The sequence below is a fragment of the Cervus canadensis genome, chromosome 15, assembly GCF_019320065.1.
Source record: "Cervus canadensis isolate Bull #8, Minnesota chromosome 15, ASM1932006v1, whole genome shotgun sequence".
NCBI lineage: Eukaryota > Metazoa > Chordata > Mammalia > Artiodactyla > Cervidae > Cervus > Cervus canadensis.
In genome coordinates this window covers 34,203,540-35,195,047 of record NC_057400.1, presented here as the reverse complement: position 1 = coordinate 35,195,047, position 991,508 = coordinate 34,203,540, and the positions used below count along the sequence as shown (strand labels likewise).

At 36.6% G+C, this 991,508-nt stretch overlaps 2 protein-coding genes and 2 non-coding genes across 6 annotated transcripts; 3 read left to right on the top strand and 1 right to left on the bottom strand.

Moving 5' to 3' along the window:
- Nucleotides 1–17,215: 17,215 nt before the first annotated feature.
- Nucleotides 17,216–615,087, bottom strand: GALNT13 (polypeptide N-acetylgalactosaminyltransferase 13). Of its 3 annotated transcripts, none has more exons than XM_043488172.1 (14): nt 614,602–615,087; nt 581,538–581,608; nt 544,527–544,772; nt 359,821–359,989; nt 234,177–234,343; nt 233,196–233,403; nt 229,917–230,087; nt 211,722–211,839; nt 187,113–187,293; nt 73,149–73,288; nt 60,472–60,570; nt 31,906–32,040; nt 21,350–21,546; nt 17,461–17,588 (listed from the first exon to the last, which is right to left on the bottom strand). In XM_043488172.1, the coding sequence occupies exons 3-13, from the start codon at nt 544,666–544,668 to the stop codon at nt 21,358–21,360; spliced, it is 1,719 nt and encodes a 572-aa protein (XP_043344107.1). In that variant the 5' UTR covers nt 544,669–544,772; nt 581,538–581,608; nt 614,602–615,087; the 3' UTR covers nt 17,461–17,588; nt 21,350–21,357. The 3 variants fall into 3 exon arrangements, with proteins under 3 accessions (XP_043344109.1, XP_043344107.1, XP_043344108.1); XM_043488173.1 differs by having other exon boundaries at nt 614,729–615,087; XM_043488174.1 differs by lacking the exon at nt 21,350–21,546 and having other exon boundaries at nt 17,216–17,588; nt 614,602–615,080.
- On the top strand, nt 54,280–54,386 carry LOC122454035. The gene has a single exon (XR_006273257.1). It is a non-coding gene; the product is annotated as a U6 spliceosomal RNA (small nuclear RNA).
- On the top strand, nt 206,773–206,844 carry TRNAC-GCA. Its single transcript has one exon. It is a non-coding gene; the product is annotated as a tRNA-Cys (tRNA).
- Nucleotides 615,088–924,972: 309,885 nt separating the features above from the next.
- RPRM (reprimo, TP53 dependent G2 arrest mediator homolog) lies at nt 924,973–926,492 on the top strand. Its single transcript, XM_043487913.1, has one exon. It carries the CDS (start codon nt 925,253–925,255, stop codon nt 925,580–925,582), a length of 330 nt encoding a protein of 109 aa, XP_043343848.1. The 5' UTR covers nt 924,973–925,252; the 3' UTR covers nt 925,583–926,492.
- The last annotated feature ends 65,016 nt before the right edge of the window (nt 926,493–991,508 follow it).

Sequence of the window (991,508 nt, the reverse complement as noted above, 5' to 3'; positions counted from 1 at the left end):
CTCATAGGTGCATGGGTTTATTTTTTGGCTTTTGCTCTTGTTCCATTGGTCTATATTTCTGTTTTTGTGCCAGTACCATACTGTCTTGATGACTGTAGCTTTGAAGTAAAATATGAAGTCAGTAAGGTTGATTCCTCAGCTCCATTCTTCTTTCTCAAGACTGCTTTGGCTATTTGGGGTCTTTTGTGTTTCCATATGAATTGTGAAATTTTTTGTTCTAGTTCTGTGAAAAATGCCATTGGTAGTTTGATAGGGATTGCATTGAATCTGTAGATTGTGTTTGGTAGTATAGTCATTTGCACAATATTGATTCTCCAGGAACATGGAATATCTCTCCATCTGTTTATGTCATCTTTGATTTCTTTCATCACTGTCTTATACTTTTCTGTGCACAGTTCTTTTGTCTCTTTAGGTAAGTTTATTCCTCGATATTTAATTCTTTTTGTTGCAGTAGTGAATGGGATTGATTCTTAATTTCTTTTTCTGATTTTTCATTGTTAGTATATAGAAATGCAAGTGATTTCTGTGAATTGATTTTATATCCTTCAACCTTGCTGAATTCACTGATTAGTTCTAGTAATTTTCTGATACTATCTTTAGGGTTTTCTGTATACACTATCATGTCATCTGCAATCAGTGAGAGCTTTACTTCTTTTCCAGTCTGGATTCCTTTTATTTCTTTTACTTCTCAGATTGCTGTAGCTAGGACTTCCAGAACTATGTGGAATAATAATGGTGAAGGTGGACACCTTTGTCTTGTTCCTGATCTTTGTGGGAATGCTTTCAGTGTTTCAACATTGAGAATATTGTTTGCTGTATGCTTATCATATATGGCCTTTACTATGTTGGATAGGTCCCTTCTATGCCCATATTTTGAAGAGTTTTCATCATAAATGGGTGCTGAATTTTGTAAAAGGCTTTTCCTGCATCTATTGAGATTATAATTTGCATCTTTCAGTTTGTTAATATGGTATATCACATTGATTGATTTGCATATATTGAAGAATCCTTGCATTCCTAGAATAAACCCAACTTGATCATGGTGTATGACCTTTTTGATGTGTTGCAGAATTCTGTTTGCTAAAATTTTGTTGAGGATTTTTGCATCTATGTTCATCAGTGATATTGGCCTGTAGTTTTCTTTTTTTGTGTTGTCTTTGGTTTTGATATCAGGGTGATGATGGCCTTGTCGAATGAGTTTGGAAGTGTTCCTACCTCCAGAATTTTTTGAAAGAGTTTTAGAAGGATAGGTATTAGTTCTTCTGTAAATGTTTGATAGAATTCTCCTGTGAAGCCATCTGGCCCTGGACTTTTGGTTTTTGGGAGATTTTTGATCATAGCTTCAATTTCAGTGCTTGCAATTGGGTTGTTCATAATTTCTATTTCTTGGTGGTTCAGTCTTAGAGGATTGAACTTTTCTAAGAATCTGTCCATTTCTTCCAGGTTATCCATTTTATTGCCATATAGTTGTTCATAATAGTCTTTTATAATCCTTTATTTATGCATTGTCTGTTGTAATCTCTCCTTTTTCATTTCTAATTTTGTTGATACGATTCTTCTCTTTTTCTTGATTAGTCTGGCTAAAGATTTGTCAATTTTGTTTATCTTCTCAAAGAACCAGCTTTTAGTTTTATGAATCTTTACTATTGTTTCTTTCATGTCTTTTTCATTTATTTCTGCTCGGATCTTTATGATTTCTTTCCTTCTACTAATTTTGGAGTTTTTTTGTTCTTTTTCCAGTTGTTTTGGGTGTAAAGTTAGGTTTTCTGTTTGATGCTTTTCTTGTTTCTTGAGGCAGGGTTGTATTGCTATAAACTTCCCTCTTAGAACTGCTTTTGCTGCATCCCGTGGGTTTTGAGTTGTCATGTTTTGTCATTTGTTTCTAGAAATTTTTTGATTTCCCTTTTGATTTCTTCAGCAACCTGTTATTTATTAATGTGTTGTTTAGTCTCCATGTGCTTGTGTTTCTTACAGTTTTTTTCTTATAATTGATGTCTAGTCTCATAGCATTGTGATTAGAGAAGATGCTTGATACAGTTTTAATTTTCTTAAATTTACTGAGGTCTGATTTGTGACCCAAGATGTGGTCTATGCTGGAGAATGTTCCATGTGCACCTGAGAAGGTGTATTCTTCTGCATTTGGATGGAATGTCCTGAAGATATTGATGAGATCCATCTTATCAAATGTATATTTAAGACTTGTGCTTCCTTATTAATTTTCTGTTTTGATGATCTGTCCATTGGTGTGAGTGGGGTGTTAAAGTCTCCTACTATTATTGTGTTACTGTCAATTTCTCCTTTTATGTCTGTTAGTGTTTGTCTTATGTATTGAGGTGTTCCCATGTTGGGTGCATAGATACTTAACAAGTGTTATGTCTTCCTCTTGGATTGATTCCTTGATCATTATTTAGTGTCCTTCCTTATTTCTTGTAATCTTCTTTATTTTAAGGTCTATTTTTTCTGATATGAGGATGGCTACTCCAACTTTCTTTTCCTTCCCATTTGCATGGAGTATATTTTTCCATCCTCTCACTTTCAGTCAATATGTGTCTTGAGGTCTGAAGTGGGGTTCTTGTAGACAGCATATTTATGGGTCTAGTTTTTGTATCCTTTTAGCCAGTCTGTGTCTTTTGGTTGGAGCATTTAATCCATTTACATTTAAAGTAATTATTGATATATGTTCCTATTGCCATTTTCTTAATTGTTTGGGGTTGATTTTATAGATTTTTTTCTTCTCTTGTATTTCTTGACTATATAAATCCCTTTAACATTTGTTGTAAAGCTGGTTTGGTGGTATTGAATTCTCTTTAACTTTTGCTTGTCTGAAAAGCTTTTTATTTCTCCATCAATTTTGAATGACATCCTTTCCAGGTATAGTAAACTTGGTTGTAGATTTTTCCCTTTCAGTACTTTAAATATGTCCTGCCTTTCCATTCTGGCCTGCAGAGTTTCTGCTGAAAGATCAGCTGTTAAGTGTATGGGGTTACCCTTGTATGTTACTTGTTGCTCCCTTGCTGCATTTAATATTCTTGCTTTGTGTTTAGTGTTTGTTAGTTTGGTTAGTATGTGTTTTGGTGTGTTTCTCCTTGGGTTTATCTTGTATGGGGCCCTTTGTGCCTCTTGGACTTGGTTATCTATTTCCTTTTCCATATTGGGGAAATTTTCAACTATAATTTCTTCAAAATTTTTCTCATGCCCTTTTTTTCTCTTCTTTTTCTGGGACCCTGATAATTTGAATGTTGGTGTGTCTGATATGGTCCCAGACGTCTCCGAGACTTTCCTCAGTTCTTTTCATTCTTTTTACTTTATTCTGCTCTTCAGAAGTTACTTCCACCATTTTATCTTCCAGCTCACTGATTCGTTCTTCTGCTTCAGATATTCTGCTATTGATTCTTTCTAGAGTATTTTTAATTTCAGTAATTGTGTTGTTCGTCTCTGTATGTTTATTCTTTAATCCTTCTAGATCTTTGTTAATTGATTCTTGCATTTTCTTCATTTTGTCTTCAAGGATTTTGGTCATTTTTACTGTCATTACTCTGAATTCTTTTTCAGGTAGCTTGCCTATTTCCTCTTCATTTATTTGGACTTCTGTGTTTCTAGTTTGTTCCTTCATTTCTGCAGTATTTCTCTGCTTTTTCATTATTATTTTTTTAACTTACTGTGTTTGAAGTCTCCTTTTCCTAGGCTTCAAGGAAAGTTGAATTCTTTCCTTGAAGAAGGTTGAATTCTTTCTTCCTTTTGGTTTCTGCCTTCCTTAGGTTGGTCCAGTCCTTTGTGTGACCTTTGTATAGGGTGAAATTTGTGCTGAGTTTTTGTTTGTTTTTCCTCAGATGCGCAAGGCTGAGTGAGGTGGTAATCCTGTCTGCTGATGATTGGGTTTGTATTTTTGTTCTGTTTGTTTAAATGAGGCATCCTGCACAGAGTGCTACTGGTAGTTGGGTGACGCTGGGTCTTGTATTCAAGTGGTTTCCAGTGTGTGAGTTCTCACTATTTGATACTCCCTAGGGTTAATTCTCTGATAGTCTAGGGTCTCGGAGTCAGTGCTCCCACTCCAAAGGCTCAGGACTTGATCTTTGAGTCAGGTGTTGTATTCAACTGAAGATGTGAAGTGTTGGGGTCTCCTGAGGACCACTGCCCTTGAACCTGTAGTAGAAGCCCCCTCAGTCATCAAGACACTGATCCTCAGAACCTGTCTCCAGACACCTGACATGAGCAGGGCCACTGGTATGAGGGCTACGAGACGGCGGAGAACCGAGACTCAAAGCGGCAAAGTGTGACTTGAGTGTGGATCCTTTGTCTCCCCGTACCCCAGGGCAGTCCAGCACCCACAGTAGGAACTCACTCTCCCAACTCAGTTCCAAACACCTAAAGGCGAAACCTGATCTCTATGTATTCATTTGGTACCTGCAACTTTTACTGAATTCTTTGAGCTCTAGTAGTTTTCTGGCAGCATAATTAGAATTTTCTATGTATAGTATCATGTCACCTATAAACAGTGACAGGTTTACTTCTTTTTCCATTTGTATTCCTTTTATTTTTTTTTCTTCTCTGATTGCTATGGCTAGGACTTCCAAAACTATGTTGAAGAACAATGACAAGAATGGACATCCTTGTCTTGTTTTTGGTCTTATAGTTAATGCTTTCAGATTTTCACAGTTTAGAATGATGTTAGCTGTAGGTTTATCATGTGTGTGTGCTAAGTTGCTTCAGTTGTGTTTGACTCTGCAATGCTATGGACTGTAGCCTGCCAGGCTCCTCTGTGCATGTGATATTCCAGGCAAGAATACTGGGGTAGATTTTCTTGTCCCCTCCAGGGATCTTCCCAACCTAGAGATTGAACCTGCATCTCTTATGTCTGCTGTGTTGGCAGACAGGTTCTTTATCACTAGTGCCAACTTTATGGCCTTTATTTTGTTGAGTTAAGTTCCCTCTGGGCTTCCCTGGTGTCTCAGCTGGTAAAGAATCTGCCCTCAGTGCAAGGGATCGGGATTCAAGTGGTGGGTGGTTGATGGGACTGGAGGGTGGAGAGGAGGAGGCAATAAGGACTTGAATATTACAGGCAATAAATAAGTAAATTTTACTTATTCTTTTTAAAGAATAAGTAAATTTTATTAGTTTCTAAAAAACTTGATTGGAGTACAGTAGATTTATAATGTTGTGTTCATTTCCAGTATACAACAAAGTAAATCAGTTATTGTGTGTGTGTGTGTGTGTATATATATATCTATATATATATCTTTTAAAAACCCTATTTTGTAGATTCTTCTCCTGTGTGTGTGTACACTTAGTTGCTTCAGTCGTGTCTGTTTTTTTGTGACCCTATGGATCATAGCCTCCCAGGCTATCTGCCCATGGGATTCTGCAGGCAAGAATACTGGAGTGGGTTGCTATGCCTCCTCTCTAGGGGATCTCGCAAACCCAGGGATCAAACTCATGTCTCTTACATCTCCCGCTTTACCACTAGTGCCACCTGGGGATCCCATATAGGACTTTAAAGGGTATTGAGTAGAGTTCCCTTTGCTATACAGTAGATTCTTATTAGTTGTCTCTTTTATATATGGTAGTGTGTATATCTCAATCCCAATCTTCCAATATATCCCTACCCTCCCTAACCCCCTGGTAAGCATAAATTTGTTTTCTGCATCTGTAACTCTGTTTCTGTTTTATAGATAAGTTCATTTGTTCTCTCCCCTATTTTTTAGAGTTCACATGTAAGCACTATCATATATTTGTCTATCTGCCTTCACTTAGTATGATAATCTCTAGGTCCATCTGTGTTCCTGCAGATGGCATTATTTTATCCTTATTTATGGCTAGGTATTATTCAACTGTGTGTGTGTGTGTGTGTGTATGTATATGTACATATATATATATGTTTGTGTGTCTGTGCATGTGTTCAGTCATGTCTGACTCTTTGCAGCCCTCTGGAATGTAGCCTGCCAGGCTTCTCTGTCCAAAGAATTTTCCAGGCAAGAATACTTGAGTGTGTTGCCATTTCCTCCTTCAGAGGGTGTGTGTGTGCATGTGTGCATGCGTGCTGTATCTTTTTTTTAATCCATTCCTCTATTGATAGACAGTTTTGTTGCTTCTGTGTCTTCGCTGCTGTGAATGGTGCTTCAGTGAACATTGGGTGCCTTCACTGAACATCTTTCTGCAGATATATGAACAATGGTGCCTTCAGTGAACATCTTTCCCCAGATATATGCACAGGAGTGGGATTGCTGGATCATATGGTAGTTGTGTTTTTAGGTTTTAAATGAACTTTCATACTGTTCTCCATAGTAGCTATACCTGTTTACATTCCCACCAACATTTCCCTTTTCTTCACATCCTCTTCAGCATTTATTGTTTGTAGAGTTTTTGATTATGGCCATTCTGATTGATGTGAAGTGATAACCCATTGTAGTTTTAGTATTCATTTCTCTAATAATTAGGGATGAGCATCTTTTCATGTGCTTTTTGGCTATCTGTATATTTTCATTGGAGAAATGTCTGTTAGAATCTTCTGCCCATTTTTTGATTGGGTTGATTTTTTATATTGAGTTGCATGAACTGTTTGTGTATTTTGGTGATGAGTATGTTGTTGGTTGCTTTGTTTGCAACTGACAATATTTTCTCTCTGAGAGTTGTCTTTTAATTTTTCTTATGGTTTCCTTTTTATGCATAGTGTTTTAAGTTTAATTAGGTCAGAAATCTCTTGTATTCCTATACACTAACAATAAAAGATCAGAATGAGAAATCAAGGAAACAATCTCATTTACCGTCATATCAAAAATTATAAAATACCTTGGAGTAAACCTTCCTAAGGAGGCAGAATACCGGTACTCAGAAAACTCTAAGATAGGAAAGAAATCAAAGATGATACAAACAGGTGGAGTGATATATCATGTTCTTGGATTGGAAGAATCAATATAATCAAGATAACTGTACTACCCAATGCAGTCTACAGATTCAGTGCAAGCTCTATCAAATTATCAATGGCATTTTTTTTTCACAGAATTAGAACAAAACTTTACAATTTGTGTGGAAACACAAAAGACCACAGATAGCCAAAGCGATCTTGAAAAAGAAAAATGGAGCTGGAGGAATCGGGCTCCTTGCCTTCAGGCTCGACTACAAAGCTACAGTCATGCAAACTCTATGGTACTGCCACAAAAACAGAAATGTAGATCAATGGAATAGGATAAAAGTTGAGAAATAATGACACTCACCTATGGTCATCTAATGTATGACAAAATATTCAAGAATACATGTTGGAGCAAAGACAGTCTGTTTAATAAGTGGTGCTGGGAAAACTAGACAGCTACATGTAAAAGAATGTATTAGAGTACTCCCTTACAGAACGCACAAAAGTAATCTCAAAAATGGATTGGAGATCTAAATGTAAGGCTAGATATTATAAAACTCTTGGAGGAAAACAAAGGCAGAACACTCGCACATAAATTGCATCAAGATCTTTTTAAGTCTTCCTCCTGGAGTAATGAAAATAAAAACAAAAATAAACAAATGGGACCTGATTAAACTTAAATGCATTTGCACAGTAAAGGAAAGCATAAATACATAAGTAAATTTTATACTACAGTAACAGGTGATAAGGACTATGGAATGAAGAAACTGAAGTAGGGTTAGTGAAAGTGAAGTTGCTCAGTCGTGTCTGACTCTTTGCGACCCCGTGGACTGTAGCCCACTGGGCTCCTCTGTCCATGGGATTCTCCAGGCAAGAATACTGGAGTGGGTTGCCATTTTATGGGTTGGCATTTCTTGAAGAGAGATGAAAGATAGGCTCTAGCGTTTAAAATGGTGTATGGGAAATCCAGTTGAGAATATAAGCTATGGTTCAGTTTATAAAGAATCTGCCTGCAATGCGGGAGACCTGGGTTTAATCCCTGGGTGGGAATCTCCCCTGTAGAAAGGGAATGGCTACCCACTCCAGTATTCCAGCCTGGAGAATTCTGTTGACTGTATAGTCCGTGGAGTCACAAAGAGTTGGACACAACTGAGCAACTTTCACTTCACTTCAAGGTGAGGGAGTTGGCATGTGGGTATCTAGAAATAAGTATTCCAGGCAGAGATTCTAAATCAAGAGCACACCTAACTTGTTCAAAGAAATGACAAGGAGAGTGATTAGGATAAACTGAACAAGGCGAAACGTTATATGAAAGGTTAGGGATTTAACAGGGAGTAGATCATGCAGATCCTTTTAGGCTTTTACTCTGTATAAAAGAAGAAGCCACTGGAGGGTTTTGAGCAGAGGAAGGGCATATCTAGGTTACACTTTATATCATTATTCTGGTTTCTTGAGAGAATAGGTGTGCAAGAGGCAAGGCTGTAACCAAGTAGAAGACCACTGCAGTAGTTCAGATGATGACTTGTACCAGGGTGGTAGCAGTGGGGGTGTTAAGAAGTGATTGGACTCAGGAAATATTGTGAAGTGGAATCAACATGATTTTCTAATAAAGGATTCAAGGACATCAATATTTTTAGATATTGAGCAACTGGAAGAATAGAGTTGCCATCCATTGAGATGGGAAGATCTCTTTGGATTGAACAGATTTGTAGGATGAAGTTAGGAGATCAGACTTGGATATCCTAAGTTTGAGATACCTATTAGTCATCCAGTTGGAGATGCTGAAGCAGGTTATGACCCAGGAAGAGACACTTCATTGTGAGCAGCATAAAAGTGAAGTGAAAGTCATTCAGTCGTGTCCGACTCTTTGCGACCCCATGGACTATACAGTCCTTGGAATTCTCCAGGCCAGAAAACTGGAGTGGGTAGCCTTTCCCTTCTCCAGGGGATCTTCCCAACATAGGGATCAAACCCACCACATTGCAGGCGGGTTCTTTACCAGCTGAGCCACAAGGGAAGCCCAAACAGCATAAAGGAGGTATCCAAATTCATCTTTCTGCATGAGATCACCAAGGGAATGAAGGTAAATAGAGAAGATGACCAAGATTGCACCTTGAAGCATTCCAGAATTAAAGAGATGGGAGAAAGGAGCAAGTCTAGAAAAGACTTCTGAAATCAGTTGCCCAGTGAGTAGGAGTAAAACCAAGAAATGAAGAAAATATAGATTTAAAGGGAGAGACGGTGATCTGCTGAGTCAAATGTTTCCAATTCTGCTAATGGAAACCAGAGTTTTCAAAAGCTCAGTGCATGAGAAAAATGGATTCACCATTCAGTTTGGTTCATATAATTAGAGGGAAGAACTTTGAAATGCTTTTACATATATTGTGTAATTCCATGTCATCCTTTGAATGCCTCAAGTATACACAGAGAAATCAAGCTGAGAGATCAGGAGCTAAAAAAGCACAGGTGTCATTCATCTTTGTGAGGGCTATTTTCAGTTCTGACCTCAGTCATCTAGGCGGTGTTGATACCTGAGGTTCTGTTTATGTAAGTTATCACATGATAGATGAGTATAATTTGCTACACCAAGTTCATGTGTCTCAGTGATAGAAAACTGTGAAACAGATTCTTGCATGTTTATCTAGGTTTTCATTGCTGTTGAGATTTGTCAGCAGAAATTCAGTCAACTATCTGCCAACTGCCAGCTCTTTCTGAGAGTGGAAACTGAGATTGGTAATTAATATCCTCTGACATGTGGGGAAAAATCACCATTGTGTTGGAAAGCGTGAGATATTAGAGATATGAATAGTGTCTGAGGAGTAGTTACTGAGGAGGAGGCAGGAGAGTGCCATTGTTGAGCTTGCAATTTCATTTTGTTTCTGCCAGGTACTAAAGAAAAGCAAAACATGGTGAGTTATAGAACTACTGAAAACTAAGGTTAACATGGTTTGTACTTGAAAGACGAGGTTTTTCTGTTGGACAAGAGTTAACAGAAAGTAACATAGCAGATAGAAAATAGGTATAATGTGTAATCCCATCAGATTACAGAAAGCCAAGAAGAGCCTTTTTGGATTTAATATATAAAGTCTAGGCTATATTTACACTTATTGACAATTGTATAAAAAGTATTGGAACTTCTGAATTCAAGGAAATACAGTATTTTAGGTGTTTTTTTTTTCAGAATAAAGTTATAAAAATAGATAATATTGTGGAGTCCTTCCTCTCTCCTTTCCTCCCTTCTTTCTTTTACCTTAGCAAATGATACTTCATTATTTTCTCCCTTGATTCTGTGTGGCTAGGAAGGTAGGGTTGGTCCTGGAAAATCACACTTCACTGTAGTGTGGGTAGCCTCCATCCTCCCCTCCAAACTCTGACAGACTGTCTTTCAGGACTCCAGCACAGGAGTCAAGGAATTGGGTATGATGCATCAGTTCAGTCACTCAGTCGTGTCAGACTCTTTGCAACCCCGTGAACTGCAGCACGCAAGGCTTCCCTGTCTATCACCAACTCCCGGAGACTCCCCAAACCCATGTCCATTGAGTTGGTGATGCCATCCAACCATCTCATCCTCTGTCGTCCCCTTCTTCTCCTGCCCTCAATCTTTCCCAGCATCAGGGTCTTTTCAAATGAGCCAGCTCTTTGCATCAGGTGACCAAAGTATTGGAGTTTCAGCTTCAGCATCAGTCCTTCCAGTGAACACCCAGGACTGATCTCCTTTAAGATGGACTGGTTGGATCTCCTTGCTGTCTAAGAGACTCTCAAGAGTCTTCTCTAGCACCACAGTTCAAAAGCATCAATTCTTCAGTGCTCAGCTTTCTTTACAGTCCAACTATCACATCCATACATGACTACTGGAAAAACCATAGCCTTGACTAGACGGACCTTTGTTGGCAAAGTAGTTTCTGCTTTTTAATATGCTGTCTAGGTTGGTCATAACTTTCCTTCCAAGGAGTAAGCGTCTTTTAGTTCCATGGCTGCATTCACCATCTGCAGTGATTTTGGAGCCCCCAAAAATAAAGTCAGCCACTATTTCCCCATCTATTTGCCATGAAGTGATGGGGCCAGATGCCATGATGTTAGTTTTCTGAATGTTGAGCTTTAAGCCAATTTTTTCACTCTCCTCTTTGATTTTCATCATGAGGCTCTTTAGTTCTTCTTCACTTTCTGCCATAAGGGTGGTGTTATCTGCATATCTGAGGTTATTGATATTTCTCCCGGCAATCTTGACTCTAGCTTGTGCTTCCTCCAGCTCAGCGTTTGTCATGATGTACTCTGCATATAAGTTAAGTAAGCAGGGTGACAATATAAACCTTTGATGTACTCCTTTTCTGATTTGGAACCAGTCTGTTGTTCCATGTCCAGTTCTAACAGTTGCTTCCTGATCTGCATACAAGTTTCTCAAGAGGCAGGTCAGGTGGTCTGGTATTCCCATCTCTTTCAGAATTTTCCACAGTTTGTTGTGATCCACACAGTCAAAGGCTTTGGCATAGTCAATAAAGCAGGAATAGATGTTTTTTTGGAACTCATACTGGAAAAATAATTTTCATAATAGCAAGCATTTTAACTTTTCTGTTTCAAGTCATTTTTATAAAACAGAAAGATAACTAGTTTTTAATAAAATTATAAATTAAAAAATGCATATTTTAATGTTTCTATTTTATATATTTTTGGTATCAGAATTGATTTAGGACTGCAATATTTTCTTACAGCCAAGAGATATCTATATTAGGCCTGTGCTCTTTATTTAAATAATCTACGAAATGGAACATAAGCTTAAAATACTGAGATTATTTGCGTACTTTAAATGCTAACAAAACTTTTTAAAAAATAATACAATATATTGCAAAGGAAAACTAAATTGGTATATTTTAATTCTACAAAAATATATGAATGTTGAAAGTTATAGCAAAGGAACAAGTATATCTTTTATTAATGCTTACAGTATTTGAAATGTGTAATTCTTTTATTATTGAAATGTGTGATTCTTGATGCACAGCCTACTTTTATACATGTTAAAGAACTGTGTGGCAACCATATATCTAAAAGAGTTTTGAAATTATTTCTCTTTAGCTCTGGCTACACCTACTGAAAAAGCAAAAGCTCCAAAAAAATCATCAAGTCCTTTTTTCCCACTTGTGCTATTTTTAGCTGAAAGTACAACTGAAACAAAGCTTACATTCATTTTTACCCCAATTTAACAGCATGAGGAATATATCACTTTTTAACCATTATAGATATAGCCTTAGGCATCTAATTTCCCATCCTTTTTCATACATTAAAAATCTAACATTAAGTGATTTGTTCTACCTAGCTAAAAACAAAAGCAAAATGATAACTTTATATAATGATGAAATCAATGTCATGGAAGTTGTCTTTATCTTAAAAGATAGTTAACAAAGAAGGTGTCCTGCATCACTAGTATTTCAGAAGGATTTTTTAAAAAACAAATACAATTAAAATTGCCTTTAGAATTTATTGAATAATACAAAGGAAAAGTTGAACACAAATTTATACAGACTATTTAAAACACATTGCTGGTGTTCATTGAGTAGCTTAAATTCATAATTACCTTATACCCAGTAGTAGTTTGGACAGTGTGTGTGTCACACCAGATGTGTTTGTGTGCTTTACAGAATAGTAGCTGACTATCAATTCCATATTTTGACATATTGAGGAAAAATGGGAAAAAATGGTGGGTAGTGGTTGACTCCTGAAACATAGTTTTAACTGAATTTCTGCTGCCCAACTGATTGGAAATTTATTCAAGATTTGAAGATATCAGCTGTGCATAACGACAGATTGCAGATGATGATCCATCCATTAAGATCTTGAATTTCCTAAATTCTTCATATTTATTAAGTCAGCATGCTTTATATCTTAAGAATGCATACAGATTTTGCCTCCTCTGAGACTAGATTTAGCATTTGTAAATAAGTTGCAAATAAAATGGTTACGATCAGATCATCATTTTGCAAGTCATGAAAACCATGTAGGGGATAGCCAAAATTTTTAGTTTTTTGGCACCAGTCTGTACTATGTTCTTAGCCTCCCACTGAAAGATTAAAAAAAAAAAAGGTGAATTCTTTCCTGTTGTTTTTTTGTTGTATTCTTTTCTCTCTTACTTTTCCCCTTTATTTATTATTAGGTTATTTCTAAGCACCATGGCAAAATTGAAATTGTGGGTTGTGTTTACTACAGTCCACAGAGCTCCTACTGGGATGCTTATAAGTTTCTGGTGATTACACTGCAGTCTTTCAAGCTGTGTAACCTATAACCTACTCCAGTGGTTCCTCTAATAGATGGTCTAATTCTATATAAGCTGTAGGCCAATCTTACTTTTACCTTGAAATATAATTATAAGAAAAATAGAAGTGAGTGGGGGAGGATTCTTTTTTAGTTACTGTAGAAGAGGTTATTGTCCAATAATACTAGAATGTTCTGTAATAATGCTGTTTCCTGTTAATCTCTTTATTTTTCCTGCAGGCCTATATTTGGCCTTTATTTATTGTTTGCAGCAGTATTTTACAGAACTAATCTTATTTAAGTATGAAAGGTAGTGTTTATGTATCTAAAGAATCAGTGTACTTATCACAAAATGTTTAACAAAGACATTTTTCTCATTATTGTGCCTTTTTTTTGAGTGCTTTTAAATTGAAGACAGTATTCTAGGTTATATTAACAATGATGAGCCCTACAACACTGCTTATAGCTATATCATCTTCGGACAAACCGCATTTACACATCTGGGTCTCAGGCTTATTATCTATCAATGGTAAACTAAGAATAGATAATCTATAAAGTCCTTTCAAAGGTTCTGTAACTGTGTTTTGTTCATATACTTGCCCGTAGAAAATAATTGCTCCTGTGAAATCTTGAACATACATATTTCTTAAGAGAATTATGGGAATTATGAGAGATTCTTAAGAGAATTATGTCTTCCCTCTAGAAATAAAAATCTATGCTTTCAAATGGCCATTGAACACAATAAAAAATACAAATTATTTTATCTTAATAGAACAACTTATAGCAGTATGTTTATAAAATGTCATATTTCATTTCTATAAGGCAGGATATTTGTTCATAGAGAACAAAATGTAGTCCATACATGAGTATGAAGAAGGTTGAAAATTATATTTAGAGACAGTTATAGAAATCCTGTCTAAATATATTACTAGACTTTAATACTTAAAATAATGTGCAAAAAATATGATACAATAGCACTTAGCAACCTTAACACACATTCTTCAATTCATTAATTCAGTAAATGTTTAAAGAATATTTACTATGTGCCAAGAACTCTACCCAGGATATCACAGTGAAGAGGGATATCATCCATGAAGGACCTTAAGGGCCACTGTAAGAAGTTTGGTTGAAGAAACATGAAGTCATAGGGGGGTTGTGAGCAGAGAAGAGAAACGAATTTATATTTAACAGAATGACTGGCTGTCATGGACTTCCCTGGTGCCTCATGGGTAAAGAATTCCCCTGCAATGCAGTTCAATCCCTGAGTTCTATCCCTGGGATCCCTGGGTTGGGAAGATCCCCTCGAGGAGGGAAGGACTACCCAGTCCAGTATTCTGGCCTGGAGAATTCCATGAACTGTATAGTCCATGGGGTCGGAAAGAGTCAGGCATGACTGAGCAACTTTCACTTCACTATGACTGTTATATTGAAAAAAGACTATTGGGACAAGGATTGGGAAATTCGGGAACAAAATTTATGCATACTGCAGTTTTGAAGGTTAGAGTTAGTGATACAGTGGATATGGTGGCAATTCGTTGGTTATGTTTCAAGTACAAAATCAAGGAAATTTGCTGAATCAAAGTTGAGAGAGAAATAGAGGAGTCACAAGTGACTCTAGGTTTTTGATCTGAATATCTGGAAGCCTGGAAAGTGAAGTGAAAATGTTAGTTGCTCAGTCGTGTCTGACTCTTTACAACTCCATGGACAGTAGCCTGCCAGGCTTCTCTGTGCACTTGAATCCTGGAGTTGACATTAACTTCAATGCACAAGACCTCAGATGAGGAAAATTAAAATAATTTGAAATATGTATTAGTCTATTTCCATAGACAAAGAGTATATTAGATTAATGCACTGTGAATCCACTCCTGATTTTAATTTTCTGTATTGAATACAATAAATATTTTTGAAAAGAAACTTTAATTAGTCATTTTTTTTGTGGTTTTGATATTTTATATTATTTTTTGTTTGTTAGATACTCCAGTAGCATGTGCTGCAACCATCTGAGGATTCTTTGAAATTTCTTCTTTGGCATTCAAGCTCAGGCTGTTTTCATATTTCCTGTATTTTTGCTAGGACCATAATGAACTTGCAGATACTTCAAATGCTTCTGAAGTATGTCAAATTCAGTTTCAGTGACATAGCTGTATTTTTGAAAACTTGTCATTGACTCTTTGCTAGATAACATATGCTTTTTGATTGACAAATCCATAATAAGGGAAACAAATTGTATAAGAGTCCTTGAGTGTTTAAGCTTTTTAAGTTTAAGTAGGAATGCTGTGCAGGGACATTTTATCATGTTTTAGTCAGGGCAAGAGGAAAACAAGAGAAGTTAAAATGGAAAATGTGATTGATCTCAGTTGACTTGTGAGGTCACTATCATATCAGTTTAAGTCAGTGTTTAGCTAGCGCTTAGGAGTCCCAACTTCCTTAGAAGTTTGCTGTAAGCAGTCGATTCACTCACCAGAAAAAAATGGCCCAACATTAAAATTTTGCTTATAATTTATAATTAAATAAATTTAAAGTTTGGTAGAACCAACACAATACTGTAAAGCAGTTGTCCTTCATTTAAAAATAAATAAATTTAAAAAATAAATTGAAAACTTAGCACAAATTTCATGGATTTTTCTTCCTTTTAGTATCTTCTTCTCATGTATTTTGAACACAAAGGGTCTTAAAGATGGGGAAAAAAGTTTAGATATTCCCAGAGACTTCCAGATAAGGAATGTCTATATTTTAAAGAGTAAACCTGAAATGCTCTTGGTAAAATTCTTAGAATTTTAGCAGTTTAAAGCCAAAAGATAAGAAATGTTGGCTAAGAAAATCATACATGGTTTTACTAGCCTTTAGAAACTGTACTCCTTGTCATTATAAAACAGTGCCTGTTTGTGTGTTTGTCTATGGGACGGGGGCAGGTGGGGGGGTTGTTTGCCTGTAGTCAACCTGTTCAAACTGATTAATATTTCCTCTTAGAGCTTTTTAAGAAGCGATGAGAGTCAAAGATGTGACATCCTCTAAAGATCACTTCTTCTTTTTCCCCTACAAATCCCTACCCCAGATTTCTCTTAGCTGCTGAGTACATTTACAGTAAAAAAAAAAATACATATGTAGAGCACCTTTATGGGCATTTTATTTATTTATTTTTTCTTTATGGGCATTTTAAATGGTGTCAAATGGTGTCACAGATTTTTCTATTTTTTCTTATCTTCTACTTATGTATTTTGAACACAAAGTGTTTTAACATGGAAAAATAGCATGTGAAGGTAGGTTAATTATGATTGTGTTCCTTGAGACATAATTCATAGCATTTCAATTAAAAGTTTAATTAGTATATATTGAATTCATTCTCCTAGTGATTAAAACTTTAGATATTCTGGCAGAGCAATGAAATTCTGATATTAATGCGTTATTTTTTAATATAAAATAAGTTGGTCTTAGTAACTTAACTGAAACCCTAAATGCCTAAGAATTAAATATTAAGGCTAATATTCCACCCTTTACCTACACTTCTCTGTAGCCTAGGAGACAAGTCACAGTGTCTGAAGAGAAAAAGAACTGTACAGTTTATGAGACTGAGTGGTTAAAGATTGAGTTTTCCACATCAATTCTGAGACCAAGCTGATTGTTACACTTAGCCTGCCTTAGAAGTGATTGCAACCTAACAGAGTATCTTTTCAAATGTTTCAGTTGTTGCCTTTTAATTTCATTTTGCTCCCTAGCTGGTTTCTTCTGATTTCATGTACTTTAAATTGAATTTTCATATTCTCCTTCTCTTTTTTGTTTAAATTGTGATGTTTTAATAAGACCTTATGAGATGTCAATATCTTAATTTTTTTTCCTGGTACAAAATTTAGAGCTGATTTTTGTACGGTGAATTTTCATTGCTCAGAAATAATTCAATATATGCACTTGATGTTGACAGAAAATTGGCATGTTTTCGTGAAGGTCCAGTGGAAACAGAGTTTATAAAATTTCATAATGAATTTACCTTGTAAGGCATTTACATTGTCTCTCTCGCCACATTATGATAAGAAAAAAAATAAAAGTAACCCCACCCCCAAACTAATTCTGTGACATCATGGCAATTTTTTTTTTAAAAGCAAACACAATTTGTTTTTCACGTTGTTCTGATGTTTAATAACAGTTTGCTGTTATTTATTCTTTTTATGTGCTTTTTAATCAGATACAAATTTTAGTAGGGAAGTAAGCAAACATTCCTAAAAATGAATTATAAACAACTGTTTTAGAATACTAAAAGGATTTTTAAAACTTTCAATTCAACAAAGTTAATATTTTCCCCTAATTGAAATAATGGAAAAACATAAGTGTAGACACTTTCATGGCTTAGGGGAAATGGTCTTCAGGCCCCCAGAGTCATGTTCCTTAGCAGCCACTGTTGAGATCTGGTTCCACTACAGTCCTGCATGGTAGGCACCATTTTGTCTTCTTCAGAAGGTTCATCTAGACATTGATTACTGTTAACATGTCTCAAGGTGAGTCTCTGTAAAAGATAACCAATAATCAGTGCAACATGTTTTATCTTAAACTGCACTAGCTCATCAGATTAAATCTACTCTTTAAAATATCCTGTATGATTTTTTTTTTGGTATAAACATTGTGATGATGTTTGTAAAAGGAACTGTGCACAGGTGGCTCTGAGTTAATTATTATACAACTTTCATTGTTATGATTTCATCATTGTCTAATACACCTTTATTTGCAGATGGTTAAAGAAGTTGGCTGATACTTATCATGCACTGCCAAGAATTCAGACTCCTTTGCAAATAACCTATTTGTGAATTCAGAGTTCAGTTGAAGAGTGAAAATATTAACAATCTTTTACAGAATCTTAGTTTTCTTAGGCATGTGTTATTTAGTAACCATTTGGCAAACATGCAAAGAGATGTCACTGCTGGGACTCAAAACTTGAAGAGATGTTCCCATTTCAAAATACTGTATTAGCCATAGTATCTGTGATTGTGAGACATTCATTGTAGGAGAGTAATTATCATGGCAACAAAGATCTGTCTTACTTGATAGTGTGATCATCATATTTACTGTACCTTTTTAGGGATCTTAAATACCAACATCAAATAAATATGTGATGGACATATATTTTAAAATATTATATCTATATATTTTCATAATAATATTTATTAAGAAGCGTCTTCTCAGTACCCAAATGCTAAAATGTAATTCCAGTAATTTCATCATGTTAACCAGTCATTGCATCTCTCTTGAGTCCATATTTACATTTTGACATCATATTTTTGAGCTTTTCAGATAAACATTTTAAGAACACATGGCTTTACATACATAATAATTTATGCACTGATTATATACAATATCTTATACTGTTCTGCTCAGTTGGTCTAGAACCATACTATATGAAAAACTTCCCGGCCAGAAGAGGTATGTTTGAATATGGAAGGTGATTCGGAAATATATCTTGAAAAAAACATGCCGTATACTTTTGTTGCAAATTACCAAAATTAAAGGGAGACAAATACTTTTTTTTGGGGGGGGTGGACTCTTGATTGTCTTCGCTAGTGGTGCTAGTGGTAAACTGGTAAAGTGTCAATGCAGGAGACATAAGAGACGTGGATTCAATCCCTGCGTCAGGAAGATCCCCTTGAAGAGGGCATGGCAGCCCACTCCAGTATTCTTGTCCTGAGAATCCCATAGACAGAGGAGCCTGGTAGGCTACAGTCCATAGGGTCACATAGTCAGACACGACTGAAGCAACTTAGTACGGGCTTTTGATATTATATTGAAAGTTGGAAGATAAAAAATGCAGGGGGTATGCGCACACAGACAAAAGTGGGAGAGAAACACTGCCTAGACAGTTACAATTTGTTTTGGATTAGGGCTCCCAACACCCTGGACTGCACTGTCCTGAGAAAAGATAGAATGGAAAATAAGCTTGTGGTAAAGGATGCTTAATAGACAACAAGCAGGAAATGAAAAGAGCAAGGCTATTAGATGTGAAGAAGATTTGAAAACTTTGGCCTTTGTTGTTGCTCTTTTCAATACATGAAGGCCAGTTATACTGAAAAACAGACAAAAGAAGAAATGGCCAAAGATAGGCAAGAAGATAGCTGATTTATGCTTATAATGCCAGAAATTATGTTGTTGGTTTATGAACCAACAGCCAGATTGAAAAAAGATACAAAACAGAAACATCGTTTTTAGAAAATTCTAGTTAAAAATCAACAAAATGTTTTTCATTTTTGTTACATACCTGAGGTCCTTTGTGTATATATGTCCTTTTCCAAAAAAGCCACTTACCCTTGTATGCTTCTATTAGATCCTTTTAAAAAACATGTATATGACTTTAAGGATTAGATTGAATATGTATTGTCAACTACACATATAATGATAATTTCTAAAACATTAGTATTCTTTAAAAAATTTTTTTGAAGGAATTCATTGGTAGTCAAAAGCTACTGCTGTTAAGATAACAACCGACCAAGGAAAGTATTCTCCTTTTCAGTGTAGTGGGGTAGAAAGATCAGTCTTTTTAGGTAGGGTTAGATAGCCATAAATGTGAATTTCTGCTCCCCAAGTTACTAGCTATGAAGATTTGGGCAAGCTACTAAATCATTCTTAAGACTTAGATTCCTTCAGATGCTTAGTTATACTTAACTATATATGTGTGTAATTATACTTACTATATATACTTACTGTATATATATATAAATGCTGTTTTCCCTACTGCTTAAAATATCTGACCTGTAGTCAACTGTCTGTGATCTCCTGCCAACCCGATAAGGGTAAAATTGTTAACTATAATATGTTTAAAGGCATAGTTATGGTGAACATGACCTTTGATTGATTTACTGCATCTTCATCTGATAAACTGCATTATAATACCTGACAGGAAGCCAAGTAGTGGACTTTTCTAAGTGCAAAGTGTACTTTTGCATATTCCCTTGGGTTTTGGGCAGCTGTTAGAGATACTGTCTCCTTTGAGGCATAAGCTATTACACCAGGGTAGTTTTCTACAACCGCTTGATGTGACTCGCATGGCCTTGCTCAGGGCTATCACCTGTGGAGAAGCTTGCTCTCATAAGAGTATATAAACTGCTGTGGAACTTTTGCAGAGTCTGAGAGAAGCAAGTTGTGGTTTCTGCCCTTGCATTCTGTAAGTTGACTTGTAAGATTAAATAGTTAAATCTGAGAAGACCACTTGATGGGCATTGCACTTTCCAATGTTTCTTTGAAAACAAATGAAGATGATAAATGCAAATTGTCTTGTATACAAGTTCTCTTTGTGCAAAAAGTCCAGACTTTGCCAGCTTTCCAATGCATGTTTGGAATGCCCTTGTCTCAAGTGTAAGCCTAATCTAAACAACACCCCTCCTTTCTCCTCCTCTCCTCCCCATGCTTCCATTTCCAATCTTGTCACAAGTATTCCAAGCTCAATTGTGTCTTCTTCTATCAACCTTTTATTATTAATCTGAACCAGACCAACTAACTCCCTGACTTCCTGTGTGTTCACATAGGGAAGAATTGGACAATATGATAGGTTTTGTTTATAGTACAATAATCCCCTTAAAATCAAGAACCAGGACAGGTACATATTTGTACTCTTTACAAGAATGCCATACCAGTTTTTTGACTTGAATAATGGTTTATATTATTGCCTACTGTGAAGATATTCACAATCACACAAGTCAGAAATGGAAGTACAGTTCTTAAAAGCTTTTATTATTATATCACTTAAGTAACCACAGAAAGTGCTTAGAAATAATTTACTTCATAAAGTTTTTGAGAATTAGTCTTCAATAATGCATTTAAGTTTCCAGTTAAAATAGTAAACTTTAGAAAGGATATGTTATATTCTCACACAATGTAACTGAATAAAAATTAACAAAATTTAGTAATTTCATCCTTCTAAAAATAATTTTTGGCTATGTTAGTTTTTTTATTTTTTATTTTTTCAGCTGTAATACAAAATCTCTTGTCATATAGACATGGGTATGAGTTAGCCTAAAAAGAGCTTATATGCCATTTTGTAATTCCATCATTTATGCTTATGTATATTTAAAATATGGAAAAAACTGGAAATACCTATTGATAATGAGAAAATACCACTTAATATATGCAGCCTCCAAAGTAATGAGCACCTAAAGATGAAACATAGCTCCATGGAGAAATAACACATACAAATTTTTAAAACACATTTTAAATAAGTAAGTTGAGATTTCATTACACAGCATAACAAAAACACTAAAATTTTATAAAGTCTGCAATACAAACCTCCAAAATTATTTGAGAAAGTAATCAGTAGAATTCTTAAAAATATTTCTAAAAATTTCCATTCTTGTATAGTTTCTTAGAAGCCATTTTTGCAAAGGGCTATCATTACATATTTCCACAGCGGGCTGTTGGGAGCCATCAGCTACTTTGCTTACTGAGAGACAGGACTGGGTGATTATGTGAAGAAGAGTGTGGGTCTGTTTGACAAAGAAAATAATGAATAATGACAAAATCAAGTACAAAGGCAGTAATAAATCAGTCATTCTCAGCAATATACAATTTCTACTGGGTAAACACGGAAGGCACATAACACACTAATTTCATTCATGGAACTTTGAGCCACATCCCTTCAGTAGGAGTATCTGAAGATAAGACTGAGAATATGGAGAAGAGCCTGAGATCAAATGGTGAAACATTTGAGACAAAAGTTAAATTTGGATAGAAAATGTTACATGCTTAGTGTTCCTCCCAGCAATAAAATGCTCTTAGCATTAAATGAGTTATTTTTCTCTAGGTGCTTCAGACAAAACCTTAACCAGAGGAAATTCGAAATCTGAAATAATCCTTTTGAGATAAGTTATTTTTCATTTTAAAAAACACATAAGACATTTAGTGCTTTCATTTGTTTGAAAAAAACAAGTATTTTTTTCTTAGTATTCGGTATAGAAGAGATACCAATTGTTAATATTTTTTTCTAGTAATTTTTATCACTTTTATGTAATTGAGCTCATCTAGTTAAATAGGCCTCACTTTATATTATGGGCATCATTTTTAAAGTTAAATATTATAAAAACCTAAAAAATAATTTCTACAAAGGAGACTTGCCAAAAATCATTTAACTCTCCCATTGGGGATATGCAGTTTGGAGCTACTAGGAGGAATGCCGGGATAAACATCTCTGAACATCTCTTTCCACGTGTATCTCGTTTCTTTACAGAGGATTCTTAGAAGTGAAATCCCAAGATCAAAAGGTATGAACACTTTAATATGCATTAGCAAAATAAAAAAATCTATTAAACATCTATAATAATTATTTTGTAATAGCAGCTTTATTGTGCTTACTATATGTCAGAATACTGTATTTGTGTCAGTTTCGCTGCATCTGCATTAGTACTGTGTGTTTCCACTATAAATATTTCTTGACATATGGACAGGATAAAGAATGATATGGACAAAAAACACATGTGAAATGACTTTTTATAGTTATTTAGTGGTTTTTCATATTTATTTAAAATAACTTCTTTTTCATCTTCATTGGTTAATTTCTATTTTTCCTATGCTCTTTATACAGGACCGTGGATATGTTCATATTAGGTATACATTTTTTCTTTTAAATACTCCTTTTAAGCATACCAGCCCTTGTCATATTTATTACAAATGCCTCTGACAACTTTAGGAAACTGTCATATTAACTCAGTTTTGAAGGCAATATGACATACAGGCTGACAAGCAGCATACTGCCAAATATCATTTTGAATGGCATGATTTAAAATATTGACTAGAACAGGGAAATATGAACCCTAAGCTAGTATTGTTTTTTGTTTATAATACAGTATTACTTAATTATTCTTTACCAAAGTATGGAACATTATTTCCTAGGATTTATAAAATTTCAATCATACTATTTTAAGATACATAAGAAAAGTAATAATTCCTGTCTTTAAACATAATTTTTCTATCTAAGACAAGGTGTGTCATGGAGTATTTCCAACTGTACCCCTTTAAAGATACAATTAGAGCTGGAAGCCAATTGGAAACAGGCTAGGGAAACAATTTTGGGACAAAATATGAATCATAAAATTAGGTAATACCTTTATACCTTTGGACTAAAAAGCACTAAGTAAAAAATTTAATATTTTAATGCACAAATAGAAATGACTGCATGGTTGATTGAAAAACCAGTCATACAGGTCTCAGTTTAAAAGATGCCATACTAAAAGTTTGAAATGAAATTAATTATTGCTGTATATAATGATAAAATAAGAGTAAACTTGGACTATTATAGTTAATTTAGTAGCAAAAGCAATAGGATTTCCCCTATTGATCAAGTACAGAATAATGATTATGTAAGTATTAATATAGTAAAGTTCTTATTCAAAATGTTAAGTATGATCTCCCAATAAGGTGATGTGCACTTATTAGAATAGAATATGAGTATTAAATAAGTCTGTAAGTGTATTTAGTAAGCAAAAACTAAAAACAATACTAAACTACTGAAATTCCTATTCACTAATTGTTTCTAATAATACATAAATCACAGCTATGGGTCAGTAGAACTATGGAAATTTAATACTTGTCTGATATACACAGCCTTCAAAAAGTAAATCAAGCCACTATTTTTATTAGGAATGCTACTCAGAGAATTGCTTGCGTTGGCAACTATAGATGACTTACCTGGAAATTATATTCCCATTTACCTGCTTTCTGATAAAGATAAATAAAAGAGGAGTTGTTAAAAATCTAAATATAAGCTTCTGTGATTTGAGTAAATATCGTCCCACATATTTAACCTACTAAAGAAAATTCCTGATATTGTGACTCTTGGAAACATTTGATACAGATGGATATCAAATTCACAAGTATTTTCTCATTCAATTTGCTCTGTCGCATGAGACACAAGACTTATTTTTAGCATCATATTTTGTTCCCTTTTTTCCTTTGTTGCACAGTGTTTGTGGAACATAAGTGTTCTGTTCTAAAATTAGATTCTCACACTGTATGTAGCAGCCTGGATGTTCAAAAAGAAATGCTACTATGTGCACTTATTGCAGTAAAATGTACATTTCAAATGGATTGGCACAGTTGCCACGAAATAGGATAATATAACAAAACCTGAATAAGAGAATGGATGGATGACAGACCTCTATAACAGTAATCTTAAAAATATTTCAGGGAGATGAAATTTCGTCTTTTTTCTTTTAACTTTGTGGCAGTGGGCTTTTATTACACCAAAGTGTTCAAGTAATGTATTCAAGAGTTCTGGACCAGGTGGGGATCTTTCAGTTGTGCTTGTTGATGCTTCGGTTGCCCCCAAAATGAACACATCTGGCCAGGTATAAAGTGGTACTGAATTAATTTCATGGTTGTGCTGTTTAAGAAATATTTAGTAAAGAAAGTGGGAGACTCTATAATTCAAATCAAAGTTGGCCAAAGATGTGTATTTATTACCAACATTTGCTTTAGTTTCATTCAAATAAAACATGAAATGATTAGATATTAATATATTATGAATATGTATGGCTAAAATTTGTAAACAATTAGACCATATTGACAAAGTAGTGTTATGACTTACCATTTATCTAAACAGACAATATTTACTGCAGTACATCTTTTCCATTATTTAGGAAAGAAGGAATTCTGTGTGAATACAATTTGGTACCAAAATAATTGATAATATTTAACTAGTTCTTTCATTTGTAATACTGTACAGTTAGCTTATCAGATCCAGACATGCTGGGACCTGGGACCCTTTGCTGCAGTGCTTGCACCTGGACAAACATTTCCGAGCTACAGATTAAGGAGCTAAAAATAGAACTGCATACATGAGCAGTTGGAGTAAATTATGAACAAAAAGATACAAAAAGACCAAAAAACAGGGAGCAAAGGCAGGGCACTAAGCATGCCCCCTGCATAATACCATCAAAGGGGTGGGCAAAACACCTAAGCCATCCCTCTAGCCTGACCCTTGGACACACCCCTATCTTCATCTCATATAAAGATCCCCCCACCAGAGAGGGAGAAAGAAAAACAGTTACTTGTTTTCACTCTCTTCTGTGACCTCCTGGGGGATGGGGTGAGCTTTTTCCTTACATGGGGTAAGGGTAAGGGTGTGCTTTTGTTCCTGGCTGTTCAGAGGTGGCCGTTGGGTTTGTGGTCTATAATTTGCCCCAGCTATGAATGCATGCAATTGTTTCTAGTCTCTTACAGTTTCTTTGTAATTTGTAGCTGGAGGAGACATTTGTCTAGGTGCAGGCATTATTACACCACTGCAGCAAAGGGTCTCAGGTCCCGGCCTGTGTCAAGAACATCAGTCAGGAAGCAGTGTAGTGTAGTGGAAAGATTGCTGAACTTAGTGCCAGAAACTTGGGCTGTACACATTTAGGTAAGGAATTTAAACTGCACTAAGCTTTGTTTTATTGATGTGAAAAATACAAATAATAATAGCTTAAGGACTGTTGTAAGAATTGCGTGAGACAATTGATAAAATTAGACACTCAGAAAAACTTTTCTTCTCTGTCTTTCCCCCCAGTCACTTAAGAAGTAAACAAACCAAAGCAGCTGGATACACTCAACGTTTTGAGGCTTTATGATACCGTTTCAGTTTTTCTCTGTATATCTGACCAGTTCCACCTGTGACTTGCTTTTATAAGATTGAAATGACTATGGAAGATAAGGTGATGGAATAGTTCAGTTGTTCACACTGTGAGATTCACAGTTGTGCTGATAACTAGCTTTCTTTGATTACTTAGCTGTGCTGTGCTTAGTCGCTCAGTCATGTCTGACTCTTTGTGACCCCATGGACCGTAGCCCTCCAGGCTCCTCTGTTCATGGAGATTCTCCAGGCAAGAATACTGGAGCGGGTTCCCATGCACTCCTCCAGGGGATCTTCTCAACCCAGGGATTGAACCTAGGTCTCCAGCGTTGCTGGCCGATTCTTTACCATCTGAGCCACCAGGGAAGCCCTTTGATTACTTTATTAGGACCTAAATCTGCTGGTGGTATAATTTCTCTGCTTTAGCTTTCTTCTGATAAATGCTAGAAGGAGAGAACTTTAAGGTATATTTCAGCTCTATAATCGTGAACTCCATCAAACTTTATTCTGCTTTGAAAGTGCACCACCTCATAGGTTTGTCAAAGAATAAATTTGCCTATCATAGCCATTTATTAAGACTTAGAGAAATAGCAAGGGCATTTAACCACTTTCCACTGGTTGAAAGCCTTGTCATTTTCTAAAATGTATTTATTTATTGTTTTTCCTAGTTTTGCAATATTTTTCAATAGTGCCTATAAAAAGACTAAGAAAGATAACCAGATGTTTGTCAACTGTCTAGACTTTTCCTTCTCAAACTCTTTAACATCTCTGTAAATGACTTGGGGATTTTGTTAAAATATAGGTTCTGATGTAGTGTGTTTAGAGTGATCTCTCACATACCTAATTTCTAACAAGTTCCCAGGTGATGTTACTAGTCCTGGAATTACACTTTGGCTAGCAATGGTTGAGACTATTTTGTAGACTAAAGTGATCATAAACCTAAAATTGAAAAGGTAATTATAAACATTAAATATTGTATTTCAGTTTATTTACAGAAATCATCTGTTTTTGTAGACTATACACAGATAAAATCAGTGATTTCTTTCAAAGCTGAAATTCCAAAAAGGCAGTGCATTATTTCTGTCAGTCAGTTCATCAGTTCAGTCGCTCAGTTGTGTCCGACTCCTTGTGACCCCATGAACCGCAGCACGCCAGGCCTCCATGTCCATCACCAACTCCCAGAGTCCACCCAAACCCATGTCCATCGAGTCGGTGATGCCATCCAACCATCTCATCCTCTGTCATACCTTTCTCCTCCTGCCCTCAATCTTTCCCAGCATCATGGTCTTTTCAAATGAGTCATCTCTTTGCATCAGGTGGCCAAAGTATGAGTTTCAGCTTCAACATCAGTCTTTCCAGTGAACACCCAGGACTGATTTGCTTTAGGATGGACTGGTTGGATCTCCTTGCAGTCCAAGGGACTCTCAAGAGTCTTCTCCAACACCACAGTTTAAAAGCATCAATTCTTCAGTGCTCAGCTTTCTTTATAGTCCCACTCTCAGATCCATACATGATCACTGGAAAAACCATAGCCTTGACTAGACGGACCTTTTTGACAAAGTAATGTCTCTGCTTTTTAATATGCTGTCTAGGTTGGTCATAACTTTCCTTCCAAGGAGTAAGTGTCTTTTAATTTCATGGCTGCAATCACCATCTGCAGTGATTTTGGAGCCCAGAAGAGTAAAGTCAGCCACTGTTTCCACTGTTTCCCCATCTATTTGCCATGAAGTGATGGGACCGGATGCCATGATCTTAGCTTTCTGAATGTTGAGCTCTAAGCCAACTTTTTCACTCTCCTCTTTCACTTTCATCAAGAGGCTCTTTAGTTCTTCTTCACTTTCTGCCATAAGGGTGGTGTCATCTGCATATCTGATGTTATTGATATTTCTCCTGGCAATCTTGATTCCAGCTTGTGCTTCTTCCAGCCCAGCGTTTCTCATGATGTATTCTACATATAAGTTAAATAAGCAGGGTGACAATATAAACCTTTGATGTACTCCTTTTCCTATTTGGAACCAGTCTGTTGTTCCATGTCCAGTTCTAACTATTGCTTCTTGACCTGCATACAGATTCCTCAAGAGGCAGGTCAGGTGGTCTGGTATTCCCATCTCTTTCAGAATTTTCCACAGTTTATTGTGATCCACACAATCAAAGGCTTTGGCATAGTATAAAGCAGAAATAGATGTTTTTCTGAAACTCTCACTTTTTCGATTCAGCGGATGTTGGCAATTTGACCTCTGGTTCCTCTGCCTTTTCTAAAACCAGCTTGAACATCTGGAAGTTCACAGTTCACGTATTGCTGAAGCCTGGCTTGGAGAATTTGAGCATTACTTTACTAGTGTGTGAGATGAGTGCAGTTGTGCAGCAGTTTAAGCTTTCTTTGGCATTGCCTTTCTTTGGGATTGGAATGAAAACTGACCTTTTCCAGTCCTGTGGCCACTGCTGAGTTTTCCAAATTTGCTGACATATTGAGTGCAGCACTTTCACAGCATCATCTTTCAGGATTTGAAATAGCTCAACTGGAATTCCATCACCTCCACAAGCTTTGTTCGTAGTGATACTTCCTATGGCCCACTTGACTTCACATTCCAGGATGTCTGGCTCTAGGTAAGTGTGAGTGATCACACCATCATGATTATCTAGGTCGTGAAGATCTTTTTTGTACAGTTCTTTTGTATATTCTTGCCACCTCTTCTTAATATCTCTGCTTCTGTTAGATCCATACCATTTCTGTCCTTTATTGAGCCCATCTTTGCTTGAAATGTTCCCTTGGTATCTCTCATTTTTTTTTTAATTTATTTTATTTTATTTTTTCATTTTCTTGAAGAGATCTCTAGTCTTTACCATTCTATTGTTTTCTTTATTTCTTTGCATTGATCACTGAGGAAGGCTTTCTTATTTCTCCTTGCTATTCTTTGGAACTCTGCATTCAAATGGATATATCTTTCCTTTACTCCTTTGCCTTTAGCTTCTCTTCTTTTCTCAGCTATTTGTAAGGCCTCCTCAGACAGCCATTTTGCTTTTTTTGCATTTCTTTTTCCTGGGGATGGTCTTGATTCCTGTTTCCTGTACAATGTCATGATCCTCCCATAATTCATCAGGCACTCTATCAGATCTAATCCCTTGAATCTATTTCTCACTTCTACTATATAGTCATAAGAGATTTGATTTAGGTCATAACTGAATGGTCTAGTGGTTTTCCCCACTTTCTTCCATTTAAGTCTGAATTTGGCAATAAGGAGTTCATGATCTGAGCCACAGTCAGCTCCCGGCCTTGTTTTTGCTGACTGTATAGAGTGTCTCCATCTTTTGCTGCAAAGAATATAATCAGTCTGATTTCGGTGTTGACCATTGGTGATGGCCATGTGTAGGGTCTTCTCTTGTGTTTTTAGAAGAGGGTGTTTGCTATGACCAGTGTGTTCTCTTGGCAGAACTCTATTAGCCTTTGTCCTGCTTCATTCTGTACTCCAAGGCCAAATTTGCCTGTTACTTTTGGTGTTTCTTAACTTCCTACTTTTGCACTCCAGTCCCCTATAAAGAAAAGGATATCTCTTTTGGGTGTTAGTTCTAGAAGGTCTTGTAGTTATCCATAGAACCATTCAACTTCAGCTTCTTCAGCATTACTGGTCCGGGCATAGGCTTGGATTACCATGATATTGAATGGTTTGCCTTGGAAACGAACAGAGATCATTCTGTCGTTTTTGAGATTGCATCCAAGTCCTGTATTTTGGACTCTTTTGTTGACTATGATGGCTACTCCATTTCTTCTAAGGGATTCCTGCCCACATTAGCAGATATAATGGTCATCTGAGTTAAATTCACCCATTCCAGTCCATCTTAGTTCGCTGATTCCTAGAATGTTGACATTCACTCTTGCCATCTCCTGTTTGACCACTCCCAATTTGCCTGGATTCATAGACCTGACATTCCAGGTTCCTATGAAATATTGCTCTTTACAGCATCGACCTTGCTTCTATCACTATCCCATCCACAACTGGGTGGTGTTTTTGCTTTTGCGCCATCCCTTCGTTCTTTCTGGAGTTATTTCTCCACTGATATCCAGTAGCATATTGGGCACCTACCGACCTGGGGAGTTCATCTTTCAGTGTCCTATATTTTTGCCTTTTCATACTATCATGGGGTTATTTAGGCAAGAATACTGAAGTGGTTTGCTGTTCCCTTCTCTAGTGGACTACATTATTTCTATAATTATTCTATTTTCATGTGTCTTCTCTACATTATGATTTCTACATTTTTTTAACTTGGCAAAAGAATTTGTATTATTTAAAATCTTAGTTTTAGACAAGTTGAACATCATAATTTTGAAAACTAACAGTAAATTAAGCTATGAATGTAATTATTAAGATGAATGAATTACATTTCAGAATACTTATGGCATATTATAAGCTTTATCATGTGTCTTTCCTATTACAGTGCTCTAAAATACTACAGTAGAATAAGTACTAGTTATCCAAAATAGTAAATTTACAAGAAAACTATGTATTAGCTGAAGCTACCTAATTTTTTTTTTTTCCTTTCCTTCAGAATCCCTAAATGCCTCAGTAATCTTGCTACTGGCTGATAAAAATATAAACAAGTATACACATATATAAACAATAGTTATTTCAAATATGAAGGAATTTGAATTATGACTTTAGAAGCTTTGTTACTCAAAAATTATAGAAAGTTTAAAGATTTGATGTGGTATTGTGAAATTCTTTACTCATTCATCTTACAAAAAATATATACATTCATTTCCCCCTTAATAAATGCTAGAAATTTGTTTTTTAGCACAAACCCCATAAAATCCTAGTTTCCTAGTGTAAACTAAAAAGCAACAAAACAACAAAAGGTTTTATTTTAAAACTTACAGCATTTTCCCTTTATTTGTACTTTTGTCTGTATTTTTCCTTATTGGAGAGGTAAGAGGCTCAGGTTCCAGAAGTGACCACGTGTATTATGGGGAGATACTATCCATCCTCACCCAATCTTAAAGGTTGGTGATGGATGGTAACAGTTGAAGAGAAAAACTTGGTGGTCAGACAGAGAAGATGAATAACGTATTAGGAAGACAAAAGAATCCGAATGGAACACACTTGTGAAATACAGGACAAATTCAAGGTGTCTGTCTTTAATAATGTCCCAGAAGAAAAATCTTTGATGTCTAAGGAGCTTGATAATTTTGTATAAATTTAGAGCCTAGTATCAAACCTACATAACTGGTTTCAAATCACATTAGAATTCAGTGTTTTCCTGATATTCCACTTAAGAAACTACAACACCTTGCAAATTATATTGTCATTCAAAAAGTGTTTAAAAAGAAGACCTTGTTAAAATAACAATACCAACGACCCTGTAGTTTGCTTTTTAAAATGTCACTCCTGCAGAGCAGTACAGTCTTGCATGGAACACTGCACTTGTGAAATTCATTCACCTCTGTTGTATTATTTATCTTGTAAGAATAAAATTTACTCATCTTTAAATAAGTCACCAACCATTTAATGATGTGCGAAATGTAGCAGAGATAACCCATTCATTTTGCTAAGCAAAGAGAACTGAAAGAAACGCAGCTTTTTCCATTCCAGCTTCCTTATGCAGAGGAAAATATTTCTTTTTTATTAGCTCCATCTGATGGTTGATCTGGTTTTTACACACTGCCTGGCTATAAATTCTCAACAGTAATTTTATTGTTTTCTATCCCTCTCTTCTATTATAAAAATGTGCTATATTGTAAAGATATTCCTTAGCTGAGAATGTACATAAGTAATTCATTGAATTCTACAAATATTTACTAATATAAAGAATATTCATGCTAATCTTGTAGCTGTTTACTTTTTCCTTTAAGTTGAGAAGCATAAATATCACAGATTATAGTAGTATAAAAGTTAACATTTGAAAATATTACTAATATTGTCCTGTATGCACATCTTCATAGAAGACATGCAAACCTCTTAGCGGGGCATGGCCCGTCCATTACCTAATTTATGTTGAGCATGTTTTTGGTGCTAACAAATTTTAAGCACATAAAAATGGCTATTTTCCTCATTCATATTTTATACTAATGGCGTAGTTTCGTAAAAACCTATTTGTAAAAACCTAACATTCCATCTAAATGTTTTCAGCTGTGAGCCTGAGTGCTTGAAAGTGCAATTCTTTCAATGCAGAGAAAGTCAGCTTGAAGGATCAATATTTGAAATACATGACTGAATCTAGCATTAAATAAGAAGTTAAGAAAATACTATACCTCAGCATCATACTCCCATAACTGATTTCCTCTCATATGGTGGCATTTTAACATGATTACAGGTCCATTGAGTCTAGAAACATCTAAGCACAAGTCATCGGTTCGGATTTCTTTGTCAGCAGTATAAGAAAATACCTGCAAATATAAAAGGCAGCTAATAAAATAATATCTTCTTTTAAAAAATGTTGCAGTATAGCAGATTTATCTGTGGAAGCTTTCATATCATATAAACTTGTGTTTTCAAATGACTCTGCTGTGTGATCTTGAGAAAGCTAGTTCATCTCTGTGTTCTTTTCCTCAAAATGCAAAATAGGTACCATGTCATGTGCTTTTTAAGGTTTTTATGAACTCTCAGTTTAACAGACTAAATTATTATTGTTATTTTTGTAATTCTAACTTGTTTTATTTTTTTCTTTTATTTTTGTAAAATTGAATGTTGATTTACAATGTGTTAATCTTAGGTGCACAGCACAGTGACATGTGTGTGTGTCTGTGTTCTTTCCCGTCGTAAGTTACGACATATTGAGTGTTATTCCCTGGGTTATGCAGTAGGTCTGTGTTATCTCTTTTGTATATAGTAGTGTGTATGTTAACCCAGACTCCTAATTTATCCCTCCCCACCCCATCCCTTTCGTCTTTGTTAACTAGAAGTTTTTCTTTGTGAGTCTGTTTTTATTTTGGTCATTTGTATCATGTTTTAGATTCCACATATAAGTGATATATGTTAATTGTTTGGCTTCCTTTGTGGCTCAGCTGGTAAGAATCTGCCTGCAATTCTTTTTTTTTTTTTATTAGTTGGAGGCTAATTACTTCACAACATTTCAGTGGGTTTTGTCATACATTGACATGAATCAGCCATGGAGTTACATGTATTCCTTATGCAGGAGACCTGTATTTGATTCCTGGGTTGGGAAGATCCCCTGGAGGAAGGAAAGGCTACCCACTCCAGTATTCTGGCCTGGAGAATTCCATGGACTGTGTATAGTCCATGGGGTCACAAAGAGTCAGATACGACCAAGCGACTTTCACTGTTGTCTGACTTCACTTAGTATGATGATCTCTAGGTCCATCCATGTTGCTGCAAGTGACATTATTTCATTCTTTTTTAAGGCTGAGTAATATTTCTCTGTATATATTCATATACTGCATCCTCTTTATTCATTCCTCTGTCAATGGACATTTAGGCTGCTTCCAAGTCTTGGCTCTTGTAAATAGTGCTGCAGTGATTATTGGGGTGCATGTGTTTTTTCCAGCTTGAGTTTTCATCTTTTCCGGATATGTGTCCAGGAGTGGGACTGCTGGATCGTGTGATAGCTCTACTTTTAGGTTTTAAAGGAATTTCCATACTGTTCTCCATAGTGGTGGTATCCATTTACATTCCCGTCAACAGTGTATGAGGGTTCCTTTTTCTCCACCCTCTCTCCAGCACTTACTTTTCAAAACCTTTTCAAGTTTTTGATGATGGGCCATTCTGACTACTGTAAGGTGGTATACCTCATTGTAGTTTTGATTTGCATTTGTCTCATGATTATGTTGAGCATCTTTTCATGTGCTCTTTGGCCATGTGAATGTCTTCTTTGGAGAAATGTCTATTTAGATCTTCTACCTTTTTTGATTGGATTGTTTCTTTTTTTGATATTGAGCTATAAGAACTGTTTACATATTTTAGAAATCTCTTGTTGGTCTCATCGTATGCAAATATTTTCTCCCAGTCTGTAGGTTGTCTTTTTGTTTTATGATTTCCTTTGATGTGCAAAAGTTTTTAAGTTTAACTCGGTCCCATTTGTTTATGGATTCGAAAAGGTATTGCTGTGATTTATGTGCTCTGCCTACGTTTTCCTCTAGAGTTTTATAGTACCTCGTTTTATATTTCGGTGTTTAATCCATTTTGAGTTTAATTTTGTGTGTGGTGCTAGACAGTGTTAACTATACCTTATTAGTTGCTGGCATTTGTTTTCCTGCACTGCATTTGCCTTATAAAGCTTATACAACAGACTCAATAAAGTAAAGTTTGTAAACTACATGGAGCTCCATTAAGGGCAGTTCTTGTTCCCACTACCATATGACCAATTCCCTAAGTCTAGAGATAATGATGTTTTTTCATCAATTTCCTTTCCATAACACAAGTACATCACATATATGTATGTGTTTAGTCGCCAGGTCATGTCCAACTTTACGTGACCCGACATCACATACATTTCCCTGTATATCACACACATTTTATTAAGTATTGTCAGTGGATTTCTGAAGGTTGTAGAATTAACTCTAGTGATTTCTGTAAAGGCAGGGTCTGTGTTTGTTTCTCATGTGGTTTTGGCTGGGCTTGACTGTAATTCTTCTCAAAGTATCTAAGAAATGTCAAGGCAGATGGTAGACTCATTGTTAGCTAATTGAAACTGATACTATAATGTATATTATTTTGTTCCTAGTGTGAACTATTATAACATTGATTATTAAAGTTTCATGAGGGTTATTAAGTACATAATTACAAAAATTTTCTTCTGTTATGATAAGCATGCTTCAGTATTCTGTGGGTATTTATTTATTTTTTGCAAAGAGGAAGTGTGAGGAGGAAGTTCATTTCAAGGTCTTTTAATTTCCCAAAGCCATGTGATGAATCTGAGGAAGTCAGCTCTACAGATCACTGATAAACTGAATCCTAGTCTGTAAGTTGACTAAGTCTTGAAATGGTTACCTCTACAGAACTGCTACTCAGGGCTTCTAGGAAAGTCACAAGTACTGATAAGAGGAAGATGCAAAGTCAGTGATGGAACCCAAGTACCCTTTTAAATAAGCCAACGTCTTAAAAGGAAAATTTTCACAAAGGTTATACATTCTGTTTAACAATATAAAAACTTGGGACATATATACAGTTCATTTACTTGAACAATATAAATTATATTGTAGATTTTATGTATTCAGAAAAAAATTTCCTGTCTTTGAAGTGTCATGTATATGTGTATATTTTTTAATGTTTATCCTTTTCATGGGAAAATGAGTAAAAGAACAAATGAAACATGCATGAGAGAAGTATTTGTATCTTTCCCAAATATGATTAGTATTTTCACTATAGATACAAACACATTTAATTAAATAAGTGAGTCTGGTAGTAGACATTTCTAGAGGGTAATTTCTAGAGAAATATCTTTTGCCCACTACAGGATTATTTCAATGCAAAGGATAATTTTCCACTTTGAAGCTGCTTTATTCTAGTTGTATACAGATGGTAATGTAAATGGAAACACCAAAGCATCCATATTCACCATGAATTTTGCATAATGAGCATAATCACAGCCTGAGGAACAATTCTCCTCGGGTCTCTCATGATAGTCTGGAAATTTTATTGAAAGTTCTAGAGAGAAATCTGCAAAACACTCTTTGTTCCTCGATTCTAATTTTGATTCATTTGGGTCAGTTAATAGATACGTAACTTACATTACAATTAAGAAATATATCCGTAGAATACTATCTGGCCCTGTATGATAAATTATCTTTCTTTGGACTTTGCAATTGAAAAAATAATTAACTGATACATGTACTAGCCACTGCAATTGCTGGCAAACACTCCAAGTTAGAAACAGCAAGGAATGATTCTCCCTTACAGGTTTCAGAAAGAATATGATGCCCCTTCTGGCACCTTGATTTCAGATTTCCAGCCTTGAACACTGTGAATCAATGAATTTTTGTTGTTTAAGCCATCTAGTTTGTGATGGTTTGCTATAGCAGTTTGAGGAAGCTGATACAGTTCCTTTTCTTCCTAATGCTGGTGGAAGTCTTTAAAAGTAATGGGATTAGTTTTCCAAATTGTCATTACAAATTTTGGGTAGGAAAGTTAGACCTTAGGTTTCAAATCTATTGTATCTTGATGTCTAGGCTTAAAATTCTAATATCCAGTTATACTTTCAAAAAGCATGAGAGCATTTTCATAATCATTTTTCTACTTAAATATTATCTTTGTAAAGTGGTTCTTTACTGTGACTAGATGATTTTCTTGCTTTTATGTACACTTTATTGAGGTTAGATTGATTTCTGTCTTTGAATTGATACACTCATATGAGTTTAGAAATAACTCCCAACATATTAAAGATGATAGCAAAGTCCATTCTCAATTCCTTTTAATCTTAATATTTTTCCAGAAAAGGTAAACTTTTTTGTTATATCACACATGCATGCAGTTTGTTCTGGATTGTTCTTTTTGGGAAGTATGATCAAAGGCATTTTGTGATTCTTCAAATATCTAAAATTATAACAACATTTAAACATTTTTTTAAGGATTGTGTAAGAATTGCCTAAAACAGTCTGTAGTAAATTAGTTTTAGTTCACACAATGGAAAGAATGTCTATATATATATTTTAATTATATCTTGCCTAAAACCCTAATGTTGTATAGCTACTTCTTTCAAACTACTCATTTATTTTTCCCTTTGAAAGACTGCAAATAGCATAAGCAGCCTTTCACAAAACGTTGGGGAGCAGTCCAAGTTGCAAAACAAGGATACTGTGTTCTGTGATATTGGGACCTGGACCACTTCTTCAGCAAGAGGTTTGGGGACTAAACGCCCTCTGCTGGCTCTGTCTTGACATAGGGTTTCTTTCTGTTAATCCTTAGGTAAAGAAACATTTGGCCAAAAAATATGTTTATCAAAAGGCTCACATGTGTATTTGATTCAGATTTATTAAATATACTGGTTGTGATTTCCCTAGATTTAGTTTTGAATTTATAAATACTTTTCCTGATGAGTTCCTCAGGACAACATTTATTATAAAAGTTCACAGTTTAAAGAGAGTCTGTCACACTATGCTAACTGCTTCACTTTCTATATGAAGAAACTGAGGTCCAATAAAGAGCTTCCCTGGTAGCTCAGCTGGTAAAGAATCCATCTGTAGTGCAGGAGATCATGGTCGATTCCTGGGTCGGGAAGATCACCTGGAGAAGGCATAGGCTACCCACTCCAGTATTCTTGGACTTCCCTAGTGGCTCAGTCAGTAAAGAATCTGCCTGCAATGCAGGAGACCTAAGTTTGATCCCTGGGTTGGGAAGATCCCCTGGAGGAGGGCATGGCAACTGACTCCAGTGTTCTTTGGAGAATCCCCATGGACAGAGGAGCCTGGCGGGCTGCACTCCATGGGGTCGCAAAGAGTTGAACACAACTGAGTGACTACACACACACACACACATACACACACACACACACACACACACACACTCAATAAAGTTACAGGGTTTGCACAGTTTGCCAAAGCTTCTTGGTGGCACAGGTCTCTCTGGACCCCAGGCTTATTGCTGCTACTCTTTTCACTTGACTATACTGCCCTTTACATACCAATTTTAGAGCTTTGGGGCCTCTGGGAATCTATTTAGGTATTTGAAAGACAATTTGAGGAATCTGTTAACAGCCATCCAGAAGGGCAAATTATAAGAAAGTAAACATATTTTTTTCCCCCTCCTCATTCTGTAAAAATGTAGCCCGGGAAATAACAAAAGAAAATTGTTTAGCAATAAAAATTCGACATTTAGCAGTCTGTGTGTGTTTCAGATTTTTTGATGTAATCCATTTTAAAGTCCTTATTGAATTTGTTACATTATTGGCTCTGTTGTTTTGATTTTTTTTTTTTTTTTTTTTTGGCTGTGAGGCATGTGGGATCTTAGCTTCCCAGCCAGGATCGAATCACATCTCCTGCAGTGTAAGGCAGAGCACTGGACTGTCTGGGAAGTCCCTAGCAGTGTGGTTTATTTTTTAACATGTTCTCTCTTACTGAATGTCACATCTTCCTGATACTAGCATGGAGAATGCATAGGTGGAATTGAATTTATCAATGGAGATGCCAAGCAAAGAGACTTTTGCTTTCAGGTGAAAGATTTTTTCTTTCAGACTCTGTTTCAGATTCTTCTATAGCCTGTTAGCTCAGTGATTTGTGTAGAGGAGGTTAAGGAGATGTAGGTAGCTTCTAGCTGTGTACTCTTATCTTACATGCCTACATGGTATCTGTGGTCTTTTACAGTTTTAATGCTCTAAAAGACTGTTGTTAAAAACAGGTGGGTGTGTTATCTCAGGTTCAGTATTACCGGTCTCTCCTCAATATCACTTCTGAAGGCTTAACTCTTTCCCCTTTGAGTTCAATATAACTGTATATAACAATTTGGTAGTTGCTTATTTGTGCTCAGCAAGTCACCTCATTCTTCCATTCCTGACCTGATGTGTGCTGATTGTATTATGAGGCTATCCAGTAATTAGGCTTTCCACTTTTCCAGGAAAAAACTACCCCCTTAAAATCTTAGTACGTTCTTTACTTTCTTAATGTAGCGGGACAGCCTAACACCATGAGCTTTGGAAAATGACCAAGACCTGAGTTTGACCTTCCTCCATATTCTTCATGAAAATTAGACATACCAAGGGAACATTTCATGCAAAGATGGACACAATAAAGGACAGAGACGATATGAACTGAACAGAAGCAGATGATATTAAGAAGAGGTGGTAAGAATACACAGAAGAACTGTACAAAAAATATCTTAATGACCCAGATAACCACAATGTGTGGTCACTCATCTAGAGCTAGACATCCAGGAATGCAAAGTCACGTGGGCCTTAGAGAGCATTACTACAGAGAAAGCTAGTGGAGGTGAGGGAATTCCAGCTGAGCTATTTCAAACCCTAAAAGATGATGCTATTAAAGTGTTGCACTCAATGTACCAGCAAATTTGGAAGACTCAGCAGTGGCCACAGGACTAGAAAAGGTCAGTTTTCATTCCAGTGCAAAGAAGGGCAATGCCAAAGAATGTTCAAACTACCGCACAATTGTACTCATTTCACATGCCAGGCAAATAATGCTAAAAATCCTTCAAGCTAGACATCAACAGTATGTGAACCAAAAACTTCCAGATTTATAAGATGGATTTAGAAAAAGCGGCGGAACCAGAGATCAAATTGCCAACATCCGTTGGATCATAGAAAAAGCAAGAGAATTCCAGAAAAATACCTACATCTGTTTCACTGACTACTCTGTTGACTTTGACTGTGTGGATCACAACAAACTGTGGAAAATTCTTAAAGAGATGGGAATACCAGACCACCTTAGCTGCCTCCTGAGAAACCTGTAGCTGGTCAAAAAGCAACAGTTAGAACCGGACATGGAACAACAGACTGGTTCCAAATTGAGAAAGGAGTACATCAAGGCTGTATATTGTCAGCTGGCTTATTTAACTTACATGCAGTGTACATCATGCAAAATCTTAGCTTCCTTATCTGGGAAAGGGGATAAAAAAGGGATATTCCTTGGGCTTTTTCAGAGGTTGAGTGAAGTAATTTATCTAAACTCTAAATACAGTACTAAACCCAAGTGATATCTCAGTATTAGTTATTATCTGTGCAAAATCCAGGCATATTATCTACATTTGATTACATTTGTCTCATATTTATTTTTTAAACCTTGCTTTCCCAATAGTAATACTAGAGATATATTTTGAATACCTGTGGAAACAATTCTAAGAGAAGAGTATGTGTCCAGTAATTACTTGCTGAATAAATGAAAGCAATTTGTCTTTAGAGTTCTCTAGTCCACTCTGTGGAAAACAGAGCAAGAGATTAAGGTAATATAATAAGCAGAATGCACTAATACAATAAGAAAATGTGACTGATGTTTCTGTTTTCTTTCTACTTCATTGTTTCCTGGTGTTAAAGTTTATGTATGTTTAATACTTTACTCTGCCTTGAAGGGTTTTAAAGGACAGCTACAATCAGGATTCTACGCTCAAATATTATCCAAATATTTACTCATATTCTATTATTGTAATATTGAGTATAAATTGCAAATTTAAGCCTAAGAGGAATCCTTCCAAAAGATACCTCAATAGATAATACTTGAAGTGCAGATACTGTTTTCTATGTGACTATGGTAGATTCTTGTCTCATGGTGTACATGCCCTGTATAACACCCTTTCCTTAAATGTCAGTGAGACTGTGATTATGATAGGAAAGTCACTTCATAATTACATAAGACTTTGTCTTTGCAGCCTGACAAAGATGAGATCTCAGACCTCTAACTTCAAGGAACTGAAATCTGCCAGTTATCAGGAATCTTGGAAGAGGAACTGGAGCCTCCAGTAAGATCACTGCTCTGGTCAACACCTTCAGTTCAGTCCTATGAGACCCTCAGCAGAGAACCCAGCCATGCTGCACCTGAATTTCTATCCTGTGGCACTGTGAGGTAATACTTTTGTGTTGTTGTAATCCACTTAATTTGTAGTAATTTGTTATGCTACAATAGAATAGGAAGAGAGTGACCATCAGGGTAAAGGAGATACTTGAAAAAAGTAAATTACTACCACCATGAGGAACACTTTTCTCCTGTGCTATGTCTGTATTATTTATTCATTCAGTAATTCATCCTTCTATTTATTCAGCTAATACTTTTGAGAATGTTAAAGGTTTCAGGCTTTATCCGAATCATACAGGCCTTTCATGAACCTTTGAATTTGATATACAGACATACAGGTGAGAGCCAAGATTTCTTTAAGAGTTTCCTCCGCTGTCCCTACCTACTTGAACTCTGTTCTTCATGTTCTCATTGTATTTTCCGTAACAAATTAGCTGTCTCTTGATGATACTCTTTCCTGTGTTCTCCCCCATTGAATTATTCCTTAAATTTTTTTTTTTCCCTGAAGAACTAGCTTTCACGTATATAAATTGCAAAGTAAGTAAAGTGAATTCTTGGATGGGATATTCTTCAGTTATGGGCAGTTTAATACATACTTTGCTTTATGAGGGCTTCCCTGATAGCTCAGATGGTAAAAGAATCCACCCGCAATGCAGGAGACCCCAGTTTGATTCCTGGGTTGGGAAGATCTGCTGGAGAAGGGATAGGCTACCCACTTCAGTATTCTTGGGCTTCCCTTATGGCTCAGCTAGTAAAGAATCTTCCTGCAATGTGGGAGACCTGGGTTCGATTCCTGGGTTGGAAAGATCCCCTGGAGAAGGGAAAGGCTACCCACTCCAGTATTCTGGCCTAGAGAATTCCATGGACTAAACAGTCCATGGGTTCACAAAGAATCGGACACAACTGAGCGATTTTCACTTCACTTTGCTTTTATGACTGTATCACTAGTTGGAACGGTGGAGCATCAAGATAGCTAGTCTTTGAGGCTCTTACTCATTTATGCCTGTGAATGTAAATAAACATAGCAATAATATGTCATTCACATCACACACACACACACACACACACACAGATTATATATTCATTTTAGTATTTGTTTTATTAGCCCCAAATTAATGATAAGGGATTTTATGATACCATCTATGAATACATTTTTACTGATTTCAAGGCCTTTTCACATACACTGTGTTATTTAGATACTTCCTATAACTCTGGTGTGTGGCATATAATTAGAGAAAAATTATTGAGTGTATTAAAATGTCTCAAAAGGCAAATTATAATGTCTTTGAGATAGCACAAAGATAATTTTATTGTGTATCTGTTATAACTGCTTCTTAGCCGCACAGGTAAAACTACCTTTAGTTTAAATTAGACATAATTAAAAAAAAACAAAACACCTCCATATTATTACCAGAACATTTGCACTGAATCAAATAATACTGAATTTTTCTAGGTGCTTTTAAGCTTAAAGAAATCCTATTTATGACAGTTCATCATTGCTACCAACTAAGATCAGTTTGGCTAAACTAAGATGTAGTTTGGCTTCCTCCAGAAGTTGATGTTGAACAAGGATTCAAGTGCAAGTAATTTACTATGTAGATGATCCCAAGAAATATCAGTTGGAATGCAGGGAAGGCAAAGCAGCCAATAAAGGGTACGTTACAAATTATTTACACTATAGGTAGCTGGAACTTAATCCTGTTGGGAAATTCTGGCAACCAGATAAAACAAGCCTCAGATTCAGTTCCCTGTAACAGTGAAGAAGCTGAGATAATTATACCACCTGCCCTCCGCTTTTGCCTGAGGTGTACTTGCAGGGAGTAGAGCTGATTAATTCCCCAGGTGTGACAAGGTGGGCAGAGCAGCCTCTGGCAGAGAAAACTATCAGGCAGGGGGACAGATTCTGACCTTTTGAATGTCAACCTAGAAGCAGGTGGAAGGAGAGGAAGCAGACATTTCAGGATAACCTGCCATGTATGTGGCAAGATAGCCGTTATTTTAAATATTAGTATATTAAGTGAGATATGGGCTTCTATTTGGTGCACTTGTAAAGAATCTGCCTTCCAGTGCAGAAGACTCAGCCTCGATCCCTGGTCAGGAAGATCCCGTGGAGTAGGAAATGGCAACCCACTCCATTACTCTTGCCTGGAAAATTCCACGGACAGAGAGCTTGGTGGGCTGTAGTCCATGGGATAGCAAAGAGTATGACACGACTGAGCGACCAAGCATAAAGACACATAAATATGATATAGCACATATTATAAATTATGTTTCTTTAATAACTTTTCAGGGTTAGTATTATAATTTCACTTTTTCAAATAAGGAATATGAGGTTTGAAAAGGTTAGGTAAATTCCAAGTCATTCAGTTTGCAAGTGGGAGAACGTATCATTGAACTGTGGTCTGTCAGACCTCATATATCCCATGTTCTTTCCACATAGTTAAGATTTTGCTTCTGGGATATTTCGAAAATTAGACTCCAAACTTTATTCAGCTTTCACAGGGTTTTCCTTAAAGTTCCCATATGATCCTATGCTCATTTTTCCAGCACCCAATCCAGGATACCACATTATATGTTGTCATCATATCTCCTTAGCCGGCTCTGATGGCTGCTGAGACTTTAACCTATTTGATGACTGACAGTTATGAGGAGCACTAGTTAGGTATTTTGTGGAGTGCACCTCAGGTGTCTAATGTTCACCTGATGCTTTTGAACTGTGGTGTTGGAGAAGACTCTTGAGAGTCCCTTGGACTGCAAGGAGATCCAACAAGTCCATCCTAAAGGAGATCAGTCCTGGGTGTTCATTGGAAGGACTGATGCTGAAGCTGAAACTCTAGTACTTTGGCCACCTCATGTGAAGAGTTGACTCATTGGAAACGATCCTGATGCTGGGAGGGATTGGGGGCAGGAGGAGAAGGGGAAGACAGAGGATGAGATGGCTGGATGGCATCGCCGAGGCGATGGACATGAGTTTGAGTAAACTCTGGGAGTTGGTGATGGACAGGGAGGCCTGGCGTGCTGCGGTTCATGGGGTCGCAAAGAGTCGGACACGACTGAGTAACTGAACTGAATGTTTACCTCATGATTAGATCGGGGTTATAGGTTTTTTGGGGATGATCACAAAAGTGAAATGCCATTCTCCTCAGATCTTATCAAGGGTTTTTGGTGTTAACATGACTTATAGCATAGAACCTTGATTACTAACCCAAGGTAGCATTTGGCAGGTTTCTCCACTGGAAAGTCAGCACCAACTCCTTCCATATTCTACTCTTTAAAAGCAAGTCATTAAAAAAAAAAAAAAATAAAAGCAAGTCATTAAGCACAACACACACACAACTGGGGAGGAGAGATAAATCCCATATTCTGTAGCAGGGATTGTCTACATAAACTATTTGGAACTCTTTATAGAAGATCTTAGAGATCAATATTAACATGTCTCTAAAAACTGCAGTCTAAAACCAGGGCCATGTCTTTAAATTAGATTTATATGTAATGCATTAAGATTCTCATAGTAAAAAAAATATCCAGCTTATGGGCTCCTTGTTTCACTCACTGAATGAACAGAAGATCTCTATAGTGGCAAATTGTAATGTGATAATTTCCACCACTTAGAAATGGCACTTGGTCTCATCAGCACGTAAGATGTGAATTGAACATTGGTCCTTGCAACCTCCAGATACCACTTTGATCCTTCTTTGGTGTTACAACAGCCAGGCAATGCACCTCTGAATTGGCAGGCTGCTGTGTTTTTAGAGGAGGCAGGGGGAAGTGTCTCTCAAACAATTTCTGCATATCTCAGCCAGATAAACACATTTTACTTCTTTTAAATCGTAATTTAAAAAAATACCTCAAAATCTATGTAGAAAGTTAGCAACTAGAAAGAGAGAGTAGAAATATATCTGGTAGGTTTTCATTAGAAGACTAGGATTCTTTACTAGAAATTGGAATAGACTCTAGGTTGTTTCCATGGTAACCTACCAAAGCTTTTTTTCCTTTAATGAAAAGGTATCATTTCTCTACATACCACATGTAGCTTCCTGCTCAGTATTGGATCAAGTCCTTTTACAACAGAATAAAATAAACGAACTGACAAAAAGTTCTACAGTGTGGCCCTGCTTGTGGTGAAATTATTCTTGGTACTAAAGAACAAGAAAAAAAGCCCTTTTCATTTTGGCCACATTCACCATGCCATTTTTAATAACAAAGGTGCATGTGCAAGTGTTTCATGAGGTTGTATTAGAAACAGGTTACAGGCTAGCCTTTGGCAACCTTTGCAGTCTGAAAGATTATTGCTCTTTTTGTCCCCTCAAGTCAAAATTTCCTTGCTTGACATTTACATTCTCTTACGACCTTAGCTCTACTACTTATAAAGCTTAATTTTCCACTCTGCCTTGTCCAGGCCTTCAACTCCATTAAGGCCAGTATCCTTGCTGTCCTTGCACATGCTCCATTCTCTGTGCTCCCTGACAGCTTTGTGAAGCCTTTTAGACTCACCCCTGTCCTTATCAGATCTTTTTTTCTCTGAAGGCCTTCTGTATAAAAGTACAAATCTTCTTTGTTTCAAGAATCATGTTTTTGTATTCCCATTGGTGTTGAGGGTTGGGATTCTGTGCCTATATACTTATTTATATTTAATTGTATTGAAAAGTGGAAGTAGATTTAAACAGAATTTTACATACATATATACACACACATATATTAATATATAGAGAGAGATAAGAGACAACAGTCCACCTACATAAAAATATAAATATAATTAAAAAATACAGATATCACATTTTTTCTAAAGAAGTTTTAATGAAACTTTAAAGAAGTTTTAATGAAAGTCCAGCTTTAATGAAAGTTTATTTCCTGCTCAAGTTCCATCCTGCATGCATGCATGCTAAATTGCTTCAGTCATGTCTGACTCCGTGAGACCCTATAGACTGTAGCCTACCAGTTTCCTCTGTCCTTGGAATTCTCCAGGCAAGAATACTGGAGTGGGTTGCCATGTTCTCCTCCTGGGGATATTCTCAACCCAAGGATCGAACCCAAGTCTCAAATCTCCTGCATTGGCAGGCAGTTTCTTTACCACTAGCACCACCTAGGAACCCTCATGAAGAGCTTAAATAATACTAATAACTAAACCAACTTGTACTGATGATATATACTTCATTTTAGTGTAGGATTTAATTAATCCTAGAAAAATAAAGAAAAAAATTATTTCATGCAAAGTAGAAATATTGGTATACTTCCATAGGTGTAAAAACAATAGTTTCTAAAGATGAGATTAGATTGTTAACTAGGAGAAATACCTAATAAAAATTAGAAATATTTGTTCTTCATAATTTATACAGAAAATTGATGACAATTCCATGATATTTCAAATGTAATTGCTTTTTATTTGAAACAAAGAATATATATTGGGACCATTATATTATTGAGGCCAATAATTGGTGCCATTAAAATGTGGAAGATATTTTGTTGCTATCCTGTCACTATTGTTATATCTACATTTCTAACAAGGCAAAATATATATGGGATATATAGTTAATCATGGACAAATGAAATATTTAAAACATTTTCTTTTCAGCACTATAAGTTTATAAGCTTACATTTTATTAGCCTCTTTGAGTTGTATGCAATAAAACCTTATATATGATGACTTCTTTTAAAATTCATTAATATTAAGCAAAAAATGCCCTCAAATATTGGTGAGTATTAAGCAAAGAATGCCTTAAAAATCTTGGTGCTATTATACTTGATAATATATTACTGGATATTTTATTTGACTTGCACATTTGTCGACTTTTTTCCCTTTTCCTAAACTTCCTCCTCCTTGCATTGATTAGTCAGATATTTGAACATAAATTTCTCATCCAGTTTTATGTTACCTAAGCTTACTTGTTTTATCTTTTCTTTTCCCAAAAAATAAGTTTTCATATTTGAAAGAAAAAAAAATAACCCTGGGAATACCCTTACCCATTACTTTGTTCCAATACTGTAAGATTTTATTAACTAGGATGTAATTGGGAAATACAGTAAGATAAAGAATATCTTAAGTATAAGAAAGCAAATAATCTTGAGTATAGGTTCTTCTGGTGAATATGAAACTGGCCAACACTGTTAATTTAGAAACTACAGACATTATTTACCTCACTTAGAAACTAATAAAGTGGCCTTTTCTACTAGAGTAAGCCAAGATAAAATTATTTTATCTACTACAAATTGCTTCAAATTGTAAGTTAAAATAATTACTTTTATCTTCAGTAAAATTTAGGTATGTACACTCTTTGAGGGAGAAGAGGGGCTCATTCAAAGGACCTTAATATTCTGCATATATAGTAGATTCATGCATTTAATCCGTTACATTTTTTTAATAATAAGCTAAAATTTTGGCAGGAAAATGACTTGAACAAGGAAGTTCAGGTAAATGATTAAGACACGGGTGTTAAGTCAAGAATTAGGCATAAGACAGGATAAAAAACATTTGAAGACAAAATAGAGAAAGGGATGAGGTTCAGAAGATTGGAAAAAAGTACAGAGGAGAAAGGTTCTGCTGTAACTAAATTGTTTGATGGAGACAAACCTATCTTGTGAAGTTAGCAGAAAGTCTGTAGTCCATCTCTAAGTAACAGGAGCTTCAGAAGAAATGCATAGTGGACTGAGGGAGCAGACTGATACTTCTAGTAGCAAAATATTTTTCTTTCAGTAGGTTTTCAACTAACAGTATACCCTTGTCAGTAAGAAAAGTTCTATTGGTGGTATGCAATAAGAGAAATATATATGCATGTGTGTATGTGTATGTGTGTATTTTTTTGTATGTGTGTATTTTGTAAGACTATAGAAGTATTAAACTTTTTACTTTATGAAAATGTGTAATAGTTCACTTTTTAAAGGGCACTTTTCAAAATATTCTGTAAATGTCATTAATAAAATAGATACAAATTTATGTGAATTCTCCCAAATATCTTAAAGCATTTTAATATTTAAATTTTATAGAAATTTAATTTTAAACACCTTAAAGCATGAGCTGATCTACACTTTAATTGATTAATAGATTATTTCTTTGTCCTTCTGTGTGCACAGACATGCTTTGACACCATCGTCATTTCCTTATATGCCTTCCTAAAGAGCGTTGTCTCCTCCATGTTTAGTCCAATGTCTCTCCAGAATCAGGGTAGACATTTTTATCGTCTCAACACCAGAAATAATCGAACCTTTTGGATGCCGATTTGTTTTTATATTACTGACCCAATGACTCATATAACCAGTGCTGTACTTAGAGCTAGAAGGCTTGGAGCCGAAGCTGTTGCTTATTTAAAGGAATGAAGGATTCAGGTATTAATTTTAAACACATTACAGTAAGACAGTAAAAGTGCTTTCTGCATTGACTTGCATTGCCAATTTTTAGATAGCTTTTAAAAAAGTGTCATATGTGATAGATGTTATGAACCATCATTAAGTAGAAATACATAAAATTAGACTGTACAACACTTAGAAGAAAAGCTTTATCTAAGAAATAGATAATATTAGTGCTCATTTTTTTGAGAATATTAAGGAAAAAACCTCACAATCTTTGAGTAACTCCTACCAGGGAAAGAAAAGGATTGAACACGACAGATTTGACATTTATTTATATGTCAGGAAACACTCTGGATAGGCAAAACTAGGTAAAATAAGATCATAAGTTTAGGTTCCTCCAAGTTTTAATCAACTCCAAACTTAATAGATGTTTCTTTAATATTAATACAAAAATAAATATAATTTTTTTTAATTAATAAAATGTTACTTTTTGATTGCTCAGTTCTTGAATTAAGATTTGAAAAAAAAACAGTTTTAAGACTTATGCAGAATGTATTAACTATTAATGGAAAATGATATAATTCAATATTTATTCACTTTTTTATTTTTCAAAGACTTTATTACTGTAGAGATATTGACAATTTTTTTTATTACTATAATTGCACTAAAATAGAACAGATACAAACTCAAGTTAAAATGGAATATCCAAAACCAAATTTTGTATAATTAAAATATTCTAAAAGTGTAATTTAGAGCCATTCTTTGCACCTACCACTTGATTTCTTGAAGAGCAATATAGAGTAATATATGTTTATAACTTTGAGGAAGGTTTCTTATCTTAAATCTCTTCTCTGAAGGAATGGATTGCTTAAGAACACTGAGCTTGAGAGTTCTTGAAGTTTTGTTTGTGAGGACCTACGTTATTTTCCTGTGGCTGCTGGAACAAATTACCACAAACTTGATGACTTAAAACAATGGTGATTTATTCCCTCACAATTCTGGAGGTCAGACATTTGAAATCAATTTCACTAAGTTGTGATTATGGTATCAGCAAGGCAGTGCTTCCTCTGAAGGCGCTAGGGGAGCATCTGTACTTGGCCTCTCGTAGTTTCTGTCAACAGCCTAGCTTTTCTTTGCTTGTGGCTACATCACTCCTATCTCTGCTTCTTTGGTCACATTTCCTTCTCCTCATCTGTGTGTCAAATTCCCCTCTGCTTTCCTCTCATACAGATACATGTGGTTGCACTGAGTGCCAACCACATAATTGAGACAATCTCCCTATATCATGATGCTTAGCTTAATCACATCTGCAGGGTCCTTTCTGCCATAGGACATTCACAGGTTCCAAGGCTTAGGATGTGGATACCTTTGGAAGTCATTTTTCAGCCTACTACAGCCTCAGATCTAGGCATTTTCATAAGAGCAGTTTCATCTGCCAGGAAGACTTTCCTTTATGTGGTTCTCCCAAGTTTTGAAGTTATTTCTAAGTTAATAGCAGATCTTTGAGTAACTTTAAAATTTTGTATGAATTTGTTTACCCATTCATTCTTTCAGTAAGCACTTGTTACCATAGAAGGATTAAGAAAAGGAAATTAATACTTGCTTCAAGAAGAATTTACTATTTGCTTTTGGAGATAAGAACAAACATACATAATTGAATGAAAATATAGGAGTTAAAAGTAAGAGAAACATTGATATATATGATATATGAATAATTAAAATTGAGAAAAAGTTTAAAATATTGTGAGTTCAGAAAAAGGAAATACCAGTGTGTATTGAAAATCAGAAAAAAATAAATTACTACATGGAGGATGGTGAAGTGGAACTCGACGAATGATGTAAACTAGAATTTATGTAGTTAGAAAAAATGGAGAAAGGTGATGTCAGGTGGGTAAAAGAAAAGGCAAAGATATGATTTTAAAAAATGGATAATGGTAACAATTTTTAAAATGTCTGTTCTGGCTATACTCAATAGAGATGATAAAGTTGAGAGTCTGTATGGATGAGCAACAGGAGATAAAAATTTCAAAGGTAAGAAGGGATCAGACTATAGAGCTTTGACTGGTAAAGAATCTTGTAATAACGGGATATTAAAGATTTTTGGTTTTCCAATTGGCAGTGATATTTTTAAAGGAGTCTCATGTCATTAGCAAATGAGATGGAGTAAATATGAGAAAAAGCTGGAGCTTTGCTAAAACTATTGTGATAATTCAAATATGAGGCAATGAAGGCCCAGATTTGGAAAGTAGAATTATTAATAAAAGAATAGGGAAGAAGGACAAGTAGAGAGAATTCATAAGGCTTAGTGCTTAGTTTGAGAAGAGCAGGATATGAAAAGAGAGAAAAGAAGAAAATGTAAAAGACAGATGAATACAAAGACTGAAGAAAAAGGGCTTTGGATGAAAGGTGAGTTAATCATAGACATACTGAGTTTGAAGTTACAGTTGGTCATTTAAGTAGAAATGTGCATTAGTCAGTTTTAGGCAGTGGCTGTAAGACCAGGAATTGGTATGACTTTGGAGCTTCCATAAAGGTAAATCTAAGAAGATTAATTTCCTAGGAAAATAGAATGAAAAGAATCAAGAATAACCAGAGTAGCACAGAAATAGTGATCTCACTGACTTGTATATGTATCCCAAAGGTTTTTTTTTTTTTGATACCAGACTGATCCCATGATAGCAGGCCCTGCTGAGACTTATTGGAAGGAGACTAACTCTTGTATTGATGGACTTGATGAACAGTGTAGATACTGCATGACCCGCTGAAAAACGAGGTCAGTGTGAGATGTTTGTATATATTTTCTCCTACTAACATCATATACTAACCTCATCTAGAGTTTCTGTTACAGACTGGCACAACCACCTTTGTTGAATGAGTGATTGAGCCAATTTGCCATTCCATCCTCCGTATAGTATATTTTAGTCCCCTGATAGGAGACTGAGCCTACCAAACGCAAGACAAGTTCTCCCAGCCAAGCATTAATGAGATTGAAAGGCTCTTGGAATAATCCCTGTTTCCACAGAAATTATAATAACTCTGCTTTCTTCTGGCTCACATGTGTCCAACTCATTTAAACATTTTAATGGCCATTGTGGGATTTTACTTTGTGAAATCCCTGGTGAGTTTTAATTCTAGTATTCAGGTTACTAAAAGGGAACCAAATTATTATAGAAATGGCTTATAAGTAATTATACAATGTAAACTTTACTTATAAAAATCTGATATTTAAAATGAATACATATCTCTTGAATGACTATATCCATTACAGTCCATGAGTACATTAGAAAGCATTACTAAAATAATTAAGTTTTTCTAGGAGAGGGTCTGTAATAAGGAAAGAATGTATTTGTTTACTATCAAAATTTGTAATGCACCTGTCATAACATTGGATTCTCCTTAAGTCTAAATGACAGCATTTTAGAGGAAGAGGAGACATTTGTATGAAAGTATGGATAATACCTAATGATCTCTTTATCTTGGCAGACAAGGTGGTTTTAATAAATGGCTAGCATAAGCTTCTCTAGACTTGCTACCTTGAAACATGACTGTGAATCAAGTACTGCAATAAATTACACACAGTTTCTATGCGCTTTCTAGCTTTCTCCAAATGAGTGGCTCCAGGGAGAAAGAGAAACATTATAAATGCATTTGCTAAAATGTGAGTGTTTTTCCATCACTTTATGTTCTTTGTCTTTAAAAGGAATAAGTACAGTGTTTACAAAGGCTGCTTTTCTCCCTATCTTTGATTAAAGATGTATTTTCAAAAATTTTATATTGATATTTTAACAAAGTAAAATGGCTATCTTATAAATATTAATCTACTTTGACCCACTTATATAAATTTATATAAATTTTACTTAAAATTGTCACTAAAAATTAGTGTCAGTCTTTGAGTGGATCTAGTATATATCCAGTGAGGCTAAGACCTATTTACTATTGGCTCCTGTAAGATGATCTTAAATGTCACATAAAAGCACCCCATTAGAAAAGCATGGTATTTTGACATTAAAAAGAGAAAACATAAAGGCAAATATTGATTGGGATAAACTATTTAAAAGTCTATGTATATGAAAACACAATGTGAACAAACTGTCAAGTCAGCAATATATATTTAATGTGTATAACAGAAGATAATAAAGTGTTTTTTATAAGTAGTGAAAAGAACAAAGAGCCATCTCAAACTCCAATGAAAACATAAGCCAAGGCATGGTTATGAAATTCATAAAGTACTAACTTGAAAAATGCTTACATGCATTGATTATGTTAGTATATGATTTAAACTAAGGTAGAATGTTTCTCCCATACTAAATTGGCAAAGATGAAAAACAAGAAAAAGACAACACCCAGTTAGAGTTGGCCACTGTGATCACGGTGCTGGAAGAGTGTGGTTGGGGATCAGTGCAGATGCAGTGAATATAAAACTGGTGTGGAGTCAGACAGACTGGTTCAAACTGGCTTTACTACCTCAATCACATTATTAATCTCAAGGTTTCCATTAAACTCGTGAGGAGTTTAAAAATTAGAATAACACGAGGTACTTCATAGATTATTGTAAAAATCAAAAAGAATAATAATGTTAAATATCTATCACAGTGCCTCTTCCTATTTTAGTGGTTTGTCCTATTGGTGAAATATTAAAGAGGACAATTTGTCACTATATATTAAAAGCCTTATAATGATGTATAACTTTTGATCTAGCAAACTTCTAGACATTTCTAAAGAAGTAAATATGGATGGAGGCTCACCAGGTTTTAGCTACAAGAGTACCGATGAGCCTCGACTATAACAGGGAAAAGTTATAAATAACATTGTGCCTTAAACAGTAAAGGTTTGATTAAATCTAAATTATATTTTATCTATTAAAATATGCCCTGTTTAGTTTAAGAAGTTGTTAGCCAACAGGTAGCATAAAAGAAGCTAAATTATTTGGCTTTTAAACAGTGACTGTATCTTAAGAGTGGAGCCATATTTGGCCAATAGGGCAATTAGAACAGTGCAGAGGCATAAGAATACACAGAGCATGCAGGGAATAAAGACATGTCAAACATGGCTAGAGCACAAGGACCTATTAGAACATGAAGGGACATTGCTGAAAAGCCATATGGGGACAAAATTATGAGGTGCTTTGAATGTCATAACTAGGGAATTTTTACTTTATGTTTGGACAGTGAAGAGTTGCTGGAGCATTTAATCTGATTTAATTCTAATGTAACATGTATGGGATGTATTTATGGAATTCCTATGATACATGGAAATAACGAGTTGTTTTTTTTAACCACACAGGTGAAAGAAGATGTAGGCCAGGACAAAGACAGAGATCCTGGTTTTAAAAGGACTTACAGGTAGGAGTCAAAGCGTATTATTTTCATAGAAATAGGGGCTTTGGAGACCGATGAAATTTCAGGAGTGTCTATGTCAGATTTTGATTTTGTATGGTTTTGTGAAAGGGAAGAAAATGAGTACAGTTCGGAAAGCTTTGATTTTGAGATGCCTGTAAAGAATTCCAGTTATTAATTAGCAACAGATTCCAGAGCTCAGGAGAGAAGCTGAAGATGAAGATATAAATCTGAGTCACCAGTAACATGAAACTACTTCCAGGAATCCACGTCATCTTTTCAAAAGCATAAAGAAGATAATCCCCTAACTTCTAGTAACACGTTTTCTACCAATAAATTGTAAGTTCTTCCTTTCACTTGTAAAATGTTATATTCAAGTTTTAATCATGTTCTTATTTATTTTCATTCTTTTTAAAGTAATCATCATTTTGATATGGTTTGCTAATGTAAAGAAAGCATTTCAAGAACAGGTAGGAGTTAATAGAGTATCAAGTTTTGTTATTAGCGCTAGAAGGCTTGGATTACTAAAGTTTTAAAGAGAGCACCTCAAGATGATCAAGTGTTGATTTTAATAATAATTCTTCACTTGCTACCCTGTTTCACAGTATTCCTAATACAAAAACACCCATGCACTCTTTCATCTATTTACTTCACTAATTTTTATTAGGTGCCTACAATATCCAAAGCACTGTGCCCAGTGCTTGGAATGACGAGAGAAAAAATATGCTGGATGCTTCCAAGAACCACTGATAAGTAAGTTTCTTCGTGATATCTCCAAAATTTAACAAAAAACAAACTACCAAAACATCCATGCAAGGAGAAATGGTGAAAGGTACAACTGTCCTGAGATATAAACTGCCTTATTTTAGAAAAGTAAATGAGCAAAAAACAAAACAAAAACCTAAAAAAAGAAAAAACATTTGTTTTGACTTTTATGTGAAAAGCAGGAGAAAGGAATTTGAATATTTTTAGAGGTTGGGGCTACTTTTAAAAATTCAAAGCTAAATAACCATAAAAATAAATGCTGTTTCCATGGTAACACAAAAGAATAGCAATAAAAACAGGGAGGTAGCTCTGAGAATAAAATCCTGAGATCTGTTCTTTTTAAAAGTCAGTCAAAATTTTAAATCATGCTAGTATTAATACTGCTCGAAATATTGAATTCCATAATAAAAGATACCAGAATAGCATTTATGTGATGCTTTAATATTTTTCATAATATTTATTTGTTAGAATAACAGGAGAGGCAGTTCTTTTTATTGACCTTAACAATACCATAAAATGTCTTGTGGTTTTAACTTACCTCTGGCATTAGGCACTGAATAAATATTTTTTACTTTTAGAAATAAAGACTGAGATAATGGAGAACACAAATGGAAATAATAAAGAGAATAATTAATAGCAGTGGAGCAAAATGTGCTATCTAGTGTATGATATGCTAGTTATTTGTTTTATAAAGTTTACTAATCTTTAGAGAAAAAAATGGAGGGAAAATTTTTATGCATTTTATAAATAAATACTGAAGCTCAAAAATATTCAGTAACTTACAAGGTATGCAATTTATCAGATCAGAATAGTGTTATAAAATGATGTTCTTGTGCTCGCTTCGGCAGCACATATACTAAAATTGGAATGCTACAGAGAAGATTAGCATGGCCCCTGCGCAAGGATGACACGCAAATTCGTGAAGCGTTCCATATTTTTAAACAAAAAAAAAAAAAAAAAGAAAATGATGTTCTTTTATTTCAGCAGTTCAGTTTCTCCATTTTTATTGGTTTAATTATGACAGTTATATATATATATGTATATATACACACAGGAAAATGTGGGGTAAAAAGAAAAATTTCCTATTCCAGCTTAATCCTCTCTCCAGTGGTAATTTATATTCCAAATAGATATCTATATATTTCTAATAAGTTGCATAGCATTATATATGGCTATTACAGATACTATTAATACATAGAGAAAAATGTTCAAAGACATTTTCCACAAATGAGGTCATTCAAATTCAAAGTAAGTTGTACTCTGTGTTATTTTTACCTCTTTTCAGTTTTTGATGACAATACATTTAGACCTCTCAGTCATTTTGGTTGCTAAGTAGTAATCTCTACTGTGGATACACTATGATTTATTTAAACATTCTCCTCTTGGTAAATATTTGTTTCCATTATTTGTGTTATGACAAAATGGGCTTAGGTAAGCATTCTCATATTTGTAGACATGAATAAGTGTTCACATAGATGAAAAATATTAGTTTTAAAGTTTATTTTATCATTAACTAGATAATGTAGAGATATGAGAAAATGTGTAGTTACGGGTTTTTTTTTTACTTTTTATTTGTCCCCTTTGTTTATGAATCCCTGAGATTAGTATCTTTCCATAATTTTGGTTACTATGACGATAACATTTTTGGCAATGTATATATAGTAAGTGAGTAAGTAAGTAAAGTTGCTCAGTCGTGTCCGACTCTCTGCGACCCCATGGACTCTAACCCACTGTAGGCTCCTCCATCCATGGAATTTTCCAGGCAAGAGTACTGGAGTGGATTGCCATTTCCTTCTCCAGGGGATCTTTCTGACCCAGGGACTGAACCCAGGTCTCCCACATTGCAGGCAGACGCTTTACCTTCTGAGCTCATATAGTACTAGGGTATAAATCCATTATTCTGACCATGAATTCTTACATCTATTTACTTGACTAGAATTTATTAAGTGCAATAAGTGCCTCCCATATCCTAAGTACCAGGTACTGGGGATGAAGAGTGGAGCAAAATATGGGCCCTGCCAATAGGAAGTCTATAGTAGAGTGGCATAGTTTACTTCTGGACATGTGAAGACATTTAAATATTAAGTGTTTCGTGTCATTTAGACAAATTTAAGCATATAACTGGTTATCATTTTGAACAGTAACCATAGCAACAGTTAGAACTGGACATGGAACAGCAGACTGGTTCCAAATAGGAAAAGGAGTACGTCAAGGCTGTATATTGTTACCCTGCTTATTTAACTTATATGCAGAGTACATCATGAGAAACGCTGGGCTGGAGAAAGCATAAGCTGGAATCAAGATTGCCGGGAGAAATATCAATAACCTCAGATATACAGATGACACCACCCTTATGGCAGAAAGTGAAGAGGAACTAAAGAGCCTCTTGATGTAAGAGAAAGAGGAGAGTGAAAAATTTGGCTTAAAGCTCAACATTCAGAAAACTAAGGTCATGGCACCCAGTCCCATCACTTCATGGCAAATAGATGGGGAAACAGTGGAAACAGTGGCTGACTTTATTTTTTGGGGCTCCAGAATCACTGCAGATGGTGACTGCAGCCATGAAATTAAAACACTCTTAGTCCTTGGAAGGAAAGTTATCACCAACCTAGACAGCATATTAAAAAGCAGAGACATTACTTTGCCAACAAAGGTCTGTCTAGTCAAGACTGTGGTTTTTCCAGTAGTCATGTATGGATGTGACAGTTGGTCTATAAAGAAAGCTGAGCGCCAAAGAATTGATGCTTTTGAACTGTGGTGTTGGAGAAGACTCTTGAGAGTCCCTTGGACTGCAGGGGGATTCAACCAATCCTTCCTAAAGGGGATCAGTCCTGGGTGTTCATTGGAAGGACTGATGTTGAAGCTGAAACTCCAATACTTTGGCCACCTGATGTGAAGAGTTGACTCATTTGAAAAGACCCCTGATGCTGGGAAAGATTGGAGTCTGGAGGAGAAGGGGACAACAGAGGATGAAATGATTGGATTGCATCACTGAGTCAGTGGACATTTGTTTGGGTAAACTCTGAGAGCTGGTGATGGACAGGGAGGGCTGTTGTGCTGCAGTCCATGGGGTTGCAAAGAGTCGGACATGACTGAGTGACTGAACTGATGGCATCTTAATGAATCCATGAGGATAATTCACCTGAAGGGTCTTCCTCCCTCATTTTCATCTATGTTTGAATCAGAGTGATCTCATAAATAATGTTTTATTTTAGAATTCTGCATGTCATCATGGTGCAAATGATGAATAGCTTTTTTCATAAGCTGTTGAAACTCATTATGGAAGACACCTCTAAATGTCTACTCACTACTAAGGTTCTCCTCATAGTTTATTTACCAGTGTGAGTGTGAGATGATGTAGTTAGTGTATTTGTGCCATGAGGTGTCAAAATTATACATTTGTGGCCAGAGAGTCATTCATAGAGGTGTGCTGAGCCTCTAGGAAGGCATCTGCTTTGCATAATAGAAGGACAGGCATGGCTGTTTCAACTCTTCTCTATTCCCACTTTTTCCTGCTTTGAATGTAGACATGACGTTTGGAGTTTTAGCAGCCCTCTTGTGATCAGCTGATGCTAAAAGTTAACTATAAGAATGGAAAGATAGAAAGTATCTGGTTTCTTGGTGGAATTATTGAGGACCTGACCAAATTATCAACAACTGACTACTTTTAGATTTCATACTATGTGAAAAAAGTAAACCCCTGTGTATTTAGTGCTGTGATCACTTTTGCCAGTTGGGGCTGAATTCATCGTGACCTTGGTAGTAGAAACCTCTGACACTCACCATGAATCAGTATAATAAGCTGGACCATTTTTGAATGCTCTGTTGTTGTTTCCATCATCTTTCATATAGTCATTTCCGCATGCTGTAATTTAGAAAGTTTGACTCATATACTTTCTTGTTTAAACTGTGAGGTACTAATTAGGATTTTAATAATTAAGTTGTCTTTGTTTAGTTGTAGGGAGAAGCGTCGTTTTAGTGTTTTCCATTGAATTGTACAAAAGTCTGATTTGAAGTATGGTGCCAAAACTCAACAGGCCCATTTCATTCTGGCTTTTCCGCTATGGATCCTTTTTTTTTTTTTTTTCCTTTAAAGCTTATAGTTGAGTTACATGTTGTGTTAGTCTCAGGTATACAGCATTTACTTATATTTATTTATATTTATTAAATATAAATATATTTTTTACTTGTATATATTTTACATATAAGTAAAATATATGATTTACTTATATTTATCCTTTTCCAGATTCTTCTCCCATATAGGTTACTGCAAAATATTGAGTAGAGTACCCTGTGCTATATAGTAGGTCTCTGTTGATTGTTTTATGTATAGTAGTGTGTTTATGTTAATCCCAAACTCCTAATTTATCCCTCCACCCCAGATTTTCCCTTTGGTAACTAGAAGTTTGTTATGAGTCTGTTTCTGTATTGTAAATAAGTGTATTTGTATCATTTTTTATATTCCACATATAAGCAATAGTATATGATATTGTCCTTCTAGTATATGTATATGTCCTTCTCTGACTTGCTTCATTTATGATAATCTCTAGGTTCATCCACATTGCTGGACATGACATTGTTTCATTCTCTTTTATGGCTTCATTGTATATGTGTACAACATCTTTATCCGTTCCTCTGTTGATGGACATCCTGGTTGCTTCTGTGTTTTGGCTACCGTAAATAGTGCTGCAGTGAACATTGGGGTGCATGCATCTTTTGAATAAGATTTTCTCTAGATATATGCCCAGGAGTGGGATTGCTGGATCATATAAATGGGTACAGTCACTATGGCGAACAATATGGGGGTTTCTTTAAAAACTAAAAATAGTTCTATTTTAGTTAAGAAACCCCCATATTGTTCGCCATAGTGGTTGTACCCATTTTCATTCCTACCAACAGTGTAGGAGGGTTCCCTTTTCTCCACATCTTCTCCAGCATTTAGTGATTATAGACTTTGATGATGGGTGTTCTACCAGTCGCCCAGTATGAGGTTAAACCTCATTGTAGTTCTGATTTGCAATTTCTCTCAATTTGTGACGTTGATCATCTTCCAAAACAATGTTGAATAAGAGTAGACATCCTTGTTGCTGATCTTAGGGGAAATGCTTTCAGTTTTTCACAGTTGAGAGTGATGGTAGCTCTGGGTTTGTATATATGGCCTTTATTGTGCTGAGGAAGCGTCCTTCTATGATGACTTTCTGGGGAGTTTTCATCATAAATTCGTATTGATTTCTGTCAAAACCTCTTTCTGTATCTATTGAGATGGTCATTTAGTTTTTTTCTTCAGTCTGTTGCTGTGGTATATCATACTGATTGATTGGCAGATACTGAGGAATGCTTGCACCTGCTCCTGGGTTTCCTGACAGCATTGGGAGCCAGAGCACCCCCAGGGCAGCAGGGGCAGTCATTGGCCACCGCTTGTGGGTGGTCTAGTGGCAGTGGGTCACTTGTGCCCATGACTGGAGCTCACGTAGGTGGTGTCTCGTTACCTAAGAGTGTGCACAGGGAAAGAAGCTCGTATGGCGGCCCCACCCCTCTCCTCCTGTATTTCCCAAACATTGGCACCTTGCCTCTCTGGCATCCCCAAGCTTCTTCCAAGTGCATCCTTGGTTGCCACTCTGGTGGGGTGTCTCTGCACAGCCGATTCCTGTCCTCCACCTGAGTCTGACCTCTGTATCCCAAGCTTCAGCACCCAGCCCCTGTCCATAGTGACAGACAAGCATCTCAGACTGGGGAGCACAGGGCAGTCTTACTGATCTCTCTGTGCAGTTACTGTTCATCTTGCCTCACTCAGGCTGGCTGCTGCCCTCTCCTCCTGGCTCCACAGCTTCCTCTCCATCCCAGCTGATCCTCCTACTGTAGAAGGGACTTTCCTGGGTGCAGAAGCTTTCCTCCTTCATAGCTTCCTCCCTGGGGTGCTAAATGGGCTTCCCATTTAAATTCTATTTTTCCTTTATTCTTTTGTCCTATAGAGTTATGGGAGGGGTTCTTGCCCTTTCAGAAGTCTGAGGTCTTTTGCCAGCATTCAGTAGATATTCTGTGTGAATCGTTACACTTATGGATGTATTTCTGATGTATTTGTGGGGATAGGTGAGCAGACATCTTGATCCTGAAGATTTTTCTATGGATTCTTGATGCATTCAGCTGTAGTAATCATCATCATGTTGTGCTGAACAGAATCATGTTTGCTTCCTCAGTTCACTCTAAAATGCTCATATGCTTTACCTTGACCCTTTTAGACAACTTGTCTACCAAGGAGCAGCTGTCTCTCAACTGTGCTTTGTTATAAGTTCCCAGGAACTTCAAACTAAACCTCTGAAAGTGGCTGTGGCAGCAAGACTCACAGACAAGAAGCCTTTACATTTTCCACCTTGCACTACCACCTTTCATTGCTTACAGAAAACACAAGTATCCTTATTATAGTCTGATAAGTCTCTGATAATTAATTGGACCATCACACACAAAACAGGTATCCTAAAATTTTAATCAAGTATAAATTTTGTTTAAATAATACATTTTTACCTGATCCAAAGGGCATCTTTAGATAGCCAAAGCAAAGTTGTTAACAAACATGCTTATCTATGTGCTTAAAATTTTATTAAACCACCAAAAGTCATAGAAAACATGATAGACAAGAAACATTTGAAGAAGAAATTCAGGATAAGCACCATTAGGAAACCATCATAATTGTTGAGTGATTATTTTATATGATTGAGTTAACAATAAAATGCAGTCCTCATTTTTCATACATGGTAATAGGAAGTAGGTCTGAAACATCTGGCTGCCCTCATTCACTCTAGGCTAATTAAAGATGTTGCCCTACTTATTAAATTCTTCAGTGCTTTCTTACAATACTTGGAATAATAACATAGTTATTATATGTTAAAGACATAAATTAGGTCTTGATTAGTATGCCTGTCAATTTACTAAGACATTGTTATTGGCAGTGAGCCATAATCTACCTGGATAGTTTACACAATATTCCCCCCCCCCAAATATGAAGCTGATAAAAAAGGGAGTTTACCTGATTTCCTCCCATACCATGACAGTTGAAAATACCCACTTTTTCATTTTCCTTGCGGCCCATGTTGTCTAAACATTGATTTGTTTCAACATTTCTTATCTAAAGGAAACACAAAAATGTAAGTCAGAAAATCTTTGGTATTTTCAAATTGCTTATTGATAGCAAAATAATATTTTTGTAAGGAAATTTCTCCAAGGAAAAGACAAAGCTTTAAATATTTATTTTTCTCTGTCTATTCTGATGTCTGTATAACATTCTAAACTCCCATTCAGGTAAACTTGAATAGCACTGGCATTGTCATTAGCATCCAGTCAAGAGGCACTCTGTTTATAGTGTAGTATCAGAGAAGAAGAAAACATGTACATATTACAAACTAGGAGTTCTTCCCCAAATCTTCTGAAAATTAGGACAGTCTCAAAATTCCACCCAAATAATCATAGTGTTTTTGTGAAGTCCTTAAGTCCTGCAGTGCCATATGCAAAGTAATAGAAACAAATTGGTCAAATATGCAAATTTATGTATTTTTTGTTGCTTCTTTACTAGATGCTCCATTCTGTACATTTATAAAGACTAATTACATTGATAATTTTTTAACTAAAACTTGCATCTTTTTGCATTCCTAATACCAGACAGTGGAAAGCAGTTGACCCTAAGAAAAACTATTACAAGGCTAAATGGTGATTTCACAGGAAAAATTTTTCAAAACCAAGATTAAATTGCCAACTGCAAACGTAAGATTCATGGTTTACACTCAGACACTGCATTAGTCCCATAATTAACATGTTATATACATTTGTGCCAAATGTAATTTTACAAAAGCCATTTATTGAGTTTAAAGATGCCCAAATTACTAAGTCAAATACAAGTGAATGTAAAAAAGAAGAAAACCTTTTCTAATAGATGGAATGTTTTAGTTTTTTTTCCTTTAGTCTCAACCCAAAGTAGTATGTTTTACACTTGTCCTCTCAGCTTCCAAAAAGTTCTTTTCTCTGACTCTTATTAGGGTACATATTTTACTCACTCATTACTTGGATATGTTTAGTTACCTATGCTTCAGGTGCCTGTTTCTCCCTCTTGGCAAATGAGTATGGTTAGAAACTTCTGTAGAGGCTGGATTAGGTTTTTACAGTTCAACTTTTTTGTATGGTACAGAACCCCATGGTCAGGTAATGGTTGCCTGAGTTGGGGAAAATGGTGTGATTTGCAGTAAAGCCCCAGTCAGCAATTGAAATTCACACTTGGTAAGGGGTTGGGCAGAGCTGAGCAGTGAGGTCAAGCCCTGTCCCAGCGATTAGAGGGAGGCAGGAGTGGAAGCAGAGAAACAAGGGGACTGTTGAGTCCTGCCAACTAGATATGGTTACTTGGCGTAAAAGGCCAGCAGTGGATGTGGGGAGGTCAAGTTTAGGATGTTTTTAAGATAGAGCCAGTAGGACTTACAGTTGAAGTGGAAATGACCCAGGAGAGGAAAACAAAGGCATCAAGAAGCATTACAAGATTTTGGTTTGAGCAGATCGGTAGATGATGTTTCCATTTACTGGGAGCAATATTCTGAGTTCTTACACGTTGATAACTGTATCTGTGGCCTTTATCCTTCAAAATCAATTTGCTGCATCAGAAATCCTTGACTCACAGTGTGTTTCCTTGATTTAAGGTGATTTAAGATGTTACTCTGTTCACTTCCAGCATAAATAGTTGCTTTTGAAAAGGTAACAATGAAAATATGTTTTCTTACCTTGTTCTTACAAATATATATTTGCCTGAATGCCAAAATAAGTCCAGTAGATTGCCCAGATAGGTGGTGGTCTGTTTCAATATGTAGTTCCAAATTTATTTTCAAGGAGTAAATATTGAATAATATTGAATGATAGATAATTATTAGTGTTCATTTTTTATTACTTTGATTTTGCTATCAGGAAATTCTGTATTTTGTATCTTTTATATATCTCACATATATGTCATTTTCTATTCGATAGAAAAGAAAGACAAAACTATCTTTAAAAAATTTCCTCCTTCCCTCATTTTAAAACTCTTATGGCATTTTCTTCTGGGATTGTTGACTCCTCTGTTCTTTCAAGTTTATCCATTTCTGAAATGATTCATTCCTTAATTTCTAATTCTTTCCTCCATTTCAGGCCCTCATTTCAGAGGTTTTTTAAAAATTCATGTTGTTATTTTACTTATTTTATCATAATAAAATATCTCTTGTTTTGAAATATTAGTTGACAGTTTTCCTGTCTTATGAGTTTAAGGTTTTGATTTGGTTTCATTTTTCATAGAGATATCATTTTACTGTTTATTATCTTTATTCTTATGGTAGTGATCCTTTTCCTTTCTTTTCAGAAAAAAAAAATTCTCCTGATTTGTTAAGAGGGAGAATTTGATCAGGAAATCATTTTTCTCTCTCCCTCCCTCTTCCTTTCATTTTTTCTTTTCTTTGCTTCCTGATGGGAGTAATGACTTGTCTTCTTTAAACTAGTCTGATACCCAGACTATTCTTGTTTAACTGGAGTAGGGTACAAAGTGTCCGTCGGGTTCTGTAAAATCTTCCCAGGTGATTCTAACATGCAAAGTTTGGCCACCACCATTCTGGAGGAAGGTATGACATGTCTTGATATTTAATGGTGACAGTATGGTTACTTTTCCTTTTTTGAGTAACTTATTTTTCAGTGGTTTCCACCTGGGCTGCCCCACAGACTCACCTGGAAGGCTTTTAGAATATACTTCTACTTTGCTTCTGCTTCATAGATTCTGATTCAAATGGTCTGGAATAGGACCAGGTCTGAAGTAGGACCAGAATACAGTTAAAAGATCCCCCAGATAATTAAAATGTATAATCAGGACTGAAACTCCTTGTATCAGGAGAGCACAATGGAACTTCCTACCTGGAAGCCTGATTATTCTGTGAATCATTTTGAGAACTCTGGATGCTGGTGGAAAGTAAAGGATATTTTCATAGCAAAGCTGATTTTGCCACTACCAAGTAAAATGTTTAAGAATAAATATTTCCAGCTGTACCTGACAGGACATGTTTATACTGGAGAGCATTTCTAACTTCACAAGGATAGATCTGTTCCTGTAATTTTTTTGAGAGTTGGAAAAAAATCCTGCTTTTTTTGAGAATTCCTGGTTCTGCTTAGCTCTCCACTTTTTTTTTTTTTCTCTTTTCCAATTTTTTATTAGTGTAGAGTTGATTTACAATGTTGCGGTTCAGGTATACAGCAAAATAATTCAGAATTTTTCAGATTCTTTTCCTATATACGGTATTACAGAGCATTGACTGTGTAGGTCCTTGTTGATTATCTATTTTATATATAGCAGTGTATATGTTTGAGCAAACTCATAATTTATGCCCCCCACTTTTCCACTTCGGTAACCATAAGTTTGTTTTCAAAGCCTGAGATACTGTTTCTGTTTTGTAAGTAAGTTTATTTATATAACTTAGATTCCACATGTAAGTGATATCATATAATATTTATCTTTGTCTGACAGTATGAAAATCTTTTTCTGTTTATGGATGAGTAATATTCCACTGGGTGTGTGTGTGTGTGTATAAATATATCACATGTTTTTATTCTGTGGGAGAACCTCTGCGATATAATTATTTTCCAGTTTGTGTTGTCACCCATCAAGTCAGTATGGGATTTGATTGTTTCGTGAATGCATTCCTCCTGCTGCCTCGTTGTGGCTTTGTCTTTGGATGTAGAATCTGTTTTGGTACATCCCAGTCTTTTTGTCAATGATTGTTTAGCACTTAGTTGTGATTTTGGTGTATTTGTGAGAGGAGGTCAGTTCAAGTCCTTTTCCTCTGCCATTTTGTCTCCACCTCGCCCCTTGACCCGATCCCTCCTATTTCTCCTGTTTCTATCAGGACTTTGTTTCCTTTGTTGTTGTTGTATCTGCCTACTTAAGTTGGGCTTCATTCCTTGAATTTTCTCCTGAGAAAGACCTTCAGCTATTGAGCTATGAAAGTTCACAGGTTGTAGAATTCTTTGACCCTTCAGACATTTAAAGAGGAGACTTTTCACTGACTTGCAAACTGGATTTTATGAAAACACTTTTCCCAGTTTCAACTACTGTTGTTAAGTTAGCATTGAAACAATTTCTCATGAGTATCTGTTGGTAACTGAGGTGTTATTGTGGTCTCATTTCCATCAGACACCCCATTTCTTCCCTTTTTTCCTACTGTAATGATTGTATTATCATATGGTCATGAAGTTTACAAGTCATATTTTAGGATTGGTGAGAATACCTTGTCGTCTAATTTTACTGTTAAATTTGTCCATCAGTTTTTGTTTTTGCTAACCTGGATGCTCTCTCTGCTTCAGTCGAGGAATTCAAAAAGATTGAAACTATGTCACTGCTGCTGCTGTTTTTTCAGAATTACAGAATAGATTCATTTGGGGGAGTGCATGGAAAGGAGTTTGTTCTATTCATGACATGTTCTAACCTTCCTAAAAAATGGTTTGACAGTTTCTAGACATGTAATATTAATTGTCCCTTAGAATGTAGCAGGTACTAAGAGGTTATAGTATAGGAACTCAAGTAAAATCTGGTGATGCTAACTGGACATGAGTTCTGGGAGACTGGAAACAGATAGGAGTCAGTGGCTTTGGTAAGCTGTCAGAATGAGACAGGGAAGACAACCACCACAATAAAATTGAATAATTGAAGTTGTATGTGCCATGAACTGTTCCAAGGACTTATGTGTAATAACTAATTTAAAACCAACCTATTACCCTAATTTTATATATGAAAACATAGAGGCTAAGTAGTCTGCTCAAATAAGTAATTGGAAGTTACAGTGAGGTTGGAAATTGCCTAGTCCTGACATCTAGACAGGTAGGCAGTATTTTGCAGAAAGGAGGTAAAAAGAGCAAGGGAGGATTAAGTTCTAGTTGAATAAAGGTGAAGGTAAATGACAGGTCATCCAGACAGTGGCAAAGACACGTGGACCATGGAAGTGGCCTAGGATCAGATCTGAGAACCAGGTCAAAAAGTCTAGAAGTAAAGTGGTTTCCATGCTGAGTGCCAGAATGTTGGGTCCAGGTCATGAAAATTATTTCTGGCTATTGTTAAGATGACACTGGATACAAATATGATAGAGGATGAAGCGTCAGGAAACAGGGTTCTCAATATCCACTTTCAAAAATTGAGAAGAACATACCATCTGGATCGAGACAATGTCTGAGAGGTTTTTGCAGTAGTCCTATGTTATCTACATTTTTTTTTCTTAAGATATGAACACCTAGAAGGCAGCATGGTGTGCATCAGGGTATTCTCATGTAAATGAGTCTAACATTGGAAATCTGTAATATTTTCCTCAAACATAAAAACGGTTACTAATGTCTTCTGACAGTCCTCAATGATCTAATTTTAATGTATAATAGAAGATACTGGCATACAGGAAAAAATACATGTATATATTTCCAAAGAATGCTGTTTAAACAGAAAAATGAAATATCAGGAAATATCCTGAGCTTGTCACCGGTATTACAACACCAATTGCTTGATCATGCCATTCATTAATCGTAAGAAAAATCTAGGCAGACAAACATGTAGGAACTTCATCCACAGAAACTCCTTACAGAATCCAACCTGAATCAACATAAGTAGACCATATGGGTATATCTGCATTCTGGGAAAGTCTTGTGACTTATCCCTTATGTTATTTTATAGCTTTGAGTATGTGGTATAGGACCAATATAGTTTTACCTTTGTTGTCTACTTTGACATTTCTTTGTTTACACAGCATCTTTTATTGCCTGAGAACAGTCTTTAATGACATAAACTTGAGAGTATTTTTCCCACTTGTGTCTTGATATTAGAAATCAAGTCTTTTTCTAAAAGTTTCTACTCATCGGCAGGATCATGGGTAATGTTACCACTTACATGGTTTATTCACTAGCTTTTGCTCCCTCTGCTGGATTGTAACAGCAAGCAACAGTGGGAACTCCAATTCGAAAAGAGGCATAAACTCTCATCCCCACCACCTTTGAATTTCAAAACTAATATGTAAAATTCATTCTAAAATTAGACTAAACTTAGCTTTTTTTTTGGCTGTAATTACTCCAACACATGCTTATCCTTCAACTGTATATTATGTTACTAATTATCATTATTTTAAATATGTCAACCTCATTTGGTTTCTCTTTACTTTGTAAAGAAGGAAATACATTTGCAGTGAATTCAAGTTTAATGTTAATATTTCCATATTATAATTGCTGTAGTGAATATGCATTTCTCTGTACCAAATTGTGAATAAATCAGAAGGATGATTTTATATAGATTTACAAAATCTATATAATTAACAAATCCAAGCTGACTTCTCTTATGTAAACCTGGGTTTCCAATGACCTGACTGTGAGATTTAAAAACACTGAGTATGTGATATCTTAACCTCCTTCAACAAAACAGTAAATACAGAATACTGGACAATTTCACATATTTTGGTGGATAACAAAATCAATCCTAGGAGAATTCATAAATGCTCTAACTGGAATATAGTTTGTTGTAGTTGTTTATGCCGATACATATTTAAGTGATAAAATCAGAATTGGTTCTAATGTATTTATCAGTATATCAGTATTGTAAAGCCAAAAAGAAAAAGACTTTCCAGTAGTAAACTCACTTATTTCGTCCATGGGTGAGTTACCCAGCTCAACATTCTTTAGGTTTAACATGTGATGGAGAGTAATATATTTTGGCTGTGTACTAGTTACACTGGGATAAAAATCAGTTACTGGGTCCCAAAGAGTTTTGCGAATATGATCATAGGCAGAGAGAATGCCCCATTTGTGCATGTTTTAAAATATGAGGCTTTTTTTTTTTTTTTACTGGTTATTAAAAGATCAAGAAGATGGTGAATTTATAAATAGATCTGATTACCAACAGATATGTAACCTCTCAGGGTTTTAGCCTCTGGATTTGGCAGTAACTGATTTTATCCTTAATCCCTGCAGCCTAGCAGCTTCAACAGATGTCTATTTTTAGTTACTGAAATTTGTTCTTTAACAGTGTTTAAGGAATACAGTGTCAATGTGTGCAAGGATCTTAACTAGATGATAAGGTTAAAGAATACAAGAGAAAAAGGAAGTGCTAAGGGGTCATGTAGGCAGTAAAAAATTCAGACACTACTGTCAAAATGTCTTCCAAGCAGCATGCAAATGCAGATATTAAACCCTAAGAGTTAAGTCAATTGGCTCCAGGGTTCCTCTTCTCTTCCGTCTTGCCTTCTGTATTCTTGTGTCCCACATAGCTCACAAAACATTTTTTTCCCAAGATGCTGGCCTGTCCAAGGCCAAAAATTTAGGGTAAAGCATTACTACTTTAGAAAGCCAATTTTCAATCTTATAGTTGAATTAGCTTCTATATTTACAAGATCAGGAGCTGACATGCTAAATATACATAAGCTAGTGTTAGTCAAGAGAGAATTTAATGCTGCAAGAAGCTCTTCTTCCTTATTCCATTATGATCTGCTTACTAAGTCTAAAAGGCATATGCTTCATTAAGCTACTTAAAGGTTTTAGTTCAAAGCAATTCAGCTTTTAACTTCCCATTGGAAATTGCATGTAATTCATGGGCTGGGTGAAGTAATATTTCAATTACCAGCATAAAATTCAAATATAAGAAATCACAACAGTTGTCTGATATCAATACTGATGATTATTTTGGTGACAATATACAGTGATAGAAACTGAATATCATGTTTACCTCTATCTTCTAATATAACTAGGAAAGTTATAAAGAGAAATTGACATGAAGGTATTTATATGCACCAGTGCACTGCAATATTAAATATGTGGGCTTTGAAAAACATTGAAACTTAAAGAACTTGTAAATTGTTATATCCTAACAATTTCATTTGAAATTGAGTACATATGAATTACTTCAAAGAAATAACTTTGTGCCCTAGATAAGTAGCTTTGGACACCTGGTTCCACTTTGAGACTCTCTGAGAGACAGTGCCTTCATATATAATGACAGATAGTAAGAAAGAAAAAGATTAAATGACTGTCGTACATTATAGTCCATTAATAGTTTATCTCAAATTCACTATCAAAGTGTCTATGACTATGTCTGTGACTACTATACATGTCTATGCAAAATTGAATTGGAAAACAGTGGTTGGTGAATTTGTCCTTGTTTTCAAGGAAACTCTTGCAGGACTGCATCTCTTGAAGGGTAGTTTTAAAATGGAAAACTGTAGTACATTACTATACCAGAAAGTTCAAAATCAGATATATCTCATAGATTTTTTAATTTATTGAGTTTTTAAAATACCTCATAGGACAGTTTTAATTCAACTGAATTTCTTACCTGTTTGATTATCTCTTGCTTTTTCCCTCACTCCCATTTCAGTAGAATGGCTCAAGAGTAAAGTTCTTTCCTTATTGACTTTACATCCTTGGCATATAACACAGGTTACAGCTATTAAATAAAGCTCTTATTTAATAAAAGTATTTTGAATGAATAACATTTAGTGATATCCATTTTCTCCTTCTAGTTAGAAGGAAAAGTGGACATTATTGTTAGACTAAAATATATTTGAATCCTGACTTCAGTATTTAGCTAGTTCTATGACCATTAGGTCAATCATGTGAATTTTCTGCATATAGGTTTCCATATTTAATTGGGGATAATAACAAAACCTGCCAAGAAATTGTGATTTTTTTAAAAAAAAATTCAATTTTTAAGCATCTAGCATAATGTTTGACATAGTAAGAAAACAGTAGTAGCTATTATAATTAAAATAACTGTAACTACTGGTGTTATAGATGCTCTGTATCCTCAATCATCACTGTAACCTGTAGGATTACCTTCCTTCTACTGCTAGGTACCACAGACAGACCTAGCGCTACTTGAGTCCTAAACTGGGAGGTCAGGATTTAAACCCTCCTCTGCTTGATTCCAAAGTCTGGGATTCTTTCAGTACACCATGCTCCCTCTCCTGGATATGTTTCAAAAACCCTAAAGGTATATTTCTATCTTCAAAAGTTTTTCAAATTACTTCTAGAAATTAAAATATAGCCACCTGACCCATTAAAGAAGGCAGCTACTTTAAAATCAGTAGATGTTGTATAAAGGAATTTTCTCACACTTCATTTTTTCAGAAAGTTAATTAGATTTCTCAATGTGTAGTGCAGGAGAGTATGAAACTGAATTTTTCAAATGGAAGTGACATCTAGGTTCTGTTTCAGAACCTGTTTCAGTCCTGAGTCTTTCTCAGGAGTCACCTTGATGGCCTTAGACAATTTCCAAAAACTCCTGTTAACTCATATCTGTCTTGTTAACAGGTCTTGGTCATATGTTCTTTTAGAAAAAGTGATCAGCATTTACTCACTACCTGGGTCCACTGACTGCCATGGGAAGAATACCCTGCTACAAGAATAGAAAAACGCCCTCTTCTAAAGGTACAGATTCACAATTGGCCCAACAAACTTTTCCATAAAAGAAATGCGTGTAAGATACTTTATTGGAGATCTTTAGTAGAACTAGATTATAATAACTAGCATGCACATAGAGCTGTAGTTTAAAAAATGCTGTTCTATGTATTAAATATAAATAAATCCTGTGACATTAGAGCTAACATGGGAATACTGCATATTTAAAAACAATAGCAATGACACTCCCATCCCAATGAAAACAAATAATTTTTAAAAAAAGCCAGAGGCATAGGACTAAAGTTACACCTAGAAAGTGGTAACATTCAGTGTTATTACACATGAACCTTTGCACTACAGAATTCAGATTAATGTTAAATAGATATAAACTGAAAAATTCCATAGAGAGATATTTACCTGGCTGATGAGTGATTGGAGATTTGACAGTGTATGGATAATGCACAAAGAAACAGTCTTTAAAAACAATGCAGCTGGAGATGAATTGTATGCTTTTATTTTCTAGTGATGTTTATAGGAATGTTTATAGAGTGGATAAATTCATAGTATCTTAGCAAATGAACCAAAAAATATTAGACTGAATTTTCAGATATTCCACTGTTATGACCTATAAAAGTGGCAGATTCAAATAATATTTTCCAAATGCATTATTATTGCTGTTAAAATGTTTTAAAAATAACAAGTACTAAATTAGTTTTCTCAAATGTAATTCCTATTAAGTGGGAAATTACTAATATGAAGCATATAATTCATAAAGGGATAACTTATTTTGAGCAATTAATATGTATTATGACCATATGCTTGTACAGTTACAATGAAGCCAACTTTTTAATCTCTAAAGATATTTTATAACTATGGTACCCAAAGCAATCTATAGATTCAAGCAATTGCTATGAAATTACCAATGGTAATTTTTAACAGAGCAAATAATTTTATAATTTGTATAGAAACACAAAAGACCCTGAAGAGCTGAAGCAATCTTGAGAAAGCAAAAATGAAGCTGGATGAATCAAACTGCCTGATTTCAGACTAGAGTACAAAGCTATAGTCATTGAGGCAGTATGGTATTGGTACAAAAACAGAAATATAGACCAATGGAACAAGATAGAAATCCCTGAGACAAAAAAAAAAAAAAGAAATCCCTGAGACAAACCCACACACCTGTGGTCCCCTAATCGACAACAAAGGAGGCAGGAATATACAATGGATAAAACTGAATGAGTGGTGCTGGGAAAACTGGACAGCTAAGTGTTTAAAAAAAAAAGAACACTCCCTATCAAGATACACAAAAATAAACTCCACTTTCTAGAGTAATGAAAATTAAAACAACCAAATGGGGTCTAATTAAACTTAAAAGCTTTTGCACAGCAAAGGAAACCATAAACAAAATGAAAAGACAACCCAGAGAATGGGAGAAAATGTTTACAAATGAAGTGACTGAAAAGGAGTTAATCTCTAAAATACACAGTTTATGCAGCTCAATATCCAAAAACCAAACAACACAATCAGAAAATGGGCAGAAGATGTAAATGTACATTTCTCTAAAGAAGACACACAAATGGCCAAAAAGCACATGAAAAGATGCTCAACATGACCAATTATTGGAGAAATGCAAATCAAATGTATAATGAGACACATCTTACACTGGTCAGAATGGTCATCCTAAGAAAAATCTACAAACAATAAATGCTGGAGAAAAGGGAACCCTCCTACACTGTTGGTGGGAATATAAATTAGTGCAGCCACTATGGACAACAGTATGGAGATTCCCTAAGAAAAACTACAGCTAGAGCTTCCATATTATCCAGCAACCCCACTCCTGGGCATATATCTAGAGAAAACTCTTGATTTAAAAAGATGCATGCACCCCAGTGTTCAATGAAGCAATACTTAGAGTAGCCAGGACATGGAAGCAACTTAAATGTTCATCAACAGAATAATGGATAAAGAAGATGTGGTACATATGTATGATGAAATATGACTCAGCCATAAAAAGAATGAAATAATTCCATCTGCAGCAACATGGATGGGCCTAGAAATTGTACTGAGTGAGGTAAGAATAAAAAATAAATAGTGCTTTGATGTGGAATCTGAAAAAGTACACATGAACTTATTTACCAAACAAATATATTTGATATACAAACAAACTTATGGTTACCAGAGTGGTGGGAAGGGGAGCATAAATTGGCATATTGGGATTGATATATACACAATATAAAATAGATAACTAATAAGGACCTACTGTATATAGCACAGGGAACTCTACTCAATGCTCTGTAGTAGCCTATTATGGGAAAAGAATCTAAGGAATAGAGATATGTATATATATAAATGAATCACTTTGTAGTACATCTGACACTAACAACATTTTAAATTTTTATTGGAGTATAGCTGATTTATAAAGTCACAGAGGAAGAGAAAATAAAAACAAAAATGCATTGTTTTCTTCTGAATATAATAAAGTTAGGGCAGGTTTGTCCTCTGAATTGTACATGATTATTAGAAAAAGTAGATTTCCGGATGAGTGAGAGTGAAAACTTTCTAAGTGACAATATTTATTAAAAAATAAAGATAATATTTTGAAAAAGTATGAAACAGATCAGGGGTTCTCCATGTGTCCACAAAGTCATTATGATTTTGATAAAAGAGTATCATGATAATATCTTTCACCCTCACTTCTCATGAATGTATAGGGACTCTTCACTTGGTTACATGGTGTGCTATATTATAATAGACTGAATATCAAAGCAGATACAAGAATCCAGCTAACTCTTTTTGGCTAGTTTTTTATGCAATTTATAAAAAATGTAGATTAAGCTAATCTTCTTACTATTTTATTTTGCTTTATAAAGTTTACTTTTCAAAAAATGTTACTATATTAGTGTGTAAGGGATTATTACATATTATCTTTACTAAATAAAGTTTCCAGTTTGTTTTCCCACAGTAAGTATTAACACTTATAGCCTACATAAAGAAAAATTCAAAATTTGCTGTAAACCTCAAAGACTCTAAATTCCATATGATTAAAAAGTTTTAGAGCTATTTATAAAGAAATAAAAAAATACTATTTATTCTACCTTAAACTGTGTTTTTATTTTTTATAAATCCCAGTGATATAGACCTTTATGGTCCTTGTAATTTTATGAGAAGTCTTTTAAAATAGATCTGTTTAAAAACCTTTAAAACATTGTATTCATAACATAAAAAATATTGAGCTCCTTAGAAATTGCTCCTTTTCCAAAATATATTTATAACTTAACCAAAATAAATAATTCATACCTCTCCAAGTGAGTAATAACGTCTTGGGATCTGGGAGTCCGGATAGATGTTTTCAAGGTACCAAGAAAAGGGCTTACACTTCAGATTTTCTCTTAGTGTTTTTCTGACTGACACATCTCCGTAATCCACTTTGACAACACCTGGAATTTTTCAGAGAAACATTGAAATCTGTTTATGCTATTTTCATTTTAGCACTGTTTCACTCTATTTGCTTTGCTATCAGTTTTTTCTCTATAATTAAAATTTCATCAAATTGAATTGCATGTGCAGCTGCTACTACACTGATTTCTTGCTAACATCCAATTAGTACATTAAATGGATATAAAAAGTTTTTCCATTGGTTATGACTTAAAATGCAAATATTTATCACCAAGTACTTGTACTTCTTAAATTGAATAATTAATCAAGTAAGTATAAGTTAGTATTAATTTAGCATCTCATATTTGAAAGCTTAATTGAGCTGTGTGATGATGTGGCTTCTTTTTAATGAAAGTTTCAGTGGCTTCACTATTTTTATTCCTCATATTTTTCCTTTAGTGTCATTAATTCACTACTTGTGCATTTCGTGAGAATATACATAAATATGACCCTCACAATGGATGACACATTTGTGTTCTGTTTTCCTTCTTGAATTTTTATTTTATCTAGGTTTAGGACCTAACTTTTCTTTACTAATTTTTCCCTGTTTTATAAGTTAGTGTAAACCACTTCAAATCCTTAAGTTAGTAAATAAATAAGCATAAAGAAACCACAAGCAAATGAAATATACTCACATGTGTATTATTAAAATTGCTTAACTGTACTTCATTTAATAGCAGGATATATGAATTTAAAATGAATTTTCCATTGAGAATCTTAATAGAATGATTTTTAGTTGAGAAATAAAAATAACACCACTAATTTTATATAAAAGATAGTGACATGAATTGCTCATTACTAATATTGAAGTGGCTAAAGAACTGTTATAAGATGACAATTAATTCTTAGATTTTGAAAAGATCTCTAAGAGCAGTAAGCAACCACACTTTGGCACAGGAAAAAAATGGCCCAGTGTTTATATGCTATCCCAACCAAGCAGCAAAGTCTATTAGTCATGTGTAATAAAACAACAATTGTTTAGACAGTCTAAATGTCTGTAACTAATACCATTATTTAGGTTACTATTTTCAAATGAGGCCGCACTCTTGAGGCCCACCTGCCAGTCCTTCCCACTCCTCACCACCCATTTGGTTTTTTTCAGAATTTTGTGTTTTCCCAAAATGCATAAGCAGTCAAACCTTTTCCTTCTACAACAAAATACTGATTTTTCTAGCTAGTATTTGGATGAAAATAAAAAGATACTTGGGCTTTGTAGACAGATACTTCCTTTCAAAATAATTGTATCCAGAACCTACAATCTGGATGTAGCCTTCAAAAGTTCAATAACATTTACAAAATAGATTACTAAAAGAATTTGTTTAGTGGTACACAAATAGGTGGCTTTGAAAAAGGATTTAATTCAGCAGTTTTGCATCTTAAATTTGACATTCCAAAAAGGTCCTCTTGATTTTCCACATGGACCCATCTTCAAGATTCTCTATTTCAGTAACTAGCACAAGTGTCCACCCATTTTCTCAAGACAAAAACATAGGAGTATTTCTTTTATCTCACACACACATTCAATTCATTAACAATCCACAATATGGATCTTTCTACATACAGAGGGGTTACATCCTGAGAAATCCATCATAAGTTAAAAAAATGCATTCAATAGACCTAACCTACCAAACGTTGCATCTGAGCCAAGCCTACATCAGATGTGCTCAGAACGCTTGCATTAGCCTACACTTGGGAAAAATCATCTAATGTTAATCCAATTAAAAAAAAATTATTGAATATCTCACATACTTTATTGAATATTATACTGAAAGTGAAAAACAGGGTGACCGAATGGATAGAGAATGGTTTTAAGTGTATCGGTTGTTTTCACCCTCCTGATCACATGGCTGACTGAGTGCTGGGGCAGCCCAGCTTCTCGAGAGAGTATTACGCTGTATGTTGCTAGCCTGGAAAAATACCACATTCTAAAGTTTCACGAGTACAGTTTTTACTGAATACACATTGCTTTCACACCACAATAAAGTTGAAAACTTTAGTCAAATCATCATGAGTCAAGGACTGTCCATAGATTCTGAGCTCCTCTATCATCCCCTTTACCATGCTGGTCTGTCTCTCTCTCATCTCTTGCCTAAGACTAAGCATGCCTAAGCATGCCATCACCTCCTAACTAGTCTCCCTGACATCTTACATTTCTCCATTTATCCTTTATTTACTATTGCCTGCTCCCTAGACAGTATATTTGAAATATAAAATCATGTGTTCCCTTGCTCCAAAGCTTCCAACAATTTTCCATTGTGATAGAAATAATTGACAATGATCTTAATCATTGCCTGAGTTTCTTTATGAAATGACCCTTGGTTATCTCTCTGACTTAATCACCTGTATTCGCTTCATTGTAGCAAAACTGGCTTTCCTACTCTTTCTTGCTTTCTTTCTCTTTCTCCAAATCTCTAATCAAAATTTACTTCCTCATGCTCACCCTGACTTTCCTCTCTAAACTGATTACTCTTCCCATCATCTTGGTAATGCTCTATCCCTCCATTCTTCTTTATTCTCCAGTATACTTGTTAGTACTTGATATCCTATCACAGGTTAATTCTCTTTGCCTCCCCAGTAAGAACTTTGGACAAATAGCTTAATCTCTTGATTCCTAAGGTATCTTGTGTGTGGTATATGATAATTACTGAATACATATTACATTTTGTAATGGATACCTACTGCTTTTGACTGCCTGGCATCCATTTTGCATGTTGGTAAGAGCATTCAAGTTTTCTTTGGGCAATTGTCACATCCTCGCTTCAACTTTGTGTGACTTGCTGACCTCATCCCCCTTCCTGTCTTTCCAGCTCCAACTAGCATCACAGAATAAAGGCATACCACTAGTGAATCTTGTTAAAAATTCACATTCTGATTCAGGTGGTCTATACTGAGGCCTGAGAGTCTACTTACTTAACAAGCTCCCAGGGGATGCTGCTGTTCCTTAGGCCAAACTCTGAGTAACCCCCAAGACAATCAAAGCAGCCCATTCGTCATTGTTACTTACAACCTACCATAATGATTGGCTTAGGACTGGGCATGTGATAAAAGTATAAATAAATAAAATTATACTCTGACAACTTTCTAGGACTATTAGAAAGTAGAATTTCCCTTTTCTTTGGAATTGCTAGCTGTAAAGATGACTAAAGCCTGGAGCTTCTCAGGCTAACATATAGAGAATGCCTTCTAAGGGAGTGAAGCAAATACAGGAATAAGATAAACAAATGGAAAGAGAAACAGGCAAAGATAGCATAAGCCAAGCCAACATTTAAATCAGCAGATATTTATCATATTCCAGCCTTTATACAGAGCATGTTTTCAGACATAAGTAAACAGTAATACATTAGAAGGTGATACATGCTATGACAAAAATAGGGTGAGGGAAGAAGTTTGCAATAGAAGGAATCTTAAAGCATTAGGATTTTTTTTTCAAAGGCAGCTTACAGGAGTTACAAGTTTTTTAGGTAAATCTTTCAGTGGAACTTGAACAAGTGCTAGAGAAGCTCTGACATTTAGAGTTTCATGATGAATTACAATAAAAAAGTACTTTAACTCTACATTTGCAGGTTTGATTAATAGGTAAATGATAACATTTATGGGCACTTTATTTAATAACCTGTTATTTATTCATGTTAAAGTCTATGTTATTGTAGTATTAATCTAGATAATCTAGATATGTAGAAGAATTGTGTTTTAATTCTTCAAATAGAAGATCATCATAATCTCAAGTAAGTTCCTCCCAAGCAGATACCTAATAAGCCTAACAGTTTTGATTACCTATAGTCAAGGTACCTGATGAGAGAATACCTGCTTTTAGACTAAAGCTCTTGAGTTTTGTGCATAAAAATACATATTGTAGCATAGCTTAAAGTGGTAAAAAGAGGAAATAATTTCCTTCAATGTGGGAATTTTTAAGTAAATCAGTGGTATACCTAATTGACAAAATATGATTGCTGTATTGAAATGTCTATAAAATATGGGAAATGGAAATAAAATACAAATAATTTTTTATACTATCATTGTAACTGAGTAAATCTGTGGAACAAAAATAACCGAAAAATAAAAGCAGCGCATTCTCTTTGCTACTAAAAGAAGAGAAAGAAAAAAAAAACTTAAAAAATCTATTTTATCCTTATCCAAAAATTAAAACTGTGAAGCTAATCAGTTTTTTTTTAAATCACAGTTTTCTATATACAATTATATATTAACAATATGCTTGTATAAAATGAGTATAGTTTTAGCTAAGAATTTTTTATGTTTTCAAAATTCCTCTTAAAGAGAAAATTATTTTGTTATTTACTTAAAAAAATTGTCATCAAGGGCTATTCAAATAAGAATCTACATTTATTCTCAAGTATAATAAAAAGATCATTTTTAGGTCAACTAGAGGTTACTGCATTCTAGAGTATCTAAGTACTATATGTGTAAGAAGTTTAACAGATTAGTTGGAATTTTTTTTTTAATTTAAAGCTACTCTTATCCTGCCATTTTAATTTTTAGTCATTCTTAATATGCACAGAAATTACCAGGCTCATAACTGCTCATTAGGAAGTCAATGGTTAGAACTATATTAAGCGGCTGATGACCCATGCCAGCTAATAATACACAGTGATTATCTGTTGAACTTATCATTTACTATTATCACTTCAGTTTTATTTTAATGTAATAAAAATGAGATAATGAATTGTACAAAGATCATAGCTTCTGTTGAGAACAGTATCACACAGAAGAAGTGAATATCAGGAAACTTCTCAATTTATTTATATCAATCTGCTCTTTATCATCAAAAGTCTGGGCAGGTCAGAGGGTGATCTAGATGGTGGAGTAAGAGGACCCTGAACTCATCTCCCAGAGACAAACCAAAATTACAACTATTTGCATAACGACTATCTATGGGAAGGACCAGAAGACTAGCAAAAAATATTTATTCCAACTAAAGACATAAAGAAGGAACTAAATAGTATGACTCACAGACTTAGAGGAAAAAATTTATAGTTAACTGAGTGGGAAAGAGAAATAGACTGGGAATTTGTGGTTAACATGTACACACAGTTATATTAATATTTAAAATGGATAACCAACAAGGACCTACTGTATAGCACAGGGAACTCTCTACTCAATATTCTGTAATAACCTAGGCAGGAAAATAATTTGAAAAAGAGTAGATACATGTATATGTATACCTAATCACTTTGCGGTACACCTGAAGCACAATATTGTTAATCAGCTGTGCTCCAATATACAATAAAAATTTAAAAATAAGAAACCACAATAAGATTAGTAGGAATGGTGGAGACAGTATAGTTATGACCCAAACTTTCAGGGTTGGTAACCCACAAATGGGAGGGATATCACAATGATAGAAGTTTTCTGGAAGGAGTGAGGGGTCTGAACCTCATGTTGAGCTACCTAGCCCAGGGATCCCACACCAGGAACATGAGCCCCTAGAATGTCTGGCTTTGAAAACCAGCAGGGCTTCTGTTCAGGGAAGTGGGAGGGCTATAGGAAACAGACTTTTCTGTTAAAGGGTTTGTGCAATCTCTCACAACCTGAATCAGCATAGAAGCAGCAGTTTGAAAGGAGCCTGGGTCAGACCCACTTGCTAATCCTGGAGAGCCTTCTGGGGATGAAGAAGGACACAGCCACCGGAGGCAGCTACTTTGGAGAGCTCATTTTACTGCTGTATTCCTATTGCTGGCAAGTGACATTTTGAAATCCTACCTCCACCCTTAAAGTGCCAGGGACTTACCTGCCCACCAGTGGACCAGCACTAGCCCTGATTTCCCATGGCATGCACATATCTGAGCGGGGACTGGGCCATGCAGACCAGCAGGCCAGCACCAGTCCCATGACCCCCCAGACCCCACAGTCAGCCATGTTGGCACCTGGCCTGGACCATCAGTGGGCTAGCTCCAAACCTGGCATCCTTGGGCATCAGCCAGTCACTTCAACACCTGGCACTGCCCACCAGCAGGCAGGAACCCGTCCTGCACCCCACTGGGCTCTGTAGCTTGCCACGCCCTACCCACTAGTGGGCCAGTAGCCACCACACCAAGCAAGGCCTGGCAGTTAACAGGCCTAAATAAGGCCACATTTCAAAGACTGAAAGACATAACCCCTTCAATACCTAGAAATAAACACAGAAAATTAAGATGAGGCAAGAGAGGAATATGGTCCAAATGAAGGAATGAGACAAAAATCAAAGAAAAATGAAGATAAATAACCTCCCTTACAGAGACGTCAAGGTAATAATCATAAAGATGTTCAACAAACTTGGGAAAATAATGACTGAATATGGTGCAAATTTTAATAGAGTTAGAAAATATAAAGATTCAAAATGAGCTGAGAGTATACTAACTGAAATAAAATATATACTGGAAGGAATCAACAGTAGATCAGATGATACAGAGGATAATATCAGTGGACAGAGTAGTAGAAATCAATGAAGCTGAACAGAAAAAAGAAAATATGCTGATAGTTTGTGACACTTTTGTGAAAACATCAAGTATACTAATATTTGCATGATAGGAGTCCTAAGAGGAGAAAGGGTAAGGGATCTTACCTGAAGAAATAATAGATGAAAACTCCCCAAACCTGGGAAACACACATCTAGATGTAGTAAGCACAGAGTGTGCCAAACAAGATGAACTCAAAGAGGTCCACACCAAAACAGTTTATAATTAAAATGGCAAAAATTAAAGAGCATACCTTCACAGCAAGAGAAAAACAATTATTTACATTTTAAAAGGAAACTCCCATAAAGGCTATCAGCTGACTTTAGCAGAACATTGCAGGCCAGAAGGGTGTGGCATCCTGTACCCAAAGTGATGAGAGGAAAACAACTATAATAAAGAATTTTCTACTTAGAAAGGCTACCATTCAGTCTTGAAGGAGAGAGAGAGAGTTTTACAGAGAAGCAAAAGCTAAAATAGTTTAGCACCATTATAGTGGCTTTGTAAGAAATGGTGAAGAGACTTCTATAAGTAGAAAAGACTAGAACTAGAAACATAAAAATTACAAAAGGAAAAATCTCATTGGTGAAGGCAACCACAGAGTAAATCAACCACTTCTAAATCTAGTAGGAAGGTTAAAGTAGTAAAGACAAATGTAGTAAAACATCTATGTACACAATAAGTAAAGGATATTTAAAACAAAAAAAGTGTAAAATATGTCACTAACATTAAACAGGAAGGGGGAGTAAAAATATAGCATTGTTAAAATGCATTAAAACTTAAGAGATCATTAACTTAAGATATTTATATATATACCCTGTTATATATGAACTTCATACTAGCCACAGATCAAAAACCTAGAATACATGCACACACAAAACAAAGGAATTCAAACATTACACTAGACATAGTTATCAAATCACAGAAGAAAGGAAGCAAAAAGAACTACAAAAATAACTACCAGAAAACAATAAACAAACTGTCAGTATGTACATACCTATCAGTAATTACTTTAAATGTTAGATGGACTAAATATGCCAATGAAAAGACTATAACAGGGGACTAAAAACAAAAACAAGACACCTATATATGCTGCCTATAAGAGACTAACTTCAAATTTAGAGACACATAGTAAAAATCTTTCCTTTATATTTTCTATCCTTCATAGTATGCTTAGAGATCCCCAGATATATATATAAAGTCCAGGTGTATTTTCTTTCATGCTTAAATTTTTTCACTTCATGTTTTTCTTTTAAAATTCTACTATGCATGCGTGTGTGCTAAGTCGTGTCTAACTCTTTGCGACCCTTATGGACTTCAGGCTGTCAGGCTCCTCTATCCTGGATATCTCTATCGTGGATTCTTCAGGCAAGAATACTGGAGTGGGTTGTCATGCCCTTCTCCAGGGGATCTTCCCAGCCCAGGAATTGAACCCACATATCCTGCAGCTCCTGCATTGCAGGGCAGATTCTTTACTGCTGAACCACCAGGGAAGCCCAAACTCGACTATAGACACTCATATACATTTTCTCATTAAATCTCTGTCATACCCCTATCTGTTATTGTTTTTGTTTGTTTGTTTAAGGATGAAAGAATTGGAGCTTTAAAAGATTAAATATGCTCAAGCTTGCTTAGAAAATATCAGGAGAGGATTAGAAGTCATTCACATCCATCTTATATCATAGTCCAAGCTCTTGCCCATTCTACTAGATTTAAAAAAAAAAGAAAAAAACTGGAGAAATTTTGAAACCTGTATAGAGATATCTTTCCTTGGATGGTAGTACACAACGTGGTAATTATTCATTCCTTGAAGAGTAGATTCCACCTGGCAAATTCTGCCAGTCCTAACAGATCAACATGATCCAAGATCTAGGATGAACTTGAATTCATAGAAATAAATGATCAGTAGTGACATAATTGGGAGTTATTTTATCGACCTGACAATTAAGTGCAAGCCAGAAGGTCTCAGTGTGCAATTGAATGATCAACTAAAATATTTCCATAAAATGCTACCCAAATTTTGTACTATCAGTCCCTCATTCTGCAGGATGCTGGATATAATTATTTCTTCAGTTTCATGACACATATAATATTATTATACCTTCTCTGAAGTGAGTTTTTTTTATAGTAAATGGGATCTTACAATTGCTTGAGGGGAGAAGACACTGTATTGCAGCTGACACTACTTGGACATATACAAACTTGTTGTTCTTATTGCAGCCAATTACAGTTTTAGTAATTAATGTAAATTTTAATAAGCATTTAAATACATCTTGATTGTTGTCTAAAAACTTTAATACTTCTGGTAAGATCGAGAAAGTACTAAGATGAAAATTTAGTGAATGATTTTAGGGACTTCAAGGAAAATCCCAGGAATAATAATATTTTAAGAAACTCACATTATCAGTCATCTTCATGGTACTGAGAATGAGAGTTGATGGCAAGCACGTAGAGAGCAGCAAGTCTTTATTGAAAAGTGATTCTAAAGAGTCAGTTTCCAAATGTGAAAAACTTGCTTGACCAGTTTATTTTGTTTATTTAAAACAAATTCTGTGTAGTACAAGAATGACATGATCAAAAAGCTATCTGAACAGTTTATGTCTGAAAGAATTCCTGTAATAGGGACAAAATAATTTTAAGTGAAAAGGAAGTGATACATTGTAAAGTGGAGACTTTATCTTAGTGGCATGTAAGAAAATGATCTTTAAATGATGAAAGCTTAAATTAGATGAAATATATTAAACATTTGGAAGAGGAAATGGCAACCCACTCCAGTCTTCTTGCCTGGAGAATCCCATGGACAGAGGAGCCTGGAGGGCTAGAGTGCATAGCGTCGCACAGAGTTGGACACGACTGAAGCGACGTAGCATATATTAAACATTTGTTAGCTTGTCATTTTTTAATAGAAACAATGAGTTAAATTCAAACAAGTATCTTTACTACAAGACTTCTTATAACCTTTACTGTGTTACAGTGCATTTTGGAAATTTGATATTTCCCAAATTTAACTATCCTTTCCCCCAGATTTTGTGATAAGAATACTCCGTGGAAAACATTTTGAGAAATATGACTATATTGTATTCCCTTTAAGCAAAAATACTAGTCATTCACAGACATAAATTGATCCTTTTAGAGAAAAACTTTCATGGGGGGAAATACTATATGCTTTTCAATTTTTTTCATCAGCAAGTTTCCATTGCAAGTTTGTTAATTAAACCAAGACAGTGATAGTCAGTACAGCACATATATTTGTTGATAGGTATATTTATGTTCAGTTCCTAGAACTGTACCTAGTGCCAATAGTCAGTCTTTAAATATCAATTATACTCATCTCTGACACATGCTGTCTCTTCCCCCATGTTCATTCCCTATCAATCTCTCTCACTTTCTCCTGTGTAGGAAGTATATCTTAGGAACTCTCCTACACTGCTGGTGGGAATGTAAATTGATACAGACATTATGGAGAACAGTATGGAGTTTCCTTAAACTAAAAATAGAACCCCCACATGACCCAGCAATCCCACTTCTGGGCATATAACCAGAGAAAACCATAATTTGAAAAGATACAGGCATCCTAATGTTCAATGAGCACTGTTTACAATAGCCAGGACATGAAAGCAGCCTAAATGCCCATTAACAGAGGAATGGATAAAGAAGATGTGGTACATATGTACAATGGAATATTACTCAGCCATAAAAAGGACAAAATATTGTCTTTGCAGCAACATGGATGGACCTAGAGATTATCATAGTGACCTAAGTCCAGCAGCAAAAGATGAAGGTACAAATGAACTTATTTACAGAAGAGAAGTAGAGTCATGGATGTAGAAAACAAACATGGTTACCAGGGGGTAAGGGGTGGGAGGGATAAATTGGGAGATTCAGATTGACATATACACACTACTATATATAAAACAGATGACTAATAAGAACCTGCTTTATAGTACTAGGAACTCTACTCAATACTTTGCAATGGCCTATTGGGAAAAGAACCTTAAAAAAAGTGGATATATGTATATCTATAACTTATTCACTTTGAATCACCTGAAACTAACACAACATTGTAAATTAACTATACTCCAATAAAAATTTTAAAAAGAAGTATTTCTCTATTTAAGAAGTAAATAGTAAGTAGTACAACTCTAATTTACTTTCATGACTTAAAATGACTGCAGGGGCTTCCCTGATGGCTCAGTGGTAAAGAATCTGCCTGCCAGTGCCGGAGACTCAGGTTCCATCTCTGGTCCGGAAGAGCCCACATGCCGGGGAGCAGCTGAGCCTGTGCTCTAGAGCACGAGAGCTACTTAAGAAATAGAAACTGAAAGTGGCCCATTTTCAAGGACAGCTAGCCTAGGGCTGCCGCCTGTGGGGTCGCACAGAGTCGGACACAACTGAAGCGACTTAGTAGCAGCAGCAGCAGCCTAGAGTGATGACCTGCTGATGTTATAGCTCCTAAGATACTTGTGCCAGAAAATCCAGACAAAGGGAGAGTAATAAATCCAGGTGACTTCCTCCGGAAGATTGTTAGCCTCATAGTACTCAGCCAGTGAGGACTGAGGGGGGGACTTGCATGCTGATAGGCTAAAAACCCCATTGCAACAACTCTAGTGTGCCTTCCCACCAGACACCTGATCTTGCAAGACCGTCCTTAAAGCCTCGCTTCTTGGTGCAGCTCATGTCTCCAAGTCTGTTCCTTGAGTTTGGGCTGGTGAGCTTTATCTGCCACAGCTGCAACTACTGAGCCCATGTGCCACAACCACTGAAGCCCGTGTGCCCTCGAGCCTGCGCTCTGAAGCGAGAGAAACCTCCAGAGCCACTGCAGTGAGAAGCCCATGTACCACTAGGAACGGTAGCCCCTGCTCACTGCGACTAGAAAAAAGCCTGTGCAGCACCAAAGACCTAGCATAGCCAAAAATAAATAAATAAAAGTTTTTTAAAAATTGCTGCTTAACACTTACTAAAAGAGGTGAGACAGAAAGAGACAGAAAAGAAATAATTGTATGCAATATTTGGCTCCAGAGTGTTTCATTAACAAAGAACATCATTAACAGTTTTAAATATTTAAGTGCATTTTCCTAGTCTGTATTTTGTCAGCCTTGTCTGCAAAGCCAACTGGAAATGTAATTATGTTTTTGGATTGTGAGTTATTGGGAGGAAAAAAGCAAACTTTTACTAACATGACTCAGGAAGACTAGTGTGAATTGGTTAGTACGTTTGATAAACTAAAGCGATACCTGAGACTGTATTGTCAAGCACATTTCAAACAAATATTAAGTACTCATAGTCAATTCTTGGTTATTTAGGCTAACAAAATGTAAGCCTACTATATATATGTGTGTGTATATATATATATGTATGTGTATATATATGACTTCTATATCTTTTAAATATTTATTCAGCAAAGGAATATACTTCTGACTATATAGTAATATGATTAAAGGAAATTAAGAACACAGTGGTTTACTTAGAGACTGATTATCACTTCCTGGGTTTGAATTCTGCTCTGCAGTATACTAGATGTGTGATATTGAGCTATAATGTAACCTCTTAGGCCTAGTTTTTCCTATATTCGATGGGCATAATAATAGTATCTTCCTCAGAGTGTTAATGTGATTATTAAATGAGTTAACATGTAAAACACTTAAACAGTTCATGATACATAGTAAGTTCCCGTAAGTGTTACCTATTATGCTTGCGGTTGTTTTACTGTGGATCTGCACCTCAAGCGGTACATCAACCCCGCATAGAAGACCAGGCTAGTTACTCTCTGAGCCTGTGCACTTCTATTGTGTACTAGATGAATGGTGTGGGAAATCAACAACTTAACTATGACCCTGATGCCCTTTCAGTGAGAAGCATAGCATACATCACTTCTAAGACTTCTCAGAATAGTACTCCTGCAGGTATAATTTAAGACCTCTATCCAAGCATTTTTTCTAACCCCAAAGTACTAGGAAAATGAAGTTGAAGCTCCACACGTCTCTGCACTTTACATTTTCCTCTCAGGTTTGTACATTATGGTGATTTTGACACATATGTCATACAAGAAAAACCACAAATTCCATAATTACAGTTTTTCACTTAAGAAGATACACTAATAATAACAGTAGGAATTCAGATTAAAAGAAGAAAAATTATTTTCAGAGAAGATGCCTTTCTGTTTTGAAATAAAAATTATAAAAATATTCTCAACTCCCACTGTCAACAAATTTCCCTCTTCTGTTTTGAACTACTACAAATGAGTGAGCTGAAAAGGCTACAGGAGAATCATTAGTTACCTCTGGGACACTGTGCAGTCTTACTGTGGGGCAACCCAAGACAAAAATTTCAATAAGCATGAGTTTGACTTATGATTTGGGTGAAAGATAGAGTAACATATTGCCCCTGGATTTCCTATGCAATATTTACCTTCTAGCACCAGCCATGTCAGAGACTTGACAGTGAAAGCAAACCAAAGTTTATTGCATACATAGGATACAGTTCACAAACCAGACTTAACACTGCTTAATAGGAGAATTTCTCAGCAGTTATTGAGGAAGGGGTAACATTCAGTAATGATGAAAATAGGCCAAGTGTGTCAGCTGTACTATTGTGATTTTAAAATATTCTTCTACATTATAGTCTAGTACTCTATAACACAGAGAATTCTAACATGCCTGTCTCTCTTTTTCAGAGCTTTGTATTTTTCTTAGGATGTCATTGGTCTGAGTCTGTACTACCATCTAATTCAACAAACCCTCTGGGACCATAATGGGACCAGTTGGGCAGCTGAAGGAGAAGGCAGAATGCCAACATCTTGAAAGGAATAGCATGTGTATAATGTAGTTGTTTCCTGGTGAGGGTTTGATTTTTCTAGGGGAAAGAAAAGCATTTTGAATCGTACCATAGCTGTGTTATTCAAATATACAAACTGAAGAATATCAGGAGTGTTTCTTAAGTTATAAATAAGCTTGCGAATGTTGATTTAAGTATCTCACATTATTTCTCCTGTCCTCTGCCTTTGCTTGTTGCAAAAAGGTTAAAACATCAAAAATCATTTGATCAAAAAATAAAGGTGGTAGTTACTGAAAACTCTGGGGAAAAAATTAAAAATGCAGCAAAAACTTACTGATTTACAATTGTGTAAAACCACAAACCACGACTTAAAGTCACTCAGTCGTGTCTGACTCTTTGCGACCCCATGGTCTATACGATCCATGGAATTCTCCAGGCCAGAATCCTGGAGTGGGTAGCCTTTCCCTTCTCCAGGGGATCTTCCCAACCCAGGGATCAAACCTAGGTCTCCTGCATTGCAGGCAGATTCTTTGCCAACTGAGTCAGAAGGGAAGCCCATAGAACCACAAGATTGCATCAAAATTATAACTGAGGTAGAATTGACCTTTCATTGACCTTTCCAGAAAGCTAACTGGACTCACATGAAGTTGCACAGCTGATACATGAAAGAGCTCACATTGGAACCTGTGTCTCTTCCAGTTCAGTGCTTTTTTTTTTTCCCCTTCACCCAGCATGTTTTCATTGTTTCTCTCTCTGTGTTATATACTGTGTTGGGTGATAAAGTGTTGAACAAAAACTATATCACAGTTTCTTCCCTCATAACTTAGTAGTTAATAAAGTAACCTATACAAATGAAAATTACCAAATGTAAACTACAAATGTATCTCAGAGATGGTCAGGGTATAAAAACACAGAATAGGCAGCTGATCCACTGGTGTAAAGAAGAGAGGTAAGGAGGCTTCTCCAAGGAAGAGAGCATTGAGCTAAAATGTTAATGAATTATGGATGAGATGAGACAGTGAATTGGGTTGGTGTTACACCAAAATGCCATCTGGTTTTATTTTTTAGGAACACTTAGGGAAATAAAAGTTGTTTTTCTTTGGCCACTACCAAGGGTGAGTCATTTCTTTATTTCATAATTATTTTCTGGGACAAATAGACTGAGATGGCCCTGACGGTCCATACTTCCTGTAATTCGGGCCACTGTGTGGCCTCTCTTCCTTGAGTGTGGGAAAAACCTGTGACTGACTTCTAACCAAGGGACTCCACTCAGGTGATGGTGTTGCGTTAAGATTGTAACTTAACATCTTGCTAGCATGTTTCCTACTGTCTCTCTCCCTGTTGGCTTTGGTAAATTAAGCTGCCTTGTAAGCTACCGCATGCAGTGTCTAGATGGAGAACAGCACGTGGCATGAAACTGCTGGCAAGACCAGCAAGGCACTGCCCCTCTCTCTCTGACCGTCTGCCAGGAATTAAATTCTGACAGTCGTGTGAACTTGGAGGCAGATCCTTCCCCGCCTGGGCCTTGAGATGAGACAGAACCCTGATTTGTTGACCGTTGCCATGTGAGAGGCCCTGAAGTAGGGGACCCCATTAGGCCTTAGCCAGACTGTTGACCCGCAGGACATGTGAGATAATAAAATATGTGTGGTTTTAAGCCACTAGGTTTGTGGTAATTTATCACACATCAATAGATAACTAGTCTATTGCCTTTTTGAGTTGTTTGATACTATTTGAAGTATCTTCTTTTTGATACGGCATTAAGGCCTCTAACATTTTATAAAATTTCCTAGAAGACCAAATATTTTGAAATTATTTAGATCATCATTTACTTCTTATTATATACTGTTGAAAAGTCTTTTAAAGTTGAAAATTTGAAAGTATCAATGCATGATCCATTTAGGAATTATATAATAAGGAAGATATTCTACCACTATTTTTCTGAAATGTCATACTGTAGTCTAAAAAGCATTAGGTTGAAAACTAGACCAATAGAGATATAAATTATTAATTTCAGTATTGAATGTGTTAATGATCCACCTGAGTATGAATTCCAGTCCATACTATAATAGCCATATGAACTTGAATAAACTACTTGTGTAAGGTTCAGTGGAAATAATAATTGTAACTTCATCAAATTATTGTGAAAAAATGAGGTATTGTATGCAAAGTACACTGGCACAAAGAGAGAGTTTAAATATTTTAACTATTGTCAAAAAATTATAAATGCCTTTTGTTCAGTTATATAAACTATGCAGTCAAGTATTTCATAATCTAATAACAGATTACAGTCTCATTTCACTTTTTGAAATTTTAGATGAGAGTGAGAAATTTTTAAAAATATAATTACATCTTTCTGCTGGCTTGAAAACAGTTTAGAAAAATTTTCAGTGATTTGAGTCATGGATTAAGATATTTGCTACTTCACATAACAGTCATTAGGACTGTTTTATTAATAGTTTCGCAGGGCCCACCAGTCTTAATCCATTTAATCTTTTTTATGTAGTCCTCACTCTTGTATTTTTTCCTTCTTACCCAGTGCTTTTACTGAGTTAAGAGTAACTCTGCAAGGCAGTATTACCAAATTCATCACAAATTTTTAAGAACATTAAAATTGTATGGTTATTATATGGTATAATTATAGACTTTGTTTATAAACCAAGCTGTTTTCAACATTTACAGAATAAAGACACTGCAGGACTTGAGTGATAGTAGGTAATTAGGTACTATTTAGTAATTATTAACACATCAGTATGCTTTTACATTGAATATCTATTTCAAGTTTCTTTCAGAAATATAGCGTGAGAATCCAACAGCCTTCTAAGGACCTGAGAAGTGGGAGAATATTATGTTAATAGACCAAAGATGAATTACTTTAAAATTATTTGCACTAAAGCAATGTTTTAACTTCACTCATAGCTTCATAACTCGTTTCTACCCTTAAAGATGGTTAATAGTAACATCAACAAAAAGTTAAGAACATGTGCTCAAACCTTGTTAATAAAAATCCAATTTAAAGCTTTTTTAAAAAGGAGGAAAAGCTACATGGCATTTTAGATGGTGGGTTTATTTTATTAGGACATTCTGTTAGTCCTCAGCCAATACAACATATGTTTTATTATCACACATAAATACAAATTTTTTCAACTGTCCTACCAAGATGGGCAAATTTCTAAAATTTAGGTGGTTTTCAAAAGAAAAATGTTGCTAATGTAGTTTTGTTTTCTGTTTTAAAAGAGCTAGGTTCAGTATCATCTATTAAACATACATTATATATTTCCAGCCACATATTACATGCTCTCTGAAATTACTGCTATTATAATAGTCCCATTTTACATAGCATAATAAATCTTCATAACACTGGGCATTTATCATTCTTTTAAAATCAAAATTTATCAAATTTTAAGTGCAGAGAGAAGATTCTTAATTATGTAAGACAGTGTAAAGATATGAAAGAATGGTGCATATCAATGGTTAATCAGAGAAAAATTCTGACTTTGTAATACATAACTTTAATACCTTTTTAATACAAGAAATCATTGCAACCAACCTGTCCCTTAAATTATTTAACATAAAAACGGAAATACAATTTTCATGCATGTGTAAACTATATTAGATTAGGAAACTACAACAGAGAAGCTGAATGATAGTTTTGAAGTACTGAATATGTTAATGGTCCATCCGAGTGTGAATTCCAGTCCATCACATACTAGCCATATGAGCTTGAATAAACTACTTTACTTGTGTAAGTTTCAGTGGAAATAATAATTGTAACTAATTCATAGAATTATTGTGAAAAAATGAGATATTGTCTACAAAGTAGAGTTAGTGTCAGGCTTTCTTATTACAAGGAAGTTCATGAAGAAGCCATTCTCTGTAACATAAAATATTAGTTATATACACACTTCTAGATTATCTCAAGAGAAAACATATCTCAGATCATTCATAATATAGCCCCAGGAGAGTGCAATATCATTTGGGACAAATAATTTTAATCTGAACATTGAGCAGGTGTAGCAGAGAAACCTCCTGTTTTGATCTTTGTGAGCCTCTTGAACAGGGATAGGATTCTTTTACAGAGAATGTATTCCCTGTGTCAGTTCCCTGGACAGGAAACTGGAGGTGAGATGGTCATTGGATCTGAAATTTGAGTAGTCTACTTGGGTTCAAGGGTACTCCCAGATTATGGCGTTCCAGCTAAAAAGGGATGTTGAAAGGCTGACATGTCCTTAGAGACCTCTGAGCATCAGCAAGAGGCCACTGTGCCAGGATGCTCATATCACTGCAGTTTCTCTGTGAGGCCTGTCTTGACCACCCTATTAAAATAGCCTGACCATTCCACCTAGTTCCCTTTCATTATCTACTGATATCTTTAGCTGCTATCATAATCACACATACTACTTATGTATCTCATTAACTTTTTCTTCAGGCTACAAGGTAAGCTCATAAAAATAAGATTTCTGTCTGTCTCATGTGCATCGACATCCTCAGGACCTAGAAGAAAGCCTGGTGTATGTTAAATAATGAATGTTATGTGAATGCGTGAATGAACTATTCCTTTTAAGTCAGATGAACTACTTCTATATGACTTCTTATTTCCTTTGTAAGGTTTCCTTTAAATAATTTAAGGTTAATGTATAGACTAAAGTTGCAAAGTGATTCTTCCTTTGTTGTTAAATTTAGAGGGTCTGGGCTTGATTTTTTAGTGGACTAACTGCAAAGAAATGACCTCTCAATCAAATGCCAAGAAAATTTCTACTTTAAAGAACAAAAAATTCTCAATATCAATGAACATTTGAGTGACAGATACATGAAAAGGTTGGTCACAGAAAGAGATAATGAACAGAACCCACAAAACTCAAAATGAGGAAAATACACAGAGGTAAAACAGATCCTTACTAAAGAGGAACTGTTACCACATCATTTTATAATTTAATATCTGTTACATATACTTAACAAGCTAATATGTATGTAAACATAAACTGTTTACATCACCTGTTATTCCCAGCAAATCACTGCACTGTCATCAAAAGTCCTACTTTAGGAAATCTTGCAGGTACACTCAATAACTTCATATCTTGATTGGGTAGGTCCTCACTTTCTAGTATAGTCCAGATTGTGGTGCTAAGAGTATTCAAAATGAAGTCTATCACAACCCTAACAGAATTCTACTTTACAAAAATATATTCTTTTCTAGGTGTGAAATTATATTCACTAATTTAGACAGGAAGGAGTTAGTTAAAACCATAGAGAATCCATCTGGGAATTCTTAAGACATTTGTTGTAGCTTAGGAGACACATCTTAAGCTTTTCTGCTTTATTTCTTCAGTCTAGCCTCATAGGATCATAAAAAACCCACAGATCTGTCTTAGATATCTATGAGTTTGAAGTAAGAAATTACGATTTACAAATTTTGTTTTATGTTACATGTAATGGCCATAGTCATAAACAGATATTCACCTGCCAACTCTTGCTCACTTTCATTCATTATAAAAGATCTTCAGTATGATTGTGACATAAGACCAGACACCCCAAAATTATGTTGTATGCACATCTGCATTCTATTAATTAGTTTTAAATAAAAGCTTTAAACACTTACATTCCTTTTAAGAATCCAACTCTACTGAGGAAAAAATGATCTTGACCTCCTTGTACTGACTCAGTGAAAGACTACAGAAAAGAGGTAGTACATAAATGATCTTAAACTGTATAAATATCCTCTAGTGTGCTTCAAAATAGGCCCCCAGAGGATCCCTGCTATTGCCCAATTGGGTAATGCAATGTATGAGCAAGTTGATATGTCATTAAGTAGTATTAGCTGAACTCAAAGTAGGGGCACTTTAATGAAGATGAGATTTGCTCATGAAAAGGTGCTTTTTAGAAATGAAAAAAATATGAAGTGACTATTTGTATAAAAACACACCTCATTTTTTATAATCGTCTTGACATTGTGGGAAAAGTTATTTTATAATGTATTTTCTCAGTAAATAAAACTTCTGTTGATTATACTACTGCTCTATATCACTTTTTCCAAATGGAAAGCCAAGCAAGTTATATATTTCTTTTGATTCCTTTGTGGGAACATAAAGTGGGGTTTATGTTTTGTAAAATCTGATTATGTTCATTAACCAACAGATTCTTGAAATAAAATGCCATTTAAAAGAATTATGAAACCTCTAAGTAGACATGTCAGGTTATACATTACCAACACCAAAAGAAAATCTACTGTTCGAAAGAACAGCATCAAAACATGTATATTATCTAGGGTGAAACAGATCACCAGCCCAGGTTGGATGCATGAGACAAGTGCTCGGGCCTGGTGCACTGGGAAGACCCAGAGGGATTGGGTAGAGAGGGAGGTGGGAGGGGGGATTGGGATGGGGAATACATGTAAATCTATGGCTGATTCATGTCAAGGTATGGCAAAAAACACTACAATATTGTAAAGTAATTAGGCTCCAACTAATAAAAATAAATGGAAAAAAAGAAAAAGAAAATCTACTGTGAACTCTCAAACTATTACTCAAAGAATCCAGTAGATGGAAGCCTTTCTCTTTTAAAACTCAAACTGCTTCCAGAGTATGCAATTGGATTTGCTATTCCTGCTGAAAGAGTAGCTGGAAATAGCTGGGGGAAAAAAGCACTTGCTCTCCTGAGAGCATATCAAAAAGACCACAATTTACCTGTTTTGTAAGTGGTTTGAAAATTGCATTATCAAAGTCAAGTTGTTTTGACCCCTATGAGGTGAACGAGAAGGGACAGAATAAATAAATAGTTGACTCCTGAAGCCAGGCTCTCAGTGGCTGCAATTTTGTTTGTCTTCCTGCATTACTGTCCACATTCTTGTTGCCCTTTCTCAGTGACACATTCCTTAGGCTAATGGTTACATCTGTTTCCTTACATTAGAGTTCTTTGGAGCAATCTTCAGATAAGCAGAAAAAGACATTCTGAATTAGGCTGTCTGGATGAGCAAAAGATTCTCCAGAAGGGTGAGGCTCACGTGCATGGCCGCCCTCTTTGTGCCTCTTTTTTCCCTTGTGTTTCAGACGGTAAAGATTCTGCCTGCAATGCAGGAGACCTGGGTTCAATTCCTGGGTTGGGAAGATCCCCTGGAGAAGGGAATGGCTACCCACTCCAGTATTCCTGCCTGGAAAATTCCTGCCTGGACAGAGGAACCTGGTAGGCTACAGCTCATGGGGTCACAAAGAATCGGACCTGACTGAGTGACTAACACTTTCACTTTTCTGCCTCTCTCAAACGTTGGTCACCTCTCCCTTCTTTCCAGATTCCTGAGCATTATCTCTGAGAACATCCATAGATTATTCTTACACTTGACTGTCCAGGGAATGAATCACTGCATTCTAAAGAATTGATCAGATTTAATCATTAGGTGAATTAAATCACGATTAGTCTATTAGATTGGTTATTTAGTTCTCTGTCTCTCTGAAATATGGGTTCCCAGGTGGCTTCGTGGTAAAAGAATCTGCCTGCCTATGCAGGAGCCATAGGAGATGAGAGTTTGATCCCTGGGTAGGTAAGATCCCTTGGAGGAGGAAATGGCAACCCACTCCAGTATTCTTGCTAATAATCCCACGGACAGAAGAGCCTGGCAGTCCATGGGGTCTCAAAGACTCAGATGTGACTGAGCATGCACATCCACTCTTTGAAAGATAATAAAAGCCAGGGTAATTTTAAAAATCTGGGTTTAGGGCATTCCCTTGTACAGTATTGAGTATTTTTTTACAGTTCAGATCTCAATATGGAATCTACACTTTGGCGTAAAAAAAAAACACACCTTTTCTCTAATTCTAAAAGACGCAGTGGGATGGTGTTCTCATTTTTATAAGTTGAAGCAATTAAACTGTGGCAATTTGTGCAAGGACAGCCAGGATATTGAATCAACACCACCTTCTGTTCACTGAATTGCATTACAATTAGGTACTGGCTCCTCCACTTGTGTTTGTTAACTCAGTTTTGACATTTACAGTTAAGCTTTGATTTAGTGCCTTATCTTTGGTAATGGCTTCTAACAGCTCTAACTGCTCATCACTTTTCCTTGTACTAATAAACAAGAGTCATCAGTTCATGTCTCACTGAAAACTCATTTAACCATCTCCTAAAGTTGGCTTAAAGCTCAACATTCAGAAAACTAAGATCATGACATCTGGTCCCATCACTGCATGGCAAATAGATGGGGAAACAGTGGAAACAGTGTCAGACTTTATTTTTCTGGGCTCCAAAATCACTGCCGATGGTGATTGCAGCCATGAAATTAAAAGACGCTTACTCCTTGGAAGGAAAGTTATGACCAACCTCGATAGCATATTAAAAAGCAGAGACAGTGGGAGGGGGGATCGGGATGGGGAATACGTGTAAATCTATGGCTGATTCATATCAATGTATGACAAAACCCACTGAAAAAATAAATAAATAAATAAAGGGGGAAAAAAAAAAAAGCAGAGACATTACTTTGCCAACAAAGGTCCGTCTAGTCAAGGCTATGGTTTTTCCAGTGGTCATGTATGGATGTGAGAGTTGGACTGTGAAGAAAGCTGAGTGCCGAAAATTTGATGCTTTTGAACTGTGGTGTTGGAGAAGACTCTTGAGAGTCCCTTGGACAGCAAGGAGATCCAACCAGTCCATCCTAAAGGAAATCAGTCCTGGGTGTTCATTGGAAGGACTGATGCTGAAGCTGAAACTCCAATACTTTGGCCACCTCATGCAAAGGGTTGACTCATTGGAAAAGGCCCTGATGTTGGGAGGGATTGGGGGCAGGAGGAGAAGGGGACGACAGAGGATGAGATGGCTGGATGGCATCACCGACTCGATGAACTTGAGTTTGAGTAATCTTCAGGAGTTGGTGATGGACAGGGAGGCCTAGTGAGCTGTGATTCATGGGGTCGCAAGAGTCGGACACAACTGAGCAACTGAACTGAACTGATATACATTTAAGGACAAAAAAGCAACAAACTGAATTAAGACTTGAAAAGCAACAGCTATAACAACTTCCCTATGTTAATAGTATGTAAGTGTCTTTCTTTAGCAGGAAGACATCTGGGTAAACTATTTGGTTGGTGTTTGCCTGTTACTGGAGCTTCACCGAGTATCTAGATGGTTCATGACAATACAGTTAAATAATATTCCAATTTGCAAAATGGAGGATTTCATCTAGCAGAGCCCAAATTTCTGTACTGCACAAGAACTAAGGAAGAAGAAAAGAGGAAAAGGGGGGAGGAGGCCAGAAATGAAGATAATACTCTGATATAATTGGTGAACTGTCTCAGCAGACACGTTGGGAGGTGCAACTCACAAAAAGTTTTGAGGAGCTATAGCTCAGGTGGATACTGCTATAGCCCCACAACTTAAGAGACCAAAAATGGCACTCGGGTGTATGAAATCTGCCTTAAACAAACAAAACAACTGATACATAAACCACACAGGGTTCTGAATATCTTTTTTCTTACTCACACTCCATTTATAAATCCTTAAAAGTTATCAAAGCAGCACTCCTACCACACTTGTAAACCACTATTACAAGGCCGACGTGAGATTTATACCTAAGATGGAAAAGCATTTGCTGTTAACCACTCTGTGTTCAAAACTAATTTTGTGTCTTTGACTCAGCTATTTTGTAAGACAAAGCAAGCTTTAAAAAATTAAAATGAAAAATTTAAACATAGGATGCTTGTTTATTTTAAAAGCAGGTATTTCTTGTCTTTTTGATGGCAGTCTTTCTGACAGGTGTGAGACAATATGTCATTGTGATTTTGATTTGTATTTCCCTAATGATTAGTAATGTTGAATCTTTTCATGTGCCTGTTGGCCATATCTATATGTCTTCTCTGGAGAAATGTCTATTTAGGTCTTCTGCTCATATTTTAATAGGGTTATTTATTTTTTGATATTAAGCTGTATGAGCTATTCGTATGTTTTAGAAGTTAAGCTTTTGTTGGTCAACACTGTTTGCAAATATTTTCTCCGAGTCTGTAGGCTGTCTTTTTGTTTACCGTTTCCTTTGCTGTGCAAAAACTTCTAAGTTTAATTAAGTCCCATTTGTTTATTTTTCCTTTTGCTGCCCTTCCTTGAGGATACAGACTAAAATTATCACTAAGACAGATGTCAAAGAGCATGCTGCTTATATTTTCTTCTAGGTGTTTTACAGTTTCAAGTCTTACACTTAAGTCTTTAATCCATTTTGATTTTATGCATGTATACAGTATAAGAAAATGTTCTAGTTTCATTCTTTTACATGTAGCTGTCCAGTTTTCCCAACACTAATCATTGAAGAGACTGTCTTTTCCCCCTTGTATACTATTGCATCCTTTGTCATAGACTAATCAACCACATATGTATGTTTATTTCTGGACTCTCTGTTTTGTTCCATTGATCTGTGTGTCCGCTTTCATGCCTGTATAATACATTTTTGATTACTGTAACTTGAACCATAGCACACTGTTGCTGGGAATGTAAATTATGCAGCCACTATGGAAAACAGTATGAAGGATCCTCAAAAAATTAAAATTAGAACTAGTACATGATCCAGGAATTCTACCTCTGGGTATTTATCTGAAGAAAATGAAAACATTAATATGAAAAGATATGCACCCCATGTTCACTGCAGCATTATTTATAATAGCCATAATATGGAAGAAACCTAAGTGCCCACTGACATGTGAATATATAAAGAAGATGTGGTGTGTGTACACACACACACACACATAGACACACACAATGGAATACTTCTCAGCCATAAAAAAGAATGAAATCTTGCCATTTGTGACAACGTGTAAAGAACTGAAGAGTGTCATGCCAGTGAAATAAGTCAGACATAGAAAGGAAAATACCACGTATTTTCAGTTACATATGGAAAATAAAAAACAAAAAATATAATAAAACAGAAAGAGACTCAGATACAGAGAACAAACTAATAGTTACCAGAGGAAAGAGAGGTGGGAAGAAGCACAAAATAAATGAAAGGGATTAAGAGGTACAAAATACCAGTTATAAATAAGTAATAGGATATAATGTACCATACAGAGGATACAGTCAATATTTTATAATAACTTTGTATGGTACGTTTTCTATAAAAATATCAAATCACTACATTGTATACCTGAAACTAACATAATATTGTAAGTCAACTGTAGTTCAATAAATAAAATACAAAATAGGTATTGTTTTTACATAAGATTTTGAAGAAAAATCTAATGAGGGAGCTCTGTTCTCTCTCATTATCTTTGTGATCGTCAACAAGGAACATGACTTTTGGGACATTATTTTTTAGTAAATTGGGAGGAGGGAACTGGATTAAATGATTTTTATAATGCCATTTAGGCTTTGAATTATAGAGATACAGACAGAATCGAAGAAAGGGACAGAAAGATTCTGGTGTTACTCAGATTTAAGTCTCAATTTAAATTGTGAGGACTTACATATAATACAACTACAATTTTGTCATGTCATTCCTGTGTTTAGTTTGACTACTAAAATAGCTAATTCAATGATTTTTTTCCCTTTTTAATTAGTATGTTTTCTCATGTTTTATGCCAGATGTCTTAGTCTCAGCACTAGCATCTGGTAATAAATTATAACTGGTGAAGCTCTATTATAAACTGAGGAATTCTTTTTGCACAGTGTTCGTTTTTCATAATGTTTTCATGATGCCAATTGACTTTGGCATTAAAATACTTTTTAAAACTAAATGTTTTGACTTTTTAAAACTAAGATTCAATTTTAGTTTATCTTAGTTCCTAGAAATAGTACTCTTAAAAAAGTTCTAAGATATTTTTGGACATATATTAATGTTTATATGAAAGAGAATCTTTTAACATATATTGAAAAGGAATAAAAAGTGTGACTCTTTATAACATTTTTATGATTTGATTCCACTTATAAAAGTCATTATCTTTTTTTAACATGGAGAAATGGATAGTCATTGTGCAAATTTTCAGTGGAATCTATGGAAAGAAAGGATATACAGAAAATATACAGAAAAGAAAGAATGAAGTCATAATAATCAAGAATCCTTCTACCCAAAGTGAGCAAAATGAGAAATATTTTATCACATTTCTTTTTAATATTTATCATCTATATACTTTTCATCTAGCTGAAAATTACTGTATTTTGCATTTTTGGTTTTATTTTACTTTGTATACAAAGAAATTTCCTAATAATATACCCTGTAAATATTTTCACGTCTGCATGATAATCTATCAAATATAACATCATTTAGATACTCAGGTCCCTACTGTTGTCAGATATTATCCTGAACATTATTACAAATGACACTGTGAAAAATACATTTGTGAATAGATATTTGCATGAATTTTGTAATAACCTCTTCTTAATAGGGCTTCAGAGGAGATGGTGAATTCTTCCATACCCTAAGATCTTGAGATGAAATTTCAAGATTATTAGTTTGAGCAAATTCTATTCTCCTCCCTAAACAAACCAAGTTATTGTGACAGTAAAGCCTCACTCAATTTGATGACTCTTGGAAATTTTGAATCAAACCATCCATTTTATATAAATCCAAGTAATTTTTTTATAAACTGAAAAAAGGCTTATTTGTTTTTTATAAAGCCATTAATCTTTAGAATCTTTACAAAGATGCCTGGACCAAAAAGTAGCCTATCGTATCTGCCAATTTTGATGAAAGCACCTCTTCTTTTTTTTTATAATTTATCAAATTTGATTTTAGCTAATGGATTTTCATTCTTGTTTTATGTGTTTGTCTGGGTGAAGTATAAGCTCAAGTGTATGCTCTTAAACTCTGAAAAACTTTGTACTGAATAAATTGATCAGTCCTTTTTAACTAAGTATGGGATAGATGAATGTTTCTATTTTATACCCAGGCTCTTGATCATAAAGACCCCAAAAGACTAATGTTTCTATGGTAAATTAAAATTTATCCAAATAACTAACATGTATGAAGGCTATCTTTTAAAATTATTTTTTAAAAGATATTAAAATTTGAGACAGCTTTTAAAATTGCTTTTGAGAAAGCATTTTGTTTTTTAAATTAAGGACTTGTTTCATACCTTTTCCCCACTCAGGATCAGACTAGAGCTACAAATCAGGCAAATGTATTCCTCCAGTGATAGGAATAAAAATATCTACTCCTGCTAAGAGAAGATAAGATGCTTGAAATTATACAATTCCTGTCCCCTCTGGCTTCCTCAAGGACTTTCCTCTTGCTATTATTTATCTTTACCCTGAATCATCAATTTGTCCCTCTTTACTAGATCTTCTCATGAATACTTAAATATCCTCCAGTATTTCTGATTAAAAAAAAGTCAAAACTACAATAATAATAAAAACAAATACTTTCTTGCTACACTGTCACCTTTCTGCTCTCTCTCACACAAAAGAACAACTCCAAAAACATCTTTTGATAAAGGTAAGTCATAAGGCTGGCAGCATATAGAATTATCTGGGAATTCTTCAAAAATACTCATAGCTCCTAAAAATACTTCCAAGGTCCTCCATCTCCCTCTCAGAGGCTCTTTTATGATTGACTTGAGATTAGACTGGTCTGAGATCAGGTACTGGAAATTTCTGGAGTTCAACAGGTGATTCTAAGGTGACTCGGTTTATGGGTCTAGATTCTGTTTGCAATCCCACACTTCCCATTCCGTCTTCAGTCTTCTCAGAAGACTTCCTGCAACAGCACTCCACTGAAATTAAGCAAGGCTAGTTGCCCACTTGCCCACTACCAAATATAATAGTCACTATTTATCCTCACTTTATGTTCTCAGCAGCTTTCCAGGCAAGTGATTATTCTCTTTCTGCCAGCTGATCTTTTCTTAGAGTCTGCAAACCACGCTTCTCTGGCCTTGTTTCTATCTCAGCAACCACCCTAGATTCTCTTTGGTGCCTCCTCTTAGGCTTGCCTTCAACAAATTGTTGTGTCCTGAGATTCCATTCTGAGACTCTTTGTTTTCATCTAAACTTTCTCATAAGTAATCTCATTGAGTGCAATGGGTTTAAGTACTATACATATGCAGATGACACTCAAAATGTTAACATTAATCTTAATAATGTAAGATTTGAGCCCAACTGTCTATTTGACACCTACACTTGAATACCTCAGCAAGTCCAAGACAAAACTCCAGATTCAGCCCTACCGAACCTAAAACTGATCTTCTTCCAGTCACTCCTTCTTAGCAAATGGCACTTCCAACCACCCAGTAGATCATAACTAAATAAATATAGAAAACTTTACTTCTATTTCTCCCACTGCTCCTCTCCATCCAGTTAGCAAGCCCTGTTGACTACCCCTGTGACATATATTAATTCAGATCACTTACACCCTCCTTCTTCTTCCTGTGTCAGTTGAAGCTACCATCAGTTCTTCTTTTGAATATGAAAGTAGCCTTCACACTGATTTTCTCGGTTATTCTCTTTCCCCTTTATTTTCAATATTCTACAGAGCCGCCACAGTAATTTTTCAAAAATGTCAGTCAGACTTTAATATGCTTTACAAATCCTCCAATGAGTTCCCATCACTTAGGATGAAAGCAAACTCCTTAAAATAATCTAGAAGGCCCTACATGACCAAGTCCCTTTCTACCACTCCACCTATATGTTATATCAATCCCTCCCTCACTAATTATGCCTCACTAGCTGCTACATGCTGATGACTCCCCCAATTCATAAGTTCACACTCTAATCTCAAATATGACTATCCTGAAGATGTCTGTGTTAGTCACTCAGTCATATCTGACTCATTGCGACTCCATGGACTGTAGCTTGCCAGGTTCCTCTGTCCATGGGATTTTCCAGGCCAGAGTACTGAAGTGGGCTGCCATTCCCTTCTCCAGGGGTTATTTCTGACCCAGGGATCAAACCCAGGTCTTTTGCACTGCAAGCAGATTCTTCACTGACTGAGGTGGCGGGCAAGCCTGTTCTGAAGATACAGTCTTTAGAATGGCATTAATGTTAGGCAGGTCATAAATGTGGGGTCCTAATCTAATAGGGATTATAATCTTACAGATTTTATAAGAAGAGGAAGAGAGAGACAGAGGGAGAGATCTCACCATGCACCACAAAGAGGTTTAGAGCACATGGCAAGATGGCCGCTGCCTACCAGCCAAGAGAAAAGGCCTCAGAATGGAAGCTGTCTTGCTGACACCTTTATCTTGGACCACTCAGCCTCCAGAACTGTGAGAAAATAAATTTCTGGTGTTTAAACCACCCAGTCTATAATTTTCTGTTATAGCAGACTGAGAAAACTAAGACAAATTTTATTATTTTTCCTCAGAAATAACAAGCTCATCCTTATCTAAGGGTTTTGCACTTTGTCTCCTGCCATAAACATTCTCTCCCAGATTGCTGTATGGTGGCACCTATTCATTAGTTAAACGCCACTTTCACTGAGAAGTCTTCTTGAACCATTCAACCAAAAGCAGCTATCTCCTCTAATTGCTTTTACATTATTTTCTCAACATCACTTTGTCTTTGAAACTGCCCTATTTATTTTCTTACTTGTAAATTATTCATCTACTCCAGTAAATTTGAACTCTATGAAAGCTGGAACTGTGTCTAGCCTGTTCACTGTGGCACCACTAGTGTTTAGAACAATGTCTAGTATATAGTAGTAGCTTAATAGATGATTGTTGGATGAGTAAATATCTGGAACACAAACCAAAAATTAATAAAGCCGAAAGGCCTTGTTCAAAAGACAAATTCCATTATCTGGAAAATATTCAAGTGATGTGAAAGAGCTATCTGAGGTATTGATACAATGTTGGCAAACATGTAATAATTACAAAGAGGTCATTGACTTTCTTTCCTGAGAACTGGCACTGACTGGATAAAAATTTTTTATAGTCCTTATATACCTGATTTTTAAATAATTTTCACAACTTTCAGGCATATATGTATTATGAATTCCTTTCACTTAAGGAAACTGAAACTCATGTCAGTGAACCTTAATCTAAGTTACAAGTAAGGAAGCAGGATTTAGTGTGGTCTGTTTAATAAGTGTGTGCTGTCTGAACAGTGCCAGGTCACCTCTCTCAAAGTCCCTTTTCAATACAACTAGACACAATATTATGTGAAAGAAACTCAGTCTCAAGCATTTAGGGCTCCCCAAGGCAACATTTGCCTTGGATAAATTAAATACAACTTTCAAGAAAGTAAACTTGGTGGCCTTTTAAAGTCTTCACCAGATAGTCTACAATTCTAGAACTCAATGGAACATTCACCTGATCAATTGAGTACTGATTCCAAACAGCAAGATCTGCCCTTAGATGGAAGTGAAAGAAAACGGTACCCCTGTAGCATCTTGTTGCCCTCATCTCTTTAGCTTCCAGAAAGTTGTGGAGAATTTCCCGGATGTTACACTGAAGTTATAATGAAAATAGGCAAAATTTATTGAGCATTTCTTCTGTCCCAAGCCCTGTTCTATAATTGCATCATGTAAGTGTTACCTCTATTTTAGTAATGAGAAAACTCAGGTTCAGAGAAATCAACTAACTGGGAACCATCTGACAACAAAGGAATGAGGGAAACAGGAGTCAAGATGACAAATCTGACTTCAGAGTTCTGGCTCCTGTAGCCTCCACTTTAGGCCAACTCAAGCCATCTCCTTGACTCTGATTAGCTGAATACTGCAAAGTTAAAACTCAGTAAGTTTTTACTCCATAATGAAAACATGAAGTATTGTAATATCAGGGAAATATCTGACTGAATATCCTTCACAGAAGAATTTTTTTCACCCCACGTGAGCAGCACCCATGATTCCTTAAGAGAAAGACAGGTCTGCACTGGTTAGCCAGCCACTCACCCCGGGAGGGCTTTGCTAGTTTCTCAGTGTTGGCAGGGATTTCTATGTTGTGACCAGCTTTTCTGAGCAATACTGGCTTTTTTAATCATCTAATCTCCTACAGAAACAAGCTCTTATTAAAAACATCAGGGGAAAAAAAAAACTCATGTAGGCTTCTCATTATCAAGAAGTAATAATATGCTGTGGTAGCAAATGTGTGAGATTTTTCATCAGAGCCAGGAATATTTGTCACACGTATTATACAACTTATTACCCACTGAATTTTCTTGTAATCAAAGTGAATTCATAAGAGATAGACACAAATAATTCATTCTAGGAGGAAAAAAACCCCAAACATCCACATTTTAAAATTCATTCTTTCCCCAAACTCAATCTTTCCTATCTGTATTACTGGCCTATTGACTACTACAAGCTACTATTTCTCATTTTCTATTCAACCACATTTCAGAAAATATTATGAGAAACTCTGTTATCATAAATTTTCATGCTTTACTATTGAACTTTCTTTTTATCCCCCAGTATTTCCATTTCCCATGACAGATGTTTTCATCATTAAATGCTTTTGTTCCATAATTATTCTACTTTGAGCAATTTTTTATCCATACTTGTCATTTAAAAATGTTTCTGGATCATCTCTACCTTTTCTGCTCTTGCTTTATCAATAGAGAAAATGACAAGGTCCTAAAAATTCAGTCTTATTTTTTCATTAAGATAGAAGTTATAGCCTCTAGATTGTTTTGTAGTCAGGACTGGCATTATTCATGTTTGCAATAGAAATCAGGAAAACTTTATTTTTCAAACTATGCAGGTTGGAAAAACAGTCAATTTCATTGTTTTGGTTTTTTTTTTTTACTCTTGAAATTATAAATAATGGAATTGCATATCAGGTTAAAAAAAAAAACCAATGCTGACTTTTGGGTTCAGAGAGTAAACCTTCTTCTTCACAATCTGCTGGTAACCAGCCAGTGTTATCAGGAAAGCTTACTAACTATTTGGTTGAGGACACAAGGAACCAGCAGTGTGTAACTAGTGGCTAACAGAATCATGCTTTCTGTTGTATGACTCATTTCTGGACCTTTGTCTACATTATCCATTCCTTTCCTTAACTTTCTTTTAATTTCTTAAGATTTTTTTTTTTTTTTCTTTTTGGTTGTGCAGCTTGTGGGATATTAGTTCCTCAGCCAAATATTGAACCTGAGCCTTTAGCAGTGAGCACAGAGTCCTAACTATTGGACCACCAGGGAATTTCTGCTTAAGACTATTTTTCTATTTCCAGGAACCACATTCAGATTCTGGGTGGAGGGGTTTGATGTGGTTAATTTCCCTTTCTTTGCATCTATGAAGGTTCTTAAAGTCTTGAGCTCCTTTGTTCCCTGCTAGTAAGCAGAATGCTCTTGCTTAGATTTGCATCATTGGTGTTTTATCTCTTCATTCATTTAAACCTCCCTTGTTTCAAAACCAGGAACTTTCCAAACTATATAAAGCAAATTCTATTTCTACTCCATTATGGAAATTTCAATTAAAAAACAAAGTTCATTTCTTCATTTTAATTGCCTTCAAACACTTTCTTTAATTGATATGTTTCTCTTTGAATTGCAACATGTTTCCTTCCATTCTTTTAGGATTCTATCTTTCTGTCTTTAATTTTCTTAATGTGTATTTTTAATGGCGATCTCTAAAACCAAATGTTACACCACTAATAAATAACAACAGCAGCAACCATTTATTGAGATTTCAATGTGTTCCAAGCTTTGTGGTGAAATCACCTTATATATATATATATATATACTGGTTCATTTAATCTTCTTTCAAATCTTTGTGATAAAATTTTCTTCATTTTATATATAAAAAAGCTGAATATGAAAAGGCAATATTTCCTTCTGAAAGTAATATAACTAATAACTGATTGGAGTCTGAATCTAAAGGTAGATGTTCCTGAACTGTACTCTTCACTACTTTGAGTCCTCCAAAAATATAGTCAATAAATTATATTTGCAGACCAAATCAACTTTGGATTCTATTATGTAATTTGGTTATGGATACCCAGGATTTAAGAAAGATATCATAGTACCTGTGGTACCTAGATAATTGAAGCTAAAAGATAGCGGCAATGAAATTCATTCTTCTCAGTTTCCAACCAGGCATGAGGGAAAGAGTACTCCACACAATTTCTTTATTTACATCACCCATAATCCAAACTAATCAGTCCCCACATGCTTACTTTCAATATTTGACCCAGTTTAGGGTTCCTGCACCTTTAGTGACATCTAGGAAGTGACACATATATGACTGTTTGACCTCAATTTAGCCATCCTTTTCTTGTGTAACTATTGTTTACTTCTTTCCTCCCTGGTAACGTCCTTTTACATGCTGGTCATTGTTCACCCCAGTCTCTCTCCATCTCCCATTGTTTGCTAATTCTTCCTTATGTCCTTTATAGATCACTGTAATTTGCCCCTGATAATTTTCACTTGATTAACCCTGCTTAGAAGTCTTGATATTATATAACAAATTTTGAAAATTAGTGTTGATTTGGAGCAGATTTGAATTTGCTTTAACAGCTTAACTCATTGTACTTGTCATCCTATTAGCCAAAAAGAAGAGATGTCAGTTGGTTTACCCAATCTTCCTACAAGGTTCTGGTAGTCAGAATCACATTCCTGTTTTTGGTATTTGAATCTAGTATGACTTTTGTCTGAAGCTATGCATGTATGACAGGCATGGGGTTCATGATTAAATTCTGTTTTATATATATATATTTAGATATATATAATTTGTATATATGTTTATATGTATAGAGACAGGCACACACATATATACAAATTATTATGCAATTCCTTTCAATATTTCAATATTATGCAATCATTTTCTAAACTATGTATTTTAGACAAAGACACAATTTTTGAAATCTTTTTTTTTGAAGAAGGCAGGAGCCATACTTTCAAAAAAAATATCAGATTAGTTCATTCTTGGTAATTGGGACACTTTTTGATGGGTAGGGAAGAAAAAAATAAAGAAAGGACTAACCTTGGCTGTGATATGCTGCAAAATTCTTCCTAATGGCTTTGGCATAAATTAATGTTAAATGATGTATGTGCACACAATCAGGAAGTATTTCATGTATTATTAATTAAGATTAATCACAGGAACACATCAACAGACTTTAGTTCTTATTGATGATATTTATTTCTTAAGTACTCTAGTAGAAAGGATAAAAGCATTTGATGACTGTCTGTAACATTGACTTTACAATAATGGACAGGGGTCTAGATCTCTTCACTAAGACTATACTAGATCAGTTTTCTCTAGAGAAAAATACTCATTCTTTTCATTGAAGACTGCCTTCAGAAGATTTGGGTACAAACGGGATTCCTTTTTATAGAGATAGTTCCCTCAGTGCAGTAAATAAGACTGTTTTGCCAGCCAATCAATCTAATTACACATATTGACTATCTAACAGGAAAGAACATAGGTAATGGAATCCTAGGTCTATGGCTATTCCTACCTTTTCTGAGTAAAACCAATGAGAATGTCAAGTCTTGGTCCATTTACAGGATGATCTTGTCATAGTAGTCCACATCACTTTATGAAACTGATTTTTGTAAACTCAACCTTAACTTTATTAGGAAAACTTATCCTTTCAAGTTATTTGGTATGAGAGTCATTATAGTGCACAAATGAGCTTGAAGGGACTTGGTGTGATATACATAGCACTTTCTTACACAAGTTCAACATCTTTTTATTCTCTTTTCTAAATAGTTTAAGCTTTTACACAGAACAACTATATTTTTGTCTATTTTTTAATAATGTATAGTTGTGTTTTTTGGTTTGTTTAAATTGAAGGTTATAGGGGAAATGATTGTATGAAAACTATTTGTTTATATCCAACAATTGATCAGATTAGGTAAAGAACATGCCCATTCTTGTATTTCCAGAGCCTAATAACAAACTTGACAAAGGCATTTAGTGAATGGAGTAAATGGATAAATAGAGTTTCGATTAATTTACTGATTTTAACACTCAAGAAGAAGAAAGCAGTAGACTAGGAAAATCACCCCAGCTGAATGGGATTCTATTTCTTGTATGTAAAGTAAGGGGCATTGAATTAAATTATCTAGGAGCTAAAAAATTGCCACTTCCATTTTTGCAGAAAATATAAAAATGCAAATGCACATAAAAAAGGTAAGATAACAATCCTTAATAGTCAGAGGAACATGGATTAAAACTTAATTTCTAAAACACATCATGAGAAAACATTTTAGGTGAGATCTGATTTCATTGGGCCCAAGGTAGTCTTTCTAGGATATTACTTTGCTGTACTTTCTAATTGCTATCACACTATTCACATAGCCTTGGTGGAATTACTGGAAATGTTATGTTATCCCTTGCACCTTTAAGACCACTCCTCCCTAATCATCACATTTTGCTGATTTCCCACAGGAGAAGTGATATTGAACAATATGTTAATGAATTATACAGTCAGGTTAAATATCTTCTTGCTAACAATGAGACTGTATTATTAATGCTCTCAGAACTGAGGTTAATTGAAAACTTATGTTTTACTCCATGAGATAAAAATTTTAAATTACCTTTCCATAATTATGAGTTACAAATTATTTCTTTGTCTCTCAATGGAACATTGCTTGCTTACAAATAGGTATTCTGTTATCACTTTGTTAGGTAGTTAGAATAGGAAAAAGGAGTCCAAAATGGCGGTGGCTAAAAGACAAGGAAGGGAAAAGCCCGCGAAAATAGAACATGGGAAGGTCAAAGGAAGGTCTGAGGACCAGAGTGAGGACTTCAGGTAGAACAAACAGCACTCCTGGCTAAGGCCAATTTGCATAGGGCAGGCCCAGGGGGAAGAAAAAAACATATAAAAAGAGGAGCCAAAGGGCTCTCTCTCTCTCCCCGCCCCGCCCCCCACCCCCCATGCGCTGGGGCGCTCTTCTCTTTGCGTCTTTGGATTGAAATGCCTTCATGCCTGGAAGATGGATTTTCCTGCTATCTTCTAAATAAAATAGAGCTGTAACATGGAGCTATAACACTGATTTGTCTAAGAGCTATAATGGTCCATTCGAGACCTGAGAGCTATAACACGGTCTGTCCAAGACCCAAGAGCTGTGACACACCGAGTGGGGGCTTTAATGTCCATCACTCCAACTCTTTCTTGTGACAAGACAGAACCGAGGAGCATACACTCGCCTGACAACTTGAATTCTGTAAAGATAGGAAACAGTTTCACACTTCTATTTGCTCAGTGTACTTTTCATTGTACTCCATTCAATACAAAACCTGTGTGATTTTTAGCTTATGCTATTTGCAGCTCAAGGATAGTGAATTTTAAATGCTTTTCACATCAAAAAATAATTATTGAAAGGTAAATGATTGAGACTATTTCACTTTTTAGACCCCCAGTTAGTTTTCTCTGATGGCTATAAAGGGATTGAAACTTTTATGCCAACCCACTGAGCAGTGCTCAAATGTGATTCCTTTGTAGATGGGATAAAGCATCTGGGTGATATTTTCAGATGAATAAAGACATTGACTTAAAAACACAATTGCATAAACATGATGTGGAAGGCACAGGTCTGCAGAGTCAATTCAACACTTCTATTTAAGTGTAGTCTTTATCTTTTATATTTATTCTAAAAGAGTTTCACATAAAAACTCCCTACAGACAAAGAATTTGCCCAATATTTAAATTTCAGGTTATAGACATAACCATTTCATTTCATCATGCTGCTCTTAGGGTTTTTTTTTCATATTTCAGAGTGCACTTTAATTTTCTTTCATTATTTTAATGGGTCAGAGTGTGCAGAACAGTGATGGCAGTGAAATTGCATTTTTAAGAAAAGGTCGTACAATTAGCTGATGGATGGATAGAGATAACTATGGCTGACAGAATCCTCACTAGGTCCATTACAGAAATCCATAGAATAAATGATCATTTACCCCCCACAATAATAAAACAAATGCCTTAGACATAATTCTGAGTGCCGCTCCAAAAAAGCTGGAGGCAAGGCAAAGTTTGAAAAATCTAAAGCATAACAGGAAGACAGGGATGAGGAAACAGTAGTGATTCAAAATGGGCTGAACAGGTTGGACAAGCACACATCTGGCTTACTAAGACTGTTGGGTTTTTGACACAAAAGTATGACACAGCTGCTAGAGAGTGTCAGAAAAAGAAAAATTAGATTTAGAAAACAGATCCATAATACTTGGTGAGAAAGCAAACAAATACAACAGAGAAACAAGCTTTGAATTCAGTTAAGCCAGGAAAATATTACTGGGTTAAAGTAAATCAGACATCAAAATGAATACTGGGCAATGACACTTTAAAAGCTGCATAATGGAATTTGGTATCCCATAAAACACACACAAATTTTGTGATTTACATATGTTACTGTGCTTCTAGTACCCAACCCCACAGGTGGTACAAGGAAGGACAATAAAGTTCTTATTTAGAGATTGGAGATGGAAGACAACAGAGGTAGAGGGAGGAGACTGTCAGGAAAATAGCACAAAACCCAGAGGGGGTAGTAGAGTTTAAATCATGCTAGCTCAGTGATCTCTCAGCTCGATATTCCCAAACTGGGCCAATACACAACTGTTGCCATCTAGCCAGCAATCACCTAAGGGGAAAAATCTGTTATAGGGAAACCTCAATTAATGCATTTAATATTTTTTAAGGACTTTAAAAGTTGACCAAAGCTAATTATTGAGCCAATAAAGTCTTCTCAGTCATGAAAATGAATATGGGGACAAGGAATGAAATCTCTTTTTGAATGCAAAAGCTAGTTGGCTGCTGGTGGAGGATGTCTAAGAGGTGATTCATGCATTGCTAAGTGTAGCAGTTAGTTTTTACTGCAGCACAAATCACCCTGAAATTAGTGCCTAAACCGGTAACTGATTGCTTGGCTCACAACTTTGAGTCAAAAAGTAATCTCGCTGGGTTTAGCTGGGCTTTTCCCTTTCCTTTCTTTTCAAGTTCAAGTTCCCTCTTGGATTTGTGAGGAGCTGCTAAGTTGGTGGGGGCTGCTGGCTAATGATGATTTTGACTGTGGAGGCAGGGGGATAATAAGGCATCTCTCCATGTCTTTCAGAGAATTCAATGGGTTAGAACTGGCTCCTCCTCACATGGCAAGCCTTCCCTTTTTCTGGAGGGAGAGATGAAGTATTCAGTTCTCCTTAATTCTAGGCTCACAGCTTACTCTATGTCACTTATGCCACAAAGGCACAGTTATAAGACAGGTCTAGATTCAAGAGGTGGAAAATTAGATTCACTTTTGATGGGAAGGAAAGAATTTATGTTCATTTTTTTTCCGTCTCTCACAATGCATGTCACAGTAGAAACTTCTAAGGACCACGCCAGTCTTTTGTTTCTATGAAAATAATGGTGTATCAAGTTTCCCTGTAGTCACCCAATTGTTTACCCATCCTCACTGCTACTTTACTGCTGCTTTCCTGTTTCCGAAGTGATAGCCTACTCGGTGTCAATTCCACGTGACTGGGCCTAATGGTGGTGGCACCTTTTATCTTGAACTGTGAACAAGTACATGGAATTTGGCAGTTAAGGAAAAGTAACCGTAAGAAATGGATCTAATTAGTTTTCCAAAAATAAATCAAGCCTTAGGGTGAGTACCAAAAGCTAAACTGTGAAGTCCTAGGAAAGGGAGAACTAAACTCCGGCCTGAGGTGTCACTACCCAAGGCTGAGTTGAGTAATGTTGATAAAGAGGCAGGTTTCAGGCTAAGAAATTAAGTGGATGTTGTTATCTTACTAATCAATACAGTATCACAATAATAATAAAGTGCATTTGTTAAGCAGTCGCTCTGTGGCAGAAAGTAATCCAAACACTTTATATTCATTCTGAAGGCAATCTTGTAAGGAGGCACTTAAAATTTTTTTTTAAATTAATCAATTTATTTTAATTGGAGGATAATTTCTTTATAATATTGTGGTGGTTTTTGCCATACATCTACATGAATCACCCTTGGGTGCACATATATCTACCCATACTGAACCCCCCTCCCACCTCCCTTCCCATTCCCTCCCTCTAGTTGTCTCAGAGGACCAGCTTTGAGTGCCCTGCTTCATGCCTCAAACTTGCACTGGGTGATCTATTTTACATATGGTAATATACATGTTTCAATGCTATTCTTTCAAATCATCCCACCCTCCCCTTCTCCCACATAGTCCAAAATGCTTCTCTTTACATCTGTGTCTCTTTTGCTGCCTTGCATTTAGGATCATCATTACCATCTTTCTAAATTCCATATATAGGCACTTTTTAAATCCTATTTTATACAAGAGAAATTTGAGAATTAGAGAGTGCCTGATACTATAGCAAAATTAAAACATTAACATAGCTGGTAAGCATCAGAGCTAGGATTTTAACCCAAGACAGTCTGACTTCAAATATTCTCTTCTGAGACAAAATTTTGAAGTAAATATTAGAGACCATCTAATTACATTGCAACTGGACAACTCACAAGCTGGAATCAAGATTGCTGGGATAAATATCAATAACCTCAGATACACAGATGACACCACCTTAATGGCAGAGCAAAGAGGAACTAAAGAGCCTCTTGATGAAGGTGAAAGAGGAGAGTGAAAAAGCTGACTTAAAAGACAACATTCAAAAATGAAGACCATGGCATCTGGACCCATCGCTTCATGGCAAATAGATGGAGAAACATTGGAAACAATGACAAACTTTATTTTCTTGGGCTCCAAAATCACTGCAGATGGTGACTGCAGCCATGAAATTAAAAGACATTTGCTCCTTGGAAGAAAAGCTATGATGAATCTAGCCAAGTAAGCCTAGTGGCTGAGTGGTAAAGAATCCACCTGTAATGCAGCAGACAATGGTTTGATCCCTGGATCAGGAAGATCCCAAGGAGAAAGAAATGGGTACCACTTCAGTATTCTTGCCTGGGAAATTCCATGGACAGAGGAGTCTGGAGAGCTGCAGTCCATGGTGTCACAAAGAGTTGGACTCAACTGAGTGAGTATGCAGCACCATGCTCCTTGGAAGAAAGGCTATGACAAACCTCTTCAGTGAATTCAAAAGCAGAGACATTACTTTCTCCAAGCCAGGCTTCAGCAATACATGAACCGTGAACTTTCAGATGCTCAAGCTGGTTTTAGAAAAGGCAGAGGAACCAGAGGTCAAATTGCCAACATCTGATGGATCACTGAAAAAGCAAGAGAGTTCCAGAAAAACATCTATTCCTGCTTTATTGACTATGCCAAAGCCTTTGACTGTGTGGATCACAATAAACTGTGGAAAATTCTGAAAGAGATGGGAATACCAGACCACCTGACCTGCCTCTTGAGAAACCTGTATGCAGGTCAGGAAGCAACAGTTAGAACTGGACGTGGAACAACAGACTGGTTCCAAATAGGAAAATTAGTATGTCAAGACTGTATATTGTCACCTGCTTATTTAACTTAGATGTAGAGTACATCATGAGAAACTCTGGGCTGGATGAAACACAAGCTGGAATCAAGATTTCTGGGAGAAATATCAATAACCTCAGATAAGACACCACCTTTATGGCAGAAAGCAAAGAAGAATGGAAGAGCCTCTTGATGAAAGAGAAAGAGGAGAGTGAAAAAGTTGGCTTAAAGCTCAACATTCAGAAAACTAGGGTCATGGCATCTGGTCCCATCACTTCATGGCAAATAGATGGGGAAACAGTGACTGACTTTATTCTTGGGGGCTCCAAAATCACTGCAGATGGTGATGGCAGCCATGAAATTAAAAGATGCTTACTCCTTGGAAGGAAAGTTATGACCAACCTAGACAGCATATTAAAAAGACGAGACATTACTTTGCTAATAAAGGTCCATCTAGTCAAGGCTATGGTTTTTCCAGAAGTCATGTATGGATGTGAGAGTCGGCCTGTAAAAAGACTAAACACTGAAGAATTGATGCTTTTGAACTGTGGTGTTGCAGAAGACTCTTGAGAGTCCCTTGGACTGCAAGGAGATCCAACCAGTCCATCCTAAAGGAGATCAGTCCTGGGTGTTCATTGGAAGGACTGATGCTGAAGCTGAAACTCCAATAATTTGGCCACCTGATGCGAAGAACTAACTCATTGGAAAAGACCCTGATGCTGGGAAAGATTGAGGGCAGGAGGAGAAGGGGATGACAGAGGATGAGATGGTTGGATGGCATCACCGACTTGGACATGGGTTTGGGTGGACTCCGGGAGTTGGTGATGGACAGGGAGGCCTGGCGTGCTGTGGTTCATGGGGTCACAAAGAGTCGGACACGACTGAGTGACTGAACTGAACTGACATTACTTTGCCAGCAAAGATCCATATAGTCAAAGCTATGGTTTTCCAATAGTCATGTATGGATGTGAGAATCAGACCATAAAGAAAGCTGAGCTCTGAAGAATTAATGCTTTCAAACTGTGGTGCTAGAGAAGACTCTTGAGAGTCCCCTGGACAAGGAGATCAAGCCAGTCAATCCTAAAGGAAATCAACCCTGAATATTCATTGGAAGGACTGGTACTGAAGCTGAAGCTCCAATACTTTGGCCACCTGATGCAAAGACCTCATCATTGGAAAAGACCCTGATGCTCGGAAAGATTGAAGGCAGGAAGAGACGAGGGCAACAGAGGATGAGATGCGACTCAATGGATATGGATTTGAGCAAACTCCAGAAGATAGGAAAGGACAGGGAAGCCTGGCAAGCTGCAGTCCATGAACATGACTGAACAACTGAACAACAGTTACATTCAAAGGGGTAAATAACTTAAGCAAAAATTACTTACTTGACTAGTGTCAGATATGGAAGTATAATCTAATTAAGCTTACACACACATCAACCTGGAAAGGAACGTTTATATCATATATATATATATATATATATATATATATGTAAACTGTATATAAATATATTGTTAAGTCTATGGATCTACAAATATGCTTACTCTTTGTTATACCTGGCAGTGTTGATCATATTCTGCTCAATAAAATATTTCTCAAAATTAACTAATCAGAGATATATAAATAACTTTCCTTTTAAGTTTTAGTCTGAAAAATATACAGGGAAACAGGTTATCTATTCAAGAATCCTCTAGCCTTCTTTTCCCATCAATCATTCACATTCTAATTACTTATATAACCCACCCTTCCAAATTTTGCATTATATACTTTTTGAATTCCCTATCTTTTCACCAGTCTCATCTTCACCCTGCTATACCAGTCCTCCAAAGTATGATTCACCTTTATGAGCCAACTTAAATGCTATGACCCTCCTTGGCTGGATTAATATCACACGTTCTCCTCTGAGTTCTTGGGAAATTGTATTCACACATCTTGCAAAGAGTTTATATTGCCAATCGTTATGACCCCACACTAAAGTGTGGGTTCCTTGAAAGCAGGAGCTCTGCTTATTGTTTCTTTAAATCCTGGGTGTGCAGCATACTACAAGTCTTTTTTAAGTATATATTTTGTACCAAGTAGTGTGTTTTATTGAGCATACAAAATATATACTCAATAAAGACTTATTGAGTAGTCTTATTTATGAAAATGGACTTTGGCAGGGGATATCTTTCCACACATAGGTACACTGTTGCAAATCATTCTCAAATGGACATGGCCTCATAAGCACAGCTCATCTGATGAGCACATCAGGTAGAAAACCAAAAGCTCACATTCATTTTAGACTGTATTTCGCTTTTGTGCCAAAGCAGTCCACTATACTGGGCTAAAACCCTGTCTACTGCACGCCTTCTAACACCTTCCTCCCCTTCATATCCTTTCCAAACCTCCAAGATTTATTTAGAAAAAGACTTGGACAAAGAATAGTCTATTCCCTTAATATCAATAGCTAGACCTTTTTCATGTGAAAGGAAAGAAGTCGCCTTAATAGGGAGCCAATGGACTGTACACAGATTATCATTTTCTTTACATTGTAAGCAATAGCAGTAAACAAGGACATAAGTGTTAATGGTTTTCCTTTAACCAAAGCTATCCAGTCAGCACTTCTGCATTCAGAACAGTGCAATGATTAAACTACTGTAACATATGTATATGTGAATATTTGCAAATACCCAATCTAGGAAGAAAAACAGTTGATGTAATACCATATAATGTAATAGAACATGATCATCTTTCTTCTGTACAAGATTTATTGCCAAGCATTTTTTTTTCCTGAGATCTGCTGAAATTCATTAACTATACTTTCAGAGACACAATATGGTCCTTTCATCAGATATGTATATCTCTGCTCATTAAATCACATGTTTCTTCTGAAATGCTGACTCTTAAGATCAAGGGCTACATTTTGAGTCAGTCCACCTTAACAGATTGCCTTGGCATTCTATCACATTATGTTTAAGAAAATAGCCATTCTAACTTATAATCCATTTTACTGGGGAGCAGCAATCTAATTCACATTGATTTTGAGTAAACCTTTACATACCCACCTGCTCCATTTTAAGTTGGGTTTGTACAAATCAATGCATCTGTGCCATCAACATGCACTTAGTAATCAATGGGTAGGGAAAATCATTATTCACTGCTCAGTAATTGTGTTTACATTCAAATAAAATATAATAAAATGTGCAAGGCCATTTTGGAGAAAGAACAAGTGACCCATGAATCACAAGGAGATTGTCTTTCTTTAGTCTGTAAAATGAAGCAGAATAGCTGAAGAATTTTATCAGGAAAGTCAGGGGAAAGTCCTGTCTCACTTTCGCCTAGTTTTAGTCCTCAAGTACTGAGGCAGTTGTCAACAGTTTCATGATCTTTTAATCCTAGGAACCCTCCAGTTGGAAAATAGGAGTTCTAGCTACCATGGCTCTAGGCAGCAATCCTCTTTGCTGCATTATGACCAGCTTCGGGGCTGATCTGGTCTCTGCCCACCTGCTCACTCTTGGCTCTCAACCCTTACTTTAATTATCCCTCTTGTCATTTGGAGTATATAGTTGGTCTCTCCAGTGTTTGAATCTCAATTGTCCCTAGTGGATTAGAGTTGGATCCGTCCCACTAATGATCTGTGGTCAGGACCAGCTTGAACAGGATACCTGGTTAATTCCACTCCATTTGAACTCTCATCTCCAGTATCACCAGCTACCTGTCTTAGCGCTGCTGTGAAGGGAGGGGAAGGGGAATCAACCAACAGTGATAGGAGTAGAAATAAATGAACTATGCTGTTGTTCTGATTCTCTACACTTTAGTAAGGCAGCCCTACAAGCAGCAGGACAGATAAGCCCAGGTTTCTGCCTCACAGCATAACCGAACAGATGGGCTGAGATGAAATTGCCCATCAAAATTTGTTTTGTCCTATTTTATTATAGTTATTCAGGCAAGGAATGCAGATTGAAATAAGGAATGGCTAAAAATAGGTTCTGTTTTTAGTGAATTTCATTGAGCTAAAAAAAAAAATTCATAGTACCATGAATGCAGCCCATGAATTTCTTTCATTGTAGCTTCTTGTAGACTTAAAAATGCTGAAGACTGCACTTGGCAAGTATCTAAGTACTATAGTTAGATGTATAAAAATTGGAACAATGTAAAGAAAATGAGCGGGTCCTTTGTGAAAAGATCATACACATTTGTGAATCAAATCAGCAAATGAGGAACTATTTTGAAAAATGGTAAGACTCATTTTTTTTTTAATTCTAAAAAAAAAAAGGAAATAAGTCACAAATAAAATCAAAACAACACCAATTAAGGTTCTTACTTTTTTAGTCTTGTGTAACCTTTTCCCAATTTTTACAGCAAGTTCTTATATTGCATGGAAATATCAAATTAAGTGATTTTGAACCTAGACATTTTTAATGTAAAATTTTACATAATAATGAACATAGTTCTATGGATGCTTACAGAAACATCTTAGTATTATAAGTGATCTCTCAGTTTGCTGATCTGTAACTGAGGCATTTTGTAAAAGAAACAATTCTCAGTGGGAGGAGAGGGAGGGATATTTGAGAAGATAGCATTGAAACATACATTACCATGTGTAAAATAGATAGCCAGTGGGAATTTGCCGTGTGACACAGAGAACCCAAAGCCAGTGCTCTGCTCTGCAACAACCTGGAGGGAGGGGTGGAGTGGGGAGGGAAGTGAAGGGGGTTTGGGAGTGAGGGGGCATGCGTTTGCATGTAGCTGATTCATGGTGACGTATGACAAAAACCATCACATTATTGTAAAGTAAATATCCCCCAATTAAAGTTAATTAATTAAGGAGAGGGTGGGAGGTATGGAGAGAGAAAGATGGAAACTTACATTACCACATGTAAAGTAGACAGCCAATGGGAATTCGCTGTATGCCTCAGGGAACTCAACTCAAACCAGGGATCCATCCATAACAACGCGGGGGGAGGGGGGGCGCGGTGAGGATGGTGAGGATGGAGAGGAAGGTGGGAGGGAGGGGGAGGGTCAAGAGGCAGGGGACATATGTATATCTATGGCTGATTGATGTTGGCGTTTGGCAGAAATCAACAGAATTCTGTAAAACAATTATCCTTCAATTTAAAAAAAATTTAAAATTAAAAGAATTTAATTTAAAAAAGAAACAACTCTGAGTTCATATAATGAAACGTAGAGAAAACAACTTTTTTGAAAGCCCACAATTCACCTGAATAAATCACCTTATGAAAACAGTGACAGATTTTTCTGAATAATTTTTTCAAATAAATAAGAGGGAGGAAAAATAATATCAAAGATAACTGGATCACTCTTCTATGGTAACAAAACTTGCTGTTTGGAAAAGCAGCATTCTTGCTTTTAATATGTATATTTAGAGCACCATGTAACTTGTGTCAGAGCAAAGCAAATCAGAGGATGATTTTCAAAAGTCAAATATTCCTTAAGCAATATGTAAAAATATTCACACTCTACAGAAATATTTACAGTTTGCAAGGGCATAGTCTACTTAAAACTCAGATATACTCAAAATTTACTGATGTGAGTAAGCTACTCAAAATTTACTGATGTGAGTAAGCTGGAACCTCACTACAGAGGACCAAAGAAAATGAGTAAATTTAAATAAAAAGAGAAATTAAAATATAAAATATTTTTAATTTATCTTAGTCATTTAATTAGTAGTCTCCTTTATAAGGCCCATTTGAACACAACAGAGGTGCACATTGTCATTCTTTGTCATTTATATGGCACACACCTAAAGACCAATGATATCTACCTACCATGGCCATCACTCCATGTGAATGTCAAACATAAGTGACATTGTGGTGTTAAGAGAGTGTCCTGATCACCCCCACTGAATGATCCACTATTCCTTGACTGACACTCTCATGGCAGTTTTAATAAATGTAGCTTTGTTACATGTGAGAATATGGAAGACTAGAGTACTAGAGTAGCTTACCCAATGTTACAAAGAATATCTAAGTCAAGTCTTTCTCCAACTGTTTTCTGCCAAAGCACAGTGCCTCATCAATGCCTCCTGGGAGTGACTCAAATCAGCTAACTAAAGAATTTGCATTCGTTAAATATCAGAAGCACCCTCTGATCTACACCAAACATGTAGCCAAATGAGAAACCAGGAGTAGACTTGTGATCCCAAGGCAGACAGTGAACTCTAATGAGGTTAGAACTCAGATGGATTATTAAAGAGTACTACCTTTTTTTTTGTGTAGTACTCTTATCAGTACTACAAAAAAATAGTAATGCAACTTAAAAAATGGATTGCCAAAAATACAGCACTCATTTTTCAAGAGTGCCATAAAGCATTTTTTACTCTCCTAAAAAGTTAAAAGCTAGAAAGGATCTTAAAGATTCTCTTAGTTAATCTTCACTTTTAATGTGGAGATGCAACAAATGATTTGGCCTCAGAAAAAATATGTACTCAAAATTATATTGCAAAAAATAGATACAGAGGCAATTAGAAGGTAGATCCACTTTATCTAATTTCCAATATAATATTATTTTCAACATACTGCCTGAGTATCCACATCTTTATTTTCAATCAACCGTCAGGTTAATACAACCAGGTACTGTCAAATATATGAATTTATATAGAGCATATAACACAACTACAAGCTCTTTTTAAACAGAGATATCTGTACCACTAGTGGAAAAAAGGATGATTTTTAAGTAGTATATGGATATCACTTTATATCCTGATAGTTAAGGATACTTAATATGTATCTGATACTTAATATGTATCAACCTATATTTTCATAGTTTAAGGGTCAATTAAATGGTGAGGATATTTAAAATCAATTTGTGTTAAAAGCAAATATATATTAGAATATGTGGAAAATTCTTAAAGAGATGGGGATACCACACCACCTTACCTGTCTCTTGAGAAAACTGTATGTGTGTCAAGAAGTAACAAAACATTACATGGAACAGCTGACTGGTTCAAAATTGGGAAAGGAGTAAAATGAGGCTATATATTGTCACCCTGCTTATTTAACTGATATGCAGGGTATATCATGCAAAATACCAGGCTGGATGAATCACAAGATGGAATCAAGATTGCCAGGAGAAATAGCAACAATCTCAGAAATGCAGATGAGACCACTCTAATGGCCAAAAGTAAAGAGGAACTAAAGAGCATCTTGATAAGGGTGAAAGAGGAGAATGAAAAAGCTGGCTTAAAACTCAACATTCAAAGATCATGGCATCCTTGACGTCCCAACACTTCAAGGCAAATAGAAGGGGAGAAAGTAGAAACAGTGACAGATTTTATTTTCTTGGCCTCCAAAATCACTGCAGATGGTGACTGCAGCCATGAAATTAAAAGATGCTTGCTCATTGGAAGGAAAGCTATGGCAAACTTAGACAGCACATTAAAAAGCAATGACGTCACTTTGCTAACAAAGGTCTGTGTAGTCAAAGCTATGGTTTTTCCAGTAGTCATGTACAAATGTGTGAATTGAACCATAAAGAAGGCTCAGCACTGCAAAATTGATGGTTTCGAATTATTGTGCTGGAGAAGACTCTTGAGAATTCCTTGGACTGCAAAGAAATCAAGCTAGTCAATCCTAAAGGAAATCGACCCTGAATATTCATTGGAAGGACCAATAATTTGGCCACCTGATATGAAGAGCTGACTCATTGGAAAAGACCCTGATGATGGGAAAGATTGAAGGCAAAAGGAGAAGAGGGTGGTAGAGGATGAGATGGTTAGGGAGCATCACTGGCTCAATGGGCATAAATCTGAGCAAACTGTGGGAAAAAGTAAAGAACAGGGAAGCTGGGCATGCTGCAGCCCATAGGGTTGCAAAGAGTTGGACATGACTTCACAACCGAACAAGAAGTGGCGAAAGTAATGACATAAAGACATAATGTGAGGGAATACTGATCTAAAGTAGAATAAATTGGGTGTATATAATTGAGAAGCATAATTATTTACCAGAAGTTGTACTGGTGACCAGTTTCCTAAATAAAATAATTTAGTGTAAGTAACAAAATAACTTACTTAAATATGAAATGAGCTAGGATACTCCATGATATCGACCCTATAAATTTTCTTCAAAATGGTTTATTTCTCATATATTGCTTTATTGCATTATTGATTTCAAGAACTGATTAAAAAGCACCTTTTCCTTGGGTTTAGATTTCTCACAGCTAAAATCTAATGTGAACACACTGAAAACTGGCAATTGGCAGGCTCTTAAAGAGTCTGAGTTTACAAAATCAGAATAATATGCCAGAGACACACTTCTTCAAATTTTTTCTTTTCAGGGAGTGTTAAGAAAAATGCACTTAATAGAAGTTAGATTTAAATTTATTCACTTAACTGCAGAAAGCTAATGGAAAAATCTGTATATAACTTTGTCAAAAATAAAGCAAACTGGTTTTAAACCAATACTGAGAGACTTCGCTCACAAATAATAATAGAGTGGTGATCAAAGAGAAATCATTAGAAATTGTGTTTAGTAGAGATTTAGTGAACAATATCAGGCCTAACTGAAGTCCAATAGAGATGCTTGAAACTATTTTAATTTCAAGGGGGATGTGGTGAAAAACAAGAAATTCTGTTCTACTGGAGACTAAACAAACTGGCCAGCAGAAAGGCAGAATGCTGAGACTCCCAGCAAAATTTTAAGTCCTGTCTTTGATCTGCTGGTAGCAAAAAGAAAATGTGACCACACAGCCCATTATCAAAAACAATTTAGCCTCAGAACATAGTGTCTAATGTTCTAGAACATGAAGTAGATAATTTTGCTTGAGGAAAGTACTCTTTATGCAGTCTCTCAAAATAAAGCTGTCCTGTGGATGCTGTGAGATTTTATCATTACATTTATAAACAAACTCTGGGATTATCAGAGTTTATTTATCATGAAGCATATCAGTAATTATGAAAATGAAAAACTTATGTTTTGCTGTTCTATAATAAACTTTTATGATATTGTACATATGTTTTATGTTTATGTTTCATATACATGATTTCAGAGATGATTTTAAAAGGCAGACTGCACTATAATATGTAACATATATTCTGAGCTTTCATCCATCAAAATCTGAAATATATTTTCTAAAGACAAATTGAAAACAGTGCCAAACAGAGTTGCAATTTATCTCACATGGCTTAAGGAAAACTACACTTGACTAAAGAGACAATAACCACATTATCTAAAATAATGAGAAATCAATCTGGAAATATCTGCAGTAGTGATGAAGGTTCAAGGAATTTGAGGCTTTCATCAATAGTACCTTGAACACATCCCAAATACCTGTTGGGTTCCTAGAAAAGAATATGTCTCATTCAAAACTCTGGGTTTTCCCATCAATTTCATTAAAAATACATAGCATCTTCTTTTAGACTCAATAGTGAAAATAACCTATAAGGCCAATAAATTAGGTCCATGAACAGCTGCTAGTTATCTTAGGAGTTGCAGTAGTACAGAAATGAATAAGAAATAGCTGAAATACATGGACATTTCAAGAACTGACATTACATTTACATAATCAGAAGTCTCTTGTATTCATTCCTATACCAAAATCATGTTACTTTTCAAACTTTGAGAAGCTCTTCATGTTTTATTACTTTAAATTGTGTTTAAATAATTGAACAGTATCTTATTAGAAACTTTAAAAATATCCCTACTTTCTAGGGAAATATTTGAAACATTACATTTTTCTAAGATGACCAATCCACTAATGAGAAAACTCTGAATTTTTAGATATATGTGCATGGGTGCTAAGTTGCTTCAGTAGTGTCCAATTTATTGAGACCCCATGGACTGTAGCCCGCCAGGCTCCTCAGTCCATGGGATTCTCCAGGCAAGAATACTGGAGTGGGTTGCCATTGTCCTCCTCCAAGGAATCTTCCCAACCCAGGGATCAAAACAGTCTATCTCCTGCATTGGCAGGAGGGTTCTTTACCATTAGCGCCACCTGGGAAGCCCTTTAGATATACAGACACTTAGAAACAAAAATCAAAAAGTATTCATATAAAGTGAATATTCTTTGTCAGTACCTGCTATACCTCCAAACAGTGTAAAATGGACAATTATTATTTTGGGGCATGCTAAGTTGCTTCAGTCATATCCAACTCTTTGTGACCCCATGGACTTTAGCCCGTCAGGTGCTTGTGTCCATGGGATTCTCCAGGCAAGAATACTGGAGTGGGTTTCCATTTCCTTCTCCAAATTATTATTTTTAAATGGACTATTAAAATGACAGGACATACTCTACCCAACATAATCTTAAAAAAGAAGCAATTCTGAGGATTTTAACTACCTGATTTCAAGACTTGTAAAGCTATAGTAATCAAAGTAGTGTGGTATAAGCAAAATCAAAGACACACGGGTGTGTGAAACACTGAGGAGTCTAGAATTAGTCATATATTTAAATAGACGTTCAATTTTCAACAAAAGTGCCAAACCAACAAGATGAAAAAGTAAATTTTCAAAAATGGTGCTTAAATAACTAACTGTACAGACAAAATGAAGCAAAATACTCAAATCTTACCTCATACTACAGTTAAAAAAAAATAAGACTGGTCACAGATTTAAATATAAAAGCTAAGCCCATACAGTTTTCAGGAGTAAACATGGGAAAATAACTTTGTGACATGGTTATAGGGAAAAAAGCTTCTTACATATCACCAGATAACTTTGATAAATTAGGTTTTGCCAACATTTTAAAAATTCTGCTTAAAAATAGATTAAAAAAAAAAAACTCAAACAGAAAATACTTCTGAAACATATCTGATAAAGGATTGATATACAAGATACATAGGCCCTCCTGTAAATCAATAATATAAAAAGCCAGCTCTATTAAAACTAGAAAATATTTAAACAGAGATATTTCAAATAAAGGCACTTAATGGCCAATAAATATACAAGTACTTGACATCATTAGGTACCAGGCAATTAAAATCAAAATCACAAAGAGATACCACCATACATACCCCAGAATGGTGGAACAGAAATAACTTAAGTGTCATCAGCTACCTGATTGCTGCCTTGGCACTGCTTGTTCATAAATATTCATAGCATTTTGATTCATAATGGCAAAACAAAACAAAACAGAATGGAAAACTACCCAGACATTCATTAAAAGGAGAATGGATAAACAAACTCTAGTAATGGCATTTGACTCAGCAGTAGAAAAGAGACCACTGAGACATGCAGTTTCATAGATATGTCTCAAAAAATGCACAATAAAAGAGGCTTTCAGGGGCTTCCCTGGCTGTCCAGTGATTAAGACTCTGCGCTTGCAATGCAGGGGTTATGAGTTCAATTTCTGGTCAGGGAACTAAGATCCCACATGTCTTATGGCATGGCCAAAATTTTTCTTAAAAAAAAGAGGCTTTACTATATGACTTCATTTATATGACACTCTTGACCAGGTAAAACTAATCCATGGCTCAAAAACATCAGAGTCCTGGCTGTCTGGGAAGATGGTCTGACAAGTAAAGGGCCAAGGAGAATTTTCTGTGTGATGTTAATGTACTATAATATGAATAGAGTTTTGGTTTATACAGTTGTATATTTTCAAGACTCAGATATATGCACTTAAGATATTTATATTCCACTGTATGTAAATTTCACCTCAAGAAAACATCTGGACAGATATTGACTTTAGTTGATGCTACTTAAGTATTTAGTGATTTTAAAGTATTTAAGTGTTTAATATTAAATATTTAGTATCTACATAAAGTATTAAATTTAAGTATTTATGGGCAGTGTATTGATATCTTCAGTTTACTTTGAAGTTGATTAAAAACAGGAGGGATTATTAAATAGAAGCCTAGGTAGATGGCTATGTCATAAAGGGAGTAATCAGTAAAATGTTAATAGCAGATTATCACAGGTTGAATTGTTCTCTGCAAAGTTCTGTCAACTTAGCTGTGTGTTTTAAAATTTTCAAAAAATTTTGAGGAAAAAATATACTATTTTATCTGCAATAGAATAGTAAACAGGTAAAAGCACTGCTAGGACACTTAAAAATATACTGGATAACATATGACCACAAAACACAATTATTTATGGTGTTCTTCCTCAATATGGAGAATATATGGACAGTGATAATATTCAATAAATTCATTAAATTTGGTATGATAATAAATTAAATAAATTTTATTATATTTAATAAATATTTATTATTAAATAAATAATTTAATAATTAAATATAAATTATATTAATATAATTAATTTATTAAATAATTTATTAAATATAAATTAAATGTAAATAATAATTAAATAAATAAAATTTAGTATGATAATAACATACTAAAAACTTTTGTTTTCCTCATTAAACACCACACTCACCAATAAGATTTTACTTTTTTTTCTTTTTTTTTTTAATTTCAGAAATCATTTAAATTCTTCAATAACATCCTCAAGAGAAGGTAGAAGGCACTCAGAGTCTTTTATAAACTAAAGCATGAAGAGTATTTTCTATTACTTGCCCATGCATCTTTCATCACAACTTCAGTGAAAGGGTGTTCATATGAAAACTACCTTTGCTTTTGATTTTAAATGTAAGCTTTGAATTTAATTAGAATATAATCATAATTATTATTTGCATTTAGAAAAAAAACCTATGAGACCCTCAAGAATATTGTTCAGTAGTGCTAAGAAGTTCTTATAAGATAAATAAGTAAAAACACACTTTTAAGTAAAGTGCTCAAGGCACAATGTTGAATTGATGTATGTTATGTTATCTACCTTAAGAAAAAAATTAATGTTTTGGTAACATGATTTAACTAATGTCATACAAGAGGATGTCGCAGAATGAATATATTTCAGAAATCATTTACTTTGAGGTCCTATTTTTAACCACAGAATAGATATGAAACTGTTTTACATAATAAAAATGTAAAATTCTTACAGTACTCATTATACCTGATTAAGTTATTTTATTTAATCTGTTTATCAATTCATTCAAGAAGATTAATTTAGCAGTTACAACATGTCAGTTAACTGTGCTAAGAAGGATATATTGATTAATACTATGTTTTATAGGTTTACACAGTTTACCAGTCCTTCTCATATTAAACACTTAACAGAGAACCATTAAAGGACATAAATCTAGTAAAGAACATCTAGACAACCTTCCAAGTATGACCAAGAATTTGGCTTCCTGAATTCTACAAGAGAAGTGATAAGCTGAGGAGGGTTTCACATTATGCCAATTGAAGACATTAAGATGGAATCTATCCCTTGGAATCTCATGTTTTATGCCAAAGAGGAAAATTAAAGATGGCTTCTCTCATTTCAGTGTGGCAAATACCATAAGAATGAAGTGTGACATTTACATGTACCTATGCTGATGCACTTCTGGATCTAGAAAAAGAGCTCACATTCTGCATGTTTAGGAAGGTATTAGACTGAAACATCCCCTTCACGGACCACAATCTTCTCATGGGAAAGGGACTTGCATAACTCAATGATGCTATGAGCCAGTCTGTGCAGAGTCACCCAAGATGGACGCATCATAGTGAAGAGTTCTGACAAAATGTGGTCTACTGGAGGAGGAAACAGCAACCCACTCCACTCCAGTATTCTTGCCTCAAGAATCCCATGAACAACAACAACAACAACAAAGAATCCCATGAACAGTATGAAAAGGCAAAATGATATGACACCAGAAGATGAGCACTGCCCCTTACAGTTGGAAGGTGTCCAATATCCTACTGGGGAAGAGTAGAGGGCAATTACTAATAACTTGAGAAAAAATGAAGCAGTTGGACCAAAGCAGAAATGATGCTCAGCTGTGGATGTGTCTGGTAGGGAAAGTAAAGTCTCATGCTGTGAAGAACAATATTGCATAGGAATATGGAATATTAGGCCCATGAATCAAGGTAAACTGGACATGGTCAAGCAGGAGATGGCAAGAGTGAACACTGACATCTGAGGAATCAGTGAAATAAGGTGGATGGGAATGGGCAAATTTAATTCAGATGACCATTATATCTACTACTGTGAGCAAGAATCCCTTAGAAGAAATGGAGTAGTCCTCATAGTCAACAAAAGAAATGCAGTACTTGGGTGCAGTCTCAAAAATGACTGAATTATCTCAATTTGTTTCTAAGGCAAACGATTCAACATCATAGTAATCCAAACCTATGCCCCAACCACTGATGCAAAGAAGCTGAAGCTGACTGATTCAGTGAAGACCTGTAACACCTTTTAGAACTAACACACACACACACACACACACAAAAGCCTTTTTCATCATAGGAGATTGGAATATGTAAAGGTAGTAAGTCATGAGATATCTGGAATAACAGGCAAGTTTGGCCTTGGAGTACAAAATGAATCAGGGCAAAGGTGACCAGAATTTTGTCAAGAGAACACAGTGGTTATAACAAACACACTTTTCCAAAAACACAAGAGATGACTCTACATATGGACATCACCAGATGGTCAATACAAAATTCAGATTGTTTATGTTCTTTGCAGCCAAAAATGGAGAAGCTCTATATGGTCAGTAAAAACAAGACCTGGAGCTGACTGTGGCTCAGATCATGAGCTCCTTATTGCAAAATTTAGGCTTAAATTGAAGATAGTAGGGAAAACCACTAGGCCTTTCAGATACGACCTAATCAAATCCTATACAAGAAGGGAAAGTGGTTGTCTGAGGAGGCTTTACAAATGGCTGAGGAAAGAAGAGAAGTGAAACACAAAGGAGAAAGGGAAAAAGAAAGATAAAACCAACTCAATTAAAGTTTCAGAGATTAGCCAGGAGAGATAAGAAGGCCTCATTAAATGAAGAATGCAAAGAAATAAAGGAAAAGGATAAAAAGCTTAAGACTAGAGATCTCATCAAGAAAATTGGAGATATCAAAGGAATATTTCATGCAAGGGTGGGCAAAATAAAGGACAGAATCAGTAAGGATCTAATAGAAGAGATTAAGAAGAGGTGGCAAAGAACAAGAGGGCAGAGGAGTAGATAGATGTGGAGAACATCTCTCTCTATGGATACATCAGGAATATACCTTCAGACACAGAAGTGCATGCAGAACACTAGCTGAGAGCAGACAGGAGTACCTGACTAGTGGTTAAGAATATATAGAACCATGCAAAACTCAGTAGGACAAAGGAACTAAGGGGAAAAACAGGAGTGCTAGTAGGACTGGATCTGCCCTCAGCCGGTGGGGGAACTGAAGCAGGGGTCCAATACCCACAGTGGGGCACTTGTCTGAGTCAGAGGAGAAACATTTAAGGCTGAGAGTGAAACAACTGATCCGTGGCAGCCTAAATGGAATGAGAATCAGACAGTCCTTGCCGCAGCCATACATACCTCAGACAGGGATGCAGGTCCCCTTGAAGGCACCTTCTAAAACTCTTTCAAAAAACTGCAGAGGAAGTAATACTTGCAAACTCATTGTATGAGGCCACCATCACCCTGATACCAAAATCAGACAAAAACAACACACAAAAAGAAAACTATAGGCCATTATCACTGATGAACATAGATGCAAAAATCCTCAATAAAATTTTAGCAAATAGAATTCAGCAATACATCAAAAAGCTCACACACCATGATCAAGTTGGGTTTATTCTAGGAATGCAAGGATTCTTCAATATATGCAAATCAATCAGTGTGATACACCATATTAACAAATTGAAAAATCAAAACCATATGATAATCTCAATAGACACAGAAAAGGCCCTTGACAAAATTCAGCACCCAGTTATGATGAAAACTCTTCAAAAAATGGGCACAGAATAACCTACCTCAACATAGTAAAGGCCATATATGATAAGCTTACAGCAAACTTTATTCTTAATGATGAAAACTGAAAGCACTCCACCTAAGATGAGGAATAAGAAAAAGGTGTCCACTTTCACCACTGCTAATCAACATAATTTTGGAAGTCCTAGCTATAGCCATCAGAGAAGAAAAAGTAATAAAGTGAATCCAGATCAGAAAAGAAGAAGCAAAGACTGTACTTTTTGCAGATTATATGATAGTGTACATAGAAAACCCTAAAGATAGTATCAGAAAATTACTAGAGCTAATCAGTGAATTTAGCAAAGTTGCAGGATACAAAATCAATACACAGAAATTACTTGCATTTCTGTATACTAACAATGAAAAGTCAGAAAGAGAAAATAAGGAATCAATCCCATTCACCATTGCAACAAAAAGAATTAAATATATAGGAATAAACTTACCTAAGGAGAAAAAAGAACTGTACACAGAAAATTTTAAGACAGTGATGAAAGAAATCAGAGACAACATAAACAGATGGAGAGATATTCCACATTCCTGGATAGGGAGAATCAATATTGTGAAAATGACTATACTATTAAAAGCAATCTACAGATTCAATGCAATCCTTATCAAATTACCAATGGCATTTTTCACAGAATTACAACAAAAAATTTCACAATTCATATGGAAACACAAAAGACCCTGAATAGCAAAAGCAGTCTTAAGAAAGAAGAATGGGGCTGGAGGAATTAACCTTCCTGACTTTAGCTTATACTACAAATCTACAGTCATCAAGACAGTATGGTACCAGCACAAAAACAAAAATATAGACTAATGAGATAAGATAAGAAGCCCAGAAATAAACCCCTGCACCTATGGTAACCTTATTTTTGACAAATGAGGCAAGAATATACAATAGGGCAAAGACAGCTTCTTTCAATAAATGGTGCTGGGGAAAATGGACAGCTACATTTAAAAAGATGAAATTAGAACACTTCCTAACACTGTACATAAAGATAAACTCAAAATGGATTAAAGACCTAAATGTAAGACCAGAAACTATAAAACTCTTAGAGGAAAACATAAGCAGAACACTCAATGACATAAATCAAAACAAGATCCTCTATGACCCATCTCCTAGAGTAATGGAAATAAAAACAAAAGTAAACAAGTGGGACCTGATTAAACATAAGCTTTTGCACAGCAAAGGAAACTATAAGCAAGTGGAAAAGACAACCCTCAGAATGGGAGACAATAATAGCAAATGAAACAACTGACAAAGGATAAATTTCCAAAACATAGAAGCAGCTCATACAACTCAATACCAGAAAAACAAACAAACAAAACAATCAAAAAGTCAGAAAAAGAAGTAAAGAACAAACAAACAAACAAAACAATCAAAAAGTAGTAAAAAGGCGTAAAGAGACATTTCTCTAAAGAAGACATACAGATGGCTAACCAACATTGAAAAGATGCCCAACATCGCTCATTATTAGAGAAATGCAAATCAAAACTACAATGAGATATCACCTCACACCAGTCAGAATGGCCATCATCAAAATCTACAAACAATAAATGCTGGAGAGGCTGTGGAGAAAAGGGAACACTCTTGCACTATTGGTGAGAAGGTAAATTGATACAGCCACTACAGAAGACACTATGGAGATTCCTTAGAAAATAGGAATAAAACCACCATATGACCCAGCAATCCCACTCCTAGACACATACCCTGAGAAAACCAAAATTGAAAAAGATGCACGTACTCCATTGTGATCATTGCAAAGAAACAGAGGAAAACAATAGAATGGGAAAGACTAGAGATCTCGTCAAGAAAATTAGAGATACCAAGGAAACATTTCATGCAAAGATGGGCTCAATAAAGGACAGAAATTGCATGGACCTAACAGAAGCAGAAGATATTAACAAGAGGTGGTAAGAATACACAGAAGAACTGTACAAAAAAGATCTTCATGACCCAGATAATCAAAATGGCGTGATCACTCACTTAGAGCCAGACATCCTGGAATGTGAAGTCAAATGGGCCTTAGGAAGCATTGGTATGAACAAAGCTAGTGGAGGTGATGGAATTCCAGTTGGGCTATTTCAAATCCTAAAAGAGGATGCTGTGAAAGTGCTGCACTCAATATGCCAGCAAATTTGGAAAGCTCAGCAGTGGCCACAGGACTGGAAAAGGTCAGTGTTCATTCCAAACCTAAAGAAAGGGAATGCCAAAGAGTGCTCAAACTACCACACATTTGCACTCATCTCACACGCTAGTAAAGTAATGCTCAAAATTCTCCAAGACAGGCTTCAGCAATATGTGAACCGTGAACTTCCAGATGTTCAAGCTGGTTTTAGAAAAGGCAGAGGAACCAGAGATCAAATTGCCAACATCTGATGGATCACTGAAAAAGCAAGAGAGTTCCAGAAAAACATCTACTTCTGCTTTATTGAAGATGCCAAAATCTTTGACTGTGTGGATCACAATAAACTGTGGAAAATTCTGAAAGAGATGGGAATACCAGACCATCTGACCTGCCTCTTGAGAAACCTGTATGCAGGTCAAGAAGCAACAGTTAGAACTGGACATGGAACAACAGACTGGTTCCAAATAGGAAAAGGAGTACATCAAGGCTGTATATTGTCACCCTGTTTATTTAACATATATGCAGAGTGCATCATGAGAAACACTGGGCTGGATGAAGCACAAGCTGGAATCAAGATGGCCAGGAGAAATATCAATAACCTCAGATATGTAGATGACACCTCCCTTATGGCAAAAAGTGAAGAAGAACTAAAGAGCCTCTTGATGAAATTGAAAGAGGGTGAAAAAGTTGGCTTAAAGCTTACCATTCAGAAAACTAAGGTAACGGCATCTGGTCCCATCACTTCACGCAAATAGATGGGGATACAGTGGAAACAGTGGCTGACTATTTTTTGGGGTCTCCAAAATCACTCCAGATAGTGACTGCAGCCCTGAAATTAAAAGATGCTTACTCCTTGGAAGAAAATTTATGACCAACCTAGACAGCATATTAAAAAGCAGAGACATTACTTTGCCTACAAAGATCCATCTAGTCAAAGCTATGGTTTTTCCAGTAGTCATGTATGGATGTGAGAGTTGGAATATGTATGGATGTGAGATTTGAAAAGCTGAGTGCCGAAGAGTTGATGCTTTTAACTGTGGTGTTAGAGAAGACTCTTGAGAGTCCCTTTGACTGCAAGGAGATCCAACCAGTCCATCCTAAAGGAGATCAGTCCTGAGTGTTCATTGGAAGGACTGATGTTGAAACTGAAACTCCAATACTTTGACCACCTGATGTGAAGAGCTGACTCATTTGAAAAGACTATGATGCTGGGAAAGATTGAGGGCAGGAGGAGAAGGGGATGACAGAGGATGAGATGGTTGGATGGCATCACTGACTCTATGGACAAGAATTTGGGTAAACTCTGGGAGTTGTTGATGGACAGGGAGGCCTGGCATGCTGCAGTCCATGGAGTCACAAAGAGTGGGACACGACTGAGCAACTGAACTGAACTGATCCCATTGTTCATTTCAGAACTATTTACAATAGCTAGAACATGGAAGCAACCTAGATGTCCATCAACAGATGATTAGATAAAGAAGTAGTGTGCATATCCACAATGGAATATTACTGAGCCATAAAAAGTAACACATTTGAGTTAGTTCTGATGAGGTGGATGAATCTAGAACCTATTATATACAATTAAGTGAGTCAGAAAGAGAGAAATATTGTATTCTAAAGCATATATGTGGAATCTAGAAGAATGGTACTGAAGAACTTATTTACAGGACACCAATGGAGAAACAGACACAGAGAATGGACTTCTAGACATGGGGAGAGGGAAAGAGAGGTTGTGATGTATGGAAACAGTAACATGGAAACTTATATTACCATATGTAAAATAGATAGCCAACGGGAATTTGTTGATGGCTCAGGAAACTCAAACAGGGGCTCTGTATCAACCTAGAGGGGTGGGATGGGGAGCGAGATGGGAGGGAGTTTCGGAAGGGAGGGGATATATGTATCCCTATGGCTGATTCATGTTGAGGTTTGACAGAAAACAACAAAATTCTGTAAAGCAATTATCCTTCAATAAAAAAATAAAAAGATTAAAAAAAATAAGAAGAGGTGGCAAAAATACACAGAACTACACACAAAAGGTCTTACTGACCTGAATAATCACATTGGCATGGTCACCCATCTAGAGCCAGACATACAGGGGTATGAAGTCAAGTGGGCCTTAGGAAGCTTTATTACGGACAAAGCTAGTAGAGTTGACAAAATTCTAATGGAGCTACTTAAAATCCTAAAAGAGGCTACTGCTAAAGTGCTGCCCTCATTATGTCAGCAAATTTGGAAACCTCAGCAATGGCTACAGGATTGGAAAAGTCAGATTTCATTTCAATCCCAAAGAAGGGCAATGTTCAAATTACTGTACCATTGTGCTCATTTCACATGCTGGCAAGGTTATGCTCAACATCCTTCAGCTAGGCTTCAGCAGTATGTGAACCAAGAACTCCCAGATGTAAAAATTAGGTTGTGAAGAGGCACAGAAACAAGAGATCAAAATGCCAACATTTGTTGGATCATGGAGAAAGCAAGGAGATCCATTAAAACATCTACTTCTGCTTCACTGACTATAAGAAAGTCTTTGACTCTGTGGATCACAACGAAGTGCAGAAAATTCTTAAAGTTATGGGAATACCAGACCCCCTTACCTGTCTCCTGAGAAAACTGTATGTGAGTCAAAAAGCAACAATTAGAACTGGACATGGAACAACTGACTGGCTCAAAATTAGGAAAGGAGTATGTCAAGGCTGTTTATTGTCACTCTGCTCATTAACTTATATTAAGAGTTATTACTGTTGTTCAGTTACTCAGTTGTCTGACTCTTTGTGACCCCATAGACTGCAGCACAACAGGTATCACTGTCCTTCACCATCTCCCAGAGTTGGCTCAAACTCATGCCCATTGAGTCAGTGATGTTATCCAACCATCTCATCCTCTGTTGTCCCCTTCTTCTCCTACCTTTAATCTTTCCCAGCATCAGGGTCTTTTCTAATGAATCAGTGCATCAGGTGACCAAAGTATTAGAGCTTCAGCTTCCGCATCAGTCCTTCCAATGAATATTTACGGTTGATTTTCTTTAGGACTGACTTGTTGGATCTCCTTGCAGTCCAAGGGACTCTCAAGAGTCTTCTCCAACACCACATTTTAAAAGCATCAGTTATTCAGTGCTCAGCCTTCTTTATGGTCCAAGTCTCACATCCATACATGACTACTGGAAAAACCATAGCTTTGACTATATGGATCTCTGTCAGCAAAGTATTGTCTCTGCTTTTTATATACAGAGTACATCATGTGAAATGCAGACTGGATAAATCACAAGCTGGAATTAAGTTTGCTGGGAGAAATATCAACAACCTCAGATAGGCAAATGATAGATACCACCCTAATGGCAGAAAGTGAATAATATCTAAAGAGTCTATTGACCCTTGCTACTTGGAAGGAAAGCTATGACAAACCTAGACAGCGTATTAAAAAGTATAGACATTACTTTGCTGAAAAAGGTCTGTCTAGACAAAGCTATTGTTTTAGCAGTAGTCATGTACGAATATGAGATTTGGACCTTACAGAAGACTGAGAGGTGAATAATTGATTCATCCTAAATTGTGGTGCTGGAGAACACTCTTGAGAGTCCCTTGGACTGCATGAAGATCAAACCAGTCAATCCTAAAGGAAATCAACCTTGAATATTAATTGTAAGGACTGATGCTAAAGCTCCAGTACTTTGGCCATTTGATGTAAAGAGCCGATTCACTGGAAAAGACCCTGATGCTGGAGAAGATTGATGACAAAAGGATAAGGGGGTGGCAGAGGATGAGATGGTTAGATAGCATCACCAACTCAATGGACATGAATGTGAACAAACTCCAGAGATATTGGAGGACAGAGGAGCTTGGCATGCTCCAGTCCATGGGATCACAAAGAGTTGGATATGACTTGACAACTGAGAAACAAGATTGAGTCATAAGATATTGTTTGTGTAGGTAAAAAATGTCCACATATCAGCAATTTCATACGGTTCTATGAAATACTGTTTTAAAAATGCAAGTCTCTATTTCTTCATTTGACCCACTACACATCCTGAAGTGACTTACTGAAAGAATCAAATGACATGGTGAATCCGAAAGGACTTAACACAGTATAAATATATTTATAGACAATATAGCCTGAACTTGGAAGAGGCAAGACATGGGACTCAGTATGGGTGCAAGCCTGGGGTACATTATTTTACTGGCAGGTGAGTAGGGACTAAAGATTAAAAGTTGTTTGTAAATTCATATCAGTTCCCAGATGTTAGGAATTACATGATTATTATTAGATTCCAACTATAATTTTAGTCTGGGAAGGATTATAGCAGAGATCCAAACAGACTATAGCAGAGATCCAGTTAGTATCACAGAAACAAAGGGAATGTGCCAGGCATAGAAACACTATTATTCAAGTAGAGGAACCCAGGCATGACAGAGCTGGAGTAGAAAGGAGAGAACTGATAAGGATCTAGGGTTAAGAAATTGGATAACAAGAAGGGCTTATTGAAGGCTAACTATATAGGAGGGACTATGTTAATGTCATTTATATCCATTATTTAATTTGAATTGACAATAAGCCTGATGTCATATGTATTACAATATCTATTATATGGCTGGTAAAAGTAAGCTTAAGAGTTTAAATCACTTGAGGAAAGTTGCACAACTACTAAAAGGCTGAGTTGATGTTTGAAACTGGGTCTTTGTAATTCAAAACTCATGATATTTCCATAATGCAAGAAAATTACCTGTTCACCAGAGAAAAAAGCCAGTACTCACTGCTAAGTAGCTGTCATTGAAAGTTAGTATCTAGATGCCAGGAAACCACAGTAACAGATAAGTAAAGATACCACCAGTAAGACTAACAGGGTGCCACCCAGGAAAGATGCACCCAGTTAGATTCCATACTGTACTGTTAAGTCCTTAGAGTGCCTACAGAGGCTAAATAAGTAGCTTATATCCTAAATGTACAGACACTGATAATAGGTGGCCATTCAGGCCCAAAATGCAACATAAAATGGATCCAGTGTTAACTTTGAGTTTTACGCATGATAGCAGAGCACAGTGAGGCTGCATGAAAAGTAGAAGGAGGATTGTGTCAGTTGAAGAGACTGGAGAAGAAAAGCAAATGGAGACACTGAGAAGGAGGGATACTGAAGATTACTACACTCGTAGCTGCAAGAAGGCACATAAGGAGGGGGGCTGAAAATTATTTCTCATATTGGTGGCCATGGACGAGAACCTGGGAGTCAGACTGATTTGGATTCAGTTCAAGCTTTGCACCACAATGTCCTATGTGGCAGATGGTCAGAAGTCTTCCACCTCTTTTGATACTCCAGTTTCTCATTTGTGAAGTGAGAAAAATAAGAGGGTCTACCTCATGGGTTATCAGCCTTAAATGAAATAACACATGGACAGTGCTTGGAACTATGTCCAACAGTATTAACAAGCACTTAATAAATAGCAGCATTTGTTGACTAAAGGTGCCACAGTTTACTTTTCAGACCATGTACAAAGGTAAACACCTGTTTCATTTACCTGAGAATCAGAGCCAAGTTTTAGGGAAACCAAAGTTGGCAATGAGTTAGACAGCTAGTGGCCCAAAAGAGGAGCAGATTGGGTAGAGCTGCAGCTGGGCAGTTACAATGATGCATCCACGGTTCACATTATTGGTTATTAGAGCATGGGGGTGTTGACTGACTTACCTGGAGTTGAGGTAGGCATAGCAAGTGATAGACTGAGTTTCTTTTCCTCTGGCGGCCACAGTTCACTACTTTATTAAAACAGCTAGTGATACTTATTTCATAGCATAAGGCTTAAAACCAAATAAAACTGTATAAATGTACTTAAAAATGTGATCTAGCTTTGTATATTATTATTATTGTCAAAACCACAGAGAAAGTATTTAATTATCCTCATGGAATGAGAATGTAGAAAAATTTCACATGACATAGACTTCTTGAAGGAGGGTACACTTACTAAATAGTTTGTTTCAAGGAAAAATGAACATTATGATAGTTTTTATGGTTTCTGTGGTTGACTAATACATGTATTTTATTTTCCTTTTTATATGCTTATATAAAACTACTTGTTTTATTGATCAAAGTGTTTAGAATCTATATTTTCTTTGTGATAGAGATGCATGGATCAATACAATCTTATAAGAGGTTTATTTGTATACTAAGGACTGAGTGATTTCATAAAGTAGAACTCTGGTCTTTATTGGATTTGGATTTTTTTTTCCAACTCAGCTCTAAAGTTCACAATTGCAAACTTCTACAAGATGCAAAAAATATTACAATGCTAACTTATGTTTCCAAATGAAATTTGTTCAGCTTTATTAAATCTGAGATCTTTCCAAAAAATAATGTCATGTTTACATCATTTCCAAAATATATTGCATGACTTTGTCTTTAATGCTTAGACTGAGTCAGAATGAAAACTGTGCTAAGGCATTCCTGCACGTAAAAGTCCTTCAATGCCTAAGTTCTTCGTGATAGAAACTAGAGCTCTCCACATGGCATGCACAGATCTTCACAAAGCTGTAAGCTTACTTTCTCTTCAGCTTCAAGTTTTGCATCCCCAACTGCAGTCTAAACCCCATTTCACACACACACATCTTAATCTTTAGTAATAGCAAACTCTTTACTATAAAGCAAGCTTCCCTGGTGGCTCAGAGAGTATAGATTCTGCCTGCAATGTGGTAGACCCAGGTTCAATCCCTGGGCCAGGAAGATCCCCTGAAGATGTGAATGGCAACCCACTCCAGTATTCTTGCCTTGGAAATTCCAAGGACAGAGGAGCCTGATGGGCTACAGTCCATGAGATCCCAAAGAGCTAGACATGACTGAGAGACTAATACTTTTTACTTTGATTTCAAGCTTTTACAGACACACACACACACACACACACACACACACACACACACACACACACTTCCTCTGTCTTGAAACGTGATGTGAGTGTGATGTTCTCTGTGAAACCATTGCCTTAACCCTACATGCTCTGTGCCACCTGCCACACAATGCTCCTTCCTGTCTGTTTGCCCATATACCTCCTAATTAGAATATGAGCATATAAAGACTGTTGAGCCTTTTATTTCTACATTCCTGAAACCAGTATTTTCATTTGTCCATAGTAGGGAATTCATGAATACTGTTGAATGAACAAATGAATAAATAAATATCATCCTTACTGCTATTCTAACTTCGAATTAATGGCCTATTTTTAATAGAGTTGTTTCTATTTATTCTTTTGTCCTTGAATCTCTTGAGGCGCGAGGTTATTGAGTCTCTCCCTTGCTCTTAGTAACAACAAAGAGAATTGTCATTTCTTTCTGAAATGCACACAGTCTAATGAGCAGAGCTCTGATGCTTCAAGCAGACTCGAGTGGCATGGTCCTCCTTCTGCTTTTCATCCAGCCTCATTATGTTCTGCAATCATGTGTAAGACTTAAAGTTGACTTAACACTGGATCCATTTTATGTCGCCTTTGGGCCTGGATGGCCACCTATTGGGGTTTCCCAGGCGGCTCAGTGGTAAAGGATATGCCTGCCAATGCAAGATATGCAGGAGATGTGCCTTCAATCCCTCAGTCGGGAAGATCCCCCGGAGGAGGAAATGACAACCCACTCCAGTATTCTTGCCTAGAGAATCCCATGGACAGAGGAGTCTGGTGGGCTATAGTCCACGGGGTTGAAGGAAGTCGGACATAACTTTATGACTGAGCATGCATGCATGCACGGCCACTTATTATTAGTGTCCACAGCTTTAGGACATTAAGTCTGTTTGCTAGATTGGACACCTCAAGCATTAGTTTCTGGGTATGTCCATCTCCTTCCCTCCTGGCTTCTTTTGCTGCACCTGTGTCACCCTAGGGTTTGGACTGATATCAGTTCTCAGGTCTTTACCAGTCTGAATGATTTCACAGTAAATTGAGCCATGATCAGCTACATCCTAAAATGTGACTTGTAACACTGTTAATGTTGGATCTAACACAGTGTTGTGACTAATTCTACTTTATGCAAAGAACATTTGGATTTCTTCCATCTTCTAATGGAAATACTTACAATTAAAAACTTTGTATCATGTTCATCTGTGTTTTGTCCAGGGAGGAGAAAAACCTAAAAGTGAGTCCCTTTTGTGGTGCTTTAAATTATTTTACATGGTACTTTACATGATCCTTGCACTATTTCTGTAAGCGAGAGAAGGTGTTTTTATTTTGTCCACATTTCATAGATAGGAAATTACAACAGTATAAACCAGTGATGTGTTTCCTTACTTATGTATTTAACTTTGATGAAAATTAAGTGCAGATATTTTGATTCCTGCTTTATGGCTCTTTCCTTGGATTATACAAATCAGTTTATTGATAACTGTTCACATGAATGTTCTTTGGGACATTCTTGGTATTCTCCAGAATGACATTTGATAGAGCAAGTTTAATTTGTTATGATATTTTGAAATATTATGATACTTTTAAGTAATTTGGTATCTAAAGTATTTTAGTGAATGCACAACAGTGGTCAACTTTGAAATTGCAGTATTTATTTCTAGAAATTTAGTGGAAGATAGAGAAAAGCAGAATTATTAGAATGAATCCACTAGTCTTTTCATTTCCATGACCCCTTAAAAAGTTCTAGAAAGGCTCTGTTTGATTCCGACTATGCTCTTTCATCCTGAATGCTCACCTCTGAATAACGTGTCGACTCCAGAGAGCCAGATATTTAAGTGCATTTGCAAGACCTTGCAGAATAAAGGTGTCAGGGATTGCTTTGTGAACATTTTGCTACTGTCTAGTATAAAGTAGTATTGGGACTTCCTCAAATAGATTGCCTACAGGGACACACAGTTGGGGGCAACTCATAGCACATCAGAGACAGGCCAATCCCAAACATGAAACAGATGCTGTGGCTTTATTATGAATATGACACACTTCAGGGTCAACACTCCTTTAAGGAGGGAATGCACTCTGTTTTTCAAAGGAGCTCCAGGACATGCTAGGAAACCTAACAGTTGTGTGGGTGCTTTTCCCTCCTGACTGTTAATTCCACTGGTAAAAAATGCTTTAAAAAAAAAAAAGCAAAGAAAGAAAGCACATTTTTACGCTGTGAAACTATTAAGCACTACTAACACTATTGACTGACTTTATTTTTCTGGGCTCCAAAATCACTGCAGATGGCGATTGCAGCCATGAAATTAAAAGATGCTTACTCCTTGGAAGGAAAGTTATGACCAACCTAGATAGAATATTAAAAAGCAGACATTACTTTGCCAACAAAGGTCCGTCTAGTCAAGGCTATGGTTTTTCCAGAAGTCATGTATGGATGTGAGATTTGGACTATAAAGAAAGCTGAGTGCCGAAGAATTGATGCTTTTGAACTGTGGTGTTAGAGAAGACTCTTGAGAGTCCCTTGGACTGCAAGGAGATCCAACCAGCCCATCCTAAAGGAGATCAGTCCTGGGTGTTCATTGGAAGGACTGATGTTGAAGCCGAAACTCCAGTACTTTGGCCACCTGATGTGAAGAGCTGACTCATTGGAAAAGACCCTGATGCTGGGAAAGATTGAGGGCAGGAGGAGAAGGGGATGACAGAAAATGAGATGGTTGGATGGCATCACCAACTCGATGGACATGGGTTTGGGTGGACTCTGGGAGTTGATGATAGACAGGGAGGCCTGGTGTGCTGCGGTTTATGGGGTCACAAAGAGTCGGACATGACTGAGCGACTGAACTGAACAGTATTAATTTGGCAGTGAATATATTCAGAGTGCCTAATCAAACAAATGTACTAAAAAATTATTTGGGCAACTATTCATAAGAGTAGATATTTCTACTCTCAAAGTTATTTAAAGTATGAGATAAGAATCACGTACAGAATTGGTACAAAGCAAGATTATTCAATGGTTAAGGGCCAGGAGCTAGGAACAAGACCATGATAATAAGCCTCTAATATTTCATAACTCTATTACCTTCAATATTCATTTCCTCATTTTAAAAATAGACATATAATAGCACTCTATATTACCGTGGTCAATATCAAATAAGATAAAGCATGCCAAGGCTTGAGCAGAATATCTGCTCCCTAGGAAGGTCAATAATTATTAGCTATTTCTTAATCATTATTATTAACATGCTGGTACTAGATAAATAGAAAGTCCTGGCAAAGTAAAAGATAACTTAGAAACAAATGCCAGCATGGTGAAGAGAATAGTGACTTTGGGCCAACTGGATCTGGATTAGGGAACCAACTCCACTGATTTCTGGCTATATGAAATTACTACTATGCTTAGCCTCTCATAGCCTCTCATAGTTGTTTCCTGTGTAAAAAAAGTAATACCTACTTTTGAGAGCTATGGTGAATATGAAACGAGGTCACAAATGCCAAGCACCTGGTACCTGACTGGTCTCTTTTGCCTTCATTGGAAATCTGTTGCTATAATTTTTGTCCTTCATTTCAGTTGGGGAGAACTAATAAGACTAGACATTCTTCCATGACTCTTGTCTGATAATAATAAAATCTCTTAATTCTACTAGCTTTAATATTAGTGGCAAAAACAAAGTTAAGAACAAACAAAATATGTGGTGATTGATTTGTACGGAGAGACTAGGTTTAATAATAATTGGTTAAACCACTGAAGGATGAATCATTTATAAGATTGAGAAGACATAGGAAAAAAAATACAGAGGAGAATAATTGCAGGTTTGAGTACATAAATATTTTAAAAATCAGATCTTCAAAATATCTGTTACCAAAGTAAGAACAAAAAAAGCATTTTGAGAAAAAAAAAGATTTACAACAAACATGATAGATCAAAGAGATCTTTTATATATTATGTGCTCATATAAATGATAATACACTAAGACCCTGATAAATAGGCAAAAGGAGAGACTACAAAAGAGGAAATATAACTATTAAAAACATAAAGCAAAATATTCAGAATTTTTATTAATCAAAGGATACAAACTAAAATATTGAGATAGGATTAATCACCTGTTATTTAAAATTTAAGTTAATAATTACTGCTGGTGATGATGCCTAATAAAACTTCCTAATGCTGAATTTCACCTTTCAAATTTTCTGAATGAGGTTATACTATTCTTAACTTTAACTTTTATAATAAATAATTGGATAATAGATGAACAGATTTGGAGTAGTGGACAATTACCATGCCAAAATGAGACCATGGAATGCACAGTTGGTTGCTGTGTACAGTGATTACGTATCATATATTTTTGAGAATATTTCTGAAAACTACATTGCACAGATATTTGATCAGAGTCTAAGAGAGAATCTATGCATTAAGCAGTAGATGCATGGAATTATATTTAAAAATACATTAAAAAATAATGTGTGCTGTGAATATAAGATATAAGGGATCCAAAGAAGGGGGAAGTCTGTGAGAAAGTAGATTACTGACAATTGTAATGTTTGAGATTTTCCTAGTATTCTATTTATTTTTTGGAAAACACTACCATATATATTTCTCTCATTTAATCCCTTTAGTGTTACACACACACACACTTTCAGTGGTACAGACAAGGGTATTGAGTATGAAAGAGGTTAAATAATTCCCTGCCCCAAGCTCAGAAGCCTGTAGGACTACAGCTAGGGCTTCCACATAAGTCTCCCAGTTGAAGGTCTTCTGCTTCCCACTCTGTTGACTTGGATATAAAAAGTATTGATATATTAATTTCAGTGATAAAGAACAAAGTGTTACTGCAGACTATTATAGAGATTTTAGAAAGAGGATGGGGATAAATCAAGGGAAAGTGAACATCTATAAATGAAGTTTTCTTAAGCTTCTGCTGTTTTGACAACATTAGAAGCAGTATGCTTGGAGCCCATAAAATATCCCCTCATTGTCCTAAAGTCCATAACTGATCCAAGTGAACCTTCCCAAGCTTAAAATTTATCCTGCCTCTTCTATGCCTCCACTGGTCAACAAAATATATTTTTCTAGATTTCTGTTCTCTCCAGCTAATTGTATTATCTACTTCTTGTCTGTATACTTAAAGATTAATGGTGATGGCATAATGAGAACAGTCTAGAAACAAGAGTACTTGAATTTTCTGGTGTGGGCAGTAGTATTCCAAGGCTCTATCATTTTTTTTTTTTTTAGTTTCCCAAGCAGGGATCGAATTTGGGGCCCCTTTGGTGAAAGCATGAAACCTTAACCATTGGACTGCCAGGAAATTCCCCAAGACTATACCATTGAAAGAACAAAAAAGGAATAAGAAAATCAAGTTTGGTTGTCCCTCCATGATCTTTTAATTACAGAGCCACAGGCATAGTATTTAACTACCTTGAGTTGCATTCTTTATGTGAAAAATGGAAATGATAATACCTATAGCACATGGTTTTTGTGACAATTAAATGGGATAATGGATTTGGATATAATCCAGTCTGACAATCTTTCCCCATGATGTCAAGCTAGTATCTTTGCCAGTTTTTATTTTATGCTTTTGTGAAAGCATTGATGTCAGCTCAGGGCTGTTTTCTGCAGAAAAAATTCAGATGTCCTTTAACACTGTCTGAATGTTATTTGTTAGTTTGAAGATGAAAGGATGACAACAGCAGCAACATAATGGCTGTTAAAAGTCTTTGTCAGGCCAGTCAACAAGCAAGAACCTCTTTTATTTGCAGCTGTGTAGTATGAGCTAATTTACTTTAAATTGTGTATATTTATACCATGTAATTACACAGTTCAGAAACAAAGTCTTTGTGTCTTAAAAACAGACAGTTTTAGATGCGAGGTTAATGTCACTGCCTAGTAAAGAATTTGTAAAGATCATAGAGACAAGATGCATAAAACCTCTTCTTTAGAAACATATTCTATCATGTAAAGGGTCATCAGGTTCTCAAAAAGAAGATGAAATAGTGTATATTTGGAGCAGTATTCATATTTCCAAGCCACTAAGGTGCCACTCAAAATGCTGAAATATATTCTTTCTATAAACAGACAAGTGGCAGAATCATGTCTTCTCAAAATGAAAAATGTTCTTCTCAGGGGTTCAATTAGGTGCAGTAACATCAGTAAGTACAGCCACCTTCCTGAGCTTCAATAGCTCATAAAATATTTTTTCAAAATATTTTCATAATCTACTATCTCGTTTCAAATGACCAAAAACCTGTTTGAGGACTCCTGTCTCTTTCTAATTATACTACTAATAATAAGTGCATTTCTACTGAGCATGATGTTGTAGCCACAATTTGGAACAGCACATTCAGTATTACCTAGGACTTTAGGACACTATCATATCTAAGGTTCATTCAAGACAGAATGCCGTTTCATAGGTGCCACAAAAGGCATGCTGGAAAGGGTATGGCTATAGGTTGTTGATTGACTTCTTGTAAATCTCAAGGGTTAGGGATGAATATCTAAACATAATTTTTAAAAAACTGAAATGTCTCACATTTTGATGTATCAGGCTTATGAGATCACTAATTATTGGTTCCTTATTCACAATAAAGTTGCCTGCTTCTCAGTTTACTGGTTTGAAAATTTCTTGGAGTCAAGGAACATATCACTTACCTTTTTATCTTTAGATCCCCGGAAACTGACTAGTACAATATATTAAAACCCCTTTATTAAAATGAATGAACTTTGTCATTGTTGTTCAGCCACTCAGTCATGTCCAACTCTTTCTGACCCCTTGGACTGCAGCACGTCAGGATTTCCTATCCTTCACTATCTCCCAGAGTTTGCTCAAACTCATGTTCATTGAGCCAATGATGCCATTCAACCATATTATCTTCTGTCACCCCTTTCTTCTCCTGCCCTCAATCTTTCCCAGCATCAGGGTCTTTTCCAGTGAGTCAACTCTGCATAAGGTGGCCAAAGTATTGGAGGTTCAGCTTCAGCAACAGTCCTTCCAATGAGTATTCAGGGTTGATTTCCTTTAGGATTGACTGGTTTGATGTTGCTGCCCACGGGAATCTCAAGTCTTCTCCAGCACCACAATTTGAAAGCATCAATTCTTTGGTACTCAGCCTTCTTTATGGTCCAACTCTCTCATGCGTACATGATTACATGGCTTTGACTAAACAGACATTTGTCAGCAAAGTGATGTCTCTGCTTTTTAATACATTGTCTAGGAATAAACTTAAGAATGAGTAAATGTATGTATTTACGGATATTACTCAAAACACATAGTTCTCAATCTTCTGAGTCAGGTAACAACTTGTTAATATCAACATGTTAAAAACATGTCTCCCACTTTTCTCCAAGTTTCTGAATATTCTCCAAATCTCTGGATTTCCTTTGTGGGTACCTGCTGGACCTGCACACAGTATATCATGTGCTGCCACCCCATGTACTTAGCTCCACATGGCAGTGGAACGTCCCCCGAGGCTCAGAGGTGAAGAATCTGCCTGCAATGGAGGAGATACAGGAGACCTGGGCTTGATCCCTGGGTCAAGAAGAGCCCCTGGAGGAGGACATGGCAACACACTGCAGTATTCTCCAGTATTCAGTGGAGAATCGCATGTATAAAGAACCCTGGTGGGCTATAGTCCATGGGGTCTCAGAGAGTCAGACATGACTGAAGCAGCTTAGCATGCCACATAGCAGGGTTGTGGAAGGGCAAAAGAGATCCCAGTCTTAAAGCCCATATAAGCCTGGATTTGTATTCTGATAACTTGTTCAACCTCTCTGATCCTCAACTTTCTTGTCTGTGAAATATATAGCAAATTCATGCTAAAGGTGATAATTTACAAAGTACTTGGCATGTACCAGATGTTCAAGACATGATCATAAGGGCAGATAGCTTAACTCAGCTGAATTACATGTATGTTCATCATAAAAGAAAAATATTTTAAATGTCTTTTAAAACACTGAAGACATATTTTGCATATAATATATAAGTATATATTTTTGATTATATAATTCATTTTACTGAACATACATCCATACAAATGTATAGAATTGTATAAGCCAGGCCTTATTCTGTAAAGGGTCAGAAGCAAATATTTCAGATTTTGTGAGACATATAGTCTCTGTTGCAATTATTCAGCTCTGCTCTTGAGGTATTAAAGCAGGCCTAAATAATGCATAAAAAATGAGCATGACTATGCTATGGCAAAATGCTATTTATGGACACTGAAATATGAATTGTACAGAATTTTCATGTGTCATAAAATATTATTATTTTGATTTTTCCCATTTAGAAATGTAAAAAACATTCTTAGCTTTCATTTAAAAAAATATAGACTGAATTTGTCCCATGGCCATAGTTTGCCAATCTCTGGCATAAACCAAGCCATGTATACTGAAATTGGTGGGTGATAAAGGGAATTTTTAAGATTAATGTTTACTATACACATTTTCTTCCTTATATGATGACTTAATAACTCAATCATCTTTTGAGACATGAAATAACTATTTTATTATTACTGTCTTTGAATTGCCTTAGTACTCATCTCTTATTAGATATTATTTTCTCTACACCTACTCTTGGTGAACTCATTCAGGGTTCTAACCTGAAAATCATCTACAAGTTGATGGCTCCCTAATTTATATATACCTGAACTTTTCTTTGCAGCCATGAAATTGAAAGATGCTTACTCCTTGGAAGGAAAGTTATGACCAACCTAGATAGCATATTAAAAAGTAGAGACATTGCTTTACCAACAAAGGTCCATCTAGTCAAGGCTATGGTTTTTCCAATGGTCATGTATGGATGTGAGAGTAGGACTGTGAAGAAAGCTAAGCACCAAAAAATTGATGCTTTTGAACTGTGGTGTTGGAGAAGACTCTTGAGAGTCCCTTGGTCTGCAAGGAGATCCAACCAGCCCATCCTAAAGGAGATCATTCCTGGGTGTTCATTGAAAGGACTGATGCTGAAGCTGAAACGCCAATACTTTGGCCACCTCATGAGAAGAGTTGACTCACTGGAAAAGACACTGATGCTGGGAGGGATTGGGGGCAGGAGGAGAAGGGGACGACAGAGGATGAGATGGCTGGATGGCATCACCGACTCGATGGACATGAGTTTGAGTAAACTCCAGGAGTTGGTGATAGACAGGGAGGCCTGGCGTGCTGCGATTCATGGGGTCACAAAGAGTCAAACATGACTGAGTGACTGAACTGAACTGAACTTTTCTTTCTAAACCCTATACTCATAGTTTGAAAACCCCACTTAACATCTCCATAGGGATATCTTAAGTTCATCTCAAACTTAACATGGCCAAAGCTAAACTCATCATCTTTCTCCTAAACTTGTTTCTCTCACAGTTGTTTCATGCCAATTTTTGGCAACACTTCTATTTCTTCAGGCCAATACCTGAGTCTGTCCTTGATTCTTTTATTTTTTTTTATAGCACACATCTTTCCACGTGCAAATACTCTTGGTTCTAACTTCAAAATATATCTGGAATACAATCATTTCATGTCATCTCTACTGTTACTATTATCACCATTTTCAACTTGAATTATTGCAATAGGCTCCTAATTGGAGCCACTGTATCCCCACCCCCACCCCTCAGCCAGCTACAATCTATTCTCAATATAAGATTCAGAGTGATCTGTTATAATATAAGCTAGATCGTGTCACTCATGTATTCAAAATGTCCCAATGGATCAATTTCATTCAGAGAAAATGCCAGAATCCTTGCTGTGTCCTATATAACTTACCTACAATCCTCATGACCTCTACTCCCCCTCCTCCAACCTGTCTGACTTCATCTTCCTCAGTTCCTGCTGCTGCTCACTGTGCTACAGCATGACAGTCACACATTTATCTGGAATACTGTATCTAATGTTTGCAAACAGGTTTTTGCTCAAATGCTAACTTATCAATGAGGCGTTTCTTGATTAGTGATTGATTTCACGCGACATACCATATCTCCAGTGCCAACACTTCCCTGCTTTCCTATTTCTCTCGGTAACATTCTCACCATTTGAAAAATACTACATCTTTTACCTACTTAAATCACCCTACTAGCATGTAACCTTCCTGACAGCACAAGTCTTTATTTGCTTCTTTTGCTGTAGTTCTCCCTAGTACAGCAGAATAGTACCTAGCATAGTAAGAGTTCAAAGTGTATTTGTTGAATAATTGAGCATTTTTTCATGATGGGATTGTGGGCAATCTTTGTATCTTTTCTTTGTGCATGCCTATATATTTTACTAAAAAGACAAAAAGTAGGGCAGATTTTTAGATCAAGAGACACATGTATTGGATTCTAGTCTTGAATATGTCACTTTACATCTGTGTGCATTTCAGTAAGTTCAAAAGTCTATAGCTTAAGGTTTTATCTGTATGACTAAAAGTTATCTGTTATATATACAGATATATACTTATATACACACATATGTATATATACATACGCATATATACATTTATGCAATAAAATTAAAAGATATTCTTTAACTGCCTAACATATTACTCTGATGATAAAATACAACATGATTTGAAAATATTTTGTAAGCTATAAAAAGCTGTTCAACATGGGATCAATATAAAGAGAGGTTACTATATATTTTTCTACTAATCATTTTATGATAAACATCCAACTCAATTACATTTACATATTTCTTTCTGTCTTATGGTCTCTGTAATCTGAATTAAATGAAGGACTAGTTTTATATATAAATTCAAGGTGATGGTATAGTGATTTTTCTCCAGATATGGAAGAAGCGAAGGAAGAAGAATCTTGAAAAATTCAATTTCACCATCAACATCATAGTACATCAGGTGACACAGGGCACAGGTGTATGAAATAAATCAATATTTTAAAAAAAACAAGCATAGTCTGAAGTCAGGCAGGTTGATTCCTCCAGTTCCATTCTTCTTTCTCAAGATTACTTTGGCTATTCGAGGTTTTTTGTATTTCCATACAAATTGTGAAATTATTTTTTCTAGTTCTGTGAAAAATACCATTGGTAGCTTGATAGGGATTGCATTGAATCTATAGATTGCTTTGGGTAGAATAGCCATTTTGACAATATTGATTCTTCCAATCCATGAGCATGGTATGTTTCTCCATTTGTTTGTGTCCTCTTTGATTTCTTTCATCAGTGTTTTATAGTTTCCTATGTATAGGTCTTTTGTTTCTTTAGGTAGATATATTCCTAAGTATTTTATTCTTTTTGTTGCAATGGTGAATGGTATTGTTTCCTTAATTTCTCTTTCTGTTTTTTTCATTGTTAGTATATAGGAATGCAAGGGATTTCTGTGTGTTAATTTTATATCCTGCAACTTTACTATATTCATTGATTAGCTCTAGTAATTTTCTGGAAGAGTCTTTAGGGTTTTCTATGTAGAGGATCATGTCGTCTGCAAACAGCGAGAGTTTCACTTCTTCTTTTCCTATCTGGATTCCTTTTACTTCTTTTTCTGCTCTGATTGCTGTGGCCAAAACTTCCAACACTATGTTGAATAGTAGTGGTGAGAGTGGGCACCCTTGTCTTGTTCCTGATTTCAGGGGAAATGCTTTCAATTTTTCACCATTGAGGGTGATGCTTGCTGTGGGTTTGTCATATATAGCTTTTATTATGTTGAGGTATGTTCCTTCTATTCCTGCTTTCTGGAGAGTTTTAATCATGAATGGGTGTTGAATTTTGTCAAAGGCTTTCTCTGCATCTATTGAGATAATCATATGGTTTTATCTTTCAATTTGTTAATGTGGTGTATTACATTGATTGATTTGTGGATATTAAAGAATCCTTGCATTCCTGGGATAAAGCCCACTTGGTCATGGTGTATGATTTTTTTAATATGTTGTTGGATTCTGTTTGCTAGAATTTGGTTAAGGATTTTTGCATCTATGTTCATCAGTGATATTGACCTGTAGTTTTCTTTTTTTTGTGGCATCTTTGTCTGGTTTTGGAATTAGGGTGATGGTGGCCTCATAGAATGAGTTTGGAAGTTTACCTTCTTCTGCAATTTTCTGGAAGAGTTTGAGTAAGATAGGTGTTAGCTCCTCTCTAAATTTTTGGTAGAATTCAGCTGTGAAGCCATCTGGTCCTGGGCTTTTGTTTGCTGGAAGATTTTTGATTACAGTTTTGATTTCCTTGCTTGTGATGGGTCTGTTAAGATCTTCTATTTCTTCCTGGTTCAGTTTTGGAAAGTTATACTTTTCTAAGAATTTGTCCATTTCATCCAAATTGTCCATTTTATTGGCATAGAGCTGCTGGTAGTAGTCTCTTATGATCCTTTGTATTTCAGTGTTGTCTGTTGTGATCTCTCCATTTTCATTTCTAATTTTGCTAATTTGGTTCTTCTCTCTTTGCTTTTTAATGAGTCTTGCTAATGGTTTATCAATTTTGTTTATTTTTTCCAAAAAACCAGCTTTTAGCTTTGTTGATTTTTGCTATGGTCTCTTTAGTTTCTTTTGCATTTATTTCTGCCCTAATTTTTAGGATTTCTTTCCTTCTGCTAACCCTGGGGTTCTTCATTTCTTCCTTCTCTAATTGCTTTAGGTGTAGAGTTAGGTTATTTATTTGGCTTTTTTCTTGTTTCTTGATGTGAGCCTGTAATGCTATGAACCTTCCCCTTAGCACTGCTTTTACAGTATCCCATAGGTTTTGGGTTGTTGTGTTTTCATTTTCATTCATTTCTATGCATATTTTGATTTCTTTTTTGATTTCTTCTATGATTTGTTCCTACAAAGCCACAGTCATCAAGACAGTATGGTACTGGCACAAAGACAGAAATATAGATCAATGGAACAGAATAGAAAGCCCAGAGATAAATCCACAAACTTATGGACACCTTATCTTTGACAAAGGAGGCAAGGATACACAATGGAAAAAAGACAACCTCTTTAACAAGTGGTGCTGGGAAAGCTGGTCAACCATTTGTAAAAGAATGAAACTAGAACACTTTCTAACACCATACACAAAAATAAACTCAAAATGGATTAAAGATCTAAATGTAAGACCAGAAACTATAAAACTCCTAGAGGAGAACATAGGCAAAACACTCTCCGACATAAATCACAGCAAGATCCTCTATGACCCACCTCCCAGAATATTGGAAATAAAAGCAAAACTAAACAAATGGGACCTAATGAAACTTAAAAGCTTTTGCACTACAAAGGAAACTATAAGTAAGGTGAAAAGACAGCCCTCAGATTGGGAGAAAATAATAGCAAATGAAGAAACAGACAAAGGATTAATCTCAAAAATATACAAGCAACTCCTGCAGCTCAATTCCAGAAAAATAAATGACCCAATCAAAAAATGGGCCAAAGAACTAAACAGACATTTCTCCAAAGAAGACATACAGATGGCTAACAAACACATGAAAAGATGCTCAACATCACTCATTATCAGAGAAATGCAAATCAAAACCACAATGAGGTACCATTACACGCCAGTCAGGATGGCTGCTATCCAAAAGTCTACAAGCAATAAATGCTGGAGAGGGTGTGGAGAAAAGGGAACCCTCTTACACTGTTGGTGGGAATGCAAACTAGTACAGCCGCTATGGAAAACAGTGTGGAGATTTCTTAAAAAACTGGAAATAGAACTGCCATATGACCCAGCAATCCCACTTCTGGGCATACACACTGAGGAAACCAGATCTGAAAGAGACACGTGCACCCCAATGTTCATCGCAGCACTGTTTATAATAGCCAGGACATGGAAGCAAACTAGATGCCCATCAGCAGATGAATGGATAAGGAAGCTGTGGTACATATACACCATGGAATATTACTCAGCCGTTAAAAAGAATTCATTTGAATCAGTCCTAATGAGATGGATGAAACTGGAGCCCCTTATACAGAGTGAAGTAAGCCAGAAAGATAAAGAACATTACAGCATATTAACACATATATATGGAATTTAGAAAGATGGTAACGATAACCCTATATGCAAAACAGAAAAAGAGACACAGAAATACAGAACAGACTTTTGAACTCTGTGGGAGAAGGTGAGGGTGGGATGTTGTGAAAGAACAGCATGTATATTATCTATGGTGAAACAGGTCACCAGCCCAGGTGGGATGCATGAGACAAGTGCTCGAACCTGGTGCACTGGGAAGACCCAGAGGAATCGGATGGAGAGGGAGGTGGGAGGGGGGATCGGGATGGGGAATATGTGTAAATCTATTGCTGATTCATGTCAATGTATGACAAAACCCACTGAAAAAATAAATAAATTAATTAAAAAAAAAAAAAACAAGCAACCCAATCAAAAATGAGTGGAAGACCTAAATAGACATGCCCCAAAGAAGATATACAAATGGTTGGAAAGCACATAAAAAGATGCTCAATGTCACTAATTATTTTGCAAATCAAAACTACAATAAGACATCACCTCATACTAGTCAGAATGGCCATCATCAAAAAATCTAAAAACAATAAATGCGGAAGTGGGTGTGAAGAAAAGGGAACCCTTATGTACTGTTGGTGGGAATGTAAACTGGTATATTCACTTTAGAGAACACTATAGAAGTTTCTTAAAAACCTAAAAGTAGAGCTACCTTATGATCCAGCAACCCCACTTCTGGGCATATATTCAAGAAAATGGTAAATCAAAAAGATACATGCACCCCAATGTTCACTGTAGTACTATTTACAATAACCAGGACATGGAAACAGTTTAAACGTCCATCAACAAAGGAATGGATAATGAAGATGTGGTGTATATATACAATGGATATTACTCAGCCATTAAAAAAGAGCAAAATAACATTGTTGCAGCAACACAGATGGATTAGAGATTGTCATACTGAGTGAAGTCAGTCAGTCAGAGAAAAACAAGTATCCTATGATATTGCTTATGTATGGAATCTTAAAAAAAGGACAAGTGAACTTATCTACAAAACAGAAAGAGAATTACAGATGTAGAAAACACACTTATGGTTACCAAGGGTTAAGGGTGGGGATCGGGATAAACCGGAAGACAGGTTGACATACGTAGACCACTATATATAAAGGAGGAAACTCATAAAGACTTGCTGTAGGGCACAGGGAACTCAACTCAATATTCTGTAATGGCGTCTGTGGGGAAAGAATCTAAAAAGAAGAGTGGTTATATGTGTATATGTATAACTGACTCACTCTGCTCTCACCTGAAACCAACACGACATTTTAATCAAACTATACTCCAATAAAATTAATAAAAATTAAATGAAATCATTAAGGAAACAGTTGAGAAAAGAAGAGAAGCAAAAGGCAAAGGAGAAAAGGAAAAATATACGCAGAGTTCCAAAGAAAAGCAAGGAGAAATAAGAAAGCCTTTCTAACTGAACAATGCAAAGAAATAGAGGGAAACAATAGAATGGGGAAAACTAGAGATCTCTTCAAGAATATTAGAGATACCAAGGAACATTTCATGCAAAGACAGGCACAATAAAAGACAGAAATGGTATGGATCTAACAGAAGCAGAAGATATTAAGAAGAGGTGGCAAGAATACACAGAAGAACTATACAAAAAAGGTCTTCATGACCCAGATAACCACGATGGTGATGGTGTGATCACTCACCTATAGTCAGATACCATGGAGTGAGAAGTCATAGTGGGCCTCACTATGAACAAAGCTAGTGGAGGTGAAGGAATTCCCTCTGAGCTATTTCAAATCCTAAAAGATGATGGCCTTAAAGTGCTGCACTCAACATGCCAGCAAATATGGAAAACTCAGCAGTGGCCACAGGATTGGAAAGGTCTGTTTTCATTCCAATCCCAAAGAAGGGCAATGCCAAAGAATGTTCAAACTACCACATAATTTGCCCTCCTTTTACATGTTAGCAAAGTAATGCTCAAAATTCTCCAAGCTAGGCTTCAACTGTATGTGAACTGAGAACTTCCAGATGTACAAGCTGTATTAGAAAAGGCAGAGGAACCAGAGATCAAATTGCCATCATCTGTTACATCATAAAAAAAAAAAAAAGCAAGAGAATTCCAGAAAAACATCTACTTCTGCTTTATTGACTATGTTAAAATTTTGACTGTGTGTATTACAATAATTTGTGGGAAATTCTTAAAGAGTTGTAAATAACAGACCACCTTATCTGCCTCCTGAGAAACCTGTATGTAAGTCAAGAAGCAACAGTTAGAACAGGACATGGAAAACAGTCTGGTTCCAAATGGGAAAGGAGTATATTAAGGCTGTATACAATCATGGCTTCTGGTTCCATCACATCATGGCAAATAGATGAGGAAACAATGGAAACAGTTACAGACATTATTTTCTTGAGCTCCAAAATCACTGCAGATGATGACTGCAGCCATGAAATTAAAAGACACTTGCTCCTTGTAAGAAAAGCCATGACTAACCTAGACAATATATTAAAAAGCAGAGATACTACTTTGCCAACAAAGGTCCGTCAGATGGACTATAAAGAAAGCTGAGTGCCAAAGAATTGATGCTTTTATCTATGATGTTGGAGAAGACTCTTGAGAGTCCCTTGTACTATAAGGAGATCCAACCAGTCCATTCTAAAGGAGATCAGTCCTGGGTGTTCATTGGAAGGACTGATGCTGAAGCTGAAACTCCAGTACTTTGGCTACCTGATGCAAAGAACTGACTCATTTGAAAAGACCCTAATGCTGGGAAAGATTGAGGGCAGGAAAAGGGGATAACAGAGGACAAGATGGTTGGATGGCATCACAAACTCATGGACATGAGTTTGAGCAAGCTCAGGACAGGGAATCCTGGCATGCTGCAGTCCATGGGTTTGCAAAGGGTTGGATACGACTGAGTGACTGAATAACAACAAAGAAAACGGTGTCCAGTGGCATTAAGTCAAATTCTTTTCATGTACTGCATTGAAGAATATATGTTTATTATTCAGATGGGGCAGGATGAGATGGGATAAAATGGTTCAATGACAGTTACTGGAGTCATAAGCAGAAGGTGGGGGATGAAGGAACCATGGCCTCCTAATCAAGTTAGAAAGTTGGGGCAGTAGAGATCTGATATTAGCCAGGCAATGGGAATAACACAATTCTATGCTGGCTGGCTTGGATAGTATCAACATGTTCTATTTTCAAAGTCACATACAACATTCAAATTATTTCACTGTCTATTATTTAAAAACAGAAATAGGAGGGCTGCTTTTAAAATCAGTTCATATAATATCATCTAATTTACATGCAAAATATTCCTGTGGTAAACAAACATGAAATATGTTTATAAAACATGTATTATAACTGAAAGTATATTTTATCTAACAATAAACTTCTAGTAGATTAAATATAAAAATCCCTTCTAGTAATTGGGAAATAAGTCATCAATCTGAAAAATCACTGTATACACAGAGAGAGAAGGCTTGGGTACCAAAACTAATGATCAAAATAGAATTTTCACTGCCAAATAGGGTTCAAATCATTCTTAAGGAAACAAAATTAAAATCAGTAATTGGCAAAACCTAATCATTTAATGGCAAGCCACTCCAGTATTCTTGCCTGGGGAATCCCATGGACGGAGGAGCCTGGTGGGCTACAGTCCACGGGGTCGCAAAGATTCAGACATGACTGAGCAACTTCAGTTTCACTTTCAATCATTTAATATCCTACATCATTAAAGTGGATATCCATTTCTGCATATGAATTGAATACAATTCAAAACTAAAACTCTCCCTAAAAACTCAAAGCACATGCTAACCCTTATATTCATTATTTCCAGTCAAATATGTCTGTGTAAGAACATCTATATTAGGAGAAAAATCTCTGTAGTTTCATTCCAAGTATAATGGAATACTAGCCTAAAATATGTTTATTAGTCTTTGGAGTCCCTGCAAAATTACCTTGTAATTATCTACAATTACTCCAAATTTTAATCAATATATTATAAATAGCATTATCTCCATTAAAGAGTAAGCAACTGGAAAAAAACTGTCATATACAGAGGATATAGAAGACAGCAGTAGATGTACTAACTGCATGTTACCTACTCTTGGTTTTGAAACATCCTCTATTAGTATAATCTATGAAAAAACTACTCCAGTACAATGTATTTGAAGTTTAGAGTTTTATGTGTTTGTGAAGAGTTTAGTGTTTATGAAGTTTAGAGTATAAGTTGAATGAAAGAAGAGCCTGCATCTGGGTTTGCCCATGACTGAATACTTAATATGTAAAATAACTGCTTAATAAATGAATAAATACTTTTCACAACCGTCTTATCTCTGGTCTTGTTCTCTTATTTCCCAATGCATTATGCATGCCTGCTCATTCTTCAAAAGCACTGCATTTAATACTAATTTGTATTAACCATGCTTTCTTATTTTCTGTATTCGCTACATTGACATCTGAGATCTTGCTGATCCTGGATGGACTGTCCTTCTCAGGGTTAGTCAATCTCTGTAGATACACAACCTAGCAGGCTCAGGCAGTGTGCCTGTCCAATGCAAACCAACCAGTACAGAGTCCACACCCCAACTGCCTCCTCTGCAGGGCTCTCACACTCTAGGGTCACCATCTGCGTGCTCCAGTCATTCCATGGCCAGGTACCAGACAACAAGGGGCAGTCCATATATATTGATTTTGTGGTCGTGTTGTTTAGTCACTAAGTTGTGTCCAACTCTTTTGGGACCCCATGAACTGTAGCCTACTGGGCTGCTTTGTCCATGGGTTTCCCAGGCAAGAATACTGGAGTGGGTTGCTGTTTCCTTCTTCAGGGGATCTTCCAACCCAGAGATTGAATCAGTATATTTTTGCACTACAGGTGGATTCTTTACCCTTCAGCCGCCAGGGAAGGCCCTATAATATTAGAGCCTAATGAGAATATTCATTAGCCAATCCTCAACCAGCTCACCCTGCCTTCCTGTGGAAATCACAGGTGAGTCTCCTGTCCACGTTTTTCTCATTTCCTCTGCCTCCTGAGTAATTCTGACTGATTCTGTCATTTTTCCAAGTTGCCCCTTGTATGGCATGCCAGGCCTCCTGTTTCTAGGGATCTCTGAGTATAACAAACTTCTTTCATGACAGCCGTTTCCATGTCCACATGTTTTATCATACCTGATTAAAATAAACACTGGTACCCTTAAAATACAATTTCTGTGGGACAATATTTCCATTGAAACTTTGGGCAAGTGAAGCAAACTCCACGTTTGGGGAAAAAATCAATTTCATATGAAAGCAATGAGAGGTTTTTCACCTATGAAATTGGCGAAGGTTTTTAAACTTATCATTCTGAGTATTGTTGTTGTTGAGTTGCTCAGTCATGTCTGACTCTTTTGCGACCCCATGGACTGTAGCCCGCCCGTCTTCTCTGTCCATGAGATTTTCCAGGCAAGAATACTGGAGTGGGTTGCCATTTCCTCCTCCAGGTGATTTTCCCAACCCAGGGATCAAACCTGCGTTTGCTATATTGGCAGGCTGATTCTTTACCACTGAGCCACAAGGGAAGCCCCATTCTGAGGATAGTTTTGTGCAAATGTCCTAAGACCCAGGGATTGAACCTGGGTATCTAGCATTATAGGTGGATTCTTTACTATCTGAGCCATCAGCGAAGCCTAAAAGACATTTTGGGAGTACTTAAATCAATACTGCAACAATTAACTCAATTTGTGATAGAAAAAAAAAACAAACTAAAATGCCTAATGGAATAAAGTGATAAAAATTTTATCTATTTAGATATATATCCATATATTATATATAATATGTAATATAACTTACATAGAAGCATTAATATAATACAATGTTCAAACAAAGATTTAAAAAACTACAATCCACATTTACAACAAAATGTGTATTTGGTTATTCCTACATCAAAGGCTAGAAGGCTAAACACTAAAACACTGAGTGAATATCACTATGTGGTGAGTTTATGGGTGTTTTAAAATGTCTTCTTTTAGGTTTTTAACTTTAATATTAAAAAATAGATAAATTAAGCTATTTACCCACAATCTAGGCTTACCATGTTAGCTTCAGGTATCTTTTTAAAAAATAAAATGTTACAAACACAAATAAAAGCCCCCTTGTTCCTTTTCTTTCCTCCCCATAATTTACCAATAATGCCATTATCATCCATTTACATTAAAAAATGTCTTCGGTGAATATATATTACTTTGTAATTAAGAAAACCATATCGAATATACCTGGTGTGGCATTTTAATGAATTGATGTTCATCATACTGAATTGATGCTAATGTGCCTCATTACTTTATATTTTGAATGGTAGCATTTCCACTTAGACCTTAGCCCTAATGTGGAATGCTTAACATATGGAACATGAAATTCCACCAGAGGCTACCAGGCATATCAAGGATTCTTTGATGGAAATGTATACATAAGCCATTACAATGAAATATTTAACCATTTAAGATTTATGTTCATTAATAATTAGAGATAGTATATTTGCAAAGTTACTGATTACAACTATTTTTGCTTAGATAATGTTTAGAGCATGAAAGCAGAAAAGAACATTACATTTATTTAGTTACTTACCAAAATAAAGTTGACATACAATATTATGTTAGTCTCAGGTGTACTATATAATGGTTTGACATTTGCACATATTGTGAAATGATCACAAGTCTAATAACCATATGTTTCCATACAAAGTTATTATAATATAGATCATATTCATAATGCTGTATATTATATCCCAGTGACGTATTTAGAATATAATTGGAGTTTTAAATTCTTAATCCTCTTCATCCATTCCATTCACCTCTCCACCTGCTCAGTTCTAGCAACCACTCTTTTGTTTTCTATATCTATGAATCTGCTCTCACTTTGTTTCACTTTCTTAGATTCCAGATGTAGATGAGATAATGTGGGTATTTGCCTTTCTCTGATTTATTTTAATTACCATAATATTCTCTGGATCTATCCAAAGAATATTATGGCAATGACAAGAGCTGTAACAAATGACAAGAGCTCATTTTAAGCAGCTGAGTAATATTCCATTGTATATATGCCACATTATCTGTATCCATTTATGTATTGATAAACACTCCAGTTGTTTCAATAACTTTGGAGAGAACCTTAGAAATTGTGATTATCCTCCTCTTTGTGGGTCATCTACCTGGGGGCGTGAGTCTTGGCCATTCTATAACTCTGCCCCTCCTACCTTATATCTTTAGATGTGGAAAATCTTTTCTTCTGGTTTCTAGGTTGTTCTTATAAATAGTTGTCTATAAATAGTTGTAATTTGGGTGTGCCCTTGGGAGGAGGTGAGCTCAGGGTCTTCCTACTCTGCCACTGTGGTCATATTCCCAGAAAAGAACTTTATTATCCTGAACTAATTAGAACTCTTGCACCAGGGATTTACACAGTAAGGTAGATCAAAATTTTCTTGTAGTAGGAAATCGTACTGCAGGGAAATAGTTAATTTCACCATAGCGTTCCTTATTAATAAATATTGGGACATTAAAATTCTAAACTAGATGCCAAGTTATAATTACAACCAAGGGCTTTTAATCAGAAAAAGAATTTGACCATTTTCAAACTAATGTTATAATTATATTTAAAAGATCGTGGTTTTATTAGTTTGCTTAGGCAAAAGAAATTGTCCATGATTTCTGCATTCTAAATTGAATTCTAAAAGCACCATTTAAATATAATCACACTTCAAATCAAATGTTCTGGCTAAAGAATGACTTTGTACTCCTTTAGTGCTTAACAGGAGAGGTTCTACAAATGAAATAACCTCAACTGATGATATTAAATTTAAATTGACCCCTGCGGTCTCACAAATGAGCGGGGAGCCAAGAATATCCTTGATTAGAGTGCAGGAGTTATCATTCATGTGCACAATGTCTAATTGCCTAGGTTGGCAAAGCTTTCTGGTATCCCTGATGGTCTTTGGGTTGGCCAGGTGAAGGCCACTTTCGAAAGAAAATCAAAAGTCTATGACTGTTGACTATGCAAACTGTACCTCTAATTTAAAATATTTCTACCACAAACCACCCCAGTTGTGCCTCACAGTCTGTTCTTTTAATCAGAGCTCACTGAATCAGAATTCCAGGTGTGCTTTTTCACTTTGGTAGTTCTATATTCTGCCCTTTGATATTATTGTGTGTTTGTCATTCATCCTGATAGACATTTGCTTCTTTCTAGCCATTGTAGTTGTTGGTGTTCAGTGGCTAAGTTGTGTCCAACTCTTTGTGACCTCATGGACTACAGCATACCAGGCTTGTCTTTATAGCCATTATCTATACATTACTCATCTTAGAATTCCTAAGGTTTCCTATCAAAGTACCAAGTAGATACTTAATGAATAGATACAAAAAGACATGAATGTAGACTTAAAGCAGATGAGACAGATAAAGAAAGCTATCAGATCATGAGGAAATTTGAATATTTAATAATTATCCCAAAATTTTAATTTCTAATAATTTATACTAAGGTTAGGTAAAGATTTAAATCCAAAAAATGTTGACTGCTCTACAGTTTGTAACTTATTTTAAATGACCGAGAGTCCTGGTAATTAGGGTTTGAGTGAATAATTTTGCTTAATCCATATAATTTAAAATAATGCAGTTATGATGAAGTGTAAATATAATTTTTGAATGGGAAGATGTTCGAGATATGTAAATTACTTGCTTTTGTTTCTTATTTTCTGTCTGGATATTACAAGAATATATACAAAAATGTTCACAGTGACTATCACTGGTATTATAGTTATCATTGCCTTTAAAAATATATTTTTATCTCTACTTTTCTTGTACAGACATATTCTTCTTATAACAGAAATATGAATTTTTAAAAATGATTAAATGAAATGGTTTGATGATTAAAGTGATTCTTTAGTTGCTCCAGTAATGTATTAAAGAAAAGGCTTTATCTAAAATGCTTTATTCTTTGAATGTAAGAAATACAATTGTATTATTGGGTTCAAAATAATAATGTTTAGCATTTGCTACTTGTTGAATAAAGTCATTGAAAGAAGCAAATAATTTTGCAAATCTTTAATTGTGCAGGCACTTATTTCCTGTAACACTGCCCTATTTTCCTCTGATATTTCATATTATAATATTAATTTTGAATTCATTTAAAATAACAATGAATTCTTTATATCTCTGACTTACAAAAGCAATGCAAAAAAATGTTTCAAAATATCAGTGTTGAACAATGACTAACTTATAAATGAATAGTTCTTGCTATTGCAAAGGCAATTAGCAGCTTATCCCTTCTCGACAAATTAAAATGAGGAACATTTTTTCCTGTTAAAGGAAAACGTGGTTCTCCAACTGAATCTGAAAATGGCAGCTGATGCTTTGTTTGAAACTAGCCTTTTGTTTTAACAAATGAAACTCATCTAGTGTGTTTGCTTGGATACTAATCATGGAGGATAATATCACAGACGCCTTTATCTACAATTGTAGTAACTTACAAAGCTTCACAGACAGCTGAGTTCATTATGTTGGAGCTGCCAATCACATAGCCAATCATTTATATAGCTTTTGAACTCTTATTGTCGTGTTTCCTCATGGACATTTCTTTTTTCACATCTCTTTCATAAAATGTTTAAACATTCTATTCTGTCTCCTTACAAATGACACTCTAGAAGATCCCCATAAGATTTTCTTTGCCAAGAAAACTAAGACATTTATTCATTCCAGTACTGTTCAAGATATGATTCTTCAAGCTAATCTCAAATTAAAAAATAAAATTCCCTATTGAGATTTTTTTTCTGCCTGCACTTTGAAACACTATAGGATGTCATAGCATCCAATTCACTCTAAATTCAATATGGATTCCTTTAACATCTGCCAAGATAACTCATTGATGTATAAGAAATCAGTAATTGATATTTAAACTGAATCAGAACTAGAAGTATTCTAAGCACTTGAGAAATCTGAACTGTAAATATGACACAATAAAAAAATATTGAGTCACTGATGGGGATTTTCAGTCCTTGTCATCCACGCCCTATAGCCACTACCACAGAACTTTATCCTGGGGTCCCCATTCAAACAAAGGCAGTAACTATCCATCTGGTTATCTGCTTCAGAAAACCTGCCACCATCTTTGACTTTTCTCTCTCTCAAAAATTTCAAGCATTCACTACATTTTGTTTCTTCTATTTTACAGTATTCTTGAACTTTCTGTACAACTCTCCATTCTCACTACTATACAAATTTAGGCCGTCAACATTTTACACTTGGTTTAGAATACATCCTGCAACCTTCAGTCTTATCCCACTCCACTTCCTTTGCCATATAACAGTCAAGAGTGATCTCTCAAAATAATTCATTTTCCACTTATGTGTTTCAATGACACCCTTGTCCCTTTGAAATAAATTCCATGCTGTTACTTAACTCTTTCAATCGTATTAAATTTCTCATTTTTGGCTCCTGCAAAGAATGCTATCTCTTAATTCTCTCAAGTGATAAATTCTGATTCTTTTGTCAGGAAAAATCCATTTTTCCCACTGTCTTCTTGTCCCTGGTTGACTTCTGCATATCATTTATGCTTTGACTTAGAAATGGCTTCACTCAGAAAGACTGCTGTGGCCTCCTAAAGCTATTTTCAGAAGACTTTCTGAATATTCTGTTGTGCATTTCTCTATCTCCCATCCTACTTTTAAAACTGCATCCTAACTTGTCTTCATTCACCTCCATGTGGTAACACTAATAAGGATGGGGATTTTTAATTCAACATTTCTTCAAGAAAAAAAAAGGACTCAAGATGTCAAAGCAAAAATTATTCATATATGTTTCATTACAACTCAAATTTGTTGCCAAATAAGTAGAACTACCTCATTTTCTCCTGGCTTAGGGTTTGGAATTCCTTAGCTCTATCCTAATCATCTAAAATAATATCATTCCAAAAGCATTATACTTCTTTTATACTGTTCCAAAGTTGTTGTTGTTGCTTTTTTTTCCCCCTCTCTCCTTTCAAAGGCTGGGGACTTTTCTGCTTTCTGTAGAAATAAAATCCATTTTTCTCTCATTGGCACGTTTCCTGTTTGTTCTACAGCTGAGTCCCTATAGTGCCAGAACACCGAGGATATTAAGCTTAATAACAGACTCCTAGGACCTTTCTCTGTAATGGTCTTTTTGGAGTGGCTCTTTCTTTCCTATGCCCCTCCATAAGTGCATCCACATGAACAGAGAGCATAGCGTCAACAAGTGAAAAACCTTATTCACTCTAAGTCGAAGCAGCTACACAGTCTTCTCTTATTATCAAGGTTTTTGAAAAATAAAGTCATGTGATTCTTCTTTCCCCAAACCTCTCCATTTTCTACCATGCATTCAAGCTTTCTTCTGTCCTTGCCTTTTTTAGAACATACTTAATACTAAAAGGGCCTGAAGGAAAAGATTAAAAATGTCCATTATTTTTCAAGAGTCAGTGTTTCTCGAGGCCTTCCTGATTCCCAGGTGCAGAGCTAGGTGGGCTTTGGTCTTACAAAAAGAAAAAGACAGACTTTCTAAAAAATTTCCCTGTTGGTGCCTTTTTGGCAAACTCATAAACAGATCATTTCAAACCAGTGTGACATCTCAAATCTAAGGTTTGAGCATTTCTACAGAAGCACTGAAAATGAAGTAACTAATTCTGCTCAGAAAGAATTAGGAAAAGGAGATATGAGATGCAGAAAAGCTTTCAACAGGAGGCAGCACACACCTCTGTGTGTTTTTTTTAAATTTTCCTACAACAAAATATCTCAATATCAGAAAACATATATGAGTAAATAGATTTATGTTTCATTCATTTTCTTTTACAGTCAGATAAGAAAACAAATGAATTTTCTTCATTTGACTTTAGGCTTGAATATAATTTCATAAATTTGCTGGATCTCCAGTAGGTACCTTCCCAGTCATCTGGCTCTGGGAGAAGAGAAGCATAGGTTGCAGCTATTTCAAGCCCGAGTGCAGGGAGCCCCGCCCACTCTGCCACAGGAAGACCCGCTCACATTCTGGTGGTACTTCTGTGACTGGGCGAGCACCTAGGAGAGGTAGATGTGTTATTGCAAAGAGACTCCTCCACTTATTTGTCTGAACTCTCAGCATTCAGAATATTGGGCCTAGCAAAGAATCTTACTTAAAAGAGAGAGAGAGAGAGCTATTTATTTCCCTTGCAAACCATGAAACAGAGCTTTATAGACCACTTACCATTTCCTTTAAAATCTCCTTTGGTTAGATATTTAGGGTTTCTCTGTGAGGTAGCTAGGACAGAATTTATTATTCCCACTTTCCAGATGGGTTTCTGAGACCCATTAAGATTCAAGGATTTATTGTAACTAGACAAGTCTTGTAAAACCAGGCCTTGAATCATCAGGCTACAAAGTCAGAGTTTATTATGTTCCTTATTTCTAGATTTGGCTGATGTAGGCTTCCCTGGTGGCTCAGACAGTAAAGAATCGCCTGCAGCGGGAGACCTGGGTTTGATTCCTGGGTTGGGAAGATCCCCTGGAGAAGGAAATGGCAACCCACTCCAGTATTCTTGCCTGGAGAATCCCATGGACAGAAGAGCCTGGTGGGCTACAGTCCATGGGGTCGCAGAGAGTCGGACACAACTGAGTGACCAAGAAAACAGTGTCTCTTTCTCTCACACAACATTCATATTCATATACATATACAACATTCATATTCCCACACACTTCATGACAACCTCAATTCTTTTGTCTTTAATACCATCAAACCTTTCAATAGTTCATAATGTCTGAAGCAGCTTACATACTGGACAATATTAGGTAATTAGACAAATTATAAATACATCATGTTCAAATATGTTTGAAAAAATAAATACAACTTTTGTTCATTGGTTCATTCATTTACCACTTGCCCATTCTCCTATGTATTCTCCTATAGGAGAGAATTTGCTCCAGATACTGGGCAGACACACATGAATAAATCAAAGTCTGTACCCTTGAGGAGCTGCCATTTGAGTTAAAGATATAAATAAAAATATGTTTCTATAAATGCAATTTTAGGAATTCAGATAAAGTGCCATGGGTTAAGACTTAAGCAAAAAGACAAGGAGTAAATAGGATCTTAAGGGCATTTTTCAGATGAATAAAGGACAAGGGCATTCTGGAATGAAATAAGAGGGTGTCTAAAGATACAGAGGTTAAGTGTGTGGATTGCTCACCAGGTGTGAAAAGCATGGTATTTTGAATCCTGATTCCAAGAGGTTGTAACAGCAAATATTTTCCATAAGATAAAATAAATTATATAACCCACAACTGCATTCAAGCCTAAAACAGATCACATTAATGACAGCAGGTATGTTCTGTTTAAATTGTTCAAACTAGTCAAATGAATTTCTTTCTTAATGAAGATTGCCTTGGGCATTTGCCTCCAGAGATTTTGTCTCTTTCACCACTCTGAGACAGAAGCCCATATATTAAGATTTCCTGGTTGTTGATAAAGCCTGACATCTTTCAGAGTATATAAAACAGTACATAAACATTACTTTGTCAAAATTAGATTCGATTGTCACTTCTCTCTGAACTAACTTCCCAGAAATTTATTTTCATTACAATTCTAGAGGAATTTTTATTTATATGAAAAGAGTATTTCTCAATAGACGCACCGGGAAATTTATAAGCGAGAAAATGTGGTTACTTAACAGATTTTTTAATGATAGTTTATTTCAAGAGACAATCTTATCAAATTGTTGCCACATACTTTCCTCCCCATTTTCAAAAGCTTGCATTATTTTTGTTTCATGTATAGCCAGTGCCTTGATTAAAGTTTTATTGTACATTATATTTTAATAAGGAAAAGAAATAGTGTTATAAAGAGAATATTTATGATGGCCTTTAAGTTTTTCTTTAAGTTCTCATAATGCTTATAATGATGAAATACAAAATGTCCAGGCATAGGAACTACCCCAACTCAGCTCTTGTCACGTGATCCTTTGTCCTTGTCACACTTCTGACTGAGACAAGGGAAAAAACTAATTGTGATAAAAAAATATTTGTAGTGTAATTCCTTTAAATATACATTATTACAAAAGGACTGGGGTTTAAAAGTACTCAATAGGAACTAACTAATGGGAAGGACAAGATCATATTGTTTAAATTTAGGTCATATTTTATTTTGTTACTTGAACCTATACCTTTTCATATGAGTATACTGGCCAACACAACTGAATCTAATGTAAAACGGGAGTTAGAATAATATGTGAATTTTTGATTCATGGTATGGTGTGGTTAGAGTAAAAACTGATGTCTTATTGAGATCCATTTTTATGGAGATTTTCCCAAAAAAATCTCCATTTTACAGAGATTTCTGGAACGAAGACATGAATACCCAAAACCATTGATTCCTGGATGCAAGAAAAGCAGCATTATGAAGCTGGGAATTGGATTAGTGTCTCTCTCAATTGACCACAGTTCAATGAGTTAGTAGAGATAAAAGAAGACAGAGATATATATATTAGGGTAATGAGATGATTACTGTCTCCCACATTTTACTACAGTAGCTTTGTCCAACAGCTGGTGATTTTATATTCATTCAATTGCCCTTGTTGCCCGCCAGGAAACAACTGTAGCCTGCCAGGCTCTTCTGTCCGTGAGATTTCCCAGGCAAGAATACTGGAGTGGGTTGCCATTTCCTTCTCCAGGGCATCTGCCTGACCCAGGGATCAAACCTGGGTCTCCTTTATTGCAGACAGATTTTTTATTGACTGAGTTACGAGGAAGGCATTGCTAATTTGATTGGACTCAGCTATATACAAACGTTCACTGAACATATATACTAATGGATAGGTTTCTTAGACCCTACATCAGAAATAGGAGCTCTAGTCTCTCAAGAAGTTCTTGTTTCCTTGTGGTCAGTGAGCGCGTGCTGGTCAATCTCTCTATATTTAAAGTGTGTGTATGTGTTAATTTCCTATAACTGGGGTCCTAGTAAGACAGTGTTTGCTCTGGAATCTCACTTTGAATATAGATGCATATCATCTGTCTGGCTATAATGTAATATTGGTTTCCCATCTGGCTATTCTTTTCCCTCTCTGTACAATTTTACCCACCTGGAACTCACTAGTTATGATATAAAGGGGGTGAATTAGGGTATGGGAACTTCACTATGTCTTATGTTTTCAAAAATGTAAAGAATTAGATACCCAGAGGAACTAAATTGGCAAAGCACAGAAGCACAGACACAAGCCTGCATGTACACATTGATAAACACCCTGACTACCGTTATAAAAATTGATCATTTCATTATTATTAAAAATAAGAACTTCAGTTAATTAACAGCCTCATAAAGAAAATCACAAGGCCCAAACTGGGTGAAAATACTTTCAACGTCTATTAATCAACAAAAGAAGAGTGTACAGAATACATAAAGAATACCATAATATCAATAAGGGAATGATAACATGAATAAATGAACAAAACTATGAACAAGCTTTTAAGAGAATAAATATTGATGGCCAACAAATAATTAAAGTTCAACCTCATTAACAAAATGACTGCATAGAAGATTGATATGTAAACATCAATTGCTATTATATCAGTTCAGTTCAGTTGCTCCGTCTAGTCCGACTCTTTGTGACCCCATGGACTGCAGCATGCCATGCTTCCATGTCCATCACCAACTCCTGGAGCTTGCTCAGACTCATGTCCATTGAGTCAGTGATGCCAACCAACCATCCCATTCTCTGTTCTCCCCTTCTCCTCCTGCCCCCAATCCCTCCCAGCATCAGGGTCTTTTCAAATGAGTCAGTTCTTTGCATTAGGTGGCCAAAGTATTGGAGTTTCACCTTCAGCATCAGTCCTTCCAATGAATATTCCAATGGTTTCCTTTAGGATGGACTGATTGGATCTCCTTGCTGTCCAAGGGACTCTCAAGAATCTTCTGCAACACCACAGTTGGAAAGCAACAATTCTTTGGTGCTCAGCTTTCTTTATGGTCCAACTCTCACATCCAGGATTTGTGTACAAAGATATTTACTTTGATAGTACTCTCTCAACTTTACTTTATCACATGAATGCCCATTTTCATCATAAAAACACACAAAATCTTCTACACTATGTCCCTAAAATAAAGATAATATAAATTAACATAGGGCTTCCATGGTGGCTCAGACAGTAAAGAATCTGCCTGCAATGCAGGAGACCTGGGTTTTCTGTCCCTGGGTTGGGAAGATTCCCCTGGAGGAGGACATGGCAACCCACTCCAGTATTCTTGCCTGGAGAATCCCTATGGGCAAAGGAGCCTGGCGGGTTACAGTCCATGGGGTCACAAAGAGTCGGACATGACTGAGCAACTCAGCACACACACATAAATTAATGAAAATATTATGTAAATATCATAGAAAAGGGGCAAAGGAGGTTAACAAGAAGCTAAAAAGTGAAAATTTCAAAATACATGGGACTGGGCTACTCTGGTACCTTAGTGGTAAAGAATCTGCCTGCCAATGCAGGAGACACAGGTTCGATCCCTGATCTGGGAAGATCCCACATGCCTATATGGAGCAACTAAGCCTGTATGCCACAACTATTGAGCCTGTGTTCTAGAGCTCAGGCGCTGCAACCACTGACCCCTATGTGCCTAGAGGCTGTGCTCTGCAACAAGAGAAGCCGTGGCAATGGGCAATGAGAAGCCCCGTCACCAGAACTAGAGAGTAGCCCCTGTTTGCTGCAACTAGAGAAAAATCCTCACAGCAACAAAGACAAGACCTAGCACAGCCAAAATTAAATAAATAAAATTAAAAATTAAATGCACAGTACTATATCTGAAACAACAGTTGATAAAATTTGAAGGCAAAACCTAAAAAGAGAATTCAGAAGAGGTCATTCTGCCAGTGATATGATTACATTTACAGCACTCTGACGTTCTAATTTGATCCATAAATAGACCTTAAACATACAGAGGAGTGCATTGTTAGCAGCATATTCCTTAAATTATCTTCTATGAGACTTGGGTAGAAACTACAAATTATACATCAATAGTACTCCTGTAGTCAGAGTTTAAATTGCAGTAATAATATTGCTGATTAAGGTCATTTATCTAAGTTCTGGAAATCTGGCGAGCAGGGACAGACTTTGCATTATTGAAATTAAAGAGTGCTCTCATCTGGTACTCTCACGGAAATAAAAGTGCACTTTATCTTTGCATAGAGTTGGGCCCAACCAAGGTCAGCCAGTAAAAGATTTCCTCAAGAAAGTGCCTTAGTTACCAGCCCCCAGGACCAATCCTGTATTCAACTGCAAATTCTCAACACAGATTATAGCAGAGACAATTTTGGCCTAAAGAAAACCCCACTCAAAGCAGGTGTTACCAGCTATCCTTCAAGACAAGAGGAAACTTTAGCAGTGATTCAGCAGAGAGAATATCACATTTAAAGCAAGAAGCACTCCTGAATGACTCAGTTGTATAACGTACCCTTGGCATTTGATTTCATCTACTGCAGAGTTAGTTAATATTGATATTTTATGTTGGGGAATATTTTCAACACAGATTTTTTTTTCTTTCAACAGTTAATTTTGAGTGCTTTCTTCTGACAAGTGTTAGAAAGTAGAGTGTTTTGTATCTCAGAGCCAGTTCCTGTTTAAGATAATGTGGCTCTGTTCAATGACATCTTCTGTAGGTATACAAAAAGCATATAGATGCTGCCTTGGTAGAGGGCAGAGACTAGGATTTCAACTTCTGTCTCTTCAAAAAGGAAGTGAAAACCTTATATAAAAAGATATAGCTGCTTTATCAAATACTCATATTGATGCTGGCAGAAATTACTAGTTATACAAGGGGTAATTTTGTTACTGTAGTTTCCAGATGTAGAAGATAAAAATATAGTTTGTCCAGTTAAATTTGCATTTCATATTACCAACAATTAATTACTTGGCATAAATATGACCCAAGAATCAAGTATTGCTCAGGACATTAAAATATTATTTGTTGTTGGACTGACATTCAAATTTAACATGGAGTCTTATGTTGGGGGAATAGGGGACTGGAATCCCTTCGTAAGTGGAGAAATCATATAAAAAGCTTAGTTATTTGATCTTAGCTTTAAGAGGCTCAATGTTGCCAAATACTTGTCCATCTATTACAGGGGCCAGGGGAGAACAAGAGAGCCAACCAGAGAAGACAAAAATGAGACCAAATGCTTCTCTCAAACTTTAACATGAACAAGAATCACCAAAGCTCTTGTTAAAATGTGTAATAAAGTGCTGTTTTGAATAACTGCACCTAACACTGGAGGCAGGAGCAAAGCTTTCTGTTCTGAGAAGGCCAGGAGTTCCGAGGTGGTAGTGGTAACCCTGCTCTCCTGAGAAGTTGGCATGGATCATTTTTCAGGTTCAGGGATGAGGATGTTCCTATTCAAACTGGCCAGGCTCTCTAGTGGGAAGTACCTTTGATTTCCTCACCCAACCACTTCTACAAGGCGCTAAGATACCCCAGGGTTTAGCCTTGTAGAGATGAGGTGGTGGAAATTCCAACCAGAGTGGGCCAGTGCCAGCAGGTTCAAGACCTCAGGGAGGAATGAATGCTTGCTGGGGTCTCCCATAAAGAGACAGAAAGGAAAGTGAGGCAAATGCTTTTACCAGGGTGAACCATCTCACAAATAATGCAGAGTCTCCTCATTGGAAATCACCTACTGCTTCTGGAGGCCATGTCCAGGGCACTGTGGTGGGGCTGAATAATCCCACCTACTATTCCCATTTCCCAGTCCCAGAGGATCACACCACTGCTGGGGGCACCAGCCCCAGGAGCTCTAGTTACAGCGAGCAGCCTCATCTCTATCTTGTGCACCGGAGTCATTGTGCCCGCTCCCACATTTTCTGATTCACAGTCAGGGAGGCCCACTGGTCCTCCCTACTTTCTCTGCAATTTACTTTTGCTTTTGTGGCCACCCTAGTTTAACCCCTTAAATGTGGAACTTGAAAAAGGATTGGTTCCTGCCCTTTAGGAAAACCTTGGGCCCCTCAGGCAAATCAATCTGCCTTATCTCTACAGCCCAGAGCTACAAAAACAGAGGCTGATGTAGCACGTGCCAAGTTATTTGCAAATGTGTCATTTAAATATAGCACAATACAAAAATAAAAGTCTTTATGCATTGTGCTGCTCAATAACCTCCAGAGGACAAAGATCAGATTCAAAGGATGAAAAAATTAGTCAAGTAAAATTGTACCCTTTGCACATGATTTTAAAGTTAGTAAGATCAAGACATAATTGGGAATACTTAAGATAATAAAATATCTCCTACTAATAAGATGATAAAGAACGAAAATGTTAAAGAAAAGAATTTTTAAAAATATGAGAAAATGTTTTCTAAAAACCTTCAGGAGCATAAACCAAAACGCAGGAAGCAAACCCAATAAATCTAGGTTATATCAAAATCAAGGCGCTCTCATTGGAATGATGCAAAAGTAATTAAGACAAAGCATGGAAGAGGAATGTGATGGGTGGAAATGGGGTTGGATCAAGATTTCTCCACATGAACTTGTTTTATATTATTTTCATTTTCGAACTATGTGAATTTATTACATATTCAAAATAGAATAAACATTTAAAAATTGAAAAAGAATCTTGCTTAATGAAAAAAGCATGGGCAAAGTTAATGGAACCTGCAATGAGATACTTGCTGGAATTCTGAAAAACATCTGACAAAATTCTATGACTCACAAATTTTACTCCTAGGCATAAATCCCCTTCCCCATTCTTATATAAATTCATAAAACATGTATGTTGTTAGTACTTAGACATGTCTGTCATACAGTTAATATTGATTATTTGTTGAAGAAAGTAAAATTAATGGTGGCAGGGAACTGGAACTACTTTGAGTAAATCATTTTGGTATTTTTCTTTAGTCACTAAGTCATGTCTGACTCTGCAATCCCATGGATTGCAGCCTGCCAGGCTCCTCTGTCCCTGGGATTTTCCAGGCAAAAATACTGGAGTAGGTTGCTATTTCCTTCTCCAGGGAATTTTCCTGACCCAGGGATTGAACCCATGTCTCCTGCACTGGCAGGAGCATTCTTTACTGTTGAACCACCAGGGAAGATTCGAACCATCATTAAGAGGGTAAATAGTTAAAATGCAGTGGATTTCCATGACTGAGTGCTTTGTAGCATATATATGTGTGCTTAAAAACCTAGAATGAGTGTTAAAATGATAACATTTGTGATATAAAGAAAAGAAAAATAATGAAATGTAATTAAATGCCATTTATACTAATTAAAAATAAATTAACCACAAATAATACAGTTTTAAATAAAATATTCAAATAAAAACTCCCAAAAGTATAACTATGAAGAAAGATATATACATATTAAACAAAATGTAATGTTATCTATAAGGAGGGCTGAAGAAAAAAGAGGAAGAGGAGGGGAAAGGGAGGGAGGAAGAAGAACAAAGGAAGGGAGGAAAGAAAAGAAAGAAAAAAGAAAGCAAATCATAGCCATGAATCAAAAAGTATGATTAACTGAATCCTCTTTATTCAAAGTTTAGGGGGAAAATCTGATAGATTAAAGATGGTCACAGATACTTGGCTATTCCTTCCTTTGAGATAGATAGAAAGTCTAAACTCTCTCTCCTTGATTCTATTTGCTTTAATGACTTGCTAAACTAAGCTGAAGGGACATTCTGGGATTCTCAAGCCTCTCATGAGAATCCTTGCACCTCTGCCCAGGCCCCTTGAAACATTTACTCAAAGGGAAGTCAGCTTCTTTGACAGTTATCTGAGTACCTTTAGACCATTATACTGGAAAGGCCACTGATAAGCACTTCAGCTGAAGCTCTAATACTTTGGCCGCTTGATGTGAAGGGAGACTCATTGGAAAAGACCCTGATGCTGGAAAAGACTGGGGGAAGGATGAAAGGGGGGCAACAAAGGATGAGATGGTTGGATGGCATCATCGACTCAATAGACATGAGTTTGAGCAAAGTCTGGAAGATAGTTAAGGACAGGGTATGCTGCAGTCAGTCCACGGGGTTTCAAAGTGTTGGGCATGATTGAGCGACTAAACAACAACAAGCCCCTCAGTTGACCATCCTACTCAGACCAGCCTTTTAGCCATCATAGGAAGGTGCCAGATATGCAAGAAAAGCCAGCATGGACTCCCCAGACCAACCCACATTACAGTTGAATACTACTGAGTAACTTCAGTCAATGCCACATGGAGCAGAGGAATCACCCTGTTGAGCCCTGCCTGAACTTCTGATCCACAGAATCATGAGATACAATAAAATATTATGTTTTAACCTATTAGGTTTTAGGATAATTTGCATTGCAGTAACAGATAGCAAGAATCAGCACAAAAAAACTGATAATAAAAACTGACTACCAATTTTGGCTTCCCAAGTAGTGCAGTGGTAAAGAATCTGCCTGCCAATGCAGGAGACACAGGAGATGTGAGTTCAATCCCTGGGTTGGGAAGATCCCCTGGAGTAGAAAATGGCAACTCAGTATTCTTGACTGGAAAATCCTGTGGACAGAGGAGCCTGATGGGTTACATTCCATGGGGTTGCAAAAGGCTGGACATGGCTGAGTACACATGCACACCACCAATTAAAGTCTAGATCTCAAGAATAAAATTATGAAGGCTGAAATACAAAGATAAACAAAATACTATTAAAAATTCTGAAATTGCTTCCTACCCCGAGTCAGAGCTCTTTCAAACTAAGCCTGCCACAATATCCAGTTACAAGCCTACTTAATTTTTTTCTTGTCTGAGAGCAAGGTTCTGATCCTCTTTATTTTTGGCTCTTGCCCCCTGATTCTTGCCCTAATTTAAAAGACCTGAGTCAGTGGAATGTATCCCTCCTTAGTGAGTGCTTCTGAATCATCCTGTTTATATCAACATAATCAGGGAGCAGAAAATGGTCTCATATTTCAAAAGAAGTAGGGGAGCTCCTTGTTTCAGAAGAATATAGAAAGTTATAATTGAACTTAGAGATTATCATTTTCAGCTACTAATTTAAATAAAAAATATTCAATACCTGAGAAACTGTCACTTTCCCAATAAACAAATCTACATGTTTAGATATTAAATTCAAATTCAAGGTTTGTAATTTGCCTTTAAAGCTAGAGTCCTAGAATCCTACATGCCTTTGAAATCCATAAGTAGGAATCAAAGCCTCCATGAATTCCAAACCTATATGAACAAAGTTGTATATTTATGTATCCAACTGGGAATAGTTTTACAGACTTAACAAATTCTCAAAGCAGTCTGTGATCTCTGCCCAGAAATGTATCTTATATAAAAGAAACCGTCATTTTATTATATAAATATTTTGTCACATATATGTTATTTATCAACAATATTTTAATTGATAACCTTTTCATAAATAATAGAATACACACATATTTATATATAAAATACTTGACCCTTGGCTAGTGCATCCTTTTATTATTTTCTTCAGATATTTATTATTTATAATTTGTTAAGTCCTTAGTATGCTTCAGATACAGTTCAGTATCTGTATATAATGTATCTCATTATTGCTCACAAAAATGGAATATGTGAGATAAATGAGATGTCAAAATGAGATTCTGTGTGATAAATATTATAAAATTCCCACTTTATAGATGCAGAAGCTGAGGGATAAAGAGATTATATGACTAGTAAAGTTACAAGTTGTGTAAGCTTACATAGCTACTTCTGGAATATGACTTACTTCTGTATACCTGTTTGCATTATTTGATCAAAAATATTGACATATTTTCTCTATTAATGTTTTAATTTATAGAGAAATTGAAAGAATGAGAAGAAATAGCATTTATTGGTTATATTTAACTAAAAAAAATTAAAAGATGGTAGAATAAATGAAGCTGGAAGCAAGTATGGGAAAATAGGGGTCACTTGGCAAGGATCATGGGTTAGGAGAAAGGAAGAAAGGCTGACAATGGAAAACATCACCAAAGCTCCACCACGGGAAACAGCTACTATTTTTTCAAGTCTGTCTTATCCAGATTTGGTGCCCTTCATCATGATGTGGCCAAGCTGGCTCTTGAGTTATAACCCTAGGATATCATTCTTCTCTTCCATTTCCACTCCTCCCTGGCCTAAAATCACCTACTTTAGACCCCAGCATTCCCTCTCATCTTACATTACCTGGACAAATCTTAAGCACAATACATTTATGACACTAGTGGCTAATACCTTTTCCCTAAGATGATTCTCCACTTACTGTCTTTCCCACCTACATAATAAGGATTTTCCTGAGAGACCAATAAATACCAGAAGAAAATGGGAAACCAAAACATCAAGTGACTCTTACTGGAAAATATTCTACAGGGAAAAACCATGCTTTCAATGTTAATGTCCCCAGGAGTCTGAATTCAGATGAAGCTAGCAATCAAATTTAGAATCTTGGATGACACAGGTTTGCGCAGATAAATATCTGGGTTTTAGTACCAGAGTGAGATGGCATCTGGAAGTAGAAGTAAAGAAAGAGCCTTCTTCAACCTCTCTGGTCTATCCTAGGACAGGCTAGACTGGCTGCTGAAAGATAAGAAAGCTGTAGAGATAGAGTGAAGAAGGTTTACCATTGGGAACACCAGGATTTTTACAAATAAAATACAGTTTTTATGGTATGACTTGTATTAGACCATGCATTTTGGTTTTTCCCACATACCCACCAACCTTCTCTATTGCTCTTTACTGACATCCATGATGAAAAAGACTTCTGTAAGTACATTATGGCATCTTACATAAACATTTATGGACAACATCCCAATGGTACAAGCACTTGGAAGCCTGCCAAGAAGACCATCCCTCACTGCTTTTTTTCTTGTTCACTGCTTTGTTAATAAAATACAGTGATTCTAAACATGAGAAAGTCAAATGAAAGAAAACAGAGCCAAGTAGATGCTAGAGTAGAGCTTTCCAGGAAGTGATTCTGAGCCAGTCAGTTATCAACATGGCAGCCACTTTCTCTTAGGCATTGACAATCCACATCAACAGTGACTACACCACATAAGGGCTTCCCTGGTGGCTTGGAGGTTAAAAAAATATGCCTGCCAATGCAGGAGACATGGGTTCAATTCTTGGGTCAGGAAGATCCCCTGGAGTAGGAAATGGCAGCCCACTCCAGGAATACTCCAGTATTCTTGCCTGGGAAATCCATGAACAGAGGAGCCTGGTGAGCTAAGGTCCATGGGGTCGCAAAATAATTGGGCACGACTTAGTGGCTAAACAACTACTACTACTACTGCTCCATATCAATGCTGCTTCTGATAAAATTATGCAAAAAGCCTATTTGTTAAACGGGTATCCTGCCTTTTCAGGAATCATTTCCCCTTTCCTTTGGAAAGCCCTCCCCATGTCTCCTTTTCATCCTGGCCGGTATCCATTGTTCAGCATTCATTCCTTTCAACAAATAGATGCAAAGCTCTCTTCACTCATAACCACAATTCAATTCAATTCAGTCACTCAGTCATGTATGACTCTCTGCAACTCCATGGAGCGCAGCATGCCAGGCTTTCCTGTCCATCACCAACTCCTGGGGTTTACTCAAAATCATGTCCATTGACTCAGTGATGCCATCAAATCATCTCATCCTCTGTCTTCCCCTTCTCCTCCCGCCTTTAATCTTTCCCAGCATCAGGGTCTTTTCAAATGAGTCAGTTCTTCGCATCAGGTGGCCAAAGTACTGGAGTTTCAGCTTCAGCATCAGTCCTTCTCAATGAATATTCAGGACTGATGTCCTTTAGGATGGACTGGGTGGATCTCCTTGCTATCGAAGGGACTCTCAAGAGTCTTCTCCAAAACCACAGTTCAAAAGCATCAATTTTTTGGCACTCAGCTTTCTTTATAGTCCAACTCTCACATCCATACATGACTACTGGAAAAACTGTTGCTTTGACTAGGCCTTTCTTGGCAAAGTAATGTCTCTGCTTTTTAATATGCTGTCTAGGTTGGTCATAGCTTTCCTTCCAAGGAGCAAGTGTCTTTTAATTTCATGGCAGCAGTCACCATACCCAGTGATTTTGGAGCCCCCAAAAATAGCCTGTCACTATTTCCACTGTTTCCCCATCTATTTGCCATGAAGTGATGGGAACAGATGCCATGATATTAGTTTTCTGATAGCTGAATTTTAAGACAACTTCTTCACTTTCCTTTTTCACCTTCATCAAGAGGCTCTTTTCTTCACTTTCTGCCATAAGTGTGGTGGCATCTGCCTATCTTAGGTTATTGATATTTCTGCCAGCAGTCTGGATTCCAGCTTGTGCTTCATCCAGCCTGGCATTTCACCTGATGAACTCTGCATGTAAGTTAAATAAGCAGGGTGACAATATACGGCCTTGTGTACTCCTTTGCCTATTTGGAACCAGTCTGTTGTGCCACATCCAGTTCTAACTGTTGCTTCTTGACCTGCATTTCTCAGATTTCTAAGGAGGCAGGTCACATGGTCTGGTATTCACATCTCCACAATTTGTTGTGATCCACGCAAAGGCTTTGGCATAGTCAATAAAGCAGAAGTAAATGTTTTTCTGGAACTCTCGTGCTTTTTTGATGATCCAACAGTTGTTGGCAATTTGGTCTCTGGTTCCTCTGCCTTTTCTAAAACAAGCTTGAACATCTGGAAGCTCACGGTTACCTACTGTTGAAGCCTGGCGTGGAAAATTTTGAGCATTACAGTGTGAGATGAGTGCAATTGTGTTGTATTTGAGCATTTTTTGGCATTGCCTTTCTTTGGGATTGGCATGAAAACTGACCTTTTCCAGTCCTGTGGCCACTGCTGAGCTTTCCAAATTTGCTGGCATATTGAGTGCAGCAGCTTCACAGGATCATCTTTTAGGATTTGAAATAGCTCAACTGGAATTCCACCAGTACCACTAGCTTTGTTCATAGTGATGCTCCCTAAGGCCCACTTGACTTCACATTCCATTATGTCTGGCTCTAGATGAGTGATCACACCATCATGGTTATCAGGGTCATGAAGATCTTTTTTGTATAGTTCTATGTATTCTTGCCACTTCTTCTTAGTATCTTCTGCTTCTGTTAGGTCCATACCATTTCTGTCCATTAATGAACGCATCTTTGTATGAAATGTTCCCTTCGTATCTCTAATTTTCATGAAGAGATCTCTAGTTTTTCCCATTGTAATGTTTTCCTTTATTTCTTTGCATTGATCACTGAGGAAGCCTTTCTTATCTCTCCTGGCTATTCTTTGGAACTCTGCATTCAAATGGGTGTATCTTTCCTTTTCTCCTTTGCCTTTTGCTTCTCTTCTTTTCACAGCTATTTGTAAGGCCTCCTCAGACAGTCATTTTGCCTTTTTGCATTTCCTTTTCTTGGGGATGGTCTTGATCACTGCCTCCTGTACAATGTCAAGAACCTCTATCCATAGTTCTTAGTTCTTCAGGAACTCTATCAGATCTAATCCCTTGAATCTACTTGTCACCTTCACTGTACAATCATGAGGGATTTGATTTAGGTCGTACCTGAGAAGTCTAGTGGTTTCCCCTACTTTCTTCAATTTAAGTCTGAATTTGGCAATGATTGGCAATAATAATTGGCAGTACTAATAATGAATTGGCAATAATAATAATGATCTGAGCCACAGTCAGCTCCCAGTCTTGTTTTTGCTGCCTGTATACAGCATCTCTATCTTTGGCTGCAAAGAATATAATCAATCTGATTTCAGTATTGACCATCTGGTGATGTCCATGTGTAGAGTTTTCTCTTGTGTTGTTGGAAGAGGGTGTTTGCTATGACCAGTGTGTTCTCTTGGCAAGACTCTATTAGCCTTTGCCCTGCTTCATTCTGTACTCCCAGGCCAAATTTGCCTGTTACTCCAGGTGTTTCTTGACTTTCTACTTTTACATCCCAGTCCCCTGTAATGAAAAGGACATTTTGGGGGGGTATTAGTTCTAGAATGTCTTGTAGGTCTTCATAGAACTGTTCAACTTAAGCTTCTTCAACATTGCTGGTAGAAGCATATTCTTGGATACTGTGATATTGAATTGTTTGCCTTGAAAATGAAGCACACTGGATAAAAACAATTGCTAAAAGTAAAACTCTTATTTTCCAGAGAATTTGTGTTGTTATGCTAAAGAAGATCTACTTTCAAGGGCATTAGATTGTAAATTATTAGGATGCTAAGGTAATCCATCATTAAAATTGAATATTTGATAGGCAAGTATGTGGCTATGATTTTGCTTTCTTGTTTTTTGTTTTACTTTTGCAAGGAACTATTAAAAAAAACACAGTTGAGCACATCTGGAAAGTTTACACTAGATAGTTCATTATTGGATCTAGGAAAGACTGTAGTTTTCTTTCTAATTCTCTAAAAATTATCCTTTCTTCTCACTTTCAAAAGATTGTATTTAACTAGGTAACTCCAGAATTAAACTCATATTTTATGTAAAATAGCAAAAGATGATGATAACATAGGAATTAGGCAAAGATGACCCTCCAGAACACCTAATCCAGGGGCCTTAGCCTGAGAGTATTAGAAATAAGAAATCTGCAATGTGTAATCACATGACAACCAATTTATGACGTAACTATTGCTAAGTGTCGGAGTGATTCCCTCAAATCAGTTAAGAATGGGAATTGAAATGAGATGTAACTGACTATATAATTTTTAAGGTGTTCAGTTTTAAGTACTTTAAAGTTAAATAATGAAGTTAGGGAACTCTGAAGATGACAAGATGAAAGTAGGTATGATAAAACCTCTGTATGCACCTGAATCATGTTTGATTCATATTTAATGTTTTTACATCAAGCAAAAACTCTCAGCCAACTCCTGACAGTAAAAACCTACACATCTTACACAGGGGTTCTTGACCATTTATACCAATTTAAAAACACTGAAACTTTTTACTTTGACTGTTGGAACAAGTCATAAGGATATGGATACTAATCATGATCCATCCAATCCAACTGGGGTAGAATTTTCTAATTGGAAACTTCAGAATAATAAATTGGTTGCATACAAACACACACGCATTAGACAAAGGCTATGTGACACTTAGTTGGAACAGGGAGCAAAGTCTAATGCCTGAGTAAGTTTGGTATCTAAACCCTAGAAGGCAGTGATTAGTCTGTGAACAGATCTTCACTAGAACTTGCTACATTTATTCACTCTAGAAATACTTTGAACTTGCCCAGATTTGATATTAATAAAATTATTTAAGGGGTTAGTTTTCTGAAATAGTTGTGAATTGCTAATCAAAGATCCTGAAATACAATGATCCACCCTTAGTGTTCAATATCAATATTTTGGCAAGATTCAATAAACAATATTTATATCACCTGTTTATTAATTTTATGAACTATGAATACAATTCAAGACACTAGGCAAGAATTACTGTATTGGGAACTGATATAATCATATTAATAGCTTTAAAATCAGAAATTTTATGGTGGATACTTTTATTTATGTCCCATGGATAAAGATGATAATATTTTACATAATGAGAGTTATCTCATCTGACATTTCTGCTCATGTTTATTGCCCAGAGAGATCACTGACCACTTAAAAAAAAAAACATGCATTTTACTCAACTCAAACCTAAATCATTCAACAAATATTTATGGGGCACCTAAAATGTATTAGACTTGGGAGAGACTGTTTTCACACACACATACACAGAAAAAAACCATAAATGCCATAAAGAAGAAAACAGAATTTACACAAACAGATTCTTTTTCAAAAATTTTTTAAAATATATTTTTGTATATCAATTGAATTACAGCATATGTAGTAGTTTGGGAGAAAACCCTTTCCATGTATATAACAGACAGAAGATTAATTACCAGAATACATATCTAAAAAGAACCATAGATATCCAAAAGTAAAATGAACAAGAGGTATGGAATGGAAAGAGGAAATCCAAATAACAAAAAGTGGCAGTATACTTTCATTCCTTGTAAAAGTGTGGGAAGAGAAAGTGCATATATATGAAAATATATATCCAGATGTAAATAAATGTAGGTATATATGTAGACTCAGATAAATATACATGAAAAAAAGAAGTATTGAGGATCTGAAATGTTGATAGTATAGTATAAGTGCTCAAGCACTGTTGGTGAAAGTGATAACGGCTTCAGTTTTTTTGGATGGAAGTTTTGAAAATATCTACCAAAATATAAATTTACATATCCATTGACCCAATAAATCTACTTCTATGCATATATCTAGTCAATAATAACAGAAATATCTAATGCTAACTGATATCTAATACTAGTTGTGAGCCACTATTCTAAGTGATTTATGTATCTTTTTTCATTAGTTTCAAAAATCTCTGAGGATGGCCATATTATTATAAATCCCACTTGATAATAAGGAAAGTAAGTACAAAGAGCTTAAGTAAACACAGTGGGGTTACATGGAACCAAGATTTGAACTAACCCAGGCAATCTGCCTCCAGCACTCTCTTTCTTAATGCTGTTACATTGTTCAGAATTAACCTCCCAAGTTCATCAAAATGTTATTTCAATAATGTTTTTGGAATTTTTTATAACAGCAAACAACTGATAATGCTGTATATTGCTATGATTGGATAAGCTTTGATATATATTATATTACAATTTAGCCACAGAGTCAAATGAGACAATCTTTTGTGAATTAAACATAAAATATTGAAGAACATATTCAGTTAAAAAAGGAAATGAAAATAGTACTCATTATATGATCTTATTTACTTATATATGTGTGTATATGTATGTATATTCATGCAAATGCATAGGAAAAGGATTTGAAGGAAGGCTGACAGGGGTGGTGATGAAAACATTTTATTTGCATCTGACATATACAATTTTTAAAAATATGAGCTCAATGAACGCTACATACAAATGGAACCAAACAAACACATCAAAAAAATAACAGAAACAGTTCCTTTATAGCTTAATGGAGGGAAAAAAAAAGTCCTTTAAAAATGCGTAAATGCTACAACAGAGGAAGTACCTGGAACCATTGGAGCTCTTGGGGGGGAATTATATCAAATTTGATTCATGGATGATGATGGTATTTTAGGCGGAGGTGGCAGCATTCATTCATTCATTAACTACTGTTTTAGACATATGCAAAGACCTAAAAGTGGCAGGAAGTGTGTTGAGCTTTGCGTCTAAATATGGTTCTACATGGTTGGTATGTGGACTGCTAGGGTTGAAAGTATAGGGTGAAAAGTTAACTAAATCACATAGGGCCTTGTTGGCCGTGTTCTAAACTTTTGACTTTGTGTTAAGGTGAGTGAGAGATCAAAGTTTATGAAGGTTCTCTAGCAGCACTGTAGGAGTGAGTGAAATGTGGGCAAGTTTTGAGGCAGGGAGAGCCATCAGGACAATCAAGAAGTTATCAGGATGCAGGATGCGTGTGAAAATGAAGATAACTGGACTAGAGAGAACTTAGTAAGTAGAATGGAAAGAACTTGAAGATTCATTTGACTTTGAAGTTTCTGAGTGAGGAAGAGGAAACTAGGAAAATGTAAACAGTTTTTATAAGTATCCCCTCCAATTCTTGTCTGTATGTTCCTCATGTACTAAGTACTTAATATTTTCCATTTAAACTAATTAACTGTGACGATCTAGGCAGTTCATTGTTTAAAGGCAAAGACAATATTTTTTCCATGTCCCTTTTCCTGGCACAGTGCAAATCAAGAACTTAATAATTCTCATCAGATGAAGATAGAAGCAAAGCAGGATCATTATTATAAAAATACAAATAAATACACATGAAATACTAGTAACAATACCAACAATAAAAACTGACCAGTGATTGGCTACAGTGAGGAAAAGCAGTTGTCTGTCCACTACACCAACAATATTGAATACAAGTGTCATCATTTACTTCAACATTTAGCATTTCAAGGGATCGCAGAGGCATATAAATTATGTGTTGTTACGATACAGTATATCAAAATGATTGAGAATTTCCTCCTCATAATATCATATTCACTCAGTGATACCATGGTTGGTACTGATGAAAAAGCACTTAATAAGTAACAAAAATTCAAAATTCATAGGTACAAATGTATTTTCAGAAGTGCCACACTATTTTCAGATGTGTTCATGTTAACTCAACCCAAAACTGATACACATGGATTATTTAAAAAGAAAACAAAAAAAACCCTGCATGCTGCACATTTTGCTGGAAACATCAAAACCTGTGCTTATGATATCAGCCAGAAACTACATTTTTATGAATTATAAAAGAAATTAGGCCCTACACTCAAAGGGCTGGTTATTAAATATTGTTATCTTTTAAACAAATCAGCATGCTGAAAACATTTGTATTTTCAGATACAAATTTCAAGAGATAGAAATGAACGTGGACCTTAAAGTTTAATAAAAGATCCAAAGATGCTATTAACAAAGATTACCTTTGATGAGCTGATTTTTCCAAAGTATTTTAAAAATGTTAACACTAGAGAGTTAACTTTCAAAATAAGTTCAACAAACCTTCTTTGAATGTGTGGTTTCTGTTTACATGGATGGAATACAGATGAAAATACTACAATAATGTCAAGGAAAGTAAGCTGCTTTCCCAGTTACATATAAATATCTTTGTTTGGGAATCTTTACCATTTTATTTTCAATTTGTGCTCAAAATAAGAGCAGAGCAGCCCATTAAGAAAAGGAAGAAGAACAACTGGAGGTTATATAAGGACAGCTGCTTCTAATCACATGTCAATTGATACCCAGTTAGAAATCTACCTCTCCAAAGAAAGAAAATCAATATTTATAGAACAGCAAGCATGTCAAATATATAGTCAGTGCTGTGACTCCACTCTATTAAAGTTCTTAAGCTTTTTACCTGTGACCAATAGGGTGAAAAAAATGTTGCCATTTATAAAGGGATGTTCTGTGTAGAGTGGTTTCTGCTTACATCAGATCACTTCAAAGGATTTGCCAGGACAATCAGATTGGCTCAAGCTGAAACAGCCCAATTACTAGTAAGAACCGCCTCAGGCTTTAAAAGCCTACAGGGCTTTAAAAATCGATGATGCTATAGTATTTGCATCCTTAAAAAGACAGCCGAAAAGCAAACTAAACAAATGCTGAAAATGCAGGCCTCAACACTGTTTCAAAGTATTGCTTCTCTTCATTCATATATCCTTTAAGGGGACATAATTAGACATTGCAACTCTATCAATATTGCCAAAGGGTAATGGGCATACGGAAGACAGTCAGGACATAGAGTAAATATTTTGAAAAAAACAAGTAAAAGTAATTCATACTTGTATCTATTTATATGTCTCCTTTTAACGTTAAATTATTGGGGGTCATGAGAAAACACAAATCGATATGTGTAAAAGTAATCATTTTAAGTTTATGAGCTCTTATGCTGCTTTCTTAGAAAATGTTATTGTCCTCCTAAATTATGCCTATTAGACTTTTATATTGGCCCTGGAAGATACAATTATATGACTGTGTGTGCCAATAATTATGGTAGAATCATAACCTAAAGCACACAGGTAAGCAATGGAACCTTCTTTTCTGGTGGCAGAGTCAAAGGAATGAGAATGCAGGCATATGAGAAGTATGTTCTACCACTCTTTTATCAGTGGATCTGCTATCAAGGGTTGGAATAGAGAGCTGGGACAAAGTGTTCTGATTTGCTGCAATTATTATGAAGGGATTCCTTGATATAGAGCAGACATCCATGGAGAATTCCATAGAAAAGATGAAACAAAATGGGCCCCCTTTAAAAATTCACTCATTGATTCAGTCATTCACTTATTGTTCTAATTATTCAAAACATATATTTTTCAAGGACTATAAAGTGACAGGAAGATTTCTAAGCACTGTAACACAAGTCTCTGAACTACTCTGGCTATAGAGATAGGTAATAAAGATAAAAGAATATAGCATACAGTAAGAATTGATTGGCCATTGTATCAAAACTGCAAGAAATACACTTTTGAGAGAGGAGTACCCATTTAGTTCAAGACAGAACTGAAGCATCCTTAAACCAATCAATAAAGTAGAAAGGTAGTATTTTATAGAGCATGTTGGAAGGAAGCAAGATTGTTGTCAACATTCAATCACAAAGACTCAGTACTTAAAGATCACATTTTGAACAACTGCATAAGTGGAGAATAAGATTTTGTACTAGAAGCCCTGGTATAAAAAATGGGAGTATCCTTATAAAATATCTTGGAAAAATGAACAGATACACAGAGGTAATTCTAGAAAGAACTGTAACATTTTCCTTAACCAGATGTTTATGGAGTTTCTGGAGACTTAAAATTCAATATAAACTTTTTAGATTTTTCATAAACATGTGTTTGTGTGTGTGTGTTTATGTACACTATAGAAAAGGATATAATTCTAAGTGTAAACGCACATGTATGTATCCTTCCAATCTCCCCCCACACCAACTTCTCTTCATGCAAACTAAAATGAAAAACAGAAACCCCATGATTTTAGATGATAGCAAAGAAATTCATGATTTTAAGAGTCACAGAAACTGTCAGTAATGACAAAAATAGTTACCCACTCAAAGAAGGCTTTCCATCATACAAATGACAGATTCCTGACTTCCTCAATACAACCTATTTTATCTGTTTTTGCATGATCTGAAACTGCTCGGGGCTAGAATTGTTTATAGGCATGCAACTCTAGTTTCCAGCTTACTTTCCATCTTCCTTTTCCACTGAGAAGCAATTTATTGTTTCAGATTTGTGGTTTTCTCTCTTTGCCCATATAGAGCAGGCAGGTTCCACACTCAGCAATGCTATCTTTGAGACATACAAAAGCATAAATGCCCCTTAGGATGTTTCCAGACATTTCTCAAGAAGTTCTTTTACTGCTTTCCAAAGTACCTTTCTGGGCTTAAATGAGCCAATTTTATATGAATAACAACCTTCCAAATGATATTTATCGCAATGAAAATAACTACATTTTCCAGAATATACAAAGAGTCCCTCTGGAGCAGCAAGTCATTAGTTCCAGAGAGCAGGCATTCTTTTTCACCTTTAAACTCTGAAGCTGGTCATTTCACTACATTATGAAAAATGGTTCTACCATTTATCTGCCTTTTTCATTCAATATGAAATTATACAAAAGACTAACACCTGGCTTCACAAATAATATTCATTATGAGTAAATATAATACACAGTTACAATTATTCACAATTACTTATATTCCTGAATGTATATTGTATATAATCACACATAACACATTTCTTTTGTCCATTACTTCTTTTTTGATGTTTGAGCTTATATATCTCTACAAGTAATGATTTGAATTCAACAAGTATCATCAAAAGAAAATGAAAAGGTTATATAAATGTCACTGCTTTCCTGCAAATTTACATGCTCTCTCTTTGTGAAAGAGCTCAACTTTGTGAACATCTGGACTGGGTTTCTATTGTAACAAGAAATATATCTATATGAGAAATAGTGTTCCTGGCAATAGCGTCTTGACACAGGGGAGGATTAAAAATGTGTGAAGAAAGTCCTTCTCCTAATCACACATTTACACATGCACTGCCCCAATTTTTCTTTTCTACAGAGTAACACTGGATCTTAACAAGAAAGCTCATACTGCTCATTCTCTTCTTCATCTATAAAAGAAGGATTTTCACAGCCTCATTATCTACTTTCAGAACCTGAGCATGTCAATTAGAACCCACACTGACTTTTCTAAACCTGTGATAGATGATAATGTAGAAAAGAGGTTGTGGGCATGGGTTTTTGTTGCTGTTCTTTCCGGTTACGTAATAATGGCATTGATGACATAAGTCCTATTATAAACTATCAAAAATAGAACACAACAAATTATTTTACCAGTACAGCTGAATTTCTATTATATAATTTATGACTTGCTTTCTTTGTCTAGATTGCAACCCTGTCTTCCTCTTATTTGTATCTTCTCAAAATGTTTCATTTTTTTTACTTAAAAACAATATCTCAGAGTTTTTTTTTATGCAATATGGCTGTTGGAGATATTCTAGAAAAACCTTAAAGAATGAAATCACTCATAATCACATCATCCAGTAATGGAATTTCTCACAATGATTTATTTTTTCTCTTTTAAATGGTTTAAAATATTTCTCTCTTAATATTTCAATTATTTGTTTTCTTTTAAAATTTGTTTTCAATCAATTTTGAAAAATAAATATTATGTATTATAAAGAAAATTTATAATATATAGAAATTAATATTTTATAATTAATATAATAATAAAAGAAATAATGAAATTACTCATAACCTCACTACCCAGTGATATCCTACTTCTATTTCCATATCTATCCTACTCTGTAACTAAAGTAGGATGCTATATTATTGTCATATATTATTGCCTTTTCACATGCATAGATGAGTAATTTACTGTTATTAAATATTCTTTAAAGTATTTTTTATATCTGCATAATTTTCCATCTTGTTCCTGTGGGAAATCACTCACTCTCTCCCTACTCAGGTATTTTAAGAAAATAACACAGAAAAAAATCTCTGTAAGAACATTAAAAACAAACAAAAAAAAAACATTAAAAACATTTCTTAGCAACACAGTCAGCATTATGTGTGAAACATAGAATAAAAACTTAAAATTTCTTTATTTAAATTTTACTGATACATGTTAATTAAAATCTCCCTGTATATTGCTTGCTTCTTTCTTTTTTTTTTTTTTTTAGTATAATACTTGTACTCATAAAGAAACAAATGAGAAAAGAATGTTCAGGCATTTGCAACAAGAATAGTCTCTCTCATTTTAGGTCAAAATTCACCTCACAGGACAACTTCTCAAATACAATCTTCTACAATATTACAGTGATAAACAATACCTTATTTAAAGAATGGAATAACGGCAATAATGGAACATATAATCAGCATTCTTAAAATTTTGTTTTCCCCTGCAGAGGAAGAAAGATGTCAGAATGGCTTACCTGGGGATATGATATAGAAGAAATCTTTAAATTCATCCATCCAAACTTCTGCCAGTCTCCTGTTGTTCTTGTTGATGACATGACCAGTGCCCCCAGGGAACGTGTAGGGAGTTGCCTTCCGAAAAACGTGACCAACATGGGAACAAGTCACAATCTCCAGTGAGCCTCCACACTGCCAAATCTAGAAGAGAGAGCAATCGCACAATAATCACTGTAGATAATGCAATAATACCATCTGAGAAGCAACTGAGGCTAACTCAGTCAAGGCCAAATCTTCAGATCTTATGTGGTTCAAACAAACATCAGATGGACATAAAATGTAGAACTAGTATACCTGGGTTTGGCAAAGGCTTCTAATTTGGAAGATTTGATATATTTAAATATTGTAGTATTGGAATTGAGGAAGTAAGATGGAATTATTTTTACATGCCTTTATTAGATTACCAAATTTTTAGTTTGGTATTAGAGCTAACCTAATTTCTCTTTAATACACATTTGATACTCAAAATTTTCTAGTAAGTGAATTTGTATATGATGAATGCCATGAATGCCATGCTCAGTAACTGAATTTGATTTGGAGAAAATCAATTTATTGTACCAAACCACCTGGAATTCTAAGTAACTATTCATTTTCAGTTGTCCATATCTCCTGTATCTTAGGCCTTTGACTAGGTTATTGTTAAAATATGATAAGTATCCTTTATATCTGTTCAACATGTATGTAACCTTTAAAGCCCACTTCTAAGATCATTTCTTTTAGGAAGCTCTATGGGGATACTTAGTATTGTGTGACTTTTGTAATTTAAACACACTTATATTAAGAATGTATTATAATGTAATTTAAACAACTTTTAACTTCACTATTGCTTCATTAAAACTATAAACTCTTGAAAGACATATACCATATATTTCTTGGTATCCTAGATTTACTCTTCAGTTGGGGCTAGGTATTAAGTATACATAAAACCTTTCTTTCTTTTTTGTTAAAGTGTCTATGGTTTATGATGCTTATCTTCTTTGTGAATTGTACCTTTTATCATTAAAAAAATTCATATTTGTTTAATTTAAAATAAATTAAAAAACATTTATTTCTATAGATATATATACACATATACATTTATTCATCCCAATAAATAAAACTCATAATTATTGCTAGTTTTAATTGGAAAGACTCAATTTTATGCTGTAAATAACATTATTCTTATTTTGAAAGAAAAAGTTTTCTCCTACAGATCCCTCAAGTAATATTCATCTTAGAAGAGGGCTGCTATTGGTCTTAGGTAGCAGTAGGAGACATTTAATTTTTCTATAATAAGAAAAATGATAATTAAATTATACTCATCACTAATTGCACATTACATGCACAATCTATACTTTCTCATTTTTTTAATTGTTTAAGCAGTGTCTTGCTAATAGAAAATATGTTTCAACCCAACACTGAAATGATGGAAAAGAGGAATGGAATTCACCATTCTCCTAGAAAGACAGGATAGTTCTTTCTTAAATAATCAAATTACTTAACTGATCAGAAACCTTCTCATCTTTATAGCAAAAATTCTATATACTTTCTTGTAATTATACACACCTCTTTATATTCTTCCTTGTCTACTAAAATGTAGAAAGTTGATTCCTCTCCTATCAAAGACAAATCAGTACTTGCATGTCAGTCTAGGGCATATCCCTTAAGTCTGTCTTAACTACTGGTTTAGTCCTCCCTTTGATTTTCTCCTGAAACATCAATTACTTTCCTCATTATTAGATTATGCCTATCTTTGTATAGTATCTTCTAAAACCTATCTTTCAAGCAGATTTAAAAGAGATAAACAAACTTTAAAAATTATAAAACACAACAAAAATTCACCCTTTTATATTCCCATGCAACATATCTTTTTCTGTTTCCCTTCACTGTAATTAATATAAAAATTTATTGATATATATTATATCCCTTCCTCGATTTTCACCCATTTTCCTACTCATTTGTGAAATGCTGTTTATCTCTGTTGTTCCACAAAATTGCCATAATGAAAATCACAATTTTTTCCTTTGATGAATATTTAGCAGACTCCTTTCTTGGATTCGCTTGCTTTCCATCCTACTATGTCACTATTTATACATTTTCACTCTAAATTTCTATTTCAATGTTGGCATTACTCTTTATTTGCTATCTCAGTGGTCTTATTTGTTATTACTTTATGTATGATCTGAATACTCAAAACCTGAACAGTAACATCTTAGCCCAGACTTCTCCTGTGGGATCCAGACTTGTGTATCCAAACATCTACTTGATACCTCCTCTTGCAAGACTCAGAGGCATCCAATTAAATGTATCTGAAGTAGAATTGTTGATATATCTCCACCTGTCAAGCGGGTATTATTTTCTTTCAGTTTTTTTTTTGTTTCTTTAAACCATCAATAAATGGAGCCACTATTCACCAGGTAGTCAATCAAAACACAAAATAAAAAAGACAACATAACTCCCCTTCTCTCCTCCTCCCAACCCCCCAAAAATCCCTAGAAGTCATCACTGATTTCTTTTTTTCTTTCATCACTTATGGTTCCTCCATTAACAAATCCTGGTGGTGTTATCTATAAAGTAATTCTCAACAGATCCATCTCTGACTCTACTGCCATCATGCTTGTTCTGATCATCAACACGTCTTGTCAGTCAACTGTAACAGACTCTTGTCTTTCCACTTTCACTATTGCATAATTTGCTTTGTGCTCAGAAATCAGAGTGGTCTTTTTTTTTTTTTTTTTTTAGAGTGGTCTTTAAAATTTTTAATCTTGTCATTTTTTCCCCTGCTTTAATCCTTCAATGGTTTTTCACTGCACTGTGAATTAAATCAAAGCTTTAAGCTGAACATTACTAGTATTTTTAATAACTGAAAGTGACCAGAAATATATAGAATCTGTTCTAAATGAAGTTAGATTAGACAGGAATATTCTTCAGAGCATGATGCAACAACTGGAGAAAAAATAACATTTTAAATTTGTATACTCACTAAAATTCAGACTATGCAATAAACTCTGTTGCAAACAAACCAGTGATTTACAACTGTCCTCAGGGTTTCCAATTTCTCTTTTTTTGCAAATATTGGATTAGCATTGTGGTTGTGTGAGGGCACTTATTTCTACTCTGCCACTTCTTGGTCTTACCCTGGTTCTATAGGCTTATGGCTTCTATGCCCTGAGCATGCACACAGAAAGGTAAAATATCTAGTCTGAAATCCTTTGAAAGTAGATTTCCAGTGTTCTCACTCGTAACATGAAAGTGCCGATTTTAGGTTGTCCTCTAACTTGCAATAAGACTTCATGTGTACATGAATAGGCATAATGCAGTAATGCTGAAGCTGAAACTCCAATACTTTGGCCACCTGATGCATAGAACTGACTCACTGGAAAAGACCCTGATGCTGGGAAAGATTGAAGGCTGGAGGAGAAGGGGAAGACAGAGAATGAGACGGTTGGATGGCATCACCGCCTCGATGGTTTGAGTAACATGAGTTTGCGTAACCTCGGGGAGAGGGAGGCCTGGCATGCTGTAGTCCGCGGGGTCACAAAGATTCGGACACGACTGAGCGACTGAACTGAACTGAATGAAGTAATGACTGCTGATTTACAAGACACAAGGAAAACCTGTCCCTGATGTGGATTCTCACAGATGGAGGCAGCTTTCTATAGTATATTTAAGAGAGACAAGAGAAGTAACTGTTCCATACTCAGTGAATATTGGCCTGTTTTGCTTGTGGGTCATACTCTACTGACTCCTGGAATAAAGTGCATACTTTCCCCATTGCCATCTGTGCTCAAAGAATGTGTAAAGAAATATTAATATTGCAATTCCTAAGTAAAGCATCTCCCCCGTACTTGCATGGAAATAAAAAGATCAAGGTAGAAAAGCATAACATTATGCATTAATTAAGCTGATATCTAACCATGATAATCCCCAGTTAGTTTACATAAAAACAAAATATTTAACTGACCAGACAGTTACCAAGTACTTAGTAGACATTTGGGTAATGTGAAATAATTAAAAAATCAACAGTTTCCAGAAAACTATATGATTAAATATTAAAGTGGAGAAAATTCCAATTGAGTGGAGTCCTTAATGACTATGATAATTTCCCTTAGTGCATCTTCAAAAATATTTGGGATGGATGGAAGAAAGGAAAGAAAGAAGGAAAAACAAAGGAAGAGTGTGACAGGGCCATTAAGAACTTGGGCTTAGAAATAAGCAAAAATAATTTTCTAGTGGCTCTCTCACTTACTATCTATATATACTTTTGAAAAGTATTTGTCTTCAAGACTTTAATGTTCCCATTAGAAAACATGGATAATAAGGGATAATAATAACTACTTCCTAAGACCTTAATGAGATTGTCCTTATTAAGCACCATGCCTGACACTTCATATGGAAAGAAATAAAATGTTATTTGTATACTACTTAACATTCATTGTTGTTGCTATCAAGGAAAAGCAAAATCTGTAGGTTATTAGCTGATTCTTTCTTCTTAAAAAAGTCAAATTTTGGTGAGTTCTGCCCCTTTTTAGAACTGTAATATCAATGTCTAGGGGTTTAGGTGAGGAGTTTAAAAGAATAGCCAATTAGTTTCCAACTAGAATACTGAATTTTGTTCTCTGAAATTATTTACAATGTCTAAAAAATTTAAACTAAATAAAACAATGTATCATCCACATGAATATGTGATGCATGAATTGTTTTGTACCATTGAACATATCTGATTGTTATTTCCTCGGCTTCTAAAAGATTAATATTTGTATATTACCTATCTCAAAGAAATTTGCCCCTGTGTAAAACACAAACTGTCCTTTTATGCACAGAGGATTGAAGTTAGCTGTTTACTTACCCTCATTTCCAAATACTTTTATGAGATTCTGATGATAGAGAAGGTTATTAATCAAAATGTAAAATACCCATTGCTCATTTGATAACATACTTTATTTTCTTCCCCTAGATAGAAGACAATTAACTAACATACATTACTCTTTTCATGTTTTTTGGCACCTACATCAGTGACATTTTAATTAAGGTTCATAAACTTCATAAGCTCCAATTTAGCAATGTCAGTTCTAGTGCTGGTATTGTTTCTAATTTTACAGGTGTTGTGCCAAATTCATGCAGGTGCTTGTTTTTATACAATCTTTATCCCCCCTACCCCTCAACCCACCTACATACTATCTATCACTGGCACAAAGCCATTGTTTAACATGGACTTAATAACAACCACCACAACATACTTGAAGGACACACAGCACAATGGCTGAATGTGTAGGCTCCACTTCCTGATACTGTACCCTAGCTCTGACATCCACTAGCTGGGTGAAGTCATCTTTTTGTGCTTTGGTTTCGGGTAATAAGATGAGACTTGAAGAATCTACCCCAGAGGATGTTGTGAGGAGCAAGGGAAGCAGCACACATAACAATACTAAACTTTTATGTGAAAATGAATTTGAATAAAGCAAATAGGGGAGGTTTATAAAGGTATTATTATAATCATCTAGAAAAGAGATGAGAATGACTTGGACCAGAGTGATGATGGCAAGGGAAACAAATTCAATAATGTGACATAATTTGGGGGATTAAAATTAAGAATTAATGTATGTGCTTTCCCTTATGTATCACGTGCTCTCTAATAAACTTATTTCATATACATTTTCTACCAGTAAACAGATCTTAACTATGTTATCTTTCATTGATCTCCGTTTTCACTGATTCATAACATTTACTACTTATATCATTCCACTTTGCCTCATTTAGCTCTTCTGTATACTTTTGCATCTTGATAAATATTTGTGTATGTGTGTGCATGTATATTTAAGTGTATGTATATTGATATAAATACATTATACACACACACACACACACACACACACACACACACGGTGGCTCAGTTGGTGAAGATTCCTGGGTTGGGGAGATCCCCTGGAGAAGGGATAGGCTGCTCACTCAAGTTTTCTTGGGCTTCCCTTGTGACTCAGCTGGTAAAGAATCCACCTGCAGTGTGAGAGACCTAGGTTCGATCCCTGGCTTGGTAAGATCCCCTGGAGAAGGGAATGGCAATCCCCTCCAGTATTCTGGCCTGGAGAATTCCATGGAAGGTATAGTCCATGGGGTCGCAAAGGGTCAGATACAACTGAGAGACTTTCACTTTCATATATATATACATATATATATATGAAATATATATAGCTTTCCTTGTGGCTCAGATGGGAAAGAATCTGCCTGTAATACAGGAGACCTAGGTTCGATCCTGGATTGGGAAGATCCTCTGGAGGAGGGCATGGCAACCCACTCCAGTATTCCTGCCTGTAGAATCCCCATGGACAGAGGAGCCTGGTGGGTTATAGCCCATGGGGTCACAAAGAGTCGAATATGGCTGAAAGACTAAGCACAGCATATATATATATATATATATATATACACACACACACACATATACATATATATAAATCTTATCTCCCAACCATATAATTATCTCTTTGAGAAAAAAAAATCACACATTTCATTTTATGAAACTGAACTTCAGCATCACATGAAAGTCACTTTATGAAAATTGAGTATCATCATCACATGTTTCACTTTATGTAAATAGTATAATTCACACGGTGGGAATTATGGGAATTTCCCTCAGATGGGAAAGAATCGGCTTGCAATGCGGGAGACCTAGATTCGATCCCTGGATTGGGGAGATCCTATGGAGAAGGACATGGCAACCCACTCCAGTATTCCTACCTGGAGAAGTCCATGGGGTTGCAAAGAGTCAGACACTACTGAGACTCTAAGCAAAATATATATATTTACATGCATATATACAAAATATATATATTAATCTTATCTCCCCAACCACATAATTATCTCTTTGAGAAAAAAATCACACATTTCACTTTATGAAACTGAACTTCAGCATCACATGAAAGTTATTTTATGAAACTGAGTATCATCATCACATACTTTACTTTATGTAAATGGTATAATTCACACGGTGAAAAAAAAAAATCACAACTTAAATATGCTGCTATATTGGTGTTTTACAAAGTTTAAAATTGCTTAAAATACTGGTTCTCGATATATATTAACTGATCTATTAATATTGATATAGGGAAACCTGGAAAATTAGACAGTATACACAAATGTGTGCCTATCATAAAGTGGGTTTAGGAACACAAGTTCTTATTTTCTTACTTCTGGCAAAAGGACAACTGAAACAAGATACTATGACTCAATTTTCACCTATCACTCTATAGTCATTGTTTGTATCAAATAATCCCTGTCAGCACTTCAACTCTCTACTTCGTTTATACATATTCAAGTAGACCGATGACAAATCCTTTCATTTTTATAATTGAAGCAAAGTCTAAAAGAGCTTTCAGTAAGATCCTGAAGGCACTGTGATCCTTGATAAGTTGGCATAAACACAAGAGGCATGGAAGTCATTATTCAAAAGGGGCAGACAGAAGGGGCTCAGTAGGCATTTTCTATTTCATTCGTGACAAGAAACTTGTAAGCTATTCTTCATAGTCATTTTTATTTGGATAAATGTCTCATTTAATTGGTTGGTTTGTCTCATAACCTAGTTTTCAGTTCATGGTGTATGGTCTGGAAGAGGTTTCCAGAGCTCAAGTCACATCCTGATATTATCATCATATCTCAAGATGAAGACTCTTGTATATCAAGCTGCTGTGGCCTTTAAAGCTGCTGTTGCCAGAGATCACAGATTCAACATGTCTAATGCATCTATCCAGTAATAGATAATTTAAATTTTAATAGAATAATTTTTATGAAAAAGAAAGCATCAGATTTAAACCTGGAAAGCCAGATTCTGAACTTGAAATAAACAAAAACTGATTGTAGAATGTGAAAAAAGTTAATCTTGATAGTCCTTGGAAAATTCACATGTAAAAGAGGAAGAGAGGTTGATAATGATTAAGCTTTCTTTTGGAGTTCTAGGATCCAGACCAATCTCCTTATATGGAGCAAATGACACTTTTAGAGACCAGATTTTTAGATGGCAATGATAAAACTCTCAACATTTTCCTCTTTAAGGTGAGCTTACTTTACCTTAGCTGTCTTAGAAGTCTTAGAACTCTTTGGATAGCAGAAAGTCTGAGGTTATAAAACTTATTATGAGGCAATCAATGTGTTTTCTCTTCTCAAACTTGATAGTTCTATTTCAGAAATGTCACAGATGTTATAAAGGCAAGGAAAACTACCACATCACTTTCAATCTCCAGAGGTTTTCAAGAAATATCCAAATATTAGAGCAATTTGTTTGAAGATTTTATTTTCACCTTGGCATGAGATGTAGAAAATTCTAATCTGAATCTATACTATTTCATGGAGAAGGCAATGGCACCCCACTCCAGTATTCTTGCCTGGAGAATCCCAGGGACAGGGGAGCCTGATGGGCTGCCGTCTATGGGGTCGCACAGAGTCGGACACGACTAAAGCAACTTAGCAGCAGCAGCAGCAGCATACTATTTCATATTGGTTCTAAAACAACCTATTTATCAACTACTTTCCTTTATAAAATACTTTGTATCTTAAATTAGAACTGAACTTCCTGAAAGCCCCAAATTCAAAATGGACCTCTTATACATACTCACTTCATACAGGACATAACACATTAATCCTGAAATGACTTTCCTAAAGGGAAATCTCCCAAACTAGTTTATCTTTTTCCTTTGCCAAAGACTTAGCAAGTGACTCTTGGGGGCTAAGGAGTAGGGGATGAGGCACAAGGAAGGGAGAGAAGGAAAATAGAGCAGAAGCTTGAAAAGGTGTGCTTATCCTGGGTGTGACTAGAAATGGAGGAACTGTTCTGAAAAGGAACTAGGCAGTCTATGTATGAACCACTGTGTATCACAAGTATAATGAGGTAGCTGTGGTCATAGATGGAGTCCTTTTAACCTTGTCTCCCATTCTTCTCAAACACAAGCACCCATTCTCAGCAGTTAACATGAAGAGTAACAATACCTTTAAAGCACACATGCCAACATTTTATAATATAAATTCTACTATTACTTTTTGCCTCTCAACAACTTTCTTCACCTCAGAGCATTCTGACCTTCAGAATTACACATCATGGCCGCTGAAATTTCTGGCATCAGGAGAACTGTTACTTGTCATTATCCCACATCTTATTGGGATTGATGATACTACAGAAATTCTCAATTTTCCTTTAGATCAACAGAGCAACACACAGTCTTGATTGTGTTATAGCAAATATTCCAATTGCTGCTCAAATAACTTGTGAATATAGCAGGCAAGAAATGAAGAACAACAAGTAGCCTACCGGATATTAAAAATCCTATGTAATATAAGGTGGTTTTGCTTAAGAAAATTAGTACCAAACTTTTAATATTTATAAAAAAAGTATTGCTTTTCTATTAGTATAGATGGTTGCAAGCAGATAATTCATGAAAAAAAAAAAAAAGAGCACAAGAGCTATGTGATACACTGATACTTTTTCATCTTTCAAATAATCAATAATCTTAAAGTTTGATAATACTGGAGGTTTTGGAATATTTAGTGCTTTGAAGGGGACTACTAAGAAAAATCTAGAATTAATGGGATTTATGCTTTCCTTGTAGTATAATTAATCCTACAAATAAATTTCAACTGTGGAAAATTGCATATAGATGAGATTTTTGAGAACTAGATGAAAAGGTCTGTGATTATTAAATGAGGTTTGGGTCATATATTCTACATTTTACACTGCTGTCCTCCCATGTCTGATGATCTGCCTGCCTGTCAATTATCAGTAACATCCGCTGCTAGCTGTCACAGAGCAGCTCAGGACAGCTGTGTGATCCTGCCCTAGAATTCATGCCGGGACGGTCACCTCTGAATATCAGTAGACCACCTGGGCATCAAGCAACAGTGTGTATCAACATCTCCTGCTCTTTCATGAATGACAAAGATACAGAAAAAGAACTTGGATGCAGAAGGAGAAGAAAACCTGGTACCTCCAAAAAGAGTTATCCCTCAGTTACTGAATTTCTCCATCTGTAAACCATCCACCTCCCCTGACTGCAGTTATAACATTTTAGTTTAAGTGAACCTCCTATATAACTTGCAAAGTGGTTAAGCACTTTTCAAGTGGAAGGCCTGTGATCAGTATGAGGCAAGGGAATGACCTCTCAATTCTCAAGCAATTTCCCTCGGGACTTGGCTGGCATTTACCAAGCAAATATTTACTAGCCATTGACTTTGTGTCAAGCACCATGCTGGGCTCTGGGGCATGCAGAAAGAATAATAAAACATGGTTCTCTATCTTCAAGTAGTTCACAGGCCAGTCTAGTTTTGTGAGTGTAAGAACCAGGCACGTTAAGGTCCAGTCATCAGCTTGCATTTGCAGCTAAGAGCAGTCTCCCATGCCAACAAGAAAAGGGTTGTCTTAAGAGGTACTCACTCTAACCATAATCCCTTCATGGACAGAATTTTCTTTTCCTGGTTTTTAATCATCTGGAGACATTCTGTTTCGTATTAAGGACCTGAGATATTTTCAAACAAAGTTATAAGTTCTGCTTCAGATAAAGAAGCAGAATGTGTCCCTTTTCCTAGAGAACACATATAAAACTCTAATGCCATGAATGGAAAACTATGTTTTTCTTCCATAAATCACCTTACAGATATCTTTTTCTTTGTTGTAAAATTTTTAGTCAGATAAAAGTGAAACATATAAAAATATCCATATTGATATGAAGAACTCATTACAAATACTGTGATGGGAAGTCATACTCTACTTTGACAGTTTTTTATTTTTTTAAATTAAATTGGTAGTGGTCAACATAGGTTACATTACACTTGAGAAGACGAATTAAGAAGGAAACATGAACTAGCAACCCTTAGACTATTACTTGACTTATTAGTCACAAACCAGAAGAAGATGGCACATGGTTTATTTCTCCAGATCTGATGCTGAAAGCACAGTGAAGATAATTTCCTCATCTCTGTTTCATTAAAATTGCAACACGTCATTCTTATGACATTTAAAGATTGTTTCATAGAGAACATCAATGCTCACTCAGGTGCTTGCTGAAGAAGCTGTTTAATCCAAAATTTTCTCCTCTTACCAAGCTTCCAATATCAACCCCATCCTCTCTGTAGATAATCTGTTGCTTTCCACTCTTCTTGAGCTCAAAGAAGCTGACCCAACTTTCTATTCATTTCTACCTTGAAATATCTCATATAGCCTTAGTTGTTTCTTTCTATTTTAGGAGGGAGAGTCAACTCTCCAAAGCTAAATCCTGCCCTTAAGATCCTGAACTCATATAGAGGAACGCTAGACTGGGAGCAAAAGGTGTGGGTTTGATGCTCAGCCCTGACAACTTCTAGTTGCATGACTTAGTTTCTTTGCAACTCAAAACATTTAATTCTAGAAAACAACAACAATACTCATTCATAGTGCTTTGATAAGAACACAGTGAAACAATAAGCATAAAACTGTGTTGTAAACTAAAAAGTGGTACTTTACCATATCTAGAATATTCTTCCAATATCTGTAGGCATTAATCTGATCAGTTGTTCCTTCCTCTTTCTTCTTCACTATATCTTAGATTTTAAAATCCTATCAGCTTACATCTTACTTTATCTATGATAAAATAAGAATAACAAATATAAAGTAATTACTTTGATCATATTTACCCTTTAAGTTACTATGCATTTTCTTCCCTAATTACTGGGAATCTTCTTTAAAAAGTTTTTCTTTTCTCTATGTATCTTTACAATTCAATTTTCTTGACATCTTACATTCTAGTATTTTTCTTGATCCTATCATCTAAATTTGCACATGAAGCTTTTTATGAGCTTTCATAATTCTTTCTCACTTCTCTGCAGCATTTGACATGCTGACAATCACCATTACATTCTAAGTTCTTCTGATATATATTTCTTCTTTCCTGACAGCTTTGGTTTGGCATTCACTTTCTCTTTTTTTCTCCCACCCCTAAATGTATGTGCTACCTAAGGACATGCTTTGCTATTCTGCCCTCTGTATTCTCTTTCTTGGCAAATATCCATGCTTATATACTCATTTAATTATAAGTTCTGTAAACCTAACTTTCAAGTCTGTCACCTTTCTTACACAATAATTTGCCTCCACTCTGGAGCACATTTTCAATTTCCTCAGATATACTTTTAACTTTCTATGACCTTAACAAGTCAAGAGTTTCCATTCTGCTCCTCAAAACTGACAAGAAAGCTTGCAGGTCCTGGGGTCTTCTCTTGCAAAGTCAGAAAAATGCTCAAGGAGCACTAGGTTTTCATCAGGTCTAATTATCACTCATCATTTCAGGGTTAGTGTGGGATATTTCACCCTTAAACAGTTAATTTCTATATTCCTATCTTAATTCAGAAATTCTGGAAGTTAAGATGATTTCTCAAACCCAGATAAAAGAATATAAAGTTGTTTTACCAATTAAGATGCAGAATGTAAAATCATAAGTAAAACTATGAGGTCTTACTTTGCATTCAACTATACTTCAATAAAAAATAAAATTAAAAAACAAATAGATTGTTGGTTGACCAAATAAAATGGAGAAAATATATAAGACCAAGACTGCATATTGCTGAACTATGAAATAACAAAACGAGTAGAAAAGTGTAATCAAATCTTTGACGATGGAGGAACTCATGTAGAAACATGTTTTAGTATCCAGGCGCATCATGGTGGCAACAGAGAAATGCTACACCACAATTTTTATTTCAATTTTTGCATATTTCTAGTATAAACCAGTAGCTAGTTTGATAATAAAATATTTTAAGAATTTGTAATCAATCAAGTTCGAATTCCTGCAGATATAATGAAATCTATTAAGATGAATCTATTTTTACAGGTAATTTAAAAATCTTAGAAATCTCCAACTACCTTTTCAATGGTACTTAAAACTCAATCTTATTGATACTTAATATTCAAATTCTGAACAGTTGGATCAATCTTCCCTCAATATTATTTCACACCCTCAAAAGAATCATTGCTGGTATCTAGAACCAGTTATTGCTGAAATCATTCAGCCTTATTTAAATAAATCTCATAATTGGTTTCCTTTTTTAACTACATTTCTGGTTGACTAGAACAACAGTAAAATGATTGGTAATCATGCACTTAAGACAGACATCACCAACAGTGACAGTATAATCATAGCTTAAGATGTTGCACATTTACTGCAGTAGTTACCATAGAGACTTATATTTGGCTCTTTAATACAAAGTACATGAATTTCATTTTGAATACATTCATTTTGGTTAGCAAGGTGCACCACCTTTCCTAGTAATGCACATATATAGGCACAACAGTTTTGGAATTTTGTCCCAGAAATCTTTAAAGGGATCAAACATAGGCATATTTAAAAAAATGTATATATATATATATATTCCTGGAGTTTTTAATGGGTACTTCATCATTTGAAGCCTAGTTTGGCAAACATTTATATATTTAATGATTTAGTGATATTTTATTAAAGTAATTCTCAAGAGGGAAAACAAAAGGTAGGCAAACCAGATATTCCAGCCTAAACTCAGGTGTGGTTCAAAGCACAAAGAAGGAATGAACACAGTGGCAAAGTTCTGAGATTTCACTGATTTCAGGTCCCTGCTCCTCTCCTACCCTACTGTCTACAACACTTGAAATTTTAATTTACAAATTCTTCCCTGGTTATCTTAGATCATAGAAATTTTTCCTTTGAACATAATGAGCTTTATATTTGCACCTTGAAATGATCCTACACTTATTATACTCTCCAAACCTTCAATAAATTTGGCGATGATCTATCTACAGACACACCATCCATAGGGTCTAGTACAAGTCTAGGTATATAATTATTTCTATTGATTGATGGGTAATATGGGAATAGATTGATACATAAGCATATAAAGGTAATATAAAGTATAATGCAAACATTACTGATGCATTAGAATTAAAACCAAACACATGGGAGAAAGAACCTTCTGAGATCCATTACGACAATACGTGTAAAATAATTCTATAAAGCACTATTCAAATGTAAAGCCTCATCAAAAAATAAACTCCTAGAGGAGTTTTGTTCATTTGAGTGCCTATTGTTCTGACAGAATAAACTGTTCTTAACTCTAAAATAGGAAAGCTTTTCTTTCCCAAAGCATTAGGATATTTGTGATCTTACAGACTTGGAATGAGAGATGTGATGCTCTTGCATTATGCTCCACAGTGAACGTTCTCTTTGCAAATCCTTGCATAGCTGGATCCTTCCTGTCAGTTTGGTCTCAGCTAAAAAGTTTCCTTAGAATGGTCTTCCTTGACCACTATAAAGTAATGCAATGCTCCACTTTTCACTGGATTTTCTTCAAAGCACTCACCTTTATTTGAAATTAACAGACTACTTTTTTTTCCCCCCAGTTTATTCATTTATCATATATCTCCCTCTGGCACAAGTTCTATGAGACTATGGACTGATCTTCTACAGGCTTGTATGTCCAATTACTAACAAATATTTATAAATTAAATAGTAAAATTCTCCCAAGTAAATTTACTTACAAACTTCATTTGAATTTAATGGTAGGTTTATTTCATTTCCTCAAACCCAGGATATATAATATAAATGATCCTTAAAATTTCAAAACTTGAAATATTTTTGGAAGTTATTTAACTCTCCCTTTCCATTAAGGGAAAAGAAAAATGGAACCTTAATTTATAAAATAAATAGTTCAAAGTCAATTCACTGAGCACATATTTAGATACAAAAAGGATGTCAAACATTTCATTATCAGAATATCTTAGGTGCACTTTAAATGTAAAACAGCAGCATAATTGACTTAATTATCAGTGCCATTTCGTATGATTAAGTACACTTAATGGGAAGCTTCAGTAAAATATGGCCATGACAGGAAGTGTCAAAGTTTTCCATGCAACAATTCTGAGCACATTAAACTCTTCAGAAAGTTCTTTTTATCACCATAAATTCAAATAGTTAAATTGAGGTTCTTCCTATTTAGAATCATAAGGATTTTTATAGTTAATGTGAATACACATGGGATATTTCTTCTCTGTACATTAGCAGAGAAAAATTAAAAAAAAAAACAGTCAGAATTAGTGTGTTTTACAAAAGAGACATTTCAGATATTTGTTCCTAATAAAGATTATTGGTTTCTTAATGTGCTAAAATTCAGTAAAAAGCTAAGTGAATCTGGCTTATTGCTATTTCCTCCTACAGGGAAATTCTGTGTAGTATCTTTGAAACATACCTGCATTTGTTAAAGAAAAACATTGTCCAAAATGTTTTTATCAAGTTTTAGAAATCATAGATTCTCTTTTCTGTATTTTTGCTTCCATTCAATGATTTAATTCAAGAAAACAGAGCCAAAATTTAGAGTAATCTTAAAATTTATCCCAGTGAGTATTTCTGAATAAATCTCATAAAGAATCATTCAACTCTGATTTATATATTAATGGAAATAAAATGCAGATTTTACAGATTACTATTTTCATAGGGTCTTAACTCCATTTTCCCCATTTTATGCATTTCATACATATCCATCGTCAAACTTTCATAATTTCTGAATTTTCTTAATCATCTAACACCTTCTGGATGTCTGGTGAGTCTTCTGCACTGCAGGAAGATTCTTTACCATCTGAGCCACTTGATAAGCATACCTCTCAACACTCATTTGCAATAGATATTACATTGTAAACTTTAAAAAATAAATGTATTATCACACTATATACCTTATAATAACTACAATTAACTTTCATCTGGGCCTTTATGAGTATTTAACTATTTGCACTCAGAATCACATACACATAAATTTAGACAGGTAGATAGATGATTGATAGATGGATAAACTAAACAGAGCAAACAGAATAAGTTGAATTTCAGATGTGTATATCTGCACACTGACAAATATAGTGTACATTTACATTATCAGAGAAACACTCTCATGATAAGAACTCAGGTCATGAAAAAGAAGCAGTGAATGCTATCAGTTCAAGAAGGCACTAAACTGTGAGTGGTACTATTACCCCCAAAAAATATTTTTTATAAAAAAAAATCACTTTTAGAGATAACTAAGTGACTATAAAAGGGAAAAGTCAGTCAAAGTTGCTCAGTCGTGTCCGACTCTTTGTGACCCCATGGACTATACAGTTCATGGAATTCTCCAGACCAGGATACTGGAGTGGGTAGCCTTTCCCTTCTCCAGGGGACCTTCCCAACCCAGGGATAGAATCCAGGTCTCCTGCATTGCAGATGGGTTCTTTACCAACTGAGCCACAAGGGAAGCCCCATAAAAGAGAACCAGAGATTAATATCAAGTTCTAGTGTACCTAAGTCCCCTACAATGACTTGTATTTCTAAAACAAAATACATCTCAATGTAGCATATGTTTATGAGGTTAAACATTACATGGATGACTATCCAATATAATATCTATTCTCATATTTTGCTTTTGTGAGCAAGAAAGTTCAAATGAAGAAGTAGAGTTATCAAAATGACCAAGCCTTACCATATTATAACTTTAAATGCAAAACAAGTTCTGCTAGTCATAGAAACCAGAGAGGCAGGAAACTAACATCATCCTAAAGTTTGATTAATATCTAATTATCCTGTTGTTCACTTGTGTTTTCTAAAGGAGCAGAGGAAATCAAGTATGCATTATGGTTAACATTCAAAATAAAATTCTAACATTTATTTTAGAAAATAGAGTTCTCTATAGATATTTAAATTAAATATTACATGATCTTATTGACCCAATGTTCTGAAATATATATAATAGATGTAACACAGTCTCTAGAAACAATGTCTTAGCTACCCCTTACCTAAAAATATTTTATTCTATGATTTCAATTAAATGAAGAATAAAGAGACTGAAGAGATATGTTTAAACAACTGTTAGAGTGGTGGCCCAAATGCCAGAAAATCTCATTTAAGCACAGAAGTAAAAATTTGAAGCCATCTGCCTCATGTTTAAGGTTTATCCTGCAACAGATAGATAACTTTAGAGTAGTTTTCTGGACTAAATAATTGCTAGTGGTTTCTATTCTTTATGGAGGCTATACAAGAACATAATCTCTTAGACTTTTATGTCTGTTTATGACCTCTTAGACTTTAAAAGCAGAGAAGGCAATAGCCTCCACCCCAGTACTCTTGCCTGGAAAGTCCCATGGACGGAGGAGCCTGGTATGCTGCAGTCCATGGGGTCCCTAATAGTTGGATATGACCGAGTGACTTCACTTTCACTTTTCACTTTCATGCATTGGAGAAGGAAATGGCAACCCACTCCAGTGTTCTTGCCTGGAGAATCCCAGGGACGGGGGAGCCTGGTGGGCTGCCGTCTGTGGGGTTGCACAGTGTCGGACACGACTGAAGCGACTTAGCAGCAGCAGCAGCAGCCTTTAAAAGAGGCTAATAAGATACAAATTTTCAGTTATAAGTTCTAAGATCTAATGTACAGTTTGGTAACTATAGTTAATAATTCTGTTTTACATACCTGAAATTTGTTGAGAGTATATCTTAACTATGTGAGGTGATGAATATGTTAATTAGCTTGATTGTGCTAATCATTTCCCACATCACATATGTATAGCATCATGATGTAAAACTCAAATATATACAACTTTTGCCAATATATCTGGGATGGGGGAAAGAGGCTAAGAAGTTTCTATGTTAATATTAAGTGAGTACTTTATAATACTTAAATAAAAAAGTGTTCTACAAAACCATCTCCACCAAAATTGGGGATAACACATGAACTTAGATTAAGTTAATTTAGTTAAAAGATTTCTATTATAGTCTGGTTTCTATTACTAGCCAAATAAAACAAAAACAGTCAAGTTTTATATACTGACAGACAATCAATATGCTCAAATTTACATGAATTAAATTTAAATAAAGCAAACAATTCTTACAGATATAACTCAACTAGACTTTTGTCAAAATTTATTTCTATTTAATAAATTATTATGATTGACATTTTCATTTGTAAAAATTATAATTGCATGGATTTTTAAAAAAATTCTTTACTTTCAATACTTTCACAAACCTTAGTACTACAATCCCCAAAAAGTCTACAAACTTTTCGCTTCATTTATCATGCTATTCTGTTCAATAAGAATCTCTGCCTTTCATTTTTCCATTATATATTATGTCCAGTCAAATTTCTTTTCTGCTTCATCGCTTGTGAAATTTTTATATAAATGGACTTCACATCATAAAACATGTTCTTCAGATAAATATATTGCTACTTTTATAGTGATCTAGAAGGAAAGAAAATTGGGGCATTTGAAGTAAATCCCGTTCTGTTAATTAAACTACTGATTGTTGTCAAAAGAGCTTATTTTTAAGGGTAGTGATAATAATAAAATGAAAATTTCCATAGTATGGGACAGTTCATAAAAAAATCAATAAGTATTATCTTATTTAACCTACATAGTTGTCCTGAGAGAGAGATGGTTAGAATCTTACTGAGGGTATTTTAAAAGAAACTAGGCTAGGATACAATGGGAATGTCACCTAGACTGTAAGTCTATAGCTGACTTGATATCATCAGTTACATTTTTTCTTCACTTGTTTCTCTCTGGAAGATGTTTCTCTCTCTCTCTCTGTGTGCATGCATGCTTTAATACTTATCAACTTTACTGCAGTATAATTAACATACACTGGACTTGTCAACTACAAATTGGAACTTGCCATGGGCACCCACTTGTCAATGCAGGAAACGTAAGAGATGCGGGTTCAATCCCTAGGTTAGGAAGATCCCTTGGTGTAGGAAATGGCAACCCACTCCAATATTCTTACTGGGAGAATCCCATGAACAGAGGAGCCTGGTGGGCTACAGTGCCATGTGGCTGTATGGATTGGACATGACTGAAGTGACTTAGCACACACATGGGCACTTGCCATCTTCCTCTACAAGGGTTAAATTATGTGCTGCTGCATCTACCGACCTCCAAAACCCCTGAAGGAGTTCAGGGTGGACAGCAGAAACAAGACACTCGAATGTTCCAGGAAAACTGTCAGGACAGGTCTTCAGATATGTATTTTCAGGAGTTGATTTTCTATGCCCATTCATGTATCTCCTCATATCTAGAAAATAACTAAATCCTTAATGGTAATGACTATTTCTTGTGACTAGTAGAAGCTTCACAAGATCAGTAGAAACTTGCTGGAAAAATATGTGCTCGATTCCATGTATTCTTCCTTTACCAAAAGCACGTATATACTGACTGACCTTTCCCCCCGCCCCTTTGGAACAGTCTCTCTCAGAGCTGTCTGAGGCGCTGTCTCCCCGGCTCAGTCCTCATTTTGCCCCAAATAAAACTTAACTCACAACTCTCATGTTGTGTGTACTTTTAAGTTGACAGATGAAGTGATGCTGACTAGTGCCATGACTTGCTCAAAACTGCACAGCTTAAACCACTAAAACAATAACACCTGCCACTTATGACACAATTTATGTGTGACAAATGGGGGTGATCAGCACTATGTACACCGTCTCATTTAATAGTCCCCGAGAACAAGACAAAAAAGTGATGCAATCTTCCTTACATACGTGAACAAACTAGAGCTTAGGAGACCTGATGCCTTACCCAAACTCACACAGGTGATGGGCGCTGGAGCCTCGGCCTTGAACCCACGATGCCTCCCTTCCGGACCATACTTGTAACCTTCCCTTGTAGCTCAGTTGGTAAAGAATCTGCCTGCAATGCAGGAGACCTGGGTTCAATTCCCAGCTTGGGAAGATCCCCTAGAGAAGGAAATGGCAACCCACTCCACTATTCTTGCCTAGAAAAATCCCATGGACACAGGAGCCTGGCAGGCTACAGTCCATGGGGTCATAAGAGTCAGACACGACTTAGCGACCAAACCACAGCCACCACATTTCATTGCAGTGGGACACTCTTCTGAGTCCGTTGCTGCCTTCTGACTTTTTATGACTCAGTTGGTTCTACAATGCAGATTCTCTCATATATTGTGTGCTTTTAGAAATATTGCCCTTGTGCTATTGCCTCATGCAAGGCAAGGACTTTTGGTGGTGATGCTTTTTGGACGGTACTGATGCTGCCATTGGGGATATTATTTAAAGATAAATGACACCTTTGATGATAAATTCATACTATACTGGGCTAATTTTGTCATAAAGGATATTCATTTCTGAATTCCTCCTATCCAGAATTTCAACCACTAAGAATTTCCAACACCTGCTGCTTCATATTCCTCTTCCCTTCCTTAGTTTTTTCCTCTTAAACACTATCACTAACATAGTAATATATTTTACTTCTGTTTATTGTCTGTATCCTTCACTAAAATATAAGTTCCATAAGGACACACAGTTTTGTCTATTTTGTTCACAACTCCATGCCCTTTTCCTATTGAGCAGGAAATAAATATCAGTTAAAAAATTAACATTTATATTTTAGGACTTATGTTATTTTGATGATTGTTGTGTAATGGAGTAGAAAATAGTATTTGAGACTAATTTTTCAAGAGCACTTGGATCTACTTGTACATATTTTCCCTGGACATGTATTACCCATAGAAGGCTACAGTCTATTAGAACAAGATTAAATCACTAGATGAGAACACATTCTCAGTATTCTGGAAGAAGATTGCATTTATATATTAACTTTTCCTCTTTCTCCTGATAATACCACAAGTTTTTCGGGTTGTCATGTTATGGAGGGATGAATCTGGTTAGGGGCAGTAGTGGTATAGAAATCAGCAGCACAGTCACTGGTCTCAGAATGCTGGGGTTCAATTTTCAACTATTCTACTTACTAGTTCTATACACATTAGAAGTCACTATTATTTTATGCCAAGAACTTTTATCTAGAGACTTTAAGTGTTTCTTCAATGTTCTGAAACTGTATTTAAACCTATGGTGTACAGGAGACTAGATGCTTCTTTCTTGGAAGGTCTATCATTTTGATCAGATATTCAAAGTCTGTCAGTATTTACAATATTTTGGGCATCAAGATCAAGTGATACCATTATAAATAAATCCACTAAAGGATACACTTTTGGATTGACTTAAACATCTATAAACCAGCCATAATAATAATATTTTTCAGGCATTTAATACTTCTCAGTTTTTCATCCTCAAGTCTACATAGACCAGAGCTATAAGACAACTATACTTTTAGTTCAGTTCAGTCACTCAGTCGTGTCTGACTCTTTGCGACCCCATGAACCACAGCATGCCAGGCCTTCCTGTCCATCACCAACTCCTGGAGTTTACCCAAATTCATGTCCATTGAGTCAGTGATGCCATCAAACCATCTCATTCTCTGTCATCCCCTTCTCCTCCTGCCCTCAATCTTTCCCAGCATCAGGGTCTTTTCAAATGAGTCAGCTCTTCACATCAGGTGGCCAAAGTACTGGAGTTTCAGCTTCAACATCAGTCCTTCCAATGAATACCCAAGACTGATCTCCTTTAGGATGGACTGATTGGTTCTCCTTGCAGTCCAAGGAACTCTCAAGAGTCTTCTCCAACACCACAGTTCAAAAGCATCAATTCTTCAGAGCTCAGCTTTCTTTATAGTCCAACTCTCACATCCATACATGACCGCTGGAAAAACCATAGCCTTGACTAGACGGACCTTTGTTAACAAAGTAATGTCTCTGCTTTTTAATATGCCATCTAGGTTGGTTATAACTTTCCTTCCAAGGAATGAGTGTCTTTTAATTTCATGGCTGTAATCACCATCTGCAGTGATTTTGGAGCCCCAAAAAAAGAGAGTCAGCCACTGCTTCCACTGTTTCCCCAACTATTTGCCATGAAGTGATGGGACGAGACGCCATGATCTTAATTTTCTGAATGTTGAGCTTTAAGCCAACTTTTTCACTCTCCTCTTTCAATTTCATCAAGAGGCTCTTTGGTTCTTCTTCACTTTCTGCCATCTTTACTACTATTATAATCACCTTTTCACAGTTGATGTTAAGTAATTTGCCTATATATGGCCCCCACATGTGGTTCAATGGTAAAGAAACTGCCTGCAGTGCAGGAGACATGAGTTTGATCCCTGGGTCAGGAAGATCCCCTGGAGAAGGAAATGACAACTCCAGTATTCCTGCCTGGGAAATCCCATGGACAGAGGATCTGGCGAACTTCAATCCGTGGGGTTGCAAAGGTTTAGACATGACTAAGTGACCACACAGTAAAAATTTTCCTATACTAACATGACAGTAACAAGAAAACCTCATGTATAAAAAAAGAAACTATTGCATTTTACTGACAATAATGCCTATGTATTGCTTCTTTGAGAGTAAAAGTGTGTTCGGTTGCTTCAGTTGTGTCTGACTCTTTGCAGCCCCATGGATGGTAGCCTGCCAGGTTCCTCTGTCTGTGGAATTCTCCAGGCAAGAATTCTGGAGTGGGTGTCCATGCCCTTCTCCAGGGGATCTTCCTGACCCAGGGACTGAACCTGAGTCTCACGTCTCCTGCACCGGCAGATGGGTTCTTTACCACTACCGCCATCTGGAAAGGCCTATGAGAGTAAAAGCACCAGGCCTTATTCATTTTTGCAGCCTCAGTATCTGTAAAGTGTGGCAGACATACTACATGTTCCATATATGTTTTCTGTATAATAATCAAGTTGGATATTAGACATAGATCTTCTGACTATGAATCCCTAACATATTCTCATTTCATTAAGTCACACATCTTTTTATGAAATTAATCTAAAGGAGGGTGTCATCCCTTTGCTAATATATTGTTCTAGCATTTTCTCTTAGTCAACATCTTCCTCAGCCAGGGCACCAACTATTAAATAAACACATATCCATGTCACACAAAGAAAAGTAAAACACAAATCAAGAGACTAATAAAGAGCAAAATACACACTTTGTTTCTGTTGATAATATATGGAAACTAAAGACAATGAATGTTTTACACATTCAAAGACCATTCACTTATGAGTACTTCATTTCTTACAAAGAAGATGTATCATATTATTCCACTAAATTCTTTCCTAAGTAGAGTCTTCCCTAACACATCTTTCAATCAGTTAGGTGAAGAGCACCCATCCAATGTGAGAGCTCTGTGATGAAGGTAAGGGGAGTCTATTGACAGAGAATCAAGCTTAACAGGTGAGCAGAAAGAAGGTAAGACTGTTAGAAAAGAAGGGGGAAAAAGATGAGCAACAGGATCACTAGATGTTACTAATGTTGCTATGTTGATTTTTTTCCTTATGAATTTCAACCACAGCATTCAAGGATATTGGTTAATTAATGTGTAAATGCTCTCTTCATTAAGTCTAAAGATATGAGAAAACTGTTTTTAATCTTTTAAATATACTTTCTTTCCTTCATAACTCCCTTCCTTCCATCTTTTTTCTTCTTCCTTTTTTAACTGTTAGCTTTTATATTCTGTACTTTGAGAACTACACTGAGTAAAAAATTGGGGTCTCCAAATGTTCCAAAGATTGTGCAAAGATGAATCACGTACTTGACAGGAAGAAGACATTCCTAAGTATGCTACTAAGTCTTGTGGGGCAAGTTCCATTGGACTATAAGTATATAAACAAAGATAGAAAGAATAAAATTCCATTAACTAATGATCTTCTCAGACACGGGACTGTAAGGAAGATTTATAGGCAAAAAGTTGTATAACAAAGACATCCTAGTGCTTCTAAAATAATCCATATTGTCCAAGATCCATTAAATTTCACATTATATAAACTCAAAGTAATTCTTATTCTCAGATTTTGACATTTGCTTACACAATATCAAATATATTTATATTTGTAAACAATAAAGCTTACTTTCTCAATGAGAAATTAAAAGGCATAACTCTTGAACTTCATAGACAAATATATCTAAACTGTAATAATTTTGTTGTACAAATAATGCAGCAAAACAATAGTGTTTCAAATAATATGTCAAATTATAGAAAGGAGAAAACAACAGTATTACTAATTTAACTAATTTTTAAATGATATTGAATGTGGTTTGAGGAAAAAACACAGTATGTTATCCCTCATGATTTCTTAGTAAGAAGGAACATTTATATGTTCATAGTTAAAATTTTCAAATGCAACATTAAAATTATTAATATACTTCCTAGTATCAGATATATGATGGGCTAATTCTTAATTTTTGTTTACTTGGAAGGCCATTTAAAAAGTGCATTTGCATTATTACAACTCATTCATCAAACAATAATGTCTATGATTATGAAAACAGTCATGCTTCTTGAATTATCCAGAATGCCTTTGAACACAGGTTAAAGGTATTTGAGAATAACCTCAAGCAGCACTTGTAAATACAGATATCATAACACTTTCAAGTTTCAGTTCAAAAACACCAAGTGATTTTTAGGGTAATGCTTTATTTCAAAAATAAAGCCCTTCTTTATTTAAAAAAACTAAAAGCCCTAATATCTTTGAACTATGTATACAAGAATTACTTTGAAAATTTTAAAAATGCCTCTAATTTCCCATTTAACGGTAAATATTGCATGCAAAAAGACTCTAGCTTCTAAACAAGTATTAAAATGACCAACTGATCAGTAATTTGTATCACTTCACAAAAAATATCTGACAGTAAATTACTGAGTCTACACATGCATGCTACAGCATAGTATGTTCAGAGTCAAAAAATAAAGTAAAATAAAATTACCCTAAAAGACATTTCAAGATTCTCTCCACCCCAGATATCCATTCCTGCATCGTAAGTTCCTATCTCTTCAAAGTAGTTTCTGTCAATAGAAAATAGGCCACCAGCCATAGTTGGGGTCCTAGTTGAAAAAAAACAAAAACAAAAGAATATCTTTTGAAAACAACGTGTGGAGTTTAATGAGACTATAGCAAATATTTCTGAAACATTTTAAATAAAAAGCAGTATACTTAAAAATTTCAAACTGGAAACATAAAGCCAAATTATAAGAGGTTTTAAATTAATAAATAGCATTTTATTTCACATTTTCTGTAAAACTAAACTTAGATTAGTCTATAGTCTTTCGTATGGATGATCAGATAGATATAAGGAACACTGGCCATTTAAGACAGGGGCATATACATCCTGTGTGAAAGGCATAGTGAAGAGAAATTTGTGTTCTTATCACTATCCTTAAAGAGATGAACTAGTCATGAAACTTCTAGCTGTGATCCTGTCACCTAATTATAAATTATTTTAATATGAACTCTAGAAACCTATGGAAATGGTTTCTCTATGAAAAGATCTACAACCTATTTGAATATGAAAAAATAAGTGCTGTGAAATATTTATAGGCAATAAGTATCTAATAATAGTTACATAAGTACCATAATAGTGCTACATCTAATTGTCTACAGCTAATTGTTTTACCTAATTAAAATGATAGAATGAATCATATAACCCTATAGATAAACAGAAATCCTGTATACTATTCATGGATTTAGAAGGCCATTTGGCACAGATCCAGAACTTTTTACTAGGATTAATGATTTTGGTTTTCACATTCTAACTTCCTCTGTAGAAACTAAGAAATCAGGTGTTAACTTTCACAAGGAATTGATTTTAAAAGATTAATTAAAATCAGTAGTTAATAGGTGACCTACACAAAGTTTTTCTGTAAAAGCAGTAAACATTGGAACTGAAAAAAGAACGTTCTAGTTCACAAATGAATCTTTCTACACAAGCAATGATTATTTCTGAATAGAGATTTTCAAGCTTCACAGCACATTAGCAGTACCTGACACATCCTGAAAAACCTACACTTCCGTGTTTGGGTACCATTCTCTCGGATTTAGATTTAATTGGCCGGGAATGGGGACAGGATCTTTGATACTGTGTAGAGGTCCTAGGTGATTCTACTGTGCTGCTAAATTTACTAGATCGGAAACTCTGATCTAGTAACTTAGATTTAGGATGTTCATTCAGGTACACTTGACCCTTGAACAACATGAGTTTGAAATGCTTGGGTCCACTTATATGCAAATATTTTAAATAGTAAATGCCAAAGTACTACACAATCCAGTGTTGGGCGAGTCCTCTGATGTGGAGGAACCTTGGATACCAAGGGCCTGGTATAAAGTATATTCAGATTAACCTCTGTGGTATTCAATGGTAGTTTGAGATTGTTAGAAAACTCAATGTTTTTTCTCAAAATTATGTCCTCTTCTGCCACAGGATGTGTCCGTATCCTCTAACTGAACAGTGTATTTCATTGAAAAACCTCCATATAATATTGTACTTGGATACCTACCATATCAGAGTTCTCTATTTCTCCCAGTGCTATCACTGTTTTACACTCAGGCAATTAACTGTCCATCAGTTGGAGCAGCAGAGCCTCACTTGGTCTGAGCTGTTTTATTACTTCTAGTCTTGCTGGGTTCCTATCATAGACAGTATCATTGACCTACTGAGTTGTAATGAGAAATAGTAACAAAGCTAAGAGGATGCTAATTATGAAGTAGTCATGACCTGCACATGATTGGGGTTTTGGAAGTCCATGGAAAAAAATATGTAAGGTACCACACTGCTGAATAGTCTATTTAATGAAATGAGGAACAGAAGTTGCTACAATTATCCTATTATAATGTAACTAAGTGCTTAAGAATGTTAAATGATGCATTTTTAATGATCAGTTCAGAGTGCCCATTCACTTGTATATATACTAGTAAAGAACAAACACATTTAACTTAAATACATGTATTAAATTTCATCTTATAGTTGGTGATGATTCCCTCAAATATGTGAGAAATACATAATAAATGGCTACAATAAATTACATTTCAACCATAGGAATGACTCAAATAAGTTTCACTTTTACTTGAAAAGTAACAAAATCTTTTAAAAATTTGCAATTGCTCAAAAAAAAAAAAAAGAAATCCTGTATTTTCTGAAGATGGATGCTACTAGGATTTCTTTTCTTTTCTTTCTTTTTTTTTTTTTTTTTTGTATTTGAAATGGCAGTTAGCTCTCTCAAACAGTTCGGAGATATTATTCTGCCTTAAATAATATCTACAGGCATAGCCAGCACTGTGTATCATGTTCTATTCTAAGTTAACTGCTCTGTAATGTCACCCATGAAGTATTTACATACACCTGTGCAGACCTTAAGTGTTCAGGGTTACTAGAAAATATAAAACCTTGATTATAGTTGACTTAGCTAAGATGATCTTTTTAAGCATCTCTACAATGTCGACCAACCAATTCAATCTATTACATTGGGGGGAAAAGTAATCAGCCAAATGGCTGTGAATGTTACCTAGCACTCAGCAAATAGGTGAAGATGAACTGAGTAAATAGAACTAAGTACTCAGCACAGTACCTGGCACATTATAAATAGCTAATAAGGCTTGATAATAAATCTTTATAGTTGCTAATGTCAATCATTCAAACAAAAGTCTTAAGTTTCATCAATTAATTTTGGCTCCCCATATACATGCTGTCATTTTGGATTGCAAAATCATATAAAAACACTTCAGATCCAAGATGCTGAACTTTGAAATCTGCTTCACTAAACACAAGCTTCAATTTTTTAACCTTTCCTATTTAAATCCTACAGAAGTCCCTTTGATGATATGGTTCTTTAGCTCCTCCATATTCTCACAGACTATCTCCCTTTACAAATCATTTACTTCCCTCCTCCCACCCTCTCTCCAAGATCCTAATATGTCAGTAAAAACCTAGCTGAACACACGAGGCTCTCTGTCCTTGCCTGACCACATTCTTTTTATAAATATTAATACTATACAGACAAAGGTCTGTATAGTCAAAACTATGGTTTTTCCAGTAGTCATGTATGGATGTGAGAGTTGGACCATAAAGAAGGCTGAGCACTGAAGAAGTGATGTTTTTGAACTGTGGTGTTGGTGAAGACGCTTGAGAGTTCCTTGGACTGCAAGGAGATCAAACCAGTCAATCCTAAAGGAAATTAGTCCTGAATATTCATTGGAAGGACTGATGATGAAGCCAAAGCTCCAATACTTTGGCCACCTGATGAGAAGAGCCGACTGATTGGAAAAGACCCCTGTGCTAGGAAAGATAGAAGGCAGGAGGAGAAGGGGACGACAGAGGATGAGATGGTTGGATGGCATCACTCACTCAGTGGACTTGAGTTTAAGCAAACTCCCGGAGATGTTGAAGGACAGGAAAATCTGGCCTGCTGCAGTCCATGGGGTCAGAAAGAGTCATTCAGGACTGAGCGACTGAACAACAACAAGAAACATTAGTTCCTGGGTAAACTTACCCTTCTTCATCCACTTCTGTTCCTAAAACCTCGAGAATCATTGAAATAGCAATAAGCTGAGGTCATCTGGTCAAGTTAAAAGTCCATGTTATTGACTCTCTGCTTAGGTCACAAACAGCTAACTATCCTTTTATCTCTTTACTTGTTTACCTTGTCTCATCTTATATGAATCTTCCCCAAAAGTTTTGGGCTCTTCTCAAAAAACTTAAGATTAAGGCAATGCATAAAATCGAAACTCTCTCAGTCATGAAGTCTAACCTCTCCCAATCTCTATGTTAATATTGTGTTTCTCAGGGCCTCTTCCTTCTTGTCTCGGCAGGAGGTGGGGAAAGATGTCTCCTCTCCTCTGAATGTGGAATAGTATTCATTCTTTTGCCTCAGTCAGCTCTTTTCTGACTATAAGCACACTTTTTCTTTTTTGCTTTTTAATCACACATTGATTGACTGAGCTTCAACAATATTGCGTATTTTACAAATGGAAGGCTTATGGCAACTCTGAGTCAAGTCTATGCTTAGTTGCTCAGTTGTGTCTGACACTTTGTGACCCAATGGACTGTAGTCCACCAGGCTCTTCTGTCCATGGGGATTCTCCAGGAAAGAATACTGGAGTGGGCTGCCATGCCCTCCTCCAGGGGATCTTCCCAACCAGGTCAATATTTTGCAGGTGGATTCTTTACCAACTGAGCCATAAGGGAAGCCCTTACTGGTGTCATTTTTCCAACAGCATTTGCCTATACCATGTCTCTGTGTCAATTTCGGTAAATTCATAGTACTTCAAACTTTTAAATTATTATAATATTTGCTACACTGATCTGTAATCAGTTATCTTTGACATTACTATTGTAGTTTGGGCACCATGAACCATGCCTTTATAAAACTGGGAACATAATCAATCAATGAAGACCTATAAGACATTCTAGAACTAACACCAAAAAAAAGATGTCCGTTTCATCACAGAGGACCGGAATGCAAAAGTAGGAAGTCAAGAAACACCTGGAGTAACAGGCAAATTTGGCCTTGGAGTACAAAATGAAGCAGAGCAAAGGTTAAGAGACTTTTGCCAAGAGAACACACTGGTCATAGCAAACACCCTCTTCCAACAACTCAAGAGACAACTCTACACATGGACATCACCAGATAGTCAATACCAAAATCAGATTGATTATAATCTTTGCAGCTGAAGATGGAGATGCTCTATACAGTCAGCAAAAAGAAGACTGGCAACTGACTATGGCTGGGGTCATGAACTCCTTATTGCAAAATTCAGACTTAAATTGAAGAAAGTAGGGAAAACCACTAGACATTCAGATATGACCTAAATCAAATCTCTTACGATTATACAGTGGAAGTGACAAATAGATTCAAGGGATTAGATCTGATAGACAGAGTGCCTGAAGAACTATGGACAGAGGTTCTGACATTGCACAGGAGATAGTGATCAAAACCATTCCCAAGAAAAAGAAATGCAAAATGGTTGTCTGAGGAGGTCTTACAAATAGCTGTGAAAAGATGAGAAGTGAAAGACAAAGGAGAAAAGGAAAGATATACCCATCTGAATGCAGAGTTTCAAATAATAGCAAGGAGAGATAAGAAAGCCTTCCTCAGTGATCAATGCAAAGAAATAGAGGAAAACAATAGAATGGAAAGACTAGAGAACGCTTAAGAAAATTAGAGATCTCTTCAAAGGAACATTTTATGCAAAGATGGACACAATAAAGGACAGAAACGTTATGGACCTAACAGAAGCAGGAAACATTAAGAAGAGGTGGCAACTATACACAGAACTATACAAAAAAGATCTTAATGACCCAAATAACCATGATGGTGTGATCACTCACCTAGAACCTGACATCCTGGAGTGTTAAGTCACGTGGCCTTAGGAAGCATCACTATGAATAAATCTAGTAAAGGTGATGGAATTCCAGCTGAGCTATTTCAAATCCTAAAAGATGATGCTGTTGAAGTGCTGCATTCAATATGCCATCAAATTTGGTACATTCAGCAGTGGCCACAGGAATGGAAAAAGTGTTTTCATTTCAATCTCAAAGAAAAGCAATGCCAAAGAATGTTCAAACTACCACACAATTGCACTCATTTCACACACTAGCAAAGTAATGCTGAAAATTCTCCAAGCTAGGCTTCAAAAGTTCGTGAACCAAAAACTTCCAGTGGATTCAAGCTGGATTTAGAAAAGGCAGAGGAACCATAGATCAAATTTCCAACACCCTTTGGATCATAGAAAAAGCAAGAGAATTCCAGAAAAACATCTACTTCTGGGTCATTAACTATGCCAAAGCTTTTGACTGTGTGGATCAAAACAAACTGTGGAAAATTCTTAAAGAGATGGGAATACCAGAACACCTTACCTGACTCCTGAGAAACCTGTGTGCAGGTCAAGAAGCAACAGCTGGAATAGGACAGGGAACAACGGACTGGTTCCAAATTGGGAAAGGAGAACATCAAGGCTGTATATTGCACCCTGCTTATTTAACTTCTATGCAGAACACATCATGTGAAATGCTGGGCTGGATGAAATAGAAGCTGGAATCAGGAAAGCCAGGGAAAATACCAATAACCTCAGATATGCAGATGATACCATGATTATCAGAGAAAGCAAAGAGGAACTAAAGAGACTCTTGATGAAGGTGAAGGAGGAATGTGAAAAAGCTGGCTTAAAAGTCAACATTCAAAAAATGAAGATCATGGCATCTGGTCCTATCACTTCATGGCATCTGGTCCTATCCCTTCATGGCAAATAGATGGGGAAACAATGGAAACACTGACAGACTTTATTTTCTTGGGATCCAAAAGCACTGCAGATGATGATTGCAGCCATGAAATTAAAAGTCACTTGTTCCTTGGAAGAAAAGCTATAACCAACCTAACATATTAAAAAGCAGAGACTTTCCCACAAGTTCCATGTAGTCAAAGCTATGGTGTTTCCAGTATTCATGTAGACTATAGTCCACTATTCATGGACTATAAAGAAGGCTGAGCTCTGAAGAAGTGATGCTTTTGAACTGTGGTGTTGGAAAAAACTCTTGAAATTCCCTTGGACTGAAAGGAGATCAAATCAATCAATCCTAAAGGAATCCAACCCTGAATATTCATTGGAAGGACTGATGCTGAAGCTCCAAATACTTTTGCCACCTGATGTGAAGAGCCAACTCATAACAAAAGGCCCTGATGCTGGTAAAGATTGAAGGTAGGAGAAGAAGGGGATAACAGAGGATGAGATGGATGGATGGCATCACCAACTCAACGGACATGAGTTTGAGCAAATTCTGACAGATGGTGAAGGACAGGGAAGCCTGGCATGCTGCAGTCTGTGGGGTTGCAAAGAGTTGGACATGACTGAGCAAATAAACAAAAATCAATCAATGCTGTTAGTGTCCTGACTTCAATACCATCCAACTTTTTCCCTATTTCTCTTCTTCTCCTTGGGCCTCCCTATTCCCTGAGACCAACTGATATCCCTACAATGATTTCTTGTTCAACTGAAAGAAAAAATCACACATATCTCACTTCAAATAAACAACTAGAAATGAGTCAGTTTAGTGAGGTAGGTGTGATAAAAGTCAAGATAGGCCTAAAGATAGGTCTCTTGTACCAAATAAATAGGTTTTGAATGAAAAGAAAAACTTCCTGAAGGAAATTAAAAGTGCCACTCCAGTAAACTGTGAATAATAATGAGAAAGCAAGACAGTCTTATCGCTGATATGGAGAAAATTTGAGTGGTCTGCATAGAAAATCAAATCAGCTACATTTCCTTAATCAAAACTTAATCTAGAGCAAGGCCCTAGCTCTCTTCACTTTTATCATGCCAGAAAGAAGAAAGGCTTGAAGCTAGAAGAGTTTGCTTTATAAAGTTTAAGGAAAGGAGCTGTCTCTATAACATAAAAATCAAAGGGAAGAAGCAAGTGTTGATGTAGAAGCTGCAAATTATGTGGAACTCTAGCTGAGATAATTAAGGAAGGTCACTACACTAACAGCAGATTTTCCATGTAGATTAAACAGCCTTTTATTGGCTGAAAATGCCATCTTAGCATCTACAGCTAGAGAGGAAAAGTTAATGCTTGGGTTTCAAAGCTTCAATGGATAGATTGTCTTATCAGGGGCTAGTGAAACTGGTGATTTTAAGTAGCCAATGTTACTTTACCATTCTGAAAACCCTAAAGCCCTTGAGAATTGTGCTGTATCTACTCTACCTGTTACCTGTAAATGGAGTAATAAAGCCTGGATGATAGCACATCTGTCTACAGCATGGTTTACTGAATATTTTAAGCTCACTATTGAAACTAAAATTTATTCAGAATAAAAGATTTCTTTCAAAATATTATTGCTCATTGACAATTCACCTGGTCACCGTAGAGTTCTAATGGAGATGTACAACAAAATTAATGTTATTCTCATGCGTGCTAACACAACATCCATTCTGCAGCCCATGGATCAAGCAGCACTTTTGACTTTCACATCTTAATTTTTAAGAAATGCATTTCATTAGATTGTAGTTGTCATCAGTAGTGATTCCTCTGATGGATCTGGGCAAAATCAATTGAAAACTGTCTGGAAAAGATTCATCCTTCTAGATGCCATTAAGAACATTCACACTTCATGGGAAGAGGTCATAATATCAATATTAATAGGAATTTGGAAAAAGTTAATTGCAATCCTCAAATGACTTTGAGGTGTTCAAGACTTCAGTGCAGGATACAGCTGCAGATGTGGTAGAAATAGCAAGAGAACTAGAATTAGAGATGGAGCCTAAAGATGTGCCTGAACTGCTGCAAACTCATAACAAACTTCACCAGATGTGGAATTGCTTCTTATGAATGAGCAGAGAAAGTTTATTGAGATGGAATCTATTCCTAATGAAGAGTCTGTGAACAATGGGAAATGACAACAAAGGATTTAGAAACTACATCAACTTAGTTGATAAAGCAGTGACAGGATTTGAGAGTACTGACTCCAGTTTTGAAAGGATTTCTGTGAATAAAATGTTATCTAATAACATTACATGCTACAGAGAAATAGTTTGTGAAAGGAAGAGTCAATCGATGTGGTAAGCTTTACTGTCTTAAGAAATTTCTACAATCACACCAACTTTCTAGTAAGCCCACTAGTAAGCAGGCATCAACAACAGCATCCAGATAAGACCCTTCATCCCTATAGGCTCTGACATGGTTAGAATTTTTTAACAAGTATTTTTTAGCTAAGGTATATACATTGTTTTAGAGGCAATGCTCTTGAACACTTAACAGACTACAGTATGATATAAACATAACTTTTAAATGCACCAGGAAACCAGAAAAAGTATTACTCACTTTAACCCAATATTCACTTATTGCAGCAGCCTGGAATGAAACCCACAACCTCTAAAGTATACCTGCAACCTTTCAGCTACCTGTTTATTGACTATTGAAAGTGAGTTGCTCAGTCATGTCTGACTCTTTGCGACCCCATGAAGTGCAACTAGCCAGCTTCCTCTATCCATGAGATTCTCTGTCCATAGGATTCTCCAATCAAGAATACTGGAGTGGGTTGCCATTTCCTTCTCCAGGGTATCTTCCCAACCCAGGGGATCAAGCTCAGGTTTCCTGCATTGCAGGCAGATTCTTCACCAGCTGAGCCATCAGGGAAGTCTCTGTTCACTGACTATTACATCTGTATTTCATACCTTTGATTTTTAGATTGTCCCTTTGAGCTTACAAAACTGCTCAATTAAGTTCTATCCTAAACTACAATACATCTTCACTCTATTCTATTGCTCATTTAAACCAGGGACATAACTTTTACTGGTGACCTTATTGAAAGGATGGTTTTTACATACTCCTTCAACTCCTCTGACCTTCTAACTAGAATCTGAATCTTGGTCCCATCTCTGCAATAACTTCCTTCTGGAAGAGACTATTGATAATGAACTTCAATAGCCTTTCCTTTGAAAGCATTTAACACAATCTATCAGCCTCCTTGCTTGAAATTCTTTTCACCTCTGACTCCCGCCGCATTGTTCTAGAGAGTTTTCTCCTTCTACCAATTTGAATATTGTATGATACTTATCGATGCCCCTTCCTTTCCATTGCTGGATGTCAGATCTCAAAATGTAGTCTTCTCAAGGGTCTCTCAGAGGCACTTTCCTCTTTCTAAACTCTTTACTTGGTCTTATGCCCTTAGCGTCACCTAATCTATGCAGTCTCTTCTTTCCTCTGCATTGGTTGTGCTCTTTCAATAACTCACTAGATGCTTTCTTAAAAAACTCCTCCTGACTCTGCTCAGTGTATATAACAGAGAAAGTGCTACCATGTCTGCTTCTCTTTCAAAGACCTCTATGTCCTTCTAAAGTCCTAAGACTTTATTCATTAGATTTTATTTCATCAAACCACCATTCAGCACCTTTATCATTCTGTCTCATTCAGTCATTTCCCACGTACTTCCTCCTTTTAAAGTATTTTTTGACACTTATCTCTGTTATCCAATTTTTGTCCTTATTTCTAACTATTTGTTATGGCATGTTCTTGCTTCTGCAGTCTGCAACTTCCAAAATGTATTCTACAAACCATAGCCTGTTTAATTTCTCTAAATAAAAATTCCTCTTAAAACATTAACCAGATGTTCCAAAACCTATATTTAAAAAATTTCAGATTTTTATATTATTTTGCCATTAGTGATGTAGAGCTACCCAATGAGCTCCTTCATTTAACTATCTTTATGTATTTAAAGTGTTTAGTGGGCTTCCCAGGTGGCGCTAGAAGTAAAGAACCTGCCTGCCAATGCAAGAGAGGCAGGAGACATGGGTTCACTTGATCCCTGGATCAGGACATCCCCCGGAGGAGGGCATGCATCCCATTCCAGCATCCTTGCCTGGAAAATACCATGGACAAAGGAACCAGGGGGGGGATACAGTCCATGAGGTCACAAAGAGTCAGACACGACTGAAGTGACTAAGCATGTACACATGCAAAAGTTTAGTTGTTGGCAGTAAATGCTTCACACTTTCAAACCTTCGTACATCTGTTCATCCATTTGCCACTTAAATCTTCCTTTGTAAACTCCCCTTAAATGTTTAAACCTGCTCCAGGTCAATGCAAAATTTATGTAGTCCATACAGGCTGGCTTTGGTACAAACCTCTTCCCTCCAGTCTAGTTGTCATCTTTCCCTTCTTCCTTGTACTATAGCACTCTGCTTCTCTTGAGGCAATTGTCACTTCGTACTGAGTGTTATATTTATTACTATAAACATCTTACCACTTCTATGAGTACAGTTAATATATTGGTTTAATAGTAATAGACATTTATTGAATAACTGAAATAAACAAGAAAGAATATGTATCCCCATGTCCATATTGTAAGTTAAAGTTACCTGCAACTGTATTTCTGAAACTGTGAAAAAAAAATTCTTTGCTTACATCTGCTAAATTGATAATAAAGATGGGTTCACGAATTCCAGGATATTTAAAGACCTTATCATCTAGTAAGAATTTTGGGGATTGAGTTTGATAGTATTTTAGAAATAAAGATATAAAGCTTTATAACAACACAGAGTAGTGAAGAACTTGAAAAGTAAGCATTTGACAAGGAAAAATACTGGAGATTTTCATCAGAACTTCATAAGGCAAAAGAAATTGTGATAGAATACATTTGATTATTCAGTAATGCTAAAATGGAATGATGAATTTTCACCAATAAGACGATATATCCTGTATTTTACACTGGGCTGGTATAACCACCACGTGTGTGAAAAGAATGTACACAGTAAAGAGACTCCAAGATGAAGCTAGTTAGTTTTAGGAATATGGACTTTGTATCTGGACTGACTAGATTTGAAGCTCAATTCCACAATGTGACCTTCAGCAAGTCCCTTTTCTGTACTTTAATTTGATCATTTATAAGTTGGGGATATATGTTAATGCATGTGATACTCTTAGAATAGTATCGGCACTAACCAAGTACTGCACACTTAAATTTTAATGAAGAAGAGGAAAACATCTGTTTGTCAAGATAATAATCAGCTTTATCTTATTTTCAGACTCAAATCAATTTTTAATAGAAGTGTAATATTTTAGGGCTTTAAAATCCCTACAGATTTGATCAACCAAATTTAACTGCAATGTATTTAAATATCTTGTTCAGGAACCACCAAGTAGTTGATGGTCCAGTTGAGAAAAAAAATCCTTCTATATATCAATCATCTATTTCTCCATCTAACCAGCTTCCAGTTATCCATATAACTCACACAACACAAGATTTGATATAGCTAATTTGAAATAGTCTTTTCCTGATTTCAAGCTCCAAATATATGTATCATGTTTTTCTGTGACTGTTAGCACTGCTGTTCAAAGCAATTTCTTATAAAGTTATTGAAACATCACTTCTTCTCACTAATCCTTTGATATACTAGGATTCTATTTAATCTTACTTGGCAAATAACCAGGATCTCTGGAGAAAAGTCTGAAGAAGATTTGTGAGACTATAGCTCAGCTTTCGGCTGTTATTTGCAGTAGTCAAATTACACAGTATCTAGACAATCAGGTTTTAGCTCTGCATTAATAAAATTTCTCACATATTACAAACTATGATAAAGAGAAAAGAAAAGCATAAATATTTTATTATTTATACAAATGTTAGGCAAATAGCTGAAATAGTTCCATAAGTTTGATTTTGTTCAAGTCATAAGAAAAAAATAATGACTTCAATTGGTTAACCACTGTGAATGTTTAGAAACTAAAGGAAATTTAGACACTGTGAGTTTCTCTCCTTTCTTCTGTATTCTGTCAACTATACTCAATATAAAAAAAAAGAAGAGAAAGAAAGGAAGCAAAGGCACAAACTATTCTTTTACTAGAGTAAGTAATGAATAATTGCATGTTGAATGTAATTAAAGGTTTTTGGATAGAGAAAAGCAGGAAGTTTAGTGGAATATTGCATACCACAACACTGATTTGAACATATATTTGAGTAAGAAGATGCAGCTTTTGGTATAGAAGAAACTGTTACACTGTAAGAGTTATGTCAACTTAGCCTCTGAGCAGGAAGCTTGTTCAGATGCTGCAGAGTCTATGGAACACAGATAATTTCAAGGCTATATTTAAAGAATAAGAAAAAAAATTAAAGTTCTGCCTAATAGGGACAAATGGCTTGTTTTTCTGCCAAAGAATCCATTTATCAAGAAGTACTAGAATCAAATACAGTAACCTATGCTTAAAGACCTATATTCCCAAAGAAGGAACAGTTTTTTTTTTTCTTTTTCCTAAATCCTTTTTCATAATCCTCACCACCTGATAAAACTCTAAACTTCCAAAGAGGCTATATATTAAATGGTGCAAAAAAATTTTTTTTCATTTAATGCTTCAGATGGGTTAAAATAAAAAATGGGGCCAGATGTTTTAAAATGTTTTTGTTAATTAATTATTCAGTATATAAATATGATAGTTTATTTATCACCCTGTAAACTTTCTGTACCAGACTTGTTTCCATCTCATTTCAGCAGATTGCTAGGAAACTCTTGCAAATTATCCCCTAAACCATTAGGAAGTAATATACTATTAATGTGCTATTTTCTCCAAAGAATATAAAGATTCCATCTGGGGTAGAATATTTTTTTCTCAAAATCAACATATATTAGATTTCAATACAAGTAGGTATGAATGTTGAACTGTTGAATATTCTGAAGTTCAACTCTTTCAAAATCTATTCTATGCACAAACTTCACTTTCTCTGTGCTGTTTCTTTAGCATCTCTTATTTTAAAGAGGTGTCTCACAGGCATTATCTCTGCTTCTTTTATCCAATTTCAAAGTGCAATTTTCACTGGACTGAGGAAAATAAAGTCTGATAGCTAAAAACTAAGAAATATATCACTAGTTGCTACTATATAATAAATATTGTCTCAGATTTTACAGAATAAGTGTATTTCACTTACTGTACTTGCTGATAAATTGAAGTTAGTGATGATTTGGGGGGAGAAGGAAATCAAACTTGCAAAAGGTATCAGGATATTAAAATAAATTTCATATTTCTTGAATGCATAATTCTAAAGAGACTATGTTATATGCAATAACTGTAGATCACAGGTGCAAATGGCAAAAAAATAAAGTGTAAAACTCTCAGGTTGACTTTGATTATCAAAAATTGAGAAAGAGATTAGTAAATAATTTAGATATTACCAACCATTAAAATTTTTATTTGTGACAATGTTTAATGGCATTAAAGATACTAAGCTGATATACCAACTTTTAAACTGTGGAGAAACGTATCTGGAAAGAGATGCGCTGGAAGTAAATAAAATATGAAAGAACTGGCTCACTGGTGTTCTGCTTAAAAATACAGATATTTTTCACATTTATTTTTCAATCCATGTATATTCTACTTATATTATCAGAAATAAAGTTAAAATTACCTTTAAAATAGTCTCAAATTTCATTTAATGTTTTACAGCACTTCACAAGTTAAAAGCAAGGCAAGGAGGATAATTTTCCATTTCAGCGTTAAGGAGAATTGCTAAATTCTCAATAGGAGGAGCTTGAAATAAAAACTCAGATCCTCCAAAGCCAACTTCAATGCTCCTTCTGTCATATCATATTAGAAGGACACAGGAAATAATATATATGAACACTATGAGTTATTCATAATAATTGTAACCCAAGGTGTTATTAATACTATTGTTTAATTTATTTGATTTTCTTCATAAATTCCTAATTTCAATGAGAGAAAAATACATTTATGAGATTAGAAGTAGACAAATGTTAACAAAAATGGAAAAAGTCAAATGTGTCAGAAATAAAAAACTCATAATGGCATTTATGCTTCATTCATTCAATATTGCGCTAGCATGGATTAGAAGACAATCTAGAACTCTAGTTTTGCTTGAGAAAAATATTGAACATGGTACTCAAAGTAAGAATGGAGTCATACTAAGAATATTAATAATGACAAAATGTGGGGAAAAAAGTCCATAAAGTAAGACACAAAAGGGAAAGACAAATAGACTTGATAAATAACCCTGTAGACTTTTAATTAAGTAATCTGTTTTAATCAGTGAGAAATTAAAGTAGAAACTAATATCTTTATAACTACTTATTTAGGGTTACTTGTAGGGCATACTTAAGAGACGAACACACTCAATAAGATTTAAGCGTCAGGTTCTTTTTCAGAAGCACACACCTCTCTATCAGCTGACTTTGTTTAAATCCTGTACCTCCACTCTCTCCACTTTGTGCTGGCCTTTTCCTTATCCAGTAGACTCTGGCTGATGCTAGACTCTGAACAGGGCTTGTGTGCTCGATGACTTTCAAACTCAGCCATTTTTCAGGCAGTAGCCTCTAAATCAAAGATTACAAAAGATTTAAAAGATTGTGCTGTGCCTAATTGCTCAGTCATGTCCGACTCTGCGACCCCATGGACTGTAGCACGCCAGGCTCCTCTGTCCATGGGGATTCTCCAGGCTAGAATACTGGAGTGGGTTGCCATGCCCTCCTCCAGGGGATCTTCCCAACCTAGGGATCAAACCCAGGTCTCCCACATTGTAGGCGAATTCTTTACCATCTGAGCCATCAAGGAAGCCCTTTAAAAGATTATAGCCATGCAAATAAAAATATGTGAAGTCAATTAGTTGCAATAAGCATACTTCTCTCACCTGTGATTGGGACACAGATCCAGAGAAATATTTCTCCAAGTGCAAGAATGAAAAATGGCAGTTGATCCTCAAGAATCAGGGAGACACACACTAAAAAAGGAACTGGGAGATTGGGCTAAACTATCATGCTATTTCTACATGAGCAGCTTTTACTCAGTTACTCCTGATTATGCCAAGTAGGAAACTGGACCATTGTAGCAAAATCTTCTTATTTCTAAAGAATGGCTTGAAATTTAGATTTTTATTTTAAATATCTCATTTTAAAAACACTGGTAATTTTAATAAATGCCAAACATTATATAGGCCAAAGAAAACACATCTATAGAGCATATTTGACACACAAGCTCCTGGTTAATGGCCTCTGGTTTAATAATTTGATTACTATATTTTTGTACGTATAGTTGAGAGATTTCTGAAAAGTCATATAATTTGACTACTAAAATGTCAAGGACAGTTTACTGATTACAGAAAACTAAATAGAACAAAGCTGGATTATGTATGCTATTATTCCACACTCATAACTTCACAAATGCCAAGCATTTCACGAACTCCATTTATTATCAAAAAGAAAATATCAAAGACCAGAGGTTGACAATAGAATAATAAGTATAATCATTATAAACTTTACTTTAAATGCAGTATAACTAAGGTTAGGTTACAAGTTCAAGTTGTTTCTCTGTGTATGCAGATATGTGACTGTATTTCTAAATGATGACTAACTAGCCAATTATAGTCCCTAGAAAGTTATGTCATAACTGACATTTTAAATGAAGCATTCTGCTAAGAAAACCAAAATTTCGACCTCATTTTAATCACTTTAGCTATTCCGAATTCTGTTAATCAAGTAGAAAAAAAAATTGTCTTTAACACTTACAATGATTTATCTGTTTGTATGAATGCAAGAAAAATGATCACACCGTCAAGTAATAGATTACAAGTACAGAGAAAGTTCACATTACAGCTATGCTGATGAAAATTACCTGCAGGCTGTTACAACACAGCCTGTGAATTAATTAACCTTTTGCCTTAAAAATCTTGAAACTTCAGCAAAGACTGAGTTTTCTGTTTCTCCTGCTCTAGCTTCCTTAGTACTGAAGTACTGTCCCTTCGCAGCGAAAATACTGTGCAATTACTGAGGTAAACAAATAAACATACTCAGATTCCATCATTGCTCCATGTTATTATAATAAAATCACGTAAGTTGTGATTAAAATACAGCAATTTAGATGTTTCCTCTTTTTTTCAGTTAAAGATGAGAGATAATGGTTGATTTCTCTGTAGATCTTTAATTTTATAAATAAGACTGGCAGTTTCTTCATATGAATAATGGCTACCTCTTAATTATGTATGTTCTGAATTTGGGAGAAACTAATTAAATAAAGCAGAACTTTTGCCAACATATTAAAAAATAACTACTCATATGCTTTCTTCTAAACTTCATTTTCAAATAAATAAACACACTATCTCTATTTGAGTGTACTGGTCAAGTACTTTGATAATTTCCACTTGGGGTCTGAAGCTGAGAAATCATCTAACAATAAATAAAACTATGATCTAGGGAAATAGGATTTCTAAATAAACAAGGGTAACATGAGCCGTTGTATTCCTTCAAGTTGTTAAAGCCAAGGATCAATAAGACATGGTGAATGTGAAGATGACAGCAAGACTTAACGACTACTAAATTACACTCTACATATTGACATAATAATTTCACATCCTTGTGCAACTGTTTGGAAATACTTTTTACTATTTTCTTTGACGTAATTAATATCTCAAGAGGGTTAACAGTCTCAATATTTAATTGCTCAATAACAAGCAGTTATTAGCTTGTTATTAGCTTTTTTTTTGAGCTAGCTTCAATTAATTCATTATATAATTAGTCTTAACAATGGATAAGCCATTCTCTGAGTAGGTTAGGAGATATTCTTGTTTAGATAATGGGTTTTATATATATATATTGTTTTAAAACATTAGGGTATTTCTCTATTCTCTCTCTCTCTCTCTTGGTCATCTGTGTGTACGTGCTCCGTCGTGTCCGACTCTTTGCAACCCTCTGCTGTAGCCCTCCAGGATCCTCTGCCATGGAATTTTCCAGACAAGAATACTGGAGTGGGTTGCCATTTCCTCCTCCAGAGGATGTTCCCAACCCAGGGATTGAACCCATGTCTCTTATATCTCTTGCACTGTAAGCAAATTCTTTACCACTGAACCACTGGAAAAGCCTATTTTCCAATCAAATGATGATTTGCCAAATTCATCTTAAAGAGCTAAACTAGTGAACTTCTTCCCCAAGTATTGTTCAGAGAATCAATTTTTAGTTGCAGGTAAGAGGTATACAACAATATGTTAAAGTAAGAAGGTGATAATGCTTGTCTAGAAAACTGAAGATGTATATGATAGGTGTACATGTATACCTATATATGTGTGTATATATATATATATATATATATTCTCAGTTAAGGACATACATATTTTAAGTGTAATTATTTCAAGTTAAGCAGATTCTTAAAATAATTTGGAACAAATGTTTCATAATTGTTAATATATTAAAATTTTCCAAATGAATCTTTTATTGGGAAAGTATAGGGAAAGTAGCTCTTTAAGGTTGGAAAATTTAAAACATTTACCAAAACATTTTTGGTTAGTTCAATTTTGAGCATACCCCAGTTATAAGCTACATTTAGGTAGGTATATATCTACACCTGAAGTATCAAAGCTAATACATGTTTGTCACATAGAAAATTAACAATACATATATTTTGAATATAAGAATACACAAAGTTTCAAAAAATAACTGGTACTCTGCCAATACTTAAATTTGTCTGTGCTGATTTAAACTAGAATTAATATTTCCATTGATTCTAGGATGATCATGCTCACGATAATACATGTATTTGAATAAAAAGTAGATGTCTTTGAAAGCCTAAAGAATGAATAATAGGTATATAATATATCTTAATTGTTCTAGGAATACACATGCTATGCTTTGGAAGATATGCTCCACATACCTGACAGGTAATGTTCTGTCTCCTTTCCTTCTATCCATTTCTCTTTGGGGAACAGGATACCAACGGAAATTCAGTTTCCAGTTAAAACCCCCGTAAGTCATGTCTGATCCAGCCATGTATTCAAAGGTGTCATCACTAATCACATCAATGATGGGGCATACAACTGTCTTCCTGCAGGAAAACTAAAATCAGCTGATGCAAAAATGATGATTTAAACATTTCAGTAGCTTCTTTAAACATCACATAGCCGATACACTGAAATTTAATTATTTTGTGACTTTAATTTGCCTTTATTGTCATGTTACCTTTTTCTCCATGGAATTACTTCCTTTTATTACATCTGACTTCAGTCTACTTTTATTCTATCATGTATAATCCAATCAAATATACTAATTGATCCTCAAGCTAATTTCCAAATGCATTCTAAGTACTAACTCAGCAGGATGAGCATGGCCTATTTTTCATTAAACCTCTCCCCACAGCATGATCAGTAGACTGCTTTGATATTATGCAGCATTTCAGCTATAGCCCACTGAAAAGCAAGGGTGTGCAGGGAGGGAAGGATGAATGATAGCAAATTCAATCTGGTAGCTTGACTCTCAAAGGCGATAGTTTAGATTAAAGAGAGAGCTCAGAGAAAATGTTCATGGAAAAACAAACAAATGAAAATCCACAAAGAGAAGCAACAATAAAAATCATGATCATCAGTATAAGTAAATATTTCCTATGAAAGATATTACGTTCATGACAATTTCTGAGTGAATCATCTTAGACCAGCAGTTTACACTAACAATCTACATATTTTAAAATAGGAAAAGATAAGCAACTTCAGTCTCTGGAGTTTTATGGTCCATCTTTTTCTTAAAGTAAGAGGAAGAGCCAGAAGATTTGGTATTCTTTTCTTTTTTAATGTATTTTACTGAAGTAAAGTTGATTTACAATGTTGTTAATTTATACCATATATACCACTTTGGATAGCAAAGTGATTAAGTTATACACACATAGATTTGATATTCTTGATGGTGGTTTTTTAGGATAAGGAACTTTGCACCATGGGAGGTCATCAGGTATTCTTTTAATCCATGGTTCACTTTCTCTAGTCTATCCCTATTCCAAGCCTATATGTTTTATTACGGTGTCAACCTTGTCATCTCCAAAGTAAATGTTTAAACAACTGGGCCTTGTTTATAGCTAATTCCAAAAAGTAGAGCTTGTTTTTCATATAAGATAGAAAGGAAATACACAAATATGCTCTAGAATCACCCACAGATATGGAAAACAAGGAAATGTTGTCCATTATTTATTCTGGTTTTGTAATACCTGTATCATCAATGCTCAATTTCTAATAGATCTTATATGCCACACAATTGACCAATGTCTGGAGTCCTCTGAAGTTAAAAGGTTTCCAACTTTGCTGATGATTCAGTGGTGAAGAATTCACCTGCCAATGCCATGGACACAGGTTTGATCCCTGGTCTGGGAGGATCCCACATGCCATGGGCCAGCTAAGCCTGAGCACCATAGCTACTGAGTCAGCACTCTCGAGCCCTGGAGCCCACACGCTGTGACTACTGAACCCCATGTGCCTAGAGCCTGTGCTCTGCAACAAGAGAAACCACGGAAATGAGAGGCCTACACACAGCAACGAGAGAGCAGCCTCTGCTTGCCACAACTAGAGAAAGCCCATGCACAGCTGCAAAGACCCAGTACAGCCGTGAAAATAAACAAATGAATCTTAAAAAAGAAAAAAAAAAAAGAAAGAAATTGAAAGGTTTCACCTAGCCTTGGATAAGCTTCTTGGTAACTCTGGTCCTTATAAAAACAATATCTTTCTTTCTTCATTAAATTTAATAATTTAAATTATAGGGAGATGACATTAGATCTAATAACCTTGAATAGAACTTTAGTATCTAGTTATGGCAACTTTAGAACATATAAGCAAGATAAGACATTAGAGTTCATTATATGTTCATATAATGAACATCTAAATATGTTGTTAGATTAAAAAATAAATGATCTCTTCATGACTGTAGTGAAGTAACATTATATTATAATCTCACTAAGTTGAATATGAAACACATGTTTTAAAAAGCAGCATAATGTATGAAAAGCTGCCAGGAAATGCATTTAAGATGTTCCAAGTTCATTTTACTTTGCCAGCCTTACCCTCCTGTGCATACTGTACAATACACAGAATGGAAAAGTGTTATTACCCATATATTACATTCAGTAGACTAAAAGGTTCCCACTGCTTTCTTCAACTGCTATGGTTCATTTTACTGACAACCTCCATCCATCTTCCTGGCAAATACCAAATCATGCCATTTATGTGATAGAGCTGCAGTAGCTCACACAAAGCAGCCCCTGTCTTGGAGCCTTAATTAAAAACTTCAATCCTAAGAAGACCTTTCTACTGTTCGTGAAATGACTGTACAAGCAAGGTGCTATGCAATGTTTTGCTATTATTTCAGAGAGCAATCGGCATAATTGTCTTCATTAGGTGCTTAGGAATGGTACTCATTTATCATCAATAATTATGAATAACTGCAAGAAATCCATTTAAACTTCATAGTATCACATGGGAAAGAATTGCAGGTATCCATGAGGGTTTCTAATTTCTATAAAGCATTCTTCAACTTTTCAGATTTCATGATATGTCTGTATAGAACGGCAGTACTACTTAAATAAACATTCTTACAGCTGCGCTTTTCTTTAAATCATTATTTCATTTCAGTGGGGTGCATGAATGTATATGAGTTTATTTTTAAGATCTTCAAGGTGGCTTGCACTTGACTTTGATTAAGAACAGTGACTAGGTAGACAGAAGATTGTTCTGGAAGTGGGGAGATCTAAATTGTTGTCCTCGTCATTTACAATTTCTAGGACAAGCTATTTAACTCATCTGTTCCTCCCTATCATCAGATGCAGAGAAGAGTATATTATCTACCTCACAGAGTGGTTGTGAAGACAAAGCTGCTTTGAAAATATATTTTGTAAAATATACTACTATTTCTGATTGGACTGATTTCCTTCATCTATAAAATGAATATTCAGCATCTTTACTGTTTGAATTGCTTGACTTTCTTAATCAAATATTCAGGTTTGGCATAAATAAACCAAGATCTTAATTAAATAAGGAGTAAGGGGACTTCTTTTTTAAAAGCTAGGAAATAAACATTCTGAAAATAGCAGCTTGGGAAGAAAAGTTTTGAGGGATAGCTGTAACGGTCCTAACAAGTTAAGTCAAAATCCAGACAGACAGAGCATATGAATTCTTACCTGTCCTCCTTTATTCTTGCCAGCAAGGGCTCTAGCCATCCTAATGTGCATTCACAGTGTGCATCCAGGAAAGTTATGACTTGTCCTTTTGAAGCAGCTGCTCCTCGAAGGCGGGCACGTATTAACCCAGAGCGCTCTTCCATTCTAATAATTTTTACTGGCACTTCTAAATTTTTCACATAATTCTCTAATGTTAACTTGAGAAAATCTGTAATGTGCAATTAAGAATTTATAAAGTTTTGAAATTCTTTTAAGACAGAGAAGTGATACCACTACCTAGATGGAAATTCAACACACAGAAGTGAGAGTCAACTCCTATCAACATGCTTTGCATTAGGTTAAAAAAAAAAGATACAGAGATTTCATCACTATTAGTGTACAGTTCATTATGACTCTATCACATGGCTGACAAGGATAAGGCTACACTAGGAAGTTAATATACTAGACTGTAATTTATAAACTGGGCCACATTGGCAAATGCAGTCTTCTTAAATATGTTATTTTTCTTTTGAAAGTGAAGTAGCTCAGTCGTGTCCGACTCTTCATGACCCCATGGACTGCAGCCCACCAGGCTCCTCTGCCCATGGGATTTTCCAGGCAAGAGTACTGGAGTGGGTTGCCATTGCCTTCTCCACATATTTTTCTTTTACCTACACTAAAAAAAAGAGAACCAGATACCTACTGTGTCATATAAATGTTCAGTCATATGACCAACTGAGTTGGGAAAAAAGAGAAATACTTTGGAAAGTCATTTTGGCTGATTTCTTAGGTTAGTAAGAACCAAATGGAATCATGAGGTAAACTGAAAGAATTAGTTACTTGTTTCTGGAGTGGCACTGACTAGATATACTGAAAAAATTTGATAGGTAGTTTCAGAGTTAGTATAATGAAAAGGAAAATATGGATCATTACCCTGTTATCTTTTTGAACACAATAAAGCTCTATAATTAAAAAATATATACACAATAAAAATAATTTTACCTCTTTCACTAGCATCATCTACCAAGATGACCTCAGAGAGCAGATAGTGTGGGGACCGATTTATAACACTGTAAACAGTTCTGAGGAGAGTGCTCCAAGCTTCATTATGAAATACAATGACTACACTTGTGTTTGGAAGTTCATCAGGGTAGACCTTTGTCTTGCATCTGGAAAAAAGGAAAGAAGAGGGACAAGCTAATAAGTTCATTTTCCTTCTGATCATTGTAATAAAAATATCCATTATGACACAAAATTAGACTCAAAAGTCCCTTATTACCGCAACACTTTATGGTTATCTAAAATTATTTTCCCTTTTATATATATTGTGAGTATTCACTTGGCACTTTGAAAATTAAATATGAATACTTACAAGTATTATTTGAACTGACTTTTTTTTTTTAATTTTACATTAACTCTAGGGAACAAAAAGGCATGATTTGGACACGAGTCTAAGAAAGCTAAAATAACATTATGAGACTATCAATGGAAGACCAGGTACTAAAGGAATTCACTTAGTAGATACGACTGTCTTTTTATTTAGAAAAAAGAATTATTGCATAACTCAAAAATTCCTGAGAACATAAACAGACATCTGTTCACAGGGCTTTGAAGCTTGTAAAACTGAGATTACTTTTCTTCTAAAATCTAGTCATGTACATTTTTCATTCTGTTGAAGAATGCCATAATTCATGTCTACTTTGAGGGAAAGATGTTGGGGTCAAGATACATTTCAAAGATTCTCAAAAAAAAACAAAAAAACAAAATCAGAGATGACAAAAGGGTATAGGCTTCCAGAACATCTCTTGAATGTACAGAGGAATCACCTGGGGATTGGGTAACATGCAGTTTCTAGTTTAGTAGATCTAGGGTGCAGTCTGAGAATATACAGGTTTTAAAATGTTTCCAGGTGATTCTGATGCTGTTGATCCCTGGAACACATGGTTAAGTAAAAGGTTGTGTCATAATTGTTATTAATTTTAGAACTGATATTTTGAAAATAAAAAACTTAATTTTGCTGATAAATTAAAAGAAGTCCAGATTTTGCTTTTCAAGCCATCAAACTTGTAAGGTACATTTTGATAAGTAATATGCAGATGTTTGGAGAAGGAAATGGCAACCCACTCCAGAGTTCCCACATGGAGAATGCCATGGACAGAGGAGCCTGGTGGTCTACACAGTTCATGGGGTCACAGAGAGTTGGACACAACTTGGTGACTAAACCATCACCATGCAGATGTTCTAGGTGGTCATTTCAATTTTAATGTGCAGGGGTCTCTCAGCCATATCCACCTGTCAACGTTTAGACATTTTTGTCACATATTGTTAAATCATTGTGATTATAGAGTATTTTGCAAAAATGTCACTGGGTATCCAGACAGGAATAGAAATTTATTCACTTTATGTTATTTTTCATGGTGATATATGCTGAAGAGCAAGAAAATTAAAATCCTTCCATAAAGTAAAATGAACCAGATACACCCTGCCACCAATAAGTGACCTAATGCTTGACACAAAATTAGTATCATTAAAATTAGTCCCCTTCACAGGTGAGTGAAAAAAATCCAATAAAGTGTGGGCATCAAAGGCATGTAATAAAATAAATACCAACTGTATGCCTGCAGAGACCTTAATAATTTTTTAAAACAGTCTAAAATAACACCTCAGTGAAGTGCTATGTAATATAGCCAGGAAAGAATGTACATATGTCTAACCATTTTTTCAGCATACATTTATTTGAATAACATTAATTAACCATCCACATTATATAAGACATTGTGAATATAAAAAAACGTTCAAATGTAGGGTAGAAGAGGTAGGTTGATTCATAGTCATCTTTTCCCATTCTGGTAGCAAGATTAAATATTAACATATGTCTCATTGTCATTTGACTTGGGCTTCCAGGAAGTTTATCGTTAAACAAACTTAGAAAGCTGTCTTGGTAAGTCAGAAAGGTCCTCGCCAAGATTCTCCTCAAATCTCCATTCTTCTGCCTCACCAAAATACCCCCTCACTTTCAGCATGCTGAACAAAATGAGTCGTAAAGATGATTGTCATCATTGATAAAGAAGTAAAACTGAAAAAGCAGGCTGAAATCAGTCCAATAGTCAGCAACTACTGGTTTAACCCAAGGATAATAGTCTATGAAGGCTACTTATTATCATTTGTATATTAATCATTTCTTTTAAATTAAACCTCTTGCATGTTATGCTAAGTGCTAATAAAGAAAAAAGTGAACAGGATATTTATTCAAATAAATCATTTATAAAATAAAAATAAAAGCAGATACTTAGATCCAGCTTCTCAACTTATTTCCATCATACCTTATTTTTGTGGTTAAAAAAATCCACTCACAAATGTTAATTTTATATTCATTATATGTGACAACATTATAATGAACCAATTTACTAATAATGCAGCTAAAATATTTTGCTTACTTAGAGAAAATTTTCACTATGTCATTATTTAACATAGCATAAAATAAAATGTGGTTAATATTTTATTAATTCATCCTCTTTATCCTATGTAAACAGTTATTTTGCAAAAGAAACTTTGCATAATAAAATAGTCCATAGGATAATTCTTATTAAACAAGTTAATCATTTTCTATGTCTGTTTGTCCAGTTACTCAAGTATAGTATACAAATATATATGAACAAGAGTTTTTTATTTTTATAATTTTTAACGGATTTATGATATGTTGAACTGGAATTATTGCCTATAATTCTTCAAACCTCTTGTCACCTAGGGTAAAATACATCATTATTTTATGCACCACTAGGAAAGAAAAATGTTGTCAAACCATAATAAAATGCTTTGTTATCTTGAATAGGATCTATTCAATACCTAAAGCCTATAGAAAAAGCTCTCAAATTTATTTTGACATAGATTGCTATCAATATTTTAAGCTTGCTTATACATCAGTCACACTAGTTTCTTATTGCTTTGAAATTTCTTTCATCTATTCTAAAGGGATTTCTCTAGTTTTGGGTTGTATTGCTTAACAAATGAGAGACATACATTTAGCATGTATCTCAGTAACAAAATATTAATACAAAACAATTTCATCTTGCAGGTATCCTCCTTGGTACTATAAAACTGTACTTACAAACTTTTAGCGGCAAAGGAAATCTTGACAAAATTCAGATTCTGATTCAGTAGATCTGGTATGGGAATAAGGTTCTGAATTTCTAGTAAGACTCCTGGCCATGTGGACACTGTTAGCCCTGAGTTGACATAATAAGCAGTTGATAATAAGGCTATCAGTCAGCTGTTGATAAGCAAGAGAAACTGTAGTCATTGCTCCAATGCTAAACATTGGCTTCATCTTATAAAATTCAATTTTTGCCACTCTTTCCTTCCTTTCTTTTCATACTATAACATTTTGTTTCTATAACGAATCATATTGCAATCTTTCTAAAGAAATATTGAATGACAAACTCCACACACAGAATATAAATAGTGCACATAACTTAGTTGAAGCTTGATTATGTGAACAGCATTACCACATTCACACAAGCTTAGGGAACATTGCCTATAAGACAACTGTAACTAACCATCAACTATAAAACTCATCCTAAGTGAGACACATGAAAGGTAAAAAGTGTACACTTAAAACAGGTAAATACAGTAACTTTTCCTTTAGCCATAGAAAAATACTTAAAGTGTTGTTTGATTTTTTTAGTTTTCTTAAAAATGCTTTTAGTATCAAAGCTGGAAGAGTTTTTAACTCAGTGATTTTTCCATAAAAAAAATAAAAACAAAGAAAATACAACAAGGAACCTATATAATGGGATTGGGGGAAGGTACTTAAAATAATTCTGTAGTTTTGACTTCTCTAATGATCTTTTAAGTGTATGCTTTTTACCTTTCATGTGTCTTACTCAGGATGAGTTTCATGGTTGATGGTTAGTTACAGTTGTCATGTAGGCAATATTCCTTAAGCTCCTGATGCTGGGAAAGACTGAAGGCAGGAGGAGAAGGGGACGACAGAGGGTGAGATGCTTGGATGGCATCACTGACTCACTGGACACGAATTTGAGCCAGCTGCTGGAGATAGTGAAAGACAGGGAAGTCTGACGTGCTGCAGTCCATGTGGTTGCAAATAGCTGGATGTGACTGGGCAACTGAATAATGTACTCTGAAATGTGTGGTAGACATTGCTTGATCCACACAGCAGAGTGGGCTTCCCAGGTGGTCCCAGTGGTAAAGAATCTGCCTGCAAATGCAGGAGCCACAGGAAATACCAGTTCAATTCCTGGGTAGGGAAGATCCCCCGCAGGAGGAAATGGCAACCCACTTCAGTATTCTTGCCAGGAGAATTCCCAGGACAGAGGAACCTGGTGTGCTACAGTCCTTGGGATTGCAAAGAGTCAGACACGACTGAGCATGCATGCCACACAGCAGGGTAAAGCTCAGAATCTCCAAAAGGTGGAATTGGAAAGGACTTTCAAAGTTGACTGGACTGAGAAGCCTGGCAGGCTACAGTCCATGGGGTAACAAAGAGTCAGACATACCAGAGCAACTAACAGTTTCACTTTCACTTTTCCAAGTTGACTAATTCAAATATTTATTTCACAGGATACAAATCTGAAATCACAGAGCTACTTCAATACCCTGTATAATAAAGTAATAAATAATATTGCTAATAAAATGATTTATGATTTAATAGTATTGGTAATGATTACTGCTCCATAATATATACTAGATCAAATGTCTTAAATGATATTGTTGGTGTATAAAAATTAGAAAAAAATTTCCATGCATTTTAAAAAATAATTTATATATTTATAAATATATATGTTTATAAAAAGAGAAGTAGATTCCCTAGGATCATTTTATTAAAACTAAGTATAGAAAGTCAGCTATCACTGAAATTATGTACATATGGATCAAATACTCTTAGCAATCTGTCTTTTGAAGACATTATTTTTCTTTTATGTAAACATCTAAATAGAAGTGGAAATTTTGACATAATTGTGAGAGCACAATGTATATGTAATTAAGTTTGAGAGCAAATGTGTCAGACTGCAACAGCAATTTAAATCAATTTGAAAGATATTTGATACCCAATACTCAAATTGAGCTCCTGAAATCTGGTATTCCAACAAGATCATAAGCTTTATCCTAGCAGAATTTCATATTTGCACTATATTTTGACATTCTAAATCTATAATACTTGAAAGAAAATCAAAGTTTATTTCCTTTTAATTCCATAATTATCTGTCACTCTAGATCTTGGCTGCACATCAGAATCATCCCATAAGCATGAAAAAATACCGGTATGTGAGTTTTAGCCAAAGAGATTCTGATTTAGGTTTCTGGGGTGTGGCTATGGGTAATAAGATTAAAAAGAAATCTCTCCTGGGGATTTGAATGTGCAGCCAAAACTGAGATCAGTTATCCAAATTTATTTAACAGAACCACTGATATGACATACATACATACATCAACATTTTGCTTACATCAATATTTTAAAATAGGATATATAAGGTTAGTATCTTTTTCTATGTTTATCTGAACTAAAATAAGTCACTATTTGCTTTCACTATAAATACTGGAGTCAGAAAGTCTTTCTACTTCATTTACAATCTCCTCTGTCATCTGGATATATACTAATGCTTATCCAGTTTTCTGTGCATCAGCTGTTGACTTATAAATGTAGGAGAAATAAATGCAACTGCTCTTCTTTGGAGAGAATATGGTGATAGAATCACATTTCCTCCATGTGGAACATGGAAATACAGTGAGACAGTATTCCTATTTACCATCTTTCCCCTTGGCTATGTCCACATTAGGGAAACATAGATTGTTACAATTTGATTTTATCCTTTTCAAAGCTATATTGATGTTTTCAGATAAGCTACGAACACAACACACCATATGAAAGAAAGAAAAATTGACTATAAGATGAGAATGTGAAATCACAAAGGATCCATAATTACACAGTGGTTTAGTTAGACACAATCCATTTAGGACTCCAAACAAAGGCTGTCAACACTGTAGTTTGCATGTATTGCTGAAATGTGGCTCAGTGAGTCAGTGGCTACCTTTAACTGACTCAAACAAAGAAGATTAATAACAGTAATTTAAAATGAAGACTTATAGTACAAGTCCTCTGTATACTTCTTATTTTTAAGAGCTGTAGGAATTGCATTGAACCTTTCAGAATTATGGGTGGTTTCAATGTTTCCCAATTCCTTAACATTTATATTCACAGAAAGAAATTTCATCATTTTCAATGCATACATGCAACAAAAGCCTGGGCAACAGGAAAGTGATTCTTTCATAACTGAAAGCTTGGAGCCTCAAGTAAAATGAAGCGCTTAATTTTGCAAGGTCTTTTATATGTTTCTTTGTATATACATTGTGTTAAACCTTCCAAAAGTTAAGTTCCTATAAGTCATAATTACTTGACTAATCAAAAAAAATTTTTTTTTACAAAGTGTTAGTCACTCAATTGTATCTGACTCTTTGTGATCCCGTGGAATGTAGCCATCTAGACTCCTCTGTCCATGGAATTCTCCAGGCAGAATACTGGAGTGGGGAGCCATTCCCTTCTCCAGGGGATCTTCCCAATCTAGGGATCAATCTCAGGTATCCTGCATGGCAGGCAGATTCTTCACCATATGAACCACCAGAGAAGTTGATAAACACTTGCCACAACACCTTTGTTATAAATTCAGGTAGACTTGGGCTCCCCAGGTGGTGCTAGTGGTAAAGAATTTGCCTGCTGATGCAGGAGACAAAAGAGACACGGGTTTGACCCCAGGGTTGGGAAGGTCCCTTGAAGGAGGGCTTTGCAAACCACTTCAGTATTCTTGCCTGGAGAATCCCCTGGACAGAGCTGCCTAGAGGGCTACAGTCCATAGGGTCGAAAAGAATCAGACAGACTGAAGTGACTTAGCACACAGCATGAACAGATCTTGTATTCATCCTTGGCCTATTTGCGTCATATCCATCCTTGCTCCTGTTTTCTTTGATGTATTGGGGTGGGCATAACAGGAGGGTTACTGAGCAGGACTTTTCCCAGGACTCCTCTGCTTGTTGGTTTCTGTTTGAAACATGCCATGAGGACCCTGGGTGGGGAGTGCTATGCAGGAAAAAGGAGGAACAGGGAGCTTCTTTCTCTCTACTTCCCTAATCCCAGAGAAGACTACTCAGCCCCCTTCTGTAGTCTTGCACTTCATATATGCCTCATTTTCCTCATTATACTCTTTCACAATAAATACAACTAATACAGTAGACTAGGGTTTTTTGTTTTTGTTTTTTTTTTAAAAGAGGAGGTTAATCTAATTTGCCTCTGTCTCTTCAAAACGTGAAAGTGAAAAAGTGAAAAGTCGCTCAGTTGTGTCCGACTCTTTGTGACCCCCTGGACTGTAGCCCACCAGGCTCCTCCATCCATGGAATTTTCTAGGCAAGAGTACTGGAGTGGGTTGCCATTTCCTCCTCCAGGGGATCTTCCCCACCCGGGGATGGAACGCCAGGTCTCCTGCATTGCGGGCAGATGCTTTACTGTCTGAGGCACCAGGGAATCCCCTTCAGAAGGTAGTATTCTGCAAGTCACAAAATATATTTAATAAGATGTTGATGTATGAAAACTTGACGAGGCAGGCTATTGTATTAATCACCAGATCGATTTCCCAATCATAATTCTATACTATTATAATCTGTAGTAGAGGTATAGAAATGTCAAGTTTTCTACATCTTTTTTACATTTTCAGTTGGTTTTGGTTTTCAAGCTTGTAGAGCCAGGACAAATAAATGAGTTAGGGTTAGGGAAGGGAAAGAATGTAAGAAAATTGGTCTACAAGTCATTCTATTATAACACATTCCTCTTGAACATAAGTGGCATCATTCTATTTTGATATATTTGAGAAGGCTCTGTGTCTGGAGATTCTATGTTTACATCTTCATTTTGCCATTCAGGATCTGTGAGCAAACTTGAAGTTTCAGTTTTGTCATCACCTAAATTGGAGTAAAACTGCTTGCTATATCTATATTCTGGGGGTTTTGGGAAATGAATGACATCGTTAAGGAATTATATGAATGTAATTTTTATTATATTCTTATATTATAAAGTGCTATATATAAGATGGGCTTCCCTGGTGGCTCAGATGGTAAAAAATCTGCCTGCAGTGCAAGAGACCCAGGTTTGATCCCTGGGTCAGGAAGATCCAGGGAGAATGTAATGGCAACCCACTCCAGTATTCTTGCCTGGAGAACTCCAAGGATAGAGGAGCCTGGCAGGCTACACTCCATGGAATCACAAAGAATTGGATATGACTGAGTGACTAACACACACATATATGAGATATTATAAGTAAGGTCTTATAATTACTTGGCTCAGCCTTACTGCTGATAGGATTCTGATCATAGCCATGTTAACTCATCTTTTATTCTTAGTTTCTGTGCCAAGCATCTGTTTTATTCTTTACTTTCAATGCAGTGTCAATAGGTTTGGTGCATAGACCATCCTGGCTTGAAAACTGCTTTACTTCTTTGTCCAGTGTAGCTGTGTGGAGTAAAGGTCCTGCCCCTTTCCCTTTTAGTTCTTTAAAGTCATTTATTGTTATAATCTGAAATTTCTGTGGCTGGCTGTGGCTGTCTGCTATTAAATCATCCTGCTTCCTTACCTTAATCTCTGCTTATTATTTTCTGATAAAAGATCTCTAAAGGTGAATTTCTGCTGAGATCTCTGCTTGTTGCCTGCTCTTCAATATCCATGAGTTAAGCCTGTTAACTTGTGTTCCCTCCTATTACTAAAGCTGGAATAGCTCCCTACTACTTACTTCATATTGTCACCCTGCTTATTTAACTTATATGCAGAGTACATCATGAGAAACGCTGGGCTGGAAGAAGCACAAGCTGGAATCAAGATTGCCGGGAGAAATCTCAATAACCTCAGATATGCAGATGACACCACCCTTACGGCAGAAAGTGAAGAACTAAAGAGCCTCTTGATGGAAGAGAAAGAGGAGAGTGAAAAAGTTGGCTTAAAGCTCAACATTCAGAAAACTAAGATCATGGCATCTAGTCCCATCACTTCACGGCAAATAGATGGGGAAACAGTGGAAACGGTATCAGACTTTATTTTTCTGGACTCCAAAATCACTGCAGATGGTGATTGCAGCCATGAAATTAAAAGACGCTTACTCCTTGGAAGGAACGTTATGACCAACCTAGATAGCATATTAAAAAGCAGAGACATTACTTTGCCAACAAAGGTCTGTCTAGTCAAGGCTCTGGTTTTTCCAGTAGTCATGTATGGATGTGAGAGTTGGGCTGTAAAGAAAGCTGAGTGCCGAAAATTTGATGCTTTTGAACTGTGGTGTTGGAGAAGACTCTTGAGAGTCCCTTGGACTGCAAGGAGATCCAACCAGTCCATTCTAAAGGAGATCAGTCCTGGGTGTTCATTGGAAGCACTGATGCTGAAACTGAAACTCCAATACTTTGGCCACCTCATGTGAAGATCTGACTCACTGGAAAAGACACTGATGCTGGGAGGGATTGAGGGCAGGAGGAGAAGGGGACAACAGAGGATGAGATGGCTGGATGGCATCACCGACTCGATAGACATGAGTTTGAGTAAACTCCAGGAGTTGGTGATGGACAGGGTGGCCTGGTGTGCTGCGATTCATGGGGTCGCAAAGAATCGGACATGACTGAGCGACTGAACTGAACTGAACTGACTTACTTCACCCTATAGAGAATCTGATTATCAAAACCTGTATTCCTCATCTAGGGTTAGGCCATCTCCTCCTGTAGTGAAACCCTGATTTAAAAGAAAAAAAAGGAAAAGAAAAAGCATCATGATAAGAAAGAAGTGCTAAACAGCAAACATTTATTGAACACTTAATTACATAGTAGACATTGTACCACATGTTTTCTATGGATCATCTCATTTGACTTTGACAACGAAGTGAAATCTGCAATGACACAGGTTAAATATCAGAACTAAGAGAAGGCTATGAACTTATAAATGGTTTCATTCTTCAAAAAAAATTCCAGAAAATAAATGTATTCACACAATTAATTGGTCGGAAAGTTCCCTTATTAAGGAGACTAGGTTGTTTGGTTATCTTCTCAGAACAATATATATCATAACATAGAAAGACTGCTTGCTTATCCATTGACCTCAAAACTTTCCCCTCAATATACCCACCAGTATTAAACGACTACATCACATGCTGATGTCAACTACAAAGTGGCACTTACCAGGAGCATTGCCAGTGACTGCACAACAATGACATTTGCCATCTGCCTCTGCGGAGATTGAACCCCCTGCTGTTACAGCTGCTGACCTTCAACAGCCCCTGAGGGAGTTCGGGGTGGAGTGAGGCACTCTGTGCTCCGGGGAATCTGGTGGGACAGGTCTTTAGGTAGTTGGGTGTTCTTAGGATCAGATTTTATGATCTCAATCCTTGCATCTCCTCATATCTAGAGAAGCACTAAATCACTTCATGGTGACATCAGATCCTCATGACTAACAAAAAAGCCTTTTGCAAAATTAAGTGCTTAATGGTATTGAACTCCCTCTTCACCAAAACTTTATATATTGACCTTCCCTTCTCAGAGCTATCTGAGATGCTGTCTCCCAGGCTGCAGTTCTCATTTTGTCCCAAATAAAAATTAACTCTCAGTTTGTGCATCTTTTTAGTCAACACTAACCAGTCTCAATAAGATTCCTGCATTAAAAGACCTGTCTTAAGCCACTTAAGCCCAGACTCCCAATCTCTATAAATATCTATCTTTGCTTCCCTTTCCTAGACTTCTAGAACTGTCTGTTAAGGTGGTGGTTATTCTGGTGATCTTCTATGGACTCTTCATAATACTCATAAAAATAATTAAGAATTATATGTTACCTAATAATCATATGATATATAATAATCATATAATTATTTGTAAAATAATTATAACTTTAATCCTTATAAGGTTCCAAATTACTCCCATTTGATAATGATAATCTGAACATCAGTTAAATAACCTGCTTCTAAAGGACAGACATAGGTTTCAAACCCTGGAAATCTGACATTAAGTTACATAAGTTAAGTTACGTTAAGTTAGAAAGAGAAAAGCAAATATCATGTATTAATGCATATACATGGATCCTAGAAAAATGGTACTGATGAACCTATTTTCAGGGCAGGAATAGAAGTGCAGACATAGAGAACAGAATAATGGACAAAGGAGGAAGAAGATGCAGGGAAGAAGATAGGGGAAGAATTGAGGGAGTAGTCTTGCTATATAAACACACTACTGCTCTGGGTCTCTTGAGCATGGAGGCCTTTTTGTTCATCATCTCATAGGCAAGACTTCAGTCTCCATGACCTTCAGTGACTTCCAAAGAGCAGAACAGTTACCAATCAAAGGAGGAGCAACTACAAAACCACCTGAGGCTAGATTAAGTGGATCTGAGAGGCTCATCAAGATTAGAGGACCTGACTGCTAAAACCCTGCACAGAACCCCAGTTTGGAAAATTTCCAGAAGAAAAAAACCATGCAAGAATCTTACTCCCTTGAACCTTATCACATATCCCTGCCTGACTATATAACCTCACCAAGGAGGGGACACAGTTCCTGAGGCACAAGCATACTGTGCCTTCACCTAGCAAAATAATAAAGCCACTCTTTCCTTCTCCTCCATGACTCTATTTCCACATTTCTGTTTGGCACAGATGCACATAGAGCCAAGATTTTGGCAACACTATTGTCGGCTACATGTTAGCAAGGTAATGCTCAAAATCCTTCAAGCTAGGCTTCACAGTACCTGAACTGAGAAATTCCTTGTCTAAAATCTGGATTTAGAAAAGTTAGAGGAACCAAATTGCCATTGATCCATTGGATCATAGAAAAAACAAGAGAATTCCAGAAAAACATCTGCTTCATTGACTATGCTAAAGCCTCTGATTGTATAGATCACAACAAACTGTGGAAAATTCTTCAAGAGATGGGAATACCAGACCACCTGACCTACCTCCTGAGAAATGTGTATGGAGGTCAAGAGGTAACAGTGAGAATAGGACATGGAACAACAGACTGCTTCCAAATTAGGAAAGTAGTACATCAAGGCTGTATATTGTCACCTTGCTTACTTAACTTCTATGCAGAGTACATCATGAGAAATGCTAGGCTGGATCAAGCACAAGCTGGAATCAAGATTGCCGGGAGATATATCAATAACCTCAGATATGCAGATAACACCACCCTTATGGCAGAAAATGAAGAGGAACTAAAGAGCTTCTTGATGAAAGTGAAAGAGGAGAGTGAAAAAGCTGGCTTAAAACTCAAGATTAAAAAAACTAAGATCATGGCATCTGGTCCCATCACTTCATGGCAAATAGGTGTGGAAACAATGGTAACAGTGACAGACTATTTTCTCAGGCTCCAAAATCACTACATATGGTGACTGCAGCCATGAAATGAAAAGATGCTTGCTCCTTGGAAGAAAAACTATGACAAACCTAGAAAGCATATTAAAAAACAGAGACATCACTTTACTGACAATGGTCTGTATAATCAATGCTATGGTTTTTCCAGTAGTCATGTATGGATGTGAGAGACGGACCATAAACAAGGCTGAGTGCTGAAGACTTGATGCTTTTGAACTGTGGAGAAGACTCCTGAGGGCCCCTTGGACTACAAGAAGATCAAACCAGTCAATTCTAAAGGAAATCAATCCTGAATATTCTTTGGAGAGACTGATGCTGAAGCTAAAGTTCCAATACTCTGGCCACCTGATGCAAAGAGTTGACTCATTTGAAAAGACACTGATGCTGGGAAAGATTGAAGGCAGAAGGAGATGGGGATGACAGAGGACAAGATGGGTGGATGGCATCACTGACTCAATGGTTATGAGTTTGAGCAAGCTGCGGGAGATGGTGAATGACAGGGAAGCCTGGCATGCTGCATTCCCCGGGGTCATAAAGAGTTGGACATGACTGAGCAACTGAATGACAACTCTCAACTAAAAAGATGCACAACCTGAGAGTTGCAAGGTAAGTTTGATTGGGGGCAAAAGGAGGACTGCAGCCTGGGGACAGCACTTCAGATAGCTCTGAGAGGCTGCTCCATAGGGGTAGTGGAGGAAGGTCAATATGTAAGATATTGTGAAGGAGGAGTTCAGTGCAATCAAGCACTTATTTTACAAAAGGTTTTCTGCTCCTCATGAGGAGCTGATGGCACCATGAAGGGAATTAATGCTTTTTTTTTTAGATATGAGGAGATACAAGGATTGGGATCATGAAATCAGGTACTGAAAATACCTAACTATCTAAAGACCTGTTTCAATAGTTTCCCTGGAACACCTACTGCCTCACTTTCCATTCTGAATTCCCCTTGCTACTGCTACTGCTAAGTCACTTCAGTCGTGTCTGAATCTGTGCGACCCCATCCCTGGGATTCTCCAGGCAAGAACACTGGAGTGAGTTAAATTCACTTTAAGGAGTGTCAAAAGCCAGCAACTGCAGCAGCATCAGTTCAGTTCAGTCACTCAGTCATGTCCAACTATTTGCGACCCCATGAATCGCAGCACGCCAGGCCTCCCTGTCCATTACCAACTCCTGGAGTTTACTCAAACTCATATCCGTTGAGTCAGTGATGCCATCCAGTCATCTCATCCTCTGTCATCCCCTTCTCCTCCTGCCCCCAATCCCTCCCAGCTTCAGGGTCTTTTCCAATGAGTCAACTCTTCGCATGAGGTGGCCAAAGTATTGGAGTTTCAGCTTCAGCATCAGTCCTTCCAATGAACACCCAGGACTGATCTCCTTTAGGATGAACTGGTTGGATCTCCTTGCAGTCCAAGGGGACTCTCAAGAGTCTTCTCCAGCAGCAGCAAATGCCTTTGTTGTTGTTACTTTGTTCAGTCCTTAAGTCCTGTCTGACTCTTTGCAGCCCCATGGACTACAGCAAGAGAATTCCAAAAAACTATCTATTCCTGCTTCATTGACTACGCTAAAGCCTTGACTGCGTGGATCACAATAAACTGGAAAATTTTTAAAGAGATGGGAATACCAGACCACATTACCCATCTCCTGAGAAATCTGTATGCAGAACAAATCTGTATGCTGTATGCTGTATGCTGTAAGAGGCAGCAGTTAGAACCAGAACAGACTGGTTCAAAACCGGAAAAGGAATACCTCAAGGCTGTATAAGGTCATCCCGCTTACTTAACATATATTCAGAGTGCATGTGCGGAGAAGGCAATAGCAACCCACTCCAGGACTCTTGCCTGGAGAATCCCATGGACAGAGGAGCCTGGTAGGCTGCAGTCCATGGGGTCGCGAAGAGCTGGACATGACTGAGCGACTTCACTTTCACTTTTCACTTTCATGCACTGGAGAAGGCAATGGCAACCCACTCCAGTGTTCTTGCCTTGAGAATCCTAGGGATGGGGTCGCACAGAGTCAGACACGACTGAAGAGACTTAGCAGCAGCAGCAGCGTGCATGTGTGCGTGCTAAGTTGTTTCAGTCATGTCCTATTCCTTGTGACCCTATGGACCATGACCTGCCAAGCTTCTCTGTTCATGGGCTTCTTCAGGCAAGAATTCTGGAGTCAGTTGCAGGACCCTCTGCCAGGGGATATGGAGAGTTAAATACAGAATTGTAAAGAGATTATATTCCCAAAAAATCTGCTATTGTACCTCTTTCTTGATAAGATACGGCCCTTTCTCGTTTAGGGAAGAAACTGCCTTCAGTTAGGTAGAGTTCTTAGATAAGGCACTTGTGGAAGCAGAAAAGGAGCCTGAAGGTGTACCTTCCAAGAAAACAAAGGAACACAGTAACTGCTTTGAATGAGATAAAGGAAAACTTTACTTTGCTCCAGGAAGGCGGGCACTTGAAGTGGGAAAGATTAAATTAGAGAGTAAACAGGAACTGGGGAGAGGAAATGAGCAAGTAAAATGATGAGAGGCTAAAGTGACCCGTGGACTTTCCTCAGGATGTGATAACTGCAAGAGATTTTAAAGATGAGTTATGTCTTAAGTGGAGAAGGAAATGGCAGCCCACTCCAGTATTCTTGCCTGGAAAATCCCATGGATGGCGGAGCCTGGTAGGCTACCGTCCATGGGGTCACAAAGAGTTGGACACGACTGAGCGACTTCACTTTTACTTTATGTCTTAAGTAGGGCTTCCCTAGTGACTCAGGTGGTAAAGAATCCACCTGCAATGCAGGAGACCTGAGCTTGATCCTTGGGTCAGGAAGATCCCCCGGAGAAGGAAACAGCTACCCACTCCAGTATTCTTGACTGGAAAATCCCATGGACAGAGGAGCCTGGTGGGTTACAGTCCATGGGGTTGCAAAGAATTGTACTCGACTGAGCAATTAACACTATGTCTACATTTGACTACAATTTTATAATGCAACCCCACTTCCCCCTCTATCATCCATTAAATCTGTCCTATGCATAAATGCACTACATTGGTGATTACATAAGTTTGTCTCTCATTTAAGAAAGAAGCCAGGTATAGTATCGGGATTGGATTGTGAGAAAGAGAAAGCAGTCACAAAGGAGTAAGTCCCCCAGGGAACTGAATCAATCTTGGAAAGACTGTCCTTTAGGGTTGAAGCTAACTTATCTTGACTTTAACAGATTGGGTACACTAAGTTGACATCTGGTTTATGTTAAAAAATAAAACTTATTTTAGATTTATTTCTACCAAATAAGTGGCAACCATATACTCCTACTGGTGTTACTTTAATGTTAATAGTTGCTACACAATATCTTTTTTTCCAGTACATAAAAATAAGTATTGTACAAGAAAGTTTTATATTCTTTGTATTGTGTGGAACTCTCTTTAATTTTGGAAATGAACTATAATTCAACTCTGTATCTAAAAGCAAAAGAATATCATTCAAGTAGGTCTTATGGCCTTTGTTGTTTTGGAACATGAATTTAGAAGCTTGTTCTCTTTCTGTGACCTCTGAATATAATTCTTTCATGTTACTGAAAGTACTTAACAATGAGTTGTCTAAAATGTGTTTCTCGAATGTGGTAACTATAATCAAAGTGACTTTGCAACAAAATCACTCATTGTTGTCTTTTATAAGCTTAAACTTTCACATTTGCTAGTAAAAATAACACTGATTTCAATGTGCATGGAATCTGAAACACGTTTTACTTCCACCCTCATTTATGGCCTCATTCAAGTCAACTGACCACTCTGAGCCTTATGGTTTTCACTTCTCTGAGATAATAAAACCACCACACAGGTTGGCAGGCAGGGACTCTGATTCTGACATTATGATGATGATGTTGACATCATGAGTTATCAATCCTGATGAGTCCTCCTTCAGCATCTTTCTTATTCTTTGCTGCTACTATGTCTACATAGATGATCATCACCCCTTCTCTAAGTTATTGCATGGAATCAATACAGTGCATTTAGGAGACATTTTGGCTCTCAAAGTATATCCCTCTCATAGCAGACCAGAATGCAAATCTAAGCATTTATTTATTCAAATATTTTGATGGCTCTTAATTGTCTAATGTTAAATTCTATAAAAGCTCTTCCTGGCTTAGTGTCACATATATTACCTTCTCTTCTCACCATGGCCTTTAACTCCTCAGCAATATTGAACATCTTAAAGTTCCTTCAAGAAACATAGCTCTCTCATGCCTTCATCTTTTTGAGTCTCTAGAATTCCTTGTATTTGGACTGCTGTCTTCGCTGAAGTGCTCACACACGTTATTCACCATAGGGCTCAAGTCACACTTCCTCAATGAAACCGTATTTCCTCCCAGGACATCCAACTGCTCACTCACCTAAACTCCCAGAACATTTTACACATTTATCCCCCTTCCCTCCTATAAAAAATTTTTTTCATAGCAAGAATGGAGTCATTCTGAAGTGTGTGGAAAGCTCTCTATGGTACTGTAGCTACTGTTTCAAGAAAAGGTTTGAAATGTTCCCAGAAAAGATTCCTTTCTTCTCAGTATTCTTCTGATGAGACTTTCTAGCTAAATAATTCTCTGAATCTAAAATAATCACTTGCTTATCAAATACACACACAGAGACACATATTATAAACCATTCTTGAGGAAGGATAGAGTAATAGATAATAAAAGAAAGTTCGATCAGTGAAGTGGGGCTCTATACGCAGAATGAATCATGATGGATGTTGTTTCAGGCAAAACTCTGTGTCAAGAGGTGAAGTGCTGGCAAGGGGAGAAAGCATTGACATGGGGCGCCTAGCAACAAGCAGAAGACAGATACTAACAGAAAACTGGTAATATTTATGGGACCTAGTATCAAGGAACAAGGATCAAAACTAGGGAATGAATTCAGATTTGGAAGAACTCAATATCTGAAAGCTTAGAGAAAGAAAAGAACTCACTCATAAAAAAAAAAAATAGTTTTCTACTTTATTGGGCCAAACACATTAACACACAAGTACAGGAAATGTGCTCAGTTTATGGATTAGAGGATAATATATGAACTAGATCTTTGGATCAAAGTGGTAATTGAGAGTGATACACAGGTCAGGCAAAATGTGAAACAGATTTTTCAACTAGAATTAGGGCCACAACTAGCTTATGCTTTGCGTGGTTAGAAAAATGTGTGAGTTCTAGACAGTGGAATCGTGCCACCACAGACTCAAAAGCAAATTAGGCTTTTGTGCCCAGAAAGAGGCCCTCTTTCTTCCAGTGAGACATAGCCCTCACCAAGGTGCACAACATCGTTAGAAGATTGCATCACTCACTCCTTCAGGTAGATGACTGCGCAGTGCATACCATGGACCACCCTACATGGGTGCCCTAAGCCTTGACATATTTTACATATCCTCATTTACAGGGATGATTAGTTCTATTTTCAGAAGCACAGTTGTATCTTTAACAGTGGGGATAGAATGAATAGTGGGGCAGAAAATCAGACAGGTTATTGCACTTTATTTGAATGGGGTCAATGTGGAAAGCCTATCTATATGGAGTAAAGTATGTGGGCTTTGTGAGAATTCATTTTTTTCACTTTGGCTTAGACAGTGTTTTCATTTATTTCTAGCTTTCTTTACTATCAGGCACTTTATATCTATATATCCATCTATATTTACTTATAAAATACATGTTATACTCAATAATACTCCATGAAATTAAATATCATATATTTCTAACACTAAAGAAATGCTTCAGGAAACAATTATAAGTTGTTCCCTTATCACAGAATTTAAACACCATGTTATATATTTTTACAAAAATATTTTAAATCCATGAATGAGAACAAAATTAAGATCAAAGTCTCATGTGTGAAACAAGTGAAGAAACCAAACAGAAACCAAGCTTCGTTATCTACTAAGATAAAGTTTAAAAATATCAAATAGCAATGGCAAGGCTTAATCATTGCCAAATTAAGTATCAATTAAAAGACGACACACATCATGAATTTCTTTTATATTTCTCCCACCCATTTTTAAATAAGAAACACTTCCTTTTCTCTCTATATTATTTCTCATTAAGTACAGCCATTTCTATCAATGGCAACAATATGCACATCATTTTGGGAGAAGAGAGTTTTGTCTGATTTTTCCACATCTTTAGACTCAGGTCACCATTTGGGGGCAAGAGTACAACTGAAGAAATGTTTGTAATTCATAGTGCACCAGGCTCCTGATGCTGATTTATATTATTACTAATGTAAATGTTGACCACTTGAATAGGGTGGAGTCTGCCTGCTTTCCCTAATGTCCGGGGCTTTCCTATTTTAACAAGTACCTTGTAAGGAGACCACTCGAGATTTTGTAAAATGTTATATCTTTATCAAAATTTAACTCCTAATTATATCAACCAAGGCTATAATATACTGCATATTTTTCACATATTTCAAGGTGTGGCCTCAGTAAATTTCTAGGTGTAACATAGCTGATTTAAAGGTAAATGCAGACACAAATTTATAACATACTGACAAATCTCTGGACTATAAAAGTTGTACCAATCTGCATTCTCATCTCAGTGCTTCACGGTTTTGTTTTCCTGTAGTTTTGCAAACAGAATGTGGTTCCAAACTCACAATTTTTTACCAGTCTGATGGGTGGGGAAAAATATCTCAGTCACTTTAACACATGTTTCTCTAACTAGGAATGAAGTCAAACATTCTTCAATGTGTTTAATATGCTTAAAAGTCAACTTTCTGTGTGTGTGTTTATGAATGAATATCCGTTCTAGTTTTTTGTCCATTTTTGCTTTGAAGGCATCTTGTTTCTTTGCTTCTTTGTTTTGTTCTGCGTCCCTGGAATTTTCAGAAATCTTTAATTATAGAAATAATGATTCTTTTATCTGTGATATACCTGCTGATATTTTCTATCAGTTTGATAGTTGTATTTTTATTTTACTTATATTTTTCCATGTGAAAGGCTTTTTATTTGTATTCAACTGTATTGCAATATTCTTTCATGCATATGAATTATAATGAAAAATAGGTCATTTCTCTCTACCAAGTTTATAGAGGAGTTCAGGTGTTTTTTTTTTTTTTTTTTTTTAATTTAGATTGCTGATTGACATGGTGCTTATGCTTTAGTATGGTGTGAGGAATGGATCCAATTATATATTTTCAAAATGACTAAGCAATTATTATTATTATGACCAGGACAGTGATTTTAAGATGTCACTTTGTTATCTCAAACATTCATTTATTCTTCTTATCTATCTCTGTACATCCTATTTCATTTCCTTGTCTGTTTATCCGTGATCCACTACTGCACTCTTTTAATTATAGAGCTTTATACTATGTTTCATTGAATAGTAAGCCTAGTCTCTCTTACAGATTTTTTTTTTTGGCATTGTTATTCTGGTATGTTTATTCTCTGTGGAAGGCTCTCTATCCATCTTATGTTAATGTATTTCAAAGTATCAGTATATTTCCCATTAAATTTTAAAGCATGATTATTAACTAGAGTTTGACTTTTAATTGTTTTTCTTAATTTTTTCCTTTAGTGAAAAATTTAAATACTATGAAGTATATAAATGCATGTGCTCTTCTGTATAACACATTATATTCTCTCTCAGTCTCTCTCTTCACACACATGCTCACACAGTTAAAAAAAAAAAAAAAATTAAACTTCTTGTTTTATCTAAAATATCTGAAGAACAATCTTATTACCAAGCATCTTCTGAATTGCAATGAATACCTAAAGTCAAAGCAATCTCCATATATCAATTCCTCCCTTCTCATCATTAACATCTCATAAATGCCCAGAGCCTCAATTGTTATTGCTAACTGTAACATAAGATATCATGCTTCAGTGACTGCAAGCAATATCAAAATGTCACATATATCTGTTCTAAATTTCAATATAATGTTAGTTAAGAGCAGCTATTACTATTAAAGAATGAGAATCCTGGATGATAAATACTTTACCTGTAATAAGATAATTTCCAAATGATTTATTAAAAATGAAGTAATGAATTCAAGCAAAGTAGATCACTATTCATCTACAATCACTTAGTGAAGAGAAATAGTAACTAAAATTACTGCCAAATAGGTTCAGTATCTGTCCAGTAGCCTTTGCATGTTGTTGATATCTATTTTATTAAGATATCTAAAACATGGTACATGTTCATTAATTTCTTTATTAAAAGAATTCAGATCTGTATTCTATTAAGAAAGGACTAAAAAACAAATTGAATCTAAGTATAGTGTGTTTTTCTTTTAAATCATATCCAAGATTTAATACCACTTGATTAAATACTTTATGGTGAATACATTTATACTTTTATATGCTAAGGAAATTATAGATATTATCCTCAAATAAATTAACAAGGAGCTACAATTTTACAGTTTAAAAAAGCATTTTAAAAAATAAGCATTTCTCCTTTACCACACACAATCTCTGGATTAGACCCATAAATTTTTCATAATTTAGTCTTCTTTATGATTTATTCAAGGGCTTTCTAGGTGACACAGTGGTAAAGAATCTGTTGACCAAAGCTGGTGATACAGGAGATGCCAGTTCAATCCCTGGGTCAGGAATATGCCCTGGGGAAGGAAATGGCACCACAACCAGTATTCTTGCCCGGAAAATCCCATGGACAGAGGAGCCTGGCAGGCTATAGTCCATGGGGTGGCGAAGAGTCGGTCACCAATGAAGTGACTGAGCACAGCACATGATCACTGAATCGATGCGCTCCTTTGCTTCATTCTTAAATACTTTCTGAACAAAGTAGGTGGGGAAAAAGGAAAAACTGTTTGCCTCTCTTTGGTTCTCATATGTAGCTCCTACCCTGCCAATTTTGCTCTCTTATTCATAAACCTACTCCATGCACTCACACTTGCTCAGTCAGTCCCTACTTGACGGGACAACATATGTGCACGGACTCTTTTTTTACCTAATTTCTCTTCCTGAAGATAATCACATTGGGAGATTGAGCCGCTATTGCAACCCCTGTTTCATTTAGTTTCCAGATGGTTTAGACTCCTGGAACCAGCATTGGAATTTACTCTTTGGGACAGTTAACCCAATTTCCTTTCCAGAGAATTACATCCATGGAGACATTCAGCCCCATGATGTACAGAGTAGAGATGGAAGCTAGCAAAAGAGGAGGGGAAATGACTGGTATCAAGGCTAGGTCTTACTAAAGAACAAAACCCTTAAGAAACCATGCTTCTTGCTATACGAGCAGAGTTACGCATGAGTGTATATTTCCTATTCCCTTGTTTTACATTATATTTGCAATAGTATCCACAGAACCACAGACAAGGAAGGTGCCTTTCAGAGTATCTAACAACTTTAATGTCAGGGAGGGGAAACTGCATCACAGACAAAGAAAACAGCCTTTCAAAATCTCTCAAATACTTGGTGGGTGGCTGTGCTGTGACCAGAATTTAGGTCTTTGAACTCCCTGAATAGTGACCTTGCTTCTTCTGTGTGTCTAGTAGCTACCGGGGGAAATTCCCCCACGAAATGTCAGTACCAAGTGCTTTGCATGCTACACCTCCTTTTGAAATATATAACAGATTAAAAACAAAAGGAACAGGCTAGGTGAAAGTTCATTCAGTGGTTTATCAAAAATAATTCTAGGGATTACTAGAAGATATTTTTCTTACATTTTTGTATAGTCTGTCCTTATCTGGTTTTCTTACCATTAAACTTTATCTCTCATAATATTGGCTGTTTAAGATATATGTTCTCATTGAAATGACATAGTAGTGATTAGGAAAAGCAGCGAAAATTTTCAAAAGCTTTTCTCATTGATCAATTTTTTTTAATTCATTGAAAAATTTATTATAGAATCCTTTGGGAATTTAATTTTCATCTAGATTAAATATTTGATTGCAATAAGATTTCTTATGTAGGAAATATAGACTGAATACTCAGTGCTTTCTTCTCTAGGGAGAGTGAGATCAACCTGTGAAATGCACAAAGGGAGCAGGCAGGGATATAATAATCATATATAGAGAATAAATGATGAAAAGATAAAAAGAGGAGGCAAGAATAACATAAATGTATATAGAAAACAAATGGTGAAGAGCAAGGATAAAAATGTTCCTGAAATGTTAGTAAAAAGGCAGTTCCATCTTGCATTCAAATTTTTTCCCAGTATAACAAACAAGGCTTGAACTGAGACAACTACGGAGGAACTACAAGCTATTTCAGAGAAATGTTGGGGCGATTCCATTTCTAGGAGGACTATAGTACTGTAGCCTCTTTTGAAAAATGAAAGGCCACTTTATGCACTACTTCAAACTCATAAAAAGTAAAACACATGAATTGCTATAACAAGAGAAACAAGACATGTTTTTAGCCAGGACAAGAACAAGATTGTATTAACATCAATTTCTGCATTTCAAAAGAGAATGTCTCCATAGCATAAGAAAAGCTTCGAGAGTAGAGTTAGTATCTAAACGCTAAAGTATCTAAGACCTTTCATTTGTGGTTCAAGGATAAAATTTATGCTTGGGAACATATGGAACATTTGCTCATGGGGGAAACTGCCGGGTCAACAAGATTCTGGTACTTAATGAAGTGCATTCAGGCAGACATACCATAAAGCCAAAGATCAAGCATCAGAATCCACTACACAGCCTATTCAGTACACTATCAAATTCTATAATTTCATTTTTTACTATTTTTCTCTTAAAGACTTCAAAATAGCTTTTTTTTTTCAATCCCCAAGTTTTTATTCAAACATATACCTGCTCTGGAAGCTGAGTATGAAGTATATGAGATGTTCTATCATTCCTCACTTATTGAAAATTAGCATACTGCTTGCTGAGCACCATTTTGTCTTAGTGTATCAGGCATCTAGAGGTCATATGTACCCACAGACTGAAATTTCAGCACTAAATATTTCAGGAAAATACAAACTCTGCTAAAAATCATCACTTCTCAGGTAAAGAGTGGCATTCTTCCATGTCAGCATGGAATAGGGTATGACAATGGCACATTCTGGGCCACAGACTATGAAGGAGAGTTAAAACTTTGTTAGTTTTAACTAGCTTTTTGGGAATCCCAAAGAGATCCCAAGGCCAAGGCCACCTCCAAACAGCTCAGCTGGGAGCAGGATTGGGTTGGTGAGATGTGGCTTTATCATAAGTAGAAGCTGAAGTGGTTTATTTATAAGAGTCTTTTGAAAAGATGAAACCAAACTTGAGGCATGCTAGTGGTGCAAAAAATACTATTAATGCAGATCTCTAACTGGTATTGCCTTAAAATATGCATAGTAAAATTTAAATATAAATTTAGATTAAAGTTTGGGAAGTGGTAATGTTGGAAAGATACAGACAGGTAAGGAGATTAGGAGGTATGCTTTGGAATCAGAATGCCTAGACTCAAACTTTGACTTAAAGGCTTCCTTGGTGATCCAATGGTTAAGAATCCATCTGCCAATGCAGGGGACATGGGTTCGATCCCTGGTCTGGGAAGAGTCCACATGCCCCGGAGTATAAACCCTCACACCACAACTATTAAGCCCACGATCTAGAGCCCACGCTCTACCACGAGAAGTCATGGCAATGAGAAGCCTACACACTGCAATGAAGAGTAACCCTGCTCACTGCAATTAGAGAAAGCTCACATACAGCAATGAAGACCCAGCACAGCCATAAATAAATTAATTAAAAAAAAGAAAAACAACTTGACTCAAATCTTGACTGTATCATTTACTTGGGATAGCAAATTTGTACAGTGACCTTATCATCTTTCATCTTTTTTCATTTTAAAAATGGAATTAATTACAACACTTATCTCATAAAGATGTTGGATCAGGTGAACTAAAATATGTAAACACTTGGCATAGTGACTGAATCATTGTGAGAATTCAGTAAATGTTAGCTATTATTATGATGACAATGATCATTAAAATAGGCTAGAAAGCTGATAAAAATTGAAGACATGCTTAATAGATACTTGGGTCTTGGAGATTAATTTTGATGTGTGGTGAAAGATATGGAGGAGTTTAAGATGACTTCAGATTTTCAAGTATCATTAATGGACATAAGCAATACCCTAAGAGGTATGGAGGTATGAGCGAGGCAAAGGGAGAGATCATGTACCATTTTAGGTCATGTGTTGACTTTGAAGGAAGCAAAGAGATAAGGAAAGCAAAGAATAAAATATTTGACTTTGAAGTTTTGAAGTTAGTCAAATGTTGAGACAGATAATGGGAAATTATCAACAGACTGTGTATGAAAACAAATGTGTCAGGAATGAATTCTAATGCTCATGATGTGAGTGACAAAATAAATCATGGAGGAGCCTTGGGAAGAACTCAGAGAATTTAGATAAGATTCAAGAGAAAGAGATTTCATAGAAGGCATAGTTAAGTAGCACATTGTAAGAGAAAGACTGAGAAGTCCCTGCTGGATGTCCCAACCCACAGACCCTTTGTAACACTCATAAGATGAATTTCAATACAGTATCCTGGGTGACAGAAAGATTACACTGGATAGAGTAATAATCTGAAGGTAAGTAAGTAGACACAGTCAATGAAGACTACTTTATCAAAAATTTTGACTGTTGAGAAAAACTGAGAATAGTGCAACATATGGAAGATTGCGGGTTAAGTGAAGACGTATTTCTTCCGTGTTGGCTTACTTACCTGGTTGTTTATATGACAGAAGTGATGTCAGAGTGGTTGTAGGCTGAGGAAAGAGTCAGTAGGAAAGGAGGTTCAAAGAATGAGGAAAGAAATGTGGTTACTTACATGTTTCTATCTATAGCTGATACAAGAATGTATAGAATTATCTCGTCACAGTTTCTGAGTAACTTGAATAAATATAATTCTGCTGAATGCCAGTGTCCCAGGATGACTACCGAAACTCCATGGTCAGAACATTCTCTTTTTTGGTTCACTGATCTATATATTAGACCTGCTACAGACTAGCTGCTTCACCAAATTTCTATTATTTTTATTTCTCAGAATCTAGTATCTGAACCAAACTCAGACATAAATTGAAGAAAGTAGGGAGGAAGTATGACCTAAATTAAATCTCTTATGATTATAGAGTGCAAGTGACAAACGGATTCTTGGAATAAGATCTGATAGACAGAGTGCCTGAGGAACTATGGGCAAAGGTTTGTAACACTGTACAGGAGACAGTGATTAAAACCATCCAAAGAAAAAGAAATGCAACAAGGCAAAATGATTGTCTGAGAAGACCTTAAAAATAGCTGAAAAAAGAAGAGAAGCAAAAGGCAAAGGAAAAGGGAAAGATACACCCAACTGAATGCTGAGTTCAAAAGAATAGCAAGGAGAAAAAGAAAAAAAAAAAGCTTTCTTAGGTGAACAATGCAAAGAAATAGAGAAAAACAACAGAATGGGAAAGACAAGCGATCTCTTCAAGAAAATTAGAGATAACAAGAGAACATTTCATGCAAAGATGGGCACAATAAAGGACAGAAATGGTATGGACCTACAAGAAGCAGAAGACATTCAGAAGAGGTGGAAGCATACGAAGAACTGTACAAGAAAGGTCTTAATGATTTGGATAACCATGATGGTGTGATAACTCACCTAGAGTCAGACAGACATTCTAGAGTGTGAAGTCAAGTGGGCCTTAGGAAACATTACTATGAACAAAGTTAGTGGAGGTGATGGATTTCCAGCTTAGCTACTTAAAATACTAAAACATAATGCCATTAGAGTGCTGCAATCAATATGCCAGCAAATTTGGAAAACTCAGCAGTGGCCACAGTACTGGAAGAGGTCAGTTTTTGTTCCAATCTCAAAGAAAGGGCAATGCCAAAGAACGTTCAAACTACTGCACAATTATGCTCATTTCACATGATAGTATGTAAGAGTTCTCATACTCCTTCAAGCTAGCCTTCGACAGTACGTGAACTGAAACATTTCAGATGTATAAGCTGCATTTAGAAAAGGCAGAGGAACCAGCGATCAAATTGACATCTGTTGAATCATAGAAAAAGCAAGAGAATTCCAGAAAAACATCCACTTCTGCTTTATTGACAATGCCAAAGCCTTTGACTGTGTAGATCACAACAAACTGTGGAAAATTCTTAAAGAGATGGGAATACCAGACCACCTGACCTGCCTTGTGAGAAAACTGTATGCAGGTAAAGAAGCGACATTTAGAACAGACAACTGGTTCAAAATTGGAAACAGAGTAGGTCAAAGCTGCATATTTTCACTCTGCTTATTTAAATTCTATGCAGACTACATCATGTGAAATGCCAGGCTGGATGAGCTCAGCTCAGTTCAGTCCCTCAGTCGTGTCCAACTCTTTGTGACCCCCATGGACTGCAGCACTCCAGGCTTCCCTGTCCATCACCAACTCCTGGAGCTTACTCAAAATCATGTTTGTTGAGTCTTCTCCAACACTACAGTTCAAAAGCATCAATTCTTTGGTGCTAAGCTTTCTTTATAGTCCAACTCTCACATCCATGCATTGACTACTGGAAAAAACAGCTTTGACTTGATGGACCTTTGTTGGCAAAGTATTGTCTCTGCTTTTTAATACACTGTCTAGGTTTTTCATAGCTTTTCTTCCAAGGAGCAAGCATCTTTTAATTTCATGGCTGCAGTCACCATCTGCAGTGATTTTGCAGCCCCCCAAAATAAAGTCTTTCACTGTTTCCATTGTTTCCTCATCTATTTGCCATGAAGTGATAGGAATGTATGCCATGATCTTAGTGTTCTGAATGTTGAGCTTTAAGCCAACTTTTTCACTCTGCTCTTTCACTTTCATCAAGAGTCTCTTTAGTTCCTCTTTGCTTTCTGCCATAAGGGTGGGTGTCATCTGCATACCTGAGGTTACTGATATTTCTCCCAGCAATCTTGATTTCAGCTTGTGCTTTGTCCAGCCCAGCATTTCTCATGATGTACTCCACATATATATTAAATAAGCAGCGCGACAATATACAGCCTTGAAGTACTCCTTTCTCAATTTGAAACCAGTCCATTATTCTAAGTCTGGTTCTAACTGTTGCTTCCTGACCTGCATACAGATTTCTCCAGAGGCAGGTAATGTGGTCTGATATTCCCATATCTCTAAGAATTTTCCACAATTTGTTGTGATCCACACAGGCAAAGGCTTTGGCATAGTCAATAAAGCAGAAGTAGGGGTTTTTCTGGAAATGCTGGTCTGGATGAAGAACAATCTAGAATCATGATTGCTGAGAGAAATATCAATAACCTCAGATATGCAGATGACACCACCCTTATGGCAGAAAGTGAAGAAGAAATAAAGAGCCTCTTGATGAAAGTGAAAGAGGAGAGTAAAAAAGTTGGCTTAAAACAAAACATTCAAAAAACTAAGATCATGGCATCTGGTCCCATCATTTCATGGCAAATAGATAGGGAAACAAGGGAAACAGTGACAGGCTTTATTTTCTTGGACTTCAAAATCAGTGCAGATGGTGACTGGAGCCACACAAGTAAAAGATGCTTGCTCCTTGGAAGAAAAGCTATCACAAACTTAGACAGCATATTAAAAAGCAAAGACTTGCTAATGGTTTGTCTAGGGTTAGGGCCTGGTGCACTGGGAAGACCCAGAGGAATCGGGTGGAGAGGGAGGTGGGAGGGGGGATCGGGATGGGGAATACGTGTAAATCTATGGCTGATTCATATCAATGTATGACAAAACCCACTGAAATGTTGTGAAGTAATTAGCCTCCAACTAATAAAAAAAAAAGAAAAAATAAAATAAAAAGCAAAGACATCACTTGCCAACAAAGATCCATACAGTCAAAACTATTGTTTATCCAGTAGTCATGTATGGATGTGAGAGTTGGACCATAAAGAAGGCTGAGTGCTGAAGAATTGATGCTTTCGAACTATTAGTGCTGGAGAAGACTGTTGAGAGTCACTTGCACAGCAAGGAAATCAAACCTAAAGAAATTAACTGGAAATGTTCATTGGAAGGACTGATACTGAAGCTCCAATAATTTGCCGACCTGATATGTAGAGCTGATTCATTGGAAAAGACGCTGGGAAAGATTGAGGGCAGGAGGAAAAGGGGATGACAGAGGATGAGATCATTGGATCACATCATTGCCTCAATGGACATGAGACTGAGCAAACTCTGGGAGAAAGTAAAGGACAGGGAAGCCTGGCGTGCTCTAGTCCATGGCACTGCAAAGAGTCAGACACGACTAAGCAACTGAACAACATCAACAAAGTATGGGATCCACATCTGCTGTCATATTCTGGTGTCCTGGACGCTGAAGTGTCCTCATGCTCCCCACACTATGTCATTGTTAGATGTTTCCTGTTTTGGTGAATACTCTTGGTCTTTCATGGCAATATATACCTCTTAGACTCTCTAGGTGAGTTCTTATTCTGGATGATTTTTCTGTTGTCAACTTAGTCCATAGGTTTAGTCCAACAAATTCTGTTCACACACACCCTTTTGGAAATAAGTCTTAAAATGTTTTTTACTGAAAAGGGTCATTTGTTTCTTTTCACTTCCTATTTTAAATACCTCTGTGCACTTTTAATTCATTGCCTTTTTCTTTTTTCTTTTTTTTTGGCATGAGCATTCATTTTGCTTAGATCATGACAAATTAAAATTATTTTAATCTCAACATTGAATATTTTTTATTAGTAGAATGCTAATTCCTCATTAAGAGATTTTTTTGATAGCTATTCCTAAAGTTTTGTATGCATAAGGAAACCAAAAGAGTCGGCTTGAGCTATAAAATTCACGAGGCTAACAACTGCCAGTACATGTGTATAATATCATCTGATGCCACTGAAATCAATAGATACATATATTAGAATAAAACACATGATATACAAAATTAACTTATAAATTTTAAAATGTTAATAACAATTATGTTTTCTCTTAAAGGCACTAAACTGGTTTCCAATTGCATGCACAGATATAATCCCTTCCAGAAAAAGTACTTTGCTCAATTTTATGTTTCAAAATAAGGGGTTAAATAGAAGTTATGTACTAAAGAGTGAGGATTTCATCATTAGAAATTGAATTTTAAATTTTATTTGATGATTTCATTGCTTTTGAAGATAGTGTTTGCAACAGCTAAGACAAATGATAAAGGCCTTTTGTATCCCTTACCCTTCCCACTAGTATGTCTATTAGGAAGACAGAAGCAAATTGAATAACTTAATTTTAAAAGAAAAAACAAAAATACATGAAAGATACTTAATATACCTGCCATTTATAAAGCATTTTAAAGCAGGAAAATAAATTATTATTGTATATTCTTCTTAATAATATAAGCAAAAACACTGATAAAAATCTATGAAAAGTGGCTATGCTCAAAGTTCTACCTATGCAAAACTTCAGCAATTCAAAGACAAAGAAAAGTGAAACCCTACTGTAATATTAATATTTTGAACTTTCCTGGTTTAATCTCATTTTAATAAATAGAAGGGTGACATTTGAAGTATTTTTTAAATGGAAGCAATTTACATTTCAAATTCATAATTTGTTATCCTAATGAAAAATTGGAAAAACATTTTTAATATATGAAGGAAATAGGATCTATAAAACCACATTCTACTTTTTTTAGTTTTAATATATTTTATTTAAACTGTTATGTCAAAAAAAGTCATTTCAACACATAATCAAAATAAAAATTATTGAGGTATTTTATATAACTTTATTGCACTATTTTCAAGATCAGTTTATATTTACACTTAGAGCACACTCTGATTGAAAGTGAAAGTGAAGTTGCTCAGTCGTGTCTGACTCTTTGCGACCCCATGGACTGTAGCCTACCAGGTTCCTCCGTCCATGGGATTTTCCAGGCAAGAATACTAGAGTGGGTTGCCATTTCCTTCTCCAGGAGATCTTCCCAACCCAGGGATTGAACCCAGGTCTCCTACATTGTAGACAGACGCTTTACCGTCTGAGCCACTAGGGAAGTCTCTATATCATAGGAAAACTTCTAGTGAGATAACTTGTAAAATCTCTACCCCAACAAAATTAACTCTGTCTAGGAAGCACCCTATTGAAAAAGGGTGGATTAAGTCCTACAGCTTGTAATTGAGTTTTAAAAATTAGTATGTTGCTATATTGAATAAAAAAATGTGATAGAAAGGATTCAGGCCTTATAAATGGCTGGAGAAACTGTCATCTGTATAACTAATTAATTCCATTAGACTTGCAGGGTTGTAGCATGGTTTAAAATATTACACTCCAACTAGGTCTAACCAATTGTTTGATAACCTCGTGTGGACAGTGACTACTCTATTTTGCTGACTTCTTGAATTTTATAAAAAGAAATCAAAATCCAATCAATTTTTATACCTAGAAAATGATGAATATGAAAACATATAAGAAAATGTCTCTCTAATGTTATACAGTATATGCAGTATAAATAAGTTTTTAGTAAGAATGAAGAGCCTTCAGTCACACCTTCAGCTGCAATAGTTTCTAATGATGACACATTCTGAATCTAGTCTTGAATATCAAATTGTAAAGAAAAGTGTTCCCCCCAGGGTGTCTTCTCTACTCTCAAAATTCAGTTTCACTTTTGTCACTTCTAATTACCAAATGTGGGATAGTTTTTCAAACATCAAGCAATCCTGGGACACAGCTGGATGTCCTACAGTTTAACTCAATTCTGACACTAGCTACCTGGAGTTGGGAGTCAGAGCCCACAATTTAAGGGCTCAGTTCCATGAGACTACTTACCCCCAACCTCAGAGGCCAATGGCAAGTTCAGGTTGTTATCTGTGCTTCTGATTGATTTGCTTTAGATCACGTGTTCACAAAACTTCCTCCGTGGGTGTAGTTAATTTTATAGAGCAGCTCACAGAACTCAGAGAAACTGTTCACTTACTGAATTACTAGTACATTATATGAGAATATAACTTAGGAGCAGCAGGATAAAAGTCATGCAAGTATGAAGGAAGGGGCCTGGAGCCTCCGTGCTGTCTCCAGGGGTGCAGCTCTCCCCACATCTCCATGTGATGACCAACACTGAAGCTCTCTCTCCTTTAGGGTTTTTATGGTTTCCATGGAGAATCTATTACACAGGTATGATTTGTTAAATCATTGAGCAGTGGTGACTGAGCTCAATCTTTAGCCCCTCTTCCCTCCATGGAGGTCAGGGGATGGGGCTGAAAGTTGCAGCCCCCTCTCTCCTCCATCTGGGTTCAATTTTTCTCTTTGTTGATTTCTCTCTCCACAGGTGGTTGCAGAATTAGCCAATCAGAAACTTTTGACATATATACACTACCCAGCTCAGCAATACTTCCAAAAGTCATTTCTAATACTGCCTCTTCTTATCTTCAGTATGTTAACTATATTTCCTAAATATATCTTGAATCTATCTACTCTTATCATCACCATACCTTCTTAGTTCAAACCACCATAATTCACTTAACAGTACTAGAAAAATAGCCTCCTAAACACTTTCCCTGCGTCAGCTACAAACTGGCACTTGCTGGGTGCACTTGCTATCTGCCTCTGCGGAGACTGGACCCCGTGCTGCTGCATCTGTTGACCTTCGACATGCCCTGAAGGCAGTCAGGGAGGAGAGTGAAGTGCTCTTGCTCCAGGGAAACTGGTAGAACAGATCTTTATAGTTTGGTAGTTTTCAGGAACTGATTTCATGCTCCCAATCCTTATATCTCCTCCTATCTAGAAAAGCACTAAATCCCTTCATGGTGATGTCAGCTCCTTGTGACTAGCAGAAAACCTCTTGTAAATTAAGTGCTTGATTGCATAACTCTTCACCAAAATCTGCATATTGACCTTACCCCACTGCCTCTTTGGAGCAGCCTCTCGGGGCTATCTGAGGTACTGTCTCCTGGGCCGCAGTCCTCACTTTGCCTCAAATAAAACTAACTCACAATTCTCATGTTGTACATTGTTTTAGTCAACACTTGCCACCGTATTTGCCCAATTCCAACCCACTTTTCATAAACCATTCACCCAATATTTTTAAAATGGAATTATGATCATATAATTCACCAGTGTGAAACCATTAAATGGCCCTCATTACACATAATGAAATACAAACTTTTTAACATGGCCCTCAAGGCCTTGAATAATATGGATCAGGCCTATATTTCAAATCACACTGTCTGACATTCTCCCAATAATTTATAATGTATGCATATTAGCCTTAATTTACTTCCTTAAATGTGCCAGGATTGCTCCAGCTTCAAGTCAGGTTTTTCTCTTTAATGCAAATTTTATTCTCCATTTTTCACCTGGCCAGAAGCTAGTCATTCTACTATCCTCAGCTTAAATATATAAATTCCCCCAATGTTATAAATATATATTACCCCAAAAATATGTTTGTGAAATAAGTCCTTTCATATATTATCTTACCTCATAACACTCTTGTCATTCTCTCATTTTCATTTATTATAAATAACTATATAATTACAGGTCCCTTTAGTGGCTTAATGATTTACAAGCTATCTTCTAAATTACAGACCTCACTGGGACCCAGTCTATTTTGGATCAATCATACTGTATTCCAAGTATCTAGCAAATTCCTGGGCATATATATTCTGTAAGCTTATAAATTAATAAAATGTTACCATTTAAAATGCACTTGTCACCAAATCTGAACATTTTCCAGTAGCTAAATATTTATAAAATATGAGAAAAATACATAAAACAGGAAAAAAATCTATAAACACTATTGCTAAGATATACGACCCACATATTCAAGGAGTTCAATGATCTATAATTTTTATATAAACATGTCAGAAAGTTAAAATACAGAAAGACTGCATATCACTCTAATGTAAAAATTAGGATAAAAAGTTGACATAATATCCTCCAACAAGTTTAAATTTACTGATTTTGTCATGAGTGATATACAGAAATACAACTGGAATTGAAGAAACTTTCAGTGATTACTCAGAAAATGTACAAATAGTGCCCTGGGCATGCAGGACATTTGAAAGGTTGGATATTTTTTGTAACTTTTCACTGGAAACAAACTTTCTAGCAGAGTTGGAGAGATTAGCATCAGCATTATGTATTAATAAATGATGGGAGGAGATGAGTGCTAAATCAGTAAACATAAAAAAAAGGTTATGGCTTAGGAGGAAAAAAATCGTTAGCAGGAAAGAGTGGATGCTGAGTGCACTTCTGTAAAGTGAATCCTAATTTATAGATTTAGCCAGAAGTTATTAACCTAAGGTCCATCCTTTGGGTCTTATCCCCAGAAATATGAAAAAATGTTGTATTTACTTGCAAACATACATTTTGCCTGGAAGAAAAGAATCTGAGCTTTCATTAAATCCTCCTTTGAGGTTTGTGACCAAAAAATAGGTCAACAAAACCATAACAGCAGAGCCCCATGTATCCTGAGATTTAATTAAATTGCCTTTTATGAAGGATTTGGGTATTCTCATTTTATCCAGAAACCCCATTTATTATCATTTATTAATTTTCCCCTGAACTTTCATAAAAGTTTTTTTTTTTTTCCTTCAGAAAATCATAGTTCTTCCTATCTTTGTTTTGATACCTCAACTTCCCAAGATTCTAACTCTTTGATCTGGGATTAGGACAGGTTAGAATGGACTTAACTGGCATTTTTAGAGTATTACAAAAAATATAAAGGGGATATATGGCTGTACTCATCAAATTCCTAAGTACTATCATTATGGGTACCCCTGGTACCACAATACAGGCCAAGTTAAATGAAATAAAAAGAATTTCTAATTTTTATTTCAATGCATATAACACATCCACGGATCTTATTATAAACAGTGTTTAGATGGGATATAAAATATACAGAGGTTCAAAGGGATCATGAAGACAAATTATGATAAGTGATTATGAAGAGCTATGACACTTGAGGGCATTTGACATAATAAAAATATATGATGTTCATCTAAAGTATGACTAAAACTCTTCTAGAAATGAATATTAAATAAGCTACATATACATACATGCACACACATAAGTGACTAAAAGAGTGAAGTGCTTCAAATATTAGACTCCAGCGACAAACAGATCTAAGTTGAACCTTGTGTTTCTAGGACTTCATGTCTCCAGGTAACATAATCTTAGCCCTGTATTATTGCAAATATTAAATATGAAAACATAATAAATGATCAATAAATTATCCAGTATTCTTAGATTTCACACACAATTTTAAACATTAAATTTGAAATAATATATAATCAATACTGCTATCTATTTTTAACTTATATGCAGAGTACATCATGAGAAACGCTGGGCTGGAAGAAGCACAAGCTATAATCAAAATTGCCGGAAGAAATATCAATAACCTCAGATATGAGGATGACACCACCCTTATGGCAGAAAATGAAGAGGAACTAAAAAGCCTCTTGATGAAAGTGAAAGAGGAGAGTGAAAAAGGTGGCTTAAAGCTCAACATTCAGAAAACTAAGATCATGGCATCTAGTCCCATCACTTCATGGCAAATAGATGGGGAAACAGTGGAAACAACGTCAGACTTTATTTTTTTTGGCTCCAAGATTACTGCAGATGGTGACTGCAGCCATGAAATTAAAAAGACGCTTACTCCTCAGAAGGAAAGTTATGATCAACCTAGACAGCATATTAAAAAGCAGAGACATTACATGGCCAACAAAGGTCCGTCTAGTCAAGGCTATGGTTTTTCCAGTGGTCATGTATGGATGTGAGAGTTGGACTATAAAGAAAGCTGAGCACTGAAGAATTGATGATTTTGAACTGTGGTGTTGGAGAAGACTCTTGAGAGTCCCCTGGACTGCAAGGAGATCCAACCAGTCCGTCCTAAAGGAGATCAGTCCTGGGTGTTCACTGGAAGGACTGATGTTGAAGCTGAAACTCCAATACTTTGGCCACCTCATGGGAAGAGTTGACTCATTTGAAAAGACCCTGATGCTGGGGGGAATTGGGGGCAGGAGGAGAAGGGGACGACAGAGGATGAGATGGCTGGATGGCATCACCAACTCTATGGACATGAGTCTGAGTAAACTCCGGGTGTTGGTGATGGACAGGGAGGCCTGGCGTGCTGCGATTCATGGGGTCACAAAGAGTCAGACATGACTGAGCGACTGAACCGAACTGACCTTTATCTTATGAGAAAGGAATATACAGATTGGGTTTCCCTGTTGGCTCAGTGGTAAAGAATTTGCCTGCCAATGGAGGAGACAAAAGTTTGATCCCTGGGATGGGAACACCCCCTGGAGGAGGAACTAGCAAACCATTTCAGTATTCTTGCCTGGGAAATCCCATGGACAGAGGATTCTGGCGTGCTACTGTTCATGGCTTCTCAAGAGTCAGACATGATTTAGCGATTAAACAACAGCAATAAATACAGAGACTAATTTTTCAGACTAAATTCTATTTTTCTCATAGTGATAGTGTTAGTTACTCAGTTATGTCCGACTCTTTGTGACTCCATAGACTGTACCCATCAGGCTCCTTTGTCCATGGGATTCTCCAGGCAAGAATACTGGAGTGGACTGCCATTCCCTTCTCCAGAGGATCTTCCTGACCCAGGGATTGAACCCCAGTCTCCTGCATTGCAAGCAGATTCTTTATCATCTGAACAACAGGGAAGATCCTAATACATACTCAAAAGCCCAGGAACTAGGTCCATCCTATAAGTCAATATATCATTCTTATGGAATAATATCATGAGTGTGAAGTACAAAGATCTAGTCATTAAATAATATGGAATAATTCATTTTGGGCTTCCCAGGTGGCTCAAATGGTAAGGAATCTGCTTGCTGATGCAGGAGATGAAGGATTCAATCCCTGGGTCGGGAAGATCCCCTGGAGTAGGGCGTGATAACCCACTCCAGTGTTCTTGCCTGGGAAATTCCATGGACAGAGGAGCCTGGCAGGCTGCAGTCCATGGGGTCACAAAGAGTTGGACAGGATTGAGCACACTAGCAGGCTTCCCAGATGATGGTAGTGGTAAAGAACACACCTGCCAATGCAGGAGACATAAGAGATGAGGGTTTGAGCTTAAACAATCAGCTGAGTCAGGAGGATCCCCTGGTGGGGGGCATGGCAATTCACTCCAGTATTCTTGCCTGGAGAACTCTATGGACACAGGAGCCTGGCAGGCTACACTCCATAGGGTTGCAAAGAGTACGACATGACTGAGGTGACTTAGCATGCACACATGTATGAGCACACACAGCACCCATTTTTTGTTTTACAACTTTTTTATGAAATGATCTTTTGGTTATTAATGCTGTTTTTAGAAACCTCATAATATAGACTATGGTAGAAAGTGAAGAAGAACTAAAGAGCCTCTTGATGAAAGTGAAAGAGGAGAGCGAAAAAGGTGGCTTAAAGCTCAACATTCAGAAAACTAAGATCATGGCATCCGGTCTCAGCAATTCATGGCAAATAGATGGGGAAACAGTGGAAACAGTGAAAGACTTTATTTTGGGGGACTGCAAAATCACTGCAGATGGCAGCTGCAGCCATGAAATTAAAAGGTGCTTGCTCCTTGGAAGGAAAGTTATGACTAACCTAGACAGCATATTAAAAGCAGAGACATTACTTTGCCAACAAAGGTCCACCTAATCAAGGCTATGGTTTTTCCAGTAGTCATGTATGGATGTGAGAGTTGGACTATAAAGAAAGCTGAGTGCCAAAGAACTGATGCTTTTGAATTGTGGTATTGGAGAAGACGCTTGAGAATCCCTTGGACTGTGAGGAGATCAAACCAGCCCATCCTAAAGGAAATCAGTCCTGAATATTCATTGGAAGGACTGATGTTGATGTTGAAACTCAAATACTTTGGCCACCTGATGCGAAGAACTGATTCATTGGAAAAGTCCCTGGTGCTGGGAAAGATTGAGGGCAGGAGGAGAAGGGGACAACAGAGGATGAGATGGTTGGATAGCATCATCTACTCAATGGATATAAGTTTGAGTAAACTCCAGGAGTTGGTGATGGACAGGGAGGCCTGGTGTTGGTGTACTGTGGTCCATGGGGTTGCAAAGAGTCAGACACGACTGCGCAACTGAACGGAACTAAACTAATATAGACTCTCTTTCATCTAATCGAAAATTTAGTAAAAATTACTAACACCTTTCTTGGTTGTTTTAAAAATTACTTTATTTACCTTATTTATTGTTTAAGCAGGAAAGGGGCTTCCCTGGTAGCTCAGTTGGTAAAGAATCCACCTGCAATGCAGGAGGCCTTGGTTTGATTCCTGGGTTGGGAAGATCCCCTGGAGAAGGGATAGGTTACCCACTCCAGTATTCTTGGGCTTCCCTTGTGGCTCAGCTGGTAAACAATCTTCCCACAATGCAGGAGACCTGGGTTTGGTTCCTGGGTTGGGAAGACCCCCTGGCAAAGGGAACAACTACCTACTCCAGTATTCTGGCCTGGAGAATTCCATGGATTGTATAGAGTTGGACACGCAAAAAGGCAGATACAACTGAGCAACTTTCACTTTCACTTTCAAGCAGAAAACAGTCAAATTAGTAGTACTGAACTGTAGGAAGTAAATCAGGGTATTCCTATAGAGGGTACATTGAAAAGTCTCATTTCAGCACTACATATGCTCCTTTAGTCCTATCCAATATCACCTAATACTTACTATGGTCTCTGAGGGAACTTATAATGAATGACTATGCGAAAAATGACTCCTTAGGGGACAGTCAAATTGAATGATTAAGGTTCAGACAAGGATGCAGGCATGACTAGTTTTAGCTGAAGTTTTCTGGCCTCAATCTTTCTTTATATCATTCTGTCTTTCTTAATTCAATCAGTTCTCCTCCTGTCCTTTATTCCTGGGTTCCTCAATCAAGTTGATTACCTAACATTATTCAGTCTACACACTTTACTGAGTGCCTAATATGTGTCAATGATGTGACAATGGAAACTACTACTGTTACTGATAATTATAATGATGACAATAAAAAGCTCAACATAACTAACGCAGTGAACCCTGACTATCCGCCAGGTACATGCATTAACTCATACAATCCTCCTACAAAGTAATGTGTCATTCTTATTTTGCTTTTTTGGGGGGAGGGGTGCCACACCACGTGTCATGGGGAATCTTAGTTCCCCGACCAGGGATCAAACCCATGCCCCCTTCATGGTAGCACAGTGTCTTAACCACTGGACCATCAGGGAAGTCCCTTTGTTTTTCTGATGAAGAAACTTAGCCATAAAAATTAAGGCAAGATCTCAGCCCTATAACACTTAAGTTGGGTGATTTATAATAAACAGATTCATAATAAAATTGGCTTGAAAATGATAGGTAAAGTAACACGTTATTAAGGAGAGAACCACCAAAGAATTGAGCAATGGCAAACAGAGGACCCGAGTATGGAGATGAGAAAGAGGAAGACGCAACTGATGCCGCTAGAAAATATGCCAGGAAGTAGAGAGTGAGCTTCCCCTGTGGCTCAGTGGTAAAGAGTTCACCTGCAACACAGGAGCTGCAGGAGATATGGGTTCAATCCCTAGGTCGGGAATATGCCCTGGAGGAAGGCATGGCAACCCTCTCCAGTATTCTTGCCTGGAGAATCCCATGGACAGAGGTGGCCGGAGGTTGTGGTCCGTGGGATCACAGAGTTGGACATGCCTGAAGCAACTTGGCACAGCACAGAGAGTAGTGAGCAAGACACAAGGTTGGGGAAGCAGCCAAGTTCAACCACATGGAAGCCATGAGTGTCCCCTCAACGGGTTTAGACTTCATCTCTGCACTTAATGAGCTCATAGTCAAAGATGAACAGGGGCTCTTACTTAGAAAAGTGGTATTTTAAGAGTATAAATATTTAATCACCTCTCTTGTACTGTGTGGAATTAGAAAATTTGATGGAGTGAGTATTGAAGGAAAGGATAGTGATTAGATTTTTTAAGTCATCCAAGTACAGATAAGAAAGTCCTAAAATAAGACATGGTATCAGAGGTGAGGAAGATGAACAAATTTGATACATACAACCCAGTGGCTGATTCTACCTGGTGATGCAGTCTCTTTCCTCTTGACCTATGCTTACTCCTTAATACCAAAGTCCACCTCCTATCATATGCCAAGACAAACGTGACCCTAATATTAGGATGTTTTGTAGGTATATGTTTATGCCTGAATAAGCAGACCTATTTAGAAATATAAATTTCATTCAGCTGAATAAAAGAAAAGCAGATAAAAATGTTCAAAAACTGAACTTGCCTTTCTACAAACAAACAGTAAATGTAAAAATCATAAATGTCTCAAATGATGTAAGGCTGATCTTATACATAGAACATAATGCAAGTCAAATATTTACAAATGAATCTGAATGAAATTTAAATAAAAAAACTAAAGCTATATTTTTTCTGATACTAAAGTGGAGCATAATCTAAAATTTTGAAATAAATAATCTCTAGATTTTTCAGGTGGTGGAGGTAAAAATGAAACTGAGTCACTTAATTATTATGACTTGGGAGAGTTGATGATATAGAGAGACACTCATCTGATTTAACTATTTAATACTGACAAAAGAAAATATGATGAAAAGAGGAACTCCTAGAAAGAGAGTAGCATCATGGAGATAAACATTGTGTGAGTCAGAAATGACAGTTGTTAACAAATAACAGAGATTTTGGAAAAAAGAACTACAGTTGTAATAAAATACAAGTCATACATGTAATTCTAAATTTTCTAGTTGCCAAATCAAAGAAAAAATAGATGAACTGATTTTAATTGTATAACTTATGCAACTCAATATGTCCAAGTTATTAACATTTCAGTGTGTGACTTACTGGTACCTGTGCAAAGGATATCAATTCAGTACTGTGCAGTAAAACAGTTACATAAATCCAGTATTAAACAAAAGCATATGGGATAAATTTAAAGCAGAGCACCATGTGCTTTTAAAACTGATTGACATCATAGAAAGCAACACAGCTTAGACAATTCTTAAGAAACATAAAGAGTTTTCTCATTTAATATTATTAAGTTAACAACCTAGAAGCAAATACTCTCAGTTTTGTTGTTTCATTTCTAGAAAAAAGTAAAAGATTTTCCAGTTTTGCAGTGTTTATTATGATGTGTGACGTCTGAACTAAGGAAACAGTTTTTCTGATTAATCCCTCCTATCAAATGGTGCTATGCTCAGTCACTTCAGTTGTGTCCGACTCTTCGCAACCTATAGACTGTAGCCTGCCAGGCTCCTCTTTCCATGGGATTCTCTAGGCTATTCTCTGGAGTGGTTTGCCTTGTCCTCCTCCAGGAGATCTTCCCAACGCAGGAATTGAACCCTTATCTCCAGTGTCTCCTGCATTGTAGGCAGGTTCTTTACCCACTGAGCCACCTGGGAGTTCCATCAACTAACACAAAGTTTGATTAATAGTGTTAAGCCCTTAGCACAAAGAGCTTAGCACAAAAGGCTGCGTCAAGGCAAAATTCAGATGATTTTAAAAAGAATTCTGTCCACATGATGCTTTTGGATTAGTAGGAAGCTATTTTCCTTCCAATCATCCATCCATCCATCAATCCATCCATTTATCCATCCCTTACTCAATTTCCACATTTGGAATATATGCTGATCACTATGTTACTTTCCAGGACTAGAACAGCACATAGAGTTAATTACCATATGGCACAATAAATGCTAATATACAGACTTGTACAATCACTAACTGCCCATGAAGAGGGGAGAACTGATATGAGGTGAACCTTCATAGAAATAATATACTCACATGGGCAAAATCATGGGTAGAAAAATGGAATATCTGAGACTATACATAGTTTTATGAGATTGGATAGTAGGTTCACAAGAAGGAAGTAGTAGAAAATGAAGGTAGAAATATATAAAATGCCTTTAGATCCTGCTCAGGACTTTTGACTTTATCTTATGGATTTGGGGAATCGTAAAAGATTATCATCTTACTGGTTTAGAAATTTAACTTTGGCAATTTTGTGTAAGATGAATTGCAGAGTAACCAAAATGGACCTTTGACTATATGCATGTGTGTGTGCTAAGTTGCTTTAGTTGTGTCTGACTCTTTGCAAGCCCATGAACTTTAGCCCACCAGGCTCCTCTGTCCATGGAATTCTCCAGGCAAGAATACTGGAGTGGGTTTCCATTCCTTTCTCCACTTTGATGATGTGGATCATAACCAATTGTGAAAAACTCTTAAAGAGATGGGACTACCAGACCACCTTACCTGCCTCCTGAGAAACCTGTATGCACGCCAAGAAGCAACAGTTAGAATTGGACATGGAATAATAAGTGGTTCAGAACTGGGAAGGAAGTATATCAAGGCTATATATTGTCACCCTGCTTATTTAACTTACAGGCAGAGTGCATAATGCGAAATGCTGGGCTACATGAAGCACAAGCTGGAGTCAAGATTCCCAGGAGAAGCATCAATAACATCAGATATGCAGATGACACCACCCTTATGACAGAAAGCAAAGAAGAACTAAAGAGCCTCTTGATGAGGATGAAAGAGGAGACTGAAAAAGCTGGCTTAAAACTCAACATTCAAAAAACAAAGGTCATGGCATCTGGTTCAACCACTCCATGGCAAATAGATGGGAAAACAATGAAAACAGTGGCAGATTTTTTTCTTGGACTCCAAAATCACTGTGGACAGTGACTGCAGCCATGAAATTAAGATGCTTGCTCCTTGGATGAAAAGTTATGACCAACCTAGATAGCGTATTAAAAAGCAGAGACATTACTTTGCCAAAAAAGTCCATCTAGTCAAAGCTATGGCTTTTCCAGAAGTTATTTGGATGTGAGAGTTGGACCATGAAGAAGGCTGAGTGCTGAAGAATTGATGCTTTTGAACTGTATTGCTGGAGAAGACTCTTGAGAGTCCCTCGTACTGCAAGGAGATCAAACCAGTCAATCCTAAATGAAATTAATCCTAAATATTCATTTGAAGGACTGATACTGAAGCCCTAATACTTTAGCCTCCAGATGTGAAGAGCCAACTCAATGGAAAAGACCAAGATGCTGGGAAAAATTGAAGGCAGGAGGAGAAGTGGGCAACAGAGGATAAGATGATTGGATGGCATCACTGACTCAGTGGAGTTTGAGCAAACTCTAGGAGATGTTGAAGGACAGGGAAGCCAGGTGTGCTGCAGTCCATGGGGTCCAAAGAGTTGGACACGACTAAGCAACCAAACAACAAAGCTGGGGAAAGGAGAATTGTAGAATATTAATAATTGGATGCTTAAAAAAGAAAATATACCAAAGTCCTCTCATAATTCAGGAGATTATAGAATGGGGAAAAAAGTCTAGGATTCAAGTTGTCATTCACTGAAATGTATTTATTCATGTATCCAAATAATATTTATTACATATTTACAACATATATGACATTTTTCCAGGGTGAGAGATATGGTAATAATGGAACAGACAAAATCTTGTATTTCACTGGGAGAAAATTTTGATTAAGTATAGAATAAAGTTCCATGAATCAATTAGATGAGATAAAGTATTGAGACAGAATGTATTAGTTAGGCTAATTAGTGAAGCTATCTGACTGTGGCTGTTGCTCTGTGAACTGAGACTTGATTAACAAGGAGTCAGTCAGGAGTTAAGTACTTCAGAGGATAAAAGGTCAGTGGTCCAGAGGGTATGAACTTCAGTGTCCAAAGAACAGTATTATGACCTGTGTGCCTGATCTTAGTGAGCTTGTGGGAATGTGGTACATATGGTAAAAGAGGTGGGCATAAGTCATATTGACGATTATCTACTAGGTAATGATTTTTCGTTTCAATTAACGCAATTAGAATCTACTAGGAAATTGTTACTGAGTAATGACATTAGTATACATATTTTCTATGAAGTCCCCTCTTGCTACTCCATGGATAAAGGAATGGAGATAACTCAGCAATGGCAATGATGTAAGTTGACTGCCTAGGAGAGACAAGAGGATTGACTCAGGATGAATTACAGAGTCAGAAGAATAAGGGTTTTGGAGAGCTGAAAATGAGGGTGGGCTAGAACTGAAAGGGATATATCCAGAACAACTCCTTGAGTTTTCTCCAAAGCACTGGGTTGAAGGTGTTGTCACTCACTCACACAGGGAAGACTGGAGGAGAAAAGATGAAGCAGGTCCTCTAGGATTTAGGAATTAGGGTGAGCTTCAGGTTTCTAGTGTAAATGACTTTGAAAGAAATTACATGACTTGGAGGTGGTTCTGAAGCAAAAGAAAACCAATATTAAAAATACAGAAATGTGACATGAGACATATCACAGAAAAGACAGTTCAGTTACAACTGGGGATGCCAATCCTGATAGTTTGACAGCAAGGTGTTCAACCTCGATAAATTAAGAGCTTCCTACAACCAGTCCATCCTAAAGGAGATCAGTCCTGGGTGTTCATTGGAAGGACTGATGTTGAAGCTCAAACTCCAATACTTTGGCCACCTCATGCGAAGAGTTGACTCATTGGAAAAGACCCTGGTGCTGGGAAAGATTGAGGGCAGGAGGAGAAGGGGATGACAGAGGATGAAACGGCTGGATGGTATCACTGACTTGATGGACATGAGTTTGAGTAAACTCCGGGAGTTTGTGATGGACAGGGAGGCCTGGCGTGCTGCGATTCATGGGGTCGCAAAGAGTCGGACACGACTGAGTGACTGAACTGAACTGAAGGCAGAATATTAATAAGTTATTAATCATCCAGATGTTAACAGGAAAATAGAATTGGAAGTGAATAAGGAGGAATACAAAATATTCACATTACTCCTCCATCAACTTCTGCCAGGGCTGCTCAAGGCAAAAATGGCTGACTGGTTCTGAGTACTCATGAAGAATTTCATTATGAAGTATCTCCTCACCCCTAACTAGGATGCAGTAAGTTTTTAAGTGCTGAGATATTTTTGTTTGGGAGCTAATCACAGCCCCTGAAAACAAAAGCACAGACTAGAAAATGTAAGAAAGGCATATTTCACCCACTAGTATACAAAATCTAAATCAATGGTTTCCAGGCTGCCAACTTGAATATGTAATTAGGTGATTCAAACTCCTTATTTTATTTTTCTTCCCCAGACCCACTACAGCAAAATATTCAATGTTAGGCTCAAGGTTCTGAATTAAAAAAAAAAATTTCCCTGGGTAAACCTGATGCCTGGTGAGGCTGAAATCACTCACAGTGGTCAGTTAGGATTATTAATATATATCCTGAAGTGCTAAGGAATATAGTTTTAGCCTATTTGGAATATCAAGAGTCTAGATTCTAAACAGAAATAAAGAAACTCTTTATTTAGAATGTCATGGTGGGGAAAGATGGATACAAATATGAGATTAGTAAATATTTCAGTGACGGAAGCTTGGACCTTGTTATTGGATATCAGAAAGCCAATAAAACTCCTAAATTCTCTCAGGCCAATAATTTATTACTTTATCATATGGTTTTAAGTCACTCTGGGTTTTCTTGACCACGGTTGAAGAGAGAGGATCCTGTTAGCCCTCATCCTAGTCTGTGAAGAATTCACCTGTAGTATCTGTACTTAAAAATCGCTGCTTCCATTCATTATGTTAATCCAAAAGCAGAATTGTGTTTTCAAGGACATTCAGAGATGTTGTGTTCCCTGGAAATAAAGATCTTTAATCAGGGGACATGCAATACTTACTATATGCAGTTAAAATACATGCATGCTTCAAAGTCTAGTTCAAATATTATGTTACTAGGGTTTCTTTGACTACCCCAATCAAACCTCTTCCACTGAAAAAGTCAAGTTTTCATTTTCTCCACTATAGATACTCCATTAAAACTTTATATGTTTCTGCACATTTTTTTTGGCATGTAGTTATCTATCTTTCTTCCCTGCTAGACACAGAACAGCTTTTCTTGCAGCCAGATGTATAGTAGGTGCTTCATAAAAGCATTCTAGATTGAATTAAATCTCAGGGAAAGAAGTCAGCAGTATAAATGCCGAAAGGTTACTTTCCTCAATGCAGCTTAGTTGTGAAAATGTGATTGTCAAGAGATAAATTGCAAACAGCAATAATAAAGTTAGATGAATCCTTCAGAGTCTTTGAGATGTCAAGGGCGAATCACGGACAGCACCAGTGGCCATCTATATGAGTCAATCCAACTGAACAACAACTCAGGTAAAGCCAAAGCACTGCCAGACAAATCAATCTTTCTGCATATACCTCCTCAACTAGAAGCCAATTCTGTAAGTGAAAAGCAAAGAATTCTCAAGTACACAGGCTTATGGCAAAAAGCCATTTAGTATTGACTCTTGCTGTTATCAGAACACAAATGAAGATAAAGGAAATCTGTAAAAGGAGCAGGTAATGAAGGATGCTTTAAAAAAATGTGATCTAAAGAGCAACATTTTATGACTTATGGTTTTGTTTATCTCTATGTTTAAGTGGCAAAATTATGTAAGCTCATTTGGGACAGCTATTTGAGGGGACCATCCCATGTCACTCCAAATAAAGTCAGAGGCTGATGATATACATGTGTGCTATCACCAGGAATGTCTTCTCATTATGAGCTAATAGGTATGAGAGTTTTCAATGCCATGCTTCACAAAGCAGGTAACAGATGCATTGGTCTTAGAACTTCTTTCCTAAATTGACTTTCTGTCATAGAAGCAATATTAACAAAGGAGACAAAGCTTCTATGACATGCCAGGGTTTCAAAGTGCACTAGAGAGAATTATTCTCCCACACTGCCATCAATATACATTTATGCAAGACTTTCTATTGTCTTTATTAATTACTGTTACTATAATTTCATCACTGAACAATTAAATTATTAATACCTATGACAATTCCTCATAAGCTGACCATGTTTCCTTCAGTTAGGCAGCTGAACTTGATAATAGCTCTCAAGAACTAATACAACACATATTATTTACACATCAGTTCAGTCGCTCAGTCGTGTCCGAATCTTTGAGACCCCGTGAACCACAGCACGCCAGGCCTCCCTGTCCATCACCAACTCCCAGAGTCCACCCAAACCCATGTCCATCGAGTCGATGCCATCCAACCATCTCATCCTCTGTCGTCCCCTTCTCCTCCTGCCCTCAATCTTTCCCAGCATCAGAGTCTTTCCCAATGAGTCAGCTCTTCACATCAGGTGGCCAAAGTATTGGAGTTTCAGCTTCAATATCAGTCCTTCCAATGAACACCCAGGACTGATTCCTTTAGGATGGACTGGTTGGATCTCCTTGCAGTCCAAGGGACTCTCAAGAGTCGTCTCCAACACCACAGTTCAAAAGCATCAATTCTCTGGCACTCAGCTTTCTTTATAGTCCAACTCTCACATCCATACATGATCACTGGAAAAACTATAGCCTTGACTAGACGGACCTTCATACCACCCAATATGGCCTGGATTTGATTCCTGGTCAAGGAACTATATGTCACATATCACTAAGAGTTTGCATGCTGCAACTAAAGATCCTGCATGTTGCAACTATAACCCAGCACAGAGGTAAGAAAAAATCTTCTTCATGCATAAGTTTAATAATACCTAGAGAAATGACTTCAGTATGCAAGGTCATATTAATTTGATACTCACTGAAAACATACTGATTCCTAAAAGAAAAGTTTTAAGGACAATGATTTATAGAAACTTTAATGCCTAAATATTTAAGTTTTTTGGAGTTAATCCCTTACCACCTTTGACCAAAATTGTCTTGCTGGTGGGAAAAATTTTACATATGCTGAAGATACAATTTCTGAGGAGTCTATGTGGAATACAGCAATTCTGCACTTTTCTAGGATTCTTGCTCTTCAATTACAAGATTAAGGACATAATGCGTATCTGAATAATGTTTTATGCTTTCAGTCCAAGTCTTGATTATGACAAGTCTTAGAAAACTCAAGACAGAGATCAGATGAAAGATTTTTTACCTAGGGTCAAAATATCTTGTTTGGAATCCAAAAGAGACACATTCCAAAATGAGATTAAAAAAAAAAATTGCAGTCTCTGAATTCAAACAGTATTACAATCTCTGGTTTTATGTTCCTTATCAAATTTTATGGCAACATTATAAGGCTGATTATTTTATTATTTTTACACTAATAAATAAATAAGCAAAACTTACTTCACTCAGACATACCTTGTTTAGCTTCTGCTGTTGAACAACTGTAAAATTGTCTAACTACTTTGACTTAAATTATATAAAAGTTAAAAATCAAATTAAGTAAACCATTGTGATATTAGAAAAAGTATTAAGGAAAGAAAAATTACTAAATCTGAAGCTTCCTGAAGTTTAATATACACACACTGTGCCTGTGTTTGATTATAAAGGAAGCATAGAACAATTTAAAATCTTTCCTAAATGCTAGGTTGAATCTATTTCAAATATACTAAACCTAAAAACACTTCTTATAGTGTATTTTATCCTATTTCTTAGAGTGAAAACACTTCCCCTTTTCCTTTATATTTCATACATTACAATGATCTTATAATAGTACATTATTCCATTAACAAAAATATCAAAATTTAGATATAACACATATTTAAGAGAGTCACAAGTGGCAGAACAAAATCACTGTTCTAAACCTAACAAAATTATTTTATTAATAAAATTAATATATGCAAATGTTAAAGAAATTATAGAGGAACTTATAATTAAAAGTTGCAATCTCCTGATTAGACTTCCCACTCTATGTCAAGCTCCTCATATGTGTACACTTAGAGGCCCTTTCTATTGTTATCACTCCATAACTGCAAACAATAAACTATTATTTTTTAATGAATAAATATGCTTATTTTTATTGGATTATTTAACATTAAACATTGAAATTCATCTATAATAGGATAATATTTAGTTCCTTTATATCACGCTCCTCTTAACAATACAGTTTTAGTTACTCTTAGTGGTACTTGTATATTTATAAATACCATATCTAAATTTTTATTTCTTGCTGTCAACCACAAAGGGTATACGTTGATTTTTCAGTTTTTAAGATGAGCATATTAACTCCTCAACCCTTGAACTCTACCTCACTCTGTCTTCCCATTGCTGTCATTTTACTGTTTATTTTGTTGAGGTTAATAACATTTTTACTCTTTTCTGTAATCCCAACTAGAAAGCCTCTATGATCAGAAGTATCCCTTAAAGCTGTAAATCTCATTCCATAAAAGTGGAGGGAGTTAAAATCACTCTCAGGTACCTTCTCCATCCCAGTTTCCTGTTCCAAGATGGTAGTCAGTCGCTTGTGGGAAAACACCTTGTTATACTTATAACACATTGAAAAAATTAAAAAAAAAAAAAAACACAAAAAACTGGAGGATGTTGAGGGAATTTATCTTGAAGAAGATGTTAGAGATTTGAGGGAAAGACAGTTATGAAAGATATCTTTAAATTGCTAAAAGGCTTTCATGTGTAAATAGAATTTCTATTGGGCAACAAGGGAATGGGATAGCAATGTAATAATTCATGTTTTGATGTAGAAAGCTGGAGAAAAACAGAAGTAATCAAAATTAGAACTCATGGGACTTAAACAGAACCTGATGACCCATTTGCAACTACTTTGCCAAAGGTATTCAATAGAAAGCTCATGAAATGATAGTTTTAAGAGAATTTAATTATTTTAAATCAGAAGTCAAAAACCATCGGAAAACAATAACCTTATTTTTAGGAAGTCCACATTTAAAGTTACAATGTGACTATTCCAACATGGTTTTATTTGTAATTATCACAAAGTTGATATAATTAAAAGTAAAATTACCAAAAATGACCAGCAGCAGTTTCCTCCCAGTTTCATCGTTTTCAAATACACACTGATCATTATGTTGATTTAATCAAAGCTTTTAACTAAATAGGAATTGAGTTATATTATACGTTTCTGTCTTGATGTTACCTTTGACTCTAGGATAAGAAATTCACTGCCCTTTGTCTTTCGTTAGACTAACACTAGTAGATTAAAAAAAACAAAACAAAACAAAAGAACTACTGTAAAGACTATAATTCAAGAAAGAACTCTTCTCTATTGAATTATCATTAGGACTTTTTATGTTGTAACCCAAATCCCAGACAACACACCTGTAAGAATGAGCAGTTCCGAATTCTCTGACTCCCCATATGTTTGATCTGAAATCTTGCAGTGCCATTAGAGATATTTTTTGTTTTGCCTGAATATCATATTCTTTCTAAAAATGACTTTACTCTTTCTTTAAGAAATAGCTGCAAAAGTCCCAGGTTTTAAAACCTTATATCCTAATGTCCAAAAGAGAACACATATTTCCCCATAGCTCTCAGAGGAAAGAGGAAGCTTCGTACTCAGTACATGTGAAGTCATCTCAGTCATGTTCAACACTGTGCCACCCCATGGACTGTAGCTCGCCAGGCTCCTCTGTCCCTGGGAGTCTCCAGGCAAGAATACTGGAGTGGGTTGCCATGCCCTCCTCCAAAGGATCTTCCTGACCCAAGGATGGAATCCACATCTTATACACTGGCAAGCGGGTTCTTCACCACTAGCGCCACCTGGGTGTACACCAGCAGATATTTGTGATGTCCTATTGGTTCAAACTGACTCACTCACAGGCCCAGGTCTAATGAAATGAATGTGAGCAGGAGCACAGACTTTACAAATTCAGCTTCTAGACTGGTTGGATCAGTATGACCTAAAACATAGATCTGTGAATAGAAGTGGTACAATCCTTCAGAGTGAAATTGGGGTTCTAGTACCATGAAGTCGGTAGGCAGCAAGAAGAATGCTTGCCAGTAGCAAAATCATTTCCTTGTAAGAGCTCAGTTGTGCATTCTTGGTTTGCACATATAATTATCCACCAGTCTAAAAGTTGAGAAGAATAATTCATTTGAGTCCAATAGCTGTGGCTTTTTCAAAATTTCAAGAAGTTCTTATTTAATTATGGCAAAGAAGCAGCTATGTACTACATCCCCCATCTGTTGGAAAGCCTTGAGCACTAAACAAAGAAACATATATAAAACATCCTTTGTCATACCAAAGTGCTGAAAATCTGAGAAGTACTAAGGGCAGAGAATATTAGAAAGATATGATCAAAGTTCAACTTTAGGTGAAGTATTTTATCTGAACAAATTGAAATGAGAAGCAGGCTTAAAACTTAACAGAATTATGGTTTCTTAGGAATTCTCTGTTTCACCTGGGTCAGTACATTTATTGATATAGATTATTTAATAATATCTAAAGGAAAGAACCCTGAAGGGAAAATGGCCGCCTTTCTCCCACGGTAAGTTTTTGGAAGAAAATGGAAAACAGTTATCAGTAATATTTGAACTTGAAATGCTAAGCACGGCTATCTCAGCTTAAGGAGGTTTGGTAGTGGCCAAATCTAAGAGCTGAAGACATAAGTCAGAAAGAGAAAGAAATTCCCAGGTAAGAATATTTTTGTCTCTTGAAACAGTTGTTTATATAAAAGGATGTATTTATTTCAAAGGATCTTGCTGAAGAGGGAAAGTTGAGGGAGCAGTAGCACAGAGCAGGAGTTATGAATGTGTCTCTGGGGTTGACCCTTTAAGGTTAAAATGTTTAAGATCCTGGCTGTATCACTTATAAATTGTGTGGCTTTGGGCAAGTTGCTTATTCTTTGATTACAGGTCCCTTATAGGTAAAATGGTGATATTAGCCATTCCCAGTTCATTGCACTGCTGTGATAAAATCATACAAAGCCCACAGGACAATGTTTGACTCCCAGTAAATAGTGTTTGGGAGAAGTATCAATAACCTCACATATGCAGATGACATCACCCTTATGGCAGAAAGCAAAGAGGACCTAAAGATCCTCTTGATGAGGATGAAAGAGGAGACTGAAAAGCTGGCTTAAAACTCAACATTCAAAAAATGAAGATCATGGCATCTGGTCCCAACACTTCATGGCAAATAGATGGGGAAACAATGGAAACACGGACAGACTTAATTTTCTTGCTTTAAAATCACTGCAGATGGTGACTGCAGCCATGAAATTAAAAGATGTTTACTTCTTGAAAGAAAAGCTATGAAAGACATAGACAGCATATTAAAAACCAGAGACATTACTTAGCCAACAAAGGTCCGTATCGTCAAAGCTATGGTTTCTCCAGTGGTCATGTATAGATGTGAGAGTTGGACCATAAAGAAGGCTGAGCACCGAAAAATTCATGCTTTTGAACAGTGGTGTTGGAGAAGACTCTTGAGAGTCCCGTGAACTGCAAGGAGATCCAACCAGCCCATCCTAAAGGAGATCAGTCCTGGGTGTTCATTGGAAGGACTGATGTTGAAGCTGAAACTCCAATACTTTGGCCACCTCATGCGAAGAGCTGACTCATTAGAAAAGATCCTGATGCTGGGAAAGATTGAATGCAGGAGGAGAAGGGGACAACAGAGGACAAGGTGGTTGGATGGCATCACTGACTGAATGGCCATGAGTTTGAGCAAGCTCCAGGAGATGATGAAGGACAAGGAAGCCTGGCATGCTGAAGCCCATGGGGTTGCAAAGAGTCAGACATGACTGAGTGACTAAATAGCAACAACAAAAAATAGTGCTTGACTGCCTCTAGTAAATCTTACCTAATAGTAAAAATGAGGATAACTAGAGAAGTTTATCCTGAATAGAATGCAATTGTGCTCTGGAAGGGACTATGGGAAATCTTGGAGAAAATGAAGACAGACTCAGATGCACCATCTAGTTCAAACAGACCCAGCCAGTTTACCACCAATCCCCCAGGAAATGATGGTTTATTCCAAGAAGCTTAACAGAAATCTGGATCTTTCTGTCTACATTTTCTTTTTATGGCTAAACATTGACTGATGCTTCTGTTCCTCTTTCCAACCCCACTGTTTTCATGGCACGTGTATGGCACAGATAACATTCATCTCATCCTTTCACATGAGCTCTCCACAATCAACCAAACACAGCATGGTCACTGTTAGTACATGATTGGCTTATAACTACTCAAAACTGGACACTCATTAGAATGATAATGCTTCCATAAAGCAGTCACTTACATAGTTCCATATCAGAAACACCTGTGGATTTTTTAAAAGACAACATGGAGGGGGGTTACTTCTCAAGATGCTAATTCAGTAAGTCTAGGTTGAGGCTAAAATACTGTGATTTTTTTTTTTTAAATTGAGTAGTTCTGATGTGCAATCTAAAATAACATTTTCGATCCCCCCTCCCGCCTCCCTCCCCATCCCATCCCTCTGGGTCGTCCCAGTGCACCAGCCCTGAGCACTTGTCTCATGCATCCAACCTGGGCTGGTGATCTGTTTCACCCTTGATAGTATACTTGCTTCAATGCTATTCTCTCAGAACATCCCACCCTCACCTTCTCCCACAGAGTCCAGTTGCTATTATAATTCCATTTCATTATGAGGAGACTGAGGCAACGAAAGGTTGCTAGCAGCATGGTTAATAAGAAGTGGAGCTGAGACTGAAAATCAGAAAGTCTGACTCCAGAGGCCACTTATTTTCTGGAAACATTAGAAAGCAAAGCAAACTTCTGGCATTCACCCTCAAGGAATTAGTGGAGGTAAATTAGATGAGGAAAATTATCATTAGTTATTATCTTTCTGTCAAAGGGGAATTCTATACAGCACTACAGTGGGGGCTTCTTGGCATAGAGCAACAGGTTTCTGTCAGACCCTGTCAAGATCAGGATTGTGACTGATTAAGAAATAGGTATATGGAGGAAATCACATCCCCTGAGGAAAGTGTAGAAGGAAGAACACTTCTAACATTCAGATGATATTTAGTCATAGCCATGGTTCTTCAGGAAATGTCTAGAGCACACTGATCAGTTCTGAGGAAGGCCAGCAACTCTCCCAGGAAGACGGCTGCCCTAACTCTGGAGATAATAATCAAACAACACAAACTTGGATGCCTCCCAGCCAGAGTCCATGAGTTCTATTTACTAATAAAGGAAAAACAACCAGTTAGAGATATCAGTACCATCTAAGTTGTTGGAGAGAAGATGGGGTGAATCATATAGATATATACACATACCTATGCTCATTTGATTCTGTGGGTAAGGATTATAGATTCTTCACAGGTATTTTCAAACAAAATTATCTGTCAACATTATTCAGAAAAAGCCAGAGATATCTGATTTATTGCTGTGAGCTGAAGCAAAACACTTGCGTGCTTATTTTTTTGTTGTTGTTCAGAAACACATACATGCACACAAAAATACTTTCTCAAAATGTTTTAGTACATGTGTGATATTTACTCTATTTTAATTAATGTTTGTCAATAGCTCTTCTATTCAAGACATGGAACTTAGCGTCAACTTAAGGAACTTGACAAATTTCAACTTTTGCTGTTGTGAATGTGAGTCATTAATTAGAATTATTAATGCAAATTTTAAGTACTTTGTTTCTAAAATACTAAAATTAACCCTTGGCAACAAAAATATTTTAACATTTTATCCAAGCTATACATACGTCTAAAGTAAGTCACAAAACAACTTACAACTTAATAGAATTTACTTAAAAATTTCTAGGCTTCCAAGTACTGTCTTTAAAAAGTTTAAAAAGTATTTCTGAAAATTTCATATATTTGACATGAACAAATGAAAACTGTTTATTAGAAAACCAGCTGAATATCTGGCTAAGAAGGCTAATGAAAAAGCAAATTTTATAAAGATAAATATGAAGTGTTGTGTCAACTTCACTCACAATGACAAAAAGGCAAAACACATAGTTTTAATTCATATTGCTGTCAAGTATAAACAGTTTAGGACTTCCCTGGTGATTAAAAGAATCCGCTTGCAACACAAGAGACACGAGTTTGAGAATTTCAATCCCAGGTCAGAAGATCCCCTGGAGAAGGAAATGGCAACCCACTCCAATATTCTTGCCTGAAAAATGCTATGGACAGAAGAGCCTGGTAGGCTACAGTCCATCGTCACACAGAATTGGACAGGACTGAAGTGACTTAGCATGCACACATACCATTGGTCACTTAACCTCTGTGAGTATAAATGTAACTCAAATAAACCTAGCCAGCTTCATACTCTACCTGGGTATCAAGTCACATTATAAAACAATTAATTCAACATCTCATGAAATTGAAAAGTGATTTAAATCTTTACCAGAGGCAATCAAATAGGTAACCCAGGGGGATTGCATTCCTACATCACAAGGAAATTCTCTTTTCCTTCAATATCTCTGATCCATCTTGTTACACCTCATCCAACAATAACACTTTTCTTGCTTCCCACTGTAGCCTTTCCAGATGTGTCTTTTATTCTGAAACAATAGTTTTCTAACCTTTAAGCTATAAATAAAGCTTCTTAATCCATACCTTGCTAAAGACAAGAAAAGTCAGTGAGTCATGGAAATAAGTGCTCTGTGTATATGTATATGCACGTGTGTCTGTGTGTGTGAATGCTTGCTACTATTTCCATTGTACCTGCAAGGAAACATCCTTTCTCAGTTCAGTTGCTCAGTCATGTCCGAATCTTTGCAACTCCATGAACTGCAGCAGGCCAGGCCTCCCTGTCCATCACCAACTCCCAGAGTCCACCCAAATCCCTGTCCATTTAGTTGGTGATGCCATCCAACAATTACTTCCTCTGTCATCCCCTTCTCCTCCCGCCTCAATCTTTCCCAGCATCAGGGTCTTTTCCAGAGTCAGCTCTTTGCATCAGGTGGGCAAAGTATTGGAGTTTCAGCTTCAACATCAGCCTTCCAATGAACACCCAGGACTGATCTCCTTTAGGATGGACTGATTGGATCTCCTTGCAGTCCAAAGGATTCTCAAGCATCTTCTCCAACACCAGGTTCAAAAGCATCAATTCTTCGGCACTCAGCTTTCTTTATAATCAAACTCTCACATCCATACAGGAATACTGGAAAAACCATAGCCTTGACTAGATGGACCCATGTTGACAAAGTAATGTCTCTGCTTTTTAATATGCTGTCTAGGCTGGTGATCACTTTCCTACCAAGGAGTAAGCATCTTTTAATTTCATGGCTGCAGTCACCATCTGCAGTGATTTTGGAGCCCAGAAAAATAAAGGCAACCACTGTTTCCCAGTCTATTTGCCATGATGTGACAGGACAGGATGCCATGATCTTAGTTTTCTGAATGTTCTAAGCTTTAAGCCAACTTTTTCACTCTCCTCTTTCACTTTCATCAAGAGGCTCTTTAGTTCTTCTTCACTATCTGCCATAATGGTGGTGTCATCTGCATGTCTGAGGTTATTGAGATTTCTCCCGGCAATCTTGATTCCAGCTTGTGCTTCTTCCAGCCCAGCGTTTCTCATGATGTACTCTACATATAAGTTAAATAAGCAGGGTGACAACATACAGCCTTGACGTACTTCTTGCCCGATTTGGAACCAGCCTGTTGTTCCATGTCCAGCTCTAACTGTTGCTTCCTGACCTGCACAGGTTTCTCAAGAGGCAGATCAGGCGGTCTGGTATTCCCATCTCTTTCAGAATTTTCCACAGTTTATTGTGATCCACACAGTAAAAGGCTTTGGCATAGTCAATAAAGCAGTAATAGATGTTTTTCTGGAACTCTCTTGCTTTTTCGATGATCCAGTGGATGTTAGAAATTTGATCTCTGTTTCCTCTGCCTTTTCTAAAACCAGCTTGAACATCTGGAAGTTCACGGTTCACGTTGCTGAAGCCTGGCTTGGAGAATTTTCAGCATTACTTTACTAGCGTGTGAGATGAGTGCAATTGTGTGGTAGTTTGAGCATTCTGTGGCACTGCCTTTGTTTGGGATTGGCATGAAAACTCATCTTTTCCAGTCCTGTGGCCACTGTTGAGTTTTCCAAATTTGCTGGCATATTGAGTGCAGCACTTTCACAGCATCATCTTTCAGAATTTGAAATAGCTCAACTGGAATTCCATCACCTCCACTAGCTTTGTTCGTAGTGATGCTTTCTGAGGCCCACTTGACTTCACATTCCAGGATGTCTGGCTCTAGGTGAGTGATCACACCATAGTGATTATCTGGGTCGTGAAGATCTTTTTTGTCTAGGCCTTCTTTGTATTCTTGCCACCTTTTCTTAACATCTTCTGCTTCTGTTAGTTCCATACAATTTCTGCCCTTTAATGAGCCCATCTTTGCATGAAATGTTCCCTTGGTATGTCTAATTTTCTTGAAGCGATCTCTAGTCTTTCCCATTCTTTTGTTTTCCTCTATTTCTTTGCAGTGATCACTGAGGAAGTCTTTCTTATCTCTCCTTGCTATTCTTTGGAACTCTGCATTCAAATGGGTATATCTTTCCTTTTCTCCTTTGCTTTTCACTTCCCTTCTTTTCACAGCTATTTGTAAGGCCTCCTCAGACAGCCATTTTGCTTTTCTGCATTTCTTTTTCTAGGGGATGATCTTGATCCCAGTCTCCTGTGCAATGTCAGGAACCTCCGAGCACAGTTCATCAGGCACTCTGCCTATCAGATCTAATCCCTTAAATCTGTTTCTCACTTCCACTGTATAACTGTAAGGGATTTGATTTAGGTCATACCTGAATGGTCTAGTGGTTTTCCCTACTTTCTTCAATTTAAGTCTGAATTTGGCAATAAGGAGTTCATGATCTGAGCCATAGTCATCTCTCGGCCTTGTATTTGCTATTTGTATAGAGCTTCTCCATTTTTGGCTGCAAAGAACACAATCAATCTGTTTTCAGTGTTGGCCATCTGGTGATGTCCATATGTCGAGTCTTCTCTTGTGTTGTTGGAAGAGTGTATTTACTATGACCAGTGCGTTCTCTTGGCAGAACTCTATTAGCCTTTGCCCTGCTTCACTCTGTACTCCAAGGCCAAATTTGCCTGTTACTTCAGGTGTTTCTTGCCTTCCTACTTTTGCATTCCAGTCCCCTATAATGAAAGGTACATCTCTTTTGGATGTTAGTTCTCAAAGGTCTTGTATGTCTTCATAGAACTGTTCTGCTTCAGTTTCAGCATTACTGGTTGGGGCATAGACGTGGATTACCGTGATAGTAGGATTTGCCTTGGAAATGAACAGAGATCATTCTGTCATTTTTGAGATTGTATCCAAGTACTGCCTTTTGGACTCTTTTGTTGACTTGGTGGCTACTCCATTTATTCTAAGGGATTCTTGCCCTCAATAGTATATATAATGGTCATCTGAGTTAAATTTACCCATTCCAGTCCATTTTAGTTTGCTGATTCCTAGAATGTTGACGTCCACTCTTACTATCTCCTGTTTGACCACTTCTAATTTGTCTTGGTCCATGACCTAACATTTCAGGTTCTTATGCAATATTGCTCCTTACAGCATCAGACCTTGCTTCTATCATCAGTCACATCCAAAACTGGTGTTGTTTTTGCTTTGGCTCCATCCCTTCATTCTTTCTGGAGTTATTTCTCCACTGATCTCCAGTGGTATATTGGGCACCTACTGACCTGGAGAGTTCATCTTTCAGTGTCCTATCATTTTGCCTTCTCATATTGTTCATGGGTTTCTCAAGGCAAGAATAATGAAGTGGTTTGCCATTCCCTTCTCCAGTGGACCTCATTCTGTCAGACCTCTCCACCATGACCCGGCAGTCTTGGGTAGCCCCACACGGCATGGCTTAGTTTCATTTCCGGGTGCAGGAGCAGCAGCTGCACAATCTAGCCATGGGTGAGAGGAGGTACTCCATGTCCAAGGTCAGGAGCAGCAGCTGTGAGGAAATACTGCACATCCAAGGTAAGGATCAGCGGCTCCACTTTGCTGGGGCAGTGAAGAGATACCCCGCCTCCAAGGTCAGAGAAATCCAAGTAAGATGGTAGGTGCTAAATAGCACATCAGAGGGCAGACAGACTGAAACCACAATCACAGAAAACTAGGCAATCTGATCACATGGACCACAGCCTTGTCTAACTCAATGAAACATCCTTTATAGCCTTATCTTATTGAAAAAGCCCCAACTATAATTATCATTGTCAATCCTCTCAACCACTCCACATCTCCAGTTCTGCCACTTACTGAAGTGTTCCAATTACCCTTGAGTCCAGATTGCTTTAGAATTTTAAGGATGATGGACCTACCCTACCCAATAACAGAATTATGAAGCTACTGAGTATTTGAAATATGGCTACTCTACATCGAGATGTGTGATAGGTATAAACTATAACCAGACTTAGTACATAAAAAGAATCTAAAATCTCTCATCAAATGTTTTTAGTGATTGTGCTGAAATGTTCATATACTTGATATATTGGGTAAATTAAAATATATACTATTGAAATTAGTTTCACTTGTTTCTTTTCACTTTTAAAAAGTGACTTCCCAGAAAAATAAAAGTACATATACATCTCACATTTGTGTTTAAAGTTAGATTACTACTGAACAGCTCTGTACACTATTACCATGTTTAGACTTCAGAGGCCTCAGTAGGGGGAAAAAAATAGCACTAGGGCATTCGATTAAGTTAATGAGGAAAAAACAAATTGATTGTTTACTGAATAGCAGATGGTCAGAGATAAAGCTGAGCTAGACTTTGCCTCCTTTATAATTTTTAAACCTGTTAGAATTTTTATTAAAGGAATGTGTATATCTAATGAAAGCATTTTCTAGTCAATTTAAAAAATACAACAGTTTCCATCCATGCTATAATCAAATCTGGTTCTTTTTAACCCAACATTTTAATCACATAGTGCTTAGATTCTAATAAAAGCCCCATATCTATTTTCACTTTCTAACTGCCTGAAGAGGCATATTTTCTTCCATGCAGTATACAGAAAGGCTTAACTCTGATTTCGGCAACAATTGGTTGGGTCAACAGCTGTAATCACAGTAGACATCAAGTTTTTGAGCCTTGACTTGTCAGGCAAAGGGGATTGCTCTACATGAAGGAGGTAATTTCATGCTTGAATAGCCCTGCACTATTAAATCAGAAAATTGAGTTACAGTCCTCTAGCATCATGAAACCTGCTGCAAGCAAGCCTGCCTCTACGGAACATTTGAGGGAATTTCACTTAGAACAAGATGCTGAAAAGCAAAACACACAAGAACAGCAAATACGGTTTCTTTTATGATTGGACACCTTGGCTTATTTGACTTTTATTTTTATAGTTTTGATAACCACTTGCATTTTTCAAGTTAAAAATAATGATAGAAAAATTTAAGTAGCACTAACGCAGTTATAAAAATAGTCTCTTTCTCTTTTTTTTTCCTCCAAGGTGAGGCAATTTTTGCTAATGTTGATAAAACAGCTTTACTTATCACCAAGCATTCTCCCCACACTCCACCTCAGTAAGAGTAGGTGATGTGGGTGGTTAGTCATATATATTTATTGAGATGTAAGTTGGCATCACTCTTATCATATGCATTTCAACTCAACATTTTCCTAAATCAACTAATTCTTATCCTACTTTTTAGTTTTATACATCTTATTTATGATTGAGAATGTTTCCATTTTCTCTATATGTAGGTCCAGAAAAAATGTTAGGAAAAAAAAAGAGGTCAGAAGAAAAAATAATGGAAAAAAAATTTTTAATTATCCCAGTTCAAAATATTTCCTTTACCTCATCTAATTACAAAAAAAAAAAAAAAAAAACTTTTATAATATAGGATTGCATGCTCAGTTGCTTCAGTCATATCCGACTGCTTGCAAATCCATGGACCACAGTCCACCAGGCTCCTCGGTCCACGGGATTTTTCATGGAAGAACACTGGAGTGGGGTGGCATGCCCTCCTCCAAGGGATCTTCCCAACCCAGGGATCGAACCTGCTTCTCCTATGTCTTCTGCACTGGCAGGCAAAATTCTTTACCACTGAGCTACCTACTGGGGAAGCCCTATAATACAGTATTATTAGATCTGTTTCTCATATTAGGAAACTGAGGCACACTACATGTAAATCATGTAAATAATTGCTTCAAGACAATTATAGTTAGTAAGTAGAGAATGAGACTTAAAATAATTTCAATTTAGAGCAAGATTCAGAAAAATGAAAAGCCATACCTTGTGTGTGAGATAACACTTTGTATTTTTAAGAATGAAATTTTTTTCCTATGATGATTTTTTGTTTCCAACACAAAAGTAAGCAAAAATAATAATAGTTACATCTTCATTTGTTATATGTAAGTACAAACAAAACATTCACCAACCTAATTTAGAAATAGCCTGCTGTTTATCAAATGTTCTTTGCTATTAGGAGATTAATATGCTTATCTTTCCGGCTTTAACATTAATAAGTACTAATTAACTTACATGGAAAGCTTCAGCTGGGCTAATAATAACATATTTTTTTTTTTTGGTTGCTTTTGTTTTCCCCAGCTGGTAATCAGCCTAATAGAGGATTTTACTTTTTTTCAAAATTGCTACGTTTTATACCTTAATTTATAATAACTTTTAATAGACTGGGCTTCCCTGGTGGCGCAGATGGTAAAGAATCCACCTGCAATGTGGGAGACCTGGGTTACATCCTTGGGTTTGGAAGATCCCCTGGAGGAGGGCATGGCAACCTACTCCAGTATTCTCGCCTGGAGAATCCTCATGGACAGCAGAGCCTGGCAGTCCATGAGGTCGCAAAGAGTCAGACACAACTGAGTGACTAAGCACATACAGACAAATTTAAAAAACCTTGTAACAATGAATCTTTGCAATGCACACCTTTATTTTTTCTGCCTAGTAGTTACTCAGTTCTTCAGGGACAATACTATCATTTATCTGGGGACTGTCACCCTATACTCCATTTATTTAGTCCAATTGGGATTTCCATAATTTTTAGTTCTTAGTTATTATTCCATGATATCTAGAGTATTCGTCAGACAAAAAGTGGTCCAAGGAGTCCCTTCCCTGTTCATTTTTGGGCATCTGTCCAGAGGAGTCAAGTGACTTTAAAGTGAATTTTGGAAAGCCATATTTTCCACCATTTGGTGACCTTTCACAACAGTGTGAACATATGAAGTTAATGCAGAGAAAAGAGCAGAAATAAGAAACAGAGAAAGATGTCTGATTCTTGACTGCATCACTGCTCTTTCCTTGGCTTAATTATTCTGTAAAATGAAGACATTCTTCTCATTAACATTAATAGAGAACAACAATGTACGTTATTTACCTCATTGTGCTGAAATAGTATGTTATGTTTCTGTTACTTAAAAGAAGTTCAGAAAAAAAATGAAATAGGAAGAGAAAAAATTTTTACTACTTTTAATTGTAACATAAACAAAATTCCATATTTGCTATATTGAATTCACACTTCAAATTACTGGTATTTCTTTCCCCATTCTTAGCTTATAATTTCTAAGTGTCATCTCAGGCTGCTGTTCAAGTCTTCAACAAGTTTTGAACTCATATGTATCTCTAGAGTGGAATTTTTAGTATGATTACTGAGTTATGTAATTAAATTTTAGTATGATTATTGAGTTATGTACTGTAGTAATTATAAAAGATAGATTACTTATACATTTATGAATGCTCCACTCGACTTACTAGCCTAAATATGCATTTCAAAAAGAAGGAGATATCCAAAATCACCAAGTGAGCACTGATATGTTATATGCTAGGTCTGGCTCAAGCCCCTCAAATTTGATTCCTCCAGAGAGTTACACACATGTTTCAAGACTTTTTTTTTTTTTCTATCTTGTCCTCATTCATTTAACCATCTATTTAAGAAGTTTCTAAGAATGATTAAACAAAAATATTATTAAAATTATATTTAAATAATTGAAACCATACATATGGTCAGTTCAGTCACTCAGTCGTGTCCAACTCTTTGCGACCACATGGACCTCAGCAGGCCAGGATTCCCTGTCCTTTACTAACTCCCAGAGCTTGTGCAAAATCATGTCCACTGAGTCAGTGATACCATCCAACCATCTCATTCTCGGCCATCCCCTTCTCCTCCTGCCTTCAATCTTTCCTAGCATTAGGGTCTTTTCAAATGAGTCAGTTCTTTGCATCACGTGGCCAAAGTATTGAAGGTTCAGCTTCAGCATCAGTCCTTCCAATGAATATTCAGGACGGATTTCCTTTAGGATGCACTGGTTTGATGTCCTGGCAGTCCAAGGGACTCTCAAGAGTCTTCTCCAACACCACAGTTCAAAAGCATCAATTCTTCAGCACTCAGCTTTCTTTATAGTCTGACTCTAACATCCATACATGACTACTGGAAAAACCATAGTTTTGACTAGACACACCTTGGTTAGCAGTAATGTCTCTGCTTTTTAATGTACTGTCTAGGTTGGCCATAGTTTTTCTTCCAAGGAGCAAGCACCTTTTAATTTCATGGCTGCAGTCACCATCTGTAGTGATTTTGGAGCCTAAGAAAATAAAGTTTCTCACTGTTTCCATTGTTTCCCCATTTATTTGACATGAAATGATGGGACTGGATGCCATGACCTTAGTTTTCTGAACGTTGAATTTTAAGCCAGCTTTTTCACTTTCCTCTTTCACTTTCATCAAGAGGCACTTTAGTTCTTTGCTTTCTGCCATAAGGGTGGTGTCATCTTCATATCTAAGGTTATTGATATTTCTCCTGGCAGTCTTGACTCCAGCTTGTGCTTCATCCAGCTGGCATTTTACATGATGTACTCTGCATATACGGTAAATAAGCAGGGTGACCACATACAGCCTTGATGTACTCCTTTCCCGATTTGGAACCAGTCTGTTCCATGTCTAATTCTAACTGTTGCTTCTTGACCTGCATACAGATTTCCCAGGAGAAATATTTGACACAAAGCATCAAGAAAGGATCAGTTTCATTTTAATCCAAAAGAAGGGCAATATCAAAGAATGTTCAAATACCATACATTTGCACTCATTTCACATGCTAGCAAGGTAATGCTCAAAATCCTTCAAGCAAGGATTCAACATTATGTGAATTGAAAACTTCAAGGTGTACAAGTTGGCTTTCAGAAAGATAGAGGAACCAGAAATCAAATTGTCAGCATCTCTTACAACAGAAAAAGCAATGTAATTCCAGAAAAACATCTGCTTCATTGACTACACTAAAGCCTTTGACTGTGTGGATCACAACAAACTGTGGAAAATTCTTATAGAGATGAGAATACCTGACCAACTTACATGTCTCCTGAGAAACCTATATGTAGGTCAAGAAGCAACAGTTAGGATGGGACATGGAACAATGGACTGGTTCAAAATTGGGACAGGAGTACACCAAGGCTGTATATTGTCACTGTGCTTAATTAACATATGCAGATTATACCATGTGAAATGATGGGCTAGATGAATCACAAGATGAAATCAACAATCTCTGATATGCAGATGATACCACTCTAACAGCAGAAAGTGAAGAAGAACCAAAGAGCCTCTTGATGAAGGTGAAAGAGGAGAGTGAAAAAGCTGGCTTAAAACTCCACAATCAAAAAAAATAAGATCATGACACCTGGTTCCATCACTCCATGGCATATGCCTAGGGAATAAATGGAAACAGTGGCAGATTTTATTTTTTTGAGTTCCAAAATCACTGTGGATGTTGACTGCAGCCATGAAATTAAAGGACAACTTGCTCCTTGGAAGGAAAGCTATGACAAGCCTAGACAGCATATTAAAAAGCAGAGACATCACTTTGCCAACCAAGGTCAATATAGTCAAGACTATGGTTTTTCCAGTAGTCATGTATGGATGTGAGAGCTGGACCATAAAGAAGGCTGAGTGCTGAAGAATTGATGCTTTTGAATTGTAGTGCTAGAGAAGACTCTTGGAGAGTCCCTTGGATAGGAAGGAAGTCAAACCATTCAATCCTAAAGAAATCAACCCTGAATGAATATTGGAAGGACTGATGCTGACGCTGAAGCTCCAATACTTTGGGCATTGGATGCAAAATGCCAAGTCATTGGAAAAGACCCTGATGCTTGGAAATATTGAGGGCAGGAGGAGAAGTGGGTGACAGAGGATGAGATGGTTGGATGGCATCACCAACCCAACTGACATGAGTTTGCACAAACTCCAGGAGATAGTGAAGCCTGATGTGCTGCATTCCCATGAGGTTGCAAAGTTGGAACATGACTTAAGGACTGAAAAATAACAACAAATGCCTTGAGCAAGCAACACAGACTGGTAGTCCAGAATTTGCTCTTCTTCATATAACATGACAGTTTTCTGTAACATAATAAATTCACTAATTTAGATTGTTGTTTAAAATGTGAGTGAAAGTGTTAGTCACTCAATCCTGTCCGACTCTTTGTGAGCCCCTGGACTGTAGCCCACCAGGCTCCTCTGACCATGGAATTCTCTATGCAAGAATACTGTTGTGGGCTAACAATGAAAAAACAGAAAGAGAAATTAAGGAAACAATCCCATTCACCATTGCAACAAAAAGAATAAAATACTTAGGAATAAATTTACCTAAAGAAACAAATGACATATATATAGAAAACTACAAAACACTGATGAAAGAAATCAAAGATGACACAAATAGATGGAGAAATATACCATGTTTGTGGATTGGAAAAATCAATATAGTGAAAATTAGTATACTAACCAAAGCAATCTATAGATACAATGTAATCCCTATCCGGCTACCAACGGTATTTTTCACAGAACTGGAACAAGTAATTTCACAATTTGCATGGAAATACATAAATCCCCAAATAGCCAAAGCAATCTTGAGAAAAAGAATAGAATTGGAGGAATCAGTCTTCCTGACTTCAGAATATACTACAAAGCTACAGTCATCAAGACTGGCACAAAGACAGAAATATACATCAATGGAACAAAATAGGAAGTCCAGAGATAAGTCCACATACCTATGGACACCTTATCTTTGACAAAGGAGGCAAAAATATACAGTGGAGGAAAGACAACATCTTTAACAAGTAGTGCTGGGAAAACTGGTTAACCACATGTAAAAGAATGAAATTAGAACACTTACTCACACCATATACAAAAATAAACTCAAAATGGATTAAAGATAAAAATGTAAGACCAGAAACTATAAAACTTTTAGAGGAAAACATAGGCAGAATATTCTCTGACATAAATGATAGCAAGAACTTCTACGACCCACCTCCCAGAGTAATGGAAATAAAAACAAAAATAAACAAATGGGACCTAATTAAGCTTAAAAGCTTTTGCACAACAAAGAAAACTATATGCAAGGTGAAAAGGCAGCCTTCAGAATGGCAGAAAACAATATCAAATGAAATGACTGACAAAGCATCTCCAAAATGTACAAACAGCTCATACAGCTCAATACCAGAAAAATGAACAACCCAATCAAAAAGTGGGCCAAAGAACTAAACAGACATTTCTCCAAAGAAGACGTACATATGGCTAACAAACACATGAAATGATGCTCAACATTACTCATTATTTTAGAAATGCAAATCAAAATCACAGTGAGGCACCATTTCATGCAGATCAAAATGGCCTCCATCAACATGTCTACAAACAATAAATGCTGGAGAGGGTGTGGAGAAAAGAGAACCCACTTATCCTTGGTGGGAATGCAAACTGGTAAGCAACTATGGAGAACAGTGTGGAGATTCCTTTAAAAACTAGAAATAGCACTGCCATATGACCCAGCAATACTACTGCTGGGTAAACACACCAAGAAAACTAGAATTGAAAGAGATATATGTACCCCAATGTTCACTGCAGCACTGCTTACAACAGCTGGGACATGGAAGCAAACTAGATGTCCATCAGCAGTCAAATGGATAATGAAGTTGTGGTATGTATACACAATAGACTATTACTCAGCCATAAAAAGGAATGCATTTGAATCAGTTCTAATGAGGTAGATGAAACTGGAGCCTATTATACAGAGTGAAGTAAGTCAGAAAGGGAAACACCAATACAATATATTAATGCATTTATATGAAACTTAGAAAGATAGTAACAATGATCTTATATGCAAGACAGCAAAAGAGACACAGATGTAAAAACAGACTTTTGAACTATGTGTGAGAAGGCAAGGGTGGGATGATTTGAGAGAAAACCTTGAAACATGAATATGACCATATGTAAAACAGATGATCAGTGCAAGTTCAATGCATGAAGCAGGGCACTCAAAGCTGGTGCTCTGGGACAACCCAGAAGGATGGTTTGGGAAGGGATGTGGGAGGGGGGTTCATGATGGGGGGACACATATGAATCTGTGACTGATTCATGCTGTTTTGTGGCAAAAAAAAAAAAAAACACGACAATATTGTAAAGTAAGTATCCTCAAATTAAAATAAATTTATTAATTAAAAAAGAAAAAGAATACTGCTGTGAGTTTCCATTCCGTCCTCCAAGGGATCTTCCTGACCCAGGACTCAAACCTGTGTCTCCCACATTGCAGATTCTTTACCATGTAAGCCACCAGGGAAGCCCTGGTGTTATAAAACGTATAAAGCTAGAAATATTGCAATACTACTTAGGTGCAATTTCATTTTCATAATAGACTACGTGTCTTTTGGTCCGGTTATTTCATCATGCATCTTACATCTACTCAGGCTAATACAGTGAGCAAAGCACTTTCCTAATAAATAGTTCATTATACATAAACTTTGAAGACATGTTGGAACACTTTTTTGACATTTGTCTTCCTATATGGTTTAGGTTAAGTTAAAAGACAAAGAGAGGGACCACAAATAATGAAATCCATTATTCTAAATTAGTTGTCCTGTGCATTCAGGATCAAAGTCATAGGTTTAAACTGCAAATCTTAAAATGTGAAAAACAATTTTACATTTTTAGCTCACCATAACTATTATCCATATAACTATATATCACCTAACTATATATCACCATACTATATATCCATAACTAATTTCAAGGAGAATCAATAAATGTGGATGGATTGTTGCAGTGCTTCTCAAATAGTTTCAAAACAAAACTAAGATATTATTTTTGCATTTATTTCAGAGCTACATTTGCACTGATGGTGTAAAATCAACTACTGGCTCCTTCAGCACCAAACTGTATAAATATCATTAAATTCTTCAATACACTTCCCAGTGAAAAGGACAGAAATACACCTCCCAGCAAACAAGCAACACAAACAGTAACAAATACCTTTTAAATATTCCATGTGATGAAATGGAAAGTACGTCTATGATAGTTAATTTTATGTATCAATTTGACTGGGTGAAGGACTGTCCAGATAGCTAGTATAATGTTATTTCTGGGTTTATAAGAATGCTTCCTGGAGTGATTAGCATTTTTATTGCTGAACTGAGTAAAGCATATGGCCCTACCCAACATGGGTGAGCATCCTCTAATCTCCTGAGGGCCTGAGTAGAACAAAAAACAAACAAACAAAAAAACAAAACAGAAGGAAGACTTTTCTCTCTCTGTGTGCTAAGCATGGTGGCTGAGACAGTGCACAAGTGCAGCTGAGAGGAGCGAACCCACATCCAAGGTAAGGAGCAGCGGCTGTGCTTTGCTGGAGCAGCTGTGAAGAGATACCCCACGTCCAAGGTAAGAGAAACCCAATTAAGATGGTAGGCACTGAGAAAGGGCATCAGAGGGCAGACAGACTGAAATGACCATCAGAGACAACTAGCCAATCTAATCACATGGACCACAGCTTGTCTAACTCAATGAAACTAAGCCATGCTGTGTGGGGTCACCCAAGACTGTCGGGTCATGGTGGAGAGGTCTGACAGAATACGGTCTACTGGAAAACGGAATAGCAAACCACTTCAGTATTCTTGCCTTGAGAACCCCATGAACAGTATGAAAAGGCAAAATGATAGGACACTGAAAGATGAACCCCCCAGGTCAGTAGGTGCCCTATATGCTACTGGAGATCAATGGAGAAATAACTTCAGAAAGAATGAAGGGATGGAGCCAAGCCATAAACAACATCCAGTTGTGGATGGGACTGGTGACAGAAGCAAGGTTCAATGCTATAAAGAGCAATAGTGCATAGGAACCTGGAATGTTAGGTCCATGAACCAAGGCAAATTGGAAGTGGTCAAACAGGAGATGACAAGAGTGAACATCGACATTCTAGGAATCAGCGAACTAAAATGGACTGGAATGGGTGAATTTAACTCAGATGACCATTACATCTACTATTGTGGGCAGGAATCCCTTACAAGAAATGGAGAAGCCATCATAGTCAACAAGAGAGTCTGAAATGCAGTATTTGGATGCAATCTTAAAAATGACAGAATGATCTCTGTTTATTACCAAGGCAAACCATTCAATATCAGGGTAATCCAAGTCTATGCCCTGATCAGTAACACTGAAGAAGCTGAAGCTGAACAGTTCTATGAAGAACTACAAGACCTTCTAGAACTAACACTGGAGAAGTCAATGGCACCCTGCTCCAGTACTCTTGCCTGGAAAATCCCATGGACGGAGGAGCCTGGTAGGCTGCAGTCCATGGGGTTGCTAAGAGTCGGACACGACTGAGCAACTGCCCTTTCACTTTTCCCTTTCATGCATTGGAGAAGGAAATGGCAACCCACTCCAGCGTTCTTGCCTGGAGAATCCCAGGGATGGCAGACCCTGATAGGCTGCCGTGTGGGGTCGCAAAGAGTCGGACACGACTGAAGCGACTTACCAGCAGCAGCAGCAGCAGAACACACAAAAGAAATGTCCTTTTCATTATAGGGGACTGGAAGGCAAAAGTAGGAAGTCAAGAAATACCTGAAGTAACAGGCAAATTTGGCCTTGGAGTACAGAGTGAAGCAGGGTAAAGGCTAATAGAGTACTGCCAAGAGAACGCACTGGTCATACAAACACCCTCTTCCAACAACACAAGAGAAGACTCTACACATGGACATCACCAGATGGTCAACACTGAAATCAGATTGGTTATGTTCTTTGAAGCCAAAGATGGAGAAGCTCTATATAGTCAGCAAAAACAAGACCAGGAGCTGACTGTGGCTCAGATCATGAACTCCTTATTGCCAAATTCAGACTGAAATTGAAGAAAGTGGAGAAAACCACTAGACCAATCCAATCAGGAGTGACCTAAATCAAATCCCTTTTGACTATACAGTGGAAGTGAGAAACAGATTTAAGGGCTAGATCTGATAGAGTGCCTGATGAACTATGAATGGAGGTTCATGACATTGTACAGGAGACAGGAATGAAGACCATCCCCAAGAAAAAGAAATGCAAAAACCAAAATGGTTGTTTGAAGAGGCCTTACAAATAGATGTCAAAAGAAGGGAAGTGAAAAGCAAAGGAGAAAAGGAAAGATAAGATATTTCCATTGGAATGCAATGTTCCAAAGAATAGCAAGAAGAGATAAGAAAGCCTTCCTCAGTGATCAGTGCAAAGAAATAGAGGAAAACAAAAGAATGGGAAAGACTAGAGATCTCTTCCAAAAATTAGAGATACCAAGGGAACATTGCATGCAAAATGGGCTCAATAAATGGACAGAAATGGCATGGACCTAACAGAAGCAGAAGATGTTAAGAAGAGGTGGCAAGAATACACAGAAGACCTGAATAAAAAAGATCTTCATGACCCAGAAAATCACAATGGTGTGATCACTCATCTAGAGCCAGACATCCTGGAATGTGAAGTCAAGTGGGCCTTAGGAAGCATCACTACGAACAAAGCTAGTGGAGGTGATGGAATTCCAGTTGAGCTATTTCAAATTCTGAAAGATGATGCTGTGAAAGTGCTGCACTCAATATGTCAGCAAATTTGGAAAACTCAGCAGTGGCCACAGGACTGGAAAAGGTCAGTTTTCATTCCAATCCCAGAGAAAGGCAATGCCAAAGAATGCTCAAACGACTGCACAATTGCACTCATCTCACAGGCTAGTAAAGTAATGCTCAAAATTCTCCAAACCAGGCGTCAGCAATACGTGAACCGTGAACTTCCAGATGTTCAAGCTGGTTTTGGAAAAGGCAGAGGAAACAGAGATCAAATTTCTAACATCTGCTAGATCATCGAAAAAGCAAGGGAGTTCCGAAAAACATCTATTTCTGCTTTATTGACTATGCCAAAGCCTTTGACTGTTTGGATCACAAGAGCCTGTGGAATATTCTGAAAGAGATGGGAATACCAGACCACTTGACCTGCCTCTTGAGAACCCTGTATACAGGCCAGGAAGCAACAGTTAGAGCTGGACATGGAACAACAGGCTGGTTCCAAATCGGGCAAGAAGTATGTCAAGGCTGTATATTGTCACTGTGCTTATTTAACTTACATGCAGAATACATCATGAGAAATGCTGGGCTGGAGGAAGCACAAGCTGGAATCAAGATTGCTGGGAGAAATCTCAATAACCTCAGATATGCAGATGTCACTACCATTATGGCAGAAAGTGAAGAAGAACTAAAGAGCCTCTTGATGGAAGAGAAAGAGGAGAGTGAAAATGTTGTCTTCAAGCTCAACATTCAGAAAACTAAGATCATGGCATCCAGTCCCATCACTTTATGGCAAATAGACAGGGAAACAGTGGAAACAGTGGTTGCCTTTATTTTTCTGGGCTCCAAAATCACTGCAGATGGTGATTGCGGACATGAAATTAAAAGCCGCTTACTCCTTGGAAGGAAAATTATGAGCAACCTGTGAAGAAAGTGAAAGTGAAGTCGCTCAGTCGTGTCTGACTCTGCAACCCCGTGGACTGTAGCCTACCAGGTTCCTCTGTCCATGGGATTCTCCAGGCAAGAATACTGGAGTGGGTTGCCATTTCCTTCTCCAGGGGATCTTCCTGACCCAGGGATCGAACTCGGGTCTCCCACGTTGCAGGCAGATGCTTTAACCTCTGAGCCACCAGGGAAGCCCATGACCAACCTAGACAGCATATTAAATAGCAGAAACATTGCTTTGTCAACAAAAGGCCATCTAGTCAAGGCTATGGTTTTTCCAGTAGTCATTTATAGATGTGAGAGTTGGTCTATAAAGAAAGCTGAACACCAGAGAATTGATGCTTTTGAACTGTGGTTTGGAGAAGATTCTTGAGAGTCCCTTGGACTGCAAGGATATCCAACCAGTCCATCCTAAAGGAGATCAGTCCTAGGTATTCATTGGCAGGAATGATGTTGAAGCTGAAACTCCAATACTTTGGCCACCTGATGGGAAGAACTGACTTATTTGAAAAGACCCTGATGCTGGCAAAGATTGAGGGCAGGAGGAGAAGAGGACAACAGAGGATGAGATGTTTGGATGGCATCACCCACTCAATGGACAGGGATGTGGGTGGATTCCAGGAGTTGGTGATGGACAGAGAGGCCTGGCGTGCTGTGGTTCATGAGGTTGCAAAGACTTGGACACGACTGAGCGACTGAACTGAACTGATCCGTGCTAAGATATCCTGCCCTTGGGATCAAGGGTGCTTTAGGACTCAGATAGGAATTTACACCATCAGCCTCCATTACTCTTTATCCATCTCTCCACCTCTCTGCCCAACACCTATTCTCAAGTTTTAGTCAGGCTGAATTACATCACCCACATTCCTGGTTCTCTAGCTTGGGCACAGCTGACAGTGGGACTTCTCAGCTTCTATATCTGATTGGGTTAGTTCCTATAATAAATCTTTCCCTCCCTCTCTCTCTCTCTACACATACACACATACCTTATCTGGGTTCCATTTCTCTGGAGAACCAGGACTAAATGCCTAAATCCCTCAAACCAGGACTACAAGGACTACAATGCCTAAAGCACTCCTGCAACATCCCAACATTTAATGGTTGTCTAAAGAAAAGCAATTTTGAGATCATCTGTGTTGCAAATTAACTAGCTGCTTGTTTCTTGGAATGCTATTGTTATCTGAAGGAACAACTAAGAATCTACCATTTTGGGCTTGTGCATGACTTTTCTTGAAAATTAACAAAAATGATTCCATTTTTATTAAGGAAGACAACTGTCAGTAGTAGAGTTTTGTCTATGATAAAAAGGCAAGAGATGGCAAAAATTACGATTTTAGAGAATTAGATCCTTCACTTGAAACTTAAGAATTTCATAAAGAGCTTAACAGCTATGTAAGTTATCTGATACAGCCAGCTGTGATATTAAACAATTAAATTTTTTTGCTATTGTAAAACTGTCTAACTGTATAATAGGCAAGAGGTTCAATTTGGAAAACAAACATAATTCAGTGAACAGATATTTCCCCAATAAACAATAAATAATGTTACCAAGTGTTGCATGAGTAACAGACTTAAATACAGCAGAGTAGAGAAAGTTCACTGATACTGTTTCAGATGCTGTACTGTAAGTGATCTTTAGGAAACAATTTTTCTTAAAGTTTTGGTATAGTATCTTTGAGTTTGGATAAAGCATCAAATTTCAAATAGCCATACTTTTATCTTCAAGGACTATTGAAGTACATCTTCCCTTCCAACTATACATCTCTGTGAGCTCTAACATTCATCATATGCTTAAACCAATTTCTAACAGATTGAATGCACAAGCAGATATAAGACTTCCTCAGTTTTCTAAGACAGACATTAAAGAGATTAATACTACTCAGTTTCTAAATTTGCAAAATAAAAAACTTTTCATAAAAATATTTGTTCAACAAATAATGGGTTTATTGTTATTTTAAATGAATCAAATATATATTTAAAAATTTCTGCTTTATTATTTATTCCAATAAATATTGCTTATAATACTCTCTCTATATAAACAATTTGAGAATTTTTTTTTAACAATTTTTAAGATTAAAGTTTGAGATTCATTTATTCTTCACATTGATGGTAGGAAAGAAGGATCCTTAATGACCCTAGAATAAAACCAACATCACTGTAAACAAGAGCAGCCCTTGAAGCTCAGACTAGTTCTGATCATGGTATGTAGAATAGGCTGAAAGATTTTAAACATCTAGAAATTCTGCCACCATATTCATAAAACAATTGCAGGACTCCGTGCTTTTGCCATTTACGTAAATAGACATGCATGGAAGAAATAAAACTGTCACAGAATGAGTTGGTAGTCAAATGACTGGCACAACTTTGGAAGTCAGACAGTTTGAGTTTCAAACTATTTCTCAGTTTACTAGCTCTGTCAGCCTGGTCCACTTATTTAACCTCTACATAATATGTCTGCTTCTTTATAAGCAAAGAGTACCAATGTCAATAGCTCTAAGAAGATGTAATAGACAATGCATATAAAATATTAAGCATAACACCTCACAGTACGAATCCTCTAAATTGTATTTTTTATCACTATTATTGCTACTCTTATTCGGTTTCCAGATTAAAAGACTTTCTGGGAGAGGAGAGATACTAATAACATAAGAGGAAAAGAGAGAACATCTGAAAATGTTCTTGAAGAACACACTAATTAGTGGAATTTGAGATTCAAAATATTAGCTTAGATATTAAAGGATGACAAAATGGTGAAATACTGTTAATATTAAGCATTTCCCTGTAAAGGATTTTTAAAAGTGGCAAAAATTATTGACAATCTCCAAGAGATATGTAAATGTAACTTGCAACAATCCTGGATCATAGAAAAATAAATGACGTATTTTCACTTGTGAAATCCAGTAGCTGTTAATAGTGAACTGAAAAAGTGTTTTGTAGCTAAAACTTAGAAGGCTATATCGCATGTTGTAAAAGTTATCAAAATTACTGGCTTTAAAAAAGCAAAATGGCACTGCTTCATTTTCAAGTTTTAATTATCTTTTTTTGGGAAAAGCACATATCAAATTTAAGTCAAGTAATAAAACCTAAAATTATTTCACTAAAGTACCTACCAGAAAGGAAAATGTTAATGTAAATAGAAGAAATGCTATAAATATTAGCATCAAACAAATGCTTTACTGGTAGTTAAGTCCAAAAATGTTTTTTCATCAAAGGAAAAATAATTTTTATTTTAAAGACTAAACTCTCATTTTGTTAATGTGCTTCTGCTTTCTGATCTTAGTCCTAAAATCTATTCTGCTATTAAATCCTTTATTGTCAATATGGTCTACAAAACCATAAAATTATTCAATATACAACAATATAAGATTAAATAGTGTGTCTGTTGAATACTTGTTTTATTATTATCATACTTACAAAGATTTATAGTAGATATTGAAAGATTGCCAGGAAATTAAATGCACAGAGCAAATTTTAAAATGTACTCATAAAATCTCCTTAAGTAATACATAGATGAATTGCCTAGTTATATATACAGATAGAGATAGCTATATAAGGATGTAAGTTTAGAGAAAGAAGTTTGGAATCATGAATAGCAAATGTTTAACTATGATTATTTTGGGTGGTAATGTTTAGATTTTTTAATATGTGGTTATAATTTTCTGGAAAAATGCGTTTATTATATTTACAAGCAGAAATCAATTAAATCCATTTGCTTCAAAAAATACATAGTATAGAAATGTGTACCTTTCATTAAGAAATTATAGCTGTAGATATTTAAAAGCAATATTTACACTGGTTTTTTAAGACAAGTGGTTTGTTGAGCTGATGAGAAATAAAACCACACACACACACACAAAAGGAAAAAAAATGAACTACTAAAGCACGTTTAATACACTAGTTAAAGTAATAGAAGATTAAAGAACAATAATGATATACAGGGATTTTTTTTAATTTTTAATGCTCAGGAAAACAATTTCCATCTTGCTATGAGTGTCTACGTATCTGAGATAGCTTAAAATAGTCACTGAATAAAAAGCACAAAAACCTGAAATGACTGTGAGAAGGCTACAGATGTCACAAATTATTTTTCAGGCACTGATGTCTTCAATGCCATCTGTATTATGTGTGTTTGGGTTGGTTTAAACAGCTTGATGACACCTTCATAAATTGAGTATTCATGCTGAGTATGTGAATTGCACTACAAACTAAGCAGCATATTTCTGTAAATTCTGCTGTGAAATTTGTTTTCAAATCAAGCACATAATAAAATTCACTCTAAGTCAGCTATAGAGAAATGTGTGTCCAAAAACATCTGCCTCCCAAAGTATCTAATTGGATACGCAGTCAAGTAACAAATAGAATTATGTCAGAGTTAGCTGAAACACTCTTCAAAATTTTCATTATGAAAGAGAGCTGCAAACCCAACAACACTGACAGTTAAATGTTTTTCTTGAAAAGCCGCTTTGCCTGGATATGAAAGTATTGCTGAAGCCTCTTTAAGTTATACATGTCAGATGAAAGGAACAACCCTTAAAAATTAACACTGAGTATGCCTTCATGGCTTATTTCAGGGTAAAAAAAAAAATACAAGTGTGTTAGTAAAGTCATTTGACACCCAAGCCTACAATCCTGGAAAAATCACTCTGTTTCAAGGGATTATCTTCCACATTTTATATAATTTCTCCCTATCCTCTCTCATTTCAGAAAACCTTACACACACTTCTAATTTTAAAATGACTATGAGAAAATCTACAAGAAGTTAAATCATATGCGCAATCTGCCACAAAATTTCCCTTGTTGTAATTAATTGTAATGAAATCAGGCTAAAAAATAACATTATGTATTTCACACACAGATTAATTCATCCATGTATTTATGTATCTGTAGGCTGAACAGTTAATAAATATTTACTACATGTTAGGAAAAGAGATGAAGAAAACATAGTCCCTGATTTGAACTCCAGTATGGGAAAACAGACATGTAAAAAAAATCATAATGAACTGATGCTATATTACATAACAATGAACTATGCTTTAATAGCATAATAAGTGCTATTAAAAAGATGGAAGTGATGAATTAGGGGGTAGAAGGTAGGAAAAGTTTCAGAGGAAGGAGATGACTGTTGGGTGGTAAAGGATGAGTGAGAGGTTACCAGGCAGACTTGGTGAGGAAGGACATTATAGAAAAGAGAACAACATAGTAAAAGGGTTATGTTAGTAAGAGGAAACTTGAGTTGTTTAAAAACTCCAACTGCATCCTGTATGTCTGGATCATAAGGCACCTTTGGAGCAGTGGCTGCTGATGAACTTAGAAAAGGCTGTCTGAAGGAGTTTTAAATTATGCCAAGGCATTTCGTCTAGGATGTCACTGAAAGATGTTAGGTAGGGAGCCATATGATCGTCTTTGCATTTAGAAGATAATTCTAACAGACTTGTGAAAGAAATTGGAGCTGTCTGAATGGGGAAGAGAGTTGACCACAAAGCTGACAACAGGGAGATAAATTAAGAAGCTACTGCAAACCCTCAGGCAGCAAATGATGAGGGCCATGCAACTGGAAAAATAGAGAGAAACTTGAGGAATATGTCACTGGCAGAATAAAGGACATTTGAGCATCTCCTGTGGAGGTACAGGTCAGCAGTGGCCTCCCACAGGGGCAGGGCTCTGGGTGCAGCAGACCTGGGTATGGCATAAGCCCTCTTGGAGGAGGTCGCAATTAACCCCAACATAGAGCCGCCAGAACTTACACAGGACTGGGAAATAGATTCTTGGAGGGCACAAACTGAACCTTTTTGCACCGGGACCCAGGAGAAAAGAGCAGTGACCCCACAAGAGACTGACCCAGACTTGCCTGTGAGTGTCCAGGAGTCTCCAGCGGAGGTGTGGGTCGGTGGTGGCCTGCTGCAGGGCTGGGGGCACTGAGTGTAGCAGTGCATGCATGGGATCTTTTGAAGGAGGTCACCATTACCTTCATTACCTCCACCATAGTTTGGCCCCAGGAAAATAGCAGGGAGGGACAGAGCTCCACCCATCAACAGAAAATTGGATTAAAGATTTACTGAGCATGGCCCTACCCATCAGAACAAGACCCAGTTTCCCCCTCAGTCAGTCTATTCCATTAGGAAGCTTCCATAAACCTCTTATCCTTCTCCATCAGAGGGTAGACAGACTGAAAACCACAATCACAGAAAACTAACCAATCTAACCACATGGACCAAAGCCTTGTCTAACTCAATGAAACTATCAGCCATGCTGTGTAGTGCCATCCAAGACAGATGGGTCATGGTGGAGAGGTTTGACAAAAGGTGGTCCACTGGAGAAGGGAATGGAAAACCACTTCAGTATTCTTGCATTGAGAACGCCATGAACAGTATGAAAAGGCAGAAAGATAGGAAACTGAAAGATGAACTCCCCAGGTTGGTAGGTGCCCAATATGCTACTGGAGATCAGTGGAGAAATAACTTCAGAAAGAATGAAAAGACGGAGCCAAAGCAAAAGCAACACCCAGTTTTGGATGTGACTGGTGACGGAAGCAAGGTCTGCTGCTGTAAAGAGCAATATTGCATAGGAACATGGAATGTTAGGCCCATGAATCAAGGCAAATTGGAAGTGGTCAAACAGGAGATGGCAAGAGTGAACATTGACATTTTAGGAATCAGCGAACTAAAATGGATTGGAATGGATGAATTTAACTCAAAGGACAATTGTATCTACTATTGTGGGCAAGAATCCCTTAGAAGAAATGGAGTAGCCATCATAGTCAACAAGAGAGTCCAAAATGCAGTACTTGTTTGCAATCTCAAAAATGACACAACGATCTCTGTTCACTTCCAAGGCAAACCATTCAACATCACAGTAATCCAAGTCTATGCCCTGATCAGTAACACTGAAGAAGCTGAAGCGGAACAGTACTATGAAGACCTACAAGACCTTTGAGAACTAACACCCAAAAGAGATATACCTTTCATTATAGGGGACTGGAATGCAAAAGTAGGAAGTCAAGAAACATCTTAAGTAACAGGCAAATTTGGCCTTGGAGTACAGAAAGAAGCAGGATGAAGGCTAACAGAGTTTTGCCAAGAGAACACACTGATCACACCAAACACTCTCTTCCAACTACAAGAGAAGACTCTACACATGGGCATCACCGGATGGTCAACACTGAAAACAGACTGATTATATTCTTTGCAGCCAAAGATGGAGAAGCTCTATATAGTTGGCAAAAACAAAACCGGGAGATGACTGTGGCTCAGATCATGAACTTCTTATTGCCAAACTCAGACTTAAACTGAAGAAAGTAGGGAAAACCACTAGACCATTCAGGTATGATCAAATCCCATACGATTATACAGTGGAAGTGAGAAATAGATTTAAGGGACTAGATCTGATAAACAGAGTGCCTGATGAACTATGCTCCGAGGTACCTGACATTGCACAGGAGACAGGGATCAAGATCATCCCCTAGAAAAAGAAATGCAAAAAAGCAAAATGGTTGTCTGAGGAGGCTTTACAAATAGCTGTAAAATGAAGAGAAGCAAAAAGCAAAGGAGAAAAGGAAAGATAGAGCCATTTGAATGTAGATTTCCAAAGAATAGCAAGGAGAGATTTTAAAAAGCCTTCCTCAGTGATCAGTGCAAAGAAATAGAGGAAAACAAAATGGGAAAGACTAGAGATCTCTTCAAGAAAATTAGAGATATCAAAGGAACATTTCATGCAAAGATGGGCTCATTAAAGGACAGAAATGGTAGGAACCTAACAGAAGCAGAAGATATTAAGGAGAGGTGGCAAGAATACACAGAAGACCTGTACAAAAAAAGATCTTCACAACCCAGAAAATCACAATGGTGTGATCACTCATCTAGAGCCAGACATCCTGGAATGTGAAGTCAAGTGGGCCTTAGGAAGCATCACTACAAACAAAGCTAGTGGAGGTGATGGAATTCCAGTTGAGCTATTTCAAATACTACAAGATGGTGCTGTGAAAGTGCTGCACTCAATATGCCAGCAAATTTGGAAAACTCAACAGTGGCCACATGACTGGAAAAGGTCAGTTCTCATTCCTGTCCGAAAGAAAGGCAATGCCAAAGAATTGCTCAAATGACTGCACAGTTGCATTCATCTTACACGCTAATAAAGTAATGCTGAAAATTCTCCAAGCCAGGCTTAAACAATACGTGAACCATGAGCTTCCAGATGTTCAAGCTGGTTTTAGAAAAGGTTTAGGAAACAGATCAAATTGCCAACATCTGCTGCATCATCAAAAAAGCAAGAGTTCCAGAAAAACATCTACTTGTGCTTTATTGATGATGCCAAAGCCTTTGACTGTGTGGGTCACAATAAACTGTGGAAAATCTCCTGTGCAAGAGATGGGAATACCAGACCACCTGATCTGCCTCTGAGAAATCTGTATGCAGATCAGGAAGCAACACTTAGGACTAGACATGGAACAACAGACTGTTTCCAAATAGGAAAAGGAGTACATCAAGGTTGTATATTGTCACCCTGCTTATTTAACTTATATGTAGAGTACATCATGAGAAATGCTGGGCTGGAGAAGCACAAGCTGAAATCAACATTGCTGGGAGAAATATCAATAACCTCAGATATGCAGACGACACCACCCTTAAGGCAGAAAGTGAAGAAGAACTAAAGAGCCTCTTGATGGAAGTGAAAGAGGAGAGTGAAAAATTTGGCTTAAAGCTCAACATTCCGAACACTAAGATCATGGCATCCGGACCCATCACTTCTTTGGAAATAGATGGGGAAATAGTGTCAGACTTTATTTTTGGGGGCTCCAAAATCCCTGCAGATGGTGACCGCAGCCATGAAATTTAAGACACTTACTCCTTGGAAGAAAAGTTATGACCAATATAGACAGCATATTAAAAGCAAAGACTTACTTTGCCAACGAAGGTTCATCTAGTCAAGGCTATGGTTTTTCCAGTAGTCATGTATGGATGTGAGAGTTGGACTATAAAGAAAGTTGGGCGCCAAAGAATTGATGCTTTTGAACTATGGTTTTGGAGAAGATGCTTGAGAGTCCCTTAGACTGCAAGGAGGTCCAACTAGTCCATCCTAAAGAAAATCAATCCTGAATATTCATTGGAAGGACTGATGTTGAAGCTGAAACTCCAATACTTTGGCCACCTGATGCGAAGAGCTGACTCATTTGAAAAGACCCTGATGCTGGGAAAGACTGAAGGAGGGAGGAGAAGGGGACAATAGAGGATGAGATGGTTGGATGGCATCACCCACTCAATGAACATGAGTTTGAGTAAACTCTGGGAGTTGGTGATGAACAGCAAGGCCCTGCGTGCTGTAGTCCATGGAGTAGCAAAGATTCAGACATGACTGAGTGGCTGAACTGACTGACTGATCTGAGTGACTCAATATTCAGGGTGACTGATAGGGAAGATATGCAAAATTCTGAGTTATTTCTCACTTAGCAGTTCCCATGTTTTAGACATTATTTCCTCATTTGGTAGTCAACTTCCTATTTGAGAAAATCCCTGTCAACACTTTCAAATCCAGAGGTTGTCAGGGACATTTTGGTCAAGGCTGGTGGTTCTGAGCACTGGCTCTGTCTATTGGTAGGCAGGTAGACAGCTGCTACTACCGCTTCCTTTTAGTGCTCCTATGACCTCAAGCAAGTCAGCTTCATCCTTTAGCACCTAACTCATAGAGGTTAACACAAGAGTAGTAAACAAGCTTGAACAAGCAAGACATTTCCCTGGTCCATACAAGGAATGACCAACCACATCTAGGTGGAGGAGTAACATATATGGCAGCAGGTCATTTAACTGAGAGCTCTCAAGAGCACAGGTGTCAATTATGGAATGACCTTAATGAACATTATACTCTTAAAACTTACCTTTGAATTACATGAGTGATTATGATGTGAGGGCTGGGAGTATACACAACAAATTCCTAAAATGGCAAGTTGGGCATTGAGGCAAACTGATGTCTCTGGACCCTTCAGAAGAGAATGGCTATTACCCAGATACAGGGTATGATGATATCAACATAAAAGTCTAGCCCAGTGTTGCCAGATCCTTTTTTGGTTTAGTGTCTACATATGTATTTAGCAAAATTTACTTTTTAAATTAGCTTTAAGCTAGCAGAAAATATGAGCGGAAAATATAGAGTTCCCTCTACAACCTCAACACTCTCCACACACTCACTCATAGTATCTTCTATCATTAACTCCTTGTATCAGTTCAGTTCAGTTACTCAGTCATGTCCGACTCTTTGCGACTCCATGGACTATACGCCAGGCCTCCCTGTCCATCACCAACTCCCGCAGTTTACTTAGACTCATGTCACTCGGGTCTGTGATGCCATCCAACCATCTCATCCTCTGTCAACCCCTTCTCCTCCTGTCCTCAATCTTTCCTAGCATCAAGGTCTTTTAAAATGAGTCAGCTCTTCACATCAGGTGTCCAAAGTATCAGTGTGGTACATTTGCTATAACTGCTGAGCCAATTTATAGACATCATTATTAACAAATGTACAATAACATGTATCCACCATTACAGAACCATGTGGAAGAGTTTCATGGCCCTAAAGCCTGATGTTACATCTATTCATCCCTTTGTCCCTATCCCCTAATCCCAGGCTACCACTGAGTTTTTACTGTCTCCATAGTTCTGCCTTTTCCAGAACGTCAAGTACTTGGAATAATATAATACGTAGCCTTTTCAGACTGCTTTCTTTGATTTAACATTATGCATTTAAGATTCCTCCATGTTCTTTTGTAGCTTGAGGGCTCATTCTTTTTATCACTGAATAATACTCTGTTGCCTGGATGTAACACAGAAAATTGGTCTTTTCTCAAAAGACTAAAATTCTAGATTATTATAATGTGAAGTTTTTTTTTATTATTTAAATACTGTCAGCTAAGTCAGGTTGCTGTTATTGTTGTTTGCCATTCTCTGTGTCTGTTAAAACACTGATTCCTTGGCTGTACTCCCCCAAATCATGACTCAATAGATCAGAAGGGAGCTCACAAATGTACCTATCTGACACTTGTCCCATCGGTGCACATGCTGCTGGTCCCTGGCCCACAATTTGACTAACATTGGTCTAGATTATCCAAACCATAAACACAGCCTATGAAAAATTTTTAGATAACATTAAGTCACTGACAGTATTCTCGTGAAGAGTTTTTCCTTAGCTTTAGTTGATATGTTAAATGAGACATAATGGACACTACTTTACAACATCCACTTTTTTAAGGAGAATATGAATAAACAGTAACTGTAATAGAAGCACTACAGAACAAAGAAACATCACCAGAATCATTTCCCCTATTCCATTTTATATAAAGCCATTCACACAATTGCCCTTCATGGATCACAGCCTTGGTGTAGCAAAGGGGCTTGCCAAGAAGGCCAAGTGGTTTCAAAAGAGATTTTAAAAACAGCAGGAAACACTGGAAGACCCAGAGGAATCGGGTGGAGAGGCAGGTGGGAGGGGGGATCGGGACGGGGAATACATGTAAATCCATGGCTGATTCATGTCAATGTATGACAAAAACCACTACAATATTGTAAAGTAATTAGCCTCCAACTAATAAAAATAAATGGAAAAAAAATAAAAAAATAAAATGAGCAATAAAAAAAAAAAAAGCAGGAAAGAAAGGAAGTGAAAAGCAAGGGAGAAAGGGAAAGATATACCCAACTGAATGCAGAGTTCCAGAGAACAGCAAGAGAAATGAGAAAATAAATAGAGAAAAATAATAGAACTGGAAAAACTAGAGAATGCCTTGAAAAAACTGCAGATATTAAGGGAAAATTTCACACAAGGATGGGCATGATAAAGGACAGAAATGGTAAGGATCTAACAGAAATAGAAGAGATTAAGAAGAGGTGGCAAGAATACACAGAAGAATTATATAAAAATGTCCTGATGACCGAGATAACTACAATAGTGTGGTAACTCACCTAGAGCCAGACATCCTAGAGCGTGAAGTCAAGTGGGACTTAGGAAGAATTACTAGGAACAAAGCTACCAGAGGTCATGGAATTCCAGCTGAGCTATTTCACATCCTGAAAGGTGATGATGTTAAAATGCTGCACTCCATCTGTCAGTAAATTTGGAAACTTCAGCAGGAAAAGGTCTAGAAAAGGTCAGTTTTCATTTTAATCCCCCAAAATGGCAATGTTCACATACTGGCATTTCACATGTTGGCAAGGTTATGCTCAAAATCCTTCAAGCTAGGCTTAATCAGTAAGTGAACCAAGAACTTCCAGATGTAGAAGCTGGTTTTAGAAAAGGTAGAGGAACTAGAGATCAACTTGGATCATGGAGAAAGCAAGGGAGTTTCAGAAATACTTCTGCTTCATTGACTACACTAAAGCCTTTTGCTGTGTGGATCACAACAACCTTCTTTGTTTGGAAAATTCTTTGGAAAATTCTTAAAGAGATAATTTTGAAATTATCTCTTTGGAAAATTCTTAAAGAGATAGGAATGTCAGACCACCTTACCTGTCTCCCAAGAAACTGTATGTAAGTCAAGTAGCAACACTTAGAATTGGACATAGAACAATGGACAGGTTCAAAATTGGGAAAGGAGTACATCAAGGCTGTATGCTGTCACCCTGCTTATTTACCTATATGCAGAGTACATCACGTGAAGTGCCAGGCTGGATGAAGCACAAGGTAGAATCAAGATTGCCGGGAGAAATATCAATAACCTTAGATAATGCAGATGACACAACCCTTATGACAGAAAGCGAAGAGAAACTAAAGAGCCTCTTGATGAGGATATAAGAGGAGAGTGAAAGGCTGGCTTAAAACTCAACATTCAAAAAACTAAGATCGTGGCATCCAATCCCATCACTTCATGGCAAATAGATGGGGAAAAGGGGGAAACAGTGACAGACTTTATTTTCTTGGGCTCCAAAATCACTGCAGATGGTGACTGCAGCCATGAAATTAAAAGACATTTGTTCTTTAGAAGAAAAGCTATGACAAACATAGCATATTAAAAAGCAGAGATATCACTTTGCTGACAAAGGTCCGTATAGTCAAAGCTATGGTTTTTTCAATAGCCATATACAGATGTGAGAGCTGGACCATAAAGAAGGTTGAGTGCCAAAGAACTGATGCTTTCGAAATATGTTGGAGAAGATTCTTGAGAGTCCCTTGGACTGCAAGGAGATCAAACCAGTCAATCCTAAAGGAGATCAACCCTGAATATTCATTGAAAGGACTGATGCTAAAGCTGAAGCTCCAGTACTTTGGCCACCTGATGTGAAGAACTGACTTATTGGAAAAGACCCTGATGCTGCAAAGATTGAAGACAGGAGGAAAAGGGGATGGCATAAGATGAGACGGTTGGATAGCATCACCAATTCAATGGATATGAGTTACAGCAAACTCCAGGAGACAGTGGAGGACAGGGAAGCCTGGTATGCTACAGTCCATGGGGCTGGAAAGTGACTGAACTCATGACTGAGTGACTGAACCACCTCTCAGAGGAGTAACTGATCAAAGTTTCCTATTGTGGGTTTCTATTACTCCAAAAGGAGTCCATGGATATAAATCAGAGTTTCATAAACTTGGATAGGATATATGCATATTACCAAATGAGACCCAGCATTTGCTAATTATAAATGTAAGTAACAAACTATGAACATATTATAGTACCTGTGACTTTGACACTAATAGTAATCACAAATACTTTCATAAGCATTTCATAATTGCAGGTATCTGGGATTATCTATACTTAGCACTATGTTGAAATTATGGTAGTTATTAAAAGTATCTTAAGACAGTAGTAATATGGAAGCACATATTATTCTATTAAAAATTTTATTTTAAAATAGTTTGCTGAATATTTTCCTATCTAATTGACTAATTTTTCTCTTCATATTTTGTACATTCTGAGAAAGGGCCCATGTGTTTAACCAGATATCCAAAGGAATCTTTGACACCTGAAGTTTAAGAAAGCCTGCAGGACTTGGTAAAAAAATTTTTCCTGTTCCAAGATAGCCCAAAGGATCCATTGGCTTGAAATATTCCATCTAGAATAGTTCTCATTCCTGCCATTTGATTACTTTTATATTTAGTGTGTACTTTAGAAATATGACTATTCAGACAATAGACAGGTCTTTCTAAATGAACCTGCATGTGTCAAGGTGTCATGCCATATCAACAATGTGGCTCCCTATTAATTGATTTGACCAGAGTACTGATCAGGAGAATAACTAATATTAACAGGTTAGCTATCCACACACAGATATATTTACTGCATAAAACAAATTTCCTCAAAAAGTAAGAAGTTAAAAGTAAAAATTTTCAAATTATTAAATTCCTAATGATGTCAGAGATTTTTTTGGTATGAATATGCAGAAGTTTGGCTCACTAGTTCTTTTCAAATAGAAGACCTGAATTTACAACTTGTCTAGTCAAACTAACAAAATGATAGGAAATATTACCACTATTTCCTTAGGAAAAAGATAATAGTTATTACAACCAAATTAAAATCAAATAATATCAGCTCAAGTTTTCATAAGAACTCATGATAAATATCTTTTTAATAAGTAGAGACTTTTTATTCAAGTGTATTGGAAGTAATATGATAAGAAGAATCTCCTTATTTCCCCAAGACTAAAAACATTTCCTTATGATAATAGATATGCAGCCAGAAAAGTATGGTGATGATATATTATAGTCAATAATAAAAAATGAGGGATAGGAAGAACAAAATAAAATCCCATTTTTCACAATTGCTTAGAATCTTCCAAACGTTTCAGCTTTATTTCTCAATCTTAAGTCTAAAAAGTTTGTATCGGAAAAGTCACCTTACACAGAGGATAAAATATGTAAGTTATGCCATCGAGGAAATTTAATAAAAGTCAAACATTTTTACTGGTTTTGGTTAAAAACATCCTTTGACTGGAAAGGATTATTTTAGACAAGTTTTCAAGTTTTATGTGTGTCTACTCCATTAAATCCTTTCCAACATGCTCACAGAACTGTATGAAAGCTTAGACAATCCTAAGACTTATTTCTCTGAATTTCTTACTTAATAGTACTCCCTACACCCCATATTTCCCTTATTTCTCAACCTTTTTCACTCTATAGATTGGAATCTGCTTTCTGTGTGGCCCCACAGATTTTGTGGTCTAGGCTTGGGCTGTGTATCCTAGCTCAGACACTGATTGTAACTGCCCCACTCCACATCCCCTTAACATGGACACTGGTATGTGATAAAAGTTTTGCAGATACTGAGGTATCATCTAGCTACCCTTTAATCATTCAACCTATCAGTGAAGAGACTAAGTCTGCACAGTTTCAAGGTATCTCAAATTCCCTTCCTGAAGATAACAAGCTAAGAAAATCATACACTGTAAACTTGTAGCAATTATGCCTAATTGAAGTTCAAAGAAGATTTTTATTGGGAGTGGTCATTTGAAACTGACCCAAACAATTCTTTTAAGTTATATAAAACACAGATTTTAGGAATCCAGATTCATAGTTGATACTCAAACTGAAGGTTAAGTAAAGTAAAAACTCATTTGCTTAACACTGTGTGTATATGTATGCATTTGTATATTTCATGGTATATTACACACAAATATGTACATTAAAACAACGAAATATCAGATGGAAAGTGAGGGCAAGTAATTAATAAGAAACCCCTAGCAAAGTTATCATCACCCACAATTTACTACCATTTCCACAAATGGATTATATAATTAGTGATTCACAGCAGGCCAGAAGTACAAAACTCTCTAGTGAAATAATCTCAAAATAGCTGATAAAACAAGCTGTGAAGCTGAGAAACAGTTTAGCACTTATGTGTTCCTACTTCACCAGTGCTTGCCTTAATAAGACAGAAGCTTCTATTTCAAAGTCAAGGACCTCAGAGTGTTCAAAACAGACAGACACTTTGGAGTCAAGAAAATAGCTTCATAGCCTGCCCATCTCTTCCAATTATACACTATATTATCTGTCAAGTCAATTAACCTCTTTGAATTTTGTATATCCTATCTGTGAAATGGGATTGCTATCTGACTTGGCAACTCATGTGCTGTTTTGAAATTCCTTTGAGATATGCTTGTGGAACGATTTTATAGACTGAAAGCAAGAAAATGACAACATAGATATTATACATTAGTATGTTTCAAGTTATAGGGAACTGGTAGGAGGCAAGTGGGATTGAGGACAAGTTCCTAGAATAGCAGGTAATGTTAACCCTTCTCATCCTACTCTGTGATTGAGAATTTTTTAAGGCATGGTTGGAGTTCCTCTGCCTGGGAAGGAATGTTTAGAAGACTCCTTCCAAGCCCTCTATATACTTGTTCATTCTGCAAAGAATTTCTAACGTTAGTAGTCACTTCTTTCAGCCAGGAGAAGGAAATTAACATGGCTGAGCATCTAAGAAGGTCAGCCAAATACTATATGATTTAAAGTATTATTTTTTATCAACAACTGAACAATTGAGAAAAGAGAGGCTAAGAAAGTTGAAGTAAAATACCCAAGGTGCAACTATTGCTTGTTCAATTTTGGAGTTGAATAAAGCCTTCTGAATCCAAAGATTTTCCAACAAAACTACACAAATTGTTCTGCAAGTGTCATCTGTTAAATTAAATCTTTCTTCCTTTTAATCTTCTGTGCTGGGTAAATTTATGTCAGAATTTATTACAAGGTCATTTTATTATTTAATCATTTAGGGGTAATACAGAATGACATCACAAGGAAAATGTAATAATCAGTTCAGTTCTTCAGCTGTGTCCGACAATGTGCAACCCCATGGACTGCAGCAAGCCAGGATTCCCTGTACATAACCAACTCCCGGAGCTTGCTCAAACTTAACATCAAACTGACATCATCGAGTTGATGATGCCATCCAACCATCTCATCCTCTGTTGTCCCCTTCTCCTCCCGTCTTCAATCTTTCCCAGCATCAGGGTCTTTTCAAATGTGTCAGGTCTTCGCATCAGGTAGCCAAAGTATTAGAGTTTCAGCTTCAGCATCAGTCCTTCCAATGAACACCCAGGACTGATCTCCTTTAGGATGGACTGGTTGTATCTCCCTGTAGTCCAAGGGACTCTCAAGAGTCTTCTCCAACACCATAGTTAAAAGCATCAATTCTTTAGTGCTCAGCTTTCTTTATGGTCCAACTCTTACATCCATACACGACTATTGGAAAAACCATAGTTTTGACTATAAGGACCTTTGTCGGCAAAGTAAGTCTCTGCTTTTTAATAATGCTGTCCAGGTTGGTCATAGCTTTTCTTCCAAGGAGTAAGCATCTTTCAGTTTCATGGCTGCAGTCACCATCTGCAGTGAGTTTGGAGCCCAAGAAAATAAAGTCTGTCACTGTTTCCATTGTTTCCCGACCTATTTGCCATGAACTGATAGGACTGGGTGCCATGGTCTTAGTCTTTTGAAAGCTGAGTTTTAAGCCAGCTTTTTCACTCTCCTCTTTTACTTTCATCAAGAGGCTCTTCAGTTCCTCTTCACTTTCTGCCATAAGGGTGGTGTCATCTACACATCTGAGGTTATTGATATTTCTCCCAGTAATCTTAATTCCAGTTTGTGCTTCATTCAACCCTGTATTTCACATTATATACTCTGCATATAAGTTACATAAGTAGGGTGACAATATACAGCCTTGACATACTCCTTTCCCAACGGAATCAGTCCATTGTTCCACGTCCGTTCCATGTCCACATTACTTTCAAGCAACAGAAATAACTGTTGCTTCTTGACCTGCATACAGATTTCTCAGGAGGCAGGTAAGGTATTCTGGTATTCCCATCTCATTAAGAATTTTTCACAGTTTGCTGTGATCTACACAGTCAAAGGCTTGGTGCAGTCAATAAAGCAGAAAGTGAAGTGAAAGTGAAGGCACTCAGTCATGTCCAACTCTTTGCGACCCCATGGACTGTAGCCTGCCAGGCTCCTCCATCCATGGGATTTCCAGGTAAGAATACTGGACTGGGTTGCCATTTCCTTCTCCATCTTTTTATAAAATATAAAATGACATCACAAGGAAAATGTAATAATACCCAGATATTGTTCCAATACTTTAACGTATCTATTTTTGCATATTTAGCTCATTCACATATCTCCTCACAATCTTAAAATATAGGCATTATTATTATTTCCATGTTACAGATGAGAGAAAAAATCTGTGACATTAGCCACTATGCTATGCTGCCTCTCTGTCAGAGGCAGTAGAGTTATAATAACTATGAGATTTATTGTCCATACTGGACTGTTAATAATTATTCCAGGCAGTAGGTATAAACTTGAGTCAATCAGATATATGGCCACCATTAACCAAGTGGATAGCTATCCAGAATAATATCCTATACATTCTCCTCATTGATCATAGTCTTGAGGACCTATCAGTTAAAAATACATGTTTTTCTTTCTGACTTACTTCACTCTGTATGACATTCTCTAGGTTAATCCACACCTCTATAAATGACCCAATTTTGTTCTTTTTTATGGCTGAGTAATATTCCACTGTACAAATATACTACATCTTCTTTACCTATTCCTCTGTTGATAGACATCTACGTTGCTTCCATGTCTTGGCTATATACACTATTCATAATATGTATAAAATAGGTAACTAATGAAAACATACTGTATAGCACAGGGGACTCTACTTAATGAGCTGTGGCAACTTGAATGGGAAGGAAGTCCAAAAGAGGGGGGAGGATATATGTACTTAAGTGGCTGATTCATTTTCTGTACAGTAGAAAGAACACAACATTGTAAAGCAACTATACTCCAATAAAAGTTAATTAAAAAAATAAGCAAATAAAACTACAGCTTTTCTATGACTCAAGTTGGACAATACAAAAAAAAACTGTTTTTGGAATCTGAATCTTGGATTGCCCAAGAGTTAGGTGATTTTATTCATTCTAGAAGTTTTGCTCCTGCTCCCCAGATCTCTGGATACACTTGGGTTCTCATACAAATGGCTTCTCATCCTTGAAACCAAAGAAAACTAGTTAGTACAAAGGTCAACCTGGAGGACTGCTTCTATACCATGAAAGTTGTGTATCAGCTACAATCAGCATCTTAAGTCCTTGGAAACCTTAAACAGATTTTGCATGCCAGACCTGGAAGGGCTCCCTTAGGGTAGGTTGGTATTTTCATTATCTTTTGGCTACTGTAACAAATTATACAAATGTAGTGGCTTAAAACAGCACAAATGTATCCTTTTAGAGTTCTGGAAGCTGGAAATCTGAAATTAAGTTTTATTAGGCTAAAGTCAAAGTGTCAGAAGAGCTGGCTTCTACTGCAGGCTCTGTGCAACCCACCACCTTGCCTTTTCTAGCCTGGAGAGGCTCTTGCAGCCTTTGACTTGTAAACCTCCCTCCACTGTCAAAGTGCATCCCTCTAGTTTCTGCTTCCATTATCACATGGCCTTCTCTCTCTCTCTGACTCCTGCACCCTCTTACCCTGGGACCACATACATAATCCAGGATAATCTCCCCATCTCAATATATACATAAGTACATCCACAAAGTCCTTTTTGCTATATAAGATGATATTCACAGGTTCTGGGGATTTGGACAGAGACATACACACAGACGGATGAGGGAATAACACCATTCTGTCTACTGTGGTAACCTAATGAAATACTATGGAAATAAAGATCATTGGAAAAAGCTACTTCCAAAGAGAAGCAAAATTGTTTTTTCTATAAATTCTAGATTATCCATTATATTTATAAAGATTCCTCAGGACTTAACACTTATCTTTAATAATTGTTTTGTTTTAAACTTAATTTAATGACTAAAGTTAAGAGTTTTAAATAAAATTGATCGGAACTCCTGATATGGTGTGAGCAGATACAGAGTTGAGAATGAGAAGAGATTTTTAAAGATACATACACACACAGGTGTGTGTGTGTGTGTGCGCGCGCGCACGTGAGTGCTCGGTTGCCTCTGTCTCTTTATGACCCCATGGACTGTAGCCTGCCAGACTTCCCTGTCCATGGTGTTTTCCGGGCAAGAATACTGGAGAGGGTTGCCATTTCCTATTCCAGGAGATTGGATGGAAGCTGCATCTCCTGTGTCTCCTGCATTGGCAGGTGGATTCTTTACCACTGCATCACCTTGGAAGCAATTTCTTATGAATTTGGTTAAGAACCAAATATGAGGTTGGTTGAATTTGGTTAAAAACCAGGTATTTATCACTGAACATAATGGGTGCTATGGTGTGCTCCCTAGATTCTTCATCCAGGGGAGGAAACAAATAAACAAACATCTAAACCGCTTGAGTGCTGCCAGCAAACAGCCCCAGTTGCCAGGCTGGCTTTCAAGACTGCCTTGAGGAAAGAGAGAGAATTTTCTCAGTGGCATGCCTTCTTCCTAAGGCACCTGTATTCAGTGGTGGATCAATCCATGGGTCAGTGATCTGGCCCACTTGTGCCAATCTGGGACCATTTTAAAAGCGCATTCTATCTTCAAACTCTCCCCCATAGGATTGCCTGAAGCTTCTATTCAGACATCACAGCTCAACTCAACCACGTGCTGGAGCTGGTTGGTACCAGCACACTAGAGCTGATCTGTGCATCACGTCCAGTGATGCTAAGTGTGTACCTTAAAATCAGCCACAATAAGAGTATTTTCACTATGGGAAAGTACAAACAATATAAACCAGGGCTTTAAAAATATCATTATTATTTAAAAAACATGTATTAAACATTTATCAGCAAACTACTGGGATTTTCCATCTGCACAATCCTGCTTCTTTCTCTTCCTGCCCAAAGATACTAATCCCAAGAATACTCACTAATAAACCTGCTGTAAAACAATCTTCACCTTCAGGAAACTAACCCCTAACACTTAAGATACTACAGTCATACTTTTATCAGTTTCTGAAATAATTTTGAACAAACAATCCATCTTCAATTCAGACTTCAAAAAATTACATTCTCAAAAATTCTATAAGTAACCAATGAGAACCAACTGAATAATACTCAATGCTCTATGGTGGCCTAAATGGAAAAGAAATGCAAAAGGGGAGGAGTGGATATATGTAGACTTATAGCTGGTTCACTTGGCTGGACAGCAGAAACCACCATTGTAAAGCAACTATACTGTAATAAAATATAATTAAAAATAACACAATAGCACAAAAGAAATTCAGTTACTAACATAGTGAGCCATCAACCTCAATACTTAAGAATTTTCTGGAAATAAGGATATGTAGTTTATAAAACTACAACAATTAAAATAAATAAATTAGAATTCATCCATTACTACCATTTAATCCTCAGACTAGTCAGATTTCACCAATTGTTCTATTAATGTCTTTACAGCAAAAGGCTCAAGTTGGAATGCATGAGTTGCATGTGACTGTCATATCTCATTAGGCTTTTCAAACTCAGCCAATCCTTGACTTCCGTGACCTTGACATTTGCAAGTTTACAGACCAGTTTTTGTTGTTGATGTTGTTGTTGAATATCCTTCAATGCAGATTTGTTTAATGCTTCTCATGATTAGATTCAAATTATGCATCTCCAGCAGGAATATCGAATAAGATGCTACATACTACCAGGTGGGGCAAGATTTTGACTCATTGTATTGCTGACAGTGTCCACTTTCATCACTTAAGACAGTGTCCTCTATTTTACCTTTGTAATTAACTATGTTTGTTCAGAAGACTGTTAAAGCTGTTTAGATGTCTCATTGCTCACCAAAATGTCTACTTATTCATTTATTCAATATAGACTAACGGAATCTCATTTTTTCATTAGTCTGCAATTCATTCACATCATTATTTATTTTGATGCTCATTTTGTCCCAAATTTGTTTGTTGGAGTCCTGTACCTTGGCTTCTATATCCTCCATCATTCTTTATACTCTCAGGTACAAGATGTTCTGAAGTCACTCATACTTCCACTGACTCAAGATAGCAATGAGGCATTTCTCTAAGGATCTGATTCCAGTAGATTTATTAAGAAATTCAATATATAGCTGCAGGAATGCTCACTGTTATTGGGATGTAATCATTTCCAAGCCCTCTCAGTGGAAAGAAGTATAGGAATATCCATGTATGTGTGTGTGTGTGTGTGTGTGTGTGTGTGTGTGTATACACATACTCAAACATATATAATGCATGGATACACTATCTTTAAAATGTTTTTAATCTGTTATTCTTTCTATAATAGAACCTGGAAGTCAATACTGATATTCCCAGCTCCATTTTAATTCCACAGGGTTCATTCTAAAATTTCCTTTCCATGTGTTTATCTTCTTTTTTGACAGCAAGTATCCTGATTTGCTCAATCAATTCCAAAGTATGAAATCAATCTCCCATCCCCTCTGCCATCTTCTCCCCACTACACACGATCTCTGGGGCATAGGGTGCTGCCCCAACCCTATGTGGCCAACTTCCTGTCATCCTATCCTGCTCTGGCCTTCAGTTCTGGACTATCCTGCCACCCAGGAGCGCCCCATCACCTTCAGTTCAGTTCAGTCACTCAGTCATGTCTGACTCTTTACTACCCCCACGGACCTTAGCGCACCAGGCCTCCCTGTCCATCACCAACTCCCAGAGTTACTCACACTCATGTCCATTGAGTCAGTGATGCTATCCAACCATCTCATCCTTTGTCATCCCCTTCTCCTGCCTTCAATCTTTCCCAGCATCAGGGTCTTTTCATATGAGTCAGTTCTTCACAGCAGGTGGCCAAAGTATTGGAGTTTCAGCTTCAGCATCAGTCCTTCCAATGAATATTCAGGATTGATTTCCATTATGATGGACTGGGTGGATCTCCTTGCAGTCCAAGGGACTCTCAAGAGTCTTCTCCAACACCACAGTTCAAAAGCATCAATTCTTTGGCGCTCAGCCTTCTTTATAGTCCAACTCTCACATCCATACATGATTACTGGAAAAAACATAGCTTTGACTAGATGGACCTTTGTTGGCAAAGCAATGTCTCTGCCTTTTAATATGCTGTCTAGGTTGGTCACAACTTTTCTTCCAAGGACCAAGTGTCTTTTAATCTCATGGCTGCAGTCATCATCTGCAATGATTTTGGAGCCCCCCAAAATAAAATGAAGTGATGGGACCAGATGCCATGATCTTAATTTCTTATTTTTTTTTTTTTACCATTAGGTTATGAAGATTAATGACTTGTATTGTCATACGCATTTGGAGGGGGCACATAAGAAATATATGAAAATAAACATCTTTGGAAGAATGTGTGTGTCTGTGACATGTCTGGATTAGTTAGGTGGTCAAGACTGCATGTGATTTTGTTATTGCGTGCTTTTCTCTTTGTGTGTGACAGTACGTGTAACCATGTGAGAGACGGTGTCTGTCCTAGGAAGAAGGAGGTGCAAGCCCCTCCTCACAAGTGGCTGCCAGAGCACTCTCAGGAAACTGGGCCAGACCAGGAAGGAAGTGAAGCCTGTGGGTGCATGTGCATTGAGCAGAGGTGAGGGAAAATGACCCCACAACCCCAGAAAGGCCAGGCGCACAAAACAGGATGGTGGGTGAGGGGTACTGTCTCACCCAGGCAGAGAGTGAGCCCGGGACAGGAGCAACAGGGTGCAGTGTCCCAGTGATTTCAAGGGCTGAGCTTGCCAAATGCTTGTCCTGGAAACCAGCAGGAGTGCCTCTCTGCCTCCAAAAGGAAACCTCAGCCAGCCCTGTGGGGCCAGGTTGGGGCTGAAGTTCCACTCCTTCGTCCACCAGCCAGTCAGGAGTCCCCTTCCTCCTGTCCATCTGATGTGAGGTCCTAAAGCCCCAAGCTGGCAGTTGGGGGACATGTATGTGGAACAAGTGATGAGCTGATAAGGGCATAGTCTGGAGCAGATGGCAGTGCCCCCTGTCCCTTGGGGATGAGCTGTGTGAGGCTGGCAGTCTGGGCAGACCTTGGGAGGGTGGCAGAGATGAAGTGGGGCCAGGATGTCTCCGAAGCCCAGTCCCAGGCTGGGGTTGGTGGTGCCAGGCGAGGGACTGGATGTATGGGTGGCCCTGAGGCTACCGGGAGGCACTCTGGCTCTGCCAGGCGTAGAACTCCTTTTGCTTGTCAGGCTTCTGGTATGTGACGCTTGCCTGCTTGGGCTCCTCCAGCGTGTAGGTGCCCTCGTCCTTCTTCTTCACGCAGTAGATGAGCAGTGTGACCAGGAAGGCGGGAAAGAGGGTGCTTACAACCCCGCCCACGATCACAGCTCCCAGCACCCGCTTCCGCTCCAGGATGCTCTTCTGGGGAAGCTGAGCCGCCGAGCTGCCTGAGTCGATAGCACTGTCCAGGAGGCCAGGGTCTGGGCAGGCACCCTTGGGCAGTGTCCCAGGTAAAGGATGGCTTGGCCGCGGCCCCACCCACAGCCACCGCCTCATTGGCTGTATCTGGCTGTGTGGTCTCTTCCTCTGACACCTCAAAGTCCCCACTGGGTCCCCTGCTCACGGGCATCTCTGGCTCATCCTGGATGATGGTCAGGAAGGACTCTGGAGTTGGGGTCTGAGCCACCTCCGTGGGCCCAGGGGCAGTGGTCCCCAGGGGCAGGGTGCTCTTCTCACAGATGTCAGGCTTCTGGGTGGTAGCCGGTCTGGGAAGGGCCCTTGGCCTGGAAGTAGCTGTGCCTCTTAGCACAGCTGGGAGTTGGGGGCCTCTGTGTCCAAGACAGCCTCTATGGTGGGAGGTGAGGGCACCGCTGGGGTGGTGGCCCAGGCTGTGGCCGCTGTGGTCAGTGGAAGAGGCAGAAGCCTACGTATGCCGGTGGTCCTTATGACAGAGGTGGTGGCCGCGGATGGGGGCTCCGCAGAGATGCTGGGGACGGCGGTGGCCACGTGGCAGGCGCTGTGGCCACCGCCGGGGCCCCTGTGGTGGTGTCAGTGGCGGTAACCGTGGGAGTGAAGATGGTGGTGGCTCTGGCTGGGCTATTCTGGCACCTCTGTCACCAGTGGGGGGCTGGTGGCTGGCTTCGGGGTGGGGCGCTCAGAGGGAGCTCTTCAAACGGGGTGCCCACAGGCTGGATGTCCATGGTGGGCAGCACCACGGGTGTGGTGGACATTGCCAGGGCGACATCTGGGCTGAACCACTTGTCTGTCTCGATGCTCGACTCCTGCTCAAAGTAGCCGGAGCCCGACCCAGAGCAGAGGTCGTTCAGCTCATTATCAGGGGAGTCATCATCCCCAGAGTCCTGAAAGGCCACGGGCCTCTCGAAGTTCTCACTGTGCCAGCGCTGGGCCCCCACGGCGCGCCCAGCCAGCAGCAGCAGCGGAGGCAGGAGCAGCCGGGGGGCCCCGGGTGCCAGCCCAGTGGGCGCCCCGGCGTGGGTGCGGCGGCTCTGGCTTCATGGCGGCGGCGGCCGGGCATGCTCTCGATCGGGGCTCCGGCTAGAAGCTTTTTCACTTTTTCACTCTCCTCTTTTACATTCATCAAGAGGCTCTTTAGTTCTTTGCTTTCTGCCATGAGGGTGGTGTCATCTGCCTGTTTGATTCCAGCTTGTGCTCCATCCAGCCCAGCATTTCTCATGATGTACTCTGCATATAAGTTAAATAAGCAGGGTGACAATATACAGCCTTGATGGACTTCCTTTTCCTATTTGGAAACAGTCTGTTGTTCCATGTCCAGTTCTAATCATTGCTTCCTGAACTGCATACAGGTTCCTCAAGAGGCAGGTCAGGTGGTCTGGTATTCCCATCTCTTTCAGAATTTTCCAGTTTCTTGTGATCCACACAGTCAAAGGCTTTGGCATTGTCAATAAAGCAGAAGTAGATGTTTTTCTGGAACTCTCTTGCTTTCTGGATGATTCAACAGATGTTGGCAATTTGATCTCTGGTTGCTCTGCCTTTTCTAAATCCAGCTTGAACATGTGGAAGTTCACGGTTCACATACTATTGAAGCCTGGCTTGGAGAATTTTGAGCATTTGTTTGCTGGCGTGTAAGATGAGTGCAATTGGTAGTTTGAGCATTCTTTGGCATTGCCTTTCTTTGGGATTTTTTGGAAACCTGACCTTTTCCAGTCCTGTGGCCCCCTCAACTTACTGAGGATCCAACATCCTGCCCTAAGCCAGCTCCTGCATATAAACCTACTTATCCCACTTGGACTCTCCTCATACATTGATGTCCTGCAGACTTGACTTGGCTATGAAACCTTAAACAGGCTGGCCCCCATGTGAAAGCACCCTTCCGCTCACTCAGGCGCTATCCATTCTTGATAGCTCTCCTATGGGGATGATGTTTTCTTAGTGCTATTCACGTTCTGAGATGCTATTCCAGGCTATCTTCCCTGGGACTGCCATCTAGACTTACACAGCTCTTGATGCCCCATACAAGTGTTCTTTGCTATGATGCCTTTCTTCTCACCCTGTTTGGGCTCTGATGCTCATGTGGTTGCTCGTCCTGTACCCTAGAGGTTCTGATACCCAGTGCTGACTAGGACCCCCTTCTCATCTTGCATGACTTCTGACTGACTGACCGACCACAGTTCTCCTCCTATGTTCAGCTGTACCTAATGGCTTTTGAACCAAATATTCAGGAAGAGAAAGGAATGAACAGGAAAGGAGAAAGAAAAAAAAAAAAAGCCTTTGCTTTACTTTGAATGCTGTCATTTTGACCACTCCCAAAGCTCATTCAAAAGTTGCCTCTTCTTTTGAAACTTTCAGACACTTAAACTAATTCCTCAAAGCTGCTTAATCATCAGAAGCTCCCTTACTACTAAAATTCCTCTATCAGCCCTTGAAAAATACAGCTTTTAAAAATGCTATATGTGTGTGTTAAAGAAGCAGATCAATTGATCATGCTACATTTTCTAACATACAAGGTGTTTCTTGAGTATGATTCTGCTTTCCTCAACTAGAAAGTGAAATCCACAGTGGCAGGGAATATGTCTAACTCATTTGCAATCATAGGATCTGGCACTGGTTCCTGGCATGTGGTTGGCTCTAACATGTGTTTAGTGAGTGAGATAACTGAATTAGTTTGGTGTGTTCTGTCCCAAACAATGCACAGCCACTCCCAGGTACTCCACGTCAAAAGGAAAACTGCCCCAGTGACCACATGGTTGCCACAGTCTGGGTGTCAAATGGACAATAGCAGTGAGATGAAGTGGAACACCTACTTTATTCAAAGACTGTGGTTGTGATACAGTATGGACCTTTTTCATGAACAGCCTTGGGAAACTCAGATAGCCACTAAAAGTGGTGATACTAAGTCATCTGACATTTTGTATACTGAGTGTAATAAAACATGTGAGTGGGAAATATAAGTCACAATAATGATCACAATAATTGTACAAAAGGGTGACTATAAATACAATATGGGCAGTGTGAAATCTAGTCACATATTTAAGGTGGCACCAAACTAAAACTTTCATCATTGTAATTTCATAAAGGTAAAAAGAATAATCTACCAGTAGTTTAGGTTGCCATTTTTAAGCATAGTGAAAATAGGTACCTTGTGTTACTTAACTTTCTTTCTCTAATAATGTTCTTTGTAAGACACAAATATTTCTTGCATATATAAAAAATCAATATGCTTTACTAGGAAGACCCCATCTATGTCTATCACCCCTATTATCAAGAATAAATATGAAAATATGGTAGTTTGGTAGCCCCAGTCAGGTTCTCCCAAAAAGTACGTGCTACGGCCAGGCTACAGCTGTAACATACACATCTCACGTTTACCTCCTGTCTCCCAGCCTCCTGCTTTCGGGTTGCAGTTTTGTGACACAGTCTATTAAACACACAGTTGAAGCAATTTACTTCTGTTAAAATCACTCACAGCTGAACTGACTCTCAGATGACTGAAACTGTTTATGAAAGGCACTAAATGTCTTTTCTTTTTAAAGTTATTATGTTATTTTGGAATTGTGCATGATAAAAATTTCAGTGTAAAATGAACATTTCCCCACATATCCAAATTGGTAATTCTTCTACCAATAAAATTTTATTTATTACTTAAAGTCAAGGTATATGACAGCTTCTCATTCAAATTTAACTTGTTTTTATTTGTTTCTGATTGAGTATTTATGTTAGGATGGAAAAACAATTTTTTATAAAAAAAATACTTGATTCTGATATGTTGCTCAGTCTTATCTTTTCTTATCTGATCTTCTTGACTATAATGAGATGTCATAACAAAAATATTGAAAAATGTTCTTCCAAGTTATTTGATCTTGCACAATTTTTATTTTCAAAGGGAGTAAACATTTAAAGGTCTTATTTCATCCTACACTTCCTGAATTCTTGGGACGGGATTGTCCAACTTTTCCTTACTCCCCAATGCTACTCTCATCATTATATATCCACCATCCTGTGGGTTTCTTTATTTGAAGTCCACACCATCTGTCTCAGACATCCACTTAATCATTCCTTTCTTCCCACTTGCCCCTCCTCCCACCACAATGCAAATCAACACTACTGTGGGCAGGAATCCCTTAGAAGAAATGGAGTACCGGTCATGGTCAACAAAAGAGTCTGAAATGCAGTACTTAGATGCAATCTCAAAAATGACGGAATGATCTCTGTTAGTTTCCAAGGCACAACCATTCAATATCACAGTAATCCAAGACTATGCCCTGACCAGTAACACTGAAGAAGCTGAAGTTGAACGGATCTATGAAGACCTACAAGACCTTTTAGAACTAACACCCAAAAAAGATGTCCTTTTCAGTATAGGAGACTGGAATGCAAAAGTAGGAAGTCAAGAAACACCTGGAGTAACAGGCAAATATGGCCTTGGGGTACAGAAAGAAGCAGGGCAAAGGCTAATAGAGTTTTGCCAAGAGAACGCACGGGTCATAGAAAACACCCTTTTCCAACAACACAAGAGAGGACTCTACACATGGACATCACCAGGTGGTCAACAGCAAAATCAGATTGATTATATTCTTTGCAGCCAAAGATGGAGAAGCTCTATACAGTCAGCAAAAACAAGACCAGGAGCTGACTGTAGCTCAGATCATGAACTCCTTATTGCCAAATTCAGACTTAAATTGAAGAAAGCAGGGAAAACCACTAGACCATTCAGGTATGACCTAAATTAAATCCCTTATGATTATACAGTGGAAGTGAGAAATAGATTCAAGGGACTAGATCAGATAGACAGAGTACCTGATGAACTATGGATGGAGGTTCGTGACATTGTACAGGAGACAGGGATCAAGACCATGCCCATGGAAAAGAAATGCAAAAAAGGCAAAATGGTTGTCTGAGGAGGCCTTACAAATAGCTGTGAAAAGAAGAAAAGTGAAAAGCAAAGGAGAAAATGAAAGATATTCCCATTTGAATGCAGAGTTCCAAAGAATAGCAAGGAGAGATAAGAAAGTCTTCCTCAGTGACCAATGTAAAGAAATAGAAGAAAACAACAGAATGGGAAAGACTAGACATCTCTTCAAGAAAATTAGAGATACCAAGGAAACTTTTCATGCAAAGATGGGCTCAATAAAGGACAAAAATGGTATGGACCTAACAGAAGCAGAAGATATTAAGAAGAGGTGGCAAGAATACACAGAAGAACTGTACAAAAAAGATCTTCATGACTCAGATAATCATGATGGTGTGATCACTCACCTAGAGCCAGACCTCCTGGAATGTGAAGTCAAGTGGGCCTTAGAAAGTATCACTATGAACAAAGCTAGGGGAGGTGATGGAATTCCAGGTGAGCTACTTCAAATCCTATAAGATGGTGCTGTGAAAGTGCTGCACTCAATATGTCAGCAAATTTGGAAAACTCAGCAGTGGCCACAGGACTGGAAAAGGTGAGTTTTCATTCCAATCCCAAAGAATGCTCAAACTACTGCATAATTTCACTCATCTCACATGCTAGTAAAGTAATGCTGAAAATTCTCCAAGCCAGGCTTCAGCAATACATGAACTGTGAACTTCCTGATGTTCAAGCTGGTTTTAGAAATGGCAGAGGAACCAGAGATCAAATTGCCAATATCTGCTGGATAATCAAAAAAGCAAGTGAGTTCCAGAAAAACATCTATTTCTGCTTTATTGACAATGCCAAAGCCTTTGACTGTGTGGATCACAAGAAACTGTGGAAAATTCTGAAAGAGATGGGAATATCAGACCACCTGACCTGCCTCTTGAGGAACCTGTATGCAGTTCAGGAAGCAATGATTAGAACTGGACATGGAACAACAGACTGGTTCCAAATAGGAAAAGGAGTACGTCAAGGTTGCTTATTTAACTTATATGCAGAGTACATCATGAGAAATGCTGGGCTGGAGGAAGCACAAGCTGGAATCAAGATTGCCAGGAGAAATATCAATAACCTCAGATATGCAGATGACACTAGCCTTATGGCAGAAAGTGAAGAGGAACTAAAAAGCCTCTTGATGAAAGTGAAAGAGGAGAGTGAAAAAGCTGGCTTAAAGCTCAACATTCAGAAAACTAAAATCATGGCATCTGGTCCCATCACTTCATGGGAAATAGATGGGGAAACAGTGTCAGACTTTATTTTTGGGGGCTCCAAAATCACTGCATGGGTGATTCCAGCCATGAAATTAAAAGATGCTTGCTCCTTGGAAGGAACGTTATAACCAACCTAGATGGCATATTAAAAAGCAGAGACATTACTTTGCCAACAAAGGTCCGTATCGTCAAGGCTATGGTTTTTCCAGTGGTCATGTATGGATGTGAGAGTTGGACTGTCAAGAAAGCTGAGTGCCGAAAAATTGATGCTTTTGAACTGTGGTGTTGGAGAAGACTCTTGAGAGTCCCTTCAACTGCAAGGAGATCCAACCAGTCCATGCTAAAGGAGATCAGTCCTGGGTGTTCATTGGAAGGACTGATCCTGAAGCTGAAACTCCAATACTTTCGCCACCTCATGTGAAGATTTTACTCATTGGAAAAGACCCTGATGTTGGGAGGGATTGGGGGCAGGAGGAGAAGGGGACGACAGAGGATGAGATGGCTGGACGGCATCACCGACTCAATGGACATGAGTTTGAGTAAACTCCAGGAGTTGGTGATGGACAGGGAGGCCTGGCATGCTGCGATTCATGGGGTCTCAAAGAGTCAGACACGACTGAGTGACTGAACTGAACTGAAAATCCTACCACTGTAGGACTCACATTCATTTTCTTTTCTATTCCAGAGTCCACTTAAATCATCTGGTCTTGAGATGCATTTGGCATGAATTTCTAGGTGCCTTAAATGCAGACAGGCCCATTCTAGCTGACTACTCATTAATAGTACAGTACACATTAGTTGGTCCTCAAGTTTACATTCATTGAACAAGGTACACTGCAGCCTTCCATATGCATGCTTGTCCTTAGAATCTCAATCTTCTTACCATTGCCCCCTCACTTCTCTACACATACTTCATTGTCCTATGCTCTCTCAAGGAACACAAGTAAGGAACATCAGGAAGGGCACCACTTTGGTGTCAGAGATCCTTGTACAGATTCTGACTTTGCAATGTATACACTGCTGGTAACAGATAAATGATAATGATTATTTTATAATCATTTATCCTATAATCATTTATCCTATAAATGATAATAGGATAAGAATTTTAGCAAGTGTCTAAACTAAGCCAGCAAATGACAGGTGATTTAAAAAAAAAAAAAAAAAAGCTGCTGGAAAGATATCAGAGCTGATACTGTGACTCTCAATCTCTATCACCCACCTCCTGCCTCTATAAGAGGAGATTAGAAAGTTGAATAAGAGTCAGTGAAGTAAGGGAATTCAAAGTCACTAGGTATGTGGTGGGATTTCCTACTTCTCGGTTAAGGGAGAAAGGTATTTTTCACTTATCAAGCCAAACTACAGGGATCCCAAGAGATTTCTTTTCAGAGGTTGTGACTGCTTTTTAGAGATCAGTACCCCACTCTTTTATAGATATTTATTGACTGTGAATCTGTAACCTGAATTAATGCATGCTGAGGTTTGACAGAAAACAGCAAAATTCTGTAAAGCAGTTATCCTTCAATAAAAAAAAAATTAAAAAATATGAAAGTTACTTGGGGAACTGTGACTTGATTTCCTTGATGATTAGAGATATATGAGCTAAGAAGTATCCTAGAAGAGTCTGAAAAGGACTGGATGGAGAGAAGTATCAGTGGGTAAAGAAGTACCTTATTTTGGCAAGGAGCCTCAGTTTCCAAGTGAACAGAGTAAAAGGTAGCTGGGTTCAAGTCCTCTCGATTAGGCTCTACTCCTTGGGGCTGTCTGCTGAGGCAGGAAGCCCCAGAAGCAAGTCTTTGGATGTTTTATTGTCTGAAGCAGAATCCTATGCTGGGGAGGGAGACAGAAAGATGTAAGCTAGGAGTCCTTGGTCCATGCTGGCAACTGTTCAGTGATGGTTTTCAAAATGTCCCTCACTAAAAATGGAAACACGGATGTCTACCACACTGGAGAATATGATGACCACCTACTTTTAGCCCAAAACTAGGTTACACCATTACTACTTGGAAATGTGACCTTTGTTCTAGTTGAAAATACCCAGAAGATGCAGATAAATCAATCATCCAAAGACTGGGAAGAGAAATCTGGCAGCAAGGTTAGAGGAAATTATGGAAGAAAGCCATTTCCAGTAGTTTAGTCCAAACAAATGTATCATCTCCCCTGAGTTTCCTAATTCTAAAATGGGAATAGTGCCACTTACTTACTTTTACAGCCTAATCAGAGAACTGGAAAGGAGGACTAAAAGCTGAGAGCTTATAAGCACCAAGTAGAGTCAAATGTACCCAATAGTTTCTCAAGAAATTGATGCTAAAAATAAGGACACTTCAAATTTAAATTTAACAATGTCAATTCTCTCTTAGCTACCACTAAATTCCAGCTACTTCATTTTTTTCTGGTCTTTTTTATAGAGCACATTATAGTATTCTCAACATGGAACTATTTCTAATTTTCATTTTTTTTCTTATTCTGCTCCAGGCTAACTGTTCTGCTGGAAGAAAAGACGACAAAAATGCCAGCTTAGCCCAATGCAGATCCATACCTCTGTCATCACGTCAGTTTCCCTCTGAAAACCTGTAACATCTCTCTTCATGATTATAAAATCAAAGTCAAGCTTTCCCCCCATCACATCCTCTATATACCACCAGAATATATATCATTTAATTTATAAATATGTTCAACAAATATTTATTGACTGCCCACCATATAGCAAAATCTCTTCTAAGAACTGGGGATACAGCTGTGAATAAAATATAAAAAGATCTCTGCACTCAATGAACTTATGCTCCAGTGTTTGAAGCAAGTAATAAAGAAAATAAATATGCAAAACATGTTCTATATTATGAAGCCACTAGTATAAAAAAAAAATAAAACAAAGAAACAAGATAGATGGTTTCATAGGTGTATAATTTTACATAATGTGGCCAGGGAAGATCCCAGAGAGAAAGTGACATTTGAGTAAAGACCTTGAAGGTAAGGAAACAAACCACAAGCATATTCAGGGAACAAACATTTCAGACAGAGGGAATACAAAGTTCTAAAGCCCTGAAGTCGGAGTATTATTCATGTGTTCCAGTGTTCACTGTACCTGCAACTGAGAAGGTACGTAAATACTAACACAGGATGTGAGAGAAGTGATGGGAAGCTAGATCACATGGAGCTTGATAGGCCATTGGAAGGACTTTGGTTTTTTTCACTGAAGGAGATGCAAAGCATTGAAGAGATTTAAACAAAGTAGCAGCAAAAAGTAGCTTATATTTTAATAGGATCACTTTGACCATTATATTTAATTAGAGACTATAGGGTAAACCAAAGGAAATGCAAAAATTAAAACAAAAACAAACAAAAAAACAGTAGATTATTACAATAATTCAGGTGAAAATATTGGTAACTTTGACTAAGATGGCAGAAGTGTAAATGATGAGAAGAGCTAATGTTTGGAAACTGCTTATGTGTCAGACATGGGTTGCAAGAGAGGGAGCTCAAATGAGACTCCAAGGTTTAACATGAGCAACTGAAACAGTGACATTTCCATTTCCTAAGATGATAGACTTCGTGAAAGAGGGCGGCTTTATGGCAATTATCTGGTGCTGAGTTTGGGACATGTTTGGTCTTAGATGAGTGTTACATATTCAACGGAAGGTATCACTATTAGATGTTCAGTTCTGGATGTCAGAGGAGAAGTCTGGATTGGAGGTTGAGAGGATATTTAATATGAATAGACTAAGGAAACAGCCAAGGGAGTGAGGGAGAGAAAACAGGCCATCTCCAAGGACAGATCTTCAGGACATTCCTGTGTGGAGAGGTTAGGGAGGGAAAAACAAGCACTAGTAAATAACAAAGAGAAAGGCCAACCACAGAGCTAAGAGGAAACTAGGACAGCACGAAGTCTTCAAAGGGCTTCCCTGGTGGCTCGGATGGTAAGGAATCAGCCTGCAAGGTGGGAACCCTCGGTTCAACACTGGCAAGAGCAGTAGTGCTGGTATTATGAAGAATAACATTAACTCAAGTGGGTTTAGGACAAAATGGACATGGGGAGAGGTTTAAGACAGTGAGCACTGACAATTCTTTCAAGACATAGACAGTCCCTTCAACAAGAAGGGAAGTGGACATATCTATGAGGAGAAGTGTTGTCTCAAGAGATATTTTGTTTATATGTTTTGTTTTTAAGGAAGAATAAACAGTTTGTTCGCATGCTAGGAATAACCCAAGAGAGAAAAAATGATTGATGATTAAAAGGGTGAAGAGAGTTGCTGAACAATGCACTTGAGTAAGTAAGAGGGGAGGGTGTCTAAAGTGCAGTGGATGGGCTGACTGTCATTAACTCACAATAACAGGAGAGGGGACAGAGAACAGGGCTGCGAATGCAAGTAAGGAAGTGGATGCAATGGGGGGACTAGTGGAGACTTTCTTCTATTTCCTTCTGTTTTCTCAGTTAAAAAGAAAGTGATATCATAAGCTGATAGGATTGAAGAAGAGTTATTGAAGGTGTGAAAGCAGTGCTGCAATAATGAAATAATAAATCACAAAGTGGAAGAGAAAATAGACATGGGAAGTTTTATATATTTGATAGACAGCATCAGGGGCCTCCTTAAGTGTAGTCAGCATGATTATTTGTGTAATCCTTAGAGTATCTCACTATGGTATTAGATCATTTGCTTCAGCACATATTATAGTCATTCTGTTTTGTCCATCTCCTCTTCCTCCCTTGGAATTTTTCTGTTCTCCTTTATATCTGTATGAAATTGTCTGTACACATCTGTACGTAATTATTCAAGGGCTAACCTATGGCTCATGTTCTCTGTGAAGCTTTTTGTAAGGTACCTATCTTGTCTTTTCCATGTGACATTCATGGGTGTTCTCTGGTGGCTGAGAGCACATAATAGCACTTATACTCCCTCAATTCAGATGTCAACTGCATGACCTTGGAGAAGTTCCTTCACCTCTTGGGTCTGTTTCTAAATACAGAAGACAAACACAATAAAACATACAATATGTTTCATGGAACTTTTACTGAGAATTCTATAAGAGAATGCAGTTAAACTACTTAATGTAATGTTTGCAAGGTAATAAAAATTAAACAAATATTGACTACTAACTACATTCACTATTATTACAGAATTTATTAATTCATGTATATTCATTAATTCATGGATGAAAATCTCTTTCCCTAACCAATATGTTAATAAGCTCATAAGGGTAGAGATAGAGAGCTCTATTTGCTTATATACTTTCTCACAAAATACTGATCAGAAAGGAGGTTCTGGATAGGTGTTTATGAAGCTGAATTTTACTAACTTACATTGCAAATTTTAACTTTATCTTACTTAGTACAATGATAAAATAATTACTTTATACTGGATCCTTCCATTTGAATTCTTAGAATACCATCTTAGAAAGTTATCTCATTAAGCAGAATCAGATAACTTCCTATGACATTTTAGTGACAATGACTCTGTCTATATTTTTTCACTACCAAGAAAGAAAAAGACAAAAAAGGAAAAATGCCTTTCCTCAAGGGAAAAATAGAGCAAGAGGCATTAAATGCAATAAATAAAGGTATATGGGAAATGTATTTGTACACATATCTTTCCTTATCTTAAAATTGTAATCATTACATATGTTCCATTTAGTTCAAGTTGAACTTGGAGTGTACATAATGAAGTCTATTTTTAAGACTGTTTTCAATATGTTTTAATACAACAAAGTTATATAGAAATTAAGATATTAAGCATTTAAATTCAAAGACCAAACACAAATTGTCCTATTTATATGGCAACTGTCATGCAGAAAATGGATTTCTTTCTGTAGGAGACCTTTCAAGGTCCTGAAAATATCAATTACAATTTATTACGTGAATTTTAGACCTGTTAACATCTCCATGTCAATGAAACTCTCTTACTTTCATGGTTAAATTACATTAACTATGAAATCAAATTCTTCCTCAGCAAAACAACATTGTAAGTTGGCATTAGAACAATTTAGCCTCCCTTTAAAGGTACAGAAGACATCTGTCCATGGAAAAATAGGAATATTTTAAAACCTAAATCATTATTCATTTTGCATAGGATTTTTCTAGCAGTAGCAGAACTACATATTTTCTTTTTTTTGTACTTCCTTAAGTTGAATCAATATGCAAGTGTTTCTTAAGAAACTATCTTTTCTTTTTAAATCACATTCTTTTCATGCAGTAAGAAAAAACTATACATTTTAATGACAAAATTGACTTGCAATTTTAGAAATATTAGAGTCTGAAAATTTTCTTAATTTATATTTTACTCAATTTTGCTAGCATTGTACAGATAAAATGTAGCAATGATTGCACAAAGAAGAAATATAAAGTGAGAATACTAATTGGATTTCTGATCTTAGTTACATATCTTTTCCTTTTAAGCATTACTACAACTTTCATATGCCGGCAGAAACTCTGCCTATAAAGATAAGTTTCTGCAACACCTGGTTTTATCTAATATGTACATGTTAATTTCATTACCCATATTAAAAGTGTTATGTATGCCTCCATATGTGTGAGTGTATGTGTGTATGGGATTATGTGTGTGTATGAAATCAGCTATACCATCCATCTCCTGGTCACTAAGATTTGAAACAATAGAGTCATCCTTGGCTTCTTTTTTCTTTTGCCTTATATTCAGTCAGTCACCAGTTTGGAAATATCACTTCAGAGTATACTTGGGATCATCTCTACTTATAGTTTCTGTCCCTCCTCCTTATCTACTTCAGGTTTAAAACACATGCACACACACGAGACTAAAACTTTATTTACCTGTTCATGTCTCCTGAAGCTATCCTGAATTTGGTTTCATCATTAATGTTTCTAAGGTAACTGCTATCACCATCTTCCTATCTCATCGTATCGATGTGAATATAATAGCCAACAAGGAATTCTTTGCTAAATTCAAGCTTCTCCTATCTATAATGTCTGCTATATAAAACTTCAGATATGTCTCTTCCTAAAGTATTATTTTATTCATGGCATATTTCTTTTCCAACACTTCCAAGTTGCCTACTAAGACATGTCTAAAAAGCAGAGGCTATATTTTTAAGATTCTTCATTATCTCCTCTAGGCCTATAATGCATAATGACTGGTTACAACTTCCATTCTAGTTTTACAAAGCCTAACAAATCCTTGTTTAGTTTCAGTCTAGACTGTATCACCTTCTTCCATTTAATCATCCAAAATTTCTGCATTTTAAAAATTGCTTTTCTCATTTCCTTTTAAAATTTTATTTTTTTCCAAACAAAAACTATCTAACTTTATTGAGTTTTAATTTATAATGAAGTTTAAAAAAATACCCATTCTGCCCCAAATCATGGAAAATCCATATGTAGAAAACTATATATATAAATATATGTATATGTATATATGTATGTGTGTATATACACACACACAAGAAAAGGGGAAACAGTGGAAACAGTGTCAGACTTTATTTTTTTGGGCTCCAAAATCACTGCAGATGGTGATTGCAGCCATGAAATTAAAAGATGCTTACTGCTTTGAAGGAAAGTTATGACCAACCTAGATAGCATATTAAAAAGCAGAGACATTACTTTGCCAACAAAGGTCCATCTAGTCAAGGCTATGGTTTTTCCAGTGGTCATGTATGGATGTGAGAGTTGGACTGTCAAGAAAGCTGAATGCCGAAAAATTGATGCTATTGAACTGTGGTGTTGGAGAAGACTCTTGAGAGTCCTTTGGACTGCAAGGAGATCCAGCAAGTCCATCCTAAAGGAGATCAGTCCTGGGTGTTCATTGGAAGGACTGACGCTGAAGCTCAAACTCCAGTACTTTGGCCACCTCATGCGAAGATTTTACTCATTTGAAAAGACCCTGATGCTGGGAGGGATTGGGGGCAGGAGGAGAAGGGGACGACAGAGGATGAGATGGCTGGATGGCATCACCGACTCGATGGACATGAGTCTGAGTAAACTCCGGGTGTTGGTGATGGACAGGGAGGCCTGGCGTGCTGCGATTCATGGGGTCGCAAAGAGTCGGACACGACTGAGCGACTGAACTGAACTGAGCTGAAGAAAACATCAACAGCCATGAAAGTGGGTAAGTATAAAAACCCTTTTAGTCCTAAATTACATGACAAAGTAAGTAAATAAAAATACAACTACCATGCTAGATTTAGAATATAATAATTAAATTCTCTGCTTTCTCAGTCAGAATTTATAAGCAAAAGAAAAAATTGTATTTGGCCAGCTTAAACATATAAACCCTTAAGAGTAAAGATGAAATAATATCCATATACAAAGCTAAGCTTGCTTATAATCTTTATGTTTAATAAGTAGTTTCACATCCTTGATCTAATCAGAGCTGGCATGATCCTCAATATGCTTTTCTTCCTTCCCAGAAAGTTATCTACTTTCTATCTGTTGCAGTTCCACACACAATTACCCTGTACAGCCTGACTCCAAATACATCCTCTTACAAAGCTTCCCTTCACCTCGTCTCCACACAATGGTTCTTTAAAACTCATAATTCCATGAATTGGGTTGGCCAACAAGTTCATTTGGGTATTTTATTGAAAATCCAAATGAAATTTTTTGCCAACCCAATACTATACTTTTTAGTACATTTTCTATCATGTATCTATAACATTATCCAATGGAGAACTGTATCATTTCATTTTCATGATCACACACTTAGATCTTTGTAAGTGCAAATATATAAAATAATTTTAATAATTTGCTTATACAAAGATGAGGCTGTGAATGAAAGCTGAAAATTTGAACTGCAAATTCTGGGAGGAAAGCATCTATCTTTAAAAAAAAATGTTCAAAGATCAAAGTTGGAAGTCTTACACTTCTGGATTTCAAAACTTATTACAAAGCTACAGTAATAAAAAAAAAAATCTAGAATATAAAAAGAGGGCCCAGAAGTAACCCCTTACAGATATAGTCAAATGGTTTTTGATAAGAGTGCCAAAACTACACAATGGGGAGAGAACTCATCAAGAACTCTCAGTAAAACTGCATATATACATGCTGAAAAAGTGAAGTTGGACCCTTACCTTATATCACACACAAAAACTTAACTCAAGTAGATCAAAAACCTAATCATAGGATCTAAAATTATTCAAACAAAGCATAGTGGAAAAGATTCATGACATTAGATCTGGCAATACTTTTTATATATGACCTCAAAGGTACAGACAAAATATAAAAATAAACTGAATTATTTAAAAATAACTTTTGTTTTTAATCAGATGATAAAATCAACAGAGTGAAGAACTATAGATGGGGAAAATATGAACAAATTATGTATCTGATAAAGGGTTAATGTCCAAAATATATAAAGAATTCATAGAACTCAAGGACAACAACAACAAAATCTCAATAAAAGCATGGAGAAAGAAACTGAATAGACATGTCTCTAAAGAAGATACACAAATGGCCAAAAACCACATAAGTTTAACATCACTAATCACACAAATCAAATCTACAGCAAGATACCATTTCACACCTACTAGCATAGCTACTATATATATATATTTTTAATGTTGGCAAATATGTGGAGAAAGTGGAACCCTTTGCACTGGGATGTCACATGTTACAGTCCCAAGGTTCTGATCAAGATGATGGAGTAAGAGGACATGAAGCTCATCTCCCACTTTGAACATATCAAAAATACTTCTACACGTGGAAGAGTTCTCACTGAAAACTAACTGAAGACTGCCAGATGAACTCCTGTACAATGAAGGTTATAAAAAAGAGGAAGGGAATAAAAGCAATTAGTTTGGGAACTGTGCCCCTGGAACGGGACTCAGATGAAAACAGAGATTACAAGGGAGTGGGGACAGCCACCCTGAGGAGTGAGCCATTCAAACCTCATCCTGGGCACCCCAGGCCTGGGGCCCAATGTGAGAGAGGCAAGCCTCCTTGGCTGGCTGGAGGACTTGGGACTAACAGAAGGACTGTGGGGATCCCAGATCTTACTCATGGGGAGTACACACACTCATTTGCCCCTGAGGCAGGGAAGAGAGAAGTCTTCTCGAAAAGCTGTTGAGTTTCTTGAGACTGCCCCACAGCACACCTCAGCCCAAGATGGACAAAAGTTTAGGCCCCACGCACTCCACATCTGAGAGCAGGACTGGATCTGGGGCAGCCAAGAAGAGGGAGAAGATCTGACTGTGGGACACAGATGTGACTCGGTCCCAGGGCTCAGCATCAATGGGGAGGCAGTACCACTGCTGTTGAAGATTACTCAAACAGTGCAATAAAAGCAGCCCAGATCTCTGATGGCAGCCACTAAACTGCAGATCGCCTGCCCCATACACACTGAGGGTCCACAAGGCCCCACGCACCCTGCAGACAGTTCTATAGCAGGGTGGCTACCGTGGAGGCTGAGGGCAGCTGTAAAGGACAAGAGGAGCTTGGGTCCACGGCTGCATCTGAGCAGAGCCGTGGTCACCTGTACAAGTAGTGAACCCGAACTTTATCTGCAGCCAAACCAAGACCAGCGTCTACGTGAGCCCCACTTGTTTCCGTACCCTCACTCTCTGAGGCAAGGAACCGGAACAGGGAAAGGGGAAAATATATACTTACAGGAAACTCATTCCTCAGGGTCTCTGCTCTAGCAACTTGAGATCAGACCTCACCCTTTATAGAGTGGTGATGGCCACTGAGCAGAGAAGTCCCACCTCACACCAGTGCCAGCTCTAGCCCACCTATCTCCAGGCCCACAGCAAATCCAGCTCTCACCTCAGAGGCATTTGGCATATGCAGATTACATAGGGATGCTCTCACACAAGAGCCCACCATCAAGATCACAATCAGTAAATGTTTAAGCTAAGTTTAAAGAGGCAGGAAAGTTAAGCAAAATGAAAAGGCAGAAGAACTGCTCTCAATTGAAAGAATGAGAGAAAAACCTTTGAAAAACTAATGAAACAGAAATAATTTACCAGATGAAAATTCAAAACATTGGTGATAAAAATGTTGTAAGATTAGGAGGAAAATGATGCATACACTGAGCACTTTAACAAGGGACAAGAAGGAATGAATAGCAGACTAAGTGATACAGAAGAGCATGTAAGTGATCTGGGAGACAGAATACAGAATTCACTTAATCAGAACAGCAAAAAGAGAAACAGATTTATAAAAATTGAAAACAGTTTAGAAGATCTCAAATATTAAGTGTAGCAACATTCACGTTACAAGGGTTCCAGAAGAAAGACAGAGAAATGGATCAAAAATGTACTTGAGGAAACTATGGCTGAAGAAAAAAAGGGGGGAAAAAAAACCAAACATACCCAGATACAGAAAACACAGAGGGTTTCAAACAAGATGAACCCAAACAAACACACACCAAGATACATCATAATTAAAATGGCAAAAGTTAAAGAGAGAATTCTAAAGGCAGCAAGAAAAAAGCAAAGGATTATATACATGGGAACCTCCCTAAGGCTGTTGCCTGATTTCTCTGCAAAACCTTAGCAGGACAGTTGGCAGTAGCATAATATACTCAAAATGCTGAAAGGGAAAAACCTGTGGCATAGGATAGTCTACCCAGCAAGATTAAATGACTACCAGTTTGAAACAAGTAGATATAATTATGGGTCAACAAATATGAACCCCCTGGTAATCATAAATTGAAAATCTATAATAGATAACAGAAACTGAAAAGAAAGGAACACAAGCATGCTATCAAAGAAAATCAAACCACAAGAGAGGAAAAAAAAGAATAAATGAACAGAAAAGTACATAAACAACTGGAAAAAATTTATAAAATGGCAATAAGTACATACCTATCAATTAATATTTAAATGTCAATGGGCTAAATTCTTCAATCAAAAGACATAGGGCAAGGGTAGTTGACTGGATTAAAAAATATATAATAATAGAAATGAATGTACATAGAAAATAGAAATAGACTAGAAAGCCAAACTAGTTGTTACTAATGAGGAGAAGGAAGAGAGAAGGGGCCCATAAGGGGTATGAGATAAAGAGAACTACTGTGTATGAAACACATAAGCAGCAAGGCTATACTCTATAGCATAGGGAATTATGGTTATTAACTTGTAATAATTTTCAATGGAAAATAACATATAAAAATACTGAGTCACTATGATGTGCAACAGAAACTAATATGATATTGTAAATCAACTATGTTTCAATAAAAAAATAAATAAAAATAATAAAATAACTATCAAAACCTGGGATCAAACCAGGGATCTTTAGGTCTTTGGACTAAGGCTTTCACAACCAAGCTACCTCAGCTACTTCTGGAAAATTTTCTCCACATACCTATAATGAAATATTTGTCTCACTGTAACAAAAAATTCAGTATATAGGTCCAGTTGGAGGTAGGAGTTAAATAAATATTACAGAGGTGATGAGACAAGGTTGGCCTCTGTTTCAAAACTAGAAGTGATCAATAATTTTACTTTCATCACTTGTCCTTTGCTTTTTAACTGCTTTGCAATTTGTTTTTCACATTTAAAAATGTCATGGACTCTTTTCATGTCAACAAAATGTAATAAAAACAAGACAAAATGGTACAACTTCTATAGGAAACAGTGTGGTGCATCCTCAAACACAGAATTGGAATATGAACCAGCATTTCTATTCAGAGTATATTCAAAAGAATTGAAAACAGGATTTCAAAGAGAGATTTGCACAGCTGGCTATCCTCATAGTAGGATAATTCACAGGAGCCAAAAGGTGGAAGCACACCAAGTGTCCTTGAGAGATTAATGGATAAACAAAAGTGGTATATACATATAATGGAATATTATTTACCTTAAAAAAGTTAGGAATTTCTGACACATGCTGCAATATGGATGAACCTTGAGGACATTATGGTAAGTCAGTCAGTCAAAGGACAAATGATGTATGATTTCAACTATATATAAAGCGTACCCAGATTCAGAGAGACAATTAGAATGATGACTGTCAGTGTCCAGTGATAGTGGAGAATATGGAGCTGTTTAATGGGTACAGAGTTTCAATTCTGCATGACAAAAAGAATTCCGGAGATTGGCCCCACAACAGTGTGAATATATTTGTAGGCTAGTGAAAAACTTCGGATTATTCCTCGTGGGTTAATTAAATCAGGACTGCAAATTAAACTGAGAAAAGAACAACTTGGGAAAAGGCATCTAAGTTTCATTTTGACGTTAATGTTTTAGTTTTTATGTATATGGAGGTCTTTTAGAAAATAAAAGAAGACTGAAAAGATTAGACTCAGAGACTTAAGAGGTCATTTTAACAAAGGGGAAAAAGACAAAGGAAAAAGTATTGGAGCTTGAAGGGATGATAAAATGTGGGAAGACAAATCTATGGGGGGACCTAATGGAAGATGAGGGTTATTTAGTAAGGTTGAGTTTATGCAGTCATCTCAGTTCCATCCCCATCATGAGTTCCCTTCTTGCTGTTGCTCCCTTTCTTGTTCAAGAGACAGGGGCACCACACTGTCACAAGGGAAACCTGCCTTTCTCTGGGGCAGAAGAGGGAGGGAAGATAACTTTTCCTGTGTCTCTTTTTCCTCAATTGCTTTTAGCTCAAAATAATCTTCATGCCAAAGTGGTATATTTAAATCTGGCACATCTGACTGCCTTCATAATTAATGCTATTGAACTATATATTTAAAAATAGTTAAGATGGTCAACTTTATGTTTTATATACTTTACTATAATTTTTAAAGATTCAAAGTAATAGTGTCAGAAAATTAAATAAGGAGACTGTTACAGGGTAGTTCAAGTGTAAATGGAGTTATGCAGCATGCTTTTTGCCTACAAATGTGTATACAAATGTGTCCCTGAAAACATACCTAGATGTTTTACTCAATTTTCTTACTCGAAAGAAAAGTTATCTCTTACTTGAAAGGAAGGTAACAGTACTTGTCATCTCTAACTTCTTCTAACATACAAATATATATATATACATATTTACATGTATATACAAACGCACAGAGTACTTACACACTACTTCTAATTGGGGAAGTGAAATTAATTCTACACATGAGCACATTACATAAATCAAAGTATTAGCGAAATTATTATCTTCACAGGCAAAATTTTTGCCAGTATGTGAAAGTTGTGGTAATTCTCAAATTGAAAAGATATGGAACAGAGATCAGAAATCCAATTAATATTCTCATTTCTATGTCTCCTTGTGCAATCAATGCTACATTTATTGCATTTTAATTCACAGGAAAGGCAATCCATATAAACGGACAGGTACACTTATGAGATTGACCACAGAAAAAATATATACTATGGTTTACTTCTGTGTGATAAAGTAAATAAAGTCTTTGTCCTTTGAGAGCATCTTATTCAGAATTTGTATGCTACAGCTTCTTTGCACTAATAATGAAAGTGTGCTAGACTCTTTTTCTCTTTATCAGCTTTCAAGTACGCATACATAAGAAGCAGCTATTTGGTCTGGGATATAAATAGCTGAAATAAATTTCCTATTTTCTCATTTTTCCCCTGATGAAATATATTTAAATGCCAGCTGCATTATAACCTTCAAATAACTCAATATCAGAACTTAAAGTGCTATTAAATGTCTGAATACAAGTAAATGCTACAGAACCTTAACATTTTGTTTTAATTGCCTACAGCTATTTTATAAATATTCACCCAATAATTACTGTTAATTTCTTATTCAAAAAGAATGGCAGAGTAAAGCGAGAAGCCAGTTGCTTAAAAAGTTTCCTTGCTTAGTCAAAAAAAAAAAAAAAGGCTCGGGCATGAAAGAATTCTATAGAATGATAATTAATATAAAAATTTCACTAGGAACTCAGCACAATTTTATCCTTCATCATTTTTGATATGTCCATACAATATTATAATTTATTGTTTATGTAAATATATTTTTTACTCCTTACAGTCAGTGATATTATATCCATTTTCTTGTTGTCAAGGCTAAGCCTATATTAGCTAAATGACAGGGATTGGTGGGTTAATTAATTGATTACTTGACCCTCTTGAAAAAGGTGAAAGAGGACAGTGAACAAGCTGGTTGACTTAAAGTTCAACATTCAAAAAAACGAAGATCATGGCATATGGTCCCATTACTACACTGCAAATAGATGGGGGAAAAAATGGAAACAGTGACAGACTTTATTTTCTTGGGCTCCAAAATCACTGAGCATGGTGACTTCAGCCATGAAATTAAAAGATGCTTCCTCCTTGGAAGAAAAGCTATGACATACCTAGACAGATATTAAAAAGCAGAGACATCACTTTGCTGACAAAGGTACGGTTAAAGATATGGTTTTTCCAGTAGTCATGTATGGATGTGAGAGTTGGACCATAAAGAAGGCTGAGCACTGAGCAATTGATGGTTTTGAACTGTGGTGTTGGAGAGTACTCTTAAAGAGTCCCTTGGACAGCAAGGATATCAAACCAGTCAATCCTAAAGGAAATCAACCCTGCATATTCATTGGAAGGACTGTTGCTGAAGTTGAACCTCCAATACTTTGGCCACCTGATGCAAAGAGCCTGATGCTGGAAAAGATTGAGGGCAGGAGGAGAAGGGGGTGACAGACGATCGAATAGTTGGATGGCATCATAGACTCAACAGACATGAGTTTGAGCGAACTCTGAGAAATAGTGAAGGACTGTTAAGCCTGGCATGCTGCAGTCCATGGAGTTGCAAAGAATCAGACATTACTGAACTACTGAACAACCACAACCTGAGTTCATCAGTAAATGGAAATTGAGGCTTAGAAAATTAATGGCTGAAACCCAAGATCCAATAAGAAGCCAGAGTCAGATCTTAAACCTATGTTCTTTGGATCCATACCTAGAGATTTTCCTCCTTATTACTTGAAAAATTTCCCCAAAGTTGGGTTTTTGTTGCTCATATTTGTTTTGCATATAATGGAATAGAGTCAGTACTTCATTAATCATGATCGTATTGTGTTCTCTACTTCAGGAAAGCCTAGAGCCAGAGGACAGCATTGACTACTGATGACTTTTGCAAACCAGGTTGTGATTTTTGCTGGATTTCATGGAAATACAGTTTGAACACCTTTCAAAAAATGATATAATTACACACACATGCACAGAGGCACAGGCAAACATACATCTACGTGTTTGCTTTTGTATCTTCATGGAGTTTTATATAGCCATATGTCTGCTCTATTTCTGGCATTGTCTGTTTCAAGATTCTAGAAAATATGTTACAGCTCTGTGTATTAGGAAAATGAAATTATAACATTTAGGTGCTTAAGGTCCACTTAAGTCACTCAAATACAAGTTTCTTAAAAAGGATTTCCCTTATTAATCTTTCTTTATTCCTTACCATTCTTCATTCTTTTATTTGTTCTTAGTTTCATGAAGCAGAGACTTAGTTTTGTTTACTGTTATATCCGCAGCACACAGCACAGCGTTTGGAACACATCAGCATATTAATTGCTAAAATAATGTGTTTAATATCACTTAATGGGTTTCCTTAGTTTGGTTATACAGACTCTCTGTCCCTCTCCCTTTCTCTCTTAAATATTATTTTTAAAACTTTAGATAAAAAACCAAACAAAATGACACACATTTACTTGATTTCTGAAGCAGAAATATGTAGGCCTCCTTTCTAAAATTCAAACTATATCAATTTACAAAGTATTAGATTCATTACCAGTTGAGAAACATGCTAACAAATCCCTAATGCTGATCCATCAACACAAGTTGCTAGTCATTTTTCTCTAAGTTCAGAAAATAATTTTATGACATTGCACTATTTTTTAATTTATGGAGGATGGGCAAAGGAGAGAGAGGGTTGGTTACAGGTGTCTGGAATTTTATTTATACTTATATCAGTTCAAACATAAGAATCACAGAACCTGAGAGCCTTCAAAAACAAAGTAATAAATTTGGTTAACTGCTTGTGGCTCAGCTGGTAAAGAACCACCTGCAATGTGGGGGACTTGGGTTCAATCCCTGGGTTGGGAAGATCCCCTGGAGAAGCGAAAGGCTACCCACTCCAGTATTCTGGCCTGGAGAATTCCATGGACTAAGTTCATGGGGTCAAAAAGAGTCAGACACGACTTAGTGACTTTCACTATAACTGCTTCATTCAGCCTTGATTGTACTTAAAATATAAAATACCATGATCATCTGTGATTCTATCACTTATGGCCATCAATAATTAACTATAATATATAAATGCATGATAAAATTTAATGAGTTAAATATATTAAGTAAATAAGCAAATTGATATAAAAATTTCAACATCTCCAGAGATGGACATTCTCAAAGTTAATTCCAAATTGTCCTGATGTTTCATCACAACTGCCTTCAAAAAAGCACATTTTATATTTAGTTTCTTCTCTTTGGAAACATGAGCTATTTATTTAGATTTATTCCTTTTGTAAAAAAATTAATAAAACGAAACCTCAATGAAGCAGAGTCAGACAGCAAAAGGGAGAGCTCTCACAACCCTGCATGGACAGCAGAGACCAACAGGAAGATGAAAGATTCCCATTTTGGAGAATGGATGCATGTCTGTGTATGACCGAGTCTCTTTGCTATCCACCTGAAACTATCACAACATTGTTAACCAGCTAAACCCACAATAAAATAAAGTTTTGCTTTTTTTTTTTTTAAAGACTTTCTTTCTTGGCAACAACTCAGCCAATGAAAAGCCATGGACTTTCTGTGAAACTAGAGGAGACTCCCTATGGCTCCAGGGCTGGTGAACAAGCAAGGGCGGTACCCACAGTTGAGCCCGTTGTCATTCACTGCATTTCTCTCCAACCCTGGAGTCTGAATTAGTATCTTTTCCCTGGATTCCCGCTCACATCCTATAGTGTCTGAAGCCTTGCAGGCTTTCTCCGGGATCTATTGAAAGCTTTTGTCTTTCTGGTTAATGTTTTGTTCTGTGTGTGACTACTCCTTTGACACTTTGGTCTGATCTTGAGATCAGACTATTTCAGCTGAAGCTGGCTGAAAATGGCCTTTGGATCAATTCTTTCAGGATGGGGCTGCTTCAGATGAAACTTCTGGTTTTTCAAATTTTGGCCTATTCCTTTGGGAGCTGTCCTCTGAAGACTGGCTAAAAAACCAAAGCCTTCAGTCTAGCCTCCTTCAGGACCAAGCTATCTTCTAAGGACTGACTTGTAAGCTTTTTTAATTAAACCATTTGTGTTTCAAAATGTTTAAATTGTTTGAAAATTTTCTTTGCTCTAGAGGAAAATTCTCTAGGAACTGGTATCCCAGTCACTTAAGTATTAATATTTTGAGAGTGCCTTATCTACAGGGACTCTGGTTGATTTTATGTTTAAAAACAAGGGTCCTTCCTCATGTACATTTCTAAATAAATAGACCTGACCAAAGGAAATTTAAATAGAATCTCAATGGCAAGGATGGGGAACTTTTGAAATCCCCAAACTTCATTTCCTTAAAATTGAACTAGTTAAAAAATTTCTAGAAATGATTGGAATACTTATTTTGATTGGTATTTTGAGGCTTTCCAATGTTATAAGAAGCCTAAAATTGCCTCTCTGCAAAATATGATTTTAAGATTAACTAAGACCAGTAAATGATTATGAAAGAGGCATAAGAGGCAAATGAAATGATGCTCAACATCACTAATTATTAGAGAATATTAGACAAATGCAAATCAAAACTAAAATGAGATCTCACCTCACACTGGTGAAAATGGTCACCATAAAAAAATGTACAAACAGTAAATACTGGAGAGGGTGTAGAGAAAATGGAACCCTCTAGCACTGTCAGTGGGAATAGAAACTGATACAGTCACTATGCAAAACAGTATAGAGCTTCCTTAGAAAACTAAAAATAGATTTACTACATGATCCAGCAATCCTTCTACTGGGCAAGTAACCTGAAAAAGATAAACAAACAAACAAAAACAAACACATGGACCTAATGTTCATTGCAGCACTATTTATAATAGCCAGGTCATGGAAGCAACCTAAATGTCCATCACAGATGGATGGATAAAGAAGATGTGCTACTTACAATGGAACATTACTCAGCCATAAAAAAGGAATGAAACTGGGTCATTTGTAGAGATGTGGATGGGCCTACAGGCTTGTCATACAGAGTGAAGTAAGTCAGGAAGAGAAAAAACAAATATCATATGTTAATACACACATGTGGAATCTATAAAAATGGTACAAATGAACCTGTTTGCAAGGCAGAAATAGAGACACAGATGTACAGAACAAATGGATGAACACTAAGGGAGGAAAGGGAAGCTGGTATGAATTGGGAGATTGGTATTGTCATACATATATTGACATATGTACACTGTGTATAAAACAGATAACTAATGAGAACCTGATGTATAGCACAGGGAACTCTACTTAATGCTCTGTGGTGACCTAGATGGAAAGGAAATCCATAAAAGAGAGAATATATGTATACACAGAGATGATTCATTTTGCTATGTAGCAGAAACTGACACAATATTGTAAAACAAAGTATACACAATACAAAAATAAATAAAATAATCCCAACTCAATTTAATCCAATTTTAGGGGATAAACTGGAAGACACAGTTTTTAGGACCTAAAGGAGAGTTGGATGAAATCATTAACCCTTGGACATCAGAATGACCAGATTTAGTTTTCCTTTTTGCAAATGAAAAGGAAGAGAACACCTTTGGATTACTCACCCAAAAACACGGACACCGTCATCAACTTATAAAGTATTAAAGCTAGCAACCAGACCCTGTGACCCTAGGATACCGCCTTGCCTTAGTGCCATATAGACTACTGTCCATTCAGTTAAGGCTACCAAAAAATGTTTGTGTGATCCATTTAAACATTTTTGTATCTGATACAGTAGAAGTTCTCCTGAATCCTCTCCTGAATACATTCATCTTACCTTCTATGAGGCCCTTTTGTTAACTGCCCTTCACATAACTCTTTTCTGTTGTAATAACCTTAACCTGGCAACTCTTTTCCCCCTCCACCACCCACAAGGTTCCTCATGACTGCTTAATACTGGTGCACCACCTCCTGTCTCCTCATAATGATCTACAGTGAATTCCACTGGATAATGTTAACTTTTCAAGGTTCACCAATGGTTTTCATTTTAAAGGTGACGATGGCAAATAGTGTGCTGAGTATGCTATCATAATTTGTTTTGATGTTGCTGAGGCAGCATCTTTAATTTGTGGCTACTTCAGCTCGACAGGATGAACTACATGCTCTTAACATGAGCTTGAACTTAAGCCAAGGACAAAACTGCCAATATTTATGCTGACAGTAGAAATGCTTTTGAAGTAGTATACTCACAACTTTGGAAGGTTGTGAACGCAACATGGCCTCCTTACTTCCAGTGGAAATAAAATTTAAAATGGACCTGATGGTCAGGAATTATTGCGTGTAAACATCTTACCTGCTGCTTTAGCTATTAAGAGTCTGATATATTCTAAACTTAAATTTCTTGAAGCTAAGCAGAATGATCCTGTTGATACTTCTGCAAGGAATGTTATCCTTAAAGTGACCAACAGCAGCCAAGCATCTGTCATGGTTCAAAAGGTATTTCCAAATTATCCAAGTTAAAATTTGGTAAAATTGGTTAGAGAGTCCAGGCAACTGGCCTCAGAAAAGCAAAAAATAAGCTTGGAAATGCACCAACTATTGGTTTGATAAAAAGAGAAAGCTCTAGTTTGGACCAATGAGAACCCAGTCCTACCTAAGACTCTAATAAACTCCTCACCACTGTACATGCATTAAACCATTGGTCTACTGACCAAAACACTTTCATGAATGAATACGGTAGGGAAACATTAACAAGACCACAAGCAGTGCCTACCTCACTTGTGCAAACACAAGCCAGGGAAGTCTATTCCTATACTCTCAGGTATTCAAATACCTACTGCTCTCAGGTATTTTGCAAATGGTCTATATGAGGTTTGGCAACTGGACTTCATACAATTTCCTCTGTCTAATAGATATCAATGTTTCAGTCATGGTCTATATGTTTCCACACTGGACTGAAATGTTCTCCTGTAGACTGGTTACTGTTTTTTCTGTGACTAAAGCTGGGAAAGATGATTCCTTCCTAGAAGAACTCATCTTGAACTTCATGGTATTTGACTAATCTATTTTATTGGCCAGGTACTTTGACAAGTCTTTGCTGTTTGGCTGGTTTTATAACATTCACACTGGTGTGGATTGTTGCACCAATCTTCTGGTTAAGATGAGCAATCTAATTCCATCATTAAGACTCAATTGCCAAAATTTGTAGAGGCCCTCCAAATATCTTGTCCAAAAGAACTGTGTTGGTCCTTCTATATCCCAGATTCACCACTTTTCAAACTCAAATGCTCACCTTTTGAGATAGTAAAAGGATGCTCAATGCACTTGACTCCTGCTGTTTTAGAGTCACAACTGCTAAAAGGAGAGATACTCCAATATTTCAAAGGTCTATTTGTTTCTATTAAAAATCATTATTAAAAAACTAAAAATAGAACTACACTATGATCCAGAAATCCAACTACTGGGCATACACCCTGAGAAAACCATAATTTAAAAAGATACATGAACCCCAGTATTCATTGCAGCACCGTTTACAATAGCCAGTACATGGAAGCAACCTAAATGTCCATCAAAGGAGGAATGAATAAATAAGATGTGGTACATAAACACAATGGGCTATTACTCAACCATAAAAAAGAACATTATACATCATTTGTAGAGACATGCATGAACCTAGAATCTGTCACACTGTGTGAAGTCAGGAAAACAAACATCATACATTAATGCACGTGTGCACAATCTAGAAAAACTGTACAGATGAACTTAATTTGCAGGGCAGGAATAAGCATGCCTTTCATACTGTTCATGAGGTTCTCAAGGCAAGAATACTGAAGTGGTTTGCCATTCCCTTCTCCAGTCACATTTTGACGCTTTTGAACTGTGGTGTTGGAGAAGACTCTTGAGAGTCCCTTAGACTGCAAGGAGATCAAACCAGTCAGTCCTAAAGGAAATCAGTCTTGAATATTCATTGGAAGGACTGAGGCTGAAGCTGAAGCTCCAATACTTTGGCCATCTGATGCAAAGAACTGACTCACTGGAAAAGACCCTGAGGCTGGGAAATATTGAAGGCAGGAGGAGAAGGGGACAACAGAGGATGAAATGGTTGGATGGCATCAATGACTCGATGGACATGAGTTTGAGTAAACTCCGGGAGTTGGTGATGGCCAGGGAAGCTGGTGCGCTGTAGTCCATTGGGTCACAAAAGAGTTGGACACAACTGAGCAATTGAATTGAATAGAGATGCAGACACAGAGAATAGATGTGTGAATGTAGGTGGGAAGATGAAGTGGGAGACTGGGATTAAAGTTAGGATTGACTCCTGACTTCCTCTTTCATTCTATAAAAGTGTTCTCCTTCTCTTGCTACGTGGGGACTTGCATGTGGCTTGCCAGGGTCACTGACACTGAATTGCAATTCTCTGTTGATCCTAAATAAACCCATCTTTGCTGGAGAAATATCTGGTAGTCTATTTGTTTCAGGCCAACACTGGATATATCTTCAAATATTTGTAGACTGATATTAAGGTCAAACACAACATTAAACTATTTGGGCAATTTTATGAATTCAGTCAAGCTAGTTTAAGGATATATTCTAGCAAAATATTCTGAGATATTTTAATGAATCCACTGTTTGGCAGTTCAAACCCTTTCTAAATAAATATCAACTCAATTTTTCACTAAAATAAAGATCTTTGTAAATTATAAATTTCATTTTTTTAATATCTTGGTATATTAATCATCACTGAAACTAGCTTAATGTGTCATATGTCTTGAGATATAACTATTCAGAAACTGAACTGTAATACCAAAACTGGAAAATAGTTTTCTACTGAAATGAGTATTAAATGAGTATTAACTTTTTACATTTTTTAAAATGTTTGGATAGCTGACTCATAGTGTGTTTCTCAAAAGCGGTTGTTCCCAGGCAGTCACAAAATTGAGTTGCTCAAAATGACTTGCAAATGTCCCCAGTGAACTTCATATATACTTTAAGATTTGTCTAGGAATTGTGGATGGCATTTATTTTTTCTTTACTAACTGCATACACTGTGATGTCATAAAAATAAAACATAAAATGATTTACTTTGCTACTATTATTTGCAAAATCTGAAAATTATATTAAATATTTATATTGATTTTAAAAATTTTGAAATAGTGTGTACATGGTTTTCCTGAAACACATGGTTTTAAATATTACATTTACCAATTTTATCAAAATAAAGTGAAATCTCTCAGTCGTGCCTGACTCTTTGCGACCCCATGGACTGTAGCCCACCAGGCTCCTCCATCCTTGGAATTTTCAGGGTAAGAGTACTGGAGTGGATTGCCATTTCTTTCTCCAGGGGATCTTCCTGACCCCAGGATGGAACGTGAGTCTCCTGCATTGCAGGTAGACGCTTTACCATCACAAGGTAATAAATGCAACATTAAAACATGAACTCTGATATAAAATACTCAAAATTATTTAAAGAACATGCTCATTGTATATCTTTAAAAATTCAAGTATACCTACACATATACAAACACATACAAATATGGACAGAACTACCTGTAAAATTATCAAGACCTCTGGAATGCACAAATGTTAAATTTGACATTTTAGCAATTTGTAAGGAATCCAAAATATCCATAATATGTAGTTCTTTGTGGTTTGCTGGGAGAGACATTTCAAAAGCATAAAAGGGTATACAAAACCAGTTACCAATACTTAGCTATCAAATGGAATCTTCTGACAACCTAGGCTAGTGTATCAATAAGACTTGGGTTACTTTATTTTGCTCTTACTTGAAATAATTTAGAAAGGGGAAAAAAATCATACTTAGTAAATATATTAATGTCACCATAGCCCTAATGTAACATAACTCATTAAATGTAGCAAAATATGCATTAACTATGATTTTATTGTATATAGACAAAGTCATTACATACCTAAATAACAACTTCTTTATAAACAGAAGTGTGTTCTGGAGGATATTTGTAAACTTGGAGATTTTCTAAAACCTGAGGACATACCTTTTCTAAGTGCCAATAGCGTACTTTGTAAGGACTACATATAAGGATGACAATACTGTTACTAAATATTATGATTTTTATTACATCCGTTTAAAATATGTTCAACAACCTAAAGTATGGCTTACAGTAGTGTTGGAATCTTCAACATAATTTTTCATACAGTATTATTATTTCTAAATGAGTATATATCATCCATGGCTGATAACTGAGCATTCTAATGATAAATAACATCATAAAGTGCTAAAGAATCCTCAATAAATCATTTTAAAGTGTCAATAATCACACAGGCAATAGGTTATTTTTATGCTGAAATAGCAAAGCATATATTTTTTTCAAAGCAAACGTAAGAGCTTTCCACACAGATAAGAAAACAATTTATCACAGATCATATTTGCTCTGTTTTTGGCAAGATAAAGCAAAACAAAACAAAAAGATATTTAATGAAGGCAAAAGTCCTGTTTGGTTGTATATTCTATATGCCATTGCAAGTAAGATATTTTGCTCTGCCAGAGAAGGACATAGTTCATATCTCTCATCATATGCATGCACAGTTAATTCCTGTGGTGGCATAGGTATTCAGAACCATATAGCTCTAGGTTTCAAATAACCTGAGTTAACTGAAGTTTCAAGATATTCTAAACTTCAGAGATTGCTAGTATATTAGATTATAAAACAAATGTAAACTCACCCTTCTAATCTTACATCCGGCAGACTTCTGTTAAGGGCAATCAAATCACTGGCCATAAGGTTAAACTGATTGATTTTAAACAATTCTTTCATTTTCTCCTGGTCATCTTTAGGAATCAGCACAGCCTTTCCCATTTCTCCTGGCCCTTCTTGGTTTCTTGAAATAACAGCTGTAAGACACACACAGGTACACATATACATACAAACATACAGATAATGAACCGAATATATAAACCCATGTTGGATCAGATTCTAAAGTGTATTATTTATAAACTGGCTTAATAATACAATCGTCAAGTCTCTATTGCTACTTACAAGCCATACACTAAAGAAACAACTTATTTTAATTCACTAACTCAATACTGCATATTGTCCTTCAAATCTATCACATATTATATGATCTGACTAATCATTAAGACTTAATAAATAAACAACACAAATACCAAACTTCATGTATCTCTTTCATGTTTTGTTAATACATTTATTAGAGGGGATGAAGTTGAGCTCTGGGCACACTATGTTGTGTGAAATAATGAAAGAGAAATTTTGAAAATATACCAAGATTAGTTTATTCTCACATCCACTTAAAAATTTTAATATTTCAAATATCTATTGCCATTATATCTTTATGAAAGCAAGTAAGATTGAGAATGCTTTATCCCCATCAGAGTTTTATTCCTTTGTCAAATCATTTTCAAATAAGTAGAAAGAACTTTCATAGCAGTGACATATAATTTTAAATGTCAAGTTGGATTTGGAGGCTATGTGTTTCATAACTGGAATTTCACAGCAGTATTCTGGGTTTGACTTTTTTTTATTAAGAGCACTAAGGATTCTGCATACAGGCTAATGTTCTTGCATTTCCTCCAAGTTATCACCACAGTAATGTCCCTTCTAGCTATAAAATACATGACTCAGTGTGTGTATGTAGGCATGGGCATACATATGTCTGTATGTATGTTAACAGAAGACAAAGGTCTGGTTAACCTAATCTACCCTTGATTTACTTTTCACAATATTAAACCAGGTACTGTGAGGAAATGGAGCTGTGGTTCTGACTCTTCCATCATTTTGCTATGTTATAGCAAATATATTGCATATACATAATATATAACATTTTCTATATTATTTTATATTAATGTAATTGAATTTTATATAAAGTTAAAATATTTTATATATTTAAATTTTTTAATTTTATATAATAATTTAAATCTGCATTTTTTCTATAAAATATTATTATACTTTGCTATATTACAGTATAATCTTACTGAGTTTAATTTCCATATACTTTAAAAGGCAAAGATTTGGTCCCAGATTACTTTAAAATATATTTTAAATAGAAATACCATGTGATCCAACAGTTCCACTCCTGGGTATTTATTCTGAAAAAACTAAAATACCAATTTGAAATGATTCATGCACCCCTATGTTCTAGCAGTCCTATTTATATGAGCCAAAGGACAGAAGCAACCCAAGTACCCATCGCTACACGACTGGATTAAGAAGATGTGCATACATATATATATGTATGCATGTATATATAATGGAATATATCTAAACCATAAAAAGAATGAAATATTACCATTTGCCAAAATACAGATAGGCCTAGAGAATACTACGCTTAGTGAAATAAGACAGAAAAAGATGAATACCTTATGATATTAATCACATCTGGGATCTAAAAAATAATACATGTGTGTGTACATACAAAACAAACATACTCATAGACATAGAAAACAAATTTAGGGTTACTAAAAAGGTAACAGAGGAGGAGAGGGACAAATTAGGATTATGGGATTAACAAACTACTATGCATAAAATAGGTAAGCAACAATGACTGCTGTAGAGTATAGGGCATTATACCCAATATGTTATAATAACCCAAAATGGAATATGATCTGCAAAAAAAAAAAAAAACTGAATCCCTAAGATGGACACCTAAAATTAACACAATATTGTAAATCAACTATATTCTAATAAAAAAATTAAAGAATACAAAGTACATGAAAATAACCCATAAATTATAGCATTTTATAAACTGTTATAAAAAAATGAAATATAGTCAAAACTAGGGTGGAACACAACAAGGAGAATTTCTTCTGATTTGACCATAGTTATAAAACATCAAGACTGACATTACTGGTGCTAATACACAATAAGTTTTCAAGCCAATTACTTTCTGTGAAAGGTTATTCTGACTTTGTACTGCCATGAACCAAACTATAAAAGAGATTAGGCACTCTGGGGAACTTCAGGTACGGGTATCAGGAAGGTGATCAGCCTGTAAATCCTCTTATATGTAGAAAAATGGTAAGGACTGAGAAATTTTTTAATGAAAAAGATATCTGTATGCAACCTCAAACTATTAAACAAATTACCTTAAAGCTAATGAAGACTCCCATTCACTTTAAAAAGCAAAAGTAGAAACGAAGACAGGAATTTTATGATAAAGTCTATCATGTTCAATTTGCAAATCAAAATTCTAACTGTAATGTTTCCTTGGGAGTTAGTAAGTTTACTGCCCTAAAATCAGATGGAGTTGTTGGAGTTGGCTTTGGGTGAATTTGTGTTGCTGATTAGACTATGGACTTAGATGGGCCTCCAAGTACTTTTCATTTCTCTGATTTATTGTTTAAGATTTGATTCCATAGAAATTGTTAAAAGGAATTTCTATAGTTTCCTTATGAATCTTTCTAATTCTGAAGCAAAGGATTTAATCAGGCTATATGATACCACCCATTGATAACAGATATTTTACGTATGTGTCTGTTCCTATATCTATAAGTATCTATAAGAAGATAGATTCTCAATCTAGTTTGGTAGAGATAGATAAATAGATATTTTACATATTCTGGTCTATAACCTTAATGCCAGAAAATATAGGATCAATGTTTTTTTTCTGGGAAAAAAAAATGTTTGGTTTTTGTTACATTAAAGAGTTTAAAAAATTTGAGATTTAAAAAATTACAATTTTTAGAAGTTAAGAAAGTCATTCATTCAGTCCTCTAAAAATTCCAAAAATATATTACATCGCAGAAAATAGTAGCATCAATGCAATGCTACCAAGACTATGAAGCAGATAGGATTGACTTCTACTCTATGTAGAAAATCATGGAGCTCAACTACATTATTGTCGAGCATGAAGATCAAGTTAGAGTACATAGAAGTACTTGTTTTTTGTAATATTTTCAAAGCTGTGACCATGTCCTTGCTGAGTATTAGAAAAATTATAGTTTTGTCAGTGATAGAGCAAGTGTATAATCTTGCAGTGCTATCAATAAAAACAAAATCATCATAAACAGGATCCTTTATCCTAGAACTAGTTTGAAAGCACATATTAATATTCTCCTTAATTATTCTAAGCTTCTTAGTGAAAAGTAGTTGACAACTTAATGTGTATCAGGTTAAGTGTCTCCTCCCCAAAGTTAAATATATTTTTCTATAATAGCCTCTAATGAATGCATATTTGACATTTTACAAAATGTTATTTTTCTTTTTATGCATGAGCAGACCTATTGGTGTTTTTCACCTTGCTCAAGAAAAAAATGCTAACTGATTATACTGTGGAAGAAGTCTTTTTCTTTTCCTGCTCTTACCTGGCAGAATACATCTTTCTAGAAGAAACAGTTTTTCTTTTTCTTCTTCAAATAATATAAAAAAAATAAAAAAGGACTGTGCAATTTAGTATTGAGGTATCTCCAGTACCTTTAAATAACCACCTCAATTTTTTTCTCACCTGTTTATTTCTCTTCTCTACATAAAGAAAAAAATATCCACCCACACACTCACCAAATACCATGCTCCTCCACAATCAAAGTGAAAAACAAAAAGAACTGTCGCTGAAGTATTGGTGTTACTTTTCAAGTCTTAGTAGGCAAATATAATAGAGAAGGCAACTAAATCTACATTATATCTTGACTTCACTTAAATATGATTGGAAACATCCCAATTCCAAACCTAGTTTGGACTGTATAAACAGATTAATATACTATGCTGTCATGTCCTAGCTATTGTAAATAGTGCTGGTAAGACAACTGGGGTACATGTGTCTTTTTCAATTATTATTTTCAGCGTATATGCCCAGTAGTGGAATTGGTGGTTTTTGGTAGTTTTTGCCCTAGTTTTTTAAGTAACCTCCATACTGTTCTCCATAGTAGCTGTTATCAATTTACATTTCCACCAACAGTGCAAGAAGGATGGGGTGGAGAGGGGAGGTTCAGGAAGGAAGGGGCATATATGTACTTGTGGCTGATTCATCTTATATAGCAGAAGCCAATACAATATTGTAAAGCAATTATCCTCCAATTAAATTTTTTTAAAGTACTATGCTAGAAGTTATATCCTTTCTAATTATAGGATTAAATCACTTAAACTGATAACTTGACCCAAAATGACATTACAAAACTGGTTAAAATATAAAAGCAGAATCATTATATATGCATGTATATATAAAACATATTTTTCATTTTAACATAGTGCATACTGTATAGATGAAATTTGATTTATTTTATCATAGAATTTGCATAGATAAAAATGATAAACCCCAAAATATAAATCAACCAACTGATCAGTCTACCAAAAGGAACCTATTAACTGCAATATTTGCTTATGTACATTGCATTATGAACACTTTTTCAGTTGCAGAAATGTCCAATTAACAACAAGCACTGTCTATTTCAAAAAATAAAAAGAGATATTGTGTATTTAGGGGAAAAAAAAACTTGAGTAAAAAATTTAGGTCATTTTTAAACTTATTATGTTAAAGAACACAGTAATATATGATGCATACTGGTAAAAGCATGACACTGGACCAAAATCTAAATGTCATTCTGAATAGCATATTTTCCAAAAAATTTTTTCAAATTGTATTTCCATCCACAGATCTACTCAGTTGTTAATTTCTGTATACACTCCAGCTCTTCTCTAGTTTTTATCAGTTTGAAATAGTCAACTGAAATAAATGTAATATCTTGACTTTTAATTTCTCTCATCTTTGAATATTCATACTTCATTGCTAATAAATCATTTCCCTAAGACAATACTTTCATCTTGACCATCATAAATGTGTTTGTAGTGGAGTCAGAAAATGAGGAAATCACACTAACACTTGGGACACCGTCTCACAATCCAAACCATTTTGCCTTCCATTCAGTGTTATCTGGCCCATGTTCTTTTGTCATTCCACAGATACTGAGTTTATCAAGAATAATTCTTGTTAAAATAAAGGAACTCAGTATATCTTTGCTTTGGCCCATTTCTATTGTGTATTTGTTGCTCAGTCATGTCCGACTCTTTGTGACCCCATGGATTGTAGCCTGCCAGGTTCCAATGTCCATGGGGTTCTCCAGGCAAGATTCCTGGAATGGTTTTCAATTTCCTCCTCCAGGGGACCTTCCTGACCCAGGGATCAAACCCAATTCTTCTGCATTGCAGGAGGATTCTTTACAGTCTGAGCTACCAGGAAAGCCATAATAGACTTCAAATATCAATATAATATTATCAATATTATAATACAGAGCTTAATATATATATACATATAAATTTTATTTAATGTGGAAATACATAGTAATTCATTTATTACACCTTTGGAAAAACCCATGCATTTCTAAAAATCTGATACATCTGTCAATATTACTTTTTTTGAAAATTTTTACCATGGCCATATGTGGTTTTCTGGTTTTGCCAATTAAATTTCAGTAACTAGATTTTTATGCAGTAAGAATGTTGCAAATAGCAAGCTTCAATGGGGTCAAGTCCAGCAGATATTAGCTACTGTTTCCCAACAGGATACTGCCTCTTGTTAGATATTAATAAGGTAGCATTTTCAACCAGCTAAGTGAGAGATCAGGCTTCCCTGGTGGCTCAGTGGTAAAAGAATCTGCCTGCTAATGTAGGAGACACAGATTCCATACCTGGGTTGGGAAGACTTCCCGGAGAAGGAAATGGCAACTCACTCCAGTATTCTTGCCTGGAGAATACCACGGACAGAGGACTCTGGTGTATAAAATTATCCATGCAGTACTGAAAAATGTAAAATCTCTACTTCATATCTACTTTTGTATTAAAAATTATTCCTCACTACCATTTAATATTTAGGTTGAGAATATTATATTTATGCATTATAAATAAATTTAGATACATTAACACAAGCTCAGAAATTTCTACTGATAGTGGCACACAATTAAAATGTGCAAACAATATGGCCTGAAGAGTTTTTAATTAGATCACAAATTAGATCCTAAGCAGACTGTTAAGGAAACCATTTAAATAAAGCAGAGTATGCAACTAATCTATTTCAAATCCCAATTGTAACCTTTAATAAAAAGAGTAGTTTGTATAACTATTACAAATGGTTCTAGATAGTAACTCAATACAAAGCATGACTGCTTAAATATATGCAGCTGTCAGTCTTATAATCATGCATCTGTCTTTCTTATCCATAATTCTTCCACTATAAATATTTGAGTGTTGAATGTTGACATTCAAACAACTAAGATCATGGCATCCGGTCCCATCACTTCATGGCAAACAGATGTGAAAAAAGTGGAAGCACTGACAGATTTTATTTTCTTGGGCTCCAAAATCACTGAGGACAGTGATTGTAGCCACGAAATTAAAAGGTACTTGATCCTGGGAAGAAAATCTATAACAAACCTAGACAGGTGTATTAAAAAGCAGATACCACTTTGCTGACAAAGATCTGTATAAACAAAGCTATGTTTCTTACAGTAGTCATGTACAGATGTGAGAACTGGACCATAAGAAGGCTGAGTGCCAAAGAATTGATGCTTTTGAATTGTGGTGCTGAAGAAGACTCTTGAGAGTTCCTTGGACAGCAAGGAGATCAAACCAGTCAATACTAAAGGAAATCAGTCCTGAATATTCATTGGAAGGATTGATGCTGAAGTCTCAATACTTTGGCCACTTGATGTGAAGAACTGACTCATTAGATAAGACCCTGATGCTGGGAAAGATTGAAGACAGGAGGAGAAGGGAGTGAGAAGATAAGATGATCAGATAGCATTGTCAATTCAGTGGACATGATTTGAGCAAGCTTAGGGAGATAGTTAAGGAAGAAAGCCTGGGGTGCTGCAGTACATGAGGTTGAAAAGAATCAGACATGCTGACAGCTGAACAACAAATAAAATATTTAAATAACTTTAGTGTTGTATAAATGGAATTTATATGCCAATGCATATATGTACTATGCTTCCCTGGTAGCTCAGATGGTAAAGTATCTGCCTACAATGTGGGAGACCCAGGTTCGATCACTGGGTCAGGAAGATCGCCTGGAGAAGGAAATGGCAACCCACTCCAGTGCTCTTGCCTGGAAAATCCCATGGACTGAAGATCCTGGTAGGCCACAGTCCATGGGGTCGCGAAGAGTCAGACACGACTGAACGACATCTCATTGTCATATGTACTATAGTAGATACCCATATCATTCATTCGTGTAATATTCTATAAAAGACAATGAACATGGCTTATAAATTATGACTCTGAATTATTTTATAAGAATACATTCTAAGGAAATAAAGATATGCCCGAAGTTTTACTGGCATAGATGATTAAAGTAATATCTTGTGTCTTTACATGCTGGAGAAAATGTATAAATTCTCTCTCTCCATATAGATAGACTGTGTTAAATACTGTATGTACTACATATAGACTATGCTAAATACTATATATATTTTAAATACAAAAATACACTGCTATATTCACATTCAGAAAACAAAAAGTAATTAAAACTATGCTATAGAAAACTTAATAATGTAAAAGATATTCATATTATACTTAAGTGAAGAAAGCGGTCATAAAACAATGCTACAAAATAAGCCAATTTCTACATAAAAAAGCTATGTGACATATAAACATATATCAAGGGAGACTAACAATGGTTCATTAAAAGATCTTTTACCTTTTTTCTTTAGTATCATCTTTATTTTTTAAATCAGTTCAACTGTACCCAATAAGGTGATTTCAACCACGTATTAACCCAAACTCTGGTTTCCTGATGATTGATGTAACATGGCTTTTACAGTGACAGATACTGAAGTTGTTAGTAGATATTAGGGGCATGAAAAAGAAGGGATCAGTGTTGAGTGGAGTTTCTGAAGGGAGGAAAGCTACTTAATATACATAAAATGACAAGCAGGTAGAAGAGTATCCAAGAATGATGGTTGTTTTAGCAGGAAAGTTCCTCATAGGAGCTTCACTACCATTTACAGTTAAGGAATTAAGGGAAACACTCAACAGCCGAGCAGGGACAAAAAATAAAATTAAAAGGCTTCCCAAGCGTCTCAGTGGTCAAGAATCTACCTGACAATTCAGGAGGCATTGGGTTGGATCCCTGGGCCAGGAAGACCCCTGCAGAAGGAAATAGCAACCCACTCCAGTACTTTTGCCTGGAAAATTCCATGGACAGAGGATACTGGCAGGCTACAGTTGCCAGTTAAACGGGGTTGCAAACAGTCAGACACAACAAAGCATACACACATGCATTATAGGGATAAACAGCAAAATTCTTGGTTCCTTTTTAGGAAGAAGCAAATTTTTATATTAGTATCAATATTTTCCTCTTTCTTTTCACAGTCATCCTTAAAAAACACTCTACATGTCTATTCTTATGTACAGCTAAGAGGTTGTCAGGCATATATTAGTCATAAATGTTTCCTGGAAGCAATGGATCCAACTTTTAAAATGTTCACTAAAGTGATAAAATAATGCTGAAACATGAAACTATTTCCTCCTGCATTAAAAATGAGCTTCCTCATTCATAGTATTTAAATTGTCCTCAGTTTGCAATGGCTCTAGTAATAGCCTAACTTTCAGCTTTAAACAGGAAATTTCCCCATCCTCTCAACTCTCTCTACACGGCCAAAAAAATAAATAAATAAAACTCTTTGGAAACAAAAGCACCAATTTTGGCTTTAAACCACCCTTTGTAAGATGAAACTGCAGTGGAACAATGGCCATTTTAAAGAAGCCCTCTGGGTTACCCAACATTACAAATGATTCCTAAGATACACAATAATAAACTCTTAGCATTTGATATATCATCACACATGTGATTAATCAAATGCACAAAAATATACCCACTTTGGCCAAAAATATGAAAGAGCATTGCATTCATTGACTGTACATCTAATTGAGGTAGTAGAGACATGTCTTTAAAATAATTTCTGATTGTAACATTTTAATTATTATGAAGCTGTATAAGATGTCCAATAATGCTCAAAATTTGTTAGCTACTATTAGTCACAGAAAATGTGAGGCAAATATTACTTGGTAGGTTCTTGTGATTCCATATGTTAGAAGCAAAAAAAAAAATCCTTCTTAGAGGTCTGCAATTAAAAATTATAAAATACTGTGAGCAGAAAAATGGATTATCTCAAATACCCTAAAGTATTTTAAGTCATAAAATTAAATCAACTGCTGGATTGTGAGGCTTTTTTGATTGCAATTTTGTTGAGTGTCTTTATTTGGCCCACAAGGCCTCCCTCTGTGCTTCCCAGGTGGTGGTGGTAGTAAAGAATCCACTTGCCATTTCAGGAGATGCAAGAGACACAGGTTTGATCTTTTGGTTGGGAACATCTCCTGGACTAGGAAATGGCAACCCACCCCAGTGCTATTGCCTAGAATTTTCCTGGAAAAGCCAATGCCTTGAAATTCTTGCAAGGAAAGTTCCATGTCAGAGGACCCGGGTGGGCTAAAGTCCATGGGGCTCAAAGAATCAGACACAACTGAGCACATATTTACATACAGGCCTTCCTCTGCACCAACTCCAGCCTGATGTGTCAAGGGTGGCTGATCTCTCACATCATCCAAGTTCTCTTGCCCTTTGATTTCTGGTAGGGGAGGCACTGAAGGATATTATGGAATAGGAAATGGATAGACATTAGGGAATAGGAGATGGAGGGATATTAGGGATTAGGAGATGGATGAGTTGGGGGTATTTATTTCCCTGGTTTCCTGTCTGTGGGATTGCTGATAGTTGGCTTTCTCATTCTCAATAATTTACTTCATGGGGAGTGCCTATGACCAGTTAATAAAGGAAAAAATGGCACAAGCCTAGATTAACTAAGAATCTACTGGTACTTGCTAAAAGCTGTTACCTCACATCTACTCAGAGGCAGTTCTGCGGGAGACCTGGGTTTGATCCCTGGGTTGGGAAGAATAGAAAGGCTACCCACTCCAGTATTCTGGACTGGAGAATTCCATGGACTCTATAGCCCAGGGGGTCGCAGAGAGTCGGACATGACAGAGCGACTTTCACTTAAAGGAAAACCCCCATCAGGCAGAAAGTCAGAGAGGAAATTTGGCTGAATACTGTGTGACAGAGAGATGGTTTGAGTTAGGAATCTACGTTCATCTATGAATTGCGGCTAACAGGTTGGACAATTTGTAGGGGACTAAAAACACCAAGATTGGAAAATCAATGGCAAAGAGGTCTGATGGAGGAGTATGAGTGGTTCCCTTGAAATGTGAAAATGAGATGAAGATTCAGGTCCCATGGAATCCTCCAGAGAAGGCTTCCATGGCAGAGGAGCCCTTCAATAATCACATGGACAAAATTATCCTTCCTATAGCTGTCATTTCCCGCCCCCCCCCCCCCGCCCCCCCAGTTAATCCAGTGCTTGCTCAACGGGAGAGGTACTAACAGGTCATGATGACACAGATGAAGACTACACACTGATTTGATAACATGAACTTCTCAACACAGTTGATATGGTATGACCACCCAACTTGCCAATAGTAGAAGCCATTTATATGGCGCCATTCTTGACCAACGTGTATGCATGTATGCTAAGTCACTTCAGTTGTCAGACTCTGTGCAACCCTATGGACTGTAGCCCGCCAGCCTCTTCTGTCCAAGGGACTCCCCAGGCAAGAATACTGGAGTGGGTTGCCATGTCCTCCTCCAGGGGATCTTCCCAACCCAGGGATCAAATCCATCTCTTAGGTCTTTAAGACCAGGAGGGTTCTTTACCACTAGCACCACCTGGGAAGACCCCACTTATATGCAGTCATTCTATGAGACCCCTTTCATCACCATGGGGAAAAAATGTCTTCTCAAAGGGAGAAACAGATATCTGGGATGTGCCTTCTCCAGTCATGATATTGTCAGTACCACCATTTGTAGACTTTCAAAATCTGTATTTTCCTTGGGTTTTGACAAAATCTTACCATAGACTGGGGAAAATAATTTATGGGGGGAAAATAAAACATGACTATGGGTCCAAAAAAAAAAAAAAGACAAAACTGACTGCTCTCAAACTCTCAATGGACTTGACAGAATGGAATAATCTGCTAAAGACTATGACAGAAACTTTGGAGAGACAAAATCTTGTGGATTGGGGATGGCATCCCACAGGATGTCATGTACCTTAAGCACTATTCAATGCATGATGTCATATCTCCTAAAACAGAATGCACAGGTCCAGGAACCAAAGGAGGATGTAAAAATGGCCTCTTTAAGCAAAGTCGCTGAAGCAATGTTTCTATCACTACAATCCAGCTTTTATGGGGAGAAGGATACTAGTTTCTATGGGGGAAAAATGCTTCCACTAGAGAACATAATCAGGGCTCTGTAAAATTTGAAATTGAGTCTGCCCTCTGGCCATTATGAGCTCTTTAAGCTGTTGAACCTTCTCTGCAGAGAAAGGGAACACAGTCATGATTGAAGTGACTGATGTTATTCACCAATAGAAAATGAGATTGCTCTCACATAAGGTGGGGGCAAGGAGAAGAATTTTTGAACTTAGAGGTTACTCTGGAGCATCTCATTTATATGATAGGCTGGGTAATAGAATAATGGGGCAATACAATAAAGATAGAGGCTTCCCATGTGGAGCAAATGGTAAAGAATCTGCCTGCTAATACAGGAGACACAGAAACATGGGTTTGGCTCCTGGGTTGGGAAGATATCCTAGAATAGGAAATGACAATGCCCTCCACTATTATTGCCTGGAAAATTTCATGGACAGAGGTTCTGATGGGCTACAGTCCATGGAGCTGCAAAGAGTCAGGACACGACTGAGCAACTGAGCACACAATAAAGGCAGATCAACAAGGCTTATAACACAGGATCATACCATCAGGTATAGAACACTGTACAGACTAGTTATTGACACAGCTTAGGATACACATACAATAACTGTAGCTAAAAGGATATATAATTATCATCTAAGACCTCATGAGCAGCTAAGTATCATAAGACTATATCAGCTGTATTTTATGTTAATTCATTTCCATACTTTATTTTTTCTAGATTACCTTTTACAAGGAGCACTGAGGTTTACTAACATCTTAGATTTTGTTTGGGAAAATGATAAAACATCAATTCATAAGAATATGGTAGTTGATGGTATTTACATATCCCTTATACTTGGGACATATATTTTTCATCTAAAAAAGCGCATATGCTGGGGAAAAAAATGAAAAGAAGAAATGGAATGCAGTAATTTTTCTATTTGTTCTTCCAGATCCACACTCCACTCTTAACCTTTCTCCAACTCTGCCCGAGGAGGCTGACTTGAATGGACTAGGTCTGTGGACTTCTCTGACTTCAGATTGAATTTGGCCAATGAAAGTAAGCAATAAGAAGATGAACAGTAAGACGAAAATAAAATTAAGTCATTTACTCCTTTGCTTCTTCCTTGTGTCACAGATGCAAATGACTCTGTACTCAAACTAAAGATGTATTCTTTTATCAGTTCATATAATGGCTTCCTCCCCTCCACTTAAAGTCTAAAGTGGTAGTGACTTAACCCCTGATAAGAGGGGCCATATACAACCATCTTTTGTTGTGTTCTCTAAACTCTGTTGATTCTTTTGAAAACAACTCTTGTATTATACTCTCCTTGGTGGCTTGCTTGAAAGTGCCATCTGTTTCCTGACGATTAAAGTTTAAAAAGGTATGTGGGAGATGTAGTGAATTCCCCACTTACGTGACAAAGTTTATGGTTCAACCACTTTAGCATTCAACCTATCAATTTCTCTGGACTGAATTTCACTTTAACTCTATAATATACTTTCTTAACAGTCCTCAACATTTTTTCAATCATGTTCTCCAATCAATTAAAAAATGCATAAATACGTATTTGTAATAAATTATATTTTTTGTTGATGAGTGACACAAATATTATAGTAAACCAAACATAAAACATTAGCGGTAATGCAAAAAATAAAGAAAAATTCTAATATTTCCTTTTCTCACTCCAATGAAGTAACATAGGGCATGTACAGCACATTTTGGAAATTACTATAGATGCAGTGGTGGTAACAGGCATTTATTCTGGTCTTAAGACATTTTGATGTCAAAAAAGGTTGTCTGTTTGTTGTCGTCACTGGCTGGTTATTATGCAAGTTCTACTTCATTTTGGTACTCACATCTTGATACTAGGCATGGGGTTGACCTTCTTACTGGTTATCCTTAATAGCATAATATCAAGAAAAATATAAAATTACTGGATAGGATTTCTTAGGGCAAATATATGGATTAAGTTCAAATGACAGACATGCTCTGCTGCCTTTACTGAAAACCAGTCACATTTATTGGAATAAGGTGTGTTAACATAGTGTATATGTGTGTGCATTCTGAGGTGGAATGGTAAGTGGGCTTGAGTAGGGGGAGGACAAAAACTGAGAAAGGAAGATTAGAATGGTGGGGCGCAAAGAGTCAAATCATGAAAGTAAAATTTCTTGTTTCATTTAAAGTATTAATCAAAATGTATTCCTTGAAGTAGGAAATAGTGCCAATTTCTATGACACTAAAAACATCATGGGGATAAATTGAAGGCTTGTAAGGTTTGCATGTTCAAATGATCAGATGTTACCCTGAGAGGAAGCTCACGTTTTTATCAGTAAATTCATAAAAATGAAATTTTTAATTTAGCTGTCAAGTAATGAACTCAAATTTCCTATTACCTAAACGGTTACTTGATTTTTAAAACAGATCTTTTTTCAGAAGCTCCAGCAATAATTTCAGGCCATCAAAATAAACTGATGTAAATTTGCTGCAAGAGGCACCATGATGTGATATGTAATATTTTGATAAGTACTTTTTACGGAGACAATTCCTGGTAGAAGAAAAAAAAAGTCCAATATTCTACCCAAACTAAAAGCCAACCTCACTGATCACACAGCTAATCACTACCTGCCTCGTGCCTCCACTGCTTATGTTTATGTTTTGGGCATTACAACATTTTATTGGCCATCTGTATAAACCAGCTGCTGATCTTTGCATTTATTTGCAGGTATTATAAATCTTATTGCTTAGCATTAATTTTTTAAGTTGTGAGTTTTTCATTGTCTCCGGGCATTTTCTGTTAGTTAATAATAATAAAAAACAACCAAAACACTAACAATATACTTTAATAAATGGCGACTTATTTAATAGTCAATATAATTAAATTGAATATATTATTTCATATATTTAATAATGCAATATGGTTTAATAATGCAAATATGTTATCAACATTTCCCTGATAGCTCAGTTGGTAAAGAATCCACCTGCAATGCAGGAGACCCTAGTTTGATTCCTGGGTTGGGAAGATCCTCTGGAGAAGGGACAGGATCCTTCAGTATCCTCGATAGGATCCTTCAGTATTCAGTATACTGGATCCTCCAGTATTCCTGAGCTTCCCTTGTGGCTCAGCCGGTAAAGAATCTATCTGCAATGTGGGAGACCTGGGTTCAATGGCTGGGTTGGGAAGATCCCCTGGAGGAGGGCATGGCACCCACTCCAGTATCATTGCCTGGAGAATTCCATGGACTCTATAGTCCTTGGGGTTACAAAGAGGCGGACACGACTGAGAAACTTTCACTTCACTTCACATCAAAATTTCAGAAATCTATCATACACTGCAAATATTTTAAAGTATCCACATATTCCAGGAACTCACCATTCAAAATACACAAGGACTAAATCAACACTCATTTTATAAGCATTTACTGTCTGTGCCAAAGATACATGATAATTTTAAAATTAAAGGCTGTTATAAAAATCAACACAAATGTTCAACTACCAGTAAGGTACATGTTTAAATGAACACTCTCTTTCTTAAAACTCATCAGATCTATATGAAATATTGCCAAATATACCCTGGCTTTTATTGTCTAAACTTTTACTTAAAAGAAATTTTGGTTACATCATAATGTCCAGGGCAAATTGTGGATGCTTAGTTCCCTGAACGAGCTACAGATTAAAAGAGTGACCCAATAAAAAATAACAGACAATGATCTGAGCCTGAGAAACAATAATGACACCCCCTTCTTCTTATTTCTTTATAGTTTACTCTTAATAATCCTTAACATTCTACCTGACTATATATAACATATATATGTATAGTATATATATATGCATATACACACATATATGTTTATATTTGTGCAAACATATGCATGCCCATTGGAGAAGGAAATGGCAACCCGCTCCAGTACTCTTGCCTGGAAAATCCCACAGACAGAGGAACCTGGTAGGCTGCACTTCATGGGGCCACTAAGTCAGCACAAGTGAGCGACTTCATTTTCACTTTTCACTTTCATGCATTGGAGAAGGAAATGGCAACCCACTCCAGTGTTCTTGCCTGGAGAATCCCAGGGACGGAGGAGCCTGGTGGACTGCCATCTATGGAGTAGCACAGAGTTGGACACGACTGAAGTGACTTAGCAGCAGCAGCAGCAGCATGCATACCCATAAATATATATACAGATTTGGGGGAATGGTAATTTTAAAAATATCTTTACCAATAACGCTTTTTTCTTTCATATTTAATTTCATTATCTCCTTTTCATGACTACTTATCAGAGTTTAATTTTCATTACATACACATTGCTAGTTTAATCCTCTACTATTTATAAACCTACTGAAGTTAAAATTTATTTATGGAGATTCTGCACTAGGACTTGAGTTTTGAGATAACTATGAATCTTGAGTAATCTTTCCCATGAAATTATTTTAACCTGAAGGAAAAGCAGTTTACTCTGGCATTGCTGCCTTCAACATTTATAATAGATCCAGTTTTCTGCAGGAATAAGTAATAGCAGTCATTTTAGGAAAAAACTGTAAAATTTGTTTAAGTTAATGTCATCCAATAGGCAATTCCATTGCGATTTTTGGTTAATAAGTTTTTATTCCTTCTACTGGGAAGGGGCAACTATTTTCATATGAATCATTATATTGTTTTATTTTCAGTTATTTTATATTTATTCCTCTGCATGAATGAACTGATTTGAATTATTACCGTTCTTATTTCATAGTTCAAAGAAGTAAATTACCTAGTGATTTTGAAATGAAGTGGGTTTTTTTGCTTCCTTTTTTAAAGTATAGCTAGGAGTTTTTTTAGTAAGTGGACTTTAAGATTGCTTATTGATCAAACTTTAGTTCATCTTCCATTGTAGCAGAGCAAAAATCATTTCACTATCCTTTAGATATTGCTCCTTCCAGCTGTTTCTTCATTCTGGACTCTGTTTTGTTTTGATTTTTTCCCCTATATGACTGCACTAATTCAAACAGTCTCAAATGGGAGACCAAGTGGATGAAAAAACTTGATCTGGATAGGTCATATGTATCATCTGTTTTGCCATATTGACTTGCATTCATTCCAGACACATATATTGTATAAAATTTAGACTCACTATAGCTCAAGATTGGAAATTTGAATGCACAAGAGTGTTTTCAACAGAGAATTCTTTAGAGCCAGAGTATTCTCTTTACCTCACTTATTCGAGTTTCAAAACAGAGTTTAGCTTGCAAATGTTTTGCAAGTTCACCTTTATGATCTTACTGATATTTTACAATACTATGATAACTTAAAAAGTGTCTCAAGAAAAATAGATTAATGAGAAAATAGAGCAGATAGAGTAATGCAATAAAGTTCCTTCACATATTTAATATCACATCCAACAAAGCAGAACCATGTGATAGCAGCAACTTATTATTGCCTTGCATTAACTGACAGAATGTATTCACTCATTGAAAACTACTTAGGTAGGGGTCCACAGTTTGAGATGGTAAAGACGGCACATTATCTTCCTTATAAGAAAGAATATGGCATCATTAGGTGAAAGCATTCTGATCTTATCAAAAGATGTTACCATGAATTTAAAGCAAGCTTAAGTAGAAGTGCAAGGCAGAGTTATACTTATTAAACAATTATTTAGGTAATCTCTATTCGTATTGATCATTTTAAACTATGCAGATTAGAAATAAAAAGGAAGCAGGGAATATGGAACAAAATTTTGTCAAGTTTAACTGCAAGGTACAGGATATATTTCCTATAGAGTACACTGGGAAATTCATAGATCAATACAAATTTTCTCCTTAGAGTTTTTCCTTTTCTTCCGTTTTTTCTCAAGTAAAGTGAATTGCCATTAATTTCTCTTTGTCTTGTGATATTCCCAAAGACTTATCAAGACATTTTGTTGTCTTCCTTTCTACCTACAAATTATATGGTTCACACAGCTTTCCTTTTTTAAATGTGGGATGGTATTTTATTAAACACTTTCTATTTTATGTGTCTTGCATGTTTAGTTATAATTGTTTTGATATAGTTGAATGTTTAAATCTTTTAAGTGCAAAATATAACAAAACCATCTCCTCATATTCATTTCAATTTAATTCAAAAAATATTTACTGACTTCAGTATGCCAGGCTCTATTTGAGATGCCTGGCATATGTCAATGAACAATAGAGAAAAAAAAATCTACCCTAGTGTTTCTTTAATCTTATATATTCCACAGTTTTGCTTCACCAACCAAGAGTTTTCATTTTCCTCTATTATATCTTTCTTATCAACACTGCTAGAACATTTTCATTGGAAAGTTGTGTTATTGTTCAATATAAACAAGAACAAAACAGGCCTTGAGATGGTGAAGATGGTACATTATCTTCCTTATAAGAAAGAATATGGCATCATTAGGTGAAAGCACTCTGTGTTTTCACCTAAATGCTTTCACCTAACATAAGTTGTGTTCATGTGCTAGGCACTATTCTTAGCATAATATATACATTAACTCACTTAATCTGTATAACAAGTTAATAAAATGTACACTAGTTATCACCATCCCAATTTCATGGAAGAAGAAATACAGAAAGCTTAAATAATGTCAAAGTTTGACCAGTTCATAAGTCTTGATCCAAACCAGGCAGCTTAACCTCAGACTGTGCTATTTATACATACATACACATACACACATACATAGCTTATCAGCCCCAAATCTCTCCAGAAATGTTTACATGACGTTCTTTTTAATGTGGTTACTTTAATTATTTGTTTGAAACCAGAGCAATCCAAAATTCAATCAGAATCTCTCATTTGGCTGAAATTACCTGTATGTTGGGCTTCCCTGGTGCCTCAGATGGTAAAGAATCTGCCTGCACTGTGGGAGTCCTGGGTTCAATCCCTGGGTTGAGAAGATCCCCTGGAGAAGAGCATGCAACCCACTCCAGTATTCTTTGCCTAGAGAATCCCCATGGACAGAGGAGCCTGGCGATTTATAGTCCATGGGGTCGCAAAGAGTTGGACATGACTGAGCGACTAAACACAGCACACATGCCATATATTTAAAATCAATCTAAGGGCATCAAATTCTACTGAATAATTCTGAGAGCACAGTATTTCTCCCTTTCTTAATCAGTTTAATCTCAAGGTCACTGATTTAAAATGTCCCTCTTTCATACTGAACTGATCCTTCTTCATGTTACCTCAGAAAATTCGTATCTGTTAAAAAAAATTTTCCCTACAAGTGAGAGATATATTGTATTAACAGAATAGTGTATATATTTGACTACTCCCTAATGCCATGACTTTTCTGGCTTGTGATAAAGCATAGGCAGTTAATACGTCCAAATATTTCATCCTTATAAATGATTCTAATAATTATGTAATGATTTCTGCAGGAAACATAAAGTCCCTTTACACACACAGTGGCTTAATTTGCATATTGCTAATTGGACACAGACCTATAACAAAATATAAAAGAACAAACCTTAGTGCATTGGAGTAGGCAAATCAGTTTTGTACATAATGACAAATGTACCTGAATTTTATTCTGAATCTTTTGATCCAATCCTGTGAGCATATTCCTCCTGACTAGAAACCTGGGAATGTTGGATATCTTTTTTTTTTCAATCACATCCATATACTTATCATCCTATAGATACCACTTCTATCTCTCATGGTCTTCATTTATAAAAACAGATCTTTTGCTTGTAGAACACTATCAATATACTGATATTCATTTATTTCTTTTCTGACACATTTCCTTTATTTAGAAGCAACTTTCTGCCATGTTATTTTACTTCTTTACAAGAACTTTTTTCAATATTTCCTACACTACAAGTCTGTAAGCAATCAATTTCCTCAGTTTTTGAGAAAATGTTTACTTCACTTTCATTATTGGAAGATAATTTCATTAGATACAGAAGTCTGCTTTGTTTTTTCACTTCTTTTTCCCAACACTAATGATTTCACTGCACTCTGGTCTTCTTTATGTGGTTTCTGATGGGCAGTTTGCTGTAATTCTTATTCCCTTATTACGTTTTTCCCCCTCTATTGCTGCCTTCAAAATTTTCTGTTTCTCTTTGGTATTCTGCAATTTTAATATAAGATGCCTCGGTATGTATTTTTGGTTATTTATCCTTTTTATGTTCTCTAAGCTTGTGGTATCTGTGGTTTATGGAAAAAATATTTTAACTGTTTGTCTTCCTTTTCTTTGCCTTCTCTTATTCCAGTTACACAAGTATCACACTTTTAACTTGGTCTTACAGTCTTGGCCATCATAGTTTCTCTTTTTTTTTCTTTAAGCTTATCCTAACTTTTTTTCTTTTGCATTTCAGTTTGAGTAACTTTTAGTGTCCTATTTTCAAGGTTGTTCTTTGTTTCTTTGGTTGTATTAAGTCTGCTAGGAGCACATTAAATGCACTCTTCATTTCTTTTACTGTGTTTTTAATTTATAATATCTCCTTTTAAATTTTTGTCACAGTTTTTATATGCTGACATTATTAAAGAGATATTGAATGCTATATACCTTTTTCCATTAAGGTGTATGATACAATATCCTAAATATCTCAGTCTGATTCTAATGATGACACTGGTTCAGACTGTGTTTTAACTTGCCTTTTGACATGCTTTACAAATTTTTGCTGAAAGGCAAACTTGTTGTTCAGTAGCTAAGTTGGGTCCAATTCTTTGAAATCCCAAGGACTGCAACACACCAGGCTTCCCTGTCTTTCCTTCACCATCTCCCGGAGTTTGTTCACTTTCATGTTGAAGTCAGTGACATCATCCAATATCTCATCCTGTGTCACCGCTTCTCTTCTTGCCCTTAACCTTTTCAAGCATCAGGGTCTTTTCCAATGAGTCAGCTCTTCACATCAGGTGGCCAAACTATTGGAGCTTCAGCATCAGTCCATCTAGTAAATATGAAGGATTGATTTCCTTTAGGATTGACTGGTTTGATCTGCTCACTGTCCAAAGAACCCTCAAAGATCTTCTTCAGCACTATAGTTCAAAAGCATAAATTCTTTGGCACTCAGTCTTCTTTGTGGTCCAACTCTCACATCCATACAGACTACTGGAAAAACCATAGTTTTGACTATTCAGACCTTTGTCGGCAAGTGCTATCTCTGTCTAGGTTTGACATTGATTTTCTTCCAAGGAGCAATTGCCACTTAATTTCATGGCTGTAGTCACCATCCGCAGTGATGTTTTGGAGCCCAAGAAAATAAAATTGGTCACTGCTTCCACTTTTTCCCCTTCTGTTTGCTATGAAGTGATGGGACTGGATGCCATGATTTTAGATTGTTGATTGCTGAGTTTTAAGCTCTCACCTACAGGCTCTTTAGTTTGTCTTTGTTTTCTGCCATTAGGGTGGTATCATCTGCATATCTGAGATTGTTGATATTTCTCTTAGCAATCTTGTAGAGGGTAATAAATACTGAACAAAATAGGGTTTTACTATGAGAAGTTATGACAGTTTGGTCAAGAATTGGATTGTTTGATGCTTATTCCATCTATCCTATTAAAGATTTTTAAATCAGATATATTAATATAATTTACATATGATAAAAATCATCCTTATTAAGGTTCATTTTGACAGATGTATACAGATATTCCAGAAAAAAACTTCTAATTCTGCTTCATTGACTATGCTAAAGCCTTTGACTGTGTGGATCACAACGAACTGTGAAAAATAGATAGGAATACCAGACCACCTGACCAGCTTCCTGAGAAACCTGTATGCAGATCAAGAAGCAACAGTTAGAACCGAACATGGAACAATGGACTGGCTCCTAATTGGGAAAGTAGTACATCAAGGCTGCATATTGTCATCATGCTTATTTAAGTATATGCAGAATACAAAATACAAAATGCCAGGCTGAATGAAGCACAAGCTGGAATCAAGATTGCCAGGAGATATATCAATAACCTCAGATATATAGATGAAACCACCCTTATGGCAGAAAATGAACAGGAACTAAAGAGCCTCTTGATGGTGGTGAAAGAGGAGAGTGAAAAAGCTGGCTTAAAATTCAACATACAAAAAATGAAGATCATGGCATCTGGTCCCATCATTTCATGGCAAATAGATGGGGAAACAGTGGAAACAGTGACAGACTTTATATTTTGGGGCTCCAAATCACTGCAGATGGTGATTGCAGCCATGAAATTAAAAGACTCTAGCTTCTTGGAAGAAAAGCATTGACAAACCTAGATAGCATATTCAAAAGCAGAGACATTACTTTGCCGACAAAGGTCCATATAGTCAAAGCTGTCGTTTTTCCAGTAGTCATGTATGAATGTGAGAGTTGGGCAATAAAGAAGGTTGAGTGCAAAAGAATTGATGCTTTCAACTGTGGTGTTGAAGACTCTTGAGAGTCCCTTGGACTGCAAGGAGATCAACCCAGTCAATCCTAAAGGAAATCAACCCTGAATATTCACTGGAGGACTGATGCTGAAACTGAAGCTCCAACAGTTTGACCACCTAATGTGAAGAACCAACTCACTGGAAAAGACCAAGATGCTGGAAATGTTAACGGTAGGAGGAGAAGGGGACAACAGAGGATGACATGGTTGGATGGCACAACCAACTCAATGGACATGAGTTTGAGCAAGCTCTGTGAGATGAAGGACAGGGAAGCCTGTTGTGCTGCAGTCCATGGGGTTGTAAAGAGTCAGACACGACTGAGCGAGTGAACAACCATAACAACATACAGATATAATCACCACCAAAATCAAAATATAGACTACTCTGAAGTCTGGATTTCAATTAGTTTTATAAGTGCTCATTTGCAGAAAATCTGCTTCTCACACTTCCAGCCCAACAACCACTATAATTGTTTTGTGTTCCTATATTTTTGCTATTCTAGAATTTCATATAAAATAGAATTGCACACTATTCAGTTTTCTGTTTATTTTTGTATGTTTGCCTTTTTCTTACATGATGTTTTTGATATTTATTCATGTTTCTCTGTGTATTTATTTATTAAGTAGTATTTCTAAGTACATATCAAAATTTAATTCATTCACCAGTTAATGGACATTTGATCATTTTAAATTGTTAGGTGTTAAAAATAAAGCAGATATAGACATCTGCATATGGGTATTTGTGTGGTCACAACCTCCTGGTAAAACATTAAAGAACAGGATTGGTAGAGAATATGGTAAGTACATGGTTAAATTTATAAGAAGTTCCAAAATGAGTCTTTTTCCCATCTTCATCAGCAAATAATGAAATACCTAGTTGCCCTGCATTCTAGTCAGAACTTGGTATTTTTAGTCTCTCGACTTATACCACTCTAGTACATGTATGTTTTTGAGTAAAACTTGAATCTCCCTAATGGTATTATGTTGAACATCTGTTTATGTGCTTATCTGTTTATGTGCCATTAAATGGTCTTCTCTTGTGAAGTGTCTGGTCAAAATGTTTGCCCATTTGTTTCACTTGGGTAATCTGTCATCTCATAAAATTATAGGGGTTCTTTATGCATCCTGGATAAAGTTCATTAAAAGATACTGTTTTGCAAATATTTTCTGCCAATTTGTGATATTTTCTTCCTTAACAGTATCTTTTGAAAAACAGAATTTTAAATTTTTATTAAGTCCAATTTATCAATGTCTTTTTCTTTTATTGTTTGCTTATATATGTCCTGCTATAAATTTTTTTAGCACTTTAAGTCACTGGATTTTCTCCTACAAATTTTATAGTTACATCCATTTCACATAACTCTATACTCCATTGCAGATGAATTTTTAATAGATAAGTGTTTAGTTTAAGGTTCAGTTTTCTGTTGCAGTTTTATACCTGCAATATGGATAGACAATTGTTTTAACACCGCTTGTTGGAAAGACTGTCCTATGTCCTTTGCATCAACTTACCAAGACAGTTTAAAATAAAATGACCAATAATTGTTTGTCTAAAGAAGTAGCAATAATATGGTACTGAGTGATAATAGCACACAGATAAGTGTAGTGAATAAAAGAAATGTCATAAGGCATAGAATGTGTTAAAAAATTACCTATACTATAAATGTCTTAGAATATAGCAAGTGCTTAATTAAAACCAGCTATTGTAGCTGAGTTTTAACTTCCTATTAAAATTCATATTAAAAAAAAACAAACCCTGTACTATTCATGAAGGGGAACAACATCATTTGAAAATATATGTAGATTAGTTTAAATGTATTGTAAATTCTAGGGCAATCAGTTCAGTTCAGGTGCTCAGTCATGTCCAACTCTTTGTGACCCCATGAATCGCAGCATGCCAGGCCTTCCTGTCCATCACCAACTGCTGGAGCCTACCCAAACCCATGTCCATTGAGTCGGTGATGCCATCCAACCATCTCATCCTCTGTCATCCCCTTCTCCTCCTGCCCTCAATCTTTCCCAGCATCAGGGTCTTTTCCAATGAGTCAGCTCTTCGCATTAGGTGGCCAAAGTACTGGAGTTTCAGCTTCAACATCAGTCCTTCCAATGAACACGCAGGACTGATCTCCTTTAGGATGGACTGGTTGGATTTCTTTGCAGTCCAAGGGACTCTCAAGAGTGTTCTCCAATAACACAGTTCAACAGCATCAATTATTTTAAAAATAAAAGTTATGCAGTAAGTGAGAAAATAGAATCATATAAAATCTCAATTAAATTAAGAGAAGGCAGAAAAAGTAGAGAAAAAAAGATGCAAGTCACAATTGCAATAAATAAAAGTTACAAACCTGGCAGATATTAATCCAACACTATAAATAACCATTTTCAATGCAAATGGTCTAAATATACCAACTAAATCAAATCGCTCAATTAGATTAGTAAACTGGACTCACATCTCTGTTGTCTTCAAGAAACCACTTTTAATATAAAGACTAGGTTAAAAGTTAAAGGACTATGCTACCACAAGTCAACAGAACGCTGAATCAGCTATGTTACTTTCAAAGTGGGCTTCAGAACAAGGAAAATTACTGGGGATAAAAGTGATATACATAATGATAAAGTAGCCAAATATCAGAAAAGAGATAATAAACCTCAACATATACACAACTAACAAAAGAACATCAAAATAAACTTGTCAAAATCTGATAGAAATGTATGGAGAAATAGATAAATCCACTATATGATTAAAAATATCAACACTCCTCTTTCAGTAAGTGATAGATCTGGTAGGCAGACAATTAGTAAGGATATAGATGACCTGAACAGCCCTATGAATCAATTTGACCTAATAGATATCCATAGAAAAATAGAATAGAATATTCTAAAAATAGAATGCACATTCTTCATAAACTTACATGTCAGATTGATATAGTCACTTTGGAAGACAGTTTAGTTTCCAAAGTAACTGTAAGACAGTCCTTAAAAAACTAAACATCATGTTTAAAATAAGCAATCACACTCATGGGTATCTAGCTACCAATTTAATAACTTCAGTTCACATAAAAACCCGTGTGTGAATGTTTACAGATTTCATTATAGTCACCAAAATTCACGAGCAACATTTTTGTAATTACATTACACTATTTATTTTTATAGTGGTAATTCATATTATTTTAGCATTTTACTGATTCTGATTATTTTGCCAGAGACAAATTCAGCTAGAGAAACAGACTTTAGTTTCCTCATAATTTTGAGTATTTGTTTCTACCCACACATTTTTCATTTCTCATAGTACTTCTATTGCAATATAAACAGCTTGAACTTATTATCTGAAGTGCTAAATGATTCAATTCTGAACATTGCCTTGACCCAGAGTTTATCCCTTGGTAACAATGAAATAAACAACATAACCTCTGACCAAAGCACTGCCAAGCCTTGATTTGATTCAATCAAAATCTCACAGAAACTTAATGGAAATAAATATATATAACATTCTCTCAAATATCCTTTTCAAGTCTACCTAAAAATATCCGTTAATGCCACTGAGCCAAAATGAGATTGCTAACAATGCAAAATCATTTAGGAAGCTTAAGATATATTACTAAAGATAGCTTGACATGTATTATTTTACATATTATTTCCATGAAAAGTTGTCATCCTTTTTTTTTTTTGAAGGTAAACAAAATATGGTACCCCAAAGTTGCCACTTTAGCATATGAATTATTTTGAATTAAAGTTTTTTGAGAAACAGTCAGTGCAAGAAGGATACTCTGAACCTTCTTTATTGCCCTGAAAGGAGAAAATAAATTTCCCATGTAAAAGATATCCTCCTATAACAGGAAGAGGAGAGACATTCTTATCACGAGAGATAGGGAATTTAGGGGCAAGGAGGCTACATAAATAAACTGTGCTACATCCTCACTAATTTATTACTCCAAATCCAAACTACTTTGTCTTGTAAGTTCTTCACAAATTTATTGTTTCTTTGTTTAAAACATATAAAGTTTGCATACCTCAGTCACTTCTTTAAGTCTCATATTTTCTATGAGGCTCCTATACATAAAAAATTAAAATTTTCTCTTGTTAATCTGTTTTATGCCAATATAATCATTAAATCAGTCAAAGAGCCATGAAGAAGGGAAAAGATTTACACTCCTACATTCTCTATAAATAAATGAAATATACGGTGTCAGATGTCAAAAAAAGGTACTGAGAAGTTCCTATATACAGGCTCAGTGTATAATTTGTATTTATATATATAAATATATATATACACACACATAAATATATATATACACATATACATAAACACATATAGGGAAGAGTTCTTGAATGTTCTATCAGCCCATTAATGTACATAATTGATTTCCGATGATTCCTGTTAACAATACAAGTTCTCATTTGAATGTTTAAGGTATTATCAGGTTTCTCTGATGACTCAGATGGTAAAGAATCTGTCTGCGATGTGGGAAACATGAGTTTGATCCCTGGGTCAGGAAGATCCCCTGAAGAAGGAAATGGCAACCCACTCCAGGATTCTTGCCTAGAGAATCCCATGGACAGAGGAAGCTGGTGTGCTAGAGTCCATGTGGTCACAGTTGGAAACAACTGAGCCACTAATAATTTCATTTTCGCTATTGTTCTGCCTATGAAAACTAATGTATCTATTTCACCTTGTGTACCTCATACTTGTGAAAGAAAACACAACAGTGGTAATCCTAAAGCGCTACAAATTTGACCTTGGAGTACAAAATGACGCAGGTCAAAGACTAACAGAATTTTGCCAAGAGAACGCACTGGTCATAGCAAACAACCTCTTCCAACAACACAAGAGAAGATTCTACACAGGGACATCACCAGGTGGTCAATACTGAAATCAGACTGATTATATTCTTTGCAGCCAAAGATGGAGAAGCTCTATACAGTCAGCAAAAACAAGACCAGGAGCTGACTGTGGCTCAGATCAAAAACAAGACCGGGAGCTGACTGTGGCTCAGATCATGAACTCCTTATTGCCAAATTCATACTGAAATTGAAGAAAGAGGGAAAACCACTAGACCATTCAGGTATGACCTAAATCAAGTCCCTTATGATTATACAGTGGAAGTGACAAATAGATTCAAGGGATTAGATCTGATAGACAGAGCGCCTGAAAACAATGAACGGAGGTTCATGATATTGTACAGGGGGTAGTGATCAAGACCATCCCCAAGAAAAAGAAATGCAAAAAGGCAAAATGGAGTCTAAAGAGGCCTTACAAATAGCTGAGAAAAGAAGAGAAGCTAAAGGCAAAGGAGAAAAGGAAAGATATACCCATTTGAAGGCAGACTTCCAAAGAGCAGCAGGGAGAGACAAGAAAGCCTTCCTCAGTGATCAATGCAAAGAAATAGAGGACAATAATAGAATCGGAAAGACTAGAGATCTCTTCAAGAAAATTAGAGATACCAAGGGAACATTTCATGCAAAGATGGGCTCAATAAAGGACAGAAATGGTATGGACCTAACAGAAGCAGAAGATATTAAGAAGAGATGGCAAGAATACACAGAAGAACTATACAAAAAGATTTTCATGACCCAGATAATCATGATGGTGTGATCACACACCTAGAGCCAGACATCCTGGAAGGTGAAGTCAAGAGGGTCTTAGGAAGCATCACTACAAACAACGCTAGTGGAGGTGATGGAATTCTAGTTGAGCCAATTCAGATCAAAAAAGATGATGCTGTTAAAGTGTTGCACTCAATATGCCAGCAAATTTGGAAAACTTAGAAGTAGTCACAGGACTAGAAAAAGTCAGTTTTCATTCCAACCCCAAAGAAAGGCAATGCCAAAGAATACTCAGACTACCACACAATTGCACTCATCTCACATGCTATAAAATAATGCTCAAAATTCTCCAAGTCAAGCTCCAACAGTGCATGAATCAATAACTTTCAGATGTTCAAGCTGGATTTAGAAAAGGCAGAGGAACAAGAGAGCAAATTGCCAACATCTGTTGAATCATCAAAAAGGCAAGAGAGTTCCAGAAAAACAACTACTACTTGGAGAAGACTCTTGAGAGTTCCTTGGACTGCAAGGAGATCCAACCAGACCATCCTAAAGGATATCAGTCCTGGGTGTTCATTGGAAGGACTGATGCTGAAGCTGAAACTCCAATACTTTGGCCACCTCATGCGAAGAGTAGACTCATTTGAAAAGACCCTGATGCTGGGAAAGACTGAGGGCAGGAGGAGAAGTGGATGACAGAGGATGCGATGGTTGGATGGCATCACCAACTCGATGGACGTGGGTTTGGGTGGGCTCCGGGAGTTGGTGATGGGCAAGGAGGCCGGGTGTCCCTGTCACATTATGGGGTCGCAAAGAGTCGGACACAACTCAGCGACTGAACTGAACTAACTGCTTTACTGACTATGTCAAAGCCTTTGACTGTGTTGATCACAACAAATTGTGGAAAATTCTTAAAAAATGGGATTACCATGCCACCTGACCTGCCTCCTGAGAAATCTGCATGCAGGTCAAGAAGCAACAGTTAGAACTGGACATGGAATAACAGAATGGTTCCAAATAGGGAAAGGAGTATGTCAAGACTGTATATTGTGACCCTGCTTATTTAACTTACATGCAGAGTACATCATACGAAATGCTGGGCTAGAAGAAGCACAACCTGGAATCAAGATTGCCAGGAGACATACCAATAACCACAGATATGCAGATGACACCACCCTTATGGCAGAAATGCAGAAGAACTTATGAGCCTCTTGATGAAAGTGAAAGAGGAGAGGGAAAAAGTTGGCTTAAAGCTCAACATTCAGAACACTAAGATCATGGCTACCAGTCCCATCACTTCATGGCAAATAGATGGGGCAACAGTGGATACAGTGGCTGACTTTATTTTCTGGGCTCCAAAATCACTGCAGATGGTGATTGCTGTGCACCTGCAGGTGCAAGCAAGATGCTTGCTCCTTGGAAGAAAAGCTATGACATACCTAGACAGCATATTAAAAAGCAGAGACATTACTTTGCTAACAAAGGTCCGTCTAGCCAAAGATATGGTTTTTCCAGTAGTCATGTACAGATGTCCATGGGGTCACAAAGAGTTGGACACATCTGAGCGACTGAACTGAACTGACTGACTGAAACATTACCAAAGTAGGCCAACATAATTACGCCCTTCAAGTAAATTCCAAGACTACAATGGCATCATCTTGTCCTTCAAACTAATGTCTTTCCCTAGGTATTCTGTAAATTGCACCCAATTTTCCTCTGTGGTCAATTCTGAACCAATCTCTGCAGAGCTGTTTCATTTAATTAATTGTCAAGTGCTATGTATTCTATTTGCAATCTTTTTCATTTATTTACCCCTTTATAGGCTTCCCTGGTGGCTCAGAAGGTAAAGAGTCTGCCTACAATGCAGCAGACCCAGGTTCGATATCTGGATCAGGAAGATCCCCTGGCGAAGGAAATGGCAACCCACTTTGGTTCTCTTGCCTGGAAAATCCCATGGATGGAGGAGGATCCTGGTAGGCTACACTCCATGGGGTTGCACAGAGTTGGACACAACTGAGTGATTTCACCTTCACTTTATGAGTATAGAGTTACTTCACTTTGCTTAATGATCTACTCAGCAAAGAATGGAGTGTTTCCTATTGGACATGTACATAGGTAAGAAAACTATGAAATTCATTAGCTGTAGATTTCCTGGTGCAAGTGGCTCCACTTTGCCACCTCTTCAATGCATGATTTTTCATGATTCCAATTCTCTGAATCATTTGTTCCTTTACTTATTCTTCATATCAAGTGGTGGAGAAGGCAATGGCAACCCACTCCAGTACTCTTGCCTGGAAAATCCCATGGATGGAGGAGCCTGATAGACTGTGGTCCATAGGGTTGTGAAGAGTCGGACATGACTGAGTGACTTCACTTTCACTTTTCAATTTCATGCATTGGAGAAGGACATGGCAACCCACTCCAGTATTCTTGCCTGGAGAATCCCAGGGACGGTGGAGCCTGGTGGGCTGCAGTCTATGGGGTCGCGCAGAGTAGGACGTGACTGAAGTGACTTAGCAGCAGCAGCATACCAAGTGGGAGGCCTACTACATGAGTTTTGCACTGAAAGAGGAGAGTGAGGACTGAATGGGCTTCAGAGACTAGGTAGGCTTCACGGGTTTTTACCTTGGTTTGTCATTATGGCTTCCTTTTCTCATTAATTACTTAAGAACACTCCAGCCAGTTTTCATAAATACCCTCTAAAGCTGTTCTGTGCAATATAGTAGCCAATAGTCATGTGTGGCTACTTTAAATTAATTGAAATAAAATATAAATTCAGTCATTCAGTTGCAGTAATCACATATTGAGTACTCAAGATTCCATGGGGCTAGGAGATGCTTTACTGAACAGTGAGAATATTAAAATATATCCATTTTTGTCACTGCAGAGAGTTCTATGGGATAGCATTGTCTAGATTCTCTAGACTGTCCAATGAAACTTTTAAAATCCTGTCCAAGTTCTTCATATACATATATATATATAATAAGATTTTCTTAAGCTTCTCACATTTTTTTTCTAAGCAAAATCTACCTCTGAAGGACTTTTCAAAACCTAACAGTTATTATATTAGGCATATTTAACAAATATTGTGTATTAGTCTACAGTATTTGATGAAGGGTCATAATGGTAGAGTTACTATAGCTTCAAATTTCCAAATATTTCTGGAGATGCTCCAAAACTTGATTATTATAATGAATAGGGTGTATTATCTTCCATGTTAAGTTTATCAGGATAAATGTAGAATCAAGCCTTTTCTTAATTTGGATTTATTTAGAACATTTTTCTTTTAAGTAGGATCTGTTGGTCAACAGAAGTTTAACTTTTTTCCTTCCTATTGTCATAGCACATCACTCACATATAATAGGATTTCCTATATTTGCTGTCATCCCAGAGGGTTTTGTGTTTTTTTTTTTTTTTTTTTTAATTCATCCACCTTGCTCACTAGTTTATGAACTATGGGAGGGCAGAGACTTTCCTAGTCTCTTTTCCCTGATTAAACCTAGTAAAATGCTTTCAACAGAGTAAGCACTTAGTAAAATTTTAATAAAGTAATCTAATACTCATTTGATAGAAAAAAATGTGTAAATGTATGGCAAATTTCCTGTTAAAACACTGACAATCATAAGAAACTCAGGGTGTGACTTGCTATGTGCTTTAAGGCTTTAAAAAAGATTTGTTTTCTTATTCATTTATTTAATTTAATGACATAAAATAGGTACTCCCAAAGTACCCTGGGTCATATTGCAAAGGTCTGTTTGAGTCTCTGATCCATTTAACAGAACCATTTAGCTCTCATACTAAGTGATGTCTTGCAATTTAATCTTTATCATTAATAGAAGTCCTGTTTTAACAAGCCTGCAACTATTAACATTTTTTTAAATATTTTTTCAATTTTTTAGAATCCATGCAGGGAAGAGTGTCGCTATTTATTGGTCTCCCCACAGGCACTGCCCACAAGAACTTGATAACTATGCTACTAATTTTGGATTTATCCTAGAAGCAATAAGAAGTTATTAATAATATTTGAACTACATGATGTAAATGTATTTTATACCTTATCAGTGTTACTAAGGGGAGTGGTCGTTTATGATAAAAATGAGAAGAATATCATTTGAGAAAATATTGTAAGCAGTGATAATCATCTCTGCATATTCAAGTCTGAGTCACTGCATATATGAGATGAGAAGGCTTGAGAAACATTTCAGTGTTGAGACATATTTGTTATTTTTAACTCAGTTTGAGATTACTATAGCCATTTCAATGTCATTGCCCACAGCCAGTTGGAAAGATGGCATGTTTTTTATGAATTTATGATTCATAACAAAATTATTTGTCTCTTTCTCCATTCTATGTTCTAAAGACAGAAGAGAAGTGGGTATATACTTAATGCAAAGAATGGTATAAGGAATGGGGATGAAAAACACTATTTTGTGATTTTATTTTCTTTTAATACACAACATAAATTCCGTTGGAAAACTTTAAACTCTGTTTCAATTTTCTTGTCTAAAAATATGCATTTTAATAAAAATGTTAACAAAATGATGTCTTAAGGATAAATATAATTTTTCCTTACTATACATTAACTAGTAGTATGGGCTTCCCAGGTATCTCAGATGGTAAAGCATCTGCCAGCAATGCAGGAGACCTGGGTTTGATTCCTGGGTCAGGAAGCTCCCCTGAAGAAGGGGAATGGCTACCCACTCCAGTATTCCTAGGCTTCCTCTGTGGCTCAGCTAGCAAAGAATCTGCCTGCAATGTGGTAGACCTGGGTTGGGAAGATCCCCCTCCAGTATTCTGGTCAGGAGAATTCTATGGATGGGGGAGCCTGGTGGCCTAGAGTTCATGGGGTTCCAAAGAGTTGGTCATGACTGAATGACTAACAATTTCACTTTTTTTTTCATACAGAATAAAATACCTGTTCTCATATCTGAGAGAAACTTCAAATCATTCCCATGTCTAGCACCTCGCTACCAAGAAGGTAAACATTATCATCCGTGTTTTATAGATGTGATATCTGGAGAGAATAAATTAATTATTGAATCTACATATTTTATGATTTGTAGGTGTTGATAGGCATACTTTGAAAAGACAACATTCGACTTATAGGGATTCATGATTAATACTGAAACATTTCATAATTTACAAAATCAAAACTATTACATTCAATATTATAAATTTTAAAACCAGTGCCCTTTAAAATATATTTATATTTCTAAAATTTAAATAAAAATATGCAAATTCTAAATAATTTGATAACTAACCCTTGCTATTCACTTCTAGCTTAATAAATAGAACTTTTTTGATATGGCCATGAAAAATAGAACTAAATAAATAGAATTGTTTTCTATTCAGCTATTAAGAAAAGGCTATTATTTCCCTTCTCTCTTGTTATAGAGAGACTACATGCATTATGAATAAAGAAAGAAATTTGAGGATAGAATAAGTTGGAAGTGGAGTGCAAAAAATTAGTCTGTTTTTGGCAATGATTTGAAAGTAAATATTACATTAAACCTTTAAAAATAGGGGTAATCATCCTTCATTTGTTCCATATAGTAATTTGGCGTTCCAGTGAAGTTCTTATAGTTCTTTGCAGATTAATGTTTTAAATATATAAAATAAAATACATAAGGGTATAATAAAATAATATCAAAATAGTAAAATATTAAAAAAGCAAATTTGTGATATAGCAAACATAAATTCTTCTCTGATAACTCATCATATATCATGACCAAGTAGCAAATCTACTGTCTTTAATAATTCTGAAGTAGTTGCTGCTGCTGCTAAGGAGCTTCAGTTGTGCCTAACTCTGTGCGACCCCTTAGACGGCAGCCCACCAGGCTCCCCCATCCCAGGGATTCTCCAGGCAAGAACACTGGAGTGGGGTGCCATTTCCTTCTCCAAGGCATGAAAGTGAAAAGTGAAAGTGAAGTCACTCAGTCATGTCGGAAGATGGACTGCAGCCTACCAGGCTCCTCCATCTGTGGGATTTTCCAGGCAAGAGTATTGGAGTGGGTTGCCATTGCTGTCCCATGTTCTGAAGTAGAGATGGGACTAAATGATACCTAAAGATATCAGAACATCTGGATAAGAAGTGAAGAGCTGAAGGAATTGCAAAACTGTTCTAACCACTAAAACTGTTGCTATATTAAATTAGCTAAAAATGAATAATACATGTTAGATTTATTAAGTATTAGATATGTGCAATAGAAATTTTCGCTTCAAAAACATTATAGACAATTGTGCATCAGGTAGTGCTGACAGACATTCATCTTCCATAAATATTTCTTTTCTATTGAACCAAAAGAATGTCCAGCTTTTATAAAAAACTGAAAATACCTGATTTACAATGTTGTGTCAGTTTCTGATGATTTCAAAGTGACTCAGTTTTATATATGTATATGTATACACACACACATACATACACATATATATATTCTTTCTCATATTCTTCTTCAAAAATTTTCAGCTTTTTAAAATGAACCAAGATTCAGTGAAATTGGTATAGGTATTGGGAAATTAACTGACAGAAAGCATTGAATGGTGACAAAAATAGTAATATTCACTGTATTATTTTAAGCATAAAATTATTTTATTCAACTTTTCTCCTTAATATAACAAATAAATTAGTTTTATGGATACAGGTTATGTAACTGAGAGCTCTGAAAACAGAAATATTGAAGATGAGGGCAAGCAAGATAATTAACTGGCAGAGAAATAGTTAACAAGTAAACCAAGAGAATATGTTCAATGAGTAATATTTTCCTTCAAAAGTGAAGCCAGTCTGCCAATTAAGTATTGTACATAACTACTCAGATCCAAGTTAAATACTGGAATGTATTTGGGGAGAAAGAATGAGAGGAAGAGAAGACATGAAAGAGGGAGAAAAGGGAGCAGAGACAGAGAAAGAAAAATTGATAACAAGATTATATGCACAAATTAAAATCAATTATCTTAATTTTTATTTGAAAAGATACATTTTTGCTGCAACAAAATATGTCTTCAGAGTTTATTTGAAGTGGCAATTTTAAGACAAGGATTACTGCTGGCAAATAATTTGTGTACTTTGCTACCCTATTGTGCTTTAAAATCAATGCCTTATTAATCATAGGCATCTAGGGCTTCCCTTGTAGCTCAGCTGGTAAAGAATCCATTTGCAATGCAGGAGACCCTGTTTCGATTCCTGGGTCAGTAAGATCCCCTGGGGAAGGGATAGACTACCCACTCCAGTATTCTTGGGCTTCTCCGGTGGCTCAGCTGGTAAAGAATCCACCCACAATGAGGGAGACCTGGGTCGATCCCTGGGTTGGGAAGATCCCCTGGAGAAGGGAAAGGCTTCCCACTACAGTATTCTGGCCTGGAGAATTCCACGGACTATACAGTCCATGGAGTTAGAAAGAGCTGGACACGACTGAGTGACTTTCACTTTTCAGGGTAATAAAGGATGATCAGAATATACAACCCTGAAGATGTACAGCATTACATCAAGGCTCTGAGCCCAGCCAACAAATTCACAGAGGCAACCTCATTGCCCAAATATTTCTTTCCATGACTAGACATTTTGCTCTTCTCATTGGAAAGCCACTACACTTTGCAACCCTGGAAACTGTGGCCTAGTTTTATAGGAATCTGTCCAGCTGGCTTTAAGGAGATGATCAACAGCATTGAATTTTATACAGAAGAGAAAAGCTTGAGAAAAACAATAACTTATCTACCTCGGACATGAGCCCAGTTTTAAAGACACATTACATTTATGAACTCTGAGAGAACTCTGTATGCAACATCTTGGGAAAATTAAATGCCAGACTCTAAACAGTGACAGATTCTACATGTAATGAATGTCTACAAAAGCATCACATCAAGAGACCTTGCTTTTAAAACATGTCAACAGGCAGTTCTGCTTATTTCCTCATGTAGTTGAATAGATATACTATTTTTATTCAGTATAACAAACAGCTTCACGGTAGTTTGGAGCAGAGGTCGAGGAAGTACGTAGAACAAGCTGGAGTTAAGCTTTCTGATATACTAATTGTATACCGAAGTATATGGATATTGGGCAAGGATATTCATCCTATTACAAGAAATTTTCTCATTTGCAAAATGAGTCAAATAACTAACCTGTGAAATGTCTGGAATCTCCATGAGATTCAAGCAATGTCTGGAAAAATTATTTAAATATTTCATAAATGGTTTTCTGTATTCATTTTTATTTAATTATTTTACCTTTACTGTGGCAACTCTTCCAACAAGTCTCTCCAGTGTGGATGTTCTTTTTGTGCTAGTGCAAATGAATAACTAATTCATCTTCCTCACTAAACACACACAGCAACTGTGTACTATTCATTTTTGTATTGGCACAGCGTAGTATATCAGAGATGCTAAACAAATACTGATGAACTGCATTAAACTAATTTTTTTAATGCTTAAGGGTATTAGTCTTCAGATAAGCATTAACTATATTTTCATCTCTCTTAATCTCCACAATCACTAATATTTTGGTTATAAATAACACTTTAAAAAGGCACCAAAAAAAAAAGAATTCTCTACCTGTGAATAATTTATAAAAATACAGCTTAAAAGAAATATTCAGCATTTACAACCTATTTCACATCTCATTTTCTTTATTCATATTATTTTATTTCTTCTGCAATTGAGATTCTATTGAAACATAAGTGGGATTATTTTCATTTAATGGGACATGAAATCTTTTGAGCCTTTAAGTATTTGAATTTATATTTAAAATCTTTCTGCTTAGTGCCATAAAAGTAGATGTGTTGAATATTATATATTTTTTGAACAAGCAGTGGAACACAATCCAGATATTTGCTTGGGTACAGCACAGAAATTAATCATTTTTCTCTACTAGGAGTTCTTTAACCTAAGACGTACCTTCAGCTGCCTATATCCTACAATGTTCCCTGTACTCATATTTCATGCTTGTGATTTTTCAAATACATACAATTTATTTTTCTCATTGAAAATCAAGTGCTAACCTAACCACACTCAGTTACCATTGTTAGCACTGATTATGGAATAAACGATGTTTCTGTACAACCATAAATTTCTTAGTCTTGATACTAAGTACATTCCTGGGTCCTCTGAAAACAACGTCTGATTCTAGCAAGAATAACTGTACATTTTAAGTACTCGAATATGCTAGTGCAATTCCAACAGTGACAGTTTTCGGTTATTTCCAGTTAATTAAGTTAATTAGAGAAGATATTTTCAGCATTCCAGGAGATATAGCCTACATGGAGCCTGCATTTCAAATTGGGTTGTTGCTTTTAAACTCGAAAAGATCCATACTATAAGAGATATTTTGCATATCTCATTTAGCTAGCAAAACACCTTCACAGAAAAGACAGGGCCTTCTAATGCACACAAAATGTCAAATGTTGCCTCAATTTTCTTCTTAGTAATTTTAATTGGCTCTCATTTTAGAAACAGATTAGTTTTAAAGAGAGCAGTGTAGAGTAATCCCTACCAATATAAATGAAATCTATCAAAAATTACTGCAGTTAATTTGGCTGAGAGTTTACAATTTTTCACAGGAGGACTCACAGGCCTAAGCAGCTGGAACTTAGACAGTCAAAGCACCAACTTGAAACTATCAGAACAACCATACACAACTGAATTACAGCATTTTGTACAGACATGAAGCATGAAATGCATCCACTGGCAGCAAGACCCTTTATACTTAGCTTGTGGTAACAGCTTTGCCACGCATGGCTTCTGCCTACCTAAATTTTGATAATAAACTCTCAGGATACCATTAAATACCTGATTAGTTCAAAGTAGTTCTGTAACTGATTCATTTAGCTATTGACTATAGAGCCTTACACTGGTCACTCGGACTCAACAAGCCATTAATTAACATCTCAATAAATATGTATAATCACCTCAATAGCGTGAAAAATAAAACTTTTCAGTTTAGCCATTATAACTCATTGTCGGACAGAAATGCTTGTAATTCTGAGGAAAGGATTTATGAATATTTTTCTATATAAATTAGATTATTTCAAATGGTTTAATATAATAATTCCCTATTACAAATGATGCTGAAAATAACAGATTTTGATTAATGATCTTCAATTCTTCATTTAAAACTGTTGAAAGCAAGTTTAATGATAACATATAATCAGAAAATATGATATATGCTATAAAAATGATAAAAGGTAACATCATCCCTTTTACTTAGTTTAATGTTTAACACAAACTGTATGTGTATATAGATATGACCAATTTCTTCAGCTTGTGAAGATTATTTTGAGTCTTGAGCTTTTGGGCCATTATAACCAACTCTTCCCCAAGTTGACCGTCTAATACACATGTGATAAGCATGCCCTCTTATCATCATTCTAATCAGTGATAAGAGTAGAAGAATAAAAACTGAATACAAATAAAATTTATTTATACATCTACAAAAGTATACAAATCATATAAATATTAAAAATAAAACTATCACAGGTAAACAAGTTAAACCTATGTAAGTGTAGGTAAATAAACCTATATAAACATGTCATTCAGGATATACTGCATTGTCTCTATTCTAAAGTGAAGAACTTCTCAGCAAGATTATGAGAGGCTTCATGAAATATTTTGAGCACTAGACTTCAAATATAGCCTTAGCTATAAAAGAGGGAAAGGATTATTGCATATCATTACAATGTTATAGTTTATTTATGTAGTTAAATCATTTTAAGCAATTTTTATGACAACAGTTGGTTCTTACTGAATTATCCCTTTCATCCCTGCTAATAATATTGATAAGTGCATATTTAATATTTAGTCTGGCTCATCAAATTAAGAACCTAAATCATTATGCAAACGATTATAATGAGAATATTTGTTGTTTTTTTCCCCACAGCAAGGAGATCTCATCCTATAAGGTACATTACATTCTTCAATGTTGCATTTTAAATTTTTAAAATTTTAAATAGTGCAGATATAGATAGTTCTGTTGGATAATTATAATATAAATGTTTATGCAAAATGAGGAAAGAAATAGAGGCATATAAGTGAGTAGAATAAATATAAAGCTTTCTAATTGAGAAAACTTATTCTTATAACAGTAAAGGGAATTTGAGTTTAATATCCAGAGCAACTTCCTGACTACGAACAATAAATGAATTATGGAACAGCTTCCTGAGACTGTGGAATAAGCTCAACCACAGAGGTTATTTTAAAATAGACTGGGAAAAGTGCTGAAGGTACATTTTGTAGAATAGGAAATCTGGATTTTCAAAAGGATAGAATGGTTAAATCGAGCTTGCTATTTTTAATGGGCTTATATTTGGGGCTTGCACTGATGAAATAAATTTTAAACTGCAGACAGACAACATTCTTATCTCCCCTCCCCCAGGTCCGTGCTGCAGCAGCTCTATTCCAGACAACAAGGGCTGAGAGGCCTGATCATGTCATATCCAGGTATGGCAGGGAGAAAAACCCCTGACTAACCAAGAATACTGGGGTCCTGATCACATTTGCCCCACCACACACTCATAGGCCAAAAGATCTATGCTAAGAGAGGCAAACAAAGAAGATCAAAAGCTACCACCTCCGTCAGTATCTTTCTTGTGAAGCAGGAGTTGTCACTCCTAAGAAAAGTAGACCTCTGTCCCACCCTCAGCTTTGGAGACCAGAGGCACAGAGGTTTTGGCCAGGGCTGGCTTACATAAAAGGAGAGAGCTCCAAAGTTCTTTCCAAAGGAAGCAGTTTTGTTTGGGACCAAGTACAAAGAAAATCAAGCCTAAAGGCATTCTCTAACAATGGGGTGTGTGGAAGTGAGAACTGGGGTGGGGGGCTGGTATCCAGAAAAAGAAACAGACAAGAGCCCTCCAGGGTTCAGAACATATCTCAGAGCCTAGTCTCTGACATCACCTCTGCAAAAAGTTCAACTGGACAGTCTCTGGAGCAATTTACACTCCCAGGTATTTTAGAAAACAATAGAGTAATCAGTTGGCAATTGATGCTGAAGAGCATAAAGAGCATTGGCACTTCTGTGTAAAAATGCTTCCCCAAATTGTCCTGATATTTATTTTAAAACAAATATTGTTACCTCTACCTCTACTTGTTAACTGAATACAGAAATAACTAACTGTATATAGAGCATTTTTCTAGAAAATGTGCACCAATTTTTAACATATATAGAATGTGGAAGATTAAAGTAGGATTAATGGGCAAAAGAAAATAGGGTCTGAATCTGGTTCAATTAAACTATAGAATGGTTTCTTCTTCATATCTACCAAAGATGAAACAAGAAAAAGAATATATAGGTTATAACATAAAAGATGAAAGCCATGGTTACTTTTGCAAAATTAGAGACTCCAGGCCATTGTAAAAAGTTATAGTATATGGGGCATAGCCTGTGACCGCTTCTGTAAATACATTTTCATCAAATAGTAAAACTTTCACACTGTATTATAATGATATGTCCCAATTATTTACTTATAATCTATTTCATTCAAAAAGGATACAAGGCCATTTACAGAAACACTTTGAAAATGCTCTGAAACAAAAGCATTAACGGAAACTGAAAATCAGTAGCATAAAGCCATGAATAATTCTTTAAAAATGCTATAAGATTCAAATAATATATTCAACTGTGAAGTCAAGATACAGGTTTAATTCTGACTCTTTTCTGACAAAAAAGAGAAAAACACAAATAGCTTTAGTTACACAGTTTAGCCCAAGAAAATTATACTGCTCCTCTGAAGGTAAGTCTGTTCCAGCACTGAGGTCTTAAAGTAACATCTCCAAGTCCTTGCTCTGGGAATGTTGTATAATGACAGGAAAATGCTCCGTAAGTAAAGTGGCATCCTAAATTGAATTGATTAAACTGAAAATATTATCAAATTTACAAAATTTTTCAGTTATATTTTGGGGCACATGAATAAATATATTTGAAGATTACTAGTCCAACTAATATAATCACATTTTAGAAGAATAAAATCTTACAATTGTTTGGATTCAAAAAAAAAAAAAAAAAACTGACAGCGGGATCTAGGCAAGTAAACTTACAATAGATTATGACAGTAAATCAATTCAGTCAAATAAAAATAAAATGAAGAAACTCCAAGGTAGACATAAATGTCAAAGAAAAAAGAACCAGGTTTTAAAAAAAGTCTGTACAATCAGAATATAAGTGCTATGAATGCCACACACAATGCGCCTTCAGTTAATATGCAATGTATTTTGACACGCAATGATTCAAAGAGTTTTTTTAAAAATCATGTATCATAGTGTTTAAGACTCCACTAATTTGTCCAATTTCTGAAAAATTAGCCAACTGAGCCAAAGGTATAGGTAATACTGTTAGAAGAGTATTTAATGTGGATAAAGAGTTAAGGTTTCTATATAAATAACTAAATTCTCTCATGAAAAACAAATGATGATGATAGACTACATATGGTGAACTAATGCCACCTATTTCATCACAAGCTAGATTTGTTATTTTCCATCCAGAAAGCTGTTTCAATTACGTTTATAGTATACCTATAAGTTACTTCCATCTTCTTTAAGGAATATTGTTACTTTCTTGAGGTTATAAATCTGTTGGGTTCCACTATATTATGTTGATAAAATTTAGAAATATACATGGGTATACCTTGCTTTAGTAATCCAAGTTTAAGGTATCACCAAAACCAAATTCAAAGGTAAATCCTCTGTGGACAGTTACATTTATTTGATGGAAAAATAAAATCAGTGTTTTGAATAAAAATGCATACAATCAAAAGTTTATATAGATGAGTGTGTAGAATACTGATTATTTATAAATTCATAAGTACTCATATTTGTAGTTGAAATAAACATAATAGTAAATATAAAAAGATTTTTCTGTGCAAAGAAAAACATATTTCACTAAAAAAAGGGAAGAAGGGTCAGTTCCACACTTCAGCTTGCTGAAAGTCTGTCTACTGAAAACAAGCAACAACCACAGTATAATAACTTTTAATGTAGACTAATCATGGCACTATAAAACTAACCAAATTACAAAGGGCTTGATAAAATTTTCATGAATGAATCTTCATTGAACAAAAGCAGAAGGTGGGAGATGCACCTTATTTATGCCTAAAGCTTAAAATATATTACATGTAATCCTCATAGAAACTGTTTATATGATCAACGAGAAAGTGAGGTTCACAAGTTAGGTAATTTGTCTGACGTTTACTTCAATTAAATGATGGAAGCAGAAATCAAACCCAAGACACTGGAACTGTCCAGGCTTTAGTGCCTCCTTTGCACTCAGTTAGGGCAGACTCTTTCATGATGCCCTGTCTCTCATAAAGTCAGTGAATTCTGAATGAAGCCTCTAAGTGCGTTTTCCCCAATTTGTTCATCTGAATCTAGTTATTTCTGCAACTAGCTTTTGTGAGGCTATGCTGCACCTGAAAACAACAAAGGTTTACAGAAACAAAGAAAGTCATTCACATACTAGGCTTTCAGCTTATATTTAAATCATGACTGTTCACTATCTTAACAATTAGTACCAACCCAGGTTTCAGTTGCCATGCCACTATTCCAAACCTAAGCAAGAAAATAAGGAATGCTCTTTTCATTCAAAGAAATTATCTAAATTGGTATCTTTCTTCCATTAAAGTGTCTTTATCTTCTGAGAATTAGTCCTGCCAAATATTTCTATTTCCTGAGCAAGTGGAGGGGTGGGTGAAGGGAGACTAACAGAGCTCAGCAGGAATATAAATATAAATCAATTGTGTGGAACTGGGTCCTCTGGCATCTTCATTATAGAAAATCTTCTGTAGGAACAGGCACAGGATCAATAATTAAGCATGACCTTGAAATTAATTGAAAGCAATTAAACTGCCTTAGTGAGCAAAAAAATAAAGTAAAATAACAGTGACAAGGAATATAGGAATTTCCTTTTTAACCTCAAAATTTGATGTGCATGTTCAAAATTGATGCTTGTGGTAAATTACTCAAAGTATAAAAGATTTCTAAGCAATTTTAAATACAAAGAGACTAATAATTGATCTATGTCAAGGAGTAAAAAAAAAAAAATGAACAGCATTCTTTTATGAAATGAATGAAGAAGGAATTCTTTGTAATACATGACGTTATCTTCATACTGGTAGTATATGAAGTCTCTGAACATTAAGAGCAAGGTTTGTTATTATTTTAGCTAAAATAAACACCTTTGTAATAGTTGGCATAAAAGATGAATTTGTTTTAATATATGGGTTTTCAGCATTTATGATAGAGGCAATTGAAAGCATTAGTATTATCATAGTAGTTTTAAACATAATGTGACCTTTCTAAGAATATTTAAATGATTTAGGGATGCCATACTTAATTTCATGAATCAGTGAGATTACCTTAGAGTTACTATTGTAGCTATTTTATGCATTGGACTGTTTTAAACAGTCTTTTTCATACTCAAATATATCAACCAATCTTTTTTTTATAAAATCCAAGTATTATTTGTATAATAGAAACTACATAAACCAAGAATTTTGTTAACCAGTTCAGCAACAAATTTCCCAAAATAAATCCATAATTAGATTATAGAATGAATTCCTAAGCATACAGATATAAGGAACTTACATGTAACTCTATGGCTGATTCATATCAATGTATGACAAAACCCACTGAAATGTTGTGAAGTAATTAGCCTCCAACTAAAAAAAAAAAAAAAAAATTAAAAAAAAAATGATTTTGTATTATGCTTTAATCTATTACAATAAAAAGTGATATTTACAATTTCAGTATTACTTTTGAACCATTATTGCTTGGTACTCTAAAAATAGCCACCAACAGATAGCATTTAAATCTCTCCAATTGAAAAACAGAAAGGTATATATATAGTATTCCAGAGACTATTTACATACAGAGTAACTCTCTCCAACCATAATGATCACATGGATCATAGCCTTATGTAACTTAAAGAAGCCATGAGCCATGCCGTGCAGGGCCACATAAGATGGACAGATCACGGTGCAGAGTTCTGACAAAATGTGGTCCACTGGAGAAGGGAATGGCTAAAAACTTCTGTATTCTTGCCTTAAGAACCCCATGAACAGAATGAAAAGGCAAAAAAAAAAAAAAATATTGCACAGGAAGATGAGCCTCCCAGGTCAGTAGGTGTCCAACATGCTTCCAGGAAGGAGCAGAGAAATAGCTCCAGAAAGAAGAGGCTGAGCCAAAGCGGAAATGCTCAGCTGTGAATATATCTGGTGGTGAAAGTAAAGTCCAATGTTGTCAAGAACAATATTGCATAGAAACCTGAAAGGTTAGATCCATGCATCAAGATAATTGGACGTGGTCAAGCAAGAGATGGCAAGAGTAAATATCAACATTTTAGGAATCAGTGAACTAAATTGGACTGGAATGGGTGAACTTAATTCAGATGACCATTATATCTACTACTGTGGACAAGAATCCCTTAGAAGAAATGAAATAGCCCTCATAGTCAAGGGAAGTCCAAAATGCAGTACTTGGGTGCAATCTCAAAAACAACAAAATAATCTCGGTTTGTTTCCAAGGTAAGCCATTCAATATCACAGTAATCCAATATGCTCCAACCACTCATGCCAAAGAAGTTTAAGTCAAACGGCTCCAGGAAGACCTACAAGACCTTCTAGAAACAACATCCAAAACAGATGTCCTTTTCATCACATGGGACTGGAATGCAAAAGTAGGAAGTCAAGAGACACATGGAATAACAGGCAAGTTTGGCCTTGGAGTACAAAATGATACAGGGCAAAGGCAACAGAGTTTTGCCAAGAGAATGCACTAGTCATAGCAAACACCTTCTTCCAACAACACAAAAGATGACTCTACACACGGATGTCACCTGACAGCCAATACCGAAATCAGATTGATTATATTCTTTACAGACGGAGATGGAGAAGCTCTATATAGTATGCAAAAACAAGACTGGGAATGGATTGTGGCTCAGATCATCAGCTCCTTATTGCAAAACTCAGGCTTAAATTAAGGAAAGTAGGGAAATCCACTAGGTCATTCACATATGATGTAAATAAAATCTCTAATGATTACAGAGTGGAGGTGATGAATAGATTCAGGGGATTAGACCTGGTAGTCAGAATGCCTGACTAACTATGGACAGAGGTTCATAACACTGTACAAGAGGTGGTGACTAAAACCATCCCCAAGAAAAAGAAATGCTAGAAAGCAAAGTGGTTGTCCGAAGAAGTCTTACAAATAGGTGAAAAAAGAAGAGAAGTGAAAGGCAAAGGAGAAAGAGAAAGATACACTCAACTTAATGCAGAGTTCCAGAGAACAGCAAGGAGAGATAAGAAAGCCTTCTTAAGTGAGCAATGCAAAGAAATAGAAGGGAAAAAATAGAGATCTCTTCAAGAAAATTACAGATATCAAGGAAACATTTCATGCAAAAATGGGCACAATAAAGGACAAAAATAGCAAGGACCTAATGGAAGCAGAAGACATTACGAAGAAGTGGCAATAATACACAGAACTATAAAAAAGAAAGTGTTAATGACCCAGGTAACCATGATAGTGTTGTCACTCACCTATAGCCAGATATCCTTGAATGTGAAATCAAGTGGGCCTTAGGAAGCATTACTAACAAACAAAGCTAGTGGAGGTGATAGAATTCTAGAATTCTAGCTGTTATTTCAAATCCTAAAAGATGATGCTGTTAAAGTGTTGCACTCAATATGCCAACATATTTGGAAAACTCAGTAGTGGTCAAAGTATTGGAAAAGATTCATTTTCATTCCAATCCCCCCAAAAAAGCTAATGCTAAAAATGTTCAAACTACCATACAATTGTGAGCATTTCACATACTAGCAGGGTTATACTCAAAATCCTTCAAGCTAGGCTTCAACAGTATGTGAACCAAGAACTTTCTGACATACAAGCTGGATTTAGAAAACGCAGAGGAATCAGGGTTCAAACTGCCAACATATGTTGAATCACAGAAAAAGTAAAGGAATTAAAAAAAAAAAAAACTACTCCAGCTTCACTGACTATGCTAAAGCCTTTGACGGGGTGGATGACAAAAAACTGGAAAATTCTTAAACAGATGGGAAAACCAGGCCACCTTACCTGTCTCCTGAGAAACCTGCATGCAGGTCAAAAAGCAATCGTTAAAAGCAGACATGGACAAATGAACTGGTTCAAAACTGGGAAAGGAGTACATCAAGCAGTATACTGTCACCCTGTTTATTTAATGTATACACAGAGTACATCATGGAAAATGCCAGGCTGGATGATTCACAAGCTTGAATTAAAATTGCTGGGAAAGATATCAATAACCTCAGATATATGGATGACACCACCCTTATGGCAGAAAGCAAAGAGGAACTAAAAAGCCTCTTGATGAAGGTGAAAGAGGAGAGAGAAAAAGCTGGATTGAAACTCAACATAGAAGAAACAAAGATCATGGCATCCAGTTCCATCACTTCATGGCAAATAGACGGGGAATAAAATGGAAAAAGTGACAAACTTTACACTCTTGGGCTCCAAAATCACTGTGGACGGTGACTGCAGTCATGAAATTAAAAGATACTTGCTCCTAAGAAGAAAAGCTGTGACAAACCTAGACAGCATATTAAAATGCAGAGACATCACTTTGCCAACAAATGTCCATCTAGTCAAAGCTTTGGTTAATCCAGTAGTCATGTACAGATATGAGAGTAGGACCATAAAGAAGGCTGAGCACTTGAAGAATTAATGCTTTTGACCTGTAGTGCTTGATAAGACCCTTGAGAGTCCCTTGGACTGCAAGGAGATCAAACCAATTAATTCTAGAGGAAATCAACCCTGAAAACTCATTGGAAGGACTGGTGCCAAAGCTCCAATACTTTGACCTCCTGATGTGAAGAGCTGACTCATTAGAAAAGACCCTGATGCTGGGAAAGATTGAGGGCAGAAGGAGAAGGGGACGACAGAGGATGAGATGATTGGATGGCATCATCCACTCAGTAGACATATTGTTGTTCAGCTGCTCAGTCATATCTGACCCTTTGCAAGCCCATGGACTGCAGCATACCAGGCTTCCCTGTCCTTCACCATTTCCTGGAGCTTGCTCAAACTCATGTCCGTTGAGTAGGTGATGCCATCTAACCATCTCATCCTCTGTTGCCCCCTTCTCTTCCTGGAGAGGAATGGACAATGATCTAAAGAAAGATCTTTAGATACCACTGTGTTCAACAACCTTAAATAAGAAGTGAGGAAACCAAGATAAAGGACATTAATATAATCAATAGTCAAATTAATCTTCAAAGTTCATGAAATAAATACAAATATTTTTAATGCCATATAGAAAGTTCAACTGCTCTGTAACGTAAAGTAGAGGAAACTTCTAGCTTGGAAGACACAATACTTGAGTAAATGTCAGCTCATAAAACCATGATTGTGTTCTTCTCTTTAAATTCATGGATATAAGAGACTCCTAGTGGTTAACAGTCCTATACCCAAGGAATCTATTTGAACAGAGAATAGTAAACTGGTTTCTGGATTTTACTCAGGTACCAGGTACTAATTACTTATGTCATTTTAGAAGCAATCTGTCACATTCACAAAATGTTTAAAGAATCTTTTTTGTTGTATAGACAGGAAATTGCTTGAATTAGAGCCCAGAGACTAAGAGAACCCAAGACTCAAGCACACTGCTTTATTGTGGTTCAACCACAAGTGTCCATTTAAGTTTGAGGCTACTTAATATTGTTAAACACCAGACATATTATCCAAGCATGAATAAGATAAATCAATGGTCACTTGACAATGGTCTACCTTCAGAGCAATCTGCATTTGGTTTCTGATAGCATTCATATTCATGGGAAGTTGCTCAGTAGTATTAGAAAAATCATTGCAATGTAGGTTAAAGGGGTATAATTTGGGGGTAGAATAGCAGTAGCAAGTATTTCAGAGTGTGTTCAGGTGTCTATGACCTCAGTTTTGGGTAGGAATGTACTTGGTCCATCAGAGTGCATTTTTGTACTATCTTTCACTCATAGCAAGGACTAAAACAGACTTGCTGGTGCTGCCACATAAAAGGAACTCATGCGCAGTGATGTGGATTTCTGGTAAGATGACACAAGGACACTGCTTAATTAAAACTGACGTGAGTCAATATAAGAAGGTGAGTCTTGAACAGAGGCAGCCATGGAACAGAGAGCAGACAAAGAAGCCTAAAATAATGCCTGTTTCTGTTTCAAAAAGAGGTCTGCATGCTAATATTGAAATGGTATAAAATATGAAAAGACTGTAGAAGGAAATTAAAAATGAAAAAGTCAAGAGAAGGGTGCTGGGGTTGAGATTAATATCCAGAGATGAAAGAGATTTAGATAGAGGAGGAGTCTGCAGGCTTTATAACTTCTTCGTGGAGCTTATATGAAAATCAACTGGATTACAGGGGTTCCCCAGGTACATCCACCAGGCAGCAAGAGCATAAAACTCTTGAAAAGTATTTTGAAAAGTATTAGGGAATCCTATATGCACAGCAACATAAAATATACCACCAGATGCTTCAAAGTGATTACATAATATGGTGATATATTAGACACCATGAAAAGCATTAAAAAATAAACTCTTCAAAATCCAACATTTTTGGTCTTCTTTCTCAGAGAATAAATATAATGTTCTGCTTAGAAATCATAATCTCTGAATTTACCTGAGGAACTGCAAAATTTCTAAACACTAGTGTGATGACAGATATACTTTTGCTAACCAAGGGTCCCAACTCACAAAGAGTTGAAATCATCATGCTCTGATAACACCATTAGAATAATCGAAGGATTATGGAGAAAGCAAATATACAGGTGCCTCTGAAGTATGGAAAGGTGCTTTGAACTCTGGATATGCAGGAATTTGCCAATGCAGTATGTCAGGAGATGCTAAAGAGGGTGTCAAGTTAGAAATCAAGTAAACACTCCTCCCCTTTCCACCTCCTTATATGAAAACCATGTTTCTAAAGAACCCTAAAAAAAAAAAAATCTTAAAATTTCCTTCTATTGATTGTTGGTTCTAGAATTTCATCATATTTACAGATTGACATCCTAACCAAGATGGAATTTTAACTTTTCCTTATTGCTATTTAACTCTGTTCTCTTAATTAAGTTCTAAAGCAAGCTTTCCAATACTTTGGTCGTCAAGATAATCCCTAATTCTTTCTTTTTCCCCACTTAGTTTCATTCAATTATGACTAGATGAGAGTTGCCTGTATTCTAACCCATTTGTTGTTGCTGTTTAGTAGGTCAGCCGTGTCTGCCTCTTTGAGACCCCCATGGACTATAGTCTACCAGACTCCTCTGTCCATGGGATTTCCCAGGCAAGAATGCTGGAGTGAGTTGCCATTTTCATCTCCAGGGAACAACCCAGGGATCGAACCTGTGTCTCCTGTGTTGGCAGGCAAATTTTTGCCACTGAACCACCTAGAAAGCCCATTCTAGTTCATACCCAGTGAATTTTTATGGAATAAATGAATAATGCCAAGTAAAGTAGCCAAGATGCCTAAAGATTTCCAAAGTATAAATCTTCCTAGCACCTTTTATTGAAATGATGCTTGCAGAGATCAATTCTATTAACTTAGTTAATAGTTAATTCTGTTAACTGTTCTATTAACTATTAAGAAAACAAAGGTATAAAAGGGGTCCAAAGTATTTTTGGGACACATTATATTTGAATATTCTCAAGTCCATAAGACTGATTACCTAAAGAAAACTATCAACAAAAGAGTACTATGTAATGTTCATTCAGCTCAATATTTCTTCTCAGTATTTTGTGTTATTAAAGAGGGGTCAAAATTATTTAATTTTGTTTTCATTTTTTAAATTTTATAATGATATTTACTAATAAGTTGTAACATCTTACATTTGTAAATGACTTAAAAGGTTATTTTCTGTATTTCAAAGTATTCTGTTTTCAATTATCTAAGCTTGAAAAAAGAAAATTTCAATTAAGGAAAACTATTTGCATGTCTTTCAATATTGTTTTTATACTGATTCACCGATACTTATCAACATGCTGTAAGATTTTCCTCCTCTAAAATCTCTTTAATGATATCCCATAACATTCATAGTTTTTATATAATTATAAATTAATCAATAAACATTCAGGTTATCACACATTTCTCTATATCCAAAAATCTTTTGATGACTAGCCTACATGTTGACTATCTTCAACATCCCTACATAAAACAGTAGAGCTCCCAACAAATCATTCCCAGATTTGAATACATTTATGTTCATACTGCAATCACTGTAGTCACTGAGAAAGGAAATTTTAATAACTAAGCATGCTATATACCAGGCAATATTCTCAGCGTTTTGTAAGCATTAACTCATGCAGTTCTCTCAATTCTGAAGAAGGCTAGCATTGTTCTCCCCATATCAGTGTACTCACGATAACCGAGGCAGAGAAGTTAAGTACTTTTCCTTAGGTCACATAGTAATACATGCTGGGATTCAAACACAAAAGAGCTGGATCCAGAGTCTGCTCTTTAAACCACTGTATATTGCCTGGCCGCACAAATGCAAACCCATGTTAGTAATTTATTCTCAATCATTTACCTCAAGTGCAATGTATTTGGAAGTTGGAAAAGATACAAAAAGGGAGGGGAAAAGATGGAGGAGTAGGAGGACACTGCGCTCACCTCCCCTCATGAGCAAGTAAAAAATACATCTACATGTAGAGCAGCTCTCTCTGAAAACTGCTGCTGCTAAGTCGCTTCAGTGACTGGTAATGGTTCTTCCACAACCAAGACTGTAAAGAAAAGTTCACACACAGTCAGGTAGGAAGGGAGCAAAGCAGTCAGTAAGAACTTCCCCTCCTGGGAGGAGTCACAAAAGAGGAGAAGGATATCACCAGCTTGCAGATCCTCCCTGGGGAGTGAGGGGTGTGAACCACATAGTGAGGACCCAAGTCCCAGAAGACACCAGGAAGATGAGTTCCTTTAGTTGCTTTGGAAATCACTGGGCTTATAAGAGGACTGTGAGAAACCAAGGCTCAGCTTGTGAAGGGCACAGACATGCTTGTTTACTCCTACAAACAAGGTGGAGGAAGCAGTTGACACGGCCCAGGGCTCTGGCCCTCTGACTCCAGCATAGCTCCCACTAGGTTAAAAGCTGCTTTTCCCAGGACAGTGCACACTTGGGAGGGACAGGGCCAGCTTGGATTTAGCAGTGCTTTTTGAGCAGGCTAAGGGTGGCTATTACAGTCCTCACAGAGGCAGTGGATGGGGAGCTGTCTAGAGCTCTGGCTGGTATGCAGGGACTGGCCCAGTGCATGACCTAGCCTGCATCAGGAGTTCCTTCAAGCCCCTCCTGCTCCACCTCTGCTCCCCGCTGGGGTAAAGGTTCCATTGCTGGGAGGGGAAGAGTACACAGCTAGAGGGAACAGTGAGCCAGCTTAGACCCTGCCTTCATGCTATGGGACACAACTGCACTTCTGATAGGATGGTGATGTCCACTGGATATAGAAGAAACCTCAGCTAACACCTGGCCCTGGCTCTAGCCCCTTCATGTCCGGCCCCACATCCCACCAAGGTACTAATTCCCAGCACACCATTGGGGAAGACCCAACCAGTGCTCACTTCACATCGAACTCTCCCACCAAAGCCACTGGACACACACAGACTGCACAGGGATGCTCTCGCACCAGGACACCCCTTCCAGACCAGGAGAGGTAACTTTTTCACAGAATTTCATAGAGACAGAGAAAGGTAAACAAAATGAGAAGACAAGGGGATGTGTTTCAAATCAAAGAAGAAGAACAAAACTGAAGGAAAAATAAAAAAACAACAACTAAGGAAACAGATAAATAACTAACCAGATAAAGAGTTCAAAGCATCAGTAATAAAACTGTTAACTGAATATTTTAATAAGGAACTAGATAATATAAAAAAGATCCAATCAGAGCTGCTGGATACAGTGAGTGGGATGAAAAATACACTGGAAGAAGTGAAGAGCAGCTTAGGGGACACGGAAGGCATAGGAGACCTGGAAGACAAAATGACGGAAGCCACTCAATCAGAACAGCAAAGAAGAAAACTAATTTTAAAATGAGAATAGCTTAAGGAACCGCTGGAATAACAAGCACACTGATTTTTGCATTGGGGTGCAGGGGGCAGGGTCCCAAAAGGAGAAGATAGAGAGAAAAGGGTCAAAAGTGTATTTTATAAAATTATGACTGAAAACTTCCTAAAGCCATGATTTGCTTACCTTCCATTACTGTTTCCAGATTTTTAATATTATAAATAATGCTGGTAAATATGTTTTTAAATTTATGCATATGTGCAAAGGATAAATTCCTTGCTGTCAATGTCCAGAAATATTTATAAAAGTTTGTGTTACTAGTATTTCAGATTTTTTTCCCACAAAGATGTGTCAGTTTAAACTCCCAATGGCAGTATATGAGAATGATCATGTGACCACAGCCTCACCAACACTGTTATATTTTTTAATCTTTCCCCACTTGGTAGATGAAAATAGTGTCTTCTTTTTAATTAAAAGGAGTATTCATAAATAATGCACAAGTGATATAAAATATATTTGTTTGTTTACTATTTCTTTTAGGAGTAATCTGCTTACTTCAGGCCCTAAAATCAGTTCTCTATGTGGGATTTATATTTTACTTTAAAATTTTCAAATTTCAAATGTTATATACATCAATAGGAATCTTGTAAATAAAAGTTGTACCAGTACAATTAATGAGTCTGGTTAGCTTATAAAAGCTTATAAAGCAAAACTCCCCTAAAGGTTTCTAGTACATGAATAAGCAATGTTAAAATTAATAAGCTTTTGTAGTTTGTATACTCAGCTGCATTTATAAATCCCTTCACTAAGCAGACAAAGTAATACGCACAGAATCTCAGGTGAGAAAATCTTGGTCCTTTTCATTGCTACACTAATCAATTCTTGGCTTAAGTTTTATTATTCATTCTACTCTAGCTATTAAAACTTTAGAACTATTATTTGGCATCCTTTAGGGATATTTATTACTTCAGAGAGTAGTTAGAATGAGCTAAAATAGAACCAATTTTAGTGCCTATCTTGGAGAAGATTAGTGCCTACAAAGATTAGTAAGTTTCACTTACAGTATACATCAAAGAAGCAAAGCCAACTTAGACATTTACTATGCCTCGAATGCTATTACTTCATGTATTTCACAATCTCTGTTGTTTACAGGATTAGCGTTCCTTATCTAATGTGCCAAAGCCCTTAATTACTGCCAAACAGTCTTACAATGTTTTATAAAAATTGTTTCCAGTATAACCGCTCATCTTCGTTTCCTTGGGACAGCCTTAGGTTAAAATCGGTACAAGCATACCATTCAGTTAAGCATTTATCAAAAAGTGTGCCCAGGTTTGAACAATAAATAACAGATTTGCCATATCTATAAAATACTATGAGGTGCTAGGTAATTTTTACTGGATGTAATTTACTGTGTACTATTGGACCCAGAGCATAGTCCCTAAAGTCAGAGTGCTTCAGCTTGCATGCTAGATCCATCATTCACTAAATCTCTGAGTAAGGACAAGTTACTTAAACATGCTGTTTTTCAATATTGGAATAATTAGAATTGTTTTTCTCATCCATAAAAATGTGGAAAATGATGGTATCTAACGTGACAGATCATATTTTTGTTTGCAAATATTCGCCATCCCTCCTTATGAAAAAGGTAATTATTTTTTTCCTTCCCCATTGAAAGCTGCTTCCCCACTGGGCTTTCCTTGTGGCTCAGCTGGTAAAGAATCCACCTGTAACATGGAAGACCTGGGTTCGATCCCTGGGTGGAAGATCCGTTGGAGAAGGGAAAGGCTACCCACTCCAGTATTCTGGCCTGGAGAATTCCATGGACTGTATAGTCCATGGAATCACAAAGAGTCAGACACAACTGAGCGACTTTTAGTCAGTCAGTCAGTCATTGAAAGTATGACTGTGATTGTGTTGGCCTCCTAATGAAAGGATCATACATCTCATTATGATAACTTTAACTATTTGATTCTTTTGGTCATATGTGTGTGTGTATCTGTGTGTATTTGTGTGTATATATGAAAAATTATATATATATTCAGATATCTCCAATACAAAGTGTAGCAGCTCTCAAATATTTTGCTTTTAGTACTCCTTTACTTTCTGAGAAATGACTAAAGACTCAAAGAGCATATTTTTGTGTCATAGCTATCAACACTGACTGTATTACAAATTAAGACTACCCATTTGAAAAATTTTTGAGTGTAAAAATAATAAACCTGTTAAACATGTTAACACATAATATTATAATGTAAAATCATTATATTTTCCAGAAACTATGAGTGATATTTCATACATTAAAAAAAATCTATAATGTCTTTTTAAAAAGCCAGCTGAAGCCTCATATTGGCTTTGAAGGCAATTTGTTGCAATATATTGTTTTGGTTATACTTTTTTTGCTTCACATGTATATTCAGAAAACAGAAGTATTTTTATAGCATTTCTGCAATAATTGTGGATACCCTGCTTGGATAATACATCAAAACTCAACAAGTAATAGTTTCTTAAAGATTACTTGCAATGAAGAAACTGAAGCCATAATAATGAATATTTTACACTAGAGTAAATTTATTGGTCTACTTTGAACTTTGAATTTTTTTATCTATGAATAATTTAATAACATTATGCACTGTAACATTATGCATGGGGAATATTGGCTTGTTGATTTATTCAGATCTTCCAAATGTGGGATATTTCATGTACATACCACATTTGCTTATATCATCACTGATCTCTTCTGAAAAGCCTTTAAATATCAGGGAACTATCAAGTACACAGTGAAGAAATACAAGTTTTCCAAAATTCCAATTTTCACTTGAAATCTCAAATTTTATCACTGGCAATAAATACTGCTATGTGTATTCCCTGAGGTAAATGGTTCACTCTTTCAACGAAAATGTCTGCCCAGTACCTAACTTTGAATACTCATAGCTTCTCTGTCATCCTTCCATTTAAAAATGATGCTATGAAAAGATTGGTTAATTCAGCTTACTATTCAAACAACTGCACAACAATTTTAGTCTAGATAGCCACTATATAGACAGTATGAGTTATAAAAAAATGTGCTTTATGTTTACTTTCCATTTTATCATTAATTTATATAGACACTGAACTCATTCTTGTGAATGTATCACCGCTTTTACTCACCATGTGTTATCTCCATAAGAACAAATTCAACAAAATGAAAAGAGCAAAGAATATCTTAATATTAATATTAAAAAAAAAAAAAAAACGCTGATCTCATGGATCCTCTGAAAGAATCTCAGGGACCCCCAGAGGTGCACAGACCACAAATTGAAAATCACCAACACAGAACATAGTCAAGTCCTCGAGTCATGCAAATTGTAACATATTCTTACTGTTCCAGGTTTGGACGGAATTTGGTACACTTTGCTTTAATCTTCTAAAATAAATTTCTCCTGTATTCATTTAACTCTTTGTTTTCCTAATGGCCAGTGAATAATTTTCCATCAAAAATGTGTTAGCACATTGCAATCTCACCATATCAACTTTATCTCCATTCTGAAGCTGCACACCCACCTCCACCTGCTGTAAGGATCCCAGGGGTAGGCAGATGGGTAGCTCAGTCTTTCGTACTTATGAAAAGGCACCAATGCTCAACTGAGTCTGGTAAGGCATTACATAATCACTTGGGTGAAATGCTGTAGATGAGGGAACATTAAACATGGGAGTATAGGAGTGGGCTCTGATAAACTGCTAACAATTATGAACTATAGGGCTAGGTTGTAATTTTTGTCATCCTGAAAACAAAGAAATGAAAACAGAAAAAGTTGCAACTAGCTTCAGTCTCTTTGAAAGTAGTGAATAACAGACTGTAAGCTATATGCCAAATGTTTCCACCCTTGATATGAACAGCAGAAGCCTGATGCTCACACAGAAGTCTCATGCTCAAGCATGATGACTACACACACATGTAGATAAAGTACAGTTGTTCCCCATTATTTGCAGTACTTATGTTCTACAGAGTTTCTGTGAATGTTAAATTAATACCAAAGTATTGCTCTCAGAGGAAATAGAGTTGGGTTCCTGCAAGCCTGTGATCATAACATTTTTGACATTCAAAACACTATCTGGTCATATAGGCTTGTTTGCTAAATTCCTTACAAATAAGGTAGACACATCTGCCTTGAAAATTCACTCTTCTACATAAGCCCTATCCTGTATAATATTCATCAGTTTTTTAAAAATTGTTCTCCAGCCTACTATCTGCAGAACCTGCCACACTTGCACCTTTAACATCTTCTTGCTATATCGCCGTTTGAAATGAGCAAGCCCACCAACAGTAGCTGAGAAGTGTTTAGCATTTTCCTGACACTGGGTAACATGATTGTAAGTTTTCTTGGCTATCAGCCTCACAACAATGTTCTTCAATATGCTTTCCATTGGTCATCATCTCATGAACGCATAGGTATAGCACTTTCCAGTCTTTTCCATAGCTTCATTGTGTACTACCCATTAGTTTACGGCCATGCAGAGATCAGTGAATTTTCTCTTTTTCTGGATGGACTATATTGTTGATTCATTAACATTAAACCAAGGGCCAATGGTACTGTAACTCATGTGGGAACAAAGCTTATTTAACACATATGTTTTCTCCATAAGGCATATCAAAACCACAAGGCGGCGGGGGGGGGGGGTGGCAGACAGCAAAAAATATGACGAGAAAGACTGCTAAAAGGATGAATTTTTACAGCATAAGAACTAAAAAAAGAAGCCAGGTCATTACCTTCTCAGCTAGGAATGTGTATATTGGGCAACTAAAATTTTTGCTGCTCTGCGTATGTGCAAAAATAAATATAAAGTTTCCATCAGTTCCAATTTTTATGGTTACAAGTACATTTTAGCAAGTAGGCAAATTCACAAATATAAAATCCACAAATAATGAGAGTTGACTGTACTTATACAGAATTTAAAGTTCAAGGGTATTTGGAATTAGGAAAATGATATAATTGAGAACAGAAAGATGAAACTGCAAGTGTATTGTTTTTGCTTTAAGAAATGAAAGTGTTCACCTATAAATTTCTAATGTTTAGAGATATTTGACACTGTATTACAATTAATGATATTAAAATAACTTGTTACTTATGATGTAACGTTAAAAACCAAGAAATTCTAGACAGTTTTAATTACAGGCTCTCATCCAAATGCATCAACACCTGATTAAGTTCAATAAAATAAAATAAATTTCAGTTTTAACATCAGTGCACTTTTTAGTGGGCTTCCCTAGTAGCTCAGACAGTGAAGAATCTGTCTACAAAGAGAGGAGACCCGGGTTCAGTCTTTGGGTGGGGAAGAACCCTTGAAGAAGGAAATGGCAACCCAGTCCAGTATTCTTGCCTAGAGAAGCCCATGGACAGAGGAGCCTGGTAAGCTACAGTCCATGGGGTCACAAAGAGTTGGACACAACTGAGCAACTAACACTTTCACACTTTCACTTTTCAGTTTTTAGTATAGAATAAAATATTGGTATAAAAGCTATGATGTTTGAATTAATAAAGAAAAATGCCAAAAAAAAGAAAAATGCCAAATTAAATAAAAATGTCATAAATCAGAAAATGTTTCTGAAGCATTCAATTTTACTTTGAAAATTCATTTTTGGAAAATTAGCATTTCCTTGACCATGATTAATTCCAGAAGTTTTAGAAAAGGCAATCAAATGTAGAAACATCATTTATAGAAAAACTTCATTTTATCCATTTTAAATCAGCCAAAAGTATTTACAGATCTCTTAATAATATCTAAATGCCACAACTTTTCTTATCTCACACTTGAATCTTGCTTTATCAAAATGAAGAGGAAAAATAACTTTTTTTGGAGACTTTTAAGTTTGTTTGTTTGTTTCTAAGTCTTTTTCAGTTCAGTTGCTCGTCCAACCCTCAATAAGGAAGGTTCCAGGATCCTAAACCCTAGGTCAGTCATATTGCTGATCCTAACTTAGAATTCTAATAAAATTTAATGAGGTTTATGTTGTGCTACTAACTTATCAACTATTTATTCAATATCCAATATGCATCTTGAACTGTGTGAGTCACCTGGGATAGAACATTAATGATAACTGTATATTTCTGTCAACTGCTATTCTCAAGTTAATTTTACATAAGAAAGAGCGACAATTTTCATTAAAAGATCATCCTTTCCCAAATGCATATGTGTTGGTCTATTTCTATATTACAGGCTATCCTACTGGTTGACCTGTTGAACCCTGAACTAATCCTTTATTAATTTCTCAATCTATGAGTTATGAAATCTGGTAGCATTCATTCTTTTAAACATTGTTCAAGCTATACTTCAAACTTGAATTTCCACACAAACATTAAAATTATCTAATTAATACCCACCAAAATGAAAAACTAAACCTAGATATATAATAGTAAATCTACAGATGAATTATATTCTCATTTAGCTCTTCATTAAATATAGTTAAGACTTTCAATATAGAGGTCTCACATATCTATGAATTTCACTCCTGGGTATTTTGTGCTTTTATTATTATAGTGTCACTGATAGCATTCTTAAAATTTCATTTTTGTAATTATTTGTTACTAGTATATAAAAGTAGAAGTGAGTTTTACATGTTGACCTGTATCTATAATTGACCACTCCAGAGCTGTCTTACTATTTCTGCAGTTGTGTGCTTCCGTTTGGAGTTATTTTCCTTCAAGTCAAAGAAATTTCCTTATTATTTCTTGTAGTAAAAGTTACTATAGACACATTGCTTTATTTAAAAAGAATTTATCTTGCATACATTTTTGAGGAATAGTTGAGTATGTAACTCTATGTTAACTTTTCTCCTTCTTTTAGACATTTAAAATATGTTTTCCCACTGTAAAAGGAAAAAGTCAGTTTTCAGTCTTATTGCTGCTCTTATAAGAAAAATTTTTAACTATTTTCAAGATTTTATTTCAACCTTTGGTGCAAATTATTTGGCTCTGTTATGCTATGGCAGTGTTTTCTTAATATCTGAGCCATTTAGGAATTGCTAAATCTCCAGTAGTCATGCACGGATGAGAGAGCTGGAATACAAAGAAGGCTGAGCACCAAAGAATTGATGCTTTTGAACTAGGGTATTGGAGAAGACTCTTGAGAGACCCTTGGACAGCAAGGAGATCAAATCAGTCAATCCTAAAGGAAATCGACCCTGAATATTCATTGGAAGGACTGATGCTGAAGCTCTAATACTTTGGCCATCCGATGTGAAGAGCTGACTCATTGGAAAAGATCCTGATGCTAGGGAAGATTGAGGGCAAGAGGAGAAGAGGGTGACAGAGGATGAGATGGTTTGACAGCACCACCAAATCAATGAATAGGGTTTGAGAAAATTCCAGGAGACCATGAAAGACAGGGAAGCCTGGTGTTCTGCAGTCCATGGGGTCGCTCAGAGAGTCAGAAACGACTTAGCAACTGAACAACAACAAATTTCTTAAAGCTGTAGATTCAGAAGTGTCCCAGGTATTATTTTTCCAATACTGCTTTGTCCCATTCTGACTCTCTCTTCTCTGAGATTTTAACCATTTGTATTTTTCCTTTTTATGGCACAATAAATCTCTCCAACTGTATATTTCATTTTTCTTCAGTTTTCCATCTTGGGCTTCAGTTTGCATGTTTTCCATTGGCCTGACTTGAGTTCAAGATTCTATCAAGATTGCAGTTAATCCTCATTCGATGAATTTTTAATTTCATATATTGTATTGTTCAAATATTTTTCAGTTCTGAAACATCCACTTTATACATATATAATTAAATATATATTTATATATAAATATATAATATATATAAATTTAAATATTGTTTTAGATCTGTTTTTAATTTATTTTTTCCATTCTTCTTTCTATTTTAACATAATTATAATAGTCACATGTGAGTCCTTGTTTCGGTCATCAATGTTTCTGCTTCTATTATCTGCTTTTTTCTAAGAGGTCACATTTTCTTGCCACTTAGCATGTCTAGTTTTGTTTATTTTTATCATTAGTAGTTTATGCAGACACTACAAATAACTTTGGTATTCTCACACACACATCCATGCACACATCCTTCAACTCTGCCATCCTTATATAAAAGGAATGTTAGGTCCATGAATTAAGGTAAATTGGAAGTGGTCAAACAGGAGACGGCAAGAGTGAACATCTTCATTTTAGGAATCAGTGAACTAAAATGGATGGGAATGAGCAAATTTAAATCAGATGACTATTATATCTACGACTGTGGGCAAGATTCCCTTGGAAGAAATGGATTAGCCACCACAGTCAACAAAAGATTCTGAAATGCAGTACTTGGGTGCAATATCAAAAACAACAGAATGATGTCGGTTCGTTTCCAAGGCAAACCATTCAATATAGCAGTAATCCAAGTGTATGCTCCAACTACTAAAGCCAAAGAAGCTGAAGATGAATAGTTCTATGAAGACCTACAAGACCTTCTAGAACTAACACCAAAAAAAGATGTCCTTTTCATTATAGGGGACTGAAATGCAAAAGTAGGAAGTCAAGAGATACCTGGAGTAATAGGCAAGTTTGGCCTTGGAGTATAAATGAAGCAGGGCAAAGGCTAACAGAGTTTTACCAAGAGAGTGCACTGGTCATGCAGGAAGAGCAAATGTCCTCTTCCAGTGACACAGAAGACGACTTTACACATGGACATCACCAAAAGGTTAGTACTGAAATGAGATTGATTATATTCTCTACAGCCAAAGATGGAGAAGCTCTACACTGTCAGTGAAAACAAGACTGGGGGCTGACTATGGCTCAGATCACGAACTTCTTATTGCAAAATTCAGACTTAAATTGAAGAAAGTAGGGAAAACCACTAGACCATTCAGGTATGACCTAAATCAAATGCCTTACAGTTATACAGTGGAAGTGACAAATATTTTCAAGGGATTAGATCTGGTAGTCAGAGTGCCTGAAGAACTATGGACAGAGCTTTGTAACTTTGTACAGGAGGTGGTGATCAAAACCATCCCCAAGAAAAAGAAAAGTAAAAGACAAAATGGGTGTCTGAGGAGGTCTTACAAACAGCTGAGAAAATAAGAGAAGCAAAAGGCAAAGGAGAAAAGGAAAGTTATATCCATCTGGATGCAGAGTTCCAAGGAATAGCAAGGATAGATAAGCCTTCCTAAATGAACAATACAAAGACATAGAGGAAAACAATAGAATGATAAAGAGTAGAGATTTCTTCAAGAAAATAAGAGATACCAAGGGAACATTTCATGCAAAGATGGGTACATTGAAGGACAGAAACATTATGGACCTAACAAAGCAGAAGATATTAAGAAGAGGTGGCAAGAACGTACATGCACAGAAAAACTATACATAAAAGATCTTAATGACCCAGATAACCATGATGCTGTGATCCCTCACCTAGAGCCAGACATCTTGGACTGAGAAGTCAAGTTTGCCCTAGGAAACATCACTACAAACAAAGCTAATGGAGGTAATGGAATTTCAGCTAAATTATTTCAAATCCTAAAAGATGACGCTGTCAAAGTGCTGCACTTAATATGCCAGCAAATTCGGAAAACTCAGCAGAGGCCGCAAGACTAGAAAATGTCAGTTTTCATTCCAATCCCAAAGAAGGGCAATGCGAAAGAGTGTTCAAACTATCCTACAACTGCATTCATATCACACGCTAGCAAAGTAATGATCAAAAATCTTCCTAGCGAGGCTTCCACAGTACATGAACCGGTATGTTCAAGCTGGACTTAGAAAAGGCAGAGGAACCAGAGATCAAATTGCCAACATCCACTGGACTATAGAAAAAGCAAGTGAATTTCAGAAAGATTTTTGCTTCATTGACTACACTAAAGCCGTTTACTGTGTGGATCACAACAAACTGGAAAATTCTTAGAGAGATATGAATACTAGACCACCTTACCTGCCTTCTGAGAAATCTGTATGCAGGTTAAGAAGCAACAGTTAGAACTGGACATGGATAATGAACTGGGTCCAAATTGGGAAAAGAATGTGTCAAGGCTACACATTGTCACCCTGCTTATTTAACTTATATGCAGAGTACATCATGTGAAATGCCTGACTGGATGAAGCACAAGCTAGAATCAAGATTGCTGGGTAAAATATCAAACCCTCAGATATGCAGATGACACCATCCTTATGGCAGAAAGGGAAAAGGAATTAAAAATCCTCTTGATGAATGTGAAAGAGGAGAGTGAAAAAGCTGGCTTAAAACTCAACATTCAAAAAACTAAGATCATGGCATCAGGTCCCATCACTTCATGGCAAATAGGTGTGGAAACAATGGAAACAGACAGACTTTATTTTCCTGTGCTCCAAAATCATTGCAGATGGTGACTGCAGTCATGAAATTAAAAGACGCTCCTTAGAAGAAAAGCTATGACCAACCTAGACAGTGGATTAAAACACAGAGACATTGTTTTACTGACAAAGGTCCATATGGTTTTTTCCAGTAGTCATGTATGGATGTGAGAGTTGGACCATAAAAAAGGCTGAACACTGAGGAATGGATGCTTTCGAATTGTGGAGTCAGAGAGGACTCTTGAGAGTCCCCTTGAACTGCGAGGAGATCAAATCAGTCCATCCTGATGGAAATAAAGGAAATCAATCCTGAATATTCACTGGAAGGACTGATGCCAGAGCTACAATACTTTGGCTACCTGATGCGAAGATACGACTCATTGGAAAAGACCCTGATGCTGGGAAAGCCCAGGGAGGATTGAAGGCACAAGGAAAAGGAGATGACAGAGGATAAGATGATTGGATGGTATCACCCACTCAATGGACATAAGTTTGAGCAAGCTCCAGGAGTTGGTAATGGACATGGAAGCCTGGTGTGCTGCAGTCCATGGGGTCACAAAGAGCAGAACAAGTATGAGTGACTGGACAACAAAAACAAAGTTTGAGAGAGATTTTCTACAATAATTTCCTAATAGTGGGTTGTATTTGTTCTGTTAGGCAGGTAGCTTAGAAGCTGAGTGGAGGCTGGGTTAGAACTTTACTTACACTTAGCCCACTCTATTTTCAATCACCAGAAGGATGAGATCTGTATTGTGGTTATTTCAGGCTCCTCTTTCTAGTGGGACTTTGTTTCCCAAGCACCATTATAACAAGGGAAGTTCATGCTGACTTTCCTAATCAAGAACCTACTCTTTATGATACCAGAACTCAGCATATGCTCATGAGGATGGGAAGAGGCAGAGTTGCCATTTGGCTGTCCTCTACTTTTCAACATGTGACATAACAAAACAGGAACAGCTCCTCTGATGTTTCATTTCCTCCACTAGACTTTGTCAACTTAAACTCACCCTATATCCAGGGTGGGTAGGAGGAAGAGAGACAGAGAGAGAGAAAGTAAATGAGAAGAAAAGCCAACAGTAGTTTCAAGACACCTGAGAAAAACTCTTTTAAACTTTAACCCAACTACTGTTTGCTTTCATAGCTCTCCGCTGACCTTTAAAAGTAGGAATCTGTAATATAACTGTCATTTTTCTCCCAACTTTTCTCAGTAACAACAATGGCATGCTACCATCAAATTCATTTTACCAAACAGGGGAAATTTATTTAAAACTTATCCCTTTTTTTTCAAGGTGGGAACATTCCACCCAAACTGATATTCAGTTTTTGACAGTCATTAAAGTTAGATCGTACTGACTTCTAAATATTCTATGTTATAATAATGTTATTCAAAGTGGCTAATCACATTAAAATGTCTATCAAACTGGTAGAAAGACTAAATGCCCTATCAATGTAGTCAAAACAGTAAATATGTCAACTGTTTTAGAAACAAATATGAGATAAATTAGAATACTTATCATTTTTTCAGGAACTTTGCAAGTAAGTTCTAGTTACTAAGCATCTTTTCTTAATGTTATTCATGATTAATTATATCACTACTAAGCAGAGTAGCTTTGTGTCACACATATTTTAATGTCATTAGAATAAAATTCTAAAGAAGGATGCCTTTGGTCACTTGTCAGTGCTAAAGGGAAACTTTTTATACTTATTTTTTATAGAATACATATTTCTGCCCACCCCCCACTAAATCCCTTGCTTTTGAAACCAGAATTCTCATTTCAAAATCACCAATTTAATAGTAAAACTTTACATGATTATTTTTTAAAAATAACCAAAACTTTTTGAAGTCTGCTGCTGCTGATTGTGTTATTTACAATAAAAATAAATTAATATTGCTAGGTTTGGAGAACAAAGATGGCAAACTGACACTGTACCTCCACACACATCTTCCAAACAAATCATAAAAATAACATTAATGGCAAGTAAATCCAAAAATAATGCAGGGCTTCAACATCACTAAGAGACAAAACACAACAATCTTAAAAGAGAGAGAGAGAGAGAAAAGAAAATTCCAGCAGAGTTTTCACCAGTCACCTGATGCTATGCCTATGGGTATGAAGAGTAAGATGGAAAAGTCATGAGACTTCCAAGAAAAAATGTGAAGCAAACAGAGGACATAGATGAAACAGACCAAATCATTCCCCAAAACTAAACTGCAGCATTGTATTTCAAAATAATAAATTCAAGTGAACTGCGGTTGATTATAGCATTAGCTATAGAGGACTTGGCAATAAGCAGGATTGTCAGGGGCAGCCTGAAGAAGCACTGCTTATTGAAGAGAAACAGAGAGGCTACAATGAGGCATGAGGAAAATGAGAAAATAATAGGGAAATCATATTTCTTGCAGGAAAAGGGGTGACAAAACACCAACCCCTCATCTCTTTCCCACCATCAACAACACAGTTCTTTTAAAAACAGAGCGAAAAAGAGCAAAAAATGACAAACTCTACTTTTAAGTTAGGAATCCTATTCAAAGAATAAATAATAGAAAAAACAGATAATATTAATATGAAATGGCTGTTGAAATTTTTAAATTGTGACTAAAGCAATTTTACTGGTGAAAACTATGTCCTAAAGAATAAACATGAAGCTAAGAGAAACAACAAAATCATTCCAAATTGAACCAAATATCCTAAAACATGTATTTAGGGTCATGGAAAAAAAAAAACAAAAAAAACCACCTTGAATTATATATACAAAAACTAATACCAGAAATGGACAAATAAGAAAAGGCAAGAGAACTGAATGAACTCACTAAAGAAACAGAAGAAGAATAACATATCAGAAATAAGCCATAAAGGAAAAGATTTTGACAGCAAAAGAAATTCAAATGAAAATTTAATAAAGGCCATTGTATAAAAGAAGTAAAATCACCAGGAGAATAAAAATGATATTTAAAAATAAGTAAAACAAGGGTCAGAGAGCAAGTGTTTGAATTGGAAGATAATCAACAATAGTACAAAGCAAATACAATTACAGTCCATGAAAAGGAAAATCACAAGAAAGAAAGGAAATTAACATTTCAATATTTACAATGATGAGCAGAAAACATCATGAAAACAAGAGTACCTGAACTCCACATACTGAAGTAGCACATGGTTTCAATCGACTTGGCACACTAACCTCTGGTCCATATCTATCAAAGCTATTAAAGTTTAAAGACAAAGTCCTCAGAACCTTTCAGCAAAGAGATGCAAATTCAACAGAATTAGATTCTTAACAGACTTCTCAGAAACAGACACAAAGCAAGGTACAAGAAGAGTAGTATTTTCAAGAAAATTAAAGATTGAAAGTGTGAGTCAAAGGTATTATTTAGTCAAAACCTTAGACTGTCAAGAATATTGAAAAACAGATTTAAATGTGCAAGGACTCAGGGATACCATACACATGTACACTTCCTGAAGAGTCTACTTGGGCATGAGCTTCACCCAACCAAGACAGAACTGGAAAGACTTGCGAAGGGACTGATGGTGGGCATTCCACAAATTTATGTTTAGAATTATGACTAAAACAAAGGTGGAATCACAGGTAGAAAAGTAACATTAATGAAATTATAATTTGTCACAAAGTACTGACGAGTCTGGCCAAATTCTGGTGTGTGATCTTTCAGGACCTCGTGGCCAGGCTGCCCACACCAGACTTGGTAGATGCCAGTGCACAGAAGTCTGGGGAAGCTGCTAGTCAAGGACACAGGTCCTACTGGCCGGTCACATTCTTAGGATAGAATAATAAAATATATTAGAGAAAGAGGAACAGAGCATATGGTAAAACAAAAGTAGTAAGATGCTTACAAAGAAGATATTTAGTTAAAGGATATACAAATGTTCTTTGTAACACTCTTATTTTTGCAACTTTTCTGTAAGTTTGAAGACATTTTCTAATAAAAATTCAAAAATATGTATAAATAAGAAAGCAGTATTACTTGTGAAAGGTATCTATTGGGGAGCATGATGTGGATCATAATATTTGATATTTTTGTGGTTCTCAATATAAACCAATTCCTCCCTTACAAAATATAATTTCATGTTGACTGGATTTCTCTATTCCTCCAAATCTAGTCTCTGGCTCTCCACAGTCACGATGTCTCTCTGGAGACTGACCTTTATGACTGTACAAATGGTCACCTTTTCTTAAAGTATTTTCTTGTGTTTAGCCAATGAGAATGCAAGGAGGATGATCATGTGTGAGGTGTTAGGTCAAACTTGCTTTGTTCCAGGCTTTGTTCCTCTACTAAAGTTTACTGTCTGTAGGTCTAGTGGTAAAGAACTCACCTGCCAATGCAGGAGCCATAAGAGATGCAGGTTCAATCCCTGGCTTGGGAAGATCCGCTGGAGGTGGGCATAACAACCCACTCCAGTATTCTTGCCTGAGAAATCCTGTGGACAGAAGAGCCTGGTGGGCTACAGTCCATAGGGTCGCAAAGAGTCAGACATGACTGATGTGACTCGGCACACACACATGCTAAGTTTACTATTTCTTTGAAGTGGCCTCCTTGAACAGATTAGGGGTTTCCCTGGTGGCTCACCAGTAAAAAAATCCAACTGCAATGCAGGAGACACAGGTTCCACCCCTGGGTCAGGAAGATCCTCTGGAGGAGGAAATGGCAACTTACTCCAATTTTCTTGCCTGAAAAACCCCATGGACAGAGGAGCCTGTGGGGCTACAGTCCTTGGGGTCGCAAAGAGTCAGACACAACTTACCATGCATGCACACCTGAACAGATATGACTGTACTTAAAGCTACAACTCAATCTTCAGGAACCTGCAGAAATGTTCCTGTCCCTTGCTTCGGGTATGTAACAGCAACCTTAGCCTTGTGAGCCTACTGCCCAAGATTTACTATTCCTTGTTGGTTTCCTTTAACCTTGCATACACCTTTATAAATATTCCCCTTTTTAAGCTTTCCCTAGTCATTTTCTTTTTTTTTTTTTTGAGTGTGTTATATCTTTCTTGCAGGGATCCTGTCTGGTACATAATGCTAACACAAAACAAAAAATCTACGAAAAACACAATGTATTTATATACTGAAAATATTTTGAAAAACTTATATTATAAAAACACAATTATTAATAGAAGCAGTGAAGTAGTATGGAACATTAATCATTTTAAAATATCTACATGGACTGTTTCACAGATGAAAAATGGATGAAACTAATTTATGTTAAGAAAGCATCATTGTTGTTGTTCAGTTGCCAAGTCGTTTCCAACTCTTTGCAACTCCACTGACTGCAGCACACCAGGCCTTCTGTCCCTTACCATCTCCCAGAGTTTGCCCAAGTTCATGGTCATTGCATTGGTGATGCTGTCCAGCCATGTCATCCTCTGACATCTTCTTCTCCTTCTGCCCTTGATCTTGCCCAGCATCAGCGACTTTTCCAATGAGTCTTCTGTTTGCGTCAGTTGACCAAAATACTGGAGCTATAGCTTCAGCATCAGTCCTTCCAGGGAATATTCAGGGTTGATATCCCTTAAGATTGACCGTTTTGATCTCCTTGCTGTCCAAGGGACTTTCAAGAGTCTTCTCCAGTATAACAGTTCAAAGGCACCAAATCTTTAGCGTTCTGCTTTCTTTACAGTCTAGCTCTCACAGGTCTCTCATATTGAAGGTAGATTCTTTACCATCTGAGCCACCAGGGAAGTCTGAGGGAATACCATAGCCTTGATTATTCAGACCTTTGTCAGCAGAGTAATGTCTCTGCTTTTCAACTCACTGTCTAGGTTTGTCATTGCTTTCCTGCCAAGGAGCAATCATCTTCTGATTTCATGGTTGTAGTCACCATCCACAGTGATTTTAGAGCACAAGAAGAGGAAATCTGTCATACTTCCACATTTTCCCCATCTATTTGCCAAGCAGTAATGGGGCTGGATGCCATGACCTTAGTTTTTTTTTTAATATTTCATTTTAAGGCAGCTCTTTCACTCTCCTCCTTCACCCTCATCAAGAGGCTCTTTAGTTACTCTTTGCTTTCTGCCATTAGAGTGGTATCATCTGCGTATCTGAGGTCGTTGATGTTTCTCCCATTTGTCTTGATTCCAGCTTGTAACTCATCCAGCTCAGCATTTTTCATGATGTGCTCAGCTTACAGGTTAAACAAACAGGGTGACAGCACACAGCCCTGTCATACTCCTTTCTCGGTCTTGAACCAGTTTGTTGTTCCATACAGAGTTTTAACTGTTGCTTCTTAACCTGCATACAGGTTTCTCAGGAGACAGGTAAGATGTTCTGGTATTCACATCTCTCCAAGAGCTTCCCACAGTTTGTCATGATCCACACAAAGGTTTTAGTGTAGTCAATGAAACAGAGGTAGATGTTTTTTTTTTTTTTTTTTTCTGAAATTCCCTTGCTTTCTCTACAGTTCAGCAAATGTTGACAATTTGATCTCTAGTTCCTCTTCCTTTTCTATACCAAGCTAGGACATCTGGAAGTTCTTGGTTCACATAATGTTGAAGTCTAGCATGCAAGATTTTAAGCATGACCTTACTAGCATGGGAGATGAGTACAACTGTCCGACAGTTAGCACATTCTTTGGTACTACCCTTCTTGGGAACTGGGATGAGGATTGACGGACCTTTCCAGTCCTGTGGCCACTGCCGGATCTTCCAGATTTGCTGACATAATGAATGCAAAACCTTGACGGCATCCTCCTTTAGTGATCTGAATAGTTCTGCAGGAATTTCATCCCATCCACTAGCTTTATTAACAGCAGTGCTTCTTATGATCCACTTGACTTCTCACTCCAGAATGTCTGGCTCTGGGTGACTAACCACACCATCATAGTAATCCAGTTCATTAAATCTTTGTTATATAGTTCTTCCATGAATTCTTTCCATCCTTATCTCTTCAGTGTCTTCTAGTCTCTACCATTTTTATTCTCTATTGTGCCCATCTTTGGACGGAATGCTCCCTGGAAACTGGATGTTTCCAGTTGTCCTGAAGAGATCTCTAGCCTTTTAACTTTTGTTGTTTTCTTCTATTATTAAGCATTGTTCATTGAATAAGGCCTTCTTGTCTCGTCTAGCTATTTTTTTGAATTCTGCATGTAATTGGATGTGCCTTTCCCTCTCTGCCTTGCTTTTCACTTCTCTTCATTCTTCCACTATTTGTAAAGTCCTCCTCAGATAAACATTTTGCCTTCTTGCTTTTGTTTTTCTTTGGGATGGTTTTATTTGCCATCTCCTATACAATATTATGGACCTCTGTACATAGTTCTTCAGGCACACTGTTCACTAGATCTAGTCCCTTGAATCAATTTGTTACCTCTACTGAAAATTCATATGGGATTTAAGTCATACCTGGCTGGCCTATTGTCTTCCCCAGTTTTCTTTAGTTTAAGTCTGAATTTTGCTATGAGAAGCTGATGATCTGAGCCAAAAGTCAGCTCCAGTCAGTTTCAAGCAGTATGAAACATTAGTCATTTTGAAATATCTACATGGACACTTTCACAGACAAAAAATGGATGAAACTAATTTTATTGTGTGAAGGTAGCATCATATGTTTTCTCAAAAGATTTCTCTAGGGTACCATGATGTATCAGTGCATATATAGTTAGGTAGGGATTAAATATTTATATACAGATGTCAGAATCAATACCTTAAGAACAAAACAAAGCCTATGCTATTTCTGATCATTGGTGTTTTAAAGCATTATCACGCAAACTTCATCACTCTCCTTTCAGCCATGGTTAAGATCCTAAGGATCATGCAAGGGAAAGAAAAGGTCAAAGTATCTGAAAGCAATTTAAATATAAAACATTGCTATTTTCCCTAATTTTTACCTTACTTCCATTTTCCTCAAAATGTTTTGTTCATATTCTTTAACAAAATCTACCTGAATTCTACCACTGAATATTAATATCAGTGGATTAGGCAAAAGGGGACATTTTCTTTAATTTGGTTTATGTTAACTCCATTTTCTAGTTGCTCAGTCTCAAAATCTTGGAGTCATCCTAAAGTCTATCTCTGTCTTACACCTCAAATCCTATTTATCAGCAAAAAATTATTGCTTCTGACTTCAGATATAATCTGACTACTCGTCACCTCCTCCACTGCTCCATCTTCATCTGAACTACCTTCTCCTCTCATCTAGATTAATATAGTAGCCTTCCAAATGGCATTATTGGGTCTATCTGGCCACTCAATATCTCTTAACACACTAGCCAGAACAATCCCTTTAAAAGACAGGCAGATTATGTTACACTTCTCAAAACTCTGCAATGTGTTTTACTTTGAGTGAAACCAAAGTCTACACTTGCTTAAAAGGCCCTATGTGATTTTTTCCCCCCATTATCTCTCAAAACTCACTGCCTATCAATTTTAAAGATGTTCTCTCTACTTTAGTCAAACTGGCTTCCTTGCCACCCCACAAATGCAGCAGGCATGATGCCACTTTTACGCTGGCTATGCTCACTGCCTGGAATTCTCAACTTTAAAAGATTGCAAAACAAACTTTATATATTTTCTTAATTGTTAACCATTTCAAGGGGTCTACCCAGACCTCTACTTAGCATTTGTAAGTTGTCCCTCATCCAACCATTCCCTATCACCCACTTTTTTTCTCCTTTGTGCCACAAGAATTACTGTCTTAAAACTTTGCATATCATTTATGTATTCCATATATTATTTATGGCCTCCTACAAATCAAATGAAATGACTGGAATTAAGCAAATATTTAATAAATATTTGGTGAATGAATTGATGCATTAATACATGCAAAAGAAATATATTGTTTATTTCCAAAACTGTTAGATACCCTAAAAGTATTTTTTTCTAATAAACATTTTTTCTGTAGGTTAATGATATTGAATATCCAAATGGTATTGAAATCATAATATACTACAATTTTACCACAAAAAAGATTTTCTAATTTGAATAATTCTATTCAAATATTTCTATACATTTGCTTCAAGCAAACAAAAGCATATAGATTTATCTTGTCATTACTCTCTCTTATATTTGCTCACTAATCCCATCTTGGCTCCAAAGCTGAATTACATGGTTCTATTTCTCTTTATTCCAGCATGATATTTAATATATTTGATTGGGGTTCTCTCTTAACATTTCTATAGTACACAGTCAATTATGAAGTTTTCCAGGGCTATGTCTATTGCATTCACCTTAGTTTCCCTTACACTTAAAGGCAGTACTGTATAAATGTATAATAAATAAAAAGGAGAAAAAGAAAAGAATAAGAAAGTACACAGACCTCCCTGAACATTTTTGTGCAACCTGTCAATATATAATTGTTCTAAAATTGAGAAAAGTAAGTTTCCTTCTTGCCTTTTTCATAAAGTTTTCTTCAGTTGTAAGTAGTCAAAGACTTAGTATATAAAATCCTAAAAAATAAAAAAAAAGAAAATTCAACCTAAGACTAAAATGAATTAAATTTTTCTAATGCTTTAGTTTTACTACACATACGTAATTGACTATTTTTAAAACATTACATAAATATGCTAACAATTTTATTATTTTGACACTCTATAATCCCAAGAGTACCATGAAAAAATTTTGAGTTTATAACAAATTCAGGGAACCTGGGTCATGGAGCTTTAAGCAAAGGCATATTTAAGAGCTTAACTAAAATTTGAGCAATTCTTATCATCAGTGTCAGCTGTGGGCTTGATTTCAAATTCACATTTAATGATGGCTCTACCAACAATAACTTTAAGAAGAAAGGCTGAAAATAATTCTGAGCATAAATATCAAGAATTCAAGGTTTTCTAAGTACTATAAAAAGCATTTGATCTATGAATCTGAAGCTATCAGGACAGTTAAATTGATCAGCTAATGTATTAACTACATCCTAGGATAGGCTGATCAATATTTTGCCTTAGATTAAAAATGTAAGGATGCTACTAAGATATTGCTGTGATGAATACAATAAACCTGAGTCTCTAGTAACACTTAAATCATTATAGGCAAATAAAGTGTACCATCAACCTGGGGTGTTTTTTTTTTTTTCTAACTGGAAGGCATTTTTGGAGAACAAACTCAGAGATATATTGACTTTTAGCCAACATGTTTTTCATTTATTTTATCCAGAAAAATAGCTGGTTTTTTTTTTCTTTTCAACTAGAAAAAGACACACAGCTATAAAAAAAAAATAGTGAGAAAATCAGTTTAACACATATTTCTTACCTAAGCTTTTATCTTTATGGGGAATCAGTAATTCTATCATGAAGAAAAGTCTATCACAGAATTGCATAATAACTAAAAAGATAAAACCTATTAGTTTATTTAACAACCAAATTTAGATTCCAGTTAATTTCCTTTGCCTGAGGGAATAGAGAATGCTTGATCCAATGGAAAGATATATTATCCATTAAATTTGGAGAATGACCATTAGATCATACCCTATTGCTTTTGTTCTGGTGAGGTCACAAGCCTCTAAAAGCCTATTTGAAAGGCAATATTCTTAATAAGAAGGAATCTGAAACTGTGGAAATTTCACAAGCATATGTTTATGAATGCAGACACTCCTGTATCTTTGTAGCTGCCTTTGTGCTGTCTTTGTAGTTAGCTCCTTTTCTTATTTGTTTTTATATTTGGCATCTCTGCAGCATATGAGATCTTAGTTCTCCGACCAGGGATTGAAGTCACGTCCCCTGCTTAGAAGCAGAGTGTCTTAACGACCGGACCACTGGGAAGGCCCTACCTTCTTATTTTCTAAAGCAAACCACTTCTACTCAGGCTGTCTTAATTCTACAGAACAGAATTCTTCCTCCTATCTAGAGCACTTTCTTCCCTAAAACTGCATGTAGGATACTTCCTCCAAATAATCACTCCCATTCTTATAGCCAAAATTCAGTGCAATCTACAACTATGTGCTTATCCCCATTTTAATAATTAAACATTTGTTTTGTCCCTGAAAATGTGTACACGTTGCACAGGAAGGAATATGTTTAAACTGTTGTGAATGCTATGGTCAGAAAATAAATACTAGATGACTAAGGGACTGATCACACTCACTCCCATAAAAAAGGCATTATATTTCTTTCAGTCTGTATTTCGATGAACAACACTGGCTTAAACAAAAAGAGGAAACAAAGAGCTACAGGCTAGAAAATGTGGCTCAAGAAGGACTCCTGCTGTGGATAAACTTATCAAAGACACTATCTTGCCTTCTTATAGGGAGAACTACTGCTTCAGAGAAATAGCTGTATTTACATAAGCAGCAAAAGAAAATGTTATATGGCAAAAATTCCTACTTATAAGAGAAATCATGTAATTAGATGATTTATGTGGGATTTAGTGACCCAGAGAGTCTAGATCCTTGATCAAGCCTCCATTTAACTTTGCCTAAGCAGAGTAATTTGGCATTCATCTGCAAAGGCTTATAAGAGAAATTCTTTTACTTTTAACAAAATTTGTCCATTATCACATTTTACCAATATAATTAGACATTGAATATGTCATACAGCCCACTGAAATATACAGGACACTTAAAGACCATTTTAACGTGAGCTCATAATTTCTAATTACTTATTTTATTATGGATACAGTTTTCAGTTCATAAAGCTTCCTGTAAAGAAAATTCTACCAAAAATTTCTTGTCAGTTTGATCAGCCTGACTGGTTTTTCCTCTTACAAAGATGTTGTCCTCTTGGGTACCAACATACATTCCTCAAAGGATGTTATAAAAGCAAGAATGAGGCATTTAGTTCAAATGGTAAAGAATCTGCCTGCAATGCAAGAGACCAGGGATTGATCCCTGGGTTGGGAAGATCCCCTGGAGAAGGGAATGGCAATCCACTCCAGTATTCTTGCCTGGAGAATCCCATGGACAGAGAAGCCTGGTGGGCTATAGTCCATGGGTCACAAAAAGTATGACATGACTAACACACACAAGGCATTTAGGTTCCTATCTGCAAAGGAGAAATTGTTCTTGTGAATATTTTTACACAAATACAATTTGAGGAATTATGAATATGCCTGCACATGATTTATACCTTAAATTATAAAACAAATATATGCATTTTTCCAATATAACATGGTTTCTGAAGTGAAATACAAAATTTTCATGAATAAATCTCAAACACTAGATACGTAATCAACTGGCAGTAACTTTGATAGTGGAGTTTCTTTTATTACTCTTCATCTTTTTTTTTTTTTTAACCTCATATGAACAATAGTAGAGACATAGAATGTCACCTCAGAGCATAAAGGTATATTACTTGAAATTCATGACATGCTTGTTCAGAAAGCATTCTGGGAAAAAAGTAAGAAAAAAACACAGAAAATATTCACAGGGGGAGGGGGAGAACCAAACAGAAAACCAAGAAAAAAAATGTTGAATACCCAAAACAACCTTGAGAAATAACTAAGCTGAATGTATCACGCTCCGTAATCTCAAGCTATACTACAAATCTACCATAATCAAAACAGTATGGCACTGGAACAATAGAGAGACACACAAAACAATGAAACAGAACTCAGAGCTCAGAAATAAATCAACATATATATGGACAATAAATTTACAACAAGGATAAGAGAACATACAATGAAGAAAAGATAGTCTCTTCAATAAACAGTGCTAGGAAAACTGAATAATCACATTCAAAAGAATGAAACTGGACCACTATCCCATATCATACAAAAAAATTAACTTGAATGGATTAAAGACTCCAATGTAGTACCTGAAACCAAAAAATTCCTAGAAGAAAACACAGGCAGTAACTTTATTGACATTTGAATGACAAATGATTCTGTGGATCTGAATCTAAGGGCCAGGGAAAACAAACACAAATAAACGGGACTACATGAAACCAGAAAACTTCTGCAGAGAAGAATGAAAATGAAAAGGCAAATTACTGAATGGGAGAAGATATTTGGAAATCATATCAGATAAGGAGCTAATAGTGAAAATATATAACAATTCAATGACAAAAACAAATAATTCAAAAATGGTCAGAGGATTTGAATAGATATTTTTCCAAAGAAGACATACAGATGGCCAACAGACACATGAAAAAGTTTTCAACATTACTACTTATTAAGAAAATGAAAATCAAAACCACAATTAGATCTCCTCACACCTGTTAGAAAGGATATTATAAAAAATAAATAAACATCAGAGGATGTGGAGGAAAAAAAAGCCCTCATGAAGTGAGGGCTGTTAAATGATGCAGCCACTATTGAAAACAGTATGGATAGTCTTCAGAAAAACTATGGAATAGAATACCATATGTTCCAGCTATTCCAGTTCAGGGTATTTATCTAATGAACACAAAAACACTAATTTGAAAAGACATATGACCCTCTATGTTCAATATATATTGCAGTGTTATTTACAATCAAGATATGGAAGCAACCTAAGTGCCAATGGACTAATGAATGGGTAAAGAATATGTGAATATTTATATTACATTACTCAGCCATAAAAACAGAATGAAATCCTGTCACTTGCAACAACCTGGATGGACCCTGCAGTATATAACAAGTCAAATAAGTTAGAGAAAGACAAATACCATAGAATTTCATTCATATGTGAAATATTAAAAAACAAAAATCAAAACAAAACAAAACCTCATAGATACAGAGAACAGATTTGTGGTTTCCATAGGGGAAAGGGGTTGGAGGGTGGGAGACATGGGTGAAGGAGGTCAGATTTATGATGATGAATGGTAACTACATTTGTGCTTATCACTTTGCAGTGTATACAGATGCCAAATTATAATACTATGCTATATATCTGAAACATTTCTATAAATATGAATATAAATGTAATATATATAGGCACTGAATCTGAACTACAAAAAGGAAACAATCATACATAGAAAATTTCCCATCAGTATAATAGAAATACAAATGACAAAATATTAAAAGTGAATGTTAAAAATGTTCCATGCAAAAATGATGCACTGTATTCATACAAAGAGAATAAGAGCAAAGAAAAATACCGTGATTATGAAATAAAGGGAAATATACGTCCTCATGCAAGAAAGTGATAAAAGGAGAAAGCGAAGTGTCAACAACCTGGTGTTTACCTGTAGGTACACTAATAGGAAAATCTATCCATTTTGTTAAATGTTATCATCACCTAAGACATAGTAGAAGACAAATACTCTCAGATTTTATAAGAAAAGTCAGAAAAAGAAAACAAAAAAGAGCATTTACTTCAAAGTGACTCCCAATGTTGGTCTTTGATCTATTCTCAGACCAAACTTCAAACTACAAGTTTCTTTTCTTTAAATCCTATTTCTTTAAAATCAAAGACACAAATTATCTAAAGGACTAAAGCAATACTCTAATATCTAAAAACATCTATTCCCTTAACACTCCAAGAGATACAAGGCAAGAGATAACAGGCAAGTTTGGCCTTGAAGTACAAAATGAAGTAGGGCAAAGGCTAACAGAGTTTTGCTAAGAGAATGCACTGGTCATAGCAAACACCCTCTTCCAAAAACACAAGAGAAGACTCTACACATGGACATCACCAGATGGTCAACACAGAAATCAGATTGATTATATTCTTTGCAGCCAAAGATGGAAAAGCTCTATACAGTCAGCAAAAGCAAGACTTGGAGCTGACTGTGGCTCAGATCATAAACACCTTATTGCAAAATTCAGACTTAAATTGAAGAAAGTAGGAAAAACCACTAGACCATTCAGGTATGACCTAAATCAAATGCCTTACAATTCTACAGTTAAAAGACAAATAGATTCAAGGAATTAGATCTGATAGACAGATGCCTGAAGAACTATGGACAGAGGTTCATGACATCCTATAGGAAGTGGTGATCAAAACCATCTCAAAGAAAAATAAATGCAAAAAGGCAAAATGGTTGTCTGAGGAGGCCTTACAGATAGCTTAGAAAAGAAGAGAAGCAAAAGGCAAAGGAGAAAAGGAAAGATATACCCATCTGAATGCAGAATTCCAAAGAATAATAAGGAGAAGTAAGAAAGCCTTCCTCAGTGATCAATGCAAAGAAGCAGAGGAAAACAACAGAATAGGAAAGACTAGAGATCTCTTCAAGAAAATTAGAGATACCAAGGGAACTTTTCATGCAAAGATGGGCACAATAAAGGACAGAAATGGTATAGAACTAACAGAAGCAGAAGATATTAAGAAGAGGTGACAAGATACACAGAAGAACTATACAAAAAAGAGCTTTATGACCCAGATAAGCATGATGGTGTGACCACTCACCTAGAGCCAAGCATCTAGGAGAGTGAAGTCAAGTGGGCCTCAGGAAGCATTACTACAAATACAGCGGAGGTGATGGAATTCCAGCTGAACTATTTCAAATCCTAAAAGATGAAGTTGTGAAAGTGCTGCACTCAATATGCCAGCAAGTTTGGAAAACTCAGCAGTGGCCACAGGACTGGAATGGGTCAGTTTTCATTCCAATCCCAAAAAGGGCAATGCCAAAGAATGTTCAAACTACTGTACAAATGTGTTCATTCCACATGCTAGCAAGGTGAGGCTCAAAATCCTTCAAGCTAGGCTTCAACGGCATGTGACCCAAGAACTTCCAGATGTACAAGCTGGATTCAGAAAAGGCAGAGGAACCAGAAATAAAATTGCCAACATCTGTTGCACCATAGAAAAAGCAAGAGTATTTCATAAAAACATATACTTCTGAATAATTGATTAAAATCTTTGATTGTGTGGATCACAACAAACTGGAAAATGCTTAAAGAGATGGGAATACCAGACCACCTTATCTGCTTCCTGAGAAATCTGTATGCAGTTCAAGAAGCAACAGTTAGAACTGACATGGAATAGCAGACTGGTTCCAAATTGGGAAAGGAGTAAATTAAAGCTGCATATTGTCACCCTGCTTATTTAAGTTATATGTAGAGCACATCATGCAAAATGCCCAGCTGAATGAAGCACAAGCTAGAATCAAGACTGCCCAGAGAAATATCAATAACCTCAGATATGCAGATGATACCACCCTTATGGCAGAAAACGAAGAGGAATTAAAGAGCCTCTTCACAAAGGTGAAAGAGTCAAAAGAGAGTCAAAAAGCTGGCTTAAAACTCAACATTCAAAAAACAAAGATCATGGCATCCAGTTCCATCACTTCATGGCAAATAGATGAGGAAACAATGGAAACAGTGACAGATTTTATTCTTTTGGGCTCCAAAATCACTGCTGATGGTGACTGCAGTTATGAAATTAAAAGACACTTTCTCCTTGGAAGAAAAGCTATGACAAATTTAGACAGCATATTAAAAATCAGAGACAACACTTTGCCAACAAAGGTCCATATAGTTAAAGCTATGATTTTTCAGTAGTTATGTACAGATATAAGAGTTGGACCATAAAGAAGACTGATCACGGAAGAACTGATGCTTTTGAACTATGGTGTTGGAGAAGACTCTTGAGAGTTTCTTGGTCTGCAAGGAGATCAAACCAGTCAATCCTCAAGGAAATAAACCCTGAATATTCTTTAGAAGGACTGATGCTGAAGCTCCAATACTTTGGCCACCTGATGCAAAGAGCTGCTTAACTGAAAAGACTTTGATGATGAGGAAGATTGAAGGCAGGAGGATAAGGGGACAACAGAAGATCAAATGGTTGGATGGCATCCCCTATTCAAAGGACATGAGTTTGAGCAAACTCTGGGAAATGGTGAAGGACAGGGAAGCCTAGTGTGCTGCAGTCCATGGGATAGTAAAGAGTCAGACACAACCGAGCAACTGAACCACCATAACCCTTTGACATAGGATCTAAATACTCTAACACAAAAAGAACTCAGTGTTAGATATGATAGCTCTCTCGGGCAGGGATGCAAGATAGTCCTGTATAAAGAGAATTTGTTTAACTAAAAAGAAGAAAGCATATTGAATAATTTGTCTAACATTATTATTTACAAGCATTATTTCATAATGATCCCAAGAGGCAAGAGCTATTGCTATAATTATTTCAAGAAACTGTGGTATAAAAAGTTAAGTAATCTGCCCAAGGTATTTAAGTCCTACAGGTTGGAGGAGGTAAGAAGAATGTAAACCTAATGTGGGCAAACTCATAAGGTTGAGTTTTACTCTTGAATCAACCTATGTTAAAGGGCTGACCTGGCAACTAATTAGCAATGTGACCACAGGTAACTAATCAGCCTTTCTGCTATTCCTCAATTTCCCTTTGTTTCAAAAATTACTTTAAATGTTTTTCACAATAGCTAAATTATCTTGTTTTCAAATAAAATCAATTTGAATTAAGTAGCATCATTGAGTGAGTCATCCCATGAGGAAATATGATGATAGGAGATCTTTTCTCTTAAAAAATACGCTTTCTTTTTTCTACTTCTTGTTTACTCACATGTACTCGTTTCTGAGGATAGACATTTCTCTCCTTGAATTCATGAGTATAAAAAAGAAGCCATACAAGACTTGACCCTGTCCATTCACTAAGGAACATGCATAGTCTATGAAAAACTTTCATCTTGATCAGCCAAGGCCAGCATAGCTCCTGCAAGCTCTTCCAGTCAGTATTCTTTGCCTACTCACTCTTCACATCAAATAAAAACACCCACCACCCCCAATAACTCTTAACATCTTGGATATCTTAGCAGAGGTAGAAATATCCAAAATAAGACCCAAAAATGGCATCAGTTAAGCCAATACTGGTCCCCGCCCCCTAATGTTTTATTTAAACCAGAATTTACTTAGCATTGACTAATGTAATTTGGGTCCCAAGGTATTGAAAAGTGAATTTTATCCCAATGATTAAGAAAGAATTTTTTTTTAACTGAAGCATAATATCCATTCAGCAAAACCTACCATTTGTTATGTATAGTTCTATCAGTTGCAGCCATGTAATCACCACCAAATTCACTCTTTTTGGTATTTAGTTCTATCCGTTCTGGAAAACAAACACAGTTGTGTAACTACCATTACAAGACATAAAACTGTTTCATCACCCCACAAGACTCTCTTGTGCCCTTGTGTAGAAAATTTCACTCTCCACTCCCTTCCACTGGCAATGATAGATCTGTTTCCTATCTCTATATTTGTTTTCCAGAATATCATATAAAAAGAATCATAGAGCTTAGAGTCTTTTGAATCTGGTTTTCCCACTCAGCATAATGAATGTGAAAGCTTTTTTGTTTCATTTATCAGTGGTGGTGGTTTAGTGACTAAGTCATGTCTGACTCTAGCGACCCCATGGACTGTAGCCAGCCAGGCTCTTCTGTCCATGGTAAGTCCCAGGCAAGAATACTAAAGTGGATTGACATTTCCTTCTCCAAGGGATCTTTCTGAATGGTGGCTGAGAAGTATAGTACTATATGAATGTACTACAGTTAATTTATCCAGTCACTAGTTGAAGGACACGTGGGTTTTGGGCAAGTGATGGGAACAGAGTTGCTCTATTTGCATATGAGCTTCCCAACTAGCTCATTTCAGTTCAGTCGCTCAGTTGTGTCCGACTCTTTGCAACCCCATGGGCTGCAGCGCACCAGGCTTCCCTGTCTATCACCAATCTCCAGAGCTTGCTCAAACTCATATCCATCCAGTCAGTGATGTCATCCAACCATCTCATTTTCTGTCATCCCCTTCTCCTCCTACCTTCTACCTTTCCCAGCATCAGGGTCTTTGCCAAGGAGTCAATTCTTCGTATTAGGTGACCAAAGTATTCGAACTTCAGTTTCAGCATCAGTTCTTCCAATGAGTGTTCAGGACCAATTTCCTTTTGGATTGACTGGTTGGATCTCCTTGCAGTCCAGGGGACTCTCAGAAGTCTTCTCCAACACCACAGTTCAAAAGCATCAATTCTTCAGTGCTCAGGTTTCTTTATAGTCCAACTCTCACATCCATACATGACTACTGGAAAAATCATAGCTTTGACTAGACAAACCTTTGTTGGCAAAGTAATGTCTCTGCTTTTTAATATGTTGTCTAGGTTGGTCATAGCTTTTATCCCAAGGAGCAAGCATCTTTTAATTTCATGGCTGTGATCACCATCTGCAGTGATTTTGGAGCTCCCCAAAAATAAAGTCTATCACTGTTTCCATTGTTTCCCCATCTACTTGCCATAAAGGCATGGGACCAAATGCCATGGGCTCAGTGGTAAAGAATCTGCCTGCCAGTGCATAAGATGCAAAAGACATGGGTTCGACCCCCCTGGGTTGGGACGATCCCCTGGAGGAAGAAACAGCAACCCACTCCAGTAATCTTGCCTGCAGAATCCCATGGACAGAGGAGTTTGGCAGGCTTACAGTACATGGGGTTGCAGAGTCATACATGACTGAGCGCACACACACACACCACACATTTGCATACAGGCATTCAGGTAAAACTAAGATTTTACTTCCTTGGGTAAATTGCCTTTGCACCTTTTTTGAAAATCAGTTGACCATACATATGTAAGTCTACATCTGGCCTATATAAACAAACTCATTCTGAAGGAGAATTAGTGGGTAGATACTAGTAATACATCTAGATATTGCCCTCAAGTAATGTTTTTTAAAATAGCTGTATTCAAATACTTCATCCTAGGAGTACTATAGTCTTATTAGTCTTCTGCATTATATAATCAATATATAGCAAATAGATTTTTTTCCAGTTTTTGCATATGGGAAATCAAAGGCACTAAAAGAAAAAAGATGAATTGATATAAAACCCAGGTAATAAAAGTTTTCAAAGACTTACAAGTTTAAAAAGGTTAAACTTTAAGAAAATTACTATTTTTAAATACGATGACAGAAGAAAATAGGAAAGTGAAGGAAAATAATAATAGAATATGAAAAAAATGAACATTTACTGACCACTTATTATTACATATTATTATTAAATATACAACTTTAGGTGTTTTTGCATGTGATATTAGTTATTTTTAATCATTGATTCTGATGCCAATTTATACAATCAGTTTATAGAGAAGCCAACCACAGAAGTCAAGATTCTTCCTCTCAGTTCAATGTTCAATCCTGTCATGCATCTCAAGTTAAAAGTTATTCAGCTATTTTTAAGAGCCAAGTTCTATTGAATTCCTAATTAATCACATGAGCTGTGGGAAGTTTTTAAGATATCTAGGGGAAAAGTGACAACTAAAAGATAAATCAGTTCTTTAGTGAAGTATGGAGAAGGAAGCCATGCGTCCATTCAATCAACAACCATTCACTGAGCATCAGCATAGCGAAGGGGCTATGCCGGGTACCACTGAAGAAAGAGGAGTTAAGACACATTCTTATCTCTTACACTCAAGTACCTCAAGGAAGGGAGAAAAGACATATCAAATAACTGCGATTTGAAAGGGAAAAGAAAGTTAATTAATAAAAGAAATGCAAGCAATATACTAAAGTTTTAAGAACACAAAAATAATCTAGATAAGATTAGAGAAACCATAGGAACAGACTACACTTGAGCTGGTGGCTCTTAGAACAAGCAGCAGATATGATAACATGCCATGTTAAAGAGAAGAAGCACTTAGAATACATGGAGAAAGTGGTGTATATTCAGTGAACAGGGAAAATAAACTCACTGAGTTAAAACAGAATATGTGGAAATAAATGATGGAAGATAAGCTTGGGAAAGTAGACTGAGGACAAATAATGCAGTGCCTTGCTATGACTTCCCTTGGGCTTCCCTCGTGGCTCAGCTGGTAAAGAATCCGCCTGCAACGCAGGAGACCTAGGTTCGATCCCTGGGTTGGGACAATCCCCTGGAGAAGGGAAAGTCTACCCATTCCAGTATTCTGGCCTGGAGAATTCCATGAACTGTATAGTCCATGGGCTCACAAAGAGTTGGACACGACTGAGCAACTTTCACTTCACTTTCACACCATAAAGTAGGATCGATTTAAGGAATTTGTTTAGGATACAGGAATTACAGGGAGGAGTAATGTTCCAACACAACTTTGGTGTCATTCAATGCCTTATTCCTAGTCCCTAGAAACTTTCCTCAGATCTGGGGATGGAGCCTTAAAGTTTGGTCACTTGGAGGATAGAGAACAAGTTATTTAGGGCAGTATTGATTGCAACTGAGTGACTTACTTCACTTGCTATGACATTACTTCTTTCTATGACAAATATTTCCTGAGTACTTATGAAAAGACAAGTTTGACAGCAAGCACTGACAATATTAGCCACAAATAAGACACACAAAGTGAGTTTCCTCATGGAGGTAAAGTCTAGAGGCTTAGGGATTGGACTTTACTCAAAAAGCAATGGCTGGTGTTGAAGATTTTCAAGCAGTCAGGCTAGTTTGGGGAGGTGGGATGGTAGAGGAATATAACCAGGAAAACGAGTAAAAAAAAATAAATCAAACTATTTTCTCCTGCATCCTTTGATTTGGTTAAAAAGTGTGAACAATGAGAAACATATAGTGTTTTGTAAATGAAAATCATTTCTAAATAGACTTTTGAAGTTTAGCATTTGGATGGGACAGTATACTGGATCAAATGTTTTGCTAAATAGGAGAATCACATGGTTTACATGTAGATCATAAAGTTCATATGGTGGAGTGGAATTTAGACTATGTTTATCTAAAAAGGAGAGTATCCTGTATCTGTACATCTTCCTAATATCCATTCATATAATAATACTTCTGGTGAGTATGTACTCTCTATTTAAAGAAACCAAATTAGATTCTTTAAACTAGATTCAAACCCCAACTAATAATTAATCGTTAAGAGCTTCAACTTGAAGAAGGAATGAAATTTTTTTTCCCCAGCTGCTTTTTTCAGTAATTGAGATTTAAACGGGAGTGAAATTTAACAAGTTGCACTACACAGAACAGAACATTCTGCACATTTGATGTCTCCTTGGCATTATCTTCTGATTTCCACTCAGACAATGTCCGATTCATGAGACGATAGGACAGATATTGTTACTGACAGTTAGACCTACTGCTGGCTCTCATCTGAGCACCACCCCTCTGTCTGACACAATGCTCCCAAAGTTTCTGACAGACATTCTGTTCTGGAGGTTATAATGTCCTCTGTCCTCACAGTGAGGGTCAAATATTGCATCTGTGCTATCAAACAGACATAAAATTCTCAGCTTAGGTTACTGAAACAAATGACATGTGGTTTCTTTTGAATTTTAAGACATATTCAGAGATTTTTCAGTATAGTACAATATAAGGGTACAGTATTTCTGAAATGATGATTAATTGATTTGGAAGATGATGAGTATATAGGAAAATGCAATGACAAAAATATTAAGCATTAAAAATATTTTACTATAGTAGATTCCCATGAAGTAAAACAACTCACTTTTCTACTATATGTGGAATATAAATTATATATCTCTCTATATATCATATAAGACTCTTGAGAGTCCCTTGAACTGCAAGGAGATCCAACCAGTCCATCCTAAAGGAGATCAGTCCTAAGTGTTCAATGGAAGGACTTAGGTTGAAGCTTAAACTCCAATACTTTGGCCACCTGATGCCAAGAGCTGACTCTTTTGAAAAGACCCTGATGCTGGGAAAGATTGAAGGCAGGAGGAGAAGGGGACAACAGAGGATGAGATGGTTGGATGGCATCACTGACTCAAGGGACATGAGTTTGGGTAAACTCCGGATATTGGTGATGGATAGGGAGGCCTGGCGTGCTGCGGTCAATAGGATCACAAAGAGTCAGACATGACTGAACAACTGAACTGCACTGAACACATTATATCATATATACATATCAGAAATGTGTATACATAGCATATACACATACACACACACACACACACACACACACACACACACACACACATGTATATTTCCTAATGCTCTTAGGCCTTGAAAAGAAAGCAGCAATCTATTCACATATTCCCTCTTTGAGCATGCCACCATATCTGATATTTAACTGTTAAAATGCATATTTTATATTTCAATATTATTTCCCTTCTAAACTGGCTGCTATGTCTTTCACTGAAGAAGAGATCCTAAAGGCTTTGTAAAGTGAAATTAAAAGGGGGATGGGGAGCAGTACTTCATCATTCTCCAAAACTTTGTGGCTCTTTTTATTGGTCTTTCAAAGGCTCTACCAAGAGGAATTACACATTACAATAAGGAATTCAAGTTTATTTTCTCAGCAACAAGCGTGAGAGAAGTTTATCCAGCAGACCCTGTGATGGAACAAAAGAGCACTGTCTATGGAGTCAGAGGAATCGACTTCTGCCTCTTACTGCTACACCCTCTAAGCCTTGTTCCACCCACAGGCTCAAGTTTCTCCACCACAAATAATTACATCTGCGTCACTGCACTACTATGAAAATTTTTTAAAGTCATGTATGCAAAATATTACAAACTGTTCATTATTATTACATTTAAAATCTTTAATTTTTCTGTTATTGATTTCAATGTTGACTTTGTAAGACAAAAGGAAGAAAAGAGAAAAGAAGTAGGATTGAAAAAATTTGCATCTAATTTTTGGTAGGCACAGTTAGAATAACATATTGAGAAAAAAGCCAAACCAATAATAAACATTTAAAATAACCAAGGAATGAAGATATGTTTAGATTGAACTATAGTCTTATTTTGGAAAGACTTCCTGAAGTTGATCCAAAAGAAAAGCTACCCAAGAAAATGAAAACAAAGAAGTAAATATAAAATTCTGAGAATGATAAAAACTGCAGGATACTTGTATTTATAATATATGGAATATACTATTTTATATAACAGCATATCAGTAATAATACATCCCATCTTGCAAGGAGCAAAGGAGTAAGGGATGGTAATTGACAGGTGTTAATCACTTGATTGATCCCAAATAAATGTCAGACAAGATCTGATACATTTATTTTTTTTCCATTTATTTTTATTAGTTGGAGGCTACATACAGATTTGCACAAATGCACTGAACTTAAAAAAAAAAAAGCTTTCCATTGTTTTATGGGTTCTACTGTTTAAAACACAAGAACATCACATTAATACTGTAATGTGGTAGGGTGATAATTATTCATATCCATATAACCACCATGTATTTTATGTCTCTAACAAAACAATACATCTATGATACTTTTAAAAATTCCCCACATACTTCATCTTTCTACACTTTTGACCATGAAACATGGTAGCACACTTTGATGAATATTTAAATTTCTCTCTCCTACAATCAATGCTACTTTGGTCAAAGTGTTCTACAGTACATGAGAAACATCAGACAGTAATTACTTCCATTACTGATAATATTTGAGCTTACTCTGATAATATGTAGGTATAACTTGTTTTATCCAAATAGAGGTCTTCATGACAATGTATATGATCAATTTTTAAGTCCATTATACTTTTCCATTACTATACATTTTTATTTTAGAAAAAAGACATACCAAGATATTTTAACCTTATGCCACAATAAAAGAAATGGTGTTACATTTCAGCTAGCCTAGTTTAATTGTATTTTAAAAGAAAAATTATCTTACAAAATGCTAGCACTTTAGAATAAACCAAGCATCTTATTAGCTTACTTAAGTAGCAGGCAATAGGTATAATATTTTCCAAATCAAGTTTTCTTTTGTTAGTCAAATATTTCCCAGTGATTTTCAACAGGAGACAATTTTGTCCCAAGAACATCTGACAGTGTCAAGGCAATGTTTTTAGTTGTCAGAACTAGGGACCATTGACTAATGGAACCTAATAGAGACCATGAATGCTACTAAACAATCTGCATGCATAGGATAGCCCTCACAGTAAAGAACTATCAAGGTTCAAATGTCAGCAGAACCAAGGATAAGAAACTCTGCCTAAAATTAATATCACAATAAGGTTTTAATAAGAACAAAATTAATACAAGATGATTTTTCAGACCAGCAAGCAATAAGATTCAGGAAAATAATAGCTCAGATGTAGGAGTATTTGCCATGAACCGGTGCTGTTTTATTAGTTCACTTATCTGTGCTGACCACAGCCCTATGCGTTAGGTATCATCATTTATCAACTTTATTCTACAGATGACAAAATGAGACTTTAACGTAATTTTCCTGCTCAGTGTTACCTATCTTCCAAGAGGTTTAGCCAAGATTTCAACCATAGCCTGTTAGCTCTAGATCATATACTCTTGACTACATCACTATACAGTTGACTCTTGAACAACATGGGCTTGAAATGCACAGGTCCACTTACACATGGATTTTGTTTTTCCTAAATATATACTAGAAACTATAATCTGCAGTTGCAGAATTGTGGATATAGAGGACCCACTGTAAAGTTGAACTCAGATTTTTTACTTCACAGAGGGTTAGTGCCCCTATTCCCCATTGTTCAAGGGTCAACCATACTGTCTTTGTGTTGAGAACATGCTTTCTGATATAGGTTTTTGAAAATGCATCACATTTAATAAAATCTATAGAAACCTCTGATGTATTATTCTCTATTAGAAAATCTCATTTTTGAAGGTCAATAAAAGTTTAAGACACTGCAGATGTCAGTAAATCATTATTTATTCATTTATTGAGATTCTCATTTCAGCTTTAGCAAATGTACTCAAAATGTCTCAAAGAATGAAAAATACAATTAAGTGAAACACATCACACTAACAAGAAAATGAGAACAGAAACTACTTAGCTCTGGAATAATATTACAAATGTAAAAGCAATTTAAAATAAGAGAAAGGCTCATCAAATCATCAGGAGGTCTCACATTTTCAGTATAGCAGAGAGAATTACAGCTACCAAAAATCCTCTCAGGAATAATACAAACTTACTACAGTGTATTCACTTTCTAGGAGTGCCAGAACAAAATACTTCGTGGGTTAAACAACAAGTTTATTCTCACAGTTCTAGAGGCTAGAAGTCCAAGGTTAATGTGTTGGCAGGTTTGGTTTCTCCTAAGGCTTCTCTCCTTAATTTGCAGATGGCAGTCTTCTTGCTGTGCCTTCCCATGGCCTTTCCTCTGTGTTCACAAGCCCTGATTCACTCTCTTTTCTTAAAAGGACACCAGTCACATTGGATTAGGGCCCCAACCTAACAGCCTCATTTTTACCTATTTAAAGACCTTATTTTCCAAATAAGGTACATTCTAAGGTATTGGAGATTAGGACCTTAACATTAGATTTTACTGATACATAATTCTGCTAAATATATGCCAAGAACAATTACTAAGAAGACATGGGGCCTGCCTTGAACTCTCATGGAGGACTAAATGAACAGTTTGTCAGATATTAGGGAAAATCTATAAGAGACTTATATAAAAATAGATGGCACTGTGTCAGTTCAAGGTGCCACTGCGAGTGCTAAACCTAAAGGGGGAGTCAACTTTTCCCAGACCCATACTGAAATCGTGTATATACATGGCAATCATGGTCTCATCAACAGCCCTGTAACATTTTCCCTACATTTACTACACAGAAAAATAAATAAATGAAAGATTGCAATAGCCAAAATGCATTGATAGTCAAAGTGCACTGGATCTTAGTGTAGGTAAGGAAGAGTTAAGTGCAATCTGGAGTCCCTCTGCTTTTAGTTAGGTTTCTTTTTTGTTTGTTTCTTACTGCATTTCCCCCCCCCACCCCCGCCCCCGTAAACCCAAAGGAACATCAGAACTGCTGCATTGAGTCTAAGGCAGTTTTTTTTCACTAGAATTTAAAGCCTGCTTCTCTGTGCCTGCCAAGAAAGCAAGATCATAACTGCAGGCATGCTCTTCCCCTCATACTTGAAGCAGCAGAACTTGCCTTCAGAGCTGTCTGTCTACTCAGCAGGACAGCAAAAACAAAGAGGAAAATATGAGAGTCAAGCAGGATAGAAGATAAAGACCAAATGGAGAGATGACTGAAGCAAGCATCACAGAGGAATGTTCTCTGAGAAAAATGGCTAATTGGAACAAGATAAGAAGCATGATAACTAAAGAATATTTGTTAAGAATAAGCAAATTAGTAATATAATTATCAGTCTACTGTCATTCTAACATAATTTTCCATTTCATTCCTTTTCTTAGTCTGCTCTATCACATCTAAAATGGTCCTCTGCTGTCTCTTCTAACCACAGGAACCAAAACTCACATGGGTTTGACTGTAATAAATTCTCCCCGTTCAACCTCAACTTGATTACTTATGCTTAAACAGCACTTTCACCATGTGATTTCATTCCCCTTTCCTGTCTGTCTCTTCATTTAAAAAGGACATAAACTCTTAATCACTGTTACTTTTCTCCACAATTTGGCCTCACCTTGCAGATTCATGATCCATCATTATTCGTTACTTCAGCACACACTGAGTTTAGTAATGCCACTCTCATTATTCTAAGATCATGTCACTAGTCAGCCTAAAATATCTTCCCTTTCCCCTTGCACTGACCATAGACATGTTATCTTCTGATTTAGCTTTTTTTTCCTCTCTTTTTTGGCGGAGTGGGCACTGCGTCATGCATCATGTGGGATCTTAGATCCTTGAACTGGGATCAAACACACATCCCGTGCAGTGGAAGCACAGTCTTAACCACTGAGCACTCAGGGAAGTCCCAACACCTCATCTGCTGAAACCCAGCTAGTAGCCGGTCCACAGTCCATTTCCAACTTATGGCTTCCAAGAGGATAAGACCAGAGCTGAAGCTGACAATCCATCTACCTTCTGAACCTCTTACCTTATATCTCTCAAAATTATCTCAGATTAAACATAACATTTAATTCATTTTCACCTCCAAAAATTATAGTTCCTGCCCCCAGAGTTCCTTTTATTTACTCACCCAGGAGAGACCTAAGAATCAACCTTCACTGTCCCTCCCCTTTACTCTCCCCTACAGCCAGTCATTCATTAAACCTGCCTGAAATGTCTCTTTAAAATTCTTTCATATCTAGTACTGCGTCTGTGTTCTTTATCACATTATTCATCACCCCTCGCCAAGCTCAGGGCGTTAGTTTCCTAACCGTCTTCTGTGTCACTTCATCCTATTTTAATTCACCAAACTATAGCTCTATAGCATGGGAACCAAAGCCCATCTCAATTTAGACTCTGGAGTAGTGGTCAGCTTCCACCACTATGACATCCCCAAGCCAGCAATATCATCCTGACCCATGACTAATGGTGAACACCTCTAAGTTTTTGCACAGGGAGGGCCACAATCTAAAATGCCTTTCTTTCATTATCTTTCACATAAATTCTTATACATGTTTCAAGCAGTTCAAAGCACCTATTTGAGGAAGTCTTCCCTGATTTCATGGGCAGACCTGGTCACATCTTCTCCAAAATTCTATTTTGCACAAACTCTGTTTTGACATTGATAATCTTTTACATATATTCCTTGTGCATTATTCTAGCAAGTAGCTAGTGGGCAAGGTTGGGAGTCATACAGTTTTTTCATTTATATATTTCCAGAATATATCAGGAAATTATTCCACAGAAGATATCAAACAGATGCATGATAACTATTAGTCACCTAATACATTTATGGTGGTGGTGGTTTAGTCACCAAGTTGTGTCTGCCTCTTGTGATCCCATGGTCTGCAGCCTATCAGGATCCTCTGCCATGGGATTTTCTAGTCAAGAACACTGGAGCGGTTTGCATTGCCTTCTCCAGGGGATCTTCCCTGACCCAGCGAGTGAACCTGGGTCTCCTGCACTGCAGGCAGAGTCTTTACCAACTGAGCTACCAGGGAAGCCTAAAAGAGGCTGAAGAGGCAAGCAAAGCCACAGAGAAAATCTATAACAGAAATAAACACTTCTCACCTCAGGATGTTCAGCTGTGGTAAGAATGGAGACTCACTATTACCATCAGGATTCAAAACTATACACCTGATTCACAGAGAAAGGTCAATTACAAATTCTAATTATATGCTCTGAAAATCCCTTCATCAACAAATGTGCTAGTCTTTAGACAATTGTTTTAATTACTACTATTGTCAAATATTAAATGTAATAGACTCTTACATGGGAAGTAACCTCTTGAAATATTAAGTAAGAAGATAGAAGCAATAAAATAAAGTCCATACGCAGCAGCACCATCTTCTTGATATCAGAGGAGTCTCTTAAGTGAATTTTCTAGAAAACTGAAATTTATTAACAAAGCTTTGAAAACATTTACTCTTAAATTTGATGCTTTTGAACTGTGGTCCTGAAGAAGAGACTCTTGAGAGTCCCTTAGACAGCAAGATCAAACCAGTAAGGAAATAAACCCTGAATAGTCACTGCAAGGACTGATGCTGAAGCTGAAGCTCCAATATCTTGGCCACTTGATGCAAAGAGCTAACTCATTGGAAAACATCTTGATGCTAAGAAAGACTGAGGGCAAGAGAAGTGGGTGAGAGAGGATAAGACAGCTGGATGGTACCACTGACTCAATGGACATGAGTTTGAGCAAACTCAGGGAGACAGTGAAGGACAGGGAGGCCTGGAGTGCTTCATGGTGTTACAAAGTGTTGGACATGACTTAGAGACTAAACAACAACTCATAAACATCTTCCAAAAAGATATCAATTTCTTAATTCAATTCCTAAAACACAGTACACAGAATAAAGTTTATTCTTGATTAACATCATCACTGTGACAGACCATGTGCTATCCCGCTCTACAACATTGGGATTCCCTCAGAAGTTAATAATTACAGGACTGTATGTCTCCATGTAATGACACTACCTTTTAAAGTTCCACATACTTAATAGAGCTTCTTCAATAGCCTTGAAATAAATTGACACTTAGGTTGTCAGTGTGCCTAACTCCAATGGCCAATTTTGCAATCTTGTAATCTGTGGGCTATGAAAAATCACATAAACAACTCGGTTGGGGTTGCAAAATGTCATTTATTACAGTAAGTAGTTCCTGAATAAAACTCACAGGCTTATTATACTTTGTTACAATTATTCTGAAGCCTCAGAGCTCTGCTGTTTCAAATGGATGAAATCACTATCACTCAAAAAATGTTTAATTACTGACTGTAACATACATACTCTGGAGTTCCAAAATAATAATTGAATAGTTTGACAGTATCCTCAGGGAAAGTTACTCAACTTAATTCTGACTAGAGAAAAATTACCTACGCGAGAAATAACAGATGAAACGAAAAAGAAGCAAAAAAGTGAGAAAGACAAGTTCAAATGAAATAGAAGAGTCCATATTGCATGGATTTAGAAGTCAAGACTTGACACCTTGAGAAATATTTACTCATACTGTGTTTTTTAATGTAAAATTACAGTGGTTATCAGAGTATTAACAACAGAAATTTGCATGAAAGTGTATATCACATATACTTTAAGAATCAGAAGACTGGAATTCCTTTGAGGTCCAGTGGTTAGGACCTTTTTATTCACTGCAAGGGCACAACACGGCCAAAAATAAATTAAAAAAAAATTTTTTTAAATCAAAAGACTTGTACTTAAATTGACATTGAATTTTCATATGAGATGGCAGATTTTTTAAGAAGTCCTACAACATGCTTTCATTGATATTTCTGATCAAGTAATTTCCTGTAAACTGTCTTGAATACCGGTTCAGGAAAAGATGAAATAAAATGTATATCCTTCATATAATTAATATGCAACATAGGTAATACACTGTATAGTTTACAAAGTTACAGACAGGTCTATGGAAATTAGCATTGTGCCATATCTAAATGAAAAAATCCAAGTGAGGACATCATGACTTTTGTTAATATCCTCTGATCACTGAAGCTCCCTAGCTCTCACAGATCACTTCTGTGACAATAATAAATGAAAAGAAAAAGAAAATAAAATTTCTTGGCTTTCTAAGTTTTACTCAATCAAAACTCAAATCATATAAGATATATTTCTCCTTGAATTTTCTCAGTATATTTCTACCCAGTACTTGGGTATTTCAGTGTCTGTAGAAATCTAGTAATTTCTAAGATCTGCTACCAAACACAGTTTATAAAACAAACTTGTTAAGAATAAGCAACAAATACTCTTGCAACGATTGGATATACCAAAGGCCCAATTCCCAAGCAAAACTGTGTGAACACTTTGCAAAGGTCAGTATAAAATTGTCACCTTTGAATCCATAGTCATTTTCACAAGCTCCAATCTCTAAAATAAATGTACTCAATAAAAGTTACTAAACGAAAGACAGGCTTTACCTAAGTTAAAATTCACAGAGCTTCAATTAAACATGAACTTCAGTTGATTTTTTTTCTGGGGGCAGGGGATAGAGACAAGTGATATCCAACAATTTGGGGGATGGGCTTAAACCTGTTTAAAAAAATTAAGAGGGAAAAAAATTGCCTCACATACCGACTCCAAATTCTGGTCAACTCAAGCCCTGCTCCCACCATCATGAGCTGCCTATTTTGAGAACACAGCTATCAACCTTTTACCGTCCTTCTTTTTCTTTGCAACTTCTCCAATTCCATTTCAGTATCAACCTATACACACTCCTACATCTCCTTTTCCTCTTTCCCACATCACAGCTCTCATCACTCACTTTTATTCCCCTATGTTCCAACTTGGACTATTACAAGAAGAAACCATGTATAGCACCATATTGATTGGAAGAATTACAAAAAAAAAAAAGAATCCACAAACTACTTGTATAGGTGTAAGTAATTCTGATTTTTCACTCAAAAACCTAAAGCATTACTTAATTTCTAAGGCTTAAGAAAAGGGTAAGACTTGGTATCTTATGATTTATGTTAAAAAGTATAGGAGCATAATACTCTAACAATATTGTAAACGAAAACTATGAGTTACTACATGTGACATGAGGTCTTATGAAATATCCCATGGAAATCCTAGAAGAAAATATCTTACCTTTCAGTTCAGTTCAGTCGCTCAGTCATGTCCAGCTTTTTGCAACCCTGTGGACTTCAGCACACCAGGCTTCCCTGTCCCTCACCAACCCCCGGAGCCTACTCAAGCTCATATCCAGCGTGTCGGTGATGCCACCCAACCATCTCATCCTCCATCATCCCCTTCTCCCCCCACCTTCAATTTTTCCCAGTATTAGGGTCTTTTCCAATAAGTCAGTTCTTCACATCAGGTGGCCAAAGTATTGGAGTTTCAGCTTCAGCATCAGTCCTTCCAATGAATACTCCTTTAGGATTGAATAATAGGTTGGATCTCCTTGCAGTGCAAGCAATTCTCAAGAGTCTTCTCCAACACCACAGTTGAAAAGCATCAATTCTTTGGCACTCAGCTTTCTTTCTAGTCCAGCTCTCACATCCATACATGACCACTGGAAAACCTATAGCTTTGACTAGATGGACCTTTGTTGGTAAATTAATGTCTCTGTCTTTTAATATGCTGTCTAGGTTGGTCATAGCTTTTCTTCCAAGGAGCAAGTGTCTTTTAATTTCATAGCTGAAGTCACCATCTGCAGTGATTTTGGAGTCCCCCAAAATAAAGTCTGTCACTGTTTCCATTGTTTCCCCATCTATTTGCCATGAAGTGATGGGACCAGATGCCATGATCTTAGTTACATGACATATAAAATTAGTAGCAAAACAATACCCATTACATCAGTGAATAACTAGCTTGTAACAAATTCAAAAGAAAAGCAATATTTTATTGTTTTAAAAGCCTTATGATGAAACCTGTGTATATGTTTTAGCAAAAATTATTAATTATGCTCAATAATTTTGAAAATAAAAACTTAGGATGTTAAGTAAGAAGCAATTCCATGAAAAAAGAAAGGTGTTTATCTCAAAAATGGGAAAATTATTTTGAATGCAATATTTTTAAGGGAGATCAATTTATGTTATACATAAAGATAATTCAAAGTTTTAATTCATACATAAATGATAATATTATGCTTTAGAAAGCCTTTAAAGCCACTTTTTCTAGAATTTTAACTAATGCTGAATTATTTCCCCTTTGTAATTCATAGTGCAAAATCTATTTCATTACAATATTTTGGCAAGGTAGCTTTCTATTAAGGTTTTGGTTTTTATAATCCTGAACCTAGTTTTTTCATTAAAAGTCAATCTATGTGTAAACTTTACATATCTTGCTAATTCTTATTTTAATGAATTGGATCCTGTGTCTTTGTTATTAACATTTTCCCCATTCTCCCCACTTATTCATTAATATACATTTTCTTCAAAATTGAATCCAAATCTGATTCCCTGAAGAGTTTTAAATACTTAACTATCAGACCTTACTCATCTCCTCCCTTTTCAATTATGTATTGGCCTTGTGTTTGCTAAGATACTTTTCACTTATATAAGTTTTAACTCTTAGTGGATTTTTTGAAAGTAGAACTAGGTCTTTTATCTCCTTCTATGACAAGTAGGGCTTCCCTGGTGGCTCAGATGGTAAGGAATCTGCCTGCAATGTGAGAGACGTGGGTTTGAACCCTCAAGTTTGGAAGATCCCCTGAAGGAGGGCATGGAAACCCACTCCAGTATTCTTGCTTGGAGAATCCTCATGGGCAGAGGAGCCTGGCAGGTTACAGTCCATGACACTGCAAAGAGTCGCACATGACTGACTAAGCACACAGCACACATGCCAAGTAGATATCAATAAATATTTGGACTTATTTACAAACTCATAATGTGGTCCACTGGAGAAGTGCATGGCAAACCACTTCAGTATTCTTGCCTTGAGAATCCCATGAACAGTATGAGAAAGCAAAAAGATAGGACACTGAAAGATGAACTCCCCAGGTCAGTAGGTGCCCAATACACTACTGGAGATCAATGGAGAAATAACTCCAGAAAGAATGAAGGGATGGTGCCAAAGCAAAAAAACAGCCAGTTGTGGATGGGACTGGTGATAGAAGCAAGGTCTGATGCTGTAAAGACCAATACTGCATAGGAATCTGGAATGTTAGGTCCATGAATCAAGGAAATTGGAAGTGGGCAAACAGGAGATGGTAAGAGTGAACGTTGACATTCTAGGAATCAGCGAATTAAGATGGACTGGAATGGGTGAATTTAACTCAGATGACCATTATATCTACTACTGTAGGCAGGAATCCCTTAGAAGAAATGGAGTAGCCATCATAGTCAACAAAAGAGTCCAAACTGCAATGCTTGGATGCAATCTCAAAAATGACAGAATGATTTCTGTTTTCAAGGCAAACCATTCAATATCACGGAAATCCAAGTCTATGCACCGACCAGTAACACTGAAGAAGCTGAAGTTGAATGGCTCTATGAAGACCTACAAGACCTTTTAGAACTAACACCCAAAAAAAGGTGTCCTTTTCATTATAGGGTACTGGAATGCAAAAGTAGGAAGTCAAGAAATACCTGAGTAACTGGCAGATTTGGCCTTGGAGTACAGAATGAAGCAGGGCAAAGTTTTGCCGAGAGAACACACTGGTCATAGCAAACATCCTCTTCCAAAAACACAAGAGAACACTCTACACATGGACATCACCAGCTGGTAAACACCAAACACAGATTGATTATTTTCTTTGCAGCCAAAGATGGAGAAGCTCTATACAGTCAGCAAAAACAAGACCCGGAGCTGACTGTGGCTCAGATCATGAACTCCTTATTGCCAAATTCAGACTGAAATTGAAGAAAGTGGGGAAAACCACTAGACCATTCAGCTATGACATAAATCAAATCCCTTATGATTATACAGTGGAAGTGAGAAATAGATTTAACGGACTAGATCTGATAGAGTGCCTGATGAACTACGGACAGAGGTTTGTGACATTCTTGGGGATAAAGACCATCCCCAAGAAAAAAAAATGCAAAAAAGTAAAATGGCTATCTGAGGAGGCATTACAAATAGCTGTGAAAAGAACAGAAGTGAAAAGCAAAGGAGAAAAGGAGAGATAGACACACTTGAATGCAGAGTTCCAAAGAATAGCAAGGAGAGATAAGAAAGCCTTCCTCAGTGATCAGTGCAAAGAAATCGAGGAAAACAACAGAATGGGAAAGACTAGAGATCTCGGCAAGAAAATTACAGATACCAAGGGAACATTTCAAGCAAAGATGGGCTCAATAAAGGACAGAAATGGTATGGACCTGACAGAAGCAGAAGATATTAGGAAGAGGTGATAAGAATACACAGAAGAACTATACAAAAAAGATATTCACAACCCAGATAATCATGATGGTGTGATCACTCACCTAGAGCCAGACATCCTGGAATGTGAAGTCAAGTGGGCCTTACGAAGTATCACTACGAACAAAGCTAGTGGAGGTGAGGGAATTGCAGTTGAGCTATTTCAAATCCTAAAAGATGGTGTTGTGAAAGTACTGCACTCAATATGTCAGCAAATTTGGAAAACAGTAGTGGCCACAGGACTGGAAAAGGTCAGTTTTTATTCCAATCCCAAAGAAAGGAAATGCCAAAAAATGCTCAAACTACCACATAATTGCACTCATCTCACACGCTAGTAAAGTAATGCTCAAAATTCTCCAAGCCAGGCTTCAGCAATACGTGAACTATGAACATCCAGATGTTTAAGCTGATTTTAGAAAAGGCATAGGAACAAGAGATCAAATTGCCACTATTCGCTGGATCATCAAAAAAGCAAGAGAGTTCCAGAAAAACATCTATTTCTGCTGCATTGACTATGCCAAAGCCGATGACTGTGTGGATCACTATAAACTGGAGAAAACTGTGAAAGAGATGGGAATACCAGACCACCTGACCTGGCTCTTCAGAAACCTATATGCACATCAGGAAGCAAGAGTTAGAACTGGACATGGAGCAACAGACTGGTTCCAAATAGGAAAAGGGGCACGTCAAGGCTGTATATTGTCACCCTGCTTATTTAACTTATATGCAGAGTACATCATGAGAAACGCTGGGCTGGAGGAAGTACAAGCTGGAATCAAGATTTCTGGGAGAAATATCAATAACCTTAGATATGCAGAAGACACCACCCTTATGGCAGAAAGTGAAGAAGAACTAAAGAGCCTCTCAATGAAAGTGAAAGAGGAGAGTGAAAAAGCTGGCTTAAAGCTCAACATTCAGAAAAGTAAGATCGTGGCATCCAGTCCCATCACTTCATGGCAAATAGATGGGGAAACAGTGGAAACAGTGTCAGACTTTACTTTTGGGGGTCTCTGAAATCACTGCAGATGGTGATTGCAGCCATGAAATTAAAAGATGCTTACTCCTTGGAAGGAAAGTTATGACCAACCCTGACAGCATATTAAAAAGCAGAGATATTACTTTGTCAACAAAGGTCCGTCTAGTCAAGGCTATGGTTTTTCAAGTAGTCATGTATGGATGTGAGAGTTGGACTATAAAGAAAGCTGAGCGCTGAAGAATTGATGCTTTTGAACTGGGGTGTTGGAGAAGACTCTTGAGAATCCCTTGGACTGCAAGGAGATCCAACCAGTCCACCCTAAGGGAGATCAGTCCTGGGTGTTCATTGGAAGGATTGATGGTGAAGCTGAAACTCCAATGTTTTGGCCACCTGATGTGAAGAGCTGACTCATTTGAAAAGACCCCAATGTTTGGAAAGATTGAAGGCAGGAGGAGAAGGGGATGAGGAAGTAGATGGTTAGATGGCATCACCAACTCAATGGACATGAGTTTGGGTAAACTCTGGCAGTTGGTGATGGACAGGGAGGCCTGGTGTGCTGCAGTTCACGGGGTTGCAAAGAGTCGGACACGACTGAGTGACTGAACTGACACTGACAAATTCATTTTCAATTTTCTATTCTTTATTGTTTATTATAGACATGTTTTACAATTCACTTTACTTCAGTTGGACAGATAGATTTATCCATTAGATAAATCCATTAAAGATTTATCCATTTAAAAACAAGTGACTAGCAAAAAAATGTTGACCATCATTTCATAGATTTCTTATTTCTATGTGCAATGGGTATACATGTAACACTTTTAAAATGCTTACAATAAAAGTAGAAGATATTTTTGAAAATGTTGATTTTCTAAGTAATCCACTTACAGCTCAGGATGAGGCCTCTATGTATTGCTCTTTGTTTTTCCCCTTTGCTCATGTTCTTTCCTCCATATACATTTTGCTTTTTGATATTAACTATTAATGTGGAACTAAATGCTTTACACATTCTGGGTTCAGCATCTTAGTCACATGTCTCCTACTGTGCCATGTACATGTAGCATTCATCCAGAACTCTTTCACTTTCTTAAAACACCTCAGTTGTCACCACCACAGCACCTTTGCATATGATAACCTCACCACCTTTGCACGGTGGTACAAACAAATCATTCAAGTTTTAGCCCCAATGAAACTTCCTCAAAAGAGTTCTGATCTCTCAGGTTAGATATTTTGTTATCCGGTTGTATGCCACTCTGGACTATTTTCCAGGCCAGAATACTGGAGTGGGTTGCCACTTCCTTCTCCAGGAGACCTTCTGGACCCAGGGTTCAAACCCACATCCTGCACTGCAGATGGGCTCCTGCATTGCAGGCAGATTCTTTATTGACTGATCTACCAGGGAAACCCTGAGACAGCAAATACATAATAAATTTCCATCAAATGAATAAAGTTGCCTTATGTATCTTTATCTATTTGCCAGAAGGGCCATCAAATATACTTGAAATCACTGTGGCCCAGCAGAGCTCAAGCTGAGAAAAAGGCAAACAGACTCAATAGTTTCGCAGAGCAGAGCCAGTACCCCTATTCATCCAGGAATTTGAGTGCAGGTCAGTTTGAGTTAAGAGCTCAAAGATTTTAGAGCTGCTTCTCTTACTGTATCCAGGCAGAAAATCAAATCCATATCCTTACTTATTGCTAAATACAGTTTATAGTGTGTCTGCCGAGGCAACGTAAACAGAACACATGGGAAGTTGCAAAGCCCATTCAACAGCCCTACATACAGTGACTTGAACAGAGAGAATGGCAGGTAGCTTGACCCATCTGCAGAATAAAATTGATAGCCTCACCTGATCAGGGAATTCAGTGTACGCTCAGGCCTGACTCAGGTTCCCCAACAGTGAGCTACACAGGCCCTAAGTCCTGGCCTGCTGCCCTGCCAGAGCAGAGAAGCTACTCACAGTCCCATCTACTACTGAATATAGTATGTAGTCCTGACCATCTAGTCAGTCTAACTAGAGAATCCAGGCAACCACTGAACATATCCTGCAGTCTCACTTGGTAGGGAACCAGGACAATAGTCCTATCTAACTTTCTTAGTCAAGGCTACACCTTCCATCTCTATCTGCAGAATTCAAAAGGTTCCCCTGTCCCAAAATAGACCGTAATAGAAAAGCTCACCTGTCCTTGGAAAGACAAACCCAGCAGACAAACTCAGAAACCCAAATTGAGCTGATTGTTGAAGAACTGTCTCTCCCAAAGCAAACCGGTCAAGTTTGGAAAAGGAGCCCCATTATTCAAATAGGCAGATAAGAAGATAAGAAATCAAGGATCATGAAAAGTCATATAAGTATGACATGAACAGAAACTAAGAAAGCTCCAATAAATGGCCCTAAAGAAATGGGTATCTATGAACTATCAGGCAAAAAATTCAGTATAATCATCTTAGGGAGGTTTAGTGAATTACAAAAATAGACAACTAAACAAAATTAGGAAAACAATGCATGAGTTCAAGAATCGAATGTGAAACATAAAAACAAAAACCCTAAAATTGAAAAATACAATAACTGAACTGAAGAATTCAATAGAGTTTCAAAAAAGTAGACTTAATCAGAAGAAAGAATTAGTGACCTAAAATATATAACATTAGAAATTACCCAGTCAGAGGAGCAAAAAGAATAAAGAAGAATGATGAAATCCTATGGAAATTATGAAACACAATGAAAAATATCACATTATGGGAATTCTAGAAGGAGAAGAGAAAGAGACAGGGACAGAAAGTATATTTAAAGCAATATGGCAAAAACGTATCAATCCTGAGGAGAAAAATGGACACTCAAATCCATAAATACTTCATGTAGGTAGAACCTAAATAGAGCTACACCAAGATCCGTTCTAATTATCAAGTATCTAAGAAAAAAATTTAAGAACAGCAGGAGAAAAGAGAAACGTTACATATAAGGGAAACTCCATAAGATTGGTGGCAGATTTTTCAACAGAAACTCTTCAGGCCAGAAAATGGGATGACATATTCAAAATATTGAAAAAAAAATTAATGTCAATCAAAAATTCTATATTCAGTGAAGCTGTCATTCAGAAGCAAATGTGGGATAAAGACATTCCCAAACAATCAAAAACTGAGGGATTTCATTAACACCAGACTTGCCTTACAGGAAATGCCAAAGTGATGCTAAAAGTAATGGATAAGTCAAAACTCTAGTTTAAAAGGTTTCTATGTAGTAAAAGTGACCACAATTCCAATTATTTGCTATTAGCTACATAATATAAAAATGTAACAGCAATACCTAAAATGTGAAGGGAAGCAGAAGGAAAAGCGTAACATTTATGAATTGTAATGAAGTTAATTTGTTATCAGTTTAAAATTTTCATTTGTTTAACATATTTATGCAAGCTTAATGGTAACCATGGAAAAAATCCTGTACTAATTATATAAAGAACATGATAAAGAGTCAAAGCATACTGATACCAAAAGATACCAAAACACAAAAAAAGAGCTGGATAAGAAAAAAGGAATAGCAGATGTACAGAGCAACCAGGAACATTTGACAAAAGGGCAGCAGTAAGTCTTCACCTATCAAGAATTGCTTTAATTTTTAATAAATGAAAACATTCAATCAAAAGACACAGAATGGCTTAAATTGTTGAAAACACAAGATCCAACAACATGTTGCCTGTAAGAGAGTCACGTGTGTGATTCAGACTGAGACTGAAGGTAGGGGAAAAGACATTTCAAACAAATGATAAACCAAAAAAAAAAATAGCTATCCTTATATCAGAAAAAATATATTTTAAATTATAACTGGTAAAAAGAGGCAAAGAAAGTCACCATACAATTATCAAATGAGAAACATTACATTAATAGAATGAAAGAAAAGAAGCAAGTGATCATCTCAACAGATGCAGAAAAGCATTGACAAAACAATTTCCAATCATGATAAAAACTCTCAACAAAGTAGACCTGAAGGAACATATCACAACATAAATAAGGCCCACGCTAACATCATACTTTATGGTTAAAGGTTGAAAGCTTTTCTTCTAAGATCAGGAATAAGACAAAAGTGCCAACTCTCACCAGTCCTATTCAGCAAAGTACTGGATGTCCTACCTAGAACAATCAGGTCAAGCAAGGAAAATAAAAGTTATCAGAACTGGAAAGGAAGAAGTAAAATTGTCTCTTTGCAAGTGACATGATTTTATATATAGAAAATTTTAAAGACTAAACCAAAAAGCTGCCAGATCTGATCAATAAATTCTGTAAGATTGCAGAATAAGAAATTAACTTGCAAAAGCCAGTAGTATTTCTATACACTAACAATAGGTATCCGAAATCATTTACAATAGCATCCAAAGCGATAAAATACTTAGGAATATATTCAAGGACATAAAAGATCTCTATGATGAAAACTACATATTGATGAAAGGAAATGAAGACACATAAAAATGGAAAAGTATTCCATGTTCATGGATTGGAAGATTATTTTTAAAATGTAAATATTAATGAAAGTCATCTTGATTCAGTGAAATCTCTATCATGATTCCAGTGGCATTTTTGTTTTTTTACAGAGTAGGAAAAACACTCTTAAAATTTATATAGAGCCACAGAAGAGCCAAAGAAATCCCGAAAAATAAGAAGAAAGTAGGAAGAACTTTCCTGATTTCATGCTATACAAGAGCAGTCATAAAAACATAGTTATACTGGCGTTAAAATAGTCAAATAAATCAATACAACAGAATTGAAAGCCTGGGAATAAACCCAAGCATATGTAGTTAATTAATATTTCACAAGCAAGTCAAGAATACTCAATGGAGCAGGTACTCTCAATAAATGGTGGCAGAAGAATTGGATATCCATATTTAAAGAATGAAATGGAACTTAGGTATTTTGCATCACTCACAAAAATTAACTTGCAACGGATTAAAGACTTAAGTGTAAGATCCAAAACAACGAACATAGATAAAATGAATCATAGAAGAAAATACAAAAATAAACTTCTTGATATGGGCCTTGGTAATAATTTTTTGGATATGACATGTAAAACATAAGTAACAAAATAGAAAATGAACAAGTGGGACTACATGCAACTAAAAACCTTCTGCACAGCAAAAGAACCCATTAACAAAGTGAAAGACAGCCTATGGAATAGAAAAATATTTGCAAACTATGTATCTGATAAGCAGCTAATACCCGCAATGTGTAAAGAACTCAAACAACTTGATAGCAGAAAATAATAACCCAACTTAAAAAAGTGCAAAGGACATGAATAGACATTTCTCTAAAAAGATATGCAAAAAGTCAACAGGTACATGAAAAGATGCTCAACATCACTAGTCATTGGGGAAATGCAAATTAAAACCACAATGAAATATCAACTCAAATCTGTTAAAAAAAAAAAAGCCATCATCAAAAAGACAAGAGATAAAAACACTGGTATGGATGTGGAGAAAACGGAATCATTGTGCACTGTTGATGGGCTTGTAAATTGGTAGAGTCACTATGCAACACAGTATGAAAGTTCCTTAAAAAATTAAAAATAGAACCACCATATAATTAAACAATTACATTTCTGGGATTACATCCAAAGGAAACAAAAATGCTAACTGGAAAAATATCTGCACTCCCACGGTCATAGCAGCATTATTTACAATAGGCAAGACACCAAAACAGGTTTCCATCAATGTATAAATGGATAAAGAAGTTGTTGTATAAATATTCATGGGCATATTATTGCCATTAAAACTAAGAAAATACTATCATTTGTGACAACATGAGTGGACCTTGAAGACATTATGCTAAGTGAAATAAGTCAGATAAAGAATAATACTGTATGATTTCACTTAAAATAAAAACCAAACTCAGAGAAAAAGAGATTAGGCTTGTGGTTACCAGAAGGGAAGGATGAGGGAGGGAAAAATACAGGAAAGATGTCAAAAGATACAAATTTGCAATTATAAGATAAATAAGTACTAGAATATAAAGTACAACCTGATAACTAGCAAACACTACTGTGTAACATATAGGAACGTTACGAGAGTAAATCCTAAGTTTTCTCACCATAAGAAGAGTTTTCCCCGTTTTTCTTTTTATTGTACCTATTAATAGATGAGAAGATGGATGTCAGCTGAACCTATTATGGTAAGCATTTCACAATGTATGTTAATCAAGCCATTATGCTGTTTAACTCAAACTTATGCACTGATGTAGTCAATTTTTTTCACTAAAACTGGGGGGCAAAGTGAATAAAATGGCATCTGTTGTCACAGGATTGCCATTTCATTTGGGAGAAACAAAATAGGCTGTTAGACATAAAGAGGATTTAGAGAGTGTTGTTCACTTTAAAAATGATCATGATACTGCTGGGGATACAGCATTAGACTGGGTGGGTAAGTCAGGGATCTCCTCTTTGAAGATGTGCCATTTAAGCTGTCACCAAACAGTAAGACTCAAATAATAATGCTGTAACATGTAAATGTTAGTTGCGCAGTCGTGTCTGACTCTTCGTGACTCCATGGACTGTAGCCTGCCAGGCTCCTCTGTCTATGGGATTCTCCAGGCAAGAAGACTGGAGTAGGTTGCCATGTTCTTCTCCAGGGGATCTTCCCAACCCAGGGATCAAACACGAGTCTCCTGCATTGAAGGCAGATTCTTTACCAGCTGAGCCACTAGATAAGTCCTGTAACATGTAACCCTGTAGTGAAAGAGTCTGCTGGTTTGTCTAACCCACAGAGTGTAAGATCATTCTTTGAAAGTAGGGATTAAAATCTCAGTACTTAGAATCATGGGAAGCATGTAATAGTGCTCAGTATGTATTTCTAAAGTGGTTGGGGGGGCGGGAAAGACAACTGTGTGATTAATGGTGCAAATGCGATCATTTTCAATTTATGTGCAAAGTAAGAGATCCAGAGAAGTTAAATCATAATGGATATTCAGAGCAGACCCAAGTTCTACTTGAGTTCCTGCTCCAACCTTTCACCCATCAAAATCTTGATGTTGCTCCTTCTTTTAAGAGCTATGATATATAGCCCACAAGTCTTCTGTATCAAGTCACATAGTTATTTTACTTATTATAGATGAAGATAGTCATTATATAGAAAGAGTATCACTTGCATTGTAATTTGTTTAAATCAATTATAAAACATTCCAGTTTTAAATGTTAGGTTTAAATCTATTCAATGCATTCACCAAACACCTAGTTGATATAATGCCATGGAAAGAAATATTTTATTGCCATGAGGTTTACAAACTACTCTGAAAGACAAATATAAGAAAAACTAGTCTAGGAGACAAATATGAGAAAAACTAACTATAAACAACAATCTAAGGAATGAAGATTGACGGCAACACAGCAGAAGCAGCATTCAAATGTTCAAAGGACTGTTCAAGTACAGAACAAAAGAACACACACAAGCTTTAGCCTGAAAAGGCTTGTTGAAGCTTATAACGCAAGAGCAAAGGCCCAATATACTGTTTAATTGAGTAAGTTAGGTGTTCCTTGTCAAATTTATAAAGTTGTTTCACCTATTCTGATTTTTTTCTCTGTCTTTATTTGTAAAATTCAGGAAAAAAAATAAAACCAATAGCTGATGTGTGGCTGTATACAAATTATGGTCATTTAATATTAAGTCTTTGGCATAGTCAATAAAGCAGAAATAGATGTTTTTCTGGAACTCTTGCTTTTTCAATGATCCAGTGGAGGTTGGCAATTTGATCTCTGGTTCCTCTGCTTTTCTAAAACCAGCTTGAACATCTGGAAGTTCACAGTTCACGTATTGCTAATGCCAAAGCCTTTGACTCTGTGGATCACAATAAACTATGGAAAATTCTCAAAGAGATGGGAATACTAGACACCTGACCTGCCTCTTGAGAAACCTATATCCAAGTCAGGAAGCAACAGTTAGAACTAGACATGGAACAACAGACTGGTTCCAAATAGGAAAAGGGGCACGTCAAGGCTGTATATTGTCACCCTGCTTATTTAACTTACATGCAGGGTACATCATGGGAAACGCTGGGCTGGAAGAAGCACAAACTGGAATCAAGATTGCCGAGAGAAATATCAATAACTTCAGATATGCAGATGACACCACCCTTATGGCAGAAAGTGAAGAGGAACTGAAAAGCCTCTTGATGGAAGTGAAAGAGGAGAGTGAAAAAGTTGGCTTAAAGCTCAACATTCAGAAAAGTAAGATCATGGAATCCAGTCCCATCACTTCATGGCAAATAGATGGGGAAACAGTGTCAGACTTTATGTTTTTGGGGCTCCGAATTCACTGCAGATGGTGACTGCAGCCATGAAATTAAAAGATGCTTACTCCTTGGAAGGAAAGTTATGACCAACCTAGGTAGCATATTAAAAAGCAGAGACTAAATTACTTTGTCAACAAAGGTCCATATCGTCAAGGCTATGGTTTTTCCAGTGGTCATGTATGGATGTGAGAGTTGGACTGTCAAGAAAGCTGAGTGCAGAAGAATTGATGCTTTTGAACTATGGTGCTGGAGAAGACTCTTGAGAGTCCCTTGGACTGCAGGGAGATCCAACCAGTCCATCCTAAAGGAGAACAGTCCTGGGTGTTCATTGGAAGGATTGATGTTGAAGCTGAAACTCCAATACTTTGGCCACCTGATGCAAAGAGCTGACCCAGCTGAAAAGACCCTGATGCTGGGAGGGATTGGAGGCAGGAGGAGAAGGGGACGACAGAGGATGAGATGGCCGGATGGCCTCACTGACTCGATGGACATGAGTTTGGATAAACTCCGGGAGTTGGTGATGGACAGGGAGGCCTGGCGAGCTGCGATTCATGGGATGGCCAAGAGTCGGACACGACTGAGCGACTGAACTGAACATTAAGTCTTAGACACAGCCTTGCAATCAGGAAAAAAATCCTACCTTAGTTCAGTTCTATCTTTGGTCAGTATATTACTTTGTTTAGAAACAAAGGAAAAAAGCAATAAAAATCTATATCTGAATTAGATATGTTATAAAGTCATCTCCAATATCATGATGATTTGGGGAAGATGTTAGAACCTTCCTATATCAGCAGTAACTGTATACAAATTATATTTTATACTGTAACAGAAGGGCTTCCCTCTGGACCATGTATATACATTCTTATGTCTTTTTAAAAATATATGTTCTCTTAACAGGATAAGCCAAGCTGCAGGAATTCTGAACTTCTCATTTGTGAATAGGTTTTATGGCTATCTTGATGATCTATATAAATTAATCATCAATTTACATACTTTTTATATACCTCAATTTATATATTGGTGTACTTCTTTCCTCATATGTAAAATTAACACTGTGTTTACATTGGTTTTGACCCATTCTGTCATAATATCAACCCAGAAAGAAAGCCACAGCATTTTCTAAGATAAAAATAATACTTAAAAGGCAATGAAAAATTTGCATTATCTGAATCAAGAGACTCCCTCTTAAATATATACACACACACACATATATATGAATATAAATATATCCATTACATATATGCAAACATGTGTATAGATATGTGTGTGTGTGTATATATGTACATATATGAAGCAAAGCAAAGTTTTAATGCCTAAAAGTCACAGTGTACTTATTGGGAAAAACAAGCAAAGTATCACAGACTAAAAAATATCCAGAGAGTTCCCCATTTAAGTTAGCTTGAGTAATTTCTAGGATAAATACAATACAGCCATGGAAGAAGCCACATTTCATAAGACCATTCACAAACCCTAAAATTTATAGATTTTCATCAAAGAACAAAATAACCACTGAATTTACAATACCAACTCATCTGAAATATGTGGTTAGTTTATAATTGTGTCCTACACATAATAAAAGTCAAACTAAATCAATATAATCCCATGCCTTAGCAGCAGTCCTCAACTTTTTATATTAGGTTTACTACTTTTTCTACCAATGTAGTTTCATAGCAGACTTTCTACAAAAACAGATGTTCCTTTTAAAATTACCACAAGGTATAATAAAGGATATGAGTGTAAGCCAGAAAGCAGAAAAAGAAAATATTGATATGTTGATTTAACTTAAAATATTTCATGTTTGCAACTTTTTTCCTTTATCTGGCTAATGAAATCACATTTTCTCTGGTTCTGTAACGCCTAGTACATACCTTAAGTACATAGTTCCACTTAAACATTTTGATGCATAAAAAAGCAAAAAGGATATTCTCCCTGACTAAGCAATATCAAAGCAATTTTACAATAAATTGTGAATAATGCCCATTCCCCATGTGCCACACATCAAAGGTGTATCTCGTTGATTTTCACAATTCCTAGAGGTAAGAATTGCTATCTTATTTTGCAGATGAGGACAGTAAAACACAGAATTTAAAAATCTGCCAAAGGTTGTGCAGCTGACTTCCAGTAAAGCAAAGATTTAAACCAAGACAATATGATTTCAGAGCTTACACCTTTATCCATTAATAGTTTATACTACTTCCCAATAAATACATTTTTAAATCACAATGTATCCCACTCAATGCACCAAAATATCAATGCCCAAGAGGAATTAGAAAAATGTCTTATACCTGAATGCATTTTGTTTGGACTTTAAAAAGTTATAAAATGACCTTGATGTGGCATTTATGTTTTAGTGAAGCATATCCTGGAATTCTAGCTTCCACTCATCATCAAAAATACAAATGTGTGTGTGTATTTCTTCTGTATTACTGATTCATTTGAAAGACAGGAACTAGGTGTGGGTCTGTATCTACAATACTAGCAAGTGTCTGAAAAACATAGTAGGTATTTGAATAAAGGATTACTTAATGAACACATATGTGAATGAGTTAATAGTAAATGTTTTATTCAATAAAATGATCTCAAAAACATACACGGTATACAATAAGGCTAGAGAGAACAGTGGGTAATTATATTCAAAATCTATACTGTGTTTATTAAGAATTTCCTTCACATGCTCCACTGAATTTGCAAAATACCATAAGGAATAAAATACTATCTGCACTTGATACATAAAGAAGTTTCATGAGGAGTCCAGTCAAGGCAGTATACTTAGGAAGCGATAGAATCACCACTCAAACCCATGTTTTTTGACTTTCAATGAGGGCAATTCTATACACTCCACAAAAAGAACATACCCCTTCTTGAAGATTTATATAGTACATCAAATCACTTTAAACTCTCAATAAAAATAACTTCAGCACACTTTTATGATTCTTAAAATCAAAAAAGGTTAATAAAATGGTTACTTCTTAATTTACACATGAATCTTTGCTTATTAGGTCCTTATATAAACATACTTATATAAACTGTTTTCTAGAGCAGTGGTTTTCAAACTTTATTGCACATAAGGCATGTCTGGGGAGTTGATTTTTTAAAAAATCCTAATATCCCATTTACACACCATAAATATTAAAGTAGAATCTCCGGGGCTGTAACCAAGACATCGATATTTCTTTAGAACTCCACAAGTGTTTTCAACATGCAGCCAATTTTGTGGACTATCCTTCTGAAATTTTGTAGACTTTTGTAGTGTTTTCTTTCTTCCCTTATTGAATTAAAGGGCAGACTCAGGTTGTAAAGTTTAAAGCAACAACACATGATGATGTAAAGGAAAATGAAAAAGTCAGTTAAAAGAAAGTATATGAAAATAAGTACATACATACATACATACATACACTTATACTCACAGACACTTACACACACACACATACACCCGGGCCATGAAGGATAGAATATATCTTAATACTGTATATTATCTTGCCATTACTTGTGTGCATCAAATGAGTCAATAGATAAGTCAAGGCTGATATCCACTTTAGGAATGGAGTCTAAGATGTTTCACCTTGTGAGGAAACAATTATTCTCTCAGAAGCTTTTGTTTTGTCATCATTCTATAAATTTTGCATAAGTTAAACAGCATTTATCATGATGGTAACTGCAATGCAGAATTTGTGGTCACATTCTACGCAATTAGTATATATCAAGGGATCAATTCTGCTATTTTCAGTATTGATAAATTTAAACAAAGGAACTATAATGTTAACTATTCTCACTTTAAGATTGAAGAAGGTCTCTAGAGAAGTCTGTTTCTCTGCTGTAACAGTTTTTAAGTTGTACACTAAGAGGTGGCAAAGTGCATCGATAAATGGGAAAAATTTGTCTTAATAATTCTTCTAATATACATGTGTATGTGTGTGTGTGCACAGATTTTAAGGGGAAATAACCATTCAACTCTTACTAAGGGCAAATTAGAAATATCAGAACAAAGAAATGAAATCAGTATGTAATAGAAAGTCAAGTTTTTAAGTCTATCAACAGCAAAAATTATTGGGCTTGGAAGGAGGTCTTTGTCTCAAAGCAAATTTTTCACTCCTCATTCCAACTTTGACTAATGTTCAACTAACATTTGTAACACAATAATGCTAAAATCCTAAAACATGTTCTAGGTGTGTGTGTGTTACATATATATATATATACATATGTATATATAGACAGATAATTCTAGATCTTCCTAAAGCATGCTTTAGAAAAATGGTTTTGTTATATTTAGTTATGATGTGTTCTCATTACAGATTCATTTATTCAACAAAATTTTTGACAAATAAGCATCATATATCTACTATATTCCAATCACTGGTTCAGGTATTAATAAATAATAGTGATCAAAATATCTGCCCTCATGGATCAAACATACTGTTTAAAAAAAATCAATTAGTAGTTTAAACCACTCCCCTTTGAAATAGTTTTGTTCCTACTTTAAAATTTGTTTGATCACAGCACACTAGACATCTGCTAATTTTCTTACTATATACAATTCAGTGATACAGAAACAAGTCACATGACACTAACCAGTGTAGGTGAAATAACCTAGTTTTGGGACAATTTGAAGTTGTAGACCATACTAAATCCTGGTGTTTGACTTTCAACTCTTTTGTCTTCTGGATTATTTCTGATGAGAAGTCAGCTGTGTATAATATGCATTTTTTCCTGGATATCTTCAAGATTTTCTGTTTGTCTTAATTTATCATTTGATGGTAATTTGTTCTTTGAGCTTCTTCAATGCACGATTTGGTGTTTCCCATTGATTTTTTTCATTCAATTCTCAATGTTTTCCTTATTAATTTTAAAAAATACTTGCCATTATTTCTTCAAATTTTATTTGGTTGCATTCTGTCTTCTCCATATTGGATAATAATTACACATATTTAAAATTACTTCTGGTATTATAATTGCACTAGTTGATACTGTACCATAACTCTTGTTTTTTTCTGATTTTTCTATGTTTTAGACTTTTGTCCTGGTTTTTCATTCTGAGTAATTTCTGCGGACCTACATTCAAGTACAATAATTCTTGCTCAGCTGTACCATCCATACTGAGGAGCCCATTAAAGGCATTCTTCAACTCCATTACCGTGTTTTTCATTGGTAACACTTCTGTTTGATTCTTTCTTCTGGTTTCCAGCTCTGCTAAAATTATCTGTGTGCATAGATATGCATAGTATCCACCTTTTACATTAGGGTCTATAAAATATTAATAATAGTTATTTAAAATGTGTCTGATAGTTCTATTATCTGGGTCATATGTCTAGTTGGTTGAATTTTCTTGGCAGTCTGTCCATTTTACTGTGCCATTTTGTAGGCCTCATAAATTTTGTTTAAAGCTGGACATTAGAGACTGAGCAAATGGTTCTTATGTCTTTAATAAAGATGAGAGTGACTATCTTGTTAGTGCTAGGAGTTGGATCAATGTACTCACGATTTGAGCTAGGCTTGAGATTTGCTATTACCAAAGTTATTGTCTGTATTTCAGGAATCATATTCTTTTTGTATTACCTTGTGTTTAGGGTAGGGACTAGATGGATTGAGGGATTTTTCTCAATAGCTTCTCTATCCTCAACTTTAGTCTTTCCTTTGCTCTGTGCTTCTGAGAAAGTCTCTCTGCATGTTATTTTACCCACCGGGGAGTGTCCACTGTTACTTTTATCTGAAGCTGGTTAGCCTGCCTGGTGGCAGACCAGAATGATGGATATTCATTCTCTTTTGTTTTGATTGACTCTGGGTCCTTTTAGCACGTCAATTTCTTCCTCCAGCTACAGATCTGAGATGAGGAGATATTCGCATTGCCTTTTCTGTAGGGAAAGAGGGGTGTTTTCTGCTGTCTTTCCCTAGCTTCAATGGGTTTTCAGCTAGGACCCCAAGAGTCACAGTTCATCCTTCCCCTAGCCGTTTAAAACTTTTCACAAGGAATGGAAAAATCCAGATGGTGTCTCCTGCCTTTCCCAGAGTGGCTGCAGTACACTATACCAAGTCTGTGCTACAAGAGCTGCTTTCTGAGGACTCCAGCTCATCTTTATTTTTCTCCATGGACATCCCATGAGATCCATATAGAGAAGTATACAAGTGAACAAAAATGCCTGTTTCATATCCACAGCCTCTAGACACTAAATTCTCTTTCTAACCTGCACTGCCTTTATTAATAAAGTTTAAATTCATTTTTAAATTTATTATTGAGATATATGACATAACTGTGTAAATGTAAGGTGTATAGCATTAATGTGAGACATTTATACTTGCAATTTAATTGTTATTACAGCAATAATTACCACCTCTATCACAAATAATGACTGTCTCTTCTTAGTGCTTAGAATCATTAAGTTTAGGCTCTTAGAATGTCTGATGATTACAGTACAACGGTCTCTATTCACTAGACTGAGCACTAGATCTCTAGGACTTACTTTCTACATGATGCAAATTCGTACACTTAAACATCTCTCCCTTTCCTCTAGCCCTGCAGCCCCTGGTAAGCACCATTTTACTCTTATTTTGAGTTAGCTCTTTTAGATTCCACATACAAGTGGTATCATATACTACTGATGGCTGATGGGATCTGCCCCAGCCAAAAAAGTGATCCTGCCCTGTGTTAAAGTTAGTTGGTTGCCCTATCACCAAAGCTCTCTGATGTATTTAAGAAAAACTGAATTTGCAGATATTCCAGTTTTTTTGTTACTGCTGTTTTAAAGGTGACAGTAATGCCCCTTTCAGAGCGTTACATCCCAAGCAGAAACTATGTCTCTTATTTACTTATTAACCCATACACTGCATTATATGCCTTTAAAAAGGCATAATCATCATGTCCCTTAAAATGCAGCAGAATTAAAAGCAATGACTAAAGTATAAGAAAATTCTCATAAAGACATGCCAGGTTAAAGTATAAATGAATTTTATGTACTCTTACCTGAAAGAAGTGGTAAATATAATCACAGAAAAGTAAACCTATTATTTATTAGAATGCATGGAATATCATTAAGATGTTAGAAGATTGGAAATGGTCAAAGTAACATTTCTTAAAGCCATCTGTTCATGTAGAAAGAAGTAAATGAAAGCATAATACCCCAGTTGATAGGGATCTTAATGTAAAATTTCATGCTTGAAACTATACTGATATTTTATTGTATACTGGTAAAATATACTGTTTTTTTACTGTATAATATATACAGTATATTTGTGAAAATATACTGTATACAAAACAAAAAATCAATTTGCAAGCTATTAATAAAATTACAGGCTATTGAATTAAAAAAATCATGCCCTTGTGAAGAATAAATTAATCAAATTTATTTCACCAGCAAACTAGCACAGACAATATAATAAGTTGCAATATATTGCGACTTTATATAGCTTCTGATTTGCCCTCAGCATTCTTAAAAATCCAGAAAACAATATATAGGACAAAGTCAGCATTTCTTTCAGTTCATATAACTGTTAGCACCCCAGATGCCCTCACAGGCTGGAGGTTCAGCATTACCTAAAAGCTTGTCATACTTTGGACACAATGCTCTAGAGATATGGCTATTAACATGTGATGACCAAGGTTCATGTTTGATGGCAAAAACCAAAATTTTATAGGCAAAGATTACCAAAAAAGAAAAGTAAGATCCATGCCATTTACATAAACTTTTGATATATAACACCTAATAACATGAGATGCAATTTTGCAACAAATACTGTTTCTTATTTTTTTAATTCAAAATACTGTTCAATTTAAGTTTATGGAAATGCTGTTGCCAAACTGTTCTGTGGAATATCTGGGACAGATTCCCAATTCCTACTTATATATCCCCTCATTATATTTCTAATATTATACAGAATTTATTTTATAAATCTTTTCCTAACATTTTTTCTTAATACTAAAAATGTTAAAGTTCTCAACATTCTCAATATCTTTCCTTCTGAAAACAGCAATTCTTTTAAAAAAATTTACTTCTGGAAAGTTCATGCTTGAACAGTTCTAAACACATGTCATGAGTTATAGATCTCATGGTATCATTTGTATGACTACAAATAGAGAACCATCATGGTTTAATATCTGCAGGGAGACTTATCTGTGATAGATTTTCTTCACTTAGATATAGTCTGTCTACTTAACAACTGGCCTCTACTAATCCCATGCAAATTTTAATCAAGGATCTTTTTTTAAAGATCTAACATTACATTTGCTATATACTGATTATGGAAGAGTAGACATCAACAACATTCTACACAGTAGGCTAGTTTAATGCTGTGCTGATAACATTGTTCATTACAGACAATGTAACAAAATCATAGAAAGCAAGATTCATGAATCTTTGAGTTCTTGACCCATTTCCTTTCTTACTCTGGATGCCCAACCTGGGCAGACTCATCTATTCTCATGAGGCATACTCAACTACCTCTCCAGTTACAAAAAGTTAAATTTCAGGTTTATTTCTAGCTTCTAAGCACTACATTGTGTCACACCCAAATGAATATGCTAAAGCCTTTAGCCCCAAGATGACAGTATCTGGAGCTAGGATCTTTAGGAGGTAAACTATGATAAAATGAGGTAATAAAGGCTGGGCTCTAATCTGACAGGACTGTGGCCTTAGATGAAGAGGGAGTGAAAGAGTTTGCCTGCTCTCTCTCCACCATGTGAGGAGAGAAAGGGACCACTGCAGGCCAGGAGGACAGCTCTCACCAGAACCTGACCACGGTGGCATCGTGATCTTGGACTTTCAGCCTCTAGAACTATGAGAAATACATTTCTGTTGTTTAAACCACAAATCTTTGGAATGTTTAATAGTCAGCCTGAACTGATTAGCACAGTAGCTGACTACTGATGATCTCTACTTAGATGCCCAACAGGAAACTCAAGCCAAATATGTCTAAATTAATACTCATAATCGTTTGCTAAGCCTGCCCTTTCTCTTGTATTCTATGTAACAAGTAATCATAGCAAGCCAGAAGACTGAGAATAATCTGTGATTCTCCTCACTCTTCACTTTTTGACAGTTCACCAGTCATCAAATACCATAAATTATCTTTTCAATATATCCATAACTTAATCTCTCTCCATTCCTAATACAGTGATATTGGATCTCACTTTTTACATAGACTATTTCAGTAGATTTCTCACTTCCAGTAGCTTCCTCACATCAAATTTTACACCTGAGCAATCCATCTTACGTTGTCACATAATCAATTGAAAATGCAAATCTCACAAGCTACCCCTCCTCCTTGAAACTATCAGTTTTATCCATTACTTATATAATGGCAAGTCAGTCTCCCTTCACCATGATCTGTGCCCCGCTTACTTTTCTAATTTAGCTCTTGCTGCTTCACATGTACCCTTCTCTCTAGTCATTTATTCATATGTCAATATTCAGTCCAAAATCCAATTTCCCACTAACAAGCACTTTACCTCTTTTCCCTCAAAGAACTGACTGATCTAAATTTGATGAACATATTGCTCTTTTACATTAAGGCTTTAATTTCCTTAAGGTAAGCAAACATATCTTATGAGCTAGTTATATCAAAGTTATTTAATATATGGTGGACACTTAATATAGATTTGCTGAATAAAAAGAAAATTACAAAAAATATCAAAGAACCAAAGAGACTACAATTAATATTTTTAAGTTAAAAAACAGAATGATCATAAACAGGAAAATGGTTTTTATTTGCTGTAACACATTTAATGAACCATCTCCAAAAATCATTTTGTTAAAAATAGCAAACCAAAACTATGCTTGCTTATGATTCAGTGTGTATGTGTGTGTGTGCTCAAGTACATGCTGGCATATATAGATTACAATGAAATATATCAAACATTAACAGAAGCTACTTCCAGATGGTGGGATTACAGGCAATTTTTTTTATTAAAGATGTATTTTCAAATACAAAAATAAATTTATTTCTACAGCAAAGCAAAATATTAAACAGGATTAAAATATTTAAGTCTATTTGCTTTTTAAAATATGAGACTGGTAAATCTTGTCTTAGTCAAGGTTCTTCAAAGATTTACCAGTCTCTGAAGTCAGGCAGGTTGATTCCTCCAGTTCTATTCTTCTTTCTCAAGATTACTTTGGCTATTCGAGGTTTTTTGTATTTCCATACAAATTGTGAAATTCTTTGGTCTAGTTCTGTGAAAAATACTGTTGGTAACTTGATAGGGATTGCATTGAATCTATAGATTGCTTTAGGTAGAATAGCCATTTTGACAATATTGATTCTTCCAATCCATGAACACGGTATGTTTCTCCATCTGTTTGTGTCCTCTTTGATTTCTTTCATCAGTGTTTTATAGTTTTCTATGTATAGGTCTTTTGTTTCTTTAGGTAGATATACTCCTAAGTATTTTATTCTTTTTGTTGCAATGGTGAATGGTATTGTTTCCTTAATTTCTCTTTCTGTTTTTTCATTGTTAGTATATAGGAATGCAAGGGATTTCTGTGTGTTAATTTTATATCCTGCAACTTTACTATATTCATTGATTAGCTCTAGTAATTTTCTGGTAGAGTCTTTAGGGTTTTCTATGTAGAGGATCATGTCATCTGCAAACAGTGAGAGTTTCACTTCTTCTTTTCCTATCTGGATTCCTTTTACTTCTTTTTCTGCTCTGATTGCTGTGGCCAAAACTTCCAACACTATGTTGAATAGTAGTGGTGAGAGTGGGCACCCTTGTCTTGTTCCTGATTTCAGGGGAAATGCTTTCAATTTTTCACCATTGAGGGTGATGCTTGCTGTGGGTTTGTCATATATAGCTTTTATTATGTTGAGGTATGTTCCTTCTATTCCTGCTTTTTGGAGAGTTTTAATCATAAATGGATGTTGAATTTTGTCAAAGGCTTTCTCTGCATCTATTGAGATAATCATATGGTTTTTATCTTTCAATTTGTTAATGTGGTGTATTACATTGATTGATTTGCGGATATTAAAGAATCCTTGCATTCCTGGGATAAAGCCCACTTGGTCATGGTGTATGATTTTTTTAATATGTTGTTGGATTCTGTCTGCTAGAATTTTGTTAAGGATTTTTGCATCTATGTTCATCAGTGATATTGGCCTGTAGTTTTCTTTTTTTGTGGCATCTTTGTCTGGTTTTGGAATTAGGGTGATGGTGGCCTCATAGAATGAGTTTGGAAGTTTACCTTCTTCTGCAATTTTCTGGAAGAGTTTGAGTAAGATAGGTGTTAGCTCTTCTCTAAATTTTTGGTAGAATTCAGCTGTGAAGCCATCTGGTCCTGGGCTTTTGTTTGCTGGAAGATTTTTGATTACAGTTTCGATTTCCTTGCTTGTGATGGGTCTGTTAAGATCTTCTATTTCTTCCTGGTTCAGTTTTGGAAAGTTATACTTTTCTAAGAATTTGTCCATTTCATCCAAGTTGTCCATTTTATTGGCATAGAGCTGCTGGTAGTAGTCTCTTATGATCCTTTGTATTTCAGTGTTGTCTGTTGTGATCTCTCCATTTTCATTTCTAATTTTGTTAATTTGGTTCTTCTCTCTTTGTTTCTTAATGAGTCTTGCTAATGGCTTGTCAATTTTGTTTATTTTTTCAAAAAACCAGCTTTTAGCTTTGTTGATTTTTGCTATGGTCTCTTTAGTTTCTTTTGCATTTATTGCTGCCCTGATTTTTAAGATTTCTTTCCTTCTGCTAACCCTGGGGTTCTTCATTTCTTCCTTCTCTAGTTGCTTTAGGTGTAGAGTTAGGTTATTTATTTGGTTTTTTTCTTGTTTCTTGATGTAAGCCTGTAATGCTATGAACCTTCCCCTTAGCACTGCTTTTACAGTATCCCATAGGTTTTGGGTTGTTGTGTTTTCATTTTCATTCATTTCTATACATATTTTGATTAGCCACAGTCATCAAGACAGTATGGTACTGGCACAAAGACAGAAATATAGATCAATGGAACAGAATAGAAAGCCCAGAGATAAATCCACGGACCTATGGACACCTTATCTTTGACAAAGGAGGCAAGGACATACAATGGAAAAAAGACAACCTCTTTAACAAGTGGTGCTGGGATAACTGGTCAACCACTTGCAAAAGAATGAAACTAGAACACTTTCTAACACCATACACAAAAATAAACTCAAAATGGATTAAAGATCTAAATGTAAGACCAGAAACTATAAAACTCCTAGAGGAGAACATAGGCAAAACACTCTCCGACATAAATCACAGCAAGATCCTCTATGACCCACCTCCCAGAATATTGGAAATAAAAGCAAAACTAAACAAATGGGACCTAATGAAACTTAAAAGCTTTTGCACTACAAAGGAAACTATAAGTAAGGTGAAAAGACAGCCCTCAGATTGGGAGAAAATAATAGCAAATGAAGAAACAGACAAAGGATTAATCTCAAAAATATACAAGCAACTCCTGCAGCTCAATTCCAGAAAAATAAATGACCCAACCAAAAAATGGGCCAAAGAACTAAACAGACATTTCTCCAAAGAAGACATACAGATGGCTAACAAACACATGAAAAGATGCTCAACATCACTCATTATTAGAGAAATGCAAATCAAAACCTCAATGAGGTATTACACGCCAGTCAGGATGGCTGCTATCCAAAAGTCTACAAGCAATAAATGCTGGAGAGGGTGTGGAGAAAAGGGAACCCTCTTACACTGTTGGTGGGAATGCAAACTAGTACAGCCGCTATGGAAAACAGTGTGGAGATTTCTTAAAAAACTGGAAATAAAACTGCCATATGACCCAGCAATCCCACTTCTGGGCATACACATTGAGGAAACCAGATCTGAAAGAGACACGTGCACCCCAATGTTCATCGCAGCACTGTTTATAATAGCCAGGACATGGAAGCAACCTAGATGCCCATCAGCAGACGAATGGATAAGGAAGCTGTGGTACATATACACCATGGAATATTACTCAGCCATTAAAAAGAATTCATTTGAATCAGTTCTAATGAGATGGATGAAACTGGAGCCCATTATACAGAGTGAAGTAAGCCAGAAAGATAAAGAACATTACAGCATACTAACACATATATATGGAATTTAGAAAGAAGGTAACGATAACCCTATATGCAAAACGGAAAAAGAGACACAGAAATACAGAACAGACTTTTAAACTCTGTGGGAGAATGTGAGGGTGGGATATTTCAAAAGAACAGCATGTATACTATTTATGGTGAAACAGATCACCAGCCCAGGTGGGATGCATGAGACAAATGCTCGGGCCTGGTGCACTGGGAAGACCCAGAGGAATCGGGTGGAGAGGGAGGTGGGAGGGGGGATCGGGATGGGGAATACGTGTAAATCTATGGCTGATTCATATCAATGTATGATAAAAAAATAAATAAATAAAAATTAAAAAAAAAAACAAAAAAACCAAAAAAAAAGAAAAGATTTACCAGTCTCATATTTTAAAAAGCAAATAGACAAATATTTAAAAAAATTTTTTTTAAAAGACAAAATCTTTAAATCTTTAAAAAAGACAAAATCTTTTATTTATGTCTTAGTCAAAGTTCTTGAGGCCAAAACAGTAACCTGTAGCCTATTTTGTAGCCTAAATGGTAAAGAATCTGCCTGCAATGCAGGAGACCAGGGTTTGATCCCTGGTTGGGAAGATCCTCTGGAGACGGGAATGGCAATCCACTCCAGTATTCTTGCCTGGAGAATCCCATGGACAGAGAAGCCTGTGGGGTCGCAAAGAATCAGACACGACTGAGCCACTAACATACACACATACACACACACACACACACACACACACACACACACACAGTTCTTAGTGTTGCAAGAATGAAGCAAAATAAATGAACAGACAATACAGCTGCAACACAGGGAAGCCAAGAGCAAAAGTTCAGTCAAGATCCTGGAAACTAGAGTCGGGGGAAAAAAAGATGTTTGCAACCTGAACATTTATTTGTCTGAGGATATTTAATCTCTTAATCATGCTATTCTCCATATATCTGTTTTGGGGTTTTTGGTTGGTTGGTTTGGTTTTGTCTTGGAACTTCCCCCTCTCCTCACTCCCTCTATGCATTGGCTTTCTCTGCTTTTCTATACACATAGACCAAGCAAAGCTGAACCCTTGCATTATGAGTTTATATTACCTTAGTTTGAGAGACTATAGAGATTAACATCAGAGAATCCCAATTCTAAATTTCTGAAAGAAATCTGACTGGCCCAGCTTGGATAATGTGTTGCAAATCAGCTGTGGCTAGGTTGCTGGGGAAGGGCTAACAGATTTTATAAATCCAGTTTTCTCCCCTTACAGTTGTGAGTAGCAGTTTGTAGGAGAGAATAACTCTAAACAATAAATAATAATAGCAAAAGAAATGAAAATGTTAAAAAAAACTTTCACTCATATATTTACCAGGATTATGAATTTATAACTGGAGCTATACCAGAGATCTCCAAAAGGACAGTGCTCAGGTTGCTATCACCTTTGGATACTTATATATAAAAATAGAAAAAGATAACCTACAGAATGGGAGGAGATTTTTGCCAACAATGTGATCAATAGGGTTCAATTTCCAAAACATACAAACAGCTCATACATCAAAATAACAAAGAAAAAAAACAACCCAATCAAAAAATAGGCAGAAGACCTAAGCAGATATTTCTCTGAAGAAAAATCCAGATCTTCAACAGGCATGTGAAAAGATGCTCAGCATCACGAACTATTAGAGGAATGCAAGTCAAAACTCAGTGAGGCCCTACTTCACACCAGTCAGGATGACCATCCTCAAAAAGTGTACAAATAGGAGGCTTCCCTGGCAGTCCAGGAAACAGGAAGTCCAGGGAAGAGAAACCAAGAGCCTCTTGGTGAAGTGAAGGAGGAAAAAGTAAAACAGCTGGCTTAAAACTCAACGTTCAAAAAACGAAGATCATGGCATCTGGTCCTATCACTTCATGGCAAATAGATGGGGAGAAAATGGAAGCAGTGACAGCTTCTATTATTCTTGGGCTATAAATCACTGCAAATGGTGACTGCTACCATGAAATTAGAAGACACTTGAAGAGGGTGTGGAGAAAAGGGAACCTCCTACATTATTGATAGGAATATAACAGCAACCACTATGGAGAACAGTATGGAAGTTCCTTTAAAAACTAAAAATAGAGTTACCATATGAGTTACCATAGAGTTACCAGCAATCCATCTCCTGGGCACATGTCCAGAAAAGATGAAAACTCCATACACATGCACCCCAATGTTCATAGCAGCACTATTTACAATGGCCAAGACATGGAAGTAACTGAAGCAAACATCAACAGATGAATGAAAAGATTTGTTGTCAGCTGTGGATGTGTCTGGTGATGAAAGTAAAATCCGATGTTGCAAAGAACAGTACTGCATAGGAACCTGCACTATTAGGCCCATGAATCAAAGTAAATTGGCTGTGGTCAAGCAGGAGATGGTAAGAACAAACATCAGTTCAGTCGCTCAATTGTGTCTGACTCTTTGAGACCCCATGGACTACAGCATACCAGGCCTCTTTGTCCATCACCAACTCCCAGAGTTTGCTCAAACTCATGTCCATTGAGTTGGTGATGCCATCCAACCATCTCATCCTCTGTCGTCCCCTTCTCCTCCTGCCCTCGATTGTTCCCAGCATCAGGGTCTTTTCCAGCGAGTCAGTTCTTCACATCAGGTGGCCACAATATTGGGCTTCAGCTTCAGCATTAGTCCTTCCAATGAATATTCAGGACTGATTTCCTTTAGGATGGACTGGTTGGATCTCCTTGCTGTCCAGGGACTCTCAAGAGTACATCAACATCTTAGAAATCAGTGAACTAAAATAGATGGGAATGGCAAATTTAATTCAGAGGACCATTATATCTATTACTGTGGGCAAGAAACCCATACAAGTAATGGAGTAGCCCTCATAATCAACAAGAGTCTGAAATGTAGTACTTGAGTGCAACATCAAAAATGACAGAATGACCTTGGTTTGTTTCCAAGGCAAGCCGTTCAACGTCAGAGTAATCCAAGTCTATGCCACTGCCACCTATGCCAAAGAAGCTGAAGTTGATCAGTTCTATGAATACCTAGAAGACATCCTAGAACTAATACCAAAAAAAAAAAAAAAAAAAAAAGATGTTCTTTTCATCACTGGGGCTTGGAATGCAGAAGTAGGAAGTCAAGAGATACCTGGAGTAACGGGCAAGTTTGGCCTTGGAGAATAAAATGAAGCAGGACAAAAGCTAACTGAATTCTGCCAAGAGAATGCATTAGTCATAGCAAATACCCTTTTTTCAACAACACAAGATGATTTTACACATGGACATCACCAACTGGCCAATACTGAAATCAAATTGATTACATTCTTTTTAGCCGAAGATGGAGAAGCTGTCTACAGTCAGCAAACACAAGACCTGGAGCTGATTGTGGCTCAAACCATCAGCTTCTCATAGCAAAATTCAGGCTTAAACTAAAGAAAGTAGGGGAAACCACTAGGCAAGCCAGACACAACTTAAATCCCCTATGAATATGCAGTGGAGGTAACGAATAGACTCAAGGGATTAGAACTTGTAAACAGTGTGCCTAAAGAACTATAGGCAGAGGTCCATAATATTGTATGGAAGGCAGTGAACAAAACTTTCCCAAAGAAAAGGAAAAGCAAGAAGATAAAGTGGTTATCTGATGAGGGCTGACAGCTAAAGAAAGAAGTGAAAAGCAAGTGAGAAAGCAAAAGGTATGTCCAACTAAACACAGATTTCCAAAGACCAGCACAGAAAGACAAGAAGGCCTTCTTCAATAAACAGTATATAAAACTAAGGGGAAATACTAGAGATCTCTTCAGGAAAATTGGAGATATCAAGGGAACATTTTGGCCAAAGATGGGCACAATAAAGGACATAAACAGTAGAGATCTAGTAGATGCTGAAGAGATCAAGATGGAAAGATTACAAGGAAAAACTGTACAAAAAGATCCAAATGAACCAGATTACTATGGTGGTGGGGTCAACCTCTCAGAGCCAGACATTCTGGAGAGCGAAGTCAAGTGGGCCTTAGGAAACACTGCTATTAATAAAGCTAGTGGATGCTATGGAATTCCAGCAAAACTATTTAAAACCCTCAAGGATGATGCCATCAAGGTGTTACATTCAATAAGTCAGAAAATTTGGAACCCAGCAGTGGCCACAGGACTGGAAAAGGTCAATCCTCATCCCAATTCCCTAAAAGGGTAGTACCAAAGAATGTGATAACCACTGAGCAATTGCATATATCTCCCAGGATAGTATGGCCATGCTTAAAATCTTGCACACTAGGCTTCAGCATTATGCGAACCAAGAACTTCCAGATGTCCAAGCTGGGTTTAGAAAAGGAAGAGGAGCCAGAGATCAAATTGCCAACATTTGCTGGATCATAGAGAAAGCTAGGGAATTTCAGAAAAAACATCTACCTCTGTTCCATCAAGTATGCCAAAACCTTTGACTGTGTGGATAAACTGTGGAAAGCTCTTAAAGAGCTGGGGATACCAGACCATCTTACTGGTCTCCTAAGAAACCTATATGTGGGTCAAGAAGCAACAGTTAGAACCATGTATGGAACAATTGATTGGTTCAAGATAGAGAAAGGAGCACGACAGAGCTGTCTGCTGTCACCCTGTTTGTTTAATCTATACACTGAGTACATCAAGAGAAATGCCGAGCTGGATGAGTTACAAGCTGGAATCAAGATAGCCAGGAGAAACACTGACGACCTCAAATATGCAGATTTTACTACTCTAATGACAAAGTGAAGAGGAACTGAAAAGCCACTTGACGAGGCTGAAGCAAGACAATGAAAGAGCTGGCTTGAAACTAAATATTAAAAAACTAAGATCATGGCATCTGGCCCCATTACCTCATGGCAAATAGAGAGGGAAAAGGTGGAAGTAGTGACAGATTTCCTCTTCTTGGCCTCTAAAATCACTGTGGATGGTGACTGCAGCCATAAAATCAGAAGACATTTGCTTTATGGCAGGAAAGCTATGACAAACCTAGACAGTGTGTTGAAAAGCAGACACATTACTCTGCCGACAAAGGTGCCAACAAAAGTCAAGGCTATGGTCTTCCCAGTGGTCACATATGGCTTTGAGAGCTGGACTGTAATGATGGTGGAGCGCTGAAGGATTTATGCCTTTGAAGTGTGGTGCTGGAGAAGACTACCAAGAGCCCCTTGGACAGCGAGAAGATCAAAGCAGTCAATCTTAGGAGATATCAACCCTGAATACTCACTAGAAGGACGGATGCTAAAGCTGAAACTCCAGTATTTTCGTCAAGTGATGCAAACAGTTGACTCATTGGGAAAGTGCCTGATGCTGGGAAATATTGAGGCCAGAAAGAGAAGAGGACATCAGAGGATGAGATGGCTGGATGGCATCACCAATGCAATGGACATGAACTTGGGCAAACTTCGGGAGATGTGAAGGACAGAGAGGCCTGATATGTTGCAGTCCATGGGGTTGAAAATAGTTGGATATGACTGGGCCATTGAATAACAACAATACGTGTATACATATGTAAGTTTCTGGCACAATGACAATCTGCCCAATATGTACATGTATACACAAACACACCAAATACACAGACACAGACACACACACACACAATAGATTGTTACTTGACCATAAAGGAGAACAAAATAATGACATTTGCAGCAATATAGATAGACTTAGAGATTATCACACAAAGTGAATTAAGTCAGAAAAGGAAAAATGTCATATGATATCACTTATGTGTGGAAACTAAAAAAATGTTACAAATGAACTTATTCACAATGGGTCCCATAGAAAGAAAACAAACTGATGTTACCAGAGGGAAAGGATGGGGTAGTAATATATTAGGAAATGGGACTTACAGACACACACTACTATATACTATAGATAAATAACAAGGTCCTACTATACAGCACAGGGAACTACATTTAATATCTTGTAGTAACCCTCAGTGGAAAAGCATATATATACATAAAATCACTTTGTTGTATACCAGAAACTAACAATGTAAATCAATTATACTTCAATTTAAAAAAATACAGAAACAATAGAACAAATATTGCAAACATAAAGTGGTATGTCAGTATATATTATTTGGTCTTCCGCTTGACTACACAGTTATCTAATTCTCTAAAATCATTCCAATTTCATTATATTAATAACAAATTAGAGAGATACATAGTAAAAACCACCAGGCATGACATCAGAACCTGAGTCTAATTTCAGTTTTCCCATTTAAAATATATGTGGCAATTATAAAACCCAATAATTTCTCTAACCAGTTTCCTCAGTTGCAAGAGGGAAAGAATGAAATATGGCATGATTATATCTTTGCATTGCTATTAAAACTAAAGTGGAATAAAGGTACACTGATTTAAAAAAAAAATTTCAGGGCCATAAATGTGAGCAATACACAATGACAAGTGTCAACAAATAGCCTCGTTTTCACTTGTAGGTACTAAAAATACAAGTTAGCATTTGAAGACAGTATGCAACATAAGTAAAGCTCATTTCAGCACTTTGGAAGGCAGTTATAATCCTCTATATGAAGAATCAAAGTCCACATTGTACATGTCAATTTGCAGTGGCAAGATACAAACAGAGTAAAATTCAAAATATTAAAAATGGTGATTTAGAGAAAGAAGTTAATCCTATTATTTCAGAAAAGTGCTGGTTTTGCTCATGCTTGGCAGGAAATTCTAAATACTTTTGTCATATATATCATGTTAAGCTTTGTGCATCTGGGCAGTAAAATACTACTCATTATATCCTTGCCAAATTACTTTTAAGCTATGTAGATTTCTGAATGCTACTATCACAAATAACACCTTAGTATTCATAAATAGCAAAGCTTTGAATAAGAATTAGAGTAGTATGTTTGTTATTTCCTAAGATAGTTTTCTTCAGTTTATACAGTATTATCATAGCAATCAATCATTTAAGAAGAGAATAGCTTTTGATGGTTTTTTAAACCAGTAAGCATAGTAAGATGCCAAACCTAGTACTTCCACATTTCTCATTTCTACTTATAAAGGTAAGTTAAGAGTACACGTGGATATAATTTCAGCTTACAGTTAATACACATTTAATAACTATTATGTGCTGTGCTTAACCGTGTCCGACTCTCTGCAACACCATGGACTGTAGCCTACCAGGCTCCCCTGTCCATGGGATTCTCCAGGCAATAATACTGGAGGGGGTTGCCATGCCCTCCCCTCCAGTGGATCTTCCCCACCCAGGGATCGAACCAAGGTCTCCCACATTGCAGGTGGAGTCTTTACCGTCTGAGCCACCAGGGAAGCCACAATAACAATTATAGCACTCATATAACTTACAATTTTAAAAGTGCACTCACAAAATTTCATTAAACAGAATCAGCAATTCCCACTTTATGAATAAAAAAGGAGGTCTCTGAATCCCTAGTAGTGCTTTTTATGGGATACCATGCTGCCTATGTATACACTGTTCTTTGTTCTTCCCAAGACCATGGCTTCCCCATAGGTCTTCTATTATGTGTTTGATAATCCTGCCAGATATGAGTACATTATACAATTCCTCCAAGTCTCTGTTTGTACTTTCCTACACTCTCAGAAAATTCTTATTAACTACATTTTCTTCATCCTTTAAACTCTAGCACCTTAAGAAAAACCTCCCCTTGAATTATGATTTTTTCTTTTCAATGATGATCATTTACATCACGCACTTTAGCATTCATGACTTCCCTGGTGGCTCAGATGATAAAGCGTCTGCCTACAATGTGGGAGACCTGGGTTCAATCCCTGGGTCAGGAAGATCTCCTGGAAAAGGAAATGGCAACCCACTCCAGCATTCTTGCCTGGAAAATCCCACGGACGGAGGAGTCTGACAGGCTACAGTCCATGGGGTCGCCAAGAGTCGGACATGATTGAGCAACTTCACTTTCACTTCCTTTCTTTAGCATTCAGTTATTGATTTATCATCTCATTTAAAAGTAGAAATTATTACTGTTATTCAATTTTTTCATTGTCTCATATAAGTCATTCAAATTATCTGGTTGTCTCGATTGTTGATTTAAGGATCTGGCAGAATGATAATCTGCCCAATCTCTTCTGAGGAGGCTAGCACTAAAAACTTAAATTTCAAAAACTAAGTCTATAAATATTGTTTCTGTGTTTATGAATGAACAATTGAATATTACATTCTTACCCAATATTATAATCCTACATACAACTGAATTTCTGTTTCATTCACTTTGTCCCAGCTTCCAATCTTGGCAACTAAGAACAATTATTTATGGAATATTGAGAGAGAGCCATTTAAAATTATTTAGAATGTGGTAAGCTAATTTATAGCTATAATATTCAAATTTCCACTTCAATGGCACATGTTTCTCAAGGGATTCATGTCTGTCTGTCAGGTATTTCTCCAGAGTGGGACCATATAATTTTGAACTGTTTACAACAGCCCTCCCAATTTCCTTTTTCTTTTCTCTATAAAAGGATTCTCCCTCCCTTATGGTGAGGGGACTTGTTCATAACTTGCAATAGTTGCAGACTCTGAACTACAATTCCCTACTTATCCCAAATAAACTCATCTATGCTGGAGAAATACCTGAGAGTAAATTTTCTATGCACTTTAGGCCAACAATGTATATTAAGCCAAAGAATAATCTAATTTGCTACATCTGCCAATGGTAACTGCCTAAAACAAATAGATACCGATTAGCTTCATTTTGGTTGGCGCTTCTGGCTGTACCCAAAACTTTCACATTTTTCACATCAGAATTTACATAGTAACAGGTACTTGCTTTTTGTTATGTAAGCTGTTGGGGAGACTACAAAGATCTAAAAGTTTAAATAAACAACATTGGATTTATTTCTCAGGGAGCAGAGTACAAAAGCATGGCACTAACAAGCTAAACCTGGAGGAAAGAAGCCTGATTGCAATGAGAAACATTCAAAATATCTGAGTAAAATCCTCCCTGTAGACATTGTCTTTTTAAAATTTAAGCTTTTGTTATTTCCTCTAAGCCTCAGAGTGACTGGTATAGTGAGCAACATGTTTCCAAGTAGAAATGTTTAAAAAATTAGTTTTTAAAATCCAGAATAAGGAAAACTGCTCACTGAGAATTGTGCTTTCTCTTAGAGGAATATTGAGAAACCACTGACATGTTAAAAGGGGCGGTAGTAATGTCAACAGCCACAGTTTACAGATACCTCATACTTTTGTAAATAGCAGAATCCCATCTATTAACTGCAAACCCCTACTTCAGCAAAGGAATTTCTTTAAAAATTAATCAGTGATGCCGTGCCTTGGGTCTTATCTAGTAGCAGGAAGTAAGTAATCTTATTTTTTTCCCTCATATTCTCCACTCATAACTTGAAAGTAAAATGCTTAAATCTACTAAGTTAGATTTCTTTTGATGGCATAATTTGTATTTTAAGTTACTATGGCAAATCTTAAAGTACTGTAAAAATTGAAGCACTCAAACACTGGTGTTAGAAAAGCAGTACCCATTATTTTCGTTTTTAAATTTTCTGTGCTGACATACATGAACACTTGTTTCCTGGTTTAAATAAAGATTGGATAAATATTTTTCTGTACATAGTATGTGCACATTCTGGTTTTTTTTTATATTTCATACATGTGCCAATAAAGGGAAATTACATATTTTTTAAAAGGTATATTTAGTCAGATGGATACAGGTAACTGTTGGATAAAAAGTTTCAGAAAAAAACAACTAGAAAATCGACCCCAAATAGGGATAAATTTTTAGCACAAGTAATAATATACTAAGGTCAGATAGTAAAATAATATGGCATTTCTGTTGCAAGATGAGTAAACCTAATTTCCCTAAAGGGGGATAAACTGAGTAGACTTCATTCTCTCTTGAGAGAAAGATTCTGGAATACTCTACCAAATATAAAATTCTAATAAAGAATAATGAACTAAATTATAAGCTGAGGTTGGACATCTGGAGACCAAAATTTGATGAAACTGATTTGAATTTGGAAGCACTGAAGAAGTGCATATGGCGGAAGAGGTAACATGAAGGCTCTTTCTTTTCACTGAACACAGAATGAATTCCCCACCATCATTAGGTCTAGGTGAGGCTATAGTCAGTAATGGACTTCCTCAGGACTGCATATGGAAGTAATTTTTGGCTCTAATGTGAATATCAGATATCAGGGTGCAAGAAACTAAAAGAGTAAACAAGCCTAAAAAAAAAAAAGTATAAAAGAGCATAAAGAAAATGCTAGAGTTTTCTTTGCTTTCTCCCATCCATCCAGCACTTTCTAATCCTACATCTAATGTAGGCACTATAACATCAAATGTTAAGAATTTGGCAAATTTTTTTTCATAGAGCTTTTCCCAGGTAAACAAAATCCTTTTCAAAGAAACAAAATACAAATCTCTTCACCCAGAGTCCATTCAAAAAATCTCAATTCAGGATATAACATTAACACAATTGGGGAATATAATGTTTAGAAATGAAAAGCTCTGATATAAATTTCTTAAACAAAACCTCTAATCTTACCTTTGAAGAGTCTCACAGTTTCCAGTGGCCCAGTGGTCCAGGGAAAAGCAGAACTATGCCAACGGCTCAGGGCCTCATATGGCTGAAATTAAGTTTGTGAGTCAGGCCATGTTCCTTTCTGGAATTTCAGATCCTTCTCTAAGCTCACATGATGGTAGACAGAACTGAGCTTTTTGCAGTTACAAGAATGAAGTCCCAACTTTCTTGCCTGTAGTTCTTACAGATGCCAAGGAGCCCTCAAAACACGGCTGCTTTTAACTTCAAGGCCTGTAGGCGAATGTCTCTGACTAGGACGGGCCTGAAGCTTCCACGTGACTAACTCAAAATTAGCCGCAAATTCTCTTCACCTTTTTCTAATTAATCACAGGCACATCTAATCACAGGATGATAGCTCATATTTGGAGCTCCTCTAACCCTCAAGACAAGGGGGTTGACCCAAGGACGTGCACCATTCAGGCTACCTTAGAATTTTGCTGAGTCATGGAGCCTTCTTAAAACTCTGCCTAGCACAACCCCGATATCCAATGTGGGCCCTTCCGTGCTTCAAGTGGAAGGTTTGGGTATTTATCACAGCTCCTCCTTGGGATGCTTGGTATATACCATAGCCCTAGAAGGTTACCAGAAGCTCTGCTTTTGCTTTCAAGTCTAGTAACTATCACTTGCAAATTAGCAATTACCTGGAAAATAACTCTGAATGCTGGACTCCCATCTCAGCTTCCCTTCTTTGCAGGATTCTGGGCCCCTGAGTGCTCCCTGTTTTGTCTTGATTTTCAAACGCATGTTAACTAAATTTATTTATTTATTTATTTAGCATCCATGTCTTCTGCTCCTTCTTGTTAACACTAACAACCTGCAACAAGATGACTCACCATCACTGGAACCCAAAATTGATTATTCGGGTATCTTGTGAGATTTTATTTGCAAACAGTGAATTTACAAGATGAAGCAGACCAATAATAAGCTAGCAAGTGGTAAAGTTTGACATAAAGCTAACCTCTTTTTTATCAGTAACATCGGTGATAAATTAATTAGAAAATAATTTTAAAAATCATCTCTTAATGTTAAACATTTACTTAAATGTAAATTTTATTGATAATACTTCACACCACCAAGGACATTAAGCAAAACTTTCAATGTATGCATCAAAAATAACTTTTAAAAATATTTTTTAAATAATCAATAACTTGCATGTTATTATTTTTCTTTGATAAGTGATCAAAGAAGCAGCTTTCATTTTGATGCTTAAACTAATCCAGTGAGTTTTGGGAATTAAGACTCTCACAGGATTATCCTAATGTAAAATTTTTATGAAACAAAATAGACGTTCAGCATAATTACCACCAAATTTGGATCCTTAAAGTTCTGCTAATTATTAACATTCAAACATGTGGAAGATGCTTCTGTGTGCCTAATTAATAAATGTACTCAATTTCCTCAAAGTTTTATACATTCGGTTGATATCTCTGCTTGGTTAACATTATCCACATCAATGCTACTCAAAGTGGTCTATGAACAGGCAGCATCAGCAATGCCTTTGAGCTTAAGAAACTTAACCCTACACCTACTGAATTAGAATCAGTTAGAGCTAAATTATCTGTGTCTTACCAGTCTCTCCCTGTGATTCTGAGGCACATTTTGAGAAGCATATATCTAGCTCATCTTGATAGATGTGGGAATTTTTATTTTAACAACCACAAAACAAAGAGATCAAAGCATGTGCATGGAATTCCCCCCCTTTGTGCCAATCTTTGTCTTAGTCCATAAGCTGTCCCATCAAGAAGGAAGAGGACAATAAATCCACCCCAAGCTTGGATAAGCCTCTGGGACACAGGGCAAAGGGCCCCAGACTAAATGTAGATTCAAATGTTATTTCTCACTTTCACATGATGGTTTGGGGCTGTAAATTCTGTCATAGTGCAAACAAGTGAACAATAAATCAGAGATACTAGCACTTCAGTCCTGGAGATTATGTAGTGAGGAGTTTAAAGTAGATTTTTAAAAAATATAACAGTGGGCACCCGGTTCTAACATGCCAAGAATCTCACAGAATAAAAGCATAACCCTGAACATAAAATTTGCAACCAATAAAAAAAAATAAGTAATCAAGATTCCAAACTATAATATAGTAGTATCTTTCTTGGAATTCCTCTAAAAGTTAAGAAAATCACTGCTTGTATATCAATATCAACATGAATTAGCCATTTCATCAACCAACAATTTAAATCATTTCCTCTAAAACCATGACATAAATTTAAGGTTTAATTATTTTTAATGACCTAAAAAGACAAAATTCAAAAATACATAGTATTCACAAAAATTAAAACAGTAAAGTTCAAAAATGAATATGATCATCTTCCCTCATAGTGACTAAATTCTAAAGCTACATATATTTTTTTTTTAATTTTCTGCCTGTTGGCAACTATTTAATTATTATTATAATTAGCAATTGTCCAGTATTTACATTGACATAGCATTTACCTTGTATTAGGTATTTTTTTCATTTACTTTTATTAGTTATTTTTTATTAGTTTCATTTATTTTTATTAAAGCTACATATTATGTAAATACTGTATTTAAGATTACTAAATTTGCCATTCCATTTTTCTCTAACTTGAAATGTAATTCTTAAATCCTGCATTTAAAATTACTAAATTTGACATCCCATTCTCCTCTAACCTGAAATATAACTCTTCAGTGATTAAATGTTTTCCTGAGACTACTAGCAATAAAATAATACAGAAAACCCAGAGCCACTATCCACCCGGTATATTTATTTACTAATTAGCATTTGTAAAGATTTATTATTTTCACAGTCAAGGATATATATTTGAAAGATTATTATGCTAAAAGTATTCTCCACATCAGTGGAACAGTTGTAATACCTGCTCACCTCATGCCATCCATGAGCTAACTGAGCAAAAGCAGATCAATTTTTGCGGCATGGGTACCACTAAAGGTAACTACTAATCTGTGGACCCACTGAGACAGTAGCAACAAATAAAATCACTGTGGAAAGATCAGTTTATACTACATCATAAGAAGACTTGACCCATTACATATTAACACTAAGAAAAGCTGACCCATATTTAAGGGCCATGTTCTGTCAGAAACAAATCTCATTTTCAATGTACTATATTTAACTCCATTATATCAAGTTAGGTACATAGTGAATTTTTTAGAATTTCAGGGAAACTGAATAAAGTATCTGGAGACTCTATAGTAAACTAGTAACAATTAGGAATAAAACTAGTAACAATTAGGAATAACAATTTTTCCTGTGGAAAAACAAATCAAAGGTAGATAAGAAGACTTTGTGTTCAACATGATTAAAATAAAATTAAAATGTTAGTTATGAAATGACTGAAACTATGTCTAAGTTGACCGTAAGTTAGTTTAAAGCAACAATAATGTCTTATTAATTTATTGAAAAACCCTTCATTGATTCCAAAATTAATATGCAGTTGTTTATTTACATATCTGACACAGAAGTAAGTTTAGAAGAGTGAAGTAAAATGAAATGTATTTTAGATAAATGAGTTGAAAGTTCTTTAAAGTTTTTTTTGAACCACATAAGCAATTCATGAGTTGATTTACATATTTTATGTAAGTTATCAATGTATGTGTCTTAAAATTGTAAAATATATAAATGAACTTTAAAATGAAAAGATTCAAATAGATAAGCAAGTGTTTATAACTAATCTATTTAGAAGTTGATAAGTAATTTTTGTATGCACAATAATTCAAAACCATCATCCTAACCTAAGAGGTATCCTTGACAATATTCTTTATCTTAATTAGATACATATGGATTCATTCCACAAGACCTCAACATTTGTAAATGATTTGATATTTTATAATACTACTAAATGCTTTTTGAAAATACATGAGTTAAATAATAAGAAAATATATTATTTTATTATAAGTAGTTAAAACATGGTAATGGACACACAATGGGCTTACACACATTTTTTGAAAATCAAGAGCACAAAAATCATTACCACAAAATGTTTGCATTTTTGCAGCATTTCTTCTAATATGCTAATAAAATATGACCATATTAATTATATTGGCTTCTACTGTGAATGTTGGAAAAAACTCATTTGTTAATTTTTCTAGTATAGCTATTATCAAATTCAGTATACCAAATATCTTAATATTTTTATCTGTTCTATCTAGTAAATTTATACCATTTAAAAATTTCATCCATCTATTTAGCATGAACTGGATATTTAATTTATTGCAAAAATCTATAGCTGCTAAATATAGCAAATTAAAATATTTAATTGTTTCAACACTCTGGTGTTTGAATTGTCTAAACTTTTTGGAGAGTGTCTAAAACTTGACTTTTTGCACTCGGTAAGACTATCAAATATATTAGTCCTAAGATAGCACCTTCTGGTTTTCTCAAAATTACTCTGTAAAGAGGAGCTTAAACTGACATTTCCTAATCAAGTAAATACTTGATTTTATATATATATATATATATATATATATATAGTGTATATATATATATAGTGTATATATATATATACACTATACCCAGACTATATATCATGTCTGATTTCACAGTATATTTTTTTATAAAGTAGACATTTGTAAGGCTTTAAAGTTTTAATGAAATGAGAAAATTGAGAATTAGAAAAAGATACAAAATGTGCAAGAAACACAATCATGAAAATTAGTTTACTTCTATGGGCCACGAGAAGAAAAATTAACTTGCCTAATAGGGATGAGTGATGAAGCAGCAGTTACAGCACATTGATTTTTTTTGCTCTTAGTGCTGCCAGGAGTTTTCTGTGTTTTTATTCCATCTTTATTTTCTAAAATGTTTAGAAAACAATTATGAGTTCTATTACGTTTTTCCAAACTCAAATGATAATCCAGGACAACATATTACAAATGCATTTTGGTTTTTAGGAGAGTTACGAGGAACAAATACATTTATTCCAGAATCACCCTTATTACTAGGAAACCTGTTCTGTGACCCTAGGAACCTAGGACAAGTTGTACAATCAGGTCATTCAGTGTTCAGGTTGAATCCAACTTTGCCCATGCATGTATTTTTCAATGAATTATATATAAAATGAATAATTTAGTATTAAATTACTGGGTCCTACTCTATTTAAATTCCATATATGTTTTTACAGACTGAGGTAGGTTGTAATATGCATTCTGAATAGCGTTAAATATTACTGACATTCACTATTAATTTATTTTCATCAAAGCATGGTTTGTGCTGGAACTTTTCCTTTAGAAATCAGTCAAATGAACAAGTATATGTTATCTTAGCACACTACATGCAAACATACATATTAGATATTAAAACACGCTGAACTATTAATTATCACTTCATTTTTGAGTTCTCTTACCTCGTGATACTCAAATATTTAAATACACAAAAGGGTTGATACTTCCTGTCATTGTTTAGAACTCATGGATTGAAAGCACAGCATAAAAATTTAGCAATGATAATTAATTCATTCATCAAATTTTAGGAAAAAATAATCAGACATTATCATTTCTATAAAAGGTTTAGTTTTCCAAAGGAGAGTAACAATTATCAAATTAATGTTTCAATAGTGTAATTTCACTCTCACGTTATTTCAAACATTATTGATGCCATCAGTTTTCCACACCATTTCCTTTTATCTTTAGCATTAAGTTTAATCTTTTTCCTAGTAAATTAGAAGAGTTTGATAATCTTCAACACACTAATCCACAACAACAGCCCAACAACATCAGTAATGCTATTAACCCCTTTTAAAGAAGTACAAATAGAAGTTTAAAAAATAAATAATCTCTCAAGGTTAACTTGGCCAGGAGTGGCAGAAATAAGAATCAAACAAAAGATCAAAACTATGTCCTTGACCACTATATGATAATGTCTCTGTTTTAATGCATTATATGATAATTCTATGTTTATAGATCTATATTCACCACTGGCTTCAATAGCATGAACTACATCAGATCCATTCTTTCTTATAGCTTAACCCAACAGTTCTTTCTTTAATCATAGCTTATTCTTTGAAGAGTGAAGAGCAGTCTCTGAGATAGAAATCCTCTTTACACCAGAGGTCCCCAACCTTTTTGGCACTAGGTTTGGGTTTGGGGGAAGACAATTTTCCCATGAATTGGGGGATGGGAGATGGTTTCGGGATGATTTGAGCACATTACATTTATTGTATCCTTTATTTCTATTACTATTATCACAGTTGCACCTCAGATCATCAAGCATTAGATCCTTGAGGTTGGGGACCTCTGCTTTACACTCCCCTGCCCATAGGTTCCTCCCTGACTTGGACCTTGGGACCAAGTTCACCTTTCATCTTCTGAATCTTGCCCACGTGTTCCAGTGGGTCTCAGGTCTCATAGCCTATCTGATTTGGATTGATCCTCTGTACTCTTGGTCTTTCTCTACTAACCTATTCAGGCTCACTCTCAATCCTCTCCACTCCCAGCCTTTCCATTCAGCCAGGAATCAGCTCCTTCTCACAATCTTTGTCCCACCACAATCCAGACCCAGCTGATGGCTTATTGGAATGAGTTGCACACCATTCCCAACATTGTGGAAGAATGCTTCTGTCCTTCTCCGAGTTAGACTTTAATTTCTATGAAATGTGTGTGATGATTTGTTCTGATTGACTATCCTGGAGAAAGTTTTGCTGAGTAAAACTCTGAGGGTGGCTTTATATAAATCTGCCCTGCCTCTCCTTTCTCCATTTCCTAAAGGTCAGTTGAACATATGTCTCAAGTTGCACAAGGGAGTTTAATCAGAACCCAGGGCACCCATCTCAAATAGAAGGCAATTGACTAGTTTCAGTTCTTTTCCCCTTTCTAAAAATTATTTAAGCTTTAGGCTAATAGCCAATTGTGTGTTTCTGTCTGCTCATCAAATGTTGAAACAATAGCTATCGCCATTTGTATACCAATTTTCTAAAATGTTAGTCTGACTACCTCAAAGTTTCAGAAGAAAGCTCTAAGTTCTGCTTTGTAAGCTGTATGGCTAGAAAAGTACACATCAGATTATTCATTTAAACTGCTTTTTAGCACAGCTCTGGGATATTTTTCATTCCATATTCTCAAGCCCATTCTATTGTTTTCCTTTCCAAAGTAACAGAGCACCACTCGATGTAATGAATTTTACACTAGACTTTGAAACATATTTTTAAAATATAATTAATTGAACCTAATTCCGTTGTAACAAAGATCTCTAAAATTTATCATCCTCCAGTGACTCATTTTCATTTCTACATTAAATGTGGAAAGACTTTATTATAAGAAACTGAAAGTGCATATTAGTTACTCATTTATTTATTCTGAGTATGCCATATACCACAGAGATTTAGGATTCTAACACTGGAGAGAGAGAGAATGTTAGTCACTCAGTCATGTCTGACTCTGTGTGACCCCATGGACTGTAGCCCGCCAAGCTCTACTGTCCATGGGATTCTCCAGGCAAGAATAGTGGAGTGGATTCTCATTCGCTTCTCCAGGAGACCTTCCTGACCCAGGGATCAAACCCAGGTCTCCTGTATTGCAGGCAGATTCTTTACTGTCTGAGCCACCAGGGTACGTTGGCAATCGATATAATTAAGTGTGGAAACTCTAGGTAGAAATTATGATATGAAGAACAATTGTTGTTAAATATACCTTCTCTCCCGCTCTTGTGATAGCTTGCCACATTTTTATATCTTTTTCCTTTTCATCTTTTCTTAAATGATAGCTGACTCCTTGAGAATGCCAGCTCCACTACTAATTATACGATCTGTGAAAGTTTAACTTCTGTGTGACTTAATTTTTTTATATCTAAAAAATAGGGAAGAAGTGAAGCACCAACCTATAGCTAGAGAAAATAATGCTTGTGCTATATTGAACTGTCCATTAGAAGCCTTAAATAATGCCAGTTATTTTGCTGTCAATAGTATACTTCCTCTAGATCAAGAAAGATTAAACTCCCATGTGTTGTTCCATTTCAATGAGCATATTTTGATACACTTTTGATCATTTTTGTTTAATCTTCTCTCTACAGATATCATGCTTCTCATAATGGAACTAATTCCATTGTCTTATGACAAGTTTATTTACCTCTAGACTTTTCTTTGTCAAAAACGTCATGCATTCTGAGATCCTATCAACATGCTTTAAAATATCACTTTTGTCTTTTACTACCTAACATTTCTAACTAAATTCCTAAGGCATAGAAGAGTAGGAAAAAGGATGTGCATCATTTCACTGCTGTAGTATTTTATAGTATTAACAGATATGTAAAATGATCAAAAAAGAGTTCTCTGTGATATTCACTCTCCCAGAAATTGTCCTGGGCTTTCCACATTCATACACATTTCCTCACACAATCCACCTTGCAAAGATCTTTCTAAAACTTTACAGCTATCCAAAATTTACTCTTCAAAGAGAAGAGTGTTCTCATCACTTTATATCCATGCTTCCTTGCACACCACCCCACAGGAGAAAAATAAAGTGAGTTGACTTCTGTCATCATAATTGGGCCACATATATTTAATAACTAATGGCTCAGAGGAAGGCATATAAATAATCAGCAAAGACTAAGCACTCTCCACTTTCTGCTTCTTAACTTCTAGCCCTAAAGGATGTGGTCTTTTCAAGCAATGGAGGAGTATGATTTGAGACTTAGGTTTATACTTAGAGCTTAAAATACACACTGCAGACCTATCATTGTACTCTGAGTATAGGATATTGAGGCCATAAATAAGATTATAGAGTTTTCAACAGAATCAAACCTATCTTCATAAAGCATTGCTTTGCCTTGGTTTGAATTATTATGCATTAATGCCTAAAAAAATTTCTGGGAAACTGATTTAGAGAAGATTCGAGAATTTCAGATACACTGGTAAAGCTATTTTACCAATAACATCAAATAATTACTCCATAACTGTACCTCTATCTATCATTGCAAGCATATACCATGGTCAGAATTAACCAAACTTAATGTAAATTATCCCATCTTCCGTGGTTCAATTTAAATCCAACATGATAACTTTCTCAGGGAGAGAGGATCATTCTATTTTCACTACCATTTCTAGCATTTACTCTTTTATAGATTCAATATGTTTCCTGGTTTTTGCATAAACCACATTACCCACTTCAACCAGTCACCTGGATTAAGTAAAAAAAAAAGTTAATAAGTAATTCAATGATTTAAAAGTGTGTGTGTGTGTGTGTGTGTGTATATATATATATATATTTACACATACACATATAGCTTTCACTACATATTAAGGCTTTAGGTCCTCAGCCTGAATTTGCCCTCTCAAATTTTACAACTTTTCTCAAGGGTAAGGATAGACACATACTAGTCAGAGGGCCACCAATGTCCACGCTGCTCACAACCATGAGATGTCAGTGACTCAGTCATCACTGCTAATGCTTTTTTCCAACATTGCCCATATGTTTAATTCCTGCTTCATTACGATCCTTCCTAAAATGTTTTTTTTTCATTTATTTTTATTAGTTGAAGGCTAATTACTTTACAATATTGGAGTGGTTTTTGTCATACATTGACATGAATCAGCCATGGATTTCCCGATCCCCCCTCCCACCTCCCTCTCCACCCGATTCCTCTAGGTCTTCCCAGTGCACCAGGCCCAAGCATTTGTCTCATGCATCCAGCCTGGGCTGGTGATCTGTTTCACCCTAGATAATATACATGTTTCAATGTTGTTCTCTAGAAACATCCCACCCTCGCCTTCCCCCACAGAGTCCAAAAGTCTGTTCTGTACATCTGTGTCTCTTTTTCTGTTTTACATATAGGGTTATTGTTACCATCTTTCTAAATTCCATATATATGCATTAGTATACTGTATTGGTCTTTATCTTTCTGGCTTACTTCACTCTGTATAATGGGCTCCAGTTTCATCCATCTCATTAGAACTGATTCAAATGAATTCTTTTTAATGAACAGAATAGAAAGCCCAGAGATAAATCCACGAACCTATGGACACCTTATCTTCGACAAAGGAGGCAAGAATATTCAATGGAAAGAAGACAACCTCTTTAACAAGTGGTGCTGGGAAAACTGGTCAACCACTTGTAAAAGAATGAAACTAAAACACTTTCTAACACCATACACAAAAATAAACTCAAAATGGATTAAAGATCTAAATGTAAGACCAGAAACTATAAAACTCCTAGAGGAAAACATAGGCAAAACACTCTCTGACATAAATCACAGCAGGATCCTCTATGACCCACCTCTCAGAATATTGGAAATAAAAGCAAAAATAAACAAATGGGACCTAATTAAACTTAAAAGCTTTCACACAACAAAGGAAACTATAAGCAAGGTGAAAAGACAGCCCTCAGATTGGGAGAAAATAATAGCAAATCAAGCAACAGACAAAAGATTAATCCTATAATGTTTTTAAGGAGCTTGCTGCTGCTGCTGCTAAGTCATTTCAGTCGTGTCCGACCCTGTGGGACCCCACAGACGGCAGCCCACCAGGCTCCTCCATCCCTGGGATTCTCCTTGCAAGAACACTGGAGTGGGTTGCCATTCCCTCTCCAATGCATGCATGCATGCTAAGTCGCTTCAGTCGTGTCCAACTCTGTGCGACCCCATGGACAGCAGCCCACCAGGCGCCTCTGTCCATGGGATTTTCTAGGCAAGAATATTGGAGTGGGTTGCCATGTCCTTCTCCTTTAAAGAGCTTAGCCATACTTTATGGATTGCCAAAGAGCCTTTAGTGTTACAAAACTTTTATTTGACAAACTCTTTTCCATTTAATTCTATGCAGAAGAGGTGATAGAGTTGGTCAGGAAAACAAGTGAATGATTCCATAACAATCTTTTCAGGAAAAAAAAAAATCTCCATTGGCTTAAAGTCATTATCCCCAAACTCAGGGTGAGTTCCACTCCAACTGGTATGCCAAGGAAATTAAGGGATAAATCCTATTTCTATGAGTTTCTATGAAGCCAAGTCTTTGAGGTTATCTTTCAGCAGCTGGGTTTTTAATTATTTGTTATTTATTTTAATCGGAGGCTAATTACTTTACAGTATTGTAGTGTTTTTTGTCATACATTGACATGAATCAACCATGGGTGTACATGTGTTCCCCGTCCTAAACCCCCCTCCCACCTCCCTCCCATTCCATCCCTCAGGGTCATCCCAGTGCTCCAGCCCTGAATGCCCTGTCTCATTCATCAAACCCGGACTGGTGATCTATTTCACATATGATAATATACATGTTTCAATGCTATTCTCTCAAATCATCCCACCCTTGTCTTCTCCCACAGAGTCCAAAAGTCTGTACTTTATCTCTGTGTCTCTTTTGCTGTCTCTCATACAGGCTCATCATTACCATCTTTCTAAATTCCATATATATGTGCTAATATACTACATTGGTGTTTTTCTTTCTAACTTACTTCACTCTGTATAATAGGCTTCAGTTTCATACACCTAATTAGAACTGAGGCAAATGCATTCTTTTTAGTAGCTGAGTAATATTCCATTGTGTATATTTACCACAGCTTTCTTATCCATTCATCTACTGATGAACATCTAGGTTGCTACCATGTCCTAGCTATTGTAAACGGTGCTGTGATGAACATTGGGGTACACGTGTCTCTCTCAAATGTGGTTTTCGGTGTGTATGCCCAGCAATGGGATTGCTGTTTTATTGTATGGCAGTTCTATTTCCAGTTTTTTAAGGACTCTCCACACTGTTCTCCGTAGTGACTGGACTAGTTTGCATTCCCATCAACAGTGTAAGAGGGTTCTGTTTTCTCCGCACCCTCTCCAGCATCTATTGTTTGTAGACTTTTTGATAGCACCCATTCTGACCGGCATGAGATGGTACCTCACTGTGGTTTTGATTTGCATTTCTCTGATAATTAGGGATGTTGAGCATCTTTTCATGTGTTTGTTAGCCATCTGTACGTCTTCTTTGGAGAAATGTCTGTTTAGTTCTTTGGCCCATTTTTTGATTGGGTCGTTTATTTTTCTGGTATTGAGCTCATGAGTTGCTTGTATATTTTTGAGATTAATTCTTTGTCAGTTGCTTCATTTGCTATTATTTTCTCCCATTCTGAAGGCTGTCTTTTCACCTTCAGCACCTGGTTTTGTAGTGTAATTTCTTCAAAGAAATTTTACACTTATATAATCCCTATGTCTTGCTCTGGCATGAGCTAAAATGCCCAAATTCCTCACAATAAGCACAAGAATGGGCTCTATCCTGGGACTATTTAAACATGTATGTATATTGGATCTCTCCAATTAAAATATAAGATCTTCAGACACAAAGACTGTCTAAAAACATTTATCCCCTTTCATGTCTGGATAGGTCATTTTATTCTTGTTAAGTATGTGTTTCCTAAGTAACAGCAGCAAAGTACCCAGACTAATTTTTCTACCACTTACCTTCGAACTCCACTCAGATGGATGATGAGACTTTCAAATCCAATAGCCAACACCAGACCGGGCTTTCACACCACCCTCATTCCTTGTACTCTCAATCAATTTTTCTTCCCACAAATAAAACTGTCCAATTTTATTTCAATGACTTCAGCATTTATATATTGCTTATGCCAGAAATGTGAACCTCATCCTGATTCTTCCCTCTCATTCATCTTTCAGATCCAACATATTATCAAGACACATAAATGCATCTCAATTTCACCGATTTCCCTCCATTTCCATTTCCTCCTCTGAAGTTCAAACCATCTTTTCTTCCCTTGGATTACTGTAATGGTCTAGTTATTGGTCCTCATGTTTCTCCTCTTGCTTCCCTCTGTGAGTGTGTGCTCAGTTGCGCAGACATGTCTGAGTCTGTTACCCTTTGCACTGTAGCCCTCCAGGCTCCTCTGTCCATGGAATTCTTCCAAGGCCAGAATACTGGAGTGTGTAGCATTTCCCTTCTCCAGGGGATATTCCCAACCCAGAAATTGAACTGGGGTCTCCTGCATTGCAGGCAGATTCTTTACCAACTGAGCCACCAGGGAAGCCCTTTAAAGATACATAACTTTCATTATTTAAATTAAGTAAATTCCAACTTTTAATTTCCATGAGTTGTATAAGTCTTTTTTAAGCCAAATGGTGTTTTTACCTTCTTCTGTTATTTTTTATTTAATCACCTTACTGACATACACTTTATAAACAAGTATATTCATCAGTTTTAAGGGTGCACCATGGTGGGTTACAGTTATACAGAATACTGGAATGGGTCGCCATTCCCTTCTCCATGGGATCTTCCCAACCCAGGGACCCAACCCAGGTCTCCCAGATTGCAGGTAGATTATTTACCATCTGTGCCACCAGGGAAGCCCAATCCTTGCATTTATACAGTTGATGTTTGTTATATGGTCAAATATATTATTGTAATCTAGTACTCATTAATTATCACTAATTAAAACCGGCCACCTGATGTGAATAACCTACTCATTGGAAAAGACCCTGATGTTGGGAAAGACTAAGGCAAAAGGAGAAGGGGTCAGCAGAGGATAAGGTGATTAGACAGCATCACTGTCTCAACGGATAGGAATCTGAGCAAACTCCAGGAGACAGTGAAGGAGAGGGAAGCCTGGTGTGCTACAGTCCATGGGGTCACAAAAAGTTGGAAACTAGTAAGAGACTGAACACAATTAAAGCTGAAATATCTAATTTGGAACAGTAACAATATTCTTTTTTTTAATATTATATATACATATCTTATTAAATATGTATAAAATAGAGAAAATAGAGAAAATTTGACAGTTTATAGATAAAATAGATCTATATCTGCTTAAACATAAAAGTGCTTTTTATGTTTCTGAAAAATTAACTCTAGAAAATGTATCTTATTTTTTTCCTAAATTATTTCCAGATAGAAATAGATCTCCTGTCAATAAATTAGGTAAATTTAGTTTTGTTTTTCCCCTGATTTAAAAGCTGAAAGTCAAAAAGAAAATATTATAATCTCTAAGTGACACTCTTCCAGAATAAACCACCCTCCATATCAATGCTTGTGGCATTTGATATTTGGAAGCCAACTATTTACTATAAAAAGCAAATGTAAGTTAATGATTTGGAAAAGAGGCAAAGTCACAGACACTTTGCTGTCTTTTCATTGCCAGAACCAAAGAGTAGGAGACAGCTAGCTCCCAGGACACCTGCTCAGTGTATTGTCATCATTGGAAATGCTACCCAGCAACTTCATCTTACTTGCAGATAATGCTCAGTAAGCTGGCTGAGGGCCAATTTCAGAACTAACACAGTAAAAAGTGGTCTAATCTGTAGAACTGTGCTGAGATCACATAACAACTTACACCAAAGAAATTAAATACAACCAAAGATTTCCAATAAATACAGCATTACAAACCATCGCCAAATTTGGCCTCTTGAATAGCTTTTTTAATAAGTAAAGAAACAGTATATTCATTGGAAGGACTGATGCTAAAGCTGAAGCTCCAACACTGTGGCCACCTGATGCGAAGAGTGGACTCATTGGAAAAGACCCTGATGCTGGGAAATATTGAAGGCAGGAGAAGAGGGCAATAGAGAATGAGATGGTAGGATGGCAACACTGACTTGATGGACTTGAGTTTGAGCAAACTCCAGGAGATAGTGAAGTACTGCATGCTGCAGTCCATGGGGTCACAAAGAGTCAGACATGACTGAGCAACTGAAATGAATGAGAGGACTTGGAAACAAAGAACAACTGTTAAAAGTCTCAAAAACAAAAGTTGTTTTTCCTCATCATTTTGATAAAGAGAAATGCATTGAACAAACAGGCCTGGAATGCTTCCTGAGACATCTGGTGAGGACATGTTTTCAAGTATTATCAAGGAGCTACTGGCGTAAATTCTTCATATTCTATAATTTTTTATCATAGGTAAGAAGGAAGGCCATTGACATGTGAAGTTGATATAGTCCAACAAAACTACCTAAATGAAAATGACACAAATGAAAGTTAATTTTTTCCAGAATTTTCTTATTATTTTACATATTTCCCTTCATTATTATATAACTATTATGCTTGATATTATGTTTTGCACTGAAAATACAAGTAAGATGAAAACCAACTTCTCCAGGAGTTCCCAGTCCAGAGGAGAGGAATTCATAAAAAAATCCACATTTAGTATAAAAATTGACATAAAAAAGAATACCAAATGAAAAGGAATGTAATTCTTCAGAAAACTCAAGCACCAGTAAGTCAGTGACTCAGTTCAGTTGCTCAGTCGTGCCCAACTCTTTGTGACCCCATGAACTGCAGCAGGCCAGGCTTCCTTGTCCATCACCAACTCCCGGAGCTTACTCAAACTCATGTCCATCGTGTCAGTGATGCCATCCAACCATCTCATCTTCTGTTGTCCCCTTCTCCCTTCTTCAATCTTTCCCAGCACCAGGATCTTTTCCGAGTCAGTTCTTTGCATCAAGTGGCCAAAGTATTGGAGTTTCAGCTTTAGCAACAGTCCTTCCAATGAATATTCAGGACTTATTTGCTTTAGAATTAAAGGATGAGATCTCCTTGCAGTCCAAGGGACTCTCAAGAGGCTTCTCCAACACCACAGTTCAAAAAGATCAATTATTTGGTGCTCAGCTTTCTTTATAGAAACTGAGCCTCCAAACATGACTCACACATCCAAACATGACCACTGGAAAAAGCATAGCTTTGACTAGATGAACTTCTGTTGGCAAAGTAATGAGAGTTCCAGAAAATATCTACTTCTTCTTAATTGACTATGCCAAAGCCTTTGACTGTGTGAATCATAACAAACTGTGGAAAATCCTTCAAGAGATGGGAATACCGGACCACCTGACCTGCTTCCTGAGAAATCTATATGCAGGTCAAGAAGCAACAGTTAGAACTGGTCATGGAACAGCAGACCGGTTCCAAATAGGGAAAGGAATATGTTAAAGCTATATATTGTCACCCTGCTTATTTAACTTATATGTAGAGTATATCATGCGAAATGCTGGACTGGATGACGCACAAGTTGGATTCAAGATTGTTGGGAGAAATATCAATAACCTCAGATATGCAGATGCTGCTGCTGCTGCTGCTACTAAGTCACATCAGTCATGTCCAGACTCTGTGCGATCCCATAGACGGCAGCCCACCAGGCTCCTCCGTCCCTGGGATTCTCCAGGCAAGAACACTGGAGTGGGTTGCCATTTCCTTTTCCAATGCATGAAAGTGAAAAGTGAAAGTGAAGTCGCTCAGTTGTGTCCGACTCTTAGTGACCCCATGGACTGCAGCCTACCAGGCTCCTCCGTCCATGGGATTTTCCAGGCAGGAGTACTGGAGTCTGTCATCAGTGCCTTCTCTGCAGATATGCAGATGACACCACCCTTTTGGCAGAAAGTGAAGAAGAACTAAAGAGCCTCTTGATGAAAGTGAAAGAGGAGAGTGAAAAAGTTGGCTTAAAACTCAACATTCAGAAAACTAAGATCATGGGATATGGTCCCATCACTTCATGGCAAATAGATGGGGAAACAATGGAAACAGTGAGAGACTTTATTTTGGGGGGCTCCAAAATCACTGCAGATGGTTACTGCAGCCATGAAATTAAAAGATGCTTGCTTCTTGGAAGAAAAGCTATGAGTAACATAGACAGCATATTAAAAAGCCAACAAGCACCAGTAGAGAAGGTATATTGTATGTATGGAAGTGAGAGGAGTCTGTGCAGAATGCTGTCAAGAGGACTTCAAAGAAATCAACATTTGAACTTTGGAAAGAAGAGGAGTTAATAGGAAGCAAGGGGCCTTTTCTTAGAAAGTGACGTTCTTACCTGACAACTAGAAATAATGGACATATTTAGTTATCTAAGAATTGGTATTTAGTAAGGCATGAATCTCTGCTAAGTTGCTTCAGCCGTGCCTGACTCTTCGCAACCCTATGGACTGTCATGAATACTAAATATTGGTAAAAATAACATGGAGAATACCCCTGGAGAGTTTCCTATTTACTGTTCAGAGCTATACATAAGTAATTGCATTTACTATGAAGCATTTATGTATATATATATTTTTTTAATTTTACAAATGAAAGACCCCAGGCTTCCGTGGTGGTCCAGTCATTAAAAATCTGCCTTGCAATGCAAGGAATATCTATTTAATCCCTGACCAGGAAGATCCCAATTCTGCTGAGCAACTAAGCCCTCAAGCAGCAACTACTAAGCCCCCGTGCCTAGAGCCTGTGCTCTGCAACAAGAGAAGCCACCACATGAGAAGCCTGAAAAGGGCAACAAAGTGTAGGCCCTGCTCACCACAACTAGAGAAAGCCTGCCTGCAGCAATGAAGACCCACCACAATCAAAAAACACAGTAAATAGTCTTAAAAAAAAAAAAAAAAAGAAAGAAAGAAATATCCTAAGGTCAAACATCAGTTTCTACTGTTTCCCCATCTGTTTGCCATGAAGTGATAGGAATCGATGCCATGATCTTAGTTTTCTGAATGTTGAGATTTAAGCCAAATTCTTCACTCTCCTCTTTCACCTTCATCAAGACACTCTTTAGTTCTTTTTCACTTTCTGCCATAAGGGTGGTGACTTCTGCATAACTGAGGTTATTGATATTTCTCCTGGCAATCTTGATTCCAGCTTGTGCTTCCTCCAGCCCAGCGTTTCTCATGATGTACTCTGCATATAAGTTAAATAAGCAGGGTGACAATGTACAGCCTTGACGTACTCTTTTTCCTATTTGTTGCTCCATTTCAGGTTCTGACTGTTGCTTCCTGACCTGCATACAGGTTTCTCAAGAGGCAGGTCAAGTGGTCTGGTATCCCCATCTCTTTCAGAATTTTCAACAGTATGTTGTGATCCACACAGTCAAAGGCTTTAGCATAGTCAATAAAGCAGAAATAGATGTTTTTCTGGAGCTCTCTTGCTTTTTCAATGATCCAGTGGATGTTGGCAATTTGATCTCTTGACAACATTACAGATTACAATTTAGGTATATCATTAATTTTTTAAGTGTATTTCCTATAAATAAAAAAATTAGCATTCAATGGATTTCCTTTAAGAAGCATTTTACTATAAAAAATAAAACTAAAATTAAAGATAACAGATATAATCAAACATGATAGAGGTCTTCTTAAGCTAAATTGCAAAATTTATTGCAAATCAGTGACATGACTAAAGAGTTGCCTATTTCTAGCCTCATGTTATCTTTCCTTTCCTTTCAGCTCAGTTCAGTTCAGTTCAGTAGCTCAGTCGTATCCGACTCTATGCAAGCCCATGGACTGCAGCATGCCAGGCCTCCCTGTCCATCACCAACTCCCGGAGTTTACTCAAAATCATCTCCATTGAGTTGGTGATGCCATCCAGCCATACCATCCTCTGTTGTCCCATTCTCCTCCCTCCTTCAATCTTCCCCAGCATCAGGGTCTTTTCAAATGAGTCAGTTCTTCAAATCAGGTGGCCAAAGTATTGGAGTTTCAGCTTCAGCATCAGTTCTTCCAATGAATATTTCAGGACTGATTTCCTTTAAGATGGACTGGTTGGATCTCCTTGCAGTCCAAGGGACTCTCAAGAGTCTTCTCCAACACCCCAGTTCAAAAGCATCAATTCTTCTATGCTCAGCTTTCTTTATAGTCCAACTCTCACATCCATACATGACTACTGGAAAAACCATAGCCTTGACTAGATGGGCCTTTGTTGGCAAAGTAATATCTCTGCTTTTTAATATGCTGCCTAGGCTGGTCATAATTTCCTTCCAAGGAGCAAGCATCTTTTAATTTCATGGCAGCAGTCACCACCTGCAGTGATTTTGGAGACCCCCAAAAGTAAAGTCAGTCACTGTTTCCACTGTTTCCCCATCTATGTCCCATAAAGCGATAGGACCAGATGCCATGATGTTAGTTTTCTGAATGTTGAGTTTTAAGCCAACTTCTTCACTCTCCTCTTTCACTTTCATCAAGAGACTCTTTAGTTCTTCTTCGCTTTCTGCCATAAGGGTGGTGTCATCTCCGTATCTAAGGTTATTGATATTTCTCCCGGCAATCTTGATTCCAACTTATGCTTCCTCCAGCCCAGAGTTTCTCATGATGTACTCTGCATATAAGTTAAATAATCAAAATGACAATATACAGCCTTGACATTCTCTTTTACCTATTTGGAACCAGTCTGTTATTCCATGTCCAATTCCAAACACTGCTTCTTGACCTGCATGCAGTTTTCTCAGGAGGCAGGTCAGGTGGTCTGGTATTCCCAACTGTTTAAGAATTTTCCACAGTATGTTGTGATCCACACAGTCAAAGGCTTTGGCATAGTCAATAAAGCAGAAGTAGACATTTTTTTGGAACTCTCTCGCTTTTTCGTTGGTCCAACCAATGTTGGCAATTTGATCTCTGGTTCCTCTGCCTTTTGTAAATCCAGCTTGAACATCTAAAAGTTCACAGTTCACGTACTGTTGAAGCCTGGCTTGGAGAATTTTGAGCATTACTTTGCTAGCGTGTGAGATGAGTGCAATTGTGTGGTACCCTGAGCATTCTTTTGCAATGCCTTTCTTTTGGATTGGAATGAAAACTCATCTTTTCCAGTCCTGTGGCCACTGCTGAGTTTTTCAAATTTGCTGGCATATTGAATGCAGCACTTTCAAAGCATCATCTTTTAGGATTTGAAACAGCTCAACTGGAATTCCGTCACTTCCACTGTCTGTTCATAGTGATGCTTCCTAAGGCCCATTTGACTTCATATTCCAGAATGTCTGGCTCTCGGTGAGTGATCACACCATCATGATTATCTGGGTCATGAAGATCTTTTTTGTGTAGTTCTTCTGTGTATTCTTTCCACCTCTTCTTAATATCTTCTGCTTCTGTTAGGTCCATACCATTTCTGTCCTTTAGGAATATCCTTTCCTTTAGGAAGTAACAATATTTTCTCTAAAGGAAACGTGGTAAGTGATACCACCTTTCTTGAAAAGGCCAGTATGTCAGGCTACAAATGTGTTTATTTCATTTAGACCATCCATACTGCCACATGTTAAATGGGTGTTAAAAGTTAAAACAGAATGTCAAGAACATCGAGGGTTGCAAAGAAATAAATCTCAATCAAAATCTTTCTTATTATTTCCTTATGTAAATGATACCTCATTTTATTTTGTCGTATTTGAAAGTAAGTTTGGGAGAATATTTAAAGCCTAAATCTTTCATCACTATGAACCTAAGCCATCCAATGGACACTTCAGTAAATGATCACAGACCAACTTTATCATATAATCTAACCCAACACAAAACTTAAATGAAGAAAAGAGGGTTAAGGGAACTAAATTACATTATGTAATTAATTTAGGGCAGCCAGCAGCAGCAGACAGGCCAGGAATCGTCCACTCCTGAGCATCCTCCAACATTGATCAGCTCCAAAAACTCCAGCAGGGCCTTTGCCCAGGCCCCAGGCAGCACATGGATCAACACCCAGTGACTGATGCAGGCTTACACACTCAAGTGGGACAACAGGTGCAACAGGCATGTCCTCTGGCTACATGGAGCAGCTGAAGAGCATGTCCCTGCTAGGCAGGGTCTGACAAAACATGGTCCACTGGAGAAGGGAATGGCAAAGCGCTTGAGTGTTTTTGCCTTGAGAACCCCATGAGCAGTGTGAAAATGCAAAAAGGTATGGCACTGAAAGATGATCCCCCCAAGTCAGTAGGTGTCCAATATGCCACTGGGGTAGAGCAGAGAAGTAGCTCCAGAAAGAATGAAGAGACTGAGCCAAAGCAGCAATGACGCCCAGTTGTGGATGTGTCTGGGAGTGAGAATAAAGTCCGATACCGTACAGAACAATCCTGCACAGGAACCTGGCATGTTAGATGCATGAATCAAGGTAAATTGGACATGGTCAGACAGGAGGTGGCAAGAGTGGACCTCAACATTTTAGGAATCAGTGAACTAAAATGAATAGGAATGGGCGAATTTAATTCAGATGACCATTATATTGACTACGGTGGGCAAGGATCCCTTAGAAGGAACGGAATAGCCCTCATCATCAACAAAAGAGTCCGAACTGCAGTACTTGAGTGCAATCTTAAAAATGACAGAATGATCTTGGTTCATTTCCAAGGCAAACTATTCAATATCACAGTAATCAAAGTATATGCCCAACTACTAATGCTAAAAAGCTGAAGTTGAAAGATTCTATGTAGACCCTAAGACCTTTTGGAAATAACATCAAAAAAGATGTCCTTTTCATCATAGGGGACTGGAATGCAAAAGTAGGAAGTCAGGAGATACCAGGAATAACAGGCAAGTTTGGCCTTGGAGTACAAAATGAAAGAGAGCAAAGGCTAACAGAGTTTTGCCAAGAGAATGCACTGGTCATAGCAAACACCCTCCTCCAAACAACACAAGGGACAACTCTACACATGAACGTCACCAGATGGTCAATAGCAAAATCAGACTGATTATATTCTTTGCAGCCAAATACAGAAAAGCTCTAAACAGTCAGCAAAAACAAGACCAGGAGCTGACTGTGGCTCAGATCATCAGCTCCCTATTGCAAAACTGAGGCTCAAATTAAAGAAAGTAGGGAAAACCACTAGGCCATTGAGGTATGACCTAAATCAAATCCCTTATGATTAAATAGTGGAGGTGATGAATAGATTCAAGGGATTAGATGTAGACAGAATGCCTGAAGAACTATGGATGAAGGTTTGTAACACCGTGCAGTAAGTGATGACCAAAACCATCCCCAGGAAAAAGAAATGCATGAAGGCATTGTGGTTGTCTGAGGAGGGCTTACAAACAGCTGTGCAAAGAAAAGAATCAAAATGCAAACAAGAAAGGGAAAGACATACCCAAGTGAATGCAGAGTTCCAGAAAATAGCAAGGAGAGATAAGAAGCCTTTTAAGTGAACAATGCAAAGAAATAGAGAAAACAAATAGAATGGGAAAGACTAGAGATCTCTTCAAAAAATTTAGAGATAACAAGGGAACATTTCAGGCAACGATGGGCCCAGTCACAATAAAGGACAGAAACAGCAAGGTCCTAATAGAAGCAGAAGATATTAAGAAGAGGAGACAAGAATACATAGAACTGTAAAAAAAGGTCTTAAGGACCTGTATAACCATGATAATGTGGTCACTCACCTAGAGCCAGACATCCTGGAATGTGAAGTCAAGTGGGTCTTAGGAAGTATTTTCTACAAACAAAACTAGTGGAGGTGATGGAATTCCAGTTGAAGTATTTCAAATCTGAAAGGATGGTGCTGTTAAAGTGCTGCACTCAATATGCCAACAAAACTGGAAGACTCAGCAGTGGACAGAGGACTGGAAAAGATCAGCTTTTATTCCAATCCCAAAGAATGGCAATGCCAAAGAATGTTCAAATCACCATACAATTGCACTTATTTCACATGCTAACAAGATTATGCTCAAAATCCTTCAAGCTAGGAATAAGCAGTATGTGGAACTGAGAATTTCCAGATGGACAAGTTACATTTAGAAAAGGCAGAGGAACAACATAAAATTGCATGTCCATTGGATCATCGAAAAAGCAAGAGAGTTCCTGAAAAACATCTACTTCTGCTTTATTGACTATGCCAAAGCCTCTGACTGTGTGAATCACAACAAACTGTGGAAAATGCTTAACGAGATGAGAATACTCAACCACCTTACCTGCCTCCTGAGAAACCTGTATGCAGGTCAAGAAGCAGCAGTTAGTAGTGGGCATGTAGTAACATACTGGTTCAAAATTGGGAAAGGAGAATGTCAAGGCTGTATTTTGTCACCCTGCTTTTTTAACTTATATGCAGTGTACATAATGCGAATTGCCAGGCTGGATGAAACAAAAGCCAGAATCAAGATTGCCAGGAGAAATACCAACCACCTCAGATAAGCAGATGATACTACTTTAATTGCAGAAAGCAAAGAGGAACTAAAGAGCCTCTTGATAAAGGTGAAAGAGGAGAGTGAAAAAGCTGGCTTAACTCAACATTCAAAAACCTAAGATCATGGCATCTGATCCCATCACTTCATGCAAATAGATGGGGAAAAGTGGAAACAGTGAGAGACATTTTCTTGGGCTCCAAAATCACTGCAGACAGTGACTACAGCCATGAAATTAAAAGACATTTGCACCTTGGAAGAAAAGCTACAATAAACCTAGAAAGCATAATAAAAAACAAAGACATCACCTTACCAACAAAAGTCTGTCTAGTCAAAGCTATGGTTTTTCCAGTGGTCATGTATGGATGTGAGAGTTGGACTATAAAGAAAGCTGAGGACTGGAGAATTGATGCTTTTGAACTATGGTGCTGGAGAAGACTTTTGAAAGTCCCTTGGACAGCTGGAGATCAAATGAGTCAATCCTAGAAGAAATCAACCCTGAATACTCATTGGAAGGCCTGATGCTGAAGCTGAAGCTCCAATACTTTGGCCACCTGATGCAAAGAGCCAATTCATTGGAAAAGGTCCTGATGCTGGGAAAGATTTAGGGCTAGAGGAGGAGGCAACAGAAGATAAGATGGTTGGATTGCATCATTGACTCAAATGAACATGAGTTTGAGCAAACTCAGAGAGAAAGTGAAGGACAGAGAAGCTTGGTGTACTGTGGTTCACGGGGTTGCAGACAGTCAAACTCGACATGGCGACTGAAAAATAACAACAAAATTTATAATATAAGTTGTAGTTTCTCATATTTACAAAGTTTGTAAATAAATATCTATAGTAGCCTGATTAACATATCTTATTTTTTAGGTAAAAGTAACTGAGATATATCATAGATAGATAGATAGATTTCCTATTTGATAGGAAATCATTTTCTCACTTAAAATTATACAATTTGGAGATAATATTTCAAAGCTCAGAATTGGTAAAGATTAAAGTAACGTGTATTTTCTTTAAAAATAGTAAAAATGCAGAAAACTGTACTAAATTTCACTAAATCAAACTTGATACCAAATTTCATTCTGCACATAACTGAGAAAATTAGACAGTTTATAGATAAAATAGACATATCAAAAAATTAACTCTAGAAAATGTGTCTTATTATTGCCTGCATCATTTATGGATAGAAATAGCTCTCCTTGTAATAAATTAAGTAAATTTAATCTTGTTTCCTTTCTTTCCAAGTGCTAACAAAAATTCTCAGCATCTTAAATATACCTAGTACCTTAAATACACTCAATACCCTGATATAAAAAAAAATAAAACTTTTAATTTTTTCCTCTAGGCAGATTAAAAACTACTTTTATCTGTTTTGGGGCTTTTGTTGTAGCTATTGTTGTCTATGTGGTGTTTGTTTTTTTCTGTTTTTGTATAAAGTTATACTAGTTTAGTTACTCAAGTCACGTCCGACTCTTTGCAACCCCATGGACTGCAGCACGCCAGGCTTCCCTGATCATCACCAACTCCCAGAGCCTACTCTAACTCATGCCCATGGCATCGGTGATGCCATCCAACCATCTCATCCTCTGTTCCCTTCCCCTCCGGCCTTCAATCTTTCCCAGCATCAGGATCTTTTCCAATGAGTCAGTTCTTCAAATCAGGTGGCCAAAGTATTGGAGTTTCAGCTTCAGCATCAGTCCTTCCAATGAACACCCAGGACTGATTTCCTTTAGGATGGACTGGTTGGATCTCCTTGCAGTCCAAGGGACTCTCAAGAGTCTTCTCCAACACCACAGTTCAAAAGCATCAATTCTTCAGTGCCCAGCTTTCTTTATAGTCCAACTTTCACATCTACACGTGACTACTGGAAAAACCCTACAAACTGTCCCGAAAAATGAAACATAATGTTTGGTTAAGATAATTCAACATATCTCTGAAAGCCAAGTTAGAAGTTATAGTTTCATCATGCAACTTGTTAAAGGAAATAGTGAGTGAATCTTAGAGTCAGTCCTATATTACCTGCTAAGATAGTTAAGCTTTTCACCTATAAAATGAGGTAGCTATCTACATTGACAGATACTAGGAAGGAACTAATCTGTCCATCACCCTTTTTTCTTAGAAACACTGACTTTGATATGTAAACTTGGTAATAGATGATGGTTATAACTCACAACAGAATTTGCAGTTATCAGCAATCTATTTACAGACTTGTAAAGGGAAACAGCGCAGGATTTGTATCACAGCAGAAAATGTTTTGCGTGTATTTATAACCTCCCCATTTTGAAATTCATTTAATCCATCCACTGAAAACAGATCAATATTTAAATAAATTTCACAGTATTTACTTACTAAAATGAGTCACATACATTTCATCCATGCAAATGGATCATAAAGTTTAATTCCACAATATAATTTCTCTCTGAGCCTGTCATTTTGATTTCTAATGTTTCAGTGACCTAAAATGATCAGTGTTGAAACTCTGTTCTTGCAGGCTGTAGTGAAATATGAGAGAAAAAGAAATGCTCATTTCTGCCAGCATAGATTTGTTAGAGTTGAGTATCAGTTTGAAAGGACATCAGAAAGCTGAGCATAGAAAAAATAACTGGACAAAACAAAATATATCTCAGGCCATTCCATCTCATGAAGAGGAGTACTGGATATGGACCACCAGTCTATAAGCCATGCAACTAGAAGAAATCTGCCAGATGAAAGGAGATAATCTGGTTCAGCCAACTGTTGATCTCAGGTGACAAGGCAAAACTCACAATATGAAACTGAAAATTGATGCAACTCTCACCTTACTGTTTCTGAAAATTGTCTTTTATAAATATCACAAATGTGAAAAGAAGTTTGAATGAGACTAAAAGAACAGTCTTTCCAATCTAATATTTAGTATCCAAAAAAATAATCTGGGAGATACGTATGCTTAGTTATCCTTCAAAACTTCACCCTCATGTGTTAGGGTTGTGAACTGGGAATCTTCACTCATCTTTAATAACATATCAGAGCATTTCCAATCTGGAATGTAGGTATTTTTTTTAAGTGAAAAAAATGAGTCCTTTTAAAAGTATAGTATTATTTGAAATTGCAACTCACATTTTAAATAAGAGCAAAACTCACTGCCTTGAAAAGGAGCTCAAGGGCCTAGTTTTCTATGCCCAGATACCACCTTAGTACACAAGATGCTCTGAGGCTCCTGCATAGTACTTTATGGTTCTGAGGGGGAAAAGGAAAACACTTGTAAACCATTGCATGCATCTGAATCCTTTGGAAATCTACTCCTATTTCCTACTCACATTTCAAGAAAAGTAAAATGATAGGCTTCCTACATTTATATGATGAGTAAAATAGAAGTATTTCTTTCATTTGCCTTAAAATGATAGTTTTCAAATTTTAAAGTTGCCTCTTAGTTCTTCAAGCCTCAGAAACATGTATCCAACTGCCTGCTCAACACTCTCCGATGAATCCCTCAAGGGCATCTCAAGTACAACAAATCCAAGACTAAACTCACTTTCTTAGCAAAGATCACAATCACTCTGGTACTAGCTCAGGGAGGAAATCTGGTTATTATCCTCATCACTTCCCTCTTACTCATCCTCAATTTCTAACTATCTCAAAGCTAGGCACATTCTTATTCTTAAATCCTTCTTTCTCAAGTCTATCTATTTCTCTCACTCTCCATCTCTAGTGCCACCAAAATGATTCAAACTATCATTATGTCTCCCTCAGTACTTCCCAGTAGGTCTTCCTTCCCAGCCATTTTTCAAGCTCTTTAATCTATCTTTTTACATATCAGTTAATTATGACTTTAGCTCTTCTCTGTTTAAAATCCTTCAGAGGTGTCCTACTGCTTTTCAAATTAAAAGCAAACATCTTAATATAACCTAGAATGACTAGGTCACACTACGAACTTCCTTGGGCTCTGTCCTCCAGCAATATTAGCTAGCGTTTTCACAGTCTTGCAAATCTGTCAGTTCCTCCTTGCCGCTGGGCCTTGATACAGATAAGATCTGGTCATTTATTTAAATGCTGTCATATCACTTTGGATTAAAGCATTCATCACAACTACAAATCAACATACAATTCTGTTTTTAAAATTTATGTTCCATGTTGGCTGGACTATCTGGCTTACACTTATATCCCAGCATGTGTCATGATGTCTTGCACAGAATAGAGCTTCATGAGTCTCTATCAGTTGAATTAGTAAGTGATAATCTGAGATCTGGAGAAGAGTAAAACTGATCTTTAATTTGATTTTTATAGACATTTGATAAGAGTTAAAGTTCTAAATCCTCTTAGGCTCTTTTTTTTTTAAAAAAAAAAAAAAGACTCATTTTAGAGTCTGAAATTGCTCTTTTCTATTTCCGCTATCTTATATATTCAATGAAGTTAAAGAATTTCTAGAGTCATACAATGTGTCCAACTCTTTGCAACCCCATGAAATATACAGTCCATGGAATTCTCCAGGCCATAATACTGGTGTGGGTAGCCTTTCCCTTCTCCAGGGGATCTTCCCAACCCAGGGACTGAACCCAGGTCTACTTCATTGCAAACAGATTCTTTACCAGCTAAGCCAAAAGGGAAGCCCAGAATCATCATACAGATGTTTTATTTGTACATATGATTGTACGTACAAAAATTCTACTAGAGAGTGATTGTGATTTGCATTTGTATTATCAAAGCTATTACTGATTAAAGAACTTGACTCTTTAATACAATTTTAAGCATCCAAGCATATCAATAGTATTGAAATTAATAAGAATTACAGAAAGGGAGATGGTAGCAGAGAAATACGTATTCAGGCCACTAAGATTTGGCAGAGACCATAATCTTAGATCCCTAGCTCCATTCAATAACAGTGAATCTATTTTTAATTCATTCCTGGATATTTAGTTGTAAGTGCCTCTAGTTCACTTACGGATATTGATCTGTTCAAAAGCAAGGAAGCCTTTATTACTACATTAATTTTTGATCCTCTGCCCCTCAGCAACCTGGCAATTATTTAAATAAGTGTGGCTAGCTGAATTACTGATAAGATTCATGAAATCATCCATATTTAAAGTTCAAAACCATTGATTTTGAGTAATCTTATTAAAGGTGAATATAAATTAATTTTAAGAGTTTTCCCTAGATAGCTACACTAAAGTAACCTGGATTTAAAATAATAAAATACTACCACTACTACTAATATAATAATAGTCATTTCAGAATGTTCTAAGGACTATGCAAATTTTTTGCAGATATTACATAATTTAATCTTGATAATAACTCTATGAAGTACACTATGAAGCAGTATATTACTGTACTGTTATTATGTCTAGATAATAGATGAGGAAGCTAAGACTCAGAAAACTAATACACTTGCCAAAAATCACACAAAGGAAAAATTCACACCCAGAGTACCTCATTTTGCAAGTAGAGATAATCATACAAGCATAACTCTATAGAGTCTCAGCCATAATGAAAATACAGGGAGCTTCTTCAGCCTTGCTTTCCTCCACTACCTTCTTAGTCAAGGAGGGAGAAGATGAAAAGTCTCCCACTCAGAACCAGCAATGCCAGCGATTAATCAATAGCTTATGGAGTTTATTGGTAATACTCTGTCTTCTTACCTCAGAGAAATTTAGTTTGCATTAAATTCAGTAGTCCATTTGCAATGCTCTGAGAAGCATAGATATTACTGACAGAACACTTTAGGAAATCTATGAAACCCCTTTTGCTAGGGAATGATTTAAGCATGTATATCATCCTCAAGGAAGAAACCTCTATACAAATAATAGGAGTTAAAGGCTTAAAAAATATAATATTTTTTAAAAATTATAATAATTCCTAAGTTAGAGATATTATATTGGTCTAGAGGATTCAGGAAAGACTTCACTAGATACAGGTGTGAATGTGATCTTGAAAAACACTTAAAATTTTAAAAATTGGAACTTACTTCTACAATTTTAACATTCATATAAGTACCATACAGCTTTCAATCAGGCATTGAAGAGAGCAAATTCATCTATTTCCATGTCATTTATTTTTACCAAAACTATCTAATATGCAAATATCAAATGCTCTGCAGCAATTAATTAACAGTATGAAATTAAATATATTTACTAAGTAAGTCATTGTAAATAGCCTAGTATAGAAGACTGACAGAAAAACTTGTTTCTGAAATAAAAACTAAAATGAATTTTCATTTTCCAAAGCAAGCTATTAACTCAAACATTTATTTTTGGTTTCATATCTTTATTCACTTACCTCATATGATACAAACACAGTCTGTTCTTTACAGGAGAATTATTTTATTTTTCTAATTAAGGTAATACAAATATTGCTCTAATAAATTAATACCTGATTAGTTTGGAAGAAAATTAAGTTGAGATGTAAGTGACATCAAGGTTTATAAGGCTGGAAACAAATTAATTTTGGAGGAACCCTTTATAAAGAATATAAAATTAAAAATGGTTCCTGATCATATGGACCCTAAAGCTTATGCTTAAATAGCTTCATGTTCAGTAAGATACGTAGAACTGACTCACTGGAAAAGACCCTGATGCTGGGAAAGACTGAAGGCCGGAGGAGAAGGGGACAACAGAGGATGAGATGGTTGGATGGCATCACCGACTCAATGGACATGGGTTTGAGCAAGCTCCAGGAGTTGGTGATAGACAAAGAAGCCTGGCGTGCTGCAGTCCCTGGGGTCGAAAAGAGTCAGACATGACTGAGAGACTGAACTGAACTGAACAGTAAGATTCAGCTTAGGAACTCTAGAGCTCACACTTCATTGTATTACATAATTGTTGATTAACTAATTAATTATTGGATACCTACTGTGTTCCAGTAGCATGTTCTAATATTATTGGATACCTACTGTGTTCCAGTAGCATGTTCTAATATTATAGAATAATCAATATTATCCTAAGCACTGAGAATGAAATGTTGAATGAAACATACAAAAGTTTCATCTTCCCAGAACATATGTTCTAAAGGTGAGAGACATAATAGTACATGAATAGGTAAGACAAATCTGGAACTCATAAGATAAGGGCTATAAATTTAAAAGGGTGAGAAATACAGAATAGTTCAGAACTGGCTAGGAAAGGTATATCAGGATCTGATATTTAAATTGAATCACTTAATAATGAGAAAGAGGCAGACAAGCTAAGAGGGATTCTTTTTCAGTTTTATCCACAGAAGGAAGAGAAAGTGATCAATAAATATTTGTTGAAATGGTAAATGAACACATATGTGGGAAAGCATTTTCAGTAAAGTAGAAAATGCAAAGACCCTGAGATGAGTGTAACTTGCAGTTTGGGGAGATGAAAAAAAAAAGGCCTCTGTCTAAAGAAAGGTAAATTATGAAGAGAATAGTAGGAGATGAGGTTGAAGAGAGGCAGAACCTAGGTCAGTTTAATGAGTTGTTCTCAGGTCAGACCGCACATTAAGTCATTTGAGGACTGTACAAAGCACCAGTGTCTGTGCCCCACTAGAAGCCTCACCAGCAGAGGGTGGGAGAAGTAGTACACAAAGAAGCATTTGTTTTCAAGACCTCCAGGTTAAGAACCGATGACCCACATACTTGAAGGCACAATAAGAATTTTGCTTTTAGTCTATCACCAAGAAATGCCATAACGGGGTTATTAGAGGGAAATCAATAATGACATGAAGATGTATATAGTCTTGAATTAAGATTCAGAAGAAATACTTTGCCCAGATTCATCATGTGTTTTTCATTCTACCTAATTTGTATATTTATACTCAAACACATAGAAAACAAAGATGGTCATATGCCAAGCAGAGAATGCTATAAAATATTTTCTATTCTTTCTAATAGTGATACCCATATTAACATACTAATCAAGAATTCTGAAAGCTTCTCACCACATAAGAAAAAAATCACTTTTTCTTCATCTAGACTATTTTATGTTATAGAGACCCCAGAAGATTAAACTGTCAAAACCAACTACTTTTCCTGACACATAACTCCAATTTCCTAGGACCTTCTGGCCAAACAAGTAATAGGAAGCTTGAAATCAGTTTTATCTCTAATATCTGAATTCTTCTGGTAGCTCTATGATTTCTGAAGAGTAAGACAGGAAAAATACCTCAGTACTTCCACGGCTGATTTCCATCCTTTTTCTTCATTGTCACCTCTTCTCAATTCTTAAAATTCCTTACCAACATTTTTTCAAAGCTGAAATACCTTCTGAAATAAGGTTTCTTATGTTTAATTTAAGCTATGTATTCATTTATTCTATTCCTTGAATATCCTCCCCACTAGCATGCAAACTCCACAATAATTTTAGTCTAATTTGTTTACTGATTTATCCCAATATTTGGAGAAGTGCCTAGCACATAGTTGGAACTTTAATAAATGAATATTTGTGGAAGAATGGAATGAAAGTAGGTGTAGTCATTATTCCTGTTTTTCAGATGAGGAAACTAAGGTTCAAAATGGTAAATGAAGTGTACAAGGACATATCTTTAGGCAATAGCAAGTTTAGGACTAAAATGCTCATATTTTTCACCCTAAAGTCTGTGTGCTAAACACTGCACACTAATTTTTAGTAAAGGATTTAAAGCTGAGACTAGATTTTTGTGCTGTGATCAGACTGTAGACAGCCTCTAGTGCCAGAGTAAGGAGTTATGACTTTGAGCTGCCATTAGTTGGAAGTTATTGAAGGACACTGAGCAGGCAAGTAACAGCATCAAAGTAGTGTTTCAAGAAGATTTATCTGCTATCACTGTAGAGAACAGATGGGAAGGAGAAGAATATCAAGGCAGCAAGATAGTTCAAAGAAAAAAGTACAGCGTCCAGATAATTTCAGGAACTAGTCAAAATAAAGTCTATACATCATTGGTAACAGCAAATTATTCTTCACCTTCGAAAGGCAGACCAGTTATAAATGCTTATTCAACAAATATTTGTTGAGGGCACACAACAGTCATCAACATGCTCTATCAAACATTTTATGTCAAGTAATAAGACAAGACCATCTATACATGGCCATGCCCATTTCATTCCACTTGGTGGGCATGTGAATAGCACAGATAAACTAAAAGATCTTCAAAGAACCACAGTAAAAATAAAAATGAAAGCAGAAAAGGGTATCCAGACTAGATCAAAGCTTATTCATTCATCAAATATTGATTCCGTACTTGCCTTATGGAAAACACATTGGTGGATTATTTACTGAGTCACAAGTGGATCTTAACTTTGAATACTAAATGACCTTAGTAAGAACTACAATAACAAAAACAAAATGCACATAAAGAATCTGAAAACAAAGAGACTATAATGAAAGACATTTAGATAAAGTACTGCGTGAATTAAGAGGACCAAAGGATTTCCTTCTATTTGGGACTGTAGAAATCTTCAGTGAATTGTTAGTAACTGAGGATAAAATTTACTCCACCAAAAAGTGCATCCAAAATGACAGATTAATGGATTTTGTGTTTGATTCTTGGTAAACAAAATTAAATTTTAATGGTAGTAGGTATAGCAGATATAGCAATAGTGGTGCATTTCAGGAAGGAACATTATAAAACCCAAGAGGCCAAAGCAAGGTTGCAAATTGTACAGGCCCTTTCACGGTCACTCTAATTTTTAAATATGGCTCTAGGTTAAAATCCTCATGTTCTCAGTGGGTTTATATTGGCCTCTACTATTCTTTTAAGTTTGATAATTAATATTATCTCCTTGGATATTCATTTCTTGTTTGGAAAAAAAAAAGTCTATTGATCAGTAACCCTTTCTCACATCTTTTTTGTAATATGGGTATCAATTCTAAAATATTATATTTATATAAATTCTATCAACAAGGTCATTGTGTGGACAACACTGAGTAATCCATACTAGAAAGTTTTACTCTGTGTAGCTAAAGGGTTGCATGCACATATCATGAGATAGCTTCCAACTCATTTCCAACTCTCTTTGTCATGAGAAATGAGAACTTCAAACTATGAAATAAAACAATCACTCCAGTAGCCTGCTTATATAAGCTGGTAACAGTGTATATAGTTTTATTTTTCTTAACTCTTTTCTAACAGAGGTGACTTCCTGAAATATGTATTCCCACAGTACCCTAAAATATTTTTAATCTTGATACTAAAGTTAGAAAGATGGAGAAGTGCATTTGAGATAGAACCTTGAATTACTGATAGAGACTTCTTAATATCACCAACAGAATCCCGACTGAGCTACTCTGTGATTTGGGACAAGTCATGCTTCACTCTTTCCAGACTTTCCTGACTAGGGAACATTTTAAGAATGGTTGTTGGTGGTTGTATTCATTTCCTAGAGTTGCCACAATAAATTACCACACACTTGGTGGCTTAAAACCAACAGAGATATATTCTCTTACAGTTCTGGAAGCTAGAAGTTCAAAACCAGGTTGTCAGCAGGGCCACGATCCTTTCAAAAGTTCTAGAGTCCTTCTTTGCCTCTTCCAGCTTCTGGAATGCATTCCTTGTCTTTAGCAGCATAACTCCACTCTGCCTCCATTTTCACATGGTCTTCTTCTTCCTCTGTTTCTCTATCTACTCTTTCTTTTTGAAGGACACCATTCATGGCCTTTAGGGTTCACCCTAAGGCAATATGATCTCATCTTAAATAATTATATCTACAAGGATCTTATTTCCAAAAAAGGTGACATTCTAAGGTTCCAGGAGAACCTGAAGTTTTTTCAGACATTATTCAGCCTATTAAAGTGTTTGTGAAATATTTTACCAATTCATATAAAATTAGCATATGTATATCAATGTGCAAATTTTTATTAATATTATAAAGTTATATGAAAAAAGAAAATAATCTTGCTTCCAGCCGAGTGAGTGGCAGTCAATGAAGTGGCTTGCAGAGGAAAGCCATGATCTGACAGAAGTTTTAAAGAATCCCTCTGGCTGAACTACTGAGAACAGATTACAGGTGAGCAAGGGTAGAAACAGAGAGGCCAATGAATTGGTGAGAAATGCTTGAATTCTGAATATATTTAAAGGAAGAAAAAATAGTATCTTCTAGTATAAAATGGAAGAGGAGAAAAGTTAAGAATGACTAAGATTTTTGGCTTAAGCAACTGCAGTGCCAGAGCTGCTAAAACTGAGGCAGAGAAGACAGCAAGTTGAGAAGTCTTTGGTGGAAGATTTGAGTTCTGTTTCGAAAACAGTAAGTCTGAGGTATCTAAGAATCTGAAAGAACATATCCAGTAAGCCTCGAATTGTACATGTCCAAAATTTAAGATAAAAGTGTGAGATGGATATATAAAATTTGCAAGTTGTAAAATTATGAGATGGCATATAAAGCAATGAGATCAGATCAGATGAGATCACTAAAGTAGTGAGCATAGGTAAAAATGGGCTTCCTAGGTAGCAATAGTGGTAAAGAACTTGGCTGCCAGTGCAGGAGACGTATGAGATTTGGGTTCAATCCCTGGGTTGGGAAGATCCTCTGGAGTAGGAAGTGGCAACCCACTCCAGTATTCTTGCCTGGAGAAACCCACGGACAGAGCTGCCTGGCGGGTTACAGTCAATAGGGTTACAAAGAGTTGGACATGACTGAAGTGACTCAGCGTGCACATATGCATAGATAAAGAACAGATAAATCCAATCCCATTTCCTGAGCTTCCTCAATATTAAAAGGTGACATGAAGAGAGGAAACCTGAAGAGGTGATTGAGAAGTAGTCAATGAGGTAGAAATTCAGGACAGTGTGTTACCCTCTAAGACAATTCACTAATGTATTGCAGGGTGATAGGAATGATTAAGGTATTTCAGATGTTATTCATAGTCAAGTAATATAAAAGCTGATAATTGGCTATTGGATTTACTAAAATGGAGGATGTAAGTGGTCTTCATAAAATGTCTTTTTGGTGAAGTCATAGTGGAAGGACACTGATTGGAGTAATTTAATTGAAAACTGAGTTCAGAGAACTCTATCAGGATGATTTTCTCTTAACTTCTTCATAGAGATTTCTGAAGACTAAATGATATATCACTGGTAGAGTGGAGGCTTGGCATACATTAGACAATTAGTAGTAGCTCTAATGATGATAAAGATGTCATTAACAATACACATAAAACTTCTAATTCTATAGGATCGTCAATCTCCTCAACAACAATTTCTCACATCCAAGAATCTATCTTTTGAGATCCAGTCTATCTCCTGTGTAATAAGCAATAAGCAGAATGAGACATACCCAAAATAGGTACATTAATAATGAAATAAATTATAACTTATCAATTACTCTAAAGAAAAAGAGAAAACTACAATAGAGACATACTACACAGTGGCAAATAATGAAGACAGTTATGAAGATTTTTTTATACTCCTTTATCCTCTTATTTTAAAAGTTAGAGGGAAAAAATTATGATGTATTAGACAGAAAAATATACAGCCAGTAAAATTGTTTTAAGAAATATTTGATGCAAGAAAATATCCAAAGTATAAATTCAAAGACTTAAGCATAATATAAAAATGAAATAAAGTAGGATCCCTATTAGAAATATAAAGGAAAAAACAAAAACTTTAATTATAATAACTTATATATGGTTGCCTTCTAGGTTCTTTTATATCCTTTCTTATATTTTTCTACACTGAAAGAATTTTTTTTTTAAATAAAGACTGTGTGTTACCGTAACTTGAAAGAAGAATTAATCTTCCAAAGAAGGGAGCATGTATTATATTTAAGAGATTTTTAAAAATAACTGAGTTTTTTAAGTGTTTTTACTTAAAGGAATAAGATTTTGAGAACCATTAACTTCAGGTATATCAGTGGTGGGGGGGGGAGGTTGTATTAATTTCTTTTTGTAGAGTTTTGTTGTGATACCTAAAGTACTTTTCTACTACATCTATTTAATCCTCAAGAGGTGGAGAAAGTGAGATTCTGTTTGGATCAGATATCAAGTTAAGGTCAGAGTCATGATAAAGGCCAGATCTTCCAATATGGCACTGGTGTTCCTGCCACTATACTATTTTATATCCAATATTCCCACTCATTATACCAACTCATAGAATCAGGGTGACAGACCTATAAGAAAACTCATTTGAAAGTACTTCCAATAAGCATGAAAGAAGGAAGATAAAGAATAATGGTTCTAGTAATGCCAAATATAGTTTTAAGATGAATATTCTGGCACATTCCACAGCCTGATTCTATTTAGAAATATGGCAAGATTCTATAATAACAGTACTTTACATTCATTTATCATGAAAAAAAATCATGAAATTTAGATACAGAAGAAGAGTAGGTCTGCTCCAAGCCTCAAGGCAGAGTGATACAAGGAGACCCACTAAAAGTAGCAAAGCCAAGTATAGAATTAAAATGTATTCATTTTCCAGACTAGAGTAGTTTGCAACTTTTCAAGTTATTTGTCAGTTAATATAAAGTTAAATAATTAAAATAACTCAAATACAATCTAAAATCATAACATTTTTAATCATATGGAAAGGAACCAAAAGAATCAAATAAATAGACCATATAAGACCCTGGTAGATATAAAGATTTTCTATAGGTTAATTTTAACACTGGGCTTCCCTGGTGTCTCAGTGGTAAAGAATTTGCCTGACAATGCAAGAGACATCAGAGATGTGGGTTCAATCCCTGGGTCAGGAAGTTCCCCTGGAGAAGGAAATGGCAACCTCTTCCAGTATTCTTGCCTGGAAAATTCCCATGGGCAGAGGAACCTGGCATGCTACAGTCCATGGAGGTGCAAACAGTTGGACAGACACAACTAAGCAACAACAACAACAATTTTAATATTAGAAATCAGCAATGAGAGGAAAGACATGTCACAAGTAATTATTGAAAATATACATCCTCATTATTACAATAAATAAACTACATATAGATCAAATAATTCAATGTGAAAAAAATTAACAACAGAAAAACTCAAAGAATTTGTGAAGATAAGTACCTCTCAGTTCAGTCCTGAAGGTTTTTCCCCTAAATTACAGCCAAAAGTTTCATATTTATCTTCCTGCCCCTACAGAGTTTACTGGTACCAATAAATGTGATACTCTTAAAATTTTACCAACACCCAAATTCTGTAACTGCTTAATATATTATACAATGTTTAATACATCACATCCTTTAAGCCATCATCCATTTATCTTTACATTCAAAACTCTGAACATGAAGCCAGTATATATTTATGCTCAGTATTTAATAGTAAAATTTTAATGTAAGAATAATAAAACATAAAAATGCTTTAAATGTGTGATTAGAAAGTACTCTAATTATCAAATGTGTTTTAAATGAAATTATAAATAACATGGTACGATAAGTATCCTCATCTATCAGTGATGAAATATAAGGACTAATGAGCTTTCCAGAAAGTCATTAGAAATGTCTATCAAGAGTCTTTTAAAACTATGTACACTTTAAAAACTAAATTCCACAACCAAGAATATAGTCTATGCATATAATTAGCAACATGTTTAAAAATAACTTCCTAAAAATGTTCATAACATTATTTAGTGGTAAAAAAAAAATGGCAGCAATATACATGAAAACTAATGAAAAGTAGTTAATTATGTAAGTTATGATAAATACACATGATAAAATATTACTCAGCCTTTAAAACTATGTTTTGAAAGAATATATCATGCAAGAGAAAGTGCTCATGTTGTCCAAATCATAACAGTTTAAATAGTAAATTTTATTTAAGTATATGGAAATTTCTGGGTGGCATCTCAAGCTACTTTTCTTCTTTATTTTTATTTGTATTTTATATTTTACTACAATAGGTATTTATTATTATTAGAAAAAAAGTTTTTCATGTTAATGTTGTAAATTAGATTTTCATTTGCCTTTTAAGTCAAAATTTGTTTAGTAATGTTTGGATACTTTTCAAGCTACATGACAAATTTTATACCAATTCAACATAATATGCAATGAATTTTAGAAAGTAGACTCAAATATTTATAACCAAACCATACATGTAAGCAATAGAAAAACTTATAGATTCATACTAAGAAATATAATATGAAAGCATTGTTCTTATTTCTAAAACCCTCTCCTTTTTTACCTTCAAGGAAAAATGTTTCTGGAATGGCTGGATTTTTATTTTGGAAAATGTAACCTTGACTCTCCTCACCTCATACACAGAAATTAACTCAACTCTTACAAACTGCAACCATAAATCTTCTAGAGAAAATATAGAGTGGCCTTGGCATAGGCAGAGATTTCTTAAGTAGGATACCAAAAGAACAAAAGAAGAAAAGATACACTGGACTTCATCAAAATAAAAAATCTCTGCTCTTTTACAGATATCATTTAAAATTATAAAGCAACTATATTCCAATAAAATTAAAAATAAATAACAAGATAATACTATATTACCTAAACAAATATAAAGCCATATCAATCTTGGAGGGGGGAATTAATACCTAATTTCTTTTCAGGACACATGTGTGTGCTCAGTTGCAGCCAATCATTTATTTGCAACCCATGGACTGTAGTCCATCAGGTTCGTCTGTCCATGGGATTTTCCAGGCAAGAATATCGGAGAGGGTTGCCATTTCCTCCTTTAGGGGATCTTCCTGAACCAGGAATCAAATCCACGTTTCCTGCATCTCCTGCACTAGCAAGCAGTTTGTTTACCACTGAGCCACCTGGGAAGCCCATGCATATGTATGTGTAAATAATATCTTTGATAAGCAATTTGCCTCATCTATTAAACAATATGTCACATTAAAAAACTGAAAATAGGAAGTGCTAAAAATAAAAGTAGCAACTGGAACTATAATACATTGTTGGTGCAAGCAAATAATGGTACAGTTACTTACAAAGATGGTTTAGTAGTCTCTTGTTAAAAATATACCTACCATCCAACCCAGCAATTTTAATTCTGTGATATTTTCCAGAATAGAATTAAAAACTTATATCCATACAAATAAATAAATAAAAGGCAAGCCATAAACAACCGAATTAAAAAATACTCAAAAGAATATGACTAATACTTTATAAAAGAAGGATGGCCAAAAAAATAATAAACTATGAAAAAGTACTCAGTATCATTAGTTACCATGACACACAAATTAAAACCACCATGAAAAATCATTACAAACTTATGAAAATGGCTAAAATTACACTGACTAAGAAGTGTGGGCCAGGATGTGAGTAACTAAATCTCTCCTATGTTGCTAATGGGAATAGCAAATAGTCTAGCAACTTGGGAAAAGACTGGTAGGGTCTTACAAAATTAAAACACATTGAGCATATGACTGAGCACTACCACTCCTTGATGTTTGACCAAGAGTTGCAAAAACATATGTCCACTGATGTAAACAAAGACTTCTGTACAAATGTAGCAACCTTATTCACAACCATCCTGGAAAGAATGCAAAAATCCATCAACAGGTGAAAAGATAAATTGTAGTAAATACATGCAACAGAATACTGCTCAGCAATAAAACCTCTGATATAGTCAACAGCATGGATTAATCTCAATACCCACATGCTAAGCAAAAGTAACCAGACACACAAGAACTCATAGTCATCCATTAGATTTTCTAGAATAGGCAAAACTAACCAACAGTCGCAAAAAAATCTATCAGTAGTTATCTGGGGCTAGATGAGAGGGATTGGACTGCCTGGGAGTATATGGGGATATTTTAGAGGGGATCATCCCTGTGAGGTTGAACCCTGAGATTCATTTGTCAAACTCATCAAATTGCACAGTTAAAATGGAGCATTAATGTTACAACTCAACAAAATTTATTGAGAAAAGACATTCATTATCTAACTAATATGCTCAGTCATTCCCAAAGATGTATTTATATAGAGCCTAACTTACTGACTAATGATGGGTCCTCTTCTATAACTCCATCACTTTATTCTTGGTAATTTTCTTTTTTTTATTGGATTCTTTCACTTTTAAGACTTTCTTTTATTAATTTTCCATGATTTCCATTTTCCCTATCTTCTTTCATAAACGAATAAAATTTACCACACACCTGCAACTTTTTCAACATTCTTCAGTCTAACTTCATAAATGTTCCTCTGGGTCCTCCATGTGATGGTTCATATCCTACATGATCTGTCTGCCCCATAAGAGCTCTCCTCAATGAAAGCACTACTACGTGTCAACAGGCAGTGTCCTAACATGCCCTACATTGCAGAGACAGTGTGTAACAGTGCAATGCAAGATAGATTCGGAAGGCAAAAAGAGTCCTTTGGTTACCTATTTGCCAATTTGGATTGTAAATGAAATTTTCAGTTCACGTCAGTTCAGTTGCACAGGCATGTCTGACTCTGCCACACCATGGACTGCAGCAGGCTAGGTTTCCCTGTCCCTCACCAACTCACAGAGTTTAACCAAACCTATGTCCATTGAGTCACTGATGCCATCCAACCATCTCATCCTCTGTCGTCCCCTTCTCTTCCTGCCTGCAATCTTCCAAACATCAGGGTCTTTTCAAATGAGTCAGTTCTTCGCATCAGGTGGCCAAAATATTGGAGTTTCAGATTTAACATCAGTCCTTCCAGTGAACACCCAGGACTGATTTCCTTTAGGATGGACTGGTTGGATCTCCTTGCAGTCCAAGGGACTCCCAAGAGTCTTCTCCAATACCACAGTTCAAAAGCATCAATTCTTTGGTGCTCAGCTTTCTTTGTAGGCTAACTCTCACATCCATACATGACTACTGGAAAAACCATAGCTTTGACTAGATGGACCTTTGTTGACAAAGTAATATCTCTGCTTTTTAATATGCTGCTAGGTTGGTCATAACTTCCCTTCCAAGGAGCAAGCATCTTTTTATTTCAAGGCTGCAGTCACCATCTGCAGTGATTTTTGGCCCCAGAAATAAAGTCTATCACTGTTTCCATTGTTTCCCCATCTATTTGCCATGAAGTGAAGGGACAGATGTCATGATCTTAGTTTTCTGCATGTTGAGTTTTAAGCCAACTTTTCACTCTCCTCTTTCACTTTCATCAAGAGACTCTTTAGGTCTTCGCATTCTGCCATAAGTGTGATATTATCTCCATGTCTGAGGTGGTTGATATTTCTCCTGGTAATCTTGATTCTAGCTTGTGCTTCATCCAGTCCAGCATTTCTCATGATGTACACTGCATATAAGTTAAATAAGCAGGGTGACAATATACAGACTTGATGTACTCATTTCCCAATTTGGAAGCAGTCTGTTGTTCCATGTCCAGTTCTAATTGTTGTTTCCTGACCTGCATACAGATGTTTCAGGAGGTAGATCAGGTGGTCTGGCATTCCCATCACTTGAAGAATTTTCCACAGTTTGTGGTGATCCACACAGTCAAACAATATTTCATGCAAAGATGGGCTCAATAAAGGACAGAAATGGTATGGACCTAACAGAAGCAGAAGATATTAAGAAGAGGAGGCAAGAATACACAGAAGAACTGTACAAAAAAGATCTTCATGACCCAGATAATCATGATGGTGTGATCACTCACCTAGAGCCAAACATCCTGGAATGTGAGGTCAAGTGGGCCTTAGGAAGTATCACTACTAACAAAACTAGTGGATGTTATGGAATTCCAGTTGAGCTATTTCAAATCCTAAAAGATGCTGCTGCAAAAGTGCTGCACTCAATATGTCAGCAAATTTGGAAAACTCAGCAGTGGCCACAGGACTGGAAAAGGTCAGTTTTCATTCCAATCCCAAAGAAAGGCAATACCAAGGATACTCAAACTACCACACAATTGCACTCATCTCACACGCTAGTAAAGTAATGCTCAAAATTCTTCAAGCCAGGCTTCAGCAATACGTGACTGTGAACTTCCAGATGTTCAAGCTGCTTTTAGAAAAGGCAGAGGAACCAGAGATCAAATTGCCAACATCTGCTGGATCACTGAAAAAGCAAAAGAGTTCCAGAAAAACATCTATTTCCGCTTTATTGACTATGCCTTTGACTGTGTGGATTACAAGAAACTGTGGAAAATTCTGAAAGAGATGGGAATACCAGACCACCTGACCTGGCTCTTCAGAAACCTATATGCACATCAGGAAGCAACAGTTAGAACTGGACATGGAACAACAGACTGGTTCCAAATAGGAAAAGGAGAACATCAAGGCTGTATATTGTCACCCTGCTTATTTAACTTATATGCAGTGTACATCATGAGAAATGCTGGACTGGATGAAGCACAAGCTAGAATCAAGATTGCCGGGAGAAATACCAATAACATCAGATATGCAGATGACACCACCCTTATGGCAGAAAGTGAAGAAGAACTAAAGAGCCTCTTATTGAAAGTGAAAGAGGAGAGTGAAAAAGTTGGCTTAATGTTCAACATTCAGAAAACTAAGATCATGGTATCTTGTCCCATCACTTCATGACAAATAGATGGGGAAACAGTGGAAACAGTGTCAGACTTTATTTTTCTGGGCTCCAAAATCACTGCAGATGGTGATTGCAGCCATGAAATTAAAAGACGTTTACTCTTTAGAAGGAAAGTTATGACCAACCTAGGTAGCATATTAAAAAGCAGAGATATTACTTTGTCAACAAAGGTCTGTCTGGTCAAGGCTATGGTTTTTCCAGTGGTCATGTATGGATGTGAGAGTTGGGCTACAAAGAAAGCTGAGTGCAGAAGAATTGATGCTTTTGAAATGTGGTATTGGAGAAGACTCTTGGGAGTCTCTTGGACTGCAAGGAGATCCAACCAGTCCATCCTAAAGGAAATCAGTCCTGGGTGTTCACTGGAAGGACTGATGTTAAATCTGAAACTCCAATATTTTGGCCACCTGATGCGAAGAACTGACTCATTTGAAAAGACCCTGATGTTGGGAAAAATTGCAGGCAGTAGGAGAAGGGGATGACAGAGGATGAGATGGCTGGATGGCATCACCGACTCAATGGACATGGGTTTTGGTAAACTCTGGGTGTTCGTGATGGACAGGGAGGCCTGGCATGCTGACGTTCATGGGGTAGCAAAGATTCGGACACAACTGGGTGACTGAGCTGAACTGAACCCTGTCAAATGCTTTGGCATGGTCAATAAAGCAGAAGTAGATGTTTTTCTGGAACTCTCTTGCTTTTTTGATGATCTAACAGATGTTGTCACTCTGATCTCTGGTTTCTCTGCCTTTTCTAATCCAGCTTGAACATCTAAAATTTCACGGTTCATGTACTGTTGAAGCCTTACTTGGAGAATTTTGAGCATTACTTTGCTAGTGTGTGAGATCAAATTTTATGAGACAATGAAAGGTAAAAGAAAAAGTTTGGACTCTGTGTGGAAAGAATAACCGTAATAAAATACGTTTGCCATGATAATACAGTTGTTTCAAGTTTCTTAATCATCCACCTATACTCGATTGTCTATTATCATGAAAACAGAAATCTGCCACAAAGATCATGCATTAATTTTTTTATTCCTTCAACAGTTATTAATTGAGCATATATGATGTGTGCTGTCTCTGCTGCAACACAGCCCTTTAGTGCCCATGATTTCCAATGGGTAGAAATAAAAATGTGTCCATTTCCATTTTATTGATGGACTATTTGGTAATAAGCTTTGACCTTCATTCTCTATTCAATCAACTCTAATCTTTATGGAACTGAAAATTAGAACTTGCCCTCAAAAGACAGGTATTGTCTTACTGATGTTTTTCTCTCTTTATTTTGTATATGTTATCTCCTCCTGATAGCACAGTATTTATATGCTGACATTTCCTTCTAAAATAAGAGTGATTCTTTACTTTCCTATCTCCAGCTCTGACACAAATCAAGCCTTCAAATTGTGTGTTGAGTGAAGTGGCTCTTCTTATTTCTTACTAATAAGCAAAGATATGAGTATTTATTTCTTCAAACTGTTTCTAAACACGACTTTACAAAACAGAAAACTTTCTTGTTTTTAACCAATTAATTTTCAGAATAAAGAATTTAAATGACTTAATATTCAAGAGGTTTTAATTGCCATGGTTTAATTTAATTTAATTTAAATGGTTTTAATTAATGAATAAAGCTTTAGTGACTGAAAATATCTTAGTGCTATCTTGCACATGTACTAAACAACACTGCATTCTCCTTCTAAACTTCATCTGATGCTAAACACATCTTTCCTTCTCCAGAAACCTTCAACAGTTTCCCATTTCCTGGAGAAGATAATTAAAATTCATTTCCCCAGCACTTAAAGTCCTTTAAAATCTCTCTATCTTAACTTTCAACCTAAAATCTGTAAATCCTCTTTATGTCTGATTCTGCCCCAATCAACCAATTCACTGATTTCTTATATCCTCATTTTGAGAAAGCCAATAGTTTTCTTCTGATAATTTATTTCCCCTGATACCCACTCCCTCCCAATTTTCACATGTCCACATAATTAATATACTTTGGGGCCTTTCATAGCAATTTACTTGGTATCTCTCTTATAGCAGTTACCATTTTCTATTTTGTAATGTAGTTATTTATGTACATGCCATGTCTCCAGTAGACTGTGTGATTCTTCAAGACAGATGTTCTATTTGATTAAGCTTTGTATATTTCATAGTACCTACACCAGTACTTTTAACAAATAAATGGATGAAAAATTATCTCAATTTTTCTTGTTAAAATTTTGAGAAAAAATAGTGCTTTACTACTATTTACAACTTTTAATCATTCTTTGTAAAACTTAAGAGGCTTCGCTCCAAAGGAAACTGCTAAGGAAAATTGCAACCTAAATTAATCAGTATATGGTAACAACTCAACAAATACAAAATTACTAAAGTCTGAAAGCCTACCTTTCAGACAGGTAAGTTTGCCAGAGTACTATTCTCCTAAGTTATAATTAAATAAGACATATTATTACCCAAGGTCAGTGGCCACCTCTTTCTTTGTCCTTCAGAAATATCACACTATTTGTAATTACTTTATAAATAGTATGTAAATGTTATGATTATTTTGCCTTAAAGGAATCTAGACACTTGAGTCAGGGACACAGCATAACATTATGGTTTAAATATACTGAGCTCAAAAGTCTGACAAACCAGGCTGAGAGCCCTTTCTTCCCACTTCTCAGTTTTGTGACCTTGGGGACATTAATTAACCCTTTCATATCTCAGTCTCTTATATATAAATGAGATTAACATCGTATCTACACTCAATGCACCTGTGAGAACTAACTGAAACAGTATATACAAAGTAGTTGCCACAGTAAACCTCACAATTGTTCATTATTACAATGTATTTTTCTTCCTGACACTGATATGTCTGTCTGGATTGGAGAAGGGAGCAGAGTGAATTGTGAACAAAACTATGTAAGGCAAAAGTAAATATCAAAGGTCAAAATTTTACAAAGTCTATTAATTTTTGAATACTACTTATAAACTCAATTGAAAATTATCTGGGACATTTATATGTCCTATTCCAAGTTGACTGAGCCTGTATGTCCTACCTTTTGTATGACTATAAATATTATCACCTGAAAGTCCCAGTAGTCATCAAAATTTATTCAGGACAATTCCAATACATTGTAATCTCTTATGCTCTTCTGCTACTGCTGCTGCTGCTAAGTCGCTTCAGTCGTGTCTGACTCTGTGCGACCCCATAGACGGCAGCCCACCAGGCTCCTCCGTCCCTGGGATTCTCCAGGCAAGAATACTGGAGTGGGTTGCCATTTCCTTCTCCAATGCATGAAAGTGAAAAGTGAAAGTGAAGTCGCTCAGTCGTGTCCAACTCTTTGCAACCCCATGGACTGCAGCCCACCAGGCTCCTATGCTCATGGGATTTTCCAGGCAAGAGTACTGGAGTGGGTTGCCATTGCCTTCTCCGTATGCTCTTCTACCCTCCCCCATTAAAGGTGAAGCCATATTTTTAAAAAACAAGAAAAAAGTGATGCTAGTTTTAACACTTTAATTCACTACTTTACAGTTTCCTCTCACACCTACACAGAGAATTCTCCCTTAAAGCACTAAAGATTAATCAAACAAGGTCAACAAGCATTTTCTGTTTAATAAATGACTACAAGACTAGATGTTAGTGTTATGAAGAGATTACCTAGAAAGAAACAAAAGAGGGAATTCCCTGGTGGTCCAGTGATTAGAATTCAGTGCTTTCATTGCCAGGGTGGGGGTTCCATCCCTGGTCCAACAACCAAGATCCTGCAAGGCTTCCTGTATCCCCAGATTTATGAGAAGAAACCAGGGTTTCTCCCGGGCAGGGCTAAAGGGAAACATGGAGGGACAGAATTAAGATTGCAGTCAACAATTCCATTCATTTTCTTGATTACCGCCCCCCCCCCAAGTTCAGAGCAGCAGCAAGGAGATCTTGGGGGACACAAGGGCATGAAAGTAACTTTGCAAAACATTAAAATGCCAGATATGGTAATACTGATTCATAAATGATATGAAACAAGAAGGGTACCTAGGAAATATTTTCCTGACCATGATTTATATATCCTACTAGCTAGGAAGATTTGGTTAAGTCTAGGATGCCTCTGAGAGTGAAGACAAAACCCTCAACTCAAATTGTCAGACTCTGTGTTCCATATTGGTATCTGAATGAAAGCATGGCACTTGAATTCCAATGAAAACTGGCATTAAGTGATAACAAAGTCCTTTACTGAACTTACACTACAATAACCAAATTCTGTTCTATTGGTTGTTAAAATTCTGGCACTTCCTCTTGATCACATTGTGAAACAATAGAAGATACAGGTATTGGTCTCTGCCACCAATTCCTGGCTCAGAGTTACTCTAACCCTTATAATTTCCTAAGTTATACACTAAGAGCATCTGATGTTTGGTCTTTGTTCCTGGTTCCTGATATGGAGTCCTTAGATCCCTTGGAATTTCCTGGGTGATAGGAGCATCTTTTGTTCGAATGAGATGATTCGGGTTGGGCTCTTGGATAGCTCTGAGATGGGGCTTGTCATCAGAAAGACCAAGGCATGATCAGATGCTTGAAACATTCAGTTCCACCCCCCATCCTCCAGGAAGGAGAGAGGGGCTGGAGACTGAGCTGATACTGAACATACCTATATGATGGAACCTCCATAAAAATCTGAGAAGTATGGGGTTCAGAGAGTTTCTATGTTGTTCAACACATCTACATGACAGGAAGGTCATGTATCCCAATGCCAAGGGCACAGAAGCTCCTGCACTTGATGCCTTTCTGGACCTCAACCTACATAAGTCTTCATCTAGCTTTTCGCACAGATGCTTTATTATAACTTTTATAAGCTGGTGAATGTAAATAAGTGTTTCCCTAAGTTCTGGGAGGCATTCTAGCAAATTATCAAACTCAAGAAGGGGTCATGGATGTGCCAGTTGACAGCTGGTTGGTCAGAAGCACTGAAGACAAGATGGGATCTGAAAGTGGTGTCTGACGTGGGGGCAGCCTTGTGGGATGAGTCCTTAACTTGTGGGGTCTGATGCTCCGTCCAGGTAGACAGTGTCAGACTTGGAGGACACCAAATTGGTGTTGCAGAGAATTGTTTGGGGAAAAGTCAACATGTCTGGTGTTAGAAATACTGTGTACATGAGTAAAAGAAAAACATAGAAGTGATTTCCTCATAGGCTCACTCTGCCTTAGTGTACTTATATGTAAAAGAAGAAGAATGTCGCCACATTTTTGTGTGATAATTAAGTTAACATGTATACATAATTTAGAATAATCATAGTTTATACTTATTTTTATTATTGCTGGCTAATGTACTTATCTTTGTTTACATACTAGCAACAACTCTTTCTTAAATATTCTTTCATCTCCCTTTTTTTTGAAGGTAAGTTTTCTTTCATTTTCTAAGTATGTGTAATATGTTCAATATTCAGGATCAGTTAAAGAATGGGAGGTTCCTTCCTTTCTTGAATATCATAATTTTATATCCCTTTGTCCTCTGTGATGAGAAGGCTCTCCTGGGGTTGCTAAGCAGCTCTCTCCCCATGTCACTTCCACATCACCACTTCTTCTAGCAGACAATACATTTTCCATGGACTGAACAAAATAGTTCATTTTCCATAGTTTTATTGAGAAAAAATAGCTAGAAATATAATCTTTCATTTGGAAATGAGCATGAAATCCAGGGCTTCCCCGGTGGCTCAGATGGTAAAGAATCTGCCTGCATAGCAGGAGACCTGGGTTCAGTCTTTGGGTTGGGAAGACCCTCTGGAGAAGGAAATGGCAACCCACTCCAGTATTCTTGCCTGGAGAATCCCATGGACAGAGGAGCCTGGCAGACTACAGTCCATGGGGTCGCAAAGAGTCAGATACAACTGAAGAACACTTTTTCATGACTGAAAACCATGATTCATATTTATTTCATTTTACACGTGGTGACTGAGGCCCAGAGAGAGAAATTAACTTGCCTAAGGACATGGACTCTTATTGAAGGAGCCAGAGGACAGAGATCATGCAGACCGGCCACATAACCTCAAATTTCCCCAAAGCATTTGTAGGTACACTGCAGCAACATTGGTCTTTTAAATACCTACTCTCTCAAATAGCTATTCTAACTCTTCCAACTCTGGAGCAGCACCACTTAGTATTCCACACCAGTTAGGAGTCAGAAATATCCTTCAGCGCATTTTAGCTCTAGGTGGCCCCAGAGTGGCATAAAAGAGCTATACTCCCCTAACAAGAACTTATGTTACCCAAAGGTACTCCTTTAGGAAAAGGATTCATGGCCCTGTATCTAATATTAGAACAAGTCTTTGTGCTCCCAGAAAGTCCCTCAAAATAATCATTTTATAGCATCACTCAATAATTGATATATAAAATGATAATGCTGACTCAGAAGCAAAGATTCAATTCTATTCCATATACTCCATTTAACAAGGAAGAAAAGAATGTAATCTATCTTAGAAAAAAAAATGATGGTTTTTAAGTCTGGTATTTAGAGTTTATTAATGTAGTCAACTTCCTACTGAACAATTCCATTCAATTGCCTGACACATGTCTCAAACGCGACACATACAAAATAGACTCAGTATCTACCTCAACTCCTCCTACATCTCACCTATCAAGAAACTGGATCAAAGAATGCCCTGCAAGAAACCTGAAACCAGTCCTTGACATTTCCAGCTCCTCCACCCACCAGAGTCTGTCAAGCACCCAGGTCTCTTAATCCTGTATCTCAAATATCTCCTTATTTTACCCACTTCTCTCACATCTCACTGGCACTACGATGCTCTAAGCAGGCCTTACTTCCGGCACAGAACTCATGAAAGGCCACCACCACTACCTACCCCACCTCCCCGTACAGTTGTCTATTCCCCAATCTATTCTCCACACATGAACTTTCCACAACACAGAGCTAATCATGTCTGCTGTATTCTAAACTCATTCAGTGGCTTCCCCTTTTTTTCAAATCCATTCAATGGTTCTTATTCACTCACTTAGTTGTCTATATTACAGACACATCAAACCCACATCCAAAACACACCTAGGACCCTAGCAATGCCCCATATTCAGTCAAAGTACTCACTCCCACCCCATGCACCTGTTGCCCCAATACATAACAATCAAATCTTATGTTCACAGTTAGCTTTACTTGCTTTATATGAAGTCTTGATGCATCTCTATACAGTTCTAAAGTATGCAGTTGAAAAACTAAGTTGATTTTAACTTATCAAACTGTACCATGCTGTATATCATCTCTGAAAGATATAACTTCTATACTTAATTTACTATTGTATTATCATGATTAATTCATATTGGTGCAAATTGCTGTAGTTCATTCATTTTGACTAAAATATATTATTCTTTTACATTTCATACCTCTATTCATTCATCAGCTTTTGCATTAATTGGCCTATTGATTATTTTCAACTTTTATTTTTATGAACAGTAGAACTATAAAATATTTGCTTATGTGGAAAGATTTTTATAAGTATATGACTATGGATTCTTGTTCATTCATGAATTTTTAGATATCCACAGCAATGTCAAACCATTACCTGAAGTTACTATTAAAAACAGTGAAGATACCTCACCTCTAACAATTTGTATTAGCAACCTTTTTAATTTTTGCCAATTGAATGTATATAAATATATCATTGTACTCTTGGTCTGCATTTCCCTCTCACAATCAATGTTCAGTATTTTATCATAGCTTTCTTTTTTGTTATATGTGTTTCTTTTTCCAAGAAATGCCCACTATGCTTATTTCCTGCACATTTTTTCCTGTTGGACTATGTGGGCTTTCCTTACTAATAATAGGAGTTATTTATATATATTTGACAATCTTTCAGCTACATGTTCTTTGAACATCTTCTACAGTTTATAATCTCTCTTTTTACTTTCTTTAAGGTATATGCAAGTGAACCAACTTCCTGAATTTTAATATAGTCAAATTTATCAATAGTATCTTTTATGGTCAATGATGTTGTACAGTATTTCTAAAAATGCCTATTTTATTTTCTGCTAAAAGTAAAGTTTTCTTGTGACTCTAATACTTCCAAAGTGTACCTTGGTTTATGATATGAGTTAAGCATCCAGTTTCATCTATTTTCCATGCATATTACCACGATTTCCACTGTATTTGTTGAAGAGCTCTTCTCTCCCCTACTGATTTGCAGTGCTTCCTCTGTCATATACTGAATGTTCCAAACATGTGTGTGTACTTCTAGGATCTCTATTTTGTTTCTCTGGGCACTTGGGCTACCCTCTGTGCAAATACTACAGTCCTGATTACTCAAATTTTGTAAGATCTCTGTATGTTTTCCCTTCAGAAGTATCTTGGGTGTTCTTTTATCTTTATAATTCCATAAAAATTAGTGTTTTCTTCTTTAACTATTTACTTCCTACTTTTATCTTTTAGACCTCAGTTTAAATGTCACAGTCTCTATGAAGTTTTAGCTAGTACTCAAGATCCATTTCTAATATCCTAGATGCTCTACTCAGAGCACTGTTCTTCCTCATCCCAATACTCTCTGTGCTTTGTAATCATTTCTAAATTACATTTTTACTGAAAGAGACAGAGAGAGAAAGAAATTTTTAGTATTAACTATGTGCTGGAGAAGACTCTTGAGGGTGCATGGAGGGCAAGGAAATCAAACCAGTCAATCCTAAAGGAAATCAACTCTGAATACTCATTGGAAGGACTGATGCTAAAGCTCTAATACTTTGACCACCTGATGCAAAGAGCCAACTTGTTGGAAAAGACCCTGATGCCAGGAAAGACTGAAGGCAAAAGAAGATGAGGACAGCAGAGGATGAGATGGTTAGATAGCATCATTGACTCAATGGACATAAATTTGAGCAAACTCTGGGGGATAGAGGAGGACAGAGGAGTCTGGCATGCTATAATCCATGAGGTCACAAAGAATCAGAGGTGACTTAGTGATGGAACTATATATATAGTCCATCATTTTTTTTGAAGAGTCACTTCCTTTTGGGGGCTATACCCAGAATAACTTCCCCGGGTTGTGGACCTGACTCAGCCTGGACGGCAGAGCCTGGTGGAGTCCATTCAGACATTTCATTACTTTCACAGTGTTTAACAGACACTGATGAAGGGTCAGCATGAGCTACCACTCCACTGCGAGGCTTATCACGTCATCATGTTTAATTCTCACGGCAGCTCTGTGAAGTAAGATTTATTGACTTTAAGGTTCTCATCTTAAACGGAACACCAAGATTTTGTTAAGGAATTTGCTAAAAGTCACACAGCTATTAATAATTCACAGGGGAGGACTTGAGGACCAGGTTGGTCAATAAAGCTAGATTTTTAACCTTGGGGTGATCTATCTTGTAATGCACCCTATGAAGTCTAAGGTGATTATACTTGGGATTGTTTCTTGTTTTTTGCCCATTACCAGACTATGTTCTTCTTTTTTATAATTGAGATATAATTGACACACAACTTTGAGTAAGTTTAAGATATACAACATGTTAACTTGAGAAGCACTTAAATAATTGATGATTTGGTAAATGAATGAACATATCTCAAAAATTAATTCAGAGTGTTTGCTAATATTGGGTATTTACAAGTGGTTTAAAATTTAGAACTAGAAGACATCTTAGAAACTACCTAGTCCAAAGCCTTTATTTTAATAATGGAGACAAAAACGTCCAGAAAGATCAACTTTTTTGGTCAAAAAATCCTGTTTTTAACATATCTAGAACCTGAAAATTTCAGCCAAGTGCACTTTGTACAATATCATCTACATGTAAATAAAATATTATTTTAAATACACAGCATGAGTTCCTAAATAAAGTAATATTCTGAAATAATGAGTAACAATAGAAGATGAAATTAAAACTAGAAAGCCTAATTTTCACTTTTTCAAGACAAATATTAATGTATAACATTAAAGAAGTATTCAAAGTAAAGAGAATATAGTTTAATTTTACATTTTAAGTACAAGGAAAAATTACTATTTCTGCCTTGCATCATTAAATTTTACATTTTGAGATTTGAAACTGAACATTAAGAACTTAAATCAGCAAAACTGCTCTTTAGGTACTTCCAGAAAAGGCTGTCATAGTTTTGCTGAATCAGATCATAAAATTTTTTGTGACCAATCTAGATGTCTCAGTCCAACAAATGACCAAGTTATCATACTCATCAAATCACACTTCCACTTTCAGCCAAGCAGCTGCTCAACCAGTTCTAACAAGCAGAGAAGGCCGATTTATTCTGTGATTTTAACCAAAGATCAGCAAATCAATTCCCATGCTCATTTATCAAAAACTGATGGACTCATAAAGTTTTCCTCTTTGAATAATTCTAATATAAGGGCATAAAAAATGTATATAAACTATCTAAATGGGTCTAGGCTCAGTCACTTTCATATTACTTTCTCTCAATTTTTTTGTACTAGTCAGAAACTCTACTGAAAGAATTAGACTCATTTTGAAAAGAAGATAATCATAATTTATCCAGCTGGACCAGAGTATTATTGCAAAGTAAACTAAAGACATCCAACAAAATCACTCAACAAAAAATTAATTTTTAGAAATGTTTTTCTGAATTTCCCTACTCATACAATCAGATAGTATCAATGAAATTCTCTTTCTTAGAATATTTTGATTAATAAATAACTTCAAAAATATCTATAATATTAGAAGCAAAATACATTTATTTAATGAATGGAAACCTCAAGTCAGTAAATTAGATTCACTTTTCCAAAAGGTACAAATATATCAACTGGGCTTCAAAGTTTACATTTCATCATGCTTATAAAAAAAACTTTTGCTATATAAGGAATTAATATAAACTAGATTTTTAAGAAAAAAAATGTTTAAAAATGTTAAAAAAAAAGTCAAGGAGAATAAAATTATCTACTTCTGCTTCATTGACTACACTAAAGCCTTTGACTGTGTGCATAACAACAAACTATGGAAAATTCTTAAGGAGATGGAAAAATCAGACCACCTTATCTGTCTCCTTAAAAGCCTGTATGTGGGTCAAGAAGCAACAGTTAAAACTGGACATGGAACAATGGGGTGGTTCAAAACTAGGAAAAGAGTATGTCAAGGCTGTATATTTTTACCCTGACAATTTAACCTAAATGCACAGAACATCATGTGAAGGAGTTTCCCAGGTGGCTCAGTGGTAACGAACCTACCTGCCAATGCAGGAGTTGTGGGTTCAGTCACCAGTTTGGGAAGATCCCCTGGAGAAGGAAATGTCAACCCACTCCAGTCTTCTTGCAACTTTTTTCTTTTTTTGTTATTTTTTTTATTAATTTATTTATTTTAATTGGAGGCTAATTACTTTACAATATTGTAGTGGGTTTTGCCATAGATTGACATGAATCAGTGATGGGTTTACATGTGTTCCCCATCCTGAACCCCCTCCCACCTCCCTCCCCATCCCATCCCTCTGGGTCATCCCAGTGCACCATCCCTGAGCACCCTGTCTCAAGCATTGAACTTGGACTGGTGATCTGTTTCACATGTGATAATGTACATGTTTCAGTGCTATTCTCTCAGATCATTGCAACTTTTTTCTTGTAGTACTCTTACTTCCTTGATGGCTCAGATGGTAAAAATCTGCCTCAGTGCAGGAGACATGGACTTGATCCCCGGATTGGGAAGATCCTCTGAAGAAGGGAATGGCAATCCGCTCCATTATTCTTGCCTGGAGAATCCCATGGACAAAGGAGCCTGGTGGGCTATAGTCCATGGGGTCGCAAAGAGTTGGACACGGCTGAATGACTAACAATTTCATTTTCACAATTTTCACATCATGCGATATGCCAGTACAGATGATTCACAAGCTGGAATCAAGATGGAAGAATATCAACAATCTCAGATATGCATATGATGCCATCTTAATGGTAGAAAGTGAAGAGGAACTAAAGAGCCTCTTAATGAAGGTGAAAGAGAGTAATAAAGCTGGCTTAAAACTCAGTATTCAAAAAATGAAGATCATGGCAACTAGTCCTATTACTTCGTGGCTAAAAGATGGGGAAAAATTGGAAAGAGTGGCAGATTTTATTTTCTTGGGCTCCAAAATCACTGCAGATAGTGACTGCAGCCAGGAAATGAAAAGACACTTGCTCCTTGGAAGAAAATCTATGACAAACCTAGACAGCGTATTAAAAAGCAGAGACATCACTTTACCAATAAAGGTCTGTAGAGTCAAAGCTATGGTTTTTCTAGTAGTCATGTACAGATATAAGAGTTGGACCATAAAGAAGGCTGAGTGTCCGAGAATTGATTCTTTTGAACTGTGGTACTGGAGGAAATTCTTCAGAGTCCCTTGGATGGCAAGGAGATCAAAGATGTCAAACCTAAAGGAAATCAACCCTGAATATTCATTGGAAGGACTGATGTTGAAGCTGAGGCTCCAAAGCTTTGGCCACATGATAGGAAGAGCCAACTCATTGAAAAAGAGCCTGATGCTGCAAGAGGAGAAGAGGGCAACAGAGGATGAGATGGTTGGATGGCTTCACTGACTCAATGAACATGAGTTTGAGCAAACTCAGGGAGACAGTGAAGGACAGGAAAGCTTGGCACGCTGCAGTTCATGGGGTTGTAAAGAGTCAAACATGACTTAGCAACTGAACAAAACAAAAACTAAAACTACTTTCAAGCATGCTCAAGTACTTTAGAAGCACTCATTAACTAGGAGTATTTCAGAAATAAATTAATGACATTTAAGCCAAAAGAAAACATAGAAACATTCCATGGAATAACTTTAGGAAATGAATGACTATATTTAATAAATCACCATTTATATAAATTATTGTGTTTCTTTACCTTCATGCTTATCTAGTCACTGACACTGGTTCCTTAAGAGGGAATATTGAGTGAAAATGAGTTTTTAACACACTTAAAATTATCTTTTGCCTTTAACTTAGGATGGCAAGCTGAGAGCCCACAAGTTAAATCTAGCCACCGACATGTTTTGCTTTTTAAAAAAGTGTCCTTCTTTTATTGCTTTTGGAAGTTTTGAGGGCTGTAATGTAGTCTCATTTTGCTACTTTCCTCACCATCTCACTTCAGTAGTTTTCCTTTTTTACATTATATTCTTGATCTCTAAAGGCTTATGCTTCTGAAAGACTAAATTTAAAATTCTGTCCAATTTGAATGCTCACTACAGTCACACAATGTTGGAATTATTAGAATTGGAAGGTACCTTAGAGGTGAGATAATTCCTCATTCCTTCCAACAAAACACTTGAGGCCAAGAAAAGTAAAGTAGCTTTACCATAGCTTAATGTACATTAACAATTCTGCCCAAATGCTCTTCTAAGTCAAGAAACAGAAGTCTTATTTTGAAATGTCATGTTTTACCATGAGTCACCACCATTCTTATCTGTATAAAAGAAACATCTGCTTTGTGAGTGCTTACCCCTGAGCGCAGGTAGCAGGGACCGCTCCTTCTTGTCATCACATTTGTTACATTCACTGAAGTACAAGAGTAAGAAGACATCCACCAGAACCCACATCAGTGAAGTGGCGAGAACCACCTTGCAGTAAACAAACCTCCTCATGTCTTCCCTTGACTTCTAGTTAACACGGAGATCAAAGACAGACACGGCTGCGATAAATCCAAGCCACAGAGCTGAACTCTCGGATAAAAGCAGGGTGCATCCCACTGTATTTGGGGAAAGAAGGAAAGAAGAAAAAATATCTCACAGTTTATTTTGCATAAATGTGATATAACATGAAACATATGACTATTTAATGCTCTCATATATATCAGCATTTGGCCTTCAAGTTTAGAATGAAAAGTCCAAATAAATGAGAGCTATAAGCAAGCCAAGGGGCTTAAATTCTAACAATTAATCCTAGGTCTGCCAATATATTGCTGGGCCCTTGGGAATCACTTGCTTTCTTCATGTTGTATTGCCTTTTGCTTAAAGTTCTATCACCATATTCTGTAAAGAACTAGGTTATAAAATAGTGCAGTTCTGAATTTACCATGATTCAGCACTTTTAAGGAGCCAATGTTGCTGAACTAGAGTCATCCTGAGTTATTATATATTGCAATGGCTAAGAGCTGGTCTTTACACAGATAGGCCTGGACTTACTCACTTCCTACATAGGGGAGACCTTGTAAGCCTCAGTTTTCTCATCTATAAAATGAAACTAACAGTGCCAAAACTAAAGATTTGCTATGAGGACCAAAAATTATAATGCTTGTAAACCATATTGCAGAATACAGTCATTAATATTAAGACATTTTTTAAAATATTTGACAAAAAGACAATTACATGAAGTAAGTCATCAGTTACTTATCCTTAAAAACCCATCTGATCTGCATGGAAAATAATCACTACAGATATGCTTTTGAGAATGGGTAGCACACATTCATAAAATTATCAGTGAATAATACATTGAATGTAAAGTGATTTAAAAGAAAGTAACCAGAGCAAGAATTCTAAAGGCAAAACAAAGACGTGTGCAATTAATAAGAGATACTTAAAGTAAGTGTGGACTTAATAACATATACTTTGTTTTATTTACACTACATAGAACAATAATAACTACCTTGCTATTTCTATCTATAGAATAATTATATCAACACAAAAATAGTCTCATATCATTGGCTACATTAAAATAATAGAAACTGAAATATAAATCCATTTACGTGAATAAGGTAAGTAACAATTTTGACAGATATTTGAGGAGAATAGCTATTAAATACAAAGATACTTGGACTATTTCAGAAACGCTTGTTTCAAAATAAAAACATCAAAGTACAATTTGCTGAGGCAGAAGTTCTTTAAATTAATGGCAGCTGACCTTGTATCATAAAGCAACACAAATGCTATTGTCTATCACAATCTGATCAGAGTAGTAGCAATTCAAAGCTTACATAAAGTGACAATTTAAAAAAATATTATAACAGAGCCTACTTTCAACAACTACATAAAATTTACATTTATTCAACAAATATTTTTAAAAAATAGAACATATATAATCTAAGGAATGCATGATATTTGACAGTGGTTCTTTTTCTTGAAAAACAGCATGCTAATTATTTAGTTTCATTTCAACTTCATTTTTCTGCAAAAATTATAAGTAAACATTGGAACTCAGCCTCTAAACCTGACAACAAGGGAAGGATTCCCACATATATTTTTCCTGTTACTTTATGTATGTGTCACTGAATATGAGATTTGAAACAATTCAACCTATTTAATTTTCTGTCTTTCTTTGAACATAAGATGGAGCAGGTTCCTTCAGTTTATTGTAGGAAAAGAGCCTTGTTTTAAGTAAAAGTATATATTACACTGATGGTAGCTAAATGGTCATTCCCAGATTTGAAGGAAAACCTTAAAATAAAACATCCCATAATAAAAAAAATTTATATGTTATATAAGATCTATGTATTATAGGATATTTTATGATAAAGATCTATAATAAAAGACATAAAAAGAACCATGACTGGCTGTCATAAAGTGGAATTATGAATTTAAGTAAGCATTTGCCTCTCTGTGCTTCATTTTCTTTACTTATATTTCCTTCCCCATCTACCTCACAAAATTGTGAGATGTAAGCAAGATAAAATATGAGAACATTATTTTAAAAGAAATATAAAGAATATTATAATAATACAAAATCTAAAATCACTTAATATTAAATATTAAAATGTCTTAGATAAGTCATTTCCTAATAAGAGCCTAATAGTTAAGGTTATTGAGAATGTAATTTAAACTTTAACCATAACAGAAAATGAAAGTTACATCTTATTATCACTTCAAGCATTATTCAAATTATTGTAATTTCATACCCTGCTAGATCTATATATCAAGAAACTGAGAAAACTCTAACTTTACTATATTATGTGATAAAACTAAGTTGCTCTTTAAATATTTTAATTTATGAAACAATCTTTCCTTATATATATCAAGTTTTTAATTCTATCTACTGTGAAAACATCTCTACCTTGAAAACATACTAAATTTTATCATTTGTCATCTGCTAGTACTTCTAAAATAGTAATCACATACACTGTTTCAATTCTCTTCTTAAGTACAAAACTGATTGAGCAGAAGCATGGCACAATACACAAAGTAACACTAACCAACATAAGCACAATTGGTGGTCCAAGTTTATCTAAGAGAATCAACATTTCTTCCAGTAAGACCCTATTTATTTGCAAACACTACTGTTTCTCAAGCCAAATCCAAGTTCTGGTTTGCCAAATCAATGTGGAACATGGCTAACTTTGCATCACTGACAGGCTCTTCTACCCTTTTCTAATTGTTTCAAAGTTTTGAACACAGTATTCCCCTCTTTAAAATATTTCTCTAGATAGGAAAAAAATCAGGAGTTAGAGAGCTATCAAGCGTCATCTTGCTAATCATATTGTCATTCCTTTTTTTTTTTCTTGTGCACTAAATAATGGTATTAGCCATAGACTTTGAGATATTACAGAATTTTTGTTTGAAAACATGCACCAATTTTAATATTCTATAAAAAAGGATCTCAAATATAAAAAAAAGAAGATCTAAGTAAAGCTTAGAAGTTTGATAAGTATGTTTTTAAAGTAAGACTTTTTGTTTTAGTTATAAGGCTATCACTTACCTGGGTTGGGGGGGGCGGTCTACTTTAGTTGCTGTTAGATACATTTTTATCTCTAGTCAAATGCTTTCTTTTGTAGAAAACTACATAATTGGTGCAAATACATTCAATTTATTTTATGCAGCTATACTTGAGGCTCCCAAAGGATGAATGAAGCTCCTGGAAAACTTTTGGCAGTGCTTCCAGAACATTCCGGCTACCAACACACTTTAAATGTTTTAAGTAGTTAGGCAGGAACTTCTGGGAGCTGATGACTGGACAATTATGCATTTTAGTTTAATGACTAAAAATTATAGTGAGTAAGCTTTGAAAAAATTACCCTGAATTAATTACAGTTATTGACAGAAAGACTGGTCTTCACATGAATGAAAATCTAAAATTCAGGTGGACTAGATGAATCTACCCATACCCTAAATCAAACAGGGCACTGTGAAAACCACTGTAAACCATAAAAACCATGCCACAAGGAAAGATACAGTAAGAGACAAAGAAACAGCCAATGATAATGTTAAATGAATGCCTTATGTGGAAAGATGGTGGAAAAAAGAAAAAAATGCCCTCACTTGTCTTTAAGGAAACTTCACATATTCATAACATAAAATGTGACTATTAGTAGGAAACTAAGCATAAGACCTGCTGAGTTATGATGCCATGACCTGAATCTGAGTTCCACACGCACTTACTCTGTAGCTTAGTTCAAGTTACCTAAATGTTCTATGCCTTTTTCTAGTCACAAAATATAAACAGTAGTTGTTGTTTACTCAGTCATATCTTACTTTTTATAGACCCCATGGACTGCAGCCTTCCAGACTCCTCTGTCCATGGGATTTCCCAGGCAAGAATACTGGAGTGGGTTGCCATTTCTTCTACAGGGATCTTACCAACCTAGGGATCAAACCCACATCTCTTGCAATGCAGGCAGATACTTTACCACTGCGCCACTGGGGAATCCCCAAAATATAGTTGAGAAACATATTATGGTCATCTGAATCAGTTCATCAGTTCAGTTCAGTTGCTCAGTTGTGTCCGACTCTTCGCGACCCCATGAACTGCAGCACGCCAGGCCTCCCTGTCCATCACCAACACCCGGAGTTCACCCAAACCCATGTCCATTGTGACGGTGATGCCATCCAACCATCTCATCCTCTGTTGTCCCCTTCTCCTCCTGCCCTCAATCTTTCCCAGCATCAGGATCTTTTCCAATGAGTCAGCTCTCCGCATCAGGTGGCCAAAGTACTGGAGTTTCAGCTTCAACATCAGTCCCTCCAATGAACACCCAGGACTGATCTCCTTTAGGATGGACTGGCTGGATAACCAAACATATATTTCTTATAGCTACCTCATAAGGCTCTGAGGATCTAATTAATTAATTGTATGTACAAAGTTCTTATAATGGTTCCTGACACATAGGAGGAGTTCAATATATAGTAGTAATAGCAATTACTAATAGTAGTAACAGTACTTGAGGCACAGTAGTGCCTCTTGAGAAACCTGTATGCAGATCAGGAAGCAATAGTTAGAACTGGACATGGAACAACAGACTGGTTCCAAATAGGAAAAGGAGTATATCAAGGCTGTATGTTGTCACCCTGCTTATTTAACTTATATGCAGAGTACATCACGAGAAACGCTGGGCTGGAGGAAGCACAAGCTGGAATCAAGATTTCCAGGAGAAATATCAACCACCTCAGATATGCAGATGACACCACACTTATGGCAGAAAGTGAAGAAGAACTAAAAACCCTCTTGATAAAGTGAAACAGGAGAGTGAAAAAGTTGGCTTAAAGCTCAACATTCAGAAAACTAAGACCATGGCATCCAGTCCCACCACTTCGTGGCAAATAGATGGGTATACAGTGGAAACAGTGGCTGACTTTATTTTTCTGGGCTCCAAAATCACTGCAGATGGTGATTGCAGCCATGAAATTAAAAGACGTTTACTCTTTAGAAGGAAAATTATGACCAACCTAGATAGCATATTGAAAAGCAGAGACATTACTTTGTCAACAAAGGTCCGTCTCGTCAAGGCTATGGTTTTTCCAGTGGTCATGTATGGATGTGATAGTTGGACTGTGAAGAAAGCTGAGTGCCAAAAAATTGATGCTTTTGAAGTGTGGTATTGGAGAAGACTCTTGAGAGTCCCTTGGACTGCAAGGAGACCCAACCAGTCCATCCTAAAGGAGATCAGTCCAGGGTGTTCATCGGAAGGACTGATGTTGAAGCTGAAACTCCAATACTTTGGCCACCTGATGCAGAGAGCTGACTCATTGGAAAAGACCCTGATGCTGGGAAAGATTGGGGGCAGGAGGAGAAGGGGACAACAGAGGATGAGATTGTTGGATAGCATCACCGACTCAATGGACATCAGTTTGGGTAAACTCTGGGAGTTGGTGATGGACAGGGAGTCCTGGCCTGCACGGGGTTGCAAAGAATCAGACACGACTAAGCTACTGAGCTGAACTGAACAGGAATCGTTATTATCATCATGAATAGCATTGAAAGAACAAGAAAAAATGAATGAGGATTCTCTTCACTAATCCTTAGAGAAGCAGTGTACATTCAGTATGTGTGTGGTCAGGAGTCAGGATGAGCATCACAGATATGTTTCGTATTTACAAATATATTAATATTTATATTATATTGAAATATATGTAATATGAGAGCATTATAAATATATTTTATATTTACTTATTAGACATATATTTAACAGATGCAGTTGCCGATAGAATATGAGTTACACAGGACTTTACAGTTGTTAAAACTCATTGAACTGTACACTTAAGATCTGTGCATCTCAGTCTATGTAAATTATATTTCATTTTTAAAGGCGAAACCAAAATGTTTATGTACGTATTGCATGATTCCCTGATTTACTCAAAATTTTATTAACTAGAGAAATTATAGTCCAACTGCATCAGATAAGAGCACTTCTACTTCCTACCTTTCTGATCTCATTTCGTACCATTGTTCTCCACACCAGTCCCTTGAGTCTCCTGGCTGTTCCTCACACGTACCAATCACCATCTCGCCCCGGGGCTGTGCATACGCTGTGTTCTCTGCCCACTGATACAGTCATGGCTTCCTGCTCTAACATCCTTCAGATCTTACTTTCTAGTCAAATCACGGAGACCTTTCCTATCAACTTATAAATAGCACACAATTTAATAACTCTGTATTTCCTTAGCTCACTTTATTTTACTCTTGGTACCTGTTAATACTCTCCTAGCATATTTTTTTAAATGCATTTTTTAAAAGTTTGTTCATCATTTGTCTCTTTTTCTTAAATAATTAACTCTATGAAAGCCAGATTGCACATTTTACATATGTCCTCTCTCACCTCAAAAATAGATTTAAATTTTAAAACTCCAGCATTGCTGTTATATGTGGAATTGTGTGCCTCCCTCCCCAAGAAGATTCATGTGTGAAGTCTTAACCCCCAGTATTTTAGAATGTGACTGTATTGGGGGATAGATCCTTTAAAGAGGTAATTAAGTTAAAATAAGGTCATACAAAGGGACCCTCATCCAATATGACTGGTATCCATATGAGAAGATGTTATTAGGAGACAAACACAGAGAAAAGGCCATGAGAAGACAGAGAAGGCAATCATCTGCACACCACAGAGAAAGGCTTCAGGATGAAACTAACTCTACTGACACACCGATTTGGACTTCTGAAATCTGTTGGAAAATAAATTTCTGTTGTTTAAGTCTGTCATACTTTGTTATGGCAGCCTTAGCATACCAATACACTGGTTAAATTTAACTTTCCCTTACACCACTCCTACATGCAAACAGATGAACATGACTAGAAAGAAACCCCAAAAATATGCTGCCTGTTCTCATTTTAAATCTATGAACTCATACTGGACTCGCAGTGCCTCAGAGCCATCCTGCAATAGCTCCAGTCAAATCAATTTCCATTCCTCAGATAACTTTGCACCTTGTTTGCCTTCAGACTGCCATCTCCACACCATTTCCTCTCAGCTCATCACTACGTGTATACATTTAGCAAGAAGATATAAACAGTCAGAAGAGGATTTTGCTCACTGCCATGTAGAGTTTATCAACTTGCTAGTTCCCATGACTGCCACCCCTAAATCTGCAAGTCTGAGTGTGATGATGGATGAACTATCTTTTAAGGAGTATAACATTCTCTGACCCCACACATTCATGGGCTTTACTGATGCACTTGTCTCTTCTGCCTCAGTTTTTCTCCTTGAATAAGTCATTTCTATCAATACAAAGATGCCATGTGAATAATCATCTTAAACTAATTTGACCCCACATCTCTTTTCATCTATGCTTCCAGTTCTCTGCTCACCTTGAATGCAAAACTCCTGGAAAGAACTACGTATAATCATTGCCTATACATCCCATATCCTTGTCCTTCCATCCTATTTTAAACCCAACAGTCTTTAGCCCTCACCATTATGTGGAAGACTTATTTGAGACAGTCATGGCCAAATCCATTGGTCAGTTCTCAGTCATTATCTTACGTAAGTCCTAAGCAGGTTTTGACACAACTTAGCCAAAATACTTTGTACTATTTTCTGACAGCTCTTTTTTTCACACCCCTATTCGACCTTGCAGAAAATTCTATTGGCTTTATCTATACTCCAGTATTCTTACCTGAAGAATTCCATAGACAGAGGTGCCTGGCAGGCCACTTACTATCCATGGGGTTGCAAAGAGTTGGACATATGACTGAGTCACTAACACTTTCACTTTCTGCCTATAGATTTAACCTTCATAATCACAAACTTGATATATTGCTTTAACTTTAAAAAAAAAAACTGCTTTATTGAGATAGAATTCACATACTATCCAATCCAATCCAAACATTTAAAATGTACAATGCAATGGCTTGTAGTATAGTCACAGAGTTGTGCATCCATTGCCGCAATCAACTTTAGAACACTTTCATTTCCTTGAAAGAAAACAACTCCTCTTCACTCTCCAATCCTCCCATAGCCCTAGGTCTAGGTTACCACTAATTGAGTATCTATCTCAATAGATTTGCCTGTTATGAACATTCCACATAAATAAAGTCATACAACATGTTGTCCTTTGTTACTCTCTTCTTCAGTTAGTATGTTTTCAAGACTTTATCCGTGTTGTAGTACATCCCAGTATTTGACTTCTTTTTCTCGACAAATAATATCCATTGCATGAATGTATCAGATTTTATTTATCAGTTGATCCACATTTGGGTTAATTCCACCTTTTGGCTATCATGAATAATTTGGTGATGAACATTCATGTACAAGTTTTGATATATGGGCAAATACATATGGACATATGCATTTCTTGAGTACATATGTAAGAGTAGGATCCATTTTCTTAAATACATTCCCATAAAACCTATTCTCCACACAGAAGTAAATTTGGTCATGTTAAAATTAAATTTTAACCAGATCTTTTCTAAGTTCTGATCATTATTGACCAATGGTTTTTTTATTACATATATTAATAAAATAAATTCCAAATCCCTAACTTTGCCTATAAAACAACCAAATCTGGACCTTGACTGCCTTTCAGATTTCATCTTCTCACTCTCTCATTTACTTAATGCACTCCAGAATCTTCATGCTTGAAGTACTCTCTAGAACACTGTTCTCCTAAATAATGAAACAATCTTTCACCCTTTCTTTATTCAGATCACTGCTCAAATATCCCCAGAGAGTTCTTTTCTGGACCAACTTATCTAAGATAATGCCCTCCCACCATCTATGCAATATACTTATGTGGTTGATTCAGAATACTTATCACTAGTACTTGTTAATTTATTTACTGCCTGATTCTCACCATGGAATTACATCTATTATTCTCTGTGCTATCCTTAAGATACCAAAAACATTTTTTGGCACAAAATTGGTGCTCAGTCAACATCTGTTGAATGAATGAATGCAAGAAGGACTGAGAAGTAAAAAGTCTGGTAAAAATGCACAGAAAATTATACAAACTCTGGCAATAATAATAATGAAAACTGAAAACACTGTATTAAACATTCATTTGTTTGAGCTGTGGGTAAATGGTGCTCTAAACTGAAAGTAATTGCTCACTACATAAAGCTGCTCTCTTGTTCCATGCCCTCTGATACTTCTGGTCCCCTCTGCCCAAACCTCAACTGCTTTAAGATAAAAACATAATTAAGGGTGAAGCTGAAGTAGCCTCTTAGCAGAGCCGACTGAGTTCATATGTACCTGTTTAAATATGGTTCAGAAATGAAGGCGGGATAATGGGAGCAGAGTTCCCATCTACAGCTCTGTGTGAGTACGTCTCTGTTTGGTACAGGATCTCATGTCATCATCCTACCCAGTCTCAGGTTACACTGTGCTGTTCTAGTCCAATAAACTACCTCCAACTATGTGACCCATGGAACTAACCCGAGTCATGTTTTCTGATTTCCAGACCGCCTACAGTCTGACAATGGTATGTCTTCTGTCACAAAGGCCATTCAACAATGGGACAACAATCAAGGCATTAGATTTTCCTTGGTTGGATATGGTTTCCTTGGAGATGGTTGGATAGCATCACAGATTCAATGGACATGAACTTGGGCAAACTCCAGGAGATAGTGAAGGACAGGGAGGCCTAGTGTGCTGCAGTCTATGGGTCGCAAAGAGTCAGACATGACTTAGCGACTGAACAATAACAATTAGATTTCCCACACTTTCTACTATTCAAAGTTTTTGTTGAATATTGTAACAATCTCTTTAAAAACCGAAAAAGATATATGACCAAACTTCTAATCACCTCCTGGTACACCCACCTGAGCAAGAGAATTGGTCTATTGAATTTGGCCTTCCCAAAAGAAAGTTCATCTTCTCTTGGCTACCTACTGACTAATGATCAGGATAAAATGGGTAGGGAATTTTATAAAATTAATTTTGAAAACATGGATTCCACCCTGTCCATTCCTGAACGTGATGGACTTTTTTTTCTCCAACAACAACCTCGAGCCAGCCTAGATAGCATGCCGCTAGCTGACAGTGAAGCCAAAAGGAGGCCTAGAGTATTAAAACTTAATTCTGACCCCACCACCTGGATTTTTCTATTGAACTGACATGGTCCTAGACCATGAGGATAAGAAGTCCTTGGTGGTGTACATTGTTAACCAAATCCCACTACAATATTCCATGTGGGCCAACCTAGAAAATACCTGTAATTTTTTGTAAAAACTCCCTTGTCCTACTTATATTTAACTCTCCTCTATGAAAGATCTGGGTCTGAGTAAAAGATGATTGAAAAAAGAGGTGATGTTATATTTATTAGACTGGGACACACAAATGTTACGGCTATGGAGGGAACTTGACAACTTTGATGTCTGAGGAGGAAGCAAATTGTTTATGAAGAGGTGTAAGGAAGGACTGGGAGACTAACTCATGTTGTTCTCTTGGTCACCCCAACATTAGAGCCTGGCAGGATAATCACATGGTCTACCCCAGTGAAGCAGCTTCTGCAGCTGGCAATCTGATCTACTGTTTCTTTGCTGCCTTATCCATGTGCTATAAAACAGAAATGTTATATAGACCAGTCCTGAACTACTCTGCTGCGCCTGATACCTTCAATGGCAGTTTCCAAAACGGGATTCCTTCTCCACTTCTCTGAGCAGCATTGGGTTATGCTCCATATGGCAATCCAGGCTAGAAATCTTCAGTGATAAGGCACATGCTTAGCCATATCAATGTAGTAGTGATCCAAACCAAGTTTAACCACAAATATTGAACTGGAGTGAACCATGCCCCTTTAGACTTTATGTTTGTAGCTGGGGCAGGATGGCTTATGGACTATCTTGCCATTGGGTACTGAGGTACTTGATTGTCTTTTGCAATGAGAACAAAGGATCAACACATCAGGCTACATTCCCTTGCACTAGTCACATGGATAATAAGGTGGCCTAGACTACATTTGGGCTATACAAAAATAAGACATACTGAAATCCTCTGAGACTTATTTACAATGAGTGAGTCCATGATCTGAGAGACCTGATTAAAGTCAATACTGCAGGTTCACCTAATCCTGCTGCTTTATGTCCTATTTATAATAACGTCAAGTAAATATGGCATGAGAAAAATTGAAGAAAATTATCCTCAGCCTCTGTCAGATTAATCAAGGCATTGAATGGAATGGCATACTCATGTGAAATTTCACAAGAAGCCAAAATGATGGGGGACCCAAGGGTAGCTCTCATTGGAAGGCCTTCCTCCTTAGGATGTCTCACAGTCCTACAGGTGTATGCCTAGATTCAGGTCCCCGTCACTCTTCACCCAGGCCATTTCTCAGGGCTGTGTTTACAGTGAGCAGTGTAAAGAATGAGATGAGATTTTTCTCTAGGACCAAGAGCAGCTCTTTACTGCTTTATATAAAATGGTGGATTCGCTATGGTTTTTTGTTCTTTTCCTGAAATTCAACCTCATCATGTTGTCAGTATGCATTGGGGCCAGTCCACATTTCCTCCAGGAGATCTGGTAGGTAAGAAGAGCTGATACAAACATGTTGAAACTTAAGAACCTGCCGTGCCATGACTAAAAATGCCCTTTTCTCTGACATAGGAGTCTATTCTGCCAACCTCTGTGAACCAGTAACAAACTAATTTATTAGCAGATTCTTTACCGTCTGACCCACCAGAGGAGCACAGCTTTCCATTAAGTACAATCAAATTCCAGGCCCTTCATAGACCTGAAATCATCGCACAAAGAAAAATCGAGAAGTCTGTATGTGTGCGTTTTCATACATATAGAAATTTTTCTAAAAGGATACACTGGCTAAATTTGATAGTCTCTGAGGAGTAGAACTGATTCATAGTCTTCTGTAGTACTGAATTTTTAGTAACAGCATATATTACTTCCAGAATAAAACTATCATTTTAATTATAAAAAGTAATGTACATCCTTCATTTATCCTATAGATAAAATTGATTACTGATACAGATGCCAACACCTATGCTAGGTACTAAAGATAAAACAGATAAAAAGATACAATCTCTGCCTTCCTTATTTAGGATCCAGGATGGGAGACAGACAAGAGCATCAGAGTAGGGATAAGAAAAGATGTAAGTGAAATATTTGGAGTAATTCCAAGATGTGGAACTCATTTCAACATATAATTATAATCTGTAACTATTAATGTTAAGAGAATACAGCAATAGAATAATTGTGCATAGAGGTTGAAGGAAAGGTGAAGCTTTACAGAGAATATGTATAAGATAGACATTATTTTTCAAGGCAGTTTGTTATATATTGGCCTTATAAGTCACTCTTGGGTATAGAAATAACCATTCTATGAAGATATTGTGAATATTAAAGTCTAAAATATATGTTAATGAGATTCTACAAGCAATGTGTGTTCAGTCACTCAGTCACGTCTGACTCTTTTGCGACCCCATGGACTGCAGCCCACCAGGCTCCTCTGTCCATAGGATTTCCCAGGCAAGAATACAACAAGGGTTGCCTTTTGCTTCTCCAGGGGATCTTCCCCGTCAAGGGATTGAACCTGAGTCTGCTGCTTTGGCAGATGGATTCTTTACCATGAGTGCCAGCTTGTCACTGTTCAGCCGATTAGTCGTGTCCAACTCTGCAACCCCATGGACTACAGCACACCAGCTTCCCTGTCCTTCACCATCTCCTGGACTTTGCTCAGATTCATGTTCATTGAGTTGGTGATGCCAACCAACCATCTAGTCCTCTGTCATCCCGTTCTCTTCCTGCCTTCCATCTTTCCCAGCATCAGAGTCTTTTCCAATGAGTCGGCTCTTTGCATCAGGTGACCAAACCATTGGAACTTCAGCTTTAGCATCAGTCCTTCCAATGAATATTAAGGATCGATTTACTTTAAGATTGACTGATTTGATCTCCTTGAAATTAAGTCTTCACAGAAAAAGCTCGCAAAAAGCAATACATGACCCTCAAAAAGTAATGAAATTAAGTTTTAAAAACTATATTCAACCACCTAAAACCTGCTCATCTTATCTTTGTTTTAGGTATTTAATAACTGCTCAGTATTCATTCTGGGCTTCTCAGGTTGCTCAGTAGGTAAAGAATCTGCCTGTAGTACAGTAGACACATGAGATGCAGGTTCGATCCCTGGGTCAGACAGATCCCTTGGAGGAGGGCATGGCAACCCACTCCAATATTCTTGCCTGGAGAATCCCACGGACAGAGGAGCCTGGTGAGCTACAGTCCAGAAGGTCACAAAGAGGCAGCCACGCTGAAGCAACTGAGCACTCACAGTATTCATTTTATAACATGATATACCAGTGGATTAAGCTTGTTCATTAATAGTTGATGAGAGAGGAAAACAGGAATCCAAAATGTTCATCTGGATGTAAAACCCAGAGATTTAAGGCAGTAGTAGGGGATTTAGACAGTTCCCAGTTGACATTTACCAGCAAGCTAGCCATCTTCTGCCATAAATAACATGATTACAAAGAAAATAAATAATGCCACTGAGACAGTAAACCATTAGAAAATCTTAACCTCAGCTTCCTACTTCTTAGCTGGTCTTAAGGATTCTGATTTCTTCACGACAAAAGATTAAGGAATGAATTGCAAGTGTTCCTCCTTTGATATATGCATGGTAGTATGGATATTTCTTATCTAGACATTCTTCCAAATGTTTATTTATAGAAAATAAAGAAGAAGAATATCATATTAGCTTATAAAAGTACATCAGAGTCACTCTGCTCCAGCAGGCAATTAGTGGGAGATGAAAAGAAAGTGAAGTATAATGAAGCAAAACCCCACAACTCTAGGGCACAAAAGGACTCCAACAGCACAAAGGAGAGGATATAGAAGGACTTGGTTACAGAAAGTTCCAGAAGTAAAACCAACTAAAGCTGCTTTCTAAAATTCTATCCTAAAATTACACAAATATAAATAAAATTTTATTTGTCATCTCCATTTAGTAAAATCTTTACCATAGTTGATACATGAGAGAAAGACATACCTTTCTTAAGATTTTAAAAATATTAACAAGTGAAATATTCAACTTCTTCCACTCAAAAAAAAACCGCAAACACTTTATTAAAACTACTGTATCCCTATAATAGTTTGATTTGCAGCTTTAGTTTTCAGGTTTTTGTTTTCTTTCCCTGCACCCTTCCTGGTGGAGTTTTTAATCATACATTAAGTGCCTCAAAAGGTAGACAATCAGAAGGAAGAAGTACATAAAGAATTAAAAATAAGAATACTGAATAATTAGCCCCCAATTAATTAAAAATAAAGTGAAATTATTAAATCCCTAAAGAATTAAAATTCATCTTCTTACTAGCAAAGTAAACTTGTTATCTGAAATTGCTAAAAACTGTAACTTGTTAATCAATATAAAGCAATCTAATATAATGAACCATATAATCCAATATCAGAAAACAAGGAAATATTATAAAGTAAGGTTATTTGCCAAAAACACATGAGAAAGAGAAAAACATGCCTCTTTACAAAATTCTAAAGTTGAGCAGAGATTACCATTATATCCAAGAAGCACATGAACAGGCAAGTGGAAAACAAGACTACATTTTCCCTATTATCTGGGGAAAATATTAAAATTCCTTTAACTAGGGATTGTGCCACTTAAAGAACTGCAAATTAAAATCAAATACTGTTTTTGAGAAAATTAACTTTATAGATGGGATAAAATGGGCCCTTACTGGTAGAAATATAAATTGGAAAATTTTTTTTTGAAAGAAATGTGATTTATTTAAAAATGATCTTTGACCTGCTTTCTTAAAAAATAATCCTGTACTTTGAACTAGTGATTTCTCCACTGCAAAACTCCCTTGTTAAAAAACCCCATACTAAAGAAAAGGCTTTATGCACAATTATGTCAGCATAATTTATAAATAGGGTATACAGGAATGCATAGTTACGATAAAATATAACAAATAGACCCAAAGGATTGTCAAAAGCTGTTCACAAAATGGAATAAAGAAGAAAAGGAGGGCAGAAACTTTCATTAAAATTAAAGCTTGACTTAAGGATTCTGTTTCAGAATTTCTCTCTTCAGCTAGTCTACAGTATTACAGAACTATGTGCAAGATAAAAGTTCACCCTACATGCCATATTCTATTAAAACTCCACATTCCTTTTTTAAAAGTAACTAACTTTTCAAACCTGGGGTCTCACCCAAGATTCAGGAACTGTTTTTGCTTGATCCTTTGTATTTGTAGACCTTCTTCCAAATAAATACACTCTTAAAATCATCAGGACCAATATTTAAAAGCAATTCAATGGTAAAGAATCTGCCTGCAGTGCAGGAGATGCAGGAGACCTGTGTTTGATCCCTAGGTCTGAAAGATCCCTGGAGGAGGACAGGACCACCCACTCCAGTATTCTTGCCTGGAAAATCCCATGGACGGAGGAGCCTGGTGGATTACAGTCCATGGGGTCACAAAGAGTCAGACAGACTGAAGTGACTGAGCATGCACTCATGCACAAAGTGGGGGAGACTATTCACTTCCAATCACTCTTGCTGTCGCAGCCTGTATTTCATCAAATCCAACTACATTTTTACAAAGGAGACAACACAAATGGATTTTGTATTTCACTTATGTAAAGAAATTGTAATATTTTGAAGATATACCTACTCAGATCCTAAAATGCTCTTCTCTTATACATGATTTAGATTAAAATGGCACGTTAATTGAAGTATCTGAGAAGTGCAGTGATTACTGCTATAGAAAAGCAGTTTCATATCAATATTAAGAGTATATTGTAATTTGAAAAATATCATTACTAAGATAATGACAAAAATGGTTAGAATGAAAATCAAATTACCATGAGCAAGAAAACCTCCTTGTTAAAAGCAAACACCCGAGCATATTTCTTTTTTCAGAGACCACAAGAAAAATAACAGATGTAGTATACAACTAATATAATCTATACTACAGTTTTTAAATGTCCAATCCAAAAATACTATCATAAGTTACCCTAACTATCATTTTAAGGCAATAATTATATAACATTATGTCTCTGGGACACCAAGATAATATATATTCACATATCGCATTGTTCCTGTTGTTGGCAATTAAGTCAACTCCTAGAAACAATTTTTCTTTCCATGTTATTCACCAGATATTAGCAATGGGAATATGGTAGGGGGCTGGGGAGTAGAAAAGGGTAGGAGAAAAGTGATTATCACCGTGTTCAAATTAACCTCAACGGTTAGATTCCTTTCTAGAAAAGGTATTTTTATAGTTTATATCATAGCAGCGAGAAACAATGTTGTAAATAGTTTTTCTTATTATAGCTTATTTTTAAGTCAAGTTTAAAATTCTGAAAGCAAACTACTCATAAATTTTTTGCAAAGGCTTTATAGTTTCATAGCTCAAACAGCAAAAATATAAAGCATCAAGATCAATAACATCTGTTAGTCCAAGGAAAAGCTCCACTGTTTATGTAGCTGAATAGCTATAATATTTTCTTTTGATTTTGATAAGCAGAATAAATAATTCCAACTAGTGATTGACATCCAAAAAAATCAGTAGGTGTCCTCTGCTCCAAAATCTCTTATCTGTTAATTTCTGTGGAATGAAACAGTGTTCAAACTGAGAAAGAAAATACTGGTATGATTCTTCTCTTGCAAAAAACCATAATCAGTATGAAAATTCTCAGATTTCCTACATCTATTCAGCACCACCCCAGCAGAAGAGCAATCAATGCTTTATTTTCCTTTTTGCTTTACATTCCCAGCAGACAGGCACAAAGGCAGCAAATCTGAGTCAATGAAACCTATTAACTAAAGCATGGAATTTTTTTTTCTTTCTGTCAATTTTAATTCCTGGTTATTCACACTCTCTCACTTTATTAAATTATATCTCTTTGATCAGAGTTAAACATAGTACTCTTCATCATATTTCTTATATTCCTTTTTTATTCATCTCATTTTCTCCCCATAGTCTCCTCTTTTTCTAATTAGAAAAGCCATCTAACCAGGATTTTTCATTTCAATTTACAGTTGGCTTTGTAGGATATATTTGTCAGTCATTTGTTCCAAATATCAATTATTTTTCCCATTCTTTTCCAGCTTTCCTGTAGTTTTTCCTCTTCTATGCAGAAAACACCATCACTCGTTCTTGACCATCCCAATATTTCTCCATAATCTCTACTTGCCATTTTATAGAAGTTCCATCTCTTACTCAGCACCTGAATACATATTCTAAGTTCTTTCTTTATTCCAATCAAAACCAAAATTACAATTGATGATACCTAAGAAAGACAGTACTTGTAATCATGTGCCACTACTAAGACACTGAAGATGCTAAAAGCAGCAAAAATATCAAAACAATGAGCATTTGTGTGAAAGAGCCAGAAATATATAAACTGTTGTTTTTTCTTAAAATTCAGCATTAGTAGCATGGTTGGGGTATTAGATAGACTTTAATTCAAATCCCATCTCTGCCATACTTTAATTTGAAGATATTGGAGAGGTTAATTTGCCAGTTAAGCCCAGTTGCTCCTAGGTTTACAAAATAACAATAAGAGTTCTCCCTACTTGAAAAGTCATGGTAAAGAGTATGCCCATAAAATGAGAATCAGAGGAACTGCCACATAACAACTAACCACTACATTTTAGCCATTGCTACTATCGTGATCAATATTACAATGAGCAAAATTGTTCATACAACTCAGAAAGAGAGAAGCACTTAAGATTCATTCAAATATAAGCTATTTACTTCATTTATCTGGCAAATTTAAGTACCTAAAGGCTTTCAACCCTCTGCTAGATGCTTGGGGCATTTTACCTCCCAGAGCTTTTAATATAATATTGATTGGCCAAAACATTGCTTGGGTTTTTCTGTATCCACAAAAATGTTGGGGCCACTCAATATTTCCAGATAAAATCAAAGACCTATTAAGAGCAGATCCACTGATAAGAGTATCAATTTTATTATTTTTATTTTTTTCTTCATGCATTCATCATTTTATACATCTCAAATAAGTCTTTTATAGAAAAATTAGGAGCATTCATAAATTTGTTGGTAGACTTTGGTGAGTCTGAGGCACCTATTAGACATAAAGAGCTTCCCAAGTGTCACTAGTGGTAAAGAACCCACCTACCAACACAGGTCAGATGTAAGAGATGTGGGTTCGATCCCTGGTTTGGGAAGACCCCCTGGAGGAGGCACGGCAACCCACTCCAGTATTGCTGCCTGGAGAATCCCACAGACAGCAGAGCCTGGCAGGCAGCCGTCCATAGGGTTGCAAAGAGTCGGACACGACCAAGTGACTTAGCATGCATGCACTCATGGGACATAAACTGGGACTCCCAGAGGCAAGTGAATATAGAAGTTGAATTTTAGGAGAGGTAAAAGATGAGGGGGTTAGCAAACCAACGTTAATTAAAGCCATGGAAATTTTCACAAAGAATCCTATAGAGTCCAATTTAAAGAAAGATAAGCCCACAAGTTCAATTGGGCAGGGGCTATCAAGAGAAGAGAAAATAATGAGAGTATAGTGTTATAATTCCAATAGAAATAATACTGTAAAATAGAGAGCATGATTAATGGTACAAAATCATACTAAGAGATCAAAGAATTGTAGTCCAGGACTAATTTCAGTGACCTAAGAAAGAACAGTTTCAGACAAGCTGAGAAAGCAAGCCTTAGTGTGTTGAGGTGTGAATGGAGGATGCAGGTTTAAAACAGAGAATATAGACAATTCTTGGAAACATCTAACTGTGAGTAGAGATAAGAGGTAACGTGCAGCTAAAGGTGGACTTGAAATGAAGGGAGGATTTGTGAATAGATACTCTTTTGCTTTTAAGCAGAAAAATATTTTGACATCTTTAATGCCAATGAAGGAAATTTGGAGACAGGGAGAAAACTGAAGATACAGAAGAGGATGAAAATATTCATTTGAGTCAGGGCTCTTAGGACACATACAGGTGGTCAGGAGCATGTGTGACGGCACTGCCTAATGGAGCAAGATGCATTGGGAGGGAAAAACGAAAGAATTCATGGACGGAGGTAAATTAGCAGGAACCTTGTAATCCACAGATGCTATTTTCTCTGCATGTCATCTTCTAGGAAGGAAGGAAGGAGAGTAATGTGGGGTTAGAGCACAAGACAGCAGATAAGGTTTTATACCAAATTATGGAGGGTGGAAGATATCTCTCTAGAAAAATACATAAAAGTTGTATCTCAAAGTAAAGGGTTCAGCTAAAGTTGTCATCTCAGATTCTCACCATGTGTGCCTGGTATATATCACTTCTGATGTCCCCCTAGAGGGACTGAGGCATGCCTCCCTCACTATTCCTTCATGACTTCCATGAAAGGGGTTTACTCTAGGTGGAAGGTATTTTATTTTATTGTTGCTGTTGTTCAGTTGTTAAGTTGTGTCCAACTCTTTGCAACCCCATGGACTGCAGCTCCCAGGCTTCCCTGTCCTTCCCCATCACCAAATCTCCCGGAGTTTGCTCAAATTCATGTCCAGAGTGGGTGATGTTATGTAACTATCTCATCCTCTGCCACCCTCATCTTCTTTTGCCTTCAATCTTTCCCAGCATCAGTCTTTTCCAATGAGTCTGCTCTTCACATCAGGTGGCCAAAGTATTGGAGCTTTAGCACCACTCTTTCCAATGAATATTCAGGGTTGATTTCCTTTAGAACTGACTGCTTTGATCTCCTTTACTTTTCATTTTTTAGCAAAAGTATATTAATTTAAAAACCAGATTAAGTATGACTGAAGCAAACAGAATACTGCATGATGCAAATCTCAGTGAACTCTTAGTTAACACGGTTTGAATGAGCCGAAAATGACTTATTAACATTCTTCCCTCCTAAAAAATTAATAGTGATGTTTCTTGCCAAACCTTTGCACTCAGACGGGCAGACACAGCAGAGGAGGAAAGCACAGTGAAGGAAGAAGAAACCCAAAGAATTTTGCTCTAAGCTAGTTACTAGAGAGAAAAGGGGGAAAAAAAAAAAAAACAACTGTTCATGGTCATGACAAACATGGATCAATGGTCAAGTCACTCCTTTTTTATTCCTCTCTCTCTCTCATCATCCTCTGTCCCTCTTTTTCAGCTAGACCCTACTGTTTCCAAGATACCTTCTAGTTTGACTCTCTGCTGCTCAATTGGGTGTCTCTGATACTGGCTGAGGTTGCCAGGCAACATGACTGATGGAATACTCACCAGGCTGCGTGGTGGCTCTATTTTTTGGTTAGCAGGTGGGAGATTTGGATAGAATTTCATGAGGTTTCCACATTGCAATTCTGTTTCATTCCAGTGAGTGTATAGTTGATTGCCTTCAATATTATTACTATAGTTTATTGCACTATTCATCATTGTTCAGCGGCTTTTCTTTTAAGTAACACGTTATCAATATTTCCCAAATTTTTCAAGAGATTGGATTGCCTTTCAAAAAACTTCCTACCTTTTCCGATGCTCATTATCATAAAGCCAAAATTTTAAAGAATATGATAAACCAAAAGGTTACTGACGGGGAGAAGATACAAAGGGGAATTTGTTGGGGATTGGAAATGCTCTGTATCCTGATCCGGGTAGTAATAACACAGTACATAATTGTAAAAATCCATCAATCTGTATACTTATATTATTAGGGCACTTAACACAATTTAACATACATGTGGCATGCTTCTAGTTTTAAAAGGTGCTGACAAGATAAATAAACACTCATATACATATAGAAATAGGGGCTATATAATCTTGATGTATGTTTGAAAGCAAAAATGATCTCTAGCTTTTTATTAAAGAACAAAACATCTTCTGAAAGACCAGGCGTTGCAGTTACATTTAATCAGTTTAACAATAGAGATGATTTTATCATATGGCAACCATGCTTTTACTCATAACTTGCTTTTTATAGAGAAAGAGGCTTAACTGTCAATTCAGCTGGACACGTTGAGGAGAGCAGACAGCCCTAATAGCCGTGCATTGCAGATGATTTGCTATTTGTTTCAGCCTCACTGGATCGCAAGCAGAATGCTTCGGATGCAGAGAAAGATCACATCTGGAAATTCACCTCAAGGACAGACTTCATATACAGAGTCATGAAGTACACACTGTTCTGGCCTCTGTGGGTTGCATTAGACCCACCACTTCCTACAACACAACATGGACAGAAAAATTGCCTGGCAAAATCTAACACAAACTTTAAAGCAATAGTCCTTAGTAGCTTTATTTTTACTGTATTTTATTTATAAAATGTTACCATACAATCTCCATACCAAAGAATGAGGATACTTTCTATACTTTATCTGCTGGACCTTCTACAGAGCTTAGTGCTAAACTTGTACAGTTTTTAAAAGTACTTTTATATTTTATTTCATTTTTATATTTTTATATATTTTTTATATCTTATTTTTTTATATCTTATTTAAATTTTTTATATTTTCTTATTTCATTTGCTGCTTATTTTATTTGGGGCTTTAAAATATATTGTCCAGTTTATAAATTAATAATCTAAGGCTCAGAGAATTTAAGTGACTTGCCCCAAATGACACACTCGTCTAACTAAGCCAGAAATCTTCCCAACCAGAATGTGAAGCCAGTTTTCTAACACACAACACCATGTGGTTTAATGAATCCTATTGTTTCATTTCAGGACTTGGCAAAGCCTCTACACAAAGGCATTTCCTATAAAAATTCAACTTTGTTTAGAATAAATAAACATTTATCATGTATTTGCTAGACTTTGGGATCTTTCTTTTGACAAGAAGAGCTATCTGTCTAGGGCAAATAAAACTGCATAGAATTGTGGTGGTTTAAGACTACACAATAGGTGGTTAAGGTTGACCACCTATTTATCAGCTGACAACACTGAGACCAAGTAAGTTCTGATGACTTTCCCAAGTTTCATAACTTCCAGTGGTAAAATTCACACTAGAACTCCTTTTATCTGTTTCTTGCTTTGATATTATATAAAGTGTTACTATCCTAAGCCTAAATTTTGAGCAATATTTCAGTATAGTTCAAAGGATAAAATTGATCTATTTAAGGGTAGAAAGTGAGACTTTCCATCCCCTCTAAGAGAAAAAGCTTCTCACAGGAGAAATAAGACAAATTGCCTTTCTACCCTCTCAATCAGTACTAGGCATGAATAGACTCTGCCCTCCCTTAAATAACTGAATTTATATTAATATACATGGGTGAAAAAAAACATATCATTTATTACTCTTCTCCTATGTGATAGACCCTTTGCATATATTATTATATTCTATCTTTGCAAAAAATATTTCAAGAAGTCACTATTAATATCATGTCCTTTTACAGCTGAGGAAGTAGGGCCAGTTAGGGTAAGGACCTTGCTCAAAGCCACATAGCTAGTACTTTGCAAAGCTGAGATCAGAACCCAGCTCTGTTTGATGATAGATCCTGTGTATTTTAACCCACACCATCCTGCCTTAGAAATCTGATTACTTAAATGTAGTCCCCATCCTCTAATTTTGACTGAGGCTGTTAAGAGCCTTATTGTTGTTCAGTCTCTCAGCTGTGTCCGACTCTTTGTGACCCCATGGACTGCAGTGCACCAGGCTTCCTGGTCCTTCACCGTCTCCCAGAGCTTGCTCAAACTCATGTCCATTGAGTCAGTGATGCCATCCAACCATCTCATCCTCTGTTGTCCCCTTCTCCTCCTGCCTTCAGTCTTCCCCATCAGGGTCTTTTCTATTGAGTCAGCTAAGAGACTACCCAATACTAACCTTCCCCTTCCCTACTAGTGACACATTCCGAGGATTTATGTGTCAACAGAAACACTATACATAACAGCTTTGTTTGCAACAAACAAATGGTACTCAGGAAGAAAATATTGGGTAGTTTCTGGAGAACAGTTTTGAGGGGGGTTAAACCAGCTGGTTTATGCAGGTCAAGAAGTAATAGTTAGAACTGGACATGGAACAAATGGCTGGGCAAAATTTGAAAGGAGTACGTCAAGGCTGTATATTGTCACCCTGCTTACTTAACTTATATGCAGAGTACATCATGCGAAAAGCCAGGCTGGATGAATCATAAGCTGGAATCAAGATTGCTGGGAAAAATATCAACAACCTCGAGATATGCAGATGATACCACTCTAATGGTAGAAAGTGAAGAGAATTAAAGAGCCTCTTGAGGACAGTGAAAAAGCTGGATTGAAACTTAACATTCAAAAAACTAAGATCATGGCACATGGTCCCATCACTTCATGGCAAGTAGATGGGGAAAAAGTGGAAACAGTGACAGATTTTATTTTTGTGGGCTCCAAAATTACTGCAAATGGTGACTGCTGCCATGAAATTAAAAGACACTTGCTCTTTGGAAGGAAAGCGATAACAAACCTAGACAGCATATTACAAACCAGAGACATTACTTTGCTGACAACGGTCTATATAGTCAAAGCTATGGTTTTTCCAGTAGTCATGTATGGATGTGAGAGCTGGACCATAAAGAAGGCTGAGCACTGAATTGATGCTTTCAAATTGTGGTGTTGGAGAAGACTTGAGAGTCTCTTGGACAGCAAGGAGGTCAAACCAGTCAATCCAAAAGAAAATCAACCCTGAATATTCACTGGAAGGACTGTTGCTGAAGCTGAAGCTCCAATCCTTTGGCCACCTGATGCAAAGAGCCAACTCATTTAAAAAGACCCGAATACTGAGAAAACGTGAAGGCAAAAGGAGAAGGGGGCGGCAGAGGATAAGATGGATAGAGAGCATCACCAACTTAATGGACATGAATTTGAGCAAACTCCAGGAGATAGTGGAGGACAGGGAAGCTTGGCATGCTGCAGTCCATGGGGTCGCAAAGAGTCAAACTTGTCTTAGCGACTGAACAGCAACAAACCTACTGGCAGCATGACCTTTGCCATTGCATTTTGTTTGTTCCTATTGCTGCACAGAACACAAATATGATGGCTAGGCTCCAGGCGTCAGCTTAGCTGCTCGAAAATCCTTGAGGATGAGGTCATACTGCTAAAGTATTGGAACAGAACTAAAGAAACAATTCCCTAATGATCAAAGTACAATTCAAATCAAAGCCCCACATGCCAGTTACCAGACTTCTTTATGCAGAAGAAAACTTGAACTCTACCTGGTTGAAAGCAATGAAATTATGTTATATAAAATCCATTGACCCTCAATTGCTCACAGAAATGTTAGAGCAACAATTAATTTTGTGTGTAAAGACTACTAAAAATAATACTGACTCAAGTATTCTAGCTCTGACAAGTGCAGACTAGGTAATGAATAGAGAGAAAAAAAAAAAAAACAACTCATCTTTCTTTGGGAAACTTGAAAAGTTGGGACAAATATATATATATATATACACATATATAATATATATATGTATATTTTTTAAAAATTGCAGTTTTGCTACCACTTAGGTCAAAGGCCAGAACAAAATATCACACTTGTCCTAACAATGAGAAAAGGTCAGATGAGCTATAAAATAATAACTTTTCCTGAGCTTATCAGAGACCTGGGGTCACAAAGCAAAGAGATTAACTAAATTTCAAAGGGTAACAGCCATTCTTAGGAGAGATAGGACATAGGGACCATTTCACCTCTGACAGTTCATGAGAGGGACATGTGCTCATTTTGGAAGTGGGTAAGAAGCAAATAGCTAAAATGGTAACAAATTCTCAAAGGCCAGAAGGGGCTGACAGAACAGTACAGACACCCGAGGACCTGGGGATCCCCCAGACACAAAGGGATATAGACTCATTCAGAGGCTCTTTTTTCTTTTTAAGGCATTTCCTGGCAGCTCAGCAGAAAGATAAGGTTAGGGCAGGAAGCCAGAGAGAGCACCTTGGTATCACAAAGGCACAAAACCAATTCTGCTTCCCCACTCCATTGTCTAATACAACACCTTTTAGGACAGAAAACCCTCGTCCTCCTGAGGGCCCTGGAAAAGATGCACAGTTTCTGGGAGAGAGGTAGAAGCAAAAGTCCTCAGGGCCTAGGGGAGGGATGGTCACTCTCTCAGGCCAAGAATCTCACGCTAACACAAAACAGAGATCTGCTCCCACTGGGAAGAGCAGGACACGTGTCCCCACCACAGAACTCCAGAGTCAAGTAAGAGTGTGAACATCATGAGAGGAATGGGGAGGAATACTGAAAAAGCCACACAGCTAAGGCCCAGATGCACAGAAAATCATAAGCTTAACACTGGAATAAAGAATCCTTGAACCTTCCCACCCCCACCAGGAGCATGGTACCAAGTAACAAGCCAGCAGTCTACCCCTGGGGGAGGGACAAGAAGGGACAAGAGACTTCCTACCTCAACAGTGTATTAAAAATCAGAAACATCACTTTGGCAACAAAGGCCTGTATAGTCAAAGCTATGGTTTTTCCAGTAGTCATGTATGAATGTGCGAGCTGGACAATAAAGAAGGCTGAAAAATGATGCTTTTTTGAACTGTGGTATTGGAGAAAGACTCTTGAGAGTCCCTTGGACTGCAAGGAAATCAAACCAGTCAATCCTAAAGAAAGTCAACCCTGAATATTCATTGGAAGGACTGATGCTAAGGCTGAGGCTTTGACCACCCGATGAGAATAGCCTACTCATTGGAAAAGACCCTGATGCTAGGAAAGACAGAAAGCAAGAGGAGAACAACAGAGGGTGAGATGGTTGGATGGCATCACCGACTCAATGGACACGAGTTTGAGCAAGTTCGGGAGATGGTAAAGGACAGGGAAGCCTGGTGTGCCACAGTCCACGGGGTTGCAAAGAGTCAGACATGACTGAGCGATTGAATGACAACAACTGCTTTGCAAGCATTAGGAGGGTAGAGAACAAATGCTGAGAAAAATTCTCTGGCCCTCTAGGCCCACACGAAGAACAAGGAAGCAAGAGGACTACTGCTGGAACTGGAAGTCTTAAAAAAAAATCCTTCATTGTAAGCAGTTAGATGAACAAAGAAAACAAGAAAAATCATTTGATAATCTCAGTAGATACAGAGGAAGCATTTGATGAAATGAAAAATTCAGTTGTTATTAATAATCCCAGCAAAATCAGAATTAAAATAAACTTCTTAACCTGGTGTATGATATTCACAAAAGACACTATAATAAGGATCATTCTTAATAGTAAAATGGTGAAAGTTTTCCCTTTGATTTGAGAATTACAACAGAATGTCCTTTTTTCTTTCCATTTTCATTCAGCATTATTCTAAACATTCTATCCAATTCAATAAGATGTGAAAAAAGTATAAAACTTGACAACTATTAAATACTGTTATCTTTGACCACAGTGTAATTCTTTATGTAGAAAATCCCAAAAGAATCTGTTCAAAAACTATTGGAAGTAATAAGTGAGTTTACTATTTGTTGTACGCAAATTCAGTACAAAAGTTACATTTCTTTATATAAAAAGCAGAAAGAAAATTAAGTTTTAAAAAATATGTAATACATAATAATATTAAGCTGCATAAAATTTCTAGGAACAAATTAACCACAATGAGTAAGACTTCTATGCCAAAAGGCAGAAAATATGATTGAGGAAAACCAAAAAGATCTAAATAAATGAAGCATGTACTTTATATATATATTCATAGATTAAAGGAGTCAAGTCATATTGTAATCATACTGAATCTTCAGGAATTCATTAAATAATAGATTAAATACAATCCCACCAAAACCCTAACTTTTCTGTCATATTTTACATAATTATTCTAAAATTCATATGAAATAGGGTAAAGTCAAGATTCCTTAAATAAAAATAAAAATATGATGGGAGGATATTTTTAATTGATATGTAAAATTATATGTTTCATGTGTACAATATTTCGACTTGTGAACACACTGTACATACAACAGTGTGCTCACCACCTAAAAAGTTTAGTTCCATAAGTTACCATACTCCTGAGCCCCTTTACACATATCACCTTCCCCTAAACCCTCCCTTCCCCTCTGATAGCCACTACTCTCGGTATCTATGTGTTTGGTTTTGATTTGGTTTGTTCATGTATTCATTTTTCTTATATTCCACATATATTTCAACAACATCAATGAACCTTTAGGGTTTTATGCCAAGTAAGTCAGCCAGGGAATGTGTTTTAATAGATAACAAGAATAATTAAAACATAGCCATAGTTAAAATACTGTCCTAAGTAGTAAGATGAAACTAATAGAGCAATTAAAAAGAATAATTTCCCCAAAACACAGATATGTGGATATTTAATCTATGATATTGGCAATGAAGAGTAGTAGGCAAAGGAGAGAATTTTCAGTATGATTCTGTAACAACTAGATATCTGTTTGGAAGGAAAATAGGATTTCACTTCTACTTCAAACCATTCATGAAAATCAACTGAACTGGAAAAATATAAATGTAAAGAGGTAAAAATATAATCAATATTAAAATTTAAAGCTTTTCCCCATCAAAAACTCCATTAAGAAATTGAAAAAGCAAGTCACAGAGAAGGAAAAGTTATTTAATTTATACAGTGTTCTTAATTCAAATATAACTAATTTCTGCATAATAACTATTTAAAAAAAAATGAAACCAGTATAAAAATAAGCAAAAGCACCTGGACAGATAATTTGCAGGCAATTATAACCATATGGCAATTAAACCACATAGCATGGCTGCCTTTTTCAACAAGGAAATGTAAACTATATTTTCATCAGAATGGCTAAAATTAAAATGACTGATTAAATCAAGTATTGGTAAAGATGAAACATAATTCTCATATACTACTGACTGGTGTATAGCTAGTATAACTACTTTGGAAAACTAGCAATATATATTAAAATTAAAAATTTGCATAAAATATAATAGCAATTTCACTGGAGAATATATATCCAATATAAATGTATGTAAATATGCAGCAATAAACATTTAAAAGAACGTTCACAGCAGCATTATTCATAATTTCCCAAACCTAGAAACAGCTCAAATGTGCATCAACAGCACATTCTGAATATTTTTACATTCTGAGTATTTTTATACAGTGGAATACCATGTAACAATGAGAATCAATGAACCACAAAAAAAAAATTAGTAAAACTTAGAAATACACGTTCAGGAAAGGAAACCAAACACAAAAGACTACATATTGTATGTATGTACATAAATCATGTTCAACTAAAATTCTATATTTAGGGATGATAATGAAAGGTTGGCTTTGCTGGTGGCTCAGTGGTAAAGAATCCACCTACCAATGAAAGAAACATGGATTTGATCCCTGGGTTGGGAAGATCCCTTGGAGAAGGAAATGGCAACTTGCTCCGGTAGTCTTGCCTGGAGAATCCCATGGACAGAGGAGTCTGGCAGGCTATAATCCGTGGAGTTGCAAAAGAGGTGGATGTGACTTAGTGACTGAACAACAATGAAAGCTTAAAACTGTCATGCAAAGAAAGGAAATATTTACTGCAAAAGTCACAAAATTGTTATCTGTCAGGGAATTGATGGAAAACAGGTCAATGTTCAGGAGCAGAAAAACCAGTTTCTGGAATGCAGAAAATGTCTTATCTTTTGATCTGTATGATGGAAGCATGGATCTTTGCTTATAAAAGCTATTGTTTTGTATGCTTAATATATAAAAATTCACAGCAAAAAAAAATTTAAAGTAGCAATAATTCTGTAATTAAAGTTTATAAATTAAAAATGTACAATTGAGCCTTGAGCAACAAGGGTTTGAACTATATATAAATTACATAGACTTTTAAAAATAAATATAGTACTTGTATTTTCATTTCATAGATTTTAAAATTAACTAAGTATGGAAAAGAGTTTGTATTCTATCAGAAATCATGGTACGTAAAATTAAAAGAACTAGTGTTTGAGTCCTGATTGTTAATCCAAAATGTTTAAAGTTCCTGCCTTTAGTTGAATCATTTATCATGTCCTTTATTTTTAAGGCAGATTTGCAACTCCATGGGAGTGGACACATCTTACTTCCCTCCTATGATGTTCAAGGGTCAACTGTATATGAGATAAAGTTCAATGAATATAACTAACAACTACTGAGAATTTACTCTGGTAGGAGCCACTGTAAGTGCCTTATCTTAGTTCAGATCAGTTCAGTTGCTCATTCGTGTCCAACTCTTTGCAACCCCATGAATCGCAGCATGCCAGGCCTGCCTGTCCATCACCAACTCCCGGAGTTTACTCAAACGCATATCCATTGAGTCGGTGATGCCATCTAGCCATCTCATCCTCTGTCGTCCCCTTCTCCTCCTGCCACCAATCCCTCCCAGCATCAGGGTCTTTTCCAATGAGTCAACTCTTCACATGAGGTGGCCAAAGTATTGGGTTTCAGCTTCAGCATCAGTCCTTCCAATGAACACCCAGGAGTGATCTCCTTTAGTATAGATTGGTTGGATCTCATTGCAGTCCAAGGGACTCTCAAGAGTCTTCTACAACACCACAGTTCAAAAGCATCAACTTTTCTGTACTCAGCTTTCTTCACAGTCCAACTCTCACATCCGTACATGACCATTGGAAAAACCATAGCCTTGACTAGATGGACCTTTGTTGGCAAAGTAATGTCTCTGTTTTTTAATATGCTATCTAGGTTGGTCATAACTTTCCTTCCAAGGAGTAAGCGTCTTTTAATTTCATGGCTGCAATCACCATCTGCAGTGATTTTGGAGCCCCAAAAAATAAAGTCTGACACTGTTTCCACTGTTTCCTCATCTATTTCCCATGAGGTGATGGGACCAGATGCCATGATCTTAGTTTTCTGAATGTTGAGCTTTAAGCCAACTTTTTCACTCTCCTCTTTCGCTTTCATCATGGAATTCTCCAGGCCAGAATACTGGAGTGGGTAACCTTTCCCTTCTCAACCCAGGCATCAAACCCAGGTCTCCCAAATTGCAGGCGGATTCTTTACCAGCTAAGCCACCAGGGAAGCCCTTATCTTAGTTAATCTTTACATATTACAAAGGCATTAGTGTCACATTTCAGGGGTGCAAAGACTGAGGCAGAGAAAGCTTATGTAGTTTACACAAGTACACAGTTCAAGGCCTCATTTTACGATCTGAACCCAGGCATTAGTACGGTTCTGGAGTCCATGTGCTCCTAAGTAGTGCATTATGCCACTTCTCCAATATAGAAAAAGAGAGATACTCCCTATGCTGGGTGTTCGTTTTTTCTCTTGTCAAAATTATTGTTTAGTATGATTGGTAAACTAAGTCTGAAATACTGATCTTTCATGGGCCCAAGATACTAAATCTTTAATTTAGCACTTCATCCTTGTTTCATTTTAAGCTCTGTTAAGGAAGGAAGACAAATCACATTAAGATGACATATTTACTATTCTAATTTATAATTGAACAATATCATAAATTACACTGTTCCTGTTGCCCAGCAGAGAAGTGAAAATGTACATAAGATTCATCACTCACCATAGGGAAAGTCCTCCCCAAAGGTCAGAATATTTTTCTCCCTACCAAAGATTTAACTAAACAAAAGGTAAACACTGAAAAAAAAAAAAATCAGTTTCTTTGATTGTTGGTAATGTCACTTTCCAGTTCAGTTAATCTGGAAATTTTGGTTATTTTTTAGAGGAATGATGTAGAGCGGTTAATTGCAGATCCTCTGGAGTTTGACTGGATAGGCTCAAGTGCCAGCTTTGCCATTTTCTAGTTATCTGACCTGGGATAATGTACTTAGATGCTGCCTGAGTTTCTATTGTGTAAATGGGGAAGCCATTAGTGTCTACCATTCACGGTTGTTTGAAGTTTAAGTTAAATAATAAATACAAATCATTCAAAACAGAGTCTGCTACGTACATGCTCAGTTGCTTTAGTCATGGCTGATTTTTCGCAACTCTATGGACTGTCGCTCACTAGGCTCCTCTGTCCATGGGATTTCCCAGGCAAGAATATTGGATCGGGTTGCCATTTCCTTCTCTAGGGGATGGTCCTGACTCAGGGATTAAACTACGTCTCCTACACTGGCAGGTGGGTTTTTTTACCACCAAGTCACTGGGGAAGCCCCAAACAGAGACTCATACACAGCAAATGCTATAAAGCGCTAATTACTATTATTACTCCCTGACCCTGTGTCCTTTAAAACCTCACCCACTGATCCCTGGACTGGCTCACACCCTTACAATTTCCAGTGCTTATCAAAGCACCTGGCTCATGGCAAAATCCATACACCTTCAGTGAAGTATATTAATAAGCTATTTTTGCTGTTTTGGCCACGAGTACTAATGTTATTTTGTTACTATTTTTTAATCATGAAATTATTTATTGATTGACAGCAAAGCACTTTCTAAATATAATGTAATGCCCACACCATTATCATAAAACAACAACCATTTTTATGAAAACTATTTGGTAATTTTGATTAAAACAATGAAAATCTTTCTTATTAATTTTAAAAAAAAAAAAACCTTACCCACATCTGTTCCTTTCTCTCCATTCCCACTGCTACAGCCTTGGTCTCACCCTCATCTCGTTCGTCTTAGAGTGCTACATATTTCTGCAAAATGTTCTTCTGACTACAACTGGAATCCATTGTGAAGAGAACACCAGATTAATATTCAAATAAGAAACTTTTGTTCACATGATTGGTCTTACAAAATATTCTCTTTGTTTTGTCAATTGCCTACTAATTAGACTCAACTTTCTTATTCTGATGATCAGTATTTCCTACCAAGGAGCTTCAGCCTCTTTTTCCAGTGTTATCAGTTTTCAGTTCAAGACAAAAAAATTATTCTGTTGTCAAACTAATTAATTAGCCATTCAGTGAATGTGAAGCATGCCTTTTCACATCCAATCCTGGATATACTATTGCCTTGACTTCTCTGTTAGTATTTTCCACCTGCATAAATATCTATAACAATCTCCAGGGTGAAATCTTGAACCAGTGCAGTTTAGAATTGTATCTCCTTTCTTATATCTCCTCTAATGCTTCATTTTAAACATATATATATATATATATATATAACCTTTCTGATTATTCCTCAAATTATTTGAAATGACTTTATTAATTTGACTAATTTAGACTATTTTGATGATATTGTACCTTAATACCACATCCTTTGCTTTTTTTATGCCTGGGTATATCTTATTTCCTCAAATTACAAACAGAATTTTCTTGAAAGTCATTTTTTGTTTCCTCCTGAAGCCATGAAATTAAAAGATGCTTGCACCTTGGAAGAAAAGCTATGACCAACCTGGACAGCATATTAGAATGCAGAGACATTACTTTCACAACAAAGGTCTGTCTACTCAAAGCTATGGTTTTTCCATTAGTCATGTATGGACGTGAGAGTTGGACCATAAAGAAAGCTGAGCACCAAAGAATTGATGCTTTTGAACTGTGGTGTTGGAGAAGACTCTTGAGAGTCTCTTGAACTGCAAGGAGATCAAACCAGTCAATTCTAAAGGAAATCAGTCCTGAATTTTCATTGGAAGGTCTGATACTAAAACTCCAAAACTTTGGCCACCTGATGCAAAGAACTGACTCATTTGAAAAGACCCTGATGCTGGGGAAGATTGAAGGCGGGAGGAGAAGGGGACGACAAAGGATGAGATGGTTGGATGGCATCATCAACTCGATGGACATGAGTTCGAGCAAGCTCCAGGAGTTGGTGATGGACAGGGAAGCCTGGCCTGCTGCAGTCCATAGGGTCGCAGAGTCAGATACGACTGAACGACTAAACTGATACTGAACAAGCACCTACTCTTGTAACCAACACAGTGCCTCTCATATTATAGTAGCTTGTGACAAGTATTTATTGAATTAAATGAAATAAAAATTCTAAATGTGAACACTAGCTTTGTCTTTCAGAGACCAATTCTGGAAAACAAAAGTAGACATATTCTCTAAATCCTTCTGTCAAAACCAAGATGAGTATGAGAACAACCAAAGACCTGACTCACTCATTTTTAGAGTAAAAATATTTTGTATACTAGGAAGTTTGAAAATATCCCTCAGGTAAAATGCTGCTAATGGTTCATTTCAAGAGGTGATGTGTGAAGGCCCTGGGATTGGTAGGTGACTAAAACAGCAAAAGATGAAGATAACTAAAGAGTGAAAGGGAAAGTATCCGTGTGGCTGGTGTGTTATAAAGGATGTGCCTGCGCTCAGACACACCTGAAAATGACGAATAGGGAGGAGGATTAAGTCAAGATGGACTCTCCAGTTTGAACCTCTCTGCATTGTACCAAGTGGCTGAAGAACTACAAGAAAAGGGTGTGGCCAGTAACTTCAAATTCGAAGAAGTAAGATTAACAGAAGTATAAAATAGCTCTACGGCCTTAGGGAAGAAACTTTTTTCCCCCCAAGATTTCTTTACTCAAACAGCATTTTTTTCAAGGCAGTTTTGGGTTGCTGAGTGGTCCTACCAACATTTAGTATAAGGCAATTGTAATGTTTAGTTGAAATTCAATCATCAACTACTTATTTACTAAAGAATTAATATCTGTGATCTGAGGTTGAAGAGTAAGTTTTTTATGCAAATAAAGAAAGACCAGTCACTGAATTTTAGTGCTTCATATTGGATTAAGAGGATAAAGAAAAAAAGCTATAGCACTGGATCAACCTCTTTAAAAAAATAGAAGATTCAAATAGACATTTTTTCAAAGAAGACATACAGATGGTAAAGAAACACACGAATGGATACTCAACATCACTAATCATCAGGAAAATGCTAAGCAAAACAATGTGATATCACCTCACACATATTAGAATGGCTATTATCAGAAAGGCAAGCAGTAATAAATGCTGGCAAGAATTTGAAAAAAAGGAAACCCACGTACACTGTTGGTGAAAATGTAGATTCATGCAGCCACTGTGGAAAATAGCATGGAAGATTATCAAAAAATTACAAATAGTAATACCACATGCTCCAGCAATTCTATTTCAGGGTATTTATCAGAAGAAAATGAAACTGCTAATTTGAAAAGATATATGCAACCCCACAATCACTGCAGCTTTATTTACAATGGTCAAGATCTGAAAACAACACAAGTGTCCACTGATGAGTGAGTGGACAGAGAAGATGTGGTGTATATGTGATGCATATGTGTATATGCATATATACATTCCATATATGTGGAATACTATTTGGCCATGAAAAAGAATGGAATATTACCATATGCAACAGCATGAACAGACCTTGAAGGTATTATGCTAAGTGAAAGAAGTCAGGCAGAGAAAGATAAATACCATATCATCTCATTTACATGTGGAATTTAAAAACAAACAACCCAAGTTCATAGATACTGAGAACAGATTGGTGATTGCCAGAAGAGAAGGCGAGGGGTGGGAGAAACAGGTGATAGGGATCAAAAGTATAAACACCCAGCTCTAAAATAAAAAAGTCATGGGAATGTGATGTACAGCACGGTGACTATAATTAATAAAATTAGAGCATATTTGAAAGTTGCTAAGAGAGTAAATCTTAAAAGTCCCCATCACAGGAAAAAAAAATGTATAGGGATGTATAGCTATAGATGTTAACTAAACTTACTGTGGTGATCATTTTGCAATACATACAAATATTGAATCATATTGTACACCTGAAACAGATATAATGTTTATGCCAATTATGCTTCAATAAAACAAATTAGATCAGGGCTACCCTGGTGGATCAGTGGTAAAGAATCCACCTGCCAATGCAGGAGACATGGGTTCAATATCTGGTCCGGGAAGATCCTACATGTCACAGGGCCACAACTACTGACCCTGTGCTTGGGAGCCCAGGAGCTACAACTACTGGGCCTGTGGGTCACAACTACTGAAGTCTGTGCATCTTAGAGTCCCCCCTCTGCAGCAAGAGAAGCCACTGCAGTGAGAGGCCTGTGCATTGCAACTAAAGAGTAGCCCCTGCTAGCTGCAACTAGAGAAAAGCCCTTGCTTTTTGTTGACCCAGCACAGCCAAATATGAATAAATAAATACATTTATATTAAAAAATTAGATCAACTTCAACCTTTGCTCCCATGAATGATAGATTTAAACTTTCTGTGGTGCATTTCCCTTGTATGAAGAATGAAGGTAATAACATACCTACCTCATTATATTATTGCTTAGATTAACTGAGATATTGAATGTAAGGTACATGGGATAGAATCAATACTTAATATGGATTTTTTTTCCTTGCCCATAGCCCCTCAATTTCCATGAATTGTTTAACAAAACATTGGATGAGATTTTTCCCCATTATTTGACAATCATTTTAACAATTTTTTTTATTCTGTATCTATAAGTTTTCCTGGCCTCCTTCAAAACAAGCATTTAAGATTCCATAAACACAAAACTCCCTACCTCTCATATTCAAAACACACACAAACACACTTTGGGCCTAGATTTGCAAGCATCACAGAATAGGACATACATTCCATTTGACTAAATAGTTTGCTTCTTCACTAAAAGTTCAAAGGAGGAAAAGTAGCTACTAAGAGCATCTTGATTTGTGTATGAAGAAGGCTAAAGTTTAGGTTCTTTCTGAGCATGTCAATTGACAGTATTCACTGAGTAATTTTGTTGTATATTTTATATGACATAATCATGAAGTTAAGATGCTTATTAACATACATACTTGAATTGAAATATCCAAATGAATTAGTCCCAATGTAATAACCATGTACATTTATTGACCATTAACTATGCAGTTGGAACTGTGCTATGGTCTACATGTATAAACTCACCACAAATTAGGTAGTTCCTAATTTTCCCCCATTTAAAGAGACATTAAGTAACTTATTCAAAGTCACACAGCTGAAACACTGAATAAACGATAAACCCAGAATTTAAAACCAGGTGGTCTGAATCCAGGGTCAAATTCTTAAAACACTACACTTTGCCACCTTTTTGAAAAAGTAGTTACACTGCAAAACAATGTACATATCAATGTTGCCATTATTGTCGTTCCATTTTTTGGAAATTTTATTTTGAATTGTAAGCCAGATTATCCCAATTCATCAAACAAGGAATTTGAGCTCACAGATGCCAGGACTCTATGATCCTATGGTTCCTTTCAACTCTAAAATTATAATATAAGAGCACTCATGTTTTTTTTCAGTATATGAAATAGGACTTTCAGAGAGCTTCAGAAGTCTAATTCTGAACACTTTTCATCAAAGAATAATTTATACGATTTATAAACTTCCTTTCAGAATCAAGTTATTTTCACTTATTTCCTGCTAGTTAAAGCAATCTAAGTGAGGAATTGGAAGCATTATTTGAAATGGAAGCAATGACATGTCAGACAATATGGAAAAAAAAAATCTATAACACTTCTGTGATATTGGTTACACAAAACAAAAATCCAAAGAAATAATTAGAAAATGTTTGTATTCTTAAATATTCAGACTCTTAACTAAAATTAATTTTACTTTTTCTAAGTTATTGGTGAAGGTAATATTTTTTGAAAAGCCTGTTTCTAATCAAAGCCAACAACTTCACTTTGAATAGATACTGAGCAGGTATTAAAACATCTTGGATCTCAGTTTTCTCATTTATAAAATGGGAATAAGAATAGTGATCTTCACATATTTGGGGGAGAATTAAGACAAAATACATAAACTGCCTGAAACATAGCAAATCTTAATCCTCAGAAAATCCAAATATTTAATTCAATACTACTCTTTAAAATTTCCATAGCAACACTGGCTAATAACACTAATTTTTTTCTACATGCTTCTCAACTTATGATTAAAAGGAAACAGGCTCACTTAAATAATAAGTGATAAAAAGTATGTACCAGTTATGTACATAGAACAAAAGTAAAATCAGTCATCAGAAATCATAAAATTATGCAATTTAATTGAGACTAGCAAATAGCTCAAATTTTTCTCTTTTACATACATTTTTCCTCAGTATCCACAAATATAAAGAACTGTAAATAGAAATGTATTCTTTTATGACTGTATGCCAAATTTATTCAGCATGAGTGCAATTGAGTGGAAAAATAAAAATACATATTACTTACTGTATGTGGCACTTGGCAATTTCAGAATGATTTGCAAACATTCATCCTCAGAATACTCCTACAAAATGCATCTGTGAAAAGAAAGAAATACAGAAGAGTAAGCAATTTGCCAAGGTCACAGAAACTCTAATCCAGACCAACACTCATTCAGACATTACATATTTTAACATACTGAAATAAGGTTTTGCAAAATATAGATTATACATCTAGCATATTATAGTGGGCTGATGAACAGAAATGTTCCCAACTATATGCAAATCTCCTACACATCAGTCAAGGAGGACACTCTTGAGATGAGTCTGCATGTGGACTTTCAAAATCCGTTTAAGAAACACAGGCCCCCAGAATGAGGCAGAATAACGTAAGAGCAATTCAAAAATATGAGGTATTTGTAAGTGAATTTAGTTGGAGTTTTTAGGTGGTTGTTACATAACAAGTTTTGAAAATGTACTTCAGTCTAATACATGAAGATCCCTGAGTCAGAGGAGAATTTTGCTTGATTTATTCAGAGAATTACACTGATTCACTTTGTAAATGTGCTTCAATTCTAATTGAAAACTATGTACAGACATAAAAGCACAGACATGTCCATTGCACACCTCACAAAAATAAACAAACATTTTTTTTCAGAAAGCCAATTACAAGGAGAAAGTTATTTAATCAGATTTCATTAATTAACGTGTTTGTTTAAAGGAAAGGTGTATGGGAAAGCACAGTAATTTCAAAGTACAAAATATTTCAAAATTTAAGTGAATTTTATGCTTCTGGGTATGCTGTTCTATAAAAGAACTATTAAAATGAAATAAAACAAAACACAACTTAATGATAATTAAAGTAACCCTTCAAAGTCCAATGTGCTGTTTCCGACAGCTCAAACACACTATAGACAATACAAATAAAAATTAAGTAGCAAGCATCTTTAGAGAGACATTAGTTCTCAGCAGCTAGTAGAATTTCTGCCCAGAGATTTGGTTCTTTGTAGGACGAAGCAGAAATACCAGCTTACCCAAATCAACAGTTCAACAAGCAGAACAGGCATTCTGAGTAGAACATCTAATTAATCGATCTTCTGGTGTGTGAAAGATAAGAGGATGGCACTGGCCTCTACCTTGCACAGGAATGAATGATTGTACTAATGCTCAACAGAGAGCTTCTCAAATAAGATGAAACTAGAGATAGTTACCGAGTTCACAGGTGAATGCCAAAAGTAAATCAAGAAATTTTATGAATCCCTGTATTTTTATAAATTTCATTTTTCTAAGTTTAAAACTCAGAGTTGAGATAGAAGACACTGATACAAACTCACATTCACATATTGTTTCAATAGAATTACAAAGTTATAACAAATGGCAGATTTGGGTATTCCTTCATGCTGTAGCATAGTCATCCTCCCAGGCAAGAGAATTCAAACTAACCTTAATCCCATGATTTGCCCAATTTGACACAACACAGCTAAGAAGCAGTGATCCTGGGCTTAGAGCCAGCCACTTCCAACCTCAATTTCTTCTCACAACACCTACTAGTCCCTACGCCTCATGCAGAGCAGAAGCTGCAAACGGGAGCATCACAACCAAAACTGGTGTAAGGCAATTTTTAAAAAAATTCTACACCATGATTTTAAAATATTAAAAAATGTTCAAAAGCAAGCGATTTCTCATAAGAGTCCTAATTTCTATCTTTTTTTTGAAAGAGCAAATATATCTTAAGTCTGGGTTCACGGCTTCCAGAGAGTAGAAAAATGATTGCTGCTCTCGCATGAGACATGCCTCCTGCACTCTAATTCCTAATTTACAAACTCTCTCCTACTCTGCAATTTTCAAGCATCAGAATGTTTTGCTCCTGATCCAAACCCCCCTTACCTACCAACTATAATCAGACCTCTTTGCAGTGAAACTTGAAGAATGATATTAATTATGTTCCAAGAGCATATTTCATTAGTTTAAGTGACTGCTTCTAACTACATGTCACGATATTGTCATAACCAGATGTTATTGATTAGATACCTTATTTCTACCTACATATACATTTTTAAAAGTCATGGGCTTGAATTTCCATGTATTTAAATACATAGCTGATAATTTTTAAAGCTAAAGGAGAAATTTTAAAAATACAATTGACTGGTACATAATCATAAGTTTCAATCATCTCAAATCATAATTTTTTTGTTTACAGTGGACACATTTTTCAGAGACAACTCCTGGGTTGAGAGGTGTGCTATTCAATAAAATAATTATAATAATAAAGAAAAAAGCCTTCAATTTAAATAATCTAAGTTAAGAGAATGATGACCACTAAAGGTAAAGCAATGCAGCCCAGAAAGTCTGGTTACATCAGTGCATATTACAAATAACTTAAAATACCAATATGTTTTGTGGAATGCTTAAAACATATGGGCCTGGAATTTGAGGTAGTTGTGGTAATAATAGCCACCTAAATCTGAAACTTTCCACACATACTGTAAAATATACAGCCAACAAAAACAAATAAAAACACACAAATTCTAGGCCTTCAGCATAACTAGAAGTTGGAGGACAATAAAAATGTCAGATTACCAGTAAACAGAAAATTAAACACCAATTTCTAACAGAAGTATCTTTCAAGCTCCCACTGTATGTATTACAGTGATATAACGGGTCTAGAAACTGAAGGAGAGAAGAAAACAAAGGTCCTAAGAGTGACATAAAATTCACCAGCTGAAAGTCCATTGAAACTCTGATAGTGGTGAAAAACTATCCTGACATATTAGAACACAAACATAGGGAGAATATTTAAGGAGATATAGAATTCAAGGTGATGACATTTTTTTGTTTGTTTTTTCCTCAGGGAGGAGTAAGGCATTTTAAAATTGTGGGGCTGGGATTTTCCTGGCGGTCCAGTCACTAAGACACCATGCTTCCATTACAGGGGGCATGCATTTGATCACTGGTGAGGGAACTAAAATCCCACATGCGATGTGCAGAGCAGCCAAAAAATGGAAAAAAATAAATGATAGGGCTATTTCAAAAGGACCCTGGCCTTAGCTTAAAGAAATTCTCACAAGTCAAATCTGGGAAGTTGGAAAATCAGAATAAATAATTATCATAAAGAATTAAACTTCATTACAGAATATAAATTATAAATAAAACAAATGAATAAAGTATATAAGGAAGAATTGGAAAACTTTCCTTGCACAGAATATACCTTAGAGTTAGAAAATCAACATGAAACACATACTATTAATATTATTGTAATTAACCGATTAAGTCAGGAAAATATCTGTGGGTCAGCCCTTGTAGGTGAAAGTGTGTTGACAAGCAGGATATTTCCATAGTCTTATAGTATCTTCCCCCAAATCATTTATTAATTACAACAGAGAAAATAGTAACCTTCAATAGAGAAACAAGACCACCTTAAATAAAGGATCAAGGATAAAATCATCAGAATGGAACAAACCCCCATAACAAGTCTCCAAGTATGATGCACTTGAGAAGGACACAACATCATTTCTGTGGTATGTCTGCCAAAAATGTGCAAACTGAATCAATCATTAGGAAATATCAGGCAAATCCAAACTGATGAAAGTCTAAAAATATCTGTCCTGAACTCTTCAAAGTCATTAAAAACTGAAGAAATGTTCCAAACTGAAGGAACTTTAAAAAAAGACATAACAACCAAACACATGTGTGATCCTGGAGGTACTGCGAGTTATTCATACATAATGGCATTTTGTTAAAATGATATTCTTAATGGTTAAAACTGTACTATAGTTATATAGGAAAATGTCCTTATTCTTAAGAAACACACACTGAAGTACTTCAAGTAAAGAAGCACGCAAAGCCGGCACTCTGGGCCAACCCAGAGAGACAGGGTGGAGAGGGAGCTGGCGGGGGTCAGGAGAGGAAGTACACGTGTATACCTGATCTGATTCATGTTGCTTTAAGGCAAAAACCATCACCATATTGTAAAGTAATTATCCTCCAGTTAAAATAAATTAATGTAAAAAATAAATGAATAAAAATAAAAAAGAAGCATGATGTCTATAACTTATTCCTGAAAGATTCAGGGAAACATTATATATATGTACATATATATATGCATATATAATTATGCAATTGTATAATGTATATACAGGTGTGTGTGTATATATATATATAAACATATATGGAGAGAGAAAGAACAGGCAGAAATAATAAAGCACAGGGATAAAATGTAAATAACAAATCTGGACAGAGAGTAGTCAGGGTTCTTAAGTATAATAATAATTAATTCTCTGTATGCTTGAAGCTATACCAAAATTGTAAATTAGCGAAAATAGGTAGAAATAAATAAATGTCTTGCTTTCATGGAGATATTTTGGAATCACAGAAAAATAGCCAAAGAGATAATCAGTGAAGTGTTTCAAATCAAGAAAAACATTAAGAAGTTAAAAAACAAATCAGCATCATTGTTCAATGTTCTTGGACAACTAAAATTAAAAAAATCCATATATATATGAGATGAGATGGTTGGATGGCATCACCAATGCGATGGACATGAGTTTGAGCAAGCTCTGGGAGTTGGTGATGGACAGGGAAGCCTGGCGTGCTGCAGTCCATGGGGTTGCAAAGAGTCAGACACGACTGAGTGACTGAACTGAAGTGAACTGATATATATAGTATATAACATATAGTCTTCTATATTTTATATATGTCTATGTTATGACCAACATAGATAGCATATTAAAAAGCAAAGACATTACTTTGCCAGCAAAGGTCCATATAGTCAAGGCTATGGTTTTTCCAGTGGTCATGTATGGATATGAGAGTTGGACTGTGAAGAAAGCTGAGCACCGAAAAATTGATGCTTTTGAACTGTGATGTTGGAGAAGACTCTTGAGAGTCCTTTGGACTGCAAGGAGATCCAACCAGTCCATCCTGAAGGAGATAAGTCCTGGGTGTTCATTGGAAGGACTGATGCTGAAGTTGAAACTCCAGTAATTTGGCCACCTCATGCAAAGAGTTGACTCATTGGAAAAGACCCTGGTTCAGGGAGGGATTGGGGGCAGGAGGAGAAGGGGATGACAGAGGATGAGATGGCTGGAAGGCATCACCGAATCGATGGGCATGAGTTTGAGTAAACTCCGGGAGCTGGTGATGGACAGGGAGGCCTGGCGTGCTGCGATTCATGGGATCGCGACACGACTAAGTGACTGAACTGAATTGAACTGATGTATAATTTATACATTAATATGCATATATTTAAATCAAAGATATCATATTTTAATAACATTTATATAAGCATATTAAATTCATAAAATAAAGGAGAATGAAAGTAAATATGGAATCTAGCTTTGGACTTTTAAATAAACCATACAAATAATACTATAGTCCATGAATACAGCAATGTAAAGTTAAATAATAAAGTGACATTCACAAATAAAATTTATTAGCAATTAAAAAAGAAAAGATTATCAAACAGTCCTTAAAGGTCATCAGTGTTTTTTTCCCTTATGTAGCTATTTTTCCTTAATCAGAAATATCAACTTCTGTTTTTCAAATTCAAAAAAAAAGAAACATAAATAAAAATCTCTGTTAATTCTTAAAATAACATATTTAATTTCAAACAATATATTTACTATTTTTATTTCCAAATCATTATTTAAATAATTACACAATATAAATTCTTTCATAATTAGGTTATTTTTTCCTTCCTTTCTTCAATATTATGTTTATCATTAAAATGCAAAATAATTTTACTGATTGGTATCCCATACATGCCATCATTTAAAGATCTATAACTTGTTATCAAATATCAGCTACCAAAAAATAAAAACCACTGTAAAGTTCCTTCTGAATATATCTTCTGCCACAGCAAGATTGTTTCCTCAGGATAAAATATCCAGAAGGAAACTCCTGGATCAAATAGCATGAGGCTTTTAAAATTTGCTAAACTGTATCTTATTAACACAGATGTACACAATTTTCATATTTGAACAACCCTACAACCAGTTTGTATTTTTACAGTCACTGCATCCATTTGCAGCCATGACATAGTGTTTGCTGCCTGATTTGGCCCTCGGTCTTCATAAATTGTCATGTCTTGAATTGAGTTTTACACATTCTTGTTGTTACAAGTGTTGAGTTTACCTTTTAAAATGTCTTCAAAGAGGTTATCCAAAAATATGACATTGAAATAAAACTGCTTAAATGGAAAAGCATGGAAACAGAGCAACGTTAGTAAAATAGCCTTTTTTTCTTTGAGAAATTAACACTTCCTATTTTCTTGCAAAGAGCCAAATGTTTTATAGGACCTAAAGAAGATGATAGATGAAAATGTGTTACAGTCTTTTAACTGAAAACATCCCAGAGGACTGATTACTACATGACAAGTGATGCAAGTAAAGACAGGAAATGCTACAGACCCCTCTGGATAATCCAAGCCCTCTACCAAGTCTCATTTTTAATTTAGAGCAACAGTGTGTCAGTATGCCTAGATATTACCATTTACATTTTCACTAGGTTAGATATTAGCATTAGATATTAGATTAAGTGCCACTTTAATTGGAGGTTTTAATCAAACTTCAAGATACTTCAGCCACTTTTCTTCCTATCTATACTTTGTATTCTTGCAAATTCACATAGATTTAGCTGTAGATTTAACTTTCCTAGTCCATAGACTTCATATTTTGTATTATTAAGTTCTGGAGATTAATACAAATATTATTCATTATAAACATCCAATCAACCCCTTCGAGAGTTTCAACTGGTCTTCCCCGGCAGGTCACTGATTCAATGACACAAAACAAGACATGCCTTCCTTCACCCAAGACTGCATTTTCTTAACTGGCTGATGAGAACATCACATGAGATAAAAATTAAACCTTGCTGAAGTGAAGATATATGAATTCTTTTGTTTCCCTTCATATTTAAGTCCTGTCATGATGTCAGAGAACAAAATTAGATGAACTCACAGTGATTTAATACTTTCAAAGCAATGTTGGTTGTTACCCACATTTGTTCTGCTCTTTGAGGTGTATGAAAAATCAAATGTCTCTTTGATTTATTCCCCTATTTTCCTAGATATCAAAGCAAGCTGATTGATCTGTAACTTCTAAAGTCTTCTCTAATGTGTTCTCTCTCTCTGTCTCCCCATTTTCATTGGCCCCTTAAGAGCCCTAAGCCAATGCCTTGTACACTTTCTATTGTAAATATGGCTTGTTTCTCTGTCATGGGTTTAATGATTATTTGACCAGGATAAATTATTAATAGCAGATATTAGGGTTCATATGTCAAGCAAAAATTAAAATGAAGAAAAATTCAAAGGAATTCAGAGGAGAGGAATAGAAAGAATTAACATTTAGGTAATTAAAAATATTTAAAATGGCTCAAATAGAAAAATCTATATTTCATAAAAGGAAATATCTAATAGTTTAGTTTTGTTTAATTGTATGAAAGATTATTATTAGAGTTAGATTCCAAGTAACAAAATTGTTTTAACAGTAGCAGAAGAGATTATATTATACACCAGAGATGAATTTCCAGAAACTAAACATTAAATGATCTAGTTATCTGATACTAGTTATTTCTTTTTTTTTAAGTGAAGTTTCTTTGGAGCCTAAATTTAGAACTGAGATCTATCAAATCATGAGATTCAATTAGAAATGTGGTGTAAATATGTGATGAACTTCAGGTAGAAGATGTGAGTTAGCTTTCTATTATGTTTTATGGTCAACTTTGGTGCTTTCTTCATGTTTTACACCATTGTTTAAATGTACCACATTTGTATTTACTTCTCTGACAATAAAAACTGATTAAATAAAGTGCATCTTTAACTTCACTATATCTTCCAAACATAGGGTTTGGCAGGTTGGATCTTCCAAAGATGACCATCCTGCATGGACTTCTGCAACGTGACCTTGACATTTACCCATCAAAAGATGAAGTTATTTCTTTCCCTCCTGGAATATCAGCAGAGGCTACGACTTCTTTGACCAAGAGGCTATGATGGAAGCAACAGGGTACCAGTCCAGGAGTAACTCTTAACCGGCCTAGCCTCTTCTGTCTTCTGCCTCCTGGCACGCTCAGGTGCCATGGAAAAATTTCAGGTCACTCTGCTGGAGAGGGCAGCCATGCTGAGGAGCGCAAGGCATAGGACACTTGAGTAAAGGATACTCACATACGAACACCCCGTTCATTCAGCTTTTAGATGATTCCAGTCCCTGACCGCTTGATGACAGCTACAGGACAGATCTCAAGTGAGGATCTCCCGGCTGAGCCCCATTAACCCACAGAACTATGAGAGATTACAGTGGCTTCTTTTTTAAGCCACTAAATTTATGGATAATTTCTTGCATGGCAATAAAATAACCAGAAAATATGATTAACTTAGAATTCAAAATCTAGAAGTATAATGTAATATCTAGCACCTTTTATCTATGTAAAATCTAAAATTATATATATATAAATATATATTGACCAGAATGTGAATTGTTTATAAGGTAATCTACTTTTCTGTATCTATCTCTACATCTATCTATGCAAGTTATCTTATATCCAGTTACCATGATTTCCAATTGTTTTCTGGCTGGTTCTGCACTAACACAGGACTTAATCACATATATGAAACAAGTGTATATATGAACATGTATTTATATGCACATACACACACAGAAATGGTATGGACCTAACAGAAGCAGAAGATATTAAGAAGAGGTGGCAAGAATACACAGAAGAATTGTACAAAATAGATCTTCACGACCCAGATAATCACAATGGTGTTATCACTCACCTAAAGCTAGACATCCTGGAATGTGAAGTCAAGTGGGCCTTAAAAAGCATCACTACAAACAAAGCTAGTGGATGTGATGGAATTCCAGTTGAGCTATTTCAAATCCTGAAAGATGATGCTGTGAAAGTGCTGCACTCAATATGCCAGCAAATTTGGAGAACTCAGCAGTGGCCACAGGACTGGGGAAGGTCAGTTTTCATTCCAATCCCAAAGGAAAGGTAATCCAAGGAATGCTCAAACTACCACACAATTGCACTCATCTCACACGCTAGTAAAGTAATGCTTCAAAATTCTCCAAGCCAGGCTTCAGCATACGTGAACCATGAACTTCCAGATGTTCAAGCTGGTTTAGAAAAGGCAGAGGAACCAGAGATCAAATTGCCAACATCTGCTGGATCATCGAAAAAGCAAGAGAGTTCCAGAAAAACATCTATTTCTGCTTTATGACTATGCCAAAGCCTTTGACTGTGTGGATCACAATAAACTGTGGAAAATTCTGAAAGAGATGGGAATACCAGACCACCTGACCTGCCTCTTGAGAAATCTGTATGCAGGTCAGGAAAGCAACAGTTAGAACTGGACATGGAACAACAGACTGGTTCCAAATAGGAAAAGGAGTATGTCAAGGCTGTATATTGTCACCCTGCTTATTTAACTTATATGCAGAGTACATCATGGGAAACGCTGGGCTGGATGAAGCACAAGCTGGAATCAAGACTGCCGGGAGAAATATCAATAACCTCAGATACGCAGATGACACCAGCCTTATGGCAGAAAGTGAAGAGGAACTAAAAAGCCTCTTGATGAAAGTGAAAGAGGAGAGTGAAAAAGTTGGCTTAAAGCTTAACATTCAGAAAACTAAGATCATGGAATCTGGTCCCATCACCTCATGGGAAATAGATGGGGAGACAGTGGAAACAGTGTCAGACTTTATTTTTTGGGGCTCCAAAATCACTGCAGATGGTGACTGCAGCCATAAAATTAAAAGACACTTACTCCTTGGAAGGAAAGTTATGACCAACCTAGATAGCATATTAAAAAGCAGAGACATTACTTTGCCAATAAAGGTCCGTCTGGTTAAGGCTATGGTTTTTCCAGTGGTCATGTATGGATGTGAGAGTTGGGCTGTCAAGAAAGCTGAGCACCAAAAAATTGATGCTTTTGAACTGTGGTGTTGGAAAAGACTCTTGAGAGTCCCTTGGACTGCAAGGAGACCCAACCAGTCCATCCTAAAGGAGATCAGTCCTGGGTGTCCATTGGAAGGACTGATGCTGAAGCTGAAACTCCAGTACTTTGGCCACCTCATGCGAAGAGTTGACTCATTGGAAAAGACCCTGATTCTGGGAGGGATTGGGGACAGGAGGAGAAGGGGATGACAGAGGATGAGATGGCTGGATGGCGTCACCGACTCAATGGATATGCGTGTGAGTAAACTCCGGGAGTTGGTGATGGACAGGGAGGCCCGGCATGCTGCGATTCATGGGGTCACAAAGAGTGGGACACAACTGAGTGACTGAACTGAACACACACACAGTGTGATTTAGGGCCACTCAACCTGTAAAACTGAATACACAGCATAAATCTGAATACTGTTCCTATGTGAAGAACTGATAGTGTGGAAAACAGTTTAAATTTGCTTTCTGTGCTCCCCCAAAGCAGAACTAAGACCAGTAAGACCAATGAGAAAAATCACAAGGAATCAAATTTAAGCTCAGAATAAGGAAAAAGCCTTACTGCAGAGAATGACAAAACAGAATGGGCTTCCCAAAAAAAGGGCCAAATGAAGAGCGAAAGAAGAAGTTGAAGGTTCATTCTCCAGAAATGCTGAAAGGGACTTCAAGTTCTCCTGGTTGCTGGAAATAAAAGTTTTTTAAATACCCTTTCAAACCCACTCTTTTGATAAATTTGCAGTGATTAACTTTGGACTAGATTATATTAGATATATATATTTTTTTTTGACTAGCTAATATTTTATATCCTTATCATATTCTACAAACAGACATGAGAAGTGTCACAAAGATTCATTCAATAGAGTATCATTAAATTCACAGCCCTTTATCCTACTGAATCAATATTTACCAATTTTTCAAGACATTTATTGAATAACTAGCTATATTATGGACTTTGGTAGGCCTCCAGGGAACAATGAGGAATGTGATACCTTCACTGTGAAAAAGATTATAATTTAAAGTGGGAGACAGAGGAGGATACAACTAAGATAACATGGTGCAAGTTAGCAACAGCAATAGAAACAAAGTACTATGGAAACTGGAAAAAGGAATAGGAAACTTCTGCCTTGGAAATTTGGGAAAATCCTTTAAAAAGAGGTAGAATTTAAGCTGATCCTTGAAATGAAAAGACAGGTATCTCAAGGCTACAAAACAGTACAAGCAAAGAAATAGTCATAGATATCTATACCATGCCTAGGTAACAAAGTAATACAGGGAATTCTTAAAATAGATCAGGAGAGGATAATAAATGAGAAGTGAGCTCACTGGGATAGATTTCTATAAAGGGTCTTGAATGACATGCTGAAAATTTTGAAATTTAACCTGTAGGGCTTTCAAAGGTTTTTATACACAGGAGTTACATGCCCAGAACTATTTTTACTGAGATCCCTCTACCAACAATGTGGAATAGGTAATGGACTACACAATGTGGAGTAAGTTTATTTAAAAAAAAAACATGTCAGTCTTGGGTTTAGATTAGGCATAGACTCAACTGAGGGAGTGTGGGCTGACAGGATCACCCCCCAAGATCCCTTTCCATCTTAAATTCTGTGACTTATGTCCCTTGCAAAGGGAACACATTGCAGATTTTTTTTTTTTTTTTTTTTTAATGACAGAAGTGAAAGAACTCTTGGGCCACTCTGGTGAATATCATAAAGACATTGCCATTTCAAATACCCAATGAGCTTGATAAGAAGTATAGGAAGTCCACAATCTTTGATGAGCTGACAATGGAATGTGAGAAGGAAAAAAAATCACAAGGAAGAGATTAATAGAGCACAGCAGAAAGGCATTTTCAACTATCCTTCTGGGAAAGCCAGATAAAAATTTGACTGACCTAAATCCTTTTTGGCCTGCATCATTTTCCAAAGTAGCATCTCTGGCTTTGGAAGGCCTAGGAGACCTATCTGTACATGTGCAATCTAATTAATGTGTGTAGGAAAGACTTAATTGTGTAGGACATTTTGCTAGGTACAGCATAAAAAAAAAACTATGTTGGACTGCCTTCTTGGATTTTATAATCTTTTAAAGACAGACGGATGTAGATATACATTGACAATTTAGGAAGATAAAAGAAAGGATTTATTAAACTGCAGAAACTGACAAAAATGTAGGTACTTATGTTAAATGCTTCATGAGTATCAATAATGAGCAGGACAACTCCTTGATAAGTTCCATTTTAAGGAGAAATAGAGCCACATGTCAGAGGATAAATTTCAGTGACATGATCTCACACCTGAAACCAGCTGGGAGGAAAACGGAAATTTTTACCCTGTTCAGACTGGACACCACTGTAAGCCAAGGTCACACAAGAAGTCTGAGGCACAACAAGCCACAGAACTGCGGCTGCTTGAAGGGAGGAAGAGGTCAACCACAACACAGTATCCATCTAGAGACACAAGCTTCTTTTCTTGCCTTCCTTCCTTTGTGCTGTTGTTGGTGTTGGTAACTGGGCCACATGGCCCTGACTAGGGCGATCTATATGTGGGTGGACCTTTATGTGGATCTATCTTTCAAAAAGGTAGGCATTCATTAAATTTCTAATGACTTGAAGGTGTGAACCTGTACTGAGAGAGTAACACGTGAAGAAGTTTCAATTTTATCCCTGAGACTAACGCACGCTGTGTGAAATCTGAATTCTTAAGTCCTCTGAATGGCCTGCTTGATGGCAATCAGCCAAGTATATCATCAGATAAGAACTTTAGACACTGAAGAATCTCACTGTCCTTGAAACCCCTGCACAGTGGTAAAGGCACACATTTTCCTGTAAAATACAGCCACAAATAACACAGTGCGGATGAATTTGCTGAAAGACACAGAGAATAAAAAGTAAAAACTCTACAGGATAACATGTAGAAATGTGCTCCTTATTCATAAATTTGTAATATTGTTCATATAGAAAGACAACATTTATATTTTTCACAGCATAAGAGGCCCTTTTTTTGACAGAATGGCTTAGCCTTATGAAAATAGGTAGCTCTATTTTGCAGATGTTCATTTTGAATGAGGTATAATCCCCAGAAGCAGGAATGAGAAAGTCCTCTCTTTAATAGTATGAGACTTCAGTAAGGAAGAGACATGACAGAAAGCAGTAGGGCAGACAAAAAGAAAAAAGGCTCTCCCCACATGGACCCCCAGGGTTTTACATGAACCCATTACTAAAAACTCATTTGTAAGTATGTGTCTGTTAATGAAATTTTGGAAGCACCTGATTTTGTGTTTATTTATTTTGGCGGGGGTTTTTTTTGTCTTACCTTTTTATTTTATACTAAAGTATAGCCAATTAACAATGTGATAGTTTCAGGTGCAGAGCAGAGCAATGCAACCATACATATACATGTATCCATTCTCCCCCAAACTCCCCTTCCATCCAGGTTGCTACATAACATTGAGCAGACTTTCCTGTTATACAGTAGGTCCTTGTTGGTTATCCATTTTAAGTATACCAGTATGTACATGTTGCTGATCTTGTATTTACATAGTGCCTTAAATCAAGTAGATCGCAAAACCACTAGCCCTATTTATTAACTGATTATATATATTGACTAAAGTAGGAGTCACTTCACACACCAAGGAAGTATGCTTCTGTATCAAAATGTGGTAATATTTTGCTGGCCCACAACTTTGTACATCAAGTTATTGTGAGATGTAGCCCTTTGGCAAATTAAAAGTACATGGCTATTTAGAAGGGCTTCCCTGGTAGTTCAGCTGGTAAAGAATCTGCCTGCAATGCAGGAGACACCGGTTCAATTGCTGGGTTGGGAAGATCCAGTATAGAAGGGATAGGCTACCCACTCCAGTATTCTTGGCCTTCCCTGGTGGCTCAGCTGGTAGAGAATTTGTTTGCAATGAAGGAGATCTGGGTTCAATCCCTGGGTTGGTAAGATCCCCTGGAGAGGGAATGGCTACCCACTCAAGTATTCTGGCCTGGAGAATTCCATGAACTGTATAGTCCATGGGCTTGCAAAGAGTTGGACACAACTTGAGGACTTTCATTTTCCTTAAATAAAATACAGATGAGTAAAATGATTAAAATAACATATTTTTTCTTTGGCAAGAAGCAAATACATACACTATTAAAAATAGAGGACAAAAAATAAATCAGGTAAAAATGACTAAATGGTGGAGTTTTAGGGGTATTACTGTGAAGAGGAGTGAAAACAGTGAAAGCGTATATGAAGAGTTGGTGGTGTTGGTGTCAGGACATTTTGATAAACATACTTGGCTCTGCAAAGGGAGCTCTATCTATGGGTATCAGCAAAAAAAGATAGGAATTCATAAAATTTCTAATATATTGAAGGTTGGCTAAAAACTCAAAACCATTAAATTAAGTCTGAAAAGAAAGTTATAATGAAGATAAGGTTTTAGATAGGGACATCAAAAAAAGCTGAACCAAAACTTAATATGGTCCAACAATATGGTCCAGGTCAAAATGACTCTAAAGTTAATAAAACAACTCAAAGTCAAGAATAAATCTGCATTATCATAAAAGAAGTAATTTGAGCAATATCCAAGAGATTGTGAAGATCCACATTTAAAAATACCCAGAAGAAAACTGGACAGCAACATGTAAATCATGTGTAAATCAATGTAAATCATGTAAATCAATGAAGTTAGAGCACTCCCTCACACAGTATGCAAAAATAAACTCAAAATGGCTTGAAGACTTAAATATAATATATGACAACATACACATCCTAGATAGAACATAGGCAAACTATTCTCTGACACAAATCACAGCTATATTTTCTTAGATCATTCTACCAAGGCAAAAGAAATAAAAACAAAAATAGACAAATGGAACCTAATGAAACATAACTTTTGTATAGCAAAGGAAATCATAAGCAAAGTGAAAAGACAACCTATGGAATTGGAGAAAATATTTGCAAACAGTGCTACTGATGATAGCTTAATTTCCAAAATAAATAAACTATTCATATAGCTCAACTGCAAACAAACAAACCAATCAAAAAATGGGCAGGAGACTAAATAGTCATTTCTCCAAAGAAAACATACAGATGGCCAACAGGCACATGAAAAGATTTTCAACATCACTAAGTATTAGAGAAATGTAAATCAAAACTATAATGAGGTACCACTTCACATTTGTCAGAATGGCCATCATCAAAGAGTCTACAAATAATAAATGCTGGAGAAGGTGTGGAGAAAAGGGAATCCTCCAATACTGTTGGTAGGAATGTTAATTGGTGCAGTCACTGTGGAAAACAGTATGGAGTTTCCTTAAAAAACTAAAAATAGAGTTACCATATGATCCAGCATTCCCACTCCATGGTATATATCCAGAAAATATGAAATTTTTAATTGGAAAAGATAAATACACCCCAGTGTGCATAGAAGCACTGTTTACAAAATAGCCAAGACATGGAAGCAACCTAAGCGTCCATCAAGAAAGGAATAAATAAAGATGACATGGTAGATATACACATTGGAATATTACTCAGGCATAAAAAAGGAAAGAAATACTGCCATTTGCAGCAGCATAGATGGATCCAGAGATTATCATACTATGTAAAGTCAGTCTTACAGAGAAAAACAAGTATTATACGTTATCACTTACATTTATGTGGAATCTAAAAAAGTGATACAAATGAACTTATTTACAAAACAAACAGAACCTCAGCCATAGAAAGCAAACTTATCATTACCAGAGGGGAAGGGTGTGAGTGAAAGTTGCTCAGTCATGTCCAGCTCCTTGCAACCCCATGGACGATACAGTCCATAGAATTCTTCCAGGCCAGAATACTGGAGTGGGTAGCCTTTCTCTTCTCAAGGGGAACTTCCCAACCTAGGGATCGAACCCAGGTCGCCCACACTGCAGGCAGATTCTTTACCAGCTGAGCCACCAGAGAAGCCCAGGGAAGAGTGGAGAGGGGTGAATTAGGAGTTTGGGATTAACAGATATACACTACTATGTAACAGATACACACTACTGCACAGTAAGCAATGGCTTGCTGTATAGCACAAGGAATTATATTCAATATTATATAATAACCTACAATGGAAAAGAATCTGAAAAATAATATGTATGTGTAGACATATATATGTAAGTATAACTAAATCACTTTGCTGTAACACCTCAAACTAACACAATACTATAAATCAACCATGTTAGTACACCAGTGCTTAGTTGCTCAGTCATGTCCTACTCTGTGTGATCCCCAAGGACTGTAGCCCACCAGGCTCCCCTGACAGTGAGGATTCTCCATGCAAGAATACTGGAGTGGGTTGCTGTACATATGTGTATATCTGCACTCCTCCAGGGCATCTTCCAGACCCAGGGATCGAACCTCCATCTATTACATCTACCTGTATTGGCAATCAGGTTCTTTACCACTAGCGCCACCTGGGAAGCCACTAAATCAACCATCAGTTCAGTCACTCAGTCGTGTCTGACTCGTTGTGACTCCATGGACTGCAGCATGCCAGGCTTCCCTGTCCATCACCAACTCCTGGAGCCTACTCAAACTCATGTCCATTGAGTCGGTGATGCCATCAAACCATCTCACCTCTGTTGGCCCCTTCTCCTCCCGCCTTCAATCTTTCCCAGCATCAGGGTCTTTTCTAATGAATCAGTTTTTCGCATCAGGTAACCAAAGTATTGGAGTTTCAGCTTCAGCATCAGTCCTTCCAATGAATATTCAGGACTGATTTCCCTTAGGATTGACAGGTTGGATCTCCTTGCAGTCCAAGGGACTCTCAAGAGTCTTCTCCCATTAAAAAATAGATAAATACCTAGGAAACACATAATAAAAATAAAAACTCAGCTTTCAGTAAAAACCCTTTGGGGAATACGTGCACACACACACATACATGTATACACATATTTGGTGGGCATCAGTTCTATCCTCTGAAAGGAAACAGTTTATATCTTTTATTTAGTATTAGTCAGTGGGGAGGGAGGTGGGAGCAGGGTTCAAGAGGGAGGGGACATATGTATAGTGTTAGTCGTTCAGTCGTGCCTGACTCTTTGCAACCCCGTGGACTGCAGCTCACCAGGCTCCTCAGTCCACGAGATTTTCCAGGCAAGGATACTGGAGTGGGTTGCCATTTCCTTCTCCAGGACATATGTATACCTAATACCAATTCATGTTGATGTATGGCAAAAAAAAAATTACAATATTGTAAAGTAATTATCCTCTAATTTTAAAAAAAAACTACAAAAAATGTACTGCAAAATCAATCATATTTTTAAATCTTTCTATATCTTGGTTTTATATTTATAATGATAGTGAATATTTTCTGTGAGTACTAACTCCCAAATTATTGTTAAATAAAATGAAAACTCTCCACAAAGTGAATTTACAAGGTTAGTTATCAATGGACTATCATACTATAAATTATGAGTGGGTAATATTTTGGCAGATAGATGCAACAATTCAGAAAATCAATTGTCTGTCTGTGACTTAATGTGACCTTGTTTGAAAAGAGTTAACCTCATGCATGATTCCCAGACATAGCAGGAGTTATTGCTTGATTTTAATTATTTCTTACAGAGAAATTCCTTACAAGGTTGTTGAAATTTCCACTAAACTTTTCAATCACTTGTAAAGTATATTCAAACACAAAACTTCAGGATGGGAGGCAACAGGAAGACTAAGAAAATGTAAACTAATGACCCCACATTATTTTAGGCAGCTCTAGAAAATTATTTGGATCACAATAAGAAAAGTAGTAAAAGCTCATTTAATTTCATTATTTTTAATATGAAAAAGATTTTCAAACACAAATAAAACACATTTGCTATTTAGTAACCTATATAGCCATTTCTTATATAATAAACTCTTACTAAACATAACATAAGCTTTTCCTTCATCATTTTTAAAAAATAAATATTCTATCCTACTGAACATATTTTTGGAGTTGAGGGAGTTACAGGTTACATTAAACAATTAGTCCTGGTACATTTCAATAGACTGCAAATGATTCAGAAATAAATCAGAAACAGCATGATGCATCATTAGATTACCACCAGCAGTTTATTAATTTATGTATAATTATCATTTGTACAAATTATTGTGAAGGAATTGACAAACTCAAGGTTGAAAACAACATATTATTCTCATATGATAAGACAAGAGAATTGGAACTCAAATATTTCTAAATGAGAAATCAGTTACAATTTGTTATCTCAAATTATGTGTCTTTCTACATAAAAATTTGGAAAATCTTCGATTGAGCATTTAGAAAAAATCATTAAAATAAGACATTACATACTTAAAATGAAGTCTGTGTCACTAAAGAACAAAAATATAACAATAATGTTTCATCTTTTTCACTCAAAGGACTAAGGCTAGAATAGTAATGCTTTAAAATGGTTACTGTTTTTCATATTCACACAGAGAAAAAGCACTCATCTTTCAATTTCTCTAAGAATCAGCCAAGACAAAATAATACAGTCAAAGCTGATCAGAAAACTAAGGGGAAAATGGAAGATGACTGCTCAACTTAGCCAAGAACACCTCACAAAAATCAGCAGTGAAGCTAAAATTTTCCAAATAAAGTTAAAAGGAATAGAAGCTTTCCACCCTTTTTCTAAGCTAGATGCACTTTCTGCAAAGCAGCATTTCAGGGTTTAGCACTGGATACAATTTGTACAATATTATGATCAATTCATCATGATACGCTATTCCTTTTCCTGCCTTCATTTACCTTCAATTCTCTCTTAAATAAGATTTCAAAATATTTCACTAATCCAGTTTTCCTGGGTTTCTATTTTGCTTGGCTTCAATCCTATCTTTACCTGCTATTTATTTATTGGATCTGATTTTACAGTTGCTCTTCACAATAACTCTTGCAGGTCTGAGAATTTTATCTTGGAAATCGGCTAAGCAGATCAGATTTCTAGGCATCTGCCATACTAAATGCCAGAAGAGGACCTTAGAATGGGAGATACACTAATAGCAGCTAGTATTTGTTAAGCACTTCCTAAGTGCCAGGGACAGTAATCAGTACATTACATGCATAATCACCTCAACCCATGAAAGCAGTTATAATTATTAGATACATGAAAATAAATATCTGGTTCTTAGAACTGTGAGAATCGAAAGTGCCAATATTACGTAAAGCCCCTAAAAGAAATCCTTATAACCAATTAGAAATCTGGGTTCTATTAGTGTTAGCCACGATCACTGTCACTTGCATTTGAAAGATGAAATACTTAAATCCCACAGAGGTTATCTAACTGTGCTTTGTCAACCTGCTTAAGCAACTGGATAGTTCAGAATTTCTGAATTACATTTATGCAGGCACCGCAGTCTTAAACTTGTAGCTTTAACACAACCATGTTCCACTGCCTCTTCCAAACTCGAATCTTGGCATTTTTCTAACTTTAGAATCAAGGTATGATTTATATGCTAAAGGCTATAATTAATTGCCAAGAGTTCAGTTCAGTTCAGTGGCTCAGTTGTGTCTGACTCCTTGTGACCCCATGAACTACAGCACACCAGGCTTCCCTGTCCATGACCAACTCCTGGAGCTTGCTCAAACTCATTGCCAAGAACTCCACCTTTAAAAGGAAATTTAATAGACCCTCGATTCATTGAACCCAGTGAGATAAAGGGACAAAACATCCTCTTCTCTGCCCCCAGTCACTGTCCAAAAGCCAGATCACTCAGAAAAAGGTGAAATCAAGGGGTTATAATTACAACCTACTAGAAACCAGACCCTCACAGCTTTAATGAATGCCTCACTGTTGACTTGTTTTTTCTCACTTCAGAATCTCCTAGGCTTCCAGATCATAAAAATACTAGATTGTAAGGTATTAATTAATATGTAATTTGTGTTCTCAGTTTTCACTACTTTTTACGTTATACAAGGCCCAAACTGCCGAGTAAGGCATGTGGAGAGACCAGAAACTTCATTACTCCTTATTTCTCTTCTTCTCTCTCTGCCTCTGGTCTCCATCTCTCTTTCTGCCAATCTCTTTATTTCTATCTATCTATAGAAAGTTATTACAATTTTTTTGGTTTGTTGAATGAATGTTCACAGTTAAAAGATGCTAAAGCACCCACACACAGAAATCTTCTAACAATCAGCAGGTTAGACATTTCTTATGGGACCAATCTGTGTTCTCACATTCATTAGGAATAGCTAGCATCTTTAAAGCAACTATTTCTGATTAGCTACAAAATTAAAGTGTTAGCCCAAATGAGAAGAAGCAATGAGAACTTCCAGAGCAGCTGCCGATCTAAGACGACAATACTCTCACATCTGTGTAATGTTGAAACAGCCATCCTTCATCTCTCAATTCCTCTGTGAATCTGCAGACACATCAGGTAATCAGAGTAACTGGTACAATTTAATAACACAGAGGACTATAAAATTTACTGTCTCTATCTGGAAACCACTACAAAATGTTATTTAAAATTATTGTTGAGTGCTAGCTATTAAATGTTTAGGAAAACAGAGGTGGAATGGAAATAGGATTTTCTGGAGAATCATTTGGTTATGCTTTGCAGCTTTACATCAGAAAAAAATAAGGTTTGTTTTTAATTATAAGCAAATAAGACCTAGAAAATGTATGGTTCTTTTCATTTTCAAAGAAAATGATAGGCCTACATTTGGAAAATAAACAAACACTAGAATAGAGTCATATGATGCTTTTTTTTTTTTTATATTACCAGTTGCATCATTTCAAGGATGAAAAAACTGAGATCCAAAGAATTTAAAATGACATGCTACAGAATTCATTAAGGGTTTTACCAAGACCAGAATCCAATGCTCTCCTCTTAGTCCCATAATTTTTATAATACTGTAAGGGATGACTGATACTATGTTTAATAATAAAATTTCCAAGTATTTATATTTCTTTATAGCTTGGAGTCCCCTCCCTTAATTCCAAACAATTCCTCTCCCCAGAGGGAATCACCTTTAATTATTTATTAGTTCTAAAACAAAATGGTTAAATTCAAATGTCTTTACAGACGAAGGTGATTTAACAGAGAGTGATTGGTATCTGTGAAAATCTAGAGAGTAGAGACACACCAAAAGCAACCACATAAAAAAAAAAAAATTAAATTAAAGCATATTTTGACCAAGCAAATGGACCCAAAGTATTTTAGACATTATCTAAATTATCTCACATACCACACTCCACGTTTCTCTATATTCTTCTTATTAATATTGTTATTATTCCTTCTCTTAGTTTTTTTTTTAATTTTAAGGAATGTATCAACACTTCTCACTTGCATCTCTTGACCGCTATTTTAAAACATGCTAATCTTCCAATTTCTGTCCCTTCCTTCTGTTTTCTCCAAGCATCATACCTACTTCCCAACCTCTCCCATCTGTATGTTTACTGTGGCAATGCCATTGAGCTAATATTTGCATTCTGTCTATAATTATGATTCTCTTCCACTTTTTAGCTAAAGATTGATACTGAAAATTGAAAATCAGTTAAAAAAACACTTAAGTAATATAAAAATATTATTCATGTCAGTGCCAACTAAAGTAATACGGTTACTTTCCTTTCTAGCATATACTTTGGTTCTTCTTGGATGAAGTTTACACTTCTTTTTTCATTTTCACACTAGTTTTCTTTGTCTTTTCAAACATTTCTTGGACTTTAAAGGTTGCATAATATCCCCCTTTATCCTAGAGCCTCCTACCAGACAAAGCTTTCCACTTCTTTTACATTAACTCTATATCAGATTAAAGTAATATGAATCATTTGCCTTATAGGACTACTTCATAGCTATTATGCCATATCTTTCTCTTTAATTATACTTTGATGGGGTTCAACCTCAAGTAATTTTATAAGAAAGATTATATTTGAGGAAAGCATATTTAATCATTAGATGCCTGAAAATGTATTAATTCTACCCTTGCACTTGATTGATATTCTGAATGGATATTGGACACGGAATTTTGAGTTGCAGATCATCTTCTTTCATAAACTTGATAATGATTCTATTAATTTTTAAAATATGTTCTAACTATATATTTTGTTTTCTTATAATCAGAACTCCAATTAGCAGGAAGTCATGCTTCAGAGAGATTTATAGCGATTCTTTTTACCTTTTTGTTCTTTTCCTTTGCATTGCTGAGGTTTTTTGTGTATTTGAATTAAAAATATTCCCTTGAATATTGATCTGAACTATTGATCTGAAAAATCTTTAATTTCCAATAGTTTTTCTTGTTCATTTATTGTGTCTCTTCCCTATCATCTTCTTGTTTTATGAATGTAATATTTTCTCGAATCTCTTCAAAAATTTTACTTTTTGGTTTCCTTTATGATCTTTTAATTACCTGGTCCATGCAAGGTCATTTCATTGTCATTGGTTTTCAGTTTTCTTGGTCTCGTTTGTGTTGCAGTTTTTACTAATATTTTTTCATAAAATACTCCTTAAATGTCTGGTGATACTTGGTTGAGGCTTTCTATTTAAGAATAAAGGAACAGAAATGGGTGAACCTTCTGTACTTAAGTGGGTCTTGCTGTTTAGAAGACTTTGCTTTTGGGTAAGCAAGGAGTTGATTATTAGGCTTAAATATCCTAAGTGTCAAAATAAAAGGGAATTTATTCCATAGTTGTAAGATGCTTTATCCTGAGTTGCCCCTCTTGTCTCTTAGCAACTCATATAATTCCATTAGCCTATGTTAAGCAGGATAGTTAGGAGGGAAAGTGAAAAAAAAATTTGCTACAAGGATATTTGCATAGGAAGTAGAATTAGTGAAGAAAAGGCCGGCTATCCCATCAGACAGTAAAGAATTTGTCTGTGATGCAGGAGACCTGAGTTCAATCCCTGGGTCGGGAAGATCCACTAGAGAAGGGAATGGCTACCTAGTCCAGTATTCTTGCCTGGAGAATTCCATGGACAGAGGCACCTGATGGGCTACAGTTCATGGGGTCACAAAGAGCTGGACACAACTGAGCCACTAACACTTCAGGATTTCCCAGGTAGCACTGGTAAAGAACCTGCCTGCCAGTGCAGGAGACATAAGAGACACAGGTTCAATCCCTGAGTTGGGAAGATCCCCTGGAGGAGGGCATGGCAATCCGCTCCAGTATTCTTGCCTGGAGAATCCCATGGACAGAGGAGCCTGGCAGGCTGCAGTCCATGGGGTTTCACAGAGTCCTATATAACTGACCCACGCCCGCATTCCATCTGTACATGTTGATTACTTTGTTTCAGCCCCAGTATCTCACTTAAGCCTTTTGGGGCTTACTCAGGACAAAGCAGCACCCTCTTCCCCACATCTTCAGCAGTTTCCTCTGCCTGGCTTTACTTCATACACTTTGTAACAGTTTGGTATCTTTTTAACTCCTTAATTTAATGCTTAAGTTAATGAGTTTTCAGGAGAAAGTTTAGATAAAGATATGTCTCCATCCTCCCTAGAGAAGTTGTCCTTAAAACACCTAAAATGAAGAAAAACCCAAGAACAAGCATAATTCTTGTTATGCTTGTAACAAGCATAAAAACTACACTGTTGCATATCACCATACTCCTGATGGCACCAATGCTGTTCAGAACCATTCAAGTGAGGCTCTATAAAAATTAATGCAAACTGCACACCTATACACATTTTAGGGTACCCGGGGTAAAGGTGGGACTACTGATTTCATGTTCTGAAGGGTCATTTTTGTGGGCAACTGATTAACATTATCAAACAAAAAGATGTATTGAAATTCAAAATTATTTAATGAAATAGTGGCTAATATCTTACATTTGTTGAGGTTATTTTTCCTCACAAAAGGAATGGAAATGATGCATACATGTTATTCTACTAGAATTAGAATTTTATACAGATAATAAGAATTTGTGCATTGTAGAAGCAAAATGGGGCTATTGTTGTCTGCAACAGCAAATGAAGTGTCTCATAACCAGCAATTCAATGTGTTAATTCAGCTGCACCATCCAATTACCTACAATTCATCTCAACGTAGGACACAACAATAAAACTCTTAAAAAATCTGTGACAAAATGCCTGCTCTAGGTTTACCTAATAGGAAAAACATTATCTCGAAGTCAGAAATAGAAGCCATGGAATATAAATTATAAAAGTTGTTCATCATAACCTATTAATTAATATAACAATGAATTTCTGACATGAAGTCAATAGTCTAGAGTTAATAATAAAATATATATTGGAAATCTTATAAGGAAAATCTGACCAATGAATGTGAGAACTAGATGACAACTGAAATTGGCATCCCCTCAAGCAACATAGCATTCCCTTGGAGCCAGGGCCTGCATACTGCCAACTGACCACAGGGTCCAGGTACACCATTCTAAAAGTAGACAAAGGTAATGAGATGCAAATTTAGCATCCCAAGCCTCCTGCTAAATGACCCAGATGCAAGAGCTAGAGCGTCTGTCTCTTACCTACTTAGGGACTAGATGATGAAATGAACAGAAGCTTTTTTATTTACATTTTTATAGAATCAAAAAAGAAAAAAAAAAAGCTAATAGATAAGTCCAGCTCTGCTCTGTGAGGATATATTAAACCACGGAAGGACAATTTAAAGTCAAGAGCATCATGAAGAAGGAAGAGAGGAGCCAGGAAAAGATACAGAAGAAAAAGCATATTGAGAAATGATGAAACAGTATTTATTTGAGAAGGAAAGAGAGAGCTACCCTGAAAATCTACAGGATATGAGTGAAATCTGAACCATGATTAGGCACAGGCTGGTTTCTAATATTTTTCAGGACAAGTGATATATAGTCCCATTTGAGACTGAACTATCAAGAGAATCAAAGAAATATGAGCCTTGAGGATTCAGAAAAAGAGGTGGAATTTACCATGAGAGAAAGAGAGAATACTGTAGAAGTGAGTTTTAAAATTCAGTCAGTAATCTCATAACTCTCACTTCACTTATAGAATCTGAAAACAGATTATTTTTAAGTGTAGATTTTTACCTTTTAAAAACCAGGCAGGTAGAATAACTCATTACTGGGGTATCTAATTTAAACAATTTATAACAATCTAATCAAGTACCCATCTAAAAGAATATTTTTAAAACTGAAGAAAGTTCATTAAATACTACATAAGTTCTTTAAACAAGAATAATAGAAAGTTGCTAAAAATCAACCAAAGATCAGAGGTAAGCAGCACCTCCTCAAAGATAAATGCATCAATTCTCTATAAATTAACAGCGATTACAAATGAGTATAGATACTCTATATTATATAAAGCTTTCAACAATGTATTTAAGAGAAATATCAAGATGTTTCAGCAGGATTTCTCCAATCTGTTTTTAAATATTAATATTTTCTAGTGTAATCTAAACAATTTATGAACAGTAATTGCAGGACAATAAGTTATTTTGTATTTTAACTAAGGTAGATCTTAGTTATAGATTGAAGTCTCTATATAGAAATCCCACTTATAGGTTTTTTCATCGCTGTGTTAACTTCTTGTTGTTTTTCATTTTCTTTTTTGCTAGGGATGGTGGGGAGAGGGTGGGTGGGTCTGCACCTAAGAAAAGTCAAGAATGAATCTACTTGAAGAAAACTACTGTTTTTCCACATTTATTCTCTTTCATAATTAAATTTCTTTCTTCATCTGGTGCTATGACTTCTAAAAGGTAAACATGTTTTGTTTTTGACTTTGTCCGTCAGATTTTCTTCCTTTACTTTTAAAGACAAAAACTATTCAAATAGGAAACAAAACACAGAAATCTGGGTTCCATTTTCATTTCTATTGCTTCAAGTTTTGTGACTTAAAGCAGACCATCATTTCATCAAAATAGCATACCCCATGCTCCACCATTCATCAGCTTCCCCTGGGCAACTCACTTAACCTTTCCGTGTCTCAATTTCCTTGTCTATAAATAGAGGTACTAATAAAACCTACTTCGAGGGGTTGTTATGATTAAATGAATTAATATCTGTTAAGTACTCTGAATAATGTCCAGGACACAGTAACTTCTATATTTGTTTAATTGACTAAAAGTTATTAAATCTGAAAAGTGTTCTAGAAGTAGTTCAGTTGCTTGAAACCTTGTACATCAAACTTATCTAGAAAAATGTTTATAAAGATAGATCCCTATGTATCTATCCCAGGTAAATGAGAATCTGTATCAGTGGAATCCGACAACCTATATTAAAACAAACAAATGAAAACCTCTTTGATAATTTCAGTTTCCAAACTGGTTTGTTGGCAATGACATTAAACAATGTCTCAAGTCAATTTAACTCCCACACAATCCACCAGCGTCCACTTCCCCTTCAATGGCCACAGTAGTCACTATCCAAAGCAACTTGGGATTTAATAGCATCAGTCAGTTTTACAAAAGCAGTTAGAAGTTTTGCTTTGGAATTTTCTTTCTTACCTAAAGCAAAACTGCTTTGTCCTCAGCAAGGAAAACAAACATATAAAAAAAAAAAGGGAATCAAACTGATCCCTAAAGACTGGGACATACTGGTTAAAGAGGACAGAATAAGTTCTTGAGACATGCTCCTTTTGTTTTTGCCCAGCATTCATTCTTTTCAAGGACACAGATTGGCACTGTCTTAGTGATAATGATTTGTGGTTAACTACCACAAAAGATCAAATTGCCTCTAATTCTCTAATTCTTTCAAAAAAAAAAAAAATTGAAGCAGTAAACTGAGGCTTAGGGTAATTGCTAGCATCCTTCCTAGATACAAATCGTACTGCCCAGATTTGCAACTAGAAAGAGAAAGGAATAAATAACTATAAGGACAAAGTCATAGATAGCACACCCACGCTGGCCTGTGTTGCTTGGGTGCTTGGGGTCCACTGGGTAGAAGTATATTTGAGTGGTTCAGACAGAGAAGTGTTCCAATTGCAGGCTACAGAATGTGGTGAAATAAATTACCAGACTATGATGACTTTTCTTCAGTCTTTGTTAAATTAGAAAAATAAATGCAATGTAGAAAGCACAGGAAGCTAAATTTATTCTATTTTAAGGACTATATTTTGTGATTTAGTTCTGCCATCTTATTGGTGTTACAATGTCCACTCTTTTATAAAATGACAGTGATATAAATAGACTTTTAAAAATTATTCTCATTGTGCAAAAAGAAAATGTTCACATGGAACTTGACACTCATTTTTTTTTTTTAATTTATTAGTCAGTGAAAATGTCAGTTTGAGAACTCTTAGAGCATTGGCTTCAGAGATAGATACAACTGATGTGATCCCTGCCCCTAATATTAATACAGAAAGCTGTGTGATATTGCATATGCACTTCCTCATTTATACAGTGGGGATAGTAATACTACATATAATTCATACAATTTCAAGGATAAACTGTAGTACAAACTGTTAGATGTTTACTTACTCACAATGCAAGTCAAAGTATGGATCCAATAAATTTTAGTTATTTTATCACTTTGTAACTCTTCATCATTTTAACTTCCTTGTCAATAAATCAAAATGGCTACACCTTTACATATATTTGTTTCCAAGTATTTTTTCCCAATTTTGTTTTCATTAGCCTAATGGTGGTACTGCATGCAGATCTTGATAGTCATATGAATCCCATCCTCTCCATCTGGAACTAATTATATAATAAAAATCTCAAAAGGAAATTAAATAAATTGTTATGCTTCTGGTCTACAAGAAGATAATTCTCCTCATATGTCAAAATTCATTTCATAACAACAACAAAAAAATGTGGCACTGTGCTTATAATATCAGGGCAATTAATATTAGGCAAGAGACTAAGTTGACATTTACTACAGTCTCTGAGGTATAATTTAGATGATTTTGAATGTACAAGCTCTGTTTGAAATTCTCCTGTTTACAGTGGCTACTCGGCACATGTATTGTTCACCAAAGTACCAACATCAGTTTAGTCACACTCTTCTTATAATGTTCTACAAGATCTTAAACAAGATTTAAGTGACAATTCAATGTAGTTTAATGTACTAAATAGAGTCCCAATTAATTCTACATCATGGTAGAAACCCTGGTATATCTTTGGAGAGTTCCCATCTATCTTAATAGTAAGTACTTCTAGAAAGAAAAAAAAAGAAAGAAGCAGCCTGAGTATTTATCTGGACAGTGTTTTACATTTTCTCACCTAACAGAGGATCACAAATACGTTCATACCAATGATGGTAACAATCCCCACTTCCCCTACATCCCTCTCAAGCCATGTTGGGAGGGTTAACCATTAAGATGGAACAATGTTTAACAACCAACATTTTGCATCTTGTTTCAGGTCAACTGTGGAGGACAATAATAACAAACATTAAGAGAGAATCTGATAGTTATGAGATTTATAATTATTTGGACATTTGAATGAAGTTGGGTCCTCAGAGGAAAGTTAGGTGCCAGCAATCTCTTAATAACCTGTAGCAATAATTTTTAAAAATTAAGAATTTCAGCTTAAATAGGCCCTAAATATATTAAAGATAAATAAAATTGGAAAACTAATAGCTAAAAATGAATTTTAGCTATTGTATTTAAAAGGGACATTAGAACACATATTAATCACAGAAATGTATTTAGCCATTTGTAATAATTTCTTAATAACTATCTTTGACCAATTAAACATATTATTTTAAATATACTGCCTTGAGAACATACACATAGGTCTAAATCTTAATCAAAAAGAAATAAATATCAAATAATTAAAATCTACTTTATTATACTTTGTTCCCAAAGATAATTGCTTATAATGTCCCAAACGGATGACCAACTACTAGTAAATTCATGTGTGTATTCATTTTCACAAATTTCTGTGAATTTTCTAAGTACTAAATTTCACAATAGGAAGCTGGACTCTTCAAAAATAGGTATGCCTAAAACTGAATGGCAGAAAAACTTAACTAAACAATGTGCTTAAATATATAAATTGTAAATATTAGTCTAAAATGTTAAAATGACTTAAAATGTTAAAATGGTTTATCAAAGCAGACAGTATAGGACCTTTAAATGTGATTTATGTATTCAGATATATGCTTAGTGTGTCTGTAGCGGGGCATGGGAAATATTCTAAAATATCAAGTAGACTGTCAGACTCAGTATATATATATATATATATATATATATATATATATATATATATGTGTGTGTGTGTGTGTGTGTGTGTGTGTATTTAAAAATAGCAAAGGCATAGTGAAGGTGGTAATTCTGATATTAGTTGAGATACATTCTGATCTCTTAATGATAAGAATATTGAGACACATTTAACTTTTTAACAGTGTGCATTACTTTCAGGTTAAAGTTATATCAGAGTGAAATACAATGTTTCTATTTTTCCAACTTGAGTTTAAGAAGTGGTAGTTTTACTTAAGTCTTGATTTGATGTTCCACATGTGTCTACTCTGATGACAGGAAGGATTAAAAAAACAAAGGCCAGTTAAAATTCTTGGCTAATTAGGCATATGGTCACTCAGACTTCAAAGTAGTGATCCTGCTAGATCTCATTAGATTTAAGAGGGCTACATGTTTCTACTACTGATATCAACACAAGCCCCAAGTGGCAATGTATTAAAAGTCACAATCAAGAATTTGTTGCTTATTGTAGGAGTTGCCTCTTGAAAACAGGATGCTTAATAAAGCAAATTAACAGACAAAACTATAGGATCTGCTCATTTTCACAAAGCACAAAAACACTTATCAGAGACATGTAGCATTGATATTTATTTCACATGGCAGAACTTTATTCATACTTTATTCTCAATCATCTTCTATAATTTTCTTTTTATTCAGAAACACCAATATCTTCTTCATTTTCCTAACCAGAAAGAATAAAAATATCCATTTATTCCTTGTTTATGCACCCTCTCCCTAAAATGCCAAAGTTTTAAAAAAGTTGCAAAATCTCTATTATATGGAAGTGTTCTTGTACAACTACTACTTCTTAAAATCAAGTTGGCAAAATGGAAACATTGTATTTCACTATGACATAACTTAAACTTGAAAGTAATGTACATCATTAAAAAGTTAAATATGTCTCAATATTCTTGTTAAGAGATCAGAATGTATCTCAACCAATATCAGAATTTCCATCTTCACTATGTCTTTGCTATTTTTAAATATGAAAAACTGGATAAAGTAGGAGCTGATTTACAAGTAATATTTTAAAAGCAAAATTGCCTTGAACATGCTCCAGAACAATATTCATGGTAAATCCTCAACTGTTTTAAGAGGTGACTGTCATAGCATCATGAAAACAATATTGCAGCACACGGATTCCTACTAGAAACTTGTATCAGGAGGCATTACATTTCCAGGTACTTTGGCAAATTCTCATACACATGTAGTATCACACCTCTCACATATATTTCAAGCAATAAAGGAACCTATAAATTATTTAAGGTAAGTGATTCAGTTTGCAGATTAATTTATAGGCCCCAAATATTTTAAGCGGATACATCTGTTCTTTACATTAAAAAAAAAGAGAACTTTTCACTTGTGAAAACCACCAGAAAGTATTCACTCACAAATGTCATGCCCTAGTTTATTTTAGGTGAGAAGGCTGAGAGATGCCACCCATCAGAGCCTCTAAACTCATTTCTTCAATTCTGCACTGACTGTTAAAGAACATCAGCCAAGTTAAAGACTTGCACAGAAGGTCAAATTTAAGCAGCCAATGGGTTAAGGACACAGGGGACTCATGTTTCACCTTCTGCTAGTCCTCAATTCCCATTCATAAAAGACTAAATGAAACAAGCAAACAAGAGGTAGAATTCAACTTCTTGTATGTAGACATTCACATAGCTAGATGACTTCAATGCAAGCCTATGCAAGCTATTGATTAGCTCCATGCTAATCAATCAACCAGTAAGTTTCTGGGAAGCATTTGCTAGTTTTCCTACACTGTGCTAGGGTCCGAATATCTGAGACAGCACCTGGCCCCACTCTGGACACGGATTCAGAATTAATCTATACCAGCAGCACTTTGTTTCCTTTGGAAAACCTTTCTTTTCTTCCGCCCAAAATTGCTTAGTGCCTTGACTTCCATGGTGGCTCAGACGGTAAAGCATCTGCCTACAATGCAGGAGACCCAGGTTCAATCCCTGGGTCAGGAAGATCTCCTGGAGAAGGAAATGGCAACCCACTCCAGTACTCTTGCCTGGAAAATCCGATGGATGGAGAAGCCTGGTAGGCTACAGTCCAAGGGGTCGCAAAGAGTTGGACATGACTGAGCGACTTCACTTTCACTTTCTACTGAAGCAATCAGCTTAAGCCCTAGAATGGGATGAGCATCACAGAAACTGGTGAATGAAAAGCATTTATTTAAACAAGGAGGAACAGCCAGGGAAAATTCTCAGTGGAGTTGAAGGTGGGCAGGGGCATAAGGAAGAGATGTGAAATCCTGGTTTGCACTGAAATGATGCAGAAAAATGGCATGCTTTCTTAGGTTGAAAGCCTGCTTTAGGCCATGAAAATTCTCCAAATCTATCCACCTCTTAAGGACTCAAATGATGTTTCAATATTGAGGTCCTAATTCTGCAGGAGACGAGGAGTTTGTAGAGATCAGGGCAAAGGAAAGATCAGTACTGCAACAAAAAAGTCAAGATGAAGAAAAGGAAAGGATGGGTGAAGGCAAGGAGAACGAACTAGGAAGGGGAGAGATCAAAAGTAAGTCACCAATAGGTTCACCTTACTTTTCAATATTCTCAAACCAGCAGGTTTCTCTAACACTAGAGGGCACGAACGAACGCGCAAACACACACATACACACACACACACACACACACGCACACACACACAGTGAGGCGGGGGGAGCAACCTTGAGCAAAAGCAGTCTTCATATAAAGCTGACGATCCGGGGCCCCAGGGATACTCGAAATTTCAAGGGGCTGGGGAGGTCAGTATCTTTAACCCTGCAAATAAAATCTCAATACTGTATTTCAGGGAAGAGTGGCCGCTCTCTCTCCCAAACAAATCGCTCAAGGATTGAGCGTTCTGACGGTTGAAGGCAGGCAGTTTCCAGTACTCCTCCGACAGCAACACCTTTGCCTCAGGAAAGCTCCCACCCTTCCCAGGTTAGATTTCCCTGGATCCCGAAGCTTCTGTGTTTATCTGCCCACTCTCTCCTCCTGTGGCTGCCTGTAAAGACTGGAGATGTAGGCTCTCCACCTGGAAATTCAACTGTTTCCAGGCAAAGAACGGAGTAAGAGGAGGGGCACCCGCAGCCAGCGCTGTCCAAACAGCAGCCTGCGTGCGCCCGGGTTCGCAGCAGCGCAGAGCCCTCGGACCCGGGGCGGGGAGGCGGCCCTGGCGACTCTCGTTCAGCCCCCTCACGACAGCCCAGACAAGAGCACTCTGCTTCCATCCCCTGGCTTCCATTCCTCAGTCTCCTCTGGCTCTGAGAAAGGAGGTCTCGGTACCTGGGGGTGCCCAGGAGGGCCGGGGTGTTCTCCCCTGGACAAGGAGTCTCGGAATATGGGAGCTGGTGGTGTTCGGGAGGACCAGGCAGGAGAGATGAGAGAAGGAGACAGGCAGCGAGAGGAAAAATATATATATAAAGAAAAAAATAAGGTAAGACGGAGAGAAAGCGGAAAAGATAAAGTAACGGAGACGCGGGAACATCCCAAGAAAACAGGGGGAAAGAGAAAGAGAGAGAGACAAACCCGGAGCGGATGCGGTAAGCCAGAGAATTAGAGAAAGAAACGGACTCAGACACGGACAAGTAGAGACTCAGAGGCAAAGGAAGGCAGAAGTAAGAGTGGAAGGCAACCGTCGAGGACGACACCCGAGACCCAGCGCGTCCCCGGTGTTGAACGCCCGGTGTAGAAGCGTCCGAGCACCGCAGCGCCACACCGCCCGCAGCTGGTGGGAGAAACTTGCTGGGACTGGAAGGCAATATCCCCCGGGGGCTGAGCGCCCGTGGAGCGCAGAGGGTGGCCGGCGCCCCCCCCCAGCTTGGCCCGGGAGCAGAGAAAGCAGGATGGAGGGCGGACAGCGGTAGAAAGTTCCGCGCCTCGCGGTCTTTCCTCCGCACTTGCAGCGGCGAGCAAGGGCGCTTTGAGAGCCCGAGAGGCCGGTGTACCGGGTTCGCCGGCGCCCCTTTCCCGGGACTGGTTCGGAGCGCTCGGCTCCGTGCGCTGCCAGCCGCTGCGGGACTTTGCGGCGCCCACCCAGGCACTCGGGCCACCCAAAGAGGACTCTCCCCAGACAACCAGAGGGGAAGCAAGAGAGACGGAGACCTGCTGTCGTGGCCAGGGATCCCGCGAAGAGGGAACGGCGGTCCACGCACGGAATTCAGCCTCCGACCCAACCCGGCAGGTGCCGGCCGGCTGCGAGGAGTGTGGGGCACGCCGAGCCCGCGCTCACCTGGAACCCGCGCCGGCCCGAGAGCGCCGCGCGCAGCCCCGCTTCCCGCCCGCGCCTCTCTGCTCACACTTCCCCGGGAGCAGAGCGAGCCGGCTCCGGCCTCGGCCAGCCCCGGAGAGGCGCCCTCATAGCGCAGCGGCGGGCTGGAGGGCTCCTCGAGAGCGGGCGCCAAGGCCGAGGAGGCGCGGGAGACCGAGCGAGGGCTCCTAGCACATTGTCACCTCGGCAGAGACGCCGCCACCGCCTGGTCACTTCGCCCCCGGCCCCCGCCCCCCTCCCACCCCGGCCCGCTCCCTCTCAGCCCCTCCTCCTCTCGCGGTCCCTCCTCCTCCTCCCGTAGCCCCAGCCTGGAGGCCTCTCACTGGGCTAGTATCATTTACGTAACCAGCACCCCCCCGGCCCTCCCCCCTCCCGGCTCCCGCTCCTCCCCGGGCTGGGGCGGTGCGCACCGAGCGCGCTCCAGCTGCTCCTGGAGCTGCCGCTCCTGCGATGTGCACAAGTCCCGCGATACTTGGCAGTCACGGCCCCCAGGAGCAACCGAGGGGTCGGCTCCTCTCCCCCCGGAGCGCCCCGCGATCCCTGGCCGGCCCGGGGTCCCACGGTGCGGAAACAGGCTGTGTACACTGTGTCAGCCCAGGGAACCGGATAATCTCCTAGAGGGGTGCTGGGGCGCGGGGTGCAGACTGCCCTCGGGAAAGCTCTAGCAACCCCACCCCCGCGGTCGGCTCTCCATTGGAGATGAGCTGCAGGCAACTTGAGGTTTAGGCGCCCTGAAGCAGAAAGGACACACAGGAGTTTGGCCTCTTGTCCATTACAGTTCGTTTACCCTGGCAGGATCCTAGTGTTCTGGCTGGCGACAGCTGCTGCCACCGAAAGCATTGTAAGAGACCTGGAAACGCAAAAGGCTTCCTTGTGCTCTTAAAATTTAAGGGAGCGGTAAAGAAAAAAGCAAGGCTCTGAATTCCTTTCTCAGTCAGGAAGATAGGGTCTCTAACAGCAAAAAGACACATACACTGAAGCACCTGAATGTCTGCATTTCAGAGTAAAGTTAATGTGTAGTGTAGTAGAAAGTCCATGAGACTGAGTGAATTAAATTATCTGTAAGGGTTTTAGAATAGTGCATAGAACGAGGCACAAACTTAAGACTCGTATTATTAGCATCTGAAGACTTGGGACCTAACCCCCTCTGCCATGTGGGAGGGACTCTTCTAGGAAATTGGGATTGCTGAGTTCAGGTCTCTGCTTTGACATTTATTCACTTTTGACCCTTGGTTAGTTTGGGTTCTTAATACCGTTTCAGTTTTCTTATTTTTAAAAGGGGTAACATAGGTCACCTCATGTTATCTTAGCTCCCTCTTCTTAGCTTATTTGGGAAAACTAGGGGAGGATATGAGAGTTACTCCAAAAATATTGAGTCACGTTGCATAAATGTCTATTATTAATTATAATCTAGTGTATCAATGACATTCTTGATTATATTCATGAAAGGCAATTTTTAGAGACATTATCTTTATATCTTTTCATGAATCAATGATTACCTAAATTGGTATGATCATAACTATATTTAATTTTTCCTCCTACACTGTCCACCCTGGGCAGCCCTTCCACCCTCATCAATTAGTGTTTCTGTCCTTGTGTGAGGACACAAGGTGTCACTCTTAACACCAAGGACACTGGTCTTTTTCTCTATTGCTTGCTTTTGTCAGTTCTGTCATCACGTCATTCACATCTCCATGGCATATTGAGAAAAGTTATGGACCAGCAGGTAAAAGGTTAAGCTTCTAATGCTGGCACAGCCACTTATTAGTCATATGTGCTTGCAAAACACATAAGCCCCCATTCTTACATTCTTCGTCTCTAAAAACGGTAGCAATACCATTTTGCAACCTTTGTAGTAATATTTAACCAGGACAAGAATCATAAAACTAGTAGGTAAAAGTTATACATGTATTCAGTTATTTATGTACTCTCAAAGTATCTCCCTGGGAATTATGTTTTGAGGTTTATCACATCATCCTCAAACTTAGCAGTTTAAAACAATAAACCTCTATAAATTCTCAAGGTTATGTGAGTTGTTAGGGTGGTTTCTGCTCTGGCAGGCTCAATTTGGACTGGCTGGTGAATGATGACCTCGCTCACTTGTCTGCTGTTTGGCAAGCTGATTGGAGGCAGGACTCAGCAGGGATGGATCATCTTTCTTTAAGATGTTGCTGTCTTTGTTTGTCTGTCATCCTTCAACAGGCTAGTCCTGTATCCTTGACTACTGGTAATTGCTGGATTCTCAAAAGCAACAATGGAGTATATACTCCAATGTAGAGTACTTTCCAAAGTTCTGCTAAGACACAGAAGGAAGCTACATGGCCATGCCCAGATTCAAAGGATGAAATAATATACTCCATGTTCTTGATGGGAGACTGCAAAATCATATTGCAAAGAAGAATGCACACTCGAGGGGGAATAATCACGTGAGGCCATTTTTGTAATCCTCAGATTCTTCTCAATGACAAGGGAATTTTAAGAGTCCTTATAGTGAATAAATCTGATAGATATCATCTTAACCAAGTGATCAAGGTTAACATCACCAATAATGGGATCAGGTGACATCCTGTGCTTCATGCTGTGATGAACTAAGAAGTACACAATAGAACTTATTATTAATAGTATTCCAGACCAAAAAATAAACACACAATCAAGTATAATCAAAAGGAAGCAAAAGACAAACCTACACCAAGAGAAACTTCACAAAGTACCTGTACTTTTCAAATATATCACTGTGATGAAAGTCAAAAAAAAAAAAAAAAAGACTTAAGAACTGGTCCATACTAAAGGATATTAAAAAGACACAATGACTAAATGCAACATCTACTACAATGTGACGTGAAAACACAACTGGAAAAAAACACATAACTATAAGGACATTGGGACAATAGGCAAGATATGAATAAACTCATCTCTAGGTTTTTATCTATGTTTAATTACAACTAATTTATATCAACATTAAATGTCTTGATTTTGATAATTTTGCTGTGATTGCTATAATGAGCTATTCTGGAGTAAAAAGGGCATAGTGGCTGCAATTTGTTCATAATGACTCAAAAACACCTACAGAAGAAAATTATTTTAGCAGTTAAATTTGGTGAAATAATATAAGGGAATTCTACTTTTTAGTTTTTATGGTAAGTCTGTTTTTACTTTTTCATTCCATTTCCACAGCAGCTGCACCATTTCACATTCCCAACAGTACACAAGGGTTTTGATTTCTCCACATCCTTGCCAACATTTGCTGTTTTCTTTCCCTTTTCCTTCTTCCCTTCCCTTCTCTTTTTCTTCCTTTCTTTTTATTTTCTTTCAAATAGAAGGTGAAACAAAAAGGTTAGATACAACAATTAATGTAAATGAGTATTAAATATAGTAAAAATTATACTGTACTTTTTTTCAAATAAGAAACTAGATATTTAATTAGTCCATGAGGAATTATTGCAAGTATTTATTTAGATAAATGGGATGACCAACACTGCACAATTAATTAGTTATAAGACATAGAGTGACTAGATGGAGAATATACTAAAAGACATGAATACTAAGTTTATCAGGTATAATTGCCCATCCTGTAGTTAACAAAAAAAGACATATATATATATATATATATATATATATACACACACACACACACACACACACACACACACACACACACACACACACACACACACACACACACACACACACACACACACACACACACACACACTTAAAAATATATATATAATTGGGCTTCACAGGTGGCACTAGTGGTAAAGAATCTGTCTGCCAATGCAGAAGACACAAGACACTCGGGTTCAATCCCTGGGTCAGGAAGTTCCTCTGGAGTAGGAAGTGGCAACCCACTCCAGTATCCTTGCCTGGAAAATTCCATGGACTGAGGAGCCTGACAGGCGACAGTCCATGGGGCTGCAAAGAGCCAGGACTGAGTGACTGAACAGACACATGTTTTAAATTAAATTAATTAATTTAATAAATTGTCAGGTTTGGAAAAATTATTAGCTGTGAAGAAGAGGGGTAAATGTGTTATATAACTTAGAGAGTTTAGATTGGATGAGTAGCAGAAAGGTGATGCCCAATAGTTTCTCTGTTAAGAGAAATAGAAAGTTAGAATTTTATTTTTTAAAGTGAAAATCTAATAATACTTCTTTTTAGTTATAATACTTCCATGGCTTCTTATTGTTTTTAGGAAATAGTCTAAAATTCCTAACATGACCTACAAGACATTTATAATCTGGTCCCTAGTTATCTCCTTAGTACCTACAATGAGCTAAACACTGGGATAGGCACTGAAGAGCAAGAATAAAGACAGCCCCATTGAACTTAGAGCCTAATCCTCCAACCAGTGAATATGTGTAGAATACTTATATCGTGCAACGTGATTTACAACAGTGAGCAAAAAGACAATGACTGCTTTCATGAATGCCACATTTTGTTGTGCTATATTCTAAACAAATAAGTATGTATAATTCCATCAGGAGGTAAATTCTCAGAAGAAAACTGAAACAGGCTAAGAGCTGAGCTTTCAAACTAGTTTGCCACAAATCATTTATATATGTCACATAATATATTGATCACCTTACCCATCAGGAATGGCCAAGTACAGTGGCCTCAGATTGCCAGAGTCCATAGCTAGGCAGTCTCTGATCATAAGAAACTTATTCAGGCCTCTATGGAGAATGGCCTAGCAAGTGTTATTTGAGTGTGTGTCCAATTCTTTCTGTGGCATAGATAAAGAGGTGTCTACTTCTGGACATCTGCTACAGCATTTAGTTGCAGACAACTGACAAGGGCTCATGGAACAGTTTGAGGATTTTTTTTTTTCAGGAGCAAAAGAACATCAAATGATGAAGGAACATCACATCCCCCATTGTAGATGGGATGCAAGGAGGTTGGGCAGGAACTTCTAGTGAGTATATCTCCAATTAATGACCCAAAATTCCAGTTAATGGCCCAAAGCTCCAGCATAAATATCAGATAATCCTATTCTGTATGCTGCTAATTTGCTATTTTTGTGGTAGCTATGTCAGCTGCAGATTGGCTATTCTAATAATACTTGGGCATTCTTCAAACTCCAGCTTTATAATTATTTTTATTTTTCTGATAAATATTTTGAATATATTGAAATCCATTTATATACATAAAAATTTAAAATCACAACTTTAATGAAAGAAAAGTAGTGCTGATGCTTTTAAAATAGCAATTTAACTGATATAAATGTTTAGTCATAAAAGTAAATGTTTAAAATATTTTCGCTTACTTATGCAAATAAGCTTTCTCACCTTTGATGCTGACTATTATATCATCATTGAAAATGTCATGATCAGGAAATTTTATACCTATTTCAAGAATATAATCAATTAATATAAAGGTGAGTTCATGGAAGCAGTATCTCATTAAAATATTTTTGAAGATCTTATTGGAAAGAAACAGTTTGGCAGATCTTACCTTTTTTCATATATTTTTTTATATAATAATTTAATAGTGTGAATAAAATTCAATCAACTTTTAGCAAGCTCCATATTAATACACTAATATTTGCTCTATTTTATCTCATGATCCATAAAGCCCTGTATCCTTCTTAACAGTTGCAAACTTACAGTTTTGCATATTTATGTGATTAATGCCCATTTCCTCTGATATAAAGTAGAATACACCAACACAAAGTTAAAGTTTATAAGGTGGCAGTGGTGGTGGAGGGAGTTTTTTTTTGTTTTTTGTTTTTTTTTTCATTTATTTTTATTAGTTGGAGGCTAATTACTTTACAGTATTGTAGTGGTTTTTGCCATACATTGACATTAATCAGCCATGGATTTACATGTGTTCCCCATCCCGATCCCCCCTCCCACCTCCCTCTCCATCCCATCCCTCTGGGTCTTCCCAGTGCACCAGCCCTGAGCTCTTGTCTAATGCATCCAACCTGGGCTGGTGATCTGTTTCACCCTTGATAGTATACTTGTTTCAATGCTGTTCTCTCAAAACATCCCACCCTCGCCTTCTCCCACAGAGTCTAAAAGTCTGTTATTGTAACTTCACTCCAAGTGGGGTGCCTGCAAACTTTTTCTGTTAATTAATAAATCAATCCAACCACCTCTTAGTCAACAGCTATGCCTTTTCTATAAACTTTTCTCTTTTTATCTTCCCTTTACTCACTACTTTTTCCCTCCTTGTTTTAAATTCTTGATTGGGCAGTAACCGTTAGGGCCCCAAAATTAGGGAAAACTAATTTTTAGCCCACAAAAATCTTTCAGCACCACGGAGAGCGACACTGAGTCTCTCCCAATCAACTTTGTGGTCACTCTAGTCTGACTATGCTACTATTTAACATAAATTGACAAGGATGCATAAATAGATAGTAAGTAGGACAATGTGGAAAAGAATAACCCACTACTAAGAATTCATAAAAAGAGATAAATAAATAGATGAAAAGCAGAACAATGTGGAAAAGCATTGGCATTCACTTAAGGGAATATGGGTTTGCTATCATTTAACCTCTCTGTATCTCTGTTAAATCCAAAGGCAAATATAAAATAAAATATTAAGTACAATCATAAAGCATGAAACAATTACAGATCCATAACCTCAAGAGTTTTTCACCTCCATATACCATATGGACATATCCCTTCTTAGAAATAAATTCCTGAAAAGCAGGGACTGTATCACTGCTTCCCAGGATTGAGTACAATGTCTGGCACATAACAAGTATTAGTAATGTATTCATTAAATATATATACTAAGTGATATTATCTTGTCAATAACATTTCACTAGCTTATTAAAGGTCAGGAAAAATCCATTATACTGACAAAATTATTTTCACATCTAAGAGTCTAATAATCTCTTTAAAATTTGAATATGAACACTGATTTAAAAAAAACTATATAGCAGGTAAACTTTATTGATTTTCATATTTTAAAGCTATATTTTAAAACATCACCCTGTTGCAATGAAGACTTTTCCAGTGTGCTTTAATTAGTTATTTGATGCTTTACTCATAAGTCCAGTATGAATAACATTAATATAACATTAATGTAACAACCACAGAATCTTTCAGGGAACAAGCAGCTACCATAGCTCTTTATTTCATCAATGCACAGATGTAAGAACTATTGTCTTACAGAATTAAAGTCAGATATAAGGGACAAGGAAAAGTACTGAAGCCACTATTTTTAAATTTAAACATTTTAATAAGAGATTCCCAGAATCACATTAGGTTTTCTTTCTTGGCCTCATTTTTCCTTGGCTATCCTATTCAAAGAAAACTATTTATGTTGCTACACAATGTACAAAACAAAAATTATATATACTGGACAATAAAATTTTAAAAAGTCAAGTTCATAATTTTTTAAGGTGTAACAGGGAAGAGGAAGTAGAAAGTATTAAGTAAAGTGTCACAAATTTTTATCTTGAATTGTATCTAAATATCTGGTTACAGTCTGGATGAAAAGGAGAGAATCTGTTTCACTTTAAATCCATCTGTGTTGCCAAATTTATCTGAAGAGGCAGCTGTCTCAACATTAAATAACAGAAGATTGACTACCATTTAGTAAGAAAGGTGACTACAGTTAATGGTGAGGGACTTATGAAGCTTAAATAAAAATACATTTCACTTTAGTTTGAAATAATAGTGGTCTATATTACACTTCATATTAACTTTAAATGTAAAATGAGAACATGTATTATGATTTTTCATTAATGAGCCTGAAATGCATAGTAACCCATTAAGTCAGAAATATGTAATAGTTATGATATAGAAAAAGGAATATATATATTTCCTTGAAATCTGTAAGGCATTTTACAAATGTGAGATATTGCAAAAACAAGCATAGAATTAAAACTTAGTAGATTAAGAACAAGAAAAAGTTTTAAACAATATTTCCCATAATTTTAAATTTAATAGACAATATAAAGGAAGACGTAAGATGCAATTTAATATTAAGGAAGACATAATCAAGATTGTCAGGAGAAATATCAACAACTTCAGATATGCAGATGACACCACCCTTATGGCAGAGAGCAAAGAGGAATTAAAGAGCCTCTTGATGAAAGTGAAAGATGAGAGTGAAAAAGCTGGTTTAAAACTCAACATTCAAAAAATGAAGATCATGGCATCCAGTCCCATCACTGCATGGCAAATAGATGGGGAAACAATGGAAATAGTGAAAGATTTCATTTTCTTGGGCTCCAAAATTACTGCAGATGGTGACTGCAGCCATGAAATTAAAAGGCACTTGCTCCTTAGAAGAAAAGCTATGATCAATCCAGAGAGCATATTAAAAAGCAGAGACATTACTTTGCTGACAAAGATCCATATAGTCAAAGCTATGGTTTTTCCAGTAGTCATGCATGGATGTGAGAGTTGGATTATAAAGAAGTCTGAGCACCAAAGAATTGATGCTTTTGAACTGAGGTGTTGGAGAAGACTCTTGAGAGTCCCTTGGACTGCAAGGAGATCCAGCCAGTCCATCCTAGAGAAATCAGTCCTGAATAATCACTGAAAGCATTGATGCCAAAGCTGAAACTCCAATACTACAGCTACTTGATGCAAAGAACGGACTCATTTGAAAACACCCTGATGCTGGGAAAGATTGAAGGCAGGAAGAGAAGGGGACAACAAAGGATGAGATGGCTGAATGGCATCATCGGACTCAATGGCCATGAGTTTGAGTAAGCTCCAGGTGTTGGTGATGGACAGGGAAGCCTTGTGTGCTGCAGTCCACAGGATCACAAAGAGTCAGACATGACTGAGCAACTGAGCTGAACTGAAAGAAGACATGCAAAGGTAGAGTATGCAGTGATGTTTTAAGGTACTTTTGTCTTGGAAAAATCATTATCATATAAAAACAACTAATTTTATTAGCAGTAAAGAGAATAATGATAGATTCCAAGAAGAATTTTACAAACATGAGAGTTGACCTCTTATGATTTATATTCTAAGATGTTAACAATTTATCAAGTTATAAAGAAAGTTGAGTTTTACATATTTAAATGTATCTTTATCATGAACTCCTTATTGCAAAATTCAGATTTAAACTGAAGAAAGTAGGGAAAACCACTAAACCATTCAAGTATGACCTAAATCAAATCCCTTATGACTATACATCGGAAGTGAGAAATAAATTTAAGGGACTAGATCTGATAGACAGAGTGCCTGATGAACTATGGACAGAGGTTTGTGACATTGTACAGAAGACAGGGATCAAGACCATCCCCATGGAAAAGAAATGCAAAAAGGCAAAATGGTTGTCTGAGGAGGCCTTACAAATAGCTGTGAAAAGAAGAAAAGTGAAAAGCAAAGGAGAAAAGGAAAGATATTCCCATTTGAATGCAGAGTTCCAAAGAATAGCCAGGAGAGATAAGAAAGCCTTCCTCGGGGATCAATGAGGAAATAGAGGAAAACAATAGAATGGGAAAGACTAGAGATCTCAACAAGAAAATCAGAGATACCAAGGCAATCTTTCACGCAAAGATGGGTTCAATAAAGGACAGAAATGGTATGGACCTAAGAGAAGCAAAAGATATTAAGAAGAGGGGGCAAGAATACACAGAAGAACTGTACAAAAAAGATCTTCATGACCCAGATAATCATAATGGTGTTATCACTCACCTAGAGCCAGATATTCTGGAATGTGAAGTCAAGTGGGCCTTAGAAAGCATCACTACAAACAAAGCTAGTGGATGTGATGGAATTCCAGTTGAGCTATTTCAAATCCTGAAAGATGATGCTGTGAAAGTGCTGCACTCAATATGCCAGCAAATTTGGAAAACTCAGCAGTGGCCACAGGACTAGAAAAGGTCAGTTTTCATTCCAATCCCTAAGAAAGGCAATCCCAAAGAATGCTCAAACTACCACACAATTGCACTCATTTCACACGCTAGTAAAGTAATGCTCAAAATTCTCCAAGCCAGGCTTCAGCAATACTTGAACCAAGAACTTCCAGATGTTCAAGCTGGATTTAGAAAAGGCAGAGGAACCAGAGATCAAATTGCCAACATCTGCTGGATCATCAAAAAAGCAAGAGAGTTCCAGAAAAATATCTATTTCTGCTTTATTGACTACGCCAAGGCCTTTGACTGTGTGGATCACAATAAACCGTGGAAAATTCTGAAAGAGATGGGAATACCAAACCACCTGACCTGCCTCTTGAGAAACCTATATGCAGGTCAGGAAGCAACAGTTAGAACTGGACATGGGACAACAGACTGGTTCCAAATAGGAAAAGGAGTACATCAAGGCTGTATATTGTCACCCTGCTTATTTAACTTATATGCAGAGTACATCATGAGAAACGCTGGGCTGGAAGAAGCACAAGCTGGAATCAAGATTGCCGGGAGAAATGTCAATAACCTCAGATATGCAGATGACACCACCCTTATGGCAGAAAGTGAAGAGGAACTAAAAAGCCTCTTGATGAAAGTGAAAGAGGAGAGTGAAAAAGTTGGCTTAAAGCTTAACATTCAGAAAACTAAGATCATGGCATCCGGTCCCATCACCTCATGGGAAATAGATGGGGAGACAGTGGAAACAGTGTCAGACTTCATTTTTGGGCTCCAAAATCACTGTAGATGGTGATTGCAGCCATGAAATTAAAAGACGCTTACTCCTTGGAAGGAAAGTTATGATCAACCTAGATAACATATAAAAAAGCAAAGACATTACTTTGCCAACAAAGGTCTGTCTGGTCAAGGCTATGGTTTTACCAGTGGTCATGTATGGATGTGAGAGTTGGACTGTGAAGAAAGCTGAGCACCGAAAAATTGATGCTTTTGAACTGTGGTGTTGGAGAAGTCCCTTGAGTGTCCCTTGGACTGCAAGGAGACCCAACCAGTCCATCCTAAAGGAGATCAGTCCTGGGTGTTCATTGGAAAGACTGATGCTGAAGCTGAAACTCCAGTACTTTGGCCACCTCATGCGAAGAGTTGACTCATTGGAAAAGACCCTGATGCTGGGAGGGGTTGGGGGCAGGAGGAGAAGGGGACGACAGAGGATAAGATGGCTGGATGGCATCACCGACTCGATGGGCATGGATTTGGGTAGACTCCAGGAGTTGGTGATGGACAGGGAGGCCTGGCGTGCTGTGGTTCATGGGGTCACAAAGAGTCGGACACGACTGAGCAACTGAACTGAACTGAACTTACTCCAAGAATATACAAAACTGTTCTCAAAATATTTCCATATTTTTAGTTTTATCAATTTGTCACAATTTTACTACTTCTCTGAACAACACTTCATTATATTGAATTATGTATGTATTATGTACGTATAGGTATACATGTAATATCTGTCTGTGTGAATCTATAAATTAAATATTATAACATTAATGCCCAGAGTCATCTTTCTAAGTGTGCAATTCCTCTAAGGTTCTTGAATGTGAAGATCAGCTTTTAGAGCTACTTCTCGTTAAACACACAATGGGACTAAGTGTACCATGTGACATGTAGGTGTTATATTGACTTTTAAGGATACTTCAGTACCCAATGATAGAAAATTTTAGAGTGAAAAACTGAAATTAATACTTCCTTCCCCACAAATCTATAAACTATGTGAGTTGCCTGTGTTGTGCTCAGTTGCTGAGTCGTGTCCAACTCTCTGCAACTCCATGGACTGTATCCCACCAGGCTCCTCTGTCCTTGGTTTTCTCCAGGCAAGAATACTGGAGTGGGTTGCCATGCCCTTCTCCAGGGGATCTTCCCAACCCAGGGGTCAAACCAGGTCTCCCAGTAGCTAGATTTAAAAAAAACAAAACTGATATAAAACCTGGTGTCATGGCCTCTAAAAATCCACTGAAGAAACAAAAGCACAGCAAAAGTTAACTATATTAGAATCAACTTTTCAAAAGTGGTGCTTCTCCTTCCATTTTCATCATAAATAAACCATAGAAATTAGTAAATGAAAAAAAATTACCTACGTATACTCATCGGCCTATACAAAATAGTGTGTGTGTGTTTTCATCTATATGTAATCTTACTTCTCAAGCTCAGGGAGCCACAGTCAGTTCGCAGACTTCAAAGAAAAGCAGACATGAATAAATGTTCTGACAGTAGCAATGTGACCTTGGACATATATCTTTCTGAGAAGTTTTAGTCATTTTTGGTAAAATGAGTATGCACTATATATCAAAGTAGATGTTTTAAGAGTTGAATGATGCAGTGTATATATGTGGCTCATACTAGGTACCCAATAAATACTATTTCTAAGTTTTCTGTATTTTAAATGCTATTGTTTTCAATTTTCAAATATAAAGGGGGCTTAAGGTAAATCCTAGAAGATTTCATGCTCCCTGATTTGGGAACAATGCTGGGGCAGGAACTAAGATGATCAACACCACTTAAGTACATTTCAGAAATTCACTGCTTTTCCCCCTCCTCAAATCTCTAATGAATGATTCTAACCTAAAATCAGAATAAACATTCATACTATGAATAATTGAGAACTAATTAATGCCCCATCATTTGCACAAGTGCTCATGTACAAGCATCACATACAACAATACTTGAGCACACATACGCATACAGATTCCCACTTTTAAATGTAAGCTCCATGGACTTTGTCTTCATTGTCACAGAAATGTCCCAATGGACAGAATTGAGTGCCTGCCACTTAATAAGGGCCAAATAGCATGTATCACATATAGGGGGCTTCCCAGATGGCTCAATGGTAAAGGATTCACCTGTCAATGCAGGAGCTATGAGTTCTATCCCTGAGTCTAGAAGATCCCCTGGAGAAGGAAATGGCCTCCCACTCTAATATTCTTGCCTGGGATATCCCATGGACGGAGGAGCCTGGTGGGCTACAATCCATGGGGTCACATAAGAGTCAGACATGACCTAGCAACTAAACAATAACACAACAACAGTAAGAGGTTAACAAAAGTAACGAACAATAGAATAGAAAATGGGTTCAGTTAGGCTAATTTACTAATGATTATACAACTAATAAATGGCGAAACTGGGATTAAAACCTAGGTGTGTAGAAATTCAAGGTCTACAGTTTTCTTCACATTTTGAAAATTTTAAGTCTATGGAAGTCTTGAGAGTTGAATATAGTGAATCACTCCCCAACTCAACCAGATTTACCAATTGTTAAATTTTTGCAACATCTGTTTTCTGTCCTCTCACTCTCTCACTATATATATCCCCCAAATATTTCTTTCAGCATGTATTACAAAGAAAAAGAACATTCTTCTGCTTAAGAACATGCCATCTTTGCACTTGAGCTTCTCAAGTGGCTCATTAGTAAAGAATTTGCCTGCCAATGCAGGACATGTCGGAGACATGGGTTCAGTCTCTGGGTCACGAAGATCCCCTGAAGTAGGAAATGGCAACCCGCTCCAATATTCTTGCTTAGAAAATTCTATGGACAGAGAAGCCTGGTGGGCTACAGTCCATGGGATCATAAAAAAGCCAGACACGACTAAGCAAGTAAACAACAAAGCTCCTCTCTGAAGATCATCTTGCCGACAACCAGCTGCTGAATTCTTCAAAACTTTGCACATAAAAGAAGATGCCGTCCAACCAATTTAGGACTAAGTAAATAAGCAGGTAACTCTATCTCATATTCCTAGTTTGGCTTGAAGTTTGCATAGTTAAAATATGCTTGCTCCTTGAAAGAAAAGTTATGACCAACCTAGACAGCGTATTAAAAAACAGAGACATTTTTGCCAACAAAGGTCTGTCTAGTCAAAGCTGTTCTTTCCAGTATTCATGTATAGATGTGAGAGTTAGACTATAAAGAAAGCTGAGCACTGAAGAATTGATGATTTTGAACTGAGGTGTTGGAGAAGACTCTTGAGAGTCCCTTGGACTGCAAGGAGATCCAACCACTCAATCCTAAAGGAAATAAGTCCTGAATCTTCATTGGAAGGACTGATGCTAAAGCTGAAGGTCCAATAATTTGGCACCTGATGTGAAGAACTGACTCATTAGAAAAGACCCTGATGCTGGGAAAGATTGAAGGCAGGAGGAGAAGGGGACGACAGAGGATGAGATGGTTGAATGGCATCACCGACTTGATGGACATGAGTTTGAGCATGTTTGAGCAAGCTCCAGGAGATGTTGATGGACAGGGAGGCCTGGCATGCTGCAGTCCTTAGGGTCACAAAGAGTCAGACATGACTAAGCAACTGAACTGAACTGAACTTGCATAGTTAACTGTAGCAAGTACAAAGATGTCCAAAACTGGCTAGTGTGAAAGTGTAGGAAGCTTTTAAGAAGAAACAAGAACAGAGACAGGATCTGTTTTTCAGGACCCAAGTTACTTTGATAATAATAACTCCAACATTTTGCAAATTCAGAAATTTTCTTTGCAAAGAATTATGAAAGATAACTTTCATTTTAGCATAATAGTTTACCTTTTGACAGCCCAATTTCCAGAGTTTCAGAAGAAAGTATAAAATCACTGAACAAATTCATGTATTTGAATGCAATTTATTTACCCATTTTTGAGAAGTGGATTATCTAGGTCTTCTTTTTCTTTCTTTTTTAATCTACCTTTTAACTGTTGTGTTTCTTGCTATCAGTGCCAATGGAAAGAGGAGCTGATTTTATACATATTAATTATGAACTTTGCTGTGAGAATCTATGCACTACAGAGCTTTTTGAACTGGATTATAAGCCAATTATTCTATAAATACTGAATAATATTGCAGTATTTACCATGATGTTTTGAAAAGTCTTCCATTAAAAAGTTCTGAAATGATGATTTTTAGATTTAAAAATAAATACTCACTTTTAAATAGAAATTTGGATGATATGTCAATAACATTAGGAAGTGTTCCCCAATTTGCATTTTATAGTCACTATCTATGGTTCAGTGCCAATCTATGTTGTTGGTTTTTTTTCTTTCAATATTAGTAATTGGATAGTGTTTTAGTTATCTACTTAGTCTATTTTTATCCTCTCATATTTTGAGATAAATAGCACAGAAAAACACTGCCAAAAATAGCTCCCTAGGGCTAAAAGGATACTAGTCAGTTTCTTGTTTCTACTAGTAAGGGATACATTTCTCTAATAATGTATCATATTTCAAGATTCAATACAGGGGACTTCCCTTGTGGCCCAGTAGTTAAGAATCCGCCTGACAATGTAGGGGACATGGGTTCAATTCCTGGTCCAGCAAATAAGATTCCCACATGTCACCAGGCAACTAAGCCCATGTGCAACAACTACTGAAGCCTGCATGCCCTATAACTTATGCTCTGCAATGACAGGCCACCACAATGCCACAACCTGAGAAAAGCCTGCACACAGCAACAAAGACCCAGTGCAGCCAAAACAAAAATAAAAATTTTAAAAAGATTAAGTACAGGAAGTGAAAACCAATACCCAATAGTACAGAATAAATAAGGAGAAATACCGAGCCAGACCTGATTGGAGAAACTCATGTTTATATAGCAAAGACCTAGCTACAAAGAAGAGTCATGAGGTTTAGTAGCAGTATTCCATTGACACAATGATTCCAGTAAAACATCTGTAGATAAGGGTTTTTGTATCAGTGTCTTCATGTATTAAAACAAAAAAAATTATTTCAATATTAGAAAATTAGGATATTTTTCACTAAAAACTTTGATATGTGGATTAAGAATTAGAAGATCTAGGAAGATTAAACCTACTTTGCTAAATACAAAATGGAGCTACTTCATTAGACCAAGAAGCTATTATTTCTCATGTGGATATTATAACTGTCTTCTTTTTTCATTTTTGCCTTCCTTGAACCTATTAACAAAGCAGCTGAACTGATCCCATTAAACCCACGTTGGGATACATCAATATTCTGCTCAAAACCCTGCACACTCTCACATCTCAGAATTCTCATGGTGGCCCACCTCTCTGATACTTTCTCACTCTTCTCCAGTCATACTGGCCTCCTTGATATTTCTCAAATAATTCAGGCATGATTGTGCATTTTCCCCTCAGCCTATAATGCCCTTCCCCCAAACAGCTGTAACTTAAGTTTTGACTTAAATGTCATCTTTTCTGTGAAAACAAACCAGGTAATTGAATATTACGTCACTGATACCCCATTTTCCCTCCCCAGTTGACTTCCCTTCATGGCCATCACCACATACAAATATTACTTATGTATCTTATTTATTTTGTGTCCATCTTATAATAGAAGCAACTTTAGATAAACAATCTTTGCAGGTTGGCCAAAGAGTTCATTTGGATTTTTCCATGAGATGTTACAGAAAAATCTGAACAAACTTTTGAGCCAACCTGATACATATTACTTTTACTATATCTCATTCTCTAAGAATCATATCTGGCACATAGCTCTATTTCTTTGAATGAATTAAGTGGTGGGGTATGATTATTTTCACCACTTTGCTAATGACAGAACTAGAAGCTAGAGTTACATAATTCATCCAAGGTCACAAAGCTAAAAGACAAAAAGGCTATATTCAAACCTTGTTAGTGTGATAAAAGGGTTCAATATCGTAGTAATCAGGTTACAAATATATCAAGAAGAGGTATGTGATTTTCAAGGAAAATAGGAGACATTTATCTGTGGAGGTGCAGAATATTCTTATGTGAATAAATACTCAAACTCTACCTTCATCCTTTAATATTACCTGTCTGACCTTTAAAAATAGAAGGTCATGACCCTTGACCTAAGTGGTGAAAAAGGATAAATCAATGATTGTATCAGGGCTTTGGCCCCTTTGTTTCCCTCAGCTGTCTACCTAGCTCTCCTGCTCCACTTCCTCTTAATTAGGATTAATCGATACTAAAGATATTTGTTTTAAATTATAAGGACTTCCATTTTTTCTCACTTGAAATATTAATTATCTTGTGAAGTAGAACATAAAGTTCACAACTCACATGTGCATAACTGGATTTCACAAAGGGAACACATCCTGGACCAAGATTATGCTATTAAATACATAACAACCAGTCCCTCCACCTCAAAATAAAACAAAGCAAAAAACAAAAACACATTGGAAAAATATAACTTCATAATGTGACTACTTCCAACATGGCCAGTTTGAAGCTACCAACTTGTTGCCAACCAGTTTGCAAAATTCAAAAATTTAAAAATATGTTAACATATTTAACAAAATATGTTGCAATTGCAACATATCACTAAAACCCAAGAAACCCTATCATGTTTCTCCCTCAAATCACTATTTTTCTTTCCCAAAGATGAACTGACTTCTAACATCTATCTTTTAATCTTAATAAAAAGTAATCATACACACTGTGTCACATATGGTTTCTTTCTCTCATTTTTGTGTTTATGAAATGTATCCATCTGTTGCAAGTAATCATTAATTATCAAAGCAGTATATTATTCTATATGATGCTATAATTTATACTCTTCTTTAAATATTTGTAAATTTGTCTATTTCTCCTTTCAGTTCTTTGCAGTTTTGCTTTATATACTTTGAAACTCTGAAAATCATATTGACTAGGTAATCTACTTCATGTAGTATTCACCACAGCCACTGAAGCCTGAATGTTTGCACGTTTAAGACACATATTTAAAGTGTCTTTCTTGTAGACAGTGTATAGCTAAGTCTTTTAAAAAAAATTTATCCAGTCTGATATTTTTTGCCATTTGATTTTTGTGTTTAGACCATTTACATTTAATGTGACTGTTAATATGTTTGGATATAAATCTATCATGTTGCACTTTGTTTTCTATTTATTGCATGTATTTATTACTTGCTTCCTTTTCCTTCTATTCTGATTCTTTTTAGACTGAGTAATTCTATGACTCCATTATAGCCCCTTTTCCATTATTAGCTGTTACTCTGTTATTTTTGACAAATGATTTAAGATTAATAACATGCATTTTTAATTTACCATAGTATGCTTTCAAGTAATAATATATTAATGTTGCATATAGAGTAGACCTTACAAAAGTATACTTCATTTCTCCTCTTCCAGCCCTTGTGCTATTATAGGTCTTATTTCCTCATAAGTTGTAAATTTTATAACACATTGTTATTACTCTTGCTTTAAATAGTTCATTATCTTTAAAAAGATATTAAAATCAAGAAAAAAGTTCTTCTATATTCACTTAACATATTTACATATTTTATGCTCTTCATTCATTTGTATAGATACCAATTTTTATATGACATCACTTTTCTTCTGCCTAAAGAGTTTCATTAAAATTTGCTATACTGGCAGTCTGCTGGCAACTAATTCTCTCAGCTTTTCTGTCTCTACAAGTCCTATTTTAGCTACATTTTTTAAAGATATTTTCCCTTATATATGATAAGGATATAGAATTCAAGATTGCTTGTGGGCTTTTTTGCTATTTTTCCCAGCATTTCAGTGACATTCACTCCCTTAGGCTTGAATTGTTTCCAATAAGAATTACATTGTCATTTTTATTTTTGTCTCTCTAAATGTAGTATGTTTTTTTTTCTCTTGGACTTCTGAGATTTTATTATTTATTTTAAGCAACTGGATTATGATAAGCTAGAGTCTAGTTTTCTTCTTTTTTCTTATGGAGATTCTGAGAACTATGAGTTTGTAGTTTCCATCAAATGTGGTAAACTGTCAATATTTCTTAACATTTTCTCTATCACCTCCCTCCACTCTCATATGGGATCTCTACTTACATTAAGGATACTCAAAGATGTCTCACAGATACTAAAGCTTCTTCAAGATTTTTAAGTCTTTCATCTCCTGTATCATTATTTTTAGTTTCTGTTACTATTCTAATTTTTTTCTACAATGTCTTACCTGCAGTTAACATTATTCTGTGCATTTCCCATCTCAGAAATTTTATTTTTCACCTCTAGGTGTTTGATTTGGTTAATTTTTTATATATTTGCATTTCCCAATTATGCCCAATCTTTCCCTATTATCTAAATAAATGGAATATAGTTATAAAAATTGTTTTAAGGTCTGTGTCTATTATTTATCATAAATTTCTCTTTTGTGTCTGTTTCTACTGATGGATTTTTCACATTATGATTTATATTTCCTAGCTTCTATCTTGGCAATTTTTGCTTGGTTGACATACATTGAATGCTGGAAATTTTTGTATTTCTATACATTTCTTTGGAGGGCTTCCCAGGAGGGCATGGCAACCCCCTCCGGTACTCTTGCCTGGAGAATCCCATGGGCAGAGGACCCTACAGTCCATAGGGTTGCAGAGAGTCAGACACAACTGAAACAACTTAGCATGCATGCACATTTACTTTGACTTTGTTCTGTAACAGCTAATTTTTCTGGGGATAGTTTGAAGCTAAATGTTGAGTTTTGTTAGGCTGGACCAGAAGAGCATTTATGCTAGGTTTTTTCCCCATTACAGAGATAAAATCATTCTGATGACTTGATCCTGTGTCCTACTAAAAGGAACAGAATCTATTCCCAGACCTGTGTGAACTTCAAGGACTTCTCTCTGCTTTTGCAGTCCCGGGTAGTTTCTATGCATATGTGCTATTGGCATCAGCTGAATATTTAGAGCCCAGCACATATTTCTAGACTTCTCTATGCAGCTCTCCACATTTTTGCCTTGCAAACACCACCACCCTGGCCTCCCTATCTCCCTGGATTCCTAGTTCTGTCCCATCAACTCAGGAAGACCACTGAGATCTACATTGATTTCCCCTCCCTACATTTTCAAGATCACAGTTCAAGATCAGTCACTCAGTCATGTCTGACTCTTTGTGACCCCATGGACTGCAGCTTGCCAGACTTCCCTGTCCATCACCAAATTCTGGAGCTTGCTCAGACTAATGCCCATCGAGTCAGTGATGCCATCCAACCATCATCCTCTGTCATTTCCTTCTCCTCCTGCCTTCAGTCTGTCCCAGCATCAGGGTCTTCTCCAATGAGTCAGTTCTTCACATCAGGTGGCCAAAGTATTGGAGTTTCAGCTTCAGCATCAGTCCTTCCAATGAATAGTCATGACTGATTTCCTTTAGGGTTGACTAGTTGGATCTCCTTGCAGTCCAAGGGACTCTCAGGAGTCTTCTCCAACACCACAATTCAAAAGCATCAGTTCTTCAGCACTCAGCTTTGTTATGGCCCAGCTCTCACATCCATACATGACTACTGGAAAAACCATAACTTTGGTTTTCGAGGTCACAAACTAGGGTAATTATCGAACTCACCTTGTTGTTTCCTGCTTTCTCAGCGATCAGTATCTTCCATTGCCTAATCATCATTGCCTGAAAACTGTCTTTTCATACATTTTGCTGGAAGCAGAATTCTAACACTTTTATTTTTATTCCCCTTCCTGCCTCACTTTACTGCTAAGCAAGAATGCAATACTGGATTCAGTTCATTATTGACATAAGAGACTAAAGAGCAGACATTATTTTTGTCTTATTCCTATCCTCTAAGGGAAATCTCCAGATAGTTTACTATTTAGTATGACTTTTGTTTTAGAATTTTTTGATGCTCTTTTTTCAGTTTAAAGTACTTTTTTCTACTCCTGGTTTTATTTTGAATGTTTTAACTTTTCAAGTGCTTTTGCTACTTCTATTGCAGCAATAGAATGCTGCAATAGCAATGACAATATAATTTTTAATCCCTTATTCTGTTATTGTGGTGAATTACATTGACTACTGAATATTAAAACAAACTTACACTCCTGGAATATATCCAACCTGATCTTGATATAGTTATTTTTCCCATATTTCATTAGACTTGATTGCTAATACTGTATTTAAATAATTTTATAGCTAAATAAATAAGAGAGAATGACTTGTAATTTTCCTTTCTTCTAATGTCCTTGTCAGGTTTTGAGATCAAGAATTTGCTGGCTTTGGAAAACAAATTTTTTCTATTCTCTGAAAGAGTTTTCAGAATATACAGTATCTTTCTTACATATATTGTCAAATTCACCAATAAAACCATCTCAGTCAGTAATTTCTTTGGGAATGTTATCAAATATAGATCTGATTACTTTACTTCAGATTATTTGTTTCATATTGTTTCCATTTGGGGTATCTTTACTTTCAGCCTGTGCTATGCTTAGTCGCTCAGTCATGCCTGACTCTTTGCGACCCCAAGGACTGCAGCCCACTAGGCTCCTCTGTCCATGGGGATTCTCCAAGCAAGAATACTGGAGTGGGTGACCATACCGTCCTCCAAGGGATCTTCCCAGCCCAGGGATTGAACCCAAGTCTCCCATATTTCAGGTGGATTCTTTACCATCTGAGCTACCAGGGAAGCCCAAGAATACTGGAGTGGGTAGCCTATCCCTTCTCCAGGGGAACTTCCCAACCCAGGAATCGAACCAGGGTCTCCTGCATTGCAGATGAATTCTTTACCAGCTGAACTACAAGAATTTTTATATTTCTCTAAATTTTTATTTGTATGGTATAGTTCTTTTTTCATTATTTTCTTATGTTTTTATTACCTGTAATATCTAAATGATATTCACCTTTTCTAAAATTCCTGATACTGGTAATTTTTATTTCTTCAAATTTCTTGATATTTCCAGATTTTAATTTCACTAGCATTTTCCAAGAGGCCACATTTGGCCTAGTTGTTTTTCTCTATTTCATATTTGCTTTCTAGTCATTAATTTGTATTTTTATATTTACTATTTTTGTCTGTCTACAGCATTTACATTCAATTTACTTATACTTTTCTGACTTCTTAAGATGGAATCTTAGAGATTAACTTTCAGTATAAGTGTAACTGGTGGTTACCACTGATGTCTTGCACAAATCCTCTTGTATTCATTTTACCAGTGCTGTATAACCATCTTCTACTTTCCATCTTCTTTGTTGCTGACAGTGTATAGCTATAATCTTTCTGAGAGAATTCAGGATACTGAAACTACATCAACCATGAAGATTCACAAGAGCAGAACAGCTAAAATCCCTCCTCTATAGTACATATATTCTCTCAAATACCTTTGAATCTCCCAGTTCCTGGCTTGCAGTTGAGACCATCCTCAAAGGATTCCCTTTGGAATACACAAGCCACCTTGATTTTTGGAGAGGTTGAAGTGCCTAGAAGTCTACATCTTCTTGGAAGAGACCTTCATCCAGTTGGGGACTGAGCTGGTTTTAGGATTTTTTTCAGTCCTTTGTGAAAGCTGGTGTGTTTTCAGGTCACCCTTGCTGTCAGGCTGTGACACTTTCAGGTTCCCAAATGTACTCTCCAGGACCTCTTCTCTCTGATAGTCTCTGTTCTGCAATATTTGTCTCATCAACTTATCAGACATCTGAAAATCTGTGGTTTCTCATCTATCAGGTGCCTTTTTCTCTTTAACCTCTTGGTCTCTCAGCTCTGTATGATATGAATTAGCAAAGAATTTTTTAAAAAATGAGATTAAATATCAGGCTTATTTCAATTTATTTCCCTTTCTCCACCTTCTGGCTACCTTGCTAGTTCTCTGATGTGGGTCAGATTTTTGTTTTTGTTTTCTCATATTTTCTAACTGTTCTCAGTGGCAAAGTTGTTCCCCAACAAGCTCTTTTACTATTATTGGAAAAGTAATCTCTCTAAACTTCTACCCTCCACCTCCATACCCACTGTACTTTCTTTTGTATAGGAAAACACATCCCCTAAGATTTTTGTACTTGCCTCATTTGTTTTCCCTTATATCAACAAGCTTAAATCTTAAAGCTGAACTACATCAACAATGAAAATTAAAAAATGTAAACACCACTTTTTGTGTACTTTGTTTTGAGTGTTGATTGAACTCTTTAGATCTCAAAAATACATTGCTATAGACACAGACTGCTTACTAAACAAGGACCTCATTATAATTCTGTACTTACAGATGTTCTGCTTTGAACTTTATATCTAACCATAACACAGATGCTCATGAGATTTTCTCAAACCATAGACACATCTTGTATAGTAAAAATTATTAGAGAAAGTTGGGAAAAAGTCTAAATACTATGTAGTATATTTCAGGAAGTGTTTCAGCTCTGGGATGAGATGGATATATACTCAAATCCTGGCTGATTACTTATTACCTATGTGCCCAAGGATTTAATATCTTTATTCCTCAGTTTCCTTTTCTGTTAAATCAGTGTTTGTGCATGCTAAGTTGCTTCAGTCATATCCGACTCTGCGACGCTATGGGCTGTCTCCCGCCAGGCTCCTCTGTCCATGGGGTTCTCCAGGCAAGAATACTGGAGTGGGTTTCCATGCCCCCCAACCCCCACCCCAGGGGATCCTCCTGACTCAGGGATTGAACCTACGTCTCCCATGTTTCCTGCACTGGCAGGCAGGTTCTTTACCATTAGTGCCACCTGGGAATCCCAAATCAGCCTTTAATACATATGTAAAATGAGGATTTTATAAGTTTAAATGAAACAATAGGTATAATATGTATAATAAAATTTTCTTGACTCAAACTGCTCAACAAATATTAGTCACTTATTCATCTTCTTTGGAAATAATTTTTCATGCCAAGTAAAATGACAATTATGCTGGAATTCTGGGTTTTAAAATGATAAGGGAATAGATTATTTTAAGGTAAACCTAAACAAATATTTAAAGGTGGTAAAAGTTTTCATAAAAGAGAAATTATTTAAGGTTCAAAAGAATTCCTTTATAGGAAGGAAAAATATTAAATAGCTAAATTTCTTACAGGAAAGCCTTTGTGCTTAAGGGTTAGGTTAATTGCCAAGAGTAAGTAACAGGGTTATAAAGGCATATAATAAATAGAAGTAGTTGAAAGCAAACCTTTAAGTTGTAATAAGATTTTTAAAATATATTTTTAAAATAAATTTTAAGTAGTACAAAGCCTTGCAAATTAAAACAACTGATTCTGAAGTTATGTTCAGAGAATCATGAGTGTTTAGAAAAGTAAGGGATGGTATGTAAAAGATAAGAATTATCAGACATAGAAAGGTTAAGTAACTTTCGATGGTTATACACATACAAAGGCTGAAGTATAAAAGATTAGAATCTGTGCTGAATACTTTTGATCTACTTCTTCTGTTGCACCCCCCATCCTTCTGTATCTTGCTCTGTGGTCTGAAAGGCTTCTAGTTGACTTTACCCAAAGGGCAACATTATCAGGAGATTAGAGGAGAGCAGGAAAGTTAGGTCAAGGAATATAATCTTTGTATCAGCTCCCTCCGTGGTCACTCTGGGCTCAGTCCATTGTTTCCTTCAAGTTGTATTTTGTGCCAGGCAGTCCTCACCACATAGCTGTTAACAGCAGCTGCTATAAGCCTTAGGGTGCTGCACTATGCCTGTGGTTTACCTCTGTTCCTCCTTTTACTAAGCTTTTTTTTTTTTTAATTTCCCAATTGCAAGCTTCATCTATTTTCTGTTTGCACACAACTGGAAGCTTAGAATTTTGTGGCTCTCTACTCAACATTTTTTGCTCTCAATATGATCGGATTGTTGCTTCCTGAAAATTTGTTGATTTACTACACAGATTACATAGAATGATCTACTTCCCTAGCATGTTCATAAGGTCAATCACTCTTGCATAATGTCACCTATTCCTCTTTTTTTTCTGAACATGTAGTTTTAATTATGAAAGTAAACTTCTGTAAACAGATATTTTAGGATAATAATTGCATAATGCCAAACATTTTGAAAACCCTGAGTAAAACAGTGTGTTCAAAACAAAATAATATTGCCAATAGATTCATATCATTTGTTACTTTAGTTGCATATTGTTTTTGTTTGTAATTAAAGTGCTTCAATTCATTGGGGCAAATTTTCACAAAAAAACTGCAAGTAAATGAACAATAGCTATATGTGCCAACCACATTAATTGTCAGTAGAGAAAAATGAGCATAGTCATACCAAGAGTACATTCGCCTCATCTCCTATTTCACCACTTTTTGAAAAAAAAAAATTTACTTTATGTTCTTCTCATTCTGAGGAGATCCTCAAGAGGCAAATTTATACTCTTTACAGAGCCACATTTTCATGACTGTTTCAGTACATTTACTAACTTTTAAATTGTGTTTTATCTACTCCTTACTCCTTGTCTTAAAGTCATGAGTCTTTGAGTTCATAAACATTAGAAGACTCAATAGTGATTTTGAAGAGAAAGTCCATCTAATATAGGTCCATATTTTCCAGTTTCCAATTTTATCATTAATTTCAAAAAAAATAAAATGTGCATTTCAATATAGTTCAGGAAAAGTTCAGCATAGAATAAAGCTAAAAGTTATAAGTAATTTGTTAGATACATGGATTTAAAGTTCAAAAATATTGTAAGATGATTTCATAATTAAAAACTTATAACAGTTTTTTCTTCTCTTAGTTCACTTCAGTCACTCAGTCATGTCTGACTCTTTGCAACCCAATGGACTGCAGCATGCCAGGCTTCCTTGTCCATCACCAACTCCTGGAGATTACTTAAACTCATGTCCATCAAGTCGATGATGGTATCCAACAATCTCATCCTCTGTTGTCCCCCTCTCCTCCTGCCTTCAACCTTTCCCAGTATCAGGGTCTTTTTCAATTAGTCAGTTCTTCATATCAGGTGGCCAAAGTATTGGAGTTTCAGCTTCAGCATCAGTCCTTCCAATGAATATTCAGGACTGATTTCCTTTAGGATGGACTGGTTGAATCTCCTTGCAGTCCAAGGGACCCTTAAGAGTCTTATCCAACGTCACAGTTCAAACGCATCAATTCTTCGGCACTCAGCATTTTTACAGTCCAACTCTCACATCCATACATGACTACTAGAAAAACCATAGCTTTGACTAGACAGACCTTTGTTGGCAAAGTAATGTCTCTGCTTTTTAATATGCTGTCTAGGTTGGTCACAGCTTTTCTTCCAAGGAGCAAGCATCTTTTCATGGCTGCAGTCATATATGCAGTGATTTTAGAACCCAAGAAAATAAAGTCTGTCACTGTTTCCATTGTTTCTCCATCTATTGGCCATGAAATGATGGGACCAGATGCCATGATCTTAGTTTTTTTGAATGTTGAGTTTTAAGCCAGCTTTTTCACTCTTCTCTTTCATCAAGAGACTCTTAGTTCTTAACTTTCTGCCATAAGGGTGATGTCATCAGCATATCTGAGGTTCTTGATATTTCTTCCAGCAATCTTGATTCCAGCATTTCACATGATATACTCTGCATATTAGTTAAATAAGCAGGGTGACATTATACATCCTTGATGTACTCCTTTCCCAATTTGGAACCAGTCAGTTGCTCCATGTCCAATTCTAACTGTTGTTTCTTGACCTGCATACAGATTTCTCAGGAGCAAGGTAAGGTAGTCTAGTATTCCCATCTCTTTAAGAATTTTCCAGTTTGTTGTGATCTACACAGTCAAAGGCTTTGATGTCATCAATAAAACAGAAGTAGATGTTTTTCTGGAATGATCTTGCTTTTGCGATGATCCAACAGATGTTGGCAATTTGATCTCTGGTTCCTCTGCCTTTTCTAAATCCAGCTTGAACATCTGGAAGTTCACGGTTCATGTACTGTTGAAGCCTGGCTTAAAGAATTTTTAGCATTACTTTGCTAGCATGTGAGATGAATGCAATTGTGTGGTAGTTTGAACATTCTTTGGCATTGCTCTTCTTTGGGATGGGAATGAAAACTGACCTTTTCCAGTCCTGTGGCTACTGCTGACTTTTCTGAATTTGCTGGCATCTTGAGTGCAGCACTTTCACAGCATCATCTTTCAGGGTTTGAAATAGGTCAACTGGAATTCCATCACTTCCACTAGCTTTGTTCATGGTGATGCTTTATAAAGCCCAATTGACCGCATTCCAGGATGTCTGTCTCAAGGTCAGTGATCACACCATCGTGGTTACCTGGGTCATGAAGATCTTCTGATCTTCTGTGTATTCATGCCACCTCTTCTTAATATCTTCTGCTTCTGTTAGGGCCATACCATTTCTTTCCTTTATTGTGTCCAATTTTGCATGAAATTTTCCCTTGGTATCTCTAATTTTCTTGAAGAGATCTCTAGTCTTTCCGATTCTATTGTTTTCCTCTATTTCTTTGCATCGATCATTGAGGAAGACTTTCTTATCTCTCCTGGCTATTCCTGCTAATCTGAAGGCTTCAAGATGGCTAAGTAGAAGGATGTGTGCTCATCTTCTCCTGCAAGAATTCCAAAATTACAACTCGCTGCTGAAAAACCATTGACAGGAGAATTTTGATCCCACCAAAAAAAGATACCCCATATCCATGGCAAAGGAGAAGCCCCAGCAAGATGGTAGGAGGGGTAAATTCACTTTTAGAATCAAACCCCATACACCCCAGAGATGTTCAGAGGGCTCAAACAAACCTTGTGTACACCATGACCCAGAGACCCCACAGAGACTGAGCCAGAACTGTGTCTTAATGTCTAATGTAGAGGTATAGGTCAGCAGTGGCCTGCCACAGGGGCAGGGGCTCTGGGTGCAGCAGACCTGGGTATTACATAAGCCCTCTTGGAGGAGGTCGTCATTATCCCCACCATAGAGCTGCCAGAATTTACACAGGACTGGAGAAACAGACTCTTGGAGGGCACACACACATACAAAAAAAAACCAACTTGTGTGCACCAGGACCCAGGAGAAAGGAGCAGTGACCCTACAAGAGACTGACCCAGACTTGCCCCTGAGTGTCCAGGGGTCTCTGGTAGAGGCATGGGTTAGCAGTCACCTGCTGCAGGGTTGGGTGCAGCATTGCATGCATGGGACATTTTGAAGGAGGTCACATTATCTTCATTACCTCCAACATAGTTTGACCTCAGATCAAACAACAGGGAGGGAACACTGAAAATTGGTTTAAAGATTTACTGAGCATGGCCCCACACATCAGAACAAGACCCAGTTTCCCCCTCAGTCAGTCTATCCCATCAGGAAGCTTCCATAAGCCTCTTATCCTTATACATCAGAGGGTAAACAGAATGAAAAGCCCAATCACAGAAAACTAACCAAACTGATCACATGGACCACAGTCTTGTCTAACTCAATGAAACTATGAGCCATGCTACGTAGGGCCACCCAAAACAGATGGGTCGTGGTGGAGAGTTTTGAGAAAATGTGGTCCACTGGAGAAAGGAATGGCAAACCACTTCAGTATTCTAACCTTGAGAACCCTATGAACAGTATGAAAAGGCAAAAAGATAGGACACTGAAAGATGAACTCCCCAGGCTGGTGTGTGGCCAATATGCTACTGGAGATCAGTGGAGAAATAACTCCAGAAACAATGAAAAGATAGAGCCAAAGTAAAAACAACACCCAGTTGTAGATGTGATTGGTGATGGAAGTAAAGTCTGATGCTATAAAGAGCAATATTGCATAGGAACCTGGAATCAAGGTGAATTGGAAGTGGTCAAACAGGAGATGGCAAGAGTGAACATTGACTTTTTAGGAATTAGTGAACTAAAATGGACTGGAATGGGTGAATTTAACTCAGATGACTATTATATCTACTACTGTGGGCAAGAATCCCTTAGAAGAAATGAAGGAGCCATCATAGTCAACAAAAGAGTCAGAAATTCAGTACTTGGATGCAATCTCAAAAGTGACAGAATAATCTCTGTTCATTTCCAAGGCAAACTATTCAATATCGCAGTAATCCAAGTCTATGCCCTGACCAGTAATGCAGAAGAAGCTGAAGTTGAATGGTTCTATGAAGACCTACAAGACTTTCTAGAACTAACACCCCCAAAAGATGTCCTTTTCATTATAGGGGCCTGGAATGCAAAAGTAGGAAGTCAAGAAAATCTGGAGTAACAGGGAAATTTGGCCTTGGAATATAAAATGAAGCAGGTCAAAGGCTAAGAGGGTTTTGCTAAGAGAAGGCACTTGTCATAGCAAACACCCTCTTCCAACAACACAAGAGAAGACTCTACACATGGACATCACCAGATGGTCAATACCGAAATCAGATTGATTATATTCTTTGTAGTCAAAGATGGAGAAGCTCTATATAGCCAGCACAAACAAGACTGGGAGCTAACTGTGGCTCAGATTATGAACTCCTTATTGCCAAATTCAGACTTAAATTGAAGAAATTAAGGAAAAACACTAGACCATTCAGGTATGGCCTAAATCAAATCCCTTATACAGTGGAAGTGACAAATAGATTCAAGCGATTAGATCTGATAGACAGAGTGCCTGAAGAACTATGGACAAAGGCTTGTGACATTGTACAGGAGGCTGTGATCAAGACTATCCCCAAGAAAAAGAAATGCAAATATGCAAAATGGTTGTCTGAGGAGGCCTTACAAATAACTGAGAAAAGAAGAGAAGCTAAAGGCAAAGGAGAAAAGGAAAGATTTTGTAGGGTACAGAGTTAGAGAAGGCGAGGTTCAGAAAAAGAAGGAGGCTGGTACTTTACAGCAACAGATCACCTTTAATGAGGCGAGAAGGGCAGCAGTCAGATTAGTAAGCTCCTGCCCTTACCCAAGAAACGAAAAGTATATATAGGTATGTATGTGGAAAGCTACTGTCTTAAGGGGGCCTGTTCTTCTCCAAGGTTGTTAGGAGTAGTTGTCTCTTAAACGGCTGCTGACAAGGAATTTTGGAGATCGGCCAGAGGCTGAACCGGCTGGGAGCTGGGAGTAATCAACCTAATGTCCTTTTTTTTTTTTTCCTTCTTAGGGTGAGAGAGTTCTTTGTTTTGCATAGAATGGTGGGGAGGACCTGGAGGGGAGTTTTAACTCTAGGATATTTTGGCCTTCTTATCTTAGTACATCAGTGAATTCTTCTTGTGTTATCTCACCATCATTGCATTCAGATTTTGAAGCCATAGCTAAAACTGCATGTTTTCTCCAGAATTTTTTTTTTTATAATTTTCCAATTGGAAGTGAAAGTCTAAAATTAAAGTCTTAAGATTATATTATCTTAAACAAGGACTGGTGTAAAAGATCAATCCATATTGCTTTATTTTGGCTCCCATAATAAGGCATATTCAATGCTTTTGCGAAATTCACTGTTCCAAAAAGTGGCATGACTAAAATGGATTGAGGGTAGATTAATCCCATATTCAACCTTCAGTTCAGTTCAGTTCAGTTCAGTCGCTCAGTTGTGTCCGACTCTTTGCGACCCCATGAATCGCAGCACACCAGGTCTCCCTGTCCATCACCAGCTCCCGGAGTTTGCTCAAACTCATGCCCATCGAGTTGGTGATGCTATCCAGCCACCTCATCCTCTGTCGTCCCCTTCTCCTCCTGCCCCCAACCCCTCCCAGCATCAGGGTCTTTTCCAATAAGTCAAGTCTTTGCATGAGGTGGCCAAAGTACTGGAGTTTCAGCTTCAGCATCAGTCCTTCCAATGAACACCCAGGACTGATTTCATTTAAGATTGATTGGATTGATCTCTTTGCAGTCCAAGGGACTCTCAAGAGTCTTCTCCAACACCACAGTTTAAAAGCATCAATTTTTTGGCGCTCAGCTTTCTTCACAGTCCAACTCTCATATCCATACATGGTCACTGGAAAAACCATAGCCTTAACCAGATGGACCTTTGTTGGCAAAGTAATGTCTCTGCTTTTTAATATGCTATCTAGGTTGGTCATAACTTTCTTTCCAAGGAGTAAGCGTCTTTTAACTTCATGGCTGCAATCACCATCTGCAGTGATTTTGGAGCCCCAAAAATAATGTCAGCAACTGTTTCCCCATCTATTTGCCATGAAGTGATGGGACCAGATTCCATGATCTTAGTTTTCTGAATGTTGAGCTTTAAGCCAACTTTTTCACTCTCCTCTTTCACTTTCATCAAGAGGCTTTTTAGTTCCTCTTCCCTCTCTGCCATAAAGGTGGTTGTTAAAAAAACGCCGCGGGAGGAAAAAAGCCGCCTCTAAGGACCGGTGGTAAAGGCCTTTATTGAGCGGTCGCTCTCGGGCAGAACTCCCGGGGGCCGGTGAGCGAGGAGACAAAGGGAGTCTGCGAGGTATGAGGGGGTGGGGAGGGGTTTTATAGCCAGGGCCGGTGTCTAAGCCAGGTCTTTTCATATAAGGAAGAAAACTCGGGCTACAGCAGCGGTCAGTGTCTAAGGGCTCTGTGTTGGTACCTGATTAGACCAGGCTGCAGGGGGTCAGTTCCCAGAAGTTTAGCCAGCCTCCGGAATTTGCCTTGCGGCACTCTTCCGGGGCATGTCTCAATATGCCCGACCTTTCAGTGGTATTATCTGCATATCTGAGGTTATTGGAATTTCTCCCGGCAATCTTGATTCCAGCTTGTGCTTCCTCCAGCCCAGGGTTTCTCATGATGTACTCTGCATATAAGTTAAATAAGCAGGGTGACAATATACAGCTTTGAGTACTCCTTTTCCTATTTGGAACCAGTCTGTTGTTCCATGTTGAGTAGCCAAATTGCCTCAAGTCATGTGGAACAAGTAGCCTCATTACCCACCAAAATCTGAGTTAATCTGTTAGTTTTGAAAATGAGCAAGACCCTGTGGCATTCCTGGGCAGGGAAGTCTATAAGTGTTCCCTACTTCTTTCTTTAAAAAAAAAGAAAGAAAAAATAATTTTTTTTTTAAATTTTTAATTGGAGGATACTTGCTGTACAATATTGTGTTGGTTTCTTCTGTGTGTCCCCCGTTTCTTGTAGGGAGTAGTCTCCGGTTCCCTCCAGGGACACCTTCCTTGAGTTCCAAAGGGCAGATTCAAACAGTTGCTAATCAGGAAAGGGAGGGAATACAGAGACGAGGGAGGAGCAGCCAGAAACAATAGGACAATCTTGGGCCTGGTTCCATTTCAAGGCATACACAAAACAGTGGACTGTAGCCCTCCAGGCTCCTCAGTTCATGGGCTTCTCCAGGCAAGAATACTGGAGTGGGTTGCCATTTCCTTCTCCAGGGGATCTTTCTGACTGAGGAATGGAACCCAGGTCTCCCACACTGCAGGCAGATTTTTTTACATCTGAGCCACCAGGGAAGCCTTTTTATAGAACAACCTGCCGCTACCACCCCCACCCCATGAAAGATGTAACATTCTTCACTCCAGAGAAGACCACTTGAAGCCAGATTAAAGGGACCAGAGAAGCTCATCAAGAGATCACCTGAGGCCAGATTAAAGGGTGCAAGCCCTGGGCACACCCTAATCTTATTAGCAGGACTGCCCTTGAACTACAGCTATACAACTCCTTACCAAGTCCTCCTAGGTGGGGACACACAGTTGTCAAGGGCAAAAGTTCACTTGTCCCCCTTTTTCTGGCAAAACAATAAAGTTGTTTTTTTCTATTTCAGCCAAAACTCTGTAACTTCGATTCGGTTTGGCACCAGTGCACAGGGCCTGAGTTTTTGGCATTAACATTCATAAATGCAAAATCTGTTCTTGAAATGTATATTTAATATATTTTAATATGACATGAAATAATAGTGCTAAAATAATGATATATGTGATTGCTGGATATTCTCTTTTCTATCATGAAGTATAGACTTATTGGATAATAAGCATTTATATACTTTGAAATCGAGTTTCAAATTAATGAATTTCAATTTAAAGTAAATATAATATCTTTAAATTTAAAAAAATTGAAGATTTCAATTTGCCAAAAATTATGATATTTAAAATATTTAGTTTCATCGGGTAACCAAAATCTCTTTCATTATTTTTTTTCCCCAGAACTTGTTTCTTTCTCTGGATTATTTTCTAATTATTAAAAGTATCACTTGCACCAAAGATTGCATCAGAGTCTGAATGATAGGTAATGACCTTAATAATCTTAAATGATTATACAGTGTAACTGACAGATTTCTGATAGAGTGCCTGAAGAACCAAGGGCAGAAGTTCATAACATTGTACAGGAGGCAGTGATCAAAAACATCCACAAGAAAAATGAATGGAAAAGGCAAAATGGTTGTCTGAGGAGGCCTTAAAAATAGCTGACAAAAGAAGAGAAGCAAATGCAAAGAAGAAAAGGAAAGATATGCCTATTTGAATGTAGTGTTCCAAAGAATAGCAAGGAGAGATAAGAAAGCCTTCCTCACTGATCGATGCAAAGAAATAGAGGAAAACAACAGAATGGGAAAGACTAGACATCTCTTCAAGAAAATTAGAGATACCAAGGGAAACTTTCATGCAAAGATGGGCACAATAAAGGACAGAAACAGTATGGACCTAACGCAAGCAGAAGATATTAAGAAGAGGTGGCATGAATACACAGAAGATCAGAAGATCTTCATGACCCAGGTAACCACAATGGTGTGATCACTGACCTTGAGACAGACATCCTGGAATGCGGTCAATTGGGCCTTAGGAAGCATCACCACGAACAAAGCTAGTGGAAGTGATGGAATTCCAGTTGACCTATTTCAAACCCTGAAAGATGATGCTGTGAAAGTGCTGCACTCAAGATGCCAGCAAATTCAGAAAAGTCAGCAGTAGCCACAGGACTGGAAAAGGTCAGTTTTCATTCCCATTCCAAAGAAGGGCAATGCAAAAGAATGCTCAAACTACTGCACAATTGCACTCATCTCACATGCTAGCAAAGTAATGCTTTCAATTCTCTAAGCCAGGCTTAGAGAATTCAACAGTGCATGAACCGTGAACTTCCAGATGTTCAAGGTGGATTTAGAAAAGGCAGAGGAACCAGAGATCAAATTGCCAACATCTGTTGGATCATCGAAAAAGCAAGATCATTCCAGAAAAACATCTACTTCTGTTTTACTGATTACATCAAAGCCTTTGACTGTGTAGATCACAACAAACTGGAAAATTCTTAAAGAGATGGGAATACTAGACTACCTTACCTTGCTCCTGAGAAATCTGTATGCAGGTCAAGAAACAACAGTTAGAATTGGACATGGAGCAACTGACTGGTTCCAAATTGGGAAAGGAGTACATCAAGGATGTATAATGTCACCCTGCTTATTTAACTTATATGCAGAGTACATCATGGGAAATGCTGGGCTGGATGAAGCACAAGCTGGAATCAAGATTGCTGGAAGAAATATCAAGAACCTCAGATATGCTGATGACACCACCCTTATGGCAGAAAGTGAAGAGGAGCTAAAGAGCATCTTGATGAAAGTGAAGGAGGAGAGTGAAAAGTTGGCTTAAAACTCAACATTCAAAAAACTAAGATCATGGCATCCTGTCCATCATTTCATGGCAAATAAATGGGGAAACAATGGAAACAGTGACAGACTTTATTTTCTTGGACTTCATAATCATTGCAGATGGTAACTGCAGCCATGAAATTAAAAGACACTTGCTCCTTGGAAGAAAAGCTATGACCAACCTAGACAGCATATTAAAAAGCAGAAAAGTTACTTTGCCAACAAAGGTCCACCTAGTCAAAGCTATTGTTTTTCCAGTAGCCGTGTATGGATGTGAGAGTTGGACTATAAAGAAAGCTGAGCACCGAACAATTGATGCTTTTGAACTGTGGTGTTGGAGAAGACTCTTGAGCGTCCCTTGGACTGCAAAGAGATCAATCCAGTCAATCTTAAGTGAAATCAGCCCTGAATATTCATTGGAAGGACTGATGCTGAAGCTGAAACTCCAGTACTTTGGCCACCTCATGCAAAGAACTGACTCACTGAAAAAGACCCTAATGCTGGGAAAGATAGAAGGCAGGAAGAGAAGAGAATGAGGGAGGATGAGATGATTGGATGGCATCATGGTCTTGATGGACATAAGTTCGAGCAAGCTCTGGGAATTGGTAATGGACAAGAAAACCTGGCATGTTGCAGTCCATGGGGTCGCAAATAGCTGGACACGACTTAGTGACCTAAACTGAACTGAATCTTAAATGAATTGACAACAATGTACATTGCTGGATGATAAGCAATTCTTATGCTTTGGAGTTTCACATATATTAGTATATTTTGCCTATCTACTGTCTTTGGATCCCATAGATAAGATTAACCACCATAATCCTATATTCACAGATTTTTCAGCAACTAGAGATACCCAATAATGTTATCTGTTTGGTTAAGATTGTTTAAGTTACAAAGAAATCAACTGAGTTTAGCCCAGGGTAAGAAGACTTTATGTAAGATTACATATGGTAAAGGTCCAGAACTAGAATGAAAAAGCATCATGAAAAGAAGTAACTCCAGTGACTTGACTCTATTCCCTTTTCTCTCATAGAGCAAATGATCTCCTTTCGAGTTTCTATTTTTCTTTGCATTTCTTCTCTGGTCTTCTCTCAATTGACTTACTGCCAATTGACTTACTCTGCTTACTCATACTTTATGGTAGCTCAAATATTTAACTTGAAGATTTGTTTATTCAATGTATTCAATTTGAAAAGCAAATATTTACTAGGCATTGCCTGTATTCTAGGTACAGATGATTTCATTTTGCTCTGGCCTCAACTCTGTCTCATTTTCTGTCAGTTTCTTTCTTCCTATTATGAGTCTTATAGAAGCCTATTATCTATCTCTTTATGTTTGCAAATTTAAATTCTCCAAAAAGAAAATTGCTCTTTGCTACAGAAGTTGTAAATTATAACTCGAGGTTTATTTTCAGCCATCTTGATTTGTTTTGTTTTAAACTCATATATTGTTGACCCCATCACAGGGTTTAAAACAGTTGAATTAAATCCCAACATGTAAAGATTGAAAACTTCTATCAATAATCATCATAATTTCTACTATCCTTTGAGTGGATTGGGTTGAAGGGGAAGACATTCCAGCAACACTAGACATTTTTTTTTTCACTGTAAGAGTGACTTGGGGCTGATTAGCTATAGACCCCTAGACAGAGGTTCCCAGCTCTCCCAATTGTGACCCATGCTAAGCTGAAATTCCTTTGTCCTTTACCTTTGTCTTTATGCACTGACCTATTTTAGAGGAGCGCTTCTAAGCAGGAAGTGAACCGCTGATTACCCTGGCATCCTTATGTCTTTTACATTATCTGCCTGGCCTCTGGGAGCTTTCCAGTTTGCATTTCCTGGTTTATCCCATCTTGGCGCGGAAGGCACATCACAACACAGCAACCATTCTATGACCGAGCTTCTCTAAAATAAACCATACTCTCCTGATCCTGAAAGTGAGGGTAACTTTAGAACAGGTAATATATCTACCTTATTAACAGAAGGGTGGCTCAGATGGTAAAGAATCTGCCTGCAATGCAGGAGACCTGGGTTCGATCCACGGGTCAGAAAGACCCCCTGGAGGAGGGTACAACAACATGCTCCACTATTCTTGCCTGGAGAATTCCATGAACAGAGGAGCCTGGTGGGCTACAGACTGTGGGATCACAAAGAGTTGGACACAGCTAAGTGACTAACACACACAGACACAGGTGATAGAATTTCCCTTGTAAGAGGGTAAGGATAGGCAGATCAGTATATTAACATCATATTGAAAACAAATTTGATTACATTCAAATAGGACTTCCCAGGTGGTACTAGTGGTAGTGAACCCGCCTGCCAATGCAGGAAACATAAGAATATACGTTCAATCCCTAGGTCAGGAAGATCTCTTGGAGGGGGAAATGCCAACCCACCCCAATATTCTTACCTAGAGAAGCCCCTGGACAGAGGAGCCTGGCAGGCCACAGTCTATAGGGTCACAAAGAGTTGGACATGACTTAAGTGGCTTAAAACACCTGCACACACATGTTTATGTAACAAAAGAAAAATTCTGTTGGAGGAAGATTCAACAACATTTCTCAGTAACATGACTTAGAAATCATACAACCTTTTCAAGGCCAGTAAGTCAGAAGACTAGAGGGTGCAGCTACCCAGTAGAAGCCTCAGAAGGGGATCACATGGACTAGAAAACTTGGTGGTACAAAGCTCTGAACTCTCACCGTATTTTGAGAGAGAAAACCTCAAACATTTCTCCCTGGCAAGTCAATTGTACATTCTCTGCCTTTAATCTTCTAAAGCTAGGATTGGTACACTACAGCCCCGGGCCCAAATCTGGCCTGTTGCCTGTTTTTGTAAACAAAGTTTTGTTGGAACACAGCTTTGTCCATTTGTTTATTATTGTCCGTGGCTGCTTTCACACAAAGAGTCAGAGTGGAGTAACTGTGACAAAGACTGATCCCCAGAGCCTAGAGTGTTTACTATCGGACACTTCACAAAGGAAGCTTGTCTATCCCAATTCTAATGAAAGACATACTAAATAAATGCATTCAGATCAGTTCAGTTCAGTCGCTCATATTAATATGTTATATAAATATATCACAAAATGGCCATTCTAATTCAAGTTCTTCTATCTCATTTAAATTCTGGCTCAGTTTAATCCCCTCAGTTTGACTTTAGTTAAAATGAAGAACAACATTATCACCAATGTAATTTATTCACATTGAAATCTGTTAGCAAACAACCAACTCTGACATTCTGTAACTAAGACCCCCAAATTTTATGTTATGTTAGTCACACTCATCTAGATAAGCATTTGGGTCAAAATAAAGATCTTTCACATCTCTATACTTAATTCTCTGAACAACTTAAACCCCATAATAACTCCATTTATTTTTAAACTTGTTTTGGTCACGGCAAAATTGACCAATCAAGAATCTCATTCTGAAAAAATGAAATTGTCTTTTATGCCTTCACAGATCACATCCATCTACAATAAGATTTGTATCTCACTATAAATAGAATTTCTTTTGGAAACAATTGCCAGTTTAGCAATGCCTCCTGTGACATTTCCTGTCTTTGCTGTAGTCTCCACTATGCCTTCCCCATTTTTTCCTGGTGGATATGTATTATGATATAGACCTTCACCTAGACAGTCAGGTTGCTCAAGCGTTGACGAAAGTTTTAATTTGAAAAGTTTCAATTTGAAAGTTTCAATTTCAAATGAAAGTTTCAGATAGTTTCAATTTATGCTGGCATAAGCTTTTAATATATACTGTTAGAAACATAATTATCCTTTCAATATATAGTTGTTTTCTTTCATTAACTTTAGAGAAGAAAACACTTAATATGAAAACGGAAATAAAATTTTCCTTTATCTCAGCAATAATCAGCTAGAAAGTATATTGAAAAGATACTCCCTGCACACAAATAACAAGGTATAAAATAGCTCACCGACTCGATGGACATGAGTTTGGGTGAACTCCAGGAGTTGGTGATGGACAGAGAGGCCTGGCGTGCTGCAGTTCATGGGGTCACAAAGAGTTGGACATGACTGAGCGACTGAACTGAACTGAAAATATCTCATAATTAACCCTGAATGTGTAATATGGAACATATAGATATAACTATAGCATTCTGTTGAAAGACTTAAAAGAAGTCAATAAATGTGGATGTGATGGTTAATTTTATGTGTCAACTTCACTAGGCACTGGGTTGCCCAGATAGTTGGTCAAACATTATTCTGGGTGTTTTTGTGAGGGTGTTTTCACATCAGTGCATGAGTTCATCCTTAGTCACTTCAGTTGTGTCCGACTCTCTGTGACCTCATGGACTGTAGCCCATCAGGCTCCTCTTTCATGGGATTCTCCAGGCAAGAATCCTGGAGTGGGTTGCCATGCCCTCCTCCAGGGGATCTTCCTGACCCAGGGATTTAATCTGTGTCTCTTGCATTTCAGGCAGATTCTTTACCATTGAGCCACTGGGGAAGCCCTTTTGCTTGAGAGTAACAAAGTAAATTGACACTCAGTGTGGGTGTGGCTCCTCTTAGCAGTGAGAAGATGAACAGAAAAGTTGACTGACTTGAACTGAAACACTGGCTCTTCCTAAGTCTCAAGCTTGCCAGCCTGCACACAGGAACTAAACCTGTGTGGGTTTAGCAACTCTTCTGGGTCTTCAGCTTGCTGACTCACCCTGAAGATCTCGGCACTTGCCCATATCATCACTGTATATAATCATGTAAGTATACATCCTATTGGTACTGTTTCTCTAGAAAACCCTGACTAATATAGGGAGAAATACTTTTTTCCAGTTATTAAGAGTCCAGTGAGGAAAATAACCCAATTAAAAGAGAAAGGTATAAAGCTCTTAGCTAGATGACTTAAGAAAAAAGAGAACTCTGTTATTCATAAAGAAAGCAATTTCAAAAGCAGTTACCACTCCTAGGGCTGAGGAAACAAAGGGAAGAAGTTGGATTCATTAATACTCTGAAGTGTGTAGAGAAGGTCTCATAGACCTGAAAGCACTTTGAGAAGGGAGCACCGGCAATTGGTTCTGGAGTCTCTGAGAGGACATGGCTAGGCTGATTGTGTGAAGGCTAGAAAATCTGCAAAATGAATACAGGTGCTTTTACAGGAAGAAATTGCTGCTACCAAAGTGGAGAAGTATTCCTAGGGAGATGCTCACAGGAACAGAAATTTACCCGAGTCCACAGGAAGCAGATAAGAAGGAGCTAGTTCCTTGATCCTCTTCTGCCTATAGAGTCCCTCCAGGAACCTGACACAAAGAGGAAGTGTGGCTTGTGGACCTGAGCTCCAGCATCACAAAGCAGGGTGTAGCATAGCATCGTAAATGGTACAATAGATGTCCTTTGTCACCATGTACATTTATAGATATAAGTGGTTCAGGTAGCGGAATGACGGTGACTTAAAATAATTTCAAATTTAACAGTAATTTTTAAAAAACTGGCAAAGATAATCAACAGACATAATAAAAGTGATTTTATATTATGAAAATGAAAATTCATGATAAGCACTACTCCAAACAATATTCCAAAACATAAATAGTGAAATTAATTAAATAAAATAAACTGTTGAGAAATTGACTGTTATATCTTCAAATTTGTAATGATTAATCAATATATGGCATTAAAAAGAAATCTTAGATATCATTTATATATTCCACTTGAAATCAAATTTATTTTCAGTTGGATTAAAATTTCAAGTATCAATATATAAAATGAGGACACTAAAAAAAATAGAAAAAAATAATGTTTACTGTTTACTTGTTCAGAGTATGGAAATAAAACAGAGGCAGACAAAGAAAGGAAAACATTGAAGAAAGAGTTCCACTGACTATGTATAACATGTAACTTTTGTAAACAGTGTCATTGCATGCAAAAATGAAAGAGTGATGGTACATAGGGAAAATTTTGTGAATTTGTAGGAAAAAAGAGATACAATTCTTATCAGGCAAAATTTTTACAAATAAATGATACAAAAATTTCTCCTTAGGAAAGTGGGCAAACTACCTGAACATGTAATGAGAAAGAAGAAATAAAAATGGCAAAAATATACAAAAAGTTAATACTCTTTAGTAATTAGAAAAATGCAGATTAAATAAAAACTTGATATGTATATATATACACACAAATATATATTTGCTATTACATAAATATACATATCTCAAATTGGCCAAGGCAATCCTTAATGCTGGCAATAATGACAGGTATTAAATTGGCACAGCCTGCTTAGAATACATGATATAACAATATATGCCATGAAACCTTAAATTACTTTCTCATTTCTAGGTATGTAACCAAAGAAAATGATTAGAGGTATAGTCAAAGGCTTAGTAAGTGTGTACTATATTATAATAACAGAATATTGTAAATAAACGCAATGTCTAACTATAAGCAAATTGTCTTAAAGCCATACAATGAAATGAGTTGTAGTGATTGAAAATCATGTTCTAAAAATAAACATTTGATAAACTCAGAAATCTTTCAAGACATGCAAAGTAAAAATTAAAAACAAAATAATGTTTTGGTTATGATATTAATAGATATTGTACAAAAAATGAATACTCCTTTTTTTCATTATGGTAAAATGATTTGTGATCATTTTACTTCTTAAAATATGTTTTAAAGGTTGCCATTTATAAAATCTGACTGCTGAAGTATAATTGTTTTTCTTCATACAAGAAGGAAATATTTACTCAGAGCTTGGACATCATTCTCAGAACTAACAGATTTCCTCATTATACCCCAAAACTATAATTGGAGTGACTTGAAACTTCTTCTATAATAGTAAAATAAAATAATTCAGACTTCTCTAAATATCAAATTCCAGTTCTTTAAAGTTCAATAATGTACAAGGATTTTTTCTAGCACTTGACAAATACTAATCATAAAATTCTACTTTTTTCTGTTGTGTATCAGGAGAAATGCCATTCATATGTTTATTACTTCCAACTTAATTTTCTGAATTCTCAGACCTCCAGATTTACACATTTAACTGTTACTTAACACCTAACCTTAGAAGACAGAGTTCACCAAATGACTATATGCAAAGAAATAAATTTTTATTCCCTCTGCCCTGTTCCATATCCTCAGCACCCCTGAATCAGCAGCTTTCTTTTCCACATGTTCTCAAGAACACATCTAATTATTCAGGCCAAATTTTCACATTTTTCTCTATCTTCAGTTATATTGTTAATATACCCAGTTGTAATCCAAACCTACGCGGCTGAGTTCAAGCCCTCAGCATTTCTCAATACTGCTTGCCCTCTCAACTACACATTTGTTATTAAAAAGCTCCAGGAGCTATTTAAAAATATCAATTACATGATGTCATTCTCTGACTTAAACATCTCCAAAAGTTTCTGTTTTAATTTAGGTTTTCCCAGAATCAGACCATGGTGTGGATTGAGGTATAAAGAGTTTATTTGACAGTTGATCCCAAGGAACACCAGTCAGACGGGACATAACACAGAGAAAGGGAAGAAGTCATAAACAATGTATTATCAAGCAAACTGCCACTATGAGCAAGTTAATCCCATAGGGAATTCTAGAAGTCAGCATATAGCATGTGCCTCAAGGAAGCCCATTTAGATGAGCAAAGAAGTCAGTTCCTCTTGACATTTGCTGAGGTTGTTCCTACAAGGGGTGGCAGGTGGGGACCACAGGCATTAATTCCTCAGCATTTCTGGCCTGCCACTCATTCATGTGTAACAGCCTCCAGTGGACCAAGAGAGAGAGACAGAGACAGAGCACTCAAGCCCAGAGTAAAAGACACTGGAAATTGGAAGGCAGGTCTGAGGGCCTAGAAAAGTTAAGGTCCATCAAGGATAGAGCCCTGAGAGCTAAATGCCAGTGCACCATTTGTACCGCTGTGATTCATGCACAACTTACTTAATCCCAAGAAAATGAATTGTTCTATTTTTTATATACATGTAGAATACAATGGAATTCCCTGGTGGCTCAGATGGTACAGTGTAAGTCCATTCCTGAAATTGATCTCAAGGTGGAGATTAATATTTATCATTTTCCTTGGGGAAACAGTTTTGAGAGCATCAGCCCACTGTGGCCCCCTTTGCCTGGTAAAGCAATACAGCTATTCTTTTCCTCTTCAACACTTCCCAAATATTTATCATCTATCTCTATCACTATTTCTACATTCCATTTAACTTTGATCAGCATTTCTGTTGAATTAAATTAGAGTCCTTCAACCTCAGCACTATTAACATTTTGGGACAAATGATTCTTTGTTATGGGAGATGCCTTGGAGGATGTTAGGTACCGTCCCTGACTTCAACCCACAGACACCAGTGGTACATCTTTCCCCAAATTGTGATTATAAAGGTCTCTAGATATTGCCAAATGTACCCCAGGCAGGAAAATTCACCCCTTCTCCAAGCTGAAAATCACTAGGTAAATAGCCTACTGGATCATCATTACCTTGTACCCTTGGGGTCTGAACCTCTCATTACTATACACTTGTCAGGCTAAATCTGACAGGCTGAAGCTATTGCTTTTGATTAATTGCCTACTCATGGCTATTACTAGGGGTGAAAAAGACCCAAACCAACAAGAGCCCTATGGGACTTCCTGAGTTCCAAGCATAATCATGTCTGCCTCCATTACATAGCATCGCTATTTCTTCATGAAAATAAGGCTCATTTCTTCATGTCAGTAAAACAATTCCATTCTTTACCTGTACTTACTGGTGTGAGGATCAATAAATGACCAGGTGGCCATCATAGCTTTGGGTTTAGGGGAGCCTTACCTGCATTTCCTGGTGGAAGGCCCCATCACGTCATGGCTGGAATCCGGATCTCTAGTCCAAGTGAGCCTAAAGTTGTGGAGAGGAAAAGTACAAAGTGATGGTGAGATAGTCCACCCTGACTTCCACCTCTCTGTTCCCAGACCTAATTATTCTACCTGGTGGGATATAACATCATATAATAGTTGATAATTCAAATTATATACTGCAGCTTGAAAGAAAATGGTCCAATTCCATAAGTCTGGAATTCTAGGTGTACTGTTCAGAGGCCACCTGTATTAGCTTTCTATAGCTGAGTAACAAATTACCACAAACTTGGTGAGTGAAGACAACTCCCATTTATTAACTCACTTCCTGTAGGTCAGAAGTTCAGCACAGCTTGATTAAATTCAGGGTATCACAAGGCTGAAATCAGAGTTGGTTGGGTTAGTACTCTTCTGGAGGCTCAGGGACAAAAAAAAATCTACTCCTAAGCTCATCTGGGTTATTGGCAGAGTTCAGTTCCGTGCGGTTTTAGGACTAAAGTCCCCTGTGAAGTCCTTGCTAGATATCATTAGGGTGATCATTCAGCTCATCAAAGGTGATTGAATTCTTTTGCCAAGTGGCCCCTTTCATCTTCAAGTCAGCAACAGTATACCACATCATGCCATTGCTTTGAATCTCTAATTTCCCCTTCTGTCACCAGCCAGAGTTAAAATGGTCTGCGTTTAAGGGCTCATGTGATAGATCGATCCAGATAATCACCCTAACTTAAGATCAACCTGATTTGGAATATTAATTTCATAAGTAAATTCCTTTATTGAAAAACTAGATTAGTGTTTGAATAACTGGGAAAATATATGTATATAACAGGGGATGGAACTCTTGGGGACACATCTTAGAATTGTGACTATCAAACCATTCCAAATTTCTATCAATCTCTAGCTTCACCATGATATGGTATAAGGCAGAAACGATGGGGTCCAAGGTCATATGCCCATCATCACACTTCACTCAAAAAGAGTGGATTCCTTGGTCCAAAGCTGTGTTACACTGGATCCTATCTGATAAACGCTCAGAACCTTTTAATAGTGATACTAGCTGAGGCACTATTGGCATAACCCATATTCATAATCTGTATCATCTAAATAATGAATTGATGCCCCTCCAAAGATGGAAGAGGTAGGTCTGATGTGATCAACATGTTCCAAGTTACTTATTAATCTCCTGGATTAATGGGGCCTCAGAGTTTTTCCCATGGCTGGTTGGATGTTCAGCAACAACAGTAGCTAGTTCAATCTGGGACCTACACATATTTTCCGTCCTTGCTTCCAGGGCCTCTCCATTTTGGGCCTGTTGTGCAAGCAATGAAGTGGGTGAGGGTAGCATTTGGCGAAGCTCTGTGGGATGGTCACTCTCTCCACTGATTTTAAGTATGGTGGATGTTCCTGGTAATCGTTAATGTGGGACAAAAAGATCCACACATTGTGTGTTCATTCCTGTAGATCTATCCATATATTCCTTTCTCAGAACTTACTGCATTGTAGCTTTAAGACTTGTTCCTTCCAGGTCCCTGACCAATCAACCAAACTATTTGCCACTGATGAAGAATCTGTATATATTCTTAATTTCAACCCTTTCTCTCTCCCCTCTAAATTAATGGCTAGGAGACCTGCTCGAAGTTCTGACGATTGAAAGGATTTCCCCTTCATCGCTGTCTTTCATGAGCATTGCTATCTAGAGCTGTAATGTATTAGTAACCAATTTTAAGCATTTGACATGCTAACAAGCCAATCCATCTTCTTTTAAAACAACTTTATTGAAATATAAAGCATGCACCATACAATTGCCCCACCCATTTAAATTACACAGTGTAACGGTTTTTCATATATTCACAAAATTGTGCATTCATCACACAACTCATTTTAGCAAATTTTAATGACCCTCCCTCCTAACCATCATCCTCCACACCTTCTATCCCCAATAATGGGCAATCACTAATCTGTTTCCTGTCTCTGTGAATTTGCTTAATTTGGACATTTTGTATAAGTGGAATCATATAGTATGTGGTCCTTTGTAACTGACTTCTTTCACTTAGCACAATATTTTTAAGATTTATCAATGTTGTATCATATATCAGTACTTTATATGGTTAAATAATATCTATTTATGAATATATCACATGTTTTTCTTTATTCATCAGTTGATAACATTTGATTGTTTCTACTTTTTGGCTTCTATAAATAATATTGCTATGAACATTGATGTATACAAGTTTTTGTGTGGCTTGATAAATCTTTGAACCTGGCCAGGTTTTTCCTTCTCTGTCAGACAGAAACTTAATAAATACCTTATCAAATCCTGTGTGTAATTATACTGAGAGTCACTGGTGCAAGGAATGTCATTGGGTTCTGAGCTGTCTGTTCAGGAATGATCCCAAATGTAGACCTTTTCTTGTATGATAGATTGTTGCTGTTCCTGCCAGACCTTATAACTTGAGGAGTGAAAATAACTAATTCATGAAGAAAACTCTGGTTGCCTAGACTTTTGATATGCTATGGTCAGGCACTTTTTCCACCAGGGTCCAATACCATAGCAGGAGATGATTTTTGAACAGTGTAGGCTTCTATTCTGCATAATCTCCAATCTTGCTTCAGAACCTAAAGATTTTGCTTTGAAATCTCTTCCTGAAATCTCTTCCTGGGGGTTCCCCAAGATTCAGTATGCTGCTATTATTTACCACAGATGCTTAAAGAACTCTGGAATTTGCCATATCTTATACATCAAGTGGCAAAACTGCTGGCACCACAATCTGAATTTGTCACAAATTTCTTGCTGCAGATCCTGCTCAAAAAGGCAGCCTTTTAAGTAGCCTGATAAATAGAGCAAAGAATATTTCTAAGTGTAGCACCAGCCATTTTTGCTATAACTTCCATTGTATTCAAAACTAAAAGCTGAGCAACATGTTCATGGCATGCAAATCACTTCATGAGTGGTCCTTCCTCACTTTCCCAACCTCAGCTCCTACCACTCTCCCTTTTCTTACAAAACGTGATCCATCTTCTGGCCTTCTCATATTCTGTGCCTCTGACCTGGATGACTGCACGTCCCCAGACTCTCTCCTCAGGAGTCAGGTCTCTGTTCAAATCCCACCACCACAGATTCAGAGAGCCCTTGCTCCACTGCCTTTCAAGTTTTCTTTCTTCCTTTCACTTCCCCTTGCTTTGCATTGCTTTTTGATTCCTTTTCATTTCTTTATAGAACTTGTATCTAAAATCACAATACACATTTTTCTGGTCAATTCATGTACCTTTATTTTAATAGAGTTTTACTAAAACAACTTGGAAGAAATAACACTGCCCTGCTTTCCATGCTTCCAGGAACCTCTTGCATTTTCTAAAAAGTCTTTCAAAATATACTTGGATGATTTGAATACATGTAATTCACGGAGATCTAAATTCTCAAGGCCTGTGGGTTTGGTTACCAGCTTCTTAATGTCTTAGATTTAAGTGAGTGGTTTACAACATTTCCTCATCTATTTGCACCATTTGATGGCCTCCAAAATCCTGGCAGTCCAGTGGCATACTGCACATTTTAATCTTTTTTTTCTCCATAAGAATGTAAATTCCACAGAATCATGGAACATGCCTGCCTGGGTCACTGGTATATGCCTTCCATCTAGCACAGGTGCTGAATGAGACAATGAAGAAAATAGAGGTATTATCATGGGTAGTCATTTTATACAAAGAAGAAACTGACATCTTAACTGAATAAATGAGTGTATCTTAGGGGGTATGATTAAAAACTTGGGTGGGTATCAGAATAAAGAATCCCAGGTGTAAAGGCTTTTCTTAATACAAAGGAATAAACCACCAGCACATTTTAATGGAACACAATAATAGGAGCTGAGACCTATAACCAAATCTTACCTCAGGGTTTTATGACAAGTAACTATTTGAGAACATTTTTCTAAATGCTCCATTATGTTTAGCAAAACTTATTAAGAATGGAACCATTCTTGTTTTAAGACATGCAGAGTTAATGACCTTATTTAACAACCAGAACTGTACTTCCCCCATTATGAAGTAGCATATAGCTATTACCTAACAGTGTTCAAGATTTGTGTATTTGGAGAGTAATGAGTCTGAAGGAGTAAATCTTAGCAGTATTTAAAATTATGAGTTTCTTATTTGGAAGTTTTATTAGAAAATCTATATACTCTTAATTTTTTTGTTGGGCTTTACCTGAACAGAGTGAGGTGAAAGTAAATTTTCAATAGTTCTTCAAATGTCCCTAGACACTTTACTTAAGCTTAGTAAGTAGGTTTATACACAGCATTAGGTTTATATACAGCAAAATGGATATATTATCTCTAGAAGGAGGGAGAGATAACTGAACAGAAAGTATGAACAAAGCCTAAGAATTTTTGTTTGTTCACAGGCTTAAACAAAGACAGGAACGTCAATAGATTTATAGCGTCCAGAACAAGGGCATGGATGACACTATCTATTTTGTACTGCCCAGCCCGTCCAAATGAACTGTACACCCATTAAGAGATATATTAGCTAAATGAAGTCCACAGGTAAGAGAATGGTCATGCTAGTGAAGACTGGCATTAATAACAGAGGAGAGGGATGTTTTAGCAAAGAGCAAGCAAAAACTTGGCTGGGTGCGTGCTCACGGGCTTTAGTTCTTAAACAGAGCTTCTATATAGCACTGAGAACAATTAGCAATATTTACAGAGAGTTGAACTGTATTCACTCTGTGCAGAATCTTTCGGACAACACTGTTCAATTCTTCCCTACTTCCTCTCAGTGAGGTGGGATTTTCAACCTCAGGCCGTTAAAAGAATGAGCCAAACTGTACTTCAGAAAAACACAAATGTTTACCAAGTTCATTTGGGCCAGCTGGTATTATAATGGCAGACACACATCATTATAAATTTGTCCAAACTCAATGAATGTACAACACCAACAGTGAACCCTAATGTAAACTATGGATTTGGGGTTCAAACAAAGTGATCTGTCAGGGTAGCTTCATCAACTGTAAGAAATGTGTCACTCTGCTGGCGCTGTTATTAATGGGGAAGGTTATGCATGGGTGGGAGCAAGAAAAGTCAACTGTACCTTCCACTCAATTTTGAGATGAACCTAAAACTGCTCTAAAAGATAAAGTCTAATAATACATTATTAAAAATTCATTGGGGCCAGAATTAAAAATCAAGATTAGAATTCATTCATAATCTCATAAGGCCTGAGTCTTAAGAAGGTCATTGCAACTGGGTAGGAAAAGATTGTAATGAAAACAATCAGGAACATTGATTGGCAGATTGTGAGGGAGAAGAGGTGGTCCTGACTGACTTTATTACACTCTGGATGTAGCAGAGCATTTCCAAAGGTGGCTGCAATGATATTCCATCTTGCCACCTTTGGCGATGAAATTTTGTGGCTCCTCTCATCCAGAAATGGAGTCTGTTTCTATTGTCCCCCTCCCACCCTTTGATTTAGATGGCTAGTGACTTGCTTCAGTAAACAGAACGTGGAAGGAGTGATGAAGTGCCTGTTCTGGATCAGGACGAAGGTGCCTGGGGGCTCTGTCCTCTCTTCTGGAAGGTGGCTGCCATGCTTCAAGGAGCTACAGATTGGCCTGCTGGAGAGAGAGCCATGTAGACACTACTAAAGGATGAGACGCTGCAAAGAGAGATGATGTGGGGGAGCACCAAAGTGCCTCTGTGGGGCTTCAGGCACAGCCAGGCTGCCCATCAATGCAGCTGAGTGAATGACCCCCACGGCAATATTCACTTAGAGCAACAACTCTGATCTGTGGAGTTTTTAAAATGAGATTTGTAGTTTTATAAGAAGAGAAAGAAATCTCTCTCTTTTTTTGCCTCCATCTGTCTCTCTGCCTCTTTCTTTTTTTCTGATGACATGTAAAAAAATAGCCAGTAAGAACATAATAAGAACATAGCCAGAAGTCAGCGGTCTACAAGCCAAGAAGAGAGCTCTCACCCAGGAACCATATTGACTGACTGGTACCTTGATCTTGGATTTCTCATTCTCCAGAACAGTGAGAAATACTTTTCTGCTGTTTAAGACACCCAGACTTTGGTAGTTTGTTACAGCAGCCTGAGCTGCCTAAGGCAGGGGAATTGGTCTGGGTAATCTGCTTCTTTCTAATTCCAGAATTTACTCAGAGTTGCTTAGGTATAAGACTTAGGAGAATTGAGGATACTTATCTAGCTTTCTTGATAGATGATACATATTTAAAATATATTTTAAGTAGCAATGCAACTATATTATATCATAATAAGTTTATCAACATATAAATGCTTCCTTTTTCCCAGATCCTGAAAAACAGTGTTATATATGTTCACACCTCTCTACCTCCACTTTGTAATTTTCTTCCACTGGTCTGTAACAGAGAACTATATACTAGATTCGGAATCCCTGTAAAGAAAATAGATAAGAGTTCAAAACTCATATACAAAATCTAAACTAAGTAAAGAATGATATTGTGATGGACCCAATAAGAAATCAGATCTCTGTAAAAAGTTGATAAGAAATGAAATGTCTAGATAAAAAGAGAAAAGGCAAGATGAAAGGGGAAAACCATTTTGAATTATTTTTAATGTATTTTAATCTATCAGCAGTATCAGTGAATAACAAAATAACTATATGTATATAAAATGGTTCAGATAAATTTTTAAGGATGAAGAAAACCTGTAGGATTTTTTAAAGTCACATTCCTGTAAGATGTCACCGTTTACATAAGATAAGAAAGGGAACAACTTCTGTGCATAGAGAATACAGTACAAACAGTAGAGAGAAATTGCCAGTGTGCCCCAGATAAAATCAGATTAGGAAAACCACTGGGTATCCTCTACCTCTGTCTCAGATAAGCAGAGGAGTAAGGGTCAGTGTTAAAGAGAAAGGAGTATAAATTATGACTGGGAAGGAAAATAATCTATAAGAGATGGCCACTGCTAAATAAGCCATTTCTTTCCTCTATTATGTTGTGGGTGCAAAGTAAAACAGGGTATAAAGAATACTAGAATGTCCATTAGTTTTGTGATTATAAAGGAATTGTAGAGAGCAATATTTTTCATAGCAAGTGAAATTTTTCTATTCTGTCCTTCTAACTGATATTTTAGGTCCTCTCTTCCTCTTTTGCAAGGCTTGTCTGTTTATCATAGCTTCATAAAAAGCTGAGGAGTTTCAAAACAAAAACTCGGGAGAGAAGGAAAGGATGGATGCTTCTATAACTTTGCCTCTTCTACATCATCTAAGTGCCCAGGCGGATTTATAGCCAATATACAGTGTTCAAAGTGGCTTTATTCATAGTAATCCCACACTGGAGACAAGCCAAATGCCTATCAAAAGGAGAATGGAAATATACATTGAGGTATATTCATACAATGGATTGGAACATAACAATAAAATAATCTGGTGTATGAGCTGAATAGAGCCATTTAGGTGTAGCAAGCAAGCAAAAAAATAACACCTACCAGACACAGGCACACACACACACACACACACACACACACAAAACAGGAATGAATCTCATAGATAGGTGAAGTGGGGGGCAAAGCTAGATGCACAAAAATGTCTATAGTCTATGCATGATTTCACTTACAGAAAGTTCAAGAACAAGCAAAATTAATTGATGATGATAGAAGTCAGATTAGTGGTTACCTCTTGGGGGCAGTGATGTAGACAAGATAGGCACAAAGGACTCTTATGGCGTGCTGGAAATATTTTATATCTTGATCTGAGTGGTGGCTAAAAGGATGTAAACATGCAAATAATTCTTAAACTGCATAATTGAGTAATATACTCTATACACTTTACCCTGTATATTGCATCTCAATTTAGAAAGAGACAGAGGGTTGAAAAAAGGTAGAAGTTCTGTGGCAAATGTGTTAATTTTGGAGAACCCTGGTATGAGCACTTCAAAAGAAAGACTGTTGTCCCCCAGAGCAGCTGAGCCTGAGAAACAAAAAAGGCTTGTGTAACTGACAATTGGAAGAACTATTCTGAATATATTAAGACATCACAGACAGATAAAACAAATAGTGGCTTCAATTATGAGCTCTAAATAAAGAGCCACAAGGGTGGAAGCTTCAAATTGTAGGCTTTGGCTTCCAATTTATCTACTTCTCATGTGGGCAACTCTCCGTCGCAGCTTCCAACAACAGTAGCAGAGATTTATTTGTTCAACAATGGTTAGTAATTCTTCTAAGAAATTCAGAAGGACAGCTAATAAAAAAATATATATATAAAAAGTAATTACCAGGGAAAAGCAGAATACAAATAAGACATGGATAAAAGCAATGAAGATAAAGGCAATAAAGACAGATAATTGCTATGATTACACTTTAAATTTGATTCAGCTTCTCAGCAGCCAGTGAACAGAGGTAAAGCTAATCAGTTTTTTAATTCTCATTGTCAGGAAAGAAGACAAATATCAGTCTCCTAAAGGAAATAAAAGTTTGCTTGGAATTGAATTTATGTTTAAACCCATGCTAAGTGATACCCTCTGAAATCAACAATAGGGTAAAGTGGAAGATCATTGAAAAATTAAAATACATGGATTTTGATTGAGAACTCATCATTCTCTTCTCCAGTTGGGTAATTATAACCTTTATGGATATTAATTTTCCTTTCTTTAAAATAATAATGACAATAATCTTAAAAGATAACACAAATACCCTTGCTATGTGCTGGGTACTAAATTAATTCAATCCTCACTAATGCTACCATGTTGGTAGCAACATGGGCCTTTTACTCATTTCACTGACGATAAAACTAGAGTGCAGAGAGGTTAAATGATTGGCCTCAAATCACACATGCAGTAAAACAAAAATAGCCATTCTTTTTTAGTCTACCTCACCAACGAGGGTGCATGCTCAGTCATGTCAATCATGTCCACTCTTTGCAACCCTATGGATTGCAGCCCGCCAGGCTTCTCTGCCCATGGGGTTCTCCAGGCAAGAATACCAGAGTGGGTTGCCATGCCCTCCTCCAGGAGATCTTCTCAACCCAGAGGTTGAACCCCCAGCTCCTGCATTGCAGGCAGATTCTTTATTGCTGAGTCACCAGGGAAGTCCCAACCTCACCAAGAGATTGTGCAAATCATATACGATGTTTAGTTAATATTTCTGAAAACACAATTTGAAAAATTTAAATGGAAAAGTAACTACTTTATACCTATTTATAAACAAGGCATTTTACTGGACAAATTGGAGTCCACAAAGATGTAAACAGTATTCTGTGTTGACTTAATAAAAGGTAATGACTCTGAAGCTGATGGCCATGACAGGCCCTCATATAAAGGTGTCTTCCCTTCACCCATATTTTCCTATACCTTTCCAAGGATTTTGCTGATCTTTTCCAAAAGCTCATTTATCCTCTCCTTATTCTTTAATTCTCTTCCCCTAGCCCTCGTTTATTCCATTTGGTATTAATTGAAATAATGGATGCTATTGTAAAATAACAAAGATGTAAGTAAGAAGAGAAAGTCAATAGAACTTAGTAAAACACATTTGTAACACTTTTGATGAGAGTAAACCACAATAATATAATAATTTTAATTAGATAAAAGTTCTTAAGATGTAACGTAGATTGTTAGTAATAATTTAATTTGATTAAAGGGAATAAAGAGAAAGTGAAGATAGTGACCATACACAACACTTTCCAAAATTTTTATTTCTTTGGTGTAATTGATGGGGATCTTCAGGTCAAAAGGAAGAATTGTTCAACTAAGCAATATTATAGCATACTTGCATGTTAAGGGAAATAATTAATTAGAAAGGGGAAAATTGCTGATGCAAAGGAAACAGGGGTTATTTGAGAGATAAAAATCCTTGAATAAACAAAAGGAGATGGGATTCAGCAGGTAAATGGGTGGGTTGACTTTTAATTAACCATTCCTGAAATCACATATCTCTGGTTTTCTTTAATGAAATGTCAAAAACCCTATCTTAACATTTTAGTGCTTTGCTGCTTGCTGGCAAAAGCATCCTAACAGGTTCAATGAACATTGGGTGCGTGTGAATGTGGTCTGAAAGATTTGGTGATAAAAAGCCAAGGGAATTGTCTCCTAGTGGCTTCTGTGTTACCAGCATAGCAAGAATTGATGTTACCGATTGTCCATGAGGAAAATGAGAGGGTTTAAGATGTTTGAGAGGAGGGAAATAAAAAAGGATCATCTTGATGAGTAGACAAGCAAAGTTACTGGGGAATTATAGGATTGCTTAGCACTTTTGAGTGCGCACTGAAGATTAGTGACTATAAATTTAAAGTGCGAAAAAGTCAGTGTGGTTCTGTTTTCTCTCCAGGCATGTTCAAATAATCAGGTGCATGCACAGAGTAAGCAGAATTATGAGCTTAATCAGGTTTGGCATTTGGCCAGGCAAATTCTGAAAGCACTAGAGAACGGCAAAGGAGTAGAGGGCTTCTACAAGGGAGTGATTAATCATGGAAGCTAGCATGGTTAAATAGAAAATCAAGAGGAAGATAAGGCAGATGACAGTGAAGAATAGTTTGGGTCAAGGGATAGGAAGGATGTTTCAATGGAGGCAAAATAATTATTGGAGAGAAGAAGCTAAAGTGAATTGGAAAGAGAATATAGAAGTTGCCAGAGGAGGGTACTTATATATAAGAGTTTTGAGAAGCTAAATACTGAATATATCAATAAAATGGAGGATAAAGTCAAGGGAAAATGACAGGCAAAAAGTTGACAAGGGAATGAAGTAGGGACTAAGATATTTACTAACCAAGAAAAGAACCTTAAAATTTTGAATGACAGCAAAATGGAGAACTAATAGGAGATCTAGTCTGAAATTAGGCACTCCAAAGGACTGTCTTAAAAAAAAAAAAAAAAAAAGTGCAAGCAGAAAGGAGAAATCTGCTGAAAATGGTAATGAGAATTTAGGAGAAACCACACCACCTCCAAGTCCTATAGTAACGGGAAGTGACAGAAAAACCAGGCACAAACTAAGAATGTTGTGGGAAATGTTAGCTAAATTCTATGAACTTTAGTTTTTTAGACTATAGATGTCGCTAATGTTGACTGTCTAGTAGTTAGAGGAGAAAATGAGATAATGTATAAAACACAAGAAGGCTGTCAGTATGATAGGGCAAGAAAACATAGTCATATCCCTGTAACTCACATTTTAAAGTGCCAACCACAGTATTCAATATAGCTCTTTTGGCTGTTTGTATTGATTTTTCCTTTGTTCCTTATACTCTTAAATAGACATTGAAGAGCCAGTGATAAGAAAATTCACCTCTGTGGTGTAGCCTTGAATACCTCAAGCTGAGAATTCATTTGAAAATGATTCCAGGTTAATAGTTTAGCCAGACATCTTCCCAAGCATAGGTACATTTTCTTTAGGAAAAGACTCATCTTTAAGCGTCAAACTGCATTTTCATAAATAAAGATACAAAAATTTTGGACTCATGGGAGAAAAAAATCACAAAGTGTACAGGAAAAGATCTCATGGTCAAATGGAAATACTAGACATATAATGTCAAGTCCTCAAGACTGGATATTGAAATTTTCAGACACAGAGTTTAAAATAACTATATATAATATATGTAAAGAAATCAAATAAAATCTTGGAGATAGCACAGAACAAGAAACTTTGAGAACAGCCAAGTTTACCTATGAAATGACCCATGAGAAAGAATGGGACATATGACATATAGAGAATTTCAAAGTTATTGACATATTTCTTAAACTTGGGGATAGAACACAAGTCTTTGTTGTATCTTTCATATTTTTATGTTTGTAAATACACTGCTGCTGCTGCTGCTAAGTCACTTCAGTCGTGTCTGACTCTGTGCGACCCCATAGACGGCAGCCCACCAGGCTCCTCCGTCCCTGGGATTCTCCAGGCAAGAAGACTGGAGCGGGTTGTCATTTCCTTTTCCAATGCAAGCATGCATGCAAAGTCGTTTCAGTCATGTCTGACTCCGTACGACCCCATGGACAGCAGCCCACCGGGCTCCTCCGTCCACGGAATTCTCTAGGCAAGTATACTGGAGTGGGTTTTCAGTTCCTTCTCCCTTGTAAATACACAGTATTTGATAAAACAATTAGAGTAGATTACTGTATGACCATACTAAGAAATGCTATATAGCCATTCAACAGCTGCCAAAGTAGTAATATTTCAATTCCATCATTTATTGCTTATTTTTAGTTGAAATATTATTAAAAGAGATACTCTTCATCTATTATTTAGTTACTCAGTGGTACAAGATATATACTTTCTTCTTGTTTAAGTATTTAAAAAATATTTTATCAATAAATTTAAGTCAAACTTATTATCCTTACTGAAGTATAAATTAGCGTGTCTTTAGTCAGTGGGAGCTTCTTCAAATTGACATAATCCTAGTGTTATACACTACCCTAGTAATTTCTGATGCTTCATCACCAGCCAATGTAATAAAGTGTTCTAGGTTTAGCTGGGACATATGCTCCAGATCTACCCTGAGATATTTTTCCAAGCACCTCTAGTACTTTGATGGTAAGTGATATTTCAAGACTACAACCTACATGCTAGGTGCTAAAGCTCCTAATTACTTCTGAGTTGGTCATTGTTTCTAGGTTTTTTGGTGGTAAAGTCATAATACATTTATATTTATATGTATGTATGCATAACATTTATATTTATATATATATATTTATATAAATATATAACATTTATATTTATATGTATGTACATATTACATTATATACATATATCTTGCATGTAAATACCACATATGTACATATAATGTGTATCAGAATAAATACTCTTGATTTCATACTTCCACTTCAAATTTAGTACTATAAGATTTTAAAATTAATCGTTTGTACTAATCCAAATATATTTTCTTCCTCAGCTTGGATTAGAATTCTGATTTGAAAGAACACAGGGGATTATAGAAATAAAAACAATTAGACTATTTTCCCCCACACGTTACATATACTAAAGTTTTATAATAACACTATTAAAATCACCATTTCCACTGATAAATCTCAAAAAAATATTTTTGCATATATTATTCTCATACTCTGCTCATTTTTGGTATAGTTGTACTATAACTAGACAGTCTGAATATATCATAGGCTTTCCCTTTTAAGTGTCACTTAAAATTAATCCTACAAATAGCTATGTGTACTCTTCATTATGAATTCTTATGTCAATGCAGTCATTTTGGTTTTCTATTAGAGGATTGTCCTCTCATAGATTTCTCAGAAAAGGGAACAATTTTCCAAGTTTAAATAAGTCAACAATAGTTAGTCTGTTGCCTTTATGTGAAAAAATAAGTGTACTAGCTGTAAAATTTGTGCTCATGTTTTTCATTTATCGAGTATCTTACTATACAGCTCAATTTTCTCTTGATATAAATCACTGGAATGGAAAAGTTTAATGACAATATACTTTTTTTTCTTTTCAGTATACTTGCTACATTTTAGTATTTATTTTATACCCTTGCTTTTTTGGGGGGCCATTTCTATTATCCATATATTTGCTTCTCTGTATCTGTTAATAGCTGTCATTTCCTAATTTAATCCTTCTCATCCCTTTCCATTCTTTTTTTATTTTTCTCCTGTTAATATTTCATTTTTTAATTCACATACATTATTCATTATATTTCAATGCTATATTATACATATTACATAATTATATATACACTTATATTCCAAGTTTATGTTCATTTGTTCTTCTGTTTTAATCTTAGTCTATAAATAATAATTTCTTTTGTATGCTATTTTTTCTTAAATCCTGTCACTCATTTTCCAAGTTTTTCTAATTCTTATTAAAGTCATTTCTTTTATTTTATAACATTTTTTATATCTTTCCACTCATTAAAAGATAAAATGTGAAATTTTTCATATTTCATATGAGTATATCTTTCTGGTTCACTTTATTCTCTGTAGATGTCATTCTGATCCATTCTTTTATATAATGAAAAATGTGTGGGTTTTGACATTATACTTTTCTGTCATTCATTTTAACATGAAATAATTAGATTTTCTTCTAATTATTTCTATATCATCTACCCAGAACTTCATCAGACTAGAGGGAAAGTATCAAATGTTTTCTTTAAAAAATTAAAAAGAAAGATACTCTTCCTTTTCCATTCTAACTAGTCACTAGTTTTTTTGAAAAGCAAGGAAAGATAACAGGAGAATCATCAGATTGAGGGTTTTTCACATAAGTCTTGTCACTGGTGACACATACCTCTTGTTGGCAAAATCTTATATCTGCTCCGTTATTGTTTCTATATTGACATAAATTTGTATTCTGCTACATGTTCCAAGACGTTCTATTTTTGTCATGCCATTGGTTTAAGAATGTCTAAAGTGACTTTTGGGGCTTCCCTTGTAGCTCGGTTGGTAAGGAACCTGCCTTCAATGCAGGAGACCTGGGTTCGATTCCTGGGCTGAGCAGACCCCTGAAGAAGGAAATGGCAGCCCACTCCAGTATTCTTGCCTGGAGAATCCCATGGACAGAGGAGCCTGGCAGGTTACAGTCCATGGGGTCACAAGAGTCGGACATGACAGCGACTACACCACCACCACCACCAAAGAGACTTTTGACAAAAGCAGATGCTTTCACTCTAGCTGGTTGTGTATAAGGGGGATGAAAGGTAGAGTAGCGATTAATTATTTAAATCAGCTCAAGCTGCCTTGCGGGTGTGTGCTCAGTTATGTTTGACTCTTTAGGTTCCATGGACTGAAGCTTACCAGTTTCCTTTACCCATGGGATTTCCCAGGCAAGAACACTGGAGAGGGGTGCCATTTCTTCCTCCAGCAGATCTTCCTGACCAAGGGATCGAACCCATGTCCCCTGCACCTCCTTGGGATTCTTTACCAGTGAGCCACCTGGGAAGCAAATTATTATTACCACAGATTAAGTAGCTTCAATAGGGAAAACTTATTTCTTATAGTTCTGGAGCCTGGGAAATCCAAAGATCAATATGACAATAAAGTAGGTTTAATTCTGAGGCCTCATTTTTTTTTTTTTTGGCTTGTAGGTGGTTACCCATTTGCTATGTGCTCAAAAGACCTCTTTGTGTGTTAGGTGATAGAGAAATCTCTCTCTCCTCCTTTTCTTATAAGACCACCAACTTTATCGATTATGACTCTATCCTTTTGACTTAATTTAACTATGATTAGGTCCATAATGCCCTCTATCCAAATACTGTCATGTTGGGAGTTAGGCCTTCAACATATGAAATAATGGGAACACAGTTCAGTCCATAGCATTAGCACAATGAAATAAACTCATTCCTAAAGTATGACATATTAAATTAACACCTGGTATTAATATTTATTTGTTAATCTAATTAATATAGACATGTCCTTAGAACCATTGTGTTAAGTATACTTCTGTTGTATCTAGGTTTACTAGACATCAAATAAGACCTTATTCTGTTACTAATTTGTAAACAAAAAAAGTAACTTAATGTGAAAAAAAATTTTAAGGAAAGTAAGATGTGTTTTCAGTAAAAGAAGACATTTCTCATTTCAGTATGAGAAATGAAAATGTACTGAAATGAATGGACTATGCATGATCAGGATTTACTAAGATTGGATTGCATTTAGTTGAGTAAATGGGTTTTGTTGGGAATGACATGGGCTTCCCAGGTGGTTCAGTGGTAAAGAATCCACCTGTCAATTCAGGAGATGCAAGAGACTCAGGTTCAATCACTGGGTTGGGAAGATCCTCTGGAGAAGTGAATGGCAACTCACTCCAGTATTCTTGCCTGGAAAACCCCATGGACAGACGAACCTGACAGATTACAGTCCATGTGGTTGCAAAGAGTCAGACAAGACTGAGCAACTGAGCAACAACAAATATGAAAATGAAAATATCCATCTATATTTGGAATAAGGGAATCATGAGTTTAAGATGAAAAGTATAAGATACTGTTCAGCCTAATAGGCTAAAATTGCTCCTGAGGAAGACTAAGTTTACAGAGTTAGCCTGTAATTGTAGACACTGAAATAGGGGAATATAGGATATCATCAAAATAAGAGTCAGCTGTACTGAATATGGAATCTAATTTGTGTTATGGTTTTGAGCACTGAAATTCAGAGAAGTGAAGATCACACACCTACTCCCTTTGCTGCCATTATAAACTTCACAGTTTTTCTGAGGGTTTTTCTTAGAAATATTTTGAGTCTTTGGTTTCTGTAATGCTGAAACTAAATGAAACAGGCCTGCAAAGGAATATTAATTTGTGAAAATTGAACAGAAATGAAAGAACACTGAAGCTATTTTCCCTCTGCAGTTTGAATACTCTAAGTTACAAAAATAACTCAGGATGTATTATTCTCAGTGATGTTTCATGAAATTGGCATCCATATCAACTGATGTTTTAAGAATTGTAAACCTGAAAGGTGGTTTTAAGGATTAGATGGACTCATAACATAGCGATTTTATTATAGCTTCTGATTACTTTTGGATTTCCTTAATAAATTCCATGGTACTATAGTACAATTACTCTGTTAATAAATACTAATGTTTTGAAAAAGACTTCAAGACAGAGAAATAACAATATTCATTATTTCTAAGAACAGTTAAGGGTATGCAACAATTTTTTCAATCATGGAAGTTGCTACCAAAATATTATCCACATAGTAAATGGCATGCCACAGCAGATTTCTCATATATACCAATACAAAGGCTGACTAGTAGCCAATTAACTAGCTGGGCATGAGAATTCCTTTTAATAAGGATAATAAAATGATATACTCTTAGGAATTTTGATGAGACTAAGAGGATTGGTAGTAGGTGTTAGAAGGGGAAAGACATAAGAGACAAAAAAAAAAACAAAACAAAAAAACTGAAGTCTCAATAGAAGTCATAACATTATATACAGAAGCAGAAACAATAAAAATAATGTTGATGTTCAGTGGCTATGTTCTGTTCAACTCTTTGTGACCCCATGGACTGCAGCACAACAGGCTCCTTCCTCTGTTCTTCGCTGTCTCCTGGAGTTGCTCAGACTCATGTCCATTGAGTCAATGATACTATCCAACCTTCTCATCCTCTGCTTCCCTCTTTTCCTGCCTTCAATATTTCCCAGCACCAGGGTCTTTTTCAATGAGTCAGCTTTTTTTCAGGTGGCAAATAAAAATATATGTGTGTGTAAATTGTTACATCCCAAAGAAAGGCAATGCCAAAGAAAGCTCAAAGTACTGCACAATTGCACTCATCTCACATGCTTGTAAAGTAATGCTCAAAATTCTCCAAGCCAGGCTTCAACAGTACATGAACTGTGAACTTCCAGATGTTCAAGCTAGATTTAGAAAAGGCAGAGGAACCAGAGATCAAATTGCCAACATCTGTTGGATCATCAAAAAAAGCAAGAGAGTTCCAGAAAAAACATCTACTTCTGCTTTATTGACTATGCCAAAGCCTTTAACTATGTGGACCACAACAAACTCTGGAAAATTCTTAGAGATGGAAATACCAGAACACTTGACCTGCCTCTTGAGAAATCTGTATGCCGGTCAGGAAGCAACAGTTAGACTGGACATGGAACAATAGACTGGTTCCAAATCGGGCAAGAAGTATGTCAAGGCTGTATATTGTCACCCTGCTTATTTAACTTATATGTAGAGTACATCATGAGAAACCCTGGGCTGGATGAAACACAAGCTGAAATCAAGATTGCCAGGAGAGATATCAATAACCTCAGATATGCAGATAACACCACCCTTATGGCAGAAAGTAAAGAAGAACTAAAGAGCCTCTTGATGAAAGTGAAAGAGGAGAGTGAAAAAGTTGGCTTAAAACTCAACATCCAGAAAACTAAGATCACGGCATCTGATCCCTTCACTTCATGGCAAATAGATGGGGAAACAGTGGAAACAGTGACAGACTTTACTTTGGGGGGCTCCAAAATCACTGTAGATGGTGACTGCAGCCATGATATTAAAAGACCCTTACTCCTTAGAAGAAAAGTTATGACCAACCTAGACAGCATATTAAAAAGCAGAGATATGTCTTTGCCAATAAAGGTCCATCTAGTCAAGGCTTTGGTTTTTCCGATGGTCATGTATGGATGTGAGAGTTGGACTATAAAGAAAGCTGAGTACTGAAGAATTGATGCTTTTGAACTATGGTGTTGGAGAAGACTCTTGAGAGTCCCTTGGACTGCAAGGAGATCCAACCAGTCCATCCTAGAGGAAATCAGTCCTGAATATTCACTGGAAGGACTGGTGCTGAAGCTGAAACTCCAATACTTTGGCCATCTGATGTGAAGAACTGACTCATTTGAAAAGACCCTGATGCCGGGGAGATATTGAAGGTGGGAGGAGAAAGGGCCAACAGAGGATGAGATGGCTGGATGGCATCACCGATCAATGGACATGAGTTTGAGCAAGCTCTGGGAGTTGGTGATGGACAGGGAAGCCTGGCCTGCTGCAGTCTGTGGAGTGACAGAATCGGACATGACTGAGCGACTGAACTGAACTGAAAATTTGATTTACAATCCAAATTGGCAAATACGTAACCAAAGGATTCATTTTGCCTTCCAAATCTATCTTGCATTGCACTGTTACACACTGTCTCTGCAAGGCAGGGCATGTTAGGACACTGCCTGTTGATGCATAGTAGTGCTTTCATTGAAGAGAGCTCTTATGGAGCAGACAGATCATGTAGGATATGAACCCTGATGCTGGGAAAAATTGAGGCAGGAGGAGAAGGGGACAACAAAGGATGAGATGGCTGAATGGCATCACCAACTGAATGGCCATGAGTCTGAGCAAGCTCTGGGAGTTGGCAATGGACAGGGAAGCCTGATGTGCTGCAGTCCATGGGGTTGCAAAGAGTCAGACAGGACTGAGCAACTAAGCTGAACTGAAAATGTTACATATTTATAAAAGGAAGAAAGAACACATGAGAGCAAGAGTGAGGAGAGCACTAAAGGGAAGAGACATTAGTTGACAGTGATAGAGAACAGCTGTCCTCATCTGTCTGAGTAGGCCAGATCATGCTATCATAACAAACAATCCAAATTTTCAATGTCTAACAAAACTTTGCCTATTCCTCCTTTACATTATATACAATGTAAGTCATACTTTAGCTGTATCTTTGTTCCATTTCTTCATTCTAGGACTCAGGTACACTCTCATGGCCAAGAAAACAGAGAGAAAGCATTTGTATCCTCTAAAGAGAGAGAGTTTGGAAACAGCGTTTGTCATCTTTTGCTCACATTTCATTGGCCAAACTAAATTATATAATCAAGGCTGATATATGGACATGTGGCAGGAAAATACAAGTTTTCTTTCTTTCTTTTCTTTTTTCTCACAAGAATAGACTGTAAGTAATTTGGAACAATAATATAATTGAGAACTGAGGACAGTTACCTTTAATGGCAGTGCAATAGAACAGGAAGTACTGGATATCCACTTGACAATTCTTGATTCTGAAGGAGGTTTGACTTGGTGATCGTTGACTCCTGGGTATCTGTCTAGTTCCTTTGCGTCACTCTCTGTTTTATCAGCACATACAAATGCTTTCAGGGTTTGAGTATGGAGAAAAGAATATAATTTCTAACAAATCTAGGTGCCTTTCTGGTCAGGGAGGCTGGGGGAGGTAAGCAGAGTCTAGAGCCAACTAAATAAGGTATGAAGAAGCCCCAAGTAGCTCTGGTTTATGCAGCTGCCCTTTTCATCCTTTCAGGAACTGGAGCAAGACTAATGCTTTAAATTTAACAAGAACAACGTTCGACTTGACAAAATATATATGACTTTTAACAGAAAATATCCATGATATTTTTACTTTATTTATAATTGTGTTTGGCTTTTCTTATTGGATTCATTATGCTCGTTTTTCTCCATTATCCTCATTTCTCACCTTATTAAGTCACCCAGTAGATGGGGTGGACTTATTAGTTGGCATTTTTCCTTCTGGAAAACTAAAACTTGTTAGGAACAGTTAACAAATATAGAATTGGTGTCTATTTGGTATGAAAATAATCTACAAGTACTTCTCAGATGTACATACATGCTTATTCACAAACATTTATAATATCCACTTTAAAACCTCAGCAGTAATGCACTCAATGCTGTACATATAGAAATGTGGAAAAATCAGTTTAACTATTTTTAAGTAAAATATAGTAAAATCTAAATAACTATTAGTTTAATGATACCATGGAAAGATACCAAACACTAGTTTTTTTGAGTCCAACTTGAAGATTAATACAACTGTTATAACAAATTAGGTAGAAGAATCTTTCCCTACACAACAATACTATGGTGAACTTTTCCCCTTAAAACTGGTTCTTCAAAGAGTCTTTTTTTTAATTTTAAGTATTCTCTATTTAAATTTAATTATTCTCTATTCACTAAGAAACAGGAGTTAACTGATTACAAATAACCTCTATGAAATCTAACAAGACATGTTTATGTTGTCTTAGCTAAAGTTCTAGTTTAGTTCTGAAGATTTTATAATCCAATTTACTACTACTGCATCATCATCAGTAAACACTGCAACTATCTTAGGAGATGAATGCACACAAAACATACAGGATTAAACAGAGACACACACACACTCTCAGAAATAACTCAGAAAATATATTTCACCTATGTCTTCTGCTTTATCTCTAATTACTCTACTCTAATTTTGTTATACAGATCATTATTAGACAGTAAATTTTGTTCAAAATTTATTTTTTTAATTATTTTTCCCCACCCAGGGATTGAACCTGTGTCCCTTAGAGTGAAACCATGGACCCCAGGTTCACTTAACCACTGGACCCCCAGGGAAGTCCCCAAAATTTAATTGAAAAAAATTGTTTAAGTAATTTTTACCAACTGAGCTCTCAGGGAAACCCTTCTAAGCATTCAGTGAAAATTAAAAAGCAATAGGAGAAAAAGCACAGGAAATCCTGAATTGTAATACTAAGAGAAGCTTTTGGCTAGCACAGAGTAAGTGATGTGTTCATTTAAATCAAGTAGGGACTGTACAGAGTAAGGTTTCTAAAATTTCATTGTGCACTTGTTGTTGTTGTTGTTTTAAGAATACAGGTCCTGGTTGAGTAGGTCTGGGAAGGGCCTGAGATTCTTCATTTCTTACAAGATTCCATATAATTCCAACATTGTGTGGTTCACCAGTAGCCAGGTCCTAGATGATGCTAGAACTTACATCAGAATTACTCCAGAATTCTGATACTCATAATACTGATACTCTACACCACCTACTTCCACCAGCTTGAGGCCAAATATCTGTGTTTCTAATCTATTTACAAGAATACTTCAATAAACCTAGGCCAACAATAGAAATGAGATACGGGTCTCAGTAAGGTCAAACAGCAGCCCTTTGCATTACTTGTCTTTGTTGTAATTTTATCTTTACTTTATTTCAAAGATTCTTGACTGAAGGTATAACTGAATCCCATAGGAGTACTACTTCTGACTGCAAGGGGAAGATTTTAATGCTTCTATAAAGAACTTACTAGTGACCAAAAGGAATATAACTGGTGGGCTCTTCAGGGAAACACAGGAAGCGTCTCATCTCTACCCCTGCTCACTGGAGGTGAAATAGGAAGCAGACTCATGGGAAACGTCCTACAGGGATCCCGTGAGTTTTAACATGCCAGCCAATGTGATTAATTCTTAGGAGAGCTGATCGTCTGACAACTGTGCAGAGTGGATGCTATTTTGTCAGTTCAGAGAGTGTTTCAAAAAGGACCTTTGGTCAGATGATAACCTAACACTTTTTAAAAGGCCAAGAGCATCACCCAAGTCATTTTTTAAAACCACTTATGGAAACACATCTTAACTCTTTCCAATAGTGAGTTATAGCCTATCGGCAATGCTTTTGGACATTTTTCTCTCTCAGACTGGGTACCAAATACTTTTACTATTTCAAAAAAATTTTAAAAGCCTTCTGTCCTCAGCATACTTAACAGGCTTGCCATTAGACTCTCTGTTATTCACCTCTCTTCTGTGACTGCTGACAAGGTACGCTTTAATTGTGGCCAGTGTGCTGGCTTTCATCTTAATGCTCATCAACTGCATTATTAACTATTCCATTTGATAATACAGATCATACAAAACTAAAGCTTAAAACATCTCTTTCCATTTGTCAAAAAATGTGACTAAAATGAAATTAATGGTAAAAATAAAAAATAAACCTTTTAATTCACTGCATCAAACAGGTAAGACAAGATAAATTTACTGCCTTTAGTGATTTACATTTATTTGATGAAAATATAAAATATATTTTTTGTTTACAATGGAAGGGCTGAGTAATCAAATAAGTAAGAGAGGAAGGCCAGACAATAATTTTTTTAAAAAATTATGGCACCAAAGAAAATACTGAGAGACAACAAAGGTCACTTTCACCTTCATGAGATACTATAATAAATTCTATAAGTAGATACATCGTTCTATTGGAAACACAACATTTTGACCAAAAAAGATTTTTTATAGCCATGTCTTCTATGTTTGCTTGGAAAAACACATTCAATTTCAAACATTTTATAGAGTCAAAGATGTTTGCTTTAAATTTCAGTGTACTAAATTCATGATATAACTCTGGTATGCTTAACTGATCATCGTTGTAGTATAAGATTATTTGCATGGCAATTGATAAGCCAGAGCTTCAAATTAGTTACTGCATATGAGCAACTTGAGTGTCACTAGATTGCTTGTGGAATATAGACGTTGGAGTTTGTTAAATTATGATAGATTGTCTTATTAAAGAATCCATAGTGCAGATCACAGTACAGGTAACCTTTTTTTTTTTTTTTTGATTCACATTATATTAGGGAGAAAATGTTTTCTACTCTGCCCTCCCTTCTCTCCTCTGTTCCACAACAGCTAGTCTCACACGCTCCCAATCTGCTACATCTCAAAATCTGCCTGACCATGAGTCATGAGTTGAATGGACAACACTGATGCTGTGCATTGTAATGAGTCCTTTCATGCATGAAACACATCATCTACATAAACTCCTTATCTGCACAGAAGTGCTCTCATTACTAAAGTTGCATGTGTGCAAGAAAGGAGTCGAGGTGAGTTTTGTACTCTCTGATCAATGGTGTGCAAGAAAGGCCTCTCTTCTTTCTTGCACTCTGGTACAGTTTCATCTGCAAGTGCATGTCAGTCAAGAGTGGAGGAAAGCGATCATGCTTGGGAGAGAGCACTTCAACCTCCATGCTCTATACTGGGTATAAAAGGGCCACCAGTAGTTTATTTTAGGAAATAATTGTGAATTGACTGCCTGTGGCATCCTTTTTATCCTTGACATAGTAGGTGAGTTTAAGAAGCTTATGACACTGAGAGCAACCTTAAACCAAGTGGAATAAAGCAAACAGACCTGGTAACAAAAACATGAAACAATCTTGCCCATTAGTGAATATCCACAACTGGCTCTTTTTGAGGAATTAATTAAAATCTTAAACTGGATGGAATCCAAGAAGAAATTATGTGTATTTTTTATAAAGTCATAAAGGAAGTTTCCAAAGATTTGTTTCTATGAATGGGACAAAAAGATGCCTAACTAGATCTGTTTTTCTGAACATATTTCTTGTTTTGGATTCAGGAGTTTATCGGGTAGGTCCCATGATCACTGGCAGGTGTGCGGCAGGTCCCAAGTCAGGTCACTCAGGGCACTGTTTTCTCCACTGAGAATAATCCCTTCAGCTTTGATGGCAGTAAACAGGGAGTACATTTCCTACTACCTTTGTAGGTAAGGTTTCTGCAAAATTAGCCCCTGGGCTATAATTTCCTCCAGGTTGATTCAATTTTTGGCTATTTTCCCAACCAAACTAAAGAGTTTAAATAATGTAGGAGCGTTATTTTGTCCATAAATCATAGTATTATAAAGAGATTGTCAATCAATCACTAGGTATTAGCAGTGCAATTATTTAAAAGAGAAATGAATACAAATTAACGCGGGGAGGAAAGTTTTCAACACACAAATTCAGGCCACTCGCCACTGCACTCAGATAAAAGCCATATTTGCTGGGTTTCTTTAGCCTTTTCTTACCTTCCTTTTCATTTGTGTCACTTGTGTTTTGAAACTATGGTAAGAACAAAATGGAAGAAATCATGCTGAAGCACTGTTTTACTGATAAGTGAAAGAACTCTTTACCAGAAATAGAAATAACAAATCTTTTTACTATGTATATCATTGCCTAAATTCATCTTATTTATGCTTTGAAAAATTTCTGATATATTGCTTTAATGTAAAATTTTCCTAATAGACTTAAAAGATTATATGATTAGAAACTAAACTAATATGTATTGGTTTAAAAAAAATTAAGCATGCAGGTTGCCTTTAGCTGCAGGTTGCTATATTAAATTACTTTTTATGGTGCTAGAGAGCTTTCTGAATAACTGAATAAAATAATTCTAAAAGAGAAAAAATTTTAAAGGAGAGACATTTTTAAAAAACTTCCATTGAAATCCTCTAAATTAAAAGTAAGTTTGTAGGACACTAAATTATACCTAATATTTTAAGATTTTAAAGAAAGTTCTTTTGAATTTTAGATGAGATTTAATTTGAAAGCTTATTATAGTAACATATCAAAAGACAGTGAAATAAAAGTCCTTTTTGATGAGTAATTTTAAATTTCAAGATTGAAACTGCCCATCTTTGTTTCCTGTCCTTAAGTTTGAAATGGAACTCAACAGTTTGATACTGACTGCTAAAACAGACATTTTGAAGTAAAAAGGACATTTCTTTCACCTTCTGAAAATTCAAAGTAATCTGCTAAGAGGTACTGCAATATGTATAGCATTAACAGGATCAACTTCCTTATAAGAGAAAATCCATGTATGCTGTGGGAAATTACATCCTGTAACTGCTAAATTTCTATAGTATTCATTCAACTTTTATCTAGTGTTTCTATTTTGCTTGTATTTTAGCTTTTATGGAGATGCATGAAATATTGCTGGAATAAAATATAAGAAAATGCTCTTTTTTAATTTTACTTCTGGCTTATTCACCCTTAAATCCAAAGATGTGACATTTCCTTCAGTATATAACATGTCAAACAGGAAGGCTATTTTCTTGTGTGTGAAAGAATAAAGAAAACTAACACCATTGTCCAATGTTGGATGGAAGAGTATTTTCAAAATACTCTTTCATAGTTTTTATACAGTCTTACAGCTTTGACTCCAGAAGTGAGAAAGCAAAGAGAAAAAGCTGTAGGAAGTAGTATGGCTTGTCATTTGAGGAAATATAGCTGAGAAACATTCTACAGTTAAAGGGTTAAGAAGCTAAGTTATCTATTGTAGAATATTGTGTTCCTTTTTCTGAAGAATGTCTTGGGTTTTGATTGCAGAGAGAAAGTGCAAGGACAATTCTATCTTGAAGAGGAATATTAAAAATGTACAGAAAAGCTGCATAAAACATGTATAAAAATCTAAAAAATAATATCTCAGAACTCCAAAGTCAAATAAAAATATTGGAGAAATCTACCATGTTTCTGCCAGGAAGCATGAATATTGTTAATATGCCAATTCTTCCCAAATTGATTATACAACTTTTCTGGAGAGCTATCTGACAAATAAAATTTTTTACAAACATTTTTATCCTCTTCTAGTTATTTATCTTAGAGTGCGATACAAATAAGCATTTCTATGACACAGGAAGATCATTTTCATGACCAATAGTCAGTTCAGTTCAGTTCAGTGACTCAGTCTTATCCAACTCTTTGAGACCCTATAAATTGTAACACACCAGGCTTCCCTATCCATCACCAACTCCCAGAGCTTGCTCAAACTCATGTCCATCGAGTCTGTGATGCCATCCAACCATCTCATCCTCTGTCGACCCTTTCTCTTCCTGACTTCAATCTTTCCCAGCATCAGGGTCTTTTCCAGTGAGTCAGTTCTTCGCATCAGGTGGTCAAAGTATTGGAGTTTCAGCTTCAGCATCAGTCCTTCCAATGAATATTCAGGACTGATTTCCTTTAGGACAGACTGTTTGATCTCCTTGCAGACTGACCAATAGTAGCAGACTGAATATATAAACTCGGGCATGCAAAGATTTAACATGTAACCTTCAAATACCATGCTCAGAAAATATTTATCAAAACATTTATAAAAATATAATGTTTCAGTGTGAATTTTACATGAGAAAAGTAGATTATACTACACTATAAAGGATAATCCCAATATAAATAATATAAAAACTCAATAAAATAATTATATGTAGACATATATAGAAAAAGGCTGAAAATATATTTGCCAACATTTTATGGTGGTTCCCAACAGGTAGTAGAATTTGAACAATTCCTTTTTTATTAAAAAAATCATTATTTCCCATGGCTCCCAAATACTTTTTACATTGGTTGAGTTTATAAATTATGAAATATTTCAAACACAGAAATGTACAGAAAACAATACAAGTGGCACACACTAAAATTTAGCATATATTACTTTTTTGAGGTATGGAATTAGAAATGGTGGTGGTCTAGGTGGTTTAGTCACTAAGTCATGTCCAACTCTTGCGACCCCATAGACTGTAGCCCACCAGGCTACTCTGTCCATAGAATTTTCTAGGCAAGAATACTGGAGTGGATTGCCATTTACTTCTCCAGGGGATCTTCCTGACCCAGGAATCGAAACTTGGTCTCCTGCATTGCAGGCAGATTCTTTACCAGCTGAGCTATGAGGGAAGCCTGTAGAATTAGAAATAGTAAACTATATATAGGCTTCCCTGGTGGCTCAGATGATAAAGAATCCAGCTACAATGCAGGAGATGCAGGTTCAATTCCTGGATCAGGAAGATCCTCTGGAGAAGGGAATGGTGCCCCACTCCAGTACTCTTGTTTGGGAAGTCACACGGACAGAGGAGCCTGGTGGGATATAGTCCATAGGGTTGCAAAGAGTCAGACATGACTGCACAAGTAAGCATGCGTGCACAAACTGTATGTAAGAGGAGGGAATAAGGAGATATAATGAGACAGAGCAGAGAGATGACTTACACACAGCAGATACGGGACTTGGCTTTGGCCAACTTGTAGGAGGGGTAGAAATTCTGGCTGAGGTTAAAATGCACCCTCAAAGCAATATGGAGGAGTCATCAAAGATTACTAATGAAAGAAGGGAAGTGGAGAAGATTCTGGTATATATACCCAACTAGAGAAAGAAACAGAAATCTATTTTCAGCTTTTTCTGTTAGCTTCAAGATTAGGTCTCTCCCCTTGGTTTCAAGACACATTTGCAGCTATCTCACTTCTAGGACTTTTCCTTTCTTGGCTTTTCTTCCTTACTCATGAAAGTGATTTTCCTGTATCATTGAAGAGAGGAAGATCCTCTCTTCCATTTTTATGCTATTTTCCAAAGTTTTATTCTTTCCACATTGATATTATCAGCTATATATTTTCTATATCAAATATGTAATGTATTCTCATGATAGAGATGTTTCTATCATTGTGACATGACCTCACTCTTAAAGCCCAGTCAAATATCCATGATGCCTTTGGATGAAATCACTTCCATCTTTACACCACATCTGATACATCCATTGTTTTCACTACACACTAGATTCCCTTTCCTGACTTTCCTATTTTTAGTACATCTGTAACAATTTCTCAAGTCTCAATCTTGGGAGTTGGTGGTGGGGCTTTTTCCAAATTCAGTCTTCTGACTTTTGACAGGCCACAAAAGATCTACTGACATGCACACACACATGGTTGTTGGCAGGTGTGTTAGTTTGTTAAGTACAACAGCCTTGGTAGTTTAAACAACATCTTTTACTTTTTCACAGTTCTGGAGGCCAAAAGTCTGAGGATCAGGTGTTGGTAGAGTTAGTTCCTGCCCAGGTCTGTGAGGGGAGGCTCTTTATCAGCCCTTGGTCTTCTACCATTGTCTTCACATCCTCTTCCCTCTGTACCTGTATTCAAATTTCCTCTTTTTATAAGGACTCGGTTCACACTGTATTAAGCCCATGCTAATGACCTCACTTAATTACCTCTGAAAAGACTCTACTTCTAAATGCAGTCACATTTGAGGTTCTGGGAGTTAGCTCTTCAACATATGAGTTTGGGGAGGGGACACAATTCAGGACTCAAGTTCTCACTGGCTGTTGACTGCAGATATCAGATCCTTGTCTTGAGGGCCTGTCTGTGGGCAGCTTTCAACCAGGTAGATCGCTTCCCTCATAGAGAGCAAGATAAAAATTGAGAGAGTAAGCAAAACAGAAGACAGAGTCTTCTTGCAGTCAAAACTTAGGGTGTGACACCCTGTCAGTTTCACCATATTTTATTCATAAGAAGTGGTGTCTAATCCCAATTGTTTGTAATTCTCTGTAGAATTTGTAGTAACTGTCACCCCATGTCTCTGCTTTGACTCCTGTTGACTAATTCTGGGACTATAGAAAATGTCAGATCTGATACCCTGTTCCATTTAGATTTAGTCTTTTTGGCTTTTTTTAAAATTTGAAGGCGGTTTTTCTAGCAAAAAAAAAAAAAAAGTGCCCCATTTTTAGTATTCTTTCTGAGATCTGTGAAAATCAAGAATATCTAGCTTCATATGTTGGCTAAATGAAAGCCTCCTTTTCAAATGGCAGTTTTCCTAGCCACCAAGAGGAATCCACGCTCTGGGTGGTACCTGCCTATTTATTCTTGCCTGGCATGCACACCAAAGCTTCATCATCCAGTGCGTGTTGTACATCTCAACTAGAAAGAAAACTAATCAATTCTCTACAGATGTTTTCATTCTAATTCTATGACACCAAGAAGTCTATAAGTGCATTTTCTTGTAACAATACAAGATGGCAGGGTGAGGATGAGGAAAATGAGGCAATAGAAAGTCATGCCACACGCCTGAACCTGCCCAATGACAGAATTAATGTGACAACTTTATAGTTTCTAACACTATGATTGCTTTCAATCCAAGAGGCTGCCCTCCAAAGTGGAAAAAATGTAATATTAAGGCTATGGGATGATTCTAGTGTTTTATGCAACAAGACTTCAATTTGTAGAAAGCAAAAGCAAGTGAACAAAAATCCTCAGACCCTTTGCACATGATGGTTCCTCTCTCAGAAATGCTCATACCACTGCTGCTTCACTGAGCTAACACCTAATTGTCTCTCAGAGCTTACCTTTGTACTTTAGGAACATTTGTCTGAGTGTTTCATGTTGTCACCAACAAATAAGTTTTATCACTGTCACTGCTGTTTAGTCACTCAGTCATGTACAACTCATTGTGACCCCATGGACCATAGCCCGCCTGGCTCCTCTGTCCGGGATTTTCCAGGCAAGAGTACTGGAGTGGGTTGCCATTTCCTTCTCCAGGGGATCTTCCCAACCCAGGGATCAAACCCATGTCTCCTACATTGGCAGGCAGATTCTTTACCACTGAGCCACCAAGGGGAGCCCAGGTTTTATCATACCATATTGCAAGCTCACACTTAATTATCCATCTCTCCCAATAAACTGTGAACTAGGAGGCAGAAATCATGTCTCTGTTAGTGATCACTGTATCCCGGGCACCTAGTTCACTGCTTGGCACGCGACAGGATCTCAAACTATTGTAACAAATAGTTACATTACATTACTGCATAGGCAGTATTTTCATTGCTCTCAAATTTGGGTGAAAAGTGGTCAATATTTGGGGCACATCATTAAAAGAGGAAATATTCCCTGAATGAACACTGACTGCATGTCCTATAGCCCTCCCACACAGGGCTTTTTCTTTAATTTCTCTAACTAATAAGGTATTATCTAATGGTTGTTGTTAGGCTTTGACTCTGTAAACATCAAGAAGATATTATATGTAGAGAGAACAAGAGACTCTTTTATATGAGTCTGTTAGTAAAAACAAAGAACTAAATCCCAAGAACCAGAAATATGATTAAAATTGGGAACACAGAACCAAAAGTTTAAAGTTGGGTAAGATTTGTAACAAGAAGAGGTTAGGTATAAGCAAGGACTGCCCAGTGTGATTACAATTTTCAGCACTGACAGATCAGCAGTAGTCCACACTGATAGTTTAAATGACTTTGGTTGTTTGAGAAGTAGGTTAAAGTGAGGTTTCAGAGGAATTAGATTAAGGTCAGATGTGCAGGAAGATAGCTTCATAGGTATAAATGTTAAAAGTCTGTCCAAAAGAAGATTATGCTAGTAAAGAAGGCATGATTTAAGATACGAGCTGTATGGAAACATTGTATAATGGATTACTGGCATGGAAGAGAAAAAATGTTAGCTACTTTATAGGACTATTATGGTATTCAGATTATGATAGAAGGACAGTTCACCAAAGCTATCTTTGACTTTGATGGTGTCTTGCTGAATCATGCCTGGTGTCAGAAGAATAGAAAATTTTCTTGAAAAATGAATACACTACATTCACCACACATGTTAAACTAGATGGAAATGAAGCTGAACGTTGAACAAAATGTAAACAGTTCTTGATTTATTCAACAACTACAGGGGCTGACAAAAAGAAAGAAAAGCTGAAAATCTTGTTATGCTACATATGGATATTATATTTACATCTAAGAAAAATCAAAGCCAGTTTAGCTATTGTAATCCAGATGTTTTATGAAAACTGCAGTCTCTAGTAAAATCATCACTCACGAGAAATTACACCTTCTCATTTTACTGTGAGCCTGGAGATATACAGATCAGCTTTGCCTTCCATATTATCTTACAATATAAAAATGAAACTCAGTGATGCATTTGGGACTAACATTGAAAACTGTGCTCATAAGAATATACTGAAATAATAAAGGTACTATTAAAAAAATCTTTCTTCTATATCATGGGAGATGAAGTTAAAGGATACTTTATTTGAGTTGCATTTTATATTCCATTTTAGTGAAGTTTTAGAATCCAATTACTAATAACATGGTATGTGCACTTTAAGAATTGAATTGCAACAGTGAATTTTTAAAAAGAGACACCTGAGAATCTGAATTGGTGTCATTGTAGCAACTGTATCAAAATTATAACATCAGTATTATGTTCGTGCCATTGGTTCTGTTTTTAATAGAAAGATAACACACTTCTAACACTTTAGCAGCTGATTAGCATCTCTTCACAGACTCAGGTTAAATTTTCAACGGACAGCATAAATGAATTTGCATTCTTTCCCTCTATGCATAGAACTATTTACAGAGAAAACAAGAGGAAAATGTCATTGCCTTATATACATGCCCCTTTCTGAAGTTAATTCATTTATTGAGTACTTCCTACATACTGGGCAATGAGCTAACACATAAACATTAGTTGGCCTTTGTAAAAACCTAATAATATAGGCCATTCCAAATGTAACTGATAAAGTCAAGTTCCAAGATTGATTAATGGGTCAAAGACCACACAGCTAGTAAATTTTAGAGCTGAGATTTGAGTCTAGCTCCGCCTTGAATACTTGTTTTCCTATTACTTTTCTATCTTCTTTCTTTGCTCTATGGATTAACTTCTAGTTTTCAAAGAGAAGTTAGGAAAGATATGAAGGAAACTTAATTATAAGTTGAGAAATAGACTTTGTAATAAAGATTGACCCCCTTCATGGGTCACAGCCTTGTCGTGGCAAAAGGGCTTGCGTAACTCAATGAAGCTAAGAGCTGAGCCATGCCATGCAGGGCCACCCAAAATGGACAGGTCATACTGGAGTGTTCTGACAAAACATGGTCTGCTGGAGGAAGAAATGGCAACCCACCCCAGTATCCTTGCCGCAAGAACCCTATAAACAATATGTAAAGGCAAAAAGATACGACACCAGAAAATGAACCCCCGAGGTGTGGAGGTATCCAATATGTTACTGGAGAAGAGAGGAGGGCATTACTATAGACCCAGAAAGAATGGAGGGGCTGAGCCAAAGCAGGAATGACTCAGTTATGGATGTGTCAGGTAGTAAAAGTAAAAGCTGATCTTTTAAAGAACAATATTCTTTAAAATAATAATCTTTTAAAGCATAATATTACAGAGGAACCTGGAATGTTAAGTCCATGATTTAAAGTAAATTGGATGTGGTCAAGCAGGATATGGCAAGAAAGGACATCAATGTCTTAGGAATCAGTGAACTAAAATGGATGGGAAGGGGTAGATTTAATTCAGATGACCATTATATCTACTACTGTGGGCAAGAATCCCTTAGAAGAAATGGAGTAGCCTTCATAGTCAATGGAAGAGTTCAAAATGCAATACTTAGGTGCAACCTCAAAAAAAAAAAAAAAAAAAAAAGCCAGAATTATCTCTGTTTATTTCCTAGGCAAATCATTCAGCATCACAGTAATCCAAGTCTATGTCCCAAATACTGATGTCAAAAAAGCTGAAGTTGACTACTTCTATGAAGATCTACAACACCTTCTATAACTAACACCAAAAAGGCGTCCTTTTTATCATAGGGGATTGGAATGCAAAAGCAGGAAGTCAGGAGGTATCCAGAATAACAGGCAAGTTTGGCCTTGGAGTACAAAATGAAGCAGGGAAAGGCTAATAGAGTTTTGTCAAGAGAATGCACTAGTCATGGCAAACACCCTCTTCCAACAACACAAGAGATGACTCTATAGCTGGATATCACCAGATGGTCAATGCTGAAATCAGATTGATTATGTTCTCTGCAGCCAAAGATGGAAAAGGTTTATCCAGTCAGCCAAAATAAGACCTGGAGCTGACTGTGGCTCAGATCATGAGATCCTTATTGCAAAATTCAGGCATAAATTGAAGTAGGGAAAACCATTAGGCCATTGAGGTATGACCTAAATCAAATCCCTTATGACCATACAGTGGAGGTGAAGAACAGGTTCAATGGATTAGATCTGGTGGAAGAGTGCCTGAAGGACTATGGACTGAGGTCTGTAACATTGTACAGGAGGTGGTGACCAAAACGATCTCAAAGGAAAAGAAATGCAAGAAGGCAAAGTGGTTGTCAGAGACAAATACCCGAGGAAAGAAGAGGAGTGAAAGACAAGGGAGAAAGGGAGAGATGGACTCAACTGAATGCAGAGTTTCAGAGAAGAGCAAAGAGAGATAAGAAGGCCTTCTTAAAAGAACAATACAAAGAAAGAGAGGAAAACAATAGAATGGGAAAGACTAGATATTTCTTCAAGAAAACTGGATACACCAAGTGAACACTTCATGCAAGGATAGGCACAATAAAGGACAGAATCAGTAAGAACCTAACAGAAGCAGAAGATATTAAGAAGAGGTGGCAAGAATTCACAGAACTATACAGAAAAATGTCTTAATGACCCAGATAACCATGATGGTGTGGTCAATAACCTAGAGCTGGACATCCTAGAGTGTGAAGTCAAGCAGGCCTTGGGAAGCATTACTACAAACACAGATAGTGCAGGTGACAGAATTCTGGCTGAGCTCTTTAACATCCTAAAAGCTGAGGCTCTAAAGTGCTGCACTCAATCTGCCAGCAAATTTGGAAAACTCAGCAATGGCCACAGGACTGGAAAATGGCAGTTTTCATTCCAGTCCCAAAAAAGGGCAATGCCAAAGAATGTTCAAATTACCATACAATTGCACTTTTTCCACATGTTAGCAAGATTATGCTCAAAATCCTTCAAGTTAGGCTTCAGCAATACATGAACTGAGAACTTCCAGATGTATAAGCTGGGTTTCAAAGAGGCAGAGGAACCAGAGATTAAACTGACACTATTTGTTGGATCGTGTAGAAAGCAAGAGAATTCCAGAAAACGTCTACATATGCTTCTTGACTATGCTAAAGACTGTGACTGTGTAGATTAAAAAAAAAAAAAAAACACTGTGAAAAATACTTAAAGAGATGGGAATACCAGCCCGCCTTACCTGTCTCCTGAGAAATCTATATGCGGGTCAAGAAGCAACAGTTAGAACTAGACATGAAACAACTGTCTGGTTCCAAATAGGTAAAAGAGTATGACAAGGCTGTATACTATCATCTAATATTTAGCTTTTATGCAGAATACATCATGCAACATGACAGGCTGGATGAAGCACAAGCTGGAAGCAAGATGGCTGGGAGAAATATCAACAACTTCATACATGCAGATGATACCAATCTAATGGCAGAAAGTGAAAAGGAACTAAAGAGCCTCTTGATTAGAGTGAAAAAGCTGACTTAAAACTCAACATTTAAAAAACTAAGATCATGACATCCAGTTCCATCATTGCATGGGAAATAGAAGGTAAAAAAGAGGAAGCAGTGATGGATTTTATTTTCTTGGGCTTGGAAATCACTGCAGATGGTGATTGCTGCCTTGAAATTAAAAGACACTCTCCTAGGAAGGAAAGTTATGACAAACCCAGACAGTGTATTAAGCAGAGACATCACTTTGCTGACAAAGGTCTATATTTTCAAAGCTATGGTTTTTCTAGTAGTCATGTAGGGATATGAGAATTGATCTAAAGAAGGCTGACCACTGAAGAACTGATACTTTTGAACTGTGGTGTTGGAGAATGTTCTTGTGAGTCCCTTGAACTGCAAAGAGATCAAACCAGTCAATCCTGCAGGAAATCAACCATGAATATTCATTTGGAAAAACTGATGTTAAAGCTGAAGCTCCAATGCTATGGCCATCTGATGCAAAGAGTGACTCATTGGAAAATACCCTGATGCTGGAAAGATTGAAGGCAAAAGAAGAAGTGAGAAGGAAGAGGGTGAGATGGTTAGAGAGCATCACCAACTCAATGGACATGAATTTGAGCAAGTTCTTGGAGATAGGGAAAGACAGAGGAGCCTGTTGCCCTGCAGTCCATGGGGACACAAAGAGTTGGACATGACTTAGTGACTGAACAACAACAATAGTAGAGATTGAGAAGTCCTGGAATTATTTAGCAAAGTGAAAATTCTTTTAATATAATAACTTTGTGCTAAGTATCCTCTACTACTAGTTTTCAAATACTTGGAAATAGAGTTTGATAGGCTAAATAAAAGACCACTTTAGGAAACAATTCTACTGTTTCCAATATCCTGTTCTTTTTTCATTATGGAGGGAAAATTGCACTCCATGCCTTTTAGACTTAGGTTTGCCATGTGACTATGTTAGCCAATGAAACGTGAAGTGGATAGAAATTAGTCAGTTTTGTCTATGGATACACGGAATTATTTTGGCTCAATTCCAGTACATTCTTTTGCCATTACTGTCAAGGAAACTCATTTGACATGCTTTATTGTATTAAGCCAAGTAACATTTTTACATTTTATTACCTTAGCAAAACCTTACCCCATCCTGACCTATACAAACCCCATTAACCCTAAACTGACTGCCATTCTTATATGCCCCTATTTCAGGGAAAATAGGAATTCTCTCTAAAACACATATCTTTTTAACATATAAATCATATCTAATATTCTACCATAATAGACAAAATGTTCAATTAACCACTTTTGTCTTTAAAATGCAAATATTTTTGTAAGGATGTTATAAAAATTGATAAATTACTGACAATTTAGTGTAATCAAATACTTCTAGCTAACAGTAATTTCATGTAAATACTTGGCAGGCATGTGGTATAAACGTCTGAGCAACTGCAGGTCTGAATGAGGACAGGAAGAATCTACAAAATGGTTAATATTTAAAGAATCTAAAAGAATGATAAAAAGAAGAGTGTTGAGAACCTAAAGTTAATTTCAGTGCAGGGCCCCAAATGAGATTGTACTACAGATTCTATGGTTTACAATCTTATACTTCAAAGTACATGAGAGATGTGAGGTAGAAACTGGCTATTTTTCCATTTAAAAAATAACATTTATGTGGTTTTGTTTAGTACAGAAAAGCATAAAATGAATGTGAACATGCATTAATGTCCCAGTCCAGAAAACACCTTTTGTTAGCAAAAAGAGACAAATACACATGGCCCAGTGTTTAAACAGTTAATCAAAAGTCTACAAACAATAAATGCTGGAGAAGGTGCGGAGAAAAGAGAACCCTCTTGCACTGTTGGTGGGAACGCAGACTAGTACAGCCACTATGGAGAACAGTGCAGAGATTCCTTTAAAAACTGGAAATAGAACTGCCATACGACCCAGAAATCCCACTGACAGGCACACACACCGAGGAAACCAGAACTGAAAGAAACACGTGTACCCCAATGTTCATCACAGCACTGTTTAGCTAGGACATGGAAGCAACTTAGATGTCCATCGACAGACGAATGGATAAGAAAGCTGTGGTACCTATAAACAACAGAATATTACTCAGCTATTAAAAAAAATACATTTGAATCAGTTGTAATGAGGTGGATGAAACTGGAGCCTATTATACAGAGTGAAGTAAGTCAGAAAGAAAAACACCAATACAGTGAAAGTGAAGCCGCTCAGTTGTGTCTGACTCTTTGTGACCCCATGGATTGTAGCCTACCAGTTTTCTCCACCCATGGGATTTTCCAGGCAAGAGTACTAGAGTGGGTTGCCATTTCCTTCTCCAGGGGATCTTCCTGAGCCAGGGATCGAACCCAGGTCTCTCACATTGTAGGCAGACACTTATACCATCTGAGCCATCAGGGAAGTCACCAATACAGTATATTAACGCATATATATGGAATTTACAAAGATGGTAACGATGACCCTATATGCAAGACAGCAAAAGCGACACAGATGTAAAGAACAGACTTTTGGACTCTGTGGGAGAGAGCAAGGGTGGGATGATTTGAGAAAATAATATTGAAACATGTATATTACCATATGTGAAATAGATCACTAGTCCAAGTTCGATGCATGAAACAGGACACTCAAAGCCGGAGCACTGGGACAACCCTGAGGGATGGGATGGGGAGGGAGGTGGGAGGGGGGGGTCAGGACGGGGGACACATGTACACCCATGACTGATACATGTCAGTGTATGGCAAAACCCACTACAATATAGTAAAGTAATTAGCCTCCAATTAAAATAAATAAATTAATTTAAAAAAAGACAAAATTAAACCTGATCCCCTTCAATCCCAGTCCTCCGTCTTTTTCAAGGTTAACTGCTGTTACTAACTTATGGGCTGACCTGGTGGCTCAGAAGATAAAGAATCTGCCTGCAATTTAGGAGACCCAGATTCGATCCCTGGGTTGGGAACATCCCCTGGAGAAGGGAATGGTAACTCACTCCAGTATTCTTGCCTGGAGAATTCCATGGACAGAGGAGCCTGGTGAGCTACAGTTCATGGGGTCGCAAAGAGTCTGACACGACTGAGCAACACAGACACACACACAAATCAATTCTTCTATATCTTTTTGAGAAATTATTGTCATTTAACATTCTAACTCCATGTCTATCTTCCATTAAGTATATATTACACAATCCTGGATATACATATAGATATATTCTTGATAGTCCAGGTGGTGCTAGTGGTAAAGAACCTGTTTGCCAGCGTAGGAGATGTAAGAGACTCGGGTTCAACCCCTGGGTCAGGAAGATACCCTGGAGGAGGGCATGGCAACTGAAGTGACTTAGCATACATATTATTTGTACTTAAACAAAAGGTATTATATCATACAAATATAATACCTCAGTCACTTTTCTCTTAATAATAACTCTGGAAAGCTTCCGTATCAGCACTTATCAGCACGTATCACCTTTAGAAAGTCACCAAGCACATTATTCAACCGGTGCTCTACCAGAGGATAGTTTTGCAATATAAAACAATATTATAATATATCCTCTTTCATATAGCTTGTCATTAATTTGAAAGTGTGTCTTTCAGGTTAAATTCCTACACCTGGAGTTGCTGAATTTAAGATTTTCTGCATTTTTCATTATTTGGATAGATATTGCCAAATAACATTGCATCCATTTACCCTTCTACCAAAGCATGTGTGTATAGCTATTTCTCCATCCCTTACTTAACCTGAACTAGGTTTTCCCAATTTTTTTTTTCAGTTTTATTGAGACAGATATGTTGACAAGTAAAGTTTTAAATTACTTTACCTATAAAATTTCACCAATGTTAAAATTTTGCAAATCCAGTATGTGAAAATTAATACCTTTCACTGATTTATTTTCCTTAAGTTATGAATAAGATTGAATTTTCATTTAAAATTTTATTGACAATTTTCTCATAATTTGTTATCATTTATTTAAAGTAATTAATGTAAGTGGAGAAGGTTTATTTAGCTTACCAAAAAAAAAAAAATAATAAATGGTCTTGTATCTAAACTCATTTTGCTCTACGTTATATTTTTACATTTATCTTGATTTATGAGAAGACAGGAGGGAGAAGAGAGAAGTGCAGAAACTGAATGAGCAGGAAGTAAGATAAAGATTATACATAGAAATGCAAGAGAAATAAAAACAACTAAGGAAGAGAAGAAAGCAGTAATAAAGGAGGAAATAGCAAATCATGACTATTACACTTTACTGCTGCAGTTTTCCACAGCTAAATAGAGTTGGAAAGAAGAATAAGAGATTTAGTACAAGAGGAGAGTATTTCTGACTCCTTTATCTATTGTGAACTCAAATGTTTGCCAAATTAAAAAAAAAATAGCTATCATCTTTTCTTTGGTTAGACTAGGACTAGCTGTGAATCTAATATATTAACTCCATGCTTCTGAAAATTATATAAAGTGTTTTTTCTTTTATCTTCTCATATGAAGCTTATTCTTAGAATAGTCTCTCTGTTTTGGCTTTAAATACAATATGTAATAATGGTTACATATTATACACATACCAAGGAATTTTGCTTGCCACTCTATAAACAAATGATGATGTATTCACTAACTTAGAGAAGAAAATATAACTTTATTTTCTGATAACACGTCTTAATTTTAGTATGAGTTCTCACTTCAACTTTCACTGGATTGAGGATTCTTAATCAAACCATTTTAAAATTGCCTCACTTGACCATTTACTCATCTTTAAATCCCAGGGTTTCAGGTGAAGAGGTGGGCTAGGTAGCACAAAATTTGGGTCGGCATACCTGGTTTATCTTAGTATCTTTTTTCACTGGTAACTAATGAAACTCACAAAGTACAAGCTGAGTGGTCCCTAGTTTGGACCTTAAGGCCATCTTGGAATCCAACCTTTTTCTATCCTATACTTCTGTTCTTCACAAGTATAACAGAAGAGGGCAGGAATGACTGCACTATTCACTTGCCACCCTTAAATGAACAAGAATAGAAACTGATTCTGGGCAATGCCAGGATATGGAGGAATTCTGAGAGGCTGTCTCAAGCCCCTTTTGCTTGGAAATATCACGTGGTAATTTCTGGGCTCACACCTTAGTACACACGCTTAGAACATAAGCTGAATCATTAAATTTAGCATTTCAGCTCTTTTCTCCATCTGTGTGTGTGTGTGTGTGTGTGTGTGTGTGTGTACTTAGTTGCTCAGTCATGTCCGACTCTTTGCAAATCCATGGACTGTAGCCCACCAGGCTCCTCTGTCCAGGGGGATTCTCCAGGCAAGAATACTGGAGTGGGTTTTTATCCCCTCCTCCAGGGGTTCTCCATCCACTAGCCCTCAATCTATTTCCCCTTATAGTCAAGAATACTACCTAGTATAGACTAAGAACAAGAAGTAGAGCTCATGCCAGGGAAACTTTGCCAATGTTCTTTATGGCACCTGAAATCTATTGCTTATAGCTTGGATATTTCTTATTTGTCTGTACCCTAGATTGTGAAATTGAAAACCCAAGAATGATTTCTGTTCTTGTTTCTTCTTTCTTTTATAAGCATGATCCCTTCCCTGAAACCTGCTGTGGAAGTGCTTACTTGATTACACGTGGCAATAGTCATGAATAAAAATAAAAGAGAAAATACATGAGAGTATTAATTATAATACTGTCCTATTTAACACCATCGGCAACATTATGGGTCATTTCCCAACAAAGAAGTAGTATGAACAAGTATTCAAAGCATTTCAAAGTTTTAAATTTTGTAAATTACTAGAGGTTTTGCAACCATGCCCTTAACCAAATAGCTAGTTGCTTAACTAGTATCTTGATCTCATCTTTTATTACCTTTAAGCTTATTTGAGGATTGCATTCTATTTCTCTAGAAAAACTACCGCTCTTTAAAATGTACATCATCTAAGTCCTCTCCACTCCCCTCCTTGTGTTACCAGCTATCACAAGAACAGGTAACACTCAGGAACACTGAAAAGTGTTTGGTGCCCTGAAACAAAGATAATAGGGTTAACTTCTTAAAGTGTTTATAATACCTTACATGGTTTATTTCAATTTGAAACAATCTTGATTGTCAACAAACCTTATAAAGAAGCTACTAACTTTCAGAGGTACTTGTTATAAACATCTTTTCCCACTAACTTTGCAGTTACTGTAAAATGCCAATCAGCTTCATAAAGTAAATTTAGTCTACCAGACTGAGCCTTAAAAGAAGACAGGGAATGACGAAACCACTTTTCACCATGGGTACTCCATTTTCACTGGGAAAAAAAAAAAAGCTTGATTAAGACATGTTGACAGGCTAAAAGCAGCCTTGGCCAGGGCAGAGGAGAAACTTAGTGCCTTAGTAATCAAAGCCCAGAACTTTAAAATAAGTAGTCTAGGAAATGTTTCATCTAGGGAAGGCACAAGCCCGGCTGCACTAAGGTTAAAGCAATTACTGAAATGTCAGGGCTGCACAGCAAAGGGAAGCTACAAAGATTCTTACGGAGAGTGACAGGCTTTTTTTTTTTTTTTTGGCATTCTCTTTACAACTGTTTTCAGTAAATGTGTCATGTGTGAGTTAGAGGTAGTTAGTCCAGGAATCTTTGGCATAGACAGCATCAGGAATAAAAGGCAGCAGCATTTGAAAGAAGTTTCTTTTAGATGTTAATGCTTTGCTGGAATTGACATTCTGGAGTCTCAAAAAGTTATTTAATAGCTTCAGTGAATCACTGAGGTTGTTTTGTCCTTGGAGAAAACTAACAGACTGCTTGTAGTTTTTAGTCGCTAAGTTTTGTCCGACTCCTTTGTGACCCCATGAACTGTAGCCTGCCAGGCTCCTCTGTCCATGGGATTCTCCAGTCAAGAATACTGGACTGGGCTGGCATTTCCTTCTCAAGGGATCTTCCTGACCCAGGGATTGAATCTGCCTCTCCTGCATTGGCAGATGGATTCTTTACCACAGAGCCACCAGAGAGGCCCAACAGATTGCTATGGGGAGGATAAAGTGAGGCATGGGGGGGACCCAGTCTTGGTGCTCTTTAGCCTTACAGAATGTATTTCAAGAGAATTTTTAGAGCTTTTAAAATGATAGATCAGCTTAGAATAAGTGCATACAACCAGTTGTGAGAAGCAAAACACAAACAGCTTCTCCTTCTTCCACCTTGATTTTTAACAGTGTCTAGATACAAACTTTAAAAATATTCTGTCCTTAACCACTTTCTCAGATTAAAATACACTTGAAAGGAAATGGTAGATTTTATATATTTTTTTTCTTCTGCTTGCTTTCCACAATAATAATCACACTTATGTAGAAATTCTGTATTAAAGACAAAGTACTAGAAGGAAAATAGATTTTCCATATGTTAACACTAGTATCTATAATAAAATTTTTCTTCTCCTGTTTCGTATGCAATCATGTGTATTTTCAGTTAGGAGGTCATCACTTCATTTGAAAAGTGATTTCATAATTTATATTATGAATATATTTTCTAGTGAGTAATCCTAGATTTTACTAAAGGTACAAGCAAAGAGTAGATTAAAAAAGGAAAGAAGAAAAAACTCAAGGAAATATTAGAGATGTATATTTAGTATGGACAATTTCTGGCAATTGGACAGGACTTAGTCATTCAGTATAATTCAGTATACTTCATGGTGTTTGAGGAAAAATAATGATTCTTGGTCTTAGATAAATGTACCACTTCAGAATATTTTTAAGACAGTATAAAATTAAATATAAGTAGTATGATACAAACAGAGTACATGATGAAGAAAAAAGATGTTATTGTTCTTAACCTTTCTTGGAAATAATATATTTTGTTCCAGGATATGTTCACATTTGGGAAAAGAATGAAGAAAGTTTACAAGGAAGAGATGAGGTACTATTAGTAAGTGAATAGTTTGTATGACAATATGAGTGCTTTGCATCTAATAACTGGGAATCTTTCCTTTAATAGAAATATGAAAAGTCAGTAGACTATGTCAACAACTGAGTGAGGCAGCATGGGTTACTAAGTACCCTCCCTATTGATTTTGACAATACATTTAAAAATGAAGTTTCAAATTTGCCACAGTAAATCGATCAATATTTATTCAGTAATATTATGTTCTGTATCAATATTTGACTTTGTTTCTATCAATGTATTGCATCCAAACTGATGTCCTAATAAGTTTTAAGAAATGAAAGCATTGTGACCTATTTTTGAAACTCTGCATCATGTTAGTTTAGTAATGCATAAGGTGTCCTAAAGAGAAGAGAAACTTTCCTGCACTTATTTATTTTATTTTATTTTTTTTAATTTTTTTATTAGTTGGAGGCTAATTACTTCACAACATTTCAGTGGGTTTTGTCATACATTGATATGAATCAGCCATAGATTTACACTTATTCCCCATCCCGATCCCCCCTCCCACCTCCCTCTCCACCCGATTCCTCTGGGTCTTCCCAGTGCACCAGGCCGGAGCACTTGTCTCATGCATCCCACCTGGGCTGGTGATCTGTTTCACCATAGATAGTATACATGCTGTTCTTTTGAAACATCCCACCCTCACCTTCTCCCACAGAGTTCAAAAGTCTGTTCTGTATTTCTGTGTCTCTTTTTCTGTTTTGCATATAGGGTTATCGTTACCATCTTTCTAAATTCCATATATATGTGTTAGTATGCTGTAATGTTCTTTATCTTTCTGGCTTACTTCACTCTGTATAAGGGGCTCCAGTTTCATCCATCTCATTAGGACTGGTTCAGATGAATTCTTTTTGACGGCTGAGTAAAATTCCATGGTGTATATGTACCACAGCTTCCTTATCCATTCATCTGCTGATGGGCATCTAGGTTGCTTCCATGTCCTGGCTATTATAAACAGTGCTGCGATGAACATTGGGGTGCATGTGTCTCTTTCAGATCTGGTTTCCTCAGTGTGTATGCCCAGAAGTGGTATTGCTGGGTCATATGGCAGTTCTATTTCCAGTTTTTTAAGGAATCTCCACACTGTTTTCCATAGTGGCTGTACTAGTTTGCATTCCCACCAACAGTGTAAGAGGGTTCCCTTTTCTCCACACCCTCTCCAGCATTTATTGCTAACATTATATGTTATTTGATTCATTAAACCAATATTCCTTTTTGTAAAAATTCTTTGGATTAATTAATTCTATCTATGTAAAAATGACACACAATTTAGATGCTTTCTACTTCCAGAAAAAACACTTGCACATTTGCAGAATTTGATCAGAATTATGATAATTTATTTTAGTTCTTCAGTAAGTTTTAACATGGGTAAGTTCTCACAAAAGGAACTTTCCTGTCAAAGAGATCATGGAAAAGTATAAATCTGGATTTTATACCTTTATAAATTTTTGTTGAATCAAATAAACTCTGCATTCACCTAAAAAGCACCTAGAATTCCATTATGTTAGATATAATCAAATTTATAATTTACCTTCTATTTTTCTTGATAATTACAGTAGCATCATTTATTAAATATGTTTTGATTATGAAATTAATTTATACATATCAGAGAAAATTTGGAGAAAAGAAAACATAGAAAGAGAGAGGAAAAAAAGAGACATCACTTATAAGCCCAGTGTTCCATGCTGTCCACTAAATAAATTTGTCATATTTCAGAATTTTTTTTCATTTTTCTCAAGATAACATTTATCATGATTTACTTATACCTATTTATGATATATTAGATAGATTGTGATTAGTTTCCCTATTATTTAAAATTTTATATATATATATAATTTAAATGCTGTAAGTATATGTTAGTATATATACTTTTACATAATAGTCAATACTATGTATTTCAATTACTTTTCCAGGAAGGTTGCTTAAAAATAATATGTATCCCAGCAGTGATATGTAATTAATTAAAAATTAATAATCTGTCATTTATCATCAATTATATTAACTAATATCAGTAAGCATAAATAAGGGAATAATTACACACACTTTTGGTGCTCCTGGCTCTGGGTATTCTAAATTACTTCTAGATTTAAGTATGCATTAATATTAGTACTTGTTACTAGAGTTAGAGTTGGGCCTATAAAACAATTAACATTAGGGTCAAGTTAAAAATTAAGGTTGTATATGGTTTGATAGGGCTTTCCTGGTGGCTCAGATGGTAAAGAATCTGCCTGCAATCCAGGAAACCTGGGTTTTATCTCTGGATTGAGAAGATCCCCTGGAGGAGGTCACAGCACCTCACTCCAGTATCCTTGCCTGGAGAATCCCCGTGGACAGAGGAGCCTGGCGGACTACAGTCCATGGGATCACAGAGTCAGACATGACTGAGTGACTTAAGCACAGCGCAGCATAGTTTGGTATTAGAATTGCTTTTAGATTATTTTAGATTTTGGTTTCATGGCCCAGTATTGTTCCCCAAAAGTGTGTGGGTGTGAGTTCATATTAAGTTTTGGAATAAGGTAAGGGTTAAGATTAGCGGAAAGAGACAGACCATAAATAATAGTTGTCAAACTGAGTAAAGTGTGCCTTGAGGTCTTCTCCAAACACTTTACATTTCTTCAGCAGCCTATTAAGGTGCAGTACTCTTCATAAATTTGATTAGATATTCTAACTAAACTTTGAAAGTAGCAATACTGTCTTGAAAAAGATTAAATTAAAATATTGTCTTATATTTCATTTACTTGATTTTTTAATTATCTGAAAATTTTCAACATTGAAGCAGCCACTTGCATTTCATGACCTTATAGATGTTATAAGTGGCATTCTTCTCTTGAAAAGCAAAGTAAAGAGTAAGTGAGAAGAAAAGAAGAAAAATCAGAGAGGTTTCTTCATGAAAGCTGAAATTACTTCCATAAGGGGAACTTATGTTCTATACCACAGAACTTTAATATTAAATATTTTTTAAAACTCATTGAGGTATTATTTTTGTTGTTCAGTCCCTAAGTCATGTCTGACTATTTGGGACCCCATGGACTGCAGCAAGCCAGGCTGCCCTGTCCTTCACTCTCTTCCAGAGCTTGCCCAAACTCATGTCCACTGAGTCAGTGATGCCAACAAACCATCTCATCCTCTGTCACCCCCTTCTCCTCTCGCCCTCAATCTTTCCCAACATCAGGGTCTTTTCCAATGAGTCAGCTTTTCACCTCAGGTGACCAAAGGATTGGAGCTTCAATATTCATCCTTCCAATGAATATTCAGGGTTGATTTCCTTTAGGATTGACTGGTTTGATCTCCTTGCTGTTCAAGGAACTCTCGAGAGTCTTCTCTAGCACCTCAGTTCAAAAGCATCAATTCTTTGGTGCTCAGCCTTCTTTATGGTCCAACTCTCATATCTGTACATGACTACTGGAAAAACCATAGCTTTGACTATATGGAACTTTGTTAAAAATTGTTATTTTTAATAATTTTTATATATAATTTTATAGGTAACAGTTGTTATATATAATTATTTATATAATGTTACTCTGATTCCTAGATTTTAAAATCCATCTTTTGTACTCTGGTTTTGCAGAACATCTATGGTTATCTTCTTTTCTCAGTCTTTCTCACCCCCTAATATTCAGTTAACATGGTCAGTGCTTAATATATTCTTCTTGTTGAGTAAAGAATTCAAAATGTATAGCCAGCTAATGTTTCTTACACTTTATAGTGTCAATATAGAACCATTGCTTGGTTTCAGTGTTACTGTTGTATTTTATTTTCCTATCTTTATTTCAAGTTCTTTTATAAAGGGTCCAACTTTTGACCATAAGAGTTGGACCATAAATATGATATAGGTCTTTGCACCTATATCATCATTTTCTCCAGAAATAGGGTTTGTCAGTTTTCCCTAGAGCATAGTTAGCAATTTAGGCTTGATGAATATTCAAACTTTATTTCTTTGTTTAACTGGACTACATTTATCGTGATTGGTTATTTTTAAAATATCTTACAATAAGTGCCCAAATCGTCATCTTCCACTTACCCATTTCGCCAGAGGATAAGGTAATGGGCACTTCCTGTGGCCTTAAGTGATTATTCCTGATTAATGTTTGTATCATATTGATTTTGCAAGAAGTTGCTTCCTGTTATTCTCTACCACTTTCCAACAGAGAATGGTCTTTAAGCAGGTTGTTAGAAAAGTATGCGCCTGCAAAAATCTTTAATCTAACAAGCAAAAAAATTAAGTTAAAAGATTATACAGTAAAATTGGAGAAGTCTGATAAATATACATTTTATATTCCTTAAGTTCTTAAAGTTGATTGAGAACTAAATAGCATTTAAAAATGAAGTACAAAGCATTATCCTTGGATGGCAATCGTATAAATAAGATCACATACATAAATCATTTACTAAGATCAATTTGTCTTTTGTAGAAAAGGTGATTATCAAAATAAATATCTTGCCTTGTTTTGACCAAAAAGGGAAAAATAATTTGATGAGAAAGAAAACATATTTATAAGCCATGTCAATAAATATGCTAATTTAAGTCTTTATATGCTATGCTTTGTTTTGTTAAATGAATCAATTTCAAGGTGACATGTTTGATTGCAATAATTGTTTCATAAAGTTAAACACATTTCAATTTACTTTAGTCTCCTTTAAGTAAAACTCAACAAGACCAGTAACACATTTTATCAGCTTAATTTATTTAAACTTGAGCTTGTTTTTAAATCACACTGTAAGATTTTCCTTAAAAAAATAAACAGAAAACACTACAATAGAAACAAACAAAATATGCTTCAAATACCTTCCTTTTATTTCAGTATATGTTGGGCATGTATTTTTCTAACTAAGAAGAACATCTTATCTGTATTTCAACATCTTATCTGTCCTTTTCTGTTTTCCAGCCAAATAATTTTAGAACTCACCATTGACTAAGTCTTCTATTCTAGATCAATGTTTTTACAATGCTTAGTCTAAGTTGTCAGACCTATATTTCATTTCTTCAGGGACCACAGGTAGGCCTTTCTCAGCAACAATTCAAAGTATGTGCCCAGTACCCTACACTTTTTTTCTATTGTCCTTTTATATTTTTCAGGTACTTTTTTTTTGTCATCCAGCTTTTTGTAACTTTTATCCATTAAGCACTTGAATAAAAATCAAACTTTTCTGTATTATGCAATTGGATATCAAAATCAGCCATTTCCCATTTTAATTTGAATAATATATATAGCTCAGTGAGTTTACAAATAGAAAAAGAAATGCAGGAAGATAAAGTGGTTATTTGAGGAGACCTCACAAATAGCTGAGAAAAGAAGAGAAGCAAAAGGCAAAGGAGAAAAGGAAAGATATACCCATCTGAATGCAGAGTTCCAAAGAATAGCAAGGAGAGATGAGAAAGCCTTCTTTGGTGAACAATGCAAAGAAATAGAGGAAACCAATAGAATAGGAAAGAGTAGAGATTTCTCTAAGGAAATCTGATAGTGTGATGTGAATTGCTAAGCATTTTAGGAAATATGTGCTTGCCTGCCCAGATGAAGACTGGCCGTTGGTGTGGCTAGTGGTGTTCATTTTGCTTGCCCCATGATCATTTTCCATTCCATATTATTATACAGTATCCACTTTAAAAATGGAACATTTTCATTATGTTTAAGGAGAGAATCGTATGCAAAAATATGGTTAAGAAGGCTTTTTACACTTAACTTATGTGGAACTCAAATATCAAAGTGATTAACATAACCAAGCTGGTGAAAATAACTTTGAACACTTGATTTGGATATTCTGAGTATGTCAGCTATCTCCCACATGGTATAATGTTGATTGTTCTCAATTAGTCTCGATTTGATTGCCATCAACTTCAACTGGTCTACCCCATCATCTCATCATCGAGTGAGAAATCTTCAGCACAAAGCTTTGTAAACCACTTCTGATATAGTCAATCAATCACTCACCTTCTTCATACACAGCACAAATCTTTTTCTGTATTTCAGCTGTGTTTTTCCCTTTCATGAAGCAATAAAGCATAATATACTGAAGACGTTGCCTTTTCTCCTTTCATCTTCAATATTAAAATGGCTACATAAAAATTCAACAAATTTAATTTTTTTAATGTATGCTGATATGACAGCTGTCAATACAATCTAACAAAATTGTTTCAAATGAATTTAGACAACTGAGCACTACTAGAGCAATCTTATGGAAAAAACTGAATGAACATTTTGGCCAACCCAGTATTATTCTGATTTTACAAATGAGGAAACTGTAGAGTTTAAGTAATACAGTGGGTAAATGTGACTTCTACTCTGCGCTCTTAATCAATGTGGTGAATTTTCTTAGATCTTCACATGCTAAATAATATCATTTCATAACGCAGAAACATGAGATGGTTGGATGGCATCACCGACCCAACGCACATGAGTTAAAGCAAGCTCCAAGAGTTGGTGATGGACAGGGAAGCCTGGCGTGCTGCAGTACATGGGATTGCAAACAGTTGGACACAACTGAGCAACTGAACTGAACTGAGTAATACAGAAACAAAACTGTTTGAATATAAAAGAGAAATTGAAATAGAATTGCCATGTAAGACTTTGATACTTTTTTAAAGTCTTGAATAGAGTTGACAGTAGATAAGCAAGGAAGAAGAAAATCTGAATATCCTAAGGAATATATAAAACCTCATAGATATTTATCAATTTATACAATGAAAACAGAAAATGTGCTTTATTTTCAAACTCTAATGAGGAATGTCCAAAACACTGAAAATATGTTAGATCACCAAAAATGAAAAGACCCAATACATTCCAATGAATACATAGAAAGCCTGAAAAACAACACATTTGAACATAGTTATTAAGAGTAGAAGAATAAAAATAGGAACTCCCCCAAACAAGCCATTAAAAATATAAAAATACTTTTGTAAAGATTCCTTGGGTCCCAACTTTCCTAATGTTTTAAAATTCTTCTCTTTCTGTCACCCTGTCTCCCTTCCTTCCTGTATGCCTTCCTTCCTGCCTCCCTGAATAAGTTAATCCAAGTACATGCCTAGAAGGGAGACCTAGCTCAGTGTGGGATGTTGGAGCCTGACTAGGATGAAGAGGATGGCAGAAATTACAATAGCTCATCAAGGGGATATTGAATAGTGAGTGGGTTTAAGGAGGACTTTCCCACTGGGAGGGCAATGAGTGCCTGGTGCGTGCTTAGTCATGTCTGACTCTCTCCAACCCTTTGGACTGTAGCCCACCAGGCTCCTCTGTCCATGGGATTTTTCAGGCAAGAAAACTGGAGTGGATTGCCATTTCCTCCTCCAGGTGATCATCCGAACCCGAGGACTGAACCTACGTCTCCGGTGCCTCCTGCATTGCAGGCAGATTCTTTACCCACTGAACCACTGGGGAGGCTCAGTGGGTAAAGAATCGCCTACAATATTGAGAGGTCAATAATGAAACCATCACAGAAGCCCAGGATAGGATGTCAGAGGTTATAGGAATGAAGAGGAATCCACATAGAGAGAGACACAGTAATGACGGCAGGCTACATGTGATAACAGGGGCCTCTACATGGCAGCAGGGGCACCAATGACAGGAGTAATGGGCCCAAACTTGCATTCAGAGAGATGTAAAATAATGTAACAGATTTGTCACTGTCAGAGAAATGAGGAAAATATGTGAGTAGAAATGAGGAAAATATGTGAAAGATGAAGTGTAAAATAAATCCTATGGAAGTGGGTTACAGTTGGATATATAAGTGTCAAACTAAAGTTCTGAAGAGGTGTGTGTGTGTGTGTATCTGTGTGACAGAGAGTTAGAATGTTGGTATTTTATTTTGAATATATAAACCTATATACACATGGTCCCAAATTTTGTCCACTGACAGGACTTATAAGCAGCAATATTCCAATAGCCATAAACACATCTAGTTCCTAGATCTTGGTTTTCAAACACAATTCAACATTGAAAGAAACCAAGGTTCTTGGGAGACAAATATTTGATTCCAGTGTTGGAGAAGGGAAGTGAACAGGGTGAACTTGGAACAGACTGGTAGGGCATGTCAAAAGGACACAGGAGCTCTGTTAAAGTGGCTCCCATTGACCAAATCTGAGATAATTTGGATATCAAAAAGAAATAATCATAGCAATGGATTAAAACCCAATGAGTAGAATGAGAATCCATGAGTTCATCCTGATTGAAATGAATGAATAAATAAATGAATGAGAAGACAAAGCTTTGCTTGTGATGGAGTACCAAACAACAAGTACAAGAGAAATAATAGTAAAAATGGAAAATCATCTTTGGTAACCAAGAAACAAAGAGTAATGGATACTTTAACTAGCAGGTCAAAGTCTGATAATGAATGGAATGTGTAGATAATCTCAAAATACTTCCCCATAAAATGCTTATTAATTTCAAATATAAAAACACCACAATGGAATAACCTGGCAATCATCAACTGAAGTTAAGTGATCAAAGGTAACATCACCAGCAATGGGACAAATCAAAATCATGTACTACCTGCTAAAAAGCAGCACAGTGATCAGAGCATCACTTCTGTTGTATCTCTGCCAAAAATGCATGGTCTGAATCTAATCATACAGAAACACAGACAATTCATGTTGAGGGACATTCTGTAAAATTATTACCCTGTGATCTAAACTTGTTCCAAATGGGGCCCTCAGAGATTCTTCTAGACTGAAAGAGACTAAAGAGACATGACAATAAAACAGGGCACATGAACCTGGATTGGATCAAAGTTATTATTAAAGGCAAATTCAATGCCTGTCATCATTGAGATGGCCTACAGGCATCATCACAATATGAAAAATATATATATTTAGATTTTCTTTCCAGAGACATCAATTTTACCTATTTTTAAATTGCAATTTCTTAAAAAGGCAGCTTATTTTGTGTGTCACTCAGAAAATTCTATGTATCTGGCAACTTGACAACTTAATGCTTTTGATACATGGGAGCTTGGGGGAAAAGTCTATTCTCTCGGTAGAACAACAACATAAAACCATTTTTTTTAAAAATAATAAGCCCTTGAGACCAAATTCAAAGTTCTTTTATCTAAATTCCATTAAGCAAGAATTGCTCTCAGAAATAAAAGCAGGTAGGGCATGCCTATGGATATTAATTAAATTCTCTGAAAATAAAAATTCATAAATGCATTTCCAAACATGACACAGAACACACTAGAGAATCCTTGCAGCTGCGACACTCGTCTTTTGTCCTTCAGGTAATATCAAAAAGTGGTTCTGTCACTGCTGGGTAGCCAAGGAGCTTCAGAGACTGATGGAGGTTCTTGGCTCAAGGTTATGTCCCCAGATACTCAGGGAGGTGCACATGAAAAGAAAAATATAGGTCTTGATTGTGGACCTTTACTAAACTGCCATCCAAAATTCAAAAGCTACCATCCAAAATTCAATTCAAAACAGAATGTGTATGGAAAATTTTAAACAAAGAAACAAAATGCCCCAGAAACATTTAACTCTGACTTAGGCCAAAATATATTAGTTTCATCAGAGTATAGTTTCTGACCTCAAAAGCAACACAGAATACAACTGTATCTAGAGCTATAGCCTAGAGAGAAATGAATGTTATGTAGATGTAAGCCCCATGGTTGCTGCTAAAAAAGAAGTAGCCCAAGTCACTGGTTAGGATCTATCCCTTCTATAACCAACAAACAACCCAATCAACAAATGGGCAGAAGACCTAGACATTTCTCTAAAAAAGACATACAAATGACCAACAGACACATGAAAAGAGGCTCAACATGGCTAACTAAAATAAATTAAAACTACAATGAGATATCACCTCACACCAGCCAGAATGGCTCTCATCAAAAAATCCACAACAATAAATGCTGGAAAGGGTGTGGAGAGAAGGGAACCCTCCTACACTGTTGGTGGGAATGCAAATTGGAAAAGCCATCTGGAAAGCAGTATGGAGGTTCCCTAAAAAAACTAAAAATAGAGACACCATAAAACCCTGCAATTCCACTCCTGAGCATATATCTAGAGAAAAACATGGTCTGAAAGGACAGATACACCTCAATGTTCATTGCAGCACTGGACAGAGGTTTGAATAAAGAAGATGTGGTACATACATACAAAGAAGTATTACTCAGCCAGTAAAAAACAATAAAATAATGCCATTTGCAGCAACATGGAAGGACCTAGAGATTGTCATACTGAGTGAAGTAAGTCAGACAGAGAAGGAGAAATATTGTATGCCATCCCTTATACGTGGAATCTAAAGAGAAATGATACAAATGATTCAAAGTGGAAAGAGACTCACAGACTTAGAGAAAGGACTTATGGTTACGGGAGGGAAATATGGGGGAAAGGGACAGTTAGGGAGTTTGGAATGGACATGCACACACTGGTGTATTTAAAACAGATAGCCAACAAGGACTTATTGCATAGCACATGGAACTCTGCTCGATGTTATTTAGCAGCCTGAATGGGAGGGGAGTTTGGGAGAGAATGGATATATGTATATGCATGGCTGAGTCCCTTCTGTGTTCACCTGAAACTCACAATATTTTTAATTGCTATACCCCAATATAAAATGAAATAGAAAAAATTTTTAATATACATTAAAAAATAAAATAGAAAAAGCAACTCGTCAGTCTCTAGGATGTTAATAGACATGCCTGAAACTGACTGAGCACATCTACTGACAGTCTGCAGTTTAAGCAAGCTGCTCTTGTGTGCAAACCTATCCCTGCGCCCTTGCTTATGTCCCTTTAGATTGCACTTCAATCTTATTTTTCTACAGTAAGTTCAGGAGACAAGACTTGCAAAGTTGTGTTTTGATAAGTCAGTAAGTCAATTCGTGGTTGTCTTTTTGTTCTCTCAGTAGCAGCTATAATTTTTCTAGTGAAGGATATCACAAGGAGCTCACACATGAGACAAAAGGGACAATTGTTTATGTGAAGGTATGTTAATTACAACACATTATGAAACTGAAAATTTAAAACCTCTTTCTGGTAAATGTTTTATAGGGCTATGGAAAAGGCCTCTACACACAGAACAAAAAACAAGCACATTATTTGGGTGCACATGGAGGCAAGCAGAGGCCAGTACACTTAATTGAGGTACTTGAAACATGGTTTCTGGCTTACATAGCTTAAGCCTTTGTGACTTAAACAGCATCCTTCTAAGCAATCAAATAGACATCCAACAGGATCCTATGGTGTGCCAGAGTGTCTGAGACAATCAAACAACCTACGACCTTCCTGAAAAGGAAGAAGGTATAGACATTGAAGAAATGAAAAGAAATGCCCTAAGATGAATACAGCAATCTAAGAGAACACTGTTGCAGAATGGAAGGGATTTATATGTTTTAAATGGACAGTCTGCTGGAAAATCCACTGAAGGCCCTGAGTTCATACTCTTGTGTTACTCACAATGATTTAACTTACATTAAGCTTTATTCCACCAGTTTACCTGCTATGAAATGAACACTTTACCACTACATGCCTGCAGTGGCTTCTACTTTAGACCCCCATGATATTGCCAATAACCATTTGCTCAGTAGCAGCTGTAAATGCCTTACACAGAGAGGAAACTACTTTTGAGATTTAATAATACTCATTCTAAAAGTCTTCACTGAAGAATTCCAAGGTTGCTAGAATAAACCCTTTTATAGAGGAAAGAAACATGGCAGCATGAGGGTGCAAATATGTATGCATATGAGTATTGGATATGAAAAGGATTAGAAAAAGAGGAGCTGCACCGAACAGATCACTGTGCCCTAAAGAAAATTATTCTACAAATAGTTATTGAAATGTCTTTATCTGTAAGGAACTTTATCAGGAACTAAATATGAATAAACAAACACAGGCCCTGCCTTCTTGAAGTTTATAGAGCAACATGAAAAGCAGGTTAACTTCACTAGCCCAATTTCTTGCATCATTTGATGTTCTATATCAATGAACGCAAGATGGATGAAGAGGAAAGATTATCTGCAACCCAATAATGGTAACGGGACTTCCCTATCGCTCAGATGATAAAGAATCTGCCTGCAGTGCAGGAGACCTAGGTTCGATCCCTGGGTCAGGAAGATCCCCTGGAGAAGGAAATGGCAATCCACTCTAGTATTCTTTCTTGCCTGGAGAATCCCATGGACAGAGGAGCCTGGTGGGCTACAGTCCATGGGGTCACAAACAGTTGGACACGACTAAGTGACTAACACAACAAAAACACAATAATTGTTATATTTTGTTTGGTAGGAATGCTTTCACCCATAGTAACTCATGACTTAAACAAGGATTCAATTTCACTTGCATTAAAAGAGATATGAAAGTAAGTTGTGACTAATATTGGTCCATCTCCTCAGTGATTCAAGATCCCAACATCTTTCCATTCTTCTACTTTGCCATTTCTAAATGTTGACTTTTTATCCTTAGGCTTGTTGCCTCGTGGTTACAACATGGCTATTACAACTCCAAGTAACACACACCTCAAAATAAAAAGGGTAGGAAAATGGCCACAATTGAGAAAGAACTTTTCTGTCTATATGGTTTCATTAAGGAGAAAAATATCCCAGAATTTCTAGCTGACAATTTTTCTTTTATATTTTATTGGCTAGATTAGGTCAAAAACCTATCCCCAGTATGGCAACTAAATCCACCTTTCTTGAAATTAAGTCCTCCACACACATAACTAAAGAAATAATCAGGGTTTGTTTATTGAAGGAGGAGGGATTACTTGAATAAGCAACCATAGATTTTGTATATGTTTAATACCTATTTGCAGACTTTCAGTGGTATGTGTTTCTCTTATACAAATATGTCCCCATTCATTTACTCATAGAAAAATATGCAGTCTTAATTATTCTATTCATATAGAAAATAAATTTGTACCCTCTTACATGGATCTTGATTCAGCCACTGTACTCATTTTCAAGTTTGAAAGGTGCTAGGGTGGAGTTCATGGTTATAATACAATACAAAAACTGGTCTATCCAAAAATTAAACCCACACCTTCTGCCTCATTAACTTTTATGATAACCAACTGTGACAACATTCCCAAACTCAGTTATAATGTGCAATGTTCTATTCATTTTCTTTCAATAGAGTTAATGCACATATTCGTATGCTCACATGAGCTAGGCAAAGGATTTAAAACTACCAAACGTGAAATCAGAAGATGATGGAACAAGAGGATGTTCTTGGCTCTGTTTATAATGTTGTCTCAAAAACTTAGGGATGTATCCTTGAACCCCACTTAACAATTTAGCATATATAAATTTATCTAAATTCCTATACAATCCAGCAATATTTTTAATCCAGAAAAACATTTACAAAGATAAATTTTCAATTACATTGAGATATCACCTCACACCAGTCAGAATGGCCATCATCAAAAAGTCTACAAACAATAAATGCTGGAGGGGGTATGGAGAAAAGAGAACTCTCTTACACTGATAGTGGGAATGTAAATTGATACAGCCAGTATGGAAGATGATATGGCGATTCCTTAAAAAACTAGGAACAAAACCACCGTATGGCCCAGAAATCCCACTCCTAGGCATAGACCCTGAGGAAACCAAAACTGAAAAAGACACATGTATCCCATTGTTCATTGCACCATTATTTACGATAACCAAAACATGGAAGCAACCTAGATGTCCATCAACAGATAAATGAATAAAGAAGTTGTGGTACATATAAACAATGGAATATTACTCAGCCATAAAAAAAGGAATGCCTTTGAGTCAGTTCTAATTAGGTGGATAATCCTAGAGCCTATTATACAGAGTGACATGTCAGAAAGAGAAGATAAATATCATATACTAATCGATGGGGAAACAGTGGAAACAGTGTCAGACTTTTTTTTTTTTGGCTCCAAAATCACTGCAGATGGTGATTGCAGCCATGAAATTAAAAGACGCTTACTCCTTGGAAGGAAAGTTATGACCAACCTAGATAGCATATTAAAAAGCAAAGATATTACTTTGCCAACAAAGGTTCACCTAGTCAAGGCTACGGTTTTTCCAGTGGTCATGTATGGATGTGAGAGTTGGACTGTGAAGAAAGCTGAGCACCAAAAAGCTGATGCTTTTGAACTGTGGTGTTGGAGAAGACTCTTGAGAGTCCCTTGGACTGCAAGGAGATCCAACCAGTCCATCCTAAAGGAGATCAGTCCTGGGTGTACATTGGAAGGACTGATGCTGAAGCTGAAACTCCATACTTTGGCCACCTAATGCAAAGATTTGACTCATTGGAAAAGACCCTGATGCTGGGAGGGGTTGGGGGCAGGAGGAGAAGGGGACGACAGAGAATGAGATGGCTGGATGGCATCACCGACTCAATGGACATGAGTTTGAGTAAACTCCGGGAGTTGGTGATGGACAGGGAGGCCTGGCATGCTGCAATTAATGGGGCTGCAAAGAGTCAGACACGACTGAGTGACTGAACTGAACTGAATGCATGTATACAAAATCTAGAAAAATGATACTGAAGAATTTATGTGAAGGGCAGCAATGGAGAAACGGACATAGAGGATAGCCTTATGGACATGGGGAGAGGGGAGAAGAGGGTGAGATATATGTTGAGAGTAACATGGAAACTTACATTACCATATGTAAAACAGATAGGCAACAGGAATTTGTTGTGTGTCTCAGGAAACTCAAACAGAGGCTCTGTATCAACCTAGAGCAGTGGGATGGGGAGGGAGATGGGAGGGAGGTTCATAAGGGAGGGGATATATATATATTAATATATATATGTATATATATATGTGTGTGTATATATATATATACACACACACATACCTATGGCTGAATCACATTGAGATTTGATAGAAAACAACAAAACTCTATAAAGCAATTATCCTTCAATTAAAAAATAAATAATTTTTTTAAAAAGATAAATTTCCCTGAGATATTTCCTGAGATGTTGTGAGGCAACTCAGTGTGTTGTGTCTATAGAGTAACATATAATTCAAGGACTCGATATATTTCTTGTTTCTAAAATGAGAAAAGAAGGTATTTTATTCATTTCAAAGAGCAATTCACAACTCTATCACTATTTATTAACACTGGGAGTGTCAGTGGCGGCAGATATATATCTCAGTAAAGCACATTGTTTAAAACAAAACCAAACAATGCCGAATGGTAATGTGTATTTAGTCTCTTCACCAATCAAGAAATCAAATCTCCAGTTTTATTTAGAGGGTATCTTTCTCACAGTGGTTTAGAATAGCTCCACACTGCAGACAAAATTATGTCAAATTTGAAACTGACAAGTGTATATCATTTTCTAATCTCAGTCCTTAGCTTGAAATCCTAGTTTCACAGTAACAATTAAAAATTATTTTAAAAATAGATTTAGCCAACAAAAATAGACTTAGCTTCCTCCACAGTAAATTTTGAATCCATATTTATGTCACTCTATATTTATGCAACACATTTCAGCAATGCCATGCGTCACTGTCAGTCATGTGTAGGCCTGGGAAATGAGTAAGTTAATGATACCACTGAAATCAGATGTTATTCTGATACTAAACTCAGTCCTCAATCTGATTCTACCATGTTTAGACATGAATAGGGCAGTCTGGATGACCTGGAATGAATTTCTTATTAAATAAGAAATATTTCCAGTATATTCATACTTAATAAAACAGCATCCATATACCTTCCCACCTTCATATAAATATTCTGAATTTATACATTTAAAATCTGGACAAGATTAAAAGCTGGACAAGATTTCAGATTTGACTTAGTTTTATAGTTGAAGAGGACTATTTGTGACTTCCTTGCAATTTGGGAGCAAATCTAAAACTAAAACCCAATTCTACCTAGGTCAGTTTGTTTTTGTTGTTGTTTTAACTCAAAATTGAATTCACTGGGGCTAATTACTTGAGAGATCTTATATACATTGGAAACATGGTTGAAAGTTAACCAAATTTTTATACTGAAAATTATAAAACTTGAGAAAAATTAAAGAAAACAAATAATGAAAATGTATCATGTTCATAGATTGTAAGTCTTAAATCAATTAACTGCTCTTTGGATTCAATACATAAAAGTACAACCGTGAAAGAATTTTTTGTAGAATTTTAAAATCTGATTCTAAAATCTTCATGGAAAAGCAGAAGTCAAGAAAAAAATAACAGTCAAGGGAAATTTGAAGAACAAAACTGGGTGATTTCTCTACCAGAGAACAAAAATTTTTATAAAATATGATAGTTAAGATAGTGTCTTATTGGCATAGATAATTGACCAGAGAAAGAAAATACAATCTATAATTTTAAAAATTATATATAACATATATATGTATATGATATATGTATCAACATATATGTATTTAATGGTGGTTTAGTCACTAAGTTGTGTCCGAATTTTACGACCCCATGGACTGTAACCTACCAGGCTCCTCTGTCCGTGGGATTCTCCAGGCAAGAATACTGGAGTGGGTTGCCATTTTCTTCTCCAAGGGATCTTCCCTAACCAGGAATCGAACCCAGGTCTCCTGCATTGCAGGCAGATTTTTCACTGACTGAGCTTTGAGGGAAGCCCTATGTATTTAACACATGATGTTAATATATACATCTGATTTGTGAATAAGATATACTGCAGTACACTGGAGGAAGGTTAATCCTAATGCATGGTGTTGAGTCAACAGTCATTCACTGGAAAAAAGTCAATCCACTCCCCACCCTTGTATAAAAGTTGACTCCAGAGGGCTGCAGATCTAAATATGAAGGGTAACACCATAAAGCTTTAGGTTACAAACGTAAGTTTGTAGTTAAATAGGGAAATATTTCTGGAACAAGACACAACAAAGAGTAACTATATAATTAAAAATGATAAATTATATTAATATTAAGAACTTATGTTCTTACAGGTAGTATTGAGAGTGAAAAATCAATTCATAAAAGTAAAAAGATATTCATAATAATACATACATCTGACAAAATATTCATATCTGAAATATCTTAATTTTTATAAATTAGTAAGAAATGGTGAGAATATCCAATTAAGAAAGTGGCAAAAGGTTTTTACAGATACTCACTACAAGAAAATACCCAAATGACCCTACGGTATTCTTACTGCACAGAAAAAGTGCTCAACTTACATTAGTCATTGTAAAATACAATGTGAAACAAGAAAATACGAGGTGAAACTACAATGAGATACTATTACACACCGAATAGACTGGCAAAAATGAAAAATACAGAAAATACTCACTGTCAAGCTGTTGAGAAACTCAGACTCATAAACTGCTGGTACAAGTGGAAACTGGTGGAAGCTGTTTCATAAGACTTTATGACAGTATCTTTAAAACTGAATATGAATACACTATTATCCAGCAACCCCATTCCACTCCAGTCATAACAGAAATGAATGTCAAATGGTCATAGTAGCTCTATCTGCAAGAGCCAAAGGGAGTAAAAAAACAAACTACCAGGTATCTATCAACAGAATGAGTAAATCATGGCCTATTCACAAAAAAGTGAAATAATATACAAAAATTAGAAAGAATAATGTAAAGCTATGCACAAAACAATGGTAAATATCATAAACCTATTTTTTTAGCAAAAGAATCCAGAAACAATAAACTTGCAATTCTATTGTGCAAAACTTCTATAGAGAGAAAACCAATGTCTTCTATTCGAAATCAGAGTAATGTTTACCCGTGACCAAGTTAATATTCGCAATGGAGCAGGATTTAAGGAAGCGCAAAATAAATGAATGAGTTTAAAATTACTTTAAGTGTGATTTTTTTTTAATCACAGTTTTCTGTGAAAAGTAAACTTTAGAATCTATACGATAACTGAAATTCATAAGATAATAGTAATGTTACACAGACCTCAACATTATGGTTAAGAAGCTCTAATTGTATGATTTCAGGTCAGCAGCAGGGGCCCCGTGAGTTGCTACTATTCTTTTGAACAAGAAACAAGCTACTTAAGGAATCTCCACACTGTTCTTCATAGTGGCTGTACTAGTTTGCATTCTTACCAGCAATGTAAGACGATTCCTTTTTCTCTGCACCCTCTCCAGCATTTATTGTTTGTAGACTTTTTGATAGCAGCCATTCTGGCTGGCGTGAGATAGTACCTCATTGTGGTTTTGATTTGCATTTCTCTGATAATGAGTGATGTTGAGCATCTTTTTATGTGTTTGTTAGCCATCTGTATGCCTTCTTTGGAGAAATGTCTGTTTAGTTCTTTGGCCCATTTTTTTGATTGGGTAGTTTTATTTTTCTGGAATTGAGCTGCAGGAGCTGCTTGTATATCTTTGACGTTAATTCTTTGTCGGCTGCTTCATTTGCTAGTATTTTCTCCCATTCTGAAGGCTGTCTTTTCACCTTGCTTATGGTTTCCTTCGTTGTGCTAAAGTTTTTAAGTTTAATAAGGTCCCATTCGTTTATTTTTGCTTTTATTTCCATTACACTGGGAGGTGGGTCATAGAGGATCCTGCTATGATTTATGTCAGAGTGTTTTGCCCATGTTTTCCTCTAGGAGTTTTATAGTTTCTGGTCTTACGTTTAGATCTTTAATCCATTTTGAGTTTATTTTTGTGTATGGTGTTAGAAAGTGTTCTAGTTTCATTCTTTTACAAGTGGTTGACCTGTTTTCCCAGCACCACTTGTTAAAGAGATTGCCCATCACCAGATGAATGGATAAGAAAGTTGTGGTACATATACACAATGGAATATTACTCAGCCATTAAAAAGAATGCATTTGAATCAGTTCTAATGAGGTGGATGAAACTGGAACCTATTATACAGAGGGAAGTAACTCAGAAAGAAAAACACCAATACAGTATACTAATGCATATATATGGAATTTAGAAAGGTGGTAATGATGACCCTATACACGAGACAGCAAAAGAGACACAGGTGTAAAGAACAGTCTTTTAGACTCTGTGGGAGAAGGCGAGGGTGGGATGATTTGAGAGGGTAGCATTGAAACCTGTATATTATCATATGTGAAGTGGATCACCAGTTCAGGTTCGATGCATGAGACAGGGTGCTCCAGGCTGGTGCACTGGGATGACCCAGAGGGATGGGATGGGGAGGGGGGGGGTGTTCAGGATGGGGAACACATGTGTGCCCATGGCTGATTCATGTTGATGTATGGCAAAAACCATTACAATATTGTAAAATAATTAGCCTCCAATTAAAATAAATAAATTCGGAGAAGGCAATGGCACCCCACTCCAGTACTCTTGCCTGGAAAATCCCATGGACAGAGGAGCCTGATGGACTGCAGTCCATGGGGTCGCTAAGAGTCAGACACGACTGAGCAACTTCACTTTCACTTTTCACTTTCCAGCATTGGAGAAGGAAATGGCAACCCACTCCAGTGTTCTTGCCTGGAGAATCCCAGGGACGGGGGAGCCTGGTGGGCTGCCGTCTATGAGGTCACACAGAGTCGGACATGACTGAAGCGACTTAGCAGCAGCAGCAGCAAAATAAATAAATTAATCTTAAAAAAAAGAAACAAGCTATTTAATGTGAATTTCTTTAACAGAAAAAAGGTGGGGGAAGCATGTGAGCTAAATGCTGTGCTTTGGTTGTATATAACTTTAAAATAAATTTCTGATGTGGAAAATAAAAGAGGCAGAAAGTTGAGCCTTCATTGTATGAATGGTTTTATTTGGCCTATTAACACCTAGCTTGGAGTACCCCTTATCAAACTTACTTTTCACAGGAATTTTACGCAATATGACTCTCTAAGCCATATTTCATTTACACAAATTATGATTGCATCAAAGATTGTCTAAAGGAAATTAACCTAAAGTGTTGATTCCTCATGAAAAAAAAATTGCAATTTTTAAAACCTACACAAGTTATGTCTGTGAGAGTAACTAAACATAGCATTGACTTGTCATTTCAATCAGTCATGTTAATTGAACCTTCACAAATGGCTCAGGTTATGATTTAGAATAACTAACATAATGACCATGTACATGAAGATAAATACCACACTTGGGTAGTTTCCCTATGTATGTTTGTAGTATGTCTGTTTGAGAGTTTCTATAAAAGTCATTTTAAATAGACATGAAATATGTTAATATTTTCCTTAGAAATCTTCATTTTTAGATTTATTATGTTGGGATTAAAATCCTCCTCAACAGAATAACAAACTCCATATTAATACAAAAGAGATTGTTAAAGAAAAAAAGACACTCTGAGCATTTCCTATTAACACAATACCCTAAAAAATTATTGCTAATTAAGATTACCACATACGCACACAAAAGATAGTCCAAAGAGTGTTTTATAATTTACTCCAAACAAAAGGGAAAAAAGAACCTTTTAAATATTCAGCATAAAGTTAACACTCTGTAGAGTGGAAATTCAAAAAAATACCCCTTTTTCATGTGATTAAACTGTGTAGCATATTAGGAATGCCAATTAAAGTTCCAAATTACATTTTTTTGAAACAACTGCCAGTGGCATCCATCTTCCTCAAAAGTAACATCTGTTAAGCTGGCAGTGTGGGACCAGATTTTTGGACACTATGGGGTAGAATATCATAAACTTTATGTTTTACCCCCCAAAAAAGTCTCCTTGAACTTTCTTGACCTACCTTTAACCATGCATTTTTGAAAATTTTCCATGACTTTATATTATCTTGGAATTTAAAGGCAGAGAAACTGCATCTTAGTCATATTAGCTTTTTCAAACAGGTTTTGGACAAATAAAGAAGCAAATACCTCCACATCATCAATTACACATTAAAGAGGTACCTTTCAGTCAATGTCAATTAAGCCTTCAAAAAAAAGGATTTTTGCAAGCTAGCCACTTAAATGCAGAATCTAATGAGCTGCAGGGGATGGAAGATAAATCCAATCTCTTTTCATGTGACAGGAATTCAAACATCTGATAACATCTGCAATGGTTAATTTTATGTGTCAACCTGACTGGATTAAGGGATGCCCAAAGAGCTAGTAAAACATTATTTCTGGGAGTGTCTGTGAGAATGCTTCTGGAAAAGATTAGATGTTAGCATTTGGATCAGTAGGCTGAATAGAGTCCGCTTTTACCCATGTGTACAAGCATCATCTAATCTCTTGAGGGTCCAAATGGAACAAAAAGGCTTAAGAAGGAATAATTCTCTCTTTCTCCTTGAGCTGAAACATCCTCACCTGCCCTCTGATATCAGAGCCCCCGGTTCTTAGACGAGGACCCATCTCTGTGCCCCCTTCCCAACCTCACTACCCTGTTCTCAAGCCTTACTCAACTGAACTATACCACTTTCCTGAATTTCCAGTTTGCAGACAGCAGATTGTGGGACCTCTCAACCTCCATAGCCTTGTGAACCAATTCCTCCAATAAATCTCTCTCTGTCTCTCTGTCACACACACACACACACCTGTGTCTCTATATATACTATTCGTTCTACTTATCTGGAGAACCTTGAATAACATAACACCAAAACATAATTTTTTTTCCTATTTTTTTTTAATTTTTATTTTTTTAATTAGTTGGAGGCTAATTACTTCACAACATTTCAGTGGGTTTTGTCATACATTGACATGAATCAGCCATGGAGTTACATGTATTCCCCATCCCGATTCCCCCTCCCACCTCCCAACACCAAAACATAATTTTTATCTCAGCTTATCATCCTGGTCCTCCCTTTTCCAAGCTAAACATTCTCAGTTTTTTTAAACCACTACTGATCAGCTGGTTGCAATCACCCTAATAGTATCAGCACCAAATGTAAAGACAGAAAACTAAGGCTCAAGCTCCCTGCCATCTTTATCAGACATTCAGTAGAATAAAAACAGAGAAGGGGGTCCCAGTGGGAGTTAACCTGGTCTAGCTAATTACAGTCAAGAGACAATACTTTCCTGGAACTCAAGGGAAATCTCCACTGGCATTTCTTCCTTCATAAAGATAGAATGCCAGAACTTAATGAGACATTGAGCATAAAGACATATGGTTTGGATACAGAATTTAAATGTCCTGTTCAATAGCAGCACATTATGTGTATATAGTGCTTTTCAAAATACATTCTAATCCTGATCCTCACAATTCTGCGAGGTCAGCAGAATAGATGTTATTATCCTTGACAACAAATAGATGAGAAAGTTAGTGGGCGCAGGGCAGCTTCCCTCATAGCTCAGTCAGTAAAGAATCCACCTGCAAGTTAGGAGACCTGGGTTCAATTCCTGGGTCAGGAAGATCCCCTGGAGAAGGAAATGGCAACCCACATCAGTGTGGGAAATCCTATGGACAGAGGAGCCTGGCAGGCTACAGTCCATGTGGTTGCAAGAGTGGGACACAAATTAGCCACTAAACCACCACCACTAAACCACACAGGGTTCATAGAGGTAGAGACTACAAGTTCTCACAGCTGGTTAGGAATGAAAACAAATTCTCCACCCAGGATCCCTATTCATCCTCATCCTGACCACATTCCATTGCCTTTTCACCTCATGGAGGTAAATGAATGTGCAGAAGGTCTATGGAATGTGCTTTGGAGGAAACCTAGAAGACTCGTAGTTGCAGATAGCAACTCCATTACCTTTGTGAGCCTCAAACTCCAGAACAGGAACTCATTCTTAGGGAGTTTAAAAGCTTTCCAACTTCTTAGGAATGACTTGTTAAATCAGACAAAACCAAAAATTTTATCCTTATACCAGAATACCTTTTAGCAGAAAGACAGTTAATGGGAGACATTGTTGTTGTTCATTCAGTCAGTTCAATTCTTTGTGATACCATGGACTGCAGCAAGCCAGGCTTCCATGTCATTCACTACCTCCTGGGGTTTGCTCAAACTCATATCCATTGAATTGGTGATGCCATCCAACCATCTTATCTTCTATCCCCCCCCTTCTCCTCCTGAGTTCAATCTTGCCCAGCATCAGGGTCTTTTCCAATGAATTGGCTCTTGATACCAGGTGGCCTAGTATTGGAGCTTCAGCTTCAGCATCAGTCATATCCAAAGAATATTCAGGACAGATTTCCTTTAAGGTTGACTGACTTTGATCTCTTTGCTGTCCAAGGGACTCTGAAGAGTCTTCTCCAGCACCACAGTTGGAAGGCATCAGTTCTTCAGTGCTCAGCATTCTTTATGGTCCAACTCTCACATCCACACACGACTGCTGGAAAAACCATAACTTTGACTAGACAGACCTTTGTCAGCAATGTAATGCCTCTGCTTTTTAATATGCTGTCTAGGTTTGTCATAGCTTTTCTTCCAAGGAGCAAGCGTCTTTTAATTTCATGGCTGCAGTCACTGTCTTCAGTGATTTTGGAGCCCAAGAAAATAAACTCTGTCACCGTTTCCATTGTTTCCCCATCTAGTTGCCATGAAGTGATGGGACCAGAAGCAATGATCTTAGATTTTGAATGCTGAATTTTAAGTCAGCATTTTCACTCTTCTCTTTCACCTTCAAAAATAGGCTCTTCAGTTCCTCTTCATTTTCTGCCCTAAGGGTGGTGGCATCTGCAGATCTGAGGTTAGTGATATTTCTCCCAGAAGTCTTGATTACAACTTGTACTTCATCCAGCCTGGCATTTCACATGATGTATAATGCATATAAGTTAAATATTCAGTGTGACAATATACAGCCTTAATGTACTCCTTTCCCAATTTGAACCAATCCCTTGTTCCATGTCTGGTTTGAAGTGTTGCTTCTTGACCTGCATACAGGTTTCTCAGGAGGCAGGTATGGTTGACTGATATTCCTATCTTTTTAAGAATTTTCAATAGCTGTGATCCACAGTTAAAGGCTTTAGTATAGTCAATGAGCAGAGGTAGATGTTTTTCTGGAATTCTCCTCTGTGTGTTGGTTTTTCTATGATCCAACAGATGTTGGCAAGTTGATCTTTGGTTCTCTGCCTTTTCTAAATCCAGCTTGTACATCTGAAAGTTCTCATTTTACATACTGTTGAAGCTTAGCTTGGAGAATTTTGAGCATCACTTTGCTGGCACGAGAAATGAGTGCATCTGTGTGGTAACTTGAACATTCTTTGGCATTGCCTTTCTTTGAGATTGGAGTGAAAACTGACCTCTTCCAGTCCTTTGGCACTGCCAAGATTTCCAAATTTGCTGTCATATTGAGTGCAACACTTTAATAGCATCATAGTTTAGGGTTTGAAATAGCTTAGCTGGAATTCCCACACCTCCACTAACTTTGTTCATAGTGATGCTTCCTAAGGCCCACTTGACTTCATACTCTAGGATGTCTGACTCTAGGTGAGTGATCAGACCATCATGGCTATCTGGGTTATTAAGATCTTTTTTGTAAAGTTCCTCTGAGTATTCTTGCCACCTCTTCTTAATATCTTCTCCTTCTGTTAGGTTCATATGGTTTCTATCCCTTATTGTGCTCATATTTGCATGAAATGTTTCCTTGGTATCTCTAATTTTCTTGAAGAGATCTCTAGTATTTCCCATTCTATTGTTATTTGTATTGTTCACTTGGGAAGGCTTTCTTATCTGTCCTGCTGTTCTTTGGAACTCTGCATTTAGATGGGTATACCTTTCCTTTTCTTCTTTGCCTTTAGCTTCTCTTCTTTTCTAGGCTATTTGTAAAGACCACTCAGACAACCATTTTGCCTTTTTGAATTTCTTTTTTGGGGGATGGTTTTGATCACTGCCTCTTACACTGTTACCAGCCTCCATCCATAGTTTTTCAGGCACTCTGTCTATCAGATCTAACCCCTTGAAACTATTTGTCACTTCCACTGTATAATCATAAGGGATTTGATTTAGGTCATACCTGAATGGTCTGGTGGCTTTCCCTACTTTCTCCAATTTAAGTCTGAATTTTGCAATAAGGAGTTCATGATCTGAGCCACAGTCAGCTCCTGGTCTTCTTTTTGCTGACTGTATAGAGCTTCTTTATCGACTTCAAGGAATGTAATCAATCTGATTTTGGTACTGACCTTCTGGTGACATCCATATGTAGAGTTGTCTTTTGTGTTGTTGAAAGAGGGTGTTTGGTATGACCAGTGCATTCTCTTGGCAAAACTCTGCTAGCCTTTGCCTTGGTTCATTTTGTACTCCAAGGCCAAATCTGCCTGTTATTCCAGGTATCTCTGACTTTCTGCTTTTATATTCCAGTCCCCTGTGATGAAAAATAAATCTTTTTTTGGTTCAGTTCTGAAAGGTTTTGTAGGTCTTCATAAAACCATTCAAACGCAGCTTCTTCAGCCTTAGTGTTTGGGGCACAGACTTGGATTACTGTGATTTTGAAAAGGTTGCCTTTGAAATGAACCAAGATCATTCTGTCATTTGTGAGGTTGCATCCAAGTACTGCAATTCAGACTCTTTTGTTGACTATGAGGGCTACTACATTTCTTCTAAGGGATTCTTGCCCATGGTAGTAGATATAATAGTCATTTGAATTAAATTCATCCATTCCTATCCGTTTTAGTTCACTGATTACTAAAATGTCAATGCTTACTCTTGCCATCTGTTTGATCACTTCCAATTTACCTTGATTCATGGACCTAACATTCTGGTTTCCTATGCAATATTGTTCTTTACAGCATTGGAATTTACTTTCACAACAAGACACATTCACAACTGGGCACCATTTCTGCTTTGGCTCCATCTCTTCATTCTTTCTTGAGCTATTTCTCCACCCTTCTCCAGTAGCATATTGTGGCACCTACCAACCTGGGGAGTTCATCTTTCAGTGTCATATCTTTTTTCCTTTTCATACTGTTCATGGGATTCTCAAGGCAAGGATACTGAAGATAGGAGGAGGTGGTGGGGTAGAAGGATGTGCACTCATCTTCTCCTGCGAGAACACCAAAACTGCAACTAGCTGCTGAACAACCATTGACAGGAGAATGCTGGATGCCACCAAAAGAAGATACCCCACATCCAAGGGCTAATGAAAAGCTGCAACAAGATGGTTTTAGGGACACAATCTCTTTTAAAATCAAACCTCATACCCACCAGAGACTCTCAAAGGGTGCAAACAAAACCTTGTGTGCCACAGGACCAAGGGAAAGGAGCGGTGACCCCCACAAAAGACTGAGCCGGATATGTCTGTGAACATTTGAGTGTCTCCTGAGGAGGCACGGGTCAGCAGGGGCCTGCTGCGGGGGAGAGGGCCTCTGGCAGCGGAAGTCCTAGGAGGTGTGGCATGTGGTATAAGTCCTCGTGGAAGAGGTTGCCATTAGCCACACGATAGAGCTGCCGAGCGGGTAACCCACAAACTGGAGATCAATTATACCGAAGAAGTTCTCACACTACTGCGAAAGTTCTAGGGCCCACAACAGATTTCCCAGCCTGGGGATCAGGCAAATGGACTGAGAACCCCCAGGGAATTTGGCTTTGAAGGCCAGTGGGATTGGATTACAGAACTGCCACAGGATTGGGAGACACTGAAGGGCAACCAAAACAAAATTTTCTATCTTACTTTGTGTCCTGGTCCTAGCTTTTGATCAGTCTCAGTGCTGAATTTTATTTTGTTTAGCAGTTGATTGTTTTGCTTTTGCAATCATTTTCATCTCTTCACCTCTCATATGATCTCCTAGCTTATTTTGTAAGCATTTATGTTAGATTTGAAATGTGACAGTAATAATAATGAAACTGCATTTATTTTCAAAAGTATTTTTTGAAAATCACATACTTTTTCAGTAAGTTAAAAAAAAACTGAGTCTTATTGATGTAGTTAAGGGAAAAGTTGAGGTGAGCAGTATTCTTATAATTTCAAATGATTCCAGAGAAACACCAAAAGAACATTGTATAGACCTTCTGTGACCTTAAGTAAAAAATTTATTAATTTGTAGGTATTTTTCCTCTTGTCTCTACTAGGTTTGAGAATTTTGTAAGTAAATCTAGCTGTAAGTAATTGATGACCCAGTGATAAATGTTGAGAAAGTTTTGACTTGATGATTAAATATGACTTCTGGCTTCTTGCTATACAACTTGTTCAATTCTTATTCAGAGTAAGCAAGTTAAGAGACTGGCATTAGATTAGCTTAACGGTCATTACAAAAGCCTCCATCTTTAAAAATTCAGATGTTATTGAAATATTAAACATTTGAGCTCCTTCCTCTTTTTTTTTTTGCTATGAAATTTTCCACTAGAGCATAAAGGTTCAAAATTTACATGTAGAAATTTAAGAATTAACTGTAAAGATTAAATACAGGCACTATTGTTATCTTATGTAAATGATAATGTTGTCATGATTCTTTGAGTTATTATTCCTTGTGGTCTTTCTCTGCATAACACCATGTTCAAGTGTCTGTCCACCAAAAAAACAAACAAACAAACAAAAAACAAATAATTTAAGAGGCAAACCTAAAATGCTTAAATGCTACCTAAAATGCATAAATTAGTGTTCGGAATGATTTAGAAGTTGTTTCATCTGTAGATGCTTAAATCTCTACTAAAAATGCCACAGTAATAGCAGAAAGTCTGCTTCACTTGTTTTCTGAAAGAATGCTGAAGTGAAATGGAATTCCTACAGAATGGAAGCAGAACTTTCTAACAGGCACTTTTATTTCCCGTAAGTGGCAACATTGCTAGCAATTAGAAACAACAAACAGCCAACAGCAGGAGGAGAAAATGGCAAAGAAGAATGTTTATTATTTTGAGAGGTTCATCAGGGAATGCTTTTATGTCAGGGGAGTAAACACTGCCACCCATAAAGGGAAGCTTCATGGCTTCCAAAGTCCGCCGGTATTATTGAGCAAAGTTTTTAAAACACTTTTTATTCCTTAATCTTCACTGTTACAGATAAAGTGACAAGGGTGTGGTTCAGAGAATGGTAGATGAGATGGCAAATCAATGTTTTGATGTCAGTGGTTTTATTAGGAATCATCTTGAAAGGAACAGAGTCTCTTTATGAAGAACATGAAAATACTACCCTCTACTATATGTTTTGAGTAGGAGGCATTCCTGTTTGGTTGGTTTAGGGATAGAAATGCTTGAAGCTGTTTATTTTACAGATCCCTTTCCAATAGAGCTGGGGTAATTTTACTACTCACAGTCCTGTTTATTAGACATAGCAGTTCTTTTGTAGTGTTGGTACAGCATTCAAAATTTATAAATCATTAGTGAGCCATTAAAAGGTCTCTGGCTGTCACTGTAATGTTCCCTAGATTCAGTCATTATGCAACCTAGATCTTCAATGGAGGGCAATGCACAATAATGCAACACTTTACTTAAAATTTTTAATATGAACTGTACTCAATACAGAATATTTCCTGCACAGAGAGGTTTAATAAAAACCATTATTTATGAACTTCAGAATTAAATGTCATGACTGGCTACCTTGGCTGACTGGAAATTACCATTCCCCATTGAGAAACTCTAAAGTATCTGAGATATTCAGTGTACCAAAGCTCCTCCCTGCAGTTAAGTTCCATCTCATTTTCTCTCTGGTCTCTACTCACTCCTTCACCTAATGGTGGTATGTCCTGCCACAGATGAGAGAGTATCCAGCCCAAATGATACTCAACAGAGCAAGGGTTTTCTTTGCATCTCCCCCATCACTTCTTAATTCTCAAAACTCTGTTACCAATGAAACACTTATTGCTGCCTTTTCCATGTTACTAGAACAAAAATAATAATCAGTATCCCAAAGTCCTTTGCCCAGGAAACCATCTCCTGACCCCTTTCCCTATATGTGCATAAAATGGGAAAACACCAGTGTGAAACTGTGGCCACTTTCAGCTCTGAGAACCAAGCCATGAATCAGACAAAACAAAGAGAAAGAAAAGGTGTAGTTAAAAGGTAAAGAAACAAACAAAAAGACTGAATTTTGAGCTGAGGGTGTAAACATAGTGTAAGAAAAGAGCAATAGATGAGTTAAAGATAGAAAGTCCAGGACATAGTTGGGAAATAGAGGGAGGAAATATTCTGATCCCAGGCTGCTGGACTGCCTTACATCAGTCATTTGTGTTTTGAAAAGTTGACAAGTACAACATGCCAAAGCCTGGAGATAGAATTATAGACTTAATTTATGTATGTTTTCAAAGTACATTGTGTTTAAAATAATACAAGGCGCCAAAACCTGCTGGGAGAACTGCAAGGCTGCAAAGTCATTAGCATCTACCATTTAAAAAGGCAGTGCACCAGTCACAGTTGAGAGAGCTGCCAATACACTGTAGAAGAACCATAGCCAGCCGAAACCCATGGGAGCTAAGGAGACTGAAGGGCTGCAGAGCAATCAGCTTCTGCCTCTGAGCCTCTATGTTTCCAAAGATTGTTTGTTCTAGACTTCATTCCAGCATTCAATCACCACTAGAGCTGTTGGTGGCAATTAACACTTAGTGGGCACATGAAAATACCCTTGATTACAATTAGCCCTTATATATCAGTTAAAATAATAAATTGCACACATCCCAGTGAAGTTTAAAAATGAGTTGTTTGAGCCTGACAATTGTATTTTGAATGAAACCAGTGTGAAATCTTGAGCCCTCCTATTCCTTGAAAGTCCTTCACTAAAAGTGTTGCCCCCTAGAGCCATGGAAGAATAGAATGACAGAAGTTAGATGATGACAGAGAAAATGAACTACTTCAGACATATATTTTATATTCATGGATAAACTAGCGAAATAAGGAATGTGAAACTTCCAATTGGCACTTGAAATTTTAATTAGCTTTCAATTAACAGCTTATGGCTATATTCTCTACTACTGGATTTTAAGAAAAGGTATAATGAGGGAGACAAGGGTTGAGTTTAAAGTAGCATTCCCAATTTTTTTTTCTTGACAATTAATATTTAGACTAAATAGTAAGATGAAATAGATAAGCCTTAGAACTCAAAGTGTGGAGGCCCATGATTTTAGCTTTTGCCATTTTCACTTTGCCTTGCTTCATCTAGACTGGTGGGGGCTCTTGGAAAGATTGGATAGATACATTAAGCACTTTTTATGCAGTACTTGATCATTGTCTATTTTCTGCTTCCTTAATTATAACATGGTGAATTGTTTAAGCTTAACAATTCCAGTGTTAAAAAAAAAAATCTATGGCTATGATATATTTGTTACTTTTAGAATAGTGGGAAACATGAATTTCAGAACCCAGGGCTATACAATAGAATGTGACCTCTTGAATATGGCAAAATAGTGGGAAAATTTTGTAAGTTTATAGTGAAATAGTTGGATGAGTGAAGGCAGGACTTCATTCATTATTTTAAAAATGATAGCTATATACATGCCTATGCAGTGTTATATTTGATTACATAATCAAAATCTTACCATAAAAACTCAGTGATAAAGAACACGCCTCCATATTTTTCTTTTGCATGTGAAAGGTGTCTCAGGTGAAAAAGTCATGGGGATTTTGGTAACAATATCTTCTATCTCAGTGGAAATATCAACATAAGTAAAAAGGCAACCTATGTGTCTAAATCTCTGGAGGAAGGTCCCAGGTTAGCAAGAACTCACCATGATGTAGGATAGATTTACGGAATTTGTTTAGGATATAGGAATTACAGGGAGGAGTGATGTTCCAATACAACAGTGCTGTCATTCAATGCCTTATTCCTAGTCCCTAGAAACTTTCCTCAGATTTGGGGATGGGGCCTTAAAGTTTGGTCACTTGGAGGAGAGAGAACAAGTTATTTAGGACAGTATTGATTGCTGGAGATGAGGTGGCTCTTTTCTCAGAAAATTAGAAACTGGAAGAGGCAGTAAATGATACTATTTTGGCAAGAAGGGAAGTTGGAGGTCTAAGCTGTGGTAGAATAGATCACAGAGCCATAAGAGACGGACAGTGACTGGTAGAAAAGAACTGACTTCAGTCAAACAACAGTGTGAGAGACACTGAGATACCAACAGCGAGGAAGCCCAGGAATCAGGGTATTTGTAGCTCCAGTGATGTTCCTGAGTGGATGGTGGGGCATCAGTAGCCCAGACATGGCTGCGTAAGTTTTGTGCTCTCAAGCCCATCTGTCCAAAGGCACTAAATAAGAGTAGCATCTGTTTCATATAAAGTTGAATGGTAAGACATATTTTTATCTTTTATCTGAAAAAAAATATTTGATAGTAGTACTTATTCTGGTTTCAGAAATGCTCCTATTTTACCAACTAATCTTTAACTTATATTTCTCTACAATTTGAATTCTCTATCTGTCATAAATCTCAGTTCATGCCATTAACAAAATACCTGGATGGACTCATCTCTGTGTCAGCCTTGGTAGGAACTTCTGCACATTTGGAAAACAAATTTCCACAGTACAGACTGTTTATTGTGCCAGCCTCCACACATCCTTTTACAAGAAGGCTGAAGTGAATCTATTTGTTTAAATTCCCCTGCGGGGCAGCATGGGACAGCCTTTTCAAAATGGTGGGCCAATACTGCTTCGCCTGGACTGACTCTCAAAAGTTAGCTCCAATGATTAGATACAAACTATCTGTCACTGATGATGGTTTTCAAAAGTGATGGTAGAGGAGATGGCCGTGCATGAAAGCAGTCTTTGTGCCACTTAAAAAGGATCACTTCCATATAGTGTACCCCAACGTTGCCTGTGAATACATGCAGAAATAATCAGGCACTAGGGTGGCAGGCCTCTGTTCCCCCCTCACCTCTGTGAGTGCAAGAAGAAAAAGTTTTAACTCAAATCACCAGGCCAAAAGTCTGAGACTTTTCCATGCTAGCACCACACCTATCCATTCTCTTCAACCCAGTAACTTATTCTCTAATTATAATAAATAAATGAATGCAGCTACAACTTCAAGGATACAATGAGATTCCTTTTTTGTAGATGAAAAGCTTACTGTTGCAGTGATTTGTGAGCCTTGATAAGAACTGAGAGGTAGACTGGATAGAGACTGAAATGATGTTAGTTAAGGGCTGAGAAAGGAGACATAAAGAAATAGATTTATTAAATCACAATGAGCCTATTCTTTGAAGGACTAAGAAAGTGGTAGCTTCTTTCAAAAGGCAAGCCATGATTTCTAAGAATGTCATGTGCAATAGTGTAACTATCATACTGAAATAATATAAACACTGTACTTCCAAACTTGTTAATAAAAATTAGAGGTTTAAACGTTACTAATTATTTTTCTGGATATTTTATGATATTTTCTCTTAATAGATACTGTATCCATGAACTTTCTAAAGAAGGGGGGAAATAACAATTTTAAGTATAATAGTCTATCAACTCAAAAATAATCACAAACTACCAGACAGTTTTATGCTTTATTTCTACTGGTATCAAAAGAAGTGACATTTGGAGAAGTCATGGCATTTTACTCAAAAATTCAGAAAGAGTACTGTGTTTATGGTTTTCCTTCTTCCCAGTATACAGGAGGCATATTCCTGCCTAACTCCTTAAAGTTAGGTGTGGACATTTGCCCTGGCACGTAAAAATTAACAGCCAGTTCACAATTTTCCATGTCCCTTTACCCTGGCACAAGCAAACACTGATAATCCAAAGGGTAGACCCTTGTGAACTTGGATTTCTGAGTAAGAACAACAAGGAGCAGAGACCACAGCTGCCCCATGACGGATATGTAGCATGAGTGAGCAACAAACTTCAGTTGCTTTGCCGACACTGTAAATTTGGGTTTATTTGCAACTACTAACTGAAGTTCTCCCACTCAGTATAACTACTTAACTTCTTTGCACCTGGGTATTTATTAGAAAACAGAACTTTAAGATCAAACAAACAGGAGTTCAAATCTGATTCTGCCCTTTTACCTAGGTATTATTGCTATGATTCTCAACTTTTCTGAACTTGCATTTCCTCATCTATGAAATGTGTATGATAGCTACATCCCAAGGTGGCTGCATCAATTACAATGGAGACATATAAAGAACTGAACACAGTTGCTAGCGTATTTTATTAAGCTACACAATATATGGCAGCTTTTATTATAATTACCTTCTAGAGAAAACTGTAGCTTAAGCTATTTCAGGTTACTTATGATGACATCAAGTTCTAACTTGAGGCCAGGTTTTTAGTTAATGTTTCCACTAATGTAACCCCATGCACACTATGAATGTTATAAAGCTACAGATTTAGGCCAAATTATAATAGCAATTTTTATGAATCCATTTCAGCATCCTGAGCTTAGTAATTTTGATAAATGGTTCCTTCAAAAACTTGGCTTTGGTAGTGACTGAAAATGGTTGAGAGAGCTGTGTTTAGAGCTGAGTAATTGTACAACAAAGTTCCCATGGAAAAGCTCAGGAAAAAAATGACCTTAAAATATTGCTTTAAGGGTGGTTCTTTTCACTCATAGTACAAATGTTTCTTGTTTATTTTTCATTGATATCAAGTCCAATTTCCAAGATGTTTATTATTAAAGGAAACATATTAAGAATAAAAATAGACTGGAAAATAGTGACCAGCATACAATAGCGCCAGCATACGATGGTGCTGCTTTTGGAAATTTGTACTCTTGGAGACCACTTGATCCTTAAAAGTACTCAAATTCACAATGGCAATAAGAAAGGAAGTGTATGAACTTGTTATCATAGCAGATATATTCATTTACCATCAAGGTCACTTAAATAGTTTCCAGTGTCTATGATAATCATCTTATTGACAAATTGATAGCAGCATTCAAGAAGAGGATGCAGAGTAAATGGACCAAGATAGTTGGATGGTTAGATGCCTAATATTGTGCAGTAGAGAAAAAACATAAAGCAAAAATAGTTCCTCCAGGAGCTATAATCTAATTGAGAAATCAAAATATATATTCCTTCTCTTTTTAAGGTTAATGTGTGCAGTTAAGATGATAAAGAGGATGATTTACACAAATTGTTCTTAAAGTGTGGCTCAGGAATTCCTAGGGGTCACTGAGACCTTTTAAAGGATTCACAAGGTCAAAAATATTTTCATAATAACATCAAGATATTTTCCTTTTTCTCTTTCTTTCCTTCTGAGTATATATGGAATTTCTAGAGGCTATAAGGTACATGATAATACCATCTTTGTGATAGCAAATGGAATGTACATGTTTGTATTTCTGTGGCTTTAAGAATTCTGTTTTAATTTCTAATTGATAAATATGAATAGATAAAACTGTATAAACAAAAGCTCTTTGAGTCCTCAAAAAATTTAGGTGAGGTAAGTAAAGCTATCCTGAGAACCACTGATTTACATTAAATCTAAGAGTCCTTCCATTTTTTAAGGTTATTAGCAGATATTCTTTCAAGTCATGAAATTGGAAGGCTGAATGACATGATAGATATTGAGTTGCTTGTACATAAAATGAAACTAATTGATACACACATAATCAAATGCTTAATTGTCACTGTACTGTATAACAGTTAAGAATAGATAATAATTTCACTTTACACTCAGTCACACACACACTCCACAAGAGTAAGATTATCTGGCAGAAGAAAGCAGCTTTTAGGTCCTTGAGAAAACTGCAGAACTCATACCTTGATATTACCCATGTGTTTTCTCTTTTCTACAGAGAGCAAACATAACACCAGTTGTTGTAAGAGGCCCTCTGTCCTCTAGTCTACACCTCTCTTTTAACAGAAATTACTTTTATTTTTTTTCCATTTCAAAATAAAGATTGCCCAAGGAGTGCCTTATACAGAATACAGAATTGAAAATGTACAAATGAACCAGATTTCCCTCTATACAGGGGGAAAAAAGTGGGGTGCAAAGAACTCTTTCATCATATTGAATTTACTGCAATATACTGCTATCTTTCTCCCTAAATCTTCAGATTCCTTTCTCTCCATTATACCAAAGACTTTCTGGCATTTTAATGTCATTTAATGTAGGCTATGGTATTAGTGGTAATAGTTTCATCATTTTGTTTAACGTGATGCATCCATCAAAGATTAGACTTTTCTTCATAAACTCTCCTGGAAGTGCTGTTGTGGATCTAATCAATACATCTTAAGGGCTAGTTAGGACAGACAGTATTATAATCTTGACTTTATGGGAAGGAAACAAGGGAAAGTCAAGTGACTCTCTCAAGACTAGTCAGTGGAGAAATCAAATTTCAAAACCAAATTTATTATTTTTTTTCAATTATTTTTATTAGTTGGAGGCTAATTACTTCACACCATTGCAGTGGGTTTTGTCATACATTGACATGAATCAGCCATGGAGTTACATGTATTCCCCATCCTGATCCCCCCTCCCACCTCCCTCCCCACCCAATTCCCCTAGGTCCTCCCAGTGCACCTGGCCCAAGCGCCTGTCTCATGCATCCCACCTGGGCCGGTGGTCTGTTTCACCATAGATAATATACATGCTGTTCTCTAGAAACATCCCACCCTCACCTTCTCCCACAGAGTCCAAAAGTCTGTTCTGTATTTCTGTGTCTCTTTTTCTGTTTTGCATATAGGGTTATCATTACCTTCTTTCTAAATTCCATATATATGTGTTAGTATGCTGTAATGATCTTTATCTTTCTGGCTTACTTCACTCTGTATAATGGGTTCCAGTTTCATCCATCTCATTAGAACTGATTCAAATGAATTCTTTTTTAATGGCTGAGTAATATTCCATGGTGTATATGTACCACAGCTTCCTTATCCATTCGTCTGCTGATGGGCATCTAGGTTGCTTCCATGTCCTGGCTATTATAAACAGTGCTGCGATGAACATTGGGGTGCACATGTTTCTTTCAGATCTGGTTTCCTCAGTGTGTATGCCCAAGAGTGGTATTGCTGGGTCATATGGCAGTTCTATTTCCAATTTTTTAAGAAATCTCCACACTGTTTTCCATAGTGGCTGTACTAGTTTGCATTCCCACCAACAGTGTAAGAGGGTTCCCTTTTCTCCACACCCTCTCCAGCATTTATTGCTTGTAGACTTTTGGATAGCAGCCATTCTGACTGGCATGAAATGGTACCTCATTGTGGTTTTGATTTGCATTTCTCTGATAATGAGTGATGTTGTGCATCTTTTCATGTGTTTGTTAGCCATCTGTATGTCTTCTTTGGAGAAATGTCTGTTTAGTTCTTTGGCCCATTTTTTGATTGGGTCATTTATTTTTCTGGAATTGAGCTGCAGGAGTTGCTTGTATATTTTTGAGATTATCCTTTGTCTGTTTCTTCATTTGCTATTATTTTCTCCCAATCTGAGGGCTGTCTTTTCACCTTGCTTATAGTTTCCTTTGTTGTGCAAAAGCTTTTAAGTTTCATTAGGTCCCATTTGTTTATTTTTGCTTTTATTTCCAATATTCTGGGAGGTGGGTCATAGAGGATCTTGCTGTGATTTATGTCGGAGAGTGTTTTGCCTATGTTCTCCTCTAGGAGTTTTATAGTTTCTGGTCTTACATTTAGATCTTTAATCCATTTTGAGTTTATTTTTGTGTATGGTGTTAGAAAGTGTTCTAGTTTCATTCTTTTACAAGTGGTTGACCAGTTTTCCCAGCACCACTTGTTAAAGAGGTTGTCTTTTTTCCATTGTATATCCTTGCCTCCTTTGTCAAAGATAAGGTGTCCATAGGTTCGTGGATTTATCTCTGGGCTTTCTATTCTGTTCCATTGATCTATATTTCTGTCTTTGTGCCAGTACCATACTGTCTTGATGACTGTGGCTTTGTAGTAGAGTCTGAAGTCAGGCAGGTTGATTCCTCCAGTTCCATTCTTCTTTCTCAAGATTACTTTGGCTATTCGAGGTTTTTTGTATTTCCATACAAATTGTGAAATTCTTTGTCTAGTTCTGTGAAAAATACCGTTGGTAGCTTGATAGGGATTGCATTGAATCTATAGATTGCTTTGGGTAGAATAGCCATTTTGACAATATTGATTCTTCCAATCCATGAACACGGTATGTTTCTCCATCTGTTTGTGTCCTCTTTGATTTCTTTCATCAGTGTTTTATAGTTTTCTATGTATAGGTCTTTTGTTTCTTTAGGTAGATATACTCCTAAGTATTTTATTCTTTTTGTTGCAATGGTGAATGGTATTGTTTCCTTAATTTCTCTTTCTGTTTTTTCATTGTTAGTATATAGGAATGCAAGGGATTTCTGTGTGTTAATTTTATATCCTGCAACTTTACTATATTCATTGATTAGCTCTAGTAATTTTCTGGTAGAGTCTTTAGGGTTTTCTATGTAGAGGATCATGTCATCTGCAAACAGCGAGAGTTTCACTTCTTCTTTTCCTATCTGGATTCCTTTTACTTCTTTTTCTGCTCTGATTCTGTGGCCAAAACTTCCAACACTATGTTGAATAGTAGTGGTGAGAGTGGGCACCCTTGCCTTGTTCCTGACTTTTAAGGGAAATGCTTTCATTTTTCACCATTGAGGTGATACTTGCTGTGGGTTTGTCATATATGGCTTTTATTATGTTGAGGTATGTTCCTTCTATTCCTGCTTTCTGGAGAGTTTTAATCATAAATGAGTGTTGAATTTTGTCAAAGGCTTTCTCTGCATCTATTGAGATAATCATATGGTTTTTATCTTTCAATTTGTTAATGTGGTGTATTACATTGATTGATTTGCGGATATTAAAGAATCCTTGCATTTCTGGGATAAAGCCCACTTGGTCGTGGTGTATGATTTTTTTAATATGTTGTTGGATTCTGTTTGCTAGAATTTTGTTAAGGATTTTTGCATCTATGTTCATCAGTGATATTGGCCTGTAGTTTTCTTTTTTTGTGGCATCTTTGTCTGGCAAAACCAACTTTAGACTCCCAATTCAGTGCTCTCCTCAAAGCCTACTATTTGTCCATATTTGTGTTAGATACATGGTACAAAACCACATTTTTGCAGTAAATCAACATCTTCTGCTAAATCTGCACATATGGCAAAATATTTAGTACATCTCACATACTTGGATGCTCTAAAGAATGCTGAGGTATGCAATGTTCAGTGGGTGACATAATCATTCCAAAATTAACTCAATCAGTATGAATGAGATCACTGAATTTCCTCACAATTCTAGTTTTACTTTGATGTTTATCATAAGACTATTGAATGAATCCAAGGGCTAATTTGGTGGCAGTCAGCTGGATCTGCTTATTACATTTAAAAATAAATACTGGAAAGGATAAATGCTCTGTTCTCGTGCTGCAATAAATCCCTGTGTTGGTAATCCAATGAAAATATTTGGGTTTCTTTCTATTAACCTAGCTGCAAGAAATTCAGGCTATATTTTCTATCTGTTTGGAAATAAATCACAAAGTTCAAGCAGCATTTATATCCCAGAAAGAAGGTAGCTACTGTTGAGAAACAGAAAAATGAAAATATTATTCATTCCAAAGCAGTTCTCCAAAGAACTTTTCACATGTGCACTCAAACATAAACCACTTTGCCTATTTCATTATAATTGCAATAAACTCCAAAGCTTTGGGAAGAGAGGTTTTACTCTGCTGTATTGAAAACTGAGGTGCATTTGTACACTGAGAGGAAAATACATTATGTTCTCAATGAGAAAATTACACTCATGCCACTCACTGTGCACTGAGAATTAGAGTAAAATCAGTGGTAGTTTTTGAAGGTATTTAGGAAAAGTTAATATAATGCTCAAAACCTACAGTTGTGCTTTAGTGTCAGTCAAATAGATGGCTTATTTCCTTAACTACAATTTTTTTTAAGTAAAAAAAAAAAATTAACCCACTTAATGCATCTATAAATACTTTAGCATTTAATCAGAAAGTTTTGTAATTGAACTAAAAAATTGACCTCTATGAGTTAAGCTGTTGAATGTTATTCCTGCTTAAATGCTTAGGTGAAGAAAGAAAAGAAAGCTTGGGGTGTTATAGTGTCTTATATATAAAAGTCAGCTATCTTCTCTAATTCTTATTATATTAATATCTCTGCAAAGTAAGTTTTTAACCAGAACAAAGTACACTGGTGTCTTTAAGATTTAATATATTGAAAAATGTAATAAAACATTTGTGAAATTAAAAAAATGAAAAATTCCATTCTATGTCAAGGAATATGTTTAATTAGAGACAGAAATTTTCATTTGGAGTGGCTTTAAAAGTGATTGAGTCTAATACCTTATTTCTCTCTGGAATAGCTGTGCCACAGTGATTCGTGTGACTTGAGTGCTCCTCCACAGTAGTATCACTCATGTTCTCTCCATTATTTGACAGTCACTAATTAAGCAGAGTGTACACTTGTGTCTGTGAGCTATTTTTCTAATAGCTGCTATAAAAGGAAGTGTAAAATGAAAATGGCCAGGAGAGATAAGAAAGCCTTCCTCAGCGATCAATGCAAAGAAATAGAGGAAAACAACAGAATGGGAAAGACTAGAGATCTCTTCAAGAAAATTAGAGATACCAAGGGAACATTTCACGCAAAGATGGGTTCGATAAAGGACAGAAATGGTGTGGACCTAACAGAAGCAGAAGATATTAAGAAGAGGTGGCAAGAATACACAGAAGAACTATACAAAAAAGATCTTCACGACCCAGAAAATCACAATGGTGTGATCACTCACCTAGAGCCAGATATTCTGGAATACGAAGTCAAATGGGCCTTTGGACCACGAACAAAGCTAGTGGATGTGATGGAATTCTGGTTGAGCTATTTCAAATCCTGAAAGATGATGCTATGAAAGTGCTGCACTCAATATGCCAGAAAATTTGGAAAACTCAGCAGTGGCCACAGGACTGGAAAAGGTCCGTTTTCATTCCAATCCCTAAGAAAGGCAATCCCAAAGAATGCTCAAACTACCACACAATTGCACTCATCTCACACGCTAGTAAAGTAATACTCAAAATTCTCCAAGCCAGGCTTCAGCAATATGTGAATCGTGAACTTCCAGATGTTCAACCTGGTTTTAGAAAAGGCAGAGGAACCAGAGATGAAATTGCCAACATCTGCTGGATCATCGAAAAAGCAAGAGAGTTCCAGAAAAACATCTATTTTTGCTTTATTGACTATGTCAAAGCCTTCGTCTGTGTGGATCACAATAAACTGTGGAAAATTCTGAAAGAGATGGGAATACCAGACCAGCTGACCTGCCTCTTGAGAAACCTGTATGCAGGTCAGGAAGCAACAGTTAGAACTGGACATGGAACAACAAACTGGTCCCAAATAGGAAAAGGAGTACATCAAGGCTGTATGTTGTCACCCTGCTTATTTAACTTATATGCAGAGTACATCATGAGAAACGCTGGGCTGGAAGAAGCACAAGCTGGAATTAAGATTGCCGGGAGAAATGTCAATAACCTCAGATATGCAGATGACACCACCCTTATGGCAGAAAGTGAAGAGGAACTAAAAAGCCTCTTGATGAAAGTGAAAGAGGAGAGTGAAAAAGTTGGCTTAAAGCTCAACATTCAGAAAACTAAGATCATGGCATCTGGTCCCACCAATTCATGGGAAGTAGATAGGGAGACAGTGAAAACAGTGTCAGACTCTATTTTTGGGGCTCCAAAATCACTGCAGATGGTGATTGCAGCCATGAAATTAAAAGACGCTTACTCCTTGGAAGGACAGTTATGACCAACCTAGACAGCATATTAAAAAGCAGAAACATTACTTTGCCAACAAAGGTCCGTCTGGTCAAGGCTATGGTTTTCCCAGTGGTCATGTATGGATGTGAAAGTTGGACTGTGAGGAAAGCTGAGCGCCGAAAAATTGACGCTTTTGAACTATGGTGTTGGAGAAGACTCTTGAGAGTCCCTTGGACTACAAGGATATCCAACCAGTCCATCCTAAGGGAGATCAGTCCTGAGTATTCATTGGAAGGACTGATGCTGAAGCTGAAACTCCAATACTTTGGCCACCTCATGAGAAGAGTTGACTTATTGGAAAAGACCCTGATGCTGGGAGGGATTGGAGGCAGGAGGAGAAGGGGATGACAGAGGTTGAGATGGTTGGATGGCATCACCGACTGGATGGGCATGAGTTTGAGTAAACTCCGGGAGCTGGTGATGGACAGGGAGGCCTGGTGTGCGGTGATTCATGGGGTTGCAAAGAGTCGGACACGACTGAGCGACCGAACTGAACTGAACTGAAGATGAAATTAACTTGACTTTACTTTCATCTTAAATTGATGAAGATAAACATAAGTAAGACCCAGACAAGACAGACAAAGAGGAAACAGACTTTTTTAAGTACCATCTAATGACCCTACATTCAGGCAAATAGAATTTCTACTAGATATGTTCATCAACAAGCTAAATACTACAAAAAGCATCTCTTCAAAAGCAATAAGAAAGGCAGGCAGGCAGAATAACAACAAAAAGGAAAAGGAAGAAGGAAGAAAGGAAAGATAAAGGAGTTGTTTTGGAAAAAATACAGACCTTCAAGAGATAGAAGAAAAATGCATGCCAATGCCATTCCTTTAGGAATGGAAAAGAACCTAAAGAATATGAAGAAAGAATAAAAGAATAAAGAATAAATAAAGACAAAACTGACACCATTAAGAAATAATAAATGAGATACAGTAGGAGTACAGGCAGTAACTTAGAAGAAGAAATTAAGGTGACTTCTTTAATGAAGAGGAAAAAGAATAATGGTAAAATATTTGGAAATCACAAAATTGTATGGAAAACTGTTATTGTGCTTTAACTCACACCATTTCTTTGAAATCGCTATTATCAAGATTCTTCAATCACTGAAGCTAAAAATCAGTTCTCAAGCCTCTTATTACTTTACTAGCAGCATCATTTTACTTACCTACTCATTCTCCCCATCAAAACATCTCCCTCACTTGGTTTCCAGGATACTCTACTTGCCTTGCTCTTCTCCTCTTTCACCACCCTCTGCTTCTCAGTATCTTTGCTGGTACAACCTCATCTAAAATGGATCTTAGTCCTGCACATAAGACTCATCTATTAACTGTCTTACTTGGAATTTTATTTCAAACTTTACACATCTAAAACCAAGCTCCTAATATCCCCCCAAATAGCTTCCTGTGAAGATTATACCATCCAATTTAATAAGTACTCCATTCCTGCTTTTGTTCAGGCCTAAAGCTTGTAGTTACCCTTAATTCATTCCTTTCTCTCATACACCACATCCAGTCTATCGATTAAATCCTATTGACTACATAACTCAAAATATATACAGAAGTACACCACTTCTCACTCCTGCTACCATCCTGGTATAAGCCATTATCTTTCACTGGGACTATGCCAATAAACTCCAAGCAACTTGTCTCCTTTCCAGAGTGACATATGCAAATCAACTTTAAAATAGAAGTCAGATTATGCCATTCCTAGTTTAAAACTCTCCAGTACATTTGCAAGTTATTCAGATTCAAAGTCTAAATCTTCATTAAAATCTTTGAATTACTTTGTGATCTGACACACCATTAGCCCTGACTTTATCTCCTGCTACTCTAACCACACTGGCATCCTCACTGCTTCTTGAATAAATTCCTTATTTTCCTGTCTCAAGTTCCTAATAATTTACTTTACTTTATCTGGAATATTTTTCTCCTCACATATTCACATGTCATGCTCATAAACATCTAGTTCTCCACTCTTTTCTGAGCATACGAAACTTGCATCTCATTGGGCTTCTGTTGTCTGAGGGGCAAAGGGGAGCATGTGACTATTTATAGGCAATTAAATGTAAGTGAAAGTAATATGTAAGACAAAGGCTAAGAAGTATGAAAGGGGAAATTAACAATGACACAATAATAGTGGGAGACTTTAATACCCCACTCACACCTATGGATAGATCAACTAAACAAAATTAAAAAGGAAACACAAACTTTAAATGATACAATAAGACCAGTTAGACCTAATTGATATCTATAGGACATTTCACCCCAAAACAATCAACTTCACCTTTTTCTCAAGTGCACACGGAAACTTCTCCAGGATAGATCACATCCTGGGCCATAAATCTAGCCTTGGTAAATTCAAAAAAATTGAAATCATTCCAAGCATCTTTTCTGACCACAATGCAGTAAGATTAGATGTCAATTACAGGAGAAAAACTATTAAAAATTCCAACATATGGAGGCTGAACAACATGCTGCTGAATAACCAACATATCACAGAAGAAATCAAAAAAGAAATTAAAATATGCATAGAAACAAATGGAAATGAAAACACAACAACCCCAAACCTATGGGACACTGTAAAAGCAGTGCTAAGGGGAAGGTTCATAGGAATACAGGCTTATGTCAAGAAACAAGAAAAAAGTCAAATAAATAACCTAACTCTACACCTAAAGCAACTAAAAAAGGAAGAAATGAAGAGCACCAGGGTTAGTAGAAGGAAAGAAATCTTAAAAATTAGGGCAGAAATAAATGCAAAAGAAACAAAAGAGACCATAGCAAAAATCAACAAAGCCAAAAGCTGGTTCTTTGAGAAGATAAATAAAATTGACAATCCATTAGCCAGACTCATCAAGAAACAAAGGGAGAAAAATCAAATCAACAAAATTAGAAATGAAAATGGAGAGATCACAACAGACAACACAGAAATACAAAGGATCCTAAGAGACTACTACCAGCAGCTCTATGCCAATAAAATGGACAGCTTGGAAGAAATGGACAAATTCTTAGAAAATTACAACTTTCCAAAACCGAGTCAGGAAGAAATACAAAATCTTAACAGACCCATCACAAACATGGAAATTGAAACTGTAATCAGAAATCTTCCAGCAAACAAAGCCCAGGACCAGACAGCTTGACAGCTGAATTCTACCAAAAATTTAGAGAAGAGCTAACACCTATCCTAATCAAACTCTTCCAGAAAATTGCAGAGGTAGGTAAACTTCCAAACTCATTCTATGAGGACACCATCACCCTAATACCAAAACCTGACAAAGATGCCACAAAAAAAGAAAACTACAGGCCAATATCACTGATGAGCATAGATGCAAAAATCTTCAACAAAATTCTAGCAAGCAGAATCCAACAGCATATTAAAAAGATCATACATCATGACCAAGTGGGCTTTATCCCAGGAATGCAAGGATTCTTCAATATCCACAAATGAATCAATGTAATACACCACATTAACGAATTGAAAAATAAAAACCATATGATTATCTCAGTAGATGAAGAGAAAGCCTTCGACAATATTCAACATCCATTTATGATAAAAATCCTCCAGAAAGCAGGAATAGAAGGAACATACCTCAACATAATAAAAGCTATATATGACAAACCGACAGCAAACATTATCCTCATTGGTGAAAAATTGAAAGCATTTCCCCTAAAGTCAGGAACAAGGCAAGGGTGCCCACTCTCACCACTACTAATCAACATAGTTTTGGAAGTTTTGGCCACAGCAATCAGAGAAGAAAAAGGAATAAAAGGAATCCAGATTGGAAAAGAAGAAGTAAAACTCTCACTGTTTGCAGATGACATGATCCTCTACATAGAAAACCCAAAAGACTCCACCAAAAAATTACTAGAGCTAATCAATGAATATAGTAAAGTTGCAGGATATAAAATTAACACACAGAAATCCCTTGCATTCCCATACACTAACAATGAGAAAACAGAAAGAGAAATTAAGGAAACAATTCCATTCACCATTGCAACAAAAAGAATAAAATACTTAGGAATATATCTACCTAAGGAAACAAAAGACTCATATATAGAAAACTATAAAACACTGGTGAAAGAAATCAAAGAGGACACAAACAGATGGAGAAACATACCGTGTTCATGGATTGGAAGAATCAATATAGTGAAAATGAGTATACTACCCAAAGCAATCTATAGATTCAATGCAATCCCTATCGAGCTACCAACGGTATTTTTTCACAGAACTAGAACAAATAATTTCACAATTTGTATGGAAAAACAAAAAACCTCGAATAGCCAAAGTAATCTTGATAAAGAAGAATGGAATTGGAGTAATCAACCTGCCTGACTTCAGGCTCTATTACAAAGCCACAGTCATCAAGACAGTATGGTACTCGCAGAAAGACAGAAATATAGAACAATGGAACAAAATAGAAAGCCCAGAGATAAATCCATGCACCTATGGACACCTTACCTTTGACAAAGGAGGCAAGAATATACAATGGAGAAAAGACAGTCTCTTTAACAAGTGGTGCTGGGAAAACTGGTCAACCACTTGTAAAGGAATGAAACTAAAACACTTTCTAACACCATACACAAAAATAAACTCAAAATGGATTATAGATCTAAATGTAAGACCAGAAACTGTTGAACTCCTAGAGGAGAACATAGGCAAAACACTCTCCAACATAAACCACAGCAGGATCCTCTATGACCAACCTCCCAGAATATTGGAAATAAAAGCAAAAATAAACAAATGGGACCTAATTAAAATTATAAGCTTCTGCACAACAATGGAAACTATAAGCAAGGTGAAAAGACAGCCCTCAGATTGGGAGAAAATAATAGCAAATGAAGAAACAGACAAAGGATTAATCTCAAAAATATACAAGCAATTCCTGCAGCTCAATTCCAGAAAAATAAACTACCCAATCAAAAAGTGGGTCAAAGAACTAAGCAGACATTTCTCCAAAGAAGACATACAGATGGCTAACAAACACATGAAAAGATGCACAACATCACTCATTATCAGAGAAATGCAAATCAAAACCACAATGAGGTACCATTTCATGCCAGTCAGAATGGCTGCTATCCAAAAGTCTACAAGCAATAAATGCTGGAGAGGGTGTGGAGAAAAGGGAACCCTCTTACACTGTTGGTGGGAATGCAAACTAGTACAGCCACTATGGAGAACAATGTGGGGATTCCTTTAAAAAAATGGAAATAGAACTACCATATGACCCAGCAATCCCTCTGCTGGGCATACATACTGAGGAAACCAGAATTGAAAGAGACATGTGTACTCCAATGTTTATTGCAGCACTGTTTATGATAGCCAGGACATGGAAGCAACCTAGATGCCCATCAGCAGACGAATGGATAAGGAAGCCGTGGTACATATACACAATGGAATATTACTCAGCCATTAAAAAGAATACATTGGAATCAGTTCTAATGAGGTGGGTGAAACTGGAACCTATTATACAGAGTGAAGTAAGCCAGAAAGAAAAACACCAATACAGTATACTAACCCATATATATGGAATTTAGAAAGATGATAACGATAATCCTGTATGTGAGACAGCAGAAGAGACACAGATGTATAGAACAGTCTTTTGAACTCCGTGGGAGAGGGCGAGGGTGGGATGATATGGGAGAATGTCATTGAAATGTAAATTATCATATGTGAAACGAATCGCCAGTCCAGGTTCAATGCATGATATAGGGTGCTCAGGGCTGGTGCACTGGGATGACCCAGAGGGATGGGATGGGGAGGGAGGTGGGCGGGAGGGTTCCGGATGTGGAACACATATACACGCACGGTGGATTCATGTCAATGTATGGCAAAACCAATACAATATTGTAAACAAATAGATAAATAAATAAAACTGAAAAAAAAAAAGAATTTTTGTTTATCCATTCCACAAAAAAAGAAAGAAAGAAAGAAAGAAAGTAAGTAATGCCACTTCTGAGTCAAGCCTTACATGACATTCTTATCTTTTTCTCTCGCTGTGGTAAATATAGAATAATGTGTTGATTTGGAGAAGGCACAAGATTTCAAAATGTATAATCAAAAAAAGAAAGAAAAAAGCATAGACAGAAAATCAAGTAAAGCAGAGCACATTTGGCCTTATAAGCAGAAAGAATTTAATGTAGGGCATTGTGCTTGGTTGCTCAGTTGTGTCCGTCTCTTTGCGACCCCATGGACTGGAGCCCACCAGGCTCCTCTGTCCATGGAAGCAAGAATACTGCAGTAGGTTGCCATTTCCCCCTCCAGGGGATCTTCCCAACCCAGGGGTCGAACCCAGGTCTCCCACATTCCCTGCAGATTCTTTACCATCTGAGCCAACAGGGAAGGCCCAATGTAGGGGACTAGGTGTTTACAAAACCAATGTTAAGTGCTAGAGAAGAAACAGACAGAAGAGACCACTGCTACCTTTGCAATTTACCACCATCACTCTGATGCATAGAAGAAAGAAATCACTGTTCCCATGCTAGTTAGAATTGTGGGAACTACCCCTGCAATCAGATACCCTTGGAACAGAGTGGGTTACCTTCAAGGAAACACATAAAGTCTTCTACAAATCCTCACAGTTGCAAGAGCCCATAAATCTACACTATTACTTTCAGAAAATGGCTTATGATCCCTGTTCCCCTGTCAGTTCTTATGAGAGTACATCTCCTTGGCAAAGTATGGCAGAATTCAGATCCTTAGAGACAAGAAAGTCTGAGAAATGTAGGTCTTACATTTTTAGCCCATTAGAAAGAAGGAGGATCTATAAAGGGATAATTTTGCTGAGAAAAAAGTAGCACAATTCTCTGCTTTGGTTAGTCAGCATCTATATTCTAACTACATGATCCTTGTAAACAAAAAAAGATGTAGAACAACTTTTTCTAACATCATGCTGTCAACTCTTGTAAGATAAAAATGTGCTGACTCCAAACTGAGGCCCCCAAGGCTCATCCTCTGTGTGATGATTGTTTCTTCCAATTTAGTTACAACTCACATTCATAAAAATACAATTTAATCCATGGATTAAGTCAACAATAACTTTATTACAGTGGCAAGAAAAGAACATCCACAACTACTAATTTCCTCCTTCCTGAAATTGAAATTGATCATGAGGCCATAACTGATATTTTATCTTGTTTTCTACCACATGCTTTGGGTATCCTTACCCTTCATCCATCAGCTCAGCTGGTCATGATTCTTCCTTAGTAGACTAAATCAAATCTCCATTCTTGATGTATAGGGACTGTCGTGGACCTGCCCATATGTTGTCGCTATGTAGGCAAGAGTTAACTCTTCAGGCCTGAGACTACTTTCCTTAGAAATGCCTGATAGCAAGGTGAGTTGGCTAGTATCTGAGAACTTGGATTTGGGGAAGGGTTCCCACCATTACCTGATAAGAAAAGCTCAGCTCACTATACCTAAACTGCCCAAACAGTGTGGTTTATCTTGAACATTTGCTTTTTTTTTTTTTTCTATGAGTCTGGAATTTTGCTGCATATCTAGTAGATGCATAAGTGATAAGCCCCCAATAAAAACTGTGGAAACTGAGTCTTTGTTGAGCTTCCCTGGTAGACAATATTTTGCTGGAATAATTAAGTGCCTCTTGTATGACTTCAAAGGGACTAGACTCTTGGAACTTGTGCCTGGTTTCCTCTGGACTTTATTCCATGTGTCTTTTCTCTTTATTACTTTTTCTTTGTGTCCTTTTGCTGCAATAAATATTTATGTATAGTACCTTGTGCTTTGTTATGTGTGTCCTCTGAGCAAATGGCTGTGACCTTTTGTTAGTTTTAAAAACCATGTTTTAAAATTTGGTATCCAATCATAACATCTTATATAGTCCCCTTACATAGAAACAAGGAGCATATTTGTGAAAATTCTCTCATCTCTCACTATTATGCTTTTTTTTTTTTTTACTGGAACAAATCAAATTTTAAGTGTTTAACTCAGTTGAGTTTTGTGATACACATGTAACCCACCCAAATCAAGACAACAAATATTTCTAACACCCCAGAGGATTTCCTGTGTGCTATCTTATCAATACTTTCCCAAAGTAAAACACTGTTCTGACTTCTAACTTCATTGAACGGTTGTGTCTGTTCTTAAAAGTTTGCAAATGAAATCATATAGTATATAGCATTTTGTATCTGGCTTCTTTTATTCATTGTATCTGTGTGATTGACCTATTATTATATGTAGCACTAGTTTTTAAATTTCTGTCAACAGATCTTAGGCAATTCTTCTGAGGTCATATATGGAGTTTAAGATCAGACAAGGCAAAACACACAGGTACATGGGATCCTAGACTTACCCACACTTGCAACTTCTTTGTACTTTGAGGAGCTGCTTAGTACAATTTAAGATGTATTTGCTCTCAGGCTGCTATACCTGCCAATTTTACGGAATAATGAGAAGGACAATACCCACTGATGATGAGCTTCTTAGAACAAGGGCTCAGGAGTAAATCTGTATCTCCTTCACAAAAATAGAACAGTTATTTGAAGAAGGCATGACTTTCCCCCCACCAAATCCAAAAGGTCTGTGTTATAATTCTACTATCGGGAATTGAAAGATATTCTAGTAGGCATTCCTAACTACCATAACAATTCAAGTACCATTGGATGTGCCGGGTCAGAAAATTCCAGTGTAGAACCAGCTTCAGAGCATTTTCTTGCTCTTGCATCCTCTCAAAGCTGAATTAGCTACTAAGCAAACTGTGGAGCACATTCAGACATTCTTCATATTGCCTTTAATATTAAAAAGTGTCCACCAAACTTTCAGTGTTGAGAAAGGGTGCAGGGTGCAACACTGTTTTCCCTTGGAGGTGATATTGCAACATAAACCTTGCCATTGGAGCTCTAGAAACTTCCCAAGGAAGCAATGCAAGAGTTATCATGAGGCATAATAATCTCTACCCTCTTGCACCCAGGAAACTTGTTGATCATTTTCAAACAGTAAAATAATGTCAATGTAGTAGGCCACACATATGTCCCCAATAGATGTGGAATGGGAAGTTGATTAAGGTTGCTCAGTACTAGATTAAAACAAAGAGCCAGAGGTAAGACAACAAATATATGTTCCCAGTACATGTAGGATGGCAGTTTGATCACGGTCACCGGGTACTAGATTAATACAAAGAGTCAAAGGTGATACAATGAGGGTGTGCTGCTACCCTGCCAGATGAAGGCAAATTGCTTCTGGTGGTCTCTGCTAATCAATACAGAGAAAATAACTTTTGCCAGATCAATAGCTGCAGATCAAGAACCAGAGCCCGAGTTGATTTAGTCCACCTAAAGAAACAATATCTGAAATAGTAGCAAGACCTGATCAAGTTTATTATGATAATAAACTGTCATTCTCCAAGAACCTATTTTTCTCCTGTACTGGCCAAAAAGAATCATCATATATACTGTTTTTAAGTCTTTAAGATGATACCAATCTATGATATATCCAGAGATACACCATTTTTTCATTTCAAAAATTATACATAAGTATACACCTTGATAAATTTTAAAGAACAAACACACCATATAACCAGCAGCCAGACTGTCAGACAACAGAACAGTACTAGCATCTCAGAAACTTCCTTTGTGCTCCCTTTCAGTCACTACCAACCCCAAAGGTAACCACTATCCTCACCTCTAACAAAATAGGTTAGTTCTACTTGTTTATGTAATTTATATAAAAGGAATAATATGCAATGTACTCTATTGTATCTTGCTTCTTTCACCCTATATTTTACTTGGGAGATTTATTCACACTCTTATGTGGAGTTGTAGGTCTTTAATTTTTACTGTTGTGTAGAATTACATTATGCAAATATATTATGTGTTATTTTACGATCTACTATTAGTGGGTATTTGGATCATTCCTAATTTTTGGCTAATTCAAATAGCACTTCTTTGAACATTCTAAGATGTCTCTTTTGGAGAATATTGGTATACTGTTGAGTATATAACTAGGAACACAGTTTATGACTCATGGAGCATGTATATGCTCAGATTTACTAGATATTGACAAACATTTTTTTCCCCCAAAGTGGTTGTGCTAATTTTCATGACCACTAGCAGTATATGAGATTTCTAGCTGTTCCATGTCCTCACCAACACCTGTTCTCTATCATTGCTACCATGCTCATTTTTAGCCCTTTTGGTGTGTGTATTTCAATGGAAATTTCACTAAAAAAATCTCATTTTAAAAAATTTAAGGTAGAGAAAAATTATTTACTAATATTGAGAATCTACTATCCTGTTAAAGTCAGAGAACATGGTGGCCCCTCAAGCTATTCATATTCTAGGAACATTTTCTCCCATCACAAAATTTCAAGAGAAGATCAGCAAGCCTTTTCCTATAAAGAACCAGATGGTAAATATTTGAGGCTTTGAAGGTCATACACTCTTTTGCAACTATTGAACTCTGCATCACAGCAGGGTAACAACCATAGATAATATGTGAATGAATGGATGAAGCTGTGTTCCAAAAGAACTTTGCTTACAAGAACAGGTGGTAGGCCATGATTTGCTGACCTTCTACTCTCAGGAAGAAACATCCTGAAAAGAATTTGAATTTTACTGTAATTAAAAGCAACAAAACAACTGTGTGATTTTTAACATTTGTGAGTAATAACTATATCAACAGAATATTTCATGCAAGAATGGGCATGATAAAGGACAGAATGCTAAGGACCTAAGAGAAGCAGAAAACATTAAGAAGAGGTGGCAAGAATACACAGAAGAACTATATTAAAAAGGCCTTAGTGACCTGAATAACCACGATGATGTGGTCACTCACCTAGAGCTGGACATTCTGGAGTAGGAAGTAAAATATGCCTTAGGAAGTATTACTACAAACAAGGTTGGTGGAGGTAATAGAATTTAAACTGAGCTATTTCAAATCCTAAAAGATGATGCTGTTAAAAAGTGCTACACTCAATATGTAAGCAAATTGGGAAAACACACAGTGGCCACAGGACTGGAAAAAGTCCATTTTGATTCTAATCCCATGCAAGGGAAATGCTAAAGAATGTTCAAATTATCATACCATTGGGCTCATTCCACTTACTAGCAAGGTTATGTTCAAAATCCTTCAAGCTAGGTTTCAGCAGTACATGAACTGAAAACTTAGAGTTGTACAAGCTGGATTTCAAAGAGGCAGAGGGGCCAGAGACCAAATTGCCAATATTCAATGAGTCATGGAGAAAGCAAGGGAATTCCAGAAAAACTACTTCTGCTTCATTGACTATGCTAAAGTCATTGACTGGATCACAACAAACAGGAGAAAATTCTAAAAGAAATGGGAATAGCAAGTCACCTGACCTGCCTCCTGAGAAAGCTATATGCAAGTCAAGAAGCAACAGTTAGAATTGGACACAGAACAAGGGACTAGTTCAAAATTGGGAAAGGAGTATATCAAGGCTTGTATATTGTCATCTTGCTTATTTAACTTCTATTTAGAGTACCTCATGGAAAATGCTGGATGAATCACAAGATGGAATCAAGATTCCTGGGAGTAATATCAACAACCTCAGATATGCAGATAATACTGCTAAGTCACTTTAGTCGTGTCCGACTCTGTGCGACCCCATCCCTGGGATTCTCCAGGCAAGAACACTGGAGTGGGTTGCCATTTCCTTCTCCATGCCACACTAATAAAAAGCAGAGACATTACTTTGCCAACAAAGGTCCATCTAGTCAAGGCTATGGTTTTTCCTGTGGTCATATATGGATGTGAGAGTTGGACTGTGAAGAAAGCTGAGAGCTGAAAAATTGATGCTTTTGAACTGTGGTGTTGGAGAAGACTCTTGAGAGTCCCTTGGACTACAAGGAGATCCAACCAGTCCATCCTAAAGGAGATCAGTCCTGGGTGTTCATTGGAAGGACTGATGCTGAAGCTGAAACTCCAATACTTTGGCCACCTCCTGCAAAGAGTTGACTCATTGGAAAAGACCCTGATGCTGGGAGGGATTGGGAGCAGGAGGAGAAGGGGACGACAGAGGATGAGATGGCTGGATGGCATCACCGACTCAATGGACATGAGTTTGAGTAAACTCCAGGAGTTGGTGATAGACAGGGAGGCCTGGAGTGCTGTGATTCACAGGGTAGCAAAGAGTCAGACACGACTGAGTGACTGAACTGAACTGAACTGAATGGCAGAAAGTGAAGAGGAACTAAAGGGACACTTGATGAGGGTGAAAGAGAAGAGTGAGAAAGCTGACATAAAACTTAACATTAAAAAAACTAAGATCATGGCATTTGGTCCCATCACATCTTGGCAAATAGAAAGGGGAAAAGTTGACACAATGACAGATTTTATTAACATTTTCTTTTTTTTTTTTTTCCATTTATTTTTATTAGTTGGAGGCTAATTACTTTACAATGTTGTAGTGGTTTTTGCCATACATTGACTTGAATCAGCCATCGATTTACATGTGTTCCCCATCCTGAACCTCCCCCCCCACCTCCCTCCCCATTCTATCCCTCTGGGTCATCCCAGTGCACCAGCCCCAAGCACTTGTCTCATGCATCCAACCTGGACTGGTGATCTGTTTCACACTTGATAATATACATGTTTCAATGCTGTTCTCTCAGATCATCCCACCCTCACCTTCTCCCACAGAGTCCAAAAGTCTGTTCTGTACATCTGTGTTTCTTTTTCTGTCTTGCATACAGGGTTATCGTTACCATCTTTCTAAATTCCATATATATGTGTTAGTATACTGTACTGGTATTTATCTTTCTGGCTTACTTCACTCTGTATATCAGTTTTATCCATCTCATTAGAACTGATTCAGATGTATTCTTTTTAATGGCTGAGTAATATTCCATTGTATATATGTACCACAGCTTTCTTATCCATTTGTCTGCTGATGGGCATCTAGGTTGCTTCCATGTCCTGGCTATTATAAACAGTGCTGCGATGAACACTGGGGTGCATGTGTCTCTTTCAGATCTGGTTTCCTCGGTGTGTATGCCCAGGAGTAACATTTTCATGGGCTCCAAAATTAATGTGGATAGTGACTACAGCCATGAAATTAAAAGGCACTTGCTCCTTGAAAGGAAAGCTATGACAAACCTAGAGAGAATATTAAAAAGCAGAGACCTTTGTCACTTTGCGGACAAAGGTCTCTATAGACAAAGGTATGATTTTTCCAGCAGTCATTTGTGGATATAGGAGATAGACCACAAAGAAGACTGAGCATCAAAGGATTGATGCTTTCTAATTTTGGTGCTGGAGAAGACTCTTGCAAGTCTGTTGGACTGCATGGAGATCAAAGCAGTCAGCCCTAAAGGAAGTCAACCCTGAATATTCATTGAAAGAACTTCTGTTGAAGCTCCAACACATTGGCCACCTGATGCAAAGAGCCAACTTATTGGAAAAGATCCAGATGCTGGGAAAGACTGAAGGCAGTCTTTCCAAGGCAAAATGAGAAAGGAATGCAGAGAATGAGATGGTTGGATAGCATTACTAACTCAATGGACATTATTTAAGCAAACTCTGGAAGATAGTGAAGGACAGGGAAGCCTGGCATGCTGCAGTCCATGGGGTCACAGTCAGACACAACTTGGACACTAACAACAACAAATCAACATTTACCTTAGGGTCTCCTATGATTTTTTGTAAACATGAGATCTTGAAAAGCAGCTGTTAATTTTCATAAGCCAGAATGTGAAAGGATATGTAAAAAATATACCCCAAATTGTCTTTTTTTGATGTTTCCTACTTCCCATTTTTTGTAACTTTTAAAGGCAATCTGTGCTTTGGGGACATTTCCTAAGATACTTATATTTGGAAGATCACAGAGAGATTCTTCTATATATACTAAATCATTTGATTTTTATGGGGTTGGTGTTCTTACTTTGCTCCAAGTTACTGCACTATAGAATTATTAAAGCTATATCAGGACCAAAGATTTAGTAAATTACTATGAATTATTATGCAGATGAAAACAATATACTCATATGAGTACCAGGCTCCATAAGAAAAAAAAATTAACGTAGAAAAGAAATAAAGTGAATTCTGAAGAAGAGGTAATTATTTCTTCTTCTCACACTATCAACAATGAAATCAATCAAGAACAAGCAAAGAATTTGAGAGAATTATTGAGGCCATAATAAATGTCTGTTATAATGATGTTTCACAACATTTGTCACTATTCTGCATGGTTGAATGCCTAATGGAGCTTTCTGATACCCAAGTCAAATAATTTCATATGTAATTTGAAGTGATTCTCAAGCAGAAAAAAAAATAGGTTAATTATCTTTTGTAGCATTTAGTTGGAATAAAATGGCCCACTTTCCCCTATGAAGCAATGAGGAGTTCATAAACAATGATAGTCAAAAGAAGCATAAAACAGACACAATACCCCAGACAACTATTATGGAAATAGACCAGGAACAATGAACAGTGTGAAAACAACATGAAAAGAACATACGTATAAATTCACAATAATAATTATCAAAATAAATTTCATTCCATTGCTCCCACTATCTCACTTATTCTTCTGCGTTATCTATATCAAATTTTAATTTCCCACTGTATCTGTAAATGTAAAACTTTATAAATACTTTAACTATTTTACTGCCCTGTGATATATATGTATTCTTATCTTAAAGAGGAAATATTGATATTTCAGTAAGAGTTGACGATTTCACCAAAAACTCCTACCAGGTGATTTTTAAAATTCTGATTTCCAGCTTCTGAAGGATAGTGCTAGTTGAATATGAGGGGTAATATTTTCTTATAATATACTTTAATCCATTTATTTGCTTCTTTCTAACATCACTGATTTGAAGTGAAAAAACAAAAGCTCCTAGGAGATGTCAAAACATTTACCATTGAGGATATACAGATCCTAGAAAAAGAAGTTATTCTCAAAAGATTAAAAAAGATGAAAACTGGCAAAAGGTATTTTTACCATTTAGTTCAAGGCCTATGTCAGGATATTGTACCTGAAGGCAGTGGCAGCCTCCTTGGAGCAGTGATACAATTTAATAGGCATCAAGAGAGCACTTCTCTCACTGGGTTTGTTATTATTATCTACACTTTCCTCCCAGAGAAGTGTCATAGCAGACAACTAACACTGGAGAATCATAATAGATTAGGATTATAACAGACATTAGACACTACATAGTACAATTCATTAATCCCCTTAAAAGCACTAAAGTGTTGAGATGAAGATAACCGTGAACTTTGTCAAGAGAAATTTCTTGAAGTTAAACTCTCTAATTATGTACATACAAACTAGACATTTTTATGAAAAGTTTTTAAAGCTAAAATTGGTTTTCTAATTTTCACTCACCTGAAAATAATTATGACCACTTAATATGTGTCAAGCATTATGCCTAGCACTTCACTTGAATTTTTCATTTTAATTCTTCTAATCACTTTCCTGGTGGCTCAATTGGTACAGAATCCACCTGCAATGCAGGAGACACAGGTTGGATCCCTGGGTCGAGAAGATCCCCTGGAGAAGGAATGGCAACCCACCTCAGGATTCTTGTGCGGGGAATCCCACGGACAGAAAAGCCGAGCAGGCTACAGTCCATGGGATCACAAGAGTCAGATACAACATAGCAACTAAACCACCAAACCACCAATCACTTAATGAAGATGTTGGAGCTAAAGGTTGGAGATTTAAATGAACTGCTCAAATTTTATACAAATTTGGAAGCTACAGCCAAGATCTGAATCCAAATTTGCTTGCTATCAGAACTTCAGCATTATTTAGTATGCTGTACGTCTCCCTGATCTATACCAAAACCCTTTAAGTATTTGAAATCAGTTAATGGAGCCTTTAGGGAGGCCTGGCGTGCTGTGATTCATGGGGTTGCAAAGAGTCGGACACGACTGAGTGACTGAACTGAACTGAACTGAACTGAATGGAGCCTTTGTGATGCTCCCTCAAACAAAATATTCTCAGCTTTGCTTTTCTTTTTTCTCTTATCATTTACCTGTCTTTCACAAAATTCTTCTTTCCATTTGTGCACGATCTTTAAGTGTAGACACTCTAACTGAATAATAATAATATAGATGTGTTCTAACTGATCTGGCATAGGGAAAGTCATGCTCTCCCTTCTGGTCACTTCATTCCTAATTAAGTTGGACAGGAATCTTGTTACTTTAGAACACCGAACCCTGCTGTTCAACCATGACAACATATTCTATAGCTGTGTGTGTGCATGTGTATGTTTCAGAACCAAGAGTAAGATTTAACCTTTTACCCAATTGCATTTTATATTATTATACACATAAATAATTTCAATCTGCTAAATATCTCAAGACAACAACTTAATATACATAAAAATAGTACATTATCTACCATCTGTAGATTTTATAAGAAAGTCACTTGGGGTCTCAATTACTGATGAAAATGTTGAATATACATTTCTAAGGAACAATTTTGTTAATTTGTTTTACACGAACTTATGTGAGGTTAGGTTTTCTTATTGCATTTGGAAGACAGAAAAGTGCACACAGTTTGCACAAATAATAGTATATGTATGTGGGTAATTCAAGCAAGCAGTTGGAAATCTAAGCTGGAGTTCAAGAGGGAAGACATTTGTAAGATACTGACTTAGCTAGGAATCTGCATAAGGGTGATGGCTGAATTACAAAATAGTCAAGGATGTAAGTATAAAATAAAAGGTAAATGTTACTTGGGTATTATAGAAATCTGGGTGACCATATGTAACAAAAGAAGTTTAAAGAAGGGAAAATGGAGACTAAAAGGAGGGGATAGTATACTTTCTACTGTTAGGCAAATGTCACAAATATGGCAAAAAGCAAAACAGGGATAAAGAAGAGTTTATGGAGAATCTATAGGCAAGTCTCCACAAATACACACTGATGATCTCAAGATAATTCTCTAAAGAGAAATAGCATAGGGTACATACCAGTGTCTACACTATAACGCTGAACTTTCAAGATGATCCTTAGATGCTAGGCAAGGATGTCTAAAAACCATTCAACAGAAGGTGGTCCCCACCATCCAACTCTGGTGCATAGGAGAAATAGCCTAATGATAGAATCAAGGAGTATCTCCTGAAACTGAGGCTTCCGTGATAGTAACTTACTTGTACATATGTATATAAGCACTCTATGCCCTGTGGCATTCTATGAAGGGAAATCTGACATCATGCCTTTGGTATACATCACTTAAATGTGAACTTTTGGAAGAGACTCAGATCTCTTCACATAGCCACCAGGTTTCACAGGAGATCACAATGTGATTGATAAAAGAGCATTTTTAGTAGATTGTTGACAATAGAGAAGAAGTTGCAAAGTGGCAGAGGGAGGGTGATAGAGGAGCAGAATCAGGAGACAGTAAATGAAGATTATTCTGAGGAGGACATTGAAGGGGAATTGAGAATGGTGGCATTACATGAAGAGGAAAATCTGGTTCTCTCTTTCTCTGTCTTTTATTTTTTTAACGGTGATGGGATGGGGAGGGAGGCGGGAGAGGGGATCAGGATGGGGAACACATGTAAATCCATGGCTGATTCATGTCAAAGTATGGCAAAAACCACTACAATATTGTAAAGTAATTAGCCTCCAACTAATAAAAATAAATGAAAAAAAAAAAAAAAAAAAGCAGTGAGGAGATGAGCTTATCTGTAGATTCAAGGGATGTCCTCAGTACTGAAGAGGAAAGTATGGAAGACAGGAAGTAATAGATAGAATAGTATTCCAGAGAAGATCACAATAATGATAACAAACTGCAGAGATCTCTAAGACTAATAACACCATAGCATAATCCAAGGTCACATTCAGTTCTTTTCAGCACAGAATCCTATATCTACTTAGTTATAGGCGATAACCTATAACTCTTAAAGGTATCACTATCGAGAAAATTTTCCCAATTTATAACAAGTGTAATCACTGCAGGACTGAGGTTTTGTTCTCATTTCCCCCTATACAAAATGTCTCTATCTGTGATAGACAGGATGGAGTGTGTCTTCCAGCTTTATCAAGGATTTACTGCAGTCAATGTCCCCAGGAAATGTGGTGGTATTACATCAGTTTGTAGGAGGACTTCTCTTTACAACCTTATCTTCACAGAGTCAGAGGTTGGGTTTTGGTTAAAGGCCTGGGAGGTTAAAAAAGATGCTAGGAAAAAAAAAAAATCTAGCTTCACTAAAGGCTATTTCTGGCAAACTAATGCTAATTTTATTTGGGTTTTATGTTGTTTTAATGGTGTGGACTCATAATGAAAACAGCAATGTGATAAGATATCCATACACAGTTACCCTCCCACAGGATGGACAAATGTTATAATCTTTGTAATTTTTTTTTATTTTGTATTTTGTATAGCTGATTAACAAACAATTTTGTGATAGTTTCAGATGAACAGCAGGGGACCTAGCCATACATACACATGTATCCACTCTCCCCCAAACTTCTCCCATCCAGGCCACCACATAGAATGGTGGCAGAGTCTTAAACGGAAGAAGGGGGCTGGCCTAGGAATACAGAATATGGGTCACATGGGCAGCTGCTGCTGCTGCTAAGTCGCTTCAGTCGTGTCCGACTCTGTGTGACCCCATAGACGGCAGCCCACCAGGCTCCCCTGTCCCTGGGATTCTCCAGGCAAGAACACTGGAGTGGGTTGCCATTTCCTTCTCTAATGCAGGAAAGTGAAAAGTGAAAGTGAAGTTGCTCAGTCGTGTCCGACTCTTACCAACCCCATGGACTGCAGCCCACCAGGTTCCTCCGTCCATGGGATTTTCCAGGCAAGAGCACATTGGGCAGAGAGGTTAAAAAAAAAAAAAGAAAATCCCATAAAGGCAATTAGAATTTTCATGGTCACTCTTACTAAATTTGTAAACAGCAGTCTGAAGATGCTATGCTGTGCTTAGTCACTTAGTCATTTCTGACTCTTTGAGACTTCATGGACTGTAACCTGCCAGGCTCCTCTGTCCATGGGGATTCTCCAGGCAAGAATAATGGAGTGGTTTGCCATGCCCTCCTCCAGGGTATCTTCCCAACCCAGGAATAGAACCGGGGTCTCCTGCATTACAGATTCTTTACCAGATTCTTTACCAGAGCTACCAGAGAATCCAAAAAAAAGCATTTATTCATTTTTAAATCAGAGATGATCAAGTTTAAGACATTCAATAGGTATTCTATTATTCTTTGAATGTGGTTATATATTACATGAAGAGAGGAATCCACAATTTCTGTATTCTTACCATTTACACATTTACACATTGAGTGTATTTCCATTATTATTCACATTTTCATTTTATATATATATATATATATATACACATACAAAACACACATGCACACACACACACATTTCCTGCTGTTTATTGAATTCCATTTTTTAAAATTCTAATCATTTTTTCTCCAGGTAGGGGGCAAATCCTTTTATTAATTTCCTTTGGGGTAGTAGAAATAGGCACATTTATTTTCTCTCCCTACAGGACAAGAGATAAAACAGCTGCTATCTTTTTATAACTCTGTTTCTCATTTATCACATGCCATGATACAATATTTACCCACTTCACAATGTACTCCATTTATTTTGTTTTTAAACTTTTCTTTTTCATATCTTTTCCTATATTTACTCATTTATTCATTCATTTGTTCAATAAAAATTTATCTATTTAGTGTCTTCTTAAAGATGAAACATGGTCTCTATGCATAGCCTTTTGGGATGGTGGTAGGAGGACAAGAGATAAATATACGAAACAATAAAATTGGTGAGATGATAAATTCTACGTGAGAAAAACTGTCCTCAGAATAATAAAGCTCAGAATAATGAAGGATTGCATTAGAGTGGAATTGTTTTGCAGGCAAGGGTATATCTTGAGAAAGTTTAAGCAAAATTCTTTAAAGGAACTGAATTTAGACTGAGATTAAAGAACTGAGTGTGGGGATAGGAGATAACTGGGAAAGAATAAACATGAGAAGCAGTCATATCATATTCAAAATTCAAAGGATTTGCAGAACAAAACATAATGATTTATAGAATTAAAATGATCTGTTGAAGTCTGGACTACTAGTAAAACAATAACACTATCAACAGCTTTAACAAAAGGCTGAAGTACAGGTAAGATGGCAGAGTAGGAAGATCCTGAGCTCACCCCTTCTTACAGATACACAAAACTACAACTGCACGTAAAACACCTGTGTCCTGAGAATGACCTGAAGACTAGCAGGACAGATTTCCTGTAGCTGAGGACATAAAGAAAGGTCAAATCAATATGGATAGGAGAGGCAGGGATAGGGTCTAGGCACTTGTAGAGCAGTGACCACAAGTGGGAGAAATATCACAGACTGCAGAGGTCCCCTTCAGGAGCAAGGTGTCCAGATGCTTGTCATGCTCCATATCCTGCACCAGGAAGAGGATCTTCCATAATATCTAGCTTTGAAAACCAATGGAGAGAATGCCGAGGAGAGCCAGAGGGCTGTGGGAAATCAAGACTCTACTCTTATAAGGTTTGTGAACAAACTCACGTAACTCCAAGTCCCAGCATAAAGGCAACAGCTTGAAAACTACTTGGGCCATATGAGAAGACTTGTTGAAGAGCTTAAGGGTATTTGCTGGAAGGGCAGGGACCTCATAGAATTTGCTCTGGGAATAGACTGACCAGTGCCATTTAAAAATTATTTTAAATCTCCTTTCACCTAGCTGACCCAAGTACTGGTGGGAGCCATTTCTTTCACTCTTCATCATCCTACTTAACACCATGCACCCACCCCTACTCAGCACTCCCCTGAGGACATGCCCTTCCAAATTGGCTACCACCCTGCCCCACCCAGAAGGCAACACTACAAAGTCACAGCCAGTTGTAAAAAGAGCCAATCCTGCATTACAGAATGCATTTGTACCATTTGGATCCAGGCCTCACAGACAAGTTGTATGGTGGTCCTGGTGGCACAGTGGTAAAGAATCTGCCTGCCAATCCAGGAGATGCAGGCTCAGTCTCTTGGTGGGGAAGATCCCCTAGGGAAGGAAATGGCAATCAACTCCAGTATTCTTGCCTGGGAAATCCCATGGACAGAGGAGCCCTGCAGGCTGAAGTTTATGGGGTCACAAAAGAGTCAGACACAACTTAACAACTAAACAACAGCAACTCCTAGACAGGAGGGCCAGGGATCATATACCTAATATATAGAAACAAATATAGAGAGTTATGCAAAATGAGGAGACAAGGGATTATCTTCAAATGGAAAGAATAAGATAAAACCTCAGGTAAAGAATGAAATAAAATGGAGATAAGTGATTTACCAGGTAAAGAGTTCAAAGTAATAGTCATAAAGATGCTCACTCAACTCAGGAGAAGAATGGATGAACTCAGTGAGAACTTCAATAAAGTTTCAGAAAAAAAAAAAAACAAAAAACTGGAACTGAATAACAAAATAACTGATATAAAAATACACTACAGTGAATCAATAGGAGATTGGAGAATGTAGAAGAATCATCAGTGATCTGAAAGACATGGTAGTGGAAATCACCTAACTAAAATATTAAAAAATATTTTTTAATTTAAAAAAATGGATGCTGTATGGGACCTTGGGAAAACATCAAGTGTGCTAACATTCACATTATAGATATCTCAGAAGGAGAAGAGAGAGAAAAGGAAAGAAAACCTACCTGAAGAAATAATAGCTGAAAAATTCCTTAACCCAGGTGAGCAAACACCCAAGTCCAGACAACACAGAGAATCCCAAACAAGATGAACCCAAAGAGATGCGCATCAAGGCATATTACAATTAAAACATCAAAAATTAGAGATAAAGGGAGAACCTTAAAAGCAACAAGAGAAAAATAGCTTGTTATGTATAAGGGAACGCCCATCAGACTATTGATGCTTTTGAACTGTGGTACTGGAGGACTCTTGAGAGTCCCTTTGACAGCATGGAGATCCAACCAGTCCATCCTAAAGGAAATCAGTCCTGAATATTCATTGGGAGGACTGAAGCTGAAGCTCCAATACTTTGGCCAGCTGATTCGAAGAGCCAACTCTTTGGAAAAGACTCTGATGCTGAGAAAGATTGAAGGCAGGAGGAGAAGGGGATAACAGAGGACAAGATGGTTGGATGGCATCACTGACTCAACGGACATGAGTTTGAGCAAGGTCCGGGAGATGGTCAAGGACATCTTTTTGTCCTTGTGACACAAGGAGTCGCAAAGAGTTGGACACAACTGAATGACTGAACAATAGACTACCAGTCAATTTTCCCATAGAAACATCACAGACCAGAAGAAACAGCTGCACTCTCAGGCTTATTGAAATGTTATACACAATAGCCATGATGTGGATGCAACTTAAGTTTCCATTAATAGGAGAATTGACAAGGAAGAGGTGAAGCACATACACATACACACAATGATGTATTACTCAGCTATTAAACAGAGTGAAATCATGTCATTTGTGACAACACAGATAGACATCGAAGGTATTTTGTTGAGTAAAATAAGTCAAAAGAAGACAAATACCATATGATTTCATTTAAACGTGAAATCTTAAAAAAACAGAATAAGCAAACAAAATAAAACCGAAACTGATTCACAGATAGAGGTAACACACTGATGGTTGCCAGAGGAGTTGGGAGTGGGGAGTGAGAGGGTAGGCAAAACAGGTGAAGGAGATGAAGAGGTACAAGTGAAAGTGAAAGTGTTAGTCATCCAGTAGTGTCTGACTCTTTGAGACCCCAGGGACTGTAACCCACCAGTCTCCTCTGTCCATGGAATTCTCCAGGCAAGAATACTGGAGTGGGTTGCCATACTCTTCTCCAGGGGATCTTCCCAACCCAGGGATCAAATCCAGATTTCCCACATTGTAGGCAGATTCTTTACCATCTGAGCCACCAGGGATAAAGTTCCTGTTAAAAAATAAATAAGTCACAGAGAGGTAGCATACTACAACATAGGGAATACAATCAATGATTCTGCAATAACTTTGCATGTGACAGATGGTTACTAAACTTATTGTCATGATCAATTTGTAAGGTACATAAATGTCAAATCACTAGGATGTACACCTGAAACTAATATAATATTATATAAAACCTATACTTCATTCTTTAAAAAGGCAGAGGGAAAACTCATGAAAAGGAAGATCTTGAATTTAGTTTTGGGTCATACTATGTTTAAGTTGTGGAAAGGATAACCAGGTGAAGACAATCTCAAAAAAGGACAGGAATTATCCAATTCCAAAATTCAGATTTATCAAAACTGAAAATATAAAAATGAATGACATGGATTATGCATAAAATGCACATATTTCTGCATGAATTCAGCTTATCTTCTCACTTTAGGAATTAAGAAATTGGGCAAAGATATTTGCCATGATATATTTAGAGGGTCAATGATACAGACAGGAGAGAAATATATGTTTTGAGTTTTCTTCATCAAACTGTTGTTATATGTTTCTTAAGTTTGAAAAGTCAGGGTTTGATCAGAGAAGCAGAATCACTATGGGTATTACAGAATGTAAGATTTATTGTAGAAATTAATCTCTATGCAGTCATGGGAGCTACTTAGGCAATCTAGTGTAATGCTGTTGCCCCTGCAGCTGGTATTTTCCCATCATCAGCAGGGCTGGAGGTTGGGAAGGAAAAGTAATGTGCCTAGAGGGAAACAAGGAAAAGCTAGAATTCCTGAGTAAAACAAATAGGAACCCCCAAAGACAAACTGGTACCCACGTCTCTCTTGCACAACCTCCAATTAGAGTGATGCAGATGGTACACATGATAAGCTGGCTCTCTCTCCTCCAGAATTGGTCATGTACCTGGCTCAGAATTCAGAGAAGCTGATCCAACAGGAGGAGCTGCAACAGAACCTAGGAAGCTGATGACACAAACACCGCCCCCACACAAGAAAGGTGAACCAGCAGACCTGGCAAAGCGCGTGAGTTTCAGTGATACATACTAGGCCCTAACCTGACCTACTGAGCATAAAGAGATGGCAGCTGCTTAATTTTCACTTCCAAAGCCCTGAGTTAATTTCTCTTGTGGCCTACTAGGAAACAAACAGGACAGGAATTCTGAAAAATGTAGTTCCAACTTAGCTAAGTTGACACCACACAAAGCCACCATAGTCTATCCCTTGACAATTTAGCATTATATGAGCTTAAATCATTCTTTTAATCATACCTAAGATTTCCAAATAAACACAGTAGCCAAAGTATGCTTTCACTCAATATGATGCAAGTATGCCGTATACAACGAAACACATCTGACCCTTCCCCCTAAGAAAAAGATTACAAGTCCATTTGCCCATCTTTGGACAATGCTTATTCTCCTTCCAGGTGAATCATTCTTCCCTTTTGATATCTGTAATTTAAATAAGGATATTTGATGATGGCAATTGTTAATACAGTTTATGTTAAATAGGATGTGGGAGAGAAAGAAAAAAGACTCATATTACACATATATGATTATAGTCATATAAAAATGAAGAAATATTCATAACTATCACAGATCCTGGTTTTTGCAACTTATCATGTGGTTGATCTGATATTTATCATTTGCTTTCCTTTACCCATTCTAAGTTCTCTTTTCTTTCAGTAAGCACTTTAGCTGATCAGAGTTTCTTGCCAGGTGAGGTGACCCAAAATCTAATTTCTTAAATGTCTGGGACATTAATAGTGCTGCCTGTTGGGGCTGATAGAGTACCTGAAGAACTATGGATGGAGGTTTATAACATTGTACAGGAGGTGGTGACCAAAACCATCACCAAGAAAAGAAATGCAACAAGGCAAAATGGCTGTCTGAGGAGGCCTTACAAATAGCTGAGAAAAGAAGAGAAGCATAAGGCAAAGGAGAAAAGATATACCCATGTGAATCCAGAGTTCCAAAGAATAGCAAAGATAGATAAGAAAGCCTTCTTAAGTGAACAATGCAAAGAAATAGAGGAAAACAATAGAATTGGAAAGACTAGAGATCTCTTCAAGAAAATTGGAGATACCAAAGGAACATTTCATACAAAATGGGACAATAAAGAACAAAACCAGTATGGACTTAACAGAAGCAGAAGAGATTAAGAAGAGGTGTCAAGAATGCACAGAACTATGCAAAAAAGTTCTTAATGATCAGGATTACTACAATGGTGTGATCACTTACCTAGAGCCAGACATCCTAGAGTGTGAAGTCAACTGGACCTTAGGAACCATTACTATGAACAAAGCTCATGGAGGTAACGGAATTCTAGCTGAGCTATTTCAAATCTTGGAAGATGATGCTGTGAAAGTGTTGCACTCAATATGCCAGCAAATTTGGAAAGCTCAGCAGTGGTCACAGGACTGGAAAAAGTCAGTTTTCATACCAATCCCAAAGAAGGGCAATGCCAAAGAATGTTCAAACTACTCCAAAATTGTTCTCATTTCACACATGCTAGCAAGGTAATTCTCAAAATCCTTCAAACTAGCCTTCAAGAGTACATGAACTGAGAACTTCTAGATGTACAAGATGGATTTATAAAAAGCAGAGGAACCAGAAATCAAATTGGCAACATTCGCGAGATCATAGAAAAAGCAAGAGAATTCTAGAAAAAAAAACATTTACTTCTGCTTCATTGACTACGCTAAAGTCTTTGACTGTGGATCACAACAAACTGTGGAAAATTCTTAAAGAGATGGGAATACCAGACCATCTTACCTGCCTCCTGAGAAATCTGTGTGCAGGACAAGAAGCAATAGTTAGAACTGGACATGGAACAGCTGACTAATTCAAAATTGAGAAAGTGGTACGTCAAGACTGTGTATTGTTACCCTGCTTATTTAACTTCTAGGCAGAGTGCATTATTCTAAATGTTGGGCTGGATGAAGCTTAAGCTGGAATCAAGCTTGCTGGGAAAAATATCAATCACCTCAGATATGCAGATGACACCACCCTATTGGCAGAAAGTGAAGAGGAACTAAGGAGCCTCTTGATGAAAGAGGAGAGTGAATAAGCTGGCTTAAAACTCAACATTCAAAAAGCGAAAATGATGGCATCCAGTCCCATCACTTCACGGCAAACAGTTGTGGAGAAAGTGGAAATGGTTACAGACTTTATTTTCTTGGGCTCCAAAATCACTGAAGATGATGATTGCAGCCAAGAGATTAAAAGATACATGCTTCTTGGAAGAAAGGCTCTGACAAACCTAGAAAGCATGTTAAAAAGCAGACACATCATTTTGCCGACAAAGATCCATTTAGTCAAAGCTATGGTTTTTCCAATAGTCATGTACAGATGTGAGAGTTGGACCATACAGAAGGTTGAGCGTGGAAGAATGAATGGTTTTGAACTGTGGTGCTGGAGAAGACTCTTGAGAGTCCCTGGGACAGCAAAGAGATCAAACTGGTCTGTCCTAAAGGAAATCAGTCCTGAATATTCAGTGGAAGGACTGATGCTGAAGTGGATGCTCCTATACTTTAGCCACTTGATGTGAAGAGCCGACTCATTGGAAAAGACTCTGATGCTGGGAAACACTGAGGGCAGGAGGAGAGGGGGGGGCAACAGAGGATGAGATGGTTGCGTAGCACCACCGAACCAATGGACATGAGTTTGAACAAACTCCAGGAGATGGTGAAGGACAGGGAAGCCTGGCGTGCTGCAGTCCGCAGGGTCACAAAGAGTCAGACACAACTGAGTGACTGAACAACAGCAACAACAAAGGGCAGAGACTTCAGAGGATGTTTATTCTAAACATTCTCCTCCCTGATTCCAGTAGGTGAGGCATCCCGGTTTTCCCTTAAATGTCAAGATCAGTCAGCCCATCCAGCATAGTGAACCTCTTCCTTGCCTATTGATGGACTGGCATGAGAAGCTCAGACTGGCCAGGTAGTCAATACTTGTGTGAGTCTGAATCCAATTTTAGGTACCAAAATCTTATTGTAGTTACTATTGCCGCCTATAAAAGTGCACAGCCTTGTGGTATAAAATAATAACTATTTATTTTATTTTGCTCACCATAAATTGGAAAGGGCCCACTTGGGAAATTCTCATTAGGTCGCAGCCAGTTGTTGGCACGGGTGGCAGTGGGCTGCCTGGAGCAATGATTATAAAGAACGGCTTACTTACACGACTGGCAGTTGACACTGGAATTCAGATGGGCTAACTCCAGTGCTTATCCACCCTCTGCTCAGCAGTCTTAGGTGATCATATTTTTTTACATGGTGGCTAGCATCCACCAGAGTGAATATCCTGATAAAACTAGGAAGAAGCTACATGGTCTTTTTCAGCTTGGCTTCAGAAGTTAAATATCATTAATTCCACTTTACTGGTCAAAGCAGACACAGGCTTGACTTGTTTCAAGAAAAGGGTGTGTTGACCCTAACTTCTGATGGGGGAATGTTGAAGAACCTGGGATCATATATTTAAAAGTTATGATAATGGATTTTGATTCCTTTCACATTCTATAGACTCCTGTTCATTTAGACTACTCACAATTTTCCAATAACTGTGTGTCTTTTTCAAGTATGAGCAGTAGTACTTATTGTGCCTTGTCCTCCAATAACATCTTAAGCCTGTGTCTTTTCCTACCAAGATTTTGCTATTTTAAAATTTTGCTTTAATTCTAATTCATTCCTTTATTTTTTCATTCATTCAACAAATATTAAGGTGCTTCAGATTTCAAAAAGCATATTCAAATGCCTTTTCCTAAGGTGAATTTTTTCCTTTCTTGAGTCATCAAGCTATTCATTAACCTTAAATTGTCCTATCTACTGTCTTAAATTATAACAAGTCTGATTTATGTTATTTTTCTTGTACTTATTATATATTTTTTTAAATGCAGTGAATATATCTTATATTTCTACCCCTAAATTTATGACATATTCCTGAACGGAAGTTATTAGTGGTATAGATAGCTAGATGACTGGATGGCTGTCTGGCAGGACAGGTGGACAGATAGGTAGCTGATAGATGGATGAACTAATAGAGGAATATAATGAATTCATTTTAATTTATCACAGTAAATATTAAGATCATCGTTTAATGCCTTAATTGTGCAGAAATGGATTAAGTTCAAAAGTGGCTTTATTTTTTCTACTGTAGTATAAAGCCTCACTTATATAGAATATCTTTACCAACAATATAGACGTTATATGCTGCAAGGACCCCCTTCTTAACACTCACGTCTCTTTCAGGTGCATACCAGATAGTACAAAGAGCCTAGGCTATAAAATGAAATGAGAATTCTGAGAAAGTTCAAAGTCTAGAAGAATTCTATAAGTCAGGCTGAGCTAGTTGACTGCAGTACTGAAATAATTTTTTCTTTCGAAATTTTATTGGGTAAATTAACATATTGAATGAATATTTTGTGCCTGGTACTATGATAAATGCTCTCAGAATCAATACCTATATTTGGATGGGTATATAATGCATGTTTATTTTTTGTGAATGTTGTTTATCTCAGAATCTGTTAACTGTGTCTGTCAAATTTAGATAACATTATAATAACACTTCTCTTGGAATTAATTGTGAATATCAGCTGGAATGAAGCATCTCAGTTAAATTAAAAAAACCAAAGCTTTATTCTGCAAAACTAAACTTTAAACTCAAATGTAAACATATCAAAAATTTTGAAGGGATATGTTCTATTAGTTCAAGTCAGTTTTATTAGCAACAAATATCTGTAAATTCTAACTAAATGACTAACTTCTTGAAGTCTATAGTTGTTTCACCTTACCTTAGTGTGTATCATTTCAGATTCTTTACCATCCCTATATGACCACTGAAAGCATTCTATAAATACTTAGAACTAAGTTTGAATGAATGAATTCACACATAAATGAATGCAAAAATAAATACAAGCATGTTTCTTTATGTAGGTAAGCTTGCTCTGAGAAATCTTTGTGTTGTTACTTTTCTCAGCAATTCCTTTTTTAAAGATGAGATAAAATTTGTGGTATGAATGATTAGTGATTCCAAATGAATCAAATTTAAATTAATAGAGACGTTTTATTCATCACTACACTTGTGTGTGATCAACCATATTGTCTGGTTTAGAATTCTATGAAGGAGCCATGTCAAGGCCTCTGTTGCTCTGCTTGCTCCTAGGAGAGCTCCGTACACATGGTGATATTTAATTCCTTGTGACAATGCTTATGACATGTGGTCAGAAAATAAGTTAGGTGACCTTGGACGCATATGCTGTTTAATTCCCAGGGATACTTCTGAGAGAGGACTTAAAATACCAACCTGGGACTTCAGAAAGAAGTGAGAACTTGAGTGATTTTGTCAAGCCTTGAAAAGACCTGGTGCTGTTTTAAACTATCACACCTAATTTAATGCAATTAAGCATGACTGACACTTCTTTTCAGGAAGGAATTAGAAGCAAGCTGGCAATGAGGAAGAGTAACTTCTCTGCCCCAAACAGACAGCTCTCCCAGGGTGAAGTTGAGCTCATTAGCAGGGCAGGATGTCAACAGTAAGGGTGGAACACTCTACTGTCAGCCGCTGCTATTTAGTTTATTATCATAAGCACAATGCTGTCCTTCAATTTAGAGCTACAGAAGATTGTTCTTTGGTGGGGCGGAGTGGGGGGGGGAATTCTTTAATTGAATGAGATTTGTTGCAGTCATATCTCAAACTGACACTCAAAATGTCAATCATTTACTTTCAGGTAATGAAATCAATCTACTGTATTTCTGTGCAGTACATGGAATAGCTTAAATCTCAGTAAACATTTTCTTTTCACTTTTTTTCTGACATGGCCAAAATTAAATAGTGATTTATTGTCAGCACATTGCAAGGAAGCTTATAAACTTAAAGTATAGTCTTTCCATATCAGCCCTCTCTTACCCACTTAAAGAAAATCTTGAAATGCCTAGCTTTACAACATTTTAGGTATTATATTTACCATACTCTTCTGCTGATTTTACTGGGCACATTTCATACACTTCTGGATGCACTTTTTTTATATTATCTTTACACTTTGAAAGGTAGAATTTAATAGTTATAGAAACTTCTCAAATCAGGTATATCTATTGAAATGTCAAATATTTTGACAAAATTACTGCTATATATTCAGTCTCACAGAGAAAGCAATCCCAGAGTTTATTGTTGCTTTTAAGAGTTCCCACCCTGCTGTTTTACTTCCATCTTCCTTCCACAAGTCTCCCTGTGCAGGTTTGTATGTATGCCTGAAAGGAGAGCTGGGGACACCTCGAAATGGTTGCTATGGGAATGGGTAGCTTGCAAGTTCCTACTTAACAGGCTGGCTCTGGGAAATAGTATTGAGGTTTGAAACAAAATGATTGAAATCTAGCTGTGCACAGAAAAATGAAGGTAAATATAAAAACTGTGTCTTTTGGATATGTATACTTAAATATAAATTCTGGCTTTGGAAATATTTTGTAAATATTTGCTTCTTTTATTGTAAGCAGTAAACCCTTATTTCTCTGACAACAGATATAAAATAAGTGATTTACATAAATATCCTATAACTAGGCACTTTGATTACAGAAGATGATTATTATTTCGACAAAGTGAACAAATCATTTGTGGCAGTGGGTTTTCATTCGAGAAAACAGTAGAATCAGTAGACAAATTGCTGCTGAGGAAGTCTGAGTGACAGGATGTGCCATCCTATGGTAACTGTGCTTTGTGAATAAGTCTACAGAGCAATGTTATAGTCTTGAGTTCCTGATTGTCAGAAAGACATAAGGCATCACTGCTCAGACCAGACTGCCGCTGTCACAGACTGGGTTCCCTGGGGAGCAGAGATACAGATTAGCAGGATTAACATGCAGCAATCTATTGAAGAATACTCTCAGTGTAGGTACCTGGGAGGGAATGAAGGAAGCCAAATTACGCAGAAGGAGTAGATGAACTTTGTTGCAATTGCAGCAAAGACCCAGTCAGTCATATTGGGAGATCTAGAGCTGGGATAGCCCTTTAAACTTATTCCAGTTTGGGGCAAGAAGACTAGACATTTATATCTCTGCAGCAACCAGTCATTAGATGTGAAATGCACTCTTGATAGGGGCATGACCTGTCAAAACCCAGTAACTTTGGGGTCATAGTCCAATAATTTTGGGGTTATTCAACTCTCTTCATCTAGAGAGGAACTCAGCTGAGAGAAGTTAGCCACCAACATTCCCAGTTGCTGGGAAATGAATGCCATAGTCCTAGAGGGGAGACCTGTGCAATGAATCATGACATTCACTACTGCAACATAAGTGAGAATGCACACACCATTGGCACAGCAATCCTTGGGAGGATCTATCATAAAAACATAGAGGCAGTAACATGTAAAGAATTATATGCAGAGATATTTATATTAATGCTTTTATAATAAAAATTTTATGAAGAAAATCTTAATGTGCTTAAATAGGTGAATAGTCAAATGCATTACAGTGCATTCACACCATGAGTAATTATAAAGCTAGTGAAGATAAATATAGTATATTAGTAGAATATATAATATATTCTACTCTAAAAGGATCTTCACAATATGTTACATAGTAGGAAAAAAGTTGTGGAAAATGTTTGGTTTAAGTTTATTTGCATTATCTGTTTTGTAAGAAGTAAGCACAATTTAAATTATGCATTATAAAAGTGGCGATATATGCTTCCTCATTCATGGAAAACAACATGGAAGGATTCATAAGTAAGTGTTAGTCACTCAGTCGTGTCTGACTCTTGGCAATTCCATGGAATGTATGTAGCCAGCCAGGCTCCTCTGTCCATGGAATTTTTCAGGCAAGAACTCTGGAGTGGCCATTCTCTTCTCCAGAGGATCTTTCAGACCTAGGGATTGAACCTGGGTCTCCTGCATTGCAGGTAGATTCTTTACTGACTGAACCACCAGGGAAGCCCAGAAAGATTCATATCAGAGAGTAATTATCAATTATTTACTGGGTTGTTAAGAAACTATTAATTGTTCCTTTGTATTGGTTTTCTTGTTATATCAACATGCTTTAATTTAAAAAAAAAGATGGAAATGGAAAAAAAAAAAGATTCATTAACCTTGGGGATCCTATGTGTCTCATCAGGTATCTAAGTAATATTTTAAAAGTTAACTGTAAATATTAAAAGTCATTTTCCCCTCATTGTTTATACCCTTCTTCAGGCGCCAGTGTTTTGATTACCTGAACATCCTTTTCACAGAACATGTAAATAGCCAGATAGTATCATAAAAAGATAACTATCTATATACCACAATATTAGGGGAGATGAGCCTCTCAAAAGTCAAGTTATTCTTCCCTAAATCTAATATAACGTTATTATTTTACATATGAAGAAAATAAGGCCCAGGTAGGTTAAATGAATTGTTCAAGGTTACAAGTTTGTTAGCAAGCTTAGATCCCAGGTAACTCTTCCTCCTGTTACATGGACATTTGTACTCATCCGTATTCCCATGAACACCTTTTTATTTTCCCACTTAAACCTATCGCCTTTACCTGTTGTGAAGGATTATGTTACTACCATGTATATCCAACATATATTCCCTCCTCTTGTAATCTAAGCTCATGTTTTGCTGTTTGACCTGCAGCCCCTGCCTCCCTAGAGAAGAAGACAGTGAGCCTTTGGTCATGCTTGGCCATGTGACTTGCTTTGACCAACGGAAGTGAATGTGTTTGTACCACATCTGGGCAGAAACTTTAAGGACAACTTCAAAATTAGGCTTCACCTCTTGTTCCCTGTTCTCTGTTTAGAGACTCAGTTCAGTTCAGTTCATTTCAGTCGCTCAGTCGTGTCCAACTCTTTGCGACCCCATGAACCGCAGCACGCCAGGCCTTCCTGGTTTAGTTTTGAGACTAACATGTCCCCAAAATTTACTCCTTCAACTTGACCAACTGATAAAAAGGCACCAAGAGCAGATCCATAACAGCAGAACAGCAGCAACTGACAGACAACGAGGTTGAGAAATGGTTTGGTAAACCACAGACATTTGGGGGTTTGTTATCACAGAAAAGTTAATACACTCTATAACTGTTGCTCCCACCAACATTTTCTATCGCAATAAATGAATGCCATTTACTCAGCCTACTTAAGCCAAGGGGACTTTTAAATATGCAAATTATATCATATTAGTTCCTTGCCTAAAAGCCATCAATGAGCTGTCCATTACACTTCAAAGGACTTCCAAAGTCTTTCTGCTCAACAAGACTCCATCTGATTTACCTTTATTCCCTACCAGTCTCCTTGCTGACCCTGATTCTTGTCCCACTTGTCCTCTTTCTGTTCATAGAATACATCAAGTTTGTGTCCTCAGCCTGGTTTCCTGAGAACAAATCTGGTTAACCCCTTATTACTAGAATTCTGCCCAAATACCTTCTCCACAAAGAGAGTTTGTATGACCAAGCTAAATAATGTTGCTTTCAGTTCATACTAGTTACTTTCTAGCACATTATCTTATTTCCGTATACTAAAATGTTTAGAGACACAGATAACTTCTGTTATCTTCTTTAAAGAACATGCCATAGTGTCTTTTGTATAATACTTATTTGAATACTGGTCTTGCCCCTTAACTGTTAAGACCCAAGAGATATTGGATTAGAAAGGGGTTTTGAGGAAGTAGGCAGAATTTAGATAGGCCAAAAAGTGAGAACAAAGGTACACAGAAGGCAAATCATTTCACTCATTTTTGTGTTCTCTACAGCACCTGCTATGAGGTCTTACTCAAAGCTGACACTCAATATATATTAGTTGAATTGAACTGAAATCTAAACTCAGAAAAAATAAAAGAGAGCAATAAATATACTTAGATTTTTTGCAAAACAATGTTTGATTCTTATAGATAATCTGGCAACTGCTATTAGGGCCTGACAAATATCTGTATTAATACTTCTATAAATGGTATAGTAATTCATGCTAGAACTGATGGTTGCATTTCCCATCACTGCTGAAGTTCAATGCAATAGGAAATTATTCCTCAAATCTTGTTGAAATATATGCATGGGATGGAATTTTTTAATACTGCTACTTTATTTTAGATTACACTTTAGTTCATAGGAACAAGTAGTGTATATTAATTCATTAAATTATAATGACCATGCTTGTGAGTACAGTGTTCTAAATATGGTATTGAAATTTCAGATACACATACATTAGAAGGCACAAACATGTGGGCTAATAGATGGACCAAAAGATGTGTTTATTTTGTCATGCATGATATTTAAAACTTATTTCAGCAAATATTCATTGAAAAATTTATCATAAAAGTGTGGATTTCTGGATTGTTTTGAAAAATAAACAACATCTTGTAACACTGAATATGTACTCCTATGTTAGAATAGTCTGCCCTATAAAGTACTGTTTTCCATCTTAGGTAAGACATGTAATTTTCAAATGACTTGCTAAACTCTTATCTATCTTGTCCTCGAGTCTAGGATTTCAACAATATGTATACACTTTATGCTGCTATTTAATAATAATAAAAAAATTTAAATTGATGACTTTTAAAGATGTCAATAAAATAAAAACACTTATTGGAGGTTTATGGGGAAATTACTGTGTTGTACAGTACTCAAAAATACAAACACATGTTAAAGGCAAGACTCTGTTCTAGTTGCCTAAAATCTACTGAACTAAAACTGATATAACATAAGGGAATCAAAGATGAAATTACTAATAAATGCTACCTCTAATCAGTGCTGTGAGTATAGAGAGGTAACACCAGAGCCTAGGTAGTTGGTCACCAACAGAGGTGGGATGTATCTTGATTTTGAAGGAATGAGTGAGATTCAGATATGCAATGAATATAGTAAAAGGGATATATAGTATTTAAGCATTTTAAAGAATAGAGGGTGGTTAAGTCAGATGATAGAATGGAAAAAATGATATAAAATAACAGAAGATGTAGCTAGAGGAGTTTTATAAGATAAAACTCTAGAGGGTTCTTGAATGAGACTGGTGTCTGCATTTTTGGACAATAAGTTGCAGATGATCCTATGTGAAAGGTCTAGAATACAGCTGCCTGCAAGCACATTCTTTAAAAATTAACTTCAAACCTGTGCTGCAGAAGGTAGACTTGGGTATATTAATAGATCAGCCTGGATCTTCTACATCAATTGAAGGATGTTGGCAGCATAATGGAATCAATATCCAAAGTCAGCCAGAGGCTGTATCTAAGGCTCTAAAGGACATGCATGGAAGGGATAATAAGAGCCCAGGCTTGTTACACTATCATGAAATCTGCCAAATTGGTCTCAAACATATGCCTAATGGGTTTATGCTATAAGAGCCTAATTAGAGATTAAAAAATAAGTTAAACTGTGAAAAACTTGATTCACAGAGCTATTTAGCTATAAAATGCATAATGAATATAACTCTGGAGGTAGAATGCTCTCCATGGAGGTAATGTGGCTTGTAATTAAAAGCTCAGTCTTAATACTCAAAGAGACACTGCTTCCTAACTGTACCCTCTCATCTTCTAGGACTCTCGATCACATAGGAGTGATTGGCTTCTCGGCTCTGTGTATCGTATAGGGTCTCTGTGCTTCATGTTTCTCAACTATAACATGAAGGCTAAAATTATTATCTACCTCATAAGATTATTGTGAGATCAAATGGGGGTAATACACATAAAGTGCTTAGTACTCTGCCTGTCACACAGCAAAGGTTATAATTTCTACTATTGCAATAGTTCCCTACCACTCCAATCTTAATTCTTTTCTCTCTTCTGTTCATTCTAGACACTGTCATAATGTACACTTCTGATCCTAATTCTTTTTTCAAAAAAATTAATAACTACCCCAATGTCTAGTAATAACATCCTCCATTCTTTACCCTAGACTTCCTGAGACCTGCCTTTGCTGTACATTTTTCTAGAACATCATCATTGAACCTAACTTGACATATCTTACATTTTTCTCAATAGGCTCTGTGTTGGCTATTCAAAGCCAATAACTTCATGGAGATTCATCTGAAGGATCACTACTACCTACAACCTCACTGCAAAATTTTTTCACCACTTTTCCATTTTTTCTCAAAAAATTTTTTTTTTTTTTCTCATCTGGTGACTGAGCCCAGGAGCTGCATATCCTGGTTCACCTGTATCCCAGGGTTCTAATCTCACTTAAACTTCATCCCGAGGTCCAACTGTTGCCTACTTCCTCAATAAATTTAAATCCATTCAAAAAACATTCTCCATCATATCAAATACCTCAGATATGCAGATAACACCACCCTAATGGCAGAAAGTGAAGAGGAAGTAAAGAGCCTCCTGATGAAGATGAAAAAGGAGAGTGAAAAAGCTGGCTTAAAATTCAACATTCAAAAAACAAACAACATGGCATCCAGTCACTTCATGACAAATAGATGGGGAAACAATGGAAATAGTTTATTTTCTAGTGCTCCAAAATCACTGCGGAAGGTGACTGCAACCATGAAATTAAAAGATGCTTACTCCTTGGAAGAAAAGCTATGACCAACCTAGACAGCATATTCAAAAGAAGAGGCATCATTTTGCCAACACATATCCATCTAGTCAAAGCTATGGTTTTTCCAGTAGTCATATATGGATGTGAGAGCTGAATCATAAAGAAGGCTGAGCACCTAAGAATTGATGCTTTTCAACTGTGATGTTGGAGAAGAGTTGAGAGTCCCTTGGACAGCAAGGAGATCAAACCAATCAATCCTAAAGGAAATCACGTCCTGAATATTCATTGGAAGGACTGATGCTGAAGCTGAAACTCCAATACTTTGGCCACCTGATGTGAAGAACTGACTTACTGGAAAAGACCCTATGCTGAGAACGATCAAGGGCAGGAGGAGAAGGTGACAACAGAGGATGAGATGGTTGGATGGCATCATCAACTCAATAAACACAAGTTTGAGCAAACTCTGAGAGATAGCAAAGGAAAGGGAAGCCTGGCATGCTGCAGTCCATGAGGTTGCAAAGACTCAGACATGACTGAGTGACTGAATAACAATCATGATGGAATTTTCTCCCTGACATTTCTTTCCCCTATATAGAAGCCTTAAAATTACCTAGATGGTATTTATAACAAAAATAATTGAAATTTATTTTTATGGTATCATTTGTCTTGAGGTTTGATGGTTAAAGGAAGTTTATCATTATTCCAAAAGCAGTGTCCCCTTTTTCCTCTTGCCTAAGATTCAGCAAACACTGAGGGTCTACAAAGCTCCAGCTTTATTGTGGGTTGTGGGAGAAACAGAGAAAAGTTTCTCTTCTCACAGCCCACAGTTCTCTGTTCTGAGGCAGCTCAGTTAAGTTCAATATTTTTCAAACATAATTTTTATTACTGCCCAGGTAGAATACTTTCTTACTTTATAACCACACACACACACATGCACACACACAATGGAAGAAGCAAAGGTGGTCAGACAAACATGCAAAAAAGCAATCACAATGCACTGTGACAGTCACTGTGGTCAACATGTATACACATTGTCTAGTTGTCTTATTCATCTTATTTTCTATATCATCTGGCAGAGCAACATCTGTAAATTAGCTGCTAAATAAATACATGCAGAATTAATAAACCTGTTGGCAGGATTTAAAAAATTAGCTCTTTATTACTAAGACATTTAAATTGAATTCATAATCTAATTAAAATAATCAACTGCTAAAACTTAACTATTTACATTTTGTTCAATATAGTAGCAAGTCCTTCCAATGATAAAGATTAAATGAAATACTGATAGAAAACTTTTATATATGAAATCACTGTACCTATTAAAGGATTTACTTTAAAATATCTCAAATTATACTACACACTCCTTGGATACAATTTTGCTCAAATTTGTGGCATCTTCCTTAATCTCAACTCCTGAATTTCAGTCACCCTTCCCCATCCATCAATTACAGACTTATTACTACAAGAAAATGAATACTTATCAAATATTCTATTAATAAGAGAAAGATTTTTTCTTATATAAATTAGGGTTTAAAAGCTGTCAGCTTCTAAATATCTCAGCTTCTATAAAATGTCTGATTTTTCAATTTCCTCTTGGACATAAATACACAAATATTCTATTCCCAGATCTTCAAAGCACCAATAATTCTAAATGACTTTACATGTCCTGTTCTTCCTTCACTTGGGCCATATTTCCTGATATTTAGGGTGGTAGTCTTCAGATCCATAGCTGTCTACAATTATTATGAATATAAATTCATAATTTGGATCTACTTATTGGTAGTCATAAAAATCTCCTTTTTATGAGCATTTCAACATCATTTAATGGCAAAAAAAACTGTAAATCTCTTAAATCAAAGGGTCAAAATTTGCTATTAGAGAATATCAAAATTTAAAAACATAACATTTACGGGAAAAAATATACTTGCGGGATCATAAAGTCTGTTGAATACTTTCAGTAGTGAGGAAATTATCTGCTTTCTGCAACTGTTACATTCTCTCTACGAACACATACAAAAATATTTAATATGTCAAGTGTTTGGGGTAGATGAATAGCATGTGATGAAGATGTTAACTCTACAGTCTAAATCTGTGTTATTTCTCAAGGGAACACGGAGCAATGTTTGCCAATAGAGTAATATAGGAATTTGATGAGGAAGGATGTAGAAGGCAATTATTTCAATAATGCCACTTCTCAAACTGAAAGTTTATCAAAATTGGTAATAACATGGATTTTCAAATTATGATATCCTCAGTTATGTGCATTTATTCATTCAATAAACTTATTTAATAAGCCCTTAGTGAGTCCTAATATAACCTAAATAGTAGGCTAAGATTATTGAGAACCAGAGTAAAATATCTCTAGCAGCAGAAATTTATATGTAATGTGGTGGTGGCAAAGATTCAGGTATCACATGAAACTACTAAAGTTTTCCCAGCCGCAGTAAGCAAGATAATTTTAGGTAGCACACAGTTGAAGTTATTTTTCTCATTGTAAATATCTCAAAACACTTTGTTAATGCAAGGAAACAAAAACAAGGTCAAAATCATGGTGCTGATAATCATTTCTCCATTTAAATAAATTTATGTTACAAATGGATTTAATTTAATAAAGTATATTTTATACATAATTGTATCTATCTAGCAAAAAATTGTGAAGAATTTTATACTAATGACTCAAGTTTGGGAAATCTTGACTGGCAAGTATCAAATATTGTTTTCAACCCTTGGATTTTCTAAACCAAGGACTGAACTTCCAGAAACTTAAATCCAATAGGGGGGAAAAATGTTTTATAATGCAAATAATTACTATGTTCAATAATGTCATTGTTCAGTTGCTAAGTCGTCTCCAACTCTTTGTGACCCCATGGAATGTAGCCCACCAGGCTCCTCTGTCCAAGGGATTCTCTAGGCAAGAATACTGGAGTGGGCAGCCATTTCCTTCTCCAGGGGATCTTCCCAAAGCAGGGATTCAATCTGGTCTCCTGCATTGCTGGTGGGTTCTTTACCACTGCACCACCTGGGAAGCCCATATTTAGTCACAACCCCTTGTTTTTTTGTGTTCAAGTGAGGTGTTCACTTTTCTCAACTCCAGCTAGCTGGATAAAATTTTATCAGGGAAAAAAGGGAGACTGAAAAAAATAGAGACTTCCCAAAGAATACCTAGTTTACTTATTCTTGTGAAAGAGAACTATACTCAAACTAAACTTTCACTTGGAAAAGTAGAGCTGGATTACTCCATTATCAAATATTTGGGCATTTGGGGAGGGAGTATGACCTGAACCGAAGGAGCTGAACTACTAAGCAGTGAGAACTTAGAGATGAGCCCAGGAGTCAGTAAGAGTAACAGAACTAGCTATAGTAAAGCAAAATTTTCTACCTAACTCAGTGTCCAAAGGGACTGTCACATATTCAGTAAGTATATTAATGAGCCATGGTGATGTTAGACATCAAGACAGTATATAAACTATGCCTAATATATGCTATTTAAGAGATAAGAAAGCAAATATCAGAATTTTAAAGCTTGTTAATTATACCAACTAAAATTGCAGAACTAAGCAATCTCAGTTTTTACAACATAAAAACAAAATAAAAATTACTTCTTCACACTGACTTAAAAAATCTTCAATCTGAGACATGATGTAATCCATTTCAAATAATGTGGGCTTGCTCTTTTTCACAAATTGCAGTTAAGTTACTTACCTTCATTCTGAAAATTTGCAATGTATTTATTCATGTTAAATTTCCTCTTGTGGGATTTAGCTTACAATGATGATTGCCAAGATTCCTTTGAACCAGATTTGTCATTCAACATAGTTTCTGTCATTTATGACATTTTTTGGTGTATTAGTTTCATAAAAAATGTCTGTTATATGTTAAAGCAAATGTTTAATAGTTGAACAGTTAAATAAATTCTTCACCATGTAGAAAAGTGAATGTTACAGTAATTCTCATGTACTTGTCATCTGTAACTCAATTCCAACAAATTTCAGCTTTTGCCAATGTCATTTTATGTATTCCCCTCCTCACCAACGATTTATATCTTTGCACCTAAATAACTTAGTGTATAATATTGCAACAAAGCTGGAAAAAAATAACTCAGTGTACATTTCTAATAAGCAAGACTTTTAACAAGGCCACACTGACATTATCATATTTCTGAAATTCACAGCATTTTTTAATACCATCTAATACTTATTCCATGATAAAATGTCTATATATTTGATTTGTTCAAGTCAAGATCCAAACAAGGTTTGCACAATTGCATCTGGTTTATATGTTTTAAAACTCCTTTAAATTTATAAAATTCTTTCCATTTTTTCATATCAATTACTTATTGAAAAAAGCTGTCTTATAATATTTTCCACCTTCTTGCTTTAGTATTTGGCTGTTATCTATATGGCTTCTCTATCTCCCATATTTCCCATAAACACAATTAGAGTTAAAGACTTAATCAGATACAGGATTAATTATTGGTGGGGCTACTCCATAGGAGGTGCCATGTATGTCTTAATGCATTTTGCCAGGAAGAATATATTTGTCCTTCTGGTAAGATTGAGTAGCTGGTTCAGTTGTTTCATCAATTAGCTTCTCCATCAATGTTTCTCCTAATGTTTGAGCATTCCTTGGTGAGCATTTCCTAAATCCACTATTTTACTGTGTTGCTAAATGATAATTTTTTCCTTATTTGACAATTTCTCCTTAAGAAATTACCTGAAAATACCTTATACTTTTTTTTCTCAAATGTTTGGTTATTCTGAGATATATCTGTACAAGAGAGGCAGAAAAAGTGCTAGGTTGTTTCCTTTATTTATTTTCAAAATAATGAGTAGGTACAACCAAGAAACCTCTCAATATGATGCATTTTTAAAATGTTATTATGAAAAAAAAATATAGGTAGGTATTTTGATACTTTGTGGTCTTTGGGGGGTAGGGTGGCATGCTCAAATAGTTTCCTCTTTGGTCATTGGAAAACACTTGATCTTTCTCTATTTTTCTCAACTTTATTTTAATGTCATACAACATGCTACTATATTCATAAATATTTCAGTATTTCTTAAAAATAAGGACTCTTTTTCAAACATAAGCACAATATTTAGAACCAAATAAATTCACAACAATTCCTTATATCTGATGACAAAAATGAGAAAAGTTTATAAAGGTCCAGTCACTTTGTCTCATTATGGGATTCTTTAAAGGGCAATTTTATCTTCACAGTCTTCCTTTGGGTTAATGGAGAGTATGTTGAACATTAGTCAATTAATTTTTTCCTCTGTCCAGTCAGGCTTCTCCTTCCTGCCTTTCACATGTATTGATCCTTAATAAACATATTTAACCCCAATTTCTATTCATCACCTGCTTTAAGGGAACCAAACTATGGCAAAAATACTCCATGAATTTGAACCTCAAACCGCTTGACTATCTGATCCAATTGCAGGAATGATCTCTCAAAATTATGTTCTACCTACTATATGCATTGTTGTTGATGCACTGCTAGTCTATAAATTCATATAAATGTATGTAAAGCTTAGACTACCTTATTTTTATTACCAATAGCTACGCCCAAGATTTTTTTAAAAAGAAAAATGAAGTGAACATTCTTATCCTTTCTATGAATTTTCTACTGCCTCATCATGAATTCCTTGATAACATAATATTAATCATAATATAGCTTTTTCCTATTTTAGAATATCAGAATTTCAGCTTCAGGAATTTCTAAATGCATATTGGACTAATTACATTTAGAAGAACTGGTATCATTTTGCATTTTATGTTTAAACTACTGGCAAGAGTGCAGAGGAACACATATCAATCATAGTCACTGGGTTTTTGCCTATAAATTTATGTGTCTGTTTCATAAATTATAAAATTCAACTTCACCATAAAATACTTTTGCAAATTTGGATAATGGGATCAGTTATTTGAATGTACAGATTTATTACAAACTGTATTTGCTTACAGTCTCAAGATATCACCAAAATGAAAAGCTTAGCTTGTCAAGCTTTGTACATGACCTATGTGACACATACAGCAAAAATGTCATTTATTATAGACTAGACTGAAAAGAGATAGAAAAAGATTTTGAAATGATGACTCTTGCTGCCTCTGTCTTTGGTTATAATAGTCACTTTTTTTCACAACTTGCAACCCCATCATCTAGATAATACTGGAAAGCTTATGGGTCATTTGCTCAGGAAGACACCAACTCATCCTGAAAAAAGTTATACAAAAGTTATATTGGTGTTGGTAACCAGAAGCAAATATACAAATAAAAGATATACTGATATTACATCTTCTACCTTGATAAAAGTGTAAGACCACCACCTAATATGTTTTCAGTAATGGATACTATCAACCTAGTGGCATTTGTCTATTCTGCTCATCAGAGAATCCAACTTTCCTCACACACCCCATTTCTCAACCCTTGCTAAAATCTGTTACAAGGAAAAAGAACACGGTATTAGGAACAGTCTATTTCACCAGTACCACAGTCAGCTCCAATGCTTACTCCAATGGTTAAGATTATCCTTCTGATAATCCAAGATTATTATAGATGCTTTCCATTTCAAGAGAATTGTAGATTTAAGAAAAATTTAAAAAAAATTTAAGAGTTGTGTGCAGGTGGAGTCAAGATAACCTCTACCATGGAAAGAGAATGCCATCTAGGATATTGGGGGAATGCCAGATAAAGTATTGTCTATTCTGCCCTGAGCACTGAAGGATGTTTTCACTCAATTACAATAGCCCTGTTACAAGGGCCAAAAGTTACTTCACATAATCAGGCATTATCCCCAGTTTCTTCCTTCCAATTTGTCCTTACATTAATTAAATATTTATTCTTAAACTGGAAACAGACACTTTCCTATAAATTTGATTCTCTCCTCCAGTTCCTATCAAGTCTCAGGACTCCTCTTTTATACCCCAGCATTTCTTCTCTTTCTTTATTCACTTGAACACTTTTTGTTACCTCACTTAAGTCAGATAAATACTTTCACTCTGGACATTGGTCAAGCCAGTCTCAATAGTACAAATTTGACCATGGGAAATATGAATGTACACCAAACCCAAGATTTAATCTTATAATACTTAAATCTGAGTGGAATAAGCACATTGTTCAAAATTGTTTAAACATGGTTCCTCAGTTAAGAAACCTTGTGACTTTAACATTCATCCAGAGTTCTAACATCTCATTTTGTAGATTTCTTTTTCTTTTAGTTGCCGAACATTTTTCTTTATTATTGGAGTAAATGATACTTTCATTGGAAATGCAAATGCTTCCAAAATCTTTAGATTATAATCTTCTAGTGGATAATATTTTTCAGTGGCCATTAAAATTTTCTTAAAATGTGTATGATTTTAAGCTGTGAGAAAGTAGTCTATTTTTATTCAATCAATCAGCCAACAACTATTTGAAAGTTGACTGCGTGCAGAGAGGGAGTGGAATAACAAATATGGAATCAGGTTCTTGGGACAAATCTTATCTTCATTATGATATCTGAAACAGCCTCAATCTACTCCATATTTGCATTATTAACTACTAAATAGAAACAAGATACTATTTTTCCTTCATACCTCACAAGGCAGGGGTCAAGTGAGATCATGCCTATGTGAACCCACATTGTGAAGTGTAAAGCACTGTCCACAAATTCAAGATTTTAGTAGCACATTGTGTGAAACACTAGATGGGTGTTCGTTGCCTAGATACCCAGTGCAACAACAGGTCTCCCTGCTGCTTTATAACCTCTTTTCACTATCTCATTTGTTGGGTGGGAAATAAAAAAGTGTACAGGAGAAAGGAATGTAAAATTAAGAGCCCATGAAAGTCTTGCCAGGAACATTTGGAAAGAAGTTTGCTATTGTGAAACAAGCTTTCCTCCCACCCCCTATTAAAATACATTTCCTTATCTATTGATAGTTGTCCCTAAAATTTTCTGTAGGAACCTTTTTCAAATAAGCTTTCAGTAATACAAGGCTATCTTAATTTACAAAATCCATAAATTTTGATGAATGAAAATAGCTCTGAACGTACATATGGTGATAGATTTAATGAGTCAGTGAAAAGTAGTGTACTTGCATAATTTAAAATTTTTTCCTAGCCAAAAGAAGCATAATATTCTGCTTTAAACCATTTTGTTTCAGAGTTTTGTCAGAACTGGAAAAAATTGCAGTGCTATTAAAGAAAAGGCTTTTTTAAAATCAATGAAAGATATTAAAATTATACTAGGGAAAAAACTTTCAACTATGCTCCAAAATATTATTCCTACAATACTATGAAATTAGGCTATTGGAAAAGAAAGAAATTCTGTTTGGGAAAGGCATATTACATTTAAAATATCATTAAATTTTAATGTGCAAAATTAAGTATATAACTCAAGCTTTGAGCAAAGCCACATCCAGCCTCTTGCTCAGCAGAGAGCATTATACCATGAAGCACGATTTTTCTTCATATTTTTATAGGATATAATCTGAAGTAACCTTGCCTCTAACTCTTTAGAGTTAATTTTTATGAATGTTTTTAATTAGGGAAAATGTTTCACAAGAGTAAGGATCTGGGCACTTGCCACATGCAGATAGAGTTTTTTCTCTGACACGAATTTTAAAAGAAGCACACTGACAAACATTTCACAGTAGTGTTGAAATAGTAAAAATGGGAATGTAAGCACAGCAAAGGGACATAAAGAATATCATGCCAACAGATTTTGCCCCATGGACACATTTGTTCATGAAGCAAAGTGGACAGAAAGGATATTAAAAGCCTAAGAAGTGAATCTTAATAGTGACAGATTGGTGCTATCATTGGCTTGGTCCCAATCTGAATGTAGAATTTTCATACACTTTGCCTGATCTTGAAAGTATAGTTAAATACAATATTGGAATCTAACGTCGGAAAACTCTACAGGACCAGAAAGACTGAAAATACAGTCAGTGAATCAAGTAGTAGGCTCAGGTTTGCCAAGATTGGAAGGAGGGAAGTCAGAGAGTTTTATACCTCACTGCCAGAGTGGAAAGTGAAAGTGAAACTCAATCTTCTCTCAGACTCTGCAACCCCTTGAACTATACAGACCATGGAATTCTCCGGGTCAGAATCCTGGAGTGGGTTGCCTTTCCATTCTCCAGGGGATCTTCCCAACCCAGGGATCAAACCCACATCTCCCACATTGCAGGTGGATTCTTTACCAGCTGAGATATCAAGGAAGCCCTGGACTAATAGACTCATATACAATGGCCCTGGAGTCTAGGTAACAGTCATAGAGAGCGTTGGGAGAGGCAGATGGACACCAAAATTCTGGAAATCCTACTAGTACAGCTCACATTTCCAGTTTTCTTTCCACTTACCTCAGTCTGAGAGATAACTGAACTGGTCTTAAAATTAACCAGGCTTTAAGTTTCAGAGAGGAGGAGAAGATTTTAATAAAATCGAATTAAACAGTGAAAGGTCCAAAGAAAAATGCATTCTCATTGTTCAGGAGGGAAAACAAGTTAAAGAAATGTTATTTAGAATATGTTTATTTCCTGTATTTTGCGTATATTAGATAGGATGCTCTCTGCTTTAACATAGTATTTGTATTAATCATGTAGGAACAATGAAATATACCTTATATATTTTTCTTATATGCAGCAGTTTACTGAAGTTTTTCATTGGTTTTAATAATTTTTTGTTGCTACCTTAGCTTTCTAGTTAAACAATCACATCATCTACAAATACTGACAGTGTCTCTCCCTCATTTCCAACCCTTATATTTTTCATTTCTTTTAAGGACTTACCTTACTAAGAGCTCCTCCAAAACACTGAACAGAAATGTTGTCAATAGACATTCCTGCCTTCTTCCTGATATTGAAGAGAACAATACAGAAAACTATTAAGAATAACTGTTCTAGGTTTTTTTTAGACATTTTTATGAAGTTTAAAACTATTTTCTTCTACTGTCAATCAGCCAAAATATTTTACAGTGAGTGACCACTGGATTTTATCAAACACTTTTTGCATTTACTGAGATGACATGCTAATACAATAAATTCAGTGTAATATCAAACTACCATTTCAGTGTTAGGATAAACCAAAATTGATTCTGATGTATTTATCTTTTCAAATTCCCTAGACACAGTTTGCTAATATTTCTAAGTGTTTTAATTATATTTCTGAGTGAAAATAGACTAAAATTTCCATCCTCTTTTATTTTTCTAGCCATTATTAGGGAATGTTAATATCTTACAGTAATTTTAAGAACTTTACTCTTCTTCTGTAATGTAGAAATTTTGTATAAGATCTGAGTTACTTGTTCTTCAAAAATTTGATAGAATATGGGTCTGGTGGTTTCTTTGGGCTAAGATTTTACATGCAAATTCATTTTATTTAATTTTTACAAAATTATATACATAGTCTTTTTCACCAAGAGACACTCCTGCTAAATCATACCTTTAAATAATTTTTCCAGTTTTCTGTTTTAATATCATTGATATATAGCTATTTATATTCTTTCATTGACGCTTTAATTGCTAATATATTTATAGATATGGTCCCTTTAAAAATCATAATGAATTTTTTATTTATGCCTCTTCCATCTTTTCCCAAATCAGTCCTACTCAAGATTTGTCTATTGTATCAGTCTTTACAAATATTTTTTTTTTTTTTTTTTGGAAATCTACTTGATCTTACCTTTATTTTCTATTTTACTATTTCTGCTGTTAAATTTTATATATCTTTACTTCTAATTTCTTAATTTTTTTTTTTTTGGAAATCTACTTGATCTTACCTTTATTTTCTATTTTACTATTTCTGCTGTTAAATTTTATATATCTTTACTTCTAATTTCTTAAGTCATTACATTTTTCTAACTTCATTTTAATTTTAGGACTGCTTTACTCTGCAAGTTACAATGGGCAGTATTTAAATTACTAGTAAATTCTAATACTTTTAAAATTTTATATTAAATTTCTTGGTCTATTATTTAGATGTGTTCCTTAACAAATATATGTGGTTTTTTTTTCATTTATTTTTATTAGTTGGAGGCTAATTACTTTACAATATTGTAGTGGGTTTTGTCATACATTGACATGAATCAGCCATGGAGTTACATGTATTCCCCATCCCGATCCCCACCCCCACCTCCCTCTCCACCCGATTCCTCTGGGTCTTCCCAGTGCACCGAGTACTTGTCTCATGCATCCAGCCTGGGCTGATGATCTGTTTCACCCTTGATAATATACACGTTTCAATGCTGTTCTCTCGAAACATCCCACCCTCGCCTTCTCCCACAGAGTCCAAAAGTCTGTTCTGTACATCTGTGTCTCTTTTTCTGTTTTGCATATAGGGTTATCGTTAACATCTTTCTAAATTCCATATATATGTGTTAGTATGCTGTAATGGTCTTTATCTTTCTGGCTTACTTCACTCTGTATAATGGGCTCCAGTTTCATCCATCTCATTAGAACTGATTCAAATGAATTCTTTTTAATGGCTGAGTAATATTCCGTGGTGTATATGTACCACAGCTTCCTTATCCATTCGTCTGCTGATGGGCATCTAGGTTGCTTCCATGTCCTGGCTATTATAAACACTGCTGCGATGAACATTGGGGTGCACATGTCTCTTTCAGATCTGGTTTCCTCAGTGTGTATGCCCAGCAGTGGGATTGCTGGGTCATATGCCAATTCTATTTCCAGTCTTTTAAAATCTCCACACTGTTTTCCATAGTGGCTGTACTAGTTTGCATTCCCACCAACAGTGTAAGAGGGTTCCCTTTACTCCACACCCTCTCCAGCATTTATTGCTTGTAGACTTTTGGATAGCAGCCATCTTGACTGGCGTGTATGTGTTTTATCAAGTTCTAATACAAATGCTTTTGATTGGAGAACAGGTGTGATTATATCTATATTTGAATTTTGTTGAAAATCTCTTTATTACCTAGTTTATGAGGAACTTTTGTAAAGGTTTCAGTTATACAGTAAAATCACATATGTTTTAATCTTAGTTTCAATTAAGGCAAAATTGTTACTGTGTTACTCAATAATCATCAAATGCTTGTTATTTCAATAATTGACAGAATATTGGGGAAATCTCTTCCCATATGGTAATTTTGCATTTTCTTCCCTGTAGTCTTGTAAAGTTCTGCTGTATATGCTTTTGAAGATACACTATTTGGTACAAACAGTTTTAGAATTCCTGTAGCTTTCTAGAGAATTAAAATCTTTCATCATTTTGTAGTGAATTGATTTTTGTTTTTTAGGAATGACTTTGTCAGCATTTAATCTGATTAAAACTGGTACTTGCTATTTGGATAGTATTTTCCTGCAATATATATTTTCACTCTTTTATTTAAATATTTCCACATTCTTGTATAATCAATGTCTCTTATAAACAACATATAGCATTAGAGTAAAATGAGTTTTATCACAATTAACATGTGGTCATGTGCTCGGTCGTGTCTGACTTTTTGCAGCCCCCCTGGACTGTAGCCCTGCAGGTTCCTCTGTCCATGGGATTCCCCAGGCAAATTACAGAGAAGGTTGCCATTTCTTTCTCCAAGGGATCTTCCTGACCCAGGGATCAAAACTGCGTCTCTTGTGGCTCCTATATTGCAGGCAGATTCTCTACTTACTGAGCCATCAGGGAATATACACATAAAAACACAAAATAAGGCCACCTCTATTTAATAAGAATAAACTTGAAAAACATTAAAGATTTATTAAAAATCATTAAAAGTCCAGGAATTAGTCAGCTAGAATAGCTAAGAAATTTTGAGAAAGTAATAATAACTGAGGGCTTGAAAACACAGACTTTAAAGTGCAGTATAAAGACAAAATAATTTAAATACCTTATTACTCCCACCAAAATAAAGAACCTAGCCAATTGAAGAAAACAAAAACTCTATGCCAAAACCCCTAAATAAGTATAAGAATTTGATATATGATTGAAGAAAATATTAGTCCTTCAGAAATACTGTTAAGTAGAATAACTGTGATATAAATTTCATAAAAAGAATAATATAAATGATAGTTGGAATATACTAACAGGAATAACTGTTAAATGAATTGAAAAGAAATATACAATTTTATTTGTACTTTTTCTCACTCTATGTTCCCAAATAGATTTTAGATTTGTGAAGAGTATCTAACCATTAAGAAAATGATGTAACTAGAAGACAACATGTATAAAAAGGAAACTGTATAAATCATCAGAGCTTCTCTGAGAGCTATTATTTTCAGTCACTAAGTGTGTCCAACTCTTTGTGACCCCAAGGACTGCAGCACACCAGGTTTCCCTGTCCTTCACCATCTCCCTGAGAGCTATGACCATAAGCGTAATCTTTTAACATACAATAGCCCCTATCACAAGTAAATACAGAGCAAGCATTAACATTACATTCAACTAGCAAAAATTGTAACTCTTCCTTCCTATTTGGGGAAATTACAAATAGGGTGGAGAGAATAAGTGAGAATTAGGAAGAGATGAAGCAGACAAAGTTATCAGGATAGTGATATTTTTTAAGAGATCATAAAAATATCAATAATGACCCATGGAAAGTTGTACACTCTTTTATTTTCTATCTGTGTGTCAGTTTGGATAAATTTGAATCAACTTTATTCATTTAACAAAATCTATAAGGAACTTACCAGTTGTGAGACACTATCAGACACAAGATATGGTATAAATAAGAGTTTCAGCTCTTATGACATTTACATTAGAGTAGATATTACTTTTCCAAACTGTACAATAACTCAGAGCATTAAGATTTGATGGATAATATTTGAAGTGCTTATTATTATTAAGCTTGTAAGGAATGATTACTCAAATAAAAGGTTAGATACAAGAAAAGATTATTTGAGAGAGAATGCCTGAAGCACTGCCATCTCACACACTTCACTTTTCTTCTTGTACTAAATATACACAAAGGTATACAATTCAGACTACACCAAAGTGAGTTCCTGCAGTCTTTTGTCTCCTAGACAAGAAAGAGCTGGAAAGAAATAATGCTATTTTGTTCTCTCTACATATTGTAATCTTTCAAATCAATATGAATGTTGCCACTTCTTTTTTCCCTTAAATATTTATTTATTTGGCTGTGCAGGTCTTAGCTGTGGCATGTGGGATCTAACCCTGATTAGGGATTGAACCCAGGCCGGGCCCCCTGCATTGAGAATTTGGAGTCTTAGCCACTGGACCATCAGGGAAGTCCAGAAAGTTCTTAAGATAACATCATTCTCCACAACTTGGCAATAAATGTCTTCCACAGACGCAAAGACCACCTTGCATCTGACAACTTCTCATATTGCCACAATACCTTTAATTACCATCTTCTCATTGAATTATACTGACTTTTTATATCCCAATGTAGTCAATATATATATATAAGCTCAGTTGAATAACTTATTCCTCTTCTCTTTTTTTTAGTTGAATAATTTCTGAAGAACACTTTCTGAAAATCAGGGTGGGGCACTAATCTTTCTTGGCTCTTTCCCATACTACCTCTTACCCCTGCTGCACTTTGAAGTGGTCCATGAGCTAAAGACGTGATAACCCTACTGTGCCACCTGGTCTCCATCGGAAGGAGCCGAGAAGGAATACGGTGCCCTTTGAGCTTTGCTACAGACTGCCTTTCTCCAGCTTCCTCATCTTCCGGAGCTAGAGACAAGAGGGAGCCACAGAGCTTTTGATGCACCATTTAAAGTCAATTCTCTCAATCTCCATGTCACCATTACTAGATGAAGTCAGGCCCCTGGAACACAGTATAATTTACAAGTGCCTCAGCTGCCCTCCTATCAGCTCTCAAGCCTCTCCATCAGTGCCTGCCTTGAGATCAGGAGGACAATCCCATTTTGCCCCTTATCCCTGAATGTATCCTCATCACCAGAAGCTAAGAATTCCCAGGTCATCCCTCATCCTCAGAACTAATCCTCAGATTGCCTTGTATTGCCATCAACTCTTCTGCCTCCACCCTCTAAACCCATCCACTTCCTGAAACACTTTCACACCTGGATCCTCTGAACTGGTGACCAATCGTCAGCAGAATCTCCCACATCCTCCAACCCTTCTGAAGTTTTCCTTCCATTTCTTATTTAACCAAAATCAGTTTAAGCCTATCATCCTTACAAGAAGGGAAAATTTACCCTCACCTTTCCCGTCTCCAGTGTTTGAGGTGGAGTGGATTCTTCCTCATTGCCACTTTCAGAGCATTCTTCCTCAACTCTATACCATTCTAGCTTTGACTCTCCGGGCAGAGCTGTCGTGGCACTTCCTCTCACTTCTTGATAACTTAAGTCCCTTGTATATTGCTGTCACTCTTTCCAACAACACCCCTGTTCTATTCTTGGTGATTTCAATGTTCATGCATGTGGTCATTTAAATTCTTGGCCACCCAGGTACCTGACTTTTTCTCTTCCAAAAATTTAGTTGTTCACCCTGCATCACACATTCACAATCAAATTCTTACAAATCTTGGCATTATCTATATTACTATATTCCCTCCAAAATGATAATTTCTTGCATTTTGATTCATCTACCTGTCACTTCATTGCCTTCAAGCTAACTCAATTTTGTTGTTCAATTCCAGTAAGTGTTTAATTAGACCCAGATACAGACCTATTGATCCTAAGCTCCTTTTCATTGGCCCTAGTCACCCTCATGTCCTTCCTTTTCACTCATTAAAAACCATGTACCATAACTAAAATCACCCACTTCTATTTATTGCTGCCTTCAGCATTCCTCTCTTTACCATAGTCCCTGACATAAATACAATTCTGATTAAATCTAATTCTCTAAATACTCTTTATCTAGACATATGCAATTAAATATGACTGGAGAAAAACAGATAAATGTATTCTCTAGTTTACATTCATTTCATGACCAAAATTTCAAGTTACTCTTAATGTTGCTCAACAATCCTGCCTCACTGTACTAGTACATTTACTCTCCCATTCTCTTTAAGGAAAAATGCACATTTTGCATTTTCTTCAAATCACTGGGATCTTTAGACTAACTTTACCTTAGGGAATTACATTTACTCCTACTCCACTGAGAAGGCAGAGACAATAGAAGAGAAGATCTACAGGTCCCATGAGTATACCTAACCACCTCTCTATCATTGTAGTCACATAAATGAGGTTTAAGGTTAAGATTATGGTTACAAAATGTACTCTTACCTTTGTTCTTAATATGGAAGAACTGCTCATTTCCCTACTCATAACCAGCCCCCAACTTGTGACTAGATTTCATCTTCTCTCACCTATGCAAAGATCTACCCTTTCAGAAATTCTTTCTGGTCCTTACTTCATTAGTTGTTCATTCTCTAGCGATTATTCCCACTGACCAAAAATATAATCTAACGTCTTCTCTGGGTACCATTTCATTTCTCTGTTCCCCTTTTAGTCAAAGTTTCTCAAGCATTTATATTGGGTTGGCCAAAAATGTTTGTTTGGGTTTCAATGTTTCAGATTCCTCTCTCCTTATTCTCTTTCAAACTTCAAGAAAATGTATGCTCTTACTGATTCACAAAAAAAAAATACACATATTTTCAAGGTAACCAATGAACTTAATAGTACTAAATTCAATTAACAGTCTTCATCTTATATACTTAACAGCAACTTGGACTTAATAAATTATCTTCACCAAAATATTTTCGCCCCTTCTGTGCCACACTCTTGGTTTTCATCCTACCTCAGTGGGGTCTTTTCTGTCTGCACTTATCAGTTTATATACCTCTTCTCTTTCTACACGCAAACCTTTTATATTAATAAAATCATGTAGTTTTATTTAGTTAGTTTTATGTTTGACAAGCTATTTTTAAGCTGATGGCTTTAGTAGTTATGTTTCCAGCCTATATCTCCCTCTATACTCAAGACTTGTATGTACAAATATTTTTTCAATATCCTTCCTTGGATGGCTGCTGCTGCTGCTGCTAAGTCACTTCAGTTGTGTCCGACTCTGTGCGACCCCATAGATGGCAGCCCACCAGGCTCCCCCGTTCTCTAGGCAAGAACAGTGGAGTGGGTTGCCATTTCCTTCTCCAGGTAGGTATCATAATCTAAACATGTCAAAAAATCAAATTTATGATTTTCCACCAACCACAGTCTAATCCTCATACCACTATCCCAAACACAAAAAACTTGAAATGTCATATTTTTATTTAACTACCTGAAAAATTTTGAGGTTTATTTTTTATTTCATTGTTTCTCTCCTACTTCACAGTCAATCTATATCAAACCCACATCTCCCACATTGCAGGCAGATTCTTTACCATCTGGAGCCATCAGGGAAGGCCTAGTTTTAAAATATAGCAATAATGTAACCATTTTTAACCATTGCCAATGCTACTGTTAATGTCCAGGTAACCAGTTTGTTCAGCCTGGTTATTGCAGTAACTCCTTATGTGTCTCCTTACTTCCTTTCCCCTCTCACGTTCCCAATACCCATTCTCAATGGAACACTCAGAATGACTGTATTACAAATAAGTCAGATGATCTTACTTATCTACTTAACTCCAGCCAATGATTTCCCAACATAGAAATCAAGTCAATGTCTTTACAGTGATCTACAAGGACTCAGATGAGCTGCCCATCAGTACCCCTAACATCTCCTCTTCCACTACTCTGATCCAAATTCATTCTATTCCAATCACCTCCAACATCTCTAAACCTTTAACTTCCTTCTTTCTGGAATGACCCTGTCAAGGTACCTAAAAGACTTGTTCCTTTAGCTTCTTTACATGAGGCATCCCTTGCCATCTACATAAAATGGCACCCTTCTTTCATATCTCATAATACTTCCCAGCTTTCTTAATTTACTTTAGTTTCCTTTATAACACTCACCAATATCTGATTATTTATTTGCATGTTTATTATATGTTTTATCACTTCAATTTTTATTAAAACTATAGCTTCCTGATAAGAAGTCCATGGAATTCTCCAGGCCAGAATACTGGAGTGGGTAGCCTTTCCTTTCTCCAGGGGGTCTTCCCAACCCAGGGATCAAACCCAGGTCTTCCACATTGCAGGTAGATTCTTTACCAGCTGAGCCACCAGGGAAGCCCAGATACTGGAGTGGGTAAGCCTATCCCTTCTCCAGCAGATCTTCCTGACCCAGGAATTGAACCGGGGTCTCCTGCATTGCAGGAGGATTCTTTACTAATAACTCTGAGGGAAGCCCTTATTATATGTTTTATCATTTCAACTTTTATTAAAACAAGATTTATTAAAACTTCCTGATAAGAAGTCACAGCTCTGTCCTTTATACATGATACTTAGTAGGTACTCTATAAAAGTTAATTGAATGTGTGAATGAATGAATAGGTACAGTGTATGCTCAAATGTTATTGCATGATGCAATCAATCCTGTTCTTTTACAAGCATCTATAACAAAGTATGTATCATGTATGTATCATGTCAGCATTTAATTATAAAGTTATTTTTTATCAATAGTTACTACTAAGAACTTCTTATGTATGGAGACCATATTTTAGATTTATATTTGCCACAGTACTTTAATTACTGCTCAATTACTGATAAAAGCTCATAAAATTTGTAGATAAGTTAAAATACTCATTGATGGCATGGATCTAAAAGCACCAAGAAAATGCAACAAATTGTCTGTGATATTTATTTCCCTCTCTTCTTCCTGCTATTTTTTAAAGCAAAGTCAGTTAAGAAATAATCTCTTTAAGAAATCCTGAATTCTCAATTCTACTGTGTTCTATCCTATCATCCAGAGAGGAGCTTATCAGTGATGAAATATGGAAGAAGAACAACTGAAGCAAAAAGAGAAAAAAGGCAGAAGAAGGGAAAGCAGAATTAGAATTCCTACTGCATGTGCAGATCTTTTGGACTTACTCTGAGGTACTGTTGGTTAATTAAACATCATGCAATAGATTGCAGTATCTTGAGCTTCCTTCTAGTTAGAATATTCATTCAACTGGGATGAGGCGATGTGGACTTCAAAATGAATTAACACATCATATAGATATCTGTTTTTTAGAAATTTTAGAAATTTAGCATTTTAGAAATTCAGAGATTTGGCATATGACCAGAGAAATAACATGGCAAGCTTGAATAACCAGACTGTTGTAATATAATAAGGTAAAAAGGATCCTAAGAGTGTATTTTCTTTGCTTCAATGTAAAAGGAAGTTTCACTCCTTTTCTCACCTATTCTTGAATTTAATGCACCCCTTGTCCATAGATGTTATCTTACATGTGACCCAGTAGTTCATCACTGTAATTTATACCATCTCCTTGACAGAGATATAAACCACCTCTTCACAGGAGCATTTTACTTAAAGACACATATCAAGTCACCTTTCAACCTTCTCTTCTCCAGGCTAAATGATCTCAACTGCTCCATCTTTCCTTCACAGATTTTACTTTCTTTCACAATAATTTCCTTAAATTCTGTTTGTTTTTTTTCCTTTCTTACATTTCTAGATAGTTAGGAACACATAACTGGACACATCATTTCAGAGAGTTTAAATCATGCACAATGAGAAGTAGTAAGAGCCCTGACCTAAGGGATGAAATGCCTGGATTGTAGTACAATTTCAATTATTCATTAGAGTTGCCTTGGGCAAAGCACTTACCACCCCGAGTCTTAATTTTTACAAGTTTCAAAAACCAGAGAAACATTCCATTTTATCTAATGGAGACTTTGGAGTAGGAAAGTGCTTCTTGAAATATAAAGCATTTTGTAACTATGTATTGTTGTATTTCCTGCTAAACATAGACTAAAGGGAAATTGTGCCAATTAAATAAAAGCCACAGGAGGATTTTTTACACACTAATATCTGAATACTAATTTTCTGTTTTGGAGAGAGTTGCAAATTATCACATAAAATGTGAGTCTTTGAACTTATTTACTAAGACATATTTATTTTTTTAAAATGTGTATTATGCTCTTCATTTCTTCATTAAAGACAGTAATAGGGAGGAGAGAACAATATAAAAAGATAACTAGTTAACTGCTTGTCTTTGTTTAAACTGTTTTCCCATTCAAGATGTGACTACATTTTGATTGTGTGGAATTAAACATTAAATGGGTATGTATTCAGCAGGGTGCAGGGGAATTAGAAAGAAAAAAAATCTCCTTACGTAATGGGTGTTTTGTGGATGATTTTCTTCCCAGCATGCTAAAAATGTAATCACCAAATGTGATATAGAAATGCACAGAGTCTGGAGTTTCCTCTTTACAATCCTCCCATCACACACACACCCCTCTTGTGTTTACACACTTAGTTTCAGTTTAATATGTTATTCAAATGAACTATTCCTCTGTTTCTTTTTCTCCCTGTCTCAAGGCATTTGATATTTAAAAAACTCATTTTCTAAAACATGCACGATACAAATACTAGAAACAAATTAGATGCCACTCCCCCCCCCGCCCCCGCCCCCCACAAATAATCTATGACTCCACTTTGAGTCCACTGAAGTTCATTGACCTACACGATAGGGAAACTGTAGAAGCACATAATTTACAGATCTCTAGTCAGTAGCATAAAATTAGTAGAGCCTTGGGCAGAGCAGGCAAGGAGCAGAACTGTTGGGGAAGCACACCGACTGAAACCGCCCACCCTGGCCAGGCCCCATATTAACAATTTGCATGAGTTGTTTCACCACAAGATGTCCTGGTAAGGAAAATGGAACTAATAAGCCACCACCAACTGGAGTTCAGGAAAGGTCAAAACGAGACACCACATGTCCTCCCAGAATCCTGCTCTCTGGCATCTGTCTCGGCTGAACAAGGCATGCACCACCAGGAAGGACTCTGAGTCAGAATGATTGGCTAAAGACAACCCATCACCATAAAACTAATCCCATCACCATAAAACCCAAGACTGTGGCAGAGCTGTTCTCCGGGGTTCCCTTACCCTCCTGCTCTCCACCCAGGTGCCCTTTCCCAATAAAATCTCTTGCTTTGTCCGCACATGTGTTTCCTTGGACCATTCACTTCTGAGTGTTAGACAAGAGTCCAGTTTCGGGCCCTGGAAGGGGTCCCCCTTCCTGCAACAGAACCACCGAACCTTTCCATGGCAAAGATTATGAATGACTCCTAAGAAGTGAGAGGTACATCTTTATCTCTTCAAACTTCATCCTTAGCCTAAATATCTTGAAATAAATTTTTAAACATCTCCATTTCCAACTTCTTGCCCTAGCTTATTCATCCAAAATAATAGTTTTTTTGGTTCTTCAACGTTGAAAAGTAAAATGAAAATAAATTTTTCTGCAATGCCATGGGTAGAAGGTTACAGAAAAAAAAAAAAAAAATCTGTATACGGTTCTTTGGTTACAAATACCAGGAACTCACTTCAAACTAATTGAAGCAAAAGAAATATATTGTGAAGAATATTGTGCTCAATGACCACCACTTGAGGAGCATTGAAAGTTCTCAGAAAAAATGATTTTCAGCTGGGTAGACACCCAGACCTGGGTCTCTCAAAGGGCTAGACAAAGGAAAATAATAAAGCATATGTTTTGTTTCAAGAGTCTCACTTCCATTCCCTTTCTCAGAAATTATTTTTTCTTCTCTTTCAATATCCACTCTCCTCCAAAGTAACTGTGAGTCTCATGCTTCCTAGAAAATCTGCTTTTCAAAAATCACTCTGTTTTAGCACCTAATATCTCTCAACTTCAATGTTCACACTTCCAAATGGGAGCTAAAGATGCCTGCCTCCCAGAGGTAAGATAACAACACCAAGACAAGACAATGTATGTGAGAAATTTATCACAGTGCTTAGTGTATAATTTATGCTCAGTAAAGATCTTTAGTTTTGCTTTCTAATCCTTAAATCATATTCACAAGTTAGTGACATAATGTGGGATTTTTCTCAAGGATATATGGATGAAGAAGAGAGTCTTAAAGAGTAGAGATTTTATGTATTTACCTCTTGGAGTGGATACCATAAAGAACACTAATAAAAATGTGCCAACAGTCTATTTAATATCAGAGAACAGTTAGAATTTAATGGACAGCTACAGTGTTCTATTGCTTTGAACACTCATGCTACTTTCAACAAAAATGCCCTTCTGGATATATAATCGTAGGTAACATACAAGGTAAAAATTTTAGTGTGGTTAATTATTTATACTTAATTACTTAATTGTGCTCAATATGTGTTTCTCCTGGGGAAAATCATAAAACTTACAATTAAATATGAGTTTTACTTAAGAATTTCCCCAGTGGTTCTAGACTACTGAGTCCCTATATAACTTCTGTTTGTTTTTCTGACAATTTGTCAATATACCACACAAAGTTATGGAAATTATTCTACATTGCATGTGACATCTTTCAGTGAAATGATGGAAAATCATGGTCTTTATGTCAACAGCACTCAAAAGATAGCTAATTAGATTTTTAAATCTTTAGGCTCTATAGAATTTAAAAGTCAGACACTGGGAATTATTAAAAGAAAAGAGACTGACAGTTCTGTCTACAGACTTTATTGATTACAACAAAATATTTATAAGGCCACACAGTAGGGAAAAAAGTACTCTAAATACTTTGCTATGAAGACTTCAGGGGCTTTTATATAGGATGCCAAGGAAATGTTAAAGCCTTTCATAAATCTCCAGTAACAATTCAAAAAATTGGTGTATTCTACAAATAAGCAATGAGCACTATATTTACAAACAGATTACCCACTGGACCCATTACTTAATCACTCTTCAAAAACATGGCAAAGAGGACCAATTTCTTAAGAAACTGCAGTAGGTTACTCACCACCAAGTGATGAATGTTTCCTGGTAGGATTGGGAGTGGGGGTGATATTGTAATAGGCAAACAAAAAGAAGACATATTTTAGAAGCTATGGTTTTAGAGTGTCTAAAAATAAAAGCAAGTCCAAATATATTTCTAGTCTCTATATAACTGGAACAGTCTTAAAAACTTCAAGGGAGAAAGACTAATATTTACTCGTTTATTATCATCTGCAATGATGAAAGGAAGTAAATCGAATGAGAAAAAAAAAGACCACTTAGTGAGACAAAGCCTTTTCTCCTCTAGCTTAAACACATTTATTTCTTCCAAGAATATTTTATGTTCTCAGCTGTGCAATTTACAAATATGAATTGAACTGTACACAATTTCAACCTTGTGGGGGATGACAAAGATTATATTTCCTATTTTATATATGTTGGAAATTAAAACTATACTTAGCAATTTCCTTGAACTTCAGTGGGATGGCTTGATGAGAAGCAAAAGGCATGACCACTCTTTCAAATCAAGACAGCTATTCTGTACCCTGCTGATTTTCTTACAATTCTAGAATAGACAGAGGGAGAGTGTTATTAACAATAGAATCAAAAACCTCATAAGAAGTTTCATCAAGCAAGAAACTATCACCCGGGAAGAACTCAAGCAGATCTCCATTAGAAACATAGAAATAATGAAGAGAGATATTTTTAGATTTGTTTCTGTGATGATTTAAAGTTTGAAAACACCCTTTGTTCTTCACCTCCAATTCTGTCCTTTTTTTATAATTTCTCCATCTTGGCTGCATCTGCTTGTTCAGAAAGTCTCTGTTGTTACAAGCCCAACTCGAAAAGACCACCAGGTGCAAAGCACATGTTTGATAAAGGACTTGCATCCAAAATATAAAAAGAACTTGTAAAATTCAACAGTAAGAAAACAAGAATCCACCTGCAATCCAGGAGACCCTGGTTTGATTCCTGGGTTGGAAAGATCCCCTGGAGAAGGGATAGGCTACCCACTCCAGTATTCGAGGGCTTCCCTGGTGGCTCAGCTGATAAAGAATGTGCCTGCAATGCAGAAGACCTGGTTTTGATCCCTGGGTTGGGAAGATTCTCCTGGAGAAGGAAAAGGCTACCCATTCTAGTATGCTGGCCTGGAGAATTCCATGGACTGTATAGTTCCATGGGGTCTCAAAGAGTCAGACATGACTGAGTGACTTTCGCTTTTCAAGAAAACAAACAACCCATTTAAAAAGTGAACAAAATTTCTAAACAGATACCTCACCAAAATGATGTACTGATGGCAAATAAGCATATGAAAAGATACTTAGTATCATATGGTATTAGGGAATTGTGAATTAAAACAACAATAAACCACTTCATATTTTCTAGAATGACTAAATTCCAGAAAACACAACACCAAATGTTGGTGAGGGTATGGAACAACAAAAATTTTGACTCATTGCTACAGGGACCGCAAAACAGAATTCAAAATGCTACAGCCACCTTGGAAAACATTTTGACAAATTTCATAATGCTAAACACAGTCTAACCATATGATTCAGCAATCAGACACCTTGGTGTATATCCAAATAGTTTGAAAACTTATATTCACACAAAAGCCTACATGAGAATATTTACAACAGTCACTTTAATCGTGATTGTCAAAACATGAAGCAACCAGGATGTCTTTGGTACATAAATGGATAAATGGGGGTACATTCAGAAAATTGAATGTTATTCAGTGATAAAAAGAAATGAGTTACCAAATCATGAGAAGGCATGATGAACCCTACTTGCATATTGCTAGGTGAAATAAGCCATTCTGAAAAGGCTACACGCCATATAATTCCAATTGTGTGACCTTTTGAAAAGGCAAAACTATAGAAACTAAAAAATATCAGTGGTTTCCAGGGCACGTGGTAGTGGTGGGGGATGAATGGGTAGAACACAGGGATTTTTAGGGCAGTGAGCCTACTCTGTATGATAATGTAATTGTGGCTACATGGCCTTATGAATTTAGCAAAATCTATCAAACCGTGCAACAAAAGTTAACCCTCATGTAACTATGGACTTTAGTTAACAATGATATGTCAATATTGGTTCATCATTTGTAGCATACATATCACACCAATGCAAGATGCTAGCAATGAAGGGAACCTAAGACAGGTGAGGAAGAGTATACAGAAATTCCTTGCATTTTATGCTTTATTTTCCTATAAACCTAAAAATGCTCTAAAAATAGAGTCTATTAATTAAAAAATAAAGAAAAGGCCACCAGGAAAAGAATTGTAGTAAAAAAAAAAAAAGAAAGAAAGAAAAAACTTTAGAATTCACTTTTTATAGCAAGAAAACATGAACCAGAGAAACTTTAGGGTCTTGAGAATAGCTTGTTATAAGACTGAGCTTGATAATTTTAAAGAGGAACAAGGGAAGCCATGGTCAGTTTGGGCTTGAATGCTGTCAGAGGTAGGAACAAGTAATTTTTACTCCAAAAGCTGGAAGATTAAAGCTAGTCTATAGATATCATTGGCAAAGAAGCAGTAGTCACTTATGTTAGCCAAAAGAGGGGATGTTCAAGTCATTTTTGTGGTCATGGAAAAGTTTTGTTTCTGTCTTCCAAAGCATGGCTATAGAGTGGACTTGCCAAGAATGGTCTATATTTTCTGATCATTCATTTTAATTTGGGATTATCATGGCTTAGATATTACTGAGCCTGTTTTTCACTTGCTCATTATAAGATGATGACAACAATTAAATAAATCACACCAAGTCTTCCTTGATAAACTAAAATACCTGAGGTGCTTTTCTGATTAGCCATCTGATATTATCTAAGTAGCTCACAAACCTCAAATGTCTATTTCAAAGAATGTCTGGCTTCTACTTTACAACCAAATTTCAATCATAGTTATTATTCAGAATACTTTGAGATGCAAGGAACATAAAATATGAATGGACTGACAAACAATAGGGAAAATTATTAGTCATAGCAAGATACATACTTATGATTCTTCTAGGTCTGGTAAATTTTAAGGTTTAATGACACTATTAAGGACCCAGATTTTCTTCATTTTCTCCATTTTACAATCCTCAGTGTGTTGGCTTTTATCAATAGGCTTGTCTCCTCATGGTCTCAAGATGGCTACAAGTACCCTCAAGCATTATATTCCCACACAATAATAAAAGAGAAAGACTGTACTTTGTCCCATCTTAAACCTAAGAGTAACTTTTCAGCATCTTCCTCTTTATGCATCTTTTTGTATTTGCAACATTGTTTCATAATCTGAAATAAAACTATATGTATCATTGCATAGGCTCCCTATGTCTGGGACTAAGTCCAGAAAATATTCTTTGAATTTAGGCCAAAAGTCAGCAAACATTTTCTGTAGAGGGGAAGAGAGCAATCATATTAGGCTTTGCAGGTCATATACAATCTCTATTGCATATTCTTGTGTTTTGTTTTTCTTTACAACTCCTTAAAAATGTAAAAAATATTCTTAGCTTTAAGGCTGAGCAAAAACTGGCTTTCAAAAATAATGATGATAAACTATACTATGTTTTGTGTTTTTATCATGAATGTAGTTCACTTCAACAAATAATCATTGAGCATTTCCTATGTGCCAGGCATGGAGACTGCAATTATGCATAAGTGAGCCAGGTTCTTAATCTGACAAGTACTGCACTGAAAAGTAATTATATAATTACAGGAAATCACTGAGTATAGTGAATCTTTAGATTTCTGAGCTCCCTTATAAAAGAGAAGTAGCACCCAGAAATCTTGTTTTAAAGCTCATATTCAGAAGAATGTTCCTTATTTAGCTCTTCTTTTCAAACAGCATGCATTCCTTGATTATCTTCATGTCCAAGCCAGTGTGAAGAATTATGAGTTTCTATTATGATAACACTTTTTCTTTCTGTTGGGTTCTTCTCTTGACTGTTCACCTTCAATGTGCTCCATGAGTAAGTTTATATTTCTTCTTTGAGCAAGTTGGGACAATCTTTGTATATGCAGTCAGGAACCAATTCCTTATGTGGAGTTATAGAGCTTGTGATCTTGGTGGAACAGTTAGGGTGGTATCTCTATGGTCCACATCTCTCATGACGGTGAATATATCACACCCTTGAAAGATTGTAGTTTCACTTTAGAACAAGTTTCCAACTCGCAAAGTTGAAAGAGTACATATATATAAGTTTATGAATAAAAGAGATGAGTGAGTGAAGTGGCTCAATTGTGTCCAACTCTTAGCGACTCCATGGACTGTAGCCTACCACACTCCTCCATCCATGGGATTTTTCCAGGCAAGAGTACTGGAGTGGGTTGCAATTTCCTTCTCCAGAGGATCTTCCCAACCCAAGGTCAAACCCTAGTCTCCCGCATTGCAGGCAGACCCTTTATCTTCTGCGCCAGGGAGGTCCAAAAGAGATGTGATGCCTTAATTAGTTTTGGACAAGAAGCAACCCCAGGATTTCAGGGGTGGTTTACTTGATCATTTTTTCCACCTATGTGACATGTACATTGCAGGTAGGCTATGCCTGTGTTGGGACTGAAATCCACCATCATTTCATTCTGGAATACAGACTGAAGCAAAAGACCTCATCTGGGATGTTTTGATTTTATGGCAGAGGACAAAAGAGAAGACCAAGATAAATTGAGAAATCATATTTAGAAATCATATCTCCTTTATGCTCTTTAGATGTAGCCAAGGATGATGATGATATAATAAAGATAAAAGTTGGAGGATCAAAGGTTTACTAATATCTTGAATAGTCACAGGGTTTTTGTTCCAGGCTCTTTCTTTTTTTTTTTTTTTTCCCATTTATTTTTATTGGTTGGAGGCTAATTACCTTGCAACATCGACAAAGGAGGCAAGGATATACAATGGAAAAAAGACAACCTCTTAACAAGTGGTGCTGGGAAAACTGGTTAACCGCTTGTAAAAGAATGAAACTAGAACACTTTCTAACACTATACACAAAAATAAACTCAAAATGGATTAAAGATCTAAATGTAAGACCAGAAACTATAAAACTCCTAGAGGAGAACATAGGCAAAACACTCTCCGACATAAATCACAGCAGGATCCTCTTTCTTTTCTTTTGACAACACAAGGTTTTCAAAAACAGGGTCTTTCTAAAAAAAAATAATAAATCTATTTTATTACAACCAGTTCCATAAGCAATCACTACCTCCACAATTTCTTTTGAACATAGTTCTTTCTTCTAACTTAATTTCCATACTTTGAGACTATCAGATTTTGGTGGAATTATGTCCTTTTTAGCAGAGCAATTTTCAGAGTCCAACAGAAAGACCTCCTTAATCCACTCAAAAATCATAACATGGTGCATAACAAGGCCATGATTGGTATTTAGACTGTAGTTCAAGAGATTTCCTAACTTTTATGTTTTACTGATGGGAACTGAACAACCATTCCACTTTCCAATTCTGCAAGTTCCAGAAATGCTGGGATCTGTATCGCCTTTCACCCCTACCTTCAAACATCAATTCTTTACCAACCTCAGCTTTCCTACATTGCTTTCTCAAATGCACCTAATAACAACCAGTTCATGCTAGTAATGTACTGTTTTGAAACCTTTTTCCCCAAAGCCACAGCCCTTTACTGTATATCAACTGCCTTCCAAACAATCTCAAACAAAAGTGTTACAAAACATTTTGGCACTGTATAACAATTTTCCAGTTTCCAATAATAGTTTCTCTTCCTTCAGCATCCAGAAAAAAAGCTTTGTCACATATATGAGGCATTTCTGTTACAGTAGCCCACAAGGTTTGCCAACTATTTGCTCAACCAGACGTTTCTGCTGCTGTAACAGGTAACACCCATAGCTCAGTGGATTATCTCAGAAGCATTTTGTTTTTCTCACATCACATGCAAACTATGGTTGGGCTATGGCTGCTATGTCAGTGTTTAACTCTGCTTGACTCTGCTGTGGGTCCTCTCATTTCTGTACTCACTGTGGAGATATCTTCCTTGCCTGGGACATGTTTTTATGGCAGCAGGCCAAAACAAGACGTTAAAATGAACCGTGAAAACTTTTTCGAAACCTATGTCACATTTGTTCATATCCATCACCTTAAGAGGACAGGGAAGTATGTCCCACCAGAGAGAGGCACCAGGTCACAGGGCAATAATTGGTGGTGGAGAGGTAAAGAGAGGGAGTGAATACACCTTTTTTAAGTTGTTTTTTTTTTGTTTGTTTGTTTTGATGTGGACTATATTGAATTTGTTACAATATTGCTTCTTTTTTATGTTTTGTTTTTTTTGGCCATGGGGCATGTGGTATTTTATCTCCCCAACCAGGGATCAAACCTGCACCCCTTGCTTTAGAAGGTGAAGTCTTAATCACTGGACTGCCAGAGAAATCCCTTCATTTTAATATTGTTGTTGTTGTTTAGTCACTAAGTAGTGTCCAACTCTGTGCGCCTACATGGACTGTAGCCTGCCTAGCTCCTCTGTCCATGAGATTATCCCAGCAAGAATACTGGGGTGGGTTGCCATTTCCTCCTCCAGGGGCTCTTCCTGACGTGGGATGGAACCCATGTCTCCTGCTTGGCAGGCGGATTCTGTACCATTGACCCACCTGGGAAGCCCCATACAATGTAACATAGTTTCAGACAAATGCTTTGTAGCAGGAAGCTCCTTGTAAGAAGTACATTTCATAAATGAGTTACTCCCTGGATCATAAGAAAAGCTCTCAAAGAGGATAGAAGGAATCACAATAAGCCTTTCTGATTTTCATTTACCTTGGTAATCCTTAGGAATAAAGTGATCAAATAATCAAGACAGCATCTAAAGTAAGTTAAATAGCTCATTTTCTTCTTCTGCTATCCAAATCATCTCCTTCACCTAACTTCTCTACACTATCTTCATTAGAAGAGATAAAGACATTTTCATGATTAAAACAGAAAGTTGAAAGACCTGTAGTGGTCTTTCTTAAATGACATCCACATAACATATGCAGAAGGTGTTATAATTAGGCTGATTTGTGTATGAACTCTGTGGAATGTACCATCCCTAAAGAAATTTCTACAACTGCTCATCTGTCAAACAAGTACCTGCCTCACTAGATCCTAAATAAGAATATCAGTAAAGATGCAAAAAACAAGTAGGAAATTCATTTTTAAGGCTATATAAAAATTGTCTCTGATCTTTAAATCATCCCTTACATATACCTCTCCCTAGAAATTCAAATGTTTCTTATTTACATGAAATCTCCAAGTTAAACAACATTTTTAATAAACCAAAGCATATCCTTCTTTATCATATAGGTTATGTGTTTCTATAACAGTTATATTTAACCCTATTCTCTCTATATAGTTTGTTCCACTTTTATTTTAATTTAAAGGCTTAAAAAGGTGTTTACCATCATTTGGAAGGGACTGGCTTAGGTTCAGATGTTGTTAGAAGAAAGGCAGTTTCTACTCTGGTAGCAGAACAAACTACTTTCCATTTGTCCTTGGAAAGTACATATACAGAGAGAACCTTTTAGAAAGATTTCAAAAGAAGATTTGATGCCAAGTGCCATAGTAAAGCAAACTCCACCGAAACTACAATTTTATACTTCAAAAAGTTAATAAACCTTTAATAAAACACATTTCCTGTTGAGATAAGCAGAGCTAAGTATTTTCATTCTACAGATGAGGGATAACAGGGTGAGGAAGAGTATAAAGTAATTTGCCCAATGTCAAAGAAGTCTGAAGTAGATCTTGGAATAGAGCCCTAATAGATTATAGAGAAAAAGAGAATAATAGAAATTATAAACCACTCACTCATATTATAGCGTTTCTATTGCAGAAATGAATAGCCTCTGTCACAAGAACCTATTTCAGTGGAGAATACAAATTTAAGTAGCTGAGCATCAAAATTAATAGAGAACAGTCACAGTACCCACATCATTTCAATGCACATATTAAACATAAAAACTAGAAAATTTATATTATCATAGAACTCACGATTTCCCTAAGCTCTTCTATTTACAACAGAAATGGCCACATCATTCATTTATTTACCAAGAAGTCATTCCGAGGGCAAAGTACATCTGTTAATTTCACATATAAGGTTAAAAATTCTTATTATTATTTATCTGCCACATAATGCAACTTTATTATTGGGGGTAAAGGTAAAAGCAAAATATAGTTTAGCAATAAGCTCATTGTGGAAACTTATGAAGGATCAGACTGCTGAACATTATCTATTAAAGGTATAAATTTATTAATAAGAACTTTTACATTTTGTGTACAATTCTGGGCATGCATAATAAATATGAATATGCTCACCACAAGGGGGATAAAGGACATTGTGCTTGGGTTTTCCTGAGATATTTGGACTCTTTCTGGGAAAATTTATGGAATGTCCATTTTCATATCTGTTATGTATGTCTGTGGCACCAATAATCATAGTGCCCTGGCCCTCTGGCTAGACCATAAATTAAATACACAAATCATCTTTGCCTCACCTCAACCTTGAGAGGGCATGCTCACTCAATTTCTAAAGAAATGCCATAAAATGTGCTTTCATGACTATTTTAATGCTTCATGATTCGAGCAACTACTTTAGCAGGTCTCAGGAATATCTTAAAATATGACCTTACTCTTACCTCTTAGTTACAAATTAATATAACTCACTTACCTGTCAAAATCACATAAAATCTTTGTAAATAAGACTTTTGATCTCTGAAATTTAAGTCACATTTTTTTCTAATATCACAATAAAATCTTAGTGTGTGGGGGGGGCTTAGAAAGTAGTAATATTTATTTGTAATCAATATGCTAGAACTTACATATCTGTGTTATTCTGAAAAGTTGTCACCTTAAACACTTTAAGTGAATTCTGATGATGTTACCTTTTTCAAAACACTAGCAATATCAGGGTACATACTCATTAGTTTTGGATTTCCTTTTATACTCCTGTGTGTGTTTAGTTGCTCAGTCATATCCGACTGTAACTTCATGGACTGTAGCTGCCAGACTCCTCTGTCCATGGGATTTCCCAGGCAAGAATATTGAAGTGGCTTGCCATTTCCTTCTCCAGGGAATCTTCCTGACCCAGGGATTGAACCTGCATCTCCTGGGTCTTCCGCATTGCAGGCAAATTCTTTACCACTGAGCCATCAGAGAAGAATCCTTTATAGCTTCCCTGGTGGCTCAGAGGTTTAAGTGTCTGCCCGAATATTCTTGCCTGGAGAATCCCATGGACAGAGGAGCCTGGTGGGCTATACAGTCCACGGGCTTGCAAAGAGTTGGACACAACCGAGGGACTTCACTTTCACTTTTACTTTAAAAAATGGTATGCCCAACCTACTATCACTCACATTTTACCAGGCTAACTTCTAATTAAAATTAAGCTGTTTCCAAAAATTAAGGTTTCAATTTTGTATTACCATCCAAGACCAATGTACTAAAGGACTGATAGCATTTCCAGAACAGAAATTCAAAAATATTTTGAGAAAATAACAATATAATTAGCATAAAATTAAATTAGAAACAAAGTTCCCCAAAGCCCTTGGAACACAAGTCCTTGTGCCTATGCTCAAGTTCAAGGTAGGACCCTGACCTCTGACTTAAGGCATCAACTCCAGTCTTCTGCTGCTGCTGCTGCTAAGTCACATCAGTCGTGTCCGACTCTGTGCGACACCATAGACGGCAGCTCACAAGGCTCCCCTGTCCCTGGGATTCTCCAGGAAAGAACGCTGGAGTGGGTTGCCATTTCCTTCTCCAATGCTGGAAAGTGAAAAGTGAAAGTGAAGTCACTCAGTCGTGTCTGACTCTTCATGACCCCACGGACTGCAGCCTACCAGGCTCCTCCGTCCATGGGATTTTCTAGGCAAGAGTACTGGAGTGGGGTGCCATTTCCTTCTCTATCCAATCTTCTAGTGGATGCTAAATCACTTTCCCCAACACTCTGGAGAAATCCACATTCTTCTACTAGTTTCTTCACAAATGATAATTATAATAATAGTAGTAATCATTAATAATAATTTCAATTTATATTTATAGTGGGCTAAGTACTTCCTAAATGAAATATTTCCTGTAATCTTCATAATAATTCAATTTAACTCTCACAAAAATCCTATAAAGTAAGGATTGTTTGAATTTAATTTTATGCATAATGTCTCTAAAGCTGAGATGGGACTTCACTCTAATGCTACCATTGATTTGACACTGGTCATCTGTAGAGAGGTCCTAGACAATGAGTATTTGCAAATCGCTGTAAAAGAATAATCACCCCTTCATTCATTCTTCATCCCCATTCAGGAATCACTCAGATAATGGTTCCTGGAATTTCTCAGTAATAACTATTTTTAAATTTGTCAAATTCTTGGTTATGCTTTTCTTATGTCAGTATTTCTTTTTTTTCTCTGAAAGATGAACATTTTAAAGTTCTAAGAAGTTAATAGTATATATATTTTTCTGAACTAATTTGGTTATGAAATCTTTCTTCCTAGAAAATGTCTTAGGTTTATGATTAAAAGGAAAATGCCTTCTCATCTCACATAAGAGATAATAACCTTAATAAGGCTGAGTCATTGAGTGCCACTCTGTTATGCGGCGTTACACGCAATAGAAAGCTAAATCCAAACTTAATATTCAGAAAGTAATGCATGGCTTTACTGAATCTCTAAAATTGATAGCAGAGGAGTAATTATATTAAATTTACACACAACAAAGTTGATTTAAAACTTCCATACACTGTTGGTGTACTCTGTCAAATTCCCATGCTATCTGTTAAAAAAAAACTATTTGCTTTCTTGCCTTCAAAATGCTCTTAGAAAAATCTCAAATCTGTGCTGATTCTATTTCCTTCTTCTTCAATTTCTCCTTCCTGTCAACTTCCAAATTAATTTTTTGCATGAACATTTTCCTTTCTCTATCAGGATGCTTTCAGCTGCAAGTAAATAAATATAATTTTAGACAAGAATCACTTAAATAATGAGGAATTTACCTTTATACATAAGAAGGGTAGAGGCAAGGTGAGAGCACAATGGTTATTTAACAGCTCATTAATGTGAGGCTTTCAGTTTGGTTGGTCTACAATTTTTTTTTTAATGGCAATAAGATGGTTGCAACAACTCCAAATATTGCCTTCTTATATCAAAACATCTAAAGGTAGGAATAGCACTAAGCCCCTTAGTTATGACCCTTTTTAAGAATGAAGTACATTTTCTCAGAAATTTTCACTAATATTCTAATGTCTCATTAGTTAGAATTTTGACATGTGCTCATGAATAAATTAACCACAGGAAGGAGGAATGGAGGGCTTTCCAGGTGGTTCAGTGGTAAATAATTCACCTGCCAATGCAGGAGACACAGGAGATGTGGGTTTGATCCCTGGGTTGGGAAGATCCCCTGGAGGAGGAAATGGCAACACACTCCAATATTCTTGCTAGGAAAATCCCTTGGACAGAGGAGCTACAGTCCATGGGGTCACAAAAGAATTGGACATGACTTAGCAATGAAACAATAAGAGGAATGGAATAAATATTATTAGCTGGTCAAGTCATGAGGTTGGTGAAGAGTACATGTAGTAACTGACAAAATGTTGATTTGTTTAGAAAGAAGAAACATATTCAAGTAAGAAACCATTAGCAGTTATTATCTTCCCTGTCTACCTAGCTTCTCTCTCATTCTTAAAATACTTCACTATTCACCACTCCTACTTGGGGTCCTACAAAAGATCCTATAAGCAAATGAAATCCTTTTTAGGGAGACAATGAGAGACAAAGTTGAAAAAATTATACACTAATTTTTCTAGGCCACATATGTATATATAGCATGGATAATATTAATGCATAAGTATTATCCTATTATTTCCATAGCCTGCATTTTTCTTTTAACAGCAGGTTGCTCATCTTTCCATGAAATGAAGTCTCACAAGGTCATTCTTACTGACTGGCAATTTTGTGACTACAAAAATTATTAAACCATTTGTATATTTTCTTGCATGTACTTTGCCTATTTTTCTTCAGGTTTCCTATTGACAAAAGACCTCTAATGTGCTAAGGATATTAACATTTTTTAATACATATTGCAACTATTTTCTCAGTTGAATTTCAATTTTGTTCTGTATTTTTTCACATAAGAAGGATTGCAGTTTTCATGTAGTTAAATCTATCAAGTTTTCCTTACAGAGTCAATCTTCCATGTAACTCTTAAAATGCACTTTCTATCCTAGGATTACATATGGTTTATTGGTCTATGTTTTTTACCCAAAACATACTTTAAAAGCATTGACCCTGGAGCCAGTTTGCCTAGGTTCAAATCCCAGTCAGCTACATATTACATGTGTCATTTGGAACAGTTACATTCATTTTGACTTAATATCAATTTATTTATAACTCACAATATTTGATTATTCTTCCAGTACTTTTATCACATATTTTACAGGTAAAGTTTCAATCCATTTGGATTTAATTTGACACAGAATACAACTTAGGGGTATAACTCTTTATTTTGAAATGGTTAGTCAATTGTCCCCAAACCATTTAAGTCAAGTAATAATTCTTTTCCTGCTGATTTAAAATGTGACCTTTATCATAACTATATTCCTTATCTGCATTATGTATTTCTGGGCTTTCTATTTGTCTCACTTCCTTGTATTTCCTATAGTTTTTCATTTATTTTCATCCTATGCGTTCTTGTCCAAGAAAATTTATTAAGGCCCAACATGGATGGTAATTTGTTACAAAGTTTCTTTTCCTCTTACTCTCATTGAAAAAGTTAATCTTGGCACTGACATTTTCTAATATTAACAATACAATTCATATTATTGTTGGCATTTTCCTAGTATGTCTTCATTCTCACTTTAATGTTTTACTTTATATGTGTCTGAAACATTTTATTTAGCTACATTTGTTATATGAAGCTTACAGTTGGGCTTTGGTTTTTTACCCTATCTGTTTATTTATACATATTGAAATATTTTCTTTAATGTCAAGTTTTATGTTTCTAATCCTTTGTTTTCTTTCCTTTAATAAATGAAGGGTTTTTTGTTTTATTTTGTTTCCTGTGTGTGTTTGCATGCATGTGTTTACATAATATGATATTTTAGATACTTTCTCATCTGATTTTAATTCTACTAGCTATAGTGCTAGCTTTATGTAATAGGTTTAAAATCTTATTTATTTTTCATTAACATTGATAATATTTATTAACTAATCCTCACTATGAATGATAAGATATGAGCGCCTTTCTTGGGACTTTCACCCCACTCCCATCAGTCAACAATAGACATCAGATCAAAAGTTTGGTTATACTCCTACACTGTAGCACAGAAAAGCTTTGGAAGAGGAGGTAATATATTTGGTTATGAGTAAAATCATCACTCCATTTAACCTAACACTCTTTCCTCAGTAAGGGAAGGTAATCCAAGACCCAGAACTTAGTATGGCCTAAAGATTATTTTGTTGCACTTGTAACCACCACTGGGATTCTCAGACACATATATCTACATATGAATAATATATATATATTTTTTTTCCTTAAGTCGCTGAGTCACGTCTGACTCTTTGCAACCCCATGGACTATACAACCCCATGGACTTTGCAACTCTATGGACTTCTCCATGTCAGAATACTGGAGTGGGTTGCCATTTCCTTTTCCAGGGGATTGTCCCAACCCAGGGATCAAACCCAGGTCTCCCACACTGCAGGCAGATTCTTTACCAGCTGAACCACAAAGGAAGATATATGTACCTCTGGGATTTTCAAATTTATGTATCTATATATGAATAATAAATTAATATGAATATGTATTCTCAGATATATATAGGGATATACACACATATATACATATATATACATGTACACACATGCATATATACACACACATGTATATGAATATGTATATGAATAAGGTAACGCTAAAATAATTACCTTTAAACACTTTTACACAAATGCTGCTAAATCAGAAGAACTATTATCATGATGGGTACTCAGGTATCATTTTAGAATTTCAGAAGCAGCTAAACCAAACACTGAGTGTGAATATGTTTTTTTTTTTAATAACAAATTATTTCCCTTTTAATTTTCTACCTGTTTTGAAATCACCACATAATCTTATTTTTTCTCAATCTATTTTCAGTACATTTTGGGATGTAGGAGATAAAAGTTGTAGGACTTAAAAATTAACACTTGCCATTGTTACTTTTATTAATCCCTCAGGGAAATGAAACATCTTTATATATGTTATAGAAGCAGACACAAGCTTAAATACAGTTTGTAAGAAGATATTTAAAATGTAATTCATCTGCTATTAATCTCTTAACCTCTTCTGCAGCATATTGTCACTGAACAAGGAACAATCTAGAAGGCTTTAAGAATCTGACTATCTGCCATAAGCATTTCTGATTAAAGACCCCGGTGCTTGTTCGGAACAGTCCTTGTTCCTCCCAGTAACCGCATTTCCACTTTAAGAACAGAAAGAGAGTTGATGGTAGGCTGCTAAGGGAAAACATTTTTAAAGAAGAAAACTATGTATTGGATACAAACAAAAGAAAACTTTAGTGAATCTAGTTAAATATGTGTGGCTTTTTCTTTAAATAACAGCTATATTTTAAAGCATATCTGGCTATTTACTCTAGTTAAGCTCCTTGTTGTTGCTCAGTCACGAAGCTGTGTCCAACTCTTTGCAACCCCATGGACTGCAGCACACCAGGGCCCTCTGTCCTCCACTACCTCATGGAGTTTGCTCCAATTCATGTCTATTGAATTGATGATGCTATCTAACAATCTCATCCTCTGCTATCCTCTTCTCCTTTTGCCTTCAATCTTTCCCAGCATCAGAGTCTTTTCCAGTAAGTCAGCTCTGCATCAGGTGGCCAAAGATTGGAGCTTCAGCTTCAGCAGCAATCCTGCCAATGAATATTCACGATTGATTCCCTTTAGAGTAACTAGTTTGATCTCCTTGAAGTTCAAAGGACTCTCAAGAGTCTTCTCCATCACCACAATTTGAAAGCATCAGTTCTTCGAGGTTCAGCCTTCTTTATAGTCCAACTCTCACATCCATACCTTACTATCAGAAAAACCATAGCTTTGACTAGATGGACCTTTGTTGGCAAAGTGATGTCTCTGCTTTTTAATACACTTTCTAGGCTTGTCATAACTTTCCTTCCAAGGAGAAAGTGTCTTTTAATCTCATGGCTTTAGTCACTGTCTGCAATGATTTTGGAGCTAAGAAAATAAAACCTGTTACTTCTTAGCACCTTAAATTTAAACAAGAGCTCATATATGTATGAGCTGAAAAAAAAAACATTTTAGCCTGATCAAAATGAGATGATGACTTCAAATTCTACGTATTTCCCTTTCCAATAAGTGTTCATAACTTTTTTTCTGGAATCCCCTCATGGGGCATTTGTTTCATATGCTTGGTTCCCAACACCATAATACAGTTTTCTTTTAAATTATGATGGAAATATCTATGAAGATTTCCCCCAAAATTGGGGTATGTCTAATAACTACAAAAATTACAAATAATCATTTGATAGTTTTATTAATATCAAACACCACCACCTTTTCCTACTAAAAATACCTGATAGTTGAGTTCATTAAATTAAAAGAAATAAAACAGAATTTTGTTCATTTCAAAACAAATATATACTTATATTCAACTTAGGCTTTGTGCACAATTTTGTACTTTCTAGGAATGTTTTTAAAAAATTTTAGGTACTATAATACTTCAGTTGAAATGAAAAATAACAATAGTTTTCTTAATCTTCTTTTGGTGGTGCTGTTGTGATTATAAGAATTACTTAATTAAATATTTTCTGGCTTTAGTCATACTTGAACCTTTGCTGTGTATTATTCAAGGCAAAAATGCCTTAAACTGCCAAATAATTCATTCAATACGATTTTATCCGATGATTTTTTGTATTTAAAAAATAAGGCTATACATATCATGAAGGCAGTCTACTTTACTGTCCATCTGATGTTATCTTTTATTCATCATCATTTATGCAGTGCCTAGAATAATTCTTTGTGTATACAAGACTCCAATAAGTATCAATGATGAAGGAATTGAGCCACTAAGAACTTGCCTAAGCTTGTAGTGTCACTCAGCAAGTGAGTACTGATGACTACAATTTGTTAGTTCTGAGACTTTAATGACAAAGAAGCCATGGTCCCTTCGTGGAACATAAGGTCCTAGTGGATAAAAATCTGACAAGCAGCTTCAGTAACTGCCCATACAGAGATTGCACTAAGGGCCATGGGAGGATGCTGAGAGATGCCTCACACACTAGGCCAGAGGAGTTGGATACACACACTGAAATTTAAATCATGTGTGTGTTCAATTGCTTCAGTCCAACTCTTTGCTATGCAATGAACCATAGCCCACCAGGCTCCTCTGTCCGTGGAAGTCTCCAAGCAAGAATACTGGAGTGGGTTGCCATGCTCTTCTCCAAGGGATATTCCTGACCCAGGGATCGAACCTGCATCTCTTACATCTGCATTGGCAGGCAGGTTCTTCACCACTAGCACTGTGCATGGGTATTATTCAGGTGAAATGAGAAAGACAACAGAAGTGGTTGATGCAGCGTATTGAGACAGAATCCACTGGTACACGAAAAATACTTGCAGAAAGATAACACAGAATGTTTAGAGTACTTTAATTAGCTCAATAAATCTGGAGAACAGACTGTGAAGAGGAGAGAAGTGAAAGGGGAGACTACACAGGTGACCTGGAGCCAGATCTCCAACTTGAAGAAGAGAGAAGACAAGTCTGGACCGTGTGACCTAGTCAGTCAGACCAATTTGAAGGTTGCTTAGGTTACGGTTCACAATGGGAAATCCATCAGACACATTCAGTTTGGCCTGAGAATTCAAAGTCATATCTTCTTGGTCTCCAAAATATCATCTTATAGTAGGGTTTATTGACTGATGCAGCAGACTTCTCTTAAAAGCCTGTTTCCAATAAGCAGAAATAGCCTATAGAAACAATATCTTCAATAGACTCCCAAGGCTTTGACTACATGCAGAGTAGTATATATAATATACATATATATAACACATATACACATATTTGATATACATATATAATATAAATATATATTATGTGCAGTACATATTATGTAATTTATATCATGTGTAATATATATTCTCTCTGGTGAGTGACATCAGAGGTTAGGCAACCTCCTCAGAGTAAATTTAAGGGTGCCTCCTTTCCTCCACTCCTTCATCATTGGGTAGTATTTATTGATGGCTTCTACATACAATAAGCATGTCCTGCTTTGGATCTAATGGGTACTGATTGCTCTTGCGTGAAACTCCTTCACTATTATTGCCCTTAACAGATGGATGTAACAGTATAAATATGAGAAACTGAATATTGCCTGATTTAGAACTGGCCTCTGGTTGCCTTCTTCCCCTCCTCCTTGTTCTCTTCCTCATCCTCACTATTGTTCTAATGATGAGGACCTTGACAACATCTCACAGACCCTCTACTGTCAGAATTCATCAAGTACATGATCTATAAGGATGTTGCATGAAATCTCAGCATGAATGCAAATTTGGCTCCCTCTTCTCCTCTGAGCTTCTTTCAAAGTGGTTTTGGTTTAACTCAGAACAGCTTAAATATCCTGAATTGTCTAAACACAGAAATATATTTACTTACTGTATCCTCAAAACTCTGACCAAACGTCTCTTAGAAACAGTTTTCCTTAAATGTGTGGAAAGAAGCAATTTATTTTTATACAGCAGTGGAAGAAAGGCCAAGAACTGATAACTGATTTTTTTTTTTTTTTTACTCTGGTAAAAGTAAAGTCTGACACACGCTCACTCGCATTGCTAAAATGAAGACAAGAAATGACAAGTGGCTCCAGAGGAACTGGTTTTAGACTATTTGAATCTGAACCAGTCAAGGGGAAAAAATCTACTAAAAAACGTTCACCAAATATGCCATAGTCTCTCAAAGAGGATCCTTACATATAAAAAGTTAAAAGTTTTTTTTTTTTTAATTGCTAATAACTCACTGCTGCATGCCGAAACAATTCTTAACAATAGAGAAAACAAGACAATTTTAGGAGCAGGTATGATGGTCTTGGATAATTGAAAAGTCTCTGTCCATAAAGCCAGGTGAGCTTGCTTAGCAAGAGAGTTTAATTTTGATCTGGAGTCAATCAAAAAGTGATTACCAGTTCTGAGTAAAGAGCCTATCTATTACTTGCTACCTGAAAGCAAAAAGAAAAGGATTCAGACAGCAGAATAGACAGCTGCCAAAAAGCTATTTGGAATTTCAGGAATGGAGGAAAATGGACTGAGCATATAGAGTTTTTCTCTCCTGTGCTTTAAAGCAGTGGTCCCCAACCATTTTGGCACCAGTGAACAGTTTTGTGTAAGAAAATTTTTCCAAGGATGGGTGGGAGGCGGGGTTGGTTTCTGGATGATTCAAGCGCATGACATTTATTGTGTACTCTACTTCTCTTATTATTACATCAACTCCAGCTCAGATCAGCAGGCATTAGATACCAAAGGTTGGGGAAACTTGCTTTAAAGCACCCAGATTGGACAGAGGGAGCCAAAATACTGTAGAGCTAGAATTGCACTGGGCAAACAGGTGGTTAGAAGACCTGTCTATTGGTCCTGGCTAATTATATGATCTCAAGAATGCCATTTAACTCACCTCAGCATTGTATTCCTCAACCATAAAAATGAAAAAAAAATTGAATTAGATAGTCTCTAAACTCTAGTCTATGAGCCTCAGAAAAACAAGGACAAGGTTCCTTCTTTAGTTTCTGTAACTAGCAAGGGGCCCAGCAACAACAAGCATCCAATAAATACTTCTTATGTGAATAGAAAAACTATTTGTTACATTTCTCCTAAGAGAAAAGCATCATGCTTATTCATATATATTCTAAAGATTAAGATGGTTATTAAAATATATTGAGAGGGTACACTGAATTAGGGCTTCCCTGATAGCTCAGTTGGTAAAGAATCCGCCTGATTCAGGAGACCCTGGTTCGACTCCTGGGTCAGGAAGGTCTGCTGGAAAAGGGATAGTCCACCCTCTCCAGTATTCGTGGGCTTCCCTTGTGGCTCAACTGGCAAACAATCTGTATGCAATGCAGGAGACCCCAGTTCAATTCCTAGGTTGGGAAGATCCCCTGGAGAAGGAAAATGTCTACCCACTTCAGTATTCTGGTCTGGAGAATTCCATGAACAGAGCTGGGGGCTACAGTCTATGGGGTCACAAAGAGTTGGACGACTGAGGTTTACATAACTGAAGTAGCCACACATAAGTTGAGATATTAAGTTTAATTAAAATAGCACTTTGACAAAGACTCTAACTAGTAAGTATGATGAATATTTTCCCAGAAGATTTGTCTGGATATAATTAAAGTAGGCATCTTACTCAGGAAGTGAAATTTGTTTCAGCTGAAACTTTAACATTAAAAATGGTCAAAAACCAAATAAACAAAAGATAAGACCAAATCATCTGTTGTACTGAAGTCTAATAGTATTTTTTTTCCCCCGTAGGTCCCATCCAGATATGGGGGTGTGGAGTAGTAAAAAACAATATATTCATAAAAGTTTCACATGCCTATAATAGACATGCTATTTATTTTTCACAAATTTTCAGTTTACTAATTCCCCTTTGAAAGAGATGGAGTATGTTGCTAAGTCATTTGTGACTCTTAGTACAACCAAAGCGCTATGGACACAGGGCAATGGCCCCAGAGAAAATCAGAACATAAGTTAGCAAGAGGAGACAATTGCAGAAGGAAAGAGGAAAATCTCAGCAAATGCTACATCTTCTTGGTCAATGATATCTTGACTTCTGGCTACCCTTACATTACAAATAACTCATTTGATGGTTGAGCGTGAAGGTGATTCAACCATTTTACCAGTGAAATGATATTAAAGACAAATATAAAATTCATTTGTATTGAAAAGAAAATTCTCCTAACAAAGATACAACAGATAATGATGAATACACAGAAGACTCAAGGACTTCCTTTGAATGTTCTTCTATCCAGCATTTTAAATGTGGGACTAAAAGTTGAAACAAGACTCTCAACCAGCTGCTGATTTTATTGAGACCTCAACCTGAAGCTACTTTACTGTTTCTACATCAAGTATAGTCTCACCTCAAGCTTTTTGATTTTAAAATATTAAAATAGCCTAAAGAAGAATTTGGGTTGTCAAGATTCAACACAACGCAACAGAGAACATTCTTTTCTCTTGGCTAACAGGAAAAGTTGAGAGGTAATTACTTTCATAGCAAAGTCTTTGGTAGCAAAAATTGAAAATAAATGAAATTTTGAAAATTTTTAGTCTGTAGACAATACTGTGGTCACAACTACACAAAAACAAAAAGACGAGGGTTATTATTATCTTGAGACATATCACTATTTTCTAAACACATTACACACACAAACATATGGTGACATCTGGATACCCATTCCAAAATGAATCTAAGTTAGAATTAATCTTGATGTATATATATGTTAGCTTTGATTCATAAATTCATCAGGACTCCAGCTATTTTCTTCATCTCTGTGCCATTAGTGGCTTGCATTCACAAGGTTCAGTTCAGTAGCTCAGTCATGTCTGATTCTTTGCGACCCCATCCATGCACGACAGGACTCCCTGTCCATCACCAACTCCCAGAGTTTACCCAAACTAATGTCCATTGAGTTGGTGATGCCATCCAAACATCTCATCCTCTGTCGTCCCCTTCTCCTCCTTTCCTAAATCTTCCCTAAATCTTTCAGGGTCTTTTCAAAAGAGTCAGTTCTTCAGATCAGGTGGCCAAAGTATTGGAGTTTCAGCTTCAACATCAGTCCTTCCTATGAACACCCAGGACTGATCTCCTTTAGGATAGACTGGTTGGATCTTCTTGCAATCCAAGGGACTCTCAAGAGTCTTCTCCAACACCACAGTCCAAAAGCATAAATTCTTCTGTGATCAGCTTTCTTTATAGTCCAACTCTCACATCCATACATGACTACTGGAAAAACCATAGCCTTGGCTAGATGGACCTTTGTTGGCAAAGTAATGTCTCTGCTTTTTAATATGCTGTCTAGGTTGGTCATAACTTTCCTTCCAAGGTGGAAGCATCTTTTAATTTCATGGCTGCAATCACCATCTGCAGTGATTTTGGAGCCCAAAAACATAGAGTCAGCCACTGTTTCCACTGTTTCCCCATCTATTTCTGATGAGGTGATGGGACCGGATGCCATGATCTAAGTTTTCTGAATGTTGAGCTTCAAGCCAACTTTTACACTCTCCTCTTTCACTTTCATCAAGAGGCTCTTTAGTTCTTCTTCACTTTCTGCCTTAAGGGTGGTATCATGTGCATATCTGAGGTTATTGATATTTCTCCCAGCAATCTTGATTCCAGTTTGTGCTTCCTCCAGCCCATCATTTCTCATGATGTACTCTGCATATAAGTTAAATAAGCATGGTGACAATATACAGCCTTGACATACTCCTTTTCCTATTTGGAACCAGAATGTTGTTCCATGTCCAGTTGTAACTGTTGCTTCCTGACCTGCATACAGGTTTCTCAAGAGGCAAGTCAGCTGGTCTGGTATTCCCATCTCTTTCAGAATTTTCCACAGTTTATTGTGATCCACACAGTCAAAGGCTTTGGAATAGTCAATAAAGCAGAAATAGACGTTTTTCTGGAACTCTCTTGCTTTTTCAATGATCTAGCAGATGTTGGCAATTTGATTTCTGGTTCCTTTGCCTCTTCTAAAACCAGCTTGAACATCTGGAAGTTCACAGTTCACATATTGCTAAAGCCTGGCTTGGAAAATTTTGAGCATTACTTTACTAGCGTGTGAGATGAGTGCTGATGCTAAAAAAAATAGCTTCTTTTTCTCCAGTCATAATGTCTTTATGGAAAGGAAGAGAAGGATATATTCCCTCCGTAGAAGATATTTCCTTGAAAACGCATACGGTACTTCTTATGTTCTACTGATCAAAACTTAATTATAAGATTACACCTGACAATAAGCATAGCTAGGAATCATGATCTTTACTGTAAGTGGTCAATGACCCTGTAAATATGTGAAATAAGAGAGAAGGCTAGAAGACTATAACACAACCCTTATATTTGAGATGAATCATAACTGTTATTAAACTACCCAAGATATAATAACTGCATAAGTAAAACAATCAAGACATATTAAATATAGACCTATCTTTTAATTGCTAACATTTGAACACATTCTTTAAGACCTTGATTAAAGGAAGACATTAATAATGCTAGGCTGGATGAAGCATAAGCTGGAATTAAGATTGCCGGGAGAAATATCAATAACCTCAAATATACAGATGACACCACCCTTATGGCAGAAAGTGAAGAACTAAAGAGCCTTGCAAGTCCCTTGGACTGCAAGGAGATCCAACCAGTCCATCCTAAAGGAGATCAGTCCTGGGTGTTCAACGGAAGGACTGATGTTAAAGCTGAAACTCCAATACTTTGGCCACCTGATGCGAAGAGCTGACTCTTTTGAAAAGACCCTGAGTTGAGAGCAGGAGGAAAAGGGGACGACAGAGGATGAGATGGTTGGATGGCATCACTGACTCAATGGACATGAGTTTGGGTAAACTCTGGGAGTTGTTGATGGACAGGGAGGCCTGGCGTGCTGCAGTCCATGGGGTTCCAAAGTGTCAGAGATGACTGAGAGACTGAAGTGAACTGAATAACACTGATGCTCCGATTAACAATAGAGTTTCTTTGGCTCCATTTTTAAAAGCAAACATTCCCCAAAATTTATCCCATAAATGCATTCCTTTAATCATAAAGGAAACCAAGTCAGAATTTCAAATTTAGCACAACCACACAATTAACCATTTTAGACAATTGATATACTTCTAATGGAGAATCAGTAAGTCCATTATATTCAAAAGGGTAATATGTGTCAAATTCTATCACAGCATGTTATTATCAGCAGTGCTCAATAATTTTGATTATTTTTTCCCTCTAAAAATATTCTTCATTTGTTTTCCATGACTCCATACTCTCCTGGTCATTCTTTTTCTTCACTGGTCTCCTACTTTTTTTTTTTTTTCTCCTTTGCTAGTTATGCATTGTCTCTATGACCACAAAAAAACTGGAGAGGTCCAGAGTTCATGTCTTGGATCTTTGCTTATCTTTATCTGTAGTCATTTGCTTGGTCATACTGTCCGGTTTCATGACTTTACAGACAATCTGCTAGTGACTCCAAAATGTATATCCACAACGTAGATCTACCTCTAAATTCCAGACCTGTATATCCAACTGCCTTCTCAATATTTTTATTGGATGTCAAATGGGCATCTCACATAAATCTTAAAAGTGATCCTTCACTCCTCTTTTTTTTTTTTTTTTATCATTTCCACATTCAATCCAATAGCAAATTATTTGGGTTCTTCGGTCTATCTCCACACAGAAGCCAGAACAAGCTTTAATAATCAGATCATATCAGTCCTATGAGGGAATCTTTTCAACATATTCTTTTACTCAGCAAATTAGTCTCTACTATGATCTCCAAAACTTATCAAATCAGGTTGCCCATTATCACTTCCTCTCATACCCTAGTTCTCTCTGGTTTTACTCACTCCTGTCAGCCACACTTGCTTACTTTGATCCCTTATACACAGAAAGAATATCCTTACCTCAGGGATTTTGCATTTGCTGTTCACTTTCCTCAAAACTTCTTGCCCCGTATATTCACATGGTTAACTCCCTTACCCTGTCATGTCTTTCTCCAGTGTCACCTTCTGTAGGGAATTAACTGATCACCTTATTAAAAATTAACCCCTTCACCCATCATATAATCTAAATCCCCCTTTCTTGCTTTGTTTTTCTTGCAAGCCGTTTTCACCAACTACCATTGACAAGATGTATCTGGTTTATTTTCTGTTTCCTCAAACTGGAAATAAGTACCAGGAAAACAGGATATTCAAGGGGGTGAAGAGTTTACTCATCTTTAGTGCCTAAAGTAGTACTTATAACATAGAAGATGCATAAAATTATTAAAAACATGTTTTATATCTTAGCTTAAAAAGCATAAAACATGACCTGTGTGAACTCTTCATACCTACCCTTCTATTTGCTAAGTCAGATCCATAAGTAATGGAGACTTACTAATTTATAATTTGCCTCAGTTTGCTCTTTGCCTTTCCCTAATTTTGTTTTATATATGCAGCAATAACATATCAGTTTGATATGGATCCATATCAGACTAAATATTTGCTCTTTGGAGAATTTACCAATGTATGCATTTTAGTGGGTGTTTTGCAACTCCATGGACAGTTGCCTGCCAGGCTCCTCTGTCCATGAAATTTTTCAGGCAAGAATACTGGACTGGATTGCCATTTCCTATTCCAACAGATCTTCTTGACTCAGGGATCAAACTTGTGTCTCTGGCATCTCCTGCTTGGGCAGGTGGGTTCCTTACCACTGTGCTACCTAGGAATTCCTATGCATTTTAATTGACCTATTACACATAGCTGAATGAATCAAGTGATTCACCACGGTTAAGTCCCTTGATTACATAGAAATAATGCAGCATTCTACAGCTCCTCCTTGCCTAGATACTTAAGATTATTTGATGTATATTCTCTTTCAATCTACATTCTGCCTTCTATTATTTGGTGGAGACTTTTTTGCATTTTTCTTTAGAGTAAGGAATATCTTGTGTATGCCCATGTGATACTAAAAAGTAATATAAGGCCTAAGTATATCTAACAGTTGTTTTTGTTCATTGAAGTCATTTTCTGGCATTACAGCAGATGTAAGGGTCTATTGTACAATATGCTTTCATTTCATTTATAACCGAATGGAACAGGAGTGACAATGTGGAAATGAATAGAGTTTACTCCTGTTCAGCTTGAGAAATTGCATCTGACATGAAGTGAAAGGAAATATGTGGGAGTGTTGAAACCAAAAGAAAAGTCAAAGAAAAGAAAAACAGTGAAATTTTGTCAAAGGAAAAAAAATGCCATTTTTTTTGCTCTCTCCTCAAGGAAAAAGCATATATGTCAAGTTTCTTACCAATTAAAAATGTCCACATCTTTTGCAACCTATTTTTATTATAGTTTACTTAAATATAATGTATATTTTTCATATGGTATAGTCTCAAATCACTAAAGACAATATGTTGCCATAATCACTAATATAAGCTCTCTTCAGAAATATGTAATATTGAAATTATGGCATAAACACTCTTCACTGGGCAAAGCACTTAAAATAGTTCTTGACTTAGAGATAAATTTCTAACACTGCACTATAAATTGGCAGAATAAAAAAGCCTAAGAAAGAAGTAAATTTGAAGACACTGAGTGCATCTAAATATGGTGTGGTAAAGATTTATTGTTCTATCTAACATTCAACATCTTTTTCTATTCTCTGATTAGCAATGTCTTGTATTGCTTTCCCAAAGCCATTATTTCCCCTTTCACAATCTGTATATGATTGGCTAGTTTTGACTCCTTTTCTGATTGTTCCAGACTGAATGTTGGTGTGCTCTCAAAATCTATATGTTGACACCCTAACCACCAGTGTGATAATATTTGGAAGTAGAACATTAGGGAGTTAATTAGTTTAGATGATGTCATGAGGGTGGAGTCGCCCCCTGTGGTATTAGCGCCCTTATAAGAAGAGGAAGGGAGAGAACCATCTCTCTCTCTGTCCCATGTGATGACAAAGATAAGGTAGCCATTTGCAAGCCAAGAAGATAGCTCTCACCAGATCCTGACCATGCTAGCACCCAGATCTTGAACTTTAAGCCTCACAAACTGTGAGGAATACTTTTCTGTAGCTTAAGCCACCCAGTCTATGATATTCAGATGTCTTAAGTCTGGTCAATTTGTCTATATGTTTCATGTTTCTGGCTATAATGATCAAATCATGGAGGATTATCTGGAATAATTCAAACAATTAAGTTAGATATGGACACTTTTAGAATTCCCTTCTTCCCAGCTGGAATTCCTCTCTGAACCATATCACAGATAATTATTTCAATATCTACTATTTCAGTTCTCTCCCAAATAGTACCTCACTATTACCATATAAGAGGCTGCATAAGAAAGTTAATTGTTTATGTGTGATACATCCATTGTCTTGAAACAATGAATTTGTTAAGGTAGCAGAACTTAAAGCTCTCATATTTAAATTCTAATTGAGAAAGTCTCCCTTATCAGGGAGTATAATATTGAAAGAATGTAAAGATGGAGCGATCAGCTCCCATGGAGTCTATTAATTCTTGGATTGCAGTGTAAGTGATACCTCCTCTTAGAAGCCTTCCTTGACCTCTATCTTAATCCATTTGTACTGCTATCCCAAAAATATCATAACCAGGGTACGTTATAAACAACAGACATTTACTTCTCACAGTTCTGTAAGCTGGGAAGACTAAATTCATGAGACTGACAGATTCAGTGTCTGGTGAAAGCTTGCCTTATCATTAAATCTTGACTTCTCTCTGTTTCCTCACATGGCAGAAGGTCAGGGATCTCTCTGGACCCTCATTTATAAGGGCACTAATCCCATTTATGAGGGCTCCAATGTCATGACCTAAAAAGTTCCTAAAGTCCTCACTTCAAAATATCTTCATGTTAAAGATTAGGTTTCAACATATGAATTTTGAGGAAACACAAACACTCAGACCGCAGCTTCCTCCATAAATTAAATCTGCTATGGATACTCAAACACATTCCTTTAGCAGGTATCCCAGCTATAATTTTAAAATTATGTTTGTGATTATTTAATTAATGCCTGACTTGCCCATTAAACTTAAAGAAACATGAAAGCAGAAACCATGTATGTTTTGTTTATTATTTTATCTTCAGCACTATGTCTGGCCTGCAGTATGTGTCATAACTGTGAGATACATGAAATGAATAATATTAAAAACAAAATACTCTTTTTATATATATTTAGCCAATAAGTGTACCATGCACTTAAAAATTTATACACAAACTACATTACAATAAAGAAAAAGCTTAAAGCACAATGTATATTCAAGTTTCTTAGTAATAGGAAAATGGATGTTTATTTTTCTGTTATTCTTTATTTCAAGGAGATGTAGTTACTTGAACTTAAAAGACAGTTATTTATAGATCCTGTTATCAAACATAGCAATTCTGAATGCATAAAAAATTTTTACATGCTAGGTCGCTTCAGTCATGTCCAACTCTTTGTGATCCTATGGACTGTAGCCTGCCAGTCTCTTCTGTCCATCAGATTTTCCAATTTTGAGACATATGAATAATTTTAAACCCTATTCTTATAAATATGTTTATGATGGTAGAAAGTGGTTGCTAAAATTTCTCTAATAAAATACTTCTTAAAACAAGTTTCTGATCTATTTTAAACAGGATAAGTATGTTTCTTCTGGCCAAAACTTTAAATGGTTTTTGGAAACTGAAGTTATTGAATGACTATATTACCTGAGTTTTCCTCATTACTCTGTTATAATCAATTCTAATAGACTAATTTAAAAACACTCTGCTCAGGTATTTGAATGGTTCAAAATTCAATAGCATATAATGGAATATATATTTACATATATAAATAAAATCCCTTAGAAATCACTGTGTGCCAGACAAGACAAGTGTGTATTTACCCCTGAGATAGTCATCAATGTAGAATATTAAACAAGCCAAGTGAAAATTGAATGCCATTAATGGCTTAGGAACTATAAATATTATCTTGAGTAAGCTGAAAACTGGCTGACTGATTCTGCATTGCGTGGTAAGCATGCAATGAAATTGGAAATACTTTGGCAAATATCCAGGAATCTTTGAGAACTTTCCCAAATATTCTAGAGGTTCCCACCAAATAAACATACTGATACTAAAAGGTGCATAGAATAAACTTCCCTCACCTTACAGGAACCGGAGGCTCTGCTTTGCCTCATAAGTGACAGCTGAAGAGAGGACTCAACGTTCTTCCAGTCTTAGTTTTATAAACAATAATTTCTAAATATTTTCCACTTATGAAGAGATGCGTGAAGGCTAAAGGAATGAGTAAATAAATAAATGGAACCAAAAATATTCTATATCCCATTATTGTAAAAAAGAGATAGGAAGGGAACCAAATGATCTCTGAGAACAAAACCTAGGCCATTTGCATGCCACCATCTTTGTTAAATGAATGAAGTGAAGGCTGTCCATCTTTTTTCTTATATACCAAGCTTTTACTTTTACCTAAAGAATATTCAGAATCTTCTAATTATAACAGATTCAGTCTTTATAGATATTACAAAAGAAAACAGTAAAACACACAGAGATATGCAGAGACACACACAGAAGATGGAAAGGTTAGGTTCCAATACTTATTTTTGAAAAATATTAGCTTTTAGTTTTCTTTTGGGGCACTTATTTTATGCCAACTTGTAAAGAGGATACAGAATTACTAATAACAAAAGGGCTAACAGTAAAATACAGGCTTCCCTGGTGACTCAGTCAGTAAGGAACCCACCTGCAATGCAGGGGACCCAAGTTCAATCCCTGGGTCAGGAAGATCCCCTGGAGAAAGAAATGGCAACCCACGCCAGTGGTCTTGCCTGGGAAATCCCATGGACAGAGGAGCCTGGTGGGTTAGTCTATGGGGTCATAGAAGAATCAGAAATGATTTAGTGACTAAACCACCATCACCACAAAGAGAATATGAACAAAGACAAACTACAAATGAACAACTCAGTATTTGCCAGTAAAAGAACTGTGGAAGGAAAATAAATAAATAGAAGAGATAAGAAAAACGTCAGATACTCACTGTGAACACACTAGAGTAGCAGCATGCCTGAAATTCTAGACACAATCAATATTTAGGTATGACCTAAATCAAATACCTTATGATTATACAGTGAAAGTGACATATAGATTCAAGGGATTAGATCTGATAGACAGAGTGCCTGAAGAACTATGGACGGAGCTCTGTGACATTATACAGGAGGCAGTGATCAAGACCATCCCCAAGAAAAAGAAATGCAAAAAGGCAAACTGGTTGTCTGAGGAGGCCTTAAAATAGCTATGAAAATAAGAGAAGTGAAAGGCAAAGGAGAAAAGGAAAGATATACCCATTTGAATGCAGAGTTCTAAGAATAGCAAGGAGAGATAAGAAGACCTTCCTCAGTGACCAATGAAAAGGAATAGAAGAAAACATTAGAACAGGAAAGACTAGAGATCGCTTCAAGAAAATTAGATATGGCAAGGGAATATTTCATGCAAAGATGGGTACAATAAAGGACAGAAATGGTATGGACCTAACAGAAGCAGAAGATAGTAAGAAGAGGTAGCAACAGGCACAGAACTATATAAAAAATACCTTCATGACCGAGATAACCACATGGTGTGATCACTAACCTTGAACCAGACATTCTGGAACGAAAAGTCAAGTGGGCCTTACGAAGCATCACTATAATGCTAGTGGAGGTGATGGAATTCCAGTTGAGCTATTTCAAATCCTAAAAGATGATGCTGTGAAAGTGTTGCACTCAATATGCCAGCAAATTGAGAAAACTCAGCAGTGGCCACAGGACTGGAAAGGTCAGTTTTCATTCCAACCCCAAAGAAAGGCAATGCCAAAGAATGCTCAAACTACTGCACAATTGCACCCATCTCACACGTTAGCAAAGTAATGCTCAAAATCCTCCAAGCCAGGCTTCAACACTATGTGAACCATGAAATTCCAGATGATCAAACTAGATTTGCAAAAGGCAGAGAAACCAGAGCTCAAATTGCCAGCATCCATTGGATCATGGAAAACGGAAGAGAGTTCCAGAAAATCATCTACTTCTGCTTTATTTTCTACACCAAAGCCTTTGACTGCATGGATCAAAACAAACTGGAAAATTCTTCAAGAGATGGGAATACCAGACCACCTGACCTGCCTCCTGTGAAATCTGTATGCAGGTCAAGAAGCAACAGTTAGAACTGGACATGAAACAACAGACTGGTTCCAAACCGGGAAAGGAGTACATCAAGGCTGTATATTGTCACCCTGTTTATTTATGTTATATGCAGAGTACATCATGAGAAATGCTGGACTGGATGAAGCACAAGCTGGAATCAAGATTGCTGGAAGAAATATCAATAACCTCAGATATGCAGATGACACCATACTTACGGCAGAAAGCAAAGAAGAGCCTCTTAATGAAAGTGAAAGAGGAGAGTGAAAAAGTTGGCTTAAAACTCAACATTCTTAAAAAACTGGAAATAGAACTGCCATATGACCCAACAATCCCACTTCTGGGCATACACACCAAGGAAACCAGATCTGAAAGAGACACTTGCACCTCAATGTTCATCACAGCACTGTTTATAATAGCCAGGACATGGAAGCAACCTAGATCCCCTCAGCAGATGAATGGATAAGGAAGCTGTGGTACATATACACTATGGAATATTACTCAGCCATTAAAAAGAATTCATTTGAATCCATTCTAATGAGATGGATGAAACTGGAGCCCATTTTACAGAGTGAAGTAAGCCAGAAAGATAAAGACCAATACAGTATACTAACACATATATATGGAATTTAGAAAGAAGGTAACGATAACCCTATATGCAAAACAGAGAAAGAGACACAGATGTACAGAACAGACTTTTGGACTCTGTGGGAGAAGACGAGGGTGGGATGTTTCAAGAGAACAGCATCAAAACATGTATTTTATCTAGGGTGAGACAGATCATCAGCCCAGGATGGATGCGTGAGACAAGTGCTCGGGCCTGGTGCACTGGGAAGACCCAGAGGGATTGGGTAGAGAGGGAGGTGGGAGGGGGGATCGGGATGGGGAACACATGTAAATCCATGGCTGATTCATGTCAATGTATGACAAAAAACACTACAATATTATAAAGTAATTAGCCTCCAACTAATAAATGGAAAAAACAACAACAACAAAAAACTCAACATTCAGAAAACTAAGATCATGGAATCCAGTCACATCAGTTTAGTTCAGTTCAGTTCATTCATTCAGTTGTGTCCAACTCTTTGCAACCCTATGGACTGCAGCATGCCAGGCTTCCCTGTCCATCACCAACTCCTGGAGCTTACATAAACTCATGTCCATTGAGTCTGTGATGCCATCCAACCATATGATCCTCTGTCTTCCCCTTTTCCTCCTGCCTTCAATCTTTCCCAGCATCAGGGTCTTTTCAAATGAGTCAGTTCTTCACATCAGGTGGTCAAAGTATTGGCATTTCAGCTTTAGCATCGGTCCTTCCAGTGAATATTCAGGACTGATTTCATTTAGAATGCACTGGTTGGATCTCCCTGCAGTCCAAGTGACTCTCAAGAAAGAGTCTTCTCCAACACCACAATTCAAAAGCATCAATTCTTCAGCACTCAACTTTCTTTATAGTCCAACTCTCACATCCATACATGACTACTGCAAAAGCCATAGCTCTTACTATGCAAAGTTTTGATGGCAAAGTTATGTTTCTGCTTTTTAATATGCTGTCTATGTTTGTTGTAGCTTTTCTTTCAAAGAGCAAATGTCTTTTAATTTCATAGCTGCTGTCACCATATGCAGTGATTTTGAAGCCCAAGAAAATAAAGTCTGTCTTTGTTTCTATTGTTTCCCCATCTATTTGACATGAACTTATGGGACCAGATGCCATGATCATAGTTTTCTGAATGTTGAGTTTTAAGCCAACTTTTTCACTCTCCTCTTTCACTTTCATCAAGAGGCTGTTTAGTTCTTCGCTTTCTGCCATAAGTATGGTGTCATCTGCATATATGAGGTTATTAATATTTCTTCCAGCAATCTTGATTCCAGCTTGTGCTTCATCCAGCCCAGCATTCCTCATGATGTACTCTGCATATAAGTTAAACAAGCAGGGTGATAATATACAGCCTTGATGTACTCCTTTCCCGATTTGGAACCAGTCTGTGGTTCCATGTCCAGTTCTAACTGCTGCTTCTTGAACTGCATACAGATTTCACAGGAGGCAGGTCAGGTGGTCTGGTATTCCCATCTCTTGAAAAATTTTCCAGTTTGTTGTGATCCACGCAGTCAAAGGCTTTGGTGTAGAAAATAAAGCAGAAGTAGATGATTTTCTGGAACTCTCTTCCATTTTCCATGATCTAGTGGATGCTGGCAATTTGATCTCTGGTTCTTCTGCCTTTACTAAATCCAGCTTGAACATCTGGAAGTTCACCATTCATATACTGTTGAAGCCTGGCTTGGAGGATTTTGAGCATTACTTTGCTAGCATGTGAGATGAGTGCAATTGTGTGGTAGTTTGAGCATTCTTTGGCATTGCCTTTCTTTGGGATTGGAATTAAAGCTAACCTTTTCCAGTCTTGTGGCCACTGCTGAGTGGCAAACAGATAGTGAAAACAATGGATAGAGTGAGAGACTTTATTTTGGGGGCTCCTAAATCACTGCAGATGGTGACTGCAGCCATGAAATTAAAAGACATGTGCTTTTTGCAAGAAAAGCTATGACCAACCTACACTGCATATTAAAAAGCTGAGACATTACTTTGCCAACAAAGGTTCATCTAGTCAAAGCTATGGTTTTTGCAATAGTCATGTATGGGTGTGAGAGTTGGAGTATAAGGAAAGCTGAGCACCAAAGAATTGATGCTTTTGAACTGTGGCATTGGAGAAGACTCTTGAGAGTCCCTTGGACAGCAAGGAGATCCAACCTGTCAAGCCTAAATGAAATCAGTCCTGAATACTCATTGGAAGGACTGATGCTGATGCTGAAATTACAGTACTTTGGCCAGCTGATGTGAAGAACTGACTCATTTGAGAAGGCCCTGACGCTGGGAAAGACTGAAGACGGGAGGAGAAAGGGAGGACAGAGGATGAGATGGTTAGATGGCATCACTGACTCGATGGACATGAGTTTGAGTAAGCTCTGGGTGTTGGTGACAGACAGGGAAGCTTATCGTGCTGCAGTCCATGGGGTCACAAAGAGTCAGACACAACTGACTGACTGAACTGAACTGAGTCAATATTTATTTACTGATAAATGACTCTGAGTCAAAAAGAGAATTATTAAAAAGTTAGTTGCCAGTCTAGAGAAGAGTTCTTTGTTAATAGGTCTAGTAACCTAATGAACATTTATTAGGCAACTCAATGCCCCATACATTGCCCAAATAATGAAAATACAAACAAGACACTAAGAAAGGTCATAAACATGACATAAAATATGAGGAAGGCAAAGACATGTAACAATAACTTATAACACAAGAGCGCTTAACACTGTAACAGAGGTTGCATAAGGATTCCTAAGTGGGAAGGATCTGGATTAGATCAGTGAAGTCAGGAGCAGAGATATCATTTGAAATTAGGCCTTGAATGTTTATAGGAATGTTACATTTGGACAATATTTAATAATTCAGAAAAAAGGTAACCAAAATAATTCCTTCATATGTAACCAAATATATACCTAAGCAGAAGAGACTGGAGAATATTCTACTGCTGGAACTGCTATTACTACTACAATGTACACTTTACTGTTGTCTATGCATGTTGATAGGAGAAGGCAATGGCACCCCACTCCAGTACTCTTGCCTGGAAAATCCCGTGGACGGAGGAGCCTGACAGGCTGCAGTCCATGGGGTCGCTAAGAGTCTGACACAACTGAGCCACTTCACTTTCACTTTTCACTTTCATGCATTGGAGAAGGACGTGGCAACCCACTCCAGTGTTCTTGCCTGGAGAACCCCAGAGATTGGGGAGCCTGGTGGGCTGCAGTCTATGGGGTTGCACAGAGTCAGACACGACTGAAGTGACTTAACATCAGCAGCAGCAGCAGCATGCATGTTGATAAAAGTGAAAGAGGAGAATGAAAAAGCTGGCTTAAAACTCAACATTCAAAAAACGAAGATCATGGCATCCAGTCCCATCACTTCATGGCAAATTGATGGGGAAACAATGGAAACAGTGACAGACTTTATTTTCCTGGGCTCCAAAATCACTGCAGATGGTGATGGTAGCCGTGAAATTAAAAGACACTTGCTCCTTTGGAAGAAAAGCTACAACAAACATTGAAAGCATGTTAAAAAGCAGAAATATTACTTTGCCAACAAAAATTTGCATGGTTTTTCCAGTAGTCATGTATGGATGTGAGAGTTGGACCATAAATGAAATAAAGCTGAGTGCCAAAGAATTGATCCTTTTGAACTGTGGTGTTCAAGATTCTTGAGAGTCCCTTGGACTGCAAGGAGATCAAGCCAGTCATTCCTAAAGGAAATCAGTCCTGAATATTCATTGGAAGGACTGATGCTGAAGCTAAAGCTCCAATACTTTGGCCACCTAATGTGAAGAGCTGACATTGGAAAAGACCCTGATCTGGGAAAGATTGAAGGCAGGAGAAGAAGGGGGTAACAGAGGATGAGATAGTTGGATGGAATCAACGAATCAATGGACATGAGTTTGAGCAAGCTCCAAGAGATGGTGATGGACAAGGAAGCCTGGCACACTGCAGTCCATGGGGTCACAAAGAGTCGGACATGACTGAGTGACTGAACAACCAAGTGCATTTCCAGTTGCCAAGTCATGTACAGTTCTTTGCAACCCATGGACTGTAGCCCGCCAAACTCCTCTGCTTATGGGATTTCTCAGGAAAGAATACTGGAGTGGGTTGACATTTTCTTTTCCAGGGAATCTTCTCCACCAGGGATGGAACCCATGTCTCCTACATCAGCAGGTTCTTTACTGCTGAGTCACCCAGGAAGCTTTCATTTTACTGTTAGTACTTCTGTTATTAGAAATTCTATTCCAAAAGTTTATTCTTTTTGAGAATTTGTCAAAAAAGAGGCCTATAATTTTAAAACCATATTTACTTAAAAGTTATATGTCCACTTTTGTTTCCCTAATAAGATCCGACAAAACCCCTTTCCTTGATTTTTCTAAATTTCTGAGTTCCAGTTCAAGATAGGGACACAGGAGGCTCCTGCACTGGCTTCCTTCTATTGGCACACCATATCTACACGTGCACATGGAGCAACTCCCTCTGAAAGAAATCTAGAAACTAGCTGAAAGATTCATATGCATCAGATCAACAAGAAAATACCCACAACAAAACAGTTGGAGAGGCTGAGACACACTCTTGGCATAAACCCTATCCCAGCACAGGGACATGCAGTCAGGAGGGAACTTCCAACTCTCACTTCTTCTTGAAGAGGGAAAGGTTTGCAAACCAACTATACTCCAATAAAAAAATAAAAACAATACAAAATACAAATATATATATAAATAAAAATAAATAAATATATATAACTATATTTATATTTAAATAAAATTATATTTATTTTAAATTATTTTAATTAATTAATTAATTAATTTTATTTTTATTTATTTAAATTATGTTAAATAAAATTATATTTAAATAAAAATAAATATAAATAAGAAATATATATATATACAAATATATATAAAGATTATATATAAACACACATATATACATACAGACAATGGAATACTACTCAGCAATAAGAAAGAATAAATTTTTGCCATTTGTAACAACATAAACAGACCTAGAGGGTTATGCCTAGTGAACTAAGTCATACAGAGAAAGCCAGATACCATGTGTGTTTTCACTTATATGTGGAATCAAAAATTAAAATGAATGAATATCACTAAACACAAACAGACTCATAGATACAGAGAACAAACATGTTTACAACAGGAAAGGAGAGGAGGAAGGGGCTACATAGGGGAAGGGGATTAAGAGGTGCAAATTACTAGGTCTAAAATAAGATATAATATGCAGCACTGGGAATATAACAATATTGTATAACTTTATATGAAGTATAGTCTATAAAACCATCATTTCACTATGCTGTATACCTGAGACTAATATACTATTGTAATTAACTCGAATTTAAAAAGACAGACACACAAATCAATGGAACAGGATACAGAGTCCAAAAATAAGTCCACAGATATATATATGGTCAATGACTTTTCAACAAAGTAGTCAAGATACACAACTTGGAAAAAATAATCTCTTCAATAAATGGTGTTGGGAAAACTGGACAGTCAACATGCCAAAGAATGATATTGGATTCTTATATACCATACACAAAATCAACTTACAATGGATTAAAGATTTGAATATAAGAACTGAAACCATAGAACTACAAAAAGAAAACAGAGGTAAATTTTGTGTTGTCCGTCCTAGCAACGACTTTTTTTAATTTGACACAAAAGCAAAGTTAAACATGCAGGGTGATGGCAAACTAAAACACTTCTACTCAACAAAGGAAACCATCAACAAAATGCAAAGGCAACATACGAAATGGGGGAAATATCTGCAAATTTTACATCTGACAATGATTAATCTACAAGAAACTCAGACAACTCAATACCAAAAAAAAAAGAAAATCTGATTTAAAACATAGACAGAGGATTTGAATAGATATTTTCCCAAGTAAGACATACAAATGGCCAACAGGTGTACGGAAAGAGCTCAGCATCACTAATTATTCTGGAATGCAAATCAAAACCATAATGAGATATTACTTTGTACTTGCAAGAATAGCTATTATCAAAAAGATAAGTGATAACAAGTGCTGGTTAGGATATGGAGGAATGGAAACCCTGTGCACCATTATTGGAGACGTAAAATAACACAGCCAGTGTGAAAAACAGTATAGAGGCTACACAAAATATTTAAAATAGAAATACCACATGATCTAGCAATCTCACTTCTGGATATGTAGCCAAAGGAAACAAAACTACTCTCTCAAAGAGATTTCTGTTCCCCCATGTTCATTGCAGTATTATCACAACATGTAAACTACTATTGACTGATGCAATAATAGATTAAAATGTTGTGATGGAATATTCCTCAGCCATAAAAAGGAAGGAATTCTGCCATTTGCAACCTGGATGGGCATTTATAGTTTTCTGCTAAATGAAATGTAAGAGATAAACATTGCATGATCTCACTTAGTTCATTTCAGTTCAGTTCAGTCATTCAGTAGTGTCCGACTCTGCGACCCCATGGACTGCAGCATGCCAGGCTTCCCTGTGGAGTATTAAAAACTAAATTCATAAAAAGTGAACAAATTGATGGTGACCAGAGGCAGGGAGTGAGTGGGAGAAATGGGGAAGGTACTCAAGAAGTACAAAATCCAGTTATAAGACAATTAAGTTCTAGGGTGTAATATATAGCATGTTGACTATAGTTAACAATAGTGTATTATATATTTGATTTTTTCTAAGTTTAGATCTTAAAAATTCTAATAACAAAAAAAACTTGCCTCTAAGGTGACAGATATTAATTAAACATATAGTAATCGTTTAACCATATATATGTATGTATGTATAATTATGTTATAAAAAAACAAATATGTCAATTATATCTCAATAAAACCAGAAAAAGTAATTTCATTTTCTTTTCTGTATTGTCTTTTGAAACTCATGGTCCCTTCTGTCCCCTCTCAGTCTTCCTGTATCAATTGTCCACTTAAGTTTAGATTTTTCTAGCAGAAAGTTGACTGTCCATATTGCATTATCTTGGTTCTCTTACCAAGATGTTTTGGAGTCCCTCAGATAGAGTTGAGTTCCCAGGGGGGCCTATGGATTATTCACTCAGTTCTCTAATGAGAACTGGAAACAAGATGATGTGGCTTATCTCTAACAGCACTTTCTTTTGGTCAAATGAATTTATGTGTTTTTAGAAAGCATTTTCAACTTGGCTATTCCAGAAATTGCTCTGCAACCATGAAATTTTCTACAAAATGAAATAACTCATAGAGAACTCAGGTCTTCTGTAAGATGCCTTACTTGGCAGAAAACTTAGGATCCACTTAAATGGTTCATTTTAGCTCCCATTTTCTGTTTCATGTGACTATGACACTTTGTTTCCCTGAAGACATGAGAAAAGACCAAAAATCAAATTTACCATTGCCCTCCTTCCCACTCAGTACAAACCAATTTGCCTAAGAGACCCTGGAAGTCGGTAGAACCTTAAGATTAAAGTTGTTACTTGAGACTCACTAGAATTTGTTAGACAGATAACTAGCACAGCCAAGAGTGTCGGAGCTAAGTTAAAATTCATAGGAGTTTTCACTGGGCACTCAAGACAGCATGCTTTCCCTATCTCAGGAAATCACAAAGATGGAAGTAGGTTATAATTCATTAGATTCATTAGATTTAAGTCAACAAATTATGAAAAATCCTGTAAGGAATAAACAGGAAAACATCTGTGTCATCCTACTTCTTGTCTCAAATTATACCCCATCATCTTGCATTATGCCTTACAGATCATTTTTAACATGTGTTTATTTTATAAATAAAAAATTATTCAAAATAACATTGTAATCAGAATGGTAGCATATTCCCTCCCCAAGTTGTTCCTCAGAAGACAGATGACTTTTTCTATTTGATTAACCTCACTTCTATTAATGGCTTAACAATATGTTTCATAATCATCTTCATTTAAAACAGAAAGTCATAAGACTTGGAAATCAAATTGGCAAATAAGAACTTGAAATCCTGAGCTAGGAAAAAAAAACCAAATAACTAGCACAGCCAAGAAAATTTTTGTTCATTATCTGATTTAGTTGACATGCTAGCAATGAAAACTGTATTATGTAAGGCTTGTAGCATTTACATCTGTGTTATGGTTCCTCGTATAACTCTATTTTTTAATTGAAGGATAATTGCTTTACAGAATTTTGTTGTTTTCTGTCAAACATCAGCATGAATCAGCCATAGGTATACATATATCCCCTCCCTCTTGAACCTCCCTCCCCATCCCACCCCTCTAGGTTGTTACAGAGCCCCTGTTTGAGTTCCCTGGATCATAACAGCAAATTCCCACTGGCTATCTATTTTACACATGGTAATGTAAGTTTCCATGTTACATACATCTCTCTCTCTCTTCCCCCTCCCCTCACCCACATCCATAAGTCTGTTCTCTATGTCTGTTTCTCCATTGCTGCCCTGCAAATAAATTCATCGGTACCATCCTTTTAGATTCCATATGTATATATGTTAGTATACAATAATTATCTTTCTCCTTCTGACTTACTTCACTCTGTAAAATAGGCTCTAGGTTCATTCACCTCATTGGAACCGACTCAAATGCATTCCCTTTTATGGCTGAGTAATATTCCATTGTGTGTATGTACCACAGTTTCTTTATCCATCCATCTGTCAATGGACATCTAGGTTGTTTCCATGTTCTAGTTATTGTACATAGTGCTGCAATTCACATTGGGATACATGTGTCTGTTTAAATTTTGGTTTCCTCAGGGTATATGCCTAGGATTGGGATTGCTGGGTCAGATGGTGGCTTTATTCCTAGTTTTTTAAGGAAATCTCCATAGTCTTTCATAGTGGCTGTAATAATTTACATTCACATCAACAGGGCAAGAGAGATCCCTTTTCTCCACACTCTCTCCATCATTGATTAATTATAGACTTTTTGATGATGGCCATTCGTACTGGTGTGAGGTGAAATCTCATTGTAGTTTTGATTTGCATTTCTCTAATAATAATGAGCGAAGTTGAGCATCTTTCCATGTGCTTGTTAGCCATCTTTATGTCTTCTTTGGAGAAATGTCTGTTTAGGTCTTTTTCCCAGTTTTTGATTGGGTTGTTTGTTCTTCTAGTATTGAGTTGTATGAGCTGCTTGTATATTTTGGAATTTAATCCTTTGTCAGCTGTTTCCTTTGCTATTATTTTCTCCCATTCTGAGGGTTGTCTTTTCATTTGGCTTATAATTTCCTTTGCTGTGCAAAAGCTTTTAAGTTTAATTAGTTTCCACTTGTTTATTTTTGTTTTTACTTTCATTACTCTAGGAAGTGGGTCATTGAGAATCTTGCTCTGATTTATGTCATCAAGTATTTGACCTATGTTTTCCTCTAAGAGTTCTATAGTTCCTGGTCTTGCATTTTGGTCTTTCATCCATTTTTAATTGTGGGTAACTGCTAATAATCTGAGGAGTGATGCCCATGTGTTTTTACACACCTGGCCAATGTTAGCAATTGTGTGTTTATAAAATATCACTTACAGACCACTGCAATAGACCATACAACATTCATCATGCTCTGCTGACTTACAGTCCCTGTGTGTTATGTACGTGTGTGCATCAGTTGCTCAGTTGTGTCTGACTCTTTGCGACCCCATGGACTGTAGCCCGCCAGGCTCCCCTGTTCATGGCATTCTCCAGGCAAGAATACTGGAATGGGTTGCCATTCCCTTCTCCAAGGGATCTTCTCCACCCAGGGATCGAACCAGTCTCATGCATTTTTGGTCAATTCTTTACCATCTGAGCCACCAGGGAAGCCTGGATCTCTGCAATGCCACAAACAAAAAGGTTCTCATCTCTTAAAATGAAATAACAGTCAGATTTAGTCCTCATCCTGCGTCTTCTGGTTAGGTTTAAACAGCTAAAGTTTTGTGCCTTCAGAATCATAAGGTCTTTACTTCTACTCTGACAGATCTACAGTCAATCTTGTTGCAAATCAGTCTTCCTCATACACTTCATTCTCCCTCTGTAAATTTTCAGCTGGAGAAGAGGTTTGACTTAACAAGTGATGCATCATTTTCTACTCTGAGTAATTTGACTTCCTCATGGTCTAATGCTATCAAATCTCCTTGGCTGCTATTACAATCACTCTATGCCAAATGTGTTTTCTTAGTGTTGATGTTACAGCTTATGAATTTCAATTTTAGGTTATATACTGGAATAAGACTCAAGATTAAAATTAGTTTTGTATATACTATTTTCCTTGAGATAAAATTAAACTATAACAATCTAGCATGAAAGTAAAAATGTTTTATTGACTCAGTTATAGACCTAACCTTGAGGCTTAACCTCAAGAATTGACATAAAAATCACTTATTACATATATTGGTGCTGTTATAAATGTGCAAAGGGAACTATTTTAAAGCCAGATTTCTTTAGGAATTTAGAGTTTAAAACATTTTAAAATGACTCTAAAGACATATAAATACTTAGAAAATAATATACATAGGTATAAAATTGTATGTAAATTTATGCACAGAAATACTTTTTTGGTTACAATTTTGTTGAATAAAGAATCTTTTATATGTACTTATGTGTGAATATATGTATGATTAGAAAGATATACAAAGATGGACTGTCACTACCTTTAAAGTATAGAATAAATTTCAGTCAATATGCCTTTACTTAATATATTTAAGTAAAATTTTTCAGACATTGCAACACAATATCTTATCTTTAAGACATTTTGACTTTTTGAAAAATATTTTGTTCATTACAAGGATGCAGTGTTTTATGAAAGAAATGTTGTGTTTGAAATAGTTAGTGGCCTGAATCTACCAGTCCAATTTTTTCCAAGACTGTGATTAAAACAGAACTTCCCTGGTGATTAAAACAAGAACACCTTTTATAAATATATGTATGTATATATATGTATATACATAAATATAAAGAGAGAGAGGGGGAGATTGTAATACCCAAGGAAGATTGAGGAAAAGAATACAAAAAAAAGAACATGTTTTCTTTTTTAAATTGTTTTAAGGGCTTAATATGGATATTTATATATTTCTTAATTTTTTCTGCTTCAGATAAAGGAAGTAGCTATTCTGTAAGTTAGAAAAGCAAATTAACTAAAATTAATTAATTGACTGGAAGAGTAGTGATAAGGAAACAGACTGTCTAAGAAAAGAAAAGATGTTTGACTTCTAAAAGCTAATCCAGCAACTCGTTGACACCATGGCCTTAAAATTTTAAGCCACATTACTAGCCAAGACTATTTTCTTGTTGCAATATAAAACTTAGGATAAGTCAAAGAAAATTTTAAGTATCAGTGGGAAAGGTAATGGCATGTGCCTTGAACATGTCTTCCTTTTAAATATTTCTCTAGAAATAAGATGTGAAAATATATCAGTACAATACAGTGGGGAAAAGATGGTATCTTTAATAACTAGTTCAGAGGCAATTGATATTCATATGAGGTGTGTGAAAATATCTTGACCCGCTACCTCATGCCATTTATGAAAAGTAAATACAAAATGGTTTTCAGGTGTAAATGTAAAAAGCAAATCAATGAAACATTTAGAGAAAAACAGGGACCATCTTTTGAACCTTACAGTAAACAAAGGTATCTTATATAGGATATAAACACACCAACAATGACCAAAAATAGATCAATTTTACTGTTAAAATTACTTCTGCTTATCAATAAAGACCACTAAGTATGAAAAGGCAACCTCACAGTGTCAGAAAAAATTTATACCATGTACATTCAACAAAGACGCATATAAAATTTTGTAAGAAACTCAAAATCATAAAAAGCAACTAAAAAAATGCAAAAGAAACCTGAAACAGACAAACTTAAAAAGGAGTAGATTCAACTATTTAATAAACATATAAAAAGCTGCTCAGTTCACCAGTTATCAAAAAAATAAAAGCTAAAACCTCAAACAACATCAGTAAACAGGTTCCAGAATGGCCCAAATGATAAAAACAGAAAATAAGTATTAACAAGGATATAGAAAAACTCAAACTCTCAAGCAATGCTTAGCTGGCAGCTTCCTCTAAAACTGAACAAGATCATAATATATGACCCAGAGTTCCACTCCACTTAACAGAAATACATTTGCAGGTTTTCCAAAAAACACTGAACTGTTCATAGCAGCACTGTTCACAATAGCCCTAAGTCAGAAATTATTCAAATGTTCATCCAAATAAATGAATGAATGGCATATCTGTCAAATGAAATACTACACAACAATGCGAATAAATGAACTATAAGCTTCTTTCAATATTATGGATGAAATTCAAATGATACGGAGAAAAGTTTAGACTCGAAGAATATATTTATTAGTAAGGAAATAGACAATATTAGATTAATATTACAATCTTAGATAAAGGGCTAGCTTTTTGTTGTGAGATATATCTTGTTAATAAAAGCCTTGATAAAATATTTAAATGTTAATATGCAAAATAGCATATTCAAAGAAATAAATGATGATACTTTGGCCTCATGACACAATATATGCTTAGGATTTGAAGTTTAAAGTTCAACCTTTCCTTCATGAGACTAAATCCAAAGTTTGAATTTCAGGCCCAATTTACCATTTGAAAATTTCTTTCAGTGCAATTAGAAATAACAGAAACCACCCAGCTAGAACTAGAGACAACAGTTCAGCAGAAGACATAAGGAGGTTGAAGCACTTTTCTGTCCTGCATCCCTCAGAGGCCCAAACCAAATTAAGCTCTGTGACCTACGTGCTCGGCCTGCCACAGATTCTGGAATCAGATGTAGGGAGATCTTTAAAGAGTCCTATCCAGGAATTCAGCAGTTTGAGAATAGCAGTCCTGTAGTTCTTGATATTTCTCTAGGCCAGCATTATTTGTTTTTTACAGTTTGTTCTTCTTTACATTAACAGACAACCTGTTTTTATAAGCAGCTCTTGCCTTCTACTTGTAAAACAATCCTCCCCTAGTAGCCCAGTTCCCTCTCATTGGCTGTGTTTTGTGTGATCTGTCCAGGAGCGTCCTGCTTGATGTGCTGCCTCCCATCTCGGCATTTTCTGAACAGATGATCCACTCTCCTCCTTTCCATTTTCCCGAGGCCCACAGTCTGTGTGGCTCTGACTGGATTTGCTCAGAGCTGATAGCCAGTGTTTCCCTGGATAATGAACTACTGCCTATTCCCAAACTTGACTGAAACTCTGATTTGCCTGCAAGCCAGGACATTCACCTGTTCCTCCCACCAGACCTCTGTGTCCCTGCATGGACTTCTACCAAGGCTAGTTTCCAACTTTTTCAACTGTCTCACCTCATCTGAGAAGGTATCCTAAGGCAGCTGAAAGTCTTTGATAAGCGTTATACATTGACCTTCTAGAATCCCTCATACTTTTGATTTTTGAGAGGAATGACAAGCCCTCGGATCTTTCTCAAGTCTGGGTCACAACCATCTCAACAAGACCTTTCCGAAAACTCCAGCAAGAAGGTGACAGAAATGAAGAACACAGTACATTTATTTTTGACTCAGTCACACTGAGGATGCAACAGGACAAGAAACACCCTGGAATTCTCCATCCTTGCCAATATTTTCCAAATCCTGACCCACTTGGGCTTGCATCAAGGCATTGAGATGGAAATAAAAGATAGGAAAAGCTGAGAAAAGCAAAGAAAATGTGAGAAACAGGAAGAGGAGTATGAGATAAAAGGAAGAACATGTCAGAGCAGTTTTTCACTGCTGCTTCTCATTCAGTTGTTACTTTGAAGTCACCTGGTAGAAGACATTACTGCTATCACCACTTTCTCCACTATTCTCTTATTCTGGCATTGCCCTGGTTAATCAGTCACTGTGTATCCATTTATCTTTGTTTTTGTTTTTTTTTTATCTTTGCTTTTTTTTAAAAAAAAAATATGAAGAGCCTGGTTTTGGCTGTCCTAGACATTGACTTACTCTCAAATCTTACCACATGACTTTGGAAATTATCATAAACTGTGTTGGTTTCCTCATTTAAAAATGGCTTACTTGAATTAGATCAGGAGTTCTCTATAATTAGGGGAATAAGATTTCATTTATTTACTAAAGTCATAAGGTTCACGAGAATAATTAGGGTGTGACCATGGCTTAGTCAGAAGGAAATGAGGGACAAACGATTGACTGCTAGAACCATGGTGAAGACTCTGGATTCCAGAGTTGGATAGATATTTGAATTCTTACTTTCCAATTTAGTCACCATGTGATATCAGACACAGATTCAAGCAGCCTCAGTTTCCTCACCTATGAAATGCAGATAATATTAGGGTTGACACTATTAGGATATTACTCAGAACATAAAAGGTCCTCAATAAATATTTATCACCACAAATATTTACTTTGAGATCTACTGGTCTAACTAGAAAAGTCCCAGAATAATGGAAAGAACAGTGATGCAAAAGGAAATCAAGACACAGTTTCAGATCCTACTTTGGCTTCTTGGTTACTGTGGTACCTTGCATGAGTGACTTAACCTGACACTTTCTTTTCTAGGAAATGTGTTTAAAATAGAAATATCTAAGGTATCTTCCAATTATAGATACTACACTTACCTTACCTCTTATGTTGGGAAAAGTCTTTAAATACTTGTGGGGCTCAGTAGTGGCTGAATCTTACCATATGTAGTTCAGCATCAAGGCTTATCATAAGAGCTCCAGGGTCCTATGTTATAATAAACATATTTTACAAATAAAGAATTCTGTTTAAAAATGTTATTTACCATGCTATTTTAAAGTTTATAATTATCATGCTTTTCTTTCTGTCAGGTTTACTAAATAATTTTGTTTAAAATAACAAAAAAAGTATTTTTTTATTAAATGTGTACTGAATAAACTTTGAAACCATATAATAAAAAGGTATAAAAAGGCAGATAAAACTATATTAAAAGCATCAGTACAATAAAGTTGCATGTATTTCACTATACATTTTTTACCTTCCCATCTTTATTTTGAATTTGTACTTTCTTCTCATTCATTTTTGCATGAAATAATTAATAAACCATGTAGAGAAGAAATTTTCATTATGTATGTATGTGTAGGTACATACTTGGGTGTGCACAAGATATATTAGAGATATATTATATTTTATAGAGATAAGGAAAGATATTCCTAACTGAATGTAGAGTTCCAGAGAAGAGCAAGGAGAGATAAGAAAGCCTTCCTAAGTGAACAATGCAAAGAAATAGAGGAAAACAATAGAATGGGAAAGGCCAGAGATCTCTTCAAGAAAATTGGAGATACCAAGGGAATATTTCATGCAAAGATGGACACAATAAAGGACAAAAATGGCAAGCACCAAACAGAAACAGAAGAGATTAGGAAGAGGTAGCAAGAATACACAGAAGAACCATACAAAAAAGGTCTTAATAACTGCAATAACTTCAACAGTGTGGTCACTCACCTAGAGCCAGACATCCTGGAGTGTGAAGTCCAGTGGGCCTCTGGAAGCATCACTACAAACAAAGCTAGTGGAGGTGATGGAATTTGAGCTAAGCTAGTTCAAATTCTAAAAAATGATGTTTTGCTGCACTCAATATGCCAGCAAATTTGGAAAACTCAGCAGTGTCCACAGGACAGGAAAAGGTCAGTTTTCACTCCAATCCCAAAGAAGGGCAATGCCAAAGAGTGTTCAAACTACCGCACAATTGTGCTTATTTCACATGCTAGCAAGATTATGCTCAACATTCTTCAAGCTAGGCTTCAATAGTCTGTGAACTGAGAACTTCCAGATGTATAAGCAGAATTTAGAAAAGGCAGAGGAAAATTAGATCAACTTGCCAATATCCATTGGATCATGTAAAAAGCGAGGGAATTCTAGAAAAACATCTAGCTCTGTTCCATTGATTATGCTAAAGACTTTGACTGTGTGGATCACAACAAACTGTGGAAAATCCTTAAAGAGATGGGAATACCAGTCCATCTTACCTGTTTCCTGAGAAGCCTACGTGCAGGATAAGAAGCAACAGTTAGAACCAGACAAGACTGGCTCAAAATTGGGAAAGGAGTACCTTAAGGCTGTATATTGTCATCCTGCTTACTTAATTTATATGCGGAGTACATCATGTGAAATGCTGGCCTGGATGACTCAAGCTGGAATCAAGATTGTTGTGAGAAACATCAACAACCTCAGATATGCAGATGACACCACTTTAATCACAGAAAGGGAAGAGGGACCAAAGTGACTTTTGATGAGGGTAAAAGAGGAAAGTGAAAAAAGCTGGCTTAAAACTCAACATTCAAAAAACGAAGATCATAGCATGTGATCCCATCACTTCATGGCAAACAGATGGGAGAAAAGTCAACACAATGACAGATTTTATTTTCTTGGGCTCAAAAATCACCGTGGATGGTGACTGCAGCCACAAAATTAAAAGACTCTTGCTCCTTGGAAGAAAAACTATGAAAAACCTAGACAGCATATTAAAAAGAACACACATCACTTTGCCAACGAAGGTCCATATGGTCCACATGGTCAAACCCATGTTTTGTTTTGTTTTTTCCCCAGTACTCATATATGGATGTGAGTTGGACCATAAAGAAGGCTGAGCATCAAAGAACTGGTGCCTTCCAACTGTGATGTTGGAGAAGACTCTTGAGAGTCCCTTGGACAGCAAAGAGATCAGAGCAGTCAGTCCTTAAGAAAATCAACTCTGAAAATTCATTGGAAAAACTGAAGCTGAAGCTCCAATACTTTGGCCACCTGATATGAAGAACCAACTCATTGGAAAAGACCCTGATGGTAGGAAAGATTGAGGGCAAGAGGAGAAGAGGGTGACAGAGGATGAGATGATTGGATGGCATCACTGACTCAAAGGACATGAGTTTGAGCAAACACTGGGAGATGGTGAAGGACAGGAAAGCCTGACGTGCTATAGTTCATGGGGTCACAAAGAACCAGACACAACTTAGTGGCTAAACAACAACAACAATAGAGATATAAACAGGTGCTCTTATCTACACACACACACACACACATAATTTTTAGGCTCTGCTGCTGCTAAGTCGCTTCAGTCGTGTCCGACTCTGTGCGACCCCATAGACGGCAGCCCACAAGGCTCCCCTGTCACTGGGATTCTCCAGGCAAAAACACTGGAGTGGGTTGTCATTTCCTTCTCCAATGCACGAAAGTGAAAAGTGAAAGTAAAGTCGCTCAGTCGTAGGCTCTAAGATTTTCTAAAAAGATAATCTGTAAAGAAAGAGATATTACACACAACCACTAAGAAAATACATCTACTTAGTATTAATTTTAATTCTGAAAGTTCACTATCACTTTCTACTGTATTTGGAGAATAGCCATTGGATTTCAGAGGTTCCAGCACTTACTGAGATCACATAGTCAAAGCACCCATATCAATGTATATTTTCTTTATTCTCTCAATCTTCCTTTCTCCCCTCCCTTCACTTTTTCTCTTTGTAATGCTGTATATATTTGTTTTCTACTGATGGACAAGAAGCAACCAAAACCTTAGTATTTTAAAACAACACACATCTTTTATCTCACCACTTCCATAGGTCAGAAGTCAAGGCACAACAGCTTTGGGAAGGTCCTCTGCTCAGGCTTCCATAGGTCCTCATCTGAGAGCTCAACTAGGTAAGAATGTGCATCTAGCCATTAGCTAGTAGAAGAATGCATTTCACTGTGGCTGTTGGAAGACACCCTCATGCCCAGCAGTTCCCACAGCTCCCAGCTGTGCGGCCCTCTCCACAGACAGGTCACAATTTATCTGTTTGTTTCTTCAAATCCAGCAGAAGGATCTCTGGCTCCATTCTGCTAATACAGAATCTTATACAACATAAAACTATAGGAGGAACATTCCCATACCTGGCAATATAATACAATCTAATGAAGGGAACGACCTTTGGCACAAGGATTTGATTCATTGGGAACCAACTTAGGGTGTGTCTACTACACTGTGTGATAGTAATTTGCTAAGAATTCTTTTCCAAAGATCACTAGTAACCCACATTGCTGACCTTCAGCCGTAAAACAGAGTACAATGAGATTTTTATTTAAATCATAAGCAATGCTTTTAACTTCAAAAAAGAAACTAATGCTAATATGTTGACCCCACTTGAACTTTATCTCCACAGGGTCATTTAAATATTTACATCTACTGTTTTCACAAGTTTGATTGACAAGCACTTTATAAAATATTGATGCTGTCAAAAAACAGCATGGATCTCATGAGAATATCACTTTTTTGCTTAAAAATTATACCAAAAAGTCATTCTCTGTAATGACAATGAAGATATACTTCCACTTTTCCTTTTCTTTTAAAATCCAAGATGAATATTATTTTAGTACAGTATTAGTATTTGCAGAAATTTGTGAAAGTGGAGAGCATAAAGAATTCAGAGTGCAGAGTGTAAAAATGAGATTTATTAGTATAGTTTTCAAATTTCCCTAATCTTTCCATAAAACAAATAACAAAAATAGGGAAAAGAAAAAAAATTCATAAACATCTGAAAAGAATCTAGTGACAAAACATTCCTATTACTGCATTCAACTTCTGAGAATACAAGTTGGTGGTGTCAAACCATCACTGATAGCATGATCTGTGCAGGACAAAGATATTTAATAGTATAGAGAAAGGGACTCCAGTGGTAGTAAGTGCTCAGAAACAATAAGTTACCCCTCAAAAAAAAAAAAAAAACACAAACAAAAAGAAAGAACTCTCTTTCCGGAACCCTTCAGTTCAGTTCAGTTCAGCTCAGCCGCTCAGTCGTGTCCGACTCTTTGCGACCCCAATAATCGCAGCACACCAGGCCTCCCTTGTCCATCACAAACTCCTGGAGTTTACTCAAACTCATGTCCATCAAGTCGGTGATGCCATCCAGCCATCTCATCCTCTGTCATCCCCTTCTCCTCCTGCCCCCAACCCCTCCCAGCATCAGTCTTTTCCAATCAGTCAACTCTTTGCATGAGGTGGCCAAAGTATTGGAATTTCAGCTTCAACATCAGTCCTTCCAATGAACACCCAGGACTGATCTTTAGGATGGACTGGTTGGATCTCCTTGCAGTCCAAGGGACTCTCAAGAGTCTTCTCCAACACCACACTTCAAAAACATCAATTCTTCAGAGCTCAGCCTTCTTCACAGTCCAACTCTCACATCCATACATGACCACTGGAAAAACCATAGCCTTGACCAGACGGAGCTTTGATGGCAAAGTAATGTCTCTGCTTTTTAATATGCTATCTAGGTTGGTCATAACTTTCCTTCCAAGGAGTGAGTGTCTTTTAATTTCATGGTTGCAATCACCATCTGCAGTGATTTTGGAGCCCCAAAATATAAAGTCTGACACTGTTTCCACTGTTTCCCCATCTATTTGCCATGAAGTGATGGGACCAAATATCATGATCTTAGTTTTCTGAATGTTGAGCTTTAAGCCAACTTTTTCACTCTCCTTTTTTTTTTTTTTTACTGTTTGGGGATCAACATTTTATTTTTAATTAATTTATTTATTTTACTTTACAACATTATATTGGTTTTGCCATCTCTCCTCTTTCACTTTCATCAAGAGGCTTTTTAGTTCTTCTTCACTTTCTGCCATAAGGGTGCTGTCATCTGCATATCTAAGGTTATTGGTATTTCTCCCAGCAATCTTGATTCCAGCTTGTGCTTTTTCCAGCCCAGCATTTCTCATGATGTACTCTGCATATAAGTTAAATAAGCAGGGTGACAATATACAGCCTTGACGTACTCCTTTTCCTATTTGGAACCAGTCTGTTATTCCATGTCCAGTTGTAACTGTTGCTTTCTGACCTGCATACAGGTTTCTCAAGAGGCAGGTCAGGTGGTCTGCTATTCCCATATCTTTCAGAATTTTCCACAGTTTATTGTGATCCACACAGTCAAAGACTTTGGCATAGTCAATAAAGCAGAAATAGATGTTTTTCTGGAACTCTCTTGCTTTTTCTATGATCCAGCGGATGTTGGCAATTAGATCTCTGGTTCCTCTGCCTTTTCTAAAATCAGCTTGAACATCTGGGAGTTCATGGTTCACGTATTGCTGAAGCCTGGCTTGGAGAATTTTGAGCATTTTTAGTTTACTAGTGTGTGAGATGAGTGCAATTGTGCGGTAGTGTGAGCATTGTTTGGCGTTGCCTTTCTTTGGGATTGGAATGAAAACTGACCTTTTCCAGACCTGTGGCCACTGCTGAGTTTTCCAAATTGCTGGCATATTGAGTGCAGCACTTTCACAGCATCATCTTTTAGGATTTGAAATAGCTCAACTGGAATTCCATCACCTCCACTAGCTTTGTTTTGGAACCCTTAGCCATCCAAAATTAGGAATATTCCTGAAAGTTGGATAAAGATATACTGGCTCCAATTTGAGACTGAGTTCCATAAAAGGAAAATATCAGGAGGCACTAGTTAAGTTTGCCCATGAAGGAGTTTGGAATTATTGAACAAAAACTCTCTTATGGAAGAACAGAGAACTAAAGGGGTAAAAAAGAAACAAACAAAAATTCTGTGAATATATGGAAAACTGACTGAGGAAAAAACCTTAGGAATAAAGGAGCAAGAAGTTTCAGATTCTGAGTAGCAGATGGGAGAAGGACCCCAGAAGGGTGTTCTTAAAACTGTGTATATGGTCACAGAAAGAAGATATATTTTTAATGCTTTATTATGGAAGAGGGCTATCAAGAAATAAAGTTACCCTGATCCACGCACCATCACAGGAACATCCCTCCAAAGAACAGAAAACCCATATCAATAAATATGAATAACCAAAATATTATTATTATATATGTTTGAATCAAAATTTGAAAATTTAACATAACACATATAAGTAGACCTAAGAAAAACATAATTCATTAAATTCATAATTAAAAAGAAATTTCCTAAGTATAATAAAATCTCTATTAATCCAATTCAAAAGTTAACAATTAATGGGAATACTCTAGTAGTATTACCAATGAAGTCTGCAAAAATACAAGTTATGCTGCAATACCTAGCATCTTCAGTTGTGTTTCACATTAAATTGGATATATTATTTAACCCAGCTGGGGTATGTATGTTTAACTCATAAGAATTTGGAAGACTACATGCAGAAGTTAACATATTACAACTAAAACCCCCAAAGAGTCAATTAAAATCTACTACAAACCATAAGAGTGTTTATAAAGTGTCAAGATATAAAGTTAACATTCCCAAACTACAGCAATAACCACTGTCAATACATAATTGAAAGGAAGGCTCTATTTACATTAAAATGATGATGATGATGATGTATTTAAGCAGAAACTTTCAAAAGTGCCATAAAAGACATGAAGAAAAAATAAATGCTCATCAAAGAAATGAAAGATATATGGCCAAATGGAAATGTATACCATATTTGTAAATATGAAAATTAAACTTTATAAAGGTGTCAATTCTAGTTTTGTAAATCCAATCAAAGCCCCATCAAATACCATGATATTGTTCTTTGGAAGAAAGGCAAGTTGATTATAAAGCTCATAAAAAGAATAAATGACCAAAGTCAGCAAAGAAAATCATGAAAAAGTACTCAGTGAGAGGATTTTATACCTGATACTAAAATCTCACATGAACTCAAAAAAAAAAAAAAGAGAAAAATCCCTTGATATATTTACATTGTCTAGCTCTGTCCATTGAGAAAGCCTGAAAGCAATATCAACTCATGAGCAAAGGATGCCTTCAGGGCCCAGACTGTGGTCTCTAAATATTGTTTCTCACTGAAAGGAGAGAGTGCTCTTAGGAGAAATGGCTGATGACAGGTCTTGGGTGGGAAATACAGAAAATGATCCCAGGGCACCAGATCTAAAGGTTACAAGAGCCAACTTGGTGGTACTGCACTGATCTAAGTCACCTGAGATTGAACATCAGACATGTAAAAACTGCAATGTATTGAAACACTTGATAGAGTGAAAACTGTGAGTCAGAAATAATATTTTAACTGATTAAATATAATAAAAACTTGCTATAATACAACTTATCAATATTAGTTTGAAAATTGACCTTTTAAGAGAAAAATTAAAAAATATCCTAGCCAATTAAAATGAGCTATTTAGAGAAGAGCTATAGGTAATAAATGCAGATAAATGATAAAGTTAGAAAAATCACCATTTTGCAAACTAAATAAATAATGGATATGAGTAATAATTGAGGATTTTAATAACTAGGAAAAAAGTTGGTGTGAATGTTTTATCAGAGGAATCAGGCTTTTACTACTTAACTATAAGCATCACTAAAAGTGAAGCCTCCTAAGGTGATGAATTAAGAAGTACAGAGCACAGTCTACATCATGTCATAACTGAATCTGAATTCAGTTATTTCTCCATATATTACTACAATTTTATAAGAAATACAGGGGCTGCCAGGACAAGGTAAATGATATCTCAAGGAAATAATCAGCCAAAGTCAGGGTGTAGGACATTCTACAAGATAAAAGACTCAATTTCAAAAAAAAAAAAAGACTCAATTTCTCCAACTAAACTGTGGCATGGAGGAAAAAAAGGTTCTTAGAGCGGAAAACACTTAAGAGATATAAAAAATCAAAAGCAATATGGTATCTTGCTTGGATCCATATTCGAACCAACTGTAAAAAGACATTTTAAAGACAGTTAGGAAATCTTCAACACAAATTAGGTAGCAAATAGCATTAGGAAATTATTGTTAATTTTGTTACCTGTAATAATGCTGGTTTTATTACAAAAATAAGTGCCTTTTTCTCACTAGAGATGGATATTCATATATTATAGGGTGAGTTAATATAATGCTTGGGATTTGCCCTAATATAGACCTGAAAACACAGTAATCCTTATTTTCAGAGTTGCTAATATTAATTTTTATCACCATCAAAATATACGAAATTCCTATATGCCACAATATCCAGCTTCTCAGGCAGACTATCATATCTTATTACTATAATTGGCCAGTGTTCCTGATGTTCTAGTTATCTATATTTATGAAATTTCCACTGTGTTCAAAACATTGCATATGTTTGTGTTTAAAACACTGCATTTGTCTATTGGAAAAGAAATGAAAGTTAAATTGATGACCAGTTGACCTATAAGAGTTTACAGTTTTTCAGTGGTGCTAGAACACAAGATTTTGAGAAATATATGACCAAAATATATTTAACAGAAGGTATCTATGTACAGGAATTCTGTACAATTATTTCCCATTTGGAGAGGACCATTGCCTGAAGGCAGTTGATTTCTCCTACACCTGTTTTAGGCTTATTCTTTAAAAACAATAGAAGTGGGTATGGACTTACAAATGTCAACCTACAACAGAACTTGGGAAGGGGAAAACAGTAAAGCTCAAATTGCTGCTTAAGTTACAAACAGCTGTTGGAAATCACAGTAAGGAGGTCAGCAGTGGATGCTATCTCTATGATACTACCTCTATCTCTATCTGCTATCTCTAAGATACGTGGGCTGCAATAGCTGGAGGAGCTATTGCAAATAACAGAACAACTCTTCCTTTGCCGCTGCTGGATCTGTTCTCAGAGAGCACCAGTTAGGTCTAACTGCAAACTCTACCCACTGAGGATAGATGCAATTGCCTTAGGTTCAAGCAGAGCAGTGGAAAATAACAGAATCCCCTAACACATCCCCAAACAGTAAGTGCCTGAGGAGCTCACCAGCTTATTAGGTGTTCCTACAGTCTTTCTAGGTTGAAAGTCTTTTTAAGTACTGGTTGCATTGAGTGGTTATACTTTATTTAAACATCTGTTCACTAAAAATACTTATGATGCATGTAATCTCAGCAAAAGCAGAACTCTGCTCTCTGGAGCTTCCAGCTAAGTGAGAGAGACATGCTTTCACCAAATTATCACAGTGATGAACACATAGTCACAAACTGTGATAAGGAAAGACATTTCTTCATTAGAATGGATTAAAGGAATCCTTTTCTAGCTGGATGGTTTCAAGAAAGGTTTTCCTAGGGAATGACACTTAACAGAGGCTTGAAAGAAAAGTGTGCTCTGGGCAGGGTTAGCATAGCAGAAACTTTCCAGGCAGAAGGGACTGATGGAGTAAAGTTGCTGCCACCAGGAGGCCAGATGGGCTACAGTGCAAAGAACTAAGAGGAGAATGATGATGTTTGAGAACGAGGTAAGCTGAACTCTACAGAACACCGTAGCCACCTTAAGGAGTTTGAATTCTAAGAGCAATGGAAAGTCATCGCATGATATTAAGCAGTGGGATAATAAGATCAGATTTATATTTTAAAAACATTAGTTTCAGTGTGGAGAATGAATTGTAGAAAAAAGTTGAAGATGTAAAGGTTATAAATGGGTGTTGCCAATGTCCAAGTAAGAGATTATAGAAAATGAAGCAAAGTTGGTGGCAGTGGGGCTGAAGAGAAGGCTGAAAAGACATGTTAAGAAGGTGTAACTGACAGGTCTTGGTAAGAGATGAGATTGGGGAAGGTGAAAGAAACGAAGGGAAGTTAAGGCAGAGGGAGTCATCAAGGAATCCCCTACATCTCTTTTTTCTTTTCCATTACGGTTTATCACAGGATATTGAATATAGTTTCCTGTGCTGTAAAATAGGAATCTGTTGTTTATCCATTCTATATATAATAGTTTTCATCTACTAAGCTCAAACTCCCAGTCTATTCCCCCCACCCCTTTTCACCCTTGGCAACCACAAGTCTGTTCTCTCTGCCTATGAGTCAGTTTCTGTTTTGTAGACAAGTTCTTTTGTATCATTTTTTTTTTTTAGAGTCCACATATAAATGATATCCCATGGTATTTATTTTTCTCTGTCGGATTTACTTTACTTAATATGATACTCTCTAGGTCCACTCATGTTGCTGCAAATGGCATTATTTCATTCATTTTTACAGCCAACATTCCATTGTATATATGTACCACATCTTCTTTATCCATTCGTCTGTCAATGGACATTTAGGTTTTTTCCACATTTTGGTTATTGTAAATAGTGCTGCTATGAACATAGGTAGGGGTGCATATATATTTTAAGATTATAGGTTTGTTTGGATATACACCCAGGAGTTGAATTTCTGGGTCATATGGCAACTCTGTTTTTATTTTTTCGAGAAACTGCCACATGCTCGCCAACATTTGTTATTTGCAGAATTTTTAATGATGTCTTATTTGTGCAGCTTAATAAATGGGAGCCAATTTGTGGAACATGTGGAGAAAACTAGATTTGGAAATATTTGATCTGAGATATGTTAAATAAAATCTTTGAAATGTCAAACAGGTGAATGGATATTAAAATATAGAAAAAGGTCTAGAAATTTGAGAGTCATTAGCCAGATGGTAAATAAGGCCAGAGGCATAAATGAGATGTACTAAAGGGAGGAGTAGAGAACAGGGCCCTCAATGAGCTGAATCAAGCCAACAGTGAGGATTCCTTTTTTAAAAATTGTTCAATTTTTACCAGCCAAATGTTTTAAATTTTTCTGAATTTAAAAGTATCAATATTTAGATATTGCATGAATTTTCCAATTCAACAATTTTCCCTCACTTCAGCCATTTTAACACATTTGCAATATCTGCTGATTTTGAAGGCATTTGAGTTTTCACAATATGGCTTGAGAAAGAAGAGGATGTAGGACAGTCTTCAGGAATTTCATTTATATAGAACATTTGAGTAGAGACATATGAAGCTTGCAAAGGAGAATGAGAAAATGGCTGAAGTAGGAAGGGTTAGCCAAGAAATCTTTTTTTAGAAGTATTAATATCTTCATGAAAAAGTTTATAAAATTATACTATGAAAATGATATTTTTACTCAGATGTATATGATAGTATCTGAATTATGATCATTTATGTATTATAAATATTCATTTTAAATGTATATGATTTTTTCTGATGTAACAAAGAATATAAATGTATAGGCTAATGGGGGAGCAGATGTTTAAATGATGTATTTTTTTTTAAATTTAAACTGCATCTTGCTGTTATTTTCTCTAATTAGAATAATCTAAACTTTAAATATAATAGAAATTGTTTCATTAGGATATCATATATAATTATTCACTCCTTCATGGTCTAATTATGAAAAAGTAGAAAGTCATTATAGAATTTCAAGCATCACCATCTATGAAAAGATAAGAGATGAAAATATTGAAAATGTGTGGATGCACTTGTCTGAAAAAAGTTATTTTACTGTAATTACAGAAAGAGTTATTAGAATGACAAAGAATCATCATCCATCTGCAAACTTTATAATAAAAATTTACAGTGGCATTTGTCCTTTCACAACAAATTTATTTTCCCTAGCTTTAGGCAAAGGCATTATGCTATGTTTAATGCAATGAATTAATGAGCATTCAAATTAGTTATATGCTAATAATAATCTTCTTATGTAATAGTCATCTTTCTCCATTATTTTTAATAGTGGTTGAATTATAAATTAGAAGAAAATTAAATATGTTGAAAATTATCATTCAGAAGCACTGTAACAAAGCAGTTAAGAGCAGGCACAATAAAGGTCCAGACCTGCCTGGGTTCCAATGTCCAGTCATTTTCCAACTGCTTAAATCTTAATATTTAGGTGTCACTTTTCTCATATGTAAAATGGGATAATGACAGTAACTACCTCATGGAGTTGTCAGAGAATCAAATTAATCACTACAAATGCTCAGAATAATGTCTAGATATAATAAACACCTGTTATCTTTTATGATTACTTCTCTTGTTATTTAAAATCAAAGCTTCTGCTTCCCATTAATAAAATTATAAGCAAGATGATACCAAAATATACTTGGGCGATCCTATTGATTGAATGTTTATGACCTCTGAAAACTCACTTGTTGAAAACCTAATTTCTGATGTGATGGTTCTCTGAGGTGGGATCTTTAGGAGGTGATTGGGTCATGAGGATCAAGTTCATAAACCGCATTAAGGTCTTTACAAAAGGACTGGAGATAACTCCTCTCCGCTTTCACCAAATGAGGACACAGCAAAAATGCAGCAGAAAGCAGGTCCTCATCTGGTACTGAACCTCCCTGAGCCTTATCTTGGAGGACTTCCCAGCTTCCAGACTGTGAGAAATTCATTTCTGTTGCTTATAAGCTGCCTAATCTGTGATATTTTGTTATAGTAACCCCAAAAGATCAAGACAGGAGTGCAATGTCATTCATTCCACTCATATAAGCTACAGAAACACTATAAAATGACATTTTGTGAAAGGCACCACAGAATTTAATATTTTTCACTTAGTCAACCAAATATTGTTGAGTATCTACTATGTGCTAGGCAATATGCTATGCCTAGGGATACTGATCAATCTCTACTTGCCCTAGCACAGTTCATATTCTGATGAGACAGACATTAAATAAACCCCATCTCTACCTGCTCTCTGCCCCATACAGAGTCTCTTTCTCTCAGATTCACATACAAACAATAATTTCACATTTTGAAAGGAAATTATAGAAGGAAAACATAGGGCATCATGTGAGTATACTAGGAGGACATGATTCCTGTTAGGCATTAACACAGGATGAAAATATCACTTCAATTCTGAATAAGTTAGGCAGAAAGACAGTCCATAGTTTACACAGTGTGTGTGTGTGAAGACAAACAAGTGTATGTGCACATACACACAGCACCCAAGGCCTCTGGTTTTGGTTAAAGCCCTCTTTATTAGACATTAATGATATTTGGTTTAACACAGTGCTTGATTTATAATGTAAGGACTAGTTTAAGTTCTACAAGCATTTCTTTCAAATATATTTTGGAAAAACTCAGAAAAATTACAAGAAAGACACTGAGTTGAGGAGACAAAGAACATACACAAATGGATTCTGTCACAATCGGCTCTCTCGTCTTCATAGCACAAAGTACCGCGTCAGAGGCAGCAGACCAAGTTTTGTTTCCTCTTAATATCAGGGTATCAGAAAACTTTGATATTCAAGCTTATTCTCAGAAGACCCACAGCTCACACTCATTATTCCTTGTACCTCTGTTTATGCCAAGCTTCAGAAGAAATCCACAATGCTCAGGACATCCCTCATTCCCTGGACTACCATCTACTCCCCAACTTGGGAAACTTCAGTAGACTAGGTCCATTCTTGACAAAGCCTCTGTACCTGCAGCATCTTTGGAAAACCCCTTACCTGCTTGCCTTGTCTGGAACCTGACTCTCCCCTAATGACATTGCTCCACCTAAGCCCTCTCAAATGAAGCTGCTTTTCCTTTCACACCCCAGGAAGTGGGTAGTTGTCATCCTGATTTCCTTGTACCCATTTTCAAAACTTTGCACTTTCTCTTCCCTAAAATCCATGGTTTTAATTTTATTCTTTCAAACTCTACCATTAAGGTGACCTGTCCTTATTCCTTGACAAGCTCCACAATCACTTTCATACCTTCCAAGAATATTCCTGTGCTTTCCTGGTGGCTAAGCGACAAAGAACCTGACCGCCAATGCAGGAGACACGGTTTGATCCCTGGGTTTGGGGAGATCCCCGGGAAGAGAAAATGGCATCCCACTCCAGTACTCTTGCTGGAGAATCCCATGGACCAAGGAGCCTGGTGGGCTACACTCCATAGGGTTGCAGAGTCAGACATGACTGATCACGCACACACATACAAGAATATTCTCATATTTCTTGATGTTATTTTAATATCCTGCAAACCACCTAGTCATAAATTGACTTGTGCCCTTCCAATGGACTTTACAGCCAGTTTCACACACTTGATGCAATCTAAATTTTGTTATTACCAGTAAACATAACCTCTATGTCTTAGTTTCCAGGTTCTTACTAACTGGCCACTATATCCTTGTTTTTCTAGTCAGTTATTTTAAAACACCTAATTCAACAATTATTTAACCACAGTTTCTCTACTTCCTAGAAAACAATTTTATACCATTCCTTCTGTTAACTTCCCAAACCTCCTTCCCATAATCCCCATCCTCACTGGTGACACAGTTCCCAATTTCATGGAGGAAAATGAGGGAAATCAATTAGCAAACCTTCACAAAGTCCCATTAGCACCACTGCTCACCAGTCTGCATCTGTGTGTATAAACCCCGAGTACATCTTGACATTACAGGGGAACTGGTAGTGTTCACTATTTCCGTATCAGGATTATGCCCTTGTGTGTTCAGTCCTAGCTCTACTCCATCCCCCCAGCTCAACTACACCACTCTTGCAATTGTTCTTTGCCCCTTCTGAATCTTCAATTTGTTCTTCTCTACCTGGTCATTCCATGGACGTATAAATGTGTTGAAATATCTCTCACTGCAAAAAAAAAAAAATGGTTTCTGATCTATATTTTCCTTACCTTTTGCCTTCTTTTTCTTCTATCCTTTATAGTAAACCTCCCCCAGAGAATTCTGTTATGCTGTTAATGCCTTCTGCTCACATTCTTTCTTGAACCCATTTAAACAGATGCTTATGTCCCACCACTCCACTGAAACTTTTTTCAGAGTCTCCAAATAACTAATACCCATGTTGTTAAATCCAGTGGTAAATCTTTTGATCATTACATTTGACCTAGCAAGAAACACTTTTTCCAGCATTATTGAGATATAACTGACACACTGCATTTTGTAAATTCTCAGTGTACCACATGAGGATTTGATTTATGTATATATTACAAAATGATTACAACAGTAAAATTAATTACCATATCCATTAACTCATAACCTCACAGAGACAGACTATATTCCATTATATATATATATATATATATATATATATATATATATATATATATACATGCCACACTTTCTTTATCTGTTCATTCATAGACACTTAGGTTGTTTCCATATCTTTGCTATGGTAAATATGCTGCAATAAATATGGGGATGCAGATATCTCTTCAAGGTAGGGATTTTATTTCTTTTGGATATATACCTAGATGTGCAATTGCTGGATCATATAGTAGTTCTGTTTTTAACTTTTTGAAGACCCTCATAGTTTTTCATAGAGGGTGTACCAATTTATATTCCCACTAATAGCCTCTAAGAATTCCTATTTCTCTCATATTCCCCATCACTTGTCTCTTACCTTTTTGACAACAGCCATCCTACTAGACATGAAATGATATCTCCTTGTGGTTTTGATTTGTATTTCCCCAAGGATTAAGTGAGGTTAAACACCTTGTCATGTAACCGTTGGCTGTTTGTAATATGTGTTCCACTTCTCTGCCCATTTTTTAATCAGGATATTTGTTTTTTCTATTGAGTTGTATGTGTTCCTCATATATTTTAAATATTAATCCCTTATCAGATACATGATTTGCAGATATTTCTCCCATTCAGAAGGGTGCCTATTCATTTTGTCGATTGTTTATTTTGCTATGCAGATGCCCTTAGCTTGATGCAATCCTATATGTTTATTTTGGTGTTTGTTTTTGTATATTCTTATATTTGTCATACACCAAAAGCACTAGGTTACTAGACTAATTTCAAGGAGACTTCCCCTATGATTTGTTCTAGAAGTTTTATAGTTTCAGGTTTTACATTTAAGCCTTTCATCCATTTTGAATTATTTTTGTGAGTGGTGTAATACAGAGAGCCAGTTTAATTCTTTTGCATGTAAATACCCAGTTTTCCCAGCACCATTTAATGAAGAAACCATCTTTTCCTCATCGAGTGTACTTGGCTCTCTTGTCAAATATTTGTTAACAATTTATGCATGGGTTTATTTCTGGGCTCTCAATTCTGTTCTATTACCTATGTGTCTGTTTTAATGCCAATACAATGCTGTTTTGATTGCTATAGTTTTGTAATCAGGAAATAAAAAGTCTCCAGTTTTGTTCTTCTTTCATACAGATTTTAGTACTGTTTTATTTACATAGAAAATGACTTTGGAATTCGACCTATGAGTAACATTTGACAAAGCTGACCATTCCTCTTAGAAACACCATTTTGTTTGATTCTCAGGATCTTCCTCTGTCCTAGATATTTTACTACTAATGTGGACTCTCCTTTTGAAGCTCCATTGCTAATTCTTCCTCATCTCCATAAACCATTATGTAGTGAGTGCTTCACCCCAGGCTCCAGCCTCATACTTCTCTTTTCTATCTACACTCACTAACTTGATTCAGTCAATCATCCTTTAATTATCATCTATATGCTAATGACTCCAAAACTGACATCTGCGCCATACAGTCATGCCCTGATCTGAAGATTTGTACGTCCAACTACCTACTCAAGGTTTGTACTCTGACATAGAATGGAAGTCACAAATTTAATGTGTCTCAAACCGAATTTCCAATATCCCTCTCATAAACTTGCTAATCTCAGTAAAGGAAACTGCATTTTTCAGTTGTTCAGCACGCCAAAGTTTAAGTTATTTTTGATTGCTTTCTTTTCTCATATCTGACATTTGTCAGTGAATGCTGTCAGCACAAACTTTAGTATCCATTACATCCGCTGGATCATCAATAAAGCAAGAGAGTTCCAGAAAAACATCTATTTCTGCTTTATTGACTATGCCAAAGCCTTTGACTGTATGGATCACAATAAAATGTGGAAAATTCTGAAAGACATGGGAATACCAGACCACTTGATCTGCCTCTTGAGAAACCTGTATGCAGGTCAGGAAGCAACAGTTACAACTGGACATGGAATAACAGACTGGTTCCAAATAGGAAAAGGAGTACGTCAAGGCTATATAATGTCACCATGCTTATTTAACTTATATGCAGAGTACATCATGAGAAATGCTGAGCTGGAGGAAGCACAAGCTGGATGGAATCAAGACTGCCGGGAGAAATATCAATAACGTCAGATATGCAGATGACACCACCCTTATGGCAGAAAGTGAAGAAGAACTAAAGAGCCTCTTGATGAAAGTGAAAGAGGAGAGTGAAAAAGTTGGCTTAAAATTCAACATTCAGAGAACTAACATCACGGCATCTGGTCCCATAACTTTATGGCAAATAGATGGGGAAACAGTGAAAACAGTGCCTGACTTTATTTTGGGGGGCTCCAAAATCACTGCAGATGGTGATTGCAGCCGTGAAATTAAAAGACACTTGCTTCTTGGATGGAAGGTTATGACCAATCTAGACAGCATATTAAAAAGCAGAAACATTACTTTGCCAACAGAGGTCTGTCTAGTCAAAGCTATGGTTTTTCCAGTAATCATGTATGGATGTGAAAGTTGGACTATAAAGAAAGCTGAGCGCCAAAGAATTAATGCTTTTGAACTGTGGTGTTGGAGAAGACTCTTGAGAGTCCCTTGGACTGCAAGGAGATCCAACCAGTCCATCCTAAAGGAGATCAGTCCTGGGTGTTCATTGGAAGGACTGATGCTGAAGCTGAAACTCCAATACTTTGGCCACCTGATTCGGAGAGCTGATTCATTTGAAGAGATCCTGATGCTGAGAAAGATTGAGGGCGGGAGGAGAAGGGGATGACAGAGGATGAGATGGTTGGATGGCATCACCGACTCAATGGACATGGGTTTGGGTGGACTCCAGGAGTTGATGATGGACAGGGAGGCCTGGTGTGCTGTGGTTCATGGGGTCGCAAAGAGTCAGACATGACTGAGTGACTGAACTGAACTGAACTGAAAGCTTTACACCTTCTTACCACCACCATTGCTACTTCCTTGATACAAACCATAGTCACATCTTGCCAGTATGAAATAGTTCTACCCTGTCTCCTCCTCTCGGCTTCTTTGCCTCCTTCTTACAGTCTATTCACAGCACTAAAGCCATTGTGTTGTTTTATGATACCAGTCATGTTTCGTTACTCTTCTGCCCAAATGCTCTACTGACTCGTGGGATAAACATGAAGATTCAATATCAGGATCCCATTTAATGAGGTAAGTGTGGCCCAAATGTAGATAGTGTGGTCAGTGGGCAGCTTCAGGTTGTCACTCCCTCAGGATCTGCTTCAACTTCACCTGCATTGGATGACTAAGCAAGTCAGGGTCACTTTGGCCTGAAGTGGGACAATGCTGATGGACTGTATTTGCTCCAGAGACTCCAACTAGGTTGGTCAAGTCTTTTGTGAGCCTGCATCATAATTTTTTTTTCTTCATTTAAAACTATATCATACCAACACTCCTCTCTAGGCCTCAGTTTTGTTTTTCTCCATAATATTTGTTATCTGGCATATCTTCTAATCTACAGATTTAATATGTAATCCTCTTCCACTCACAACTAGAGTATATTCCTCAGAAAAGCAGTAACTTTTTATTCATTGCTGTATCCCCCCTGTCTAGAAAATTTAGAAAATTGCCAAACTTGGTAGCCAATCAATAAATATTTTTCAGATTGAATAATTATATAACTTATATAATTACATATGAATCATTATTCCATATATTTGTCATTGAAGATAAGGAATTATATACATTGCATAAAGCTGAACATTACCAATGATAGATGTATTTGGAGACTAGCTTGGATGCAGATAAGGTTCATTATAGTATCAAGCACTCACAAAATACCTGCTTTTAGCAATGGCAACAGTGATGGGCATTATAGTAGTGCCTACTGAATGCCCCAAGAACCAGGGAATACTGCTCTGCACACCTTAATGGCTAAATCAAAAGTTGAGACCAATAAGTTACCAAGACTGCTTTTATACATTGTCAACATGCAAATATTAGTATGTATGGAAATAACTGCCTAAAATAAACTTATAAATCACTTTTGTTACTAGCTAGTTGGCATCTTATAGAGCCAGGCTCTCAAATGAAATTCTAGGAAACAGGGAGCAGAAAAGGAATGACCTCCAGGTCTTTCAGTCAAGATTCTTCTCTTTGGCATTAGGCCAGGTGCCCATTTGGACCTATCCCATGAAATCTCTTAAAAACACTGTGCTCTTTTAGAGGTCAGGCTTTTATTCAATCAGAAGAAGATGGAGCTAGAAACCTCTTACAAAACCAAGGTTGGAGAGAAAAAGGAGGATATAAAGAAGATATAAAGACAAGTCTGGTCAGATGCTACCAGATATTTTAGTCTGTCTTATTTTTCAGTATGGTCAACAGCAAACTCCTATTAAGAAATGATAGCCATCCCATCAAATAGGAATTTGCTTTGTTAGTAATGACCGAGAACCGAGTGTTTTCAATCAACAACCATTTATTTGCTCGAGATTCCATGGACAGGCAGTTTGAACTGGGTTTTGCATGGAAAGTTTGTCTCTGCTGATCCCATTTTGCTAAGACAGCTGGGATGGTTGGGAAAACTAAGACTCTTCTCCTAATGCTCTTTCTCATGCTTGGTCACACGCCAGTAGTTATCCAAGAAAACAAGAGTGGAAGCACAGTTTCTCTTGAGGCCCTGGCTTGGAACTCTCACATATCAATCTCTGCCACATTCTATTGGACAGGGCATGCCAAGCCAACAGATCTTTCCAGCATTAAGAAGTGGGGAAACAGACCTCACACTTCTTGAGTTGAGGAATCACAATGTATTTATTTGTGTTTTCAACCTACCATTGACCTATATAAGGAAACTGGGTCCTTTAAATCAGAATTAGAGAATATGAGTAAAGTCCAAGTATTTTGTTTGTGGGTCTCCAGTTGTTGAGGCATTTGGCATTTGATATTCTTTTACTTTGGGCATTTTTTATTGATATATAATTCACGTTTCATAAAATTCACCATTTAAGGTGTGAAATTCAGTGATTATTAGTATATTCACAGAGTTCCATAACCATCATCATGATCTAATTCCAGATTTTTATCACCTCAAAAGAGAAACTCATGCCCATTAGCAGTCATTCTACATTCTCCCCTCTCACAGCCCCTCCCAACCATTAATCATTTTTCTGTCTCTATGGATTTGCCTTTTTCAGATTTTATATAAATTAAATCACATAATCCATGGCCTTTTGTGTCTAGCTTACCACAGCGTTCATCCATATTGTAAGGATATATAGTATTTAATTCCTTTCTTTGGCTGAATAATACTCTATTGTATGAATATACCAGATTTTGTTTATATCTTCACCAGTTGATGGACATTTGTGTTGCTTCCACTCTGGGACTAATATGATTATGCTGTTATGGACATTTGTCTGCAAAGTTTTGTATGAACATATGTTTTCAATTCTTTGGGGTATACGTGGGAATTGGGATTGTTGGGTCTTGCTATATATTTATATTCAGTATTTTTTTACTATATGGATGCTTGACTGAGACATACCTATGTATTTTATACATTCTTATAGATACTGAGTTGAGAATAAAATTCAATTTTTATATTTTATAGATACTGAGATGATAATAAAATTTCAGTTTTATATTTGTTTCTAGTAGGGCAAGCCAAATGGAAAAGCTTGGAAGCCCTTATCCCAGCAAGTTCAAATTCACTATTGTGCTCCAAGCAGAGGACAATCCTCCAGAGGCAGAAGCCAGAGGACAGTGACATCTGTTCCCATGACGGTCAATCCTCTCGATACTCCACCACCCACACAGACTCACTTGTTACAATAAACAAGGCATCTCTCTTACTGTCCTTTGGTTTATTAATACCTCACAACTGAGGTCCCTGACAACCCCTATTGTTTGGAGACACGCACTGTGCTTCACATCCACCTATAGTGCCAGGTCTTATTATTTCTCTTATCATTGTCAAATCAAGGTGCTTTATAATGTTGCTACATAAGAATGATCCATAGAGCAGTAGCCACAGCATATGCATTACCTCTGAGTTTCTTAGAAATGCCAGGCTCTCTAGATCTACTTTATAGGAACCTGCATTAGAACAATATCCCCATGAAATTTCATGTATATTAAAGTTTGAGAAGCAATGCCATATAGCAATCTTAATTCACTGACCTCCTACAGAACAATACTAGAGGCCCGGCCTCCCGATCAAAGTCTTTTGTGAGTTTTTTGTTCAGTCACTCAGTCGTGTCTGACTCTTTGCGACCCCATAAACTGAAGCATGCCTGGCTTCTCTGTCCTTTACTATCTCCCAGAGTTTGCTCAAACTCATGTCCATTGTGTCAATGATGCCATCCAGTCATCTCATCCTCTGTTGCCCCCTTCTCCTCCTGCCCTCAATCTTTCCCAGCATCAGGAAGATTACAGACATTAAATAATATTATTACCAATATACATATCACAGTGACTGGGTATCAGCTATGCTTCAGGCACTAGCCACATGCTTTCCAAGCCTTTTGTTATTCCATCCTATTGCAGTCAACTACTTTTGCCCTGTCCTACAGATATCTGAATCAAGGCTCAGAGGCTTAAAGCTCCTTACCAGAAACCACAGCTTTTAAGAGAAAGAGTGAGGAGTCAAACTTCAGCTCATTTTGTCCTAGAGCTCAAGTTCTTTGCCATTTCTCTACCTTTCCTAGTAATTTCTGCAAAAAGTATTCCCAGAGTCTGATTCATAAAAAAGGAAAAAAAAAGAAATAAGTTCTATTCTGTACAATTTCTAAACTTCCTTAACTAGTTACATATGCTTTTACCTATTCATGAGAACTAAAGCTCCATGAGGGTAGGATTTTTGTCCTTGTCACTGCCAGTCTAGAATAGAACCTAACATGTATTAAGCCCTCACCAGACTTCTTGAATGAGTAAACTAATTTATGCACCAAAACTTTACCTCTAGCTTATTAAAATGAGCAAAACTTAATGTTTACTTATCTCTCCCAACTGCTCAGCCTTCGACTTTACCTGTGGTGTGAATGTGGATGGCTGGTTTGTTATGGCACCGAGGCGTTTCTCCTCATTGAAAATAGAAGGAATACGGTGTCAAACATCAGCAGCATGCCATCTGCCATCTTATCACAGGGCGTTTTGACACATTGCAACCTTCAATGAGCTGTATTATGGCTAAAAACGTATCTTGTCAGTTGTTCTTTCCTTAGGAAACATCAATGTGTAAATGTCAGCCTAGGACTGGCACATGGGTGTATTTTGTAAGAACTGAAAATGTGCAGCATGCCGGTGGTACAGTATGCTTCAGGAGAAGTTAAGATGTATTACCCAAGGGGACAGCAGGGCAGGAGATTCTTGTAACCAAACATTCTATTTCATCCACCTTACACATGATAATTTTACAGTGGGATCACTTGTTATTCACTGCCATTTCATTAGGCAACCAAATTACATGCAAAACTAGCTTTATAAATAGAACCCTGAGTAGGTGGGCCATAGCCCGAGGAAAACCAGAGAATAAATTCATTTATATAATCTCATCTTTTAGAGCAGAAATTGTCTTTTCCTTTTATATGTACGGGAACTGTCAGAATTAGAAAGAGGTGGGAAATGGTGCAATTACTCAAAACTACTTAGGAAAACACAGAAGATTTTCAGTATTTCTTTAATATAATAAAAAGAGATAAATCTATATCAGACATACTGAAAATTTCATTGTGGTTATTGAGGCGGTATACACTGATTTATTGACAAGGCTATTTTGCATCTAATACTAATATCAAATTGATCTGCACATAAGTCTTATTGGCATTAATGAGACTATCTCAACTGGCTATGGATGGTGAATGGCTAAATAGGTAATGAAATGAAGGTGACCATATAATCTTGTTTGACACCTGTTAAGAAGGGCACACCTGCACAGACAAAGTGTAGCTGTTTTAATTAACCTCTTCATGAAATTTTACAAACTTGCCTTCAAAACTTCAAAAGCAAAATTTTCTTATATTTCAAGTAGGGAAACTCACCTACATGATGTGTGGGGCCAAGTGAAAATTTAAAATGAGGAGTTTCCTATTCAAAAAAGCAGAGGTCAAGGTAGGGGACAGAATGCCAGTGAAGTCATTAAAATGTAAGTCTCTTTTCTTATCCTGCATTCCCTCTTCCAATTTGTCATGGTGTTGTTATACTTTCTACTTAATTTCATTCTAAGTAAACAATATGAACATTTTTTCATCTTTGTGTGATTTTTATTTTTATTTTTTGAAGTATATTTGATTTATAGTGCTGTGCTAATTTCTGCTGTACAGCAAAGTGACTCAATTATAAACTTGTGTGTGTGTTGAGTCACTTCAGTCATGTCAGACTCTGCGACCCTATGGACTATAGCCCACCAGGCTTCTTTGTCTATGGGATTCTCCAGGCAAGAATACTGGAGTGGATTGACATGCCCTTTTCCAGGGGATCTTCCTGACCCAGGGATCGAACCCACATCTCTTATATCTCCTGCATTGGTAGGTGGGTTCTTTACCACTAGCGCCATCTGCGAAGCCCATACACATATATACAGTTTAAGAATACATTTTCTGTTATGGTTTATCCCAGGAGATGATATAGTTCTCTGTGCTATTGTTGTTTATCCATTCTAAATGTAATAGTTTGATGAAATGCCAGTTTTAAATGCCATTAACAGAGCACTTAAATCATTTTAGGAATCCTGAAATTAATTTTGTGACTTATCCCTTGAGAGTGTCTGGAGCTGACAAACTCAAGACAGAGTCAGGAAAATAGTGTTCCCCAAGGTCAACTTGAACTCTCATAGGGCAAGCGCAGACCCTCACCGCTGCCAGAGGCTCAGTTCACACCCCAGGGCTAACATATTAGAACCTGACCACAACCTGTTTCTGCTTCCTGCCAGCAACCAGACTGAAAGGCTCCTCCTTGGCCAGGGTGGGCAAGTTGAACCAGACACATCCTCTCCCCCGGATATGCCTCTGCCGCTCCAACCCATCCCAGCCAAGCCCATCACCACATCAGTGTTGAGTACCTGAGTCCTGGATAGGGTGGTGAGAGGTGGCTGGGATGCTGCCACATCAGGGTGGGGATGGCCGCTCCCGTGAAGCAGATGCAAGGTCACTACCCCAACCCTTGCCACACTCACACGCACACTCAGGCCCTCTCTCTGGCAGCAGTGGCTGGGTGGGGGTAAAGAGGAGGAGGCTGGATGAGCTCCTGGGTTCCAGAGGGTGGAGAAGTAGGAACCTAGCACTCATCCCTGGGCGCTTGTGCACTGCACGGGTCCACGCAGTGACACGGCTGCTTACTAACACATCCTCTCCATTGAGGCACCTGCACAGGGACTGCGGTTTGTCTCCTAGTGGCCACTTTCCTCTTCTCCCACAGGAACAGAACCCTGGACTTTCAGCCGGACAGAATGACACCTGGGATGTAGCAGGCATTTTTCAGTCAGCCTTGCAACTAATTACACAGTGCGACTAAATCACGGCTAATGATGTGTGAATGAATCAGTATGTGTGGCCATCCTTCGTCTTTTCTTCTTCTGTGTGGAACACGGATCAGATATCTGCATCTGCCGATGTCATCCTGCACCTCAAGAGCAAGGGCCGTACTTCAGGGATGACCGAGCGGGAAGCTCAAAGGAATGGAGTTTCTTGGGATTTCATGTCACAGAGTCACCTCACCAGCAGACTGCCTACCTCATCTTAAGGAAACAGAGACACAGATGTCCAACTTAAACACTTAATCCTTTCTTTTCTGGATCTCTTTTTCACAGCCAAACTGTATTCCTAAGCACAGCATAAAAAGTACAGCCTAATATTTATGCTGTGTGCTCACCACTGACCCTTGTTGGGAAGATTAACATCCATTCTCTTCCTTCAGTATCCCTGCCTCAACAATGTTTGCCTTTAAACTATTTGAGAAGGATATTCTTCAGTGTTTGCAATTTGTCATCGCTTTATCTTGGGTTTTCCCTGGTGGCTCAGTGGTCAAGAATCCATCTGCAATGCAGGAGATGCAGATTTGATGCGTGGCTCCGGAAGATCCCCTGGAGGAAGAAATGGAAACCCCCTCCAGTATTCTTGCCTGGAGAAATCCATGGAAAGAGGAGCCTGGTGGACTACAGTCCATGGTGTAGCAGAGTTGGACATGACTTAGCAACTAAACAACAACAACAACATAGCTTTATCTTCCCTTACATAACTCAACAGGATTGTAATTGCTCTTACTAAGATTCTATTCCTTTCCAGAAATGAGGCAGCAATTGCTGACATTTAAAAGTAACTCTATATCCCAGGCTCCCCTATTATTGAGAAATTGAGTTCTCAGCTACACACCACTTCGTTTTTGTAATCCAGTAGAATTTGTTCAGGAAATTTTTCCAAGTCAATTTCAAGTAAATAAAAAATATCTCACTTGAGTCATAGGTTGCTATCTAATTTTTGTTAATTTCCCTCTTTCTAGTTATTTCTTCAGTGAACCTGGGAAACAAATTAAAGTGATGCTCCACCCTGGATGTTAGAAAGCAGCAGTCCTTCTACACATATTCAAGTATCCAAGTGATTAAGATGTTAACTTCCTGATTTAAATGAAACCAATAGAGTTTATGCGATGTTAATATAATGTCCAATCTGTTAAGAATGGTTGTAAATGTTATAAGTGCCCACAGACTTATGAATTGTTAGCAAGGTGAAGAGATCTAAAAGCAATGGAAGAGAGAGAGGGCGACAAACAAATTATTTCTCCCTGGATATTGGGGATTTAGGTAACTCTAATATTAATCAGCAGCATTTTTTATTAACTCAAGCATGAACCCCAAATTCAATGCCTATTTATTAAATCATACTGTGCTAAAACTAACTTGCTTAGATTTAAGACACAGAAATCATACATTTCTCTGTGTGTGTGTGTGTTTTCATTTTTCTCTATTGTGCTTATGATCAATCACCAGGCAGAGGCTGATAAAACTCTGAATATTTATGTGGAACACAGGAAAGGGCCCTGCTGTGAGCTATTAGCTCAGCGGATGACGTGTGCTCCCAGCTGGAAGCTGAAGGGATGGGAAAGACACTGTTGCAACCCTTTATAAGAAGCACATAAAAAGCACCTGTTTGCCGGCTTCATTAAACCTCCCTAATGAACGCCTCCAGGGAGCAGAACAGGGGGAAACTTCTTTCCATTCTGCTATAAATAGAGAAAGGTATTTAAAACTTCTCATTTAAATGTGAGTACTGTTATCTGTAACAATTTGCAAGAATGTAATACTCTTTAGGAATATAAATGAGCCAGTACTTGCATGTATTCATGATGATGACAGACAGCAAGGAAGATGGTCCCTTGTACAGTACTGAAAATTGTGTTCTCCGAGATCAAAGTCACAGATGTTTGAAGCTTTCTCTGCCTACATCCTGCCCAACAACTGCAACAACAACAAAAAAACTCCCCTCAGCTGCTACCACTTCTAAGAAACTTTCTTAAGCATCTCACCTCCCTAACATACATTTTAAGAATGCAGAATATGTGTTATTTTTATTAAAGTACTTATTACCCTGTAATAGTATCATTGATTTACTTCTTTCCACTCTCAGGCAAGGACAATGTCTCATTTTACACTGAGTCTCCAGCCCTTCACCCTCTGAATGTTTCTGCCACGGAACTCGCACTCATTAATAAAGTGTGGATTGGTGCAATAAACAGTAATCATTGTCTTTCTTCAGCTTCTATGAGACTGCTTAGCCTCCTACCACACCATCTCAGTCTCCTTTGTAGTCAGTCTCCTTTCCTTCTGCTCAATGCTTAACTAAATTCTTAGGTGTGGGCACTGCTGAGCATCCACCTTCCCCTCCCTACCCTTTTCATTCAATAATTATTCTTGGGGGCCTCATCTACAGACTTGTTTTAAAGCAGCAGTTTCCAAATTGCAAACTGCAAGGCCATCAGTGGAATGTTGAAAGAAAATATCAGAATTTCTAACTATGGTATTTTTCAATCTCAGTCTTTTACAATTTCTATATGTAATGCACATTACACACAAAATTTATAGGTATTTAAGTCATTATAAATATAAATAAAGTTGGATGCAAGCTCAGGATTGTATTGGATACGCATTTTTATTGGTGACGTGAAAAATATGCAATGAAAAATATATTGACTGCCTCTCCAAACAATGGGTACAATCATAACCTTTCTCATCAAATCTATTCCTTCAGTCTCTTCACCAACCTGGCAGACGACACCAGTACTCAACAGCCGCGCAAGATGAAGGATGCACTCCTCCTCCACATTCACCCACTTACCAAAGAATCTATCCTACAAGCAAAGGTGAATGCTTTTGTCCTGTGAACAGATCTGCCAGCTGCCCATTCTGACAGTCTTATTATACCTTGCAGTTGGGACAGTGTTTAACAGGGTCCAGAGTGCTCTTTCAGAGAAGGCAATGGCACTCCACTCCAGTACTCTTGCCTGGAAAACCCCATGGACGGAGGAGTCTGGTAGGGTGCAGTCCATGGGGTTGCTAAGAGTCGGACACAACTGAACGACTTCACTTTCATTTTTCACTTTCATGCATTGGAGAAGGAAATGGCAACCCACTCCAGTATTCTTGCCTGGAGAATCCCAGGGATGGGGGAGCCTGGTGGGCTGCTGTCTATGGTGTCGCACAGAGTCGGACACGACTGAAGTGACTTAGCAGTAGTAGCAGAGTGCTCTTTGGAAAACCCAAACATGAACAATTTAAAAGTATTTCAATGATTCCCCTTAGGTCAAGTTTAGTGTTCACCTTCATTGTCCTATTAGCCCCTGCAGCCTCCTGTCTTCCTCCCATGTGCCCAGAGAGAAATAGATGTGCTTCCTTGAACACAGAAGACAGTACACGCCTCTGGGCATTCACACACACTGGTTTCTCTTACTGGATTGTCTCTTCCATACTGTGCCCACTAAATCCTACTCTCCTTCAAAATGCAGCTCACTGTGCACCTCCGATGTTATATCAATTATCTCTCAAAGCCAGAAAAAAAGTTTGTGTAGTGATTCCCCAGTCAGATGCAGTTAGTTTTCAACTAAATGAACAGCACTGGAGGCAAAATACTGTCAGAGCCTTAATTACACTGTTTCATAAGTATGTATTTATTCATAGGTTATTATATTAATATCCTTTATTTTTTTACTTTACACATTTTATAATTGTCTTACTTTCACAATTTTATAATTAATTATCTTTGGACTAAAACCTTTATCTCACTGTTAAAATTCTTATGTTAAAATGTCTGTCTTTGGCTGAATGGATACAAAAACAAGACCCCTATATATGCTGTCTATAAGAGACCCACCTCAAAACAAGGGACACATACAGACTAAAAGTGAAGGGCTGGAAAAAAATATTTCACGCAAATGGAGACCAAAAGAAAGCAGGAGTCTCAATACTCATATCAGATAAAATAGACTTTCAAATAAAGGCTGTGAAAAGAGACAAAGAAGGACACTACATGTGATCAAAGGATCAATCCAAGAAGAAGATATAACAATTATAAATATATATGCACCCAACATAGGAGCACCGCAATATGTAAGGCAAACACTAACGAGTATGAAAGAGGAAATTAATGGTAACACAATAATAGTGGGAGACTTTAATACCCCACTCACAACTATGGATAGATCAACTAAACAGAAAATTAACAAGGAAACACAAACCTTAAATGACACAATGGACCAGCTAGACCTAATTGATATCTATAGGACATTTCACCCCAAAACAATCAACTTCACCTTTTTCTCAAGTGCACACGGAACCTTCTCCAGAATAGATCATATCCTGGGCCATAAATCTAGTCTTGGAAAATTCAAAAAAATTGAAATCATTCCAGTCATCTTTTCTGACCACAGTGCAGTAAGATTAGATCTCAATTACAGGAAAAAAATTGTTAAAAATTCAAACATATGGAGGCTAAATAACACGCTTCTGAATAACCAACAAATCATAGAAGAAATCAAAAAAGAAATCAAAATATGTAATAGAAATGAATGGAATTGAAAACACAACAACCCAAAACCTATGGGACACTGTAAAAGCAGTGCTAAGGGGAAGGTTCATAGCATTACAGGCTTACATCAAGAAACAAGAAAAAAGTCAAATAAATAACCTAACTCTACACCTAAAGCAACTAGAGAAGGAAGAAATGAAGAACCCCAGGGTTAGCAGAAGGAAAGAAATCTTAAAAATTAGGGCAGAAATAAACGCAAAAGAAACTAAAGGGACCATAGCAAAAATCAACAAAGCTAAAAGCTGGTTTTTTGAAAAAAATAAACAAAATTGACAAACCATTAGCAAGACTCATTAAGAAAGAAAGAGAGAAGAACCAAATTAACAAAATTAGAAATGAAAATGGAGAGATCACAACAGACAACACTGAAATACAAAGGATCATAAGAGACTACTACCAGCAGCTCTATGCAAATAAAATGGACAACTTGGATGAAATGGACAAATTCTTAGAAAAGTATAACTTTCCAAAACTGAATCAGGAAGAAATAGAAGATCTTAACAGACCCATCACAGGCAAGGAAATCGAAACTGTAATCAAAAATCTTCCAGCAAACAAAAGCCCAGGACCAGATGGCTTCACAGCTGAATTCTACCAAAAATTTAGAGAAGAGCTAACACCTATCTTACTCAAACTCTTCCAGAAAATTGCAGATGAAGGTAAGCTTCCAAACTCATTCTATGAGGCCACCATCACCCTAATTCCAAAATCAGACAAAGATGCCACAAAAAAAGAAAACTACAGGCCAATATCACTGATGAACATAGATGCAAAAATCTTTAACAAAATTCTAGCAAACAGAATCCAACAACATATTAAAAAAATCATACACCATGACCAAGTGGGCTTTATCCCAGGAATGCAAGGATTCTTTAATATCCAAAAATCAATCAATGTAATACACCACATTAACAAATTGAAAGATAAAAACCATATGATTATCTCAATAGATGCAGAAAAGGCCTTTGACAAAATTCAACATCCATTTATGATTAAAACTCTCCAGAAATCAGAAATAGAAGGAACACACCTCAACATAATAAAAGCTATATATGACAAACCCACAGCAAGCATTACCCTCAATGATGAAAAATTGAAAGCATTTCCCCTAAAATCAGGAACAAGACAAGGGTGCCCACTCTCACCACTACTATTCAACATAGTCTTGGAAGTTTTGGTCACAGCAATCAGAGCAGAAAAAGAAGTAAAAGGAATCCAGATAGGAAAAGAAGAAGTGAAACTCTCACTGTTTGAGGATGACATGATCCTCTACATGGAAAACCCTAAAGATTCTACCAGAAAATTACTAGAGCTAATCAACAAATATAGTAAAGCTGCAGGATATAAAATTAACACACAGAAATCCCTTGCATTCCTATAGACTAACAATGAGAAAACAGAAAGAGAAATTAAGGAAACAATACCATTCACCATTGAAACAAAAAGAATAAAATACTTAGGAGTATATCTACCTAAAGAAACAAAAGACCTATACATAGAAAACTATAAAACACTGATGAAAGAAATCAAAGAGGACACAAACAGATTGGAAGAATCATATTGTTCAAAATGGGCTATACTACCCAAAGCAATCTACAGATTCAATGCAATCCCTATCAAGCTACCAACGTATTTTTTCAGAGAACTAGAACAAATAATTTTACAATTTATATGGAAATAAAAAACCTCGAATAGCCAAAGTAATCTTCGAAAGAAGAATGGAACTGGAGGAATCAACCTGCCTGACTTCAGGCTCTACTACAAAGCCACAGTCATCAAGACAGTATGGTACTGGCACAAAGTCAGAAATATAGATCAATGGAACAGAATAGAAAGCCCAGAGATGAAATCCATGAACCTATGGACACCTTATCTTTGACAAAGGAGGCAAGGATATACAATGAAAAAAGACAACCTCTTTAACAAGTGGTGCTGGGAAAACTGGTCAACCACTTGTAAAAGAATGAAACTAGAACACTTTCTAACACCATACACAAAAATAAACTCAAATGGATTAAAGATCTAAATGTAAGACCAGAAACTATAAAACTCCTAGAGGAGAACATAGGCAAAACACTCTCCGACATAAATCACAGCAAGATCCTCTATGACCCACCTCCCAGAATATTGGAAATAAAAGCAAAATAAACAAATGGGACCTAATGAAACTTAAAAAAGCTTTGCACAACAAAGGAAACTATAAGTAAGGTGAAAAGACAGCCTCAGATTGGGAGAAATAATAGCAAATGAAGAAACAGACAAAGGATTAATCTCAAAAATATACAAGCAACTCCTGCAGCTCAATTCCAGAAAAATAAATGACCCAATCAAAAAATGGGCCAAAGAACTAAACAGACATTTCTCCAAAGAAGACATACAGATGGCTAACAAACACATGAAAAGATGCTCAACATCACTCATTATCAGAGAAATGCAAATCAAAACCACAATGAGGTACCATTACACGCCAGTCAGGATGGCTGCTATCCAAAAGTCTACAAGCAATAAATGCTGGAGAAGGTGTGGAGAAAAGGGAACCCTCTTACACTGTTGGTGGGAATGCAAACTAGTACAGCCACTATGGAGAACAGTGTGGAGATTTCTTAAAAAACTGGACATAGAACTGCCATATGACCCAGCAATCCCACTTCTGGGCATACACACTGAGGAAACCAGATCTGAAAGAGACACATGCACCCCAATGTTCATCGCAGCACTGTCTATAATAGCCAGGACATGGAAGCAACCTAGATGCCCATCAGCAGACAAATGGATAAGGAAGCTGTGGTACATATACATCATGGAATATTACTCAGCCATTAAAAAGAATTCATTTGAATCAGTTCTAATGAGATGGATGAAACTGGAGCCCATTACACAGAGTGAAGTAAGCAGAAAGATAAAGAACATTACAGCATACTAACACATATATATGGAATTTATAAAGAAGGTAATGATAACCCTATATGCAAAAGAGAAAAAGAAACACAGATGTACAGAACAGACTTTTGGACTCTGTGGGAGAAGGCAAGGGTGGGATGTTCTGAGAGAATAGCATCGAAACATGTATATTATCTATGGTGAAACAGATCACCAGCCCAGGTTGGATGCATGAGACAAGTGCTGGGGCCTGGTGCACTGGGAAGACCCAGAGGAATCGGGTGGAGAGGGAGGTGGGAGGGGGGATTGGGATGGGGAATACATATAAATCCATGGCTGATTCATGTCAATGTATGACAAAACCCACTACAATATTGTAAAGTAATTAGCCTCCAACTAATAAAAATAAATGAAAAAAATAAAATAAAATGTCTGTCTTCCCACCAAAATGTAAGTATTTTAACAGTAGAAATTATCACTTGTTTCATAATTAAGTGTTCTATACTATTAGATGCTCAGTGTATAAGTGAAAAATGAATGACAAACTAAAGTGGGAAGTATTATCATCATGAAAAACAAAAATGAGAAGCAAATATGTGGTTTAACTTAAAAATTGATATACTTTATGTACTTGGACTATATAAACTTAGGCAGAGAACTTAAGTTTTATGTTGTTATTTTTCTATTAGAAAAATGATCTAATAGTATTTAGCATCCACTTTGCATAGTGTTCCTGTATAAATTAATTAGACTTTTAAAAAATGCTTGGAGTTCTATCAGAAGAAGCACTACCCACTGAGATACCTATCTATACCAAATAATCTTTATAAATATCCTTTATATGGTGGTTTTTGTTAATAGATATACTTCCTAAATGTATATGTCCTCCTTTAAGAGAAAATAAGCACATTTAAGAGTATAAAACAGGATTATAATTAAATCTGTTGTGCATCAAAAGGAAATTTTTGAAGCTATAATGGATGACATAAAAATCCACTGATAAAAGTGTGCAGTTTAGAAGCAATTTCCATTCAATTATCTCAATGAGCTCATATTTATCAATAAAATAACCTATCTGTGATTTACATAACATCTCATGGTCTCTTCTGTCCATATACTTTTGTCTATGACCAGGGAATTACTCTGATAATTATATTCTAATGATTCCCATCAAGCTAATAATGTGCCACTAAAAGGGTTCTTAAACTGGTTTTGGAAACTATCAAAATAGAAGAGAAAATGTCTTTAAAATGAGTTTTTAATAAGAAAAATGAAAAGCAGTAGGGTAGCAGTATCAAGAAATGGGAAGAGCCACTATGCCAGCCCTCTAGTATTTACTTTCAATTTCTCAAGCATCAAGATGAAACCCATCCCTGGAACAACTAATGAGTTCTCTTATCAGAGAAGAGAAAAGAAAAAAAAGAAGCATTACTGAGGACAGACTGAGTTCAGATTCATTTTGATTGCATTTTTGTATAAATCCTTAGATCCTCAATGAAGCTAACAATCCCTAAGCTTTTGAGAACCCAAATTAAGCTTGAAAAACAGATCTTAACTCTTAAGTCACCAGAAAATTTTGGAGAATTATGAACTTCAAATGACTCTCCTGAGGTCACTAAATTTAGCCACTAATCTTCCTAAGAAATCAGCAACTCAACCTGCCTAAATTGCTTCTGTTTAGTTCCGTCATGCAGTCGTGTCTGACTCTTTGCAACCCCATGGACCGCAGCACGCCAGACTTCTCTGTCCATCACCAACTCCCTGAGTTTACTCAAATTCATGTCCATTGAGCCAATGATGCCAACTAACCACCTCATCCTCTGTCATCCCATTCTCCTCCTGCCTTCTATCTTTCCCATCATCATGATCTTTTCAAATGAGTCAGTTTTTTGCATCAACTGGCCACCTTTCGCAAAGGTGGAGCTTCAGCTTCAGCATCAGTCCTTCCAATGAATATTCAGGACTCATTTCCTTTAGGATGGACTGGTTGGATCTCTTTGCAGTCCAAGGGACTCTCAAGAGTCTTCTCCAACACCACAGTTCAAAAGCATCAATTCTTCAATGCTCAGCTTTATTTATAGTCCATCTCTCACACCCATACACGACCACTGGAAAAACCATAGCCTTGACTAAACTTTGTTGGCAAAGTAATGTCTCTGCTTTTTAATATGCTGTCTGGGTTGGTCATAGCTTTTCTTCCAAGGAGCAAATGTCTTTTAATTTCATGGCTGCAGTCACCATCTGCAGTGATTTTGGAACCCCCCAAAATAAAGTCTCTCACTGTTTCCATTGCTTCACCATCTATTTGCCATGAAGTGATGCGACCAGATGCCATGATGTTAGTTTTCTGAATGTTGAGCTTTAAGCCAACTTTTTCATTCTCCTGTTTCACTTTCATCAAGAGGTTCTTCAGTTCTTCTTCACTTCCTGCCATAAGGGTGGTGTCATCTGCATATCTGAGGTTACTGATATTTCTCCTGGCAATCTTGATTCCACCTTGTGCTTCATCCAGCCTGTCATTTCGCATGATGTACTCTCCATATATAAGTTAAATAAGCAGGGTGACAATATTCAGCCTTGACATACTCCTTTTCCTATTTGGAACCAGTCTGTTGTTTCATGTCCAGTTCTAACTGTTGCTTCTTAACCTGCATACAGATTTATCAGGAGGCAGGTAGGTGGTCTGATATTCCCATCTTTTTAAGAATTTTCTAGTTTGTTGTGATCCACACAGTCTTAATGTGCATCTTATTTATGATTTCTGGAGAGAAAGATGCTACAATTATCCAGTCCTTAGTTGTCTTCCTGCCTGAAACCTAAGTCACTATACCTATAAAAATAATTAATCTAAATAATAGCTCAAATACATTGTTACATATCATTTTTTAAATGTGTTTTCTTTTTTTCTGGAAATACAAGTAGATGTCCAGCTCATATTTACATCACCCTATGTTTACTTACTTAATTTGGCATCTGCAGCCATCCCAACATGGAAAAAGGTTAAAGATGGACATCTGCAGTCATTAATAGCCATGAAAGCAGTCATGCTCTAAAAAGCAAAGCTCTTCAGGCATGTTATGTGATGCTGGGAGGCTAGGCATCATTTATGATAGATCCAGAACACTCTCGGTATTCTAGATTTATCCAAGAAATAATACAAAAGTGCTAAACCAAACTCAGAGCAGTCAAATGTAATAGATCCTGCCAGTGCCTTGTCATTTCATTTTCTAACTCCCACAACTTCAGCTTCTGACAGTAGCATTCAATTTGTGATACAACATAGGGGAAAATTGTGTTTTAGAATTTTTGTTACAGAAATATTTCCCATTCAAGCCTATGCTGTATAATTTATAACAAGAATCAGCTGGCACTAGAACAGCTTGATTTTTCAAGTAATTGAAAAATAAATTTTATGAGATTAAATTCTACACACCTAGATAAGGTACATGGAATAATCCTGGAAGGGGGCAACAAACTCACGAAACAGTAATAAGACATTTCTTCTGACCAGCAGGTGGCGCTGGAATCCACCAATGTTAGTCATTGGAAATTTATGAACTACTTTTGCTGTCTTGTTTACTTACCTCTTTACCTCTAATTTTCTGTTTGAAATTTTCCTCTTTTTAACGTGGTTCATTATGTCATGCTGTACCCAATTTTTTTTTCCTAATAAGCAAAGGACTCAAAGGAAACTGTAAAACCTCCAGGACTGATCGATTAACTCTGCTAACAATATCAACTCTCAATATTTTATAATAAACATATTATCAGCCCTGTGGATTATTAGGCAAAGTCATTTAAACCTTAGAAAATATCAATTTTACAGTTCATAAAAACAGTCCTATTTAGATGTTAACATGCATGAACTGGCAGCACTTTAATGTAATATTAGGCTAAATGGGTAGCGAACAATCACAGGAGCCTTGGACACAATATATTCACTTATTAGCTCCTAAGTATATGTCTAAGGGACACTTATAGACATAAGTAATTTAACATGTGTGTGTGTGTGCCAGTCACTCAGTCATGTCCAACTCTGCGACCCCATGGACTCTAGCCCTCCAGGCTCCTCTGTCCATAGGATTCACCAGGCAACAACACTGGAGTGGGATGCCAGTTCCTTCTCCGTTAACATGTATAGAATGACACAATTAATAAAATTAAGGAACAAAATAAGTCATTTAGTCCAAGGCTCTAAATGATCAGCTTAACATATGAGTATTATACACCCTTATGTGTCTAAGGCAGAAATCACTAACCAATTATAGTACTGAATTGTTCTGAGCCAAATCAAATCTTTTTTTTTTAATATAGCTCTTCCTTCAGATGAAATCAATTTGTCATCTCTAGAAATGATATGAAAAACAAGCCCCAGAGTGCTATCACCAAAATGGCAATGTAAGAAACTCCAGTCTTCATCTCCTGACAAAGATCAATAATGAAACAGCTAGCCAAGAACAAAAACAGCTCTGGGAGAGCTCTGGAGTCCAGGTAAGAGACTTTAGCAACATGGTGGAAGAAAAAGCCAGAGAATAACCGCACAGGTAGAGAAGAAAAACAGCTTACTTTCGCCTGCATTATCTAATCTGGTACTGCTCAGGGCAATCAGTGAAATTCCCACCTAGGAAGTGTTCCTCTCACCAGAAAAAGAAAAGCAAGGGGAGTCATGAGCTTCCATAGCCTTTTAGGGTGCTGCCCAAAACATCCTGCTTCCACCTGGACTGGCAAAGCTAAGACATAAAGAGACAAACATGAACAAGGAAGAGAAGCAGGGGCTACCAGTAGCAGCCACACAGCAGAAACAATCATGATTCACAGTGACCTGCTCTACAGATAAACCCAGCAGCTTTCAACACTGAAGAAAGCAATGACCTGCAGCCTGCATGGACCCCCTGCAGATTTCACTAGCTTTGACTCACAGGTATTCACATTAACTAAGAACAGCCACCTGAGTCCCTCCCCACCTCCACCACTACCTCCGGAGCCCAGGAGCAGACCTGACAGCCAGCCAGACTTCTGTGGCTATGTGGTTGCAAGATGACAGCCTAGACCTCCCCGGCTACCCCCATCACCATGTGTGTACTTGGGGCTAGCCCTTGAATGAACTTGTATGTGTCAGTCCTGACACCCATCACTGGCCTCCACTGCCTGCAGTTGCCCAGGGAGAGACGGTGCAGCCGTGAGAGATCACACCAACAGCCAGAACCAGTGCCGCTACTAGTGGGCCCGGATCAGTCTCTGTCTGCTGGCACTGGCTTGCACCACTGTGTTCACCTGCAAGTAACCCTCCAGCTATGTATCTGCACACAGTCAGCCTGAATCCAATCATCAGCCTCCAATACAATGCATCCTCAGTGAATCCGAGAAGCCACATGACTGCAAGCCCACAGCCAGGGCCCCTGCACGTGCTAGTGAGTCCATGGTTGCCCCAGCCCATGCTGTCTGCCCTGGCACCCACCACCACATGTGTGTCTGACCTTCACATTACACAAGTGTCTGCCACAGGACCCCACAGCTTGGCGTGTGCACACCACTGTCTCTAGCCTCAGAGAAAAAGAACAGAACACATATTTGAAGAAATAATGGCTGACTGCTTACCAAACCTAAAAAAAGACGTAGACATCCAAGCACACAAAATCAACAGGTTGTCCCAAAATTTCAACTCAAAATGGCCTTCTCTGAGACCTTATTATAAAACAGTCTAAAATCAAAAGCAAAGAGAGAATTTTAAATGCAGCAAGAGAAAAAAATGGTGGGTTGGTTTTTTTTTTGTTTTGTTTTTTTTTTTTTGTAATACAAGGGAGCCCTCATAAAGCAATCAGCAGATTTCTCAGCAGAGAACTTGGCAGGCCAGGAGAGAGTAGGATGATATATTCAAGGTGCTAAAAGAAACTGCCAACCAAGCATACTTTACCCAGGAAAGTTGTCCTTCAGAAATGAAAGTGAGATAAAGACATTTCCAAACAAACAAAAGCTGAAGGGGTTTATCACCACTAGAACTGACTTATAAGAAATCCTAAAAGAACTCCTTCAAGCAAAAATGAAAGGATGCTAACATGAAAATATACGACGCACTGGGAAAGGTAAGAATAGAGTCAGATTCAGAAGTCTAACACTCTAATATGGTGGTGTGTTAACCACTTAAATCTATAGGTTAAAGGACAAAGGTATTAAGATGGCTATAGCTACAATAATTGTGACTACAAAGAAGAAAAGATATAATTGTGATATCAAAAATATAAAAGGAGGGAGTATAAGGATAGATGACACTGTATAAGGATTATATGACACTGAAGTTAAACTGTCAGTGTAAAATAGACTCTACTATCTCTAAGATGATTTATGTAAGCCCATTATAACCACAAATCAAAGACAAAGAGTATTTTTACAAAAGATTGAAAGAAAGGAATCAAATATACCATGATGGAAACAGATAAATTCACAAAGGAATGCCCCAGAGGAAGAAACTATAAAAGGAGAACTACAAAAGAGCTAGAAAACAATTTAAAAGATTGCTTAAGTCCCTTATGCTCAGTCACTCAGTAGTGTCCAACTCTGTGACCCCATGGACTCTAGCCCACCAGGCTCCTCTGTCCATGGAATTTTGAGGCAAGAATTCTGGAGTGGGTTGCCATTTCCTACTCCAGGGGATCATCTTGACCCAGGGATTGAACTCACATCTCCGGCATCTCCTGCATTGGCAGGCAGATTCTTTACCACTGTGCCACCTGGGAAGCCCCATGTAAGTCCCTATCTATCAATAATTACTGAAAATGTAAATGGATTGAATCCTTCAATCAAAAGGCATAGATAGTCAACAAGTGGATTAAAAAACATGCCCCCAACTATCTGTACCCTTGTTATTGTTGTTGTTCAGATACTAAGTCATGTTTGATTCTTTGCAATCAAATGGACTGTATGTAGCACATTTTAATAACGTTAGTTCTTCCAGTTCATGAATATGGAATACTTTTCCACTTAAATGTGTCTTCATTAATTTCTTTCATCAAAGTCTGGTAATTTTCAGTGTGCGAATCTTTAACCTCCTAAAGTTAGTCCTAAGTGTTTTTCTTTATTTTTGATGCTACTATGAATGGAATTATTTTATTTTTCAGATGTTTCATTGTTAGTATATAGAAACATAATTGATTTCTGTATGTTTACTTTGTATCCTGCAACTTCACTGAATTTATTAGTTCTAACAGCTTTCGGGGAGTTTTTAGGATTTTCTTGATATAAGATCATATCATTTGCAAACAAAAGAAATTTTAACTCTTTCTTTCCAATTTGAATGCCTTTTATTTCTTTTTCTTCCTAACTGCCTTGACTTGCAGTGCCATGACTATGTTGTATAGAAGAAGTGATAGTACTCTTATTTGTATCTCTTATCATAGAGGGTAAGCTTTCAGCCTTTCACCATTAGTTACGATTTTAGCTGAGGGTGTGTCATATATCAGGGGCGTCCCTGATAGCTCAGTTGGTAAAGAACATGCCTGCAATGCAGGAGATCTGGGTTGGATCCCTGTTTTGGGAAGATCCCCTGGAGAAGGGAACGGCTACCCACTCCAGTTTTCTGGCCTGGAGAATTCCATGGACTGTATAGTCCATGGGTTCACAAAGAGTTGGACACCCTGAGCTATTTTCACTTTGTCATGTAAGGCATTTACTATATGTAGGTACAGCTATTGGATAAAATGTTCTATATATGTCTATTAGGTATATTGGTATAAAGTATAGTTCAATTCTAACATTTTCTTGTTGATTTTCTGACTGGATGATCTGTCCACTGACCAAAGTAGGAGACTGAAGTTCATTACTTTTGTTATATTGTTTATTTCTCCCCTCAGAGATGTTAGCATTTGCTTAATATATTCAGGTGCTCCAATGTTGTATACATATATATTTTCATTATTATATCTGCTTAATGAATAGACCACTTTATCATTATATATTGACTTTGACTCTTGTTTCTGTTTTTGGCTTAAACTCTATTTTGTCTGATATAAATATAGTTATCCCAGCTCTCTTTTGGTTTCTACTTGCTTGGAATATCTTTTTTCATTACTTCACTTCAAGTACATGTGTGTCCTTAAAAGCTGAAGTTAGTCTCTTGTAGGCTCCAGGAGAAATATCAACAACTACAGATGATACAACTTTAATGGCAGAGAGTGAATATGAACTAAAGCGTCTCTTGATGAGGGTGAAATAAGAGTGAAAAATCTGATTTGAAACTCAGCACTAAGATCATGGCATGTAATCCCATCACTTTGAGGCAAACAGAAGGGGGAAAAAGTGGAAGCAATGACAGATTTTATTTTCTTGGGCTCCAAGATCACTGCAGACAGTGACTGCAGCCTTGAAGTTAAAAGACACTTGCTCCTTGGAAAAGAAGCTATGGCAAACCTAGACAGCATATTAAAAAGGAGAGACACCACTTTGCCAACAAAGGTCCATATAGCCAAAGCTATGGTTTTTCCAGTAGCCGTGTATGGATAGGAGAGCTGGATGATAAAGAAGGCTGAGCACCAAAGAATTGATGTTCTCAAATTGTGGTGCTGGAGAAGACTTTTGAGAGCAAGGAGATGCAGGCAGTTAATCCTAAAGGAGATCAACCCTCAATATCATTGGAAGCACTGATACTGAACCTGAAGCTTCAGTAATTAGGGCACCTGATGTGAAAAGCCAACTCACTGGAAACAACCCTGATGCCAGGAAAGATTGAAGGCAAAAGGAGAAAGGGCAGCAGGGAATGAGATGGTTAGATAGCATCGTTGATTCAGTGGACATGAATTTGAGCAAACTCCAGAAGATAGTAAAGGACAGTGGAGCCTGGCGTGTTGCAGTCTGTGGAGTCACAAGGAGTAAGACACAACTTAGTGACTGAAAAACAATCTGTATAAAAATTCCAAAGTCATTTTTCACAGAAAAATATATTCTAGATACCTTAGTGAACAAAATAAAAGTGGTCCTTTCCATCAAGGAGCACAGAGTACAGACACTAAGTAAGTAAACAGTGTAAGTCTCATAAGAACTACAAGGAAAGAACTACAATAATAAAAAAAATAGGGAAATATTTATATTGGTTAGTCAAAGAACATGTCTAAATTGTGGAAGAACAGAAATGAAAAATGAGAAAGAACCAATCTTAGCAAGAGTACAAAGTATGTGTGTTGTGAAGGTATCCAGAAACAGAGAAAATCCATTCAAGAAAAAAATATATATATATGACTGCAAAATTATGTTTTCTCATGACTGTAGATTCTCATTTTTTTCCAAAAATTATTAAAAAATGATGTATCATTTTCAGTATATCATATCAAATAATTTAGAATATCTATATGTTTCATTACTAGTGATATTTACCTTGATCGCATCAAGTTGCTGTGTGCTGGGTGACTTCTATGTACATTTACTACTTTCCCTCTGTAGTTGATAGTTATCTTGATGGAGATACTTGGAAATGATACAAATCCCATTTGTCTTCAACCTTTGCCCACTAATTTCAACATCCATTGGCAGATCTTGTCTGCAATATCTATTACTGTGGTACTTGCCTAATGGTTATTTTCTATTTTTCTTGTTTTCTACATTCATTAATTGAAATTCTATTCTGAGGAAATGCTCTTAACTCCCATTTACTCAATCATCCATATTAATAAGGATTCATGGAAATTTATTTTATGAGTTAAAATTCAATACTGTCCTCAGTGTTTTGTTGATCAAACTGTTCCATCTTTGGCCACCAGACCTCCCAGTTTTGTCTCCTTGTGTTGTTTTGACAAATCTCTATCTTTTTGAGCATCTTCTTGTTATCTGGATCCACAAAGGTTTCAAGGCTTATATTTTTACTGTTCTAGCCCTGAAACCAACCACTTTGCCTAGAATCTCTGGTTCCTTTTATTGGACAATAAAAGTAATATATAACTCAGAGTGCATATTAGATTCACCTGTGGGCCTTTGAAACCACTGAAGGTCTACCAAATCTGAATTTCCAAAGATGCAGCCTAGATACCTGAATTTTTAAAAAGCTACATAGGTAAGCATGTGTGTTTTCCTGGTTGAGAGCCAGTATCCTGAATGGTATGGGAATTGTCTGCAATTTTTATAACATGATAAAAATGAAGGTGAAAATATTTATAGACATCCACCTACTACCACTAGCCCACTAGTAGACAATCCTCTAATACAAACCAGTTATCTCATTTCCCAGACTCTCCCAGTCTCTTATCCAGATCAGCTATCACCCTCCTTTGACCTAGAATTAAAACCTGGGCAGAGAAGACTAGTTGTAGAGAAAAATGCCAAGAATCTAGGGAATAATTGCTAATTTTTTTAAAAATAAAGAATTAAGAAAATAGTAGAAGATACAATTAAACCTTATAAGAAGACAAGTTGTTTATGTGTGGGAAGAAAATAAAAGATCCCCACCTGATGGACAAGAGAATTGGAAGAGTCAAGGGAATCCATTATTAGTATTTTTGTGGGCCCTGAATTTGACCCTTTTTATGTTTTTCTCTGGACATGAATAAAGAATGGAATTCATGTCTAAATATTTAGGTTATTTAACAATTTCTTTTTTTTTTTTTTTTGGCATTTGCTTTATTACACATGAGGTTGAGGATCTTTTTACATGTTTAAAAGCTATTTATATTTCCTTTTCTGTGGATTATTTTTTTCATTTATTTTTATTAGTTGGAGGCTAATTACTTTAAAATAATAGCAAATGAAGAAACAAAGGATTAATCTCAAAAATATACAAGCAACTCCTGCAGCTCAATTCCAGAAAAATAAATGACCCAATCAAAAAATGGGCCAAAGAACTAAACAGACATTTCTCCAAAGAAGACATACAGATGGCTAACAAACACATGAAAAGATGCTCAACATCACTTATTATCAGAGAAATGCAAATCAAAACCACAATGAGGTACCATTACACGCCAGTCAGATTGGCTGCTATCCAAAAGTCTACAAGCAATAAATGCTGGAGAGGGTGTGGAGAAAAGGGAACCCTCTTACACTGTTGGTGGGAATGCAAACTAGTACAGCCGCTATGGAGAACAGTGTGGAGATTTCTTAAAAAGCTGGAAATAGAACTGCCATATGACCCAACAATCCCACTTCTGGGCATACACACGAGGAAACCAGATCTGAAAGAGACACGTGCACCTCAATGTTCATCGCAGCACTGTTTATAATAGCCAGAACATGGAAGCAACCTAGATGCCCAACAGCAGATGAATGGATTAGAAAGTTGTGGTACATATACACCATGGACTATTACTCAGCCATTAAAAAGAACTCATTTGAATTAGTTCTAATGAGATGGATGAAACTGGGCCCATTATACAGAGTGAAGTAAGCCAGAAAGATAGACACCAATACAGTATACTAATGCATATATATGGAATCTGATGGTAACACTAACCCTATATGCAAGACAGAAAAAGAGACACAGATGTATAGAACAGATTTTGGACTCTATGGGAGAAGGCGAGGGTGGGATGATCTGAGAGAACAGCATCAAAACATGTGTATTATCAAGTGAGAAACAGATCGCCAGTCCAGGTTGGATGCATGAGACAAATGCTCAGGGCTGATGCACTGGGATGACCCAGAGGGATGGAATGGGGAGGGAGGTGGGGGGAGGCGGGTGGGAGGGGGGTTCAGGATGGGGAACACATGTAAATCCATGGCTGATTCATGTCAATGTATGGCAAAAACCACTACAATATTGTAATTATTTAACAATGTCTCAAACATAAAAAGGACTCAATGAATAGCAATTCTCTCATAATTTTCTAGTATGTTCTCACTTCCCCAAATGTCTATTTCACATCTTCTCCTCTTATCCCAAATATCCTATGTCCACCCATATCCATATGATGCTCCCTCTTTATATTCCATTGAGAAAGCAGAAGCAACTAGACAGGAAATCCCTCCTCTGCCCACCACCTAACTTGCAATCTACCCAAAGCTATACTCACACTTCTCTTTTCACCTTATTACTATGAATAAAACATCTCTATTTCTATGAAAGGCTAACACTCATCCTTTTCCATCTCCCAACTACTGCAAATTCTCTAACTCCTAATTGGTTAGGTCTCTGCCTTCAGATCTTTCACTCCCTAATCCATTCAGCCAAATTAATTATCCAGTAAAGTAATTCACTCTCATTCTAGAGATAGTTCCTGAGGATTTATTATATTTTAGGTACTGAGAAGTCATGGTCCAGAAAAGCATAACAGCTACATTAAACAGGTCAAGTATAAATTTGAAGACATATATGTAAACGGATATTAAAATACCAAGCTCTAAATTTGATAATAATGGGACATTTCTGGTCAGAAGCATCCTCAAAGGATGAGAACATCCCTTGATGTTCTCCCTTCCTACCCTAATTCAAGTCATATCATTTATTTGGACTAGAATGCAATGGATTCATGATTAGTCTTTTTCTTCTAGGCATCCCAACACCACAGGTCTTTCTGTATGTAGTAACCAGAATGATTCCTCAGAAATAAACTTAATTATGCAATTGTCATGGGCCTTTTGTAGGATGCAGGAAGAGATCCTTAATATGCCTACCAGGGTCCTTAGTGGCTTGGCACTTGAACATCTATTTAGTCTCTTATCACTCTTCCAGCATACATTATCACAAAAAAATGAGCCCTTTTAATTTCTCAGACACTTATTTTTCCTCTTACCATTGAATCCTTGGACATAAATTAATATTCTTTTTGTCTCTGGATCATCTGGATCCCTTTTGTCCAGCTAACTCCTAGTTAATATTTAGGTTACTTGGAGCAGCAAGGGTTCCTTAATTCATGGTAGTTATACTACACTGGGCGCCAACACTAAGTGATCCCATAGAATCACATATTGATTGTAGTACACATCACATGGAATTACAACTTTATATTCATTACTTTATATTGATTAAAAGCCTTTTTTTCCCTCAAAATGAGATTCTGAGAAACATCTTTCTCACCATTGTTGTCTTATATCCTAGTTTTTGGTACATATTGCTAACTAAATGGATTATCAGGGTTGTTTACTTTATGCTGGCTGTGAATGGTTGGGTAAATATTTTCTGAGAATTTTGTGGATAAAGGAGGAAGACTTCCAGAGATAAGGGGCTAGCAAGTACAAAGCATCAAAGCCTGAAATAGCAACTCATGTTCAAGGAACTTCCAAGGATTCCCTGCTAATGGAGCAGAGGGGGCTGGGCCAGAGAAGTGGGGGCATTCAGCTGTAAAGAAGATAGACCAGGAAAAAGATGATCTATTGAGCAGCTTACACTTTAGAGTCAATCTTATGGGAAGTCATGAAGGGTTTAAACCCCTCTGTTTTGCTTATGAAGAGAAGATAGTGTACAAGCTGGGGCTACAATCCCTTCCCCAAAATCCAACCTGGAAATGGACCAGAAAGATTGAAAGTTCAATGTATCTTAGAGTGACTTGGCATTTAACCATAACATTTAGAAACTAGGTCTTGGGGTGGGGTGATAAAAGATCTGTACTTTTAAGAGAAGACCAAGAGACATGAGACTAGGAAGATGTGGGTCAAGGAGTGGATAGCCATGGGAAAAGCACTGTATGTGTATAATTGACCTCTGAACAACCCAAGTTTGACCTGGGCAGGTCCACATATACGTGCATCTTGTTCCATAGTAGATGCTACAGTACTTCATGATCCATGGTGGGTGGAATCTGCTGATGTATAAGAACAGAGGAAGTGAAAGAACTGCAGATATGATGGATTTTTCACTGAGGGGAGGGTCAGCTAACTCCAAAACTGATAAAGGGTCAACTGAATATTTCTTTTCCAACATTGCCCTAGACTGATTATTGACCAGGATTATTGGGTAGAAAACTAACATTCTGAGCATAGCACCTGCTAGAGGCAGCAGAATCATAGTCTTCTAACAGCATGAACGAAGAAGTCAATAGCACAAAGAAGCATCTGACCATCCTGGACCCTGACTTTTTACAAATCATGGAAAACTACACACATGTGATAACCCCTGGATAACACAGCAAAGACAGGACAGAAGTTCCTGGGGAGTGAGTGGAGGTGAGGAATGGGGAGGAGAGATGGGATGGTTTGAAACTAGATTCTAACTCTAGAAATGCTCATCCATTTTAAGACCCTCATCCCCAAATCCTGCAACTCTTCTGGAGGAAGAGAAGTCCAAGCCCAGGCTTTTGCTTTCTTCCCCTGAAGTTACCTTTATTAGCAAGAAGTAGCTGAAAAGATGTCCAGTCATTACAAAAGTCTGAAACAGAGGTAGCAAAACTATGGAACAGAGAAAAGTAAACATATAGAAAAACCATTTGTTTTCAGAGAGCTGGGAAAGATATGGGCAGGAAAGATATGGGCAGGATAAAGATATGGGCAGGATAAACAACCAGTTGGTGATGGTGAGCTTGGGAAATACAGTCACTGAAGTAAGGAACTCAATGGATGTGTTTAAAAAGATTTAATAATTTAATAGACCTAAAGATGATTTCCTAAGATGGAAGATTAGGACAAGGAACTCTTGAAAAGAAATGAGCAAAAGATAGAGGGAGGAAGTATGGTGATAAAATGGATGAGGATTAAGTGAAAATGTCAACATTAAAGAATTTCAGAGTAAGAATAAACAGAATTATTTGAAGATAATGGAAAAAAAATTCCCTAGAAGTAGAGAAAAATAAAAAACTGAGATTGAAAATAATGCAATATTATAAATATCCTCTAGAAAACAGAACTTAAAGCAACATTCACAGGCTAAAGAGTTTTTGGAAACTGCAATTCAAGGGTGGCAAGAATGAGTGAAAAAGGGAAGTGAAGAAAGAGGGAAAGCACATACAAGGTGGTGTTTTTCCAAGTTCACCACAGCTTTGCAAAAATAAATCACAGCTTGGTGCTCGGTTATATATATTGTATTCCAGACAAGTGAGTGTCTCAGAGAACAGGATTTATCTGCCAGCTCCTCCAGCTTTCTGACTTCATTGCCTCACAAAGCATAAACCTCCCCGAATTTCTGACTTGTGTTATGTACCCCTCCTACCCTCCAACCAGGCTGCCTACACTTCTGCACTTCCTCTAAGCTTAAAAGTAGTGGGAAAACTCATAGCCTCCCTGAGTCCCATCAGGTCAACCCTCATCAAGAAAGCCACAGCAGTGGGCATAATCAAGGCTGTATGGAAGTTCTGGCCTTCATTCAGGAAAGCTGAGACAGCCATCAGCCTTAGTGGAGTCCAGGATGTTCCTTAGGTAAGTAGCCAAAAACTGTGAACAGGAGGGCCCAAGCAATTGTGGGAAGATCCATAAACTGAATCCAGTAGAAATGGATAGAAGACATACTCTCCTACACCCTAACACCAGCAAATAAAATAGTACAGTTATTTTTAAAACAGCCAAAAATGCATTCTTTGGTATTTACCCAAAGAAACTGAAAACTTATGTATACACAAAAGCCTCCACACGGATGTATATTGCAGCTTTATCCATAATAATTGCCAGAACTTGTGAGCAATCAAGATGTTCTTCAGTAGGTGAGTGAATAAGTAAACTGTGGTCCTTCCAGACAATGAAAAATTATTCAATGACAAAAAGAAATGAGTTTTCAAGCCAAGAAAAGAAATGGAGGATAGTTAAATGCATCTTACTAAGGGAAATCCAACCTAAAATGGCTACTATCGTATGATTCCAACTATATGTATAACACTAAGAGTGAGCCCTAATGTAAATGATGGACTTAGGGTGACTCGGATTCAATCCCTGGGTCAGAAAGATCCCCTGGAAAACCCACTCCAGTACTCCTGCCTGGAAAATCCCATGGACAGAGGAGGCTAGTAGGCTACAGTCCATGGGGTCGCAAAGAGTCACAACTAAGTGACTTCACTTTCTTTCCTAATGTAGCTTAATCAGCTGTAACCAACATATCACTCCGATGGAGAATGGTTACAATGGGGGAGGCTATGTGCGTGTGTGGTCAGAGAATATATGTGAACTTTCTGTACCTTCCACTAAATTTTGCTGTGAATCTAAAACTGCTCCAACTATAAAGTCTAAACACACACACACACACACACACACACAAATAAAGACAAAATCTAAAAGCTTTGAGAGATAAAGTTCACTTAAGAAGGAAAAGTGAAAGTTGCTCAGTTATGTCCGACTCTTTGTGACCCCATGGACCATACAGTCCATGGAATTCTCCAGACCAGAATACTGAAGTGGGTAAGCCTTTCCCTTCTCCAGGGGATCTTCCCAATCCAGGGATCCAACCCAGGTCTCCCACATTGCAGGTGGATTCTTTACCAGCTGAGCCACAAGGGAAGCCCAAGAATACTGGAGTGGGTAGCCTATCCCTTCTCCAGCAGATCTTCCTGACCCAGGAATTGGACTGGGGTCTCCTGCATTGCAGGCAGATTCTTTACCAACTGAGCTATCGGGAAGCCCTTAAGAAGGAAAGTGATACTAAATTTATCAATAACAAAACTAGATAAAAGAGGCTAATGACGTATGCTTTTCATAGCTTGGAAGGAAGAGGACTTTGAATTCACATCTTAGAGTTAACATTTCACTCAAAAGTAAAACAAAGATATTCTCTGGTACATAAGGTCTTGGGCAATTTACAAAGTAACTCCTTTGTGAGAAACAAAAACACATTTAGAAGTTGCTCTCTAGCACAAAGAAAGGGTTGTCCAGGAGGAAGAAACAGATTTGGAAAGTAAAAACTGATAGTCACTCAGTTGCGTCCGACTCTTTGCAACCCCATGGACTGTAGCCCCAGGCTCCTCTGTCCATGGAATTCTCCAGGCAAAAATACTGCAGTGGGTTGCCATTTCCTTCTCCATTGGAGAGTAGAGGAGTAACTGAATTAATAAAGTTTTATTTTCTAGATGAGTGACGGTCAAAGGAAAAATAAACACATCCAAAACTCAAGTACCCAACTGACAAAAGAAATGTGCAGTTTATGAAAGAGGAAACACTGAGTGGTGATATATTTATGGTCTTGATGGTGGTGAGGGTTTCACAGGTGTGTACTTATTCCCAAACTCATTGAATTATATACATTAAATATGTACAGCTTTTTAATGTGTTGGTTTTTGTTTAAAGGGTAGAAATTTTCTGAGGGAAGTGAAAGTTTGTCCAGATTACTTTCTTATTCACTAGACATAAATATTGATAAACTTTAGAGATTAATAAGGAAAACAAGCAAAAATTTTGATCTGAGTAACTTAGACCAAAAATTTTAGTAAGAAGCAAAGGAATCTGATTTGTTCAAAGAAAGAAATTATGGGAAATAAAATCCACTCAATAGGATGGAAAAACTAAGTTTTAGGAAAGCAGCAATTTCAATAAATATAAATCTATGAAAGTAACTAAATGAGATTAGAAACTCTCAAATTAGGAGGAAAGGACCAGAAGTACACGATCTTTAGCAAATATATTAAACCCAAAAGAATACAGAGACTGAAAATAGAAAAGGGGGAATAGTATATTTGTTCAATTGTTTATCAGTATGCATTCAGTGGTTATTTAAAAAAATTCAATGCTATGTCTGAAGTTCAGGCTTCCAATAGATCGCCTACTTCTATGGGATTTCTTTCCTTGGAAGATTTTAGATTTTTTTTTTAATTAACACATAACATATGTTGAGATTTATTAATTAATATTACAGAAGCCTGATGCTACAGATGCCTAATACATATCATATGGAGACCAAATGTTCAAACAACACTGGAGTAAACTCAGCTGGGCAGAAAACTATTTCACTTCTCCTTTGCCCGGCATCTGTTTTTCTCTCCCCAAAGGCAAATTAAGAATGAGTAATAATAATAATAGCAATAATAATCTCTTTTGCTCCTCAAAGGCAAATTAAAAATGAGTAATCATCACTTCTGTTTATCGACCACATGCTCTTAACATGGGCCAGGTGTTACCCGAAGCCTGCTAATGTGTATTAACTCATTTACTCTGCACAGTAACCCTGTGCGACAGATACTGTTATTCTCCCAGTTTTATAGATGAAGGAGTCAAGGCACTAAGGCATTAATATCACAAAGCTAATAAGTAAAGCAGCTGTGACTGGAATATAAACAATTAGTCTCCAGAGCTCATGCTCTTAACCATCATTACACATCCTTGCTGTCAGGGAATTCACAAAGGTTGCTCTTATTCTCATCTGTAGCCCTCTCAAATGGCGACTGTTTATCCTTCCACCGACTTAGCTCATTACGCCTCAAAGAGGTGTAGGTGTTCTTCACGCCCCTCATTGTTGCTTCCAAACAATTGACACTCCTTCTTCCCGAAAAACCCACTTTTAAGTTCAAAACATCAGTCTTTACCATAAGCTACTTTGCTCTGTGGCAATCAACCCCATACTCAATCCTCCTCCCTTCCTTGAACACTTAACGCCGTTCTCAGGACTACTACCCTGGCCATGGGTTTTAGCATCCTCAGTGTCTGCACAGATAACCCTCCCAATTCCCTGGCCTCTCAGTTCAGCTACCCCTGATTCCTCCAACCACTCAGTCCCCACTATACCTCAGCCCCTCTCACCCTAGCTCATGCAGTAGGTCGTGCATAAATTAACCATAAGTGTACCTCCTCCATTATCTCGTATTCAAGCAACCTGCTCTCTGACCACAGCCTTTTAGCTTTCCAGCACACTAATTTTAGTACTCAGAGTCCAATTACTCTTCATCTTCACTGGGACCTGATTTATTTGACTGACCACCTATTCTTGCTTCTACATCTCCTTCCTGTTTTAGCTTCTCTCTTACCAATGTAAGATTAAATGGTTCATCATTATCAACACCTTGTATTCACCCAGGAAACTCAGGCTCCCACCTCGTTTTGTTGTGTGTGTTTGGCAAGCCCTCAACCCTGGCAAAAATCAACTTACTTCATTTACAAATTAATTTACTTCATTTACTCTGCACCTGTACTGAGATAGACGACAGTGGCTAGTGAAAAATATACAACCACGCGAGCTAGCGTAAACTTAATTCATAACCATTAATATCACCTAGTCCTGGCCCATTCTCATTCCCTGTCTCCTAGAGTTATGTTATTCTTTTGCCTCAGACATCTAACACATTCCACTCTCTGGCTTTCTATTAATATTTTATTAAGACAAAACAAAAATAATCTGAAGAGAAGTTCCACTGTTTCTTGAAACCCCCCTGAATCTGTATTCATACATTCTGTCTTCTCTCCTAGGACCTATGGATGACCTGCTTCGGTGCCAAGCTACAGTCACTCCCTTTATTTTTGTACCAGATCCCAGCACCTCTTCCATATGCAAAGACATTCTTTTTGAAATTTCTCCTTTGTTCTGTCTCAGTAGTTTCTTCCTTTCTGCGGGATCATTCCCACGAACATACAAACGTACTTTAACATCTCCTATCAAAAGAGAGAGAAAGCAAGGAACGGGAAAGGGAGAGAGATTTTTCATTCTTACCTCTCCAACAAGTCTGTGTGTCCAGCAGTGACCTCCACGTTGCTATATAACCTACACCAGTCAATGCTCTGTTCTGGGCAGTATCTGGCTAGTTACCTCTCTTTCTTGAAACATTTTCTTCAGCTTAAACTTGTAATGCAGCTCTCTCTCTCATCTGCTACTTCACTGACCACATTATCTTTGTTTCCTTTGCTGATACACTCTACCTTCTTTCGCGTCTAAACCAGTGCCTCTCAATTCTCAATGCACATAAGAATCACCTGGTAAGTTTTTAAAATATGCCGGTGTCCGGGCTTCATCTCAACTAATTAAATCAGAATCTCAAAGGGCAAGGTAACCGGCTTAGGCAATTTTGTTAAAGGTTTCCCAGGTGATTCTAATGTGTAACCAGGCTGAGAACTACAGCTGTAAATACTGGTGTGCCCCAGGGCTCCATCTCAGACCTTGACTATTTTCCATCTATCCTTCCCTAGGTGATCTCATCCAACCTCCTGGCTTCAAATACCATCAGTACCTGGTGGCTTCTAAATTTATATCTGCAGCTCAAACCTTTCCTCTGAAACTTGGAATTCTGTACATGACTCCCTGTTGCCATCTACATGTGGAAATAAAATATGTTTCCCAAAGTGACATGTCCTGCACTCATCCCTGTCTAAGTAGCAATTCCATCTGTCCAGTTACATGGACCCACACAGAGGTAAATGTTATTATCTTGGAGTCATCATTGATGCCTCTCTCTCTCCTATCTCCAAATTGCCAGCCAATTCTGTTTCAAAATAAATCTAGATATGATTACTTTTCTCACCACTTTCCGTGTTAAACTGACGTTAGCCCTTATCTTCCTTTACTGCACTATTGTCATAATTTATAGCTGGTCTTCTTGATCCTACCCTTGCACAAAGACAACAGTTATGTCTTTCTATAATGTTATTTAGATCATGTCCTGCCATCCCTTAGGAAGACTAATGGCATCAATCACCTAACCCCTTTAGGATGTGTGCCCCTGCTTGTACTCCGAACTCATCTCCTTACACTCTTTTATACTTTCCACTCCAAGAACATTAAATATTGTAATATTCCTAAAGCATGGCAGTACACCCCTACTTTTGTCCTTGGTCGACCACCTCCCTGGAACTTCCTTCTCTCAAATATCTCCCCGACTTACTTGAATGTTATTTTATCACCAAGGTTTTCCCTTGTTGCTTAATTGCTCAGTCATGTCTCATTGCAACCACACAGACTATAGCCCACCAGGCTCCTCTGTCCATGGGACTATCCAGGCAAGATTATTGGAGTGGGTTGCCATTTCCTTCTCCAGAGGATCTTTCTGACCCAGGAATCGAACCAGCTTCTCCTGTGTCTCCTGCCTTGAAGCCAGATTATTTACCACTGAGCCATGACAAAGAATCCCTTCAACCTACACTTCCAATTATCCATCTTTGTATTGTATGTGTGTTTGTTTTCAGTCTTTCCAAATAAAATACAAGCTCCTCAAGGGCAGAATATTTTATCTAAGCCTGGAATGGTTCTTGGCATATCACAGACACTCAGTGATCACTCTTTGAACAAATGAGTCCAGCTGGCAAGCTAAGGATTCTAGCCATAATCTATATGGTGCTATTGTAGGTCATGGAACATCAGAAGACCACACATGACTTTTGGAAACAATACACCTCAGAAATTCTTGCCCTTGCCCCTTTCATTAGGATTATTCCTTTGATTTGGGTGGGGAAACTAGGACAAGACTAAAAAAAATATTACTGTGGCTTAAAATAAATCACTGTGAGATTTGTATTCTCTGAGTCACGCTTGAGTTAGAACATTTTCTGCTTACATTTAAATCCTCTCTGTCTTTTTCTTTATATTCTTTAAAACCCTAAAGAACCATAGCTTCTAAGAGATAAGTCTTGATACTGATACCAAAACATTCATCACATAAGTAAAATCAGATAACATAGTACAGGATAAAAATGAAATTATATTGGATAGCAAAAATATCTCACTAAAACCCAAACTCAGTCCTCTATCTGCACTAAAAATTTTAAATTACAAGAAGAACTCCAGCTCTCCCATTCCCTACAATTAATGAAATGAAGTTGGACTTCTTCCTGAAAAACTTTATAAGCCTCTGAGCCAAAAAAGAAAAGGCCTTTTGCCAGAGTCAATTCTGTGAGTCTCTTAGGGACCAAAGCTTTGCATAATAACCCTGAGAGAGAGAAACTAGTTGTAGTTAGTTGTAATTAGTAACCGTTAGAGTCAGCTTCTCCCTTGGCTAAACTAAGATCACACACACACACAGAGTTAAATGTTGAATACTGAAATTTGACACCTCCTATTTAAGTGGTAGCAACTAAATGACCATCTACAACAATATTTTTAATTAATTCCATCTACTCAACTTATTTGCTAAACTTTAAATATTTTATCCAGGTTTTTTATTTACTGCCTGTACATTAAAATTTTCTAATTACACAGAAAGTTTCAAGCTCTTGAATATTAGCAGAACTTATCATTACCTTTACAACTTTAGGACAAAATCTTTAAAGTTTAAAAAATAAAAAGTTCTATCTTTTGGGAGTCAGGTGGATATATGAATCTAGCATATTATCTCATACACACACTAGGTGTCACTGTACGACCTGAAATATTGGCTGTAATTTGATCTTTTTCTTTCCCCACTATTCTTGCAGGCAAATATTGGCACAGGTATGAAATAATCTCAAGATGTTTTCCCCAAACAGCAGACATTGTTGCTGGTATTTTGTTCAGCTGCATCCATAAAAATAGTTTTTCAACTTCCTCAGCAATTCTATACATTAAACTACAAAACATTATAGTTTTTGTTTTCATCATTAGCTCCCTCCTTCCCAAATTCTAACATCAAATGGAAGTGTTTGGATTTGATGACTAAACATGGTCCCAGTTCTCAAAAATGCTGGTAGTGGAAGTGAGTTAAAGAAATTAAAAATTAGCTAGCTTAACATATAGTTATTGAGTGCCTTCTGTATGTCAAACATCATAGGCAGAAGGAGATTGAAACATGGAGCTATACACAAAACCTGTGGGAGCATAGAGGAAGAGGCTCAGAAAGGATTTAAACCATGGACATGAGGCACCCAAGAAATATAGTTCATCTTCATTAAAACACTCATCTATTTTTTTTGTAAATTAATTCATTTATTTTAATTGGAGGCTAATTACTTTATAATATTGTGGTGGTTTTTGCCTACATTGACATGAATCAGCCATGGGTGTACATGTACCCCACTTCCTGAACCCCCCCTCCCGCCTCCCTCCCCATCCCACCCCTCAGGGTTGCCCCAGTGCACCGGCCCTGAGCGCCCTGTCTCATGCATCAGCCTGGACTGGCAATCTGTTTCACATATGATAATATGCATGTTTCAATGCTGTTCTCTCACATCATCCCACCCTCGCCTTCTCCCACAGAGTCCAACAGTCTGATCTTTACATCTGTGTCTCTTTTGCTGTCTCACATATAGGGTCATCATTACCATCTTTATAAATTCCATATATATGCATTAATATACTGTATTGGTGTTTTTCTTTCCGACTTACTTCACTCTGTATAATAGGCTCTGGTTTCATCCACCTCATTAGAACTGATTCAAATGCATTCTTTTTAATAGCTGAGTAATATTCAATTGTGTATATGTACCACACCTTTCTTATCCATTCGTCTGCTGATGGACATCTAGGTTGCTTCCATGTCCTGGCTATTATAAACAGTGCTGCGATGAACACTGGGATACATGTGTCTCTTTCAATTCTGGTTTCCTCAGTGTGTATGCCCAGCAGTGGGATTACTGGGTCGTATGGCAGTTTTATTTCCAGTTTCTTAAGGAATTTCCACATTGTTCTCCATAGTGGCTGTACTAGTTTGCATTCCCACCAACAGTGTAAGAGGGTTCCCTTTTATCCACACCCTCTCCAGCATTTATTGTTTGTAGACTTTTGGATAGCAGCCATCCTGACTGGCGTGTAATGGTACCTCATTGTGGTTTTGATTTGCATTTCTCTAATAATGAGTGATGTTGAGCATCTTTTCATGTGTTTGTTAGCCATCTGTATGTCTTCTTTGGAGAAATGTCTGTTTAGTTCTTTGGCCCATTTTTTGATTGGGTCATTTATTTTTCTGGTATTGAGCTACATGAACTCTGTATATTTTTGAGGTTAATTCTTTGTCAGTTGCTTCATTTGCTACTATTTTCTCCCATTCTGAAGGCTGTCTTCTCACCTTGCTTATAGTTTCCTTCGCTGTGCAAAAGCTTTTAAGTTTAATTAGGTCCCATTTGTTTATTTTTCTTTTATTTCCATTACTCTGGGAGGTGGGTCATAGAGGATCCTGCTGTGATTTATGTCAGAGAGTGTTTTGCCTATGCTTTCCTCTAGGAGTTTTATAGTTTCTGGTCTTACATTTAGATGTTTAATCCATTTTGAGTTTATTTTTTTGTATGGTGTTAGAAAGTGTTCTGGTTTCATTTTTTTACATGTGGTTGACCAGTTTTCACACCACCACTTGTTAAAGAGATTGTCTTTTATCCATTGTATATTCTTGCCTCCTTTGTCAAAGATAAGGTGTCCATAGATCCATGGATTTATCTCTGGGCTTTCTTAATTGCTCCACTGATCTATATTTCTGTCTTTGTGCCAATACCATACTTTCTTGATGACAGTAGCTTTGTAGTATACTCTGAAGTCAGGCAGATTAGTTCCTCCAGTTCCATTCTTCCTTCTCAAGATTGCTTTGGCTATTTGAGGTTTTTTCTATTTCCATATAAATTGTAAAATTATTTGTTCTAGTTCTCTGAAAAATACTGTTGGTAGCTTGATAGGGATTGCATTGAATCTACAGATTGCCACTCTATTGATTCTTCAGATCCATGAACATGGTATATTTTCCCATCTATTTGTGTCCTCTTTGATTTCTTTCATCAGCCTTTTAAGTTTTCTATATATAGGTCTTTTGTTTCTTTAGGTAGATTTATTCCTAAGTATTTTATTATTTTTATTGCAATGGTGAATGGAATTGTTTCCTTAGTTTCTCTGTTTTTTCATTGTTAGTGTATAGGAATACAAGGGATTTCTGTGTGTTAATTTTATATCCTGCAACTTTACTATATTCATTGATTAGTTCTAGTAATTGTCCAGTGGTGTTTAGGGTTTTCTATGTAGAGGATCACGTCATCGGCAAACAGTGAGAATTTTACTTCTTTTCCAATCTGGATTCCTTTTATTCCTTTTTCTTCTCAGAGTGCTGCTAAAACTTCCAAAACTATGTTGAATAGTAGTGGTGAGAATGGGCACCCTTGTCTTGTTCCTGACTTTAGGGGAAATGCTTTCAATTTTTCACCACTGAGGATAATGTTTGCTGTGGGTTTATTACATATGGCTCTTATTATGTTGAGGTATGTTCCTTCTACGTTTGAGGTGGTTTATCACTTGTCCTTCCTTAGCTTACAGCAAAGTTTATCAAGCACAGTTAGTGCTCTATGAGATGTTAACAGGTGTTCAGTAGAAAAGACTCACATAGTCAAATAAGACTGATAAATTTTTGAGTGTTTAAAAACTTGCTTTCGTTCAAGCATAGTTTTAGAATTTCTCCATTTTTAACGTGTGATTTGGGGCTGTAAATCTCTAAAAGGGGAGTGCAATGCCTCTCATGTCTTATTTAATAAATGATTCCCTCTTAAGGAACACTGGTCTTGCACTGAACTCAGTTCTACTGAGAAGCAGTAGAAGAAATGGCAGTGGGTGCTTGGAATGTGGAGGTTTAATATTTACAGCTTTTAATATTTTATAGATTTATTAAAAAACATAATTTCATTTTTTCTTAATATCAGAAATTAACAGATCTGAAAAGACTATATAAGAAATCTAAGGTGTTTAATTTTGATTTTTTTTCTTTTTGTAAGTAGTTTTGATGTAAAAACAAATGCACGTTTTATGCAGTACAATTCACATAAATTATTTAGCTGAAAGAAACAAAAGACATTTCACATGCACCGTACTCTTTAAGCTATATGCACAGATTTCCCGGAGGTAAGTATTGATTTTCTTTCGCCATTAGGACTCCTCGAAAAGGAAAGTTTCTAAAAGTATTGTCTTAGGAGAACCCATGGCTTACCTGGACTTGTTGAGCTAAAGAGAACAGGGAAATGTTATGAAAAATAGATTGCAACATTCTGTTAATGAGGCTTGGGGAGAGTCAAGCCCTGAAATCCTGTCTGAACATTGGTAAACCATCAGTGCTGGGTGTTTTCTATTTGCCTCATTCATTTCTACTCCCCTCCCTTCGCCACCTTGCTTTCTGCTGCTGAAGACTGATCTGCATGGATAACATCAACAGGGCGGCCACAACCTCCGGTTTCCTGTCAGCTATTAGTCAATGGGAGCCTTGTCTGGCAAGAGACAAAAGGAAGAAGAAGAGTGAGGTCAGGATATTTATTTTCCTGGCTCCTTCAGTGCAAGTTTGCTTCAGGCAAACTTTTCACTCAGTGGAAAGTTATTCTTCCTATCAAGTCAGCCTTCGTGAGTTTGGACACACGTATAAACACAGAAAACCGCCATCACAAACAAAATCAAGACAAAAAATTCCTGATGCCCCCTTTGCTTTCCGTCACTCCTTCCTGGCCTCAGGAAATCACTGTTCTGTTTTTTGATACTATGGATTAGTTTGCATCCTCTAGAATGTTAAATAAGCACCAAACATTGTGTATTCTTTTGTAAATATATTGTTTTTATCACTTAGCATTTTGAGATTTGTCCAATTTGTTGTTTGCATCAATAGGTTTCTTTGTGCTATTTGTTTTGTTTTTCTGAGACACTCTGTTGTATATATAGAAAAGAATTATTTACTCATTTTATATCTTGATGAAAAGTAGGCTTGTTTCCAGGTTTGGGCTACCATGACTTAAGCTACTATTATTACTCTTGGATAAGTCTTTTCATGGACAAATATTGTATTCTCTTGAGCAAATTCCAAGGAACTGACTGGATTAATCCTATGGTGGGTGAATGTCTAAAATTTTATAGATTTATAAAGTAGCTGTACCATTGTACAGTCCTTCTTATGATATATGAGCATTCGTATCTTCACCAACATTTAGTATTTTCACCTTTTAAATTTTAACCATAACAATAAAGGAAGAGGAAAAGCCAAATAATCAAGAAAATGAAGTAAAGTTGTGTCTATTTTTTCACCTGGTTGATTAGATTGTATAGTTACATCTTATTATGGTTTTAACTTGCATTTTCCCAGCTGAGATATTGAGAATCTTCCATTGTATTTATGTCTTCTTCCATTGTACTTATTTGTCACTGAAACATTTTCTTGAGAGGTGTCTATTTAAATCTTCTGTCCATCTATATTAGGTTTCCAGTCTCACTGTTGACTTGTAAGAGTACTGTATATATTTTGGGTATGCTTATTTTCTCCCATTATGTTGCTTACCTCTGTTTTGCTAAAGTTAACTTTCAGAGAGTTAAAATGCCAGTAAAATATTGAACAGAAGTTAATAAGAGCACATGCTCTTCTTGTTCCCAATCAAAGAGAAAATGTCCAGAATGGTATTTGTGAGTTTTTTGTAAATACTTTGTATTAGATTGAGAAAGTATCCTCTTATTCCTAGTTTCTGAGAGTTTTTATTAGAAATTGGTAATTGAACACTATGATATCAAATACTTTATACACATCTCTCAAGAATATGTTGTTCTGTCTTATTCTATTAACATGGTGAACTACATTGATTGATGTTTTTAATATATCACAACCAAGCTTACATTCCTATAAGTAAACTCTACTGGATCCAATATATTTTCCTGTTCATATATTGTTAGCTGTGAATTATTAATATTTTATTAAGGATTTTTGAATCTATGTTCATAAGGAGTATTAGTCTGTAATGTTTTTATTTTTGTAATGTCTTGTCAGCTTTTGGTATTAGGATCATGCTGGCCTTATAAAATGAGTTGGGAAGTGTTCATTCTTTACTTTTGTGTTTTCTGAAAGATTTTGTTTAGGACTATTTTTTCCTCCCCTCTTTAAACTGTGATAGAATTCCGCAGTGAAATTGCCTGAAATAAGAAGGTCTTTTGATTTTAAAAATTCACTTTAATAATTACAGGTCTAGGAGGATTTTCCATTTCATATTATGCCAATTTTAATAAGTTGTATTTGTCAATGAGTTTATCCGTTTCATTTAAATTGTAAATTTTTTGGAATAAAAGTTGTTGACAACATTTTCTCATTTTCCTCTTATTATTTCTAGGATACTTCATTTCTAATATTGTGATTTTATTTCTCTCTCACTAAAACAATGATCATTTTTGCTTGAAGTTTATCAGTTTTGTTCATATCCTCAAAGAACCAGGTTTCTGTGTTAATTTTCCTTACTGTTCACTTGCTTTTCTATTGCATTGATTTCTTCTTTTAGCTTTATTACTTTCTGCCTTCTAGTTATTTGGGGATTATTTTACTCTTATTTTTCTAGCTTCTTCTGGTAGGACTTCAGGTTATTCATTTTAGGCCCTTATCTAACAATATTTAAAGTTATGTGTCCCCCTAAATGCTGCTTTTGCTATATCTCACATATTTTGATATATTGCTTTCTTGTTATCATTAAGTTTGAAATTTTTGTCTTCTTTGTGTTTTTCCTTTTATTCATGGATTGTTTAAAAGTGGGTTGCTGAATTTTTCCCAAATATTTGGGGTTTTCACACATGTTTCATTATTACTGAATTCTAACTTGTTTTACCATCAGAAACTATGGTCTATAATATTTTAATACATTTAAATTTAGTGAGATTAGTTTAAGGCCTAACATATGGTCTAGGTTGGTGAATGTATCACATATACTAAAGAAAAGTCTATTCTATAGTTATTAAGGGAAGTGAAGTGAAGTGAAAGTGTTAGTTGCTCAGTCATGTCCAATTCTGCAAGTCCATGAATTGTAGCCCTCCAGGCTCCTCTGTTCATGGAATTCTCTAGGCAAGAATACTGGTATGCCCTGCTCCAGGGAATCTTTCCAACTCAGGGATCAAACGTGGGTCTTGCTCATTACAGAAAGATTCTTTACCATCTGAGCTACTATAAACATCAGTTTGGTCAAAATAATTCCAGCTTATTTTTTTGAGTTCTCCTAGGTTTGCAACTATCTCCACTTTTACATGAACATTGTTTCCATTTTTCTTTGCTGCTCCTGTTCTGCTCAATTTGTTTTCTATTCCCTATAGGATAGGGCTTTGACATGGATGGGAGATTTGGCTGATTCATCTGAGAGGTCATGATCTCTGACTCTCCTGTTAGCTCCTTAAATCTTTTCTGTGGACCATTTGTACTCACTTATTATTGGATTTTGCAAGCCAACCAATAAAACATTAACTGATGTTTGCCAGTTGCTTCAGTCAGCTTCACTGAGCTTTTGGATGAGTACCTGTGAGTTAACTTGGTGTTCTCAAGTCTTTCAGATATTCCGTTGCTTTTCTCAATTTCTTCCTACACAGATGCTGATAATGTATAGTATCTTATAGCTGTCAGTGATTTTCCTTATATTTTAGGGTTAATGGAGATAATTTTGTCACCTCATTTTGTTGTAAATACAGCTCTAGGGTTTGATTTTCATACACTAAGTTGTTCTGTGTTTTCTAATGGAGGGGTTTGCAAAGATACATAAACTATACTAACATCAGCATCATCCTCCCAGAACCCTCTGAACTCTAACATTTTACTTATATTTCTTCTTTTATGTATAACGTATCATTTTAGTTACTTTTTACTATTTATTTTTAAATTGGAATTGGAATTTTATTTTTCCCCAAACAATCAATTTCCCTGGGTCCATATATAGTAAAATACATTTTTTGATTTGAAATTGTTAATTAATATAGAGATAAACATAGTATGGTTTGGATCTGTTGCTGAGTTTCTTAGTATGCTCTTCTGGTCTTTTTTTCATTACTACTGTACTGGTTCAGTTCTTACAGGGAAAGTCTATGCTCATTAGTATACCTATCAGAATTAGTATACCTATCAGAATGATTTCAAATATTTTCATAAGTATTAAAGTAAGTCCCTTTGGGATTTTGACAGAATAACCCTGTACCTTATAAATGAATTTAGATGGAATTAAGGTCTTTAACCGTATTAACTACCTGATCTAGGAATGTGGTACATTATTTGTTTATGCAAATTTTCTTTTAAGTTTTCCAGTAAAGTTTTTAAGTTCTTCTTTGTAAAGCTTCACACTTGTTTATTTTACCCATGCTATATGTTTCATTGCTACCATGAAGTGACTCATTTCTTATGTGTTATAATCAGTTATCACTGGGTTAAAGGAAAATTATTATTGCACATTGATCATTTGACGTATTTCATGTAACCTCCTAGTGAGAAAAACCAGATTCATATATTATATAGCAAATTAATATATACTATGTTAATGTGTTTTATGGTATTAATTCACTTGTTTCTAAAATAATAATTTGTTGGAGAATAGAATTATACTTGGAGAAGGCAATGGCACCCCACTCCAGTACTCTTGCCTGGAAAATCCCATGGACGGAGGAACCTGGTAGGCTGCAGTCACAAAAAGCTGTGGGAAATTCTGAAAGAAATGAGAATACCAGACCACCTGACCTGCCTCTTGAGACACCTTTATGCAGGTCAGGAAGCAACAGTTAGAACTGGACATGGAACAACAGACTGGTTCCAAATAGGAAAAGGAGTACATCAAGGCTGTATATTGTCACTGTACTTATTTAACTTACATTGTAGAGTACATCATCGGAGAAGGCAATGGCACCCCACTCCAGTACTCTTGCCTGGAAAATCCCGTGGACGGGGGAGCCTGGTGTGCTGCAGTCCATGGGATCGCGAAGAGTTGGACACGACTAAGCGACTTCACTTTCACTTTTCACTTTTATGCATTGGAGAAGGAAATGGCAACCTACTCCAGTGTTCTTGCCTGGAGAATCCCAGGGATGGGGTCGCACAGAGTCGGACACGACTGAAGTGACTTAGCAGTAGCAGCAGAATTATACTGTAACATTGAATTAACAGGTATTTTCTTTAGAATTTTGTATTTATTCTTAAGTAAGGTTAGTATGTGGTTTACTTTTGGTATATTATTTTTCCAAGCTTAGAGTATCAAGGTGAAGCCATAGTTACAAAATCTATAAGGAGACTTTACAGTTTATAGAGCATGAGAGCATTTGCTTTTTGGAAGCCTGATTTAATTCATGGGATGATGGTTGAGGGCCAGTATCTTTCTTTTCTTGCCATCTTCCAAGTATTCCTCAAATTTGTTGCTGTCGCTTTTAAATTTTTATTGAAATTTAGTTGATTTATGATGTTGTATTAGTTTCATGTATATAGCAAAATGATTCAGTTACATATATTTTTTCCAATTCTTTTCCACTAAAGGTTATTACAAGATGTGTGTCTATACAGTAGGTGTCTAAACAGTAGGTCCTTGCTGCTTATCATACATAGTGGTGTGCATATTTTAATTCTAAAATCCTAATGTATCCCCCCTTTCCCTTTTGGTAACCATTAGTTTTTTAGATTCCACATTTAATCAATATTATTTGATATTTGTCTTTGTCTGACTTACTTCACTCAGTATGACAATCTCTAGGTATATTCACATTGTTGCAAATGGCATTATTTCATTCATTTTTTATGGCTGAGTAATATTTCATCGTGTGTATCTACCACATCATTTTTGCCCATTCATCTGTCAGTGGACACCTGGTTTGCTTCCATGTCTTAGATATTCTAAATAGTGCTGCTATGAGCATCGGGTGCATGTATCTTTTTGATCTATAGTTCTTCCTGGATATAGGCCAGGAGTAGAATCACTGGATCACACTTTGTTTCTTACTGGTCTCCATAGTGGTTGCACCAATTTACATTCCCACCAACACTATAGGAAGAACCTTTTTCTCCACACCCTCTCCAGCACCTATTATTTATAGCCTTTTTGATGATGGCCATTCTGACTGATGTGAAGTTGTATTCATTGTAGTTTTGATTTGCATTCTTTAGTAATAAACAATGTTAAGGATATTTTCATATACCTGTTAGCCATCTGGATGTCTTCTTTGATAAGCACATATTTCAATTTTCTGCCACTTTTTGATTCGGCTGTTTGTTTGTTTGTTTGTTTTTTTAATGTTGAGCTGTATAAGTTGTTTATATATTTTGGAAATCAATCCCTTAACAGTCATATCATTTGTAAATATTTTATCCCATTCTGTAGGTTGTTTTTTTTTTTGGCTTCCTTTTCTGTGCAAAGGCTTTTAACTTTAATTACATCCTAGTGTTTGATTTTTGTTTTTTGTTCCACCACTATAGGAGATGGATCAAAAATGATACTGCTGCAATTTATGTCAGAGTGTCATACCTATATTTTCCTCTAGTTTTATAGTATCTGTTCTTACATTTAAGTCTTTAATCCATTTTGAGTTTATTTTTGAATATGGTGTTAGAGCATATTCTAATCTCATTTTTTTACATGGAGCTGTCTATTTTTTGCAGCATCACTTATTGAAGAAACTGCCTTTTCTCCATTGTATACCCTTGCCTTCTGTGTTATAGATTAATTGATCATGGATGTGTGGATTTATTTCTGGGCTTTCTATACTGTTCCACTGATATATTGTCTGTTTTTGTGTCAGTACCACATTGTTCAGATGACTGTAGCTTTGCAGTATAGTCTGAAGTCAGGGAATCTGATTCCTCCAGCTCCATTCTTCTTTCTCAAGATTCTTTGTCTATTTGAGGTTTTCTGTGTTTCCACACAAATTTTTAAATTTTAGTTTTAGTTCTGCCAAGTATACCATCAATTATTTGATAGGAATTGCATTGAGTCTATAGATTGCCTTAGGTAGGATGGCCATTTTAAGATTAATGATCTTTCAATCCAAGAATATGGCATTTCTTCCCAACTGTTTGTATCATCTTCAATTTCCTTCATCAGCATCTTATAGTTTTCAGAGTATAGACCTTTGGCCTCTTAAGGTAGGTTTATTCCTAAAGTATTTTATTCTTTTTGATGTGATGGTAAAAGGGATTGCCTCTTTACTTTGTCTTTCTGCTCTTCCATTGTTAATGTATAAAAATGATCATCTATCTTTTCTGAATGCAGAATTTTGATTACCTTTCAAGTATAGTGCCTGAGTTTAAACCTGCTATGTTTTTTTTTAATTCTTGGGCCAATTTTGACAATTTACATTTGTCTAACAAATCAACAACTCTTTAAACTGTATTTGCATAGAGCTGTAGACAATATTCTTATAAATTTGAAAACTACCTCTAGATCATAATTTTCTATGACCAATGCAACAAATAATGACAAACTTAATGGCTTAAAAAAATATAAATTTGTTATCATGTAGTTTTGGAGTCCAAAATGGGTTTCACAGGCCTAAAATCAAGGTGTTGGCAGGCTTGTTTTATATTCTAGAAGTTGAAGGGAAGAGTCCATTTCCTTGTCCTTTTCAGCTTCTAAAGGCTATCTACAGTCCTTGGCTCATGGCCCTCTTCCTCCATCTTCAAAACCAGCAACAGTGATCAAAGTTCCCATTTCATATCACTCTGACCTCTTCTGCCTCTCTCTTCCCCATTTAAGGACCCTTATGATTACATTAATCCTACCCAGATAATCCAGGATAATGTCTCTATTTTATGGTCAACTGGCTAGCAACCTTATATACATCTGCAACCATCCCCTTTGCCATGTAAGGTAACATGTTCAAAGGTTCTGGGGATGAGGACACAGATTAATTTAAAGAGGCATTACAATGTCCACACTGTGATTGTAAAATTATTCTTTTAAATTAACTGTTAGAATAATTACATTGAATTGTAGTCAAAAAATGTGCTGAGGATTTGTTTGTATGTAGTTTCAATGTAGTCAAATGCTATTTGTTCACTTTCTGTTACTTTTATTATTAGAAATCCCTTTACAGTAAGTCCCTTACAGACAAACCTTCAAGTTGTGAACTTCCAGAGATATGAATGTGCATTCCATCACTGTCAGGGAAGAGTGAAAATGCAGCTTGCTCTCTCTTTCCTCTTGCAGACGATCCTTCAGCTCTACAATCTCCTATCTCCTCTTCCTCCTCCAGTCAGTAACCTTTCTTGCCCATTCATCTGATGTCAGCCCCTGTATGCCAGCTCTTGTACCGTAATACTGTAATCTTCAAGTACTGCACTACAACATTAAAATTGTTTTCTTTATTTCTGTTTGTTTCTTATGTATTATTTGTGTGAAAAGTATTATAAACCTTTTATAATACAGTACTATATTGCTTATTGTGTTAGTTGGGTACCAAGGCTAACTTTGCGGAACTTACAAACAAACTGGATTTATGAATATGCCCTCAGAACAGAACTCATTTCAATGTAGGGGATTTAAGTATGTATTTGAGTCTAGATATTATGATTCATTTATGGAATGGGTTTTATTTTGCTATATGACATGGGATAGGAATCCAACTGTGTTTAATTTAATCCAGACAAATTATGACACCACTTATTCTGTAACTCATCTTCTCTTCGATTGATTTGTAATAGCTCTATTTTCTAACTTAATTGTTAAGCACATCAGAAGATATGTGGTCTATTCTGAATGAGAATGTCCTTACACTGTACACAAAAATCAACTCAAAATGTATTAAAGACTTAAACAAAGACCTGAAACTGTTAAATTCCTAGAGGTAAACTTAAGTATTAAGCTCCTTGACATTAGTCTGGATAATGATTTTTCTTGTATTTGATACCAAAAGCAAAGGCAACAAAATGAAAAACAAGTGGAACCACATTAAACTAAAAAGTTTCTGCATAATAAATGTAACAAAATGAAAAGGCAATTTGTGGAATGGCAGAAAAGGTTTGCAAATCATATATCTGATTATGTTTTAATGTTCAAACATACAAGGAACTCATATAACTCAATGGGCTTCCCAGGTGGTACTAGTAGTAAAGAACCTTCCTGCCAATGCAGGAGACCTAAGGGATGCGGGTTCGAACCCTGGGTCCGGACGATCCCCTAGAGGGATCCTGGCAACCCACTGTAATATTCTTGCTTGGAGAATCCCATGGACAGATAAGCCTGGCAGGCTACAGTCCATAGGGTTACAAAGACTCAGACATGATTGAAGTGACTTAGCACAATACGTACAACTCAATAGCAAATAAATAATCTTTTAGAAAATAGGCAAAGAACCTGAACAGACACGTGTCAAAAAACATATGAATGGATGACAGATATGTGAAAAGATGTTCAACATCACTAACCATCAGGGAAAGGCAAATCAGAACCATAGTGAGATATCACCTCACACCTGTTATGATGATTATTATCAGAAAGCTAAAAGATAACAAGTATTGACAAGAACATAAAGTGCACTGTTAGTGGAAATATAAGTTGGCACAGCTACTATGGAAAACAGCATGAAAGTTTCTCAAAAAAACAAAGCTCCTCAAAAAAAGTGGGATTCAGCAATCCCACTTCTGGGTATATATACAAAGGAAAGGAAATAAAATCACTATCTTGAAGAGATATCTGCATTTTCATGTTCACTGCAGCATTATTCACTACAGCCAAGATACAGCAACAACCTAAGTGCCCATCCATGGATAAATAGATAAGTAAATGGTTAAATGCACACAAATATATACGTACATACATTGGAATATTATTAATCCTAAGAAAAGAAGGAAATCCTGCCATCTGCAGCAAAATGAATGACCCTGGAGGATATTACGTTAAAAAAAATAAGCCAGGCAGAAAAACATAAATACTACATGATCTCACTTATAATGCAATCTTAGGGTCAAAATCACAGTGACACAGAGTAGAACAGTAGTTTTCATGGGTTGGTGGGATAGGAAAGATGGGGGAAAAACCCATCCAAGGTACAAACTTTCAGTTATAAGATGCTGCTGCTGCTGCTGCTAAGTCGCTTCAGTCGTGTCCGACTCTGTGCGACCCTATATACGGCGGCCTAGTAGGCTCCTCTGTCCACAGGATTCTCTAGGCAAGAATACTAGAGTGGGTTGCCATTTCCTCCTCAGCTATAAGATACATAGTATTAAATTCTAGAGACCCAATGTATAGCATGATGACTATAGCTAATAATAATAATATATTGAACACTTGAAACTTACTAAAAGAGTAGATCACAAGTATTCTCACTACCCTCCCCCAAAACACAGTAATGATATGAGGAGTTGGACCTGTTAATTAGCTTGTGATAATCAGTACACAATGTATACATATATCCTAACATCATTTCGGCTGTATACTTTAAAAATAATACCATTTTATTTGGGCATTAATACTTCAACAAAGCTGGGAAAAAATATGTTTGGAGGCAATTTCACTTGTCTGTGGTAATTACTATTGACAGTCTACCCTGAAACAATAAAATATAAGCTAAGATTAAGAAAAAGCAAGCATGCCCCACCAATTTTTCTCTAAATGCCTAAGTGCTATCCAAAAAAAAAAAAAATCTTTGAACATAATAATATGGGTCAAGAAGAGACATTTAACATTTAGGGATTAACAATTTTAAAACAGGGATGGGATAAAGCTCCATTATTTTTTTTTCCCCTTGGGATTCTCAATTGTCTAAGTCTTCTAATATTGAAACTAGCTTTGAATATATCATGGATGTATCATCCAAAATTTGGATGAAGTTCAGCAATGCCACTCCATGAGCTCCATAGAGGTTAAGTACAAGGTAGCCTCTCCAGAAAAGGCTTTGCAGAATGCAGTCAGACTACTAGATGGATTCATGAGCTACCAAAGACATCATGAGCTGAGAAGGACAAGGAACTGGTTGATAACTATCAAAGTGAAAGTGGGTCACACAGCAGCATGCAAAAAAAAAAAAAAAAGGAGAGAGAGATTTGGAAAGCATCACAAATGCTCCACTTGAAGCAGAGTATTACGGCTCTGGGTTGCTGAGAGACACCTAGTGCCTAAAAGAGCACCCCAGCAGGGAGGACTCAGAGTTACCGCGTACTGTGAGTGTGCGTGACATGCTGAATGCAGGCAGACTGCAAGAAGAGGAGCAATCATGACAGAGGAAGAACTGATGTTTAAAGGGTGTAAATGCCTTCTCTGGCCATTTTAGTCAGCTTCACTGTAGAGACACAGTCCTCTTTCACAAAAGCGTCTAGCACCATTGAAGAAACGAAAACCAAAAGTGCAGGTTTACCTTCTGGATGCTGCCTTCTGTGAATTACATAATGAAGTTCTGGAAATGAGGAGCCACCTCTGTCACTGGGCTACAAGGCATCTCTGGTGTGGTTTATTTAATATCGCAGGACTGTATACTCTTCATGGAGGCTCGTTTACCTTAATAAATCTTAGCACTGTCTGAAGAGATTCTTTCTAAAATATGACTTTTCTCTCTGCTGCTTAAAACTCTTCAGTGCACCCCTCTGGCTTACAAGTGGAAATCGAAATTCCATAAGACAACATAAAAGCCCTCCATGGTCTGGCTTCTCTGCACTCTTTAATCATTCTCCATCTTGTAGTGGTCAGCACTCCAACAACACAAAATTGTCTGCAGATACACAACAGTATAATGCACCTCTTCACACCTTGATGCGTTCAGCACTCTTCACCTGGCTAACCCCTCTCATACTTATCCTTCTCCACCACTTTCCCAATGTTCCAGTAAGAATTAGATGCTCCGTCCTATCTCTCCTACTGAACTATGGTCTACAGTATTTGTCTCTTTGTTGGTCAGCAAATTTGGAAAACTCAGCAGTGGCCACAGGACTGGAAAAGGTCAGTTTTCATTCCAATCCCTAGGAAAAGCAATCCCCAAAAATGCTTACACTACCACACAATTGCTCTCATCTCACACGCTAGTAAAGTAATGCTCAAAATTCTCCAAGCCAGGCTTCAACAATACGTGAACCATGAATTTTCAGATGTTTAAGCTGGTTTTAGAGAAGGCAGAGGAACCAGAGATCAAATTGCCAACATCCGCTGGATCATTGAAAAAGCAAGAGAGTTCCAGAAAAACATCGATTTCTGCTTTACTGACAATTCCAAAGCCTTTGACTGTATGGATCACAATAAGCTGTGGAAAATTCTGAAAGAAATGAGAATGCCAGACCACCTGACCTGCCTCTTGAGAAATCTGTATGCAGGTCAGGAAGCAACAGTTAGAACTGGACATGGAACAACAGACTGGTTCCAAATAGGAAAAGGAGTACATCACAAGGCTGTATATTGTCACTGTACTTATTTAACTTACATTGTAGAGTACATCATCAGAGAAGGCAATGGCACCCCACTCCAGTACTCTTGCCTGGAAAATCCCGTGGACAGGGGAGCCTGGTAGGCTGCAGTCCGTGGGGTCGCGAAGAGTTGGACACGACTAAGCAACTTCACTTTCACTTTTCACTTTTATGCATTGGAGAAGGAAATGGCAACCTACTCCAGTGTTCTTGCCTGGAGAATCCCAGGGATGGGGTCACACAGAGTCAGACACGACTGAAGTGACTTAGCAGCAGCAGCAGAGTACATCATGAGAAACACTGGGCTGGATGAAGCACAAGCTGGAATCAAGATTGCTGGGAGAAATATCAATAACATCAGATATGCAGATGATACCACCCTTATGGCAGAAAGTGAAGAAGACCTAAAGAGCCTCTTAATGAAAGTGAAAGAGGAGAGTTAAAATGTTGGCTTAAAGCTCAACATTCAGAAAACTGAGATCATGGCATCCGGTCCCATCACTTCATGGCAAAAGATGGAGAAACAGTGGAAACAGTGGCAGACTTTATTTTCTTGGGCTCCAAAATTACTGCAGATGATGACTGCAGCCATGAAATTAAAAGACGCTTACTCTTTGGAAGAAAAGTTATGACCAACCTAGACAGCATGTTAAAAACCAGAGACATTACTTTGCCAACAAAGGTCTATCTAGTCAAAGCTATGGTTTCTCCAGTGGTCATGTACAGATGTGAGAGTTGGACTGTGAAGAAAGCTGAGCACAGAAGAGTTGATGCTTTTGAACTGTGGTGTTGGAGAAGACTCTTGAGAGTCCCTTGGACTGCAAGGAGATCCAACCAGTCCATCCTAAAGGACATCAGTCCTGAAAGTTCAATGGAAGGACTGATGTTGAAGCTGAAACTCCAATATTTTGGCCACCTGATGCAAAGAACTGACTCACTGGAAAAGACCCTGATGCTGGGAAAGATTGAAGGTGGGAGGAGAAGGGGATGACAGAGGATGAGATGATTGGATGGCATCACTGACTAATGGACATCATTTTGAGTAAACTCCGGGAGTTGGTGATGGACAGGGAGGCCTGGCATGCTGCAGTCCATGGGGTCACAAAGAGTTGGACATGACTGAACAACTGAACTGAACTGAACTGGTCTGCCTTCCCAGTTACTGGAAGTTCAGAGACTACATCTCTTAGTTCTTGTCTGAGTCCTTTCAGGATGTTATAACAACAGTATCATGGACTCTGACTTAAAACAGCAAACGTGTATTTCTCACGGTTCTGGAGGCCGAGGAGTCTAAGATTAAATTAGTGACAGGTTTAGTGTCTGACAAAAGCCCTCTGCCTGGGTCAGAGATGGCTGTATTCTCCCCACAACCTCACACGGTGGAAAGGGGTCTTTTTTCCACAGAAAAATGCACATACTTTTAATTCTGTACAATCAAACAAAACTGAAAACAAAGAGGGATTATATTCAGCTACAAGTAGTGGATAGCACCCATAGTTTTACTGATATAAGGAAGGGCCTTTTCTCACATAGAAAGAGTGGGTCAAAGTAGCCACTTCACAATGAACCAGAAAAACAACTTAGCAACTAAACAGTCTTTTTTTTTTTTTGTAATAAAGGTACTAATCTCATTCATGAGGGTGGATCCCTCATGACCTAATCACCTGGCAAAGGCCCTGCCTCCTAAAATCATCATATGATGGATTTCAACATATGAATTTTTGTCCATAGTAGCTATATACCCCTAAATCAGTTCCGTTCAGTTCAGTCGCTCAGTTGTGTCCTACTCCTTGTGACTCCATGAATCACAGCACGCCAGGCCTCCCTGTCCATCACCAACTCCCGGAGTTTACTCAAACTCATGTCCATCGAGTCGATGATGCCATCCAGCCATCTCATCCTCTGTCATTCCCTTCTCCTCCTGCCCCCAACCCCTCCCAGCATCAGGGTCTTTTCCAATGAGTCAAATCTTCGCATGAGGTGGCCAAAGATTGGAGTTTCAGCTTCAGCGTCAGTCCTTCCAATGAACACCCAGGACTGATCTCTTTTAGGATGGACTGGTTGGATCTCCTTGCAGTCCAAGGGACTCTCAAGAGTCTTCTCCAACACCACAGTTCAAAAGCATCAATTTTTCAGCACTCAACTTTATTCACAGTCCAACTCTCACATTCATACATGACCACTGGAAAAACCATAGCCTTGACTAGATGGACCTTTGTTGGCAAAGTAATGTCTCTGCTTTTTAATATGCTATCTAGGTTGGTCATAACTTTTCTTCCAAGGAGTAAGTGTCTTTTAATTTCATGGCTGCAATCACCATCTGCAGTGATTTTGGAACCCCCCAAAATAAAGTCTGACACTGTTTCCACTGCTTCCCCATCTATTTCCCATGACATGATGGGACCAGATGCCATGATCTTAGTTTTCTGAATGTTGAGCTTCAAGCCAACTTTTTCACTCTCCTCTTTCACTCTCATCAAGAGGTTTTTTAGTTCCTCTTTACTTTATGCCATAAATAGTCCATAGCAATTTCCCAAGTAAATATATTAATTATTTGTCATAAAAATCTTGGGAGGGGAAAGAGAAATGGATGGACAGATAAGGAAATTGAGCAGCGATATGGGTAACTTACTTGCTCAGTGACCTATGTCACACTGACTTTTAAAAATGTCTTTAAAGATATATGTTTTTCCATTGCAGAATCACAGATGTGCATTCAGTAAAGGTTGAACGACTCCTGTTGCCACTATTACCAGTGTGTGAATACAGAAACACCACCACTCCTGTTTATTATCTGAAAATAGGTGACTTTCACTGTCTCCTTCCACTGTGTGTACACGTTTGCAGAAGACATAAATCTTGTAAGTTCAAATACAAAAGTCTAAATTTAACATGCTATGGGAAAGATTTTGTTTTCCTTCACTTCCAGTCTGATTTCTCCTTCATATTTTTATATGTTCAAGGAAAACAGTACACACTTGTCCTATGGAAATGAAAGATATAATCCTGCCTCAGATTAATTGAGTTGAAACTGAGAAATTGGACAGATTGCATCTTTCATGCCTCTTTGCAGCCACCTGCTTCTCTCTGTTTGGAGGCTGGTACCGGCCCTATTTCTCTAATGTGGGAAGGGGAAGCACCAGCGACACTGAAGGCTCTGAGCAGCTTTTTCACTTTTAAAGTGTAAATCATGCAGATTTGAAACAGTGGGCAGAAAATCAGGATGAAATAGTGACCAAAAAAAATCTGTGGAGGCAAAAACTGCCTATTCTGCAAATCTAAAAATAGGATGTCACAGGTCTACAATGTATCATTCCGAGAACCTCTCTGCATGTTCAGTGGTCAGGGATTTTTAATCAAGCTTGGGGGTGAGTTATTGCATGCTTTTCTTGGCCCTTTATTTCAAAAGCAGTAAAAAGGTATTAACTGATGAGAACATTGTGGCTGCTACTTACCTTATTACTCTTTGTGCCCGTGCGCTGAAAGAACACTCTGACTCAAAGAGGTCACCTGTGGAACACAAGGACAATCTTCACTATCCTCCCAGAGAAGGAAATCAATCGTCACCAGATGGCCCCAGGTCAGAGGTCCAGAGAGTGTATTTAAACACAAGAGGAAGGAAAGACTCTCGTTGTTTCCCTCACTTGCTGACTGTTTTTCCCTGGAATTAACAAAGTAGAAGCAAAAATCAAAAAATAAATCAGACAGATGCAGTCTCTATACTTTAGAAGTGTAAGTTTAAAATTTCCATTAAAAATGAAAGTTTACACATTTTATTGTAAATAAATTGATACCTGAAATCCCTTAAATTCTAAACATTAAAATTTTGTGTTATTATTTACATTTTATAGATATAAAGCAATACAAATACAAAAAAAAACTGTTTTAAAAATAAAAATAAGTAAGTAAGTGTTAATTGCTCAGTTGTGTCTGACATTTTGCAACCCTCTGGATTATAGCCTACCAGGCCCCTCTCTGTCCATGGAATTCTCCAGGCAAGAATACTGGAGTGGGTAGCCATTCCCTTCTCCGGCAGATCTTCCCAACCAAGGGATCAAACCTGGGTATCCTGAATTGCAGGCAGATTCTTAACCATCTGAGCCACCAGGGAAGCCCCAAAAATAAAAATAATAATACATAAATAATAAACTATGAGTGAGGGAAAACATTTTAAGTTTAGAAACGTAAAAAAACATCTCCCATCAGCCCATAACTACCAGAATACATAACACATACTATCTTTGACGATGGTAGCAATTCACCAGACAATTTTTTTACATGGGTTCAGGTACCTAACTCAGTCTGTTTTCAGTGAATTCTGGGAAACATACTTCTTTCTATTTCATAGACAACTAATTCATTCTTTAAAAAAAAAAAAGAATAGTATAACATATATAAAGTGCTGCATATATTTGACATGTACAATTTGATGAGTTTGGACATATGTAAAGATCCGTAACACCATCATCATGATTAGGGTAACAGACATATCTAACACCTCTCAGAGTTTTTGTGTATCCCTTAGTTTTGTGTTTTGTTTGTTTTGTAATGAGGACCCTTAACATGAGTCTTCCCTCAATGAATTTTGAAGTGCATGTTACCTTATTGCTGACAGTAGGCTATGGCTATAGAGTAGATATGTATAACTTATTCATTTGGCATAACTAAAACTTCATACTCATTGACTAAACTCTTCTGTATCTGGCAACTACTGTTGTCTCTGCTTCTATGAGTTTTATTATTTTAGACACCCCATATAAATAGAATCATAAAATATTTCCTTCTGTGATGGGGTTATTTCCCATAGTTGAGGTGGGCTTTATGTATTACTAGGGTTAGCTTAACTTTGTACATGATTTTATTTTCATCTCCACGCTAAACTTTTATGGCTAACCAAGAGAATGAGAGCATAGATGTATTTGCTGGTGTGAATGGACCATCTGCCTACACCATTCACTGCTCACCATTCTTCTCCTAGATCACCCAAGCAATTTACAAGATGGATGTGAAAGGTCTCCTGAGGTGTCTTATTGCTAAATGTCTTCTGGTGGACTGCTGTGGATAATCTATATAATCTAAGATCCAGAATAGCTTTCTTGTACCTAGTAAGGAAGCAAACTCAAAGTGCTGGCTACGCATGGGCTGATGTTGTATATAAAATGTAGATATGTCTACTAGAAAAACTATTAATCTTATGGTAGCAATGCTAGACTGTTCTTAAGATGAAAATCCACACATGACTTTGCAACACTTTCACATCCTGGTTTGATGTCTTAGCAGATGTTATGGGAGCATTCTGCAAGGCCATTAAAGCAAAGCCAGGTCAAAGTGTATGTCTCCAGTGAGCCAGCTGAAAAAAGCTTCTGTGGTAGAGACTTGTCTGAACTTGTGTCCCAAAGATGGGTCTTACATGGAAAAACTTAAATATGTGCTTTCCCTTCTAACAGAAAAAGCAATGAAAGAAATCACAAATGGAAATGTCAGTGTATTTACATATGTAAGAAAGTCCCATGTACCCAAAAAGTATATAGCCTAATTTAAAAGGAAAGGGAACTGAAAAAAAAAATTATAAATTCATCATGCTTAAGGTTAACATAAGGTTAACATAAGGTTGACAGACTTGTTGTGTACATGTGTGCTCAGTCACTCAGTCATGTCTGACTCTTTGTGACCCCATGGACCCACCAGGCTCTTCTGTTCATGGAACTTTCCAGGCAAGAATACTGGAGTGGGGAGTCATTTCCTCCTCCGTGGGATCTTCCTGACCCAAGAATTGAACCCACGTCTCCTGCATTGGCAGGTGGATGCTGTACCCCTGAGCCACCTGGGAAATCCTACAGGTTTGTTACAACTCAGTAAATCAATACGAATATAAAATATCAAGTGAGAAATAGACAAAGAATCTGAATCTTAATATAAAGGTTACAAAGCAGGATATACAGCTTAAAATGTGTATGTAAAACCATTGGCTGCTACAATTGATAATACACAACTTCAACAAGGTACCTTTTTTTCCCCCTCCTATCAAACATGCAGTAATAATTTTAAAAATCATATGTTGGTGTTCAAGAACAGCATTTACTAAGGGATCCATCGCAGGTCCACTGAAGCAGAATCCTAATGGATGAACCCAGAAAGTAAGTTAGGGAAATTCTAAATTCAACTGGCTTGCAACAGTACCTGGGAATCAGTCATTTCCCAGCCCAGTCTAGGCGATCTTAAGACAGGATAAGTTTGAGAACACTGCTCTGACCAGTGGTTTTCAGTCATAGCTCATGTATTGAATCACCTGGGAAATTTTAAGAAATATAGACACTTAGGCCCTACACTCAGAAATTTTGATTTAATCCTTGTGGGTTTGATTTGGATATCAAAAACTTTAAAAGCTCTTTAGGTGTTTCTAACAGTAGCTGAAGTTGAGAATACCTACTCTAGAGGGCAGGATAAAAATGTAAAATTTGTATGCTTTTCAAATGGTAGTGAAGATTGGTAATACCTTTTTTTAAACAAACAATTTGGATATGTGCTACTTTTTTCTTAAAAAATACTGTTATCACTGAAAATTGCAATTGTGCAAATTTATCCTATCAAATATTAATGAGCAAAAATATTCTGTAATTGATTCAATAACAATATATGAAAGGAACATAACTGCAGAGTAATGGTTTATAAACATTAATGAGCAAAAATATTCTCTGTAATAGATTCAATGACAATATATGAGAGGAACATAACTGAAGAGTAATGATTTATAAATGATAGTATCTTCAACAACGAAGTACTACACACTATTAAAAATGTGCATATAATAATTTTTTAATGTTATGAGAAAATACAGGGTTAAGGAAAAAAGCAAGATACAAACTGTATTTACAGTACAGTCAAGACTAAGTTAAAATAAGCATAGCAAAAAGATAGGAAGAAAAAATGCTCTAAATTTCTAAGGGCACCAATCTTTGAGCCATGAAGAGATGAATAGTGAGGTCTGGGGGTTATTTTTCAACTTCTATGAATAGCAGAAATTTGTATAGTATCTATGCTAAATCTAATTAAAATAACATAAAATTTACCATTTTAACAATTTTCAAGTGGACCACTGAGTGCCATTAAGTACATTCATATTGTTGTGCAAGCATCACTGTCATTTATCTACAGAACTTCATCTTCTCCAAATAAAACTTCACAGTTCTCAGTTAAGCAATATTTTACCATTACTTCCTCACCCTAGCCTCTGATAATCACTATTCTACTTTCTGTCTCTATGAATTTAGCTATCTTGATATAAATGGAATCATACAGTATTTGTGCTTTTGTGTCTGGCTTATTTCACTTAGCACAATGCCTTCAAGAATTATCCATGTTATAGTATGTATCAAAATTGTATTACTTCTTAAGGCTAAATAATAGTCCATTTTTTGTATATACCACATCTTCTTTATCCTCTCATCTGCTAATGGACATTTGAATAGTTTCTACCTTTTGGCTACTGTGAATAATGCTGCTATGAATATGTAAAAATTTCTATTTCAGCCCTTGCTTTCAACTTTTGGGTGAATATACCTAAAAATCAAATTTCTGGACCATATGGCAATTCTAGGTTTAATTTTTTGAGGAAACACCATACTCTTTTTTCCACATAGGCTATACCATTTTACACTCCCATCAGTAACTCACAAGGGTTCTAATTTCTCCACATCCTTTTAATTTTTTCCTTGACAAGGTTAATCGCTTCATATGGCAATTTTTCTAAAACATATCACTTTCTAGCCTTCTTGAAAAAAAAATACTGAACAAAATTTAGCCTGTTTTTCAAATGAACTATACAATTGTTGCCTCCTCAGGAGCTACTGCAATATATTTTTATCTAGTAACTATTTTGTTTGATGACTATTTTATTTAATAATTATTCTCAGCTATTTCCATGGATTAGATCAATCCTTTCAACCTCCTGTGAAATATCATCTCTGTTTCACAGAAAAGTAAATAAGGTATGAAGAAGTAAAGGAATTTTTCCAAGATCACACAACTAGTAATTGAGGACAGCAGGATTCAAAGTCCATGTCTTCACACATTCTGCTAGACTCCTAACCATCTAAGAATGTTTGTCTCTGTATTTAATGTCCCCAAATCAATACCATACACTCTTAGAAAATTTGTGCATGTTGTTTAATGTTTTATTGTTTTTCCTTCTGCTTGTTACTGTAGTAAAAGCAGCTACCTTCAACCATTTTCTCCTCTGCAACCCACATGTTGATACTGATATCCTGTAATCAAGAAAAAAGAGATAGAAGAGAGAGCTAAAACTGCATGAGAAGTCCAAAGGCACAGATTTGAGAGAATTTGAGGAATCAACCTCAGGAGAAAAAGGAATGAGTTTAGGTATTTGGCTTTCATGATAACTATTTTGGTAGTTTGATGGTCTGTTTGGCTTATTTCTGGCTTTCCTCTTGTGTTCCAGGTGCTATATGAATGAATATGAGTGCCTGCTCTTATTCCTACTTAAATTGTGTAATCTGGTATAAATTATTTTTGGAAAGTTTGCCCCAAAGTAATAAATATCCTTTTGGTGTATGATATTCTCTTTTAAAAAATCTCTACTTACTATTTTCAGGATATACACAGAGAGAGACTCAAGGAAAAGATTTTTGATATTGCAACTGTCTTGTCCTACATCAAAACTATTCAAACTATAGATCTAATGCCCACTGATCATGGACGCCCATCAACATCAGCCTGGGATATCTTCATAGAATTTTTTATATGCTATAGATATATTTTCAGGAAAGAATAGATACATGTTTCTTTCCTTGTGTAACATGTATATTGTGAAATAATAAGCATTTAACTTTTTGAAATCAAACATCCTGCCCAATAAAGTAGAAGTCACTATAAATAACAGTGAGTCGTATGTATCAAAATCCTTTTATTTGAAGTGAATCACCAGTACCAACACATTACCCCATTTCACATCAATATCTGCTTTTCCAGAAATTAAAGTTTCTCTATATAAACATTTCTTAAAGAATTTTTTCACATCTTTAAGATTTTTCTAGAAAATAGGTGAAAAACAAGAGTAAAGCTGAAAGAACATTTTTCACTCAAAATACCAAAGGGAAAGATAAACAATTTCTATAGAAAACTTCTACCTATCCATATCCCTTTAAGTCCAGTTATAAGTGTGTGATAAATGTTAGTTTTCTACTACTTGGTTTATAGCTAGTTTCCCTGTAAATACTTTGAGCAATTTTATCCAACAAAATCAGACTGGTGGCAGTGTGAAGCAGGGTATAAAGGAACAAAACTACATTCCCAGAGAGCTGAACTAGTTGATGGGAATAGCAATTATTTTATCCACAATTTTGTGGCTGTAAGTAATTAAAGCTGAAACAAAATAATGTCAGAGTGTTCCATTATTTCTTTTAAAAATGTACTCCTCAAATCTACAAGTTTAAAGATACAAAACCGTTGAAAAGTGAAATAAGTGTTAGTCATTCAGAAATGTCCAACTCTTTGCAACCCCATGGACTATAGCCCACCAGGCTCCTCTGTCCATGAAATTCTCCAGGCAAGAATACTGGAGTGGGTTGCCATTCCCTTCTCCAGGGGATACTCCCTGACCCAGGGAGCAAACCCAAGTCTCCTGCATTTTGCAGACAGATTCTTTACCATCTGAACCATTAGGGAAGCCCTCAAATCTAGAAGTTTAATGATACAAAACCTCTACTGGATGGCAAAATCTGATCATTTTTTATAATAACTTCTGACTAAAATAGTAGTATTGTTAATATCAACAAATATACTAAAATTCTGAAATGATTCAATTAACACTTTTAGGAACTTTTTGTAACCAGACCTTACAAATGTATCATAATTCTCTTTGTTTTTGTCACATAAAGAGGTGGCTACGGTCTATAATTAGTTGTACCCAGCTTCAACTAAACACACAATCCTGTGCAAGTTAATATCCTTCTGCGTGTGTGTGTGTGTGTGTGTGTGTGTGTGTGTGTGTGTGAAGTTGCTTCAGTTGCGTGTGACTCTGCAACCCACTGGACAGTAGCCTGCCAGGCTCCTCTGTCCATGGGATTCTCCAGGCAAGAATACTGGAGTGAGTTGCCATGCCTTCCTCCAGGGGATCTTCCCGACCCAGGGATCAAATCCATATCTCTATGGCTCCTGCATTGGCGGTTGGGTTCTTTACCACTAGCACTATCTGGGAAGTCCCAATATCCCTGTAAGTGACCTCTATTCTCCACATTTTGCTTTTCTAAATTCTAACTACTTGCCTCCACCATTCATTGTAGTATTGCTTTATATTATCTTAAATTATTCTATAATTTTTCACATACGCATTAAGTTTTACTGTTACGTACCACCCATATTAACTAAGACAGGCTGAATGTACAGTGAGATTTAAATAATTTTTTTCCAATCAATAAATAATAAATTTGTCCAAAGAAGAAATTATTGGGACTGGAGCATTCTTCAGGGCAATTATAACCATGGGAAATTAGAGCAATAAACCAGATGAATTATGGATGAGGCCCAGAAGCCTAGGTCTTCAGCTGTGAAACAGCCCTCCAAAATAAAATTAGCTACTTAGAAGTATCTAAACTTATTGAAGCTGGTATACAATCAACATCCCAAAGTTGAAAACTCTTCACTAAAATACAGTTCACTCTATTTTATTGTGGTCACAAAGTAGCACAAAACATTTAAGGAAAGCTTTGAACATGTAGTAAATAATGTTTGGGGAGACAAAAGTCAGAGGGTTTAACAAGCAAATATAATGGAATTGAGAATAGAGCTGAAAATGGCAGGACAGCTACTTTGTTTTAACAGAAATTTAATAAATGTATTCTATCAAAAGTTTGAACTGGGCTTCAAGTTACTGGTTTCCAGCTGTTACAGTTAAAAGAAAGAAGAAAGGAAGGGAGAGAGGAAGGAGAAGTGAAGGGGAAGAAAAAGAGTAGAAAAGATTAAAAAAACAAACCCTGACATATTCTTCCAGAGCTCAAGAAACAATCTGACAGGTTTGCAACATTTCACTGAAACCAGAAGCAGAATCATAATGGACTGAAGTTTCAATCAGGCCCTTTAAACATCTGTAGCTTCGTTTAAAATGACTAGGGTGAAATACATCAGCTTACGGAAAATGGGGAGATCTTCCAGGAGTTGGCCTGTGTTCTAGGTGATGGGTGCTGATGAGCAATTCCCTTAAACAACTGATTTACTGCCAGCAGAGAAAAACATTGGAAGCACATCCAAAAACTCATTTGCAATTGAGATTACAAGAGTAGCCATTCTGTCCACCTTCCCCTCCCTTTCCAGGGAGGTGACCCTGTTCCTGGCAACCACAAAGGCCACAGAAGAACCCTTCCTTCCCTAAACCCTCTTCTTTTGCCCCAAGAGTCTCTATAAAATCTGCCTTTCTCTGTTTTCCAATCGTTTCCTCTCTCCCTCGTTTTCTTTCTTTCTCTCCCTTCCCTCCCGGCTCGTCGCAAGCGAGACAAAGTCAGGCACAGGCGGCGGGCCCATGTACTCGCTGGCACCATCTGGCACCTGCGATTCATCGCCACTTTCCACCTCCCAGAGGTGAGAGGGGCGGGAGGCCAAGGACACTTGTGTGACCCAGTTTTTAGGAAACTTTCAGTTGGTCGCAACCCTTCCCCCACCCGAAACTCTTCAATCATCCATCAAGCCAGAAAAGCGATCTCTGCCTAGCCTTGGAGTAGGAAAAGAGGCGAAGCAAGAAAAAGCAAGGGGTTCGCCCCTTTCGTTTCCCCCACCGCCCAGCAGCGGCGGGCGCAGAGCAGCGGCGCGGCCAGCAGGGGCCGCTGTGCGCCCAGAGAGCAGCCCCACCGCCGCCGTCCGCACCTCCCACGGCCCGGCTGGCCCAGCCCCGCCAAGTTCCAACAGCCCCCAGTCGAGCGAGCGCCGGGAACGAGCACCGCCCGGGCAGAAGCACACGGCGCAGACCAGCCAGACTGAGGCGCGCGGCGGGAAGGCTCCGGCGAAACTCCCACCAGCCGGGGACTTTGGAAAGAAGCGAGCGAGCCGTCCCCGCGCGCGCGAGTCCCCAAGTGAGCGCTCAGCTCACCTGTTTCTGCCGCGCCACCGCCTTCCCACCCCTCGGACCCTCGCCTGCCGAGTCGCCCGCCCGCGATGAATCCGGCGCTGGGCAACCAGACCGACGTGGCCGGCCTGTTCCTGGCCAACAGCAGCGAGGCGCTGGAGCGCGCCGTGCGCTGCTGCACCCAGGCGTCCGTGGTGACCGACGACGGCTTCGCGGAGGGCGGCCCGGACGAGCGCAGCCTGTATATCATGCGCGTGGTTCAGATCGCCGTCATGTGCGTGCTCTCGCTCACCGTGGTCTTCGGCATCTTCTTCTTGGGCTGCAACCTTCTCATCAAGTCCGAGGGCATGATCAACTTCCTGGTGAAGGACCGGAGACCGTCTAAGGAGGTGGAGGCGGTGGTCGTGGGGCCCTACTGACCGGTCCCCGGCCCCCGCGGCAGCCGCCCCTCGCCTCCCCACTTCGCCAGCCCGGCCGCGCCCCCTCACCATGCGAGACTGGGCGAAGCAAACCTGTCGGAGTCAGTTTTTTCTCTCGACTTCTGCCTTTCGGGATGAAGCGAACCCGTTTATCGCTCGCCCTCTGAAAGTCCCCAGGCCTGGCAGTAGGAGAAGAGAGCCCTGACTCTGGACTCAGCAGCAAGTGGCAAGAGAAGGCGAATAGGGCGCAGAACTTTGGAAGCTGCCACTGGCGCAGAATGCGGGGACACCGACCCAGGCCAAGGCCCCTTTCCACCCGCAGGTGGGCCAAGCTCGGGGGGGCAGTGGAGAGGGCGGGCAGGCAGAGACCAGCGGCATCTATTGCCTGGTGACCGGAAAAGTGACCCGCATATACGCCACTTAACCGAACTAACGGGGACACGCAAACCGTGGCCAGGTTCGCGCCCATTCCCTCCCGCTCCTTGCAGCCCTGGCAGGACAGACGATAAAATACCTTTGATTGATTGTAACGTGTTTTAAGGGATTTTGTGTGTGTTTGCTTGAATACGAATATTTGATAAGTCTTTTTCCGCCCTAGTGGCCTGTTTCCCTGCCTGGGGGTTAGAGTTTTGTGTTAGGGGAAGGGGTGGGGGGAAGGGGAGCCTGCTAATGTGAATGGGATGAGTTGTTTCTTTTATTGCATTTCCAACTGGGTCTTTAGGGGGGAGGGTCGGGGTGGTGGGGACTGGCACTCCAGCTGGCCCCGGGGCAAAGATCCGGAATGGAACTCCTAGCTCGTGACTGCACGGTTTACACCACAAAAGTGCTCTTGACATTCGTGAAACCGTTTTGACTTTTTTTTTTCTCCTTATTTAAAATTTCCTTAATAAATGCAACGTTTAAGTGTTTTGTTCCTGGCCTCCTGGTGGTCATTCTGCGCTCCGGGCCGAAGGGAACGGGCGACGCTGACGGGTCAGGTTACCAGTCCGAGGTGGAATTCGCTTTGGCGAGCTGCGATTCAACTCGGGGATCCTACGCAGGCACGAGGGTGGGAGCGAGACAGAGAGGCCCAGGGACGAGTGCCCTGGCCAAGCCTCAGGCCCTGGAGCCGTCCTGGAGGCAGCATCCTTCGTTTTCCCTTTCAGTTAATATTTTATATTTCATTTAGGCTCAGCGCTCTGAGCCAGGCGAGAAAACGGAAGGCCCCCGCGGGAAGATTACACTTCCGTGCAGGGCTCCGGTGGGAACACAGGGTTACACCGCTAATGAAAGAAAGAGACGGCTTGGCTAGGCTTCAGGGAGGGCATCTTCTCCTGACCAACGTCAGCAAGCAGGCGTCAGGACCCTGATTAAAAAAAAAAAAAAGACGAGGAAAAGTAGTTCCTAAAGTAGAGTGACGGAGTGACGCTGATTCTCCCCGGGGTACACCACTGTTACTAAAACAAGACGTATATTGTCTTTGTCATATTACCTTTTATATCTGAAGGGCGAAATTCAAAGATAAACGCGACCTGGGTAATCAGTCCCAGGCCCAGCCAAAAGGTTCAGAGGAGTTAATCGAGGTTCTGAATGTCAGAGATGTGCGTAACCCAAACTTGGAAGTTGGCCGGAGAGGAGCTACAGATGGTCTTTGGGCTCAGAAATTGAAGGGGATATGGAAAGAAAAGCCTGGAAAACTGTGAATATGAAAATAACCCAAAGGATACAATAGCTTCGAGCTGAAACTTGACAACAGTTTTTGAGCAGTTTGTTTTTACACCTGGGGTAGGATCCTGAATATTTTCAAGAATATAAAGAATCCTCTACTATGGTATAGCAATTAAAGGCTTCACTGTAGCAGATACAAGGTGGACTAAAATTAAAAACAACAACAACAACAATGAAGTGTCCTATTTAATTGAGAAGAGGCACAAGTAGTATAAACAATGTAAGTGTCTGAAGGGTTGGGATCAAATGTTTGTATTCCTTAACATCCTGTCCACTCAGGTATCTGTTTCACTCCCAAAGTAAATCTTTGTCTATGTCCGGATATGACATAGAATTTTTTTTTTGAATGCTAATAGATATCAGGCTTCAAAGGATTTTGAAGTTTTGCCTATTGTTCCTGTATGTTCAGCAGGTAAGCATTTGCTTGTTTTCTTCTGTCTGGGCAGGTGAGCAGGGGCAACATATATGTAGTCAAGAGTGAGTCATGGAGGGCACTTAAATTTGTTAATGAGTAAGATAGGAAATGGAGACTTTATATTCTGTAGCTGGTTTCTGTGGCACCAAGTTAATCTGCTGTCTCCATGTTTCAAAGAAAGCAGAACAACCAGTTCACTCAGGGACAAACCAGACATTTAAAATTAAACTCAATGTGGAAACTGATTTGGGATCAAAAACCAACCTACCAAGATCCCTACCAAGAGTGTGTAGGAATCTTCCACTGTGCTCTGCTGTGTACAAGTTATCTGCTTATGGTGAGTTTCAGACACAGAAAGGTCTCAACCTGCAGGTCAGTTTGCATTTGTATAGAAGAGCCTTTTCTATTTAAAGCCAAATTCCTGAAAATTGGGAGGGGGGAGCAGCTGCCAGGCCCCCTACTCTTCTCTCCTCTACTAATGCTCTTAAATCTCTGCTATCACTATGGTCTTTCTCCATCCTTTTTCCTCTTAATACTTCTTCACAGCACTTTCCTCTTCCTTGCATCTCAAAGGCAAAATTTATAGTTTTTCCTTAACTATCCAGATTTATTGCCTTAGCCACCAGAAACTGTGATAGTCGACAAAACAGAACCTGCAAAATTTAGCCCTTAAATAGAAAAGTTATGTGAACAGAGTTCTGTAATCCATGATCTATGCATTATAGGCAAATGCACATGATCTGAAAATATCATAGCCCTAGGGACCATTTCCTGCCAACAGCTCCTCTCTACAGCCTTTAGATCCATTTGTTACTTAGATGCCAAGTAATTCTGGTTTTTATAGATGAGGCAATGCGTGCAAGAAGCTTTTTACACTCCCTATTCCCCGATGGCCACACGGCAACCACTTTCTCAGGCCCCACACCACTCCCTGTCTTACTCTGCCTTTGATTGTCTTTTATCTTGATGCTAACAGATGCGTTAAGTGAAACTTTTAAATCCTGCCTAGTGTTTATGGGCATTGATCCTTTCTTACAGGTGTGCTGCAAGGAAAGTAAGTTTTAAAAGTCACTTTCTGAGTTTCATGGAAGAAAACAATGTCAGACTTAAGAGATTGGGAATTGAGAGGGATAGATGCACACAGGCAGATTTTATCATCCCACACTCAAGTCCACCATGTGGTCAGTAATCAGTGGGAAGTCCTGAGAGAGAGAGGCAGAAAGATGGCTTCCTGTAAAAACTCGCTGGCTCTGGCAGATGGTCCATGGGGAGGCATCTGATACTTTCTGAAACCCTTCTGGAAATACAGCAGAAACAGGGAGAGGATTTCGTGAGACACAGCAAGTGGATTAGCAGGGTTGTAACCCCTCAGGCTGTGCAGACAGCCCTGGATGCCTCTGAGCCTAATTGGGTGGCCACTACCTAAGTAGCTTAGCCAATTGTTAATAAATGTTATTTTTCTTAAGATTGTTGCTATGAATTTACACTTTCTCTGAAAATGTATAAGGACTTGAGTGTTGAACCACTTTAGGCCTGCTTGAGGGAAGTCTAAGCATAACATCACATTATTGTGTTAAGTCTGAGACATGCTGGCTGGTGATGGGTGATCCCTGTGCCTGTTTTCTGATTTTCAAGCCATCCTGGCTTCTCAAGGGATCCTCAGTCAGTCCTGTTATCATGTCTTCTTACACTAAATCTAAGTGAGGGAGGAAAAGGCACACTGGACGATGATGTAAGAAAGTTTGCTTCTTACATTTGCTTCTTACAAGTTCTCTAAGTAACTGAGAGCAATCAGCCCTAAAATGAGGAAGATGTGTTCTAAAAGGACATTCCTATTCTATGATTCTATTAACTTGTTCACTATTCCTATGTCTCTTAATGCGTTTCTCAGCTCACTTCAATAGGTATCTTAGAAATCTATTTTGTCTTTCCAGTCTTGTTCTTTTAGGTAGGAAACACCCTCCCCCCTAAAGTCTCAGTGCGCCTCAACACGGGATGTTATTTACAACAGCCAAAGCAAAATTTCAGACCCTAGCCAGGCCTAGGTAGATAGCAGTTTCTATGCTGACAGGCCACACATAATCTAACTAGTGCCTTAAATATCCCAGATCTCTGTGTTCTCCCTGGAGGAAGCAATGAAAGGAAAGTCCAGTGAATTGGGGAGCATGTGATTAGCAAGTGGTTCCTTTAGCTCTGTATACACTTAGACTAATGTGCATTTTTGTTTGCAGAAACTTTCGGGTGTTCAAAGACTAATTAACAGCCACTTTTTCTCCTCAAAGCATTTTTCCCTTTGAGCTTCTGCAAGAGCACACAACAGCTGTTCTGCATGCGGTTTAAAGCCTTCCTTAGCCCTGGCTTATTAGACTTGTCACTTTGGGGGTTGCAATGTCAGGAAAGGATTCCAGGGTTCAGTTTGTTCTGTAAGACTCAAACCCCATTTGAAAGCCCACTGAAGCAGTAAGTCTACAGCAATACCTCAAACAGGAATCAATAAATCTTTCACCCACCTGCCACATCCCATTTAGATATGTGCACAATAGCTCAAATGGGATATGTTTTCAAGTCGGCTCCAACAGTAGTAGTTGTTTCCTAATGTCTGAACTTAAAGGCTCAATGGTTAACTGCTTCCATGGCCAACATCACGCTGTCCTTCTTTCCAGATATTTTTGTATTGTTCAAATGCTTAAACTGTTTAAGAGTCCAGGATTAATTTTATAGCATTAGCTTAGATTTAAAAATTCAGGAAAAAGTCATGCAACTCATGTAACATATCTGGTGATCACAACAGAATAGACTAAAATTATTACTTATATTTTAGAAATTCAGACTCTATCAGAGGAGAGTTTCTACAAGGACTATTATTGTAAGGATAAGTAAATGCATTTAAAAATACACCTCAGATTGCAGACAAGTGGCTTACATCCAACTCAAATAACAACACATAGTAAATGAGAGTAAATAACTTACATTTTCATTTGACTATTTATATATATTTTGAAGGGGTTATGGGTAAATAGTTTCCTTTTCTAAATACATGTAAGTGCTCAGTTGCTGAAATATTTCTGAGTGGGTAGATGCAAGCACAGAGTGATCAATATATAGAAGGTCAAACCATCTGTGATAATGTTGGAACAAAACTCTGCCCTGCCCCAATTTTAAAACTGATTTCCGAGACATAGTAATATTTTCTGAGCTTATAATTCAAACAATTAGATAGTTTTTGTCAAGCACCCATGTGTATGTGGTACATTATAACTTCTTACTAAAAAAATGAACTGATTTCTGCTTATTCGACCCATGAAGCACAGGCACAAATAAACACACATAAAGGAAGGCATATGATCTGCCCAAACAGTCAAATAATAAAGAAACTGTTTCTGTTTACTATTTCTGAGGTCATAGTGATATAAATATACATACCTAATTATGCTATAGCCTGTGCCCTGATATGGTTAATTACAGGGAGACAGTGTTACAGTTTTTCTTACCAATTTTTTTCTTCTGTTTGCCTTCTACTGTCACAAATTCCTCTCTCATTATGTACTTATTCCCTCCCCCACATCTAAAGATATACTGCCTTGAAAGTCATTGATTTTTATCAGCCCATGACTCCAGATGTCTGATTGCTTTGGGAAAAGAATCCCTCTGGGATCCAGAATGTCTCTTTGGCTTTATTTTCTTATAAATTGAGCGGGTTCAAGTAGTTCATATTCTAAATAATATTGATTAGGTAGGCACGCATGAGCATACGCACATACTCTGTGTTTCCTGTATTGTATACCAATGAAAACACATCCATTTCACTACAGACTAAATTGAAGTAGCACATATTCCCCACTTCTTTGTTTAACACTATTTATAAACCAATGCACAGAAAAAGTTACAAAGAAATACATCCAAAATGTCCAGTAAATAAGATTTATAGGAGGTGCCTGGAGTCTTACAATACATCTATATCTTGAGATGTATGGTTCAATCTTCATCTAAGAAATGGAAAGAAAAAGAGGCTAAATCCTCAAGAGACAGAAAAGTCAAAGATTATATATTGTGAAAGCTTGAAAATCTTTAAAAGCTAAGCTAAGAGAAATGAGACGAGACCCTATATTTGAAGAAGATCAATGAAAACGAAAAGAACCTATCAAGTCTCTAGAAATTGACAAGAAGATTGCGAATTCTCAAAACAGTGATTAGAAAGTTTTACATTTAGAGGACTTAATAAAAGGATCAAAGACTACTGAGCTCAGCAATGCGACAAGAATGTGGAAGAGTGCTAATTCCTTCTCCATTTCTCTCTGTGAAGTCTTGGACTAATTGCAAGCATCCTGTTAGCCAGCTCAATTTTCTTATACCCAGAGGTCAAAGAGGCCTTGCCAGATCTTCTTATCTTTATCATCAATAAATATGTATTATTTAGTATCCATTATGGCTTGACTTTGCACTAGGTACTAACTTAGATCTTGAAAGTTGAGTACAAAGCATCATGGAATTTAAAGGGGCCTTCTCATCTGTTTCCATCCTGTCTTCTGCTTGATTCCTGCTCATATGCCCTTGGAGACCCAGCTGTATGAAGCACGCACACTTGTAACTTTTCCTCTTACAGATGAAGTACCCTCCATTCTTCTCTATACTGATTCAGAGGACGTGACCTACTCAGTTTGACTTTTCCCTGTCTTTAGGCAGCACACACAGAGTTCACTGTACATTATATACTGAAGCTCGAGATGAGCATGAATGTGGAAGGACTGAAGAAAACACTCCAAATGAATTTCTGGAGAAAAATACTTGTATTTTTCTACAAATTCAGGTCAGGAATGAGTGTTTTATTCCCTGCCCCTACCAGGAATGTTCAATGAGTGATAAACAAAAGGATCAAGTGTGAATTTCCCTCCCCAACTTCCATAGATGAACTTTCTAAGAAAATGTTTTCTCCTTGTTTTAAGCAACTTAAATATCCTCTAAATTCATGAAATGATCAAGCGAGAATGAGCTGGATTAATTAAGACTCTTTGGGTGACAACAAACATGAACGCCATTCAAACTAATTAAAAACAAACTAACTAAATTTACTGACCTGTGTGACTCCTACATCCAAGGATACAGGTTGCTTCAGCTGTCTGAAAAGCTGATATATGATATTATCAGATTCTTCCACTCTCTCCATCTTTCAGTAAAGCTGTTTCCAAACATGTCAGAAAAAAGAAAAAAAAGTGATTCTCTTAGGCTCACACTCACATCTTACCATAGATACCAGCCTAACAACCAGAGCAGAAAGAAATTGTCTTTTCCTGGGTAAACTCTGGTCTGTTTGGATCATGTATCCATCCCGGAACAAAACTGTGCCTGAGGCAGGTGCCAGAAGAAGGATGTGCTCAGTGAATATCACCTGTGTGGTGATAGGGGGAAAGCACGGGAAGTAGAGTCAGTTCAGCGTCCTCATGGAGTCAAACCACAAGGCCAGGAGTCCTTACAAGAGAAAGAGACTCTATTATTAGAAGAAGCAGTAGGGATGCTGCTGGACCACCTAAAACGAGTGTCATTTTGTTCAAGGAAACCAAAGACTGGAGAAGGTAAGTCTTTTCCCCAGGGTTCTACAGTTAGCCAGTGGTGAAGTCAGTAATGGGATCTGCATCTCTTGACTCTTACGTTCTTTTTAGAAGTATTTACTCTATTAACTCTATCAACTATCTTTCAGCAAGGCTCAGAAGCCTTTTATAATTTCTTTCAAAAGTCTCTGTGTCTGTATAGCATATGGAACTCTGCTCAATGTTGTATAGCAGCCTGGATGGGAGGAGAGTTTGGGTGAGAATGGATACATGGATATGTGTGGCTGAGCCCCTCCGCTGCTCACCGGGAACTATCACAACACTGTTAATCGGCTATACCCCAATATAAAATAAAAAGTTTTTTTTAAAAAAAGAGTCTCTGTGTCTGAAATGATGTAATTCCCAGAGCCTGGACAACAGCCTGGATTTGGGGGCCAGGCATTGCCACCACCTTGTACCTGGCGATATGAATTTCTACCAATCGTTTGACATCTCTGTTTATGAGAATAAAATCATCTGTCCTTCCTGGACCTGGTAGGGCATAAAAACGCTTCAAGGTGAGATGGTAAATTTTATGTTAAAAAAGCTTTAATATAATAAAGGACTAGACAAAATTAAGAAGATTCATTTGCTATAGGATCACTCTTCTAGACTTCATGACTCTCCATGGGATAAACAAAATATTTAGCATTTCCCACATTGATATTGGCTTCCCTTGTGGCTCAGCTGGTAAAGAATCTGCCTGTAATGTGGGAGACCTGGGTTCGATCCCTGGGTTGGGAAGATCCTCTGGAGAAGGGAACAGCTACCCACTCCAGTATTCTGGCCTGGAGAATTACACGGACTGTATAGCCCATGGAGTTGCAAAGAGTTGGACACAACTGAGCGAGTTTCACTTTCACTTTCATATTGATCTAACAAACTCACTTTCCTGGAGCTTCTCCTGTGATCCAAGTTCCTTGGAATTGGGGACACCCTATAGGAACATGTGATGTTTTTATCACCATTCTTTGAATCCATACTTATTCTATACCTAAACTATCCCTCATCTAAATTCATCCTAACCCAGAGAGTTGGCTTAACTTTCTTGTCTGTATAGACATTGAACCGTCAGTGTTCATTTGAGGCGGGGGGAGGGTGCAGTTTGAGCTGCTTTGCCTGATCCACACTTCTAACTTGGAGAAATTACCTTGCTAACTGTAACTAGCTGCTTTGTAAGTATCTTCTCCCCTCATGAGACTTTTTTTTTTTTTTTTATTACTCAGACAAGGGCAGAGGAAAAATAACTTTTATTTATTTTTTTATTTATTTTTTATTTTCTCTCTGTTTTTATTTTTTTTTATTTTTTATTTTTTTTATAGTTGGAGGCTAATTACTTCACAACATTTCAGTGGGTTTTGTCATACATGATATGAATCAGCCATAGAGTTACATGTATTCCCCATCCCGATCCCCCCTCCCACCTCCCTCTCCACCCGATTCCTCTGGGTCTTCCCAGTGCACCAGGCCCGAGCACTTGTCTCATGCATCCCACCTGGGCTGGTGATCTGTTTCACCATAGATAATATATATGCTGTTCTTTTCGAAACATCCCACCCTCACCTTCTCCCACAGAGTTCAAAAGTCTGTTCTGTACTTCTGTGTCTCTTTTTCTGTTTTGCATATAGGGTTATCATTACCATCTTTCTAAATTCCATATATATGTGTTAGTATGCTGTAATGTTCTTTATCTTTCTGGCTTACTTCACTCTGTATAAGGGGCTCCAGTTTCATCCATCTCATTAGAACTGATTCAAATGAATTCTTTTTAACAGCTGAGTAATATTCCATGGTGTATATGTACCACAGCTTCCTTATCCATTCATCTGCTGATGGGCATCTAGGTTGCTCATGAGACTTTAGAAGTGGGCCTTTTCATTCTTATTCACTTGTGGAAAGAGGAGATGATGGTGCGGCTCTGAAAGGAAATCTATCAACCATACAGACTGGTGTTTAGGAGTGTTTTCTCATATGGCTCATCACAACAGGTAAGCTCATCTTATCTTCAGGCTTCCAACTGTGAAGGCCTGAATCTGAACACAGGGCAACACAATGTTCACAGTAGAGGGTCTCTGCATTTGCAACATACATAATGGCCTCAAAGGCACATTTGTTCAAATATAAGACCACTCCCTGTTTTTGGCAATGTATCCCCTTTTCCTTGGCATGATGGCCTTCCTACCTTTTGACTTTTTTTTCAGGAAATGGTAACTTGAAAAATAAAGGCCCAAATTTCAATAATTAATAATATGTCACTATGATACAAATATGATTCACTTTGAGGTTAATCTTTGATTGATTGTCATATATACAATAGCTTGATTACTCAGTTTTTGCTCAGTGGTAGTTTTTCTAAACCATTTTTTATTTCTAATTTCCTGAGTTTTTTTTTGGTGTCTAGTCTTTTTGTACTAATTTAGCACAATACATCATACGTATGTGTGTGTGCGCGCTCAGGCACTCAGTCGTGTCCAACTCTGAGACCCCATGGACTGTAGCCCTGCAGGTTCCTCTGTCCATGGGATTTTTCAGGCAAGAGTATTGCAGTGGGTTGCCATTTCCTCCTCCAGAGGATCATAGTGATTCACAAAATCTTGTTCTTACTAGGACATGGGAAATAATATACTATCCTGGTTTATTTGAAGAGAGATCTGGATCTAGGTCTATTTGAATTTCTCTTAAAAAATTAAATATCTAAGTTTGTATATTTTCTCAATAAATAATAAATGTTTCTTTAAATGATAGATAGTTGATGTATAATATTATGCTTATTTCATTTGTATTACATAGTGACTTGACATTTGCATACATTATAAAATGGTCACATGATGAGTCTAGTAACCATCTGTGCCCAAAGTCATTACCATATCATTAACCATATTCCTTTTGATGCATGTTACATCCCAATTGCTTATCTATTTTATAACTGGAGGTTTGAACCTCTGAATCCCCTTCACCTATTTGGCCCAACCCATATTCCACTCTGATAACAACCCACTATTCTCAATATCCATGAGTCTGTTTTCATTTTGATTTGTTTGTTTTTTATATTCCACATGGAAGTGTGATTATATGGTATTTGTCTTTCTCTGACTTATTTCATTTAGCATAATACTCTCTAGATCTATCATGTTATCACAAATGCAAGATTCTGTTTCTTATGGTTCAATAATACTCCATGTGTGTGTGGAATAGTCCATTCCAAAGTGTGTATGTATATGCATGTATGTATGTGTGTGTGTGTGTGTATATATATATATATATCTCACATCTTCTTATCTATTTGTCTACCAGTGGACACCTAGGTTGCTTCCATATCTTGGCTGTTGTAAATAATGCCGCAATGAACATTGGAGTGCATATATCTTTTCAAACTAGTGTTTTTATTTCTTCTTATAAAGACCTAGAGTGAAATTTCTGAATTATATGGGTAGTTCTTTTTAAATTTTCTGAAGAACCACCATACTTTTTTCCATAGTGGCTGCACCAATTTACAATCCCACCAACAGTGCACAAGGGCTTTCTTTTGACCACATTTTTGTCAACATTTGTTATTTGTTCTCTTTTTATGACAGCAGTTCTGATAGGTGTGAGGTGGTATTTCTTTGTCGCTTTGTATTTTTCTGATGATTGCTGATGTTGAGCATCTTTTCATGTGACTATTAGCCATATATTTATCTTCTTTGGGAAAATGTCTTGAGGAAACTATCAACAAAATGAAAAGACAGCTTACTGAATGGGAGAAGTTATTTGAAAATGATATCTGAAAAGGGGTGAATATCCAAAATACACACAAAAAACCATGCAACTCAATGTGAAAAAACAAAGAACTCAATTAAAAAATGGGCAGAGGACTTGAACAGACATTTTTCTATTTTAAAGGAGGATTTGTTGAAATATTCTTTTAGCTTTTGAACAAACATCTACTTAAAAATTACAGTAAATCCATATTCACCTTTTGTATGAGATAAAATTATGTTGAATCCTTTGCATTTGTTAAATGTATTCTAATTTCCCAATATCGTATTTCCATTCTACAAAGTAAACAAAGACTTCACTGACTATTAAGATAAAGAAAAGCTATTCAAAGAATGAACCTTTGCTATTGGTACTGAGTTTCAATTCACGTTTAATGTTCTATGTGTTGAAAGAAAGAAAACGCTAACAGTGTTCCATGATTCAGTGATTTTTGAGATAAAAATATTTTCAATTTACGATTCTATGGATTCCTAAAGAGTGCTTTAGACTTTGGAAGGGTGCTATGAGAAAGGTTTTATGACTACCAAGGGTCATTTTCTTCTTAGAGTGTGGGTTACCTGGCATGTAGCAGTCACTTAAGAAAGTCTGAGTGAAGTCAGAAGATTTTATTGGGTTGGCCAAAACATCTTTTGAGTTTTTATATAAGATCTTACAGAAAACCCTGAATAAACTTTTTGGCCAACCCAAAGTAGTCTCATGTTTTAATGAAATTACATACCAGAATATTAGGTCATTCTATAAGCTCATCTGATTTTCTTCTATCCTATGTTTTCATTTAAGAAAAGTTATTCTAAGAGAATCTTACTTTCACACTGATTCCAATGCAGTTAAAGAAAGTGAAAGTTGCCCAGTCATGTTCGACCCCATGGACTATATAGTCCAAGGAGTTCTCCGGGCCAGAATACTGGAGTGGGTAGCCTTTCCCTTCTCCAGGGGATCTTGCCAACCCAGGGAGTGAATCCAGGTCTCCTGCATTGCAGGCAGATTCTTTACCAGCTGAGCCACAAGGGAAGCCTAAGGGTACTGGAGTGTGTAGCCTATCCCTTCTCCAGCAGATCTTCCCAACCCAGGAATCAAATAGGGTCTCCTGCATTGCAGGTGGATTCTTTACCAACTGAGCTATAAGGGAACACGGTACAATATATCACTATTTTCTATATTCTCTTACTATGGTTTTCCATTCGACTGTATTATTAGCATGGCTTCAAATGCTGCTCATGGAAACTAAGAAGGCATCACATAAATTCTTGATTACTGTCATCATCATCCATTCATATGAATGATTGATAATAACCTCTAGTATTAATCATAGTTGCAACTTTGCACATGTTACTTCAAATTCTTTGCAATTCTAGAAGATACTGTTTCCCCACTCCCATAAGTGAGAAATGGGGGACTGAGGGTTAATAACTTTCCTGAGGTCACATAGTTAAAATCATCTTGTGCTACGATGTGAACCAGATCTGAAAGTGTCACAAGCCAAGAGCATTTTCAGTATGTCATCTTGCTAATTCTTCTGGTAATGAATTGACAGTAAGGAAAATTTCAACTTTCTCACACACATGGTGATTTGTCGTTAACAACTCACCCCTGCAGCTTTGAGTAATGATTTCACATAGAGGAAATGCAAAGCAGTTTATCATTTTGGTAGATTTAGAGTTTGCTAGTAGCAGATGACTCTAGGAGGCAATTCAAAATGAGTCTCAACTCGTCCAATTAGGCAGACTTCTGACTTGGAAATGCATAGAGATTTAATTTTTTTTTTCTTTGAATTCTGTAATTACAAAGCCCTCTGCTGCTGCTGCTGCTAAGTCACGTCAGTCGTGTCCAACTCTATGGGACCCCATAGACGGCAGCCCACCAGGCTCGCGTCCCTGGGATTCTCCAGGCAAGAATACTGAAGTGGGCTGCCATTTCCTTCTCCAGTGCATGAAAGTGAAAAGTGAAAGTGAAGTTGCTCAGTCATGTCGGACTCTTTGCAACCCCATGGACTGTAGCCTACCAGGCTCCTCCATCCATGGGATTTTCCAGGCAAGGGTACTGGAGTGGGGTGCCATTGCCTTCTCCACAAAGGCTTCTAGGATTCACTTATTTCATGTTGCTCCAGTAATTTTTTACTCAAGATCTGGTGACAATATAGTTTTGACTGAAATACTTTATTCTAAAATGTTGGGGTTTATTTATATGATGTTAACAAATGTACTTTAAGGTTAAAAGACTCATTTTAGACAAGGCTTGCTTACAAAATGATGGTAATGCAATTTATTGAGCACTTACTAAGTTTTTGTCTCCATGCTAAGCACTCTCCTTGTGTTGGATCACACACTCTTCACAATCATTTCATGAAGCAGTTTGTCTTTATTTATGAGGAAACTGATGAGTAGAAGGAAATATATTGATTGACTAAATCTAGGTACCAAAAGATTCTGAGAAATTTCAGTAATAGTCTGATTTTAGCAAGATAAAATTTAATCTAGAAAAACACAAGGTCCTGTGCTTGGGCCTAAAACAACTGTGCAAGTATAGAATGAGGAAAATGTGATTTACCATCAGAAAATAAATATAGAAAATGTATTAATAGAGTTTTGTTCAAGAAGAATATCTAGAAAATGAAATATTGACATTGCCATATAAAAAAAGAATAGTGTGAACTTAGTCTGCATTAATGGAAGCAATGGGAGGCAAGAGGTCAACTTTCCTGTTTCTAGATTTTTCCAGTTTTACAGTGATTCTGGTCTTAATGCCATATTTTTTAAAAGTTATAAATGGTAATATTCCATGGTGTATATGTACCACAGCTTCCTACTCAGCCGTTAAAAAGAATTCATTTGAACCAGTCCTAATGAGATGGATGAAACTGGAGCCCCTTATACAGAGTGAAGTAAGCCAGAAAGATAAAGAACATTACAGCATACTAACACATATATATGGAATTTAGAAAGATGGTAACGATAACCCTATATGCAAAACAGAAAAAGAGACACAGAAATACAGAACAGACTTTTGAACTCTGTGGGAGAATGTGAGGGTGGGATATTTCAAAAGAACAGCATGTATACTATCTATGGTGAAACAGATCCCCAGCCCAGGTGGGATGCATGAGACAAGTGCTCGGGCCTGGTGCACTGGGAAGACCCAGAGGAATCGGGTGGAGAGGGAGGTGGGAGGGGAAATCGGGATGGGGAATACGTGTAAATCTATGGCTGATTCATATCAATGTGTGACAAAACCCACTGAAATGTTGTGAAGTAATTAGCCTCCAACTAATAAAAAATTTTAAAAAAATAAATAAATAAATAAAAAATTTAAAAAAAAGTTATAAATGGATTCAGTGTATTTAAAAGAAAACAATTATGCTGGTAATGGTTCTGAAATCATGTTAGATTTGAAAAATGGTCAAAAGAGACAGCAGTGTTTTCCACTGAAGAGAAATAAATAAATAAAGCTTCAGGGATAACAAGATAGCTGGGCTTCAACATTTGAGAAACTGCCGCAGACAAGAAGGATTACTTTTGTTTAGTATGAATTCAAGTAGTAATACTGGAAACAGTGAGGAGGAGAGGAAGCTACAGACAAAGAGAATTCAACTCTTAACAAGCAAGATTTCTCTAATAGCTGGAGCTGCACAAATATGAAGTGAACTGCTTTTGGAAGAAAAAATGTCTTGTTTCTGTATATCTGGATATTCCAGAATGAGTTCCTTGAACTAGACCTGTGTGACACCTTCCAACCTCATGACTTCATTATTCTCAACTCTTCTTGGGGGACGGAGGCACCTGGCAGGTGACCCTGCTGGCTGGTTTGAACAAGCAGCAGCCTTAGGAATTTTGGAGAAAGCCTGCTAGTGTCACAGGATTTTAGCAGAAGTAACCAGACCTAAGGTACAAATAAAAAGGCTGAGTCCTCCTTTCTCACTCAAATGACTGCATTTTCTCATAACTCCCCCGTTGTGCTAAAACCATCTTTCATTATGTCTTGGCCACACACACACACACACACACATATTAATATGTTTACAGTCTCAGCTCTAAATGGATCACTCCTAATTGGTTCATCTAGAAGTTACACTCAAAATGACTTTGAGATCATTTTACTGAAGCAGGTGCGGACATACCTCTCATCTTTCTTCAAGTTCAAAGGCTAGTTCTTACATTAAGCTCCCTGCCTCTAAAGATAAACTAAGCTGAATTGGGGACACCTATTATCCAAAACAAAAGGACACCTGAGGTACAGAGTCTCATGAATTTAACAGGATTTTGTTTCCTTACTATACGGGTGAAAGGTGTTAATGGATAAATCATTCTTTCTAATTCAGCACAAGATGTGGTCTCTGCCACACTAAGTAATCAGATATAAGAAACCTTTTATTGTTTCTAGGGAAGAAAATGTAATACTTTTATGTCTCAAGTCTTGAGAACACACACAGAATCCAAACCTATAATTATAACACTGTGTTTCAGAATCTGTACAGCACTGCATAGAACACAGTTACTCCTCTGAAGGATGTTTATGTGGTTTTTGTCAGCGTGCTGTCAAATTCCAAAATACCTTTCCACAATACTATAGTTTGTCATGCCTCCTAAAAATTTTTTAAAAGATACTTTTCCAACAAGAGTAATGTTTTAGGATAGAGCTCTTTCCGGATCACAGAGACATTCTTAGTTGACACAGACACAGTAGAGACATGCAGACCACCTTTCTGAATACAGATTGATTCTGTTCATCGCATTAGAAAGAGAGGAGGTAATAAGTTTCACCGAGCAGGAGACTACTCATCATCCTGAATCAAAATCAGTCGTGTTGAAATTGTGTCACTGTGCTGCTTGTCTGATTCCTGGCATAAAAGCCTTAGTTATGAGTTTCCCAGTATGCAAATATCTAGTTTTGGCAAAATTTATAATAGTCTCCACATGTCATCTGCTTTTTTTTTTTTTTATGTCATCTGCTTTTTATCATTTATGTCAATGAAGAAAATGTTATACATTTAACGTTGGTTAAATGTCTTCTTAACGACATTATGTTTTACATTTTATGGTAAAGTGAGAAAGATTATTGAATCCTAAGACCTGAATTGTCTATGTTTCTAGGTGACATTGCGCTTAAACATACCCTGTAATCGAAAATGTCCTGACCTAATTTTACAGCCTCACGTGCACTCTCAGTCCTGTATTCCAAAGTCACTGTAATTGGCATTACCATCTTAGGATCTTGCTTAAATGCTCCTTGCTGTGATATAATTTCACATCCTGTACTCAGAGTGGGCTTTATTTTGAAATTCTGCCAAGAAAACCATCATTCTGACTGCTAGAGTTTAATTAAACATAGCCTTAAAGAATGTCTTTCAAAGGATATATCTCACCCAGTTTCCATTTATAAAACACGAAGTTGCATATGCTTTGAAATGACAATAAATCATCTTCAAACCAAGACTCAAAAATATGAGAAGATGTGATGTTAAGCTCTGCTGGGGTGAGAAATGCTTCCTAGAAGGAATCGTGTGGTTTATCCATGTCCTAGATCTCTCAGGCACCTGGAAACACAGTGTTTGGGTGGGAGAGGATATCAAATATCTGGCTAATAGAAACATTTTAATAAGTGATGCTCTTGACTTTCTCAGCCCAGAGGCCCTCCACCAAACACTCATTTCTGCTCAGTTTCTGGACCAATTAGAGAACATTATAGTAGCTTCCAGGGAACTAGGTGATGGGACCTTGTAATATCTGGTGTGATCAAAGTAATGCCTGGACAATCTTTAGTCCAGAGAAACACAGCTCTTTCCCTGAAGACCACTTGTTTGTCTGGTCTACGTAGCTGGTTTCTTCCCAGTGTCCTGGCTTCTGCTGCAGAATTTCACTGGCCCTGACATTCAGCCAGAATTTTTCTCTCTCAGGAAGTTGGAACTTTGGATGTAATCCTAAGCTGTTGCGGTGACAATCTAGCATTGTGATGCTCTTTACATAGAGCATAATATCCCTTTGAAACTGCGTCTATTATGTCTCCACAGTGTCAGCACATGCTCTGGGGTACTTATGACTGTCAGGATCAACTCAAGTTAACCATATTGCTATGGACACAAGGACTTGGACACCTGCTGAATGCTCCATCTGGCGCCAGCATTTCAGTTGAGTTAGCGTCCCAGCTTTGCTCACTCGTTCCCTATTCCTTTCCCATTCCCCTGATCTGCTATGAAGACCCTGGTATGCTTTTCATCCTGGGGTACATATGCTATGGCATGCTGACCGATATAAATCAAAAGACAAAGAAGAGTTAGACTGAGAGCTACATCTACTCATATCAACGGTACATTTACACTGTGCTCTCTACCTCCATATTCAGTGAAATCCAAGGCAAGTAACAAAGTGTTCAGAGAAGAGCAATGTGCTCAGACACAGAGGGCAAAAAGATAATTTAATAAGATGCTATTTTGGTCCTGAATTTGGTGAGCATTAAATATGGCCACTCCTTTAATATACACCTGAATGTTGTGTAATAATAAAAGCTCTTAAAAATATTACTAAGATACCATTACTTTGTTCTTCATTATGTAATGGTCCCACTGCACTGCAGGGCAAGGTTAAATTACTTTTTGAATTATTTATCATTCTGTACTCACTGGTTCACTCATTTTTTTCCATTAACTGGGTTAAGTCAAGAGTTGATTTTATGGGGAAGAAATTCCTAGAAGGAAGCAGAGTGAGGCTATAAATTATATCTTTAGAGGAACTTCTTTCCTCCAGATATTTAAGAGTAAAAAGTAATCTGTGTAGAAATAATTTCATTAACTCTTATGTGAAAAGAATGAATCATAAGATTTCTGCAAAATGTTTCTAGGAACCTATGAAAAGATACATCTACAGTTTACATGTCAGCCATTAGGAATTAGAGATTCGTGCAGTAACATTCTGACTTAGCCTCTTCATGAGCCAGGACCATAAGGGATGCTCCATCACTTTCATATTTATAGAGAAATATGCCAACCTCCATTTTTTCATGGCAAGACGAGTCTTTTGAATGGTGACAAATCTGAAGTCCCTTTGGGAATGGAGGCTCAGCAGTGTGGCTCAGTGAACCTCATTTGGATTCCATTTCCTTTGACTTTAGGGAATCAGGAAGGTGAGTGTAGAATGACTTTCATTCCTGACACCAGTTGCATAGATTTATTTCAGTGATTGATTAAAAGATCACATGGTTTTGCTAAGCACTGCCATGCTGCATCAATCTTCAGGAGAGCTGAAACTGCCATTAATTCTGCCCTGCTGTCTCAGAGAGAAAATTCTGAAAGACTGTATTCTGTCATTAACAGACATAAACAGAGTTAAAAGTGGCCTCAATTGCTGTGAAAATTGCAGCTATGAAAAGAAGCAGGTCCAACAAAAGCATTTCACAGTATTCTTTTTTTTTAAAGCTTCCTATATTTTATTTGGCCAATTAATTTAAACTTAAATGCAGAAAACACAAATGATTACTGCAGCTAATAATTAAAGGGATGCTTACCTTGGAAACATGTAACCTTCAAGTCATTTGAGATTTATTTTACCCTGCTGTTTTACTTGGATGGCGGTGGGAGAATGTCAATTATTGTTTTCTTTATTATTTTTAATTATAGGAAAAGTATGTACTGCTGTAAAAAGTTCAACATGAAACAAGTTTATAAAGTAAAAAGTGAAAGTCTCCATCTGCTCCCTAAAATATTTTGGTGGGGGCAGGGGGAATACTTCTACAGTGAGAGATTGGCATTTGAAGAAAGAGAGATTCACGGTGATGGCAGATACAGGTCTCACTCTACAAACTCCAGTATATGAAAATGGTAATGTTCTTTTTCTACAACCACTTAGAGTAGGAGCTTCTGGACTACTGAATAATTTCTTCCCCTCAATCACACCCCACCTCTTTCCTCAGAGTTGGCCCCACAGTTGTTGGCTTAGAAAATGCCAAAGCTTTGGGAAGAGCACTGGTGGTATCTAGTTCTCATCCTTTTTTTCCACTGTGGCTTCTATTGAGATGCTGCTGCTGCTGCTAAGTCGCTTCAGTCGTGTCCGACTCTGTGCGACCCCATAGAGCCCACCAGGCTCCCCCGTCCCTGGGAGTCTCCAGGCAAGAGTACCAGAGTGGGGCGCCATTGCCTTCTCCACTACTGAGATGATTCTTGTCTAATATGGTGGTGGGTGGTGGATTCATATAGGTCCCTCCCTGCAGAGCCTATGAAGGTCAGGTGGACCCTAGTTTTAAGTTCCTGCTCTCCTTGGACTGGTAAGAAGCCCTGTGATCTTCTCTCAGGAGTAAGGGAACTTCCCCAACTCTTGCACCATCCTGGGTATCCTGACACTGTGAAATTGACTCAGCTCTATCTGCCCAGACACTCCACACAGCCACTTCTCTGGAGAGGGACCCTGTTTCCACTCCTCTCCGATCTTCCAATCTATTTGCAGACTGTCATTGCCCTACCCTGGTCTTAAGCTGACTGCTTGAGGATGGCTGAAGAATGGGATTCTGAGTTTCTGTCTCATAAACCTAACTCGATCAAGATCTTACTGTTTACCTTCTAACTCTCCTCTTTCCTTTTTGATGAAGGAAGTCAGCTGAATAGTACCATCTGACTTCACCATGTGTTTTCCAAATCTCTTCTCCATGTCCTGAGTTGTGAAATATTTTCATTTCTTGCTGAATGTTAAACTTGTGAAAGTAAAAATTCAGTACTTTCCCTTCTCTCTGCTGGGTCATTTCTTCTGTGAGGCAGGAAGGAAAAGAGACTGGCTGTTTAGAGGAAGTGTTAAGACATATAAGAAAATATGATGAGATTTAAATTAAAATATTAATATGAATTAGGAATTTATATTATTACATATTTCAAAATATTTTAAAAAATATATATACCACACTCTGCCATAGAAATGAAAGAGTAGATTTTTTGTTTCTTTCTTTTATTTATCACCAAAAAATGAAATGATTGGAAGTGTATAGATAGAAGTCTGCAAATTACCCTATTTCCCTTAAATAGCATATTAATATTATGGATATCTTCAAGTGTAATTCACACAAATCAGCCCTAAATTTAAAAGCGACCATCTAAAATGATGCATCTGTGACTGAAAACAAGTCAGTATATAGTTGTATGCTTGCACCGATTATTTAGAGTCCATGTCTTTTCTGATCAATCATTGTATTTATTTAACACTAGTGTTACACTGTTGTTTATTTCTATTACTGTTTACTCTCCTAACTATCACCCATGGAAGTACCTTAACTCAACCATAGAGATAGGTTGTTTCTGTGTGCTTTAGTCGCTCAGTTGTATCCGACTCTCTGTGGCCCCTGGACTGTAGCCCGCCAGGCTCCTCTGTCCATGGAATTTCCCAGGCAAGAATTCTGGAAGGAGTTGCCATTTCCTTCTCCAGAGGATCTTCCCAACTCAGGGATGGAACCAGCATCTCTTGCTTATTCTGCAGTGGCAGGTGGATTCTTTACCATTTGGACCACCTGGGTTTTTGCTATTAAACTATACTGCTGGGAACATGCATCTTCATAGTATTTCTCTAATATAGACATAGTATTTATCTGTTGTTGTTGTTGTTTAGTTGTTAAATCCTGTCCAACTGTTTGCTACCCTATGGACTGAGAAGCCAGGCTCTCCCAACCTTCACTATTTCCCTGAGTTTGCTCAAACTCATGTCCATTGAGTTGATAATACCATCTAGCCATCTCACCCTCTGCCTCTCCCTTCTAGTTTTCTCTTCAATCTTTCTCAGCATCAGAGTCTTTGCCAAGTGAGTCAGCTCTTTGCATCAGGTGGCCTAAATACTGGAGCTTCAGCATCAGTCCTTCCAATGAATATTCAGGGTTGATTTCCTTTGGGATTGATTAGTTTGATCTCTTTGCAGTCCAGGGGACTCCCAACAGTCTTCTCCAGCACCACAATTCAAAACCAACAATTCTTTGGCAATCGGCCTTCCTGATGGTCCAGCTCTCACATTCATACATGACTACTGGAAAACCACAGCTTTGACTACATGGACCTTTTTCAGCAAAGTGATGTCTGTTTTTTAATATACTGCCTAGGTTTGTCATAGCTTTCCTTCCAAGGAGTAAGCATCTTTTAATTTCATGGCTGCAGTTACAGTCCATAGTAATTTTGGAGCAAAGGAAAACAAAACCTGTCACTGCTTCCACTTTTTCCCCTTATGTTTGCCATGACGTGATAGGACTGGATGCCATGATCTTAGTTTTCTGAATGTTGAGTTTTTTTTTTTTTTTTTTTTACTTTCACTTCACTTTTTTTTTTTTTCCATTTATTTTTATTAGTTGGAGGCTAATTACTTCACAACATTGCAGTGGGTTTTGTCATACATTGACATGAATCAGCCATGGATTTACATGTATTCCCCATCCCGATCCCCCCTCCCACCTCCCTCTCCACCCGATTCCTCTGGGTCTTCCCAGTGCACCAGGCCGGAGCACTTGTCTCATGCATCCCACCTGGGCTGGTGATCTGTTTCACTTTAGATAATATACGTGCTGTTCTCTCGAAACATCCCACCCTTGCCTTCTCCCCCAGAGTCCAAAAGTCTGTTCTGTACATCTGTGACTCTTTTTCTGTTTTGCATATAGGGTTATTGTTGCCATCTTTCTAAATTCCATATATATGTGTTAGTATGCTGTAATGTTCTTTATCTTTCTGGCTTACTTCACTCTGTATAAGGGGCTCCAGTTTCATCCATCTCATTAGAACTGATTCAAATGAATTCTTTTTAACAGCTGAGTAATATTACATGGTGTATATGTACCACAGCTTCCTTATCCATTCGTCTGCTGATGGGCATCTAGGTTGCTTCCATGTCCTGGCTATTATAAACAGTGCTGCGATGAACATTGGGGTGCACGTGTCTCTTGAGTTTTAAGCCAACTTTTTCATTCTCCTCTTTCACTTTCATCAGGAGTCTCTTTAGTTCCTTTTTAGTTTCTGCCATAAGAGTGATATAATCTGCATTTCTGAGGTTGTTGATATTTCCCCTGACAATCTTAATTCCAGCTTGTGATTCATCCAGCCTGGCATGTCACATGATGTACTCTGCATTTAAGTTAAATAAACAAGGTGTCAATATATAGCCTTGTACTCCTTTCCCAACTTTGAACCAGTCTGTTGTTTTATGTTCAGTTCTAACTGTTGCTTCTTGATCTGCATACAGGTTTCTCAGGAGGCAGGTAAAGTGATCAGGTATTCCCATCTCTTTAAGAATTTTCCATGGTTTGCTGTGATCCACAGAGTCAAAGGCTTTAGTGTAGTCAATGAAGCAGAAGTAGATGTTTCTCTGGTATTCCCTTGCTTTATTTATGATCCAACAGATTTTTACAATTTGATTTCTGGTTCCTCTGTCTTCTCTAAACCCAGTTTATAATCTGGGAAATTCTCGCTTCACATACTGCTGAAGTCTGGCTTGAAGGATTTTGGCATAATTTTGCTAGCATGTGAAATAAGCATAATTGTAGATAGTCTGAGAATTCTTTGGCATTGCCTTTCTTTGGGATTGGAATGAAAACTGTCCTTTTCCAGTCCTGTGGCCACTGCTGAGTTTTCCAAATTTGCTGGCATATTGAGTGCAGCACTTTCAAAGCATCATCTTTTAGGATTTGAAATAGCTCAACTGGAATTCCATCACCTCCACTAGCTTTGTTCGTAGTGATGCTTCCTAAAGCCAACTTGACTTCGCATTCCAGGATGTCTGGCTCTAGGTGAGTGATCACACCATCATGATTATCTGGGTCATGAAAATCTTTTTTGCATAGTTCTCCTGTGTATTCTTGCCACTTCTTCTTAATATCTCCTGCTTCTGTTAGGTTCTTACTATTTCTGTCTTTTATTGTGCCCATCCTTGCATGAAATATTCCCTGATATCTTCAATTTCTTGAGGTGATCTCTAACCTTTCCTATTCCATTGTATTTCTCTACCATATGTGAAAGTGGAATAATTGGACTGAGGTGTATGCACATTTAAAATCATCCATCATTTTTATCAATTACTCACCCACCAAAAGAATGGGTATACTCCATTGTCCACACCCTTGATAGCACTAAATATTATAATTTTTTAAATGTACACCAATTTTTAGGTGAAGAATATTAGCTATTATTTTAATTTTTATTACTCATATTTCAAGTGTGACAGGGCCTGTGTTTTCTGGGCATTTGTACACTTTTCTCAAATTTACCTCTAATATTCTATTTGTTTGGTTTTTGTTATTGGCTTATAGATGCTCTCTGTTAGTGATATGAGATTTTTGAATCTTATATGTGTGGGAATATTGTCCCTACGTCTATCAATTACATGTTTTCCTCATATAAAACTTAGGTCATATCTATTTATCTTTTTCTATTTGTTATATTTCCTGTGTTAAAATTCTTTCATTTTAAAATTATTTATAATATTTGCTTCTTGAATTAGATTTTTAATTTTTACAGATGATTTAACTTGATGTGAAGTAAATGCTAACATGTTTTCCACCAATTATCCCAATAGCTTTTCAAATCTTATACTATTTTCACAACTGAACTGAATAATTAGCATATTCTTCCAAATTAATATATTTGTCTATTTTCACAACTGAACTGAATAATTAGCATATTCTTCCAAATTAATATATTTGTCTATTTTCACAACTGAACTGAATAATTAGCATATTCTTCCAAATTAATATATTTGTCTAAGAAAAATACTAAACTGCTTAAGTTATTATAAACCATTTCTTATACTCTGATATGTGTTGGGGCAAGTCAGAATTCATTGCATCCAAGTGTGCTAAGTCATTTCAGTTGTGTCCGACTCTGAGACCCTATGAACTATAGCCTGCCAGGCTTCTCTGTTCAAGGGATTCCCAGGCAAGGATACTGGAGTGGGCTGCCATTTCCTACTCCAGGGGATCTTCCCACCCCAGGGATGGAATCCACATCTCTGATTTCTCCTGCATTGGCAGGGGTTTCTTTAATACTAGTGCCACTCACAGAGAAGGCCATGGTGACTTCACTTTCACTTTTCACTTTCATGCATTGGAGAAGGAAATGGCAGCCCACTCAGTGTTCTTGCCTGGAGAGTCCCAGGGACGGGGGAGCCTGGTGGGCTGCCGTCTAGGGGTTGCACAGAGTCGGACACGACTGAAGCGACTTAGCAGTAGCAGCAGCAGCAGTGCTACCCAAGTCAAAATTCATTACTTTTTCCAAATATACTTGGCAATTCTGGAGTACAGTTGACCCCTGAACAACAAAGATTTAAACTTTACAGGTCCTCTTTTTATATGTGAATTTTTTTCAATAAATACAGTACTTGAGTTTTTATTTTACATATTTTAAATTACTAAGTGTAGGGAAAAGTTTGTGTTTGATTAGAGATCAAAACATGTAGAATCAAAACAACAAAGATTTGAGTCCTAATTCAACTGCTTCAGCTTCTTCCCCTTAGGTTTTTTGATTCCTTTGTTTCCAAGTCAGAGAAAGCATCAGATGGATTTTTGGCTATGTCCGGGCTGGGTGCCTCTAACTCACCACATTTTCAAGGGTCAACTGCATTTCCTCTTAGATTTGAACTGTAGAATTAATTTTTCAGGTTAAAGTCATAGAATAAATTTTGGGCATGAGAGAAGCATAAATAACATAATTAACTGCCCTTTGAAGATGGATATATTAGCATACAAGCGATGGTGTCAGGTGTCTTTGGAGATGGACAGCTATTTTTGTTTGTTTTCTTCCAAATCCTCTATGGTTATTCATCAGTTTGAATCTTCTCACTCATCTAAGTTGAAGTTATCCTTTATAATTTTTAAAAATTCTATCCCTTTAGTTCATAGTTTTAAAAAACATTAGTAAAAGATTGCATATGCTTTCCTTTCATTATCAGTTAATTCTATTTTTATGATTATCTTAACTTTGCTTCTAACATCATTTGTGTTTGCCCTCTTCTTCATTGCTAAGGCAAGAAATTTGCCAATTTCACTGGTGTCTCAAAGTGGCAGCTCTTGTCTTCTGCATAAGCTTTATCGTTGTTTAGTCATTAAGTTGTGTCAACCCTTTGCGACCCCATAGACTGTAGCCTGCCAGGCTCCTCTGTCCGTGGGATTCTCCAGGAAAAAATAATAGAGTCGGTTGCCATTTCCTTCTCCAGGGGATCTTCCTGACCCAGGTATCGAACCCATGTCTCCTGCATTTGCAGGTGGATTTTTTATCACTGAGCCACCAGGGAAGCCTGTAATTTCTGATTAACTCACATCCAATTTTGTTCTTATTATCATTCTTATCGTTTCCTTTTAGGTTAAAAAATAGTTTCTCTAATTGAATGCTTAGTAGAGTATTTTCAGGCCTTTTATTTTTGTAGTAAACATATTTATTATACTAAAATGGAGATTTATATTTAACAAAATATACAAAGTGAAAAAGAAATGGCCAACTAGAAGAAAAGGTTTTCAATCTGCACAACAACAAAAAAGGAGAGTCCATAGTAACTAATGACCTCATGAGAATATGAATAATTATATGACTTAAGGGGGCTATCCTGATGTCTCAGATTGTAAAGAATCTGCCTGCAATGCAGGAGACCTGGGTTCAGTCCCTGGGTTGGGAAGATCCCCTGGTGGAGGGCATGGCAACCCACTCCAGTATTCTTGCCTGGAGAATCCCCAAGGACAGAGGAGCCTGTGGGCTACAGTCCATGGGGTCTCAAACAATCAGACATGGCTGAGCAAGTCAGCAAAACACATGATTTAAAATGATGAATGTATATGAAGTAATGTGAAGAACCAAATGCACGAGAAGAATAATAATAAAATATAATAATATTTATATTATAATTTATAATATAATATATTTATAATATAATATAAATAATATAATATAATATATAATATAATATAATAAAATATAAATAATATAATAAAATATAATTTATAATATAATATAATAATATATAATATATTTTATAATATAATATATATTATATATATAATATAATATATAATTATAATAATATAATATAAAATATTATATATTTATAATATAATATATAATATAATTATATTATAATATAATATATAATAAACATAACATAATTATATATATATAATATAATTTATAATATAATATATATAATATATTATATATATTATCTATATAATACAATATATAATATAATAAATATAATATATTTAATATATAAATATATATTTAATATTTTAATATATATTTAAATATAATATAATATTATTTAATATAACATAAATATATAAAAATATAATATATAATATAAAATATTATATATAATATATATTATAAAATAAATATAATATAAATATACACAATACATATAGTTATACATTTATTATATTATATTTTATATTATATATATTATGTAAAAATATATAACATAATATAATTTATAATATAATATTGTAATAATAAATAATAATAATAAACAGGAAAAATGCAAATTAAGACAAGGAAATAGCTGTGTTCCTATCAAACTGGCAAAAATAAAAATGTATTAAAAACACTAAGGATTTGATGAAACGGGAACTAAACATTATGGTATAAATATTGCAACTCTTTTAAAGAATTTCACAATATCTAGCGAAGTGGAAGAAGATGTACCCACCATATTGTAATTACAGGATGTAACTCACTTTTTAAACTTAACATATACCTAATTAATGCCAAATCTTAAGTGTAAATCTACTTTTAGTTATATTGAAATTCTCTCAGAAATAAATAAATCAGTACAATCATCATTTTCTCTGTTGTCTCTAATCAAAAAAATTAAAAACTACCTATAAGGCTAAGAGTAGAAAAATGGATTAAATAAACTAAATGGTATATTGTAAAACAGATAAAATGAGTGAATATGTTCTTTATATGCATTTATCAATGTGTGTTGATCCTAAAGCCATAATGTTAAGCATAAAAACAAATTGAATTTTGTTACCTACCATATGTGTAATTAAAAGCAAAATTATACTATGTTTTTTTTTATCCTGTAAATAATTATTAAGAGTATAAAAATAAGTATATTTAGTACATCAAATTTTTGATAGACAGTGATGGTTCTTGGAGGAAACTGGGGAAACAATCAACCTTATCTGAAGTTGTTTATTTATAATAAAAATATCTAAAATATCATAAAGTGTCAATATTAGTCCACCTGTGTATTTTATCTTATGCATTTAAATATGTTTATTTTAATTTTAAAGACTTCTTGTGCTACAATAAATTTTCTTCTAAATACCACATTTTTGCATTCAGTATAATTTGCTTATATATTCCACTAATTCAGTTTTGTGATTTCATCTTTAAGATTTAAAAAATTAATCTGTGCTTTTTCCAAGTGATTAGATAACTTTTCACTATACTATTCAGTTATTTACACTATCTCTATACAACACAGCTTTAATAGTGTCTAGGTTTAGCAATTTATGGGAATTTTCTTTGACCCTTGCATATGAAAAACTTCCTTAAGTGCCATGAAGTGCAAATGATGTGAGGTCCCTACTTACTGGGTTCAATGTCATATGTAACTATGTGTGTGTTCACATGTGTATGTATTTGTGTTCATATGTGTCTGTGTGTGTGCATGACCATTTCTAGGATAGGTTAAAGCTTCCTAGAATAATTATTTTCAGTTTGTCCTTGTATTTCTGTCAGTTTGCCGTATATTTATGATCTTATATTCAGTGCATATGAATTTATATGCAAGAGGTACTTAATGGATTGGCTCTTAATCAATGTAAACTATTTTCATTTAAAAAATAAATTTTCCCTTGAGTGTCATTCTGTATAACTTTCATATTTCTGTTTTTAGTTTGTTTGTTGGCAATTGTCTGTTATTTGGTTTTCATTTTTCTCTTCTCAATATATCTTTGTATGTTGCAATACTATTTTTTTAAAGTTCCAAAATCAGGTATGCATTGAATTTCAAAAAGAGAGTGAGGTTAATTTGCCAGGGTTGTTTCTCTCACACTCCCTCCCTCCATTTCCTAATGAATTTTATGAAACCTCACATCTATTAGTATTTACTTAATACCAAATCTAAACTAGCAGTGTTTGTGGCACAAGATGTAATATAATATGGAGGGATGCAGTGGAGCAGGTAATCAACAGAAGTATACAGTATGACCCTTTCTTTTAAGGGGTATATCACCTAGAGAAATGGAAAAAAACAGGTAAATGCCAATAGTATGAAATTTATAATTTGTGTGATATTCAAAGAAGATAGTGCTTACTGGAACAGTCAAAACAAACATCATGGACCTTTTAAATTAGTGAATGAAAATAAGACCAATTTGATTTTTTATAGAGGAATAGCATAAACAAAAATTTGGATTCAGCAGACACTGACTGAAGCCACTTTTTCCAAGAATTGAGATAGGTATTGGATATTCAATAGTGTATAACAATAGCTCCATAAAATGAAGCTTAGAGTCTATCAGGAGAGTATATCATCTGAGTAGTTAAGTTCTGTACCAAGAAGCTCAAGAAGGAAATGGCAACCCTCTCCAGCATTCTTGCCTGGAGAATTCCATGGACAGAGGAGCCTGGTGGGCTCCAGTCCATGGGGTTGCAAAGATTCAGACACAACTGAGCGACTGTCACTCACTCACCCAAGAAGCAAAGTGCTGAATCATCGGTAGGGGGTGGAAATCTGGTTAGGGAGGCTGGGAAAGGCTTTCCCAAAGCACAAATATTAAACTGAGGTCAAAAGAAAGAGTGGTGGGAGGGAATTTATGAAGCAGAGGAATATTATAGGCTCAGACTCCAAGGCAGGCAGCATCTGGCAGTTCCTACTTCTCCTGAAGCTTGAATAAAAAGATAAAGGAATTGGATGCCTTGGGAAGCAGTGAGAAGTACACTAGAGCCAAATAAGATAGGCGTTTTAGGTCAGGTTAAAGATTCTGATCTTTAGGTCAGTAAACCACTGAAATATTTAAATAGAATAAGGATTTGAGGATAGAATAAAGATGATTGACTTGATCAATATTTGCATAATAGGATCCCTGTAGCCGGATGGAGCTCCCTGGCTCGTCCTCTATGGAGAATGGATTTGAGGCACAGAGAGAAGCCTTAGGGGAAGGGGCTGCTGCAGAAGTGCCACTGAGAGCTCGTAGCAGCTTTATCTAGCATGCTAGCATTGAAATGGAAAGAACAATTTGTTCAGTTCAGTTCAGTCGCTCAGTCATGTTGAACTCTTTGTGACACCATGGACTGCAGCACACCAGGCCTCCCTGTCCATCACCAACTCCCGGAGTTTACTCAAACTCATGTCCATTGAGTCCATCTCAATGGCATCCATTGAGATGCCATCCAACCATCTCATCCTCTGTTGTCCCCTTCCCCTCCTGCCTTCAATCTTTCCCAGCATCAGGGTCTTATCAAATGATTCAGCTCTTCGCATCAGGTGGCCAAAATATTGGAGATTCAGCTTCAACATCAGTCCTTCCCATGAATATTCAGGACTGATCTCCTTTAGGATGGACTGGTTGGATCTCCTTGCTGTCCAAGGGACTCTCAAGAGTCTTTTCCAACACCTCAGTTCAAAAGCATCAGTTCTTCCATGCTTAGCTTTCTTTATAGTCCAACTCACATCCATACATGACTACTGGAAAAACCATAGCTTTGACAGATGGACCTTTGTTGGCAAAGTAATGTCTATACTTTTTAATATGCTGTCCATGTTGGTCATTACTTTTCATCCAAGGAGTAAGCATCTTTTAATTTCATGGCTTCAGTTAACATTTGCAGTTGATTTCAGAACCCCCCAAAATAAAGTCTCTCACTGGTTCTACTGTTTCCCCATCAATTGCCATGAACTGATGGGACCAGATGCCATGATCTTAGTTTTCTGAATATTGAGTTTTAAGCCAACTTTTTTACTCTCCTCTTTTATTTTCATCAAGAGGCTCTAAGTGTGGTGTCATCTGCATACCTGAGGTTATTGATATTTCTCCTGGCAATCTTAATTCCAGCTTGTGCTTCTTCCAGCCCAGCATTTCTCATGATGTACTCTGCATATAAGTTAAATAAGCAGGATGACAATATACAGCCTTGAAGTGCTCCTTTTCCTATTTGGAACCAGTCTGTTGTTCCATGTCCAGTTCTAACTTGCTTCTTGATCCACATACAGATTTCCCAGGAGGCAGATCAGGTGGTCTGGTATCCCATCTCTTTAAGAATTTTCGACAGTTTAATTGTGATCCACACAGTCAAAGGCTTTGGCATAGTCAATAAAGCAGAAGTAAATGTTTTTCTGGAACTCTCTTGCTTTTTTAATGATCCAATGGACGTTGACAATTTGATCTCTGGTTCCTCAGCCTTTTCTTAATCTACTTTGAACATCTGGAAGTTCATGGTTCATGTACTGTTGAAGCCTGGCTTGAAGAATTTTGAGCATTACTTTGCTAGCTTGTGAGATGAGTGCAATTGTGTGGTAGTTTGAACATTGTTTGGAATTGCCTTTCTTTGGGATTGGAATAAAAACTGTCCTTTTCCATTACTGTGGCCACTGCTGAGTTTTCCAAATTTGCTGGCATACTGAGTGCAGCACTTTCAAAACATCATCTTTTAGGATTTGAATTAGCTCAACTGGAATTCCATCACCTCCACTAGCTTTGTTCATAGTGATGCTTCCTAAGGCCAACTTGACTTTGCATTCCAGGATGTCTGGCTCTAGGTGAGTGATCACAACATCATGATTATCTGGGTTGCAAAGATCTCTTTTGCATAGTTCTCCTGTGTATTCTTGCCACCTCTTCTGAATATATTCTGCTTTTGTTAGGTCTATACAGTTTCTGTCCTTTATTGTGCCTTTTCATGCCTTTTATCTTTGCATGAAAGTTCCCTTGGCATCTCTAATATTCTTGAAGAGATCTCTAGTCTTTCCCATTCTTTGTTTCCCTCTATTTCTTTTTTTAAATTAATTAATTAATTTATTTTACTTTACAACATTGTATTGGTTTTGCCATACATTGACTTGAATCCTCCATGGGTGTACATGTGTTCCTCTATTTCTTTGAACTGATCACTGAGGAAGGCTTTCTTATCTCTCCTTGCTATTCTTTGGAACTCTGCATTCAAATGGGTATATCTTTCCTTTTTCGTTTTCCTTTTCCTTTCACTTCTTTTTTTTTTCAAAGCTATTTGTAAGGCCTCCTCAGACAACCATTTTGCCTTTTTGCATTTCTTTTTCTTGGGGATGGTCTTGATCACTGCCTCCTGTACAATGTCTTGAACCTCCATCCATAGTTCTTCAGGCACTCTGTCTATCAGATCTAATCCCTTGCATCTATTTGTCACTTTCACTGTATAATTGTAAGGGAATTGATTTAGGTCATACCTGAATGGTCTAGTGGTTTTTCCTACTTTGTTCAATTTAAGTCTGAATTTGGCAATAAGGAGTTCATGAACAATTTGTAGGGGAACAATATTTAGGAGGGTTTTAAGATGGAATTGGATGTGGGATGAGAAAAGATGGATAAGTCAAGGAAGAACTGCAGGGTTTCTGTTCCTTCAACAGGATGGGGAGGGTAGGAGCATGAAGAGATCATGAGGTTTGTTGAGGACATGATCACGGTCATTGAGAATAGACTGAAGATGTCAGTGATGACAATGTGCCAGCAGCTGAAAACACCTAATGGAGGTTGTTTCAATTAAAAATAAAAATTAAATGGGGTGGGAGGAGGCATAAAGAAGCAACTGAAATAATATGTAGAATCAGGCATAACCGCATTGTGTATGACCACTTACTTGGTGATTTTTTTTAAGACACACAACTACTTCTCAAAGTCATGGTTTTCTCATATTAACAGTATAAAATTCTACCCTTTCATAGGGTCTTTGTGAGAATTAAATGGAATAATATGGGTGAAGCATCTAGTTCAATAGTGCTTAATAACTTTTTTTTTAAGAGAACAGGGAGAAAGAAATGAGGTCGCATTTTCAATTTGAACTCCAACCTTATACATTGTTTATCAGAGTCTCTATTTCAGATGTTCAGAAAAAGAAAGGAGATTAGATGATTTGTCTCCAGTCAAAAGACTTTTATTTGTTAAGTCTGTTCTCTGACCACTAGACCAGCATGCAAGCAGGCATTTTCCAAGCACATACTGCAGTAACATAAATTTTGAGACCGAGATTAAAAAATTATTGACCCTTTTTTATGAAAGTTGTCCAAATTGTCTCTACACAAAACACAGCTGTCATTTTGATGATATACCCAAATATAATACACTCAGGAGGCATGAACATTTTCAGGCTGTGGCAAATTGTTTATGCTGAAGAAACAGCCAGTTGCCTGGTTATCCTCTGTCAAAATACCCAAGAAAGCAAGCACTAATCCAAAATAAGGAAATTAAGGCTTGAACCTACTGACTCTAAAGAAACGATTTTGGGTTCTGGCTTTGTATAAAAAATCAGCTTCTGCTTTTGACTCGCTAGTTCGCATTGTTCCTACCACTTCCTGTTTGATATCTTACATCTGATTCTTCGTGTTTACTTGTATTATCTGCTTGGGACTCTGCATTTATCCACCTGCATCACCGAAGCTTTTCTTTTCCTAACACCTGGTTTAAATTCTGACTCTGGTGCTTATTATCTGACCTTAGGCAAGTTATTTAACCTCTTTAAGCTGTGTCTTTTTCATCTGTAACATAGGGCTTCCCTGATGGCTTAGACGGTAAAGAATCTGCCTGCTGTGCAGGAGACCAGGGTTTGATCCGTGTCAGGAAGATCCCCTGGAGAAGGTAATGGCAACCCACTCCAGTATTCTTGTCTGGAGAATTCCATGGACAGAGGAACCTGGTGGGCTACATACAGTCCATGGGGTCACAGAGACTCAGACTACTAAGCAACTAACATAAGGACACTAATACTTAATTTAAAAGTTGTCATGTGGATTAAAAATAACTATAGAACAGTACATGACAACAGATTAGTGCTCATGGCTGTGTACTGAGGAAGTGAGTGATGTTTTTCTTAGCTGTTCTGAAAGAACGTACAAATGGATGTTTTCGAGGTCAACCTGTTCTCAGGAAGCCACTCCAAGTAACACCACTCACGTTCTGGAGCTTCTCTGAACCATGATTTATCAATATTCACCTATACCTTATCAGCACATCTAGATTTCAGCACTTGCAACTCATGTTTTCTGTTTTTTTCTCCCAGAGGATGACTCAAATCTGGGCTGTGTGAAAGCCCAGACAGGGCCCTTTTTAGTGACTCTAGGAAAAGGGGTCAGCACTTTGATTCAATTTCAGTATTTCTGTGAAGATGTTGATACTTAGCAGCTACCCTCCTATCTCATTCATCTCTTGTAATGTGTTTTACTCCTATAGTTTGGTTCCTTGAGACTGAACTTTGTTCCTTGTTTTCTAATCCTTATAAATTATTATCATATGAATAAGTTCATTGGAAGTTTTAAAGTTATTCTTTATGGAAGAACTGTATTTAAAAATTCAACCACCACCTAAAACAAAGAAAAGAAATGGAAAATCTTCCTTCCTCACCCAATCCTTTCTTCCTTTCTTCAACATATCCACTTTGTCAGTTTTAGGTTATGTTCTTACAAAAAGAAAAAAATCAAGTTTACTTAACTATGTATGTGTGCATTTTTTTTATTACAAATGGAATTATACCATACTTTATGCAAAACTTTAAATGTAAATATATACATATCAATATTTTAATGGCTGCACTGTATTCTATTGAATGAGATATGCGTAGATGATTTATGTAACAAATCCTCTGTTGTTGGACTTTAAAATTATGTTACTGTATATGTGTGTATATATATATTCATGCATAGTGGTATATTTTTCATCCAAGACATGTTGGAGACATTAACTTAGCTGCTGAGAGTGGAGATGGCAAGATAGAGAGTATATGAAGTGGCAATTTCCAGATTTCTTTCTTGGATAAATAATTATATGGGATGACACTCACTGAACTAAGGAATGCCAGCATAGAAAGTGTTTTCATAGGGGGAACTCATGGCTTCAGTTTTTTACAGGTTAAGTTTCAGTTAGTCTATGGGGCATCTAAGTTGAGCTTTCCAGTAAGTAATTAGATATAATTGCCTGAAATTCAAGAAACAGGTCTTGGCTGCCAAGTTTCTTCTGCAGCGGACTGTAAAAATGGACAGTGATAGAAATTAGTAGCCTGATGTAGGAATTCAAGTGGGATTCTAGATGAATCTGAAAGGAAGAAAGTGATTCTATTATTATGACTTGAATAGTAATGCTTATAAGACAAAAAAGACTACTTTCAACTTGAAAAGAATATACTGTTGTATAGTAAGCATGCATTTCATTTATTAAGGCTAAATTCATATCATTTGATAGTTATATTCTTTTATATTTAAATTATGGAAAGAATATAATTAAATTCTTCAATTTGGTCATAAGCCCACATGTTAATTTCAGGAAAATTAGCATATTCTTATGCCATATGTTTTGTTGTTTGGTCCACTGTGCCAGATGGAGGGAAACTCTGAGCAGGCAAAAATTATCAAGTACTGAAACTGTAAACCCAAAATGTTAAAATTCTCATAGAACCATGTCAATCAGAGACAGATCCAGTATCTGTTTTAGAAGATTTACGAGAGATGCTTTTTAAGAGGTTGTCCCTTACAAGCTTTCCAACTCTAACTCTGATTTGGACTGATATGAAGGAGAATCCAAGTATTTGTTTAGTCAGGAATGCAGGGGTTATTCCAAACCAGCCCTGAAGGCAAAGGAATCCTCCACTTACTCCTAGGAATCCCCCAGCAGGCTTCATGAGCCTGTCAATCAAGAACTGTGTCTGTACCTACCCAGTCACCTGGGCCCAGAACTCTCTAATTGCCAAGAGAAGGGAAAGCAGCAGTCATTTTGACACTACCTGGGGACATTTCTTCCCATTTCTTGCACAGCAAATTCACAGTGTAAAAAGTGAAATTTTCTCCCAAGCTCAGTTTTAGCTCAGAAGAAAAACATACAGTATACTTGAATTACTGTAAAATTCTGGTTGTGCAGTGAAGAACATCAGAACACATGATCTGGATCTGATATTTAATTCTCACTTTCTCTTTTTATATAACTGTCAGGCAGATTTCTCTTACAAAAAAGGGACAGAGGCAGTTAACATAATTAGTTGTTTCCAGCCCAGCATCATGAACTTCGGGGAGACCAGTAAGTATTATTTGATAATGGTAACAGTGATGAAGATACTGATAAATTGGTACCCTCTTCCCAAGCTTGAGAAGAAAAGGGTTCTGTAAATTTAAAATTCTGGTAGTTTAGCTAAGTAAGTCTTTGTGACAATAAATGGAGTCACACATGGGTTGGAAGAGATTTTTGAAGCCAAACTAATGACAGTCCCAAAACTAGTTGAGAAAACTGTCCTATTTAGTTGAAAATTTGGATGAACAAAGGGGCACAGAATTTGTTATAAATACAGATAATTATAGATCAAAATATGTTTTTGAGGTTATAACTTAGATTACTTTCATAATTTCAATTAAAATGTTGGTATATTAACATTTATATAATTAAACAGTACTTTTTTAGTGAATGAAGCAAAACATTATAGCAATTGAGAAGAAAGCATATCACATCTCTCAGGGATATTAATAAATATTGAAATATTATAATGAATTGTGTACAATAAACACTTTGTATTCATGGTCAAAATCTACAGAAAATCTTTCCTGTGGGATGCTGGACAGTTAGGTCTTAATTAAAATCTTGTATCTCATTTTCTTGCAGCCCTCAATTGAAATATGCTAAAGAAAATCAAGGCCCTAAGGAAAGAAATAAAAGTGAAGAACATATTCAGACAAATTTCCAGTGGAGCCCCATAAAAGTTTCTCCTAGTCAATTGCAACTGTTTACTATTACCTAAAAGAGACATTTCAATGGCCTACGTGCTACTATATTACAAAGTTATCTTCACTCTAATAGACGTTGCTTTGGATGACTGAGCAGATATATGTTCATCAGAATATAATAGGCATCTATAAACAAATTCCATCCAGAGAATTTTCTAGGCACAATTTAAAGTGTGGACAAAATAAATATATAAACTATCTATGTGAATCAGAACTCATCTCCTAGTACAACACCTAGAGGACCACTGCTTAGAGAAGCAATCACAATGACAAAATCAATGTCTGAGTATGTCTGAGTTCATGATTTCTCTGAGTCTCTTAACAGTAAATTTTATCATGGATCATTTTGGTTCTCTCATTTTTTTAATTCAAACTGACAGATTTATAACAAAAAATAAGTAAGCAAGAAGGAGAAAGAGCATGAAAGAAAATAAAAAGTGAACACCGTAATTTATGACATGCTAGAGGAAGCTTTTAAGCTGCTGTTTTGCTCTTTTAATGCATATGATTTATGAGAGAGAGAGACTTAAGCAGAAAATGAGAAACAGATTTCACATTCACATCCAGTCAAAGTGGATTGTGAGGAACTTCCAACAATTATTGCCTGAGAGATGCATTACCTAGAAGCCTCATTCTAACCCCTCAAAGAATAATCTTGTTAAGTAAAATGCCCTTGTATTAGTCAAACTCTATCCAAGAAAGTGGAAGCTACCCTAGGTCTTTAATCCAGAGATATTTATATAGAAAATCGCTTCACAGATGATAGAATTGTTGAGGAGAAAACCGAAGCAAGTAAGGCAATCTCAGGAGCAGGAGGAGCCATGGCAGGCAGTGTAACCCACCTGGGAACCAGAATCACAATGGAAACGTCTTGGTTGTAACTGTAGCCTCAAAGTGCAGGGCTTCCTGGAGGGGAACTGGAGTTATGGAGAAGCAGTAACTCATAGAGACACAACAGACGCAGAAGGAATGGGGCAGAAACAGCTAAGCTTTTCTCTTCCTTCTACCCTCTAATATTTGGCCAGTGCCTTCCTGTATAAGAAGGCTTGGGCTGACTTAACAAAATACCGTAGATTGGGTGGCTTAAAAAACAAACTTATTTTCTCACAGTTCTGAAGGCTAGAAGTACAAGATCAAGATTTCTGTGTGAGATTGCTTTTCCTGGCTTGTTAGACTGCCTTCTTGCTATGTCCTCACATGGCCTTTCCTCAGGCATAAGCAAGGAGACAGAAAGAGAATGCATTCTATAGTGCTGTCTGACTATAAGGACACTAATTCTATCAGACCAGGGCCCCACCCTTATGACCTCACAATCTCAGTTACTTCCTTAGACACTCCATCTCCACATTCAGCTGTTGTTGTTTAGTCACTAAATCATGTCCAACTCTTTTGTGACTCCACAGACTGTAGCCCGCCATGGACAGTAGCCCTCATGGGATTTCTCAGGCAAGAATACTGGAGTGGGTTGCCATTTCCTTCTCTAGGGGATCTTCCTGACCCAGAGATCAAACCTGTGTCTCATTCATTTGCAGGCATATTCTTTACCACTGAGCCACCAGGGAAGCCCATGGTTAACTTATCATATTAGAGGTCAGGGCTTCAAAATATGAATTTGGGGGTTACACACAGTCCATAATACTGCCTCTGGCTGAAACTCTGAGATGTAAAAGGGCAAAGGACCCCAGGAAATGTTGTGAGATATACAAATAGGGGAGAGGCAGAATAGATCTGAGGATGTTAACCTGTAAAATTGTCATCAGAATTATTTTAATCTGATTTTTAATGGAACCTGAAGAAAAACAAATAATAGCATTGAATGGATGTAATATAATTTGGTGAAATATGTGTTCCTTAATTACTATAAATGGAAGATAAGTATATACTCATAAATTTGCAGTTGTGATAAAAATTTTGGCTATAGAAAATGGCTAATTCATCACTAAAAATAATTTCCCCTAAACCTGAAACTTAATGATTACTGAAGAATTGTAGAAATTTTGTTTCTAGACAACAAAGATCTGTCTGATGGAAAAGATAAACTATTACAGGAATAAAATAAAAATAGGATTTTACTCTAATAAACTAGAGAACACATAAAAGTAAATTTCAAGATTTTCTTATTAATCTCCCCACTCCACCCACTCATATGGTTGGAAATGCTGTTGACAAATATAGAAAAGCAATATTTCTCACTTCAGTTCAGTTCAGTTGCTCAGTTGTGTCTGACTCTTTGTGACCCCATGGACTGCAACATGTCAGGCCTCCCTGTCTTATCACCAACTCCCGGAGTTTACTCAAAATCATGTCCATTGAGTCAGTGATGCCATCCAACCATCTTATCCTTTGTCGTCCCCTTCTCTTCCTGCCTTCAATCTTTCCCAGCATCAGGGTCTTTTCAAATGAGTCAGCTCTTTGCATCAGGTGGCCAAAGTATTGGAGTCTCAGTTTCAGCATTGATCCTTCCAATGAATATTCAGGACTGATTTCCTTTAGGATGGACTATTGGATCTCCTTGCAGTCCAAGGGACTCTCAAGAGTCTTCTCCAACACCACAGTTCAAAAGCATCAGTTCTTCTGTGCTCAGCTTTCTTTATAGTCCAACTTGCACATCCATACATGACTACTGGAAAAACCATAACTTTGACAGATGGACCTTTGTTGGCAAAGTAATGTGTCTGCTTTTTAATATGCTGTCTAGGTTGGTCATAACTTTTCTTCCCAGGAGCAAGCATCTTTTAATTTTATGGCTGCAGTCACCATTTGCAGTGATTTTGAAGCCCCCCCAGAATAAAGTATTTATTTCTCACTTAAATAGGATCAAAAAGCAAGAAAATCCATTATAATCGTTTGTACAAGGGGTCTTTTATCCCAGTCAATACCCTAAATCTGATAAGTCACAGAAAATCCAAATCCAAATGCACAAACCTAACTTCTAGTTATTATGCTGACTTTCAGAAAAAGTCTGAAAAAGCTTTACACATAAAAGTGCTCATTAAGTCATTATTCATAATATTGCAAACTAGAAATAGTCTAACATTTTTGACAGTAAGAGAATATTGAAATAATCCATGATACAGAGAAATAATGGATGGTTACATAATTGATAAAAACTGTAATTATAGGGGGAATTTATAACATAGTGCCGCACAAGTACTACTAGAGCAATGTTACATGAAAAAACAGGGTGGGATACAGTGAGTGTTAATATAAGGTTATAACGTTACAAATGTTAATTGTGGTTTTCTTTGAGTTTGGGGATTATGGATTCTTTTTCCCCCTTTCTGCTTTTCTCTGTGGTATATATTTTTCACATTGATCATTTAATACTCTCAGGGGGAAAGAAGGTGATAAAAATTGATCATTGCCAGTACCCCACACCTTTCATCTTCCTTGGTATCTTTCCAGTCTCCTTAACTTGGCACAGTAGTTTCAAAGATCAGAGCTACGAGTGCTTAGCAACATGTGTGGCCAGCTGCACTGCTTCTCAGCGCTATTCCAGCATTTTCAAATAAATTCATCTATTTAGAATCCGTTATCTACTGAGCATCATATTAATGCAATAGGAAATTCAAAGAAGTAAGCCATGTCTCTGATTTAAACTTACAATTTGATTGGGGACAAAAGTCATATACTTGGAATAAAAATTAGGGAGTAAAACAACATTTAATTTGACACACTTTGGGTCATATATTGGAGATACTATTGACAGCAGGAGTTATTCTCTGAAAAACAGTTATAATTTTTTTCATTAATTTAGAGGAGTTTTTCAAATTGTTTAAAAATCATAAATATCAAAATCTGATAAGACTATATTCCTGCTTTTTTCAAATATTAAAACTCTTCTCCCTTAGAGCAAAAAGTTGTTAAAGGACATAGAGTTTTTCAATTTAACCTAATTTACAAAAGAAAATCTCTGTTTTCCTAAATTTTGACTGAATTCTAAGGTATTGCAAACTATTTTTACAAAGAATATATTTCACTCTATGATAAACAAATTTATTATTTAAATATGAAGATTTTGCTTAGAAGTTATGTGGAAAAGTTAATATTTATTTAAAAATAATTAAAACATTTATATAGGAAGTGAAAAAAAGGAAAGTTTAGATTATTCTATAAGGAAAATTGTACAGTGGTGAGAGTTGCCAAACCTAATTTGGTGTGGAAAATTAATTATCAAATGTATTGTACATAATTGTCCACTAAATTATACTTGACTTTAAATCAAATGGAAGCAGAAACACCTTAAATCTTCCCATTGTCACTTCATGTAAACTATGCAAGAATGTAGTAGATGAGAACTTTGTAAGATCACAATTTATTATTTTTTAAAGAGGGTAGCAAGGTTGAACTGTGTTTCAAATTCTCTTCTTAACTCAATGAGACTTTTTTTTTGCTATTTCCTTTCCTCTTAGAATAAACAGAGGATCTTTTAACTCATTCCTTAAACAAAATTTTCCTAATTATTTCAATATTCTCTTACAGTTAACACCTGACTTCCCAGCTTGCCTTACTAGATAGTATGCAAAGGATAGTTTCTAAATGCTTGTGTGTGTGTGTATGTGTGTGTTGTATATGTTAAGACTCAAGAAAAAAAATTAAAGTTACTGCTGAAAAATAGGCGAACCATTTAATCAAGTGGGATTTTATGAAACTGATAAACACATTCTGTTTGCTGTCCATTTAATATTTTTCAGAAGGAAAAATCAATCTGGGTAAGACCATTCTCTATCTTATTCTTAATCATTGCATGTTGTAATACACCTTTGGATAAAATAAAACTTTAGAATGCATTGACTGCAAAGCCTTATTCACAAGCCCTCTCCCCACTCATAAGATAAAGCAAAATGCTGCTCAGAGTTTCTGTGAGAAAATGTTGGTCCAGAGAATAAAAGTGGCAGAAGACCAGGTAGATGATAAGCAGTGTGGAGGAGGGGAGAGCTCCAGCAAGCAATGGTTGAAACTGGAAACCCAGTGTGCATTAATCTCAGCTAGTCATCAACTTGTAGGGTCATTGACCTTGAAGAAATGAATTTATTTCCTGGTCAAATACTTTCTGAATAGCTGCTCACAGTTTAATCAATTTTCAGCCTCACTCAGGTCCAGATGAATCTGTGTGGCTCAAAAGTTAATTAAACCCCTTCTTCCAACAAAAGAGATTCGTTCCAAACCATTTGATGCTAGCTTATGACCATTTCTTAAAAATGCTTCTGAAAGAAAACCCACTGGTGATAACAGAAGCTGAGAATCCTGGGGAGCCCTTGTGGTGTTGCTCATATGGGTTGCAGAATGCTGTCCTGTGGCTTTTAGGCAGGAGTGCTAACAAATGTCACTGACACATAAGTGTACTCTTGACCTTGGTCAGAATCCACTCCAGCAGGCTCAAAAGCAAGGTTGTTGATTTTATGGAAATTGAAAAATCACGAATAAGTTCCTCTGTGATTTTTTCTTTCATTTCCAGTTACCTTAATATTTCCCAAACCAGAAGACTAAAAAAGAAACAAAAGAAACACTTAATTATTTAAAGATGTTATACAAGAAGAAAAAGCAGTTTGAAGTCTGAGTGTTCCTGGAGGTTTAAAATGTTCTTGCATATTTTTAAAGTTTCCTAGCAGCTATTCCAGCTGCAGTGCTTGAGGGGGAAATAAATGAAGTATGCAAGTGCGGTTCAATATAATGGGATTGTCTCCTGGCTGATTTTCCAACTGTCTTCAGCAATTGTTGAGAAAGCAATAGTTTTATGCCCATATAACTGGTTAGTTTTCCATAGCCATTGCATGTAGAATATACTAGATGTTTAAAAGAAGTGGGTGACTCTTTTAAAATATCTCTTTTAAAAAGGAACTCAAAGGCAACTCTTTCCCATGACTTTGGCAGATGCAGAACGCTCAAGAACAACCTGCTGTAGTCCCATGGCTACTTGTCTATTCAGCAGAGCTCTACCTGAAGCAAAGATCCAAGGGGCTAGAAGCCACTAGAGAGAGGGGAAGATGACTCACACATACTATGTCTTCTTTAATGGGATCAAACATGCCTCAAGAAACAAGGGACAAAACGACTGCCATCTCTTTTCCCTTTCTGTGCAGTTGTGATTTGAATCAGTGCCCTTATCTGAACAACCACCATTTACAGGCTCAGTTTGAGGATTGCCGCTTATTACTTGAAAGATTTTGACATACAACATCTCTCATGTTTGTCTGTAACATGTTAAATCTCAAACCCAAAATAACAGGGAACTCAACAGAGAAGATCTGGAATAATGCCTGAGATCTAAGACAAGAAAGGGTGAAAGGAAGTTATTAATTTAAACTAGGAAATCCTAGGTTTGCCTAGTTTAAGTTAATAACATCCATTTAAAACTGTCCGAGTAAAATAGAATGCTCCAAAGTATATTAAGACTTTTAAATATTGTTCTTCTTCATAAGTCTAAATGGTTTTTCTATATAAAAATATGAGTAACTGGTAAGAATTTAGATTCAAATAAGTGTATTTTATTTATAAAATATTAAGTGGTAAGTAAATCAATCAGGGATTTCATATCTAGATAATATAACTATCTTCTCTATACCCAGGGTCTAAGCAGTTTATTGACATACTATAATAATGAAGCCAAGGTTACATGTAACCAGTGGAGACTTAAAGACTCAAGTGGTCTATGTCTCCCTGGAAATATAAACTAGATATAGTATCTATCTATGTATCTAGGTATCTACCTACCAAGCTACATGTCTTTCGTCTATGTATTAGGGGGAAAAGGACCCTAGTTTTCATGAGAAGCTCAAGAGAATACAATTATCGCAACATCTTGTGAATCACAGAGTTGGTTATTAATGCTATTTATTTCAATGTCTAATCATGATGTTACAACAGCAGGTAGTATCATAAACACTATCACTAAAAGACTATTTCCTTGAAGTAATAGCTATAAGTGTTTAGCAAGCTTTCACTATAATATTTAAGCATAGAGAAATTTCCCCTATAGAGAAATTCAGATTGAAACTGGCTACTCATTTGGAAAATCATGCCTCCAGTTATTTCTTATAAGTCATGTGCTCTGGGATTTAAAGTACATAATTTTTTTTTCCTCAAACTTCAATAGTCTATACTGCTGGCTCTCTATAGAATTATATATTGGATGGGTCCAATCCAAAACTTGTCACTCATGGATGAGACAAGGCTTCCCATACTGTGAAAATGTAATGATTCACATAATTCCAGTGACCCTAGTTCCTGCTTGCAGTATGAATGCATGCAAAGAAACTCTTATAAAATTCCTTGTAAACAGAATACTTTCCTGTATCCATTACTATCTCACTTTCTTCCTGAGGACATAATTTGCATTTGCTGTGATGACTTTAGTGATTGCTATCTTTTTATATTGAAATATGGGTAGAACCTTTTGAAAAAAAATACATGATTGTGAGGGCAAAGTGACGTAATACATGTCAAAGCATTTGGATGAAGAAGGCAAATGTATTTCATAAATGCAAGATATATTAGCAATAATATGAGATAGAGAAATTTTAAACTTCAGTTTATTAAATATTTTATGATGTTAAAAGATTGCTGAGTTTCAGAAGGAAATAGGTAGCACATTAAATGAAGTTGCTCCATGAAATAGAGGGTACAAAAAATTCTAGTTTTCTTTAGTCAAGTACCAGTAACAAGTAAATAAAGAAAGCTAATTTTTTTCCCCCATATTTGAAGACTGAGATTAATCTTGCTCTAGGATTTTAACTCCATGCTGCTGCCTCTGTTTTGATAAGGTAGGTGATATTGTAGAATGGTATTGCCAAGCTGATATAACTACCATCTATTAAATTAGGATAAAATTCACTATGTTCTCTTTTAAAGCTACATTTCTGATTATTTAACACATTTATATATGCATATCATTTTTGTCAAATTAACTCAAGGCCTATATTAAATAAATATTCTATAAAGTTAATTATATTTGTCTTTGTAAAAAATCAATCACATTAAAAGCTTTCCAATTCACTAGGGGTCCACAGTAGGTCACTGGACTTATGTTTGTTGTGTCTGTTATGAAACTGTGAAAGTGAAAGTGTTAGTTGTTCAGTCATGTGCGACTCTTTGTGACCCCATGAACTGTAGCCTGCCAGGCTCCTCTGTCCATAAGACCCAGGGAATGAACCTGGGTCTACTGCATTGCAGGCAGATTCTTTACCATCTGAGCCACCAGGGAAGTAACATGCCAACAAATAAGGTGGGAGAATCAGGACGTTCAAAAGAAACAGACATCTCTGACCTCCTAAAAGGAACTTTATGCCAACAAAACTTTGTTTGCATATGTTTGATGTTTTCACACACACAAAAATAGAGTAATGAATTAAACATTTTCAGGCTTAAGTCCTTGCAATATTGAAAAAAAAAAAAAGAAACACTTATCCATTTACTCTTTTAAATGGTCATGAGTGGACTCCAGGAAGTATTTGATGACCACTGTGTGTTTGTGGGTTTTTTTTTAACATTATTATTCTATTGACCATATGAGATAATGTATCTGGGCAATGTTGTATAGCAGGAAAAGGATTACTAAAATCTAGAAAAGAAGGTACCTAAACCACAGTAGCTATAGGGAAAAGAAAGGAAGAAGAAAATGTTTGATGACTGGAAAAGAATACCGCCTACTTCCATGGAGCTTAGCTTCTTAAAATACAGGTAATGTTCTCTCACAGTAAAGGAGATGCCTGTTAACTTTTTTGTTTTAGAGTCAGCTTACAAACTCAATCTGATCACCATCCATGCCTCATCAAGCTTAGTTCTTCCTTTTTGAAACATGAGTTTCAACTTCCCCAGACCCACTGAAGCTTCTTTATTATTTTATTTTTGTTGTTGTTCAGTCACTATTTCCTAACCGACTCTTTGTGACCCCATGAACTGCAACACACCTAGCTTCTCTGTCCTTCACTATCTCCCAGAGTTTGCTCAAACTCATGTCCACTGAGTCAATGATGCTATCTAACCCTCTCATCCTCTGATGCCCTCTTCTGCTTTTGCCTTCAATCTGTCCCAGCATCTGGGTGTTTTCCAATTAGTTGACTATATCAGGTGGCCAAAGTATTTGAGCCTCAGCCTCAGCATCAGTCCTTTCAGTGAATATTCAGGGTTGATTTCCTTTAGGATTGACTGGATTGATCTCCTTGCTGTCCAAGGGAACTCTATTAATAGTCTTCTCCAGAACCACAATTTGAAAGCATCAATTCTTTGGTGCTCAGCCTTTTTTATGGCCCAACTCTCACAACTGTACATGACTCCTGGAAAAACTATAGCTTTGAATAGGTGGACCTTTGTTGACAAAGTGGTGCCTTTGCTTTTTAGTATGCTGTCTAGGTTGGTCATAGCTTTTCCTCCAAGGAGCATGCATCATTTAATTTAATGGCTGCAGTCATCATCTGCAGTGATTTTGGAGCCCAAGAAAATAAAAATCTGTCATTACTTCCTCTCTTTCCCCTTCTATTTGCATGAAGTGGTGGGGCTAGATGCCATGGTCTTAGTTTTCTGAATGTTGAGTTTTAAGCCAGTTTTTTCACTCTCCTCTTTCATCCTCATCAAGAGGCTCTTTAGATCCTCTTCACTTTCTGCTATTAGAAGTGGCATCATATGCATATTTGAAGTTGCTTATATTTCTGCCTGCAATCTTGATATCAGCTTGTGATTCATCCAGCCTGGCATTTCATATCATGTACTCTGCATATAAGTTAAATAAGCAGGGTGACAATATACAGCCTTGTCATACTCCTTTACCAATGATGGACCAGTTTTTTTTTGTTGTTGTTGTTTTTTTTAGGTTCAGTTGTCAATGGATTACCCAGACTACCATTTTCATAACCTTCTGCTCTACTGGAAAAGTTTACCTGCTCTTTGCCTACTCCCTACACTACTCAATTCCTTTTGATATTTTTAATCTCTAATTCAATGTTTGCCTACCACTGGAATTTTATAAACAAGTATTTAATAATAAAATATTTCTTTAGATCATCCTGTTCACTGCATATGCATGCTGCCTAGTTTCAATGAGAGCTTCTTTGGAAGAAATAATCCTTTTGATCACCTTTGATTCTGCAATGAATGCACATCTTTTTATATATATATATAATTTCAAATCCTTCTTTAGTTAGAAAACAAGAATGAGACAAACAAAAAAGAGAAAGAAAGGGAGAAAAAAGTCTTCTGGGGTAATTTATTCTACAATTATTTATTGTCCTTTAAGTGCCAGTCATTGTTTTATGTGCAAGTATTTTTCAATCAATAACAAATCAGAAAAAATCCCTGTTTTGGCAAAATTATTTTCTAGCTGGGAGAGGCAATAAACAAGTATGTAATATTTAAGTTGGTGGTAAAAACTGTGGAGAAAAAATAATAGGTTGAGCCATATGTATTTGATGTTTTCTAAGTGAAAAAATAGTTTAATATCTGCAATTTCATATGTTTCAATCAACATAAAGGATTAAATCATTTTTCTAAGTTCCAAATATCCCAAACATTTTCCCATCTTCTTCTCCTTCTCTCCTTGCTCTGAATAGAGAACTCATTTTTTCCCCAAGGAGAACCTCTAACTTTAACTGTTAATTTCCTTTCTCCTTCATCTTTCCTTGATGTTGTCATCTTAGCTAACTTTTACTAATCATTCTCCTTCCCTCTAGTCCCATTTCTCTGACTCTATTTAATGCTTTTTTTTCCCCAAAAGTTTCACCTTAAGACTTATTTTTCACTGTAAACTTCAACAGCTCAAAATCCTATAGATTTCCTCATCCTTTCAACCCATTGTGACCTCTTACTTTCTGCTTTTACTATTCCTAGTGGAGGTGGTCTTTATTATTCTTGTAGTTATTTAGTCTACACTGGCTAATTATTCTTAAACTTTTCATGTATATATTCCTTGTCATCTCAGTTATGTTGTGAAAACATGAATTTTCAATACAATTTATTTTGATTTATTTCTTCAGGGTATTTGTTATCTTAAAACAAAAAAATACCTTCACAATATAGGATACTATTAATATACTTAAACATTCTGAGTTGACTCAGTCAGACAACAGGAGGAATTAATTGTTTTAAACCATCCAACTTTACACAGAGCTATATCTTAAAATGACATGGCTTACCTGTTGGCTCGGATGGTAAAGACTCTGCCTGCAATGAGGGAGACCAGTGTTTGATCCCTGGGTTGGGAAAATCCCCTGGAGAAAAGAATGTCAACCCACTCCAATAGTCTTGCCTGGAGAATCCTATGAAGAGAGGAGCCTGGCAGGGGGTCCATGGGGTCACAAATGTCAGACATGACTGAGTGACTAATACTTTCACTTTCAAGATGACATAGACTTACCTCAAGGTGTGTGTGCTAACAAAGCAGGTCAAAACATCCAAGATGGAAAGAAAAACTGACACCAGAAATGGGTTTACAAGAAGTCTAGTAATGAACATAACTTTGAAGATTGCAGTATAGATTGAATCTATGTGAATATATGAACATGGTGTAAATAAAATGATTTCCACTTAGGATGTTTATATTAATAGTTCTCTTCTTAGGACTGTAAGGAAGAACCAGGACTTACAATGTTAGCTTTAATCTGTAACATTATTTCTTACACAAATTGCTCTAGGATCAGGGAGAGCCATTAGTGAAAAATCCCATGTTAAGTTGGCACAAAATCTGAGTCTATGTTCATAGTAATCATTGATAGCAAAATTAAAATATATGGAAATCAGTACTCTGTGCTTGATTGAAATGCAGTGCCCTGTGGTCTTACACTTTAAATATTTCATCTTTATGTGTTTTCAAGACAATGGAGGCTATGAAACTGAGCAAGTATCAATTTAAAAAACAATGATCTAAAAACCCTAAATCTCCTGTGCTGGTTAATGGCAACAAAGATAGCCTAGATGGAAGCTAATGTGAGATGGCTGTGTTTACAGAGCTTTCAATTTTAAAGGCAAAATGTAATGGTCAAGTCATTATTCATATTTTATTTTTACTCTTGCTATTAATATTCAAACATAAATTCGACTAACTTAGAATTTGACCTTATGTTACCTAACAAACAAAATTGGTGACATCTAAGGAAATGTAAGGCATTAAGATGAGCTCAGAGGGCTTTGGGTTTGCTTTCAATACCATAACTGATTAGAATAATTACTTCTGAGGGAAGATGAGGTAGTAAAGTAAAATGACTCAGAAGAGAAAAAAGCCAATCTTGCATTACTAAACTCAAATAGAAGGTAATAGGATAAGTATTGATTATAATTACTCACCATGCTTTTTAACGTTTTAAATGACAAATTTTCAGACCATGGCTTAGGGCACTATTTGTTAGGCTAAATAAACTGTCCTTATTTTCAGATATAGCTATAATGTCACTCTACATGTGTAGCATTGTGAAAACTTCCATCTAAGTGCCATATGTGTACTTGGTTTCATTTTCCCATAGACTTAATATGTGATCTCAGATTAATGCTTCTCCTTTGGTGTGGCAGGTAAGCGAATGGAAAAGAAGATTTCACAAGCCAAGATTTTACCATTTATTTCTATGAGAATCATAAATGAAGTGAAAGTTGCTCAGTCGTATCCAACTCTTTGTGACCCGATGGGCTATACAGTCCATGGAACTCTCCAGGCCAGAATAGTTAAGTGGGTAGCTTTTCCCTTCTCCAGGGGATCTTCCCAACCTGGGGATCACACACAGGCCTCCCGCATCGCAGGCGGACTCTTTACCAGCTGGGCCACAAGGGGAGCCCACCGTTAGCAATTTCTTGCCCATTGCATTTACTCCTTCCTGAGTCCATGTAGCAATGGGCACCAAATCAAAATGCACTTTCCACACTCATCAAAACCCAAAGTCTGATTTTCACCTGCGATTCTCAGTGATTCTATAGAACTGGAATGTTTAAGCTACAGTGTTTTATATACTCTTCTTTTAAATTGTGGTGACTGAGGTACTTTCAAATTATCTTTTTAAAATGTTTGTAGTTTGTGTACAATAATTTCTTTGATTTTTTAAAAATATTGATCATTCTTTATAGCTTCCTTGAACTTTCATATGCATAATCATAGTATCTACAAATGATGACAGCCTTCTTTCTAGTCCTTATGAATTTATTTATTTTGCATACCTCATTGATTTAGCAGAGACTCCACTACAATGATGTATAATAGAAGGCCTGAAGTCTTGCTCCTGACTTTAAAGACATTGTTTTAATATTTTATTATCAAGTTTCTTATTTCATGTAGGTAATGTTTGCTGGCTAACTTTTAAACACAGTAAATTAGGGTCTCTATTTCTATTTTTTAAGTGTTTTTGTCACAAATGGGCCCTGACTTTATCCTATGATTTTCCTTCAATTGTTGGGATAATCATATATTTTAAAAACATTTAATCTATTATTGTGATAAATCATACTAATAAATGTTTTAACATTGTCAAATGGGCCCTGACTTTATCCTATGATTTTCCTTCAATTGTTGGGATAATCATATATTTTAAAAACATTTAATCTATTATTGTGATAAATCATACTAATAAATGTTTTAACATTGTTTTACCAATGTTCTTTAGAAAAAATTTTCCTTTGTCATAATTTATATATACAAATATTAATATTTCTTTGTTTTGGTAATATTTTAAATAGGATTTTTACACCTGTGTTATAAAGTCTGAAATTTTATTTTAGTAATTGTCCTTGTCAAATTATATTAAGGTTATAAAAAATATTCCATTTGTTTTATAAAAACAAAATTGTTGAGGAAATTATTTTTTTCTCTTCTTTTGAGCATGTGAATAAAATACAGATTATCGAACCCCTGATTTTTTGGTGAAATTGTTGTAGCCACGCGTTCCAGGAAACAAACTCACTCAGAAGGACAATGCAGATAGTGGAGTGCAGTTTATTACACCCGGCAGGTCTAAGGCAGAGTCTCCTCTTAGCCAAGGACCCGACCAGTTTTTGTGAAGACCTTATATACCATAAGTGTACGTGCCCAAACTCACCTCCCCAAATTCCCTGAAACTAGTCTGAACAAAGGAAAAGAAAGATACAATGAAAGTTAACCCTTGATTCATATGCCTTAGGCCTAGGTAGTTAACAGTGGACAACCATCAATAGGCCTGTGGTCATACCCCAATAAGCATAATAGAATGTATTATTCTATTCAGTTACACAGATAATTAGGGTATTCTTTTAGGTGATGGAGCGTCTAGGTATGAGCCCTGGGGCTCTTCCTTCTGGGGGCCTGGTTTTCCAGTTGGTATGTCATTTCCCATAGATACTGGGCACATAGCTCAAAGTCCACAGTCCGGCCCAAGATGGGATGGAGTCCTGCTTTCAAGATGGAGCCTGTTCTGCTTCCTCCTTCAAAATAATCCTGTAAATATATGATAGGATCGTGTTGCTTTGTTTGTTTGGTGACTTTTATTTTCACTTTGTTATTGCAGTTCTTATTGCTGCTGCTTCTCCCAGTGGTTAAATTGTTGACTGCTGATTCAAATTAATTTGTTTTAATAGGATTAAGCAAATTTTGTATTTCTTCTTGAATCTATTCTGTGAACTTTATTTTTCTAAGTAATTTATATTGTCAAGATTATTAGCAAACTTCTTTTGTAACTGTGGTCTAATTTTCATTATAGTTTCTGTCTTTCTCTTGCTAAATCTGCCAGAGATTTGTCTTATTAGCATTAGTTTCACTTCTCTAAAGAAAGCAACTTTGGGTATTGTTTACCTCTCTGTTCTTCTACTTTCAAAATTTCTGTTCTTATCCTTACTTTTCCCCTTCCTTTTACTTTCTTTGAATGATATCATTATTGTTTTTCTATCTGTCTAAATTGAAAGTTGTACTGATTTATTTCTAGTCTTTTTTCTTTTCTAATATGTCCAATTAAGGTTCTGCTTTCTATTTGTGGTTTCAGCTAAATCTTGCATATTTTGATTTATGGTGTTGAAGTATCATACAGGTCTAAGTATTTTCTAATTTTTATCACCATTTCTTCTTAAAGTTTTCCATGAATTATTAAAAGTCTGGAGTTAATTTTACATATTTTATATCCTCAAATATATGGGAATTTCTTGCTACTTTTCTGTAGCACATGCATAAACTGTATTCTTTTTTATGTCTAAATATTTTGTCATTTGTTCATGGTTTCATATATATTTGAAGAAATTTGCACTTTAATTCTTGGGTACTGGTTTCTGTTAATGTCAACCAGGTATCTTTTTTCCGCCTCTTCTATATACCTAATATACATATATAGTATGTGCCTGCATGCTTACTTGCTTCAGTTGTGTCCCACTCTGCAACTCTATGGACTGTAGCCCTCGAGGTTCCTCTGTCCACAGGACTCTCCAGGCAAGAATACTGGAGTGGGTTGCCATGCCCTCCTTCAGGGGATCTTCCCAACTCAGGGATCGAACCTGTGGTTCTTACATCTTGTGCATCGGCAGGCAGGCTCTTTACCACTAGTGCCACTTGGAAGTTCATAACATGTGCATAGTTATGCCTATATGTAATATGCATATATATATGGCAGTTCTGTTCAGTCACTCAGTCATGTCCAACTCTTTGAGACCCCATAAACTGCAGCACACCAGGCTTCCCTGTCCATCACCAACTCTCAGAGTCCACCCAAACCCATGTCCATTGAGTCGGTGAGGCCATCTAACCATTCTCATCCTCTGTTGTCCCCTTCTCCTCCTGCCTCAATCTTTCCCAGCATCAGAGTCTTTTCAGATGAGTCAGCTCTTCGCATCAGGTGGCCAAAGTATTGGAGTTTCAGCTTCAACATCAGTCCTTCCAATGAAAACCCAGGACTGACCTCCTTTAGGATGGACTGGTTGGATCTCCTTGTAGTCCAAGGGACTCTCAAGAGTCTTCTCCAACAGCACAGTTCAAAAGCATCAATTCTTCTGTGCTCAGCTTTCTTTATAGTCCAACTCTCACATCCATACATGACCACTGGAAAAACCATAGCCTTGACTAGATGGACCTTTGTTGGCAAAGTAATGTATATAAGAGATCTGAACATTACACAAAAAAGTATGTTGATATCTACCATGATGATTGTCGATTAGATTTTTATTTTCTGTAAAGCAGTCCATTTTTGTTTCATGTATTTGGGGCAACACCATTGAGTAAGTATTGTGAATTGTTCCTTTTACTATTTTGCTACAATCTTCTTTTTCCTTAAAAATGCTTTTGGCTGTAAAGCTTACTTTGTTTGATGCTATTAGAGTGACATCAACTTTCTTTGTTTAGTATTTATCACAAATATAATTTCTATTCCTTTATATTCACATTTTTGTGTCTTTATGTTTTAAGCACATCTGTTATAAATGAAACACAGGCAGATGGATTATTTTGTGATCTACTATAAGAATTCTTGTCATTTAACTTGAAAATTTAGTCAAATTACTTTGGATTTATTTGTATTGTTTGTTTAACTTCAAAAAAATGTTTTTAACCTTTTAAGGCATTCGTTAACCTTTATTTTGAGATCATCATAGACTGATGTGAAGTTATAAGATATACCTTTCACTCCGTTTCTTCCAGTGATAATATCTACCAAAGCTATAATACAGTATCACAGCCAGGAAACTGACATGATACAAACCATTAACCTTATTCCATTTTTACTAGTTTTACAGATGTTAACGCGTGTGTGTTTAGGTTTATGTAGTTTTATTCCATGTGCTTATTTGTGTAACTACCACCATAGTCAAATAGAGAACAGTCCCATTGCAAAGATTCCTCTTGTCACCCATATTCATCTTCTTCTGTCCCCCTTCTCTCCCAATTCCTGCAAACCATTCATCTGTTCGCCATCTCTATCATTTTGCTATTTCAAGAATTTATATAAACGGAATCATAGAGTACACAGAATTTTGCAATTGACATTTTTCACTCAATATAATTCTTGTCCTAAGGCCCATACAAGTTGTTGCATGTATCAATAGTTCCGTTTTGTTCCATGGCACGAGGACCATAGATCCTCTCGTTTGAAAAGAGAAATAAAACAGTATACATATAGCAGTAATCATTTCCTAGCAGTTGTCCTCAATTCTTTCCTTCCATTCTTTCTTGAAGACAAATCTAACTGGCTTTTCTCATACTGTCTCTACAAAATCTCCCATTGTTTAAGGTTATCAACGACCTCCACGTTGCTAAATGATCATTTCTAGGGTTTTATCTTACCCAACTTATGAGCAGCATTAAACATACTTGATCATTCCTTCCTTCTTAAAACACTTTTCTCATTTGGCCCCTAGGACATGACACTGTCTCATTTCTCTACTTATTTCACTAACTGCTCCTTTCTCAGTCTCTGTATTTGTTTCTAATTGTTACTAAAACAAATTACCACAAACTTAGTGGTCTGAGCATGCAAATAGTGGTCTAAGGCAACACATATTTACTATCCTGCAGTTCCTGAGGACAGAAAGTCCAAAATGGATGTCACTGACTTAATATCAAGGTCCAAAGCCTTCTGGACGCTCTAGGGGAAAACTTGTTTTCTTCCAACTTTTAAAGATGTTTTTCAATCCTTTGCTCATGGCTCCTTCTAACAATCATAACACTCAGACCTCTGCTTCTTTCATCACACCTGTTTTTCTCATTATAACCTTCTTGCCCCCCTCTTACAACGACTCTTGTGATTACTTTGGTCTCATCTGGACAATCCAGGAAACGTCTTCCCATCTCAAGATTGTTAGTTTATATTTGCAAAATCCCTTCTGTCCTGTAAGGAAACATAGTAACAATTTGGGGTGGGGGTGGGATTAGGATCGATATTGAAAAATGATAGTCTCTTAATTGTGTCTGACTCTTTGGGATCCCATGGACTGTAGCCTGCCAGGGTCCTCTGTCCATGGAATTTTCCAGGCAAGAATACTGGAGTGGGTTGCCATTCTCTTCTCCAGGGCATCTTCCCAACCCAGGGATTGAACCCAGGTCTCCTGCATTGCAGGCAGATTCTTTACCATCTGAGCCACCAGGGAAGCAAAATGAAATCTTTGACTTACCCTGCTAAGTCACTTGGCAGCAGTAAGCTGTGAGTCTTAGTTTATGGCTGAGAATAAAGTCCTGGAAGTGCTGGGAATTGAATACTCAACCTTGTGCACACTAACCACATGCTCTACCAAGATATCTTTGGTAGGCCATTATTCTGCCTACAACATTTTCCTTGCTAATTGTTTTACATCTATCTAACCTAAACATTGGCATGCTCCAAGGGCTCAGTCCTCAGATCTTTTTTCTGTTGTGTCTATTCTTATTTCTTAGGTTAAGTGATAAAGTAGCTCATATACTTCATATATCATATAATTTATAAATTTAGTAGCTCATATACTTCATAGTCATATGGTTTACAAATTCCAAATATATGCTGATGATGTTCAAATGTACATCATCAGTCTGAACTTCTCTATTGAATTCCAAGTGCATATTTGACAGTTTTCACTTGTATTTCCAATGGGCATCTCAAACTCAATATACTTACCTCACATGGAATTTCTCAGTTATCTTGTACTCAAAAGCATATCTCTGAAAGAGTTCCTCAGATTATCAACTTAAAATTTCATATTTGCTTATTTAGGACAAAACCTGTAGTTCTTCTTTTGATATCTGCCTTTTTCTACAACTTATAGCCAATATTCCAGAAAATCTTGTTAGTTCTATCTTCAAGACACATTCTGAAACAAAAAATGACATTTCTTCACCTACACTAGTAGCTAGCCCAAGCCACCAGGACCTCTTGCGGGATTGCTTAGTAGTCTCTATATCCATCTCCCTTTTGGTCTCCTTTCTCCCTCAATTTATTCTTAAATCAGCAATGAGAGTGAAATCATACATCCAATCATTTCACCCCCAGTGACTTCTCCTCACTCAGAGAAAAAAAGTCAAGAAAGCTTATGGAGGCCTGCAAGGCCCTATATCATCTGCTACCCTCTCCCACAGCCTCTTTTGTTACCTCTGTGACTCCTCTTCTGTTCCTTTCTCCTTGGCTCTCTCCGTGTCTGCCCCACCAAACCTCTCTCCATTCCTTAAACACCATAGTTACACTCTTCCTGTGGGGCTTCTGTACTTCTCTATTCTCCTGACAAGCTCTCTCCCAGACACATCTTGGCATGCTCCCTCCCTTCCCTTGGGGTCTTTGTTTAATGGTCTTCTCAATGAGGCCTTCTCTGACCATTCATTGGGAAGCTCGGATCTCCCCATCTGCCAGAGTACTTCCTAGCCTTCTCCCCAGTTTATTCATCTACGTAGAACTCATTCTAATGCTCTTCATTTGCATGGGTTCCTTCCAAGGCCTGGTATCTTGTTTCCTATTCTTCCTCTCAAAGGCAGCTCCCAAATTACATAAACTTCAGGTGTTGCAAAATTTGGATCTGCCTTATTTATTGTCTGTCTCCCTCTATGAGTGTGAGCTCCATAAAGGCAGGGATTTTTGTTATTTTGGATTCTGCTGCATCTATAGCACACAGAGGAGTACCTGACATATAGTATATGATAGATATTTCTTGAACCAGCTATTAAAATCAGTAGGAATCACAAAAAAAAAAAAAAAATCAGTAGGAATCACAAATAAATCTGTGGATATAACCAACAGATACAACTCTATATTTTTTTTAAAAAGTGTTAAAGCAGAATGAAATAGCAGTCAGCAGTACAGGAAAATATTTGCCATGACTTTGACAGATGAAAGATAAAAGCAAAAGTTAATATATAAAACAAAACAAAACATACACACAATAAAAACAAATTTTAAGAAAGCAAACAAAAAACAAGCCAGAATAATAATAAGAAAAAAAATGCAATATACAAGGCAAAATCTAAGTATCTATGGGAAAATATGTAAGCAATTATTTGCCAGCTTTAATGAAATGATGCCTTTATGACCTTGAAATAAAGATTCATGTAATTTTGATAGAAACCCACAAGTAAAAATTAAATTATTTTGCTCAGTACTTATTCTTTATCAATATTCTTATATTGGCTATATTCCAGGATGTCTGCAGCAGATCAAGATACTGTGGACTGCTCTCACAAAACAGAAGCAGTCATATTACTGTGGTCTTTGCATTTTTTCAAAGAGTACACAAGTACATTTTCTTATTCTTAATACAATAGTAATTTTAGGAGTAATTTTAATGTTGAATAAGAAAATGATTGGTTATGAATCACAAGCCACAAAACCAGGGGGCTGCTTTTGTACTGCTGTCTTTACTTATAAGCAACATTAATATATGTTTTCTAATAGAGGCCTTAAATTCCAGTAGAATTGTTGCTAGGCTTGTTTATTTATAGCAAATGTTCTTTTAACAATTACCTAGAATGATTAAACATTCTTAAATGGGCTGCATGTATTGCTATTGCAGAACTTTTTCTTTTTGCTTTGTAAACAACATTTAGCTAATTCTTCCCTGATTATAAAAATAATTTCTATTACTTCATTGTAAAGAAAATTATAATGTATAGATACATATATGAAGAAGAAAGTTTTCCCTATTTTCACCCACATAAAGTTTCTATTTTTGTAAATTTAATTTACAATAAACTTTATATTTTAGCAAAGCTAGGATCTGACTCTAAATATTATTTTGCTTCTCAATTTTGCAATTCAATTTCATATTGTGAACATTTTCTCATATCATATGTTTTTCAAAATTTTTAAACTCATTGTTTTAACTTTATAGATGTATTTTAATTTATTAATATGATAAAACTGATCATGTACCCCTATTTTTATGCAAACCAAAATGGAACTGATTAAGGTTTAACATAATAGTCTGTAAGTAATCAAAATCAGTTTCACTTAAATGAAACCAGAGCTAAAGGCCATTTTCATGAAATTGTTTTGCCTTTAATACAGAGTCAGGTTGCATAAAATACATCAGCCCATTGCTCTCTTTGGTAATTCCAATTCAGACTTGAACAGCTACTTATCAAAGGTTGTGAACTAGTCAGCCTTCCCAACAGTGAGGTATTGTAACTCAACTAACTGGCATCCTTTTAATGATGGAATCACACAATTTTGGCAGTGGCTTTGGATGGTCTGTCTGAATAAGCAAAATTATATGTGAACTTTCTAACACTTGGAAGATAATAAAAAGCCAATATCCTTTCCAATGTCTTCTGGTTTTTAAAGTTGTTTTTTTTTTTTTTTAATTAGTAAGTAGCTAATTTTATAGAAAGGTCAAATTTACATATTAAGAAACCATGACCATAAATAATATTATGTCAGTGCTTTCCAGAAAAGTCTGGAATTATAATTGGCCGTGTCTTTGAAACTCTCTCCTTCTTCCCAAGGAAAATACCGCCTCTCCTTACCAGGGCTCTGCAACCTGGTTGGCCTAACATATTTTAAAACAGTTTGATTTGTAAAGATCAACAGTTGGTCTGAGGAAAATGCCATACATTTTCATCTCCCAAAGTTTATAAACTTTAAACGTTGAAGGTCGGAATTTATTTTTAGAGTTAAGTAGGACCCCCAGGGTAGAGTAGGGGAAAAGAGAGTATTTTTTAAGCTGTAAAAGCTAGTGAATAAATAGATTGCTAAATTTGAATCTTTTGCTTCATAATCTTAAAATCTCATTCCAGTATTGTTGCATGTCTAATCCCATTTGTTAATATACAAATCCAACCAAGGGTCATTAGAGTGATAAGATTTTCTTCCTGAATTACTTGGATATATTTCACTTAGTGGTTCTTGTCATGACTTCACCTTTTATTTTTGTGGCAGATGTAAAGATCAATTAAAGAAAATCTTTCTCCCCTGTTAGCATTCTTAACTTAGATGCCTATTATTTTCATCCATTAAAAAGGGCTTGGTTGAAGATGGCACAGTAGAAGGACATGTGCTCATCACCTCCTCCAAGAGCTCCAAAATTGCAACTAACTGTTGAATAACCATAGACAGGAGGACACTGGAAACCAACAAAAAAAGATACCCCATGTCCAAAAACAAAGAAGAAGCCACAGCGAGACAGTGAGAGGGGAAGCAATCATGAAAAAATCAAATCCCATACCCACCAAGTGGGTGACCCACAGACTGGAGAACAATAATACCAAAGTCCTTGCACTGTTGTGAAGGTTCTGAACCCCAAGTCAGGCTTCCCAGCCTGAGGATCCAGAAAAGGACTGGGAATCCCCAGGGAATCTGGCCTTGAGGGCCAGGGGGATTTGATTATAAGACTTCCAGAGGACTGGGGGAAACAGAGACTTAGACTTCAGTCTTGGAGGGCACACACAAAATTCTACAGGCAACAAGACCCAGAGGGCAGTGACCCCACAGGAGACTGAACCAAAACTGCCTGCTAGTGTTGGAGGCATGGGTCAGCAGGGGCTCAGCACGGGAAAGGGGCGCTGGAAAGGGTTTGCCATAAACCCTACAACAGAGTCATTAGGGGTTAGATCTGACAGACAGAGCGCCTGAAGAACTATGGATGGAGGTTCAAGACACTGTACAGGAGGCAGCGATCAAGGCCATACCCAAGAAAAAGAAATGCGAAAAGGCAAACTGGTTGTCTGAGGAGGCCTTACAAATAGCTGAAAAAGGAGAAGAAGTGAAAGGCAAAGGACAAAAGGAAAGATACACCTATCTGAATGAAGATCTCCAAAGAATACAAACGAGAGACAAGAAAGGCTTCCTAATTGATCAATGCAAAGAAATATAGGAAAACGATAGAATGGGGAAGGCTAGAGATCTCTTCAAGAAAACTGGAGATCCCAAGGGAACATTTCATGCAAAGATGGGCACAATAAAGGACAGAAACAGTATGGACCTAACAGAAGCAGAAGATATTAATAAGAGGTGGCAACAATACACAGAAGAACTATTAAAAAAAAGATCTAAATGACCCAGATAACTATGATAGTTTGATCACTCACCTAGAGCCAGACATCCTGGAGTGTGTCAAGTGGGCCTTAGGAAGCATCACTACAATCAAAGCTAGTGGAGGTGATGGAATTTCAGCAGACTATTTCAAATCATAAAAGATGATCCTGTTAAAGTGCTGCACTCAATATGCCAACAAATTTGGAAAACTCAGCAGTGGCCACAGGACTGGAAAAGGTCAGTTTTCATTCCAATCCGAAAGAAAGGCAGTGCCATAGACTGTTCAAACTATCACACAATTGTTCTCATCTCACGTGTTAGCAAAGTAATGCTCAAAATTCTTCAAGCTAGGTTTCAACAATATGTGAACCGAGAACTTCCAGATGTTCAAACTGGATTTAGGAAAGGCAGAGGAACCAGAGATCAAATTGCCAACATCCATTGGTTCATAGAAAAGGGAAGAGAGTTCCAGAAAAACATCTACTTCTGCTTTATTGACTACGCCAAAGCCTTTGACTGTGTGGATCACAACAAACTGTGGAAAATTCTTCAAGAGATGGGAATACCACATCACCTGACCTGCCTCCTAAGAAATCTGTATGCATGTCAAGAAGCAATAGTTAGAACTGGTCATGGAATAATGGACTGGTTCCAAATAGGGAAAGGAGTACATCAAGGCTATATATTGTCATCCTGCTTATTTAACTTACATGCAGAGTACATCATGCAAACTGCTGGGCTGGGTGAAGCACAAGCTGGAATCAAGATTGCATGGAGAAATATCAATAACCTCAGATATGCAGATGATACCACACTTATGGCAGAAAGCAAAGAGGAAGAAGAGCCTCTTGATGAAGTGAAAGAGGAGAGTGAAAAAGCTGGCTTAAAGCTCAACATTCAGAAAACTAAGATCATGGCATCTGGTCCCATCACTTCATGGCAAGAGACAAGGAGAAAAAGGAAACATGGACAAACTTTATTTTCTTGGGTTCCAAAAAAACTGCAGATGGTGACTGAAGCCATGAAATTAAAAGACACTTGTTCCTTGAAAGAAAAGCTATGGCCAACCTGGACAGCATATTAAAAAGCCGAGATATTACCTTGCCAACAAAGATCTGTCTTGTTGAAGCTCTGGATTTTTCAATAGTCATGTATGGATGTGAGACCCTAAAGAAAACTGAGTTCTGAAGAACTGATGCTTTTGAACTGTGGTTTTGGAAAAGACTCTTGAGAATACCTTGGACTGCAAGGAGATCCAACCAATAAACCCTAAATGAAATCAACCCTGAATATTCATTGGAAGGACTGATGCTGGAGCTGAAATTCTAATACTTTGGCCACCTGATGCAAAGAACTGACTTATTGGAAAAGACCCTGATGCTGGGAAAGGTTGAAGACAGGGGAAGTGGACAACAGTGGATGAGATGGTTGGATAACATCACCGACTCGATGGACATGAGTTTGAGCAAGCTCTGGGAGCTGGTGATGAATAGGGAAGCCTGCTGTGCTGGAGTCCATGGGGTCACGAGGAGTCAGAAATGACTGAGTGACTGAACTGAAGCTGTAAGTCTAGTAAGCCCTCTATATCTGTAGTTCCTCTTGCATATAACTGGATCTGTCCAGTTCAAATTTGCATTTTTCAAGGGTTAACTGAAATAATTTTTTTTAGAAACTTTTTCTGAATTATCCTAATTTATGAGATTCTGTTACATATCCTTTTAAAAAATTACCCCTCTCCTAGGAGATAGCCCCATCTGCACACTCATATTAGTACATGAACTCACCCACTGCCACAGTTTGTTGGGTTACACACACCAGACCAAGATGAGCAAATAACATATATACAATGGAATATTACTTAGCCATAAAAAGGAAAGAAATTGCATAATTTGCAGAAATGTGGATGGATCTAGAGACTGCCATACAGAGTAAAGTAATTTAGAAAGAGAAAAAGATATTATATTTCAGCACATATATGTAAAACCAAAAAAAAAAAAAAGGCATAGTTGTTCTTATTTGCAAAGCAGAAACAGGGACACATGCATAGAGAATAAATGTATGGATACCAAGAGGGAAAGAGGGCTAGTAGGATGAATTGGGAGATTGGGATACACGATTATGTATAAAATAGATCACCAAAGGGAACCTCCTCGATATAGCACAGGGAACTCTACTCAGTGCTCTGCGGTGACCTTCCTGTTTTGGGAAGGAAATCCAAAAAAGAGGGGATATATGCAAACAGATAGCTGATTCACTTTGCTGTACAACAGAAACTAACACAATGTTGGAAAGCAACTATATCCCAATAAAAATGAATTTTACAAAAGATGAGCAAAGAAGAATTTCATCCAAGAAAGTTGGAAATGAAATGAATAAATTGCAAGTCAAACTGTTACTCTTGCACAGAAGAAACATCAACCCCAAGTTTTGGGTGGGTACAATTAGATGTCAGATCCTAGGGAATGAGAACAAAGCCAACTGTAGACCACAAGTGCTGGATCTTTGTTTTCAGAAAAGGTGAGCTCATTCTCACCCTCGGCTTCTGGGAGACTCGCCAAGGCGCTCTCACAATTCCCTCCCTTTGACTTCATCTAGTTATGATTGGGCTTCTGCTTCTTGGAACAAAAGATCCCGCATACAGCCAGCACTGTGCTTAATGCTTTCATATTAAATTCTCATTTGCAGCTCTTGATTTAAAAAATGCCTGGCAAGTAAGATATCAGTATTTTCTTTCATAACACAAAAATTGAGGTTCAAAGAAGTTAACTTAAGTAACACATTTGAGATCACACAACTAGTAAGTGACAGAGCTAAGAATTATACCCAAAATTACAAACTCAAGGTACATTAAATAAGCTATTTACAGCAAAATTGTACTGGTTTTAGAAGCGCAAAAGAATATACTTGTATTATGTTTAACCAGAAGTTGAATTAACTCACTGATATGCAAATCTATCATGTCAGTCTCTTCTCTGCTTAAAATGTTTCAATAGCTGTAATTAAAAGACTGACATAAAAAAAAAAAAAAGACTGACATGATCCAGCCCATTGCCTTTTCAGCTTCATCTCATGCATCTTCATCTCACTGAACTCTATATTCCAGCCAACCTGAAAATGTTCCAGTTCTTTAAAAGCACCAGAAACTTTCTCATTGTCACACCCTCAGGCTTACATTTCTTTCTTTCCTGGATAACTTTTTCTAATCTCAAATTAGATTTCATTTCATCAAGGAATGAGTTGCCCCTCCCACCCCTCACCAAGACTGGGTCAGGTACCCCGCTGCGTGCTCTTGTAGCATCCTGAGATTTCAGGTCAGACCTCTCATTCACTGAAATGTATCCCAGGCTCCTGTGGGAAAGGCCTCACATCGCTGTTGTATCCCCTGTACTGAACCCAGTCCTTGGCAGGGACAAGTATTCAACTAATGTTTATTGAATGAATGAATGAATTTATTGTATTAATCCCATTAATCCCTGAATGTATTACCTTTCCACTTAAACATATATGCATTTGAATATTTTTAATCAAATTCTAGAATTTAAAATATCTTAGTGCTAAAACTATGAAATCAATACAGGATTTTTAGCATGTCTTTTTCTCCATCTCTTAACGATGTTTTATTCAAACTATCTGAAATTTTAATTGAGATTACAATTGTCCCTCAGCATTCAAAGGAGATTGGTTTCAAGACTTGCCACAGAGGCTCAAGTCTCTTAATCAGCCCTCCGAATCCACAGATGCAGATCCCAAGGAAATGGAGGACTGAGTGTTTATTAGGAAAATATCCACCTATAAGTGGACACGTGCAGTTCAGTCCTGTTATTATTCAAGGGTCAATTGTATTATTAATGGTTTTATGCTGTGTTGGCACATTTTTGGAAATCCTTTCTTAACAAAAGTAACATCCCACAAAATAGTATTTAATCTAGGTGTTGAACTTGATAAGTTTTATAGGTTTTATCATCACTGCTTTCTGTCTTCTATATCTTCCTCTTTCCCTTTTTCTGTAATGAGTTTTTTGATCAACTGGTTGACATCATCATACAAAATGAACTTTTCTAAAATGCTCTTCATGCTTGTATAAAGGTCTCTGCTGTACCCTCACTTTTGAATACTATTTATGTGAATAGCAAATTCTAAGTTTGAAAGCATCCATTCAGAACTTTGAAGACGGCCCTGTGTTGTCTCCTAGAATCCCAAGTTATGTATGAGACTAAAACCACTCTGATACTCATTCTGGTAAATAATCTATTGCTTCTCTCTAGAAATTTTTAGGAATTTGTTTTTCTTTCCCCTTGAAGTTCACAACTTCTACTAAATTGTGTCCAGGTTTGGAACATTTTACTTTATGCATGCTTGACACACTGCATGGCCTCACATCTGAAGGTGTGTGTGTGTATGTGTGTGTGTTTTCAGTTTAAGAAAATTTATGTTTTATTATTTATTTCCTTCTTCTTTTTTTGTTCTTAATCATTTTTCATGCTCTTTTTTATTCTATATTCTGGGAAATTTCCTTAACTTTTTCTTTCTCATCACTGTTAATCTTTAGCTCTGTCCATTACATTGTTTTGCATTTCTTCTGTTTTATTTTAGTAATTGTGTTTATTTATTTTAGCAATGAATATGTGTTTTATTATTTTGTGTTCTTTCTTAGTAGTTTCTGGTGACTTGTTCTTCATGGTAGTCCGTTCTTGTGTTTATGAATAAAATATCCTCTAGAATTTCTTCTAATTGGCTAATTTTGAGAATAATCTTTTATTTTTGAGTATCCTTGCTATTATTGTGGCTACATGTTTTATTCTCTTCCAGAATATTAGTTTTTTCTAAATATTTTAAAATCTGTAGTTGTTGATTAGTATTTCTACCTCAATTAATAACTGACTGGTTTAACTCAGTAGCATGAGTTTCCTCACCATTTATCTATAACATTTTCACAAAAAGCCTGCCCCCAGCATGAGAGGGCCAGTGGTAGGCTCTGGACTGTGTGGGTAAAAACAGTGGGCATATTGTCACCCTGCTTATTTAACTTATATGCAGAGTACATCATGAGAAATGTTGAACTGGATAAAGCACAAGCTGGAATCAAGATTGCCGGGAGAAATATCAATAACCTCAGATATGCAGATGACACCACACTTATGGCAGAAAGTGAAGATGAACTAAAAAGCCTCTTGATGAAAGTGAAAGAGGAGAGTGAAAAAGTTGGCTTAAATCTCAACATTCAAAAAACTAAGATCATGGCATCCAGTCCCATCACTTCATGGCAAATAGATTTAGAAACAATGGAAACTGTGACAGACTTTATTTTGGGGGGGCTCCAAAATCACTGCAGATGGTGACTGTGGCCATGAAATTAAAAGACACTTGCTCCTTGGAAGAAAAGCTATGACAAACCTAGACAGCATATTAAAAAGCATAGACATTACTTTGCCAATAAAGGTCCTTTTAGCCAAAGTTATGGATTTTCCAGTAGTCATGTATGGTTGTGAGAGTTGAACAATAAAGAAGGTTGAGTGTCAAAGAACTGATGCTTTTGAACTGTGGTGTTGGCGAAGACTCTTGAGAGTCCCTTGGTCTGCAAGGAGATCAAACAAACCAGTCCATCCTAAAGGAAATCAACCCTGAATATTCATTGGAAGGACTGATTTTGAAGCTGAAGCTCCAATACTTTGGCCAACTGATGCGAAGAACTGACTTATTGGAAAAGACCCTGATGCTGGGAAAGATTGAGGGCAGCAGAAGAAGGGGACAATAGAGGTTGAGATGGTTGGATGGCATCACCGACTTGGGCATGAGTTTGATCAAGCTCTGGGAGTTGGTGATGGACAGGGAAGCCTGGCATGCTGAAGTCCATGGGGTCGCAAAAAGTCAGACATGACTGAGTGACTGAACTGAACTGAACTGATAGCACAGTTAGATAGATTCTCTTTAGAGTACATGGTAGAAACAAGCCAGTGAACTGGGAATCTTTTGATTGTCGAATAAGGAAATCTTTACTGAAGTTGGAAGGTTAAAGGCCTAACCACTCTATTTTTTCCTTTTTTCCTTCCTTCCTTCCTTCCCTTCATCATTCCTTTCTTCCTGCCTTCCTCACTTCTTCATGGTTTTTCCATATTTTGTCTTGTTCTATTGTTCTACTTTCTTTTATTACTGTATTGCTCTAGAGTGGTCATATGCTGATCATTTTTCTTTCTAGATATTTCTCATCTTATTAGCTCTTTTGTACAGGTATCATTCAGTGCCTGCCACACCACCCCTCCCAATAATGACAACCAGATATCAGTTCCCTGGACTGGAATTCCTTCTGAGATGAGCCACATTCTCTTCCTAACAAAACAGTGCATAGTCTAGCCCTCCACCTCTGTAACATCGTCAACGGTCCTGGTGATGCTTTTCCTGGCAGGCCGTGGGTACTCTTAGCTAATCATATCATCCACTGGAGACACAAGAGAAGCCAAGGGGAATTTAGGGTCTCCTCCCCACTCCTGCTCAGACAGAGGGCTGCTTTGTTGCACAGTTCTGAAGGGTAACATTCACAGTTTTTTCTTGGCCACACCACACAGGTTTCAGGAGCTTAGTTCCCCAACCAGGAATCTTACTTGGTCCCCAGCAGTGAAAGCACTGAATCCTAAACTACTGGCCAACAAGGGAATTCCTACATCCATATTACTATTACTATTTTCAGTTCAATTATTATTTTACTATAGATAAGGCCTTTGGAAAACATGACATCAG

Coding starts and splice junctions, on each gene's coding strand:
- RPRM (XM_043487913.1), top strand. CDS start 925,253: ATGAATCCGGCGCTGGGCAACCAGACCGACGTGGCCGGCCTGTTCCTG.
- GALNT13 (XM_043488172.1), bottom strand. CDS start 544,668: ATGAGGAGGTTTGTTTACTGCAAGGTGGTTCTCGCCACTTCACTGATG. Junction 359,990..544,526: donor CCTGCTACCTGCGCTCAGGG/GTAAGCACTCAC, acceptor TGTGTCTTACAG/CTGTTATTTCAAGAAACCAA. Junction 21,547..31,905: donor TATGGGAGTATGATGCTGAG/GTATAGTATTTT, acceptor TTTGTCAAACAG/ACCCACACTCTTCTTCACAT.